Consider the following 854,669-nt stretch of genomic DNA (forward strand, 5'->3'; position numbering starts at 1 on the left):
CGGATGCTTAATAAGAATGTTTCTCTCAATCCATAGACTCTATTTCTCTTTCGAATCGTGTATTTCCTGGGTCAAAATGGTATCTATGCAACCCCTTTCTTTAGTTTCAAGAAAACGGCCCAAATAAATGTGCTGTTGTCATTTACTCTCAGAAAGACTCAATCCCGGTACCTTTCACAGATATTGCTGTATAAATAGCAGCTCTGAGTCTGCCATTCTCAGAGCGTGGTTTCATCGACTTTCAGACATGACACTTAAGTAATTGTCCCAGAAATCAAACCTGTGATAGGGATGGTTGCAATATCCTTACCCAATCTTTTGAAAAAGAGAAGGTGTGAAAAGAAATCAAGGCTAGGAGTTTGATTCAATAGAGTCTCTCACTTTGTAGGAGCTTCTGTAACAGAGAAGTATCTGAATTTTCAGTCCACAGATTTGTCAACTCTCTGGGTTTCGCATGCGATAATGCTAAATACGGTCTATAGGTATCGAGGAATAAGACCTGGCCAAGTGCTTGCTTTTGTTACATCACCTAGGTGGATTTTGGGTCACGACCTAGTCTTCGAGTACTTTTGGGCTTCCTCCATTTGTCTTGAATGGATGGGGTCAAAAGCCCTGTGATTTACCTAGATGGATGACCCGAACTGAGGGAATCGTAGCTTACACTTCCATGAGCATTCCAAGAAATGGGGATTATCACGCCAATGACGTTGCGCGAGATCTGTGGAAGTGCCGGGCTGGACGCAAGCCTAGCTAGACCACCAGATATTTAGTGCAGAACCTTGATATCCACTCAGCACACAAATGCCTGATTGCGGAGAAACAGCACAGCCTTAAGTGAATGACTGTTTAAGATTGCAAAAACTTCACTCAGATCCAATGATTCTAAACAATATTGCAAGGAAAATCGAGGACCATAATCTGTTACAGGCACCCGGCAAGCAAGAACACTAGACCGTGGTCTTGTTGATATTTTCATTATCTGCCAATCCGAAATAATTGAACATTCCATATCGTAGCGAAACATTCAGAATCATAAGTTCAAGCCTTGGGGGAAGTCTAGAAGGGAACACTTTTGGCAGCCTCCACAAAGGCACGAATCTTGCTGACATCTTGGACGCCATTGGTTTCCACTCCCGAGCTAACATCGATTCCGACAACTTTCGATCCCGCTTCGCCTAATCCCTTGATAATTTCAACAACATTCTCGGGATTCAAACCGCCAGCAAGGATGACGCGCAGGCCGTCGTCAGAGCGGAGAACCCTTTGCACACCATCCTCCTCGAGCAGCTGTCCAGAGCCACCCGCACCGGAGTCCAGCAGGGGAAGGGTATGATAGGCCCGGCGAGCTATTCCAAGATCCCCTGGCGCAAATTTGCGGATCACAGGGACGGGAATCAAACTCGACCACTCTAGTGGCTCAGATCCATGGAGCTGCACGACATCGAGCCCAAGTTTTTGTTGTTGGGTAAGAATATACGACAAAGGCTGGTTGAGGAACACGCCCACAAGCAGCGCACGACCTGGGTGCCGCAAAACTTTACAAGAATGGTCAAACCATTCGTGCGAGCAATCCTCCTCAACGTGATTTGATGAGAGACCCGCTGGTCGGGGTGTCGATTTGACTGTCTGTGAGATACGGATAGCAACCTCATCAGAAACCAGCCTGGATCGTCCCTGAACCAGGATGATGCCGATGAGATCAGCTCCAGCTTCGATTGCAGCCTTGGCTGCCTCCTCAGATCGGGTGCCGCATATCTTGACCAAGCGCGAGCGCGGTACAGACGATTCAACTGCTTCCGACGATCCACCTAGGAGGCGAGCGACGAATGCAGAGGTATCGGGTGCCCGCATGAGGGCCTCGCCAACGAGAATGGCCTTCACGCCGTCTTTCTTGTAAGCTTCAACATCCTGGGGCCCAGTAATACCACTCAAGGCGCAGACAATTGTGGTCTCAGGGACCTGGTCCATCAGACGGCTGGTTGTGCCAAGATCGACTTCAAAACTGGTCAAGTCGCGGTTGTTGACACCAATGACCTGAGAACCAAGATCAACTGCGATTTTCATCTCATCTGGGGTGTTCACTTCGACAAGAGGTTCCATGCCAAGACTGCGAGAATAGTTGAACAACCTGGTGAGGAGCTCAACGCTGAGCATCTTCACAATGAGCAGAACCGTGTCAGCACCAGCCAGACGCGCCTCCAAAATTTGGTACTCGTCAAAGACAAATTCCTTTCGCAAAAGAGCAGGTCGATTTGTGAGCCCTTCAAGGCTCTGGCGAACTGCCCGCAGATCGTCGATTGTACCCTTGAACCATTCGGGTTCCGTCAAAACGGAAATGACACTGGCGCCAGCCTTAGCGTATTCGCGCGCCTGGGCAGGAGCACAGACATTTGCTGAAATGATACCCTTGGAAGGAGATGCGCGCTTGATCTCTGCCATCAGAGATAAGGGGTAGGCAGACTGCCTTAGTCGATCGGGAAAAGAGATTTGCGGTGGCGCAATATTCAGGTCATAGGCAGCCTGGAGGGCCTCGGGACTCAATGCTGGAATCTTCTTCTGCTCCTCAACCGCATTTCTTCGATGGGCGTAAATCTTGTCCAGGATTGACAACTTTTTGTCCGCAGAAGGTGCTGGCTGAGGCGTTGGGCCGCCATTGTTTTCCCGCCAGGTACCCGCAGTCAGTTTCAGGAAGTTTCTGAACATTGTGCGTCCGTATTCAGTGAGAATGCTCTCAGGGTGGAATTGCACACCCTCCACTGTGAGTTCCTTATGCCTCACTCCCATGATCACGTTATTGCCGCTTCCGTCTTCGAGCTCAGCCCAAGAGGTCACCTCCATACAATCAGGAACTGTCGAATGAGTTCCTGCCAGAGAGTGATACCGGGTAACAGAGAGCCCTGCCGGCAACCCCTCATAGACGCCTTTGGCATCATGCTTCAAGACCGAGGTCTTGCCATGTAGAATCTCTCCGGTCACGTCGACTTTACCCCCAAAGCTGGTGATCATGCATTGCTGACCCATGCAAACGCCGAAGATCGGAATCTTTCCACTAAAGTACTTGATAGCTTCATTGCTCACTCCAGCGTCGGTCTCTGGATGGCCGGGCCCGGGGCTGATGACAAGTTGCGTTGGTTTCTTCGCGATCAAATCCGCCACGGTGACTTCATCATTTCGAAATACAGAGACAGTTGCACCCTCAAGCACAAGGTATTGATAAACGTTCCAGGTGAATGAGTCGTAGTTGTCGATCAAAATAACATTCGAGGCACTGCTGAGTTTCGCGGCTATCGTAGGATGGCGGGGTGAATGGTCGACAAGGTCCGCCATATTTGTATGTGGAGAGAGCAAAGAGCCCACAAAGATTCCGAAATTCACAAAAGGATAGAAAGATCAATCAAAGGAAGAGCCAATTGATATATAGCTCCAACACAATATTCAACTATTCACAGGGCACCACTCTCCTAACGTGGCGGTGACTCAATGGTAGGTACCCTCGGCGGCGGGACACACGCTAATTGTTTACCGCCCGGCATTAAATATCCACTAAACTAAGATAGGAAATGCGGATTGTTGACCGCAGACGCGCAGGCAGAGAGCTCAAGTTTTATCTCGAGCCAGGTCCTTCTGACAAGCTACAAGAGCCATAAAGGTGCAAGCAACTGCTTTACGCGCTGTCCGATATCGTCAATTCAAGCTTGAAAAATCTATGATGATCTGATTGTCTCGCCAAATGGCTCCCGTCCCGGAGGCCTATTTCCCGTCCCTGGACAAGTGCTTCTCTGGGGACACTCATCTTTTGTATGCTGCGTCAAGACTATTTTTCTGTCTCTCAAGTGCTGATTCTTTCCAGGTCATGGAGGAGAGCGTTTATTCATTTAAATGACCCAGAAACATTTACCGAGAATGGAGGTGTTGTTTCGGACTTCTTGTCGCATCCTGAAAGTGTCAAGCTGCTGTCGCGCAGCGTGAACTCCTTCCCCGAGCCGTCCTCCCAATCCAAGACCGACTTCACTTCAAAGACAGCGGCAATCCATGTGGAAACCAATACGAATGCCTCGCCGAATCTTGAGCAAATCAAAGCTGATGCGCAATGGCTCAGCGAAAAAGCCAAAATTGACGAAATATCAGCCCTACGTATTGTCGTTCTCGAATGGCAAACGCGATCTGCGTCACGCTTGACAAGCACATTTTCCAGCGAGGAGGCCACGAGCTTGGAAAGTGCGGCGGGTTCGGATAATTTGCGAATGTCCGTGGCTGGGCCTCACCTCGCAAGCATCTTGAAGGAGGCTATCAGTGATCCAGATCCGACTGCATTTGACGACGAAGGCAGCAGGCGCTCACGATTGCGAGCCTTGTACCTTTCGGAAAGAGTTCATCTTCTGAAGACGTCGCGGAAACTTCTTGCGCTTTCACAATACAATGCGCATAATGGGTCTATCCCTCTCGACACCGGCAAGGACAGTCTCTTGAAGCTAGGGTCTACACTCTTCCAAGAAAGATCCGTGGGTGAAGGCCTCCATAGACTTGTTGAGGATTGTATTTCTGCGATTCGAAAGCGACTGCAAGATCTTGACTCGACCGGTTCCTGGCTGGGAACAGCAGAAAGTGATCAGGAGACAGAAAACTCATGGAGGACTACCCTTGTGGAGGAGATTGTCCATATCTTGCAGATGATCTTCCACCAATTGCGTCAATCGCAAGCCATTCCTAGTGGACCTCTCCTTCTTTCGTGGCTCGAACTTATGCAAGATTACGATTTCCTGGAGAAGCTTCAAGTGGTGGGTTTTCGTGTGGTATCTCGCTTTCAAGTGATTCGCTAACCCTCTTGTTTCCCAGCCCTGCGATCAGCCCGTGGAGCTGCTCCTGCCACTTCAGTCATTTGTGTCATTGACTACCTTGGCTTTCTTCAAACTATCAGAGTCTTTTGAGGCCATTCTGAAAAGAAAAACACCAGAGGCGATTCCCTCAGCCCGTACGGCCTATTTCTTGTCCAAAGATACAATATCTAAGACGACAGAAATACTGGTCAATGCGACAATTCAAAATAGTACGGTTCATCTCGCCGGCTTTGCCTGGGGACTCCTTCTCAACACAATGAATGAGATGGCCACTGAAGAGAAGAATGCTCGGGAGCTGGAGCAGTTCAATAGTGCTGTGGACTCTTTCAACTCAAACAGACGCAATTCTGTGCCGTCTCGGGGGTCGGAAGATTCCATCTACGAGGTGCTGCTTGAAAAGGCCCGAACGCCTCATTTTGGCCCGGAAGATGCGATTAAGGTATTTACTTCCAGCGTTATTGCGGATTCGGTGTTTAGCCAGATCGCGACCTTGTCTGGCAAGGCAGGCTCGATGTCAGCTGTGGATGAGGAAATGACGTATTCATGCGTCCGGTTAGAGCTTCTCTCTCTAGTCGAGTTTACAACTTATTACCTCGATTACTCTCCGGAACTCATGGAGTCCGTTCTGGCAATTCTGAGCGGCACGTCTGAAGAGAAATGTTGGATTTCAAAGTCGACCTATGGACTCGACCAGGACCCTCGGACTGTCTTTGTCAGTAACGCCACACTGATGGAAAGAATCTTCCACATTGCTAGATCGAGGTTCCCCTACGAAACAGTTCCTTTTTTGAGGCTTTGTCGTGCGCTATCAAGTGGCCAGTCAGTCAATGATGACGGCATTCCACTGATCATGGATGAGCTTGAGAACATGGATACTTTTACCCAACTGGTCCCCCCCACTTTCCAGGGATACGAAACCCCCCCCCAGGATGAAAACGCCAATTTTGTCGCTCTTACGCGATCTCTTCCGATGATTGAGGGGCCTTCGCCTTCTCTCCACCCGCGTGAGCCGAACTCAAGCAACGCTTTGGTAGTCACCGGTTCCTCCGAATTGCCGACATCAACTATTGGCCAAGTGATATCCGAGTCCAAACCGGCAGTCATTATGTGGCAGCACCGATACTCGTGTTTGAGCTATCTAGGTAGTTGGCTTGAGGAGTGGAGTGAAAGTGGCGTAAATTCCCCTGATTGGGATGCCGAATCTGGCTCTGAAATTATTGCTCTTCTCGCAGATCTCGTTGCCAGCGCCCAAGTTGTACAGATGGAAGAATCTAGTGGCGCGACTGCCAGACGACTCTTGGAGATGGCCAGTGACGGTCTTTCTCGACAAGGCGATATCGTCTCGGTCATACTGGATATTTTCGAACGGCATTTACAAAGCGCCGGTACTCAGGGGAATACTGCCCAATCTTTGGAAATTATCATGGGTTGCATGCGATTCACTCAGGAAGTTCTCAAAATCCTCCCTGGCCGAGTTTGGCCTTTCCTCAGTCGGAGTAGTTTGATTGGGGCAGATGGGAAAGGAGGAGTCATGTCTGGTATCATCTCAGCAATGGAGATACCTTCGGGGGAGTATCCGTTCCTCTCCAGCTGCATTAATCTCTTTTCCGCCGCGATCGACGACACCGCATCCCGTGCTGTGTTACGAAAAAGCCCCGGTAGCGCTGCCAGCAAGTCAACCAATGTCTCTGATTGGAGTGCCAGTATCCCTTCGCATGTCATGAGGAGCATTATTCTTAATTTCACCAGAATCATGGTCGACATTTACAACAGCAACGGCAACTGGAGGTTCAACTTACCATCTCAACGTTTCAAGATCAATGAAATGCTAGCCGACTCTTTCGACCGCATCCTCCACTACGCCTTTGGAATCAGTGATGATGTGAAGCCCGAGACAAAACTCACCGGGGTGTTATCCTCGTCCGCTACCTACATCCTCGACATTCTCCGCCCTCGGTCTACTGCTGACCTACCCTTCAACCCGCTTCTCCGCTTAATCACAGAAGGCCTCCAAACCCCCCCTACTTTGCACCTTCGCTTCCAGAAATTAGTCGAAAGCCAGGTGATCTCGACCTTGAATCTCTGCATCAAATTGGTACAGGCAGCGCGCCTAGCCACTCAGCCGGCTACGTTACTGGAGGAACAGCTGTTCAAAGCTACCCCTGTGTTGGTGAAGCTTTACGCATTGCATGATGCTTACCGGCTCCCAGTCGTTGAGCTGTTGGAGCAGCTCGTCGTCGGCGCTGCTTTGGATCTCAACAATGAGCCACCATCGCTCGTAGGTCACCTTGGTGCCAAATCCTGCTGTCTATTCCTCGATGTGCTCTCACAGTTGGATAAGCCGCTTGCAGATGAAAATTTGTTGCTTTCAGTTTGGCGTCTGCTATCAAATTTCGTCAGCAAGCGCCAGCAGTGGCTTGCAGTGTTCATACTCACCGGTGCGTCTCCACGCCAGACACTGAAAAAGGCCGACAAGGAAGCAGGTCCGGCAATGCGAGGCACACCTTTCTTACACTTGGCGCTGGATAAGCTTGCCAACATTGAGCAAGAAGAACCTCAGGTTGCTCTCGCTCTCTTGGAGTTTGTTTCTCGTGCACAGGAGAATTGGCCATGGGCCACGCCACATCTGAAAAATCATCCACAGTTCTTTAACAGCATTGTCGGCTTTGTCTCAAAGCTGGAAATCGCGTCCATGCCCGTCACAGATCAAATCTTCTCCACGAGAATTGCCGCAGTTGTTGCTGATATCTGCGCAGTATATCTGCACTCAGCCAAAGAATTAAGGGACCGCAGCTTCATTAAGACGCTTATTCCACTTGTGCAGTGGTACAGTAAAGATGCCGTGGACGTCTCTGCCTACAACCACTCGTTGCACGCAAATTTGAAGAAAAACTTCGAAGCCCGGTATTCTGGCTGCAAACTCAGTGATTTCAAGCGAACTCCATTGACAGGTCGCGGTTTGGGACGCGAATATTACTATGACCTTGGTATGGGTCAAAAGTTGCTAGCGTTTGACTTTGCATGGAACGGTGGTCGTCGAAACCAAGGCTTTTCTGAGGAATTTGCACGTGCCAATATTAACTTGTCTTTAGTTGAGGCACAAGTGGTATGTCACCCCTCTCACTCCCTTTTCCATCAAATACGATTTGTGACCGTTGCTAATTTCAAGTAGACCCTCCTGCACAGCTGGAAGTTTTTTGCAATCGAGCATTGCGCTGATTTTATGCCCGATCGCCAAATCCAGCGTTCAATGGCCGTTGTGGTGCAAAATTGTCTGGAAGCCAACACTCGCAGCGCCCCTCCAGAGGCAATCTTTGAGCGTATCCAACAAGCCCGTGTAAGCTTTGCGCAAGCCCTTCTTCAACGTCTCGTGGAAGTGGGAGCCCACGGGGCGGAGGTTTTCAGTCTCTTGGAGACTGTCTATAAGACTCTGCGGGCCCGGCATCGAACTTATGAAGAAGCATTAATCAGCGATGATACTGAATATTATCGTTCGCTTCTGAATGTGCTCTTCTTGAGTCTTCAGTTCCACTTGCCAGGACCGAACCGAGCCAATCCTGAGGCTCTCAGCAAGCAGACTAGCGTTTCAAACGACTTGAGTGTGGTTGTTGAAATAGTGAAAACCGTCGTTGCCCAAGGTTTTAAATCACTCACCACCTATCTGCATGAACAACCGGAGAAGTGTGCTCCTAAGGATTTTGCTATCATCATCGCCATCCTTCAAAGCTGTCTTCAGGTCAAAAACGCGGACCGATTGTACGAGCATATTGCATTCCACCTTGCTGAAAATGACGTTGCACGCCACGCCACTACCTTGTTCTCATGGGCAGACCAGCTGACCGTGGCGGGTGATCCGATTTACGGAGAGCTCAGTGTCTCCATTCTTGTCAAGATGTCCACCCTTCCTTTGCTTGCTGAGCATTTGGCCGCCGAGGGCGCATTCATGAGACTTTCGACATGTCGCCTCACCAATGTCCTCCGACAGCCAAAAGGGTTTGGACCTTTCGACCCTATCCCCCGGCTTTACACCATTTGGACTGGGGGAATTCTTCCTCTATGCTTGAATCTACTCCACAACGTGGTGCGGTTCGCGCCGGAGGTAGCTGCATTCCTCAATCAATTTGAGGGCCAGCTGACCCGTGCATCTGAGTCTTTCTCTACGGCCCATGCGACTGCAGTGGCTCCAGGCCCAGCCGCACAATGGCTTAGCCTTAGTATGACTTCCGAAGCGTACTCGCTTGCGCTCATTTCATTCATCCTCGTCCGCTTCCGCGAAGCTGGTGCAAGTGCTGGACTTGACACACAGGCCATCCAAGAATTGAAATGGGACAAAACGCAGGTCAAGGAGGATATTGAAGAACTGCTTGGCCGACGCCCTGCTTTGCGCGCCCGCATTGTTGCGACTAATGAAAAGGAAGCCGAATGGTTCCGGCAGAAACCGTTGGACACTGGCTCCAGCGCAGAAAATCGACTGGAAGAGAAAGTTGTGGCAAGCCTGAAGGCAACGCTAGCTTGCTTGGGGGGCGAAGATGAGTAAGGGATATTCGATTGACATGGTGGAATTTGGTATGCTCTCTTGTCTATCTCCATTTGGGCCGGACGGGGTGTAACTTTCAATTTAAAACATTTTCTCCCTTTTCAATATGGGATCGTTATGAGTCCATTCAGGCCTTTTGAATTTCCCGCGTATTTTCAATGAAGCAACAACTCATTTGAGACGTATCTAAACTTGGGCTTGTAGGTGAATTTGAGTAAGCCTATTTTCCTACCAACACGTTACTACCAAATAATGTTAGAATTGCACTTCGTTTTATGAAACTAAGGTGTGTCCAAGTCTATCAAATTCAGCATTGGAGGCACTCACAGACTTACTCGTCTGCCTAGGTCAGTGGCGAAGCATATCCATATTAACACATACATTACTTTGTTCTTTCGATTGAACGTCTCATGCGTGCCGGGCTTTCAAGCTATCGTCCCGACAGAAGACGACTTGACAGGCACGAATATTGATCGCTTCAAGTGAATGACCGTAGCCCGCCCGGGAATCACAAAAAGAGAGCAAAAAGAATACCAAGCTCTAGTCTGGCGCAAATGGCGGAAAGAATCTCAAATATTTCATTCTACAGACCTAGGAGAGTCCTTCCATGATTTTCCATAACGAGGAGATCATATCAAACCCCGAACATAATCACAACAGGTAGTGTAATGGGTGCCGCCGCATGTAGCGGGCGGCAACACTATATTTACTACCCAAACCTGGAACCAACGCCACCGGACTGATCTACGTCAAGGTTTCACCCCTTAAAATTTCCAAAGTTTTTCACGAATCCCTAAGCCTGAGCTCTTGGGAAGGCTCAGAAAATTTATTGGGCATATTTGGTTTTTTTTCTTTGTGCATCGTCATATTGAATGTGTCGGTATGCAGATGGCCTACCTATTCGCAAATCGAGTCAGCACCCGAGGTGGACAAATCAGTACCTCGGATTTCCCCGCTTGCATAACCGACTCGAATGCGGGGAAAGCTTGCCACGCGCGAATTGTGATTCGGTCGTGTCTTCGTCTTTTGACTTTGGGATTGTCTGGGGAAATCAACTGGGTCGAGAGATTATGTTGGAGCATAAATCGGATGATGCTATGATTGAGCCGGTTAAGCGACGAGGGGCAAAGAAAAAAAAGGGGAAATGAGAAAAAGACTCGAGCGGAGTTGACTGTTCATCAATTGCCTAGATGAATACCTCTCGTCTTGCATATCTTTAGAGATTGGGACCTACCGATTTACTACTACCTAGCCTTCCATTCTGTTATAACTACCGGGTTGCAATATTTGATTGAAGCAATCTTATCCTTGTGCCAACTGTCTGACCCATTTGATCCATCTGTGCTTTCCGTCTAGATCGACACCATGCCGTACAAATCTCGTTGGACAATCGATTGTCCCAACACAAATCTTGCCTCCTTATTGTTGATCTCTCCGACGGCACCGCTGTCTCAGACAAAACCATGCTTTCTCGAGGCCGCCCGTGCCGATACTCATTACTTCACTCCTCATGACTTTCGACTATGGAGCCAGCGGTTCGCGGCCGGTTTGCGCAAAGCCGGTCTCCAACCGGGCGATCGCGTCCTATTATTTTCGGGAAATGACCTTTTCTTCCCCGTCGTTTTCATGGGCATCATCATAGCTGGTGGCATCTTCACCGGCGCCAACCCCACTTATGTAGCCCGTGAGCTGGCCTACCAGCTGGAAGATAGTGGTGCAATCTTCCTGATCTGCACTGCTGGAAGTCTAGATACGGGTATTGAAGCTGCGCAGATGGCTGGGATGGGAAAAGACAAGGTATTTGTCTTTGACAATGCCATTTTTGACGGACACGGAGAAGGGCAGAAGGGATGTCCATATTGGGGGGACTTGGTTGCTTCGCCGCAAGAAGGACACGGATTTGCGTGGAAAGAACTCAACACGCCTGAATTGGCGGAAACCACCACGCTTGCGCTCAATTACTCATCGGGTACGACGGGCCGTCCAAAGGGCGTCGAGATCACGCATAAGAACTATGTGTCGAACATGCTGCAGTACACATATATGAGCACTTTATACCCGGACTATGAGGCGCGAAGAGCTCGCGCTCGCTGGCTATGCTTTCTGCCCATGTACCATGCCATGGCTCAGAATATCTTCATCGCAGCAGCCTTGTGGCGTGGAACACCGGTATACATCATGCCCAAATTTGATTTCATCCAGATGCTGGAGTATACGCAAAAGTTCCGCATCACAGACTATATTTTGGTGCCTCCGGTGGTGGTCGCCTTGGCGAAGCACCCCGCCGTGAGAAAGTACGACCTGAGCAGCATTGAGAGCGTGGGCAGCGGCGCCGCACCTTTGGGGAGAGAGGTGTGCGCTGAGGTCGAAAGGCTCTGGCCAGAAGGGAAAATCAACATCAAGCAGGGATGGGGGATGACCGAGTATGTTCGCCCTGAGGATTTTGTGTTTTGATCCTGATCGTGTGGTTTCGCAACGTTGTCACACAGAGTCGGACACGCGGAAAATATCTGCTAACGTGGTTATGCAAGGGCGACCTGTTCCATTCTGGGCTGGGATCCCCGTGAAAATAGTACTTCTGCATCGGTTGGCGAACTCAACGCCAACTGCGAAGCCAAGATCATGGCAGATGATGGTGTCACTGAGATCACAGAGCGAAACAAGCGAGGAGAGCTATGGGTGCGCGGTCAGAATGTCATGAAGGGTTACTGGCGCAATTCCAAGGCAACCAAGGAGACAAAAACTGAAGACGGATGGCTTCGGACTGGAGACGTCACCTATGTCGATGATGACGGCAAATTTCATGTCGTGGATCGTATGAAGGTGCGTCGAAACGAGAGACATGATCATCTCGCGCAATTTCTCTTTGCGGGGCTTATCCAGACAGACGCTGATCACTCTCACACATGCAGGAATTGATCAAGGTCAAAGGTAATCAGGTCGCCCCAGCTGAGCTGGAGGCGTTCCTTCTCGAACACCCCGCCGTGGCAGACGTGGCAGTGATTGGTGTCACAATGTGAGTGCTGCAAATTTCCTTTGCTGCTATGTGGCCTCATTCTGCGCCGTCGCACACAGTTAAACCCGAAACTTATGCTCTTGACTCATGCCAATCATCGTGGCTGTAGTCATGTATGGACTCTGTTGCTGACATGTGGGACTTGACACAGAAACAACGACGAGCGCCCTCGAGCGTACATTGTTCTCAAGCCTGGGCATTCTGCGACCGCCGAAGACATCATCAAGTTCATGAACGGTCAAGTCTCCGCAACCAAGCGTATCACCGGCGGGGTGATTTTTTGTGACGCTATCCCCAAGAATCCCTCGGGCAAAATTATGCGGAGGACGCTACGCGACCAGGCAGCAGCGGAGCTCAAGCAGAGCAGTGCAACTGCTAAGCTATAGGAACGCTCTCGTGTGAAGCAAATAGCGGGGTACAAGGTGCAGCAGAGGATAGTGTACTCGGCGATGATCACGCCAATTCTACTCGAGCGCCACTTTGTGGTTGATAGAAATCCACTGACTGAGAGATTGATGGTTGCCTCGAGTACTTAATTATCATGAAGCATTCAAATTCCTGGAGCAGCACTTTCAGTCGTGCGTGATTCGCGAAATTTCAATATGATGGCGTGCAGGTTCACGAAGCGGCTGAAAAGGCCCGGTCACGCGTCGCTTACACGCAAGGGATCTGGGGAGATCATCATGGTTGTAGATTTGGCCTCGGGGAGTATCCCGGAAACTCGGTACAAAGTTGTAGTCAGTAGATTCCTCCGAGAAGGACAGTCTTGCAATGACTCGGATGACCAAGGCGCAGTTGACTGAAATGGTCAGACAAAGTTCCTCAACTCGCCTTGGGCACAGCCAGCCTCGGATCTCAGCTCAAGAAACTCTCGCAATCTGCGATCGGCAGGACAGAGATCGACCGCGATCTTCAATGCTCCAATCGGGGGGCATCCAGACCCCTACGTACAGTGACGGGGACGCTCTCGAAACCAGGCGGTCAAGTTTCTCCAAACTCACCAAACAGTTGCTTTATCCTTGTTTGAGATGCAAAGGAAACATTAAACTTCCATAGCCTGAGTTCATTCGTCAACAAAATATTGGGATCACAAAGCCTAATTTTGGCCCTCTGTGCCCCTCCATCGCGGCGGCGTACCAGACTCATCAGTGATCAAGTGACTGCGAGGCTCGAGCAGTCCAGTGCAGCCACGCCATGACGACAGATCGACGCCGCAGAGGTTTGCGTTCTGCTGGTCAAAACCTTTGATCCACAGTCAAGCCTGTGGATCTTCAGCCGCTTGCCCTTCGGCCGTGTGGACTTGATCGTATATTTGAGAGGTTGCGATGTCCACGAAGCTTCCTCATCGACAAGAACTAAACCATTCGGGTTGTCCCAGGAGAAGGCACTTGCACCCATGTCACTCGTGAGGCTCACAGCTGCACAGAGTTCCATTGTCAAGAGCGGACTACCAGAGTCTTTGCCCAAGGGGATCTAGATCACCAAACTTTACTCTTCGAATGTGCTTGGACTTGAGCGCTTTCTCACACAGGGATCCGGCTTGCAGAGCTTCTGTGTTGCCGCCATGAGTGGCGTTGTCAAGATGCAGCTGAAACCCCGGACGTGGCTTGGAGCGAGGGCAGCTGGATGTCGCTTGAATTTGCCCCATCAGCTGCCAATTGGGATCTTTGGCTGATCAGGTCTCTGGTTAGCGCGGCTCCAACGCCGCGCTAAAGTAGCATTGTGGATGCTGTTGGGTGTAAAGTTGTCAAGTGGGTGGTCGGGGGAGAGTCCAGGCGGTGTGGGGACACTGGCGATTGAAGTGCATCGAGTCTGAGGACTCTCTTACTTCAAGATCAACACTCTTGTCCGTGAGCCTAGGTAATGACTAGTGAGTCAATATCGCAGTATCTAGTATTATGTACTGCAACGTACGGAAAGCAGCACAGCAATCCAGTACAGCGGCGCATGAATCTGGCGGCCTTCTGCCCGGATCAAGCAAGGGAAAAAAATTATATTCAGAATGCAGCCAAAGCTTAACTCTTAGAGTCGGCAAGAAAAGAACCGAGCCAGATGCCGTCGACTGAGCGAATATGTGCTCATTGACAGCACACACTAGTCTGATACACGACAAACCGTCCAACGACTGTGTAAACATGCGTTTGACAGGTGAGTTCCGTCCCTTCGGAATCCTTCTCTGGACGTCCTCAAGACCCTGGGCGACTTTTGGTGGGTACCACCTAGATATTCCAACGTGAGGTTTTGTGTATATGATCTGGAAACAGGATGATCCTGATTTTGCTACCATCACCTGGAGGTCTAACTCTTAAGAAAATAAATATTCCTGGATGTTCAATTCTACATTTGGGCCAAGGAGGTTCCCATCAAGGTTGGCCCTCTTTCTGCCAACATGACGAGGTAGATCGGGTTGTGGCTGGCTGTCTTGATGAGACCTCGTGTCACCCGGTTTCCATCTGCATCTCTTAGGCTTTTTGACCCATCCCCTTAATAAGTACTCAAGCTGCCACTCTTAGTGGGGGTACAGGTCCCTTTTACGAAGTGAATGGGTCTACCTGATTCACAAAATTCACTTGATCCATGAATCTGTCATGTTTTGGAAGCTTACAGGTTCAGTTGTCCCAAATTTCACCCATATCTCAGCCCTTGGGGGTTTATAAGAAGCATACACGCTAGTCTGATCCCCGAGTCTCTGGTCTTATTTTTTTAGCGTTGGATCCCATCGAAGAGGCGGAAATATAGAATTCCTTCGAACCTCTCTTTTCCTCTTATCCTCAGGCCACGACGGTGTTTCTCGCCCCCTCTTTCTCTCCCTCCAGGCGCAGTATAAATCTCGTCAGTATCCCCCCTCCGTTTGTTTCAGACTTCAACCCCTCTAAGATCTGAAATCTAGTCTGCTTCCAGTATTCATCTTGGCTGCTCAAAAGGAACAATTCCTTGTGCATGAAAAGATTCCAAAATCTAGACAAAAACATTGTCAGTCTTGTCGTGAGGTTGCATCCAAATCCGTTGATGTCTCGAAACTGGACAAGTCTATGAACTTCTTTTTTTCTGTTCCGAACCACTTCGCCAGTCGCTACGAAGCTCTTCAGATCTCTGCTAAAGTGGTCATCCCCCCACTCACGTCCTTGTCCGCGTCACCAGCCTCTCTCAACACAATGACTCCGAGTGGTCAAGATCATAGATCGCCTTTAGCCCTGGATTGCCTCCACAAGATTTCCATCGCACGCACATTATCAACACGCCTCAGCCTAGTGCTTCTCGGTCTCGCATTGTTCCTGTTACTTTGCAAATACACCACACGTTATCGGCGTGGCCAGAGAAGAGCACTGGAATCTAATCCCCACGAAGTCTGCGTAAAGAATTCAGTCGCATACACCATGGACGCCATGGATATGGAAAAGGGCAATCTGGATCATCCAGCAATCGCCGACATCCCGCCACTCCCTTCAGCTCGTGACATCCTGAGACCACTCTCGCAGGACGGCATTTTTCTATCCAGCGGGGCGGTGGCGGCGCAAGCTCTGAAGCTGATGCAGACGGATAAGGCATCCCCGTCTTCTCCGGAGACGAGTCCACCGCTGCACCTGGGGTCTGATCAGCGTGACCAGATTGGTGCAACTGTGCAGAAGTGCAGTGAGGTGGTGCAGCAGATATGCGAGAAGGATGGTGATGGCGTGCGGACTTGGCGACGGGTGGTGATGGAGTATAGCTGACATGGCTCAGCTGTTTGATGCCAATGAAGATGGGGATGGCGTCTAGTGGCAAATCCATCTGTCTCGGTCGTGTCTTTCCTTTTCTTTTTCTTCTTCTGTTCCCTTGCCTTTTATTTTTGTTTGAAATCATCCCATAGGTCTACGAGAGTGAATCGAGATGAACTAAAGAGCTACCGCATGCATACAGTACTTGTCATGATTGCTGCATTTTCCTCCCTGACTCTGACCAGCGAGTCGCGCCTGGCCCGGGCTTTGAGAGTCGGGCGTTTGTGCGAATTTCTGGGAAGCTGCTCTGAAATAGCGGCCTTCCTGATTCTTAGACTAGAAGGACTATCTATATAACACATTATACGTGTTGAACAAAGCAATTCTATCAATCCTACAACAATAAGTGAACAGTCAATATTTCGAATTCCTCAATGGCGAATATTCACAGTCGGTCCTTCTCACATACTTCGGTCCTGTCGAAACTCCGAGTCCTCAGCTGCGGCGGGAACTGACCGCCGCCCAAGGCTCGCTGAGTCAGCATCACATGGCGGGCACTGACCTGAAGGCGGCGGGCTGTCGCAACAACCGGTGGCATCTTCCCAAGTCGGGTCAGGGTTGAATGCGCGAGCGCTGAAACGAATCTACCACTGCCACTGCTCTCTCACAAGGTCAAACCAGCTCTTCAAAATGACAGTCACTGCATTCTCCATATCAGACTCTTCTCCTGAATTCACGCTCCTCAATGTCGCCCGACTATTCACTCGATTAGAACACAACCTCCTCAACCCGGGCTCCGAGCTCCACACCCTTCACAAATCCGAACTTCAACGTTTACGGGTATCCAAGGTACGTAGAGTCGTCGCTCGCTTTTCATCGCTGATTAGATCAAAGTGACAGCGGCCACTTGAAATAACTCTGTGCTATCATGACTGCTGCACTTCTTTTCCTTCGTCCCAACCATTGCACCAAACAAAGTGTACTTTGAACGCCAACTTATACATCTATGCTGACCACTTTCCACCCAGAACGTCGAATATGCTCGTGCTCTACTTTCTCAGCTTGAGCGTTCTCTCCCCCAAATCAAATCGGTCGATCAAAGGCATGAAGCGCAGTCGGAAATTGTGCGCGATCGACAATTGCTCAAACGAATGCAGATCGTCCTCGGCGAAGAAGAGTCCCGCACAAGGGAAGACGGCGACGATGACACATCAGGCGACCTTGACGAGGAATGGAAGGATTTATTCAGCAAGCCTACAGCTGAACAAACCACAACCCCACCATCGAGCGATGCTCCATCCAAGGATGATCTCTCGGTCGCGCAAAAAGCCGAGACTGATCACGCAAAAGCGACGACCTCTACGAGTGCAGCACAGCTACAAGCGACAACAAATACCAACACATCGTCTGTATCTGCATCCGCAACCGCCTCCGCGTCCGAGTCCGCACCTGCCGAGCCCACGTCTACTTTGCGCAATCGGAACGTAAGCCAGAATCAGCCCATCACTTCACTCCCCACAGCCACATCCACCGGTAGCAATGTCCAGCAGAACCAGACCTCAGTGTCAAATTCAAATCTTTCGTCCAAGGAGGATGCTCTGAGCGCAGCTCGTCTTGAACAAGAGGACCTCACGGGGTCTCTCCTCTCCCTGGCCAGTCAGTTGAAAGCGTCTTCGCAGTCCTTCCAAGCAACCCTGGAGAATGAGAAGTCTGTGCTGGACCGCGCGGTGTCGGGGATCGACAAGACCAGTAGTACGATGGAAGCGGCGGGGCAGAAGATGGGGATGCTCAGACGGATGACGGAGGGGAAGGGCTGGTGGGGACGGATGATGCTATATGCATGGATCTTTGGCCTGTGGGTGGTTGCGATCTTGATTGTCTATGTTGGGCCCAAGTTGAGGTTTTGAGGAATTCGGTGTCTCCCTCGGGGAGCGTCGCACTGCTGGTCATGTGTTCCGATGCTCCTCAAAGAATGCAAATAATAGATATCATGTCGGCTTACATTTCTAATGAAGAACTCAGACTCACTAGCAGAATGCGCTGATGTGAGGATCGACAAGAGTCCATTCAACAAGACATTTCTTCGCCCCATAAGCGTTCCAAACTTCTTTATCGCAGCCGCATAACAGACTCCTATGTTCAGGTACCAAAAAAATTTATTAAGTCGGAAACCCGAGGAATTGATTCTTGTCTGACTATAACCCAACGACCGACCGGGCATGACACGTGAGAAGAGACATGAAAAATTCCGCATAGAGCCCATCTCGTGCCCCTGCGCATCTGCCTACCCGAATTGACTTTCTGGAGTAATCGGCGGACGCACGAGCAGGAGAACAGAACAAGGCCGTGGACGGTATGGTTACATACAAAATTTGAGAGAAAAAAAAATGGGGGTGGGGGGGGGGGGGAGCAGGGGAATGTCAGACAATGAGAACAACGGGAAAGGTGACAAGTGAAACAGGCAAGAGAAATAGATGAGAGGATATCCAGCATTTCAATCAGACACACGAGGGCAAAGGCATAGAAAACTAAAAAGAGATAAGACGGCGGAGAGCGGTAAGGAAAAGTGAGAAGGATAAAAAAAAGAAAGATTGTTCCTCCCCCAAGTGCAGTTCCTGTAGCGCGTCATCGAGAGCAGGGAAAGCAGAACCGGCTAGAAAAGAGAAGAAGAATCGTGTCGATATGAGTGGGTGGAAGAGATTAAGACGAGGGTGCGCGCACGCGGATAAGATGGTGACAGATGAAATCGAGAAAATATGTTGAACGCCGGGGGGTTTCTGTAATGGAGGACGAAGCTTTTGGTCACATCTCGGCAGACAGGCCGATAAATGTTGACACATGCGATCTAGATTCAACACACCGCAACATCCATACAGGAGTTTCATTAGATCAGACCACAGAGACGGAGGTTCTCCTGGATGATGATATCTGGAAAAGACACCCACGTTAGCACAACCACATCCGAATGGCAAGAGAGCGAGATTAGGAAGAGCTGTTACGTACCGTTGACAGCTGCCATGACGAATCGAATTTGGGTGGTGTCAGTGGCACAGGTGAAGTGGGTGTAGATCTGCTTCTGCTCGGCCTGGTTGAGGGACACGAAACGGTTGAGGATGTAGTCGCAGGCAGCGGCGTAGTCGGCGCCCCCCTCGTAGTCAGGGAAGTAGTTCTTCATGGGGCTCACGGGCAGCTTCTCCTTGAATCGGTCGATCTTGTTGAGGAAAAGAATGATTGAGGTCTTGACGAACCAACGAGAGTTGCAGATGGAATCGAACAAGGTGAGAGCTTCTTGCATACGGTTGACGGTCTCATCCTCGAAGAGCAACTGATCGTATTCGGAGATGGCGACCAGGAAAAGAATGGTTGTGACGTTCTCAAAGCAGTGAATCCACTTCTTACGCTCGGATCGCTGACCACCCACATCGAACATACGGTAGGTCAAATCGCCGATGATGAACGTAGTCTCGGTGATACCAGTAGTCTTGACACGAGAGCGGAGCACATCCTGATCGGTGGGGAGGTAGTCGGGTTGCGCAATGCGGTCAATGGCGTCGAAGTAGCTGTGATCTCAAGTTAGCATCTGGATTCGCGAGGGGGACGGTCTTCATTGTACCCTCCCCACGAGGCCCCAAAGAAAGACCGTCATGAGAGCAGGTAGCTGGGGAAAGGGCCACACAAAATGACTTACTACTTGGCAGAATCGTTCAGCTGGTACTCGCGGGAGCGCTTGAAGCAGTCCTGAACACCAGTGTCGCGCCACAAGGCAGCAATGGCTGTTCCGACCTCGGGGGGAATGCTGTCGCCTTCGATCTGGGCAGGCTGCATGAAGATAGTCTGGACGTGGTACTCGTTGCGCGCATCCTCCAAGGGCAACTCCAGGGACTCCATAGCTTCGAGAATGACTCGCATAGACTGGACGGTGTTGCTGTAAATGATTTCCTTGAATGACTCGCGTTCATCACGGGAGTAGCCACCCTCGTGGATCAACTTCATCTGCTTCAAGATGGTCGATTTTCCAGATTCACCAGCACCTGAATTGTGCAAAGACACTGGTTAGCCAAGGTTTTCATTACTCGACCAACGATCGCGCAGGTATTGGTTCCTTTTCCGAGTCACGTCTTCGTCCAGGGGGGGGGGGGGGGGGGGGGGAGGAGAGAAAGTGGTAGGGGAGAGTTGATCCATACCAAGAAGCAGCATCTTAATCTCATTTCGTTGCAACATCTTGTCGCGCTTGAGCTGGTTCTCAATTTCCTCATTCCGCGCCTTCCCCTCCTTATCCTCGGTACTCATGCCACAACCCATGATAGCGGTTGTCCGGGGTTGACGTTAAACGAAAGTAGAAGTGATAGTAGAGCGCAAAGTCCAGTGGACTCTTGATGTCGGAGCACGTGAACAAGGGGGACTGTACAGGCAGCGTGGCAGATGGTCAGCACAAATTGAGGTCTAGCGGCGGTTGTCTGTAGTCTGACTCTCGGCTTTCCTTTTCTCGCTCCTTGTCCCGGGTTGGGTTTGATGAGGGACTCGACGAAGATGGTACACGTCTTTGAAGAGCCAACGTTTCAGGATTGCAATCCGGGTGGACGCAAGGGTTGAAACGGTGTGTTTGTGTGGATGATAAGAGGGTCGGTGTTCTCCCCACAGGATTCGCAGCAGAGAGCAGGAGCGAGAAAAAGCTGACGAAAAAAGGAGACCGGGTGCGCGAGCAAACGAAAAGAGGGAGGCACAAGAGGTGGCCGCTTGCGCTGGGAGCGAATACGTACCGAAAAGGGTGCCCTCGTTGGTGATGGCAAAGGGTGCAAATGACGGATAAAAAGACACGCGAGAAAGGAATGGATTCAAGGGCCTGAGAGGGGTATAGTGGGAAGAAGAATAGAAGAAAGGCCGAATTCTCCAGCTGTGAAAGGAAGGGGAAGATGGGAGCAGAACTGCAGGTAAGGGGGATTTTTGGGAAGGAGCCACGGCGGAGGGAGAATTAGGAAATTCGGAAATTTCGAGTCTTGAAAAGGGGGATACACGGGTAATACACGTACCACCGGGAGTCAGGGACCAGGTCAAGCACCACAGCCGTATCGGTTGGAACATGAGTGCTAGGCGACTTGCTTCATTTCTGATGTATTAGTAGTTTTCTTATTCATTGCTTATGTTCATTATAACGCCTTCTAGCAGACTAATGACCTGTTTACAAATATCGTAGTATGTACTTTAGTGACACAATTGGCAATGGACAAAGCAGAGTGTTGAGGAGGACAGAAGTGCTAAGACCAACCACTCGATCAACAGCACTGGAGCAAGTGACAGTATAATCAGCGGGAGGGGACCCTGTGGTTTGAAGTTCGGCGCCGAAGAGCTTGGTCACTGGCATGGCTCAGGGGAGGGCGCTGGATGATTTAGGGGCACAAGTGGAAGATCACGATACCGTCCGGGTGAGGATGGAGACTTCGGCGACTCTGCAATGATCACTGCCGCCCGCCCAGCCGCCTGAAATTGGCATCAAATGGCCCGAGATGGAGGCGTTCCGAGGTGGACGTGGAATCCTACCGTACGTGGATGTGACGAGTGAGATGGTACGGTTCTTGGGGGCAATACAATACAGGACTATACTAGACCAGTTTGTGTCGCCGCCGTCCGTGGATCGTGGGCCAATTTGGCATCACTGGGGGCCATCTGAGTGATTTAATTGGCTCAATGAGTGGATATCATCTCTTTTTCCGTGTCCAGGTTTGAACCAATGACGAGTCTGCAAGAGGCCCCCCCCCTTTGTTCGATTGTGTTGCGATGGCTGTCCACTTGGCCCCCATCGGGGGGGGGGGGGGGACTCTGGTCTCTGCATGGAGGTCTGCAGTCTGCAACGCTTGTATCCTGAAACTATCATGCACACAGACCGGGGATTGCTGCGGCGGAGCGCTGATTCATAGTGTTCGGGACGAACAGGCTGCACCCTGCACGTTCCTTGAATCACTTACGGAAGCTACAAGGGAAACTTAGAAAGCTAGTTAGTCTAGCGGATTGGGTAGCGTCGAGACGGGAGTCGTGAATTGAAAAAAAAAAAAAAAACCTGGTGGCGTACCTGGTTTGGTTAGCCTGCAGCCCAGTCTCATTCTTCAGTCTCGCCAAAGAGAGCAGAATGGGTCTTGGGTGTATTCACATACAAAATCCCGTCAGGCCATCCGTTGGTTGCCTCAGATGTTCTTGACGAAGGCAGGCCTTTTTGTCCAATGCTTTCTTCAATGCGGTTCTAGACTGGATCGGAAGGGGGTCTACTATAGAGGCCGTGGCACTCTTGATCAGAATAATTGACAAACAACTCGGAGAGATCTTAAATGAACCTGTCTACCGTAATATCTTCGTGCGTGGGAGATCCGTCCATAAACACATGTTCTAAAGGTAGATCCAAAGTGATGCTCGAATGTGCCTTGCTGAACCGAAAGGTACTATAATCAGGTTGTTTCTGTCGAGGCACGAGTCACGATCCACGGGCCTGGAAATGAGCATCAAGCACGCAAGCAGTGTCCACCAAGCGCCGTCTGGGTGGGAAAACTGAATGTCATGACATGCCGATCTTTCTGTGGGGGGTCGAGTCATGTCAATTGGATTGTTTAGTGCACAGGTGGCTTATCAGATGATCCATCAATTTTACATTGAGGTGACTACTGGGCCAACGGCAATGTGAAATGATGTCAATCAGGGCAAAGCCCAGGGGGCAGACCTCCAGTGTCGTTCTTCAAAACCATGTGTACGTCTGGAGAGACTGCCTTAGATAGGCTTGTATGCAGCTGGAGTGTCTTCACTGTCCTACTGACCCGTGTACGTACTATGTAATCATTTGCCCGTTGCTACTGTACAGCCGTGAGATCCACAGCGACTCTAAAGGGATCTCAGGATATGAAATTCAGTTCAAGAGCCCACCTGATGGCAAATCCCCCATCTGAGAAAAGTTTGATGGCCAACGTTTACCTTGATCTAACGTAGATCGGTCGCACCAGAATCGGCAATTCCGATCGAGCTGAAACAGTCGTCTACTGGTCGCTGTATGCTTGTCCATGCGAACAGTGTAACTGGGCAGGGATGTATGTTGACCGCCCTGTCCGATGATCACTTGCATAAAACACGGTGGTACTATCCTGCGTTTGAATTAAGTCAGCCATTGGGAGCCCCATACAGAGTCAAATGAGGTAGCACTCTCGCGTTCCCGAGATGCCCTTGGAAGGCCTCCTCTAAAGGGCTCCATGCTACGGCTGAAAGCACCACGGGAGACCTGAAACACCAATAGTGGCGGCCGCAACCTGTCTCAAACAACATTCCAAGCTTCTAGAATTTCTACTTCCCACCAATCCTGCCCTCCCTCCATAGCAACGGACAGGAACCGATGCGACGCTGATTTCCACAGTCTGGCGCAAGATCATTCTTATGTTTGATCCACCTGCACGATGGAGGTTGAGACCTCGTAACAAAGGACAAAATGGTGTACCTTTCGGGAGGCCCAGGCCACACGAGTCAGTGGACGCCCTCGTGGCCATTCTCCACTCTTAATAAATCTGAGTCCCAGGGCATGTCTGCCGATCCGCTCAAGTCAGAGAGATACCGGGGAAACTTGGACGTAGTGGAAAAAAAACAAAGAAGAGAAAAGAACAGTATAGGCGATGGCTTCACAAAACAAGCTCTACACAAAGGGTCCTCAAAGTAGCGAAAGGTTGAGAATGACTACTAAGCCCTTTTCATCCTCTGCTCAGGTTGTTTTCAATTATCACAACCATGCGATGGCAGAGTCGCAGCATACAGTGACTATGACAATGATGATCGCGACCTCCGATCCTTGTTCCACACAGCGTCCGTCGCCAGACTGGTGGGATGGCCAAGCAGGACGACCCGCTAGGGCACCTGAAACCAGCCCAGAAAAAAAGGGGAACGTGGAGTTGTGTTGGTATCCGTGCAGGTAAATTACGGTATTCTATTGACGGACTCATGTGACTAACTCCCTCTGTACTGCTGTATTACAGAGCCGACATTGTAAAAAAAAAACTCAACACTTCTTGATCAGCAATCAAAGGCTGTACGTATCAATCATTCTCTAGTCTCTACCCCGAGCTCGACCGACTCTATGGGATACTTAGACCCGAGTCTTCGGTTCATAGACATGGGAAATAGAGAATCGGTGACGTATGTGTATTCATGATGCACATAACAATGCCATTTCTTACCGATCTCTGTATCTACATTACCACTCTCACTGAACATCCCAGGGGCTGAAAATCTCAAGAGCCCGAACGCATGGAATTTCTGGAACTAAACACCCCGAATGTGGCACTATTGCCCCTCCGACCCACTTGCTAGTGTTTCTTGCCACGAAGAAAGGGGAAAAAGAAAAGACAAAAAAAAGGGACCCAGTCTCGGCGCACGGTTGAGAAATCAGGCATACATAGTTACATACACTACAGTAGCATAGCGACGAGTTGCAAGAGCCGTCGATGATGAGCAAAGTCCGAAGCAAAGCGATGAATGCCTTCTTGCGTAGTGAGATCTGGTCTTTAATAGGCACCACTCGGTTTGGAACACCCGGCTGCGGTCCTGCTTGTCGTTAGAGTTGTTGCCATTTGTGTTCTCAAGCTTTTCAATCCTGGTCGAATCCTGTTCAACATTCTTGCTTTCAGATTGTCCCCTCGTCACTATCCGCAGGTCGTTTCTCTCTTTCCGGGTGATCTGGTCGGGCTAGACTACGCCGGATGGTGGCTGGGTCGTCTCCTGTCGGCCGGAAGTATACCTACGGCTCACCACGAGGCATTCGCAGCCGATTGACCGTAGCTTCGTCAAGACGGGTAATCCTCGGACTCCTAAGAGCCATAGTGCCTCGTCGCACTGTTGCAAACAGATTCTCCATGCCACTAGTTGAGGTTTGTAAAGCGCGAGAGCCTTCGGAACTACAAAGCGTGCGAGCAGGCAGCGTCATGATCATTGAGAAAAACATAATTCGACGGCAAAGTCCGTCGCTTATACTTTTTGGGATGCTGTTCTCCCTTTATCAAATAGTCCCTTATAAACAACACTCACTGAGATGTGTCGGTCAAAAAAAAACTGCTAGTTGAACATCGTCACTCTCTGTCATCACCTTCAAACTCGATAGAGCACTTATTGCGAGTCGGTCGAGACGAACAAGACATATGGGTCATGATCTTGATCAAATTGTGTGTGGCAGCTTCCACAGAGCGGAATTTCATTTGCTGCTGATGTCAAGCTGAAAGTAGATGAGACCCGCGTCCAATCAAAAGGTCCACCTTGTCCACGATGATTCTCCGCATTCCATTCGAACCCGCAGCACTCTCATGCATATAGGTAAGCTCAACTGGGCCTACAGGATTCTCAACCCCGATGATGTTAATCTGCAACTCCTCAGGATGGGGACCACCAGCTGGAACAAGGTGGTCAACAGTTACGCCGTCATAGTCAATGATTCTAGTCATTTCATGGCCAGAGGAATATATGGAAGACTGTCTTTCCAGGTATGAAATGGTCTGTAATTGCCGACCTTGATACATTTCTGGCATCCAAGCCAATTGCTTGGTCACATGAATCAACCCTTGGATCGCGAGGCTAGGTGGAAAGCGGAGGCATATGAAAGGTGTCGATATTGTCTAATAGCAGTGGACACACACGTCGCCATTTCCCTTCTTGTATGACTGCCCTTTTGTTTTTCTCGTTCACTTCTGGGGTCCGATTGGCTGTTCGCACGTTCAATGGCCACTTACCAGCACTGCGAGCGATGCCAAGAACTGCCCGTCAATTTGGTCCCAATTCCATAATCTGAGCCCGCACATGGCCCGACTCAATAATAACCAGAATCCAAGATTCCAAATTCTCATATCGAGAAGATCATTCGCTATAGATGCGTAAATGACAGCGGTCGCTGAATACCAGTGGACTTGTCTTTTAACTTCTAAAATAACCCTACTTTATACCGGGGGTTCAAGGCTTTGATTTGAGTAACTGAAGAGTCTAGCCCGGAGAACCACCCGATTTCCCCATCAGGTTCAGTCAGATTCGAACCAAGATCGATCCAGTCGGATTTCTCGAAGAAAAGGGAAATTGTACCTGACCGGGTCCGCTTATTTGGGCCACAGTTACACCGAGTTCAGCATGATTCTTCCCGATGGACTGACTCGACTGGCTCGACTGGCTCGATCATCAAATTAGGTCACCAAGAATCAAATTACAGCCCGAGTATGCGATTCCAATTGCTCCACTCAAGAGAGGATCGGAGATCCCCCCTCCTATTGAACCCTCTGCCTAAGACTATCCTCTCCACGCTTGGACCATTCCGTCCCCCAACAGCCCTTCAGTGCTAGACGCCACTCGGAACAGAAACTAAACCGGGAACCGTCCTCATTTCAACCCCCCCCTTCGCCCGTGCGCACTAGCTGTCGCACAGCGCAGTCGTCGAGATCTTGCACCTTGAACCACGATTTCGAAATTTGACATCGTAATGTCCTATCAAATGTCCCAGCTGGGCCACCGGGGTATGTACGATGGGCTGTGCCCGAGCGCATGCGAATTGCGAATGCGAACGGTCCCCGGCGCGCACGAAACGAAGAGAGAAAGAGAACGAGAGAGAAAAAGGGCGCGCGCGCGTCCATGATCGTTGGGCTGTCCTCCATACCAAGATTTTGCCGGCTAATTGTTTCTCGTCCCTTCGTTTTCTAGCCTTCAACCACGATCAAAGTGGTGATGCCGAGCAAGAGTACGATCGCCTGCGCGACCTCGCCCGGCAAGAAGCCTCGAAACGCGGCGACTGTTTCCAACGGGTACGAGACAATTTTTGCTCACATTTTGCGATGGGAATAGAGCTTGGCGCGAGCCATTCGACGGCTGAGACACAATAAACTGACCGAATTTGTGAACTTGATGGAGCACAGTCGAAAGAGGCGTACAACAATGGAGACGGCGCGCGCGCCAAAGAACTATCGGAACAAGGCAAGGCGCACGGTCGCAAGATGGAAGAATACAATAAGCAGGCGTCAGAGTTTATCTTCCGGGAGAACAACGCCGATGGTCGCGTAGAGGCCGACACAATCGACTTACACGGCCAATTTGTCGAGGAAGCCGAGGAGATTCTGGAGGAGCGCATTCGATATGCCAAGTCGCATGGACAGGACCATTTGCATGTGTACGTTGATGATGGAATGGACTCTTCATTCTCTGTGCTTTGGGAGTTGATGAGAAGAGGCAGGGGGAGAACAAAAAAAAAACCAAAGTAGGGAGAAGAATGATCTACTAACATTGTCAACTTCGACTCTAGAATCGTCGGCAAGGGTAACCACTCGTCCGGTCACATCCAAAAAATCAAGCCTCGTGTCGAGCAAATTTGCCGCGAGCTGGGTTTGCAGTACGCGACCGAGGAGAACGCCGGTCGTATCTATGTCAACTTGACGGGTGGTGAAGCCGTTATGCCACCACATGCGTCGCACCAGACGCCTCACCACGGGGGTGGTGGTCAGTCCTCCTACCCAGGTCAACACCAGCAGCAACAGCCGCATCACCAGCAACACCAGCAGCAACAGAACCAGAAGCAGGACGAGATCGAGCAGGTCGTTCATGCACTGGTTCCCAAGATCATGCGCAAGTTGGAGAAGGCCTGCTGTGTTGTGATGTGAAGATACCACTCTACCGTATTTTCAGAGGATCTCTCTGTGGGATACAATGCAGGCCGGTCTGTTTAGGGGGATGACGTGGTGGATAATACGGGATTGACTCCAACGTACAGTGTACTACCTTTGTCAAATGGAAGGAGGGGATTCAATATATAACTGGATCAGAACATAAATAGTTAATTTGTGGAAAATGGACATTTCGGGCAATCTACGTGGAATGACGGTTGGAGGCCTTCAATACTCGCAGGACAGCGATGAGTAACCTTCCTCATGACGGCGTTACCCAATACCTATCTAGCTAAGGCGGACGGGACTTCAACTCTCCTTCTGGGAGAGGATAAAAAGGTAAAATCATGTGCTTGCTAAGCCCCCGGTGTTGGATTTGGACACCTTCCGGTCCACATGGAAAAGGTCCATGCCTTTAGCCTGATCTCACATCAATGGGCGTGGACAAGGCTTGATACATGAATGTGATTGGGGAGAGGTACATTCCAATTCAGATGGTTGTCCTTCAAATCACTCCTAGTTCATTGGCAGCTCGATGACACTGTCTCTCCAAAATGGAGCACAGAAATAGGTATACTGTCGCATTTCGAAAGGGTAAAGTATATGAGCGTCCCGGGAAGGAAACGATGACATGCAAAGAAACAGACACGCTTCTGCCCGATATAAGCAATGGTATCTCAAAAAGAAAGAGGGAAAAACAAATTGAACTACTTCTCCTTCACCTTCATCAACCTCACTCGGTGCGTCTACCCGGCGAGTGGAAGTTTATAATTAGACCCCGACTATTTGGTCGCGTGGATCTCATCATCGGCCGGAGATAGTGTCGTGGTAACAATCTTGTTCAACACCGCCCGAATCATCTCTCCATCACCGGCACCGTTGACCTTGGGAGTCGAGTCAATCACTTCGATGAGGGCCAACGCCCGCTCATGCAGATCCCGCACCACTTGGCGGGTATGCTCGAAACTGCCTGTGCTGTGCATGTATTGGACGGCATAACGCTTGACCTCCTCATCTTGGGTCTTTTGTTTCAAAATGGCCAACAACTGGTGGTTGGACGGGTTGGAGCGAATGCTGTGAATGATGGGAAAGGAGAATTTGCCCTCGGTCAGATCCTCGCACATACCCTTATTCTTGGTGTAGGTGGTGTTTGCCAGGTTCAAGTAATCATCGCAGATCTGGAAAATCAATCCCATGACATTCACCAGAGCCACACAGTCTTTGCCGGTCGAGCTCTCCGCCTGCATGAGCTTGACCGCCAGTCGGAAAAGACCACCGGTCTTGTTCCCGACCATCTCCAGGTACTCGTCCTCGGTGGGGCAGGTAAGCGTGTCGCGCCAGAAAAGATCCATCCCTTGGCCGCGGTGCAGATTCAACAGCTCTTTCACGTAGATGTCGATGGCAGCAGGACTGCGCAGCTGTTGCACCTCTTGCAAGGCCAGGAAGTAGACATAGTTGGCCGAGTTGATCGTCTGCGCAGTGCCGAAGATGTTGTGCGCCACGGGGATACCGCGACGCAGAACAGACGAGTCCTCGACGTCGTCAATCCTGAAGAGAAGGGACATGGTCAGCGGGAGAGACAGGGCGGAACGAGGCTGCGAGACGTATCACAGAAGCGCAGTTAGAAATCCGCATCAGACCCCATACTTACAAGAGCGAAGCCGTGTGCAACATTCTCACCACCTTGTCAATCACCGCTAGGCTTTCTTCAGGGACCTGTAGCCACGAGTTGAAAGCCTGGATCAGCTGGCGACGAACATCTTTGCCGGGATGTCCATGCATATAGTCATAGGGGCCCATGAGGATCTTCTCATTTTTGGCCGACCAGGTGCCATCCTTGTACTTGGTACCGTCGACACTGGATCTGTTGCGGCGATGTTGAGGCTTGGTTGGCATCTCGAGCGCGGACGGCTCTTCGGAGAACGCGTTCAAGGACCCATTTGCGGCGTCCGTGGAGGCTTCCTGTGACGGAGTGGAGCTCTGAGGTTGATTTGAGAAGCTCATTGTGGAAGATCAACGCGCAGAGAGGGGAATTTTGGCAAAGTGAGATCGTTCAGAGTCCTCAAGACCGTACTGGATGAAGAGGTCTCTCCGAGTTGAAGTTTTTGGAAAGACTGCGGGGGAAATCAATGACATCAACCCAGTTTTATCTACCCGCACAGGCACGCGGTGGAGCAGATCGCAAGGTGACAAAAACCAGGATTCTGGGTAGCGGAACCACTCGTTGCCCCTCCCCACACTCCTTGCCCGATCGTCCTGTGCCTGGCAGATCAATCCGATGACACTTTCACGACAGGAACACCGGAGTCACGGGCGTGGAGGTCGTCGGAATCCATGAAGAGGAGATTTGGAAGTCCTTCAAAAACCGCGATTCATTGTAGACTGGTCTATCGTGTCGTCGTCTTCTGGTCCCCAACCTGAACGTCGGCGGGTGCGGGGGAGACATGCGCGTGCTTCGAACACATCTCAAAGGGGATCGCTTACTCTGTCGGCATGAGAGTGGAAGAGGCGCGGCCTTCAAGGTTGACATGTGCTTACTATGCCATAGAAACTAGGTTCCTAGACCATGGCATTGTCAGGATGCTCGGAGCCTGGTCTGGCCCAATCAAGCTGACCACTGAAGAACAAATCAGGCCAGAGAGTAAGACCAAGGCCATCTCCAATTAAGATCAGTCCTGGTCTTTCAACCAAAGTACTCATCTGCCACAAAATCTCGCTCAGACCTGAAGAAGATCTCCCTTACTGCCGCCTACTAAATAGATCTCCCGGGGTACAGTGAGATTGAGCAGGGCATCGGACGGGTCTATGAAGAGTCCTCGGTGCCTGGGTTGTCATCGCCTTCACCATGGGCTCCAGTTTTGCTGGCACGCACTCTTCAATCCTTCGGCTCCCGAGCAGGTTCATGGCTCGGGACCTTCGGAACCTCGCACGTTGACCCAAACGGGCATGGCGGTCGGGCACGGGCCCGATCAAGATTGTCGATCGATCGATCCCCGGTCGTCGTAGACTCGTTAGGTGAGATCAGAGGCTCAGAGGAGGCCTGAGCCCCCCCGGATCGGTTATGGGTGGCTGGGAACGCGGTAATACAGCACACTGTGCTGAGCACAGTGTTCTATCATTGTTACCAAGCTAGTCCAGTTGGTGATCATCCGAAAAAAAAGAAGGAAAAAACAAAGACGCGGCGGATGAGACAGGTTCATTGTTGTCGTGCTAGTGTATCTCCAAATGGCCTACTCGGGAAGGCAGAGAGCGACTGTGACAGTGCCGCACCGTGAAGATGGTAGTCATGGGGGCTTTTGGTATGGATACTCGGTCTGTTAATAATGTAGTGCTTCGGTTCCACACTTGGCCCCATCCACGATGAGCAGCACCGAAACAACGCTGACTCTACTATTTTCACGAGCACCGTCGAGGCATCTTCTGCAAGGTGTGTGCCTGTATACAATATCTCGAACTCCATTTTGTTGTGATGAGTAGTACTCTAGCTTTCGGTCCCCTGTCCTGCAAGCCAGTCGCATCTCGCATCTCGCTCTGGCGGTAGTACGCAACGAGTCTGAATAAGCAAGAATAATCGAGCAAGGAGTGGTCTCCTTTCGTGTCTAGCCGCTTGTCCAAGAGAGATCACGGACAAGGGTGCCGTCTTCGAGCAAATTGTTTCAGATAGTCTTTTATTTTCGCTCAAAACAACATCATTCATTTATCATTGAGATGAACGAGGGGTTTCCATAAGACTGTTCACTTTATGAATGGTGCACATACCAGCATGGCTTAGACTAGTGGCAGTAAAAGGACATCCCATACTTCTAGCGAGCGAGGGGATCAATATCAGACCCCTTGCAAGCGGGATGGCGTTCAGAAGCGATTCACGACGGAGATTCTGACCGTCTTGACTTATCTTCGGGCAAGCAGAAAATCTGAATATGATTGACGTGTATGTAGTTTAGAACATCTCATGTACTGTCGGAGTATTGAAACGGGGTTCTTGATGGAAGTTTAGACCGAGGCGTAGATGTGACTTGAACAATGCAGACAAAGCGACATGTAACCTATGGTGTAGAGGCACATGCTCGCGGATCATCACGAGCTCGATGGTTGCTCTCGCATCGACTGATCTCCCCATGAAGATTAAAAGATTCTACCAGCAGTGAGCCTTTGGTGCTTCTGTGGAGGCGCTCCTTTCGCTTGGTAATCAAAAATCGGTCGTTTTACCCCTCCACAAATTGACCCGAGTCGATCGATCCCGGTCGACCCACGCATAGTTCAATCAATTGGAGACATTGGGCATGATACATCACTTCAAGCGATCCGGGACAGGTGATGAGGATGGATTAAGTGGGGGTAAAGGACAGCACGTTGCAGAGGGCTGGCGGTAAGGCGCGTCTTTTGCCCAGGCAACGTGTGATGGGTTCGGCGACCCCGTGCATGTCACAGGAGGGAAGGGTTATGTTGGGAAGGAGAGCGGTGTAGAGTGGGTTGCTGGGTTCTCGTTGATGAACGTCTGACGATGAGAGTGTACTGGCAACCTTGAAGGCAAGGGACTGGCGTAGTTTACTACGTGCTACTCAGTCACACTATCATCGATTCCTAGCCGGGTCCTTCAGTGTTGACCTCAAACATGAAACGGATTACCTCATCGGTCCAAGTCCCTCCCGCCGAACCCGCCAAACCGTAGCAGTTCACCAGCCCCGGATTGAATGAAAAACTTGTTTTTGGGTCACCTGTCAGAATAACCTTCATCTGACGCCATAAGGCTCGGCACTTGAGATGCTATTGAAGATCCAAGTGGTAATATACAAGCGCTCGAACGCAACGGAGGGGCCCATCCACAGCGGCCCTGAAAGAAACCGATTTCACAGGCGAGAGAAATCCTCGGTTCCCAGACCCAAGGGGGAGAGCACCGACGCAATTGTTGAGCACCAGAGGAAGCGAGCAGACTTTGCTACGGGTCTAGACAAGATTGGGACGTCAGAGGAGGCTGGAAGAGGCTGAAGAAGCAGCTGCGCACCCCAAGGGGTTTAGCGGGTGCATTTGACTTGGGTGGGTCGTCCGGGGCAACCAGGGAAACTGCCTGTTCGGGTCACTTTATTTACCACCGTACCGTGGCTGGGCCCTGGAGTATCAGGACGATGATGTACATTCTGATGCCTGGTCGTGGATCATTGGGCCATGGGTGGTGCAGATAGCCGCTGAACCTTGTCTTGACCCACGATTGTGATCATCGAGGTTCAGTCAATAGATCCTGGAATGCTTTTGTTATGATGATGATTGTTGACTTTCAGGACTGCGGCCCGACTGACCTCATCATCGGCCCTGACCCTCACGGGCCACCCCCGTCTCGCGGGATTCTCACACAGCGGCTGCTATTCTCTGAACCTTTTTTTTTTATTTTTCGCTTTTTTTCCCTCTCTCTCTCTTTTCCTCTCTTTTTCTTTTCTCTCTAGAAATGGTCATGCTCCAGCCTCCTCAGCTGAGCTCCAAGGGCTGATCTTCAGCTGTCGATGCTCTTTTAAAGTTCCTGGCGCACTTTTCTCTTATCAACTCGGTGTTCCCTCCAGATCTTCGTCGAACTTGTAGCCACTTCCAGCTTCCCAGATTCATCTCTCTCTTAGTCCCCCACCACCAACTCCACCTCTTTTCACTCACCGCCACCGTCCACACCCTCCTCATGGAGACCCTTCTCGCACACTCCTTCGACTATCTCTCCTCGTACGAGCCCAGCAAGGTTCGCAAAGGTTTGCGCCAGGTCGAAGGCCTTTTGGCTCAGATATGTCTATCAAAATCAAAATCCACCGCCGACCGCCGCCGGTCATATATGACCACCGAAGCTCACCCGGCACCCAAGGCCTTGGCTGAATTGCGCGAGGACCCGGCGTTTCGAGAATTCTTTAAGTTACAAGAAAGCTTTCAGTGGAATGGTGAGTCAAACTCCCGACACGGGATCGCCGAGTGAAACCCATCGCCGCCACTGGTGACTAACCTTGTCTGTGTTTTATTATGAGTAGTCGCCATGCGCCTAGTGGCCTGTCTGGAGCACTTGCTCGGCCGCGGGAGCAGCGGAACCAACGATATGCTCATTGTCTGCACGCTGGATTTGATTCAAGGCGCCCTCCTCCTCCATCCTCCTTCGCGCTCTCTGTTCGCCCGCGAAATCTACATGAACCTCCTGCTGGATCTGCTCGATCCTATCAACTGCCCCGCCATCCAATCGGCCACCCTACTCACCCTGGTGACCGCACTCCTCGACTGTCCCGCCAATACTCGCACATTTGAAGATCTCGATGGTCTCCTGACCGTGACATCCCTTTTCAAGCAACGTGCCACCTCCCGCGAAGTGAAGCTGAAGCTTGTCGAGTTCCTGTACTTCTACCTCATGCCCGAAACGCCCGTCCTCGGTCCCAGCTCAAGTCCCCCGCCACTGCAACGCAGCCCAAGCAAGATCTCCGCGAGGCCCATGTCGCAAAATTCACAAGTTTCCACCGCCTCAGGTCGATTGACACGGGAAACTCGCACAACGGACGAGAAGCAAGCGCTTCTAGGGCGGTATCTCAACAATGTGGAGGATTTGGTCGAAGACTTGAAGGAGACGGCACCCTTTGGAGCAACAGTTTATTGATTCGCGATTTTTTTTCGAGCTTCTCCTGCGTCGCATTGGTTGATCAACGTTTATCATCCCCACGAGAATCGGCCGTCCTGCCTCGTGGGCTTGGAGTTGGGATGTTTTGTTCTTTATTCTTGCCTTTTATTTTCATTTTTTGCCCCCTCTCCTTTTCTTTTCCCCCCATTCTTCCCATTCGCCTTTCTCCCTCTCTTTTTTTCTCTTTTATTTTTTGGCTCCCTTTTCTTCCTATCTCGATACCACTTTGATACTGTTTCTTCTTTGACTCTTTAGCGCTGCTTTGCTTGCCGATTCATCTCTTCGCAAGCTCAATGTTCCGTCTGGTACGGCGTGATTGATGAGGTCAAGACCCTGATGAGGCATGGCTTCTTTTATTTTTCCAGACTTGCAACTCTTTTCCAGCTTTTTTTTCTTTCCTTCCGTGCATCATCTGGTTTAATTTTGTTCTATTTTTGTCGTCGCAGGGCTCATCCCTTTTTTTTCCCATCTTTGTCTGGGACATGAGCCATGACGGCTGTTCCCGAATGCTTGCGGGCCCTAGACCCTTCTTCTGTGACGATAACGATGGCATGGAGCTTTTCCACGAGTTTAGTCTACATTTCATACTAGGGGTTTTCCCATCGTGATTTTGAACCCTCGTAGAATTTACAGTGGGAGAACGTCCATTACTATTCTTCCCTAAAAGCCTGGAATTACATGAGAGATGAACGGTACATCCAACCATCCTCCTCCTAGGTGGATGCCGTCTGCACCTGATTCATTCCATCCTCTTTCCTCTCATAGGGGACACCCCTCTCCACGTTCGCTTCGTTTTTAGCTCATCGTGCATATTCATGCACGAGGATGCCGACGCCATCATGTACCATGTACCTCACTGAACGGCTGAGATGCATCTTAATTCTAAAAGAGTTTTAAAAAAAATAAGTATACATGGAAAACAAAAAAGAAAAAAAAATCAAAAAGACTTGCGTCGTGCGATTCGAGAAAATGACGAGTCGACGGGAGTCTTACTCATCTTCTACGGACATGAGTCTACTGCACACCTCATCATCTGTCTTTCTACAATTTACTTGAGGAAGGATTACCTTTTCGTAGGAGTAGAAGGTTGGAATTAAAATACCATGGGTCAATGTATACGAATTTCTCCCCGTCCCGTCGGAGGGTCTATTTTCCTGAAAGGGCTCATCCATATGGGGCTTACCCACCTGCACCAGGCTTAATCGATTGATAGGTGAGGAGGAGGTGGGAAGGACGAGGAAGGGGTCTGTGTGTCATGCTCGGAAAGTTTAGTTCGGCGTACTCGTAATCTGGTGGACGGTTCCAAGTCCTGCCCAGGAACGATACTCTATGACTGCGTATGACTCAGGTTTTCAGTTCCGGTGTTCCATTGTGGTGCGAGAGGACGAATGATGCCAGCGAGTGGGTCATGGGAGCGATCTATATAAAGCCGAGAAGGTAGGTTTGTACTCAGAGAGGATAAGAGTATGCTTGGTTGTTTGAATGTCATAGGTATCAAACATCTCAGCGACATATTCAAGAGAATTTCAAGTTTTGCAAAGTTGCGAATCTACTTCACTTTTTCTTTTCTTCTTCTTCTTCTTCTTTCAAGGTGTATGGCTGCTTTCTTCTTTTGAAAAGTCTTCACAGATTTTCAAACGCCGTAAAGATGCAGACTATTCAGGAGTTGCTCGCTAGAGACGAGGGCTCTACTTCTGATTCCTCGACCGCCGTGCAGTATATTAGTACGGTTGAGGCGTACGACAAGTGGGCTGAGGTATGTCTGAATGAAAGGGGAATTCCAAGTACCTTGATTTTTTATTCTTCTTTTCGTGATCTTTGTATCAACCTTATTGTTGTTTTTTTTTTTGCTTCATATAAACGATCACAGTTTCCGGCGTTTATTACCGACTCAGACGAGATCTGACACAAAGGGGCAACAACTAAGCACGTTCTGAGTGATATAGGTCTACGACACAGACGGCAACTTTCTCCAGCGACTCGATACGATCGAAATTAGCCGGATATTACCTCGATTCGTGGAATGCGTCTACGATCGATTCCGTCACCAGCTTTCTCAATCCGAACGCATGATCTTCTTGGATCTGGGATGTGGCACTGGCCGAAACACAATTCAATTGATGAGAACCCTTGGTGCAAGAGGTAGTCAAGACAGCCTCACAAGGATCGATCACTCTTCAGGACCAGAGGCGCAGGTCATCGGCCTAGATGCTTCCCCCGGGATGCTGGAGGTCGCCAAGTCCAATATTAAAAAGGTCACTGTTGAAGATACAACTCTGAGAGATATCCCAGCTGTGATCCTCGAGACGGTTGATCTCCTCCAACCCGCTACCGTCCCGAAACACCTACCCCCTGCGTTGCAAGAAGTCGGTGCCGCCGGGGTGATATCGACGCTTGTTCTGGAGCACGTTCCCTTGAAGGATTTCTTCAAAGCGACCTCCGCGACAATGCGCCCTGGTGGGTATCTGCTGATTACCAACATGCATGCCGATATGGGTCTGCGCAGCCAAGCTGGATTTACAGATCCCAAGACGGGGGTCAAGATCCGACCGACCAGTTACTGTCACTCCATCGATGACGTCTTGACAGCTGCCGCAGTGGCTGGGTTTCAAGTGGAGAAGATGTTTGATTGGGATCCCCTCAACGGGGTCTTGGAACGGAGTGTGGACGGAAATTTGGTCGACAAGCTAGGGATGAGAGCGAAGAAGTGGCTTGGAACCACAGTGTGGTTTGGGGTATGTTTTAGCAAGAGAACATCAGAGAGGTAGTAAGTGGGACCACTCCTGTGCGGCGACGGATGACCAATTGAAAAAAAAATGGAAGAAGAGAAAGAAGAGGAGGTAGAGAGAAAGAGTAGGATCAAGCTCAAGTCACTGCTTGTTGACGAAATAATACAATTTGTTTTAGAAGAATTTCAGTAGTCTTTCCCGATGTTGTACAAGATTGGCATGCTGTCGAAGCATCTGAGCCAGTCGATTATGTTTCCAACCCATTCCCTCATCCAAGATGAGATGTGTGTATGCGAAGACTGCGGCATCAAAGAGCCCGGGATTGGGCCGACCGAAAAAGTGCTCGTCTTCGGCCAAAAGGGTCGATAGCGCCTCAAACGCGTTTTGTGCATCTCCTTCCAAGGCCGCGACGTCAATGTAGGATGAGCTTTTGAGAAGCTCGTCGCGCGCCGCTTGCTGAAGTTGAAAGGCAAGACTGGCTCGGACCGGCGAGGAGGTGGTGGAGGGGTTCACGTAGAGCCGTTGGGCGACAGCCTTGAAGTTGGCATTATCTAGGTATAGCATGTATAGCTAGAGAACAGCATTAGTACGTCCTCTGATTTCACCCTTCACCGAGAGACAACAAAGAATGACATAGCACCCTCGGGACGGCAGGTATACGTACCCAGGCATTGCGTATCCGGTGGTCCAAAAGCGAAGCGTACACATCGAAGCGGAGATCCAATTGCTGCTCCTCTTCGCAATGAACCTGCTCGATGGCCCATTTTTGGAGCTTATGCGAGGGTATCGTGACCGCAGCTTCCGTGGGAAAGGCTGGCAGGAGGAATGGAAGAGAGCCAGTTGGCGAGGCGTGGTTGTTGGAAGGGGTAATCTCAAAGTCGACGCCGACAAATTTCAGGTACGCCTACAGCTTGCGGGATTAGTGATCAGTGCGCGACCAGTGGAACACAGCTGCCACGGGCACGACGAACCTGCCACTTGAGACATTGCGGATTGAAGGACGGGCGGCCTCGCTGCGCACCCGCCGCATCACTAAATACAAAGAGCTGGTTGTCGGCACGTTTAGAGGGAACCCGTTGGGGTAGATCGTTGGCGGGATACGTTATCAGAGGGAATTGATCGAAGAGCTTTTTGAGCGGTGGGGGAATTCGGAAAAAAGATGCAGGACCGCTGTCCGTTTGCGATCCTTCGCTGGCCGGCGTGGGCATTGCGGCAGGTTGGTTGTGGATGATGGGAATCTCACCAGCTCACTAGCCGCGGCGAAGACCAACTTGTCCGCCGACGCCAAGCTTGACCCGCGTGGAATGCGCACTGCTGGACCGCTGCGACTGTCGGACCTGACTACCGTTACGTAATCGAGCCCTGCAGCCCCCCTTAACGCCGCTTCACGAGTGAGTGCCGGTCCCTTTCCGCCACCAAAAATAAAATGGTGATGGCCTGGAGATCATGGCAGCAACGATCCGTTGACAGATTAGTCGATTCAGTCTACTCGACCCGACTATATAATGTTGTGATGAAGCTTCCACTTGTCAGTTTCAAGGAGCTCTCAGTAGAGTATTGAGAGCTTCATCATCCCGACAAAACTGCAGTACTCATTCCGGTTTATCCACGTCTATTACCGGGAGCATCTATACAGTCTTGACGAATAGCCAGGCGCTGCAAATGGCTTCATTGCTGTGAAAGGAGTGTCTCGTCTCCCAGGTCCCTTTGAATGGACCTTTCCCCCTACTAGACCAGAGAAAAGCAAGCAGGCTTTGCGGTTTACTACTTGCAAAAATCCATACCTCAAAGGTATACCACCGTCTACTGAGACCTGACCGGAAGAAGCATGTGTTGATAGTAAGTCTTCAGAGCCAGCGAAGCAGTAAAGTTGAGACTACGACGAGAATCATGTGACAGGGGTATGTACGACAGTCTTCGGCCTTCAGGAGTGCCGGACTCCCGACTGGACGAGACCGCCCGACTGATGAGAAGGTGGAGTCCAATTTGGGTACGGTAGTACTTCGTTAGGAGGAGTCGCAGCTCGTGACGGAGCTTAGGTAATCCAATGTCCCCGCACTGAAGGATTTCCTTCTCAGGCGTTCTGGACAGGGACCGATCGATCTTGGACAATCACGCGTGAACGCCGAGAGGCTTGTCCCTTCTACTGCCTGTCTGTTCCTTGAAGTATTCGCAAACATTCGCTTGATGTAGGAGAACAAACTCACCGCGCGAGCCCGTCGTCCAGTCTCGACATCCTTGGCCCCTCGATTCGTCGAACCCCGCCCAAGAAGCCAACATACTTTGATCGTACATATCGGCATATGGCGTGAATACTGATCCCTGGCTCATTATTCCGAAATCGCGACGATTTAAAAAAACCATCCAAGAGCTCAAGACTTTGGCTTCTCATACGAGTCTGTGAGACTACTGTACCTGCGTCAGTGTGGGGCAGATCATCGGTATTGGTCGATCATCTCACTCTCTTTTGGGCTCAGCTGTGCTGGTATCCCGTATTCTCAAACCGGTGCAATGCCTCTCGATGAAGAAGGTGCGAAATGGTCATGGTACGTGGGTGATTATTTCCAGTGTATCTCCATGGGTCCCACCAGCTGACAATCTTCCAATCCAGCGAACCATGCATTCGCGGGCATCGGTCCTCCAAATGCCAACATTTCGACCGACTCATGATGAAAGTCCCCAAGGCTGGCCGGCCTCTGGCGAAATGTCCACACCCAAAAGGATCCTGCAGCTGCCAAAAGACATTTGCGTTCATGGTGCGGATACCCAAAGGTAGGATTATCCCCTCTTGTGCGTCTTTCATTTCCCAATATATTAATCATTCCACAGGGTCGAGCTGCCTTTGTCGACCACTCTACAAGGTGCCAGCGGATGATACCGACGCATCGCAGCTCTCATCCACCTCAATGTCTTCGATGTCATCGCCTTCCGTTGGGAAGATCCAGAAAGGAGGACGAAAACAAAGTATCATTCAGGCTGCTCCTCAGAATATCGCCAAAGCCCTCGAGGCCATGCCTGAGAACCTGAAATTTGAAGAAGAAACATTCAGATTTCCGGAAATCCCACCAAATCAATCAATGGAAGCAAATGTTTCCGAGACAGGCACACCTCAAGCTGCCCCTGCAATTGAGGAGCCTCTCCAGTTGGACAAGGGCTCGAGCTGCTGCTCCGGAAAATCGCAAAAAAAAGTCATCCCAGCGCCAGCGCCAAGTGTCACCAAATCTTGTTGCGGTGGAAAAAAGAAATCCCCCAAGATGACGACGAACAGCACCATGGCCAACCAACCTCCGAATGCATACCAGTTCCCATCCTGGGACTCAATATCTCACTCCAACTTCTCCGATTCCCATTCTCAATCCTGGCAGAGCCCTGCGACATCTACACCATCGGCACCTTTTATTCCCTTTGAATTGCAAAACACCCAACAAAATCTGTTTTTTTCGAACGGGCAGACGATGAATGGACTCGGGATACCGCCTCACAACATGGGATTCGCAATGGATGTTCACCACACGACAGCTTACCCTACCACAGTCTTTGGCAACAACGCTGGTCTCGACTGCAACTGTGGAGATGATTGTCAGTGCCTTGGCTGTGCCGCTCATCCCTTCAACAGCACTACCCGCCAGCACGTCCAGGAAATGGGCGCCTTGATGACATTTGATGGAGATGACCAATCCCCAGATCTCACGGCCAGTGCCAGTACTCACCAGAATCCTCCATTTCCCGGGATCAACACACAAACGCCTTTCGATTTCTATATGCAACAGGCACCCGCTGCAAACCATGCTAGCCGCCAAGATTCTCTCCTGTCATTCTCCAATTCACATTCAACCTTGCCCAGTGGCTATTCGTCGCCGCTTCCTGCAGATCATCATTTCAACCAGCCACTGATGCACCCAGCCGAATACTATACGATCGAATATCCAGTTGGAATCCCCAGTGCTTGCTCTGATATCACGGGTAGTTGTCAATGTGGAAATGACTGCAGTTGTGTGGGCTGCCTGACACACAGTGGTCACAATGGTGTAGCTTTGGAACCGCCCGTGACAACACATCCGAACGCCAGCTCCGAACAAAACAGTTTCTCGCCTCGAATTTCGCTAGGCGCAGTTGCTGACGACTACGCTTCTCGCCCGCATACTCACTCCCGGTCTCAGCCCCAGCCCTTGCCGTGGGGAAATGATTCGATGTCCTCTCCAATACCAGCTCCCCTCACAACGTCTATGACATGATCGGCTTTTCTGGCCGAGGTCATTTGAACGACTGAGCCATCTCTTCGCTCCCCCCCAACACATTCTCTGCTCAACCTTACGACTCACGATATGCAATGATACCCCACCTCTTAGATATTGCCCTGTTGGATATAGAAACCCACCTGGCTTTTGGATACACGAAGCTTGAACGCCGCCTCCATCATACGTTCAATCTCTTCAATTCCCCCAGAGTATGCTGTAGAGCCTTTCCCGCCCCTTTGTTGTCAGCAATAGTAGCCTTTTCTATAAACCCCGAACAATCTAAGAAACAAACAATTTTAGGCGGCCAATTTTTGTGCGATCCTTAACCGATGGCTGGAAAGTGCGCGTACGGGGTACTCAAGGAAAAAGGTAGAACCACCAAGGCAACCAGGGATATCATGAGTCTATGAATAATGGTAAAAGTATCATACAATCAAACAAAAAGGAGATGGCCGATCCAGGTCCAAGAAAAGGCCAAACGAAACACAACGCCGTAGAACCAAAAAAACCCTCTCGATGTATCGCTCAAGCATTGTTCCACTTTCCGAATCTCACATAATCATCATACAAGGATTTGAACACCGCACGGCCTGAAGCGTCCAACCCAGCGTTCATCGCCCGCATGGACTCCCGAGACATCACGTCTAATGCTGCGTACAAGCCTGGCATGAGCGCACTCTTCACATCAGGTACGAGCGCTCCTCGCAAAGAGCACTGCGCATATGCCGTGACGACGTATTGCAGGTACTGGCCAGCGATGCGTTTGGCTTTCTTTGTCTCGTCGGTCAATGCCTCGCGAGACATGCCGGGCTGGGAGCGCAAGACCGCGGAGACTGTGGGATCGCTGAGCGAGGTCAGCAGGCGGGTGAAATGTGTGGCGTGGGAGGCATCGAGAGGAGCGAGCCAGAATGGTTGAGAGATGACTGCAGCCCGACCCGAGCGGGAGCGCTTGCGGGACCGAGCGAAGAGGCAGCCCAACAATCGCTGCATGGCCGTGACAACGAGGTGGAATCGACCTCCAATCTTGACACGCTGGAGGTTCAAGATGAGACCCATCAGGCGACAGAGCCGAGTGTAAATGGTCGGAGCGTACTCTGGGGAGATGTGAGGGCCTTGTTTTGAAGCAGCGGTGGCGATGGCGGCAAGCATATCATCCACGTTGCACTGGGCCATGCTGCGAGTATGTGCGCGAAGAAGGAGGGCCAAAGTTTCGGCCGCGAAGCAGAACTGATCGATTGAGGTGCTATGCACAAGGGTATCTGCGAGAGACTGGCAGAGCTGAGAAATCTCAGAAGAGATAGGACTTTCTTTATCCTCCACCGGCTGGAGAGAAATGACTGCAAGATAAACGACAAGCAAGCGGTACGCCGCTTGCTCGCCGGTGAATCCAAGCTCTCGAATCTCTCGAATGACTCCGCTAATCTGTTCCTGTGACATTTCACGGAAGCGCTCGGTGGTGGCTCGAATAAAGAGCTGCTGATCCTCGGCGTAGAGCGAGCGGAGAGTGAGAGTTTCCGCACATTGCAATACCGTCTTCGTAGAGCTTTCTTTCTCCGCACCCTTTGAAGCCATCAAGCGGCGACGAATCAGCCGCGAAGGAGCTGAATCGATTGACATCTCCATGTACCGCTCTAGCTTGTTAAGGAATTTTTCCACCTCGATGTTATTCATAGAGAGGTCCTCAAAGTCTTCCAAGGCATCAATGGTCTTGATAAGGGTCACTGTCTCCTCAAGCTTCTGCTGCCTGCACTGGTCTTTGACCGCCCTCATGTCTGCCAGCACGAGGTCAAATACACGCTGTCGACAAGCCGCTAGCTCGTCCACCGGGAGCGCCTTGACCAGCTTCTTGCGATGGGTCCAGAGCTCAGACAAGGACAGACGGAGCAGGAAACACGCAAGGGAATCCCGTTCAATCTGGCGTAGCTTGCTTGTCTGCTTTGAAACTCTGGAATAAAGTTTCTTGAACGTCTTGTTTCGGTCGTCCTCAGATAGGACTAGCAGCCTGGCGATCGTCGCGCGATACAAGCTGCGCAGGGCTTTCATTACTTGCAGGTCAAGTTCTGAGCCATCCAAAGAGATCGCGCGAGCTTCCGCCCAGATTGGTTCCCAATCGCTTGTCACAATAGCATCGGACTTCGGCATGGCTGCAAGTTTTGCCATCATGGTCAAAACTCCCAGAGTCACTTCTAACGCACAGTCTTGCTGAACAACCACATTGTGTAATTTGTCGAGGAGAGTCGTTCGAAGACCTCGAGTAATCAGTGAAGCAGGAATCCGCTGCATGCTTTCCATGTAGAAACGGCGGTTGGCGTGGTCTTCCTCCATGTGCTTGGTGAGCAAGAGCACGATATCGGGCACCAGAGAGGGCACAGCGAGCAAATATTCATGACAGACAACACTCGCCCAAGCTTGGAGGAAACGGGCACTTGGATCAATATTTTCCAATGGAAGAGACGAGGAGTGGTATTGGGAAGCTGCAAAAGACATGAGCTGCTGGAACAAAGTCTTCCGATGCTCAGGTGCAACCATCTCCCAGGCATTAGGTTCTCTGACAAGTGCCAGAATAACCGCTAGAGCTAGTGTACTCGACGAAGACAGTGTTTCAACGCGACCATCCCAGGGTGCTTTCATTGAAGCTTGAGAATCCTTCGATGAGACCGACAAGATGTGTTTGACGACGTCCTTGTTTGCGTTCTTAAAAGCATCTAGATGCTCTCCGGTCGGTGTGTCCTTGAGCGTGATCAGGATGAGTCGGTAGGTTTCCCAAGCCTCGAGGGGGATGTGAGATGCCTTGGTTGAGTGTTTGAGATTGCGGTGAAGCGATTTGGCAGCCACGCTGACAAAAGCATTTGCTTTTTTGCCTAGCGTACTACCATCGACTCTCAAGTTGTTCTGGAAAAGATTTCGAACGAGCCGCCACAAGCGCCAGCGCCAGTGGAATGTCTGCTTCGAGGAGAGCGTGGATTCAAAGGTCTCTAGCACTTGCGACAAAGATTCGTCCACATCCGCCGTTGGCATCTTGCTTCTGAGGGTAGCTTCCAATATCACCAATTTCGCATAAGATCTTGAGGTTTCTGAGATCTTGCCGTCCTCGGCACGAGTTTCCGCCGCAGCAGTTTGAAGCTGTGCCGAAAAATTGCTGCCACTCAGCGAGGTTCGTGTGAGGTCCGAAAAGGCGGCGCACAGATCATCATCCTCCCAGACAGAGAACTTGGAGAAATGATTATTGCCGAGGCGAGCTTCTTCTAGAATGACAAGTTGATCGTGCCAGACCTCCATAAAAGATGCAAGATCTCTTGCAGCCGCGAAACCACGTAGAAGCGGAATCACGATTTGAAGCTTGATTATGTTGTACTCCTGAGAACTCTGGGAACCATGAGTGCGCCAATGAAGCAGAATCTTGTCGAGCAAAGCATCGAGCAATTTGCTTGCATCACGCAGTCCAGAATTGGGCAAGAAAATATCAACGCCCAGACTGACCATGAGGGCTGTCACATTCCACTGGACCTGCTCCAAACCCTGCTCCAAAAGGCCGGTGTAACCGGCGTGGGTGAGAATCGTCTGCAGAGACAGTCCTACTTTTCGATCAAGAGCAATCCGCAGAAGGTCTTCCAGGACGGCAATAAACTTGGCAGAAAAGGTATCTGGTTGAGCTTCCTTCGCAGTGGAATAAGCGAGCTCTGCCACAGCCACAAACAAGGTTTCTAGCCACGGAGCCTCGTGGGTCTGGCGCCGGAAGTCGTCTCTCGGAACAGCGCGCACCGCGTTATCGAACAATTCTGGAAGCAGTTCAATCGATTGCCACGAGCCTTTTGGCATGGGGTTGCTTGAAGGTGATGCGCCTTCAATATTCGATCTCTCGCTAATTATGGGTCTAAAGGTCTCGGTCACCGGCTTCACAGCGCTCCAATCAGGCTCCTCTTTTGAGTAGTCTATGCCGGAACCGCCACGAGCAAAGAATGCGTCCCGGGCCGGAATTAAGACATGAAGTGCCACAATGCGTTCGACAGAATGAAGAAGATGGGCCCGTTCGTCAGTGTCAAGTTTGATGTCTCGGAGACAGAGTTCGAGTCTTAGAGCATGAGCAAAGCAAGACTTTGCGAAGCGTTCGTTGCTCGCGTTGTTGTCGGAATCGTCCAGACGATGGGACCGCAATTCCCAGATCTCAATCATAGCTGGGAATACGAGCAGCAAATGTTGAAGGTCAGTTGTCATTTTAACGTTTGAAAACCGAGTGGCGGCGATAGCTCCTAGTTGAAGTGATCCACCGAGCAATTCTGCGGCGCCTTCCGGCGTTCCTCTGACTGCCAATTTGAGGTGAGAATGGGCCACCTCGTCAACTCCGATGGTTTGTTGAATCAATGCCACAATCCCATAGATGCAATCCAGCGCGCGAATGAACGCCACGAAGCATGCGCCGGGGGTTTGCGGCATGTGGTCCAATTCCATAGCGTCCTCATTATCGCCTCCACGAACCCTTTTTCTCTTGGTGCCATGTGTCACTCGGGAATCATCTTGGGTGGGTTGTTTGCTGAGCGCATCAGAGCCAGTCTTGTCATTGGGGCTCTCAGCGGCGGTGTCTAGGGTGTTGTGAACATCATTCCCTAGGTCGCGGATCGTATCGCTGAGGATGGTGAAGAACTTCTGATCCTTAAGTATGGTCGCCAGAGTTTTAGGGGCGATCAGTCCGATAAGCTGTCGAAGCAACAGGAACGAAGCTGGTTCCACACGGTAGTGTTTAGCGGCCCTGAGCCTCTTCAACAGCCAGCGGAGCACCCATTCCTCTTTGGGGGTCGCCTTTGACAGAAACTTCGTATCGCGATGAGTTTCAGGATGACTCTCACAGGTGTGAAGGTCCAGTCCAAGGATCTGAGCGGCTTCGTGAAGTTCGGAGGTTGCAGATGCGCTATTACTTTTTTCGAGACGGAGAAGTGCCTCTTGCGACGAGCTCGAGGGCTTCACACGAATTAGTTAGAGACCAATTCTCACACGCATAGCGAAATTCAAGCAATTTAACCTTACCCCCGCAAGCAAAGGCATCTTTGAAAATTCAACTGCGCCGGTCGAGGTGACGAGCTGAGTCGAATTACTTTGGGGAAAAAAAGGTGACATTGTTCACGCGTGAAAAAACCGCGGCGAAATTTCCCCACCGCCTTCAGCCTATCGACACTTGCGAGTTCCAACTTCCGCAACACCTTAAACCGTCCTATTCCGTTTGGTCAACGTCGCAAATTTTGGCCTAATACACCACAGTATGTCTTTTATCAGAATCTGAGAGCTTCAGGGAATCTCTTGACTAAACGCGCTTTATCTAGAATTCCCACAATGGCCGATTCCAGTGAGACCCGGCCGGTTGCTCGGGCCACCAAGCCCGTGAGCGAGGCCCTGCTTAACGAGAAGGTACAAACTTCCTACCTAAAATCACGCTTCAACTCGGCATGAAAAGACGTTTCTGCCACAATTGGATTGGATCGAAACTTTGAGCTTTTGATCCGAAGCTTTCTGGTTACTCCTCGTGCAGAGCTATTGAGCTTGGGATAGTAAGCTAATCCGATGCCTGAATAGTGGGATCGCGCCATTTCCTCCATGATCATCAAGTCCTCCCTCGGTCTGTCCTTCGGTGTTGTGTTCTCCGTTCTCCTCTTCAAGCGGAGAGCTTGGCCCGCTTGGGTCGGTCTCGGATTTGGTGCCGGCCGTGCCTGGGAGGAGGCTGACGGTACGTGTTTATTTATTCCAAGTCGCCTAGGCTTCGCCCACCGAGGCGAATACGTCGCTCGTAATGCCTATTGCTACTCTTGCAGTCTCAGCAAAGTGGTTCCATTCATTCTGAAAGCTTTCAAGCTCACAGTCCTCATCCCTTCGATGAGCTGACCGTCGAGGAAGTGTGTGAACTGGAGCCGCTTTAATGGCCGCTGCAAGAGGATGTTTTTCGGGAGCTCGTCAAGCTTCGTTCAGTCCTGGAAGCCCCTGGGTGACTACTGGTCTTTGCTCGAGAAACAATCAGCTAACTGTATCGCAGCTTCATTCCGCCGGGGCGATTCGCCTGTTCGAGATGCTCTGCGTCGCTAGAAGAACCCGACCGCTTCCCATCGTGTACCATACCATGTACAGAAGATTAGAGGAAGAATAAGCGGTAGCCTTCATCCAGAATCATTACCTGCGTTCTAGACCGCTGTTATTCTGTCACATCGTCGAGACGTCTAGTCCTGTGTCCCACGATAGAAGATTATCCACATGCCATGTCCACCGGAGTAGCTCGTAAAGTGCGAGAGGCGGCGAGCCCCAGATTTCGGGGATCAATGGGTGTAAGAAGATATGTTTGAATGCTTGGAAGTTGATCCCGTCTGCCACAAAGGACCATGTCAGGTTGCCACATTGAGCTCTTGAAAGTTCCCACACTGGCTGGCCGTCTCCGAGCTCGCCAAACATCACGTGGGGACGACAAGGAAGAGAGAGCTACAATCTCTTCCTCTTTTTTTTTTCCCCACAGGTTTCACGCACTGCCACATGAGATTCCCAGACTCCCCCGAAGCTTACCAGATCTCAAATGCGGGGCGAGCAATTGGTTTCCTGACTTCAGATGAGAAGGATCACCAGGGCCCCGGTGGTTAGGGTACCTCAGATGAGAAAGATCGCCCAGCGATATCGGACACGTGACCCACCGCAAGCCATTACTCGATGAGATCGAGTCAAGCAAATGTCGCAATCATCCACCTGCTGCAGTATCTCCATAATCTCCAATTCCCCCCGGCTTCCGACCGAACGATCAGACAAGCGCCACTTCTGCATATCTGCCAATCATTCCGCTTGTTCTGCTTGCCGAGGGACATAAGTGGAGCCGCTGGCATCTGTGTTATCGCAGCCAACCGTCTGCTTCGAGGGGTCGCTCTTTTGATAGGATGTGTGCATGAATGCATGGGGGGGATCACACGTGAATCATCCATGATGCCTTATCGACCCCATTCAGAAAGCATATTCGCTGTCCGCGAATGAAGTCACGCGCAGATTCGAGTTGAGCTCCAAGATCGTCCGTGGGCGGGTATTGCTGATTGCTCGGCCTTATCACCTTTCGGGCGGAGGTGGATTACACCTCCACATAAGCACAGGACGGAGATTCCTTGATGGATTAGCAGTCAGGAACGCCTCTGAAGAAATAGTTATATCATCACCCTGATCGCCCTTTTGCATCCGTCCTGTAATCAGAGTCTAGCCACAATAGTCATCTCATCTTCGCATTCGCAGCCTCTCTCTTACAATCACTACCGTCTGGATTTTCTTTTGTTTGACGGTTCTTAAAAAAAAACATTTCACTGTCGCTCATATTGTCCTCAACTCATCGTCAAGAGCTCTTTCCTATCCTCTAGTGGCTGGCTGCGCATTTGGCACAATGTCGAAAATCAAATGGGTCTTGAAAAAGGCCGAGGTGACACAGGAATCGGGCTTGTCGAACGCCCAAATGATGTTGACAAATGAAGACTTGAGGCCAGGTGAGAACACCCGTCATTGCTGTCGATATTCTTCTTCTTCTTCTTCTTCTTCTTCTTCTTTTTTTTATTTTTCACTTCGGGACCCGGCTGTCGAGTCTTTGCTTTGAATTGTATAGCTTCATATCATAGGACGGTGGGACCAACTCTATAAGAGCTAACAGGCCGCACCATCTAGTGGACCCAGAACGCCGTCAATGGGGATGGTTGAACTATATCGCCTTTTGGATTGCAGATTCATTGAACATTGTATGGTACCCATCTTTGAGTGCGGAATTGGAATGGAATCCACCGAAGAAAAAGGCAGGGATACTGACAAGCGTCTTTAGAATACATGGATGATTTCTTCCTCCATGATTGTCGACGGTCTCTCGTGGTGGCAGTCATGGCTATGTGTCTGGATCGGATACTTCATCGCGGGCGGATTCGTGTGCTTGACCGGTCGTATCGGGGCTGTTTACCACATCTCATTCCCAGTGACTGTTCGTGCCTCCTTTGGGATTTGGGGCTCTTTCTGGCCGGTGATCAATCGTGTCGTCATGGCCATTATCTGGTATGGCGTACAAAGCTACATTGGAGGTATGAGCTTCCTCCGACATACCCGCCGTCATGACTTTTACCCAGGCACAAAAAAAAAGAGAGAAAGATACAAATTTTTTTTTTGGAAAGGCCTTGCTAATTCGTCTAGGTGAATGCGTCTCTTTGATGATCGAGGCCATTTGGCCGAGTTACAGACACCTGCATAACAGCCTCTCTGCCAGCGCGGGCGTTGACACACGAGGCTTTCTTAGCTTCTTCCTCTTCTGGCTGTTGTCCCTTCCAGCTCTGTGGTTCCCCGTGCACAAAGTGCGACATCTCTTTACCGTCAAGGCCATTTACTCGCCCATTGCAGCCATTGCTTTCTTCGCGTGGGCCATTTCGCGGGCGCATGGTATTGGGCCAATCGTACACCAGGGCAGCACCATCCATGGCAGCACCTTGGCCTGGGCTTTTGTCAAGGGCGTCATGAGTTGCATTGGCAATTTTGCTGCTCTCATCATGAACGATCCTGACTTTTCACGATTTGCACGCAAGCCGAAGGATGCTCTGTGGTCGCAGCTTCTGACCATTCCCATTGGTTTTGGAATTACCTCCTTCATTGGCATCATTGTCTCCTCGTCCTCCTCGGTCATTTACAACGGTGATCCCGTCTGGAACCCACTCGATTTACTCGGCATGTTCTTGGATGGCGCCAGCTCTGGACAGCGCTTCGGTATCTTTGTGATTGCGACGGGATTCGCGCTCGCCCAGTTGGGAACCAACATTTCAGCCAACTCGGTCTCTGCAGGCACAGACTTGACTGCATTGATGCCGCGGTTTTTGACCATCCGCAGGGGCAGTTATATCTGTGCGATCATCGGCTTGGCCATGTGTCCGGTTCGTACACGTCCCATGAACCCCAATTTTTCTTCTTCTAACATTTCCCAACTTTCCACAGTGGAACCTCGTCGTCACATCCAACCAATTCACAACATACCTTTCCGCTTACTCTCTCTTCCTCTCCGCCATCGCCGGTGTCATGATATGCGACTACTACATCGTCCGTAAGGGCTATCTCGACATCAAAGCCCTCTACAGCGGCCGCAAGACCGACCCATATTACTACACTCTCGGCTTCTCCTGGAAAGCCTACGCAGCCTACCTCGCCGGTATTTTGATCAACATTGTTGGATTCGCAGGCGCCATAGGTCGTGACGTCCCCGTCGGAGCGCAATACATCTACAATATCAACTATTTCACCGGCGTACTTGTCTCGGGCGGAACCTACTGGATCCTCACTCGGATCTTCCCCGTTCCCGCAACCAGTGATTACTGGAACGAAGTTGATATCGATGTTGATGTCGATGATTATGGGGTCGCGTACGGACAGCCAGTCAGCGATGAAGAAACGGCTGGCGATGATCGCCGGTCGATCACCGACTCCCTGCCACCTGATGAACAGAAGAGGAAGGTTTTGGCTGCTACAAAGGGAGTTTGAGTTTTGCTATTTCATGTGCTTCCTTTCTTCTTTTTTACTCTAATGGGGATTGCCGTTTCCGTGTTCCCCAACCCTCCTATATCCCATTACCTAAATTTGGGGCACGATCCCATTTTCTTGAATCGGCTATCCTTTGTTTCTCTCCTCTTACAGGCAAAGCAGACATGCTCTCCCCTCGATGAGACTCTTCATCTTCTTCTTCCAAAAAAAAAAATTCCTACGCATCTGGACGGGAAATGATGGTCTTGGTTACATGTTACCCTTCTGCCTGTATACACTTTAAACGAATTGATGACATCTTGAAGACTGTACGTTTCTTCCCAACATTGAACCTAGGACCTAATCCTACTAGCGCGAAGCCCAGAGGCTGGAAAGCGTATAGAATATGTGAAGTGGTAGATATACAGACTGCTTGCAATGTAAGTCCTGGTTATTCATGTGACGAGGCAAAAAGAGGGTTGATTCCTTCGGATTCCTTCCAGTAGATCTTCATGCTTGCTAGACATAGTCAGGGGCTCGAATCTGCTGAAGCGGCTTCCTGGGCTGGCCTGCGGGCCCTTGTCAGACATCCGCAATTGTAGAGTAGCCAAGTCAGTTGACTACGTGACGAACATATCGAAACCTAATAATATCAAAATCCGGGAAGATACAGGGAATTGGATATATTGAATAATTCATGCGACCCAGCGCGTCATTGATTAAAATGATAAACTACCCAAGTCATGGCAAGAGAAGCCCGATGCAAAATCACCCGGAGCAAGAGGCAATAGGATAAGAACGTCGGGAATAGAAAGATTCCACAGATCGTTCCACAAATGAATCCCTTTGCATATGAGAGAGAAGGAAAGAGAGGGGGGAGAATTGGTCGGGTCAAGGGAAATGACAGTGATGGAGATACGCCCCGCCGGGTCAACGTACAAAAGAAGTAGAGCCCGGCACGAGACTGTACATGAGCATGATGGTTTCAATAGAATCAGCATTCTGTGCCATATTGGCTTGCTGGTTAACAAAGCGCATCGTCGTGGCTGGAAAAACGAGATCCTGCGTTTCTTGCCACGCCATCAAATGAAATGCCCAGATGATATGAGAGCAAGATGTATGAAAACCAAGGGGAGCCCGCCGCAAATTGGTGGAAGAAGAGTGCAGGCCAAACATTACAAAATCAGCTGATGACTCCTGAAAATGCTGCCGGACGAGGGGGATAAATGCAAAATTCGAATGGCTGATCTGGCCAGATTGAGAACAAATCTCCCAAAACACGCATCGTGTATGGACAAGGGAGGAAAAAAAGACAGTGGGCTTCGGCACCCTGAAACTCCACACCAACACCCAGCCATATGTGCGCCAGAAGACGGCGCAGAGAGAACATTCATCAAACAAAAGGAAATCGCACGCAAACACCTTTCAACCATCAATAGAATACACAGAAAGAAGGAAATGAAAAAAAAAGTAAAAAGGAAACGGGGTATCGCTGCAAGGTGGGGTGATAGTCATAGGGCCAACATGCAAATAAAACCGACAAAAGGGTTCTAGGGACAGGGCGACGCGGTCGCGTAGTTCTGCACCGTTTGGTAGAAATGGAATGCGAGAATGGGTTCGTTAACGATGCAAGAAGGTTATCATTCTCACTGGAAGAACGAAGAATTCGAGGTCATGGATATGGTGGGGGTCAGACCTGGAGAGCTGTCCTTGTCCTCTGGACTAGTTGGATCACTGCGATCCGCAATGCTCTCCTTTTCACGATCGGTGGAAGAGGAGCGCTTGAAGACCGTTTGGCCAATTTGACGGAAGATGCCCATTCGCTCGGCACGAAGCTCGCTCAAATCCAGACGCTGAACGGGAATAGGGTCCTCCTTGGTGATGCGACAGAACAAAGTCGAGAAGAGATACTGGTCACCACTGCCATCATACAGGGGCAAATAGCGATAGCCTTGAGACAGGCTGGTGAGCTTGGCAGTGAAGGTGGCCAGCTGAACACTGTTATTGTTGCCCGCACTGCGTCCGTCCAGAGAGCTCCAAACAGTCCATCGCACAAAGACTAGGTCTGGATATTTGGTTTCCAAGGACAGCTTGAACCGGTCGTTGAAGATTGGGCTGTAGCCATTACTTGGCTCAATCTTGGTGCGTCGGCGGTGAGGGTAGCCAATACCAGACATGCCGTTACGGGCCGAGGCATCCATTCCACCTTCTCCGTAGGCAAGACTTTGTCCGCGATCGTCAGCACTGAACATCTCAATTTCGACATAGGGATTGATCATGTCCTCGGATCCAAGTGTCCGAGGTCGTGGAAGCTGTTGCGCGGAAATGACTTCAACTGCAAATCGAACCAGACGCCGTTCCGTCTTGCGCTTAGGCAAACCCCCCTCAGGGATCGGATGGCGGAGACTTTCTGGCTTGAGCACATAGCCGGTGCGATCGGACCCAGCCGCAAACATGGCCTGATTCATCTGCATGCCAACGTCATACGTCTGCCAGTTGAGCGCGGCCATTTGAACTCCACGGCGCCAGAATTTGTTGGGATCAAAGTTGGAGGATCGGAGACGAAAAGCGGATGGATAGACTCGGGTGAGGAATTTGCGGTTGTGGGCTTCCAGAGCCACCTTGTTGTCGTGGTTCTGACAGATGCTCTCGAATGCGCGTTCGGCAAAAGAGTACACGTGGTTGTATTTTCTGCTCTCCGGGGAAGAAAAGCTCTGCCACTTGTAGCCGCGGGTGTAGACGCCCAGGTCCGAGAGCGGCTTGGTGATTTTGCTCTTCTGACGACGGCGTTTCTTCTTCTCACTCGGCAGGGAAACCAGCCCTCCGTCACTGTCTTCAGTGGCGCTGCTGATACTTGTTGTGGTGAGGGAGCGTCTCTCGTGGGTCACCAAGGGACCGATCCCATCGGCTGCGTAGGGTACAGACGAAGTGGAAAAGGGAGCAAACGGCGCAGTACCGCCGGAGATGATGGAATCCGCAGGAGGTGTTGGGCGGACGAATGGTGTACTTGCGCTGCGCTTGCGACCATGAGTACCGACAGTGCTGACGGTATCCTGACGAGGGTCGACTTGCGTTTCGTCACAGGTTTTCACCTTGACCAGGATGCGGCGCTTGAGCTCTTCCGGTGAAGGCAGGATGTAGCAGTTGGTCATCAAAGGTTCCAGGATAAGCTGCTCCTTGAAGGTGTCTTTCATAATTTTGACCATGGCCAGTTGCTGCTCGGGATTGCAGTGGACTTCGAGGGAAAGGATGAGTGGAAAATCACAGGAAATGAAAGCGTATCGGTTGATGACCGTGATGCAGTCTGCGAAGAGCACACTCGTGGTCATGGTCCGTCCATGGGACACAATGGGACGGCCGTCGGCACCATCCCAACAGTCAATCTCTACGCAGCGACATCCTTGTTGAAGAGCACTGATGTAGGCTTCCGTGCTCGAGGCTCCGGCGACTTGGCGACCAAGCAGGTAAGTATTGTGTGAACTTGAAATGAAGTACTCATTCAGCGGGCGATCAAATCGGGACTGGGGGGCTTTTGACGCGTAGATGCCGTTACTCGGAGATGCCAGGTAAGCGGAGAACGTGTCGAGAGTCATCAGGGCCAATGGGCTATCGCCAAGGTCGGATGCATCTGATGCATTCGAGGACAATCGTGATCTTGACTTCTTGACAAGTTTGTCGTACAGGGCAATCCACTTTGCCCGGCTGACCTCGGTCTCAATGTCCTCTTTCTGCACTTGACACAAGAAGCGCAAAAATTCCGCCTGAGTCAGCCCGGCCTTGTGGTCTGCGGCGTGACTTTTGAAGATCTCTTTCACGTCCTTGCGCTCCTTCAGACGGGTCAAGAAGTTCTTAAATTCGGAAAAGTTCAGCCGGCCGTTGTGGCAGGTGTCAGCCTTGGAGAATTGAGCACGCAGCATGTTCTTGGAGCAGTTGATATGCAAGCTGCGGCACACACTTTCAACCGCGGTGAGGTCAAGACTCTGTTCCTCACCTGGCCGAGATCCCCCGGGGAAGAGCCGCACCATTTCGCGCTGCCAATGAGCTTGTAAGATGGCCTCGCTTTGACCAGCGGCGGCCATCCCAGCCATCAGGCCAATTCTGTAGCGAGAGATGTGCTCCAGAGTGCTGGTCCACATATCGAGAACGTGGTAATTGGGCGCAATCAAGTGCAACGTCTTGAACGCGCGGCCCTTGAGCCGTTCAGGGTCGGCGATCACAATGGTGAACCACCGGCCTTCGGTATCTTCGGGGATCTGGTGTTCTTCACGGTAATTTCGCGCATCTGCACCAACGCGAATCTCTTTGATGTCATCAATGTAGAAGCGCTTAGCTGGATTGGAGACATCCCAGAACACCTTGGCAGCGTCCAAGTCCAGGAAGAATCGAACTTGTTTGCGGTGTTTTTTCGTGACCTTGGTCAAGATGGTGCCCCGCTGAACAGCGGAATCCACCTTGGGCGCCACCGCTCCGCCCACGGTGGTGACCAGATCGCGAGCAGACATCATGCGGCTTTCACTCCGCACACTCGAGGGCTCCGAGCCAGTCCATGTACCCAGACAGTCCAACGTCTCGTTGGATTCATCCTCATTGCTGGACTCCAATGCGGTATCCCGCGAAACGGAGTGAGCGCCGTTCTTGCTATCGCTTCTGCGGCGCATGATCACGGGACCTGAACTGCGGTCTCGCTTGTCATTTTGGGAGGCCGAGGGTCGCCTCCGGGTCAATTTGCTGGCTGCTCCCCGTGAGATTCTCCGCATCAGCCCTGGGGCTTTTACCGAATTGCTGTCGGTGGCTCCGTTGGCATGGGATGGAAAGGCCTCGGGAACGGCCATCATCGATTCACCAAGCTCGAGTGGCGCAGGAGGAGGAAGATGATAGAGTCGACCGCGTGGACCCTCACTCGGGGGTTGTTGAGGAGTCCCAGCCGGAGTTAAGACATTTGGCGTGCCTGGCCCGGGAAAGAGAGAGAGGGGAGTGGAGATAGGAGAAGAGGTGAAAGAAGGCGCCGAAGAAGATATGAAGCCTAGGGTGGACAGTGGGCCGAGGACATGTTGAGAAGAGGGAGAGCGGCGAAGAGAGGTGGTGAGCTTTAAGCTGGTTTGGGTATCGGCGTCCATGGCCGGAGATGAGGTCGTAGCGGCATATGCCATGATGGCTATTCGTTCGCAAGTCGACAGCTCAGCTGTCGATATAAGCAATGTTTTTGAGGGGTAATTGAAACCACGCCAACGTTCAAGTCACCTGGACTCTTTGGCAAAAGTGAGTGGGTTTCAGCACGAGGGACCAGCCGTGGCTGCTGAAAGTTGCAAGAGGCCAGGATGGGAAACGGATCCGAGCCAAAAGGGAGGGGGCTTGAGAAACATAAAAATCAAAAGGAACGAAAATAGCCCGACACGGTAATGAAATGACGATTCAGCCACGTCTTTAGCAGGACCAATCTGTTCTTGGAACCTGCATGATGATCTTAGAAGAAGGAGGAAATGCGGAGATCTCGGCGTGGGAGCGCCTCACGATGCACGGCCAAGTCGGAGTGAGCCGAAAAGGTTGGCTGCAGGTAATGTAAACAAGACGCGGTAGAATGGTAATACACGGATTTTTTTTGGTCGGAGACGGGCAAGTTCGACCACGATTGCAAATAACACTGGCGCTGTGCGACAATGCTCGAACGAAACGGGTCAAGGCTTCAGGGTTCCTGGTCCCTTTGGCTGAAAAGAGCCAATTGCTAGGAGATGACACCGGTAACGGTTCTGGGCAGACGCTCGTTGGACGTTCCAAGGTCAATTCCACGCAAGTTAAATTTGCTGCCTTGCACCGAGTCTCGTGGGGGGAAGGGCAAGCGCAATCACTATTTTGGTGTTGAGACCTCCTGATAAGAGCTGGATCTGACCAAGGGCCTCCTTCTGCCGGCCAGTTTGCCGTTTTGTATGCAAAAAGTGCCGCTCGGCGCAAGATAGGCGAGTGGATGCCAAGCACCTGATGATCGCGCAGCCAGCGGGCGAACCAAAGAAACGAGGCAAAAGCGCCCTGCACAGGATCCCAAAAGCGCGGGAAATCGGTGCCGACAGGAACAGGAGAGACGCAAGGCCGTCAGTGGTTGGGAGGAAACCGTGTGCGCCGAGGTGTGGTGTCCGGATGAGTAGGTGAAAGAGCCTCAACCCAGCGCAGTCGCGTGTTCAAGGTTTCAATTCTTGACGAGGAAGAAAGGCTCCCCGAATGGGCGTGATTGCCAGGGTATATTTCTGAACTTGGGCAAGCTCCAGCAATCGAGCTAGAGACTGACAATGCGGCCGGCAAAGGGAGTACCCGGACCGGGGTGTGCAGGGAACTTTTTTTTTGGCGGCGCAACGGTAACGCGGAGAATGGGGAATGCGAGGGCGGGAACGAGGAAAACGGAAATTGCGACACTGCCAACGCAGTGGATGCAGGCGGTCCAAACAGGTAAGGTGAGAGAATCGGGGAGTGCGCCGACAATGACAATCGCAGATACTGGGAGTGAATTGCTTTTCAGGCGGTTGGCTGTTTGGGTCGCGTTTGTCGCTGGGAGCCGATCAAGTATGCTGCACGGTTACGTGATGGCCTCTCGAAGGCCGAAGTCCGTCCGTATGCGAGATGAATTTCGCGACGGGAACCGAGACGATCAGGCGATAAGACGATAGAAGTACCCAACACCAAGAATGACTCTGTCTTTGAAGATTTTTGCCCTCCTTCTAGAACGGCGAATGCGATCAGGTTAAATGAAGATTCTCGAAGGGAGGAGAAGTGTTTGCAGATTGGAAAGGAACGGGGGAGGGGAGATGGAGAAATTGAAATGTCCAAAAAAAAAATTGAGAGCCAAAATGGAAATCAAGAAAGAGAAAGAAAAAAAAGAAATTAATTCAATGAATCAATATTATCCCCAGTTGCACCGGCGCGCTGGATGGATTGAAGCTGCTGTGGATACCACCAGAATCCTGAGTACTGATAGTGACCCTACCCTGTCAGTAACTCAGTAAAGTCAGTACTGTCAGCGATACACACACACACACTGAATTTTTGGAATATATTCATTACAATCAATGGGAAGGGGTTGTGGGGGCTTATTGAAGACCAGAGGGTAGAAAATCAATACCAAGTTACCGCGCGAGGGAATACGATACTGACCGTACGACTCGATGATGATGACGATGCCTGACGGCTCCCCCGGTTGTGGGTCCCAAGGGCTCTCGGAGACGACACTCGAGACTTGGTGAGGGAATGGCCGTGAGATCCCTGTTTTTTTCTGGGAGGTGGATGCCACAGAGTGTTTTGATGTATGTATGAAACACGGTATGTATGTAATGTGTATTGGAATGCCCGCCGCTGCCCGGCGCGTTGTTATGGGTATGGTGAGGAAACGCAAAATTCCGCGACCTTTTTCCGGCTTGCAAGGCGACTCGCGTATTGGTGAATTCCACACTTGAGGCTCAGAGGAATACTGTACTTTTGGAGTGATAAAGGGTCAGAGACGACTAACAATAGATCTTCCAGGTCAATATTGCAGATCAGGACCCAGATTTGCAACGGGACAATCACTCCTGCTTTAAGTGATTTTCGACCATATCATTTGCCTCCAACGGAGCAATCAGCAATGCGCATCGTTCCACTGAAACGCCGTCAAAGACTATGAAGAGTCTGGGAAAGCGATCTTTTACGGTGAGGGTGTGAAACGTGGATTTGGCCCATGACTTGGGTGCTGGCACCGGTGGTGTGAATGAGATGACGAATGGGAGGAATGCGGGCTGCCTAACGGGAGATGGGCAGATCATTGGGCGACCAAACCCCCCCCCCCCCCCCCCGCCCTGTTCTTGAGGTGTTGAATTCCAGTGTATCGGCTTCAGGAGGTCTGACAGTATGGCGTTTCAGGCGCATGAAAGGCTCGAGCCCAATGACAACGGGAGAAAAGAAATCGGAGACAAGGTGGGTGAGGTGTGCGGCAGACCCATCCAATTTCGAGGATCAGGAGACTCGTACGGGGCGGATGCCGAGTTAGACTTTGGTCGATTCTTTCAATGTGTCACCATACAATCGCGAGGGAGCCTCGATAATCTGGCAGGAGATTGGCTAGTGCTGGGAACTAAGTATCTTAGAGACGAGAAATCAAAGGAGTCCCAACGGATCTCGTGTAGCAGCGCTCGTTCGTAACTGCATCTGTATGTTGATGTGTTATTTGCGGCAATCTTTGACTAATTTCTGGTCCACACTTTTGTCCCTTTTCCACTTTGTCCTCTTCTCCTTTGTCCGATACATCCAAGTACGTTTACTTGACCTTGTTCCCCTGAATGGAAGCCTTCGACATGTGGAGCTCGCAAGGCAGTTTATCTTTTTCAGACTCTGATAGTCCTGCCATCTTCTCCACTCTGAGTCTTTGCACCCACTTACATCGTTGCTCTTTGCCCTTTGCCCTGTGGCTTCCGTTGAGACTAAAGAATATCAAACCACAAAGCAAAAGATCCTCATGGTCGTCGGGGTCACCTGACATGCGTTTTGTCTTTCTTCATGCGTACTAGGGCAAGATTCGATGTCTCCCTGATCGTGTCACAGGGTGGCTTCTGTCTTTCGGTCCAACGTCATCGATGTGGATCGTGTCGATTATCTGGTCTGATAGGGCTGCGAAAACACGGCACCTTCAATCTCAGGAGACGCCCATCAATCGGAATGACTCAAGTGCCGGTGCCATGCATACCAGGATTGGGATCTGATGCAGCATCTCGAACGGTAGGTGCAAGGTGGACTTACGGTGCGGTGCAGTAAGATGTGTACTCGCTGTACGGTCCGATCTCGAGAGAGTCCATGTGTAGCAGTCCCACCGTTTGCCGATCCCAATGCACATCTGTCCTCCATTCAGCTGGGTCAATATCGTTGCAGCAATTGGACTACCCAATACCATCTTCCGCATACCCTTTCGCGCGCGTGAGAGGGTTGAATAGGATCGACTCAGGTTCATTTTGAGATGGCAAAAATCGACGAGCCCCTGGATTTGCACGGTAGGTCGTTCGAGGAAAGCGGTTAGTAAGCCATCCGAGGTATACCAGGAGGCCCGATCTCCCAACCTTGCCGATGAGGTCCCATCAGATTAACCCGTATGTCATTAGGCTACTGCTCAGTCATTTCACCAATGCCGCATGTGTGAACTTGTCTATAACATGTCGGCGCCTTGACTTTTACCATGGGGCGAACATGTATCGATGCTGTACCCGGACAATCTGTTCATCCTCGACGTATTTTCGATTCCATGTATCCATTATACCCTATACGCCTTAGTAGACAATGATGCCTGTAGAGCTCGTGGGGCCAACGGGAATGTCGGCGGCTCAACAGCCCTGCCCAGACATGGAGGCCTTCTCCCCACGCTGGTGCTCACCCCCATTTTCGGGCGACGGGTGGGGGCCGTGCACCCCAGATTCGGGCAGAGGACCACCCGGTCGAGGAGTGGCTGAGTCCCCCCCCACATTAATTTCAAAAGAGCCCCCTGAGCCATCATTTGGCGAAATGCCTCTGATGTGTATGCAATATACATATTATATGATCATGGACTGGTGGGGCGTACCAATCAAAAAGGGAAAATTCGAGCAGAAGCGCCCATGCACCGAGGGTAGGTGCCAGTCGCATGTTGATTGGTAACCCTCTCGGGGCTATCAACCGACTGTGATGTTACAGGCCTGAGGTAGAGCTTGGTATGTAATGACCAGGTATGTATTGATCACCTGGTAATTCACTGATGGTGCTGGACGTTTCAACGGAAAACTGACGCAGCCAGTGTGTCAACCAGGACGGCGTTTCTCCCCAGCCTAGGGCCGCTGATGGACGCGAGTCACTTGACTAACTCGAAAGAACATAAGCGCGCCGTACAGTCCCCATGAATGCATATGCAACAGCAAGTAGAAGTCCTTCAGGACCTATCAACCGAGTCTGTGGATCGCGATGGTACTACTGTAGGGCGCTGTGCGAACGCGCATGCCCATCTCCGCCACGTGTTGACGACCCTCTTGCCCCATCGGCGCTGGAGAAAAGCGGGGTGCGCAATTAGAGTCACACAGCAAGGTTGTTGGGACTCGGCTCGTTCCTGCGATTATGCACCTCGACAAGATAGGATAGATTTTTCCAGCGCGATTCAGCTTGGCAATGTGGTCATCCACGCGTGATCCCACACAGTAGAGTCCGAGGCACTCGTAGCCCAAGCGGATAGTTGCATCGACCGTATTGTGAAGAAGCCGCCGTGGAGGGGAAGATGTAGATAGGCAGCAGATACTTGCTCGTCTGCGGGGAGGAGCTGACCAGTTCGTGTGTCCTGACGGTTGGATGCGTTGGCAATCCCGGTGGTGTTTGGACATTGCTGATTCCCTGCTTTCTTCACTTTGGTGGATGCATTACGCCGTCGCCGATGCTCTGCTTTGTTTTGCTGAGGATGAAGGTCGTGCCAGGGCCGAGGTAGCAGGCATCTGCATGTTGACAGAAGCTTCCCCCTCCCCTCCTTTTCTCGGTCTCTCTTCCTTCCCCTCCCTCTCTTTGATGAGAACCTGACCCGACAGATTGCACGGGACTCACGGGCCTCTGGATTGAAGAATGAGGCGGCTTAGAATCTGTGATGAACCTCACAATAAGATTTCCTATTCGGGTATCATCAACGGTCACCACCTCTCTTATCGGCTCGGCAGAAACGTGATCTTTCCTTTTCCCTCCCCCTCTTCGGACAGATTGGCGTACGTGCCAAGGCTGGTCCTACTCAACCGTCTTCCGTCATAGGTGGCCTTGTCAATGCGATTGCGTGCGGCCTAGCAAGTGACTGCACGCAATGCTTTGAAATCTCGGGGAGTCACGATTAGTCCGTGGAATGCCGAGAGATCCGTGCATTATCGCGATCGTTCACCGCGGCTGTGGCGGCCCTTTGAATCCCGACGTTTTCCAGGGATTTTCAACCCTCGAAACTCGTGACTGGCGCCCATTCGTGTTGATGACCGCAAACCTCCCCAAGCGACGCAGCACGTGCTATGGTCCATAGTTCATATTATTTCCAACATACTATGAGTATGTACTAGAGAGTAGTACACGTCTGCACACTGTCGTCAGTAGAACATGATGACATATTGCCTTGCTTGGGACTACGTAGTGTGTGACTGTGAATCTATTCCACCCTCCACCCCAATAGATTCAACCCAGGCACAGGCCCCCCCCCTTGACCAATAATGTATATTATCAGTAAATCCTCGATGATTTACATCGCATTCTTCCCCCATCTCTCCATTGCGAAGAGTCAACCGGCGAGGGGACTGACGTCCAGTCACACCGCCACAACCCGCCTCGGTCAGGCCCATGACTGGGCCACACCGGGTTGTCAGTGTGATCGACGTACCCCAATTCAACCGTTCGTTTGTGGATGCTGCTGTCCCAGGAGAGACAGACATACCGCAAGTACGTGTCACTTTTTAGCCTGTCATTCGCCATCACCGACTTAAGCCGGACAAGGAAGGCCGTTTCGACCAAACTCTCGGGATCTGAGCTGAGCAGACCGCTTCCCAAGTCGGCATACAACGCGGGCCACACCTGCCATTCAGATCCAGAAAATCAGTGAAAGAATCGCTCCGCTCCTCAACTCTCAGAGCCAATCACACACTGGCCCCTGGAATACCGCGGGTGATAAGCTCCTTCCCCTCCGTTCCTCCCATTCAGCCGAAATCAAATTGTTGTGGACGAGGCTTGGGCCCCGTGACCTTTCAATCTTTTCTTTTCTCCCCTTCTTTCGACCCAGTTTTTTTTTTGTTTTCTTTGAGACTCGCCCGTTGTCCACTTGGAGCGGTGACGCGATCAGTAGGGCTGGTCCAATCAATCTGCCAAGCATCCCCCTCCAAAAAAAAAGAAAAGAAAAAGAAAAAGAAAAACCTTCATTGCAGGCAGACCGATCGTCTATTTCCTTGCAGTAGAATGCAGGCATACCTCCCTGTCGTGTGGCACACCATCCTCATTCAGATCGAAAGAGAAAGAGGGGGCAATAAACGATTGACAAAATAGGCTCCACGTTGATCGAGCTTGTCCTGGGTATGAGAGCCAGATGAGAATCCAGGTATAGCCTCGCGATTCGCAAGAGAGCGGGGGCCAAGTTGGAACTATATTTGTCTGAGACATGCTTCCTTCCAAGGTTCTTCGGTTCTTCCATTGGCTTAAGTGGGGATGAAGGGGGCGGGCCTCTTAGCGCATCCCTTGTCGCAGACCGCACCGCACAAAACGTTAAAGCTATGTATGCGCACGAATATCGCCATTGGTATTCAACAGAGGGTACGGGCACCGCATGGTAATGGACAACTAATCCTTCCTGCTTTAGTGCGAGAGTTCTGGTCGAGAGTCCACGAGACGGTCAAGACATGGAAAACCGCAAGCCCAAGCTCCAGTGTGAAGAGTGTCTAACAATTTCCAGCAAAAAGACTCCAAACCCTGAGACTCGCTGGCAGTATGATCTCTGAATCATAATTAGTATACTCCCGCAGTGCCTCGAGCACGAGACTTGACGTCAGATCTATCCATATGCTTTCAATGTGGAATGATCATGATTATATAATATACATGTTACGAATACTGGGCGAAATTTCAGCAATACTGTACATGTGTATTGATGAAACCTGTAATTCACAGACAGCGTGCATTCCAACTCCCCATTTTTACACTTTACAATGGTAAGGGCAGCGTAGGTATGAGGTGTCGGCATGCTCCAGGAGCCCCCCCCCAGTTCAATCAATAGTCAGGACGATCTTCGATAGGCATTGCCAGCTCTCACAGACCGAGCCACCTCCCCAGTCGATGTGGCTTGATGATCATATGACATGCAATTGTCCCCCCCCTGGCAATCACATTTCCTCTGCGAAGTATGGAGCCGCAATCTTGGGATAGAGTGCTGCAAATAATAATGCCAATCACGTACCGCCCTGCCTTACGCTCATCACCAAACGGATATGGAAGAAACCGGAGGTCTCGGATAAAAACCAATGAACCCTCGTTGGGTCCGCAGAATGTGCAAGACTTACCGTGTCCTAGAGAGCCTATTTTTGTCCAAGTGTGATTATTCATCTCTAGTCTCGAACCGACAAGAAAAAGATGACAGACTACAGTATGCTTTCAATGGTCTATGCCCAGCAAAGGTTGACCTCAAGTTCAGTCGGGTATTGCCCAGCCTTCTTGGGGATCCCACATTGTAGTCATCCTAATTATGGACCCTGATCTTGTTGCGTCTGCAAAAAGAGCCAACACGCTCAATCTCGCATCCGCTACTAGTGAGGATCAGCAGCATTAGCCTCCATTTCCCCACGTTTCTCTCCATTCACAATCATTTTGGATACCGCTCACTTTCTTCGCTGGAGCTTCGTGGAAAGACCGTACTATACGAGATCGAGAGCGCTGATCCGAAAGACTCTGTTGCGACAAAAGCATCCCCTCAATCTCGACCGAGGTCCAATCAATTGATGATCCACGGCTCCTCCCGGGAGAGTGCTGAGTAACAGTAGTAACAGGTTCTTCAACCCCGTACTACTGTAATCTGAAATCATGAGTCGCGACTCTCTCCGCACATATCGTGATGGAAGAAAAGATCCATTCCTTTCACTTACGCCAAGCACCGGCCATCGGAAGGGGAATTTTGACATGGTGAATCGAATTTTCTCGACGGCGTCGCTATCCCGCTAGCATGAAATGCGACGACGTCGGTGGACGACGCATGACATCATGAAGACGTGCGTTCCTATCGCATTAGGCCTCCCCCAATTTGTCTGCTTACCCTATTCCGGCGGCTTCGGGCGATACGGCGGGCCAGCGTGCCCTTGTCCTCCCAAAGCTAACCCTAGACTTTGTCTGCATGCTGTAGGGCTGGTTGGTACTGTAATGTGTAAATGTGATGTAATTGACTACATGTAGATAGCCTATTTACTGTGTGAGAGTGTCGTCAGTTGTGTATGAAAAGAACCAGCGGGGCCTGCCCCCCCCCCCCCCCCCCCCTCGGTTCTGGCTCTGGCTCAGTGTTCCATTCGCACAATATGTGGATGTACATTCAACGGAGAGTAGGAGCTGCCGAGCACCGAGCCACCGTCTCTCTGTATGGAAGTGAACTTGGGGCCAATGGCTACCCCTTTCGTCCACTCGGCGCCTTTGCTCTTCTTGCCGTATATTACAAGGTTACACCCCCAAAACTAGATTGCTCATGGTGCTGCTCTGTAATTTATACTGTAAAACAAACCTTAAATCAGGTTACCCGTTGAAAAGTCAAAGTTTAACATGCAGATCAAGCCAGGGGAGGGGAATTTTCCAGTCCGGGGGGCACCAGGTATGACTTGTAATTCAGAACCAAAAAAAAGATTGGAATTACGAGATTGATGATCCGAAGGTGACGCTTCATTGATAGAAGAATCTGAAAGCTGCCTCCGCCCAGGTCTCACAATACAAGAGCAGTGGAAGAGGAAATTGCCCACGATTGGCGCTTGGCAATCTTCGTGGCATTCCATATGTCAGTACCTCCCCCGCAAACACCCCCCTACTGATCTGCTGATCTACTGTATTTTCTGACAAACGTAGGTGGTAAGTCCTGCGTCTGAATGGTGAGTGGACTTGATGCCGATCAATTATCGTGGAGACGACATCAACCCCCATCAATTGTGGAGGGGGAGGTCAGGCACTGGCCTGTTTCGATGCACACCGCATGTCCATTCGGGGTACGCCGTGTGTATAGAATTCTTGTACCAGAGGATTCATGTCTGAGCTGTCAAGATACAGAAACCATGTTCCACATTCATAGATCACTATTGATTGGATGTCTCGACACTTACATTCAGTCGTGACGACTCGGCTGGACCCGATATTATGGTCATGACAAGGTGTGGCTGACACTTGAAAAGACAAATGTGGTGCTTCATATAGATAGGTCGACATCGATATGGTGAAACCTACGATTCTCACCACCCCTGCTGGTCTGCTCTTTTCTTTTCTTTTTTCTTTTCTTTTGTTTCTGGGGGGGGGGGGGGGGGGGCTGCAAGCGTATCCGAAACCGGTCAAACTAGGAACCTAGGATTCTATCGTGTCAACGGGGCATCTCTCTGCTCAAGATTAGCCGATTGTGTATAGAGTGTTCCAGTTCCTGAACCAACCTGCTACTTGCTGAACTCGTTTAGATTTTCGAGTCCCGCGTAGGGTGGTACGATAGTTTGTTGTTATCTGTTGTGTTGCAGTCGTGAACCTTGACGAGTATGCATTATGCTTCTGCCTTGGAGTCTACTGTATGCGGGTCACACAGATTGAATAGACGAAAATTACACTGAGATGAAGTCTGAGACTGTTTGTGTTTGACATGGTCAACTTTGCCTCTCTCCCTTCCGGGGGGTGGCTCGACATACTATCGTTGCTGGTACCGTATGGCGTGACATAAAGTCAAGTTGGACCACCCCATCAATATCCGTATCCACGTTTTGAAAGGGTCACCTCCACGCATGTCTCCTCGTGTTGAAATCCAGTAGTTGCCCCCAAGTACTACCCTGGATAGCGTGCTATCTAGCTCACATACACATGCACACATGTATATGGGCGTAGAATGCTTCTCGGTCACGCCGAATACGACAAGACACGAGATCTTGCACCTTTCCGCAACTTTCTGTACACCAACAGCCCCTAAACGTTCGCTACCGAGACAAAGATCGCAATAATTCGTTTCCAAATAGGGCGAATCCAAACCCCTCCCGACACCAAGGGCTATTGTTGTATTCGCTCGAAATTCACAAGAAGATGACTTATTTGATTCCACAACGCCCTCCCCCCCGGGTCACTCCCTGGCCGTACTGCCGTCTGGTGCCTTCATGCTCCTCCCCTCTCCCTTTCAGGCCGGATTTAAATTCTGCAGGTCACTTCTGGATCAAAGTGCCCTCCCGTAACCCTCCCAGAGACGTGCCGAATGTGACTCTGCACAGGGATCCAAAAGGTCTCTGTGCCCTGATCGGTGCAATGAGGATCGCCCGACCCACGCCTTCGGTAGGTATCTACAGAATTGTGGTAGGGGGATTGCATGGTTCATGCCTGCATACTTCCAGGCTGCTCAATCTACCCCCAGCCGCTGCCCTATCAGGATGAGATGTATGATAAGTTCCTTTATCATCACACACCGTCAATCGTGTCGATGGGTGGTGGACAGAGTGCCCTTGGACTGTTCCCTTCAGCTGTTCAAAGCTGGTTTTTTTTTTGCGCAAGAGTACCTACAGACACAGTGTCGGTTTACATTGATCCCTCCCGTCAGGTAATCTACACTAGCTTGTTCCCTTCCACCGCTTGAAACAAGGACTTGCCCTCGACTAGACCAAAATCCAGTAACCTGATTTACTTGCCGAGTCTAGTGGGGCTGACAGATCAAGCAAGCGAGATAGAGAAGAGCAGCCCCCGACACGATCAACACAAGGTACTCCTGGAGATAAGCGGGAAATTGCACCAAAAACAGTCAATTGTTCTGAGTCCTCGGAAGATAAAACCATCCGTGTCTTATGGATCAGATCAGGCCCACCACCGTTGAAGTATCCTCCCATGGATACTTCCAAGATTTGGACACAGGCGCAGTCAAGTAATACTACTTGCAAAGCCCGTTTGTAGATATCGTACAATCCACTACAATGTGCCATAGAGCGGGCAGTTCAAATGGTTGTCACCGTCGTACGGTCCAAAATTCCTCCCCACCCGTCCCCCGCAATCAAGATCGTGGCGCAGGCGTCGGGTCCCGGTTGGTAAGGGTAGGAATTCTGCGACAGCTTCCGACGAGTCATGTCCCGAGAATCTCTTATCGAGTTGTAGCCGAGGCTCTTACAGTGTTATTATTATGATTGTTATAATTATTAATACATATATATAAATTGAAGAGAGGGGCAGATGTCCAAGGAATCGTGGTAAGAATAGAGACGGATAGGATCTGCGATTGAAACGCCATTTTGTCGGTGCTGAAATTGCGTCGAGCTTTTTGTTGCGGGTTTTGTTATATTGTGTATCCAGTCTTCTAAATTTCATTTTTCTTTTTTCCTATTTCTTTTCCTGGTCAAGAGGAGCATTCGTTTGATCACAAATCTTATACAAATATCTCGTTTCAAATTCCTAGCAATACATGAATTTAGCTGCTGTCAAACAAGAAATCAGAGATTTACACCAAATCTGATCTCCAAGAGATATCATAATAGGCGGTCAAAGTAACTTTCAAGTACGGGCACTTTCTCAGCTCACGTCTTGTTTTTTTTTTCTGATTCATCTTTGTTTCCACGTGTTCTGTGGGCGAAGTGAAGCATGTCAAGCAACAAAACTTGAAGCGGAATGCCAGGGCCCCGGGCACAAAACACGCGGGTCAATGGATCCACTACCCACTCCCCTTGATACCTTGATAAACATCTCACGAATCCATAACATGATGAATCCAAGCATTGTCAATCAGAGGAGACAATTACTGGGCGTGTAGTGGGCACGGTGGTCAGAGGAGATATATACTTACGAGTAGTCGCGTGGAAGTGGCTATGTGACAATCATCTCAGGTCGCAACGGGTGTATACGTACGCCCGCCCCGTAGCTGACGCGATAGTTCGAGGGTGACGCCGAGGTCCGCGGGGGGTGCTCCAGTCGAGAGTACGTATGCATCTCTCTAGATTCCAGGTGGAAAACACCAGAGACTCCGCTTTATTCCATCAAAACGATGGTTCCACGAATGAATCGAACTCGATGGGACACTTTTCCATATTGGGGCTGAAATGAAAGGAGTGGGTGGTGGACACGGGGGAGGGCACTGCCCCCACCGGTTAGATGGTATAGACCTCCTGGATTCGATCTCTCTCTCTCTCTCTCTCTTTTCTTGCCTCCTGCGAGGTTGACGACTTGATCCACAATCCAGTCGGGATCGCGTTTCGAACAACGTGGCTTCCAGAATGCCTGTCGAAGGATCAGGGGGAGTGTGAATCTGACGTGCAGCCGGTGCGGCTGTGACGAGTGACAGATGAGGAAATAGGAAGTTTTTTGACATGGAGTTCTCAGAGCCGGTCTGCGTCGCTCAATGTCCACGGGATCTCAGACCTAATGGACTAGTTTACAGCGGCTCTGGACCATCATCATCATCCCTCCAACACGTGGTCCTTGGACGATTTCTCTGCATGAACCCAGAAACAGGTCGAAGCTCTCCCGCTCGGGCTTGACCTTGGAGGCACACGCAGACACATCAACAGACAATACAGCCAGCCACCGTCGGTCACGGACCAAGTCAGATCATTTCTTCCAAACACCCCTACTCCTATCGGTTAGTGCAAACCGATTCTTGCCTAATGGAATCGTTTCTGTCTTGATGGCAGGCTATCACGATCACATCGCGACATGGCACTCACCCCGATAACCCCGTCAGGTGTCCGGGGGCTCAACCGCAGCCCTTGGCATATCAGTCGCCCCTGTGTTAGCCGAACTGATCTGGGAAACCGGCGGCACTGGGCCGAGTTTCACGATATGAAATCTGTGATGTGATCACACGTTCACTCAAGGAACACGATGGCTTCATGCGTGTGTGAACTTGTTCTGACCATTCCGGCGATTCCCGCTATCAGCGGACAGGTTCCAACTGACTCGACCGCTGTGTGTCAGCTTCTGAGGTTGTAAGACCGGGTGATACTTACCCAGTATTGAAATGATGCGCTCCATTCTTCAGCGGTCTGGCAGATCGACGCATAGGGTCCGTCAAAGATATCGCCTGTGGTCACTCCAAAATTCTTGATGCTGGGTAATGAGTAGATGGGAGACCTTCATACGCCGACAGAGGCGGAGGCGGGCTGACACCGCTAGAGACTTGTAGTTTGCAGGTATAATCTCGTCGAGTGCATTTCTTGAATGTGGTCACTGTTTCTAGCAGGTGATGAGGTCCGTGGCCCATTCATCACCGTCATGTTTATCTCAGAGCAATGCATGGAGTACTTGCCAAATCTACCCCGGACAGTAAACTATACACGATCATCTAGATACACTACAGAGACAACTGTTTACTTGCAGATGCTACATCCAACCATCACTCCAAGTGCACGTATCTCCATCACTCAGACCATATACTTTTTTTTCAAGTCCCTACTCTCTTTGACACGTTCCTCGGCATGTTCCTTCTTCCCGACCTCTATCTCCCAGGCTAGACACCTTCAACCTACAAGATAGATACACCTTTCACCACATCACGATTCATCAATGGACAATCTAAAAACCCAATGCTAGGAAATCGTCTACCCTTGACATATATCAGCCTGCCAAATGCCTCTTTGAAAGCCTTTGCTCTATCATGAAATGATTTATCTCTCTTTAAATATGCCAGGGGCTTTGAGAAGAATTCTTTTCTTTTTCCAGATTGACACATTTCCATTTCCGAAAGATGCCATGTGGAGAGTCTTAAGAAGCGAGAATTGAACTGACAGGCATAGGTGCTGAGCAAGATCATGTTTGATTTTTTATTGTTATACAATCACCTAGAGCCATACGTCGCCAAATTGAACCTGTCAGTACCTGGAGCTAGTATGTAGGTGGGTACTAGGTCTCCTTTTCAGCCAGGGCCTCTATCATCCACTAGAGCCTGCGCGCCAATTTGGAAACCAAAGCAACTGACACTACGACAAGGATGAAGAGAGAAAAAAAAAGAGGGAAGATTGTCCGAGTTTTCACCACCCCATTCATCTCATCGTGGTACGCCTTCTTACCCTTGCCACCTGAAACGGCCTTCCTTCAAGGTCTTCACCACTCCCAGGGGCATCAGTTCCCGATTGACCGCTGCCAGACTTCCATAAGTGCGTACCATCTCGTCATGGTACAGCTCCGCCACCCAGCGCCAATAGGGAGTCATGGTCTTCCAAGTTGTCGAGATCGCGTCCGACTTGCCGGGCTTGAGTCCCGCCTGGTTCTTGATGAAACTGGCCGTCGCAGCAATGCCTTTCTCTTCCGGTACCCTGCACAATTCCCGGTATGCATTCATAAAGTGTGTGCTGTACCGCTCGGCATACTGCATGTACTCTTCAAAGGATATAAAGGAGGCCGGCTGGCCATCTTCGTCCTTCATCGTCTTCGAAGATCGCGGCCCAAGCTTCTCGAAACGTTCTTTGCAGACCCGGTATTCCATTTCTTCCGCGATCGTAGCCTTCTTGAGGAGTCTCTGCGGTGTCTGTTTGATGTTTTCTCGCATCGCGAGGAGTCGAATGTACGGATTCAGCAGGCCAAGACCCCCCAGCTCGACCGGATAGTAAAAGAATCCTTCGGGGAGATTTTCAACCCCAAATCTCTCCGAGATGACTGACCGTAGGTACCCAGTGACACCAATCTCCCCTGTCGAGGCGGTCTGCGTGGCATACTTGGTAAAGAGGGTGCGCTCAATCCGACTGAGCGTTGAAACGGTGATATCGATATGATCGCGGCCGAAGCACATTGCCGGTCGGGCAAAATTGTTGGTGAAGAACCGTCCAAAGTATCCATTCCACGCTTCCACCCATGTGAACACAGAATTGCAAGCGGACAGCTGTCGGTCCAGCTCCTCAATGTGCAAGTCCACCTGTGCCTGGTCGATGACAAATCTGCCTTGCTCGGCATCGAGAACCAAGAACCCCCAGCGAATGTCCCCGACCGGAAGAGCAGACTCTTGTTGAGGTTTGATCGCTCCCATCCGCACAGTCCCTGTCTTTTCCATGTTGAACTGCAAGCCCATCACTCGAGCGTACTGAGTCATGGACACCCAAGCGGCCTCGCAGGTTTCCTCTGCACCCCAAAACCAAAAGTCATCGTGGAGTCGATACAAGATGCCGCCCTCTGTGTGCTGATTGACGGCATAGTCCATGCAGAAGAGGACCGATTCTCCAAAGACATCGGAAAGTGTCTGGCTCATTGGAACGCCACGTTTTCGGCTTCGAGGACTTGCAGCTGGACCATCGTGGATGAACTTGAGAGGAGCCTCCAGATACACCTTGAAGAAACTCAACCAGGTATCGGGGACGCCAAAGTACTTCAGCACTGTAAGGATGGTGACATGGGGCAAGGACGGTCCGAACCACTGATAGTCGGACCGGATGGCGGTGAATTGTCCATATCGATCTTTCTGGAACAAGGATTCCGTGATGAGCATATGTAGAAGAGAATGTTTCAAGTCCAGCGCGTTCTTCACTTCCGCATTGTCATCGTAGCTCCGAGAGCCTTCGGTGATGGATTCAGGCAGTTGGGTCATAAAGTACTCCGCGTCATATATACTCCTACGAAGATCGCTGATGCTCATGGGAGCACTGGAATCGTGCCCAAGGAAGTATTTGCGTCTCTCGAGATGCCCCTTGGAAACTGGCTTGTCTACCGACGTCCAAGCGTGAGACCTGTGGAAGGACTCAAACACCTGCCGCAATTCCACAGCCCATTTTGTTCCCAGGAACTGGAGTAGCAAGCTGTCTAAGAGCTCCGCATCCATGAAGACGCGGTATTTACCATTGAGTTGACGACGCATTTCCACGGGAATGCCTTCTTCGCCCCAAGACCAGGTGTCCAGGGAGGCGAGACGCATATTCAGAACGTCGGCCACCTCCTGCAAGACATCTTCGTTGCGCATGAATTCCTTCAGAATGCTTGTCTTCGCTGGAGTCAGTTGATCCGCCTTCAGCACAGCCTTGGATACCCAGCGAAGATCATCCACAGTCAACCACTCTCCCGCAGTCGTCATTTCGGCGGCAAATCTTTGCACATTCTCACGGAGCTCTTTCAGGGCCTGACGCGACAGAGCATTCTTGAGAAATAGCTTGTCGAGATAAGCTTTGATAGACGCCTCATCCACTTTGGAATCGGCTTCAAACACCAGCGACTCCCATTGAGCACGCTGCTCATGCATCTCGGCTCGTCCCACGTTCTCGGAAGCAATCTGAGACGAGGCCGAGGTGGAATCGCCCGCCTCAGGCTTCTCACTGACCGTGGAGTCGTCCAGGTGAGATAGCCATTCGGTGACGAGCTTACTGAAAAAGGAAGCGTGATCGTGCTTGAGCTCCAGGAAATGCAGATCCGCCTCAAGTTGTGCGATCCATTCCCTCAGGAGCGATTCGGAGATGGAGGGATCATAACGGCCTTGTAAGAAGAAGCGTCGAATGTTGGTGTGATCTGCTTGGAGTAGCTGACCCATTCCTGGAGTTGTGACTTCATCACTCTCGGATCCAGATTCCTCTTCGGACAGAGCGATGTCCAAATCCATGTCATCGCGGTCGAGCGAGTCCAAAGGGTACCCTTTTAAACGGGAAAGGCCGTCTAGTAGAGCGCGGGCGCGCGTGCGGAGGTCTGGTGCCGCCTCTGCGGCTGCCAAAATCTCAGCCTTTCGCTGGTCGAAGAGCGCACGCTGCTTGGATAGCTCATTGATCTTGACCGCGGTGATGGACTTGAGAGTCTGAGGAAGAGCTCCAGAAGCCATGGTTTTGACCTGCTTTGGCGGTCGATAGTGGTGGGACTGTCCTTGCTTTGGGGTCTGCGTGGAAAATTCAGAGAGCCTCGACTCGAAGATATGATGAACAGGCCGGGCGATGTGCGGACACCCTGAGTGTTGTAGTAGTTTCGCAGAGGGCCGAAAATGACGGGTAGTCAGAGGCGGTTTGCTACCTCGTGTCAAACGAATGTAATTGCTCATGACTCACGAGGCAAGTTCCTTTCCGTTTCTTTGGTAGCTTTTGTATCGGGTGGTCTGCGACACGTCATGGATGAGTAATGATGAATTGTCACTCGACAAAAGGGGTGAATGACCACTCGAGAACAGCACTAGCAGGAGCTAGACCGACTAGCTATTGGCTTTTTCGTCTAACTCGAAATGCTGTGACACGTCGAGCTAGAGGCGGCCAACGAAAAGACCCTAGCGGCATTGCTAATCTTCGACTTGGGAGCCGTACCCCGTATGTCTACAGGCAACAGTCGTAAGGGGAAAAAAAGCGATAGTGGATCATTTCTCTTGAGGTTTACACATTTCACTGAGACTCCATTGCCGTTTGGGGAAAATAAGGAGGAGCGTGATGGTCGTTCCTGTCGTTCGTTGGTTGTCGGTGCGCAGCCCCACTCGATCGGAATCCCAATCAAGACAATGATCACCAGCCACAATCTGAGAAGTTGTGAAACATCACGACCTGGTAGAATATCGTGTACGTTGGTTCGTCTACCTATATATCATGCTGGAGAGTCAGATCGAGAGCCGGCACTTGCAATCTTCGCCTACATGTGTCAGCGATACTTCACCAAACGTCAGCTCATGAACCTTTGTATGGAACGATGTCCATGCCCGCATCATCTATGCAGATCCGTTCAAATTATTTAGTTTCTACTCTCTAGTCAAAGTGTGCGAGCTCAAGCTCAAAGAGACTCAATACAACCTCACCAAAAGCTCAAAGGTCAAGATCGAGTCTCCGCTCACTTCTCGTCCGTTCCACTTGTGAGAGTGGGAGAATGCCCTGCAGAAAGCGAACTGAATCAGTAAGCGAATAGCACAATTGGAAGATAAGGCAGATCCAGTGCTTTGAAAGACAAACTATGACATGAGGAGACAGGCCAGCTAAAGCGATGTTAAATGAAAAGCTGTGCGCTGACTCCAAGTCAAACCTTACATCAAACGCAGACAAGCTTTTGAAGAATCATTTGATCACTGGTCATTTTCTTTTACATCTGTGAGATTACCAAAAGCATAATGTCAATGATTTGGTTCCTACGACTCATAGCGTTTGGGTGATACATCAGAGAACCATGTCTCTTATGATCTGACTCAAACTACAAAACATGGTCACTATGTGAGGTCCGCCGCTCAAATCAGACTCGCGGTGGGTCTAGAACCAAGTCATCTATATCTATCTTGAGTGCCGACGATAAATTCAGATCCAATGTTGTGAAATTGCCGGATCTGGCAATTGAATCCAGGGAACCGCAGGATTTGATGTTCTCGAACCATCAACGACAATGACCGTGATGCTGCGATGTCGTGCTAGACCCCCATTTGTGACTATCCAGTCCAAATCGGGAAGTATGTCGGACCTCAATGATCAAAAAGAATGACAACTACTGCTAGTCGTAGCTCTCTCCAGTCACTGACTTCATGACTTTCACAGAATCTCACATATGATTCATCTTCATCTCTTCTCCTTTTCATCTCACATCTGATTCTCACATTCCTGATCGTGTTCTTACTATCACCGGTCATTCAGAATCTGTCATCTAGCTCTCAGTCTTATCGCAAGAGAACGATCTCCCTTCCATAAAGCTCAAATCAAGTGAGCACGCCTCCATCAGCTTCTTCGGTCGAGTTCAGACACACCGATCCTTCACAATGTCTGCACGATTCTACATCCCATCTCAGTACTCAAACATACTGAGGTGGTTTAAAAACGTGGAACCAGCAGAAGAGACTATATTTGACCCAACGTAAGAGATATTCATCTTTCTAGCTGCGTTACTTCACAAAGTCTCAATGACTTCTCGCAGGTATGGTCGGCTTCGGCGTTTTCAACGCCGTTATCAAGACTTCTCCTCTCCTTGGACAGAAGACCTTGATACCACCAGACTACGGGTCTTCGCTCCAACACCGATCAGACCATCGGTGACCATTCAGGTGCGACAGATAACAAGCAACTGGGAGTAAGAGGGCTTTGAGCCCATTCTCGACAACACCACTGAAGCTATTTTCACTCAAGACAAGAGCGAGGAGAGTTTCAACCAGTTGGAACTCAAATCCTCTCATACGGAGGCAGCTCCTCCGTATACCCCAACGGTCGTAGGCAACCCACTGCCAAGCCTATACGAACAGATCTACCCTCTCCCGAGCTGGAGGTAGTGCCGGCCTTCATCTCGAGATTTGGCTCGTCCGTCTCCCTCGAGGCAACGCCTCGAAATGTGCCATGACCCGCGGGCCGAGGGCCCAGTTCTATCCCATCCACTGCTGGAAGACACAGTGCTTGAGCCCTCTACCTTTACCTTCTCGGACTCATCATCTGGTGCGAGCTCTCTGGATGTCGATATCATCGGCATTCGCAAAGTGATCGCCACCAAGATTCGAAGGGCAGCAGCTCGGGGTGTTGATAAATGCCGCAAGATCCGACGGAAGCTGAGTCGAGAATCTGGTCTCGTCTCATTCCATGAGGACGCTTAAGGCTCTTCGCCGTCCTCTTGTCACTGATTACCACGGTCGACGGCGGACGACGCGATGGGATCAACTTCTAGGTTGAGGCCAACCATGGGGTTGTCTCGGGGTGTTCATGGTATATAGAAACAGCGATGTCTTTTGACATTTCAATGAAAAAGAAAATTCACAGGATGGGGTATTTCCGTAATTTTGCTTTCAGATTCTTTTCTCGATGACTATATATAGACACACTTCATCAATGGAGGTGTCTCAGTTGACACTAGATTGCTTGCCCGCTGGTGCCCAGAGACTTCACACTGCCTACAAAGTCAATCCATATCCTTCTTGCAGGATGAGATCGTAATCGGAATAAACGTCTCATTTATCTGAAGAACAAGCTACGAATTTGAAAATGCGCCATCTGCAAGCCATAATCCCTTTGACTTGGTCGATTCATGCATTCAACTTGTCTCGCTCGACGCGAAAAAAGAAAGAAAGTTGGTAGATCAAATCAAGGCGGTCGGCATACCTTCTTTGCTCGGCCAAGCTTCCTGTTTTGTCGTAACGCCAACATGCAATTGCGCCTGGGAACATCAACACCGCATCCTCAGGAGCACTACTCTATCCACTTCAAGCACCAAATAAACCACATAATGGATCCTTTCTCAACAGAGGGCGGTATGTCAACTCATTGGGAATCACAGAGCGATTGAGTGCCCCCTCTAACCATCTCTGTCAGAGCTCCTCAACATTCACAATGCCTTTCACTCCGGCCAATACCAGAACGTGATCGACTTCGACACTACCGCCCTCTCCGCCGAGAACCAGCTCCCCGCTCGTGTACTAAAGCTTCGTGCCCAGATCGCCCTGGGCCAATTAGTTGATGCCCTCGACGTTGAGGAGGAGACTCCCGATCTTGCCGCAGTTAAGGCCCTGGCCAAGCAGTGCGCTGGCGACACCGATGCCGCCCTCCAGCTCGCCCAGGATCTCGCCGAGAACTACCCGGAGAACAACACGGTGCAAGCACTTGCCGGTACAGTCTTACAAGCACAAGGGTACAGTGAGGAGGCGCTCGCCCTGCTCTCCAAGCATCAGGGTAACCTGGAGGCGTACGTGTTTCCCCACACCTGTTATTCCTCGTGACTCGACCAGTTGAGTGCTGACGTTCTTTGGTGGGGGATGGTGGAAATAGGGTTGCGTTGATTGTCCAGATTCATCTCCAACAGAATCGCACCGATCTTGCCCTGAAGGAGGTTCAGGCTGCGAAGCGCTGGGCTCAGGACTCTCTGCTGGTTAACCTGGCCGAGTCCTGGGTTGGCTTGCGAGTGGTAAGTAGACCAGGTATTCCGGCTTTGGGGGGAGGGTAACCGAGTGTGAGTGAAGCGTTGCGGCTAACAGCGTGGTGATTTGACAGGGTGGTGAGAAGTATCAATCCGCTTTCTACGTCTATGAAGAACTCGCGTCTGCTCCTAGCACATCCGCGGCGCTCTCCATTGTCGGCCAGGCCGTAGCCGAGCTTCACCTTGGCCGTCTTCCCGAAGCAGAGGCTGCGCTTACTGCTGCCCTGCAGCAGTATCCCGAAGACGCCCAAGTTATTGCCAACACGATTGTCTTGAATGTGCTGGCCGGCAAGCCTAGTGCAGACCTCGAAAAGTACGTGACTCTATTTCTTTGGCATTAATCCAGGAACTTACGTACTGATCTATTTTTTCTTTTTGTTTCTCCAGCCGACTTAGTGAGATTCAATCTTCTCATCCACTGCTTATTGATGTCAAAGAAAAGAGTGACCTATTTGACACTGCGGCTGCCAAGTATTCACCAAAGGTTGCTTCTTAGTCGTGGATGGACGGTTTCGAACAGTAGATTGGCAATTCTGAAATTAAGGGGAGGGGAGACTTGAACGAGTATTCTCTCGATAGTGATCGTCTTGTGTATTTTGCCGTGTCATGAGTTCATGCTAGAAGTGCAATACATTCTCTTTTTTTTTTCTTCTTTTCTTGTTCTTCCTTTAGTTATGGGCTGTGGATCCATTTTTTGTCTAAAAAGACATACTGGAGTTGACATGATGCAAATTCTCTCTCCACCCATCGACTATTAGATAGATCATCAGAGACTCTAGACATTGGCAGGGTGTCCGGGGACTACAATGGCCCGGTCTTTCCTCATCTAACCTCACAGGTACCAGCCATCATCATTTCAGCTCGGCGACTCCATCTCGCCTTCAGGCCTGTCTGTTCTTTACAAACGAGATGCAACCCACTGCCTCAGCTCCCGGCTGGTCTGAGTACCATCCTTCGAGCCAGCCTCCACATATAAATGAGCATCGTGGCTTTCGTCGTCTCCCACAACAAAGGTGGTCTGCGGGAATGCGGACTAGCAGGTGCCCGGTCACCAATGTTAGTAAAGAAAAAAAAATTCCCTCCCCGATACCCTCAAAGCTTTCCACCTGCAACAAAGGCATCAATTGACAAAATGGAGGGGGGGGGACTCACCTTGACTTTCTTTGCAAATTCCTTAATGGGTGAAAGGAGAATCTCATCATTTCCTGCCAACAGTAGAATCCGTTCGGTCTTTGCATCCTTCCACCAATCCGCCGGGGCTAGGCTCGGCTCACTCCAATTGTCGCCCGGTTTCCCATTTAGATACGCAGTGGACCATTGTCGCAACGCCTTACCGGTAATGATATCCTTGTACGCATTGGTTTCATACGAAGGCCATTCTTGGCTGAAATTGACCCAGGGCGCAAAGGCAAATACTCCTGCCAGATGGGTCGATAGGTTGATCTGCTCAATGGCAGGATGCTGGTGCGACAAGTGCAAGAGGACGGCCATGGCGAGGTTGCCTCCGGCGGAGTCGCCTCCGACGATCACGTTGGACGGATCTCGTCCCACATCGGTGAGAATGTACTGTAGGGCACCGACGGCCTGGCGTAGCTGCGTTGGGTACGTTTCATGTGGCGTGAGTGTGTATCGTGGGAAGAAGACGGCGAGATCGTGTCCATTGTCGTTCAGAGCTTGAAGAAGATCGAGCCAGAAGTCGAAGTGAGAAGCCACTGCGGGTAAGGCAAAACCGCCGCCTGGAGTTGTACAAACGAGGGGGAGAAAGAGAGATTAGCTTTCGGCTCGGGGATTTTCTATCGAGTCTAGGGGAGGAGGGGGGGGTGAGTTTCGCGAGAGAGATTGGGAGGTTACACGCGGACAATGTAGCTGTCTCGGGTCTACGGGGAGGCAAGTATAGCATCTGATGTCAAGCTGGATCATTGTAATTGGGCAAGGAGCGATCTTTGACATACCATGGTAGTAAATAATTACGTTCTGCGCATTCTTCTTCCCCATCCAGTAGCCTTCCGTGTCATGGGGAAGATTCACAACCTCGGGCTGCAGACCCCTTCGCTTCATCACAGCATGATATGTCTGTGGTGTTGTTGGGTTCATATATCTGTCGTGTAAACATCTGCGATAAGCCTTCGTGAAATCTCAAGGACCTTTCTTCCCACCGCACAGCTGAAGGGTCGGTAGAGATCTGTCTCATAGAGTGTAACATGCACAGCACACTTGGCCGCAGACACGCCTTCGACAACTCATAAAAAAAAACCAAAGAGACAGGAACACATGAACCCCATTCGAACAACTTACTGAGTTTGTCGAATCGACAAGCGACTGACGGCCGATCGAATTGCGGCAGTAGTGACATGATGACTATATTTCTTCGGACTGCCCTGGCCGCGGAACAGGCCCGTGATAGCTGCATAGATCGCATGTATCACCACAGTCGCCTGGCTCAAGGGCAGATCCAACTTCTCCCAGAAGCCAAGATGGGGGACTTGCACAAGATCTTTGGAGGTGGACATGGTGACACAAAAGGAGGGAAGCTTGCGGGGAGAGTGAATGAGTGAAGAAAGCGCGATCCTTGCGTTCTAAATGAAGGGCAGTCTCCAACTCTTTGTGATTGGAGCTCCTTTGCATCGAAATTTGATAGGCTAAGAGCTCGTCCTGGTCGGTTCGTATTTGGGCCAAATAGTTACATCTATCGAGGGAAAGGGTTCGTTCCCCGCATTGTGGCGCTTGCCGCTTCGATCGGCCATGTCCAGCCCGTAACACTCTTTTGGTTTCAAATGTGCAATGATACCCCGCTTTGACCAAGCAGCCTCTACGCAGTGGGAACGTGAAGGAGTATGGAGTAAGAATTATGTCCAGTCCAATGTGATCGTTTGCGGAGAACCGATGGCGGTCTCCCCACCTTTTACCTCGGCCCTGGGCTCGGTCCCGGGCTAGCGATGTCGGGCAGAAGCACTCCTCCATAACACATGGTCCTTCGAAGCTTAGCATGTCAAGACCACAAAGGTGCATCCATAGTAGTCCAGGAAAGAGACGAGAGAAATTTGAAGGTGATCTGAGTTGGAAGACATGGCATTATCGGTTCTGAAGAGCGCAAAGCATGATGGCGCTGTGGTGCACGTGAACAAGACTGCCTGAGGATTGACAGAAAAGAAGGCGATGCTATAGCTGTCGAAGCTGGGAACAGATAAACTGGTTACGCGAAACTAACGTAAAAATGTATGTATTGCAAAGGGGTGTCAAATGCTGGCCTCGCAAGATATCCAGTGGAATAGATCACAAGTTCGCACTGAACGGTCGATGGCCTATGGTGTGCTCCCGCCATTAGAAATCCACAGCACATCAATGTCCGTTCGCCATGGCCTCCTTACCAGTGAGCTCACAGAACGCCTTATAGGTCGTAAATACATTCTCATCGCCGTCACCGCGGCCGGTCTTCTCAATCACACACTCGGCGGTGGCACCAATGAAGAAGACAAAGCCCTCTTGGACTTCCTCGGTCTTGCTGCCAACGGTGATGCGACCCTGACCCCCGGTACAGATCAAGATACTCGGGCCCTCGATCGGATCGAAAGTCACCTTGGCTCCCGTCCGCTTAAGATCCGTCTTCAACACACTGAACTCCTCAATGGGAGGGTCGTAAAGAAGACAGGAGGAGGCACTGGAGTAGGCAGCGGCATTGAGAGTGGCGTAAGGATAGTCCGTGGGCACCAGCTTCTGCTCCTCGATGGGGGCGTACGAGTAGGTCAGCATCTGAGTCAGGGTATCGATATCCTTGAATTTTGGGGTGAACCCGGCCCGGACCACATTGTCAGAAGAAGCCATGCACTCGATGATATCGCCAGAAACGTAAGCATGAATATCATCCGCCTTGAGGAACATGGCCTCGCCGGGGGACAATTTGATAAAGTTGAGGAAGAAGAAGACAAACAAGCCAATGTCACTCGGGAATTGGCTGTCCAGTCGACGAATGATGCCGGCGAGTTCCTCCGGGTTGGAAGGGTTGGTAGCCACATCATCCGAGAGAACCCCAAAGCGAGTGGGGGTGTTCTCCGCCAAAGCAACGAGCTCCTTGCTGGCGCTCTCAATATTTTCTGACTTGGACTCCATCAACTTCGTAAACAAAGAGCGAAGGGCATCCTTGTTCTTTTGTACGGTCGCTTCATCGCTCGATTCTTCATTCCCCCTAATGGTCTCCTCAAAGTCACTGACAGCCTGTGAGCCAATTAGATTCCGAAGAGGCTCAATAGCCTTGAGGAAGTGGGCAATCTCGGCTAGTGGACGGAAACCGCAGAGGCCTTCAAATGGTGTGATGGCGATGGTCATCTCGGGCTTGTGGTTGTCATCTGCGAGAACACAATCCACATCAGCACTTGTCCCGCACAGAGCAGAGAATTTCCTTTCGATTTGTGTCTTTTTCATTTGGGTCCTGTACCTGGATAATTGCTGGAATCTCTCTCGTGGAGCTGCTCGGCCAATTTTTTATTCGGGTGGGCCTGGATGCTCAAAGCCTTGCGGATGGAGAGAACTTTGAAGAGGAAGGGCAGCTTTCCACCATAACGTTCGGTGATCTCAATCGACATCAACGCCTGGTTGTCTTGAACAAGGTCGAGGAGGGAGCGCTGAGTCTCGAGGTCCTTGGATGGCAGGGAGGGATGAGTGCCCATCCATAGCTGTCGAGGCTAGTCAGCATCTCTACCCGCCGCGTTTAACTACGGGCGTTCAAGCCCGATGGCGTGAACAGTGTGATTCTACCTCTGCGTAAGGCTTCTCGGACTCGATGGAAAAATCCGAGGGGGCAGTTGTTGCGGCATACCGTGCTGCTGCCGACTCATGGCCAACCTTGCCTATGACGATGGTTTTAGTGCGGGGCATTTCAGTCTCGCATCGAGTCATACATACCCCAGTCGTAACTGTTCACGCCTACAAAGAGATCAGTCAGAGAATCTGTGTTGCTCAAAGGAAGCACTCTTACCGCACTGTAGCCGAAGTAGTGGGATCTGCATGTTGTAGGTTTAAGGAGTGAGCAAGGAGCGCGAGGGGGAAGGAGGAGTCCGTATAAAAGCTGCCCGTGATGTTTTCACTCTTACGTAGGGACGCGACACCCCGCCCAGGTTTTCGGTGACGGGGAGTCCCTCTCAGGTCCGTGGCCAACACGGGGAGTTCTTACTGAACGAGCGGAGATTGGGCCACCGAAGACGGCAATCAGACAGCCTGATCTTAGATGAGCAGTTGTCTGACCGATTCAATGGAGTCGAATCACTCAATCGAGACTCTTGTCCCCTTCCGCCTCCGTCTTCTTTCCGCAACCGTCGGTGTCCAAACTACTAATAGTACTACCCGGATAGGGATTTTGCCAGCTGTGTTTCTCCCAGGCGCCTCTTCTGGGAATCTGGATTTTGTCAAGTGCATTGTTTACAATGAATAATGTAATCGGGCCACTCATACCACCCTCTTGTGGTTTGAGGATACGCAGAGAGCAGAGAGCAGAGGGCAGAGGGCAGAGGGCCTGTAAATAATTAAAGATTAGATACAATTGTGCCGCTTGCCAAAACGAGTAAAGAGTAGACGCGCGGGTGCACGGGCGCCGAGCCGACCGCCTCAAGCTTATCGCCGTCGCATTTCTCCGCTCTTCCAGAGCTTTGACCGAGACAGACCGATCGACTTGAAAGCGGCTCGCATCATTGCTTTTCTCAGTCGCATACCTGGGCCAAGTTCTTGCGAAACTCACTGTTCGCTTCGAAAAAAAATGTCTCGAAATCGCCCACGGCCGCGTGATAATGGACTGGGGAACAACGAAGAGATGGAGCTCTGGACGCGCATCTGCCAGGACATTCGCAAGTCCAAGGACAAGTTCGACCAGCAAGCATCTCTCTCCGTGCAAATCAAAACGCTGGTCGACAAGATCACTCGCGAAGGGAATAGTATGTCGAAGATTACTTCTGGCCTCCAGATGGGCATCGTGCCTACGGTGATCTATAACCACGCCGCAGTAATGCGGGGTGGTGTTTCTCGATGACCAGGGCATGAATGGAAACCCCCGATCGCGGATGACAGTCACTAACTGGAAGCATGATCAGAGCCCACCATGTCCGAACACGACGAGCTTGACAAGTGGCTACGACAGAGTCAGAAGCTCAGCGAAGAAGAGCGCTCGATCATGCAAGAGGAACCCTGCGACGTGATCAAGAACCTGGAGCTGCTGACCGCGCTGCGGAAAGCCTCCGAAGCAGAGGCTCCATCCAACCGATCCGCTGCCCTTTCGAAATCTCGTAAGAAACGCAGTGAAATGGAAAGCTCGGCCACTGACTCCGCCAGTGCGTCGGGGGGTGACAAATCTGGCCGACCCAAGGGCGCCGTACCTCGCAGCATGAGCGTGTCAAGCAATCATACACGCGACGGTCGGAACGACGGAATCGCGGTGAAAGTCGAAGAGGGCTCCGAGGGGGCAAAGGGCACAATGGCCGAGCGCAGTGGCTTGCTCGGCGTCGGGGCTTTGGTGGTCTTCAAGCACAGCAAAAACAAGCAGGGTGTAGAGGGCGAGGGGATACAGTGCATCATCAAAAACATTTCAGGGGACGGGTCGAAGAAAAAGTACGTTGACGTCTAGATTTACAGCGCGCAGACCTCTCGTGCGCTGGGACTCGCAGCTAATCTGACCTGACCGACTTGCAGGTGGTACGACGTTCAAGACCCCGAGCCGAATGAAAATGGCGAAGAGGGAGCGGTCTTCCGGACAACCGCTTCATCTCTCATTCCCATCCCTCATGCCGGTGCTCCCTTACCCTCGTTTCCTGTCGGCAAGCAGGTTCTTGCACGATATCCCGACACAACCACCTTCTATCGGGCCGAGGTCATGGGATCCAAGAAAGACACCTACCGGCTTAAATTTGAAGGGGAAGAGGATGATAAGGAGATGGAGACCGAGCGCCGCTTTGTCTTGGAAATTCCAACCAAGTAGCTTGATGGCTGGCCATCGTTAATATAGTGTTGGATGATGTGATGTGACAATGATACCCACAGCGAGGCGCCCCTTGGCAATTTCAAAGATTATACACGCTCTACCTCGAAGCAGGACTTGCATTCTACGACCCATTCATGATTCGAGTGGACACGCGCTGATGTCGTTTCCTTCGACGTATTGGATTCTACTACTAGGTGTCGTCGTGGCATGTGACAAGTAAACGCAGTCTTTTGTCCGCGGATGATCTTCATTCCTCAACTACCTGTGACAGTCATCCATGCTCGATCGGCCTCATATGGTGCAGAGTTGCAAACTCTCTGCAGGGTACTCATCTCTCTGTAGTCAGTACTTACCGATGGCACGCACTTAGCGGCTCTTACATGTACAGCTACTTCTGTGGTACAATTGAAGCGATGGAAGCTGCTAGAGTAAGCGGGTGTGGCCCGCGCACCTCAGGCTGACAGTCCCATGACTCAGCCGCCCCCCTCCATCGCTCGGATTCGATGCCGCCTCTCCTCCGGGGGCCGAGGGAATACTTGACGCCATGCGAGAGTCGGTGCCACTGCAAACAAATTCCGCTTCCCGACACATGGTCCCTCCCCGCCCGATTTTCTCGTTGAAACACCTCATCTGACCGCTGGAGATTCTCACGTATACAACTCCCTCTCCCTGCATCCTTCTGGTTCTCTCTTGTCGGCCGGCGCAATGACGGACCTTCCGGCTCACGCCTCCCCTAAACTCACCCCGCAATCCTCGTCCGTGACGGATCGACACGAAGACCTCGCCGACGATGCGAGTCAAGGGAGTGGGATCGCAACCGGTGAACAGACGCCAGCGCTCCCCAACTCGATACTGTCGCCCGCCTTTACCCCTCCAGCGACCCCAGGGGGCACATTGCACTTGACTTCGAACCCGACACATTTGCTGCACGAGAACCAATCAGCCAGTATCCGACACCAAGGCGAGCACAAGAAGGCCCCAAAATTGCTGGAACAGCTCCCTCATGTGGAATGCATTGTCCGGGCGCGTATCCCCACCACCAATGGCGCAGAGATGTTCTTGCACCTCTATCACAATGACATCGATAACAAGGAGCATTTGGCCATCGTCTTTGGCAGCAACATCCGCAGTCGGAGTTTGGACCGTGTACGGCCGGGAGAGACGGAGATGGATCGCATGATTCGTGGAGCCTATGTGGGCAAATTGCATCCCGGGCGAACGAGCAGCTGGTACGACGACGAGAAGAACTCCGAGTCGGCGCAGGCGGGCCGCATGGAGCCCCCGTTGGTTCGAATCCATTCAGAGTGCTACACAGGCGAGACGGCGTGGTCCGCTCGCTGTGACTGTGGTGAGCAATTGGACGAGGCCGCACGCTTGATGTCCTTCCCCGTGGAAACTTTGGCGGCGGATGCCCCGCCCGAGACACAATCCTTGCGTTCGCGGTCGGCGGGAGGAGTGATCATTTATTTACGCCAGGAAGGTCGAGGCATTGGGTTAGGCGAGAAGTTGAAGGCATACAATCTACAAGACTTGGGATCCGACACCGTGGAGGCCAACCTTCTCCTCCGTCATCCAGCCGATGCCCGCAGTTACGGCTTGGCGACCGCCATGCTGCAGGATCTCGGCTGCGGTGCTGATGTCAATCCTGATGGCATTCGTCTGCTGACGAACAATCCGGATAAAGTTCGTGCGATCGAGGGACCCAATCGCGAGGTGTTGGTGAAGGAGCGAGTTCCCATGATTCCCTTGGCTTGGCGCACCGGCGGGGAACGCGGGATAAAAAGCTCCGAAATCGAAGGTTATCTCAGAACCAAGGTCAGTCTGGCTGCTGAAGCACTTTTCTCCGAAAAATCTCCCTTTTTGTTTACCCCCCCCCTCTCAAATTTCCCTTTCCCCCATTATTTTATCTTTTTTTTTTTTTCCCGTTTTTCTCCACGCTAGGAGCTTAGACTCTGGGGCCGGCCGTTGGACGGGTATGGTGATACGCGGAATTCAGGCGGTTGGCTGACAAGGGTTCAATCTCAATTTGAGCAGATTTCCAAGATGGGCCACATGATTCAATAATCAGCCGAAATGAATGCCGTCCGTCTCAGGTTCACCATCTGATTCCGCTTACCTTGACACCCTTGGCTGGTGGTCTCGGGTCGTCGACGAGCCCGAGATTGCCGAGACGGCTCCGTCGTGTGCCCAATTACAGGATGGTCTTTCCTCGTAATCTTCCATCCCCTCGTTGACGGTGCCGAGGCTATCAGGCACGGCGACGCTACGGTGGTGATCTCCCCTCACTCCATCCCGAGTGGTGGATGCTCGCGCGAAACGTCTCGCATGACCTCATTAAACTGGCACACGATCGTCGTGATGGGGATGACTGTCTGGATGGCGCTCTATTATTTTCTTTTTCCTCTCCCCTTTTTGTAATATCCCTGCATCGTCTATTCCGGAGGATTCGGATGGTTGTGCGAATGATTTTCTTGTGTGATAACGAAATGATGCGGTACATACTAGTATCAGTGTCCTTGGGTGTTTATGAATGTCCATCCCGACAGCCCGCGAACCCTCCGAGGCGGCTCGACACCCCGTTCTTGGTGGAATGGGTTCACGGAATTTCTGTTTTGAGTCTTTCTGATGGCTTTTCCGACGCAGACACCAATCATTCGTGATCGTTGCGATCGTGGTAGACGTGGACCGGTATTGCCCTTCATGCCTCCATTGTACTGTATCGTGGTTAGTCATGATTATGAGACGCTGCACGTTCTGATGTCTGGCATGTCCGGAAGGGCAGGCGCTGCTGAATGGATCTTGGCGCCGATCAGGCTGACCATGACTCGTGGCGATGCAGACGTCGATCTTATTGAACTTTAGTCCATTGGCGCCTGAAGGGGTGCCCCCGAATTTACTAGAAGCGGGTTAGCACCATCAGGAGGGTATGCTGAGGTTCTGCGGCCTCTGTATCCACGCTGGCGTCGGGGATCACAAACCTGGTGCATTAGGCTCCACTGCATTAGGTCCCGGCCAAGCAGGACCATTCGAGACCAGCCATTATTAGCAAGCAACCTTATGACTTAGCGCGAATCCTTCCCCCTCCCCCCCTATGGAGGCTTGAAGCTCCCATGGGAGGCTAGGACAGGGTACTTTTCTTGGCTAAATGGCTATAGCTTGAGCTTCGGGGACCTCAGGGCACCCTCCTGAACTATCAACGCTCAACAGGCCATACAAGTGACTCGCTCTGGGTCAATAGCACCATGCAGGACAGGCTCAGCCAAATTTCCCATCCTGCCCAACCATCTCAGTAGTGGACCTGCAGGGAGCTACTAGTGATTTAAGGGCTTGCGAGACGGTCGAAACGGCTAGACCCTGGGGCCATTGAGATGGTCCAAATCTTGGATGGGTGCAGGTAAGACACATCCATGAAAGTGATGAAGAAAAACCTTAAAAAAACTCGACCCGATAGGAAGAAAGAGATTGTGGGAGGATTTCAGTGCTGGTAATTTGGGTAATTTGGTATTTTCGGCTTCCTTTTCGTTTCTGGTCGTTCGGCCGGAAGGGAGTGGAAAGAAATTGTTCTCCAACGGCTCCTCCTCCAAGCCTCCGAGCCTCCAACGCCGCGAGTCTCCCTTCCGCAACTACTCTCTCGTGGTCTCCGAGATTTGGGGGATACTCGCACTGCAGCTTCCTGGGGTAATTTGGTCCCTGGGAGCTTTTATTTTTGGGGGGGTTCACACTGCTTTGGCCTCAACTCTCTTCGATTTGTTCTATTTTCATTTTCATCCTAGGTCGTTTAGCCCTCGAATTCCTTCCCCACTACCGCTGGTACTCTCTCGGCCTGAGATTTCGACTGGATCGTCGTGACCCACTCCTACCGCCAACGCCCAAACGCTCTCTGGGAATCGCCGTCGTCTCTCCGTCTCGTTCGCTCTCGTGGAGATCACTAGTCGCCGAACCGGAGACCCTTGATAAATCCACTCTTTCGCCTCCTGGTGGTGCATGGATGGTCTCCCACGATTAACCATTGCGAGCGTCCAGGTGCGACGAGGCAATGACCAACCGCGCTCCAGCAGTGGCTTTCAATCATTCTGCGCCCTTGGCGCCTGTTGAGATCATGATTGAGAGCGCCCCCATAGCGATCAATACTGCTCCCACCAGTGCGACAACCACGGCCACCACTACCACCGCTGCTGCGGCGGCGGCGACGGCGGCGGCCACCGCGCCCGCCAATACGACTCCTCCCAATGCCCGAATTCCCAAGACCGAAGAAACGCCCGGTCCATCACGCTCAACGTCTCTCGGGGCCGAGGCCGCGGCCTCGGAAGGCACCGAGAGCAATCGGCCGTCGACGGCGGGGCGGAAGCGGAAGTTGAACAGCACGTCGTCGAGAGGAGTGGCGAATCTTACGCCAGATCAATTGGCGAAGAAACGGGCCAATGATCGTCAGGCGCAGCGTGCCATTCGAGAGCGGACCAAATCACACATTGAGGCCCTTGAGCAACAGGTGCGCGATCTGGCATCGCAGAAACCAGTGCTGGACCTGCAGGCCGCCCTGCAACATAATGAACGCATCCGGTCGGAGAACAGAGAGCTTCGGCAAGGACTGAGGGCCGTGATGGAGATTGTGCAGCCCTTGTTGGCGAGACAGGAAGCTTCAGGTAGAACTCACTCTTCCAGCGGCATCATTGATCGAATTGAGATCTTGACTGACCCTCGGAACTAGATCTCCGGTCCTTTCTGGCGCAACCTCGAAGCGCCCCCGAACAATCCCATTCTCCATCCTTCCCCGAAACAGACCAGGTGCACACGGATACCAACAGCCAGTCCGCACCAGTGAATGAGAGGCCCTATCCCGAGTCGGTGGCCAGTTATGATACCCCGTCCCCCTCGCAAACCGGATCGGCGATGGGCAGTCGACGTAATAGTCACCACGGACCCCTTCCACCACCGTCGTTCCGAGCCGCCTTGGACACGCAGCGCCATAACCTCGTCCATGGGTTGGAACTGGGCATGGAAGAACGTCTCGGGTTCAGCTTTCTGCTCGACCCTTCTCAAAATGTCCCCAAGGTGGACGGGCTGCGGCGCGCCACCTCGGAAAATTTCCGCTCTGCTCAACCCTCGCCCACGCCGTCCTACATGCAGCCCATGAACTACGGTGCAAACCCCGCCCCAGCATATGCGACCCCCATCAGGAATTCAGGCCCCACCTGTACGCTGGATAGCATCTTGCTGGATTTTCTGCACAATCGGCAACGTGAGGCCGCGGAGGGGATTCCGGGGCAGAAGCTGGTTGGCCCGCCGTACCCCAGTGTTTCTTCGCTTCTGAACCCGGAGAAGAGCGCGCAGTCTCATCCTCTGTCCAAGGTGTTCACGGACATTCTGCGCACCTTTCCCGACATCAACTCCCTCCCCGTCCAGGTGGCTGTCCTCTACAACATGTTCCTCCTGATGCGCTGGCAAATTTATCCCACGCAGGAGAATTACGAACGGCTGCCCGAGTGGCTCACGCCTCGCCCGACGCAATTGCTCCAGCCTCATCCTCCCTGGATGGATTATATCCCATGGCCTCGGATGCGAGATCGACTGGTCACCTCACCGCAAGACTATCCCTTTGAGAACTGGTTCATCCCGTTCACGCGAGGCATGGATCTGAACTGGCCGTACGAAGCCACCGATTGCCTCCTGTCTGCCGTCGACTCGGACGATCTCATCATCAATCCCGTTTTTGAACGTCACATGCGGAATCTGAACAATTGGTCTCTCAGTCCGCTTTTCGCAGAGGCGTACCCAGGACTCGCAGATACCGCCCGCATTCGACCGGAACCTGGGAAACAAAATAGCTCCCACACAGCATAAAATAAACATCTCTGTGATCTCCTCGGACCCAGCTGGTCTCGGTCTCTTTTTCTTTTCTTTTTACTTGTTCTCTTCTCTTTCTTTTATGGCGGGGGGTGGTGGTGGTTGGCAAACTCTGGGATATTTTTTGTCATAGGAAGCATTGGCTTCCATAATCTTTTCCGAGAGTGTGCGTCTTTTCTTTCTCTCTCTCTCTTTTCTTGTGGAACCATGTACGGATTGTAGTATTTCCATTGCTCCGTGTATTTTAGATAGGGCTGGGGTTGACATGATCAATGAAGTGATGCCTATTGAGGAGATTGCTCTTTTTTCTTTTCTACATATTCACACATATATACAGCCAGATTCATCCGGTGAGAAGAGACATCTTCAATAGTCCCACGCTCGCCATCCCCATATTTCTCCCCCCGAGTAAGCTTAGCTCTCTATATAGGGTGAACAACCTCTGGACACCGGAAGAACTCTCATCGTTCACTTTTGACGGCTCTTCTCATTCCAAAAGGGAAGACCGGCCTGTTGGCGCAGCACTCCATACATGGAACTGCTGTCGAGACATTCACCCGCATAGTCCCGTGCGGCCTCCATATTGGCCCGCGCCAGCTCCAGGCCAGGTAACTTGACATTTTGTTCGCCGGCCATTGATAGAGCGTGTCGGGCATCCTTGATGGCCAGGGACACGCCGAATCCGGGTCGAGACTCGATTGGGGGGGCGTAAGCACCCGTTGTTAATCTGATTGATGGGATGAGAAAAGGAGGTTGAAGTTTTTTGGAGGGGGGGGGTTGGAGAGGTACGATGACCGGGGGATGATTTAAGTTGGGATCAGGTGATTGTTGCATACTGCATAGGTACTGCATGGTCCAAAGTATGTAGTATGCAGAAGCCGAGGGGGAAGGGAGTCTAGGTTCTTTGGAGGACAAGACCAAACGTACCTCTTCGAGTAGCCGCCAGCGACGGGACCAAAAGCTTCGCCGATCAATTCTTCCATGGGCCCTGTTCCTAGGCCTGTCTGTTCGGCAAAGACTTGCGCTTCACCGACGGCTTCCATCATGTTGACGGTGACGATGTTTCTAAATTTTGAGGGACGGTATCACGGACCATTAGTACCAAAAAATTTCAGCCAATAAATGGGATCGCTGTAGAGACGGGAGATAGCCAGAAACCAAGCATGTCCATGCATGTGAACAAAAGAGAATTGATTCAAAAAAAGAAAAGAAAAAGAAAAAAGAGGGAAAAAGGAGATGGGGGGGGGGAAACAGACAGGATGAGACTTACCCAGCAATCTTCAGCAAAGATGACCTGGCAGCATCCTCCCCACAGTCAATCACCTTACGGCCCATCACATCTTGAATCAGCGGTTTCACAGCCTCAGTTGCCTGCTTCGGGCCCCCGAGAGCAAACACCAACTTTCCATCCACCGCGATAGGATGACCCCCAAACACCGGCGCAGCCACATACGACGCCCGCTGAATCGTCAATTGATCCACGATCGAGCGCACCGTCTGTGGATGCACCGTTGAGCAATCCACGAAGATCTTTTCCCGAAGCGAATGGCCCGAGTCAACGGCGTCCGAAATCAATTTCTGCAGAACTACATCGTCGGATACCTATTGGGCCGGACGACGAAAAAAAAAGAAAACATTCCCCTCCTCGAAAGGAAAGAGGAATGAGTACGTCGGCGCCGTTAGCTTGGAATGGCACCCTTGCATTTGATTTGGGGGATGATCAGTGAACGATCCAGAGATCGTTCCGGAGATCCCGTCCTGGTGCTGCTCAGCCCTCCGTTCTTAGCCAGTCCTCCATATCTGTCCCAGACAGGCAGGAGCAGGCGGAGGAGGAGGCGGAGGAGACGGGAGGAAGAGAAGAGAGGCAGTGGTGATGCAAAGTCCCAGAGATGTAACGTGTACATACCATGGTGAAGATAATCCCACATCGAGCGACCAGATTTCTGAAATTGGGCTCTGGGACCCCGCCAACGGTCTGCAGGGGCCGTCCCCGCGACATGGTCCGGTTGGTATAAAGTAAGCTTAACGCTTGTTTGGCCGCGAGATGGCGTTGGAGATTGTGGGCCATGGCGAGGCCCATGGATCCGAGACCATACTGGAGAGTTCAAACGTGTCTCATGTTAGTGTGATTGATGGGGTCAGATTTGAGCCTGAATGTTCCAACTCTTGGCTGGTGATTTTCATTCCGGATTGACTTTGTTTTTTCCTTCTGGGGGGGTTTTTTTTTCTCCCAGTCGATCCGGGTCATTTTTTGCCTTTTTTGGATCGGATCGTCATCCATTTTTTGGGGGTGTTTTTTTTTTCATTCTTCCAGCCTGTCACGGGTACATGGAAGCAGCAGATTCTGTGGACGGAGTCAACCTACCCAACCAATTTGAGTCATCGTGGTGGCTGACGGTTGCGATCACCTTCTGCTCGCCTATCTGGGGTGCTGACTGGATTGCGACGAGAGGGAAATGTGAAACAACTGCCGCTACCACGCAGGAATGTCAATGTCAGATCACGGGCGCGTTGAAGATTAGGGGGTGGATGCCCTACCAGGGTATGGTCGACGATCATCAGATACTGATCCCGAGGTATTCGGAGGTGGATGGCTTGCCGATAGTACTTGCCGGGCGTGGGATCAATTGTCCCTTTGTGGCTGTTGTCTCAGGAATATCGACGGCAATGAGGAGGGTAGGTTTTGAACGGGTTGAAGTACTCTGGTGACACTGACGGAGTGGAACGACCTCAGGGTTTCCACAGAATCTGGGGAGAGCTACTGTGCAATGATCCTCCCCACAGTGTCACGCACACTCTCTTCAGGTTAAATTTCACTTCCCGAGGAAAATCGGAGTCGGCCGATCGTTTGTTTTGGAGCGTTCCTCCGAGGCCCAGCCAATATATATGTGGTAGTGACGGCACGTATCAACAATGACGCCTTTGGGATGGTTGTGCGGATGTGAAGCATTTCCACTTCAATAGAAGAAGATGACTTTCCTAACCTTCCAAGCTATTTGCTCTACTTAAGACGACCCGAGCAATCTGACCATGCTTGAACCAGTAGCAAGGAAGGCCTTGGCCTTGAAGCGTTCAACATGCATCCTGGATGAGCCAGATCGTGCCAAATCCAGTTCTCCGTCGAATTTCTAGGTTCCCCCTTCTATGTGTGATCGTCGTGACTCTTTGCTGAAATATAACTCTAGCGGCTGGAAGTCTTCCTGCGATCGTGGATGTCCATCTCTCTAGGAGCTCCCGTCTCCAACGGGTGTCTCAGGCCGCAGGACATTGCGGGCTCCCAGGCACTACATATCGACTATGAGGTATCTTAAAACAGTATATTGTGAGTGGTGAGTCTTGCAAGACGCAGCAAATGATTTCTTTCTATCGCAGCTAGAAGAATTGATCTTCTTTGAATTCCGTTTCCTGATCCAAACAAACCAATGGGAATCAACTGCAAAAACACGGAAAGACGCAAGTACCATCTCCTCGGCCACAGCCAGACCAAGTGAGCTTGATGAATTAAACATTCTGCACTCGATCTGAATGATCCTGCAACGCGCCTTCAGCCCGTTTGCAGCTGCTGTGCCTGGCACGGTTAGAAAGCTCGAGGGATGGATGGTATCGATGTTTATGCCTCAGGCTGCAATAGTTGGAGCTTCCTGGGCCTGCCCTTCTGATGTATGTATGTATACCAGGGCCGGCCGCCCTGTGCATTCATTGCGAACCTCCGTATCTTCTTTGCGTCTACCAATTGTCTGTTCAAAAACTCCAAGAGAGTCATTCAGATCTCTCGTGCTCCCTTCTGTCAATGTCCAATATCAACACAGGTACAACGTGTGTAATACACTTGGCTCCTGCTCAGCTTGTAGCACCAATGCGGGGAGCCGCCGCCGTAAGGTACTGTCACGTAAATAACGATGATGATGCCCAGGCGGCAGTGGGACCTGCTAACTAACCGACGATAACTCCAAGTCGAACTCCCTCCACCTCCGCGCCCCCCGACGCTTCATCAATTGCTCTCACATTTCGGTGACAGCCTAGGCCCATCGACTGATCTTATTCCGGCGCCTTATCTCCCCAGACCTCCACCATGGCGGATGTCCCAATCGGTACCTGCTTCCATTCCCCGGAATCCGCGCGTGTCCCTCCTCCTAGCTTTCCCCAAGCTAACAATAGGTAGTGCTCGATGGAGGAACCGGTTTCCTCAAGGTCGGATATGCTGGTCAGGTTCGTCCCGTCGGACTTCACCCTCGAACTATTCAAAGAACTCACGCGCTCTGTCTTCTCGCTAGAACTTCCCAGAGCACCAGTTCCCCTCGATAGTGGGGCGGCCCATCCTGCGAACGGAGGAGCAGGCGGGCGATATTGTGGTCAAGGATATCATGTGCGGAGAAGAAGCTGCCGCCGCCCGATCCATGCTTCAGATTAGCTACCCGGTGCGTTTGAAACCACCTTGAAGAACCTCAGCTCTCGTGCAAGCCTTTGCGGCGTCGAATACCCCGCCCCCCCCCCCCTTCTCCCTCCATGCAGCAAGGTGCACGAGCGTGACGCTGACGACAGACCTCGTCCGGCAATAGATGGAGAATGGTATCGTCAAGAAATGGGATGATATGCAGCATCTGTGGAACTACACCTTCTATGACAAGTTGAAAATCGATCCTGCGGGGCGAAAGATCCTCCTCACGGAACCACCCATGAACCCTCTCAAGAACCGTGAAAAGATGGCCGAGGTCATGCTCGAAGGGTACAACTTTGGAGGGGTCTATGTGGCGATTCAGGCAGTGCTGGCACTGTATGCTCAGGGTATGAATCGCAATCAATTGTGCCGTGGGGGCGCTCGAGTGCCGAAGTCCTGACATGTCGGTGTTTTTTTCCCTTTTAGGTCTTTCCAGCGGTGTCGTTGTCGATTCCGGTGACGGTGTCACTCACATCATCCCCGTCTACGAATCGACCGTGTTGAACCATCACATCAAGCGATTGGACGTGGCTGGCCGTGATGTCACCCGCAATCTGATCGCCCTTCTCCTGCGCCGCGGTTATGCGCTGAACCGAACGGCCGATTTCGAGACGGTGCGGCAAATCAAGGAGAAGCTCTGCTACGTCTCATACGACCTGGAGCTTGACAAGAAGCTGTCTGAGGATACCACGGTCCTCGTCGAGTCCTACACCCTTCCCGATGGCCGTGTGATTCGAGTCGGTAGCGAGCGATTCGAGGCTGCCGAATGCCTCTTCCAGCCGCATCTGGTTGACGTGGATCAGCCCGGTATGGCGGAACTGCTGTTCAACACCATCCAGGGCACCGATGTCGACATCCGATCCAGCCTCTACAAGGCGATCGTGCTGAGCGGTGGTAGCAGCATGTATCCCGGTCTGCCTTCGCGGTTGGAGAAGGAGCTGAAGCAGCTCTGGCTTACACGAGTGCTTGGTGGTAATCCTGAGCGGCTGAACGTAAGTCTTTACTGGAATAGGTCAGACCTTTGTTGGCATTTTCTCAAGACTAACTCTCTTTTCTCTTTTTTTCCCCCTTGGAATAGAAATTCAAGGTCCGTATCGAGGATCCTCCACGCCGAAGACACATGGTCTTTTTGGGTGGTGCTGTCCTTGCCAACCTCGTACGTGACGTTTTTGCTTTTCTCTCTCTCTCTCTCTCTCTCTCTCTCTCTCCCTTCGTGCAATTATTTGAAGTACATACTGACTGTGGATCTCAGATTGCCGACAAGGATGACATGTGGGTATCCAAGCAGGAGTGGCAGGAACAGGGTGCTCGCGCACTGGCGAAGCTTGGGCCCCGATAATGCAGAAACACCAAGGGCCATTGATTTTAGCTCAGGCCCCATCATTCTTCGTAGTTCTGTCAACTCTTTCCCCCCCTCTGTGCATGGTATCGATTCCCTAAACTTGTCTTCGCCTCTCAACCTCACCATTTCAGTCCTTGCTCCGCGATTCCTGGCACACGTCGATATGCTTCGCGGCAACAATATGCTCTCTGCCAATGCGCAGTGGCCCTCTGAGTCCCCCATTTCCTTAAGCAAATAGTGTTCTGTATAGAATAGTTTCCTTTGTGGATCTAACGACTCTACGCCGCCACTCTTTTATATGATAATCTACGCGTGCGCCCAACGGTCCACAGAACCCCAGGTCTCCGATCGTTGAGTCTCTCCCGCGTCTTGACCAGTCCTGTTGAGTCCTGGATGAGACATCCCATTCAGCGACTGGAGCCCCCCCTTCACTCAGTAGAGGTGCCCATGATCCGTACAGACAGGATGGCCTTGGTGTCTTATTGCCTGGATGGCTCCCCTTGTGTTCGTCTCTCCACCTTCGACTTCTTCCCCTCTGCGCCCCAAGTCAAGCCGGAGATTGGACAGAGACGGTCATACATGTAGGAAATAGCATCACGTTGTACAGTCGGTCAGTACTCTGCTCGGCGTACCCGACGGAATCCGTTATCATTGAGCTTTTCCTTGAGCGTGTATGCGCCCGAGAAGCAAGTGTTCAACACAACGGTCATTTGTTCTTTGAGGGAGCTACCAAAAAAAAAGTATTTGTGACTCGAGTTTCGCAGCAGCATTCAATGTCTCGATGCACGCCACGGCGTGATTGACCTCTTTGTATCGTCACTGGATGTCAGCCTTCCAAGGTGGGAGTTTTTCCGCAACCGCCGGCCGCAGTGTACTTTTTGGTGCGAGACCCGTTTGGTTGGTAGGCATGTCTTCCGATGAAGCATGTTTCCATATTCAAAGTGATCATCATGTTTCCTAAAATGAGTGGGAAAAGGATCCGACAAAAAAAGAGAACCATGATCTCTCCTTCTCTTTGGTGGAATGGGTAGCCAGACAGCCATCTACCCAGTCAGCTCCTTGGCCCGTGTCACAACGAAACGCGTCCTGACCTGAGGTCGAGATCAAATCGCCCTCTCCGTCCTCCGCCTCACGTCTGCAACCGCGGGAGGGACCCACTGCTGTCCATCGGCGCCAAATCTTGGAATGGAACACGGTCTCGTCGGGTTCAATAAGACGTCACGCTGACGATCATCTCGTGGGTTTTCCAGACTGACTTGGTAGATGGTTTAATGAGTATACAAAGACAGGACCCCCAGGTGGTCGATTGGGATCAATCTTGAAGGAACGTTGGATATCTTTTTTTTTGAAACCTTCTTCACGGTAATTTGAACAAGTGCTGTCTCTATTCGACGACTAAAACGCAGTAAGTGCCTTGAATCATATACACACAAACACATGCACCCTACACTATCGCCACGACTCTATTTTTTCTTTTTTCTTTTTTTTTTTTTTTTGGTTTTTTGGTTTTCTCATGTTGGGACAATGGCCTGCGTTTGCAAGTTGGAACATGACAAACAGATTCGGATGAGTTGGAAAAAGAAAAAGGGAGGAAGAAAGTCATCCGTCATGATTGTCTTATGAAAGAGAAACGCCTCCGTCTTGTCTCACTGATCATCGCTCTCACTTGCAGTTCGAACTTTGCTGTCCTTGAATTTGACTGACCAGCACCCCAGGACTTTGGTTTTGCCAGTTTCACTTTCCAACACAATGGTGCAGACATCCACGGAGAGAGAGGCCAAGGGCCCCCAGGATCAATTCGAGCCCGGTAAGTGATTCGAATAATGAAGGTTTCATTGCAGAATTCGCAGAATTCCGACTGTTCAAAAACAAAAAAACAAAAAAAAGCTCATATCTAACTGACATTGTAGGTCACAAGGTCCCTATTCAACATCAGGAGAATCCCGGTCTGCAGAGCCAAATTGGGAACCCCAAGCCCACTTCCACCAAGCTCCCCACCGAGGATAATGGCTATCAAACCTACAAGGCCGCAGGCAAACTGGAGGGGAAGCGCGCGGTGATCACCGGTGGAGATTCGGGCATTGGACGGGCCATCGCCATCCTCTTTGCGATGGAGGGAGCCGACGTCTTGATCACGTATCTTCCAGAGGAGGAGTCGGACGCTCAGGAAACCAAGCGTCGGGTGGAGGAGACTGGACGGAAAGCACACCTTCTTGCGGTGGATTTGCGTGAGAAGAAGAACTGCCAAAAGGTGGTCGACACGGCGTTGGAGACCATGGGTGGCATCGATTCCTTGATCAATAACCATGGGTATCAGAATATGGTGGAGGACATTAAGGATTTGGACGAGTAAGCACAATTTTCTCACACGGGATGAAGATCGAGCACACGCTATTTCTTCCTTTGAACCATGCCCGAGATGCTAACGATCTGTTCCTTTTTTTTTCTTTTTTCCTTAGGGATCAATGGGAACGTACATTTGATACGAACATCCATCCCTTCTACTACTTGTCCAAATATGCTCTTCCCCATATGAAGCAGGGCTCCACCATCATCAACTGTGCCTCCATCAACGCCTACATTGGACGCCCCGACCTGCTCGACTACACATCCACCAAGGGAGCCATTGTCGCCTTCACCCGCGGTCTGTCCAACCAACAGATCAAGAACGGAATTCGCGTCAACTGTGTCTGCCCCGGACCAAGTACGTATCTCCTCTCTTTACATCCCATCCATGCCCTTTCAAGACACAGAGAACTAATTCCTTGCCTTTCAGTCTGGACTCCCTTGATTCCGACTACCATGAACAGCTCAGCTCAGGATCAGTTCACTTCCCCCATGGGTCGTCCGGGTCAGCCCAGCGAGGTTGCCACTTGCTTTGTCTTCTTGGCCAGTGCCGACTCAAGCTTTATCTCGGGCCAGTCTCTGCATCCCAACGGTGGTGTTGTGGTGAACGGCTAAGCCTGTCAAGCCGGTGATCCTGTTTTGATAATGTGTTATGGCCATTGCATGAGCTTTTAAATGATGCTGTCTATGAGTGAAGCAGCTATTTCCTTTTTTTATCTCCCATGACGAGATCGAGGTGATCAGATGTCTTTCTTCAATGCAGTAAATCTACTTTATTCGGATCGGTGGTTCTGGGAAGCTTGAGTCTAACACTCGTGCACGTAGTATAAGTTTGCACTCGATGCTAGCCGCGTGAACTCTGCGAACCTCCACCTGCATCTGTGTTTTCCCCCTACTGTTCTCTGTTCCTTTTTTTATTAGGGTTCCCCCTCGCGATCCCTCAAGTGGAATGAAGACGGTGATTCGTTGGACAGAGTATTACCTTCAAATGGACTGAGATACACATAGAAAGCGCCGACATGGCACACCCAATCAAGTTACACATTGGAACTTGGTAAGACACTGATTTCCTCAACTCCCAACTAGAATTATGCCAAGGGAGGGGAGAAAAACCACAAAAAAAAGAACCTTAGTAGCATTCAATTTTCAAATGACACAGAGGTCCACTACGTCCCGTCAGAATCACCTAAACGTACATCTACGTTGCAAGCGCTCACTGCACGGGGACCGAGCCAAATGATCCAACCCCTTTGAGCGAGACTGGAATGGGACTGGTGGTGGCCCAGAACCAGACCCTGCAAGCATTGCATTGCGCACATCAATGAATCTACGATCGTGGGGACACCGCCAGCCAGAAACCTGAATGGAGCACACGACCGAAGGTCCAGAGCGACTGTAAAGGCAGGCTGCAGGTCCGCTGTCATGATGAAGTCAGGGCATCCCAAAAAAAAAAGTCGCCAGTCGCTCTGGGCGGGGAACTTTCCGAGATTCCACTCGGATTTAGAACTTGCTTGTTCCGCCACCCAGGAAGAAGCAAACAGGGTAATGGAAGTTCCTGGAGTGAAGCTGGATCATGTTTATAAGGATGTTCATGTCACCCCTTGTTGGAGTTGTTTCTGAAACGAACATCGTCCTCTTTTCTACTTTTACTCCCCCAATCCACGGTTGAGAGTCACCTCTTCTTACAATCATGTCTTCGCAACACAACAATGCTGCCTTTAAGCTGGAGAATCTTTTTGGTATGAAGGGCAAGGGTATGTGCTGTTATTCCAAGATCCCAAGATCCCTTGAAAAATTTGGATTTCTCTCCTCCGTCACTCCTCTGTTCACAAGTTGGCATGGCGCGCACTGTAAATGTTTCATTTACTGACCTCCGACACATACAGTCGCCCTCGTCACGGGCGGTGGTTCTGGAATCGGCTTGATGGCCACTCAAGCTTTGGCCGTCAACGGTGCCAAAGTCTACATCACCGGCCGCACCAAGGAGAAGCTCGACCGAGTGGTCGAGATCTACTCCAAAGACATCCCCGGCGAGATCATCGCTCTCCAAGCCGACGTCACCTCCAAGGAATCCATCCAGAACCTTGTCGACGAGATCTCCGCCAAGGAGTCCAAGCTTCACATCCTGATCAACAATGCCGGCATCAGCTCCACCAAGCAGGACGTCGACAAGAGCACGCCCGAGGATCTGAAGCAAGAGCTCTTCCACAACACCAGCACCATCAGCGATTGGGACGAGGTCATGCGCACCAACGTCATGCAGATCTTCTTCATGACCACCGCTTTCCTGCCCCTGCTGAACAAGGGTACCCAAGAGACGCCCGGCTGGTCCAGCACCGTGATCAACATCACCTCCATCTCGGGCATCGTCAAGGTCTCCCAGCACCATTTTGTCTATAACACCAGCAAGGCCGCCGCCATCCATTTGACCAAGATGTTGGCGCACGAGATCGCCGACTCGGGCGTCAAGATCCGCGTCAACAACATCGCCCCGGGCGTCTTCCCCTCGGAAATGACCGCCAAGGAGAGTGACGATAAGCAGAAGAGTGCACTGGAGAAGGAGAAGTTTGAGAATAAGGTTCCGGCTGCGCGTCCTGGTAAGGACGAGGATATGGCTGGAGCGGTGCTCTTCGCTGCTTCGAACCAGTATCTCAATGGGCAGACCGTCGTGGTGGACGGTGGCTACGTGCTAGCGGCGGGTTCTATTTAAAGGAGCCGCTCTGAAAGGAAAAGAGACGTACCTGATCACAAGGAGGAGGAGGAAAACTTTGAGGAGTCCTGATAACAACCTCCGATGACATGACTTTTTTGATGAATTTAGCAGAGCGCCTTGTTTGTGTTTTTTTTTAGGATGCTTCAGTGGTTTTTCTCGGATAATCACACTTGGTTGATATCAGTACCTATTTATGCTTCATCATGATCCATGTCTATTGTCCGTAGTGCGTTGGTGGACTATGAACATGAAAGTACACATGGAAGGACGTATATTGATGTCTCGGGGAATGGGAAACTTTCAACTGTAGATCTAGATCATTGCGTAGGTTGAATGGCACAGATGGTGGGATGCATATCATTTCTCTACAAATTATAGAAGACGGGGTGAATGAATCCCGTGACATGAAAATGTGAGTAACCACCTTTCAGGTACGAGCACTCGGACCGTCAAAATCCAAATCTCTCCAACGCTCGCCTCGAGTAACGTAACTTCGTAACCTTATGCATGTCCCGAGTGGGAAATGGAAAGTATACACAGTGTGAGAAGATGACGACAGATTTAACAAAAATTGCAACAGTGCTTCATAGGGATGAAAAGAACCGAGATGCAAACGTGAACGAAAAGTGTGGATTGAATCACTGTTCAACCGCCGAGGGTGAAACAGCGAGAATCACCGCTAGCGCCGCAACGATCAATGCAGCCGCCACAAACGCCGTCAATGCAACACTGCCGCGACTCGCAGGGAATTTCCCGCGGATAATCCAGTATTGACTCTCAAAATAGCGGTGAAAGCCAATGAGAAGGATCAGAATGGCCACGCCGATGAAGGTAGAGCCGAGAGGTTTGCCCACGCTACGGAGGCGGGATGAGGCGGAGGCAGCGTGGATCTGAGACGAGTCGAACTGAGGGGGGTATATGCCAGAAGAAAAGGAAGAAGCTTCGCCAAAACCGGACGAATGTACCGAGGTTCGCGAAGTGTTGAGTCGGAAAAGTTGGGTGACGGCGATGCCGATGGACGCAAAGGCCAACGATGTGCGCAGCCAAGCCAGAAACGTACGTTCTATGGGCGACGGGCTACTACTCAGCACAATCCCAAATGAACAAGTCGCTTCGATGTTGACAAACCTAGTGCTAGATGATCACGCGCCACGCTCCCTTTGTTTTCTAGCTCGAGCGAGCCATACTTGTCGAAGAATCGACTGAATCGAGACCGGTGTGGCTCGCCATCTTCGTCCTCGCTCGCGTGCCGGTTTCGGTGATTGCTCTGATCGCCACCATCGCCATTGCGAGGCTCTGGTACGATGGTATCGTTCCAGTTCGAGGATCTCCGTGTCGTCCCAGGATTCGGAGTCGCCTCGATGGCACCGTAGTCCCGCGTGGAGGTCCCAGCTCCGCCTAGCACTTGAGATGATTCGTGTGCTTCTGGGACGCTAGCACGGGGCTTGGCCCCGGATTTTCGTGACGAAAAGCTCGAGTGAGACCGGGTGCTACCAAAGGAAGAAGAGAGACCCGAGTTCCTTTGAGTCGGCGAGCGTGACGATAAATCATCTCCGCCTACATTCTCCCTGGACTCGTGGGATCCGGTAGGAGACACCGCGGACTGACCCGGGACATTCATGATAGCGCGATCAAGCGGCCTCTTCCGTCCCCAATAATCTGTCCCGCAACAGCAGCAATTGTCAGAGCCACTGCCACGCGATCAATATCCAGTGGAATCCCGGCAGACAGCGCAGGAGAGACTGTCGAAGAGCAGAGAGTCCTGAAACTGGCGATTTCGCAAACCAATCGAACTCTTTACCTGTCGGCGCGGACCGTGGGCTGGATTCAAATTGAGATGGATTTCTGAAGCATATCACTCAGGTCTAAAACCGTGCCTCGAGTAGTATGCGGAATATCTCCCACTTATACCGGGTCCGTCTGATTTCGGCGAGAGGAAATCCAGATCCGCGCGACCTGACGAATTTCTGGGGCAGAAGATGATCACACGCTCCACTCCAAAATACTATCCCATTTCGGGCACCTGTCGATGGCTTTGAAGTTTTGAATCGCATTTGATTCGTCCGGTATCTGACCGCTTGAATCTCCGCCCCAGTCCCCCGCCATATCGCTTCCAAAGACGTCTTGGCGGACGGAGACTTGACTTCACACAGAACTGTCTCGACTTTTTCCTTTCAATGAGGACAACTTACAAGTCAGTGAGCTTCCTGGTCGAATCTATGGCCTGGATATAGAGGAACCTCACAGCTCGTCGTGAGCCCTCGGTGAACTCTAAATGCCAAATTGATCGTGCCGGCAGAAAGTGGCTCCACCAGTGAGAAATCACGCCAGTCCGCTCCGGATACACGTCATATTGTTTCCCCATTCAGCAAGCGGTGTCTCTGCTCCACTTGTCCTGCCGATTTAGTCCCACCCAAATTGTTTTTCCAAACAGTGCAGCTGCTTCCTTCTGGGCTAAAGCTCCCTCACGTTCGCCAACATATTGTCCCCAAGATGGCCTCGACCTCAATACCGCCCGCTCGAGAAGGCTCTCTCGATCTTTCCAAAAAGCTTTCGCAGCTCCGCGCAAATAGTAATCGCCGATCGCAAACCTCTTCCTCTCGAGAGCCCACCCCTGTCACCCCTCCATTGCCTTCGCCGCCTGACCTTTCCGCCCATCAATACTCACGCCCGGTCCGCCGCATCTTATCGCCGAAAGACCATGAGCTCTTTTTAGCTTCACCCACCTACAAACTGGTACTTGCGTTTATATTCGGTCTCTCGGACTCGGTGCGTGGCCGTGCCGTCACTGATGTCCAGAAATCGGCCGATTCGAATCAGATCGTCAATATCGTCTCGGTGGTGGGGCGATTACAGTCTCTATTAGTAAAGCATCCTGCGCTGGACCAGGGCGGCTCGCGCTTTGGAAATCCCGCCTTTCGAGCCTTCTTCGACGATGTCGCTACACAAAGCGCGTCATGGCATGCGGACATCCTCGGCTTGCAGGATGCATCCGCCATCGAGGAGGTGTCAACATATCTGGTTGAGTCCCTCGGATCGCGAGATCGGCTCGACTATGGATCAGGCCACGAACTTAACTTCATGATGTGGCTGTTAGCTTTATATCAGTTGGGACTACTCACCACCCAAGAGTTCCCCGCTGTCGTGTTCCAAGTTTACGTTCAATATTTGCATCTGATGCGGGACATCCAATCCACGTATTATCTCGAACCTGCCGGGTCACACGGTGTCTGGGGGCTGGATGACTATCATTTTCTCCCTTTTCTATTTGGTGCGAGTCAACTCGTGGATCACCCGTACATCACACCGCTGGGCATTCACAACGTGGCCATGTTGGACGAGGAAGGGGATAAATACATCTACCTGGACCAAGTGCGCTGGGTCGACAGCGTCAAGACCGTCAAGGGTCTGCGATGGCACAGCCCCATGCTGGACGACATTTCCGGAGCTAAGAATTGGTTCAAGGTTGAGAGCGGGATGAAGAAGATGTTTGTCAAGGAGGTATTGGGCAAACTTCCAATTATGCAACATTTCCTGTTCGGAAGTCTGCTTCCAGCTGCCGAGGGGATGGGTGAGCGCTCCGAGGATGCCGATGACCATGAACATGGAGATGGCCAATGTCTCGACCATCCCCATGGGCACACCACGACAGATTACTTTGGGGATTGTTGCGGCATCAAGGTCCCCAGTACGATTGCGGCCGGCGCGGAAATGCGCAAGCGGATTGGCGGGTCCAATCTTCGTCCTATTCCATTTGATTAAAACAAGAAGGGCACTTAAGAGAAATTTTCAACGAATTCACCAATTTCTGACTATCAAGTCAACTTCAAATTTCAAACTGGAATATCAATCTCCCGGGACATACACATAAATTCAAGAAGGGCCATGGGCATGATATCTTGAAAAGGTAATTTGTAGCCAAAAAAATCCTGACCGTCAACCGATTGAAGTCCAGGAATTTGATGTAGTTGGTCATGGATCAGAAAAAAATAAACCTGAAGGAGTGTGTGGAACGAGAACTTGGTTTTTTTTTTTCTTTTTTTCCCCCTTCAAGTAGATCATAAGGTCCAGGATAAGATCCTGCAGATGGTGCTCGAGACTCGCTCGACGCTATTCCTACCATTACTTTTTTCGAAAGTTTCCACTCGTAGGTTTGGATCTATTGAAATGTCTTTCAAGCGACCTTAATGTACATTCGTTCACTGATCATCCCCGTTCAGTGGGATCAGAGTCAATACAGGAAAAAAAAAACCGCCATTCACACTCGTTCACGCATCCCCAGGGTCTCTCAGCCCACTACCTGGCAAGCTTCCAATCTCTCAGCCAGACGGAAGCTACCAAACGAGTCCTTACCCTCACTCTTCCTCTCCCTCATCCACTTCCTCTTCCACAGTCAACAACGGCGCTCTCTCGTGGTCAGTACCCTCCTCGGATTGGAACCGCCGACCCGCGAGCGTGACATATCCCACGAGGATGACCCCGACGACGAATCCAGCCACCACGAGGCCAACATTGATGGGGACCGGGTTACCGTCGAATGGCCCGTGCGTCAGGGAGTCAAGCCAGTACTGGGAGAAATTGACCATCCCGGATAGACAGATGATTGTTCCATAGACTCGACCGAAAGTGGCGAAGCCGAAGACCTTGGTTGCGTAGTCCCTGTGATTCATGTGTCAGCTAGTCGTGTCGATTGAGTAGTACATGGGGATCAGGGGGGGAGAGAGAAAGTAAAATAAGGCAGAACATACGACATGGCTGAATAGTATAGAGGGCGTAGTAAAACGAACAGAATGACCGTCCAATAGCCCGCCCACATGGCTGGAATTGAATTAAGAATGCCGATGCTTGTAGTCAGAAACACGATCAGACTCAGAGTCGCCGGGACACTCAGACGATCCAACAAGCTTCCGATCAAAGGCGTAGAGAGGATTCCACCGATCGGCAAGGCGACATCGAAAAAGTCATTGATGCGCTGGGCGCTCTCGTCGGAACCGAGCATGTACTCATATTGAGTGCGGATCGTGGCAATGAAATAGTTCATCCGCACCATCTGAATGACCGTCATCAAGGTAATCAAGATGAACCACGGTGTCATCATCTGTTTGTGAGCGGGTAATCCGTGTAAAACACCCCAGACTTGACTGATTTGGTGACGATCCTCTTCGCGCTCCGCCCGTTGGAGTCGCTCATCTTCGTCGCCGAGAACTTCGTTGATATTCTCGATCATCTCCTGGCGCCGCTCGGCACGTCGGCTGCGCACGCGCTGCAATTCTCGATCACTGTCAATATCCTGATCGGAATCGTGCACGTCGCGCATCGGGTCCTCGGCTTTGTGGATTTGATCTTCCAAGCGCATGGTGGTGTAGTAATCCCGTGTCGGCATGAATGTCAAGAGTGCCAAGAGAATGATCACCGGCACGGCCAGGTAGCCCAGGAAAAACTTGTCAGGGGTGAAGGTCTGGTCTGAGATCTCATATACCAACCGGTAGAGGAGAAAAACGGCAGCGGACGCATCGAAGGCTCCGGTGACCAGCGCGACAATGGTTCCCGCGGATTTTGGAAAGGCGTTTGCGATTTGAAAGGAGGGCACAAAGATAAAAGTGCCTCCAAAGGCGAGGAAAAAGTTGCCCATCACAAAGCCCTGGAAGTGAGGCCAGAGGAACGAAAATGCCAGAAGGATACTTCCAATGGTCAAAGATAAACTACCGATCAGACCGCAGATCCGTGATCCATAGTGGTCGAGGATAGTCCCCACGGGTAACGCCGAGACGTTGGCCGTGATGGACGCGATGGTGAAACACAGATTCAATCTGTTCCATCTTGTCAGTAGGGATGTCTCACAAGTACCTTCCTACAAGACACACAGGCGCTCACCTCAGATCTTGTTGCACACACAGCTTGACTCCGTCGCGGACCTCCTCTTCTGTGCACAGGTCATGGTAGACCCCCTCTTCAACGAGGACCGGTTTCAGCGCTGCATATCCAAAGAGAATCCCTGAGGCGAGCCAGCATGCGAAGATAGTAAATACGACCTGCGCTGGAAAAAAAAAATTAGTATGGCAGCCCTCCAACCGATTTCCACATTTCTCTTTCGCTAATTTTTTTTGGCTCTTTCTGGGAGGGAGGTATTTGAAATGATGTGCGCATACCCAATCTTCGTGCCGCAGAGACTTGATACGCGGGTAAGGCGGGCGGCTGGTCCTCTAACGGCACCGGCTGCGTTGGTGGCTGGAGCACATCATAACTAATCTTGCGAGCAATGGGATGGAAATCCTCATCGATTTCCACATCTGGCTCGACATCCACACCTTCCAAGGGAGTGACGTGCTGCACGAGCGACATGGCTCGCTATGATGCGCAGGACGGGCAACAGGAGGGTGGTCACGAGTGAAGCTTCGTGCAGAATTGGGTTCCTGGAAGCTCTGGCGGATTGGCCTCGTGTTTTTTGTGGGGCTCCTGCAGCCTGACAGCCTAACGGCCCAACTGTTAAGCTGATCTGAGTTGCTTGTTCTGAGAGCCTTGGTGGAGGAGGTGCAAGCGCTGGACATGGACTACATGACGGAGAGTTTCGTTGTCACCAGTTACTGGGACGATCGATGCGTCACGGTCACGAGATGCATCAAAAACGAAAACTGGACAGTCGACGAGGCGTGTGAATGTGTTTTGTCTTGTTTTCATTTCATTACAAAAGTCGTGTAACTTACAAGGTCGTCCATCACCTGATATCAGGTCATATTACGAACGAAGCGGGTTCCTCACTTCTGTCTTTACTGCTACGGTTCCCTTTTGAAAGGCGACGGGTGATGGCCCAACTGCCGTAGCGAAGTGGCGTTAGGATTATTTGCCGATCCGCGATAAGCTCCCTCGAAACAGCGGATTTGGTCCGGCCGAGGGGTTGCATGTCATGATGAGATCAAAAGTCCACAGAGAAGGCGCTCATCGCCGAGGATCACCCACTCCGGGTCGAAGGGTTAAAGGTTGCTGCGCCAAGTCACCAGACATCGCTTCATCTACATACGTGAAGTCCTCCTGAGCTTTCCAGGTTGATTTTCCCTTGCATGCAGCCATTCCAAGAGGCCAATGACCTCACTACTGTGCATCGTGAGACTGGACCTTTGCGAGCGAGCGACAGACAACGTCGTTACGCCCCTTCGTAGACATGACTTTGCCCGGTCGGCAATTTCTGCGAGACTGTCAATGTCGGTTCCAGAGTCAATTGAACACTCTGTATTATCCCACTATGGTAATGATGGGTACGAATTCGTACGAAGCTGGACTTTTGAACTTGGGTGTAGAGGGGCTGGAGCTACATGTGAGATTCTTTCAACATTGACTCACTCAGAGAACTTGCGAGAACTTTTGATTCAACCGGGCCCGATTTGAGTCACTCAACAGTCGTACCGTGTAGATACTCCACACACCGCCTGTGTCATAACTTCTCTGAACTCGGATGCACCAACAGCTCATGAGAAATCTCTAGATGGTTCGTGATACTCCCGGTGGCAAGCCAATTCACCCAATAGGTTGTACAGACTGCAGACAAGGTGACCAGGATCTACCGCCAGATCTAGGCCCCGTGTCATATCACGTGATGCATCGAAACGCGGAGAAGCATCTCCGAGAAACTAGAGCATGCCAGCGACATGGAGGGCATGCCAGTGATCATGCCGATAATCATCATCTTCTGAATCTAGAGAGCTGTACAGATATCTAGAAGCATCTAAGCAACCCGGTCATAGGCTATATAATACCCCCCAAACACGTCCCCAATATTCTCGTTCATCAGACATCATCAAGCAAGAATCAGAATCACAATCAAAAGACACTGCAATCGCGAAAAGCCTTTACTACTACTCTCCATCAAGTGCAAGTCTCTGAACTTTTCCAAGAACTCCTTTGATTGTTCAAATCCAAAGTTCAAACACAAAACACACAATGTCTCTCTTCCGAACCAGCTTCCCTTCCACCGGCGACTTCGCCCCTCTCTTCCGTCTCCTAGACGACTATGACAACCACCGAAGCCATGGCCAGTCTGCCATCCGCGGCTTCGCTCCCAAGTTCGACGTCCGTGAAAGCGAATCAGCCTTCCACTTGGACGGTGAGCTGCCCGGAATTGCTCAAGAAGACATCAACATTGAGTTCACCGACCCACAAACCTTGGTCGTGAAGGGCCGGACCGAGCGCGAATACCACCACTCCTCGGAGCCGTCCAAGGACCAGTCCAACACCGAACAAGCCGTCGAGACTGCCGACAAGGCTTCCAAGAATAACAAGTCGGTCGGCCAGCACCGCTACTGGGCCAGCGAGCGCAGTGTCGGAGAATTCTCGCGGACCTTCTCGTTCCCGAACCGCGTGGACCAGGACCATGTCAAGGCCAGTCTGAAGAATGGCATCCTGTCCATTCTGGTGCCCAAGGCCACGGCCTCGGCGACCAAGAAGATTACCATTGAGTGAGCGGTTTAGCGACTATCGTGTCGGCATTGCCTGACTCGGTCGGATTTACCTTTCTTCTGTTCACTTTTATGATGCAGCGTTGGAGTATTTTGATCTTGTGATCTCATTTATGAGCGTACACTTTCAATCCTTTGCATGAGCGTGGTCTATCCTGTGACGTTCCTTGATTTTTTTTCTTGGGCCTACTTGTTTGTCGAGTTGCGACCGGCATTCATTCGTTGTTCGCATAGCTGTGGCGTGGATGTTGACTTTTTGGGGGTGATTTTTCATGTCACTATTGATAATGTGCTAATACACTCCTTCAATCCTTTTTACCATGTTCTTGGAAAGAAACTTCTTTCTCTTTCTAATTCACTAGTTGACTTGAAATTGACTTTTCAATCTAGAGATAAATCTGGATGTTTGCATCTAGCCAACCAAATATCTAGCTATAAGGATTAATTCTATAGTTGCACGTCTCTAAGAAACTCGAAACCCTACCAAATCAGGTAGATTATCTTCCCATATTTTATGTGTACTTTTATATAATACTTTTATATAATCAGCACAGCATCCCCATCTTTCCACTCAACTATTATCCAAATGAACAAATTGCTCAACATGAACTCTTCCAAAATGTTCTATACCCACGGATCCACCAATCAAATAAATGCCAGTGCTGTCCAAGCCCCCTCTGAGAACCAATTGTATCACCGGCACCACCCGGAATCAAGTGGCAAAGCCAAAGAAAAAGACTGCCCTTCCCCACCTCCACTTCGACTGTATTTCCACTCCAGTGCATTCGAAGAGACCCACTTTTTCAACTCAAGTCCAACATGATCGTTCTCCTCATCTGACCGCTCAGGAAATTCCTCGTTCTCCGCACCACCCGTCCGCCTTGTGGTCCTGATTGCGCGTCGAGAAACGGGCCAGGTGATTCATTACAACCTGGGTTGCTGGGAGAGACCTTCAAAGAGTCATCGCGCTTGCTGCTACATATGTAACAGCTAGATACACACATACACACATACAGACGCGCGAAGACAGTGTGCACCATACACACTTCCACGACCATCAACTTGGAGGACACACCGAGTATCGCGCCCAAGCACAGTCTCCAGAGGACTCCATTCTGATATATCGTGATATTATCGCCCCACGACCCGGCACAGGACCATTTTCCTTTCCCTTTTTCCTTTACCAGAATCTCGTCTCATCTTTTTCTTTTTCCTCTGTCTTCACTCGCACCCCATCCAAACGGGCCCGGCCGCGCAATCACGAAAATCACACCCCCTCCAGCGCCATCATGGCCCCAGACGAATACGCCACAGGCGGAGGCGGCAAACTCAAGCTCAAAGGAAGCAAAGTCAGCGACGGACGCGTGGAAAAGAAGAAAAAGAAGAAGAACAAGACAAAGCAAGACGGTACCACCGACCCGACCGGAAATGCGCCGGGTGAATCGCAACCAGATCGAGAATCCGAACAACTCGCCTCTCAGCAGCAGCATGAAAAGCCGGACCCCAACGAAATTGATCCGCGTCGATCAAATTCTCGAGATCGGGACGAGGACCGCGGAGCAATGGTTGCTAAAACCGAGGCAGAGAGAAGGTATGAGGAGATGAGGCGGAGACGGGTAAGTGAAGATATTCGGTTGATTTTTTGTCAATACTTTTTTTTGTTTAAGGGGGGGGGGGGGGGGGGGGTGTTGACGTTTGGTTGGCCTCGACCCCGACACTGGTGTATTCATGTATTGACAGAGATGGCTGACGCATTGTTTCGGGACTCGTCTCGGTTGACGGAGAGATATAGTTACAAGAACGATTGAAAAAAGAAGGGATCAAATCGCACAAGGAACGGGTCGAAGAGTTGAATAAGTATCTCAGTCGATTGAGTGAGCATCATGATATGTACGTGTGGAGAATTGACTCGCTATCTTTCTTCATTGTCGAGAAGGAATTGAGAACTGACACCTTGTGGTCTAGGCCGAAGATTGGACCTGGTTAGTGCAGGGCACAAATGCGGAAGAAACAGTTTTACTTCTTCTTTGTGTTACACGCCGCGATCAAAAGCGATTGGTCAGCTTGGAAACATCATTGCCATCCCTACGAAGCACAGTCTGGTACCTGTTGGATTGCAACACTCTGTGCAATCTACAACAGGTGACTTTTCACAGTCGGACAGCGACGGGGATCATGATCTTGCTACCGTAGCAATCAAACTGGAGCTGGGGCAGAATTTGAAGAATATAATATATGTATGGTGGGCTAATCCAGAAACAACAACGCTCCGAGGAGTGGTATCGTCTCCCCGGAAACTCTATGTTGATATCCTGAGAAGACTCGAGTTCAACCAAAAGAAAACCAAAGCGCAAAAGAAGCCGAAAAAGAAAACCATGCCCAACGGTATGCGAAAATAAAAAGTCCCAGAGGCAGCCGATGGAAATTGGCCGGCGGCGGGACGAGGTAATATAAAGCCGTTAAGAACGCCCCGACGATGGTAACACCTCCTGTGGCAAAGATAGCGGCTCGCGAGATAGAAAAGGGATGTCCCCCGAATCAAAGTCCGAGTGACGAACTCGCAAGAACAAGAATTGGAAGACAAGGAAAAAGAATCAAGGCAAACACCGCGCTAAAATCCCATCGGCATTATGGGGGCGCCAGCCTATACGCCGGGGAACAGCGTAGAAGAGAGAGAGAAAGAGAGAGAGGGCGAAGAGACAAGGGAGGAGGTTCTCGAAACTCTGAATCGAGAACCCCAAATCTTCCCCTTATACACCCTTGACAACGACTGTTCGTTCGCTGTTCAGCTTGTCGGCGTTGCGAGCATGTGATTCCTTCTTGCAATCCTCCAGCCCGGTACAGGAGTGGGCTTCGAGCATGCGGTGCTTTGAGCAAAAGTGGCCGTGGCAAAAACTGCAGTCTCCGACGATCCGCTGTGCCGCTTCCTTGCACTCCTTGAAATTGCAACGAGGCTTGCGAGGTGCCATGATGGTGGTGGTGGTGGTGGCGATGGGCGGTGAGGAGAAAGACGGTAGATGGTTCACAGGGTCTCCAAGTCTCGGAAGAGGAGAGGAGACAGAGAGTGAGGGTATGTGAGAGGGAGGGTGGAAAGGAAGAAAGAGAGGCGCTAGGTGCCGATTATGAAGCTAAGAAGGATTCTAAGCGACGGCGAGAGGATGAAGCACGGTCGAATGGAGCGTGAGTCAGGAGACAGGTGGTCGCAATGGCTAGCGCCGAGGACGGGTCGTGAGGAGGAGCCGTGCGGAGAAGGGTGAGGCGTGACCGCTGATAAGGAATCGAAGATTGGGAGAGGGACCCTTGGAAAATGGAGTTGATCTTATCGCGAGAGAGAAGAAGGGGGTTTCAGAGGTGTGATGGAAGAGAAATGGAATTGGAAAGATGAGGATGAGAGAAGGTAGATAAGAGGAGGAAGGAAAGGGAGAAAGACGTCAATGTTGGGTTTGGGGTGGTGCCGGTGGGAAGTAGATGATGTAAAGGCGTAAAGGGGAAGGAGGATCGTACTCCGATGGAGGCGAGATGGGGGCCCGGCGAGTATATAAGCTAATCTCCAGAGACTACGACTGCAATGCATACGATCCACGATGAAGAGAGAGCCAGAAAGAGGGAGAAGAGCCCGGGATCGGAACGGACGGGACCAAAGGAATCTCCACCAGATGCAGGCAAGGACGATTTGAAAAATGGTTGAACAAAGTAAAAGGCCGAAAGCCAAAGAAGTCAAAAAAAAGAAGAAATTAATAATAATAAAAAAAGGAAAAAAAAAAGTCTAAAGTACAAGTTAGAAAGAGGACTGGATCCAGGGTTGAAAAAAGGCCGGGAGAACACCCAGTGGGTTGCATAGGGTGTCATTTGTCAAGACAGTCGCGGAGAGATGACCAATTCCTTATTGTCCAGATCTAGAAGAATTCTACGTGCTGTCGGAGACAAGTAACTCGCACTGACTGAGATACGTTACTGCGCTGGTGCATACGTCGATCCATACATCGGGACTGGGAGTGCTGCATGAGTGGATGGCGGTCGGCTGAGTCAGTCGAAGTGAGGCGAATCCGGAGCGAACAGGCTGCCGGAGATAGTTCGCTCGGGCAAGGAGAGAAGACCCAGGTCCCCGAGTTGAGAATCGGGACGATGATCGTAGATCAGTCGTACATGACTGTCAAGTTGGTTTTGCGCCAATGGGTTTGAAAATCCACAGGTGCCCCCAGTTAGGTTGCCTTTTGGCAGCTCATCGATGCTCTCCGTCGGTTCTCTTCTGTTAATCCCCCCGTTGTATGGACGAGAAGTCTTAGCTCTGCTCTGATGCAGTGGTGGTCCTCTGCATCTGCCAATCTAGTACATCATATGCATGGCGTACGGTGTAGGGGTACGGGGATATATTCTAGAGCATTGCCAATGACTGCTGATTCAGGTTCAGATTCAGATTGCGAATTGATCCATTGAGACTGACCTGCCATCCTGAACGAATGGTTTCAGCCGCCCGATCCTGAGCCTCGGAACCCATCCAGAATGAATCAGGCATCGGCCATGCTTCAAGCGAACCGGGGGCCGCTCGGTTTCACGATGGCTCCTCCGGGGGGAGGCGTGATCAGGCAGTGGGGGGAGAAGAAGTGACGGAATCAGCCACAGCGTGGAGGCGAGAGCGGGTCTCGTCCCAGAAGGTTCGATGGGCAACGCCGTTCTTCTTGTCCTTGATGGATCCGCAACTTTGCCCTCTTCTTTGGGATCACCATCACCCGCCATGGATCTGACTCACGGCCGGCCGAGAGGCGGTCGAGGGATCGCAAATGATTGTTGGCTTCATCGAGAGTCTGATGGAAGTTGGGAAACCGTTATCACCTGACGTGGTTAAGCTGGACCAGCACCTGGAATCACGTTACCACCCGTTCGGTTGGGTACTACAGTAGTTCAGCCACTCTCTACGTATCATCTGCCCTGCACCCACCATTGATCCGAGAGCGATCATGCCCCCCCCCCCAAGTATTTGGTCGTGGTGCATCCCCTTCCATAACTAATCGGAGCTGCTTGGGGCTATGATCATTGACCACCTTGAATGGGGAAAGTCTCGCCTCCCCCGTGTTGAGTGTTTGGGACTTAAAACATTCCCAACTGACGATGCGGTGACGCCTCTCCTTTTTGCCCCCCTCAAGCACAGGGCGGTGCAGCGCAAAGGTCCCAGTCCAAATGTATTCCGCCCAGCGCCCCAAAAGCGACGAACCGACGCCCCGAGTTCCCCCCATGGTTCAGCATTCTTTCTAGTCCCAGATATTTAGGGGAGATTTGGGTACGCCCCGGGGCGATCGTGGATCCTGGTCTCGAGTCCACTACTGTATACTCCTACCGACAATACTCCTACTCCTGGCACAGAGGAGTCACGCACGGCCTTCTCTCTTCCAAGGCGGCTGATCTCGAATTTGAGGAACAGTCTAATTATGAGGGACCAATATCCAGTGTTCTGTACAGCCGATGGCCCAGTTGCACTTTTGAAATCTAAAACGGGAGACCCGAGACTTCAAATGCCTCGTCTCTTGAACCTTTTGCGAGTCCCCTCTTCCGACCCCTCGCCGTGCCTTGGCTTTTACTGTAGATGGGGTCGGAGATCTCCCCGTATGCGGCGTCGCAGGTGTCTGGTGTGAGCCTAAATATGGCAGACGCTGACTTGATTGCTGCTCCCTCTTTCTCTTTTGCTCGGCTTGCACGCGACCCCACCCAGCAGGCCACCCAGCAGGCCACCCAGCAGGCCACCCAGCAGGCCGGGACTGTGAGAGTTGAGTCGAGTGATACCCTAGACGAGGGGACGACACGACAGTACGTGTGCTGTGATCGGAATGCGGCCATCGGTCCGTGCGGGGGGAGTGCTGGACTGCGCCCGCAGCCAAAGCATCAGCGGTGGGAACAGGGTTGTCTTGTTATCGCGTGTTATCATCGCGAACAAGTGAAGGTCAATCGAATGAGCTGACTCGGATGGAGCTGGTCAGAAATCAATCGCATCGAAAAAACGGGCATCCGCCTCTCTATCTGAGGGGCGAGACTGGGCGAAAGCCAACTTCCAGTTCCTCGAATGTCTCTCTCTAGGTCCAGACAAATAGGAGAAGTTTTCGAAACCAGCCATGAATTTGTGAATCCTGGACCATGTTGCTGTGGGTTGCAGTAATTATTGACGCGGCGGATCTACACGTTTTTCATGCAATATCCCCATTTATTGTCATCTCCATATCATCGCTTCTCCTCATTGCGACTATCGTTTTGCTAGTCAGACTAATTGGGGTTGGACGAGTGGAGCGGGGAGACGATCGATCCCCCCGTGACTGGATCCTTCACGTGAGAGTCGGAGAGGAGGGTCGAGCCCGTGACGGCCGTGTCCGCTGACTTGGCTGACTTTGCTGACTTGGCTCATTCTCTGCAGAGACAGGCACAGAGACCGTTGGTAGAGATCAAGTGGCAGTTTCATCAGTACTCGACAGAGTCGGACACTGTAGAATTTGCAATGTTGAGCTTGGTGCACGTTGGCCATGATGGAGGGAAGGCAAGTCCAGTCAGTCCGGATGGAGTACCAGAAAGACCCGCCGGATGACATTGTATAGCAGATTCACGGTGGAATCCATTCATCTTGAATCCCCTGTCAGTGCATATCATCTCACACGAGGTTAGGTTTTTTTTGGCGACTTGAGTGGATTAGCAACAATTAGTCAGGCAAACCAAGTCGATGTACTGTACTAACCTTGGTCCTATTTGGTCCTTCCATTTCGGGTGCCGAGGTCAGTGAGGTAACGTGATGGTCGTGGCCTTTTGCTCAGGGCATCCACGTCTGCATCTTGATCTCATCTTTTCAACCTCCCTAAAGAAAAAGAAAAAAAAAAAAGGACCACTGCGTCCCGTCCGGACCCTCACCCAGATGGTAAATCAAAAAGACAAAACTGAAACAAAAAGAAAAAGGGAGAAGAAATGAGGAAGAGATAAAGAAAAGTAACAAAAAGGGGAGGATGGAAAACATCCATTCCAGTACCCTGGTTCACACCCGTCCATCCTTTAAATCAACCCAGTCTCTCTCTCTCTCTCTCTCTCTCTCTCTCTCTCTCACACACACACACACACACACACACCAGCACCCAACTCTACCCTCCAAAAGAGAATCCTCTCGAGTTCCATAGTCAACTAAAGATTGGCTATAAACCTTCGTGGTATTGCTGGGTCGGGCGCCGAATGGCACACCCCGCCACCGGCAGGATCCCCGGGTCCAGGTCATCGGGCTCTTGAGTTCTTGGAACGCGGTGGCAAGAATGGGATACGAGTTAGGTACCTTATGAGTTTTACTTTTTAACTCCTTGGCTCTTCCATCCCGAGCACTCGGGTGCTAACTTTGAGAGACGATCGCTGTTTATTTGAGCGTGGGCATGAGCGAGAATATTGGTGAAAGTCTGGCGGCGGAGCGTAAGTGTCTGATAGGTTAGTAGGTGGATGGATATTTGGCTGGCGGAACGTAGAAGATGAATGTGCGGTGAGGATCATAGCTTGGATCTAGATAAGCCCGATTCAGGGATAGATAGTAATGGACGATGAAAGAGTCGAAAGAGACCTAGGATAAATATACATATACGCAAAGAAAAATCTCCTCTACTGACCATGTTTAAATTTCAACGAGACCTCCGCCAATTGAAACAATCCTACAACAGGCAAGCTTTCAATTGAGTGTGAAAGTCTGACAAATAACATACCCCATAACAAGAGCAAACGTTAAGTACCAAGTACTATATAGAGGCAACGTCTTGCATCAACATCGATCCCCAAGCCAACGATCTAGACACAGTACGAAATCACGCTAAGTCTTCCACTACTTCTGCCATCTGTGAAACGCATCCACCAAATCTCTATTCAGACCTGAAGATTTTGGAAAAGCGGTCACGGTGAACAGCTGGAGGTTTCTCTCTCCCTTTCTCTCCCTCCCTCTCTCTCTCTCTCTCTTTCGCGCGCGCACACGAGGGGGGAGAAGGGGGATGCGTGGCTTCAAAAGACTGGCTTTGCCAGTAGGAGAGATGACCTGTCATGTTCGCAATTGGGACCCAGGAGCTGCGGATGGGGATCGATAGAGAGAAACACGGTCCCTGCGCGGGCCGGTAGATTATGCAATGCGCATCGCATGTGAATATCCTGTCCGTGCGGTATGCGTCGCTCTGTATTGCTCGGACTCGGGGATGCATGCACGACTGGATTGGAAGATGGAGAGAGAGAGAGCCCTTGTGCTTTTGAGGGCGGGTGACTGAATGGTTTCCGCCAATGAGTAACTGCATCGGACATGGGACAGAAAGATCAAGGAGTAAATGTAACGGTCTGGACCAATCAATTTAAATGAGGAATTTCTATCCTTTTCTTTTTAGTTGTCCAGTTCTTTTTTTTCTTGTTTTGTGGAAGAAATAGCAAAAAAAAGAAAGAAAAAAGGTCAAATGATTCCCTTCATAGGAAGAGAGTACTCTGTTCTGCGGCAGACATGTTCTTCGGCAGTGCATGTGGGGATAAAATTTGAAAGTGTGTTCCAGGATTGAGGACCGTGGATTAGACAATTGGAGATAAAGTATAGGTAAACGGTACCTTCAAATGGTTGGTCAAATGGATCGTCTGCTAAATGAATTATCCAACCTGGTACGAGCCTTGCAATGGGTGTCTACTGTCGATGATCCAACAACTGAATCAATCGCGTCCAGCAGATACTTAGATCATTCATGAACTCTGAAATCGTTAAGCAGTTATACTGGGGCAGTACCTAGGTGTTTGCCCTGGTCATCAATCTCAATCTGGTCCGCCCATTCCAGAGGCTAGGTTTCAGCTTTAGCATGAAAGATTGGGATACACTCCTGTCTGAAATGATGATGGCTTGGGTTCAGCTTGGTCAACCCTATTCAACGGGCATCGTTCCGTCGATCTCTCGCAGCAAGCTTAGCAGACGATGGAAAATATAAGGGTGTATCATCTATAATCTCCATTTTTAATCAATGCATCCTCTCTATTGAGGCGGAAGAGGATAAAATGCCCCGCTGCCCGATATTAGCCCCCCGCTTTCGTTGCAGCGGAGATCAATGTTTAGCATGCTGCTCATATTTTATGTACATGTGTGGCTACTTTCTACTATACAAAGCGCAGAATACCTGTACAGAGAAAACCTGTTAGTAGATATCAAGGACACCAACCTTGGGAAAATAGAATTCCAGGAGGAGAGGTGGTCGGTATGAAAAGTCTAGGTTGACGTGCCGTACAGCCAGTACGAGTAGTCATGGCACCAGCACAATAGCGGGTACGAATAGCAGGGGGCAGGGGAGAGTATATAGACAACGGAAAAGCGAGACACTAATGGAAGGAACTCCATGATCGCTTCTTCTTTCCAATGAGTATGACTCTGGCCACTTTCTCCGAGACAGCGGTTTGCATGGACAACCAACCTGAAGTGAGCTCATTGGATTGGTGACGTTATTAAGGATCTAGTACCTACTATCACTGGGCGTTCAAGTCCCGTCAGTGGGAGGAGAGGTTTCTCTGCCGTTGTTTGAATGAGGATAGGGATCAGACTTGGACAGACAGCTTCAGACATCAGAGTACAACCTCAGGTGGATAGGATATATTGCTTATGACATTACACGTTTCTATAAATAAGGAGGTTTAGACTCCGGGCATCCACTCGAGCGTTCAGAGTAGTACTTAACGGCCCTTGTCGATTATAGGTAATGGACTAAAAACCCAAGGCGTGGACAAATATTCCTGAAGACTAGTTGGATAAAAGTCGCGCCCTCGTCTTGTTTGGCTCTTTCTTTCTTTTATTCTTTCAGGAATAAACATGAAGAAGCATTGGTATTGTTGAGCTGAAAAGAGAAGTATCAACGCCGAAAACCCCATTGCACTCGCGCCTTAGTGGATGCGCCGTCATGTACCATGCACTGCTGAACACAATCACCACAGTGGGGAAAAGAAAAAAGAGACAAAGAACAGAAAATCAACAGTAAGATACGCAGACCGCGAGGGAGGGGGCAAAAGGACCGAAATTGAGCCCGAGTCAAGTATGACGAGAGCTTTCTCTCGACATTAGACCCCCATTTCTTTTTCGGCACCAGCACCTGGATCGAGATAATCCTCACGTTCTGCCGCTTCGTACTCGGCGACGAGATCCATCACCACGGCCCTGGCCTCGTCGAATTCCCCGAATCCGTCGGCGAACGGAGCCTCTTTCCTGTACGGCTCCAGGAAAGCATTTCGCTTGCGCAGGCGATCGTATTGTTGAATGATGCGCTTGAAGAGAGTCGCCACCGAAGTATGATTGGCGAGCATCAGGCCGCTCACTCGGTGCGAATGTTGCAAGTATGGCGATTTTTTGGTTAGGGCAACCTGAATGCTGGCGGGACCCCAGGGGATAAAGGACGCGAGGCGACGCTCACGGATACGTAACAGGGACTTGTGCACGTCGGTGGGGTCGGCCTCACCCTGGATCATGTTCAGGATACTGATGTAGCAGCTGGATTTGCTTGGGGTCATGGAGACCATGCGGTTCTTCGGTTGCAAGAGACGACGCATCACGTCGAGCACGGTGGTCTTGCGCACCGTCTTGGCCTGTTCGATGTTGTCGCCGGTGAAAGGGGTGTATGAGGTGAGCAAGAAATGGCAGCGGGGCGTGGGGATGAGCGAGGCAATGATCCCAGCGAGATCGTTGTGCATGTAACCGGGGTAGCGGAGTGTGGCTGTGGATGCGGACATGACCGTCGAGACCTGCGGCAGAGTTAGAATCTACGGAGACTGTGATCGACACATCCGGACGGTCAACGGCACCTTACCAGTTGGTTGGTCTGATCAAAATTCGTTGTGTCGTCAATCGAACCTGGCCTCATGTGAAGTCGATCTGCAACGATGCGAGACAGGGCGCCATTGTCAAGTACCACCTGCCGGAGACCGATTTAGCCGATCAATCTCATCTCCAGTATACGCTTCGAACCGACAAACATACCACCGAGTCCGCATCCTGCGTCAGCCGTCGCATGGAGAGTAGACTGTTGTATGGGTTAACCACGACGTCCGTTGTTTGCATGTCTGGAAACACGGAGTAGGTCTGAATGAGTTTCTTGGGAAATCGATCGTTCATCCGCTCCAAGAGATAACTTCCCAAGCCTGAACCGGTTCCACCAGCAATCGAGTGTAGTAGCATGAAACCCTAACCTCGAAATGTGAGTGACGGACTCTCACGGGGAATTTTTGTCGACTTATGTGATCTTTCCGGCCTTCTGCCTTGGGGATCGAATCATACCTCGAGCGAGTCACTGCCATCTGCTTCTCGATCAATCATGTCGAATATCTCTTCTTGAACACCTTCACCAGCAGCATATCCCGCACCCCAGTTATTTCCTGCGCCGACTCCATTCTGTCCGATAAAGAAGTTCTCGGGGTTGTAGATGTTGCGGTAAGGACCAGATTGAATCGCATGGAGGACCTGCACAGCTTCAGCAACCCAGATTTCGCTCGTGATGGGCATTTCCCCCGCCTCTTCCTTTTCTTATCTTTTTTTTTTCTCAATATGATCGGTCTTTGCAAGGATTCAAGATGGGAGGGGAGGAGGCTGTCATACTCGTGGTTCTAAATCCAGCAATATGGCTCGAGGAATGTATCGGGTATCGTCACTCTGTACCAAGTTGGGCCAGTCATTAGCCTTTGCGGTTGAGGCATTCTCAAAGCTCATGAGGGTGCTTCACAAACCTGGTAGAAAAACACATCTTTACGATCGCCGCCTTCGGTCGCAAACTCTTCGAGATTGCCGTCTTGGCTGATACCATGCTCCAGACAAAGTTGTTGCCAAAATTGACTACCAACTGCAAGGAATAGTCAGCAACCAGAAGTTTGCTCCTAGGATCTCAGATTGGCATCTGCGGCTTGGAATCCTTCTCGTGCTGATCGACTCTTTTTTTGATGTGCGGCGCTAAGAGCGACTCACGAGAACTTGAAAGGCCGCGGAGGAGCAAAACATACCGTTGTTGCCGCATTGGCCGGCTTGAATCGTGATGATTTCCCTGGACAGCAAGTTAGTCACTGCTTCAAGGAGATCCGATGAAGATGCTAGCTCTCAATCGAACCTGGACCTCCTACCTAGGCATCTTGATTCAGCTCGTCACCTCGTCGGGATTGTCAGTACACGCGTACCGCGCGTTGGCGCGGGGAACAATTTGGGCTCGGAGCTGAGGGCCTTAGGCATCACTATCCACCTCGGCACTTGGGGTGTCGTCATGAATGAAGATGCGCAGCGGAATTTGGTGCTTCAGTTCTTGCAACTTATCTCTTTAATTGACATTAATTAGCAGCTGCTTTTATGTTTCTTCGATAAGAAAAGTTTGCAAAACTCAAATATACGTTCAACCCAACCCATTGACTATTGGCTTCCATTCGCCACACTTTTTTTTTTTTTTTACAGCACTGGCCGGGCCCTCCCTTCTGGATTTAGTATCCAGAACGACAATGATCCGCCAGCTGACGAGAGCCTGCGAGAACACCGTCGACAATGCGGACTCGCGAACCATTTGACTCCCCGTAGGCCGCAATGCATCCTTCTCGGACTGCCTCATCCATACCAACCATGCCTGCACATCCCAGACAGACTGCAGCCACAAAAGTTTTAGAATTCCGCAGGAGAGACGCCGTTGCTTCAGAGATTCGACGTTTGACTTCCCGAGGATCCGTATGATGCAGTTCAATGGCGGAAAGCCCCGTCGTTGCGACTCCAGCAAAGCAGGCGGGGGGATCTCTGCCTTTGCCCACGAGCATTTCGGTAACCGCATTGGTGAGCTCCTGCTTCCAAGCACTCCCGGTGGTCACAATGCCGAAGGAGTCTTCCACTTGCTCGCGGGCGTACTGCACAGATGTCAGGTTGAATGCACTGATCAAGGACATGGATGTTGTCACGCTGGCTTCAAAGATTCCCGTGACGAACCGGCGGCGTTGATCCCGGTGCGTTCCTTCGTACTCGGCGATGGCTTTGCGTATCATTCCCACGAGAGGATGGGCCGAGTAGCAGGCCACTAAGAAAGCATCGTAGTCTTGGATGTGCTGGCAGACATCTCTGCATGTCCATGCTGTCTTGGCCGAGTCTTCGGGTCCGTTGATGCTATCAATTGGTCCTTCTGAATCGGGCGAGTCGGGGCTGGGATCCTCTCGTGGGGAAGTATAGAACGTCCACTCGACATCCTGAAAGTCAAGTCTTTTGATGATCGGTTTCAAGGCATCTGTCATCTCCACTGAAACATTAGGATTGATGACCATGATTCGGAAGGTGTCATTTTTCCTTTCCGATGCCATTTCGAGGGCCGAGAGGACGTGGATGAGTCGGACGTATTGCAAAATGCCAGGACCTCAAGCCGAGAACGGAAGACTAGCGATTTTAATTTGACCAAAGCCTCGTCAGAGTTTGATATAGCAGTCCAGCAGTGCTTGTAGTCTTGCGCTGCTTCGCTGTGCGTGCGGCACTGGCGCTGGTGGAGCCGATGGCGACAGCTATTGTTGTCAAAGCGGTAATTTCCGCAGCCCCTCCCCCGCACGTCTTCGTCTCCAACAGTGTAGCCTTCACACGCTCGGTCGTTGATCTGTCGGCAAACTTCTTCAAGCAAGAATCTCTACACCGAAGATATAAATCACCGTCATGCCGCTGATTGCACAGAACCCTCAGCCTCGGGTCATCCTGGGCTTGATGACTTTTGGCCCGGACGAGTCCAAAGGGGCCCGCATCACATCACTCGACGAGTACAAGAAATGTCTCGACTACTTCCAACAACAAGGCTTCAACGAAATCGACACCGCCCGAATCTACGTGGGGGGCGAACAGGAGGCGTTTACAGCCAAGGCTCAGTGGAAGGAGCGCGGGCTGACCCTCGCGACCAAATGGTATCCGATCGAAGCCGGTGCCCACAAACCCGCAGTGGTGCGCGAGAAGCTCGAGCTATCTTTGAAGGAGTTGAACACCGACCAAGTCGATATCTTCTACCTTCATGCACCGGACCGCTCGGTGCCATTCGCAGAGACTCTGGAAGAGGTCAACAAGCTGCACAAGGAGGGTAAGTTTGTGCAGCTGGGCCTGAGCAACTACACGGCTTTCGAGGTTGCCGAGATCGTCACAACATGTGCGGAGCGGGGCTGGGTGCGTCCGACTATCTATCAAGCCATGTACAATGCCATCAGTGAGTGAAGAATAGTCCCATCTGTGCTCCCATGCATGCAGTCTTTCGCATCGCATAGTGCTTCCGGAGGGGGTTTCAGACATGGCTAACGGTGGGCACTTTAGCTCGCAACATCGAGACCGAACTGGTACCTGTTTGCCGACGCTACGGCATTGATATTGTGGTTTACAATCCTCTGGCGGGAGGTCTGTTCTCCGGAAAGTACAAGACCAAGGATGTTCCTGCGGAGGGGCGATACAGCGATAAGCACGGGACCGGCAACAACTACCGGAATCGGTATTTCCGCGATGCCAACTTTGAGGCTCTGAGTTTGATTGAGCCCGTTGTGGAAAAGCATGGACTGACTCTGATCGAGACGGCTTTGCGGTGGGTGCGGCACCATTCGGCTCTGAAGATGGATGGGGACGGTCGGGACGGAGTCATTGTTGGCGTCAGCAGCTTCAATCAGCTCGAGAGCAATCTCAAGGATTTGCAGAAAGGTCCTTTGCCAGAGGAGGTGGTGAAGGCTTTGGATGAGGCCTGGATGATTGCGAAGGCTTACTCTGCCAACTACTGGCATTTGGATCTGAAGTACACCTATGATACTCAGGAGGCGCTCTTCAAACCCAAGCCCAAAGTCTAATGACCTGACTATAATGTTGTACATTGGTGGCTAAGATGTTGCGAGAGAGACCACTTTGTTGCATAGAATATCCAAAGAGATACATACTGAAATGAAGTTTCTGCCCATGCTTGACACCAACAGTTTCGAATGACCAGGCCTGATGACCGGGTTGCGCTTGTCGAAGAGAACATGCCAGAGTGATCATGCCCGGACCACCAAGCTCCCCCGGTAGTCCGTCAGATGATTGTTCGACAAGCCACAAGTGGGCTGGCCCGAACGGAGTAAAGCATCGTTGATTTCAAGAATGACACCCCTCAAAATGCGCCCATTTCGCTTGGTTTCTGCATGCCCAGAATGAACGTGGACCCGAAACGTGCTCAATGTAGTCACTCGGCAGAGACTGTAGGCTCCAGCCAGGAGTAAAGGGCGAGAATCATGGAACGGTGGTAAAAGGGCAAGAGCGTTCACCTGAAGCAGACCCACCGGATCCCCGCTGGGCGCCCAGGCCTCCATCACGTGTGTCCGCCATTCCCAAAGCGGTATGGGGCCCTGGATGACGACGGTGTCCAATCCTTGAAGGACCGCTGCACCTGTACATGAAAGTGGCAGGCGGCTTTCTAGAATTGTCGATTACCGGGTTTTGCAATCAGTTCCTCCTTGACCACGGAATCCACGTGAATCTACTACTGCTGAATGTCCTTCGCGCTCATCATCCATCGCAAAGACACTCACTCACCTTTCGACATTCACGGCTAGCCCGTCTCCCCCGTGGCCGAAGAGCCATTCACCACGGAACAGTGCGATGACCACATACGGAGCTACAGCAAATCCTCAGCCCCTCCAGCACGCTTTGCCCTGTGATACCCCCCTACGACATCCCTACCAACGAAAGGACCGATTGTGATTGAAGGGACCCCACCACGCGACCCGATTCATTCGAGGGACTTTGAAAACATCAACGTCAACCTCACTTCCAGCTTCCGCGGGACAGCTCCAGCACTCAAAGTGCAAGACATTCCAGACACGCTGGCGTCCAAGTTCTCTGTAAAGAGTAGCAGGGTTCCTCCAAAGAACAACGTGGCCGAACAGCGTTGTGGCTTCAGACAGCATCGAACTTGAGGATTCGCGGGACCAAAGGCCGGACCTATCTCGCACGTCTCTGGAATCAGACGACGAAATGGTTGTGAACCGGCCTCCAATGCATCGGCCAACCGACGGCCGATCGCAGCAACCGTTACTCAAAGACGATCCTTCTCCACGGCTTGATCGATCAAGCTTCAGCCATGACACAGAACATCGACCCATGTTGCACCATACCCGTCGGCCGACCATTCAATCCCGAAATTCCGAATATGACGCTGCGCAAGCAACCCGGAAGAAGTACATAATCGCAGCGGGGTTTCTACTGTTGAGTTTGGCGAGCTTCGTCGTTCAGACCGAGACAGCTGTATACATTCAGCATGAACTACACTGGGATAAACCGTATTGTATGCTGTAAGTTGATCGGGTTCTCCCTCCTGTGCGCTCCGGCGCCGCTGTCTCTCTCTCTCTCTCTCTCTCTCTTGGCCAGTGCGCCTTGGGACCAGTCGGACTGTTGTCTGACTCTTTTTCTCCTTTTTCTTCACTGCAGGTACATCACCCATGGCTCCTGGTCATTGCTGTGGCCCTTTCAACTCCTGATTCTTCGAATTCAAAAGCGAAAACTGTCCTGGGCAGCGTTCTGGCGCCGGCATGTTTATTTGGTCAAGACCACCGCTCAGATGGTGCAAAGCCAAGACGTCCATCTCACCTCGCGGGACTCTCACCGATCACCCGTCCCGTATATGATCAAAACGACCGCGTTTGTGACCACCGCTCTGACTGTCGCCGGTGGGTCGTGGTACTTGGCTGTGAACTTGACCACCGCTAGCGACTTGACGGCTATTTACAACTGTTCCGCCTTTTTTGCGTATGCGTTCTCCATTCCGCTTCTCAAGGATAAGCTACGCCTTGACAAAATCCTCTCGGTGTGCGTGGCCATCATCGGTGTGCTCATCGTTGCATACGGTGATCGACCCAGCAAGGTGGCCAAGGATGGATCGGCCAAGACCGGAGTTGATGAAGAAGCTCAGAACCGGCTCCTGGGAAATATCATCATTGGTATTGGCAGTGTGCTGTATGGCCTTTATGAGGTCTTGTACAAGCGCTTTGCCTGTCCGCCCGAGGGAACTAGTGCCGGGCGAGGGACCATCTTTGCCAATACCTTTGGTAGCATGATCGGTTGCTTCACTCTCTGTGTGTTGTGGATTCCGATCCCCATCTTGCACATGCTGGGATGGGAGACCTTTCGGGTCCCCACGGGTGAAGCGGCGTGGATGCTTTTGATTTCTGTGCTTGCCAATGCGAGTAAGTATTTAGGTTTCCTTCAATGAGGAACTGGACCGTCTCCTCTCAGCGAGTATGGACGTAACGCTGACTGTGTTCCGTTGCGCAGCTTTTTCGGGATCATTCCTCGTCTTGATCTCCCTGACATCGCCGGTGCTCTCGTCCGTAGCAGCACTCTTGACGATCTTCCTCGTCGCGATTGTTGACTGGATCCGCACAGGACAGGCTCTGTCCTTTTCATCCATTGTGGGTGGAGTATTGATCATGGCCGCATTCTTCCTGCTCAGCTGGAGTACCTATCGGGAAATGCAGGAGGAGCGCCGGAAACAACTGGAAAACGATCAGGTGGAGTCTGAGAGCGACGAGTAGAGCTGTCTTTTGTGTGTGTCTTCTTCTTTTCATTGCATCGGGTGCTGGTAACCGTTGTCGTTGATGTCTAGATTTACTCGGCGGGGTGTGGTTTTATATTTGACTGTTTGATCTCGTCTGCTGAGCATTATATCGGATGTCGACTTGGCCTCCTTGGCCCTGTTTCTCTCTTTTTTTTTCTCTCTCCTTTCTCGTCTTGTATGTTTTCCCACTTGAAGTTGTGTTGCCTCTGCTGCATTTCGGCCCCTCTTATAATGTCTCTATCTTTTTCCCTCCTCCGCCCTGTGACTGTCATAGACAATATGCTTCCGGACTGGCCCGTTGAATGATCGAGACCAGATCTGGTAGGAAAGCGCACCCAAGGTCTCGATTAGGTTGGACGAGAATCCGCCGCCCTCGAGGCATCCCCAGATTCTTATTTCTTGAACATGACATGGTCGAGGGGCCACTGGACCCGCTTGGGTATTCTCGGTCCCGAATTGCGTATCTCTCCCACCCCGGATGTCCAGGCGCAGTCGTCCATCTACAGTAAATAATGATACCGGCCATACTCACCCACCGTCCAACCCCCGTAGTCGGTCGTCCGCCGACTGGGCCAGGCCATTCATTGTTGTACCCAGTTGGATGATCCGTAGATGGATCTACGAATCACTGCATTCCAATTCACACCCTCTGTCAACCCACCGACCAACCCACCAGTTTTAGATTACGATGGAATTCTCCTGGGGGGGGGGGGCGAGGTCAGTGGCGTTGGCATCGAAGTTGATCCCAGGGTCCAGGGAAGATTGCATTCGCATTCACGATCGTTGGGTCCCGAGTCCATGGTGCTAAGCCATCACGTAACCTACCGACGTCTACCTACCATTCATCCTTTGTGTATACTTGTAAGTATAATTATTATTATTATTATTCGTGAGTGCAGTCATTATAGACTCACTCGATCTCGTCCAGATCGACCGATGCAGTCCAGCCGGGCCCATCCGGGCCCCGAATGCCAACGCACCCTCCTCCCACTACTCGTATTTGAAGATTCGAGCAATTTGAAACGAGTCCCGAGCGAATAGAAATCGAATGAATCGACAACTCGAGGCCTCCATTCCCATTGGAAGAATCTAAGAAAAGGAATCAAAAAAAAGAGGACACAATGTCAATGTCAATTTCAATATTGAATAGACACAGATGCTGACCTCACCTCACTCGGACAGGACACCTTTGGATCCAACCGTTCCGACCAGTCGCGCATACCAGGTGCCCTCTTTTTTGTAATTTTTCTATCGATCAACCGATGTGTTCGATGCGGGCCTAGAATTCTTCCCCCATGGGTTTCCGCGGCGGGGGTGATCGGTGGTAGATCCACTGTCGATTCGGTGGAGATCTTTTCTTTGTGGATGTAAAACTCGATGGATGTGTAGTACTTTTGATGATGGATTTGTTTCTCTCTCTCTCTCTCTCTCTCGGCAGAGAGGGATGATGATTGATGCCGAATGGGTTAGAAGGAAGGGCAGGGAAGGGAATGAGATGGGTGGTCGTGGCAAAAATGTTCACGTCCAACTCTTTACTACTGACGGGGACCTATTGCCGATTCTCATTGATGACTGCCTACCGAGAGGCGGTCACTCGTGCAGATCCAGTAGCATTTCGTACAGGCTGGGTTGAGTCCTCGTCCTGTACGCTCGTTTTATCTGAACCGCCGAAACGTGCGCTCCAATAGGGACATGCGCCCGCCAAACTGGCACGACGTGCGCGCTAAGTGCAGTGCAGTGCACATTCGGATCTGGGGGGGAGAAGCGGTTTCCACGGTTCGACGGGATATGGGAACCGAGTTGAGACTGTTTGGTAGTCATAGTGCAGTAGTTACCAATTACGAAATGACTATAGACCTACTGTAATCCCTACTCCTCAATAGTACCTTTTTTGCCTCGATTTCACGATCATGAACGCTCAATTGGCCATGAGAGAGGATAAAATTGATCCCGCCTTTTTTTTATATGTATATTTCCCCCCCTTTTGGGACTCCGCATGTGGTAAACGGTATCTGGGAACGGTGGTTGCTGTCCGACGACTGATCCAGGGTCATCTGGTTTTGGTATGCTTCGTGCAAAGGATGACTCGTACTCCCCTTTCACGGGGTACAGTAGTTGAAGAGCAAGGTACTACTGAGTACCAGTATCTATGCTACTCTCTATTGAAGTGTACTCCTACCATGTATAGATGTACATCCTACCCAAAATGTCACGTAGTACAAGGCCGACATCTTTGGCGCCACTCCTCGAGAGAAGGGCGGCTACACTCTGGTGCAGTAGTGACTCTGCTGCCGATCCGGCCCTTTCTTTCGTGGGGTTGAATTGAATCCCCCTCCCCCTTCACGCGCTCGACAGGGCAAAATGGATCAGTCGATCTTGAGATCGCGCACCAGGCAACCGTCGTGAGTCCCGAAATCCCACCTCCGTGCAGAAATCAAGTCTCTCGGGAACAAAAACCTCCCACGTCCAAGTTTCCAAAACTCAGCTCGAGAGCGGGTCACGCCTCGACGCTCTCGCGAGTGTGGTCTTGGTCCTTACTGGGTAGTGGACCACGAGACTGGAACATCATGTCATTTTGGAGGAAGCACCCTTTTTCTTTTTTCTTTTTTCTTTTTTTTGCTTTTGTCTGCGGAGAGCCCTCTACGTACCATGGTGATTGGTTGTGTGGGTGGTGAAACTATTGCTAGTGACGCAGGGGAGGAGAGAAAAATGGGATGGGATACCTCGACAGAGTCCGGGCAGATGTTTACTTCTTCGAGTCTCTACTGTACTACTCCTGGTTCACCTGTGGTCTTTATTGCGCCTCCCCCGCCCCCCCCCCTCCCTGCCAGCGCGCGGGGGATGGGGTTTAGGACGTTCAAGTACATCGAGTCTCGGATGTGTTTCGGGTGCAAATCATCTTCAAGGTTGATGGTCAGTCTGGAGTGGGATGAGTAACTAGTGTAGTATAGGGGAAATTGTATATGAAGAGCAGGGCAAGACTACTACTACCGTATACTAAAGTATCACGAATGTAAAACTTACATCTTTTTTGTTACTTGTTTCCTATTCAGCATTAGGGTTTCCTTGGACTTTGATACACAGATCCTTCTCCAGTCTTTCCCTGCCATCTTCAAGGGCTATTGAAAATCCTGGAACTCGACGGGATGCAGTTGACCTGTCGTCTAGGTTCTCTCTATGAGGTCCTAATCCATCGATCCAGGGATCATTCATTTTACTTTCTCACAATCAAACGATCATTGATACTCTCTCCTGGTGGGAGACGTACTGTATACAATCATCGTTTCTAGTTCGGTGTAACCCCCGGGATAATTCCCGGTAGAGCCATGATACCAGTCCGAAATCTCTCTCTCTCTCTCTCTCTCTCTCTTTCTCTCTCCCGAGACAAGTTCGAGTCGATCGGTATCCTCCATATGGAGATGGAAAGTTTGTGCAGAATCCTACATACCTAGACTCGTGTGGGCGGTGGAACTGGGAAATCTCTCCACGATAAGGGACATTGGTGTTTTTTTTTTTTTTTTTTTTTTTTTTTTTTTTTTTAATATTTTTCCTGTATTCTTCTGTCAAGGGTGATGTCTCTCGCTATTTTTATCCAATCGCCCGGGCGCCGACTGGGTTGGTCTCCACCCCGGAGATCCACGTACCTAGTGTAGGCTGGTCGCAGTGTGGTTTTTCTGGAGAACTAGGACTAGGTCCGGAGAATGGTGTTGGTGTTTTACTTTATGGGGTACATGTCTAACGGGTATAGGTAGAGGACGGCATGGAGAAAGCAACTATACGGTGATGATTGATGAAGTTACTTGATACGAGGCAAGTCGGAAAAGTCAGTTACCGTCATAGGCCCTTGACAGCTGGAGAGCGTCAGTGTAGTACTGTACGACTCTGCCCAGCGTGGACAGAGGGGACGGCCAGCTGGATACTCATGACCTCCCTTTGAACCGGCACTTGCGTCTCCCGGGAGACATTTCAATTCCCAGCACAGGGTGGTGTTGGTGTTCGGAATAGCGTTTGCCATGTTTCAGATGTATACTGTGACAAGGGTTCCAGGGAGGAGAAGCCGGACAAGGACTGGAGTAGGACACTGTGTCAGTACAGTACAGTACTCGAGCACTTGGAACGTTGCAGAGGCTACAGAGTAGTACTCTGAGAGTACCACGCTGTAGTCCTGTGCAGACACCTCACTAACTTCCCTTCTGTGACTAGGTACATCCTACAGTACATCGGATCTGATTCTGCACTTCTGCAGGAATGCTCCGACCCTTCAATTCCTAGTTCTCCATTCGTCTCGTCTGCATGGTGCATGGGTGGACGGCGGTTAGTTCTGGACCACGGTGTTTGTCCATCACTTGCAGCTGGGCAAAAGGATTCCGGGGGAGAGCGTGTGACACGCGCCCGGATCACACGAATAGGAGAGTTTTGTCCGGACTGATCCGCAGTCCAGGCGGCGTGGCTTCGAGGCAAAGTCCGGGACCTGCATGGAGCCCTGACGGACGGGATATACGGTCATTCACCCATACCGGAAGAGAGAAGAGTTGAATTCAGGCATGGGGTAGGATGACGGTGACATCTGTACCGCAGACAAGCAAAGAAACAGAAAAGGACAGTCGGGGTGTACTGGTTCTGGTCACCGTGTTTTCCTCAGTTGCCATGCGCCATTGTGGTGGAGATCGTGTCTCCTGCTCTTTTGGTCATGAATCACTACTCCCAGGACTCCCTCGCTCTGGGTCAGCAAGACCCGTTCGCCTCAGGGTGCAGATGAATAATATCTACCGTGGGAAGAACACTGAAAGGGGTTTCCGAGTCCATTATGGGTGGACCATGGGCAAAACATTATTATTATTTCTTGTACAAACACCAAACTCCTACTACTAAGATTGCGTCTGCTTCTCAAAGTCCGATTGTCGAACCAAGAACTCCGCCCCCCAGCGTGGCAAGGACCCAAAGTTCCTTCGACCAGCCAAACTGGGAACATCAGTGTCTTGCACCTCCACTTTTTTCTCCGGAACGCTGGGCCCGATGATTGGTCAGACTATCGAGGTCCTGACAATAGTCCTCGGACCCCATCATCCACACTAAGCTCAGAACGGAAGTGGGGCTCTCGGTGTGGATCCGAACGGAGGGGGTGGAACCCCCCCCGTTCGGATGGTGTGCCTACTCAGCCCGTTTGTGACTGGTCCATCGATTGGGCCTGGTACAGGTGTTCCTGAACGGCGAACAGCCTTGGAGGGCCCAGTTTAGTCTTAGTCTCCAGAGGGCCACCCCATCGGCTTGTCTGGCGAACGAACTAGCGTTCAGGAGGGAAAGAAAGTACAAGAGGGAGCAGGAGGAGAACAAGAGGAAAAAAGAGGGGGAGCGTCCTAGGACAGACTAGGCCGTAAGCCTTGGCAATGGATCAATGTCACACTCGATGCTGAGATGCTGAGATGGGTTACTGGTTGAATTGGGCTACAACGGCCCACTACCACAGGTAGTCAATGCAGGTCTTGTTTGTTGAGTGATGACTAGAGCAATCACTATGGACGACCACGCCGTTGGACTTTGGGTGGAATTGTTCACCACGTAGTCATGACGTTCGTCAACCTAGTGAGCGGGTCCTCCGGACATTGGAATGATTGACAAAGACGATGATTAAGGAGAAAATAGATATTGAAGGGGGGGGGGGAGTATCGGGTCTTGGCTTCTCAACTCTTAGCTACGGAAAGGAAAGACTCCCAGCCTCCAAATTCCGCGGTACGTTCTGGAATAATCGCATCATCATTCGGAACAGAACAGGAGAAGGAGAAGACCACTGGCAGACGCATGTCAGGGTTCATTTTTTCCCCCGAGGCTACAGCAGAACTGTATTTCCCAGATCGGCCTCTCGGGCTCGGATGTTCCGCAGGAAAGTTAATCAACCCGACGGGAGCCAACCAAACGCTGACAAGGGGACGAACCACGATACTGGGCTGAAAAAGGTTGTCAATACCCAACAATGTGTGCCTAGCAGTGCGACTTGGGTACTGAGGAATTTACTTAATGCGAATATGACGGTTACTACCTAGTAGTAGCTCAAATACACTCACAGTATGCCTAGGTACTCTTGCAGGAAAAAATTGTCACTGATACACCATAGAGATTCATTGATGGTAGAATGCGACAGAGATCACCCTGTCTAGACCTCTAAACATCTTCTCCATGCCGTGCGCGATAGTTCAAGTGGGAGCGCCGGCTCCATCAATGCCGGAGTCGCGTGCCAAGCACCTGGATGACAGACGCCTGTGGACCGAGACCTGGATCCAAGGCAAAGGAAACTGGAATGGACGTCTTTCTAATTCAACCATGCTGCTGCAAACTACATCACTGCCTCCAGTGTTCCGTGCCCACTTCCTAGTTCTTCAAGGACAATCTACGTAGTTGCCTAGCGTCGTCTGCCGATTCGGACTAGACGGTAAAGACAGTGTACTCGGCACGCTCGTGCAGTCCGGTCTGGCACCGTCCTAGACGTGATGAGACTACAGTCGCCCCCGATGGAATCATGACACGAGAAGTGTATACCACTTTTCTGGGGGACCTGCACAAGGAGAAGGAACTCTGCACGGCTGGCTCGGGTCCCATGTACTTGGGAGTAGCAATGAGTCTGGGCGCATCCGCCCCGAGAGCGTCGTTTGCCCATGGCCGAAATCCCTTGAAGATCATAGGTTGGGGATCTGGCAAGAGACCGATGAGGCGCTTCGTGTTATCTGTCGGTCGCATACGGACTTGTCCGTCGATGCAAGACGGTCATCGAATGATGGTCCCACAGGGATCCCTCCCGTCATTTCTCATGCTGACTCTGATGATGGAGCGCAGTGAGAAGAGGGGAAAAGAAAAGAAGGACTCGTTGTTCTCTGTCAAGTGTAAGGTAGGAGAGCACATTCGGATCGGTCAGTCTTTGTCCAGGGCTGCAGTGCTGCTGCAGCTGCTGCGAGTCTCTCCCATGTGGGCCGTACAAAATTAGGCCACGGCTATCGTATTGCACGCGTATAATTGCCTCGTAAAAAAACTCATTTACCAATTTCCGGGACTCCTCCAGGCTCCCCCACTCCTTTTTGACATGCGTGACCAGAAAAGGATCAGAGAACGGACCCGTGCTCGATGTATCGTATCGTATCCGCCCATCTCAAGTCCCTCAGCTCAGCCATACAATTGTTGATTGTACTCGCCGCTGCACGCCTGCGGCCAGCTGAACGAAAAGTACCCGCGACCGTCTGTATACTTATCATACCCCCCCCCGTCCCGTTTTACCCAGTGACCCGCCTCCCTCCCGTCGTTCTTTTGCCCTTTCCTTCTCCCCTCGACTCTCTTCTTCAACCTTGTCCACCCTTCACGACTTCCCTTCCATCCCCCCTCTCCATCCTCAATCCACCTCTTTGGCCGTCGTCGTGGCCGTCCGTTCCTTTATTCGCCTTCATCGTTTGTTTTTCTCTTTCGTCTTCGTCTCCCCCCCCCCCCCCCCCCCCCATATCTCGACTCGTGATCGATTCATTTCACCCTCATCTTCCGATATCATTTGTTACGTTCTGCCTGGTGCGGAAGATGCCAATGATCCGCATTCGAGCCCTTTAGATCGGCCTCCAGATTATCTACGCTGTGTACTTGGCCTTGAGCACTCAATCATCTGGAGGTCTTCTGTCTTGTCACCCACTGGGGAGGGATCCTACATTCGACAATCAACTGTTCCTCCGCTTCTGAACCTGTGTTGATTCTCTCGTCGTTCTTGTCATTTATTCGGGCCTCTCTTCTTTGCATCCTTCTCGCACAGCGTCCATGGCCTCCATTTCTCTTCCCCCACCGCAGCACCGGTCGGGCTTCTCGCAACACCTGGACTTCCCTCCGCCTCCAATGAATCCCGACCACTCGCGGCGCCTGACCATGCCTGCTCCATTGCCAAATCCACCTTTTGTTTTTCCTGCACGCGACCCCGACCATTCCTCTTCTCAGTCGACGCCGACACAACGTCGAACCCCGGCGGCACTCCCGGCTTTCTCCTTCAACCCAGGCGCGAGCAGTGCTTCCTTACAACCGCCGCCGGCCTTGGCTCCAGTTCCTCGGTCGGCTGGGCATCGACGACGACACAGCGAATTTGTCGGAAGCGATCAACTCATCACCCCAGGAAACGCAGAGTCCTTGCAGAAACAGGAAGAATCGGCCACACCTGCCTCTGTTCCACTACTAACGGGACCACCATCGGGACGGGGGCCCGGACGACGGCACCATGCCCATCGCCGATCTGCAGCAATCTCCGGAGTGGATCTGTTGGCCATTAACAAAGCGCTGAACACCAACCCAGCCGCAAGCGCACCGACGTTACCTGGAAACGCCTCGTTTGACGACTCCCCTTCGCGGCCTCTTTCATACTCTGCCACGAGCCTTGGTCGTCCGACACCGCCAGCGTCGCCAAGATTTCCGCCCGAGATGTCCGTGCCTCCAGTGCCCCCAATTCCAGCGGCAATCCGCCTTGAACATGCCCCTCCCTGCGTGAACGAGGACAACGGCCGACCAATCTCTGCCGTATCCCACCAAGCGTCCCCGAGTGCCCAATTCGTCAAGTTTCACCAACAGCCGGAACCCTCAACACCCACACCCCAAGCCCCCAATCGCGAGTCGAAGCAACGGCCGAAAACCGCCGATGCGTTCATGGCGTTTGATTCTGCACAGAGCAAAAGAACCCCTGAGGTTTCTTCCGTGAAGCGCTCCAAATCGACCGGTCACTCCCGCTTTAAGAAAAATCGATCCATGGGCAATCTCGATACAGCTCTTGCGGTGCATGGGGCGGACGACGGCCATTCCACATGCACGTCTCGCCCTTCGTATTCGGATGATGGTTCTGACATGAGTGACACCGACGATGAGGGTGCTTCCCCTTCGGCCAAAAAGGCTCGCTCAAAGGCGAAGAAGAAGCAAAAGCGCATCCGTTCTTGGGCCGGGGGAATCCTGACCCGGAAAGTCAAGCGCCATGGGAAAGCCGATGCGGATCTGAAATCTGAGAAGAAGGGTAAACCCCCAGCGCTGACCCCGCCAACTCTGACCCGCACCAACTCCGAAGTCGGGTCGATGCTGGAGGTTGATTTTGATAATGACGATGTTGTTGTACTTCGCACCCCGACCAACACTGATGCTCCCGTCTCGGCGGCGGAACGCGCCAAAGACGAATCACCTGCTCCGCTCCCCTCGCTGGAAACTGCCTGGAAACCTCGTAGTTTCTACGAACAGAATGTTGAATCCCATGAGGACACCCTGACCAGTCCCATCATTGATTTGGACGCCGCGCTCGGTCCATTCAACACCCCCGGTGATAATCGCCAGCCTCGGGGCACACCAAGCAAATTCCATTTGGCCACTCAGCGGATGTACAGCGGTGGTCGGCGGGGCGAGTTTGTGGGACCAGAAATGCGTTATCACCGGCGCACCGAAAGCGCTCCAGTCATGCCTCCATTTGACCGGAGCGCTCTTGGCGCAGTCCGTCTCACCGGCCCATCGGCCATGGACACCCCTGATGTCTTTTACGAAGAGGACGAGGATGCCTTCCTGGCCGCCAACCAATCTCCAAAGTCCGAATTGGCCTCGTCGGCTCCTGTTCAGAGCGCCATGCCCGAGGCGCTCGACAATGCCTCCTCTCCCGTCGAAGACGATCCCCAATCCGACATGAGCGAGGACTCGGCCGAGACCATGACCCAGGCTTCTGAACCTGCGGCTCTGAAGCCGACCGGGTTGGGGATCCAGGCAGATGAGCAACTGTCCAACGAGATCGAGGTGCACTTGTCGGGTTCTGCTGCGGATGAGATTGCCGCAAGCACCATGCATGCTGCTCCCAATCCCTTCTCGGTGCAACCGCGCACCCCCGTGGATATTGCGCAATCTGAAGAGTGCACAATAGACGCAATGTGCCCTCCTAGCCCCGAAATGTCTCCGCGGTTTCTGTCCATCGACAAGCGCCCGGCCACATCTCCGCAGGAATTGCTCCAGGGTGTCCCACCTTTGTCGCTCTCTGCGGGAGTGTCGCCGTCCGAGTGTTCTTTCCCGTCGCCCGATGTGGCACGATTCAATGATCGCGCCTTCTCCTCTCACTCCTACCATCACCTCCCATCGGAGTATCCCTATGCTTCGGTCGATGATGTGCCTTCTCTTACCAGTAGTGCATCCACGATGACCGGTACCATGCATCGTTTCTCTGGCACCTTTCTCCCTCGAGTACGATTGTCCACTGATCGAGCCGCATCGTTCTCTGCCGCAGTCCACCGACGGAGCAGTCAAGCCAACAGTTCTAAACGCTCTAGCTTGGTCAGCCTGTCCAAACTCGTCGGTGGATCTCATTCTGAGCGCAGTAAACTGTCTCAAGAAGAGAAACCCCCGGGAGACCCTCCCGAGAAGATCAAAAAGAAGCACCGCATCAGTCGTTTGATGCATTTTTGGAAGGTGAAGGACAAGGAGAAACATACTGTCCCGGTCGTGTCTTCCGATCGGTCTATTCAAGAGTAGACACGCCTTCTTCTCTCTGGGCACTTTGGGTTTCGCATTAACGTTTTATTTTTTCCCTTTTTACGGCGCATCATCTTTGGCATAGCGATTTTCCTGGTAAGGACCTTCTGGTCTTACTCTTCTTTTCCACATCTCATCCTGTCCCGCGATGATCCAGTCGTTTTTCTGGGCTCGCTCGTCTATGCTTTCTATCCTCCTAGGCGGGTTTTGTACATATCTAGCCTTGGCCCTTTTGATCCTCTTTTCCCCCTTTCTCACTTCTTTTGTGGATCCTTCTCTTCTTATCATCGGACGGTCCTCTCTGGCGGTTACTTTTAAACCTGCGTCTGTCGTCTCATCGCAGACATTTTACTCATGAATTTTTTTGGCCCTCATTTTTCTCAAGATTGCCACCAAGGCTACTTGAGTATGACATGCGCCAATTTTCCTTTCTCTTCTCGTCAATCACTTACGCACGTGTGTGAGTCGTGCATCGACTGATCATGAACTCTGGCACCACCTCTTGTTCCTCGTATAGAGGCTTCCCCATTGATGCTCTCTTTTACTTTTCATAGCCTCGTGTCTTGCCTTTCTGTTTCTCGTTATGGCGGCTTCTCTGGATATGATCCCTGTCATCTCGCTAAGACGCGAATGAGGTCTTTCTTCACACAGTCATTACCAAATTGTTTACTTTTTATATTTGATCACTTCAGGAGGGACTCGATGGAGCCCCCTCTACGTAGTGGATATGTCTAATTGACGTGGTTCGTGGAGATCGAACCGCTCTGGATGGAAATTCATGCTACGATTCCCTTATTTCTGGCAGATCTAGCAGGATCTCGCAACAGAGCTGCCTAGTGTGCATCACTAATTATCAACCATCAGGACTTGTCTGATGTATCCTGGCAGCACACTGTTGGATGAATAATGTGCCGAAGTAGTGCCTCAAGCACTTTGGGGAACCGATAAGATAAACTCGCATGATCCACCCCTCTTCCCAAAAAAAAAAGTGACTGTTGCTCCACCACGATTCCCCCAGCAACACCCAGAAATTGATCAAGTTGCTCTTCTTCAGTTCCATATCATTGCTACTGACCGGCTGTACACCTTTTCTTTTTGGCCCACGCCTGCAGGTACGTTTGCCAAAGATTGGTTAGAAACAACCTGGGTCTCCCGACATTTCATCCCCATCATGCCAGGCGCACGACAAGGCAATCGGCGACGAGACAAGGACTCGTTCGATTCAAGACCTCTTGAAAAAAAGAGCCGCCAACCGGCGAGGCAACCCGAGAGAGAGAAGCCACCGGTCGAGCGCCACGCAGCCGGACATAAAGCCAAGTCGCAACAAAAGGACGATCAGACAGAAACCGGTCCGATCGATCTGTCCACCACCGTTCCGATACCCCTCCAGCAACTCCTGCTTGATGTCTTTAAAACTGCGCTTCTCACGAGCCCCGTTGCAGGGAACCCTTCGATCGACAAGACACTGGAAGAAGACCATGAAGGAAGTGCCACGGACTCGGCACCTCAGCCTCTGGATACGAAGACTCTGATTCAAACGATCAAGTCCCATCTTTACCAGCGGGATTTCGATTCTGCATTTGCAGAGGCGGGAGAGGAATTGCTTCGTGCCTATGCGTTGCGGTGGAGTGCGGCTCGGGCATTGGGCTACGCGGGGATCTTCAAGGCGGTTTTGGCCTGGATGAGGTCTGATGGCGACCAAGCTTCCTCGTCTGCGACTTTGGAATCAGCTGCGGGTTCCGCTACCAGGGTGGTTTGTCTGGGGGCGGCGCAGGTGCGGAGATTGTTGCGCTGGCGGCGGCGTGGAGAGATTTGCAGGATGCGAGTGGGGTTGAGGCTTCGGATAGTATGGCATCACTGGCAAAGGAGGTTGAAAAGACGTCGTTGAATCATATTGAGCCTGGGAAAGGTACCGAGGAGACCACTCAGGAGATCGCTGCTGCGGCTGCTGCTCCACGAGACGCCGAGTCCGCGTCGGATCAAGCATCCTCGAAACTATCGGTGGCAGCTGTTGACATCGCCGATTGGTCTGTAGTCATGGACCGATTATCCAACACCATCACCTCTCCGGATGTGCCCACGCAAAAGACGTCCAAGTATCAACCGCCTTTGCTACATGATGGAAAGCCCGACCATACCAACCTTGCAGTATCTTTCCATCGCAGGGACGTTCTCGTCATCCCGGAATCCGAATTGAAAGATCTCATTCTGGGCACGCAGCCTGACCACACCGCGTCTCCCCCCTCCCTCCTCGTCACCCTCATGTTCACCCTCAACGAACTCTTCTCCACCAGCATGCCCAAAACGACGGGCCTCCTCCTCAATATCACAGAGATCCTCCCGTCCGGCGCTGTCCTCCTTGTCGTTGACAGCCCCGGCAGCTACTCCACCCTGAAGCTGGGCAAGGCTAAAGACGGCGAAGTCCAAGAGCGACAATATCCCATGAAGTTCTTGTTGGATCACACTTTACTTTCAGTGGCCAAGGGGAAGTGGGAGCGGGTGTTGACGCAGGATTCGCGCTGGTGGAGGCGTAATGCGGCGAGGTTGAGTTATGAGGTCGGAGAGGGGGCGGGATTGGAGGATATGCGCTATCAAATTCACGTGTATCGGAAGCTGTGAGCACGGAAGACTTGAATTATCTTCTTTCTGTATCGACCTGAGTCCAGATTGGGGGTTCAGGCTGGGTGAACGGGGTGGTTGTCGAACGCGATGGTTCTCCTCCGGAGGAAGGAGAAGCTTTTTTTGTTTTTCTATCTGTATGTAAAATTGATACCCTGTCTATACAAATTGCGATAAATATAGGTTTCATGTGACTCTTGCTCTTTTTGGAAGCTCCGGCTATGGTTTATAGGCTGACATTCAGCGGATGAATGCTGCTACAGTTACATCATTTTGTGAGAACATCCCCGAGAGCAAACACATTCAGCGTGAATGATTATGGAGTAGAGGTATTTGGTATTGCTACAGATGGGAAAAAAAAGAAAACACAAGGGCAGGATGAACACATCAAGTCCACTGTTGCGAAGGGTCATCCCGGGCCCCCCACAGAAGTCCTCGTTCGACATTAGAATTGGTTACATTGATTGGCGGCGAATGTGAATGTTGGAAGATGGAGAAGGACCGATGATGAGACCGAGATCTGTGCACTTCTCTTGCTCCTCTCTGGTTCAGCATCAACGATCCGATACTGGAATCGTCTCCCATTTCCTCACTCGTTTACGACCGCAGGCCCAACAAGAGGCTTGTGCTCTTCCCACCGTCTTTGCCCTCTCCACCGGGCAAATACGTCACGTTGGGGTTGGTCGCCAAGGTCTGCGCAATCTCCTTGCTGGCATCGATCTTACGGATTTCGATCAAACCGCTGCCAGCCTTGGCGACCGCCTTGCTGATGATCTCGGCACTCTCGGCTTCACCCTCGGCACGGATGACGTTGGCTTGACGCTCCTGCTCGGCACGCTCGACGATGAACCGGGCCCGCTCGGCATCTTGCTGGGCGATCTGCTTCTGTTCGACGGCGCGAGTGAACTCCTTGCCAAAGGTCATGTGGGTGATGGAGACGTCCTCGAGGGCGATGTTGAACTGCGACGCACGCTTCAAGAGGTCGTTGCGGATGCGATTGGAGACGGCTTCACGCTGAGTGATCAGCTCGGCCGCGTCGAATTGGGCGACGATCGCCTTGAGGACTTCATTTCCGATGGAGGGTAGCACACGCTCATCGTAGTCGGTACCGTATGACTAGCAGTTGCCATTAGAGATGAGCTCCTTTTCTCCTCCTGAGGGGGAGGGAGGGAGGGAAAGATATTTCAATGTCTGGCTTACCTGGTAAATCTGAGGCAGCTTCGGCACGTCCGGACGATGCAAGACACGAAGCGTCAAGCTCACCATCTGCAAATCCTTACTTCCGGTGGTTGTCGAGATGTTGCGAGGCTTGGTGCGCACATCGTACACGATGGCGCGTTGCAACCAGGGAATCAAAAAGTGTGTTCCTTCATTCACCACCGTCTCTTGCACACCTGAGATTCGGTCGAAGATGACGGCGCGGGTTCCGCCGCGAACGTCGTAGATCGAGGCGTTGAAGAGGATGGCACCGGCGGCCACGGGACCAGCCAACCGGTAGATGTTGTATAGGGCGTTGGCCATGGTGATTTGCGTATGCGTGTGTGTATTTTTTTTCTGGACTTCAGAGGCCGAGGATAAGCTGCTCACAGGACGGATGGACCAAAATGAGTGAGGAGCGAGTTCGCTTTTCACGGGCAAAGAGGGCAGGACAGCTCGTTCGGCAGGTCGTCGATGATGGGTCTTTTTGGGGGGACGAGGTGAGTTACCAGATCGGGTTTAGTGTCCCCGGGTGCCAACTTCGCCCGACCTCGTCTTCTTTTCCCTTTCCGCCCTGTGGAACGATTCGTCTGCAACCTCATCTGCCCTTTTGACGCCGCCTCTTTCTCTCGAGAGATCTTCAATTTCGACACAATGGGTGGTGCTGCTGACTACAAGAACGGCCAGTGAGTGTCCCGATGCCTCTCCTTCTCTCTGCCTTGACCGTGGCGCCCGTGCCGGTGGGAGGGGATCGAGTCCTGCTTGTGTCTGCGTCCGGTTGCACCCGCTCGGTCCAGCAGCCAGATCGCATGAATAATCACCGCTTTCATTCTTTTGTCACGAGAATCGAACTGTATACTGATCATGTGCCACTTCTAGTTTCATTGGCAACTGGGGCGAGCTCGGTACGTAACCACGAATCCTATCGACATCCTCATTGCGCCCACGCAAGAGCTTGGGACTATGTTTCTTTCCGACGACGAAGACGCAGGGGGAAATCCTTCCTGAATTGACCGCCGCCTTATCCGCAAACCAACGAGCGACTCACTGACGTATCGGCAACTCGCCATTGATATCCAGGCTGCCCGACCCCTCAGCGCATTGCCTCCTATGCGCTTTCCTCCAACCGTCAGCGCCCCTTCGCCGGTGCTGCCAACGCCGCGGTCTTCAACACTTTCCGCCGTTTCCGCCACCAGGTTCTCTACGTTGTTCCTCCCTTCATCCTCGCCTATGTGACCATGAACTGGGCTGTTGAGCGGTAAGTCGGGCTCCTCTTTCGACCTCGTTCTGATGACGAGGCCCGCCAAGGGTGTGCGCAGACGCTGACATGGGGTCCTTTTTCCGTGAGGGCATTATAGCAATGAGTTCCTCAACTCCAAGCCTGGCCGTATGCTCGAGGGTGGTGGCGAGGAGTAAACGTCCGTCGCTTTTCTTTTTCTCGCAGGACGATTGACGTGAAGCATGGCCCAGTGGGAGTATACCGGGCCTGGCGTGCGCGATATAGCGATGTGCGCCGTCCAGCTGTATGCTTTGTACAGTACCTTAGAAAGCAATTGATCGACTTCCACTATATTTGATATCTTTATTTTCTTCTTAATTGGGAGCTGGCCAGCGGCTTCAGATCCGATTCACCATCGACTCGATCTATGTATTCCGTCGCTGGCGGAGGAGTGGTTGCTTTTTTTTTCTTCCTTAACTACAACCCTTTTTGGGTTGTCAGCGTCAATTGGGGCTCTGCAATTGGCCGTAGGTGAGTCTATGAATTACCTCTCCCTCTCCCTCTCTCTCTCTTCTTTTCTTCTGTCGTGGCATTGCAGACATGTCGAGAGGAGAAACAGCCGTGGACTGGGCACATCACAGAGCAAGCAACTTCAATTTTCACGGATCGCAAGTACCATTCCACTTGTTTCCTCCGTTTGAGTTCGGTAGCCTCCCATCTCTCTGATTCTCTTGTCGCCCAATTCCGTGGCTGTCGACGATTCCCACGCCTGATCGTCTCCACTGGGATCCACGTCAGGAAAAAAACCGCCCACCCCAAAGCAGCAAAACTACCGCCGCCTTTTTTTTTGCCCGTTCCACCGCATCTTTCTTGTTTCGCATGCTGCGCGCTCTCTTTCCTTCTTCCTTACGTCTCTCCGTGCTTCCTGCTTGTCGTCGTACATTTACCTTCACATCTACCGTCACCATGAGCGAGATCACTCACCCCACTATCAAGGGTAAGCCCGCAATCTTTCTGTTCTCTCCAGGAAATCCCGACTTCGTCGCGTTGGAGGGGGGACCTTTTTCGACCCCGCCATCGTCGAGTCGTCATCCCACTTTTTTTTTCTCCCCCGTCTAATGCTCCCTCTGCCCAACGCAATTGGGCCCCTCTATCCTATCAACCCATGTCGCTGGGGCGCACGATCAATCAAGTGTCCCTGGGATGATATGATGGTTGGAGCTTGCCAGCTGGAGGGCGTCTTTTGTCAGGCGCGCGTTGTCGCTCAATTGCTAACTTTAACGTCCTTCGACTCTCCCAGATGGCTGGTTCTCCGAGCAGTCCGGCATGTGGCCCGGCCAGGCCATGAACCTCAAGGTGAACCAGGTGCTTCACCACGAGAAGTCCAAGTACCAGGACGTTCTCGTGTTCGAGAGCAGCGACTATGGCACCGTCCTGGTCCTGGACAACGTCATCCAGTGCACCGAGCGTGATGAGTTCTCCTACCAGGAGATGATCACCCACCTCGCCATGAACTCCCACCCCAACCCCAAGAAGGTCCTCGTCATCGGTGGTGGTGACGGTGGTGTCCTCCGTGAGGTCGTCAAGCACGAGTGCGTCGAGGAGGCCATCCTCTGCGACATCGACGAGGCCGTCATCCGTGTCTCCAAGAAGTACCTGCCCGGCATGAGCATCGGTTTCAAGCACCCCAAGTCCCGCGAGTACGTCGGCGACGGCTTCGAGTTCCTCAAGCAGCACAAGAACGAGTTCGACGTCATCATCACCGACTCCTCCGACCCCGAGGGTCCCGCCGAGACTCTTTTCCAGAAGCCCTACTTTGAGCTCCTCAACGAGGCTCTCCGCGATGGCGGTGTCATTACTACCCAAGGTTGTTCGTTGCCTTTCCTTGATTCTCTCCCCCCTTTTCGTAGTGTCTTGTCTTTGTTCTTTCTGGCACGTTACTCGTGGTATCCCACTGTGCCTGTCTGCTTTTCCTTCTTCTACCTCTTTTCTTCATCGCTGGCTTTCACCCTTGGCACCTTTCTTTTTCCATGCTTTTATCTCTTAATTTTCTCCCCCTTTCCATTTCTTCGTGCTTTTGGCATACCACCTCCGGCTTCTCTTTTTTTTTTATTTTTAGCTTTCCCTTTGATGCCGAACCCTCTCATTCTACCACTCTTTTGATCTATGAAGAAGAACCCAGCTGACAATTTCGCACTACCCCGCAACCAACCCCGCTATTTCGGGCTCGGTTTCGCGGAACTGTGCCTTTTTACCTCCACAGCCGAGAACCAGTGGCTTCACCTCTCTCTCATCGCGGACCTGAAGAAGGCCTGCGGTGAGGTCTTCCCCGTCGCCGAATACGCCTACACCACCATCCCCACCTACCCCTCCGGCCAGATCGGCTTCATGGTCTGCTGCAAGGACGCCACCCGCAACGTCCGCGAGCCCGTCCGCTCATGGACCCGTGAGGAGGAGGAGAAGCTCTGCCGCTACTACAACGCCGACATCCACCGCGCCAGCTTCGTCCTGCCCAACTTTGCCCGCAAGGCCCTGGGTGCTTAAGTTCGATCCCATTCAGTACCAATTGGCTTGGAATTTAACGATGGGGTGATTTCCTTTTTTATTTCTTTTTCTCTTTCTCCCCGTAATAGTTGGTGGTTCTATTCTTTTTCATTTCAACTGGGGCGCTGGAAAGACCCTCCCCCCCCCCCCAAAACAGAAGAAAAGAGACTGTCAAGGAGGAATTATGAAATTTTACATCATGATGAATGAAATCCAGTTTGGAATTGTGTGTGCTTACATTCAGCGTGTTTGGAAGTTTGTAAACCAGCCCTGAGACCGTCGGATCAGTGTTCACACAGTACGTCGACAACATCTGACGAGAACTGCCCGTATAGTATGTAATACGAGGCCTTTTGATTAGTTGTACTTGCCCCTTCTCTCTAGAAGAGAAAGCAATGGATGAGCACTGCCACTGCTCTTCATGTTGGTTTCTTCACTCAAGGGGAACTCTGCCAAGAAAGAGAGTACCATTCGGTGATCTGATCTACCATAGCAATTGAGAATTTCAAGGTACATCCTTAGCTGTTCTCGTCTGTTCCCTTTTCAAGATAGAACGGCGCATGAGGTCGATCACGCTTAGTCCTCCTCCCGTCAACCTGAGTAGCAAGTACATAAGACCTGCTTCGTGCAGATGACTTCCAACGTAATCGAGTCGGCGAGGATGAGTATCATTCGTGAAAAAAAGAGAACAACTCTTTCAATCTTCATATCATGGTGCAGGTAGAATGGATGTAAAGACGTTCCCACGGTTTCGGCTATTAGGCTCTTCAATTATACCACGCGTAATGTGATATTTTACTCTTCATCTCCGCTTATCAATTTCTCTTTGGATTTTTTTTTGTTTCTTTTTTGTTTCTTTTCGAGATTCTTGCGTGGTATAGGTTGGTCACTTGATCTTATATTGGTTGTTTACATACATCCTTTGGTTGTTCTAATACCTTTCCCCCCCCCACACACTTCACACTTCACATCCCGCGTTTTCTTCGTTCTTCGCTCCCCTCCTCCTCCCCTCACTTCAATGTGCCCATCACCACATGCAGGGGGGGGGGGGGGGGGGGGGGGGGAGAGACCCAATTGGAAGGTATCTTTTGCACACCCACGAAACCCTACTGTAAAACCACTCGGCCTCCATCCTATTGATCTATCAACCCGACCTACCTACACATTGAATTCAGCCTTACATCCCCACCTACCACACGGATACACATACCATGTCGGACAACTACGCCCATCATATCGCCCTACTAGGCGCCGGTACAATCGGTCTCTCCATGGCCGCCATGCATCTTCGTCGTCCAGATACTTGCATCACCATTTTCGATCCTCGACCCGATGCCGAGGATCACCTTTGTACGCAACTACCCTCTTTTCTCGATCTTACAGAGACAGAGACAGAGGCTGGCAATGTGGATGGTGGCAGCAAGACTAGTAACACTCCGAGCGTCCACACCTCCAGCTTCTCTCCAAAGGAACTCGTCTCCGTCTCGCCTCCTCCATTCAAGATGCCGTTCAACGCGCAACCATCGTCCAAGAACAGACGCCTGAACTCCTCTCCTCCAAGCAATCCCTCTGGCTGGAAGTCTCTCGATACGTCACCCCCACAGCTCACCTGTGGAGTAGCTCGTCTGGGATCCCCGCCTCCGCACAGGCAGAGACTTGCCCCCCAGATCTTCAGGCACGATTACTGGTCGTGCATCCCTTCAACCCACCGCACTTGATGCCTCTGGTGGAGATTGTTCCGGGTCCATCGACGAGCGCGGATCGAGTAAGCTTTGTGCAAGAGTATTTCACCGGCATCCCTGCACCAGCGTCAGCCCGTGCGAATCAATCCTCCCCGGCGTATTATCGCCCAGTGGTCTTGCAAAAGGAGATTCCTGGCTTCGTGGGCAATCGACTCGCCTTTGCCCTGCTGCGAGAGGCTTGCCACCTGGTCAGTGAAGGGGTGGTCACGGCGCGAGATCTGGATGCTATTGTCCTGTCGAGTTTGGGCCCCCGCTGGGCTGGCAGCGGTGTCTTTGAGAGCTACCATGCCGGTGGTGGACCCGGGGGAATTGGTGCCTTTCTGGACAAGTTGGCGCCGACGATCCAGGAGGTGTGGAGTCAACTGGGTACCCCGGTGATTCTTGCAGAAGCGTCGCGTGCGGAGCTGCACGATCGCGGCGGCGAACAGGGTGACCCTAGAGAGTCGTGGAGGCAGATGGTGGTGACACAGACGGAGGAGGCATACGGTCCAGGCATGTCAGCCGACACTCGGGCGCGCAAAGAGCAGATGCTCAAGGGCGTGTTGGAGCTGCAGCGACAAATTGGTGAAGAAGAGCCTTGAATGACTTGCCATGTGAGAATGATTTGGTTGCATCAATTTGCCGTCGAACATGGCAACCTTGAACATGAACCTTGATCATCGCAATTTACAGGGGACAGTAATTTGAACACAATTGTTTTTGTTTTTTGTTTTTTTTTTTTAAAAAAAATCAATCATTGACTGAAATTCGCTCTATATCATTCATAAATAAGTCCTGGGGCATATTTCCACCCCCCATGTAGCTTGGACACACACACAAAAAAAAGGGTTGAACATGATCATAAAATTAGAGGTTTGAAATTTTTCTTTATCCCTTCTTCCCTTCACGCCATTCCAGTGGAGACCAATCGGTTTCTCTTAGATGATCTGCTGGAAAGCACGGTTGACGGGAGAGCGGACGGGGTGACCCTTGTAGAAGTCGATGGTGGCAATGGCGCGCTTGGCAATGCCCTCGGGAGTGAACTCGAACTTGGCGTAGACCTCCTTGTAAGGGCCAGAGGCACCGAAGCGGTTAAGACCGAACTGCTCGTGAGAGTAACGGTCCCAGCCCATGGTGGAGCAGACCTCGACGGACAGGACGGGAATACCGTCGGGCAGAACCTGAAGGCGGTACTCCTTGGGTTGAGCATCAAAGACCTCGAAGCAAGGCACGGAGACCACACGGGCCTTGACGCCCTGCTGGGCCAGGGTCTTGACGGCATCCACACAGATGCCGACCTCGGAACCGGTGGAGATCAGGGTGACGTCGGCCTCGGTGTTCTCGACCGCGACGTAACCACCCTTGATGGCCTTCTCGATGGAGGAGTTCTCCAGCTGGGGCAGGTTCTGGCGGGTCAGGGCCAGAATGCTGGGGGTGTGCTTGGAGGTGAGGGCCATGTAGTAGGCAGCGCTGGTCTCGTTACCGTCAGCGGGGCGCCAGACCATGCAGTTGGGCAGAGCGCGGAAGTGAGCCAGAGTCTCGATAGGCTGGTGAGTAGGACCGTCCTCGCCCAGACCGATGGAGTCGTGGGTGGCCACGTGGATGACGCGAACGCGGGACAGGGCCGACAGACGGACGGCACCGGCGGCGTAGGAGACAAAGTTGAGGAAAGTACCGCCAGCGGGGATGACGGTGCCGTAGGCAGCGAGACCGTTCATGACGGCAGCCATGGCGTGCTCGCGCACACCGTAGCGGAGGTAGCGGCCAGACCACTCACCAATGCCGAGGTCAGGGGGCTGGAAGTCGACGGCGTTCTTCCAGCGGGTGTTGTTGGAACCAGTCAGATCCGCAGATCCGGACAGCAGCTCGGGCACAACATCGTGAATCTTCTCCAGAACGGCCTCGGACAGCTTGCGGGAGGCAATGGCGGGGTCGGAGGGAGAGTAGGTGGGGAGGCTCTTCTCCCAGCCCTCGGGCAGCTTGCCGGCGAGACGGCGGGCCAGGTCGGCACCCTCGGTGGGGTACTCCTTCTGGTACTTCTGGAAGAGCGCATTCCACTCCTGCTCCTTGGCAGCACCCTCGGCGGCGTGCTGGTAGTACATGTCGTAGACTTCCTGGGGAACGACGAAAGTCTCGTCGGCCTTGAAGCCGAACAGCTCCTTGACGTGCTGGGTGTCATCGGCCTTGAGGGGGTTACCGTGCACACCGTGGGTACCGGCCAGCTTGGAGCCGAAACCGATGGTGGTGGTCAACTTGACGACGGAGGGCTTGTCCTTGACCTGCTGGCAGCGACGGATGGCCTCCTCGATGCCCTCGAGATCGTTGTCACCGTCCTTGACCCACTCAGTGTGCCAGCCATAGGACTCGAAGCGCTTCATGACATCCTCGGTGAAGGCGCACTTGGTGTCACCATCTATGAAGTGAGAGCGGTGTCAGCGTCACCCATGAAGCTTCCCATGATCATCAGAGAAAAATAAAAAGGAATGTTGGAGGATTCTTACCGATGGAAATGTGGTTGTCGTCGTAGATCATGATCAGGTTGCCGAGCTTCAGGTGACCGGCCATGGAGGCGGCCTCGGAGGCGATACCCTCCATAGCGCAGCCATCACCGAAGAAGGCGTAAGTGTAGTTGTTGAACAGCTCGAAGCCGGGCTTGTTGAAGACACCGCCAGAGTGGGCCTGGGCAATGGCCAAACCGACGGCGTTGGCGAAACCCTGGCCGAGAGGGCCAGTGGTGACCTCCACACCGGGGGTGTCGTGGGCCTCGGGGTGACCGGGGGTCTTGGAGTCGAGTTGCTGGAGAGGATGCACGTCAGATGTAATTCACCAAGAGGGCACAGAATCTCCCCATTCGTGCACACAACAAAATTGTGGACATAGGTTGTTTGCCATTTGCTAGACTCGCTGCCATTGCACTTACACGGAAGTTCTTGAGGTCATCCATGCTCAGGTCATAGCCGAACATGTGGAGGAGAGCATACTGGAGCATGCATCCGTGGCCGTTGCTGTGAGAGAGAGAGGAAGAAGACTGTCAGCCATGGTCTTTGATTGTGGGACAGCCCGAGAGACACAGGGGGAGGGAAGAGCAACGGATATGATCTCTGGCAGAGTAGTCCATTTTCTCAGGAGATCAAGCGGGCACTTACGAGAGAACAAAGCGGTCACGGTTCGCCCAGTCGGGATTCTTGGGGTTGAAGTTCATGAACTTGTTGAACAGGACGTGGGCCACTGGGGCCATGCCCATAGGACCGGACCGGAGGGGGAGGTGGCATCAACCTAATAATGAAGTATTAGATTCTCGCTCGAGTACGACATGTGCAATTCCTGAATCATCCATGTTTGAGAGGCATTGAGAAGGAAAAGCTTCTCAAGGTGAATTCCTCAACCACCGACAAGGCCGTGGCAGAAATTCAGAAGCACGGGGCCAACGTACCGCGAGCAGGCGGATGGTGTTAATCGCCTTACGGTCCAGATCGGTGTAACCCATGATGGCAGATTCTGAGCGTGTGTTAGTGGGCAATGGAGGCGATTGAAGCAGGAATTGATCACTCACTAAATGATTACTGTGAGAGAAGGAGAGGAGAAGGAAGAGGAGAGCGGCGGAAAGAAGAGAAGAAGAAGGGAGGGGGAGACGGACTGAGTGTCGGTGATGGTGGGGGGGGGGGGGGGGGGGGATGATGATGATTTCTGGTGGGGCGCTCCCTCAACCGCTTCATCCAATTCCACCTTTTTTTGGAGGGGGACCCGCCCGTGGGAGTTCTTCCACCAGGCTCAATTGGCACCGAACGTGGCGGCACGGCTGTCATTGTATGTGCAGCTGATCAATTCAGCTAATCAAGGAGGTTGATTCAGGTGTGAAGAGATCTCCCCCCCCCGAGTTCGGCCCCAAATGTGGTCGGGCTTGAAAAGAGCCATGAGGCCGTCATTTTCTAAACTATCCTCGACAGCCGGATCAATATCAGTGATGGCCAGCTATCCTGCCGAAACAAACACAATCCACCCTTCTCGATATTAGCCAGGAAGCTTGCATCTTTTCCCAGGATAAGGATCATAATGAGACCAGTTGACCACGTTGGAGAGGGCAACGGAATCATATCTACCGTGCCTGAGAGAATCCGTCACACGTTTCCAGCATACTTCCTGTGACGAGACTTCGCGCAGGCGCGTATCGTGCTCATCAATGGCGTCTTCTCCTGTGGGAAGAGCGGTAGCCGTCAGTGTTGGAAACCCCATGCTAGCTAGAGGCCCCCCACGCCTAAAGGGGACCAGTCAATCTGCAGAGACCGAAGGTCATCTTGGGATAAGCTTATTCGGGCGGTCGTTCAGCATGACCGATCTCATTAGCCGGCCGCGGATATACGGTGTAACGTGACTGTTGACCATCACTCATGAGGATGTGGGGAAAGAGGCCCCCAACTTGACATCTCGACGAGTGACAATTGATGACCGAGATACATGAAGACCTTCTGCGCTGGTCGGCGTGATAGTGCAACTGTCATGCTACACATTCACTCTCAGCCTGCATGTCTACGGGACGACTCGTCGTCCCTACGATGTCGGCAAACGGAGTGCGTTGGTGGAGGCATGGAAAGCACACCGGGAGCCGCCCGGAGGACCGCGCTCCGATTCGTGAGGAAATTAGCCGATAATAGACGGCAAGACGGCGGCAACGGAAGAACTTGGGTAGACAGGCATCGAGGCTCGGTCAAATCGAAAGTGCAAAAGGAGTCTGTCAACCGGGCCCTCTTTTGGTACCAAAGTCAATGAGTATCAGAAGTCGGGCCCTGAAAAGTATCCAGGACGCTCTCGGGGTTGGCTTCCATGGCGCGACCCATCCGGAAGGGGCGTGCATCCATGTGGACGGGATAGAAGTCAAGAGCGGGATTCATCCGGACCTTGAAACAACACTTGAATGGAACTGCAAGCTTTTTCAATCCAATTTCAAAGTCATCTCAAGAATGATGAAGGGAAATTATAGCGCTGTGTAGATCTCCATTGCGCCAATAGCGAAAAGAATCGGTCGCATTAGGGGAGCTTCAGCGACCCTAATACACGATGCTACTACTGCCTGCATCCTGCATCCGATAGAAGTCGTCTCATCCGGCGAATGCCAATGCCTATCCAGACGCAAATCTTGATATGCCTCACCCGCGGAGTGAAGAGTGAAGAACCCATCCCCACAGGGTTGAAATGACCACGTTTATGGTGGTGCCGGTGTAGTTGAGGAGCTCACCGGCTGGAATCTCATACTCAAAAGCGGACTGGACCCATCTCAACCACTGCCCGATTTCTCCCACCGATCAGGTCAGGTCAGGTGAGTTGCCGACTCGGAGCGGACAGCGTCAGCTGACTCATCAATTATCCGGGCATCCGCTGTCGGACTTGGTGGTTGTGGCCTTGGAAACGAGGCGCCAACGGGGATGATCACGTTTTTCTTTTTTTTAATTCGAGGGCCTGCATGATGCCCTATTGGACCTGGAATTGTAAAGATAGCGTTAATCATCTGCGAGGACACTTGGATGATAAATGGCGATTTGTCCCGCAGCCCTACTTTAATTTAGTACAAAAATGTCACTACATGGTTTCTTGCACTCGGCTCAAAAGAGCGAGTTGGAATTTATATCTCCTCTTGATTGAATACCTACTTTTTGTCATCTATAAAATCCTATGGGTAGTCAGTTATGGATTTGGTTGATAGAATCTCCATTGTATTTTTCGACAGTATTGAAAGCTTCCTAGGACTCGGTTTCCATATCTTTGTACTGTACACCTGCATTTGCCATTCGTATGGAAGCTGAGATCCAATATAGATCAATGACGGTTGTTGATAGTCTGCCCCTACCCACTGGGTAGTCCAACGCATAATTGACCTAAGCATCCATGGCCATTTAACAGCGCTCTCCCCCCGAGCTCCAACATGCCCACATAACCGCTTTCGAAACATCACTTCTAGCTGGCCATACTACCATTTCTTCTAACAACACCCTGATCCGACATACCATCCACCCATTCATCCTTCCGATGATAAAAGATCTCCATGCCCAATTTCGAGCACCGCACACGATCCTCCTCATCCAGCGTTCCCGACTTCACAGCGACCTCGTCGCTACCGTCGTCCGTCCGCGAAGAGAACGGGGTACCGCACGCGGGGCAAAACTCCCGAAGAACAGCAGGGCCCTTGTCGCTGCGGTCAGAATACACTTTCGGTGTACCTTGGGTGTATTCAAACTTGGAATGCGGCACGACGATGTTGGCGGAGAAACCTGAGCCAGTGTTGCGTTTGCAGTTGTGGCAGTGGCATAGAATGACCTGCATGTAGGATACTGATGAGAGGGGGGATTTTTTTCCGTGGGGAGTTTATGAGAGATGCTTGGTAGGTCGTTTAGAAGGGATGGTGCCAGATGGCTTGGTCATCGAGCTTAAGGGCAGGTAGGTACGAGAGATTGTTGCATCTTACCTTTGGGAGGGGGTCGGAGGCAGGTAGGGTAATGCGATATTGCACACTTTGGCAAAGGCATGCGCCAGTCAAATAGGTCTCGGCCATGATCGAGAATAGTATGCAAGAGATGAGAATGACCAGGGGGTTATGATGAGGAAAGCAATCAATCGATGTCGGTGTGAAGAAAGAAGAAAACTAAGGGTGGGGTCAGCTGGAAAGAGGGCAAAGAGAGATAGAGGTGACTCTTTTGAATAACGTAAGATCTTAGTTCAGAAAAGTGATAAATAGTCACAGATCACCTGATCTTCACAAGAGATGGAACTATTCCACGAATCGTCCTTTCATATTTGGGCATGGGTCTTTCTGGTCAATTGATTTGAGATCTAATCGCGAGTGTTTTGAATCTCCCCGCAACGAAATCACCCAAAGAGGGTTAGTGTGACTTGGAAACTCGTTAGGGCTCGACTCAGTGGGCCGCGGCTCTCGTATTCAAGAATCTCCATGCAGGGTGAATTTTCATAGAACGAAGTAAAGCAATGGGCAGGTTCATAATCAGGGTCACATGGAAATGGTGCAGCCGGCCTTGACGAAAGACTATTTAGGAACTGTCATGATCACCCGTACGGGTTCTAGAAGCTGGCATCTGCTCATCCAGAGCCTGTCTCTTCACTACGCAAGTCTGGGTCTTGTTCTTGCTCGCGTGAGCACAACGGGATCGCAGGACGTCAATAACAAGATATGTTACATTAAAACTCACTAATTACAGACCAAACATGCTAATGTACATGTGGGTTTCAAGGAACATACATACTTCGAGAAGAAAAAGAAATACAAGTGCATGTACACAAAGACGGGACCCAAAAAACTGGTCCCTTAAATTGACCGCCCCCATCACTTTGCTGCCGCGAGCCGGACCTCCGACAACTCTCTCACGTTGCAGCGTCTAGAGCTCATTGTGTTGTCCAGCCGCAGTGGCAACGGGTTCACCTCCGGACTCTAACACACCATTGCCACTGCTGGTGTTAGCGCCGGGACCATCGATGTGTGACGCCCTCTGCTGACCCTTGTCAAAGGAGCCGCGCATGACGCTCGCCTCTGCCGGGAACTCAAACTTGGAACTCTTCCACGGCTTCACCTTCATGAGATACATCGTGTCAATCTCCTCGAGGGTTCGTCCCTGGCCCTCAATGACACCAAAGTAAACTGTGCCAGCGGCGAGGAACAAACAACCAGCGAACACATAGCCGTATCGGAAATCAATAGCACTGGTGATGAAAGGCGTGAAGAACGCGAGAAGGAAGTTCCAGAGCCAGTTTGAGGCTGTGCATAGGGACATACCGCGAGCGCGGTACTGCGAAGGGAACAACTCAGCAATGATTGCCCACACCATCGGACCCCAGGTACTAGCAAAGCCGAGGATGAAGAGACAAGCGAAGACGACCATGACGACACCCGCCGTCTTGGTGTTTTCGGGATTGGCTTGGTCGAGCGAGAAGTGCCCAACAGAGGCAAAGATCATGAAGCAGACAAACATCCACAACGCGCCCGCGATAAGAGACCTACGACGACCGTAATGCTCAATGAGATACAAGCCAAGGAAGGTAGTACCAAAGTTTACACCACCGAGAATCATCTGAGTGACGTAGCTGTTTTTGATGCCGGCACCTTGGAAGACGGTGGTTCCGTAGTAGAAGAAGTAGTTGGCACCGGTCAGTTGCTGAAGGGCCTGGAGGGTGACACCGATCGCCACACGACGAGACATAGTCGGAGCGCGGAACATTTGTATCCAGGATGCCTGGCCATTGCGAACCTCCTCATCATATTTTTGCTTGATCTCCTCAAATTCGATATGGAGGGCACGGTGGTTGCGGGGGACTCCGTAGATTTTAGAAAGCGTCCCGATGGCCTTGTCGACTTTACCGTGGCGGTAGTCGTAGCGAGGACTCTCGGGGAAGAAGGCCATGCCGAGACCAAGAATGAGAGCCCAGAGATATGTAATTCCCATCGGGATGCGCCACGAGGCCGTGGTGGTCATACTTTCGGTACCAAAGTTGATACAATTGGCGACGAAGATGCCCAGGGTGATGAAAAGTTGGTATGTACTGGAAATGGTAGTCAGCGAACCGTGTCATTCACCGTCCCCAAAGCTGTTCTTTCCGGTCATGATTTCCAAGCATACCTGATGAGAGCACCTCGAATGTGTCTTGGGCCAGATTCGGCCTGGTACATGGGTACGAGCAACGACAGACCTCCAACGCCCAGGCCTGCCACCCAGCGACCAAGAGCGACTTGATACCATTTCCCAGAAGGCGAAGTGATTTGCACCGTGATGCCGACACAGACAATGGCGGACCAGCCACTGATGGACCATTTTCGACCGATCCGATCAGCAATGTACCCGGCGACAAGAGCACCGATCAGAGTACCAATCGACAGCTATATTTTGACCACATCAGCATCCGTTTTGGCGTATTCATGTTTGGGAAGGGGGAGGAGATGCAGATTAGCAATACTTACCAGAGCAACAATGAGACCCGAGCGAACATTACTGAAAGAATAAGTCCCGTTCGAATTGAGCTCGCCAAACCGCCTCAAGAAGTCTTCCATTTCGAGGAAACCCGAGATCTGGCCAGTATCGTAACCGAACAAGAAACCACCCATGGAGATGAAAACTCCCATCAAGAAGGATCGCCATGTCAGAAGGGGAATGGGCGTGTCGACTACATCGTGGGCGGCTTTCTCCCGCTCTGCTGTCGACGTGGACTCTCGAGGTAGATCTGTGTTGCCATACACATCTTCCGGTTTCCTCTGGAAGAGGTTCTTCAGAGGCATCTTGGACCAACCTAAGCGCGAAAGAGGGGGTGGGTGTGACTGATGGAAGTTGCCCTGGATGAGTCACGGAGCAATGTAGTTTATTGCGAAAGGAAAATATGTGTAGAGTAGTCTTGTGTGCAAGGAACCTATTCAAATTATACGAGAATGGCTAATTCGCCTACGTCACTACTTACTGTTCTCTACATACACCAGTGCCAAGCCTTGGCGACCAAAGGAAGCCGTTCCCATGTGGCCATCATGATCATGTCTGGGGAAAACAGGTCTTCAACCACGGCTCGATCGCCAGTAACTGACGCAACGACGCAGCGAGACAACGGCGCAGTCGCGGTGTGGACGAACTCAATTTCTGTCATCGGTACCGAGCCAGTGGTCTTGGCCAGAGAAACTTCTCCTCCCATAGGAAGACTAGCGAGTCATCCTTTGCAATGCTTCGTAAAATGTCGATGATCTTTCATACGTCTCCTGAAGAGTCGAGATCGGAAGCAAGGTACAGTGGACTATCTAGTCAGCAGTCTGGGGTAAATGGATATCAGTGCGGGTTCGGCCAATCCACACTCGTGGAGAGCGTACAAATCCGGAGATTCTCAGGTGTGACAGCCCCGGAAGAACGATCTCTGGATCAAACTGCGCATGAACCAGGGTGACCTCAGCGGCGTGGCAAACCGTTCCAGCAGCCTCGCGTGATTGCTTGAACCATCCCGGATGTTCCGCCAGAGGATGGTGGCGACAGTTTCCACCTTTTGATCAGCCCCGCCAGGAGATACAGTCGGGGGGGCCCTTTCGCGGGGGGAGGGGAGAAGGGGGACACCATATTATCCTTGCAGTAGAAGGTTTGTAGAATGTGTCAATGATGCCAGAGCGAAGCGCCACTGAAAGCATGCCTCTCGGCATCGAATTTCCTGACTGTCACTGGGGTGGCTTGCTCGGGAGGCTTTACCAGTAATGAGCGGAAGTGTACTGGATCCACTTTCGGCTGGCGATTGCTGTGAAAATGAAGTGCAGAGCTCGACCGGGCCAAGCCAGACAGTCTGGTCGTCGGGTTGCCGGAGCTTTTGTCGAAGTTGACAGCCCTCTTTCGAGAAACATAACCACCTAGTGGGCGGTTATGCTGCATGTGGATGCATGGCACAAGGAACAGAAACAATGGAACTTCGGTTCTAGGCCAAGTTCGTAAGTTGGTAAGCAGGGGTGTGAGAAGGAAATGCCGCTTGATTCCGCATTTGCTTTTGGCGCAGGACACATGGTGCCAGACTTTGTAGAGAAGGCGCCAGAATATTCCAGTCGATGCGAAGCAAGCTGGATCCTACAAGGGTACTTTTTCCAGTCGCAGATATGCAACTCACTGCATCAGGTAACTTGTGCCCTAAGTCCGATGCGGGCTAGTTTTCTTGGTGGGGGGGAAGCATAAGGTAGGCAGGTTGCACTCTAGATGTTGATGCAAAGTGTCTTCATAAAATGGATAGAAACAAGCTATGTTCAATTTCCCCACGGATGTAAACTTTGGACAAGAACAATCCAACATACACACTCGATCCCAGAACGATACAAGAGGAATCAAAACAGCCTGAAAAACAGTCATAGTCAACGCCCTCCCCCCGAAACGCCCCTCTCCCCCTTTACCATGAGGTATCATAGACTAAATAAAAAAGGCATTCAAAAAAAAAAAAAAAATAAAAGAAATCAAGTCCTCTGCAACGGAGAATCCGAGTCTGAATTCATTAAACCGACAGCGGTTGGTCCCAGCCATGGACCATGCCAAATTCGCCGACCTCGTCCTTGGAGGGCATCACGACTCCTCTTCGGAATGGATCAGCCAGGCTGAGCTCATCCGGGTGTATTGACACATCCCCTATTGTCGAAAAGTCCTCAGTGCTCCCCATGTTACTATCCCCAGAGTAGCCCAGGAAATTTTGTTGAGGCATTTCACTGTGAATGGAGTAATCTCCACTACTCGCAGACCACGCCTCGGGAGACAAGCCTTGCAGCTCACTTGACAAGGGACCGGGCATCACAAGCGTCGACTCTTGGGATCGGCGATGGCAATCAGCGGTGATGGAGGCGAATGGACCTGGATCCTCGCTGCATTCACTACCGCCATAAATCCCAGTGAAGATATTGGAGAGACCGCGGTCCATGTCACTCAAGACATACTCCCAGTCGGCCATCGTGATCGCCCCGGCGGATGATTCGGAGGCGATAGCCGTCGGCATTGCGCGCGATTGGTTATACCCGGCAACGGAGTCCGAATGCCGCCCTTCATGGCCGAGATCAAGGGAAGAATGTCGGCCCAGTTGATAAAAGGCCACCGGCGACTGCTCGTGTTGGGTAGGGGGGAGACTGGTCCAACTAGGCGATCGCATCGCAGACGTCTCAAGCGGAGGTGTCGAGCCGGAGACGGTATTTCGGCGGGATTGAGGATCCAACGGAGTCGGTTGATCCTTATGGATGGAGGTGCTGATTCGCGCCTTCAAAGATTGCAACTGCTTCTTAGGAGATTTCAAAGGCTTGTGAGCTGGGGCCCCCATATGCCCAGACTTCTTACCACTGGCAGTGGCTGCCAGGTCTGGTGAGCAGCTTGAACTGAGGGAGATCAAAGATCCAGCGAGTGTTTTGAACTCGGCCGCCGCGCTGGAGGATTCCGCTTGTAATTGCTCGAGGACGGTTGTCAGCAATTTCTGGTTGTCCTTTGCCAGCTTGCTGTCCCGCTTGAGGCCCAGAGTTTGCCACAAAAGCCCCAAGCCCGAGAAAAGGACCAGCTCTTCGCGGTTGATGCTGAGAGACAAACACAGTCGGCGCTCGTCGAGCAAGTCGAGAATCTGCATGATGTGCTTGGCCGATCCCGACACGGCCAGGACAGATGGCGATCGAATGTGCTCTTCGGCAAAGCAGACAGCTGGTCGATGGATCAAAGATCGAATATAGTAGTAAACGAGGGAGAGCAGAGGCGATCGGCTGCCAGTGATGTTGGTACTAGGTTTATCTTGACTGAATTCGAGGCGCAAATGAGAAGGTAGACCCCGGAGCCAGTCATCCAGCTGTGCACTCAGACCGCGCAACTTTGCCACGTGAAGGTCGTAGCCAGTCTTTGAGGGATACAAGTCTTCCACGACTTGACTCAAGATACGCGAGGCACTGAAGAGAGCGAGAGCACTCGAAATACGGGTCGATTCACCGGGTAGAGTTGGCAGAAATTCCGATTCGGTGACGTTTTCGTCGTCAATATCAACCGGAAGCTCAGTTTCGATAATCGACTCATCAAGAATCACAGGCATTCCTGTTAACGCAGCGCAAAAGCGATCGACAGTATATTGACACCAAAAGACTTTCTTTCGTGTCTCCGCTTCTAGGGGGTTGGACTTTGCGCTTCGGGGATTGTGATGCAGTTCCAACTGATGGCATATGTCCACAGCCAAAGCACGATACCGGAGCAAGGCGCGATAGTCGCGCTTGGTCATGCAATACAGTTGTGCCAAGACAAAGCATTGCAAAACTTCAATGGAGGTTTCCCCGATGAACGAGTCGAGGCAGACGGTCCAGTTTTGCTCGAAGAAAGATGGATCTTGATGGGTTCGTGACTTAAGAAGAATGAGCACATGCCTCGTACGGTTGTCAAATCATCATGTAACTCACCTGCGACGACAAAGCGGCAATTCCAAATATCAAGTTCAATTGCGCCATCAATTGGACATTCCGTTGGAAAGAATCCAATTCATTCAAATACTCTCCATAGGCTTTGAGAATGGTGGGCCGATGAACCACGGGGTACATCGGCGCCCACTCCTGGAAGAATATATTGATAAGCTGGTCAGACACCAGACGTGGCGGAGTGGCTAGTGCTTGTCCGGGCAATCCTCGGGCAAGAAGTTGACTCGATCTCGAAAAGGCTTCCGAGGAGGGGTACGACTTGAGCTTTCCTTGGCTCACAAGCGCATGATTGAAAGCACCTGAGTGAGGGCGGTCAGACAACAAAGCACTTTGCACGATGCCGGTACGGATTAAACACTCACCAGCGAAGCCCTGTGTGGTTGACAAGCCATCATTCCACTTGCCGATGTCATTCGTTGACTCGGATGGATTGACGAACTTTTCGATATGAATGATGCCATCCCGTGCTTCCGAGATCGGCGGTTTCGTCGCCGCGGACATAGATGGAGATTGTGCTGGTGCGGTCCGCTGCGAGGCTGAAGAAAAGGAATGAATACGAGATAGCACGTCAATCTTCTCGTCCTTCTCATCCAAGAGGTCCTTGAGTTCCTTGACCTCGGCTTCTAAACTTCGCACCCGCTCCTCCAACGACTCGGTGTACCCACGGGGAAAAGCCCGGCGGCTTAGTTTGTCGCTCGTTTTACACTCGAATCCCACATTTGCGCATTGGGTGCAGCACGGGCGAATCCCATCACAGCGAATCTTCTTACTGCGACATCGATCACAAGCTTGGGCGATACGACTCTGACTGCCGCCCACCCTGATCACTTTCATCGGGAGAATACCGGGCATCTTGGCAGAGCAAAGACAGGCGCATCGGTCGCCTGAGAGTCCAAGACTTTCGCGGCGTATGGCTCTCCTGAACAATTGTCAGACGGCGAGATCTTGCGTGAGATTGTGTGCTTCTGCAGGGAGGATGAGAAAATATAGTTATATTCAGAGAGATGTGCGCCTCGACTGACGAAAGGCGAAGCCACCGAAGCGAGAGGGGCAGAATAGAGGCGATAAGACGGAGGAAGACGTGCAGATGCAGATGCGTGCGAGTGGACCCGGCTGACTCAGTTACAGTGGGCGGGAAGAGGGGCCAGCGACCTCGTGCATCCCGCCAATGGTCTTGGCCAATTTAGGGTGTTTCGCAGGTATTGGTATTGTGGTACGGTATCGATGCAAAGGTTAAATTCAGCGGTTGTTGTGGACGGTACAAGTGACTTGGCAATCACCTTTATCTCTCTCTCTCTTCTTCCCCTCCAAAAGAGTTGGAACTTTTTTTTTCTGGGCGTGGAGGGGGTCCTTATCGGTGGCTCTCGATTCCCATTAGCTTGTCAGCAGAGAGGATGACACTAAAACACACCCTGGTAGTGGTTCAGGATCGTTTGAGATTCCAGGCCACCAGCGGAAGAGCACAGTCCATCGTCGGTAACCAGGTTGGTCTGGCTTCCCGAGGCGCCGACAACTGTGTGGGCGACTGTGGACTCGGTTGAGGATCCCACCGATCGTCCCGACGACCCCAGACTCCAGAGGACTCCAGTTGCCCCATATAGTCTTGGCCGTAACTGTATCAGGTTACCATGGAATCTTCGCTGATCGACGAGTCAGAGGCCAATTACAGTACATTACATCACATGCATACAATCGTACCCACTCTCTGTAATATATACCAATGTCGTACGGTACAGCACAAGAGGATAGTGATCGCACTACTCTGCATCGACCACGGGATGCGCAAATCATGATCTTCTTCACACTCTTGGCTGCCCATATTCCCCTGTCAGGATCCCCCCGGTGGACCACAGGCTGACGAAAAGATAAAACGGAAGTGTCAGACGAATGACGAATCTTCACGATATCAGTGGTTCACACTTCCTGAATGAGCGATATCCTCGTCAGGAAGGATTGGCTGGAGAGGGCATTCTAGGCTGAAGATTCGACGATCATCTCCCAAGGTTCAGCGACGATGAAGACTTTGGAAGTCGAGACCGAGGCAGGTCAGCGATGATAAGACCGCCATGCCGTACCACGCATGACTCCTCGACGACTCTCTGCCCGGCCAGGCTGCTGTCTTGACCTTGTGGTTGCTGGGTAGGGAGTGATCTTTTGTTGTGCCTCGCCTCTTCACCCTGACAAGAGCGAAAATAGGGAGAGGGGGGACCAGAGGCGATTGCCGCTCAACAAAATAATGAGACATCAATCTCCTGCTTGAGAAACTAGGCTACCCATTTTCATGGGTGGTCCAGACAGTTGTCCAATTTCTTCCTCCATTTCCTCCGTCCGCGGAGTATCGGAGTGCAAAATTCACCACCAGTCGAGTTCTTGGATCAGTCATGCAGTCCTCCCGCCGGGGGGTGGGCTCGGCGCGGCGCAAGCTGCCGTTTCGGGGCTCTTGGACACCTTAGAGGAATGCAGGATTGTGGTCCCTGTCGAAATGAAACTAGCTTGCGAAACGGAACGAAGAAAAAAAGCGGGACTCTGCACTTCTGCAGCCTTTCACCCTTCCCGAAGCCATTCCGTTGCGTTGAAGTATAAATGCGCGACCGTGATGCCTCTTGATCCAGAGGATTCCAAATTCTCCGTCGCCTAGGTACACATCTGGCGCATGGATTCATACTCCTCAAGAACATGACCATGGATGGAACCACCACGCTAAGAGATCTTCTAATCACTGGTGGAGACGCGAATAGGTGCTCGAATATCAGTTCTGGCTTCAGCACTCTCCCGGCCACTGTAACGGAGAGGATTGTTGCAAGGCGTCCAGTCTAGGCTGGCTGACCGCATAGATTGGTCCGATGCAATCCTGCAAAAATCAGGATCAAATGCCGATGCTGGCACTTCGCATAAGGAAGGATTAAGGATCGTGTCGCTTCCATAAGCCGGCGGAGCGAATCTTGCCCGAACGAATACCGATGTGACGATGAACCATGGCACCGTTTTGTGCTTCATCGGGGGGAGGATCTGCAAAGGCCTCATCGGGAATGGTGACACTCGATATCTAGCGCCGAACGCACGGTAAGCTCGGCGGCTGCAGGGCCCCCCGGCTCGTACATCAGGTCTGCTTGCCTGCCAGCTGTCAGATTGATTTCCGAGAACAACGTGCGCGAGCCTCAATCGAATGCTGCGTTGACGTAGTATTCCCGATCTCATACTTAAGGCACCCATCGCGGTCCTCTACGCGCAGAGATTAGCCGTGACTTTCGAGTCAAATACGCTTTGTGCTGGAGATGCATATATGAGGAGCGCGGAGAGTCTTGGAAAGCGCTAGCTTTGCTACCTTGAGGGTTGCCAAGTGTGTCGCACGCGGGGCTACCAGTGTGGCTATGGCGAATCTGCACCAGAGATAGGCCGATCGGAACCTAACGACCACGAAAGCGTTTGATTGCTACATGAAGCGGAAAATCTGACACCCGTTCTTTTTAGCCTACGGAAATGCCCTGGCATTACATCAGTGGCAGGGGCCGAACCCAATTCGCAGATGCAGGCGTGCGGAGTGTCCGAAGACCCTGCTTTTTCGGTCGCATTGCCTCCTCGGATTGTAACCATGACTGCAGATACGATGGTGCCAATCTTCCGTGTCGATCCTTGTCACTACGAAAAATCCTCGACATCCTCTACAGCTGATTGTAATTGGGTGAGATACGACACAACCGCGGGCGATTCGAGGAGGCTGGCCCTCTGGATTTCAAAAAAAAAAATTCAGGTAAGCATGAAAACAAGACAGGTGTCTTGGGAGGACAGAGGATCTGACCTGACTCGTGAGAGTTTGAACCGCGCGCTGCATCAGGATTCCTTCAAGCTCCCGTAACTTGAAGATCTCAGTGATTATTCCTGGGCGAACATGCATCCCCGTGAGGATCTCGTCGTCATGGATGCGATCCATGATGTTGTCGAATTGATGAGATGAAGCCAGTAGAGTCTCTACCTGATCGAGAAGTAACACCACTGCCCGTAATTGAAAAATATCCCACGATGGATCAGATGCAAGAAACTCTTGAAGCTGACCGGGAGACTCAATTTTCTTGTCCTTCCACGTCGCTTCAAGTTCTTTGGTGCCATCCATTCGTTGCGCGACCCCGATATGAAGACCGTCTTCTTCGTTCACACTTGCCCACCAGAGAATTTGACTTTCCCAGTAAATCTGTGGGGCACTACCTGATGCCTGGTCTTCGTCTTCGCGCGCGACTATCTTGACACCAGGGTCCTTGTGACAAAGCATATTTTTCGCAACTGCCAGCGGATCGTCATCAGGGAATGTCATGTCCAGCATCACTTGCTTGGCGTCAGATAAATCATCCGGCAAAAATCCGTAAGTGAAAAACATCTCTGATGCGGACTTTTCATCGCCGTATCTATATAGGAAAGTCTCAGCGAATTGTTTGGCGTATCGAGGGCGTGCTTGTGATTTGGGAGGGGGGGGGCCGGCTTACGAGATAGTCACCTCCTCTCCCTGGTGAACACTTTGGCCCCAACGCAACTGAAGAATCACTCTACCCGCGGCGTCCATATCGTAGAGAGCCTTGGCTTTCTTCTCACCGGCATGATTGGCCATATCGATGCAAGGCACCATAGCATGTCCAATCCCGGGCAAGTCTAACATGCGTGATCGATACGCAGCGTCAACATATAGCCAGTCATGGAGAGTCAATTTACCCGTGTCCTCATCCCACCAGCACTGTCGACACCATGGAATACTTTCGGTCGCCTGGCGGAGATGCTCGAACTCGCGTTGCAACGCCGCGACTTTGCTTGCCAATGGAGATTCCAGCGAAGTACCTTTGAGCAGCGATATCTCCTCATCCGAATAGAAAGTCGGGAGAGGGAATCGTTCAGGAAAAAACTTGACATAATCAGCCCAGGGACTCGAGACACCTATAGTCTGAGGAATGTCCGGGCTTGAATGCGTTATTTGAAGGAGAAGGAATATCAAAATTGCACCCCGTGTGGTCTGCGATCTTATCAGCCGAGAAATTCTTCGAAAAACTATCTTTCTTGTGAACACAAACATGCATAAGGGAAAAAAAAAACCAAAAAAGAAAGAAAGGCTTACAGTGCCAAAGCCTCCCGCAGCTCCAAGACTTCACGCAAATGATGGTCGGATTTAGCATGATCATGAACGGTTTCCAAAGACAGGATCAAGTCCGCCGGGACTCGAAGGAGAATTGTGGGTTCCGCATCGCTCTCATTGCTGACCCAAGACTCGGTGGCTACAATTGCATTGCCTTTGTCACTATCTGCATCGACAGAACCAGTTTTTTGGAATGTGACTCCATTGGCGACTACTTCGTTCAGGTGAAGCCATGCCGCAAGCGAGTCCGCCGGATACGAGGCTCGCTTCATCGTGATTCGTGAGTTGGAGTCAATCACTGTGATGAAGGGGGGGGAGGGGGGGGGGGGGTAAGCCGGGGGAATCTTCTCTGGACACGATTGCAAGCCCCGAAGCCGAGGTGGCAGTCGAATCTTCACAAGATCGATTTGGTCGCCAGTCACGTAGGTGGAGACCTTTGATTATTATTTTTTTTGGCTGCCCAGCACGGGAGATGAGTGGAATCAATATCCAAAATACAGATGGCGTCTTTTTGGTCGTGGCCTGGACGAACGAGTTAATTTCCCATGATTGGGTCCACTTCTTGCTGGAAAGCGGGGGGGGGGGGGGGGGCGCTCAAGTTTCTGCCAATGAGGACAGTTTTCAAAATTGGCAGACGGGGTTGAGCCCATAGTGGGTGCCTAAAGGGTTCCTGAAACCTCAGGCAGTAAATTGCTCATCCAACCATAGCAGATATTGAATGAAACTGATCATGAAATCGTGCCCCGACAAAGTATTCGCCATCATCGTCTTATCTGGAAAGTAAGAACAAAAGATCATGGCAGCAGGAGCTCTCTCAGTATCATCGATCTAGTAGTATTGAATACAAGCTTTTGTTTGCGATCGCCATCGAAGCAGCATCGACACGCGTTGCGGCATCAAGACGTCATAGTTGGACCATGATGAAAGGACGGGGGAACCCCAGGTCTATTAATCATCGAGACGGGCGGACTCATACAAAACAAGCATAACATCACCAATTCCCATCTCTCGCGCTTTCTCAGTCCCACGGATTTCTCAAAAGAAAAAAAGAACCTTTCACACACATTACACTCAACCATGTCCGGTAGATTTATCAATTCTTTCAACGTGAGTGCGCTTCTCGTACGAGCGACTCGAGCATCCATCCCCGCGAAACGAACTCTCGCACAATCCGCCGTGGCTTTTACATCGCGTGGCTCTCAGCAAGAGCCTCTGGCCAAGGAATGGAAGGGAACACAAATAGATGAGCACAGTGTTTCACGCGCCAAGCGTGGTGATACCAAAGACCCCAGCGCCGCGGCCGTGAAATCTGGGTTGGATGAGCGAGCTCAGAATGAGGGGATGGCTGATAGCTCCAAGTCGGACGCTGCCACCGAGCGCGGTGGACGCAAGGCCGAAGCCAAGGTGAAGAAAGAACATCCCGCTGCTCCGGAGCCGGTAATAGGCATAAATGATGAGCGCGGACAGGTACGTGGTGAATCCCAGCAAGGAGGTCGAGTCGTCGCTGTCTAGGCTCCGTTGGAAGCTTTTCTGACCGACTTCATGTCACAGAAAGGACCTTGATTTCAGCGGGCTTTGCCTCAATGACGCAGTTACGGGCATCGTTGTGGTGATCGGCTTCTCTAATAGCTGACACTATCTGTACATCCTCTTTCTTTGTTCGGTGGCGGTGCTGGCTACCTGGTTATTTTCAACGAGGCCTATACATGGACCATTGCCTCGAATAAATGCATTTTTCATGTCGAAATGAATTATCGTCCCACTTTGAACGACAGAATCTGATAGGAATAATCCAATTAGCGTAATCGTTCACAGCCATGGGATACATGGGTTTTTTGTGGCTCACATCATGTTTTCCAACCGCTACAATATCTTCTTCTGACACGCGCGTCCCTCCCACACCCTCGATGTATGAAATAGGAACATCACCCATCACCTTCCGGGCAACGTCACCAACGGTGCTATTTCTGCGAAAAGTCAGTGGAAGCTCAGGGAGATGTTTCTTCACATGGATTGTTGACTGACTTGTTGACCAGGACACAATCCCGGAACACTGCGCTTCCCGACCCGGAGTTGAAGGTTTGGATATTCCGCACAGGAAAGACAGGAACCAATCCAAGACGCTCAGCAGCTCGTGATAGGCACTGAACAACCCCTGTGGATCCAAACCGGTACAAGACCATGTCCTTGAGGTTCTCCACACGACTGCCCACAGACGGTCTTTGTCAGCAACAGGTCACAGCTGCACAGCTCTGGATACCCAATATACTCACGATTTCAGCTTTTCATCCATTTCTTTCAGGCCGCCCCCGTCTGGGTCACCCATCTCAATCAAGTCTTCCCTGGTATCCACGAATTCACTGCCCTCGACGTATTTGATGTAACCTTGCTTGGCGAGCCGGCGGAGAAAGACTTCTGAAATGGCCGAGCAAAGGACAATAGCCTGAGGATCCTGCATTTTGGCGATTTTGCTTATGTTCTGGGGACCCGAGATTGATTAGCCTCTGCGACTCTGGTTTCCTTGAGTTTATTGGAGGGGGAAAGATTACCTTGTCTGCGTCGGGATGGTCGATCTTGTTCAAAGCATAGACCATGGGGAACTTCTCATCAATAAAGGCCTTGACGACCGTCTCAATCGTCTCGTCTGACCACGCCTCCAGGGGCTCCTTCAGAGCCAGACGATCGAGACACCGTGCCACGATGGAGGAAGTACTTCCATATCCGGAGAATTGCCCTTGGAGAGTGTCCACCGGATTTGCCTTGGTCGCAACGTGTCGACGTTTAATCGATCCCCTGGCAGCCCCGAGTCAGCATTTGGGTTGACGCCCCGATCAGGTCGTGAAACAGACCATTTTTCCATCAAGTTCCCTAACACCCATCGTACAATTTCCGAATGCAACCACTCGATATCCACGGAGGGGTCGTAGCCTCGGGTCGCTTTCCCCTCGGCGTCAGTTGTACCGCTGACATCCACCACGTGAATGAGAGCATCGGCGTGACGCAGGTCGTCCAAGAATTTGTTACCGAGGCCTCGCCCCTGATGAGCGCCCGGGACCAGTCCTGCCACGTCTAGCAGCTCGATGGGAACTGAGCGCCGTCCTTCATGACAACCGCCGTAGTTGGGTTGGCATCGATCAGAAACATTGTGGCGCTGACACGCGCATTCGATCTGGAGGTACCCAATGGCTCGCTGAGGGTCAATTGTCGTGAAGCTGAAATCGATCCGTCGTTAGCGTCACTTGTCGATATGCCGGAGGGGTGGGGGCTGCTCTCTCTGTCCGTAGCTGACAGTAGCACGTACGGAAAGTTACCTGGCGATCCAAGGGAAAATAACAATATTAGCCATGATGAGAGCGGCTTTTGTATCACCCATAGTTCATTCTCCCTTCACCTTACCAACTTTTGATGTCGCATCGGTCAAACTGTTCAGGGTGGTTGACTTTCCACTTGATGGCTGGGCCCCTCATCTTGTCAGCGGGGTCGGCTCCGGGCATGCATATCGACTCTGGAGGACTGACCTTGCCCACCAGTCCGATGAGAGGATCGCGTGGCATATTGAGTGATGTCTATGCTGAGTGATCTGTCCAAGAACAGGGAGAGGAGGAAAGAAGCAATGACAATCACAGAGATACTTTTGATCTCCCTGGATTGATGAAGCCGTCTCTTCAAAGTCTTGATCGGTTTGCGATAAGAAACATTTTCTGCCGTCTGACGGCTGCGGGCGGTGGACTTTTTATCGGGGGCCGAGTGGTTGTCATATCCGCCAAATCGGGTGCCCGGCTTGAAAGAGGGATTCACACGGTCGCCCGAAGTCCGATTTGCACCACCTCGTGTCGTTTCAGGGTGTCAACCGACAGCCGACTTCGCTCTCGGCATCCAAGCCACTTCAGGGTAGCCTAACTATAAACATCGACCCCGACCACCACCACGCGACGAGCTTGCACGGTAAGGATAGAATGACCAGTTTGAGCGAGAAAGAAATATTCTGACAAGGGGAGCACAAGTGTCCTTGACTTTTCATTCTCTCCTACTACACACTGGCGTTTACAGCATGGCACTTGAGCTTGTTTCTTGAAGACGCATCTGCTTGGGGTGCTCTGAAAGGCTACTGTAGTCTACAATAGTCAACACTCTTGAGATCGAGGTGGCATTTTTGTACCAATTTGACTGTGACGAAGCCAATTGAAGACCTGCCTTCGAACTTCACCTTTGCTAGAAAATCTGGAGTCCTAGGTGACGGGTGGCAGTGGACTCGGTAGAACCTGGCATTCAAATTCAAAACAAAAAAAAGTGTGGTCAACTTCATCATTCAACCTGACGTGATGGCAGAATCTGGCAGAACGTAATTGGCAGCATGAACTGTCGTAAGTGACTCCGTCAATGGAGGCAACCTCACCTCTACCAACCCAGACCATAGACATCATCCGTTTCTTTTCTCATCCATATCCTACCACGATTCTCAGGAGTCTTGGCGACCAGAGTCTTTAGCGGGTAGCCCACCGTGACTGTCATGGCGGATGCCGTGCCACCCAATCATACGACGACCTCTGGCTGTCAATCCAGTCCAGATGACGCTATTGCGACCCGGACGATGACCGGGGCCGCCGCACGGATCCCTTCCCTGCAGTCGATTCTCCATCACTCGGGAGTTGAAGATCCATCAACCTGTGGCAGCAAGGTTGGACAGTCAGGTACCTCATTCTCTTGGTGGTGGAGACTAGTGATGGAGATCTGCTGGGCACTCAGCCTTGGTGGTCACTGTGTCCATGTCGTCATGGTTGCGGCACTCTTATCCTGAGGTGCCAAGCACACACAGCGTTGAATGTTTATAAAGAATGACCTCAATTCCGACCTTCGACCTTGAAACTATCAAAACATTCACCTTTCATACTCGGAAGCACAACCGCTCGTCTCTGTCTTCAAGGACCACTTCTGTTCAGCTCTTCTTGACAAACCCATCACGTCTCTCAACCTCCACAATGTCTGAGCAAACTTTCCACACTACTCGCGAGGATATCCGCAAGGATGAAGCCCGCACCTCCCACCAGCACGGTGGTAACGTGCCTTCCGACTCGGATGTCTCCCAGATGAAGGTGAGAACTCCTGCCAGAGATGTATTCCTTTTGGGAAAAAAATAAGTATAAAGATCTTCCCGTGCTGACAATGAACCCAGTCCATCATCGATGAGAACACCAACAAGGCTGAGCAGATCGAGCGGACCAAGGCCAACCTGCCTCTGCCTGACCAGCCCCCCGTCGCCAGTGACTGGAACTCCTCCGACCAGCGGACTGTCAACGTCGGCTCTGGTGGCATCGAGGGTCCCGTCTCTGGAGACAACGACTCGGCTCTTCGTGGTCCTGCCACGGCCGGAAGCAGTGTCCGCATGGACGGTAGCGAGCTGCACAAGACCACCGCTCCTGGTGGTAACGTTGGTCGTCAGCGTGTTGAGGGCTTGGATGGCCTGCCCTCGGACGCCACTTCTCGTTAAATGATGCTTCTCTTTGCTCTTTGTATTTGGTCGGGACTACTGGATATCCCTTCCCTTTTTGTTATGTACGATAACCATATTTTACGGAGTCACGAGCGAATGATGAAACTATTTTGAATGATCACCAAGTTCTCTCGGAAAAAATTGATTATACGCGTAGCTTCTGGATGGTTTGCCCTGTTTGAAAAGCTTATCTCTTCCCCCGACCATACTTGTAGATTCTGATTCAATGAACTTCTCGGATTTTTCCCCTTGGCCATCTACGGTTGGGGGAATGGCAACCTTCCAAAATTTTGAGGGTGGTTTCCTCACACCTTTTGATCATCAACATAAATCCCTTCCTAGTTCTTTTGGATGCGGATCCGTCTCGACTCGCATCTTCACTTGAGCAGATCATTTGATGGTGAACTCCATTTGAGCGTATTGTACATTTCTGCGGAGTTTTCCGCTGTGCAGTGAAACCTTACCAGCGCCAAGAGCACTGCAGTCAGCGGGCTCTGAACCAGACCGGTATGTCTACTTCCGGGAGTCATTCTCCATCGTATTGATCGAGATGGAGCTACCTCGCAGGTAGCAGGCAACTCCTCTATGCACACAAGTCTCGGGCTAAATAGGTGTATAAGGGCAGAGCCTTCATCCCGTTCACTACCCTACCTCATACACGAAAGGTGATTTGTAGGTGCGAGTATGATCTTACGCAACAGCCCTGCAGAGAAAGGTATCTAGAGTTGGACCCCCTATCAAGACGGAAAAGAGTCTTCCGGCACCGAAACCTTCAAGCAGAAACGAATCGATTGAGTAGACCCAATTTCTTTTTTTTTTCTTTTTGTTACGAGGGGGGTATTGGACTCGTCCGAGCGTAGTTGGGCTTTTGACGTCAAGGACCACTGATGTGCCCTGTTTTTTTGTTTGTGCCGGACATGAAATTGCTAGAATCGACCCAACCTCAACCTATCTTGCTGTTCAGCAGGATGATGAGATGGGTGGGGGTGCTGAAGAGGTATCTGCGACTCACGGCGGGAGTGCGTTTCCACGAGCCGGGTATCACGAACGACTGCAACTCCGGCAGCTCCACTTTGTAGATATCGATCTTGCCTCTTCTTCCAGGACAAGACGAATCCGCCACCGGGTTGACGATGGCAGATGCATTTCTGCTTGATGTGACTACCAATAACAGGCGGGGCGGTCTGTTGTCTGGAAGTCATCGAGGGGAGATGTCCATCCCTTGTCCAGGTCTCTCGCATCAGACGTCGTAAGTGTGACATCACCCGCGGTGTATACATCAACTGCCCCCGTCTACTCTCCGCAGATACGGTCATCAGCACACGTTGTATGCTCCAGGAATATAAGATATTGGACATTCCAGCTACACCTCTCTTTCTTTCTCATCAATTTTCTTATCTCCCTTTAATTTACAACCGTGTGACTTCGCTTCCACAAAGAAAAGGCTCACTGCACTTGTCTCCCTTCTTCCTCGCCACTCAGAAAACCAAAGCTTCCATTTTCGATTGAATTCTTATTTCCCATTACAACACATTTCAACATGGATCTCCAAGGCACTCCCATCGGCACTGGCCCCCGCAGCACCAAGGTCACCACCGACCCTCGTGCTTACCAGGAACCTATCGCTGAGCCCTCTGGCCCCGTCGCCTCCGACTCTCTCGCCGCCGAGTCCGTTCGCAGCGGCGGTGCCTTTGCCGAAAACCGTGGTGCTGATCCCGTCGGTCCTTCGGGCAACAAGTCGACCCTCAACACCACCGATACCTCCGCCGCTTCAGAGCTCCCTTCCGCTGCTGCGGGCAGTCTGCGGGAGAACACTCAACGGCAGGAGAAGTACCCCGAGGCCCTGGGTGGCCAGGGTAACTTCCCCGGTACCCATGTGAACGGATACGCGGGCGGTTCTACCGCTGCCAAGCAGGAGATGGGCATGCACCAGGGTGGACACGCTGCCTCTCAACAGTCCTCCGGCCAGGCCAAGGCCAGCAGCAGCACCAGCAGCAGCCAGCACGTTGGGGGCCAGGCTCCTTCGTACGTGAGCGATGTTACTCCCGGCCACCAGGCCCAGCAGCCCAAGGGCGCCAACAACCAGCAAGCCCAGTTCGGCTCTGAGGACAAGAACGCCAGCTTCAACGCCGAGATTGGCTCCGAGAACGACCCTGGCCGCCTGGCCGAACAAAAATTCCAACAGATTAATGCTCACAGCGCCAACGACAGTGGTCGTACCAACCAGAAGGGTGTCCACGACGAGAATGTCTACACCACCCTGTCGGGCGATCAGCGCGCTTAGAGATGATTGAACTTTTTCTTTGATATTATTCTTGCTACCCGCTTTGGGTTGTGATGTGTTTCTGGATTGCAAGCGAGTAGTTGACGGCTCATATCACCTGTTGCATCGACTGCGACATGTTGATTGATGATGGAATGATTCAAAAGTCTGTACGATAGATCTTAATGAAGATATTCTGATCAAACGCTTCTTTTCCTTCCAAAAGGGGAACCTAGATCGGAGCAGCTTCTCGTAACTTGATAACCGTGGAACTCACAACACTGTCAGACATGCCAATTGAACCCATGGTCAAGAATCCATAACACTCATGTTGCACAGGGTAACACAGCTGGAGAATTCACCCGCTGACGGGGTCGGGTTACCTCGCAATCAGCAACGCCAGCCGCAACCTGAGCCACGCAAATTCACACTCGCAATGAAGGTCTCCCACTTTCAAGCGAAGCACTTGCCCCCGTCACTCCATCTATTCGAGCGCGTATTGTCTTTTCTGCTTGACTTTCAACCTCAACATCAACCTCAGATAAAGGGGTCACTCTCACGTCAACATCCTCCTGAATCATCCTTTCAGCCGCAACTACTCGCCTCTTTCCACTGCACAGACAAATGACCAGTTCCACCAGCCCAACCATCAAAATCACAATCCAGACTACCCCAAGTAAAATGGCAACTATGTCCAAGGCCCCGACGACCGAGAACCGAGGTAGGCACTTTGTCGCTGGTGCACCCCTCGACGAAGCGAGTACAATCAGATAAGGTAGAAACGATAAGGATCCGGAAGAGGTCTCGTGCTGACTCAACGATTCATCGCGGTGTTGAGCCTCTGCCATGAATATCTCGGCATCTTCGAATGGTGATTGTGGACGGAAGCCGTTTTTCAGATGCAAGATGGATGATTCCTGCACATCGATGCTGGCCATCTCTGTCTCGTGCATCCAGATGCTTAGTTGATCATGTGTCTCTGGATCGAGGCTGTGGAGCCTTGTGAAATCGTTGATTGAGGACCCTGGTGATGGAATTGCCGGGGTCAGAGCAGAGATGATTGTCTCGTCGGATGAGGCTTTACGTTTTATGAGTGGATTGAGTCCTGATTGCTTCCGGGCAAAAGATGGATTGCTTTTGCTGTCCTTGGTGAGCTTAGTAGTATGTCGGGTGGTATGATATTTCATCTGACATCAGATGCGAGTTAGTGCTAGCACTCGCGGGTACTCAACGAGGTCGATAATTGGAGATTAGTTCCATAAACAGGGCTGGTGCTCGGGCACGCACTGATTCATCTTCATGCCCATGGGCGCTGATCCAACGAGTCACCAACTTGTGCTCTGCAATTTGGACCCCGATCGGAACTGGTTGCGGCATAGCCGAGTTCGCAAAAATGATAACTATGAGAGCTGCTAGAGCCCATGGGCGCTGTTTCACGATACTCCGCATCCTGACCCGGGAATCTCTTGTAGATAGAGAGAGAGGTATATATATAACCCAAGGCGGGATGGCGTCAATTGAATCTGGTGGATCGTAAGGCACGAGTGAGGTAAACTGGGTTGTCTACCGAATTGGATTTTGTTTTCCCTTTCAATTTGGATTTGTAGAGCGTACTGGTGAGCCACGTCATTCAACCATCACGACTGTTTTTTGTTTCTTCTCTCCCGCAGACTTATACCCTTTTCTTTTCCGACCGGGAGGTCGTCGCGATCTTCTTGTACCACTCAAGTTTGCTCTCGACACGGCAAGTTCCGCGTGCCCGCGAGGGGGTGTCGCGGAATCTTCGCAAGGGCCTGGTATCGCTTGGAAACTATGTAGAGAGGTTCCACTCATAACTTTGCGTACAGATGCCCTGGCCAGAGGGGGGAGAGGGGAATTACGCCCTTTTATTCTGAGAATGGCGGATTGATCCTTGGACAGACTTGTTTCGGTCCATGTATAGGCAGACTTGAAAAAGAACTGTCGGGGCCAGGGTCCTACGGTATGTAGAGAACTCCTCGTGTGCCCCTCCTTCTCCGGCTCTTCCTCTTTCTCTTCTTCCCCCTTCATTCAACCTTCGGCCTTGGCCACCGGATAGAATTCTCTCGGTCCATCGTGGTCGTTGAAGAACAACGCCACTGGCACGGTGATTCGGGATCCATGCAAGGTCGAAGGTAGACTGGGAAGAGATGGAATTGGATGTGCACGGTGGGACTGAGCCTCGACAAATCCATTGGCAGGTAGATGTGGGATGGCATCTCACATATGGAAGCGAGAGTCCATGGCTTTGCGCAGTTCTGCTTGGTTTCAAGATGATCTGTTGCGCGATCACAAGAGGCCCTGAACCAATGGGGGATTGTCGACTGTTTATAAAGAGACATTTCGATCCCAGGAAGATATGGTCGCTCCAGAAAAAAGTTGTATTCGGGAATAACTAGTGATCTTGATCCTCTCTCCCTCAGCCTCTCTCTTGCGCGCTCTCTCTCTATTCACCCACTACCGAGGCTGGCTCTCAACTTCACTGTAGAGGAGACCGAATTATACGTCCCGTCTGTTATGATCAAGGGCCCGGAGCAAAGACCTGATTTGATCTGCCAAGCAACCCAAAGTGTGGCGAGCAACGTATCTGCATGCGCTATGGAACTCTGGCTCTCATGCGTGACCGTTACTCGGGAGGGAGATGGTAATCCGAGCAGCAGACTGTAATATGCATTAATGCATGGGGTGGATTGTCATTGGAAGTCTTCCTGCCTTTTTTTCATACACCGTCAAGAAAACGCCGAACTGCAATATAGCAAAAGATGGAAAGAAAAATGAAACCCCAAAGGCCAGACCCCCGAAGACATGCACTGTCCTATCAGACAAGAACGAAACCCTGTACAATAGAATATCCCACCAATAGTCGCAGACATGGGGATGGAAAGCAAAGCATGGAAAAAGAAAATCAAGACGAACAGGTCAAGTCAACAGACAACCGGTTAGACCTGCACGCTCTTTCCCTCCTTCTCGGCCAGCTTGGCCAGCTCCTCAAAGACCTTGCCAAAGTCCTCGCCATCGGCACCCTCGTCGAGCTTCTTGTTCTTGGCCGACTTGGGGGTCACCATGACCACACTGGTTGGGCGCTTGGTGGCGGCAGAGGCACCGAGTTCGGCACGGGAAGTGACGAAAACGTAGGGGATGCCGTGGTCTTCGCACAGAACGGGAATGTGAGAGATGACGTCCATGGGAGAGATATCGGCAGCGAGAATGACGACTCCAGAGGGAATGTCGACCTTGACATTGGCGGCGGGGATTGGAGACTTGCGGAGAGCCTTGACGACTTCCTTGACACCACGCTTGAGAGACTTGTTGACGGCAGCTGTGTGAGAAAAGGTCGGGGTTAGCCGTGCTTTCTGAAAGAACCCAACAAGAAACTTGAGGCTGGGCGTCAATGCATTGCGCCACTCGCAGGACTATCGATGTACGAGGATTGCATGAAGCAAAGAACGAGGATCCCCTCCTCCATTCCCAAAAAAGGAGGGATGGCATCTAGAACTGTCTTCGCAGATTCACAGTTATGAAACTTACCCTTCTTAACGCTCTTGAGCACCTTCTTGGCCTGCTTGTCCTCAACCAATGGGTTCGCGAATGGCACAACGGCGCCAACGGGGCGATCAATGGCCATGGCATCGACTTCAATCTCGGCCACATCGACGGCAGCGACCTCAGCACCGTTCTCGGCGGCCTGAGAAGCAATCTCCTTCTCTACCGCATCGACGAGAGTGGTCTTGTCCTTCTTTTCCTTCTTGTCCTTCTTGGACTTGGAGATGCCGTCCTTCTCGGCGCGCTTCTCCTTCTTCTCGGAGCGCTTCTCCTTCTTTTCGACCTTGTCCTTGCCCATTATGTCGGATGTGTTGATTGAAAACGGGGGAAAACGAAAGTGCCTGGTTGGTTATTTGAGTAGTGTGTGGTAAGTGAAATGGGTCTCGAAATAATTTCATAAAATTTTGGCGCTAGTCCCAATGCAGAAGCTCTGCGTGGATGACTAAGGCCCAAACAATTGAATGCCGCAAAGTATCTTGCTGTTGACGTCGGAAGGGTCAGCTTGAATCACAGTCTATTCGTGCTCTTTGTGAGATTGGAGCCCTTGTAGAGAGACTTTTCGGAGCCTGGGAGCATCTACTTGGTGTGGTGCCCAATGTGACTGTTGACCTTGGCGATTTTTGGGACGTGAATCGTCAGCCACCGTCCAACAAACATCCATGGAGAACAGCCCGACGCAGCGGCCAGCGTCCCAGCTGATTGCTGGGTTCACGTCGCCTCCGGCGACCGCTGGATCGCAAAATATCATGCAGCAGTCGTCATTGTCCATGAGACCACCGCCCTTTAGTCACGGTCAGTATAAATTGATTCCCCAGTCAAGTCGCAGCGAAACCATCGAAGCAGCGCTGACGAGCCATTTGTGCTTTCAGATGTCGAGAAGGAGGAATTGCGCGTCAAACTCAGTACGCTCACCTACGAGCTTGCGAATCTGAAACAAGAGCGGGAAATGGAAGCGATCCGGTATGAAAAAGAGACCAGAAGCCTTCAGTTGAAGGCAGATGCAGACTTCCGCAAAGCGCAGGTAGGTGCTAATCTAAGTTGCGACCGAAATTTCCAACGGCTGACCAATATCGTCAAAGGCAGCCGAGTCCGCCAGTGTGCGCGCGAATGCGAAGACGGAAGCATTAGCCAAAGAGTTGAAGGAAACGCAGGAGCAATTATTGAGTGACAAGACGGCCTTTGAACGCAAGATTCGTGACTTGCAGGATGAGAAGCAGAATGTCCAGGAAGAACTTACAGACGCACTGGCTCAAGTTTCCGACCAAGACCGCCAATTCAAATATCAAGTCAACGAGCTCGAAACCGTTCGTGCCTCGCTCCAGAAAACGATAGACGAGCTACAGCACGATCTGCAGGAAGCGCGTGCTTCTCAGCAGTCGACTCAGGATAAACTCTCTCAACGCGAAGCTGAGGTGGCGGACCTGGAGTCGCAAAATATACAGCTAAAGGCCGAGGGCAACGATGCAGAGACATTGACTATCCTGAAGCGCGAGCTCTCTGATCAAGTGCACCACATCCGAGAACTGGAAACGACAAATCGCGAACAGACTGCAGAGTTACGCCATTTGCGAAAGTCGCAAAAAAATGTGGAAGTAGTGGAAGAACAAAAGAGATCACTGGAGAATCAGCTGCAGCTGTTGCGCGGTCTGGAGGCGGAACTAAGTACCGTGCAGATTCAGAAACAAGTATTGGAAGACGAGCGACAATCGTGGGCCAGCCTCCTTCAGACGAATGACCAGTCCATGGAATTCGACTCACCTGAAGCAATCGTGCGAGCTCTGGTTCAAGAAAGAATCGAAAAAGCTACACTGGTTGATCGCCTCGGCACGGTTGATGCTCAATTCTTGGAGAAAGACGAGACTATCGCAATGCTTGAAAAAGAGAAAGCACAGCTCCGACAAGAACTTGAAAAACTTCGTGTGGCGGGAAGCATCGCCGCGGGCGCGTCGGCACCTGCGGCAGCTGAGGCTCGTGTTCGCTCCAGGCTAGAACGACAGCGTGCTCTTGCCGTCAAGGAGGTTGAGTATCTCAGAGCTCAGCTGAAGACTTTTGACACCGAGGAAGAAACAATGAATATGGGAGAAACCACCTTTGATGCGCAAAAGTCGGCACAAATTGCGCAGCTGGAACAGCTGGTTGATGAGTACCGCAACGAATTACAGAAAGCTCACGAGGAGCTGTCTCAGCGGGAACCTCCGTCGCAGCAGTCAGAAGAAGCTCAAAACAGAGGATTAAAGCGACCCTTGTCGCCTACGGAAAGCGACGCGGAAAACGAGCGCCTCGCCGTTCTTACTCGCAAGAACCGCAAGCTGCAGGAATCGTTGGCAAAGTCACAAGAGGCGACAACGCTTGCCAAGCGGGAATTGGACGCCGCAAAGTCTCAGATCAAATCATTGAAGGCCAAATCACATACCCGCATCCTCGAACTGCGCGACAACCCAACTGCCATTACAGAGAAGATCAAAATGACAACTCTCAACACGCTTCGCTCCGAGAATCAAGCTCTCATGGCCCAGCTCCGTGGTGAAAATACCGGCGTCAAAGTCGTTCCCGTCAGCACACTGGATAGCCTGAAATTGGAGATGCAGGAAATGGAGCGAATTGTAGCCGAAAAAGAGAAACGCATGCGCCGATTCAAGGAAATTTTCACCGCAAAGTCCTCTGAATTCCGAGAAGCGGTGGCTTCCCTACTGGGATACAAGCTTGACTTCCTTCCCAATGGCCGTGTTCGGGTCACCTCGATGTTCCATCTTTCAGCCGCCTACCGACATGGTGACAGCGACGCGCGATCTGATGCTCGCGGGCCTGGTAGCATGGGTAACGGCGAAGAGAATTCCATTGTTTTCGACGGAGAGAATGGTACAATGAAGATCTCCGGCGGACCCAATAGTCTCTTCGCCTTGGAGATTAAACCTTTGATCAAGTTCTGGGTCGAGGAAAGAAAGGACATCCCTTGCTTTCTGGCAGCCATGACACTTGACTTTTACGACAAGACTACCAGAGCTGCTAGGATTTGATGTGCTTGATGTGCCTGCGTGGCTCTTCTAATGTATCATCTCGTCATCTCACTTGTGACAGGAGCTGACCCAATCGTGGGCGACCCTCTGGTGACTCAAAGTCTAGTGCACACGAGGTCACTTTTTTCGGATCTTCTCTATATACCCATTTCATTCCCACAAGGAGAGCAGACATCTCAGAATTCAATTCCGTCAGCTCCAAACCAGTCATTCGCATTCCATTCATTCTAGTAGCTAGGCTGGAGCCATTGCCCCTTTGACCTTTATTTGTGAGTAGCTCAAGTATCGACACTTGTAGCTTAAGAGTCGAGTCGTCTCGGAATTAGGGTTCCGAGCAATGCTTCGCGCGAGGGGCAACGTGAGAACCTATTAGCGAGGTTTTCCCATTAGCCCGAAAATGTAGTCTTTTGTGACGCAGGTGAGGGACGAAGCGTTACCAGACGAATGTCTTCCTCCCAGTGGACTTTTCGTGGGCTTGTCCGTGGATGATCGTGAAACCTAAACAACCTTCCGTCGTTTAATTGCTTCTCAATCGAATCATGTGGACGCCGAACATCAAAGGCCCCTAGGTACGCGCCCTCGAAATTGAAAGCCATACCTCTACAGAGAAATGATTGTTATTACAATGGGGGATTCGGGAATCAAGGGAGATGCACTGGGAGACCCTGACTTCAATCCAAGGGCTCCCAAATAGGGAAATCAAATTCAAAGCGAACCGCATAAGTACACACCCAGCAGCAACTATAAAAACGAGAACAGATTGCAATACACAACAGGGGGGAAGCTATTCGCAAGGGCAGACATAGTCATGTCAACAGGGAATTACAAAAGAACAATTGATAACTAGAGGAAGGAGATTGAAAGACGGCATCCCTCCAGGGAACTAACACAGCCTTCCCATTCAGCCTTCACATTAGGCCGACATCCGGCCATTGGCAACTCAATCGCTTCCTGAAAGGACACAACTCGTTGGGAATAGGCGGTTTACCGTATATGGGTATCACTTTCAGGCTGAGACGTATTTTCCAGCCACTAATTTGCGAGTCGTGGGGACAGATTCCCAGGGCGACGGGCTCGGGAGTTTTCCAGAATCGGCAAATGGGTCGACCTCGCTTTCACTGGCCTGCGCTGGGGCCCGGCTGATACCAAGTCGTGATCCAGTTTCGGTATTGGTGAATTCGAAGCGTGCCTCAACATTGCCCTTGCGGGGGCCAGGAGTCGTGGTGGTGAAGCGGACGAGGAATTTTCCGTCCTCGCCACCAGACCCTGGAGCTTTCACTTCTAGCTCTGGGATCTTCCAGATCACGCTGGAGGTCTTGCGGCGGAAGACGGCTCCAGAGTTAGGATACATGACTGCACTGGCGGCGTGGGCAACAGATTCCCGGGGCTGTTTAGTCACTTCGTCTTCAGGGGCCACATCGAGAGCCACGGTGAGAGCGACATTCTTCAATGTTATTGAACCCGCTGAAGCCGAAATGAACGAAGGGTTCAAAGAGTAAAATATGATAGCGCTGGCTTGGTTTTCCTCAATGTTCCACGCTGGCTTGAAGATGACAGGGCTGTATGCCGAAGGATTCATCGGATCAATGTGCACCTGATACTTGAAAGCGACAGTAGGCATCGAGCGTGAAATGCTGCCAAGCTGTATTTCGTACTCTCCGCGCTTGTCCTCAATCCCCTCTCCATTGGATTCATGAACAAAGTGTGGATTCGCGGCGACCTTTTCCAGAGATGCGAAATTGTCCAAACGAATGAGTACCTTGCCAACTGAATGGCCGGGCTGAGGGTTGTTCGCTAAAGCAAGCTCTCCCACAACAGATGACTTGGTTACCTTTCCCTCGAAGAGCCACGCACTGACAGTCTCGATGATGGACGCATTCAGGCCGGGTTCATGAAGCTCAGGGTGAATACTGGGGCCGAGGCTGTGTGCAGTATGCCCTGATCGAACCGAGGTAGTATCCGACATTGCATGATCATCCATGGTGTTTGTTGGGGACGCAGCATGCCTAGGTGAAGATGGGCCAAACTGATCTGACCCGGCTGATGAGCCGGTCATGTCTGCCCCAGCGTTGGGAACGAAAACTGTATTGCGAACGTCGCGACGGCCTCGAAGAGTACCTGCATTTCGTCTAATGCCAGGCTGTGGAGCGCGCTGTATCATTTGGATGGGTTAACGACCGTCGAAGTAGGCTTTACAAGGATTCACGCACCATTCGAAGAGTATTCGCCATGTCATCCATGGCCTTCTTCGCTTGACTCTCGTCCTCAAAAATTGGCTGATCACGGATTGTCAAGTTTACGCCTGAGTCCTCCACGCTACAGAAGCATTAGCTTAGGCGGATGCACGGTCACCCTCGACCAACGGAGACGTACGCAGATGCTTCTCTTTGTGCTCTAGTGATTTCATCGACACTTGAGGGTCGTTCCGTAAACCCTTCAGAATCGACATTGGGCTGAGACGGCTGTAACTGATAATGATCAGTATATGTCCCAAAGTCCTGAACTTCTTTAGCACGCAGCTGATTCCAGTGGCCTACCTGACTTGTGCCGTTAGTCATAGATATCTCTTCGCTTCGCGGAGTGTTTTCGTTTGGAGCAGATGTTTCTGGTTGAGAAGCAAATGTAGGGGCCATGGCTCCAACCGTATCAGTGTCGTGTGAAATGTTTTCATTACGCAGGGACGATTCCTCAGTCAACGAAGTTCCTGGTCGATCTGCCGTGGAAGGTGGAGATTCGGGAATCTGCGCCTCTCGAGAGCTATCAGATCTCATGAAAGATGAGAATGGGCTCCTATGCTTCTTCTCTGCTTTTCGATCAGAGCTGCCACCCATGGGTGGGACCACGCTCTTTCTTCGGTTCATCACGGTACCAAGCCGTCTCAGGCCACCCAGTGGTGTGTGGCGAGGCAATGGCTCGGGAGCTGTAAAGAGACGACTGCTGTTAATTGTATGAAAAAGACTCGAACGGAGCAGCTTCTATAACTCCCGGTACTTACCTGGTGGTGTCTGGGATGAAGTCCCTGCTGGAGCAAGTGTCTCTGATCGGCCTGATCGCTGGCTGGCTGCATCATCTTGGATCCTTGAGGGGGGTGCAAGCGGCGCGGCAGCTGGAGGGGCCGTGGGCGCTTCAGAATCTGCAGTAGAAGGAGCAATTGAAGCTGCAGGGTTCACGTCCGCCTGCGAGTTTTGTCGGGAAGACAGCCGCGGTGTAAATTGTGCACGTTTACCGGCCATCTTGGCAGCGAACGTCTTGATTTCATCCGCCGTTTGCACATTCAGCAGCACATTCAGACAACTCTCGGCTGCCTCTCGACAACGCTCGACTTGATCCAGCTCGTGAGTCTCCAGCTGGGTGAGCACATCACGCAGATGATTCAGGCGAGACTCGTCTGCAGCTTGGAGCTGCTCGTAGACGAATGGAGCCCGCGATTCCCATTGCTGATTTACTTCCTCGGCGGCAGCAATGGCACCCGAAAGGCTGCTGGCTCCTTTAGTCCCCTTGCCCTTCGCTTTGTCCACTTTCTTCTGTGCGGCTTCGAGGTTCTTGGCGAGACTTGAGAGGTTGTTCTGGACCCCGGGCATTGATTGCATTTCGGCATTCTTGGCGCTGTACTCTCTTAGCGGACGCTCCACGTCTTCTTCAATCTTGGTCGCAAGTGTCTCGTGCGATGTGGCAAGTGTCTCCGTGGCGTTAATGATGCGCTGCCATGGAATTTGGAAGATACTGTACAATCATGCATACGAGAATTAGCTATCTGCGAGGAGCAGACGCGCGTATCCCGGTGCACCGCACCATCCTTACTCACCCCATTGCCACGCCATTGTCCACCGGTGGTCGACTTGCCAATTTCCGTAGACCCTGAGCATAGGCTTCTTCGACACGGCGGCGCTCCTAGATTCACCATGTCAGGCTTTTTTTTTCCAGGGGATGGCGGGCAAATCGCAAAGCGTGGCCGAATTGGCAAATCTGGGGTATTGAAAGCCGTGGCGTCCGTACCTGCAGGAAGTCGGCAATGTCTGAATTGATCTTGTTGATCAATCGAATACGATCGGTAAGCACAGTTGATGCTTGTGTAGGGTGAAGGGTAGCCTGTGCCAGGGGGAAGATCAATTCAGAATCAGTTTCAATGCCCATCCTCGTGAGCACCAGCAAACGGGTGGAGTGAGCTCGACAATCATACCAGCAGCGCCGGATACTCCTGGCGCGAGAGCTCCATGGTGTCAGAATTGATGTCAAACTGGACAGCGCACCAAGCACATAATCAGCCGATCGAGAGCGCTCTGGGTGGGTGTCTGGATCCCACAGTTGATCCTTTGTCGGGAGGTCGGGGTAAGATCGATCAGTGATTGCGGGTTGAGTGTGGATGCGCTGATGCTCGGTCACCCACGGCAGCCATGGGGATGGAATGACGACGACCAGAAACACAGCAGAACGGGTAATGATGGCTCAAGCCAATCAGAAGACGACAAATCCGTTTCATCGGTTTCGAGCTCCGTCGCAGGGTCACATGACATCATCATCATCGTTGACCTGTGGTTTTCGGCTGAGCCCGCGAAGCCTTCGTTGACAGCTCCACTGGGCTCATCATGGATTGGAGGACCGAGTTGGGGTTCACAGACCGGTTAAGGGCAATTCAGTCTCTGTTAGTTGTCCGACTCTCAGATCTTGGTCCGTTCAGATAGACTTGATCCCTGACATTAGCGTAAAGTACCACGGCCCATCAGCAAACTTCCACGCCTTCGGCTTTTGCAGAGGCACAAGCTATAGCGCGGCAATGCGAGACTGAAGCGTATGATAAAGCCACCTCCAAGGTGAGCCTATTGTCTACTTTGCCTGTTTGTCAACACAATCACCCAGCACCGACTGATGCCCTGTCAGGAGGAGTATGATCAGTTGTGCCAGCAAGCGATTGATAGAGCCGAAAGAACGTCGACATCAACAGTTGCCAATTGCACCACACACGAGCAAGATGACCTTCAAGACTCAGGTGGATTGAGAGATAGCTCTCCTGAGCGGTCTGTCGACTGTACTGTTGGGGTGACCCTTGGAGCTTACACGTCATGCGTTCCCTTTTTCGACGGGTTGCATTCTACGATATTCAAGTCACAGGCTGAGGATGGCACGCTGCGAGCTGTGAAAGTCACTACACCGCACTTGATGGTTGCTCCTCATGATGCCCATCGCGAAGTGCGGTTGTTGCGGGACGCCGCCAGTATCCGCATCGTCCCTTTGATCGAGACGTTCAATCTGGACCAAGGACGGATGGTCATGGTCTTTCCTTTCATCCGCTATGACTTTGCGCAACTACTCCAGCGAGATATGGTGACTGCCGCGCAGACGCGGTCCATCCTTCGTGATCTTTTTGAGGCCTTGCAACACATTCATGAACTGGGAATCATCCATCGAGACATCAAGCCCTCCAACATCCTCATGAAGTCCCCCGACGGACCCGCCTATCTAGCCGACTTTGGCATCTCTTGGAAAGAGGGAGACTCAGGTTCCGAGCCCAGCGACTCCAAGATTACCGACGTTGGAACCACACATTACCGCGCGCCCGAGCTTCTTTTCGGGTACAAGGCATACGGGCCTTCCCTGGACCTATGGGCGGCGGGGTGTGTCGTGGGAGAAGCCATTGCTGTCGGACATCGTGAGCTCTTCAATTCTGGGCCGCTTGGAAGTGACCTCTCCCTGGTTCACTCTATATTCAGCACATTGGGAACTCCAGACGAGACTGTGTGGCCGGTAAGATTGTCAAGTGATTTAGGGAAAAGTTGTCTGGTGTGTCAAAAAAAAAAGACAAGAAAAAGCTGACCGTCATTGCAGGATGTCAAACTCTTGCCCGACTGGGGTAAGGTGGAATTTCACACATACCCACCGCGCTCCTGGCAAGATATCCTCCCATCCGTCTCTTCTAATGGCCGTAACCTCGTGAGCGGCCTGGTTCGCTACCAAGGCAGTGAGCGTCTCTCTGCCAAAGAGGTATGTGATTGCAAAGAACGTGTTTCATCTGATCTGGCTCTGACGAGGGCAGGCACTTGGGCATCCATATTTCTCGGCCGACAAAAGCACGTTTACAAATTGATTGCAAAAGCGGCGCAACTATCACGGTCAAGAACGTTGTTGAGCCAAGCGTCTTTCAAGGCATCAGCGTCGACACTCTTGTCGTGACTCGCAGAGCCCTCGTTTCACCATCATTTCCGTACGGTCATATTGATTTGACTCATTTTATCGAGTTTGTCTGCGTATCTCAGAATGGTAGCGGAGTATTCAATACAGTGCGTTCTACGTTGCCATCTCTATGCGCATTGAGACCCCTGGGATCCATAGCGGGATTCTTGAACAATAATTCTGAAGTCGACCCCCTTCCAAACGATCATTGAACGCATTAGCTAGGTAGTGTATGTGGTGCAGCAGAAGGTGCATTCATCCGCGCTCGAGTCAAATCCTTGAGAGATTCAAAACACGTGAATGTCAGCATGACTCGTACCCGTTCAGCCTAAGTAATCCTGTCCCGAGATGTGTCCGCAGGTGGGGACTTCGTGTCCAAGACTCCTACGCGATACAATCATCTCGTACCAATAAATGCCGTGCGAAAATAAATTCTCCAAATACGAGAGCTCGGACCTCACTAGATCTTCACACACAAGGCGTTATAATGTCTGTTCAGGAACGGGTTACCTTCGAAGTGCCAGAAACAATTCCTAAAGGACATTTTTTTTGGAACAATCTAATCTTCCTCTCGTCGAGTCAAAGCGAGTCGCTCGATAGGTGTTCACCCAAGTACTACCTCGCCCGGCAAGTATTTACTAGCCTCCGCGCCGGTCGAGGAACGCGATTTCACCTGTGACTCAACTGAATGCACTAACGCGTTATCCGTTCGAGGTACTCGAGATGTCCAGCGGTTGCACGAGCTGATGACGACTGCTCCCCACGTTCCCGTTGCCTCGATCCCATGACAGCCTGCCCGAGATTCCAACGACGTGAGAAGTAAGAGACCAATGGATTCGTGTGATGCTCCTTGCTCGAGGGCGAGATGATCTGTAGGACTGTAGACACCAGACAAGTGGACAATCTTGTGTGCGAGCATGGTCCATCAACACTCATCGGGACTTGAACGTGATTGTATCCGACTCGGTTAGTGCACTCCACACTCCCCGCTTCATCCGGAATTGTGCAATTGGCGGCACAATATCCAGATGGACAATTTGAAGGTACAGCCCGAGGCTCATTTCACCATGGCGGGAAAGAGGGGGTCCATGCACGATACTGCTGTCATCAAATGTCGTCAAGATCAAGGTCCCGCTTGGAAGCCTAAGCGGCCGGCGAAGACGGTCAGACCTCGCTTTTGTCACCCAGCAAAAATCGTTTCATTTGGTGAAATGGATAGGCCAAGGCCAGGGCTGGTACCTTGGAGTCTCATGGGTACAAGTACATGTAGTTGAGCGTGCACTTCGCCTCCAAGGTTTCCAATTTGGTTTACTCCCATTTCGTTTTTTGCGATTAAGTGGGGGGGTGGTATTCAGAGCGCTACACTATGCACCTAATTTCCTCACTGTTGCTGATCCGCTCTACTTCCACATGAATGTTGAAGGTAGTGCTACTATATTGTCAGTCATTGCTTGATGCTCGCTGCCCGTACCGATGTAATCGTGTATACTGGCAACTACACAGATACACTCACTCATCGTAAGTTCTCGTGCTCTACAGCATGGTTTCAGAGAGTTGTATACTTGTACCGTGAATCCCGCGTTCTCCCCGGTTCGTGTGGTGCCTTGCGATCAGACCCCGACTGCTCTTCTCCTCCGGCCGCACTTTAATGAAAAGTTCCACGGTCCACTGGGGGCCCACCGTAAAGGTGTCACTGCCCCTGGGCTCAGTGCTCAGGACAAACTCAAGGTGCAACAGACTGGATGGACCAGTCTACCAGTGACCTGACAAAAGGGTAGCGAACCGACCTGTCGTGCAATAATTGGACTGCTTCTCCGTCTTCTACGCAGGATTCCACGAGTCTCCGGTATCTCCCTCCGTGTACAGGAATACGGTACAACATTTGAACTCACAGTGACCGTCATGCTCCGATGCCGAGCTCTCATTTGAAGGGGGCCCGCTGCCCAGCAGACTCGCCGTCAAGGACCAGGAGAGATAGATAATGTACGGTAATAAATCATCAGTGTTCATTTCCCGTCATGCCAAAACCAGGAACCGTAATTTATGAGCCAATGATCACCATGGCTACTCCCCGATCATTTCCCAAGTAGGACTAGTGGGGATGTGCCTCCTTACTGTACCCAAATTGCTGGTCATCAGGTGATTGGATCGAGACGACTGGGTACCTGGTCATTGCCCCGAGTCGGTCCCAGTGCAGTGAACTTGGGCTCACCAAGGCGACTCTTTCGTGGAGAAGCGGAGGAGAGGAGAGAGTTGGACCATCAACACAGTCGGCTCTGCGCAAAGTTGACTTGAGAGCCTACGGTGGCCCTTACCTCCCGTCCCACACACTGCCGTGACTGCGTCGCCGAACATCACAGTAGGAGAGACACTGCAGTGCTGTTTGTGTTTCCCCCCCCCCAGGGTTGCTGGCTCTCCCTCTCCTCTTCCTTTCTCTCTCTCGTCGCTCTTTACTCCATCGTCAACCCTATCCACTCTTTTTTTTGTGTTGACATACCTGTGCGACCTGGCCGTCGCCATTCCCTCATTTGTATCTCTCTGACGTTCATTTCGACTGGGTGATCGGGGTCAGCCACCCCCCGATCTCGAGTTGTCCATTCTTTGAGTCCACATTCTTCGGCGCGCAACAACGTGCGACTTTGACCCTGATCAACACGATCCTCTGATTCCTGGCCCAGACGCAGCCAGGAATTTAGACCTAGACCCCATCAACCGATTGTCTTTTTAGAAGCGACTCTCCCCGGAACGCGCTGTTCCTGTCCGAAAGATCGACCGACCATCCTTTTCCCGACAAGGAGCTCCTGCTCGTCAATATGGTGCACGGGCACGCTCTCTATCACATGGAGCACCGCCCTCTGGAGGTGCGGGCTCTCCATGAAAAGATCGTGAATGAAGATGCCAATCTGGTGGCGCGGGAGAATCCCTTGGTCATTGTATACAAGACGCTCTCGGCAGACTTCGAGGGGGCCATTGGAGGCTATGTCACCAAATTGATGGGTGCAGACGATCCGCCGACCAAGACTGCAAAGGAGGCCCCAACTGCGACTGCGACTGCTGTCGAGGATTCTCAGAACAACGTTGTGGGTGTGGGCCCAGCGGTGGCTGTGACGAAGACAACCGCCGAACCCACCCATGCGACGGTGGTGACCACCACCAAAGAGGTCAACCCTCCACAGACGACCATCGTCGAGAAGACCCACGTGCAGCACACTACAGCTGCAGATATAACGCAGGCCATTACTAGCGAGGTCGAGTCGGTCACTCAGGCGCCATCATCCTTTATCACCTCGGTCTCCCAGGTGACAACGTCTGCGGAATCCAGTGCGGATGTGAACTTTGTCGCAGTGACACCCAGTTCAACGGCAACGGGCTCCGGGCCTTCCTCGTCTCCAACGGCCGCCAATGCCTCGCAAGGCATGTCGGGCGGTGCGAAAGCGGGAATTGCCATTGGAGTTATACTGGGACTCGGAGTCCTGGCCGCACTGATCTTTTTCTTGGTGCGAAAGAAGAAGCGCGGCGACGAGGCCGAAGGAGCTTACCAGGAGAAGGGAGCCATTTCAGCTGCTTCGGCGTCGTCGGCACCGCCTCCTCCTATGAAGACATCCACCCCATCCACTCCTCCCCAGTTGAGTGTTCGCCCCGTGACGCAGTTCGCCCCCGACCTGAGCGGCACAGGTGGCTCAATCGGGGCTTCGGCCGGCTTGCTGGGTGCATCCGTGGCTGGCGCGGCCGGGGCTGCTGGTGCCGCTGTCGCGTCGCGCAATCTGACCGGCAACTCGCCGCCTTCATCCCCCTCCCAGGCGAGCTCCATCGCACAGGATCCCTTCAGTGATCCAGTGAATCCGTTCAGCCCCACCACGCCTGTAGCGGAGACTGCGTCGTTTGCAGCAGCTTCTACTCCTTCTCAGCCGCCGGTGACTCCTGTGGTGACGGGTAATGCTCCCGCGGTCGTGGTTTCAGATCACTCCGCCACAGAACAGCCTCTCTCTCAAGAGCCAGGTACTGCGGTCTCGACCGCTCCATCGACCCGCGTCAGTGCCGATGTCGAGTCGATCTCCTCTGAGATCCTTACTGCTGTGGGCGGAGCTTCGGTCGGAGTTGCTGGTGTAGGTGCTGTTGCTGCGGCTGCGGTTCCTGGTCCTCCAGGTCCCCCGGGACCGAACAATGTCCACCGCGTACAGATGGATTTCAGTCCCTCCGCGGATGATGAGCTGGAGCTGCGCGCGGGAGCCCTCGTGCGTATGCTGCATGAATATGACGATGGTTGGGTTAGTGTTTGAACCATCAAAAGCGATGAGAAGTGAAAAGCCGTGCTAACCTGTAATGAACAGGCCCTATGTGTTCGTATGGATCGTTCGCAGCAAGGCGTGGCGCCCCGATCCTGCCTGTCTGCACGCCCCGTGAAGCCTCGCCCTCGCCCGCCTCCTGGTGCTGGGCCAGGCCCTGCTCCTCGTGGGCCGCTGCCCCCTATGGGTCCGGGACCTCATGGACGCATGCCAGGGCCTCCTCCTGCTGGTCGCTACTACCCTCAAGGTCCGCCTGGTCCTCAGGGACCTCCGGGCCAACCTCGTCCGCCTTATCCTGTTCGTCCTATGTCTCCCGCGTCTGGCTTCCCCGTTGTTCCTCGCGCCATGTCCCCCGGCCCCCAAGCTCGCCCGGGTCCTAATACTGGGCCTCGATCTATGAGCCCCGGTCCCTATGGCCCACCAGGCATGCAGCGACCCGCGATGCCGGTCAACCAACGACAACGTAGTAACAGTGCCGGGAACATGCCTCCCCACATGATCGGGAGCGCGCCCCCCAAATCTAGTCCACTTGTTGCGACCGAAGCCCCCAGCCCTGCGCCCACTGGCAACCTCCCTGCCCTTCCTCCCTCGGCGCTGAACTCGCCCACTGAGGGGGAAGTCCCTACTCAATCACTTCCCGGACAAGCCCTTTAGTCCACTTCTTTGCAATACGTGCACATGATGAGATCCACCAACATCAAATCCCGCTGGTGTGAGGAGAGGACTTTCTTGTGTAGTGCAAGACATGCCCACGATGGCCACGTATGTGATGAATGACCACTGTGTCTCCTGCGCACTCCAATCGAGACTCGCATATGACATGAGATGCACCTATATCCTTCTCAACTTGCTCGTACCATGCCCCTATGCCTGTACGAGCTCGGCTGGCTCGACTGATTTCAGAAGTTCTCTTGCGCTCTTCTTCTCGTTGTACCCCTGAAATCTCGACTTTTTCTTTACCTTGATGCTTTTTGCACCCCATGTTGCTCAGTACTCTTTGTTTTTATTCTTTGGTTCCCCAGAGCTACGTTCCATTCTATTTCTGGAATCTACTCGAGCTTTGCCCCCTGAAATCCTCGGATCATCTTCCTGAATCTACCAGACAGACGGAGACTGGCTCTGGCTGCACGTGATTGATGATTGAGTCTGATACCCGAGCAGCTATGTTTATCTTCTCTTATTTTGTCTGCTGATGGCGCTACATCTACTTTTTTTTGTGTCTGCGAGACCGTCTCTAGATAAATCAATTCTATTTCAATCCACTCTATCTACCTTGGACAGCCTCTTCCATCCAGAAAGTTATACGGAAATTGCTCATCAGAGAGTCATCGTATCCCGTGGACGTGAGGTCCCGATGCCAAAAAGACCAAATTGAGACGTCAAGTATACATGCAATATGGATGCAGCTGCACACATACACCGAAACGATTAAAACCAGGAGATCATCGCAGCACCGCAGCGCTGCAAGGTGACTAGATCAAGGCAAGAGGAAACGCGACGCTGGGTACTAGATCGCGCGCCCCCAGAGACGAGAAATGCCTTGAAACGTTTCAACTACATCTTTCAAGAAATCTCAATCAGAGAGGAAAACAAAACAAAAAAATGTGAGACCAGAGTATCAAAATTCCATCACAAATGCGGAACCCGACCACTTGCCAACAGCAGGTTCACAATGCTCATGATTCCTTCACCGAGAATCAGCCCCGATGCCAGGACAACCACCGTCGAAGAAGCCGCGTCGGCTTTTTCCGCCGCATCTTCCGCAGAAGGAACGTCGCCCTGACCGGCTTGCAAGGATGAGGGTGCATCTGCAAAGGACGAATTGATACCGTCTGCTAGATCGAAGCGATCGGGTCGGCGGATAGGTTGCGCATGTTTGCGGGCCCACCACCACGCGATCACGCCGCCAATGGCTCGGGCGAGGGTGAAAGAAGGGACGTTGAACATGCCTACGGCGACGGCAATACCGCCAGGGATCATGTTTCTCCAGGCGGGCGGTTGGCCGTTGGATAGGAATCGGGGCGCGGCGGCCATGATGCGGATGGCGGTGAGAAGAGCCCAGACGGCGCCGGCGATGACGGAGGCTTGCCATGCCATGTCGGGGAGACCTTCGCCGGTGACGAGACGGGCGGTAAAGATCCAGACGTAGGCGGTGGGTGTTTGGAACATGTCTCCGGGGATTTCGTAGACGTTGACGTACATTTTGTAGACGGCGGTTGAGAGGACGGCACCCACGAGACTGCCGATCATTTGTCCGTAGAATTGAGCTTTGGGACTTGCCCCGAGCAAGTGGCCTGTCTTGAGATCTTGCATCATGTCACCGGCCTGGAGGGCGCCGGATTCCGACACAGCTCCAGCAAGCAGGTTAGTGACGAGAGCTGTTCGGCGCGAGAAGCGTGAGGCTGGAGTTGCCAGTGAGAAGAGGAGTTGGGTGAGTTTGCTAATGCCAGAGACCGGGTTCAGATCGGTCTCGCCGAGCGCTCTGACACCCATGATGGAAAGGACGACTGCGAGCACAGTGGCAAGGCTCGATAGCCAGGGCGAGATGATATCGCCGAACACGTAGTGCATGCATACAACGTTCAAGACCAGCGTCAGCGGAAGAAGAATTGCCACCGTCCGATTGGAAATTAGTTCGGAGGGCGGAGCGTCTTCATCTTCCTTGTCTTGCTGCGGTGGGAGTGTGGCGTGGGCAAAAGAGGAAGTCGTGTCCTCGTCGAGATTGTCCTCGCGATTGCCTGAGCGCAAGGCCGAGTAGTTGATATAAGAACGATCTTGAGGTCCAGACAACCTAAGCCGTAATGCAAGCCACCTGCCAGTAGGTGTGGATCGGAACCACGAGATCCACTGGGGGGAGTTGTTGATAATTGGCTTGAGGACCAACCATCCAAGACTGATGAGTGAATCTGCAAGCATGATTGCCAGAGAGATCCACACGATCCATGCTTTGCTTCCATTATCCCAACTGTCCACTGGTCCTGGGGCCCATCCACGCGATCGAGCCAGGGGAGACAAGATGCCCCAGCCAAGCACAGCACCGAAGAGCATATGCATACATGTTGAAGGACCCATGATGATGCCTTGCCCAATATATGCCGGCGATGGATTGAGGGTCCAGAGCCAATTCTGCGCCAATCCCAGGCCGAATAAGGGAATGTCTCTCACGAGAGGGACAAAGTACGAGAAAAGAGTCTGTCCTTATCAGCTAAGCCCACTTCTGGCAACACAGATGACGCTGGTGATAATGATGAGCACATAGGGATCTTACATATATGCCGGAAAGAACAAATGCTCCGATCAAAAGTCGCATTTTTGAACGCCAATCTTTTCTGTCCATTGACTGGTCTTCAGGGTCCACGTCTTTGGCCAAGAGGCCTTGATGTTCATCATTCCCAAAGGGGCGTAGATCGCCAACTATTTCGTCTGCCCGGCCAATCTGGCCTTGATCAGCCAAAGGCTTCTTCTCATCTTTGGCCGCACCATGAAGCACCCGCAACATCAAGGCCGAAGCGGTCCCACTAGGAAATCGTAGCTTTTCGCGCACGATGACTTCTTTCCGCAGCGGCACCGCAAAGACCACTCCGAACAGACAAACACCGAGACTCCAAACCGTCAATTTCCAGAAGCCCAGCTTCAGTGGGCCACCCTCGCCTTCTCCACCATCACCCTTCGGTCCGTCTTCGCCGTCTTTGAGCAAGAACTCCAATGCAGGAATCACTCCAACGAATCCACAGCCCAGCGGCATTGTCCCAACTGCGCCCGCCACCGTCTGGATGAGAACGTTTTCGATTGGAGTAAACGGGAATGAGAGGTATTTGGTCAAGACCTTGAAGACTGAAAAGCCAATCAAGGCTGACGGCATTGCCATGGTACTGATCCATCCCGTTTGTAGACCAAAGTAGGTGTTTGAGAAGGTAATGAGGGCGCCGATTATCAGTCCGACTACAAGTGAGCGGGGTGTGAAGCTCTGCGGAGATGTGCTCGGCACATGTTGGGGAGTGGGCGTCAAGAGGTCGTCATTGCTTGCACCGAGTGGCTCAGGGGCGTTGATATGGTCTCGGTCGTCCTGCTGGACTGAGGACGTACTACCAGCCATCTTGAGGGTCTGGTAATTCATAGACGCACTCATTCGTCATAGAGAAGCGTTGTAATTCGAAGTCTTGGACCGGAGCCCTGCGGCGGCGACTTGGTTGATAAGCAAGCACGGTGGAGACTGGATATTCTGGGGTGCAATCGATAAGATCACATGATCTGAACGATATCCCGGGCTCTCTGATAAGCTGGTAAACTCTCGCATCTGCCGAAGTTACAATATGTAGTTCGCGACGGTTGGTGCAGATCAAGTAGCCGACCGCGCTGTATAACGTATTTCGCGAACCTGTTCGGCTCGAGCCCTAGGGAGTATATCTATCTCTTGGTATGTTGCATTTTGGACCAGGATGGGGTGCAACAGTGCAGATAAATGGGAGAAGCCATGGATTAGATTGGGGACAGTCCAGTTGATGGATGGAGAGGCCTGAGCGGAGCGGATATATACAAAGTGCTAGCCAAAGGGGTTATTCAAGTCTAGGGGGCTCACTTGGATTAGCTGGATTGGACATACTTCCACCAAGTAGGTGAACCATATAAATGATAAGATGTTGCCTAACATCAGAACGAACATAGGTGACTTTCATAAAACGACTTCAAGGTAAGCCGAGGGTAAGCCAGAAGTCAGATGCAGGTCAGCCGGGAGACACAGCACGATGATATATCGATTTCGATTTCCAAGGATTATCCATAGATGCCGGAGCGCTCTATCACTCTTCAAGCTCATTTAATTCTGTCTGTGCCCGGTTATGCCTGCTATATTGGCTAGAGATATCAAGACTGATACACAATATATATTGGTGATTCGTCCTTTATGAATGAAGAGTTGGGCTCCAATCCCAGTGCAAGCTCCAGTAGAGTCGGAAGTAAGAGGAGGTGCTTCTAACATTCTAGAAGTTTAGTTTCAGTTCCCTGTGCCGAGAAAAACGCTCTGACGCATTTCATGGGCTGTTGACTGAGAATCATATTTCCCGCCCTCTGAATGCGCCTTGATTACTATTTTCATTGCACTCGAAAGCTAACCCGATGTTACGAGCATGACCCGAACTGATTGATGACTTCATCTGGGCTCCAACTACCAAGTGTTGCTATCTGAGCCTCGGATTGCCATCAAACTGTCGATGCCTCTTCAACCGGTGCCGGCGGAGACCCATATTTGATGGGAACCTCAGATCTCGTAGTTTTTCACTTCACATTTCCACCTCAGTTCCATAATTTCAAATTTCATGCAACACTGCAATGAAATTTGATTTTCCCCCATCGCCATCTTTTGCCTCCCAACCGCCTCAACTTTCAATATGCCAAAGGGATTTACTGCAGTGGCATTTACCCGCGGGCAAGAGGATGGCAAAGTCCAAGTCATCGGCACTGCTAGTATGAAGCCCTGGAAATGTGACGGTCTTTGGAGTCCCGATGAAGACGAGAGCGAGGATCAGGGCAGGAACAATATCCAGGAACCGGATGTGAATCAGAAAGGAGGCGAACATAAATCCGACGATGAGCCCCCTCGACAATTTACTTGCCCGGGCGATTGGGAACTTGCCGTCGTGGCGCTCCCGCCAGATATCTGCTACCGCGGCAAAGGCATCGCAGGGCGGGTAGTAAAGGCCTGCGAAGATGAAGTCTTACGCCGATGAAGCCACGATGTGAATCAGGACCAGCCGATTAGGATCATGATCTGGGTGTTGAAAAAGAACGCAGGGGTGTACTGGCTCAAGCAGGGACTTCGGGTTGTTGGGAGTCGGAAATGTCCCAAAGGGCATGTGGGCTATGGCACGGGAGCTGCGAGCGTGATACATCTGTCGCTTTCGCAGGGAGGAGAACAATTGCGGGAGATCTGCTGGGTGCAAAGACGAAATACACCACATCATGCGAACTGGGTGGCTGGACCTTGTCTTGTACAGTCGGTTGTTGCTATTCGGCATGCGTCCCTTGGAGTTCCTGGATAGGAGATGGACCTCACATCCTGGGTGGAGAACGGATGTACATTAAGGGGAATACAAACTGGTGTCACTCAGAACCTAGGTACAGCCCCTCTTTACTAAGGATTTTCCGATTAGAAAGATTGATTGGTGCAGCCTTGTAAATCAGTATTCCGTTTACTCGCTTGAGCCACGGGGATCAGAAGTGGGATCTTTTGCGATAGTCCGTTGGTTGACCAACGAGTGCGGCCTCGCCATGTCACGATGTAAATCAATGCTATTCAGTGAAATGATTTTCTTTATCTCAATGTATAATCTACCCGTCGGCGGCCATTCGAGAGCACGACGAGACAATTCAAGGATGTCCGTGTGCCGTTGTCGAGCTCGTTTCACACACCGGGAGTACTGTACTTGTCAGTTGCACCTCAATCTTCAACCAAGCCGCAAAAGGTCGGCCTACGGTTTACGTACCATTCACCGATTGTGGGTAGGTGAACTGCTTCATTCCACTCGAGTGACGCTTACCAAACACGAAGAGCTCTCACAGAAGAACTGTGTCCATTTCTCAAGGCACCACACGGAATTGGCGATCGCATTTCCAAGGCAGGCCAGCAAGGGATGCAGATGTAGCAACCCAGGCCCCAAAGACCAAGCTGACTCAATCAAAGCTCCTTCCAGCTCCCACCTAGGAAGAATCCCACAGCGAAATTCTTCTCAAAGCATGGCAGCGAACCTGGATCTCGTTGCTGATCCTGTAGCCGCTGCAGTCTGGGCATAGCTCCCCGTCTTCCTGCAGGGATAGATGAGGATGCCTCCATGGACGATCTCTGGCAGTCACTCCTGGGCTCATTCCAGATCGCTGGAAGTCGAGCTGTAGTGGACATGAAAGGCCCTGAACCACTCTTGTCCTTCGGCATTCCAATCCCGGGCTTGACTAGATCGTCAGGAAAAGTCACGACACGGTGCAGTATCCCACTGCTCCTGCATTCCATACCCTTGAGAATCTGCTCTCCCCGTTTGATAGAACCAACAACAACAAAGAAATGGACTCGAGAAGAGGTGGAAAAAAGGGTGACCTATGTTGCAGATACAATTTACTTAAGTACGAAGACACACCTCGAGCTGGAAAAATCTCCCACACACTTTGACATCCACACTCATTTCCCCAATCACCTCCGCCTCTACGCCGGTCACCACATTCCGTTCTTTACTTGACACACTCTCATTTAGTCAAAATGCAGTTCTCCCAGGTATGTGAATAGACGCCGGTCATGGAGTAGTGACTGCTAGACACGTACACCTCATCAAACTTGATCTTATCTAACCACGCCCTCTAGACCCTCCTTTCCGCAGCGATGCTGATCCTACCCGTCTATGCTGGTTTCCCTGTCGTCAGCATTGAGTTCCAATCTTATGAATCTTGCCCCGTTGGTCGTCCCGCGATGGGCGTGACCAAGTCCACAGCCCAGCTCACCTCGACCCCGTTGTCATGCGACAAAACTACCGTCAACCGTGACTGGGATGTCAACAACTATGCCTTCAAGGCCACAATGAACACCAAAGATGCCTACAAGTGCGCCGGTGTGACCGTCTGGAACAACGACGACTGCACTGGCGAGCCCGTGTACTTCCTGCCGTTTGATGGCAATACCGAGGTCCAGGGCCAGTGCTTGCCCGACTTCCTGGAGCCTGGATTTGTCTCCTTCCGCACTGAGTGCTGGCTCGATGCGCTCTAAGCTGGATCAGCTTGTCGTAACCGCACGGTCGAGACTGCCATGCGCATTTGATGAAGCCATGATGGTCGGACTATATGCGATGTTTTCTGCAATGGGGAAAAGGGAATATCTCGTCGTGTTCGCTCGTACAGCCTTCCACATATCATAATATCATAATGAACTCTACACAGAGCTTTTTCTTGACATGCACAGGATTTCTAAACCTATCTACGCGGGCATTTGGGTCGAGAACTCAAGTCTAGCTGATGCCTACCTGGTATTGTTTGCCGTATCTTGGGAGTTGGAGAACGCCAATTGTCTTCTGAAGTTTTCAACAAGCCACAGATAGGGCCACAGGGAGAGAGAAACAAATTTCCGATTCGGAAAGAAATCCTCCGTTGGCCATTGTCTTAGGGGGTATTCAAGAATCAGCATGCAATGGGACGGTTTTGTCTGTCCTCGGTCGCGCAACTCAATCTCGCGTCCTGCGCGTCTATTCTCGCAGAGAGAAGTGAATTTTTGGCAGAGCACTGGGCAGAGAGAAAGCCAGACATACCACACGAGAATAGAGAGAGAAAACCAGACGAGATGGTCCGGATGTCGAACGCAGACGCGACTGAGACTGGTACCAAATTGAATCGAGTTCATGTGTGGTGATGGTCCGATTGAGGAACTGCCTTTCCCCGCCTCTTCCATTTTTCTCCAGCCCCACCGTGTCTCACGCACACACTCCCACACACCAGAGGAACATTCTTCCAACCTGCAGTCTTTGAGGCTTTCTCCGCTCTTGATCTGCACAAAGCCACATCGTGCATGCACATGCATCGCAACCTTCACGGCGCAACGTATTGGCAATCCTCCCTCGACTCAAGGCCAACGCCTCCCCCGTTGGAGTTCCACGCGGGTGATCATGGCGGGCCGTCTCGATACATCCCGACGGATGATCCCGTGGCTGTATGACCTCGTGCTGTGGCTGTTCACCTGCGCGCTGGACTTGTTCTTTCGTGAGATCTATCCGCGAGGAGCATGGAGAATCCCAGAGCGAGGCCCGGTGCTGATTGTCGCCGCTCCTCATGCCAATCAATTCGTCGATTCGGCCATTCTGATGTATCTCCTCAAGTCGCAGGCAAAGCGGCGCGTATCATTCTTGATCGCCCAAAAGTCGATGAAAGAGCCTTACATCGGCACTTTGGCATCATGCATGGGCGCTCTTCCTGTAGTTCGGTCAATGGACTTGACCAAGCCGGGCAAAGGTTCCATCTATCAGCCAGATCCTGAAAGCGATCCAACTCTCATCCATGGAGTGGACACAGACTTCACCCAGCCAGAATACGCCCCTGGAGGCTCCATCACAATCAAAGGCCAAAAAGCTCCGGAAACTGCTTCCATCGATGAAATTGTGAGTGCCACCGCTCTGCGACTCAAGAAGCCTTTCATGTCTCAGCTGTCGGATGACCCGGGCCGCAAGGGCACGAGATTTAAGATTGCCCCCCACGTGGACCAAAGTCAAATGTTTGATGCAGTGTACAAGGAGCTGTCGTCTGGAGGCTGTATCGGCATCTTTCCTGAGGGGGGCAGTCATGATCGTTCGAACCTGTTGCCCTTAAAGGCAGGTGCTGCTTTGATGTCCCTTGGTTGTCTGGCTCGAGACCCTGAGTGCGGGTTATCTATCGTCCCTTGTGGCATGAACTATTTCCATGCACACAAGTTTCGCTCTCGCGCAGTGATTGAGTTTGGTCGACCCATTCATGTTCATCCCGATCAAGTGGAGGCTTTCAAAGCTGGCGGGACCAGCAAGCGTAACGCTGTCGGATCATTGCTCGAGACAATCTACGAGGGTCTTGAAGCTGTCACGCAGATCAGTCCGGACCACGAGACTTTAATTCTGGTCCAAACTACGAGGAAGCTGTACAATCCAATCAGCAAGAAGATTCCGCTGCCCCTGGTGATCGAGTTCAACCGCAGACTTCTCAAAGGTTTCACCAAGCACCAGGATGATCCGCGGGTCAAAGGGCTGAAAAAGATGGTGAATGAGTACAACCGGCGTCTGGAATCGCTCGGTATTCGAGACCACCAGGTCGAATGGGGCAACATCGAGGAGAAACCCTGGTGGCTCACTCTGATTACCCTGTGCTATCGTCTATGCAAGCTTCTTGTCCTCAGCTTCGGAGTGCTCCCAGGGGTTCTGCTCTTTTGGCCAGTGTTCGTCACAACCAAAGTCATCTCGGAGAAGAAACGACGCAAGGCTCTCGCAGCTTCTGTCGTCAAGCTCCAAGGACATGACGTTGTGAGTACCTGGAAAATCCTCGTCGCAATGGGGCTGGCACCCACTCTTTACATCTACTACACTATTATTGTGACCGCCTGGCTTCGGTACAACCGAAACGATGGCTATTACACGAGCGCTGTTCCCTGGTGGATGGTGGCCCAAACATATGTCCCCAACTTTGTTCCACTGTGGCTCTTTGCTCTTTGTTTCTACATCCATATGGGCTTTGTGAGCTACGCAGCCCTACGATTTGGTGAAGTGGGGATGGATATTATCAAGTCCCTGCCCCCTCTTGTGGTTGCTTTGAATCCGCTCTCCTCATCGTCTCTCATTGACCTGCGACAGCACCGAGAGGCCCTCTCAGAAAAGGTCACCCTGACAATTAATGATCTTGGCTTCGGCATCATGCCCGATATAGATGCCGAGATTCCCACGGATCCGTACAAGCTGGACGCTTATCAATCTCACCTCAAGAGCATGCCACCAAGCGAACCGTCAAGTCGGGAACGCAGTCGTAGCAGATCGAACGGCCCTTCAGGTGGCCCCTCTCTCAAAGCACTCAGCTCGATCAACTCGGAAGGTGACCTGGCAGAGATTGATCGAAAGATCCAGACCAACTTGAAGGGACGTGGAAGACGCTCAGGCACCCTGACATCCTTGGAGACAGGTGAATCCATATTGAAATACAAGCCAGTGGTCTTTGCGACGAATGAGAAGAAGAAAAACTGACCGGCGATTCTGTTGGTCCCTTTCCCGGCCATCTTCCCGCTCATTGCGCGCATAGGGAAGCTTGGTCCACCAGCCTGCACCCCATCGCTTTCGAGTCAAATACGCCTCTGTTGAGGGCACGCACCCATTGAAACAGGAAAGATTGGTGGAAGAAACAGACAAGGTGTTGATACCAATCGATATGATAACGAGACATTTTGATATCAACTTCATTCACGTACTTGCGCAAGTATTCTCCTCCCATGGTCAACGAAATTTTGCCCATCAGGCTACATTGGCTCAACGAACCCAGATTTACCAGCCGCTCATTGGGCTTTTTCGGAAGACGTAACAGAAACGACCAGTCATGTTCTGGAATGCCCAGGGCGCGCTGACATACCACGTCGAGGTGATCGTGGTCTCCACCCGATTGATGATCGTCGGCTCGCTTCCTTTTTGAGACAGGAATGTGAGAGCTTCATAGTGACTGGCTCGACGATGAGGCTATCGAAGATATTCCGCCACCAGATAAGATGCCGAATAGTCATTGCGCATTTTCCAAGACGTGTTGACGCACGTACATCGCGTTTCACGTCAGCGCTACCGCGACCTTGGCCATTCTTCCCTGCCATCTCGAAAATTATAGATTGTACACCCCAGAAGATGAAGCTCCCTGTATAAGAATAGCAAAGTTGTCGCCGCCTCTACAACACCTACTCCAGAATCCTCCCCTCCATCACCTCCTTGCCCAATCTCCAACGTCGAGACTGAGCATTGGATTACCATCCATTCTCACACAATGCATTCCACACTCGCCACGCTCGTCCTCCTCTCAACCCCGATCCATGCAACCATCACCGCCAAGATCTGGGCTCATTTCTATCCCAATTGTCCCGGGGACCCTTACTCGACTCTCGACACATACGAAAGCTATGAGGAAACAGTCCCCACCAAAGTGATCACAGCGGGCATGTGTACCAGCTTCGGTGTTCCATCTTTCAATCACGAGCTCGTCAGCTCCATTTCCGTCGACGCCGAGCTCGTCCCTTCAAATCAGCAATCTATCTATCCTGCAGATACCGGCACAAATTGCAACATCACCGTTCATGAGGAGCCAGAGTGTATCGATCCCGCCTTGATCAATCAGGCACTTCATCGAGGTGTCGAGGTCAGCCCGTGCGCGTCCCGTTCGTTCGCGGCCTTCAGCCAAGTCTGGATACAGTTGAATTGTGAAGAGAGTCCGCACCATGACAATGTCGATGCCGATACAAGTTTCGTTACCAGTGTCAAGATCTCTAGTTCTTCAAAATCCCAAAATTCAATGAAAGACGAAGGAGGTGAAGAAGCTCGACTTGAAAACTCCGCCGACACAGCGGACTTGGAAATTCCATCCACAATGCAAAACCCCGGCTCGAATTTCGACACGTGGGCGAGTGCGCAGTCTGAGCACGCATCGGAGCGAAGACCCCAAGAAATTGAACGGGTGAATAGGGAAGGGCACGCTGAAAGTGATCGAATCGTGCACGATTTGATGGAGAAATTGAAGAATCAAACTGCCAGCATGGTTAGTGGCAAACACAACGCAACGCGGCCTTTGAATGGGAGTCTATCCCTTGACAATGGGTCTGCGATGAAAAATCGGACGATGATCAGGAGGAAGTTGTCTGTGCTGCGCAATAGGGCGGCTCGAGTTTGGTGAATGTACTTTGGGGGGAAGAAGGGCTGATGTGTGTGGGTGGGTGTATTTGTGGAAAGGTTATGGGTTGCTAGCCCCATTTGCCGGCTCATGGACAGTGCTTAAGGATGAACAGATTTTGCACATAAAAGGACAAAAGTAAACAAATTGAGTCATGATTGTACGCTGAGGGCCTTGTTATTTCTTCTTTGACTTCTTTACTAGATGATAGCATCCCATGGAGTAGCGCGGCGACTGCAATACAAGTGGATTCAAATTCAGCGCAAGATTATCTCCACAAATAACCCCAGCTTTAAGAACACGCTAATAGGACCTGAAATCATACCAAAGACCAAAAGTTGAAGATCCACCAAGAAACAAGACCTCAAATTCCAAACACATCTCCTCTCGATTCAACCCCTCAGAACCCAAAACTGTCCAAGAGTGAGTTGGCATCAGGCTCATGGAACATAGTTGGAGGCGGCTTTTCCTTGACCTCTTTCTTTGTATCTTTAACAGTAGCTTGATTTGTTGCACCCGTTGATACCCTTGAGGTCATCGCAGGACGCACAGGTAGATCGGCGACGACAAGGCTGCTTCGCCGGCGAAGCAGTTTACGGTAATCCACGTCACCATCGTGGAATTCAAGGGCAGGGTGTGTTTGCAACGCTCCAGGGGTAGGGGGCCCACCGAGAAACTCCCAATGGCGTACGAGGTCTAAAGCGAGCAAATCACAGCCCATCCGATCATATAGCCGGGCGTTGCGGAGCACAAACTCCCATTCTTCTCGCGGGTGCACCTGAGAGGCACCCTTGAGCGTTTGAAGCGTTTTCTCCCGAAGCTGCTGATATAGCACGACTAGAGCAGGATCGTTGGAGAGATATGATTTGGACTGAAGTGTGGCTTTCCCTGGACTGCCAGGTGAAAGTGGTGTAGGGGAGAGTAACGTCTCGATTGGGGACTTTCGCCAGATTAGCTATAAGTCAAGGTTGAGTGAACGCAATAGGTAGTTGACTTACGATAAGTGACCGCACCGCCATGTCCCGCCGTCCGAGCATCCAGAAGGCCCAACTAGCCATCCATCGGTTGCCTTCCGTGGCTGCCGCGGGAAGTACTTTCTCCTCGAGGATCTCGCGTAGCACAGGGCCGTTGTCACCTTCGTAGACACGCGCAACAGCAATTGCAAGTTGCACATCGCCAATCTGGTTGGCGATCACGTTTGTAGCGTCACGAAGGTGATCGGCCAGTAAGAAAAACGAAGCGGCATACTCTACAATGCGTTCAAGGTCAGAGCTTCGCAAAGCATCGGAGATTAAGAGAAAGAGAACTCACCAAAACGACGCTTGCCAAGTAGTGCGTACGCATTCTTCAAGGCGGACGTCTTCCACCGAGCTTCACTGAAGTTGTTTGCAAGCAGACGTTGCGTAGCGGCCTGTTCGCGATGCCAATGCGCAATTCGCCACAGTCCCTGCAGAATGCTCTTCTTCCTCAAAGCAAGATAGTAAAGAGTGCAGTCAATGGGATTTCGCTCCTCGGATTTGCTGTACTCATTCCGCGCCACAACCTCAAGTTGTGCTTTCTAAGCATACAATCAGTGGTGTTCAACAACCGATCTCACCAAGAAGACTCACCAAAGCCGTTGGATCTGACAGCCACATGAAAATCCCACTCTCCCGCGCGGCCTTCCAAGTCAGCTTGCCGTTGAATTGGTGCGAGACGAGGTCTGTCAAAATATCTTGGCTATCACTGTGGAATGCCCAGACGATTTCTCTCCATGAGACAGTGTCCTTGTTCGCCACACCTTGACTTCTTCTCAACATATGCTGCCTGAAAAACAGAAGGTAACGTGCGGCATTGTCATCCATAGATCGTCGGTGTTTCTCCACTGTCGCTACACATTCAATTGTATCGACAAGTCGAAACTGTTCGTGGCTTGTGAGTTGAGGTAAAGCGATGCGTGCCAGACTCTCATTTAAAAGTGCTGCGGTTTGCTCATCCACCACAGAAGAGTCCGCCCCCTCAACCGGCATCTCCACAAAGGAAGAGCGCATCTCTTTCGAAGCGATCTGCGGCACAACATGGCTCCTGTCGTAAAAGTTGCTGAGCGGTATGTCTAAAAAGCCATCCAAATTGTCACCCTCCGTAAAAAACTTAAGCCTTTTCAGCAGAGAGGTCAAGATCGTTTGAACCAGACTGAGTTTCCCGGACAGAATACACTGCGCAAGGAATTGTGGATGGAAGACAGGCAATGGGCCATTCAGTCGACTGACAATATCGAACATGTCGACCGAGGCTAGCCCTCGAGAGGGAATACGGAGATTGGAGACGAGACGATCCGCGACATCAATCTCCTTGTCGTATATGAACAATTGATTGCCTGCACCGATCACTAGGTGCCCATTTGTGAGCCAGCAGGAATCACCGATAGGATGTGGCGTCAAGTCTCGAATCCAGATCTCTCGAACTTGCGTCCATGCAGGCTGAGCGTCTAAGTAGTCGTAGCGAAGCTGCGACAGCAAGACGACCTTATGTGGAAAACCAACAGCGAGAATAGATTGCATGTCTGGGGTTGATGTCCAGTCAAGATCCCGGATACTCTCATGCTGAGTGAAGTGTTCCTCAAATTCCAGCTGGGCGTTGTTGGTGTCCCAAATGGTTAAATGGGTACGACCTTCATCCACAAGCGCTGCTTTGCGGATAGCACTTCCGCTTGCTAAGGATGGATTCTCAATTCCAGTGTCTACAGTAGACTTCAGAAGCCATTCGACCTTGGCTGATGTTTGGTCCACCTTGGCAGTCCAGGTGCGAACAATGCCACTGTGAGTGTAGGAAAGGGCAATATCCGGTGAAAAAGTGTCGAAAAATCCTGATGATTTGGTCTTCGGCCCGGCAGGATCAACGGGCAGAATGTAAGCAAGATCCTCCTTCAAGCCCATCTCGAACGTGCAGAATTTTCGCAGCTTGGAATCTTGGCCCGATGCGCTTTCAATTTCCCAGGCAATGCCATTTCCATCGGCTGCAATGGTTGCCACGTAGTGTGTGTTGGACTTTGTCTCCGGCCTGGGAAGAGGGAGAACACACAGAGGCTTGCTAGACAAGGCGAAAGGCAAGTACGCAATCTTCTTTGCATGATAAGCACCAAAATCCCACAGCGATATTCCGCTATGATGAAGGTTGACCAGCAAACTGCTGCCCTCGAGTAGACAAGTGCGATGAATGTGCTCATCTGAGAGAAGAACACTCTTGTGCAGAAGCGTAGATCCACCCTCCCGCCTCTGCTGTCTCCAGATCATAGCTTTGTTTTCATCCGTTCGAGATATCAGCGTGTCGCCAGTGGCATTGCGCACAATCTTTTTCACTGGTGCTGTGTGTCCGGACCAAGACGACCTTGGTGTCAATCGATCCTTTCGAGGGGAAGGGTCGAAAAGAACGTCCACTTGCGAGTCATACCACTCAATGCGACCGTCAAAGTGATGGATGATGATGCTGAGTTTTTCCCGGGTCGAATGGCTCTGAAACGCGCGAATTTGAGCATAATCCTCTGCTGGCGACAAACGCGGCATGAATCCAAACTCTAGCCCTTCGACGTGTAAAATATTGAAGACACTTAGTTTCGTCTTGACTTTGGAGCCAACGTCCTCTAACGCCCAAGCCGACAAATGACCTTGACCATCGATGACAATACAGATCTCTGGGCTCTGCTTGGCAACTTCAATGATGTGTTCCAGGCCGTGATTCACCTTGTTGCCTGTGTTCCGCTCCACGGCTCGCTCCGTCGCGCTGCAGAAGTCCCGGCCATCCAGAAAGAACCCATATCTCCGCTGCGCGTCCTCGTTGATTCCGGATGCGTCCCGCGGCTGCACAGAGAGTTGCATGTCAATATCTGCCCAGAATTGAAGCGGAGACAGGGCATGATGATCTGTCACAGCCCAGATTCGAATCTTGTTGTCGGCGCAAAGTGTATAGAGGACATTCTCAACTGCCTGATCTCGATGGTATGGCAATCGCCAGTGCACTCCGGTCACGACATCAGGATGCGGAAGATATGAAATCTCGAACCGGACCTCATCTTCACCGAAAGCGAGTCGTCTCCAGACTTTGACCAACCGGTCATACTGCCCGACTGTCACCACGAGAGCCCCGTCTGGAGAGAATTGAGCGAGTTTCACTGGCGTTGCTAGTTTCCGCTTCCATACTAGGCGAGGGGTGTCATTCAACATCCACAGGGCGAGGCGGGAGTTGCCGGCCAGTAATTCATTGGGTGAGCCCCACGAGAGGGTATGGATCGACTCCTTCTCATCCTGGGCACGGAAAGTTGAAGCGAGAGACCACTGGATGTTCAGATCAGTAAACATCAGGGAGCAATAAAGCGGCCGATGGATCACCGACCTTTAAAGTCTCCCCTTTGATCCCATACGGTTGGTAAACAAAAATGTCAGGGCCTCCGCAGACGGCGATTTTCCCAGATGCTTCATCAAAGGCGACGGCCTCGAGCTTATCGGTATCGTCGACATAAATCGTCTGCAACAGTGTCTGTGGACCGCTGAGGATTACAAGGGCGTGACCGGAGATGTACGCCTATTCAAGCATCGTGCGCAGAGCACTAGTCAGCAGGGTGAAAGACCGTTTTGGAGGCAAAGCTGGATCGAGCTCGAACGGATAGAAGCTTACAACTATGCGAAGTCCATCCCACAGCGCGGTGCTGAACGACTGGAGCTTCGCTGGGGGTCTCCCCGGCAGTACCGCTCGCATGAAGGCGGGTAGTTGGCAGGGTGTGCGCTGGGCTTTAAGCCTCACACATGGCCAATGCCTGAATGCCAGACAAGTCTTCTATGGGAAGAAAGTTGCGGGTGTGTCAGGAATTGCGTCAATTGCCAATACTTGCTCTTCGCCGTCAAGCCGTTGGAGAATGGAGCTGCAGCGGGATGAATGACGGTCTCGTTCCATGAGGCCGTGCTCCCAGCTCCACTCCCGTGCTCACTTGGGGTATCACCGCCCTTCGCGTTGCGCGAGCGTCGTTACGAGTCGAGACTCGGAAACACCACTTGGCTTGTTTTGTTGTTCTGGTGTTCGCCTAAGACCAGGTTTCCCAGTGGACATGGAAAGGAGCTAGTTTGAGGAGCTATGTGTTACATCTCACGCCGTCAACCTGATGGCGGAAAGTCGGAGGTGCTGCGACCGGAGCATCAGCCGATTTCCAAAAGTGACGCAGGCCTGCAGATCGAAGTTGAAGGTGGTCAGGATGCTCCGATCCAATCAGGCAGCGCATGATTGCGGGCAGCTCGGCAGTACTGTACGTGACAGCGGATAAGGACTGAACGATCCTTTGGACTCTTTTAAGGATTGACCGATATTGGGACTCAATGCAATCAGAGCGTCAACATGGTCAGGAGAAGAGGGACGAAATCCCCTTTCGCTTAGTTTCACAATATCGACGATCACTCTTTGGTCTTTGCACATAGATACTGTTCCCAAAAAGAAACCGTGGCAACACAAATTTCAATCTCGCTATAATGCTGCTTCACATCCGTTATATTCATTTACTACGTCACATTCAATCATGTCCAAAGTTGAGAATGGTAAAACCCGCTGAAGGGTCAAGACAAGCCCACAAATACGCCAATTACCGTGCATGTTGCGCCGGGCCATATGCATCAGAGGATCGAGGTCCAACACAGACAAGTGGGAAACAAGCAGAGCAAATAAAAATGATCAATGCGTTGCCCAGGACAATTCGAACGGCAACAACGGCGCCTAGAACAAATGAACCAACCACCCACACCTCCACAAAGGATGAAATTTACACTTAGGCACATGGGAGAATCTGTTCATGCCCTGGAGACATGGTTGGACTGACGGTTTGCCGACCTGCGACTATCGGTAGGGGATTCGGGAAGCTCTTCATCCACAAATCGAACACTCGTTCCCGTCATCGTTCGACGGCCTGGTTGTGAGCGACGCGAGGAGGCCGAACGAGGCGCCAAAGCTTCCGCACGGAGAAGTCGACTAGCAAAAGGGGTATGTAAGGGAGTAGCAGGAGTGGTGGACATTTGTGCAAGTGCTCGTGCACGAGCGGCTCGTTTGGAAGGCGAAGTCATGTAATTTGGAGTAGCCAGCGGACTGGCTGCTACCGGGTCGATGGAGTTGGTGGTGAAATCGGTCATCCTGAAGGGGGTTTCAGATCCGGCTTGAAACCATGGGTCAAACAGCGCAGATCTGGGACGCTCTACCTCCCCAAACTTCAAGTGCGGAGTGGAGCTCACAGCTGGTTCGAACGAGTCACGCGCCTCGAGCTTTAGGCGCGTGGTCTCCAACCAGTTGCGGAACAGATTTCGCGAATGCTTTCGCACGGTTCTCTCGCGCATGGCTTCGGCGGTCTCGACCGTGCTGCCGATCTGGAAGATACGCAGGCTGAGCTTGCGAAGTGAGGCCCCAGCTTGGGCAAGAACGTGCCTGCGGTACACTGAGTCGGCTCGGTCTTCCATCTCGCGGCGAATGACGAAGGTTTCGGAAAGCTGGATCAGGTGATCGAAAGCAATCTGACGGAAGTAGTGCAAATCAGCCTCCTGGTAGTCCTGAACCCTTTTCAGAGTCTTTGCATGCCAGTCACTGAAGATATCAGCCACGTCACTAAGCGTTTTCTGCCGCTCAAGCTCCACAGCCTGTTCCGCCATGCTGGTGATCACCTGAGTCTTCGAGGCCCACACAGCCAACACCTTGGTTGCCATGTTTACCTTGACCTTCCGCCGCATCTTTGAATAGGCATCTTTGCGCCGTTGCTTAGCGGACTCCAGCGTGGCTTGGCGCCATTTCTTGAGAAAACGCTTCGTGAGGAAATAGTACTGGGCATCGCGCGCCCACGTCTCCATCTTCGCAATTTGCTGATGCTTTGATCGCCAAGCCATAAGGGATTCCTCGGCGAGGCGCGGAGCATAGAATTCAAATGCAGTGTACTCCCGTTGGCGTTGGAGCACTAATTGATCTCGCCAGATAGCAAACTTAGATCGCATCAGCTCCTCGGCCCAATGATCTTCGTGAATCTCAGCATTAGAGAGCAGTTGGGAGTAAGTCTCGCGAGTGTTGGTGACAAAGCGAGAAAATACTTCACGCTTGATGCGCTGCTCCCGTATGCGGCGCATCAGCTGGAATCTTTCCATCAATATCCATTTGTACATAATCTCCATTTTCAAGCGCTCATTGATTCGCGCTTGCAGAGCTAGGCACCGGAGTGTGTCATTCCATGATACCCATGCATTTCGTTCTATGCGGACGCGATCCACCTCCAGGGCTTTCTGAACCAGACGAGCTTTTCCGACCCATTTGACAAGAGCGGTTCGCAAAATCCGTCTGTCAACCTTTTCACATACTTGGGCAGCCGCCGGAGCGAGCTTGGCCTGAGCTCGCCACTCAGCAAAGGCCTGTTGTAGAGCGCGAAGACGGAAAGATTCGTCGGCTCTTCCTGTTGCAGAAGTAATGGTCTTCGATCTTTGAGACCAGGCATCGATGATGTTGAACATGCTTTGCCTTTTCGTGTGCACCACAACCTCGTGTTCACGCTCGCGATTGGTACGAAAATTGCGAAGCCAGTAGAGCAAAGAACGTCTCTTCAGCTGATTGTCGTACCATTCGGGGGCACGACGATCACAAAAGCCCCAAAACCACTGCCAATAAGTGGTGTGCATTAAATGGCGATTATGCACCGCGACGGCGTTGGCTTCGGCAGTTCTCAAGCTGCCGACTCGGTTGCGCCATTTCTCAAATGGCCGCCGTAAAGCGAACCTTTGAGCCTTCAGCTCATTGACAGCAGTGATTTCCCGCCAGGCTTTGAAGTACTTCACGCTCAACACGTGTCTCCGCGCGGCAGAGGTGCGGGCGACTTCTTCAGAAGTCAATTGAGCCCAGTGGGTGAATGACTTTGTCAATAGATATAAATCACGAGCTCGACAGGCGCGCTCCTCCAGATGCTTGAAGAACCGCTCCGTCCGAGCCGTATGACGCTTGTTTTGGATTATAGCGCGCCACGGTTCGAAAGCTTGCCGGAGTAGTGTAAGACGATCGCGATTGAATGCAACAACCTCTCGAGTTTCACGAAGCTGTCGTGCCTGGAAAGCACGCTTCAGCCATTGTGTGAGGATTCGACGGCAATTAGCTCTCTGTCGATACATGTTAAATGTGGACGCATCCCGAAGCAAGTCTGAAAGTTGGGGTCGGTAAAGCATCTCCGGGGGGGCTTTCTCTTTTTCAATAGAACCATGTCCTGTCGCTTGTGACGCTTCGGACATTGATTTCTCAGACCCTGATGTCGTCGATGAACTTATCGAGAGCGAGCGACGAGGTTTTGTCGCTGCGGCCATTCGCTTCGACCGGTCGTGCTGAACCGCTGAGCGTATATCCATGCTATTTGTTGACGCAGACTTCCCCTGCGACTCGCTTTTGTTCGCTTGTTGTACAGAATCAAACCGACTTATGAGCCTGCGACCAACCTCCAGAAACTGCGCGAGCAAATGCGTGCGATCTGGACTCCTTGAGCGTTGATTCTGAGCTCTGCGCTTCGAAGGAGTCGTCGCATTTGAGAAGTCCATTTTACCAGTCTGGAGTCGCGACATTGATGCTCGCGAACTTGGGCGCTCCGCCAGACTTTTCTGAGTGGCATCCTCTCCAATGTCGAGTGTTGTATTGAATGAGGCGCGTCGTCTGGGTGTGATCGGAGTTTCACTTGGTAGGGAGCGATGTTGCGCTTGCCCTGGTCGACTCACTTCGTTGTCAGAAGGAGGAAAAGTGATGTTTGTCGTATCCTTGGGGCCAGTAGAGTAATCCTCCCCAAACTCGATCAGGATCCCCATCTGCTGAAGCGCACTCTCGAATCTCTCGAACAATGTGGTCCCCTCGACATCCTTGCTCCCCATCCTGAAGAGAAACCGCAGGCACGCATGACCTGGATCCGCATCGATGCCATGTTCGCCGATGACCTCGTCATACGCGGCGAAAAGTGCTCGGAATGGCAGCCGATCGGCTTCAGGCTTCCCTTCGGCGCGGCTAATGACTTGATAGAGGAAGCCAACATCTGTAGAATTGAGATGGTTTCAGCTCATGCGAGAAACTCAGATAGTTCATATTCGGAACACAGTTTGCCATTTCTTACCATCATCGGAGAGCGATGGATTCTCTTCGGTCAAGGTGCGGCGCTGCGAGGGTGTCGGCGGCATCGAAAAATCGCGACCTATTGCGCACTTGTCGCATTTGGAACGAGGAGTCGACGAGACAGAAAAATCATTGCGGAATCAGGTAGACCTGAAGATCCGACCGCTGTGCAGACGACAGTCTGGAGATGAGAAAAAAAAATCAAATAAATCACAATAGAGAAACTATTCACGGCGAATCCAGACCTATGCCTCTGACGATCGAATTGTTTTGACGGTCGCGTCGGAAACATGCATACGCATCACGTGCCAATTATGTAACATGCAGTGCAACGCGGCGGGACCTCCGAGTGATTGACGAAGTCTTGGCATACCCCAATTGGTGCTTGAGTAGCAGTAAAGGCAATCTCCGTCGGTGGCTGAACAAGTTCACAAGGACATAAACTCCGCGAAAGCGCTCAAGCACCTATACTTTGTGCTTCTCAATCGAAACATATTGACTCTCATACAATGCCTAATAGAGTCCGGCCGATTGAGAAGGTGGCTAAAGCGACCGCTAAATGTTCGACCGAGGTATGGATCAAGCTTCCAAATAGATTATTCCATCAAGTGCTCATACAGACACCCTTCTACATAGGCGGCGGCGTACGGAAAATGTATCATCGCGGACTACAACTCGGTCCACAAGGACATGTGTGCTAAGGAATTCATGCGACTCAAGGATTGTTACTTGGTAAGTAGAATTTGACAAGTCTTGAAACATGGCTCCCCCGACTAATTTGAACAGACTGCGTCCAAGAAGGTTTAAGTCCAGCGTCCACTTCATCCGACAAATTCGTATGGCGTGTGGTGTTGGGAGGTGAAACTTTGGGGGCTACAGTGATTCATACAATGGATATATGCTACCGCATTCCACTATTGATCAGAGTTCCATTCGTACATCACGTCTATTGGCAGTTGCATGGATGGTTTTAGAATTATGACCCTCGTGGGTTGAGATTATAGTGTCTGGCATCTGCCAGTAGTTTGTAGCTTTCTGTGAAGAAATACTTTGAACCTCTTCACATTGAACAAATATTTGCCTATCATTTTTCGAGCTTTACAGCTTGACCAAACGCAACAAGAATGTGGCGTTCTGTACCTCCTGGTCCTCTTGGGCAATAGTGCCTTCCTCGTCACCGCTTGGGGACTGACCATCCACCAAAGAGCGCTCATCGAGCGGCCGGCGTACTGCTTTCGCGATAGCCTGCGACTGTGACTTAAAGGCCTCACCAAGCCCGATGTTATCAGGGTCCGAGAGGACGACGTACTCCATCTTGACCTCGTCTGTTGGGACGAGACCAGCCTTCTTACGGAGACGCTGAAGTCGGTTGATAATCTCGCGGCCAATACCCTGATGAGCCAGCTCGGGGTACAGATTGGCATCCAAAATGGTCATAACATCGGCGTCGGTGTTGGTCTCCATGCCAGATGAGCTTGAATCTTCCTTGATGCCGCGCTTCACAACGAGGTCACCCTCAACAAGCTCGATTCCGTCCACGACAATTTTCTTCTCCTCGACATATTTCTTCACATCGTCGCTAGACAGCGAGGGCAGAGCCTTCTTGACCTTTTGCACGTCCTTCTTGAGCTTCTTACCCAGAGTGGGCCAGTCGGCATTCACGCTGTACTGGACATTGTACTTAGCCTCATCAGACGAGAGAACCAAGTCGAGCACATTGAGCTCCTCGAGGATGTATCCTTCAAGAGACTTGACGTCATCCAGATACTGCTGGTCCTGGTGGATCACCACGAGAGACTTCAAAGGAGTCTTCAGCGCAATAGATTTACGCTCACGAGAGATACGACCAAGCTCAATGACCTTCTGCATGCGGGCAACTCTGCGTTCCACGACGTCATCGAAGAGTTCTTGGCGTGGCTCAGGGAAGCTAAGGAAATGTACACTGCGGCTATCCTCAGCACGAAGAGCTTCCGGAATGTGTGGAAGGAGCCGCTGGTAAATGTTGTCGGTGAGGAAAGGAGTGAACGGAGCAAGTCCCCGAACCAGCGTGTAGAGAACCTCAAACAGAGTGTTCAACGCATGCAGGGTGTCGTCAACACCATTCTCTCCCTTCAAACGCTTGCGGTTGAATCGAATATACCAATTGGTGGTGTTCTCAATCAGTCCCAGGAGACGAGGCACCACGGTATACAGACGGTATCCGGCCATTTCCTGGTTGACAAAGATCAAAAGACTCTGGCAGCTGGCCAAGATCCAGCGATCCATCACATTCGTGTTGGTGGCCTCGGCCTTGGGATCGAACATGAAGTCGACATCAGAAGATTTCTTCAGCAGGGCGACCTGGCCCTCGAAGAATTTGTAGCTGTTCCACAAGGGCAGAAGAACCTTGCTGACAATCTCCTTGACACCCGCTTCCTTGAACCGCAGCGGCTCGGCACGTACGACTGGGGAATTAATGAGATAGAGACGCAAGGCATCGGAACCGTAGCGGTCCATAATAAGGGTAGGATCAGGGTAATTCTTAAGGCGCTTGGACATCTTCTTGCCGTCCTCGGCGAGGACAATACCGTTCACCACACAATTCTTGAATGGCAGTTTGCCAAAGAGGTGGGTGCCGAGAACGGTTAGTGTGTAGAACCATCCACGAGTTTGGTCGAGGCCCTCTGCGATAAAATCACCAGGGAAGCTATTCTCAAACTGATCCTTATTTTCGAAGGGATAATGCTGGGAGGCGTATGGCATACTACCAGACTCGAACCAGCAGTCAAACACCTCGCTGACACGGCGGAGCTCACCCTTGCCCTGCTTGCTGGGGATGGTGATGTGGTCCACCTTGTCTCGGTGAATGTCGTTGAGCTCGCCTGTGTAACCGCTCAATTCCTTCAGCTCTTCAACGCTTCCAACAGCGACAATTTCTTTGAAGTCCTCGCTGACCCACAGAGGAAGCGGAGTACCCCAGAAGCGATTGCGGGAGATATTCCAATCGCGGGCGTTCTTGATCCAGCTGGCGAAGCGCTTGTCTTTCACAGAAGATGGCACCCAGTGAGACTCTTCAATGCCTTCCAGCATCTGAGGGATGATTGGTTCGATTTTCACAAACCACGAGGGCACCGCACGATAAATGAGAGGGGTGTCTGACCGCCAGCAGAAGGGGTAGCTGTGAGTAATCTGGCTATCAACCAGAAGGCGACCAGTACCTTTCAGGTACTTGATGATCGCTTTGTCAGCCTCCTTCACATTTTGGCCAGCAAAATCCGAAACGTTCGAAGTGAAGCAGCCCTGTGCGTCCACAGGATTCGGGGGAAGACGCGTCTCGTTAATGACCCCGTGGTTGACAGCGACTTGATAATCGTCCTCACCGAAGGCGGGAGCCTGGTGGACAATACCCACACCATCCTCGGCCGTGACATAACGATCATTGACCACACGGAAGCCATGGTCCTTGAATTCGTCATAGTAGTACTTGAAGAGAGGTTCGTACTTCCATCCGAGCATGTCGGCACCCTTGATCCGCTCGACGATCTTGAACTTGGCCTTCTTTGGATCCTTATAGATAGTGCGAAGCAGGGATTCCAAAAGAATGTAATTCTTCTTGGTCGCCTCGTCGTAAATCTTCACATACTCAAAGTCGGGGTGAGCGCAAAGGCCAGTGTGGGAGGGAAGTGTCCATGGAGTGGTGGTCCACGCAAGCAGGCAGGTTTCAGGGTCATCCAACAGAGGGAAAGTCACGACGACTGCAGGGTCTTGAACATCCTTGTAGTTTTGCTGAGCCTCAAAGTTGCTCAGAGGTGTGTTGAGGGCGGTTGAGTAAGGCATCACACGGAAGCCTCGGTAAACAAGACCTTTATCGAATAACTGCTTGAAAACCCACCTTTGTTGAAAATGTTAGCGGCGCCTTATGATCGTTAATATCAAGAGCCGAAACCCCCCCGAGCACATACCAGACAGACTCCATGAAGCTAGTGTTCATTGTCTAAATTCCAGCCCATATACGTTAGCCGCAAACGCTTATGAACAGAATATGATCTCAAGTGCATGTTGAGCCAAAATTACCTTGTAATCGTTGTCGAAATCAATCCAGCGGCCCAAACGCTCGATAGTTTGCCGCCACTCCTCAGCGAATCGCATGACAATAGCTCGGCACTCCTCGTTGTACTTCGCAATTCCGAGCTTCTCCACGGCTTCCAATCCAGACATGCCGAGCTTCTTGTCGATTTCGTACTCGACCGGAACACCGTGCGTATCCCAGCCGAATCTTCGCTCGACATAGTGCCCCTTCATTGCCCAGTATCGGGGGATGATGTCCTTGATCGTCGAGGCTAGAAGATGGCCGTAGTGAGGCAGTCCGGTCGCAAAAGGCGGGCCATCGTAGAAGGTGTACGGCTTCTTTCCGCGAGAAAGCTCTACCTGACGCTGGAAAGCATCAATCTCCCTCCACCGCTTGAGGATGAGCTCCTCCTCGGCGGGAAAATCGATCGACATGGCGTGAGTTCGTGGGCGTCCTCGATTCCAAGATGGAGGAGATACGGATAATTTCAGACGTGACTCAAACCCCCACCAATACCACATTTTTTGCCAGTGCGGTCGGTGACTCGCAGCCCCTCCAAGTCTCACCGCCTGCTCCGGTCAGCCGGGACTCAGCACCGATGCCGCAATCATCCCCAGTAAGATCCAGTCTGATAGGGCACAAAAACAGCACAACGAATTCCGTGTTGGTCGTCATGCCCTAGCTCACGGTTTGTAAATTTACCGGCTTTGGTGCCTGACATCCAGCTTCACTGAGGCATGATATTTGTGGTCTGGGAACCCTCTCGTAAACCTGGCACCTGCAGCTTCTACTCTGCGAGGTACAGACCGAGGCAGGAAGAATGGGATCTAGAAAGCCGATTGTATGACAGCTGTTTCCTTTGGACTACCGTATGATATAAGTTTTTTTATGTCATCTTTCATCGCGAAATGAACTATTCTTCGTCATCCTCTTCATCTTCGTCATCTTCGTCTTCCCCTTCTGAGACTTCTTGACCAAGATCCTTAAGTCGTTTCTGGTCATGAAAATCGGGTGGTGAGCAGCTGCTTTCCATTGTATTGAACGAATGGGTAAGAAAGAACATACCTTATCTTCTGCCCTCTTCGCTTCTAGATCTCCAAACACAATCAGTAAGTCGTCCAGTTCAGTTTGCGTCGCCTGTCGAGCTTCTTCCTTTTCTTTCGCCTCCTCTTGGACCTTCTCAAGTTGAGCTTGAATCTTTTTGAGGGCATTCTCCGTCTTTTTAGCTTGTGATTCGGCTTCTTTTGCTTTCCTTTCAGCTTCCACAGCGCGGGCCTCCAGGGCAGAAAGCTTGGACAAGGAGGCTTTGTTGGCTGCTTCGATGCTATTGGTCGACTCTTCTGTGGCTTTTGACTGAGCCTCCTGTGCTGCCTGCTCCGCAGCTGTGATACGAGCTTCCAGCGCTGAGATCGTTGACAACGAATCCTGCTTGGCCTTCAAAAGTTCTTCAGAAGACTTCGCCTTCGCATTCTCAAGATCGGATTCGGCCTGTGCAAGAGACTGCCTGAGGCGAGTGGTTTCGGACTCGTGCTCATGCTTTGCCGACGCAAGTGCGGATTCCGCGCCTCGAACTTTGTTCTCGAGATCCGCAACTTGACCAGCATTCAACTCTTTTGACTGGCTTATAATGCCTTCCAGCTCCTGGGCGCGCTTTTGCAAAGAAGTGAGGTCAAGTGTGTGCTGCTCCCGAGCGTTTGAAAGTGCAAGTTCCAGGTCTCGGATAGTCTTTTGCAAACCAGCAATCTCCTGCTTGTGATGTTCCTGCATTTTTGTGCTCTTTCGCTCATACTCGCTCGAGGCCTGTTTCAACTGGTTGTCGATGGCTCGAAGTTGTTCCCCATGCTGTTTGAGAAGCTCGTTCTTCGATTGTTTATGTTGTTCTTCCAGCTGAAGCAACTTTTGCTTGTGGGAAAATTCGGCCGACTGGAGTGTCTGTTGTGCTCGAGATAGTTCGAGAACCCCTGATTCTTTTGTTTTTCTATGATCCTGTTCTTCTTGATCAAGCTTTTGTCGCAGAGTCAGAAGGTCCGACTCCAGCTTTTGGATACTCTGAGTGCGGTCCTCCAACTCAGCACGTAAAGAGTCCACTAGTTCCCTCGACACACCCTTTTCAACCCCATTCGCAACAACAGAAACTTCAAAACCAGGCTCACGATCGATCGCGCGAATCAAACGACTGAAATTATCCTTCAGAAATTCAATGAAGGAACGGTCAAAGAACACTTCTGGTAGCCCATCCAATTGACCGGCAGCAGTCTGTGGCAGAACTTCAAAGTCACGAACCAAGGGGCATTCTCGCAACTTGGTGATTTTGTCAATGTATTGCTCTCGGCCAAGCTGATCGATGAGTAATTTGTGCAATGTCACCCGAGGAATCGGAGAATCCTTCGTAGAAAATTCGTAGACGATACCGAGCAACACTGTGCAAAGACCGGGAATCAGTCTACTTGGTGTCCGCGGGTGCTTGATTTCTTGCAGGAGTGCCTGGATGCTGCTTCCTTCAACCAGGAGATCATTAACGACGTCTGGGTCTTCAAAAAGCCAGCCACAGAGCAGCATGAGATAGCCAACGGTAATTCTTTCATCATCACCACGCTGCAAACCGGTGATCAAGTTGCTCACAATGGATTGGACGCTAGTAACAACTTCCTCTCCATTCTCAGCATCGCCTTCTGTAACTTCCATAGTAACCGCCTTAGCTTCGGCGCTGTCGAAAATCAGGTGGAATAAGAGTACAGATGCCATCCAGACTTGATAGGGGTCAGCGTTGCCCCTGGCTTCCGGAGCAGTAAGCAACACTGAAAGGATATTGGGAATCCTGTCATGTCCACTGATATGACCTTCAATCGCTCTCTTGAGCACATGCATGCGAATACCTGGATGGTTGGCGAAGAACGCCTTCATACATTCGCATGCTGCGAGCCTTGCATCAAGCATGCTGTTTGGAGAAGGCTGAAGGCTGAGCTTTAGGAAGGCTTCAATGACATTAATTCGTTCTGGCTCATTTGCTTGCCCATTGACACCCTGGTCGCTCGGCACTCGTGAACCCCACAAGACTTCAATATCCCCAAACCTCTCTTGCAATGGTGAGTTTCCACGAATTAGATCGGCACATGTTGCCAGAGCTTTCGCTGTGACATTGACACTGAATTTTTGGCCAAATGCGATGCTGAGAACCTGCTCCGTCACCCCATTTTGCCAGTATGTTGTCTGGTTCGCAGGTGTGCCGATCCCACCGCGAGTCAAGAATAATTGAATGATTGCAAGCAATCCCCAGACATTCTTGTCCTTGCGCAGGGCGCTCCATTGCGATAAAGAATCTTCGACTTGGGGAGGTTCCAGCTGGCACTCATGGAGCAACTTGGTGACCTTTTTCACGCAACCAGTTTCACGGAAAAATGATTGATTAGACACATTGAACTTGAGGAGGTGGGCAAGCAAAGTGAGGCAGTCCTCAACCACCTCGGTCCCATTTGTCAATGCGCCCTCCGCTTCAATAAGTGAAAATAAGATTTCGAAGGCGTTCTCGAAGGCAATCAGTTTCTGGAGCTCTTCCGAGGATGGCGTAAGAGCAATCATGAGAATCAGGGCCTCTGTTGTGAGCGGTGAATTAGTAAACGCCACACAGAGAACAGACTGTACTCATCAATGACTAACCATTTCTCACAGGCTCTCTTGTGTCTGCCAACACATTCACAAGTCTCGAAATCCCCAAAGGCGCAGTTAAAATGCACTCTTGTGTTCGTTCTGGTCGGGCGCTACAAATCTGGGACATCAATTGAAGGGAATACAGACGCGAGTAGAAGTCTCGAGTTTCCAGAAGATCCAATAAGATTGTGATGTTGTCTTGTCGCTGCTAGAAATCAGCTCCGTTGAAGAATCTTCTGAATCGGTCCGCATACCTGGGTGAATTCGTCTGCCAACCATAAAGCAATCTCATCTGATGCTTCGGGCTGTATGGGCTGGTCAGTAATTCGTGTTGGAGGTCCATCGTGGTTAGATTTACTGACACTTGACTCGTCGGGGGTAAACAACATCAGTAGGGTCTCAAGGACCACTTTTGTGGTGTCCACATCCTCGCGATCATTGTGCAAACACCCGATGAGAGGTCGTAGCCCTCCGGAAGCTACTGAAGCTGGAAATAGCTTCGCAAAGCTTCTCAGTCCTTGTATAGCGGCGCGCCGATCCTCCAACAAGGTTGCACTTTGCAACCTACTACTCAAAACATCGATTGTTTCCGTTGCCGTTTGTTTGGCCGGAGCTTGCGATTCAAGGATTCGGAACATCGTCGCAGAACTGTAATTTCATGGTCACTGATGACCGTAGGCGACAGGATCAGTAGTCATCGATTTGAGACGAGGTTCAGATGCAAGGCTGGTTGGGTGAATCTTGGTGGCGTCTGGTTGTCAGGTCAGATCACTCGTTGAAGTCGATGCCCATTAGGTAGAAAGACTGCTCGCGTTCCTACTAAGGACCTTAGTTGGCCTTCTTCCGGGTCGGCTCAAAGGGGTTAAATCAGTGGAGCCGATCTCGCCGGAAGCGCGAGTTCCCCGACCGCCCGGCAATGATTGCGATGGTCGGCAATCGCAGAGACTTTCACTCTCACTTTTTGATCTGATTCACGTTCTGCTCCGTTGTGAAAGGCGCTGTTGCAGATTTCGTGCTATCTACCTGGGTTCGTCTCGAGGGATCTGGACTATCTCCTTGAAAGTACGGTGGAAAGATCGAGGCCAAGTCCAACGCGAAGCGTGTCTGCATCCGCGTGAATACGCAATCGAACCTCGCGCCAAGCTCGATCAAACGCCAGCGAACGCTGCCGGGCAAACGCTCGTCGCATTGTCAACATGGGTGTCCCTGCTCTCTTCCGATGGCTTTCCAACAAGTATCCGAAGATCGTATCTTCGGTGATTGAGGAGCTGCCGCAGGAAGTGAACGGTGAAGAAATCCCAGTTGACACTACAGGCCCGAACCCAAATGGCGAGGAGATGGACAACCTCTACCTGGATATGAATGGTATTGTGCATCCCTGTACACATCCAGAGGGACGGCCTCCTCCTGCCAATGAGCAGGAGATGATGCTGGAGATCTTCAAATACACGGATCGTGTTGTCAACATGGTCCGACCAAGGAAATTACTTATGATTGCTATCGGTATGTTGGGAAGCCCGACGACTCCGATATTCTTCATTTCTTTGCAATGTTGAGATATTTATGATTACTTTTATTCTTGCATGCTAATTACTTTGCTTCCTCCTAGATGGCGTTGCGCCTCGAGCCAAGATGAACCAGCAACGTGCTCGCCGATTCCGCTCCGCCCAGGAAGCCCGAGAAAATGACGAGAAAAAGGAAGAGCTGCAGAAACTACTGGATCGGCAACAAAGCAAGAAGTCAGGGGATGCCGTCATTCGTGAAGAAGTCATTCAAAAGACATGGGACTCAAACGTGATTACTCCTGGAACGCCATTCATGGACATCCTTGCGGCATCACTGCGTTACTGGATTGCCTACAAACTCAACACAGATCCGGCATGGAAGACGATGAAGATCATCATTTCCGACGCTACCGTGCCTGGAGAGGGTGAGCACAAGATCATGGAATTCGTCCGTTCGCAGCGCGCATCGCCAGAGCACGATCCCAATACCCGTCACGTCATCTATGGTCTAGACGCGGATCTTATCATGTTGGGACTCGCTACCCATGAGCCCCATTTCCGCGTTCTCCGAGAGGATGTCTTCTTCCAGGAATCCAAACCGCGCACGTGCAGGCTTTGCGGCCAGACAGGCCACAAGGCAGAGGAGTGTACGGGTAAGGCGAAGGAGAAGAGCGGAGAGTTCGATGAGAAGCAACATGCTTCACCGTTGAAGCCGTTCATCTGGCTCCACGTCTCTGTTCTGAGAGAGTACCTTGCTGTTGAAATGCAGGTTGCTCAACAACCGTTTCCCTTTGATCTGGAACGTGCTCTCGACGATTGGGTCTTCATGTGTTTCTTCGTCGGAAACGATTTCTTGCCTCACTTGCCTTCTTTGGATATTCGCGAGAACGGTATCGATACTTTGATTGCTATCTGGCGCGACAATATCCCAAGTATGGGAGGATACTTGACACAAGACGGCCACGTTGACCTCAAGCGTGCCCAGCTGATTTTGCAAGGTCTGGCTAAGCAAGAAGACGCCATCTTCCGTCGCCGTCGACAAGCGGAGGAGAGAAAAGCGGCCAACGAGAAACGGCGCAAAGAGCAAGACCAGGCTCGCAACGAAGAACGGGCCCAAAAACGACGACGCAGCTCGCCAGTCTATGATGCAAAGCAGAACCGCTCCAAAGCCGAGCCGGATCCTGACCCAACGGCTGGATTGGACCTGATTACCCCGTCACGTGCCCATCTGACCAAGGAGGATAAGGAATTGACTCACAGCATGATTGTCAACCGTGGAGCTGTCTACCGTGCAAATATGGAGAACAAGAGCGCTGCCGCCGTTCTCAAGAGCAGGCTCATGAAGAGTACACCAAATGAGCCAGCGGCGGAAGTCAGTTCTGAACCCGCAGAGAACGAACAGGAAGCCTCGGAGCCAACGTCCCCCTCTGTCCTTGGCAAGAGAAAGGCTGATGAATCTTCAGAGGCAACTGAGCAGGAGACTGAGGACGCCGGTACACCGGGCAGAGACTCGCCTCCTGTGCCTCCTCCGAAACCAAAAGATGACGAGATGCCCCCAGACACCGTCAAGCTGTGGGAGCCGGGTTATGCGGATCGATACTATGAGCAAAAATTCGGCGTTGATCCCCAGGATCATGAATTCCGTCATAAGGTTGCTCGAGCTTACGCTGAAGGTCTTGCCTGGGTTCTGCTCTACTACTTCCAGGGCTGCCCTTCATGGGATTGGTACTACCCTTACCACTATGCCCCCTTTGCGGCCGATTTTGTCGACATCGCCGATATGGTGATTGAGTTTGACAAAGGCAAACCCTTCCGGCCGTACGAGCAATTGATGGGAGTCTTACCCGCGTCATCCAACCACGCTTTACCAGAGGTTTTCCACGATCTGATGAGCAATCCCGAAAGCGAAATCATCGACTTCTACCCTGAAGACTTTGCGCTCGATCTGAACGGCAAGAAATTCGCATGGCAAGGCGTGATTCTTCTTCCTTTCATTGATGAGAAGCGCCTTCTAGCTGCGATGGAGAAAAAATATCCGCTCTTGACCGATGAAGAACGAAGCCGGAATACCCATGGCCAAGAAGTTTTACTACTCTCCGAGCAGCACCCTCTTTACCAAGATCTCATCGGCAATTTTTATTCCAAGAAACCCGGGCCACCTCAATACAAGCTCAATATGCGTGTCAGTGATGGTCTGGCGGGTCTGGTTGAACGCAACGAGACTTACATCCCCCACGGTTCTCTCGTTTCTCCGTTGCAAGAGTACGGTATGCCAAGTCTTGACGACGACCATTCCCTCACGTAAGTCTCACCACTACCCCCGATCTGAGTGACTTTGTTCTGCTCGTTCGTGCTAATTCTGTCGACAGTGTCAACTACAAAATTCCGAAATCATCTCATGTCCACAAATCTATGCTGCTTCGCGGTGTCAAGTTTGCCACGCCGATGCTCAATTCCGCTGATGTCCGTGCCGTCAAGGGCCGCGCCCAAAATTCGGGTCGCTCCTACGGTGGCGCACCATTCAACGGACGTGGTCGTGGCGGTCAAATGAATTATTCGTCGGATCGGCCGAATCCATTTGCCGCGCACCTTGATCCACGCTTCGTGAATGCACCCCCTGGTGGCATGCCACCCATGCCTTCTGGTTGGGTTCCTCCCGCTCCTGGAGCGGATTATTCCAGGGGCCCACCTGGTCCTCCTCGTGGCGGAATGTCCCATCAGCACCCCTCGCATCATGGCTCTGGCCAATACTCTGGCCAACAGGGCTATTATGCAGGCAACCAGGGCTATCAGGGATACCAGGGCCAGCAACGACACCAGGGCTATCAGGCACAGCAGGGATCGTACGGTGGTCAACAAGATCGGGGCTATGGTGGAGGAAGCAACGGAGGAGCAGGATATCGCGGTGGTAGAGGTCGAGGTCAATCCCGGGATCAGTACAGTGGTTATCGCGGCGGTGGTGGGCGTGGGGGAGGTTATGGGCGGTATTGAAAAGACTCAAGGACCTGATTGTCAGCTCTCGGCTCCATCCTTGACTGGATCGTTAAACGCACATATGAAATAATCAGGGAGTTGACAAGGATGGGGCGTTTGATTGATATTCACAGTCTCCAAACCGCATGTTCATTTGGTGGATTCGTACAACACGAATGCTGATACTCGCGAGGTGTTGATCGCTTCTCTCTTCCTCGATCGTGTCATTGTCACGATAACGCCTGTAACAAACCTATAAAGTTGATTATTTGGTATTGATTTGCATCAGGTCGACATTCTATGGCCATCAAAGACGGAACTTCAGTCGGCCGCAGGGCTCCAAAAGACAAAGTCTTCAGGTTCATTGCCCTCGTCTCGGTCAGGGCTGCTGTACAAAGTCCGCCCGCCGAGTCTCACGGTGCAGGTCAAATTTTAACAACCTCAGTAGTCCTCCATCATCGTCCAGAACATGTGGCCCGAAGAGATGTAATCAAGAAACTCGGCAGCCATGACTACATGTACTGTGCTCCCGTCTCTTCTGTCTCTCTCCACGATTCCTCAGCGGCAGAGAATGGAGAGCGACGGGTATTCTCTCGAAGCGGCACCAGACGTATATACGCGGAAGACAGACCCGCGGACCCCCGTGCTACGCTTGAACGCGAGTCTTACTTAGTGATGTAGGGTATTGATATCTGAGAACTCACGATGAAAACTCCCGCGGACCCCCGTGTCATCATAGTCTCATAGGAGTCTCCAACGAATGAAGGCATGGAAGCATATGTTCACAAGCTTCAAACCTGATAAAGAATTTCGAAAACCCGATATAGTAGCGCGTAATCCGGCTCCAAAAGCGGTTTAATTAAAATCCTGCAACGGGATGACAAGCAGTGCCATAGATTCGTTGCATGCCGATTTGACCTATATAAGAGCTTTAGTACACTCTGCATTTACAATTTTACGTCGCGAAAGCTGCTTCGTGACACAAGCTAGTCTCGTCGTCGCCGGAGGAGCAGCGCAGTTAAAGGCGGTGAGAACGCTGCCGCGAGATCGGAGGCTAAAAGGAATAATTGTTGAGTCACCTACGCTGACTAGCGCTGACACACCACTTCAACTGACTTGACAAGTCACAATTGCTCTGGATGAAACGCTCAATCCTGATTTCAAACTACAGGTGAGTACAGTGAATTCTCAAGGCTTCTCTGACTTTCTCTACTGCCAACCTCGTCTGCCCGCGCTTCTCTTTCATATTCATGTATAGCTACGTTTGGTGGTGGGGTTGAGATACCAAATTTCCCAAAGAGGCTGTTTCAAGCTGATGATCAGATGGAAAGACTAACGCCCGGTCAGAATGAATTGAATGCGAAGCGAAATCAACAGATTAAAGCCTCGTATCTTATTCTCGTCCGCCCGCCATGACTGAGCCGACAAAGATCAGCATTCTGGGCCATGAGAGCATCATCGCTGACTTCGGTCTATGGCGTGACTATGTTGCCAAGGACCTGATCAGCGGCTTGCCCTCGACCACCTATGTTCTGATCACCGATACCAATCTCGGATCCCTTTATACACCCCGTTTCCAAGAATCTTTCGAGGCCGCCTCCACCTCGATCTCTCCTGCCCCGCGCTTGCTCGTTTACAATGCCCCACCTGGCGAGAGCTCAAAGTCTCGACAAACAAAGGCCGATATCGAAGACTGGATGCTTAGCCAGAATCCACCATGTGGCCGAGACACCGTGGTGATCGCATTGGGTTGTGGTGTGATTGGGGATTTGACCGGATTCATTGCGGCGACCTACATGCGAGGTGTCCGCTTTGTCCAGGTCCCTACCACTCTGCTGGCAATGGTAGATTCCTCGATTGGAGGCAAGACGGCCATCGATACTCCGTTGGGCAAAAACCTGATTGGAGCTATCTGGCAACCATCAAGAATCTACATTGATCTCGAATTCCTCGAAACACTCCCTGTTCGGGAATTTATCAACGGCATGGCTGAAGTCATCAAAACTGCCGCCATCTCAAGCGAAGAAGAGTTCACTGCCCTGGAAGACAATGCTGAGTTGATTCTCAGTGCTGCTCGTAGTGAGGTGAAGCCAGGGCAAGGGCGCTTCGACAACATTCGCGACATTCTGAAGGCCCGAATTCTGGCCTCTGCTCGTCATAAAGCCTTTGTCGTCTCCGCAGACGAAAGAGAAGGTGGTCTTCGCAATCTCCTTAACTGGGGCCATTCTATCGGCCATGCGATCGAAGCAATTTTGACTCCCCAGATTCTCCATGGAGAGTGTGTGGCTATTGGTATGGTGAAAGAAGCTGAGCTTGCACGTCACTTGGGCATCTTGAAGGGCGTCGCCGTTGCTCGTATCGTCAAATGTATCTCCGCATACGGTCTGCCCACATCCATGAAGGACTCCCGGGTCCGAAAGCTTACTGCTGGCAAGCATTGCTCCGTGGATCAGCTTCTGTTCAACATGGCTTTGGACAAGAAGAACGACGGTCCGAAGAAGAAGGTTGTTCTTCTTTCCGCCATTGGACGCACCTTTGAGCCCAAGGCTAGCGTCGTCTCCAATGAAGATATTGGCGTCGTTTTGGCACCAAGCATCGAGGTACGTCCGGGTGTGCCGAAAGATCTCAATGTCACATGTGCGCCACCAGGCTCCAAAAGTATCTCTAACCGTGCTCTTGTACTTGCTGCATTGGGCTCTGGTACATGCCGGGTCAAGAATCTCTTGCACTCGGATGACACTGAGGTTATGTTGAACGCTTTGGAGAAGCTCGGTGCTGCCACTTTCTCTTGGGAGGAGGAGGGTGAAGTTCTGGTAGTCAACGGCAAGGGAGGCAATATCACGGCCAGCCCTTCCCCCCTGTACCTGGGCAACGCCGGTACTGCCTCCAGATTCTTGACTACGGTGGCGACACTCGCCAACCCTAGCACCGTCAACGAAAGCGTTTTGACCGGCAATAACCGTATGAAGCAACGGCCGATTGGGGACCTCGTCGACGCTTTGACCGTGAACGGTGCCGGCGTTGAGTATATGGAGCGTAAGGGTAGTCTGCCCCTCAAGATTGCAGCCTCGGGCGGCTTTGCTGGAGGCGATATCAATCTCGCGGCGAAGGTGTCTTCTCAATACGTCTCCTCGTTGTTGATGTGTGCCCCTTATGCTAAGGAGCCCGTGACTTTGAGGCTGGTTGGTGGCAAACCCATCTCTCAGCCATACATCGATATGACTACGGCCATGATGCGATCTTTTGGAATTGATGTGAAGAAATCAACAACTGAGGAACACACTTACCACATCCCCCAGGGTCATTACGTGAACCCAGCCGAATACGTGGTCGAGAGTGACGCATCTTCTGCTACTTACCCCTTGGCCATTGCTGCCATTACGGGCACCACCTGCACTGTCCCCAACATTGGATCCAAGTCGCTGCAAGGTGATGCTCAGTTTGCCGTCGATGTGCTCCGACCCATGGGATGCACTGTGGAACAGCTGGATCACTCCACGACTGTCACCGGACCAGCTGATGGTATTCTTCGACCTTTGCCTAATGTGGATATGGAGCCCATGACGGATGCTTTCCTGACTGCATCTGTCCTCGCTGCGGTTGCCAGGGGCGAGAATTCGAACCACACAACGCGCATCTACGGCATTGCGAATCAGCGAGTGAAGGAATGTAACCGTATCAAAGCCATGAAGGACGAGCTTGCTAAATTCGGCGTTGTCTGTCGCGAGCACGAGGATGGACTCGAGATCGACGGCATTGAGCGGTCTACTCTTCGCCAACATGCGGGCGGAATTTACTGCTACGACGATCATCGCGTTGCCTTCAGTTTCAGCGTACTCTCGCTTGTTGCTCCGAAGCCGACACTGATTTTGGAGAAGGAGTGCGTTGGAAAGACCTGGCCAGGCTGGTGGGACACCATGAAGCAACTTTTCGGTGTAAACCTCGAGGGAAAGGAACTCGAGGAGGACGATCATGCTGCTTCTGGATCTGAGGAGCGCGCCAATGCTTCGGTCTATATCATTGGAATGCGCGGTGCTGGCAAGACCACCTCTGGTCACTGGGTTGCCAAGAGCCTTGACCGGCCTTTCATCGATCTCGACACTGAATTGGAGAAGATTGAAGGTGCCACGATTCCCGATATCATCAAGGAGCGTGGCTGGCAAGGATTCCGTGATGCGGAATTAGCATTGCTCCAGCAGACGATGCGAGACCATCCCAAAGGATATGTCTTTGCATGTGGCGGCGGCATCGTGGAAATTCCCGAAGCTCGCAAGCTACTCGCAGATTACCATAAGAACAAGGGCAACGTGCTCTTGATCAGCCGCGACATCAAGCAGGTCATGGACTTCTTGCAAATCGACAAGACCCGTCCTGCATACGTGGATGACATGATGGGAGTGTGGCTTCGCCGTAAGCCGTGGTTCCAGGAGTGCAGCAACATTCAATATCACAGCCAACACTCCAGTAAGACAGAACTTACTTTGGCTTCTGAGGATTTCGAACGGTTTATGCAGGTTGTTACTGGGCGAAAGGATCACCTTGCTGAGATCAAGAAGAAGAAACACTCATTTTTCGTATCGCTCACCCTGCCCGACCTTCGTGAGTGTGGTGACATTCTGCACGAGATCTGTGTTGGGTCGGACGCCGTCGAACTACGCGTTGATCTGCTTCAGGACCCCGCTGCCAATGGAGGCGTTCCCTCTGTTGACTTTGTGGCCGAGCAAATGTCCTTCCTTCGCCGGCGAGTCTCACTGCCTATCATTTTCACGATTCGCACGAAGAGCCAAGGAGGACGTTTCCCCGACGATGACCACGAGGCTGCGTTGGCGCTGTATCGATTGGCATTCCGCTCTGGCTGTGAATTTGTGGATCTCGAGATCGCATTCCCCGATGAGTTGCTTCGTACCGTTCTTGAGATGAAGGGCCATTCCAAGGTCATTGCTTCCCACCACGACCCTCAGGGGAAGCTCTCATGGGCAAACATGTCCTGGATTCCGTCCTACAATCGAGCCTTGGAGTACGGTGATATCATCAAACTCGTTGGTGTTGCCAACAGCCTTGACGACAACACGGCGCTGCGCAAGTTCAAGAAGTGGGCCGAGCAGGCCCATGATGTTCCTCTGATCGCTATCAACATGGGTGATCAAGGCCAGCTCAGCCGCATCCTGAACGGCTTCATGACCCCAGTCTCTCATCCCGCTCTTCCTTTCAAGGCTGCTCCCGGCCAACTGTCTGCATCCGAGATCCGTCGCGGTCTTGCGCTGATGGGAGAGATCAAGTCTCAGAAGTTTGCCATTTTCGGGTCGCCCATTGCCGGCTCTCGGTCTCCTGCTCTCCACAACACACTCTTCAAGGAGACTGGCCTTCCGCATGAGTACGGACGCCTCGAGACCACCAAAGTTGAGGACGTGAGGGATTATATCCGCGCTCCCGACTTTGGAGGTGCATCTGTCACCATTCCTCTGAAGCTAGATATCATGCCCCTTCTGGACGAGGTTGCTCAGGAGGCTGAGATCATTGGAGCCGTCAATACCATCGTCCCTGTCTCCAACGGCGACAAGCCTCAACGCCTCGTCGGCTACAACACTGACTGGCAAGGTATGGTTCAGGTGCTTCGCAATGCTGGCGTTTATGGCTCCTCGGGCACAGAAAGCGCTGTGGTGATCGGCGGGGGCGGTACCGCCCGTGCCGCCATCTACGCTCTTCATCAGATGGGTTTCTCGCCCATTTACGTCGTCGGTCGCACCCCAAGCAAACTCGAGAACATGGTATCGACCTTCCCAACTAGCTACAACATCCGTGTTGTAGAGAGCCCTGAACAGCTGGAGACCGTACCGCAGGTGGCCATTGGCACCATTCCTGCTGACCGGCCCATTGATCCCGCTATGCGTGAGACGCTTTGCCACATGTTTGAGCGCGCTCAGAAGGCCGACGGTACCGTCATCGGCAAGTCGGTGGCTGAGAGCTCGCCCCGTGTTCTTCTCGAGATGGCATACAAGCCTGCCGTGACGGCACTAATGCAGCTGGCTGCTGATGCTGGATGGAAGACCATTCCGGGGTTGGAAGTCCTTGTTGGCCAGGGTGTGTATCAGTTCACTCACTGGACTGGCATTACTCCGCTCTACCAGGTCGCCAGGGTAAGCTCACGAGTCATTTAACCTGCAAATCAAGCATGATGCCATGATGCTAATACTTGTTTTCTCTTCCCAGGATGCTGTCATGAGCACCGAGACATTGTGATGAACAGGTTGATTGTCAAATACCCTGCGTTTGATGCTGTTGATTTTCTTTTTCAGAGTTGCTCATGCGGTTTGAAACCCAATGGAAATACAAAAGTGACATTTGAAGAGGGGAGGGCTTAGATTTGGTGTGCTCTGCCTACTGCCGACATGAAAAGTCGTGCTCAAAGTTCTATAGCTTGTAGGCGTGCAATAAGAATTTATACTTTCGGTTCTTTCTATTCAAATAATTCTACAAAAGGCTTCTTTCTATATCACAAATGCCCGGATCCAAACTGGTAAGTCGGCTCGAGAACCGCTTTCTGCGATGCGAGAAAGCAAAAGTAGATTAGCATCACATGGATTGAGTCCCGATATGTGGCGTAATTCTACGCCTCCACAAGCCCTCTCAAATTAATCAGTGAGCACTCAGTCTGATTTTTTTTTATTCCTGCGTCACTTGAGGGCGCTTGGAAATCGTCAACCATACGTCGCGCCAGTATCCAACGCCTCCTTTGACCACAAACTTTGGCTCGGGCTTATCCTTGACGAATTCGGGCTTGTAAGCGCGGAAGAACTAAAGGATATCGAGTTAGTATGTCGGATGATTCGAATGACCAGTAAATAAAGGGCTCAGGGATTAACACATACCTGTAGAGGCCCCTTGAAAAGCTCCATCATGGCAATATCACGACCAAGGCAAACACGCGATCCATACCCGAATGCAAAATTGTACTTGTTGTATAACTTGGCCTTCTCGGGATCCATCCAACGCTCCGGCTTGAAGTCTTCCGCATCCTCTCCATACAGCGCCGGGTCACGGTGCACCAAGTACGGATTGCAGGTAATCTCCGTACCAGCAGGAGCCCATTTACCGTACAACTCCAAGCCAGGCTCGGACACATAGCGGGGGAAGATGTTGGGAGCAGAAGGGCACAGACGCATGGTCTCCTTGACACAACTCACGAAGAAAGGCAAGTGCTCGAGGACCTCGTTGTACTGGGGCACCTCGGAAAGATAGCCCTTGCGGCTGGCAGTGTCAATCTCTTCCATCATGCGGTCGTACGACTCTGGGTGAGTCAGGAGGTAGGTGATCAGGGCCTGGAACGCGGTACCGGTGGTATCGGCTCCAGCAAGCAGAACCAGAAGAACCTCAGCGCGAATGTACTCCAAGTCCAGAGGCTTGCCCTCTTCGGTCCGTGCGTCCAGGAAGGTCTGAAGTAGGTCGAGGCGTTCCAACTTTTTACCAGACTGGATATCGTCCAAGCGCTCCTTAATCAGGCGGTCACGGAAGCGCATCAGAACACCGATCCCGGAGTCATCCTGAGGAGTAGCAACAAGATACTTCTTCATAAATGTGCTCTTCATCCAAGAGGTGAAGGGATGCATGCGCGCAAGGAAACCAAAGGGTGCAAGACCATCGTGGAACCCTTGAATCAGTCCGCCGATGTCCTCGCCCTTCTCAATGAACCCGAAGGGAGCGCCGAACCCAATCTCGCTAATAATGTCATACGCCATGTAACTAGGACATCAAGGGGGGAAAGTCAGTGGTTTGAAAGTCCACTCAGTTTGTCAATGAACACGAGGAGTGCAACTCACACTGCCCACCAGGCAAAGTCAAAGGCCTCACCGGACTTGACGAAAGTGTCATCAAGCTTCTGCTTCCACTCGAGGATGCGCGCGTCAATCATTGGCTCCATCTTCTTGATGTTGGTAAAGCTGTACTGTAATTCCATTGTCAATTCTCCGTTGCCGCCAGCGACCGACCGATTAATCAAAATGATGTGAGTGTGCGTACAGGTCCTGCAATGTGTTTCCGGAACAGCGCATGCGTCTTGTGTGACCTCATGTTGAACAAGCTCTCTGTCTCTCCGAAACTGCCCGTGATGTAATGGCCGGTCTTGTCTGCATTGCGGTGATAGATTTCCGGAAGTTTCGAATGGTCGCTGACAAGCAGCAGCGTTGGGGTGACTCGCACCACGGGGCCTGTCACATTGTGCAATCTTGTCAGTGCGTCGATTCTCGACTGGTGAGTTCTCGATGATATTTTTCTCAACTTACCATACTTCTTTGACAAGTCATATGCGGTCAGGTATTCAGTTTCCTGCAGGTTCTGCTTTGCGATCCATAGGCGAGTCACGGAGGCCCAGAATGGGCCCGGGAAAGCAGCTAATGGGTGGAAGAAGCGGTAGTAGATGATTTGATAGCCGAGTTTGAGGACAAAATACGCCACGAGCGACAAAAGAGCGTTCGTCACTGTCAAAAGTGACACTATCTGCGCTGCGAGACCCATTGCGCTGGATGGTCAATCAATTGCCCAGCATGCGCGACTGCGAAAGGGTCCTTTGTGCGAATAGCAACCGCTTATGTTTGAAATCTGAGAAGATTCACCGAGCCATCTCGAACTGCCGCGGCAAAAGCCTGGTTTTCAAATGCGCTTTCTTCCCCTCGTTCGCCCCTCCTGTGCGACATGACAGCCATTGACAACGTGGTTTCATGGCCTGAGGGGGCTGTCATTGGCTCCAGTAGATCCCGACTGGGTCAGAAAGACGAGCACAGGTGTTTCCACGCGTGGCAGAGAAACCAATGGTCATGCATGGCCGCTGCTTAGCTTCGAATTCGGACAACCCTCGGCCACGCGCTAGACGGGCAGCCACTTTTCAACGACGGTACTGCAGTAAGCACGTCGGAAGTATGCGCTACCTCTCTGGATTTTGATGGCCAGACGAGGAATCAGACCAACCACCGTGTCTACAAGCCCACTCCGCTGGCCGCGAACATCTTCTGTGGACTAGGAACCAAACAGAGCCCATGGAAAGTCGTGTCCACCCGACTCCAGCTCCGTAAACTGGCCTTCACTTCCCTCGAAAAAGGTAACTCGTCCGCAGGCGGTTCTGATTCGAAGCACAACGCAAAGTACATGCTACATGCCCCTGGTAAGTAGTACATGCTATAGAAGTACTGTACTCAGGGTCAAGCCCCCCATTTGTCTTTCGGAGTTAGCCGGATGGGACTGTTGAGCCAAACAGGCTAAAGGACAGGGTATGCACATGGCCCGACTCAGATAGAGTAGGCAACTAGGCACATAGCACCCACGAGGACCTCAAAAATGCTCACGCAATATGAACGTTGTAGGCTATGACAAATTTTATGGGTGGGAAGATGAGTTGGTCCGCTTTTTCTTCGGGTCTGGAGCCCTTTGCACGAGTCAGCCAAGTTCAAGTTGAAGCCTGAAAGGTGGGTATAGAAAGTCATTGTCCGCAACAACTGCCCGCGATGTTGATCGGCGTCACACCTTCCTAGAATGGGCCCGCAAACGGTGGCATCTCAGCCCTGACGGGCGTCTCGTGGTTGTCAAAGCACACGAAACTCCGGGCGGGCCTACTGCCCCACTAGGTATAGCACTTCTGGCTCCAATGGGCCTGAATCAGACTGCGGCGGGTTGCGAGGACTTCTCATTATGCAGCTAGAGGGAAAACTGAGCTCGTCTTATTTGACCACGGTCAAATAGACCAGGATTAAAGTGGAGTCATGGCTCCTAGTGGTGCGTGTCGTACTTTCCGACGCGCCGATGAGCCGATGAACCGCTTCTCACCTTGGAAAAGGAATTCAGAAATATGTCTCTCTACCCCTGAGATCTCGGCCTGCGAGTGTCGAAAAGAGCCCTGATTTTACGAAACAAACCTCATGGGACTGAGTTTTGAGCTCTGGTCAAGGAGGGCATGCAATGCCTGGATTATTCGGGAAAGAGGTTGGTCCTCGCGTATCTTCTCATAACAGCGAATAAAATGAGGGTTGGAATTGGGGATACTACGGCAGAGGACCGATCAGATGTCAGGACCGGGGACTCTAGTTGTGTATGATCGCTCTGATAGTGCCCATTGAAACCAAGCCAACATCTCAATGGTCGTTTTGTCGGAGCTTGAGGTCCAAATGGTCACCCAGTTGCCCTACAGTCAGAATATTCTCGACTCGCACCAGGTTCGATTCAGCCAGGTCGTTTTGTCCTCTTTGACTCGCCCGAGGGGGCATTTGACACCTGATTTTCATCACTGAAATAAAGAAAGTGGTAGTCAGCCCCTCTGTGAAGCCGTGAGCGTCTAGACACGACATTCTTCAAAGGCATTGCTGGGAAATAGGTCACCCACACTTGCTTTTTTTTTTCGATGAGCAGCACTACTGCTCCCAGTGTACTGTGCCGTTGGATTTATGTGGGCAACCGTGACGGTAAAGTAGATTTGGTCGCTTCAGACCAAAGGGCGTGGCGAATGCTGATCGTGATGGGAATTCAACCACGAAGGAAACCCGATCCTTGACCGCTCTTACCTTAAGGGAACTAGCGTAGTTGGATAACGCCATCGTCACTTCGAGCGGTTGACTGGATTGTCCAACACAAGCCTATTGTGGGGGCGGGAATTGCACACAGGGATCGATTCGATTGTACGTGTTTCAAAAGATCTGTGTGACCTCAAGAGCGGAAAAGTGCGAGTTCCTCTGGTTGCCCAATATTGAGATCAAGCGATCAACCACCCATTCAAGTGCATGATCCCCCTGCCTTCATTATGTGCGGAATGTTCGAAGAACGATAGGTCTCTTGATTTTCAAAGGATCATGCATTCTCCCTTTTCGCATGAGAGCGTCTGTCCAGGGCCCGGTGTCAGCGACGCAGCAAGGATCAGCATGAGTCTGCTCGGTGCTCGCAATCAACGCCCATTCTACCCGGCCGCTAACCGGATCTCCACTCACCAGGTTCTCTTCAGGGTTAGCGTTGTTCGCTAACTCTCTAGGCGACACGACGCCAGAGACTAGTCAGTGAAGGACCCACGGGCCACTTGTCGAAAGGGGACTTTGCCCTCACCGCAGTGGCTCCCCAAAACAGTTACACAACCTCCGCGACCGTATGCTATCCTCCTTTCTCCGGCGGCATCCCCGCCAGAAGACGGGTCGGAAGGGAGGATGGAACGGGGCCGCGTGCAGATCGCAGAATTCTCTGGTTCTGGGCGTGTGGCCCCCATCACAATTGGCCCGTCTAATTTGAGTTCCTAGGACGGAACCCGAGCCAGAACGGGTAAAAGAGGAACACTGCTAGGAGAGCCACCGATCCGTTGCCACGTCTGTGGATCTTTCTACGTAGCTCGCTGGCTCGCTCGCAGTCGCGCAGCACACTAAGACAAGAGGCAGTACTGGCTCTGGCCGAAGGGGACTGGAAAGGCTCAGACCTCGGGGCACTCTCCCCCTGGAGACATCGGCGACGGCCTGGACAGGGTCAAACACCATGCGATGAAACACCGGTCCACGCAGATCAATCGATATCGTGCCGCAGTTTCATCCTCCAGGGAAGAATACACCGTACATGCCGCATGTACGTACGGAGATGGAGAGCAGCAGAGGGGGTCATAGCGATCGATGATCGAGGGAGAGGTGGGAGAGGGGGCAGTGGGAGAGAGTGGGAAGCGGGAAACTGGGAGCCACTGGAAGAGTCAGTGCTTTTTGCGATCAACAGCGGCGGGTTGGTCCGGTAGGCACATGACAAGCAAGTATGTACAATTGTACATACGACCATGTCGCAGAACAGAGTTCCGGGCCGGACTGCAGGAGAGAAGCACGAAATCTAAGAGTCTATTCTTCCTCGATCGCCAGTCCAGCTCCCCCAAGACTCGCGTACATCTGAGTATGATCAATATGCTGGTGGCTCTTTACTGAATCAATCTGCATGAGTTCATCCTGGACTGTACGTACACTTCTCCCATAAGGTATATCCGGTCGGCGAAGAGAAAATCAGGAACAACTATCAGTTCCTTTTTTTTAGTGGGTACGGTTTTCATCCATGCCAGAATGCCAATAGTCAGCTGCACTCGAGAAGAAAAAATACCCACTGAGATGGCAGGGTTCTACCATAGCTTCGGAACAGAGACAGGTGCTCAACCTCCGGGGTTTTCCATTTAATCTCATGGGTACACTTTCATCGGGACAATGGCGACATGGGTCTTATTTCGGAAAACTCAAATTTGAGGAAAGAGCCTATTTTGATAGCTCTGTGAAGATCATCCAGATCCACCGGGAACTATGAACACGAAGCACAATGCATTGACATCGGCAAAGTCATTTACCATCCAAAAAGGGAGGTTGTAATGTATCTTTGGACAAATTGATGGCCTTGGACGATCGGATGAGGTATTGTCATTCTTGGCCGAGGCGCAGTAAATCGAACGACTTGGCGATATAAACTCCATGGAACTGAGAAGAGTCGGAGGACTGTAGTAGTCTAGGTCACCTCATTAGTCTCACCTAGAACACATGCGATGGTCACACACATGTACACAGTACATACAGTGAAGGAGAAATTGGTTCATCCAGTTTGGCTAGCACACCAGTTTGGCTAGCACAGGGGGCTCGGCAACCGAGATTCGATGTCATGTACTAAAGTACGACTCGCTTATTCTCAAAAAATAAAAAAGGGGTACCATCCATAACCGTTCGACGGAGATGAGAGGTGTGAAGAATTACACTATGGCCTACGAGGCTCCACTTCCGGTATTGACGGATCGAACTTGGCACTCGATTCAACGGTTCCCGAGACGGTAAGATTTATGTTCATGGATCACAATAAGTAAGACCAAGCAGTTGCTCCACGGGTTCCTATGCAGAGAGGAAATACTATCCATTGCCCTAATTCATCCGGAGAAGAGGACCGGTGCAGTAGTGTGTGAACATCATTGTTCCCTGCAGACCAACCAGGCACCCAGAAATCATACTTGTAACTGATCACATTTTGGATAAGTAAATTGTGAAGATCAGATATGCATCTACATGGTTAGCAAAGGGTCACTCCAGGCGTTCACTTCCTATACCTTGCAAGTGCAAGATCCATACTCTGTCACTAAAGACGTCCCGCTGGTGATCTACTTTTGAGAGCCTTCGTAGATGAGAACAGAGCGACAGGACACATTTGAGATCAGAAGCTTGGCATGGCGGAAAGTGGCAATCAACCATCAAACGCTATCTGCCTCGATGTGTCCTTTAGTTTCTAGACTGGGTAGATGACTGAATCACCCTGACGCTTTGTACGTTTCAATTACGTAGTATCGACTGGCAAGTCCTCCTGAGGTGCCGTCATTGGAGGACATGGGTGTGGTGGATCGTAATAATAATATTACCAGTCAGAAATTGCAGGTGGGCACTAGTCAACGTGCGCTTGACTATATTTTCTCTAGAGCGTAGCTACGAATAGAAGATGTGGACGCCTCTTCTGATTTTCCTCGCTGCCAAGCTACCAGTCCCCTCTTCCAGCTCAGGCATAACTACTGTTCCTTGTTGGGAACAATAAGAAGAGCGGAAACTGGGGTAAATCTAGTGCTTACCTTTCCAGTCCCCATCTAGTCATTTTTTTTTCTCTTTTCCTCATTTTGAGTGACTTTGGTTAAAAGGATTTATGACTTGGGCCTGGTCCACTCCTATCTTTCCTCTCTCTGAATCTCAAGAGAATTGAGGTTCACACAGAGTCAGGAGGGGGAGGGTCGCGCAATCTCAACGTTGGAGGGTTTTGATCACCACCAAAGACGCAGATCAGATCAGTCTCTTGATTTTCACCATCGGTGGTTTGTCGTCCGGTCATTCACTCTTTTCTTCTTCTATCAATCACTGCCAATCGCCAACATGGGGTTTTCGGGGGCCCATGGGTCTCAGGGACCGACCGTAGTTGGAATCAGTCTGGCTTTCGCCGTGTTGACATTTCTGGTCTTGTCCTTGAGGCTTTTTGCACGTATTTACGTTCTTGGGAAGATGGGTCTGGATGACTGTGAGTGGGCATTCTGAACCACTTTTTGAAATTGACGTGCTAATCGACCACTCCATCGATCTTCAGATCTCATCATCTGCGCTTGTGTATGGACCAAAGACCCCTCCCCCCTGAAATATCTCAAGCACCAGCTGAATGGAAGAAATAGATTTTTGCCTGGGCATTCATTGCAGTCACCATCGTTGGTAAGTGAAGGCAATTGGGTCTGTCACTCGAGGAATGGTACTGACCTTCTCAAAGCTGTCGAGAACGGACTCGGTCAACATAAGAAGTTTACCGACGAATCCAAACTTCCACGATATGGATTTGTACGATATTTATGAATTCCTTCAGAAAGCCTGGTTCAGTCTCGGCTAACTACCTACTAGTTCGTGTGGCTCAGCTCGATGTTTTACCTCGCATGCCTGGGCTTCATCAAAACGTCTGTGCTTTGGTTTTACACCCGCTTGGGTGATCGTTTTCTCACTCGCTTGTCATACGTGATGATGGCGGTCATTGTCTGTCAGGCAACATCCTTCGTGCTAGTCGCCGCCTTTCAATGCCAACCCATCAAAATGGCCTGGACCGGAGTTGGACCTGGAAAATGCGTTCAGATCAACATCTTCTATCTCGCAAACGCCGCCCTGAACATCTTGACCGATCTTCTCACCTATACTCTCCCTATTCGAGTCATTTTCAAACTTCAGATGCCGCAAAAGCAAAAGATTGCCCTCATTTTCATTCTTTGCCTGGGTCTTTTGTAAGTTCCAGAGCCTCTACTCTAGTCTCTTTTCCGTATTCGAATTATTGCGGATGTGGATCATGACCATGATTGGGACGCTGAAGAGACTCGCGCTGACCGTGTATACCCTAGTGCTTGCGTCTCCTCCATCATCCGAATCACCTACATTCCTTCCATGCTCACCTCAGATGATCCTACTTACGCAATCAGTGGAGCCATGTACTGGTCCGTCATCGAGACCAACATTGGGATTTTCGCCGCCTCCATTCCCTCCTTCAAGGCCATTGCGTCCCGATTCCTCCCCCGCTTCATTGGCGAATACTCCAGCGGCCGCAAGTACGGCGCCTGGTCCGGGACCCCTGGAACCCACCGCTACGGCTCTGGCTTTGCCAAAGTCACCGACCCCAACAATATCACCATGGGTACTCTCAATGGCGGCAGGGATGACATCGGGATGGGCACGCAGATTGGCGCCACTGTTGCGGATAACTCTAGCGAGGAGCGCATCATTATTCCCGATGGAAAGATTTTCACTCAAACAGAAATCGAGACGACAGTGGAGTCGAATCACGAATACAGCTCTTCCATGGAACAAGCTCGTCGGACGAAAAGATATTGATGGTGGGTTTGCATCGCATAGAACGGTCGGAGCAATCACGGTGTATATTACTATTTTTTCCACACTTTCATTTGTTTGATATATTTGTTTCTGTCATGAACATACACAGAGATGGCGGACTTCTTTTTTTCTTCTTTCTTTTCCCCTATTTATCATGCCGTTCTGTCATCATCCATTTTTGTGGCGTATTTGCTCAGAAGGGGTGAACCGATTTTCCCAAGTGACGCGTGCCGGATAGGCAGTTTTTTAGCCATGACAATGTCAAAGGATCTTTTTCATCATCTTGGGTATTCCGTGTCCTACTTGTATTGGATTCGGCTTGAACAGGTATATAACCTCTTCCGGTGAGAGTCGTTATCCAAGGGCATTACTTCTGAGACAGCCGCCTATCCCTCTCATCTTTTCAGCCACCACGGGAGGATGAAAGATGACTGGATGAGAAGCTTATCCGCCTCGCAAGCAAGTACATTTTTCCGCTATAAATGAGCATTTTCTCCCATCTTCTTCGTGATCTTAGCTTCTGGTCATTTGAAGGGATTTCCAAGAGACGAGATTAACGGACAGCTCATTGCTGGGTATCGAATTATTCATTGCCCCAACTCCCACTCCCTTTGCATGAGGATTTTTGACTTGATTAATTGTCATGTGAGCCTTCCAAATCCGATGGCCTCGCATTGAAGCGATCCCAGGTTATAGATGAGATTGGGTTGAATTGCCCAAAGTTATAAAGTCGGTACATGACGGATTTGAAAACTCTTGATGTCAATGTGAGCATGCACATAGATAATAAGCTGTACATGTAAGGCTCTTGTATTCTGTGACTTGTTGGATCTTTTCGAGCTTCTTCGTATTTCTTTTCATTACGCCCCCACAGCATGTACCAGTACCTGGTCCTCGACCTAAATTCATCCAACTTGGATCAGTATTAATTCGCTTGTTCAATTTTAAAGGCAGCTATAGCTGAGGTAGATTCTTAGTTCCTGTTTTTCAGCATATTCCTTTAAGCCAGCAACTTAGAATTTATGCTTGGAACAATGAAACCGGGGAAAGCTTGCTATTTCCATTTTTCGAAAGGCTGATAGATCGAAAGATATTGATCATACGGACGGGATTTAGCCTTGAAATAGGTATTGAGACCTCACCTCGGCCAATTTCGTGTCCTGGAGGAATCTAGTGGTTTTGAAATACTTGAGGTATTGCAAAACCTCCTGCTCATCGGATGCCGAGTGTCACTTGCTGTTCATACGTCGTTGAGACGGTGGTCAGGCTTTATAATAGATATTTTGTCATCTCATGTTCTTTCGCTTAAACCTGAGCTTTGTATTCGACGATGATTTCAAGAAAGAAAAGAAGCGAAGCGAACATGTATTTAGTCTATCAAAGAAGCACCAATGTACTTCTGTGGTTTTTTTTAAAGATCACTTACTTCCTAGCCCATTCTATCTTGCAAGCTTACTAGAAATTGCTCGAGCAATATCTCAGATAATGCTTTCTAATTATAACAGCTTCGCAAAGCTCTCGACTATTGTGGTTTTGCTGAAAGAAACTTTTGTCAATTTATCATCACAAACGCATACATGCGTTCACGACGGCGTGTCTGAGTCGTAGTAGGATCGTATTATCCGTATTAAATTAGCTCTTTTGGTGGCGCCAATTCAACTCGATTAGATGCCCTCATTAAACGATAGCTTCTTTGGCAAAAACGGGTCCTTAAACTTGATGTTCAGGCTCCCTCCAAGTGAGACTTCTTTTGTTGTAGTATTTTTTGTTGCAGCTCTGGTTCCCAAGGTGAGATATCAAAGGAACTGAAAAGCTTTTCCGTTTCGAATTTGTTCGCAATACTTATCTCAGTTTCCTCTTGACTACGCCTATAGTTGTGCATACAACCTAGGGAATCGCCTACGCATGCTCCAAGGTATCAGCATTGTCATCTTATTCACCTTTTGCGGCGTAGCTACTAAGAACTCAAGGGAATGGCACACCTGAAAGCGGTGATCAAAAGTCAATTTAATATAATGTTGAGTTAAGCCCTCCGATATCATACAGAAATTACGAAACTGTCATAAGGCTATAGGAGGCATCATCAACAATGAGAATATCTGGTCTAAATTATTCTGTATTATCCTTGTTCATTTCCACCTTGAAAGTCTCGAATTCAGAATGAGCAAAGAATGTATGCCGTGCTCTCGGTAGGTCTTCCTGAAAATTCTTCGAGATCATTCGAGCCTACCTATACTCAAAGGAGTGCAATGTTAAGCTGCAGCAGAAGATGCATCACGACATGATGCATAACCCTCACTCAGTAAGCCAAAATCAAGCACTAGTCGCAAATTCAGAATACAAAGCACGAAATATTCCTCCCAGTCGTATTCGGGGGCCTGTTTCTACCTGGACTTGTCGCCCTGCCTCCGCACGATCTATTTGCTACCTGTCGTGGGATTTTTCGTTCCCGTCGTCCCGTTCAGCTTTTGGTGGTCAGGTGAACAAATTCTCCGCCCGTCTCCAGGATAGTTCTAGAACTCACTACAATCTCGGCGAAATTGAACTTCTGGATCTCCCGATCAGAGGTGCTGGCATAGACATTGACCATGTGGTTTGAAGGCCGCCTTCGGTTTCCTTCCCCTCAAAAACTCCACTTATTCTTGTCCGTTTCAGCTGAAATGCTTCTGCGACTACACCGGTCTTTGAGGATCTGTATTGCCAGGGTTAGAATCACGGTTGGCCATTATCACAAGGCTCAAGGAAGCGATTGTTTTCATGAGCGCGTCTAGATCTCGAGAGGACCCATGTTGATGGTGCGCACAGGCCACAGGCAAAGAGCCTAGACCTTTCTGATGGGCATGCGACGTGGGGACAGTTGCTCGTCCCGCAGCTAAAAAGGCCAAACTCTGCACTAGATGGCTAGAAATAGAGCCTTCAATCCACTTGTGTCGGACAAGGGGCCCGGGGACCTTCTGACGGGCAGGCAGGTGATGTGGAAGTAGAGACTGATATTCGTCTAAGGTATAAGACTAGCATCTGAAGTGAGACCTTTTGACTTGTTCTACCCACTAATGATGTGGGGAGATTTCGTACATGGGCTCTTTTTTTCATTTTCTTTCTTCCATGGTCTAGTCCTAATGTCATCCTTCATTTGTGATCGGACAGCGTCCCTCGTGACTACTCGCATATGTTGTTCCACGATGAAGAATGGAACGGACGGATGTTTCGTACTCGAGGGCAACGATTGACATGACACCTCAACACGTGGTTCGGGATCCACCGGTGATAAGAGAACGATCCGGCACAAACACCGTAGTTCTCGCTATATCTTACTCATAGAATGACAAATGATCTGTCAATCATATTACCAATTCATCTCCTTAGACTCATAATTGCTGCAGCTCTGGACAATATTGTTAAAAAATTTTTCATGCAGCCATGCCCAGAATGTCAACGTTCAGCAGGCTTGATGCACGGAGGAAACCGGTGCCGGGATGTCGGCACGCACTAGAAGGATGACAGAAGGCCTTAGCGTGTGGTGTGGCCTTCGCAGGTTGGGGAGGGAAAAAAATATGCACGCCAGAGTCCCGAAGGGGCAGGACGTTATGACTGGGACTTGGATTAATGTGGGAGTCAACGACCGTGGGCAATGTAATGCCGATGACAATACACAGTCTAGCCGCAATACGCCACGGTGTATCCGGCCAGTTCGGTTCGGTCCAGCATTTCCCATGTGTGGCTGAGCATGCCGGCCGCACTAAGGTTCCGCTACAATCCAATCACCGGGACTGAAAACTCTTTCAGCATGCATTAGCGCTATAGGGCTGTTTCTAAATCGGTGCTGCAGGTTTCTCCTTCCAGTCGGTTCTTCCAGTATTGGGCAGAAACAGGCAAACTGTCTGCACCGACAACTTGGGTGCCTGTCTGTTAAAGTGCTGACGGCTCTGTATATTGTTGGGATCGGTTTAGCCATGCCGTTGACTTTCCCTGGTATGCATGTCAGAGCAGAGATTTTTCCTTTACGACCCTAGGGACTGATTAGGTTGTTGTTTCTTCTTTGGTCTAGATCGCGTGTCCCAAGAGAGCAGGTCCGATGGAGTTCCTTTTTTGCTGTCGCACATCCAACAAGAGAACGTGTCGGTCTGCAGGATGGTGATTGGAAATCAGACAGTCTGGGAGAGACCTTGTGCATCTCTAGTCATTTTAAGAAGTTCGTGGTAGAAACAATCTATTACAACTACATTGCGCATACGACGAGCTTCTCGAGGTTATCGAGTGGGCCGACCGCATATTGAGTCTTGCCACTTCCCCGGATCATCGACGAGTACCATCGGTCGAGCATCATCGCTAGTCCCCGAGTCATGAGACATGTTTGAAAGGACACTCCGTACACTTGTACAGTATGTGGGCCAGTCCTTGGTCACGAAGTGGACAACATGTGAGGGAATGTTGGCCTGGCGGTGCTCCCGTGGAGATTCTTGGCTCTGCTGTCTAAGCGAGGGAGACGAATACCCATTTTTGGAGAACCTTTTCCTGGCTGGATTTGTCAAAAAAGGCGTTCCGTCTTCTCAGCGACAAAATTGATGGATTCCAGGCTAGACTACTTGGAGTGTCTGAGACTCTGACCGGCTCACGGCATCCCCGGACTCGGGCAGATCGCCCGGTCGGGACGGGGTCCGTGAGTTGGTCAGAATTTGCGAGTCTGCACGTCTGCAGTTCTGCACTACCGTGAATCCCGACCGTCCTCGGTTTCTACGGAGGAACATCGGACATATTGTTGTCTCAACAAGAAACCCCTTTGAGGCTTAGACCCTGCAAATGACAAGTGATTACCGTTCTCATCCGTACTCTTTCAGAGATACCACTAGAATATCACATGCTTCCAAATACCACCCAGCTCGGACTCATCCACAAACTCGGCATGTTTGGGCGAAACATGTCCAGGCCTATATTGAGAAGTCACCACGACGCTGGTATGAGGGGGGGAAATTTGGGGACAGGTGTACTAACCAACTTGTCTGATTGGGCGAGACACTATTTGCCAGCACTGGATATCTTGCGGCCGATCGCGACAGTCCCATCGCGGTGGAAAGTGGGTAGCTCACTCCGGGTGCTGAACTTTGACAGCTGAGATGCGGTGGCAACATGCAGATCCGAAGCCTGGCAAGATCTCCTGCTGCTCGCACGAGCCACTGTCAACCCCGTTGGAGCATTCTCTCGGGCCAATATGGTGTCTGACGACTAGATCCCGGACGGGGCAAGCCACAATAGCCAAATACCCATAACATCGAGATCGACCGTATGCGGCAGACACCACAGCGGACGTAGCCGAATGTTGGCCCGACACAATGGATCGTAGACATCTCCACGTGTTTGAGCTACATACCAAGTCTGTATGGCTGCATTTGAGGGGCTGGTGGGGGTACAGCGTACAGCGTACAGTAGAAGCCTCTTCAGCCAGATCTTCCAATATTCTCCCGAAGTGATGCCGGAGTTCTCAGTGTTTCTCCGTATCCTGATGCCCATGGATGCCGGCGTTAACTGCAATTTGAGCTGCCATGTCTAGCGCAAACATGCCTGCGCATTGTGACTCACCCATCGCTCTTCACTCTTGAATCAACGGCTATGACCCTTGGCTGGGTCCCACATTTGGCGACTTGATTATGACTATGCCGGGCATGTGATCAGAGGCTGGTGGAGAAATGGGCAGAATAATTTGCAAAGATATCAGAAGCTGACTTGTCCCTTAGTCCGCAGTGACAATCTTCAAGCCGAGACTAGTAATTCTCCCCGAAGTCACCTGTTCCAACTTGAGTAGGAAGTACTGTAAAAACTTGAAGCTTGAATACCCGAGCTCCCACGAAGACAAGAGGCGCTTTACTCGCAGAGCAGTTTCATTTGTTAGTTCCACCGGTTATGGTGTCTCCTTTCTCTGGTTCCGATGCATGCACACACAGGACTAGATTCCCTAGTACAGTATGATAGCACCGTGGTTGACGCGTACTGCGAGTCGCAATACCGCCAGTCAGCCCACAGGTCAGCTGATGACCGCTCAAGATCTGGGTCAGATGACTATCATCCTTGGCAAGGCTACTGGAAGTATGTGGGCTCAATTTTACCTTGTTTCTCTTTGATGGTACAATATTCCTCGGGTGGCAGATCTCCGAAAGCAAGACTCATAGAGCACGGCTGTGACAAAAAATTTATTCAAATTGAGAAATAAACCGTTACCCTTAATCGGCAATGAACAACATGAGCAGACATGCTCGATCTGGGTTGACCCTTACGGAAAATTTAGGTTCCCATACCTCTCCACTGGGTTGGTCGGAACCGGATCATGGAACCGAATGAAAGTTGGTAATCAGGCCTCGATCAGATACGAAAACGAGGAACCAAATCGTAGGGAACCCCGAAGGAGTGGGTATGCCACAGTGGCGCAGCTTATGTGTGGCTTGCAGAGCTTCTTCGGAGAAAGCGATATTCACATGCCAGCGATGGCTTTATGAAATGCACTACAATCCAGTGGCTCGTAAATTGGCTAGGAATTTTTGCTTAGGCTGAAAGAATTGTTGAGATTTGACAAACTCGGGGTGAATATTCAGTCATGGACATATTTGTAAGAACGAAGAGGGGCAGCATTCATTGTTGCCTGAAATACGAGGCTAATTTAACCCTCGCATGGCTTCCGGGGACCACCACGAGAGGACAATCTCCATGAGACAAACACCGAAGCCCCATCACCCCATGTGTACGGAGCAAAGGTGTGGCTCAGCCCTGTCGCTTTAGGTAGTACATACGGCAATAACGCATGATCTGGAGGTCAGTGGTGTATTCGGAAGTCTTCGACGGTCGGATCCGAATCTCAAGGTCAACGACGCAGACGCAGTGCGTCTGTCAAGCTGATCCAATCATATTTTGAGGAGTATTGTCCGAGACATCCAGCTACCGTAGCATAACAACTTGTGTCCTATCCTGAGCTTGCTGGGTAAGCGATCAGTGGGGCCAAGATCGTCAATAATGATTGGCACTCTTTTCGCCCGAGAAACGAGGCAAACTCCGGCACGAAGCTTGCAACCGCAGTGAAGCCTCTGTCCAGTACGCAATGATAATGTCGTGAATGTGGTACAATGGATGGAATTCACTACGTGGATTCTACGAGAAAAAATCATCGGCTTACTGGTCGACTGTGTTCCCTGTTACCCGAATCGACCCAATCATTTCCCTTCCTTCATCAGACTATGAATATTCTCAGTTCTTGTCCATTCTACTGAGGTGGTCTCAATACAGCAACTATGGACTTGAAAGGTTATACACGGAGGAGACCGCGCTGCGCTTCGAGTCTCCGCAGGTAATCCCTGTCCGCGAGAGACCATGAGGTAGCCGGGGTGGTCTATCGTAAGAATCAGTCAGAACACCCTTCTCTCAACTGATCCCAACCCAGCACGGTCCCCCCCGGACGATCAGTGGGGACCCGCACATAACTGTCTCTTACAATTTGTATGCAATCTACCCGAGGCCGAATCACTTTGGTCACGTATTGTATCACTTTTACTCACTAAGCCCCAATCGGAGCCGGATCCAGAGCCCTGGTCATCGCAATACACTGAGTTTTCAGACTGACGTTGTTGAGCCAATCGCCGCTTGTGCTGTCCCCGGCCAATACGGGCATGTTGGTAGATTGGCTCTTAAAATACCAAATTCCAAAATTCCCTCCAAAAATGATTAATATTTATTATGTTCGGGACTCATCATACCTGTATGAATAATACGACCTTCCAGAGGAGAAAAAATAAAAATGGGAGAAAACAGAAAAAAAGAGAGAGAATAAAATGGAAAATCGAATAAACCCTCATTGAATGATGACTGTGAGCAATGCAAGTGGCCCATGCTAAAGAAACGTCATGCCTTCGAAAGTCCTCATTCTGCCTTTTTAAGACTGCCTGTGCCCACCATATACTCGACTTCCTTCTCGTTCTCACAATTACCATTCCCGATTATTCATGATTATATTATCTCCGTCGTGATTAGCATTCTCGATTCGATTACCGATCACCTCGTTTTGATCGATTGAATTTCCTATATCATCCTCTGGTGAGTAAGACTCATCTGGCTTCCGATCGAGTCATCTCGAGATATTCCAGCAACCCCGGGATAGGCTGTCCTAACTGGTACCATCGCCCAGAGTTCACTTTTTCCACCCAATCCCCGTCCATAAAGTTCCTACCCATTCCACCTTTTCTACTTTTTTGGGATCACGAGTCGTCGACGTTTCCAGACTCTTCGTCCTTTGGCTTGACTGTGACCAATTACCCTCTTCGATCACTTGTCCACCCACTCCGGCCTTATCGAGTCACTGCCACGCTGGTGATCGACTCCCCTCCATAGGATCTCTCGGATCTTGACCCGTCGGAGTTCCACTTCTATAAAGAGAGCTTGCCATCCCCCTCGGTGGCAAGAGTCTTTCCTATTTTCCTCGCCCGACCTGACGTCCCATATCCGTGACACCATAATGCTTATGTACCCACGTAAGGGTCTCATCACTGATCCATACAATCCTGAAGAGTGCTTGATACAAGACGACCAATATCTCGAAGCCTTTCAGAACGATCCTCAGTACCAAGCGCAGGACCTCCTGCAACAGTCGTGCCTGCAGCCATCTGTTCACTTACAACCGACCCAGCAATTTGGTCCTTCTCAGCTGAATCAGTTTGCATCTCCGCCCTCTTCAGCCCCCTCCTCCCCACTTTCTCCTCTCCCACCTTCTCAATTCCCTATCCTCCAACGACCGCGGCCGACAGCCAATCTTTGGGGGCCCCTTCGATGACCCCGGTGTCTTCTTACAACCCGTCCTTTGACACCCAAGGCGCCGCCTCGCCCTCATCACAGCAGTATCTCTCGCAATATCCGCCATATTTCGCCCCCATGTTGGCGCAACAGCAACCCATGGCCAGCGGTCAAAGCTGGGACAGTAATCTCCAGCTTCTCAGCCCAGCCCGCGTTCCTTACTCTCACAAAACATCCCCACTGCCTTCCTCAAATCGATCCGCACCTTCCGCACCAATCCAATCTGCCAGCAATGGTCATCGCCGATCGGACAGTTCCTCGAAGCCGCTTCCCACTCCTGCTCAGACGCCGGTGCAAAACTCCTTCATGGCGGCTCCTTATCAAAACTACGATCCATCCACCTGGGACACCAACACGACGGAGTCCGAGTCTGCGATGAGGAAGGCGATCATGGAGCAGCAGCAAAAGCAGCAGCAGCAGCAGCAAACATCACCCACACAGCAACAGTCGCAGCAGGGTGAATATTCATTAGCTCCTTCGGTGTCGACTGTCAGCCACAACTCTCCTGTGACCCCTCAGACCAACTTGGATGAGTTGGAAGATCCCAAAACGATGACCAATGGTGAGACTCTTGTGTCTGCAACAGATTTTGAGGATGACCCTTACTTACATCTCAACCTTTCAGACTATGCGAACAACAACGTCGGCATGGTTGGTATCCCAAAGCTGAACCGAACCATGTCGGACATCTACCAAGATGAGCTTTTCAACCCGACTCTCATCACGAACCCCCAGCAAACGGTGAAGCCTGTCAACTCCCACATGTTGAACCCACGCAGTATGATGGCCGACCGATTGCAGGCCGCGAATCAGGGCCACTTGTCTGCTCGGTCTGGATCGCCGGCTCTGGGTATCAAGCGGGAGCGCTCGCCTTTCCGTCAAACCTCGCCATTCGCCGGAGATCTTCAGATGGCCACTAGCGTGCCCATGCCTCAAAATCTGATGAGTATGGCTCCAGCCGCTCACCAGACCGATCTGAAGACCATGTCTCCCAAGGATGCAGTTCTGGATCTGGATGAGGGGTCGGATCCCTCCATGCCTCCCCTCTTCCCTTCGCAGCCGGCCGATTTCAATCTGGGCGATGCTCTTGGTCTACGTCGCGAGAGTTCGGGCAACATGCGTTCTGCCATGTCTACATTGGATGCTTTCCCTGGCCAGTACACCAACGCACAGCAGCCTCAGTTCAACTTCCAACAGCACCGCCCGCAAGCCAGTCTCTTGCATCAAACTCCGGAGTTCCCAGCCTCGCTTCCGCGCCTGGAATCGACAGCGAGTGATTTGCATTCGGGCTCCATGACACCGCAGGCTAAGCTGCCTGTCAATGAGAGTATCACTCGACCCAATAATACCACTTCGGATAGCGGCACCTACACCTGCACCTACCATGGCTGCACTCTGCGGTTTGAGACCCCCGCCAAGCTTCAGCGACACAAGCGCGAGGCCCATCGCCAAACGACTCCTGGTGGTCACCTGATCGCCCGAGACGCGTCGCTTCGCAATTCGCAAGCTGGCCCTCACAAGTGCGAACGGATCAATCCATCTACTGGCAAGCCGTGCAACTCTATTTTCTCCCGGCCCTACGATCTGACCCGCCACGAGGATACCATCCACAACGCCCGCAAGCAGAAGGTGCGGTGTCATCTTTGCACCGAAGAGAAGACCTTCAGTCGCAATGATGCACTGACCCGACACATGCGAGTGGTGCACCCCGAAGTGGATTGGCCCGGCAAGCAACGACGCCGTGGAAGGGATTGAAGCTTCCTCTCCGTCGAGCATCACCATGACGAATGAGAGTCATCACTTCGAACCCTCCTCTGCCTCCGTTGGGTCAGATGGTGACTGTGTGACGTCATGTACCCACCCCGATTTGGTGATTGCCCCACCTCGATCCCGATCGCTGGGACATATTTCCGTTTCGGGACGGGCGCCCACATACTTTTGCCTTGTGGCCTTGTGGCCTGACATGGGCTCCGGGGAACGGAATTGGTGCATGTGTCTCCCATGCACACCACCGCCGACGTCACCCCCACACTGGCCGTTTTGTCCGCTCTGCTTCTCCCCCTTTGACGTCGATCGTACGTCGTGGATTGCAATGCCACAGAGCCCTTGATCCCGAACATGACGCATCCTCCCTACCTGTCATGTCTCCCTCTCTGTTCATGCCCGTCAGCCCCTTCTGGGCTCCTCGGTTCCCCTCGCCCAAATGCTTCCTGACGTGTGCTGATGTGTGTTTGGCGTGGCTTGGTCCCTATGAGATCAATGACCCATCCTCGCATGTCTGGGCCTGTCTTTGCATTTGGCTAGACGAATATATTGACCATCAGCACTCTTGTATCAATGTCCTGTATGGGGGCTGTTTTGCATGTTTCAATCGTTTTCGGCCTTTCACGTCAGTTACGACCCTTCTGTACCACTACTGCTACACCTTGATGATTTTGATTATTTTTTTTTGCGTGACCCTTTCTTTTTTTTCCTTTTTCGGGATTGCTTCCTTTCGCGAGACTTGTCATTACCCCTAACCCTGGACTGCTACATGCTTTTGATGATCATTCCTGCATTATTTGGTGCTTCTGGGGCTTCGCGGTGGGGTTTTCCGTTTTTCTCTTTTTTTGGATTGGATGAAATGAACATGATCATGGTTGTTGTATCTGAACGTTTTATGTGGAAGATGTTTGACGCGCTCGGCTGGCTCGAAGTTGTCTTTTTTTTCATTCGCCTGTATACACTGGCTTCTCCATTGCGATTCAACAAAAAATGTACAATATGAGCACGACGACGATTATGATGTATCTATTGATAGACTTGTGCATTATACTGCTACCACTACACAAACGACTTTCAGCACCAGTCATTCTCGGGCTTGTAGTTATGATGATATCTTCATACTTGTCAGTCCACACACTCTGAGTCGAGACTACGCAGAGATTCCTTGGAGGGGGAACAGGATTGGGTCTGGTCCAGGTCAGGCCTGACGTGGATGCCTTGTTCTGACCTCAGGAAGACGATGTCGTGCCCATATCAGCTACCAAGACTGCTCATATGCAGCACACATTTTTCGCGAGTAGGGGTCATCCTATAGGTGTTGCAGATCTCGATTTGCTCTTTTTTTTTTGAAAAAAAGAAAAAAGAAGGGAAAGGGGAAAAGAAAAAGAACAGAACAGAAACGAAAAAAAAGAGGATTTCATCGTCCTGGTGCAAGCGGACATACCCTCCCTGCTCCTAGTAGTCTCGTACTGTACCTCTCTCCCTGTATATCGTGTTTAAGGACCTACACCCCCTCGGAGCATCGGGCATGTACCTCCACCTGACAGACAAGTCGAACGCTTCACCAATCCCATCCTCCCTGTGCAAGCCGCGCTGCAAGCCCACGTTCCAGCACTGTGGAGTGTTCGATCGTCGAATTTGTCGAATTGACCTGCACCTCATTGGATTGGTGCGAAAGACAGTCCATAGCGCTCATTGACGAGGATGGGCTGTCGTAGGCAGATGTGGTTCTTTTCCATTTTCCTTTCTATTTTTTACTTTTTCTCAATGATGGTGTCTCAGATGATGACGGATCGAAGGGCCAAAAAGGTACATCGATAAATACATGGGAGATAAGGCGACAATTGGGTCCCCTGCGTAGGTGTCGGAGTACTGCCGCAAAGTTCAGGGGGGGCCAAAATTGCGATGCGACTCGGATATCCGGAATCTTAGGAGTACCATCTGACAGTCTGATAGTCTGGATACAGATGTACAGACATACTCACCGAAATTGTGGAGGTGATCCGGCATCCACATATCCACGAGTCCGTAATAAGCAAAGCCCGACACGAGCTCTTAGCACCGTTGATGCGTGTCTGTGCGTCTCTTGTCAAGTCCAACGGCGTGTATTCGACACACTCTATATGGTCACTTAGGTGCTCGAGGAGGTGAATCCTTTTATTCTTTTTTTCCAATAATAATCACCTTGCAAATATTCAAATGGTACCTCGTAGGTACTACCTTTTTATCTTTCTCCAGCATTGAATATTTTGAATTGTCCTTGGAAAAAAAAAAACTCACCGTCTCTTGACCACGCCGCCTCCGCCCCCATCCCCTTCGACTCCTCAAAAAGGCAACCCCATTCTGACCATCATATAAAACAATAGACAACATGTGGTGTACTCCACGCAATAATTCAATTAGCACCCCAAGCAACCCCCCCCCCCCAAAACCAAAACCAAACGGCCATGGAACTCGAGCTCCACACCTTTCCATTCCCGTTTTCATTTTCAGACCCTCGCCCCACACCTTTCTCACGCGTGAGACGACAACGGAACAGCCCACCCCGTCTTTTTCGATCCATACCTTACCTCCACAAGAATCCACAGACTCCACACTTGCTCCTATAAGTAGTCCTCCTGTTAGGCACTTGCGCTCGCGTACTTTACACAAACGCAGCTTTTGAGCTAGAGAGTATTCCCCACCGACAGGTCATGGCTTTTTATGGCCTAGGATATAAGTAATACGATTTACTGTGTAATTTTGCTAATTCATCGTCATGTTCTCCTATACATACGTATGCCCTGGTGTCAACTGGAAGAATGAGTGAAAATAGGAAAATAATGAAATTCGTTAGAACTCGTAATATTGCGCAGGACTACCTAACGTACTACACGTAGTGCTTGTATGCAGTAATCTATTATGTGTAGTTGCCTTTTTCAAAGCAATCATTCAAGAGGGCTGTCATTATCAAATACTCATTCGCTGGTGGATATTGGACGTGGCTTACACGGGCCCCCCCTCACTATGGTGTACATCAAACCATTGATTCTCTCAACACCAATCATGTTTGTGTGTATTGTACACATTCTCTTGTACACACAGAGTACAAGTGCAAAATACACCATACCACAGGATTGAATAAATTCTATCTTGGAATCTTTTGAAATTTTTTCTTTAGTTTTGTCTCTGCTCACAGAGACGACTAGTACATAGATTCCGGATTTACAGAATAAAATACTACACGGCAGTGCAGTACAATCAACAATATACATCGGGAAATTCTTATGCTAGAGTACAACAGTTGAAATGTATACGTACACGCTACAGTAGGAAGGCCGAAGATGATGAGTTTCCGATGATCATCAACCCCAGATCAAAGCTTAAGTCCCCCAGGAAAACAGACTCAAATCTACGCATAGATGAGGAGAATTCACGATTCCATCAGGAAGGTGGTCGGGCACGTATCTACACACATGACTCGTCACTAGTACGGTATAGGAGTTTGCTGATTATTACTGAAAAGAACATTCTCCAAATTCCTTCTTCGTCCGCAGACCAGAAAACCAAGGGGGCATGTACATTTGTACTATTCCTGTGGTGCTCTCTTTCTTTGGGGTAGAGAGAGAGGAGGGAGGGGGGGAAAGCTCATGCAGCCATGCCCATATGCGCTCGTATCTGCTTGCGGGCCGAACATATCGAGATGAAATGATCGACAGGGTAGCTACCTGAGCCCAAAGCATGCATGCTGATTCGGTTCCCTCGATCGATTGCTTCTGCGGGTCAAGCAGAGTGGGGAGGGATTCTCGTTGCAGCTGAATCTGTCACTTGTTCCACATGAGTGTTGGAGACTGGTTGTTGAATCGGATATTAGGGGTGGAGCAGGGGTGGAAAAGGTACTCTTGCTGCTGTGGTTATGCCTTAAGCATTACAGGATAATTGAGTACTTCACTTTCCGTGCTCGTTAGTGGATCGAGTCCCGGTCCTGGGTCTAATAGAGCGTACAGCATGGACGCATGGACTTGATGGAGGGTGATACACAACTACACATATATAGTACTTGTGTCGGTATGTACTGCACCTTCTGTGTAAGGGATCACACCCTCATGGCATCTAACCATCGACAGTGCAACGGAGCTCAAGCATGAATCTAGGTGCCCATGAGAGAGAGAGAGAGAGAGAGAGAAGATTTGGTTCTAGTTTCCTCTCTGGTTCCTCGAATCAGATCCATTTTGGTATCAATCGTGCCCGACTCCATAAAGGAAGACATTGGGCATCCAGATGAAGGGTGAAAGAGGTTTCAAAGCCTAGCGGTCCTCGGTAGTTCTCAAAGTCATACCGATGCACACTCGACTTCTACACACGCGTTCTCAGAACCTCATCCGCAGCGTGGCTTATCTCAACCGACCACCAGTGGTTGGGCAGGCTTGCGTGTCTGTGGGGGGGGAGGTAGGTGGGAAGGGGCCCGTTGAAACAATCAGAGTGTCCCACCGAGTACTGTAGCTGCCGGAGGAGGGAAAGCCGATCGCTGTGTGTGTGTGTGTGTGTGTGTGTGTGCAATCACAATGCTTTGCTGGTCCCAGAGGGAATGAATCGTAAACAAGGGGGTGGATGAGTAGAGCAGATTGATTGGGAGTGAGGGCGGTGGAGGAGAACTTGCGGGTTTGTGGCTTGAGGTGGCTTGAAGGGGCTTGTCGTGGCTGGTCTTGGCGCGGGTGAAGGAGATGCCTAATTCTGGTGAAACATCGGCAGTCCTTTACTGGATGTGGACAATGTCATGAAGTGTAATGCATGTGGAGTTGCTGCAAAAGTACCGTGCAGGACATTCTACGTGCATGAGCCAATGTGGACTGTAGATTCTGAACAGTGTCAATCCTGGGGGAATGTCGATCTATTAAGCTCTTGCTTTCTGATTGGTACTTTACTCACTTGCACTTGGAGAGAAATACGGTATACATCTCAAACATAATGGTATCGATGATTACTGTATACGAGAACGAGACAGTTTGAGGCTATGTAATTTCTCGTATGACTCAAATGTGAGCCCCGTCCGTGGGCATTTTTTGTCATTAATCATCAACCTGTCTCGGTGTCTCGGAAGGGTGTTGAATCGCGCGCAAGCAAGCCACATTTCATCGACCAATCAGCTTGGCTCCTCAGACTGTCTTGCAAAGCATTTACTAAGCCGTTCGGAAACCGCTCGGGCATGAAGGGGTTCCGGGTCACGAGATTATCTGTCTACCCGGAAATGCTTAACCTTGTTGGCCGTCTCGGTGCTAATTGGTCCATCCTGCACTCCCGACACAGCATCACAGGTGGACATTGAAGCTCCAAAGAATTTGTCAACCGCGTGGTCGAATATTCGAGCACCTTGAAAAGGACCTGAATATGGCTATGCGCCGTTTCCGAAGTTAACCGCGATGACTCACATCTTCTCCGTGGTGAACGGTCCAGGACTCGGCTCCAGGTTTCACAAGCCTATCAAAGGTACGAGAGATGATGTGCCTTTGTCGCACTCCGGAACTAGACCAGATGGCTTATCTGGTAGGTGCGTACAGTCCGTGGAGTATGGGTCACATGGTACAGTGGGCCATGCGGTAGACCTCCTCATTGCACATGCGAAATCTACCGTACTCCACAGTGTCCTGTAGATCATCGAGATTTCGAAATCCTTCAACGGGCTTGAGGCAGTGTGACCAGGGATGGTTCGGTATATCATCGCTCGAAGGGGTTAGATAGTATACGTGGCTGGTATTTGGCTTGAGGGGATGGGGCTCGGAATTTGCAGATATCGTGATTGCAATAATGTGGCTGCGCTAGCTACAGCAGAAACTACTGTAAATGTGTACCGCACGTATGTACTGTATGGTTGTCTGTGCAAAACAAAGAGGACCTTGGCGCCTGAATGATACAGTATCGAGGATGGTGATCTCGCATCTCTTGTGTGCTATTGTGGTATGGTGTGAGAAGATCTTCTCCAGTCATGCGTCTTGTTGTTCGCACAGACTGCTCACCTGGACACATATTCACGAGTCTCCAGAGTCCAGGGTAATACATTGGGCTCTTGTCCCGAATCGTCAATCGCGGGCGAAACGATTTCGACTTTGTATCAATAACGGGCTGGGGCCGCATAGAAAACTTAAAATGTTGAGATCGCAGGCATCGAAGATGGAGCCCACGTGGTCAGGAGTGGACAAGAGACGCATGGTCAGTGTCTTGTCTGCGGTGCCGCTGCACATGGTAGCTTCAAAGCAATCTGATGGCAGCGTTAGTGTCAATCTTGCCCACGCGTGCTGGTGGTGGAATACAATTACCCACGGGACGTCTGCGATCTGGACTGCCTAGGTGATTTTATATGTGTTGCTCAATCTAGTAGGGTAGAAGCTGAGACTAGCAAAGTGGTTGTGCTAGACGATGCTGCGGGCTGGCTCTCTTTTGGAGACGAATGTTGTAGATCCCATGGTGCTTACAGAGACACTAGAACCTTGACCGTCATTTGGCGACGATATTTGTCAAGTGAAGAGCCCAGGAAAGATTCCCTTTCTGTTAGCTCTTCGCGACGTGTGTTTTTGCAGCCCATACTACTTGTGGCTGTCATTTGCCCGAGTCCGGTATATTTGTTTTCGGGGTCGTGTGAATCATTTGACATCAGCTTCGCAGTCGATTTGAGCACGGAACATGGGTGTACGGATCACATTCTTATCTTGGAAGCACCATCGAGGCATCCCCATCAATACAAAGAGTGGACGCAGTGCCTCTCAACGGGCCACGGAATCTGCTCTGTCTTGAATTGGGACACTTCATTGGAAATTGAAATTTGGATGTGACATGGCGGGCATTAATGGGGTACAGTTATCGCTATCGAGACAGTCAAGAGACATTCAACCGCCGTGGAAATCCTGCACGACAGCAGCACCTTTCACACAATCGCCTGAGCACGGGGACGGTGCCTGCCTTGAAAACATGACTCCGTGACTCACGTGCGGTGAGCACATCACACTGGCCAAAGCTATTTTCAAGCCAATGATCCAGCGACGTTTTCTGACAGCCGCAGTTTTTCTTTTGAAATAGATGATGTGACCACTCGGAAACAACGACGATGTCACAGTCAGCCTGCGCTAGACACGTAGAAGCGATATCCAGTCGTAGCGTGTCCCAGTCGACGCCAAAGTTGATAGGTATGATCGAAGTATCTTCTTCGGACGATTCATCGGTTGGGACCCAATTCTGACCCCAGATCTCAAAATTCAAAGATCGGGCAACGGTCGTCCAGAATACCCTGTGATTCGGGGTAGGCATCAACACTCCGTTCTCCACTGCTTCGAGGATATGCTCCATCCTGAGTGATCCAGGCTTGACGGCAAGTTTGGAGAAGCGGTACTTCTCATGCTGTTCGATTTCAATCACCCCGATTGAGGATGCGGGGGGCTGTTGGGGAAGCATTTTCCTCCACCCTGCCTCTGGGCGGAAGCATGGCTCAAAGTTGGGCCATCTCCCAGGTATCACATAGTTCCTTGACCGTAGCAGTAGTTGAGGGAGCACGGTTTCTTCCATGAGGTGGTTGATGGTGCGCTTCGTTGGGCTGCCCTTTGCCGGTTTAGTGTACAGGGCCTGTTGAAGTTGAACTGAGTGGAGTATCGTCTGGCGCCATCTTTGACAGACCTGCTGCGCCTTGAGTATCGACCTAGTGTCGAGCTGAAGCAAAATCAGTTCCAGGAGCTCCGTCGTTCCCACCGTTGTGTCGCGGGCCAGTGGTGCCAGATGCGCCTCATATTGGACTTTGTCCGGGCACGACTGGCATGTCGAGGTTGCTTCTGGCTCCGGCTTGGCCCAGGGTGTCGTTGATTGTTCTTTGCCCGATGATTTGAAGATTGTGCCCCCGATGCATGATGGGCGCCCTTCCATGTCTTTTCTTGGTGTCAGCTTTTGATTGGGCGTGATGGCTTTGGATCGTGGTCGGGCACTCAACTGGTATCTGTGGTCATTTTGATCGATATCGGCGAAGACGGGCAACGAGTTGAGGTGAATGCAGTCATTTCAATCAATTCAGTCTTGGGTCACTGATTAATTCAGGCGTGTTTGCGGAACCCTGATCAGCATGGTCCAAGAGGTCCCCTTATACTGCTCGGCCACAAGGTACCTGGAGGACCATGTGCGCCATTCCATTGCGGGTGGTGGTGACGATCGCCCACTGGGACTTTCATGGGTCAGTTCCTTTGGTCCATCCGAAGAGATGCTATCGTCCAGGGGGCTGGGTGCTTTGGGGTTATCAAGCATGGCCCCGGCGTTGCGTATCTGCGCGCGCTGGCGTGCGTGAACGGTGTCCACGCGTGAGGCTGAACTCACGTCGGCGGCTGGCAATACGCTTGGGCATCTTTGATGTCACTCGAGCTTCAAGTAACTCTTGCATTCTCTTTGTGACGCAGTCTGCGGTACACTGCCCTCAGTCTTTGGAGTGTGCTCCCACATTCATGCTGATTGTAGTAGGGGTATGTCTAGTTGCAGAGCGGGAGTATTCGCTCCATCTGCCAGTGTCCAGCGCCAAGCCGGGTTGAACCCCTCAAACTCAGGGTTGAACCCCTTGGGCGGAACACTGGGTCAACCAATTGGCCCTCCCATCGGTAACTGATGCTTTTCGACCGATATTCCTGATGTCGATGGCTCTCTGTGTGTGGTTTGTATCTTTATCCCGAGTTTGATAGCTTAGATTTTGGCATGTTTGTGTACTCTCGTCATCATGGTGGGTAATTGGAGAAGGGCAGGGCAGATGGTTCGGCAAGTGCTTCTCCATAAGTATAGACTGTGGTCCATGAGCCTACCCGAGTGTTGGATATATATCCACCCCCGTGCTGGAACAACTTCCCTTGCGAATGGAACACACCTCCACCAACTACCTACCCAAATACAGGACAAGACATCCATACTTCGACCAAATCCATACACCAAGCCAGCACAACTGAATATCAGATACAATAGAAACTTTCATACAACCTTACGCCTAGCGGGGAAGGTACCCGGACGCTCCATCTACGACATGCTCGGCCATTACTTATGCCCCCGGCCGGAGGTGCATAAGACGGGGCCACGGTGCCATCAAGGCTACGAGCAGCATTTAAACGACCGCAATACATATGAAATTACCATTGAGAAATCGATGAAGTGATAGCCTAAGGCCGCGTAGAATCGAATTAAGCGTTACGTTGGTAGTCAGACGAATATCGGACGATAGGCGGTCCCTGGGACCAGGTCAAGATAATTGAAGAGTACACGAAGAAGTTGTGACAGAACGATCGCAGACGCGACACCGCGAGACCGACATGGCCGTCGACGCGACCGAACGCGTCAAACAGACCCGTGCGGAGAACGCACACAAGCTAGGAAGTTGATACAGAACAAGCGAATACAGAGATTAAGGATGAGATCATTATGGTAGATTCCAGTTGATTGTATTCGTATCGGATCATCGATCCTCCCCACTTCAGAGAGTGGTGCCAGCCATAATTGTTGGAAGGCCGCTATGATACAGGAAAAAGCCCAAAAGTCGAACACTTGTAGACCCACAGGGGACGCGAAAATTGGTAGTCGTAGTAAGAGAGAAACAAAATCAAAACCCAGAGACCCATGACAGTTGTGAAAGAAAAGCAGTGAACACCCCAACGTCCCGTCATACCATGAAACAGCCCGGAAAAGAGAGAGAAGACATGACAAGCTTAACCACCGAAACCGTAGAGGGTACCTGGAAAGATGACGCGTTAGAGACGTGTTTATCCCAAACGACACGGAGATCGAGAGTAACTTACGGCCCTGGCGCTTGAGAGCGTAGACAACGTCAAGAGAAGTGACAGTCTTGCGCTTGGCGTGCTCAGTGTAGGTGACAGCATCACGGATAACACCCTCAAGGAAGGTCTTGAGAACACCACGGGTCTCCTCGTAGATCATGGCGGAGATACGCTTAACACCACCACGGCGAGCGAGACGGCGGATAGCGGGCTTGGTGATACCCTGGATGTTGTCACGCAAAATCTTGCGGTGACGCTTGGCGCCACCCTTGCCGAGACCCTTACCACCCTTACCACCTAAAACGAGAAGAACGCGTGAGTTGAATGGTTTTTTGGAGACGCGTCTCCAAGTGGGGAAGACGCGAGATACAATGACCAAAGATGCCATTGTGGATTCAGAAAGACTTACGACCAGACATGATGATATGAAGTTAAAAAAGGTTGAAGTTTAGAAAAGGGAGAAAGGTCTTGAAGGTGGGGAGACTTGAAGGTCGTTGGGAGATGAATGGGGAGAAGGGAGATAGAAGGCGGAGGGGCAAAAGGATATTTGTAGCAGAAGCCACTGCTGGGGTACTCAGTCCCAAATCACGTCGGATCACACGCTAGTCGCAGGATCCGCCAATCAGAAGCACGGATCCGCCAGGGCCACTGATCTGCCCCGAGCGGGCGGCTCTCTCGCGCTGCTGAGTCACTCCTCCCGTGATTCTGGTGATCCAGTGATCCAGTGATTCCAACGACGGTTGATCTGGATTGATCTTGCCCACCACGGTCCAATTATGTGCCCATGATCCCCTAGAGACGAGAGAGTAACACCAGACTTAGAATACGATATAGAGAATAATCGCCATTATTCCAATTAAGCCAGTCATCCGTTCTGGCGTGGAGATCAGTCATCTGGCAAGCATGGCATTCTAGATCAATGATCCTGGGCCCTGATTGGCTACATCACGAGCCTTGCTCGCTTAGACACTGATAAGGCCAATCAGGTCCCGTGATTTTGAGCGCTGCTTAATCACTTCAACGAGTGATCCGAAGGCGCGTTTTATGATTGGCCCGCCCACATACCACCAGATCACCACCCTGAGTGCCACTGCTACAAATACCTTCCCCCCACCCACCGCTTCTTCCCTCCTTCATCCATCCACTCAACGACACCCATCAACAACCCTCTTTTTCATCAACCAAGTTAATCTTTCATCATCAAACATGGCTCGCACTAAGCAGACTGCCCGTAAGTTCATCACTACCGTCACAGATTTCTATCATCATCTGGCGTTTCTATCTCCACATGATAATCACATCTTGGTCGTGCCGCCCCTCGTGGCACTTCCTCTTTGGGACAAGTGGAGAGGCTCCGTCGCGTCGCGTCTCTGTCAAAGCAACTCATCACTAACCTTCATTCCCATCAATAGGTAAGTCCACTGGTGGCAAGGCTCCCCGTAAGCAGCTCGCTTCCAAGGCTGCTCGTAAGGCCGCCCCCTCCACCGGAGGTGTCAAGAAGCCCCACCGTTACAAGCCCGGTATGTTTCCATAACGTTCAACTCTCTTCACTCATGGCATTGAGCCTAACAATCAATAGGTACCGTCGCTCTCCGTGAGATCCGTCGCTACCAGAAGTCCACCGAGCTGCTCATCCGCAAGCTCCCCTTCCAGCGTCTGGTCCGTGAGATTGCCCAGGACTTCAAGTCCGACCTCCGCTTCCAGTCTTCCGCCATCGGTGCCCTCCAGGAGTCCGTCGAGGCCTACCTCGTCTCCCTGTTCGAGGACACCAACCTGTGCGCCATCCACGCCAAGCGTGTCACCATCCAGTCCAAGGACATCCAGCTGGCCCGCCGCCTCCGTGGCGAGCGCTCTTAGATGGAAAACATTTTAATCCTCTAATGGGCTGTGTTTCTTGTTGACAAACTTCTGGGAAGGCGATCGGGGTTCTGTTTTTTTCTTTTTATCACGACTATTGGCGATCAACATGACGGGTTTTTGCTTCTTCGAATATCAAATGGGTTTCGGAACAAAGGGTTGTTTCTGAATTTTGCTTTTCTTACTCTCTTGCGTGAATCAATGTTACTGCCACCCTCCCCTCCCCATCTCGGTTCAGGGATTTGGGATGGTTCAGTCATGGGCATGTACATTAAAGGATTACCCTCTTATTCTGGTGTCTTAGCGCACACCATCTCATGACAGACGCTGAAATGCGATCTTCTATGATTCAAGCCAACTTCCCATGATCTCTCCCTCTTATAAGATCCTCAGTCTGCACCGTGCTCGCGCCGTCTTGGGGCACCGACAAAGTGGGTCCGTGACGCTCGCGTCTTGCGTCTGAGACCTTGGTGTTGATCCCATACTGGGTCCGTCTGGATACGCTGTGCGGTGTTCGAGTCGCGCATACTGGCTGTACATGTTGTACCCACCTTTTCTCATGTCCACTGCCAGACTAATAATAAGGGCCGAGTCGTCTGAATCCATACTCAGTCTCACTTGGATTCACAGTGTTGAAGATCTCACGAGCAGTCAAATCTATCATGTTATGCTGCAATTGACGCTCTTCAAGGTGACGATGCTATGGCATGAGATTACACTCCAAATTTTGGGCATCAAAGGCTGTTTCCAATAGCAAACAGCCGGGAAACTGAAGCTACTGATGCGCGACAGTATGAACATGTGCCATGCACTTGCCTCTAGTCGCTCGGGCCATCAGAAGGCTTGCTAGAGCAGTGGGGTTAACCTTTCTGCCTTAGGCCTACATCACGATGAAGCACTCCTGTTCTGACGCTCGGGTAGTTTAATTTTCTGATCCTTTATGTACCAGGGGCCGAGGTCGAGTAAAAACTAGAGTTTGACATTCAAGGGACTCAAGGCTTTTACGTGGTATAAGTCTCGAATCATCAATATGCTTGAAGAGCGAGATCAACGAGATCTTGTCAACATGATCGCTCATGCGTGACATCTGTGCAGGGTGGGGCAACGGAGCGCGAAGCCGCAGTGTTGCTTGCCTTTACAGATCCATATCTTTCAGCCTCAGGCAGCAAGTGTTGATGAATCAAATCTCGGTCGTGCTTGAGTGTGTGCCCAGCTTGTGAGCTGATCCCTGGCTGGATTTGGTGTCCACGGGGTCCGAAACTCTGTTCTCAAGGGCCATCTAAATGTCGGTGCAAAAGGGGCTTCAGTCTCGGAAGTCTCACGGATTATGATCGCCACCCGAATAATCTCCTTGGGTGAAGCTGCGCTTCGGCTGGTGGGGGATTTGATTTCTGGGTGCTGAACAATAACATCAATTCTGCGTTGAAAGAAGCTGTGGTCGGCGATGTCTCGCTATGACCGCCAAGTCACTAGTGCCCTGTTCCCGATGATGCGTTCCCGGTGTTTCCGGTAGATCTTGAGCAAAGAGGTTACATAGGTGCGGCCCAAAAATAGGTAAGAGACGGGTTCCACAGTCCCCTCGTGGAGGGTCTGGATGCTTGATGGTGAGGTAGAGATTTGGCTACTGGAGGAAGGATAGGTGGTGTTCGATTGCTTTGAGGTGAAGGAAGCAATGGTTTCCTTTATGGAAATCGCCCTGTTAAGGTCGTAAGCAATTAGTTGAAGAGGTACAATGACCTTTTTATACAATTCTACTGGAATGGGTAGATGTTCACTCGATGTGTATTCCCACTCTACTCAAGCCTGCCTTGGATTTGATCAGCATCGTTCTACCTCAAAGACGTGTCTACTATGGTGCTCGGCAGGCTAGTCTGGACTCGACTGTAGCTCGATGACGTCGTGTATCTTCTTACAAATTTGGACTGAAATTGCAACTTGCTACCTTAGCTGCCTCCACCTATCAATAGCTTTGACCAAGTGCCGGACTTGCCCGGCTTTCAAACTGGCTATGCCCATCAATATTACCGGGCTTAGATGACGATGACTACGTAGTCTTAAAAAAAACCCAAATTTGTTTTACCTTGAGAATTCTGTACGTACACATCTCTCGAGGGTGCATAATAGCTTGCTTAGATACGTTCCTATGTGTCCATTTTTGTATGTATGACGGGCGCCCATGGAGGCCGGCCTGATATACAACCTAATACACGGCGGATGGAGGCGGGAGCCCACAACTCGATGAAGAACTCTCCGATTAAAATCCCATACGCAAGTGATGGAAGATCCACAAGTCAATATCATAAACAATTGGCAAGAACACTTGTGAATAAAATCTCATTGAATAATATGCTTCCATCACACCAGCTAATGGGTGGCACCTTGCAATGTCAAATGATAATATTCCGCGGTCCTTCGCATGGCTGATTCTGAAAATCATATTATACACGAGGGTCCTGGTCCATACACTGGAAGAGAAACTATGATCGAGGATATGATTGACAGGAGCGACTTTTAATCTCGAAAATATGAGCGGGGTGCCCGTTTATCGACAAGTCGGAAGCCACCAGGATCCTGCACTGTCGCACGGCGTGTGTAGTGGCCACCTGCGAATTCAGGCATGGAATGATTCAAGCCGGACACTGGATCCAGCAGAGACACACGAGAGCCCCCTAGAACGATATTGATCTTATCTGATTCGGCACCAGCAGGGCTCAGGTCTGACTATTTTTTCGGATGACAGAAATTGCCCGAAATAGATTGTATTACCAAAGCGAGTGCGTGGTGCCTAGGTAGTTACCCCTAATAACTTAGTCATGGATGCACATTTGACTGTGGTACTCGCACATGGAGGAACGGGGCTCAGAATTATGCACGGATGGTCCTCGATCATAACGTGGGCCTCGGATGCAGTGTTTATGATTCCGACCCGCCCGTGTCCACTCGATACTTCCAGTAACTCCGATATCTAATTCTGAATCTAATCTGCTGTCCCTGCCTATCAATGACTTTTAAGGAGCTACGCCCCATAGAGATAACGATATCACAAAGAGAGATGTACAGTGATCGGTAAGCAAGGTATGGCAAGCGCTCGTGTCGAGCTCATCGGAACCGGCGAGAACCCGATATCTACATAAGGCGTGTAAGCCTGAGTGATGTTAGATTACCTTCAAGAGCAGAAGTCGCACAAAGCTAATCCCTGGGTATAGAAAAGAGTTGACAGGTTATACAGTCTTATCGATAGTGGTCTGTTGCTCTGTTTGGACTGGTCTCCTCTCCGCTCGTTGATGTTTTTGACTTGATCCAGCACCAGAAAGAACACATTCCAGGTGCGCATTTACTCTCCTTGACGCGTAATGTACCATAAAGTGAACACATCTCATTGTGAATATTGGCGATCGGATGCATAGTTTTTTCTGATTGATACCCACACGAGTGGTTTGAGTGCAAGCATGGTTTGCCGAAGGCTTCAATCATCCAGTCCAAGTGGAACAGTGGGACTGATAACCATGTGTTTTCGATCGGAAGGATGATTATTAATCAGGACTTTGGTACGGTCGGAGGCAGTTAGATAATCTACCCGGCTCCATACATTCATGTACATTAGAAGTCAGCTACTACTCATGTGTGAGCCAGGACCATCGATTCCACCGAGTCAGATCTGAGCGCCCAGATGCACATTGGCGGATACAACCGAGGCTTCGCGCGACCCTACTGCATGTAGTAAGTTACGAAAGCCTTGTGGCACACTGACTTTTCTCTGGTTTGTCAGTTTTGCCAAGCCCTGTGCCGATTTTCCGGGCCACCAAAGAAACGTGGCGCCTGAGAATGCACAACAGGTCACGTGTCGACCAGTTGCTTGCGTCATAAGGGTGAAATCAGACCTGGTCAAATATGACCAGTACCAGGCACCATTGCAGGGCAGGATCTAGGGTCTCTATCCATGGAACCCGGTGCTAGAATTTTCCTTTCTGCGCCGCTGTGCATGGGAGAGCCAGTTGTTGAGCAAGACTTGCCCACGATCGGTAGCTCTGAATAGGGGAAAATGACCGATGGCATTCAGCCCGCATGACGGGTCCGTGGGATCAGGCGCACAGCGTACTAAAAAGTGTCGGGTTATCTATACCATGAATGATCCTGAACTGCGTGTCAATATGTACTATACTCTGTGTGGACTCATGGGGTGTGGGAGGTGTAGAGATGCACTGCCTGAAAAATGACCCTGTTCTCATGGCATGGACTCCGTTTACATCAGCTTGGAGCATGGCGTGATGATGCGTTCTTCGCCGGTCGGATCTCTTCGTCCCCGTTGGTTTTCATAAATTTTCCCACCTTTGATTGGACCTTTGCGTCAAACCTCGTGCATTTCTTAGCAGAAGTGAAGACCAAGGGTGCTGAGTCGGTACATCGAACTGTCCTCGACCAGTCCCACCACGGAGACACGGGGGTCCCGAACATAATAATAATCCGATTCTGGGACCAGATATGCACAGACTGAGACACAACAACCCCATTTTATGTCCCTTATACCTAACACCGGTGCATATCCGGCCTTTTGCATTAGCAGTCGATTCCATGTTTTATTCTCCATGGGTGCGGGTTTCTGAAAATTCAAGAAAACGCCACGAACCTAGGCCCCATCACCCATCGCATTAGACCGATTCGATCTTCTAGTCCATGATTTCATCCACTTCAAAAAGGGGTGCTTCCCCCACCGATTTCTTTATAATAAACCATGATTCTCAATCTTCTACACCAGTACTATCGGTCCTCATCTAATTAATCGCACCCTGGGTGACCGTCACGACACGACATATTTCCGAATCCGGCTTGATCTACCGCCTCAGTCGACACTTACAATCTCCCGGACCTCGCCCCCTCCCCGCAAACGGTTGCATAAGTCGGATTATCCGGTTATTGTTAAAAAGAAAGCTCGATCCTCTTTTCATTGCTGTCGGCTCGATATTGTATTTTCCCGCTATCCCGACCTTAACGCATACCTCCTATATCGACTCTCGCCCGATACGAGCGCCCATTCAGACGACCTCTTCGACGGCTTTTTAGAGTGTTCCGCGTCTGCTCAGTGCCCACCATGGCGGGCCACGACGAGAAGAATGGATCTGAAAAGATCGAGTCCACACTGCCAACATCGATTCCTTATTTCCGCATGGTATTCGATCAGGGTGTTGTCACACAACAAATCGCCAGTCATCCTTACCCAGGCTCAGGAACCGACGATGATCCGTATGTGGTGACTTGGATCCCCGATGATCCCCGCAATCCCATGTTGTTCAGCCAAGGGAAGAAGTGGTTGTTCACTGGTCTGGTGGCTATTGCGACGCTGGCTGTCGCATTGGTTTCCTCGGCATACTCTGGAGGTATCCAACAGATTGAAAAGGAGTTTGGTATCGGAAGCGAAGTTGCCATTCTCGGTGTGTCATTGTTCGTTGTCGGATTTGCTGTAAGTACGCCCCACTAGGTTCTCTTCTCCTCGTCGCTGTTGATATTCATGCCCATGGAAATGTGTTAGGTTGGTCCCCTTCTTTGGGCTCCCCTCAGTGAGCTGTTTGGACGTCAGATTCTCTTTGCCACCACTTATGCCGCCCTGACTGCTTTCAACGCTGGATGCGCTGGCTCCAAGAATGCTTGGACGTTGATCATCCTCCGATTCTTCGCCGGTGCCTTTGGATCTTCTCCCCTCACCAACGCGGGTGGTGTGATTGCCGATATGTTCTCGGCTAAGCAACGTGGTGTCGCCATGAGTCTTTTCGCTGCTGCGCCTTTCCTGGGCCCCGTCCTGGGCCCTATCATCGGTGGTTTCCTCGGTGAAAACGCAGGCTGGAAGTGGGTGATGGGATTCTTGGGTCTCTTCTCCGGTGCTGTTTGGATCATTGGATCGGTTCTGATCCCCGAGACATATGCGCCGGTCCTTCTGCGTCGCCGGGCCGAGAAGCTTTCCAAGCTGACTGGCAAGATCTACCGCAGCCAGATCGAGGTTGACCAGGGCAAGGTCTCGCTGAAGGAGTCGTTCAAGATTGCGCTCTCTCGTCCTTGGATTTTGCTGTTCCGCGAGCCGATTGTCTTCCTCCTGTCGCTGTATATGGCTATCATTTATGGTACCCTGTACATGCTGTTCGCCGCCTTCCCTATTGTCTACCAAGTTAACCGTGGCTGGAGCCCGGGTATTGGAGGTCTCGCTTTCTTGGGAATTATGGTCGGTATGCTGATCGCTGTCATCTACACTCTCTGGGACAACAAGCGCTTTATCAAGGTGCAGGAGAAGCACGAGGGATTCGCGCCGCCAGAGGCTCGTCTGCCCCCCACGATGATTGCTTCCGTTGCCATTCCAATCGGCCTGTTCTGGTTTGCTTGGACCAACTACCCCGACATCCACTTCATGGCCAGTATTGCCGCCGGAGTGCCCTTTGGTTTCGGTATGGTGCTCGTTTTCCTGGGAATCATGAACTACCTGATCGACGCCTATACCATCTTTGCTGCCTCGGTCCTGGCTGCCAACTCCGTCATGCGTTCCCTCTTCGGTGCCGCATTCCCCCTCTTCACTACCTACATGTATCAGAACCTCGGTATCCACTGGGCTTCGTGCATTCCGGCCTTCCTTGCGCTTGCCTGTGTGCCGTTCCCCTTCTTGTTCTACAAATATGGTGCCTCAATCCGCACACGCTGCAAGTTCGCCGCGCAATCGGATGCCTTCATGCGCAAGATCCAGCAACAGGCTGCAAGCTCTCCCTCCGAGGAAGAGGAGCTGGAGGATGATGACGAGACCAAGTTTGATCGCACCGAGGCGCCTGCCCCCGATACGACCTCTCTGTCGAGCGTCTCGTCCCACGTCGCGGAGGAGCCCATTGCCGCTCACCGAACTCGTTCACGAGCCCATTCAACCTACTCCACTCGCACCAATGGGTCATTGGCGCGTGTGGCTACCTACGAAGGCAATCCTTACGTTGTTGACCGTGTCAACACCCGGGAATCCTTCAAGGCATGAGTCCTCTGCCCATTATACCAACATACTTAATGTTTCCCATCTCGCCATTCTACCTCTCGCCTACTTTCCACGTCACCGAACCTAATCCTACCCCCTCCTTTCCTTGTCACCGCCCCGACTATGTATGACCAAAAAGTCTGCCCATGTTTGCTTTTCTTTTTTTTTTCCCATGTCATGTTGGGATATTTGCGCGCATGCCACTTGTTTTTCTTAGCTTGTGTTTCTTGATACCTTGGCGTCGGCTGCATATGCATTTGGACGTACACTCATCGCTTCACGGGTCCTGTCACTATTTGCATATAGATCTGGAGTTGGCCAATTGATTCGGCCGAAATTTTACACTTTCACAATCATCCAATTTTCATACATGTCCGAGATTCTGTAGTCAAAGCACGAGCATTGTAAGCATCCGTCTGTCGGGCGGATTTCCTATAGTGAGGGAATGGGTCGAGGTGTTTTCTGAGATGAAAGCCGAGGTTGCGGGAACTCGACGCACGTTTAGTCGAAAGTCACCTCGTCGGGATTTCACGGTGTGACCACATGCCGATTGCCGGCATGGCCGACAACGCTTGCCTAGACAATCATTGCGTCCCGGAAAGTGTTTCCCAGATTTTCGATATCAGCCGGGACAAGTAAAAAGTGCTATTTTCTTTCCCTTTTTTTTTTTTTTTTTTTTTTTTTTTTTTTTTCAAAATTCGTTTTTTTGTTCACGCTCACCTACCTGCCGTGTGTTGAAATGACAGGCAAGTCATTTGCATGCTTGCCTTAACCCACTCCAGCAATTGCTGCGGGTTGCTTCCTTATTTCCACCTTATCGCCACATCCGGGATCGGGTCCGACCCCAACCTTTTGTACCTGAGTCACCCTGTATCAACTTTAGCGGTCTCTCCTCCCCGGTGATTTGAAGAGTCACCCTTTGGAGGTTACCCTATCCTCTACACACACCCATGACGAGAGTCTGAGATGAGACTCGCATACACGGGTCTGGGCGCCCAGATGTCAGCATCAGGCTTTATGATCCGTCCGCGGATGGTCAACTCTGGCACTCGAGCGCCGCTACGAAGGATACGTCAACCACGACGGAATCAGACCTCCGGAGCATCTACAAAACCAGAGAAGCCCTTCGAGCAGAATTGCGATGCTCATGGAGGAGCATCCGCTGAGAATGCAGGCGCTGCGACAAACTCCGCACCACCGAGCGCATCCTCATCCGTAACGCAGCCGCTCAAGACCTCGGCCGTGCCGATGACGGCGGGCGCAGCAACGGCGCCTGGGCCCACGAATATTGTGACCGGGTCGAAAGGACTGCGTGCGATGATCAGTGCCGGTCCTGTGGGACGTTTGGGCCGGTGGTATTCTCGAGTGCAGGAGCGAAGACCCTACATGACACAACTGTGCAGTTCCATCGTGGTCTACCTATGTGGAGACTTGAGCGCGCAATTACTCTTTCCTTCAGATCCACCTCCACCCACCAGAGTTGCAGGCCAGACCGACAAGACAGATCGCGGGGGCGATGATGAGCACGTCAGCCAGGCAGGTGGATACGATCCGTGGAGGACTGTGCGACATTTGATGGTCGGCGCAGGGTCCAGCATCCCCTCATACAACTGGTGAGTACAGTCTCGGCGGGAGATACAAGTAGTCAACCAGTTGCGCGCGACTTTGGGTCAAGCTGACGGATCCGTGCTCATTGGATAGGTTCATGTTCCTTCACAACAACTTCAACTATCCCTCCAAGTTCCTCTCGATTTTGACCAAAGTCGTCGTGCAGCAAATCTGCTTCACGCCCGTCTTCAACACATACTTCTTCAGTCTGCACTCTCTGCTGGCAGGTGCCAGTATCGAAGAAACCTGGGAACGCCTCAAAAAGGCTCTCCCCGTCAGCGTGACCAATTCGGTCAAGCTCTGGCCTGCTGTTACCGCATTCAGCTTCATGTATGTACCAGCGCAGTTCCGCAATGTCTTTGCGGGAGTCATCGCTGTTGGCTGGCAGACATATTTGAGCTGGCTGAACCAGAAGGCTGCGCGTGAGGTTCTTGCGGCGGAATTGGCTGCTGAAACAAAACCCACGCACAGCTTGCCCACTGTGGCTGAGAAGCAGGCTTCTGTCACAGCTGCTGCATAGGAGAAGGCAAGCTTGAGGACGCTTGGATGCTCGGCCCAGAAAGTCATGATTGTTATTCATTACGCGGCGCTAGCGACTTTGGTGGACACCTTGCGAAGCATCGGATGCATTGCGCCTTTGCTTGTCAGTTTCCATGCACGTAGATACCACTTTTATAGACATAGACCTTTTGCGGTTCTTCTTGTATATACATCTCAAAAAAGCTTTGTGTTTCTTTCCATAGAAAAGACAATTAAAGAGAAAACCAGAAAATCAACTTGCGCAGATTTCATGACAAATCATGACAGAATTCGAGATCTTGAAATCATCGTTTGGAAAGTAGACGGTCGTCGAATCAGGAAATCCCCAGCATACGGGGTCACCCATGACGTCCGCATCCCGCGATCCTCAGATCTCCAAACCTGCATGCCACCAACATGATCTTGCGGTCCAGTCGCAGGCATGTCCTGCCCACCACAATCGCCACGGCCTGAAGAGACTGAGTCGAGTGACTATGGATCAGACTTCACACCTGATGAAGAGCAGCTGTTAGATGACTTATTCTCGAAAGCGGTCGCAGAACACGCGACGCAACGCGACCCTCGCGCCTCCACCCCCTCGTCAGCTCGCATCCTGCACGGGGAATCTGCGACACTAATTGATGCCACGCTCGCAAATCTAGACAATTTGCAGCCCACGACGATAGCGGCAATTGCAGCGGATATTGAAGATGCTCTCACGAGCCCGGGGGCTCGCCTTCCAAGGGTCCTGGGCCGGGAGAAGCCTGGCTCTCCGTGGAGGCGCTCTAGCCAGCAGTACTGGTCTAGGCCGACAAGTCCAAGAAATCCCACGGTGGAGGTCTCAAGCCAGAGATCAATCAACAGGGCCTCGCCTACTGGTATGAAGTCGTTTCTCTTCTTACGCAGAACAGTCCACGACTGTGTTTTCCGTCGCTGAAGAACATGCGTGGAACCGGTGAACGGAGACTAACACGGGGCATACCCGAAGCGTTTAGTAGAAAGTCCCGGATCACTTGAAGGGAGGCAACGCGAACGTGAACGCAGCGTAGCACGCGAGCTCGAGCGGATCAAAGATTCCCAGGTCGCACCTACGGCGGATTCGCGTACACCTGTGGAGCGATTTCGACGACCACCCAACAAGGCATTCTCAGTGACCGATCTTGTCTCTCCGGCTTGGTGCGAGTTGCAGTACTGGTACACATTGACCAAGCACGGGCGGAAGAGGAGGACACCGGCTATGAAGAAAGGCAGCGTCGTACACAAGACTCTTGAAGATGAGATCTACACGACCGTGCCTGTCGAACTCAAAACGAAAGAGGATGCCTGGGGGTTACGGATATGGAACGTGATACAGGGTCTGAGGATGCTGCGTGAATATGGCATTACTCGAGAGCTAGAGGTCTGGGGTATGGTCGATGGCGAGCTAGTCAACGGCGTCATTGACCAGCTGTCCTATGAATGCCCCGATTCCGAGCTCGAGGCCACCGCTGCCGGCTTCTACGAGGACACGGAAAAGTCCCGCGCGGCGTTGCCTGAATATCAAATGTCACTATCTGACTTTTTGCTTTCGTCATCTCAAGGCGGGAAGCGCATGTCTGATCTCGCACACCAAAATGATGAGCCAGCGGAATTGCCGTCCTCGAAAATCAGCTCCGCCTCCGTCTATTCATTGCCGCGGGTATACATGACAGATGTGAAAACAAAAGCCAATCCGTCGATTCCGACTGTGAAAAGCACGTCCTTTCGACCGACCTTACTTCAACTTCAGCTTTATTACCACATGCTCAACCGTCTGACCACGAGTGATGATGTTACTATGGAACTACTCGCTGAGCGGTATAATCTCGATCCAGAAAAGCCATTCACCGATACATTTATTTCCGAAGTCGGTGGCCTGAACGATCAGTTTTTCGATACCCTCTCGTCTCAGGAACTTGAGGCGGAGAATGCTCCCACCACCGAGGACCCGGCGCAAGTATCACCTGCATCTGGTCCCTCCCTCAAATCTCCAAATGCCAGCCAGGATTCCACCAGCATACTCCTGAACCATGGTACCCTCAGCCTTTTGTGGGCTCACATGAAAGAACAACTGCGATTCACCTTCATCCCAACATTTGCCGAGCATGAAGAGCCTGTTGCACCTTCAATACCATCTTTGGAGCAACCAGAGTTGCTTCAAGACTATCCGACTCTCCTTTCCCCCGTCCTTACAGCACGGTTCCTATCGTCAGTGCCGACAGCCGGGCTCGAATCACGCCTCTTAGGAAGCAGGTGCTTCCTCTTTGACCCGCAAAGCATGTCATCGTACTTGATCGACCAGATGGAGTGGTGGCGCGGCCAGCGCAGCCCACAGGGCGTTGGAATTGTAGATGCGTGGAAATGCCGAATCTGCGAGTTCCGAGATGAGTGTTCGTGGAGGCAGGAACGTGAACTGGACTATGCCAATCGGAATCGCAGACGAAGGACCAGTTCCTTGGCCGACGTGTGAGATGAAAATAAGCTCGGAGCAACTCAGAGTACATTTCTGATCATGATGATCATGGAAGCATAAGTGTGCACATAAACATCGGGAATACATCTGGAGTTCTTTTCCTTCTGAAATTGATCTGAACATGATAGCGGAATCGATTGATGTTTAGTAGGAGCTTGTCTGCTGGAATTACGCGAATGCTCGGCAGAGACGGAGGGATGAGCAGCTGAAAAAAAGCAGCATTGACAGGTCTGATGGACCTGAGAAATGGTCGGTGCAGCTCCCGTTGTTGACCAGCCTTCACTGCCTCATAGCCACTACGGAGCAGGAATTGACTGCCCTGGGTAATTAAGAGAATAAAATTTGGACGCAACCGTGAGCATTACCAAAAATAAACAAAAAATAAGCAAAAAAAGTCCATTGACCCCTTCTGCGTGATACTCGAGTTAAAAGGGATATTTTCGAAGTTCTTCCTCTTTCTCCAGATCCAGCCCTGCCTTGACTTGTTCCTCATGCTTCTGATCCAAATATTCTAACAAGACATCTGCATACTTCTCCTTCCCCTTGTACCTCGAGACATCATCCCCCCAGCTACGAATAGCAGAGGCCAATCGACCAGGAACGTAGGGCTCTTTCGCAATCTCCGTGACAGGTTCAAAGTATGTCCGAATAGTGAAAACCACCACTCCGGATCTTGGCAACCGTCTCAGCGACTGTCTCTCAGACCGGAAGTAATGATGCTCAATGGCTTTATTTTTCGCCGCTGTATTCCACGACACAGCCTCCGAATCCTCGGACCCGATACTATGCGACCAGGCTAGATCATCATCCACCTGGATGAAATAGTTGTTTCGCAGCACCGGCTCTTCAGGCTTGAGCCGACGGAAGAAGTTCATCATGCCGCGTTCGAGTTTCTCTCGGAATTGCGGGACATTGCCGGAGGTGTGAATCTCGGAGAGTGGCATGCCGAATTTGTCGCTGAGACGCCAGAAGCCCGAGAGGAGGATTGCACCTGCCAGGAGGTAGTATTCGCCGTCTGGGCGCTCCGCCATGATGGCGAGGTCGTCTTGGATCAAGCGTGCTGCGATGGCCATTGGGTCTTCGGGAAGAGGTCGTTGGGTGATGTCAAAGATTTCACCTGTCAGGGTATTGGTGATGCCTGTGGTAGTCTTTTGGAACATGGTTGGATATCGCTCTGGGAGATATTCACATCTGGTAGGATAAGAAACATCAGCGAGTGGCCAGGAGAAGAAAATATGTGGTAGAGAGCGAAAAGGGTCTCACAGCTCTTCAAGTAGCTCGATTGCCCCGTCCATCGCTTCCGGTGCAGTGCCGAAGCACTTCTCGCCTCGCTCTTCTATGCGTCTCTTCTTATCTGCATGATACTTGAGATAGTGATTATCCAGCTCTTTTGAAGCCGATGGGATTGAAGGTCAGCAATGGCGGTCTCTGTGAAGCCGAGTTCTTAATACCCGTGAAGGATTCCTTACCGATCCATTCATCCCACTTCATGCTTCGCAGCCCCATCGTGACGAAGTGTTTGCTAGAATGTGAAATCAGCGAATAAAGATACTTGAGATCTTTTCGATGGGAGACACCCACGGGCCATATCGAAAGGGTCTGTATGGAATTGGCTTGGAAGACTGAATGTCCCACCCTGGGTATGGGCTTGCTGGAGGTCTCTTGAAAGCTGATGGTTTCCATACTACTGGGCAACATAAACGTTAAGGGCACGAACGGAGCTGAGACGTGTGGAAGACACTTACCTCCCCATTCTCTGGCGGGTTTGTCTCGGTCGTTTCGTCTTGATGATGGTTTGTCGAGATCTGGAGTGCTCGATCTTTGGGTACCCCGGGTCAAAGACTTACATTTCTGCCATGCAAAGACTATGAGGCAGGCGCATAGGTTAAACATGATGAAAGACTTCACAAGATCTCGCAGTGGAAGACCTGCAAAAGAGAGCTCCTCAAATAGCAAATGGATTGTCATGGTTTTTTCTGCTCGCTGGGGACCGAGTAAAGCCAAGAACGAATAGAACCAAGTTTGATTTCGTCCTTAATTTGTCAAAGGCATCAGTGGACGTAACCCGGTCGAAGAACATACGATGTATTTCGTAAGACCTCCAGAAGATAAAACACCGACTCAGCCGAGAGCGTTCCAAAAGAATGTCACGCAAAGAAGGGAATGAAGCATAAAGGATGAATGACCTTCTATATGCCGGTTCAAACCCGTAAAGGATCACCAAAATAAGCCCAGTACGGTAGTAGACAAGATTCTCAGGCAGCCTCCAAGGAGAATGCTATCGACCAATCATGCCACACGGAGGCCCGGAAAAGAGGTCACGACCACATGGCAGAGGACTCTTTCTAGGCTACGAATCCGAAAAGGTGGACTTTCGACGGACGAGTGGATGATGAGAAAGTACTTTGTCCAGTTTGGAGGCATAGATTGTTGTTATCTCTGGTGTGGGGGATCCTTATCGTGCAGTTGACCGCAGGACTTGGCAGATTCAAGGGATCTTTTCTCCTAATCGAGTTTAGGGTTGGCACGCGAAGATCGGATATTCTGCATCGATGTGGAAGGCGAGTGCAGTTTGGTCTGGACGTTTGGTCATGACATCGTATCACCGCGTCAAGGCTAAAGACAGCCAGGAGTCGGCGATTGCAACGTGGGACACAGGAAAATTCCTCGCCAGGGTTCTCAAGTGAGATTGACAGTAGGTATGGAGTACGGGATACTTCGCTAATAGAAGCTACAGCTATCGGGGTGTTGGATGGTAGACATGGATTCTTAAGAATCCAAACATTGGACACATATTTTGAGGTTGCTTTTAACTCACAACCTATATTCGATGACATATGTACAAGGGAATCACAACGGGGATGGACTCCATTCCAGAACCTGAAACATCGGAAACGTTTCATTCACGTTAGACGCGCTCCTCACTCCCTCGACGCTGTAAGAGACAGTATTGCCCATACCGACGACGGATTTTTTCTGGTACTATGGGAAGGTTTGGAAGCCAAATGAGCCTTCCCACCAGACTCGTCTGAGAGGCGTCCAGGAATTTCTCACAGGATAAGACATCCCAGTGTGCCTTGTCCTGGACGTAGTCTGGCTCTAACTCGGTGGGTTTCCTACCAGGAAACGAGCTGTCAACAAGGAAGGAGCACTGCGAGATGTCGACCTGTTATTGCAGATAAGTATGAAGAAAGCGGCAAGACAGGAGGAAAGAGACTCACATATTTACTAGGATCTTCGATATTGAGGTCGTTCATGCCCGAGGGGATCTGTGACCCCCCCCCGACACGACCAGCAAGATCTGTTGCCTCGGGAAATTCACCAGGCAACAAGCCCTGAAACTCGCTTCGAATGAACTTCGCACGCATGTTTTGTGGCAGAAGGTAAGAGGAAGGAAAGCGATACCATTCCTTGCCGAGGCATACATATGCCCCCTCGCGAGCAGTGCCCAATCGCTGCAAGGGCTCAAGAACGTTCAAGGGTGCACTGTATGCAGTAACCATTCCAAGAGTACGGAGCATCCCAGCATTAATGGCCAACAAAATCATAGCAAGCACGGCGCCCAACTTCAACTTGGCCGGTACGCGCCTCATCACACCCTGTGGGTCTCCGGATCCAATCAAGGTTAATGCCAAATGAAAGGCAAGGGCAGCATTGAGCGCCAGGAAAGGGTATGCCGGATACATAAACCGTTCCTCCTTGTGTGGTTGAATGGTGAATATGGCAAACCACATATAGAACGGGGTCACCAAGGCGATCGAGCGAATGAGTGTTGGGAAGAATTTGTCTTTGTGGCGGAGGACGGCCTGGAGCAGAACAAGCGGCGCGGACAACATGGCGAGAAGGAACCACACATTGAAATTCAGTAGAAGATTTCGCATGTAGAATGTCCACGGTTCAACACCAAAAATCTCGGGCCCTCTGCCCTGCCCTCCAAATATGTTGTATGCGACGATATTCCAAGGCACCAGGGCGATTTTTCGGAAGAAGACGTAATCGACTGCTACCTCGAGAGCCTGCGGATAGTTGCTGAATTAGCCATGATTTATGAATACGGAGACCCTGAGCGAGACTGACCAAGATCGCGAGACATCGAAGACCACCGTCGACTACAGAGACCACAAATGGCCACAGCTTTTGTGAGATAACACTCAGAATCAGCTCCTCAAGTAGGAGAGGAACCATGAGAGCGCCTGCGAACGGCCATCCAACGATTGAACCAAGCCCGAACCACATGATTCCCTGCGCAGTCTTGTGGCTATCTCTCAAGTCCAGGAATGCGCTCAATCCAAGCATGCCAGTATACATGGTGAATGTTGATGGAAGGAAAGCGGTTGACGCATGGAATATGCCAGGACTGAACAAGGCGATGAGGATAAACAACAGGCCGATACGAGGATTCAAAGTCCGGCAGATCGAGGAGTAGAGTCGCGTCTGGCAAGCAGCACAGAAGACAGCGAGACCACAGCGAATAAAGTAGAACTCAGCTGCCTTTGTGGGAACGATCAAGGAGCCCAGCTTGCCGATTGCTGCGTGGAGAGACACGTACAGCCAGCTTCGGATTGAGTACACCGGCGAATATTCCCATGTCTGCAATCCGTATCCATGGGAGATATAATGGGTAGGCTCCCAAAAGTTGAAGACTTCATCACAGTCTTGAATCGGTGAATACAGCGCAGCAAGGCCATTCACAATCAAACACAGGTAGAGAGTGGCATTGAGAGGAAGATAGAAAGGTGGACGTGGGGGGCTAATCGGGATCGATCAATTCTATCAGTCAGTCTCTGAAACTTTCTCAAGAGCATCCTATGGGATATACACACCGTGTAGCTGGTCGAGGAGCAGATGATTCCACCTGCGCCCTGTCCGATTGCCCTGCCATTCTGGTCTTAAGATTGTCGGAGCCAGCCAAAGCATCCCGTCCATTTTCCGTGATGGATCTGACGGCATGGCACCGATTAGATAAGTGATAAGATACCGATAAGATAGGAGATTAAAAAAAAAACTGGCGACCGCCCGGAGCAAATGTCTAATCCGTTGAAGAGATAGAATTTATAGCTCTTTCCCTCTCTTTGCGTTCAATTGATTTTCGTCACAACGATCTGAGGTGGCATTATAGTTCCACCTTTTGTCATAAGGATGAGTGAATCTCAGAAATTGTCAGTGGATACTGTGCCGGAGACTGAGTCCTCTCCGGCCACAAGACCCTCTGGTAGCGACCTTGACAACGCCCAGATGGAGACGGGGGCTGCACCAACCTCGACGGAACCCAGTCAAGAGCAATTATCGTCAGTGAAGGATGAAATGACCCAACCGAGTACTTCCATTCCTGGACTGGGTAGCATCACTACCTCAGCCCAGGGAGACACACCTGAAAGCTCAGCCTTACCCGCCGAACCTCAGTCACAAACCTCTCACGCACAACCAGAGCCACAGGCGCAGATCGAGAATGCTACTACGGAGTCCCCTCACGCGAGCGCAGAGGCCAATGTCCACCAAGAAAGTGCTGGTGCGGATGCCATGGAAGTCGACCCCAATCCTTCATCTACCGAGGCGGTAGCCAGCCAGCAGGACAACGAAATGGAGGAAGAGGAGGACGAACATCCCGAATGGGAGGTTGACTCTGATCCGTACGAGTCTTCATCCGACAGTTCTACATCCTCTGATTCATCCGACAGTGACGACGAGGACTACCCTATACTGAGCCCCGAGGAACAGGCCCGGATTCTGATGCTCGCCGAGGGGGGGTCTGACGATGAAGGAAATGATAAAGGCAAATCTGGCGGCAAGATTCGCTCCACCAATGAGGTTGATGAGGATGTCCTGCCGATTCCAGAGGTTGAGATCACGCCTGACATGAAGATTGTGTTGCTGGGCAAGGTCCAGACCGCGATCGAGAACGCAGTCCTGATCGAAGCGAACACCTCCGGTGAGTACCAAGTCCTTGAATCCGGGTCATTGCTGTGCTCCGAAGATCGCAAGGTGTTGGGAGTGGTCTCAGAAACTCTGGGCCGAGTGGAGAACCCCTTGTACACGGTCATGTACAAGACCGCGGAAGAAGCACATGAGAAAGGCATGGTTAAGGATTTGCCCGTCTACTATGTCGAGCAACACTCCACTTTTGTGTTCACGCAGCCCCTGAAGGGTCTGAAGGGTAGTGATGCGTCAAACTTTCACGATGAGGAGGTCGCCGAAGACGAAGTCGAGTTCTCGGATGACGAAGCAGAAGCCGAGTACAAGCGCAGATTGAAGCAGAAGCGTCAAGAGCGAAAAGGCAATAGCGAGGGCGGTGCTGCTCGTGGGAAAAAGGGACCTCCTGGTCCCTCGAAGTTGAGCCACAATGAGCTTAATTATGATGATAATGGCACAGCTGAAGAAGGCTATACTCCACTCGCCCGTCCGACAAATTTGCATGAGATGATGGGTGTTCGCGAGGCGCCCGTGGAAGGCACTGAACGTGGAGGACCCAGTTTCCGCGGTGCTCGTGGGCGAGGTCGAGGCTCTGATCGGGGCGGTCGTGGAGGACGTGGTAGGGGTGGCGCTGGCCGCGGAGGTTCCTGGGAAAGAGATCAGGATCAGCGAGCTCACCACCAGCAGAATGGCAACGCCTCACAGTACGGACAGCCAACAGCAGCTCCTCAAACCCAGCCCCCTGCGCCGTACGGGCAGCCTGGATTTCAGCAACAGCAGCCATACGGCTTGCCACAGGCATTTGCCGCCTATCCGCAGTATCCGCAACACCAGCAGCAGGTTCCTCAGTTCGGTCAGGGCCAGGCGCCATCGCCATTCCCCTTCCAGTTCCCTTTCCAGCAACCGTTTGCGCAGGCGTCACCTTTCCCAGGATTCCCTCCAGGTGCTCATATCAACCCGCTTTTCTTGGCCGCATTGCAACAGCAACAGCAGCAGCAGCAATATCAACAGCCCCAGCAAGCTCCTCAAGCCTCGGGTCAGCCACAGGCGCAGAATCCCCCAGCGATGAACTTTGACCAAGTGAAAGCTCAGTTGGATCTCTTGCGACAGCTGAGCAATGGAAATCAAGGACCACCTTCTTGATGGATGACTTTCGTCTGATCTACAGTCATGATTCAAAAGTTACTATTGATGTCAACAGAATTTGCATTCACTCGGAGTTTTATGTGATGTGCTTGGGCTCGTTTTTTTGTGGAGTGCAGTTTTCATACGAATGGTGGAAGTAACTATTTCCATGGGAGGATTGTATATGTACCACGGAAGCAAAAATGTGTGATGGTGGAATTCGAAGACGCCTCAAGGCCTCGTAAGCAGTCTCTCGATCTACATCCTACGTAGATGCCTCTTTTGGTTTCCATCTCTTCCAAGGACCTAAAAAACTAGCTTTCATTGTAAGATGCACGGAATTTTCAAGGTTGGTCATTCGATCGATAACAGAACGTATATTCTGTGAACCCTCATTTCATCGCGACATACTTCAATCGATACAAGTAAAGATGTTCAGTTGCGGGTAACAGCATACTCGGACTGTCGCTGATACAGATGGTTCGCTCACTTGGTCCAAAGAATAGTGTCGATTTAGAAAAAACCTGTAGAGCGGTAGGTGATTAATGGCTGGAGAAGGACATTTAAATTGGTTGTATGTACATGCTCGCTTGCTAAAAATATGAAAATGCGTAGGCCTTCCAAACCTATCCTGCGTGTGCATATGAAGTCACTGGGCCACCAACATTTCAGTTGCTTTCTGGAAATACAGCATAATCGTTGACTCGCGGCGCTTAGAACTCGGACGGCTTGGCACTCTTGGCTAGCGTCCAGAAGTTCTCCATTTTCGACCGAGTCAGGACATCCTTGGCAGCTGAATCTGTCTCGCAAATTCTTGCGCCCAGCCATTTCCTAAACACTCGAGTTTTCGCTTGTCCTTCCCAGAGGAGCGTGCAAGTATTGTTACCAAAATCTCGAGGTTCACCGTTCTCATCCTCTGTAGAGAGCCAGATAGGTTGACCTTCATCTTTGTTGTTAACAACGGATGTGCTTGGACCGGGATTATCGGACCAGTCAATGCGATTGAGCATCAGTTTTCGGTAGTTGTTGATTGAATGCTTGCCGCCTTCGACGATAACCAGGTTGAGTTTGGGATGCATAACACAAATCCCAGTTAAAGCATTCTGCTCGGCGTTCTTGCCGATCTTGAAACGATTTCGACCGCTCGCAAGGCTGTCAATTCTGTACACGGACACGTAGATGCCCAGTTCCGCGTCCTTCTCTTGCTGCGCGGCTAGCTTTTCACGTCGCTGTTCTTTAGTCAGCTTGCGCTCCTCATTCATCATCTCATGCGCCTCCTTGCGCTCCGCAATCTCTCTGTTGACACGGGCTTCCACGGCCGTGGGGTCCTTGACCGCCTGTTCACCGAGCACCCGCATGAGGTTGGATTTCTTGACTTTGGGAGCTGGTGCCGGTTCCAAGCCGAGCCGAATCTTCGCCTGCTGCTCCTTCAAATTTGCCATGCGACGCTGGCGGCGAATTTTCGCTTGTTCCTTCGGCGTCAAATGCATGGGTTTCTGCGCTGGCATGTGCTTCTCCTGAGGCGGCTCCAAGAGAATGGGATGCTGAACGTAGCGGGTGATGATAGTGTCGCTGGTATCGATCTTCAAGTTTGCTGGATCTTCAATGGCAGAGTAGTCGCCGCCGTTGACCAAACCTTCATCCCACCACTCTATCGCTGGTGGCGCAGGTACCAGATATGCTTTTTCCAGATCTATGTCCTCATCGATCCCTGCCTGTCTAGCCTTCTCCGCAATGCGCTTCTTCATGGCCTCCAGTTGCGCCTGCCGTCGGAGCGCCGCGGCCTGTTGAATGTATTTCCCTTTCTCATTGAAAATCAGCTGCCGCGATTGCCGTGGCTTTGCGACTGTTGCCTTCGGACCAAGACTGGGATCGAAATACGGTTGGTTTTTGATTTCATCAATGGACGGGCCGGACAGATCAAGCTGCTTGTTTGGGTCCAATCGTCGATGGCCGCTCTTTTGCTGCTGTCGGTCCTTTGCACCGCGGAAGCTGGGCGTCGTGTCTGCGAGTAGGGCTGGGTGGAGGCCAACATCCAGGCCACCGCGGGCCTTTGAGAGACCCTCGTCATCACGCACTGGAGGTTGATAGGATGGAGCAGGAGCGGCTGTTCGTTGCTGAGATGATGCTGCACTAGCTCGGCTTGTAGCAGCTGCTACCCTTGCTTTCATCTGTTCCAACTTGGACATCGCAGGGCTCACTGCCGGAGGTGGAGGGCTGGGACTAGATGCGGAGGGCGGTGCGCCGCCGAGATTTGCTTGCAGTCGTGCACGAACAGCTTCAGCTCTGGCCTTTGCCTCCGCGACCATCTTTGCAATGTCGGGCTTGCCAGGCACCGGACCTCCCTGACCTGGCGCGGGAGATCCATTGTTGGACCGAGTTCGTTTCTGAGCGCCGGTGCCGTCATCCTCAGGATGAGGTCGTTTCAAACCACTCACTGAGTGATCAGCCATCGGATATTTTGTCAGAAGATTGTCATGCAATATAGGAGAATGCGTTGTGTTGAAAAAGTCAATTTCAAGACAGCCGAATCCATGTATTTGACTGCAATCGAAAGCTAGCTGGCGCGCCCATCGGTCGCGGCCCGCATGGAAAGTACCGTGGGCGGTATGTAGAGGCAGAAAAAAAAAAGATGGTTGAAAGGTTCACTCTTCCGCATTTCGCATTTGGAGATCTTCTTCGGAGGCTCAGTCGACTTCGCACCGCCAGCGTTTTCTGTTGCTCCTCGAGCTACAGGTCACAATGGCGACATTTGCACGCCCAATTGCGTCAAGCATCGCCGGGGTGGACTTTACCGTCTACTCCGACGAGGAGATCAAGAAGCTCTCTGTAAAAAGAATTCACAATACCCCAACTTTGGATTCTTTCAACAATCCTGTTCCTGGTGGTCTCTATGACCCTGCCATGGGCGCATGGGGCGACCATGTGTATGTATAAATTGATTTACAGTCAGTCATTCAGGAAGCTGACTGTCGGGATTTGCCGAAATTTTTAGGTGTACAACTTGTCGTCAGAACTCTTGGTCGTGTACGGGTCATGCCGGCCACATTGAGCTCCCAGTTCCCTTATACAACGTCACTTTCTTCGACCATATCTACCGCCTTCTTCGGGCGCAGTGTGTATACTGCCATCGTCTTCAAGTATCTCGGGACATGATCAATATGTATACTTGTAAACTGCGTCTTTTGCAGTACGGGCTCACCGACGAAGTTGCAAAAGTTGACGCCATGGGGGCTGTCAAGGCTACCAAATCCAAAGTCCAAAAGGCTACTGGTGACGATTCCGACTCCGAGGAGGACGACCCTGATTCCATTATGGAAAAGCGTATCGCCTATGTCAACCGGTGTATCAAGGAAGCCAAGAGAGATGGCAGGCTGGAGGGTTTAATGGCTGGCGCAAAAAACCCCATTGCTGCCGAAGGCCGGAGAGAGCTGGTCAAAGCATTCTTCAAAGATATTACCGGCAACCGCAAGTGTGCGAACTGCAGCGGAGTGTCGCCTTCTTATCGAAAGGACCGCTATAATAAGATCTTCCGGAAACAGCTCCCCGAGAAAGCGAAGCTTGCGATGCTTCATGGAGGGTTTCAAGCTCCCAACACCCTGATTCTTCTCGACCAAGAAAAGAAGGCAAGCGCCAAGAAAGATGGGTCAGTGGCCAACGGTGTTTCTCAGGCTGACAGTGCCGTGACCGAAACGCACGGTGCCGAAGAAGAAATCCTTCGCGGAGCTGCCGTCACGGCCCAAGCAACACAACCTGGATCAACTGGTCAGGAATTCATGACATCTTCTGAAGTATATGCTGCTATGTGTCTTTTGTTTGAGAAAGAAGGCGAGGTTCTGCAATTGGTCTACAACTCCCGTCCGGTACCGAAGGGAACCAAGCTCATCAATGCAGACATGTTCTTCATCAAGAGCCTTCTCGTTCCGCCCAATAAGTATCGCCCGGCTGCTGCGCAAGGACCTGGCGAAATCATGGAAGCAGCTCAGAACACACCTTTCAACAACATTCTCAAGCAGACAGACGTCATCAACCAAATCAAGAAGGAGATGCAGAACGAGAACGAAAAAGTCATGAGTCGTGCGCGGAATCTAAGCGACCTTCTCCAGGCTATCGTGGCCCTCCAAGACTTTGTTAACGGTTTGATTGACCGCGAGCGAACTTCTGTGACTGGCTCAGCAATCGCTCAGCTGCCCAACGGTATCAAGCAACTGCTTGAGAAGAAGGAGGGTCTTTTCCGGAAGAACATGATGGGAAAGCGTGTCAACTTCGCTGCTCGAAGTGTCATCTCTCCCGACCCAAACCTTGAAACCAATGAGATCGGTGTGCCCTTGGTGTTTGCTAAGAAGTTGACCTTCCCTGAGCCCGTCACCAATCACAACTTCTGGGAATTGAAGGAGGCCGTGATTAATGGTCCTGACAAGTACCCGGGTGCCGCTGCCATTGAAAACGAAAATGGCCAGGTTATCAACCTCAAATTCAAGAGTCTAGACGAGCGGACTGCTCTTGCAAATCAACTGCTTGCCCCGTCCAACTGGCGATTGAAGGGAACCCGCAATAAGAAGGTCTACCGTCACTTGACTACGGGCGACTATGTCCTGATGAACCGGTGCGTGAATCGAGGGCGCTGAAACATAGAGTTGATTCTCTTGCTGACTAGGATGACAGACAACCTACCCTGCACAAGCCCTCCATTATGGGCCACAAGGCCCGTGTTCTTCCCAACGAGCGGACAATTCGAATGCATTACGCCAATTGTAACACCTATAACGCTGACTTTGACGGCGATGAGATGAACATGCATTTCCCCCAAAATGAGTTGGCTCAAGCAGAGGCTCGTATGCTCGCCGATGCTGACCATCAATATCTCGTTGCCACTTCTGGCAAGCCACTGCGAGGTCTGATTCAAGACCATATCTCCATGGGTGTCTGGTTCACGTGCCGCGATGCCTTCTTTGACGAGGAAGACTATCATCAACTCCTATATAGTTGCCTTCGGCCCGAGAACTCGCATATTGTTGGTGATCGCATTCAGTTGGTTGAACCGGCTTTCCGGAAGCCCAAGTTCCTTTGGACCGGCAAGCAGGTTATCACAACTATCCTGAAGAACATCAAACCAGAGAACAGTGGTGGTTTAACTCTCAAGAGCAAGTCTTCCACCCCAGGTGACCGGTGGGGAGAGGGCAATGAGGAAGACATCGTCATCTTCGACGATGGCGAGTATCTTTGTGGCATCTTGGATAAAAAACAACTTGGTCCAACTGCTGGTGGACTGATTGATGCAGTTCACGAAGTATATGGACACACAATTGCTGGAAAGCTGATGAGTATCCTCGGTCGCCTTCTGACTCGATTCCTCAACATGCGGGCTTTCACTTGTGGTATCGACGATCTTCGCTTGACCAAAGAGGGTGACCGTATCCGCAAAGAGAAGCTGAGCACGGCCGCTGAGATGGGCCGTCAAGTTGCCCTGAAATATGTCACTCTAGACCAGTCCTCTGTCGCGGATCAAGATGCGGAGTTGAATCGACGGTTGGAGGATGTTCTTCGTGATGATGACAAACAAAGCGGCCTTGATAGTGTCTCAAACGCTCGGTCTGCCAAACTTTCCTCTGAAATTACCAGCGCTTGCCTTCCTACAGGTCTGGCCAAGCCATTCCCGTGGAACCAGATGCAGTCGATGACCATTTCTGGAGCCAAGGGTTCAGGAGTCAATGCCAACCTCATTTCTTGTAACCTGGGACAACAGGTTCTTGAGGGTCGACGTGTACCGGTCATGATCAGTGGCAAGACGCTGCCATCCTTCCGAGCATTCGAGACTCATCCCATTGCTGGTGGTTACGTGTCCGGTCGTTTCTTGACTGGTATCAAGCCTCAGGAGTACTACTTCCACGCAATGGCTGGTCGTGAAGGTCTGATTGATACTGCGGTCAAGACGTCTCGCTCCGGTTATCTACAGCGTTGTCTGATCAAGGGTATGGAGGGTCTCAGGGCTGAATATGATTCCTCGGTGCGAGAGGCATCCGATGGGTCTATCGTTCAGTTCTTGTATGGTGAAGATGGTCTCGACATCACAAAACAGGTTCATTTGCAGGACTTCAAATTCCTCGCAGAGAACCATCGTTCTGTTTCGAGGCAAGTGCAAGCCAGTCACTATCGCGATCTAGTGAACACGGAGGCAATGGCATGGAACAAGGACGCTCAAAAGGCGGTTCGCAAAACCCACAATATCGCGGCTATGGACCCTGCATTGGCAAAGTTCCACCCTGGTGGAAACCTGGGAAGTACATCAGAAGAATTCTCTCAGGCTTTGAAAAAGGTTTGTCTACCAGACACGTCACGAAGAAATACGTAGTAAACTGACAATTTTGAACAGTTCTCGTCAGAAAATTCCGACTTGTTCAGGGACAAGAAGGATGACTCTGAGCTCAAAATCAACAAAAAGTCGTTCGAAGCCCTCATGAATATGAAGTACATGAAGTCTATCATCGAGCCTGGTGAAGCTGTGGGTATCATGGCCGGCCAGAGTAAGTCTTGAGAATCTATATCGATCGTACACTCTGCAGAATACTAACTTTTCCTTTAGGTGTCGGTGAGCCAAGTACTCAAATGACACTGAATACCTTCCATTTGGCTGGACACTCGGCTAAGAACGTCACACTCGGTATCCCTCGTCTGCGTGAAATCGTCATGACGGCTAGTGCCTCCATCATGACTCCTACCATGACACTCTACCCTGTCAAGGAACTTTCCAAAGAGCAGGGCGAGATGTTTGCCAAGGGCCTCAGCAAGCTCAGTATTGCCGAGGTTGTTGACAAGGTGCAAGTCAGAGAACGCATTGGCTCGGGTGTTGGCCACGCGAAGGCTAAGATTTACGATATTGTGATTTCATTCTTCCCTCCGGATGAATACACAAAGGAGTATAGCATTCAAGTTTCCGACATTTACCGAGCCCTCGAGCTCAAATTCATTCCCCGCTTGGTCAAGCTCATCAGGACAGAGCTCAAGAAGCGCAATGAAGACAAGACGGGCACCAAGACCTCTACAGCTCAACCCGAGATTGGAGTTTCGGTCGGACGCGTTGCAGATGGCCCAACCGGCCCTGATCGCGCAGAAGAGCCAGCGGACGAGGACAATGAGGACGACGAAGATGATGCCAAGCGGGCACGTGGTGGCCAAAACCGCAACAACCAGGTTTCATATGAAGGTCCCGACGATGACGAGCAGGACATCATTCGCGGGCAAGACGAAGTCGATGTTGATGATGATGACGAGGAGGTCGGGGATGCTTCTGCTGATGACTCTGATGACGACTCTGATGACGAGAAGGCTCAGGAGCAAAAGCTCCGCGAGGACAACGTGAAGAGCAAGTTCGCTGAGATCAACAAGTTTGAGTTCGACGTCAAGAAGGGTACAACTTGCACTATTCAACTCGAGTACGACATTGAGACGCCCAAGCTTCTCCTGCTTCCATTGGTCGAGAGCACCTGTCACTTTGCCGTTATCCAGCAAGTCCTCAACATTGGAAGCTGTGTTTACGTTGAAGGTGATGACATCAAGGGCGAGCCTCCTTGCATCATGACTGATGGCGTCAATTTGCTCGCCATGCGTGATCACCAAGATGCCATTAATCCGCACTCCCTGTACACCAACTCTATCCACGACATGCTGAACCTTTACGGTGTGGAAGCGGCCCGCGCAACCATCATCCGTGAAATGGACTCTGTGTTCAAGGGTCACAGTATCTCTGTCGACAATCGTCACCTGAACTTGATTGGTGATGTTATGACCCAGTCCGGTGGCTTCAAGGCTTTCAGCCGCAACGGTCTCGTCAAGGACTCTACATCACCGTTTGCCAGGATGTCATTCGAGACTACCGTTGGAGCTCTCAAGGACGCTGTTGTAGAGCGTGACTTTGACAACCTGAAGGGCCCAAGTAGTCGGATCGTTGTTGGCCGCTCGGGAACTGTTGGTACTGGAGCCTTTGACGTACTGGCTCCTGTAGCATAGTGGTGCGTTAGTGGATCTCTTTATGTTGGTACATGTTCATTTTTTGCACTGTATATCACGCACTGGTTGTGCATTTTGATTTTCTCTTCTTTCTGTCCTGATGCGTCGATGATTTGGAGTTTTTTTGTTCAGCGGAGCTCAAAAGTCCCTGTCCTGTTTAAATTAGCATATTTCTCAGTTGGTCGAATACACTGTTTCAACATGACTCGTGTTTGCTCCCCTTGGGCACAGCTCGGAAGGTTGTTGCTACCTATGAAAGCTTATCTCATTAGAATTCTGCTACATTATTGTCTTGGAGGGGACGGCTTTGGTCCGGCTTTCCCAGGAGTAATCGCCGTTCATTCGAGGTCATCTAGTTGGGAATTGTGGTTTTGACAAATATCCAAAACTTGAGAGCTTGCCCCCCCCCCCCCCCCCCCTCCTCCATACTTCAGCGATTTACCTGCTTTTAGAAAATCATTTCGAGCCTCAGTGGGCCGTCGAGCTTGATGTCATGTCTTCTCAACGGAGTAGCAAAGACCGACAAACTAAAAGCCGAGGAATGCATAAAAGAAGAGGTTTTCAATCGCTTTCACTCTACGGCAATCAAGAATCTCATGCTTGAAGCTCGGGTGATGCTAACACTTGCGTCATCTTGCGCTGACAAGCCGAATGTAATTTTTTCCCTTTCAATCTGAAGAGTTGCTTTTATAGATTGAATCGAGTGGGATGAGTTTTGCACCGATCCGTTGTGTTTGAGAGGTGACAGACCAAGCAAGTCGCAAGAGACATCACCTGCCCTGTGACAGGGCTGTTCGGGTAAGGCCTGACCCCTGTCAATATTTGATGGTTTCCTAGAGCGTGTTTAAAGAGAGCTCGAACGGACTGGACAGTACATCTAGTGGCATGAAGTTAAGGAATATTGAAAGGAAAAGCACCGATTACTAGGCAAGTGTACATTCAAAATAAGACTGAGCTAGTGTGGTGTCCAGACTCCAAGTTCAAAAATAAATACAGTAGTGATGTAGGTTGAACGCCTCATATGCTTTCATTTTCCGTTTCCGTAACGCCCAAAATGACTGTTGAGAAAAGAAAAGAAGCGCTAGAAAATCTTTTTGCAAAGTGAGAGCGCCGAAGGTAGTCAGTCCGATCGAAGAAAAGAAAAAAATCATTGGGCATCCAGCATCAGAAGATCTTCATCGATGTCGTCGTCATATTCGTCTTCGATGATCGCCAAAGTCGAGGGAATTTGATTCGTTTGATAGGCAGGATCAATATCTCCATGCATCATACGGGCTTCCTCGACCTTGCGCTTCGCTTCATGGCGCTCAATATCAGCCAGGCTCCAGGTAGAGATCCCTTCTTGATCCTTGGATTTGAACGGCTGTGCCATCGTACGTAAGAAGCTTTTGGCGTTGGCCACGGCCATGTCCGTACTGAGATTGGTTTCACTGTCCAACATGGCCTGGTTGATCCATTTTGGAAGCTGGGGTCGTTTTCTCTCGAATCGGCGATCAGCTAGCACCATGACCCCGTAATCATCTTTTCCTCGAAGCACACGACCCAAACACTGCGCAGCGTGTCGCATGGCGTCGAAGGAGAGGAAGTCGTTCTCTCGAATGCGATAATTTTCTCGTAGGAATTCAAGCCGCGCCTTCAAGATGCGGGACTCGGTGTACTGGAAGGGGACGCCTATACAAAGCACAGCGCGTCCGTAATGATGGTCAAAATCAATACCCTCAGAAACTTTCCCTCGAGCGACACAGAACAATATCGCCCCACGTCCGTTGCAACACGCAGTTCGATAGGTCTCCAAAGCGAGTGAAGATTCTTGCGCATCAGGTGTTTCGACGAGAATTAGCTTGTAATTCCAGATCTGATCCAAGATACCCATGCCCTGCCACATGCTGATGATCGATTCCATGTAAAGATACGAGGGGAAGAATACAACGACGCCATCCGGCGTAATGCGTGCGAATTCGGTGACAAGAGTGCCGTAATTTCGAACCACGCCAGGGTCATTGCGAATACCAAACGATGAGGAGATTTGGGCTTGGTCGGAGCCCCGGGTGACAATCATAGGCAAGAAGGACCGACGGGCAAGTGTCATACTATATGACTCCTGCATCACAGTCGTAAATCCGAGCATTTTGGGGTACATCTCCAACGGCGATAGGGTACCAGAAGTGATGATGACGGAGCTGAACCGGTCAAGCACTGGCTTGATGGCAATAGCGGCATCCAAGCAAGTGAAATGCAAAATCGGGTTGGGGACCGTAGCTGCTTCGGACTCAAAAGGTTCCAGAATGAGGACAAAACCTTTGTCATAAGTCGCGACCAAGGTCGCAAAAGTAGCCACTTCCTGGAGTGGTTGGTAATCTTCGATATTGACAAGTTCGAGGGTTCGAACAAGCGAAGTGAGCCGCTCTGCGCAAAATCTCAGTGGCTTTCGCTCAATATAGGTCAGGTCCTTCAGATGGGTGAGAAACGATGGTGGTGTTTCGGAAATCGTGTGGGTCACTTTCATTCGAGTTTTCAGATATTCGATGAATCGTTTCAAGAACGACACAAAGTGCTCTGCACGTCGAATGTTGCCTGGCACGGCCTCTTTTAAAAGGTCGTCTGGTAGTACTGGGTTCGCGATGAATTGATCCTCTTCTCTCGCCTGTTCCGCTTGCTGTAAGCCCTCCACGAGTTTCGAGTATTCGTTCTGGAGCTTTTCGGCGTCTGTGCTCTTCATCTCCTCGATTTTCCGCTCCAGATTCGTGGCACCTCTGGTGGCCTTGCGGAGAGAATCCTCACTCAGGTCGATACTCAGCGATTCAATGCAGACGTTGTCAATGTTATGAGCCTCGTCAAAGACTACGATGCAATCCTTGGACAGCTCCCGTGAGACACGCTCGGCAATCTTCGGGTCGAGCAGGTAGTGATATGAGTAAATAATGACGTTGCACCATGGCATCTACGAGCCCAATAAAAGTTAGATCATTGGCCTGCAAAGGATGGACCAGGCACATGCAAATCATACCATACGGCGAGCAGAGAAGTAGGGGCATTGCTTGTGTTCCTCTCCATAACGGGTCAAGCCGTCTAGAGTGAACACACCGGGGGGGACTAGGTTATGCGGTTCAAGGAGGTCGAGATTCTTCAATATCGTTAGAGAACAGACATTGTATTTAAGGTTATTTGCCCAACAAACCTCGTGATAGATGCACAGATCAACCTCCTCTCCTCTTTCTTTCTTCTCCTTCACAAAACCCGCTGTCAAGCTTCGGCACCTTGCGTCGACCACAGTGCCACTTTTCTCTCGTTTGACCGAGGGATGCAGGCAAAGATTCTTCCGACTGGTAAGTCCAAGCGCACGGAATTCTTCCGCCTGGCCGAGCTCCTTCGTCCGATACTTCATCAGTCCCTTCAACTCCGCTAGTGCCTTCTCAATCTCGGACATAGTACGTGAGCAATAGATCAGCTTTCGGTGCTCTGGGTAATGCTGCTGATAGGCAACAATCAATGACAACAGTGAGATTGTCTTTCCAGTTCCAGAGGGCATCTCCAGCACGCAATGACCCCCGGCATCGAGGGTCTTTTTGAGATCGCACATGTATGCATATTGCTCAGGATAGACGCGAGGGTACGGAAACAGCACCGGAAGGTCACTAGAAGAAGCATCAAGTCAGTCAAGGTCTATCCTCAAGTCCAAGAGTGCTTCAGGTCCGAGGGGATTCCTACTCGATGAAAAACTTCATGGTGGACAGCTTCCCAACACCGCCGGGCGTGATGACATCAAGAGACAACAAATGAGGCCGCGGGCGAGGCTCGGTGAGCCTTTTCCCTTTTGGGACAGCAAGGAGACAGTCTAACACGTGACGACCCAATCTGGTAGCCGCCCACTTGATATCATTGAATTTCCTTGATCTCGCAGAACATTTGTATCTATGTTTTGAAATTTGAAATTTTGCTGCCCTGAAGAAAAAGGCTCTTGATATATTAGCAAGTTGCCAGACACCCTATTCCACCAAGACTGCAGCAGTGCAGTTTGGAGCTATCACCCCGCCATTCCCGGTGACCTCATCATCAACCCCACATGAGCAAAAAGTTCAAGTCGCAAGCCTCAAGCAGTCGCGCAGCAGCCGGCGCTTTTGGCGGGTTTGGGGGGTTCGCAAATGCATTTGATAGTGCTGGCCGTGAGCCTTCGGCGCTGACATACATCACTGAGCCGCCAGATCTTTCTCGGATCTCGGATCAGCGTGTCGTCATCGCATACAAAAACTTACTCAAGAAAGATGAGACAACTCGAACGAAGGCTTTGGAAGAGCTGAAAGAATTTGTCTCGTCGACGGAGGCAAAAAATGGCACGGTTGATGAAGGCTTCTTGGAAGCATGGGTATGACTTCGTGCTCTTGAACTCGATATGGTAAAGTAACTTGACGGTTAAGATTCTCTTCCTTAGGTGAAAGTTTATCCGCGAGCTTCCATTGATCTATCAAGAAGAGTGAGGCAGTTGGCCCACACGATCATGGGGTCTGTTGCAAGTCTTGTTGGAAGGCGAATCGCCCCATTCCTCCCCAAGCTTGTTGGAGCTTGGCTTGCTGGACTGTACGATAGTGACCGGCCAGTCCATCGCTCGGCGCTTGACTCCTTGACAGTGGTATTTTCGACGGAAGCAAAGAGAAGCAACCTTTGGAAATTCTACCAAGGCTCTCTATTGGATTTCATCGATGACGTTCTTCTACAACAGACGGCGTTGACTTTGAGTGACGAACGAACAGTTAAGCCCGACGACGCTCAGGCTAAGCATGCGCGAGTTGTCGGAGCTGGTTTGTCCCTATTCAATCGAATCCTAGGTATTTAAAGTCACTCAACCTTTCATCCCAGATGCTCAGCAGCTAATTTGGACCAGCGAATTCGTCTGACGACGATCTTCAAAAGAACGCGACGGAGATTGAGGCACTGCTCGGGAACAAGTCTCTTTGGGCATTCTGCGCCCATGAAGATCCTTTCGTTCGTCGGTCCACATATGTTCTACTGAGATCAGCTGTGTCTCGCGAGCCAGCGTGGATCAATTGGCAAATTTTGAGCTCTTCTGTGATCGGGAAGTCGCTCTCAATCCCGCAGCTAGGATCTGCGTCTGAGCTTTCTGAATCCCTCTTACTGTTGACATCTTCACGGCCCCAAATCTGGACTGACGACTATACGGGCAAAACTTCCCCGTCGAAAAGGCTGCGCCAATATATGCAAAAGGGGTCTCAAGCAGGCCACGCAAGCTTTTGGTCGAATCTCGATCAGATGATCCGGATCATACCTCACAGTGTACTTGCAGGAGCTGATAAAACGTCAACGGACCAAGTGATCACAATTGCAAGCGCTTCCGCCTTGGCCGAGGCTCTTCGAGACGGTCTCAACTCTCGGGAGGAGCCAAGACAGAACCTTCACCTGGGCTGGAAAACTTATGTGAGAATTTGTAGCTGGCTTTCGACCCTCGTGCCTCCAAATGAGCGATCTGAATTTGTTGAGAAGCAACTGTTCCCCCTGGTGTCAAATTACGCACACCCAGACCAAGAACAGACAAGATGGCACCTTCCGCCTCAGCTCGGGAAGGAGGTTTGTGTGGATTGTATCATCGCTATCATTTCAAATGGACCTGATGAAGCATTTGAAAGTCTCTGGACGAGAATTTCGAGTGAGCTGCTTGAGGCCGTGAAGTTGTCATCCCCAGAACAATCCAAAGATTTCCACGCGTCTCAGGATTCAATCTGTTCACGAGCCACGCGGCAACTATCTCTCGTACCTGCAGTTCTTTCGAGACTCCCAGATTCCGAACGTGAAGTCAAGGCACAAGAAGTGTTCGACAGCGTCAGTCTTCCTCTTCTTGAGGGCAGCTTGCAGGCTCTTCGTGCTCGTAATGGCAAGCCATATGGAGCCGCTGGTGTGATCGAGGAATGTGTCAGGAATCAGAAAACCATGGTGAAAGGCTCGGCTGAATTTTTCAAATTTGTACAAGATGATGCGCCTGAGCTTCTATTTTCACCATCAGGCGCCCGACTCATTGCTATCATCCTGGCTTGCAAGAAATGGGATGGATTTTCGTCAAGCTTTGAAAGCGTTGTTGAAAAGGCGATGAATCTTGAGCCCGAACAGTCAAACGCTCAAGTTCTTCAGAGTCTGCTATCAAATCTCGATTTTGGTGAGATCGGGGACGCTGCAAAACTTTCATCGCTAATGATGAGTGCTCTGAGTAAATCTTTGAACGGAAGCGATTTGCACTGGTCTTTCATTATTGCCGCACTTGAAAACAAGACATCGGACGGCCAGCTGCGAGACCAGATCATTCTTACAATCGTGGATGCCCTTTCGCAAGAATACAAGGTTTTGAATGGGCTGCAGGGCCTTTCTCGCCTTGGACAGGCTGTTCCATCCGCAATTCGCGAGTTCCAGGCTGGTGATAATGGCTCAAAGCTTTCCGCGAAATTGCTTTATCTGGCAGAGTCTCCGTCAGAAGAAGTCGCAAGCCTAGCCGAGTCACTCATGCAGACTTTCAGGGATACCGCCGTTGGCGAGACAACTGCAAAGTCAAAGATCGAAATCCTGCAGAACGAGTTTACCCATGTCAACAAAGAATCCTTGTCGTAAGTGACTGACAAAATTATGTGGACGGACGCCGAAAAGGCTAATGTACGCTCAGGGTCGAATCTCTACTCCTAATTGGCGAGGAGCTGATACGCGGCCTTGCATCGGAAACGGCCGAGTATTCGGTCAACGACATTTTCCCAACCTCGACCGCATGGGAAGAGGCCATGAGTCCTTTCCTCCAACTCCCACCACGTCCCTCAACAGCGCTTACTAGCCCGCTAGGGGGTGCCGTTCATCTTGTCAATTACGATATTTCGGATTCTCTCAAAAATCTGTGGCTCTCTATCCCCCGAGATCTGAGCCAATGCTCGGCTGCGTTCCGCCTGGCCAGTTTCTCGATTCAAGCCTTGTCTTCTTTCGAAGTCTTGCAGCACTTTTCCGAAAGTGAACTGGAAGCACTCGTTTACTATCTTCCGTTGGCTATCCAATTAATCGACGACGACCTGAGCATAGAGCATTCCAATGGCATTCTGGGACTCAAATCTGCTGATCAACGTCAAGATTATGTTGACGTCGTGATCAAAGGACGACAGCTAATCAGCAAATGGATGAACGCCAACGAACCATTACTTACTCCTTCTACGACAATGTCATCATTCCTTGCCTCATTCTGGGAGGCCAAGCTGGATAGCCTTAGCGGAAATTCCCCTCTGGAATATCGGATTGGAGAAGCTTTCACAAAGATCATGGCGTCTGCGGAAGGCTTAGAGAATCATAAATCAGCAGAACAGGTCTCCAACATTTCTCGGGAAGCAAGGACGGCTAACGGGATTCGGTCTTCATCGTGGTTTGCTGTCTTACGATACCAGATTCTTAAGAGCAGTGCCGGGGGTAGGATCTGCAATGAGTTGGTCGCTGACTCTACTGGACTCAAGCCCAATGATTCCTCCTTTGATGGTCAGTCGTCATATCTGTTCCAGCTCCCATCATAGACTAATGGAATCACAGGACTACGGAAGCTCGTGCTACTCAACATCCTCATTTCGGAGAACATTGAATTTGTGCTTACAATCCCCACCCAACGACTCGTCTTTCTTGCGAAGCACCTCATCGAGTGTCTGCAGACACCGACTATAAGTCTTGGATTGAGAGCTGAGGTTCTCCGGACCCTGTCGCTGATCCTTCCAGCCCTTACTGAGCTCTACGGCTCCCATTGGGAGGATAGTATGGACATTATCAGCACAGTCTTCAAAGAGGCCCATGGAGGAGAGGAGGGGCTACCCCTGTTGTTCTCAGCCTTTAAAGTCTTCGCATATCTCAAGTCTCTGGCAGACAGAGAAGCCAATGACGATGTCAAAGACGCGTGGATAGAGCGAAAGACCGGACTATTCAACGACTTGGCCTCTACCATCAGCAAATTTGGTAAGTACCTGAAGGTTTTCTGAGAGTCAGTCATGTGATTATCTTGCTAACAGAGATTCCAGATTCTGAAACCACCTTCCATCAACCACGCGACGTCGCTGTCGATTTCTTGAAGCGGCTTATCGATTCCATTCCTGTTGAAAAGCTCGAGGACATCAGCGGAGTCTTCGGCCTATTGACAGCACACAGTCAGTCTGTGCAGCGTACTGCCTATACCATTCTCCACAGGTTCATTCCTCAAGCTCAGGAGCAGGTCTCGTTTGACGTGGCTTTGTCGAAGACCTCCGTCAGCCTTCCAGATGAGCTAATCTCGTTGTTGCTGGAGGCTCCAACCGCGCAGACGGTTTCTGATGCCTTCGAGAATGAAAAATCTTGGATCACTATCAGGGCCTACCTTCTGAGCTGGAAACTAGTGTTTGATCACTTCACCAACGCAGTAGGCCATCTTCCCCATCACTCTTCAGCGGTTCCGGGGTATTTACTGACGATATCTCTAGTCGCTCCCCGTCCAAGAGTACTATACTGCCAACATCAGTGAGAACGAAGTTCTGATCCCGCTGCTGGAGTTCACATTCGATTTTCTCCAGAGATCTCACGGGAGAATTGTCGATGCGTCGAAATTTGACATTTCAAACTTCGAGCTGGATCAGTCTGAGGATCCTGAACGGGAAACACAGTGGCTGCTGATCCATCTCTATTACTTGTGCTTACGTCATTTGGCGAATATGACGAAAAATTGGTGGATTGACACCAAGAAACGAACCAAGGGCCCCGTGGAGGCATGGACAGAGAAATACGTAAGTCAAACAGTGCCCAGCTTTTACCGGCAACTTTTGGTAGGACCTCATTGACCCTTTCTTGCAAGATTTCGCCCCTGGTGTCGGCAGATTCCCTTCAAGGGGCCATGGACTGGGTGTCAACTCAAGATGCCAACGAAGAGCGAGCATTGAGCGTCAAGGTTTCCCCCAAGACAGCGGAGATCATCGCTAGTATACCCGTGGATGAAGAGTCTCCCCCCGTCTCTATTGCAATTTCCTTGCCGCCAGCGTACCCATTGCATCCAGCTCAAGTGATCGGTCGTAGTCGGGTGCTTGTGGACGAGAAGAAATGGAAGAGCTGGCTTCTCACGATCCAAGGAGTCATCATGTTTGCCAACGGAAACTTGGTTGATGGTCTCCTCGCTTTCCGTCGGAACGTACAGGGTGCACTCAAGGGTCAAAGCGAGTGTGCCATCTGTTACTCTGTCATCTCGACCGATATGCAGACCCCGAACAAGCGTTGTGCCACCTGCAAGAACACATTCCACTCCGTGTGTTTGTTCCGCTGGTTCAAGAGCAGCAACCAGAGCACCTGCCCCCTCTGTCGCAACAATTTCGTGTATGTTTAACATGATTCGAAGCAGTGAAATGAGCATGATGAATAGACCATAGATACAAGAAAGAACTATTTGCCTCTGGCCGTCCCAGACCACAGCACACAAGCTACACATGATGATACAAAAAAGAAAAGAAAAAGAAAGCTAGAGTATAACCCGATTCAAGCCATAAAATGATAATCAGCGCTTTTTTCATTCCAAGCTCTTTTGCGTCCAAATCGTCGACCAAGTCAAACATGGCGCGCTCCGTTTGTGTATGCGCCAAGGCGGGCGGCATTTACCGCCGCTTAAAACCGACGCTATCGCCGCCCTTTCCCCCGCCGGCCAATCCCCACCGCGTCCGAGCTTCAAGCTTTCTTGGACTTCCTCCTCTCGTTCGATGGCTGCACCACAGATTCCTCATCTCAATTTGCTTCGCAAAGGCCGAGGCCGAGGGCGCGGAAGCGGCGATGGCTCCGATAATGCCCACAGCTTTCGCACTCCGGGCAAGGACCGCATTGTACAAAGTACAGACGGTGACGCAAGTGTCTCACGACTCAGTGCGGTCCAACTGAAATACTTGGAGGATCCATTTGCGACAGCATTGACGCCGCCTAATTCGGCGCAGAGAAGGCTTCCTATTATAAACAGAGGTGAAATTGCTCCTCTCTTATTTCTGAAGTACAAGGCTAACACTCGATGTCGTGTCAATAGGCACCTACGTCCGCACTATCGCAATTGACCAACTGGTCGATCGCTTTCTCGGCCCTTCGTCCTCTTCCTCCACCAAGGTCCAGCATAAAAAGCAAATCATCTCACTGGGTGCTGGCTCTGATACACGTGCCTTTCGAATCTTTTCAACGAGGGATGCATCGCAGATAGTTTACCACGAGATCGATTTTGCGGTAAACACATCTGCAAAGATTCGTACGATTCAAGCGACGCCCCGGCTGCAGAAGGCATTGGGAATCGACGATACAAGAGACAGCATTAGAATCTCTGGTGCTGGTGATGCGTTACACACCCCTTCTTATCACATTCATCCGTGCGATTTGAGGTCTCTTTCTGCGAGCCTTTCAGTCACAGAGGCGCTTCCCGGCATTGATCGAAGCTTGCCGACCTTGCTGATATCGGAATGTTGTCTCATATACCTCTTACCCTCAGAGGCGATTCAGGTATTGACGTTCTTCACTGAACATCTCTTCCCTTCGACGCAGGTGCCCCCTAATACCGGAGAGTCACCGCGCCCCTCTGCAAACACGGTGCCGCTTGGGTTGATTCTGTACGAGCCAATCAGGCCGAATGACCCTTTTGGGCGGACGATGGTTGCAAATCTTGCAACCCGTGGAATTCAACTCCAAACGCTGCACAAATATTCCTCCTTGGGGGCTCAGCGAGCTCGACTGCTGGAACAGGGCTTCCATTCTGGCCAGGCGGCCGCTGACATTGACTTTATCTGGGAGCGCTGGGTGAGTGATGATGAAAAGGAGCGAGTCGCCGGACTGGAAATGCTCGATGAAATGGAAGAGTGGAGACTACTTGCACAACACTACTGTGTCTCCTGGGGGTGGAGAGATGGTGACGACGATGCGGTCTTTCATGGATGGAAGACAATGCCTGCTCAAGCCGAAGAGTGAGAGACCTACAAAGATGACAAGCATATTCAGACTACGATGGAGCATCCAAGTTTACGCCAGAATAAGCAATGATTTTGTATTCCAGATCGCGATATCAGGGCATCTACCATCGAACCTGAACTATCACAGAAATGGCCTTCATACTTCTCGATGTCCGTTTGACTCCGTTAATAGCGGTGGATTCTGTGTCTGTAGACCCCATTCGCCCTCGCCGATACGCTTTCCTTTGTATTTGACCAGATTACCCACAACGACAGGGCCGATGATGGTATTCAAGAGAATGGCCCAGACAGCAGTGATGAGGCCTTCTTCACTTACGTAGTTTGTTTCATTGTATCCGATTTCAATGATGAGGAGACCGATCTCCCCCCTCGCCACCATCGCCGAGCCAAGTAGCAGACCCGCAAGAGACGCTGGGCCATATCCGACATTCTTTTCATCGGCCGGTGTGGTGGCGCCGGCTGTGCCCGAGCGACCCTTCACCCCCCCGAAGGATCTCCAGCAAGGAATCCACATGCCGACGATAAACTGGAAGATAGATTTTGAGAATGCTGTCTGAATGCTTTAAGAGAAATATATGGGGTATGAGTTTCTTACCTTTGCGAACGCCATGAGCAAGGTAAACAGAATGCCTCTCCAGATGCGCTTCCCCGTCCACAGCGACACAAAAGGGATTGCAAATCCGATACTCGCAAAGAACAGCGGTTCCATGAGATATTTCTGCGTGTCAAAGAGGTACAACTCGAACGTGTGGGTGAAAGTAGGGCTCTTCAGGGCATTCTGCTCCCCTTCTTCGCGGCTCATCACCACAAAGGGACCGTCGGGATGCTTGCTCGGCAGGTATGTCAAGAATGTCCCGGCAAGAAAAGCCCCAAAGAGCACCGAGGTTCCCGCATATGCCGCAATACTGATAAATGCCGACAGAACAAAGACCATCAAGAGAATGTTGGAGATGTGATCGAATTTGGCAAATTTGTGTTCGATGAAGCGCCGGAAAAAGGGGGCAAAGATCCATTTAGTGAAGACGGGGGTGAGAATCGCCATGGCTGCGGATGCCACGATCGGACGGCCGATGATCCAGCCAAGATTGACATTTCCGGCATTAGGTCCCGAGAGCTCTTTCAAGTCTCCGATCACGCTGTGGAAGGTTGTATTAGCGGGGCTTTGAAGATGATCCCACGCGTATGTCAAGAATCTCGCGCACCTGGATAATACAAGGCCCACGACATCGTCGATAACGGCAGCACTGACAAGCACCGATCCGACTCGGGTCTGGGATAGGTCGATTGCTTCCGAAGCCGACGAGATGACCGAGAAAGTCGTACCCAGCGAGGTAGCCGAGAGCGCCGCTCCAATGATGAAAGTTTCCACTGCGCCTGAGAAAAAGTCAGCTCATTGGCAAAGGATGTTGTAGCGATAGAGTGAGCTGGAGGGGAAAAAAGACAAGCACATACCATATCCGTATCCGAGATAAAGCAACAGGTACGAAAGACCAATTGGAAAACATACACCAGTGGCAGCCGCGAGGACACTAAGAAGGAAGTTCTGTTTTAAGAGATCCAGCCTCACTTGTAGACCGCCTAGGAACTCGATTTTGGGGTCAGTTGCTGGCCCAGACTGTCTTCGATACAACATCGAAAGGACTCACCCTCGAAGATGATCAAGATCAGCCCTACGTAGCCAACGGCGAGAAATGTCTCCTGCCAGTTATGTTCCAGAATATTGGCAAGAGGTTTTCCATAGATGATCCCCACCGCGATCTGGCCAATGATTCCGGCTCGGATGATTTTCGCAGATATCCATTCCGCGATTGATAGAAAGAAGAAGAATGAGATGATGATTAAGATTGAGACGACTGCGAGTTGAAAGTGAGTAAATGATCCATCAGACTCAGTTGGAATCTCCATGACGAAGAGGGGAAAAAAGGTATTGATAGACGCTGGCTGAGAGATGGCTCTAAACTGTGGGAAGAACCGTTAATGGGATACTTACTATCAGGCTCGTGGTATGCGAGAAACCCCGCCATATCAAGTCGTCCTTCTTTGAGTCAAGGCGATCTTCCACCTTGTGAAATCCAGCTCAAGAATTTGCAAGCAATGGGTACACTCGTTTCTGCTAGGAGAGAAAAGAAAAAACAAAACGACGCCGAGTTCCAACGACGACGCCGAACCTCTGGATTGTACCAGCATCGATTACCGGATCATCACGTGCTGTATAGTTTGGTGACATCAGTACTTGCCCAGATCGCTGGGCAACGTTGCCGATGAGCCCATCCTGGTTTGTGGTACTGGGTATGGAGCTGAAAATGGAGATTGTTTCGACCACCGCACCTCTTACAATCGAATCTCTACGGCGTGTTCTCTTGGCTGGGCTGGGCATCCTCCGCCGAGACTGCCAAGGCCATTCGGTGAGGTGACGTGCCGGAACGGTTGAGATGCCCGTGGCCGAGAATCTCCGCCCCGAACATACCGATCGTGGAGAGGAGGAACGCGGTAATATGCGTGTGTGTGTGTGTGTGTGTGTGTTTGTAAAATGTACACTGTACAAAATTTGTGTACTGACTGATCCTTCAAGAATCGCTCTTGCAAAGAGGTTCCTCTTCAGGCCTCTGGCTCCTACTGACATGACTGTGCCAAAGATTTGCCCCTCTGTCCGGGAACAAAATCCACATCTCACTGAGAAATGGCCACGATGGATTGCAATGAGCTTTCAGCATCTGCCCTTTCGCATATGACTCGACTGATGACAGTAGTTTTGCTCGCTTGACCGAGTGATTTGACTGGCCAAACAGTGCGCCAAGAAGAACAAGCAGATCTTATCCTCGACTCCTGCTCCTATGAAAGTGATCGTAGATCAGATCTACGAGAGGGCCGAAGGTGGCGGAAACCCAACCAGCTTTACTGAGCACCAAAGGCAGGCTTCGAAGCGCCAAGATCACCTCGGAGGGACCTGCCAGCGGGCAGGACTTTCTGTCAAAATCTACCCAAACGGTGCATTCGGCCTGGTGAGTGTGATTTTTTATTCTCCTAGAGAGCAGTCCTAACTTTTGCATCATCACTTTTGTGTAAAATATGTTTCATTGATCGCCGCTTTCAAAACAGATTTGCCTGGTTTTTTTCTCGGCGCCATAGAATCACGTATCTCGCATCGAGAATCGAGATGAATAATATTTACTAACTCTTGGCGCTTAATTGTCGTTCCAGCGGGTTGTGGTAACTTGACCTCCAATTGGTTGAAAATTCTAAGAATCGCTACATAGTGAATGATTGCATCTGCCCGCTCCAATCATTAGAGGGCCCATGCACGACCCTGCCACAGGTCACGTGTACTCAAGGATGTACGCTGCAAACTCGATGACCGCGAGATCTGAAGCCAGAGTGAGAATTTCTCCCAGGGTCTGAACTGTCGGCTAACATCTTAAACTTCTCTCTCTCTCATGAGGTCAACAATAGCCGAGAAGATTGCACCCACGGGGTGTATCTTTACGGGGGACTTGAAGGGCATCAAGAATGCACATGATTAACATCTGAAGAGCCTCATGCTGTTGTGCTTTCAAGTTGAGATCACCCAACCCCATCAAGTTTGAGCAATAGGCTATGGACTGGATATGTACCGCGAAGACTGATTGATTCCAAAGTCATATGGATTTTCCATCAAAAATAAATCGGAAATCATCTTCTACGTTGCGGCCTTGGTCAAATGCACACTGTATTCTATAGCCAAAGAAAACAGTCCGAGAAAGCAGGTGCGCCCTGGAGAATAGATAATTTCAACGAGTTTCGTCTTCTTTTCTTCCTTTCATCTTCTTTTCATCACAAAAGGCATTCCTGACTCTGATTGAGGTACTTTGACCCGCCTTATCTGACACAGCATTGTTGAACCTGTGAGACGAGCAAAGCCTCGAATGGCACATGTCTATGTTGCCTGGCTCATTGATCTTTGCACCGGTCGACCATCTGGAACGTGCCGCACAATTGCTCTACATGCGCTGAAGCCACTCACTGCTGGCGGAGTCTGTCAATAGTAGACAGTACGTGCGCTGACCCCGAAGTAGACATGTACCGCAGGTGGAAAAAGACCCGGGGCAGAGAGGCCTTTCTCAAAGATGGACTGCAATTCGAAGCTGGGGATTGAAAGAATATTAGAATTATTATTTGCTGAACCCTGACCGACTCCTTCCCCCGATTTGTCAAGGACGCACTTTCAATCGAGGGGATCACCAATGAGCTTCAACTCTCACTCATGTGTCGGAAGACAGCCTCAATGTCATTGATTCACTGTAGGTGATCCATCGGCAAACATGCATGAGCCTTGCCGACAATCAATAGCTGAATAGACTCGTCCTGTCTGCACTTATAATTGACAGGACACCTACAGTAGTAGGGTGCAAGCCTAGATCGTCAGGGGAGGCTCCTCTTATGACAATGATAGCCAGGCTTGTCAGGCTTGAGCGATTTGACAGGATGCGGCAAGATGAACAACGGTCAAGCATATGCAATTTGCGAAGAGTGGAGGAGTGGGCTATCCAGGTTGGAAGCTGATTGGGTCATGGGCACAGCAGACAGGTAGACACTGTAGATCATCGAGAAAGGGATCCTCTCTGGTTAGGGAAGAAAACTCTGCAGCTGAAAGATGTCCCCGTCTGTTGCTGTCACAAAATCGACCCGCCGAATGCCTGGACCACAACTCGATTCGAAGGGTTGGTAGATCAGTATCCATCTCCATAGACTTTCTCCTCCTTCTGTTACCCGTTGTACAGCTGTGTCATGTGATGTCGCTGTTGATGCTCGTCTCTCAGAGCAGAGCCACTCAGGCTCCGTTGCCTCAGGCTGCCATGGGCTCTTGTCACTGATTTGAGGTGGGCCGGAGAGCGCATGGCATTCAGCCGGCAGTTCGACACTTGACATTCAACGGTGACCCTCAATCCGTGCACAAGGCACGTTTCGAGGGCTACAGGTCTGCGACACTGGCAAGTGTGAGCCGTGCGGTAGCTCATCATGATGACTAGTGGAATGATCAAAAGATCACTAGTGAGTAACAGAGTGCAACAACATGCGACGGAGAGGAGACTCCTCTAGACTCTCTCGAGATGGTCCGAAGACACGGGATTTTACATCTCCATCGACGGGCAGCTTCTCTCATTTGATTGGTGGCCTTCTACTTGCCAAGCAGGAACCGCCGGGGTATCTCACGCCATGATTGGCTTGAAGTGGAGCTTTGATGGAGAAATACCCCTGACGCTAAGCAGCTAGTGGCGTGAACTAGCGGCCTCATCATGTGGTCAAACAGCCAGCTGTGAAATGGTGATTCCGGTTCAGGGGCAACCGGTTTTCTGCGTTGGCTTCACACCTTGGCCAAAACAGTCTCTACCCCCGATCGTGCGAGTCCGGGTCGAAGAGGTAGGTAAGTACTGTAATTGCTGGATAGGGAACACTGGACATTGCTGAACCGTTGAGAATGAGGAAGAAGTGTCTGACCGATCATTGTGAATCCAGCTGGCTCTTCCAGTCTTCTGGATACCCGAGACTAGACTGGAGAGTCCACGATGCAATTAGTCACCGAGAGTTGATCATGGCCCTCGTATCGCTCCCACATTCCGGAAAGTAACCCCAGAATTGATCAAAATGATCAACCTCCAGACGTTCGGATGCAAATACGGGACCCCCCTCCCAAGCCCTGGCCATCTGAGATTCACGGCGCATCCTGAAGAGGAAAGGTCGATACCCCATCTATATCCACATGTGTCTCGTGGGCCAGTCAAACATCTTCCTGGTCCACCGAACCAGACTTCGGGCTCCTCCTCAGTGATGCCATACTTGTTTGCGTTAGTGTCGTCAGTTGCTGGTCCAGTCGTGCAGCAGCATGGTCGAGCCAAGATGGTCCCCTTTTCCTTTTCGCTAGAGGGTAGAGAGGGCTGCCCACTGTACCCGGTGTGTCCACCACGTTCCCCCCCAACAACAAATCAGCCCAGTCAAAGTCAATCAAATGGACGAGGGCCACGGGCCAGCGGGCAGAGCGCTGAGTCCCTTTTCTGGCTGGCTCGCCCTTCTCATCAGAGGTTTCTCTCCTTTGACCTCATCCTCTGTGAGCTGCTGTGTCCCCCTCCCACTCGGCCTAGGGCCAATTTTCGTTCATTTATTCGTTTGATAACCCACACTCATTCCGTCGGCCCTTCTTTGTGGTTTTTGAGCTCGCTTCAAAATCTCAAAATAAATACAAGAAAAAAAAGAAGAAACAACAAGAACCCCCCCCAGTCAACCCTAATCCTTCATCACGATGAAGGTTGAGTTCGGGCTCGCGCGCGCGCAAGCGCTTGTCGTCCTTATCGCCAGTGTGGGAGCAGCACGTCATGGACATAGCAACCACCGTCACGAGCATGCCCTTACCGCACGTATCTCGATGGAGAATCAGACCCTGGAGGCTCGAGGTGGCAAGTGTCAATTCCCTACCGACGCAGGCCTCGTCGCGGTCACTCCCAACGAGAAGAATGCAGGCTGGGCCATGAGCCCTGATCAGCCGTGCAAGCCAGGCAACTACTGTCCCTATGCGTGTCCACCCGGTCAAGTTTCCATGCAGTGGGATCCCGAGGCGACTTCCTACAGTTACCCCATGTCGATGGTACGTTATGAGACTGGCGGCCGCTGCATCCACCTGTCATATGCAAGGGCAGGGCAAATGCCATATGGGGAGGGTCGATCTCTTGTGCTGACAGCTGGCCTACTAGAATGGAGGTCTGTACTGTGATGAAGACGGCCATATCTCGAAGCCTTTCCCAGACAAGCCGTACTGCGCCGACGGTACCGGTTCCGTTCAGGCCCTCAACAAGGCTGGAAAGCCTGTCGCTTTCTGTCAGACGGTCTTGCCCGGTAATGAGGCCATGCTCATTCCGACTCTGGTGGAGGAGTTGTCGACGCTCGCCGTCCCCGGATCGACGTATTGGTGTGAGACCGCTGCGCAGTACTACGTCAACGCCCCCGGCGTTGGCGTGGATGAGGCGTGTGTGTGGGGCTCGAGCTCCAACCCTGTGGGTAACTGGTCTCCGTATACGGCCGGCGCGAACACGGCTTCCAATGGCGACACCTACCTGAAGATCGGTTGGAACCCTATCTACTTGGAGCCCGCGACTCCCTTCCGCAATGTCAAGCCTGATTTCGGTCTTGAGATTCTGTGCGACGGGGATGGATGCAATGGTCTTCCCTGCCGCATTGACCCCTCCTCCATGGGAGTGAACAAGATGCACGCTGCTGGTGTCTTCACGGGTGCCGGTGGTGCCACGGGCTGTGTGGTCACCGTTCCTTCTGGTGCCAAGGCGCAAATCGCGGTGTTCGATGCCAGTAGCAGCGGACTTCACCTCGGCAAGTCGCTGAAGATGGACGATTCGAGCAAGGACAGCTCGAGCAGCTCGAGCAGCTCAACTAGCACCAGTATCTCCAGCACTAGCACCAGCGCCAGCACCAGTACCAGCTCCTCTCACTCCACTAGCACTGCTGAGCCAACCACTTCTTCCTCGACTTCAGAGAGCTCGTCAACCAAGACCTCTTCCAGTTCAACTCGCTCCGCGACCATGACGGTCACCTCCACTGCCGAGTCTACCTCGATTAGCGCATCGACTTTCAACTCGGAATTTTACAGTACCCAGTCCCTCAAGGCGAGCTCAACCATGGGATACACGTACCGCCCTCATGTCTTCACCGGTTCCGCCGACATTGAATTCGCAACTGCAACCACCAGCTCCGCTCCGGCCGCGAGCACTTCCTCCAGTCACAACAGTGCCACTTCAGCCACCGTCTCGCTCGCGAGCATCCTGCTGGCTTCCATTGCCACCCTAGCCTTGACCTTTTGAATTCCAAGTGGGATACTCCCCAAGGTTTGGCAAGAGAAGTGGTCTTGGGGCAGTTGTACCGATGACGGGACCAAGACGCTTCACATCTCCGAAATCTATCCTGAATGGGATCAACTCAAACTGCAGACATGCATTTTACTTTACTTCTCTGCACTTTAATTTCTTCCTCCCCCAGTTGTGTTTTCCTACCGTGCCTAACTTCTAATATTCCCCTCCCTGAACTTCTTCTACGATTCTTCCGCGCTTCCGAAAGGATGCGCCACTCTTGACTCCTGACGACTCTGCCACGTTGCCACTTTTTATTCCCCAGCTTTTACGATCTTGATTACCCCCCCATTTTTTTATATTCCTTGTGGCTCATCAGCTTCATATACCTTTCTTTCCTTTCTACAATTCTCTGCTAGTATCAGATCTATTTTTCATTGGCTTTTTGATATCCCCCTTCTCCCTTTATTTTGATCCTGTTCACATTCAACCCTTCTTGCTGTGCATTGTGTCTTTGATTTTGTGTTACTTGGGTCCATGTTCGATGACCGATGATTTTTTTTTCTTTTTCATACTTGGAAGCCGAGCGAGTTTGGGTGGGGTCATTGGACTATTGGACACTATTATAACCTATTTGGAGGATCTTTCACAGAGTCCTGCGAATATCTCCTTCTCAGTGTGGATAATTTTATTACGGTGCATGTCTTGCATGTTTGCGCTGAGTTCTACCTTGGGATTTCTCTTTTATGTAAATTGATTGCTCTTCACTGGTCTGTTTGCTCTTATGGCTGTGTGTTGATGGAGGGTACCTCGATATCGGATTCGTGATGGATCCGAAGCCAAGGCTCCTAGAGGACTGGACAGTGGATCGACGTGGATTATAATATACTCACTAATGTCTTATACATGTTCCTTCTTTGTGCCCCTTTTGATAGATACCTGCCGGTTGGATGACAAGACATCTGGTGAGAGAAATGCCGCATCTCTTAAGACTGGGCGGCCAGACCCTCAGCCTTTTCAATCTCCTCTCGGCTCCAACACCACTTGTCCTGGAGCTCAGTATCCAGGCTCATCGCATACACATCCTTGGCCCACCACTCGCCCCAGCTGGTGAGGAAGATTTGCTCCGGGTCAGCGGGGATATCGTTGCGAGTGAATGCCTCCAGAAGACTCTTGGCTCCTATTCAAGATGTTAGCCACAATTTCCAAAAAAAAATGGAATCCTTGGAAGAAAGAACCCATAAAGAATCAAACGTTCTTTGAGCCCCCTCTCCCGAATTTCCCATGTTGACTGAAATCACATACCTTCAGGAACAGTCTTCGCATCCGCCATACTCATCGACAACGCCATACCGGTGGCAAGATTCGTATCGGGCACCAGACCCGGCGAAACGGCCACGATGGTGCATCCGGGCAAGTGTCGGCGCCAGTAGTGCGCACCGAGCAACTGGACAAACTTGGAACCGCAGTAGACGGGGAACTTTCCGGCGTCGGAGTTGGCTTTCAGATCGACGTCGAGAGTCTCTAAATGAGGAAGAAAAAAGAGAGAGATGCATGAGTAACCGATTCCAAGCGCCCACGTCCTCGGGGATGATGGAATGATTGACGGTTTGCTGTCATTTGGAAAAAGACTTACTTGGATCCTGGTCGCGCACATTGCGAATTGCACCGGAGGAAACAAAGACCACGCGAGTCTTGGAGGCCAAGAGCGTTTCGCGGATTAAATGGATGAGGTAATGCTGGGCTGGAGAGAAAAGATCATTAATCATTCATTGATTCTTTTGTTTCCTCTTTGCTACATTCGCTCATCAGAATATCATGTGCTCAGGAAGACCACTTACAAAGATGATTCACCATCAAACCATCACACCACTGCGATCCATGCGACGCCGGACCCTTGGCCTCGTCCAGCGCACCCGCAGCCAAGAAGAGGAAATCAAGCGTCTTTTGACCCAATTGCTCGAGTGCTTTCTGTGCAAAGACCTGGACACTACGCAGGTCCTTCAGGTCCAAGGGGAAAATGTGAACTTGGTTCTTGGCCGTGTCAAAGTTGAGAGCGTCGAAGGCGGCCTGGGTACGCTTGACATCGCGAGCTCCGAGGATAAATGTGTAGGGCTCGGGGTTGTCGAGGAGAAGTTGTTTGACGGATTCGAAGCCCTGTGAAGGGTTGAGGGAGAGATTGTTAGGAGGTTCTGGTTTCAATCTCGTGCTGGGCGGAAGAGAGTACGTGATCAAGGTCTGAAGGGTAGTGGGTAGTGGGTTGCGCTGGTTGTCGCCATTCTTCACAATGGCGGTAAAGTGAAAGTGGGCCGACAACGCTTACGCTCGTGAAGGTAAGGTGTATCTCAACTTACCAGACCCGATGAGGCGCCGGTCGCAAGGACGACTTTTGAACTTGTAGACATGTTTACGTGAGGGCAGGATGAATAGAGATTGGTGAATATGAAGTGACGGTTTCTCTCGGTCAGGCTTTTTATCTTCAACTGGAGCGGACTATTAATCAAGGAAGTCGATGCGCTAGCGACACAAAGCCCTCGCAACTCTCCAACTTGTTCGATCGTTCAAGCTGACTCCCGTAGCTGACTGTGCCCCGCGGCTTACAAAGCAGTTCTGTGAGGTTCTTCAAGCTCCAGGATTATTCGAGCATTGGCTCGAAGAGTTCTGATCTTACATGTCGATCGTCGATAACCCTCGATCCCGCGAAAAGAGATTGGTGACGTTGTCAACGTGCCGCGAGCACAGCGTGGACATTATGATTGACTGGGGTTGCACATTAAGCCTCGTCCTGGACGCAATCGATTGATTTGATTCGATGGAAGTGGATTCCCGCCAAGTCCAGTCGCCCCATCGACTGCACGGACGGCTTCATGGGGATTCGTTCCACTTCCATCTTCTGATCGCTTGACAGTTTGATACATGAAAAGTCCAAAAGTAACTGTCGCTTTGGGCCATTTGATGGTCAGTTGTCAGTTTATGGAATCGCAATCTTGATCGTGTCAGCTTGATTCTGTGGGATTCGGAAAGGGAAGGAATTCATGTGGGAATGAGAGGTACTGCGATTGCTCCCTTTTCACCTATTAGCGTGGCTCGGCTCACATGGTAGCCAAGGTGGCATCTGAATTTAGATTGTATTGCACACGAAGCTTGTGCATGAGCCGTCTGTCGACCGGGCGGAATCAAAAATCATTCTGTTGAAAGGACGCGCCCAGGATCTTGCCAAACGTCCGCTTCGAACCTGCGTGGGAGATTACCCAACTTCCATGGATGGAAAGGAGGTCAAGGAGCAGGACAGACACCAATTGACATCCGCAAAGGATATCAAGGGAGCCTTGTCTTCGGCGCTTTCGCCCGAGGCGGTATCTGGTTATTTATGGGACAAGGTATCTGGCCGAGACCCTTCCTTCTATCAGGGAAGAAGCTCCAACTCACCATGTAAGGCCGGGCACGCTCCAGGATAATCATCACAATGCGTTCTTCTTCCTTGGCGATCCAGAACCCCCATCATGCCAAAGAAATCGGGCCCAATCTCGACATCCAGGATATCAACCATGCGTCCAAGACCATTGGTCTTCACACCAGAGGGTACTGGTCTGGCAACCCGACACGATGTTGGTGAAATTCCGAACAGAAAATCATCTCAGTCAGCTGCACGGAGGAGGCCGATGACTACGTCCGTCCCTGGACCAGGATCATTAGAGGTCCACTGCGTCCCCATCAGTTTGTCAGGGTCGTCTCCAATCCCGAGACATTGCCCTTTGGTCGAGTTGAGCGACAATAATAGTCTGTCTATTGAGCTGGAATCTGGAGCCGACGAGGTCTCGCAGGGTTCAAGAAAGGACCGGGGTCGACGGAGCTAAAAATAACGAAGCCACAGAAGAGCAGTAAGCTGAAAGATCGAGTCGATATGCGGTGGGTCGATCCTCGCGGGAGGAGTGCGAACCGTGCACCTCACTTGGACCAGTGAAGGAGTTTCCAGGATCTACTGACTACCAATTCCATCTTCCCCTTGAATCTCCTCATGTCCCGAATCAGCGACCAAATCCATCAGGTACCAGCCCATGTGACTTGGGTGCTAACTGCTTCGAGACGCACTCGCCGTACCTGACTGCGGGCTCGTAGCTGCCATTCTGTGCTGTGATTGGTGTGCTCGGATCATGATGTCATTTTCCGAGATAGCAAGCACAACGACAAGTCGCACCTTACCCGATTGGGGTAGTATACAGCTCTTTCTCTACGAAGAAGTGATAATGTTTGGTCGGTGGGCATCTGCGACGGTCAGCTTATTTATGATACAGAGTAGACCATTCTATCTTTGGATTCACAGGGGACTTGTATCGAAATATGGTCTAGAAGAATTCTTATCGCCCACATTGTTTTGCTATAAGAAGCAGCCCGGTACACACAACAGGGCGCTGTTCATTCTATAAGTGCCGTACAGCCACACCCTATTCGATACCATTGGAGAGAATCCATCGGTGAAAAGAGAACACTCACTCAATCATCATGGTAAGTTCTCTCTCCGTTCGCCTTGAAACAATCTTTTTTTCTGGAGCCCTGTATCTGACCCTTCTCGCAATATGTTAGGCTCCTGTCCTTTCATCGACCCTGGAAGCCACCACCACTCTCTTCAAGCGAGATGCCAACTCCCCAGCCAATTACCCAGCATACGTCCTCGCCATCATTGTTGGCTGCATCGCCTTTGTTCTCCTCGGATATGGAATCTGGTCAATGTACCACGGACCAGATGAAGCAGAGCACAAAGAGTTTGGTGCTGAGCAACGACAGTACATGCGTCAAGTACGGGAACGCACGTTGAACCGTTTCGAGGCTGCTGCCCATTGGCATGACAAAATCCTTGATTCCCCGCGGAAAGTCAGAGTTTGATGGATCTGGGCGGTTGTGAAAAATGGATCGTTTGGGGGGAGGAGATTTTCCACGGCTATGAGGATGGAGTCGGGCGTTATTCGTTTCAGGCCAGGGGATATGTCTATACCAAGTGCCGTTCTTTTGTTTCTCTTTCTATCGTTTCAAGCTCTGCTCTTGCGGGTGTGTATCAAGCTGGTCATTCATTGTCCATCACCCCCTCGGACGTGTGATGCCAGTGGATTGCATTCGATCAGAAGCGAGTGTTTATGATTGACGGCAAATGGATTGTCGAGTCTCAAAGACCTACATTTCTCGGAATCATCATGCTGTTCTCGGAGGTGCAGCCCTTTCTTTTTCTTTTTTCTCTTGACTCCTTCTTCCTTTGGAGGGACGACTAGCCGTGCCTGGAAGTATGAGAAACACAACCAGTCTCTGCGTTCCAGTACTGCAATTTCTGTATACCAAGATGGAAATCATTCACCGGTCGGAAGCTACCCGTGCTGTCAATCATTGGCATCCATGCTGACTTGACTACCGAGACTTGGATGCGATTCAAGACGAAGCTGATTCGTAGCGAGAGGAGGAGTCATTAGATGGTGGGGTCTTTAGCGCTTATCGGCGGATTGGACCACAAGATGACTCCCTCGGTCCATTTTTCGATTCGGCGAGGGCGCCGATAAAGCAGATCAAAGTGGGCCATCACTGGGAGCCTACAGGGCCGATTCAAGAGGTATAAATGGTGTTGAAGTTCTTTGATTGTTTCTCTTCCCACTGAGTCTACACATTGGATCAATTTACCCTTGTACAAAGCAATTCACTTTGACCCTCTATCCTGAGTGATTCCATCCTGCTGACCATGTACTCCCAATCCGTTCACGCAGAGACCTCCCTCCAGGCTCTCTTTGCGTTCATCAAAGCCAATCCTCTCGGTGTGCTCACCACCGCCATCCCATCCAGTGCCAACCCACTCATTCAGTCCACACATATCCCATGGGTTCTGGATGCCTACACCGACGACCCCACAGCCCCCGTCAAGGGTCGTCTACGCGGCCACATGGCCCGACAAAATCCCCAATCCAAGTCCATGATCGAGGCGTGCACCGAGTCCGGCACAAACCAGCTTCAGCAGGAGGTGATGATTCTTTTCACGGGAGCTGACCACCACTACGTGACGCCCAAGTTCTACACCGAGACAAAGCCCACGTCGGGCAAGGTCGTGCCGACGTGGAACTATGCCGCCGCCCAGATCTATGGCAAGGCGACCGTCTACTATGACTCATCCGCCTCGGAGACGTCCGACTTTCTCTCACAGCAACTTCATGATCTGTCACAGCACTGCGAAACTTGTATCATGGGATTCACGGGGACCGATGGGAAGTCGGGTCCGTGGGAAGTGTCTGATGCTCCGGAGCGATACATTGATCTGATGAAGAAAGCCATCATTGGGATTGAAGTGACCATAGAGCGCATTGATGGGAAAGTCAAGATGAGTCAGGAGATGTCAGCGGGGGATCGCCAGGGAGTCGTGCACGGATTCAAGAGTCTAGAATCGGATGTGGGGGGTCGTATTGCTGCGCTCGTGGAGGAATGTGGAATGAAGAAGGACTCTCAAAAGAGTAGTCGGTGAAGTGTATGACTTTTGAGGTCCTATTGCGCGAGTACAAGTAGGTACCACGCACCAAGCACCAGGGACCAGGGGCCCCAAGGAAGCTTATAGTAAGAAATTTTTCTGCATGAGAGACATCGCCTCTGTGGTGCTTGAGTACCTGACAGCCGCAGAGTTATTTCAAATCAATTTGTGCAAGACGCAAAGTGGCCGCGTAGATCAGTCTAGGCATCAACGCTGAGTGATCTGAGAGGCTACCTGTTGAACACCACTCGAAATGTGTGAATTGAGATTCCGTCTGTGCATTCAATGGCAAGTCCCAAGACCATCCATCATGAAAAATAAACTATCCATGTTCTTCGTCAAGTCTCCTTGCCCATCTCATCCCCCGTGTCGTGCCTTGACTACATCGTGACTTGAATGGCCCCCGCAATGGCCGACTGCTGTCATGCCCCCACTCCCCGCCATTGCTGTTCCTCCCCACTTCAGGTCCGTCAACTGGACCAACTCTTCTCATCTACACCAATACCGACATTGTCCACAATGCCTCCTTCGGCGCAGACGGTAAGATCTCCACGTGAAACACCTCGAGCTTCACCTCCCCACCTCTAGTCCCCGGACTCTTTGTATCTTTCTGTCGGGTGATCTGCTGGCCGGTTACCCCGCATCCACGTTGCCAGGTTCGCCCCGGTATCTCGCATGCCCGTCTTCCTGCAGTGCCTGAGCAGAGCTGGCAGAATGGCCCCGGATCGTGATGCAGAGGCTAACGATGCCACTTTCAGACTCGTCTCGTCTCTACTTTGCGACTTCTCATTCCACGACTCCGTCTCCTCCAAAAGAAAGATACCGCATCCTCCATCGTGCAACGTCGCGAGCTTTCCCAGCTTCTCAGCGAGAACCGCGAGGCCTCTGCCCGCATTCGAGTCGAAAATGTGATCGCCACCGATATTGCCGTTGAAGTGATGGAGATGGTCGAGCTCTACTGCGAATTGCTGCTGGCACGCGCCAATGTCCTGGACCAACTGGCCTTTGGAGACAAGGGGGCACGCGCGCGAGTACGTGCCAAGGAACTGTTGAAGAAACAAACTCAGCCCCAAGCAAATGAGAATGCCACAACTCCTGCACCCGAAAGTTCAGGGTCGCGCTTTGGGTTTGGTTGGCTGGGCGGATCACAGAAGAAGGATGCGAGCGCGGGATCCAGTATGGGTCATGCATCCGCTAATTCGCAGCAGCTCTCTGACGATGACGATGCATACATGGACACTGCTCTCGACGAGGCGGCCGTGGTTATTTTCTACGCGTGGCATCGCTTTCCTCACGAGCTCCGTGAACTGACCATGCTTCGGACAATGCTCGGCGAACGATACGGGAAGGAATTCATGACCTTGGCGCAAGATAACAAGGTGGATACGATCAAAGTCCCTGATCGTCTGTTGAAAGGGCTGCGGGTGCGCCCACCAACACAGGAATTGGTAGAGAGTTATCTGCGAGAGATTGCCAAGGCGTACGGTGTCGAATGGCCCGGTGGAGAGGATGCCGCAGCGGACCTGGGAGATGCACCACCAGAGTTCGTTGACGACGACGAGCACGGTGATGATGTCGAGGGAGGCGATCTACCTGCCACTCCGGGTCAGCAGGGCAAGGAAGGCACACCAAGACCTAGTCTCGCCGAGGCCAGACGGGCGTCCGAAACCAGTGAATTGAACAAGGCGACTCCTCCTCGCGGGCCTGCAACGCTGCAAGGCCGAAGCCCCGTCAGCGTTGCACCACCTGCCCCTCGGACCGACAATCCCAATCCTCGAGTGAGGGTCCCGGGTTCCGACTCAGACGTCATTGCGAAGGGCAACACGGGCAAATCCAACTCTAGCGGCATTCCCGAGCTAGACGAGCTGACCCGAAGATTTGCGGATTTGAAGAGAAAGCCATGAGCCGTTATTCTCTCTCTCTCTTGATATTATCCAGGGGTGGTCTGACCTCACCCGCAGGGAGTCTCCTATGAGTTATGATTTACCCATCTTTCTTGATATGCCAGCTGTACGGGCGTTCCAGTGGAATCGTTGAAATGCCTCATCGTCGCACGGCTGACGATCCCGCATCTTGGGGAATGAACTTGGGCATGACTGACTGGGTCTTTAATGTTGACGTGTTCTATCTTGTAAGCGTTGTCGCAGCATATGTGGTAGGATCTAGAATCTACCGAATTAATCAGACTTGACCAAATGCGATCTGAACGACATTGCATACGTCTCGCGTTGGCTGGACAAATAGTGATCTTGGGATCTCTCGTTCACTCGGTTTCTTCGGGTTTCAGCCACATGGCGGTCCGACTAAAATCGCCGCTGATGGAAGTGCTCTCCCCAATTTATTATAGAAGTCAGAATCGGAGTGGAGGGAGCAGATCTTAGACCGATCTTCAAACTCCAGATATTCCAGGCAAGTTGGAACAAGACGATCGACAGCGCGCGCGTACGGCGGGAGCTGACGTCGATAACCTTGTCATGGCTACGGTCGCCTTTTTTTTTTTTGGCTTGGCCTCCTCGCATAAATACAAGAACACCGCTCTTTGATTCACAACGATTCAGTCTCGGCCTGCATTCTGAAGAAAGCGCCAAATCTCATCTGAAATCCAGACGAGAATCGACCGGTTCAACTCTGCTCACGATATCATATATCCTGGTTCTTGGTTCGGGGAGGAGACTAAAAGCGGGCCCGAAATTCGGGCGAACATTGCAATCTCCGATCTGACACGAGGGACAATTAGCGGAGTGCAGATCGCAGAATCAAACCGTAGCCTTTCTTTTTCCCTTTCTTTCCGATACATCACAGTTGAGAATCCTCGGTGCACGCGAGTCGAGGGGAGGGAGGAGTTGCTTTTCCATCCTGTCACCCATCCCAAAAGGGGGAATCGGGTTACGATTCTTGAATGCGCGTCCAGGTTACATGGCGTTTGTCGTCATTTAATTTGCGCGACCGCTTTGTCTGATCGGCTGGGCAGGTGGACGGGCGCAACGAACGCATGACCTGACGACTCTCTCACATTCTCACGTACTCGTCGACTGACATACTCGTACACGCCCTCTATCCATTTCTCTCTATCACTGTCCAAATCCATTGATCCGTTGCGAATTACACCTTCCAGTCCATACGAAACACAATCAGTCACCTCCATTGAGTCCTCGCCTCGTCACCCGCCAAGAACATGCCAGTATACATGCTTCACGGCTTTCGCTGGCCTCGCGCAGGCTTCACGGGGATTCGCGTATACATTGTCCTCCATAATCTTGAAGAGGCGGCGGCCGAATACATCCAACAACCATTGACGACCGAACTGCTCCTCGAGTCCTTTCAAAAGACACAGGCGGACCTCATGCCCCGATTGCCCGAGCTACACTTCATTGAACAATACGACCCGCAAGATGAATCCAGTAGCACGGTCAGCCAGGAATACGCCTACGTGGGTGCCAAAGTGGTGACCATTCCAGACGGCGAGGACGCAAATATGGATATCGAAAAGGTGGTCGAGCAGGGATCGGGACTGTCGTCGGATGCGACGCAGGCGCTGGAGGCACTACGGGACCGTCTGGCGCCCGGGGAAAAGATCGGGTGGTTTATGGTGTACAACGGAGATCCGGATCGCTGGTATCCTTCGTCAGAGGACGAGGAGGAATACGAAGAGGAAGAAGAGGAGGAGGAAGGGAGCTATGTGAGTGAGAAGTCGGGTAATCAGACGGAGTCTCAGGCGGATCCATCCACGCCGCAGAGCTACACGGTATGTTCACAGCTCGGGGAGAAGATTCGATCACGTTACGAGTCTGGTCCTGTCTTGTCTCGTCTACTAATTTGACGGATAAAAATAGGCACGATTGACGCGGCTGTTCAATCGCATGAGCGCCTCTTCGACCTCGTAGGTTCACGGTCACGGGGCTCAATCCATGACACTTTCCTTGTTCTTCGGTTCTGCTTTCCTTGTCTTTTCTCTCTTCCTACAGTGCGACTCGATGTCACTATCGAGCATACGCAGCTCCACGACTCATGACGTCCTTCTTTTTGGCCATTTCACAAAAAACTGTGAACCTAGCATTTCTTCGGGCTGGAGTTTTCACGGAAGGCGACCTCGGGGGGAGGTTCGAGGGCCTTGTACGGATGGATCAACATGGCTCTTAATAACATCAGTGTATTTATACTTCAAGACCCCATTTCTCAGGTCATTTCACCAGAATCAAACTACCCAATTCTCCAAAAACCGAGCTATCCGCTCGGTTGCTCTCGGTCGGTCAATTGATCAATGCACTGCGCCCTTATTGGGGCCACAACTTCTCTCCTGTACCTCACAATCACGACCAAACACTCCGGCAGTTCAGCCTCGAGACGATCTACCTTGGCGGTAAATCACGGCAATACGCGGAGAAGGGAGGGGGGAAAGCTTCGCGATAACGGGGATCATCGGAGAAACTCCAATCAGCCAGTCCGCCAACTTGAACATTCAACGGGAGGAATTGCAGATGCCCGCCAGCGGATTAACCCTTGGCTGATACACATACACAAGATGGTTCTTTCCTTCATCCTCGTCCAGAATCGCCAGTAAGTGTCCTTCTCCACGTCCTTTTATTTCTCGAGATCCCTCCCCCTCCCCCAGCAGCGCGAGACCTGACTAACCGGCCGTATAGGGGCAAAACGCGATTGGCGAAGTGGTATGCGCCGTACAGTGTGAGCGACATCTCCATGTGAATGGATGCTAGATGGACCAGCAGCTGCTAAATGTGATCTCCAGGATGAGGAAAAGGTCAAACTGAAGGGCGAGGTTGGTATCATCATCACACTTTGGCGAATTGGGGACTAATCGACTCTTGCTGGATAGGTACATCGTCTGGTTGCGCCCCGAGATCAAAAGTATCAATCCAACTTTGTCGAGTTCCGCCGCAGCACCAAGGTCGTGTATCGCCGATACGCCGGGTTATTCTTCTGCGTCTGTGTGGACGCCAACGACAATGAGTTGGCTTACTTGGAAGCTATTCATTTCTTTGTGGAGGTGTTGGATCAGTTCTTTGGGAATGTCTGCGAGTTGGATCTGGTTTTTAACTTTTACAAGGTGCGTTTTGAACGGAGAGGAGAGAGAGAGAGAAATCCTTCCCGATGGCATGCAGCAAGACTTGTGAACTAACCTATTCCTTGCAATTCCCCTCTTCTAGGTCTACGCCATCCTCGACGAGGTCTTTCTTGCCGGTGAAATACAGGAAACAAGCAAGCAGGTCGTTTTGACGCGGCTGGAGCATTTGGATAAGCTGGAGTGATACCCCCCCTTGTTGATCATCGTTCTGTGTTTTATTTGGACACTTTTGCATATAAGGGCCCTGATGGTTTATATTGTTGCAAAACATGGTGGGCATGGAGTTTTCTGTTTTGATTTCTTCTCTTTTCTTTTACTCTCCTTATTCTTTTCCCCTTCCTGTTCATTAGAACCCGGCGTTGTTACCAAGTGGTCACATGAGGCTTTGGAAATGCTCGAACCCCGTAATACATCTGAATTGATTCTGCCTTCATGTCTCTTCTCTTTCTCCTGGAATCATATCGAGGCGAGCTTGCCATGTCCTGTTTCGAACCAGCCAATGAGCCAGACCATCGCACCTGTACTTGATCTCATGATAAGACGGTCACAAGAAAGAACACAACTTACACTCAACATCCCAACCTCAATACTCAAGGAACAAGTCGAGTGCATCCATTCCCATCTCCACTGGGGGTACTCCGTGCTCGGCGTTCAGCACTGCCAGTATCACACGTAGTAGGGCGTCCCAAACCTACTCCAGAGTTGTGCCCCACGGCCCAGAGATCCTCCCCTCAACCTCAACTGCCGAGATACAGTGCCGTCAACGCCCATGACCAACACATCCAGCTACCGCGGGTTCTAGCCGACCCCGGGATAAGTGACAGAGCAGATGCCAGATCGAGAGGCTTGAGACATTCCATCACTAGTTTAAAATGATGCTTAAATTGACCTCGTGTGTGCGTTCTGTACCTCGTCTCCACCGAACCTTATCCGCTTACCCGGTCAATGGGGTGCGCTGCCGTGGTAGGTGGTGGTGGTGAGGTGATTGAGATCAGTGATGGCGAATATTGCGACCATGGAGCTTGGCACTGAGCATATAATGAGCCGCATGGAATTCACCTGGGAGAAGAATATTGTAGTTTGATGGGGGCAGATACTCTCCCCTGGGCTGGCAGTGGCGTGTTCCAGTGCCCAGCCGGACAAGAGATCTTTTCCTCGATCAGTACACACTTCGCACTGGGGTATAGAACAGTTGTGATTGATCACTATGAGGCGAGCTGATACCGATTGACCTTTTTGCATACCTACGAGACATTGCATACCATTTTTCTACAGGGCTGCTATAACCAGAACTAGGCATTTTACTTTGTCCACCTCGCCTGGGCTGAATGAAGAGGTTGGTGAGGGGGGTCGGGAGAGTGAGACTGATCAATTCTCATGATCTCGATCAACGTTGGAGACCTTCTTCCAGTACGCCTCGGACCATTTCAGATGGCATTGACATAGATTATGCACCCTTCATTCCACCAGAGTTGAGCAAGCGACTCTCCTTCCAGTTGCGAGGTCTCGTGCATGTTTGCACGCGAATATCGTTTCATCTCTGGAAAGACGAGATCCTTGATATTCCCCATCTTTCCACTTCGCCATCCCGAGTTGATCGTTCAGCGCCAGGAGGATCAGGTCGCAAATCACTTCCGTCGTGGTGCACTTGACCGCTTCTCTCCTGATTGCAGATCCCCGAACATGCGACATTATCCCTGACGCAGGTATAGTGATGGTTCCCTATAGGCAACATTGCCATCTCTTGGCAGGTGGGCCTGGGTAGACGGACACCGCTCGGTCTCGACCACAAGACGTCTTCGTTCCGATTCTCAGGAGGCAGGCCATCAGGCATGAAAATTGAGTGAAACCCACTCTGCCAGACGATCAAACACGTACCTACGTAGGTGGCCCATGTGAATCTCTCTCCCGCCCTCTCTCTCTGGCCGAGCCCAGTTCCTGTTCCTGGGTGGGGGGCTCTGGGTAGAGAGTTTCACCTACGTTGACCTCTGCCCTGCGCACTTGCAACGGGCAAAGGCCGAGTTGGTCTCCTCGTTGATTGCGCTTAGGGACCTGCGTCGGGAACTTACCGGAACCTGGCAGGTGGAGAAGGGAGGGGAGGCCAAGGGGAGTTCGGGCACGGCATCCATTCCTGGGAGAATGTGGAAATTGATCATGTGTGCAACTTGCAAAGAACAGACAGCGCTCGCGATCAGATTGCAAATCGACAACTTGAGTTTCTGATGGTGGAAATTGGACCAGCCGTTGATGAGGGCTGTGCGGACTTTGTGGGTAGGGAGAATGGATTGGATGATTGGAGATCCTCTAAAACGAGCCATCGAATTGAGCATTCCACGAGCACCTGACAAAGGAAGCGAATCATATCAATCATATGGTTCGAGGTGGTCAAACCATTACACGCCGGTTGTTCATCACTGGATGTACCAGTCTTGCTTCCAGACAGATGGTGACATTATCGGGTGCGACCGTCATCCACAGACGGCCATCGCATCAGTGTGCCAGCATCTAATGTCCAACGTGCAATATCCAATATCGATCCACCACTATACATGGCCGCGGAATGTACGTCGGGACAGTATTATTTGTCTTTCGAGAGTTCCCAAGGCTGTATCCATTCGTTTCTTCCTCTCTTTGGGATTTTATTTTTTGGTAAAATTTTCCTTCATAATATGGAGTTTCAGGAACATACGCAAGTCTCCACCGATACGACAACTTCCATCCCTCTCAGGCCATCCGTCATCATCTCTTCTCGCCGGGGACGCGTTGCCCTGTTCCTCACTCGGCCAATAGGCTGGCCGGGGCTACCAGGCACGGATTTGTCCATCAAGTCCACGGGCCAGTCACTGATTGATCGTCCACTGGGTCCCTTGTACACAGACCACCAGCGGACGATGCTGACTCGTGCAGATGGAGTATTGGATCCCAAAGGAATCCTCTTTGCAAAGGAGAGATTCCATGAACAGATCCAGAAAGCCTCCCGTTCCACTCACGAAAAACAAAAATGGGAAAATAAAAACCAAGAAAAAGAAAACATTTTGCCGGGACGGGGCTACGCGCGGTCTCGGGGCTTGGCGGCGTTCAGTGGCGTCTGCAGACTTTCCGCTTTGGAGTCCAAAGGCTGATTTGAGGTCCGGTTGTGTCGGTCCCGTATTCTTTTCTTTTTACAGACAGGCTTTCCCATCTTTGATGTATTGTGGAGTACACGTGTACATGACAGACGTTATGGATATGCAGAGATGGGAATTGCACGGTATGAAAATACCAACAGTACTGTACCACAGTACTATACTGCGAGGAACATGGACAATGTCGAAGAGCTTGATGCATGGACATATGGCATACTTCATTGTAAAGATAGTCCAGATTCTATGGACAAGACAGTGAGAACACAGGACGAACATGGGGAGTCGGGCCTCAGTCCATATACTACTTTGTCACACCTGGCTTCAGTCCCCTTAGACTCTGAGAGGGTCAGGAAAGGGAAGGACGGTAAAAACCCATTTCGAAAATTACTCGGCTCGCTCTTCATTCGCATCAACCCCTGACTACAGAAACTTAAAAAGCATACAACTGTATTGCAATGTACGGTCGCCTCGCTGCGCTTGCGTGGCTTTTTGTGAATTCTTGACGGACTTGACTACGTAAACGAGTACACGAGTACACATTGTGGTCTCGAGAACGTGCAAGGTAGGATTCGGTGATGAGGACCATGACTCGACGAGTCATTGCTTCTGGTTCGAAGACACAGGGTCCCAGAGCGTGCCAGGGAAAATACCTTGACTGGGCAGAATCCGCCCGCATTGGGTCAATGGAGGAAGCTTCTGTAGCATTTGGTGACAAGTACAATACGTCGAATACAGAAATTCTGTAGGGCTGGCTGGCACGGCAGCGCCTGGGCATGCAGATGTAGTCGCGTTTGCAATTCAAGCATCGAGTTGGTCTGCAATTCCGAGTTCTATCTCAATGTGTGCTACCGTTCAGTCAAAAATGCATATAATACATCGTACATATGTGCTGCCATAGTTCAAGTATGGTTCTACAAGATTAAAGGTATCGTGTGGCAGATCCTAGGAGGCAGTGAAACCTCGAACCACTTGAAATGAGACGATTCATGCGTTCATTAGTTTCCATCGGTCCAGACCGAGCCCATCGATCTGGAAAGATACCCACGAACGATGAGATCGCGCAAGCCAGTGCTACACTATTCGCAAGTCGCCGCTTTGGGAGGTGAGATTGTCAAGATTCCTCGGCCATCGACGCCAGTGTTCTACCCGCGCGTCCGCAACGGGTAACTCATGCCACCTGATTTGGACGAGCTGTCAGTCGTCCAGCACGCAAAATCTTCCTTTCACAATATGTCAAATCATTTGATGAACTAGTATTTCCCCTCAATGATGGACAGCACAGTAGATAGCTAGTAGATGCCACCGTAAGACACACAATCATCAAGATACAAGATACATCCGAATGTCCTCCAATGCCGCAAGTGTGGTAATATAATACATTGTGTAATTTACATTTACAATTCTTTGAATGTTTTTTTTCCTGAATTCTTTTTTCTTTTCCAGATTTCCCTCTCGGGATTCTTGTGGACTGGGCGGACCCGCTCACATGCATCGTCCTCCCCATCTATCCATCTATCTGGGTATCCCCCTCCCCTTATCATCAGATCCATTCAGTCCGCTTTCTAGACTTGTTCTTCAAGCTCATCCCTTCGTTATAACTAGTGGACTGTTTCTCATCCTGCCATTCGTTTCGTTTCTTGGGTTGATCTCTCACACTCTCACACACACTCTCTCCAATCCATCTCTGCAAGATTCAAACCTTGTCGACACCTCCATCATGGCGCTCATGCTATCAGACAACCTTGCACCTCAACCCATCACAGACATCTTCACGAGCGACACATGCATTGACCGTCGAAAGTGTCACCGGACGGTGCCGATGAAGGTGCTAGCCCTCGGTGTTGGTCGAACGGGTACTGCTTGTATGTGCTCAATTGACCCTCCCATGCTTGTCCATCCCGCTCAACTGCAATTCGAGTGCAGGGTGCTAACTTTGATTTCCTTTCTCAGCTCTCCGCAAGGCTTTGGAGCGTCTAGGATACGTCAAGTGCTACCACATGATGTGCGCCAGTGTCGAGAATCCACCCGACTGTCTGATGTGGCACGACGCCCTCAATGCTAAATACAAGGGCATTGGCGAGTTTGGCCGCAAGGAATGGGATCAGCTTTTGGGTGACTGTCAGGCCGTCTGCGACTGGCCCGCTTGCGCCTTTGCCAAAGAGCTCATCGAAGCCTACCCCAACGCCAAGGTCATCTTGACCACCCGCGACGTGGATCCCTGGCACGCTTCCGTCATGAAGACCGTTCACTGGCGAGTGAGCGACCCCGAGCACAAGCTGGTTTCCAACTTCAGCTGGGCGGCTGGCATGTACTACCCCATGCTCAACACCTTCTTCGAGACCTTCTTCCGCGGAGACTTCCCCGGCAAGGGCAAGCAGGTCTACAATGAACATGTGGAGCTGGTCCGCAGCTTGGTTCCCGCGGATCGTCTCTTGGAATACAATATCAACGACGGCTGGGGCCCCCTGTGCGAGTTCCTCGAGGAAGAACTTCCCGATACTCCTTTCCCCCGTGGCAATGACATGGCCGACTTTTACAAGCGATGCAGCACTCGCAACCGCCATCAAATGATGAATGCTGCCTTGCAAGCGGTCACCATGGCCGGTGCCGTCGTTGCCACTGGCTTTGCCGCTACCATGGTCTTTAAGCGATTTGTTCGGTAAAACCGCTCCTCACTGGGCTCCAACCAAAAAGATGACAACTTCTGGCTTGTCTCGAATCATCTCTCTTTCTTTTGCTTGACCTTTTCAATGATCGCCCGGGCCATTCCCAGGCCAACAACTTCTTGACTGGGGGCTTTCTGAAGGGTGGTGCGGGCACCCCCCCTTGGAGCGCGTTTCCCCAAGAACCAGCATTCTCCTTGTTCTCATCCAGTACCTCACGTCCCTTGGTACCTTGAATTTTTTTTTTTCCATTCCACTCTCACCTTGGTGTGAGACTTTGGCGGGTTTCCTCAACTTTCACTTACTAGTGGTCTCTATTTTTGATATTGTTTCTTGTTTCTGGGTTTCATTTTCTAGTTTTGTTGTGATTCATATTCCCCCGACCCATGTCTGCGACCTGTTTTAATCATTCGAGAAGGAATGCATGTTTCCTCCATTCTCGAGACAAAATTTACCCGCCCATCTCTGTATGTTTACCAGTACATAGTACGAACCCCAAGACCCAAGATGTTCATTCCGTGGAAACAAAACTTTTCTTTTGGTTACCCCTAATTCGAAAGCGATCACCCATTGTACAAGAATGCTTGGCATCTCCGGGACACAGGAACCCACAGGGACGAGGAATGAGAAATATGCGCTTTTCTCAAACTTGTTCTCATGCCTCCTTTACTACCAAGTGCCCATGGCAGGGTAAAGGATTCCATAGGAGCAAGGGATAGTACACTTGGTGACCTACTTAGATTCTGTACTAGAGTATTACTCTTATCAGTCAAGGAACTGTAGGACAGTACTTTGCTACACGTACCCAGCGATAATATATGACAATCTCACATCCACATTACGCTCCCTTTTGTTTTCCATTTGCCGGAACATCAAATGGACTCGAACCTCTTCGCCACATGTTCGGTTATTTGGCTGGTGCTTGAAAACCAGGGAAGAAAGGGGAGGCGGGGACTAACCCAGTAGACATGAACGTGGCCAATTCTGTACTTTTGTTATTTACAATTTCCTCCGCCTCCAATTCCAACTCCAGATTCAAGATTCTAGATTCCAGATTCAGGGGGAGAGTGTGTCAAGGCATTCTGACCTCCAGGACAGCCCTGAAAAATCCCTCCTCCCCTCTCTCCACTTAATTCGTAGCCCGTTCGTATTCGTAGAATAATTCCATTCACCTCCCCCTTCCTATTCCGCCCCTCCCACTCGCCGTGGCCGCAGCTCCATGGGGTGCAACTCCCGCCCACCGGACAAAACTACGATCTTCAAAGTGAGCCAAACATCTTGATAGTTTTGAAGTTCTTTACCCCTCCCTCCCCTTCTAGACCCATTTTTCTCCCTCATCGCCCCCAATTTTTTCTTCTTCTTTTTGCTTGGTCAAAAAGTTTTCCCCCCGAGGAAACATGTTAAAATATAGGATACTTTTCTGTTGCCACCCACCATTGGACTCGACTCGACACAGTGCACTGCCACACGTTCACTGGACGGCGCGCTATTGAAGACTCCCACCGACTCGTGGGTCTTGAACTGGGGGGGGGCTTTGAAGCGCTTGGCTGGTGCCTGCTCGGCGGTTTACAGGGCTGTCCAGTAGCACTCGGGCAATTCAATCTCGTTTGCTCTGTTGAGTCTTGGCGCTGGATCTCTCGTTCCTGGGCGCCGGTGGTGGCGCGCTCTAAAGGACTTGGTGGGCTGTTTGGGTGCGACCGATAAGTACAGATAGGTCTAGGACTGATTGTGTTGGGGGTGCTTGACACGGTGTGTATGTGTTTACCGACGGTTGGATTTTGGGGAGTTCTGAATGGGATTCAATCAACAGTGAGAGATGGATGTTATGGATCGCGCGAGAGAGGTCATGAGAATAGATGGACTTGTGTACTTATGGATTTACTACTGCCGAGTGGCTGGCTACAGCTACAGCACGTAAACGTACTGGACAGGTATAACGGGGTATTTCTTCACAAGAACCTGGACTTGTTTCTGTGCACAAAGTGTTGCAGAACATTGTGTGCGCCGATGCGGTGCCCAAAGTCGTACTCACGCACTGTCCCATCATCATGTCCGGAGTCAATATAATTGGTCAAGTATGCATCAGCACAGGTCCGGATGGCAGAGGTACTAGTCAAGTCGTCCATCACACAACAGGACACCAGATAGGCGCCCATCTGTCACACCTTTCCTTCCTATTGCATTGAACCCACCCGGCTATCATGAGATAGCCAGACGGATGTACTTTAAGCGCGTTGTCCCAATCCGTCAAGGACCACTGTACAATCTACTGTAACATAACGAACAGTATGCTGTAGCGAGCGGAGTACTACTGTGACGAAATATTGCAGATGTACTCACTGCTCTCATTTCCCTAGTCATTTTGACGCGAAGGCATAAATCGGATGACTGATCCCTTCCGCTTTCCACCAAGTTACGACTTTGATATGACTTTAGCCATGGACCCCGTTTTTGGTGAAATGCAGCCCCGGGTTTGTGATCATTTACTCATCACAACTTGTCATATCTCTCATTGGAAGGAAGGTGTTCTACTTCAACACGGTCCCTATCCGTGCGGAAACGGTCGAAAATCTCGATCAACGTCGCGAAAGTGTACCGCCTAAGTCAAGAAAAAATGCCAGGAATTACATGGTCTTCCAACTGTTGTAGTTATCGAAAAAAAAAATCGAAGACGGTTAGGTTAGCAAGATGAATTCGAATAAGAGAAAAAAGCCCATAGGAGCTTAGAATGCCTTCAAGAACCAGTTATTCCTACGTTCTTTCGCTCAGGCACTGGTGGTCCCTGAGCGCGTGTGGGAAGACATGCGGGACCAAACTGTCTACAAATACCGTTGCGGGACAAGAGAAAGAAAGAGTCAAACTACCGGGGACAACTTTCGGCAAGTAAAATCATACTCTTGGGGGGCTCGTTTTCCTGAAGCCTGCAAATAGGCTATTTGACTATTATATCAACATTGTACATTTGAACCATTTTGGGACAAACAAATAATTTTCCGTTGCAGAAGGATTTTCCATGCCCGTGACGGCTTCTTGAAAAGGTAGTGAAAATATTACCGAGTATTTCGGTTCCCCGTTCGAACCCCTTCGAACGGCTGTTGGATAGAATAGTCTCATGTTGATACAGTAGCCTTGTATTCGAATGAGTGAGATTCGGTATTCGAGATTGTAAGGTTACCGTGTCCGACTATAGGATCTAGAATTCACATGATGAACTAAATTCAATCCCGACCATAATTCAATAACGAAAAACCCCAAGTAACTCGATCAATCAAACCGGATAATAGAGAAGTACTTCTCCTTTATATCCCCCCCCCCCCCCCCCCCCCCCCCAGCGGGGGTTGGCGATTTGTTCTTTCTGTACGAGACACCGAGCGAGTCATGTCACCCGTGGCAGATTTCTTCTCTGCATCTCGAACAGCTTCCTTCTCTTCACGTTTTCTTGTATTAACGGCAATATCCGTGCATTAAGAAATTGGCACCATTAAATGATACAGATCATATTGAATATGAGATCTGGCGGTCGAGTCGTTACGTGGGACACGGACGGAGAGACCGCGCGTACCGATTGTCAAGGCGGGAATCAGTAGTAGAGAACGAGGAAGTAGGACGGGCTGGCCGTACATGATGCAGTCGTTATAGTGAGCCACAGAATCTGAAAATCTAGTTCTCGTGCCCTATTTAGCCCATTGGCTCACGAGAACAAACTCTCTCTCTCTCTGAAAAGAGGAGCTCGGCGTCCAACGTGTCCAAGTCCGCACACGAATGGACTACGCAACACACGGGCCGTGTGGGCATTGACGTTTTGCCTAATCGGGCTTGAGGTACGCGGACCATCTGTCGCTAGATAGGGGGAGCATGACGTGGCCGGGGGGAAGTGAGATTGTTATGAAACTACGTACGTACATATTTACTGATCAATATTTTTCCATCTCAGCGGGACTCTCCGCCGGGAACCACGGCCTGGCACCGCAGTGTACGTGTCGCGACCTCGTGTCCATAAATTCGAAAAGAGCTAAAGTGCAGTCCACATGCGAGTGCCACGATCGAATGACCACGGATAAAGAGCAGCCCGAAATCGTTTCCGAAATCTATTGAACCGCGGGTGACTAGGCCCTCTAGAGCTGTCCGTTCGGTGGGAACGCCTGCTTTTTCTCGGGTCAGGAACTGACGGGTTGCTGCTTGGCAACCGAGGCGATCTTGAGCTTAGTACGCTTAAACGTTCCGATCGCCTGCCATTTGCGTCCGAGGCTGGCTCCGGCAGTTGAGGTTGCGGCGCCAGTCCGCCAATGGCAGCCCCGAGGGAAAGAGAGTTCCGCCTCGACTCTGGGGAACATGGCAGGCGACCGGAATGAACGGCCACCGAGTATCTCCAGGCATCGACTACAGAGTACAGCATATTCATGCATAGTAGTACATACTCAGACAATCAGAAAAGGATAATCCAGCGTACACTCAGAAATGGTCCAGATCACGACAATGCCCAGCGTTGACTGAGTGGGTCATGAATCACTCCTCGACCGTCGACGTAGTATGCCTCCTTTCTTCTCTTGTCATTCCATCCCCTCCGACTCCTCGTCACCTCCAAAGGAGTCAGTTTCTCCCAGGAAGGATTGTTGGTCCTTTTTTCTCCCTTTATCTCTCCCTCTCCCTCTCTCTCTCATGGTCTTCCCCTGCATGCCCGACAGCCGATGCTCCACTTTGGCCGCACACTTTTCTTCTGCGTGGCTCCAGAGTCTTTTATTCGTGACATTCTGTGTCGCCCGACTTGACATGCATGCAGCTTCATGATCGTCGCTATTTCGTCCCGGAGGACGAGCCTCACCGTTCAGTGTGCGCTGTACGTTGGTGCACTACTATTACTATGCCTCTTGCAAGAGACAGGCGCAGAAAAGGTCGCCTTTTATAAATCCGTGAGTGTTTACTATGAATTTTTTTCTTTTGTTTTTCTTCATCTCTCGCACTCACCTGGCCAGTCAAATCAGGAACTACGTAGAGTTACCGGCGCATCTGCTGGTGTGGTCTTCAAAGACATCCTTGGCTAACGGATCACCATGATTCCCCACAGCGACCCGACATCTCTCCTCCGGTCCTCCACGTCGAGCGGTCTCTGACGGAGAAATTGGCCCCGGGGTATATCTTCATCGCGCCATACGAAGCAGAGAACTCTGGGCCTTATATCTTTGACCATACCGGGGTATGCCTACTCACCGACCCCGAGATCGGACACCGGACCCGTAGAGTAAAGGGACGCTGATGAGATCTCGACACAGGAACTGGTTTGGAGTGGCTGGGGGGTGTCTGGACCGGGAAATGCCCATGGGATTCACGTATGCAAGTACCAGGACATCGATCACTTGTGCTTTTTCCAAGGCAATCAGCAAAAGGGCTACTGTCGTGGCCATGGTGTGATCCTGGACAATTCGTACCGGATTGTACGATCGGTGCAGCCGGGGGGCGGCATGGCGTCGAGCGATATGCACGAATTTCGACCCATCAATGGTGGTCGCAGCGCCCTCATGACGGTCTATCAGCAGCGTCAATTTGACATGAGTCCCTGGAATGTGCGAACCGGCATGGGATGGATCATGGAGAGCATCTTTCAAGAAGTTGAGATTGAGACGAGCAAGGTCTTGTTCGAATGGCGTTCGCTCGATCATGTCGATCCGTCGGTGAGTTACACCTGGCCCTCGCATACCGATACTTCCGGCACCGGGTTGCACGCACATGAGCCGTGGGACTACTTTCACATCAACTCGGTGGACAAGAATGACGATGGGGACTATTTGATTTCTTCGCGTCACACATCCGCCATCTACAAAGTATCGGGTCAGAATGGGTCCGTCATGTGGCAACTGCACGGCGCGAACCCGACGTTCCGCAACGTCAACTTTAGTTTCTCCCAGCAACATGACGCGCGGTGGTTGTTTGAAAATCACACCCACTCGGTGATCTCCTTTTACAACAATGGGTATAATGGCTACAACCGAACGCATCCACGCTCGTCGGGCATGATCGTCCTGATAGACCATGAGGCAAAGACGGCAACGCAGATCCGGGACTACGTGCCCGCCATCGCCGACCTTGCCAGCTCCAGCCAGGGAAATCTGCAGGTTCTGCCAAATCAGAATGTCTTTGCCGGATGGGGCAACAACCCCTTTGTGTCTGAGCATGATGCCGAGGGCAACTTGATCTGGTGGGCACGGTTTGCCAAAGACACGGTGATGAACTACCGCGCACACAAGTTTGAATGGGAGGGCAACCCAACGGATGCGCCCGCACTTTGGTCTTATTCTCACGTGGGAGCAGCTCACACGGCCATGAAATTATACGTGAGTTGGAACGGCGCCACCAAGGTCCGGACGTGGCGGTTCTTTGGCGCTCAAAACATCACAGGCCCCTGGGTGCTCTTGTCTGAAGCTTCCAAGACTGGGTTTGAGACGGAGTACATCCATTCCACCTTCTATCCATGGACTCGCGTAGATGCCATGAGCGCGGATGGGCATGAGCTCGGAAGATCCGAGATCAAATTCACTTTTGTCCCGTCATCCGGACTTCGTGGATTCTGTCAAGAAGACACTTGTCTGGACACTTCCAGCTATGGATTCCCTGGCGAAGACGGAGCCGAGGCACTCATTCCAGCTGCAGGTGTGAACACCGTGCCTTGGGTTGACACGGAGTATGCAGATGGCGTCTGGGGTTACCCTTCTGGTTTCCCACATATTCATTCATCCACCACCAATTCGACCGTAGGCTCGGACGGAGGGTGGGCCAAGGAGCAGGAATCACCTGGAGGTAAGTGCAGAGGTTTTTTTTCTGGAATCCTGAACGAGGCAAACATCTCCACCCTCACCAGTCACACATTTAAAACTCCTGCTTACACTTTTGCCATCAGAGTTCGTCTATTGGGGCCTTGCAATAGCTATCATTCTCCCATTGCTAGCCGGCATATACTTTGGTTACCGATTTTATCTGCGACAGCAACAGCTTGACCCGCCGGGCGGTGCAGAAGAGCCGTCCATGCCGTTAAACGGCGTACCTGCCAATAAGACTTTGCAGAGACCAAGTCAGAGTTGGCCCTGGTGGACGTGGCGTCGATGGACGCGAAAGCAAGAGATGGACTACTTTCCGCTTGCTGGTCATGACTTGTCTACACGCCCGCGCAGAGAATAAAAAGCGTCTTCTCCTCTCATTTTTTTTCCATACATAAGTCAGACAGAACAAGGACACTGCACCTTGAAATCTACAAAAGACTGTCCATTTCAGATATCCTTTGAATTTTGCTGGAACTTTATCCTTTTCTTTTCTTTCTTCAAAAAGTCTTCAACCCCAACCCCGAGACCCAGTGAAGTGCAATATTTTTCTCCCCCTAGGCTAAATCTGCCGTATAGTCGACCTGGAATCGCACTCGTGGTGTGAGCTCGCTACAACCTTCTCACACCCTCCCCTCAAGTTGGACTAGCGATGTCCCAAGTCTGAGGCCACTTGAAACCTGCCCGCGTTTCATTCCAGCACACCCACATCAGATCAGTGACGAGTGTAGATCAGTTGGCGCAGATCTTACACTCGCCACTTCCCCCCATTTTTCATTTGTCTCTTTCCCGACTTCATAGATCTTCCCGTCGGACGACCGCCGATGATCCTGTGTTGTCAATGTTCGGCGGATGCTTCTTCTTACTAGGCATGGGGCAATGGAACGCGACTCAAGTCAAGCTGCTCACGGGACTGGTACAGAAGGATAATTCTTTTTTTTTTTGAAGTGGTGAAGTGGTGTGGTATTTGTTTAGTGGTACACTCTCAAGGTGTTGACGATTTCCAATTGGGAGCTGACGCCCTTGGACGTCTAGACTTTGGCCGTTGTTAGCAGAAAGGCTTGGACTATAAGCCCACTGACTACGTAGTAGCTACTCTAGGAATTTATTTTATATATACTAACAGGCCAGTAGGTGTTGCAAAAACTCTGCTAATACAACGGTTTTTCAGGGGAGCCAGGCAAGGACTGGAAACACTCACGTGCATACATTCAGTGGGAGATGTGTCTGATAGGAATGTCGATCATGGAACGAGATGGATTAAAATGTCCACTTGTATACAAAGTTTCCAAGTCCGTCCAACCATGCATGTGTTTCAAAGCAGGAAAAGAAAAAAAAAATGCAAACTTCAAAAATAAAGCTTGGGGCGCCGGAGTCCGAGAGTATCAATATCATATAGTCGGGATCGGTCGGTGAATCAGATCATGCACTCATGGATGATGATAGACTACACGTGCTTCACTACAGGTCTGGCAATGCATACATCTGGGACATATGTTCTTACATGCTGGACGTCTCCGGCCGTGCGATTCTACGCTGCGCTCAGACCCGGGGGGCTTGCGTATGGTCGACAAGAACTTGAAGTCCTGGGAGCGAACTCGGCGGGACGGGAGTGGAATAGAGTTTAGGAAAAGTTTGGGGTGCTTTCAGGTACGACTGGCACAGGCACTGTTAAGTTTTTTTTTATTGTGGTATGTACCGTAGGTACATTTGTATTGTATGTAATGGAGTCGGTAGTCGGTACAAGTGTGATTTCTATGACTAGGAGAGAGCTAGTTGACACATTGTGTAGTTGAGAAACTTCACAGATGATCGATATGAATCATTCCCAACACATTGGACAAAATGGATAGAAGGATCTCCGTCTGCCAGTATGGCCAGTTGGAATGTCGATCACTGCAGAATCAATGAGAGAGTCGGTTTCAGGCCAGAGTCTTGGCCTTGATCTCTCAGCCTTATTTGGTGTGGATGAAACATCAATCAGTGGCGTATGGATTCGAGAGTCGAAACAAACACCGTCGGTGCAGTGGGTTGAAGGAAAAGGTGGCTGCGATCGCGAGATGTTGTAAATGTACGGTATTTCAAAAGACTGCAAAATATCCGTATTGTATCGAAATTTACACACCCGTTCTACAAGTGGAGTGGTGTTGTGCAACTTGCATATGGTGCTACACGCGGGTGACCACTTTCCCGCTTCAGTCTCGCGCGGCTTCGAGAACCTCAGCGATACCAAAATGGGGGAGATTGCATCCTGTCATCCACTTTCGTCCAGATACCTCTTGCTCGTCTCCTATTCGATGTCGGGCTTGTCGCTCGCCTGCCACCTGCCACCCGCAATCAAAGCTCCAGGAAATGGCCAAAAAAAAGAGGAATAATTCAGAAATGTCGTGTGCCAAGACTGCCACCTCGGCAGTCAGACCCGAATGGGTCGGATTCTCGCTCAGGGGGAGAGGAGGGAGAAGGAGGAAAGGAACCTCCCGGTGGGCTCGTGGGCTCGGCAGAGCGGGTGTGGAGCGGTCGTCGCAAGCTGGTGCTGTCGTTGTCGCTGTCGTGTCGATCGTCGACTCAGCCAGGTGTCCCTTCCATAGGTCGAACAGGTTGAGCCTCCTTGAGTATGTACCTCACAGGTTCAGGGATGGGAATGCTCATGATCTGGTAGGCGGTGCTGCGGACATGATTCAACTGAACTCACGCATACATAATCATATTCAACAGATCACACAGGACAAAGCTTACTGTGCTCCAAGGGGGTTTTAAGCTTTCCTGGTGCATCCCCAAGCCACAGTGTCGTGCGGACTTTGCTCGATGGCCCTCGGGTCGTCGATGTGGCTGGCCGTGTCGAACCGCGAAAAGTACAAACACTCGTAGGACCGTCAAGCGCAGCCCGCTGTCCTTGCATTCGTATGTCCAATCCGTACTGTGGACGAGAACCTGACGGTTGGATGGTATCACCCCCAACATTAACCTTTGACAAAGATTTTTCTATGGGCAAGTCCAGCATACACAATAGGAGTATCAGAATGTGTGCCACCCGAGTCCAGAGTCTCTGCTCCTTCATAAGTATTATTTTCTAAATGGTTCTTGCTCCATTGATCGGATTCTCTCCTCCTGGACTGCTGCAGTATGTCTCCATGCCAAGGCTGGCGAATCTCCTCGACTCCAACAGCCCGGTTACGGCGGAACTCTGGGGGTAAAGTCCGGTATTCATCCATTTGTACAACGACGGGACGCTGGGTCCCTCTTCATATACCGTTATACGTGAACGAACTAATCGAAAATACACGATCGTCCGAAAAAAATCGCATGGAAGCCCGTGATCTCATTCGTAGTCTCCTGGATCATGGGAATAGAGTAAGAAATTAAGAAGGATAATCATCATACTATCAGTCTTCTCTTTTCCTCTCTCTCTCTCTCTCTCTCTCTCTCTCTCTCTCTCTCCTCCTCTCCTCCTCTCCCTTCTCCCTAGACTCTTCTGCACTTCATCGGCCTTGGTGAGATCCATCGGTTACTATATCCAACCATACACTTATCTATACGAACCCCATCGGAACGACCAGCATCCGACATTCTGATACGTGGCCAGCTGTATACTTCTTTGGACACCGAATGACGGTAGTTCCAGAAAAACACAAGACAGATTCCGCGAGATCTTAAAATCATATTGAAAAAAAAGACAGCTGCACGAATCCTCGCACGTGAAACGGCAGGAGGCGTAACCACCTGACGTTGTCAATTGCATCCGCGCCCCTCTCCAGTCCGGTCTCTTCAACTCTCCAAATCGCTCTCGACCACGGCCTCACGCCGCCGTCGCAGAAGCAGTACGTTGCCAAGTGGCGCTTGAGTGGCAGACCACTCCTTTTGGTGTATTTGTTATTTTTTTTTATTGTTTCGTTTTGATCTGTCCAATCTTGGAGTGATCTCAATCCGTCCTTCCGGCTTGTACGGCTTCCTCCATCCTGTACATTCCTCGTCATCCTCCTGTCTCCCCCCCTCCGCTCCTCTTTTCTTTCCCCCTCATGCCGGCCAGGTCCCAACAGCCGACCCATAAATCAAGTAATGCCCGCCACGCGCGCACGACTTCCTGGTCCAGTGGCTTTCACCATTTGAATGCGTCACAACCCTCCACTGAACCGTCTACTTCTTCTTACTCCCATCCGTCTCGACGTCGCCGCGAATCCACCCATTCCCTCGCCAGCGTCGACGAGGGGATCTCCCCGCCGGAATCTCCCCAGCTGCACGATCGTCCGCGCGACGGCGCCGAGACTCGCGACATGCTGCGCAACACCTCGATGGACCACACGGATCGCAAAAGTCAGCACATGCGCAGTCGCTCCCAATCGCAGGGCGCATCACAAGTTCTCGCCGTTCATGAATCCGAATTGAATGCCGCCGATGCGATCCCAATTCCCGTCGCGCCGCGCACAGGCCCGGTGACCTGGATGACGCTGCCGCGAAAAGGCCAATTGGCACTGTTGGGCTTGTGCCGGGTCTTCGATTTCCTTCAGATCGCCTCGCTTCAGGCCTACATGTTCTATCAATTAAAGTCCTTTGACGAAACTCTTTCCGACTCGGACGTGGCGACACAGGCGGGTATATTGCAGGGCGCGTTCACCGCGGCTCAATTTGCGACCGCCATTCCTTGGGGCCGTGTCGCAGATGCCGAATGGGGGGGCCGTCGCTTCGTGCTGCTGGTCGGCCTGGTGGGAACGGCGGTCTCGTGTCTGGGTGTTGCATTTGCGACCTCGTTCGCTCAGGCCGTGTTTTGGCGGTCCTTTGGGGGGGCCATCAACGGAACCGTGGGCATTATCCGGACAATGATTGCAGAAAATGTCAAGGAGAAGAAATATCATTCGCGGGCGTTTTTGATTCTACCCATTGGGTTCAATGTCGCCTCCCTCTTTGGTCCCGGTAGGTGTTTCTAGTCCCCCGTGGATCGAGATCCATTGTGTGTACGATGCGTGGGACATGCAGCTAACATGAACATCTGAATCCCATTTTTAGTCATGGGCGGTTTATTGGCCGATCCAGTCAGGAGCTATCCGCGTTTATTCGGACCCAACTCCTCGTTTGGCGGCGAATCCGGGGTGCAGTGGCTGGTGAAATATCCCTATGCTTTGCCCATGTTGGCCAACTTTTTCTTCCTGTCTAGTTGTGCAGCTTTGGTTGGCTACGGTCTGGAAGAGGTGAGTCGAAATAGTGGAACCAACAAACACGGGTTGTATAAGACAACCCACGAATTACAGTCGCTGACACACGTGCAAAGACACTTCTCGCCTGCAAAGGAAAGCCTGGTCTCGGATCCGCCGCGCTCAAGCTTCTTGCGCGCGGTGTCAAGACTCTGCTCGGTTCTTCCTCCACGATCTACTCCCGACTCCCTCTCCGTGACTATGATGAGGATGGTCCCTTGCTGGGCCGGCCCATGGATCGCTCCGAGAGCTATGAGATGGAAGAGAAGGCCTCACGACCCGGTCGTACCAAGCGTACACTTCCATTCCGCAGGATCTGGACGAAGAATGTCCTGTGCACCCTCGTAGCACAGGCGTTTTTCGACTTTCAAATGGGGTAAGAGCACTGCCAACCATCTGCCCCCCTATCGGATGTCATTTGACTTTTTCTGACATTCACTTTTCCCCCCTCCCAGTGCGTTCAATAACCTGTGGCTACTGTTCCTGTCCACCCCGCGCTACGATCCCAATGACCCCAGCAGCCCTGCGCGAAACTTGCCTTTTATCTTCACCGGTGGCCTGGGCATGCTGCCTCAAAGTGTTGGCTTCGCGACTTCGATCCTCGGCATGATTGGAATGCTACTTCAATTCACCATCTACCCCTCGATCAACGGCCGTCTGGGTACAGCCAAGAGTTACCAATATTTCCTTACCCTGTTTCCTCTCGCTTACGCCCTGGCACCGTACATGTCTCTTGCGCCGTCGACAACTCCGCCCCCCGGCCAGGCCAACGGACCCTGGGTCTGGTTTTGGATCATCATCGTGCTCTTCCTCCAAGTCACCGCTCGCACTTTTACCCTGCCAACTTCCATCATCTTGCTCAACAACTGCTCGCCGCACCCCTCCGTTCTAGGCACAATCCACGGCATCGGCCAATCCGTCTCATCGGCCTTTCGTACCATTGGCCCCATCTTCTCAGGGGCCTGGTACGGTTATGGTTTGGATATCGGCACCATTGGCTTTGCGTGGTGGTTGATCGCACTGGTATCAATCCTGGGCTGTGTAGCCGCGGTCTTTGTGTATGAAGGCTCTGGTCATGAAATTGTTCTTCCGGGGGAAGAAGATGAGTTTGATGCCCATTGACCGTTCCTTGTATGATTATCCTGTGTACTCTTTCTTCTTTTTTTTCTCCCTCATCTTTGTTTTTTTTTCCCAACTGTTCTTTTCGCTCTCGTTTTGTCCAAGTCGTGGACTCTCTTTCCTGCATCTTCTCGGGTGTTAGTTGGGCTTGGAATGCTTTTTCATTGCATGGTTGCTTAGACGTTGACAGCCCTTTTTCTTTAGGGGGGTTTCTTTTCATTGCAAAAGACATAGACACAGTTTTTCTTTCAAAAGATGAATCTAGTTGGCGCATTGTACACCTCATTGTAGCTGACATCTGGAACCTAGAATCAATCTCTTGGAGACCACTCTTTGACAGAGATTTAGAATAACACTACATCTCCAAGCTGATGGGCCGTAGGCCTCGAACAGCTTCAACCTCTTCCCACTGTCCTTTGACAAACAAGGATTAGTACAAGTATACTACTTCAAGCAACACAAAGCCACGAGAACCCAATAAGTAAGACAAGCTCTCCCCGGAATCTACACCACTTCCCAGCCTTCAGCAATCAAATCGTCGAGGTGAGCGCTAATGCACTCCAACCCATTGAAGAGGTGGAACAAGCCTCCAACACCTCCGCTCTCAATGTCAACGATTGATGCCCCACGGATTCCCTCTGTAATTGTGGGGTTGATGGCGCCAAAGACAGTGTTGACGGAGCTTGATCGCCAGCGCTCAAAAGGAACCGGTGAATGATTGGAGAAGTGTTGCGGCTTTTCGAAGTACCTACCGACGGTGATCATACTGATCAAACCTGAGCTCATCCCGTCGACTTCACTCCACGAGCCCGCTTCCATCAAATCACCCAGCCTCAAACTCCGGGGCGGTTTTGCCTGGAAGTTGCATTCATTGGTAAATCTTGCCGAGGCTGCCGGGTGCAGCTTCACCAGCGCAATATCAAATTCTGGGCGATCAGCGGTAACGGTGCCAATCAGATGAGCTCCAGTCCGAGGATGCCACACTTCATTGAAACACAGAAAGCCACGATATGCGACAGTGACCATCTCCTAATCCTCGTGCGTCTCGAACACGACCCCGAGGGTTGTTGCACCTGTTACTGATTCATAAGCGGGGTCTAGATTCGCCGAGCCCACTCTCGATTCTGCATCCAGGTGTCAACTTTCTCCCTTGAAGATAATTTGAATCGTCCTGTGCTAAAGGGTGAGACATATACTGCGCGGGTCGGACTTTGCATATTGTGGCGAAATGGTTTCTCCGCGTGATGCTACAAAGTTTCCCGGCCTGCAACGAAGCCGGGTAAGGATTGCGGCTCGTAGAGTCGGTCATCGCCATAGCACAGCTCCACAATAGTCCACCTCGGAAGGTATGTAATTGCTCGAATGTTGGCGAATGGTGCGAGTGAGGTAAGAAGAAAAAAAATTCTGTTCTTTTGTCGGAAACGTCATCTTTGGCCAGCACAAGTCTGGACACTGGGTCCTCAATTCGAGGATTTGAATGGTGAGATTCAGGCAGCGACTTCCAAGTACGCGCGCCAGTCCCAACAAACATAACGGGCTTGCAGGCAATGGTAAGGGGGATCGACTGTGAGGGCTTGTCGGTTTCAATCCACATGTACCAACTACGCAGACTGATGGTTTGGGCGTTGAACTTCTCGAACAGCCACTCCCACTGGCTTTCATCTGGCGGGCGAAATTCGCGGTCTTGCGCGTCCCACAGCGAAAATGGGACAGCGTCGATTACATGTCTCGCGGCCCCAACCTCCAGCATTGAGCCATCTCTTGGGCGCATTGTGGCGTTCATAGTTGATCTGCGAGCGAAAAGAACTGGTAGATGAAGCGTATGTGAGCATGTCGATGTATGGAGCTTTGGCCTGCTCTATCGGAGTCTGCGGGGGCCTTACCTCGACATTCCTTAAGTATTTACCGAGCAAGCACTCAAAAAGTCTCTCTTATATCAAATTTCTGCATTTTTGGCCTGCCCAGCATATATACATCAAAGCCCTGTAAATTTTATGAGGATGCCCCATAGCTCTTCGCATAGCTGGCATCAAAAGTCTCCTGGTTGACCGCAAATTGTCGGATGTAGTCACGTTCCAGATCGTGTGTTCGCCGACCCAGCAAGACCAAACTGTGTAGTGGAGCACCCATTTCCACAGTACTCAGCTCTTTCAATGTGCCCACCACAAGTTTCTGGTCTGGCGCACCCACACGAGCCGCACCCACTGCCAAACTATCTTCCGTGTAGACTCCCTCTTGCCTGGTCTCTTCGGTTTCCAGCATCTGACTCGCGCATTGCGCGACGGTCATATAGCGGGGAGGCTCGAAGATCCGACGACCACGGGCGAGATTCTCCATAGACTGCTCTTTCACCTTGATGTCGAGTAGGACAAGCGTGTGCAGACCGATTTGGACATTCTCACGGACCTTGTCGTAAAACGAGGAGGGCTTCCAGTTCTCGGTGAAAAAGACCATGCTGACGGTTTGTCCAAAGTTGTAGAGCTGTAGACCGGTGCAGCCAATACCGGACATGATTGAGGCATTGGGGACGACATTGGTAGGAATGTTCAACTCGCGCGCACGGAGAACAAGATCGGTATGGGTTGTTGCGCTGATGAGCGGGTCAGAGTCTTTGGTCCTTGGAGCAGAGCAGTGGGAGCGCTGTCAGGTGTCTATTGACGTACCCGAATGGATCACCGACGACTAGGAAGGCAACATCAACCTTGTCGGCGCCAGCGAGGATCTCGTCGCTGCCGGTCTCGACCAGCTCTCGGTCAGCCTCGAGAACGGGGCGGCCGTAGAAGGCTTCCTAATGTTTTCATGATCATGTCAGCCGTATTGTTCCCATATCCAACTGACTAGCCATTGCAAAAATTCTGCACATGCAGACTACAGCAATCTTCGGTATTCTAGCCAATACTCACAAGCTTCTCTTTATCCACCAACAAGATGGCCGTATATGCCTCCAAGTAGACACGCTCAGCCTTCTTGACAATCTCCAATCCCCGGACAGTAATGTCCTTCTCGTCTGCGAGACCCAAGCCCACAAGATGCAACATGCTAGCGTCTGTGTCAAACCAAGATCACCACTGTGATGTCAATCAATTAATCCTAATATACGAATCAATGAGAAATAATTGTCTGCCCCGCGGCAGAATTTAGCAAGACCTGCGATAGCAACACCGCCTTCATGGAGGAGCTCCTGTTATCGTTATCGTTATCGTTATCGAGGGTACCCGCAATGGTTTCGACGGCGCTCCAGGCAATCCCCGGATTTGTCCTTCCTTCCCAACTCTGACCTCTGCCGATATTGTTGGTCCGCTCATACCACCTGAGACCTTCTCTTTTCTGCGCATTATCGACATACGACTGCGCCTATATATTGAAACATTTCTGAAGAGGAAATACCAAACGCTTGGAGCCAATTTCACCGGGTACTACATGCGTGAGAAGCTATCAAAATGAGCTCCGATCGTCAGCCCAAGTATCGCCAGGAGATCCAGCAGGTAAGTGCTCAGTTGAGGACCGTAATGTCCACCAATATCAATACAGTCCCACGGTTGCATCTTCTTCCTCCTCTGGTCGGCTCTCGTTCAAGATTTGGTCAATCACGATGCTGCGTGAAACCCAGTCAACATCGTATCTAGAATGGGAATTCTGCATGTCATAGTCGCAAGGTTGGCGCTAGGGCACAAAGTTGAGATCACTCGCCCTTGGGACAACCACTCTACTTTCAAAACAATCTTGAGTCATCAAGGTCGATACCACCTATTTGACCTTGCAAGACCGCATCTCTGGCTGGAAAAATCGATTGATTCATTGGTCCGAACGACATCTTTATCATCGCAGCTTCCTGTCATGCGGGGTGGCTCTTTGCATGTGCAGTCTGTGAATCCAGACGTGCTGAGAGCGGATCTTTTGCTCAGCAAATTTCCAGGTGTCTGATTCATCGCTATCTCTCGACGTCACATCATTTCATTCCTCCCCGTCACTCTTGATTCATTCGGCGACACCTCGGGACGTTATTTCGACTTACGCCCTCAGCCTGGTTGCAGGTCACCCATTATCAACCTTTGGCATCTCACTAATTCCACGTCTCTCCAACCTCATATGCACGTTATCTTCAACGTCTTCTTTGTCTCTCTACCAGCCTTTTTAATGAAAAGAGCCCTGCTGCCTCATAGGATTCACTTAATTCAAAGATGTCATCGACTGAGATCTCAAAACACGACGAGAATTATATCCCCATCGGCATTACAAGTTTGGATCATCTTGCACTGGTCTCGGATTCCAGCCAAACCTGCGAAGCCCAAATTGCTCCGAGCCCAACCCAGCCTGTTGCTACTGATTCTCAGGCCTCTGGACTCTCCCGGCTAGGCATCTCCCAAGCCAGAAATGCCTGCAAGCGAAAGCTCTCAGATGCTAGTGATCTGTCCCTTCTTTACGACGGACACTACCGCACTAGCGCCTTTAGCTTCTGTGGAAAGCATAAAGGTGCCGAGGAACACCGCAGCGTACCTGACGAGGAGCCTGCTGACAGCGGGCGAATCTACGACGCCGACGACGAGTGGGAAGAAGATTGCAACCTCGAACTGAGCCCCGCTCTGTTTAAGTACCAGTTTACTGACAAAATTTTTCCAAAGATGATGTTCGTCTCTGGTGAGACTGCGGAGGCTTCCGTAGAAACCACCACCCTCATCGAGGACATCACTCGTGAGCAGGTCTTGGAGATTGTACGCTCACTTCACTCTACTATCACTGCTTAGTCGCTGTGTGATCTAACCTACTCTCTTTTTCAGCTCACCCGTGGAGCTCAGATGGCGGCTCGCCGAGGGTCTCGTTCAATTTCTACCGATGACTTGATCTTCCTGATCCGCCACGACAAGGCCAAGGTCTCCCGTCTCCGCACTTTCTTGTCCTGGAAGGATGTTCGCAAGAATGTCAAGGACTCCGATGACAAGGGCGGCGCTGACGCGGCTGACTTTGCCGCTGCCGACGATGCAGCCGGTGTTGTGGCGGGTCCGCAGGACGTCGCTTCCAAGCCCAAGAACAAACGGGCCAAGGTTGGCCTTGCGTGGGATGTCAACAGCTTCTTCTCGGTGCAGATTCCAGAACGTGAAGACGAGGAAGATGAAGAGGAGGAAGAGCAAAACTACGCCACTCTTCAGCGCCTCGCCGCGGCCGACGAACGCACCAAGCACATGACCAAGGAGGAGTATGTCGTCTGGTCAGAGTGTCGTCAAGCTTCATTCACATACCGCAAGAGCAAGCGGTTCCGTGAGTGGGCAGGCTTTGGAATTGTGACCGAATCCAAGCCGAACGACGACATCGTGGACATTCTCGGTTTCCTCACCTTTGAGATCGTCCAAACCCTGACCGAGGAGGCCCTCAAGGTGAAAGAACGGGAAGATCACGAAAAGAACCGCGGCGGCGCGGATGCCTCGGGCGCGGACTCTAAGAAGCGCAAACGAGAAACTGGTCTTTTCGATCCTCCCGAAGAGGGTCGGACTCCCGTCGAGCCCCGACACATCCGCGAGGCCTATCGCAAGCTCCAGGCGATTCCGCAAAAGTCCATCGCGATGCTGCTGCACAACGGCCGAGTGCCCGCCAAATTGCCTCTGAAATTGGTGAGTACTTACTGACTCGTCCTGCAATGCCGATATGAGGCAACGTAATTATGCTAATATTGACTCTGCCCCAGATCTGAGAGGCTTTCTGTGTGTCCTCGTTTTGCTTTCCACGACTTGCCCGTTTTTCCTTGCTTTTTTTTTCTTTTCTTCTTCTTTTAGGTCTGCATGGTCCAAGGAGTTAATGGGCTAAAAATGATACCCCCGGTCTTAAATCAATAGCGCACTTGCTTTCGGTTCTCTCCATCATCCTCTTTGTTTTTCAATTTTTTTCAATTTTTTTTTTTAAATCGGGTTGAATGAAAGATTTAACTATAATTTCAAGTTGCTGGCCAAAGTATCTGAACCTGGGTTCCCACCACCGATCTTGAAAGCCTACCAGTAGGCTCGAAGAAATTGTCTCAACCCACCTTATTGGAATTCGATTTCCACCTGGCTTGGCGTCGATATGAGTGTATCCATGTTGGAGGGCGTTGTCGTGCAATTGCGATTGTCTATTCCTCTTTGGTTCCATGGTAGAGGTAGGACAAGTTTGAACCCTCCTGTGAAAGAGAAAGCTAGACCGGCTAATTAATATACCTACATTTCACTCATCAAACGCTTTCAATGACTGTTATTTTCAATGCAATACGGTACGTTATATCTTGCTGCTCATAACAGAAGTTCATTCAAAAATGTACGACCGCTTTCATAATACTCGTTACATGACGAAACATTTGCGTAAAACCATTGCCCAGAGGAGGATCTACTCCTGGTGAGACTTGCGCCCTAGATATCAGCCCACTTGTGTTAGCCCTCGACTGTACAAACAAAACCCTTGAGTCTCACAGACAGTAGGGTAGAATCGACTTACATTCCGCCAACTCTTCCGTGCTCAGCTCACGAATGCTGTTGATGGGAGGCACGTTGCCTTGAATCGCGCCCTTGACCGTGTCCACGGCGCGACCCAGGATTCCCTTCTTAGAGGCGACATGCGTGGCGAGCTTGGCTTCCAACTTGATCACACCAATACGGGGGTCGGTTGGGCCACCATCGTGGACGCCATCGCCCATGTCGCCGATCCAGGCCTTCAATTGAGGAGAGTAGTACTTGGAGACGGTGTTAGGGTCTGAAACGATGGATGCGGTGCCGGAGATGGAAGCCCATGATCCGCTGATGGGGTCCAGGAAGGACATGTTGGTTTCTTGGGGGTGAGCGGTCAAATCCATAGTCTTGCCGGAGAAGAGATTGGTGTGGAAGACGAGGTCAATGCCGCCGTGTTCCTGGAAAAGAGAAGATTGTGGGTTAGTTCCATGTTTGTTATTGTGGCATTGATAGCAATTGACCACGACTTTCAAATCCAGCAGGGTTGATTAAATCCAAGACGCGGGGGGTTGATGTGTAGTAGGCTGAACGTGTGGTCAATGTGATCAACGTACAGTGGCGGCCAGAGCCATGCAGCGTGAGGTCAAATACTCTCCATCCGATTGTTTGGTGGTCAACATGCCAAACTTGACCTGGTTGATAAAGTCGACGAGGTCCTGCACCTTCTGTGGCAATGGGGGATCCTCAGAGTTCTGCGCCTTGTAGGGGTCGACATGTTGCTTGCCGGTGGTAGTGTTGATCGTAGCGTTTTCGGTAGACATGATGGTGAGCTTTTCGTTGACGTGGGAATGTGGTCGTGAATGGTAGAGATGACAATGACCGGAGTTTATAAAGCAGATTAAAAAGAAATTGCCTCGGAGGTGATGACGATGGTTAAATGAGGGTGTGTGAGACAAAGTATGTCAAGATGGTCTCAAAAGAGGCAAGCGGGAGCAATCAACTTGCACGCAGCTGACGCACGTCGTTGTGACGTCAGGCGATGAGAATAGATCCGGATCTTCGTGGTCACCGCCCCAGCAACTGTCCACCGCGAGAGTCGAGAACCACCCAGTTGGCCTTTTGGCCAGGCTGGACTGGAACATGGTCAGCTTGTTTGGCAAGTTCACAAGTGCCACATTGATAGGACAAGTTGGGGCGGATCCTCCGTCTGAGATCGACGGGCAAGCTCCACATCATTGCTCAACCGCAGTCATCGCATCCAAGCTCGATCGGATCAACTCACGATCGGGCTGCTCCAAAGCCTAACTGGCAGAAATCGAATAAAAAAATACATTAAGACGGGGTAAGATTCATATATGTCGTGTGGTGTTCAGGATGTGTTCCATTAAAGATTAAGTGTTGATTAAATTCGTACAATTAGAGGCTTCTCCTTCATCCCAACGCAAGGGCAATCGCCATTCGTATAGAGGCCATGATGAGGCCCGCGATGATCAGAAGGCGCCGTGGTCCGGCTTATTTTATAAGCCATGATCTGAAGTGTGTCCCACAGGATTGTCTGAGCTCCGATCATGCAATCAGTAGTGTGGTGGGTGAGTCGTGACAAGATGGTCGACATGACATGTCCGTCCGGGGTCGAATGGCTGAGTGGATCGTTCACCGAGTGAGCATCCAGTATACCATCTGAAGGATATAGACTTGCAAGAGGCCCCAGATGCTATTCAGGTCGATGGCAAAGGTATAATATTTTGAGGCTATCGGGGAAATGAAAATTAGAGTTCACCTCACACCAACCAGTTGACATCTTGCTCATGGGAAGGGTCGCAATGAACAAGGAGTTTATGGAGCCTACCTTCATAGACTAGCATGGCAGTCGCTTGAACCACCTCCCGAAGCACTTCTTTTCGCAGCCATGAGGGCAACAAATCGGGGTGACAGGTCTGGCCCACGATCACATTGCAACCGCCAGCGACCCGTCGACACTCTCGGTGACGCCGGCGCCGCTCCATGATCCGTCGGATCCGCCAGTTGCAGAATGCCTCGTCGGTGCGAAAGGAGCATTTCTCCATGGGACACTCAAGGTTCCTCTCGAACCGCTCGATCAGCCACTCCACTTTCAGGTTCACCCCGGTGGGGACCAAATGATAGAAGTGACGGCATGTATGCTTCAGGGCAAGCGCGTCCGGGTAGGTCAGATATCCGGCAATCTGCACGTGGAGCTCAGAAGGGAGGTCCATAAAGCTGGTCGCTAGCGAGCTTGAAGGTGGCTTCATAGTGGAGTATTCTCGTGGCGTTGACAGGATGGCGCTCAAAGGTAACACTTGCATGTTGGCGTGCTTATACACTACCCTCACGAGGGTCTTCCTACTTTATAAGACAGCAGATGCCTGAAGAGTAGAGAAATGCCACGTTGGCGATAAGTGCACATCTCCACGTTGGAGATACGAGGGTAAAGAGTCAGAATTGAGGCACTTGGCCCACTTGGAGGAGTGTTGGCGGTGCCTCCAGCGTGGATGCCTACTGGAGGCTCTTGGCTTGACAGCATTGGAGGAGCTCCGCCACGCGGATCCTTCTGGCGAGTTATTCGGCCAATGTGCTTGTTTCATCTTGATCTCAAACCTCGACCTCGCATCCTTGCTACAGCTTGAGCGGGAAATTTAAGAGATTCGTAGTTCAAGACAGACTCGATCAAAAGACTCCCAATTGAAAAGTACCGCAGGCCCTGTAGGGATTATGCTGGAATTCACATCCAGCGGCGTCGTGGACTTGAATAATGACCCACATGGCAACCAAGGAGACATGACTAGTGTTCCCAAAGCTTTTAATGCCTGAGGTAAGCAAGTTCAATGTCGATCGCCAGGCAGCCTTCGGGTCACTTGACCGCCCGGTCCTGTCATCGCGTCCCAGCGTTTCCAAAGCTTCGCTTACCTAATCGCATCTTCTCGGCGGGCAATTGTCCGCGCGCTTGGCTATCAGTCCATCTGTCGAAGCTCCATCTCGGACCAGCATTTAGTCCACTTGACGGAAGATCAAAGCACACTCCCCAAAGCTCGGCGATACACCGGAGAGTTACTTCCAAACAACGATAGACCACACACAATACTCTGATCCCTGGACCAGAGATTCCCCTTTACAACAATGTCCAAACCAACGGCTGCAGGCCAACCATCAGACACCGCGTTCCGCAAAACATGGGACCGCGAAGAATATGCCAAAAAGGCCGCCGACGAAGAAGCCAAGCGTAAAGCCGAAGGCAAAGCCCGCTACGAGGCCAAACTTCTCGGGAAAAAGTACCACGCCCCCGTGGACTATGGCGCTCTCTCCGCAACGTCCGCTCGTCAAGAGCGCCTCAAGGTCGATGCGATGGTGGGCAAAACCACCATTGTGCCTGCAGGATCTGCACTCGGCAAGCGCGGTCGGGGAGCGGGATTCTACTGTGCAGACTGTGATCTGACCTTCAAGGATAATATTCAGTTGGTGGAGCATTTCAATAGCAAGCAGCATTTGATCGCGACGGGGCAAAGTGGCGAGGTCGCGCGCGCGAGCGTGGAGGATGTGCGCTTGCGGCTGCGGATGCTGGCTCATCAGAAGCGCGTGCGGGAGGAGGAGGAACGGAGGGCATGGCAGCTTGATTTGGGTGAAAGGTTGCGAGAACGGGAGGAAGTGGAGGCAAAGGAGCGAGAGGAGAGGAGGCGCAAGCGGGCTGAGAAGCGCCGTAAAGGTGGCAATGGGGTCAAGGAAGAAGATAATTGGGAGGGCCGACTGGGAATCATTGCCTAGATGCACTCACCCGCGGTTTGGACTCATCTGAGGAGGTCGATGGCAGTTCTGGATCTGCCACACGCATGCACTTTTTTAAAATGATACCCGAGGAGTTTGGGGCCGAATGTCTTTCTCAGGATGAATCCTTACAATAACGGCTTTGTCTCTACTCCAATGGAGCATAGCCCCGTTCCACAAGCAATCCGAAAAAAAAAGCATCGAATTCATGAGAATATGAACAAGAGAAATTATGGCACACGGAATAAAACCAAAGCGCCTGGGTCCATACCTGTGATCATGACCAGGTTGACATTTACCCCGTCAAAAAAACAAACAAAAAAACAAAAAAGGTCGTGAGCCGCAAAGGGGAATATTGAACACAAAATCTTAGTCGACGCACTCGATCGCCTCGAGGCGTCGCATTGCTCGATCGCCCTCCTTCTCAAATTGACTGACAAGTCGTTCGCACTCTCGCTTCAGCCGCTCTTCTCCATTCTTTGCGTTCCACAAGATCCACGCCTCCACAGTCATTCGCTTTTCAGGACTTGTCAACCCGGCTTTGGCTCCATTCAGAAGACCAGCTAGGTCGCCGTTCTCCTTGTCGCTGTTCTCTCCAAAGAGGACTTCTTCGATATCAACTGGTGTCCACGGATGTAGCGAAGCCGGAAAGCCAGCATTCAATGTACGCTTGGAAGGCGACGGAGTGGCAGCTAGATGCGGATCTTCAACTATCTTTTCCTTTGCGGGCGATGACACAACCAGTGGCCGTCTCGCAGAGGGAAGCGACGACGGAGGCCGGTTCTCAGCGTCGGATGACTGTGGTGATAGAGATGGCGTGCTCTGATGTGGCACGGGCATGGGCGACTCCGCCCCATGAGACACTCGCGATGCTGATTGTGAGTGCCTCTGGGAGCTGTGCGACTCTGTCAATGATCGTGCAAAGTGTTGCTCTGCGGGTATATCACTAAATCGTTTCGTTGTCTTTGGTGGCACTGGCGTTCGTTCTTGGGTAGATCTTGGATCGGGAGAAAGCGCCTCCGAGGACAGAACCGCCTGTATTTGGTCGGGCAGATCATCCGTGGAGTCAAATTCCTCCTCATCACCCGGCGAAGATGCGAGAGGGGTCTTGTCTTGGACAGGCTCTGGACTCGGGCTTGCCGGTGGGGGAGTTGGTTCTGGTGCCTTGATTTTTTTCAACTTCGCGGGCTTCTCTTCCTTCTTGGAAGTCTTCTTCTTTGAAGGTTTCGTGGCTGGCCTTTGCTCGACATCTTCTGGCATAGAGTCTGCCCCGTCGTCTGCAACATCCATTGTGGCAAAAGATTCATGCTGCTCGGGTTCATCATGCTGAGTTAAAGAAACTGACATTTCGTCCTCCTCTTCATGCGCAGGTTCATCCTTTTTAGCCTTCTTTATTGCCTTTTTCTTGGAGGTTTTGGTGGGCTTTGGTTTGATGGCAATGACTTCCTCATCATCTGTGAAATCAGCCATACTGGACAACCTTTTCGACGCATGAGCCTGTTGGCGAGGCGAAGGGGGAGCGAGTGACGAATCATCAAGCTCTGGATCGCCAGCATTTTCAACGGCTTTTGACTTCTTCCCCGCCTTGGTCTTTTTTGCGGGTCGACCCTTCTTTCGCTGCGGCTCCGCTTCCGTCGCTTTTCTTATGCTGGCTTCCGTCTCAGCATCCTGTAGTGAGCGAGGGATGTTTGAATCGAGATCATCCGCCTCAAGACCTGCTGCCAGCTCAGCCTCAAGCTCTGAGTCCCTCGGAAGGCGCGTTCTTGCGGTGCTTTTAGAAATAACGGAGACATCAGACGCTTTTCTGTTCTTTGAGGTTCCTTTCTTGGATCCCTTCCGACCTCTTTTAGGCTCATCGGATTCGACTTCGTCCATTGACGCCGCATCAGGCATCGACTGGTCATGCATTTCACTCTTGTAGGTGCGTGTCACACTACTGCTACGCGTTCGTGTAGCGCGACGCTTCAATGGTGGCTCTTCAGCGGTTGCCGGTCCCGATTCTTGAAGGGATTCGAATTCAGTATCTTTGGAAATTTCCTCACTGACTCGCTTCTTTGGCCTGCCGGGTCGTTTCTGCTTGGGCGGCTCTGGTTGCAAGGGCTCCGTGGTATCAATCTCAGACTGACTCGGACCCTCCAAGTCTTCCTTCTTGGTTTGCTTCGTCTTGCCTTTTGGTCCCTTCTTTGAGGATTTGGCCTTGGTTGTTGTTTTGGTCACCACGTCTTCATCCATTTCCCCATCGATCTCCATCTCCGATCTGTCGGGCATTTCTGAGGCAGACGTTGCGACAGACTGTGTAGACAGTCGTGAGGAGGCTTTTGATGGACGTCCCCTTTTCCCTTTAGCTTTTCCCTTCTTTCCTGGAAGCTGTGCAAAAACGAAGAAAGAACAATCGGGGGAGCGGCGATGATGCTCGTCACTGTATTTGATCAGTTCATGAGTTTCGTGACCAGAACATGGAATAGACATATGGTTCGACTTACAAAGGATCGTCCTTGGGCTCCCAGCCATCGAGGGACAATTTGCAATAGGCACAGCTGGCCAGGTCGTCGCTGTCATCGTTGGGACAGAAATACCATCCTGCTTCAACCATCTAGATATTTATCAGGACTTGTCTTAGATGAGGCAGCGCGCAAAAAAACAAAACAAAAAAACAAAACAAAAAAAAACGACCAAGTACCTTTTCCGACTGGCAGAGCCAACCGCGCTTGCCGTCATGCGGCCAATGTGTCCCAAATGTTCCAATGCGCGCTTGTACAATCCTCTCGCTATTTGGGTCCTCTATCGTTGTCGGGTTGGAACTGCTCTGCTGAATATCCATCATAATTGCCCATGCGCAGTCTGGTGAGTGCTTAAGATGCTCTGTAATGGGATTGTCATCCTCTTCCCAGCCGTCTAGCGCTCGATCGCAGTGAAAGCAGGTTGTGTTGTCAGGGTTGGTCTCGTATGGTTTGTAGTAAAAGCCGGCATGTGCCAACTACGTGAAAAGTCAGTGTGAGGACGTTATCGCGTAGAGTAAATTGTGCGACGTGCACATACCTCGGCGGGCGAAGGACTTTGATGCGGCCATGAGATCACACTGGAGCCCTTCGTTGTTGACGACCTTCGCTTTTCCAGCTTCAACACCGCATCGAAGCTGGCTAGACGTGCTAAAAACGTGTCCATATCAGCGCTCATGATTTCAGAAAGTCTACAGCGGTCAGGGAAGCCCAGATTTGGCGTCAAATGGTGGACCCGAAGGTCAGATTGGTGGAACTCGTCAGTTGCCGATAAAGGTCATTTGGTCTGTTTACTTTGGTTGTTATGCGACGCGACCCCACGTGATTGACCGGGTTACTAAGCCCGGACGACGTCAGACCCGACAGATGGCCGAGGGTGTCGGGGCAAACGAGGAAACTCGTGTCAATTCTTTCTTTGGGGCTTTCCGGTTCTTTCTATATATAATTCATGATTGACATTTAAGTCAATTGCTCATCACTTTTTGGTTTGAGCCAAAATCTCCACTCTTTCTTCCCATTGGAATCGTTCCTTTGCGACTAGCTGTACGGACCCGAAAGCCGAACGAACCTCTCTTGGCGGAATAGGTATGCTAATGAACATTTTCTATCCTGATAGATGCTTCGCACCCACTCTGTACTCCCCAGAGCTCTCTGGCGGGCTGGTGCTCGGTACGAGCCCCTTTCGTCGCAAGTCCTTCCGGCCCGATACGTTTCATCTCAGTCCTGGCCGACCTCCAACGCTCCTTTTCATCAACCCGCCCAGTCCAGCCGTTCGACCTCACAGCTCCTTTACAATGGCTCTGGACAATGGGCCAGCCCAGCTGCCTCCTTCTCCACTTCTCCGACGTTCTCTGAGGCCGACTGGGAACAGAACCCGAATCTAGCCATCTCTAATTTTTCCGAGCTTCCCTCCAAAGATTTTGGCGTCAACCAGCACATGATCATCAACCAAGAGTTCAAGGAGGCCCTGCGACAAATCCTCTGGCAGTTCCGAGCACCCATCCGGTATGCATTTGCCTATGGCTCCGGTGTGTTCCCGCAGAGCGGTTCTGGCGCAGCTGGTTCCACTCACCCCGCTGCGCCAGCTGCAATTCAGAAAATGCAGAAGGGGTCGGGAAAAATGATTGACTTCATCTTTGGAGTCTCATACTCTCAGCACTGGCATGATCTGAATCTGAACCAGCATCGTGACCATTATTCCGGTCTCGGCTCAATGGGGTCCTACGTGGTCTCGCAGGTCCAGGATAAATTCGGTGCAGGTGTTTACTTCAACACACATATCACAGTCAATGGCACCTTGATCAAATATGGGGTCGTCAATCTTGATACCTTGTGCACCGATCTCACCCAGTGGAATACCTTGTATCTCGCGGGCAGGTTGCATAAGCCAGTGAAGATTCTTCGGGATCACCCCAAGGTGCGACTTGCGAACCAGATGAACCTGCTTTCTGCTCTGCGAGTGGCGCTTTTGCTTCTTCCGGAGCGATTCAGTGAATCTGAGCTGTACAACACAATTGCCGGTATCAGCTACATGGGTGACCTTCGCATGGTACTCCCTACAGAAGACCCCGGCAAAGTACGCAACATTGTCTCTGGACAAATGGCCCATTTCCGTCGTCTGTATGCCCCCCTCATTGCGAACCTTCCCAATGTTTCCTTCTCAGACCCGCGCTGTGGCCAAGTTGATTGGATTGATGATCCCGATTCCATCTTGGCTATGGTGCAGGATATGGATCCTGTCAAGCGTGGAAATATGGTCCGCCGTCTGCCTGAATCTTTCCGACAGAAGCTCTACTTCCAATACCAGTCTCGATTCGCCATTCCACGGGTTGAGTTTGACAAGATGATGGAAGAGAATGATGACACCAAGCAAGGCATTGTCCGGCGTCCCCAGGGAGGTCCATTTGAACGTCGCATTGCTGAAGATGACCATCTGAAGGAGGAGGTTTCTGCGTCTATCTCGAAGACCATTCGCTGGCCCAGTACTGTACAGAGCATCAAGGGTACTTTCACAGCGGGTCTGAGTAAGAGCTTGGTCTACGTGAAAGAGAAGCGGGACAAGCACAAAAAAGCCCAGGCTCAAAAGGCGCAGTCGGCTGACAAGGGACCAAAGTCAGAACCAGCAGGGAAACCTGTGAAGAGCGCTGAGAAGCATGATTAAGATACCCTTCAGACGCGCAGTTGGCATCACCGGCATTGAATTGAATTCCATGAGTTCGACACAGGGCACGTTGGCATATTCGGGGCGTTTGGGAACACATTTGCATCTTTACAGCCACATCTTTGGCAATACTGCGCTAGGAATACACTTGCGTTTCATCCACATAGATGTTCCATAAGATTTTTCTCCTCGGACCTAATAGTGGTCTCGGAACGCATAGAGACTCACCTCTACCTTAGTTCCCACGAAGACAGGGTCTATCCTCCCGGAGTAGTCACAGCCCCATCTGGTTTGAGCTTTTTTTTTGTCTAGTGATACTCATTTGGCCCCAACTTATATCACCAATTAGTAAGGGAGGACCCGATAGTGGATTTACTTGAATGACCTAGTCCTGTTTGGTATTGGACTGCACACAACTCCATCAGGTATACTTCACGATCCCTGAATGGGTTGCTTACTCTTGATTCTGAGTCATTTCTTCTCTCGCTACACAGAATTACCATGAGTCAGTCCTGTCCCAAGGACGGCCTCAATTCTTCTCGTGCGGGTCCCACACCATAAATTCCGCCCGTACCTCCGCTCTCGACTCCGATAACCACAATCTCCCCGCCACCCCCACCAGGACGCTGGACTTGAGACGTTGACAACAATTGAAGGAACGGCACAGTCTCCTCCCCACAATGGCTCAAAGAACATCACCCTTCAATCTGGAGACATGTGCTCGACCAAACATTTTGCAGCTCCAGCCATACCGGTGCGCTCGCGAGTAGGTCGCCCATCTCCCAGTCTCTGGTGTCCGAGCTGTTAACTGATGAAGTCAGCGACTACAAAGATGACGGGACGAACGTGCTGCTCGATGCCAACGAGAATGCCTACGGGCCATCTCTGGCACTAGATGGGGAGGGCAAATTGAGTGGCTCTCAGTCAGAGTCTTCGAAGCCCGAGATTGACTTCCTGGGCTTGAACCGATACCCTGATCCGTAAGTGATCCTCCGACCAAGCTGCACTGGGTGTGCGCAACGGGGTTCTGTACGAGTACATGTACTAACAATCTTTGCCTATTCTAGTCACCAGATTGACCTGAAGCAACTATTTTGCAACCTTCGCAACACCCACCACCACACACAAAAGACACTTCGGCCCGAACACATGTTCGTAGGCGTTGGATCAGACGAGGCCATCGATGCTCTTCTCCGGTGCTTCTGTGTCCCCGGCAAGGACAAGATCCTCACCTGCCCGCCCACCTATGGCATGTATAGCGTGAGCGCCCAAGTCAACGACATCGACATTGTCAAGGTCCCGTTGGACGTGAAGAATGGGTTCCAGCTGCAAACCGACAAGGTCAACGAGGCCCTTTCGGCCGATCCATCGATCAAACTGGCCTACATCTGCTCGCCCGGCAATCCCACTGCGAACCTGATCCGCAAGTCGGATATCCAGAAAGTCCTCGAGCACCCCACCTGGAACGGCGTTGTGGTCGTCGACGAGGCTTACATCGACTTTGCACACGAAGGCGCCAGCTTGGCCGAATGGGTCACCGAGTGGCCCAACCTCGTGGTGATGCAGACCCTCAGCAAGGCTTTCGGTCTCGCCGGGATTCGCCTGGGTGTCGCCTACACCAGCCCCGAGATTGCCCGGCTACTCAACAGTCTCAAGGCCCCCTACAACATCTCCAGTCCGACCAGTGCTCTTGCCACGGCCGCGCTATCCGAGCCCAATCTGACGGTAATGCGACAGTATCGCGAAAAAATTATGGGCCAGCGCGATCGTCTGCTCCGGGAGCTCCCGCAGGTCCCCGGCATTGGCCAATTCCTCGGTGGCCAGGACTCCAACTTTTTGCTTGTCGAGATCCTCGATGCCGAGGGAAAACCGAGCAATGTCACGGCGCTGGCGGCCTACGAGGCCATGGCCGAGCAACGTGGAGTGGTGGTGCGATTCCGCGGTAAAGAGCATGGATGTGAGGGCTGCCTGCGCATCACGGTTGGCACCGAGTCCGAGGTGACCCGGTTCCTGAAGGAGATTCGGGCTGTCTTGGAGAGCCTGCGTCAAGGCAAGGGGATCCAATCCGTTAAGGATGAGGAACGGCGGGAAGAAGCGGCGGCCGCAGTGGTCGCGTAGTTTAGAACTGTGTTGATTTAGACTCTTGTACAGCAGGCTAGTTACAACAAGCCGAGAGTTTGATGGAAAATCAGTCTAGAGTTCGCCTGGAGACCTGTCACTTGGGAGAGTTTTCATGTCGTCCACCGTCATATAGGCTCTGTCTTCCTTTGCGCCAAGTTGCAGGAGAGCAGACTTGGGGGATAATCCGTCGTCGAAAGCGCTCCTCTCCCTGTCGACAAGACGTTTATCCCAACTGAGTAGCATTCTTCAGCTTTCTTCCGTGTCCCGTAGCGTCGTCCTGAAATTGTACGTCCGTCTCAAATTGAGTCTTTCCCCCTTATGGACACCCCCCGTGGCAGTCGTTCCTCGTCTGGCCCCCTTTTTGGTCCGGCACCATATCAAAAGTTCCACAGGTCCATATCCGCCGTTTCTCACATTATCCTATCTTCACCCCGTGCCGATTCAAGACCTCCGACACCGATGAAAAGGTGGGAACAACGCCCTCCACCACAGCCTTTACGTAGTGGGCGTCCTCTAACCGCCACACCCAGTGATCCAAGATTCCACCTTCCGTCACGGCGTGACGGAGGGATCCCATTGAACGGATGGAACACGGCTTATCTCGCGGGAATCAAGCAGCTTGATGGCGCTGGGCGTTTCACGAGACAGAAAACGGAGGCGGCTGTTGAGATGAAACCAGATCGGGATATTATTCTTATTCATATCATGACGAGTTGAGGAATAATCATGAATAATGAATGGTGTTTTTTTGGTCTTTTTGGGAGGTGAGCCCACGGTCGAGGAGGAGATCGGAGAAGGATTTGTTGGGGACTGGGTGATTCGTGGTTGTGGCGGTTGGTAAAGTTTGGGAGGTCATGTCAGTGGCACTTGTGTTGACACCCAGATAATCATGAACGTTTGTGGATTAATACAGTCCTGACTTCTATACAGTTCTCTCATGCTGTAATTCGTCCTTGGTGACTTTAACTCTCTTTCCGACCGGTTCATTCTTAATTGATTGTTTTCTCATATGTTGGCCTTGTCGGGTTGAGGTAGAGTTTTGCGACCAGGTAAAGGGCCGGGTGGCATTTTTTTTGATGCTTCTGTATATTATACAATGTATAGTATCATGAGAGCACTGTACATCTACACAAGGTGGTGGACCAGAGATGGTGGCAAAGCCGCTCGTGTCACAATTCCCGTCGGCCTTCCGCCTTGGCCTCGTCGAAGATTGACTATCAGTCAGGTCGTCTTAATTGTTGCTCAGACAAGTTTTGACAGACTAGTCTCTCGTGTCGGCCGAGGGTCCCAGGCTAAGAGGCTCAACCGCCGCGCGAGATTGTCTCCACGTGGTGGCAGAGATAGGGAACCTGGTCGTACAGTCGAAGATCACCGTGGTGAGAGAGGAGTCAAGCCAGGGTACTGGTCTCTTGGGCGATTAGCGCCAACCGTGCTCGTCGGACGATCTTATCTCCCCGAATCTGTCTCGATCTAAGCCAGTCGGCATGTACAAATCGTATATTCTACACACTGGAGATCGTTGTAAGCGTTAAAGAGTCTTTCATGTGATTCTTGTCCGTCACTCAGTGGGACCGCCCTGCACCGAATTGTCACGCAGCCTCCGTCTGAAGGAACCGGTGATCATGTGAGGGCGGTTGGGACTTTGTTAGTCGAGTCGAGGTCATCTCTCTCTTTCTCTGGCGCAGGAGCTCCTGGAGCTACGTGGTCGAGCAATGTGATCTCCCTCGTGAGATGCAGCTTTCCTGGGAGCTTCCATCCTATCATCGCGGGCGTCAGACGATGCGCTTTGTACAGTAGTACTGTCGTGTGTCATCGAGAAGCTGTCACGTCCACGTCCCCAAAGAGGCGCCCTGTGGAGAGCGGCTCGTGTGCTCCCCCACATTTCCTGCTCCAGTGGTCCGATTTGGAAGCTCCCGATCCATCCGTGCGACAGGGTTTACTTGGTAAAACTCGCAAGTATTAGTCCAACTTGCACGGTATACTTTCATCTGGAGGGTGGAAATCATGGATCCTCGACTGGTTAGAACCACGGACTCGATGACTCGATGATTCGAGCATCGCCAACCGTGAAAAGACCACCCAGACTGGGCCCGGTGGATCTTCGAGCCAGCCCTTGAAGATTAACGTCTGCTCGTTGACTGGTTCACGTCGTGCCTCGTTATCATCAAATGTGTGAACAAGAGCACTAGAGGGACCCGTTCCGCCCGTGTGCCAGGAGTGCTCCTCCTGATAGCCGCGACGCCTCGACGGCTTAGACTCAATCTGAGTCTCTCGTCTCTCGTTTCTCGTCCATCTGGTCGTGGAACCTTCTGGGTGCTCTGGCCGTGCTGGCTGCCTGTGGACGGTCGTGAACTATCTTCCGTCCGGAATCTGGGCTGGGAATCCTTTTTGGCACCAGTACCAGTCGGGAATCATCGTTTCTCTCTTTTTTGACTTTGAGGCACTGGAGGGTCACCTCCGGGACTCACCGACAAAACACGACTCTTACTCTCGGTCGTGCTTGGCTGGCGGTTCTGGCTTTGCCCCCTCTCCTCTCTGGGAGTTATGTCTTTGCCGTGTCACTGATGCTCATTAGCTCTCTGGCAGGATCCAAACCACAATCCGTCTCCATCATCCACCCCCCCTCTCTCTCTCTTCACGAGCATGATTCCTTCGGATCAGCCACATCGGGAGACTGATAGCAACCAGTTCCACCACCACGACCCAGTCTCGTTTGCTTTTCTCTATCTTTCTCCCTCTCCTTCATTGTGCTTCCTCGCTGCTCTAGGATAAGCACTGCTCAAGTCATCTTGTTGTCCATCTCTCTCGGCTCCTTTTCGGTAGGCAATCTGAGATGAAGGATCCTTTCTAAATGGGTGGCTCTCTCTTCTCCCGATCCGCTTGTTGTTCAGCACCCTCTCCACTGCTGCCCAGTGTCCACCCTCACGTGCGACATGTGAATCCACCACGACGCTGGTCAATGTTCATCACCTTGACTCGAACCCTCTCTTGAACGGAAAAGAAAAAACATTTCATCAGGAAATAGGTGAGAGAGAACAAGACACCCAAGCAGCCCCTCTTCGGAGGTGGTGCAGGGGAAAAGGGGAAGCAAAGCAAAGGCAAAGCAAAAACAATGGAACCAATGGCATCCAGTTCGTTGATCGGCCGGGGGATCTACCCGCAACTGCGTCCGGCGTTCGAATCTCGTCAAGACATCAATCCCACCCTGATGATGAGCTGGTGGGCCACGGCCCTGTCACTGGTGATCATCTTTGTCCGACTCTGCGGCCGTTATATTCGCATCGAGCGCTTCTTCCCCGAGGACAAGGTTGTGATGTGGAGTGTGATTCCACTGGTCCTGCGGATGGTGATTGTGCACTTTGTACTGGTGCTGGGAACCAACAACACGCAAACGGTCGGATTGACTCCCGCTCAAGTCCGGGATCGGATGCTGGGGAGCAAGCTGGTGCTGGTGGCGCGCATCTTCTACGCAGTCTAGTAAGATTTTCCCTCCGTTCGGTCTGGTGTAGTCAACTCGACGTCGATCCTGGAAGATGTAGAGTCATGAGCTGATCGGATGGTCGTTACAATCTCCCAGTATCTGGACGGCCAAGCTCACCGTCTGCGAGTTCTTCAAACGAGTCACGGGCATGGTCTGGCGCCGATCGGTGGCCTATTTCCTGCGCTTCATCCACTTCTTTCTGGCGTCCACACTGGTTGCCGTGGTCATCGCCACTTTGGCCGAGTGTCATCCCTTCAATCATTACTGGCAGGTCATCCCCGACCCGGGGCCACGCTGTCGAAGCGGATATGCGCAGCTCATCACCATGGGTGCCTGTGACGTCGTCACGGATCTCTTGCTTGTCGCATTCCCCGTCCCCATCATCTTGATGGCCCAGATCCCCATCAAACGCAAGCTTGCCCTCGTGACCCTATTCTGCCTCTCCTTTATCCTCGTCGGGATCACTTGTTTTCGAGTCCCCTCCGTCATCTGGCGCCGGGGGGCGCAACCCTACCGATCTCTGGTCGCATCGCTGGAAATCCTCGCCGCAACTGCCGTCTCCAATCTGGTCGTAATCGGTTCCTTTGTTCGAGATCGCGGCGTGAAGAAGCTCAAGTACAAGCCCACGCAGGGCTCCGCCTCCGTGACCGAGAGTCTCGACCACAGCTACGTCCGTCGACAGACCGTCATGCAGCACCAATGGGGCAGTGACTGCGATCTCGCTGGCGATCTCGGCATCCGACTCGACCCCAAACTCTACTCCTCCGCCCCCGGCATGTCCATCCCCGTTCCCGCTCCCCCCGCCCCCCTCATGGTGGCCCGGACTGGATCCCTCAACCCAGCCTGGTCCTTCACCCAAAGCCACGGTTTCAGACGACGACCGGATCTCCTCCGCCGATAGCTTCGACATCAAAGCCAGCCCGCGCGAGTACCTTCCGACGAGCGAGTCTCCGCGCGACACCCGACTCCCTTCTCCCGACTTCACCCCCTTCTCCCATCGTGTCTCGTTCTTCGACGTGGGAGGACTGCTCAATCGAGAATCGCCTCTGCAGACCCCGTCTCGACCTCCCCTCCTCACTCGACATACCATCGCCCCCTCAACCACGACCGCTCCGGTAGCACCGACTCGCCACCGGCGAGGAAGCAGAGCCTTTCTGGAAGACCTTGGAGTAGTCCAACCTCGTACCACGGCCACACCACCGGTCTCAGCACGTCTTTCCTGCCCCCCGTCTCTTCGCACTATGTCTCCATCCGAATTGCTATCACATTCTCCCCGGCCGCACCAATCTTCACGAGACACTGCACCTGATCTGGAGGTTGAGCTCCAGGACGTCGGTGGGTTACTCTCGAGGAGTACCTACCGAGGATGATTTCTTAAGGACGACCTTTCCCTCCTCCTCATCCTTCTTCTCTTCGCTATGAGGCCATGCTTCTTCTCTCTTTCGTTGCTTTTTCTTTTTCCTTTATTTGACTACTCTATCAATCATACCCCCTCTTTGTTGAATTGACTTTCTTTTTTTTTCATGCTTGTTCCCACAATGTGCCTTAGTGCCGGAACCCTCGGCGCAACGTGGTATGGATGCAATTAGCATTGGCGCTGGTGGGCTTTTGAGATATTGTCGGCGCTTTTGTTTGTTTCCTTTTTCCTTTTTTACTTTCATTTCTCTCATTTCCCTGGGCGAGGCTGAATCTGTGGACCATTCAGCGATGAAATGTACATCGCCCGATGCTGTGCAGAACCTTGATGTATGTAAAATATTCACCCGCTGGATGGGATGGCAGGTTCCCCATTCCAGAGAGGTATATACTTAACCTGTCGATGGACCTATTATCATTCACGGGTGGTGGGATTACCATGACGAGTCTCGTGTGTTCAGAATACCATCTTTCCTTGAGTGACAGTATGTTGTAGTAAGGAAAGGAATGGAGCAAGTAAGAAACTTTGAAATAAGGCAATCGAGTTCATTGCTTTCGAGACCGATTCAGGTTCCCGTGGCCGAGATGAATGGAGTTCGCACGGTTGTCTGGGACCTGGAAACTGACAAGGTTGATCACTACACCTGTTTACGTTTGCGATTCCAAACCGCCATATTGAAAACACGTGAAACCTTGATCAATTATACGGGCCGACAAAGTGCACTAGAGGGTATCTCGTTCTCAACCTTTTCGCCACGTCTAGAATTCAAAGAGTGCTAGCTGGATCAACCACATGGGACATTGAAGGAATTTCCCCGTTCCATCTCTATTCTTCGTATGTACTCACATTGATAGGTTCTCAACATTAAGCTTGCGAGAGGCGATGTAGAAATATTGAAAACCTGTCTCCTTCTGGGTCCTACCTATGTCATGGCATTTGAGAAAAAAAAAGTAAAGTAAAATGGTCCGCCATTTGATCAATGTACATGGATCACTCTTACTCCTCCCTATTTCAGTCCCTCCTATACCTAACACCTACATACTATACCTAATACAATTCCACAGTCCAAACCTCCTAGGCAGCGCGCCAGGCCTCCTACCTACCTAAGTACCCAAGTTCAAGTCCTCACGACATGACCACCCCCAACCCCCGGGCACCAGACCCTACCCGAACAGTAGCCATCTACACTCACGTAACCGACACCCGTATCCCCGGCTGTCCCCAGCGACGCCATATCAAAATAGAAGAATCCTTTTGCCAAACGGTTCTTGATCGGCCATTCAATACAGTTCTTTACCCACGGGGTAAGATCCCCGTTCATATCCCGGGTGACTTTGACTTGGGCACGCCTGGGCTGAAGAGATGGTTTATGTTTGATTTGAATGTCACTCGACCACTTGGTAAAGCGGAGGTGTTAAAAACTTCCGCATCGGGTGTATATGGCAATGCAACGGTTGAAGGGGGGTGAATTGTAAGATGTGTCTGTTTTGATTTTATTTTGAGAGAGGATTCTTTAATTCTTTCCGTTTTTGGGGGGGGGGGGGGGGGGGGGGGGGCGGGCATTTTCTAACATTATTGATAGAGGGGGTCTATTCGTCGTAATCAGTGGGTGGAAAAGACGAAGAGTAGGGCGATTTCCTATGTTTGGGGGGTGGTAGACAGGAGCAGAAGATGGTTGATGATATGCGAAAGGAGGAGGATGATGAGACCGGAAGAAATCATGTTGACGGATAATAGAGGAGCTTAGTAAGTCGTCATATTGATAGTAATGTTCAAGATGGTTTTCTGGAACCGTTTTTACCTTTACAGGCGGGCGATGCTGTCGACACTCAAGGAATCAATCAGCTGATTGATAGACTTGTACTCAGATGTTAGACGAGTGAAAGAATCGGACGAAATTCAAGGTCCGCAGTTTTGATAGAAACTATCGCATCTACCGAAGAATTTTGATCTAGCTTACAGTAAAAGAGATGCAAAGCCAAAGGTTGAAATCCGTTACTGTCGGAGAAATTCACTCAAGACCACCATATCAGAATGAAACAGATCCATATCTACCTAACTGATCAGAATCAGATCAACACCAGCACCAGCGTCCCACTCCTGGCCCCGGGGAAGAAGAAGATGGACACGAAGAACAAAAATAAAAAAAGAGACAAAAAAAAGAAAGGGTTCGCCTGTACGCCATGCTGCCCATATTACAAGGGGACGCGACTTTTTTGATCTTTGTTTGAGGCGCAAGAGAAGAAAAAAAAATGACAAACTCCGTGTCTATTTCCCCATTTTCTTCATTTCTGGCATCACTGGTCATCCATAAGTGCTTGGCGTCGAGGAGGAGATGTGATCCAAGTCGAAAGTCGGCGGACGGGTAATCAAATGCAGTGACCAGCGTCCAGCTACGCTGAACAGAGAATGGGAAAATAGACTTGATGCGCAATTGGGAGAAGGTATGAATGTCTCATCATGCATCCTTCCAAAGATTGGGGTAAAAATAGCTCGTTGTATCCGGAAAAGGGTAGAGGGATGAGAGGTCATGAGAAATAAGAGGCATATTCGATCGAAAATTGTCGTGACAATGCCTTTTCCCCTTAGATGACCCAGCGGTAACTGGCGTACCGACCGGCGGTCTCACTCTTGCGGATAATCTTAACCACCTGACCTCGACGCAGACCAAGGTATCGCGCGACGGGATCGGAAACCTGCATGCGGGGCAGCTGGGACTCCTTCAGACGGTAGCGCTGCAGCAGCTTGGCCTTCTCTTCGGGACTAAGCAAAACGTGCTTGGGAACAAGCTCGTGTCGGGTGATGTTGACGAGCAAATCTTGTTCCTGGAATGTCTCTCCAATGTGACCGGGGACACTGTTAAGCATGCGCACGGCCGTGGGCGACAAGGGGACCTGAGTGATGAAGATGCCGGTGTGGAAGTTGTTCTCGGCCACGAAGTGGTTGAATGTGCGCACTTGCTTGGCACCGAGCGAGGAGGATTCCGGGCAGAAGTCGACGTAGATGGTGCCACAGTCGGGCTGGGGGTTGGGGTTGGATTTGGTTGGCAGAGCAGTGTATTTGAACTTCATCTCCTCGGTGGGGCGCGCCTGGATTTTCATCTTCGTCCGGCTGGAATCGAGAGCATTCGAGTCAGTGACACTTCAAGACATGCATGAAGATTATCTTCCTCTCTCATCTCCAATTTTGAGAGAGAGTCATCTGAGGTAATTCTGAAGGGCAAGTCGCATACTCTGGATACCCCATCGGGTCTGAATATTTCCGCGCGAACTCTTCCAGTGACACCTTCAGTTCTTCCTCTGACACCTCATAACCCTGTTTTGAACACACACCACAGTCAGCTTCATTTGAGCTCTCATTCCCAGTCACACTCTCGGAGCAGCCAGTGGAGCCTGGAGGGGAGAGGACGAGGAGCCTACCCGATCCGCAAGCATCTCGTGAACAGTCTTCCAAGTGCGCCAAAGCCGGCTCATCTCACGGCTGGCATCGCTGCTCGAGGCGGGAATATCCCCGTCCATGGTGAATGAATCTGCGATTGAATAAAGAGACTCTGTGATTGCACAATTGCTCGAGGCGCAGACAAGAGAGCGGAACGCGGGCGCGCAAAGACAGTGTCGTGGAAAAAGATAAGGTGCAGGTCGAAAAATCGGCGGGAACTTTCTGCCAGGCGAAGCAGTCTAGCAAAGCGGAGAAACTGACCGAACCGGAGCCCGTCTTGATTATTATTATTCGCAACGTTTCCCCTTTCCCCTCGTGGCCTCGTGGGCAAGCGGTTTTTTTAATCTCCTTTTTGTTTACCCTTTTCGTTCCTCTCTTTCCGATCTCAGGATTGGTCTGCACTCTCCCTTTACTCCCATCTTCATCCGTCTCTCATTTTAAATGGCTGCTTCTGCCCCTGCGGAGCCCCGGGTTAAGCCCACCAAGCCCGATGAGGAAGCCTACAAGGCCAATCTGGCCCAGGCTGAGAAGGAGCACGCTGCGGCCCAGGAGAAGTTGGTACGTTGAAATTCATGCATCAATTGATTCATTTGGCGCTTTCTTGTCGGGAGATTGAGCCCATATGACACATGCGCACTGTGTGGTCGAGGACTCGAACTCAAATCACGAGAGAGGGGTGATACATGGCGCGCTCATGCTATGTCGATTTTCTCTTGTGGTAACCAGCCCACTAATGATCTTGTACCGTTCAGAACCAAATCAAGGCCAAATTGGACACTGCCAAGCCCAACAACCATGATTCTCCCGTCGTCAAGAAGCAGCAGGAACTTCGCGCCGAGCTGTCCTCAATCCGCCAAAAGCAGTCCGGTTTCAAGTCCTCCCGCTCGAGCACCCTGGAGAAGATGAACGCTTTGGAGGCCACTCTCAAGGCCCGCATTGCCGAGCAGAACAACTCGCGTGGCAAGATGCAGTTCAAGAACGTGGATGAGATCGACCGAGAGGTTGCCCGCCTCGAGAAGCAGGTCGACTCGGGCACCCTGCGATTGGTGGATGAGCGCAAGGCGCTGGCTGACATTTCGAACCTCCGCAAGCAGCGCAAGAGCTTCGCCGGTCTGGAGGAGTCGCAGAAGGGCATCGATGAGCTGAAGGCCCAGATCGCCGAGCTCAAGAAGACTTTGGACAACCCCGAGGCCAAGGCCCTCAGCGATAAGTATGCCGAGATCCAGAAGGAGCTGGACGCCATCAAGGCCGAGCAGGACAGCGTCTACAAGAACCTGAACTCTCTCCGTGACGAGCGCACCAAGCTGCGTAACGAGCAGCAACAAAAGTACGCTGCCATCCGTGAGATCAAGGACAACTACTTCAAGGCTCGCCGTGCCTACAAGGAGTATGAGGATGAGGCCTGGCGCATTCGCCGTGAGCGTCAGAAGGCTGAGCGTGATGCTTTTGAGCGCGAGAAGCGCAAGAAGGTTGCCGATAAGAAGCTCGAGGAGGCATCTCAATTGGCTTACACCGACGAGATTCTTACAGCTCAGGGTCTGATCCGTCACTTCGACCCCTCCTACGACTTCGCCGCTCTGGGTCTGGATGACAAGAAGAACGAGGGAAGCAACTTCCGCGCCAACGTCGGCCGTACTGTGGATGACTCGGGCCTCAAGGGCATGAAGGTCGTGCGCAAGGACCAGGAGGAGGACTACTTTGTCGGTACCACTGGCAAGAAGGGTAAGAAGGGCAAGAAGGGCGCTGCGGCCGCCGGTGCCGAGGCCGGCAAGTTCAACATGAACGTCGGTATTATTGAGGACTTTGCCAAGGTCAAGATCGACCCTCCCATGAACCAGTCCGATGTCCCCGCCGCAGTTGAGAAGCTCGCTGCCAAGATCACCGAGTGGAAGAAGAACCAGACCAGCAAGACCGAGGAGGTAAGGATCAGTCGCTCTTTTTTTTTTTTGGTTTAACGCTCATGTGGTGTTTTGGGGGGGGGGGGGGGGGGTCTTTTCCTGCTCATGCTAATTCGTTTTCACTACAGAACATTCAAAAGGCCAAGGAGGAGATCGCCCGTCTCGAGGAAGAAGAGACCGCGGCCGCCGAGACCAACGGCCGCAGCACCGATGCTGCGAAGAAGGCCGCCCAGGCCAACGCCCTTCCTACCGCCGAGGCTGAGCTGGCTCAGGAGAAGGACGGCGCTGCTGATGCGGCGGAAGAGTTGAAGAAGGCCTCCCTGGAGGACAAGGAGTAAGGGCTGACGCGCATCGCCACGGGGAGTGCGGTCTTCCATCTTTTTCTGTCTTCCACACTTTCTGGCTTGTTGCCCTTCTTCCAGACGCCTTCTCCCCGCGCTCCAACGATTCTGCGATTGCGCTCGCTCAGCCTGCATGATCATCATCCCCGTTTTCCACATGAACAGCGTGTTGGTTTTTCTTTCTTGTGTGCCCCACAAAAATTCCCCCACCTTCCGGGGGAGGAGTTCCTCGACCCTCTGAGCAGTGAGATTCCTCGATGTCTCTGCTTCTATACGTTATGTCTGGGGGTAGCGCTTTGCTCCCTCGGTGCGTCTTGTATTTAGCCGCCTTCAATGAGCACAAATGATATGATTCAACATGATTACCGACAGGATGGCCGCTGGGACCTATGGTTTTTTTTTTTCAAGGGCCGTATTTGCAAAGACTGCTCCCACTAGTCGATGCTTGCGTAAAATGGTCCTTGATGGTCTTTTGAAATCAAGAGATTGCATACGTCCAGCACGTTGGATGACTGTCACCTCTGTCCTGAGCCGTAGGGTCAACAGCTCCCCAGGCCATATAGGACCATCCCGTTCTTCGGCCTGTCGATCTCATCCCTCCGACGACCGCACAGCCACCTGAGAGACATGGTCCAGGCTCCTGTCACTTGCGTGGACCTTTTCGTCCGGATCCTGAGTCCGGAGCTACGAGTGATGTATGTAGTAGTCCGACAGGGGGGCAAGATAGAAAGTACAGACTACCCAGATTGGTTGTAGGAACGTGCGTGTCCATTTCGTGACCAGCAGCGATCACCAGCAAAGACATTGATCGACCTCCCTCTACTCCTCTCCGGGGCTGACAGGCAAGGACGGGCCGACCATCCCTGTAGATTGTGTGCCGGAATCATCCACTTTTCGCATATCAACTCCCGACCTAGTAGTTGGTACCTCCATGAACTGGGAAAAAGCGGGCAAAGTGGTAGTACTCGGTACCCTCTTTTTGCTCTCCGTCCTGGAAGAGACCAAACCGCGGAACTGCGCCACGCTCCACTTGCTGCAACGAGCCATCGGCGCGGTTTCAACCAAAGAGAACGTTCGTTCCAAAGCTCTTGGCTGCTCTCGAACCCCCCCCCCCCATTTCTTGCCGCCCGGATTTCTTCTGCCTACGAGACCTTTTCGACATACTGGGACTTCTTTTCTCATCTTTTAACGCATCAGAAACCCTCGACCTCTTCAGATCTCTTCAGATCCACTCCCTCCCCCCTCTTCCCCAGACGTCTCTTTTATACTTCCGTTGCCGCCAATCCATCTCCGACGAGCCGTAGTTCCGGCTGTTCATTCTCACAGTACCCTTTCTGCGATTCCGAGTTTTAGACCAAGACCCCCGAAAATGTCTTACAATAATAAGCCGGTGCGTATCTCTTTTCGCCGTGTGAATGCCTGTACTTCTGACAGGTTTGGAAGACTGGTCGTAGTCATCGCCATTGCTAACATGTCCTCCTCGCCATCTGCAGAACGGTCCACCCCCTTCCTATCCCGCTCCGGCCTACAACAACGAGGGTGTCCACTCCCCACCTCCTCAGGGTACTGCGCAAGACTACTATGGAGGCCAACAGGGTGGTCAAGGATACTACCCACCGCAGCAGGGCTACGGACAACCTCCCCAGCAGGGCTACTATCCCCCGCAGCCGCAGGGCCAGATGTACTACCCGCCTCAACAGGGATACCCGCCTCAGCAGGGGTATTACGCCGATGATCGTGGCGGTGGTGGTGGTTCCGGAGCTGGTGGAATCTGCGCCGGTATCATGGCGGCGTTTGCCTGCTGCTGCTGCTTGGATATGCTGTTCTAAACACCCAAAAAGTCACGGCTGAGCAACCTGTCCACCCGACGGCGGAACTTGTCCGGCGGTGGTTCTTACCAAGTGGGGAGAGCTCAACTGCGCTTGCAAACTCGCCACATTGACTCGATTACCCGCGCGGTCTCTGGGAGCTTGCATCCTCTCTCTGCGGAAACGTGACCCCGGGAATTCCTCATCAAGAGCTGTCACTTGGCTTTCTCCCTCTTGCGCTCTCTCCCTCTCTCTCTCTCTCCCCGGACACGACCCTGACAGGCACGGGTGGGACCAATGCTTCCTTGAGACATTGCTTCTCGCGTTTCTGGTTTCCGTTCATTTGGTCTTCGGTTTGACGGGTTTAGTCGTTGCTGTGCGATGCTTTCTTCATTGTTCTCTACATTATATATCCTCGGTTGTGATTTTGTCTTTCTTTGGCGCGCAAAGAGGACACGGCGTTGATTACTGGGTTCCCTGAGGGGTGGCAAGGCTTATCTTTGAATGCCTTTTTTTCACTCTTGTTTTTGTGACAGTTGCAGTCGCTCCCTATTTCTTTTCTTTTGTTCTTTTGTTCTTTTCCTGTGAACTATTCTTTCTAATAGTTCTGTCTGAAATGCCTGATGCACTGTGACGCTTCTATTTGACATAACCAGACCCCGACTCGATCTCGGGTATTTCTCGGATGGTAATGCTGGTACATAATCACCGGAACTCTGATGTGGAAGTACAATCGTAATATGATTCATCTCATCAATAAGGAAGTATCCACATCGAGTCATCACTCATCATGCGCGACGCAAAACACCTCAGCCCAGTCAGCCCAGGGAAACAAAAAACAAAAACAAAAGAAAACACCGGGGTATCGCAACAGGCAAGGCAACAAAAACAAATCACAAGACTCTTCCCTCAACCACCTCATCGATCTCGGGCCCTCATCGGTCATATAAAAAATTCAAAAAGAAAAAGGAGAGAGACATTATATTACAACACCAACCCCCCATCAGACGGTCTCCTTCTCCTTCTTCTCCTTCTTCCTCCACCTCCTCTCCACGCATTAACGATAGTGACTACCACCATCATACGAGCTCCCACCCCATACTCCAACGGATCCACCGTCCGATATCCCCGACCCGACTGCCGACTTCCACCCCTCTCCGCGGCGGGATCGACGACATCATCGACGACTCCTCCTCGATCACCTCGACCAAGTCCGAGTCATTCGTGACCGAGGTCCCCGTGACCGACTCCCCCACCGCGATATGACTCGGTCGTGCCGAAGGTGGTCTCCGATACGAATCACGACGGGGATCCCGATCCCGATCCCGCTCGCGCTGCTCGACCACTTCGATGTGATCGCCCCGTCGGGAGGGGGATCGACGACTGCGCACGATGACTTCTTCATCGACGACGGTTTCACCCTCGGTGGGTCCGCGAGCGAGTCCGCCTGGGTTGAGGGCGAGGAAGGTCAGGTAGAGGATGAGGATGACGCCGGCGACGGTGCCGAGGACGATGCCGGCGACGGTACCTGGGGGTGGGCCTGAGTTGAGATGGCCGTAGGTGGCGGGGATGGAGATGGTGGAGTAGCGCTTCTCGAGGTGGTTGTGGAGGAGGAGGGCTGGTTGGGGGTGGATTTGGTATGGATCGGGGGGTAAGGAGATGGTTGCGTTGAGGTTGAGTCCTCGTGGTGGTGGGATGGACTCCATGGTGTATGATGAGGTGGATGAGGTGGTGGTGGGTGGTTTGACTGCTTTTGGACTTTAGGAATTCACAGGAGACGAGTCGAGAGGTTGAAAAGGAAAGGTGCCAGAGGCGATGGGTAGAATGGGCCTTGGCTGGCCTTCCCAGGGTTGAAAGATTGCCGATGAAAGAGGTAAATTTGTTGGATCAGAAGATGCGATGGGGACTGATGGTGTGCGCGGGACTGCCTTTTTTTTTGTCTCGTGGCCCGCAGGAGATTGACCGTGTTGATGTAGAATCAACGCCGAGTAGTTGAAGAGACTGAAGGTTTACAATCCGAGATCTTCAAGGGTGGTCAGTTCCTGGCCGTGAAATGGAGGAGGCTGGGAAACATGGCCACGTTTGTCTGGACCTGCGTGTCGAAAGTCGAAGGAATCGTGTAATTCCGGGCCTCGAAAGGTGGCTGGGGATCGGCAGTGGGGGAGGGGAGGTGGAGCCTAGCGGGTACATCAGTCACAGTAAACGCTGGACATTGGGTCACACAAGGTATCAAGCAGAGAGACTATTTAACTTAATTCAAAGGTTCCCACATGGATGAACGGCTCAGGATTGTGATGGGGACATGTGAAGTGTGAAGGTCGGACAACCAGAACAATTACATGGATGGTCGGGGTTTTGAAATAAGTGTGGCATCACACAAATGGGGTAGCCAGGCTGTCAAGAGGAAAGTGTTGTCAACTGTGTACTGTGTCTTGTAAAATCCTGATGAGTCTTATTCATCAAAGCAAAGCTGCCAGGTAGCAAGTTACTACTGTTAGTAGTTACTAGGTAGTAGTCCATAGCGCAACACACTCCTCCCTACAGGCTATACGTAGAACCTATTCTACACCACAACGCTAGGTGACGGTAAAGTCGTCACCGGAGACGGCTACTTTTGACGCCAGTTCAAGCGTTCCTCCGACTTTTTACCGGAATCTTAGTCATTGGTAGGTCACGTGATAGATCCCGATTCTCACGTTCTCGATCAACAGGTTGGTTCGTGCAGATAACTAGTGGATGATCATTGGTCAATGGCTACACTCGGGCTGTTTGAGCAGTTTGCAAGACACCTCGACCTTGGCTCGACGACGCCAACCTCCTTTCTTTGTCCCCAGTTCTTTGTCACATGACTCCCTTCAACATATCTCCATAATGTTGACGAGCATTTGGAATCACAGTTTCATCTTTTTTTTTCATTTCTGCGATATCATCTGTATCGTCTCATATCATTCAAAGTACCTTCGCTCTTTAAAGTTCCTCTCCCAAATCGGGAGAAGCTAGACGATATTGAGTGCTGTAGAGGCGCTATTGAGTGGAAACAACCTCTAGGTACGGCGGACGATATGCACGCAACGTCAATCACGGAATACCTAGGTACCGTAAATATCGAAAAAGAGGACCCGGTCCCGTACGAGCCTCGTCCTAGCGACATATTAGGCGAAGGCTCAACTTTCCGTATTGCACGCGTAGCGCCAGGCGTCATCATCAAGTGTCCACGATTTGCTTGGTGGCATTGTAAGACAGCGGCGGATAAGTGGTTCGTTCGAGACATAAAGCGGAGTTTTGAGGTGGAAGAACGACTTCTGCAAATCCTAGGGCTACATCCAAGAATAATAGAGTCCGCAAGCCCCTAACTTCTTGGGGCCAGTGATTGACTTCTTTAGGTTCAAGGGCGTCTAAGACGACCCATTGCCATTGTTATTTGCCGAAGCAAGCGATGGAAATCTACGGAACTACATTGATCAGCATCATGCTAGCATCGAGATGTCGTTACGATTCAAATGGCGCACACAAGCCGCGGAGGCGATCCAATTCATTCACCGAAAAGGTGTGATACACTCTGATCTTCGACAGAGAACTTTCTGTTACACACGGTCGCCGGAAACGAGCTCGATCTTCTGCTCTGTGACTTCCAGGAGGGAGGGGGGGGGGGGACAAATGGAGAAATAGATGGTCAGTATTAGCCCGATGCTGGATTTTTTTTCATCCTTGCAATCCGCCAGAATCGACGAAAAGCACGGACATTTTCAGTCTCGGGTCCACTTACTATACGATATTAACTGGCTATTGGCTCTACCGGTCTCTAGGTCCGTTTAAGTCTCTGGAGGAGATGGAGAAATACCAAGAACTCGTTGATGATCTCTTTGCCTCCAAAAGGTACCCGCCAGTTAACGGACTAGAAGCTAGAGTTGTGATACAACGATGCTGGACAGGAGAATACTCCGACTTGAGTGCACCTATTGCAGACTAGTGTCGGCAGTTTGAGACTCTGATGCGGTAGAAAGAAGGACACACGTTTTAATGAAATCTTGAAGTATGCGGTTATTATAAACTCAACAAAATACCATCTGAACTTGTATATCATAATCAATACCCCTTTCATACTCGTTCAAGAGGAGCCCTCAACCCTCTATACGCCTAGTGTATACTACCTCGTTCTTATTCGGCCGCTTACCATGTATTAAAGCTTGGGTAGAGTCTCTCCCCTATAGCAATCTCATACCTCGTCCTCATCCCTCTTTTATATTGTGATGCTGCACCTACTGTAGCCACCTCCCAGCAGCGAGAAAGACGAGCGAATATACTATTAATAGTATTATACTCTATGCTAGCTTCTGCAATGAAATAAGACACTCTCTAGCCTATATGAGCTCGGATTAGGAATTGAGGCATGATTGAAGCCAGTCTGATGAGCGACCTGGTAACATACACTCAAATGGAGGATGGATATGCCATCCGCCTATCTTTCCGTTTCTGTAGGTAGTACCATTACAACATAAGCTCTAGTGGTGGAGAGCTATCTGTTGTTCTGCCGCTATAATACGTTGTTCACCAAGAACCTAGGAATTACTTCGTACGCCACAGTTGAGTTATGGTGGAGATTCAACACGTGCCCTGCATTAGGGTGAAAGTACCGAGCAAGGCGCCTGGGCTTCGCAAAGCTCGACAGCTGTAGAAGGAGGGTTCTCGGCAACGAGCACGCTTTAACAATTATCACCGTAAAATAAGAGATTCCGTGCGCCGCTTATGATCTAAGACAGTCAGTTCGGAGGGTTTTGTCGAGGTGGATCTGTCAACGTACCAGAACAGGACTAGAACAGCCCGGTGCCGCAAGGGGGCGCATACTGAATGACAGCAACTCGGCAATCGAGAATGCCGCTTTATTCAGCTCGGCTTTGCGGAGAGCATTCTAATTAAAAAAACAGGGTAGTTGAAAGCGGCACATGGGTTGTCAAATCCATTGCCCCAGGTCAGATATCCGGAGTCGTACTTGCGGAATCGAATGGGCTTGTCCACTCGTGCTAGTTCGAATCCCATCACATAACTGGAAATTACTGGGCCAGGAAAACTCGTGACCAAACCGGGTGAGAGTATCACCATCTGAAAGAGTTGGGAATGCCGCTGCGAGGCTATTGGTGATCAACGAGCCAAAGCTGTGGCCCATATGGACGAGTCCTTTGGGGGGTCGGTAACTTTGAAGAGAGTCTGCCCCCTTGCAAGAGTTCTGAACTCTTTGCCCATAGTTTGACCTGGGTTGCCGCTTGCACATTCTGGTAAGGGTTTAAAAGCTCCGATTGACCGACACTCAGCCTATCCTTGGGCAGGAAAAGGTGAAATACCCAGCCGCAATGGCAGATGCAATGTAGTTGTATCCTTTGAAGTCCTAGTAGCTAAGTAATTACCCGCCTCTGCGGTACATGAGCTCATATCCTATCATTTGTAGAGGTATTATAGCTCGAATGTAGATATACAACAAGAATGCGCTATTGAATCTTCCTCCCACAACATTTTTGGAGGCGCGTCAATCATTTCTATGGTGGCTGAAATGAAAGGAAAAGAGTTCACTATGCCTAATTGCTCCCACACATGCTGACCCTCAGGACAGCAACACTCAAATCTGGGAGTTTGAAGTTGAAGTAGCCACCGGGTCCTGCCTCAACACTCGAAACTGAAGTGGTAACGATCTCGGGACCGCCAACTGCATTGGAGGATTCTGGAGCGTCGGCAGTAAGCAAAGTAAGCTCCGCTCGTACTCCGCTCGGCATATCAGGAAATTTGATCGAGACAGGAACATCATCCGAACTGTTGTAGACGGCTGCTTTGAACAAGTAGGAGTGGGACCGCTTGTCATAACCAGTCACATAGTGCAAAGGTCCAAAATCAGTGTCCGATCCGGCAGACAAGGTGTGCGTCATGGTGTTGGAGGCTAAAAGTCTTGTGACGTGGTAGCTGGTGGACCGAGTGGTCTGTTCCGGATCGGCCGTGAATGTCAGCAAAGTGGGTACCCATTGCGACTCTTCTAAATGGGCCAGCATTGGAGCATAGGCTGCCCCGATCACTCTGTCTGAGTTCCTCTCCGCTCCTAAAAGAAAGACGGCTTCGGCAACAGAACCGATCCAGAACGGATAGGTGACGTATTTGTCCCTGGAGGGAAGCCCGTCGGGATTATTTGGAAAAGTGCACGCGAATTCGCCGATCAAGGTTTGATGCTGGATGTGATCAAAGCGTCCAGACTGCTTGACAAAGCCATCGGGTGTGTCGTAGATGTGAAAGTCACCGCCCATATCTGCATGTGTCAAGTTCATCGATAGCTCTGATGCTGATGCGATAATGGTGATGTCCGGGAACCTCTCTTTAATGGCATCGTAAAACATGCGAAGACGGTAGGACTGATAAGATTCGAGCCCCCCAGTTAGGTGGTCTTCATTGCCAACTTCCACATATTGCACTTTCCAGGGCTTTGGAAAACCGAGAGATGCACGGTGTGCACCCCATGTCGTTTCAACTGAACCTGTCAAGAATTCAAGCTCGTTGAGAGTGTCCTGGACAACGGGTTCCAGTTCTTCTGCTGTGAGTGGTCCACTGACATAGTTTAGGCCAGACCAGACCGCAAGGACTGCTCATCGATTAATACAGATGGTTAAAGAAGTGGGAGGAAGGAAGCAGTTCAGTACATACCGGGTGCAATCTCAAGATCCTCACATAGCTGAAGAAACTCAGCCAATCCCAGGCCATCTGTTTCATAGTACCCCCAGACCGCATCTCGGCCTGGTCGGTAGGGAATTGGACCCAGGGTCTCCTGCCATTTATACTGGGTGTTTGGAAGAATACCATCGATGTTGCCTCCGCCAGGAAATCGGAGAAAGCTCTGTTCCGGAATCAGTGACATTTAACAGTCTTAGAGGCACAGTACGCACAGGTTTCAGGTCGGCGATCGCCTCGACGAGATCCTTTCGTAGGCCATTTGCGCGATTCTTATACGTCGGCGGGAACAGGCTGATCAAGTTGAAATCTAATGATCCCCCAGCTACTGCCTGTTCATCATCAGCCACGAGACGATGTATTCGGTTGCATTCAGCACTTACTTCCGCGTCGAATGTGATCGAGAAGCTGTTGTTGGTATTTGAAGCGGCTTGTCGAGTAGTGAAACTAAATTGATGCTTAGTCCAGACATGGGCAGTGCTTCTTGACCGAACATGGACGCTTGCGAATGTCTGACTTGACAAGGTTGACTGAAGAGATACGGTGAAGTCTCCCGAATAGTCACCCCTCACAAAAAAAGAGCCTGTATATCGCTGAGGTTTGACAGAGATTCCCCACCAGCCGTGATTTGCAAAACCTATAAGGCCCGAGCGATTTTCAGGTCGGGCGACGTGCAGGTTGTAAGGCAGCGCACTGGATAATGGATTGCTGCTTTGAGTGACAGAGAGAGATGCCTCGTTGACAGGAGTATAGGCCTCCAGACTCTTGTTCTGAAAGGCTCGATTCCGAATCAACTCTGCATACAAACCCCCGTCGCCGCTGTGATTGATCTCCTATCTCCCAGATAAGCCAGTTGTTCGTCAGACTACCAGAAGACCCCATACCTCAAACATGATGCCATATTGCAGGGAACTGGTGGTGTTTCCTTTGGATCCTACTGTGATGTTGACACTAGCTGCTAGCCCAATCATCAGAAGATGGGGGATCAATCTCAAAGTACTGGAAACACCCATAGTGAGAGCGCGAGCATTCGGTGACTTGATGATCAAGGAAGGAGGGAGCCAGGAATATGCAGAACACGAGACTTTTTCCTGCCGCAAAGGAGGATTGGAGAAGCTTTATAAGGTAGCGCGGTGGTGTCTGCCTTTGGTGATGGAGGTGAAATACTGCGGAGATTTCGTCCTCCCATCAGAATCAACTCCGCAAAAACGTGCATAGAAGCTCTTCTTCCTACGATTTCTGAAATACGAATACTCTGTTGACATCATTCGCGGCGGCGAGGCTAGGAACCCATTCTATGGCGATCCGCCAGGGCCCCCCTGGATCGTACCCAAGTGGTGTAATGATCCCTGTGATTCGACAAAAAACATGACATGCACACCACATGCAGGATCGCATGGTGGGCCATGAATGTTTGTCACCGATGGAAGTGGCCACCCTGTCACGGTCGCTGGAGGGTTCAAGGCTGTCATTGTCGGCTCTGGAACTGGTTCGGAAAGGATGAAGATGAAGAGCCATCAGACCGAACAGGGACTGTCAGTCACCCAACTCCGCAAAGCAATAAGGGAGGAATAAAACTGAGCGCATTATTGGACAGGAATGTCAAGGTTGTGGGTAGTGTTCCAATCAATGGGACATTAACTGAAAACTCTCTGAAACATCGCGGATCACGACGTTGAGAGAGCCATACGCGTCTCCGAACTAGATGTGGTCTTGCACTATCAGTGGCCTACGTAAGTATACTGTGACCCCTAAACACCCCGTGTGGGTGGGTCGCAGTATACTTACGTAGGCCACTGATAGTATGCAGCGGTGGTTGTAGTGGCCCGTGCATACGCATACGAATAAGACGGCCGGCTCTTCGAGATCTCCACATGCTTCAAGTTCTTGACAGTGCGGTCAGCTCTCAAGTGGAATTTGAAATCCCTCGTCGGCCCAGGTTGAGATGAGAAGTCACCTTCAAGGGGCTTTTGTTGGACGGGAGCATGCAGAATTTACCAATCTTCTCACTCAGTAGATTTGGTGTTGCTAGCTAAGATTTTCTAGCAAATCGAGGAATCTACTTTGTTCTTCCCTCTTATCACCTTCCCCAGCTGTTGTTTAATTGTGGACCCTATTGATTTGACGGGGACATTCTAGAGCCTGTCAAGTAACTCCTTACCATGCGGAGTCACTGACTATATGCGAACAGAGTTTCGACTTTCGCCAACACGAGTTGGAGGCCATTCGGCCCAACGACGTCCAAATTGCTTCAGCAGGACCATCCCAGTTTTTCCTACCATGAGTGCTTCCATCGGATCAGCTATATATACACGTACACAGGACAGGCGGCAACTAGAACCCTAGCCTCTCATTCTATCTTCATCGAGACAACCAATTTGAGCTATGTATCGTATGCTTTGATCTATGGAAGATCTACCGCCTAGATACTCTATATTAGAGGCAGCTAGTTAGCCCGACGACTTTTGGCCTCACGAAGGAGCGGAATGAAACGGCATATTCCCAGAATCTTTGTTTTCGTCAACGCCGTGTATACTAATCAAGTATAGGCGATGGCCGTGTCGAGGTTAACCTCGATCCCAAGGTCTGCAGAACGGTCGCGAAGTGCTAGGGGGTCTGTATCGCAGGTCAGAGAACCTGTTAGCTAGGCAGAGGGTCCAAGTCTGTGGGGTCTGATTTTAAAGACTGAATCTTAGAGTCCGGTAGACTCTACTAGTTCCCACAATATACATAGTATCCTAGGGCCAACCACGGTTTCCTACGAACTGTGGTCGTTCGCACGACCACCCCAACCCCGCGATGCTTCTCGTCGTAGGGCAGTACCCGTCGCGTGGTCCGTCCTAGGCCTTGCAATTATTCGCGAGTCCTGAGCTCACGAGTTCGAGCCAGAAGTGCGAGCCGGCTTGCGAGTCGAGTCCAAAAAGCCGGCTCGCCGCGAGTAATTGCAAGGTCTAGTAGACATAGCCACTGTACCTAGTAGTAGCACCCCAGCCGTCGTCAGAACACAAAATGCTGTGCCACAAGAGAGCTTTTTGCTCGCAAGCATCCCCGCCGATATCAACAGAAACCATAGATCGCCTGTCCGATGGCGATGAACTCTCCATCTTCTGCGCGGTGTAGCCTATGTAGCATTCGTGGTCCGTAGAGCGACCAAGTAGCTCAACCTAACGAGCGGATAGGATATACGCCTACAAGAGGTAAAGGACTGACAGTTAATTTCCCTTGTCATAACCCAAGAGTCCTTAGACCCCGGGCCAGTCCGAGAGCGGGGAGTCCTCCGAGAACCTCACACTTAATCGACCACTAAATACTAAAAGAAGTTACTTCGGCATACTCCCCGCCAAGGGGTCACAAGTCCCTTTCGAAGTTCTCTACGTTGACCGGCGATTTACATTAAGACTGCCGTCTCCCTGTGACGGTTGCTTCTCCTCACAAGCAAATAGGACCCCCTCGTCGGAGGGAGAAGGGTCACCAAGAAAAGGCGGGGTCTGACCGACGAGGGGGTTCAAGTCTATTGCTTGCCGGGGGAATAGGCGATCTTTACTCTCAGTATCCAGATCGGAAGACTATATCTTAAGGCTTGTCTGAAGTACTTTGGTGAATTCATCATCACTCGGGCGCGCGGCATGGCCCATCCTCGCACACCTGCAATTCGAATTCAGATGTTCCGTGACCGTTCGGGGCTTATTTGGCACAAAAATAGGTTTGGGTGAGAAATAACAAGTTAATGACGTCCCTGTGCTTCTGGTCGGAAATCAAGGGAGACAAGCGCACTCACGGGGAAAGCTCGGGAGTGCTCAGGAGCAGCTTACTTAGGGCCGCAAGCTGACTAACCCCTTCTGTGCTCCACTGGAGCCGATCGTTTCCCGTCACCGATATTACACTTTGAAAAAGCACTCCAGTCGATCAAGTCCGACCTCCGCGCTTTGAATCCCCTTAACCTCTTTATGAAACTCTCAGGTCCTTTCCTCATGTTCATCTCTTCCATCTTCTTCTCCAGCATTTCCATGCTCACTCTCTAGTTTCTAGTCAGAAGGTATACCTTTTACCAAACCTCTTTGTGAAGACGTGGTTGGATGGGCTCAGTATGCTCTCCGAGAGGTCTGGAGCCTTTTTGTTCTACAGACTCAGGTACGGCAAGACGTGAGTCTACCTATGATTGAACATGAGATCTAGGCGCTCAAACACGTCCAAGCAACGATAACTACTGTAGCCAAGATGTTCATGACCTGGGTCCATTGACTTGATGGCCTTCAATTCCCTCCAATGGCCTGGTCTCATTCTCAAAAGGTGCCCTCTATCGTCCACATGTCACCTTTCCAAGCTTCTTTGGTGCTAAATCGAAGAGTCTGATATGGTGAATCGTTCACTTGACAAAGGTTATTAGTCCTCGTCGACTAGTCACTCAGAGACCCATCTTTCCGTTCGTTGCCTGAGGCGTCTCTGTAGCTTCCCTCCAGCGATTCCAACAACAGCTTAGCTTCCCTTTCCATGGTCTCGACCACGTGAAGCAACCCAGTATTCACCGATAGCCTGCGGATCAAAAGAACCGTCTATTCAAGCCACTCATCTCCTCTCTGCACCCTTCCAAGCAAACGGCTCGCCCTCCTAGACATGGACCCTGATTTTTCTAAGCTTTGCTGTGGAGACCAAAGCCCACATCCACCATGACTGCATGATCGATATCCCCTTGATCACCCCAATCTTAAAGCCGCTTCGACGCGACCCGATGAGCGAGGCGGCAATAGCGGACTTAAGCACAAACAGCGGTTGTCTGCCCACCATCATTGTTATCCACAATCGCTTTCTCGGCGCTCGATCGCGGTCGAAGACGGGCCCACTTGAAGCTGATTAGAATCATTCGCGTTAACACCTCCGTCATTATTTTCAGGGGGGGACTGCTTGTAACCGTCCGCCATGTCACGGGTGGGGGGTCGATTTCATCGTAGTGCGAAATCCGGGCTGGAATTGGAGCGCTGCTCGGGATTAAGCGCTCGGAGCTGGCTGGAGGAGGGAGAAGGCTTTCTAGTCCGAAATGTCTTTGTAGCGATTGTTTTTGGAAAAGGGACTTGCGTAAGGTCTTACGGCTTGAGGGATAAATAGAAAGACAATTCCCTGGTAGAAGAAGCATTCATTCCCGACTTTGATCAAACGATCCTTGAGCAGAAATCGCAAGAAAAAAGGACAAGAAAGAGCATCTCTCAACCGCCAATTCGATCTTATATAGCGTCCATCACGCGTCTATCAAAGCAAGAGTGCTAGTCAAAGTCGACATTTCGAAAGATGGCCGAGTACGCAAAGAATCGGCCTGCGGGCTTCAAGAACGCCGTGGAAAAAGTTGCTATTGTGGGCGTAAGTCTCTGGGAAATATTCAACTTCTGCCACCCGGACAAGAAATACTGATCACAAGATTTGTTCGATAGGCTGGAGGAACCGTGGGAAAGCATATTGTCGCTGCCCTTCTCCAGACGGGCCAGCACACCATCACTGCACTGACTCGTCAAGGAAGTAGCAGCAAGCTTCCCGAGGGAATCCGCGTGGCCCAGGTTGACTACGACGACGAAGCCACTCTGGTTGCCGCTCTGCGAGGGCAGCAGTTCCTCATCATCACACTCAGTCCAACTGCACCCCAAGGCACTCACAGCAAGCTGGTCCAGGCAGCCGCCAAGGCCGGAATTCCCTACATCATGCCCAACGGATACGGAGGGGACCTCGAAAAAGTAAAACTGGGCCAGGAGTCCATGTTAGGCCCCGTGGCCAAGGCCTATCGGGACGAGATTGAAAGTCTCGGGATGCAGTGGATCACCGTATGCTGTGGCTTTTGGTACGACTACAGTCTTGCCGGCACGGAGCTGCGCTTCGGATTCGATTTTCACCAAAAAACGCTGACACTGTATGATGACGGCAACACCAAGAACTCGGTCTCGACTCTGGCGCAGGTGGGACGCGCTGTGGCGAAGCTTCTGAGCCTCAAGGAGGTGCCGGATGATGAGCACGACGAGAGTCTGACGCTGTCACGGTGGCTGAAGAAAGGTCTCTACGTGACAAGTTTTACAATCAGTCAGAGGGAGATGTTTGAAAGCGTCAAGCGTGTCACAAAGACCACGGATGAGGACTGGAAGGTCACCTATGAGTCTACCAAGAAGCGATACGAAGATGGTCTGGCCCTCTTCAAGACTGGGAACCGACTGGGCTTTGGCAAGTTACTCTACGCCAGAGGCTTCTTCCCCGAAGACCCGAGTAGTTTCCCGGATAAATCGCAGAACCAACTGCTGGGGTTGCCAGATGAAGATCTGGATGAAGCCACCCGGGCTGCAATCGACATGGTCGCGGAATGAGCACTGGAAAATTGATGTCGGGTGTGGCATCATTAATGGAGAAAGTGCTGTTTCATCTCTCGGGCCAGCATGTGGGAGGAAAAAACGGAACATGTATTTCGTGATTAATCTATCCTCTTTCATGCGTTGATCATGGTTTGATACCCTTTTGTATGAAAAATCTTCAAACAATCCATCTTCACATTAGGAAGCTGTAGATGTACATGATGCAGATCTCTCGTCTCTGGACGTATCCTCATAATACCTGATCGGATCAAGCAATGACATTCAGGGCAACTCCCGTCAATATAGATACATGCCCGCACTGAAATAACATGTTTAATCTGGCAATTAAATTGTTTTCCCCATTGTGGCTGCATCCACGCGGATGATACGAGCGTGCCTGTTGTGATTAGGTAAGGCTCTGGAAGCCCTGTCAAGAAGTGTGGCGCTGCTGCAGGGCTTTGTATATTTTTGTCATCACTTATTTCATTGCGCAGAAGCCCAGAATAATTCAGTCAGATCTTTCAAACTATGACGGATGACCGCTGGTGATCAATCTCTCGACTGGTAGTCATTTCCCGAGTAAGCTCCTCAACAGTCGCTGGGATATTGTGTCACGAGAGGTCGAAACTTCGGTGCCATTCCCACTGCAAGACAGCGATGACAGCTTTTTCTACTCATTTCCGCTTACCAAGGGTGGCATCAATTGGGCTGAATCAGCCCAATTCATCCAGGAATGGTCGATTTTCAATGTCCAGATAATTCCAAGACCTACAGTGGCAAGCAACCTGTTGATGGTCTGCTTGAGATTCGGTGCGAATGCCGACTGTGGAGACTTCCCCGCATTTTTCTCAATCAGCGTCAGTACCAGTGCGAGCCTGTGTGAGACACACTTCCTCTCTGTCTCTATTTCATCCAGCTTAGGCTTCCGCCTGACGTGGATGAATCATCCTGATCAACAATTGCCTCTTCCTTTACACCAAGGCTACTCGTTGATGATGATCATGATGTTCAAAATCGGTGAGCCTTGTCGCAAAGGTGGCGAGGAGATACGACACTCCCGCCAACTGGACAGATCCACTCTGAGCCGGTTTCCAGCCTGATCAGCGTGATTAGATAAGAAGTGGAGGTGCGGATGCTGTCACTCTTCCAGCGTCCAGTCACAAAGCAGAAGTGGGAAAAAAAACACAAAGGCGAGAAGTGCGAATGATCGACAGTCTCCTCCCTCCCGCGCAGATAACGGCACATGGCCGAGGCAATGTATATAAAAAGTCTCCGCATCTCCATCCGTGTTCGAAGAATCTCCCTTTTCAGCCGTGACTCGCCCGGGCCTCTGTCGTATCGCGACAGCACATTGACCCGTCATGGCTCTTTTTTCACGATTCAAGGCCTATGTCAAGGGCCCGGAGACAGTCCCTGGCGAAGCTAAACTGCTCCGGAAAATCGATGCATTTATCCTATCCTTCTGTTGTCTTTGCTACTTTGCCAACTATCTCGACCGCAGTAACCTCAACAATGCATACGTTTCAGGAATGAAAGAAGAGCTTCATTTCAAGGGGAATCAGCTCAATGTAATTAATACGGTGTTCACTGTTGGGTAGGACCACTCCCCCCCCCCCCCCCCGGCCAAGCAAAGTCCCGTCGTGGGCATCTGCGGCTATTCAAAATTTGTGAGAACCGCGAGGATCTGACAATCCGATAGATACATCATCGGGCAGATTCCCTCCAATCTAGCTCTCACATACATGCGCCCTCATCTCTTCTTCCCGGCAATGATGCTCATCTGGGGTGGTCTGACCATGGTCACGGCCGCGGTGCATAATCCCCAGGGCATCATGGCGATTCGGTTCTTTCTCGGGCTCGCCGAATCAAGCACCTTTGTCGGCACACATTATATTCTCGGCTCATGGTATACCGAAAAAGAGCTGGGCAAGCGGAGCGGCATCTTCACGGCGTCGGGGTTGGCGGGGACCATGTTCGGTGGATTCATTCAAACCGGTATTCAGAGATCTCTGAACGGGACTCACGGACTTGCCGGATGGCGATGGCTTTTCATTGTAAGATCATTAGTGGATGTCCCATTTACAGCAATGACTTACATCCTAACAACGAACACAGATTGACGGACTGATCACGATTCCGATCGCCATTTATGGGTTCTTACTCTTCCCCGATACCCCGACCACCACAAAGGCGCCCTATTTGACCTCGGAAGAACGGACCATGGCCATTGATCGCATTCCCAAGTCGGGCGTGGCCAAAGTCCCGCTCAATTTGACCTTCGTCAAACGTGTCTTCACCTCATGGCACTGGTACGGCTTTGTGGTACTTTGGATCATCGCGGGAGAGACCGAATCCTTTTCCAGTAATGCTTTGTTGGCTCTTTATATGAAATCCTCTCCCAGTCATCACTATACAATCGCTCAATTGAACAACTACCCCACCGGCGTGCCGGCCGTCGGGATCGTCTCCACGCTGTTCTGGGCAACCCTGACCGATTTCATGGGTGGCAAACGGTACCTCGTCGGTTACTTCATTGCGATCACTGGAATCGTGACATCGGTTCTCATCTTGACGTGCTTCGACAACACCGCGGTTGTGTTTGGCGCATACTACTGGGCGGGCGCGGTCTATGCCTGTCAAGCCACATTTTTCGCCTGGTGCAACGATGCGATGAGATATCAGGATGATCGGTTCCGGTCCGTGGTCATTGCCAGCATGAACATGGGAAGTAATGCCGTGAATGCCTGGTGGATCCTTCTTTTCTACTCGGCCAATTTTGCGCCTCGCTTCACCAAGGGTATGTGGGCGATGATTGGTTGCTCCATTGCCTTGGCCTTGTGGACGACGGGAATCGTTTTGATGACAACGCGCGAGGAGAGAACCCGCGAGAGTCAAGCCCTGCTTCAAGAACCTGACCGAGATGACACCAAACAAATCGAGGGTATCACTCGAGAGGTCTGACCACTGAAATGAAATAAGTAATGGTAATGATAATGACGATGTGAAGATCTTTGATTTTGAACGAGGTGATTTTGTGACGCATTCATCAATAGGCCATTGTACACCACACTCACGTATGCAGCCTCGGAAGGCCCACGGAGCGGATTTTTGACTTAATCTTCCCCTGGAACAGCAACGCTCGAGACTTCTTTGCAAATCCTCAATAGCTCCTCCTGCTTGTCCACCTTTCCAGCTCCCGGGTGAGTGGTCCTGGCACCTGCTGTAGTCAAAAATGATCCACTTGGTAGAGCCGCCAATCTCCCCATGCCTGTCGCCCAATCGGCCAGTGCTTTTCCCGGCTCCTCTAGTCCAGACGAAGCCATACTCCCGCCCATCTTTGTCCGCACCCACCCGGGATGCATACTGACAACCTGAACGTCCCGACCCCATCGCCGCGAGAATGCGTTGGCGAGCATCACATCATGGAGCTTACTATCACCGTATGAATGGGACTGCGTGACATTGCGCAAGCTCTCGTCTCCCCCGTAATGACTGTCCGAGCTCATGTACAGCAGCCGCGACGTCGGCTTCTTCATCAAACATGTCAAGATGTAGGGCGCCAGCGTATTCACGGCAAATACGGCCGAGATCTTATCAGCGGTGATTTCGCGACTCGCTGTGGCACCGTATCCAATGCCTGCATTGTGGATGATCGCGTCGAATGTCCCCAAATCGTTGGCTTCCTGGGCCAATCTCTTTGTTTCGGAAATGGATCGCAGGTCCGCTACAAGAACGGCTTCTGCCTGTGGGACTGCCTCTTGCGTTGATGCAGCACGGGCGGCGTTTCGTGCATGGAGAACGACCGAATGGCCTCTCCCTACAAGAATCTTGGCTGTCGCAAGACCGATGCCGTCGCTGGATCCAGTGATGAAAATTCGAGCCATGGGCTGGATCTGGAGAGGAATACAAAGAGGGTCAATCAGATGAGTATGGATATCAAAGAGACACCAGTGGGTGGATGTTGATTGATGCAAAAGTATCGCACACGCATCTTCAACGGTGCCTGATCACCCAACCGTCCGCGGGGAACTCGGAGACAGTGACGTCATGTCCTTCTTCTTTGTATGGCATGAATGACATGAATCGAATCCTAGAATGACCTAGACGATAGCATACGCGTCTTTATTGACACTGAGATGCTGCTATCTGATCATAGCGGCGACTAGGAAGCCTCCGTTCGCCGCGGAAAAGCCATAAAAAAACGTGATTCAAGGCGTGGCAACGCTTGACTTTCGGACATGATATAGTCTGGGCCAGGGGAAGATCAACTGTACAAGGACATTTGACGGGCTGGTCACAAGTGGTCTACGAGAATGAGATGAGCCCCGATAGTGGACCGATGGACATTGACAACCTGCCGTCGTTGGCACAAGTCATGAAACAAGCTTCGCCTGCCCATGACCATCTACGTACATAGAGACCACAACTACACTGATTCGTGGGTTGAGCTAACCAAATCAGGAAGTCGAGTATGTCCGTTGTTCTGCGCTAGACCAAAAGGGACAGTAGCTCACGTGCGCCAGCGGAGACCTTTTCCCTGATCGCGTAATGAATTGAGAACCACGTCCGAAAGCATCAACGAGTTTGAATTAAGAGGTCCCACTACGAGTATATTCTCACGAGAATCTGCCAGACTGACTGAGAGGACTTGTTTCATATGCATGATCGATTATCTACCCGGCCTCCTCATCTCTGCTCGACGCCCCTCGCTGAATCCTCGAGCGAAGGGCAATTCATGAGTGTTGAGCGGAGTTCTGCACCTCAGATGTGAAAAATGACTGGGTCCGGCACAGAGTGAGCCAAATCCTGCACACCACATGGCTGGGATGCTGGTAGCGAATGGGACCCGAGTCTCATCCAATGATACCATGGCGGGATCCATCAAGATAATCCAACGGCGAAACCACGAACCGATCTCGCCAGGGGATCGGGCTCCCTTCTCTATTTTTTTGGCCATCGGCTAACGGGTCTGGCGCGTCCGAGACCTGAAAGTGGGGGACTGGTGCCACAAGATAAGCAAAAGACGGCACCGTTCTTGTCATCAGCCACTAAAATGGTGTGATGGGAGTCGTTGCCTGTCGGTTGCTGCAAGAAATTATGCCCTCGTCGAAGCCTTATTATTAGCGGTGCAAAGTTCCCTTTCCCGCTCCAGCGAGAGCGCTCTCGACTTTCCCCGGGGTTTCCCTTTCTTCGTCCCTTTGAGCGGGTTAGGCTGGTCGTCATAATGTCCAGGTATTTTCAGACAGCGGACGATAAATTGGGGGGCAAGGAGATTGTGCGCGACGTGGAAGCGCCCGTGTTGGACACGGTGCCCACGTTCAAGGCTGCAAGTTCAGAAGATGGTCAGATTGTGACCGAGCAAGAGCGACAAAATTTGCGCCGGGGGCTGTCACAACGCCATGTGCAAATGATTGCGATCGCTGGTGCTATTGTATGTAATTCCTCTTGCGTCGAATTCTGAGCCTTCTCGATCGCAACATGATGTTCCCTCTGGTGATTGAAAAGGGTTGGTGGTTCGTTGGCTAATGTTCGGATACACATCTAGGGCACGGGATTGTTCCTCGGCCTCGGTGGTTCGATCGCAACTGGCGGTCCCCTCGGAGCGCTTCTCGGATATATGTTCGTTGGAGTGATTGTCTGCTCGATTCAATTTGCCTTGGGAGAGGTCACGGCGTTGCTCCCAGTGACGGGTTCGTTCGTTCGCCATGCAGAGGTGCTGGTTGATCCTGCTCTTTCCTTTGCAATCGGCTGGAACATCGTGTATGGATGCTTTTTGAGCGTGCCAAGTGAAATCTCCGCCGCCGTCGTGTTGATCCAGTACTGGACGGACATCAATGCCGCCGTGTGGGTGACCATTCTGATTGTGGTCTCTGTGGTCGTCGCCATTTCGTTTATTCGTGTGTATGGTGAGGTGGAGTTTGTCTTTGCTCTTCTCAAAATCCTGCTGGTCATCTTCGTCGTGATTCTGGGTCTTGTGATCAGCTTGGGCGGCGTCCCAGGTGAGTTTGGGTTTTGCTCTTTTTCCTCGTGGACTTCTTCGACGAGTCTTTAGCAGTTACGAATTGGTGCTGACTGTGTCGATCTCTCAGGACATCCTCGGTCAGGATTCCACTACTGGAAAACCCCCGGCCCATTTGTCGAATACATTGCGACCGGTAACTGGGGACAGTTCCTCGGATTCTGGGCCGTCATGACCAACGCCGTCTACTCCTTTGCGGGTGTCGAATCCATCGCCATGGCCGCTGCGGAAACGGTGAATCCGCGTCAAAACATCCCAAAGGCGTGTAAGCGTGTCTTCGCCCGTGTCACCATCTTTTACCTGGCCACCGTACTGGTCGTGGGCATGTTGGTTTCGAGCGACGATCCCGCCTTGGGTGAAAGTTCGGGCACCGCAGCGCAGAGTCCATTCGTGATTGCCGCTAGCAGCGCTGGTATTAAAGTGATCCCTTCCGTGGTCAACGCAATCTGTTTGACATCTGCATGGTCCGCATCGAACCAGAGCATTCTTGCAGGAACAAGAACGCTATATGGTCTCGCGATCAAGGGTCATGCCCCCAAAATTTTCCTTCGGACCAATGCGTGGGGAGTTCCCTACATGTGTGTGCTGCTACAGGTGGCTTTCTCCTTCCTGGCTTACATGTGCGTTTCAAATAGCGCATTGACTGTCTTCTGGTGGTTTGTCGATCTTACTGCCGCGGGTACACTAGTCTCATGGATTTGCATCTCCTTGAATCATATCCGCTTGTTACAGGCCTTGAAAAAGCAGAATATCTCACCTGATGCCCTGCCGTGGCACAACCGCATCACAAGTAAGTAGCTTGCTTACCACCCGGAATTTGTGCCCTTGTCTATCCGTCTTCGGTCCGCTAACGTTTCTCTTCAGGGTACACCAGTTGGTTCGCCTTGATCTCGTGTACGATCATCCTTCTCACGGGTGGCTTTACCGTCTTTACAAAGGGCAACTGGGACACAGCTTCCTTCGTGTCTAGCTACTTGTGAGTAAACTCCATTCCACTAATCCCAGGTCAACCAGGTCTTTGGATCTTGATACTAACCTACGCTTGAAGGGACATTCCTCTCGTACTCTGCGCATACGGAGGCTACAAGCTGATCCGGCGAACCAAAATCGTTCCTCTCGACATGGTTCCCCTTGAACAAGCGCTTTATGAAGCCGAAAACGATCCAGAGAATGTGCCTCTCAAGAAGGACAGTCTCTTTTCCAAGTTCAACATTCTGTGGGGATAAAAATCCCCCGCCTGGCACAGGCATGCCATGGCCACGGGAAACATTTTATAGCATGTTTCAACACATATCAAATGCATAATGACTAATTTCTGTTGGCTGTCTCCCTCATTTTTGAGATGATTGATTTGATGATTTCACGCCTGGTGATATTGAGTAGGTCCACAAGTGACTGTTGAATGATTCTACTTGTGTAACTTGATATATAAGCCTCCATCGACGTACAAGAGTCAATTTTGCAAGAGAATAGCTGCGCCACAGTGTCCAACATATGAAGGTGTAGATTCTTGAATATCGGCCTCTCAACGAGCAATAAAGATGAGCGCTTGTCAATGCCTTTTCATATTTACCTCATGCCTCTTGTCTATTCCTAGCGATCCTTCAAGCATTGCATCATTACATCATGGAAGCAACCGTTCTAGTACGCCCCCTTTCGAGACTTGTACTTTGGCTGGTCAACAGACTTGACCTTGTCCAAGGATGTAAGCACGGGAGTGGTGTTGATCAGCTCAAAGCTATTCAACTTGGCACCGCTTTCCTGTTGAGCCCACAAACTCAACGCAATCCAGTTGGTACCATGGTAGTTCAGAATACCCTCGGGAACAGGGAAGCTCGTCTGGGGTCCGACGTTGTTGACGTATTTTCCGTACTGGTACCCGTTGACGAACAGCTGCACACGGTAAGCGTCCGGAGGGGCAGTGCTGTTGCCAAAGTTAAAGTACAGCGGGATGTCGTAGCCTGATGGAAGATCAAGGTCAAAGCTGGCACTGTAGAAGCGAATGCCGGGCTTGGTGAGACCGGTGAATGGACTGCTGGAATCCCAATTCTTGGTGGATGGCTTGGGCTGGTGGAAACCTTGACGTTCGGCGTAAAGACCTCCCTCATTGAGAGGTCCGCGGACTGTGTCGCGGTAGTCCTCACCTCCAAGGTTGCCGGTCAGCTTCCAAGAGATGGCGCTGGCGTCGTGTCCAGCCAGGTTGTAGCGGATGATACCACGAGGGTTCTTCATGCCCTCTTGACCGATGACCCAGTTCTCGTCCAGACCCATGTTGTCAATGACCACCGTGATCACGTACTTTTTGCCTGTGGCCAGGGAGGGGAGCGTATACGTAGCGTTGTAATTGTCGTTAGAACCACTTCCCTCCCAGGAGCCAACGTATGTCTCATTGACCCAGACAGAGTGGCCATAAGCGGAACCACCCTGAGTCTGAATGAAGAATGTGGATTCTTTGCCATTGGCAACGAAGTGACCGCGGTAGAGGAGAGTACCTGTGTGGTATCCATAGTCGGACGAGAAGAGAGTAGTTGGGGTCTGAAGCTCGTGGGCGGTGTTGAGGGTGTGAGGCTGGTCAGCAGACGTCCACGCAGAGTCATCGTACGAGTTCTTGACTTCAGGAAGAGTATCGATGGATTGCCACTTCAGATCCTTCAGGCTGGGAAGATGGATCTCAGGTGTGGAGTAGGACACACTGGCCGACCAAATGCCATTGTCGTCGACGTTAGTCTTTGTCTTCTTGCCGTTGATGATAAGATTTTTGGCAGAGGATGGGGCGCCAATGATCTCAATGGGAGTGGTGGCGTTGAAGTCCGCCTGAATGTGCAAATCCTTTCCACTCAGGAATGCACTGCGAACCAGATAGCCGGCCTTCACAATGATTGAAGAATCGATTGTCTTCTTGCTGACGTAGCCAGGTGCCTTGCCCTTGGTTGGCAGGTGAGGCACCCAGTAGTTGTAGGCAGAGTTACGGTCTTTCATCCGTGGTCAGCACATGAACAGTCACACTAGTTTTAGAGGAGCAACTTACCGAGAAGGAAGACTTTCAGGTCTCCGATCTTAATAATTCGGCGCTTACTCGAAACATCCCAAGCGACGACAAGGGCATCGCCAATCTTCTTTGAAGTGATGCCCGAGGAGGATCCCTCAATGACAGAGCTGGCAGAGGCACCGGTGACAGCAAACTCATGATGCTCGCCAGGTCCACCATACAGAATGAGGACCTTTCCATTATCGAACTTCTTCCATGTGAACACCTCGGCAGTAGAGTAGAGAATGTTGCTACCAGCCACATCATAGTCGGTCACATGAATCTTTGAGTCCCGGCCACTCAATGTGAGTTCACCACCGAGTTGGGGAATAGTGAGCTCACCCGCGCTCGTTGGAAGAGTGAGTTGATACTTCACCGAGGCTTGGCTGTTGTAGTTAGAATGACGGATGACGAAGAACGAGCCGGCAGAACTGCTTTCTCCGAGCAGAGGAGTCACAGTCAGGTCCGCAGTCTTGGTGTATTTCGAAGTAGTCAAATTTCCAGGGTTGGCCACAACATAGCCAGGGGAAACCTTGGCGAAGTTGCCCAGTAGTTTAAGCTCGGAATACTTCTCTCTGGTGACGTTACGCGATTCAGATATGGCAGAGCCATAGTCGTACGATGTGTAACCACCAGGGTGACCCAGATTACCCCAATTCGTACCGCCGAAGATCTTGACGTATGTCAGTCAGGGAGCCCTACTTTCGGGTGAGGAGAGGGCTGCCAACGTACCATGTACAAGTTGAAGAATGTGACGCCAAAGCTAAAGTCGTTCTTGTAGAACACTCTCTCGAACTCGTGATTCAGCAAATGTGCGCACTTTGCGAAGCCTACCCCACCCCAGGGGTCGAAAGCTCCACCTTGGAACTATTTTGCTCAACATGTTAGTATACTATATTTCGGTTCCTCTGGAGAAAGCTGGTTTGGACGACTGCAGGCATACCTCAACGATAGAGAAGGGCGTGGTAGGGCTTTGTTCTTCGTGCAAGGTGTGGTAATTGGTGGGCAGATTGCCATCCGGCCAAACAGAAGGATTGGCACAGTCGAATCCAAGAGGGTAGCCATCATGGCCATAGATGTCGACTGCACCCTTACCGGTACCGGGTGCGTTGTGACCGCCAGCATAGGCATCATTGCTGATGAAGGGAACCACGATTCCTGCATCACGAGCATGATCTTCGATGTATTGCATGTAAGAGCCGTCGGGGAAATCTTCATAGCCACAGCAAGCTCCAGAGTACTCATTTTCGGGCTGGTACAGAATGATCGGTCCACCGTTGGTGATCTGCGCCTTTGCAATGGTCTTCGCGATGTGCGAGGCGTAGCTAAATCCTTTCTGTTAGGATCCAGTCGTGACATGGTATCGATTGCGAGAAGCGCGGGGTAAATTACATACTTGTCTGTCGATTTGAGGTAGTCTCCAATGCTTGTTCGCAGTGTGCCATTTACCCTTTGTAGCCATCCAGGGAAACCACCGCCGGAAACTTCGGCGTTGATGTAAGGACCGGGACGGGCTAGCAAGTAGATTCCAGCCTCTTTTGCCGCATCAAAAAAGGGCTGCAAGTCAAAGATGCCCTCAGCTGTGTAGTGGCCGGGCTTGCCTTCCAACAAGGCCCAGTCGACGTAGAAAGACACGCAGTTGAATCCCAATGCCTTGATTTTCTCAAAGACATCGATGTACAATGAGGCAACGGGCAACCTATCGAACACCATTGTCAGGGACACTGTATATCCAAGTAGGTGGGTTCTCATTCGATAGCGTACCGGTAGGGGTGAACTTCACCACTGAACATCATCAATCGCTCACCATTGATGAAAATTGAGTGCTTGTCCCAAGTCACCTGCCGGGCACATGACCGTCAGTCTGCTGGTCCTCCAAACCGCCTGTCCACCAGGGCTGCAATCTGAGACGAGTTGCTAAGCTCACATATTTTTGAAGCAACTCCCGCTTTGAAGCATCAGCATGCTCGCGAAGAGTGAAGCCGTCAAGCTTGTGGCTGATAGCAGCACCTGAGACCTGTGCCGCCAAGGCAGCCAGGGCCAACGAAGACAGGAGCTTCATGGCGAATAATTTCCACGGCGCGCTGTCGTGAAGAAGCCGAATTGAGGAAGCAACCTTTTTCTTTTATTCCTTCGGCTTTTCGAAAGAAAAAAAAATATTTTGCACCGGAGGGATCGACAGGTCTACATATACTTCAGGTCCTGGTTGCAGGACGCATCGATCGACAAACCAGTCAAGCTCGCTGCGCTTATGACCCATGCCGCACATTCCGACGCATTGTCATCGCGTGCATTCCCATTGCTCACCCACAGGCTTTCTCAATGGTCATCGAGCTTTTGGGCCCTCAGGCTCCAGACGCGAGTCTGTATCCCAACCCCGCCTCTTTCAAAAAGTGCGTCATTGCAGAGACTTGAAGAGGAGGCAAGCACGAAAAGTGGGGAACATTCGAGGGAGTCCAACCCCAAGAAGGCGAAAAGCCGACGTGAGAATGGTTTGAACCGGAGCGACACAGCGGCTGAACAGGGGGGCAGAAGACACTTGCACCCGGTCTGGAAGGAGGAAAGATGATCGTCAATCTACAACATCGACCAGGACCGGTTTGCGGGGTGTGGAACCTCCGCAATTTTTCCGCTTATCGCAAGGTTCCGATTTCGCGAGTCATTTTCTGGAAGATGACCAGCGCTCGAGTGGAACATGCGATGATGGTCTGTCGCTGCGTCTTGCCTACAGTGCGACGGGATGTTCTGCAAAGTAAAGACTCGGCAAGCCGTGCAGTGCGGTCCAAAATGAGTGACTTCCAATTGCATCGTACTCATATCACTGCTATCAATGCCTCAACGTCACAGCCGCAACTGTACAACGCAATTCAGGCCAATACTGTGAATGTCTGCAGATCAACGAGACATCTCTGGATATTCGATGACCCGAGAACATTACCTGACTCGGGGATACCGGGATGGTTTCGCCAGTCCGTGCCCTGTCGAGGCAATTCTCGTGCGTCAGTCCATCGAGCTCTCTAGGGAGTACGGAGGGGCTCGAGGTACATCCGCCAATTGATTTCAATCCATGGTCTCTGCGCATGTATTGAGGTCCTGCAGAGACTTGCAGGCTGTGGATTGGACTGCAAGTGAGACTTCCGAGTGCTACTGCGGGGAAAACGGAAGCCGTCTCCAAATTTACCCGGTCCATCCAGCACTTTTTGCTTCGCAACTTGTGGAAACACACAGAGTGGATCTGACGGTGTCGATCGCATGACGCTCGCCTTCTCGTCCGATTCTTTCGGATATTATTCAGCAAGACAAGACGCAGGAAAAAAAATGCGGTCACCAGGTTGGTCAGCCGAGCCGAGCGTAGTCGTAGCTTCGTCTTCGGCAATTGAGCGGTCCAGGAAACGACAGTGGTAAGCATGAAATCCATACCTACTCGATCTTCCACACACACACACAGAGCAATTAAATGGCATCCCGACGTACAAAAGCCCCCCTAATCACTTGCGTTCGTAATCGAAAACTGTAGAGGGCAGGGGGCAGGTGTAGAGATGCCGGGAACCCCCCGTTATTCATCTAGGGTCACAAAAGGAAAAGACGGCATGACATAGATGTTTTGCGGGTCATAATACAGAATAAACTATTTAGACAGTTTGGTTGAATCGGTCCTCCTCATCGCCAGCCTTGGTATAAGTTTCACGAGTGTCCATCTGCTCCTGCTCATCCTGGCCCAAAGCAAGATTTTCTTTCTTCAACAGATCTTCCTCGACCGCAACCGGGGGATCAATCTCGGTCTCCTGCTCGACCTCGATAACGGTCTCAGCCTCCTTGAGGGGAGTCTTTTGCGTTTTGATGTTGTGGTTGTTGACAGGTGTAGAATCGTTAAAGATGCGCAGAAGCATGGCGCGGCGATCTTCCTTAGGAAGCATCAGGTTGATGGAGTGCAGGGATCGCCAGAGGGGCAGAACCATTCGCTCGCTAGAAATGAAAGCATTAGCATACCATTACCCGAAAAAGTGTGTTGAGGAGAATGACAGGGGTGAAGCATCGCTTACTTTAGGCCATCTTCCTTGCCGTTGGGCTCGACCCGCAGAATACTGCAGCCCATTGGGATGTCCTTGACACGCTCACCAATCTCGTCAAGCTGCTTCCAACCATTGTCATTGACCTTGGGGAACATCTCAATGAGCAGGCGGCGCAGAGTCTCCCTCTGGGTCAGTGTCACGGTGCGGACATCGCCGAGCCACGGCTCAATGATTCTCAACCCGTCTGTCTGAATACGCCAACGGCAAACGTTCTCACGTTGGGCATCCTGCTTCACAAACATCTTCACACCGCAGTGGACAAACTTCATACCAGAACCTTCGTTCATCGTGAGAATATCGCGAGCGAGCGCACTTGTGTAGTAAACAGTCCGAGTGGGTTGGCCCTCGGCATTACGCACCATCCACCGATCGCGGGGGAACCGCTCTGATAGATCAAAGAACTCATAGACGGGCACCAGCTCAGGGTGGTTAGGGTCCAGGTACTTGTAAGGCTCTTCCTGGGCCACCTTCTTCTTGAACCCTTGGGCCAAGGGAGCTGGAGCAGTGGCCGCTGGAGTGGTCTCGGTAGAAGTACCAACGTGCTCAGTCTCGACCACGGCAGGAGGAGGACGGTGAACCGGACGATCACCGATCAACACCTCGTTACCATCATCGAGCTTAGCTCTCTTCGCTGGAACTTCATCGTCCAAATCATCACCTTCGCGCTTGGCAGGTGATCCAGGCTCTGAGGCGTCGAGGGTTACCGAGTATGGGGGCTGGTTGGAAGCCTCGGCGACCGATGCATTCTTGGCCAATTCGGCCTCGACTTCGGCGTCCGCCGGGACCAATTCATCCAAAGAATCTAACTTTTGATAGGGCTCGGCGTCTTTCTTGTTGCGACTATCAAGCTCGGCGGCAAGCGCTGCAACTGATCCCTTGGGCAGGAGTGGAATGACGTTTCCAGAGGTTTCAGGCTTCGCCTTGATCTCGGAGATTTTCTCGAGAACGGTGATGAAAAAGCCACCGGTATCCTGAAGGTGAGGATAAATGCGCATGCAGCGTTCGAGCGGAAGCTCTGCGGTCTCTCCGGAAGGAGGGAACATACCCTCCGCCAGTCTCGCCAGGCCGTTGCTGGTCTCCTCTTGCTGTCTCTGCTCAAGGACGTCCTTCCAGCTGGACCAGATACGGCCCTCACGATCCATGACCTTCCAGGACTTGAGACCAGGGCGGCGCTTGAGACCGGCAAGCTCCTCGCTGCAGTCAATGATCTTGACATTCGCAGCACCACCGCATCGCTCAATGGCGCTGGCAATGACTGCTTCGTTCTCAACAGGGTTCATACTGCAGGTGGAGTACACGACGCGTCCGCCAACCTTCAGCATTTGCAGAGCACGAACGAGAATGCGCGCCTGGGTAGTGTAAAGACCTAGGGCGCTAGAAGGGCTCCAGTCTTTCCAAACACCATAATTCTTCCGGGCGGTGCCGTCTCCCGAGCAGGGAACATCAGCCAAGATACGGTCAAACTTCAGGTATCGGTTGATAGGGCGCTTGCCCTCAGGAGCGGGCAGAGGAGGAAGCTTGATGGACGGGTACATTGTGGCATCGTGGTTCGTCACAATCAAATTAGGCGAGCTGAGACGCTTCATCTGGTGAATCAGAAGATGGGCACGCTTGTAGTCACTGTCGTTGGCGATCAGTAGTCCCGTGGTACGGCCGTCATCATTCAGGCCCTCAGGGCCCAGGGGCTCAGGTCCGGCATTGCCCTCCTTCACCTGCTTAGCAACATCCAGGATAGTTTCCTCTTCACCGGCATGCAGAGCCTCCATTAACTGTGCTGATTTACTGCCCGGGGCAGCGCACATATCCAAGACAGTCATGCCCGGACGAATATCAATGAGAAGGGGAGGAATCATGCTGACAAGCTCTTGCCGACTGATGTTTCCGACTTCGGTCTCCGCAACGAGGAACTTTTGGAACGATGCGAAGGGCGCATGACGGCGAATGACTTGCTTGGGAGTGGTCATCGACCAGGCGAGCTGGTCTGGATACCACGACACAGGCCGTGGCGGCTCGACGGGCTGGCCTTCATACTCAATCGAAGTGATTTGGGGAACGTAGAAGTCTTTGAGTCGTTGCTGAACTGCGAGCGCATGGCTTCAGAAGCGAAGGTCAGCGAAAATCCAACGTAGACAATTTGAACAGTCTTGATGTCATGGAGCATTGTCGCGACACATACCCCCGAGAACCGGTGAAACGGAAGCTGTTCGGCAGATCTCTCTTAATTGCATTCCAGAATTCTTCCTTTTCTTCCTCGGGAATGAACTCAGGCTCGTTGTAGTATTTCTCGAGCTTTTCGTTAGTACGGCTGATGTCTTGCCAATTGGTGGAGCGCTCTGAGCGGCCACCGCCGCCGCCTCTACCACCGCGGTTTCCCTGCAATGAACATCGATTAATTTGACTGACTTGAAGTTTCGTTGTAATTGAAGCTGTTTCTTACCTTTCTGCCGCCGCGTTTACCCATTTTGTATATGAAAGCGTTCGCGGTTGGCGTTAGGACTGCGGCATCAAAAAAAAAGAGGGAAGATGCACCAGATTATCTAATCTCTCCTGTGGGGCAGACTCGTGCCAACACCCAATCACCATTCGCAGGTGCTCCGACTTGTGGCAGTGGACGATGATGGCTTAATGGCAATCCGCAATACCAAAAAATGCTTCCAGCTTGCGCCCTTTTGTCTTTCCAAATAGCCATCAGATTGTCACATTCTTGAGTGAGATTCAATCACTCCAAATACTGGGCAGCATGTGTACAGGAAACAATCCAGGAGTCACCAGTAGACAAAGGAAAAAGAGGCTCGATTGGTCTGCCACAACCCAGGCGACAGACTATGTATAGTCTACTATGGCAAACCATTAATTGCTATTTCACACACAAGTCCAGGGTCTAAACGTCAACCCAAAACAATGATTGATAATACATTCAAACAAACACCCACAACCCCGGGTCCGAGGACTCCAGGACAGTCTTCTTTTAATCGCATCTACGATCAACGGAGGGCAACTTAAGACAGGTTGCGAGACATGTCGTTGCGAATGCGCTGGTAGTCGAGAATACCCTCAATGCTTCCGACAGCGCTCATGGCAAGGTCCTGATCCCACAGCTTGCGGGTGGCGAAGTCCATGACATCCTTCGCGGTGATGGAGCCGATGACACGCTCAATGTCCTCGGGGGTGAGACGGCGACCAGTGGTCACAATCTGACGGCCAATATCCTCAGCGACAGCGGTGGTGCCATCAAGGGACAGGAGGATGGAAGCCTTGAGCTGCGCCTTGGCACGGTCGACCTCAGCGCTGGAGACGCTGCGGCACAGGCGAGACCACTCACGGAGAGTGAAGTGGATCAAGTCGTCAAGGTTGGTCAGGTTCTCGGAGACAAGGTAGATACCCCACAGACTGTAAATTCAAGAAGTGTTAGACAAGGCTATCATAAATGGCAGGGTGGAGGAAAGTAGCAGGGACTTCGCTCAAGATGCATGGGAGATGGGGCCAATGGTTCGTAAACTCACCCAGTGTCGCTGTAGCTGGTAGAGAAACTCATGAAGCTGTTGGCCAAGTGGTGGTGGCTGACGTGGTAGCTGAGCTTGCTACCAAGGAAAGGAGACTGGCCCATGGCACGGTCCCAGTTGCCGACGATAGCCTGAGCAACGAGAGCGGTGAAATAGTCGTCATCCTTCCAGCTGACACCCTCAACGGCAAGAGCGATGTGGGCAGAGGGAATGGTGTCGTCGCGAAGACGAACCTCGGAACCGATGAACTCGGGGGTACGCTTCTGCTCAGCAGCAATGGCGAGGGCAGCAGAGGTGGGAGGCTGGCTGGGAAGGCCACCGAAGTGCTCCTCAGCAAGACGAACGAGCTGCTCGTGGGGAATACCACCAGCACCAACGAGGACCATGCGGTCAGCAGTGTAGTTGGTCTTGATGTAGTCCGTCAAGTTCTCGCGGGTGATGGTCTGGATGTTCTCCTTGGGGCCAAGGATGGTGCGACCGAGGGGCTGGCCCTGGTAGGCGGTAGCGTGGAGGTGGTCAAAAACGACCTCCTCAAGCTGCTTGTCAACCTCCTCCTGCTCACGCAGGATCACGTCACGCTCACGCTCAATGGCGGCGGGCTCAAGCTTGGAGTTCTGGAGGATATCGGAGAGAATGTCGACGGCCTTGGGGACATCGTTATTGAAAGCCTTGGCGTAGTAGACAGTGTTTTCGCGCTGCGGGTATTCCAATTAGTGTCTTGTGCGCTTGAACGATGACAACGCTGGGGATTCCGGTCGTACCGATGTGTAGGCGTTGAGGTGAGCACCCATGTTCTCAATCTCCAACTCCAATTGGTGCTGCGAGCGCTTGTTGGTACCCTGTTCAAAGCTTCTGTTAGTGACATCCCGCTTTTCATGGTCAAATACGAGGATGACATCTAACCTTGAAGGCCAAGTGCTCAAGGAAGTGTGCGGTGCCGTTGGTCTTGTCAGTCTCTGACCGGGAGCCAGCATCGATCCACACGCCGACGGTGGATGTCTGGGCCCATGGCGAGTAGTCGGTCGCGATCTAATAGTATGTGTTAGCGAAGACGCAGCGCCAACCATCCAGGTATGATTCGACGGCGATGCGGAACGTACGGTGAATCCGTTAGAGAGGGTGGTAGACTGGGTGGTGGATGGCAGCGCAACCGGCGAAGCGAAGCCACGCTTCACGGGCTGGATGGACTTGAGAGCCGCACGGCTCCGGAGAGCCTGGTTGAGGTTGAGAGCCAAGCGGCGGGAGGCCATTGCGGACAAATGGAATGGATGAGAGGGGAAGGGAGGTTGAGAAGAAAGAGCTGGTGTCGTCGGGGCCCTGAGGTTGAAGTTCGGAAGTCAAATTGTTCGCCCAGCTCATCAGCCAATCACATGACCCGCTTTTCCAAACCGCCTTTCCCATCCCGATTACTTCCTTGCTCGCTGTCTGGTCAAGGACTTCCCAGATACCCGACCATAGGGTGAGTACTTTATCGTGAACACGACTGCAATTGGAGGAAGGTGCACAGAAATAATTATGTGGAACTTCATCTTTCACATTTTTACTCTTTTTTTTGAATGGAGAAGAAAACGGGTTGGTGTATTGATTTCATCGAGTCTTCTACTGGGTCAAAGCGTCTCGTAGAACGAACCTCAAATCTCATTGACTTGAAGGTCCTCCCTTCCTCCCCATTTCTAAACGATTCCAGCTCCTCATATGAATGCACTTGCAAATCGCTTGATATTTTCCACCATGGACACATCCGCATGGAATCCCATCTTGAATGCACGATCAGTGGAGAATAGAGGCGTCCAAGACTGCACAATCTTATCTGTGGCAGCGTCATACTTTTCCTCCACAAGTGCCCGGCGTTCCTTACCTCCGATCTCCTCGAGCGCCTGCAACATCTCATGCACGCTGACTTTCAAGCCAGGCAAATTCACGGAACGGGATTCCCCAAAGGTCTCTTGAGGGACTGTGCGAGCATGGATCAAGTTCTTGATAATCGTACCAGGCGAACAGATCCAAAGCTCTGTATCTTTGCCCACAGGCAAAATTGCCTTCCTGCCATGAAACGGCTCTCGAATGATGTCGCTTGCGAAGCTGCTGGCAGCCTGCGTGGGAGATCCCGCACGAACAGTGACTGTGGGAAGTCGCACGCTGCGACCATCGATGAATCCGCGACGAGAGTAGTCCGTCACTAGGGCCTCGATGATGAGTTTCTGTGTTCCGTATGATGACGACGGCACTGGAGGGAAGTTCGTTTCGTCGATGACGAATCCCAAAGGCGCTGGGCCATAAACAGCCAACGACGATGTGAAGACAACCTTCACGCCCGGCATCGTGACTCGTAGTCGATCTAAGATGTACCGGGTCGCATCGAGATTGACCCGCATGCCCAATTCGAAGTTTGCTTCAGAGCCACTTGACATAATTCCGTGGAGGATATACACTGTCTCGTAGGGATGCGATTCATCGATCAATTCATCCACCTCCTTCGTGGACGTCAAATCAGCCTTGACACATCGTAGGCGACTGGCATGTTCAGCTGCCGACTCCGGTATGGTTGGCTCGATCACGTCGGTGATGGTGACAATGGTCGAAGCAGGTGTTGTTGCAAGGAGGCCAGCGGCGAGCTCCTGGCCAACATAACCGCCCGCGCCGGTGATTAGAATTGCCATGACCGAGTTGAAGTGAAATCAGGTCTAAGAAGGGACGAGGTTGTGGTGCTTGGGTATGCTTGTCTTGGTGGTGGCGTAAATCAAGTTCAGTCACGAGCGAGATCACGAAGCGTACGTGATCGGTAGCATTCTTAGCAACGAGTCAGGATGCTGATAAGGGTAGTTTTATAGTCACCCCGTCTCAGCATCCATGACTCCGTTGATGGGGCCGTCTACTATGAACTGAACTCCTCCCCCACGCTCCGCCACCAAACGGGCTCCGAGTAGAGAAGCTGGAGCCACCAATAAGACCCTCCGCGCCCTTATTGACAGCAACCTAACGACGGGGTTGCCCCCACGGTACATGAGAAATTCCTGGCACGGCCGAGTGTCAGTACTAAGGTTGCATTTTTGCGGTTCGGTCAAAAATCCGAGAGTCGATGCGGCCCCAGTGTGGGCGACATAGCGGAGGAAGTCCGAGGTCGAACATGATCCTCTCCAGTCGATGGTAATGCTCACATTGGTGCATCACCAACGAAGACATGCGATCAAAAGTTGTTTGGTGGTATGTGGGCCTTGAATCTCCATTGCCGGGCTTTCTCCGATGGCTCCCCTCCATTAGACGGTGACTACAGAAGATTCATTGCTGTGGGATACTTCATTCAGCTAGTGTTCGGAGGGCATTATGTATGTCTAGGACTGCAAGTGAATACTGTATTGAACCTATTCCCTAGCACAGCTGGGTACACCCAGCTCACTTCAATGGAATTGGATGCCCGCGCACCTGAATTCCAACCGACAGGGACATTTGGGTTGATTACATGTTGATGGATACTAGGCAAGGTTGGTGTTGTTCGAAATCCAACCAAGGCTAAGGTTACGGTACCCGATTTCCAAACCCTGACGGGCGCAAAGAGAGGGATACCCACGGGCATCAAGGCTGACTTCACATTACCGAATGTCGGCCGGAAGGTTCAAAGAAGAAAGAAAATCATTTCAGTGCGTGCATTTCCCAGAAATTGAGACCTATTTTGTGACGCAAGCAATCGTACATGGCAGAGACGGAATCAAGTCACAGTGAAGAAGAGAAGCATTGGATACATCGCGGAACACATGACGAGAAAAAAAATAGAAAAGTGAAATGAAACCATAACGGCGAAAAAGAACAAAGACATGACCGAGCAAACCGATTAGGCACCCCTTTTATGTGGAACGAGTGTAGATACCACCAACAATGCAGTGATCACGCTCGAAGGGCTCCAGAGTAAGCTGCTCCTTGGGCTTGATCTTCTCCTCACGCATCTTCTGGACTTCGCGGGTGAACACAACCTCGGCGGCGGCTGTGGAGTCGATACAGCTGGCCTTGATGGAGATGAGGACACCACCACCCTCCTTGAGGAACATGTGGGCGTTGAGACCGACGATACGGGCCTGGTCAGGCTGGGCAACGTCGGCGAAGATCACGTCAACCATGGGGACAAGCATGCGGTAGCGGAGAGGGTGACGGGCATCCTCAACAATGGGGATAACGTTGGTGCGGTGAGTGGCCATGCCGATCAGATCACGGCCGGAACGGTGGGAGAACTCGACAGCGTAAACGTTGCCGGTAGGTCCGACGATATCAGCGACGTGGGAGACGGAAGTACCACTGGCACCACCGATGTAGAGAACCTTGGAACCGGGCTTCATGTAGATGTTGTCCAAACCACCAAGGATACCAGCGGCCAACTTGGAACGGAAGGGGTTCCACACACGGTACTCAGTCTTGGTGACAACACCATCATCACCGGCGGGGGACTCGACAGAGACACGCTTCTCACCGTAGACAGCCTCACCAGGAGTCAGGTTCTTGGTGACCAGCAGATCCTCCTTACCACCGCGGGCAACAAAGACACCAGCGTGACGGTGGTTCTCCTGTAAGAAGTGGAAAAAAAATCAGCGGTCAGCGATTGAACTTGAGCGTTACAGATGATCGTGAACTCCAGTGCTTCAAACTCACAATGATGACCTTAGCACCACCCTTGGCGCCAGCAGCACCACCGCGACCGCCGCGAGCACCGCCACGGCCACCACGGCCACCGCGTCCACCACGACCAGGAGGGCCACCGCGAGCACCACCACGGCCACCACCACGGCCGCCGAAGCCACCGCCGCGACCACCACCGAAACCGCCTTTAGGTAAGTGAAAACCCGATTAGCAGACTGTATATGAATTGATTGGCGAGTAGACAAATCGGGGCAAGGTGGACGATTGATTGGAGCGTGAGAAAAAGAGTGCATCACAATCACCGATGTGTGAAAGATTTGTCTATCGCTTGAGAATGAGCTGAAACACTAACCACGACCACCAGCGCCGCCACGAGGAGCGCCACCACGACCACCACGGGGAGGACCACCACGGCCACGAGGAGCGAAAGCCATTATGTTGTTTTTGGGGGAGGCTTCGCGTAGGAAGAGAAGTCGAAGAAGGTTGAAGTCGAGCTAACGAGTGCTCAGACCAGGTATGAGAGGATGAAAAAAAAGATCGGCCTCGTGTGCGTGAGTCGATCAAAAATTGGATGCGATAGACACAATAATGGAAATTACTGAGTCAAGCAGTTGGTTGAAAGAAAAAGGACCGTCAAGGTGCAATTGCGTGCGGGTCGAAGCCGGTGCTGCTCGTTGATCGGTCGAGATTTTTTTGCGCCTGCTGGATCTTTCAGAAAATCAGAACTGCGCTAGCCTCTTTCGCGTTAGCATGAAGGCGACCGCCCAGACCACGTGATATGGCTGCTTGCAAACTTCTAAAGCGAGCTCACGTGATTTAAAGGAACCCTGGGATGGTGATCTTCAACTGCTGCAGCTGCTATACGTCCTAACGCTAGGTGCCTGTAGTAGAGCTTTTGGGTATATTACACATTGCAATCCATTATGAACAAAACCCAAGCCATTGTAGTCCTACGTTGGCGGGTGGAGAATACATGTACTATCGCATGAAAGACATTCGATCGTTCGCCTACCAGAACTTCCGTGTCCGCCAACGCACTCAATGGGCTAGGAATCATTCAGCAGTTGACTAACGGGCGTAGAAGTAGTAGTTGGCCGAGTACTGGATCTCAAAGGCAGCTGGGAGACCTTTGCAAGTGCTAGGAGCACCGCCAGACGCTGTATCAACTCGGTAGACGCTTGCGTAATCGCCCACGGTAGTATTGATCGTTGACAAGTACAACCAAGCTACAGCCCCGTGTTCTCCCTTGACAGCATCCGGTGGAGCATCTATTGAGCCCTCCTTCTTTGTGCGGACTATTCCGAATTGCTTCGTCGGTGTGGTGTCGAGGTTAAAGGTGGGCACTGTGCCGGCGAAGAAGTGATGCCCCATCAGCTCTAAGTTTGCTGGCGGAAAGGCTGCAAGGTTGCTGGCTGGCAGAGAGATTCTGTAGGCAATGTCGGGTAGGAGGTGCAGAAGATCCGGGAAATCTGCAGCCAGGCAAGTTGCATTGTAAAGATTGGCGACAGCGCCGACCAAAGCGGGCTTTGAATGAGACGTGGAGTCGGCACAAGTGTAGTTCTAGGGAGTCGATTAGTGCATCGAAATCAGATGTGAGATGATCACAAGCAAGACATACCTGTGTTCCTCTTCCAAGTGCCACATACACTGGCGTCGTCCCGTCTTGGCTGGGCTGCCACTCAGATGCATACGAGGGAAGAGTGATCTTGGATGTATCACAAATGGCTGATGGGGATGTACTCTGTTGGACACGATTGATGTACATGCTGACTTTAGAGTAGAAGTCTGCAAGCTCGTTGGAGAACTCGTAGACGCCATCAAAATAGTTTGCCGGAGCTGCCAGCGACACTGTCGCTAGCGAGAGAAGAAAGTGCACAGTGCGCATGTCGAAGCCAGTTCGAACACTGAATATATGGAGAATGATGTAAGAACGGAGTGATGGGTGACCTTCTCTGCGTTCGATCAGACCGAGTCGCGAAAAGAATCAAAAGAAAACACAAAACAATAGCAGGTTCCGGCCTTGCACAGCGCCAGGCTGTCTGTATGAGAAGGAGAAAAGAGAAAATGGCTGGTGGACAGGAAAAGTGCAGACCGCTGCAAGCGAAAAGGATGGGAAGATGATGTTGATTTCAGACTGGCATATTCTGGCGACAGAAGACACATATAAAGCCAAATGTGGTCTTACCCACACGGCTCCTATTCAATCTTGTGTTAAAGATAGTAACATCCGTCGGACTCGAAATAGGAATCTATTAAAAAAAAAGTCACAAAATGCGAAAACACGGGCACTGGCAGGGATCAAGACGGCACTGAGACCACTTATTGGTCCTGAATGGCGCCGCGAGTTATCTTCACCACCTGCTGTGCAACCTCATTCGCCTCTGATCCAGATCGACTCGAGATCCATTTAATCTCCGTGCGCGCTAAGCAAAACAGAACAAGTCTCAATGGGCGGCAAGGCCCAGGAGCCTTTCCGGTTTGTCAGAGGCCCATGCGGCGGGACTTGGATGGTCCCGGAGAGAATACCAGGTTCTATTTCGGCATATGTGCAGAGAACTGGAGACTGTCCATGTGTCATCGGACTATTAATAAGTCGACATTGCATGGCAGCATCTCACCGTGGATGTGATGGGCGGTCGGTTATGCAGTGTGATAGCTCGAAGAGGTTAGCCTGCAGATTGAAGAGAACCCGCAAAGGCTTTGCTCCCACCGAGCCTTTTCGGCAGACACTAGAGGAGCCAGGATGCCATTCGAAGGCAAGAAGAGGCTCAATATGCACAACAGTATCATAAGAGGGCAAAATCGGGCATACTCAAGATATGTCGACGTGGAAGCCGAGAGAGGAAATTCTTGATGACTCGAACCTATCCTGAGTGTTCAGGGCATCAACTCCCATCAATGGTCCCCATCATTTTGGCAGAGGGCCCAAGCGGACGGCACACACGGGAGGAGCGGGGGCTCACGCTTACTCCAGTCCTGTTCAGTTGTTCCGTTTCAGCGTACATTTTCTCCTCAGATCAGTCATGAGGCTTTCCTTGCGCATGTGAGGCTTCTGGATTCTCCGACCGTTGGCAACACGTGTGCGGGAGCGAACCCTGTTCATACATCCGGAAGGGCTTTCTACATTTGCATGTCAGATCCTGATGGTCGCCGAGGCATAGTTATAGCTCTCCTCAAATCAGAACAGCAAGTCCACCACCGAGTGCTCTGCTTCGCATGCTTTCTCTTTTCGCGCGAGGATAAAAATGTCACAAACCAAAGTCAGCTTCGAGCCACCGGGAGGTCAAGTGCAGGCTAGGTTTTGCAAGAGACAGCAGTAGTCAGGGCCAGGTACCCCAACACCATGCACTACCTACGCCATCGTGTGCCAGATAACGAAAAGCAAATTATTCTCTTCGCACCGGGTGTCCCAACATAGTCTCACAGCTAGGTCGTCCCACCGCACAGGCTTATGTTTGGCAGCAGACGGGCCGTTAGCGGAGAGACTCTGTGTGCTAGACGGCTGGTTTTTATTCCGAGAAAAAAATGAGAGATTTCATCGTTGAAAGAGTTCCTTCAAATTTACCAATGTATGCGGCAGAAAATTGGCCTCCTCTTCTGAGGGATCCATTCCAAAAGAGAGGCCTCTCGCTCAAAAAACTCCACGATATCGATGACCCGTCATATGAAAGATGGACTGAAGTAGACATCAGAGAAAAGAAAATCGAGAAATGAACTTCCAACTATCGCTGTGGACGCATGAGATAGATTGCTCAACCAAGACACTGCCGCCAAGGAGGACACATGCGAATTCCGTAGCGACAGGGCAAAAAGTCTCAGCTCGCATGATTGAATCCCTCGGGCTGCCAATCGTCGCCATGTAACTGGCCGCTGCTACTACTACCACCGGTGAGTCCTGACCCACCGCCGCCGCCATAGGCCGCGGCGGCGGCGCCACCGAGGGCACTCATGGCACTGTGTTTCTCAATCTCCGTCGTGCTCATCATGTACAAAATCACAAACAAAAGAATGTGCAGAGCGAAGCAGTATCCCGCGAAGAGATTTCGACTGGTCCGATTCGCCAAAATGATGCGTGTCAGCGAGAAGACGATCCGTTCCGGGAGGGTCATGCGTTTGTAGGCACGGGCAGATTCCCGGCCCCGGAATGCAGCAAATGGTGATATGCGGGCCTCGTAGGCTGATTGGTATCGGTCTGGCGCATCCTGCGCAACATGCATTGACAAGTTGCTTGGAGCATTACCGAATGAAGAAGCAGATGTGGAAGCTCCTTGGCCCCGACTGTATGTTGAGACGTAGCGGGTCTTTTCGTACAGGCTGAGGTTGTCTTTTTGAAGCGTTGCGACCTCTTGGCGAAGAGACTTGACAGTACTGTACATCTTAGAGAGCTCTTCTTCCAGCTCAGCGTTCTTCTTCTTGAACCGATCTCGTTGAGCCTGGATCATAGGTAGAAGGCCCGAGCCGCCACCCACGGCCTCTCCTGCCCGGATGGCGTCCATTGTGTTGGCAGAAGCGGTCGACTGGTCAAATCCAGAGATAATCGATGAAGTAGGAGACACCGCTCCCCCTCGTCGAGAGGAGTGAGGGAATCTCGAGACATACGTGCCTGCCACAGACATCGCCGAAGACGGGAAGGTATTGGCGGCTTCCTCTTGAACGCGCAGAAGGTCATTTTCAAGTGTCGCAGACAGCCCTTGTGACTTCTCGAGCTCCCTCCTTGTGGTTGAGAGCTCCCCACGTAAAGATTCCAGTTGGGCCTGGAGGTCGCGGGTTGACACACGGAGGCCAGCGAGTTCATCGGTCAGCTTTTTGTTCCGTGTCATCAAGAGTTGCTCTAGCGAGCTTTTCTCTTTTGATTTTGAGGCCGCTGCACCGTTGTTCTTCGGGCCAACGTCCACAGATGCTGATGTTGTGTCACCCATCTCGTCGTCATCGCCAGTGGCAAATTCAATTGACTTGATCATTTCAAGCTCTCGACGAATATCGTCGTAGTCAGCAACCTTTTCGAGGCGCGAGCGTAGCTCATCTCTCTCCATAGCAGCCTTTGAGGCATTCCTTTCCACCTGAAGCAACTTGGCCTCCCATGCGTGTCGGGTAGAGTCCTTGTCATAACGCGCAGCATCAAGCTTGCGCAGCAATGCAGAATTCTCCGACTGGAGACGTTGGTAGTTCGGATCATCTTCCACAGAAGCGGCCTGGTCCGGAGTAGTGTGCGAGACGGCCTGCGCCAACTCTAGTCGCAGCTGCTCGTTCCGCGCCTCCATTTCAGCCAGTCTTAGGCTGGTTTTCTCAAGATCCGCGGAGACAAGTTCCAGTTCCGCCGCGGTAGCTCCACTACGATTGTCCTCTGCACCTTCATCCTGACCACCACCCAGACGCTGGGAGACCTCATAGCTAGCTTTGAGCTCCTTGATCAGCCTTTCCTGGTTCTCAAGTTTCTCCTCCAGACTCTTCTCCTTGGCCTCCCAATTGCTCGACTTTTCTTTAAGCACAGCATCCCAAGAGTTCTCGATCTCTTTTGCTTTCGCGTCTTGATTCTCTTCGAGTCTCTTTCTCGCAGCACGCTCCTCTTGGAGACGCCTCTCAGTCTCTTCCTGTTGCTTGGTAAGACGATCCACCGACTGCTGTAATTGATTCTTTTCGGATGTAAGCTTGGGAACTGTATCTTCCGACAGCACTAGAGAGTCCACGGATGCTTCTAGTAAGGGGTAAGGATCAGGTGCCTCAGACAAAGATGAATAAAGCTGAAGGAAAGCGGAGGATGAGGCCTTTCCTTGATTCGTCAACAGATCGATGAAAGATTGATAGGCTTTCAGGAGTCCCTTGTATTCTGACAGCTTTGCTTCATCCTCCAATTTCTTGAAGTCTTTGGTCTTTTGAGCAAGGTCCTTCCGTTGTACAAGTGCTTCTCGTTGTTGCGAAACAATGTCGGATGCAGTCGTATCGAGCTTAGCTATGGTAGTGGCAAGGTCGATTCCTAGGATTCACATGATCAGTCACACTTTCTGTGCGCTATTCAGTCGAAACCTCGATTCACTCCTACCTCGCCAAGCTGCAATTGCGCGTTGGAACTTGTTGGTTTCTTCGGATAGCTTGTTTGAGAACCCGTCCGTGTCATCTTGCCGCTCCTCAGCGGCGAGACTCTCTGTGATGGCGAAGGAGTCCATATCTGGCAATTAGCTCAGAGAGTCCAACTCTTGTCACCCCACTTCAACAGAACATTCACGCTGTCGGTGCAACAACACAGGGAGCTTGAACTGGACACGCGGCGCACCACGGCGCGGTTGATTGTTATTCCGTGGGTATGACGACCGCTTAGAGTTATTAATGAGCGCAGATCCTCATACAGTCGAATAAGAGCTTTGAATAAGTCCTGAGTGGCCACTGGTCTTCAAGGGTCCTGAAACCAAAATGCCTGAAATGTATTGCACTCGCGTCAAAGTGGGCAGCGTTGTGCCACTGCTTCGTTCGCCGTTGTGAACCACTTAACTCCGGGGATCCAGTAGTTCCTGATCCAATCGGCCCCTGAAGCTTCCGCCCCATAATCGACCCTGACCGCTTTTGCCCCAGTGCCTTCCATCTCGGCGGGGAGATAGATGACTTAATAGTTGGCCATCATGGCTTCAGACGACGGGGTTGGTCCTCGGAAGAGGCGGAAAATTGGCTCCCTTGGTTCTGAGCCTTATATTTTGCGCTCACTGTTTGACGACGTTCCGCTGGCGACGGACGATAATTCGGACGTTTACATCACTACCGTCGAGTTCTGGGGTAAGCTATCGGCGGTTACCCCCGGTCCCCATTGACGCTGATCGCTGTCCAGAGCTAATGCGACAAAGATGGAAATTTGTACATAGGTACCTCCGCAGCTGAAGTGCTGCATTTTGTCTGTCTTCCAGCAGCTGCCGACGATGAATCGACCGAGCCCACCTTCATTCTAGCCTCACGACTACCGATTCCATTTCAAAATGAACCCTCTGATAACAACCCTCCCGGGGTTCGACAGATCATGATCTTGCCGTCGGTGAACAAAGCCTGTATCCTTTGCAATGGCATGGCCACTTTCTATATGCTTCCGGAGCTCAGCCCAGCGTTCGGAAATACCAAGGTCAACCATTGTCGCTGGATTGGTGGCTTGGATCTTAATCAAGATGCAACCAATGAAGATGAGCCAGTCCTCATGATAGCTGTACAAAATAGCATCATGCTGATTAGGATTGGAGAAGGTGCTCGGCGTGTGAAGCAGATCAAATTTCCGGGTTGCTTGGTCGCGGCGCGCCGAGGCACTATCGCGTGTGCGGCCGACACACACTCCTATTCTCTGTTGGAGGTCGAGCACCAGCAGAAAATCCCTTTGTTTCCCATCTCATCCTCGAGTGAGGTCTTTGAGACTGGAGCTGTCGAAGACACTTCGGTGGGAGCACCAACCTCGCCGCTGCGGCGCTCGCCGTCCTCGTCGTATCCTAGTTCCCCTCCAGTGGACTCTCAGGCACATGGACGGAGCAGTAGCCTGAATGCGTTTGCAGGTATGCTCCAGCCGCAACCACAATCTCTGGGACACAACATATCACCATCCGCAACACCGGATCCATTCACAACCACGGGCAGCATTCGTCGGTCTAGCTCCGAGGAGCGAGGTGAAGGTGGAGGAAGTCAAAAGCAGGAGATCTTAGAGGTCTCCGAGCAGCATCCGGCTTCAACTGGGGGCTCAGATGATGTCAAGCCTCTCCCTGCCCTTCCACCCCCCAAACCGATACAAAAGCAATTGCAGCCACATGTGGTGTCACCCTCTCCTACCGAGTTTCTTCTCGTGACTGGCACAGAAGAAACCGAGCCAGGAGTAGGCATGTTTGTGGACTTGGATGGCGAGGTTGTTCGTGGGACTATCAATTTCCACCGGTTCCCAAAGTCGGTGGTCATTGATGCTGGTGGAGACGATCAGGCGTTGCAGCCAAACGACGATACAAGGGAGGAGTACATTTTGGCAACAATTGAAATGGAGAAAGATGGAGGGAAGCAACACAGAATTGAGATTCAAAGGTGGGACGATGATCCTGCTGTCATTGAGCGAAACAAGAAATGGCTAGATATACCAGGTGCGGGTAACGATGGGCAAAATGTTCAAGTGGGATTGAAACATACCATCAGTTCCAGCAGTATCGAAAATGGCGAGGTCGGAAACCTTCTGCGGATGGTGCGCTTGAAGACCCCGTTTCTCTCAGCCTATGTCGTGACAGTAGACTCTCGAACCCAGGACTCAATCGAACAACAAAAAACAGAGAAAGAGCTTTTTGAGTCACCAGAGACTGGGGATCCCACCGGCGCCAAAAATTCAAATGCTGGATCGGAGGAGCTCGAGTGGGAGACGCGAAGAAACGCGGAAGAGTCAAATTTTGCGCGTGGATTAGGTATACTCCAAAGCAGCCTGGTTGTTTGGTCCGGTTCACAAGTCTGGCGATTGTGCAAGAACCCAATGGTCGTTCAACTGGAGGACACTCTACGCAAAGCTCAGCAAGTTGACGAAAGAGGTCGAATTACGTTGCAACGAGACGCAGTGATGGATTTGATGGTCTCAGCTCAGGACATCGAGCCTAAGAACGAGGCCGAGTTCCTTGGCTTAGGATATGTGAAGCAAAAAGCCAGTCTGCTACTATACGGCGACCTGCTGTCAATGCATCCTGAGAACCGTGCCGATCCGACTATTCGGAATACCGAAAGAGCCCTCTTGTCTGGAAATTTGGATCCCCGAATTGCCTTGCTCTTCACTCCGTTCCTCAGAAAAGATGTCATTCAGGGGCCGCAAGGAATCTGGGTTCAGTCGGGGCTTGCGGAGACTGCTGAAAAATACTTGGGCCAGGTTGATCGGCACAGCAATGACGTTGGGGTGCATAGCCCTATATTAAATATGCTCAAGCGCTTTTTGCTGTCGTGGCAACAGAAGAGAGGTTACGGTAGTATCACCGACGAAGAGTATGTTTTCGATAGCACCGACAGTGCTCTACTTCATCTTCTTCTCGAGCAAGACGGGCATCTCAGCCCACAGCAGCGAGCAGCATCTACGCGCAGTGAACTCAACAAGTTAGTCGACAGTTGGAAAGGTAATTTTGAGCGAGCCGTCGCTCTTTTGGAACAGTACAAGCGGCTCTACATTCTGAGCCGACTTTATCAGAGCCGCAAGATGTCTCGAAACGTGCTGAAGACGTGGAAGAGGATTATCGACGGAGAGACCGATGCAGGCGGAGAGGTCACGGGGGCCAGTATTGAGGCGCAGATGCGCAAGTATCTGGTCAAGATCAAAGATGTGCAATTGGTGGAGGAGTACGGCGCCTGGCTTGCAGGGCAAAACCCACCACTGGGAATCCAGGTGTTTGCAGACAACTCCAGTCGCGTGAGATTCGAGCCGGCGGATGTAGTAGCGCTGCTCAAACAGCAGGCTCCCAGTGCGGTCCAGGTGTATCTGGAGCATCTTGTCTTTGCCAAGAATGTTGGTTTATCTGCTTCCCCCGGATCTGAGTACACACAACATTTGCTGACAAAATTGAACTTCCAGTACACCCAATACGCCGATGACCTCATCGCGTACTATCTTGACGAAGTTCTTTCGGTTCTTGAATCTTCCTCAGACGCGCGTGCATCGCTTGCGGAATCCTATTCAACATACCGAGCGCTCCGCCCCCCGAAACCGACGTATTTAAATTTCATCACGGAGAACACACCCTCTGAAGCCTGGTGGCAGTCACGCCTGCGGCTTCTTCAACTTCTCAGCGGCAGCTCAGGCACTCAGTTCTCCTCCATGGCATTACCTTCCGGGATCACCTACTCCGTTTCAACCGTACTTGAGCGCATTGCGCCATTTGAGAATGAGCTCGTATCGGAAAGTATTATTCTCGACGGCCTACAGGGTCATCATCGTACCGCCCTCCGACTTCTCACCCATGGGCTAGGCGATTACGACTCGGCCATCCGCTACTGTCTCTTTGGCGGACCACGCAGCGCGACATCTTCCAGTGGGACTCAACCAGAGTTGGCCAGCGCAGACATGCAGTCCACGTTATTTGGCCATCTTCTTGACGAGTTTCTGCAGATCCAGGACTTGACTGACCGCATCGAACGAACAAGCGACCTGCTCGCACGGTTTGCAGCGTGGTTCGACGTCCGTGAAGTTTTGGAGCTCGTGCCCGAAGACTGGAGCGTGGATATCCTTGGAGGGTTCTTGGTGCAAGTCTTCCGCCGGATTGTTTCGCAATCTCGGGAGGCACGGATCCAACGGGCGTTGAGTGCCGGCTTGAGTCTCCGGGTCGGTGTAGAATACACCGATTGTCTGGAAAAAGCGGGCCCTTGGTTGGAGGACAGCGAGGGTGTGCGAAGATTGAAAGATGATCAGCGCAATGCCCCGAAGATGATACTGGAAGCTGGCGCCATTCCTAGTGGCGATGACAATGATTTTGGCGATGTGGTGGGGCCGACATGATGACTGACCACGAAGGACTCCTCCCGATTGCTCTGCTCTTTTGGGGGGGGGGGGGAGGGCTCCGCTTTCTATACATACTTTTGGCCGAGGCTGTGTGCAGCCCGTGATTGGCGTCCAGACCATTTTATGATACCTTGAATTGAGCGTCTTTACAAGTTGAGCTTGTGCCTACACCGTTGAACTACCTCCTTCCACTTTGCTTCCTACAGAGACACCGAGGGCTAGTTCGTCAACACTAAAAACCCAGTCGAAACATTCGATCACATTGCATTCGTTCCCTTCGTAGCTCGAACGAGCGTCAACTGTCAGCGTGTGGCTGAAACAGTTCCAGGTCAATCATGGGAGACTATCTTGGAGGGGGTTGAGTTTTTTGTTTTTTTTTTTCGGGGACCTGTAGCATATCACTCGAGACACAGTCGCATTTCATTCGGGTTCCAAAGGTTGGTGAAGCTTCCCGAGGGGGAAAAAGAAGAGAAGACTCCCGGCAAGAAGTGCGCAGTGCGCAAGGTTCCGGATCATGAAAGCCTGACTCGAGGAAAGGGCTCGCCACGCGGAACCCTCAAGACAGGTTTGAACCGCATCGAGTCTCTTACTCCTCAGGCTGGACGAAAGGGTTGGCAATCTCCTCACTCCCATCTGCTGGTGAAATGAGGACGATTAGAGTACCACGAGCCACAATCAGACCCAATGCACGGGTGGTCTGGTTGCCCGCGTCATCTGCAGGGGAAAATGTTTAGTTGATGATCGACGGCAAAAACTCCATTGCAATAGGTCAGATGAGAACTTACCGCGCATCGTCTCCTTGACGTCATCCAGGACTAGGTTCATCAATTGATCATATCCCTTGAGGGTACCGGTGACTTTGATGCAGGAAAAGAGGTCAGTCAATGGGGAACTGTTGATATGCCTCTTTGCCATATCTGCAATGGCCCGATGGCCGATTGTTCTTTCATGTCTGTTCTTTTTTTGGGGTCCATCGGTATGGCAGGAGAAGTGTCATGATAATTGTCTCTCTTACCTTCACGGCCACCATTGAATTTCACCTGGACCTCCTTGTCCATATATTTCCCCAAATCGAGGATATTCTCCTTCTTGGGCTTCTCTTGTTGCGCGGCACCGCCGGTTTTCTGCTGCTGGCGACCGCCGCGGCCACCACCACCTCCACCGCGACCGCCGCGGAACGAGCCTCGCTCAGACATTTTTTTTTTTTGTGGGAGGGAAGGGAGTGGAGGGGAAAGGGAAAAGGGTTCAAGAGCGGTGAGAGATCTCGGAAGATTCGGGGATTGAGGAAGGAGTTCCAAAGTAAGGAAGGGGGAGGAGGGGGGAGGGTTTCGGGATTAGTTTTGGGGGGAGGGGGACACGGCAGAACCCCGGTGGGCAACAGGGCAGATGGTCGTGGACTTTTTGGGGTACACCCGAGAGCTGACGATCACCGGGATTGGGGGGAGTGCGGTGAGTACAAGATCGGCTTGGTCTAAGCAAAGGGGACTTTTGGTTTGGTGGTGGGTGGTGGTAGTAATCGAGAATGCGGAAACTTTGAGCAGTAGTTTGATAGGTTTGATATTCATCCTTTGTCGGCGCCAAATTGGCGATTACCGCGCGTCTGTCACGTGGGTCGGTCCAATCAATAGACTAGTCCTGTCTCGAGTCGGATGGTTCCAGGCTTCGAGTCTAATACGTGCGGCACCGTGGAATTGTGGTTGTATCATGATTTTGATATCATGCAATCATACTTAACTCGGGCACTACCTCTGGGCAGTCCTCTGCGCTGCTGCTTGATGAACGTTGGTCGGATTCACGTCGGTCGCCCAATCTCAGCAAAGAGGCGACTGGACTGTTAACTCGTGACACGGATAGCGCCGATAAAGGAGCAGAGGAGGACCACCCGTCTTTTGATGGCACACGGCGTGTCTGTCCATGTGAGAGAATGATTCATTAGCCTACAGTCCCCTCCAGGCTGAGGAAAGATGAAGGTAGAACTTGGCAGAGCCCCCGCCCCAGCGAGAGCTGTAACGTGAAAGATCCAGAATGGGGGGGGGAGCGGGCCCCAAACCATTCAGTTGATCAAATATGATCGAGACCACCAGAAATGTCTAAAAAAAACCAGAACCAGGACTGGTCAGCAGGGCTGAACATCATGGAAGTGGACAGCGGGACGACGTGAGGTAAGCAGGACAGTTCCGATCTCCACCTGGAATGGCTAAGGATGTCCCGCCGGCATCAACGATGTAAAGTACAGAAGGAACAATGAAAGGTCCCATGCTAATGTATGGTACTGTATGAGAAGCCGTTGTTCATTGGCCCATGGACTCATATACACATTACCGTAATGACCATTTTCCACCCCCCTCTTTGCCGTCCTGCACGGCTACGGCGGAAAGGATGTTCACGCCCTGTCGACTCTTGATGGGCCACCTCCAGGCATCCACGAAACCAACCACTGACTAGAGCATTGCACGTCCATCCTCCCCCCTTCCCACTAAGGCTGCAAGCACAAGGCTTATTTTATGGATCGGCGAACGGGCCCACGAGTCTATCATTTTTTCGGACAAGGTGAAAGAGTAGTCGTAAAAAGCCCTGTACGGGATGTGACAAAATCTGCCGTCACCATCATATAAGAAGTGCAAAGGTCCTCTTGTTTGTTTTTCTGATCCTGATGCCACTATCTCACTGCGAAACGCCCCGGGCGGAGGAGACTGGGAGAGGGAAGAGCACGACTGGCGGAGAGCCCCGGCGGGACTCCGCTGGTCACGGGGCTGTTCCGCCCGGGACGGTAAGCGTATTCCTGTAATATAAGGTAATGCCTTTCATCAACTCGCTGTACCGTCGTGTACCTGATGTCCTTCTTGCTTCATGAACAGAGAAACAAAAGACTGAAGACAGACCTCAACATTTGCTTTCAAAGAGCAAGGATAATAATGAGATGTTAAAAATCGATCAGTCCTAAAATGAGCTACATCCCGTCAGATTGGATTTCCTCGAAAGTTTCTCCTACGAGGTTGATACGTATGCACAGAGGGGGTGGAGCTTACCAGCTGCCACCTACACCCCCGCCCGGTATCTTACCAGGCACTGGTAACTTGGTAAGAAATTCCGTTCAATTCCACCGGCACGCAGAGTCCGCCTGGCGGCGCCCTCGTTCTGTTCGTCCGTTGCTCAGTCGGTCGCCTTGTCGCCTTTCCCCCCGACTAATTTCCACTCAGCTCCCGCCTGCTCTGCGATTCCCTTTCCTCTTCTTCCTCCCTCACTGGCCCTCAACCTTGTCCCGAAAGCGCCACATCTCTGTCCCTTTGGACGGTTGTCCTCCTGCTTTTGACCCCTCGGCGACCCTTCATGGCCATGAGCTTGTCCGCTCGATCAGCCTAATCCCCAGCGGCTCGACCCGTTATTGAATGCTCCGCTCTCGACGTGAGACGCTTTCACAGCTCGTCACTCTCGGCTCTGACATTCATCCAAAGTTGACCGTGGACCCTCCTTCTCAATTCGATTCTGAGTCGCCACTGGCAATCCTCCCTCTTGCGCGATTCGCCTTGCTCCCTCCCTGAACGCGAGGATTCCTCTTCTCCACCGTCAGACTGAACTTGGACGAGTCCCTTCTCTCGATATGGAACCCCGCCCCGTGACGGCGGAACCGTCTAACAAACGGCCGCGATCACCTGGGGGCGATCAATTACAGGCCCATCAAACGAAGATGGCAAAGACGCACTCCAACCATCTTCAGATCAACTACCTTGCGCGCCAATACCCGGATAATCTACCCTTGGTGTCGCCAGAGGACACCATGCCCGCAATCATTCACTTGATCGGAGAGTACGACGGAGTTCTCCATCGCCATGAGAGTATTGCGGGAAACTTGGGCGCATGCCCGTTGGGTCCAATTCTGATCAAGCGCTTTGAGCGCCTCTTTGATGGCCCGCCGCGGGTGCTCAAATCGCACGGTAAGGACGGTCCTACCGTCACCTGGCTGGACGTGGTCGAGTTCGCCAAGACCAAGCCGGAACAATTCAATCTGGAGAAATCGCGCAACGGCGTGCGAGTGTGCCAGTTTTACACCAAACAATGCCGCGTCGAGATCAGCGAGGAAGACTTTGTGCTCATCGCCTCGGGCATGCCTCAGAAGATGATCCCTCCGCAGCCCATTATCGAAGATGAGGAAAAGGAGCTTGGCGCGCTGGAGATTCTGGAGAAGAATTTGCAACAGATCATTCAGATGGCCGACCAGGGTAAGTCATCCCCGGGCCACTTTGGTCCCGCCTGGTGCGCTTGTCCAGGCAGAAGCGGGTACAATATCTAACAGGGTTTGTGACTTAGTCTCCGCGCGAGCCCGACAACTGAGCTATCGCTTGAAGAATCGCCGTACCGCCATTGTGAGTCGTCGCGAAAACGACGCCTCCCTCAAGGAGCAGAACCGTGCTGCTACCGCTGCGACTGCCGATATTTGGCAAGAAATGAACAGCCATGCCTCCCGCAATGGACAGGTCATTGCTTCCCCGCCGGGATTCGTTGCGGTGAATTCGCACCGCGCGGATGGCGACTCGGGTGAGGGGGCCGTTCCGTCACAGTTCATGTTCCCCCAAGCCAACACAGAAAATGTCACCATCATCAACGGAACCTCGATCAAGGGTGCGTCTCCCACCACCCGAGCCGATTTGATGAAGAAATTTTTCACCACGGCAGATCGCCAGGCTCGTGGGTACGATGAAGTGACCGGCACAACCAATCCCATTCAGCCTCGCCCTCGTCCTCAGGCTCAGATCTCCGATCCCGCTGAGTACAGTATCTGGAACGGGAAGCCTCAGCCTCAAATTGGCAGTCCTGGTGGGAACCACAGCGTCCACAATGGTAGCAACAATGTCACAACGACTAGCTCTACCCCGGTGGCTATCCCTGGAACCCCCTCCTCCCTGCTGCCCCCTCCAAAGGCCACCACGCACGATAAGGATGACGGAGGGCCCTATAAATTGGAAATGGTCGCGCGCATGGAGGAGCTGCAGCGGGGTGAACGAATCAGCCCACCCTGTGATCGGTGCCGCCGACTGCACATGGACTGTCTCAAAAACCTGACTGCCTGCATGGGATGCACAAAGAAACACGCCAAATGCTCCTGGCGAGACGTCAAAGAGGAGGAGATTCGCGCTCCGTGGGGTCCGCATGGAGCCCGCGAGCCTCGGGACAGTCGAGAAGTGCACGACCGCATGGAAGATGGTCGTCTTCCGCCGTTGAATCTCCCAGGCCTCGCGCCGGCCTCTGGCGCACCACTTTCGGCCGAACGAGAGCGCTACGGGCCTGCCGATCGCTCTGCACGGCCTTCCGAGACCCCGAGTGACCCATCGTATGCGCCGCTCAGTCGTCGCGAGTCCGCGCCTGGCGCGCCCCAGGTCGCCATGGGACCGGGATCTAATGTCACTGCTGGCCCAGCGGGCCTTGAAAAGTCGCCTCGTCGCGCTCTGAGTGAAACGGAAGGCGCTCGCCGCGAACATCATCCTCTTCCTACTCACCAACATCATCATCACCATCAGCAACAGCAGCATCATTCCTCTCGGCATGCGGAGCGACATGCTGACGATGACGACCCAGATGCGAATCAGCGTTTGATGCAAGCCATTCTCGACACCGTGGACCACCATGCACGAGTGGCCGCTGCTGTTCAAGAGAAGGAGCGCGACGCCGAGCGTGCCGGTGACACACAATTCCATGGTCATCGAGCCGGAAATAGCGAACGAGAGCGCGAGCGCGAGCGCGACCATGAACGCGAGCATGAACGGGACCGAGACCCAGATCATGAGCGCCGCACGGTTCAGGCTTAAATGCCTCAATTCCCGGCTCTGTTGGCATACATGACTGATGATTGAGTTGAGAACGTCCGACCCTCTCCCTTTTTTTTCTATCTGACTTTTCTTTCTTTCTCTATTTTTTGTGTATTGCTTCGAGCGAAGGCGAATCATGGAGTCTGGGTCTTTTAAGGAGCGAGTCGTCTTTTCCGAATCCTGTGTATACTGTTCCTTCTTTGATCTTTGCTAGTATTTTCTTATGTATCTATCTAGAGTTGAAACTGTGCGCCTGAGCGACTTCGAACCAGAGCCCAATTGTCCAATCACACGTTGAAACGACTCACTCGGTAAGCACAGGTATTCCCAGACACCTCTCCTGCATGTCTCCCGGTGGACACTTTCATTTGCGAGTTGGGAGACGTGAGACAAAAGCTCAATCCCCCCCCCCCCCCAACATCTGTGCTGCTTGTCTTTCCCCACTTCCCACCGGGTAAATCGACAACGGGGATACGTAAACCGTGTCTGGTGAAAGTGCCAATGCCTTCACCTGACCACAGAAGACTCGCCCAGTTTGGCTCCGGATTTGGATTTTTCTGCTCTTCTCTCCTCACTCGACCGTCTTGTCACCTGCTCTCACAAGGCGTGTTCAAGAACTCTTTGATCTCGAGTACTCTGGCCCTTCCGGCTCCCTAAACTTCCCCTCACCACCCCGCAGTGGACATTCCGCCTGCGGAGCAAACAGACGAGTCGGCAGAGAGAGAGAGACTTCAGCTTCACAGACACATACACACAGACTCGCATGCATAAACACAAGAATACCCCTCCACTCGCGCTCTCAAAACATCGTCATCATGGACCCTTCTCAGGTCCAAATCCCTCCCATGAAAGACCTCACCGTCGACAACATCACCGAAAATGTCATCACCATCAACTCTCTCTGCGAAGATGAACGTATGAAATACGTCCTAGAGCGCCTCGTCACGCATCTGCATGACTTTGCGCGCGAAACTCGCCTGAGCAGCACCGAATGGATGACTGGCCTTCAATTCCTCACCGAAGTCGGCCAGATCTGCACCCCGGTCCGACAGGAATTCATTCTCCTCTCCGATATCCTCGGCCTCTCGATCCTGGTCGATTCCATCGACCATCCCAAGCCGCCCGGGTCCACTGAAGGGACCGTTCTGGGCCCGTTTCACACCCACGACGCAGAGGAACTGCCCAACGGAGATGCCATCTCGCATGATCCCAAGGGGGAACCGTTACTGGTGGTGTGCACACTACGAGATACCGAGGGCCGACCGATCGAGGGGGCCAAGATTGATATCTGGGAGACGGACTCGACGGGCCATTATGATGTGCAGTATGCGGGCAGAGAGACTCCCGATGGGCGATGTGTGATGCGTTCGGATGCAGAGGGCATCTTTTGGTTCAAGGCAATTACGCCGGTGCCGTATCCGATTCCGCATGATGGGCCTGTGGGGAAGTTGCTGAAGAAGTTGCATCGTCATCCGTATAGACCCAGTCATATGCATTTCATGTTTGAGAAGGAAGGTTATGATCATTTGATAACGTGAGTGGTGTATATCACACCGTCCCTTCCTCTTCCTTTGGACCAATCCCCGATGCGCCAAAAAAAAGAAAAAAGAAAAAAAAAACGAAAAGAAAGGATTCCCCTCGCCCAAGACTCCAACACGACTAACCCCAACCTCCCCACAGAGCCCTCTACCTCCGCAATGACCCTTACGAAACATCCGACGCAGTCTTTGGCGTGAAAGATTCCTTAGTCGTGGACTTGGCCAAGGTCAGTCCCGAGATGGCAGCGAAATACAATGTCCCAGAGGGACAAGCCCTCCTCACATACGACTTTGTCTTGGTCTCGGACGAAGAAACCCGGGAATTGCGTGCAACGAACTCGAAAATTGCCCTGGATAAGCTGGGCCGAAAGGTCAAGATTGTCAATGGGTTGCCTGTGCCGGATCTGGATTGATATCAAGTGGGCAAACTATGGGTTGACTATCTTCCACCTCCCCCCCTTCCCCCGTTAAGTAAAGACCTGAGGGATAGAAATTCTCTTTTTCAATGGATATAGTATGGAACTCAAAGGGTTACAGGAGCAATGGGATACACTGGGCCTTGGGGAAATCACTCAAAAGATGGGCCCCGGCTGATGTGATAAGGTTGGCGACATGAACTATACTGAATCTATTTCTTTCGTTGTGCATTTAAGATCCTTGGATCGAAATCGAGTGTAGTGGACAGAATGTTCTCAGGCGAGGAATCTAAGTGGGATTTGAACGGTGCGTCAATTACTGCGTAGAGGACATGTTGGCGGTACTGCCTAGGGTTGTGATTCACGGCCAAGCGTCAGGGCATGATCTGAGGTGCTGAGGAGATCCAGTAAGTTTGAAAATGTCCAGATAGAGAATGAAGTTACGGTGAGACGAGGCAGTTACAAACACCACTCTCCACCTCCATTTGGTCTGTTTCGAAATTTTTCAATTCATCGTCTGTCAAAAAAGAAGTTTGTATTTCCATTTCAAGTGTGCTCGCTGGTCTTCTCCCCAGTACAGGCACGGCAGAGAAAGGTCAAAAAAGCAATGGTCCAAGTGCAGCAGAATCGCTCTCCATGCGGTACTCAATTAAAAATAAAAAAAGCCGGGCAGTGTCTCTTCTCGTGTCCTGTGTGACCTCGTAAATTCACAAAAAGGGGGCGGACACGCGCCTCTCCTTCCTTAAACCATCAGTAATAAGCACAATGAAAAGGCCAAAGACCAGACCCACAAGTTGCACACCACCACCCAAGAGGCATTCTCAACTCGATGGAATAAGCAATTCGAGCAAAGCCGGCTCGTGTCATGAGCAGTGACCCTAGTGAGCTCTTCTGGTTGGCTTCATCAAAGCTTGGAAGGAGGACTCCAGGGCCTTTTTAACTTCCTTGTAGCTGACGATGAAGCAGCTCTGTTCATCCCGGCTGATGAGGGTGATCTTCTCGTCCGACCCGGCGTCGAGCTTATTGAGACACGACAGGACATGGCCCAAATCAACAACAGCATCTCCAGAGTTGTCCACCTGGTGAAACACGTAGTCTCGGAAGATCTTCAAGAAGTAACGCTCACCCGTCTCGGCCCATTGTCGGTCGTGTTCATATTCCGGACGCTCATTGATAAAATTCAACTTGGTCATGAGACGCACCAAGCGGCCATTCTCCAATTCACGGCTCAGGTCCGACGTGAGCTGGTCATCCAAATGAAGCGCCGAGTCAAAGGTGGACATCAATTGGGAGGATATCCCGGTGATGAACACGTCGATGGTCCGATCCTGGTCCTTCTGCAGTCCATTCAACAGCCAAAACACAGAGTTCTTCAATTGAGGGCTGTATGCTCGAGTAAAATGCTCCATCGCCTTTGTTGGGTTGTGCATCACATTAGGTGAGTTGGCACCCAACGTGACCATTAGCTGGCCAAAGTTGACGAGATCTTGTCTTTGAAGATCTGCCACTGTTCGCTGGGAATCAAATTGCACCACATCGAGGATAGCGCAGCCATTTAAGCGGATCCTATTCTTTCCCGTCAATAACACCTTGCTAGCTTCCAGAACGCGAGCCGCAAGGCTGTTCGAGTGGAGAGTCTTGAGTGCATTGGCTATTTGCGTCATATAACCCCACAGTATTTGCTCGGGAATATGGGTGTTATTCTGGCGACCTTGAAAGCGGTTGCCAGCACCCAAATGTTGCTCTGCGAGCGTCTTGGACAGAGGGTGGTAATCCGTCACAAAGATCAGAGAACTGTCCTGGAAGCTGCGACTGGTGAAGGCATCGTGAATAGTGACGATACTGCCACTACAGACACGCTTCCACGCTTGGACAGACCGAATCGCTTTCTCGTTGGTCAAGCGGAAGCCTAGGCATAAGTGAGAGGTGTCAGTTTATTTGAAGGGGGAATGCCGCCCGTTCGCGCAGAGATCGACGTACCTTCAAGTCTTCGCAGAGCGTAGAAGTTGCCGTCTTTGCTGGACTGGGCTTTGTATACCCAGCTGGGGTATCCAAAGGTCGCGGCATTCTTTTGATGGCTTAGATCCAGCGGCACGAGAGAGTGAAAATAGTCAACCTGAGCAGGAAGCGTCGTATCTGCGGATAATTCATTAGAAGCGTATTTGATGCCCTCGCATTGAAGAAAAGATCATACTCGGGAGTGTTTGCAGAGTAGCTGCGGACTTCTTTTGCAGTTCTTCACGGAAATCGTTGGCGAGGAAAAGATCATGGACGTTGCGCTGGTAGGCCAAGGTGTTCTGGTTATGAGGACCGATAGGAGCATAAAGGTGGTATTGGACCTGGGTCATGTCAGAGACTCGAACTTGCCGAAACATACTTGGAGTCACCTACTGGCTGCTGGAACCCTCCCCCGTTTGCGAAGAAGGCACCGCCTGTGAGTGCACCAGTGGGGTCGTGGGTGTAAGGGTTGGTCGAGACTGAGCCGACACCTCCGGTGGCGGATAGAGGAGTCGAGGTCGTCACGAATGGATCGAAGGACGCCGAGGTATGAATACCATTTCCATTCCCCTGAAGGGCACTCTGCATACTTGAGTCAGCTGGGTCCGGGTCGATTCTCGGGTTTCTATCTGGACTTTGATGGCACTGAGGTGAAGAGTCACCCTCTCCGTGCAAAGCCTTCAATCCCCTAGCCAAACGCTTGAAGAGAGGTTCAGGCATCATGTGTGGTAAGGGACCTTGACATAGTACGGGGCCGTGGGGAGGAAAGAGAACGACCCGATGCCCAGGTCGTGGATTTCTTCTCTTCCGAGCCGGCAGGTGCAATCGGAAGGGACTTACCACATGAGCCCCGTCAAATCCTTGAGGAACAAACTCTTGGACATCAGCTACCGTCCAGTCGGCACTCCCCAATTCTGTTCGTCCCGTCGGAGTACTCGTATTGGACCCTTGATTGCAAATCAGTCGCGTGCCATCAAATGTGCTCATGAAAAAATGAATCCGTACGCGATGCCACCGAGACACGAGGCTGAAATGGTGCTGCACTAGCAGCCTTCGGAGAAATAGTGGTTGACTTTTTGGGTACAGGAGTTCCATTGCTGGACAGGATGGATGGAGTGAAGCTTGGTGAGTCCACGTTGAATCGTTTCTTGCTGTTGAGCGGAATGACTTTGTTAGATCCACAGACACCAGAAAAGGCTCATTTTTTAAACCGAAGTCGCGTCAGACTTACTTGTCTGCTTGGTTTGCAGTATTCACTTTCAGAGGGTCATGGTTGAATGCGCAACCTACGGTGGAAGTATCCGAGTCAGATGCCTAACGGTCCTGATGACGAGTTGATGAAGACCATGATCACTTTGCTGTACCTTTGTCTTCATACCGACAACGTCCGTATATGGTTACATTGCGGCATAATGTGTCTTTCGCATTCTCTGCTAATGAGACGCTTGATGTCAGTTTCCACTTCAATCACGAGCCTCCACATGATACCCGGGGAGGGATGATCGACTGTCTTTTCTCGTTTCCCTGTGAGAACGAAAGAGTGCTCGGATGACCAAAAGGAACTCACCCCGAGTCTTCATCTTTGGCGATCCCGTCGTACGACGGGTATCGTCTAGGGGTGGTTTGCTGGATGAGGCCATCGGTGAGATGGCTGGATACCAAAGAGGAGTGATGAAAGATCAGCGTGGTGCAGTCTCCATCGATCCGGAGTTGATTTTTAAGCGGTAGCGATTTCAAGGCCAAAGTCGCATTCCCTACTTGTACGAGTGACCGCCTCGCTGGCCGTGTCCGCGCACGAACGCGTCGTCGGAGCGTCGGAGGCGGAAGGATAGTGGGTAGGTCAATTGGGAGGTAGATTTCACGGTCGGTCCGGAGGGGGGTACCTTCAATCCCGATGCTCAAATTTCATAGATTTCATGAGATGTTTCTTTTCAGCTCCGGCCTTTGACCCTCTAAATGCGATCACGATAGATCACAGCCCTTAGCAAAGGAACCGGCGCGGGGCGAGTTGACCTCGATGGGAGATGAGTGCACAGACCAGGCGGTCAGTCCGCTGTCGCGCCGGGCGGCGGACTTGACCTGGGGACCGTGACTTGATCCCAATGTGGTTTAGTGCCATCAATGCGGTTCCGGAGTCAGGCTCGGTCAATCATCTCCGAACTTTTGTAGTCAAGTGTACTGTCAACGTGCGAAGTGTACCTCAAGTAGTACTATCAACTAGGGCTTTGCCAGTGACATCCGATGATAGAAACCCCCCCTACAGTCTGGGCCATCAATGTTTACATTTTTTTTTCTTCTAAATTATGGAATTTAATTTCGACATACCGACTCGGAGTGGGCTTCCATTCAAAAATATATTTTGCAATGCGGATCGGCAACCGCGAGGCGTTTGGTTCATCTGATATCCATATGGTTCCATCACTCCAGATTTTCTTGGGACAGATCCATATCGGTGGTGGTACAGGGGACTTTTGACCTACTACATGTCAATTCGAGTGCAGAGACAGGCCACAAATCAAAATTGGATTACTTTCTAGTGTACGGCAATTACCCATGAGCCAAAACCGCGACTCACCTATCAATCCTAAGTAATGGTATTTCCTTAGCCAGTAAGGTTGAGGTGGGCACCTACTGGGTGCTTAGGTATGAGATGCTGCCCGCATCCATGAACGGCTGGGGTCTTACCTAGATCGGTTGCGTGAGCTTATTGACACCCGTACCTACCTAGGTACCTGATCTAATTATTCGGGAGTAATTTTTATCCTGTGCGGAAGGAGAAGTCCATCTATTCCCTGGAAAATCTTACAAAGGGACTCGTTGAGTGGAATGAAGATCAATTCGAGCATCCTGTCCACGAGCTGGTCAAAAATAACCTAATGATCTTGCACTTAGGCACTCTGGAGTCAAGACTCCAAATATATTGATTGAGACACATCCATTGGGCATATGAGAATCACAAAAATTCTCGTGTCTAGTAGATTCATTGACTCTTGTTGGCTCGAGCTCAATTGCAACCCAATAGTCACTCAACGAAAATGCTCGACCTGACCACACACAGTCCAGCAGCACGTGCTCTCCGTTAAAGGTATGACGCATGGCCCAAGGACAGAAAGCGGTGTGGAAAGCGGCGAAGGTGCCCACCCTTATGGCCATCGTATGTGCGAGATAAGCAGAGTCCAGACACCCCAGTTCCAGCGTTCGATCAGAAACAATGTCTGCGGCAGAGGTTGATCTCGACCAACTCTCTGACAGTGAGAGATTGGCTCTAGATCAGTATTCAGGGGTAACAGGACAGGACCCTGCAGAGGCTATACCGTTGCTGCGTCGGTCACAATGGAATGTTCAGGTCGGTGATCACCACCTCCGCAGCTGGTGCGAGCTAACACGTACCCCACAAGTATAGATTGCTATCTCCAAGTTCTTTGATGGGGAAGGTCCTGATCCACTGGAAGAAGCTCGAGCTGCTCTCTCTGAACCTGCACAGCCCTTTCAGCCACGACCAGGAGTCAATCTGATGCATGAAGACATTCTGCAACAAGTTCGACCATCCCGTCACAGCTCCGAGCCTGCCCCACGGATTGATACGCAGCCCGAGAATCAGCCTGCCCACCGACCCCCTCTTATTCTTGCCATCATCTTCACCCCGTTCAACCTTATCTACCGACTTCTCCTCAGCTCCTTCCGACTCTTTGGGACACTCTTTCCCTTCCTTCCACGGCTTTTACACGCAACCGCGAGCCCGGCGCTTCAAGGGACTCGACAAAACACAACCGGGCGTCGACCGCTGGCGCCCAAGGATACAGCTGCGCGATTCATTCGAGAATTCGAAGAGGAATACGGTGCAAATCCTCTTCCTTTCCTTGAGAATGGGTACAACATGGCCTTGGAGCGAGCTCATCGCGAACTCAAGTTTTTGTTGGTGGTTTTATTGTCTCCCGAGCACGACGACACACATACCTGGGTCAGAGAGACCCTCCTGTCACCCGAGGTGGTTGAAGTCATCAATCCTTCGGGTAGCGATGGAGAAGTTGTCGTCTGGGGCGGCAATGTTCGTGATTCGGAAGCTTACCAAGTTGCCAACTCGTTGCGGGTGACCAAATTTCCCTTTGCGGCCGTCATCTGTCACACTCCCAATGTTTCTTCCACCGCCATGTCTGTCGTCGCTCGTATTGGCGGACCTCTGTCCGCGTCGGAGTTTAAGCAACGACTGACTACTGCTTTGGACTCCAACCGGGCGCCACTATCACAGATTCGTCAGGAACGAAGCCAACAGCAGGCCTCCCGGAACCTTCGTGAAGAGCAAGACTCTGCGTATGAGCGATCCTTAGCAATTGATCGCGAACGCGCTCGTCTTCGCCGAGAGGCGGAGGCAGCTCAACAGCGAGAAGAGCAGGCTGCTGCAGAGCGTGAGGCTGCAGAGCAGAAGCACCAGCGGGATTTGGCTCAATGGAAGCTATGGCGAGTACAACAGCTAGGCGCAGAACCGGAAGCGGATGAGAAGGATACAGTGCGGGTTAGCGTGCGATTGCCCTCAGGCGATCGCATTATGCGCCGTTTTGCACCCGATGCAGATATAGAAGAGCTATATGCAGTAGTCGAGTGCTACGAAACTTTACAGGACGAATCTCGGCCCACCGACGTGGAAAAGCCCGATGGCTACGAGCATCAGTACGGGTTCCGCTTGGTGTCCCCAATGCCGCGCGCAGTCCATGCCCTCGAGGGCGGTGGCACGTTACGCGAAAAGATTGGACGGGGTGGCAATCTACTCGTCGAACCCATTGAAGAAGACGAAGAAGAAGAAGAAGATGATGATGATGAAGGAATGGCTGAAAATAACTCGACATGAGCCGAGATTTTCTCGAATAATATTGGATATCGGTTCGTCCTGCTGGACCATTGTACTTTTACCCACGAAAGAGCTTATTCATACGTTGTTTTTTTCGAAAACTTCTTTTTGATGTAGGAACTCTGTAGCCTTTATGGATTGTCTTCTCTTCGGTGTCTCTAGCACCACAGGTTCCCCAGCTTTGGCTTCTTACGACTGAAATGTCTTTCATGAGAATTTGCTGGATCTGGTGGAACCGCCTTGAGACCATCTTCTATCCACGCTGAAGCTCACACCGACATCCACGGTGGTTCATTTTGGTCCTTCCGTTTCAAAACCAGATGAGTCGAATATGAACTGATGATCTGCTCTCTGCCATAAGTAACAAGAAAGGACTGAGCAAGAAAATCATCGTCCAATGAAAAGTCCATTGTACTCTGACAGGGCCAGAATGAAATTCTGAAACCAGGACTTCGTTCTTTGTGCGCTCTACTAGGGTTGCTTCGATTCCCTATGTGTCAATATGACAGAGACTATATGATACTCGGTGAGACGCTGCTGCGGACAAGGCAGCCGAGTCGTGCCCGACTCTTCTTATATGAACAAGCGTGGCCTATCGCAATTTCGTTATGAAGTTCCGCCGCTATAAGAAGAGCAGATTCCATCTGGAAGAAAGTTCTCATTGAAAGCCAAGCTCCCTCTTTTCTGCCAATTTAAGGAAATATCGACTTGCCAAGCCATGACGAGGGCGTCACTGTTTGGCAATTACAAAGCTGCCAGCAATTCATCTTCCGGCCTTGTTCATGGAGAACTCAGAAAATCGGAAGCATGAGAAGATGTAGCCGAGCCTGCACCCAAGCGCATGATCCAGAAATATCTTTGATAGGGTGTAATGCCAAAGACTTTGATCTGCTGTGTCACATTTCCCTCAAAGGTGTCACTCATCACCTTTAATTTCGGATGAGAAGATGCCACAATTCAAGACCTAAGCGAATCAACTCCCAAGTAGATGTTAGTGTGACAGATTTTGGTAGGAGAAACATGAGCACACCACTTATTGTTGAAAGTTAGGTGCTCTCTGCCCATAGATCGTTTCTATTGCCCATGGCGTGGGGGTTGATGTCAGAAAGAGGCGCGCAGAGATATCGTCGTCATAGATGGTCTTCATGGAGGCAACTCATCTGCGACATGCGAAAGACTAGGAGATGTAACCCGAAGGGTTTAGGCAGCACAGGCAAAGGTACTATTTGTGCTCTATGACTCGGCAGAACACGCGTCAGACGGATTAGGCTCACTCTTGGCCCGAGTACAATCAACAAATTGGGTACATGTAGCAGGCAGACATGGAACTACCGAATGATTTCACGGAAATGCATTTGAGTGACAGGGTTGCTGGAGCCAGGACCAGAGGTCGCCCAGAACCAGGTCCCTTGCGTCAATCGGCTCCTGAGCGACTGACCCGATCCGTATAGACAGTAGTGAACAAAACATTCCGGGATCCGAGATCATGATCTGTCTTTCGCCTAACTTTGAGCAAACTCTAAGTACTGTGGCGGCAGTTCAGAGCCTTTTGCACCATCGATGTCATCTGGGGGATTTCAGGCCGTCGAATGCCTCTATTGGATGGAGCAGTGATCGATGCAATTCAGAAAGCCAAAATTGAATCTCACAACTCGTCAACATACACGGGGAGTCGCGGCTGGAATTGTTTTCTATGCACTGCGAAGCCACTGACATATTGAGAACAGGCCCATAAGCTTTTGCTCTATCAAGACTTCTCGAACCCCTGGATCAGATTGGCGGGCTCGTTTCTAGGAGGATTTGTACGTCGTTGTATGGTTCCGTCAATTCTATGAGTGTCACGTCACATTGAAGATCTAGAGGTGTGGAGCGATTAAAGGTGCTAGTGATGATCCCTGTATCTGAAGCGTTCATGTGTCCTGTGAGCACTGAGCACTGATTCTCATAATTTCAATCAGCCTGCAACGATGCTAGCCTTACGTGATTTTTTGGCTATAGGAGATTCAAGCAAGTGCTTAATTACGTAGTTGACATGCTCGTACCTTGGGTACACGCTGTGCTTAAAGTGCGGTCGTGTGCTCCGGCACTTTAAAAGAGGTGGTCCCGAGCCATCAGGCTCCCCAAAAATGGGCGGATCGATGAGGCTGAGTCAGATTCCTCTCGGATGCTGGAACATCCGGGATCCGGGACCGGCGGGGAACGAGGTACATAGGGTTAGGCAGATACCTCCAACTTCCCTGCCCGTGCGCTAGGACCTGAGGTACCTTCTGTGACAGGACGGGTCCCGGGAAATTTTGGGCCTCTCTCAGCCCCGAAGACTGGGCCCGATCTTACCGTATGGGCACGGGCCAGTTCCATCAATGGAGATTACCTATCCAGAAGTTCCGCTCCGGGACCCCCCTTTATGCTCTGCCGCGGAAGTTTGAGCTTCCAGAACTACACCAGGCCCACAACAGATGCTGACTGACTCGACTGTTTTCGTAAGGGGCTCTCTCCCCGCCTGAAGTGGCCTCTCTTTACTTCACATTGATCAGCGGAATCCCCAGAGACACATATTTCCTCATGAGAATGGAACTCTTTCGTACGATCGGGTCAAGCGGGAGAGATAAGACCTTGATTCATGAGAGTCCTGATAATTATTCTTTCCATTTTACTATAGTTCTCATCTAGATGGTTTCTCAAGACCCATATTAAAGTGCCGACGATTAGATCTTGTGCCCAACCGTGATTGGTGCAGATGACTTAGACCGTCACATCCCGCCAGCCGCCACTTTGTGTCAGAAGCCTAGGCCCCTTGCATAAGATCTGGGAATCTAGAAATTCATAATAACAGCATTTAGCTGTGGCCTACAGCAGAATGCAGCACAACCATAGGTCGGCGTCTATAGTTGCGGTATGTATGCCACATGTTCACTGCCTGTGCGAATCGGGAAATACCCCACTACTCCTACTGCTACTGATGTGTGCGGTACCATGAACACAATCCTTAGTTGATCTTGCACAAATGCGCAATATCTACTCCAGAGTCAACCCAGGATGCATGATTCCAGTCTATGCTTCTTTGATTCCTCAGTAAAGAGAGACAAATGTCACTGGACCAATTAATCCTGCTTAGTGCGACTGTGTGTGTGAGAGAGGAGACAGCAGGTCACTCCCGGTGCTCGCTAGTCATGGGCTTGGCATAGGTTATCGCCATGGTCTAGTTAGATTTGCACTCAATTGACCAATCCAGAAATTGCAAACTTGACATTCAATGAATCCCTATCGTGTCATTGCCTACCGAAAACAAACTGTGTCTTGAGTTGCATAATATTCTTTTGCGGAACCTCAGCCACTGTAGGTCCGGACAAAATGTACGGTTATCGAAACGACGCTATTCCGAAAGTCTATATTGCAGGTTTAAGCCACGTGATTTATGTATCCACATGGCAATGCACGATGTACAAGTGCACATGGCTGACGGGTTACCTCCGCCCGGGGGTTTATCGCCGCTCGGATCGTCTATCTTCCACCTTCGGAGACCCAGGCTTGGTTGCTCCCGGTCCCGAATTGAGGCCAGTCGTTCTTTCTGCTCCAAGGATTTTCCTTTTCTCCAGTTTTTTTTTTAAAACTCGTCTCCTATTGTTTGTCAGACCAATCCATTCTTTAATAATCTCACTCCGTCTGACCATCTTTCTCCTTTTCTTAAAACCTTCGCCAATCTCTCCATCTCGTTTCAATCTTCTATCTCTGATCTCATCACTTTTTCCTCACTTGAACCCCCCTCCACTCATTAACACCCAGTCGCGTCCCCACGCCACACAACCCCATCATTGGATGGTGGTTCTCTCACTCAGCTCCGCCGAGGACAACAATCCCATTGGACCGAAGTTGTTCTTTATTACTTCAATAGGTCAAATTTCTTTTTCCTTTTTGTCTCTCAATCAATAGAGAGCCATTATGTCGTCATTCCTGGGGACTTTCAACCAGAGTGCGGCCACCGAGAATAACACAGAATCCGTCTCGGTGGCTCGTGAAATCAACAACCATGACCCCGCTCGCAGTATCACCAGCTCAAACACTGCTCTCGAACAGCAAGAGGAAGTGGGCAATGAGGATGTGATCGAGGCTGAAGTGACTCGTCTTGCCCGTCGGCTGACTCGGGAATCGACTCACTGGGCTGATGGTGCCAACACCTTCATCGAAGCGGAGAAGGATTCAACTCTCGATCCTCATAGTCCCAATTTCAGGGCACGCAACTGGATGAAGAATCTGCTCGCCGTCACATCTCGTGACCCAGAACGCTACCCTGCTCGCCAAGCCGGTGTTGCGTTCCGTAATCTCAGCGTTCACGGATATGGTAGCCCCACAGACTATCAGAAGGATGTGTTCAATTCGGTCCTGCAAATCGGTGCCCTGGCGCGCATGGCCACGGGCACAGGCAAGCAGAAGATTCAGATTCTGCGCGACTTTGCCGGTGTTGTCAAAAGCGGCGAGATGCTCGTAGTTCTCGGCCGTCCCGGATCTGGCTGTTCAACCTTCTTGAAGACCCTCGCTGGTGATATGAATGGCATCTACAAAGACGATCAGACCTACATGAACTATCAGGGTATCTCCGATAAGCAGATGAGGAATCAATTCCGAGGCGAAGCAATTTACACCGCCGAAACTGACGTCCACTTCCCCCAACTGACTGTCGGTGACACCCTCAAGTTCGCAGCCTTGGCTCGCGCCCCTCGCAACCGACTTCCTGGAGTCACTCGTGACCAGTATGCTGAACACATGCGAGACGTTGTCATGGCGATGCTTGGTCTGTCGCACACCATCAACACTCGTGTTGGTAACGACTTCATTCGTGGCGTGTCCGGTGGTGAACGTAAGCGTGTCTCTATCGCTGAGGTTGCCCTTTGTGCTAGCCCTCTGCAGTGCTGGGACAACAGTACTCGTGGCTTGGATAGTGCCAATGCCCTGGAATTCTGTAAGACTCTGGGTCTGATGGCGAAGTACTCTGGTACCACTTGCGCGGTCGCTATCTACCAAGCCTCTCAGAGTGCCTACGATGTAAGTGTTTCTTTCCCTGACAGAGCCGCGCTTTCCAGACACAGAAAATGCTCATGAGTACTCGAAAAGGTCTTCGACAAAGTCACCGTCCTCTACGAAGGTCGCCAGATCTACTTTGGGCGCACCACCGACGCGAAAGAATTCTTCACCAACATGGGCTTCGAGTGCCCTGAGCGTCAGACCACGGCCGATTTCCTCACCTCTCTGACCAGTCCGGCCGAGCGCATCGTCAAGCCGGGCTTTGAGAACCTTGTCCCTCGCACTCCCGACGACTTCGCTGCTGCGTGGAAAAACAGCCAGGAATACAAGGCGCTCATGCGCGAGATCGAAGAATTTGACCAGGCCTATCCTCTCGGAGGAGACTCGGTGCAGAAATTCCTCGATTCGCGTCGCGCCATGCAGTCTAAGAACCAGCGCGTCAAGTCTCCTTACACCATCTCCGTCTGGCAGCAAGTCAAGCTGTGTATGAATCGTGGCTTCCAGCGTCTCAAGGGAGACGCTAGTTTGACCCTCAGTCAATTGATTGGTAACTTCATCATGGCACTCATCATTGGCTCTGTCTTCTTCAACCTTCAAGATACCACCGACAGTTTCTACTCCCGTGGTGCGCTCTTATTCTTCGCTGTCCTTCTCAACGCTTTCTCTAGCGCCTTGGAGATCTTGACTCTGTATGCGCAACGCCCGATTGTCGAAAAGCAGGCTCGCTATGCTATGTACCATCCTTTCGCTGAAGCCATTGCCTCGATGCTTTGCGACATGCCGTACAAGCTTCTGAACGCCGTGACCTTCAATGTGACCCTCTACTTCATGACAAATTTGCGTCGCACCCCTGGCGCATTTTTCACGTTCCTCTTATTCTCCATCTTCACCACCTTGACCATGTCGATGATCTTCCGGACAATCGCAGCCAGCTCTCGGACTCTCGCCCAGGCTCTCGTCCCCGCAGCCATTCTGATCTTAGGTCTCGTGATCTACACCGGGTTCACCATTCCGCCTCGCAACATGCTCGGCTGGTCTCGATGGATGAATTACATTGATCCGATTGCATATGGTTTCGAATCCTTGATGGTCAATGAGTTCCACAATCGTTGGTTCGACTGTCTGCCCCGTTCAATGATTCCGACCGGTCCTGGCTACATGGATGTTCCTGCGGACAGCCGAATCTGCTCTGCCAAGGGTGCCCGCGCTGGTTCTAGCCGAGTTTTTGGCAACGACTATCTTGCCGATAGTTTCCAATATTACAACAAGAACAAGTGGCGCAATCTTGGTATCATGATCGCGTTTATGATCTTCTTCATGATCACCTACTTGACTGCTACGGAGTACATCTCCGAGTCAAAGTCAAAGGGTGAAGTCTTGCTTTTCCGTCGCGGTCATGCCCCTAAGCGCTCTGCCGACGAGGGCGATGTCGAGCGAAGTGCTGTTGCTGCTTCTGGCGAGAAAACCAACGAGGCCGGCAAGGAAGAGGTCTCTGCTGCTATTCAGCGCCAAACCGCCATTTTCCAGTGGAAAGATGTCTGCTACGACATCAAAATCAAGAATGAGGAGCGCCGAATCCTCGATCACGTTGATGGCTGGGTCAAGCCTGGTACCTGTACCGCCCTCATGGGTGTGTCTGGTGCTGGTAAGACCACCCTTTTGGATGTGCTCGCTACTCGTGTCACGATGGGCGTTGTGACTGGTGAGATGCTCGTTGATGGCCGTCCTCGTGACCAGTCTTTCCAGCGTAAAACTGGTTATGTTCAACAGCAGGATCTTCATCTCTATACCACGACTGTCCGCGAGGCTTTGCGCTTCAGTGCTATCCTTCGGCAACCCGCCAATGTGTCTCGGCAGGAGAAGCTGGATTACGTCGAAGAGGTCATCAAGTTGCTAGGCATGGAAGCCTACGCCGACGCTATCGTCGGTGTTCCTGGTGAAGGTATGTCACTATTCCCCATATAGGATTTTCTTGGTCATCCATACTAATCTTGCTTTAGGTTTGAACGTTGAGCAACGTAAGCGCCTAACCATCGGCGTTGAACTTGCGGCGAAGCCACAGCTACTCCTGTTCCTTGACGAACCTACTTCTGGTCTTGACTCTCAAACTTCCTGGTCTATTCTCGATCTTATCGATACCTTGACCAAGCACGGTCAGGCCATTCTATGCACCATTCATCAACCCTCCGCCATGCTCTTCCAGCGATTTGATCGTCTCTTGTTCCTCGCCCGAGGTGGTCGAACTGTTTACTTTGGCGAAATTGGCGAGAAGTCGTCGACCCTCGCAAGCTACTTTGAACGCAACGGTGCCCCCAAATTGCCCATCGACGCAAATCCCGCTGAATGGATGCTAGAGGTGATCGGTGCTGCTCCTGGTTCTCATACGGATATCGACTGGCCTGCTGTTTGGCGTGAAAGCCCTGAACGCAAGGCTGTCCAGGCTCATCTCGACGAAATGAAAGAAACTCTCTCGCAGAAGCCAGTCGAGGACTCCAGCACGAGCCCCGAGAACTACAAGGAATTTGCCGCACCGTTCAGCGTCCAACTCTACGAGTGCATGGTCCGCGTCTTCAGCCAGTATTGGCGAACTCCGGTCTACATCTACTCGAAAGCTGCTCTTTGCATTCTCACGGCTCTCTACATCGGTTTCTCCTTCTTCCAAGCCCAGAATTCGCAACAAGGCCTTCAGAACCAGATGTTCAGTATCTTTATGCTGATGACCATCTTTGGAAACTTGGTACAGCAGATCATGCCTCACTTCGTCACTCAACGCTCTCTGTATGAAGTTCGCGAGCGTCCATCCAAAACCTACTCTTGGCAGGCGTTTATGACCTCCAACATCTTGGTTGAGCTGCCGTGGAACACTTTGATGGCTGTCTTCATCTTTGTTTGCTGGTACTTCCCCATCGGTCTGTACCGCAACGCCGAGGAGGCCGGGAATCTGCATGAGCGCGAGGGACTGATGTTTTTGCTGATCTGGTCTTTCCTTCTCTTCACCTCGACTTTTGCGCATATGATGATTGCGGGTATCGACTTGGCCGAGACCGGCGGTAACTTGGCGAATCTCCTCTTCTCCCTGTGCCTGGTCTTCTGCGGTGTCCTCGCCACGCCTGCCCAGATGCCCAGATTCTGGATCTTCATGTACCGCGTTTCTCCCTTTACCTATCTGGTCTCCGCCATGTTGTCGACTGGTGTCTCGGGCGCGACCGTCACCTGCGAGCGTGTCGAGTACCTTCACTTTGATCCCCCCAGTGGCCAGACGTGCCTGCAGTACATGGAGCCTTACATCAAGCTTGCGGGCGGTTACCTCGAGAAGGAGAACGCCACGAGTGACTGCTCTTTCTGTACCATCAAGTCCACCGACGTCTTCCTCGCCTCGGTGACCAGCTACTACAAGGATGCCTGGCGCAATTTTGGCATCATGTGGGTTTACATCATCGTCAACATCTTCCTGGCGGTCGGCATCTACTGGCTCGCTCGGGTGCCCAAGGGCAGCCGCAGCAAGAAAGAAAAGAAAGAATAAGCATGACATTCTCCCTACCGCCTCCTTCGTCTCTGCGATATGAGGCATGGTGCTCACAGAGAGAGAGAGAGAGAGAGTTTGACGCTCATTCTTCCCATTCTTCCCATTCGGCCCTTTTCTCTCTTTATTATTCCCTTTATCCTCTTTATTAATACCTCTCCCCTAGCTACTTGGCTTGCGGTCTCGGATCTGAGGGACACACAAGAGGGTCGCCAACTCTTTCACCTCTTATCTCATCATTGCATGGCTGGAATTTTTTCAATTTGTGTAATTTCTTTTTTTTTCTATTTCTTTTTCCGCCCTGGTGGACTCTTTACTTTGACATTTACTGCCTTGTCACACTTTGACCTATTATTTGAAAGTCACTTTGCTCAGCGTTACCAATGTATAGATTAGATCACTTTGCTCATGAATCCCTATTCATCTCAGCTTCGTCTCATTCTACCGTAGTCTCTCATTCATCCGTGCCAATCAAGTAGGTTTATGGGTCATCGTTACGGGTGAGCGAGATTCATGCTTCGCTCGGTCTCTACGACCGGCCAGCATCCCGAATCCCGAGCTCCGACGGTCCCGGATGGTTTGCTCAGTGGTGGCCGACCAGTTTCTTTTTCCTTTTTTTCCTTTTCGGAATGGTGTTGGAAGCATCAATTGAAGAATAGATTACAGTAGTGATAATTAATTCCCGGAAATCTATTTTTTTCGGGATGGAAAACGCGGAAATGAATTTTTGGCCGGGATGGAAAAGAATTCTTAGACACCTAAGGCATTAACATTCCAGCCAATTAGATGCCTTTATTTCCCGCTCAGCCAATTATAGCTAGCTCCCGTCCACAACACGTTTCCTAATTAGTCCGTTACGAGCTCTTATAGCTTTTGCGGGATTTATCCAATGCATATCCACCTGATATCGTGGTACCTCTATGCACAAAATCCCTATGATTACCACTGACAGGTTTGATTATATATTTCTACACTCCGTCCGCTATCTTCTGTTATATCTTAGTATATATTACAATCTATAATTTCTATAGTAAATACGCGTTAAATCGCGTTAAATTTATGTTAATCTTATAGGCGCTGGTTGACAGTTAATCTTGCGGGCGCTGGTTGATCTTGTAGGTGCTAACTGGTCAACCTCGCGGATATTAATTAAGGCGTCAACTAGTTAGCTGTCTTAAAGGCGCAAGATAGTCAATTTTAGCCGGAATGATTAGATAGCTTATCTACTATCTATATTAGCCTACTAGATAGTAAGCTAACTGGTAAGTAATTTACTTTATGCAATACTGGCACTAACACCCCCCTCCAGTAACGAACCACAATTGTTTTCCGAAATCAAAAAATTTTCGATTCTTTTCCATCCCGGAAATCAATTTTTGTGATCCCTAGATTACAGTAGTACTCCACGAGGAAGACGGTAGATCAGTGGAGCTCAGGTTCTGGGGGTGGGAACCCACTGGGGAAAAATGGACAACTGACGCGGCGCATAATTTCAATACAATTTCCCTCCCATTCGTACTGTTTGTCACCATTTTCAATACCAGCATTAGAATGAAAATTTTTCCAACCTCGTTTCTGCTGTCTCGTGCGTGACCGTTCAAGGCACATGTACAGCACGAGCCATTGTGATCCCGGGTGAAGCAACTCGATGAGATTGTTCCGGGAAAATTGGGAGCTGGAGGTTGTCCAGTCAACCTTCACCTGAGTTGGGGCTTTTCGAGTGTCGACGAGAGATCATCGACAGTACGGCCCCAGAGATCAAGGCCGTATGACCCGGATTCTCCTTTCACAGCGGAAATCGCGTCAAGTCTAATGCACGTTCAACCAGGGGAGGGCTGAGTACTCGACAGGTCAAAAGTACGAGGTTCGGGATCGACCCGTCTGAATGTCTCCGTTTCGATGATGTACTTTTGCATCCACGAGAATTGCTGGTTTCGACAAATATCGAACCGAACCCTCGTTTTGGTTTTTTTCCCTCTGCAAAGGGACGGACAGTGATCTATAGATTCACAACACCAGTAGAAAACTCAAATACATGGAAATCTTATTTTTTCGGGAATAAAAACGCGGAATCGAATTTTGGGCAGGATGGAAAAGAACTCTTAGACACCTAGGGCATCAACGCTCTAGCTAATTAGATATCTTTATTTCCTGCTTAGCTAATAATACTTAGCTCCACAACACGTTTCCTAATTATTCCGTTACGAGCTTTTATAGCTTTTGCGGGATGTAGGTATCAAATAGTGCATACATCGTACCTCCATGTTGCACAAAATCCCCACGATTACTGACAGGTGGTGCCAATTGATTATATATTTCTACACTCGGGCACTTAGCTACCCTACCTAATCTATACTCCGCTAACTATCTTCTGTTATATCTTAGTATATATTATAATATTTAATCTCTTGATATTAACTGTTAGGTTTAGCAACCCGGGCACGCTAACCAACTAGCCCAAAAGACTGAAATATACCAGAACGCATGTTCTAGTATGCCCGGGGACGGTATAAGTATCGCATCAATGTTACCTGCGGGTAGTACGGCTACGCATAGCGACCTACCCCGCGGTGCTGTAACATAAATCGTGTTGACTCGCGTTAAATCTATATTAATCTTGCGAGCGCTAACTAGTCAACCTCGCGGATATTAAGAATAAAGGCGTCAACTAGTTAGTGTTACGGGCGCCAGATAGTTAATTTCAGCCGGATTGATTAGATAGCTTATTTACTATCTATGTTAGCCTACTACGTAAATAGTAAGCTAACTATTAAGTGATTTACTTTATGTAATACTGTCACTTACACCAAAAACACAGTGTATCCACAATTGTTTTCCGGGAAAGAAAAAAAATCTTTTCCAAAATTCCAAAATTTTGATTCTTTTCCATCCTGGAAAAGAATTCTCGGAGTTCCCTACTCCATGCACTCTCCTTCTCGTCAATACCAAAATCCAGGTCGCATCAAGACCTGAACCCGACCTGATCTGGTAACAAAGCAGACGATCGGGTGAGAAGTCCCCTGCATTGCGACACCAGGCTCTCAGCGGGTCAGGCCGCAAGACGCATCCGATTGGATTTCAAATAATCACCGATTTTGGGAACCCAGTAAACGCGTCCACAGCTGTGATTCCTTCACTGGCGGTGTGTGTGGCTTTAAGGTACGAAGTGACGAAGCTTACACGGACGGATGTGGCGTGGCACCTACAAAGCAAATGGAAATTCGGGGATCGATGTTCTCATGCCCGTCGCTCTTGACTTGGAATGGCCGTTGGGAACCGAGAGCTCGGACCTCTTGCAGAGACGACCTTGCCATTTCTTTGCAACCCATGTTAGTTCAATTCCTCCCAATTTGATCGCTTTCCCCATGGCCGTGCCTCACCAATGTCCCTCACTGGGGGGTTGAGCGTGTTGAGCGGGCGATAGCGTAAGAAAGAGCATATGGTGGCTAGGTAGTCCCTGATTTTGTTTTTTTCGTGGGAGAACAACGTACATACATTGGCTTGACCAATTGTCAGGCAGGGTTTGTTCTTCTATTCAACCTTTTCAGACTGTCTATAAAACCGCGATTCCCATGGCTAACTCCCACACTGATCCTCTTTCCTCGTCTGTGTCTTTCCCCAATTCTGCTGCGCGTCGATCAAGCTCACTGTAAGAGAGCCTGCAGCTTGGCGGCGTCATTTCTGTCGGCCAGCACCATATTTGCAATCCTCCTCGTGAGGACGTGACCATCTCTCCCGAGCTTGGCTTCACATTGATCATTCCATATCCGAGGCACCACAATGGCTTCTGACCAAGGCTTTGGCTTCGATTGGCACCCTGACATTACACTCAATGTGGATGATCAGTGCCTCGTGTCCTGGCTGGAACCCGAATGTCTGAACCATCACAGACAACAGGAGCCTGCATATGCACCCATTCCGTCGATGGATGCACGGGCTCACACTGGTCTTCCTCCCGACTCGATGCGAGTCCTCGAGAATCTCCAAATGCCAAATGAGCCTCAGCATGCTTCACTGGCGGACAGTGATCTTTCGCCTTCGTCGAGTCCGCGCCTGGATTATGGCGGTCATGTTCAGAGATCACTGCACGAGCTATCGCACTCGAGCGGAGCCTCCACGGTGACGCCTGGATCGTCCTTCATGATCCACGAATACCCAGAGGGAGACAGTGCCAGTCAATCGCCAACTCCGCGGGGAGGTCGTCCTAATCGTCGGCAGAAGAAACAAGCCATGTAAGTCGCCCAGACCCTCGACTGTGGGCCACTCGGCTGTCACATTTCAACCTGCAGAGTATTCAAATTGGATGTTATTTTAACTGGCGTCTCTTTTAGAGGTCGCAGTAGCCAGGACCATCTGAACTGCCAGTGGCAAGGCTGCGAGAGGAAAGAGCCCTTTTGCAACAAGGCGACCCTCAAGCGCCATAGGGAAACCCAACATATCAGCCCCGGCGCGTATCCTTGCCCCGAAGAAGGCTGCGGACAGATCTTTAATCGCAAAGATAACCTGTTGGAGCATAAGCGGAGGTTGCACGATAAGTAGGGCGGAGATTTGGAGGCTTCTGATGTAAAGAAACATCTTTACACCAGTGCATGCGAGACTAATCCCGTCTCCTTTCTGGGTTTCTTGTGGCTGATCAGCTACAACAAAAAAAAAGCCTGTATACAAGACATTTCATTTCCGGGATTCTGTCAGTTGTAGTTTACTGGGGACCGGGGTGCTCAATTTGAAGAAACTATAGATTACCTTTTGCTCCATTTTTTGTATTTAAAGATTTAATAACAATATTTTCATTCTTTATAGTATTATCAGTATTTGTGTTCTTCATGCCTTTTAACGTTCTTTCATGGTTAGGATGAATAAATACTATTATCTACAAAGAAACATTGTGTCGAGTGTCTGGCGTTGTCTCATCATTTGTGTTTTTTTTTCTTTTCAATGCCTCCAAGTTTATCTACCAACCACCACAAGCAGCATTTCATCGCGGCGGTAAAGGGACATAATACTTTTTGTTTGACATTCGCGTTTACAACATGCTTCGCGCTTAACCAAAATTAAAAAATACCAGAAAGAAGGGGAAAAAACCATGCAAGAGGGGGGAGAGATCAAGCCATCTAGATCGGGAAAACCGTCAATGATGCCAGTGGACCCTGGTTCGTGGGTCTTCTTGAATTTGATTAGTCGGGATAGCCTCCAACGCCAAATATACGAAACCCCGTCGAGAGAACCAAATGCCATCAACGAAGAGGTGCAAGCGGTGATGTGCGGTCAGGTACCCGGTACCTGGTACCCGGCACGTACCTCCACTGGACACTCTTGAACGGACTGTGGGGCCCGATGTCCAGGCCGTAGAGGATACAAAGGTACCTCATTGCACCGTTCTCTCTGCCCTCGAAATGAACGTGCTGGAAGAACCGTCTTGAAACGCGAATTATGTACACCCCCTGCTGTATTTTATAGGGTTGACATTGTAAAATAGACAAATCCACACGGGTAGAAAAAAAAATTAAAAAATCGTCAATCATGTGAATAAGGACATGTACCCCGAATAGGGAAAAGGGAGGGAAAAGAACCCCTTAGAGAAAAAAAAAGAAAAAAAAAGGAAAATGCAAGGTTATTGTCTGGTTTTCAGCCGTCTGAGCAGGCTAGTCTCATCTTGTCCCGTCTCGTCATGTCAAGTATTGAGCCTCTTTTGGATCCTTCCTGTTCTCGAGGTCGTCCTCTACTCATTCAGCCATTACAGTCTGGCCCCATACCGCGAGTCTAGTGCCTTTCCCATAAATTATATCCTGTAGAATCGGTAGACTGGATACCATAAAAGAGTCTTAATAGCGCGGTTGAGTGGGTTCCTTTGGGATGCCCCAAATTGGCCAAGAAGCCATGTTCGCCTCATGAATCCTACTGCCCTTGTAGTATGAAATGCGATCTCTTAGGATCATCTGAAGCCCGATTCCAAGGCGTCTCGACAACCTGAAGAAGCTCCCTGCATAAGGTCCGCCCGCACCGGGCAATGGCACGAGATAGAAATCACTCACACTCATATCTCGCTGGTTCTTGCGCATCGATTGCGCAGGCTCGCTTCAACCTTGCGAGGGTGTCTTGAAACTTGGTCAGTGTTCAGTACTAGCCATGACATTTGATTTTTTTTTCATTCTTCTTTTTTCCATTCTTCCTGTTTTTGATATTCTTTCTTTCATTCCTCTCTTCCCCCCCTGCCATCCTCGAAATATTTTTTTTGTTCCGGTGACAGATCGCCCGGGTACCGCAAAGCACGCATATCCGGAAAATTTACCTGACCCCAAAAGTCCACAGGAAACCTCGACCACCAACCCTGAGAGATGTAAGGCGTGATTGGCAGACTTGAACAAGTCTGCGTCATCCCATACATATGTATAGCTCGGTACCTGACTTGGCTAAAAATGTCAAAATCGCAGAGCATTTTGCCTTCATGAGAGCTGGTAATAACGCTGGTGTCTGGGTTCGGAAAAGTTGGGTTCGGAAAAGTTGGGTTTGCGGAAGTTGGGTTTGCAGAGGTTGGGTTTGCGGAAGTTGGGTTTGCGGAAGTTGGGTTTGAGGAAGTTAGGTTCTGGTAGGGTTCAGGCCCTGGTAGACAGGGCTGGAAGAGGTTCATTCGACATTTCCAGGATCTATCATGCACGGTTCGTAGGGCCAGGGGAAGCGATCAAATAGAAGCGGAGGAGTGGGGGGCTGGGGGCTTAAAAAGCGGTTGTCAATTTGCACGAGGGTCTGTCGAAACGCTGAAGATGGTTCAACACGCGGCATACACTTTTTTTCTTGTCGATCACATCCCAGTAGAGCTCGTGAATCGTTCAGGACGCGGTTACAAAAAAGCAAGAAAAAAGCAAGAAAAAAGCAAAAAAAAAAAGCAAAAAAAAGCAAAAAAAAGCACAACACAGACCCTCGTTGACTTTATACCAGCCAGAGCCATCGAGAGGGTAATGTGATACATATGGAGAAAAGAAAAATAGGCGGAAAGAAAAGGACCGGTTGGACGTGCAAGTGATCGAAAACCCAAACCATACCAATCCGAGGGTTGCTACAAATTGCCTGTGATATAGCTGACTGCAATATTAGAGCCATTTGTTTACTGTCCGCGCCTTCTAATTGCAGGTGGTTTTTCTAAAATGAGCACCGGATTCTCTTCCCTTCTTTCGTAGACTTCGAAGGAAAACAGCCTACTATCGTAGAAACATAAATTTGCCCATCTTCGGCCAGAATTGTCTATTCGATCATAAAGTCTTTTTGGGTATCGGCATCAGAAAGGCTTGCTTCCCCGTTTAGCGCCAGGCCGGAGAATGGCATGGTAGAGGGGATGTTTGCACGTATAGAGTAGAGTGAATACTTTCTTTCGTCTGAGAAGGAAAAAGGGTAGTTCCGTGTTCTTAATATTTTTGACCACTATCTAATACTCCCTCTGCTCATCCTCCCCTGCCGCGCATCCAGTACGCAGTCTGCGTAGCCAATCCTATGCCGCGTATCCAGTGCGCACCAATCCTGTGCCGCGTATCCAGTACGCACCAATCCTGTGCCGCGTATCCAGTGCGCACCAATCCTGTGCCGCGTATCCAGTGCGCACCAATCCTGTACCACGTATCCAGTGCGCACCAATCCTATACCGCGTATCCAGTACGCACCAATCCTGTGCCGCGTATCCTATACAAACTCTATCTATCTAGGAATCACAGTTCCTTTTACTAATATATCTATTATCTTTAATCAAAGTATAACCATCTAGATCTCTCTAACACGGTGCTCAGAGTACTGTTCAAGTAGAAGATCATACTATGCATCTTAGGTAAAGAAGGATAGCAGAAGTTGTGTAAGCATTTCATTTTCGGGTGGAGCACTCGGGGCTTCATCACGAACCATGATTTAAAATGCTAATCGCAGAACTTGCACATGATGCTTTACCGAATCCTAGTTGAAACCTTTCTTGTGCTGAGTCAGATGCATATACAAACCTGCCGAAGGTACTAAGGAGTGATTAGAGGTGAAGAAGTTGAGGGTCCGATTGGAGCATGTACAGCCGTCGAGGCTTCTATCGGGGGAAAAGTTATAGACATTAGAAAGAGAAGAAAAAGAAAGAGGAAAGAAGCAGGCAGTAAGAATGCCATAACAAAAAGAGGTAATCGACCGACAGATGATCGGGCTAAATGCAGAGGATAGAAGATCGAGAAGATACAGCCTTGGTCTACCAGGTGAAAGCTTCCTCAGCAAAGTCCACTACAGCACCCTTGCCAATGTTGGCCCGGGCAGCCGATCGCACCTCGTCTGCAAAGGCACCAGGTCCACACACAGACACAATCGTCGCTCCAACACTTTTGGGCATCAGCTCGTTAAGAATCACATCCGGTCGACACCGGCCCGAGTGCATCTGGACCGTAGCAGATGGAGAGACGATATCCGCTGCACGTTTTGGTTTCGACACAAACACTTTGACGATCAAGACTTCCCGACGGCCCGGCAGTCGGAGAATCTGATCCATCCACTTGCTAATCCAGCTGAGATGCTCGGTCGATCGCACTGACCAGATGAGATACACGCGACGGGTGGCACCGCGGGATGTAGCGGCCCGTTCGATCAAGTCCCGCGTGAAGAGGAGGTGGTGGGTAATTCCTGCACCGGCGGAGAACAGCACAGCTGTTCCGTAGCTGGAAAAGTTGACCGGATGAGAGCCGTAGGGCCCCTCGATGTACCCCGATGCCCGGAGGGTTCCATTGGGTTTGCTGCGGGCCAGATTATACAATCGTCGAGTCATGCCCTCGCGGGCCCCGACGATGAGGGACACTTCAGTGGGGCGATGACTGGGCTCAAAGTACTGATTCAGGTCGTCCGACTGCTTCTCGAGGTCGCATGTGCTTGGGGTGGAGCTGACGGACTTCGCATCGTGGTAGCGAGGAGAATTGGGGGTGGGACTGACGGCCTCTGCCCAAGCGATGGAGAATGGGTGGGACATCCACCACGAGACGCACGGGATGTACGCAAAGACGTGACAGCCGGGGTGGATCTTGACATTTTTGGGCAAGTGGAAGGTGACCCGGCATGCTTCTCCTGGGAGGGCCTGGACGGTCATCTGGGTGGATCCGTGCTTGGTGGAAATGTTGAGATAGGCCAGGCGTCCAAGACGAACACTTCGCTCGAGAAGCCAAATGACCGCGATCACAGTGCCCCAGCTGCGCTGGGGCAGGCTGTCCAGCTGGAGGTGGAACCAGACACCCAGAAAGGCGAGCAGGGCCGCGAGTTGATGCAAATGCAAGAAAGTCTCGTAAAATGCATGGCGGATGGGTGAGAGAGATTGGATGGAGAGAAAGACCATGGACACGGTCGCCACGAGTCCCCAGGTGAAGAAAGGGGTGCTTCGCAATCGGAAGAACATGTCCTCCATATCCTTTTCGTGGACGGCGTTAATTGCCCAGGCGACCGTGTGCACAATCGACTCAATCATGACAATCCGACCAAGCCATCTGTGAAGCAGGTTGTAGGTATCGAAACTGATATGCAGAATGGCGATCAAAGGGTTGTTTCGAGCCGCAAGCAAAAACAAGGGCACCATATTCAAGACGGCCAGCGTCCCTGAGCGGCCACGCAGTTCCGCAAGCAGCGCAGCTTTCGTGTTGACAGCATAGTCCAGGTAGCAGCAGTAGACCACTTGACTGGCAAAGTATAATGTGACCAGAACAAATTGGAACCGAGAAGGCAACGTGCCCACTCCGATCGCTCGTGACAACTGAATCTCCCGGTTATGTCTCTTTCTTCCGATGGGGGCATAAAGGATGTGTTTCTTCACGTTGTTCCATAAAGTTGACGTCTCCTCGCGCCAGAAGGCTTGCTGTGATCCCGTCGATGCAAAGGATGAGATTTGGCGCAGATAGGCGTGAACAAGTTGCGCGATCCGACCGGAGAAGACGATGAAGGCGAGAATAGCTGCCGAGGAGTAGACGATGCGAATGAATAGAATATCACGAGGCACTTGGACACCCCCTAAGCCTCTGGAATACTCATAAATGTACGTGTCATTGCCCCCATAGCCCCTGGGCACGAGTTGTGGGGCAACAGTTGCCATTGGATTTTCTCTGTAAGCGCTCGCTCGACGATGGCAGTCGTCGTTGCAAAGCGAACAGTGCCGCGCCAGTAAACAAGACTGGGAAGCCCAATTCGGAGCAGAGACGCCTCGTTCAGAAATGAAATCAAGGAAGCTTCTGAGGGAAACTCTCAAATCGACTGCAAATCCAAGTCACTACGATGATCTCGCGATGTTGTCACAAGATAATCAGATAGTGTGGTGATCGACGGGTTCGACCCTATAGGTATGGGAAAAGGAGTGCTGGAAAGGTAGATCCCTGACAGGAACAAGAGAATTTTGTCCCAATCGATGGTTCAAGTCGAAGCACAAAGGTATTCACTGTCAATAAGACAATGGTGATTGCTTCCTTTGTGCTATTGTGAGGTGAAACGAGTGTGGTGGTCGTGTGGTTAATCGGTAGGCAGCGAGTCCTTCAACCACAAGAAGCGACAAGAAAACCAAGACGAAACAACAACAAACACAGGCCAACCAAGGGTGATTCTATGGGGCTCTTGAGATGACAATAGCGAGTTCAGCTCGCCTTAGATCTCTAAATTGCTCGCGAGATGATCAGAGAGGCATTACCCGGGTCGATGAGGAATGCTGGCCAGGGAATGCTGATCTAGTCGACTGATTTACACACGTTCTTCTTGGCGTGGGCAGCGAAGGACCCCACAAAACGAAGATGAGCGGCAAGCGTGAGAGACGAGAAGGAGGGGAACGATTGTCGATCCAAGATTGGTTCAAGCGACAGAAGTGAAGGTAATTTTTGCGCTCAGCGCCGAGATGAAACAGTCTATCTTTCGAAAAAAAGGGTACCCGCAGGGCAAATTGGTGCGAACCAGAACGATCGGCTCGACACGAGAGAAAGGAATGTAATACGGACCGAAAGAAATTGAAATGGAAGAAAAGAACGAAGCGAGACGAACAGATGTTCTTCACCGAGGAGAGGAGAGGAACCGCCGCCGTGGCAGGGGAAGGGGCAGATTTTATTATGTCAAAGATCATCATCATCGGACATGATCGATGGGAGGGGGATGGGAGGGTCGGCGGAGTGATGCACAACCTGGTTTACTATGTTGCGTGCACAGATCACGGCCGGTAAAAGCCGTTCATCCTCGTGGTGGAGTCACCAAGGACACCAAAAATCCTGGACTATTGAATCCGATATCAACGGTTGCTGTCTGGGTCCTTCGACTATTGTGCTGGAGCTCGGTAGTGGATGTTTAGTTTCTTGAACTCCTTCCACCTTTGGGACGGCACTGGGCAGGTTCCTCTGCCCGGAGTGGATCACCAAGGGAGGGCCAGCGGAGCCAACGATGTTTCTGAAAGATGCAGGCACCACTTCGGCCGCCACGATGATTCGCTCGGAGGTAAAGGCAATCATTCAATGCCGCTGGTCCCCCTGCAACAATCTTGCGGCCGGCGTGACGCCCTCAAACCCCCTCGCTGTGTTGATTCAAGCAGGAGCGCTGACCCTTGAACATGACTACATAGTGCTCCAAAACGTAACATTTGAGCCTGGGAGGCGTCGCGCACTGTCAGCCCATTCGCGGAAGTGTGTCGGGGAAGGAAGAGGGGAGTTTGGGCCAGAACCACCGTCGTGGAGTCAAAGGCCAAGAATATCTCAAACACTGGCCCTGTGGGTGGGTTTCAAAGCTGCTCTTAATCAGAAACCGCGGACAGGAAAGACATTGCACGACTGGCCCCTGTGGCGTGGGTACCGTGCACCTCGAGCAAAATCGCCGCAATTTACTCCAACATCTGAGCTCTCGTCCATCAGGTCTGCAGGACCTTGGAGTCAGAATGGGCTTCACAGAGGAGGAATCAGGACAAGGTTATCACGAAGATCCGAGCGTGTGATTCGTAAAAGAGATGGCGGAGCGCCACTGACGGGACTAATGGGGACAGGGCGGTCGGAAGCTACAGTGCCAGCCTGAGGCAGAGAGGCCTTGGTCCACCAACTTCAGCAAGAGCGCGAGCATAAGATCCGTTTGGTGCGACACAGACAATTTAGCAAGTAGTTGGGACTACGTACACTGATAGGGGCACGGTCACTGTCAGCATCAGCATCTCGGACCGGATAGCAGAACCGAATTGATCCAGAAGTGGGCTCGTTAGGCGATCGATCTCGGATCTGAACCCGCAAGTCAAGAGGTTCCTCTTGTGGGAAGCTGTGAAAATCTCAGCCTAATCCATATTCCATAGGACATGACTGTACCACATAGTCATACGACAAGATTCCATGAGTCAAAATGGATGGGGCCATGCCATGCCGCACATGGCAGTGGGAATCTAAGCGAGCAGCATGAGCCATGCGGCGGTTTCATCCTCACTGCCGGATGCTCCACGGATGCTCTCGGGGATCACAAGTGAGCCTCTGGCCATCTAAAAGTGGAGCAAGTCTTACACAGGGGAGCAAACTCATCTGGAGACATGTCAATTTCTTCACCAGGCGAGATGATCTCTGACTCGTGCATAAACGTACAGCATGCTAGTGTATATCCTGAAGAGTCTTTCTACGTGCGATGTACGCACAGTGTCGAGGATCCACCCAAAAGACAACTATGAATGCCAAGTATCAAGTGGGCATCCTTCGGAACACATGGAGGAGATGGGTATATACTCCGGTTGATGGCATCTCTACTTCAAACCGCTAAGAATGCAAGGGGATGATGATAGGTGCACCCATGTGGTCCAGACTCAACGGTCGACCCAGTCCTCTCGCCTTGCTCTCCGTCTCGGGACCCTTTGCTTTAGCCGATGAATTTCTTCTTGTCATCCGGTATCACGACCCTTCCTCCCGACTCCTCGCTTAGCGGCCCATCCATCCACCGTCAACGGTCAGAATCTCACCGGACACATAACTGCTAGCAGCGCTTGCCAAGAAGACCACCGCGCCCTTGAAGTCTTCCGGTTGACCCCACCGACCGGCCGGGATTCTTGCCATAATGCCTGCGTTCCGGCTCTCGTCGTTGATCAGTGCGGTATTCATATCCGTAGCAATGTACCCAGGGGCAATGGCATTGACATTGATTCCCTTGGCAATCCACTCGTTGGAAAGAGCCTTGGTAAGCTGACCGATGCCACCCTTGGATGCAGCGTAGGCGGGGACGGTGATGCCCCCTTGGAAGGTCAAGAGGGAGGCAACGTTGATGATCGAACCTCGGCGGCCGGAGGGGAAGTCAGAACTGTCACGAGAGAGTAGATAGGCACCAAACTCGCGGCACAGGATAAAGACTTGAGAAAGATTCACTTCAAGGACCTGTGTGATTGGCTTCATTAGCTTCGTTTCATGTGAGTTGGAACGAGCCTTTCCAGGCAGCCTTGAACTTGTCCGTTCTGTGAATAGTGATCAAGTCAAGGATAATAATAGATCACATACCTCATCCCAGTCCTCATCGGGGAATTTTTCGCTTGGATGTCTTCGCTGGATGCCGGCGCAGTTCAGCAGAATGTCTGGCTTGAAGCCTTGGCTGACCACTGCCGGTATGATCTCCTTGACAGCCTTGCGGTCCGAGAGTTCGGCCACGTGAATGTGGGCCTTACGACCGAGGCGATTGACAATCTCATCCTTTGTCGCGGTATTGGACTCGTCGCGTTGAACGAGGATGATATCAGCGCCCGCCTCGGCCAGGGCGAGCGCCATGGCCTGGCCGATACCCCGCGTACCACCGGTGACGACGGCGGTGCGGCCTTCTAAAGAGAAGAGGGATGCTATCGTAGCTGTCATTATGTCGGACTGAATTTCTAGACGTGGAATTGATAACACAAGACAAAGAGATCTTTCCAGCGACCGATATATTTATTGCCCCTCCAAATTTCGCCCATGACGATCGGGGATCGCTTCCCCACGCGCGGGGGGAAGAGATCATGTTGAAAGGAAAAGGGCAGGTTCCAATGCCGATTTCCGTTGCCGTCGGCTATTGCTCAGTCGCACTCGCGCAATTCACCCGCTTTCATCAGGTGACCATCACGCGACGCCATGTGTTGACCGAACGAAAATTCGAGTGGTGCAGGATCAGGATTGTAGCCTAAAGTAGTGAATGCCGCACTCGCTCTTGTGTGTATTGCACTTGTCGAGGTGAAACCGTGACATCAGAGCGCTCAAGACCGAGGGGATATTTACACAATGCTAAACAACGTGGTCTTAAGAGCCTTCGGGTGCTTGAAGAGGCTGAAACAATGGACCGGGGCTGTATAGTCATGAATGTCGATGCTGGAATCAACATCTCCGGTAGACTGCGACTGCAGTAGCTCGAAGTGGCAGGACGCCAGGTCAGGTGCTCGGCCTCCACGGATCTTCTCCACACCCCGACAAGCTTCAGTCTCTCGAGGCCCTCGGGCCCAGGGTTTCTCCTCTGCAAGACACCTAACGGGAGACCCGTCGGCGATGAGTAATGGCCAGACCAACTCCTGGCATTCGCCAATTTCCTATCGAAGATACAGTGGGTCTCAACACTATCGGCCCCAGTTCTGAACAACCCCGGATCGGCAAGGAATGTCACGATCATTTCACAACGGCCCGGCGACAGATGGACGCCTCAAACGACGAGACGTCCAGGGGACGGCCCGAGCAGTCTGGCAAACGCGTCTCGCGTGCCTGCTTGCATTGTAGGCAGCGGAAGTCAAGATGTGACTTGTGAGTCTCATCGCCCTCTCCCAGCCACTCCGACGCCTAGTCTCTGTTTCAACTTGGCGGGTTCACTACTAAGCCCCCTCGAGCTGCGTCTCTATACCCCGTCAAATGATTCTGTGTCTATGTGACGCTAATCCAGAGTGACAGAGATAGTAATGGTAACCCTGGTAAGCCACCGTGCCAGAGGTGCGTCAGAGAGCATCGCGACTGCGTCCTCGGTGGCTCCAATCGCGGAGGCCGTCGCATTCGCAAGAATAAAATCAAGCATTTCACGCCTGCTTCAGACCACTCGCCCAACAAAGATCCCAAGGATACCACGGCAAGTCCAGGGGTCCTGAATGGCCTTGGAGCATCGTCGGGCGTCCCTTATCCCGGTCCGGTGGTTTTCCTCCCGCCAGACCAGTCGGCTGAGACCGCTGCTTCGACCATGGCGTCGGCGGCCGTCGAGGGGGATGAAGAGGCTGCAATCGACACAGTGCCACGCAATCCGTCTGACGCCTGGCAGTGTCTGACTGATATCGCCACCAAAAGTGCTCCAATGGTCCCCGAGAACCGTGGGAGCCATCCTGGACGATCGGATTCAATATCGACGTATCGTGGCATGCGCAATGGTATTTTGCCCGATTTCAATGCCGCACACACTGGCATACGAGCCTATCGACTGGTTCACTCTCGCTCCTTGGACTCAGGTCTTGTGTGGCAGCTAATCACTCGCTACGCTGAAAACTTCCATCCTTATCTTCCCCTGGTGCCTCGAAAGTATTTTGAGTATTCCGCTCTCGATGACTTCGCCAACAATGAGAAACATCTCCTCACTGCGGTCTTGACTATCGCCTCAAAGGATCTCATCGATCGACCAGAGATTCACGAGTACTGTTCCAAGTACATGCACGAGTTGATCTCTGGCATCGCCGCCGGCGCAGAGTGCGATGTAGAGGCGGTCGAGGCTCTGTTGCTTCTTGCAGAGTGGGAGCCTCAGGGTCTACGGCCTCGTGTTGAGCGCGTTGGTCGGGGTGAAGAAGATCGGGCTGCATGGATGCACGTTGGTCTCGCCTTGCGTTCGGGCTACTTCATTGGGTTGGACCGAACCTCATTTCGAGGCGACCCATCCGGAGACCCGGAATCAGAGGCTCGCCGTCGACTCGCGTGGGCCAGTGCCTATGTCTCTGATCGATTAATTTCGGTACGCATCGGGCGTGCATTCTGGTCTCGTGGGCCCGGTCCGATGACCGGTCTGTCAAGTCACGATTTCCCATCACTGCAGCCGGCCAAGGAGGGCGATGAGGACTATTCAAAGATTTACCAGGCCATGCTTGACCTGACCCAACTTTACGGGAATGTACACGAGGTCCTATACTCGGGCATGCGAACGAGCAATCAGATGATGCTAATGGGTGATTACGTCAAGTACGTCGATGATTTCCGCCTGGCTATCTTACGGTGGAAATCTCTTTGGGGGCCATTGGACTGTACGTGTTATCTGGTACTACTTCCAAAGGCTGTGTTGCTAACATTTGCAGGCTCACCACCCATGCGGGCGACCCTTCAGCTATCTTACGAGTACCTGCGTCTCTACACGACTGCATTTGCCTTTCAGGCTGCAATCTCTCAGTGCTTGGCAAAGCCCAAGACAGACGGCACACATCGCGAGCAACTTCGAGCTACTTTCAAGAATGTTGCATCGATGCAGGACGCTCGATTCATCTACGAGTCTGTTGATGCGGCCAACGCGTACTTGACTATATTGGTAGACTCGGTTGATCCAGAGCGCCACCTACATTTTATGCCTCTTCGATTCTACCTGTAAGCTTATTGTCACCTATACGATATGTGAGAACGCTCTGACCCAAGGTAGTTATGGTATTTACTCCGCCGTCTTCCTCTACAAGGTAAATCTTTTCCGCCGGACATCCCTCCACTTCAAAGATGCTCTTTCTGACCATGTCTCCCAGGCCCGCTCATTTGGAATGATGCTTCCATCCGAGGAAGCCAAGGTTCAAGGTCTCGTAGCCCGCACCACGGAGGTTCTCAAGCGCGCAAGCGCTGGTCCGGACGACATTGGAGCGCGCTATTCTCGCCTGCTTGAGCTTCTGTGGCGACCCAAACCCCATCCTGTGACCAATCGATCTGCAGAGCAGCGTGAGCCCAACGAGTTCTCCATACCAACAGCGCTCTCCAATCCAGTCTCCGATCCCACGTATATGGACTTCAGTCCTGCCCACGATTTCTCGTGGCTGGATTTGGAAGCCGTGGGCGACTATGTCTCTGGCGACCAACCCCCCGGAGGACTGCTCGGTCTTGATGTGTTCCAGAATGAAGCCACGCCCTATCCGGGAGGACACGATCGATCACAAGTCTGGCAATCGTCTGCATGGCTGGGCGACATGAGCAGCAATCTCTTGTTTTAGATGATATCCGGCCGCACCGATCGATCACTTTCGTGGGGGTACCATTCAAAGTTTAGCGGCAAATGAATCGTGCGGGGTTGGCAGTGGGGGTTCCGATCGGCGACCGGGCCGATGGTCGCGTGAGGGGTAATCGGGGCCAGCGCAATCGAATCGTACACGCGAGGTTGGACTTCTTTTCTTCAAGGCGGATGTCTTTAAACATATTCATTCTTTGAAAGTCTTGTCAGTCATTGCTGTCGTCTGGAAATGTCGCAAAACGAGCTTCGTGGCCGTCTGGCACTCATCACTGGCGCATCGGGAGGGTGAGCTCACTCCCGTCTTCCCCATTGATGACAGAGATCGGTTTACTGACAATGCGTTCTATGATTTAGGATTGGATCAGCCTGTGCGGATCAGCTTGCGCAGCATGGTGTCCATCTTGCTCTGACTTATGCCAGCAACCTCGACGCCATGAACAGAATCCTCAAAGATCTTCAAACGAGGCATGCAGAACACAAGCTCCGTATCTCGATCCACCAAGTCGACGTCGGTTCTGCCGAGCAGATCGAGGCCATGTTCGAGCAAATTCAAGAGGAGCATGGGCAGCGACCAGATATCCTTGTCTCCAATGCTGGCTATGGTAAACGCTTCCCAAATGTGTGGGACATCACCCTGGAAGAGTTTGATTACACGCTCAACATCAATCTCCGTGCTTCTTTCATCCTTGTCAAGGGCGTGGTCGAGCATATGAAGGCCCAGCGCTGGGGTCGCGTTGTGTTTATGTCCTCCATTGCTGCTCAGGGAGGGGGCATCAACGGTTGCCGTAAGTCTCCATTAGCATGCCCACCTAGAAACTGCTTCGGGTTGGAAGACTTGATTGCTAAATCAGAGTCTCGATTCCAGATTATGCCGCCTCTAAAGGTGGTCTCACCGGCATGATGAAAAATCTATCCACGCGCCTCGCCGAGTACAACATCAGCGTCAACGACGTCGCGCCGGCCATGATTGGTGGCACGGGCATGATTACCAATGCGGATGCGATTCCCGAGGTCGCTGCTGGGATCCCCTTGAAACGACTCGGTACACCGGAAGAGACGGCGAACGTGGTGACCATGCTCTGCAAAACTGGCTATATGACTGGTCAAAGCCTCTTGCTGGCTGGGGGGTTAAAATGATCAATCAGTTTGGTACATAATGTATATTCAAGAGAAAAAAAATTCTGATACAAAAGCCTGCATATGGGAAAAGGAGAGATGAAGCTCAGCCAGTTGAAACATTGACTGTCCGCGACTTCATGGAAGTTGCATGACTGTAGATAGTTTTGTGCGCCTACCGATTATCCATTCGAGGGTGTTGGATTTATGCGTGGAAGAAAGTCATGTACATGAGCTTGCTCCTCTTCCACAACTCCTGCGTGTGTAGAAATTCTGTTCATCATATTGGGTATTCTTTCGCACAAATATCATCGTAATCATCGCCGTCGGGTCCATGTCTCATCCTCTTTTACAATTTGTTCTCAATGACCACTTTCACCACCGGTTTCCCATCCTCATCTACACCCTTCCCGGCAAGGGTAAACGCCCGCTCACCCTCCTCCAGGGGCAGGCGGTGTGTGACCACTTTCTCCTCGGTGGTCTTCAGCTTTCCACTTCCCAGCAACTCAATCGCAGCAGGATAGGCATATCCATCGTAGCGGAACACGCCGATGATGTCAACCTCCCGAAGAGCCGCCGCACCCACCGGCAACGTCTGGATTGGGTTGCCCATTCCAATCTGGACGAGGACGCCGCCGGGCTCGGACGCGTAGATACCAGCCTGAACACATGCGGGAACACCCGTGCAGTCATACACGCGACTGAAGCCCGATACAGGAGGAACACCTTCCTGCTGGGCGGCCTGCACCAAGGCCGCGGCCACAGCCTGCGCATTCTTCAGTGCCCAGGCTGTTTGATCGGCGTGCGGGGCATCTTTAGGAGGTGGAGGAGGGCTGGAGGGGTCTGCGCGCGGAATGAGCGCCGTCTTGATTCCCAATCCCAATGAAGCCGCAATCTCGAGTCGAGAGGCATCAATGTCGGCCACCACGATGGATTCAAAGTTCTGGGAGACGGCCAACGCAGAAGCGACCAGGAGACCGATGGCGCCTGCGCCAAACACCAGAGCCGCAGTGCCTTCGCCCGCCGCATTCGACAGAGCCACTTCCTCCTTTGTGGGGGGATGCGAGCGTCGGATCGCATGAAGACAGACAGCGAGCGGCTCGACGAGGGCGCCCCCTGCGTCGGAGACGTTGTCGGGCAGGGCATGACACATCGCTGCGGGGTGGTTGGTACGGGCCATAAGAGTGCCATCGAGGTGGGGGAAGGTCTTTGCGCTGCTGCGGAAGCGCATCTTCTTGCAGATGTTGTATCGCCCGTTCTTGCAGAAAGCGCACTGCCGGCAGGGCAGGCCAACCTCGAGTGCGACACGATCACCGACTTTGAAGGCGGTTCCCACCTCGGGGCCCACGGCAGTCACTACGCCGGCGGACTCGTGGCCTAGACACATGGGCTCGCGGACGACAAAGTCGCCATTGCGGCCGTGAGAGTAGTAGTGTAGGTCGGAGCCGCAAAGACCGGTGGCGGTAACGGCAACCTGAATGTCTGCACCGGCTGGAGCTGAGACGATGCGTTTTTCCTACGCAGGTCGCTGGATCAGTCTCTTGTACTTCTGGCTCAACTGGGGAGGTCCTCCATAATTGGGGGATGTGTGTGTGCCTGTAGAGGAAGCTTACCAGACGCAGATCCTTTGCGCCGTGCAAGACGAGCGCTGTGGCTGATGTCTCTGTTGACATGATCAGGTAGATTTATGGGTATATGTGAGGAAAGAGAGGGATAGGGAGGGAGGAAGAGCGAGGACAAGTAGAATTGAATAACCGTAGTAGATTTATTGTCTTAGAGCTGTCGCGGACCATACAAGAGACAAGGATTAATCCAGCTGCGGCATCTGACTCGGCAACATCACTGGGTCATCCCGTATTCAGCCATCAAAGCACTCCGACGCCGCGTTTCCTCTCTGTTATTTGTGTCACTTGTCGGAATTGTGGAGCTTTTCCCAACGAGGGGCCGATGCCATCATTCTGCGTCTGTCGGTGCTTTTGGGAGGAAAACTGAGTCGCGGAGAAGTCCCGCGGGGCAAAAAAAGTCGGCATTTGACTTCCCCCGAAGAGGAAATCTTCAGTTGCCGAAGCTACCCCTCGGCCGGTTAAAGTCCCCCACGGTGACCCCCGCGGGGGAGAAGATCCCATGCTTGGTGTCTGGGTTTTGGAGTCTATGGATTGCTTCTACGAGAATGCGAACGGCACGATTTGGTGACACACAGATGGAAGATAGATACAACCTATTCAGCTCTGGCTTTGGAGAGTTGGACTGTGAAAATCTCGCGGCCATGGCGAACTCGAACGCCAACAACAAGCACTGGAAATCATTCAAGATGTGGGAGATCACCCGCGGAAGCCCAGTTCCAGCAAGACCTCGTGGATGCAGAAAATGGACGAACCAGATCACAGATGGAAATGGATTGACCCCCGCTCAAGTTTCACCGGAGGACCAGGTTTCTCTTGGAGTCGTCGTCGTGTGCGGAGATCCGCTGGGGGCTTGGGTCGTGGGATGAGCGAGGCTGGAATGAACCGACTTTCTTTCTCATTTTTATTCCTAACTCGTTGCGATCCATCTATAAGTACACATGTCTGCTGCTCGTGCTTCATCCCGTCTTTCTCTGCTAGAACCTGTTTTTTCTCCGAGATACGGTTCCGACCAAAAGTCTTCACTTGTAGGTTTTGAATTGGATTCGTGAGGTGCTTGCTAGAGCTCATTCAGACTCTCCTAGAATCCATCCACGATGATCGCATCTCAAGCCGCGCTCCTGATCGGAGGTATTACCCACGCGCGCAAAGAGTGGGAAGCTCTCTCATCTCTGCTCACCTTGAAAGTACGTGCGATTTACCACCTACCTACTCCCGATGGGGCAAATTGCCCAGGTTCAACTTGCTAACAACCAACGCAGGAATTCCCCAGCGGCACTCGACAGGAGTTTATTGAGAATTGCAAAGCGGGTCATTATGATGATGTTGTGGCGATCTACCGCTCAAACACATCCAACAAGGTACCGTGCGGATGTAGCTCGGGGCGAATTGAAGACGGGACGACCGAGCGCATACTGATCGAATTCCTTGACGATAGTTTACCGGCAATTTTGACGAGGAATTACTTTCCATCTTGCCCAAGTCGATTCGTTACATTTGCCACAACGGCGCCGGATATGACAACATCGATGTGCCTGCGTGTACGCGGAGAAACATCGCTGTGTCGAGTACTCCGGTGGCCGTGAACAACGCAACTGCGGACGTGGGCATTTTCTTGATGATCGGGGCATTGCGCCAAGCCTATGTGCCCATTACGGCGATTCGCGAGGGTATGTGTTCGTCGTGACGGGTCTGCAAGTGCTTGCTATCGTTTCCATGAGGATCTCCAGGCTAATCTCGATTGCAATCGCTCTTCAGGCAAATGGCAAGGGCAGACCGCGACCGGCCATGACCCCCAAGGTAAAGTTCTCGGTATTCTCGGCATGGGTGGTATCGGACGGGTAAGACCAAGCAACTTTCCAAGCATCGGACAAGATGGGAGATTGCTCACAGAGATCATTAGGAAATGGCCACGCGAGCCAAAGCCTTTGGCATGAAGATCCAATACCATAACCGCTCACGTCTTCCTGCCGACTTGGAAGCGGGCGCGACCTACGTGTCCTTTGATGAGCTTCTCGCCAATTCGGATGTGCTTAGTCTGAACCTGGCCTTGAACGCGTCGACTCGCCATATCATTGGAGCATCCGAATTTGGAAAAATGAAAGATGGTGTGGTGGTGGTGAACACCGCTCGTGGCGCCCTGATTGACGAAAATGCGCTCGTTGCCGCGTTAGATTCTGGCAAGGTACGGCATGCTCACCCTGAAATTTGGAAGTCCCCATCGGATCCATCCATGCTGACACGATTTGTCTCCCTACTTAGGTCCGCTCTGCTGGACTGGACGTGTATGAAGAAGAGCCCCAGGTCCACCCAGGCCTCCTAAGTAACCCGCGTGTCATGCTGCTGCCGCACATCGGCACCAACACCTATGAAACCCAAAAGGAGATGGAGATTCTGGTCTTGAATAATCTCAAGTCTGGGGTAGAAAAGGGGGAACTTATCACCCAAGTCCCAGAGCAGAAAAGGTAGACTGCAGTGGGATGTCCAGCTGCATCCATAGATCCCTGGGGTAGTGTTGCGCAGGGGGTTGGTCATTGTTCATGTTTATTTTTGCATTGTCGCGGATACCAATTCAATTTTATGTCTCAAGTTGCCCATGTTCCGCAATTTGACCAAGATCTTGAAAACATTCAATTTGATGGTTTCAATAGATTTGTGTTTTGATGTGATTTGAGAAATGACTATGAATGCGCCTTTATAATTCCTGTTGATTGGGAAGATTGCGCGTAGATTTAGACAGGCATGGACTGAGATAAAGAGGAACGACGGCGGCTCGTGGCGACTGACAGTTCCACCTAGTTTTGAAGAGCCGACCATGACAACATTGAACCGAGAACAGGGCGCTTTCCAAAGAACAATGATAGAGGAATCATACAACGACATTCAAAACAATGAAGATGCACGTCGTTACCGGAGGTTCAACACATAATTAAACAATGCCCACTATCTCGGGTTTGACTTGACACGTTGGCTCTGTACACCGCATATGCGTAGAGACTTACAGGAGTCGAGAAGAGAGAGACGTCTTAATGGCCAGCATAAGACGAGTTCTTGCGGCGATATTCTATATGCCTGAGGCAGAATGAGCCATACGGGCCACGGCGACGGGCCCAAAGTCACGTGAATCAGCAAGTTACATAAGTTGGCACCCAAGGCGGCTAGCGTTAGGGCTCGCTTAGGGCCAGAGTGCCAAGAGCAAAAAAAACCGCACCAAAGTTGGTGACTAGCGCTAGCCGGTCGACGACGAAAAGCGACAACATCCATTCGACTCCGAGGACCATCACCTTAACCTCGCCAACTCCTTCAAGATGGTGAGTGCTCCCCATGCCCATCGTCAGACACCGTGAAAATGGCATCGACGATCCCATTTTTGAGCCCAACACGAGACCCTCGAAGACTGCCGAAATCGCTATTCCTCAGATCGACCTCATTTTGAAGATGCACCCATTGCCGTCACGATCCGACTTTTTTCTTCTCCCACCGACGCATCATGTTTGCTGACGACCGTCTTCTTTCTTCGATTCACAGGTCCGTTACGCCGCCCAGGAGATTCCGGTCGCTAAGAGCGCCCGCGCGCGGGGCTCTTACCTCCGTGTCAGCTTCAAGAACACCCGTGAGACCGCTCAGGCCATCAACGGCATGAAGCTGCAGAAGGCTCTGACCTACCTCGACAACGTCACCAAGAAGTCCATGGCTGTCCCCATGCGCCGCTACGCTGGCTCCACTGGCCGCACCGCCCAGGGTGAGTGATCGCCGGATTTTTGTTGCAGATGTTCATAAAATCGAGGGGAATTGGACCGCAATGGTGTCAAGGGATATCGTGAGAGGAAAACGCAGCGGTTTATTTCAACCTCGGACGGGTCAACGGGAACTTGGAAGCTGCGATCACAATTCCTGGGTGAATTCTTGGAAAGAGGTCCATCCAAGGGTGGAGCTGGGATTTTGACACCGTTGCTGTTCAAGGAAACTCGCGCTGTGGACGTATAGTTGATTGATCGCTCAGAAATGGCGACTAACCGTTCCACCTACAGGCAAGCAGTTCGGTGTCTCCAAGGCTCGCTGGCCCGTCAAGTCCGCTGAGTTCCTGATCGATCTCCTCAAGAACGCCGAGGCCAACGCCGACACCAAGGGTCTCGACACCAGCGCCCTGATTGTCAAGCGCATCCAGGTCAACCAGGCTCCCAAGGGCCGCCGCCGCACTTACCGTGCTCACGGTCGTGTACGTCTACCATCTTTTCAATCTGGAGCTGATTCTCTGTGAGCTGGTCCACTAATTACTCTTTTTTCCAGATCAACCCCTACATGACCAACCCTTGCCACATCGAGCTCATCCTCACCGAGGCTGACGAGGAGGTCGCCAAGGCCCCCGAGACCTCTCTCAAGGCCACCCGTCTGTCTTCCCGCCAGCGCGGCTCTCAGCTCCGCCGTGCTCTCACCGAGGCATAAATTTATCGCCCCTCGTAATGGGAGCAAGGTTGAGGAGATGACTTGGTGGAAAAAGGATTTCACGGTGGATCGGACTGCCCGGAGTTGTTGCGCATCTGTATGTTGGAACGGAAAATGATACCGGATCATACAAGATTATTTTTTTTCTAAAGGTCATGGCACCCAGGCCCGGAGGAGAACCAAAATTAAAAAAGTTCAAACAGCGGCGCTCCGGATGGATGGATATTATGAACCCCCCCTCAAAGTACTACCCGATCCGATCATGATTATCAACGTTGGTTCTTCTTCATTGACTTGGTGTGCCGTGCATCTTTTTTTGGAGGCTCCTCGGGGGTTGTCACCTTGAAGGGGGGTTTTCCATGCCCGTAGTAGTAGCTTGGATGTGTCATGACCCGATGGATCGGTTCGTTCATCAACAGTGTTGAGGTGCGCGACATGGTATCGTCTGTGACGATTCCGGAATCTTTGATACACCCAGATATCTATTGCATTATCATGTTTCATGACCCATATGGTGTTCCCATTGCTCGATCCTAAGTGCGCAATCTTGAGCTTAACCTAATTTTTTGAACCTCATGCGTGAATCTGACAAGGGGAAACTGGGTAGTATGTGGCGAGTTCCCTGACTCTAGTCTTTACCGTATGATCGGACAATTTTCTATGCATCCCGAAATAGTTGCGACACGTCCTAGGAAGTACTTGTCTCTGTGCTCAGTGACACTTGCAATCTACCAAGGTGGTCGTCTTAGGTTTGTCGATCAATATGACAACGAAGTGGAGGCCCCTGGTGCGGATCCATCCAAACATAGTGAATAACTAAGGTGGCATCCTTTGCTTGACTCAGGATGACTCAAGCCCGGAGGAGAGGAGGTTGTCCGAGGACGAATAGACGGGATGGGAGGCGAGAATCATATGAATGCTCACCTGCCAAGCTTCGGCGACCCAATGGGGCTAGATGGTGTCTATTAGTCGTGAGGGGCCATATTTCGTCGATCAGTGACCTCGTGAGACCGAGAAAGATATAAATGTGTCAGAAGTAGCATTGTTGGTATTCATCATTGATTGGAAAAGGAGAGTCAATCACCATTTCAACTTGTCACTTCCAATAGGTTCAAGGTTCCCGTCTCATCTATATTTTACTCTATCAACCTTGGGCCATCGGTCTTTAAAGTTCCAATCAGACCGTTCATCATGTCCCAGCTGTCCGATTACCGACTACTGTGTTTCGATGTCTATGGCACCTTGATCGATTGGGAGGGAGGCATCCTCGCGGCACTACAACCACTCCTTGCAACAGGAAGTCGTTCCAATGAACTCTCCCGCAAATCCCTCCTCACGCTTTACCAAGAGCTTGAAAGCGAGCAGCAGCGCAAAACGCCGGACATGCCCTACTCCGAGCTCCTTGCCACCATCCATCCACTTCTCGCCGCCCGTCTGGGCCTGCCCTCCCCCAGCGACGCGGACAATCAACGATTCGGCGAATCAGTCGGCAACTGGCCCGCCTTCCCCGATACAGTTGACGCGCTGCGCCGGCTTGCAACGCACTACAAGCTCGTGGTCCTCTCCAACGTGGACAGGGCATCCTTTGCACGGTCCAATGCGGGCAGTCTGCAAGGATTCCACTTTGACCGAATCATCACTGCACAGGATATCGGCTCATATAAGCCGGATGCGCGCAATTTCGCGTACATGAAGACGACGGTGGAGAAGGAGTTTGGGATTCGACCGGAGGAGATTCTGCAGACGGCTCAGTCACAGTATCATGATCATCAGCCGGCGAAGGAGGCTGGGATCCGATCGGTTTGGATTGAAAGGTCTGGAGCTACGATGGGAAATACAGATGAGCCAATTTTTGATTGGCGGTTTGATACTCTGGGAGAGATGGCGGATGCCTTGGCTCGGGAGGAAGAATGAGGCGCTGAGAGGAATATGAAGGGTGGGTTGGTTGGGTGGTGTTTCTACACGTTTTATTGTTGCTGCCTGTTACGCAATAGACCAGGTGGTGCTTCTTGGCCTGGTGTCCTTGCATTGAATGCGATGACGAAGACTGGGATAAGAAAAACAGAAGTTCGCGAGTGGTCCCCTCTTGAGCGCTTCAATAAAGATAAAGCAAGTGGAGATTAATGGAGGCTGAGCCGACGACTGAGTGGTGAAGAGTCGTCTCAGCCACAATGCTTCATGAGCAGATGCAGTATGTATGTGGATTGTCGATGGGAATCCGTCTGGGTGGTTTTGACTCTGTTCTGGCTCGAAAAAAATACATTTTTGGCCTTTGTGGTGGTCGAGGAAGAAGAATATACTGTTTGTACACGCCTCGGGGAGTCTCTAAGTCACGAGGGACGAGAGGGAGCAATCCACGTGAGGGATAACGTGAAAACCATCTTTGCCGCTATCCACCTGTCACTGCCATCAGTTGCAGAGTTGACGTGTAGTCGTCGCAAGCGAAGATCGTCTCGAGGACGACCTTGGAAGCATGAGACCTAGTGTGCATCCTATAGCTTACCGTCGAGCGAATTTACGGCCTCACAAAAGACTAGCGTAGGGGGGGGTGTCGGCGCCACGTCTGCAGAGGGGGCAAATGCCATACGATGTACGTCGACGCAGTGGATGCCAAGACGTGATGTGACAGTCTCCAATCACGAAGTGTCGGAAAAGTCAAAAATGGCTGGCGCCTCCCCCCGATTCTCGCAGCTGATTAAGTGATTTGTTTGAGAACAGTCCTCAGGACTCTTTCACGATCGAATCGGATCCTTTGCATTCTTGACCTTTTGACTGACCCCGGTTGTTGCTGCGCTTGAGCGGCAGGCTTGTGTACGCTAAAGGCCGGCTGTTCTGGTCCCGGTTTCCCCTGATCTTCTCTTCCTCTCTGCGTTTCTTCTTCTCCCCTAGCTCTTCGTCTCTGTCGGCTTTCAGATCAGATTGCAGCCATGCCGGCCATGAAGGGTTTCTTGCGCTCGTTCAGCGGCAGTCGCCGATCCAGTATGGGCACCCTCCCCCCTTATGCGCCCTCTCCCGATATGATTTCCCCCGCAACCGAGTCAGACGATGCTGATCATTTCCAGGTCCTAGCGCCGGAAGCGAGCAGGATTATCGCGATGATTCACCAGAGGCAATTCTCCTTCGAGAAATGGTACATGCATCATGACCAAAGCTTCTCAGCTCCTCGCCAGAACTGACCATGCAAACCGCTCCAGACCGCATTCTGCGAAGCCAACAACAACGCCTCACAAAATCAGGTACGCCCGTCTCTGCAACTGACCGCCCGCGTTTTTGCTCCCATTCCAATCGAGTTCGCAGACCCGCTGATGATAGATGGCATCTGTCGCCGTGTTGTCGCTCAATAGCAGGGAAATGAATATGTCCATCTACCACGCATCGTCGAGACTGCCGAGTCCAGTCCGGCGGCGGCCAGAGAAGCTGCGCAACGGATCCGCAAATACCTCTCGACACCAAACAGCACTCCGAATCATGTGCAATACAATGCCATCATGCTGATGCGCATTCTGGGAGATAACCCGGGCCACAGCTTTACGAGACATTTCGATGCCAAATTTTGCAGCGCGATCAAAGACGTGCTCCGCAGCGGCCGGGATCTGCATGTGCGCCATTATTTGTGTGAGTACCTCGCGTACCTCGAAGCGACGCGATACCAGGACGATGATCTCCAACTGCTGCTGCAAGTTTGGGCAAAGAAAAAGGCGAAAGCGCCGAGAGCATTTGTGAGTTCGAGTCATTCTGGCTTCGTCCCAAACGCAGGGGGAAAAACCAGAGCGATCAGAGTTGAACGGAGACTGACGTATGATGAATGACAGGTCGAGCGTTACTCCATACCGCCAGGTGTGCAGGCCAGCAATTCTTTGGCACATCCCCATCTCTTCCAGCCCATGCGCCCTGCAGGGTCTTCGAGAGCCCTACCCGACGCCGGTGAACTCGTGGCACGCATTGAAGAGGCCAGAAATTCAGCAAAACTGCTCACGCAGTTCGTTCAGATAACGCCCTCCGCAGAATTGGAAGACAATGATCTTATCAAAGAATTCATTGAGCGATGTCGATCATCGGCACAGAACCTGCAGGGTTATATTCACTCGACGAATCCGGCTCCCGACGAGAATACGCTCCTGACTTTGATCGAGACCAATGACGAAATCTCCGTCGCCCTGTCCCAGCAACAGCGCGCCATGCTAAGAGCGCGTAAAGCCCGGGGCGCATCCAACCCAACTTCCAACGTTCACAGCCCAGTTTCACCGGGAAGTGACGGGATCGGATCAGGTGGGCTGGGTGGACAACCAACATTATCATCCGACCCCGTGCCCATTCCCACGGGACACGGATCGAGATGCCTCGAACGGCAGTCCACACCCAGGGAGGAGCAGCCTTCGGCACACTCCGTCAGTCGCCCGCATGCGACTCGTAAGACACTCGCACAGTATGAGTATAATTCGGCTGACTTTGAGGTACAAAATCCGTTCGCTGATGAGAATGCTGCGGGTGACTCTGATGCAGAAAAACATCATCAAAAGGACTCTGCCATGGCCTCGACGATCGCTGGCAATGTGCAGCACCCGCCGACCGAGCATAAACGTTGACGGGCATGCCAAGTAGTGGGAAAATGTGAGAGTCACCGTTGACAAGTGAAAGATACCCCCCTAGCGAGCCAAGACCTATATACATACTATGGTTTAATTAAACGATATTTTATTGGTCCTAAGGCCGAGTACCTCATCAGACTGGCCTGATGATACCAAAGGTGTTGTTCAATGATCAGTCCGCCGCTCCTCTAGCTCGCTCCGCTCCACCTACTGTTTTGATGGGAGGTCAACCTTTGAAATTGAGATTAATCGGGCCCGAGAAGTACCTGCAGGTCTTGCAGTAGTGAATGTTCGAATCTTATAATTCCGTGGAGACTCGTGCATTCATTCTTGACCTCCACAGCATCTGCCTCACTTGGTCCAACTGGGCAATTCTCGGTGACGAGCTGGATCCATCCCAGGGACACCAGGACGTAACCACGTCTGACCAAGGCCCTACACTTGGCCAACTTGCTTAATTCCAGGTCTTCCAATTGCACGTCCAATGCACGTCGGTAATTGCTGACTCCGTTTCGCAGTGGCCCCCTCTGGAACCGCTGAGGAGGTTAAGCGTTTCATCATGGACCCCACCGTCCCGTTGCAATGATCTTTTCAACAGGGTCTTAACGGCTCTCGACGCTACGGGACAGGGACATTTTTAGAAGCCTCGAAAGTCCTGATTTAGACCGATACGGCAGTTTTGAGGAACTAACTAATTCTTGAAAAGATCCACTTACAGCACCGAACAGTGACCAGGTCTACTACCAGTGTCGTTGATATTGACTGGGCTCGACAAAGTGCCAGTATAAAATGACGAGATACCCGGCAAATTATCCATCAATCATCCTTTGCACCGAGGCCTTGTCTCGCCATTGCGGCGCCGCCATCAACCTGAAACTATCCGACTCCTAGTTCGGCGCGTGGACCCGGTCTTGGCACCGAAGTCAGGTTAAAAGTGGGCTATCTCTTGGCTTCATTCGCTGACCGCCGATGACAGGTTCGCTATCTTTTCAAATGGATCGGGTTGCGGAGTCGGTTCTCAAACTCGATGGCTTTCTTTGACCAGAACCTGATCAAGCCAGGCTCACATGTCCGGTCTGCTGAAGGGGGCGGTCTCTTTCCCGATCCCTGGCCCATATGCGCCCATATTGATTTGTGGATTTAGTGTTTCAGGGAGACGTTAGGCTTGTTTACTTCTCATATGGAAGGTCAGGAGAATTGCCGACTATGGATACTCTCACAGATGAACGCCCCTCACTCGGAGGTGAATTCGGGAGGCCGCTGGGGGCTCGATCGGTGTTTGTGGTTAATTGAGGAAGATGGATGTGGTTGATATCCCAGATGATCTTTCTCGGCCCGAAAAGATCCCAATCAGCTATATAAGACTACGGCTCGACGTCGGCTCTGATCTATCTTTTTTGTCTTCTTTGTCACATCAAGCCTTTTCTTGTCTTTCTCTTCCTTCACACACTCTTTTTTGTCCGGTTTGAGACCGTGCAGCATCCAATTGCTATTCATTCACTTTCAAACGTCAAAGTCGATACTGGTTTATCGATCTTTACATTCATTCCCTGTCTTCCTATTCAACTTTGATCAACCGCCTTTTTTTCTCTCTCCTACCCAGCCCTACATTCAAAATGAAGAGCTTCACTGCCACCGCTGCTGCTCTTGCGGCCCTCCTCCCTCTGGTCCACGGCCATGGCTTCGTCACCAGCCCTAAGCCCCGTATGCCCGGTGCTGCCATGAAGGCTGCCTGTGGTAACCAGGTCGAGATCAACCAGCAGTCGGACAACTATGGCAACATCCAGGGTGAACTCCAGATCGCTGCCAACCAGAACGACTACAATGCTGCCGAGTGTGACATCTGGCTGTGCAAGGGTTACAAGCTCGAGGACAACATGGACAATGTCTACTCCTACACTGCTGGTCAGACCATCGACTTCAAGGTCGCTATCCATGCTCCCCACACCGGTGTCGCCAACGTCTCCGTCGTCGACACTGCCAGCAACTCCGTCATCGGCCAGCCCCTGATCTCCTGGGACGTGTATGCCTCCGTCGCAACTGGTGTGAAGGCGGACGAGACTAGCTTCAAGGTCACTCTCCCCGATAACCTGGACTCCAAGTGCTCCACCGCCGGTGCCTGTGTGCTCCAGTGGTACTGGTTCGCCGAGTCCATCGACCAGACCTACGAGTCCTGCATTGACTTTACTGTCGGTGGTGGCTCCGGCTCTGGCTCCGGCTCTGGCTCCAGCTCTTCCGCCTCTACCACTTCCATGCCTGCTGCTGCTCAGACCACCGCCGTCGCCCAGATTTCTTCCTCCATCCAGCCTTTGACCACCCTTGCCACTCAGGCTCGTCAGGGTTCCACCCCAACCTCGGCTGCCAACTCGAACGGTGCTACAGTTCCTGCCGGTGCCATTCCCACCGACTCTGCTCAGGACACTCTGGATTACGTCCGCGCTGTCTTCAAGTACCTCGCTGGCAACTAAAAAGGCCGAGTCAGCTACATGCACTGGACAAAACCAGAACGAAATACTTGTTTGTGTGCCTGATTTATAGTTTGTCAATAGTGCAGTGGTCACACTGCATCGATAGACAGAGCTTTTGATTCTGGAACTAGAATAGAAAGCCAATTCAGCGCAGCTTACTGTAATACCATTCACCATCATGATCATTCAGTTGTACTTCGTACCAAACACCCAGCAAGTTCTATAAGGTGTCCTTTTTTGCTATATAAATGTGGAAGTGCCAACAGTCAAAACAAAGTAGGTACGGTTCTCTGGCTCTTGCTCTCCAGTCCCTCCTTGACGTGAGGTCAAAAAGCACGGGCATGAGAATGATGTAGCCATTGGACGGCACGATGTAAATATGTACTTTTAGGCGAGTATCTTGAGCTTCTTTTCCAACCCAATTCCAAATTCCCCTTTCCAAGATGTTTAGCTTTCGCTCAGATTAGCCATAATTCCCGTTGTATTTTTTTTTTTAAAAAGGGCTTTAAATGTCGAGTCAATAAACGAGCCCGCTAATGAATGGCGTCGGTGTCGCTGTCCTGCCCTTGACAATTGACATGTATCTGGCTGTGCAGCTGGCATGCATGTGTTTAACTGTAATTTTGCAATACTGTATTTCTGAGCTCGATTACAATACAAGGAAAGTTTAGTCCGAGTTGTGAACGCCACGTCCGGTCTGCAGTAGCGTGCCTGGGCAATGCTCTCAATGGCAATGCTCCCTCCATATACAAGCAGACTGAGCTGCAGTTTTTACTGTAGTTGTCTCAATGAGACTGACAATAAATAAGGCTGAACTCAAAAGTTATGTGCTTGCCACCATGGATGACGCATGCTGCAGCGCTACAGATGCAGTACATCCATGACTTGGCGATCTTTAGTAGATCTTGACAAGGAAGGCTATCTTATCGCTTGTCTGTTGATTGATTGGCCTGAGCGTCTGGCAGATGCCGATGCCAATGTTGGTTACATTACAGGCAGCTCAATTTGTATTGTATTTCAAGTGTAATACTGACTTTTTGGCAGCACAGCCCCCTTACGCCAAGTCCGCCTTCGGTCTTGTGCTGGCGTAACTCCGGACAAAACTGCGGACAATTCACAGATCTGTGTACTCGGTATGCCATATTAGATAGCGTACAAATCAAAGTATTGGTACTTGCATTAACCACCTCCCTTATCGGATGCGGTCATCTCCACTTTTGTGTCCGCGCAGCCGTTCTTCAGGTTCTTTTTTTTATGACCCTTCGTCCCTTTCCATCCTCATCCATCTGGTCCTCGATTTGTTTGCTACCCCCCGAAATCCATCCCTTGTCTCACTTCCCATTTTTGGAAGTTGAAAACCGCCAGAATGGAGGAACATATCCGAAATAGTATTTCCAGTCACCCTCATCCCTTCCAGCACATGACGAGCAGCTCGCCTCATTCGTCACATCGCATGGAGCGATTGACCTCGCGCGCATACGACGAGGGCACATCTACCGGCATCGAAGCCGAGGACCCCAAAATGGCCCAGCAGCAACACCGCCACGTCTCTACCGATACTGACGAGGAGGGCCAACCCCCGCCTCGATACACCTCTGAGACGGATCCCTTTCAGCTTGCTTCGAAGCTGAAAACTGAAGAGGAAATTCGCCAGATCAAGGCTAATATCGGCCGTAAGCGCGACACCAATGGCACACGGATGATGGAACTGGTGCGTGACAGCGGGGCCAAGGGCAAAAACGCGCTTGTCGCACGCAAGTTGCAGGGCTTCTACGAGGACCAAAATGAGAATATCGAGCGGCTGCTCCGACCTGTGGAGGAGCATGTGCGCGCCGCACGGGAACTCAACTCGGAGAATAGCGTCAAGTATAAGATCGCCGTGTATGGCAGTTTCGCGGCCAACATTATCCTCTGTGTGGTTCAGGTGTACGGTGCGGCGTCCTCGGGATCGCTTTCACTGTTCACCACCATGGCAGATGCCATTTTCGATCCCATGTCGAACTTGACTCTGCTGCTGTGCAACAAGGCTGTGAATCGGGTTGATCCTCGTAAATTCCCGGCCGGGAAAGCCCGAATTGAAACCGCGGGAAACATCTGCTTTTGCTTCTTGATGACGGCTGTCTCGTTCATTATTATCGCCTTTTCCATTCGCGAACTCGTCGAGGGCTCGGATACACTTCTTGCCTCGTTCCATCTGCCATCGATCATCGCGGTGGCTGTCGCCTTCGTGACCAAGCTTGCCCTGTTCATCTTCTGCTTTGCCTTGCGCGACCAAGTCTCCCAGATTCGAATTCTCTGGGAAGACCACCGCAATGATCTGCTCATTAACGGATTCGGTCTCTTGACCTCCGTTCTCGGCTCCAAGGTGCGATGGTGGATCGATCCCATGGGTGCCATTCTCCTGTCCGTTTTGGTCAGCGGTCTGTGGTTACACTCAGCCTATGGCGAATTCCAGCTCCTCGTCGGAGTCACTGCCGATACAAAGATGCAGCAGCTCATCACATACATCTGTACGTTGAACCACCGGCCCTCATTCTCTTCCCTCTACGTTATCCCTGAAATCGCTCATACTAACAATTCATGTTCCCTATCCCCAGCAATGACTCACTCTCCCTATATCACCGCCATTGACACCGTCCGCGCTTACACCTCCGGTCCCCGACTCGTCGTCGAAGTCGACATCGTCATGGATGACTCGGCTTCTCTGCGAGCTACCCACGACGTGGCCGAAGAATTGCAAATGAAGCTCGAGTCGCTACCCGATGTTGAGCGTGCCTACGTGCATGTTGATTACGAAACCACCCACAAGCCGGAGCACTTCCTCAAAAAGGAACTTTAAAAAGCGTATGACCTGATGGGTTTGTGGCTGCAGAGCTGTTTCCCCCTATTTTCTCGCCCCCTCTCCCTCCCTCCACCTCTCGATGGTTTCTCCTTTCCGGCACATCATGGTGAAACCACGATCCATCACGCCTTTTGATCCTACCAGTCCCTGTCCATTTCTATTCGTGTACTCCAGCTCTACCAGCCGTGCGCAGGTGTAGGTTAATCCGGTACCAAGATTCGGAAACATTTGTACAAGAATTCAAACTCGTATTCACGGCTCTTGTGGATTTCTTCCAAGAAAAGAAAAGAAAAGAAAAGAAAAAAAGATATGCCTTTTTATAATCGAGCTGTAAGACCGTAGGGCCTCTTTGGACGGAAAATACAAGGGAAACCACAAACCGCAAAATAGAAAACGATAGAGTTTCCGTCTTTCTTTTCCTTTAGCCAGGTATTCCAGATTTTATGTTGATGGAATATGGAATAAATGAAGCAAGTATCCGGGAAAATACCCCGCTTTATGGAAGAGCATGAATCCAGGCTCCATCTAGTTTCTGGATAGGAGAGAAATGTTTTATGCTCTTGGGATTGCAACCGTTTACCATTACTTTTGATCGATGAGCGCCGTGCGGGTGGACGCAGACTTTTGTGGTAATTGACTTGATAATCGGGCTTGTTTCTACCTGGTACTTGCTGCAGCGCTTCAGGTGGTTTCCAGATACAACAAAGCTTACAACTAACCTACCTAGTGCAGTGGTGTCTAGAAATATGGGTAATGTCAAAGATATTTCTATTCATTGATGAGGTATTTCTTCTCCATCACCAAAGCTGTTCTGGTATCTATCTAAGCTTTCCCACCAGGGAGAAAAAAGCCAGTGCTCCTTGAAGAGTCACGGAACAGTTCTGAAAAATGATATAAAGCCAGGAAAAATGAGAATTGTGATCTGGGTCATGCAACGTGGATATAGCCAGATCAGGTATCAAGGGAGGGGGAATGTGAAATGCAACGAGAGTGTGAAGGAGAAGAAAAGAAAAAGGACGCCAGAGTCCATTCGGGAGGAAGAGAAGAAAACAAGAAGAAAAGGGACGACTAAGAAATGAACGATACCGCTGGTTTAATCAGTCTGTTCAAACAGTCCGATGGTCGAGCAAAAGTTGCTCCGATTCGGCTGCTGTTGGACAAGGCCCTGGCCAGACGAGGAAGTCACCATATTCACGGCTGCCTTGGTGTTGAGGCCATAGATGTGGACCTTGGAGCAGTCAATCTCTACCATATTCTCCTGGCAGTCCTCCGTATTCAGGCAGCTCTGAGCATAGTTCTCAAAGAAACTGTACAGACCGGCACCGTAAATGAACAAGTCGGACGTGTTCACAACACGGAGACCCCACGATTTCTTGCAGGAGGCAGTAGTACAATTCGAGAAATCGGGGTCATTCCAAGACTTCTGGGGGGTGAAGGGCACCAATGACGTAGGGTTGGACTGGTAGTAAGGAGTCTCCGTTTGAATCAAGCCCATGAACACATTCGCCGCGTTCGTCACCTGGTAATTGTAGAGCTGATGGTGCTCGGACGCGGTGCCCCAGAGCCAAACAGGCCCTTGGGACTCAACCAACACACCTCGACCCGTGTAGACATTGATCTGAGAGAAATCGGGCAGATCAAGCTCATGGTCTGCCGTCCACATCCAAGCATTCTCAATGTAGGCACTGGCCTTCTCGGTGATGTGAAGGAGCATGAACGCAGCGATACACTCCGGCTTCGGGGTAGTTTGCGCCTGCGGCGTCTTGGGGCAGGTGTCACTCTGAAGACCAGTACCAGCAGCACCGCCGATACGGATGTGGACATCCCACATACCAGTTGATCCCTGTGAGGCAGCAGCCACGTTCCACTCCATGAGAATCGCGCCTGGAGCGGCACCCTTGGTAGTAATGATCAGGTCGCTCATTTCGACGGATCCAACATCGCCTTTCTGACCAATTTGGACAGCTGGAATGGGGTTCTGCTCGTCTTGGAAGTTGGGCCCATGCGCCATGATCATAGGCCAGATTTCACCCGTCATCTTGATGTTTTTGGGAACGTTCAGCGTGGAAGTGATGACATAGGCACCGTGGTCGAAGTACACGATCTGGTCGCTCGTAGCGCTATCGAGGATCTTTTGGAGCGCAGCAGTGTCATCAGTGACCCCGTCACCTTTGGCACCAGCTGACTTGACGCTGACGAAGGAGGATGCAGGAACCGACTCATAAAGTGGCTTGGATCGCTCAAAGACGGCTCCGCCAACCAGGAGATCACTGGGTTTCGCGCTGACTTTCATGTTTCCCTGGGTACGCGCGGCAGTGAGCACCTGTGCATTGTCTTGCTTGCAAGACCCCGAGTTGGTTCCTTGGGAAATGACCACGTTGGAGCTGCTGGGGGTAGCAGTGGGCTGACTGGCATCGGGAACCGGGACAGTTGGCGAAGCTTGGTTTGTTGCGACAGGGTTGGAAGAGTACTCAGGAATGGACATGGCTTGACTGGCACCCGAAATTCCTGCAGTAGACTCGGGCTCCAAAGGTTCATCAGCCGGAGATGACTCAGTTGGCTCAGGCGACGGTAAATCGGAGACAGGACTGGCGATGGGAGGAAGACCAGTGGGAAGAGGAACAGCGCCTGATCCACCCGCAACTCCAGTGAGCACCGAAAGCAAGCCGTTGACAATCCCCGGAACACCAGAAGCCGCTGGACCAGGAAGAGACGTAATCGGTCCAATGCGATCGCCCGAGCCTGCATCCGAAGGGAAGAAAGGAATAGACGATGCGCTAGAGCTCCCGACAGGGCGAGGAGCCAAAGTGCCGACACTGGGATTATTAGGACAAGCCGTGACAGTCTCAACCACAGTTTGGACTATTGTCACCGTTTCGGCGCTGTTATTGGCGGCAGTCACAGGGCCATCAATGTGACTGGCTTCTGGACCTTTGTTGTTGCTAACATCGTTGTTATCATTGCTGGTGGTTTCAGCGCTCAAAGCCCGCTTCTGAACACCAGTTGAAGGGGAATGAGTATTTCCCTGCACCCAGCTCTCGACTACAGTACCACCAGCCAAAATGGTGTTGCCTGTGTGACCAGCCACGGCAACTTGGGAGCCAGAAAAGTCAACATTGTCGAGAACGAGGGTGCCTCCGCCCACAGGAATGCTCTTCTGAGTCCAAGCGGTGACAATTCCCGTGGGTGTGTTCTTGAATTTGCTGTCCAGCATCATGACGGATCCGACGGTTTGATTTGACGGGGAGTTTGACATGTTCAAACCAACTTGGCAGTCGTTGATGCTGAGTGATTTAAAGGTCCAAGCCCAGTTCCAATTCATGAAGATGGCGGTCTGACAACCGTTGAAGACCAGGTTACGAGTCGTGAACTGCTGGTTACCCAAGAACATACCGTAGTTGCCACCGTTGAAAGTAAGATCGGACATGAAACCACCTGAGCCGTTGTCCATGAAGATACCTTGCTGTTTGTTGGCGGATCCACCGCCCTTGATCATTTCGAATCGAATGTTTTGCAAACTTGTGGCCTGGCCGACCTGCCAATGAATACCGGCACCCGCACTTGAAGGCATCCCCCTGAGGTCGATGACGAGGTTGCGGATGGCACGGAAGAAGTTGTTTTGGTTGGTGTACCAGCTAGCGCCGTCGTCTTCATACGGATCGGAGTCGATGACAGCCATGCCAGTGAATGAGGCTGCAGCCTTGATGACGGGCAGATCCACTGCATCACCCACGATTTGGGTGTAGTAGTACTGGATGATAGGCTTAGACACAACGTACGTTCCTGGGGGGAAATAAACCAGAGCAGGCGTGATGGTGGACGAATCGCAGCCTTTGCCACAACGTCCTCCGGATGAGATGGCCTCGTTGATCGCAACCGTGTCGTCTGTGGATCCGTCACCTGTGATGATTGTGTCAGTATCTTTCTATCCCGGTTCTTTAGAGACCATGTGGATGTGCTTACCTTTGGCGCCAAAATCCTTGACATTTCTGAAGATCTTGTAGTCGGCGGACTTTGCAAATGGAACAGTCCCTTGTCGCTTGATGTCGCCCACCCAATATCCCGAGCCCGCACGCTTTGAGACAGACACATCGAGGTCACTTGTTGAGGACGCCACGGGGATGGCGTTGACGAGGGATGCTGAGAGACCCAGCAGGAGAAGGAAATGTGCCACCAGCATGACGATCGATCCTTGAAATTTGGCCATTGTCTAGCTTTGAAAACGCTGAACCAGCAGCGAAGATGGTCTATCTGAAAGGACAGAGTCGATTGTGGTCACTTTTGCACCCCTTTCCCCACAAACAGGCGGATTCAGTCACCAGGACCGATAGGAATGTTGGAATTTGGAAACAGAGAGCAAGGCGGCAGGAGCCTCTGTGGAATCAGCGGTATGGAGCTGGTGATCGGACGACCGTAGGATCAATGAGTAATCAAGCAACTTGCTCCTGCTTGTCGCGTAATGCTCTTGTTGCTGTCAGCGATTGTGACAGCTCAACCCTGGGGAAGTCAAAAGAATGGACAGAATAGGCAAACAATGGGCGTAAAGGAACGAGGCCCGATGATGCACCAGGCAACACCACGGAAGAAGAAAGAATGGAGGTGAGAAGCAAAAGAGAGGAATCGCAGAAACACAGACGAAAAGAAAAAAGAAGAAATCAAAGTCCCACAAAGAGCAAGACAAGATGTTTGTATTATAGACAGATGCAGAGTCACTCGCAAGCTCGCCGTGGTACTGACCTGGTTGGGATGCCTCGTTGGTACGCAGTAATGGGTATTTACTGTGTACGGGCCGTGTAATCGCCAGTGCTGGCGCGTATTTTCCCCTGAGCTCGACAAGTGATGGCACCAATCACACGGCACACTCTCCTGGACCTGGAAAGAGCTGCCCAATCGGAGCACTTTATGGAGGTATCGATGCCGAAGGTTGAAACACGATTGTTGAATTATGAAACACGGAGGAAGGTCGATCCCAGTATCGGTGTTGCAGACTCGACGTCTGAAAAAAGAGAAAGCCTGGCCAGTCGACCGATGACTGTAGAACAAAGACCCTTATTCTCCTCAATTGGCCGAATCGATCGGCAGGACACGCTCGCCCCGTTTCTGGCGATTGACGCCTACCTCGAAGTTCGAAGGACCGTGGTGGCGTTGAAGCGACGACCAATAACCGCGTTGCACACCCGTTTGAAGGATGAAGTAGGAAATCACTGACAGTAATATCGAGGTAGAGACGGTATGAGATGCCTGCTCGGATGAAGAAGATTGGACAGATGCCAATGTAAAGGGTTCAGGAGACACTCTTTACACTCCGGGGAGATCTACGCGCGCTATATACAAATACAACGGATATCTGGTCTCCGCCCAAAAAACCTGGTGCCGTGGATCACGCATTCCACGCATCTGACAGTGTGCCTGACCTGCCTCATAAAATCGAACCGCCTAGCAACGGCTCCATCTTGTTGGGAGCCCCTCCAGGAGTCGAGGAGGATGGTCCCTGTCCATCTCCCCGTGGCAGTAATGTGAAAAAAAAGTCCCGGGCAGAAAGGAGGTCGTCAGCGGCGCGTCTGGAATGTGTGGTCTGCTAGTCTCACAGCAGGACTAGAACCCTTTTTGGGTTTCAGGGAATGCAGACGGGTCGGTGGAAAGACATCCGTTCGATATGCACATGGGCCCCGACTGGCACCCCGTCAACCGGTTAATTCGATGAGGAGCTTGGACTGCACCAATGGATCAACGATGGGTGTTTCAGAGGGCAATGTGACCCAACTGTGCCCTGACCGTCGAGGCTCCTATCCAGTCATCAATTCCAACTCCATGTCCTCAGCCAGGTACGGCTACATGGTCGCCACCGGCTACTCTGTAGCTTTTGCCCATTTGCTTTGGCTGTGTTCCTGACACCTCGCTCTTGGAACAGCCCGATTGCTGTACCGAGTGGACTCGTGGTCACTCTGACCTTGTCGTGGCTGCGGTTTGTTATGCACAAGCATTCCAAGTTCCAGCGCCAACGGAGACGGGATTCTCATGACCGCATCAGTGACCGCCAATACCGGTCTGCCCAGCTGCCCAGCTGCCACTCTGCGACTGCAGACACCCCTCTCCTCCCCCTTGTAAAAGTCAATCCCACATTCAACCATATCTGATCATCGAGTTCGCGACTTCATGCCTTATCAATAGCTCATGGGAGGAGCATTGTGTGGCACTGGGACTCAGGACAGTCCCGGGTTGCCGGTCGGCTGTACAATCGGATGAGAATTCCCACGCCCATCTGTGGTCCAGCCAAACCCGTGCCTCACCGCCCGATGGCCAAGCTTTCGTGCCGCCTCAGGCTAATGCGTCCGATCGGACCGAACCCAGTACCCTGGACGGTACTGCTTCCGTGGATTTACACCGGTGGTGCTGCCAAAAACACCAGCATGTCTGACGAGTTTATGGAATTGTAAAGCCGGAATACCAAGACACTAGATATTCACATTACATTCAGTGACAGGAGATACCCTCATTGAAATTCCTTCTCCAGCAGCCGGGCGGACCTTGAAGTTTGCGAATCTGAGTGCCGAAAGGCACGCTGAATTCATTTGACGAGTTCTTGTTCGCAGAGCTTCCGACCCGACCCCAAGTTTAGACCAGCCCAAGGCTGTTGGAAGACGACCAAAGCCACCAAGACACTGCGCCCTGAAAATAGCCTCCATCTATCTTCATCACTCCTCCGAGGAAAGAAATGTCACTTGCACCTCGTTGGAAGGATTGAGAGATGTCCAATCCACTGAATTTAGTGTTGTCATGAAGTACGCAACTTATCTGTACTTTGTGCGAGGGCTGCCACGCGTCCGCGTCCACTCTCGGGTCCAAAACGGGTCACCAATGCCCACAACTCTGCGATGATCCATCTCACCTTTGCCAGGCACTGAAACATTCCATCGTGGGAGAATTCGAAATTTCTCAAGAGCGATCCTTTTCCAACAAATGTCTCAAAACGCGTGCCAGCCGGCGCATTCCCTCGCCCAGGTGACGTGTCTCTTCCCACGCAAAGCAGAGGCGCACACAGCCCGCGAACCGATCGCTGGGCGGCTGTGGACTTCCTACTGCGAAGAGTGTACCCGAAGCTAGGCGCAAGTTCTCTCGTTGCTGTGCGGCCGATACGACCTCTTCCGCCAAGAGAGGGAGTGGAAGCGAGATCCAGATGAAATAACCGCCAACCGTGAATTCCTGTGCCGAGTGTATTGTTACGCCAAGTGGCACTAGGTGCTCCCGAATACCGGCCAGGAGCGCATGATATCTGCTCGCATACGCTGGTTGCAACACGTCGTAGATCCACGTACTCAAATATCCCGAGGGGATGAGTTGATCAATGAAGGTGGAACACAGCTGGGAAGGAGCACCGCCGGATCGCGAAGAACCACTGTGCACGGAGACTGTTAGCCATCTCGCCACTAAGAGCCAAGAGCCAATTCTACCCCCCCTCAGATTATCATGGACCGATCAGCACAGACAGTCCATTGCGCCGAATCCGCCGTGGACACGTCTTGTCCCTCGTTCGGGTCTTTGATACCTCCGGCTCAGAGAAATCTTCGAGCCAACTTACGCTTGTGAAATTCCATAGGCAAGCTTTTCAGTCGCCTCGGCCCATCCAGTACGGGCACCAGGACCGAGAAGTTTAGAGAAACTACCATTACTGATGGCGTGGCCCCATTCATCGGCGGGGCCACCGTCCAGGTACCGATCCACGTCCACCAACCGCGGAAGACATGCACGGTCAGATTGGGTCAGCTTGGACCCGGGAGAGGCTGACCACTGTAAGAAATCATACACATCGTCGGTGACCAGCAGGGCGTCAAATTGGCGCGCTAGTCGGACTAGTTGTTCCCGGCGAGCCAACGACATGATCTTGGATGAGGGGTTGGCAAATGTCGGAACAGCATAGATGACATATTTGTAAATCTTTCGCCAGGGCCGATCTGGTTTGTATACCTATAAAGCGACAAAAAATCAGTTGATGAGTAGTCCCAATGATCTGAGGCCAATATCGTCCAAACTGACTTGTTGGCTCAGGCCATACAGTCATTCAGAACGCATTTGTGATCATTACTGGTTTGATATTGCCCTCACGCAGCGCCCTGTCTTCCGCCGTGCGTAATCCCCTCTCGAGGACCGACAAGTCAATCCCTTCATCGTCCTCGGGAACTCCATGAATTCGACCTGCAAAGCCTGCATCCTCCACGATGCGCCCAGCCAGATAGTACGTCGGGTCCACCATCCACACTTCTCGCGTGTACACCGGGTCCGTGAAGACCGCCAGCACACATGCGAGATTCTGACTTGCTCCGCCCGTGATGCATATGCGTCCCGGCGAGATGGGCTGACTGGGCCGGTAGAAGGACTCGAGCCATTGTGCTATATGCTCTCGTAGAGGTCCGTATCCCTCGTCGGGACCATACTGCAAAGCTGGGCGGGCAATTGAGGGCGTCGTCAAGACTGTCGCGGCAGAGCGGAGTAGTTCGGGAGCGGGGAGGAGCGCGGGGTTCGGCCAGCCGCAGAAGAGATCGATGGGAGGTTGCGCCGGATCCGATTGCTGCTGTGGAGGTGTAGTCATATTTGAGTCTGGGCGATAAGCGTGGTATTCTGTACCATGCGCGCGATTTTAATGGTCGACGTGGTCGTTTTAATGATCTAATGTCATGACAAGAGACGAGGGAGAAAACGAGCAAAGGCGCGTCATGATAGAAAAAGGCCGTGGGTCCGGCGGACAAAGCCGCGGGCGGGCGTTTTTGGGGGTGCGATCAAAAAACATGCGCATCAAATTGTTTAGACACAACCTCGAGACAGTTCAAAGTTTGAAAACAGACGATCAAGGTGTCGAAATCTTCGACCCTCGACGAGTCAAGTCTCAGAAACCGAGATGGAGAAATCGGATTTCTTACAGCTTCCGATCAACCCACGCTTCTCTCAATAACCCTACCAATGGATGTGTAAATAAATTCTTGTGTTTGAAATACGAAGTGCCGTACAACATATTTCTCGAGGTCCTGGCCTCACCAACAACATCGGGAGAGGTACTAATGTTGGAAAGACAGGCCACATGGGAGGGATATGTAGATTTACAAAAGACACTAACCTTTTAGCACAGTAGAGCGACCTGGATAGACGACCTACAATATCCATGTATTCTGTCGCTACGACTCTACTGCCCGACCTGTCATATCCTTCCGCCTGTTGGGATTTAGAAAGGCAGTTTTTCACGCGGGAGAAAGGCAGGCGAAACCGCCCTTCACTGCAACGAAGAGCTTAATTGAGCTGCAGATGCGGGTGTAGAAAGGTTGATGGCAATTTTCATGTTCCAGAGGAGGAAGAAGAAGAAGAAGAAGAAGAAGAAGAAGAAGAAGAAGAAGAAGAAGAAGAAGAAGAAGAAGAAGAAGAAGAAGAAGAAGAAGAAGAAGAAGAAGAAGAAGAAGAAGAACCGCGTATAGGTGCTGGGATTTCAGGGTAACTTCTATTGTCTGCCGTGGAAGCGATTTGCCATACAGATTCCGATCGCTGTCAGCTACATGCAGGTTCCATTTGACAGAGACGTGGGAATGGATATAGAATGCCAAGAGCTTGATTGACATGGGATGTCAAATAGAGTCCACGCTAGTGTCTAGTTCTAGTAATCGACAAGCTCTATCCTAGACGTATCAACAGAGGTGTCGCCAACACGGTGAAGTTCGAGCGAAAGTGCTTTCAACATTCATATCATATATCCAATGATCTCAGATTAGGAACAGGCCTTGCCTCAGATAGCTGAAACATGTGATCCGAGACTTCCGACAGTTCTCGGCCATACGACAGTCCGAGTAACGGGGGAGCCTGGTTGCGGATTCATGACAGCAAATAAAGATGAGAAACCACCAACGGGAGCTCTGAGCGGAGACCAAAGGGAGAGGGGGGGGGGGGGGGCGTCGCGTCGACGCTGGCCTACCAAACTATCAAGAACGATCTCTGATCTTGAATCCTCAATCCTGCGCAGATCCACTGGTACCGTTTGTGCCTGATCGCTAGCCAAGGATGCCGTACTTCCGACCGCGCGGTTCGATCCAAGCGGCAAGCAGCCAAGTCGTTTTTGCAGACCCGATTGGATGGACGCTCCTCGACTATGCGGAATCGGGTGTGGTAAAGTTCAAGGCAATGAAGCGTTGCTGTTGACTAGACGCGCTAGCGAATGACGCCTTGCTGCTGGGACAGGGACATTCCCCAAACAATCGTATTTCGTCCATCATGGCCATTGAAGGCTTGTTGGGAGATTGACGATCTTTCATTACCTTTTCAGTCATAACCTAGAGTGTCAAATTCAAAGCGGGCTTGTTGGCTAGTCATGCGCCGTGTCCATGTTCAGTATGGTGCAATATACAGTGTACTCAGTACTGTACATAGTGTTCATCAGCGTCATCGGATCTCATCCGCTGACGAAGAGGTGGTCCAACTGCAGTGACCACAATCAGCTGTCACTTATTTTGAGGCTACAGACTCATAGTCGGCTGTTGTACGTGTCTGCCCCTGAGATTTTCGGTTTGACTGTGGGGCGCCCTCGGACAACAAGTGTCGGTGGAAAAGGAGTGTACTGAATTGACCGTCGGAGTGATACCGAGTCTGGAGTAGTATGTCCTTCGAAATTCCTCATTTCGTGAGGGGCGATGGCTCGTAATATTGTATGTACATCCTATGATCAAGTCTTTCGAAGGTATCACCCGCACAAAAAGTCGCCGAGCGTGGATGGATGGATCCCTGGCTGACCGATAGCTGATTGGGTGCTATGACACCCCCCTCAGGACTCTCGCGATCTAAGTGGTGGTGATGCCCCTGATGCGCAGTGGAATCAAATCCTGGATGGAATGAAGTGTATGCTGCAAAGGGCACCGATGGTCACGACAGCCCGCCGTGGGAATGATAGAATAGTCAGGTGATTGGACATGGACTCGGCCCCGGAGCCATCTGCGGTGCAGTACTCAGGCACTTACACAGCCTCGGAAGTGCCCGTTCGCGAAGAGCAGGCTGTGCATATCATCCAACAGTGCCTTGCCTTCGTCTTGGACACATTCTGAGGCTCAAATTGAGGATGGTTGCGAGTCCACGACTGCGATTTTCTTGAATGGATATAGTAGCTCCTTCCGAACGTTCACTTCCTTACTAGCGTCCCTCAGTACCACTTCAAACCTTTTCAGTTCCAGTTTTGGCCCGCAAGGATCCACCACGACATGCACAGCCAGGGAACCCACCAGGACCCGAAACTTACTCGGTTGGTCCAACTCGCCGTGCGTAACTGCTGCTAGTCATGACTTCAATTAGGCCGTTGCTATTATTGGCATGAGAGCGAGGCAGATCGAAGTCTAGCGGGGGATCCCCTCGAGGACTTTGTCTCCGTCCAAAGATCAGGTGGTAGTACGCGCCGTACGATATTCGTCGTCCATGTACTGTCGAAAGAACGAAGAGAGAGAGAGAGAGAGAAAGGCGGACCCCAAAAAGGACGAAAGAAATTAATAGAATAATAATGACTACACCACTCCGTTAGGCCCTCCATCATATGTACTTCTCCGTACTGCACCGATCGACGGTTCATCGGCAAAGGAACAATAATAATCACCCTCAGAACCCATCTCTGCTTCTTCGAGAAGAGATCAACCTGCCACTACTACCTCCAGATCAATCAATCGTGGTTTCTTCTGCTGGAGCTCCCTTGGTTCGTCCTTGACCAGATTTTTCCTCTTTGAATCATCTGGAGTGGTTCGGCTTCTGCCTTGACGTCGTCATTTCTCTTCACGGTGCGCCGGCTCCCTGCCATTCTTGCAATCCCTCCTGTCGATCCATTCTTTTGAATTTCCCCTTGACCATCTGCGGTTTCGCTTTCTTGTCCCTGGCTCCAAAGCACCGACATCATCGACATCATCCGAGACGGCCCTCATTCCTTTTCTCATGTGTCACTGGCCTTGATTTGCCTGCCTCCCCCTCCCCCTCCAGGCTCTTGCTCCGCCCGTCAGTGTGACCAGGTCCGCCCTGTCAACCCAAGCCCAGTCTGAGCAATCATCTGGCAGTTCATCTTTGAACGTGGCCGTCCATTGCCCGGAGATTTTTTTTTGTTTGCACACCTTTTGAGACTCACGGGCATCGGGCGAAGCTCTCTGTCCCTCCCGTGCGAGAGCAACCGCAAAGATGTTATCTGCTCCCGTTAAGTCGGCGAAGCGTATCTCTTCCCTCTTTTCTCTCGGCTCGTCCAAGGACCAAAATGCGCCGCCGGTTCCATCATCGCCGGGGTTGAACGGTGCCTCAGAGAGTACCACAGGCCGGAGACGGCGCAGCAGCTCGCGACCAACTCGCCATGTTTCTACACCCGCCGCGGTATACACCGAGCCGAGAACGATCCCCAACCCCAACCCGTCGGATTACGACCTTAAAAGCCTTCCGCCTCCACCGTCATTGCTCGCTCTAAACCAAGAGCTAGCCACTAGCCCGTCCGGTTCTCCGACCGACTCCCGCCCACACAGCCGGGGTCGAGACTCGACCCGACCTCCGAGCTCGGCTGGTTTGGCCGTCCCCCGCTCTAACCCCGAGTCTCGCCCTGACACTCCTTCGAAGCGCAAGAGCTGGATGCCCGGGATGATGGGTCGTTCGAGAGCAAGCTCGGTGGACAAGCGGATTCCAACACCGTCACTACCTAGCGCGTGGATTGCCGGCTTGGATCAGAAAGTGCTTTACGATTTAGAGCCGTTGGCGAGAGGTGGCCAGGTACGTGAATGGAAGAGGCTGGATGCCGTGCCCCCCCCCTCCCCTGTGCCCTCGTCTTTGTTTCGTCGGACATGAAAGACATTTCACTAATACGTGGTGTGGAAACTGCAGATCCCCGAGCTCTGGAACGAGGACGGCGACACATTCGTTTACCTCTTTCCTCAAAATACCGGACGAGCTCCTTCGTTCAAGGTCAACTCGACCATCTTTGCCGAATCGCCCTCTCTGACATACCTAGCTCGTGGAACGGATTCAAAACAATCGCACCTGGAGCGGTCTACAGGCGAGCTGTCGCTTCGAAACCCGGCCTCGCCACCATTGAGTCCGTATGAGCGGTTGGCGGATGAAGACGACAATGGTAGTTCCGGAACCCAGCGGCTGGCATTCGTGGATGATGGAAATGACGAAGTCCAGGAGCTGCACCTCTACCTACCCATCCCCCTGAACAGCGATGTGTCGGCGCCAAACTCCAAGATCATGCCGGATGATTTGGACACCTTGCTTCTCTTTCGCAACCTGTTTGCCTTTTTATTGGGCCAATCTCTGATCGCAACACCCAAGTCGGGCTCCCTTTTCAGCATCTTCATGGATGTCGCGGTTCTCCTCTCTCGATTCGAGTTTTCCAACCTGGATGGATCCAACTTTGGCGAAACGGCCACCTCCAGCTTCAGCAATTACTGCGACGAATTGCGCCTGGCAGACGTGCGAAAGAGTCGCGAAAAGACGATTGAAGCAATTGTCCTTGGCGAGCGCCTTCGCTACTATCCGCTTTACCTCGAAGGATTCGTCCATGGAGTCGGCAAGCTAGACGAGCTGAAGCAACTTCGGAGCCCCAAGTACAACTTCATTCACCCTATCACCCAAAAGCGCCTGGAACGTGGCTTTATCGATCTCGACTCCCGGCTGCGGAGTTTGTACGGAAAGTTGGAGGACTTTGATTTCCCCTCGGTCTTCTCTGGTTTCGCCAACTCGACCACTTCCGAAGAAAGTAAGGTCATCCGGTTTAAGAATTGGAAGGCCAGCTTCCAAGAATTCCGGCGCTTTACCATCAGCTACTATCGCACCAAGTACGGTGCCTGGCCTCCCAAGGCTCGATCCAAGAAGAACACGTTCGAAGAGAGTGGACTCAACCGCCAGTTGCTTTTGGACCTGTATGGTGATTTCACCGATTTGTATGACCTGCTCGTCGATCGCACCAATTTGACCACCCGAACCATCGACTCGTCCGGGCCTGGCGGCGATCCGGCTGCGGAAGACACCAAGACCATCGTGATCCGTGCCCTTCGGCACGTGCTGAGCGAGTATGATCGCAGCACGCCCCCCGTCGCCCCCCCCATTCCCTTTGATGTGCCGCAGCTGCCTTCTGTGCATGGTTTCCACCGCAAGCCCATGGATCCCAAGAAAGAAGCCAAGTACCGGACCAAAAAGCTCAAAACCTCCGATGTGAATGCCGTTCTCATGGATTCCTACACCCGTGAAAGCATGCGGCCGACTCCGTTCATCGAGAGCTTCACTCAATTTGAGCGTCGGTGTGCCAATGGGAAAAGCGTGGAAGATATGCTGGAGCTACGCTGTGGACAGTGGATCTTCCTCTATGCTGTTCTCCAATCCCTTCCCATGCTTGTGGTGGATGTTCCTGACATTCGCTATACCGATGGGGTGGAGTACTTTTTGTGCGTTGCTCCTCGCGGTGGTGCCCCATGGATCCACAATGACACCAAGACTGCGCGGCTTGGTTCGGCGTTGCTGGCGGAGCAGGTGTCGTGAGTCTGCCCTCCGACGTTGTGATGAACAGCGTCGAGGGTGTCTACCGTCGCAGTCATTGTTGGCAAGTGGCCGAGCAATGGGCTGAGGCGGGTGCTCTCATCGATCCACCGATGATGGAGGACGCATACGAAGAGGATGAATCTTCTCTATCATATCCCTACCCGGGCCAGCATTCCTCTGGAGGATCCTCTTCTGAGCCTCGTCCGCCATCAATGGTCGGCCACCCCCCCGGCGGCCTGACTCCTCCTCCCCCAGCGGTCCCCCGCCACCGATCCTCCAGTACCGCTGCACGACCAGAGCATCGCCAGTCCATCTATCCGGGTCTGGAGGCTTTGCCGCTTCCTGCGGGTATCGCTCCTCTTGAGCCCCCGAATCGGCCGATCAGTCGATTCAACCCCAACATGAGCTTCGATGACATTTTGAAGGAGGTACCCAAGAAGGATAAGAAGAAGCACTGAGTTTGCTCCTCTCAACTCTTGTGTTTGGACTCTCTTTTCAGTGCATCCGTCCAGCGAAGATGCACCGATCCTCCCCCCCCCCCCTCAAAACGCCCGATAATGCCTTTTCGATCGGCGCTCGCTTGTATTTTGATTTCATGAGCTTGGCGCGTTGCACAGGAAGAACACCAGCAGGCCGAAGAGGAGCACATGGCCGTGACCACAGATGGACCGTGGACAGAGGACACAGTGCCTGCGTTTTATTTACTCGGCATACCAACATCAACAATTTCGGAGGACGCAATTTGCGTTTTAAGTTTCTCGTTCGCATTTCCCTATTAATATGGTTTTCATTCAAACGAGGGCGGGGTTCGTGGCCTCTTGGGTTTCCCTTTCTTTTTGAAGGTTCCTCATCTCGGCGTCTTTCCAATCCTTCTATGCGCTGGTGCAGACGTTTCAATTGCACTGCTTCATAGAGTATCGTGATCTTTGCATGTCTGCCAAAACAGGCTGTGGAGAAAGCGAAACTTTCTCGTCCATGTTGGTGAGAGATAGATGTGGATAATTAATATTACGGTCTCATAGGTCTGATGACGTGAAAAATGAATGACTACTCTCATCCAGGCATGATGTATAGTTCACAAATGTATACAACTTGAAGATAAACCCCCTCTCTGACCCGTGGTACCAAGCGGAGACGTGGAGATCGGTACCGCCCGACCTAATTTGGGCCTCTTCATTCAGGACTCATGTGTTGCCTCCAACTCTAAACCTTACAACTTTGTCCATGCCCAAAGCTTCCCTCGATAGCGATGGCCTTGTCCATTCGAGGTATCCCTGATTTTAAAGTCTTGAGGCTCATAGAGGCGGCTACTTGACGTGCGGAAGCTACTGCAAAAGACGCGCATGGATCACAGGACAATCCACACCGTGTTCACGTGCGTCGAATTGCACCTCTCCAGACTCGCTCGGTGGCGGGCTGTCCACCTATCAAAGTGCAGAGGAGATACGAAGCGCAGCAGCCACAGTTGCAGAAATCGTCAAACAGCCCGCCCGCGATGTCTGGCTTTCTCCCAAGAAAAAAAAAAGCGGTTTGGACGGCTCAGCTCGATCGGCCTAGCCCGCCCTAGCGCTGATTTGCTCCTTACTTAATGATCATCCCCAGTTCAAGAGATTCGAAATCACCCGATTTTTCTCTCCTACACCTGAACGCTCGTGAAGGGATCGGTGGACCGTGACGTTGAGCTGGCTGTAGGATCTGTTGCCCTTTTCTGCGGGCTGTGCCAGTCAAAAGATATGAAGAACGCGCAGGTCTTTCGATGACCGACAAAATCTGCTGACAGGCTGATTGTTCGAGATTCCAAACTCATTGTCTAAGCAGACCTCGGTTCCTTTCTCAACAGCATGGCGCGGACCGGCAGCATGGCAAGTGATGGCCACGAGCGTCTGGAGCCTCGATTGCTTCGCGCCGCCGAGAGCGACGATGTAGAAGCTCTCCGCAAGGTGGTCAAACTGTCCCGGGAACACAAACAATTCAGCGATAATTTTCTCCGCGTGGGTCTCATGCGCAGTGCCGAACGAGGCTCCGTGGCTGCAACCGAATACCTCCTTCAACTGGGTGCCAAAACAGACGTCACTGGGAATCGACTCTCGCCACTCCTTCGTGCCGTCGAGCGCAATCATTATCAAATCGTCCGGCTCCTGCTGGACTTTGGTGCCTCTCCAGAGAGTGCGGATAAAGATGGTCGGACGGCGTTGATGACTGCGGCATGGAAGAACCATGCCGATATTTTGCAGCTGTTGGTCTCACGGGGCGCGGACGTCAATGCGAGAGATCATCGCAAACGAAATGTCCTGCACAATTTGGCCGCAGATAAAGAGTGTCGGTGGGGATGGGGTGATGAGGTTGTTCAGATGCTCCTCAGAACAGACTGCCTGATTGATGGTATTGACGGACACGATGAACTGGGAAGAACACCTTTGCATTGGGCTTGCGCCCAGGGAAATTGGCGATTCGCAGAGCTCCTGTTGACAAGACCCGACGGGCCCAAGGCAAAGATTGACGCGGCAGAATTGAGAGGGAAAACAGCTTTGCATATTGCTACTGCCCACGATCGAGTCGACATTGTTCAATTGTTGCTGCAACATAATGCTTCAATCAATGCGTGCAGCGATGGTGGATGGACACCACTCCACAATGCTTGCGAACGAGGCCACGAGGCTATTGTGCGTATATTATTGCGTGCGGGCGCCAATATCAACAGCCAGCTTTTGAATGGCGTCACGCCCCTACACCTTGCAGCACAAGGCGGACATACTGAGGTCGTCAAATGCCTTTTGGAGCGGCAGGATCTGAAGCGACGGGTGCGTGACAACTTTGGTAGCACGCCCTTCTTACGCGCAGCCCAGTTCAAGCGCAGAGATATTGTCTTGCTCCTAGCACCCTTCAACAATGTGGATTCCCTGTCGGAGGATGCAATAGATGCATGCAAGGCCTTCGATGCGACTGTGGTCGATTTTGGTAATTTCCACAACGAAAACCGTGTCCAGAGGATGTCCGTGTTCAATCTCCTTTATGGCCGTGACCCAGAAAATCCCCGCAAGCAGGCCGTTACGACCATACCGGCGGACAGTCGAGCAACCGATTTTCGATGGATTCACCTTCCTGCAAATAACATGGCGTGGGTCGAGGCACTGCTCACCAAGGCTTTTATTGAGGAAGGCGCCCACGATGTTGATGGCTTCAAGGGTCTGGGGAGATCTTTCAACTATCAGCATCGTGGACAAAAGATTCATTCTCACTTTATGCGACCACTGTGTCAGCATACCCCTCGCTCAATCGACCGGCGCGAGGAAGAAAAGATGGAAAAGCTTGAGAGACAGCAGTCGGATACTGCGCAGTCCATCATGACGGACACTAGCTCTATCCACCGTAAACACAAAGGCTCCACGGGCAAGCTTGACCGGGTTGACTCGCACTCGCATGATGAAAGCGCAGGGGGTGCCATGGCCAAGAAAAACAAGCACAAAAAACCAGGGAAATCAGGGAGCAATCCAGCAACTCCCAAGACCGAGGGGAAAAGTAAATCGCCATGGGGTCACGGTCACCAGGACAAGCATGGCCGATCGTTCCTATCGTCTTCCTACTGTCGAGACGCTTCCCATTCTCAGTCTGCGTCGTGTAATGTCTGCGTATTCATGCCTTATTTGCACTTTGAGACGGCGGAGAGAAGGCAAAGAATGCAAGAGGCAATCCAACGGGCAGAGTTGCTGTGTCTCCAACCGCCTGGGTTGAAGAGGAGTCGCACACGAGACGAAATGCTGATAGATGCACACCTATCATCGTCAACGACATCTCTTCACGTTCGGCGAACTCTAGATCAGTTTTTCTACCCGAACATTGATACTCAGAGTCGAGATCAGGATCAAGTGGTCTATCGATACCAGACAAAAGGCCCTGGGTGTGGTCATCTGGGAACGGACCCCAAGATTTTCATGGTAGACCAGCTCTGGATGTGGATCCTGGGCACGAATCTCATTGTGACAAGCTTTCCGCAGCGATGGGACCAGCCCAAGAATGATCCTCTGAATGTGCTGGATGGAATTATTGAGGACATCAACTCCAAGACACGTGATCCTGTCAAGTCGGTATATGATCTGGCCATCATCATTACGAATCGATGCTCGGGTGTCTTTGACCGTCATCGCCTTGGAGACGATGAGTACCAATTCTTGGACATGTTTGAATCGTCGATTGGTATTGCCACGGACCGAGAGACCTTACTATTTAACCGGTTCAACCAAGCCTCCTCACAGGCATCGGCGTGGTTGAAGAGTCATCGAAAACTCAATCCACTGTCGCGCAGTTCCGCCCGTTCCATTTCCGGCCGAGATGGAATGGAGGAGAAGTATCTGTCTGACGAGGAAGACTGCTATCTCGACAATGAACAGCCTCTCTTTGTCGACCGTTTGCTGGACATCGGGGAGGAGACGGATTTGTTGGCTGAGACCAAGGACATCCGAGATGAATTAAACATGATTCGTGCCGTGCTCGAGCACCAGCAGCATGTCCTGCCCGACTTACAAGATGTCATTTGCTCGGTGTACTTGGCGCAGCAAATTTCTCAAACAGATGTCAAAAAGCGGTTCAAAGATCAGCAGCGCATGATTGACATGCACTTGAAGGATATCGATCGCATGGACAAACAAGCCGAGCGCATCTACCACTCCATCACCGATCTGCTGGATCTGAAGCAAAAACACGCAAACGCCTTCGAAGCACGTTTTGCTCGAGATCAGGCAGCAGGTACAGCCCGCCAAGGTAAAACGATCATGGTCTTCACAATCGTCACCATCATCTTCCTGCCTCTGTCATTCATCGCTTCAATCTTCACAATCAACATGAAGGGATTCCAGGATCTCAATCTTGGCTACGTAGCCCGGTACACCTTTGGCATTGGGTTTGCCATTTCGATCCCTCTGATCTTGGTCGCTCTCTCTGTCGATGACATTGGAGACTTCTTCCGGTCAGGCTCCGCCCTGACTCGAAAGTGGCTCTCTCGAAAATTCAAAGCCACTCCGGCATCTGATCGTATCGACGATCCGCTTCAGACTCTTGAGATCGAGAAGATTATTAGTCTGGCGCGGACTCGGAGAAGCGAAGATTTGGGCTACGGGCTTGGATTGTTGCCCATGTCTACTCGCAATTCGAGTCGAACTCGGCCCCGTCTTGATGTACGTGAATATGGGCTGGGGAAAGGAATGATGCGACGAAGTTATGAGGTTCGCCGAAGCGTGGAATACAGACCCTACACATGATCTAACGACGAGATGACTCTATCTATGAAAATACTACACAAGTATACTTTATGTCCGAAATGTTCACCCTGCGATGATGTGAAAATTAAAACTAGAATATGAGGACCTGTGAAATTGACGCCGAAAATGACCGCTTTGGAGGCCAGAAACGGCCGCCTTTCCACCCGTAACTTTGGCCGCCTCTCCCGCGCTTGACCGCCCACCGCCCTCGACGACCTATATTCTGCACCCGCCTAGCACTGTCAGTCATCCTCCTGTAGTAGAGTAATGTTGGCGCTCAACTTCAACAGATCTTGCCCCGTTTCTACTCGCGACCAAAACGACGCCGAAAATGGCTCCCCTCTGCAGCGAAAGCCAGGTGCCCTCACTTTTCACCGGCCCTAGTCAGGTGCCTATAAGATGCTCCGTCCTCCTTCTCTTTCGTGTCCTTGCATTCTCCCATTCTCTCTCTTCGTCCCCATCCTCCGTGACTGTTACGGCACTGCGGGTTAGGTAGCTATGCGCAGCCGTAGCTACCCGCAGATAACACTGATGCGATACATACCAGAACGCATGTTCTGGTACGTATATTTCAGTCTTTTGGACTAGTTGGTTAGCGTTCCCGGGTTGCTAAATACACTTAACAAAGCGGTAGCTTAAGCCTTCGCTTAGTTTAATAGGGGTTTTCACTAGCAGAGATGCGAACCGATCGATCGCTAATCGAAAGGCTAAAATCAAGGCAAAGGAGAAGAGGGATCTTCTTAAAAAACTAGAGAAAAATCATGGAATCATGGGTATCGAGGCAGATGAATCAACCCCTTCGAAGCCCCCTTCCAAGAAGCCGCGGGGTAAGAAACAGGCAGAAGAGACGGAAAAATGCGATCTTTATGGCCTAGATGATATATTGGCGAATCTACCGGATGAGGAGCTTTTCAAAATCCGCCGATTTTTGAGATGTATACGTATTATTAATTCAGGGAGGGCTTCTGAATCCATTGAAATTTTGGTGAATCGACGTGGCCCACCCACACCGGAGGTATGGGTGGGTCGCAGTATGCTTACGTAGGCCACTGATACAGTCACTGCAGTACTTTGTTAAGATTCTCCTTTCCCCTCCAGGCTTAAAGTTCAGCGAATCAGAATAGAAGCGAATGCAACCAAATCCCTGATATGTTAGCAGTTTCCCCAGTGCAACAGGTAGCCGTCGCGCCATACGAACATGTCGCGCGTCCTAACTTTCACAAGATTGCCCTTTTTTTCTCGTCACCTTCCCCATAAATTGCTAGACAAGGGCTACCTACATAGTAATTCATACTTCCTGACGATTCCGTTGGTCGAGCCACTGTATCCACTATTCTGTGCGACGAAACGTCTATACCAGAGCATCAGGTGCCTGTGAGAACATCGACATTCGGACCCCATGCTTCTATCCGACATAGATTTGGTCATCGTTGCTGTCTCGGACAAATAATTTCCCCGATCGGTCCTGCTCCACCTGCCAACTTAACATCTTCCCCTCCAATTCTGTTGATGTCTCTTGTTCGACTCTTGTGTCTCGAGCTACTCATTGAAACGGGATCTTGTCTTACTTCAACTCTCGGCTTGATTAAAAGTCCTTGAAAGTTCGGGGGTAACCATCAACTACGGTATTATGGCAGCAGTTCGAAAGTCAACCGAATCGACATATGTTTTTCTCGACATCAAGGACAACACACTGGACTGTATTGACAATACTTAAGTTTTGGAAAACCAATCCGAATTCTGTACCCCCCCTACGGGCTTGGAGCTCTGGATAGGTTCCTACTTGAAATCATCCACCTGGCACTCATCCGGCTTGACATCCAGTCCTTGGTTGATTTTCGACGCGTTAACACAAGAGCGAGACTGGTAACGGACTCAATCCCGCAGTACAGACGTATACTTGCTCATACACCTGCATCAATTCGCGGGAGCCTCAACATATACACTGCGCGGTTCTTTTCATGCCTGGACCTGTATGAGAAGCTATCTACTGCTGAGTGTGACAGCTGTGGCGACTTCGGCGGATGCTTGTACTTGGTCACCTGTCGTCGTGTTTGTTTTCTATGTTTCACCGGGCAAACCGACTATCTTCCTCTCTCACGGAGAGATGCAATGCGCAAATTTGGTCTCGGCCCTGAACACCTAGCAAGTCTACCTTGTATGAAAAGCTTCCCTGGCCGCTATTCGCCTCGGGGAATCAAATGCCGGCGACGAGAGACTTTATTCGATTATTCTGCGGCACGACAAACTGGAATCGCCGTCCATGGGACCATCAGCTCTATGGAAGAAGACGTTTCGGAAATCGCATCCAAGAGGCTAGATGCCTACAATACGAAGTTGTCTCTTTGCGGAACAAATGGAACGCACTTGCGGCCACCCAGGTCTGAAGATCTCTTTGATGGGCGCAGCTCTAATCCTAAGCGCTTCATGGGCATCATTCGTGCTCCATTCTTCAGTGCTCAAACAATATTCCCGGAATGGGGTTTCCATTGTGTCGCTTGCAAAGCTCACCATTATTGTCGACCACTTCATTGGCGTCGAAAGTATACGATGGATAGTTTCCAAGATCATTTTAGAGAATGTGGAGAAATAATAGAGGGGAAACACATTCCGCCAGTGAGTTGAGAGAAAGCTACAAAAGTTCAAAGCATGCCACGTTTCCAATGAGAGAGTAAATGATAGCTACTACAAGAGGAGAAATCACCTAGAACCTCCCTTCTATTCAACGACCTGCTATCTGCGCATTTCGTCCTTGCCGGGCTTCGCCATATGCCGTGCACACATATGGACGGAGGGATCCAATGCCTCCCATTTCACTGGAGAACATTTGACATTCGGGCCTTGACGTTCCTCACATTGTTTGAATTCTTCATTCTTCCTACAACCACATGTGTACATCCGATAAAATTGGGTACACACCTTGAACGACTAGGTCTCGGTTAGCAAAGCACAGAAATCTATCCAGATGGTGTTAACTTACTCTTTCGGCGTCTGGGCTGTGAGATTTGTTTTGATGTCCTGGTTTTTCCCGGCTTAAGTCGAGAGTAATCAGCAAAATATCTTCGTAGAAGCAATATCATAATCGAGTCGTAGGAACTCACCCCCGAGTATGCGTAGTAAATGTCTGAATACAGTTGCAGGTTGAGTATCGAAGGTGAAAAAGTTGCATTTATATGCTTTCCATTCACAAACCGTAAGCTCTAACGCCTGGACTGGAAAAAGACGGCGCTTCCAGCTCCTAACAGTCGTCTAGGAATATAGGTGCTGATCAAACGACGTGGGTTTGGCGTATCGCTCACTAGAGCCTTAAAGCCGTGACAGCCAATCCAAGCATTCCTAGACGCGCTGATTCTGTGACGAATCCGACCACACCTCTTCAGCGCTGTCTCGTTTCAGCTCTGAACTTTGCGAACCAATAATACATCGATCTTAGGAGATCAGCAGAGCGCCTTGCTTAGCCAGTGACTCAGTATCATCAAAACTATAAAGAGCACAAAGGATGCCGGATTGGAACGCGGCCTACCTTCCTCGGGAAACTTTTCTCCTGATTCAGATCTCTATCCTCAAAATGATAACCGGCCAAAAATCGAATTACTCCAAGCCGAGGTTGACGAAAACGACCAAAGCTTTTTCCGTCTTCTGGTCAACGGCCTGTCTATTAAATACATCACTGTGGAACCTGGCATTTAAAGTGCCGAAGACATGTGTTTTGGTCCTTCCCTAGTCTCCCTCCTGCCAAAATTTCCCACTGGAGACTGGAACGATGGACTAGTGGCCAAGGACACAAAGGACGGACGACCGCATTTTGCGTACGTCAACCTAACCCGATTTCCTGGCGTTCAGAACACCTGGCATGGAACCTACGTTGACTACTTGAAACTTTGCAATTGGGCGAAAGTTACGAACGGGTGTTTATGAGGCCAAATGTCCATTGTTCAACGATATTGTCGTCGCCAAATTCGCTCGTTTCCCCTGGGAGATCCGATACATTGAGAATGAAACCACAGCATATCAATGGATATCAGGCCATAATATCGGGCCCCAATTCCTTGGCCACTTGACTGAAGAAGGTCGGGTGATTGGGCTCTTGATGGAACATATCCCCAATGCACGGCACGCTAGTATTCAGGACTTTGAAATCTGCGGACAAGTGTTGTCTCGATTGCATGATTTAGGAGTCCGACACGGGGATACAAATCAATCCAATTTCCTCGTCCGTGATTCGAAGGCTACTTTGATCGATTTCGACACAGCTCAGAAATGTGACGATCGGAACTTGCTTCTGCAAGAGTTTGAAAATTTAACCGTGTGCCTTAAAGATCAGTCGCGCAGAGGAGGTGGAGGTCTTTAAACAAAAAGTATGCTGTCATAAAATCAGTTATTGTTGGTAGAAAGAAATTCATTTTCTTCGAGACCATGTGATATCACTCTTTCCTAAATTTCTTGCTCTAATACACCTGGAAAAGAATCCCTACTTCTCTTGGAATTTTCATGCAACTGGTACCACCTCGGAACATCGACGTTGCCTTCCTCTTTAAGTAACTTCATCTGAAGACGGTCTCCTACAAGCCAGGATAAGGCCGTCCTCGCGTGGTGGTGGGTGGCTTTCGTTTGGACGGGCCGACGATAGAGATTCAATACAATCCATCATCCAGGCGCACGTTCATGCAAGAGGAGTTTGGTTATGGCGGAAGAAAAATAAGAGGACGTATGGCCTTGAGAGGCTTTCCGTAAGGGCCTTTGGAATTTCGCTGTCAACGGTGAACTGAGGTGGCGATTGATGGCATCATTGCCTGGAAGCTCTCCAGCCTGGATCCGAGTGCCGGAATCGGCAGCTTAAGGATGCTGGCCCGCAATAGCGGCAGCACGCTCCAAGTTATCCGATTCAACACTGGGGGATGGATGCTCACCGCCCATAGGGGATATACAGGTATTATGCAGAATTGATGTCCTCGGAGTCTGACAACTCGGACGATTGTAGAATGTCCGGAGTCGAAATATGCTTGGGTAAATATCGGCGGAGGCGGTTCGCCCCAGATCCTCCGGTTCACGTCGGATGGTTTGAGAGTCGGGTTGTAGACCGCTACCCAAGCAGACCTCCACAAGCCGTCAAGCAAGATGGGAATGCCGCTCGGATTGTGCGAATGAATTTTTCTTTTCGTCTCTCTAAGGCTTGAATTGTTGGGAGGCGAGGGAACAGTGATCGGAACAGGTCTTGGGTAGCGATAAGTATCGACAGAACCACGCAGAGGCAACGCTTTGACTTGGAAAAGTTTCCAGGAGAAAAATCAGTGGTTGGACGTGTGTGCTATAGGCAGCTGGAAGACTGTCTGGAACAGGGTGATCGGGGCAACCGATAACCGGTGAGAAGGAGACAGGAAAGAGGAACATGGGAAACATAACAGAAAATGAGGGAACAAATTTGGACAATTTTGCCAATTGAGATAAATTGTAGTCTCACTTGTAGACGGTGATCGGCCGTGAGGCGGAATCTGCCCTGCACCCAGCGCAGAAGATGCCAACCAGCTCCTCTCATCCAAATCATCGCAGCCCGAACGAGAGACCACGCCAGTTTCACAACAAGGGCCGGAGATCACCCGGTAGCAATCCTCAACACCTTCACAAGCAAGCCGTATATCCAGACCCACTGTCATCGTCCGGCCGGTCTTCATGTGCATTGCTGTTTGAGAAGTGAAAATCAAGCGTCTCGCAGCGGAACTTCAGCAACTGAAGCAAGAGTCGCAGGCCATCTTGGGCCTCCAGGAGGAGCATCAGTTGGAAACTGCTGAAACTGGGGTATTTTCACCATTGGCCGATGTGGCGTCCTTAGTTGCTTTAAATACAAATCTACAGTGGAAGAGGGACAGGAAAGACCGACAATGACGGGGACTGCGTGCCAATGCGCTCGACTCGGCACACCCTCTGCGTGATTAATCTTGTCTTAGATAGCACCTTCAATCAAACTTCCACTTTTGGCGACATGCGCATGGTGCTTCCTGCTTGCTTTTCCCAAATCCGTTAGTTGCAGCAAGCCGATGCAAAATTCTGAAAACCCACAATCACAAAGACAGATTCCTGGAATGGGAAAAGGAACAAAGTTGCGCAGAGTCCACAGTCAGGACTTGAATCACTTCTACCATTTAGAAATTGAACGCACAACGCTCGCTTTTATTAGCAGATTGGAATTCACCTGCTTTGTCTTCTCAAATCGGGAGATATCTGGCAAGAAAGCAATTTTCCAAGGCCATTTCATGCTTTGATTTTCCTAGAGCTTGGAGGCAAATTGTGCTCGACAAGTGCCTAGGCCGGACGGCCCATCGTAGACTTGTTGTTCCAACATTCGTGTATTGATCTGCGTTGAAAGTGAATTTAGTAGATGGCGATAAATCCAATTTGCCGGGTCTCTCCATGATGTCGGTCTTACATGATGCAGTCCCAATTGCTCAACTCTTTGCACTCCGAGCAGTCGCATGCAAGTCTTGGTTTCATCCGCCAGAACTGTGGGGGGGGGGGGGGGGTGGTGTTAGAAAGAAGTCAAGGTATCCAAGGTCCCCGCATTGATTGATATATCAGAGCTTCCAGGCCACTTACTCTGCAATGTCCTCTTCACACCCTCAACCCCCCCAGCGGCCAATCCCCACAGTGGCGGTCGGCCAAGACCGACACCCTTGGCACCCAAACATAGAGCCTTGACAACATCTGTGCCTCTTCTGACTCCTCCATCGACCCAAACTTCGACTTTGTCAAAAACCTCGGGACAATATTTCCGCATCTCAAACAAAGTGTGTACGGCTGGAGGGGAAGTGTCGAGTGATCGTCCTCCGTGATTTGAGAGAATGATTCCTTTCACCTGCGAGCGGTGCAAACTAGCTATGTACGCGTCTTCATGAGTCTGAATCCCTTTGAGAACAATCGGGAGATGAGTGCGCTCTTGCAGCCAGGCAAGAGTCTCGGTCCACGTTAGTGATGGATCCATTCCGGCGAACACCTTCTTTTCCATCTTTTCCTTGGAGCCCTCTGAGGATGACGCTTCGGTGATATCACTGATAACATTGCCAAAGCGTTGGTCATCCTCGCGTTTACCCATGACGGGCGTGTCGAGCGTCAAGACAAGGAATTTGATAGCCTTGAGTTTGTTCACGCGAGCGATCATTTTCTCACTGTTCGATCGATCATCTTGGATGTACAGCTGCCATCCGAAAGATTGTTCCGGCGAAGCATCGGCAACAATCTGTTCTGGTGTCATCGATGCACTATTGGAAATGACTTGGAGAGCGCCGAGACTCCTGCAGGCTTCGGCGATTCCAGCTTCCCCCGCTGGATTGCCCAGTCGGGCTTGCGCGGCAGGAGAGACGAAAATCGGCAGGCTCACTTTATTCCCCATCAGCAGGGTCTCTAGGCTGCATTCCGTGCAGTTGATAAAGACCCTCGGGCGTAGAAGAATTGACCTATATGCTTGCGTGTTCAGACTTTTTGTGATTTTGTCATCGGCAGCCGAGTAGTAGTAGGCCCATGCCTTTTTGCTCAGTTTCTTCGTGGCAAGCTGCTCAATCTCATCCATATTGAGAAGGCTGTGCATGGGCGGATCTTGCTCCAGCTGTACAGAGGGATCAACTTGCCGCCTTGCTTCTTCTACAGAAGCGGAATTGATTGATCCTAAGAGAGCCTGGGGCTTCAGGTTTTCCTCGAGAGTTCCAGGCGGATGAACTGGATCGAATTCTTCCGTCGCATCCTTGCCTGCCCACTTGAGGATCACATTTGCACCACCAGGATGAGCCGAGACGAAATCAGTCACCTTGAACAACGATGAGCATCAGTGATCCAATGACGGATAAGCTCTTTGGCGCTATGGAAAAAGGTCACCGACATCATAAACCTTTCCGTAAAGGATGACCCAGCAACTACTGCCATTGTTATGTTGAGCCACTGAGTTACTACAACATTAACGCAAAGTCCACACCGAATTGCTTTTATGGGGTCAAGACCTTCTTTTGCATCAAATATTGGACTCATCTTGTGAGAATTCCTGAGAGCAAATGCGCAAGCAGGGCAAGATCAATGCTTTGTTTTTGATTGAAACTCGGAAGTTGCTGCGAACTGGGCCGATATCGGTCGACGAGGGTTCAGCTTCTGTATGCCTTTCTACAAAGGATGCATTGCCCACCTAATTGAGTGGTCAGTCTGCAAATTCACGCGCGGCAGATCATGGAAGGAATTTTTCGCACTTGAGCTGAGTGAGATCAGAAGAGGATGGTGATCCCTTGGACGCTCGGGGCTGGTCGCATCGGCGTATTCCGTCTTGTATGATGCCACCTTGAATGTCCAATCACGAACGATGTTTGCGTGCGGGGTATCGGCCAAGTCAGACACCGAAGACGCGGCGACCACTTTGGCCGAAGAGTCTTTTCTCTCGTCTACACTAGGGCCGATCTGTCGCAGTAGGGCGCATCGTGCAGAAAGCTGGATGATCGAAGCTATGCCTGACGGAGTCATCTGGTTCTGCAATCTCACCCGGGTATTCATCGGTAGACATTGACGGTCTCGGTCTCTCGTATGACGGAAACCCCGATCATGAGAACAACACTGTCCGGCGCAATGAGGAGAAATCTTCGAATAGATTCCTTACCATCTGATCGTCAAATCGCAGAAAAAGGTATAAAAGACCGGATGCTTGGCACACACACAGCGGACCCTCATCTAACATTCACATCTAGACTGTCGGCAATGTATCAAGCGCCGGATCAAATGCGACCGCACTCTTCCACATTGTCACAAATGTGAGATCCGTCAAATCCCCTGCTCAGGCTTTCCTCGCATTCACCTCAGGTGGAACCAAGGTGTAGCCAGTCGTGGTCATTTCAGAGGCAAGGTGGTACCTGTGCCCAAGTCCGGCGGCTCTGTAAGTCCAGGACACGATGAAGCAATGATGGCACCGATTTCCCAGGGCGAATCGAATTTGTCACTCTCTCCACTGGAAGACGCAAGTATAGTTCAAAGCCATCTTGCTACTTCTCTGAACGCGAATCTGCTCCACCACTTCTTCTCCACGGTCGTATCCCGACTGACCTGGCTGGATAGTGGACCTGCCAACCCTTGGAGACGCCTGATCCAGCCTCTGGCGTCTAAATCGAGTCGCCTGAAATTATCAATTGCTGGCCTTGCTGCGGCTCATTTGGCCGCGACAGTGTCTGAAGAAAGCCAGTCCTCCTTTTTCTTGCAAATGAACCATTCTCTGCGCACTGAGACCGTGAAAGATCTCAGCCACGGGCTGCGCATCGAGTTGGACCCTTACCAAGCGATTCCAAATACAGATAGATCATCGGAGTCTGAAATACTGGAGATGCTAGCCAGTGCTCTGGTGCTTTGTTACTCAGAGATGCACATCCCAAGCTCGATGGACTGGGGCTTACATCTGAGAGCATGTCGTGCTATGATTGAGAGATACTATCTACTGTCACGGTCAAAAAGCCTCGATGACTCATTATCAAACTTCCTGGTCAAAGAGGTTGCTGACTTGGAGACCTTTGGTAATCTGGCCGGGACTTATGATACAAATAGCACGGCTATAGACAGAAATTTGAAACTGGCACTTCACAGCAATTTGTGGACATTCACGGCATTGATCGATGAAATTTCCACGGCAGAAAGGCTGAATTGTCGCTGGACAGGTACGACCCACAGTGTGGGCGACCCGGATATGAATGGATGGCACGACAAGCTTGACGCAGCTTATGACCGTGCAACAGAGATGGTCACTTCGCTACCTGACTGCGAGGTAGCTCAAGATGTGTTTCGTCTGGTGATTGACTCGCATTATTATGCCACTTTGCTCTACTGCTATCAATGCCTCACTTTGCCTGGGGAACATGAGCAGCGAAAACAGGAGTTCTGTGATGTACTATGGCACACTATTCAATCTGTCACCGAAAGATCCTCAGCTGCGTTCATCCATGATCTCTTCTTCCCATTGTTCATCGTCGGCACTCAATGTGTACATGATCCGCAAAGACAGGCATTGGTGGAAGCAGTCTTCCTGCGAACCATGTATGCTACAGGCTTCTGGTGCAATCAAACTGCGTTGCAAATGCTTCGGTTCTACTGGCAACACTCGGACAAGACAATCGACGAGAACTGGGTTCGATTCGCCCGGCGAAATGCTGCTACCATTGGCCCGTTTGTGATTTTTTGAACAAGAAAAAAAAGTCCCCTAAGCAATGGCGCCCTCGTTTCATGACTCGGATCAATCATTCGGGAACTAGTTGCAAAGAGGCGATCACATGTTCACGGTCTCTTCATCTTCCACGCCAAACAGCACCCGCATCGGATCTTGATAATTCATGAATCCAACGCCGGGTTCGCAGACTCCGTAACCAAGCAGCCGCTGGGCTTGCGGCTTAAGCTGGCGGGCTCGCTCGAGTGGAACCATCAGAAACTGGTTTTCAGCTGGTCGTAAGGTGGGCTTGCACAAAAAAATCCCAACCGTCTCGCGGTACTCATCCCTGATATCCAAGAAATAAGTCAGTGATTCGTGCGGAGTTTTCGTGGCGGGCAAGGAGATGCAAGATTACGGGGACCCATACCGAGTGATATTGGATCCACCGGCGTGATAAAGATTGCCGAGAAAGATAAAAGCATCTCCCGGTTCAAGTTCCGCTGGAATTGCTTCCTCGTTCAGCGGACGTCGGTCCGGGCCCCATAGATGAGAGCCAGGAATTGCGATTGTGGCGCCGTTCTCTTTCGTGGTCTTGGTCAACGCGGTCACGCAGCCTATCATTACTGGCATTTCCCCGTTGGCTGGATGATAGTCACTGCGGTGGGTCAATCAAGTGATGAATCGGTCCCAGAAGAGTGATCAACTTACTTGTCGTCTCGATGCAGCACCTGCTGCTTACCACCTGGGTTGACCCGAAAGCCAACGGTTGACGAGATAATCGGCTTCCCACTCACGGTCACTTGGTGGTCCTCCCTCCAGAAAGTAAAGGTGGAGGAAACCAGTGCATTGGCCACATTGATATAGAAAGGATTGCATGCAAGCTCCACGCAGGCATCGGAGATACCTAACAGGCCCGATGCCCGCTGCGTCGTCTCAGGAAAAAACCCATACTTATCAGGAATGTCTTTATCAAAGTGAGGCTTCAGATCGACTTGGATTTGTTTGGCCAACTCGCGCGAGATGAGATTCTGGATGATCACTCCTCCATCACGTTGAATACATGCGATGGCCTTTTCCGGTGTGGTCGAAGCATCGCTCGTGTCCAGGCGGACAAACTGGCCTTGGTCACAAAGAATGGCCATTCTCAATTCAATGCAAAATACCAGCAGTCAGGAGCACTCCAAAATCTAAACAGTGATCACACATCCATAGAGTTCAGGACGCGAAGGGGATATTTATGCTTCCCATTTTCATCCTGGACAATGAAATTGCCTCGGAAGCTGCATCAAGCTATACGAGGGGTTCCTTGAGGCCCCCACCATCTGGTCATCTTGTCCAGAGAGAAAGTTAAATCTTATCGACCAACGAGGTTTCCTATGATTCCTTGTCACACGACATCTATTGGAAGCATGATCTTCTTTGAATGTATACATATGACGGATAGCCTCGTGGAGAGACTAACCCAAAAGGGCCAGGTCGGCAGAGAAAAGATTCCTTCGGCATCTCTTGTGTGGACGCCCCACGGACATGGGCTACCCTTAAAAGTCTAAACTTTCAGCGATTATCCCACTCCTTCTTTGAGTCCCTCTTTGTTTTTGTTTCTTTTAGATTGCTCCCACGGTCTCGGCTGTCCACAGCCGCACGGAAGTGGCTTTGAGGATTCAGTGGCCACGTGACATGGTCAAGTTGTCATCTTGAGGCGGTGCGCCGCCTCGCACCGCCACAGCCCTGCCATCGAAGACCAAAGCTCACCGTCGGCTTGACCAGACCGCTCAAGTCTAACCTCATCTGAGATTCGCATGGACCTCGACTCAAGCGGTCGATTTTCTGCCACGCCGACCGGCTCGGCCATTCCCGCTTTGCAGCGGTTCTTCGGTGTCACTTCGGGCCGGCAGGACTGCATGCTTGCCCTCAATCACGAGCCAGCCCTACCGGGGTCGATAATAATGTCCTTACGTGATGGGATCAGGCAAACGATTCGATCCAGAGAATCATGAAGTCTTTGGACCCGTCCCTGAGAAAAGCCAACGGCTAGGCTAACAGGGCCCAGCGAATGACGCACGGTACGGAAGTGGACCCTGCACCGTATGGATCCATTTCTATGGGACGCCTCGGAGCCCTCCAGAAAATTTGCATCATGAGCCAATGGATACAAGCTGCGGCGTCCAGCATGCGGAAACACGCAACAGGGTGCGCGTGAGAAAACTTCACGGTGGGGTGGGTCACCAAAATTGAGTCAGGATCAACGGGTCAGCTCGAATACTGTAATAGCCATGGCAAGAGGATGGCGGAAACGGTCCCACACTGTGACTGACTTGCAGACGGGACTTTTTCGCTCTCTTTCCACTCTTGAATTCTTTTCACAAGTGCCCAGGCCGAGAAGGGTTCTATTACAAAGATAATCTTTCCAGTCCCCACGCGCTTAAACTACGAGGGCGTTCAGTCTTGTGGTTCCTCTATTTCTCCGTGAAAGCAACACCCGTCTGCCAGACTGGTACTAGCAGGTGGAGTGGATCGACTGAAAGCGTTGGTTCTTTTCCGCGGAAAAGCACAAGAGGCACAGTCGCAACGTCGTTTTTCAATCTCGCTGGGCTGAGAGACTACCCTTTCAATCGCCGCCGAAGTGTGCTGGAATCGCAAGATTGACGAAACAGAACCTTGCGCTCCAATCGTGACAACGCTCCGGTGTCAGAGCTCGACCGGTAACCCATTCACCCAGCAGATTGGTGATTGATTCGTCGAGCAATATGGCAGATTTCACGAATTCGTCGGTCTCCAAAGGCCCCGTGAGCGACGAGCCTATAGCCACCAAGATCAATGAACATGGTCACGATATGGGCAAGGAATCACCGACTCCTGGGCAACCGAACAAGCTACCCAAATTGAAGCGTGAATTGAAGAGCCGGCACCTTCAAATGATTGCAATTGGTGAGTCCATGCTCAATTTCGATGAACGACATGGTCCTTTGCTATCTCTTTACCTTGCGTGCTGACCAGGGATAGGCGGAACTATCGGTACTGGTTTATTCATCTCGAGTGGAACGGCGCTGGCGCACGCAGGTCCCGTCGGTGCTTTGATTGCCTATTCCTTCATCGGCACCATTGTTTTCTCGGTCATGACGTCTCTGGGAGAAGTGGCCACCTATATTCCTATTCCGGGCGCATTCACATCCTATGCCACTCGCTTGATCGATCCCAGCTTGGGCTTTGCAATGGGTTGGATCTATTGGTTCTCATGGGCGATCACCTTTGCTCTCGAACTGACCGCTACGGGACTGATCATTCAATACTGGGACCCGACAATCAACATTGCCATCTTCATTGGCGTCTTTTGGGTCGTCATGACCCTGCTCAACCTTCTCCCGGTCAAGTTCTATGGAGAAATGGAGTTTTGGTTTTCGTCGGTGAAAGTCATCACAATTATTGGCTTCCTCATCTTTGCCATTTGCATTGACGCCGGCGCTGGTCAGCAGGGCTACATTGGCTTCCACAACTGGGTTCACCCGGGCCCATTTGTTGATTATCTGGTGACTCCCGGGCCCACTGCCAAGTTTGTTGGCTTCTGGGCAGTGCTGATTCAGGCTGGTTTCTCTTGTCAAGGCACAGAATTGGTCGGTCTCGCGGCGGGTGAGAGTGAGAATCCTCGGCAGACTGTGCCAAAAGCAATTCGGGCCACCTTTATGCGCATTCTCCTCTTCTTTGTCTTCACCGTCTTCTTCATCGGTCTGGTTGTGCCTTCTGATAACCCGGACCTCCTCTCCGGTGCATCCAACGCATCGGCCTCCCCCTTTGTGATTGCTGCTAAGCTGGCGGGGGTTGATGTCTTGCCGAGCATCATCAACGCTGTCCTGTTGACCGTGGTGCTCTCCGCTGCCAACTCCAACATCTACAGCGGCAGTCGTATGCTTGTCGGGCTTGCCAACGATGGTTTTGCTCCCAAGTTCCTGACCAAGACCTCCAAGAACGGTGTCCCCTACTATGGAGTATTGATGACGGCCGCCTTTGGACTTCTCGGCTTCATGAACCTGTCCTCTTCAGGAGGTACAGTCTTCAACTGGCTTCTGAACATCGCCGCCGTCGCTGGCTTCATCTTGTGGGCATCACTCAACGCCTGTCACATTGCCTTCATGCGAGCATTGAAGGCCCGCGGGATGTCTCGAGATCTCTTGCCCTACAAGGCCCCCTTGCAGCCCTTCCTCTCTTACTATGGGCTGTTCTTCAACATTCTCATCATGTTCACCCAGGGATTCACCGCTTGGATCCCCAGTTTCAGCGTGGAGAACTTTTTCGTCGCTTACATCAGCTTGATCCTCTTCGCGGTGCTCTACATTGGTCACAAGCTCGTGTTTCGGGATCCATATGTGTCTCCTGCCCATGCCGACCTTGACACTGGTCGTACGGAGATTGAAAATGAGCACTGGGAGGTGAAGCGACCTACTACCTGGTATGGCAAGATTTGGTATGTCATCAACGGTTAGTGGGGGGCTTATGAGCTTAACGCTACATGCACCCGGTGGTGGTTTGCCGTTAAAGTGGAGTTTTTATTCAGCGTGGAACTCATTAATAGCATTTTGTACAGTCATAGAGAGTCCGTTATAGTATTATCTTTCTTTTTTTTTTCCTTTTTGTTTTTGCAATGTACAGATCTAGCATCTAATGTCCGAATTGGCCAGTGGGTTGTATCCATTTGGCCTAATTTTTGCTGTAATGTAAGAGAATGTAGTTACAAGTTCACGTCTTGGATCCAGGTCGGGTTCAGATTGAGCAGGGAACATCGCCAGGTTAATGAGGTAACTCGAGATGGGATTCTGCCCTGCTGTGCTGGGCAGGGAACTAGTACCTACCTATTTTCAGGATGATGTGGACTTTCTCAGAGGCAAAAGGTAATCAATAGGAGAGAGGTAAACAGGAGCTCAGCAAGAATAGCAAGAATAGATTCAAATACTACAACTAATATTACTGAACAATCTAGGTCATATGTTTCAGGACCTCAAAAGAAAAGTGGAGGAGAATTGCAGAATGCACAGCCAGGCATATACCAGTCCCGATTGATTCAGAGACCTTGACGTCCTCACTTGAACCGTCACTTGACCTGCACCTTGACATATTCCTTGGTCTTTCCCTCCTCGCCATCACTCTCATCCGATGTTGAGGGAGTCATGGTCTCGGTCTCAGTCACGGTATCCTCCCGCACATCTACCTGCATTGCGTCCTTCTCGTTCGAAATATTCCCATCCTCGACGATGATTTTTCTCTTCGCCTCGGGCTTGCGCTCCACCTTGGGAAGAGTCACAATCAGCACTCCCTCTTCCAGTCTGGCTGTAACTTCGTCAACGGAGATGACAGCAGGGGTCTCGTGTGTTCCAAGGTGAACGTCACGCTGGAAGACACCCACTTCGCGGGCGCGTTCCTGCATCACAAGGGCGTGGTGCAGGTCCTCGTTCACACCAGGACGGTAGATTACCCCGGCGATGTGAAGGGTAGCCTCGGCTGGGTCGTAGTCAATGCTCACGTCTTCTTTCTTGGCGCCGGGGAGGGAAGTGTGCACGATGAACTTGGCCGGGGTATCGAATACATCTACCGATGGAACAAAGTCAACGCCCTCGGGGGTAGGCTCAGGGAACTGCACTCCAAATTGGGATGCAATGTTCCGCAAGAATTCCAGATTAGGGAATCCTGGGCCAGGACTGAATGGGGGACGCGCACCACCGTGGTGTCTGCCTCGACCGCCACCTCGTCCATGAGGACCACGACCGCATCGTCTTTGGTGACCTGTCCCGTCGGGGCCGCCGTGAGCAGGATGCTTGCCTTTGCCACATCGTCCGTGAGAATGCGATTCATCTTCGTTCTGGGTCTCGGCCTCTGGAGAGGCGGCCTTGTCCTGATCTGCCTTGGGGGTTTGTGCTGTAGAGTGTGAGGGGCCAGCGGTTGGTTCTGGAGATTGACCTGCCGAAGGAGGGGTCTCCGTATATCGAGGCAGATCCTGGTCATCTGGCTGCGTTGCCCATCCCCAAAATGAGGGGGGAGGTCCACGATGACGGCGATGAGGATGAGAAGGGTTGCCCCAGCCCCAGAATGGAGGAGGTGGTGGGTGCGGGTGATGCATGTTGCGAGAGTTGAAGAAGGGATGATCATCCAAAGTGGAAGCGACGTGCTCCCAGAATGCATTCGGCGAGTGATTCATGTTATTGAAAGACGCCATTTTGGCGATGAAACGCTTTGTACAGCAGAGATAGTGTGATGATTGACCTTGAGATGTACACGATGACCGGAAGAGTGTCTTTTCAGATATGGAATTTGACAGAGAAAACAACTGAATCAGATGAAGTCCAACGACGACAGAGGAGCTTGATGGATGGATCTGAATCAAGATAGAAAAAGGATGATCGCCTGCTGCCAACAAGCTCTTTTATAAGATGTCCTCTGCACAGGCAACCATGTGTCCTCGTCAGCTTTTTTTTTACCCCCGGCCACCTCCCACCTGGCGTACGTAACACCATGCTGCCTGCACATCCAGTAAGAAGACACATTACAATTCGCCATCGGGACAATCAGGTAAGCCGACCGGTACGTGCAACATGTCAGGTTGATAAGCACATTGGACCAAATCCGAAGATGCTGGAAGACTCAGGACCGTGGGAGGCGATAGTCCGACGGAGGTGGTACAATCCGAGGGGGAGGCTCTGCACGTCCTAACTCCGACCGAATCCCAGAAGAGGACCTGATGTCCGAGCTCGCGACTCGCTGGGAGCTTGAGTCTGATTGAACTGAGCTCTGCGAGTAGAGTTTGAGTATGAACTCTGTGCCAGGAGTACTACTACTCCAGTCCAGTCAAACTGGGGAGATCTGAGTCACAGTGAATTGAGCGCCACACGACGCCACACCGGTGGCGAAAAGCAAAAGTGCCTTGACTTTCTTCCAGAAGTTTGCTACATCTTGTCAGGACATGTTATCATAGATATTGATCTGACGACTGAATACAGAAATATATTCACAAGTCATATACCACAATCTATCAGCATGGCAGATGAGAGGAATCATAAGCTTGTCGATGATCGCCTAAAGCGGGAACCTTAGGATGCATATCTCCTTACCATACGGTAAATCCAGAGTGGTGCTACTCATGGATCCATCAAGTGGTCTCTTACTACTCGACGTATAGCTCGCGCTCTCCATAATGCGCAGACCAAAAGAAGGGTATTTCTGGGGTTCGAGACTCTTTATTCTAGCAATGAGAGCCTCATTTCTTGATCACCTTGGGAATGGTCGATCTTTCATGATTGAATCAAACGATGATTTAGATTCTCTCACTAAACTTGACAGTGATTTTCAAACGACGGTATTACTGGCCAACGTCTGAGATGACCCTGCAGTAGCTGAGAGTCACACCATTGATCCCATAAATATATGGAAAGATCCAAAGTATTTGCCGATGGCATTCGATTCGAGGGGTTTGGCCAATCAGGCTTCGCGATTTCCTTGGCAAAGCCACCAAGTCGATCAATAGAAATGAGAAAAGTATGGGGCTCAGCCTTGGAGGCTTGGTGGATCAGTTCAATGCCTCATCATGTTGATTCTGGAGTTTAAACCGCACCTGACCCGAAATTGGAAGTGAACACTCTAATCAATCTGGATCGCTGAAGACTACCGTTGCGGCACGTGATGAAACTTCTTCGCTGCGTAAAGACTCGAGCTGAAGATGTCATCAACGCGTGCTCCCGTTACGCCATCATCGTCAACACCGAAAAGCACCCGCAAACCTTTCGACCCCTTGCACAAACCAAGGTATCAAAACTGAACCATGCTCCAGTGCACGCGTGAAACATTTATTGATTCAAGGCACGCCGAAAAGCCGGATCCGGTCGGATGCCGGCGGGTCGAAGTCTGGCAAGTCCAAGATCCACTAATGAAGCATGCCGAGCTATGAAATGAAGTCATAATCGGATCAGCGGATGGACCTTAATACTAGGCTATTTTTTGACTAAAATGCATCATACAAGTGGTCAGGATTCCACACCAACCTCGCTTCTCGAAGCAAAGAAAGCTTAGACAGGTGGAATACCTGCAATCCGCCTCAGTCTTTTCAAAACGGACTTCTCTTGCTATGATGCCTTTTCAGACGCTGGCACGACGAGCCTCTCATCTTCAGAAGCCCGGGAACTTTCGCCCCGACTGCGTAGTCTCTCTCAAGAGGACAGTTGGGCAGAGTCCGAAATTTTTTGTCACTCAAACCTCAAAGTCAGCTGCCACTTCACTTGATCAAGTGGATTTGAAAGATGAGGCCATCAACGGGGACGGGCGAGAACGCGTCGTGATTCTCGGTTCCGGTTGGGGTGGTTATACACTCTCGCGACGATTATCACCCAAGCGATACAAGACTACTATCATTTCTCCCCGCTCCTATTTCGTGTTCACTCCACTTCTCACAGACGCTGCCAGCGGCTCACTGGATTTCTCTAACATCATCGAGCCTGTTCGGGATAAGCAGGCCAAAGTGGACTTTATCCAATCCGCGGCTCAAAGGCTGAATTTGCAAAAGAAGACTGTCTTATGCGAAGCGACCGTGGTCAAGAGCGGAGTCACAGAATCGCCACGGACCTCCGAGGATCAGAAATCCATTCAAAATGGTTCGGAAGAACCGTCAGACAAGCCAGGCAAGGGCGTACGTCCTTGGGAGCAGGGAGAAATGATCGAGGTTCCTTACGACAAGCTGATCGTCGCGGTCGGTACGGTGAGTCAGACCTTTGGAACCCCGGGAGTTCAAGAGAATGCCCTGTTCTTCAAGGACGTCGGCGACGCACGCCGCGTGAAACGGCGCCTCCGCGAGTGTTTCGAGCTGGCTGTGCTTCCCACGACGACGCCCGAGATGCAGAAATGGCTTTTACATTTTGCGATTGTAGGCGGCGGTCCGACTGGGTCCGAACTTGCGGCCAATTTACGTGACTTTATCAACGACGACCTGTCAAAGGTGTACCCGACGCTTCAAGGAATACCTCAAATCAGCTTGTATGACGTGGCGCCAAAGGTGCTGTCAACGTTCGACGAGAGCCTTTCTCGCTACGCCATGGAGACGATGGAGAAGGAAGGAATCACTGTTCAGACATCTCATCATATCAAGAGTTTGCGATGGGGCGCGCCTGGGGCGCCCCCGCCTCACAATATGGATCCGAAGGGATGTTTGACCTTGACCACGGAAGAAGAAGGCGAAATTGGAGTCGGAATGTGTGTATGGACCACGGGAAACGCCATGCCTCATTTCATCCGCCAATCGCTCAGTAAGGTGAAGGACTTTCCCAAAGAGACATCCGTGCTCAGATTGAACAAAAAGCCCGAATTTGAAACGCACGACGAGAAAAATGCCTGGGAGTTCAAAAAGGTTCCCAAGAAGGGCGCATTGATGGTCGATGGATATTTGCGAGTTCAGCTTGTGAATGAGCACGGAGAAACTGCCGTGCTCAGGGACGTCTTCGCTCTAGGCGACAATGCCATGCCTGAGACCGGCGCTCCTCCGGCCACGGCGCAAGCGACATTCCAAGAGTCCAAGTGGCTTGCGGACCGCCTGAACAAGGGCGACTTTGAGCAAACGTCGCCCTTCTCGTTCCGGAATCTGGGGACATTGGCGTACATTGGCAGCGAAAAGGCCCTGATGCAGATTCCACACGATATGCATGACCCCAGTAAGCGCAGTCAATATCTTCCTTCGGGCCTCAAGGGCTACATGGCTCGCATTGTGTGGAACGCAGCCTACATCACCATGTCCATCAGTTGGCGAAATAAACTTCGCGTTCTGGGCCGGTGGACGCTAAACAAATTATTCGGAAGGGATGTGGCGCGTTTCTGACGTACGCAATCTTGATCTACATAGAGATGAACTAATCGAATCATGGATATAATCATACTTGCATTTGATCAATTTCGAGCACTTGCGTTTTTAGTGCCGCTTGTTTCCAGTAGTAGACATTGCCATATTTTCGTCCTTGCCAGTGGGAAAAAAAAAGAATCAAAAGCACGAGCGGCGAATATCGTAACTCTCCGGCAAAGATCTGAATGGGAACGGACCGAGGCTTCTCCGCATTTCCCCCGCATTGGCTTGTTTATAGCCGTTGAGCTACCATTGAATCCCGTCCATCTGCCTCCAGCGAAACCATTTAATCTACAGCAATAATGGCATCTGCAAAGCCTGCCTATATCGAAATTGCCGAGCGCAAGCAAAAGGCGCTAGCCGCTGCAATTCCGTCGGAATGGAGATTGCCGGCGCACTTGATTCCCGAGGGGATGCTCTCGCCGGCCGAGTCAATCACCAAGGGACCCAAAGATTATGGCCGAATCAGCGTGATGGATATTCCGCGCACTTGTGGAATTCTGACCCCGACGGAACTCGATATCACAGAACAGTATGATGTACGGCGACTACTGAATGCTATGGGAGGCGGGAAACTAAAGGCCGAGGATGTGATTCGGAGCTTTTGCAAGGTACGCGCCCCTTGGGTAAAGTCGAGGACCCCTTTGGCATTGATGGATGGAATTACTCATACTCGATTTCTATCTCTGGTTGTGGTCTTCAGAGAGCAGCCGTGGCTCACCAATTGACTCGCTGCATCACGGAACCTCTGTTTGACCGGGCGCTGCGCCGGGCCAAAGAGCTGGACGATCGTTTCAAACGATCTGGTCGGCCGATTGGACCTCTGCACGGTCTTCCTGTTTCAGTCAAAGATACATTTTGTATCAAGGGAGTCGACACGAGCATCGGTCTCTCCGCCCTTGCATTCAAGCCCGCTGCGAAAAACGCCGACCTCGTGGATCTGCTTGAGTCTCTGGGCGCCGTTATCATCGCCAAGACCAATATTCCGCAGACTCTCGCCACGCTGGACAGTTGTAACCATTTATTCGGGCGCACTTTGAATCCACTGAACCGGCAATGGACCGCCGGCGGAAGTACCGGTGGCGAGGGTGCTCTGGTGGCCATGCGTGGATCGATGGTGGGATTCGGCACCGACATTGGGGGCAGCATTCGGATTCCGGCCATGTGTCAGGGTCTCTATGGATTCAAACCTAGCGATGGACGTGTTCCATACGGCGGCCAAGAAGGAGGGCAGATCGAAGGGAAAGGCCGAATCTCGATCCAGCCGGTGGCCGGTCCGCTGGCACGGTCCGTCGCAGATATCGCGGCCGTCATGGCTGAGATTGTGCCGCGGGCGGAGCTCTTTGGAGAGGATTGTATCCCAGGATACTGGCCCACTCCTTCTGTCCCGACATCTCTGACCACGCCTCGCAACTTTACCGTGGGTATCCTCAAGACAGATGGTCTGGTCACGCCACTGCCGCCGATCACACGGATCCTCGACGAGGTAGCCGCTCGCTTGCGCCGAACTCCCGGCGTGGAGGTCGTCGATCTCCCACTGCCCAAGGTCCTGCCCAAATGCCAGGCCCTTGCTGGCCGATTGATGGGTATCGACGGCGGATCCCACATGCTTGATTTGATCGAGAGCATGGGCGAGCCGCTGACGCCCTGGCTCGAGGGCCGGATGAAGCGCGGCAAGGCCCTGACGATCCAACAGCTTGCACAGCTGCAGGCGCAGCGTGCGCAAGTCGAGAAGGAAATGTTGAAGATGTGGACCCTTTCTTCTCCATCCCGGACACGCCAGATCGACGCGATCATCTGTCCGGTAGCACCACATCCGGTTCCTCAGATGGATCGATACAATGCGGTGGGATACACGTCCACATTTGTGCTGTTGGATTACCCTGCCGGTGTGGTGCCGGTGCGGGTTTTCGCCGAGTCGGACCTCGAGCTCGGGCGAGAGATGAAAGATCCCGTGTTGGGAAGCTGGGATAAGGCAAATCGTCAACTGTGTAAGTTTGCGAGGAGAAGAGTTTGAAAGCAACCCTCTTTCCGTGTTCCTCTTGTGCTGACCTGCATGTGAATCGCATAGGGGACGAGAAAACTGTCGATCGTCGGGTCTACCTGGATTCGCCATTGAGCGTGCAGGTCGTGACCCCGAAACAGCATGACTACGAGCTGTACCAGGCGATGGAACTCATCGATCGGGCGGTGCAAGGCCAGGAAGGACAAACCCCGGCAAAGCTTTGAATTTGGGTGTACAGTGTAATCCTGACATAAATGATATAATCCATGGGGAATCCGTACGGAATGAGTCTTCAGGATAGATCTTCCGACTTTAGCAGGGTCGACCATAGTGCATCCTTAAGAGAGATTCAAATTAGGTATATATACCAGGCTCTCGCTCACATGGATCAAGGCCTCCCGTCATGCGTATTTACTTATATAGACTCTGTTCGTTCTTTACAGTCTTCCCTTGAGCACCGCACCTCCATCAGTTGCAATCACCGCACCGTTGAGATGGCTTGCGGCTCGAGAGCCCAAAAAGACCACCAATCCTGCAATATCCTCCGGACGACCCAGACGACCGTTCGGGGAGAATTCTTCCATCTGCTTCATGCCGCCCTTGGCATTGATCAGACCACTGGCCATCTTGGACGGGTAGAAGCCCGGGGCGATGGCGTTGGTCAGGATGTGCCGGGGTCCCAGTTCCACGGCCAGATTCTTGGCCAGGTGGATGGCAGCCGCCTTGGAGGCCGAGTAACTGGGAGTGGCGTTCTCGCCAACGGAGCCAACGCCGATTCCGGCCACGGAGGCAGTGACAATGACGCGAGAGGGCTCTTCGAGGGTCGCCTTGGCGGAGAGGAGGGGAGCGAGTCTGGATTTTGAATTTTGGCGCCGTCAGAAAAATGGGATCAAGCTCGTCGCCGCGGGGGCGGGCTGAGGGGATAGCGACGGGGGCAGCTGGAGCCGTATTGGAACAGGAATGATGTATAGTAACCACTCACTTTTGGATGGTATAAAAGACACTCTTCACATTGAGATCCATCACCTTGGAGAACATCTTCTCGGGATGCGTATCGAACTTCTCGCCCCAAGTGGCACCCGCATTGGCGAAGAGAATGTCGACATGATCAGTGGTCTTAGCAATCTCCGCGGCCAATCGCTCAATCTCCTCGATGCGAGAACTATCGGCAGGGACGGAGATGGCTTGCGCACCGGGTCGCTTGTTGGGGAGGGCGTTAAGTGCTGCGACGGCCTCTTCACAGGCGTCCTTCTTGCGGGAGGTGATGTAGACCTTGGAGCATCCGGCTTGCAACAGTCTGCCATTGAACACGGTCGACAAATTAGCATCATTGATCAGTTCCTCCTGAGCGACACCGACGGCCGGTCATTTCGTTTGCAGTTTATGCAGAAAAATCATCGAGCTGATTGTCACCACTCACCCAGAAGCAGCGTGCAGGCCCAGACCACGCGAGCCACCCGTCACCACGGCGACCTTTCCCTCGAGGGAGAAGATGGTGGAGAAGTTGGAGAGACGGACTTGATCGGCGGCGGACATTGTGAAACTATGTGTATGTATTCGTGGGATGTTGAAAAGAGTTTCAAGATGGAAGCCGGAGCAGAAAAAGAAAGGAAAAGGAGGAAATCAGATCATTTGAAGATTCAAGGACAAAAGCGCTAGACAAATGACAGCTTTTCCAGCACGAATCGAGGCTTTTGCTCCGAGCGACCGAGGCTCACGTCCACAGCCGAAACCCCGCAATTTCCGTTGGAGCTCCAGTTGGAGAAGAGAGACATCACTTCGGGGCCGAGTTACCCCAGATGACGAGGGTCCTCCTCCTGCCATTTTGTAGTATATCGTGGCAGGACTTGAATCAAGTCAATTCATAGAAAACAGCCAAGGGGGGGGGGGGGGGGGGGGCGCTGAGCAAATGATATGCGCAAGTCCAGCTATCTGAAAGCACCCTGTGATGAACCTGGGATACTGTCAGATACTCGTCGGATTGGCATCTACACTCTAACTCGTCGAGTGTCAGGGCAAATATTGCCTTGAATTTGAGGCACCAAACAGTAGACGCACCTACAGAGAAGTATAACTTTGTCAAAACACTCTCGTTGGAGGGGGAGACGAAGAGGCTGGAATACCTCGATCGCGTGCAATTCCATCGTAAAGAGAGCGAGAGAAAAAAAGACGCACATGGCTGGAAGGTACTCGCCCATTGATGTAATCCGGTGATTTCTAGGCAATGGAAGGCCTCATCTGTCATCCACCAGTTGGTCTCCTGCTTTCCCTTGTGCACACTTTTCCAGTCGTTGGCCAAGTTGAGGTCTGTTCAGAACGAATCTCTTTCCTCGAGTGTCCTCACTATCGACTCCCTTCACTTGGAGCAATTTCACCTCAACATAAACTCATGGCACCATCATCAGCCGTGGTGACTTTCCGCTTTTACAGAGGAAGTCCCTCGACAGGGCGAGCGGAAGAAGCGTAAATACGAGACTATTTGAAAAAAAAAAAAAAAAAGTGCATCGATGCCAGATCGCCCTCTCTTGTACAAACTAGCTAGTAGTTCTTACTTCAAGCTAGGAAATCTTGCTAGAGGAAGACTAACGTGATTTAGCCGTCAGATTTCAACCAGAGATTTGAGATTGCAAGACCATTGGAGCTGCTCCAGACTCGGCTTGGCGTCCCATGTTCATTTGGCTGATATTTGCTCATATTTGCTCATTCTCGGATGTTCTACCCGATGAGCTGGTGTTGTTCATCTCTGTGGTACCGATTCGAACACCAGTCATGGATCCCTCGGTCGGATTCGTTGAATGATCAAACAAAAGAGATCGGTTATTCATGATAGAGTAATGAACCCCTCCTGGTAAGAAGCAGGAGAAAGAGGACCCTGGTGGCCATCTTCTCCTCTCTTCCAACCTCACACACCTGTGGATAAATTGACCCTGTCCTCTGATCTCCCATTCAATCGAGTAATCTTCAGCAGCGGTCACCAATAAAACTCCAAGGATTTGTCTTTGCAAGATTCAATTACAACCCACCGACCATCATGGCAACCCTCACCCATTCACTGCCTCCCCTGCCCTATGCCTACGACGTGAGTCGCGAACCCTCTCAACCCACCGCAGTTCTGTCACATTCCAAGTGTCAGAGTCATTCAAGGGGGAAATAAAAAGAAAAACTAACCAACTCTGAATCCATTCCGCATAGGCTCTAGAACCTATCATCTCCAAGCAGATCATGCAACTGCATCACCAGAAGCATCACCAAACCTACATCAATAATCTCAATGCTGCCCTTTCTGCCCAAATCACCGCCACCCAGTCCAACGACGTGGCTACTCTGATCAGTCTTCAGCAGAAAATCAAGTTCAATGGCGGTGGACACATCAACCATTCGCTCTTCTGGAAGAATCTAACTCCCCCGGGGAGTGCCGAGAATGACCTGGTCAAGGCCGCTCCGTCCCTGCGAGATGCCATTGCTACCCGCTGGGGGTCCTACGATGAGTTTGTCAAGGCTTTCAGTGCAGAGTTGCTGGGTCTGCAAGGTAGTGGATGGGGTTGGCTGGTGAGTAAAGGTGGTGCACGGGGACGATTGGAGATTGTCGCCACCAAGGATCAGGATCCGGTGGCAGCGACGGATGTCCCTGTGTTTGGAGTGGATATGTGGGAGCATGCTTATTATCTCCAGGTAAGTCAAGCAGATCTGGAGATGTGACTGGGCTTGATCGTTTGATTCTTGGATGCTAAATAAGGGATTGTCTAGTATCTGAATAATAAGGTCGGCTATGTGGAGGGCATCTGGAAGATTATCAATTGGACCGAAGCCGAGAAGCGATACACGGCCGGCGTGGAGAACTGGCTCAAGTTGTAATCTCGTGTCCGAAATGGAAAGGTGTTCTCATCATGTACAAGAGCCTTGGTAACTGTCCATTTGGCTCGAAAGACTTGAGAGAGATGGGGATGCCCTGTGTTCCAAAATAGAACCCTTCTGATATCAAGCTTCCATTCCTTCAAAGAGCAATACAGATCCATATTTTTAGATCCATATAGTGAGAACATGATGCGAGACCACAAAGACATGTATTCCATCGTAGTAGTCATTTCAATCAGTTATATCCAATAATCCCCGTTCCCAGCGCTGTTCCATCCAAACTACAGAGAGTAACCTGCCGCCCAACCACACCACGGGCCGACACCGTCAGATCCAAACATTCTCTCAGATCTACTTCAATCTCTCTCCCGCCTTGCTCATTGCTCGTCCGTACGCCCTTGGAGAGATCTAAGCGGAAAGCATGCAACGGCGTCATCTCGAACAGACGTGCAGAGAGATCTCCATGCTTCCTAGTGAGCAGATTAGCATCCGCAGTCCCACTGAATCAGAGAGACGAGAGTGCATTTTTTTTAAACAAGATACTCACTCGATTCGAATTTCCACCTCGGGATGATCACAGAAAGTCTGATAGGTTTCGCCGTCGGCAAAGTGAAGGAGGGCCTTTGTCTTTTTATCGCCAGGACTGCGATTCTCTGGTTCTTGAAAAAAGAGCGAATAGGAGGAAGAGGATGTCGAATATGATGAGGAAGTGGTCACGGAACTTGTAGACTGGGGGGATGAAGATAGAGATCTCTCGGAACTGTCTCTATCACAACACCTATCGAGAGGGAAGAGGACCGCGATGGTTCCGCCGGATGTTGATCGAGAGGATTCACCACACATTGTGATAAGAGAGAGAGAGAGAATTAATTGAAGCTTGCCAGTCAAATGTAGTGTTACTGATACCCCAGAAGCAAGGTGAGCAAGCAACAGATGCACGGGTAAGATTCGAAAGAGGTAGAGAGCGAGAAAGTGGAAGAAGCGTTGCCTTTACAATCGATTTTGTCCACGGAAATCCTTGAATATTCAATTCCAAAATCATCGGAACCCCCTTAAAAGAACGTGGCATTAAGGATTCTCAATCTCCATCATACTCAGAGTTTCGCACCATATCAGTCCTTACCGTCCCACTGCCTACGCATGACGCATCACTTCCAGACGGGATTCGTTCAGGTCGTCTACCCTTCAGTGCATTTCCATCTTTTCTCTCATTCTCCCAAGGTTCTCAGTCTCCCTGATGAGCAGGAACGAGCAGATAAGCGGCCATCTGTGGCGTGGGTCAGCTGGTCTGCTGCCAATCGCCATGTTCATGTTGGATGAGAACATGTCCAGTTCATCTGCTCAAATGCGCGCATTGTGGGGCCGTCTCGCGGGTGGAGTGGACTCTTCCAGAGAGGACCTTGGAAGAGATGCGGATCACGGTGCCATCATTCTCAATAATAATTTATTGAACGGTCTATCTGTATTAAGTTCTTAGTATCTAAGATAGACAAATGAAAGCGCGGTCGGGTCTTGGTCTGTTCTTCGGGTGATGTAAGTTGAGCATTCTCTCAGACAGAGCGTTGGGAAATCGTTCCGTCGCCAGATCAAAGTATAACACCAACGACAGAATGGATCTGGAACCGGGCGTTTCTTCCCTGGTGAGATTTATCCTCATATAAATGCAAACAAAGGGCTCGCCCATCTCGAACTGAGAGACGCATGGGACAGCAAGGCTGATGCGAGAAAAGAAAAAAAAAGCATAAACTAGATTTGGTTGGCATGGTGTATAGTAGATTAGAGAAGTTGGGGAAGGGGGCGTTCAGCCTCGAGTATAGGATCTCTTTGTAAAGATGCGTTTTGAGTAATCTTCGATGCTGCATTTGACGGAAGCTATGTTCTAAGATTACATCCACGATGTCTCAGAATTAGCATAGTCTATTTCCATCGGGTATGAAATTCAGGCGAAAGTTAAAACTCACCAAAGCTACTTGATGCCTCCAGGCCAACGAGTCTCCGGGTTTTCCCAAAGCGGTTAGTGCCAGATCGGAGCTCCCGCGCTCTCTTTTTGGCCTCACGGGATCTTCATCGGCGCGCAACTTGGCACATCGACTTCCCAACCTCCACCTCATCTCTCCACCGCGCTCTCTCGAGATACTAGGTTACTGACCTCGCATTGTGCCAAGAGCTGATCCTCCGGCGTGAAGATTCTCGTCTGCGAAGCAACCATTATCCGTCAGCCAACGGGAACGAACCCTCTTGAAAGCCGCCGGATTCAATTTCACTCCGTGGCACGCGAGTTGGTCGAAGTGGAACGGATCACGCACAGTTCGCCGCTTCTCCATCTCCAGTGCAGCTTCCTCCTCCCCCGTCTCCATCTGAGACCCCATCTTTCACATGGCTTCTGTCGGCCAGCCACAAGGCTCTGCGCCTGCCACGCAACCTCTCACACCCCCCGCTGAAAATGCCACGACGAATGGCGTCTCCGCTCCCGCCGCAGCCACGACGGCCTCCCAAGGCGTCGCGCCCACATCGGCCATTGCGCCGACCACGTCGACCGCAAAACCGTCCCACGTCCCGGGGACGTCTCTTCAAGATAGTGGCAAATCACGACGGCCGCGCGATGTCCGCCTCGTTCACATGCTCCTCGCTTCCCTCGGCGTCACCGCCTATCAAGACCGTGTGCCCCTGCAATTGCTCGACTTTGCCTACCGCTACACATCAAACGTGCTTCAAGACGCCGTGCACCTGGCCACAGAGGGCTATGCAGCGGCGATCCCTGATACCACGGGGACTGGCAAGGGTGCGCCCTCCGCCGAGACGAACGGTGTCTCGCTACAGGCGCTACGACTCAGCATTGCCTCTCGGTTACACTATCAATTTCAGACGGGGCTGCCAAAGGAGTTCCTGATGGATGTGGCGTCGGAACGTAACCGTATCGCGTTGCCCGGTGTATCAAGAGGATTCGACCCCGCCGCGGGGGGTGCGAACGGGAATCCGGCGGCGGCCAATGCAAACCAGAGCATTATGATGGCTGGTATGCGATTGCCTCCTGAGCGATTCTGTCTCACCGGCACTGGGTGGAATATGAAGGATGAGTGGGATAGTGAAGGAGAGGAAGAAGAGGAAGAGTTGCCCGATGCGCCGCAGCAGCAGGTCAAGGGCCCGGAGACGTCGAGGGCGGGTGAAGGCGAGGAAGAGGGCGGAGATGAAGATGAGGGTGATGGGAAGATGGAGGATATCTTCGGCGAGGATACCGCCATGGGGGAAGCGGGTGATGGGGACGGGGACCAGAAGATGGGCGATGCCTAATATAATTCTCATGGAGATATTGCTCGTCCTCTTCCATCAAGTACGAGGAACTCAATACTTCCCTGTCGCTTATTGTTTTGATTGTTTTTCAGTCAATCTTGAGGGAACCAAGCGGCGTTATTGGCGTGTGGTGTTCCCATTGACATTGAAACTGCCGACAGAGAAGGCGTACGTTGACTTAAATTCCGAACTAAGATCAGACATGCATCACAGGCACTGATGAGTTGATGGGTGCTCAAGATAGTGGGGACTAAGAAGAAAAAAGAGATTTTCAGAAGCAAGCATTCACGCCTAGGACACAGGCTACATGAAAAATATAAGTACAGACTCAATTGAGTATTGTCCCTCGGCTCCGAATCCAGATCAATCAGACAAGCAGATGGGATGTGAAGCAAGGGTCGAGGGGGAAAAAAAGAGAACAAGATACGTATGCCCGTAAAAACGCCGTGGTGGAATCCCTTAATACGCCATGAGGAGAGAGAACGTGCCAAGTCTATCCGCTCGCTCGCTATTGAACCACTGCATCGAGAAACATAGCGCAATATCGACACACGCCACCGTCGCCGTAAAATTCTCGACTCATCAAGAGTCAAGAGTCTCGAAATGGCTTCGGACCCGGCCCCGATGCCAAATCGCAACCCGGGAGCACCTGTAGAGCCCGAGCTTGCAAAGCAGAACAAGCAAAGGAAGCTGGTTGGGGCATGGCTCCAGACATCAAGACACCCTCGATATACACAGTATCACAGTATGCCCTCGGCAGAAATATCTCGCAATCGACTGATGATTGTTAACAAGGAACAAAAGAGGAATGTGCAGCCTTGCGATGAGGTCATTTTCCTTCACTCTGCTGCTGCTGTCTCCTTCGCTCCTCGTCCTGACGCATCATTGTGATAACTTCGGCTCGGCGCTGCTCCACACGTTTCAATTCCTCTTCTTTGACACGACGTCGCTCTTCGTATGTTGCGAACCACTCCTCTCGAGCTCGGTCTTCCTCTTCCCTATTGTTGGCGTGTGTGACCATGCACGCATTCATGGCGAGTCGCTGCTGTCGACAGACCCATGTCGCAGTGACGGTTCGATTGACAGCACACTCAGCGAAGGCTGTTTACGGAGGAAAGTTAGCAAAGCTGCAAACTCACTTGCGCATCATTCAGCGAAAAGAACGAGAAAAAAAACACCATGCCCTCGACAGAAGCGACTGGATCGCGCTTTCACGCAGAGAGAGGCATTCGCGTTCGGATTGAGCCAGGTTCATTTGGCTCCACCAATCAACTAGGTACGAACCTTTGATTTCCGGGGCACAGCGAGCTCGTACGCGCTTGTAGTACAATTGCTTCACTTCCTGCTCTTGAGAGGCCGACAAAGGTAATGGATTCCGGAAGTTGTATTTTTTGGTCACGGGAATTGTCGCGGAAGGGTCGGAAGATTCTGACGTGGAAGCCATTTTATTAATTTGGCTCGACCAGTTGAGGATCGAGGTCGCGGAGAGAAATCAGAAGGTCGGAGAGGAGACGGAAAGATTGATCTGATCCGGTAGAGCTTGTACTGAGGGAGAGACGGATTTGCCCACGAGTCATGGAATAGCGATGGCACCGAGCTAGACAGGATTGATGAATCGGATGAGCAGCAAGTGAAGGCTCCACGTGTAGAGCGATTGCTGGTCGTGCGAGAAGGCGGGAGCTGAGGGGGGGGCGTGGCAGGACCTGGCGATGCGGAGTTGAAGAGGATCCCAAGATCGGGCGGAGAGCAGCAAAGGCGGGAAGCAGAAAAAAAAAACTTCCGCATGATACAACCTTCCCCGTCTACATCGCACCACTTTGTCAAGGCGACCATTCTTTTGAATCGTGGATTTTTCCCCTTCTCGTTCAAGGGACTCTGGGCTTAGGATTTTGTGATCTCTGCCACATTACCATATATCCTCAACTTCCGTCAAAATCGTCGACTTCTCCAACCTTCATCATGTCGTCGATGCGAAATGCCGTCCAGCGGCGCCAACATCGTGAGCGTGGCCAGCTCGAAGGCCGTGAGAAATGGGGTCTTCTTGAGAAACACAAGGTCGGTCAGACTCTTTGTATGATTCAGCGCTTGGAAAGGCGACGAGTCCGCGGACCGTCAAGTCAGAATGAAGGTTACTAAATTATATCCATGCATTAGGACTATTCGCTTCGCGCAAAAGATTACAATGAGAAGAAAGCCAAGTTGAAGCGCCTGCAAGAGAAGGCCAAGGACCGTAATCCTGAAGAATTCTACTTTGGCATGGTCGGATCGAAGAATGCACAGCAAGGAAAGCATGGACGGGGTGTGGGTGTCTCTCGCGATTCAGCCGCTGCGCGCGGGCTCAGCCACGACGCAATCAAGCTGCTCAAGACGCAGGACCAGAACTATCTACGCACCGTGGGAGAGCGGATACGTCGTCAAATCGAGCGTCTCGAGCGCGATGTGCAATTGCAAGAAGGCATGAACACGGCTCTTGGGGTCAAGTCCAAGAAGAAGGAGCAAGATATGGACGAGGATGACGACGGGGACGACTTTGATGGCTTCGATGGCCTGGACGATGATTTCGACTTTGGCGCCCCCGTGGCTCCTAAGCCCCGCAAAGTTGTATTTGCAGACGATAAGGGAGTGCAACAAAGTATGGCGCAGCAGCACGATGCGGAGGACTCGGACGGCATGGATGAGGATTCGGATCAGGATCAGAACGCGGCAGAGTCATCCAAATTGCGGAAAACGCCCAAGCAACTGGCCGCAGAGAAGGAAGCTATGCGTGAAGCCCGTCGCGCCCGCAAGATTCGAAAACGGGTTACGGAAGGCCGTGAAAACAAGCTGGCGGCGCTGCGGAGGCAATATGCTGAGATTCAGAAGGCTGAGAGGGAAGTCGAGCTGCAACGGGGCAAGATGGATCGGTCGGTGGGAGGGACCAACAAGCACGGCCTCAAGTGGAAGGTTCGTGAGCGCAAGCGCTAAACACGTTGCAGCACCTATCCCTTTCCGTTTTCCAAAAGACTTGTTTGTGAAGAGGACGAAGTCGTGGTCGTCAATCCAGCGACCCAATATTTTTTCCCCGTTGCACCCTTTCTCCTTTTTTTCTTCATGATTCCACATCTTGTACCGATACCAGCATAGACGGGGAGTTCCAGGCGCATCGCATACCGCACAATGTTTGAGGCTAGAAATGCTACCAATCAGTGCATGTCCAGTCTCTGGTCAATAAGGTTATCCATGGCTGCCGCCATCTTCCATACCCACGCAATACCGCTCTTGAGTTGCTGGAAATACGCGTGGACCAAAGATCCCCTTTCTTTTTAAGTGGCCAATGCCAATTGAAAGTCTATATCTAAGTACAAGTATATTAAAAGACTTGCTTGACAAAATTCAGCTACGAATCGGTCCAATTGACCACACTCGCGTTGACGATGACGAAAAGGCATAATGGATACACTGTCTTGTCCAACTCCAATTGAGTCTTCGGCATTGTCAACATTTTGTCACGAAAGCAGCGTGCCAATGTACCCTGGACCGGTGAATACCAAATCAATTGCCTAGACTCATTGGTCGTGCTGTCAGCGGGTCAGCAATTTGGCAGGCTAAAGACTCTACTAGCTCCTCGCGGAGATGAGATCAACTCGATCCTTCAATGTCCATTACTCACTGACCAAGTCTCGGTAAATTCAAAGTTTTCGTGTGGCTGAGTCTCGAAAAGAGTTCAAATAATAGGACACTGCATGTATGTTTACGTACTGCGTTGAAGTCATGAACTGTCATAATCATGTATACTCCTTATTCCGCGGACATGCCCGCGGAAGTAGGATTGTCAGCATCACCAGCCTCTTGCGGGGAATCAGTGGGATGCAGATTGTTGATTGATAATTCGTGCTGACTAATACCCTCTCGTCCACTGGCAGGTCCCGTGAAAGTCACGAGTGGATCTCGAATTGGTTATCAGTTCCATCGGCCGGTCACGTATCGCCACCCCTCACTTTGATCATCGTGAACTTTCTTTTTTTTTCCCTCTCACCCAGCCGTTCCTCAAGAGAGAGTGTGCACCCTCGGGCATCCATTTTCTTTGACGGTCCACAATTCCACATTCCTGCATCGCTATTTCAATCATGGCACCTTCCATCGTGACCATCGACAACAGCGACGACTTCGGCATGGACGCTTCAGCTCAGCCCCTCGATGCCCCGCGCACGCTTCTTCTCGCTCCCCCCTCCATCGCCGCCCACGAGGAGAAACTCCACGCCCTCTTCACCACATTTGATCGCCAATCAACTGATCTGCAAATGCTGGATCGTCTCTCTGCTGGCCTTGTGAAGCTCTCTCCCAACACTTACTCACACGTTCACCTCCTCACCGATACCGACGGCTCGAGACGCACCGAGGCTCTTCAATTGCTGACTCGGGATGTGTATACCACCCTCGTGCCGGCCATGAAGCCTGGTGCCAAGTTGCAGACACAGGATAAGCCATTGACAGCGGCGGATTCCATGGAGGCCATCATGGCCGGATTGGTGCAGAATGAGACTGGATTCGAAAAGCCAAACTTTGAGCAAGCCTCGGTCGTCCCGCTCAAGTTGGGTGGTCGCAAGAAGAAGACGACCGGTCTGACAGGGATCATGGGCAGCTTTGCGGCTCCAGCTAGCGTGGAGACCAACACCAAGCCTCAGACGGACAATAATGATGACGACGACGAATTGATCAATGAAGATTCCCTCCTCGACGAAGAAGATTTCACGAGACCCATTGTACCTCGTAAGTGTCTCCCTGGCAATCCTTGAACATCCCTGATTTCTATGCTTCTGTCGACAGCACTGCAGTGTGATCCTCTTTGCTAACCCGGTGCCCTCTCTTTGCTCTGCTATCTTTCCAGCTCCAGAGTGCCAGCCCAAGACCGGTCGGAGGCGACGTGCCTGCAAGGACTGCACCTGCGGTCTCGCCGATCGTCTCGAGGCGGAAGATCGAGAGCGCCGCAAGAACGCCGACAAGCAGCTGAACGTTCTCAAGCTCCAGTCCGACGATCTGGCTGAGCTCGATTTCACCGTCCAGGGCAAGCAGACCGGCTCCTGCGGGAGCTGTGCTTTGGGCGACGCTTTCCGCTGCGCCGGTTGTCCGTACCTTGGTCTCCCGGCTTTCAAACCAGGCCAGGAGGTACAGATTTTGAACGACGTTGCCCAGTTATAAGACTTTTTTTTTTTTTTTCCGGTTTCCTATCGTCCGGATTTCCATTCTCACTCAAATTTGAGAATGGAGGATCACGTCCCGGTCCAGAGTCCAACAGCACGTTTCCCTCGGCGGACGTCATTCTTTTTTGGTTTCCTTTTATTTTTTTTCTTTTCCCTTGACCATTTTTCGGTTTCATTTTTGCATTTGTGATTTTTGTTTTTGATACCTTTATAGAGATACCTCATTGGGGAACATGGCTTGTATCCCGCATCTTGAATCCACACCATTTTTACACCTTTCGCACTTACTGTGTTCTCAGTTACATAAAGCCCTTTCGCAGTACCCTCGCCATGTAATTAGAATAGTTGGGTAAGATCGTGCTAACCCTGCTATTCCACATCCATGTAAAAAGAAATGCATCCACATTCATCAGACCATGCAACCGATTGGGTTCCGAGTAGGTTTGTTAGCATGGGAACCAGTAAGTGATGACCTTTAGACTTGAATGCTCGAGAAAAGGAACCTGAGAGCTGGTGACTTGAGAATATTCATGACTCGCTGGAAAACGTTATTGACAACCTTTTTTCGAAACCCTTCTTTTCGTTGTCTAAAGCCCGTCGTGCAATCATATGGGAAGGAAACATAACCACAAACAAACGTTCCGAAACACAAAAATGAAAGACACTTTGCCCACGAAGACTCGCGGGTTTCGCTTACAAGCGGTCCTTGTTCATCTGCGCAACGCGGATGCTGACAGCCCGCTTGTGGGCGTCTAGGCCTTCAACGGCGGCCAGGGTCTCGACCGTCTTGGCGAGCTTCAGCAGACCATCCGCAGTGAGGTTAGAGCTTGTGATGTGCTTGAGATACGAGCCAAGGTTGACACCGGAGTATTGCTTGGCGTAGCCGTAGGTGGCTGGAGGACAGGATTAGTTTGGATTCAAAAGAAAGATAGAGAGAAAAACACGAATAGACGGATGAAAATGAGAAAGGAAGAAGTGACTTACGGAGAGAGTGGTTCACACCGGCAGAGTAGTCACCGACGCTCTCGGGGGTCCAGGGACCGATGAACACGCTGCCAGCATTGAAGACTTGCTCGACGACGGCCTCTGGCTGATCGACTTGGAGGATCAAGTGCTCAGGGGCATACTCATTGCTGAGAATCATGGCTTCGTTGATATCACGGACCACGAAGGTGACCGAGTGGGCCAGAGACCCGCGGACAATGTCCACTCGGGGAAGCGCCTTAGCCTGCGTGTCAACCTCATCCTCAATTGCCCGCAGCTGTTCCTCATTGAGATCGACGGCGATCAGGATGACCTGAGAGTCAACACCGTGCTCAGCCTGGCTCAAGAGGTCGGAGGCAACAAAGGCGGGATTGGCGGTCTTATCGGCAATGACAAGAACCTCACTAGGGCCGGCAGGCATGTCAATGCTCACACCGGCAGAGGTGTCGTTGGAGACAAACATCTTCGCCGCAGTCACAAACTGGTTGCCAGGGCCAAGGATCTTGTCGACCTTGGTGACGGACTCGGTGCCGTAAGCCATCGCAGCCACGGCCTGGGCACCACCGGCCAAAACAATGCTCTCCGCACCGACCTTGTGAGCGACGTAGACGATCTCGGGTGAAATGCTACCGTCCGCCCGGGGAGGGGAGGCAAGCACGATCTTCTGGCAGCCGGCAACCATGGCTGGAACACCCAGCATCATAGCGGTGGAAGGCAGCACGGCCGTGCCGCCGGGGACATACAATCCGACGCGCTCAATCGGCCGCGAGAAGCGAGAGCAAACGACGCCGGGCATGGTCTCCATCCTCAGGGTATCATTGCTGCTCTTCTGCGCGGTGTGGAATCGCTGGATGTTGCCGATGCTCACGTCGATGGCCTCTTGCACATCGGGTGTTAGCTTCATCAGCTCGGCGGGGAAAGGAGCCTTGATCACAGGCGAGGTGAGCGAGGTCGCCCTCTCAAACTTGTGGGTGTACTTGAGGACAGCAGCGTCGCCGCCATCGCGCACATCCTGGATGATGGGCTTTACCAACGCCACAATGGCATCGTTGGACTTTTGCGCAGGACGCTTCAAGAATTCCTTGACCTCGGTGATGGGGGTTTCGGAAGTATAGACACGCTTCATCTCCATGCGCGTTTCTTGCTCAACGACGGGAGCAGGGGCGGGAGCAGGCGCTGAGGCGGCTTCCGTGGTCGAGGCCGGCGCCAGGCCAGCCTTCTCGGCCCAAGGACCCTTGGCGTCGCCCTTGCGCCGCTTCACCTTGAGGCTCTTGAGGTCCAGGTTGCGCTCGATGTCCTCCAAAGAGACGCCAGCGGCCGTACACTTGGTCAGGGCAAAGTAGAAGAGATCGGCAGCCTCAAAAGCGATCTCCTCCTTGGTCGTGGCTCGACACAGCTCCTCAGCCTCCTCCATGATTTTAGCTTCGACGAGCTTGGGTTCATTGAACAGGCGAGCAGTGTACGATCCAGCCGGAGCATCGGCCTTGCGGGCGAGAAGGGTCTTTTGAAGACGCGACAGGCCGGTGGAGGTGCCAAAACACGAGTCGGTGCCAAGGTGGCAGAAACCTAGAAATGAGTCACCAAGAGTTAGCTAGATCAAGCATTGTTTTGGAGGGGCTCCACTGATGAAGGGTAGGGCTCAACTGACCTCGTCCAGTCTGCTTCACCACAAAGACCAGGCAGTCTGCGTCACAGTCATAGCCAATGCGAATCAACTCCTGAGTGTCGCCACTGGATTGACCCTTGTACCACAGACCACGCTTCCGACTCTGGTATACCCCGGTTCCGGTGCGGAGCGCCTCTGCAATACTCTCGTCACTGCTCCAGACCACTCCGAGACATGAGCCTCGCTCGTCTGTCACGGATGTAGCATAGAGACCGTTTGACTGGTCGGTCACTGCGCGCGCGGCAATCAACTTGGCCGCAGAGATCTGACCTGCCGCATCACGCTCCACAGTCAATGTCTCCGAAGACAGGATGGCAATGGCTCCCTTTTGTGCGACCTCGCCGATGGCATCCTCAGAAACAGCCTGGTTATCCAACACTGTGAACAGGCGAGATGAGTCTGTACTGATGTTCAACTTGCTCGCCGCAGTGGAAACCGCGGGTGTGGCCACGCTGACATCGTTCCGTTCGGTGGCGTCTGAAGCAATCCATTGCTGCAAGGAATCGATCTGGGATTCTGTGGCGGCGGAGACCAGTAGCCTTGAAGAGGGGACGGACTGCTCCTGGGAAAGGACGGTCAATTGGTCCAGAGTGATGAGAATCTTGGCGGCCCCGGCATTGAGGATATCCACGAGATCTCCGGTGGAGGAGATGGCTGTCGCATCGACGTAGACATCGAGCTGTCTGAAATTCTGGCGCAAGAACTGCTCCACCTCCGCAAGAGTTGACACCTTGACCAGCACTCGGCCAAAGTAGGCAATCTGCTTTAGAGAGAGGCCGGAGGTGGGGTTGGAGGGGTAGGCGACCAGGAAGGGTGTGGCCATGGCGGATGGGTGGAATGAAAACGACAGAAACAAACAGAGAATTGGAAAGAGAAGTCGATTGAGAAGGGAATTTGTGATGAAAGGGTTCCTTTTGGAGGGGGCGAGGAATGGTGCAGGCGAAAGACAGAGGGAAATAGTTTCCTCCGAGCGATGACTCTTCCCGGCCCAATCTGGAAATTGTCTTTTTACCGCCGGACGGTTGCGCCATTCCCACCTGCCACTGGGGCCAGTGGACACCCACCCGTCACGTCTGAAGACCAGGCCTTGAGTGGACACGGCCACGGTCCCCTGGATTGAAGAATGACTGAATACTCAAGAGCGATCTGGAGAGAGATCGGGACCCACTTCACCTGAGTTGCCTCCCAGATCAGACAGATACACGGATTCCATGATCGCGATCGCAAGTCACGACTCTGAAGCTGTCGGAAAGGTTGTGCTGAGGACTCTCGTAGAGAACCGAGTGAGAGGAGGGCTAGCTCATGCAGCCAGAGGGAATGAGGAGTCGGAGAATGTCATGGTTGGGGGCCGTTAAGTCAGCATAGTAAATTGCCTCGCACTTGTTTCTGTTCTGATCCACCGCGTGGACATCGATCAGGCTCGCCGATCTAGTGCTCTTCTCCGCCCACAACCCTCATTCCTCGACTTTGGGCCATGGCCTTGAAATATCTGTACTTTGTAAGTTAGCCAACATGGGGAGATGAGGACACCCAACTACCGATGGACCAGACACAGACAAAAATGTAGTCTCCAGCAAGGGTGTTGTGGGACATTCTCGAGGAAGGAGACGGTGCTTACAGCCCTAGAACACGGCGGCGCTGAACGCTTAGTGAGGCTCTCCACACCACGAGACCGAAAGAGGTAATTGTGAGCCGTGCAAACCCAGTTGATTCCCCGTAGTCATCATTGATGTGAAGACACGGTCAATATGCAGAAAGAATAAAATCTAATGTATGATGGAGTATCATTCTCAAGCAAAATTTGCAGCTTCTGAGTGCTCTGCACAGAACTCGCTTGGTTGGTAGTGCAGGGTAGCAACAAACAGACTGGAGGAAAGTGGCCTCTGTACAAAACTGAGAGTTGGAAGTTGAGCCCTTGAGTCATCCCCAGGTGTGGTGGGTAAGCGGCCGCGGCCGTTGCCCGATGACCAAACGACAGTCTCTGTGCTCCGACGGGGTGGAGATACGGAGAGGAGAATATGTACGTTCCAGCTGGTGGGCGAGAACCTCGGGTGTTTGAGGCTGTGGAGACTTTGAATCTATTCGATTGGAACCTGGTGTCCCTTGTGCCTGGATGCGCAAAGCTGCTTGCTGGTCAGGGCTAAAAAGAACATAAGCAACAACTCCCGAGATCGAATGACCGAGGAGGCAGAATTGGAATCAAAGTAACTGGATCTCGGTGATTCCGGGTATGCCCTTGTCGCTGCAACTTTACCAGTCTGGAAGAGGGCGCTGCTCTGCAAGAACGAAATCAAGCCTGCGGCGGTACTCTCTCGCTTCGTTACGAGAATACCCATTTGCTTATCCTGCCTGGCATCTGCAAAAATGATTGTCACCACCTATGGATGCACTGCCGATCAACGTCTCCAACTGAGCCATCATCGACCGTCGTGATCATACACTTTCGCTCCACGAAGGGAAGATGCAGATCGGTCAAGTGCTCAACGAGAGTCGCAGCTGCCATATAGCCGCATGGTGTGCCCATCTCTCAGTGCAACGCTGCCGCATGTCTTGAGCAATCACTGAGATGTTGACATGGGTCTGTTGAGCTGATTCCGACATGGTCAGGCGACTACAAGAAGAAGATCAGACGGCTTGATATGGGAGGACATTACACCAAGCTACTTCCCTGAAGTGTATACCCCCCGTAAACCATCAGAGGCTTGACTCGTGCAGAGATAGTGGCCTAGCGAAGCCGGACATTTTGAGTGAAGCGGGGGGTCTAAATACTACTCCGCAGTCCACGGCAGGGCCCTGTGCACGCAGGCTCTTGAGGAGCGTTGCACCTGGTGTGCCAGTTATGAGTCTTTCTCCGCTAGGGAAACCCCCCAAGAGCAGCTTAGACTTCATTCGGTAAGACTGATCTGCATCTTCATCATCTGCCACTGTCATTCACCGTGTGAAAGCTTCACTGCGGTCGCTGTATGCGCTTGTTGCATCCGGTAGGTGTAAAGCGACCTTGGAATCGAGAGACCATGCGGGATGAGTCTGTGGTAGGAATGCCCATGATTCGAGCAAATGCTTCTTTCCATGTACAGGGTGTGAAGTCTCCGTTTAGTTCCAAAGCACTGATATGATGATAGCATATCCGGGCGGAACACCGCATGCCTCCCAGGCGCATCGGAAACAATAATGGCCAATGATGCCAGGATAGAATGTAGATCTCTGCCCTGCCCCCCTTCTCCCCGAGTCTCCGGCCAGTCGGACAGGGACCTTGCAGCGCAGAAATCGGGAGTCAGGGGGATCTTTCTGCCGCCCCTTTGCAGTATTACCAGCAATTCCCTTGAAGATCAGTTGCTAGAGAGTTTGCTTGAAGATCAGCCAGTAGGCTTTGGGTCCGTGGACCGTAGAAGAGGGGAAGGTGTTGGCAAGCACCAGACTTTGATGGAACGAAACTGGGAAGTAAACAAGATTGCCCGTGTGACCGCCCAGTTCCCTTTTTGGGAGGGCCTCCTGCATCATCATACTTTCTTCTGCATGATTCCCTCCTGACACCTCATTCTCCTGGATCAAAGGTCCTGTGTATATATGATTCTGCTGAGTCGAGGTGATCCACTTTTCATTTAAAGAGTCGCTCATCATCCGCCAACGCGGCCAGTCGATCCTTTGCGACTCTGTTGATCACATTCTTTTCCACATACTTCACCTTCGGGCGCGAACTGGGGATCGCTATCATTTTGCATAGTCTTGTGGTATCCGCCGACTCCGTGACCGTCGTAGAACTTCCACCTTTACCAAAAGAGAAAGACAGGCACTGAGAAGTTTGGAATCATGCGCTTCCCGGCGTCCATTTCGCTTGCAGCTCTCAGCCTGGTCGGATCAACCGTCGCGCATCCCTTGGTTGAGCATGAGAAAGTCTTGGGTCACAAGTCAGATTCTCAGGAGAAAGCTGAAGCAGTCAAAGAGGCTTTTCAGCATGCATGGGATGGATATATGAAATATGCTTTTCCTCACGATGAACTGCACCCTGTGAGCAATGGCTATGGTGATTCCAGGTGAGAGGCCCTGAAGAGACTTGAGAGAGGTGGAGCAAAGATAGGATGGGCGAAAGTGCAGCAGCTAATGCCCCCGAATATAGAAATGGATGGGGTGCATCGGCTGTAGATGCTCTGTCTACTGCTATTATCATGGGCAAGACGGATGTAGTCAACACCATCCTGGATCACATCTCGAAGATCGACTACAGCCAGACGGATTCCCAAGTCAGTCTGTTTGAGACCACCATTCGGTACCTGGGAGGCATGCTGTCTGGATATGATCTGCTCAAGGGCCCCGCGGCGTATATGGTCCAAGATTCGGACTTGGTGGACAACCTCCTGACCCAGGCGAAGAACCTCGGAGATGTTCTCAAATTCGCCTTCAACACTGGGTCGGGTGTCCCATATAATGATGTCAATATCACCTCTCAGGGCAACGACGGCTCGACCACCAACGGACTGGCAGTGACGGGCACCTTGGTCCTAGAATGGACTCGCCTCTCTGATTTAACGGGAGATGATGAATATGCCACTCTCAGCCAAAAGGCCGAGTCGTATCTGTTGAACCCCAAGCCAGCCAGTGGGGAACCTTTCCCAGGCCTGGTGGGAAGTAACATTGATATCGATACTGGCATGTTTACCGACGGCCGCGTCTCCTGGGATGGTGGTGACGATTCATTCTACGAGTACTTGATCAAGATGTTCGTCTATGACCCGACCCGGTTTGCTTTGTACAGAGACCGCTGGGTCCTGGCCGCAGAGTCTACCATCGAAAATTTGCAAGCCCACCCAAAGCCGCGCCCAGATTTGACCTGGTTGACGTCTTATGAGAACGGTCAACACTATCTGAGCTCGCAACACTTGACCTGTTTTGACGGTGGAAGCTTCCTCTTGGGTGGCACCGTCTTGGGTCGCCAGGAATTTGTTGACTTTGGGTTGAACCTGGTCCACGGATGCGAGGCTACTTACAATGCAACTCTGACCAAAATTGGACCTGACTCTTGGGGCTGGGATCCCAAGCAGGTGCCCAGTGACCAGAAAGATTTCTATGAAAAAGCCGGCTTCTACATCACCAGTGGCGCGTATATTCTTCGCCCAGAGGTGATTGAGAGCTTCTACTACGCATATCGCGTCACTGGCAAGGAAATTGTATGTCGATTCTTTCTCCCCTTGTTGCATTTTCTTTCGTGGAAGCCTCCAAAAAGACTGACTCGGATTACAGTACCGCGACTGGGCGTGGAATGCGTTTGTAGCCATCAACGCTACCGCCCGTACTGATTCTGGTTTCGCTGCTCTGAGTAACGTCAATGCACCCAACGGCGGCTCAAAGTACGATAATCAGGAGAGTTTCCTCTTTGCCGAAGTCATGAAGTACTCGTACATTATCCATGCGGAAGGTAGGCGATACACGCATCCTGTCTTGAGGAAAATACCAAACACTGACAGTCACAGATGCCGAGTGGCAAGTTCAAACTGGAAAAAAGAACAGTTTTGTCTTCAACACCGAGGCCCACCCTGTGCGTGTGCAACACACCTAGGCTCATTCCGCTGGACAAACTTTGAACAAGTTGTAGATAGCCTGTCTGCTGCACATGGCACTTCTCTTGGTACCTTTCGTAGGTATATATTCATATAACTCAATTGCGGAGCTCGATTCTGAGGGTCTTTGATCCAAAACTGGAGCTCTCGGCCTCAGCAGAGCACGTACTTTGAATTTGAAATTGTAGACAAATCCATGCAGTAATACTGCGGATCAAGTGCTTGGGAGAGGCTATTTGACAGGAGTCATAGGTGCGAGCTCCCTAGCTCTGAATCTTTACAAGGATTGTTCGATGCAAGCGGACGTATCTGTTTCCAGCCGACAGAAACACGAAGAGTTGATGGAGACATCAGCGAACGCCATTGCCGATCGCAAATGCGGTTGAATGGCTTGCGCCTCGGCATGTTTCTTCATTTTGACAAGACATTCATGATATCCATGGAGAGACCAGATATTGTTTGGATGTGTCAAGGCCCGAGGTAATGAATCATCGAGCCCGAGATCCGCAGCATACACGTCCATGGCCTCTTGGACGCGATTTTGCTCAAGCAATAATGCCCCTAAAGCGTGTCGTGAAGGCTGCATCCAGCCCCAAGGCTCATCATATGGGAGATTATCATCCGTTTCAACTGCGCGTCGCAGCAGGGCAAAAGCCTCATCGTACATTCCTTGACGATAAGCTATCTCGCCCCGTAACATCAGTGCCGCCACGCCCAGAATATCGACGCACAGATTGTTGAAGATGGTTCGAGATGAAGGGATACGTGAGTGAGCTGCTGCGAACAGCACTTCTTCTCGTTTGGCTTCTTTTAGGCACCCAGTAGCAGCATACGCGATGCCTCTTCCATAATGGATCATGGCGATTGTGACGCAGTAAAGATCTGCATCTGTCGGGAGCGCAAGTGCAAGAATAGAGTCCCACCGACCAAACCGGATCAGAGCGTGTACTCTGGCCCCGATGAAGCCTTCCAACCAGTCCCCCATTGGAGGGGACTTGACTCTCAAGAGATCGTCCGAGACTGATTCGGCAAGTAAATTGGCAGTATCAATGGCAATTTTCGACTGCCCCGACAGCATGGAGGCATACATGCGGAAATGATAGTCATGACATCTATAAAGATTGTAGAAATGTCCCGTCTCTCGTCTGGCGAGGAACTTTTCGTCCGCTCGAATCGCCGAAGTATTCGCGATAATGGCCCGACGGTAGTCACCACACAGAATGTCGAGGTGACTTGGCATATGCTCAAGGTGACCCGCGTCAGGCACCAGACCTCGCAGGTAATCCGCAGTCGGAATGGCAAGCTCTGGGGTGGGAGACATCTCCATCAGGTGTATATAAAGGTGCAAAAGACCGGGATGCTGCAGCGCCCTCTCTTGAGTGAGAATACGCTCCAGGGCAACCTTCGCCTCCGATGTACGGGCCTGGGGGGAGGGCAGTCCTGTGGACAGATCCCAAAGCTGCCATGGAGTCAAGTTCATCAATGAGTCCACGTACAGAGCCACGACATCCAAATCTTCCGGGAATTTCTGATACACAGAAGTCATGGCTGCAGCATATTGGGCATTCCAAGTAGCACAGTCACCGCAAGGCTGTCGTTGAGGGTAACGCTGCATCAAGGCATCAATCAACGCCTTTTCGACAGGACTTGCTCTATCTTTCTGGTTTTGAGCCTCTAGCATCGCTACGTGAGCGCGCGTAGTGCTCACCGAAAGGTCCTGCCCGTCAAATAGCTCCCACGGTTTGTTATAATTTGGTCCCAGCGCAAAGGCCAGGCCCCAATATGCCATTGCGCATTTCGGGTCAAATAGTATGGCCTGTTCAAAGCAAAACGCTGACTCGAGGTGATTGAAGGCATATGCCCATATGAGACCGCGGTTAAACCAGACCTGCGCATCGCTGCTATCGGTGCTCACATCTCGCTGATAAATGCCGAGATCGAAATACTCAGTTGCAGGAGATTGCCGCACAGGCATTTCGTCTGCATGCCAGAGCTTGTTCATGTTTGCGTGCAGCAGACGGATAAGTGAAGCAAGTTTGGCACGTGGCGTTGAATCGAGTATGTTCTGTAGCTGGTCTAAATACTCATTAACAGATTTTCCAGAGAGGAGTAGAGAACCAAACTAGTAGCCAGTAGGAAGCTCAAGGTCGAGTTGGCTCAAGCGATAGCTCCGCCATGGACTCAGTGGAACCACCCGCACAGCAGCAGCGGGTATCTAATGTGGAGTCCATGAAATTGACCCGACCACTGCCGACCTTCACATTGAGTTGCAGGATGCCCACTAGCCTGCCCAATCACTTTGTGATAGCCAATATTTCCACACATTATGAGCAAAGAACGGAGGATGTCATTGAGAATTGGGGGGAAAAGATCACTTAGGTGCCAAAAGTGAAGAGCAGAGTCAGGACAAATTGTTGATATGCAGATAGGCTATGTCTAAACCGAAACGCTTCAAACGCCGTCAAATGCGTAGAACTCAGAAAATGTAAATGACATGTGACACACAAGCACAGACCCCAAAATGCGGACTTGAGATGATGCAGAAATGCATTTTGTGCTGAACAGAGGCGCTTCAAAAGAACAGGGACCCAGAAGTATTGTGAGCAAAATGCGTGGATGCAATTGCCATCCCAAGACAGGGGCGGCAGGAAAGCAGGGGTATATGAGAGGACTAGGCAGCTCCACTTCGATTTTTTGCCGCGAAGAAGCCGATCAGTGTACAACAAAGCATGTTCATACATCCCGAGACTTGGGTCGAAGAGGGAGAGTGATGGCACCAACTTTCGTGGCCGGCAAAACACCCTCGGGGATCGCATCCAATGCTGCCTCCAAGTCATCATCGTCTTCAAGATCACCTTCAAGGGTTTCTTCGATTGAATCAGCAGCATAGGACAGCGCCTCGGAGGTTTGTGAAATGTAGCTGGCGCCCAGATCGGTGCCTTCTTCATCTGCTGCAGCCTCGTCGAGGTATTCACTTCCTTCCCCTTCGCTCAACTCTTCCTCGTAATCCTCCTCGTCCGCATCCTCTTCTTCTTCAACAATTTCGTCTTCCATGGGCTCCTCTTCATCTTCGCTATCGGTGGAAGAGAAATCTTCGAGATCCTGCGGGGTATCGCGCCAATACAAAAAATCGGTATATCCTTCTCCTCCAGATTGTACCAGAAGACTGACTGGGGGGAAGAAATGATCAAGCAACTCTTGCATAGTGACGTAGCTACTCTTGTACTTGTTCAAGCTGAGCAAATCAAGAGACACTTCGGCGTTGGAATTGATCGTGAAGATGCGGGTCGAAGGGATGTTCACCGATCGGTAGCTCAGAGCGTCCGTCAACCGATTGCCAAATCCAGCGTAGAAGGGATTCTCTTTGCCGGCAAACAGACCGAGAATGTCACGCAGGCAAGCCATCTTGAAGACTTCTGGTTTCCTCAAGTAGATCTCCCGCCTCAGCGCCGCCATGGTACGATCAGGACTGCAAATGACCGGTCCCTTGGGAAGACGGTATCCATCTTGGCAGACACCGTTCAGGTATGCCCGTGTTGTGTCCGATTGGCCGACGGACCGACTGGTCAAATACATAATGTTGTAGCCGTTATTCACAATGTCTGTGTACAATTTGGCAACACCGGCATGGGTCCAATCACGCCCAATCATGTTGAGAACATGTCCAAGGGCGTCAGACTTGGTGATTGTTCCATCAATGTCGGAGATCACAATAGGGACATTTCCATTCCAGAGGAACATGTTTGCTGTACAGGTTGCTTTGTTCACGCTGAAGGACATGAAATTCGGGCCCGGCTTGAGCTTCAGTGCCTTGAGCTGGTCGCTGGTCAACCGTAGGGTCTTGGCATAATTGCGGGTTTCTGCTGCGAAGGAATCCTGAATTGGGGACTGAGGCGGGGTTGGAAAACCTGGCTGGACATCGGACTTGGTCCGATGATGACGAGTGGCCATGCTCGGCTCCATGGTGGGATGTTCACCCTCGCTGTGATAGCCAGGGTCAGAAACTGCATCGTCATCGCCGGATTTTGTAGTTCGGATGGATCTCAAAGCCGTTGTCCGGTAGGCAGCTTCTTTGGCCTCTTCGCTGCTGTAAATCCAGAGGTTCCCATGCTCATCCGCTCCAATGAGTGCGCCGATGTCATAACTACCCTCCAGTTCTTCAGCAAGAATCTTGCGCGCCATAACCTCGGCCCGAATCGCGTCTTCCTCATTGCTCTTGTACCCTGTCATATCTAACATCAAATCACCGGTCTCGGTGACATGCGAGGGTATATTTGAGCCAGAGAGCTTCTTCGATAACGAGATTGCACGAGACATGGCTTCTTGAGGAGACAATGGAGGTGGACTTCGGGGCCGCATTTTCTCCTCAGAATCATCCCCGTAAGCTGGGTCAAGCCCGGCCTGAGACGTTGGGTTCCCATCATCAGATCGACTGCCACTGACGCCTATCACATTGTCCGAGAGCGAATGGTCAAGTCGAGGTTTAGGCGAGCCGGTGCCGAAAGGACTCGAGTCCGAATCTGCAGGTGAACGTGACAGTGGCGTGATCGCACCTACCCACAGGTTAGATAATTTACACAAGGGTCTCATCTTTTCGGTGTGCGGGTGGTTATCGCACCTAAATCCGTGGCTGCCCGTGATTGCCTCGATAAATGGATTCCTGGTGGAGTCCTCGCGCTATCGGACAAGGCATCACTGGGAGTCTTCTCCAGGTCCAAAAATTCAGGCTCCTGCAGATTTGCTCCAAGATCTTGAACCGGTACTTGAGGGCTCGCTGCAGGAGACACCAACGGGGAGGTTTGCAAGGACGCGGGGATATCGTCGGTGGTTTCAAAGACGAAGAACGCTTCGCCTCCTTCTCCCAATTTCATGGCATACTCCTGCTTCACTCCATTGACCTTGAACTCGACCTTTTTCTCATACGGACGGAGAAGTGAGAACTTTCCAAAGCGGACATGAAACGGCGAGCAAGCGAGGGTACCTGAGAACGAGAGCGAAGTAGAACAATCAGCCAACATAGTCCAGGTAGACGATGGCTAGTCCACGCCCTCTGTGATCCAAAACACTGCACCGTTTGCCGACTTACCATCCTCTTGTTCAATCACGATCACATCGATCGCACCACTCAGAGTTGCCGGATTGATTGAGTTCCATGTCTTGGAGACGGAGCCGCTGATGCTACGGACATACTGCATTGCGCCGAGGTTGAAGGGTGGTGGAGCACCCTGAGAGGGAGACCGGATTTCCTAGCGGATGTAGTAAAATACAATGGAAGAGTTGAAGAAAATCTACTGACGTCGACTGGAAATTCTGAACGGGCGGAACAGAGGGGTGGAAACAGGTTCGTTGGGAAGACTCGGGATCGCCGCTAGGACAAGGACCCATGTGACAGTCGGCTGACGAACAGTCGCACTGTCTCATCCGTTGTAATGTTACCCCAGTCAGCATCCCCAGCAGCCGCTGAGACTACAGAAGATCTGCATCCCACCAGGCCACACTCCTGGGGTCAAGAGGCGGAGGGATGAAACATGCACCCGCTTTTCATGCCCTTATGTCATGTGCCTATGAGCATCCACAGGTTTTGTTGGAAGGGTCTACCAACATCTGCACGACGCCCACCAGGTACTTGCGGTGGTAACCTTAACCCGCAGGTTCAACACCCAACGTTTGTTATGTAAGCGCCCGGCGGGCAGGTGCCGAGGTCATTAAACCTTCGATGATGGATGGGCGCTAGTCCACAACTGGACTAGCTCATTTAGCGGCAGATCCTTGAAAGTCTGAAGCACGCTAAGCCCAGCGTGGATGCAACTGACTAAACTGGGGTCAGGTGACAATTTCCATGTTCCACTCCGACGGAGAGGACCGATTGAACTCTGGCTACTATTGCTGCCAGCCACGGGCTCTTTCCTTCGCTCATTCTAGATTGCTCCCGCTACCCGCGTCTATGGGTCATTGACGCTGGGATGTACGAGCCATTCTATCTCGCCTTTGATGCCTACCCAACTGTCGTCCCGCGAGTGAAGGTGCGAGGCCTCATGGCACTGTTCCTGGCGGTTTCAATTTTGTGGGCGCTGATCTGGTAAGCCCCATTTCCCCGCAGACGACTCCTCCGAGACCACATTCGATGAGTGTTTTGTTTTGGAGATCTGACATTCGGCAGGCTTCTCTACCGAGCATGGCAAGTCTGTCAAACTCCTAATGATGTTCTCGTTGAGAAATTGGGCCTCGACATTCCACCACCACCAGAGGTCACCCTGGAGGAAATCACTGCTCGTGAGATTCGTTTGGCTTGGAAACAGCCAGAGTTTCATAACTCCATACACAAGCATATCATCCAAGTGAACAATGTGAAAGGTATGCCTGCCTCCTAGCACCAGGTGGACTGGTTGTCGACTCGATCACACTCGGAAAGTACCTAACGAAATCAATGTAGTCGGCGAGTCGAAACGGGCAGAAACTGCGGTTGAAATCTCGAACTTGATTCCTGGCAGCATATACCATGTTTGTGTCCTCTCCGTCAGCGCAGCAAATTTCCAGACTCCGAGCGCCGTCCTGCACGTGCGCACCAAGTCGCTACCTCTCTCCCAAGGCGCGCAAGATGCGGTCAACGGCGGTCCGATTATTCGAGCATCGATTCCGAGATCGATTGTGGGATTACCCACCCCGTCCGCTCCTCTCATGGCTCGTGAGCTCAGCTCGGGCCAGGCACCTGGCAAGCGGCCTTCTACGGGCCGCAAATCTTCACCCGCGACCGGCTCCACCGATTTTTCCTACGGCCAAGCCGACGAGTCTCGACGTAACGGCCACCGTTCCAACCGAGACGAGAGTCTGGAGCAACTGGCGGAACGCCTTAAAGCTCTTCAGCAGGAGAACGATAACGTGGAGAAACAGGCAGCAGAAGAAGACGAGGAACATTCGCAGCAATTGAAGGACCTCGAAAAACAGCGGGACGAGTTGAAGAAACGTGTCAAGGAAAAGGATGAAGCTAGCGGAGACCTGAAAAAGCACGTCTCCAAGCTGGAAAGTGTTAACCGCACCGTGCAGAGCGAGAAGACCAAGCGTATGAGACTTCTCCAGCAGAAAGAAGCTGAGCGTGATAAGCGAAAGAATGATATTTTGCGATGGCAGGAGAAGGTCGCCCGAATGAACGCGGATGCGGCGCAGGCCAAGGAAGACAAGTCCCGTGTGGAGGAAGATGGCAAGGCCCGAGGAGACGAAATTCGCAAAAAGATTGCCAAAGAACAAGCGGACATGAAGATGATTGACGATGAAATTCAAGACAAGGGTGGTCGTATCAAGAAACTCGAAGACGAAAGGAAAGGACTTCAAGATGGCGAAAGTGAGGACGGAAAGGAGCTGGATCGAATCGACAACGAGCGAGCCCGGCAATGGGAGATGAAGCTGAACAGTCTGCACGCACGATATGCCACATTGGTCAATCTGCATGCGCAAGCTCAACAGCAGTATCAAGAAGCCCAAGAACGGTTGAAATGGCTCACGAACCAGCGTCCGAACAGTTCGGGCTTTTTCAACATGCCCTCCTTGGACCTGGATATGAACAATGCTGCAACCATACGGCCACGACGGCACCGCAGCTCCCTGAATAGCAATGTTTCCTCCCCAGTCAATTTCCCCGGTGTCGAGTCAGCCTTCCCAGGTAGCTTGACATACAATCCTCCGGTTACGAATTCGCCCACCTTCCCACCCAGTTCTGCCTTTTTCAACATTAATAACGGAATGACAATTCCCGATCTCTCTGAGCCGCCCGAAATCATGCGTTCCGACGCAGAGTCTACATTCAACAACCCTCAAATGAGTCCTCGTGCGGATGCCTTGCTGCCATCTGATCTTCTGGGTGACGAGGAGTCTCCGGAGTTCCCGCAACCACTGACACGGCCACTTTTCTCCGCAATCGAAGCGCCGAATGCCTCCCGAGATAATTTCCACGTCGGGCCTGCCTCCCCTGCATCTTCTGAAAGTAGGCCCGGTAGTGCTTTTGCCAGCCCGCTTGAAAGCCTGAACCGACAGGCTTCAGATTCCCAGGCTGTCGGGCTGTCAGCCGCCGCAGAGCGACCCAAAAGCGCCACACGTCGACTTTCTGGCTCTTTGGGTTTCACCGGCCTCGAGGCAAGACGCTGGCCGACGAGCCGCCTATGCTGGGCACGTTGAAACCAGGTCAAAGCCAGTCCTTCCCCCGCAATCCGGATGAACTGGAGCCCATCGGCTCCCGGCGGCGACGATTGAGCTACACAGGAAACTGGGCTAATCCAATGTCCTTGTTCCCTCGCAGCAACACCACCGGTGCTACTGCGGACAGTTCGTCAGATCACGCGCCATCCCGGCGTGCTGCATTCTCCAGCATTTTCTCATCTAGTAGGTTTGGGTTCGGCAGCACTGCCACCCGAGGGAATTCGGATCTGAACACGGGCTACAACCAGTTCAGCCCCCGTCATGATCCCATTGATCCATCTTCAATCCTTGGCAATGTTCGTCGCGGCTCCCTTTCCCCTCGTCCTTCATCGGCCTTTTCTTTTGACACTCAAAACCAGCTACCTCACCCTTCCACGGACAACCGTCATTTTGGATGGCCCTCGACGGAACCGACGGGCCACCGAAACAGCCCATTGGGCTTGGACTGGGCTTCTCCTTCCACTTGGTCGCGCGGACCTTCCCGTCGGCCCTCGCTCTCTTTCGGTTCATCGGGGCATCTTCCATTGGGTCTCACTGGAGAGCCTGATTTCGTGGAAGAAACGTATGAACGACAGCTGCGGCCTCTCCAAGCTCCGATTGGAACCCGCCCATCCTCGTCTCACCGTCCCATGACGCCCAAGCTGAATCCGGCTGCGCCCACATTTACCGCCGTCTTCAGCGGCATGCAGGATGGTCTGCACCAAGAAGAGGAACATGACACCCCCTTCGATCTGCATGTCGGTGGCGACGGATCCCCGTCTGAATCTCGAATGTCACGGGACTCTCGCTCACTATCCCACTTCACCGCTGGATCCTACGAGTCACTGGAGCGCATGCCATCCGGCGCATCTGCTGAAAACATCTCGAAAGAGTCTTTCATCCGCAAGATAACCCGCAAGGGTAGCTCCAGTAAATTCAGCTCATGGAAAGACCGCTCGGGCCTCTTCTCCAAAAAGGCCGAGTCCTCACACGGTGACATTGAGGAGGATGCGGCGGCCGAGGCACAACTTGGTAAGAGCGTTGACAGCACCATCTCCAGTGCGCCATCTGCGGATCGCTCAACAAGGAGCAGCCTGGGCTTTTTCTCACGCAAGCCACGCAAGTCCGACAAAGCGAGCGAGACGAGCGAGCGAGCCAGCGAAGCAGGCGATGAGGATTTTACGCTTGCGGAGATCGCGCACGCTTGATTCAGTAATCAGTCCCCTGCTTTCGTTTTGAGATCTTAGTTTTAATCATCTTCCGCCTTGGATTCACTGGCAAACACATTCATTCCGCACCATCAGTGCTGCACATACCTTCTTATCATTTACCTTACATGTTTGCCGGGCTCAATCGACAAACTCTCACATTCTTTTCCCACTCAGCAAATGTCCCTTTTATGAATCATACCACTTTTCCCAAGTAATCACCTTTCACCTCCATCGCCCTTTTGCCTGGGATGCCAGCAAATTGTGTGTATTAATTAGGAAAGAGGTCAAAAAGTCATCAATATGCTCTAACAATTTGTTTGTCAAGGAACGCATGTAATACTGGATGTCTTCTTGTGTCCGACATGTATGCAACTTGACGGGCGTTCCCCGAATCGACCATAGGCCCTGTCACCGAGTGAATCTAATCTGGGAATTCGTTGAAAACTCGAAGATGGCAGCGGTACTAGCGATGTGGAATCTAGCAATCGGCCTATCAGGGACCATACAAGCTATTGACGCATTGTGATTGCGCACAGAATACTGGATTCGCAACCAATCCAGCCTAGATGGATCGAGAATCAGAGATGGGTTGGGCGGGTCACAAGCGGTTTACAGCAAGCAAGCAACCCAATCTTATCGCCGCACAAAATCGTCCCTCGGGTTCGACGCCGCTCCACTGGAATTTCAACTCTTTCGAACGCTGAGCTGGTCATACCTGCTCAACTGCAGACACGGATCAAAACTATGGCGAATTCCAGGTCTGTATCTTCCGTAGCTGAGTTGAATCCAGAGATTGGTATCCCAATCTGACTAGATCAAAGATTCGAGTATGTCAAGGACTTTGAACAGCCCGACGTCTTGCTACCCAATACCTGGATCGTCGTCCGCATCGACGGAAGAGGATTTCACAAGTGAGTCGCCATGAACTTGATCACGATTCATTGACAAGGGCCAAATTGCTCCTCTCCATCTCTCATGATACTTGACTCTAACGATCTCGCAGGTTGTCAGATCACTATGCGTTTATTAAACCAAATGATCGGCGAGCTCTTGATCTGATGAACGCCGCTGCTGTCGAGGTCATGAAGGACCTGCCAGATCTATGCATCGCATATGGCGTTAGTGATGAGTTCAGGTGCGAGAATGGCCCCATCTCTTCGCCTTGATTGATCCTTGTTTTGTGGTCGGTATCCGTGAAACTGAGTAGTCCGCAGCTTCGTTTTCCATCCGACTTGTCAGCTCTTCGAAAGACGAAATGCGTGAGTGAAAAGAACACATCTTTCCTCTTGTCTAGTTGATTTTTCCTGGTCGGTATTCCCCAATATTGGTTTCTGATTGATAGATTAAATGACAGCAAACTGGTGACAACCATTGTCTCGACATTCACGGCGTACTACATTCATCTATGGTCTACGTACTTTCCGTCAACGCCACTTCAGCCTCCTTATCTGCCATCCTTTGATGGTCGGGCTGTCATCTATCCTACTGCGCGAATTCTCAGAGACTACATGAGCTGGCGCCAAGTAGATTGTAAGTTTTTTTTTTTTTTTGATGTTCTTTTGCTCCTTTCCTTCCTGTTGCCAGGGCAAGACAAAATCGCAATCAACCTGGGATGAACCATCTTGACTAATATTGATATTCATTTAACAAAGGCCATATCAACAATCTCTACAACACCACCTTCTGGACTATGGTTCAGCAAGGAGGTCTGACTAACACAGATGCTGAGCAAGAATTGAAGGTTTGTGGCTCCTTTTTGCCTCTCATCTCGGGGAGACTGAACGGCACGAGACTCGGTCAGTGTCAAGTGGCGGGATCAATTCACTAACAGCCATCAAGGGAACTGTGTCTGCCGACAAGAACGAGATTCTTTTCAAACGCTTCGGCATCAACTATAACAATGAGCTCGAGATTTATAAGAAAGGAAGTGTGCTCTACCGACAAGTGAGATCAATGCAGCCTTCCTATGACACATTATATGCCAATGGATACTAATACTCAAGGCGCAGTATGAACTTCAGGAGCCTGCTCAAGAGCAGGACGTCAAGGACGAGGATGACTATGCTCAATCAGAACCGAAACAGTCTCGCTCACAACAGGAGAAACTCAAAAAATTGCGCCGAAAGGCTCAGGTTGTAGTGGATCACGTCGATATCATCCGGGACGAATTCTGGGAGAGACGTCCCTGGATCTTGTCTGGGAAACCAGGAAAGTTGCCTACGACGGACTCGAATGATCAGAAGGAAGCTGAGAAATAAGAACACAAAAGAATACATGTTCATTGCTATGACAGAAACCTGTACAGCTCGAGGAAATGTTGAATAGCCATGCCAAACATAGTGGGTATCATGATCGCAGCAACAAAAAGCCTTTGGCAATCTATAGACTCGGTTCCGGCGCGATGCAAAAAAAAGAGACAACTTTTAGAAAACGATGCTGGCGCTTTCAAAGCATAGTGTAGATCAAGCAAGTTTTGCCTTTTTATCCTTCTTCTCCTTTTTGGAGCTCTTCAGGTCGGACTCTTTTTCTTCGCCGCTTTCCTTGGCCCGGCTCTTGCTTTTGGACCCCTTGCTCTCTTTCTTTTCCTTCTTCTTCTTCGCCAAGATCTCGGCCTCGTCAGAAGAAGCAGAAGTGGCAGTGTTTTCTCCCCCATCTTCATTCGTCAGCATAGGAGTGGGGTAGTCTTCTTCGCTTGCAGTGCGTCTCGATTGCTTCAACTTCTTTTCCTCTGCTTTGCGTTCCTTGCGTTCCTTCTTCTCCTTTTTCCTCAGCCGCCTTTCTTCTTTGCTCTCCATCCGTTCCTCAGAGGCAGAAGAATCACCGGAAGATGTGACTGCCGATCCACTTGCTTCCTTGAGCTTGCGTCGCTTGGCTTTTTCCTCCCTGCGCGTAGCTCGTTTCTCCTTCCGCGCTGCTTTCTCCTCCTTCCGGGCGGCCTTTGCCTCCTTTCTCGCTCGCCGCTCGCCTTCATCCTCGGTGTCACGCTTTCGCTTGGACGAAGACCTGACCTTGGTCACTACTGCTTCCACGGCGACTTTCTTCTCGATAGTGCCGGCAAGGCATTCCCCACGCACAAAGTGTCGGTACAACTCGCTTGTCAGGGCATTGTTCGCTGGTTTGATTTCTGGTTTCTCCTCGCCGATCCCCTTGAGCGCATCTTCGAATCCTCGCAGCCACCATTGATTGGTAGGATCTTTGGTAGTTTTCTTGCCCACGCCGTGATTGTTTTGTTTGCGCGAGACGAGGATCGGTCTCGTCAGACCGAGACCGCCGTGGGGGCCAGGCCGTTTATTCGGATTGAGAGGGTTTCCAGGACCGGACCATCCATGTCGGATGAGGTATGCTTGGGCGTCCATTTCGTAGTGAGCAAAGCCGGGCTGATAGTGGAGGAAATAACGAAGGCGCGGTCGCGAGGCTTGTTGAGTAGGACGAGGGGACGGGGACTTGACCCTGCGACAGGCCAAATCAGAGGAGAGGGGGAGTCGGAATGAGACGCTATAAAGCAGACATGCGCTGACTGATGTTCTCGGGGTGGAACAAGTGGACGAGAATCAGGTCTTGTTCACCTTCAAACGGGCGAGATAAAATTCAAGGTGTTTTGAGCGGATAAGAAGAAAAAAAAAGACTCGGTCCCTGGGCGATAAGGAAACTCCGCGCCTATCGATCTTCGGAACGATTTCGCTGCCCGCAAGTCAGGTGAGGCCCCCGGGTGCACTCTGATTATATAATCATGGCATCTTTCAGGAAGTTGGCAATATGGTACAAGATGGCCCTCGAATAAGTCGATCTCTGAAACCTGGTACATTAATGGAATGTGAGTGGTGGAAAGCATGGTACTGCACGGCTCGGAGAGATCTTCGACAGGAAGAAAATTCATGCTGTGCATAAAGCTCACCAGCAAAGCTACTTGACGCTGGACGAGAGAGGCCGATACACGAAGCAAGTTCAATGCTTTGATTGCTTCGACGTGATGAATATCATGCTTGTTTTGACCCTTCTGAGACTGCCTGCTCGAGAAAGCGCGTGGGCAAGGGAAGAAACATGTCCAAGTTTTGACTGGGATGAGTTGAGATATCTGTCACATCCCAGTCGAGTGAACTGATCACGGCAATTGTAAGTTGACAGGTGACATGGAGCCTCGAGTCTTCTTCTTTTGATGCCCGACGTATACATGTCATTGTCAGTGGCTAGCGCTATATAGATGCCAATGCGATCTTCAGGCGGAATTCCATACGCTCATGTCCAAGATACAATGTGCACCAAAGGCTCCGCGAGCAACATTGGAGGAAAGAGGAACACGGAATAGCAAGAATAAGTATAGTGCGTTATCCCGTTCTTCAAGAATGAGATATATGATCTGAATCGGTGGGGAAGCGGGGGAAGAAAAAAAATCCAATTGGGAAAAAAAAGGCATTGAAGGTTCATGTCACGCGTACAAATACGGGTAGAATTGGGCCAATTACAGTACCCAGGTGCTCAGTCACAAAAAAGGACGATGTGTGCAGCAGAAGAAAAGAAATAGCGTGATCGGCGTGGGCTCATTAACTGGTACGAAGAAGATGCTCATTCGATACGTGGAGGGCTTCGAGAGCTCTTGCCCATCGGGCTTGCGCTCAAGCTAGAAGGGTATAAAAGTGAGCTATTCTGGCTTGAACAGAGCATTCCGAACGGTGGAAACAAGGGCACTGAGTCACTCACGATCGTCGTCGCTCTCCTTCTTTCCGGAAACCTTCAATGATTTTGGCCATCTCTTTGCGCGCTGCGTGGGCGTCCACCTTCTTTCCGCCCAGGCTCATGCTCACCTTTTCGTTCGCAGTAGCCATGAGCAGCCGCTTGAGGAGGATGTGACGCATGTTCATACACACAAACACGCCGCAGTCACTACCGCCGTCCTGCTGAGGGGAATCTCTCAAGTGCTGAAAGGCCAACGGTCGTCCCAGCAGTTTACCGAATTGCGCAGTCACATATCGGGCTTCGTCGTGATTTCCGAAAGCCAGTGAGTCATAGTGGAAAGCAACCCCATCCACGATAGAAATCAATAACAGTGACCAGTGCGTGCCTCCCTCGGCTTGCATCTTGTTGTGACAATCATTGATAGGCAGGAAGACGTGGGTGGTTTGCGAGAAGTCGGGCAGGGCTGAACGCAGTGAGCGCGGGTCCGGAGTCTGGAAAAGCATAAACGACATGCTGGGTCGAAGGAGAACAATATGCGAGGTCTTGTATTGAACCAGAAATTCATGTTCAAGGTATCTGCAGCAGTCTCCCGTCAGTACTGGTTTCTCGTGGGCGCTGCAGCCCGCCTTGAATCCAAACAGCTTACTCTTCCCAGAACGAGATGATCTACAGACGAGTCAGTATTCGATGCTCCAGCAATCAAAACGGATTTTATCGCGATTGGCGATACTCACGTTGTCGGTCAGCCAATCGTTCTTCAGGCATTGCATATCCTCCCGAGTCACTGTGTTCCTGATTAGCCGCGGCAGTCGAGATGAAGAAGCGGGGTCCATACATCGGATATCATGATCTGCAGGCCCGAGAATCATGTTAGCGCACCTTTCAGCTCATCACCATCCCCGGTGAGGACTCATTTAAGCTCACAGCTGAGATAGGCATCATCGGGGCTCAGCTAGACAGATCAGCAGTTGTCCCCGAACCGACAGTCTTGGTGACGAGGAAATCAGCTTACTCTGTCGCCGAAATGACCCCGCATCCTCTTCTGCAACCTGCCCAGGCCACCATCCCGCATCTTGCTTGGAACAAGAGGAGCTGGAAGTTGGACGAACTTCGTTCCGTCAGGTCGGAGAACTTGGAGAATATCAACGACACCTCGCTACAGAGAGAGTTTGTTGTTCCGTTGAACAAAAGAAACGCGCGTGGTGTCTGGCGTGGAGGATGATCAAAGAGGACAACAACCGTTTGTCAAGCAGTGGAATTACAGGATGTTCTAATTCTGCGATGGTTCTGCAATGGCGGAGTGGAGACGGATCGGATCAAGCTCCGGACTAAAGAGTGTGTCGGAATTCCACAGGCTTGTAGGAGTAGTACTCCAGAAAATCGAGCACGGGCGATGTTGTAGGTCTTAGATTGAGAGTTTGAATTTGCTGCCAAAGGTGGTTCAAGGCAGAAACATTAAACGAGACTCTGCTTGATGATCCCTTGGGGTCGCTATCCGCTGTCAGCCAGTCAGCTCCTCTCGACTCTGACGTTCTGGCGTGCGGTTCGAGAACCCGATGACGCGGGGCGCTTGTCTATTTCAGGGCGGTGGATCGTTTTCTGCCATCGTCAGTGGACTGAGCCACAGTCCCCAGCCTGACACTACCGGCCTTACGTTGACGTCTTCTCTTCTGCCTCGCGTCTGAGTGTCCGTGAGGAGTCTCTTCACCCAATTTCGTTGGTCTCTTTTTTGATTCTGTCTGATTGCTCTGAAACAATCCCCAGTCTCGATTAAAACGTCTCGAACGAGTGTCGACGAGTCGCGAGAATGCCTCCTCCTCCTCCCCCTCCCCTCCGCCGCCGCCGCCGCCCGGAGGTCTTGGTGGCCCTCCCCCACCTCCTCCTCCTGGAGGTGGCAGCAATCTTCCTGCCAGACCGTCGAAAAATGAAGTTAAAGGAAGGGTAAGCTGAAAGTCTACGCGGTCCATGTCTTTCTCGTGGACGACTTCCTCCCTTTGGGGGCTGAGGTTCAAGCTAACGCGATCGCAGGGCGCTTTGTTATCCGATATTCACAAGGGGACCCGACTGAAAAAAACCGTCACCAATGACCGATCAGCGCCTCAAATAGGAAGCACCGGAGGAAACTCGGCGGCACCTGCAGTTGGCGGAGCGCCACCAGTGCCGGGCATGAAAGCGCCCTCGGGTCTGGCACCGCCTGTGCCATCAGGCCTTGCTGCCAATCGAGAGCGAAGCAACAGTGAAGGGGTCTCCGGATTAGATGCAGGATCGGGTGGTCCTGCAGCGCAGCTGGGAGGTCTTTTCGCTGGGGGCATGCCCAAATTACGCAGTCGCGGCGGAGTTGATACAGGAGCAAATAGAGATTCACCTTACATGTCCGACGGTGAAACGTCACGGCGCACAGCTCCCTCAGTCCCGAAGCCCCCTTCAGCTCCTCCTCCACCTCCTGGAGCCCGACCACCGGTCCCCCCGCCTTCCGATTCACACAATGCGCCGGCCATCAATCCCCTCGTTGCCAGCTTAAAGAAGCCTCCACCACGTCCCGTCTCCAGGTCGTCTGCGTCTGCGGCGTCTATCAAGGGAGCGCCTGACGCCCCTCCCCCTCGCGCTCCCCCACCACCTCCTGGCTCGCGAAAGCCCTCTGGAGCTCCTCCTCCGCCACCCTCTTCATCCGCGAGCCCGGCAGCTCCTCCCCCGCCCCCTCCCCCTCCTCCCTCCGCGCCCGCATCTTCACGCGTGCCTCCTCCTCCTCCACCTCCAGCTGCTCCCGGCCGGCCAACGCCTCCACCACCTCCCGCCCCGCCATCCGGAGCTTCGTCATCAATGGCTGCTCAAGCAGCACGCAGTGCACTTAGCTCCGCGGGCTCTCCGACAACACCTCCCCCTCCTCCCCCGCCGTCAGCTGCGCCAGCGGCTCCACCTCCGCCTCCGCCTCCAGCTTCAGCTCCAGCCCCTCCACCACCCAGTGAGCCGCCCTCGCGCCCATCACCTATCGCTTCACGTCCAGTTTCACATGAACCGCATATTGCACTAGACCCCAGCGCATATACCTTGTCCTCTGTCGGTCCCGCGCCGTCGTCGGGCCTGCGGGCTTCTGCGAGTATTGGCCCTGTGCGAATAGAGGATCCACGATTCAAATTCCAAGGAGAAGGACTTTTTCCCAAGCCGCGGCCGTTTGTTGGTGGGGAAAGAAGGTATCGAGCTGGTCGAGGAAGCAGTGTGCCTCTCGACTTGAGTGCGCTGAGTGGTTGAGTGCAGAGGACATTGCAGGCAATATCTTCCACCGGAACAGTAGTTTTTTTTTTCTTATAAATTTGAGCTGTTTGATACCATTTGAGCCCCCTTCAGGGAGACATTGCATCTTTGAGAATTCATCCTGAAGGATACTTCGTTGTACTTAAAAGTCTCAGCGTAGATTTATATACACATCATCTTGTCTATGAATGGTGAAGTGTGACTGTGTCGCAGCTCGTCTCCAAGTCGGGATCTCCGAAGCTTAGCTCCGACACGTGACCCGAGCCGTGTGCCATAGAGGGAAAGCTATCTGTAAAGAAAGACCCGAGAAGAACAATCAGCTGCTTTTCTCCATCTGCAATTGAAGGCAAAAACAAAGAGAAGAATCCCCCCAATCTCTTTACTCAACGCACTCCTTCTCGGCGTCCACTCTTCCCCCTCTTAATTCATTGATTCGTCCTAAAGTCTTGAGACCAACGACCGGCCCGAAAGCATCTCGCATCTTCCTTCTCAACCACACGAGTTCGAGCCTGCTACGAATCCCATTGGAAGCTAGCAATTGTGGTCCATTCACTACGAGTCGCAACCCCCAGGCGATTCCTCATTATCAACGCTTTTCTCCCACTTTCAAAACACCTTCCCCCTCCTCGTTCATCGTTGCGCTTCTCCAATTCAGACTACTTGCGGATCAGAATTTCCCCCATCTTGCAGTCAGCGGGGTCATCGAGAAAGCCCTCGTTGCTTGTGATCCAGCAGCTTCTAGAACTGAGCCTCTGTCGCCCGGCACTGGCACTGTGAGGAAGTGCGTCCACCGCCGTCAACGTCTCCTCGGTCAATTTCATCATTCGTCGCACACTTCCATCGCCCAGCATGTCTCTCCCTCTGATGTCGCTCATCAACAGTACGTATCGACCCTCGTGCGGTCCCCGCCCACCACTTATTCTCTCTTACTACGCGTGTGAAACCGATCTACTGACACTCCCTGTCTTGTTATTTCTTTTCTTTTAGAAAAAGTCCTCATCCTCACCGTTGACGGCCGTACACTCCTCGGCACGCTTCTCTCCACCGATCAACTCACCAACATCGTCCTCACCAACACCGTGGAGCGCATTATCCGAACTCCCGACGACGATGAGCCCTCAGCGCAGGTGGAGCATGGCCTGTACCTCATCCGAGGTGATAATGTGGTCATCTGTGGTGAGGTAGATGAGAAGATCGATGCAGATATTGATTGGTCCAAGGTCAAAGGACAGGTGATTCGGGACACGAAAAACGTATGAACGTTGCGTGAGAAGTGTCCGGTGCATACGAGACGTGGATTTGAATAGATGCACGCTCAGGCGTTGGGGGGGTTTTTACGGCGAGGCTTCTTTTTTTGATATCGTCCAATTTTCATTTTCTTCCTCTCTCCGTCTTCCTCGTCTCCTTCCTTTTCTTTTTCTTCTCCTCTCCGGTGATTGAGGTCTTCTTTTGGCGTGGAAAAATAGACGAGCCTGGAGCGTACGCGTGATCTCACGCTGCTGCCAGGGATCAGCCGGGAAATCTTGGAAAGTGAACGATCTCTGAGGGCACAATTTGCAGCCTGGAGAGGGTAGAGTAAATCATCCATGGAGGTTTTCGCAATCATATACCCACTTCTTTCCTGCCATCGTTTTCTCTCTTGGTCCCGTTTCGCCATTGGGTCGGATCGAATTCTTTTTTGGTATAGCGCGCCATTGTGGCAGCGTAAAGAAGCCTCCACCTTGGCTGCGATCCCTTGTAGACAATTCTACATTACCCGACCCGAAGATACGACGACTGCGTGGCTCAGCCGACTCGTCGAGTCAGTCAGCCTGATCATTCATATCCCCAGCTGCCTATCTCCCCCCATATCAGTATAACATTAATAGGCACCAAGCCTAAATGGAAAGGTCATTCATGAGATCCTGTACCAACAGTCGACATGTATCATCATTTCCAGAACCTCCCATGGAAACCCGCTAAGAGCCCCGTCAGCCATGAGTCCTTGATCAAAAACTTGGTCCTGGTTCCCACGGTGCCCATGCTGGCCCAGATTTTCTCTGGAAGCCGAACGGCCGAGCGGGGAATGAACAACTTGGAGGGCCAGCATGGAATGATGGAATGAGGGGCGGGGGAACGTGTTATGCTGCACAGGGCTGTCGATGCATTCCTTCTGGCCCACCAGTACAGTACAAACATGAACAGTATGTACATTGTACTGTAATTCATCTGGGGGTAATGCTATAGGTAAGTGTGTTACGTACAGTAGAATACAGTGTTGACCTCACTCTGGACCACTTGAGCAGATGTGAGGATTTGGGATGATTTTGAATCAACTGTCCTTGACGGTTCAATAGGGAGGATCGGTTCGAGCTTACGCCTGATGGAAAGTGAACGGGCACGGAGCGGTCTTCCGTTTGGGGCGGACCTACTATTTTGGGTGCCTGGTGACTTGCTCTGTGCATTCGATCAATATGGCTTTATGGACTGGCAGATTCAGAGTCGGTCGGGGATTCGGTGGAGGAAATTCAGTTAATCAACCTGTACGAGATATTTCTACTATCTAGGTGGTGTACTATGTTACGCGAGACCGTCGACTCCCAACATCCTGGATGGGGGAGATATAACTGGTACTACTACTAGTACTGCATGCAAGAGTGTACATTCAACATTGTACATCTATAGATGTGTCTTATACTCAATCATTGCATTAGTACCTTGGGCATCAAGGTTCCTGATGGATGACTTCCATTATTGACAGAAGGACTTTAAACTTGATAGGTACTACGACTTCAGGTCAAGGGACCCTCCCGCACAACCATCAGTCACTACGAGCTGAGTTATCGAACCCCCTCAAAACCTCGTCGGCACGTTTTTCCCCCAGTGCACTTGTCACTTTCTCACTCTTTGTCAGTCAATTGATCCCTCCTCATTCGAGTGTGTTCTAGACGCCAGCGGATATGCAGGTGCTTCGTTGTAGGGCAATCCTTGCGGCCAATCCGCGTGGAGTGCGGGATGTTGATCGATTTCTTTTTGTTCACGGACCGTCATACGACTACATAATCATACTGTCCAGCCTTGGGGACTGACTACTGCTCCGCGGTACTTGATAGAGTTACCTTGGGCATACATAGTCCACATTGACACATCTATGGTCATGTAGTACTACCTTAGGTACCTAGTACTACTGCCCACTTCCAACCGAGTACTAACATAGTTGAGTATGTAAGTGCTATGCATAGATGACTGTACTTAGTACAGTCATCTATGCACGAGCCCCCCGCCCCCAAGTCCACTGGCCACCAGCACTCAAGAAACCACCCTCCAGTCCGTCCCCAGTCTCTCGAAGAACTCAACACGGACCTACCTAACCTCATACTAAATTCCTTCTTTTTTTTCCCACTTCTTGTTAGCTTCGGGTATCCTACCTTGGTTAGGCAATAAAGGCGGCTGGTGTAGGTACCATAGTACCCACGTGACAGCAATACTGAATACACCCTGTGCAAGTGTCGAATGTATAGGTACCTAATGCCTGTGATACATCCGTACAGTGCCCATGTAGGATATGTATGTACACAATTTTACCTACAGGACAGGACAGGTATACATACAGAAACTAAACAAGTAGAGTAGACCCAGGTTCCTCCTATCATGGATAGGACTCCAAGAGAAAGAGTCATCGATTTCTAACAGAGCCGGGACTGGCTCGTGCGACGAATTGAATCCGGTCGGCCTCTACCACCAGTCGGTCTGTCACTCCCCTATACGGTATGTACTTACTACTACAATGTGGTAATGTAGCAATGTACTGTAGACTCGTGGAGCATCGATTGCCTCAGAATCAGTAGATGATGCAAAGACTCTCTACTTATCATCATTCCCGGCAGTGGTACTGTACTATACTACAGTGACACAATCAGTTTTCGCCGATTCGTCTGTGCCGCGTCTTTCGCTAATCCACGACACCAGCCCCCCTTTCCTGTTCCGCTTGCGTCGCAAATGGACCCTTTCCCCCTCCCTTTCCCCTTTGGAAGTGGGTCGGTTCAGGTACTGTGGGAAGATAAATGCGATACTGTACACCTCGTTTCATGTGTACACCACCAGTCTACCGTACTCGATACTGGTAGTGTGCTGCACATGTCAAGTCCACATATACTTGAACAATGGAGATACTTGTACAGTTACCGTATACTCAATAGAGCCAAGGACTACTATGCACATCCTACAACTCATTCTGATTGAGGTCATGTCCACCATGATGGTTGAGACTCGGTAGAAACCCTTTAAGATAGAGTCTAGGGGGCAGGGGGGAAAAAAACTAGCGTATTTACCCACTTCCACTCTGCGAGCCGGGGCTAAAGAGTGCTAAGGTATTCAGGGCTTTTAAAAGACCGGTTCAATGGGAGGGGGTACATACGTGAACGGTGACCTACTATACAACTAGAGTATTTCTCTCTTTTTTTTCTTTTCTATTTCTCTCGCCACTTCTCTTAAGAGTAACTAGTAGTGGACCTGGGCTGATCGCGATCAATATATCTATGTACGCTCCGGGTAAGTGTGGTTGTTCAGGACCTATGTCGAGTGTCCCCGATCGGTTGACCCGAGCGTGCATATACCTACACACAATTGTACAACTGTACAGTTACATGGCTCAGTGTGTGGCCCGCGCCTCGCAGAGATTGCTTTTGCCATGTTCATCAGTATGGAAGATAGTGATCCACACACAGAGCGCCTGAAACAAAGGTTTTTGACGGGGATTTTCATCTGTAGCTCTTATCACTTGATAAAATGATTTCAAGTACCTATCCAGATGGGATAGGCATATTAAAACTACATATATCAATGCTTCATTGGATATGGAGCCCAGCCCTATACCACAATGTTGGACCGCTTGTACTGTAGCGTCCATTCGGCGCGTAGTACATCGTCGTGGAAAGCTGGTCCTTGGTTCGGAGTCTTTCCCCTGCTGTTCCTGGTCAGAGGATTTTAGTTGACCAGTACTAAGGTACTACCAGTGTAAAGTATCTAGTTATCCACAATTTCCAGTTCCACGCTGTTTATCTGCTCATCCACTGTGCTGCCTGAGTTCCACGATCGATGATATCAGGTTGTAGGTCACATTCGTCGCCTCTCTATAACCATACACATAGGGCCTTCAAAAAGTGCTGGCCACTGGGAGGATATCCGTAATTCAGGCAGACCAAGCCAAGATAGTACTGTACGACTGTCTGTCCATACATATGCTCATTGCCCAATCATCTTAACTGCCAAGTATCCGAGGTTACAAAATCCGCAGCAGCCCCCCGCATCCATAATCCCAGTGTTCTGTAAATAGCCATACGGTACATTTAAACGTCGAATTCCCCATACAGTACCGTACTGTCGGGTATCTGTTTCCATCACCGCTTCAGGCAAAAACGTCTCTCGTACCTGCTTAGCCCCCCCCCCCCCCCCCCCCCCCCCCCCCCCCCGTTTCACCCTGTGGCTCAGTTCCACCCTTATTCTGCCCTTTCCCACTCCTCTCTTTTTGACTTCATATCACTGCTCTCACTTCTCTCTTTTTGCACAAGCCTCCGCCTCGACTGCTTCCTTTTCTTCTTACCTCTTTCCTGGTGACCTTGACTGGTCCCAACCCCTCCGCTGGTCGCTGGGTGTCCAATTCTTCATCCACCTGCAGGATTTCACTCCTCACCCGCCGCCCCCTATCCGTATACCACGTTTCAGCCCTTCATGTGGACTCTTGCATCACTGCGACAAAAAGATTTCTCCTCTCCCGGCCTAGCGCAGCACTTGTCGCAGGCTGACCTGTGGTCGTGAACCGTCTACGAGAATTCTCGTCGATCGTCATTCGATCATCATCTTCTTCTTGTCGCTTCCATCACACTCCCAAGCCATCCATCCGCCGCAGATCGATTTTAAATCCGAACGACTCTCTACCTCCCTCTCTCCTCCTCCTCTTCTCCCCCGCATTTGGCGATGTGGCTCTTCCGAGGGGCACAGTCCGCGGTCTTCTACTATGCGACATGTACGCCGTGTGCGATGAGTATTGACCGGCGAAAACGGAAGAAGGATGCCGTTCGAAGTCAACGCCTGAATGAAAAAGCCGCCGCCGCCGAACTTGTCACCGACCAACCCCGACCATTTCCCCAGCCAACTGCCTTCAGTACAAATGAAGGATGGGCCGAGGAGATCGCATTGGGGCCAGGGCCTCCCACTCGCCGTGGTGGCAATCGGAACCATACTCGCACCGACAGTTGGAACACAGATCATAGCTCCCCGTCCAAGAAGGACAAGGCTTCCGCGCTCATGCAGCCACTGAACGACCGATGGAAATCTATGCGGTATCAGCGAGAAGACGAACCACTCTGGGGTCAGGAAGTCCGAGGCTCTTCCATCGGGTTCTCCGGTCGTGGTCGCACCGATCAACCGGAGCCGCCTAAATACTACGCCGCTCAGGTTCCCCCCGTCAATGATCTCCACCCACCTATCGTGAGTGGGCCCCGCAGTCGTGCCGAGACGAGATGGATGCTCCAGCCGCCTCCGAGTGCCAAGGTCATGGCCGGAAAGGTCCGAATCAATGCCTCTTCACCTCAGACAGCCCACGGTGGTTTCAACGAATTCCCATCGCGCCCGATCCGAGGTGGAGTGATTGAGGAAGAAGAGGCCGAACACGTCCCCAAGGATGTCGAAGACGGTCCTCTTGAAACGGCTGAAGGAGAGCAACGCTTGCCTCGCCGACCGTCCGCGTCACACGTGCGGCCAAGCTTCGATAGTGATTTCCCCCCCGACTGTCATCGCCCGCGGGACTCTCCAACCGACTCCATGTTTTCCATGCCCGATGATGGATCTTTCAGTGCTTCCTGGAAATACCCAGACACCCCCACGACTCGACCTACCTCCGAGTCCATGGAAGGTAGCCCCAAGGCTCCTCGTCCACACATCTCAAAGACCCTCTCCACCATGCCTCGTGTCGATGGGAACAAAGCAAAGGTTCACCTTCTTCAACTGGAGATCACTGATGACCGAGACGAATTTGGCGTTGGTCAGCTAGAACGCATACGTCCTTGGCGATGGAGCATGGACATATGAACACGGCCACGAATTCTGGCTATTGTGTCGTCCCCGGCCGCCTCCTTGTTTAACCGGTCTTTGCTTCATGGTACTATCAGCATCCACATTTCCCAGACACATTTCAATTCGCATCTCCGATCGAGTTTCAAGGCTCTTCGACCATTCGACCTGCACCCCCTTCTCCTCAAGACCGATCCGTCTATTTTTTGCATCTTCACTTAGCACCGAGGCGTTTATATTCGGCAAAAGGAAAGCGCTTTCCTCGTCTCGAACTTTTGATTCGTGCCCCTCGGCATTTTCTGGCTGTCGCATCTTTTCTTGCTCGCATTTGATCTCGTCGCAACCCTCTCCGTTGGGCTCAGAGTTGCACGGCTGGACCGGTTACTCCCAATCTTCTTTGCAGGGCAGACCAGGCAGTTCCAAAGGCCTTGCAGTGTTTCAGTAGGGATATGATCGCTAGCATGCTCTCCGGCATTGTCCAAACTGGCTATAGCATTTGCCTCCCCATCCAATCGACTCTTTGGCGACTGGCTCTGCTTCGCCAAGTGTGCTCCCCGGTTTCCTTGGACTTCCTTCTTTTTTTTTGTGAATATTTGATTTCAGCGTGTTCATTCTTCAGTGTATCCTACTGTTCCCACCATCCTTTGGCCCTTTCTTGAGATCTCATTGGCCTCTGCTTTCTTTTTTCCTTGTATCATAATCGCCTTGCTCCTACAGAGTACATATATAGCTTACTGCGCACATACCATGAAGAGGCCAAGAGATGGTTGCTCACTTTCAATTGGATGATTTGGTTTTGATTGCCTTTACCACTTGATTCTGCCGAAGTTGTAATCCACGAAGCTGCTAGGAAGCCCTCTTTATTAAGGTACTGCAGCCTAATGCTGACATTGACGAGTAGATAGAGGCCTCATCGACATGCGTAAGACTGATCCTTGAATGGGCTCCTTCTTCATTGCGTATATATCTGACCGATACCTTTTTAAATACATACTGTTGACACCAATGATGAATCGGAAACTGCATACAGTAGGTACTCGGATGAAAAAGCTACCCAAAAGTCCCACAACCAAGCTTTGAGAGAGTTTGCCCTCTCCAGATGTTTGCCAGCCCAGCAGTCATGTGTCTTGAGGGTTTTCTCCCAGTCATGGGTTTCCCTCTTCCCCTGTTTCCTATGTTTCTCCCCAAACCCCTTCAATTCCAGATGTTTCGCCTCCAGATTACTTGCTTACCTTTAGACCTGTAGTTTGTCAAGCTTTGAGGGTATGCACGAGGTATTTACATGGTACCATCACCACCTTCACTACCGCCACTGGAGCCCAGGAACTTCAATCATTCCCTGTATCTATGTTTCAATCCAAGAAACACTACCGGGTATTCTAGCGCAGGGTGCCTACCTAGGTAGTATGGTACTATTCTAATCAGTTGATATGAGTACTTGTGTCGGTGTCAAGAGTCTGAAATACCGCAGCACCTACATATTGGTCAAATGGATACAACAAATCAAATATACACGAGCCATCATACAGACACAATCACTTTGAATATATGGGAATTCGACCATCTGAGGCGCTAACCGTGTATTTGGTGCCCAGATTCGGAGTCTACAATCTGTAGTTCTTATCTATCGGACGGGACCTCCATTCTAGCGGGAGATCATTGGGATATAACTTGACTGTGCTACCTGGGCAATTGCATTTACTGGAGCTAGATTGATATACACTAGTACACTACGTATACTGGATCCGCATTTGTACCTGTCTCACAAGGTATGCCCAGGGCATGGCCGATAGGTTGGGAAGACTCATGGGTAGTGCTCTCAAGGTATATCTAGGCTCGTGCGACAACAGGACCTCGTCCAACTGACTACATAAAAACTCATGTAGAAGCCTAGGAGATGAGACATCAATATTTGCGAGTCGAGTCCCATTACAATTTTGAGACTGCATTTATAGAAACCTCTGGACATCTTATATTTTTTTTCTGCCCAGAGGGGTTTATTTTTCATTGATGGCACAAGACTGAGCGGAAACGGTCCATACTAGACGGTGCGTAACCCACGATCAACTGCACGGGGAAATCTTTCTGACCAGACGATTTGGGAAAACAACCCTGACGTAGGTCTGGTGATGGTGAACCGAAAAAAAAGGGTGGTGTAAAACATTGCGGAAGAGGCACGGTCCAAGATCTGTGTCAGTTGGACAAGGACAGATGCCAATGATACAGAAAATCGCAAAGAGGGAGAGGGGGAAAAGTAATGCAGAGCTGTGGGGGGAGGGGGAAAGAGTTCAAGACTATCAAGGTTTGAACAAAAACCTCCAGTGAAAAAGAGTTTCCAGAAAGACGGCATCATAACCTGCAAATAGTCCGATCAATTGACTACTTTGCAACAGCCTGACCAAAGTAGAGAGGCGTAACAAGAGGTCTTTCCATCAACATTCCGAGAAAATGACAGAGGGGCTTTTCTTTTGTTGACCTGCACACAAGTCGCATCTGTCATCCTTCAGCTGTTGATTGGAGTCGCTGCTGATGAAGTATATCCCATGTCTATAGCTTCACGTCTAGTAGACCTTCTTCTTCTCGTCCATGCTGAGTTGGCCAGGGCCCATGTTCACCAACAGGAGAAGGCCGCCACTGAAGTAAAAAAAAACAATTAGAAAAGAAAAGAGATTGATGATAAATTGGTGCGGGAGAGTTGAGAACTTACACAATAGACAGAATTTGGAAGAAGTCGTACTTGGCGAAGTCCTTGTGTGGGTGGTGGGGGTGCAACTGTTTCAAGTTAGTCAAGACTGCCATAAGTCGATCAAACATTGTGGGGAAAGGATGGGGAGGAATTACCGTCCAAAAGTTGTTGACCAGAACGTTGAACACACTCAGCAACACAACGAGAATGGTAGCGCTCCACTTGGCCTTAAATCCAACAATGACCATCACGCAGGCCACAAGGCCAAACAGACTGACCACGATGCGCCAGAAGCTCCACGAGCCAGAGAAGACGAAGCCAATGAAAAGGAAAATCAGCAGAACACGTCCAGCGAACTGAACATACATCTTGCGGTCCTTCTCATCAAGCTGAGGCAAGCCAGCGGGCACGAACTTCTTGCGCACCCACGAGTCCGACAGAACCATCAACAAAACCACCGACAACACTCAGGTTACGAAGGAAGAAATTCAAATCAAGATGAGACCATATCCAAGACCTTGGTGATGACAACACCCAGGAGACCAGCCACGGCGTATTCGGTGCGCTTGCGAGCAATAACCAGGAAAGAACAGACAGACATGGCGATCACGTTGATGATCAAGAACATGTGCGTGATTCCCCACGGAAACTAAGTGTAAAGAAAAGATTCCGGTCAGACTGAGCTCCGATGCTGGAAAAAAGTCGATTGATTCGACGGGAGTTGAACCCAGCAAACGCGGCATTCAGGGAAGAACGCTCGGGAGGGAGAGGTCACGCAGCATTCGACGGGGGGGGGGGGGGGGGGGGGGGGGGGGGGGGCTCTTACTCTTCCGAAGTCACGCAGGTACACGAGCTGGTCGCTCCATTGTGTAAGAATTCGTAGCGAGTCCTCGATGAAAGTAACCACGATCAGGAACCGGCCGATCGCAGGGAGGTATCTAGTGTTGAGAAAAATTCCGAGTCAGTCTGTGTGCTCGCCATGTCCCTTGTTTACGGGACAGGTCCCATTTCGGTCCTCGAGTTGCATGGCGCCCGGCCACAAGATGGAAGGGTCGATGATCAATGGGATTTCAGGAGCGCACGTACGGCTTCACGGGGTCTGCCAGCGAGTCCAGCCAGTCTTCGATCTTGCTGGTTTGCTCACGAATCGCGTCAAGCGGGCTGGGGTCGCTGGTGGCATCTGCGCTACTGGGCCCGCCAAACGGGTTCTGGTGGCCGAGGTTGTAGCCCGCGGTGCCACGGATTTGGGCCATGGCGAAGGATGATAGAGTGATGAAGAGTGTGAAGGTGGGAAAGGATGGACAAACAGAAAGGAAAAGATTGAAGCAGGAGTAGAAAAGGGCGAAGGGAGTGTAGAGAGGGATGAATCGAGGGAGCAAATACGTAGTGGAGACGAGAGCTATACAAAGCAGTCCTCTTCAGGCCACGATACCCGAAACTTGGCGCTAACCCCGATTGGGATGGTGTGACGACAAAAGGGTCCAAAACATGGGCGCATTCTATTCATACGAGGACATTCTGATGGATTCCAGGTCATTGTCAACGGCCTACATTCTCCAACACACTTCACGACACCGTGAAAACGTTTCCAAGTCAGACAAGCATGATTCATTTTAATACAGTTCACAGTAGAAACAAAAAATAAAAAAAAGTCATAGCAACATGTCCTGGATCTGCTCCTCCCATCCCCTCGCGTGATCCCGAAGGGGAGGGTGATCGCCCCCAGCCACACACTCTGAGGTACGAAAATTGGGAGCCACTCGCGACCATATTCAGTCGCATTGAGGACAGAGGAAAAGAGGGCTCACGCTGTCACTTGAAGGAGAAGAACACTGTGGGAACGCCAGAGCCAAGTGAGTCGGTAATAGATACATGGTCGAAAGGGTTCGCAGATGTAGGGGGAAATAATGGGTTTTTGAAGGAACGGGATTAGAAAGACATGGCCGCTCAAGCAGCCCAGTCGGAGTCCAGAGGGTGACCCTTTCCACGAGACTGGAGGATAGCCGGAAGATAAGTGGGAGTCACGGTGACACGGGGTTCGACCGGAAGAGGCGCTTCGGGCACAGGCTGAGATTCTGAGGCGCTGGCCTCGCTCACACTTTCATCAGCCTTGCCCCCCTTCTTCTTCGTGACTTTCTTGCTGGAGACGGTCGTCCAGTCATCGTCTCCGTTGGAGGCACCGAGAATGCGCAGTTGCTCCTCCTCAGAAGGTAGGTTCTGATCCCACTTCTTGGGCGCCGGGGCAGCAGAGGAAGGCTCAAAGGTGTCCAGAAGTTGAACAGGCGTTGCGGCAGCTGGAGAAGGGGTAGTGATTGGGGCCGAGTGGGTGGCTCCGTTGGCGGCAGGCTTCGCGCCTTGAGTTTGCCATGCGTTGCTAGACGGGGCCTTTGAGCGAGCAGCCTCCTGTCGCTCGTGTTCGCGGGCAGTGTGCAATTGCTTCTCAAGAAGCTTACGGCGCTCGGCCTCGGCCTCGGCAACCTGTTCCTTGCGCGCCTCGTTCTTGAGGCGATTCTGACGCTGCTTCTTTGTCTCGACCTGCTTGAAGCTTTGAGCCTTCTGTTTCTTGGGCTGGGACTCCACGTTGCCAGTAACGCGGAGAACGGAGGCACCGGGAGCGGGAGCTTCCAGCATATCAGAAACGTATCCGGCGGCAGGGGCGGTGGCGTTCACTTCGGGGGAGGCTGCGGGGAGAGGTCGTCATCAGCATCCGCGCCGGTGGTAGAGGAGGCGTGGGAACCGTTTCCAAGCTGAGTTGTCTTCTTGGCCTTCTTCTTCTGGCTCTTGGAGGTAGGGGCCGCGACCGGGGAGATTCCCTGCTTGATCGCAGCAAGACGTCTGGCCATCTCCAAGCGGTCAACATCCTCATCCGGCTGATCGTCTTCGGTGGTCGCAGGTGAAATCACGGTCTTCACCTCGGGCTTCTTTTCAGAAGCTGGCTCGACGTTCTTGGGCTTGCGCTTCTGCTTCTTGGGGGCTACAGCGATTTCTGCTTTTTCTACCACCGTCTTGACGGCTGTCTTTGGCTTGGGAGCCGAGCCATTGGTGTAATACCATCCTAGGCCACCGGCCACCACCAGCAGAATCGCCCAGCTGAGATACGGGTTCATTGTCATTGAGCTGGATGTTTGCAGTCAGTCTCGAAAGCGCCTTTGGATGCTTAGAAAAGACCCGGAACGGGGGTGAGCGGGGGACGAACGAATAATCAAAAGCCCGTTGGAATGAAACAGTACTGTCCTCGTCTCACGTGGCACAAGGTGACCAACAGAACCCAGCAAAACAATTGTTGTCGAGTAGAGTCTCTCAGATGAAGATGAACGGCTGCCTGCGTGCCGGTTCAAGAAGTTCAGGGGACCTGAAACAGTCTCTCTCGAAGGAGCTTCCGGGAGGGGGGACTTAGAAACTTCGAAGGAGCCGGTCTAACAGTGAAGTTGTCGGAGCCTGAATGAAGTCGACACCGAAAATTCCAAGATCTCCAGCTTGGGCTGTGTCTGTGACAGAATTGACGGGTAGACTGGGGGACCTGGCTGTTGATCCAACAATGCCACGCCTCAATTGGGACAGTTGAGGGGTGGGAACGCGCTCGGACAAAGAAGGAACCAAAGGACAAACGCAGAAGCTGTTCTCAGCGAGTTGATCGCATGAATAGCGAAGCTGCGCGAACGGCGTCAATTGGTGGGAGGAAGAGAAGGAAAAGGGAAAGTGTCTTAGAGGAACATTGATCGAGGGATAGGAGAAGCGAGGACGAGACCAGAGCGGCCGAAAAGGACACGCTGAGCTAGACGACGGTAATGTATTGCCGGACAGGTTCTGTTACAGGACGGTATGATGTTGATGTGGCGGACATCTGGACCGCTTGCTGCATGTCCTGCGACCTGCGACCCGCACAGCCGGCGGCGGGAGTGATCCCGCTCAATGATTGAATATTTGGATTTTTCAGCGTCGAGTGCTTGCTACCTGTGACTCTCGATGAGTCCTTAAAGATACCTCTCTTCTCCTTGGGCGCCATTTTAATCTATTAGCCCTGCGGAGTTGAGGTGGTTACGGTTTTGTTGACCACCATCTCCATCCTCGGCATCCCCCTGAAGTCTCACAAATGGAACAATGCGTAAGTATGTATTCCATCGGTAAAATACATTACCCGGTCGACCTGCGGTCCCTTCACGGTTGGAGATTGTTTGCGACTCGTCCACCAACAACAAACGAACCCACTCACGCACGAATCATTTGTAGCCACAGCCTCCTTCTTCGACTTGGACTACCGGTATTCAATCCCTCTCACATCCCTAGTCCCCCGTCCTAGAGGCTGACAAGGGGGAATGGCTACGTGTGAGAGGCTCCAGATTCAGACGCAGGTGTGGACTGTGTGGGCTTCTGTGGAGAGCTACACGGGGGGACCGTGAACAGGCCACGTCTCCTCCACTGCTCCCCCACCATTCATCCTTGCCGTTGGGTCCTGGCGCATGGATAATGAGACCATCGTGACACGGCATCAATCAGGTACGGAACGAGAGGATGTACGTGAGCCGGTCTTGAGACCATCGGCCGAGTCATCCAAATCTGGCCTGATCGCTTCTTGGTTTCTGGCGCATAAGGCTAGGAACGGGATCGGAGAGTCAATCAGGGGTTGTATTTAGGTTTCGAGCCTTGAATAAGCAGCTTACAAGTTCCGCCGACCTGAGTGATGTCGTGCCTGATGTATCTTGAAGCACCACCATACATCTGGTGCAAGATTTGGCATGAATTTCTCTCTGAACTGGGTGTCGATCCGGCAGTCGGCTGCATAGCCCGGCCCCTTGCAGCCAGTCCGAGTCTTCACGCCTGCGCCACGAGGCGCGGAATAGCGCTGCCGAAGCTCGGGCGTCTCTGCAGCCCTTTCTCACCCATCAAGGCGCCTTAGCCCCTACGTGGAGCATCAATTCTCCCAGTGGGTAACCAGTGACGCCAGGCACGCCACTTCGCAGGGATAGGCGAAAGTGGCTACGCTACGTACAGTCCTGGCCTGATTGGCATTCGTATCTACACAATGAAAAGCTATTGCACCTTGCACTTTCAGCTTGAACTTGCAGGCCAAGCTGCCAGGTACACGGCCGTTGTCAGCAACGCATCGAGGTACCGTCCACTCCACGTGAGTGCCCGCTGCCCGTCTTGGTTTGATTGGGAGCTTCAAGCGGGATTCGACACGGATCGTAGTGGTTATGGGAGAGCGCAGAACTTTCCAATCTTGTAGTGCACAGATCACCCAAACGGTGTCGACTCCCGGAGAATGGTAGCTCGTCAACAATGGTGTGCGTATATGGGGGACACAGGTTTTGCTGTGTATCGTCGCGTGGTTGGGTTTTTGCACCATCCTAGAATGTAGATAGCCCATCAAGGATCTGCCGCAGCACGTGTGGCTGGCTTCTAACGGATGAAACCTGATGGAGCCATTGGCATTTCGTCTGAGCCTAGATCGAGATCATCCCCGGGAAATTTGATTGATATGACGAACGCGAGACTACGATGGATAAAAGAGGATCCAAACTGGCAACAAGAGATAGAACTTGCAGCGGGGCGGTTGATGACAGTGATCCGCATCGGGCAGATGTCTGGCTCCGTCGTACGTGGGGTCGAGTGCCTGAGGAAGCAGCGCCGTGAATAACCTCCCGAGCGACTTTCTCCCATCCAAGTGTACTTGGTCCTTTCTCTCCTACGACTGATTCGCACATACATCCACAGGAGATTCAACATGGCCCGCACCAAGATCATTCTGGATACTGACCCGGTAAGTCTGATTGTGACCGCAGAGGGAAACACAGGATGCATGCTGACTTTCTCAGGGCATCGATGACATCCTTGCTCTGCTGTTGGCTCTGTCCGCCAAGCCCGAGGAGCTGGAATTGCTGCTGATCTCATTGACTTTTGGAAACATTGAAGTCAAGAGGTATGACCCTTTGCCCACCATGAATCCGTGGGCCCGATTTCTAATTGAGAAACTAGCTGCCTCCGAAATGTGGTCTCCATGTTTCATATCCTCGAGCGGGAGATGCAATGGCGACGTCAGAACGGCCGCCCAGAAGGATATGGAGTTCTGCACGCATCGCGTCCGATCATCGCCGTTGGTGCGGAGGATCCCCTTGAGGATCAAAAGTTGCTAGCTGATTACTTCCGTATGTGCTTTTGCTGATGATTCCTTGCACCGCCAAACCGTTGTGGACAGTTTCTTTTTTCCCGCTAACATTTCTCCCCACAGACGGAATGGACGGCCTTGGAGACATTCATACGACAGTATGTCAATCCTGACTCTGGCCCACTTTGTATGGGGAAGAAAAAGAAAACCGTCGTATGATTAACCATTGACCAGCACCCACATCTCACCCCAAGCCAGGCTTGGGAGCATCTCTTTGACCCCGCAAGTGATCTCGAGGGCATCGAAGCTGTCGAGACCGGAGCGAGCCACGGGGATCGTTTGTTCACCCCCTCAAAACTTCCCGCGCACAAGGAAATCCTCCGAGCATTGCGCGAAAACGAGCCCGATACGGTGACTCTGGTCGCTGTTGGCCCGTTGACCAACCTAGCTCTGGCAGCCGCCGAGGATCCCGAGGCTTTCCTTCGGGTGAAGGAAGTCGTAGTCATGGGCGGTGCTGTCAACATGCCTGGAAATGTGAGTTCAACCTGATCACAAAGCCTTTTCAATGAATATCAGTATTCACACCGTGCGCAGGTCACCCCCGTCGGCGAATTCAACGCCTACGCAGACGCTTTTGCCGCTGCTCGAGTCTTTGCACTCACATCTCCCAACCCTAACACGACCCTGCCGCCTTCCAAGACATCTCAACTGCAGCCATACCCTGCCCAGCTCAGCCGTCAACTGACCCTGCGTCTGTTCCCCTTGGACATCACCCTGCGCCACAATCTCTCCCGTGGCGAGTTCCGGGCGGCCGTGCTTCCTCTCGTTGAGGCGGGTTCCCCACTCGCCGAATGGGTCTCTGCTTTCATGGCCCACACGTTCAAGACCCTGGAGAAACTGCACCCGGGCCACGTTGGAGATGATGCCTCGCTGAGCATGCATGATCCAGTCTGTGTCTGGTACGCTCTCACCTCCGATGATCCGCTCTGGGTGCCATCCACCACGTCTCCCGAAGATATCCGTATCGAAACGACGGGTCAGTGGACTCGAGGAATGTGCGTGGTCGACCGCCGCAACCGCCACCCCATCGAGAGCGAGGAGGCGAGCTCCAGCGACCATGGCTTCTGGTTGAGTAAGCGTGCTGGCAACCGAATCATTCGAATGGATGGATCTCCGGTCGAAGCCTCGTTCGGCACGGTCATCATTGATAAGCTTTTCAAGTAGACAATCCGTTGCTCCGCTGCATTAGATAGTGTATATAATGTTGCCATTTAAAATAGAAAAAAAAAATCTATACCTTGTCTCGTCAAAAAGTGAGGGTGAATGCTAGGCCGACTACCAATTGAACCCCTTGGAGTGCGCAAACACCATTTATCATGCTGTTGATGCCCATCCATCGCCTCAGGGCACTGAACAGGACTTTTTCCCAGCCATCAACTCTACCAACCCAAAAGAACAACCAAAGTGATCAAACACGTGGCTCAGCCATCTCAGTGCCATGCCGGACTTACAATTTTGAAAGAATTTGGGTTCAACAGTCCACCTGTCCAGGACCAAGGTCCACATCATATGAAGAGATGTCCATCCCCCCCCCCTGCCTTGAGACATCTAGACCTCTGCGCATTCTTCGGGGTTTGCTCCACCTTTCTGGCCAAAGTCATGGCAAATAAACCTCTTTTCACCCACACAGGAAGATCTAACTGGTCAATTAAAGGGGCCAAGAAAGTCCAGGAATGTCCATAACCACCGGGGACAGCCTGGCCTCTGGACTTTGTTGACTTGATCCCCCATTAACTACAACTCTATCAAAGTTCCGAAGATCTAACAGTCAGAAATTCCCCGAAACTTTCTAGCATCTACAGAGACAAAAATTGATAGCAGATATTCATCGCACGCTGGAGAGATTGTATCACATTTATATCCCTGTCTCTCTTAAAGCGTGTTCGTACCACGAGTGTAAAAAAACTTCCAACGGCCTCGTTGAGCGAGCCATGCCTACAGTAGGTATTCTCCGACCTGACGAGGGAATGTGGACCACCAGTCCAGCCATCAATGCATGTAGCGGCCAGAAAAATGTCGACCATGACGGGGCTCAATAGCAGGCTCTTGAAATTCCAAAGCCGCAGAGCCATAACCTGAAAGCCTGATTCAAAAGAAAAACCATCTCTAGTTGTGCGGAATTCCTCCTGGGTGGATGGGGACGTCAGGTAGATAAAGAGCTTAAAAAGCCCCTTCAAGCCCGGGATTAGATAGAACACTCTCCAATTCAACTGACATCTCTCCAATACCTTCATTCACGACAACACATACAGGGCATCACTCTTAGTGCCCAAACTAGCTCACGCTTCCATTCCAAATCAAAGTATCTGAAATCTACCACTGGATCATCCACAATGTACTTTTCAAACATCCTCACTGCATCTGTGCTCGGAATGGCCAGCCTGTCCCTCGCTCTGCCCCGAGCATCCAAAGTCCACCAGGGCAAACCCTTGGCCATTCGCATGGCTGGCGAAACTCCCAGCATGTCCATGTCCACACCCTCACCCAGTGCCAGTTATGCCCCCACGGAGACTGGCCCTACGGTCCCCGACGTTGCCCAGGGGACCTTGGTCGAATCCAACGCGGACGTTCCCAATCACGTCAAGCACATCAATCACTGCTTGGAGCTGTGTTCACTAGAGGCGCAGACCTGCAATATTGCAATCCCGAATGATGATCAATTCTGGTAAGTCGTTGTGTTGTCAAGGCATTATTTTTTTGGGAAAGGGGGGTTCTTCTTTCTTCCCAAATCGCCAGGCAGGGGGCTAACTTGGAAACTCGTAGTCGGGAAACGTACACGGGGTGCATGGAACGTTGTCGTCCGGATGATTTCCAGTAAAGGAGCGATGATCGGGATGAAGGGAGATGGAAAAGAATGGAGGAGTGGGTAGGATTGGAGTCTGGTATTGGTCTTGCGAGCGAGCGATCTACTTCTTTTTTAGACAGATTTATGTGCGATGAGGAGAACTGGAAGTGAATGGAATAACACGCAATGTGTCTTATCATGGACTTGCCAATCAAAATGTGAACATGTTCTGCCTCGTGAGGGGATGTATGCTACGTATTCACTCGATTTTATCCCTCTTTATGAGACGTGGAATACCTTTTTTTGCCGGGGGAGGGGGACAAGCAGCCTGCTTAGTAGGGAGTAGACTCGAATACTCATGAAGAAATATGGTGATTAGAATCTCGAGACTTGTCATTCTGCTGACATTGATATGGATCTCATCTGCACGGACTCTGGCGTTTTGATCTCATTTGCAGTGCATGTACGTACTCGAAATGACCGGGGATTACTTTTACTGCGGCGCTCACCTTGACCTTCAGACATCAAGTTGGGGCGAGAGGGGGCTCCAGCTCTTCGGAATCCGGGGGATAGACTGGTAGGGTCAAGAACTCAGAGCCAAGTTTCTGATCTCTGAACCTAGCGCGGTATTTGGCAAAAGATCTGGTGATTCCAAGAACGGAAAAGAAGAAGAAAAAGAAAGGAATGAAAGAAGAAATGACCAGAAAAAAAGCAAGGAAAGAAGAAAAGCAAAGAAAAAGCTTGAATTTGGTATCTTGACAGATGGAAACCACAGAGATCGTGCTCGCCTGGTACATAGGGATGTCGATTATCCAATGTTGACAATCACCGACCCGCTAGGGGATATTCGCGTAGTTACTGAAAGAGGAGAGAAAGAGAGAGGGCGAGGCATGGTATTGCAGATCCGAAATTATTCCCGAGTTGTGTGCCGAAGAGTTCAAGAACCCCCCCCCCCCCCTTTTTTTCAATTCGAACCTCTCTCACTGGCTCCACGTGAAGATCTACAGATCCGTTTATTGTTGAATGACAGAGCAAGATGGAGGGCGAGTTGTCCGCCATTCGGATCCTCTAAACATGAGTCGAAGGGAAGTCATTCCATGGTTTCAAAGTCGAATGGACTGACAGGACTGGCACTCTGGCGATCAGGCGGAGACGGGGCTCACGTGAAAAGTGAAAAGAGCCTTCAGAGTGGCCCTCAGCAGGTTCATTTGTCCGTCCATCTGATCCATAATTTCGTGTCTGGGCATTCCATTGCCCAGACGATGCAGCGCAGAAGAATGAGCAACGGGTGAAAAGACAATTGCCTATCGATTGATGGAAATTGAGGTCGTATCTTAAGCTCACATGGAGAGTTTGATCCTAAGCAGTAAGCCTGCTCACGGGTCCAGTTTCAGAAGGCATTGTTGAGGGAAAACGTTGTCTCGTGTCTCTAAAATCTGACCGCAGACAATCTCTCCACACGTCAACCCGAGGTTTGTCAAAAGTGATACGTGCTCGAACCGTTACCAAGCACGCACGCGCACACATGCATACTCCCTTAGTCTCTCTCTCTTCCCCCGCAGGGTGTCTCTTGGTGGTGCTCGGGGTCGAACAAGTGGCTACGAGTCCAGGACGCACGTGCTGGGCTACCTCTCTGGATCGGTGAAAGACGCAAAGAATGAATCGACCAGCGGTACGGCTGATCCTGCACACGATACGTCGGGGATACTTCTGGTCTTGCATCCGGACAGAAGGCACTGGAGGTAGTGACGAAGTAGCCGGGACCCCTGATAAGCTCAGGGGCCCCACCCACAACGCCAGCAAATCTTCATTCAGCATTGGCCCACGGGGATCCCCCGCCAATCAACGGGCCCATCTGGGGCTCGTGGGCACATAGCACGCGACCACCAGCTCCAGCTCTATAGGAACGTCCGTCACGATCCCATCCGGCATGCGATCCTCACGCCTCTGTCCGGCTCTTATAATCATGTGGACTCCTGGTACGCTGGCAGCCCATTGCTCCTTGGACACGGAAACGTCTCCCTTGGCTCTCCGGTGCAGTATCATCACCATTCCTATTCCTCCCCTACAAGCTGGGATTCAGATTGGACTTGATTGCACTCTGCGCTCTTTCTTCTTCCCTCCCCCTACCCTCTCAGATATTCGTCCAAATGTCTCGCAGTCGATTTCCACCTACGCCAGCAATGTCTGGGGAATTCACCATCAAGGACCAGCCAATGGACTGCGCCGATGCTTTTGCTCTGCCTCCAGCGGCTATGAGTCCGGGCAAGGGTGACTCGGCCAGTCGACGGTCCTCCCGTTCTGATCCCAGCTTTGTGCCTGCGTCCCCTGTGTCGCCCGAGATCGCCGCTCGAGGTCGATCAACACAGCACGCTCGCTCGGGAACAGGCACCAAGCGACCATTAGAGGACTTGGACCTTCCGCCTCCTCCAACCCGCACTCGGAAAATCATCCAGATGAAGCCCAAGACACCGGCGGCATCCAAATCGCCGGCAAAGTCCAAGGATGCCGGCAAGGCAGGGCCTCAGACAGTGTCTGAGCCCAGCCATGCTGCTGGGAGTGGCGCTGCCAGCGCCAACGTCTCGAAGAAGAAGCAACCGAGTGCCACCAGTGCCGCTGGTCGAAAGATTGCCCGTAAGACGGCACACAGTCTGATCGAACGGCGCCGACGGTCCAAAATGAATGAGGAATTTGGCACATTGAAGGACATGATCCCCGCCTGTCGTGGCCAAGAGATGCACAAGTTGGCTATTCTTCAGGTAAGAAGATGTGGACTCGGTCTATACTTTGGTCTGCGATTATCGTTTGTTCTGACGCTTTTTGCTTTCTAGGCCAGTATCGACTATGTCAACTATTTGGAAAAGTGTATTCAAGATCTCAAGACCAACGGCAATGTCGCCATGACCTCCGCTCCTCCATCCCCTACATCTCCCGAGTTCATTGCCGAGACCGGTACAGAAAGTACATCGCACAAAGCACCACCACGTCCCCCCTCATCGACCTATTACTCATCGGCCTCGTCTGTGGCTTCTCCTGAAATCTTGCCACCCACCACACATCTACGACACCTCCCCATCCTTCTCGCCCCGCACCAGGATACCTTCCATCCAGACGATTCCCGACGCTCCATCTGTGCTGCCGAGCCCTGCTTTGGGTCCCAGCTATGCGCCCATGGACAAAATTCATGATCTCCAGGGAATCGATCATGAGGCCTCGGCCGCACTACTGATGTTGACCCGTGACCGTCGTGGGACAGCCGACTCCATCAGTGAGAGCTTTTCGGGGAGTACGACGCTGGCCACTACGGACAAGCGAATGAGCCTTGACTCTCAACGGAGGAAAGGGATGAGTGTTCGAGACTTGTTGATTTCTTGATTTGAAGCGGTGCAAAAGACAATGCCGCCCTTTTTTTTTGCTTTTTCGGTTTGATATGCGGGTATTTCCCATATGTGTCCACTATAAATGATTTATGATTGAGCCTCCCGGTAGGTTAGCTTTGGCCGGGAAGGATATTGTTCTGCGAGATATCCTTGGGCGTGGGACACCTACTGCTTGGATGTGTCTGGTTTTGATTCTCCTCCACAGACTGAAAATGGAACTTTTTGATGATTCTCCGACCTGTAACATATTTCCTGAATCCTGATAGACCCCCCCCCCCCCGTCGGGAAATAGTTGGTCCCCTGAAGACAGGGCTATTCCATGTACATCGTACTGATGTAGATGGCAGATTATACTCCTACTAGACAAAGTAGACATATCTCAACCTCATCCAACCATGGAAATTAACATCACTTCCCCCCCTCCAACACCGTCTCCCAAATAAAAACCAAGGCTTCAAAGGAATCAATTAAAAGAAAAAGAAAACGAAGAGGGGGCAAAAAAAATAACAAATCCAACCCCCCCCCAAAACTCAATGACGCATAACCACAAAAATCCCCAAAATTGTCAGAAAAAACACCGAAAAGATCACCGTGCCGGTGACATAATGACACATTTTCTCACAACTGCGACGACGCTCGCGCCGCTCAAGCTGCCGATCGCATTCGGCGCAGTGCGTGTGGGCGTCACCGGGAGTCAACGGGGTGGCGTAGGGTGGTGATTGGTCCAAGGTGTGGTCGTCGTCGTCGTTGTCGTCGTTGTTGTTGTCTAATTCGATGGCGGTGGAGGTGGAGGGGGGAGTTGTTCCGGTGTTGGTGCGGTGGTGATGGTGATGGTGTGGAGTGCGTTCAATGTCGAGATCATCGAGTTGTTCGGTGATGGGGACACGGGAGTACTACCGTATGTGCAAAGTGGGTGGGTGAGTTTTGAGGTTCAATGATCAGTCTTTTCATGTTGGGGTCTGGTGAGGGCATGTTCTTTTCTGGGTAGGGAAAAGAAGTCGAGTATGTGACTAGGGTTTGGATGTGCTTCGTTTGGATACGTACGCCCGTGGACGGATTGGATGGTTGTCGGGAGTATAATTCCTCATAAGTTGGGACTTGATCTTGATCGTCTGGAGCGGGAACGAGAGCACCCATTGTGACCTAGTGAGGATATAGATAGATAATAGATGGTATAGATGATAGAGATGCAGTGGAAGGAACAATTAACAGTGGTGAGGCATGGAAGGTGGATCAAATTAAATAGTCAACAAGGCAGTGTAGACTGGATCTGTATGTGTCGGGTCTTATATATGGGCACATTAGGGGACGAAGCGACCAGGTGATCCTTGATGAAAGTAGGCTGTTTCCGAGGATGAGGCTGAGGCTGAAACTAGAGGCTGACGGGCGCCTGGAACGCCCTTCCACCGTCTTCTCCGCGTCTGATTGGGATTTGGGTCAACATGTGGATGGGAGGGACAAAAGTCGCCGGAGATAGGTCGGTGAGATTGAAAAGCGAGCTACGTGTAGAGGAGGGAGAAGAGACTTTTGAAACGAAATGATGAGAGCTGCTTAGGTAGTTATCACTCTGGAATGAAGCAAGAAAAAGGACGCTTCCATAGCCCTTTCGGACGAGTATAGCATTGACCACAGAGCACGTGCACTGTGGAATCTACTTAGTAGGGGCACGTGCATTGGGCTGACCAAGAGACTCCAGCAGTCGGTAAAGATTACCACCATTCAGAGACGGAGGCTCCAGGGTCTAGTTTCAGTCTAGTGAGAAAGCAGAAAGCTTGATCCAAGTCACCGAGTGATTCAACGTGATCACTATGGGACTACAGGTGCTGATATAGCCTCAATTTCAAGTCTCTCCGTCAACTAGAACCGCCTCGGTAGGCATCTGTGTACAAGGAGACGCGACTGGCCCTTCTCCCTCGGCCTCTTCATTTCCCCCTCTCAATCATCAAACCCAGCCGGACGGCGAAGGTGCGCGATGTGGCATATCTCCAGAGTGCGGTGCCTTCCGTGACGAGATCGAGATGGTGGTGGTAATCACTGGAGCAGACACATGTGAGAAAGGACGTCCACTCGATGGATCACTGTCCCCTCGAGAAGTCGGCAGACGGCGTGATCGGCCCTGGGATTGACAGAATCGCGGAGTGAATGGGCGAATTAGCGGCCAAACAGGGGGAATGGACATGGTGATGAGCACGATCCATTCTTCGACTTCGCCCCAGCGAAACAAGGTCCCCACGCCATCTGAAAAGATGCACGCGCAAGAGTCAGAGCGAGGTGATTAGAGCAATATGGGTGGAGCCATCAAGATGGAGGAAGAGAAGAACAGAGCAAAATATATCTAGACTTGTTCATCTCCAAGGGACACTTACAGGTCGGATCCGCGCCGAGTATTAAACTTGCGGCCCATGTACGCACGAGCGCGGCGACACCCGCAAAAACACCACAGCCCATGAGGAAACTGAGGCCCCATTTCAACGTGCGATCAATGCGAAGTGGAGCCAGCATCGTGATGGGAATACTCGCCAGAAAGAAATCCGATAGCGCGGCCACCGCACCGGCAAAGTACGTATAGTAGACGCTGATGCGAGGATCGCAATCATTCTGTCGCGATGGATCCCACAGCGCCTTTGGGGGATCACATTGGAACCAAGGGAGTACGATCTGTGGGATGTTCAAGATGGTGTTTAGGATGGCGACAGCGATCAGACATCGGCGAATCTTGGGATCTACATGAAGATGGGGCCCGAGAAAGGGAGAATGGTCAATGATCGCAACCACTTGATGTAGAGAAGACTGAACAGACCGGTGGCTGTCCTACCGACTTGTCAAGTCAAGTAAAGTTGACAGCTTCCTTGACTCAACATGGAGAGAGAAAGAAAAAAAAAGAGAGAAAACAAAAGGCATCGATGCGGTGGACTTACTACCCTGTGAGTTCATCTCCATCAAGAAAGCTGCGACAGCCACCTTGCCCGTGGGTATGGCCATATTGAAGAAGAAGATGGTGATCCATGTGAACAGCAGATAGTTGTTCAGCTCCCCAGCTTCGACGATGAGCTCGAGATGGTTGCCAAGTCCGTGAAGAATAGCGATCACGCTAAAAGTCTGCGTGATGGCAGTGAGAAGCTACACGAGCAAGCATTCGAATTAGCGCCTGGTGTGATTTGAATTGCCACGCACGACAGTCAAGAAAAGAAGAGAAAAGAAGAACAGAGAGGGCAGAGAAGAAAAGAAAAACACCCGCCAAAATGAGACAGACATCAGGCGCACATCGAATCATCGCAACCCAAACCAACATACCCAAGCGATCAAAGCCAGAATTAGAGCGGTCGTTCCGAATTTGTTGATTCGCAGTCGGACATAGACTCGGAGTATCATGAAGATGGTGGCCACCGATCCCAGTCCCAGTCCCAGATGCAGATCGGCCGGACCACGTCCTCCATAGGCCGGATAATCATCACGTAGACCCATTCCAAGCATGAAGTAGCTGGTTGAAAGGTGTAATATGGCCTCGCAAACGATGGACAGCCTGGGGAATTGTTGTCTCTCGTGATGGCGTTGACCGAGGAAAAGCCAGCTTCCCTAGGCAGTTGGCACAGGCCTCGTCCAGTCGGAATTCCAATTACACACCGGACGAGTATGAATGCTGCCATCACTACAATTCTGACTCTGACTGAGAAGTACCGGGGGAGCAGCAAGTGACTGGAGTAGACACTTGTAGAAGTGGGTGGGCTGGTCGGTTCATTGGAGCATGAATTCGCACTGGAGATGCTGCAGAATCAAATGAACCGTATCTTCAGGTGGTAATGACAATTTTTTTTTTGCATCAAGATTCTCCTGTCTTGCAAGATCATCCTCTCACGCTCTCTTACTAATGGAGATGTGGTAACACTTGTGTGTCTAGTCGGGATCTTTTGGGACTCTCAACAAAGCGCAACGATTGGTCATTTCAAGTCGATCCATGGTCAGCGGTACGACGATACTATACGTCCATCCTACAACCAGAGATGGAATTGAACGTAGTCTTAGTTCAAAATAGCGGTCCCTGGCTGCAGATCATTATCATGACTATGAGGTCCAAAATAGCATGTTTCTGACCTTTCTATTATCGAGGCCTCTCCAACACGATATCCTCTTCACCCTTGGATATAGAATTCAGAATTATCATTATCACATTAATGCATACTTTTTGCCAATTCATGTCATCATCATCATTATACCTCAAGTCGCTCCACCTCGCGCTCTTCCGGTGTCTGCACCCCACTGCGATCATTCTTCTCATCCTCTTCCAACAACCGCTGGCAAAATGGACTATTTCTGCGAATCGATGGACCATAATACAGCAGTGCAAATGGAATCGGGATACACGCAAGACTTGCAAAGCCCAGCACCGACGTGGCCCACGACACTCCCAATTTCGAGTACAAGGGATCCGCCGCGAGTGGGAAGATGGCCCCGGCCACACTGCGCATGATGACCGATGATGCCAGTGCACTCGCCGAGTAAATCTTGTAAGCGTCCGTGACGTATGTTAACAGTGAGATGAAAATGGTCTGATAGGCAAGACCAAAGATCAGGCCGGACAGAACGGGCACGATCCAGGGGATGTGTTGGTTAGCGGACCAGGCCAGCCAGAACATGCTGATCGCGAGGAGCGGGCCTGCGATGCAGGACAGAGGGAGCCGTTGGGTTTCGAAGCCGGTAGCCCAGGGGTTTCTCGCCTTTTGGGCCTTTTGAAAGATGGTGTCGTAGTAGAGAGTGAAGAGGCAGGAGGATGCGGCGCCGATGCCCACTGGAGAAGTGGTTAGATTGACCTGTTTGATCGTGACTGCGAGCTGGCCAGGAGAGAGGTTGAGACAGGCTCAGATCTGCCATGAGGTACTTACTAGGAAGGTATGTGAGAGAGGTCATGGCCACATCAAAGCCGTAGGTTCCTGCAGCGAGTCAGCGAGTGATCCCACCACTCGTCAAGGTTCATATCGGTAGAGAAGTGTAGGAGACAAGAAAGGAAAAGTGGGTAGGAAGATATACCTTCAAAGATGATCGGATACGCTTGAAAATAAAAAAACACCATGCTCCAGGCCAAAGAAACATAGATTGCCGTAAAGAGAATGATGGGTTCAAAGAAGAGCATCGTCAACGGACGAGTGAGAGTCTGAGCAAGAGTGAACCCCACATCCGAGTGCAATTCCTGCGGGCTCAAATACCGCTTGGAATTGGACTCTTTGCGCAGTCTCCGCGCCTGTTTCTTGAGCAAAACAGGTGCAAATGTCTCTGTGCCATGCTCTGACTGTCAGTTCATGTGCTATACTGAAATCAGTTCCACGATGCAGGAGACTAAGAAGATTTCATACCCGAGAGGAACAACAACGCAATCCACGTCACACCGCAAATAATCAAGTCGATGCGAAATGTCCACCTCCAGCCATATTGAACAGTACAGCCAGAAATGATCGGTCCAATGATAGGTCCAAAGCTGGATGCCTTAATTCGCCCTCCCCCTCCGAGTGGTGGTTAGCGATGCTGCAGCCCATTGACCAAAAAGACAAAAAGGAAGACGAAATCATAAACTAACCGACATATACAAAGCCATTGCACGGCCCCGGCTTTTCATATTCGAAAACATGTCGGCATAAACACCACCGGACACGGTTTGAGGTGCAGCCGCCATCGTTCCACAGATGAGACGAAAGATCAACAAGGTCGTCCAATTTGGGGCCAAGGCACAGCCCAGGGTGCCGAGGACAAAGACGCTAAAGGTCCAGACAAGAATCGGTCGACGGCCGATCGTCTCACTCAGCGGACTCCAAAGTAAAGGTCCAACGCAATAGCCGATAAGAAAGATCGCAGTGGGCAGGACCTTTTGACCGTTGCCAGATTGTCCCATATCTTGCATGATCGTCGGGATTGCATTGCTCGGTAAGGAAGCCGATATCCCGCTGTTGAGTACTACAATGAGCCCTACGACGGCGTTGTAGATCTTTTTTTTCTGGAGATCATATGATGAGATGAGTACATAATTCTCAAAGAAAAAAAGAAAGAATTGGCGAGTCAACAACGCTTACAAAAGTCCAATTGGCTGGATTAGCCGGAGAAGTTTTGGAGAATTCGACCAACGTTTGGTGGTCATTCAATTCGACGAGCAAGTAGCTGGCATCGTCTTGGCTTATCGGAGCAAGTTCCTGACGCTCTTGCGCAATATGACTTTCAATAGTCTTTGGTATGTCATCTTTGTTACAAGGACTGGTCAGGATCATTGGTGATTCAAAAAGCAACAGGGAAATCTATGCGAGCCGTCGTACCTTTGGGGTTGGATACCACCATTTTGACCCAAATGAAAAGGAAATCGCTTAACGATCAGTGGAAAAAAGATACTCTGATCAATGATAGTATAAATTCTTGGCCCAAGTATTTCATTGACCAGTCTTATCTGAATCGTCAATATGGAACGATATTAATATTGTTCCTTTTTGAAACATGCTATCCAGCAACGCATTTCCAGCAGGGTTACACCTCCCTTTATACACACATGAGTTTTGAGGGAATTAACAAAATTCTGCTATCCATTGAAGTGGAGCATGGGTTCGCTGCAACAGGAAAATTCTGAGTCACAGAAATCAACATACAGCGCCCTTCGCATCATTTCTGGTCGCAACGATGATGTTCGAGCCCTTGGATCAAGCGATTCAAGCCAATGGAAAGGAACAGCATGGAGGGATGGACACCCGGCGCCGGTCCGGCACCGCCTCTTGACGAACGGCGGACAACCGGCGCCGGCCTGGTCCCGTTGGTCTGGCGGAAGCGGCCGACGTCTAGACTGCGGGCCGTTGCGTATCGCCTGGACTCGACCAACAAAAACCTGCCAGTTTGAGAGGTCCAGATCATATTTGACAGAGAGAAAAGAGAATGGAAAGAAGGGATTGGGTAGCCCAAAAGTCGCAGCTTTTGTGCCCAATTCTCTCCACAGAGATGACCTGGCCTCGGCGCGTACGCAGGCATCGATATGGAAGTTGGTCAATGCCTAGAATCATGTACTGACGGGGCGGTGGAAAACAAGTGGACGGGAATAAATGTTTATTTTTTGTTCGTCATGACTGCTCAGTAAATCACGGTCTGGTATCTCTATTATGGAATGGAAGGCATCATGGGTAGAAAGTCGAAAATGTCGTTTTGACCTTCTTCAAATAAACCAAACGAGTCCGCAATGGTATTAGAAACCGTCCAACTCGGGGCTTCCATGGTATCAGGGAGCCTAGGAAGGGCTGACCGGGCTGCCATGGATGAGTCGCCCCCAGGTGCGGTGATCGCATGTGGATCCCGATCGCCCCCAATGCTCAAATCGGTTTTGTGCCGTAGATCTTCGAGTGATCCCGATGCAGTAGGATGCTGTGTGGGGGCCTCGTGGTACCTTAATGAGGAAGACGCAGTCCCATTGTCTGGCTCGGACGTTTGACGCTCCTCTATGCTGTCTTGACTCTGTTGATCGCGACTGAATGATCGCTGGCTGGCAATGAGGGCGCGTGCATAGTTGACAAATATAGATACTGTGCGGTGGATATCTGGATACGGCGGCTGTTTGAGAAAGTCACAAATCTTCTCCGCACGCTCCAAGAGAACATTTTGGTCAATCAGCGTAGGCCTCCAGCGTGCGATGCGAAGTGCAAAGGTAGCTATGGAAGTTGTCAATAAAGCTCTCAAGGTCGCCAATACCATCATCAGTGATAGTCAACATACTAACAAAGGCGATGGTCAAAGCCGGGTAGGTAGGTGCCCATGGGAGTTGACAACGGTAGGCGGGTTCACCAATCAAGAAGGCCATCTGAGCCATGATGGTCGTGACCAGAGATTGCCAGAGACCCATCACATTCTGGTCGATCTCTTTGGACTCGAAAGTGGAGGTACCCGGCTGCAATTTCTGGATCCGTGCTAGAGATGAGCAGAGAACAAAGATCCGTGCATAGAGCAACATGAGCTTCAAGCTACTCCGCTGGAAAGCACCGGCGTGGAAGCCATTATCTTCAGTTTGCTGTTGTATTAGCCAAAAAAAAATATGTGAAGGACAGGAGTTTGGGCCTGAGCGGTTGACTTACTGTTGTGAATTTCGTCCCATGTTGTCCACCAATTTTCGAGATTCGTCATGATCGAGGGTAAATCTGTGCACACAATATCCCGTACGGAGCCCGAACTATCAATCACACCGCGTGAGTGGCCTGCCATCGAGTCAGCAAGGTCGCATCAAAGACAGAAGAAGTCCGATGGAACGTACCCCGAAGTTGATGAAGCTCGATAATGCAGACCGTCCGCATGTCGCATGGCAGAGACAAAGGATAGTCGAGAAATCTCCGGAGCTTCGTAACGTCGACCTCGGCGATACGGGACTTGCGGCCGGTCCCAGAGGCCACGTCTAATTCCAAGGTAAAACTGATGAGCCAGGTTCTTGTCTGCCACACCAGTTGCCTCTCGGCCATGGTAGCACTGAGTGAGCTCCGGGGAAGCGTTTCTTGGCCCAGCAGTGTGTCTAGAGATTTTTCAAGCCCAGAATCAAGGGCAGTGCGCAAGATCAGGGCGGTCGAGAACCACGTTTTCTCAGAGTATGCCGCCAAGAGAATCATGGCTTGCACGGTCTCAAGCTTGGTGGGCCGTTCAAAGAAGCTGTCCTCTGCCAACCTCTGAGACTCATCTTGCAGCACACGTTGCATGTGTGTGTCTCCACGCAAGTCCATGACTGCTCGGCTCGCGAGGTATATGATGACTGTGAAACAAAACAAAGACCGTGATCTGATCGAGTCGAATGTGTCACGTATAGGATCAAACAGTGGTAAGAAATTCTTGCTACCACCAATGAATCTATATTGCATCGACGGGTCAGATTTTTGACTCAATAGGAAAACTCTCTTCATGTTTCGCCCAGCAATGGTCTTTACCTTTCGTACATCACTCGGGCCTTTTCTTCACTTACAATACCTCGCGCAATAATATCGCCTCTCCCGTCGCCCTTGGCCGAGCTGTCTATGAAAATCTTGCCAGAACAGAGTTAACAAGTACGCCTCATATGCGATGCCCTCTTTACACTCCCTCTTCAATGTTACTTTGGTGCTTACATGGTTGCTATCAAGAAGATTCACAGACATTGAATGGACTGCCGAGGCCGGAGCAATCATATCATTAGGACTGAGATGCTGCGAGTCTGGTCCCTGACCATCTGTCGTTTGAGATCCGCGTAGGTCTCTGAACGCGGAATTATCATGCACGGAATCAATTGAAGTGTCAAAGGGATCATCGTGTCCAGAGAGTGAGGAATATTCATGCTCCCTTGATACAGGAGTCTGGAGTCCACTACGCTGACCGAGTGGAGATGTCACCGTCGAGCCACTGGCAGATGTTTGCACGATGAGTAATTCCCTTCTTATTTTGGGTATTCTCCGAATCTGAGATCGCGGATTTCGGCAGCACTTACCGCGCAGGGGTGGTTGCCTTTCTTCGTCGCTCACTACGTCGTCTGCCATCTTCAATAGGATCAAGAATACAATCGCGCCCAGCCGCACGACATCGAAAGCATGGCATCTGATTTGTAGCATCACATCGCGATTTGATTCGGCGACACCACCGGCATGCTTTGAAATAGCGGATTGGGACGTTCTCCGCTCGAAAGATCATTTCCGAGCCAAGCGCACTCATGGCTGCGTGGATGTCGAAGACCTTGAGCCCGGGAGAGTCTGGTGATGTGTCCGCTTCAATGTTTATATCCCTGCTTCATGCAGTTCAAGGACCACAAGAGTACCACTCCTCTCTGGTGTCATCTGTTGCGAGCCTTTCTGATTGCAGCGACCGATCGGGGAATGTATCTCCGGTCACGTGATATTCATCAATCGTGACGGCTGAGGAAGTGTCGCCCGAATGTAGGTACTGTACATATTGAATTGTTCCTAACTAACCAGTTTAGGACCATTTGAAATATGCAGCGTTGTTTCAAGCTTTGAGGAATGAGCGTAAAATTTTTTTTTCCGGGTCTGAGCAGTGGACTAGAGTGGTAAATATATGTGCCAGATCATCGGACATGCCTCGACCGCGCCTTGGATCTTACATTTGTAGGTACTCACCGAGCCATGCTGACGCCCGAGGACTTTACGTGCGCTATGCGGGATTTGGAGTCGCAGATGTGACATTTGTAACGTTTCTCATATTTGAAAAAGAAATCAAATCTATATACATGGCATATACGCGCTCAAGGCTCCATTGCCAAAAAAAAATTAAAAAGCAAATTGCATCATATCTACAGCATCATGTTTCAAGGGACTGATGCAAGACGCTCGTCCGATACGTCTCGTTCCGTTGAACCAGTTCGTCGTGTGTGCCGTGAGCGACACACCGACCTTCCTCAATGAGGAAAATGCAATCCGCTCGGTGAATAGTGTTGAGACGATGAGCGATGGCGATGATCGTCGTGCGACCAGCCAGTGTGTTGAGAGCATCCTGGATCTTTTTCTCCGACTCGACATCGAGTGCACTAGTCGATTCATCCAGCAGCAGCATCCGTGGTCGCCGGATCAAGGCCCGTGCAATCGACAGACGCTGTCTTTGACCACCTGAGAACTGCTTGCCTTCATGAGTACAATATGTCTCATACCCGTCTGGAAGGGCCTCGATGACTTCGTGTATGTTGGCCATGCGGCAGGCCTCCTCAATTTCTTGCTGTGTAGGTTGATGCCCTGGCCTTGCACCAAGGCCTATGTTGAACGCGACCGTTCCCTCAAAGAGCACGTTCTCTTGGGGCACAAGGGCAATTTCATCCCGGAACTGCGTGCCTATTTGCCGGGTGATGTTGACACCATCAATGATGACCGATCCAGATTCGGGCCGATAGAATCGCTCCAACATGGCGAAAGTGGTGGACTTGCCAGAGCCACTCGGGCCGACTAGCGCGTAGAACTTGCCCGGTTGAATGTTCAGGCTGAGACCACGCAGGACTGGCCGTCCAGGGCGTGAAGGGTATTCGAAATGCACATTTTGCAGCTCCGCTCCAATTCCACTCATGGGTGGAGGTACTCCCGGGGTCATCATATCAACCGGTCCAGACTGGCCCTCTTCGATATCCAGGTTCTTCTCACGAAGCTGACTGCGGTCGTGCTTTGCATTGTCCAAGCCACCCGAGTTCAATTCGTCATCAGCGGAATGTGTTGTCAATAGTTCGGCAATGTTCGACGCGGCCAGGCCTGCTTTGGAAATATCGGGTGCCAGGGCAAACATCTGGCCGCAAGACTGGGAGCTAAAGAGAAGCGCTGGGAGCACGATAAAGAATTGTGTCTGCGAGTAGAGACCTTCCACAATTTGTTTCGTACCCCACCAGTACGCCAATGCGTAGACCAGATTGCTGATGCTGAATGCCAAGGCGAGGAAAAAGTTCCCGAAGGCGATGGACCACAATGTCTCCTTGTAAGGTGCCTCTAGGGCTCGTTCATAAAGTGTGCAGCACTGTTTCTCGAGCGAGAATGCAGAGACCGTACGAATGCTATCAACTGCTTCCACGGTCAAAGCAGTGGCCTGAGTAAAGGCTTTTTCATGGCGTTCCGCGAACTGTGCTTGGGTTCGAAGCTTCATCATCCCAGAAATCAGTAAGACGGGAATAGTGGGAAGCAGGACAATAGCAATCTTCCAGGCTATAGCAAAAGAAACGACTAGTCCAGCAATCAAGTTCACAGCTGTGGCTAGAAGGAGACCAATCGTTGTACCTGTGATACTGCTCAACGCAGTAGCATCGCCAGTAATGTAGGTGATGAGGGTTGCAGGGGTCCTGTCTTCCATGCCATGCCACTGGACGGTCTGATTCAAGAGAGACCTCAATGACAGAACACGAATGCGATACAAGATCTTGTCTGCTGCCCATCCAAACGCACAGCCTCCAACAATGTTGGCGGAGAACTCCACTAGTGCCATGATGAAGAAGAGCAAGCCGTAAAGGTGACCGCCATGTCTGATGCCATCAGCACCGACACAGGGGTTTAAAGTGCCGATCGTATGTCCAAATATGACCGCTTCTGCAGTATAGCTGCCACCGATCACCACAGACATCGCCAGACCAAGCACCACATAGCCCAAATTGGGGCGCAGCAAGCGCATGGTGAGCCGTGTCGTGAGCCATTTGGATCGGACTTTTTCGCCCGAGTCTTTTCCCCGATGGGTAGAGAAAATCTTCCACTTCCTCTTGGGTGAGTCTTCGCTCGCGGTCGATGCAGACGAAGGTGAGCTGCTGTCCGTAATTTTGCCAACAACATTTACGCTCATCAGTTTTTCGTCAACTTCAGTCAGACTCTCTCGACCATCGGGTAGGCATTCATGAGCTTCGAGGATCCTCTCGTCTGGAGGTATCACTGATGAGCTCAACTTTGAGAGATTTTGGAGGCGGACCATCTCAGAATAAGGACCACCCCGATTGATAAGTTCGGAATGGGTGCCCTCTTCAATCACTGTGCCCTTTTTCATGAACACAATCTTGTGGGCATCTTTGGCCGTCGCCAGACGATGCGCAATAGAGACCATGGTGATTTGTCCGGCTAACTTTGCGAGAGCATCTTGGATCAACTTCTCGCTGGTGGAATCGAGAGCTGCAGTTGCCTCATCAAGAATAAGCACAGCCGGCTCGCGTACCAAAGCGCGAGCAAGTGCAATACGCTGCTTTTGGCCACCACTCATCCGACTTCCAGATGAGCCGACCTGAGTTGCCAACCCGTATGGAAGTGCGTCGATGAAATTCAGGGCATTGGCGTTTACGGCTGCTTGTCGAACCTGTGTGACGATGCGGGCAACTTCGGGGTTGACTTTCTTGAGCGCTTCGCTTTCGGATACGCCTCGGCGTATTTCCTCAACCAGATCTTCCAATGATGAATCGAGAATGTATGGCACCATGCTTTGGTGTCTTTCATTGCCAGATGTTATGAGTCCATATGCAATGTTCTCCAAAATGCTGCGGTTCAGGAGAGATGGTTCCTGCTGAACATAGCCAATGTTTCCACGAAGGTATCGTACATTAATATCTTGGAAGTTTTTTCTGCCGATTGTGATTTCGCCAGTATCAGGGTCGAAGAAGCGTTCGAGAAGAGCAACCACGGTGGACTTTCCTCCACCCGATGGGCCAACGATTGCGGTATGTTTGAGAGGGGGAATAGTCAGATTGACCCCTTGTAGGACAGGTGCGTCAGGCCGAGAAGGATACTTGAAGTGAACGTCATGGAAGACGATGTCTTCAGAGTCGAAGGGTGCGAATCGGTCTCCACTGTCGTTGGTTCCATCGATCTTAGACTGTCGCTTGATGACCGCCATGAGCTTCTCAGATGCACCCGCTGCAGCCGCGAAGACGTGTACAAAAGGCGCGACTTGACTGAGAATGAAGGAAGCGTCAATCAGGACAAAAATAACCGTGTACACCGCACCGACAGAAGTGCCATTGCCACCGTTCTCCACCGCATCGGCAATCAACCGTGAGCCCTCCCAGAATGACAGCGCATTTGCGGCATAGGCAATGAAGTATAGGAGACCAAGCTGAGCAGCATGAGTACCCGCCTTCTTGAAGGCCGGCATCCGCGACCCTGACAGATAGCTTGCGTACAGCTTTTCCAGGCGATCATTGGAATTAAAAGCATGGACCAGGGGCAGGTGCGACAAGCTTGACGAAGCGATCGATGTTGCCGCGCCGACATGCTCATCGATCTGACTGGCATATTTCTTGATATAGTCCCCCCCAACATACGACATGAAGAAGTAGCAGGGCACGACCGAGACCAGCATGCCAGCAATCTCCGGAACTTTGATAAAGGCAACGATGTATGCGGTGACAAAGTACGACAAGGTGCTGATGACAAGTCCAACCTTTTCAGAGGTGCCCGCCTGCACGACTTGAATATCTCCTACCAGTCTTGAAGCGACATCACCTGCCCGCATGGCCTCAATGAATCCGGTCTCTTGCCTGATAATACTTTCAAAGTATCGTCTTCGATAACGTCGCGCAATTCGCTCACTGATATAACTCCAGCATCCGCAATGGATGTAAATGAAGCAAAAATTGGCGATCGTGATATAGATAACATAGAGCACCTTTTGGCGCACGCTGCCTGAGACATCGGCCCCCGCTTGTGCCGAAGTCGAACAAGTGGCAGTATTCAGGTCATTGATCAAGTCACCGAAGACGATACCAAGAAGGGGAAATGGAAGACCAGCTGCAATTGAGAAGACCACACCGCATATGATAAGCAGGACATCGGTTTTGGTGTAGTCGAGAGAAAAGAGGAGACGAATGTAGGCAAAGGGCTTCCCGCCGGCGGAAAGGCTTTTTTTCAAGCGATTGATCTGGTAAACGGACTTAGCACATTCAGCCTTCAAGTATGTGCCACACTTGTCAATTGGCTTACCAGAGACGATGGTTTCGCAGCCCCGTCGGCATTCTCCGGTGTGCGATCTGCCATCGTGGGCTGCAGGTCAGGCGAGCTGTATACGAAGACCTCAGACCCAAGACCTCGGCTGGAACGATGTCAACAATCTAGCAACAAAGTCTCGAGATTGGCGCCTGCCTGGACTCAAGAATGTTGTTAAGATCGTTGTTAAAGAAGCCAATCACTTCGAACGTTGATAAGGCAGGTCTTTCAGTAGATGTTGGACATGATCACAATGTGTACGGACGATCACAACATCCAAACTACACGGGAGATCAAGAGGGGCGCTCAAGAGTCAGATAAGAGAGAAGAAAACCCCCAAGATTTGGTTGATCAGTGTCGACGTCCCTCGGTAAATCGGGAGACCCGGTGATGGGCAGCACACTGACACAGCGCTGGACTCCGACCGCGGGCTCAGAAATTGACGCCATTATGGGACACGCCCTCGAATCCACCGTGGGGCTAGAGGAACCTTGAGCCCCCCCCTGGACCTACGAATCGTGACATTTTGTGCGCGACACGCTTCGGACTTTCCAATGCCGGGTGGACAGAGAAAGGTGGACACCGCCGTGGCGCACGATAATCCCGCATTGCTGACTGCAGGGTTCCTAACGGAGTCCGTTCAGCAGCAGTCCGCTTAGGAGGTTTTATTATTGTGTGTAATATTGTGAAGAAACCCAGAGAAAGGGAAAAAAAGCGGAGACAGCGCAACCAGCTCCACCGAAGATCAATGCCCGACTGCGCTTCGCCACTGCTGGCACTTGCGACCATCTAGCGAGCGGCACAGTACGTATCTTCTTGAGACTGCTGAGGAACACGACCATCTGTCTCAATGGATGACGGTCATCATAATGGGGCATCCATGCAGCTGCGCAATGGACAGTCAAGCCAGAATCTTCGTATTCGACTTGTGTGTTGTACTGGAGTACAACACACAAGTCATCGGCAGAACCCAAGCGCATCAGCCGGCACCAATACCATGTCTCGAGTGGATCACAGAGGAAATTTGGTTCCGTAACGAGAACACGCGCCAGTCAGCCTTTTCTTGGCTTCTGAACTGGACGAGGAAAGTGATCAGGAAGATCGGGGAAAAGAGAACATGGAGTGACCGCAAACCCCCGAAATTTTGGTGGAACCGCGGCCAACGCCCCTTCCGTGAGTCCGTAACTGGCCCGTCGGAGGGGAAGTTGGAAATTTTTTTATCTGATGATCTAATCAGATCGATAACGATCAGTGTTCGGGAAAACTCCCACACTGTCGAAGCAAGACATCACCATCGCGACTTTGCAAAACTTGAAAAATCTTGTCGAATGGATAACCTTATCAAAGTTGTCATGTAGATCATGTTGAGGAAAACTTCTCAGGAATATCTCACCCATTCGCGAAATGTCAACTTCACCCCTAGTCGGCTGCCGAGGTCACTCGCAATGGATGGAGCCGTCAAAAATGTGCAATGATCACAAAGGGGACCCCTAGAGCCCTGTCGAATTCATGCCATGGACCCTGTTTCAGGCATTTTCCGTCCACAGAAAGCATAATTAGTGCAGCAGGTCCAAGTTCTGCCCTCGAGAGTTTGATGGAAAACCAGGGGACCTTGCTCATTATCGATGCAGGCGACTCCAGACGTGGTATGTATATCCAGTGGCGCCCTTCACCTCCAGCACACACACACTACTGGCCCAAGAAATTGGGCTTAAAAGAGTATCTCAAAGAAGTACTGTAATATTAAATCATTGATCGCGACCTATCGGGCAGAACTCATACCACATCACCACATGAGCGGTGTACGCTACAAGGTTCGCGTTTTAAAGTCACGATGTACCCCTACATTTCAAAAGGCAGCACGCAACTAGAACACTGGGTGCCGCAGTCTATTACCATTCAATTTATTTGGACCTTGTCAAATATTACATACGATATTTCCATACTCTTCGCAGATCTATGATTGTCAGTTTTTACTGGCAGTTCGAGGCACGAACATACAATTGCTGAAGCATTCTGCACCGTTAAATCAGACCCCCACCTCCTCTCCTATTCATACTTCTTTACCTTCAAAGTTTCGCATCGAAAAGCCCCCTTTTGGTGAAAATTTTGTAGAAAGCAGAGAAACAGAGACTTCAGTACGTATTGGAAACTGTCAGCATATACTCTCCCTGTTAGGCAAAGCCCGAGGTACCGGCGGTGATGACAGCATTCCACTCGGGTTTTTGGTAGGCTCAGCGTGGCGGCCATGCGTCATTGAAAGCACCCGCTCTCTCACAGCAGCGACCGGGCATTTTCACCTGCAGTTGGAGATCATCTCTGATTCAGGCTCTGACTCTGTGCTATCTTGCCCCCGGCGGTGGCCCCCACCATGCCATGAAGAAGATCTTCAACCGCCACAACATCCATGGTAGCTGCTGCTTACTGTGTACACAATGCACAAAGACATGATCCTGCTCGAACACTGACCGCATAGTCGTCTACAGGGATTATACATGGCCAACGAAGCGCAGGATGAAGAAAAAGCACTGTTCCCCGTCTTAAGTCCCTTCTCTCAGTCCAAGCAATTGCTACCCTCGGGCGCCGTCGGGTCCTGTGCTGGATATGCAACATTGAAGAGCCCAGCGACTAGCACTGTGGTTGGTACTTCAGCGACACGGCGGAGCATCCTAGTCCTACCTACGTTGTTTGAGACTGGAGTCTGAGCGTTGTGGCAGCTAACCAAGCGAGTTGAATCGCCGTTTGAAGCAAGGTCCAAAGGGCTCTCTACCCCTCAAGAAATCCAGATGATATGCAAGGTTGCTCAATATGTATTTGAATCACTGGAATGGAACTCCTCAACTTTTAATGTACCGAAAAGTCCCGCTACCTAGCCTTGGCGCCACTCAGTCATGGGAATTACAAAAGCATGTTTGAGAAAGAGGGAATGGGATACAGTGAAAGAAGAAGAAGAAGAAGAAGAAGAAGGGAGGAGGAAGAGTAAGAGGAAAAAGAGGGAAGAATCTACAAGGAAAGCCTTGCAGGAAAAGCAGAAAAAGGTTTCGCATGATCGCGATACTTTCAGCAGCCTCACCCACCGCCAAGATCCCACACAAGATGTATCAATCACTGGGCACGACGGGCCATGAAGTACGTAAGCAGATTAAGTGAGCCTTCGCCGGCGGGAGGTGTGACCTTTTGCACTCGTTCGGGGCCGAATTTGATATTGAGCAGGGTACACAGCTCAGTGGCTTGCTTTCGCACGCCCGGTCGAGCATGGCCTAATTGCTGGCTGACCACTGTACCAATACGAGCCAGACTGTCGTCAGAGAGCTCAACGGGTCCCTTTGAGAGCGCTTGATGGACGGTGGCCAGTCCCATGATAATGGATCGCCACGTGTCATCACCCATCCCATTGTTCACGGCATCGCCCGGTTCAATGCCTTGGAGCACGCCTTCAATCACTCTCTGCGGAGAAATAAGGAGAGACAATTGCTCAGCCACCTCTTCCAGACAAGTCACAAAGTGGGAGTTGGACTCGTAGTAGCGTCGTGCGCGGATCAAGGAAGCCATAGCGGCCACATCGTAACGGTGGAAAAGTGCACTGGTCCGAAGAAGCATGGAACGTATCGTGGCCAGTATTTGCGTCTTCACATCATGGTCTTTCCGATTTAAGGGAGCTGCCTCGAGCTCACGTAGTAGGGCCTCCAGCATTGCGTAGTATTCCTCTTCACGCGAGACGACCGCATCGCCGTGATAATGATATAGTCCCTGTAATTTTCTGTATCCAGAAATATCCATGTTGTGCGAATTGATGCGAATCAGCGCCTTATTCAGCATCTCTTTGGCATTGCCGGGGTCTTTGGAGCGAGGACTCGGGCTTCGGTGCCGCTCAGCCCATTTCCGCCGATGGCGGAAGGTGGGTTCTTCAATCACCGAGGGTGCTGGTGAGCCCTGTGATCGACCTCTGAATTCCACCGGAAGCCGTGAAGTTGACTCATTTAGAGACATCTCCTCCAGCGCCGCGGGCTTCAGTACAGAACGCGGAGTAGTGGTGACCTCTTCCACCTTGGAGGAATGTCCAAACACGTTCTCATCGTTCAGACTCCGAGCGAAAGCACTCGGCGCGGCCGGTTTTGGTGGTGACGGAGTCCGCAAATTGCTTCCATTCGGGGATAGGGCGGGATGAGCATGGCCTCTGGTAGGGGAAGGAGTTCCCCGAAGTGGCGTCTTCTGAGGGGAGGGGAATCGTGCTTCATTGGGACCGTCGTTGTGCAGAATCGGATTCGAGGCCAGCTCTGACAAGGTAAATTTAGGAGGTGTCTCCGGGGCTGCCGGTGAAACCGGTACGGGATCGGCGCCCAGTTCATATTCGTTAAGTTGATGAGCAGGCTTTGATGGACTGGGGTCCCGGGATGGGGACAACTGAGGCGTTTTTGGCTCTGCGGGAACCGGTGAAGCAGGGTCCTCATATATGAGTACAGGCTCCGGATGTGACTTCACTTGCGGTTCAGCTGCAGCGTTCGGAGAAGCAGGATACAGTGGCGCCCCGTGATCCGGCTCAGCTGCATGCGGAGACGCTGGTAGAGGGATCGTTTCAGGAACGCGGAGGGAAAGCGGCTCTTCCGCGTGCTCGGAGCGGAGTTGAGGAGTAGCGAGATTCTCATGTGAAGAAAGAGCCGGATGTAATGCGGAAAGAAATTTGCTCTCTGGCAATATCGGCGCTGGGTCGTCGAGCCTGCTCAATGGAACCTCGTGCGAATCATGCGTGGAAGAGTAGGGTGTGGCGCTTTCACCAGATTCGCTATGGGAACGACTCGCTGCGGCCAAATCTCCGTGGGACTTGGATTTGGACAGATCGAGTTTCTTAGGCCTATCTCTGGTTGTCCCCGATTGTTCAAGCTCTTGGGGACGGAGGCGTGGCCCAGTCGCAGGTTTTGAGGAGGGCGTAGTGGCCTTCGTCCGCATTGTCCTCGGGGAGCTAGCAGTTTTCCCGGGATTTTGAGCGGCTCTGGAATCCGGTCGGCGGGCGTAGGGATCTGCAGTTGCCGGACGACTGATCTCAGGCCGGCGCGGCTTCATGGCGGGCCGCATAGGAGCAGATGAAAGGGAAGAGAGGGGTGCAACGGTGTGCATTGTACGTGCGGATGGCCTAGACAAAGCATCAGAGTCGACAAATGCGGACTGAGCAGATTCTGGTCGCGACGGTGGTAGAGCTCTCTTCCTAGCTGCGATAGCTTCTTTCAAGGCAGACCGACTAGCAGCCGGGCCGGCCGAGACTTTTGTCGGCGTAGAAGCGCTCTTGGTAGCATTCGGATTCGAGGAGTCTTTCTCAAGCAGAGTTCGAGACTTTGCATCAAGGGTCGAACTGATTGCATTTGCTCTGTCCGGCCAAACTTTGTGGAAGGTCCAGAATGTACTACGCACGGCTTCTCGTACAGCAGGGTTTGCATCCGCGAGACCCCGTTTGATTGCTTTTTCAACAAGATCAAGGCCACCGCCATGCTCGACAGTACCTTTCTGGTTGGCTTGTCTGTTGATCAAAGTTTGTAGCCATCCCGCGGCAAACAGTCGCAATTGCAAATTCTTATCCTGGGAAGCCCATTGAATATGCTGCAGAATGCGAATGTTGTAAGACACACTCCCGATTACAGCATCCACGGTGGCATTGCCATTCTGAGCGGCAATCTTCTTCAAGGATCCACAAAGCTTCATCAAGTTCTGCATAGTTATCTCAACCATATGGTCCATTTTTGGGCCGCAAGTTCGGGCAATGTCTTGGACCAAAAGACAGCCATTAGTGCAAAGTGTTGTCCTAAGGGAATGAACAACCTTGAATATTCCGTCGAGAAGAGTCTTCACTCCGTTTATGTAGCTTTGAGTGAAGTCATGTGGCCCATTGCCCCGAGTGAGACGGCGGAAAAGAATGACATTTTTCTCCCGTTTCAGCCAATTGTCCTCGGATTCTCTACCGTCGAACCATGGGAGCATGTCTCGCACGGTGTCATCAATATCTCGGGCTGATGAGACTAGCAAGGGCTCAATTCCATCGTCTTCGTATGAGGCTTGCGGCAAGCTTTGCGACTCAGCCGCCGGAGTCTTCGGCCTGGAGGGCGCTTCTGTGGGGGCAGGTGTGGATCGGTCATAGTGGCTTCTTGACGACTCGGGCCGATTCCGGGTCGGCTCTGATTCTGGGCACATGTCAGCACAGTGTAGACGAAAATTGAACGAGATTGAAATTCTTTGGACTGTACCTTCTTCGACTAAGTCTCTGACGTTCGATCTTGACGACATCACCGAGATGGGTCTTTCGGCGCGAGACATGGAACGAACCGAGCTTGGAGGCTCCGAGTCGGTCAACCCGATCCCTGAGAGGATGGCGTTCGCAATGGACTTCCGCACGCCCTGAGCTAGCAGCTGTTTCTGCAGGTCAGACTTGGCTCGTGCGGGAGCGTTCCTGTGACTCCAAGTTAGCGTGAATGGAAGACAAAGTCATGAATATCAAAATTTGCGTACCGGAATAGTTCGACAACCACTAATCTCGCCGTATCTCTTACGGCGCTATCTGCATCCTCCAGGCATAAGACTAACGAAGGCACGTACTGACGAAACAACAGTCCGTGGTGTTTGGTCATCTATGATAACTTTAGTCAGCGGCTTTGAGCGCTCAACTTAGACTTGACAGTCTGAGGACTCACGTTCGAGAGCCACAACATGCTCATTTCTCTGGCCCGGGAGTTTTTGCCGGTCAATGCAGTCTCCAGGACATAGTATTCGACGTCACTAGGCGCCACAGACCATAGCTCCGTGAAAATAGATGCTGCTTGCGATCGAATCCGCTCTTTGTGATCTCCCAGTCGTTCCAAAAGGACATGATAGAAGTTGCGCGCCTGGCTCACTATCCATTGTTGCTGGTCTTGAATTGTCAGACGCTTGAGAAAATGGCCGAGGGTCGAAAAGCCTGCTCCTAACACAGAGTAGTGCTGAGACGTCAACGCCAGGCGAAGGGTGTCGAAGATGATCGGAATAGCGCCTTCTGGAACATTCTTTTGCTTAATGTCCGATTTGATGGCCGTCAAATGGGCAACCTTGGCATCGATAGACACGTTCGGGTTTTTGAAGGCTGCCAAAAGTTCTGCAGCTTTTGCCTCCATACTGAACGCCCGTACGAAGTATTTGATAGGTGTCAGGCAGGAAACATGGGAGCAACCAGCAGGCTGGGTGCGAGCGGACAAAGTCGATTCGGTCTGTATTGGTCACAGCAGATGTGGCGTCTGTCGTTCCGAGGGTCGGGCTTCTAGAGATTGATTAGCATCAAGCAGTATTATGTCCATGCACGCCGAGCACTGTGAGCGCACAAGCTTGCAACTTTGTGGTCAGTGCTTGCGCGCGCACGCCCGGGCTTCGGCAAGACCGAGGCGCAAGAATATGGCTAGGTAGTATAACCCAGCTTCCAGAGCTGCAAAATGGGTGCTGAACCCCCACGATAAGGACTTGGTGTAAGAACTGGGACTTACAATGGAAGATGCGACGGTCCTGGAGCAGGAAAGGAGGAACAAAGAGTGGGCGCAAATCGTGGAAGGTGGGATGTTGACGAAGGTTACGGAAACTCGGAGTCAAGGGGCGATAGGCGCGGATAAGCGCGAGCGGATCCACCTGATACGACAATCTTTCTTTCCAGGCGAGCAAGGTCGATAGATTGGAAGGGGGAGGCGGCAATTGATTCTCGTGGGAATGATGGCTTTGACACTGATGTAGATGTTGTGGGGTAGGATTTTAGTTTTCATCTGTGGACAAAGTCTACGCCCAAAATCCTATTGTTGGTCAACCGCGAATGAGCCTAACCCCCGCCTGACTTTCAATGCCCGTTTGTTGACATTGTGGTCGCAAAGGGCAACCGAATACGGCGCTCTTTGCTAGGCACAACATCTGAAAGTAGAAACACAACAACCGCACACTGTCGGTCGGAACATCTTGAGCTTTGTCTGGCGTAAGCGGTAGTTCAGTCTCTATGGTTTCCATTAACTAGGTCACTCTAGCACCCCGTGAGCGGCCTATTCATTGCCCGAATAATCGCGCGAGGGCTCTCTGGCGGATCTTGACCTGAAGAAATCGGATCTGCTCTCGGTAGACGTATGAATATACCTCGACGCGGGAACCCTTCTAACATACTGCTCGCCCATCTGCACATACCTCGAGTTTCATCTGTGTCAATGGCTTGTACATATCAATCAAGGAATACTAGTCCGTGTATAGTACCTATTTGTGCTGTTCATAAGGTAGGTGAATAAATTGGGGTTTGGATTGTGTACGTAGGTGACCTAAAGTATTCCAGTAGTCTTCAATGACATCGATAGTAGACTTCCTTGGTACCGGGCAATACATCCACCAGCAGAGCCCGTCGGATTCAAGCCCTGTTAAATCAATATATACCTATCGGCGCTGGTTCCAGAATGCATCCATGTCGTCAAACTGTACCTATTCCAACCTATAATGGTTCGTCCAGTCCAAATTCAAAAATCGACAACATTTGGCGGAATCCGTAAGATTCCAATCCATTCTTCCATTTGAACGAATACTTACATTTCCACCACCAATCAAATTAACCGAATTTTCATGGCATTTTCACTCTTGAAAGTCAAATTATGCCCGGCTGAAACAATGTTACTGAGTGATCGCCTGGCTATGCTGTAGCCCTTGACGGGTGATGATGCTCCAGACAAAAGGTCAATAGGTTCAAGAGTGGATTAGTGCATAGATCACTCCCCCGCATTCGCCGCACGGCTCCTTTGGTGCTTACTCCTTCGATACAATGTCGGGATCAAGATCAGACAATAATCATAATTTTTCAACTTGGCATAATCACCCTCAAAAGCCCAGCCTCGGACGAAACGGAGCAACCGATAACCGGCCGCACCTCTTGTACTTGACCAAGTCTCTTCAGGGTCTCGAATCCCACCATTGCAGATATGACTGAGACAGCAACGCCGACCAGCTCGGACCGAGCGCCCACAGAGTCTGCAATTCCAAAAGCCATTTCAATACACAAGGGATCACAGACATCAGCGTATAGGGGACAAGGAGACCACCAACGAGGCTCAAATCAAAAGGCACATGTGGTTCAGCCAAAGTACCGCCTCCACGCTGAGGACCTTCGTCATCCAGAATCAACAACCTTCTTCAACTATGTCCCGGACTTGACTGCGACCCTCGATACGGCACTTGAGAACATCATCAAATACCTCTATACGCCTCCCAAAAGTCCTTCGCCAGAGGAGACAGCAGCTTTACCGCGACGCAAACATCCGCACTTTGTCCCATCTATTCCTCCCACGCGCTCAGTGACTGTGTTTCTGCGGGATTTTAGCGGCGTAGCCTATACAACGGGCACGGAGCTTGATAACGACCACAAAGAAATCCATCTTTCCTTGCCCTATATCAGTCATTGCAAGAACGGTGCGGCGAAGGCCGACCCGGTGCATGAGCTTGCTGGCGTGCTGACACACGAGCTCGTTCACTGCTACCAGCATACCTCGCCGCCGGATTCTGTGAAGAAGGGAAAACATGTCCCTGGTCCTCCCGGTGGCCTCATTGAGGGGATTGCTGATTTCGTTCGCCTCAAGGCTGGTCTATCTCCGCCCCATTGGACGCGACCAAACTGTTCATCGGCTCGAGAAGAGAAGTGGGATGCTGGTTACCAACATACGGCGTAGCGTGGTGCGTGGATAGAAGAAGAATGGGCAGGTGAAGGCGCAATCGGTATGCTCAATGATCGACTGCTACGAGTCGGTTATGTCGGAGAGGAAGAAGGCCAGAACTGTGGTAGAGGGGAAAGTTTCTGGGAGGGTCTCTTCGGCGCCAGTGTGACCGACCTGTGGGGGAAATATGGGAAATGGCTTGATGACGGTCAGACGGCAAATTGCAGTGAGAAGGAGAAGGATGGGTAGAAAGAGAGAGCAGTCAAGTGGGTGATCACGGTTCGCAGTCGTTTCCAGGGAAGGTGAATTCAAGCTATGAGGAAGATAGTGGTCTAGAATTTGACTTGATTTTTAGAATACATTTGGGGCGGCCATCTTCGTACACCATAATTTGGGAATAAATGTCTCAGTACCACAGATCAATAGAGAGAAAAATCGCTGAAGAAGAGCGGGGGGAGGCGTAGCGGGATACATGAGATGATGAAGACCACAAGAGTTGAAAATGACAAACAGAGTGATGAAGGAGGTCCCGGCAAATAAGAAGACACCAGAAGAAACAGAGGAATCACAATTCCCATACTATACAATGTCCAGTCATGCAAAAGACAGGATGAAAATTTCTTTTCCCCATTTGCCTATTTCCCATGCAAACCCACAGCACCGAGAAAAGTCCGTGGTCCAAAAAAAATCAATCAAGTAGGAAAATATAAAAAGGGGGGGTATTCATCTGAAAAACTCCGTGATTCGGGGCATCTTTCAAACGATAACTTCGCCCAGATCGACGTAGACAGGTTTCCATGGAGCTGCCCCCTCTTCCTCCATGGAGCTTGGAACGCGAACATTGAGAGGACTGTAGAGATACCACCCCTTCAGTGCAGCAAGAGCTGCGCGTTCCCGGGCCTCAATCAGACTGGCGCCAGCGCCCTCACCCAATTTGTCCTGACCGGAGAAAATGCCCACCACAAAGACGGGGTGACGGCTCTTTCGGCCAGTCTCGCTGATGATTCTGGCCACAGGCGGCTCGAAGTTTTCGCGAGCGCAGAGGCGCGCCAGGTCGCGAGCTGGCTGGGAGAAGTTGAACAGCTGAGAAATGTTCAGGTGGCGAGACAGGAAGTGCTGCTCGAAGAAGCGCTTGGCAGCGGGACGTCCGGCATGGAGATAGATAGCACCCATCACGGCACGGACAAAGGTGGCACTGGCGAGCTCAGCAGTGACCCCCTCTCCCGACGTGGCGGGTCCCTTGATAGCATCACCAAATTCGTCATCATAGAAGATCTTCGAGGTGACGGTCATCCTCCATGCTTTCTGTGCCGCATATGGACGGGGCGTGCGGTTGTTATTGTTGTTTGTAAGGTTCAAGTCGCTACCGGGTGCGACTCGGCGGAACTGGAGTAGACCAGGGTCAACCTCTCCACCGGGCAAGGACGCGTGTTCCACACCCCATTCTCGAGCCATCGCTGCGAGCGTCTTGGGGCCAGCATAGGCGTACATGGCAGCAAAGATCACGGTCAGGGGGAGGCGAGGATAGGTGCAAAGGAGGTGCTCGGTGGTGTAGTAGGTGAGAAGGTCGTGACCGAGAGTGGCGAGCGATTCGTTGTTGAAATCGGGATTAGAGTCTGCAGACGCATCGACCAGGGCCCGCGCGAGAGTTTGGAGAGGAAGTCGTGAAGGAAGGTATAATCGTGCATGGAGAGCCGCGAGTTTAGCGGAGTTTAGGGCCGCATCAGCTGGGGGAGAAGGATACTTGAGCATATCCTTGCGTCTATGGGCACTTTTGACGTGCTTCATCATGCCGACATCCTCAAAGTCAACTTCTCCAATTGCTTCTCGAGAGCTAGCATCGGTCTGCAGAGGAGCGACAGTTGACTGGCATCGCGACCCAGAAAGAAGTGTGTGTTGACGCAGCCTACTAGCAGTGCGAGCCCGGGGCGAAAGGATCGTACTGCTCCATCGCTGGAGCTGCACCCTCTTCATCTGAGCGGATGTGTGATATTTTGAGGACAAACGAGAGATGCGATAGACAAGCGGTCCACAATTCTCCAATGGGTCGGGGACTCAATAGACGTGCGGCCGGGATTGACGGGGAGGAGAAAAGTGAAATTGTCTCCCAGGTCACGGGATCTCTGGGTCGTGTGAGCTGACACTAGACCTCTTTGGGCAGGCTGGCCTTGGCATTCGACCTCCAATTGACGGCCCTTTCGGCAGCAACCCGCTTTCCAGATTGAACTCAACACGCTTCTCTCTTCAACTCTTCAAACACCTTCTCAAGTGCATATCATACACAATGGGTGGAGGTGGAAAGATTCCGTGAGTGCTGGATCTCTGAGACTTTCTGAGTGGTGGTCTAATCATGCCCCTGGTCTAGGTATCCCAAGGAAGTTTGGTCACCCGCCGGTGGTTGGTACGCCCAGCCAGGCAATTGGAAGGCCAACACTGCGATCATGGGTGCTTTCGTGATTGGTGTCGCTGCCGTCGCATTCAGCATCAGTGCCGACCGCGAGTACCGTGACCGGATGCCTGAGCCTGGCCGCTTCTTCCCTAGCCGATAGTACGTCTCCATACTAATTTCCCATGTCCCGCGCTCCTTCCTCGACTGACTGGCTCTCTCTCTCTCTCTCTTTCAAACAGCTGGAGCCGACAGATTCGCGAACACGAAAAGCAGCAGGCCGCGCAAAACTCCTCATGAGGAGCAGGTCCACGAGCCGGAAAAGGACGAGGGGTGGCTTTGCGGCGTGACAGAGCAGTTTCCTTAATATGTTTCTTCTATCATTTCATCATTCTCTGTGGCTGTATGACAACGAAAAGGGCGTTTTTTTGACAGGGCCATCTGATCAATTGATCATCCGGTGTCTCTGCGGAGACTCTTTGAATGTTTCATATAAGCGCTGCGTGTACAGGCGGATTCTTTCCGCGAATTCAGACTCATTCCACAATTCCTTTCTGCCAGGATCCACCACTGAGATTCGGGGGACGCCAATCTGCTCAACCACGAAGCCTGCGGCAACTGTGGCACAAATGAGGGCCATGGGCATGTTTCGCCGTGTTCCCCAAGCCTCGAGGGTCTCTTGCCAAGCGGGAGCAGCTGATAGAACACGATCAATGACATTGAAAGGCTCCCGTCCTGTGCTGACCATACCTTGCGCCAATCCTCCCAGGAACGAATTGCCCGCGCCGGTTGGATCGACAACAGCCGTGGCGCTAGAGAATTCTGGCTGATGATAGGCTGGTAGCCACAGCTTTTGCGCCCTGGAAAATGCGTAGCTTCCATCTCTCCCCGATCGTATTATCAGACATCCGTCCTGGTTGGGACCGATCCCAGCGGCCAAGATCCTATCCACAAGTCTTTGGCTTTCTTCACTCGCTGCGGACCATCCGCCTTGCTCAAACATCATTCCCAGTTCTTGATGATTGGGACTCACTACATCGACGACTCGAATGGCCGCGAGGAACTTCTCCTGCTCCTCGGGTGTGCAAAGATCCGGCACCGGCTCCCAGACGAAAATTGGCCGCGACATGGAATGATCAGCGGAGGAAGCCTTGCCTGCTTCGTAGAGTTCTCGTCGACGTGTCACGATCTCGTCCACGATCGACACGCACCGAGATGGAGAGCACACCATATGGAACGTCTTTGACCAGACCTGTTTGTCTGACAGCATATGAGGTTCCAATCTCAGCTTCGGCGTCAGGTATTTGAAGTCTGGATCCCTTTTCGTTAGCTGTGACTGTGCCTCTGCACAAGATCACGCCTTGGACATACCCCGCTTCTCGTCTGGATGATATCCATTCCACGCACGGGTGGTCAGCCTACTGTGGTCCTCGCGGATCACACAGTCTGTGCCCCATGACTTGATGCTGGCGAGCGCCTCTGGAGGGAAATCAGATCCCACATCGACGATCCAACTGACAGACCGCGCATGCATAGGTCCTGCGACCATTCGAGCGCCAACGACAGCGAACGAGGCCGCGCCCCCCAGAACATTTTTGACAGCCGGTCTGGAGCTACCGAATTCAATATCGTCTGGTTTTAAGAGTTTTCGTTAGCCCGGATCGTCATAATGCGGATATTATCAGCCAAAAAAAAGGTGTCATACCAAGAAAAAACATTCCCAAGGTGCAAAAGTCGGGCGAGCCTGGTTGAGGCATCGTCGAATTTTGCTCTATCATGATTGTCGAAATGCCTATATATAAATGCCTCTCAAAGTTAGTACAGATGATGGTTCAACAACATCAATTCCATGGACCTGACCAAATGCTGCAGCTGTTTCCGCTCACAATCTCACAATAGTGCCACCGATAGATGACCTTGAATCCTCTAATCAAAGTCCATCTTAAGTGTAATAAAAGCTGTAAATGCAATACCGGTAATACGCTTATCTGCGACGTCATTGGCAAGGTTCCCCACTATCGTACTGTATTGTTGCCAGCCCCGGAAGCTGCAACTTCAGGAGCTCCGACAAGGCGACCACGTCTCATCTCTTCTCTCGAACGCGCGTGCGCATTCGTTGATCCTGGTCAAAGTGTTAACCTGGCAGCCTGCAAGCTAGCTCTCGAACAAGACTTTGCTCGTCTAGAAGTAGACGTGATATCTCGTGGGATTAAGCCCACTCCAACCCCCTTTTTCCCTTCCTCTGCAACGTGTTGACCAACATGGCGAGTGGCACCCACATGCATAACTTCACCACCCTCATCAAGCGGTATGTGCAGCCTTGTGGATCTAACTATGGGCTGATGCGAGCTTCGCTTCTTTGTAACAGTGATGGCTCTGGTGTAATTCATTGCAATTGACACATGAGCAAACCAATGCTAACTATGGATTGTTGTTTACAGGCTCGAGGCGGCGACCTCACGCTTGGAGGATATGGCGATGAGCTTGGATGAATCCAACGCATCAAAAGGCACAGCTCCTCCGTCTGCGACTGCACCGGCCACCCCTGATCTTCCGAAGCCTGCACCACCACCACCTGCTCCGCCAGCAGCTCCCGCTGCGCCGCAGGTTCCTGCCCAAATCCAGGACTTCGACACATTGATTAAGGGAGACGTGCAGAACTTTGTGAACCTGGGTGAGAAGATTGGTGGCCTTGTGGCAGAGCAAGTGAGAATCACCTTCATGGTCCCTCCGCGAATTCAGCTGCGGCGTCAATCCTCATACTGATGCACGTGCGTCATAGTCGAAAGCCGTCCTGCAGGCCTTCCAGGCCGAGCGTACCTTCCTCTACGTCTCGACAAAAGCCAAAAAGCCCGATGTGCCGCCTCCGGAGCTGATGACTGATTTGCACAAAGCGTCCGATAGTATTAACAACATCAAGGAGTCCAACCGCGCTTCACCCCTGTTCAATCACCTAAGCGCCGTTGCTGAGGGCATTGTTGCACTCGGTTGGTTCTTCGAAAGCAAACCAGCAGACTTCGTGTCTGAAATGATTGGCGGCATTGAATACTACGGTAACAAGGTGCTCAAGGAGTACAAGGAAAAGTATGAATGTCCGCGATACATTCCATGTGCACGCCAGAGTCTAACATTGTCCAGGGACCGAACGCACGTCGAGTATATTCAAGCCTACTATCAAAATTTCAAAGCCCTTTCCGCGTACCTCAAGAAACATTATCCCAAGGGCCTGACATGGAACACGGAGTCCGGCCTTAGTGCGCTGGATGCTCTGAAGGAAATCAAGGGCGGATCTGCTTCAGCTGGCGGCGGTGCTCCTCCCCCACCGCCGCCACCACCTCCTCCTGTTCCCTCTGTTAATCTGCCAGGGGGTGCTCCTCCTCCCCCTCCCCCTGGCATTCCTCCTGCTCCGGCGCCGTCCGCCCCAGCGCCTGATATGACTGCTGTCTTTGATCAGCTGAATCAGGGTGAGCAGATCACGTCTGGGCTCCGCAAAGTGGACAAGTCGCAGATGACCCACAAGAACCCCGGCTTGCGCGCAGGTTCAACAGTCTCGGAGATTTCTGGGTCCATTCGGGCCAAGTCGCCGGCACCAAGCAAGAGGCCCAAGCCCGAGAGCATGCGCTCTCGCAAGCCACCACGCAAGGACCTCGAGGGCACCAAGTGGTTGATCGAGAACTTTGAAGGGTCCGAGGAGATTATCGAGGTCTCCGCGCAGCAGAACCAGTCCATTCTCATCACTCGCTGCAACAAGTCCATCGTGAAGATTTCTGGCAAGGCCAACGCCATCGCTATTGACAACTGCACCGGTCTTTCGATCATTGTTGACTCTCTCGTCAGCAGCCTGGACGTCATTAAGTCGCCCAAGTTTGCCCTCCAGATCGACGGTACTGTTCCAACTGTTCTTCTGGATCAGGTAGATGGCGCCACTGTCTATCTCGGTCAACAGAGTCTTGCAACGGAGATTTTCACCAGCAAGTGCAGTGCTGTCAACATCATGCTTCCCCCCAAGGAGGGTACCGACGATGACACTAAGGAGTGCCCCATTCCGGAGCAAATCAAGAGCTACATCAAGAATGGTGTGCTGGTTAACGAGATCGTTGAGCATGCTGGTTAAACTTGGAGATGGTGTGTTTTTCCGTCTTTGGGAATCACGGGAACCAGACAGACACTTGTCACTGAAATTCTCGTGAAGCGTGTGTAATTGATAATACATTGAGTCTCTCTTGTTTGATCAATCTTCCATTGTACAACCAATTCCATCCATTCTCGCCGAACTTCACCAGCTGGCATGATCTAGCGAACGGGCATATCTCATCGGACCCAACGAAATATCCCCATTTCACTGTCTATCACCTCAAATCAATGGTGGCATGGATCCCCGGCCTTTGATTCAATCAAAGTGTCTATTACAAAAGATGACCCACCTATTCCCACAAAGAATCAACCACCCCTGTAGATACCGTACCCAAATGTGCCAGCTGATAATTTCCGAATCCGCTTCTACGTTTATTTCTTTCTTCATCTGCCTCTCGAGGTTTTCCTTAAGGTGATAAAAATTGTTTCCAGCATCCATGACTGGACTCGATAGGTAGGTTTGAATCGTTCTCAGGGGAAGAAGCTGCTCACAGGCTGGATTGACATGAATTCCATTTCCTAGACGGGAAATCGATATGTATTCGTGATAACAAGGTTCTGGCCCCGGGTCTTGCAGATGATAGTTATACGCTGCTTTCTCCCTGTTGGCTTACAGTCCGGATTACTTTGAGGGCCTGGAAAGTGTTTTATGTAGCTAGCTCCAGCCCAGGTGGGTGTCGATAAAATTCTCCTTTACTGGTAGGCTCGATAGATGCTGTCCATAACTTTCAAGTGCTTGAACAAAGTACTAAATGAAAGGTCACTAAGAAATGTTACCACTGAATATAGGGGTGTAGTGATAGACATGGAGAAGAATGTATTGAAGGATGAGATATACGCTTTCCAAGTAAAAGAATAAAAAAGACTGTGCGGGCCCACGGGGTATGTACCAAAAAAAAAGCCCATGCGCCTGCTCCTACACAACGTGGGTTAAGAAAACGTTGAAGAGAAAACAAAACAAGCAGCCAGCGTCACGGAAGAAAAAAAAAGGGAAGAAAAGGACGTGATGGCAAGGCTTGATACGCGCGAGCCTGAGCGAGCATGTGTTATTGCAAGTCAGATGCCCATTGTGAGACTTGATAGCTTCTTTCGCCTATATTAGTTGGCTGCAGTCAAAACAAACGCTGCGAATCAGCTCTTGTTCTCCGTTCCGGAGATATGCTATAGACTAGGCTGAGTGTTTGCCCAGGTAACTTGACCTTCCGAGTGTGTCAAAGAGCATGACGGTCCTTACTGAGAAGCAGCAGAGATCGTGTGCGTAACCTGATCGAGCGAGATGTCTGACGAGCTGCCTGCAGCGAATGGGAGGGACCAGATCACCTGGATCCGGAGTCGTCTCGCTATCATCGAGGATATGCATTTGACCTTAGTTACCGTCCCTGATCTCTGTTTTGTGGACGTCAAGACCACGGAGGCGCATCGCCAGCAAGCTCTCTCCGTTGTCAAGACCGCTTCGGCCAGGCGTATAAAGATGACCACCGTAGCCAAAATCACCTTTGTTGAGCTTTCGATAGAGTTCCTCGGATTCGGGGTTGATCGAAGAAGGCCCGTTTGGCTCCCTTCTCGGTTCTACGGTGCTCCATAACAGAGCGTTATCACCTGGTGATGAGATATGTGGCAGGAAGCCCGTCAACGTACCTTGACCAGCACTCTGACGCTGACTAGCTGATTCTGTTGCTAATCGAGCACTAGCAGTACTGGCAAAGGTGTTTTCACGAACCAACTTGTACGGGCTGTATCGGGGCTCTGGCAGCTGAATCTCGTTTCGGAGCTTCTCCTTGCCATCTGGCACCCGGTTCGCGAAGACGACGCGAATGCTGGAGTGCAAATAGAAGCGGCCCCGTGACGGGCAGCAGATGTTCAAATGGATGAGGTACCGCAGAACTGGCCTGTCATGCGGATCTTCCGTGGCGTTCAAGGAGGCTTCGGGACGATCGGTCCCGTAATTCTTGCGAGCGCTCAGAGGCATGTCAATTATGGGACCCGCCGAATAACTTCGCTGCCGGATGAACGTCTTTGTGCCCGGCTCCATGTCACTGAGATCATACGGGACAAGAAACAGTTTCACTGCAGTTTTGTGCGGATTCTTGATGATGATCTGCAGCTGACCTTGCTGAGGAATTCGGTAGCTGCCGCCTGGAGGGCACTTGGGGGACTCTGCCCGCCGGCTCTTCTTCTCCCGGCGTCGCCTTGAATCCACGTCTGACATGTGAGTCGTATTGGTCGCGTCCAGATCCATCTCTGACGCAACCACCTTTGCTGGGCTGAGATGCCGCCGGCGACGCCGGGTTGAATTGGTGTCATCCTTGGGCAAGGAGTTCTCCAGGTCGATCATTCCGACATAAGGACTGGGACTGTCGTCGGCGATGGATCGCCCGGGCCCAGACGTCGGATAGCTGTAGAACACTGCGGGAAAGGAGACAGTTACATGTGGTGGACATCGGAGATTGCCTTTGCATTTGCCTTTCCCGAGCACACCAATCTGGGCCGTGAAGTCGAGCGGCTTGGACGGATTCATCGACATGCGCCCGCGCAGAATCGACTCTTCGTACGACCCCACCATCGGGCATGGGGCTTAGGAGAAGTCTCCGAGGCAAGGGAAGGTCTTCTCGCCCTGAAGACAGGCTTGACCGTCGTTGACGCGAGTTGCAGACTGTAGGCCGCATTCATAGATCTGCGCGAGGAGTTGTAGGAAAAAGAAAGTCCTTCCTGCTGTCCGTGAGAAACCTTGATCCCAACATCGGCCGATCGTGAGCCAGGAGGCGTGGACTGTAGATGCCGGAATGTTTCCGGCGGCAGCGTCCGTCGCCGGTTTGCTCGCTCCGACGGCTCCAACGACTCTGGCCCCGGCACGACCCGAGGTGAAAAGTCCAGATCGCTGTTGTTGGCTTGATGAACCAAAGGACTCGTCGGCGCTTTAAGGACATAGCTCGAGGAAAATGGCCCAAATGAGGGGGCCCTCGATCGCGATCCTGTTGCCAGCGTCAAGTCGTCTCGACCGGGATAGAGTCCAGACGGACTGATGGTGGTCTGAAAGGCAGGCGCCTCAAACCAAGGGGTCGTGGGAGAGGATCCTAGATGGGGAAATGGTGAAGATGAACTTGATTCTGCGAACCGAGGACGGGGTGAATGGTCTTCAGGGCGTGGAGAGCCCTCCCGAAAGTCGCCCGAATGCAGCGCAGAGCGAGGACGCTCGATCTCGGCCGGCGAGCTCAGCATCTCTCTTTGTCTGTCCTGTATCTCGTTGATGGAGGCCTGCTCCATGACTCGCCTGCCGACCCATGAGGTGTGATTTGGTAGAAGATCTTCTTGGGCAGTCGCTTCGCCTACACTAAGGTGCTGTTCCTTTGTTGCAAGTTAGCTTTCTCTCGCGTGTACTCGATACACGGTGTGCACTTTTCATAATGGAAGCCAGCAGGTAAAGTTTGACCAGCTCCGGACCAGCTTCACATACCTGTCGTTGGGACCTCCAGTGTGATGCCTCTTTGATTCGATGTATAAGATCTTGCCGGTCATAAGACCGGACCTGTGACAGACAGCTCTCGGTCGGAGGGACCTCTGCGACTGTCTCCCGAGACTCAGTGACAGGGGATCTGAATTCGGAGGCCTGCGCCGACCGAGGCTGGGGTGACTCTGGAGCTGGTTGCTCCAACTCGCTCTGGTCACCCGACCAGTGACGATGGCCCCATCGATCCGGATCATGAAAGAGAGGCATTTGTAGCAGGAAGTGTTCAGGAAGATGAAAGATTTACGATCAACATGGCAGACAGCTTCATCTGGGAGCCTCCAATTTCAAAGAGCGAGCCCAACAGTGCCTGAATGTGACCAAAGAAATGCGGTGTAGTGCAGATGTGCAGCGGATGCTGTCCGGGATCCTGAGCGATTCGCGAATGGCAAGAAGGGGGCACGGGCGGCCGAAGGATCAAATGTATAGAATGACCGTTTGCTGTGTGAAGTGAAATACGCTGTAGCCAAAGAGAGCGTTGTATTTTTCTCGGCAGGAGATGTCCGAGGCAGTTCGAGACTTGTGACTGTGAGAAAGAGAAGGAAATGACAGAGCGAGTCAGAGGCCGGTTGAGTGGTTTAGATTGGCGGAGCATGTCATGAGGCCGTGGGTCTCCGATGATTCATCAGTCGTTTGAATTTCGTCAGGGAGCTCTCGATTCAGAGGATCGTCATTCCATATCTGAAGAAAGACAAGTCGGAGAGACCGACTGGCACTTTCCAGTCTCATCCTGCATGATGGATCATGTCCATAGTCTACTTGTGTGATTTGAAACCCATGCCATGCTGCATGATCCCAAACTCAAAGGGAAAGACTGATTTGTCGATGGAGCCGGAGGCTACTGTGAAGATCCGCGCGTGGGGAGAAATTCTGGCGCCACAGCGTTTTTTTTTCGGGTCTCGGACGCCGATCCTCACGTTTTCCTTCTTCCCCCAATAGAGCTGCGACCAACTTCAAAATCACCCCCTCAACTACTCTCTCGTACAGCCAAGATAATTCAAATTGCATACTACAGTCTTCAACGTTGATTTGGTTCGATCGTGAAAGCAGCCATGGCTCCCAAACGCACTCGCGACGGAGAAAGCAAGCCGTCCGGATCAGGCGCAGACTCAGTACCCAAAAAGCGCAAGGGCTTCAATGTCGGACCGGCCAATCTACCTGATGGTACCTATCGACGCAAGAGTAAGTCCACCTCCGAGGTCTGAAGCAGCGCACGCTCTTCCTCGTCTAACATGATTGCCTCTCCTCACAGCCCAAAAGATTAAATCAGACCTGATTCAAAAGGCCAAGGTCAAAAAGGCATACGCCAAGATTAAAGCACAAGAACTTTCGACGAACGCACCCAAGCCCATCTTCACGACAGCCGAGCAGGAGAATGGAGGAGATCAAGCGCCCGCATCACTGGAGCTCCATCCGGACCGAGTGGCCATGATGAATGAGCCAGAGCCAGAAGAGCCCAAAGCTGAGCGGCGGTCAGCGCGGCCTCCACGCGATGCGACCGGCCACCAAAGGCAGCGCAAGCCGAAACCCTCAGCGTTTGCCAAAGAATTGGAGATTGCCGAGAAGCGAAGACAGGAGGCAGAGGCCCGGCAACGAGAACGGGAGGCCCGACAAAAAGACCGCGAGGCGATGGCGCGTGCGAAGCGGCCCGATCGATCTGGAAAGAGGCGACTGGGTCGAGAGAGCAATGTGCTGCTGAGTCGAGTGCAGCGGATGGTGGGACAGACTTGAAAATGGGTGCCTTGGAGGGGGGGGGGGAGTCGGCACTGCAGAAGCATGTGGAAAATGGTTGCCATCCAGCTTTGATACCCGGTTGTGATTTATTTGCCCTTGCCGTGGACCGGTGCTGCAGGCGGACATAGTTCAGATGTACTTTCTTTGATTCAGGATGCGCAAGAGCCGTCCAGCAATTCATTCATTGACTACAATGACTACATCCTAACTAGAAGTGGAAGGCTTGGAGCCACCCGCGCTGCGTGGTTTCTTGAAGCAAGCAAACTCGCCCTTGGTCCGATCACGCAGACGCTTGAGTACGACTCGCATCTCCCCCAACTCTGCCTGAAGTTTCGTGCGGGCCTCGTTGGTGGTACGGCGATCCAATTCCACATAGATTTGGCTCTGGATATTTGAAGCTTCTTCCGTGGAGTATTGAGTCAGAGTCTGCGCAATGAATTCCGTATCCAACGTCGCTTGCATCAGAGCAGCCAGGGAGTAGGTGGAGCGAGATCGGAACGCGGTGAGCAGAGATGTCGACACTTCGATCAAGAGACGCGTCAAGATCGTGACGAGGAGAGATGACGGAGAGTTGTTGCCGGTGCGACTAGACTGTGGAGAGATAGTAGAAGGAATGGTGGTTGAAATCTCCGTGTGCACGAGCACTAACGTTAGCATGGTACTGTACACGTAGGGCCGGACTTGGTCCGGGCGATCGGTAGAGGGGACCCAGTCTGGCGCTGTAATGCCGGTGGTGATTATCTCATTCAACGTGGTAATAGTCGGCTGCGTATATGACTGGAATAATCGGTCCTCGATTTGTTTGAGAACATCCGACACCGTTTTCCCTTCTTCGGTCAACTTGACCGAAAAGGATGTCTCAAAGTTAGCAATCAATTGAGGCACATATTCGGCCTGCAGAGCTTTGAGGTTGGACAGCGTGAGGAGAATTCTCACGTTCTGTAATCCGTTAGCAGGCCATCATTATAAAAGTGAGCATCAGTGGGGGGGCAAGTCTCACCCGATTGCGAGAATCTACCGAATCCGCCGTGAGGACCGACAAAGCAGCGTCGACTACCTGACTCGCCATGACCGGCCTGGCTAGGATCCACTCATTCTCTTCCTCTGAGAACGCATGCCGCTCGGCGTTCTCCACGAGTCCACTCAACGCCTTGTAGACGCTGGAGACGAACTGCGTGCGCACCATCTGCAGCAATTTGGCAGGCGGTTGGGTCACAACGTCTACAGACCCTGATTTCGCCATAGCTTCCGAGATGTAGAGAATTTTCTGCATGCCTCCCAGGATGGCGCTTTCAAAGTCCACAAACAGTCCCGGCATCTTGGTCTGGTCGCGTTTCTCCGAGTCACGGGTCCAATCTTCAAGCATTTTGAAGATTTCAGCGTCCTTGCTCCAAGCGGAGCAGGCGACACGGGCTGAACGCTCCCGCGCGACACTGATCATGACTTTGAGCTGATCGCTGGCTTGCGCGGTGTTGCTGACTGGTCCCAGTGCCGCCATCTCACTGGCGGCAGTACCCAGAATGACCAGGAATTTGCTGAGATAATACACACCGCTGAGAGAATTGGAATAGGGTGGCCAGAACGCGTAACCCTCCCAATGCTCTCCTCTCTTCGGGACTAAGATGGGTAAGTTTTTGGGGTCTAATTTGAACCGAGATTCAGTGGGCGTCACACCGCGCGACGCCGGACTGGTTGGGCTTGGTGGAATAGGAGATGCAAGTAGCGAGATATCCTCCGTAGGTGGGTCATTGAAGAGGGACAAAATATTCTCCCGGATGAGAGTGACCAGCTCGACCACGCCTCGCTCAATTTGCGCCACGTTGGCGGGGGCGAGCCGGTGATGTTTTCGACTCTCTCCTTCAAATCCGGCAGGGAGCAATCTTTGGCGACTGCCGTCGATGAACGACTGGGCAGCCTCCCAAAAGTCAAGCACTTCGCCCAGCAGACCATTCTGTGAAGACAGCAACCTGGTCAAAAAGGCTTGAATACAATCCCAGAGTTCGACGACCTGGTCGGTATCCAATCGTTCGGGAGTATCGGTAAATCCATCCCGCGGTGCAAGACGTAGATAGGATGCGACAACCTGCGGGGTGGGGACATCGCCTCCAGCGAGCCTTCGTCGCAAGATCTCGATTTCCACCTTGCATCGTTCACAGAACGAGGTGATTTTGGTCTTCAAGAACTCGTATCTGCTGAGAAGCCACGTCCAGATGGGGTTGTCTTCCACGCCCAATTCCAGCAAGGCCCCGATCAGCTCCATATGCTCTTCTACGGGGCCCGATGCTGTACTCGTCGTCGATGTCGTTGGCGCATTGCTCAATCGTCTCCAAAGGTCTCGCTTAAAGGTTTGAATTTGCTGATCAACATCTGTCCACATGCGGCCCATGGCGAGAATTGTATGCGTCTCTTGATCGGTCAACTGTCTCCGAGCGCTGGAGGCCTGCTCCACTATATTCTTTGCTTGGTTGGCCAGAGTACGACTCCTGGTGTATTGCTCAAATACGGAATCGTAGTCGCGCTGTTGAATAGCCTTTGACAGGTGACTACCAATCTCATACACATCGCGGTGCTTCTCCATGGTTTCAACGACGGATTTGAGGACCAGCTCTCGATCTCTTCCTCCCAGAGCAGGACCCCATACCTCCTCCGCTTTCACCGAGGCTTCTAAGAGAGGCCCCCGAATGCCCTTCATACCATATTCGCTTTCCTTCCTCAGAGCATTCTTCTTCGGTCCATCAATGGTCTGCAGAATAGGCGTGTTGGCTTGATATTGACCAGAGTAGTTTCGGAAATGTCCCGATCGACGGGGAGCGATCGGCTGTTCGCTTGAGGCACCTTGGTCCCTCATCTCTGTGTAGACACTGTCGATGGTTGCTTTTGCACGCACGAAACGCTCAAAGTTAGCCTCCACAAGTACCTTCAGAGAGGCTGATTTCTCGTCAATAGATTGTGACAGGTGGTTCAATCCTGCGACAAGCGATTCAATCGAGGCGTCGTGATGCACCTGAGATAAAAACAGCGCAGGCGAGAAAGACGTGGACGAAAGCAAGAAGCGTGACCGCTGGCCTCCATCATCCTCAAGGCGAACTCCACGGCTCTTGAGAGTTCGAAGGATGCTATCGCCGCCCCCTAGAGGATCTGGCTCGTCGCTTTGTGTGGTATCCCTTCCATCCTTACCGCGTCGCGATCCGAAGTTGCCTCGCAATTGACTTGGAGAGCGTTCCAGCGCAAAGTATCGTGACTTGCGAGCACGCGACTTTGAATGTGGGACGGGTTCCGTGTCCGACACGTCGCCATCATCCAACGACGCGGGCCATTCTTCGGGAAACTCCGAGGGCAGATTGTAATGACCGGCGACGTCGAGGTCGGACATGGCGGTAGATCTCTCTCTCTGATCGAGAATGGAGACGGGACGAGCCTTCACAGAACGAGGGGCGGTTGTTCAGACTCGCGCCCAGGGTCCGGGAATGTCGTTTAGAGGCAAGGAACTCGTATCCACGCCTTCACGGCTACTTGCTGCCGATCGCAGCGACGACAGAGTGACTCGTAGGTGGCCGTCTCTGAGTCTGGTGAGCCTGCGAGGGTCCTACAGAGACTCAATGGAAGCTGGGGACAACGAGAGAGAGCTTTCCACGGGAGCGGCAGAATAGGAAGTAATAGTGGAATTCATTCACGAATCAGTCCAGTTCCCCGAGCCTAACGCCAATGGCCAACGGGCAGCGGAGTGGACTGCTGTTCGGGTAGCGGGGGAAGAAAGAGAACGGTCGACACCACCAATGCGGTCTGGCGTCGTGGCCCTGTTGGAAGACAAAAGCGCAGAACTGCCACGGTCGGATCGGCACGGGCGCCGAGAAACTCGATTCTTCCGTCCAATTTTCCTTCACTCTTCCTCCTCTCCGCTTCCCACCCCCCAAAGTCACGATCTCACCCTCCCCCCTCTTGATCCCCATAAAACAGCCCTTCGTCGGGATATTGTTCAAGATGCTCGCCGCCAGAAACTTCTCTGCTGCTCGCCAATGCCTGCGCTCGGCCCGCATGGGCCCCAGCTTCGTCACCTCTGTGTCGCAGGTACCGTCTACACCCACCTGCATATTCCCAACGCCCCTCGCCCACCCGAAAACTACGCCGCAATCACGAACACTATCCATTGGCTAACCTACGTTCCCATTTCTAGCTGCGCAGCTATGCTACTTCTCCTGACGAGGCTGTCGCCAAGTTCAAGGGCCAGAAGGGCTCTGATGTACGTTGTATTTCCCCATGCATGCGAGTTTTTTTTTCCCTTCCGTGACATAGTGCCGGTGCCAACCGCCGACGCGCGCTAGAAACGGAATGACAATGGTTTCTCGCACAACGGGGTGACCACGAAAGAAGACGAATGCTGATTGTGTGTGGCATCATGACAGGGCAAGTACACCGTTACTTTGATTGAGGGAGACGGTATTGGTCCCGAGATCTCTCAGTCGGTCAAGGACATCTTCCAGGCCGCCAAGGTAAAAACCTGTCGCAATACCAGTCTATGCGCTGGCCTGTGGTGCTAATCTCTCTTACAGGCTCCCATCAAGTGGGAATCTGTCGATGTCACCCCCATTCTCAAGGACGGCAAGACCGCCATTCCCGACGATGCGATCCGCAGCGTCCAGAAGAACTACGTTGCGCTCAAGGGTCCTCTGGCTGTGAGTAGATCGACCCTGCGCAATGCGCGATCCTATCTTCCGCGACACCAGGCACTAACCGATGACTCTTCAAATGGGAATAGACCCCTGTTGGCAAGGGACACGTTTCCCTGAACCTGACTCTGCGCCGTACCTTCAACCTCTTCGCCAACGTCCGTCCTTGCCGCTCCATCGCCGGTTACAAGACCCCCTATGACGGTGTTGACACTGTCCTGATCCGTGAGAACACCGAGGGTGAATACTCCGGCATTGAGCACGTTGTCGTCGACGGTGTGGTCCAGAGCATCAAGCTCATCACCAAGGAGGCCTCCGAGCGCGTTCTCCGCTTCGCCTTCCAGTACGCCCAGTCGATCAACAAGAAGAAGGTCCGTGTTGTGCACAAGGCCACCATCATGAAGATGTCCGACGGTCTCTTCCTCAACACTGCCCGCGACATTGCCAAGGACTTCCCCGATGTCGAGTTCGACGCCGAGCTGCTGGACAACTCGTGCCTGAAGATCGTCACCGATCCCACTCCCTACAACGACAAGGTCCTGGTCATGCCAAACCTGTACGGTGACATTCTGTCCGACATGTGCGCCGGTCTGATCGGTGGTCTTGGTCTGACCCCCTCCGGTAACATTGGTGACGAGTGCTCCATCTTCGAGGCCGTCCACGGTTCCGCCCCCGACATTGCTGGCAAGGGCCTCGCCAACCCCACCGCCCTGCTGCTCTCGTCCATCATGATGTTGCAGCACATGGGTCTCCACGACCACGCCAACAACATCCAGAAGGCCATCTTCGACACCTTGGCCGAGGGCAAGGTAAGCTCTCATTCTCTCCCCTCGCTACCGTGAGGCGCATTGCAAATCACTAACTCTTCAATTTCCCAGACTCTCACTGGTGACCTTGGCGGTAAGGCCAAGACCCACGAGTACGCCGAGGCCATCATGAAGCGCCTGTAAATGACGTCGCTTTCTGAATTCCCTGTACTATGACACCCTTTGATTTCTTTCATTTGTCTCTCGAACGACCTTAGACTTCCTATAGCGATCGGAAATATACCTCTTTGTGGACAGCTACCCCATGAGCTCCAAGGCCCCCGACCTGGTCATCTTGCGACTAGAAAGGAGAAATTCTGTCCGTGTCTCGGCAAAACATAAAAGTAGCCTGAAGCTGTGTCAATCTGCAGTCATCAGGATGAAGGCTCATCGACAGGTCCTCTAGAGCCCTGTTCCGTCTTGTACATGGCCTTCCCTTGGGTGTGGAGAAAGAAGTGGTTCTCGATCAAGATAGTGTACATGCAATCGTTATCGGAATTGGACAATGTCGCTCAAACGCTCATTGAATATTCTCGCTGGTATCACAGTGCAGTGAAATAGTACGAGTCGGGTCAGCGTCGACGAGCAGTGCGACGGGTACCTGTATTTGTGGGTGCTTTCTTTGGTCCCTTGGGTTTCGACCGAGTTGCTTTCGCTCTCGTGCTTCGCGTGCCCCCTTTGTCACTAGTGTCTTCCTCTTCCTCCTCCGCCTCTCCCTCGACATCCCCTTCACTGTCCTTGCCACCATCACTGCCGTCCTCACCGCCCTCGTCCTGGCCTTCGTCGTTCGCTCCAGACTCTTGACTTGATTCGGCCTCTTCATCTGACGTTTTGCCCTGGCTACCGGAGCCTACTTCGACTTGGAGGCGAGTAGAGCGGGTTTCGCGAGTAGGCTGGCGAGCGCCGCGAGTGTACCGTCGGCCTCGAGACGGGATGGGAGATGAACGGGGTTCTTTTGTATGCCACCGGATCAACTTCTCTGGTCTCGTCATTGAATCATTTAAGAGTAGCCACTTACCATCTGTATCTGCGACAGTGCTCCCGCGCCTGGATTCCACGTGCCGACTGTTCACTGGCGATAGGGAACCTTCCGTGGCCAGTCTTCTCTCAAACATGAGGTCCCCATATTCATCGTATGGTAGCTCAAAAGGCCAATACATTTCACTCGGTTCCTCGTCGTCCTCATTATTGTCGGCAAAAATGGCATCTTCCTATTCACGAACCGTATTTAGTCAGATGGAAACTTAGCGACGACACACAAGTCAATGCTACTTACCCGCTCGTCCAAAGCCTCGAGATTGTAGAGCGTACCAAGCTTCTTCCAAATCCCCGGTATGCGCATATGCTCCGCTGATGACGGCGCATAGCCTTGACTTTTCAGATATTCGGCGATTGCCAGCATTCGGAAGTGTTTATGTACGCCTAACCGATTCATTGGAATTAGCTGTGAGAATCCTAGCTATCTGGATGGCCCAGTTTCCAGCTTGCCGTCCACTCACCAACAGGTTTCCATTTTATGATGGCCTTGAGCAATGCTGTTTCCTGATCATCCGTCCACGGATCTGATAATAAGTCATAGGGCGCATCGGGCTTCTCAGCAGTATCGCTAGAACCAGGAGTGTCTACGCTAGACTGCGCAACTGTGTCCTCAAGAGGCGTCGTCGAATGCGCGCGCTTGACCTTTTTTCGAGGAGGCATGCTGTAATTGTGGTAGAGTCTTGCGATGATGGGGACTCGAGACGCGCTTCATCGGACTTGCAGCGAAGGTCGAGCCCCAAGATTGTGAGCTGCCGCATCTGTTATCGGATGGTCCGTGCACGATAACGATGCTGCTGCGCGGCGCGGCTTGAGACAGTTTCGCCGCAACGAGTCAAACACCGTGAGCCGAATCGTTCTGCTCGCGATGGGCTCGAAATGGAGTCAGCTGAAAATTGGATGAATCCTTTCTCCAGTGATGATCTATGGAGAATTTCCAGATTTACCATTGAAGCTCTACCGCCGTTAGAGGATCTCCCTTGGGATACGAACCTACCAGGTGCGCAATCCTCACTGTCGCATACTATAGCATAAACTTCCAACTGATGGCAATTCTCTAGCAATCCTCAAGGAGAATCGTCCGCCTGTGCAAGAAGGTGCTACAGTCGCCGACTCAGTATGGAAACTAGATCTCTTTTCGGATGATATTGAGCGGCCAAACTCTCCAACAGTCTCCACTGTCGGTTCCTCAGACGACACCCAATCTACGTCCACGTCTGTTCTCCATGATGCGATTCCAACTGATGAAATCTGGCGATTTGACGTTCTAAATGAAATTTCGGAAACATTGGCGCCTCGGAAGACGTGGGAGAGGTATCATGATCGTCTACACCATGAGCATGTATCTGCGTATTTCACGGAGTCCGGGCCGAGGGGGTTTGATGCGGCGTTGTCGCGCCAAGCCAAAACGCATGGAAAACCAATCGCAGGTCGGATGGTCAATGAGAATATCTTCATTCGCTCGGCATTACGTCTCGGTCTTGGTTGGAGCTCGCCACTGTTTCGCTTCAATGAGTCAACATCAACATTCGACCCTGCGGTCGGCGACTTACGCATCTCTGGGGTCAGCCTATCAATGGTGCAAAGTGTCATATCCGATGTGCTTCCATGCGGTACGAGGATGCAAAAATTGCGACGTTTTGCAAAGTCAGCCCCGCGTCAATCCACCGATCTGCCAAGTCTATATACGTTACGTGGAACAATTGGAGTCATTATCTACAACCTTGAGGCACAGGTCCTATCTCTCTCCCGTCAAGTGGATTCAATCTTGCAGGTCTTGACTCTATTCAGAGGTTGCGAAGATCTGATCAATACTGTCGCGCATATAGTCCAGGTGGCACAAAGGGCAGCTTCCGATGCCGAGCTCACTTCGGTGATCATTGATTGCGCCTCAGTATTTGCGCAATCATTCGGTCGAATGGAGAACCTACTCTTTGAGATAGTTGCGCGGGTAACCAGTCCTTGGCTCGAATTTGTTGAACACTGGATTGGGCTCAGGGCAGTGGACGACGCTCTGGATGGGTCAATATCAGGGGGGAACAGGTTTGTTCAGGTGGACAATTATGATGATTCTACGAAATTCAAGACCGGTTCCAAGAGAACAGACTACACTTTCATCACGGCCAATGTCCCGTCTTTCATACCGCAAGATTTGGCGCGCACGGTATTTGAGAGTGGGAGGAGCCTGCGCCTTTTGAAACGATCACACCCTGCTCACCCAATTGGAAGAAAAGACGTGATCTCCCAAGCTGGCAGCCTCGCTTTACAAATTGCGACCACGTGGGATGACATCGAGCGTATACAACGGCAGGCTGAAGAATACGAGTCAAACCTTCGGCATGAAATTCTTCGGTATCAGCAGAGGCCATCGCACAAGCGACCCTCAACATCTGCTGCTCTTCCTCACTCCACTCGGACTTTTTCTACTGCATTGGATTCAGTATATGAGTTGTTCGATGTGGATGGTGACAAAACGCTCCAGGGGACTGCGCTCGACAAACAGCAATTTGTTAGTAGCAAACTCGCTCAGTTAACGCAGGCTGGGAAGGAGGAGCTGGTCGACACGCACGATATGAACAGTCGCTTTGGCCCTGAATTATCATCTGCCCTTCATCTTTCACTCGCTTCAATCATTGGTCTCCAGGCACAGTTGATCGACTATTCGTATCTTCATCATTTATTCAAAGAACATAACCTACGACAGCACCTGAACGTCCAGAGGCAATTTCAGTTACTTGGAGACGGGTTGTTTGTGACGCGGCTGACCACCTCTCTCTTTGATCCAGAAATGGAGAGTGGTGAACGCAAGAGAGGTGTGGTTCGAACGGGGATTCATACCGGGTTGCGTCTGGGCAGTCGTGATGGATGGCCCCCGGCAAGCTCCGAACTGCGACTGGTCCTCAACGGGCTGCTGGGCGAGTGCTATCTTTCTGACGAGAGCACTAATGCCTCTGAAAAGTCGCATCACCAGCAAGACAACGAACTTCCAGGTGGTCTCAGCTTTGCGATTCGTGACCTCACAGATGAAGAGATTGAGAAATGTAGAGACCCCAATGCGATTGAAGCTTTGGACTTCCTTCGCCTACAGTATAAACCTCCGACGGCTCTCGAGGTGCTCTTTACCCCGAAATCTCTGGTGCGGTATGATCGACTTTTCAAACACTTGCTGCGTCTACTCCGAATGATCTCTGTGGTCAAGGACATGGTGCGGGACTCCACCCATCGCGGCTCCAGCTCAGGAGACACGCGGAATGTCTTTCAGCGGTTCCGGATCGACGCACAGCATTTTGTGCTCGCCCTAAGCGACTATTGCTTCCAGGTTGCGATTGGGTTGAATTGGAGCAACTTTCAGAAGTCGCTCGACAGGATTGAGCATTGCCTCGATCGTGGCGACATTGACGGAACCATTGAAGTTGCGCATTCAGTTCCACGGCTGCGTGGGTTCCACGAAGACGTTCTTAATCAGATGCTATTTGCGATGTTTCTCAGCAAGCGGCACGCTCCTGCGGGCAAATCATTGGACACTATTTTCGGAATCATTTTAGCCTTTGCTCCTCTCTCGAAAGCTGAAGGGTGGAATGGGCTGAGATACGAAAATGAAGGACAAGTTCTCCATCTATACTCGACCTTTCGAAAACACACGTCTGCTTTTGCTGCCTACCTGCGCTCCTTGGATCCTGCCAAGACATCTCTCAAGCCCCCGGGTCAGTCTGGAAAGCTTCTCGGTTCTGCAGTTGACACGATGAGTATTTTCGAGCACCTGCGAATCCGGCTCGACCTGAAAGAGTACTATTGATAGGTGGCCAGCTCAGTGGTCAGCACTTTTCGCTGCTGGAGCCGTCCATCTGTCTCAACCCGTCGATTGATTCGAGAGCTTATGTACAATAATGACAAAGGGCTCGATTTCTATCTCATCTTTCACACATGGTAGGTATAGAAATGAAATGAAGCTGAAAATAATTCGACATGTTGCGTTCGTCCTCGAGGTCTTCCTCGCTGGGTCCTCTCAACAGCTGGTGTACGGTGACGGATCTGAGACTGAGGCCGGGAGTTTGCATTGCATACAGCGAAGTCCCCGATGTGCCACGGAGAAGAAGCTCGCACCGCAAACCTATCCAAGTAGGCTGGAGCTGAGTGGTACCTAGAATCTGCAGAACACCACCTGCCATTGGGCTTTCGCTTCGAAGGAAGGATCTAGATAATACCATATCGCATCATTGGCAGGACCTAAGACATCGTCTATGTCCACGGTGAGGTGAAAACGGGCTGGTATCGCCTGATCCGCATTACTTGATCTGCGTTCTTGATGTCACTCAAGCAACATTTCGGTCCTGCATCCAATGATGTAATAAAGAGATGCCTAGGTGCTAGTTGAGTCGCCTATATTTGCCGCCGTCGTGCAAGACTACTGATAAAACAGTGAGACTTGCCAATAAAATCCACGCTGTCGCAATAGAGAGCGCCATCTTAGATGCCCTCTTTTTTAAATAAAATCGAGACTTTCGAAGAACAGGAAAAAGAAGTGGACGCATCAAGGTGACCTTGAGAGCGATTGCAAACATATTTATCAGGCATAGCGTGCACCTCAAGCTACGTTACAATAGGTTCATAAATGCGACTAGCTTCGATGGCTCCGAAGAGGTCTTACTTGTTGCTTCGGATGGTGGAGCTGGACGGCAAGGCAACGATTTGCGTCCGACGAATAAGCATATAGTATAACGGTATAGCTCATGGTCCGCCTTGAAAGGGCGAGGTAGAATATCTACCTTGCCGGTAGTTTTGGGAAGAACATTTGGGACAATGTGGCGCAAGGCGAAATGATGACACGATTCCTTGGAAAGTTTTGGCAATGACTCGGCAAATCGGACCATGACGAGGCACTGGTAATCGTCCGTTATAAGATGGATCCCACTAGGAATGGCACCATTTCCAACTCATTCTGACATGAAGTGAGCAGTCCGAGTTTAGAGTGGATGTGGCTATATTGTCACTATGTTTTTAAAGACGGGAAAGATATATTGCCCGCTCTTAACAAAACATTAGAGAAAGATGTGGGTGGGTCACAGTATGCTTGAGTAGTGAAGGCTGCTGAAATATGCAAACAAAGTAAAGCGCCATGTGGAAGTCATCAAACAATTAAAAGATGTGAATATCCGACTCAGCCCACCCTTGTGTAAGGAGAATATCCTTCGCAGACTGTTCCATTGCTTGGGGTCCGCATATCAGCACCATACTGCTTTCCTCGGGACTTGCCCACTCGTGAATCAACTGCGCCGAGATTCTCCCTTGGCGACCTTTCCAGTTCGCTGAACATTTTGTCAGTGTATGTACGACGGTACACTTTTCGCTATCCTGTGCTGTGTATGTGTCAAGCTCATCGCGGCACAGAATATCTTCTTCCAACCTGTTTCCGTCCAGCACAACGCATCTTGTCGGGTCACTTGAATCTTGCATGACCGCCCGTAAAACCTGGAAGATTGGCGTGATGCCTGTGCCTCCACAGATCATTTTGAAAGATTTGACATGACGCTTTTTGCCACCGATGAGTACCTGGCCATTACCCAGGTATTCGAAGCGACCTGTCGGTCCCTTGCAGTCAATCTCCGTTCCCAGCGGGAGTTGATCAAGAGCCATGGTCATTTTCCCACCGGGCACGTCCGTGGTTGGATGGTAGATCTTGACGAGCAGTTCCATTCGTCCTTGCATGTTGGTTTCTGAGATGGGGGTGTAGGACCGAATGATAGGTTCTTTGCTGACAGGGTCATTTACTTTGATCATCAGGTGCTGACCGATGGGCAGACCCAGAAGCTGCGCTTCGTGTTCCAGCTGGAAGACGAAAATCTTGGTGTCCCATGAGACTGTCTTCTTTTCAGATAACCGAAGCTTCGACCAGGCATTTGATTGTAGGAAAACCGGGCGCTTCTCTCCTGTCGTTGGATTGGAGTTGGATTGGAGGGCTTTCAGAGCCTCTGGTAGTAATGTGCCAATGTGATAATCCGGCATCATCAATTTTGCCGTTTCGCTATCTATAAAACTTGTTAGCGCGAGCTCTGAAAATAAATGTGAGGTTTCGTCCTCTTTTTTTTCTTGACTTACGAATTGCGAGAAAGTCTTCCGACACGTCGAGACCAGCAGACGATGTTATGCTGATTGCTCCTCCGGGATGGCCCTCGAGGAACTTTGTGCCATCGTAGACTTCGCCGTTGACCACAAACCATGGCTCTCCACTGTCGCTGTGGGCTTTGAGCTCGTCGAAACTGATCAGCCGGCTCACGCCGTCTTTTTTCATGCTGATCTCCTTTACTGGCTCTTTTTCCCGAGGCTCCTCGCCTTGCTGTCTCTCCCCCCAGTAGCCGTTGGCGAGATCCCCCCCGGCCTTTTTCACTTTCTCCATCCAACCTCCAGCTTGGGTTGGATGCGTGGGATGTTCAAACCGCAAACTATTGCCATCCCTGGTGATTGTCACTCGAAACCACGGGTTATTCATCATGCCGAGAACGGACCAGTACATGTCGCGTGGTTGAACGGACATGGCATCGTCCATGGCTCGGAGAAGAAGGGCATCGCTGTTTTCCAAGTCCGCCACGGGGATAGCAAGAGACCAGAATGACCAGCAAAAACAGGTCTCTCGCTGCCACATGTCGACTTTTCCACCAAATAATTCCCCTTCGTATTCTCGATATCTGTCCTCGGCATAGTTGATGTCTGCCAAGCGCCATGCTATTCAAAAGAGACGAAAGAAAAAAGAAATCCCAGATTAGCGAGATTCTATCATGGCAACAGTGATTTGCGTGAACTCACATTTGCCCTTGTCCAGCGAGAGCTCTACTCTTGTAATTCTCCGACCTCCTCCGGCGTACGCGTACCCTTTTGCTGTGTAAAACTCTCCACTTGTGGTCAGGTCGAGTCTCTCTTCATGGGCTGGGTAGACCGTGGCCGAGTTGACATTTAGATCGTAAATCGCATATCGTTCGTCCGTCCACCAGTTCTTATTTTGCGCCGACATCTCGGGAGAGACCATGGTCCTGCATCAATCACGGTTAGATTTTGTAGACGCCCATACATTCCAGAGATGCTCAAACTCACGGAAGAACCCGATTGTCATAAACATGATACCAATTGTCGCTCGGAGCATCCGTGACGATCAATCTGGTCAACCATTTCACACTACGACCGCCAATCTGGCCGGGGACAACCACTCGGAGCGGGCGTCCATGATCGGGTGTGAGCGGTTCTCCGTTCATTTTGTATGCCAACATGATGCCTTTATTTCGGTCCATCGCCCAGTTGAGTTTGACCGAAGTTCCATAAAACCCATTTGGCTACCAATCCTCATTCCCGCGTCAGTCTTCGTTCGGGATGCACTCGTGCTCTTTGCAAACACAGTGAGGACGAGTCTTACCAATTTATCCGCGCCTTCCATGCACACAAACTTGGCCCTGCGAAGGGGTCGGGCGCTCCGTAAGATATCCGCCATCATTGGACCTGTGAACAGAGCCGTGGAGAGTCCTGCTGGACCCCAGGAGAATCCTTTGGATTTGCGGACCGTGTTCTGCTCCTTTCGCCGATTGCCTGCACAGACAAGTGTGATAGGGGCCGTGATCTGATCGTACTTTTCCAGAATGTCTCGCATCGTCAAAGTGATTGGGTTTTCAACAAGCCTGTGGTTCTCGGATGAGTGGCGGATGGTCAGGACATGAATCGTGATTGAGAAGGTTGATGGAAGTATATACTCACCCTTCAATGCGGACTTGCCACTCTGGGATATCCTGGTCCCGTACCTGCGGTACTGGTCCATGATTGCGAACGTAAAATAATTCAGGGGAGGTGAGAAATCCTGGTCATTGGTCAGTCTATACCCATTTATTTCCCCGTTATTGCTCTTTTCTTTCCAGAGAAAGACTGGGGGAGAGGGGCGAGAGAGGTGTCCGTATCTGCGTGTTGAAGACCTTACCTTCATCGAACAATGCTGTCAACGGAGGCTCTGAGTTGAATGGATGTACTCCTGTTAATCGCAAAAGTCTCGGGTCACGCGGGACATGAAGATCTGGAGTTCCCTTGTCAAGTTCGAGGATTTCGGTTGTACGAAAAGACGGTGGAGGGAGAGGAATATCGACTTCTTGTGGTGTTGGAAGATCGTGCAATGGTATCGTTGGCGATTTCTTTAATGAAGCATTATCGACCTCGACGTCAAAGTACAGAGGAGTCGGAGCCCTCGTGGGGATGGTTGCCATAGTGTCTGATGAATCAATAGATGTGTCGAAATACAGGTTGACAATTTCGTCTTCAATCTGTCTAGGTCACTCGGCTAGGAGTAGGAAAGCTGATTTTATGAGCGATGTTACCCACTATACCTATTTAAACTAGGGTCTGCTACCATCGCTCTCTGCTATATAGTTCTCAAGAGCCTGGACAATTAGTTTTCCCGCATTGGGGGTAGAAGGCTCCCCTAGTCATTCCAGCAATCAGCCTTTGCGCGCTCCAGCCCACGTCACCAGTTAATGAAGAAGATCTGTCTGTGGATGGATCTCCGCGGATCCATAGCTCTGCGTGCGCCTGGTTCACAAACCAATGGCATTCGAAACCAAGCGGCTCAATTCCTTGACGAGATTTACCTCTGTTCGCAACGCCTTCCAAACGTCCGATCGTCTTTGATAGTCTACGTGCCTCCCTATCTATAGATCCGCGGGGACCAATCACCGCCCGAGATTGCTTATCACCGCTGATGAACGGGTTGGCGGGTCCAGGCCTCGCGTGGATCTGATCTTGTCTTCACTGGGCATGTGGGCTATCGCTGGTTATCGCCATGCATGGAGACCCCGCGGAGCCTTCGATAAGTGCTTCTGAAGCATCTCCGCGGAAGCTTGTGTGGCGTGAGGTTGATCTGAAACCCAATGTCGAGTCGTGCTGCAGTGCCTGGATGTTCCGAGACCCTTGCCCGGTGTAGCCCGTGCCGAAAAAGACGCAGTATCCTTGCACCAAGTAGTCAATGGTACTACCTGCTCAAGTGGTAGTGATGATAATACCACCTTGACGGTCATGCCATACCCAGTGATGAGTAATGTCAATTCGATTCCTCTCAAAAAGTCCAGGCAATCCCCAGTTTTGCAGCGTAGAGGAATGAGTTTTGCTTTGCGCTTTAATCTTCCGTCTTCTTCACATTCACCATGCCCCCAGTATTAGATGGGCTTCGGCATAGCGAGCCGATCGACGGCAGCGCCAGTCCGCGTGTTCACCCTCAGCATGACAAGTCGCGACAAAAGATTGTCATTGTTGGGCTGGGGATGGTAGCGATCGCTTTCATGTAAATCGTCTCCCCTCGTCTCCAGAGAAATGCGGGTCATTTTTGCCTTGACGTGTGGATATTGACATGCCCCCTCAAACAGTGAAAAATTGATTAAACAAGACACGGCCGGCCAGTACGACATTCTCGTAATCGGAGAAGAGCCATACATTGCCTACAATCGAGTAGGCTTGTCGACGTTCTTTGAGCATCGCAAGATCGAGGACTTGTACCTCGAGCCAACGGAATGGGTAAGTCATCTTCTTTCTCTGAGGACGGCAATCATTTACGTTTGATTCATCTTTTTTTTTCATTTCTGTTCTCGAGTCCTGCTTGCTAACACTCTTGCAGTATGCCTCATTCAAAGATCGCAAATTCGATTACCACCTCAACACCCGAGTGGTCGCCATTCACCCAGAAAATCAGACCGTTCAAACATCATTAGGGGACATCGTCTCCTACGACATCCTGGTGTTGGCCACGGGCTCCGACGCGGTTCTGCCCACTCACACTCCCGGCCACGATGCCAACGGAGTCTTTGTATACCGCACGATCCAGGATCTGGAACGACTCATTGACTTTGCATCACATCACAAGGGACAGACGGCCGTCACGGTCGGAGGTGGCTTACTGGGTTTGGAAGCGGCCAAGGCGATGACCGATCTCGAAGACTTTGGCAACGTCAAGTTAATTGATCGTAACAAATGGGTACTGGCCCGCCAATTGGATTCCGACGCTGGTTCGTTGGTGACTCGCAAGATTCGTGATCTTGGGCTCGATGTTCTTCATGAGAAGCGAGTCAAGACCGTCAATACCGATGGGGAGAATAACGTGGTGGGAATCACTTTTGAGGACGGAGAGCAGATCGACTGCTGCTGTATTTGTTTCGCGGTATGTTCCACTCGGTCTTGTGTAGCTTTTTGAGAGGGGGCAAAGGCAAAGTATGCCGAAATAAAAAGCAAAAGCTAACCATCCACGCCAACAGATCGGTATCAAACCAAGAGACGAGCTTGGGCAATCCGCGGGCATCAAGTCAGGCACTCGGGGAGGTTTCGTGATCGGGGAAAGGTACACAACTAACTCTTGCGTGGCTATCACGTATTATCTTCGACTGGTCGTAGACACACGAAACGCTAACTACTCTCAACTTAGTCTTCAAACCTCCATTCCCAACATCTATGCCGTGGGCGAATGTGCAAGTTGGGAGAACCAAACCTTCGGCATTATCGCTCCCGGCATCGAAATGGCAGACGTGCTTGCGTACAATCTAACCCATGGCCCTGAGGAGCACAAGCGCTTTAGTCGACCCGACCTCAGCACCAAGCTGAAACTTCTCGGGGTCGACGTGGCCTCCTTTGGAGACTTTTTTGCAGATCGAGATGGTCCCAAATTCTTGCCCGGCGCGCGTCCAGCCGCCATTGACCAAACCCTGACAGACGAGCGCCGAGTCGAGGAACCGCCCGTCAAGGCATTGACGTACAAGGATCCCTTTGGAGGCGTGTATAAAAAGTACCTGTTTACCATGGATGGGAAATTCCTCCTTGGTGGTATGATGATTGGTGATACCAAAGACTATCTCAAGTTGAACCAGATGGTCAAGAGCCAAAAAGAGCTTGATATACCACCAAGTCAGCTCATTCTTGGGGCACAAGGGGACGGCGACGAGAATGCCGATGATCTGTGAGTCCCATCATGGATCTCTTGCTCTTTTGAACAATAACAACCCCCACTAACACTTCCTCCAGGGATGACGGTGTGCAGATCTGCTCCTGTCACAATGTGACCAAGGGCGATGTGGTAGAATCCGTCAAGAATGGGACTTGCAAAACGATGGCCGAGGTCAAGTCGTGCACAAAAGCAGGAACGGGCTGCGGTGGCTGTCTGCCACTCGTACAGTCTATTTTCAATAAAACCATGAAGGAAATGGGCCAAGAAGTTTCGAATCACTGTCAGTGCTCCAATTTGAATTGATGGTCTCTTTCTTGAGATGCATCGTTGCTAACTCAAAAGGATGGTTCCTCTTGACCAGTGTGCCAACACATTCCTTACTCCCGGGCCGATCTCTATAACATCGTTGCCATCAAACAGCTCAAGACATTCCCCGAGGTCATGCAGGTTGCAGGCAATCATCCGGAATCCCTAGGATGTGAACTGTGCAAACCGGCCATCGGATCGATTCTGTCCAGTTTGTTCAACCCACATATCATGGACAAAGGGTACAACGATCTCCAAGATACCAATGACAAATTTCTGGCCAATATCCAGCGCAACGGCACGTTTTCCGTCGTCCCTCGAATCGCCGGCGGGGAAATCACGGCGGACAAACTGATTGCAATCGGCTCGGTTGCCAAGAAATACGGGCTCTACTGCAAGATCACCGGTGCGCAACGGATCGACATGTTTGGTGCCAAGAAACAGGATCTGCTGAGCATTTGGACGGAACTCGTCGATGCGGGAATGGAAAGTGGCCATGCGTATGCCAAAGCACTTCGTGCGATTAAGAGCTGCGTCGGGACGACCTGGTGCCGGTTCGGTGTCGGGGACAGCGTTGGCATGGCTGTTCGACTGGAAGAACGATACAAAAGTGTTCGCGCGCCACACAAATTCAAAGGTGCCGTCTCGGGCTGTGTGAGAGAATGCGCTGAGGCTCAGAACAAGGAGTGAGTGGAGTCGTTATCTGGTTTTTTTTTTCTCTTTCATTTTTGTTCGTGTGACGAGATTGATGCTCATCTGGCCATTTCTCTAGTTTCGGGCTCATTGCAACCGACAAGGGGTTCAACATCTACGTTGGTGGAAACGGCGGCGCAAAACCTCGTCATTCGGAGTTACTGGTCACGGATGTGCCTCCAGAGATGGTGATGCCCATCATCGATCGCTACCTGATCTTCTACATCCGGACCGCCGACAAACTTCAGCGAACTGCCCGCTGGATCGAGAATCTCCCCGGGGGGATCAACTACCTGAAGGAGGTGATCATCGACGACAAGCTCGGGATCTGTGCCGATATGGAGCGACAGATGCAAGAGCTCGTGGACAGTTACTTCTGCGAATGGACCGAGACGGTTCGAGATCCCAAACGCAGAAAGGTCTTTCAACAATTCGCCAACACGGACGAGACCGTGGAAACGGTCGAAGTCATCCAAGAACGAGCTCAGAATCGACCCACCTACTGGCCGGCAACCTCTGCGCAGGAGGATTTCAAAGGCCACCAATGGTCCAGCACTTCCTGGCAGCCACTCCTTCGCGCTGATCACTTCTCAGACGAGCCTCCGCGGGTCTCTTCGGCGAATGTGAAGCGAGGGGACACGCAGCTGGCCGTGTTCAAGATCAAGGGCAAATTCTACGCCACGCAGCAGATGTGTCCTCACAAGCGTGCCTTTGTACTTTCGGATGGATTGGTCGGAGACGACGATGCGGGCAAATACTGGGTCTCGTGCCCGTATCACAAGCGCAATTTCGAACTCAACGGGGAGCAGGCAGGACGGTGCTCCAACGATGAAAGTATGAACATTGCGACTTTTCCGGTCGAGGAGCGAGAGGATGGATGGGTGTATGCCAAGCTTCCACCGGTGGAAGAGCTGGATGCGATACTGGGAACGGAAAGATGGAAGGTCAAGAAGGGCGAAGCCCCGGATCCATTCCACAAGATGGATAAACGATACAAGGGGATGAAGGGCAAGAAGATCTCTGCCGGGGAAGGGCAGTCGAAATCGCTGGCACAGCCTGCCAAGGGAATTGACTGGTAGATTTGTTGTATATGGTCACGGTTGGCTTTTTTGGGTGTTGTTTTGAACAAGCTGCAGCGATAGCATTTCCATTGGTAGCGCGGTATTCCATTCAATTTTTTTTTTCTTTTTATCATTCTATACTCATCGAATGCATCTGGCAGTGTATCTGCAAATGATTGTTTCCATTCAAGTTTTCTCGAGACATGCCAATCCGCACTCGAGTTTCATTTTTTTTATTCCCTCTTTCTTAATCTCCTTGATCTTCCCATTTTAACAGTCTGTGAGGCTGGAATCCTTGTCCGCTCACTGGCCGCAACGGCCAATTACCATGCACGAGCCGCCCCATCCTTTCTGCACGATGGCTTCAATAAGCACTCTAGTACAATCTCGCTTATGACCGTGTGAGTAGACAATGTATCGCACAACCCACGTCTGAGGTCCGTCTGTATCAATGTTCGAACAGGGTGATGCGATTGAGCAATGGTGTAAACCTGTATAATCATGTGTACTCTAGCTCCCTACTTGGCTATCTAGAGTCTCGATTCGTTTCCATTCAGTCAGGGCTCTTGCCACTCCATACCCAGAGATTTTTACCGAGCCCCTAGATGAAATTTCAATGTCTTTGCTTTCTTTTTTTTTACTTTTCTAGATTTCTTTGGTTTTTTACCCCCCTAATTTTTTGTCCCAAGGAAATCACTCGAAGCGCATCCATTCCAGAAGTGGCGATGCGGCTCTTATCGCACCACGCGCCTGATTCATCACGGTCTCCACGTCGCTCCCCCCAGATCCCAGAAAAGACAATATACATTAGACGTGTGTCAAGCTCCACAAGATAGGCTATCTGGAGCAACTATTTCCGCGGAGCTTCAGATCAAATCTGGGGAACTATCAGCTGCCGCAGTCTTCTCTCGACCTGATCCGGAACAGAGCGCTCCTCGCTATCTTCATCTTGACCGGGACCCAATGGGGAGCAGTGCCTTTATCAGACCCGAGGCACTCGGTGGGCCTCCTCCACTCGAGAGAGTCTCTTGAGGAGCCAAAAGGAAAAGAAAACAAAAAAAAAAGTGGCCCACCACTGGCATCACCGAGTTCCAACTCATGCATCTTCAATAACAAATTGCTCCTTTCACTCCTAGTCGAGACCCGCTTCCTGTTTAGGACGGAGGGACCATGCATATCGTCAGGGATCGGCACTTTAATCAGAGTGTGGCTGTACAGAGGATCAGTGAATTCTGGATCAATGGATCAGGTCCGCGGAGAAGTTCAATTCTTTTCTTCTTGTCCCTTCTATTTTATTTTTGATTATTCATTTTGAATATATGCTTTTTTTTTCCTTTCATGACACCTGGATCACATCCTTATCGGACCTCTTTTGGAATCCAAGAACTAACAGTCGAGGCCGCATGGTCACAGACGTTTCCGTTGCGATTGATGGGTAAATACGCTCTTATCAGGGGGACCAAGACGTTGGGGAACGTGTCGAATGGGCCAGCCCTAATTCAATTGGAGGGGTCTAGTCTCGATGTACACTGAAAAAAGAAAAATTGGGACGATCGACTTGAGATCCACAAGCTTAGTCGACGTCAGACATCAGAGGAATACTACTTGCACACTGTACATTTGGATCTGGGAAATCATCTCCCTTATCTCCCCGAGTTGGGCATCTTGCCAGGGACTCCGGAGCTGGAACGAATCAGAACACATAGAGGTATGATGACAGTTTAGGGTTTGATGGATGTTTATGCTTTTTTTTTTCTTCTCCCCTGCTCTTTCGGGGATCTATTTGCGTAGATTTTGTCTCCGTGAGATGCATTTTGATCCGGCTCTAATTCGTCTCAATGTGTTCTGGTCGTTTTCCCTTCCTTGGCGCGCCGCGATAACCATATCCCCTCCTGCCTGGCTGGTCGTACGTTTAACGGAAGCGCCTTGATTCGAGGACAGTCTCAGGCGAGTCTGCAGGGAAAGATAACTCAAGAAGAAGACCTGCAATCGGAGATTCTGCGCTTCTGTCCGTCTATATAGACTCACGCTCTTGCCGTTGAATTGAAACGTGCATTCTATCGAGAATAGGCTTGCTTCTTTGACATCTTGAGATCAAGACTCCCATCATACAGCCCAGGGAATATCTGCGTCTCACAGGATCTATTCGAGCCAGAAGATTCATTGACACTTTCTGGGAACTCTTTTTTCCCTTCCGTGCAACATTGCCATATAATCCAGTGCATCTATCCCCCTCATAGATCAAGCCCTCCATGGCTCTAAAAGCCCTCACGGTCCTGTTCGTTGCACCGGAGGTCAACCCAGCCAACCGGAAAGCGACATCCATTCCAGTTCTCAACCCGTTCAATCAATATGGCCGTGTGTTCTTCTTCTCATGGATGGGCTTCATGGTGGCATTCCTCTCTTGGTATGCCTTTCCTCCGCTGGTAAGTCCCATGCCCTCCATCTCGTCTTTTCCCCTTCTTTTGCAGAAGATACTTTGCCTGAATTTGTATCAATATTGCTGGTGTCGCTAACAATCACGGCCTTTCCTAGTTGACCGTCACGATCAAGAAAGATTTGCACATGAGCCAGACAGAAGTAGCCAACTCGAATATCGTCGCACTGCTGGCAACGTAAGGCCTCATCCCCGCTGACTCCTGTCTGTTCGGCACGAAGCCCAGAACTTATAATGACTGAACGATGTGAAACAGCTTCCTGGTTCGATTTATCGCCGGACCTCTTTGTGATCGCTTTGGACCTCGCTTGGTCTTCGTGGGACTCCTCCTTGCCGGTTCACTTCCCACGGCCATGGCGGGTCTTGTGACCACCCCCCAGGGCTTGATTGCTCTGCGCTTCTTCATCGGGATCCTCGGCGGCACGTTTGTTCCTTGCCAGGTGTGGTGCACGGGTTTCTTCGACAAGAAGATCGTGGGGACAGCCAACTCGCTCGCAGGAGGCTGGGGTAATGCCGGAGGTGGAATCACATAGTACGTATCCTGTAAAATCCTTGGGTCTTGGCCGGTTGAAGCCTTCTTTCCCCCCTCCCTACCCAGAAAGCTGGTCTTTCTAACCAAAACCTCCCGTGTCTTGATAGTTTCGTCATGCCTGCCATTTTCGACTCCCTCGTTTCCGCTCGAGGCATGTCGGCACACACGGCCTGGCGGGTCGCTTACGTCGTTCCCTTTATTATCATTGTCTCCGTCGCCCTGGGCATGTTGTTCCTCTGTGAGGACACCCCCACTGGAAAGTGGGCAGATCGTCATCTCTGGATGGAAAAGGCGCCCGCCACGCAGTCTCCCCTGGAAGGCAAGGTCGTCGACCTTGCATCCGGTGTCTCTTCCAGTGGTCCGTCGACCACCCCGTCGCTGTACAACATGGGGCTAGACGACATCGAGAAAAAGGGGGCCCAGTCTCCGCGCACCGTCGAAAAAGACCCCTCGTCAATGGGACAGATCACCACACTCCAGCCGGATACTGTCGTGGCGCCGACCCGCAAAGAAGCTCTGAGCGTGGCATTCAGTCTCCCCACCGTCGCTCTTGCAGTCCCCTATGCCTGTTCGTTTGGCTCGGAGCTGGCGATCAATTCTATCCTGGGCACCTATTTTGAGAAGAACTTCCCGCACATGGGACAGACAAAGACCGGCCAGTGGGCTGCGATGTTTGGCTTATTGAATGTGGTTTTTCGGCCGGTTGGTGGCTTGTTGGGTGACTTCTTGTATCGATCGACGGGCAGCTTGTGGTCCAAGAAGCTCCTTCTCACCTCGCTGGGCTTGCTCATGGGCGCTTTTGAACTTGCCATTGGATTTTCCAATCCCAAGAGTGAAGCCACCATGTTTGGACTCATTGGTGGATTGGCCTTGTTCTTGGAGGCTTGTAATGGGGCCAATTTCGCCTTGGTGCCCCATGTGCATCCATATGCAAATGGTGAGTGTCTTTCGATGTCGCACTCGCCCCGTCGTGGATCTCAATACTAACTCTCCGTGCTAGGTATCGTGTCAGGTATCGTCGGAGGCTTCGGGAACCTGGGGGGTATCGTCTTTGCCATCATTTTCAGATATCATGGATCCGACTATGCCAAGTCCCTCTGGATCATCGGAGCAATTTCTTTGGCGGCCAATCTGGCGCTCAGCTGGGTTCGTCCCGTTCCCAAAACCCCAGCGATCACTGCTCAGTGATCCCACGATGATATGACCCCCTTCCCCAAACAACTAGATTTTCTTTATAATGATAGCGAAATCCACATGATGTTTTTCTTTCAACGTTGGCATAGACTCGTTCATGCATAAGTGTCTGCGCACCTTAAAGTGTCAGCCTGCAGCGATGCCAAGGCGTCCGAGGCAACAGGCTCGGGCGAGTGCACCCCGAGGACCGGGGGTGCCCGTCGGGCCCGAAACGAGGGGCAGCCGATGCATTAAATGAGTCTCAATCAACCTCCAGCTGCCTCTCTTGGAACTTGGGACTTCCACTTTGCATTCTTGGTCAGCATCACAGATCTCCAGTCCTCGTTCAGACATTCGCCGTGCCTTTGAGGAGGTCTTGTCTTGAATCCATCCATCAACCTCGTTAAGACAATTTGCCCCGCAGAACCCCGCTTCAAAGCCCCCGAAAAGCGCTGTCATTCAACAGACAGTCCTCCGGTTCCATCTGGCCAAAACACGCTCTCTTTTGTTCAATTAATCCATCAACAACAATGGCCCCTGTGCGCCGAATTGGACAAATAGTGCACCTCAAGCCCGAGGCTGTGGCAGCATACAAAGAGTGCCACGCCAAAGTCTGGCCCGAGGTGCTCAAGCAGATCGAGGACTGCAACATCAGAGACTGTACGCGATAAGATTGACAACCCGCACGCTGACGGTAGTAGCTGTGATCATCAGAAGCTAAAGTTTCCATCCATGTGGTAGATTCCATCTTCTTCGACAATGATCGCACTTTGTTTGCCAAGTTCGATTATATCGGTGAGGACTTCGACGCTGATATGGAGAAGATGCGGGCCAACCCCAAGGTTCGGGAGTGGTGGGCGATGACCGATTCGATGCAGGTACGTTCTTTTGCAGTAGATGCAGATGATTTCCCCCTTCAGATAGATCCACAGGACTGATCCTTTCCGATAGGAAAGCTTGATCCCCGGCGCCGTGGGGAGTGCCGAAGGTCCTGGGTGGTGGAAGCCTCTGGAAGAAGTCTTCTACACAGACTAGGTGATTGCATGTGAATAGTTGGATGTATTCAGATTGGCGTGACTCCTGAAGGTTTTTTGTGCATCGAGTGTTGAGGCTACTTGAAGAATTGATCGATTCGCTTTTGTCGACTGTCGTAGGAAGCGCTTCCGATACCACCACGGGTGCGACGTATGCCCACGAGGTGCTCGGTGTTGTCCACCCCCAGTATCTGCATCGACCATCCCTGCAAAAGTGAAGATTGCCCTGAGCTCGATGGGGGCGCTTCTTGCCCACACCGGGGTTCGCTGGTGCCTCCATCCCCCAACCCAGAAGCCTGTGGCTGTGATAATGATAAGAGCGGCGGTATCACCGCAATCAGAATCTCCATGAAGCCGGTGTTAGACCAGACCGGAGACAAAAGAGCGGCCGGTCCACCAGTCCACGCAGCGATACCCGGCAGGAGCGAGATGCTGGAAGAGTCGAAGAACTCCGTCAAGCAATTCCACAGGGCCCGTAGAATGAGTCCATGGGCCACAATTGCAACATTACGCTCGGATCGCTCTTCCTCCAGTACAAGTGGCAAAAGATGTGTCTGGAGAAAGTTGAGAGACCGATCTCGCATTGACTCTTTAGTTTCTTTTTGGTTGTGAGCTAGTATTCGCTGCCTGTCGCCGATGCTCTGCGAAGTCCCAGCTGGCACAGGTACACGTGATATCCGCACACCTTCGAGTGAGCCAAAGTCTCGTTCTCTTAGATCCGCGGTCAGGATTGGAGTCAAAGGCGCCTGGGCTGTCGGGCAAGGCTGTAGGCGACAGATGCCTTCAGCCGTGATACGTGCTCTGCTCAGATCAGAAGAGAAGACAGTGTCAAAATGAATACCACTATCGGCGAAACATCGAGCTAGAGATTCAATCTGCAGCATGCCGTGATTCGTCAGAGCGGAGTCAGTGCTTCCAGCCCTTGAGGTGTGTACAAAGCAGGTTAGTTGGTTTGGGGACACGAAACGGGACTCAGAAAGGGTCCGCTCACCAGACTTGAGCAACGTTGTGAACAGTCTCTCCGTGGCGAATGAGGTATATCCGCATCATGGAATCTATCAGTCGGATTTGTATGCGTTCGTCAGGTCAAGCGTCACCACTGACCCGTTCTCACAGATTGATCACCCAGCCCGGAAAGCCCTCGAAGCACGTGATCTGGATACTTGCCACGATCTCCCTCGCCGCAGAAGCGTGCGGCGACTCTGGTCTGTGTGGTTCGAGACTCTACAGGAACGGACCCTTGGACTACTCTTTTCAGGATCAACAACACCGGGTGGAGCGTTTGAGGGAATGATGGGATTGCATAGACATTGGAGCGTTTAGAACCGTGAAGGAAATGCGTTGAATGGTACACCGAACTAATTGCTCCCAAAACAAATTGGCAATAAAAGACAAACCCCCTTAACCGTAACAAAAGTGGTATGTAAAAGTCATGAATCCCATCATCTACATCATATTAGGAAAGAAATATTGAAACGCCGACTGGCAGAAGCCAATTCCCTCATTGTATTTTGGGTAAAGGAACTTTTGTGAAGCTTGTGCAGAAAACCGAAGGATCCGACCAGGCAACAGGAAAGCATCGCGCTTAAGCAGCGAGCTTGCGGATCTTCTCCTGGACGCGGGCCTTGCGCTCGGCGTGGGTGAGCTTGGCAACCTTGTACTTCTTGGACTCGGCCTTCCACTCCTCCTTGGTCTTCTTGGAGCCCTCATCCTCATCCTTCTTGAAGGGGTCCTCACGGATGGCCTTGTGAGCCTCCTGGTAGAGCTCCTCAAGGTCACCGGCATCGATCTCCTCCTCGATGTACTTGGCGAACTGGGACTTGTAGCGCTCCTCATCCTCATCGGCGAGGGTCTCCATGTACTCAGAGACGTGGCCACCGAGGATGTAGTTGCGGAGGGTGTCGGCGTCGAGCTCCTCAGACTCGATGTCGTAGCCGGGGAAACGGCGCTCGGAGTGGGGGATGAAGATACCACCGTCGGAGGCACCCTTCATGGCAGCGAAGACACGGTTACCGGTGGAGGTGCGGACAAGACCAACGTCGAGGAAGGCCTTGAAGGGGCGGCGCTCGCCATCATCGGTCTCGATGGCCTCGGTGAGAGTGTACTCACCGTCAGCCTCCTCAACACCGGTGAACTTGTCGGCCAGACCGAGCTTGGACAGGGTGCGGCGGGCAAGGAGGAGACCGGTGGCGTAAGCGGCAGCCCAGTTGGTGAGACCCTGGGTGATACCGTAGCGCTTCAGCTCGTGGGCGTAGGCGGAGGCGAAAACCTTGTCGCCAGAGACCTCAGAGTAGACGATCTGGGTGACAATGTCGCGGTTGGTGAAGCGAACGACCATGCGGTACTTGGGCGCATTGTACTTGTTCTTGGCCTGGGTGATCAGGCGCTTGCGAGCGTAGTAGTCGGTCTTACCCTCGCGGCGACGGCGGTACTTAGTCTGGTAGCGACTGTCATAGACGAGAGCGTGTCAGTTTCGCAAATTCAAATTTGGGTCCAAGCCTTCTGAAGTGAGGGTCATCTTACCTGAAGTACGCATCGTTCTTGACAAGCTTGGTGAAAGGCTGTTCAAGAGGACATCGCGAGTCAGCAATTTGCGCTTCAGAATATCGTCCGAAGCATCTTGCAGGGACCCGGCTCCGTGAAATCGGAGGCGCATAGGCGTAGAAAGGGCAGACTGGGGTTGTTTTCAACCCTCTGCAATAGCAGACACACTCACCATGTTGTCGGTTGTCGGAGCTGAAGCCTGGTGGTCGACGGATGGAGAATTCAAAGAGGGGGACAAATTCTGCGATCGAGTTTGTGGGGTGTTTCGCTTAACCGGACTGCATCCCGCAGCCAAAAGTGCGGTAGGCGACGACTTTGGTTTGACGGTGGGCGACGACTGGCTGTCTGCCATAGTTTACAATACAATACTCGTAACAAACCTTTAATCACTTATCTGATTGCTGGAGATAGTCCATATCGGTAAATTTACGGGAGTTATTTTTCAGATTCTATACCTCTCTGCGAACAAGACAACCCTCCAAAGGACAATATTGGATCTCAGTGGTTGCAGTGATATTTGGACATTTTTGTATCCAGCTCACACTATCAGCTGGGTCTTTTCCAAGTCTTGAATTACAAGTGGCCTAAGTCTACAGAGTACACTACCAAGTACCTTATTCCGGGCCAAAAGTCTTTCCTGTCTCAATCCTCTTGTGTACGTACGGTGATAAGTATAAGGTTGTGCAGTGGAAGAGCATCAATTTTGTCTAAGAGTGCTCTCAACGCCGTAGATCCACCACACAGCGTTCAAACAAGACTCCAATCTACTCTAGCGCCTATATTTCAATCTTGTGTTGCTCACAGACGGGCTTTTTGGTCAGCCTCGAGCAATGGTAGGCCCGTCAGTTTCTCGAGCTCCTTCACGGCATCCTCGATCCGACCCAGCGTCACCTTGACGGTGTGCATACCGGCTTTCTTGGCGCCCTTCAAGTTCTCGCCAATATCATCGAAGAAAACAATATCCGAGGCGTGGATTTCAGGGAGTCCCCGTTGTTTCGCCAACGCCTGCATTTCCTGGATGGCCACTTGGTAGATTTTCGGATCTGGCTTTCGGAGTCCCGTATGCGCGGATGAGATGAAGAAATCAAACTGGGATCGCACTCCTGAGACATCCTTGTTGAAGTCATGGCCATCGGGAAACTTGACGGTGTTGGAGAGAGCCCCCATCAAGTATTGGCCCGAGGCTTTCAGCTTCTGGAGGGCAGGGAACATGTGTGGATCTGGGGTGCGGGATATCCTCATCATCTCCCAGAATAGCCACTCCGCATCCACTTTTGGCAGCGGAGGGACGGGTCCAGGAGTCTGACCCTTCTTCTTTGCCAATTGCTGATGGAATTGATTCCACAGCTCTGCATTTTGAAGGTCGGCATTGAACCCGGCGAAGAACTCGGCATCCATGGGGATCTGACCACGCTCCAGCTTGTGCCAGCTACCGTTGGGAGAGGTCCGGGAGATACTGAAGTTCACCCAGCCCGGTGGAATATTGTTGGCAATCTCATAGTCGAGAATCGCTTGGAAGGGCGAAACAACCTGTCAGATGTTAGCGCACTGGACGAGCGACCACCGAGGAGAGTCAATGATAAGCACGTACGCAAACACCCCCAATGTCGAAGAGAAGGCCAACTGGGCGCTTCGTCGTGGCCATTTTGCGATACCAAAGGGTGATTATATATGCAAGAGATATCCCAAGCTCTAATATGTACAGGATTCAGTGCTCCAGTGAAGTGTCAAAAGCCCGTATTATCCACCCCGAGGGAGAAGTGGTTCCTTAAAGTTGATGGGAAATTGCCGAGGCAGTGAGCCGCCCCAAGACCGAGGAAGGGGAGAGCTAAAATGCGACCGTCTCCATCTGAGTACCCTTCCACCAGTTTGCGTTACGTTGGGCCAGTATCGAATATGTAGGATAATTCGCTCTTGTAGTGTAGCTTTTCAAATCTGTCTCGTAAATTGATCAAACCCCCGGAGGAATATGCTAAACATTCACTACTGCCTGCCACTTGATGCCCCTCTCCAAGACAGCAAATCATCACGTGGCAGTTATCGATAAGCTGGGATTGTCGACGCGTCTGGCGATGGGCATCCCAGCTCACAGGCAGATACGGAACCTGGTCATGGAGTTTTTGCCTACAGATTCGATGATATGGACTCAAGTCGGACAGTCTCGGAGATAAAGTCGTCTTTTCTACGCACCCAAGTCCGCATCTTATCAGAGACATTAGCACCGCCTGAAGACTGGAAGAATTATGCCGGTGCGACGGAAGAAGGCGATCTGCCTGAGAAGGTGATCTCCGATGTCTTGCAAAAAGGTGAAGATCCATAGAAACGATTGGGGATGAGCTCTCTTTTTTTTCCTTTTCTTTTTCCTCTTGACTGCGTCTTGGGCATTGTTGAGGACATTCAAAATGGACTAATACCCTCCAAGTGAACGTCGCTGCCAAGCAACATCACCGCATTGTGTACTCGTCGCAGGCCATCCATCACGTCGCCCAACAAATCGCTAGCCTCTACTGGTCTTCAATCAACGACGAGACGCAAGATCGAGTATCATTTCTTGATGGTGTGGAAAAGACCACGGATCTTTCCCGGCATACGTGAGAGCCCTGTCGCCTTGTGGATTGATTTCAGAGACTATTTTTCCAGTCCTACTCACAATTCTACAGAACTATTACAAAACTACCCCTTGACATCGAATCATTCGGTGCGAGTGATGACTCAAACTCAAGGTACCCCGGCAGGCTCCTTGGCCACGTCCATATTCAAGTTTCGCGTGCCTGACAGGTGGTTGCACAGGTACCAACAGCTGCGAGAACAACTTCAAGTATTAGATGAGAGACGTCTACAGCGCCAGCAAAGACTTGATCAGTTGCGGCATCTGAAGCGCCTTTTGGAGCCCTTTCAAGATGCACGAAAGGACATCCAGCCCAACCTTGTCACCCGCGATGGAGAATTGGTCCAAGAGCTTGAGAAAATGCGGATGCTCGCCGCTCGTGTGGGAGGGCGACTCTCTCAGCAGAAGCACAAAATGCGCCCGGACAATGCGTCAAACGCAGACTATTTACTTCCCGGATCAACTGCCAGACTGGAGGCTCTGTTGGACACCGACTGACCGTCTGGCTCCAGCGTCGTTCGACTATTGCATCATCAATCATGGGCAGGCCTTGTCGATTTGAAACTCGCCCTTTGGTCAGTAGGCCATGCAGGAATTACCCTCTGACAAGCAGACACTGCATTGGACCTTCGATGGGATTTGTTAGCCAGTCGCCATGCTTCCGTCTGGTCCTCGGTGTGTCCTTGCGGGCTTGAATTTAATTATCCGTATTATTCGCAAAGTATTGATCCACATTATTTGCATATGTATGTTGCCCATAAGCTGAATGCTTCAGCATGATGTCGGAATACAGTAAATACCCTCTCGCTCCATAAGTTTCCACTATTCTCATATCACCTTCTACACATCAACGGTGGTGTGGAGGCACTGAGGCAGTCGCAGTTGGTTGGAGGAATTGCCAACCACGGCGAGTGCGATCGAGGCAAGAACCACCGCCCGAAATCCTCCACGTCCAGAGAGAGAGAGGCACGAGAACTTTAATATTCTCGGAATGTACCAAAGAAGAGTAGGCTGAACCTTGCTCGGAGCCTTGTCAGGTCCCGGCGGGCTTCCAAGTCGATACGACTCTCTCGATCATTCTCGCCGTCATCCATTACACCTCGACCCGCCAGTCTCGGAACAGCTCGGTTGGTTATTTGAACATCCATCCGGGACCTGGTCATCAAACCGTTCGTTTACCTTTGTGCCTCCTGCGGGCCTCCCAAACCATGAGCGCTTTTCATCGGGTCAGGCGCCTGGTTGGCCTCGAAGGGGGCATTCATCGACAGCCAGCGAGCCCAGCAACCTCCAGCTCCAGCAGCATCTCAGCGACAGAAACGCGGAGCGGCAGCCCGTCGAAAGTGCCGCGGGGGTCGCCTGAGGCTGCCGACATGCTGACTAACTCGGTGCGCCTCCAGCTGGAGATCCCGTGCACCGACTCTCCCGCCAGTAGAGCCACGGAGCAACGCCAATCATCTGAGCATCTCCGGTGTCCTTCCACGATCGACTTCTCAGGCCACGACGGCGACCAATCCGATACCGACGAGACTCTCGACGACGAAGCCCAATCTGTGTCTGGGAGCCCCGCTGTCCAGACTGTGGCCGAGCCCGCCCCCAACAATCCATTGACAATTGGCGACGAAGTCAATTCCCCCTTGATCATTGACGCGCGCGCCGCCACCATCGAGGGCTGCGATCCTTCCTCCTCTTCCAAGGCACCTTTCACACGTGGGCACCGCCGTCGTTCCACCCACGTTACCCTCGTGACCTTGAGAAGTTCCAAAAGGAGGTTCTGGGCGTTGAGAACGCCGCAACTTGGTACGACGAGGAAAACGGCTCCTCGCGTCCGATCGACCCGTTCGACCCTCAGCTGGAGGCTTTGAATCGCGCATTTGAGGTTGCCGACATGTCCATGAGCAGCGGCGTCGGTGGAATGCCCGCTGGCAACATCCCCAATCCGGGCATGTTTGCGAATTACACAGAGAACTCGCCCACCCCGGGGATGGGCAGCATGCCACGACCACCTCCATCCCCAGCTTACCCGCACCCCACGCCCCAGGTCAATGGCGGTGGCCCTGGTGCCAGTGGAATGCCAATGAATGCGGGTCACCAGATGGACCTCCATCATCTCTATGAGATGGTGCTGGAACTCAGCGAGGTGCTGAAAAATAACCGAGAAGTGACCAAAAGCATCGTGTCAAGCGCCGAGGAGATCATGGTATGTTTCTGTTTCCGTCTCCGGAAATGATGGAGTAGCTAGAGGTCTGAAACTTACACTTGGCGTTAGAAGCATGGCACCTCTGAGGATGCGAGCGCCGCCATGAGGCAGGTGAACGGGGAAATTTCCGGTATGAGCCAGGCGGTCCGTTGTCAGAATCAGTAGGGGTTGATACTCACACCAAGTTTATCAGCTGCCCGTATCTCAGAGCTCGAGCGTGCACTCGCCAAAGAAAAGCGTTTGGTCGAAGTTCTCAAACATGAGCAGACGGAGAACGTGAAATTGATCGGCGAATACGAGACTACCGTCGGCGTCATGGTGGAGCAGATTCGCAACTACTGCCAGAACAACAACATGCACTACCTTTACCAAAAACGGCACTATAATAACCTTCTTCAGGCCGAGCGTGATGCCCACCTCGAAAGCCGCCTCGACAGGGACTACTGGCACACGCAGACGATGAAATGCGCACAGATGATCCGCACCGCCTATCGCCTGCGGTCCGAGGAGGACGGACTCCCAATTCGCATCATCGCGGGTCTTCAGAACGAAGTGCGCGCATACCGAAACGCCTTGGGGATGGAGCCTGAGAAGCCCGAGCAGGAATACGGCTGGGAAATCCTGAAGGATGTTCCCGGTTTGGAGTGAACACGACATCTGGAGCGCTGTGCCCCTTAGATCTGCATCAGCGGGATGACTGACGCCGTCATGACCTGTATTTTTAATTCCTACTTTCCTTCTTCGACACACACACATACAAGCACATGTTGCCCGCAGGCGGGGTGGAATCATCGTCGGACGCTTCGACGATCACCAATGTGTTTTTCTTTATGTTTTGTTTGAGGCTGATTATAGACCAAGAACTGGCTTTCTTTGGAATCGACGAAGCACTTGTAGGGCTGGCAGGATTCGTTTTCAATCCTTTGTTGGTCCATTCAATAATACGTTCACCGTGGATAACCATTGCTTCCTCCTTCTTTTTTTCGTCTTCGGCAATTCGGCCCGGAGCAAGACTTGGGTTCAGCTCTGCCCTTTATTTCCATTTGAACAATGATCTTTTTTGCCATTTACCAGCAAGACAACGACTCAAGTGTCATGTCCCGCCCTGGGCTATGAGCCGGGCTACCTATTGCGTTTGCCTTTACCTGCCAGTACCGACTAGATTCATCCTGATCATTGATAGAAATGAACGAATTCGAAATTTGCCCATACTGCCGTGTTGAATCAACGGCATCACCCAGTTCATAGAATGAACCTTATTGATGGTTTGATATGGGTCTCGAAGACATTGTTGTAACGTCAATCTGACCAGAGTAGCGAAGAGCTTTATAGAGTAAGCTAACGATAGAGATTCGCACGTCCAAATTGGTGCTAGGATTCGTAGGTAGTAATGACTGTCTGAAGTAGAAACCAACTGACGTTGAACTTGAACTTGAGTCTGTAGCGGATGGGGGTAAAAAAAGAGGTATGTACAAAGACGCCCTCATCCGATCAACCAAGCCACTGGGGAGTCGACATCCGTTGCCAGTGTCAAGTCCCAGGGCTTCGAGAATGAATAGTGAATAGTACAAAATATGAAGCTAGTGTTGCAAGGTGATACATGTGACAACGACGCTTGCAAGGACTCAAGATGAATTCAGGATATGAAAAGCAAGGCAATTAAAAAGCGTGACTCATTGGGACAGGCAGCATTGAGCGTGGTCCGTATAGTTCATATCAGTTCAAAGAGCGAGTATTCACGATGGATGCTAGCTATAGTGTGGGATTTATTGCGCGTTTGGGACAGTGCCGTTCTTGTGCGGCTCATTGCGAGGATTGGCCGAGCCATCGGTCTCACGAGGTTTGCTGTTGATCTGTGCCGCGATCTGCGACTGCTTGAAACGCTCGAAGCTCTCGACGTCATGGTGTTGAGCGGCCCAAAGCTCGTCCACCGTTAACCCGAGCTTTTCAAAAGTGTCTTCGGCCCCAGAGCTGTCGAATGGGGATTGGGACTGTTGTTCGTGCAGCCGCTCAAGTTTCTTCCGCAGTGCCACAAGGTGAGACGCCTCATCGTCGGGATCGCCTGAGCCCGATGGAGGGTTGAGGAAATCGCGCCGAAGGTTTTGACCGAGACGATGGACATGACCTTCTTCCGATGTCATTGCGCGAGAATGTAGCGAAGTCATGGAGCTGGTCCGCGAGAGGTGAATCGCATATTGATCTGTTTCTTCATCGTCGATCGCATTCTCGTTATCAACAAGATAGTTGTTCATGATGTCACTGGCACTGGGGCCGGTGGCACCTTCACTGGAATGTTGCGAGATATTGTCCGGGGCAGCCGATGCTGGAGCAGGCTGAGGAACAATACGGGTCTCTGGGTATTCGTCTTCGAACCGTTGAATCATTCTCTGGAGCGTGAAATCCAGGAATTGCAGACGTCCTATAACTCAATTAGATACTGATGCAAAACCCGATCGCTAGCGACGGTGTACTCACTGTAGTTCGCGTCGTTACCCAGTCGATCCTCACGAATGAGGGCAGTCTGGATCCGAGCTCGGATGTTCCGCGCAGAGTCCAACAGATTTTTCGACATGTCCCGAGGTCGCTTCGTCGCAACGCCTCGCGACTTCGGCCGCCGGGGTGTAGCAGTACCGCTTGCAGGGGCCGACGCGTCTCCGAGATTGTCGCTACCGTCTTGGTTCAAGTTGCCGAGACAGACACCCAATGCCTTCACCACACCTGTGCCGCCAATCACATAATCTTCATCTGGGGCAGCATCAGCTTCCTCGTCATAGGCGTCTTCTAATCCGTTCGAGTGGCCGACGATATGTTGTAGAATTTCTGGCACGGGGACATCCTTCGTTGGAGAGGTATTGATGGACTCGGAAAGTTCCTCGGCAATTGCTCCACCTTCGAGATTTCGAAGGGAATAGGCCACAATCTGGGATGCAAGAGCCTTGACAACTTCATTGCTTTCGGCTGATGGAATGTCAATGTCAACGGCAATGATAGTCCTCGACACACGGACAGCGGTCATCATGGAGGCATAGACGGCACAGGCCTCTTCTTGGACAGCCGGGTCTGTACTCGAGGCAAGCGCGGCGATCTGTGGGTTCTCCAAGATGCTCAGGTGGCAGAGGCTTGGACACTCTGGAAGAATTTCAGCAAGTCCGATCACATGGTCGGGTGACATGTCAACATCTGCCAGGTGGATACGCTTCAACGACCTCATCTTGGGCAAGAACCGTCTGAAAGCCGCCAATGAGCTCGGCTGGGAAGAGAATAAATCTGGATTGTGAGAAACGTCCAAAAATCTGAGGTTGTTGAGCCGAGAAAGAGACTGTAACAGTGGACAAATGACAGAGGGATTCAAAGAGCAGTCTGCAAGGCTGATTGCGAAAAGGGGCTGCTCAGGTTCAATGGCAGAGGCGATCAGATCAAGGTCGTCTTTGATGGGGTTCCCCCCCAGGTCTAGGCCTTCACAAAAGTCGTCCTTGAGATAGTCAACCACGTGGCGCAGGCCTTCTCGGGTGAGACCATTATTCGCGAGGCCCAAGCGTCGCAGCTTCATCTTTGCTACGGCGGCACAGATCTGCTTCACTTGGTCTGTTGAGGGCATGCACTCGCTCAGTAACAGCTCTTCGAGATGATCACCCCCAAAGCGTTCCCCTAAGGCTTCAGCAAACACGGCGCAAGCATCGAAGGGTGGCGCTGGGTTCGGTCCTGCAGGATTGTCGGTTGGCGCCCGAACCTTGGGGAAAGGAATTCCAGATAGGTCGATGGCCTTAAGTGATCTTGATAAGTGGACAAAAAGACTGATGTGGCGCCATCCTTCCCGCCCGATTTTCGGATTGTCCTTGAGCGAGAGCTTCTCGACCACGCCCCAGCGCACGTTCTTTACGACTGGTGAGTCGGGTTTGCGGGCCCGGCGACGTCGATAACGCATCTGCTCGACTGTCTTCGTGGACAGCAGACCCGACAGGATGGCGCGAATCGATTCATCATTCAAAGAGCAATTTTCAAGAATCAGTTTGCGGACGGGCACAACCGCAAGCCAGTCGCTGAACGTGGCAATGTCTTGAATTGTCATGGGGAAGTTGCTGAGATCCAATGCAGCCACAGTGCCAGGAGATTCAGCCAATGTTGACGAGGGTGAGGAAATTTCATCGACAATCCTTTTGAGCACAGGTGTTTCGCGAAGTTGACAACAGCGACGGTAGATTCGCACCGGGTCCGTCGTGGGGTGGCTCTGTGTTTTTGATCGCGAAAGGCCCGCTACGGATGCGCGGTGGTCTTCCTCGTCGTCTTCTCCCTGCAGCTGCAGAGGGATCGTGCCGTTGGCGACAGCTTGCCTGCGTTTTCGCTCCTTACGTTCCTTGCGCTCTTCCTCTGAGCGCTTCTTCTTTTCTTGCTTTCGTGTCGTATCTTTTACCTCGCCCGGAGCTGCTGGATCGACAGCTGCGCCGCCTGTCGACGACTCGCTGAGAGTGGGCGCTTGGCTCGGAGCATCTGAGCCTTGTGTCTTAGCTGGCGTCGCTGTGGGTAAAGCTTCCTTGCTACTCCCGGTATGTTCAGGCTGTTTGGGTGCTACGGATGCTGCATGGTTGTTCTCTCTGCCTTCTGGCTTCTTTGCTTTTTGACGATTCGATTCCGGCAAAGACTGCCGTAGCTGATTAGTTGGGGGGGCGTCTTCGTCCGAGTCTCTGTGAGAGATGCCTGCAATTTCCACATCGACACAGAATGCCACCCGATTGAGCTTGGCTTGTTTAAGGTCTGTGACCTTGCATCGGTCTCGTCCTTGATCGACGTTCATCACGCGGCGTGGGCAGACGGCACTGTTAGCAGGAAGCTTCGGGAGTCCTCCCGGGTTGGATGAGAACTTGCGCAGCGCATTGTGAATGAATGAGGCTCCTTTGGGCGAAGTAGAGCTTGGGATATTATTTTCCTCTTTCTTTTCAGCCTCACGGTCCTTGGGAAAATAGGCTGCCCCGAACGGGTTATGCGCATCGAGCGGCGACGTTGCTTTGGGACTCGCGGGACTTCCTTTCAGGGTTGATTGCGACGGAGGTGTCGACCCTGATGAGAATTTGGAGCTCAGACTAGATATCCATGAATTTCTCCGTCCCACCGGCTTGGGGCTGCTTCTCTGTACGGTGGGAGACTGGCTCGACGTTTGCGACTTGACGGGCTCCGCTGGCTTGTCAGCCTTTTCGGGCTTCTCTTCGGGTTGCTTGTCTACAGAACTGTCTGGGATCGGGCGCGACTCTTTCGAGGTGGGCGGGTCCACGGGCGTACTGTTCGAACGAGACCTCCGATGGGACGTCGATATCGCAGGCGCCGAATCTCGCTCGGCAGAAGGCTTATCGTTCGTGGTGGATGTAGCTGACTTGGTTCGCGAGAGATGGTCTAGAAGAGACAGCAGTGAGTGATTGCGCTCGACTCCCTTTTGCGCCAGCTCCATCGCCGACAGCGAGGCTCTCGGAAATCCACCGGGATAGAGGTAAAGACACCGGCCACTGACCTTTCTGCGAGTGATGAAGCCAGCTCACATCGACGGTCTGAACACCGTCCATCTTGGGTTCGTACTCCCAGTTACGGTTCTGCTCGCACAAATGCCAAAGGAGGGTTTGCCGGCGGGCACGGGGCCTACGTTCTGGTTGACCAGTTGTGCGATTGTGTGGCGCAGGATCGAGGTCGAATGGCAGGAGAGGCCTAGAGCGGATGACGCATCATTTGGCTGATCCCCGCTTCGTGTTGGAACCCTGCACTCGAATGCTTTGAATAACGCTTCGAGGTGGTCAGCAAATCCAAATGCTGATCCGCACACCGGTCTGTGGTTGATAATAATCGCCCAGGGTGAGTGAGCGTCTTTGGGCCAGAATCCGGGGGTGTCGCAGCCCAGCGAAATTCCCCCAAGTCCAGTACTGCTCGTGACTAGAGTACTATCGCCGTGGCGGTGGGGCACACACCGTCCGTGGAACAGGATGCACCAGCGCCGTTTCCTGGCAGACCGTTTACGTTGATCTCGTGCAGGCAAAGTGCAGGTTCAATGGAGTGGCTCAGAGGGTGCCATGCTACTGTGCGAGGATCTGAGTCCGAGGACCGCGTTGATAAAAGGGAGGGGGGGGGGGGGGAGGGGTGATTGATTGGGGTTAGAGGGATATCCTGGAGAATCCTCAAAAGTGGCGCGAGGAAGCGACCGGAACAGGGAGTGGAGATGATGAGAAATAAGGTAGCCCGGAGGTCAGCACCTGGACGGAAGTACATCCTTCGTCAGACGTGATCGATGATGGTGACATAATTTCTTTCTCTCTTCCAGATTGGGTCTAGTCCGGTCCCAGGCTAGGATCCGGTCAGCACGCAGTTGCCCCGGGGCTCTCCACCTTTCAGGAGCGGTCTCTCTTTCCGACCAAGTCGAGTCCTCTTCCAGACTGGTGATATCTGGATCATACACGTGCTCGGCATAGGTGGCCTCCCCTGGCTTGGCTATAGTTGGTACCTGACTGTAGACGTGCCACTCGCTGTAACAGTCGCTAGTCCTCGAGGCCCTTCTTTCGCCGATGTTCGAACCCTCCACGGCCAGTGCGAAAAAGCCAAAATGTGAAGGGACTCCACCACGCACGTGAGGGGTTTGTGCTCCTTCTGGATTCTTCGACTATTCCAATCGCAGAACAGTGTACTAACACCACATCTTCCTGACGAAAAGAAGAGGGCGTCTTCCGGGGGCAGTCGTGATATTATTGGGTGGCAGACATCGTCAAGACCATAAATTCGTGCTTGAACGTTGATTTGGTGACTTTAAATCCGACGTCTACTTCGAAACTTGTGCTTCGGCTGGACTGGCAGGCTTCGCCAGTTGATCTAGTAATAGCGAACGCGGGATGTGGACCATGGCCTAGGTAGTCACTGGCCAGAGGTCGCTCCTGTAGTGCCGATCGACTGTCTGGACCCGGACCTACGTTCTGCTTCCTAGTTCGACGGGGGGACTTATCCGGGGATGTTGACTATCAACTCCGGTGCATTGAAAATGGCTAGGTAGGTCCAGAGTCCACCACAAAGTACAACCCAATTAGGGGAGGCACCAACAGGCGCGCTTGCTATGCTCGGAAAAGGGAATTCCATCGGTCGAGAAAATGATGCTTCGCAGTGGAGGTCTTGACCGCCATGTCTTTGGATTCAACGCTGATGCCGGGTAACAGCCTAGGGGTTTGGATACATGTTTGAATACAAACTTCAGACTGGGGCTGGCACAATAGCAACGTGGGCTTTGTATATGTTTTCCAGGTGAATAGGTAGGCTTGTATGGGACATGAACTGACACCACGTTACGAATTTTCATTAATACCTTACAACCTGCCTAAGGTTACTCGAGTGTCCTGCTGGAAACCCCGGACGGTGTGTACCTACCTGGTAGTGGTAGTATATTTCAGTGGGCGCCTCCCTAGTTCCTTCATTCGAGCAACGCTGCATTGTCGGCATGAATTCTCAAGTTATTCGATGTTTCACCTGAACTCCATCATGATAGAGACGGTGGAAGTCCAACTTTGCCTGCGATGGGATAGAAGGTGGACAATGGAACAAGCGCAAACCATCTGAAGAGTTCGATTGAAATTCAAGTCCTGATTATCATTGTACCGATGGCCGAATGAGCGGGTCGCTGACTGGACCTCGCAAATTTCTCATACTGTCAGAAACAAATGAAACTTATATTTTAGATTTTCAAAAATTTTCACTACCAGCATCAGTAGTACAACGGTTAGTATACACGCCTTCCACGTTTGTGAGTGTGTGACCGGGGTTCGACTCCCCGCTGATGCATGTTTTTGTTTTTCCCCCTCACTGTCTTCCTCCGTTGCTTGGTCGCCGTAGCCCTTCTACATTGCTCTGTAATTTTATTTTCGCAAACTTTCACTCCTTTCTTCACGCTCCGCTCCACGTAGTAAGGATTGCGCTAGCCCATGCCCGTGCTGTTGGCGTACCTTCTGCACCAAGTTGTCTACCAACGGCTAAGTAGCTTTGGGTTGTGAGGGCTTCTTTGGAAAATGTTCGCTGCCAGGTGGAATGTGGCCTGTTACCGTGCCCGTCCCGGTGTGTACAGATGGGACCAGTAGCGTCTTAATATATACTGCAAAAACATACAGACTTGAGGAACATGATTCATGGCAGTACCTCTGACCGACAGACATGTTTCATCGCCGAGTTTAGTTACAGGAAGCTTGAGTATGCACCAGTACGTCAATTCTTACATATATAACTTACTTGCCGTGGTGAGTACCAGGGGTCGCAGAATTAAAATGAAAGGACTTCAAATCACTTGAATCTTGGATTGAAAATGTTTTTATTGAATCCCATACGATGGTTTTAATTATCTGCAATACGAAATTGCGAGCTTGCCGATAGGCCAAAGGTACCTGAGCCAACTAGGCTTGTACACACATTCCGGAGGCGGCGAATTTTAATGTTATTCTACCTACTCAGCACCCAGATATCACTCTATTTGCCAATTGGCGAAAGGCTCCACAAGGTAAGAATTCTTCGAGAACGCTGAAACTAAAGTAGCCGATATCTCTCAACCACCTTGCGGGGAACGCGTATTGTGAAGATCCAAAGGGCAAAAACAAGAAAAACTTATGCATCAGCGGGGAGTCGAACCCCGGTCACACACTCTCAAATATGGAAGGCGTGTATACTAACCGTTGTACTACTGAAGCTTTGGATGTGAGTTAGAGTCCAACTGCAAATTATATGGACCAAACCTTTTCGACCAATGGAGTCAGCTTGTCAGCTTGTCAGTGTGTTGAACTTTCAGTTTGTCAATAGCACAAGAAGGGTCACGATTGAAGCATCTTTACACGGAAAAATTGTAACATTCAAGTCTCTACCTAACGAATAGATTTGAAAACTTCGGTAATCCTATCATCTAGCATACTAGTAGCGCCCAGACAGTCGGACCTGAATAAACCAAAGATCTCGGACCATCGATATCAATACTTCAATATCTCCCAAGCTTCCAGAATCCAGAGACTATATCGGGAAAGCACTGAAACAACATAGGCTGGTATGATATGCTGGGTCTTGAAGTTACGAATTCCCTGGGGCTAGCCTGCGAGCCTTTTCCCTCGGTCTTCTGAACCCTGGTTCAGGAGATGACTTATCGTACCGCGACTCTTGAAGGCACCTAGGGACGTTGCAACATAATGCGTACATGGTGGCTTTTGCTCACTGTCTCTGCAGGACCACCCCACTAGAGAAGCCCCGACTCCTTCATCCATTTAGCGAGTAAGCTCAATCAATACGCAGAGCCATCTTGAAACTCTCAATCCAGCTCCGGAACAGCAGCGGCTAGCCATCAAATTCATCCCTGAAGCAGTCTACATTGGATATTTCGAAAACTCATGATAATGAACACATCAAAAATTGGCCATGTACATAACTCCAATCTCTATGGGTGAGATACCAAACAGTATCAGAGGCCTTCCGCTGCTCGAGCGGCTTCTTCAAGTAAACGTAACAGATCATCCAAAGGTAGCTACTTTCTGTCTGAGTCAGTATTTTTGGAGCGTCTAGATCGCCCTTCGTGATGGAGCAGCTTTCGCACATGTGTCTTGAGGTAAGACCCTTCTCTGTAAGATTTTGCCGTCACTTGGTGTTTTTAGCTTGCGTTCGCTCCCTTGGCTACAGTTTAGCAAGCCAACGGTGATACAAGTCATTGCACTACCTGTAACGATAGTCTTGAAGCGCATTCTCTCATTGTAACTCGGTCATGTGGTAGTTGAGCTAGAAATCGTGCGTGCATTGACAACTGGCGTTCCCCCAAGTTTTCTCAGACGTGATGCTTCTCTAACTTGTCACTCGAAGTTGGTCATGCACTGTCCTGCAAGTCCTAGCGCTTTTCTTACATCCTGTGTGCAGAGCAAGCTCAATTCATACTCTACTAAGATTCGTAGAATTTTGTGAGAGAGGATCAGGAAAGACAATGTCACTCAGATTCGGAATAGATGATGGGAGAAGATGAATTGGGTTCCTACGCCTTGTGGACGATTCGAAGAAGACTTGCTAGTGAAATAAAAGTTAGTATGTGGTTTCAAAATGCTAAATCTTGCCGATTCAGAAAAGTCTACTGGTATAGCTTTTATGATATATGCGGAGGGCTGAAACCCTTGGGTGACATGCCCAGGTCCACGGCCCCAGCAACACAGAGCCGTGGCTGCAGGTTAGGGCTTCTTGTCGGAGGATGCGTGTCGGGAACATTCAAAAATAAGAGAAAAAAATATGCATCAGCGGGGAGTCGAACCCCGGTCACACACTCACAAACGTGGAAGGCGTGTATACTAACCGTTGTACTACTGAAGCTCTGGATACTAAAAGCTGAGACAATAAATATATAATCCATAGACGTAATCTCCATATCAAGGTAGTCCTATTGCTCAATGAATCATGGGGTTGTTTTGACAGGAATGGCAATGTCCGATTGTTAACGCATTGAACGTATATGCGGAACCGTTACAACACTGATGCTTCGATGTGGGTCTGAGCAATAGGCATCCCTTAATAATAATAATATCAATCAAGCTTCCATGTCATCTCGAGGATAAGTGTGGTCAGTCCAATGGACATTTGGCATGTCTTTTTGAGAGCTAGAAAGTGTATCTCCTCCGATGATTTGTCTAAATATTGTCTTCATAATGCATCTATTAGAGACAGAACCTGAATCCAAGGTCTACTGTGACGCCTGATCAAAAATTTGGCAGTCGACAGGACTTGTTTGAAGATCGCTGGTGGACTGTTCCAAATCTCGCATAGCCGTCACATCTGTATTTCTCAATGAGGAAGCCGATATCCCCCGCCTTGCGGCCCCGGATCAAAGTTTTCGGATCTGAGTCATCCCATTTACTCACGCCGAAAATTGTTAGTGAAGATGACTCCGAAATACGAGTGATTGTGGAACTGGTTAATCGTTTCCGCGGACGCGGCCAGTGAAAAACCAGCAGCACAGACAGCATCAATTCGCAAGGGAACATTTGCGCCGCATTGGCATGACGCATGGATTGGCCACAGGCCTCCAGGCTAAGCCGAATCGGGAGCCCGCCCAGAGGGGAGAGGACAATCCAGATGGATAGACATCTGCACATATCGATTGTGTTACACACGAAAAAGGGACATCAAAATTTCTTGTGGCGATTGCATAGAGAAAACTCAATATCAGTGGATTTGTGGCGGTGGAAAAGTCACACTGCCAAATGTGGAGGTTGTCCTTCATCAAGCTTTAAATGAACCTAGCCCTTCCCCATGTCGGCATTCGAGCTGAAGGACGCCGCAGCGACCCCAAATCGGACTTCGACTCAATATCGCACGAGAGAAGAGACGCATGATGACACCAGCTCCTACGATCCTTGCCACGTGCAAGCAGACGCGATTCCATCTTCTCGATGAGAACCCGTCGAATGAGGTAGGTAGACCCACAGAACCGAGCGTCCCAAACCACAACAGTGTCTGACTTGATGCAAACGTGCCCTCGCAAAGGTTGACGTCGAGGGTCTTTTTATCACGATTGCCTCGGATGGATCCGAAAACGGACACGACTCTACGACATTAAAATCTAAAGCGAAGTCAAAAATCAAGACAGTGGGAAAAGAGCTTATATCGGATGCCCATCTGCGTTTGAAGGGTGGCATTCACTATGGCCTCCTCGGTCGCAATGGGACTGGAAAGTCCAGTATGCATAACCACGGATGAAAGCGCGATCAAGAAGCTGGCGCTAATGACCGTCTTTGTTTGATAGCGCTCCTCAGGGCAATGGCTGACAAGCTCATTCCGGGCATTCCACATGTGAGCCGGATTTCTATCCTCCAGCAAACCGGGATCGATGATGAGTCCGGAGGCTATGGAAAGCTGCGACTGGACAGTACCGTTCTGGATGCTGTACTGGGTAGTGACGAGACGAAGAATGAGATCACGCGCACAGTAGGACGTATGGCAGATCGACCAATGACTCTGCATCTTGACACAATCGCTAATCCAACGCAGTTCTGTCAAAAAGCTTCGACAGCGAAGACCCCCTCGAACCAGTGAGAGCAATTCGAAAGCTCCAGCACCAGCAAGCCGAGAGAAATCTATTCCTTGCCAATAAGAATGCGAATCTCAAAAGCGGCGCGAGAGGATTTCAGGCAAGGAAAGATCTCAAGTCGGCCGAGGCGAAGTTGGAAACGGCAAGCGAGCGGTATGAGATTGTGCCAGTGAATGTAGATTTCACTGCAATTGCAAGAGGAATTTAGATACTAACTGAATATCCTTATCTCCAGGCTCGCTCAAGATGCCGACACAATCGAAGCTACTGCTGTCCAAGAGGACACAGAGGCCGCAGCTGAGACGCTTCACAACCTCCAGGCCCAACTCGAAGATGCAAGTCTCTTTACTCTGCCCTCACTCCACACAACCGGCAGCAGGAACTAATTCACCCCAAGATCAACCTGACAGAGATGGAGAAAGAAGCTCGCCGAGTTTTGCTCGGTCTTGGTTTCAAAGAAGAAAACCTGGGAAAGAAAGTTTCCACTCTCTCGGGTGGCTGGCGGATGCGATGTATGCTCGCGAGCGTCCTGATTCAGTCGCCCGACATTATGATTCTTGACGAGCCAACCAACTATCTGGACTTACTGGGTGTGATCTGGCTTGAAAATTATCTCCAACAACTGCGAGAAAGATCCGAGACGACAGTGCTTCTTGTCTCGCATGACCGAGATTTCATCAATGCCGTGTGCGAGGAAATCGTGATCTTACGTGACCAGAAACTGACTTATTTTCGGGGAAATCTCGCCGCGTATGAGCAGGACTTTGAAGAACAGAGGCTACGATGGGGACGTATGAAGGAGGCTCAAGAGCGCCAGATTGCACACATGGAAGCGAGTATCCGCGAAAACTTGAAGGTTGGTAAAAAGACCAACGACGACAACAAGCTTCGACAAGCGAAATCTCGTCAGAAGAAAGTGGACGACCGGATGGGTCTACAGGTCAACGCCAATGGCCATCGATTCAAGCTCAATCGTGATCTGGTAGGGTATCACTTGACCAGTCGCGCGGAAATTGACGTGCCGCAGGAAGAAAAGGGAGCGATCATGGCGATACCCGAGGTGACGGAACTTCGCTTTCCGGGGCCCTTGGTCTCGCTCGAAGGTATCACTTTTCGATACCAAAGAAATGATCGGGTGATCCTCGACAATATCAATCTCGTGGTTCACATTGGGGATCGGGTGGGCATCATGGGTCTCAACGGAGGTGGTAAGACTACTCTGATCCGCATTCTCAACGGCCAGATCTCTGCCTCCCGGGGAAAGGTCACCACTCATCCGCGATTGAAAGTGGGTTACTATGGGCAGCACTCGGTGGAAGAGCTACAGGAGCGTGGTCAGAACGAGCCTGGTCTGACAGCTCTCAGCCTCCTGGTGGCCGAAACAGACGGGAATCTGAATGAAGGTGCTATTCGTGGCCTACTTTCGTCCATGGGCTTGGCCGGTCGCATTGCTTCAGACGTTCCAGTAGCCAAATTATCTGGAGGCCAGCTTGTTCGACTCGCTTTGGCACGGATTGTTTGGAGCCGTCCTCAGTTGTTGATTCTGGACGAAATTACCACGCATCTTGATTTCCACACAGTCACGGCCTTGGCGACAGCTCTTTCCTCGTTCAACGGAGCGATCATTCTGGTTTCTCACGACCGATTCCTCATTCGCTCTGTGGTAGAAGGGAAGCGTGATACCGAGCACAAGCTTGACGAGGATTTCGAGGGGCTGGATGAGGAGGAGGAGTTGACTGAAGCGAGCCCGCGTCGCCGGTCAGTGTACGTTCTTAAGGCGGGTAAGCTGAGTGAGCAGACTCAAGGCGTGGAGCAGTTTGAGAAGAGCCTGATCAAGCGAGTACAAAAGTTACTCCACGGAGGCTGAACTCTTTTTCAATACACAAATAAGGCATCTTGTCAAACTCGTCCCGAGGGGGGGATAAGGACGTGGACAGCATAGTTGCTCTTTGATATGCGCTGACATGATCTCGTGGCCAACTCCTCTTCATGCCTGTGGCTCTCCGTTCAGTGGATTTCCAAAGCCGTTTTGCATTCCCTTCTGGGTCATTATTGCACAATGCGTTATGCAGCTGGGTACTGTACTAGATTTTCTGGATTCCTCTGAGGAGTAGCATTGGTCCATCCATCGCTTTGACCCTTTTTTGTTTTTCCAGTGGAGAATCTCGTATGTAATCTACCTCAATCAATGCAGGTACATATACTGCAGTCAGCGAACATTCTCAGAAGGAGTAGCTAAATGTCAGCACAGGTCGCGTGGCACTGCATGTTTCTGCCGAGGGCTCTTCTCCCTCACCTGATAGAGAAAGACCCCACCGCTGTGATCCGCCTAAATCGAACGCCAGTCTAGACGCGTTAAAGTAGATCGTAGGCTACTACCTCCTATTCCAACAAAGTGATAGCTGACAACAGCTCTCCGGATTATAAAAGTCTCTTTCTGTAGGCTGAACAGCAACGGAAAGAGGCTGAGGAGCGACGGAAAGAGGCTGAGGAGCGACGGAAAGAGGCTGAGGAGCGACGGAAAGAGGCTGAGGAGCGACGGAAAGAGGCCGAAGAGCGATAGAAGCAGGTCTAAGACGAAGGGAGATAGAACCACGAGCGTAGTTAGCGAACTACCTTCGCGGAATTTATACAAATTTGCCACGATTTACTTTCCCGGCCGTTAAGAGTCGATGTGATCCCGGAGCCGCCCTATAACGTAATCCACGGTCACCCTAGACACACGGTCACCCTAGACACACGGTCACCCTAGACACCCCACTAGAAAACGCGTTAATCTACCAACCCACCAAATTCAACTAACTACTCTGCCACTAATCCGTGCTATATCCTCGCATAAATTAGCTATTCAAGAGGGCAATATTCTATTAGCCCTCTCCGATATTAAAGATAGCCGCGTTAAGTCTATTCGCGTAGTAGCGAGGCTATACGAAATTCCGCACAGTACCCTATACATGCGTGTATATAGTTTTGTCTCTAATAATAAGAGACGTAACCCTAACCAGAAATTGACCTGATTAGAAGAGGATTCGCTTGCTAAATAGATGCTCTTCATAGATTCGCAGGGGGAACCTTAGCGTCTAGGCCCTCTACTATTCGAGAGATAGCTAATATCCTTCTTGTAGCGCGTGGAACTACCTTTCTCTTGACTGTTAAGTTACACCGAACCAATCAGAGTTTAAACGTGGAGGTTTCAACGTAGAGTCCACTTTAAATAGATTGAAGCTTGAGAGGAACAGAGCTTTGAAGCGTTATAACACCTGCTTCGTCACAGACACTGGCTTGGAAGTCTGAATGATATCAACAGGCCGTCTATGTTCAAACCAGGGGCGATGTAGTCGATAGGTTCGGATAGCTCATCAAAAGTAGTCGCTTATGCAGAGTACTAATCCATAAAAATGATATGACCTGTCACCGGTCATTCTGTCTCTCCAGATTTGCGTGTGGATAATAGCCTCGACCTGATGCTTGATGTAGCAGTGCTAATTTATTGGAACTCAAGAAGTACCTTTAATACTGATGGAGTCCTAGCTCCTTAATCAGTGTCCGGAGATCCAGAGTGATGTGAAAATGGTCTGTTATTTGATTATCAAAATGCTTGATCGATCAATTTGATTTTTGCGAGGGACGAGTTACATCTGCTTTCAGTTAATTTGTGCCGACCGCCACGCGCTTTGACCCAGCGATCTCAACCCTTTTTCCAGTAACCGTGGTGAGGTCTAGCATTAATCTATATAACAAGTGTGTGCCTTCGATGTTGCTTAATCCTTGACTAATATCAGTCGGTAGATGCTAACATAGCAATCCTAGAGACTGAGAGATCGTCGTAATAAACTGCGTCTCAGAACTGGAAGGGCTTCCAGTTGATCGTCCGGTGGATAATTTGACTTAGGGCTATGTTGCCCTTCTTGAAGACACCAATTATATTCATAAAATCGCTTTTGACATCGAGAAATACGCCAGAGACCCTTTTTGGATGCGAAGCTAATTGTCGATAACACCCTCGGGCTCTCTCTTTTTTGCGTCTCTCTTCCTGGCTTCCAACAAGATTGCATTGGATAGAGGGCAGGTACGAGGCCCGCGGCTACCGAGCCGGATCATCAGGTGATGGCGTAGACACTACTGTAAGATGAAAACACCCTTCTCCCCCTGAAAGCCGTAATAATCACAGCAATCAACAGCCAGATTCCAATTCGTTCAGTTCAGTCGATTGCTTGTGGCTGTTTACCTCCCTTCATCCTCAATACAGCCGTCATGGCATTCGTGCAACCATTGCGAAATTTTTTCTTCGAACCTCTGCCACCTTTGAATGTCGGCCCTTATCACACGCAAAGTTCCGCCATTCATCCCATCTCATTTGTTGGGAAGCTTGGCCTCTGGGATCATTTCGAAGCCAATGTAAGGGATACTTTTGACAGCACGAAATGGGATGATACTGCGCAGCTCCCTATTCTGGGCGTCAGTCCGCTTGCGCACGAGTACTACCACGTCGGAGAGGAGCGAGGTGTTCAATCTCGTTTCACTGAGCGGATCTCGCAAGCATTGACTCATGTGGCAGTGGCTCAACAGCTTGACTTTCGCTTCGGGGACGCTAAATGTGTCTTGCCAACCTATGCTAAAAGCCCTGACTTTATGATCTGGAACCCATCGAGCAATACGCATCTTGTTGTCGGCGAACTCAAAACACCTTGGATAAGGGAGCACCAACTGGGTGAACTTGTGATGACAGCGATGAACGGTGGATCAGAGTGGGGGCTCCGCAGAAACCTCGGTAAAGTGTCTTCCACAAGATCTACTCAACAGTGATAATGACAAGTGGAAGGCCAGATTGCAATGTACATGTGCGACCTTGGACTCAAGTATGGTGTCTTGTCCACGTACGACGAGACGGTATTCCTTCGCCAGGTGGTCGAGAGGAGAAAATGGAAACTGGAAGTATCGCCAGTGATTCAAGGCTCGCATGGGCTGGAAGACCCTAATGTGACCACTTTACGAATGTGCTTCTTCCATATGGCTTCATTGTCCTTGATAGATCGTCACTTTGAGATGGGTGGATTGCGAGCCCAACAGTGGACTGAAAGCCTATGCTGATCGTGGTGGGAATTCATTCATCGAGAGGCATCTATCTGCTCAAGTGTTCTGCTACATATGCTGACCCGCAGATGATGTTGCTGGTGAAAATTGCCAGATGAAACTGGTTAGCAAGCATGGAATATCCAGTCAAAGTCGCTGGCAAATGAAAGGATGGGTGAATGTTCTAGATACACGCATGTGCTATCCAGACACGCCTAATCTTTAAATCCACGGACGTTCAGAAATTGATCGCCTGTTGTGTGACTTTCATTGACTGTAAGGGGTTAGTGAGATCAAGAGATGGATGAACAATGAATGTGTCACCTACCTATCAAATTCTCCAAGATTCGTGACTCGTTTGACACATTTTCAGGAATCGCTTGTCGTAGCAAGCGAAGCCTGCAGTTTGGCCTTGACGGTTGACCATGTCATGACTGCACTGGATGCCGCGATGATTACGGTCGATGTGGATAGCACCTATCGCTGCATAGAACCAGGGACCGCTGACCAGAACCTTCATCGTGACGGGAATTAAGCATCTTCTGCGCAGAGTGTGGTATCCATTATTCAACACTGAAGGTCACAAGCATGGTATTGCCCAAGGGACGAGCCCTATGCCCGGCCGACACCTAGTGGTAACGAAGAACAGGACGGCCCCCTAGTCTCCGCCGGCAGCTCAGGGCAGGTCTGGAGGTCCAGGCCGATCCATATGATACGATGGAATCATGGATGAGCAGCCCCGCAGGTAGGCACGGTCGGGTAGGTAAGTTCTAGTAGGTGCCAGGGGGTGTCGCGAGAATCGTCTGTGCCGTAAGCCACTCCTATTCCCGTCCACGTGAGGGCCCGCCGTAAGGTTACCCTCCGATGATGCCCACACGTGACACGGGTGATGTGATGCCGCGCCGCCAAGCGGAGGCCTGGGCCCTTTTCTCCCCCAATCATTGGCTGTTAGTCGCCTTTCTGCTGCCAGTAGTCTAGTAGTGAGGCCTCGTCATGCGCATAATCGTATAGTACTTCGGGGTCCTCCCACACTCTCCATCAACATCGCCTCTCGTCAACTGCTTCAATCCAGTCCAGTCCTGAGAATGTCATCATATCCGAGCTCTTGGTTCAGGCAGGGCAGCGTGGGCCAGCTCTTCCAAGTCGGCAAGCGCATCAGCCTCTCCCACCCACAGCCCACGAACTGGGAAGTTGTTGACATTTTACATGAACACGCCGCCCAGCTGCCCAAAGGAGCAGCCGGCCCCTCGCTAGCTTCTCTTCTTCTACGCTGTACCCAGATTGGAGGCTGCCAACAAAAGGCTATGATGCGCATTGTAATGCAAATTCCAGAAATCGATACTGAGCTTGAGGACTCGACCGTTCGGGCAAAGCAGGCTTACCCCAGGGCGTATCGCACCAAAGAATTTCAAGCCTTCTCCACCTTGACTCGACGCGGTTCTACAATCACTCCCCGTTTTATTGGATATTGCGACGGTCGACAAGGTCCCTCGGGGCTCGTCCCTGGTGGCTTTCTGAGTTACTACGCGTGGGAGATCGTCCCCGGTTCGCAGCTCGGTGATTACACTGGGAAAGCCACCATGTTCTGGACTTTAGGTCAGCAGGAGCGGGAGGAAATTCGAGCTGCTTTTCGCGAGACCTTTGTGTAAGTTTCAAGCCTGCCGCTTGTTTCGGTCGAGTATCTGAGCAATCGTGACAATGACTAGACAGATCACGGCGATGGGTATCTGGCCAGACGCCGCCGGAGCTGCCAATTTAGTATGGGACTTCAACACGCGAACTCTGTGAGTTCCTCGTCAGCCAGTACCGCATTGACTATGGGCTGAGTGAGGATGCTGGGCACAGTCGGGGAAAAAGATTTGCTCTTTCTGACGATCGTTTGAACATTTGTTGCATGATGAGCCTCGCTAATTCCGTAGTTACTGGGTAGGCTTTCGAAACTGCGACAAATGGACGAAGTCGAACAAATGGGACGATGCTTGGTTAGCATTCTTCGATCTTGTCAAGACTCCTAATCGGCTCTGGCTTCGTCCAGATTGGAATCATGATACTTCAGGGTGGATTTACTAGGATAGGATAGCATTACGTTGTCGACAAGCTGGATCGCCGCGCCTCATATTACTTTATAAGCATCACAAAAGCCTGTGACGGGCTTTTGTCATCCTTAAGCCCCCGTACCCTATGTCACATTTTCCTTAACCTAACACTTCTTCAACCTGTAGCAACAGGCTCTTTCTTAGGAATCTAGAGACATAAGCTTCTAATCCATAATGCCATAATTCTCTTCTACCTAAGGAAGCCTCTAACTCTAGGTTAGTATGATGGCGGTAGATTGAGGCATCAAATAAATGAATAACTTATTTTAGACATCCGCTCGGCATGGCTTACTATAATATTTAATGGACCATTGAATTTGATAATCAAGGCTCCTAGTTAGACGTCGAATACTAAACATGCTTCCTTGTTCAGTATATGATTCGAAGAGTAAAGAAAGATTGATTTTTGAAGTATATCTATAGTGTCTCTTAAATATCGGGTCTGTAAGGATAGTCACCGGACCATACAGGGCCGAACGGAGGTATTCACGTGAGTTGTGACTCACGTGACTATGATCACTCTCGGAGTCGCCCGCGGAGAAAGCCCATGCGGCTGGTCGGTGGGTCCCGAACGGTCGGGTGAGTCGGGGCTGATAAGCTTCGCTTCATGAACGCTGCAGTAATACAAAGTACAACACTTACTAGTTAAGTACTACCTCATAACGTAACTAATCATGACTTCCATGACTCAGCATGCGCACACGACAGCCTCCTCTATGCTCTCTCCCCGCTCGACATGTGTATATTCCACGACTCGCGATTGTGAAACGAAGTTCTGACATTGACATCTTGTCCTGCGATTCTCGCGGTTTCGTGTGTTAAGAGCGGCACTTGGATTGCTCGTTCCGCTGTTTCCATATTCCCCCCCCAGGTTCACGACCCTCTTTGGGTCGGAGGGCCCGAGCTTCGGCTTCGAGCTGCACTCCGCAAGCCATCGTTTTCATTTCTCCAAGTGCCCCTCACAGTGAGGTTTGGCCTCACCCAACACTAGGCGAAAGTCCACCATCATGTTACGGAGAAGGATTCCGTACTCCTCAGGATCGAGAATCACCAGGACATGGTTGTCGCGGCACCACAGCACTCACCCGACAACAACAACAACGACGAGGACATCGCCGTCAAGCGCGGCAGACTCCGCGCTCTCTCACCCGCTCCCCGTCGCCACCTCCTCATCCTCAACTCGACTGAGCGGACTCAAGTCTGCGAGACCGTTCTCCGAATTCCTCACGGATACGTTCGATCGGCAGCATGACTATCTACGCATCAGTGTTACCGAACGCTGCAATTTGCGATGTCTGTACTGTATGCCCGAGGAAGGGATCGACTTGTCCCCCACCGCACGACTACTCACCTCCCCAGAGATCGTGTACCTGTCGTCGCTCTTCGTCTCACAGGGGGTGACGAAAATCCGCCTGACGGGCGGAGAGCCGACCGTGCGCAAAGATATTGTGCCACTGATGCAGGACATCGGCCAGTTGCGGCGGGACGGCCTCCGCGAGTTATGTCTGACGACGAACGGGATCTCGCTGCACCGGAAACTCGACGCGATGGCCGAGGCCGGCCTCACCGGGGTCAATCTGAGTCTGGACACCCTCGATCCGTTTCAGTTTCAGATCATGACTCGCCGCAAGGGGTTCGATGCCGTGATGAAGAGCATCGACCGGATTCTGGAGATGAACAAACTCGGTGCGGGCATCAAGTTGAAGATCAACTGCGTCGTAATGCGCGGGATGAATGATCGCGAAATCACCTCTTTTGTCGAGCTGGGTCGGGAGAAGCCAATCGAGGTGCGGTTCATCGAGTATATGCCCTTTGACGGGAACAAGTGGAACAAGGGCAAAATGTTCGCCTACCAGGAAATGTTGGCCGTGATTCGGGAAAAATACCCGACACTGGAGAAAGTGCAAGACCACAAGAATGACACGAGTAAGACCTACCGTGTTCCCGGATTCGAAGGACGAGTAGGGTTCATCACGAGCATGACCCATAACTTCTGCGGCACTTGCAATCGCCTGCGAATCACTAGCGATGGGAATCTGAAAGTCTGTCTCTTTGGAAACTCCGAAGTATCCTTGCGCGACATCATCCGCAAAGAGAACAATGGAATGCCTATCGATGAGGCTACCGCCAGAGAGCTTCGACTGATGGAAACCGTGCAGTCAGCTGCCCGTCTCAGCGACGAAGGCGCACTGGTTCACGAACGCGAACGAGAGATCCTCGACATCATCGGCATGGCGGTCAAACGCAAGAAGGCTAAGCACGCTGGGATGGGTCAACTGGAGAACATGAAGAACCGGCCTATGATTTTGATTGGTGGGTAGACGCGATGGTCTTTTCTTTCTTTCTTTTCTTCCTATCTTTTCTCTCCTTTTCCGTTCTTGCGCATCCGTTTGATGCTACTTGATGATGCCGGGACGTTCTTTTCTACGCCTGTGGGGAAACGTGGAATACCGCAGTCTCGTTACGTTGTGGGAGTTGAACTGCGGACTCTAATACATAGACGGCTGTCGCATGACATGTAAATACTGAATTTCATGCTCAAAATCTCGGACATGCCATTGCCCTGGTGGCCTTCAACTGATGTGTTTCACAATGCTGATGAGCCACATAGATCGTAAGGCGGCCTTGCAAGGCGTAGCAGGTTGGAACCCAACACGGCTGGTCCCAATTTCGTCCCCCTGGTCGCGAATCCCAGCGTATATGCTCCCCCTACACCGCGAATCTTTGCAAATCCGTCGCTACACCACACGCACAAGTCTATCCGACTCCCCACAGTCTTCAATCAAATCCCAATCCGACAACAACAACAAGAAGAGCCACCCTTCTCACGCTCTCCCAAACGCATCTGATCCTGACCTCCCTCATCTCACCCCGTCTCATACCGTACACATGACCCAGATCACCCTGAAGCCCGAAACCGAGCGCATCGCCACAGCAGCCTGCGCCGTTACTTTCTCCAACCCGCGCCCATGGGCCCTCCTGCGTCAAGGTCAAGGCACGCATAAAGGCGACGTCTTCAGCGTAGCCCGAATTGCAGGCATCATGGCGGCGAAAAAGACTCCCGATCTGATCCCGCTCTGTCACCCCGGACTGGGCATCACCGGTGTGGAAGTCAGCGTGGAGCTCGAGGGACCTACGGAAATTGAAATGAGATCTGGAGCGCAGAATCATGGTTGTATGCAGATCATGGCCACCGTGAGTTGCTTTGGTCGGACGGGAGTGGAGATGGAAGCCATGACGGCTGCGACGGGGGCCGCATTGACTGTGTATGATATGTTGAAGGCGGTGGACAAGGGGATGGTCATTGAAGGAGTTCGATTGTTGGAGAAGATTGGGGGCAAGAGCGGGCATTGGCGAAGGCCGGAGGATGATGGAAAGAAAGATTCTTAGATTGCCCATCCGAAGCCTCGGAGGACTCAAAATGAAGAAGAACCTCATACCTACCTTTTGGTGCTCTATCTCTATGTCCTAGATAGGTATGTATGGATCAACGGTTGTCTACGTTGTGAACACTGGCCTTCAGCTCCGATTGCTGAGACCCAGGTGAGCCTAAGGTTATTGAGTGTTGTTTGCTACATAAGAGATGGGAGTCAGATGCTCCATCACTGAGCCACACGTGCATACCTGGTTCAATTCATCCCTACCGAGGAGGGCAGCCCACGGCAATTGAAGGATCAAGTCTACGACATCAATTCCACAAGTCCTGATATTGAATATATAATTCATTGGGTTGCATATAAAGCCAACTGAACGCCAAAGGTTCTTTTTATCCCAGAAATGTATAGAACAGGTTATCGTGAGACACAAAGCGAGAAGAGGTCAGTCTATTCCTCCATTTCGACCTCATCCTCATCCTCCTCTTCCGATTCTTCCTCCTCCTCCATCTCATCTTCGCTCTCCTCCTCTTCCTCATCCTCACCAGCATCGCTGTCTCCATCGCTGCCAAAGTCCTCCATCATCTCATCTTCGTCGCGTTTCTTGTCCTCCGCACGGCGCTTCTCTTCTTCCCGACGGCTCTCCTCGACGATGGCAGCCCGTTCCTCCCGGAGCTTACGCTGGGTCTTGACAAACGCGCCGAGAGGTGTAGTCTCCCAGTCGGCGTCCTTGAGGAAATTCTCCACCTCGGTTCGGTTGCGTGGCGTGTACGAAACGTTCAATCGACGCTCCTCGATCCATCGAGCATTGGCCTCGATCTTTTGCACAAGAAGAAGGATCATCTGGTTGATCTTGGCATTCTTGTTGCCACCACTGCGGGCGGAGACCTGCTTCAGCCAGCGCTTCAAGGCAACGACCACGGGAACAGAAAGCTCAGGGAACGCAATGTGCTTGCACCACAGAACGAAGAACTCAGACAGGAGTTCCGCGACCTGCTCACCAACACCGTCTTGATAAGTGCGAGAACGCAAGTAGGATTTGGGCGCACGGATAGCAGTGTTGAAATCAAGCGGCTTCAAAGTGCTAGACTTGGGGGCCTTGCGCATCTCAGCAGAGGTAAGGACCTCAATGAGTGCGGGTGCAAGCGGGATGTAGGTGCCGGTGGCACGAGAGATACGCAGCAAAGCGCGCGTCAACTGGAAGCGGAGAGGGAAGTACTGAGCAGTGGGGATGAGACGCATTGCGCCCAGAGTGATCTGAACAACAGGGTAAATGAGAGGCCGCAGGGCAGACTGCTTGCCAGCTTGGGCCTCAACGAGGCCATCGCAGTGCTGAGCTAGAACACGCGACCAGAAGTCGAGAGAGTGCACGTATTGCCAGTTGTAAATCGTCTTGTAGGATTCCTTTGATGTGTTGGTAATGCTACTGCGCAGATGCATAGCCAACTGTCGAATGAAGCTGAAACCCGCTGTGTAGGCGACATTTTGGTCAATGCCCCAGATCTCAGCCGCGGAGTTCTTCATGAGGTTCACACCAGCCAGTGTGTGCACGGTCGTGTTGCGGCTGCCCTTGACCACACCCTCGTACGTGGCCTTGAGCACAGTCTCCTTGATGCCTGCATCGCCCAAAACCATGAGGCGACGGAGCAACAGGAAGGCCGTGATCCGGGTCGCGTCGGCAGTGGAGACATCAGCCCAAATTCCCACAACGGTCTTAATCAGAGTCTTCAGAACCTTGCGGAACTGAAGGAGATAAGGAAGCATGGGCTCCATGGCTGACAAAGTCAACTTCAACGTCGATGCATCGGAGAGGTTGATCAAAAGCTGATGAACGGAGGACGTGTAAGACTTGATCAACGGAGTTAGAGTCTTGAATTTCTTGGAGTCCAGGGAAACCCGGATCTTGCCCGAAGCGGACTCCTTGACAGGGAGGTGATGGCCCAGGACCTTGGGAACGACATTCAGCGCCGTAACCAGGACCTGATGGTAGACGTTGGGATCGGAGATGGTGTACTTCTGCTCCGGGGCTTCGGCGTCATTAACGGAGGCAGCAGCACGGAATGCAAGGACTGTCTGGCGCATGGCACGGATCGAATGTTGCTCCTCCATCAGGCTCTGCCACTTCTTGACCATGGGAATGGTCAGGGTGTTCTGAGTGGCCTCCGGCTCGTCCTCTTGATCTTCTTCGTCCTTCTTGCTCTTCTTCTTTTTCTTCTTTGCAGGCCCCTCCTCCTCAGCAGGTTCACCTTCACTCAACTCATCAACCTCTGATAGGTCGCCTTGAGCGCCAAAGTCAAGCAACTCTGAATCGTTCTGCTGAAGATATTTGTAGAATTCGGGGTCCTTCTCCTTAAGTGCCGCCAATTGGTCTTTGTGCGCATCAAAGTCGTTGGCATCACTTGAGTTATCCTCATCATCGTTGTCGTCATTGTCGCTGGCCGCGCTTTCTTCGCTAGCATCGGCTTCTTTCTCCTGGGTGGCAGCGCGCTTTCGCTTTCCAATTTTGGGGGTCACATCCTTGCCCGACTTCTTCTTCTTCCCATCAGTCGAATCGGCAATATCGAAGCCACCGGCAAAGAAATCGTCGACGTTCATCTCGGCGAAGGCGTTCTCCTTCTTAGCCTCCTCGGGGTCAGGCTGGTCCTCCTCTTCGGCATCTCGGCGGCTGGCGCTCTGAGCCTTGCGCTTTTCATTGAGCTGATGGCGCTGCTTCACCTTCGCGTTGGACTTGCGTCGCTCGATAACATCCTTGAGATGCTTTTTTCGAATTTCTTCGTCGCTTTCTTTGCGCCGGCCATTTTGTCAGATTTCGCTGCAAAAATTCTGGCTGGCTCTCTGATTATAGCGGACGCTAAGGAAAAAAAATTTGGCTGGGGGTATTATCGCTGAGTCCGCCTTCCTGACCGCCTTCGGAGCTGCCGATAAGGACGCAGCTCCGCGTCACGGACGCTCGGAGAGATTGGACACGCTTGATTCACGATTCACGATTCACGAAGCTTGCGAGACTATTTCGCGTGTGTTCTACTTGTCATCCGTACGACTCAAAGATGTATTCTCAGCGGCCTTTATCATACGCGCCCACGCCTTATAGCTACACACCCAATCCGGCACGGTCGGCCACAATCAGTCTTGATGAGGTATAGTTGGCTCCGGATTACCTCAATGTGTGGGGTTTGTCCCCGCTGAACGAAGTCGCAGGAAGTGAAACTTGTATCCAACTCAGGCGAGCGCGAGCTATACGAGTCTCTTGCCGAAATTTACAGTATCATAATCACACTTGACGGGCTTGAGAAAGCGTTCATCAAGGACGTGGTCACCGAAGCCGAATACACCGAGACATGCACACGGCTTCTGAAGCAGTACAAGTCCAGTTTGGGTGACGAGTCGGTATCACGAGAATTTGTGGACTTGGAAACATTCAAGCGGACGTGGGGGGTAAGTTCGATCAGATGACCATGAGTCTTGACGACCAACGTACTAACACACCACAAGTTGGAATGTCCTCGCGCCACTGAACGACTTCGGATAGGCATGCCAGCAACTGTCGAACAAGCCTCACACAATGTACCTCAAGCGAGTGGCGCAGGATCTGGAGGCTCAGGTGGTGGTGCGTCTGGCAGCCTCATTCTGGCGGCAACGGAGAATTTCATCACCTTCCTCGACGCCTTGAAGTTGAATATGTTTTCGAAAGATGCCCTGCATCCGCTTCTCTCTGAAGTCATACAATCGGTCAATAAAGTGACGGACGGGGAATTTGAAAATCGCGGAAAGATCATTCAGTGGCTGATTGCGTTGAATCAAATGCGGGCAACGGAAGAGTTGAGTGAAGAGCAGGCACGAGAGCTGGCTTTCGATATCGAGCAAGCATATCAAGGATTCAAAGCAACATTAAACTGATCGAGAGTTGCATGTGAAGGGCATACAGGTTCGGGTCTGTCCCTTCTCACGAGGGTTTACTCAATGAGATTTACCATCTCAGACTTGTCTTCGAATTTTGTTCCTCTGATGGAAATGCAGATAAAGTCCACGGAAATTTGGCATCGAATCATTGAATCATGTGACTTGGGTGAATGGAAAGCCCAACAAGATCTGGTCTCCATGGCCGAGGGATGCCTGGACTCTGCTGGTGGACCAAAGACTTGGGAATGCCAGAGGCTCTTCTGGGTTTCCAACAGCGTGGATTCGGTTCCTGTGTGCCTAATTTTCCAGGCTATCTACTCGGTGCGATCCGCGGAACTGGAGCCAGTCTATTCCACTTTGGGAATTTTAATTTTTTTGTCTTTTTTTTTCGTGTGGGCGGCGTGGGTGTGGCGGGCCTTCGTGGGAATGCGCTCCGCAGATAAATACCTCTGATCGCGCAAATTGTCTCATCGTGTCAGGCAGGCCTCCTGTCCGTCAACGCTGACTAGGTCTCCAAGCCCTCAATCTTGCGAGCCATGATTGATCCCGCAAGTGATGAGCCAATCCACGGTATGTCCACATTCCATACTTATCCTCCCCGACCCGCTCAGATAGAGGAACTGATAAGCAATTGGTGTTTGGCCCAGTCTTGGATCTGCCTCAGATTTACCAAAAACCTTCAGGGACCGATCTTCTCAAGGCTCTTGCCTTGCTGACTCTGCAACCGCGGACTTTTGGCACCAGTGCCGAGGCTGTCAAGGGGCCTTCGGTGCAGCCTGCGGGGGTGACCCGCTATCTCACCCAGATTGTCTCCAGCTCGCTCTCATGGCTGGAGACGGACGAGTTGCGTGAAGCCGTGTGGGATGCAGCAGGGGCTCGTCTCAGTGAGCGATCTGGTCGTGCCGGTAATCGCTTTCCCTTTTTGCCCTCTCCCCTGGGATCATGATCAATCTCTGACAACATCCGATCATCTCCGTAGCTATGCCAGCCATGTCGCGCATTTTCAACATTCCAACTGCGACCGGTGATGGATTGAAACTCACCCTCCACGAACCATCCCTCACCGAAGATAATCTTGGCATGAAAACCTGGGTTTCTTCCTACTTGCTCTCTCGTCGTCTCCATCGTCTCTATACGCCACCGTCACAGTTGGTGTGTGATAGGTCAGCTGAGCCCTCGAGCAACCCCCGGATCAAGGCTCTTGAATTGGGCTCCGGCACAGGACTTGTCGGGCTGTCTTTTGCTGCACTGATGGGTGAAACCGCGGCGGTGCATCTGACTGACCTTCCCGAAATTGTGCCGAATCTCTCTCACAACGTCGCGTTGAACGTCGAGCTCCTCGACACAACGAAGGCGGACGTGACGACTGGGATGCTGGACTGGTCTGTGACATCCGAGCCCCTGCCCGCCGCTGCAGAGCGATTTGATGTGGTTCTCGCAGCCGATCCGTTGTATTCACCGAATCATCCGAAGTGGCTGGTGGATACGATTGGATCCTGGCTGAGCAAGCGCCTAGAGGCCCGCGTTGTGGCTGAAATGCCGTTGCGCGATGCTTATCTACCCCAGGTGCGAGAATTCCGCCAGAGAATGACTGATATCGGTCTCACAATCGTGGAGGAAGGCGAGGAGATTGGCTATGACGATTGGGAGAATTCAGAAGGAGACGCACTTGCGGTCAAGTGCTGGTGGTCCGTTTGGGGATGGAGCGAGCGTATTTAGCACGCTGCCGTTCCCTGTGGTCGCTTCTGTCATCTCAAGACCGCATGATGTTTACGAATAGACGATACACGATAGAATGAACAACCTGGGCATCAATAGAGAATAGATGTTTCTACAAGGCGGCCTGACGACAGCCGAAGCATATGACTTGCGCAAAACGTGTGTGGTGGCCCTCTTTGTCAGGCATTCAGACAGACAAATGAGGCTTAGTCTAAAGGTTACATAATATCATCAGTGATCAATCTGACAACTATTTTGCGGGGTAGGGTATTGAGTCCGTGCAAGGGAACCCCCTTAACCAGTATGATCATTGTTGAATAATCATTTCCTTTTGAATTCTGCACCGAAGACACTGCATGTACACAGAACATCGGGACAGGGCAGTGATGGCGGAATCTCCATTTAGTCCTTTGCGGCGTATCGGCGAAGGCATCTACTTCTTCCGGCCCCAACAGCATACACGAGAGATAGACGCAGACCCTACTGCAAATCCTACGCTCATCACACTTTGTACATGGCTTGGGGGTGCAACGAACCAGCGAATCTTGAAATATATCTCAAGATACCGAGTCTTGTTCCCATACTCGGCAATACTTCTCATCACTGCACGTATGCTGGAGATTAGCGTTCTGCCATTCCGTGCTCTTCGCACACGCTTGGCAGCTGCCCGAAAGATCATTCGAAGTACCGTCAACCAATCGGGGAATGGAGACACGAGGAATTGTCTATTGCACCTGTTCTCCCATGGTGGTTGCAACACTGCCATTCAGCTGGCCCTCTCTTTGCAGATGGATCCAAGTCATCCACCACTAGAGCTTGGCAGATATCTAGGTGGAATCATCTTTGATTGCTGCCCAGGCGATGACTCCTTCTGGCGGGTATACGAGGCTGCTGCTCATTCGTTGCCTCGTTCGCGTCTGGCGCAAATGGTGGGAAGGAAGCTACTCTTTCCTGCGGTCGGTGTCATCAATGGATTACAGCAGACAGGATGGATGAGTTCTGTTCGAGACTTGCGCGCGCAATTGAATGATTCCGCAATCTTCGGAAAGAATGTACCAAGGCTGTATATGTACTCGATTACCGACCCAACGGTTGAAAGTGGACAAATCGAGTCTCATATCGAAGAGGCAAAGTCTAAATGGAGCTATACAGTTTATACCATGCCTTTCCCGGACAGTCCGCACTGTGCCTTGGCGAGAGATCATCCCCACCTTTATTGGGCTGAGATCGAAAAGTTTTGGAAAATGAGGAAGATTGATAAACCCTCTGTTTCTATAGACCTTGCCGCACCTGACAAGATCCGGAGTCGACTGTGACGCTGAGCGCGATCAAGGTGCGACTTGCATCCTCATGATGAACAACAGCCTTGTCGAGAATCTGTCAGTGGCATACAATCCTACATAGATACTTGCACCAAATGTGGCAAGATTTGACATGAACAAAAAAGCTCAATAGGGTGGTTGCATCGAAACCAAGAGCGGTAAACTAACGATACCACTAGAAGACGGGGAGAATACTTCACAAGTTCACATAAGAAATATATCACGTGCGAGTAATGACGTTGCTCCCGGCGGGAGTTCCTTGCAACTTCAAGGATCCACAGCACTAGAACGCCCGCGATCAAGCTAAGAACGATTATCGATCTTTGCCCCTCTTCTACTCCGAGTGAACTATTCATTCGACATGCTCGTAGGCCAGACAGGTCACTCTCCAGTCACCGACCTCCCATCAGCTATTTACCAGACGTGACACCTGGTGTACTCTTCGCAGTTGATCATACCAGCAGCAACGCGGAGATACACAAGCAGAACCCAATACCTCAGAGCGGATCTACCAGACTTGGCACCTGCTGTAAAGTGTACAAGTGTACGTTAATTTTATTTTTCGCTCAACGGACGGAACGCAGCTCTTCGCGCGGACCCTCCAGTCGACAAGATGGTCATTGGTCTTCTACTGCTCACTGCCATTCCCACGACAACGGGCGTGGCATTTGCGACAAGTGAGCAACGCAAAGCGAATCAACGCCGAGAAGATGCACGCCGAATGGCAAAGTTCCATATTGACGTGGAATGCGATGGCGACACCGATGACGATCGCGACGTCCATGGGCGGAGATTGGTAGTTCGTAATGACAAGGTGTGCATCACATTGCTTTGTTTTCTTTCCCTCTTCAGGTTTTTGTCGCAACACCCGAAAATCCTTTACCAATGCTGATTCCCTTCCCTTCTTCACACAGGTTTATATCGACCACCCCAACCCTGCAGATCGCTCAATACCGGCCTTCACAGCCCTCGCGTTCTATATCGAGTATCCGGAACTCGAAGAAACGAAACATCTGGAGCGGGGGCTCGGATTGCCCACTTATGTCTCTGCCGACCCACCGTTACTTAATTGGATCTATGCGGATGTCGATACGCATGAGCTAAAGTACGGAAACCGCTCACAAAGTGTCACGCATATCGTAGGTCCTTGGGACTGGTCCGAAAACGAACGAGTTCTGACTCTCGAGGAGAGTAACCGATTTGTGGCCGTCGAAGAGGAGGAAGGAGAATGGGCACTGTATTTTGACGGAGATGAAGATGACTGCGAGGCTGTGTTGGAGGAGCAGGGGAAGCTGGATAAAGCATTTGTGCCGGTAAAATTGGTTAGGAAGTTGGCTGAGGAACCGCCTCCAGGGCCTCGATAGGCACTTTGTGATGGGCGGTACCACTCAAGACCTTGAAAAAAATAGGATGATTACAAGATAGGAAGAATGGCCCTCGTGAGACAAACTCCTGTGGCGTGACCAACAAATGTATACTAGTAGTATCACGCTTGAAATGATTTGACGAATGATCCAGTACCTATTTGTCGGTGGACAGTTTCCAACAACCTTAGAACGCCAGACTTGTTTATTTTGTACAAAGGACCCTTGCGCGCTCGCGAGATTTTCAGTCATCCAGTCCCTTCCAGCTTTCCCTGTCACTCTCACCACCAGTTTGAGCGCTGGAATTAGCCTTACGCTTCCGACTGGCCTCGATGGCTCCCCTTCTGCGATTCTCCATGCGCCTCTCGAATCCACTCTTCGTACTGATCCGCATGCCACGCGCGCCCTTATCATCTGCGTCTTTCCCGTTCTTACCCACATGCTTGGTGACCTGGCGCGCTTTGACACCATGCTTCTTAAGCTCCTTTTTATCCTTCTTGCTCAGGTCAGGGAGCGAGTCGAGTAACCACTTTTGGATGGACTTCTCGCCCTCGGTGCCACGCAGCTTCTCGCTGACATCGATGATGTTGGCGATGCTCTTGACGTAGGGGATGTCTTCCTTGGTGTAATATGTGACAGCGATGCCTCCCGTACGTCCTGCACGACCAGTCCGACCAACTCGGTGGACGTAAACGGCGGCGGAGTTGGGGATGTCATAGTTGACAACACCATTAATACCACGGAAGTCCACACCACGAGCGAGCAAGTCTGTTGTTACGAGAATCCAGATCTCGCCTTTGCGGAAGTCTCGCATGATCTCGGACCGTTGCGTGTCAGATAGATCGGAGTGGAGCACGGCAATGCGCGAAGAGCCACCGGCTTCGGCGGGAATGTCATACTTCAGCTCCGAGTGCAATGCAATGGCGCGGGGAATCGTTTGAGTGAAAATGAGGAATGGTGGGCGGAGACGGACATCAGAAGCCGAGGCAGCGGCTGGGTGGAGAAGCTGGCGTAGGCCAAGAAGCTTGCCTTGCTCAGTAGCAGCATAGACCAGCTTGTGTTCGATGTTGGGAATGGCAGAGTCCTTCAGACCAACCACGAGGCGAATGAGAGGGTGTTGTGTGGTGCTTGCAATTCCAATTTCGGCCTGTCGCTCCTTGATCGTCGAACGGATGAGATCGTCAATATTGGAGCCCATGGTTGCGGACCAGAGGCTCACGCGCAAATTAGGGTGAACACAGGAGCGCCAGATACTGAGCGTTTGTTCGCGGAAGAGTGGATCGAGAAGTACATCGGCCTCATCCAAGATTAAGCTGCGGACAAATGGCAATTGAGCGAGAGGTTTAGTCTGATGCTCCGAGAGAGCATTCACCAGTTGCAGTGGTGTGGTGACCAAAATGTCACTCTTCGTCACAGGAATTTTCTTTGATGCGTTACTCGACTTTTGTTCGTCGTCTTCTTCCTCGGATTCCGAAGCATCGCTGTTCTCGTCGAGAACATTCGATTCCCCCTCGTCACTGCGTTCCACGACACGCATTCCCTTCTTCATTAGCGTGATCTTGACACCAGTACCAGCGACCAGTTTCCGGCCCTCATTGACGATCTGACTGGCCAGCTCCTTGGTCGGAGCAACAACGATGGCCAAGATCCCATGCTCATCAGACTGTGAGGAGTGATGGTGGCGAACGATCTTGTTGATCACTGGAATCAAGAAAGAGAGCGTCTTTCCGCTACCAGTGGGCGCCACGACCAAAAGATCAGGTTCTTCGGCAGAATCTGCTGAGCTTGGTAAATTACCCAGCAGAAGTGGCAGCGTGCCTAGCTGCACTTCCGTAGGGACTGTAAAGCCCTGATCCGCAACGTTCTCAGCAAGCCGACGGGAGATCTTATATCTCGTCCGTAGCTCCTTGAAGGATGTCAACGGCTGTGGATACAGTCGACGGGCCCGCTTCTGCTCTTTTTTGCTCAGAACAGATGGTTCTTCCTTCTTTTGCTTCTTTTTTTTCTTCGTGGATTCCGTCGTAGACGCAACTTGGGGTTGAATCTCATCAACATCACGTAGATCGGTCACCTTGATCTTATGAGAATTCAGAATAGTGCGACGCTCAATCTCGTCCATCTCATCCTCTTCATCAGATCCATCATCCTGGTCCAGCGTCTGCTCCTGCGCTCCCTGGGCAGACTCAGACACCTCGGTCTTGGCTGCAGAGGACCGCTTCGATGAATGGAAAAAGTCCAGGTCAGCAGCGTCGTTCTCATCGCCTTCGGCAGCACCAGCGGCAGTTCTTTTCCTCTTTTTATCATTTTGCGCCGATTCGAGCTTCTCTCCTGCGGCAGTTCGGAAGAGCTGCGGATTCGCCGCCTTGCCCGTTGAAGGCAGACGGGCAGTAGACTTGGCTGTCGTCGATGCAGCAGACTTCAAGTTTGATGACCGCGTCAGCAGCTTGAAGGCATCCATGTTGGATAGGTCGGGCTTTCAAGTTGGGAGAAATCTAAACTTTGATCCTCTGGAACTTTTGAAGCTGGGGACATTTTGATATTTCGGGCAGAAAAAAAAGAGACCCACCTTCTCCGCGCGGACCAATCATGGATGTTCGGCGTCTTTACATTACATTGATCGCGACGGTCTGGGACCGTCCAAGCATCATCATCTACATAGGTTGAACTGACTTGTTCATGGAGAATATCTCTAGACAAACTTTTTTTTATTAGTCATCTGATTAATATGCCATTGTGGGTTTGGAAGATCTGATAAAATAGTACGCGCTGATTCCCACAGATTATCCGGAAGGGATTTCGTTCTAGGTAAGCGCGTATATGACATTTCATGAAACCAGACTCGAATGAATTCAAATTCCAAAAGAAATGATTCTATCTCAGACAACAGTTTATATTCCATCGTCTATCATACAAAGCCTGACCGAAGGGGGGCCAAAATTGGAGGGCACATAGGAAAGCAGGGGGTAGTGGTGAAAACAGAAATGAAAGAACAAGTATTTTCCACATCTAGTGGTGGGCGGTCTCGCCGCGGTAGCCAACGACGTTCATGCGACCAATCATCTCACCAACGGTGAAGAATCCAAGGACCTCGGCGGCGGTGACACCGAAGAGAGCAATCTCCTTGGCGTTGGCGTTGCGGACGCGGTTCAACATGCCCTGGGGGGAGGGCATCTGGAGGTTCTTAATGGCGGCAGGGTTGCGCATGACGTTGATCAAAGGCTGGAAGTAGGACTGGAAGGTGGCCATGGTACTGTGCGATGGAGATCAGAGTCAGATGCGTGACATTGGTGGCGTGCACAGGAATCTTAATCTTGAATCATGACTTACGGAGGGGACATGTTCTGGCCACGGAAAACCAGCTTTCCGAGCTCAAGACCGACACGAGTGTAGTAGATGGTAGGGGGAATCATGGCTAGAAAATTCGTTAGCTTGTGTTTGTTTTGCATGTTCTCCAAGCGGGTGTGAAGCTGAAGGTCATCGAGGCGGCACCTAGAACCGACCAGTGCCCAATTGATGGCTACTGATATGATTCTCAATGCCCATTGCCGCTTTTCAGAGCCAGCTCCACTGGAAGAACGAGCTCACGGCTAGAATCATCGGGGTATCTCTTACAGTCAACAAACTTAACCACCTTGCCAACGGGACCGCCAACCTTGCGGAGGGCCGAAGCGGCATTGGAAAGAGCGGGACCGGCAGCAGCGGTGGCCTTGGAGAGACCATCCTGGGCCTTGGAAGCCGCGTTAGAAGCGGATTGACCGGCCTTGGAGGCAGCCTCGGAGGTGGAAGAGGCGTTTCTGGCGAAGGTACGGCGAGCCAGGAACTGCGATTGCCGCAGGACGGCACGGGTGGCAACGGGCATCTTGGGGGAGTGCGAGGATGGAAATATAGATGATGGAGATTCAAAGAGACCAAGCACAGATAACCCGGGAGGATCGCTCGTTGAGAAGGGACGGGGGTGGAGGTCCAATGGCGATGTTCGTCTTGCGCAACGATGGGACCAGAATCTGCGGATTTGGAGGATCGGGAACTTCAGGGAATCTGTGTCACGTGACTCAATCGCTTTTCTGCGCTCCGTTCCGGCGGTGCCTGGATCTGGTACAATGCGATTGACGTAAACGGCAGCAAACAAACAGAGTCTTAGTTGGCAGCAACAAACCTAGTTTATATGGATGTCAAGACCAGTGTGGGGGTGGATACGTTGAAATATGGGACAAGAAGACGGAAACAATTTGCTAGAGCATGGCTTTGCGTCCAGAGAAAGACGTTCTCCAACTTTGTAAATGTAAACCAAGGGATCTACTACCTCATTTTGTGGAGTCTGGCCATGTACGAGGTATGAATAAGAGTTTCCAAAAAGCCTTTGCATTTTACCTCGTATCCATCCAGATGATCTTCGCCTCTTATTGAGCAGCTTAATGAGATTGACTAGCCATCACCCACTTGCAGGCGACAATTTACCTTTCACGCGGGCGGGCAGTTAACGGATTAGTGGCTGTCCCATCAGTGTATGGTTTTAAGCCCCTTCTACCCACGTACACTGGAATATCAACTTTAGGATTTCATGTGCCCTCGCGCAAACATTCAAACTGAGATGCAAATACACAGTTTGATCGTCCCCACTACAACGATGGCGCTGGTCCAGCTGCGAAACAATCTTCCATTGGACATTTCAAGGATGAATACGCTCGAGACCTTTTTCGGACACAGACACTGTTCGTGTACATACGTCAAGATTGTTTGCAGATCTATACTGTCTCCTTCATGTATAATTTGTTGTGCCTGACTTCTCGAATATCTGGCAGTCTAAACTTAGAATGCGACCTGGTTACATCTAGTTGACCAGTTGATGCAGGATCTCTGAACCCGATGGTAGCCTCAAGCAATGGGTAGTTGGGCAGTGATAAGGTTGCTTGCATGAATCGAATCGCCCGTCTGATTGTGTCCAGTTACATTATGGCCGACCGAGCGCGATTAAAAGGCCCGAGGTATGGAACCCGATTTTTTTCCAGTTTCAGTATCCCCCATTTGACGGTTGCCAATCGGTCGGCCAAAAACGACTTAGTTGACCACTGGAACCTCGTGCTTGGTTGAATCCAGGCGTCGGCCGCGGAAGCGGGTATTCGGGTAAATTCCGATGACCTTTTAGCCCCTGGATTGGAAGTAAAATTCGTGCAGCATTTGCGCGTGAGGCCTAGATCTAAGATGCTGGGCCCTGATATGTAGTATAGACTTTTATATTTCACGGATACTGGGATTGACGAAATTTCCTTTTCTTCAAAGTACCGCCAGTCCAAGTTCACCGTGGTTGGGACGCTCCGTTTAAAGGAAGAGAGAACTTTTGATAGACGACGGGTCCCGTGCAGGTATGGACGTCTGGTGTAGGTAATTAGGTTGAGGAAGCACCTCAAGATTTACTTCGAGACTGGGCTAGATAGTCTAGGTCCAAAGTGCCTGGGTGCCGTCGAGGTAGGTTAATTCGGTTCTCAATGTCCGGCAGTAGGTAGTTATTACCTATGGTCTTGCTGTAGGTACGTGAGATACCAGGTGTATTACCAAATATATATACTAGGTGTACAGCATTGCCCGGCTTCGTCGACGCCAGACTGATTGGAAGTGTTGACCTAGGCACAGACTGGATCCAAATAGGACCAATTCGATTCGCCGTTGAGCTTTGCACCTCTACCTCACCCACTCAAGTCCACTAGACATTGATCAGCGATGGAGCGCACCGATATCTGGTGGTCTCCCGTTTCCCGACTCATATGCTCATTCCTAAAAGTCGAACAACTTTGTCGAATGAACTTGTTCTCCATGATGGGAATGAACTAGGGGCTCTATGAAGGGATTGAAACCGCCGAAGAAATCAGCCCGAAGGATTTGGGCTACCAACATTGATGCTTGCTGCCCACTCCACCACCAGCGAACGTCTGACTCCACTACGATAAGAACTACGCTCTGCTTCCATGAGCATTATTTCGAGACGGGAGATGACCAGCACTAACCATGCGGAGCAGCACCCGGGGGACTTTTGTTACTTGTTGCCATCGAACTCGATCATTGCATCCCACTTGCCCAAACTACGTTCTTCGAATCTACAGAGCTTCCTCGATTGTGCTCTAGCCAACGGGAAAAAGACAGACTCCTGAAACGCATCTTCTGCGTAAGGATGATGATGATGATGGTGATGATCACGGCTCCGCCATGGTTTCCACCGGGAATTTGCCACTTCGGGGGCCCCCTTCGCAACAGGTGTTGTCCAGCTCTAACACGCGAAGACCATTGAAATGCGAAAAAAACGCGTGACACGCCCACAAGATGCTCAGTAGATCCATCAAGTCGAGAGGACTCCGTTACAATAGGTCGTCAGCCGGGTGCATGCTGGTACTACTGACAGCAGGAGGGACATTTTGCCCGTAGAGAACCGGCAATACAACGATGGATTTGGCGTGCAGGGACAGGTGTCGCATTGCATTTACCCGATAGCCGACTTTCGGACTCGGCCCGGGGGGCACGGCGTGGACGGTGAAGAGGTCACGCGGAGGGTCAACCCGTCGGTGGAGATGTTGGCCACTCCACTGATCTCTGCTGGGATCGTGGCTTTTGGAAGTGGGATGTTCAGCGAGAGGTCTGGTCTCCTGCATTCAAATCATAAACAGGCAGAAGTTGCCTTTTTCCCCCCTCTTCTCTGTTATCTTTCACATCAATATCTCTCCCCCATTTAATTGCTCCAATGCTCAATAGAGTGTACAAGCATTGTCGGCGGGAGGAAGTACTGATTCCATACATTTGGTATAGAATCCTCATAGTTTATGTGTAGATTCTTCTTCTACTCAGACCACCGTAGTGTCGGCCTGCCACCACTCAGGATTCGTATTGCCCGAATTGTTTGGTTGCTCACCTCAAACCACTCTGGTGGTCTCGCCCCAGACTGAAGGAGCCTCCCCCTCACCCCCAATTGAAATTGGAGACCCCCCCCCCCCCCCCCCCGCGGTTAAAATCAGATTGCCCCTCCAGGACTCTCCACTTTTTCTGGTGGACGCAGTCGTCGATAGTCAAGCCTTCACGCCCGGAGAGGTCCAGGAGGCCCAGGGAAGGTACCTCCGGCTCTGCTGGTTGGCTACAGCCGGAGAATTCTGGAGGTGCTACTCCGCGTTCTCTCCACGTTTGCTCGGCAAGATGATGGTCCCGCGATACTGGACGACAGCTTGTTGGGCAACAAAACTCGGTGCGCTTGACGAGAATTTTTTTGGGGGAGAATTTTGTAGTGGTGGTCACCTGGCCGATTCGTTTCCAGTCAAGTGATTTAAAGACTGTGCCTGCCCCTCGTTACACCGATCCTGTATTGTTGATCCTCTCTTGTTCCTCTCTTTCGCTGGCTTCTTGATCCTTTCTCCTTTTTTTTTTCTACTTAACCCCATTTTTCCACACCATAAAAGATCATCATGTCGACCGCTACCACCGTCACCAAGACCAACATCGGTGTCTACACCAACCCCCAGCATGACCTGTGGATTGCGGAGGCGGAGCCCAAGGCGGAAGATGTTCAGAGCGGCAAGAGTCTCAAGCCCGGCGAGGTGACCATTGAGGTGCGCAGCACTGGTATTTGCGGGTAAGATCTTCCCCTAGGCCCGGTGGTGACCTTGGGGAGCCTGTGTGGCTTGGTCCCCAACGGAAAAAGAGTCAAGCGAGGGAAAAATGCGACTGACCGGGATCTTCTGTCTGCGCGCTCTCTCTAGATCGGACGTTCACTTTTGGCACGCCGGCTGCATCGGCCCCATGATCGTGACGGGCGACCACATCCTCGGCCACGAGTCTGCCGGTCAGATTGTCGCGGTCGCTTCCGACGTCACCTCTTTGAAGCCCGGAGACCGAGTCGCCATTGAGCCCAACGTGATCTGCAACGAATGTGAGCCTTGCTTGACGGGACGATACAACGGCTGCGAGCGAGTCGCCTTCCTGTCCACCCCACCCGTGGACGGCCTCCTCCGCCGCTATGTCAACCACCCCGCCATCTGGTGCCACAAGATCGGCGACATGAGCTATGAGGATGGTGCTTTGCTGGAGCCTCTGAGTGTGGCCTTGGCCGCCATCGAGCGCAGCGGGCTGCGCTTGGGTGACGCCACCCTCATCACCGGTGCCGGTCCCATCGGTCTGATTTCCCTGCTCAGTGCCCGCGCCGCCGGTGCCTGCCCCATCGTCATCACCGACATTGACGAGGGTCGTCTGGCCTTTGCCAAGTCTCTGGTTCCTGAAGTCCGCACCTACAAGGTTCAGATCGGCCTCTCCGCCGAGGAGTCCGCGGCGGGAATCATCAATGCCCTCAACGACGGCAACGGCTCCGGCCCCGATGCGCTGCGGCCCCGTCTGTGCCTGGAGTGTACCGGTGTGGAGAGCAGTGTCAACTCCGCCATCTGGAGCATGAAGTTCGGTGGCAAGGTGTTTGTGATCGGTGTGGGCAAAAACGAGATGACCATTCCCTTCATGCGTCTGAGCACCCAGGAGATCGACCTGCAGTACCAGTACCGCTACTGCAACACCTGGCCGCGTGCCATCCGTCTGGTGCAAAACGGAGTGATTGATCTGCACAAGCTGGTCACCCACCGCTTTGCCCTGGAGGATGCGCTCAAGGCCTTTGAGACCGCGGCAAACCCCAAGACTGGCGCGATCAAGGTGCAGATCATGAGCTCCGAGGAGGACGTCAAGGCGGCCTCGGCTGGTCAGAAGATTTGAAGGAGTTCTCTCAGTGGGTGGGGGAATTGATACGAAAACATTGACGATGTCTGGGAGTTTGGAGCATTGCCTTTCGTGATCCTGGTTGATCTGGTCAGATGGAGGGTGGATGAATGCATCCCCTCTGCTTTATGTTATTTTTTTTTGGTTCGGTCTTTTTGGTTGCCATTTTTGCAACCCGATGCTCGTGATATCTAGACATGTTGCCACATGGGTCCTGTCAAGGGGCGCCCGAAATGAAAGCTTCTTCTTTTGAAACCCAGGTCTTTTGACAATCCAATCCAAGAGTAAATTGGGGGCCCGTGTCCGATGATTGAGATGGCGCAAAGGAATCGTCTGAACAGACAGTGTCTTTTTGGTTTCTGCCCATCGCCTGCTGGACGCAGACCACAAGCTGGAACGTGCTCGAGGCTCTCACCCAAAACAAGCGGCAACTCAACTCGACCATCTGTTGAGAAGCACAGCTAGGTGAATTTTGTTCATCGTCAAAATCTTAGTCTTCGTCGAGTCTCTCCGCAATCTTTGAGCTAGGTGCTTGCAAAGGTGAAGCTGGTACACGGCGAAATGGATGCCTCTGGTAAAGGCGATTGCATCGCGCCAAAGCCGACCACGACGACGCTTCCTATTGATGGAACCGCGGCGGCTTCTCGGCAGGGTGAACCTTGTTCTTGTATTGATGCCGACGGACCTGGTACTCGATTAAAAACAATATCGATGCTCGTGATCTGCCGAGAATAATCATCGAGTGCTACTCGCACTAGGATTGTTGTAGCCCCGGAATTCTCTCTCTCTCTCTCTCTGATCGCTGGACTCACTACAGCTTCATCTGCCGTGGTCTTACGTAGACTGCACAACGTGCAAACTACTGTACCAACTGTCCCACCTTAATTTCCCCAGGTCCACCGGACCCTCGGTAGCTCCTCGAGCTCAGGAACCCCACCCCGGTTCGCAAATTGACTTTCTCATCTCCGCCATTGCCGACATCAACCCGGCAGCCAGACGGGATGGACGAGAAGCATCTCGTCGGCGCTTGTAGTCGGCTTCCGGTTGAGCCAAGAGTCCTCCCCGGGACTCATGGCTCAGTCCCACTCCGAGGCGACTCTGCCGATCCGCCAAGACTTCCTCTCCGATAATTGCCCGCGCTTCTTCAGGGTCTCGTCGACGTCGACTGTAGTGGCGTAGGGTCCGGAATTGACGACAGAGGCGCTGTACAACCGGAGCGCTCAACGAGCCATTGGAAATGGCGTCAAGTTCAACGGCCACAGGGACATGCCCAGCTTGGCGGATCTTGGCCGGGGTCCAGCGGCCATTTGTTTGCCTTGTCCCAGGCCCTTCTCGCGCATTCATCGGACATTATCTTCTCCACTCACTCGCTCGTACTGCTTTCCCCTCACCTACAACCCCGGTCCTCCACTGACTGCGGACTTTTGATGCAAGTCATCTGGGGATAGCTGGAGGCGGGGAAGCTGTGCAAATCCACTGGCCACTGAATAAATACCCTCCCCTTCTTCTCACCTCCCTTCGTTCCCTACGCTGAAGCTGCACACTCCGATCCATCCTTTCATCATGCGGGGATCGCTGCTACTTCTGGCACCCCTCGTGGGCGCCGCCGTGGTTGAGACTCGATCCGGAAATACTGATGAGTGCCCCGGTTACAAGGCAGTGAATATCCGCGAGCACGGCCAGTCCTTGACGGCTGATCTGGTTCTCGCGGGTGAGCACTGTGACAGCTATGGCACTGACTTGGAGAACTTGAAGCTCCTCGTCGAATACCAGACTGGTGAGTAACCCTTGGTCGAGCTCTTGCGCATGGAAAGACAGTCATCAGGGTGGCAGTCAAAGGTGGATCAAATTCAAATACTAATCGGTATGCCGCAGATGATCGCATCCATGTCCTCATCTCGGATAAGGACGAGGAAGTCTACCAGGTGCCGACATCGGTTTTCCCTCGACCGGACGCAGACAGTCACCATGGCAGCGACCCCAACATTCGCTTCGACTTTGAGGCTGAGCCGTTCTCTTTCCGCGTTCTCCGTGGGAAAGAGGTCCTCTTTGACACTTCCGAGACAAGCTTGATCTTCGAAGATCAATACCTCAGACTGCGCACCTGGCTTCCCAAGAACCCGTATCTGTACGGTCTGGGTGAACACTCTGATTCTTTCCGTCTGCCCAACAAGAACTACACCCGCACTCTCTGGAGCCGTGATGCCTACGGTATCCCCGAGAACACCAACCTGTACGGCAACCACCCGGTCTACGTTGACCACCGAGGTGCCCAGGGTACCCACGGTGTGTTCTTCCTGAACTCCAACGGCATGGATATCAAGGTGGACCAGACCGATGACGGCCGTCAATTCTTGGAGTACAACACCGTCGGTGGTGTCTTTGACCTTTACTTCCTTGCGGGTCCCTCTCCCAAGGAGGTGGCCAAGCAGTACTCGGAGGTCGTTGGTCTTCCCGCCATGCAGGCATACTGGACCTTTGGTGTAGGTGGATCTTACTGGTTTGGATGGATTTGATTCTGTGCTGACAGCCTTCGCAACAGTTCCACAACTGTCGTTACGGATACCGCGATGTTTATGATGTCGCCGAGGCCGTTCACAACTACAGCGCGGCTCGCATTCCTCTGGAGACCATGTGGACCGATATTGACTATATGGATCGTCGCCGAGTTTTCACCCTTGATCCCGAGCGTTATCCTCTTGAGAAGATGCGCGAGCTGGTCGACTACCTGCACAAGCACGACCAGCACTACATCGTGATGGTTGATCCTGCTGTGAGCGACAGCGGTAAGACTTTTAATCAGTGTGCTTTATTCATCCATGTTAAGCCGATGCTGACCAGGACTTTGCTACAGACAATGGCGCAGCCAACCGAGGCAAGGAGCAAAATGTTTTCCTGAACCGCGACGGAGTGGTCTATCAAGGTAAATTCACCACAGACAACAGTATCTTGTCGAATCTGGAGCATTGGCTGACCCTTCATAGGCGCTGTCTGGCCCGGAGTTACAGTCTACCCGGACTGGTTCGCACCCACGACTCAAGAATGGTGGGATGGCGAGTTTGAGCGGTTCTTCAACCCTTCCACTGGTGTTGACATTGACGGACTGTGGATTGATATGAACGAGGCTGCCAACTTCTGCCCTTGGCCCTGCAAGGACCCCGTTGCTTACTCGGAGGAGAGTGACCTGCCTCCTGCTGCTCCCCCGGTTCGTGACTCGTCGCCTCGTCCGCTGCCCGGCTTCCCGGCCGACTTCCAGCCCGCGAAGTCTTCAGGCAAGGTTCGTCGTGCACACGGCAGCAAGGCAGGCCTGCCCAACCGGGACTTGGTCTCGCCAGCGTACCAGATCGCCAATGCCGCCGGTTCTTTGAGCAACAAGACCATTGATACGGATCTCATTCACCAAGGAGAGGATGGGTACGCCGAGTACGACACCCACAACCTCTACGGTACCAGTAAGTACCTGCCCTTTTCTTAGATTTTGCCCTGGTGACTTGATTGCTCATATGAATGTCCGTTTCTTAGTGATGAGCACTGCCTCTCGCCATGCTATGAGCGTGCGTCGTCCTTCCGTTCGTCCTCTGGTCATCACCCGAAGCACATTCGCGGGTGCGGGTACTCAAGTTGGTCACTGGTAAGTCTGCTCCAGCGACATCATGACATATTCAGCTCCAAGTCCCTATCTAACCTTGTTTTCTTTTTTCCTCCATAAAAGGCTCGGTGACAACCTTAGCGAATGGGAAAAGTATCGCACTTCTATCAGACAGATGCTGGCGTTTGCCGCCATTTTCCAGATCCCCATGGTCGGGTCTGACGTCTGCGGTTTCGGCGGCAACACGACCGAGGAGCTTTGCGCTCGCTGGGCCACGCTGGGTGCGTTCAACCCCTTCTACCGCAACCACAATGGCCTCGACTCCATCCCCCAGGAGTTCTACCGCTGGCCCACGGTCGCGGATGCGGCTCGCAAGGCCATTGAAATCCGTTACCGCCTCCTCGACTACCTCTACACTGCGTTCCACCGCCAGACCCAGACCGGTGAGCCCTTCTTGCAGCCCATGTTCTACGTCTACCCCGAAGACAAGAAAACTTTTGCCAACGAGGCTCAATTCTTCTACGGTGATGCTCTCCTCGTCTCCCCCGTCCAAGATGTCGGGGAGACCACCGTCGACGCCTACCTGCCCAAGGATCTCTTCTATGACTGGTACACCGGCGCCAAGGTCAACGGCAAGGGTGCCACCAAGAAGCTGAAGAATGTTGGCGTCACCGAGATCCCCATCCACATCCGCGGCGGAAGCATCATCCCGCTGCGTGCCGAGAGTGCGATGACCACGAAGGAGCTGCGCCGTCGTGGCTTTGAGATCCTGGTTGCTCCCGACAACAAGGGCTATGCCTCGGGCTCATTGTACCTGGACGATGGCGAGTCCCTCGAGACCAGCAGCAGTGAGATTGAGTTTGAATACAGTAAAGGCCGTCTCTCCATCCGCGGTCTGTTTGGCTACCAGACGAATGTGGCGATTGAAGCTGTCACCATTCTGGGACAGGATCGCCCACGGAAGCAGGCACGTGGCGAGGAGTATGATGCGGCTCGACAAAGCCTCACCAAGGAGGTGAATGTGTCTCTGAGCGGACCCGCGGAAATTATCATTTAGGTTCAGATAAGGGGAATGCCTTCCACTCGGTTGGCTGGGTGCTAGTGAACGGTACATTACATATTTCTAATAAAGAAGCCGTCACAAATTCAAATTATGCCATTTTTTTTTTCAATCATCTCTTTTTCTTCTCACTATATCGTCATTTCCAGGCAGATTGAAGTCCTCCCCCCCCCAAATAAAGAAACCTAAAACTTGACAGGGTGACAAAAAGCTGTCATGCAGGTACCGAACCTACCCGGGCACGGAGCAGGTACCCTTGAGAATCTGCCCAGACCTACTCCTTCGTTCTCCTCCTATCTTCACGTTTACTACCTTTACCCTCGCCCCCAACCTGCCCCAGGGCTCTACTGTGCCTAAACTTCATGATGCAGCGAGCCGTGCAACAACCTTGGACCATCTGTATCACCAGTGTTCACAGATGTTTCACTACGTCTCTCTCCTCAATTTCTTGCTATCGTCGGATTGCCCGCCAGTCTAGTCCACGAGCGACAGTTGTGCCGTGTCGAACAATGATGTTGTCACCGCAGTGGACGTGCACCCCGAGAGTGTTTCCCACTGCGGGATTCAAGCTGCTTGACCCGTCCGCCGAGCTTGAGGGAGAGACACTACCCAATTACCAACCCAGTAGCTCCATTGTAGATATACTGGCAAGCTCCAATTCCGTCAGCAAGCGACGGAAACAACACACGGAGAATCTCTATAGAAACCGTACTCTCAACCAGTGCATAACGTTATTCCAAGGCTACGCATACGGCCCAAGCGGCCATTTCACCGTGAAATTGGTACTTCCAAATCCTCATGCTGATCGGCCTTTTGCGACAAGACTGTCAGAATTCCTTCGCCCTGCCTTGATTTCTGTTTCCCACAAGTAAAGTTAGACCTTTGTCGGGGAGGGCAAAGTGGAATGTCATCGCCAAGGAAAGGCGGGTGGTCTGTGAGAACTGCCCGCGGACGGAGTTTGAATTGATCAAATGGTATCCATCCATTCTAGGTGGGTGTGGATAGAGCTTGAGGAACAATTGAAGTTGAGCGCGATGGAACTAATGAGGATGAGACATGGAGGAGGAAGAGGAGTTGCGAATTAAAGTGAGGTTTTATGGTAGTTGACGGAAGCACTCTATATGCGACGAGATCGAGTCCCTTGAATTTATTCCCATGTCTCGGTTTCATCCCGTTGGACTGGACTTGGCAGATTGATAGTACGGTGAGTGTTGGGGGGGGGGTAAGCAAGTGCCTGGATCGAGTGAGGGGATGGAGTATGGGTGTTCTCTGTGGAATTTCCATGCGGAAATGATGATGAATTGGAATTTTTCAAATGGTCAGAATAAAGACCATTAGACATACAGTGGTGACCTGAATACTATCTCTTGACTTCAAGTCTCTGGGGTATCAGGGTTGGGTGATCCGGTACATGATTGATCGTAGGTACCGAGAGTAGGGCAAAAGTTCTACATAGTACAGGCCACTGATAGTAAGGTAGTGAGTGACAGGTGGGAAAAGAATGAAATGAAAGGTCAACCGATTGGACCAATGTCTTGCAAGTATTACTTGCCAAGTGCCAAGTGCCCTCATGTCCCTGCAGCTGAGCCGACCACTCCAAAAGGGGGGCTTTGACCGGGGTCTGACCGTTGACAGCCATATATTGGGTAGCCGCGCGATAAACTCACATGGACTTACGTCGGGTAGGACCTCTGGGTGGATTGATGTTACGTAGTAAGAGACCAGGGGTGGCTGCCCGAGTCTGAATCAACTTCTGCACTTCTGCAGGTGACTGACGAATGAAGTCTCATCACAATAGGCTGCATAGGGACGAGCAAGTCAGACTCTGCGGGATAAAATGGTCTGCCTAGATATGTGTGCGGTGGGCAATGCAGACTAGAAGTGGTAAGCGAGATGTGGACAAGAGACTACCAATCTCCCAGTCACAAATATGAGGCTCGAGAAGGAAAGGAAAAAGTGGATTAACGGACGGAAGTCCCAATGAAAATGGCAAAATTTGGGCTGGGAGGAGGACGATGATGATCAAAGCCGAATTACCGGTCTGGTGGAACTGCTGGCCAGGAGAAAAGGTCCGTTCATCTGAGCCTCTTCTCAAGGGCACCGGAAGAAACTGCATCGAAGCCACGAGAATAGACACAACAGTCTTTAGTTCTCTCTCTCGTAGGTGATCAATAACGCTCGAATGTACTCATGGAGCGGTCGGAGAGTACTTGACCATTTGACTATTTGCTCCATCTGCTTATCTTCAGGTCTGGTGTGACCAAACCCCAAGCTTTTTTTTTTTTTTTTTACTTTCCTTCTCTTTTTTCCCCCCTTCAAGAAAGACGAAACCCAGCCTCGCAACTGATTGAACTGATCAAGATCTTCAACCATGGGATGGTTCGGTTACAACTGGAGACCCGGGTGAGGCTGAGGTCCCACCTATCACGGTCGGGTGAGCTACTGCGAGAATCAATCCGTCTCTTTAATTAGTACACTTAGCGCCTTTTGCCGGGTTGTCATTTTGCCTCTGATCGAGGCGTGTGTACACGAACTGTCCGGCAGCTGCTACCGTGGGATTTCTGCAGCAACATCAGCTGCAGATGAATGACTGCGTTGACGCCATGGTAGGCTGATGGCGTGTCTCACTTCTGTCTCTGGTATAATTAGTATGAGCTACATCATGTCTTGCTTTCACTGGCATACAGCTGTTGCTGTGTATGATCTGTAATTAGAAGAAATTCTCAATTTCACATGGGTTCACTTTCTTCAGGTTGTGCTGGTATAGCCTGGCAGTCTTGTATACACGGCAGAGATACAGAGACGGAAGGGTTGAGTGGCAGGGCGCAACCCCCCCCAAAAACACCTCACCGAAGGAGGCTGGGAGTTGGGGCTGGGGGCGAGGGTTGGGGGTCTCTGCATCTGAGGGGCATGAACACCTTGCAATGTGTCGAGGATCCAAGACGTTCAGTCCTTATTGTATTCTCTCAACGTGACTTGCATGGAGAACTCCCTCGACTGTCAAGATGTGTGGACACAGAATCCCTCGAGTTGGGCGAAACATTCCAGGGATCATGCGACCCCCCTGAAGGCCTGCCACGAGAGGAATCATGTGATTTAGCTGCACCTGACTGTCAATTGGAGATGAGCTTTGATGTCTCACGTTTCTGCCACTTTCCCAGTGAAGGTTTCCCCAGCAGCTCCCACGGTGACTCCACCTGTGATCCTGGGTGGAATCAGTGGGTGCCTTGCGACAGGAGTACCAATCAGACTCTCGTGATACCGAGCGTGGATCACCTTTTCTGAAGTTCCGCCAGGCTTCCTCCGGACCGAGCTGACGCTAGAGCTGAACTAACGACCATTCGGTCGAACTAACCACCGTTTAGGGGCGAGCGCAGAACTCGGCTCCATGCCTGCACTGGGTTCCATGAAGGCCATGCGGCAGCGGCTGCTGCTATTGCTGCTGCTGGCCTTGCTAGATGTGCCATTGCAGCCGATGTTGGTGAACCCCTCCTGGAATTACTCCTATTCAATTTTTTATTCCTTTTTTTTTCTTTTCGATTTCTCCTTGAGGGGGCTGACGCCTAACACAAGGAGTCTAGCGTGAGTGAAAGGGCCGCTTTGTCTCTGAATCTGACCCTTTGATGGGATAGTGGCTCACTGGCTCTCCCACTCATTTCCATCCCACTATTCCTAGAGGAGACTCTCCGGACTTCCCGAAATTGTGTATAGCCACTTGAGATGGCTCCTGGTGCCAATAATAGGCCACCGATCTAAACGCCCTGGCTCTAGCTGCGGCTGGCTTTCACTGCGGAGGACCCGCGATACAAAAGAGCTCCCAGCGCCCGCCAGATCTTGACCGAAACCTTCTTATTTTTTCTCTTGCATTGCATCTCACTGATCAGATTCCTGTCGGTCATCTTGAGTTTCTTTCTTCTTTCGTTCAAAAATTCCAAAAAATCCCATTTTGGGTTCAACTGTCAGCTCCACTCGCTATAGCTGCGTGATCACTTGACGGCATTTATAACATTCGCTATTTCTCTTCACATCAATCACTCCCAGCCCCCTCCAGCTCTATTTTATTGACTCTCCATCCGCCTTGCTTTATCTTAATCGTTTTTGCACACCTCTCTCGCATCAATCATCAATATGCCGTCATTCTTCAAGTATGCCGCCGTGGCTCTCGCTGCCGCCGCTCCCTTTGCCTCGGCGCAGACCTTCACCGACTGTGACCCGCTGAAGAAGACCTGCCCAGCCAATGCAGGCACGACAGAGACCAAGATGAACTTTGACTTCACCAAGCCCTCTGGTCTGAACAAGTGGAAGACCACGGCGGGCAAAGTTAATGCTGGCCCCAATGGTGCTGCTTTCACCGTTGCCCAGCAGGGTGATGCACCGACTATCGAGACCGACTTCTACATCTTCTATGGTGAGGTCTCGGTGACCATGCAGGCCGCCCCGGGCCAGGGTATTGTCAGCTCTATTGTCTTTGAGTCGGATGATCTGGATGAGATTGACTGGGTAAGGAATCCCTCAGGCCCAACCCGGTCATCACGATTCATTCCCCCTTATGATACCGCCAGGTCATGCTAATAGTCGAAATCACAGGAGGCGCTTGGTGGTAACACTGCCCAGATTGAGACCAACTACTTTGGCAAGGGTGATACTACCACCTACAACCGGGACACCTGGCCCGCTGTGGCCAACCCTCAGACTACCTTCCACACCTACACGGTGAACTGGCAGAAGGACAAGACAGTCTGGTCGATCGATGGCCAGGCCGTCCGCACTCTTCACTACTCGGACGCCTCTGGCGGTTCTCGTTACCCTCAGACCCCCATGCGCGTTCGCCTCGGTGTCTGGGCTGGTGGTGATCCCCGCAACGGCAAGGGTACCATTGAGTGGGCTGGCGGTGCCACCGATTACTCCCAGGCTCCCTTCTCCATGTATGTCAAGTCGGTTTCCATCACCAACACCAACCCGGCCGACTCCTACACCTACACCGACAACACTGGCTCCTCGGACAGCATCAAGATCAGCGGTGCGGGTGCCCTCAGTGAGACTTCCGTCTCCTCGGGCTCCGTGAGCGCAACCACCTCGAATGTCAGGTCCAAGTCCACTGCTACCGGTACCCACACCACCATGGCCACCACCGTCCAGACCTCTACTTCCAGCCAGGCCACCACTACTAGCTCTACCTCCACCGAGGGCTCTTCCAGCTCCAGCTCCTCTTCCGGATCTGCTTCTTCCAGCTCATCCTCCAGCTCGGCCACCCAGGCTGTCCCCTCTTACAACGCTGCTCCCAGTGTCATTGCCAGTTACCTCGGCCCAGTCTCCCTCCTGGGTCTCGTGACTGCTCTCCTCCAGCTGTAAGAAGCCAAGAGGATAGCGCTGCAACCGGACTCTCGATTTGAACATTCTCCCTGTTACTTTGCTTGATATCATCGGTTTTTTTCCCCCAGCATTTTCTTGACACGCGCATACCCCCTCCCTAATCACGTCAGTACATTGTCTCTCACGAATCAAAGCATACTGGGCTGGATCTGGGCTCTTGAACATGAGGGATGCATGCTTTTGTGTTTTTTTTTCCAACTTTCATCCTCATGATGTATCTTTTTGATTCCCCCTTTTCTATCTCTTTTCTCCCCCATACAATCTTATTTCTTAGATATGGCAAAGACTCTTCATGATTTTGACTCTTCCTACCCTTTGAATCTGATCTGGGATACAGCGGCTGCTTAGTCGCTTAATTCTCTTCTCCTTTTCCCTTGTCATAAAATCTCCTCCATCCAAAATGTATCTATCTAAACCACCCGCATAATTGACCCATTGTTTTTTTTTCTCCAAACCCTTGCAAACGATAATAACTCATCTCGCTTGCTCTATCTCGGCTATCAATAATATCGATTCAAGATTCGGGTTTTGCAATCATATCCAGACGCAAGGAGCACCCCCAGTCACGGTCAATGCTCCATCGCATACAGCATGCAGACTTTCATCTGACACGGCGTCCCACCCAGACTCATTTCCCCCAACATCCTCCTTTGGTAAGCCTGCATGGGTACAAAAGCATAATGTGCCGCATCAACCCCCTCCCCCTTCTCCCCCTTGTCGAGCAGGGGGGGGGGGGGGACAAGAGGTCCGGGGACGATCTCAAAGCTTGTCTCACGGGATCCGAGACCCGTTCGCTCGGTCGGCATTTACTGCCGAATTTTGAACAACAGGGCGTGAAGTAGCTAGGTCTGTGCTATATCCTGTGTATACCCAGCACGACGGGATTAGAGCACGGGCTAGAAGGAAGGACTCTTGCGTCTGTATTTGTGGGGAGGATTTCTTTTCTCCTGGCGCTTTCGACTTTGTAGAGATGTTACGATATTGATATTCCCCTGTGAAGGGGATGAGGTCGGATGGGACGCCCGTTGAAGGTTTGATCATGATTGCAGGTGGAAATGGAACTACGAACCTAAGGCGTTATTCGGGGGCTTTGGAGAAGGTTCATCATGATTGAAGAAAGATCGGGGGAGGGGGGGGGGGGACTCTTACACTCTGGCAGGGTTTAGGTTCTGTTATTAAATAGGGAATTTCATCGAAATGCAATTTTCATCGTCATTATTCATCGCTTTGTATGTCTCGTATACTGTCATAGTCTTGTGATCGACTTCAATACCTCCAATAAAGATCGACAAGAAGGAAAAAGGCAACCTTGAGCGGTACTCTGCGGGTGACTCTCCATGTACGGACCGGACCACACTCCGTTTGTGCAATTCAAGGGCCTCAAGAGAGAGAGAGAGAGAGGGAAAAAAGAAGGTGATGGTGCGAATGACACTTTGGTCAGACGTAGCCTTCATTAGTCTCTGCCGCGGGCAAAGATTACATTCAAGTAATCGCCGGAAAAGAAGACCTGGCCATCACTTCCTCCATAAACCCCCTTCCCCCCCAAATAGTCTCGCTCATTGATCTGTCAAAAATCGACTGACGCTCCACACGAGACAATCGGATCACCAAGGAAGATCCGATCGCGCCCGTTGTTCTTCACGCAATGCCCTGGCCAAGCGAGCGACTTCATCTGCAACGGCACGATGCTGTGTTGCGGCCAGTCTCAGTAGCGCAAGAGTACTAGTCGGTCTCTTTACCGATGCGGCATCACCAGAGGCCAAAGCATCGGCATCTGCCGATTGATCGCTCGGACGGGCACCGGATCCCGCGCCGAAAAGGCGGGCACTGAATGCGGCATAATTTGAAAGAGACTGTAAAAGACCTTCCGCACGAAACTTTGCTCCTCCATTAGGATCGAAATCCCCCCCGTCCATCCAGGCTCGTCGTGCCTCGCGTGAGACGATGCTCTCGATAGCCTCGAGATGATCATCCAAGGTGGCGAACCGCCCGCCGAGAGATTCAGCCTTGTTGCGCAATTGCGTCCGAAGACGATCCAAGTATTCACCGCGTCGGCGCAATTGCGCGGCGAATCTGGTATCGCGGGCGATTGAGGTCGCATCTCCGGATTCCATGGTGACCGGGGATGCTAAGAGACTGTCAGTGGCAGACCGGAGATCCGCACGCAACGAGTCGAATTCCCACGCGGCGGCCCGCAGGGCAGCTTCGCTGCCTTGAAATTCGAGATCCAAGGCGTTGCGAGCCTCTGGTAGGCTGGTTTGGAGGTTAGTTTGGAGTGTCGACAATGTGGACTCGCTGTCTTTGAGAACGTGCGAAAGGGGCATCAGGGTCGAAAGGGTGCTGGCGAAGATTGCTTGCAGTGTATGTTGTGTGGCGATGGTGGTTACTTCGCGAGGAAGAGCTTCGCCTTGTAGATGGAAAGGGGAGGATGGAAGGGGTCGTGGATGAAGCGCGATGCAGCTAGATGAATAGGTGGAATGGATGAAGGGTACGGCGCACAGAGCCGGGGCTTGATAAATGATTTCAGGCAAAACGAGGAGATGCATGATAAGAGTGATGAGAATCGTGTTGAGACCCAGGCGTAATCGTGTCTGCTGATTCCGGTAGAGCGATGAGAACTGTGCGGATATGCTTGGTTTCCGATCGCCATGGCCTGACGTGGGCAGGCCCGATGGAGGTGCTTCCGCTTCCAGTTCCAGCCGCCTATTCAGATTTTGAATTTTCTTGGAATCTGGTGTGATCTTGCGACGCTTTCTCATATGCGGGGAACTCTTGCCCGTGGATGGCACGTCGGGTGCCACCCAGGACGCCTCTGAGATGGGAACCTCGTAGAAGGAAGGCATGACGAGCTCTGGACCGGAAGAACCCCATGATGATGCAGAAGAGGCCAGCGACTCTGACAGTTCCTTCTCACGCTGGGATTGCGCTTTGGATGCATCTGGCGTTTGGCGTGTGTCGTTTGCCGTCTTGGCAGTATCGCGATTCTCCTCTACCCGGTCGCATGTTGTTTCTGAGCCGACAGGCTCAACAGTAGTTGCAGAGCTAGGCTTTTGTTCGTTGGTCAGGGTAGTCGATGCGATCACCCAGGATTCTCCTAGCCCCGAGGGATCTGGACTTTGCGGCGTTTGTGTTGACATGGCGACATGCGCATCTCGGAGAAGACACTCCAGGTGGAACCGCTTCCTTCCCGGTGCTGATAAGTGTGAAAAGATTGGCTTCGCAAGCACTAGCTGCTACTAGACCCTATAAACCACCAATAGCCTCGGAAGGTCTGCAAATCCTCTGTTGATCTCCAAAGACTCGGATATGGGCGAAGGGATGAATGTTCAGGTGTCGCGCAACTGTACGCGCCGAGGGTGGGGCAGTCGATCATCTGGTGGCCCGCTTTGGGCCGATTGGATTCGCCGATTTGCAGATTCAGATCAGTTTGAGATGATTTGATCGGATCAGATTAGGCTGAATTAGACCAAGCTCTTTCGGACTCCAGCCGGGTCTCGAGCAGTCCATGGAAGAAAACAAAACCAAGGAATGACCTTCAACGAAGGCAGTTGCCTCATCAGGTCTGCAATCGGCTTACAGAATTTCCAGATTTCTTCCATGTAAGTGCATGTTGACCTTCGTCTCCCATCTGTAGTCTGAAGCCCTGACGGACAGTGAGCAAAGTTCTGTTGGAGCTGATTGATCTATTATAATGCCTTCCCCAAAACATCAAGTAAACCACATTCTGTCCTTAGTTGACGAGGCCTCAAGTCAACACTTAAGGCTAATTCGAGATAGTCTAAAGCTATATCACGCTGCCAACGGACGGAGAAGGGAATGCCTCTGGGTGATCCGAGGCTTTCCATCTGCCTTGAGTATATCTAATGACAACACGACACCAAGGAAACGTGCAGCAATCCAGAGCATAAGCTGAGTTCTGGTCAAATAATCTCAGGAAAAATTCAACCACAGCCACACTTAAATGCTGCTGCTCAAGTCAAATGGATCTCTCCACTCATGGGTGGACTCCGCTATCTAATCGCGGCTTATTGTGAAGGTTCCAGCGGGAAAAAAAAACGGGGTTACGGCTATCCTCTTCTTACAGTTCTGGTCGAACTCCAAATCTCCACACAGCACAACCTCCAGACAAGCCGCTCCGCCGCCACGACCACGATGCGCGCCGTCATTCGGCTACAGCCACGGTTGTTTGCCAGGCCTGCCATCCATGGAGTCGCGACTTGGTCCTCGGTCCGGTCACAATGGCTGTCCACAAGCGCGTCCCGTTCATGTTCATGCGCGGATGCGGCCAACGGCCGACCGACCAAAGAGGCGCCCTTCCCCCCTCCGAATGACCATCGAGCTCTGGGAACCAGCCTGGAGCTGTTTGCTACATCCAACTACAGTCCTGGCTCCCCGCTCTTCCTGCCGAGTGGAACGCACGTCATCAACAAGCTCATCTCCTTCCTCCGCACGCAGTACCTGCAGTACGGCTTCCGCGAAGTCCTCACCCCGACGATCTATAAACAGTCCCTGTGGGAAATCTCAGGCCATTGGCAAAATTACAAGGATGATATGTACGAGGTGACGGGTCGCGGCGCGACGGGCGCGACGGAGGGCGAGATTGGAGAGGATGAGGCGTACGGGCTAAAGCCGATGAACTGTCCCGGCCACTGCTTGCTCTTCAAGTCACAGAATCACTCCTACCGTGAACTCCCGGTTCGCTATGCGGACTTCAGCCCGCTGCACCGAAACGAAATTTCCGGCGCGTTGACGGGTCTGACTCGAGTGCGGCGCTTCCATCAGGACGACGGGCACATCTTCTGTCGTCCGTCCCAGATCAAATCAGAGATCGCGTCCGCTCTGGGATTTGTGGACATGGTCATGACTACGTTTGGGCTGGGACCATACCGGTTAGTCTTGTCCACGAGGCCGGAGACGGATTACATTGGGACACTGGAGCAATGGGAGAATGCAGAGCACCAATTACGAGAGGCTCTCGACAGCACGGGACGCGATTGGGCTTTGAACGAGGGGGATGGGGCATTTTACGGGCCCAAAATTGATATCCAGCTCCAAGATCACGCGGGGAAGTTCCACCAGTTGTCAACCATTCAGCTGGACATGAACCTGCCCCAGCGGTTTGAGTTGGAGTATCAAGTGGCCGAGGGTGAAGAAGACTACAACCCAGCCACACCCGGCGTTGCAAGACCGGTACTTGTGCACCGTGCAATTTTCGGCTCCCTCGAACGATTCCTGGCATTGCTTATTGAGCAACATGGTGGCCATTGGCCATTCTGGCTGTCTCCTCGCCAAGGCATCATCTTGACCGTGAACCAGGACGAGGCTGTGGTGCGCCAGGCTCAGCAGGCTGTGTCTCAATTCTCCGGGTTCAAGGTCCTTGAAAGTGGCGGAAGCGCTACACCACCACGTCCGCTATCCTCGGTCGATTCTACCTTCCTCATCGACGTGGACAGTAGTGCGCAGACCCTCAGCAAAAAGATCCAGCGGGCCAAGCAGATGAAGTACAACTTCATCTTCGTTCTTGGCTCGCGGGACGTTGCCGAGGGGGGGATCACCTTGGATGTCACCGGTCAGATGCAGAGCAAGACCGATCCTGACGCCAAGGAGTTCCAGACTCTCCTGACATCGCAGCTTGGAGAACAGGCACTCAAAAATCCACGTGCCGTGAAGCTCAAGATGGACCAGGTGCATCCATTGCTTGTCCAACTGGAGCGAAGCTTCCTCTGATCCCGAACGTCTCGAACAATCCGCGACAGCTTGCCCATTCTTGTACCATATATGATCCTTGTCTCTCACATAATGCAATGTAAATCCCTTTGCACCATGGCTTTTTTTTTTTTTTTTTTGGAAACCTTCAAACGATGTTGATTTCTCCGTCTCCAAGTGTCTTTTCGTGCCAAGACATCCCCAGTCACTAGTCGCTCCAGAGCTCCACCGAGTCTCCCCGTCTTTGTCGGTTAGTCTCGGCCAGCGGAACTCCCCGTGAGCTGTTCCCCTTTGCTCCGAATTCGGCATCCCGACTCACGCAACTCACTCGTGTGACTGCCCGCAAAAGTCAGCTTGCATCTTAGTCAAAAAAGATGTCCAAATTGGGGCAAAGAGTCAGTGAAAGAGAGCCAAGAGGTGATTCCACTGAAGCTGTAGACCATGACTTGACACTGGTCCTCTACTCCCTTCCATCTTAAAGGGTCCCCAGGTCCAATCACCCGTCCCCGCGCACGGTCTCGAGCGCCCCTCCGCCCGGAGCGGTGGCACCACGTGACTCCGTTGTCGGCGCTGCCACCGAGTCGGCGTCATTGACGGGACGAGGATTGGCGCCCTGGCGATGATTGACTCACAAAATTTCCCCTCCGCTTAATTGGCTTCGCAGCGGCTCGGATTCTACCGTTGTTTCTTCACTTCATCTTGTTCCTTTCTTCCATCCTTCAGTGTATACCCCATCCAGCCTGGCTCGCATTCTCCAGGCGTCCTCGTCTTGTTCGCTTCAATCGCAACCCATCGTCACTGGTTCCTCTCCAATCCCTCCACTGTATACCCCGCCACTCCGACAAGATGCCGATGTATGTAAACACTTCATGCGATGTTCGATGAAGGACACTCGCCATCGTCGGATCAAAGCATCATCCTCCTCGGGCCTTGAATGAGGTCTAGCGTAGCGCTGACATCCTACTTCCTTCTAGGCTCAAAGATCCATCAAAAAAGTACAAGCCTTACAAGCCGCTCAACCTCCCCAACCGAACATGGCCCGACAAGCAAATCACCTCTGCACCCAGATGGCTCGCGACGGATCTTCGTGACGGCAATCAATCTCTGCCTGATCCCATGGATGGAGCGCAAAAATACCGCTTCTTCAAAAAACTCGTGGAACTAGGCTACAAGGAAATCGAGGTCTCGTTCCCCTCTGCATCTCAAATTGACTTTGACTTTACTCGCCGCCTCGTGGAGGAACCCGGCCTCACCCCCGACGATGTCTGGCTTCAGGTGCTTGCGCCTTGTCGTGAAGACCTCATCCGTCGCACGGTGGACTCTCTGAGGGGTGCCAAGAAGGCAATTCTGCACATCTATCTCGCTACCAGCCCTTGTTTCCGTCAGATCGTCTTCAACATGGACAAGAAGCAAAGTCTGGAAAAGGCCGTCGCCTGCACCAAGTATGCCCGCTCGATCACCAAGGATGACCCGTCCATGGCGGGTACGCAATGGCAGTTTGAATTCTCCCCAGAGACATTCTCGGATACGGAGCCCGAGTTCGCGGTCGAGGTCTGTGAGGCTGTCAAGGCGGCCTGGGAGCCGACGGTAGAGAATCCCATCATCTTCAACCTCCCGGCCACCGTCGAGATGTCGACGCCCAACGTCTACGCCGATCAGATTGAGTACTTCTGCACGTCCATGACTGAGCGTGAGAAGTTCGTGGTCTCTCTGCATCCTCACAACGACCGTGGTTGCGCCGTTGCGGCGGCTGAGCTTGCCCAGATGGCCGGCGCTCAGCGTGTCGAGGGAACTCTTTTCGGTAACGGTGAGCGGACTGGCAATGTCGACCTGGTCACTCTTGCTCTCAATTTGTACACGCAGGGTGTCTCCCCGAATGTGGACTTTTCCGATATTCCCTCGGTCATCAAGCTTGTGGAGGAGTGCAACAAGATTCCCGTCAATGAGCGCTGGCCTTACGGTGGTGCTCTGGTCACCAGGTTAGTCAAAACAGTCTTCCGTCGCGCCCTGGCTCGCATTTGCTGATAAATCCCTCCCTTCCCCTCTCTCTAGTGCCTTCAGTGGAAGCCATCAAGACGCCGTCAAGAAGGGCTTTGCCATTCGCGAAAAGGCCGGTGCCACCGACGACGACGAATGGGTCATGCCTTACCTGCCGCTCGACCCCAAGGACATTGGACGCAACTACGAGGCTGTCATCCGTGTCAACTCGCAAAGCGGCAAGGGTGGAGCTGCGTGGATCATCCTGCGCACTCTGGAGCTGGATCTTCCTCGTGGTCTGCAAGTTGAGTTCAGCAAGGTCGTGCAGAGGGAAACCGAGCGTGTCAGCCGCGAGCTCCGCCCAACCGAGCTTGTCTCCCTCTTCGAGGACGCCTACCATCTCAAGTCCAACCCTCGCTTCACCCTCGTGGACTACAACATCACCACGGATCGCTCCCAGTCTCCTGCACCTCCCGAGCCCGGCAAGGCCCTCAACACTCAAAATCTCAAGCGTCGCTTCACGGGTATCATCGAGATCGACGGTGTTCAGCACGCTATCACTGGCGTGGGTAACGGTGCTATCTCTGCTCTTGCTGCCGCCCTATCCACTCTGAGCATCGATCTCGATGTTATCGATTACAAGGAGCACTCCATCAGCCAGAGCAACTCTGGTGGCCTGGGTCGTGAGGTCAAGGCCGCCACTTACATTCAATGTACCGCTGCCGGCAGCAAGGAACAGGTTTGGGGCGTTGGCATCCACGCCGATGTGGTACAGGCTTCCCTGATCGCTCTGCTCAGCGCTGCTAGTTCCGTGAGTCAACCCCCCCCCCCTCTTCAAAATTATTGAGATACCTCCCTCCCCACCGTTCGGATTGAACTGATAATGTTTGTTTTTTCTCTCCTAGTTCCTTGCGTCTCGCGCTGGTTCCCCAGCTCCCTTCCGCCCTATTCGATCCAATACCCTCACAAATGAAGATCTCCACGCTCTCGAGCAGCTGACCGGATCACCCGAAACTGCAACTGCCAATGGTGGTCTGGCCCCCAAGGTCAACATTGACGCTCTCACCCGTCAAGCCGAGATGCAGTAAATAGGCACCAGCGCACACCCCCACCCAAAAAAAAGTGTCGGTTGGAGTTTTAAAACAGATAGTTTCGCAGAGCAAGTTTCATACCAAAAAGATAATGCATAGTTCACACCATCAAAATGAAATCGAGAGTGGTTTCTTCCGGTCATACGCCCACCCTGAATAGTGGTTCTGATCATCATTTATCAAAATTGTCTACTCTTCACGACGCTCGAAGCTTGCAATCACCCAATCGAGCTGGGTACTGCTCAACCAAGGCAATCCTATATCCTGCGCGGGAAGCAGAAAAATATCGTGACCGCGTTCTCAGGCAGATCGAAGGGCTGGGGACGTGGACGTAGGGCTACCCGAAACATCCAAATGGCCTCAGCATGCAATTTGTATGTACAAAAGAGAAGTGGTCTCAACTGGGAAACAATAAGGACCAAGACAAGGGGCGCATTAGGATCCACCTTGAGGGAAACGAGAACGAATGTTGTATAGCGTCTAGAACATCAGATATAAACGATGGGTAACGACAACAAGGGAAGGGAAAGAGATAATTGCAAGGGAGAGTGTATGGCGCGCTACAATCAACAATCAAAATGGACAATAGGGAGGAGGATAGACAAAAATGAATCAGCAATACGTCCATACGTGCTTTAAATATTCAAACATCGTTCCTTGTGCGCTAGAGTTCCCGTGCACTTGATCCTGCACAGGGTCCTGCTATCAAGTAATCATCACTCGTGACTCGTAAATCAATCTCAAGACCGGTAGCTAGCGTCGGGGAATCTGGGCTGACCGCTGTCTTCGCCCAGGGCGTTCTGGTACATCAGAGCATCATGGGCCCAATCGTCCGCGAGGCCACTTTCCTCTTGAGTCCCAGAATGTGCTGGCTGTCGGTCTCCCGTGACTGCCATTCCAGCTTCGTGTCCGTGATAACCGGGCTGCGAGCCAGGAAAAGATTCTTGCCCTGTCGCATGATATCCACCCTCGGATGGAATGGACTCATACGGCATCTGCTCGACCGGGGGATTGGCCTGGTCAAAGCTGAAGCGTAGATTGCGGGAGGGCCCAGCCCCATAGGCAGGTCTCACCATTTCAAAACTACGATCATCGAATCGATTGTGGAAGTCATCATCTTGCTCATGCTCGGGAACTCCTGCTCCTGGCTCCTGAATATGAGGTAGACCAGATGATGAAGCGGGCTCTGGCGCCGAGTGGGTGATCTGGTCAGGATCGGCATCGAGTTCTGGCAAATTCCCTGGAGGCATTTCCTGATAAGTCTCTTGAAGCGTGATAGGTCTATCCTCCGGAACAGCCGTGACGGGGGACCGCGGCACGACGGGCATGTCGGATTCTGGCACAATACTAGACTGTCGGTGGCTTTGGCCCATAGTGCTTCCAGGCTTGGAGCCTCGGCTGGCGCGGTGCTGCATTAGATTGAAAGGATGATTTTCATCCAGGTCACGGATGCTGAACTGTGCGATCGTCCGCAATTTCCGTGTCACCCAGGATGCCAGAACCTTGCCGCGCTGCTTCTCACCCAGTCGGGAGCGAGGAAAATCTCCGTGGGAGACAAAGGCAACGATATCCGCGACGACCTGGTGTTCGCCCAAGATTGTATCAACAATGACGGGGACAAGAGAAGCTAGGAATGATTTGCGCGTGACTTCGACCACAACGACAATCAATCCTCCGGCTTGGAAGATGGCACTATATGAAACGAAGTCAGGGCTTGCGAGCTCACAGATATTGTTAGAGTAAAACTTACCAGCCTCCCGTCATAATGTTGCGATGGCACCTTTCCACCGAGTTTTCAATGTCCATGGGGAAGTGGTTCAGGCCGTTCTCTTCAAATGTTTCGCCGATACTGCCCAGGACAAAAAGCACCTGCATCTCAATGGCTTGGCCACCCGGGCCAATGGGTCGAGTAACTGTGTGTAAGAATCCCAAATCGCCCGTGCGCACATACGGCACGTTGGGATCACCATCGGCGACGCGACCATTCATCCGTTCGGCATCAAAATCTTGGGTGGATCTGTAAAAGCCCTTGGCGCAAGCGTCTGATTGAACCCAAATTTCACCATACTCGCCCACGTGGGCCAGGGTGCATGTCTCCGGGTTGACAATGGCAATTTGCGTGTTGACGGGGACCATACCAGAATCTTGAACCAAGAGTGCTGTCGGGTCCGCATCTGGGTCCACAGGGTAGATCAAACCGCGACGGAGACTGCGGAGATCCAAAGACAACTCAACTGGATCAATACACATGTATGACCTAGTCACTATCATTGGGTTGAGGACGTGAGAGTAGACAACGTTAATTGCAGTGCGATCCAGGCCTGCAGGTGCAAAATGAAGTCGGGTCTTTTGGTAGAGGTCTACCCTAGGTCTTCCCTCCGCTGAAATCATCAGGTTTTTGAGTTCCTGCAGCTGGAAACCCTTACCGGCCATTGTACTCATTGCATAATCCAGCATCTGACTCGTAGCGTACGTGTCCTTGATCTTATATCGTGAAAGCGTCACGAACAAAGTCATTGGATTTTGCGCAAAGTCGACGGGTGAGACAAGGTAGGTCGGCGCACCAACATAGATGCCCATCAAGCACGTGTGGAGAAATCCGAGGCCCAAAGTGCTACGAACACTTCCGAGCACTGGCCGCGAGCTCGTCATTTGGCATGTCTCTTTCTGCACCTTGCACATGCCCATGATAGTGTCGTGGCCAATTTGCACCGAAATTCGCCTTTGATCTGGAGTCCAGTACGTCCACACGAGTGCAGCCTGATTACCCTGCAACCAAGCATCCTTCATCGTGTACCCGAGTTCTCGGCAGCCGTGCGATTGCTTGGAGGGCTTGGAAGTGTTGTAAATGGCTGGAACACCGATGCGGAGGACCTGAGCAGACTGTTTAATATGCTGGGAGACAAGCTTCTGCCGCATTACATGGTCGACATCGGTGTTGACGATAATAGCTTTCACATTGAAGTCATTGATGACATGCAAGAATGCAGGAGCATCCTCTGAAAGTCGATTTTGATCAATCGGGGCAATTGGGATCATAACCACGCCCAGGCAAAGACAGGCATGGACGGCGTAAATGTAGTCTTCCGAGTGCGTGTACATCAAAATCAAATGGTCACCGGACCGTACCTTGACCTTGTTTTTGAGATAAGTTGCAACCGCGGAGACCTTTAGATCAAACTTCTTCCACGTAATGCCCTTACCCTCTTTGCCACGGCTGTCGATGGAGCAATAAGCGAGCTCTTCAGCCTGGCGGGAGACACGCCACTGAAAAAGATCAACAATTGTATTGAATTGACTCAAAGGCGTAGATGTTCGATCGTCCATCACGACATCTCGGTAGTCCACACCAGAGTATTGTTTCTCTTGAAAAGCCAACACTTCTTGCCGAGACGCAAGGGCAAGAGGGGACCAGATGCCCCCTTCCGGATCGACGCCGACAGGCAAGTTCATGACGGATCGCTCAACACCAAACTTGACATGGACAGCCTGCAACATCCCTGCCTCAAAGTCTTTGCGACATAGCATGTTTCCAATTTCCCGTCTGCCGTTTTTAGTGACGCGTGGGAGTGTGTTGGGCGCGGTCAAAAGGACACAGTAGACACGAAGATGATGTTCCTGATAAAGAACCTCCATACAGCGCTCGGCGAGTGAGTCAAGAAGGACTGAATCGAGCTGGCGTGGCGGGCCTCCAGAGGCCGTCGGTGCTGTAGAAGCGGCATAGGACTCGACGACGATGACAGGCAAATGCTCCTCATTCACGAAGACGTCGAAGGCTGTACAGTCGTGAATCTTGGGGACCTTCTTGAGGAGGCTGACGACCAAATGTTGCACAAAGAAGTAACGATGTTCAGCGATTTCTTGACCGTGCTCGACCCATTCCACCCTCTGACGTAGCCGATCTTCATATAGCCCCAAAACAAAGATCTTGCCCTCAATGACGCAGCCCAGGAGACCAGTGCGTAGAAACTCGGGTTCGACTAGGACAGGGGTTGGATTTGAATCTTCAAATTTGTATGGCCGAGCATGAAAGATGGTTTCGGTGTGCTTAGGCAAAGCCCAAAATCCTCCTGACAGCGAAGGCGAATCAACCCAGATCTCACCAACAACGTTGGACGTGCAGAGCAAGTTTGTCTCGGGATCAACAATAGCAAGTGTAGCGTCGGGAATGGGATATCCAAAAGCGCCAACGCGTACAGTATTGGGCATGCTGCTGGCGTAACGACGAGCGTCTTCGCCCATTGCTACGACCACGATTTCATTGCTTTTCAAGGCTTCTTTGTCGAGAAGCACCTCGCCCAGGTCATTTTTCGTACTCTCCTTGGGCGCCGAAACGCGCGAGCCACCGCCCAAGAGACTGCTACCGAAGCCAGTATTCGTGTCTGACTTTCCCAGCTTGTCATCTTCGTCTGTCTTGTCACGACCCGCTGGGTCCAACTCGTGAGTCAATTCACATCCCATCCGCTCTTCTCCGCCAAGCCAATCGCGTACACTGATGACCATACCCCCATGCTCGGGGAGACAGAGCATCGGGCATACAATTTCTCTCGCCCGAGGGTTTCTCATGGGTCGCAACCACCTGTCCGAAAGAATTTCGTGGAATTCAGAATCAACAGTGATTGTGTCGATCAGACAAAGTTTGACGGAACCAAAGTTTGGCTCTGAATTCTTCTTGAAATGCCTAGTCGACATTGGATCCTGCTGATAGTTGTACGCAGCGATCTTCAATCCCGAATAGTCCGCTGCCATAATGGTTGCTCTGTATTTCGTGATGAGGTGAGCGTAGAGACCAGGCGTCTCTACGGCACGATCTTCATGCCACACGGTCGTGTGTCCGCCATAAACAGTCAAGAGCACACCTAGAATCATACCAATCCCTTGACGTGGGTCAAGATAACTGATGATGGTCTCTCCCTTAGTGGCGTACGGTCTTGAGCTAGACTCCGTGGGAACAGTCGAAACAATGGCACTCAGACAGGCCATTTGGTGCATGATTGTTCGGTGGCTCATCACAACGCCACGCATATCTCCCGTTGGAGCACGTGCAAACTCAATGAAAGCTAAGTCTGGTACCACTAGAGCAGGCGTATCGTCTTTCTTTTTTGGATGAAAACTGCCAAATTCATTGGTCTTCCACCACTCGACTCCACGAGGCCAGTTAAGCTTCTGCGCTGTGATGTCACGTTGAAAGCCTTTAAGATTGTTCTCTGTGGTCAAAGCCAAATGAGCCTGAGTCGATGTGAGAACCAAATTCAAGCTTTGATAGTCGTCGAGACTATTGATTGGAACCGCAACAACGCCTGCGATAAAACAACCCATTAAAGCCACAGCAAATTCAATAATCTCAGCTTCTCGGTATATCAGCGCGACGCGGTCTCCGCGATATAGATTGCTTTTGTCACGGATGACTTGGGCAACCTTTTCTGCGCGGCTTGCTAGCTTGTCCCAGGTTATAGAGGCAATCTCCTTGCCTTTTTGATCCAACACCCAGTATGCAGGCTGTTTCGGGTGAACCCTTGCGCGATGTCGAAGAACAGTCGGGATGTTGTCAAAATTGGACATCGGGATGTTCTTATCGTGCGGGTCATTCACCGCGAACGGAATGTCTCGGGGTTCCAGCGGTAAGAGGTGCTCAATAGCTGGACCATGAGCCAAATCGGATGGAGTCATGAATGGTGGAGCCAGATTCGCCGTTGGCGAAAAGGCTTCACCGGATTGGGAGTATCGATGAAAGCCGCCTCCATAGCTTTCTCTATAATCGTCATGCTGCTGTCCAGCAAAATCCGAAAAGTATCCTTGTTGAGATTCCAACATTGTCGATTGTCGCGTGACTCCACCCGAGGCCGGGTCGTATGCGCCCATTCCATCATCCGCGTACTCGGGTTGGGAGTAATCAGCTTGGACATAGTCAGGCTGGGCCTCGGGGTTGAATGCGTAGTTTTGACTCATCAGGGTTGCTGTGCGTGAGCTCTCTGGGCCCACTGAACCGGAGACCGGCGGCTTTGGTAGAAAAAGTGAGTCGTATGAGGCGGCTGAGGGCATCCTTTCGCCAGTCTGTAAGAAAGCCGTGCTATCTCGCTCGTGGGATTTCGCAGGAGCCACAGGGCCATTTTGCGTGCCCACGCTGGTGCGCCGGTCGTATCCGGGTCCTCCATTGCCTGAACTGCCATCATAGCCGCCTGCATAAGTCGCAGAGGTAATGTTCGGCTGTGTTGAATCGGCTGTCGGCGGTCGGACACTCAGTATTGCCGGCGGGCTGATCCGGGGCGCCTCGATACCATTGCCTGCAGCAGTAGCAGTAGCGTGACTGCCAATCTCAAGTGGCTTGTTTGGTCCGAGAAACTGTGAGAGGAGGAGAGTGCGCCGTTTCTGATATCTTTGCGGAAGTCAGTGAATCATTGTTCCGGATAATGAAAGCTGGTTCGTCCATTGTGTCTTCGCGGTTGGTCGTCTACTCCTCCCATGATCACGTTCGTTGGTGTCCATGGGCTCAATTAGGTCGCTTACCCTTTCTCAGTAATATCGCCTTCCTGTTCAAGTAATCGCCAAATTTTAGTATACAACCTCTCATGAAGTGGTATGGGAGATCACACCTCAAGCTCCCGGTCCAGCTCCCGCAGAGCAGACTGGAACTCCGGGTTATCGTCTGCCATTGAGACACAGCAAGGCCCTCAAGTTGAGGGAAGTGGATCGTGCACGCGGGGAAGGGATAGGGTGGTGACTATTCAAAAAAGCCTCATTTCCCGGGGGGTTCCGAGGGTACCACCATTCACTGTCGCCAGAAGAGAGCTCTCGAGAGCCGTAGGGGTTGTAGAGTGACACGTCTACAAGAATTATTGCGCCTGTAACGAAGCGTCTAGTCAGTAGACCTCCGCGCGAGAAACAACGTCACTCACCACCAAGGCGGTCAGTCAGCCACTGAGGAGAAGCCGAATGACAACGGGTGCAAGGCTAACGGCTACAACCTCTTATTGCTGATTACCGCACCACTTTCAACGCCCCCACCAACCCGCGCTATGTACTAGACCGTACTCAATCACTTGTTGAGTTGCTACAGTGGGCACAGCTACAAGACTGTTTATAACTTGATTAAAGGTTACATTCTTGAGACAGTATGTTCATTTAGTATACTTCTGTGTGCTTGTTTGTCTACAAGTACAGGAAAGTTCGAATGGGTGTAACTTGAAATGTGTTCTCTCATCTCTTGCAGCCGCTCGATATCCCGAACGTCAATGACCTACGGTTGGCACATTGATAAAAGATACTATGTTATTCATAGGTACTACATACTATATTTTCCCCGGATCTAATTGATTCAACCCCTTATTGTATGAGCCATATATCGTGTTTACCAGTGGGTGACCACCTAGTAACATATTAACGCATATGGTTGTCAACCTGGGTGTTACGTAGGGGACGCACCTGCCGGAAGTGCTATATAGATTTGTATTTACCAGTAGTTTCCACTCAGAAACAGCATACGTAGATAAGTACCAAATTCTTGAAAAAATCAGGAAGTCTCAATGGGTTTATGTGCTTCGAAAATCACTCTCCCGAGGACTTCCGCATCGAATCGAATCAGCGGGGTAATAGACTATGCAAGAGTACGAATCGAATCACTCAATAGATTGGAGACCAATCAAATCTACCAATCACGGATTAGAAGACAGAGAAAAATGATCGCTTGAGCATATGCGATGAATGAAAGAAAGGCGAAAGATTGACAAACAACCAAAAATGCGAGAGCCATCACATAACAGACAATTTCATTTTTGGAGCCTATTTCCAGCCCGAGGTGCCACTTGCATACATCCAAGTTGGAGTAGTAGTACCTTCAACTCTGGTCGAATGAACGGGTCTTGATCACATGATCTTGGAAGAGACCAGGCTCATTTGCGGGCCGGGCGGTCAGATCTGCTTACCTCATCAGAACAGATTGCCCTAAAAATTCTCATGTGACTCCACCCACACACCACAGACCGCTAAGCGAGAGCACCTCCAAATTCCTGTGTGGATAGCCATCCCGATTGATCGTTCAACCACCCTCGACAACCCGGTCACCCTTTCCACCACCTCCCCTCGACAATTCAAGATGTCCGACTCCGGGGACGTTCAGGCCGTCCAGCTGCCTAAGGAGATTGCCCATCTCGACAACCAGCCCGTTCTGCTGTTCGGCAAGTGGAGCTACGAGGATGTTGAGATCCGCGACATCTCCCTGACGTGAGTCTGGCTCGATCCGACGACAACGAGTTTCTCTGGATGTGATTGTATCTGTGCGGCTGCGTCAAGGGGTGAAAATTGCGATCGAAAAGGAACAGAAAGAAGATCGGAGCAAAAACACGCGCGCCAGGACAAATTTCACCGGAGGAATCAATGTCGCATTCAATCTGCAGAATTTGAATGGCTAACCTTTTCTGCACGCCAACAGCGACTACATTCAGATCCGTCAGCCGGTCTACACCTCCCACTCCGCTGGTCGCTATGCCGCCAAGCGTTTCCGCAAGGCTCAGTGCCCCATCATCGAGCGTCTCACCAACTCGATCATGATGAACGGCCGCAACAACGGAAAGAAGGCCATGGCTGTCCGCATCGTTGCTCACGCTTTCGAGATCGTGCGTTTTACCCCTACTTCCACAATTGCCGTTGAGGAGAGCATACTTGCGCCACATGGGATGCGTTATCCATGACCTTGTCTATGCTATCGAAGAGAGACCGTCCCGAAACGATCTGACCATCCAAAATTTTTTAGATCAACATCACCACCGACTCCAACCCCATCCAGATCGCTGTTGATGCCATCGTCAACTGCGGTGCCCGTGAGGACTCCACCCGTATTGGTTCCGCCGGTACCGTCCGTCGCCAGGCTGTCGATGTCTCTCCCCTGCGCCGTGTCAACACCGCTATCTCCCTGATCACCATTGGTGCCCGTGAGAGCTCTTTCCGCTCCGTGAAGTCCATCTCTGAGTGCCTGGGTATGTTTAATTGCCTCTGCTTGCTACTTCCGTAAGCCGCACTCGAATATTTGACTAACATCTTTGCAGCTGAGGAGCTCGTCAACGCCGCCAAGGGCAGCAGCAACTCCTACGCCATCAAGAAGAAGGATGAGCTTGAGCGTGTTGCTAAGTCTAACCGGTAAAGGGTGTACTGGATGCATTCTCCGTTTGGTACTTCATGTTTTATGGATATTGGAGTGAACGGGGTGTTTTTCACCGGGTTTCGGATGATTGACAGACCAACTGCAAGGCTGGACATGGATAGGGACGGCCACGGAAGAAGCTCGGTCCAAAAAATGGGAACACACACGGATAGCTTCTTTTCCAGCAGTTGCGACGCAGTCGCAAGGGCCTTGGGTGGTAATGGCCAAAGCTTAAGTGAAAAAACAAAATTTTTTTACTGTTCACATTATGCAAATGACGGATGTTTTGTAGCATTCAAAAGTAGTCTACAACGTTTTTTTTTTCTTGATGACCCTAAACTACGTTCTTGATCAACATAAACTCCTATGAATAGAACCATGCACCAAACCTGCGAGTCCGTGAATGGCTGGGAAATTGATAGAGAATAAGACCGAGCCTGCCTGAATTTCCCCATGCGTGAGATACTCGAGCCTGGCCAAGTCGCAAGGTGGAGGCGTGCTTGTTCTCCAAGTTGTCGCTTATCGATACGGCGGGAAGGAAAAAAAAGTTTCGGAGCAACCGATCATCAGTCTCTTCAACTCTCCACCGCCTATTTTCAATCACGCTCAGAGACTTGAAAAATGGTCAAAAGAAAGCTTGGGGCCTTGGAAAAGGTTGAGGCTGATTTGTGCGTTCACATTATCTTTTGTAAAGGATTGCGCCCGCAAGGGAGCAAGTCGGGCGATCGAGTGTTGACATTTTTCTTTTCCCTGTAGACCGAATTTGCAACATAAGATTCGCAGGGATCCCAAGTGAGTGACACTGTCTAGCAATGGTTGGTGAAATGAATATGGTTCAAGTACCATACTAAGACCTTGAGACATCCAGATCTTACATCGAGGACTTTCGCGCCCAGCACTATCAATATGAGTCGCATCGGGAAATTTTCATGGCCGCCCCCTCTGCGGCCACAGATACCGGCATCATCTCATTGAGGGAATTGATCGATTTCATTTCTCATGTTGCCGATTGCTATCCCGAGATTTTGAAGGACTTCCCGCAACAGTTGATCGACATGTTGATGCAGCATCATCTGGTCTTGGAGCAGGAACTGCGGGAGAAGCTCGTCGGAAGCATTGTGCTCCTCAAGAAGAAGGACCTGATTGATTCGGCGACGCTACTTCATACCCTCTTCCCGATTCTGATCACCACACCTAGCAAGACTCTCCGTGCTCTTTTGTTCCAGAAGATCCTGTCGGAGCTACGCCAGGCGAACTCAAAGACGACAAACCACAAATTGAATCGAACCATGCAAACGGTGCTGTTCAATCTGGTAACTTCTGATCGCACCTCCTCCAAGGCACTGTGGGCCATCAAGTTGACCCGAGAGCTGTGGAAGCGTCAGATCTGGACCGATGCCAAGGCCGTCGAAGTTATGAAAGAAGCAGCTCTTTCGGATAACGAGAAGGTCGTGGTTGGTGGCGTGCGCTTCTTCCTTGGCGGTGACAAGGAGCGCGAGGAGATGGAGGACGAGAGCAGTGACGAAGAGACACTTGATATTGGTCGCCTCCGTCACAATCTGCAAATCAACAAAAAGTCGAAGAAGAAGGCCCGTGTGGCCGAGAAAGCCATGGCTATACACAAGAAGAAGGAACGCAAGAAGAACCAGCCACACCCTCTTAATTTCTCAGCTCTTCACCTGCTTCACGATCCGCAAGGGTTTGCGGAGACTCTGTTCAGCAAGCACTTGCAGGGTTCTCGATCCAAGCTCAACCTGGAGCAAAAGCTCCTTGTGCTCCAACTAGTCTCGCGACTGGTTGGTCTGCACAAGCTGCACATCATGTCACTCTATTCCTACTTCCAAAAGTTCCTTACCCCTCGTCAGCCTTCAGTGACTTCGTTCCTGGCGTCATTAGCGCAGGCCACTCACGACTTGGTCCCCCCGATGTTCTGGAGCCGCTTATTCAGAAGATTGCCAACGAATTCGTCTCGGAAGCCTCCGCAGGAGAAGTTGCCACAGCTGGTCTGAATGCCATCCGAGAGATCTGTGTTCGACAGCCTCTTGCTATGAATGAGACGCTGCTCCAGGATCTTGTGATGTACAAGAAGAGTAAGGACAAGGGTGTGATGATGGCTTCCAAGGGTCTGCTCAGTCTTTACCGGGATGTCGGCGCGCAGATGCTGAAGAAGCGCGACCGTGGCAAGGAGGCATCGATGAGCCTCCGCTCTGGTGAGAAGGAGCAAAGGCGATTCGGTGAGCAAGAGATTGGCGGCATTGAGGGTCTTGAGCTACTGGAGAAGTGGAAGGAAGAGGAGCGCCGCAAGAAACGGGAAGAGAAGGGCCTGGCGTCCGGTGATGAGGATGAGGAGGATGATGAGGAGAACGACTGGGCAGCGTGGAACGTTGAGGATGATGAGGACAGTGACGACTCTGGCGGCTGGATCAATGTTGAAAGTGACGTGGAGATCGAGCTGAGCGACTCTGAAGACGAAGGCAAGGATCGGCCATCCAAGAAGACCAAGCAAGATGATGCAGAGACCAAGAAGGGAGACGCCGCTGCACCAGAGGCCAAGCTCTCCACTCTTGCCACGACTCGAATCCTGACCCCGGCTGATTTGGCGAAGCTTGCCGAGCTTCGGGCCCAGGCCTCCGTCAACAACGCTCTCAACGGCTCCAAATCCCGCCGGGGAGCCCTCCCCGCCGCTCGTCACACGGATGATCCGTTGACGGCCGAGGAGATTGAAGGCCTCGCAGCCCTTTCCGCGGCCAAGCAGACCCGTGAAGAGCGTATCGCACATGCACGGGAGGGTAAGCCGGACCGCGATGAGCACAAGAGTAAAGAGGCTCGTCGCCGGGAGCGCAAGCAGGAGCAAGGCAAGAGTACCACCAACAAGGAGAAGGCCCGCCGCAAGAATTTCCTCATGACTCTGGGCAAAGCAAAGAGCAAGAACAAGCGCAGTCTGGTTGAAACCCGGGCAGTCCTCAAAGCGCACCACGACCGTCAAAAGAGAGGTGGTAAGCGCGGTAACGCTGGAAACTAGTCCCTCTGAGATTCGGTGCTGTCCACGGTTGTGCACCACAGCTCGTCTCCACTTGTGCATGAGTGACGCTCGAATTCATCTGTCTGTGATCATTTTGTTTACTTGAAGGACGGGCGTTAGCAATTTATGGTATTTTACTTTTTGAATATATCTGGAAGGTGCTATTACATATTCATCTTGGAGATATACACTAGCCTGTAGCCGCTGATGAATATGCACGTATGGCCTTCGAATCATTTCGTTTATCCTCCTGGATCTTGTACGTGCTGGACCTGCATGGATTATAATGATACTACCATAGGGCCCGTTGTCGCAGTATACCATCCGGCGCCCGAGACGTTGGATGTTCTCCAGCCCATTTCTGCAAGGATTGAAGTCTCTTCCAGCCCATACTAGATAGGTAGCTGGGTGTCAGGGATGGACCAGGCTCTACCTAGGTAGGAATCAACAACCTTAGGTTATCTGCTTGAGCGAATCTGGAAAACTACCTCCTGAGTACTAGCTATAGGTCCCGTCAGACGAATGATGATTGATCAATTACACTCCATTTGGATGTTGACTTCGCGCTGCGCAGTGCATATATATTCTCGTCGGCACCGGGCCAAATTGTATTGGTGTTCGGGTTGCGACTAATGCCTATCTAAAGTGCTGAAAAGAGTCTTTATTTACCAGAGTCCAGGGCTCAGCCATGACACGGTTGTCCTACCTGACTACTCCCTGAGCCTGACTTACACCGTGGGCGTGGGCGTCTGAACATTCCGAGACTTCCTCTTTGAGAGAGACAGAACTTAACGTCATTGCACGACTCACCCTAAACCCTAACGTTTCCCAAAAGGGCTCGTAAGGTATGGTACCAACTCGGCGGTACGTGGCGATGCGCCGATGTGTACCTGACCTCCACTCGGCGCGTGCCGCGTCGCGTGTCCGCCCGCCTTCATTCTGCCCGTCTGTGCATCACTTTTGAGAAGTTTGCATCAACCTCAACGTCGTCACTCGTCTCGTTTCCCCTCGCAACCCTTTCCCCCCCACACTGAATTCCACTTGGCCCCTCTTGCCTCCAAGCCCCTCACTCCACAGGCGCTTGAGGACTGATCTCACCTCATTCACGATATTTCACCCTCAGTCCTGAGTCCTCGCACTTTGCTCGACACGACTCCTCTCTCCCCCAATCGTTGAGACCATCTCCATTCTCTCATCCATCATGGGACAATCGGTGAAGAACCCGACCGGGACTGTCGCCAACAGCACTCTGTCCAAAAGACGCCGTTTCCAGCCGCCAATCACCAACTTCTTCGCTACAACTCTGGCAGAGTCGGAGTCAGAGTCGGTAGACGGTCTGGCCGTCACCCACAACAACTATTCCGCAACGACGTTCTCTCCCACGCCGGTCCTCCCGGAAACAGTACAAAAGAATCTCTTCGACGTAGGGTGGCGGGTTCGCAAAGCGATGGCGGAAGGATACAAGACACAGCGCTCGATGAAAGCCGAAAAGGCCCAAGAAATCGTCACTCCTACTGAGCCCCGTGTCGCTCTGTCATCTCTTCCCCCGAACCACACCCGCACTCTCACTCATTCTCACACCCACACTGATGCCTATGCTCATACGCCTCGCCGTGCCGAACTCGCGCCGTTCTCGGGACTGTCAAAAGCCACGCACGACCCGTACTCCGTCATGACCGATGACGGCGATGCCTTCTCCTTGCCGCCCAGCAGCCAAGAATCCATCTCATCGACTGACTCTTGTCCGGGTGTTGCCAACGCTCAGAAGCGAGCCTTGGTATTCGAGGACGACCACTCGCTCGACGATCCACCAATCTCAAGCTGGCCTGGGCGTGCCATCCTATCCCCACGAGGCCGATTGTCGACACACCCCGGCTCAACCTCATCGAACATGGATGGGGATGATTTTGAAGAAGCCTCGTTCCTGCGTCAACGAGAGGAAGTCGACTCGGAGTACATGCGCATGGACTTTGCTTAAAGCTTGCCTAGCTTGGCTTCTCTCCCGCGGATTCTCGGTCTCTTTCCAGTTTTTCTTTTTTGTGAGCCCCGCAGCGACTTTTCTGACCGATCGATGACGGGATTCATTCCAATCGTCTTGCTCTCGGCATCGAGTATGTCTTGCTCTTGAACCGTTTTCTTTTTGTCTCCTTGGGACTGTATTATCTCTTCCTTTTTTTTACCTTTTTCTTTCCCTCTCGCACATCCAAGAATATGTCTTGGCTCTGCTTGCTCATGCTTTTTATACCCATTTCGCTCCCTTGATGTACATCGCTTCATGTATTTTATCTTCAAAAAAAGCCAATTGCCGCAAGCGAGTGATGATAGACGCCGCGAGTCACTTATTAAGTGAATAGAGACCTTTCGCTGCGCTGCTTTCTCTTTCTCTTCTCAGAATACCACTTTCAGGCTCGCGCAGACGCTCGACGGAGCGCGTACAGGACACACCATGTCATTGAGCGGATATCTCGCACAGGTGCCGATCACAATCCAAATAATGATATTGAAAAGAAGCCCCCAAGAGACCTATGCGACTGGAACGACATGAAAAGAGCAAGTACCTAGATGGACCCGACGCTTTGTAGAAAAAAAAGGGACATGGTAATAATAGTATTGAAAACAAAGGTAATCATCTCGTTGAAAAAATCATATCAAATGACATATAAAAGGGGGAAAGTTCTTCCGACGGCACCAGTAACAGATCACTTAAATCAAATCGCTTGCACCAGATCAATCAAGGAAGTACAAGATAGAAAAGGGGGGGGGGAGAGAGAAAATCGCAAAGGACCTGAAAGTTCAACCGAGGTACCCAGCAGCTAATCAAACTGTAGTCACAACTCCGCCCTCGGGGGTCACAATATCTCTGAGCTTAAAGGTGGTGGTGAAATTTTGTTGTTTGACAAACCATGCGTTGATGAGCTGCCATTCCTGGGAAGGATCTTGGAATTGAATCTGTTTGGAGGAAGAGTGTGAAATTAGTTAAATGATTCAGGGGAAGAAGAAGAAGTAGAAAAAGAAGAGAGAAAACAACTCACATCAAAGCGTCGTAACATGCTGGGTACAAGCTTGTAAATCTCAAGCAAGCTAATATTTTTCCCAATGCAGGTTCGACTGCCCATTCCGAATTGGAACATGGTGCCGTTCATCTCCTTGATCCGACGCAGTTCTGCCTCCTGTCCACTTTCGGTTTGACAGCGCGTCTCGTCGGGTAACCATCGCTCGGGACGGTAAGATTCAACATCGTCGCCAAAGGTCTCTTTGTCCATGTGAATCAACCAAGCCGAACAACCGACAATGGTGCCGCCGGGCACAAAGTGGCCATCGATCTCGGCTCCTTGTTTTGGAACAATACGTTCCAGAGGAAGACCCGCGGCGGGATGCAGTCGGAAAGCTTCTTTGATACAGGCATCCAAGTATGTCAGACGCTGACTCTCGTGCCAGGTAACCAGGCCGGTTTCGGAGTCGGAAAAGGCACCTTCGCGTGCGGCATCGTCGATTTCTTGCCGGAGACGTTCCAGGGCGTAGGGCGTTTTCAACAGGAAGTAAAAGACAGCCGAGAGACTGATGGCGGTGGTCTCGGAGCCGGCAAAGGCCATGCTGACGGCCATGGTTCGGACGAGACTTTCATTCATAAACTCTGGGTGCGCTTCGTGAGCGGCGAGGAACTTGGACAGGAGATCTGGAGATTTGACGCCCAATTCGGTGGCCGAAACTCCTTTGGCCAGCTCGGGCAGTCTCTCAGCCATGCGATCACTGGCAAATCGGGCGACGGGGAAGGTGACGTCGAAGTAGCCCTTTTGCGCCAGCTTCAGGTAGATGGGATTCTTTTGAAGCAGGCGGTCCAAAAAGGGCAATTGACCAATCTGTTGGAGAGGATTCAAATCCCGTCAATCAAAATAAACCAGTGAAATGACGGGAGAAAGAGAGGAAAACATACCGGTGCAACGTAGAGGAACTGTCGGGCGAGATAGGCCACGATTCCATCGATATCCTCGTTTTTTTCAATGAAACCGTGCCGTTTGCTGTACGTGATTTCACCAATGACATCAAAGGCGTAAAATTGCAGCCACTCGGTAAAATTGCACCCGGCCGAGTTGTTGACGAACAACTCTCTTGTCCGTTCCAGGAAGAGCTTGGTGGTATTGTCTACAAAAGGCTCGTACTGCACCAGAGCGGACATGGCAAAGGCCGAGTTCACACAACGACGGAACCGTGCGTGGAAATCGTTGTCCGTCGAGCTGAACAGGGACGGCAGACGATGACCTCCGGCGACGGATTGTTGAACCACGTAGAAGTCCGACTATTCTCATCTTGTCAGCAGTGCACTGAGTGTGTTCCTTTTTCAAGTGCAAGCACTATTCTTGATGAGAGTAGGTCTGTTCGTACCTTGATGAACCCCTTGTTCAGTCCGTAGATGGACTTGAGCGCCCGAGGGCTGGAGAAAGACAGCACGTTTGGTCCGAGGCGCACAACGTCGCCATACTTGCGATGCAACGCCCGATGGGTCACCTCGGGTCTACGGCCATAAACATCGATGAACCGCCACCAATCTGTGACCGATGCGACGAGCGGACCGGGATACTTGTTCAGACCATTGTGATATCGATTCTTGAGCAGCCAGACAGTCAGACTGATGCATGTCACAGAGATCCAGTGCTGTACAAGGAGCTGAAGAAGATGGTCCGTCAAACCATGCATCTTGATATAGTGCGTCTGCAATATTTCTTGGTTTGATCGGAAGATTCCTCGTGGCTTTTCTATTTTGCTCTTTTGCTTTTGGGGGAGCTCTGGTGTTTGATGTTTTTTCTTTTTCGTAGTTTAATCGTGGTGGAAGAGTAAGTGACGGACCAAGACTGATCGCAACTTGCAGAGAATAAGTTGCTCGTTGGGGACCAGATATAGCCCAGATATCGGCATGTCGAGCCTCTCTCCAACTACCGGGGGTTCTGCTCGGAAGAAACGCCTAGTGGAGCTCGCCACGACACCGAAGACCGGGGGAGCCAAAGCATTCTCTTCCCCCAGTCCCCCTTCGTGGGCCATCGGTGGGTGAAGAAGGAAGAGCCTAGTGTCCACCGCTGGAAATCCAATCAGTTGATCCACGATGGGCTGCTCTGCCGATCACCCGGTTGAAGTCCAACAGTGAAGTGACTCTCGACATCCGGCCCCTTCCAAAGGTCCGATCACTGGTTCTTGTTGCCGAGCATTCCGTCATTTATCCTCCTGTAAATGGAGTGCTGCGTGATGTGTAGTAAGTAGTACTACGCAAGGATACCATTATACATACTGCCATAGGATAATCTCCCGTATACGATACTCAGTATCCTGTAGTAAAAGTAGGCATCATAAGGCCAGCTACGATATCTTCTCTTGCCGACTCTCTCTGAATGATTGATGGGATGGAACTGGGCCCTGAGAATCAAACACCTCGAAGCAGCCGAGTGTGGACCACTTGCCCGTTACGAGAGAGTTTATGCATTGAACGCAGTGGACGATTGTGCACTCCACGATCCAGTTTCACAGTCCAGAGAACCCGAGTTGAAATGGCACCAACGGCACAGAAATGATGACGCACACGCTCTGCGACGTCCATTGCGTGTCTGGTCATTTGGCGGTCATTTCCATCAATTCACACGAGGGCCCACGCCCAAGAGGCAACGGGGGGGGGGGGGGGGGAAAGGTGGGGAAGACAACACCACAACGTGCGGGGATCCGGTGATCCGCCGGTTCAGGTCACGTGGGTGACCATGGCACACTATGCTTACGTGGGCCACTGATAGGTCGGAGGTTAGTACCCAGGTACTTACCACTACTACTAAGGTACCATGCCCATCCTGCACTACAGCAGGAGTGACAACCGATCAGTATGTCGACACCTTGTCGGTGATCATTACAGTGATTTTGATTGTTGAAGAATGATAATTCCGAAACTGACACTGATCCCCAGGAGGTTCATTCGATGGCTTCAAGTGTTATTTCTCGAGATTCGACGAGTTCAGAACAAAGCTGACTCTCTGCTCCTTTTGTCCAGTCCCTCGAAGACCACAAGGATCGGGAATGGACGTGCCCTTCAACTGCCGATGCCCATGCTGCCCTCAACCGCGACGGGCGTTGGCCGTCACAGTGCCCCCTGCAGGTGGAGCTAATGTCGTGCCAGTAAGGACCCAGGAGCCGCCAGGGACACAAACTCACTACCCGCTACTCACTCTTACACAAGCGTGCTGCCTGAAGTCAAAACCCACACACACCGGTGGACGACATCCTGACTGTAGTGAGCAAGTCAAAAATCAGAACGAACATGACATGGAAATGGAAATCGATATCGCTTCACTGTAAACTCTAAGATGTAAATTCTTTTCGCTGTCTCTAGCAACAATAATTTGAATAGGTCGTACACGAATGCGGATGGCAAAATCTCAAGAAGGGAAAGTCGTCTGTTTTGTGCCTGGCTTGAGAACAAGAAAAGGTAAAAAAAAAGGGGGGGGGGGGGGTGAGAGAGAAGTACAATGTAGACATGAGATGCGGCACCTAAAAGCCACAAGTGGGAAAGAAAGACGATCAAAAGGGTCGAGCTGGTAGATCACAGCTCATCCTTAGCCTCGTCCTTAGCCTTCTGCTGCTTCTTCTGCTTCTTCTCTTCCTTGGTCTTCTCCTTGTTCTTAGCCTTTTCGTTAGACGCCTTCTTCTTCTTTTGTTGACCATTCTCCTTCTTGTCTTTCTTGGCCTCGCGACCCGCAGCAGCCGTCATGCGATCGTACATGCGGTTCAGCACGCGCTCAAATTCCCGCAAGCGAGAATCGATCTCTGCGACTGTGAGTACGGGGTCGTCCGAGTCGGTCAACTTCTCCTGCGTCTCAAGCTGAGTCTCAAGCCAAGGCTTGGTTGACTCGTAAATGGAGTTCAGAGCGATCATGTCCATCGGAGTGAAGAGAGTGTACTTGGGTCCGGTGGGTTGAGCGGTGGCCGAGGACTTGGTAGAGGTCTTCGAAGCGGTCGAAGAAGACGAGGAAGACGCCGCGGACGAGTTCAAGTCGTCGTCAAGCTCATCGAGAAGGTCCTCGGCATTGGAGGGGGACGGAGTTGCTTCAGAGCTAGTCTCCGTTCCCTCGGTGGTAGTGGTACTGGTTGCAGAGAGCGAGGACGAGTATGACTGCTCGTCAGCCGCAATCTGATTCTCGATCATTTGCTTCATGGATTCGGCATTTTTCAGCATGTCCTGGAGCAGCTGGACTCGAGCAGGGCGCGTGGAGTTTTCCTTCATGCGTTTCAGGGCAGGATTGACGATGGCCTTGAGATCCTTCAGCTTCGACTGGAAATCAGCCGTCTTGGCATTGTCGCTGTCCTCATACAGCCAGTCGCTTGCCTTGGCAACTTTGTCCTGCAAGACGGCCACTTGATCTTCCTTCATCACATGGAGGAAGTCCTCATTGTCAACAAGATCACGGCTTTTGTAGATAAAAGACTCGAGTTCGTTGAGAGCCTCTTCGCGAAGAACACGGTCTCGGTCGGAAGCATCAAACGCGGCCAGGCGACCCTTGATGCGAGCCATCTCCACAACTGAAGGAGCCCGAGTTCCTAGCTGACTCGAGACCAAGTTGATAGGAATAATTTCAAGCTTGACTTGGGTGGTTTGTTTTGCGGCTTCCTTGGCAGTCGTGGTTGAGGAAGAGCCGGCGGAGGTTGTGGTCGATGATTCGGCCTCAGGTTCGAGGGTGATAGATTCGCTGGGCTCACCGTCCGCGAGCGGCTCTTGCTCGCCTTTCTTGGAACCAAGACCGAAGAAACCTTTGACATCCTCGACGACGCTGCCCTTCTTCTCAACCTCGACGTCGCAGCTCACATTCCCGCCGGTCACTTCGGGGAGACCATTAACAGGGTTCAACCGAATGTTGAACTTGGTGGTAATGTTGGCGGTGGTGCAGCCAAAGGAGTCCTTCAGCTTGTTCACTGATGCCGTCAAGTTTTGAGTCTGCACACTGAGAACAGGCAAACTCTGCTCACCCACTTGCTGGTAGAAGCTCAATTCAAAATCTTCCAGGTTTTTCACAGTCACTTGCTTTTCCGGACCGACCTGGGAGACGGCGGTGAATAGCTTCTGGCTGCGCTCTTTCCCATCCATTTGCCACTTCAGAACGATGGGATAGCTAGCCGCGTCGCTGGCTCGAATCTCCTTCACTCGGAAGCTGGGACTGAGGGCCGCACCCTTGAAGGCTGCACCAAAGACCGCAGCCTCATCGGCGTTGACGTTGGTGCGCAGCTTGCTAGAAGATCCACAGACCTTCTCCAGCTCCTTTTGAACAAAGGGCGTCCGAATAGCCCCTCCGTGAAGAACCACTGAGTCGATGTCGCTCAGCGTCAAGCCTGCGGCTGAGAGGGCTTGTTCAAGAGGACCGCCAACACGAGCAATATGCTCAGCAGCGAGCTCTTCAAATGCGGCTCGAGTGAGCTTATATTTGAAATTCACTTCATCATCGTAAAGACCCTCGAAGCTCGTAGAGGTATCACCATTGGCGCTCAGCACCTGTCGAACCTTTTCGGCATCCTTCCAGAGCCGGGCCATGGTCTTTCCGTGCGATTTGATTTGTTCGGGAGTAGCTTTGTCCTTGAGCTTTTGGTGATCCGCCAACTTCTTGACCATATCGTTGACGATCAAATCGTTCAATGAGTCACCACCCAAGGTCTTGTCCCAGCCACTTCCAAGCACATGAATTTCTTGCACGGTCTTGTTCAACTTTCCAACGTCCTTGATTTTGCGGCTCTGGAAGCGCAGAACGCTAGCAGTAGTTGAACCAGCACCCATGTCAAAAACGATGTGGTACTCAGGTTTCTCGCCGTCTGACACACTAGGGAACTTTCGGGTAGTGGCGTAATTTAATCCTACGGCGAGACCATCACTGATCAGAGCCTGGACCTTCAGGCCGGCCAATTCCGCAGCGAGGGTAAGACTTCTCTTTTCCTCCGCGGTGTAGAAAGCAGGATACGTGATGACGACGTCGCGAACATCGGAGCCCTTGCCAGCAAGCGCATCAGCGTTGGACTTGACCTCCTTCAATTGCATTGCCAAGATTTCCTCGACGAGGAACGCCGTCTTCTTTTGCTCTTCACCCAGGCGATGACTCCGCAACGCGACCGATCCTCGGTCACCGGGGGCTGCCTCAAGGTTCAAAGCGGGATACCGGCTCCAATAGCCCTTGACGGCCTCATTGTTTCCGTCCTCGAAGGAAACGCCCAAGAGAGTTTTCAGGTTGATGTACACATCGTCTGGGAACCGAGCCGCCAGGGCTAGAGCGTTACCACCGTAGAATCGTTCGGGGAAAGGTGCACTGCTATCTCTCGTTGGCTTGAATGCGATCGCGGCGGATTCCTTGCGTTTTGAGTCTTTGCTTAGAACAATCTCGAGCGGTATCCCTGGCTTTACCAGCGTGGCCTTGAAATATTCGGTTCCAACATCAACTCCAAGAACTGCCGAGCCGGCTGCTGATACAGGGCTCGTGAACGAGGCGAGCAATATCAGGAAAGGAAGGACAACGATTGATAGAACTGGCGACGAAAATAGTCGCCCGCGACTCGTGGAAACCATATTTAATCTTCAGCCTGCACACTGGTAATCCACAATGAGTATCTGGCCACCTGTGAAAATTGACATAATGACCGGGTGATACATACCTAGATGTGGCAGTGTGTGTACATAAAGTTCAATACAAATGTTGATGCCGAATCCGCTGCCGCGCCAAAATGTTTCTAGGCAAGGTTTCGTCTTGTGCCTCCTCAACTCGGCGGCAGGAAACGATATCGCGTAGCTTCCGAGCAGTCTGCAAAATGAGGGTGGGAAGTATTAGACGGAATGCTTCTATTTTAAGCCATTTGCACGGCAGAAAGTGCTGTGGCCACTTGTCAATAGAAAGGACGAGATGTCTCTAAGGCCACGGGGCCGATTGCGATAAGAGGTCCAGTGTTTGCACCTTTTGCTTCATTACGTAAGGTCTCAAGGCTGCGCCTTGGCGGCGCATAGTGGGCCTCCCAACTGGAATCCTCCAGTGCTTCCTGGCTTGCCTTAACTACAGTAGGCAGGGGAACAGCCTTGACTCTACGTACGTAGTATCCACTCGTCCACTACGTAATATGCACCCAGCATGCTAGGAAAATAAATCCAACTCCGATTCCACCAAACAATTCATAAATCAAAATCTAAAATAAGTATTCCAAAAATCTCAATGGGCCTTCTAATCCTATCTGTACATATCGTCAACTCATATGCTAGAAGGGAAACAATTCTCTCTCTCGTTGATTGACAAATTCACTTGTTCATTAACTAGGGCGCACATTGATTAAGATATAAGGAACGTCCGTCGGTCGTAAGACTTCATAAAGTGCCGCCTGGCAAAGCGCAGGTGACACGCATTAGAGTAAGGTGTCCTGAGGAGTGTGCCACAGCAGACTCAGAGCTGTCGAGAATAGGATTTTTTTGCCGGCTTTTTGTGGTTTTCTTTTCTGCTGCCCAGTTTGCTTTTCTACGCAACCAATCAGGAGCCCATGTGTATGGGGGTGAGGACGCCGAATGAGGGAATATCACTTTGCTGAGCTGCCTGAAATGAGTTCAAATGGCTTTCAAACCAGTGCGAATACCATAGCGAGAGCAGGAATGAGTCCACCCAAGGAGCGCTGGAACTGGGAGGAGGCAGCATTAAAAGTAGGGCTCGAGGCAGGAGGGGCCACAGGTGTGGTCGTCTCGGCAATGCTAGTGGTAGTCGGGGCAGCCGCTGAAGACTGAACAGGCGATACCCCAACAGGGACAGTCTCAGTGGCAACTGGTTGAGTAGGAGCTGGCTCGCTAGTTGAGGACACCACGATGGGGGGAGGTGCGACAGTGGTGGTCTCCATCGCCGAGGTGGGACGAGGGCATCCTTCGCTGCAAGTAATCACGGACGTGACAGTGAGAGTGCTGGTAGCAGTTACCGGCCTGGTGATGGTGGACGAGCCGGTGACGATGGTGCTCCAGGTCACTGGAAGATTGTTAGGTACGAGTTAAAATTAATCTTTTGTTATTTGTACATACCAGGGCAAGTGGTTGTGGTGTATACTGTAGTCATGGTCGTCGTGACGGGAGGGGGTACAACAACTGTAGTTGCGGGAACCGTAGTAGGCTGAGGGCAGCCACCACTGCAGGTAACAACCGAGGTGATAGTGAGAGTGCTTGTAGCAGTTACCGGCCTGGTGATGGTGGACGAGCCGGTGACGATGGTGCTCCAGGTCACTGGAAGATTGTTAGGTATGAGTTAAAATTAACCTTTCGTTATTTGTACATACCAGGGCAAGTGGTTGTGGTGTATACTGTAGTCATGGTCGTCGTGACGGGAGGGGGTACAACAACTGTAGTTGCGGGAACCGTAGTAGGTTGAGGGCAGCCACCACTGCAGGTAACAACCGAGGTGATAGTGAGAGTGCTTGTAGCAGTCACAGGGTGCGTGATTGTGGATGAGCCGGTGACGACAGTAGTCCAGGTCACTGAAATATTTTAGTTTTTGCTTGCAGCCTTAATAGGAAATTACGGGGAAATACCAGGACAAGTTGTGGTAGTATAGACTGTGGTCATTGTGGTGGTAAGGGGAGCACCAGGAGTTGTCGTTGTTTCGTAAGGGGTAGTGGTGGCCACAGACGTGGTGTGGGTCACTGGCTGCGAGCCATGAGGAGTGGTTGTCTCCGTCTCGCAGGGAGTGGTGGCCGTTGACGTAGTGTGAGTTACTGGCTGCGAGCCACGAGGAGTGGTGGTAGTCTCGCAAGGAGTAGAAGTGGGCGAGGTGTGCGGGTGCGAACTAGGCTGGGTAGGAGTGGTAGTAGGAGTGGTAGTAGGAGTGGTAGTAGGAGTGGTAGTAGGAGTGGTAGTAGGAGTGGTAGTAGGAGTGGTAGTAGGAGTGGTAGTAGTAGTCTCGCAAGGAGTGGAAGTGGGAGAGGTGTGCGGGTGCGAACTAGGCTGGGTAGGAGTGGTAGTAGGAGTGGTAGTAGGAGTAGTAGGAGTGGTAGTAGGAGTGGTAGTAGGAGTGGTAGTAGGAGTGGTAGTAGGAGTAGTAGTAGGAGTAGTAGGAGTGGTAGTAGTAGTCTCGCAAGGAGTGGAAGTGGGAGAGGTGTGCGGGTGCGAACTAGGCTGGGTAGGAGTGGTAGTAGGAGTGGTAGTAGGAGTGGTAGTAGTAGTCTCGCAAGGAGTGGAAGTGGGAGAGGTGTGCGGGTGCGAACTAGGCTGGGTAGGAGTGGTAGGAGTGGTAGTGGTAGTCTCGCAAGGAGTAGAAGTGGGAGAGGTGTGCGGGTGCGAGCTGGGCTGAGTGGTAGTTGTGGTGGTCTCGCATGGAGTCGATGTTGGCGAGGGAGCAGTTGTGGTGGTCTCACATGGGGTCGATGTTGGCGAGGGAGCAGTTGTGGTGGTCTCACATGGGGTCGATGTTGGCGAGGGAGCAGTTGTGGTGGTCTCACATGGGGTCGATGTTGGCGAGGGAGCAGTTGTGGTGGTCTCACATGGGGTCGATGTTGGCGAGGGAGCAGTTGTGGTGGTCTCACATGGGGTCGATGTTGGCGAGGGAGCAGTTGTGGTGGTCTCACATGGGGTCGATGTTGGCGAGGGAGCAGTTGTGGTGGTCTCACATGGAGTCGATGTTGGCGAGGGAGCAGTTGTGGTGGTCTCGCATGGAGTAGTTTCTGGACCACCAGGACCACCAGGACCACCTGAGCCTTCAAAACCAGGGTGATTGTCACCTCGAACGGTAAGTCCGACGTTGCCATCTAGGTCCCGGGACAAGACATCGCCCGAGGCCAGACTGGCCGCGACCAGCAAGAGGATGGAAATGCCGCGCATCGTGTCTAGCAGCTAGAAGCGAGGGCCTTGCTAGGATTCAAGTTTTAAGTTGAACGATTGAATTATTTCCTAATGAGGAAAGTCGTGAAGACAAGCCTCGGAAAACGAACGACAGAAGGAACCGTAGCGAGAGAGTTCCTAGAAACGATTACTTTCGAAATCAGAACAGTCACGCAGAATGAGCTGACGAGGAATGGTGAATTTATACCCAACTCGTGGCTAGAAGGCTCGGCATAGACCAGCCTCCACAGATTGGGTTGAACCACAATTCTCATAATTGTCGGCCGATCAGCACACCAGGGTCTGCGCATATGTGCGAGGCGGTCATATTTCGCATTTCGCATTTCGCATTTTTCAATTTTCTCTTTTTCCCTTTTGCGGAGGAGGGGGCGTCTTCCGTCCTTGGTGAGATCATTACTCCGCCTGGTCTCTTATTCACTTAGGAATCGAGAGACAGTCGATTTGGGCGTGGGCACCGGCAGGAAATTGCCTTGGTGGACCCACCTCTCATCTTCGTCGAGATGCTTGGAAGATTTCCAGAAGTAACGAGAGTCAAAGCTTAGGATAGCAATCAACTACAGTACTCTTCCGCCGTCCGTACTGACCTGCGTTATTGCCGTAGCCTTCAATCGAGCTGGGTCTAGCTGCAGGGCCCAAATTGCGGACCAGGACGGCCTGAGTCGGCTGGGTCCGAGGTCCTTTCCTGGTGACTGATCAAGGCGTATGAACTGCATGCAGAGCAGTGAGATGGCTTGACCTTATGGTCTCCACAACAGTGTCCAAAAAGTGTACACCGTAACTCAAATTGCATTCTCTCAACCAGACTTCAGAATTGGGGTGTCGCAACAATTCATCGAAAAAAGTGTGGTGGCAGATATCTCTTGTGATGCATGAGCCCGCTTGAGCCTTGTTGTCAAGAATACCGAGTGATTATTTCCTTGAACACTGAAATGGAGAATGAAGAATCATAGCAATTTTTGGGCAGGTTTTTGGGATTGCAGCGCTGGTGCAGGCACGTATCCATACGTCGCTTCGAGCCGAATCAAGGACAGATTCCTTTCACCATCGTACAGCGGCGATCGGGGTTGGTCAACCGGGGGCTAGAATATTTCATGAGGCCCAAAGAATAGTTGGCGGTGCATGTCTAGGGGTCATGCGTCATCCGAAAGGAATGACCAGTGAGATCGTCCGATGATAACAGGGGTTGTGCTATCGTGGCAGGCCATTCTGAGTTCTTTTTACCCTGATCGATGACTTTGTAGCCTTGACCGTCATGACTCAGACCATCACGATAGACCTAAAAGGCTATAGACGTCCGAGAGCCTTAAAATAGACAAGATTGGTCTCATACGTGGGACGTGGGTCATTTGTGGTGTGGGGAAACCTCACAAATGAAAAGCGAGCAATGCTAAAGCCTCTCTGTCCGAGACAGGTAAGATGCGAGACATCTGACCTTCCTTGGTCGAGAATGAAGCGGCGTACATCATACGCAATTTCTGTGAGCATGATGTTGGTCCTCAGCTTCGGATATCCGGAGCAGTAAAGGACGAGTGTTGAATACGCAAACTCCAGCTGAACCGTAGTCCAAGGCGTGTGAGACTTTTTGACTTCTGTGTCCCTGTGAGCGTCGGCCATTAAAATCTCTGGCAATTGAGTCAACTCGGGCTCAATGAACCGGTACATGTGATAACCTAACTCTTCGGTCATAGTCCGTTGTTTGGAAAACACTGGTTGTTCGCACCACAAACAGGGGTTGGGTCCTTTCGATTTGAATTGAGAGCTGTAACATGACGAGTTCGACTACTGCACTGTTAATGCATCTCATTTGGGCAGTGAATTCCCAGTCATTTGCCACTCTCTTCCCCGGTCCTCACCCAACTTAGGGAATCCACGACGTGGTCTAGCTTCCTTTCCCGGGCACACGAAGGTAGGGCTCCGGGATGGAGGGAAGGACTGGTGGAGAGCGGGAAGTGGATCCACTAGAAAGCTCCGATGTGGGATGAGACCCATGTTGAGCAGACCTGGCGCAGTGCTCACTTGAGTCGGCCACAGACCTCGGGGAGAGTCAAAGCTCGTGTACATTTAATCCTGCAGAGCAGACTGCATACCGTTCAAGCTTCAGCACTAAGTGAAGGAAAATCTGTCCGAGTCCCTGGGCTGATGCAGGTGACGTTACATCCCGTAGCCTCTAAACCATGTCCAGAGTGGATAGGCACGGAGCAAGTGAACGCATTGCAGACTAGGCTGGCACCCAGTAGCGGACACTCAGACCGGGATCCGACTGGAGCCGACCGAACGTAGCCTTCTCAAGTGCTGGCGCGCAATCGACGATCAACCAACAGGCCGCTACCGAGAAGACAGGTGAGCGATGCAGTCCCCCGAATATGTGATGCTTTCCCACCTGGCAGACAGCAAACTCTTCTCCATTGGATTCCTCCGCGTCCTATACTTGAGGAGCTAGTTGGTGGAGCACACCAAGAGACTTCCAATAATCACGCACACCGTTGCTGGGCAAGGGCTGGTAGTTCGCTCGGGAGCACGAACTTTCTGCCAGGCACGACGTGCCTGGCAGAGCGAATAGCTACATCAATATCCACTGTTATGCGAGCCGCCCTAGCGCAGAGAGTGGATGGAAGAGATTCTTGTGCAATCAAAAGAATTGATAAGGAGAATGCTGCTTCGAAAGCTCGTACGGCCATGTCTTTCTTCGGTAGTGGTGAGCACGATCCAGTCCGATGCCACGTTGATCAGTGGCCGTGGCCATGGTCGGGCGCTCGACCGGGGTTGACGTGAGGGAGGAAAAGGCTCGACCAGCGTATCGTAAAAGACGAGTGAGTCGAACCAATGTTGCCCTGGCCCTGCCCCGTCTACTCCCAGTCGAGCGAAGTTGCCAGTCGTCAGAAGCAATGGAAGCGGGCGTGGGACCAGTGTCGGCCAGGAGGATGGACCATGTCTCGGATGGCTGCCCGCTTTCCATGGTTTCCATGGCTCATTCGCTTTACAGGTACTGTGACCGGACCCCAGCAGCACTGCATTAGTACAGTGGCAGTCAATGTACTTCTGTCGTCTCTCGGAACATCTACCCTCCTATCGACAGATCACGTTTTCCGTTTTCTACCATCTATCCTCTGCTTTTATTCTCAGTCACGATTTTTCTTATTTCTTATTTCTAATTTTTGTGTTCTTCTCTTTTCTCTTCCACCCTCGGCGTGTGTCTGGGTTTGTTTACTTTTTGCTTCAAATAATCAGACCCCTCTTACTGTCTTCCATGCGGTCTGGTTGAGAGGTGTCATACGTGTGCCTCATTGCCTCCTGCGGAATCCCTTAGATTCGTATAGAAACGGAGTGGACTGATTTAAGATGAACAAATTTTATTGCTCCTCGATCCGTTCACAGATCAAATCATTGTGAGATTGAAGCGAAAAGGTTTCAACTACAGTACTGTACAGTAATCTCCCATGGACCTGTTCATCAAGCCAAAGGGCCGGATGATCCGGATAAGTGTGAATTTTCTTTTTGTAAACATAAATGATATTGTTGTAATTATCTGGAGCTGATCTCGTCGACACTGTAGATCTCGGCTTGTGTGATTGGAAGGCGCTCGCTGATTTGGTCAGTAGTGGGAAGTCTACCGCTACTTGTTGTCTCATCCGAGGGGCAGAGGCCGCATCATTAGGCCGCTCGAAAACAGCAAGTCAACGAGAGCACCCACCGAGACTGGATCATCGACAAGAACTTGTCTTGGACTGTGAACTTCCTTTGAGAGCACAGACCTTCCTCAATTTGAATCTCATCATTACGCGAATCATGTCCCGCAAAAATTGATTAAGTAGTGGGGCAGAGGTGACAAAAACGAGGCTACAGACGTTGGAGTGGAGTTCACGCTTACTGGACCTGGCAGACCACAACAGATGCACCTAACGATGACTCCATGACCCAGTCAAAATGAACGGTCCGTGGCTTGACGGCTTGAGACCTGAGAAGAAACAACGTCATGCGCTATTTTTGAAAGGGAGCCATTTAGACATTTGAAGGAGCCAAGTGTGGTCGTCGGCCCATGGTTAGAGATCGTGAATAAGTTGCCAGAGGACTCTTTCTTTGGGTACAATGCGTTTGATTTTTGATGGAATTGACTTTAGCTTCCAAGTTTGAGGAGCTTGGGAATTAGGGCCTATTGACTCTGTCGCTATTCCGAGAAACCTGATGCTGGGGAGTTTCTTCATGGGTCATCGACCGGTTCAGTCGTCTTCATCGTCAGAAGATCCACTGCTCCACCCAGTCTCATAGTTCTCTCGAATTTCACCAAGTCCATGAACCATTGCTTCTCGTTCATCGACTGATAAGATCCGCGCGGCGGTGGCCTGGAGCATCTTGATTTGTTCACCAGTGCGTGTGGAAGCGGTCAGTGCAGTAACCACACTCAACCCATCCACATTGGACGGAATACCCGAGAATAGCTCATGTGGGAAACTATCTAGAACAGGAAGACGTAGGGGGCTGCGATAACTGAGACAATGATGATAATCCAGGTCAGTAGGCAGCACAAAATGATTTGGAATGAATTCATCCCACCTCTGCAACATTGGCTCGGAGTTGTAAAAGCGCAGCTTCCGCGTGTGTCCGATATCGTTCTGGGCTGAAAATTCCCCGCTATTCCTGGGTTCACTGCCGCGATACACTTGGACTTGATTAAAAATCGTCGTTGTATCCTTGTCTGGACTCTCGTAGCTAAAATTTATGTCAAATGTGCGCCGAGGTTTTGTTGACGATTCATCATTCGTTTTGGGGGGATTGAAGGATGTTTGTAGCTCGTAAATGTTGTGTCTTCCGTCGTCCCCAGCGAGAGAGGCCTCGAAGTCATGGTATGGTCTCAAGCGAGATGGTAGAGACACCGATTCCACCACAGAACTAAGAAGCGCAGACCTTTGCCATGCTGAATGGCGATCCACACTTAGGTAGGACGGGAGTTTCTGAGGAACATCGAGAAGAGGCACATAAAGGTTAACCTGCGGTGAGATAGAAGATATCGACTTCGCCTTGTTGATGTCCTTCTTGAATTGATGGTTCTAACCACGGGTCAGCAGAAGAGACACATGCGAGGAAGCGAGTCATTGGAACGAACGCGCTGTGTCCTTGCTCCATCTTCAATAGCCCACATCCATATACTTTTCTTCCCATACTCATCTCGCAAGCGGTCAATGTATCGCGCAGCGAACCCACCCCAGGCATCGTCGGATGTAGCGAAGATTTGAAGTGCGCGTAATTGATCGCACTCTTCTGCAAAAGGTCTGATGTCGCGATCCAGAAGGTCATGCTCCTTGTCAAGGTCGTGAAATAGGTCCTCGCCCACATTCCAATCCTCAAATGGCATGACTTGAGAATTGAGCTCATAATCATTCAATTGAACAATTGACCGCGGATGATAATAGACGCGATTGAAATCAGACCAATATCGCACAGTCTCTGAGGTCAGTCGAGGTGCAGCTGTGCCTAGATCTAGACTTCTCTGATAGTCACTTTGGGGGATTGGGGCTTGCTGCTGTATGATCTCTTTACCATCCCTGAACCTCAGATTAGCCTCGTGAGCTTGGAAGAGGATACATAGGTTTCTCAAGCATACCACAACCCTTGGCCCGGAACGGTATCCTCCGTGAGTTGATACAGTGCATTATGCTTTCGTAATGTTCCAAAGCCGCCTTTTAGATCGTAGATGACGGTTCGGGGAGTATACGTCTCAGATCCGTCGGCTCCCACACCGGGTCGGAAATGAACATCATGGTCAACCGGAGATTCTTCATCTCCATCATACGTGAAATATGACTCCTATCAAAGGCGTGTTAGAACAATAAATTGGTACCATCAAGCACAGGATCCCCAACCTGAATATTCCAAAAATGGGTTGCTAGATAATTGGCTCGCTGACCCAGCTGAACTGTAACGATCTCGTGCATTGTGGTCAATGAAAAACCAATCTACTCCAGGCTCTGTTTCGAGGTGCAGCTAAATTCCGCATCAACCATATGCTTGAGGTCATTCTTAACGTATGATCATTTTAGACGCGCTAAACCATGTCTGGAATAAATCACGTGATGGATAACCCCTCTTGTTTTGCGCCGCTAACGCAAAGCGGACAGACTCGATCGTGTCCAGGGCAACAATCACCTGACCTTTCCTAAGATGGCCGTAAACAACGCTAGAGCCAACAAAGTCTAAGTTGCTGTGTCGGTGCGTCACTTTCTGGGTATCCACGCTCGTTTTCTCCCGGACAAAGACATATTTCCCCTGTCGACGACTTTATGAGCAGTTGGATATTGTTCCTCTCAAGTGCACGTTAACGTGAACGCTAGACTCAGCGATGGACTCTCCGCAGCGACCTGTCCTGAGTCCTCCGAAAATCCTACACCCGCTGTCACCCGAAAGGATGAATCAACAAACAGTACCCGCCTCTCCATCTCTGCCCACCGACCTTTTGTCGCTCCATCACAAAAATACTAAAGGAGTCTCTGAGGTTCAGGCCAAGGTCGCGTTCCTGAACAGTCTATCACGAGGAAACAGCCCTTTGACGCACACACAATCCGCTGCCGCCAATGCCGCGTTGCAGCGCGCGATTCTCGGTCGCGAAGAGGCCGAGTCTGCATTGATATCCTTACAAGAAGAGTATTCTGAAGCTCAGTCTCGCGAACGCCGCATCAGTGAACGACTAGAGTCTTTGTTGGAGGAACTCCACGCGGCCAAGGAGCGCCAAGCGCACGAGCGATCGATTTTCGAAAAAGAGATCCGCAAAGCGCGCAAAGAAGCCTTCCGTGCAAGCTCAACTCTCGTCAAACTACAAGAAGAATTGAAGCAGTCAAAATCCGAGACCAAGGCACTCAAAGATGAGGTCAATACCGAGCGAGAATCCAAAGACAGGGCAAAGCAGGAAGCGTTCGAGCGCGCGTACGCTCTGGCCGGTCTTACCGAAGAACTCGAAGAATTGAAAGGACAATTGCGATCTCTGGAAGCCGCCAACCGAATGAGCGCTCGGGAAGCTCGAGCTCATCAGACAAGGATTGCGAACTCAGGTCGAATCTCCATCACTGAGGGCGACCTCGCTTTCTTGATAACTCCCCGCCGCCCTAAGCGCGCTGCTGTGGGATCGGTCAAGTCCCCAGCGTTCGACACCAATGCGGGAGATTTGGTCGAAGCTACTCCACCAAAGCGACAGCGCCTTTCTGAGTGTACAACAGCAGTTGAGACCGAGGAAGTGACCCCAGATGCTTCGCTCTGCAATACGAACAACGATGAAATTGAGGATTTGCGCGATGAGCTGGAGTACGAGCGCCGTCGCCGCGCCGAAGCCGAAGAGATGATTCACTTCATGAACATCGAATGTCAGTTTCAACGGTGCTCGTGCCGTATTGCCGAAAGCCAAGGCCGTCCTTATATCTATGATGCCGAGTATTACGAGCAGGTACAGAAGCCTCACGTCGAAACCAACGCCGGTATTGGGCAGAATGATTGCCCGGCCCACGTCGAGGCTCAGCACGAAGCAGTTGTTTGCTATCCCGAATCAAGCCATACACCGAGTGTCGAACCTCCATCTCATTTGAGTGGCCACGTCGATGGGACCTCTGACGCCGACTCTATGGCCGAGCCAAATATGAAACCCGAGCCAATCGAGCCCCCGGAGAAGATGAGAATGCCCGAGGAGCCGCTTGTTACGTTCTCCCCGGAGACAGGGACTTTTAAAACATTCCCCTCGCCTCTTCGCAGCAACATTCCACCTCACAAGGCCGTATCACCAAGGATACCCGAGCAGCCAGTCTTCAATCCCGCTGGGAAAAGCTGGAGGGACCCAGCGCCACCATCCGCTTACCCCCCTGAAGACTCATCTCATTCTAAGTTAACAAGCGACTCTCGAACCGCCCACGTTGCCCATGCGGATGGTGCATTTGATCTACCTAAAGTCTCCAGACCGCCTGCGGAAATCAGATCATCAAGACCCGCAGAAAGAGATCCACATGTCTCACAAACAACATCCAAGCGAGTTCCGCTTCGTTCGGAAATTGAGCATCGCACTTCAGATTCTTCTGGTATACTTCCTGACACCCCGGTCAGTCGGGAGTATGCCCTCGCACAGATCGCTGCCCGCCGCGATCGTGCCCGCAGCAAGCAACGCTCTGTCAGCGCAAACGAGGCCTCTGGACGCAAGATCCCACTCACTGGGAGCGGTACAATAACTTCTGGCCGTGCTCCAAGACGCATGCCCAATTTACGGCCAGAGGCCAGATCAGAGAAAGACCTGGCAGAGCGACGGGACTTGAGTGCCCCCATGCGGATGTACCAGTAACGAAGGCTCAAAATGGCGTGATGTTTATTCCACATCCATACAGATGTGTTGACTGCCTTGTCAGAATCTGCTCGTCTTTGATCCTTGTCTTTATCATCGTTTGGAATGAAAATACCCCGGCGCAGGCGCGTTGACATTCTTCTGGTTTCCTATCTACTGACGTTACACTCTCACTCTTTTTTCCACTTTATTTGCTTGCATTCAGAACGCGTGGCGGCAATGCCGGTGCATTTGGTCTATGATTTCGGGCCTCGGCGTTTGATGATTTTCTCTCCGCGATTCACGGAGACCTATGACAGGTCTCTACTACATGAAACATGTCGTCGAATATCTTTCCACGCTTGTATACTTTCTTCCTCCATTTCCTTTGTCATGTTGACTTTTCACCATCTATACATACTCCTTGAAACCATCATTTATGAAATGGGACTCGAACTGCTCCTTTTACTTTCCGTCTCGACTTGTAGAGCCTCGGCGTGAATTCTCCGTCTTACATCTCTCCTCTCGACTTTGGCCTGCTGATACCAAGTAGTGAATGTCCCTTTCAGATTGAGAATGTTGTGTGCAGAAGGCTCGTAGCACCAATTGAATGATTCTAGGATATCCTATCCAGGGCTGCAGCCGCCCATGTGATATGGTCTCCAACAAACAGAGACATCTATCGGTGGGTGCAATAAGTTGCTCTTCGCGACAAGTCATTCCACTAATGACCTGGAGACTCGCCCCGGATTTCGCCACCTTACACCAAGCTTTCACCACCGGTGCTAGGTTTTTGATTGACCCATCCGGCTCACAGGGAAGATACAACTACGGTCTTGGGTTAGACAAGCCTAGATTGTAGTCAAATGAATGAAACTGAGATTATCGGCACCGGGCCAGATTATCCATCATTGAAGGTAGCACTATACTCTCACATCAATAGAAATTCCTCGACAGCCCAATCAAGTCCGGGCGCAACTACAGTATGGAAATTCCACAGCATCGGATCCGCGCACTATCAACGTGAGCAGATCGACCCCACCATAGAGAGACCAGCTCTTGAACGAAAATACGATCAGTGGCGCTCCAGACGTCAAGGCCCATATCTGCCATATCTGCAATGGTGATGGTGATGGGATCATCGGAATTGTCAAACTCATGACTTGATCTGCTCTCGGTATGATTTCCATGTGATCTTTGCCGAAGCAGCGGGGTGCTACCGTCGTCGCCACCGGTCGACACTCGCGACACGGAACGTGAGGTCTCTCCGCCGTCAGCTGTCATATCGTCAAGATACGGTGTGTCGATCTCCGGGTCATCCGTCTCGTCGCGACCCTGACCGCCGCTATCGTGGCGGGCGATTGCCCCCGCCAGAGTGAAGAAGATCTGAGAGGTGAGTCGGCGGAAGTAGGCGACCAGCGCAACTTCGGGGGCATCCTGACTCTGATCCTCGGGCGACATCGATTGGCGATGGAAGTTGGCGTCGGGATAAGCAATGCTTTCCACACTGGCCAGGAGCCTTGCGTCTTGTTCTATCTGATGCTCCTCTTCGTCCTCCGAGAGCCCGTCGCGAGCTTCACCGGCAGAGGCCCACCAGATAAAAGAAGTGTAGGCGAGTCGGGTCCAAGAGAGCGGCTCAACCACGGCGCTCGACGAATAGGTTGAATCGGCATCGCTCTCGATCGAGTCCATCGAGCCAGAGAGATCCTGAGAGAATTTGCGTAAACCTCTGCGGAGCATGGCGTAGCGACGCGCGTCGCGTTGCGTCGCTTTGAGGCTGGCGCCTTGGTATGTACTGTGTTTTGTACCAGAGTGATCGGCTAGAGTGATTTTCGGAAATGCGGGCTCGTTGGCTTGCTGGGAATGGGCGGGAGGCATGGTCACGAGGACATCGTACAGGTCTGGCTTCATACTCAAAACGCTATCAGTCGAACAGGCAATCCAACTCGGATCCTTTTCCGAGTTGAGTGTACTCCGCGAGGTGTCGTATGAGGCCAAATTTGGGATATCATGAATGCCCACGTTAAACAATGGGCGGGGTCGCAACGGCAGAAGATTGTCCGCCGGAAGCACCTGCAGAAGGGAGTTTGGCAGAGAGGCCAGAAGCGAAAGGTCATACACTAGACGGACTGTCAGTTGGGGCGGCAAAAGTAAACCATTTATCTGTCAATTTCCCATACCATAGTTGCAAGGAGTCTGCACCGGTGCTTCAGTCATCACCAAAATGCGCTTACGCAAGAGCGCGGCCCTGTGAAGAGGGAATACAAGGGGTCCTAAGGTCTCGATGAAACTCGGAAGCGACGAAGCTGGATGAAACGGAGTCAATGCCGGTCGAGCATTCTCTAACACCATTGCATCACTGAAAGCGCGGCTTTGGCGCACAGTTGGCCTGTCACCTGAGCGAACGCGCTGATTGATGGGTGACTCGATAGGCGACTCCATCACAGCAGCGTCAGAGCCCCCGATTCTGAAAGCCTCCCAGTATTCCGAGAGCAAAGATTCATCTGTCATATCTGACGAGTATTTCCTGTGCCATGCCAAGCGGTCAATTCTCGGGTAGTCATCCACCGCAGCCCTGCTGGTTCACGTACTGCGCCAACTCCCTCAATCGAGGTGCATGCCTCCAGCTCTTCCCCAATCGACCTGAACTGCGCGGAACCAACACCCCCACCGCAAACATCTTCGCATTGCGCTCGGCCTCCTCGGCGGGCTGGTTCAGGAAGGCGCTGATCCCGGCATATTCTTCGTGAACGAAATAACTACCATGGGAGAAACTTCTCGTTAGCGCGAGCCAATGATAAGGTGCAAGGTGTCACCGTAGTCCAGATTTGACAGAGGGAAACCAACATCAAGTCCTCGCGAACATTGTGCAATCCTGATGGTAACGACTTATATTCCACGACTCCCTCGACCTCCACTATGCGCTCCATGTGTCAGCTTTGCGCGAAACAGCGATTGTGAATCTGTCACAGCAGCCAAAAGGGGATAGATTCTCACCACCCGGAGCAGTCCGCTTCCAAGAGATCACATATCTATATAGTGGGAGTTGTCTGTCAGCTCATCTAGTTCTTTGGTCGCTCGTCTGGGGATCGGAATAAGAATCCATGACTGACCCGGTCCTGATGTCGAAGCGGATGACGAACAAAGCCGCAATTCCCGGGGGCGACTCCATGGAAGCGCGCGGAATTTCAATAGCAGAGGGCTTTCTGGGAGTATCGAGGGGCATGTTGAGTAATGGTCACTTGTGGACGCGCCATCTAAAAAGGGAATCGGAGAATTGCGGCCTGTCGGGCTGGCAGGTTTCCTTGGAGGGTCGGGGAAGGCGGGAGATCGGACACAAAATGCGGAGACTGCCAGCTGCTGGCCCTGCGACGGTGTTGCGGCGGCATGTGGTCGGAGCTAAGCCGCTTCAAGGATGATACTCCGTTCACTTGGATTTATTCATCACTGATGTCATGTTGCTATTGAAGCGAGGTACGAATGCTGAAATAGATCGATAAATATGATACGCATTGGGCGACCGATCATATATGTCCTCTTCTATCAACTTCAAAGCCATGAGCAGTTGGTATCATGTCTTGACGGGGGTCTCCTGTTGCCTCATTGGTCGAGATGGCCCGAATCTATCCACATAAGGTTGCCATGCCAGACAGGGGAAGTCTGATAAGTGGAACAAGAGTGACCCTTTCGGGAGCGGTTCTCGGAGCTTCCAATGCATACCTGCAGCCCCTTCCGTGGACAATTTTAGCCAGCCCTGTTGACTTGGTAACGATCTATATTGATCTAGCTCTGTCAAAAATCAAGTCAGGATAACCCACACGACAGTGTTACCTCGGCCCCACCATCAAGTAGCTTGATTTTTGCAAATCAAGTAGGAACCTTGAGAGACAAGACCATTCAGGAGGATCGTCCGGGTCATTTCGTATATCCCAACACCACGATGGGTGATAATTCGCAAGATCACCCTTACTACCCTCTTGGAGCTGGTATTTCGGGTTATTCACCAAATGAGCTCTCGACTGTTGGACTGCTGATCAAAGCCGGTGGAGGGTGTGCGGTGTTGCTTGGCTTGACGTTCACACTGGTCTCCTATACGCGGCCGAAGCTGCGTGTCAATGATCGAATTGCAGTCCTCTGGTTTGTACTATGTACGTGACATCTTTTCTCCGGCTTTCGAGTTGCCAAACCAAGACATCAGCGATGCGTGAGAGCACGGCATCGTCAATGATTGTCAACCCTAGACTGACGACAGAATTCTGCCAGCTGGCACGATGCACTGCTTCTTCGAGGGCTACTTTATGATCAACCATCAAAAGATGGCCTCGGCCCAGGATCTCTTTGGTCAGCTGTGGAAGGAGTACGCTCTTTCCGACTCGCGATATATGACATCGGACACACTGGTTCTATGTATGGAAACGATGACAGTGGTACGTGGGGTGACTGTTTACAGTGACGAACTTTGCAGTGGATAGAGAAACGGCCAACAATCTCTGTCTCTCAAATGGACAACCGAAAACAGTCTGATGGAGTACGTGTTTCGAGGACCGATCTAACGCATCTTGTCTTCTCACTTTTAGTTGATATGGGGGCCTCTGTGCCTTTGGGTAGCTGTCCTGATCACAAAGCACAGTTCATTGCGCCATCCTATGCAACTCCTCGTTTGCCTGAGCCACCTATACGGAGATAGCTTGTACTACGCCACTAGCCTGTTCGATCACTATGTGAACGACATATCGTACTGTCGGCCCGAGGGTTACTACTTCTGGTTGTACTATTTCTGCATGAATTTCATCTGGATCGTCGTCCCGTTTTGTGAGTCGATCAGATTGAAGCCCATTGCGAGAATTACTGATAAGCTAATCCGCGGGATGGGGTCCACCAACAGACTATCTTCTCCAGAGTATTCGGACGCTTTCGACTGCGGTTCGGTTTCAGCAGGAGTCCATTTCCCTGCGCAAATCTACTTAGCTTCCTCTTCTAGGAGGCTTGATGCCACAAATTGATGCAGCTCTTATGGCCACGGAACTTGCGAGGCCGTGCCCCGGGAATACAGCATTGTCTGGTGAGAACGAATTGGCTCTTCTCTCACATGTTGACGGACGGAATTGAAGACGGCAGGCGTGAAGGATAATTGACAGTCAAAGAGATCACTGGACACAGAAACCGATAGCTTATTAGGAGCAATCGCTTTCAAATGGACTTTTTGACAAAATCTGGAAGATTGAAATTTGTCGAACGAAACTTGCTACCAAAATTTTGAAGACGAGCTCCGAATCAACAACCACTCCGGCACCATTCGATAGCCAAATAATCGAAGAGGGAAGAGCTCTTCCGCGGTTCCTAGTCTCATCGCTCTAGGCTGCCCAAGCCATGGCCGTGGCCCCACAAACGGTGGCCGAGAGGAGCCTTCGGCCGCGGTCCCCGCAAGAAAACAAAAACACCAGGCCCCTTCATACTTTGCCGCCCGACTCTGTACTTTGTGTGGCTCACGACATTGGGACGCGAAGCAGGCCGGCGTAACTTCCAGAATATCTGGCTTCGGGGACGAAATCTTCCCCCATAGTCGGAAATGATTCACTTTGGAAACGTCCACATCTATAGTTGCCAGGAGTTTCCACCGAAGAATCATCGGCTGGGATTCATTTTTCATTGTGGTTCTTCACCGCCAAATGCCAAATGCTTCAAGCAAGCGTTGTAGGCCTAGACACGTTGATGTCCTCTGGAGACGAAGATGATCCACAGCTCACGAAGCAGGCCAACGACAAGAACGGTTGTCGATAATATGTGGCTCCTCTTCCGTCATACATCACTTTTTCGCAGCAGTAGCGGCCCTAGCGGGCGGGTATTAGTGGAGTCTTCTTTCGCGATGAGGTAGGCAAAGCAGCAAAACTCGGTCAAAGCCCTGGAACCGGCTGAGCTGATCAGGGCTACTGCGACGACTGTTGATCGAATGAAAACTTCCAGGTATACTAGGCTTTTCTTTGAATCACCCAGCGAGAAATTGCGAGTTACCAATCTCTATCAGGAGAATAGATTTACATACTGTATAGGTATTAGGTACAGTGTACACTCTGCACCGCTTCGTTGTCTAGCGGGCAGCTGTCTGGGATGCCCTCGACAAGCTGGCGACATACTCCGATGCGTCCCCACCAAAGGCTGGGTATCCACGAGGCAGTAGCACATGCGCATCTGGTACCAGTCTTGAATCAACAGGCTCTTTGACTTACTGCCCGTGTAATCGATTCTGGGAAGAAGCGCTGTCCTACCTATGACTCACAATTTGACTTGAGGTGCGACGCTCTGAGCCCACGGGGATGGATTTGTGTTTATGCTAGTGTGAGGGACTGGTGATCATGCGGTCGCCTGGCTATATTAGACTTCACCGAATGCTGCCAGATTTCTCGTGGCGCAGCAGATTCCAGCTCGTGTACAGTAGCTGTATCCCTCGCTCCTTTCGTCAGGGACAAGCACAGTGCCCGCGCGGTCGAATCACCCGCCCAACAAGGGATCAGGCGGACCGATCCCTGCGGACGCATTGGAGCCAAGTCGAGCTCTCATACTGGTCAGAGGATACGACAAGTCGTTCGGTCTAGAGCCTCCTGGACCTGACCGGTGACGACCGGGGTGGTGTGACCGATTGGAGAGATGATGCTGGGATTTCCCTCTGAGCTGTGAATCTGTATACACTATACAGTTCGGGGGTGGCATGGTCCTCCAACGCACTCACACTACTGCAGGCGATCGAGATATGAATGGAGGGGTGTTCGAGGTGTGGTGTCTCGACGGTGTACTACACGCCTCAAGTACTGTACATGCTCTGTTGACACGGGTCGACTGAGCTACTATTACTTGCTGTTAGAATTAGTAGAAGGAGGAAGTACTACTGTAGATACAAGAAGCGACGATGTACTGATCATGTCACGACTACCGCTGTATCTGAGTCCCCGTCGTGGTGCACCCATGTCCCATGGACGAGAGCGAAACCCTCGAGGCCCGAGCGCGATGCCCAGTTGACCGCAGCCTGAGGCGGGTCTGTCGATCGGCGGTTTCCCGGGCAGCGCCGCCTTGCTCGGGCGCTGGCTTATCGGCAGATCAAACCCTCCATCCCAGAACCCGCCAGTCCTCGTCGTGACTTGTTTACCAACGTGCTCTGCCCCTCCGTCGGGTTCATGTCTCTACAAGGCCATCCGCCGAGGAGCAGAAGTAGCCATCCTGCCGAGTTGGATGTCTGCGACCTCCGCCACCCCCCAAGGCGATTCCAGAGGTGAGTTTGCCCCGCGTCAATAATTGCGACTCCTCTCCCCGACCGATGACGAAACCGGCCACCAAAAACACTGGTTGTCCGATCACCACGCAAGATCATGTCGAACCTGCGACCCATGCTCACACACCTCACCGTGATGATATAGATACCGATGCCGGCTCTCACTACACCCACACGCCCCTCCAATCGAGGAGGGAGTGTAAAGTCCCCACCGGCCAAAGTGCTCGATATTGGACAGCCGTTGGGGATCCACGACACAAACACGGTTCGCTCCCGAGTGCGCCAATGGCAGCAACAAGGGGGTGGCGTGATCACGATCAACGATGGAACGTATGACGACGATGGTGATGAGAATCAGCCCAAAGCGAAACCAAGTGCAACGAAGCTGAAGCCGGAACGATTGGGAAAATCCGACAAGGAAACGGAGCGAGAGACCGAGAGTGAGAAGGAGAAGGAGAAGGAAAAAGAACCGGAGAAGGAGAAGGTCAAAGACAAAATTCCAACCGTTCGCAAGCGAAGCCACAGCACTCCACGGAAGCGAGTGATCAGCGACGAGCACTGGAGGAAGAATCGATCGACGACACAGACACCATCCCGCAACCTCCCGGCGCCCCGAAGGATCAACGAGTATACAACCAATGGCGGCGCCGGGTCACCGCGAGCCAAACGGGCGAGCGAGCGTGACGTTTTGGAAAAGACACGGGACCCGCCAAAGTTCAAGCATTATCGAATCCAGAATGGCTCAACATCGTCGATTGGAGAAGGGAAGCATTCCTCGAGTCGAAAGGATGCCGAGTCGGTCACCGACAGCGAGATCGAGGGAGACCAGGCTCGTTCAGCGAGGACATCGCAGATCTCGAGTGGTGTGGGCAAGGCGTCCAGTCCTGCAGAGGATATGGACTGGGCAAAGAGCGAGGCCGACTTTTCAGAACTGTCTCGAAGACGCGCCCGGGGTCCCCCCAAACCACCAAAAGGGGGAATTTTCGCTCACATGCTGGACGAATCTCGGAAGATGTTTAAACTGCCGGAGCCAGAGCCACCAAAGCCGACTCCACCTCCACCAGGGACGCGGGGGGCCAAAATTGAAGCGTGGCTGTCGGAGACCCCGGATCCTTTCCTCGAAAATACCGATTCGAAAAGTGATATCCCCGGTCCGCTAGATATCAAATCCGCACGCGCGAGGCGGTCCCAGCGAATCGTGGATGAAATTGCGGCCAGCACTCCCTTGTCGGACATTTCACACGAAAGCGAACCTCGTCCCAGGAGCAGCGGCTCAAGACCCAAGAGTTCCCACAGCCGACATTCCAAAGATCTAGAAGAGTCCTCCGCGCTGGACGATGGCCGGGCTCCCCGAGACAGTCACACCAATGGCGTCGAAAAGCCCCTCGCGCTCAGAATTCGGCGTGACAGGGAAAAAGCCCATGAAAACCTCGAAGTAGACAGTTTGGCACCATCCGAGTCAGATTTCCAGCCTTTCTCGGACGGCGGGTCGGAGGTCTCCGGGAATAATGCGCCTGTCCCCGTTGGTATCAGGAAGCCATTCCCCAGCACCGGACTTCATAGGTTGTCGACGATTGCATCGCGGGAAACCCTGAGCACTCTCCCCGAGGGAGAAGACGTCGCTGAAAGGGCTGCTTCTGCACAAACCCCCTCGCAAACTGCGGAAGAAGCTGAAGAGGCAGCTGAAAAGGAGGATCACTTTGACCCGGATTCTCTCCCGGGGGTCACGTCGCAGCTCCAACGACGTCACACAACCCACAAAGACCTTATGTCGGTGCTTTCAGTATCCGCCTCCAGAAGTGGCAGTACTCGCTCCCGCAGAAGTGTTCGCTCGACCAGAAGCCGCATGGCTCATGCGACCATCCCTGATCTCTTGGCTGAGCTCCGATCCGACGAGGTCAAATATATGCGCGAGCTCAAGACCTTGGTTGGAGGAGTGGTTCCAGTGCTGCTCACTTGTGTCCTTTCCCGATCCGACTCGGCCATTGCGGCAGGGCTGTTCCGGCCGTCTCTTGATCCCAAGGATGATCTTAATTTTTCCAAGCCGATCGTCAACATGGGCGTCGCCACAGAACGCTTGAAAACTTTACACAAACGGATTCCTCAGGATGACGCCGACGCATTACTCACATGGGCGCAAGGGGCACAGAGAGTATACCGTGAATATCTGAAGGCCTGGAGGCTCGGCTTCAAAGATGTGATCGTGAACTTGGCCCCTCCGGATGAGGGTGAGAATGGAGGTAATGCCGACACGAAAAGTCTAGATGAAGGCATGGAGCGGGATGAGCAGGGTGATATTATTGGCGCCAACGGCGAGAAGGTGGACGTCGCGTACCTGCTGAAACGGCCTCTGGTCCGCTTGAAGTATCTTGCCAAGAGCTTCAAGGGTATCAATAATCTACAGCCATCCGCCAAAGCCGAGGAAATCGCATCCGCGTACGCCTTGCTCGTGGCGGAGGCTCGAAAGCGAGCGCGAGACGAGAGAGCTCGCCTGGAAGACGAGTCTGCGGCGAGCATCGATCCTACTCGTGCGCGCGACCCAATGACATTAGGCTTATCCAGCAACGTGGTTGTCGATCAGACTCGTCGCGTCCGTGCTCGCGATTTCTTCAACCTCTCTTTCTACCACTCCAGCGGCCAGCTGATCGATTGCCGGGCTGAGCTGTTATACCGCGATAATACGTCCAGCCATGGGCCAGGTGGGGATTTGCTGATTTGCGAAATCGATCACTCTGACCGATGGCTGCTCTTCCCGCCGATGGACCTACGATGTGTCTCAGCCCGAGTTGGAGACAGCAAAGGCGAAATTGTCGTGATGCTCCGCAGCTCTCCCGAAGAGGAAAGGTATTGGCAGGAGTTAATCTCCCTCCGCATCGACGAAGTTGATATCGTGATGGAGTGGGTGCAATTGCTGGGTCAGGATCCCTTACCTCCGGCACTCTGCAGGAGCCAGAGCTTCATCAGCAGGGCAAAGCAGCACAAGTCTCGTCGATCGAGCGTGACAGAATCTCCACCTCGTGCCAACAACAGTGATGTAGAGGTGCCTATTGGCGAGAAAGTCACTAGGAAACGGCGATCTCTCACGCCAAAGGAACACAACTCAGGTTCAAGCGTTGCCGGATCTTCTAGCACAGACTTCAGAAGCTCCGAGCTCTCAATGGCCACCCGGGAAACCGAACATCCCTCTGGAGACTCCGAAGTGTCTAGTAAGACCGCAGCCCGGCCTGGTTTGCCATCTTTACCATCCACAGTAACCTCTGAAAAGTCGGTAGGCGCATTGAAAAGATCCAAAGCAAAGAGACATTCGCGGCACGCGGACAGTGCAAATACGGCAACTGCACTGCCTCAGACCAACGCCGTTGATCATTCCAAAGAGGCCATTCCCTCACCAGCACGCTTCTACGGGAACGGCGTCAACCCGAAGGAAAATTCTCCGATCAAGGAGACAACGCCCAAGAAAGTAGCCCAGCCCCCGCGGGCCCGAGAATCGCCGGAGAGAGAATCGCCCCGTGTCTCTTCAACCCCTTCTGCGTATCTGCCAATGATCCCGAAGATCCGCAGCACCAGCAGCCAGACACACTTGTCTTCTCCATCGACTGGCACGCAAGAGGAAGAAGAAGACTACCCTCCCTTGGACGCATTACCAGAATCTCCGTCCCCAGAGACCCCTACTCGATCAGAGCGGCGTAAATCAAGGCGCAAGTCCAAACACGAAGAATCCCCTCCCCCGCCTCCTCCCCATCGCACTCCTAGCTCTTCTCCAAACAAGCTTTCCAACAGTCCAGTTCTTCCCGCGTCTGGTCTTCGACTCAAGCGTCGCGGCTCCTCGCCGCTGAAACACGAATACGAGCCTTCCACAGCTTCTGATTACTCTGAGACCGATTCGGATGCCTCGACTGTCCGGCACTACACCTACTCCTCCTCTGACAGCTCCGCATCTGAAAGCGACTCGGAATCATACTCGTCACTTTCAGACGAAGAGGAAGACGAGCTTGAACCACCTAAGCCGATAGTGCCTCGGCCAAACGCCTCCGACGCGAGCTCTTTGTCTCCCTCCAATTCAGCTTCCCAAGGTGGATACCGCACTGTCCCACTTCAGCCATCTAAGTCGAGCAAAGCCTTTGCATCTGTATTCGCTTGGTCCGAAAAGGGAAGCTGGGATAGCCTCGTTCCGGACGAGTGCTCTGTCGTTGTCAGCCCTGGCCTGATTGAAGCGTTCAATGTGGGAAATAGCCCAAATCCAAGTGCCACGGACCGGGCATACCCCCACTTGAAACCCGTGGTCTCTATGGAGCTTACGCCTCTAGTGCCCATTCGCAGGGGCACGGCGATCGACATCAGTATCCGCTCACCCCCCACTGATCGGTCGAATATGACCTCGAGCAACAACATCATGTTCCGCTCTCGAAACCCCGAAGAATGCGATGCTCTTTACAGTCTTATCAACCAGGCGCGTATCAATAATCCGATCTACATCGCCTTGCAGAATGCCCGGGGTCCGATTTACGACGATTTTGTGCCCAACTTTGAGCAGCCTGCCACCAAAGCCGGAAGCAGTTGGCTCGGATTCCCTCGTCGCCGAAAGAGCTACCGAGCCTCTGACTCGCCTCGGTCTCTCGCCGAGGGCTCTGAGAGCAGTGTGGGAACAATGAGTAGCGCCTTTTCCGCACTGAAGCGCTTCCGTGGTGGAAGCAAAATGTTCAATATCTCTCGCTCCACGGTGACCTCTCGAAACGGCCACGAGGAAAGCCTGTACTCCAGTTCTGGAGCCTCTTCAAACCCGTCTCCATCATCCGGCATTGGTCGAATCGCAGCCGCCATCAAGGGTGCTGATGGAATTGGCCTCTCAAACGCGAAGATCCGTCTCTACCTCCGCGAGTCGGCGTCCAAATGGCGTGACATGGGCGCTGCGCGGCTGACAATTATGCCCGCGCCACCCAAGAACTCTTCCTCTCGCCCGGGTACCGCAACCAGCGCGGTAGCCGAAGACCGGGACAACCGAGAGGACAGCTCCTCGCCACCAAGTTCGGGCGCAACTACCCCACGCCGCGACGCGGAATCCGAAAAACGCATCATCATCCGCGGCAAGACACGCGGTGAAGTTTTACTGGATGTCTGTCTTCCCGAAAGCTCTTTCGAGAGAGTCGCTCGAACTGGTATCGCAGTGTCCGTCTACGAGGAGAACGAGGGTGGCGTAATCGCCAAACAAGGCGGCGTGGGCACAGGTACCCAGCGCATTTACATGCTTCAATTGAAGTCCGAGGCGGAGGCTGCATATACTTTTGGTCTTGTGGGCAAATTGCGGTATTAGGTATGCTGTCAATTAACCCGATCAGATATGAAGCACTGAAGCGTGACTTTTTGAAGATTTTGCCGCTCTCTCTTCCTTTCCTTTCTCACCCTTTCCGTTTTGTTTTCTTTTTCTTTCTTCCTCTTCTTTTCACCTTTTTCATCGGTGAGGATTACTTTGTTGTGATACTTTTGGTTCGTGGGCAATGGCCGATGGTGGCTTGATTGCTGGAGGGTGGATGGATACATACCAGTTGGCAGTATATTGTTTTTGTCTTTTCTATGATAACCCCATTGTTCTCTGATGTATATTTTATGATCTCCAATAGAGCTCATCCCTGTAAGGTGAACTATCATAGCTTCGTGTGTACACCCAGACAGACATGCTTTATTTTTTACAAAGTCAATACCTAATCATCCATTTTGTCCGGCTACCTACCTAACGCACTAAGATATGAATGTAACAAATCATTTACGCCCGCGACCTATGAGGTTGCACCTTTGAATTAGAGTTGCCAAGGGAGGTAAGAGGTTGGATGAATCTCATTCATAGTTGGGCACTACACCCCCTGCATCATGGTCCAGTCGGTCGTAAATAGTATGTATCATTCCAGGCTTCAGGTAAACAGATACTGGGTAAGGTAGTCGGAAATTCTATGGAAAGCAGGAGTAACTGGCTTGATGAAATGTATGTGTTGCCAGAGCGATCTCAACATACTAAGCGTCCAGAACAACAGCAGGTGGAAGTTCAACCTGTGCTCCGCTCGTTTTCTTAAACAGGTACCCGATCTGGTTACACTCATCTTTGAGCAAGTCGACAAGAATATCATCGTCGACTGCGGCTGCAATCTCATTCTCGTCATCATTGTCGCCGCACAGAAGAGAGGGGTCGACATGAGCGTATTGCGCCAGAGATTGGTGCATCTTGTCCTTTTGCGATTTGGACCTGGTCTTACCACCACGGTGGCTTGTCGTTTGTCTACGACGGGACTTTTCGCGAATGTCCCGTTCTTGCTTCTCCATGTCCACTTCTGAAGCCTTCATGAGAGTGGGCAAATCCGGTAGATCCTCGTCATCGTCTTCATCCTCTCCCTCATCGTCCAGTTCGGACGGTGGGTCACTCAGTTCCGAGAGGTCAGTGTCAAGATTCTCTTTGGGTGTCGTGGTTCCCGACAGAACTGGTGCGATTCCCTTTCCACCACAATCGCATCCCAAAAGTTCATGTGTCTGGCAAGTGCTTTCCTCATCAAGACGGAAAAGATCTCGTAATTCGGCCGTCGAAAACTGTGACACACTATCTTTGTGCTCCATGACGCTGTCTGCCAGGCCGAGTTTGGTCACCTGGCGCTGCCAGATTTTCTCCTCCAAGCTCCCCTTCAGAACAACCCGGTAAATGCGGCAGTGGTTCTTCTGACCATCGCGATGGATGCGTGCCATTGCTTGGATATCCGTAGCAGGGTTCCAGTCTACATCGAAGAGAATCAATCGACTAGCGCCTATGAGATTCAGACCGGTACCCCCTGCCTTGGCAGAGAGTAGAAAGGCAAAACAGGCCTCCGCGGGGAGGCGATTGAAATCATCCACAAGTGGCTGACGCTTTTGAGCAGGCGTGCTGCCGTCCAGACGAAGGAATGGGAGACCGAGGGATGTGAGTAGGGTTGCTAGGAGGGTCAAGGTTGAGGTGTAATTTGACACGAGAACTATCTTTTCAGACGTCTTCGCATGTAAACTGTCAAGGATCTGATCTAGAACGCGAATTTTCGAACTTGCGGACGCCGAGAACTGACGCACGAGATTTGGAGGTAGTGAAGCCAGAAGAGCACTGATTGTTTCGTTTGGTGAATCATCGGTATTCTTCGCAGAAAGAAGAGAGGGACTGTTGCACAGCTTCTTCAGGATGGTTATGAGCTGAAGGGCACTTTCTGCGTTGCCCATCGCCGTTTGGAAAATGGGCGATTGAAGCACAGCCTTGTAGATGTTCGCCTGGACACGGGTCGGTTTGCAAAAGAGAACATATTCTGATTTCGGCGGAAGGTACTTGGACAGGATGTCGGCTGTTCTGCGAAGAATGAATTTGGAAGTCAACTCTCGGAGTTCTTCACTGCGAGATTCACCCTTCTCAACGTCCTTCTTGGTGGCCTCGGGTTGTCGACTTCGTACAATGGGAGTTTCAAACTCCCGGATGAACGATTTGAAATTGCCCAAGACACCAGGATTGACCAGATCGACGGCAGCGAAAAATTCCTTCAAATCATTCTGAATTGGAGTTCCAGATAAAATCACTCTTTTCGCTGCATTAAGGGATTGAATCGCTTGGCCACTCTTGTTTTGCAAAGTTTTCAAGCGATGTCCCTCATCTGCAATGACAATATCAACGCCAACACCCCTGGACAAGCCTTCCTGCACAGTCCTCAGCTTCTCATAGCCGACAATCATAATACTATATGCTTTGCCTTTGGTAAAATCGGTCAGACGTTTCCGCTTGTCGTCAAAGACGAAAACACCAAGTCTCTCATTGCCCAGCCACTTGCGGAACTCTTTGCGCCAGTTGTTGATCAGAGTCACGGGGCAAACAATGAGGGCTTTCTTGATAACGGGGGGCTCGCCGTAAATAGGGTTCTGCTTGAGCAATGTCCACAGCAAGGCTATTGTCTGCAAAGTCTTGCCCAAGCCCATGTCGTCCGCCAAGATGGCGCCCTCGCCATTGAAGTCGCGCATCCCCATCACACACTCGTAAAGAAATTTGACACCCTCGCGCTGATGTTGCCGTAGGCTTTTGGTGAGCAGTGGATCAACCACTACGTCGACAATTTGCTTGCCTGGAGGTGCAGACTGTGGGCGAGGCATGACCAAAGCCCCTTTGGCGAGTGGGTCGTGCCGCGGAGTGACGGTTCCAAGACTTGTCGACGTGTTCGTGTTATTATCAAGAAGCGGTCTTTTGTACGCTCCCAGTCTCTTTGCTGGCTTGCCGGTGGAGGTCCCATCGGAAGTAGACACTTCGCCTTTGATGGACGCAGTGTAGCTCGGTCCTGTCGGTAGTAGCCGTTTCTGTGGCTCTCTCCTCGTCATGGTCGGGAGTGATGTTTTTGCAGGGGTTTTGGTAGACCCAGCGGCGGGCTTCGAATCACTAAAGCTCTGCTTGGCTGCCAGGTACTCGTTTCGTGGAATCTCGGAGTCTATTTCAACTTCTTTGCCGGCGATGTAGAGCATTTTACCGGGCTCAAGCTCCGATTCGTATGCCACCCGTCCCATATCTTTGCCTCCCACGTCGCGAAGGTATAGAAAGCCACTCCGAACGGCGAGTATCCATCTCCGTCCCACGTCTTGTTCTTCTTTGCTGTTGGTTTCCGCCTTTACAGAAAATTGTGTTATTTTCAGACTTCAATAACCAGAATGATGATATTTGAATCCAGAAGACTCACCATAGCGCGTTGAAGAATCTCTCGTAGATCGCCTTATCCTGGGGTGTTGGGTTGGCCGACGCCCTGGCTGAAGATTCTTGGCCCACATTTTTAACTTGTAAAAGCGGTTTCCGGCTACTGGGTGACGATACGGATGGCAATGGTTGCTCGGCGCTCACATCATCTTTTGACAGACGAGGCCTTTTCGTAGGGGGATCTGTTGAGTCATTCGTGGATAACGAAGTGTCTGCTTTCCTGATCAAAGGAGGCTTGAAGGGCTTGAAAACCATCGCGACTCGTTCAACGATAATCGAAGAAAGGACGCGGCGCGGAGGAAATCACCGCGCGCAATGAAGCGCGTGGTCACATGATCCGATCTTCAATATGAGCCCGAAATGGGCAAGAGCATAAAGTCCCCGGGCTGCAGGGTTTACTTTTTTTTTTTATTAAAGTCCCGACTGAAGACGGGATGCGGAGGTTTTTGACGAGAAATACTCGAGGATGAACACAATTGAAAAGATCACGAAGAGTTTCTTGGGGAATCAAACACTAAATAAATAATTACAATCGTGGGCGAGAGTCATTAGGGTTGATGTACAGAGCAGCAGTCACATGTATTGAAATAGACTCAGTTCATCTTGAGATATGAGCCTTTGAGATCGCATTATTGGCGAAAGAGGCAGGACACCGGCGCAAGTAGCGAGTGCAGCTCGAATTTGTGAGCGTCTCAAACCCCTCAATTTTGAACCTGCGACCCCTTGTTCCTTTTTTTGTCTCTTGTTGTTTCTTCCATCTCACTTTGCCTCCTCGGCCAGAGCCTTGTCAGTCAAAGGAATGTTTTTGGGACCCTCGTACGATCCCCGGCGAACAAACCACCAGATCATGATGAAGATAGTCAGACTGCCGGTCATCAGACTGGCGTAGTTCATCGAGGCGGCCGCCACGGGCATGGCATAGGGGAAGCAGAAGATGATGACAAAGGCCAGGATATAAACACATGACAAGGCGTTGACAACATATCCGATAGTGTTGTTCATGAAGAAGAAGCCGGGGACAAACGAGGATCGGCGGCTGAGGATGTGCGGGAAGATGGCCATGAAGTAGGACAGCGACGACAGCTGGACAAAGCAGCCGACAAAGGCGTTGAAAGCAGTGGTGGAGCCCAGGTAGATACAAGCCAGGACGGTGATGACGCACCCGCAGGTGAGGGTCGCGTTGAACGGGTTGTGGAAAGTGCTGTTGATGCGACCCATCCATTTGGGGAAGGGAGTCGCGCGGTCGCGGGCGAGAGTCCACAAGGTACGGCCGGCAGTGATGTAGCAGCCAGAGGCCGTGACCAAGGTTGGCAAGAAGGCGATGATCAGGAGGCCAAGGGCACCCCCACGGGAGCCGGTGGCCTGGTAGTAGATCTCCGCCAAGGGGAAGTTGTAGGAGCTGGAGGTGACGCTGTCGAGATCCTGAATCGAATAGAAGATGGCAATCATGTACAGAATACCGGTGACGAAACCGACGGACATTTGAGCCAGCACCGCCTTGGGGATGTTACGGCTGGGCTTGGGAATCTCTTCGGCCAAGTGGGAAGAGCAGTCGGGGGTGCCCACACTGTAGGCGCCGTTGAGCATGCCCATGACGAAGACGAATCCTTGCGAGGTGTACCCGGTTCCATTGCTCCATGTTTGCCAGATATCCTTGTCGGACATGTACCCATCACCATTGACGTGAGGCATGACGGCGCAGACAATGATGGTGATGAACACCCCCGACAGGATGAAAAACATACCGAGGTTTCCGATATAAGGCAACCAGCGGTTCATGAACAGGACAATGGCACAGCAGACCCAAGTACAGACCAGGAACCCGACAAAGACATTCCAGGTTTGGGGAACGAAGCCCGGGTGCATCAAGGCGTACATGGACACCGTTTGTTGGGACATGATCAAACTCATGGAGGCCGCACCGAAGATCCATGCCAGACAATTCCACCAGCCGGCAAAGAAGCCGCAGGGTCGTCCATACTTTCCCGCCGTCACCGACGCCCAGTGGTAGACACCACTCGCCGAGGGCATGCCCGATGCCAGCTCGGCAATGGAAGCCGCCACTAGCCAGTAACAGACTGACACAGCGATACTATAAAGTGGCGCGAACATTCACGATTAGTCTCCATCTGGATCACTTCAGGCACGCGAGAAAGGGTAAGGAGGGGGGGGGGGGGGGCAGCAGTGGCTCGTACAATTCATAGATGGTAGCGCCGAGACCACCGTTACTCAAAGCGACCACCACACTTCCACCCTGGGCAATCCATGTATTACCGGTCGTCACGGCGACGGCACAGATACTGAGCAGAGAAAAGTTGCGTTCCAACTCTTGGACGTGACCCGAGGCATTGACCAGATCTCCCTGAGGATCCTCGGCGACCGTCGACGCCGCCTTGGGCTTCTCGTCATATGTGGCTGACATGTTTGTCCGAAGTATCGGCGTGGGCGGATCGGGTACTACTGGGTGGACTGGGGAGACGGTCGAACCCGGGTCTCAGGGAAGCGGCAAGTGCAAGGGCGAAAGACTCCAATCTCTGTTCACGAAGAACAGACGATCAGAGAAAAAAGGAAGGCAGCAGAACAGGAATTGGGGCATTATGATACTATTATATTTGGGGTCGTCACCAAATCGATCCAGGACCTGCCCGAGAACGCATGCTTTGCGGCCCCTCCGAGTTGCCGGCATAGCGGAGCCTGTCCCCATCCACTTTCGGGTCAGTGAGTCGTCCCTCTTGAAGCCAGCGTGTGGCCTGGACGTGGACTGGTGTGCCGTCGCAAGTACCTCCCGAGTCACTCCTAGTACTCAGGCTACTGACTTGACTACTGTGACCACGGCGAACGGGCATGTACCTCACTACTGGAGCCCTTCCCGGAGCGCAACCCCACTCCCCCTGGCCACTCTAATCGACGGACACCCCACACAAGCACCAATCATCACCCCAGTCTGTCTATCGGGGGGATCCACCAAGTGGGTCTCACCTCCGAAGCACCGCGACGATTGGGTGTGAACTCCCCTACCACCGTGGCACTAGCATCGTCCGACCTCCTCCCACTTCAATAAGTTACCTTCATGGCCACAGACGCGCATCGACGCTTTACCCAGAGGGGGAGCTTCAACAGACTGAATTTTCTGCCGTTCGGCAAGCGCTCTCATTCGCTCCGCAACTTCTATGATGATGGGGAACGAGAGGGCGCGAGAACGACACGATCGCCCTGCCAAGCGATGATATGATTTTCTCCCACTCCAACCAGTTTTCGACAAGCGCTCTTCGGGTCCACGATCGATAAGGGAGGCAAAAGCCATGAGAGACTGTGCTGCAACGGGGCCGCTGTTCCACTCCTCCTCTGTGTGGGGGAAAGGAGATCAACTGAGTCGATCGATTGCCCGCCAACTCCTCCAAGAAGTCTTATCTCTTCCAGCTACCCTTTTCAAGACATGTCAGATGGCCATCGGGCAAGATGTTCGGCATGGCCACGTGCGGCGCAGGATAGATTTAAACTTGCCGAGACGCCCGATCTCTACAGGGACAAGGCTGTGCAGTACGTGAGTGTCCTCAACAGTGTTGGACTGAAGTACTGCACGCGAGCGACAATAGCGCCAAACTTATTCGGCAGGTACCATTCCACTGTTGTGTCTAGACTCTATACGAAGTGGCCTCTACACTTCTAACTTGCAACGCCGCACCCACGAAAGTTTTCTAGCTGCCTTGGGCCCGATCTTGAGGGAATCTGTTACGTTTGCTGCATCAAAGAGGGGGCCCAATATGCATCTCAAAGACATCTTCGGCCGGACCGAGACTGGAGATTGATGCAGGAGCATTCGCCATGCTCCATACTTTGTACTTTGTTCTCTGTCTCGGTGAAGCATGCGGAATTGCGATGTTTCACCAGCTTCAGAGGAGATTGGATCCCAGTGTAGCTCTCGGGACCGACAACCTGGCATCTCCGAACCCCCATGGAAGCGTTCTATTTGAGGCTCTGTCACCGTGTGGTCTGTCCGGCATTCGAGACCTCCAGCCCAGGGTGATGTGGTCAAGGCGAACTCACGCTTGCCCACAGGCCGAGAGTCATCACCGTCATTGACGGCTGTCTATTTCTCTTTGTTTTTGCTCCCCCCCCCCCCCTAAGCAACGTAGCTTCTTCCTAGTTAAAATGTCCCACAGAGTCTAGGGTCGTGATCGAGGTCGAGACTGATTCTTTTCACTTGCCTACGAATCCTCCGTACCGGCCCCTGGATATTACTAATACTTGCTGCTCATGTTCAACCTTGACGATAGCCAGACTAACTCCAATCTGGAGTTTTCGCCGCTCGAGTCTCAGTTGCATCAAATGGTGTAGTTGCTAGTATGACCTGCGGCACGAGCTCGTCATTCAGTGTTAGCGCCATCCTTTTTGGTTTGATCCCTCAATAAGAGAAATGGGTTGGAAAACGACCACATAAGCGAGCCTGGATGATCCAAGCTCGGCCGAGCTCGCTTAGATCGTGAGGATGATGATGGGGTGTATTCATCCTACAGGTCGATTGCTCAGGAGAATACAATACACGTCTTCGATCGGTGGCCAACACCAATTGACTCGAGAAACGGAGCGCAGAAGGTGAGAGGGTCAGAGGTAGAGACCAGCTCAAACACAAACGACGAGGTCTAGCCCTCGCCAGGCCCCCCCTCAGGACAGGAAATCGACCACAGCTTTGGAAGGATTCCGTGGGCGCAGTGGGCGGACGGATTAGGATCTAGCATACCGCCCTATCGCCCAGATGGTGCAACCCGACAAGCACGGGGGCCAATGGTCGTCCGATGCGTGATTATCGTCATACGATTGAGCCACTTCTTTAGCTTTGGGTGTCAGACCAGGACACACAAAAAGAAAAGTTCCCCACCACGCTAGATTGGACCTTGGATCCGGCCCAGAAAGACAAATGGAAGTGGGTAAATCAAAATTGAAAAATAGGAAAAATACGAAAATAAGCAGAGAGAGAGAAAGAAGAGAAAGAAGGAAATGGCTTCTGCGTCTTTCTCACTAACCCAAAATGAGACATTGGTGATAAATACACCCATGTATGCATCGGACACGGGGATGCCAACCCCGATTGCCACTTTTGACTTTTGCTTTTTTTTTTATCCCACGCCAAGCCCTGAGAATTTGCTTGGAAATTTGAGGAGCGAGTCGGGTTTGGGGGAATTCACAGCGGTTGGAAATATTTTTCATTCTTTACAATGGTCAAAGACAATACAGTTGTTCATGTTTCTTTTCCCTTTTTTGGGGGGGGAAAAATCAAAAAGAAAAAAAAAAGAAAGCAAGAATCGCTCTTCGCTCTCTTTTCTCATCATTCGCTTCCCAAATAAAGCATATCCCCGACTCCACGGGCTATCTGCAGCGCGTTACGCGAATGTTGATCCTCACCAGTTCTCTGGTTCCAGAAGCGTCACCCGCCGGTTCTATCCAACAGCACTGTAGGATCTTCCTCCGATAAACCGGATCCAAGAATGGTGTCTATGATTCGGAGCCCTACTACTGGAGGGGAGGGTAGTGTGTTGAGCTGTGGATGCTCCCGGTCGACCAGGCACGATCTGCACCGTGAACCATGGACACGCAAAGGGAGAAACGTTGTTATTGCCACGCGCAACTCTGGTCTCGGTCCTGACTCTCCTCCAGGTCCGCGCGTTCCAACTCTCCCACCAGCACTGGCACGTCTACAGTAGATACGGGGCAAGACAGGCGCTCCACAGCTAAACCGACCGTTCTCCACACTCTGCGACGGACCACCCCCGTACGGAGTAAGGATGGCCGTTCTCGAAGAGGGGAGGCGGCCCCAAAAATCGCTCAACTCGCCCACCTGCCACTCCACTCGCGATCCTGTCAAAACTAATGTTGCAATGGGGCCCGGTTCAGCTCTCTCTTGTTCAATGCTGGGCCCACCAAGCCTCGGGATGGAGTCGCATCGTCGTCTTGTTTGCGAGGCTCATATCGATGGACGATCCACCCAGCACTGGTGCTATCTGCAAATTTATCATTCGGACCGATGTTGGTCGAACTTTATTCTGGAGAGTGGCAGAATCGGAATTGTAAACGGGGAAAGATGTCCGCTGTCCAGGCACAAGACAGGGAGGAGACAAAGAACCTGGAAAGACAATAAGCGTTCGAAAAGGGAAGAAGAAACAAAATAAAAAAGGGAAGACTTGTGCAGTCAAAGCCATTTAGCCTCTCGTTTACCAGAAACGCCGTTGAAATTGGCCAATCGGCAGAGGAGCTGACGCCAAAAGAAGATGGTACGAACTGCCCTGTCTTTGCGGAATGCATCATGCGGACCGTACAGCTGAGCAATTGACTCGACGCTCGACAGTGCATGACTGCATGAACATCCGAGGTCGGTTGTTTGGCACTAGTCTACTGGTAAAATTGACCAGATTACATAATTGAGATGATGATGATCTCTGTCCAAAATTGGTTCCCTTGGGCCGAAGCTCATGTCGATGAAGAAATTCATCCCACTGAGGAGGTGTTGATCTCTTTATTTGAAGCTGGAGCCTGGGGTCAAGCGTGGTTTGCGAACAAGGGCACACTGCCAATTGACAGAGCCGAAATTGGGACTGGCCAGGGGACAAGAGGACACCATGGAGCCCTACACCACCCTCAATTTCAGGGCCCCTCTCATCCTCCATCTACATTCGACGCTGATTTTGGCGCCATACTTTCTTTGGCTTTTTTTTTTTCAAGATTTTCGTATCAGTGGCCCGTTTTGTGTCAGGATCATTAACAGGGGACACCGAGACTGGTGGCTGATGGCACACTCATATTACCCGTCTTCCGCGCAGACGCCCATCTCCCAAACTAACCAGCAGCCATTTTTGGACCATAGGAATAAGGATTGGACCAGCAGTATGATTTATCTGTGTCTCTCTTCTCTGCTCGGCCGTCTCGAAGAGAGGCTATGTAAGTCGCCATCGGGCTATGATCGAGGACTTGCAACTGGCTGAATCAGGCGGCCCCGAGAGTCGCGAACTATTGGCGTGGCAAGCAGACATACGCGATACCCTTTTCAGTAGACGACGTTCATACGAGGACTGAAGCACCAAGGTGGACTAGATGTTCCTGCCTATTGTACCAATGTGGCTCACTGGACAGTAGAGTCGCGTCGGGGCAGAGACATCATCAGATGGAATACCCTGATTTGGAAGGTCGTTTACCTAGAAATCAGGGACTTCTGTCAGGCTTACTCTGTCTCTGTCTCTGTCTCGCTCTCTCTCTCTCTCCATCTTCTCTGGAGACAGGCAAGGAGCTCTCACAACGATGCCCATAGTCCATTCTCCATTTCCCCTTCTCATTCTGACCCAACCCGTTTGGGGGCGCCGTTTTCATAAAAGTGCTGGAAGTGCAATATGGCAAAGAGAGGGCGAGGCCACCATGAGGCTCACAGTTCACTAGTCACTTTGGGGCCCCCTCTCAAGACAAGACAAATGAGTGGATGGAGTCAGGTACAGGATGACTACGCATATGTATTGACTGTGCACCATGATGTCCATTTGTCCAATTACATCGGTCTTGTACATCTTGTCGCTGCGTACACTTACAGTAATTCTCGTCTTCAACCGATATGGCTTCTTCCGTGGATCGAGCTTGCATTGCGCCCCACCACAGTGGAATCGTAATCCTGCACTCCACCGCAAACTTAGCGTCATGGTTGGCCCCGGTCTTTTCCTTTTCCCTCTCCACGAGATTTTGCATTTAATTTCTCCGTGCAAGAGACGGAGAGACAGAGAAAGTAAGAGGGGGAGTGATACGTCCCACTCATGATTCCCGGCTGTGAAGGTGTGCCCATAATTCTGTTCCTGGACGCCACACTCCAATCACAGTGCCGAGTTGCGTGACGCCGGCGAACTCTTTTGTATGGCTTGGGGCAAAACCCGATCTTTTCGGCAGACGTGTCCGTGGATTAGGACATTCGGTGATGGGAAAGCCATCCAGGATCTCTAGGTTTCTTCATGGAAAATCCTATAAACATAACATGGTGATTACCCACCGAGATTAGGTCTTTCTCAGCCCCCCTCCCCCCCCCCCCTTCGTCGTCTCTGTGTCTTTCGCCGGGCTTCCAGTCTTGACACTTCGGAGTGTCGTGACTCGAACGCAGGAAAGAATCTACCATCCAGCACAATGTCTGGATTGGGGGGTGACTTTGGTCGTCAATTTGAGCTTGAAACATGGACCCTGTACAGTGTGGGCGTCCTGGGCGCGGTGCTTCGATTGTGAGTATCTTCAACATTCTATATCCACTAGTGATGCACCCCCAGACAAGGTATCGAGACACGCCGTCTCTGAGAGCCTATACCCGGTCGATTCAGAAGGGACTACGATCACGCTAAACTAACTCACCTCCGTGCCTGCTTTAGCGTTGCGCGTATTCGGCGTTTAGGAATTCGACAGCTGCAAATTGACGACTATATGATGTTATTCGCCGTCTTCTGGTATACCGTGTTGAGCGTGGCATTGAATTCGGTGGCTACCGGTGGAGGGTCCAATCTGTTGACACCGGAAGACCTCGTCGCCATGACCGAAACAGAACGAGCGGACCGAGTTCGCGGCAGCAAATGGGTGTTTGTGTCGGAACATGCCTTTATTCTGTGCATTTGGAGTCTCAAGGCCTGTATGCTGGTCATCTATTCACGCATCACGTAAGTCGACCACCTTTCTGCTCTGGGTGCGATATGCAATCATCGACAGGCTGACCTCGGTCCCATTTGTCCAGCGAGGGCTTGAAACAACGCAAATGGATCAATTACATTGCCATTTATGTGGCCTTGGGGTTCGTTGGAACGGAACTGTCGCTCTTTCTCATCTGTCGCCCAATCACCAACTACTGGGCTGTACCGACCCCCAACCGTATGTATTGCTCTTCGCATCTCCGAGAATGGCCTCTCTCTTTCTTGCTCTCGACTGACCTTATACCCTTGTGTAGCCCAATGTTCCAACTACCAGTACTATGAGATTGTGCAGGGGTCCTTCTCCATTTCGGCCGACGTCTTTATGCTCCTGGTCGCCATCCCCATGCTGGTGCAAGTGCGGGTCCCGATGAAGCAAAAACTGATTCTCCTGCTCCTCTTCGGCATGGGTATCTTCGTCATCGTCGCCGCCGTGCTCAACAAAGTCTACTGTCTGGTCCCCGCTCTAATCTCCTATGTTTACATGAATTGGTACTTCCGTGAAGCCACCGTTGCGATCCTCGTCACCAACCTGCCCCTCGTCTGGTCCCTCCTCCGCGATGTCTTCCCCGCCCTCAAGAGCTGGACCGGGGGATCCAAGCGGGGAACCGATCGCTACAAGTCGGGCCCGTGGACGAGCAAGAACTCGCGACCCTACGGTCCGCACAGTCAACTGCGCTCGGGGGATTTCGATCTCAACACCCTCCAGCACAATGTGACGGTGGTTCCGCAAAAGAACGCCGCAGTTTCGGACGTCAGTGTCGCCGCCAGTGATGAGCGAGATCTCAGTAGTGACGACGGGTCCGCCCGAGCGTTACGGATTCGGCAGGACATTACGGTGACTGTCGAACACAATGCTCGACCTAAAGATTTCCAATCGGGTGCAGCGCATGACATTCAAATGCCGCATCGAGCGGAAGTTTAGACCACCTCTTTTTCAATTCTTGTGTTCTCTCTTTTTTCTTTTCTTTTTCTTTCCCCTTTCCCCGAGATATGGACGACTGGCGGCAATCGTCCTCGTCTCTTCCTGACTACCCTATTTTGCCCACCAAAGGATCACTGTTTCGTTGGTTTTTCTTTTGGCTCCTTTCATTCCCATTCTCTGGATCTTCTCTTTGTTTTGGGATCTGTTTTGTATATGGAGTTCTGGTGGGCTTGGAGATACCCAGCCTTTGGATGTTTGTCATGGGAAATTACACACTCGATTTTCGACCCCTTGATCTGACGATAGATCTCTGCAAGTTGAGATTTTAATCACTGTGGAGAAGAATCTCTTTGATTCTATCAAAAATGAAATGAATTCCACCTTTTGACACACAAGTCTATTCGAACGCGGTCTCCCCCACCCCCGGGAAAGATCACCATCATGATGATTAGCCATGTATTCAATGATCCAGCCCACATCACACTCCATCAATCGGGCCCTCTCTGGGTCACCATTCCGACATGTATCAAGTTGAGAATTGACCACCAGATCCCGATAGGCCTTGAGAGTCGCAGTGTTGGCAGCGACCAGCAACTCATCCAGCGATCGGCCCAACGCAGGACAGACTACCAATGACCAACGTTGATCACCACTGGAACTCCAACCGAATCCACGGAACCACCTCAGCGCCAGCCACTGCCCCTCCAAGCGAAGAGAAGCGACCCTGATTTGAGGTCCCGTCAGTGAGAAGCGCCGACCTGTAAGGCTCCTCTGACGATCTCCCGCACCCTTTTTTTGAGGGGAGGGAAGAAAAGTGTCAATTGGGAGAAGATCATGCGCAAACCTGTTTCTAAGGCTGAGCGACTGACAGTCTGATTTCATGTTATGCTCTTGCCCCTCCCCTTCTCTCCTCCCCCCCATGTATGTTCCTCTGAGTTATCTTGCTGATCCCTCGGCGCCGGTGCCGAGTCAGATCAATACCGAGTGGATCGGGTTGACCACGCGGTTACTCTTTCATAAAGAGGGTTTCAGCCGAGGTTGTACCTGGATCACCAGGTTATAAAGACTGCAGATCCCTGCCACGCAACGGGATGGCCGAAGGGTTGAGGTCATCACTGTCCAATGCTCTGTTCCCTGTTCTCTCTGCTCTTGATTTTGCCCTCGGATGGAAATTCTAGAATTCTCTCTTGCAGTAGTGTGCATGACTGCATGTCTCCGTGCATGCAAGGCAGGCATGCCCTTTTACCCCCCCCCTGTCCCCTGTAAGCCACCAATACAAGGGCAACAAATGTGCCGAAACTTGCTACACTAACGACTGCGCTATCACCACACACCGCAAACACCCGAGGCATGAATAGAAACAGGAAAAAGAACCGAGATTTAAAAACATTTTTTTTCCAAAAGAACCGCGCAGACGCCACCGTCAAGGGAGGCAGTGTTCCGAGTCTTTTCATCCCCTCGGGGAGGGCTTTGGACTGGAAAAGTGAAGATGCACAGAGCGCATCCATGCTCGACCAGAATCCCGACCGCACGTGGCCGAGATGATCAGGTGGACATGCCATCTGTTGTCGATGGGACTTTGGGACGATCTGTATACCTACTCTTTCCTACCCAGCTTGTTCTTCTCTTCGCTTCTCTTTTCTTGGGTTTCGTTTGGGTCTGTTGATTCTTACTCCGCAGTCGCCTATTCTATAGTTCACATGGCCTGGACGACAAATGAGCTTTCCACCTTGCATCCCAGAGACGGCGCTGTACTTCTTCTCCGAAGCGTAATAACTAAGCCCGTGGCGCTGCTAGGCTTGACACTGGACGGTAGCACTCTTGTCATCTTGTCCCGATGCCCCCGGACGGCCCGACAAGTGTGCCTCCACCCGTGAATAGTACAGGAGACTGTTCGCACTTGCTTCCCAACTCGACTCGCTGACCCGATCCGGGACTCCTACCGAGCGACCGGGGAAACGCAGATGCATCCTTACGTAGGATGGAGTTGAATTACTGGATTGAGTCAGGCTCGCCGAGGGTTCTGTTGATTCCTGTCTGGCCTATTGAATGATTCAGGGAAAAGATCGGGGCTCGCTCAGCCGCGTACAGACTCCGGGACTACATGGCATCAAATAAGAAACTGTAAAAACCAAGCCATGCTCAATACTCAAATACGGTCGTGGAAATCCACTCAAAAGAAGTTCTCTCTCTCTCTCTCTTTCAGGAATACTTCATATCCTCTATCTACTGCACGTGATGCGCTAAAATTGCAAAGAGTCTAAAAGTCTCCCTCTTTCTTTTTCCCTTTTTTTTTCCTTTCCTTTTTCCCAGGATTGATCACTTCAAATTAAATAAATTAAACATTTCCTGTGCCCCTCCCCCCACTCGGGCGGTGCCGCCTAGCCCGCACGAGAACGGACGCGTTATTGTCGATCAGGACTCAGTGTGTCCATGGTCTCCGATCGGATGTAATTCTGTGATCCACCTCTGCGCCCTGTGTCAAATCAGAATTCGAGTATTCGGAAACATCTCGATGACCTTCGTATCGGGTAGTGTATTTGTTTTTCTTTACAAGTGCTGCCATCGCGGTTTAATGCACACGCACTTTTTTTTTTGTGGTTCAGGAGGTCATTTGTTTTTTGTCTTGTTGTATTCCCCACCCCACCGGTGGTTTGGACACGCCCTGATCCAATCTTCAAAGGTTCAGCCGTCGGGGCCGAATTGGTCTCCACGTCCGTGTCTGGGTTGAATCGATTGGAATATACGTACCTGAGTTGGTACTTGGGAGGTACCCGCATACAAGTACTCATGCTACCTTGGTACATTACTACCTATTGTGCGCCGATGACAGGAGTAAGTAGTCTTTCCTCCCCTCCTGGAGGATGTGTCTACGTGCCAAGTAATGTTTATCAATTTTATTATCCGCCCGACTGGTCAAGGCTACCAGGCCCGTCCTACTACTTTCAAAGAGAGAGAGAGAGAGAGAGAGAGAGAGAGAGAGAAAACGCCAGTCATCTCCTAAATCAGGTTGAATATGTACTCCAATTCATAGTTCAAGACAAGGGGGGTTCAACTCCCTCCCGGCTCCCCTTCGAAAAAGACAAACTTCTCCCTACTGTTCTTTTTTTCCCCTGCCATCTCCTAGGAAAGGTTTCAAAGAAGGTCGTATATTTTTCCCAGTCCAGACTCTCAGCCACAATTCCTCTCGCTTAGTGTTTCGCTTAGGAAGAAATCTAAGTTTGTCCCGAGAACCTTGTCCCGGGGCCGAATGATCTTTTGAAGAGACTGACTGAACTGATAGAGAGAGAGAGAGAGAAAGAATGACTGGTCCGCGTCCTTTTCACTGAAGTATTGCCACGCCATCAACCGACCGCTACCTGTCCGATGAGCTCCCGGACCTGCTGCACCCGCACTTAAGATGGGAAAGCCTAATTGATCAACTATAGCAAAAGAGAAAAGACACCCCCTCGGTACGCGCTTATCTTGACGAGGAGAGCGGGTTATGTAGTACCTCAATTACCAACTTAAGTTTCATAGTCGATCGTGGATATAGCCCATCCCGGTAGCTTTGTCACAACCCAATGAGGATAATGTTGTCTGAATTTAATTGTGTGGTACCGAGTCGGGCGTGCAAAGCTTCAAGCTCAACGAGGTTCTTCCTCCCCCTTTCCCTCCCCTAAATTATTAAGCGTAGTTTTTTCTTTCGGGCTCTTTCCTCTTCGAGCTTCTAAACTTGAAGTTCGGAGCTCTGACAGCCTGTCAAATTGGTTCAGGGCGACGTGGAGGTCTTGAACAAAGTTTATTCAAGATAATACTGTAGGTGGGACGGGAGGCTCACTGGCTCAGTGCTGCACCCGCAATCAATCATCGTCCGTCCTCCGACTTTTGTCACTTGCCAGGTGACAGGACAGAAATTTTGAGACGGGACTTGGTGCTGGCGCCATAGTTACAGATTCGCAGATGCAATTCGATTGCTTGGTTCTTGAGATGACCCAGCTTGGAGGGAAGATGTGGAATTTTCCATGTCGAGCCATTAACTTGCAATCCCTGATCAAACACCCTCGTATATACTCTATAACTTTGATCGTAGCTATCAATATGTCTTGCATACCCAAGCTCTATCTCAAATCCATAAAAGTCACTAGTTTTTTTTTTTTTCCACCACAGGTACAATCCCCGTGAACAGGCCCCATGCAAATGCCATGGACCATGGAATGGCACTGGTGTACAATATCCGCCAAAGGTCCTCACAAACGGTGGACCACAGCCATTTTGGGATTATTCAAATCCCATGGATCCCATACCAATAGTGTGCATGCCTGCATTGACATGAATTGAGTTTCTTTTTTCTCTTTTTTTTTTTCGCACAACTCTATACAAAACCCATCGTAGTATAATTCAGTGGCGAATGTCATTTCCAATCGGACATCAGCCGAGTCCAGTCGACTCGCAAATTAAATCCGCCAGTGGACAAACCGGACCTCTGGTTAGATCTCATTCCGGCAATAGCGTTCTTAGTTCTTACTGTACATCGGGATTTGAGAGACATTCCTCAACCGAATCAGCCGTTTATCGGGGGCCTCTTCAATTTGCATAATTACTACGAATGGTGTAGTAGGCATACGTCTCGTATAGTGTACGGGTCATTCGACCAAAGCTGAGGTACATACAAACACATATACATGCGTGTGTACGATATAAATGTATACTGTCCCCCCATCTTGTGGACGCCCTAGCCACTTAGTAGGTACTCACACTTTTGGCAATTCATGCCCGGCTACATGTATGCATATCTGCATATTTCCAAATCACGCTGAAATTGAGAGTGGAGAACGCTCGCTGACGCTCAGATGAGCATTCACTTCAACTATTCAATCTAATATAGTATAACCTTCTCCACCGATTTCACCACAATCTCGCGCCCCGTGCCCTCTTATTAAATTTAGAATGTTGGGCCTAGTCCCCGAGATCGGGATTACTTTTCCCGTTTTTTTTTCTTTTTCTCTTTTCCCTCCTTGAAAGTATATCCGCGTAGGTGCCTTCAAGTAGCGGTCCACCTCTATGAGCTTCAATCAATACACTCTTTTTTTTTTCCACGGTCGTTTCACCACGTACATCCATGTGGAAGAATGTGGAATCAATTCAGTACGACCAAGCGACACGACCCATGTTGATGTGAAACCGATAGTGGCGGGACGGCGGGCTGGCGTCCTCACAGCCTACCGATCCAGGTAATGGTGCATTGACTGGACGTATGTGTACGGCTTACTAACAAATTACTAGGAGATGAGCAATTGGAGCGTGTGTGGATCGATAGTACCAGTTGTGTTCACTCCTAGCTTACAAGTCCATTAGTAGATTCGGTCAGACATTCACTGACATAATTACCTACCAGTCGATGCGAGTCCGAGTTGAAATTCTCGAAATCACTCACTGATGGGCCCTGCCGAGTCTCTTGGGTATTTGGACTTGTCAGAGGGGATGGGTTCGAGATTTTTGATGTCTAGGTAGTAAGGCATAGGGCACTAGGCACTTACAGTAGGTAGGAACTTGGAAGGCAAACATGATCGGACCCTCTGCATGTAACATAATGTAAATGTGAGTGAGAATGTACAGGAGGATGTATCGTGGCCCGGGCTCTTACTCCAAACGAGGGAATGAGTGCGGGTCATCAATTGCGCAACTATATACCGATTTACCATCAGCCTCCAAGATGATTGTAAAGTGAATGTTGGGATAGAGAAGCATTGAGCAAGGGACTTATATCTACATTTACTGGCCAGAGCAGGCAGTGTCTTTCAACAATTTGGAAAGCTCTCATGGCTACACCTGGATCAATCCGAGTGAACTATATACAAAAAGCATCAATTTCGAGCCCCGGCCATAGATTAACTGAATCTGTAGGTCAAGACTAGGTATCTTCTATCTATGTACTATAGCCACACTGCTAGGCTGGAGGCAAGACCCAGACCGAGTTTTGGTTAAAAGCTGTATTACAAAAGAACCCTCCAAGCCAAGTAATCCAGAGCTTTTGAATTTTTTAGAGAAAAGCAGCGAATACTGAACTACCGCGCTACAATGGAGTCCAATCAAGTCTATGTCTTATGGACTTGTCTGCATCAGACAGATGCTGGTTTTTCTCAATAGACATTGATCTCATTTGCTTGCCATCTAACCGCCAATTTACTTTCGAGAGCTCGTCCACTCGAAGGAGAGTTGACCAGCTTGAATAGATTCCACCTTGAGTTGTCTGTCTCATCCCACTTGTCCAGCGATCAAATCGTAGAGGACTTGAAAGAGATGAAAAGGAAATGTGAGAGGGAGGAGTGATGCTAGCCTAATATAGTGCATTTATTTGGCATTTCGTAAGCCTTGTCTAAAATTGTGCGCTCAATCTCAAAATCCTCGTCGATAAAATCATGAAAGCGGCAAAGAACTCTTTTTCATCGAAGTGGATGACCAGGATGACCATAGATTAATATAATACCAATCATAATCTGGGTTTTCGAGAAGAGGAATGCAAAAACACAGAAACTGTATACCAAACATGATGACAAATCCGAAACGCCTGAACCACACCATACAAACGAGAAACATTTCGTCAAGTCATATCATAACATCGTGTCGGCTGTCCAAAGAAACTATAGCCTTCCAAGAAATGCATGTTTCCCTTACTCATCGTAAAGGTCCATGTCTCCACTGTCATCCTCCATCTCGGCGAGCGCATCATCCGAATCGACCATCTCCGAATCACCGTCTTCGCTCTCATCAAGTCCATGGTTGGGCAAGACGTCAATGCGGCCATCGGTCATGACCACACGGGCGTCTTCACCATCCCGAATACTGCCGCGGAGAATGAGAACGGCAAGGCGGTTGAGAACCTCCCGTTCAATGAGACGACCGAGAGGACGAGCACCGTAGGCAGGAGAGTAGCCGGCCGCACCCAGATAGTCTTTGACTTCTTCGGTGCACCGGATCGCGACATTGCGTCCATTGTGCTCGAGACGCTTCTGCACCTCTGACAACCGAAGGTCGACAATCTTGCGGATTTCCCGCTTCGTAAGGCGGTTAAAGATGACGGTGCTGGAGATACGGTTGAGGAATTCGGGAAGGAAGTAGTCACGGAGCGCACCCATCACTTGCTCGCGGACGTGTGGCTCGATCCGACCATCGCGATCGAGGGAGCGAGTGAGATATTCGGCGCCAAGGTTGGAAGTCATAACAACAATACAGTTCTTGGCATCGACAATGCGCCCTTGGCCATCGGTAATTCGGCCGTCATCCATCAACTGGAGGAGGACTGTGAGAACTTCTTTGGCAGCCTTCTCAACTTCGTCGAAGAGCAAAATAGAGAATGGACGACGACGAAGGCTCTCGGTCAATTGGCCACCTGCATCATGGCCGACATAGCCCGGGGGAGCGCCAATCATTCGGCTGAGAGAATGACGCTCTTGGTATTCGGACATGTCGAAGCGAATCATGGCCTTGGGGTCATCGAAGAGGAACTCGGCAAGGGCCTTGGTGAGCAGCGTCTTACCCGTACCAGAAGGACCGCAGAACAGGAAGCTGGGTGGAGAATTGGGGTTGGCCAAGCCGGAACGTTGCAAACGAATGGCATTGGACACGGAGGTGACGGCTTCCTTCTGTCCAACAACGACCTTGCCCAGGTACTTTTCCATGTTGAGTAACTTGTCCTTTTCCGTAGTCTTGAGGCGAGTGACAGGGATACCAGTCCATCGGGCGACAATCTCGTTGATTTGATCGGGGCCGACGGCATCGGCGAGCAAGGCCTCTCCGCCATCACCAGAGTTGGCACGGCGCTCGGCGTCGGCCTTGGCACGATCGGCTTCAAGACGTTCGATCAGAGCCTTGGTTTCAGGAATAGCGTAATATTCGAGATCGGCGGCCGTGACGGTGTCACCGGACCGTTCAGCCTCATCACGCTTGACCTTGAGAGAGTCAAGTTTGATCTTAGCGTCCTGCACCTCCTTGCTGCGTTGCTTCTCGCTTTCATATTTCTCGCGCATGGGACGCAGCTCCTCGGCAACGTTGGCAGCCTCCTGCTTGGCAGCTTCGAGGCGGGCCTTGGAGGCTTCATCCTGCTCCCGCTCCAAGGCGTGGATTTCGATCTGGAGCTGTCGGGCTTTGCGCTCCAAGGTGTCCAGAGCTTCCGGCTCGGACTCCCGGGTGACACGGACGGCAGCGGCAGCTTCATCAATCAAGTCGACAGCCGAGTCGGGTAGACGGCGAGCCGTGAGATAACGCGCCGCCAAGGTTGCAGCCGCCACGATGGCGCCATCGAGGATGTTGACACCGTGGTGCACCTCGTACTTTTCCTTCAGTCCACGAAGAATGGAGATCGTCTCCGGGACCGAGGGCTCCTTGACCAGAACCTGTTGGAAACGTCGCTCGAACGCCTGGTCCTTTTCAATGTACTTGCGATATTCGCCCAGGGTGGTGGCACCAATGCAGTGAAGCTGACCACGAGCGAGCATGGGCTTAAGAAGGTTGGCAGCATCCATACCGCCTTCGCCGCTCGATCCCGCACCCATCAGCAGGTGAATCTCGTCGACAAAGAGCACAATGGTGTCCTTGGAATCCTCAATCTCCTTGAGAACACCTTTCATGCGCTCCTCGAATTCTCCGCGATACTTGCTGCCGGCAACGAGAGAGCCGACGTCGAGAGAGAGCAATCGGCATTGAGTCAGATTAGCAGGCACGTCGGCGTTGACGATCCGACGGGCCAGACCCTCAACGATGGTTGTTTTACCAACACCGGGCTCACCGATCAGAACAGGGTTGTTCTTCGTTCGTCGACTCAGGATGCGGATCACACGGCGGATCTCTTCCTCACGTCCGATCACCGGATCGATCTTACCCTCCCGAGCGAGCGAGGTCATGTCGATAGTGAATTTCTTGAGGTTTTCATTTTCGCTCTCGGCGTCGGCGGTCTTGGAATCGACCCGCTTGGTGCCTCTGATTTGCTGGATGGCGGAGTCAACCAATTTCAGATTGGGAATGTTGGCATCGCCCAAGGCACGCTGTACTTGTGAATCTTGGCAAACGGATTGAATGAGGTGGTCGATCGCGACAAAGCTATCTTTTTGGGTTTTGGATAGGTCGGTCGCGGAACGAATGACCTTGGCAAGTTGCGGGGAGACCGCGACGGTCTCGGGGGGAGGATCTTGGCTCGGCAGACGCACGAGAAGCTTCATGAGGGAGCGGTCGAGCAATTGAGGGTCGCCATGGGCTCTCTCAATGACTTGACGGAAGAGGGGGGTGGACGCGGCATCGTGTGAAGCGTGGCCAGCTGGTGTTTGCTGGTCTTTGGATTCATCGGCGGAAGGGTTGAGAAGGGCAACCGCCAAGTGAATAGGAAGGATTTGAGAGTGGGCGTATTGTTCGGCCAAGGCGCTGGAGTCCAGCAGAGCCTTGTTCGCCCGATCCGTAAATTGAGCGCCGTTCATTGTGAACGGATGTGTGCCAGTCGGATCAAGAAGTGGATGATTGACTTATGTTGAGAACTAGAGGTAAATCAGACACAAGGAGTTTGATGCTTATTGATTCCTAGTGTCGAGTGCTGCGGAGTGAGACTTTATTTTATTGGGGTTGAGCAGGAAATGAGGTGACGTGCGGTGAGCTCGGTCGATAATATACTTGGGCTGGAGAGCTGCCCGAAGCTGCTCATGCCACCATGACGCCACGAGTGAGTTCCACCGCCTTCGAGAAGCTGCCAGTCACGTCACCTGAGGTCTGCGGGGTTCTAGCCAGCGAGGGTCACGTGGCTACTCTTCTATCTCTCCTCGACTTGTTTCATCCGAGTTGGGGTTCGACAAAACTGACATTCGCACCACTGGCAGCTTCTCTAGGGATACTTCAGCTCACCGTCATCGCACGAAAATGGTCTAGCTAGAATTTACATGTCATGATCTTCAATTTCCAGGTTCAAAAGATGAAAACAGAAGCCGAAACGCCCGATACGGCTGCCGACCCGCAACGAGGGGATGCAAGAAGTTGATTATCTGGAAACACATCTCCATCTTTGATTCACGACTCGTGCATCTGCATCGATCTTTCCGTAGGAATTCCGTTCTCGTCAATGATGTTGCCAAGTCTTGGCACATGAACCCGAGTACAAAATCCCTCGTAGTGACAGCGACCGTCACGAGGAAGCCTCTCTGAAGGGGTAGCTCCTGGGTTAGATCAGTCGACGTCTATATGTTCCACCAAAATACTCCCGCTGAGTTGTGTAATCTTATCGATGCTTGCAACCGTCAATGGCCTATTGTACCTTTCCACTCAGCCACAGCACCAAAAGGATATGCTTTGTCCAGAACAGACTTACGGAGGGAAACTGATTGGGGGTAGGCTTTTTGTCGACATCCAGATATCTTTGCCCGTATCTTCCGTGATGATGCTAAAGCGCACTCAGCCGACCACTCTATGCATCGTGTTTTCGTGATTTGGTGGTCTTCCGACTCTCGCCGACTTACGACTTACTCTCGGACTTTCTCATCGAGCTCCTGCCACGCCTCCACCGTGGTGTATCGGTAAGAGATTTTCTGCCGTCCCCGTAGACCATCAGTTCCTGCGCTTGCTCTCCTTTGAGCAGGGAGGTCATACTCACTTTTCGATCCGACATGTCGTGATCCTCAAATTCCCCGTCGGGAGTCGGGCAATGTCAGGAACTTCGAGATGGGTGATAATAATGAGCCACACCTCGGCACTATCGAAGCCCAGTGAAGCCCAGTGAAGCGGTCAGACAGTGCAACTGGAAGCAATTCGTTGACACGTCCTCGACCGAGTCACGAGTTTGTCACACATGGAGAGGTACTGCCCATCCTGGAGGCACGGCCCTGCGTCCAACATCATCCGTGACCTTCTCTCTTGCAGCCCCGCCCTGACAGCGTGGAGTCGGTGGAGTCCACCCAACCAATCGAGGGTCGACTGGCCCTGTGATGCAGACTGCCGTTGGCTGCAGCTTCCGGGTCCAGTGGAGGAGGGGGTAGAGACCTCTGGTGCTTTAGGTGACTGTGGTGACTGTGGTGACGAGGATCATTAGGAGGGCTCGGATGATTGTCCATTGCCCCTCTTCTGCAAGATGCCCCTCTCTCCACTGCCATCGTCCCGCGTGGCCTGGGATTCTTTCTCGTCTGGCTGTCCGGTCTCTTCGTGAATGGACCAGGAGCCGCTGCTGGGAATGGCGTCAGCCACAGGGCGAACCAAGCGGGCCAACCGTCGACGATCATCCTTTTTTAAAAATCCCCTTACTTGTTGCCCCCCCCCCCCCCCCCGCTTCGCAGACAGAGGGCCAGTTGCACACGGTGGTGGATGTGCGTGTCATCGGGTCATGGCCAGTGCGCCACCAATACATCATGAGTTGACTCTCCCAACATGGTGTAAAGGAACCATTCGGGCCAATTCAGTCTGATTCAGCGGAAAAGATTTCCTGTGAGGAGACTTTTTGCTTGGTTTCTCGAGGGGGGGATTTATATGTCGTGCAGGTGGATGCATTCCATTCGCGTGGTGACTACCACCACGCAAATTCTTGTGAACGTGGTACGGTACCTGAGCGCGGAACGGAGGAATGAAGGACCTCAGATCATGGAAAATCTCCGTCCTGGTTATGATTGAGCGATCCAATCGAGCCATTTCTTCGAGCAATAGTTCTCACTACCTCACGAGGCAGAGAGTATTGAGTCCGTCCAACTTGAGCCGAGCCCTCCTTTCCTCCCCAAATCTTTTCATCTCCAATTCGCGCAAACCTGGTTTTTGACCCGAAGCCCTGATTTTAAATGGGCCGCGAGGGGAACAGAAAACTGGAGTCGGAGGCGTAGATCCAATCACACCAGATCAGGCGGAAGTCTTGGTCGGGATTTTTCATTGGGAAAGCTTGACACGAATGGATCGCGAGGGTGTCGTGGAAGAGCTCCGGCTCCCCTCATCGATTCGCGGATGCACTGAGCCTGGAAATCAAATCATCGCCAGCCGCGCAACCTTCTCGACTCGGCGCTCTCCACTCCTCCCATCCATCGAGAGGAGTCGAGAGATCCATCGGGAAGTTTGGTGGATGGTTCAGTAGTGACTGGTGTAGACCCCCCCCCCCCCCCCCCCCCCCACGCTCCCCGTCGAAACTTGGATCATGTCGTTTCGACGCGTATAAAGGAAATCGCCCTTCGCGGTACACCAGTTCGCTCGGAGTTTTTCTCTTCTTCTCTTTCTCTCTCTTCTACCCGTGCCTGCTGCTTGGAACTTATTTCACGTCCGTTCCTGTCATAATCGAGTGCACCAGTAGGACAAATAAATTGATTTTGAACCTTGGCCATTCGGACTTCTCGACTGCTCGTCAAGACGTCCCAAATTCCGCTCGGCGAGCTTGCGAGCAATCTACGCTCTCATCTCGATATTCTGCGCCACCCGCGCGAGGCATTATTTTTTTTTTTTTTTCATTTTGTTCGGCATCAGCGGTACGAACCAGACGAAGCACCGACCACGTTGCGTCGTCATCTGAACCGATACGGTTGTTCGCTGCGAACTAGTAAAGCAACTAGACAGCCACGACACCTCCACCACCTTCTGCTCCTCCTCCGCCACTAACACACTGACTGCATCGCCGAGACTCTTAAATAATCCCACCTTCTGGCGAACGCTGTCTTTAAAAACAACTGGACGGCACCAACCTGTTCTCGCTTTCTGCAGGTTCTTTACAATTCTGACCCGACCTGACCCGACTGACCCCGGTCTCACATTGCATTCTTATCTCGCAAGTGGATTTGCCGAGCCATCAATCTATATCTGCAAGGATGTCGACCAAGCCCATCTTTGTCGCAACGCACCCGCGTGCTTGCTCAACTGCATTCGAACGAGTACGTGCTCTTCCCCCAAATTTCTTGTCCGTGGTCAAGCTAGGAATCTGGAGTATCCCCGGGCAGACATGCATCATCACTCCGATGGCCACAGCTCCGACTAACCATGTTCCTCTTCAGGTTTTCATGACCCAACGCGATACCATTCAGTGCGTCCATGAGCCGTTCGGCGATGCTTTCTACTTTGGACCCGAACGTCTCGCCGATCGATTCGAAGACGACGAACAGGCTCGTATCGATAGCGGTTTCAGCGAGTCCACATATGCCACCATTTTGGAGAGACTGGAAAAGGAACAAGCCGAGGTCCGACCCTTCTTCCCACGAGATCTACCTTGATTTCATCATACCTTCTCGCGTTCTCCTCCTCAATCTCTGCCTCTCTCTCTCTCTCTCTTTCTCGCTTTCTTCTCTTCTCATCCCCTCCCCCATTCGTGGCTTCCCCCAGCATCCTTCTACACACAGTGTAAGAAGATGCTTTGGTTCTCCTCTTTCTGCATTCAGCCGTCGAGGAGATAGCCGCTGAATTTCCTCCCGTTTTTGATCCCCGTCCTTTCACTTTTTTTTGACGATTTGCGCACTCCCGCGGGACGAAAGACCGTCAACACTCATCCAGTCGCCGGACGAGGGGCCATCCATGACCTTCACCTGTCATGTGCAACTTCACACCGCGCCTCTGATCGAGCAAGAAACTTACCGTGCATGTAGGGCAAGAGGGTCTTCATCAAGGACATCGACCACTATCTTCTCCCTCCCGCTGGACGACCGGCCAGCATTGCCCCCTCGCTCCATCGCGTGAAGCGCGGGGTTGGCACTTTGGCCAACGGCGCGGACCACGAGCCGGTCGAGGGGGTGAATGGTTCCACCAATGGTTATACCAACGGTCATACCAATGGTCACACCAATGGTCACACCAACGGCCACGCTAATGGTCATACCAATGGAACGTCAAACGGTGCATCAGGACGGCCATACCCCTACGATACTCCGGCTGAGCCGGGAAACCCTACGGTGATACCGCGCGAGATTCAGGAACGCTTCCACTTTGCGTTCCTCATCCGTGATCCGCACTACAGCGTGCCCTCGTATTATCGCTGCACCATTCCGCCTCTGGATGACGTCACGGGATTCTACAACTACGACCCCTCCGAGGCCGGGTACAGCGAGCTCCGACGACACTTTGACTACCTCGTTCGCGAGGGGCTTGTCGGACCTCGCGTGGCGACACGACCGGATGTCAAGGTCGAGCATTGCGGCGCCAAGGAGACCGTTCATGAGATCTGCCTGATCGATGCGGATGATATGCTGGATGCTCCGGCGCCGACCATCGAGGCTTTCTGCACCAGCGTGGGTATCCCGTATGATCCGTCGCTGTTGACCTGGGACTCGCAGGAGGATTATGATTTTGCCTGTCACTGCTTCGAGAAGTGGCGCGGATTCCACAATGACGCGATTGAGTCCAAGGCCCTGGTTGCGAGAACTCATGTGAGTGTGATCCAATCCCCATTGACCCTCCTCCTCCACGATCTTTTTCTTCCGAGAGGGGGATCGACACGACAATTCTCTCTTTTCCATTTATCAGACGCAGTGGGCTGGATAAGTGTGAGCCAACTTGCTAATTCGATCTTCTTTCCTTGCTTAGAAAAAAGCCCGCAAGACCGAAGAAGAGTTCGACGCCGAATGGGTCAAGAAGTATGGTCCCGAGGCCGCGGCACTGATTCGCAAGGCTGTCGACGAGAACATGGAGGATTACCTTTACCTGAAGCAATTTGCAGTGAAGGTCTGATAAGCCTCGAGGACGCACCGTCTACCTTCCATCCATCCTCCATGTTTCGATCAGTGTCATCGAAAATGGGGAAAGTGTGAACCGGCGGAAGACGATGTCCAAGTCCAACATGCTCCAAGTCCTTGAAACTGATGTCTTGGTTTCCTTCTCTCTCTATTTTTTATTCTGTCTCTACCCCGAGACCTTGATGATAACGACTATTCTTGCTGGATTATCCACGCTTCTCTCTCTATCATATCGAATATGACATTTTTTCCCCTTTCCTGGCTTATATCAGGTAATCTTCTTGATCAAAGTATCCCGTTCAATCAGACGAATTGACCGGAAATAATCTCCCCCGCCTATAAAGGGGAGGCACATCTCCCTGAGGATAGATCCTGGCAACAATCAAGAACCCAGGAGTTGAGGCCGGGTGTGGTTATGTGAGTTCGGGAAGAAAAGATGAACACGATGATCAAAGTACCACTCTACGCCACAAAAGAAAAAGAAAATATGAAACAGGTCCAATCTAGTGGATCAACCAGCTTCAAATGCAGAAATTTGTTCAACCGCTCGGATTTTGCTTCGTCTCTAATTTCGTCCGGGCACTTGGTGCTCTCGCGCAACTCCGAGATATGGGAGGGATTTTATACAGCACTGTAGCCGCCTCGGGATCCGGCTCCTTGTAAAGTGTTAATGACGCTCCGAACCCAGTCCTTCAGGAGATAGGGGATCTCGCGGATTGTATCACCGTGCGGGAGGAGGTCCCAGCCACGAGCGCCGTAGCGATTATAGTTGAGCCATGAACCGAAGATCAGGTAAGCTGCCACACAGAGGAAAACACTTGTGGTGGGAGATAGATGCATTAGTATATGAAGGAAGAGTGGAAAGGGCCCCAGTCGGGCAAATCGGGGCTGTAAACACGTGAGACTCACATGATAATGAACCAGGTAAAGAATCCCCAGGAGTTGGAATTGTTCTGTTTCCCTCGCTGGTACTCGTCGCAGGCGTAGCGCGTGCGCCATTGCAACCTCAGAATATACTCTTCATTGTCATCCTTGTCACCCTTTTCAAGCGCAAAGCTCGTGAACTGCAGACTGCGCTCGCGGGACTGCTCTTTGCCATCGCGTCGGCGGTTCTTGCCGTCCGCACCTCCCTCCGCATCCGAACCGTCTTCCGCCGTAGTCAAGCCTTCCAGGCCAGAACGGTCCGGGTCACATTGGAAATCGATCACGGCACCGGCGGCCTTTTTCTTTCCCTCGTCATCGTCGCCGGGGTACTCGCCTCCGGCGAGCTTCATCCGAATTCCTTCCAACTTCGAATCGATCGTTGCCAGTCGCGTGTAGTTGGGATCGAGCGAGCCCCCGTCCGGGTTTTCGAGGCTGACAATCGGAAATGCGAAGCGCTTGCTACCGTTGCCGTCGGTGGGATGTCGATTCACAAAGCCACAGACTGCACGACGGAGGAGAAAGAGGGGGATGAACTCGTCAGCTAGGGTTCTGAAGGGGAGGGGTGGTCTTTGCTTTCTCTCGTAGCTCGAATTTGTTCTCTTGTTGATCGTCGACAAACGGATCTTTCAAAGGGTTTGGGAGGAGTGGAACGGCCCGGACAGGAGGACGTACTGCGCTTACTGAGCCCACACTTTCCATCTTCTCCGCGGTCGGCAGCTTTACTCCCGAGGGTGCTACAAATGTTGAGCACGTAGGTTGTGTTTGTGACAGCCGCTTCGGTCTCGTTGACATGGTAGATTTCGTGGACCCCACGGAGCGGGCTCAAGTCGTAGTTATAGTTGTCCACCTCGATGTGAGCACAATCAAAGTTCGAAGCGGCCCCTAGCCCGGACAGCGTTGTGGAGAGAAGAAGTGAAATGCTTTTGAGATGCATGGCGAAGGAGATGGAGAGCTCCTGGAGGTAGGGGGTCGAACTGCGACGCCTTATCTCTCTGCGATCAAACTTGGGTGGAATGAGAATTAGCAGTGAATCAAAGTTTTTTTTAAAAATAAGAAAATCCCCAAAAAAAAGGCTGTCGATGACCCCAAAGCTGTAGCAGAGAAGTAAGAATCCGTGAGGGAGGTGGCGGGAGAGTTGTTTGGTAGAAAGCACAAGGAGGTGTGTCTGGGCGCAAGTTGATCGAGTGTCTGAAGATGAAGGACGGGCTGAGGGACGATCTCCGCCTGCGGAGGTAATTTTGTTTCTCCGACGGCTCTCGTCCAGGCCAGCGTCACAGGACACACCGACCGGTGCGTCAACTTATTCTACTTCCACCATGAGAGTTTCCACTCACACCCTGACTGTTCTTCTCAACAATGGGCAAAGAGAAAGATATTGAAGGCTCAATTGGCGAAGGAAGATGGCCAAAGTCGCCTCATCAGAAGCCAGAGTTTCGCACGCCAAGGATATATTAGTCTTCTATGTCGAGGTGAGGAACCCCCATGCTGCACTACGGATGATGGATGATGTCACCGGAGGATCGCTGTACTTGGTACTACTAACCTAATACTACTACGAGATCAGGACTATTTCAGTAATGCCGACTGCTAAGTCCTTCCCTCTACCCGGTAGTTACATGAGAGGGGACATGTCCACGCATAGCAGTCACATGTTGTGCCTTAGCATCGATATCCTTATCTGATCGTCTAGCTATCCACATGAGTCGGAACAACAGATTCTTCAGGTACACATGATTGTAGTCGGACAGCTTCACTCTGATCTAAATCAATCTCAACCAACAGGCGTTACTGCTGTCGGGAATCCGCCAATATGCTCCAAAACTCACGGACTTAGTCTGTATGTGAATGACAGAAGAAAGTCAAGATAGATTCTCGGTTGAAACAAATGCCAAGCAGTACACACCAGGAGTAGGTGACTCAATAAATCACCACCTCTTCAAACCTTAGTTCCTCCACAGACAAGTAGATGAGACTTACCTACTACAATCTACCACTTGATCAATTCAACATCTAGTAGCAGTGAATGTCAACCGCCACATAAAGCATAGTATACTATATTCAGTATAGTATGCCGGACTTGATGGTTGAAACCCAGCCGTGGAACCTACAGGTACACACTCCTCCCCTCCACGACGCACGGACCACCGTCGCCTGCGGCGTGAGAAGTCGGCACCCGATTATTCAGACGGGGAAACAGGAGTCGACCGTGTCGGGACCGAATCCGACCGATAAAACCTCACAGGTCTTGTTGGTGTTTTATTGACCCTCTCCCACCACCGAGACAGAGACGACCATGATTCAACCACGTATGGTAAGTGTGTTGTGCCAGATTGGACCTTTTTTTGACCTTGGAGGGGAAAGGACCCTCCCCATCCGACAGGCTCTGCAATCTTCTGTGAAGAAAAAGAAAAGAAACCAGTAATCAGTGTGAAGAGGAGAGAGAGAGAGAGAGAGAGAGAGGGAGGGAGAGAGAGACAAAAACAAGAGGATTGCCAAAGGCATTGACGATGACGATAATTCCACGTTTCTTTTCTTTTGATTCTTCAGAAATTGCTTAGCTTGTCTCCTGCCCCCTTCGCCTTGAACCCATGAACCTTCGTAGCCTCTTCACTCCTCTCCTCCTTCCTACTCCCTTTTCTGGCTCTTGACTATCGATCTCGAGGAGGGGGAAAAAGAAAGAAAGCACGGCAGAAGCTCATCCATTGACTCAAAACAGCTCTCCCGGGCAGATGAGGCCACCGCCACCGGCGAAGAGAATGAAGTCCGACGTGAAGATCAGGAGAAAATCAACCGGTTCAGTCGGTTACATCAACGGGAGACCGTTCTGGAGGACCAGTTGAAAGCAAAGCTGGTACGTGAATTCATCACAGTTGGAGCGCAAGCCAGTCATCATCACTACCACTACTACCACCTTTAGCCTCCTCATCCACGCCTCAGTACGATTCTAACCCATCCTACAGAAAGACAAAGAAGACCTCGAAGAGGTATCCACCGAATTGGAACTTGCCGACGAAGATGATCTGGTCCCGTAAGTCAAGAGGATGTCCTCAGCCCCCATTTTTGAAAGCAGGGAAAAGCCAAAGGGAGGGGGAGATAAATCTTCTCTTATTCACATCTTGAATCAGGTACAAAATCGGCGACGCCTTCTTCCAGCTGCCCCTTACGGATGCCCAGTCGATGCTCGAGACTGCCACTGCGCAAATCGATGCCGATGTGTCCAAGCTCGAGGATTCACTGAGTGAATTGAGAGACGAGTTGCAACAACTCAAGGTCTCTCTGTATGCGCGATTTGGCAGGAGCATCAACCTGGAGACTTGAGAGGCGGGAGCTCTGTGTCCCCGTGCAGGAAGGGAAGAATAGCAAAAGTGTTGAGTCGTTCAGTCGTTCAGTTGATCTTTTGTATGTATTGGAGTCAATCAGAGTGAAAATGCAAGAGATCATGGTGATGATTCACAATGAGACTTTGTTCCACTTGGGATATCTTGGACCTGCCAGCATATTTATACAACCTATCTCTCGGCAGAACCAGCTGTAGAGAAATTGGAATTCGCTAACCTGATACCGAGTCCACTGGAACTTGCGCCATGCATGACTCGTCTAGAGGCCTTAGAAGGCCTTTTGACAAATTTGCTTTTTCTGTCCTCTTGTTGTTAGTGTTGGTGTTTTTTTCCCCCCTCAAATATAATACCAGCCCAACCAGTGGAGTGCAATTCAACCGAGGGACCGTAGTACTGAAGAGGATGTATTACACTACGTGGTACTCAGGCACAGCTGCAGACCGACAACTGTATCCAGGAACTAACCGACCCAGCTGAAAGACGAAAGACCTCAATCTATTGTAAATTGGCCAAGAGGTAAGTCTTTCTCCAAAGGTCGTGCATAACAAACGGAGCCGAGTCATCGGCATTCCACATTCACTAGAGAACCCCGTTCTGCATGGATCAACATCAAGGGTATATCGAAAAATATTGAAAAAAAAGACATTAGGGCAGTGAAACATCGGTTTAACGGAATTTGGCCCGGCAGCGGCCCATGACTTCGTTTTGACAGACCAACTCGGCACTGAATTCACTACCATCCAGAGTCAGGTAGATATCAAAGTATACGCGGTAGAAGACACCCTGTGGAGTGTCCATGCGCTCAAAGTCGGTTTCAAGGTTCTTCCGTGACAGATCCGAGGTGAGGGTGACGACCTCCTTGATGCCTGGAACGACGGTCGATGAGCACGGGTCGGCATTCCAGGTGGGAGAAAGGGAGGGGTCCGACGTGAGTACTTACGGGGATCTTTGGTGTATTCAGGGCAGACATCTTCGTCGCAGGCGTATAACACATCCTCGTACATGAGTGTCGCGCCGGGCGCCACTTGACGGAAGAAGCTCACCTTGACGGGCTCCCCGATCTTCACCCGCTCTCCTTTTTGGACAAAGATCTGCCGAGTGTACTTGCAGCGATCGCGGCCATCAAGGCTCGGCACCCGGTATTGCTCCGGATGGTATCCTTCCTTGAAAGGCTGCAGCGTGGCCATCAGGTAGTGCCGACGAGCCACACGGTGCGTGATGACCCGTTCGGTAATACCGGCAGTCACGGCACCCTTGACGATGGCAGCGACGGAGTCCATCGGACGGACAACCTTGGTCTGATACTGCGGCGGCACGTGCAGTTTGATTTGCTGGAACAGATATTCAGAGGCACCGAATCCTCCCACGACCAACACATTCTAGGAACCGTTAGCGTACTTGCATCGAAGGAGGAGGGAGGGCAGGTGAAAGAAACAAAGGAGAACAGGACAAGTGCAGTTTACCTGAAGCAGTCGGTTTTGGGCTTGAATGGCAATGATCTGGTTGCGAACGAGCTCGAGAATGCGGTTCACCACGGGCTCGAAACATTGGAGAATCTCCTCGTTGGTAAAGGTCATGTACCCTTCCTCGATGCCCGCATCGGGGAAATCGGCTTCGATACCCACGTCGACCGCCCACTTTTGACCGTTGTTCCGGAAGTCTGCCTTGATACGATTCTCGAAATCCATAATGCATTTGGCATAGACCTTGCCCGCCGTGCGGGATCCGTCCGGGAGCTTCATTTTGCGGATCTTGGCGCGCAAGATGTTGCTGAAGTTGCGGTTCAACGCGGTCGAACCACACGAATCGCCCGATCCCGCCGTGCATTCGGCCACGCTGAACGGCTGTTCTTCCTCCACCTCGTAGGCGATGAGATCGACGGTGCCACCTCCGCAATCCACGATCAAAATGGCGTCGCCCACTTTGAGATTGAGCAATCCGGTCTTGGCGCAAAATAGCGCTGCCGCTTCCGGCTCCGAGACCAGGGTCAATCGGTTGTCATTTTCATCGCGCAAGAACCCCGCCTGGATCGCCGCCGTCCGGGTCGCCGCTTTGCCCGCGTCGTTCCAGATGGCCGGCACGGTCAGGTAATATCGAATGTTTCGCTCCTCTCGCGTGAAGACCTCCCCGAGGGTCTTCTGAAGCTGTGCGCGAATCGCCTGGCGTAACTTGAACAGGTAATCTGCTGCGACGTCGATTTCCGACTTGCCGGGTGGCAGGGGTGGCAGGTTGATCGGGTCGATATAGGTGTTGCCCGAGAGCATCAATTGTAACTTGAACCATTCCACCTTTTGCACGCCTGGTTTGGGATATCCTGTGGGCGCAAGCGCCTCGGCGATATCTGGGCCCCAGCCGACCACTTTCTGGTACTGGTCATAGTAGAGGACGGTCGGAATCTAGATCGGTGCACAGGAGAGCGAACGAGTGAGCCGGGTTCCCAGGACAGGCATCTTTCCTTTCTCTGTTGGGGGTAGACCGGGGAAGGCTGGTGGAGGAAAGGGTTGTTCCCGCAGAGGAAAAGAAAAAGCAGTGGGCATACCTTTTGTTTTGTGTGAGTGCCTGCGCCCGGCCACTCGGTGATGATATCCTCCCGAGCCTCGTTGTTGGTGGCAAAGGCAAATGCGACACCGGAAAAGGTGGTGCCAAAGTCGATTCCGACGATGAGCTGTGCCTTGTTGCGATTTGCCGCCTCGACCTCGACGGCCGGGTTGCGGTATTGGGTCTGCTGGCCCAGCGCTGGGGGGAGGTGCCCGAGCGGTTGCTGAGGCGGCTGCATGCTGTAGCCCGGCGGCGGGTTCATCGGCTGCGGTGGGTGGCCGGCGTATTGCATGGTGGTACTGGGGTTGAGCGGGGCGGGGTGCTGGGTCAGTTGACCGGGAATCATGGGACTGGTGGGTCGCCCTGAAGGAAAGCTGGGAGGCCCAGTGACTTGGCTGGACTGAGTGACGGAGAGGGTGGTGGATGAGGAACTGCGGTGGGAGGGCGGCGAGGTGGGAGAAGTGCCGTTGGAGGGGTTGATGACGAGGGGGTTGGCCGACACCGACGTGGCTGGAGGATTGTGTTGCTGATGCTTCTTGTCGCGACGGAAGAGAGACTTGCTGAAGCGGGAGCTCATGGAGGACATGGGTGAGATGGAAGCACCCACGGGCCACTGGGCAAAGGAGGGAAGAGAAAGTGGGCGAACCGATTCACCGTGGGGGGGGGGGGGGGGGGGGGAGGAAAGGGTCAGAAAATGGAGAGACGAGCAAGAAAGAGAGAGTGGGAGAGAAAGGCGGGCATTCGGAGAGTATGCAGAGCGCAGCACTAGGGTGGGCAGCAAAGGGTTGTGGAGGTGGAGTGCGGTTGAGGCGAGGGACCGTCGCAAGGCTGAGCAGGACGAAGAAACAGCGGGTCCGGAATGAGGAGCAAGGGCACCAACGAGGCAAGGTCCAGTAACTTTTCCTGGTCCAGTGCCAGAACGATCTTGGGGGATCTCAGCAGAGGAGGAGGAGGAGGAGGAGGAGGGGAGAGAGAACACTGAGAAGAGGCTGGGACAGAGGTGCAAGGCGGAAAAGATGGCCAAGCGTGATGCGTCGGGTGGAGGTCAAAGAGGGTCACCCAAGGGACAATGGAGAGATCGAAGGGATGCGGGAGTCCACGCAGCGAAGACGTTGGAGCGCACGGTACACGATAAGAAAGGGAGAGTGAGACTCTTTGGGCATGGCATTGACGAAGAATGCGAGAGTTGGGGTCTCGAGGTCCACAATCGGCACGAGGCAAGCGGGCTTTGTGGCGGGGGCTGAAAAGGCTGTGTGGACGAGGCTCAGAAGCGCTTGGAGAAAGATGATGGAGCCTGTACCACACCCCCATAACGGGGTAGCACCTGTCCAGGGACTGAGGATGCCGTGGCTGGTCGACTGGATTTTGACGGATGTATTGAGGAAGTGGGCACCAAGTCCTGATTACACTTTGCAAGAAAAATCGCGAGGACTCGGTGAAGACCACAGCAGGGACCAGTACGCAATCATCAATGTGCCCTCACAGTATCCTGCGACGCGACGGATGGAAGTACGGCAATTCTCTCACATATGACACACTCGGAGATTCTACATGAACATCTTCATATACTCCCGACGGCCTGTCCTGTATGATCACAGCACGAGAACGAGACACCGCCAGATCTACGCGGACTATCATGGGGCTGCTGTGAGGCCCAAAGCTAAGCCTCGTGCACGGCCAGAAGGATTGCGCTTTGAACTTTTCCAATCAGCCTTCCCGTCATCCACCGTCACTCTCTTGATCTCTTGATCCATCGAAGCCGTCCATCCAAAGCATCGATCCCCACGGTACGGGATAGGCAGGTACCAGTCCGCTGAAAATAGAAGCCAGCCACGGTCCGTGACGGGGCACGTGGTTGTATGTCATGCATTCTGTCGGGGATTATTACAATGACGAGAGAGGTAGTGCCGACTCTCCCGACTTGGGAGTACAGTGAGGTCATTAGTTGTATCGGGAGAGAACAGGGTACCTCCTCCGGCATGAGTTGAGTCGATCGCAAGCATGGTCCCGCTCTCATTCTGCAACTCGATGACCAGCGCTTCGCGAGGGGGGGCTGTGCGACTGACATCGGGGCGATGGTCGTGGACGATCGTGCTGACACCCAGTATCGAGGAGCTCGGTCCAATCTACGAGATCGAGGGATTTCTGTCGTTTGGAGCAGCCGTTGAAGAGCCCTCATCTCCACATCCACTCGAGCGGGGCAGTGGCTGGATCTGGAAGAACAAGAGGTGACGTCTCCAGTGAGTGCCCCAAACAGGCACGGCACGCATGTTCCACGGTCTTTCGCACGTGGAATCAAATCGTCCAAGGCAATCCGTCTCTCTCCCCCTTTGCCTGAATCCTCCTTTCTCTCTCTCCGGCCCTCGTGAATCGAGCGCACATGAAACACGCCCGTTGCACGTCTAACTCAGTCCCTTTACTCCCACCACTGAGAACCGATGAGGTAAGGCGGCCAGACTGGACGTTGGCAGCATTGTCGTGTTTTTTCCCCCGTTTCTTTGTTCGATATTCTCGGCCCCGTTGGAGACCCAGCTGAGGTTGGGGGCCGATTCGTTGCTCGATGGCTTCCACAGGAAAGCGGGTCAAAATAGCTGGGTCTGGCCACATGTGATCGGTGCGTGTGCTAGCGAAGACTCTTTGAAGCATCCCTGGTGGCTCTTCGGTGTCTTCCACCCGTGAATAACATCCTACTCTCGCTCACGACGGCGTCAAACCTCCAGCCAAATAACAAATTAATTACAATAAACAAGTTAGATGGCACTGTGCCAAGCCTGGAGGGTTCTGATTCAATCGAACTTGAAAGGATCTCCGACCCTGTGCAGGACATACCAGACTAGTCGGATGTCGTGGACAATGGACGTGAAGAAAGAAAAAAAAAAGGAACAATGCAATCGCTTCTGGGCCCTCTACTGAACAGCCTTGCGAGCTACCCAGTGCGATGGCTGATAAAGATTTTGAAACATACTTTCCGGATCCTGAATGTAGCCGCACGGCTGTCGATCACTCGGGCGTACCTCGATAGAAAAACCCATGCGCTCGACGAGGCAGAGAACCTCATCCTCGCTGAGCTCCACGTTACCGGGCTCCCCAATCCCAAAGGACCCCTGGTCAGTGCTCTTGGTCTCGCTCCCCGTGCCTTCACCCTCGTCTGTGCGCGGATGGCCATCTTCAAAATGCCACAGTAGTGGTCCCACATTGATCCAGAGACCCCCCGGCTTCAAGCAATGATAGACGGTCTCGATGTATCGAATGAGGTTTGGCGCCGTGTCGATGAAAAACACACTGGCTACCGCGTCAAAGGACTCGCGATTACTGGGCTCCATGTAGTGTACCACAAAGTCCGCGGCCGTCATGGACATGGACCCAAAGGGAGCTTGTGTCTCGGCCGCCTTGGCCATCGCCAACCCAGGATGGACATCGGGAATCATCACTTTCCGCAGCTGCTGGGCCCGGGAGTGGAGATTGGAGAACTTGAGAGCAAATGGATGCAACGCGTGGGCGGCAGGGCCGGCGGTGTGGTTGAGGATCCAGCTGCTGGCGAACAATTGATGATACGAGATCTCATTCCCCTCGGCGGCATATCCTGCGAGACAAACTTCGAAGACGAGTCGGCCGAGGCCGGCGCCAGGTACCAACACACGGATCTCCTCGCCCGCGTCTCGGCGCGCTTGAAATTCGGTGTCAAGATCTCGGAGGACAGGGTCGTAGCAAACGGCCCGCTCCGCGCGACCCTCGGCACTCCAGTCGCGAAAGAATTGTCGTATGGTGGAGGACGCCTTGTTGACGTCGGATGTAGTCGCCGTGTCGTGCCAATTGTGCGGATCGCCCTTTTCCGGATCAGCCTCAAGGCCAAAAGACTCCAAGCTCAGGGCGAGAATGGCGTCGGCGATTTCTGCGTTGGTGTCAATAGCATCATCCACTTGGTTCAAAGTATCCAGAATGGAAAACGGCGGCTCCGAGAGCATCTGCCAGTGAGCAGAGGGCAAGGCATAGAACGCCTGACGACGTCGATGCGTGGTCCATTGATGCGCCGTGCGTCGATATTGTCTGGAGCTAGATGATCAGCAATCCTGGTAAACAAAGACTCTTCTGTCATGGAAGAATGAGACGAGGAGAGGCTGTTCTATCCGACGCACCGAAAAGAGTCCAGCGCGGCAAAAAGGCTTTGTCGCTCTCCTTCCTCGGAGAACGGATCGAAGTCGCCGGCCCAGGTCTGCTCCTCCGCACCCTCATGAGCTGACCGGTTTTCAAATTCAGCCATTGTGGAATGAGTTCCCTAGTAACGTAACTCAAAGGCCTAGCATGAGGTTCAAACCACCGTGGTTCTCTGTCTACAAAAGAGTAATCCGCTCACACTGTAGCACTCAACGCGTGGGACGCGAGCGCGCGGAAGGCGGGGGCTGTGGACCGAACCACCTCCGTTCGCCGCATGGCAAAACATGGCGGACCAACTGAGCTCCTTTCCACCTTTTTGCATATTCGACGTCAAACAAGCGGATGACCGTCACGACGCTGCAACAACCACAGGTGGAGCTCCTCTTTGTCTAGGCAGAAGTCTAATCTCACCGAGTCGATAACTGAGTACTGTCCAACATCCGTCATGGCGACAGTCGCATCCTCAAACATCCCTCAGATCGAGCTGCACGACCCCACTATGAAGCCCAAAGAGCTGTCCTTCCCGCTCCCCAAGGCTCTCCACACCACCGGCCATGTACACCTGACGTTGATGAGAACCTGTACGATGGTACATCTCGCCACGTCGACACCCGGCGAGTCTTCTGGCTCATTCAAACCAATGGGTAGCTTTGTATACGCCATGCCTGATGTGAGTCCCGTATGAAGTTGCGCAGCTCTTGCGCCCGTTCCCTTCGGCGCCCGTTGAGTATCGGTCAGACGGTCTTGCACCACTCGACTCTCAAAGGAGGCGCCAAGGGTGTTCAGAATTTTATTTCTCAGCTCGTCATCATCGGTACTGACTGTCCAAGCGCGCATCCCCAAATGCAACGATATCAACAACTCTCTATACTAGCCCGTCCAGCATCGAATATACCACGAGAGTAGCCAAAATTCTCGCACGAAGAATGCAACGGCCGGTATATGTGGGTTGCAGTATCGATCCAAATGGCCTTGAACAGACAGTTGAGGAAGAAATGGAGGGTCTGACAGCTTTTGTGAATCTAATCATGGAAAATTACAAGGCCTCTGGGCTAGAATGAATTGGTTGTGAGACCAGCTCCATCACACTCTAGATTACCTCGTCGATAGGTTCTGGATTCGATATTTCGCTTGACCAACGGGATTTCTGGCCAAGGGAAACACGAAGGCCTTGAATATTACACTGAGTAAGGCTGGTGTCTTTTATGTTCGATCGACTGTCGACACGGAATGTCAAAATCAGCCTGAGCAGGGTGCTTCTTTCAATCCTTAGTCACAACTATCAGCCACCTGCTTTCTTCTCTCCCTGGTCTTTTCCAATCACTGGCAATGTCGGTGAGAAAGACTGCAGTCCCTTTTGTGTGCGAATATTCCAGTCCTTTAAAAATCTCACGGTGCCGAAATCTCACAACCAGGACGTTATCTACGGTGTATATAACCGAATGACATGGAACATCCGCGCTCAGCAGGGTCCAACACTTTTTGAACAGGTGTGTCAACTAGCTCGGTCGAATGGAATTTGCCTGTTTGTAAAAAGTGCCGCAGCACTATTGTTCTATATCATTCTCTCACAAATTACCGAGGCTGGACAGCCAATGGCAAGAGGGAGGCATCTGGTTTAGCAATTACTCCATCAATCTGGTAATTCCTTGACCACCGGTAGTTGATCGCAAGTGGATGAGCGTTCTGAGATATTCCTGCTACTGTCCAGACATAAAAGCAACGTTGTTTCCAGCTCGTCAGGCCCTTTTCTCATCCTGTTCAAGTTCACCCCCGAAGGCGCAATCTCCCCTCATCTCTCGTCCCAAGTGATTTCTCTTCATTCCTCAATCATGGCTCGGAACGTTGGTATCAAAGCTATGGAGCTGTATTTCCCTAGTCGAGTAAGATCCTTCGCATTGCCCGTTTCTCAATCATGTCAAAATGTGGAGGGAGTATTTGTGGCTGACCACATCAATCTGGCAGTATGTTGCTCAATCAGACTTGGAGGTGTATCTCGGAGCAAGCAAAGGCAAATACACCATTGGCCTCGGTCAAACCAAAATGAGTTTCTGTGACGATCGCGAGGGTAAGTAAAACGTCAAATTCCCGTCTTCATTTCTCCGGTACTACCTCGTACCTGGATTCTGAAAAGATACCTACACCGATGCTAATGAGGAAGCTTCTCTTTGCTCTTACATGTAGACACCTATTCACTTGCTCTCACGGCCGTCTCATCTCTTCTCCGCAAATACGACATTTCTCCCGACTCGATTGGTCGTCTGGAAGTGGGCACAGAAACCTTGTTGGACAAGGCAAAGTCCTGCAAGTCCGTTCTGATGCAGCTCTTTGGATCCAACACGGATATCGAGGGCGTCGACGTCTACAATGCCTGCTACGGCGGTACAAGCGCTCTATTAAACGCAGTGAGCTGGATCGAATCCTCTGCATGGGATGGCAGAAATGCCATTGTTGTTGCGACCGATATTGCGCTCTACAACACCGTTTCAGCCAGACCGACGGGTGGAGCAGGCTGCGTGGCCATGCTCATCGGTCCAGATGCGCCCTTGGTCGTGGAGCCACTGCGTGCTTCCTTCATGCAGCATACGTATGACTTTTACAAGCCAGATTTCAAGTCCGAGTATCCTATCGTGGACGGTCACTTTTCTTCAAAGTGCTACCTGCGCGCGTTGGATGGATGCTATCGCCGTTATCGTGAGAAGCAGGCTGGACGGAGACGCAACGACACCTCCTCTGACGGCCAGGAGGATGCCCAGACGACACCGCTGACTTTGGAAGAAAAGCTACCATTGGATGAATTTGATTATTTTGTCTTCCATGCGCCCAACTGCAAGCTGGTTGCCAAGTCATACGCCCGCTTACTATATAATGATTACATGGCCGATCCGCAGAATGAGTTCTTCAGCTCCAAGACCATACCCCGCTCCGTTCGTGAACAAAGCTACGAGGATTCTCTGCGTGATAAAGAGCTGGAAAAGCTATTCATGCAAGCTTCTCGAGAACGCTTCGAGGAGCGTGTTCGACACAGTCTGACGGCACCGACAATGTGCGGAAACATGTACACTGCGGGTGTTTACTCGGCCCTTGTGAGCCTGCTCAACAATGTGCCCGGGGCCCAGCTCCACGGACGACGGATAGGGCTTTATAGCTTTGGCAGTGGTCTTGCAAGCACGATTCTCAGTCTCAGGGTTGTGGGCGACGTTGGTGAGATTGTTTCGAAGACTGATCTCCATGCTCGTCTGAATGCACGCGAGGAGGTTTCACCGGAAGTTTACGATGAGGTATGATCTTTGTTCTGCTTTTGAGAGTTCCTTGTATAAAATTAGACTGATGCTTTATAGATGTGTCGGCTTCGTGAGCAAGCATACCAGCAACATCCTTATACACCAGTTGGTAGCATTGAGACCATGGTCCCGGGCACATATTATCTGGTTGGGGTGGATGAGATGTTTCGGCGTTCTTATGCTGTGAAACAAGATTGAGGATAATTTTCTCTTCTAATTTGGAAGTGCGATCAAACGACTGTTATCATGTTTCATGTTATACGGCTTGGATTTGTATGACCCCGGCTTCCATTTTCTGCAAAGTTTCAATGAGCCGCACTCCTAGCGAAGCAAAGTGTTTTCGGTCACCACTGCCCGGTAGCAGAGCCTCTTAGCCATGCACGTGCAAAAAGTAATTTCTGAATATACAAGAAGAGAACCAAAAGCCAAACACCATGCTATATTAACACCTTCCCACCAACCAAGCTCTCAAACTCTAATATAACATTGCAAAAAGCGCTCGTGAACGGAGCCGTGCCTGCCTATACAAAAGACAAATCAATTACTCCCGCTCCCAGCGTCGTCCCACAGTCACCTTGTTGAAAAACTTTCCATCCTTTCCATCCATATCATCCAAGCACACAAGATTGAAGACAAGGAAGTTCTGGCCCACCGACGCCAACCTAACGCCACAACCCATTCAAGACTTTCCATGCCAGCCGTCCCGACCTATTCCCGACGGTGTTGGATTCGCCGCCGCCACAGATAATATCACAAAACTTGAAAAAAAAATTGAGATGTATCTGCGTACAACCACCCAAGCCGTCGACTGACTTCTTGTAAGCATGCATTTGATCTAGCACCAGATCTAGTTTCACGTGGAAACGCAAACGCGCGCGCGGGGGTCCTAGACCAGATCCGAAACCATCTGTCTGCAGGTGTAAGAAAGAATGCTTTTTCTTTTCTTTTCTTTTTTTTTGGGGGGGGGGGGGGGGCGGGGGTTCCTCTCTCGCGACTCTAACTGCTTTTGGCATTGGAAGGGGGGAAGGGGGCGATGAGGTGGCACAATTAGGTCAAGACATCAGATGGGTGATGCTCAGTTGTGATGAGCTGGGCGCACATGGTTGATGATCCACTTTGTCGGTAATGTTGAGCTTGGCCCGATTCTGTCCTGCAGGTCGTAGTACTGTACTGCCTTAAGGTTGGAGGTGCTTAACTAGCTTGATTTTTACAGTTATGTTACAGAGCGGTATGAGCTGGTAAGAGATGTTTTCGGATCCAGTATTTTATAAAAGGTCTACTGCAGCTAAAAAAGTGCACACTTGATATGAGTATGAGTACCTAGGTACACAGGTAGATTGTGAGTGGCTGACAAGGATTCTGGGGGTTAACCCGAGCTTACAATATCACACTAGGCGAGAGTTTTATCGCGCGTGGACGATCCAGGTGCGGGGAAACTATCCATGCACGATGGGTCTCCTATCAGTGTTATATATGGGGGGAGAAAGAGGAGAGGGGAGGGGGCCAGTGGAATGATTTGCAGTTGATTAAGAGGAAAAGAAAAAGGGGGGGGGGGGGGGCGCTGATTTTGTGCATTTCAAGTGCTCTTATTTGATCATGTCCGTCCGCTTCGGTCAGCTCCGAAAAACACTAATGTGTACCTTGCAAAGGGACCTACTGGATACGGACTATGCAGGGACAATCACTTGATGGGTAGAAATTGGTAATCACTGTTTGACGTGTCAAAATGGAATCCACGCGCCGTTTTTAGTATGGTGCTTTACTGCAGTAAGTTGAAGCAGCTCCCAGCTAGTGTCTGATTAAAATCTAGTGCATCGTAGCATGGAGTCCTGTAGGCAAAGCCAGGTAAAGTTTCCAATTTACTCAGCAGACAAGACTTCTTACTTAAGCTTCTACTGAAAGTGCCCTGATCCTGCCAGAGGCCGTTAAGATGATTTTGCTTCACAATTTCGAATACCGTTGTCTGTTGATTTTTGTGATTTTTTTTCCTTCACTGCTTGTTCCAATAAGATCCTTTCCAAACCTGGAAAGAGCTTCGGAATCAAGGCGTTGAAGGGCAAATGAAGAGGGCGTGTCCCGGGGCAGCACAACCGGAGGATTGACCAATTCGGGAGATCAACGGAAAGAACATTATTGAGATCAATGGTGTGGAGGAGCGGTCGTACAGTACAAAATAATCACGAAATACGAGGGAAAAAAACCCCAACGAGTCCAGCTGCTTCTCTTGGTAATTTTGTGGATTGTTCTGAGCTAGATTTGAGCGAGAGGATCGTCGTCGCACAACTCTCTCCACCTACTTATTCATCCGTATGTCTCTATGATATGTGCCCGTATTGAGTTCATGCATGTCTCTGGGAACGGAAAAAGCCATTTCGACTGCTGGTTTTAACAGTGGTGAGCGCTGGTAGGTCTGCGACATGTGCGTCTGTGGCCATGTTGGGGGCCCTCTTGGGTTTAGTTGCGGAGACCGCGAATATAGCTGAGGCAGAGTAGGATAACGGTCTCGGCGGGCAGTGGAACCCCTCCAAGCGGTTTGGTCAACGCCACCCTAGGCCGCTGACACAAAACGTCCTCGACGACACGTCTGCTTTTCCGAGTGCCTCCCGACGTTCATTGGGGCCGTTGTGATTGGACCAAGGCCATGCATTCTTTTCCGAGGAGTTCTTCCTGACGATCTTGCTGCGTGGGAATTGGGAACATGGCGATTAACAGGGCAGTGCTCGGGGAGTGTGTTCTTTGTTTCTTTTTTTCTTTTTTCTTCTTTTGTACCGCTATCAGAATCCAACATTGTGAACGGAAACGCGGTTCGCGGGGAGCTAGAATCTCTCTGGTTGTATCCTCGAGGTTCAAGGTCGCGCGTTACGAGTTTGCTGGATTATCCCTTTGAGCTATTTGTCTTGACCTGGTCTCCCCCCAGTCTTTGAGGAATGCATCTCCAAGCATCCCTGAAAGCACCGTCTCCTGACAAAAGTATGGTGGTGAAATTTCCCGCCCATTGTCTCGGCAAATCAGCCGTGAAACATGCCAGAACCCTGGAGTTAACCATAATCGCCATCCGATGCTCCCTTTGGTGGAGTCCGAGCGGGACCCGACGGTCGTGACTTGCAAACCTTACTCTTAATCGAGGAGCCAGGCGGATAAGACCGCCAGTCAACAAGTCTCAACCGTTCCCACCAGTTGGCAGTCCCACAGCCGCATCCACCCAATCATGTGCCCAATCGGGAAGACCCTGTCCGATGATCATGTATGCACAGTTCAAAGCAGACTCTGTCCCCCGATCAGAGATTATGGCCATGGCAACTCTCGTGATTCAAATTGACAAGTTCATAGAGAGGGGGAATAATGGGGCACAAATTCGAAAGGATCAAAATGACCGAGAATAACGCATTGTCAAATGGGGAGACTGCTCCCTCTCACTCTCCTCTGAGAAGCGAGAGGGAGAGAGAGAAAAAGGGAATCGTCTCCACCTATCCGGGCCAACACCCGGTCTGCCACGGCGCAGAGGCTCCCATGGATCTGGTCCGGTGAGTGTTTTCCGAGACGATCAACACTCTGCCCACCACGCCGGAGGGAGGTCGGAAAAGGTGAAACAACACATGGCACAGGGACGATCACAAGCACACGATCCAATCATCGTTGACCGTACTCCAAATTCGTGGTACAGACCAGGCATTGTCCCCTACGCTGATGACGAGTCGCATGGATCGGGTTCGCCACCATCTACGAAAATGACCGACCTTTCTTGATTATCATTCTTCCTTGTTGAGAAGAATGAACTGGGTTGCCCGTGAGAGACTGTCAGCTGGAACTCTGAGCCTCCTCTTCTCATGTGATTGATCTGGCTTGGCTGTCTTGCCTTCTCTTATCGATCGCGACTCTTTTAAGCTTTGGTCTCGGCGCAGGTGCTTGGAGAGACGTTAAACTCCCGATATCGGAAGCTATCTGCTGTACATTTTCACGCTTCAATATTCTTCCACGGAGCATGAAGACGTACATGTCCGTTGAGAATGTCTGAATGTAAAAAAACCAATTTTGGTTAACCGATTCGCGTAGATTTAATACAGACCACAGTGCTGTATCTACTTCCGGCGGGGGATGATTTGTGGGACAAGATGAAAATGACCGAGGAGTCCACTTCATAGAGGCAGCTGCCGACCGAGATACCAAATCCCCGGGCGGCCAACATGGATAAAGATTACTACCTACATGCACAAAGAGGTACTACTGTAGATACTGATCTACGCAGCCTAGGTAGATGCCTACAAGAAATAGAAGTACTGTAGGTATTGCTACTACTGTACATCCCTGATGTGGGTCAAGTAGCCGCTCAGCTTAGCCAAACGCCCGTCATTGCCCAAAGAGGCAACAACCTGAGAGTATGAGTCCGTCCTGCATTTGTACGCGCGTGCCCCCCCCATGCATTTCGCCGCTGGGGCCAAGGGGGGTCAGAGGCTCGCTTCAATTTAACTGGTGCGATGACGATCCGGCCCCCAGCTACGGTCTCTCATCCCGGAACCGACCATAGACTCTCCTCGAGGCCTGAGCTCCTGCAGTCTTCTTACTAAAATGCGGTGGACCCTGGACACTTGTTCAGTGGACAATAGTTGACTGACATATGGTCCGTTCAGACGGCAGATGTCCGACCCGCTCGATTTGCTCCTAGCCTCTTGCAGTACTCTCAAGGCTCGTAGAAGAATTCCGGTCCATGCTGACTGGAGGACTGCAGACAATTAAATACGCTAAACACTAAACAGTGAACTTGCTTTAACAGACGCACCCGGTAGCCGTGAGTCGAGACGCTCTTCAAATCTTAAACCGAAAAATAAATCATCAAAAAAAAGGAGGAAGAGAGCAAAACCGAGTTCCCCATTCTTTACTCTGACGCGAGGGGCCAAACGGTCCCTCCGTTTTACGATCCGTGATCGCCTCTCGGAAGTAGTCTCGATTCATATTGGGGCTCATGGGATCTTCTTTGATTCGAAGGCCCTGGGACTGATCAAGAAAAAAAAAGAAAAGGGGAACTTCCTACACAACAGTATGTCCGCTCACCTACACTCTGTAGTGGCTACTAAGTGCAGGACGCTGGAGCGTGGATACGGCGATAATTTACTCGAAGTCTCACCTTAAAAATATCTGTACAGTTCCTTCCCGCTGGAGTAAGTGGGGGCCGTCACCTCTCCCGCTAGTGGAAGAGACCTCTCAGTTGGATCAGGCTCTTGGGTATTCTCCAGTCGGAATCGAAGGCAAGCCATAGCTGCCCCCGATCAGAGTTGAACATGATCGGAATGGCTTTGTTATTGAGATATTTTCTTCAGACAACAAAGAGGCAATGTCCCAAAATGAAGGTCCGATTCGTCAGACCTTCACTCATGTGCCGGCAGTGGGATTTTTGTGGCTCGTTGACAATCATTTTCTTCCCTGCTTGATCCATTTGTCTGAGCACATATGCATTTCATGCATACTTGACTTGGATATTTCCTCACTTGTTGCCTTGTAATTGATGGTTGAAGAAACGAAGAAGACCGTTGTACGTCAAATCCTGCGCGAGAGATGAACCGCCTGCATCGGGCCCATGGCAGCAGTCAGGATGTACAGAGATTCGAGTGAGTTTCATGCATACGGTACTCGAATACTCAAAAAGTGGAGACAAAAATGGAATCGCCCTTGACCTGTAGAACTTACGAAGATTGGACCCCGGTTGATGGCAGGCAGAACTCGTCTGTTGATCCTGAATACGCCCCATCAGACCTCTATCATCCTGAGATTCTGTAGGGCTCTTCATGGAAATCCGACGGCACATGACTCGTGCAAGTTCCATGATAGCCGACCCAGACCCAGGCGTTGTATTTTTCTCCCTCGTTTATTTCTCGGTGCTGCAGAGCTACTGCATTTTAGTGCCGTCTACTGCGGGCTAGACCACTGACCTGGGCTGTATTGGCGTCCGTGCCGAAAGGTTGTGCCAGGAAGCTTCGGCTGAAGATTCCTTAAATTGGGGGTTTCTTTCCCCCATGCCACCCTAGTGGTTTCTGACAGCCGAAATTCGCTTTTTTTTTTTCTCTGATTCCATTTCCACTCCCGTTTCCATTTCTTTCTTGATTTGTGGTGAAGTTTTTATTTTGTTTAAAAAAAAACGCAACTCTAACATAATTCCATCAATCTCTGAATTTACCCGCGATATAAGCGATGGGTGGGCAGAAATCAAGTCCTTTCGAGGAATTTACTGCCCGGCGTTGGGTTCGGCGGCGCAATGGTAGAGGGTACGGGCTGTTGTCGATCCATACACCATTACACAGAGTACTGAAGTTGTATGAAGTTTCGTCTGTCTCCCTGGATTGGTACTGTAGTACTGTATGTGTATCCGGACTCGGCGCCAGGTACATCAATCGACACCCATCGTAATGACTTTGGCCCAGCACGTGTTGATTCGGAGGCATACAGCTTGGATATTTCCCTGTCCTGCTCCAATTTTTACTTCTTGTACACTGCTTATTCATAGTGTAGTCATTCTTCTGACCACGTGAATGATCACGATAGACAAGTCATGTAGAACTGGAGTACAACCTGTACGGAAATTTTTACTGTATGATCAGGTGACCCACTCGACCGTGGCTCATTTCTGACGGTTGTTTCAGGCCTGTGCACCACTCCATGATGATGCTTTCCGCCCCTCCCTGATACAGGAAGGTGATATGCTCATGCGATCCCGTGCGTTCCACCTGTAAGGAACGATGATCGCAATCCCGGAGTCTTGATCTGCTTTGGTCCTTTCCCCTCTGTGCGGATCTTCAGGCCGATCGCATCATTTCCTTTCTCAGATCAACTTTGAATCGGAGGACTCCGATTCGTGTCGAGGCCTGTCTTTCCCCAAGGAGCCAGTTCTTTACCGAGGAGTCATCGTGACAGATACTGGAACCCCTTCCTCCTCTTCTCAAACCCTCCATCTCTCCCGCATCTCCCCATCTGAGGGGTTGTTCTCCGATTGGGTATGTCGGTGTTTATGGTGGACGATTACGACCAGTCCACGGCCGGTCTACATTTTTGTAGACAGAATTAGGCAAATACCAGACGTGATCTTCCAAGTTTAGGGTTTTCTTTTTCTTGGCTGTCCTCGTTGCCCCCGTGCTCCCTACCTCTTGTTAGCCCCTCCCGCTCAAGCCACGGTGCCCAGTGCTGAGTACGCTGAAGTGCTGCCTTGCCAGCTGGCCACCCATCGGCTCGCCGCCGTGGACCATGTCGCCGCATTCCGTTACTTTCCACACGTGGCTGTGGGATAACGATCTTCTCTTGTTCTGTTTATCTCTCCCTTGTTTTTATTGCTCGCTTTCTATTTTTATTGATTTATTTATTGTATTTTTGGCTGACCGGTCTCCGGATCTCTTTTGAATCCCGAACCATTCTGTACAAGGGTAGACTATACCGTCGCCTGGCGTCAGACTTTAAACGGCCATGAGAGTATATGCAAATAAGGAGGTGCATTGTATCGCAAAATATAGTCCATAGTCGAGGGTCAACAGTCTATTGTCTATGGTTTATGATTCTATAGTATACGCTGTGTAGGCATTGAGGCGCAATGGTTTTATCGCCTGGATTGGATTCTGCCCGTGATTGCTCCTCCGCTCCTCTCCTCCGTCCACCTGCCAGTCCCAGTCTCTTCTTCTCTACCCTATCATTCGCGTCTCCCCTCTCCATCACCAGCCCAGTCGCCGGGAGATCACTGAGGTCATACTTGGCTTCTCTGAATATCTTCCCTTGGAATCATCTCGACGGGTGTCTGCAATCTGACCTTGATTCGACCGGACACCCTTGCCCCAACCTCGGCATTCACAACCCCCCACTGTCCCTTTTCGGTCTGATCCACTTTCTTTTCCTGGTCCATTTTGGGTCATTTCACACACACTTTCTCTCTCCACCAACAGTACGGACATCACATACACACGACTGAATTTCATCAGCGTCGTTGCCTACGATCACTGCCGTGGGTAATTACGCATCGAGCAATGAGTCCAATGAATAGACATCCTGTATCTGGCCCTTCTCTCTCTCTCTCTCTTCATGGAGCTCTTTTGCCCCATGATCTCCTCTGAGCTTCAAATCCTCTGGCCCTGAAATTAGATGATTCCGTACGGTTGGATTCCCGTTTGCACTGACAACCCGATTCGTTCATCCACAATGTCTCCCCCTCGGCTTTAGCTTGCCTGTTCGTGATTTTTTTTTTCTTTTTTTTCCTTTTTCTCTTTTTCTTTTCATAGTGGGCTGTTGCACCTCTGTTATCAGCGGCTTTTCTCCGCTTTGTATTTCGGGTCGTGATTTTCAGCCTTTTTTTTTGTCTCCTTTTTCTTCTTCCGGGTCTACTTTTTTTTTCCTTTGCCCACCCCGATTGAGTTGACATTTTGAGGCTGGCCCTTTGGGCTTAAAATCTTGTTTAATCTCCGCGCCCGCTCCCGCCCAGAGCCAATCCGATTCCGCCTGCACGACTCATCCCCCCAAGCTGCTTGGCCTTCGCACCCAAGCCGCGACTGGACCCGTTCCCCGTGTCTGTGTCGTGAAGTTATACTATAATCCATCGACAATATGATGTCTTCCTGTGGTCGCTTTTGGTGCAAATGATCGTCCCAACCCGCTCTCGCCTTCCGTGGATTGACACCACATCTCCGGTCGACAATTAAGACTTGTTCTCTGCAGTGCTTTGTCTTTTCTCTTCCTATTTCTCTTGCTCGGTCTCTCTTTTCCCCCTCCCTGTCTCTCTTTCGATCTTTTCCTCCCCCCCCCTCTCTCTCTCTTGCCTTCCCCCCCCCCCCTCTCCTCTCCGTTTGTCGTTCATCCCGTTCCGACTGTGGTTCTGGGCCGTTGAACGCCCTCTCGCATTCCCGCTGGCGCTCGGCAGTGACCTGAAGCGCCCGCAATTAAGGTACACCGGCAGCAAAGTCGCGGCTCTTTTTTCGGCCAGTCTGGTCACGTCGCCAGAGCTTGGAGAAACCATATCCGCCTAACTTCTTGCTTGGTCCGTGAGCCTACTATTCAACCTACCTGATTTGTGCGCACCGGGCCTAATACCCTCTCCGCAGCGCGCTGGTGGACATTCGGCCGGTCTTTATCAATCAAACCCTCCCACTGATCGCCCGTGAAATCTCGCGGACTCATTGTCTTCAATCTCGGCTTCCGTCGGCAGCCCCGTCTCTGGACCGGACCGATCTGCTCGTTGTTCGCCGTGCGCTGCATCCGCCTCTCTCCTCTCCCCGCCAGCACTACGGTGAAGCATTGGACGACCAGAAACAACCATCACAATGCAGCAGCCCTATCGCTCGGCCAATTCAAACCGAAACGGCTCGTACGAGCTGCCTCCGGTTCAATCGGTCACGGGAGGATTTGCGTCTGGTGCCGGGTTACCCTCGGCCCCGCCCAGTCGGCCAGACAGCGGAATGCGCATGGCCCATCTCTTGCAGCCGATGCCGCCGCTGCAACAGCCTCCGCAGTCCTTGGCACACACGTCCCCTCGAGCGCAGGCACCAGGGCCACTACCTCGACCCGCTCAGTCCAATGCGTCTGGTCCAACCCCGGCCCCGTCCACGTCGCCCTACAGCCGATTCTATGAATCCGCGTCCGGATCTCCCGCGGAAAGTGGAGGCCTGCCCGATGCGCCGCCGATGGGGACGGTCGTGGGGGGTCCGGCCATGTATCAAACCAGTCCGGTCGGCCTCCAGCAGTCAGCGTCGACTCCGCTGCAACAGAAAAGAGCGTACCGGCAGCGCCGCAAGGATCCAAGCTGCGACGCGTGTCGGGAGCGCAAAGTCAAATGCGATGCCACCGAAACCTCTCACTGCACTGAGTGCATCAACCGCAAGGTGCGCTGTCTGTTCACCAAGGAGACGAATCGCCGTATGTCCTCGATCAAGCAGGTCCAAGACCTGGAGAAACAGCTGCAGACGACCAAACAGCAACTTCAGCAATTACGATCCGGTATGTTACGACCCGATGGGATGATGGATATCGATGATGCCTCGTCCACTCCGATGATCAAATTGCCCGAAATCGACTACAAGCCGTCTCGACGGCCCAAAGCCCTCATCACGCACGACATGACCGCCGTCAGGTCCAATTTGCGACTATATGGGCAGGGGATATTGAAAGCACCCCACCCGCATCAAATCTCCGGCGCGATATCGAGGGTACCGGCCGAGGTGGCGCCGGATCTGCCGCCTAAGGAAGTGGCCGATCGTCTTCTTGCGCAGTATTATCAATGTTTACATCTGATTCTCCCTGTCATTCACTGGCCCGAATTCATTGTGGCGTATGAGGAGCTCTATCGAAAGGGCACCGTGATTGGAGCATCGAGCGAATGGGCGGCTGTCTTGTTCGGTGTATTTGCATGTGGTGTGCTGCATGGAGTCGAGCCCAATCGGGAAGAGAAAGGCAAGGAGTATGTTCGTATCTCGTGCGGCATCATCGATGTCTGGCAAGATAGCTTCAACTTGGACCGGGTCCGCGCCTCGCTACTGTTGAGCATCTTTCTCTATGAAGTCAACTCCAAATCAGCCAGCTGGGTGTGGATCGGCTCGGCTGTTCGAGTGGCGCAAGAAATTGGGCTGCATATCGAGTCCGGACCGTGGTCAGATGTTGAGTGCGAAATGCGCAAACGCATTTGGTGGGGGGTATATACATATGACCGGTTGGTGCTCGTGGAATCATATCTGCACGTGAGATTTATTCTTTTTTGACGCTAACTGTTTGTTTCTCTTTGGTTTCTTCTAGCCTCCTCGCGCTTGAGATGGGAAAGCCCGTCGTGATCAACGACCAAGACTGCGATATCGACTTGCCCTGCCCGGTAGGCGACCAGCCCCTTGCGCAGGGCAAATCTACAGACGACCACCATACGACGCCGTCTCCATTGCTCGCTACCATCCACGTTGTCCGCTCAATCGGTCAACTCACCCGTACCCTCCGCTCCACCACAATCAGCTACGCGACCTTGGAAACCTTCGAACGCCACTTCACGATCTGCCGCACCACCTTCCCTGCCCATCTCCAACTGAAGCAAGACACCGATCTTGATCCCCGCTCCTTGGCTCCACTCATCTACCTCCAAAATGCCCGTCTACTTCTCCACCGACACAATATATCTCCCTTTTGTCAACCCAGTGTGCGGGTTGCCGCCGTCGACTATTGCACGTCCATCGCCGTGGATACCGCCCAGCTTTTATCACGAAGCATGCGACCCCAGGCCGGCACCGAGGACTGGCGCGGCCTCTTTGCGTCCAGCGCGGGGACCCTTTTGTGTACGCACATCTGGCGCTCCACGCTCTTTCTTCTTTTCAGGCAAGAGTTCGGTGCAGCCTTGGCCTGCGTCCAAGCAAGCGCGGCCGTTGGGGATGATCGGGCCGTGAATGCGGCCTGTGGTCGATACCTGGCTTTTTTCCTTCAATGTATCCTTGACCGGGTCCGGAGAAATCCCGCGGCTGATTTCTGCCAGGATGAAGAGATGATGGCGTACCTGTCTGGTGATATGCAGGGAACGACCGATGGCAGCTGGGTCTGGCAGGGGAGCGAGTCCGGGTTCGATCTTGAAAATATTTCTGGCCAAACGAGACCAGCGGGACTCTCTGCGCAAGAGTCACAGTGGGCCGGCTGGGATTGGATCGAGAGGACGGTGGCCCATCTTCTTGGTGAAAGTCAGCGTCGCGATTATGAACCTCGTGATGTGGTGATGGATTCTCGACCCGATCATTCCTCAAACCTGCTCGCTCCTCAGGCCGCAGGATCAGACACGAGTAGTGAACGTCGATCCAGTTCCGCTCATTCACGCATGACCATTGCCAGTATCATCTGAGCAACCCTTTTTTTTTCCTTTCCCCAGGTGGGCGGAGGAAATTGGCAAAATACCCATCATCCCATCCCAATTTCTCGACTCTCGTTTCCCCCTTCCTCCCATTCTTCCACCACATGAACATCGTGACCGAATGGTCTCTGTATAATGCAAAATCTCCCTTGGAACACGTTTTGGGAGACAAGCTTCCAGACCAGCGATTCTCAGCGGAGTTCCCCCTGACTTCTTGCACAGAAAGCTTCTGGTTGTACAGGAAAAGAAGCAGAAAAGGCGACATATCTGACATTTACGCCCTTTATCTCACGTTCTCGTGAAGATCTTTGAATATTTTCTTTCTTTCTTTCTTTTTGACATCGTATATGACTCCCCTTTTCTTATTTCTGCATGCAGAAAGTTAGAGTTGAAAAACTCTAGCTTTCGTGGTTTCTTTTTCTATCTATTTGTTGTTTCTTTTGAAACCTCTTTTTTTGGCGCCAATACCCATTTCATTCTTATCATCATGTTACGAAAGCTTGCCAATTATCTATAAAAGGCATAGATAAATACACATCGCAAGATTTAGGGATGGGGCTGCTCATTCCCAACTCCCCTCCCCAACCCCACTCACACCAATCGCTTACCTCCCATGGACCGTCGCACTTTACGGATAGCCTCCAGCTTCTTATTGGGACCAACCTCGCGCTTGAGATTTGCCCGTCGCATCTTGTGTGAGGTCAACGGGTTTGGCCCATTTAGAGTGGTGTTATAGGTGGCATTGCTGGGCAACACGTCCATGACAATTGTCGCGTTACCTTGGCGGTAATCACTCGTGGGCGGTCCCTCGGTCTTGTATCCACAGTGACGCGAGACGGATTTCTTGCCGGTGGCGATGTCCTTCCGTGCGAGCACCCGCTCGAAGAGCTCGAGAGAGGCGAGGGGTTGGTAGAAGGGGACTTCGTGGCCGGACTCGTAGATGCGCACAAAGCTGTAGAGCTCGCTCTGGCGCACTTGGCCGTGCACCACGCCGTCCGAAGTGGTGATGTTGACAAAGCCTGCATCTTTGTAACCAGGGGCGTCGATCTCTTCGGCAATGACTTGTCCACCGAGCCAGTTGCAGTTGTAGTCGCTGATGGAGGTATTAGCACGTGTCCCTTCAAGAAGCAATGAATCATCCAGAAAGAAAGACAGAAACAATGGAAAGGAGAAGGCCAAATGTCGAGGGGCGGGCAAAAAGGGGTCAGTCGGATCACACTCACGCATCACCAAAGTACATGACCACTTGCACACCAGCCTTCAACAGCTTCCGCACATCCTCAATGGTATTTGACTCCCTATCGTCATCACCCGTGTTGGAGAACGCATTCGAGACAGTCGACGATGACTCGGAGAAATTCTGATACGCGCCAATCGCCGCCTGGACCTTGGGACTATTCAAATAGTCCACGTAATATTCGTACGGGAATGGATCCGGGCTCAACTCGCGCATGTCGTACTCGTCACGGCCGGAATAAGTGTCAAACATGAGTTCCACGTTGTACGCGCAGAAATTGTCCGCGTTGGCGCAAATGTCATTGCGACCCGTGGCGTAGCACTCCTTTGTTTGGTCGACACAGTTACCCTTGCCGTAGAGGTTGTTGTACCATTTCTCCTTGATCGAGGCGTTGTATGGGTCATAGTCATAGGTGTTGCCAGGGAAAACGGAGTAATTGTAGTAAGCCTGGTATTGGATCAGAGGATCAAACCAGCCGTTTCCGATGAGAACGTTCTCGAGCTGAATCTTGATAGCCCCGGGAATTTTCTTTGCATTTTGCTGAAGGAAGTATTCTGTTGATGAAATTTTTGTCATCGTAAGCATTCGCCTTGCCCTCCAATGAATAGAAAGAAAAGAGACTTGATCTTTCCTGCTCGGGAGATGCTATTGTCTTACCATTGAACACGGGGCCGTAATGTCCACCGTAACTCTCCGTGGTGAAGGAGAAGCCGTTGCGGGAATATTGTGGGAATGCACCCATAAATCCCTGGAGAGTCTTCCACATATTTGGAGCGGCACCCTGGGTCGAGTTGGGTACCAGACCGATATCCGCCTTGGAGTATGTCCCGCAAGTGCCCGTTCCTTCGGCGTAATCGGGGCACGTGTTGTTGGGCAATTGGATGATGGCTCCATTATCCTTATATCCTGGGACAGGAATCGAATATGAAAGGCCCACGGTGGTGGGCTGATCGATAAAGAGCTGTCTGGTTGTTAATAAATTGCACCAACCTGGTCTAGTTATTTTCGACGCAGCAAGACGAATTTGCCAGTCTCTTACCATGTTGCTTGCATTGGACCAGGAGTAAGGGTTGTTGTAGGGATTGCCATCGGCATCAACTCCGCAGGGTCCCAGTTCTTGGAACAATCCGATCATAGAGGACGATCCTGGACCACCATTAATCCAAACTGTGAGTGGTGCCTGTCAAAATGTTAAAGAACGGATCATGAGACTCTAAGAAGTGCGAATCAGTCGACGTTGCGACGAACCTCTGTCGGATCTTTGTTTCTGGCCTCGAAGAACCACCTTTTGTTGCGCCGTTAGTATCTCAGACCATATGTCATGGCGACATCAAATAAAATCAACAAGCCTCCATCTGTCACAGTTGCAGAGGTAACACGATACATGAACGAACGCTGGTGCCCCTTTGGTTTCCCCTCTCGGGGTTGATTATACGAGCGTCGCCACCTGGAATTCAATTTTCATCTTGAGAAAGACGCTGTCTTACCAGAAAATATGCTCATGTTCACCCACATCCGCATATCCGGAATAGCTCTTCACACTGGGATCTTGCTCGCAAATGCCCGCCGGGACTTCCTTGTACCTGACGTTGATCCCAGCATGTCCCTTCTTAGTGATCAAGTCGGTCGGGGCTTTGACGAACTGCGCCGAAGCGCTCGAGAGCAGCAAAGCTGCCGCGACAACAGAGGCGCCTGAATAGCGCACCATGATCCCACCTAAAACTGGCAATTGGTTCGATCGATGATGAGATGGCTGACCCCGAGGAAATGAAATGCTGAGGGAGCAACGATTTCCACCACTCCAGAATCAAAAGATCGATTTGCCTCAGTTGGGGGAGCCATTGCCGTTTTAATCCTATTTCTAGGAAGCAGGCTCGACGTCAACAGTCACTCCACTCGATTGTATCTTCTCCTCATTCAGCTGCGCTAACTGGTTCACTTTTCGCGTCTGTCCGGCAGCACCGTCGGAATCCCTTGCTGATCACGATAAGACTTGTCCTAATCAGACATCCGGTCTTCAATCGGGAAGGTTGCGGTGGCAGCGATAGTGGGGTATTTCCATTAGTGAGCCAATGTGAGGCCAGCCCGCAGATGGAGGGCCTTAAGCGCATGGCAACATCGTCATTTGGCATTGCCAGTGCGGAGTCAAACCACCCGTGCGTTGCAGGTCGGCGTGGTGGTGAAGTGAAAGCTGCCTAATGACCCATGCGATCCAGATCAGAGACATCTTTCTTCATTGTAGCTCGGCAAGACCAGATTACGGCGCGAGTGACTTTTTCGCGGTCATGTTGAATTCAGTTCCGGGCGAGATTGTGGAAAATCGATGCCATGTTGATCTGAAGCCTGGGTCCACAGGAGTTCAATTGATACCTTCTCGATCTGGTTAGTGAAAATATAAGCGTGGAGATAACCAGTGTGGCTCTCTGCTCCATCAACTTACGGCTGTGGTTGGTACATGATAAATGTACATAACAAATGGAGTGATGTAGCAATGAGTCAAGGTTCTTGCGCGGCGAACCCGAAGATCGCTAGCACCGTGAACAAGCCACCTAGTACCGATGCCCTGCTGCCGAAATGTGCTGTTAACTCAAGACAGCCTTGGCTGGATAATGAGCGGAGCGAGACTTTCAAGTAGACGCTCTTTTGTAAGGATGTTCTCTCTTCCCGCCAAGTGCACCTTTTCGATAGCCATTCCGTTACAGTGAGCGGCTTTTCGTGATGAAGCCTGAAGCAGAAGGGAGCATTGAGGCCCACCTCAAATAACAAGTCATGAGAGCTTAGAGCCAATATCTGGGTTAGTTGGCATACTGACCAGCTCGCCCACAGATAGATGGCTGAGCTCAGAGTAATACGGAGTCTTTGTTTCTGTCAACGAGCCCTTGCTACTTCGTGACTTAGAGTCGGGTTGGTATCTGCCGTGCATGAAACTGCTTCTATCGAATCCGGTCTCTTGAGGAGGGAGATGTTTGTGAATGGTACCTTCAGATTGCCTGAAGAGTCGGCAAGTCAGGGCATGCCCGTGGTATGTGAGATGATGCTCACCATTGCCGCACACGAGGGTCCAAAGGAGGGGAACAGCACGTGACGGCATGGAGTACAACGGTTTCAAGCTCAAAGATCTGTCATTCTTCGATCTGGCCAGATATGAGTATCCTGAATCGACCCACCTGATTAAATAAACTTGTCCAGAGGCGGATGCAGGCCCTGCTGATGATCTCGTAGATCTTTCAGCTGTGAAAGTTGATTGATACCTGTTGAGGATCTCCTGCCCGTCTAGAACCAACCCATCTCAATTGGACGTGCTTTGGACAAGCATCTCGGCTACTATGGTGTAACCCAGAGGTAGTCATCAAATGTGAAGACAGCTTTTCTTAGATCCGAAGGCTACACAGGACCGGTCCGTTAATTTCCTCACTGTGGGATGGAAATCCTTGCAGGATAGATATCACGATACATTGTTGATAATCTCGAGGAAAATCTCTGTGTTGTAGGCTGTGTGCATCGCCGTGAGGACATACTATACGTTATTACTCTTCTGAAACGTCCTCGAGAGGCTTATCGTCCAAGTCAAGAGATCATCCAGCATGAGTACCAAGAGGCGATGTCTCACGTCACGTGAATGTCAATGGTATCCGAACGGGTATCTCAACAAGAAATGGAAAAGAAATATGAATGTATTTAGCTTCACCTTGACCATATACATAGTTATGACCTCATGTTTACCGGGAAAACTGCCCCGCGGCGTCTTTGGCCGGCAGACCGAAGGTATGAAGTAAGTGATTGAAGTCAAGGTCCCATAGCTTCATTAGTACGCAACCTGCCTTCCAGAGCTTGGAGTTACCTTGACTCAAAGAGATTGTTTCATCGCATCCGATTGTGATAGACCTTATTCAAACGGACGGTGACGGGTCTGCTGGATTCAATCCCAAGAGATACTGGATTAATAGACATGCCTCTACACAAGGTATATATACTTCGGTTACGCGCACGATCATCTATCTCACGAGGCCTTGGCTTCTTTGGCGCTTGAGAAAACAGTGCTCCTTTCCAGCTTTCATGCTGACATGAATACTATCATGAAGGTGACTTTACACGACGGCATCACTGAATATGACATTGAACGGTGGGTCATCGTCTAGCCCAGCACAGTTCACACAATTCATCCAATCGGACAATATAAATTGACTTGTGACCACCACCGATCAGCCTCAAATCGTTAGTGAAATCCGCCGGGGGACAAGTCACAGGCGAAGATGACGGCGAAGTTCAGTCAGTTTCACTCGGCAGAGACAGCCTCGACCCAGCCGGAATCGTATTAACGAGGTTTTCAAAACGTGCACTACTTACTGTACTAGGTTCCGTGTTCCCGATTCCTTTGACCTGCGTCTCATCACCAAGAATTTGCTAGTTGAAACCATGTCTGACCATCCATGAAAAAGCCGACCGCGGCGACTTCTCAATCTCGGGCGGAGATGGCAGACTTTTGATGTTGGAAGGTGGTGTCCGTGAGGCTCAATGTAGACTCTTGACTGTTTCTATACAGAATTCGACAGAACTGAGTATCATGCTGATTCGACTACAAGTGGATACCGAAATTGAAACACCGTGGCCGCTAGCCTGCTAGCGGATCAATGCTTAAAAGTTGACAGATTGAAGTTTGTATTTCTGGAATGACTGGGCTTTTCTACCCCGGTAGAGAATCGAGACACCACAGGAAAAAACAGGAACCTTGAGGGTTGCAGATTGTACATGAATGTAGAAGCTCAATCAAAATGTATATTTGTCTGTATGGTCAGAGTCTCTGACGGGTGCGTGTGTGTCCCAAAATACGTTGTAGAATCAATACCGAAGATCAAAGGGTCTGTCAGATTCATGTGAAATGCAAGAGAGACGGATCGATGGGTGCTTGAGAGTTATGCCTGAGTTTCTATGGTGGTGTGCAGCACGTCGCAGCATTGGACCTCGGCTCATCCTTTTCCGCACCAGCTGCCGACCGCATCGCTTAAAACGTGCTGAATGCCGCCGCGATCCGAGTCACAAGGCGATCGGCACCGAAGACCAGCTGTTTGACCTGCCTACCGGTCTTTCATCCTCAATACTTTTTGCACTTACATCAAATACGCACCACCATGGGGAAACGAGCAACTCTTCTCGACCCTCCGGCCTTGGATGAGTCCAAAGCCCCTATCGAGAATGTGCTTGATTTGACGCCCGTTGTGGACCTCGGCCCTGTACAGACCACCCCCCTTGGCGCGATTGAAGGCTTTATTTTTGTTTTTTCCTGCTGGCGAAACATTCACTAACGTTTCCCTCTCCTGCTTGGGGGCCTCATCCAGGATGTCTTCACAAACACGCGCCCGCTATGGCACCCACCCGGTGCTCGCGGCATCTACGGCGGCGCCGCCATTGCCCAGTCCCTCTCCGCAGCGATGCGCACCGTTCCGGCTGACTTTGCCGTTCACAGCATGCACTGCTACTTCGTCTTAGCCGGTGACTCCGAAATTCCCATTCTCTACCACGTCGAGCGGGTCCGCGACGGCCGAAGCTTCATCACTCGTACCGTGCAGGCGCGGCAACGCGGACGTCCCATCTTCACCACCACCCTCAGTTTCAGTCGAGTCGGCAGCGGCGGCGAAAAAACGGTGGATCATGCTGTCCCCATGCCCGAAGTACCACTGCCCAAGGATCTGGTGCCCGGGACGGTGGAGGCATTAAGCAACGCGGGAGGAGGGCCATTCGAGTCGCGAAAGGCCGGCATCGTCAACCGTAGGTTCCATTCCCAATCGAAAGAGACGGGACTTTTAGAAAAACAGCCATGGAACATCTCTTGATTGACAACGGAACATTAAAAAACCAGGCACGGCGCCCAATCCCGGCGACAAACGAGTTCGTCGATTTGTGCGGGCGCGCGGACACATCTCCCAAGAAGGCGGTTTCCAAGCGCACCTGTCAACGTTGGCCTATGTCACCGACAGCCACTTTATTGGCACCATCGCGCGTGTGCACGATCTACCCCGATTCTCCTCCCCGAGAGAGCTTCAAACGATGCTTCAGGCATTGAAGAATCCCTCCGATCTCGACGATGAAGATATCACCAAGGCGTTGCGAGAACTGAAAGAAGAAGAGGCGGCTGCGCTGCGTCGCAAATTGCAAGGGGCCTTGGACGACGCGACGCAGAGTCAGAAGGACCGCAAAGAACTTGGCATGATGGTCAGTCTCGACCACTCGATTTACTTTCACAACCCGCGCGCTTTCAGGGCCGACGAGTGGATGTTGATTGAGATGGAGAGTCCGTGGGCGGGTGAGGGTCGTGGACTGGCGATCCAGAAGATCTGGTCCCAGGATGGAACATTAATTGCTACGTGCACGCAAGAGGTATGTCGATACCAAGAAATCCGTATCTCTCTTCTTTTTGCTTTCTCCGGGATATATTTCAACGAGAAATGGCTAACAATTCAATTTCTCCAGGGTGTCGTCCGCCTGAAGCAGGATAAATCTCCAAAGTCGAAGATCTAATCCCCTCGCAACGTCTGGACTCTACCCCTCCCCATGGTCCCTTTTTTATCGTGTTGGGATTGTTTAATGTTTGAGCATTGGAGCAACTCCGCGACACGTGCTTTCTTGTCAATAATTTTACTCTAGATAGACATTGGCCGATGTGCCATTTATTCAATTCATCGAGCGAGCGCTCTTCTTTTCCCTCGGCCGATCCGTCCTTTTTTGTTTTATTTTATTTTTAGGAATTTTTGGAGTAAAGATCCCAGTTCGCCCACCAAGACCTGATACGATCAAAGTTGATGCGATCCAATCCGAGAAAGAGAAAATTGTCCTCCAAAACAATTCAGTTCACATTCTTCTTGACCCATCGCCAAGCCACCAGAGATCATCTCATAAATACATCATATCAAACGAATGATTCAACACGATAGAAAAAGACCCAAAAGGGAGAAAGGGAGAAAAGGAGCAAAAAACACATGTCTCCAAAAGAAGACCGCGCAGGAAAAAAAAGAGAGATGCACAGCGAATTTTGCGCGACGATACATAATTCAGACAGCCAGCCCAGTTTTGGTCCTCCGCCAAGAGGAGCACCGCACCAAAAAAAGAAAAACAAAATGTCAACCTACGCAGTATGCAAAAGGGCTCTCGATACCGGATGAGAAGAACAGTCACACAAGAGTCATGTCGCGGTCGGGATTCCGCATCACACATGGTCAAGACCTCCAGTGGAGGAGGTAGACCTGCTCATCAGCCTTGGGCAGCCTCACCAGATCAGTATTATTAGTCCTTGTTTGGACCATCTCCTCTCCCTGCCAGACCTCTTTTGTCGACCTCCATTCTCCCTCCCAAAAAAAGAAAAGGAAGGAAAGATGAAGATAGGTCGCCCCATCATACTTCCAAGTTGTCTTTCATCTGAGCCGCAAGAGTGCGAGTCTTGTAATATTCCAATACTTTAGTCCCCCAGACATCTTTCCCTTTATATTCGCCCACATAATCAGGCCAAGTTTTCATTTCTCGCACGAGATTCTCCAGCTCTTGCATGGGGAGCTGATCCAGCGTCGTCAAGTAGGTTTTGACACCGAACAAGATCGTACCAGACTGCGGTAGACGGCGGAAGGTCTGTCTCTCTCTGCGGATGAGGATCTCCGAGGGGGACGGATCCCGCGTGTGCTTCTCACAGAGTCCCTGTGGCCGATACAGAATCTCAATGAGGTTTTCATCGGGCCGTTTAATTTCAACAAAATAGTTTGATCGCTCCATTGGGGAGTTCGGGGTTAGGCGGGCGAGAAATCTAGTTGGTTCCACCGGACCGGTGGGCCATGATTAGCATCGTATAGTTGCGTGGGGTTCTTGTGGTTGAGGAGAATAAAGCGCGCTAGGAGCGCGTGCATGATTGCGCATGTTGAACATTTTGGGGGGAAGAGGAGAAAGAAAGACAAAAAAAGAAAAAGAAAAAAATGGAAAATCTTTCTCCTTTGGCAAACTTACTTGCTCACGGAATTGGCAACCTGTTGGTGCCACAGAGGGACAGGTCCATGCAGGCGAGAAATTGTCCATCCGATTCGTTCTTGGGGGTCCATCCGGTGGGAAAAAGACTGGCGCTGGCGGCCCTGTTGATGTTGGAGATGAGCACAGTCAGTTTGAAGATCTTTTTTTTTTGAAGAGAATAGTCAAATGTCCAAAGAACAAGGGGAAAAGAAGGCGAAAACAAAAATTGGAGGCAAGAAAAGAGTAATTGAGAGGCTCCTTACAGATAGTATTCGCCATCTTCATTCATCATCAAAATGCTGAGATCCTCCATGGTGAGTCGGACAGCCGCCTCAAGCGCATCAATTCCTTCCCCACTGCAAGCCGAGCCCCGAATGGCAAATCGCTCTCCCGTCATACGATTGTGTATTGATTGGGTGTCATCCCGGATCACTTTCTCGAACATGTGTGGATATCGTTCGCACAGGAATTCCGAGACTTCCTGCAATGCCTCGTGACAGGCCTCTGCCGATTCGGGGAGGCATTGGAGAACCTCGTCCCGTTTGTCGCGAAGCAAGTCATTCCGTACCGAATGTTCCTCCAAGTAATGCTTGTCGAGTGTCAACCAGTTATGCGTGTCCAGCTTGCGAATGTCCATCATGACTCGGTACCGCTCCCGGCCTTTGATCGGTTGTGCTGGATACGGCGCCATCCGCTGGACATCGACAGGAGTTTGGACAGGAGCTCCATTGCGGCAACGGTCGATCTTCTTGGTCGTCTTTGCGATCCAATTTCGAATGTCGTGATAGTGTCGTACGATAAGAATAAGGGCGACAATCGGAAGTGCCACCAGTGAGAAGGTTGTCATAATTCTCCCATATAGTTCGAATACTTCAGATACCAGCTCTAGAGGGAGAGAGAGAAAAAAAAACACACGAGCAGTCCCAATCTCTTTATAATAATTTCTTTTTAGCTTTCACAAGAAGGATCACACAACCTTTTAAAAGAACGGGGGGGGCCACGAAAAAGCAAACAGAAAAAAAAGCACCCCATTAAAAAGCAATGACCTGAAGAAGGAAGTCAAGCAAAGTAAAGCTGTGGATTAGTACGTCAACTGCTGTGCCGAATCCAGCTTGGCTTAATATAGCAATTTCGCTGAGCCTGTACCAAGGGAAATTTCCGTGAGACTGTCTGAATTTCAGGTCAGATCCTCAGATGCGACCACATAACAAGAAGTGATCACGAGACGGCCGAGTGAGCGCATCGCTAGCTCGGATGGCGATCGAAGGATCTATGCCAGGCAAGTACGGCGAGTCGGCGAGGCAGACCCATTCCAGATCGTGCGGGAGTGCGGTGATACGCTCCAGGGATTCCCCGCAATTGGAGAAACGCCTCAGTTCGCCTCCGGGGCCGCAGCAGCAGCGGCAAGCCACATAATCGATTGGCTTCGGGGCTTATGGCTCTCGTGCCAATGAACCATGGATGGACAAAGGGGGCCTGGACAAACGGGCGTCGGGCCACGAGTTACGCATGCGTGAAACCCATCCTTCCGGGCCCTGTTCCAGCTCGATGGGCTACTCGTGGTCGGGCTTGGAAGGAATGATAGAGTAAATGGATAATACCCTCTTGATGGCGAAGTATCACGCGCAATCATTCCGTGTGGTTTCCAAAGGTGACCTGCGGTCTTTCTGATCATCTTCAGTAGTAGTACTATTCCCTTGATGCTCGGAGACCGAATTGTTCCAGCGGAGTTCCTCACGCAAAGTATCCAGCTTGCATGGGACTCACCGTTCACGGCAGACGTCCAGCGGAGGGACACAGACATAGGCACAGAGCCACCCAGCAAAATCTAGGCATGAATCGTCGAGCCTCTCCACACCTGGTACTGTCGTCCTCTAGTCATCGCTGACGACTGTGTCATGACTGAGCTCCGCAGAGTCATACCAGCTCGCATCCACTGTCCGTGCGCGGACCACTCCTGGTCGCACTACGGCAGGACGACAGTTTCGGGAATCAACTCTCCAGACCAGTCTGGCTGAAAACCTTGAGAGGTGGTGGTACTGGTCGTCGAACTGTCCGAACCCTCCGGTGAACCCCAAAGGCGGAAAGCTCGGAGGCAGCTGATTTCTCCCGCCGCCGCGTGAGGCGAGCAATAAGCACTATGCAGGAAGACTGGCCTTCCAAAAAAGGTACTTCCTGCAGGTATACTGCAGGAATAGATTTCCACCTTGACAGTCAGCATCGACTCCTGGATGTTCTTGGCTATAGGAGTATTCCATCTGACCATCCTATCCACTTTCCTCTTTCAGCATCAAGGGGCTGAAAGGACTTGAAATGTCCATCTCCTCTGGATATTCCCTCGTCCACTCAACATGCCAAGCCGGGACCAGTATGCATCGAATGCCCGAATGAGACAGACCTCGATCTTCAAACATGATTCACGATGAGACTACTGCGGTCATGTTGCTAAGGAACGTATTGATTAAATCTCCCGCATCAAATGACGCACCCCCGACCTCTTTGAGAAGAGCTATCAGTGATTTTCAAACCACCATGGTGGGCTACCACGTCATTGATTCCTGGACCGACCGCACCGAGATATCAAATCTAGGCAGAACTGCAGCAGGTACGTGATGGGACACACGGGGAACCAATGCACTCTATATGCACCCCAAGGTCAGAGATAATCGGAGACCGGGCGTTGTATAACTGACTACCATCCACAATCAGGCCAGCAGGAGAAACCCAGTGATCACATGAACCGTGATCACCAGACTTTATCGTAAGCCCTGGATTCAGCCCCCAATCTGGCAGTGGGGGGAAGAGCATGGATAAGTCTGCAAAGAGAATCTCCATGTCCATTCGCGGCGCGACTAGGACAGGCTCCATAAATATACATAACCCAAGCATCAGCTTCAAGCCTGTAGTCAGTCTATTAATGATGGTACAGGGACTCTTGCGAGGTACTGTAAACATCTAACATGACCCACTGAATAGTATGATGGTGCTTCGCCTCGGCCTCCAACGGTCCCACTTCACTCCACCACAGCTGAAAAGAGGGTCACCCCCCACTCAGCCCGCTCGCGCAAAGCGCGCTTGCCGCAGCTTTGGATAACGGCAGGTGACCTGCCCAATTGGTCGTGATGAATGCATTGTATTTCACAACGCAAAAATCAAAGTGTAGGGATTCTCGTGACGGAGTATTCATTCTCAAATATGATAGCAATGCGCTATATATTTCAATGGAATGGAGGTACAACTCTATCCTCGTCTATAAGATGGATGTAAAGGAGTCATGAGTTGAAAAGGTTAAGAATAAAATAAGATATTTCGCATGATCTTTGGCTTTTTGTCCAATACTTTTCTATACGAATACAAAGAGCAGTATGAGTGCGAAGAGTTACGGCGCGGTCTCGAATCTTTCATTCGACCCCTTCTCCCGTCTCAAAGTTCCAACCCCTCTTGTGCACTCGGTTTGGACCCAATTTACTGGAATCAATTGGTTTCTTTTCCTTCGAGCAATCTCATTGGACGATTCTGCACGTCAAAAAGGGTCTAAAAATTGCACCCAAAATTGACGGAAGTAACACAATCACTAGCGGATTCCATCGCCAGGTGGACCACACAGCCCGACACGAGTAAGTAGTACAGGATTCTCAATGTATCACCTTCAATCATGTTGATCTACTGCGAGTTGGAAGTAAACAGTTTCAGAACGAGAAAGGCTTTTGGAGACACTAGACATGGATAAAATTATCCCTAGTCAATGCTCTGTACTTATCGATTATGGTATGTTCAAAGCTGTATCGCGACCGTTAATGTTTTCTTCTTCTTCTTCTTCTTCTTCTTCTTCTTCTTCTTCTTCTTCTTCTTCTTCTTCTTCTTCTTCTTCTTCTTCTTCTTCTTCTTCTTCTTCTTCTTCTTCTTCGTCTTTCAAAATGAAATTCTTTCCAAGAGCCAGTACAGTTCCATTACAGCCCACTAGATACCAGACTATTCCTCTCAATATACACCCGTGTATTACCCCGGTAAATACTAGTCCAAATCCCACGCTCTGCCCGAAGCAGAGGCTACGGCTCTACACAAAATCAACCTTCGAACCGCCTGGTAGCTGGGTAACCGATGATGAACTTATGGATCTCTGACTGATGGTGAAACTTGCCGTGACAAAGACATGCAACAGGTTGCTGGGGTACAACGAACTCAAATGTCACATTAGCCGCTGTTTGATCAATCGATTCCATCATCACCACGTGGACTTCCCTTTTGGGGTCTATAGTCCGCCATTCCCAGTCGGCGTTTGCTCCTAAATTTTCTGTCAAGTGAGAAATTGCCGCTTCTAGAACAAGACTTGGCCAGGTCTCGGTTGGCCCTCGGCCCGGGGGTAAAGGCGCAGGGACCCACGATGCATTAGGCTCTTTTGTAGCCAAGGGTGCTTTGTATTCTTGAGTTTCCAAGGGATCATAACCTGTTTTTTTTTTTTTTGAATCTCAGTATGACACGCAGCAAAGGCGTAATAAGTGCTGAACTCCTCTGCGGCGGCACAATGAGGCGTTTTCGGGGTATATCCATGACAATGTGCTGGGTGTCTAGGCTGTAGGATCTGGCAGCGACCCTTGAAGAACTTCTTTTCCGCCGCATCTGGGTAGCACATTAGTACACTTTGCCCACGCAGTCATTGGATCCGTTGTTTTCCGTCAACAAATCAGAAGAGACCGAAGAGCCCGGGATAGCTGTTTGATCCACGTGTCCACCATGGATTCCGTATCCACACAGTCGAGATCAGTCTTGCCTGTCATTTTTCCACGATAAAAGGTGGAAGTAGAAAGGATGTATGCATCCTCAAACCCAGATCCTAAATCATAGGGTTCCAGTGTGGTCTGAGCCTAGTCGTATTGATCCTGCGTAGTCACATAGAAGGCTTCTGAGTAGCGCGGTCGACGGGTCTAATTTTTACTATAGAATTCTCCCAGCACAAAGAGAAGGGAACGGATTTTCCACCCTTGAATTTGAGCTGTAAGTAGATGAGGACCGATTAGTTAAAACTAGCTCACTTCACGATTCATTCCAAATCAACGGGTCTACCATCTTTGAAGTTGGTGGATACATAATTTTACACACTATCTTATCTGAATAACGCTTTTAATTCCTACCTACTTTTACCTCTGACCTTCTTCATGTCTTTCTCCTCCTTTTGGAAAAGCTCGAGTCGGAAGGGCCGTCAGATAAAGGCCATAGTAACAATTCATATTACACCGAATCATTGAATTCTTTCCTGCCAAATTGAATAGCTCAATGTTCATCAACAATACCCTCCCTCTCCATCTCATAACGCTCCGCCTCCTTGATTCTCTTCAATTCTTGACAAAACTTGCTCGTACTCCGAATACGATCCCCATAGCGAATAAACGCAAACGGAATCACCGAGACCCCCAGACTAAGAAACGCAATCAGACTACACGCCCAATGAACTCCCAATCTATCAAACATTGGCTTTGCGGCAAGCGGGAGAACCGCGCCCAGCATACTTCGCGTACAACTTGATGCCGATTGCGCACTCGCCGAGAGCGTCTCGTAGGCATCGGTGAGATAGTTCAGCATGGCCATGAAGATGAGCAGATATCCCATTCCAAAGGGTACTCCGGACAAGAATGGAACAACCCAGTGGATGGTGGGAGAGGCGGTCCATCCGATCCAGAAGAGCGAGATCACGTACAGGGGTCCGCCGATACAGGCGAGTGGGAGACGACGGTATTCTTCGATATTTGCCCAACTTGCTTGGCGGGCTTTGGCTCGGGCAAGGAAGCCGTCGTACCAGATGAAGATGAAGCATGCGAAAATTGCGCCCACGCCGACTGTGGTGTTGTTGGGAAGGTTCAGTTGGATGTGCGTGGTTTGGAAAGGTTCGAGGGGAAGGGTGAGGATGGACTCACTTGGTAAAAACATTAATCCCGACACTCCAGGACTCATTTTATAGATCCCTATTGCTTAGGTGGTCAGCTTTGAAAAGAAAAACTCTTTGAAAAAGCGAATCATTCTAAACCCCGAGGACATTGAAGTTTCAGCTGGAAAAGAGAGGGATAAAAGAAAAGGGCTGGCCCCACCTTGAAAAATAATGGGATAAGCTTCAAAGTAGAGGTAGAAAATTGCGTATGCCAGCGCCAGATAGAGCGATGTCAACGAGACAATCGACTCATGAAGAAGCATCCGAAAAGGTCGCGAGATGGTGATCAAAAAGGTAGCACGGACGTCACGACTTTCAAACTCGAAGGGAGACACAATGTTTGAATTCCCCGTCTCCTTTCTAAGCTTCTGGGCCCGCTGAGTGAGTATGACGGGGGCATAAGTCTCGGGCATGAGAGCAACCAAAGGCAACGTTGTGCCAGCAAAAATCAGTCCGATCCAGAAACACCATCGCCAACTAACTTCGACGACAAACCCAGAGATAAATGGCCCCATGATAGGACCAAAGGTCGTGCACTAATGGATAAAATAGTGAGTACGTGCCTTTTTCTTCTCTCTTTGCTGAAATTTGCCCCGGTTTCCCTACGCAAGTTGATGTGCAAAACACATACCGCCATGAAATAAGCCATGAGGCGACCGCGCAGCGTAGGATCATCATGTACATCCGCAAACAAGCCCCCCGTGATTGCAATCGGCGAGGACGCCATCATTCCATTAAAGAGTCGAAATACCAGGAGAGAAGTGTAGGAATTGGCCACTGCGCAGGCGAGAGTGAAGATCATAAAGCCGATAAAGGCGACGAGCAAAGGCCGCCGTCGACCAAAATACTCCGAGCTCGGTCCCCACATCAACGGGCCCACGATATAGCCGATGAGAAAGATGGAAATGGGGAGGACCAGCATTTGCTGATTGGTGATGCGGAATTCCTTGGCGATTTGAGGGATGGCATTGCTGCAAATCGACGAGCCGACGGTACTATTCATGACTTGCATGATCCCCGTGAGGAGGACGAGCAGCTTTCGGGTCTTGTGTCGGGCAGTACGAATGTGTTAGTTCGGTGTGTTTTTTTTTAACAAGGGAATCCTGGTTTGATCTCGCAATAGAGGTGGATGCGCTACCTTTTTCCATTTTACTGGGTTGTCTCGATCATCGGGCCCGAATGAGACGATTGTTTTGGAGTTGACTCTCCGAAAACGCGAGGCTGATGGCTGATCATATCGCTGCTGTATTGGCTCGTGCGGGACTTGCTCGGTAGGCTCGTAAATTTCCGAGAGAGAAGCTACTGATCCGAGGACCTGTGATTGGGATCGCGGTTTCGATATCTTCTCCGTCATGAGACCGTCTGGATGGACGCAGTAAAAATCGTGAGAAACAATGAGCCATAGGAGTCGCAGAGCGTGTTACGGACCTGAAGTGGGCGAAACCTTGTCTAGATATTTCTCACTCATACTACCGACGGGCAGCACTGAGGGTCACTCAATTTGTTTTTGGAAAAGTGAGTTGCAAAAGAGCAGGTACTGCTCGGGACTATTATTATTCGAGCGGAAACTCTCAGAGAAGTTCATGTGCAAAGGAGGGCTATGGGCACTGACTGAATTGGAAAACTCGTCAACAAGGTCCCACAGTCCACTTCACGAATCACCACTGGTACTGTTTTCTAGAAGAATGAATAGGTCCTGTCTCACTCGAGGTTGATGGAGATTGTCACAAGTCTTCGGTGCCACCATGTATTCCCCCCACCTCATTTGCAAATTTAGCCAGTCAGTTCCAGAGTTAAGGGGTCTATTAGAAGTCTTGGGCAGCTCCTATGTGTTCGATCCTGAAAGTGATTATCGGCAAGGGGAGAAATCGAGGCAAAATGACTCTGTTCAAGGAGACGTCTGTCAAGGTCGATGTGTGACCCGGCCTGTCTCGGTTAGGACGGCTGCTCGGTTACCTCGACTTTGCGGAGAACAGGAGTTTGGCCGAGGACGGTGACATCGTCACCTTGCTGTCATGTCGGAGAGGTTGGAGATGCTCTGCATTACCACACCGTAATTTTTCTTCATCGGACTCATGTGATGAGTGGTGGTCGGAAAAAGTTCTTCACACTCTTCAGTACCTAGCTAGCTGGCGATCTACTCGGTGCAGGACAATCATGGCTGGCGAGATAACCTACTGGCTGTCGATTGAAGCCCGCGACATGCAAGCAGCCGGCTTTTGGGCCGACATGCTCCAACGGGGTAGCCACATTGGCCCCACTCTCCGATAGATATGGTGATTCCTCTTCGTCCTCAGCTACCTGCGAGATTTTGGCCTCGAGGTCAGCCTTCATCGCTACCGATACGACGGGAGTCAGGTGGGCCGGCCAGATCTCGAGTTGAGTGAGACGCCCTCGAGCGTCGAGTCTCGCCGGCTGCACGCCGGTTGCGAGTCGGCACCGGCCGCTCAGATTGTGGGGGCAACGTTCGGACTTCTGGCCGAATTGATCGGCTGTGACGGCTGCAGTTTATTGGCTGGGGTGGACTTGACAACCTGGAGCTCTGGGCTCTGAGATCATTCTACGTGAGCGAGAGATACAACGCATCGGGCAATCAAGTATTTCGTCGTCTCATGCTGGTCTGGATTTTGCAAAGGAGGAACTACTCTTGTAGTGGGGAAGAGATTGGATGCAGCATTTCCAGTCAGCTGATGGGCACCAAACTGCTCGATCTAGTGGAATCATAGCTCGCCCTCCTGGCGTATAGGGGTAGGAAACCCAAACTGAGAAATTTCGTCCTTTGTGCGATCATCAAAAGCTATCTCAACAAGTACTTATGCGACACCAGGGCGGGGCAAATTTGAAAGCATGGGCTGCTTCCAGCCCGACAGTGATGCCAGGATGAGCCTCCACAGGGCTGATCACAAGTTCCCGGTCTGGTGTGTATTGGCAAGTCACAGTACGAAGCGGTTGACGCATCTCATTGGGAAGTAAACTGCGCAAGAAGGTCGAAGATTGGTCCAGTAATCGTGGAGAATGAACGTACGTGCGCTGTTCTGGCCGCATATTCAAAATATCCCGCGCTACCTTGATCGTAGGCTCACCATCACAGAGAAGGCTATAGAAACAAGTCGTGCCGTTTTATATTTGAACTGGGCACAGTTCTGATTCATACCTTGCTAGGTCGGTGGGCTTGAAGAAGGTCTCTCTGTAGTCTTATCATTGCATGCTCTACAAAAGCATGTTAGGCATCTGAATATGCTCAAGGCTTAATCAAGAATACTGGGTGAATATTGACATAGTGGGACAGACAGCTTCGTCCACGGGAAGCTGACACCTTGCATGTTTGCCAGTCGGTGATTTCGACGCAGGGAAACGTTACTGAACTTTTCGCTCACAAGCATGTTCAAAAGAGCTCAACCCGGAGCTTGTGTGGACCTGGTATCCGGCGTCTTATGCTTGTTCGCTGTGGTAGAATTTGGCCAGGCCTGTGAGACAAGCGGGGCATGCCCGTCACTCTCCACGAGTCATACGCTTTCAGTCCCGTGGCCTGTTTCGTGACCCGTGAATCACTTCGTGTGTTTCCTACCACGCTAACAGGTCGTAGGCCTACCTTCTCAGCAGGCTTGTTGATACGCCAACACGCTTGTCGTGATCTCTAGATATGAATGCAGCTATTCGATCGACCAGACAGTGTCGGTGAACAGACTCTCGTTTGGCGACCTTGTATCAGGCACAATAATCAAAACTTCCCAGGCCTGAACACTCGAAAGCCACTAGCTCTGTTACACGATGTGGACACTCTCCAGTAGCTCGAGACTGTGTTGAACCTCGCACTTTACTTATCGCTGTTAGGTAGCACAAGCCTGTGTGGAAGCAGATGATCTAAAAAGATATCATGAACATAACTAAGCTACCACTGTCTTGATCTAGTACAAAATCTTTACACCATCACTCTTGCAAGAAATTGCTATCCCTAGATGTGTATACATGTATGTATGATCTGGGTAACGCCCCCGCTTCCTCTCAGCAAAGCCGGTTATCATCTTCGATTCCACCAAGCGGGCTTTTCATTCTTCCTGAGTGTTGATCGCACCGGAGAAACTCACGCTTCCAACCACATTTTTCGACACTGCGGGCGCTTTCCAATTTCGCTTATCCTTGACGATGGAGAAATGCAAAGATATTCTCATGAAAACACCATGAGTGGGTATACGAGCGGAATAAGAAGCTTGCCAAAGCTCCTTGATTCAACACTGTACCTGGATTCTCAAAAGAATACCAGAGCATCTTGCCAATTGATGTGTATATTGATCAACTAGGTCTTATCTGGATCAATCTAGACGCTTCTTCTCTCTCTGTGCCGTGGGAGGAGGGTCTAAGAACGATTCGCTAATTTTGATTATATTTGTTATCGGTTGGATCACACGTGGCAAATCACGGTCAACTTCAATAAGAAAACATTGGCTGATAATTACAATGAATGCTATCATTGTAGCGTGGCCCACCTGGATGTTGCGAATCTTGCCGATCTCAGTATCTTTCTACTATACCCTCCCCACAGTCGGTCACATTCAGTATTCCTCGCGACCAAAGAGCGACAGGATTGACAACAACATCAAGAACGCAAGCACCTCTTGTTTCCTAAATTCTTGCATGATAGTATCATAAGTAGCATAACTTCGATCAAGCTTGATTCATTCCAGAAGAGGGGCGGGGAAACAATCTCAAAAATTGCCTAGGCTCTTTTTTTTTCTAAATCATGCGCTCACTCCCAGAGACCCAGAAGCATCTCAACGCCGATGTTTTTGTCAACGGGCAGCTCCATCTGGAGCTTGAAAATGCATTTCTCCTTTTTCAAAGTACGGTGCGATTTTTACTTCGGAGTCTCCGTCAAAAGGAGCAGAGTGTAGAGTGGCAGATCTGGCCAGCGCGTCAGTGCGTGAGCGGATCGATTACTGTCGAAGATCTTGACGTTTATTCTCAACTTGTTGGCTCTGGTCAAGGAGCGGGTATGCTAAAGTGGTAATTTCATATTCACGAGCCCATTTGGAGCTTTCTGGTTCAATTGCCGCGTGAACAAAAAATATCAAAAAAACACTTTAGTGATATTTTCCTAGAAAGCTATGACCTCATATGTGACTGGGGGCTCTTTATAAAACGGATGTATAGAAAAGTTGACAGAGACGGGCAGGTCACAAGAACTCACGGGCTTCTCCAGTCAAGAATTCGATCAACGGAGGTTTGAACTCAAGATCATTGCTGGAGACCTATTCCGGTAATACATTCAGGGCTTACAAAATTGAGCTTGGGAAAACAACATTAATCTTAACTCATCCTGACATTTCTAGATCAATGGAGATGATCCTTGCTCGAGGGCCCGAGAGATTGAAAGCTTGTACCGGTCTTCACTCCACATGAGAGAGGCAATGTCGAGACCCACAGTCATACATTTTTGAGATATCACAGCACAGTGGGGTCCATGGGACTTCTTATAATGTGTTTCTGTTATCGAGAACTCGCAAACCTTTGCACGCACTCGAAGGGCACTTCAGATACTGTGCCTTCCGCGAGATTCAACAGGGAAGAATAGCGCAAGAATTGCCACAGCTCCAAGAAGAACAGCGCATATATAAATAGGAAGTGAGGTTGCAGTTGACGTAAATGCACCGATCAATGCTGACACTGCACCCATGAGACGATTCAAAGCGACAGCAATACCGTTTCCCGTACCTCTATGTGCGGATGGTAATATCTCGACGGTGTAGGCATAGAGTGTGGCATAATAAATATTGATCGACATTGAAATTGCGCAGGAGAACGAGAGATTCTGTATTGTTGTCTTCACAGCAGTATACCCCAGGAAAAATATCACTATTAGAGACCTCAAGTCAGCTGGGAGTCAATGATTACAGCATCAATCATGTCGCTCACTTGTTAGAAAAGCTCCTATACACATTGTTCCTTTTCGACCCAAACAAGGTCGTTCGGACAGGTAGGCTGCAAGCACAGGACCCGGTATCGCGGAGAGATTTGTGATGGCGTAGTTGCGCCATACGAGCTCCTGAGAGGTCTCCCCGGCCAACTCGTTTCGGGAGGCCAGGTATTCCGGCAGATACACATAGTACAGGGCATACCCTAGGCCAATAACGGCCCAGGAGAGCCAGACCAACACGGTAGATTGTGTCATGGCTCGAGTCGTGAACAAGCCTCGTACATGGATTTCCAGCTCAGAACAGACATTACTTCTCTCAGAATAATCACTGTGGATCTTGCCACGGGATTGAAGCCGCTCAAGAGTGAGTTCACACGGCCGGTTGTATTTGCGGGCCATATCTTGAAGAGTTTCGACTACCTTTTCGTCCATGCCGCGACAGAGAAGGAACTTTGGTGTTTCGTGAAATTTAATGACAGCAACTCGGGCCATGCTCAAAGTGAACACCAGCGCACCACAGGTGAAGAAAAGATATCTCCATCCCATGTTGTTGGCGTCGGTGCACGGAATTGAGTTATCTGATGGGCAGCTATATTTTGCTACAGTCCGTCAACGTCAGATGGTTGCCGTCATCGCTGTTTGTATTGAAGTATGATCACTTACACATCAAGGGCCAAGCAATCAAACCGGCTACCGTCTGTCCGACTCCCCACCAGCCCGCAAGAAGGATGAGAAGATATTGTTTGGTGGAGGGAAGATACTCCAAAAAGACCGTCGTGTCAAGTACCAAGTTACCACCTGAGCCAAATGCTGAGATTGCAACCAAAGTGGCCCACGAAGAATAGTTGAACGCAGCCCCGGCCGCGAGGGAAAAGATGGCACTGGTGAACAGAGAGAAATTAAATGCCCACTTCCGGCCGATCACATCGGCGGTAGTGCCCCAAAAGAGTGCTCCGAACAGCAGGGCAAGATAGAATCCTAGTTGGGTACCTCTGTTAAATTGAGGATTGTATTGAGCCACCACGCTATCTGCAGAGATGCTCATCAAGAAGAGGAGCAACGAATCCACGCCATAGCTATCGACAATAGTGAGTCTCATTGAGACATCCTAGAAGTTGCCAAAGTCTCCACGTACCCGAATCCATTCAGGAAAAAGAGCTTTGTATGGTATGGGGTAAATCCTATTGTGTCGATTGCCTTTTACAGATCCGTGAGTGCGAGCGCCGGTATTGAAAATATTGATCTGAAAGCGTGAGGCTTACTTCATTGACCAATTGCATTTTGGCTGCCAAGGCATTGTCAAAATGGCCACAAGATGATTGACTACCCGTCGTTGTAACGGGTGAGCTTAAAGTTGGCGGCGTCGCATTTGTCTCTTCCCCTTCGCGGTGGCTTTCACCAGAGGTGTCGGTCCCCATTTTAGTCTGATAGACTATCCGGACCTGACTATCGACGGCTTTGAATTGGGAAAGAGAGCTGGAGGCCAGATATTCACCCAGGATCCACGCCAGGAACAATGCTATTGTTGCTAATTTAAAAAAGGATGGAGTTTTCCCGAGCCGGATTTGATCAAGTATGGTGCTTCTTAGGCCTGCACAAGATGTGTGCGCGCATGATGCTCAAAGGTGGAGATGAATAAAATGGAGATCAAGCGCTGGGATCCGCGATCTTCGCGAAGTGGAGATTCGAGCACATGCGATCATCGATCTTCAGGTTCACTGGAAGAACCCCCACGCCGCCCATGTGACTCGCCGGTATCAAAGCAAAGCGTGGCTGTTGGTGACCTATGGCAGAACATGTTTTCCCTCGAATCACATCGATCAGACATGAGGGCGGTGTCAACAGGGTCATTCGATCTGATGTCTATGGACGAGACACGTGATCCTCAGTCAAAGGGCAGCTCCACACCTTTTTCTGTTCCTTCGTCCAGGACTTGCACTCCGTCACGGGCTAACCAACCTCCCCAGCGCCGCGACTTCATTAGCCCAGCCTCCTCTATACCCGATATGCACAACCTATCGGGGCCTGATCCACAGCCCTATCGGTTTCGTGAATAGCGCAAGGTTTGGACGCAGTCATTATCATGCACCTGCGTGAGGTCAATAATCTTCTTATAAAAGCTTCACGTCCTTCCATGCATTGCTTGGGTTTGAGTGTGTCCGTGTCTGATATCAACCGTCCATGCTCCAGTGCCCGCTGTGTGGCCCCAAGCAGGGTGACTCTTCCGAACGACCGAGTGTCCGAGTGTCCGAGTACTCCATCACAGCCGCCCGGCCGCCAGTAAGACGCCGGTGGATGTGTCCACTTTCTCGCTGCTGGTGTGCCGGGGCTTTTCAGGCCGGAAGCTTGCAGACTACAAGTACACAAGTTGCTGTAAATTGTCCGGGCCGCCGGACACACAACGGTCAACTGGCCAACTGGGTCCCCACGCAACCCGAGAAGCAGGTTCCTTCAAAAGCATTCGGTGACGTAGCAGGCCCAAGTGGACCGCTGCGGTGAAGTTGGGATCCATTCGAATACACACAGCAGGCACTCAAGTGAACAAGTGCAAAATAGGTAAAAGTATGGATAGTAAACATATAGTGTAAGGGTGTGGATTGGTTTTTGATCGTTCTCCGAATCGATTCCTCGTGACTCTTTGTCCGGTGTGAATCGTAAGCCTGAGATCAATTCTAACCAAATCGAAACGTGTCGATTTCGCTGGGTCGTATTTGTTCAGTCCATTGTCAGAGCAACAAAAGGCCAAAGAGGTGATCGAGTCTCCATTAAAATTGATCCTCCATCTATACACCTATTACTCAAAAGTGATTTTACAGACACTCGGTGCGTCGACACGATATAGAAGCCCAATATACGCATCAGTGGAGTGTTTATTTGGACCCTGTTTTCAAGGTGTGCTAAGTTGTTATACCACAGACTTTCCACTCTGCAGGTGAGGAGCTCGTAAATATCACATAGCCATTGGAGACAGAGTCTGTCGACAGGGAAAAAACAAGACGGCGATAAAAGTGTGAAAAAAAAAAGAAAAAAAAACAATCAAACTCACCCAAAGCGGCGGACCACCCCTGTGTTGCCGATGGCTACCCGCTGTGGCTTATGATTGGACAGCGAAAAGTTTTCGGGATTGAAGGGGCGGCCCCATCCATTCCCGGCCTTTCGCAATTTTCCCTTCCCCTTCCTCTCTTTTTCCTCTCTCCTCTCATCATCCCCAAAAGAGCCTGACCAGCCATCGCAACTCTCCTCTCTCCCTCTCCCCTCCTCCACACTTGAATTATTTCACAATGGCTGCCATCACTGCCCCCCAGGACCAGCCCAAGTCGGGCTTCGCCCTCTACAGCCGCTTCGCCTTCGCTGGTGCCGTGTGCTGCAGTGTCACCCACGGCGCTGTCACTCCTCTTGATGTGTAAGTCGCGGACGTGCGCCAATTGCAATTGGAGACGTGATCCTCCTCCTGTATAAGCCGTTTCTGACCATGTCTGTTCTCCCGCCACAGCGTCAAGACCCGTATCCAGCTTGACCCGGTTACCTACAACCGTGGTATGATCGGTGGTTTCCGCCAGGTCATCCAGAACGAGGGTGCTGGCGCCCTCCTGACCGGTCTCGGTCCCACTGCCGCTGGTTACTTCCTCCAGGGTGCCCTCAAGTTCGGTGGTTATGAGTTCTTCAAGCAGCAGGCTATCAACCAGGTCGGTCTGGAGGCTGCCACCAACAACCGCACCGCTGTCTACCTCGCCTCTTCCGCCTGCGCTGAGTTCATGGCCGACATTGCCCTCTGCCCCCTCGAGGCCACCCGTATCCGTCTCGTCTCCCAGCCCAGCTTCGCCAACGGTCTCTTCGGTGGTTTCAGCCGCATCATGAAGGAGGAGGGTATCGCCGGTTTCTACTCTGGATTCGGACCCATCCTGTTCAAGCAGTAAGTCGATGACTTTTTCTTGAATATCACGTGCTATGACGCGACACCACAATGCATTCTCTAACACGGCCGTCTTCTCTCAGGGTTCCCTACACCATGGCCAAGTTCGTCGTCTTCGAGAAGGTCTCCGAGGCCGTCTACGCCCAGGTCGACAAGAACAGCCTTTCCGACGGTGCCAAGACTGGTATCAACTTGGGATCTGGTCTCGTTGCCGGTCTCGCCGCCGCCGTTGTGTCTCAGCCCGCCGACACCATGCTCTCCAAGATCAACAAGACCCAGGGTGCTCCTGGTGAGGGTACCATCTCTCGTCTCATCAAGATCGGAAAGGAGCTCGGCCTCCGCGGCTCTTACTCCGGTATCGGTGCCCGTCTGTTCATGGTCGGTTCACTGACTGCCGGTCAGTTCGCCATCTACGGTGACATCAAGCGTGTCCTTGGTGCCACCGGCGGTGTCGAGATTGGCAAATAGATGATTTGCGGTTGCAGAGTGAGGAGGAATTAATAGAGACCACCCTTAGACTTTTATTTTTCTTTTGCCACGATTTATCCCCCCTTTGTTCATCTTCATTGATACGATGTACAATACAAATGTCTCCGTTTTTTTCTGTCCCACAAAAATTTCATGCCTCGGTTTCTTTTCGTCTCTAATGATGGATTCTTTCCATGCTGTAGGAATCTGGCTCGGGGTAGACCCGACTCCTTCATTCTATCAATAAGGGCTGTAACTTCCTTGGCCAGCTCCAACGCATGATCTTGACACGACCCGTGCACCCTGTACAACAACGGCTCAGTCCACAGACTTTTTCCTCTCATGCGATTCTCTCTTAATGGCTCGCTCTTTCTCGCCCAAAGAGCTCTAAGAGGGCAGAGTGTTGGTGAACGCGTCATCGTACACATTTATCGAAGTCTTCCGGGTTTCTTGTCATTGACCGACTGCCCACCCTTATTTCCCGAGAAATGGATGGCTTTTCTGAAACTAGTTCTTTTCTATTTAAAGGAGTCTTTATGAGCTGCACCCACGTCGGTCTGCAATGTTTATGAAAAGCTCCCTAAGGGAAAATGATTGTTGAAGGATGGATCTATATGAGGCCACGGCTTGAATGACAAGAGCAAGGACTGAATACCAGTCTTGTGTGGCCAGCTCGATAGTCCTCAATTTCATATATCCCATCTTCCAACTCCTTATGATTCTGTTTATTTCATGTTGACCTGGAAGATCATATACTGGTCTCGGGTATAGGTCATGCAGAGCGTTCGAGATCGGATGAATGCCGAATCGCAAGCACCGTTTTCAACAGTTTGAATGCGGGGTTCACCGATGTACCTCCAGACGTGCGAACTTGCATATCTGAGCTGAATGTCCCACGCTTTCAGTCGAGAATTGAAAGTGCTTGAATCATTCATCGATCGTCTGTCTTGGAGTCAAAATCGTCTGTCTTGGAGTCAAACCTCGAACCTAAGCTTCCGAGCAAGATTCTGACTGTACCATGCCACCTTGGCTAATTCAACTTGCTGAATCAGCGTCCCTGGCGTACAAGACTATCAATCGAGCAATTTCGATTACCGTATCAAATGTACAGCGTCTAGTCGCATCGAAAAGAAGTCGGGTTAGCAATTCCTCGAAACCAAGATCTTCTCTCTATTCAGCAGGAGACTCCCGCGAACAGAAATTTTTAAACAGAACAAAGTGAAGGGGAGTTACAGGCTTTATGCTCCTTCCTCTTGATGATTCAGAATAAAAAAAGGTGCAAATGCCATGCTCAGATCAGTTCAATGGAATTGCCGTCATCTTCAATTCACGTTAACTTCCAAGTGGGCTCCACCGACTCCACTTTATTCAAGATCTGCCTCCCCCCCACGGCATCTCGGACCTACTTTTACTCTCCGGGCATTTAGTCATTCGAGATTGCCAATTCTCTTCTTGTCCATACCTCATTTGCTTCCCCTTATTGAATTCTGGCAGACGTTATACTGAGTGCGATATCACTGATCTTTTCGCACCATGGCCTCGACGAACGATCGTCCTCGCGTGTCCCTCTCCCAAGGGATCTTGGTGGGCACTCACTTGAATGCTGAATATCCAGCAAGCCTCGACGCATTTCTGGGAATCCCGTATGCTCTTCCGCCAACGGGCGATAGACGATTCAAACAGCCGCAGAAATTGCCGGCGTCGACGGAAATCATCGACGCCTCTTGGTATGGACCCATGGCCCCGGGCAAGGCCTTGCTCTTGCCGCCTGGTGGACCGAAGATCCCGCAAAGCGAAGACTGTCTTACGGCGAATATCTTTCGGCCTGCTGGAACAGAAGCCACAGACAGATTACCGGTCGCTGTCTATATTCACGGGGGTGCGTTTAATCATGGATCTGCGACGATGCACGACACGGCGGCAATGGTTGCATGGTCCGAGTCGCCCTTTATCGGGGTCAGCTTTGGCTATCGACTGGGCGCATTAGGGTTTCTGCCTTCTTCTCTAACGAAGAGAGAAGGGATTCTGAACTTGGGTCTTCGCGATCAAATTCACTTGCTGGAGTGGGTGCAAGAGAATATTAGTGAATTTGGAGGAGATCCTGGCAATGTGACATTATTCGGGTTGTCTGCTGGCGCACACTCGGTGAGTTTTCCTGCATTTTCAGAACCACCTTGGTGATGGTATGTAGGTTGACCAAGTTCAAATAGATAGGACACCACTTATTGAACTATAAAGAGGGTAACCCCGCTCTTTTTCACCGGGTCATTATGGAATCGGGCGCTCCAACCTCTCGAGCCATTCATCACTACAATGCAAAGATCCATGAGAAGCAATTCGCCGACTTCCTTCGTGAAGTTGGATGTCCTCCTCACTTGAACGAAGAGGAGATCTTCCCTTTTCTTCGATCATTGCCCAGCACGACCCTGACAAAAGCACAAGAAAAGATCTTCGAAGATTATAGTGCTTCTCTGCACTGGGCATTTCAACCAGTCATAGACGAAGACATCATCTCTCGAAAACCCCTAGAGGCATGGATCTCTGGACAATGGAACAAAGTTCCCATCTTGACCGGGTTCGCCACGAACGAAGGAACAATGTACGTGGACAAAAAGATGTCAGAAACCTCCCAATTCCGAACCTTCTGGTCCAATCTCCTGCCTGGACTTTCACCGTCGGACCTGAGCGCCATTGAACAACTCTACCCCGATCCGAACACAGATCATACCTCGCCTTACACTGAAACCCGAAAGAACCACGGCCTAGGGTCCCAATTTAAACGCATCGAGGCTGCATATGCCCAATACGCTTACATTGCCCCCGTTCGCCAGACTGCCAATTTCGCAGCCACCCAAGGCGTGCCCGTCTATCTGTACCACTGGGCTTTCCCCCGCACGGTGATCGGTCGAGCAAACCATGGAGATAACATGTTCTACGAAACGTTCAGCAAGCGAATTACCGAGATTTCACAATCACAAAAGGAGTTGTCGGGGACTCTTCATGCTTACTTGACCAGTTTTATCGCTCATGGAGACCCAAATGTTATACGGGGTCGATTCTCTCAAAGGCCGAAATGGAGCAGGTTCGTTCCCGACGAGCCTTGTGCGATGGTTTTTGGGCAAGGCAATGAGGAATTGATTGGAGGTGACATTGCTCCTTCGGCGAGGTTTGGCCCCGATGAATGGGCGAGGGAGGAGACTGGGTTCTGGTGGAGCAGAGCCTCCATTTCTCAGCTTGTATGATATTTCCTTGTCTGACATGCCAGTACGTCTGGGCCTTGAATCCAGACGACGATGTACAATAGTCATATACAATAATATCTTGGTTGATTCGGTTGTGTTCGAACAGGACAAATAGAGTCCCCGCGACCCCTCTACCTTGGGCATTGCCATAAACTTGAATCTATTGAAAAGATGTGCACATGGCGCATACTTAATAATGTACTATCGATATCGTCTTACCGGCTCTCATCACTGCACCTGTTACTGCTTCATTCTAATTGATTGCCAGCGAATATTTAAATGCCTAGGCATAGAATCGAATGTGAATCATGGGAAATTCAGTACGAATCAGCCGCATGTTGCGGCGATGCCCCTTAATTGAACTACCCGGGAAATATCTGCAGGAGTCTGAACTTAAAAGTACAATGTGTGAAAGGTCGTACAGGCCGATCACTGGAGCCTAGAGATCCCTGAGGCTGTCCTAGGTCCCTGAGTTACATCCTCATGTGCAAAAGCGGCGAGGACCTCTGCAAAGGGACGTGGATCATTTTGCGGCCAAGGTGTCGCTCGGATTTCTCCGAGAAATTAATAGATCACGTACGATGCACTCGCGACGAAGAGGGGCCTATTTGAGATGAAGTGGAAAAAGGAAACAGACCAACCTTGTGCTCTTAAAAGAGTGGATGGGATGATGCTCGGCAAGCCTGTGAGACAATGGGCATCGACAGCACTGATCCATGAGAGGAGAGGGTTGGGATTGAGACATGCCTTTGCAGCCCATGCTCTGAGAAGAAGAAAAAAAGGAGGTTGCAGTCGAGTACACGGTGGTGTATCTGTTTCTTCCGGGTATCCCACACTGGGGACCAGCCCATAGAAGAAATTCGAAGTGGTGGGGATTGGAAATGTTCGAAAAAAAAGAAGTTCTTGTTTTTACGCAGGCGTAGCAGTGTTGGAAAAACTGCTCGGCGTGACCTGTCGCTTAGGGGCTCCTTGGGAAGCGTCCAGTGATGAGTCCTAGGCGTGAATTAACATTAGTGATCCCGGAAACTCGGCGCGACGGCGAGGGAGATAACTTCGAAGAATTCCGAAGGTCGAGTTTGAAAGTGTCGATAGTATTGCTGGATGAGGTGAGATCTCTTTTCCTCGATTGCGGTAACTTACGTGCATCTCGCCGAGGCGTCGCTTCTGACCAGTCGCGTCAGGTTTCTTGACAACCTTTTTCTTCGGTCGGGAGGGCCGTGTCTCGCCAGGTTGGAAAACGTCGTCGGGTAAATCGAAGCTATATGATATCAGAGACCGACATCGCCCATACAGCTTTGCTTTGCCAATAGTGCCGCGAACTTACTTGCGAACGTGGGTGACAGCCAAGTCATGAATGTCGGGAATGTAGCCCGACCAAGAGGTGCATGTCGACTTGAAAATATGCGAGTCTGTGGAGATGTCCAGAGACCGGGACGCACCTAATAGGTGTCAGAGCACGTAGAAGAGACCTAGCGAGCAACTTTTTCAAGTAGGGTGATGGGCTCTTACCCGGCTCCAATGGCTTCAATTCAAGACCAATGTAGTAAGTGGTGGTGTACACAGTCTGACCAGAACCTTCTGGCTTGGGTGCAGACTGGTTAGATGTATCCGCTGGCGGTAGAACAGTGGCGTTTTCCATTCCATTTTGCGCAGCGGCTTCGTGAGCCGGGTCCTTGATCTCGTCGGTGGTTTCTGTTGAGGTTCCCTTCGCTTGATATTTAGTGGAACCATTTTTGACCTCTTCCATCTCTTCGGCACTGGCAACCTGATGAACCCTTTCGAATCCTTTGGGGAAAGGATGAGCCACTGCAATGATTGGCTTGCGATCAAGGGCACCGACTAGATGACGAAGTTTCGACTCTACAAGGCCAGACCACACAGCCTCATCCTCCTTCGTCTTGCTTGAGGCCGTAATGCTGAGATAGTACTTGTAGTCGTTGGTAAAGAACGTATGCCGAGTGAAGAGATCACTCCATGACAGTTGTTTCGTGAAGATCTTATCCACAACATCTCCACCTCTTTGAAGTTCTCGAAGAATGACGGTTTTGGTTGACATGGATATGTTATGCGTTGCACACATGGAAGGGTAGGCTGGGGTGATGATAGGCATCAAATGGAACCTGTCACCATGGTAGAGCTAGCATTGAGTGTAAGCTTGCGGCTGAAACCACATATAACTCGCATCTAGTCTCTCGAGCCAAATCTTACCTTGGGATTCCAGACCTTAATCTGAAGGGGTCCTTCCTCAATCTGCTTGAGTAGAACAGGCTGAGGCCATGCCCACTTATTCATGATCCTGAAGAACTTGCCGACAATGACTGACCCGGTTGCAGCAGGATACAGCTGGCAGACTCGTGCAACCAACATCGCCCAAGCAATACCTCCGGGAAATCCGACGATATTCGCATAAATAGCGCGACCTATGGGAACGAGTAATTGGGTGTAAGCAGAAGAGCAGATTGAAGACTACATGGCCGGATCTCGACCTACGCTGTGCCCATAGCTTGATTGCACGCAGAGCAATACGGAACGTCTTTTGCTGAGGGACAAGCTCCAAAATCTCATCCGCCACTCGCGTTCCATTCAGTGACCTGACTTCTTTCTCATCCAAGCCGCGCAGATAGTCGTTGTTCTTCAGATCGAGGTTCATGGGCACCGAAGGGATCACCAGTCGAGCAAAGAGAAGATCGATGCTGATCCCGGCAAGGTCCATCTTGATGATCGGAACAAAGGCATCCGGCACGGGCGTCATCTTCTCAACCACTCCCTCGGGTGCCATCTGATAAAGAAGAGGAGGAAAGTCGGTGAAAAAGTCCTCGCTGCTCACATGTTTCGGGCCAACAATTAAAGTATCGATATCGGATCCTGATTGGCACCAAAAGTCAGATATGAATCCCCTTAAAGAACCTTTTCTTCCTTCTTCGTACTCACCTGGCCCATAGACACCCAGTCGGTAACCCCCGAATGTGAAGATCTTGCCTCCCGAAGCCTCCACTGCCGCGGGCGAGAGGCCTTTCTTTCGTGAGACGGTTTTGACGAATTCGAGGGCCACCCTTTGCAGGAGCTGAAGCATTTGAATCCTGGGGGATCTCCCGTTAGGTCGTCCTTGCGCAAGAACTTATTGGGGCAAGATCAGTCCGCTCACCTGCGTTCCGAGTCTGCAGGTGGCTCAAAGTTGTTCTGCGCCTTGAGCTCCGCGATGAGGTCGTCGTTCGCCGCCAGCTCTTCCTGAGTTGGAAGAGCTGTTGAGATGGGAGGCGTGACGCCCCACTGCCTGCTTCCAGCTGCTGCCATTGTGTGTCAACGACCAGAGTGTTGGTTTCGAGCTTTCTTCTGTAATATGTCCACTGGAACGAGGGAGGGATTCGATAGTGCAACAGGCCTGTCCGGGGTCAAGTTGGAAGTCGTATTTCAGGCGATGTCGCAAGTGCGCATGCAAATTTGAGAAGAGAGCAATTTCTGAGAGACTGGTCAGATGGACAAGATGTCACTTCGTCGCGCGGTCGAGAATGAATGACGGGTTAAGAATGAGGATCTCTACCATGAAAGGTCCCGAGGGTCCACTTTGCCGGCCGGGTGCTTTCAAGGATTCGGTGCGGACTCAACCCGGCGCTTACTCAGGCCTTGTGATCACATGATGGCCCCAATGAACAAACAAACGGCTGCCGGCTACGTGCGTCCGGCTCTTTACTGGATCAAGAACATCAAGCTGGCAAACGGCATGAGATCTTGGGTAAATCTTGCTGGATTTGTGTGTGAAGAATCTGGCAGACAGGGTCAGAGTTGGTGTTCCATGGAGAAAGCAGCAGCATCAGCGCAGGGCGGTCAGATCAATACAATTTACGAAAACACCTGGAACTGCGCCTCATCATCCAGCAAGCTGTACGCGCTTATTTATCTCAAGATAGGCTAGGCAAGAGCTTCCAGGAGGGATGGCATGGATGGGTTTTCTCTTTTCAAACATTCCTTTGGGGGTTTGCCGCAAAGAATTCGCCCATCTGTTTATCCAGCCATGCAACGTCCTTCTTACTATCCCCAGGGCCGCCAGCCCAATCTTCAACTCTGAGTTAGCTTGGGTGTTTTCCAGCGATTTATTTGGAGCTGATTGGGCCTTTCTACTTACGTCCCCAGATAGAAGGGAAAATCTCTAGCTTGCCAACTCCCGGCGTCATGCAAGCCACCTCATACTCGGAGTCCTCGGGGCTGCGCAAGAACTTTCATGTTAGTCACCACTCTTGTGAGGTTTCGTCCCGAAATAAACCAGGGCCTCATACGGGAAGTATAGGTCAGTCTTGCATGGCAAGACCAGTGTCTTGGCCTTGATCGAGGCCATGGCCTTCTTAAAGTCTCCATCAAAAGGAGCTTGCTGGGACACATCTCCCAGCTGCCAGGTTTGCATCATGACGAGCATATTTTCAGGGTCTGGGAGAATGATCAGCGAATGCACATCAGATGAAAAAACAACCGAGATATTCAAGATACCCTTTGAGCACGCCCATTTCTCCCAGTGTCCTTGCAAGAAATCCTCGAGATTCTTATATCCCAGCTCAGTCTCGTACAGCTTGTGGCGATAGAACGCCTGGCTGAATCCCCTATTGCGCACCATGTCAGACTCGACTTCATCCCTTGAGCCAGACGAGGCAGCTGTATCTTGGAAGCGTACCATCCCGCGTAGACTCTGCCCATGGCCTTGAGGCCAACTTCCCTATCCCTGTCACTCCAGGACAGCACCTCATCGGAGCTCTCCTGCAATCGGTCTTTACCAGGGCCAGCAGAGCACACATTTTTCACCGCTAAAAGAGAGGCCTTCACTCCTTCAATAAAAACCAGATTGTGAAGAGAGGTCTTTGCTGAACCGCAGAATGGAACAGCTATATCCATGAAATCGGGATACTGCGTTGCCCACTGGTACGTCTGGGCCCCACCCATTGACCAACCTACCACGGCGCGAAGGTGACTGATGCCAAAATGCTTGGTCACAAGTTCATGCTGAGCGCGCACGTTGTCATAGAATGTGACCGTCGGGAAAGGTCTGGATCTGGCCTGATTGGAAGGGGACGAAGACTGTCCATTACCGAACATTGCGGTGATAATAATGAAGTATTTTCTGGGATTGAGCGTCATGTCTTCTCCTATGAGCCACGTATTGTCCGCAATGGCTATTCGTGGAAATCGTTCAAAATTCAGTATTTCAGCCTTTCGGATCATTCAACGTCCACAGAGATCTCGGTTCAATGAGCATGAGAGACGTACTTCCCGAAAACCAAGTTGGATACACGATCGCCGGGAGCTTGCGGTCCCCAAAGGTCTTGAAAGCAATATGGGCATCTGGGATCTTTTCTCCACTCTGCAACTCCCAGTCGCCAAGCTTGTAGATTTCATAATCTGGCTGAGACATGACTGTTGAAAGTATGACACAGTTCGAGCTTTCTTATCGTGAGATGTCGAGGCTGCTCTCCGGGCGGGTTTGAGTTTATTTTCATCTGGAACGGATGCCGCCTTTCGCGCTTCTTTATAGTTTCCCACCGGTCGATCACCCAGTGCACTCTTTGTAGCCGGACCCCGCTTTGGCACTGGATCGATTGCATGCCAAGGTTGGCTTCATGCATCGTACAACTCTCGATCGAGCTCGAGAACTTCCTGGGATGCCTTGCATGGGATCCCGCTGGATCTTTCCAGGTTTGGTGTCTAGGAGGTGCGGAGATCTGTATTCAATCTATAACATTATGATGCACTCTGTGGATCAGTGGAGTATTGACCTGATGGGATGCCGATACAATTCTTAGGATAGAGACAGTGGGCCAGCTGAACACGCTTTACAAATCGCATGCACCTACTTACCTACTACAAGGCCACCGACTGATAAGTGCATAGAGGGGTCGGATGTAATTCTCAGATCACCTGTTCCCTCTCTCCCCTTGTCTTTTGCTACTGCCTGCATCTCCGAACTCCACAATCTCAAGGAAGCCTTCCGTTTGGATGGATTATTGACCAAAAATTTCAAATCATCAATATCTATAAGCATGTTTACTGAGCATGGCTCGTCTATACACAGTATACATTCAGCTCACGATCAGGACTCAAACTGCGGGCGAGGAATCTCCATGACATCTGTAGTCCGACCGTACGAGATGCCGCCCAGACGGCTCATGGGCTTGAGGACTCGCAGGTCAATGGCACTCTGGTCCTCGTTGATCGCATCTTCACGGGCCCAGAATCGCACGCCCTCAATAATCACCAGCACACCACTGGCTTGACCGGGGTTTGCACGGCTTTCAAATTCCTTGACTTCCACCACCTTGCCCTCAATCGAAAAGACAGATTCTTTCACACGAGCAGGCTTCACCACCGTGGTTGGCGCCGGGGTGAGGCCCGACACCTTCCACTCGGAATAGCCATAGGGCGCATTAATCGAGGTCGAGTTGGCCGCCTCAAGGAAGTGCTCGGAGATAATGTTGATCACACATTCCTTGGTCTCGTCCAGGTTCTTCAGAGTATCCTTGGCTTTCTCCAAGGATCCGGAGAATCCAACAGTGAACAAGGGTGGGTCATGGTTGATTACTTGGGAGTAGCTGAAGGGCGCCAAGTTGGTTGTCTTTCCATCGGCGGACTGCGTGCTGACCAAGGCAATCGGCCGAGGCACCATGCCGGAGATCAGTAACTTGTAGTTGTTGGCCACGGGACGGCCCTCGGCGTAAGGGTCGATCTCGACGTGATGCTTCTTGAGAGATTCGCCCCCATCGTTGGCCCCATCGCCTTGCTTCCAGGTCGGGTTGGGCGACTTGGAGACGATCACTTCTTTCTCGTGATTGAAGTCCGGCCGGGTCGCTTGGACCTGCTCGAAATCGGGGTGATGGCCCATCTTGGAGGTGATGACGCTGAATGATCGAGAAGGGACAGAATTGGGAGAGAGACGATTGAGGCGAACAAGACTATGATACCAGATTTCAGGCGGTCAGGTTGGCCTTCCCATTGGCAAAGTTGAGCGCACAGGCACGCCAGGAGTGAGAGGGTTGCGGTCCCAGTACTTACGGGTATTTCCCGACAGGAAGGTGAAAAGCGAGGCGAGGAGCTCGGGTTAAAAAACGCATTCGAATTGGATGCACAATCGCAGATGTAACAAGTCGGGACCTTGTACTTGGATCGCAACCGAGTATTGAAGTGTTTGGTAGCTGCCGAGGGTGCCCCGACGGGGCACGTCATGGCCGTTTATTCACTTATTACCAATCCAAACATGGCGGGGGCGTGGATGCCCGCAGCGGCCACGAGCGTCGAGCGCCGATCGTTCGTTCCAAGGCGATCGTTAATGCCACGCTATCAGGAGCGCCTCCGTTACAGAGTTCAGGATCGAGTTAGTCTGAAGGGCTGTATGTGGGTATCGTGCGTGGTAACAACCTGGGACCGCAATTGCTCCCCAAGGTCAGACTTCCGACACAGCCGATAAGCTTGCCAAGGAATTCCATCATCAATTGGAGGATCGGTGCCACGATTCATTTCTTACAGGGTCTGCGCGCCTTAGAACCAGGGGCGAATGCTATGCACGTGGGTTCTAGAACACTTGTAGATTGCTGTTGGCGTTGCTTGGTTCGGTCTCGAGTTTTGTGACATCTGATCAACGGCGGGATCGGCTTCTTGAAGACGTTTAAAGGTCTGTGTGTGGCCTTGTCTACTACAACAAACAAGGCGCACGGAGACTGTGGATGTGGACGATAGACTCATTGGAATGCATGGAATCGGAAAAGGTAAGAAAGTCTACTTTGATGCCGACTGGTCGTCTCCAGTTCGATGACGAACAGGCATGATGTGCCTAAGTAGTAGTACCGTCTGTGAGTATGTACACCTGACGAACGTTATTGCCTGCTCGTACATAGGACCCCGGTGGGCTGGCTCCTGTGTACGTTCCAAATGGGTTGATTCAATGGACATCTAGAATAATGGTGCGCCCGGTGTTGGGACCTGAAAGGTCGGGGATCTCAGTGCCCAGGTCAAGCATTGCTCTTGATATCGCTATGAGGTAGCTTTATTGTTAGGGATCTTTTATTCTACCAGTCTGCCTACTCTTACCAGTCGGTGATAAAGACATCATCAGGCCACTATCAATTGCAAGAATTGACCCACTGCACATCAATGTCCATGTCCGGTCTGCATGATCACGAGGATATAGAGACTCTCCATCTTCTGGATCACCCATTGAAGTGCCAGGAGACTTGTATGGGAAACGACTACTGGGGAGAGCGACGTCCCTGCAAATATAGCCCCAATTAGAGGTCCCTGAAGTTGAGTTCCATTAATACAAATTGAAGGGTTGAATTGACTGCGACTTTTTTCTTCTTCTTCTTCTTCTTCTTCTTCTTCTTCTTCTTCTTCTTCTTCTTCTGCTTCTTCTACTTTGATTGACGTTAATCAGAACCTATTAATTCCAATCTTCTTCCACAGACCAATTTTTTGGCGGTCAATGATGCCACGCTCACTGGCAGGTGTGTCAACCGCGTGAAGTGGTGAAGTGTGTACACTCCGACAACTGTACATCCACATCCTGATGCAGATTGGATGGAAAGCCCGCACTTCCCCCTCCAGTGGCGTGGCAAAGAAACCACTCGTCAAGTGGGAGCTCGACCACCTGACATCTTTCAATTATGCTGGGCACGGATTACTCCCTCGACAGCGACTTTTCAAACTTCGTGGGTTTCTCGAGCTTACAGTCTCAAACACAAGGCCTAAATCACCACCTTTTCTGCGACAAGCAGCTCCTGGACCCTTTCCCCCGCCATTTGCCTTTTTGCGCCCAGTGATCCATCCCCGGGATCGGTCGGCCTGGCCTGTTCTCCACGGCTTCCCCATTTCTCCTCATCGTGGTCGGGACGATACGAAAGCCCCCACATCAGTTTGACCCTGTCGCCATGCTCTGTCACTGCTCATCGGCCTAGTACAACATCACCGACGAGCCTCCAGTCCTTCGTCCGCGCGCCGGCCTGCTGGATTGACTTCACAGTTTCTCCACAAACCCTCTCGCCTGAGAGGCACACCCCTCCCTCGAGCCAATTCGACTCCTCCGCGGTCGGAACATTGCAATCATTGACCCGATGGACTAGGGGTCGCAGACAGCTTAGTCGCTCGTCATGAGCCCTTCGCCTCCGAAGAAAAAGGCTGGCGGGCCCGTCTCTGCGCCTCGCCAGATTCGGTTTGTCTCTGCTGACGGACAGCCCCAGACAAAGCGTCGCAGAGTGAATGCCGCGTGAGTGGGAAGCGCATCGGATACCAACCTCGTCGGAGGAGAACCAAATTCACTGATACGTGTTGAAACCACGGCAGATGCTTGACATGCCGAAGGCGCAAAATTCGATGCTCGGGCGAGCAACCAGGTATGGGATGCGAGTGCGTTGAGCCAACGAGCCTGAAAGCTCCTTTTCGCTCACGATTTTGCGACAGTGTGCAAGACCTGCTCCGAGAATAAGCACATGTGTCTAGGATACAATGATACGCCCTCGCATTCTCGCCCACCTCCCAATCCCGCATCGCGTCCTCAGGTAATTTTCCATGCCGATCCGGGGCCGGCCCAGCATAGTACTACGACCGAGGGAAGCTGTTCCCCGGAGCCCCCCAGAACAACCGTGTCTCGCGGCGTTCCTGGTCGACCGTCATACACGAACAAAAGCGCCGCATCATATTATGGAAATAAAGATGTGGATGCTATCGATCTAGGAGACAGTCCAGAAAGCGGTACGTCGACGCAGATCTGTCGCCCGGGGCCTGCATTAGCTGCTGAACCCAATCATCCTCTTTTATAGGCCGGACTTCGGTGGGCTCAAGTAACCGGACGCATGTTCCGTACTTTCGTTATTTTGGCCCAACTGCAATCGTACCGGGCTTCAAACAAATGGTAAGAATCAAATCAAGAATGCGGCGGATATACAAGTCTTGTTTTCTGATGACCGTTGAAGGTCGTCCAAGTTCGAGGTTCGCGTAAGAGCAACGCTTCGATGTCATCAGGTTTGTGCTCAGACAAGTCTCACGAGCTTTGAGCTCATCGAGAGTTTCCGGCCCTTATCATGCGGACTAACCCTGGTTATAGAGTCGCTCTCTCCACTTCGAAGTCCCAAACAGCCCCACACTTTCGTAAACCTGGAGACCGGACTTGCTCCACGAGTGAACCGTGACGCCAATACGATTCCATTCTACGAGCGGGACGACACTCTGCCCGTCTCTAATCTGGTGTCCCATTTATGTGAACTATTCTTCACACACCTCGGCTGCAGTTTTCCGTTTCTGCAACGGACTCGCTTTTTACAGGATTTGAGGGACAAGAAGATTGAATCTATGTTGGTAGATGCAGTCTGTTCTCTCGCAGCCAGATTTTCCCAACATCCATTGCTCGGGCCTCCACAGGCGCCCTCAATCGATGGCTCTGAACCCTCTGTGAAGGCAAATCTCTGTGACCGAGGATTGCCTTTCGCTCATCGCGCAATGAACGCACTCGTGGATGCGCTTCCTTGTCCAACGCTATCGGCTGTTCAGGCGTGTCTATTGCTGGCGTACGAGCAATTCGGGTCCAACCACGACAGCGGTCTTTGGATGTATCTTGGCATTGCGATTCGCATGGCACAGGATCTGGGCCTGCAAAAATTACAGGGGCTCAACTACAACTATGGTCAAAAAGGGGTTACTCCGCGTGCCGTTGTGACAGGACAAGCGAATCATGTGACGGAAGACCAGTACGACGACTGGGGCTCTGGACCGAACACTGACGCAACATCGCCAACTACAAGTGCTCAACGGGCTCAAGAACGCGGAAGAGTGGATACTTTCTGGAGCATATTCTTCCTTGACCGCGTCATCTCCTCCGGAACAGGCCGGCCAGTCACTCTGCGTGATGAAGATATTGAGCTGTGTTTCCCCCTTCAGTCCGAGTCTCGCCTACCCAATGGCTGGCCGGCGCCATTTCCCCCTCTCATCCGTATTATCCACTTGTATGGCAGAGTAACCGATTTGATCAATGGTATCCAAAATACAAATCACATCACTTCGGAGACGCTCAAGCATCTGGCGAATATGGAAAGCGATTTGACCGGCATTTACCAAGGGTTGTCGCCCCGACTCCATTTCAATGCTGCCAATTTCCAGGCCTATGTCAAAGCCAAGGAAGGGACCAATTTCATCCTCTTGCATTTTGTAAGTGACGCTGCAAGATAACACAGACGCTACAGCGCGATTGGATGTATTCTAACTCTACAGTGATAGTGGTTCCACACCTTGATTGTCCTTCTTCACCAGCCTACTCTCCTCCATTCTTTTGGTGGTTCAATACAACATCTCTACCCTAACAGCCGGGAACTTTCAATGTCATCGGCTAAGACGATTGCAGACATCTTGTCCTTCTCGGAGCTGGTAGATGGGAAGAGTTTCATTGGCAACCCTTTCACCAGCCAGCCAATGTACATTGCCGCATGTGCCTTTTTGATGGAGAGCGCCTATTACTCGTCCCCTTCATCAAGAGCAGCTTCACCGGTTCCGACTCAATCCTTGCTTGCGGGCAAGAACGGCGGGTTCACCGTACCTTCAGGGAGCTCCTCGTCAATGCCACTGCGCAATTCAAGCGCCAAGCACAGTCTTTTGGCAACTGCAGCAAAAGAGAATTATCAGCGCTGCTACAAAGCGCTCCAAGCACTTGATGTGTATTGGCAAGGCACAGGGTATATTCTAACTGTGCTTGACCAAAAGGCCAAGGGTATTGTCGATCCGCTTCTCTACACCGCCGAAGAGATGGAAAGTACTGTGGAATTGCCTCCGCCGCAGATCGCAGGCTCGGAAGGCTACAGTGCCAGAAAATCCCGCCTCGGTCATGAGACTGATAAGGGGTTACCGAATGGGCTCGATGATGACGGGCATCGGCATTCTTCGTCTCAGGTTGATTCCTCGCAAGGTACGCTGTTTCCGTCGTCTCTATCTCATTTGGAGGTTTTCTTTCAGCGAAGTTGTGCGAGTCTAATCTTGACCGGTTGACAGCAATCGGTTGGGCCCTGACCGGAGCGACCAATTCATCGCAGCCGAACCTGAGTCTGCTGTACCAGATGCCTTCCAGCCAAGCTGAAACTGCGCCTGACAGAACGACTCGTGCTTCACAGTACAGCCATGAGAGCTTGACTTTACCAACCCCAGCACAGTCATCTGGAACTGCATCTGGCGTACCTTCGTCCCGGAACAACCCTGGTCCACAAGTTCCGCAAAACAATCACTCAAACTACTATATGGGAATGGACTCGACATTCCCTGCAGCGACTGGGGCCTCTGCGGTGGCTCGCTATAGCACTTCTGTACCGGCCAATCAGACCTCATCTCATGGCTACAACGTGACTGGTTCGCAGAACCAACACAGACCTGATTTTCTTGCAGATTCCAGGCCCAACCATATGACTACCATGCACGACGTCCACAACGGTAACATGGTGATCGAAAGTCATGATGTGGACATGAACGCTTTACAGCAACAAGAGTCTTTTCCATTCTCCAGTAATGAGATACTACCGTGGTTGGAGTACCTCCCGCAAGATGTCCTCAGCTTCTTCGGGGAGACTCAGACTTTCCCGAACGACGACATCTGATCCGTCTTTTTGCCAAATTCAGTGATACCCGGAGTTTACTTGTCTCTAGTGCTACGCTTGTACATATCCTTTCTGCATTCTAGTGTCCCTTGGCGAAAGCCTAATTATTTAATCACCTTGAGATCGCCGAGGGTCTCCGCACCGGCGGAATCATCCATCTTTTAAACACAACCGTAGAAATTCTGCCAGCCTTCAATTACTCCTCACAATCTCAGGGATAATGAATAGAATCTTTCCATCTAATCAAAGTCTCGTCATATCTCATGACGCACTGATATGTTGCGTTCACGACCGTGGCGCATCATACAAAGACAGTTGATTGGTCACTCTTATACTTCGGAAACTGCCCAAGCGGGGAAGCGCCTGGTCGAGTCGTTGCCCTGCACAACCGGGCGGTGAGATGCTGTCAACATCCAGGGACCGGCACAAACGTCTTAAAGATTGAAGGCGCTCGCATGACTTGTGGGTGGCTTGTTTGATCAAACAAATCCATGATTGACGCGTTTGTTACTGTTATTCCTCAAATCGATGGCGCAACCAAGTGAAGACCAGACCCGTTATTGCGCCGATGCGGAGGCCCACACTTCAAATCACATTCTTAGTCCCCAGCCTTCTTTCCATCCTATGAAGGAGTCGCTCGTGCAGTCTCTCGAAACAGCCCATCTACCAGCCTATACCGACACTTCGTTTCATGAAAGTCGGCTATCCCCAAACCTAAGCTACGACTGTAGCTCTTCCAGCTCTTCCAACCGTCACTCAATTAGCGACATCTCCAGACATGAAATGGAAAACGATGTGGAGCACATAAATTCTCGGGCGTCGAGCCGCTCTTCCGTCTCATCAGTACCTGCCTCGGTATTGCTGCACCCAGCAGACCAGCTGGAGCAATTTGGGAGTCCTGGTCATCATAATCAGGTGGCTGGTTACACGGTGGAAGAAGATGAGGCAGACTTTGGTGGGTTTGACAGATCGCCCCAGTCTATGCGCACAATCCGCCAGCGAGAAGCCGCATTTCGCAAACCGAGCTCCGTCCGGGCAATGCAGATGTACACCGAGGACGAGGCAGATGTGGATGAATTTTTGTCTCCACCAAGACGGCGCCAGAGTGTCCGATCCCCGGGAATGTCTTGCACCAAGCGCTCGTCTTTCTATTCGCCCAAAACCTCGCACACTAAGCCCGCCAGCAAGAAAGAATACCCACTTGTTCTGCTTCACTGTACACTACTCGCCCCGTCCCTGCCGGTACCCGGTGCAGCAGAACCGCACTATCAGAAGATTGTCGAAGAGGTGTTGCCCTCACAATACTGGAAACGATGGCGTCGCCTGCAGGACAAGGTTGGATCCGGAGTTTTGCGTGAACGTGGTGTCTTGATCTCTCATCCGGAAGATCTCTACGATGTTTTGGAAGAACGACTATTAGAGAGTCTGGAGCTTCAACGTCCGATAGTACACAGAGGTCATTTCATTGGCCATGAGAAAGCGGGCGCAGGCTCTGAAGAGGAAACTTCCGACAGGGACGACAGTGAGACTGATGGAGAACAAGGGGATGAATGTCCCGACTGCGGAGGACGAGTTCTGCATCACAGCGACGTCAATCGGAAATGGGAAATCCGGGTTTACGCCGCGAATGGCCTCATGCGCGCTGGCGCCTGGGCTGCTGCATGGAAAGAGATGGAGAAGGTCGATGTGGAGGTCGGCGTATGGCTACCATCTGATGTACGCCGTGCGTTGGAGAAACGACTTGAGGAAGCGCTTCCGGCCGTTGCTTCACAATCCATTGAGATTCCCCTTGCGCCCAGTGACTCGGTAACTCCGAGAATGGAACTTCCAGCGGCGCCATTTTATTCACAATCGAATGTGTTAAAAGACATCAAGCCTGGCGCCAACGACATGCACCACTTTAATGCTGGGAAGTCTAACGTCCATCCTCGTGAACCCGGGAGCAAAGCGAACAATGAAATTCCTCTGCGGACTCTTTTGTTCAACTACATTAGAGTTCTGGCCGCTGACAGGCGCAATATTGCCCTGGCTGTCATGAGTGTACTGGTTGTCTTTCTGACCATTGGAATGCGCTCTCAGAATGATCAGATTGAGCATGTATTGCACGCATTCTCTCAAGATGAGCCTCATGCACCATCGCTGATAGCGCAAGTCAATGTTGTTACGGCTGTTCCAGTACTATCGACGATCGATTCAGATTCCAGCCTCATGGAAAACCTGATTCCCACATCTAGTGTGATGCTCCCAATGCCCATTGCAGATTCACCTGTTCAGCTGCGTGCCAAACAGACTTTCAGCTCCATTCCTGCTGCCGCTCCAGAGACTCTCCTAGTTGATTCGAAGCCAACAGTTGAGATGGAGTCTCCGGCAGCCACTGGCATTGCGATGGACGTAAAGCCTAGGATTGACGCGTCTGCTACGCCAGTTGTTGATTCTACCGAACACGCTCCGCTGGTCGATTCTACCATCGACTTGGAGCCTACAATCGCAAGTGTCGTGGGTACTGAATTTGAGAATATTGCTGAAAATACCGGGGACGCAGATTCTATCATAAACGCTGAATCTACGAACCTTGATGAACCTTCTGGACTTGACACGGACGTTGAGCGAACAGAATTCAATAAGCCAACCGAGCCAAAGATATCCCACCAGGTTTTTGAATCAGTTGAGGCCGCTGAACCTGCGGCCGAAAGCAACTCTACCGGAAGGGACATGGAGTCTGCCGTGGATGCGGGACTCAGCATCACATCCGAAGAAAACTCTGACTCTAGTCTCAAAGCCGAGAAATCAGCCAGCACCGAGTCGATCATATCTGCAAACGCCGATCCTCGTGATGAGCACGTGGCCGAAGAAGCGGATGACTCTTTGTCAGCATCTGACAAAATCCACTTGGGAAGTAGCGAGGACGAGTCTTCCAAACTGGGAGACCCATTCGAAGCGATTTGCCCGGCTCATCTGCCAATCCTCACACACGAATCAACGTGTCCCAGACTCTGGGAAATGAAACATGAATGAGACCTGTAATGACACGAACGAAACGAGCTTGAATGTTAACGTTTGATATTTTTTCCCCTCTTTCCTGATTTTTCACTCATGTATCAAGGGCAGAAGGGTAACATTGTGGGCGTCTATTCATGTTATATAACAAGCGAGCCTTTCTTTTACTTCACTTTTTATCAAGCTTTGATTTTTTCTCTCCTCTCTTTCCTCTTCCTCTCTCATACCTATGGCTAAACAATGTCCCGAAAAATAAAGTAATTTGGCACTAAAGACCTAATGAGGTAGGTTTAGCTTACAGCCCAATCATCCCCGTAGTCCCGTGGAAGTTGTCAACTCAGTGGCACTGACTGGAGGCTTGTTTCATTTCACTTGTTTTTCGCTTTTCTCTGCCAGAAGTCTTAGACGTCTCTTATTTTAGTTCTATTCTCGGCACCGCCGGTTATCACCCGAGGTATTCTTGATCATTTGTTCAGTATTGATCTTTTTGTTAAGCGCATAGATACCCTATTATTTCATTCTCTCCGCGTAAAAAAAACCTTTTGAAAGTCTTGCAATGAGAGTTGAACAGTACCCACGCTCGGAATTTGATAAAGTCAATGAGACAAAGTTCCTAAATAACGGCCTAGCGTCACGGATTCTGAATTTGAAACTAAAATGACATAGACCACCAAGTACTTCCAGGATAGATTCGCAATTTCAGATTTGTCGCGCCTCAATCAAACCTTATTCATCTTGTGGTCGATATACAGTGTAGGTATCTGTGTAGTTCCCGTGCAGGCGGCGATATTCACATGAAAATAGATCATGAATCATTTATCAGAATGAAAAAGAATGAGATAGATAATGTGTTGATCCCGCTTCAAATAATTGTCCGTCTCGATGGTTCAACGAACAGAGTCGGTACATGAGCGAGCATGGGTTGCGAGCATTAACTCGTATGTCCCGACGTTGGCAACACCACGAAGAAGAAGAAGAAGAAGAAGAAGAAGAAGAAGAAGAAGAAGAAGAAGAAGAAGAAGAAGAAGAAGAAGAAGAAGAAGAAGAAGAAGAAGAAGAAGAAGAAGAAGAAGAAGACAAAGAAGATCATCGGCTTTCGCAATAATGAACCCAACATCAACGGAAAGATTTACAGAAAAACAAGAAACTCCAAAGGCTATTCTAGAACCCTGAATTATTCAAATATTTCAAAGGTACAGTGGGCCATTCGTCGACTCCATCCAACAAGGCCAAGGCCATCCCCCCACTCTGATGAATCTGCACATGACAATGTAACAGAAAAGCTCCGGGATTCACAACATGATACCGAAGAGCCAGCCAACTGGGACCAGTGCCCGTGGCAGGAGTCGGAGTTGTGTCTTTAATGGGCGGATTGATCAAATTGAATGATTCAGGAATTGATTGCATCGCTTCCGCGACCGATGCCCATGTAAAATTCCCGAGACCTTGACCAATTGCGAAATGTTTGTTGGAGTGCTTATGGATTGGATGCGCCGGCTGAGCAGGTGAATCGACTTGGATAATAAGATCGATCCAGGTGTTGTTGTTGGTGCGAACGATCAAGTCGCTGGGAATGGCGGTCTGATTAAAGAGTAAGGGCTGGGATTCTTCCAATTCAAGATCGTAGCTGCTGTTTCCGAGCGTCCAGCGGTACGATGCGCCGAAGCGACGGATTGTCAGGATGTGAGTCGCTGCGATGTTGGTGGACGGAGCAATCGGGGGGTAAGGTTGGGCTTTGGTCACGTCGAAGAAGACGGTGTTGGCCGTCGCGTTGGTACCTGTCAGCGTGATCCATGGCCTTGATGGCCTGCGTAGGAAGTCGGGGGCTTGATAGTGTAGAATAGCTGTGGTGTTAAGAATTTGTTGAATACTCCCACTGACCAAGCGGGCAGTGTAGTCCCCTGGGGTCTTGTCGAGAGGCACAAGGACCGAGTATCTGTTACCGATGGGGATGGTGAGAGCGTTGACTTTGACCGGTTGGATGTATCGTCCATCTACGGCGTATACCCACATAAAGTGCTCGTCGATGGAGAAGACTGGATCAATCACCCCGGCTGCGCTGGTGAGATCCAAGCTGATGTATCTGCGACCTGGATCTGCATCAATTACATGCCGTGGACCTTGACTCGGGTTACATCCATAGAACATCGTCGGTAGTAGTGCACTGTAATTGTGAGGGTAATCTCCCTGCCCAACGTTTGGCGGGAAGCAACTATACATCAATTGAATGGGTCAGCGCTTGGACTGTCGCTTTCGGTCTTTTGCATGTCATCATCCAGTCGGAATGGGATACAAGAGGAGCACCCACGCTATATCAGTCAAGGTCTCGTCACCCAGAACAGCTTTTTGCTCAGGCGTTGTCAACTCATTGATCTGGTCTTGCGAGAAGCACGTCATTGAGCCTTTGCCATTGATGAGCAGAGCATTCGCGCAGAATGCGTCAACGCCGGAAGCTTCCTCGGCATTCCAGATTTGTTCGGAAGTCAACAGGCGCCAATCCGACAAGAATAAAGGCGAGCTCGCAATTTCAGCAAGTTTCATGGCCTGTTGGTGAATGAAACTACTTGAGATGAGGCTGAACGGCTTGGTCACAGTACGTGAAGGGGCGATGTATATCGGACCGTACAGACCGTCCTCGAAATGACCCCGATGATGAGCATGATAGAAGTAAGCACCGTACTGATCTGCCTTCCAGCGATAACGAAAGGCAGCACCTGTTTCGATAGCGCGCTGTGATAGTCCAGGCACCCCATCCGACCATGGTGTTCCAATCTGTTCAATCCCTATGACAGATTCTAGTAAGCTCCCTGGCGGGTGATTGGAGAGTTGAGACTTGGGAGGCGTGTCTGTTCTCACCATGAAAGTGCACCGTCATGCCAAATGGACAATCGTTATACACGTCAAAAACCACATCGTCTCCCTGATTCAAGCGTAACTCGGGGCCAGGGTACTGGCCGTTGGTGAGGATGACCGGACGCTCAACGCCTGCCACCGAGTGGTTGGCCCAAGTCAAGTGGGCCGAAAAATAGACAGTAGCGGCAAGAGTCCACTCTGTGAAACATAAAAGGAGGTAAATCGAAACCTTCATGATGAATGGGTATGAAAACTTGTTGTTTATTCAAATTGAGCCGACTCTCAAATGCAATGTCATATCCACCTTCTTCCAGTGGGAAGAAATCTATATCTATATAGCCAGACGTCCTTATCCAATGCTTGCGATCCCATAAAGCAAGATTCGCCGCTCAGCTTTACTGGTTGAAAGAGGTATACCATCAAGATACAAATGACATCTTTTCAGCATACGCCCTTCAAGCTTTAACAGGCGCTTCTAAGGGAGGCTCAGGCGTAGTCTGTGTGTATGCTGGCTCTTACTATCGAAGCGGGCGAACAAAGGAGCGGTTCCCGAGCAACATGGTCGATCGGCGACCATGGGCGATTCAGAAGAGTCGCTGAGCCAGCGGCGTAGAAAAGTCCCCATATTGCTTTATTCAATCAATAGCATGAGTCAATGAGACTTGTTGCGGCCAGGATGCTCGATCAAGATTCTGAAACGGTACCAATCATTTTAGAGTGTTTTCTGGAGGCACATGGCTTATTGCATGAGAGCAATCATTCGGTCCAGACCCTTTCTTAGGATGACATTTATAGGTCATGAGAACACCGGATCGGAGAGATAGAGGCCCGATACAGGACTTGCAAAATAGAGGCCCCCCTCCAGATGTTGATGCGAAGGTGCAGGTGGCAGATGCGAGGCCCACAGGATCATCATTGGATCTCGGCATCGTTCGTGGGCAGATACCGAGGAAGCCTCAACTGCAGTAGCCAAGCCCTAAGGCTGCTCCACCCTTTGGACCTCGGCTCAATATTGGGAAGTTTAAGGCGAGAACAAGTGGATTGCCGATACAAACCGTACCTGGCCCGGGCCAGAAGACCTCTGACTCAGGGTGGAAATGCCAAATGTCTCGGCCTTCTCATGATGAGACAGAAGGAATAGGTCCTACAACTGAGCCCCGGGCTGGGGAAACGAATGAAGCCCGACTGCACATCCGTCGGGGCCGAGCGGGCCTCAGGCAATGACTCAACGAGTGAAACCCTTCCATTGGTCGGAAATTCAGTAGAGTCTCATGGGCTTTGGAGCCCCGGTGGGTTTTCCGGAGTCGTACAATTTGAAAAAATGGTCTTTCCACGTGTGTGGTAGTGGTTCAGGAACACAGAGCCCGATGGGGGCAGACTGCGAATGGGGCGCAGAATGGGTTCGGTTCAGCTATCGTTGAGCAGGACAAATTCTTGTGGTCTAATTGAAAACACGACCAATAGGTTTGCTACATGGATCAGCGATCAAGTCGTGAGAATCTTCATTCACCGGACATGCTTCTGTGGTATTATCGCAAATTATTTTAGAATCGTCAGGTATCGTGCTCAATCTATGTAAAGGCTCAACGAAACTTCGTTCGATTGGAGTCGCATAATTTCAGGCAAGGAAAAAAATTCCAAATTGGTTCCGAAGCAGCTAGAACCCGGCTGGGTCGTCTCGAGACCTTTGAGGGCCGGGCTGGCCATTCTGGGGTGGGGGAAAGTAGTCCTCGTGTGAATAACGAGCTGCAACAGGATGAGGAGCCAAATTACCCACAAGTGGCGGGTTCTGGGTGAATACGTTCTGCCATGGTCGTTTCCCTATTTCTTGAGCATCAATTGATGCACCCGATGGTCGGGTTCTCGAGCTTGGCGACGGGAGCCCGCCATAGCCATCATGGAGTTGTTGAAAGAGATCATGATCAAACCGCATCTGCGTCAGCGTATCAGGCAGCGGTTCACCTCCAATCGGGGAGGTGAAGTGAGGCTGTGTCGGGACCGTCTCGCCCCAATTAGATACGAATGCCGGCATGCCAGGTGACAAGACCCCGGTGCTTCCCCCGTAATCGCCAACGAGGCTCCCCTGCAAAGCAGGCAGGGCGTGGGAGAAGCCGAGAGGAATATAATCGGGATTGTGCAGACTGGGATCTGAGACGGACGGACCAGGAGCAGATTCAGCGCTGACGTCCAGCGTCATCATGTTGGTGGCAGAATCAGGTGGCAAGGAGTTCATATGTGCAAAAAAGGGCGCATCTATGCCGTGACGAGACACTGATGTGTTGTGGTCCGGGATTGGAGGATCGAGACCGGTGTCTCGTTTCAATTGCGCCAGCCACACGGGGTTATCTGCACAAGTCTGATTCCAGCCGTCGTCGTCATCCCCATACACCACGCGACGTGCTTCAGTCTGCAGCTTCTCGTCGGTGGGGATAATCCCTTGGGCCAGTTGGTCACGAACATAGGTGGTGAGCTCACGTGATATGTGCATGTAGCAATTGGGGGTGACAGCTTCCGACGTCGGTTGCGCTGAAGTCCCTTCCATCTGTGCCTGGGTCAGACTCCAAGGGTCTGGGGATCTCCATTCAAAGTCGATGAGGTATGGAGGGACGGCATTTTCGACCCTTTCTTGTATGGAGGGTTCGAATCCCCAGTCTCCTTGCCATTGATCCATCGTGGCGCCATTCTTGAAATGGCCAGCGAGATGGTCCACACGGTCTTTCCAGGTTTGCATCACAGCACTGCAAAAGCCGCATCGGGACCTAACATCAGAAATGCTGCTTTGCCACCTTTCCATGCAGGGCTGGAATTTAGCGTTGTGCATCAGACGAAGATGTTGGTTGAGATGGTCTTTCCTGTAAAACGTGCGTTCTTGTAGTGATTTCTCCTGGCAGCTCATGTAATTGTGTGTTTCAAGATGGTCTCTGTCCGGATGCGCTGCTGAGCAAAAGACGCAACGAAGGACTCCATCCTTTTCAGTCACCCCTCCGTGTGGGGAACAGGTCCACTTATCCAAAATCAAGTGCATAGACTTTTCATGACGTTGCCAGTCATACTTGGCAGCGAAGGAGTCGGTGCAGAAAGTGCATTTGAAAGGACGAGCAGCTTTGACCTTTTGTTGATTAAAGATATTTGCTGGCAGAGAGGGTTTGCGGCGACGACGACGTTCTTTACGATCCATTGATCCGAATGACAGCGAGGATCGATGAGAGAGTGCAGAGACGAAAGATTTGTCAGAGAACGATGATCGGCTGGTATCCAAACTACTGGCCGAGGCGGTATATCTTTTATGCTCTGAGCTTGCGTGACTTGACTCATTGGTACTAGACCCCGGACGACGGGGTCGCACGTGACCAGTGTGAGGCCAACGCTGTCGTGAGGAATCGAAAGGGGGATTGGCCAAGGCACGATTGATATCACTGATGGCAGCTGGTTCGTTCTCAGGAGGCGAGTATTTCCAACGTTCGAGGGGGGTCATAAGAGTCGGGTCTTGCGAGTGGCGCCCCTGGCCTGGGATTTCGACCGCTCTTGATGCCGACAGATATGTGCCGGGAGCAGAGCGAGCTTTGCCGCGTCGTCGAGCGTTTGCAAGCCAATTTGAGATTTGAGTTCGACTGAGGCCAGTCGCCAGCTGTAACTCGTCTTTCTCGTCCTCGGTGGGATAGGGATTTCGATTGTGATCACGAAGCCAGCTCTTCAGAATGGTGATGGCTTTTCGAGAGAATCGCACGCTCTTTGTTCGAGACGAAGCATCGGGCCCGTCTTCAACTGTCCCATATGACGTAGCTTTAGCCTTGGGTTCACCCGCTGGATTGTCCGTAGAAATGAAAGCGTGCTCTGAGACAGGACGCAGAGGATGAAAAAGGCTCTTGGGAAGCCTATCGTGGAGGAAACTACATCCACGGTGGAGTGAAATACAGCAGGTACATTCATTCTGCATCATCCCACGTTTGGCGACGAAACAATCCAAGCCTTTTCGCCGGCAAAAGTCGCAGGGTTCTTGGGCGCGGAACATGGGGTAGACTCCGGTGTCCTGATCGGGGCCGATAGAGTCACCCCCATGTCGCTCGGCCGACTCCGGCGCAATGGTACCGTCCACCGAGGCCAGCGGCTGGTCCGTAGGAAGCGACTCAAAGTTGACCTCTCGCTCCTCATCTTCATCAAATTCCTGGCCGAGAGAAGCGACACCATCGCTGGGAGGGTAGGATTCGTAGGTGGACGAGGCACCTTCGAAGTCAAAAAACTCCATCTAGAGCTACGCGTCTGTGCAAAAGGCAGACGTGAGTTGTAGGAGGAACAGTTGCACAGGTGGGGGGAGGACTAAGATTGACCACTCGGATAGTGATAGTGCTTGGATAAAGCTCAGACCACCGATGGAGAGAACATTGAGGAGTCACATAGATTAGTCGGTCTGTGAGAGAGCGCCTGGTTACCAGTCTGGGGTAACAAGGACGATGAACCAAGTGGTGGAAGCCTTCCCCTTGGGTGAGTAATCAGGCCGAATGGAGTCTGAATTCCGATCTCTGACCCGAAATCTCGAGCACTGCGGCACCACCAGCCATGGACCACTCGGGGGCTGAAGTCTGTTGAGATCTGGAGCCACTCAGACCCGCGCAGGCGTAGCTAAAAACGGACTGTTTTGCAATCCAGGAATTATGCGTACCGCGCAGCGAGGGGTCGAAGAGCCGCGTGCATCGGGGTTCGCTCTGATAAGCTATCCTGTCATCACGAAAAGTAATACCGGCCCTTCTCTCCACCATAGAAGGGAAGGAGAGTGGGGGGGAAGCTCGTGTTCACCGTTGAATTAGAGCCTGCAGGAGCTCTTGGGCCACAGTATCGTCATCGCGAAGTCTGATTAGAAGGATCAATTGAAGGGCAGGAGATTGTCACGGCCACGCGAAAGGGCTTCTTTCGGAGACGTGATCAAGAATTCCGAATAATCAGAAAGGCAAGCGACTGCAGCTTCACGCCCTTTGGTGACAGCGCTAATCCTCATTGGGCAAAGGTTGCCGCGAAATAGCGTCGCGGTGGAGAATCCAAAGCGCTACGAGGTTGGTTGATGTGCAGAGTTTGCCGTGTTTGTCAACTGCTGTGCTGGCTTGGAACGGTCGGTCAAAGGGGCTTGGCAGCTGTTTCCAAGACACGAGTGGAGTCCATCGGGGGTCAGGTGGGGGTACCTCGTGGGTTCTTGTGCCACGCGATATCGGCGTCCAGCAAGGCTTGGTGTTTCGTTTGGTGACTCACTTTCAGCGACGCGAGGTGCTAGTGCCTGGGCCTATGTCGGAGACCTCGAGAGAGCTCCACGGTTGTAGATGATTGGGAAATATTTCCACCCATCTCAGTCTAGATCAGGCTCATGGATCGTGGCCCATTTGATAAATCTGTTCGTGGCTTCTCACAACTGAATGGTCGATGGAATGAGGTATTCCAACGGGTCGTCTGGTTTGGATAGTCCTTGAAAGTCATAACGATACTACAATGCAGACTTGCTATACACCTTCACTTGCCCCGAAAAGGAACTTTGAATGTCAGCTAGACAGCCACCACCCACAAGCGGGCCCGAAAGGTCTCGAATGCGGTCCCTTCCCGGCTGTGTTTACTCACCATGACACCATCGGTACATAAACTTTTTTTTTTTTTGAATTCTCTCATTGGAAAGGGCATTTTCCAAAGATTTCAAGATTGCACGAAGATCCAGATTTCTATGTGAGCATTCCACGGACCGTCGAGTCACTACGTTGGTCAGATGAGCTTCGCATTTCTGATCACGACCGTTTCAATCACGTGAATGTAATGTCGCTAGTGCCCGGTTGCCCACTGGTTGACTTCATTTTCAGAGAGAGTTTAAAATCGACTGTTGCTGGCGAAGCAGTGCATGGCAGCTTTCATGCAACTATATCGAATCTTCTCCCCGTACGGCTCTTGGCCAATCTGTGGCAAGACACAATAGATACTCGACCGCTTTGAAAATAAAATCACGTGCCATTGCGTCGAACTGTGTTAGAATTCTTCATTTGCCAGTCCTGTAGCCGCTGCATTTATACTTGTCGATTCTGTTTCTACACAATCGTAGGCTCTTGTTGCAGCCCCGTACGGGGGTCCGCGGGATACCCACCGAGGCTTGCAGATTATTTCTACCCTATTTGTATGGGTCGGTGCAGCCAAGCACGGGGATCCGCGGGGGCCTCCTCCGCGTATATACGCCTCTCCATTAGAGTTGACACGCTTTGCGTTTCCTATCGCCCGACAATCAGGAGACGAGGCTCACAGCACACTGTTTACAACATGTCCACTCATTCAATGACTGCCCATTCTGTCTGCATTGACCTGAGCTCTGGAATAGACTGAGGAATCTTTCAATTCCAATCAATGTCCTTTTCCTGCTGGAAAGGCCCAACTCCCCTCATATCTCATACGTACCAAAGTGAATTTCAAAGCTTGACATTGGCCTTTGGTTTCGGCTCCTGAAGAATATAATCATCATTTTCATAACTGATATGTATTTCATCAATGACCAGTAAAGACAGGAATTTTTAGGCGAATTTTGAGCCTCAAATTTAACCCCTCGCTATTTAGGGTACATTTACGAGCACAACGTTCCAAAAGGTACTTTGGGGGCCATTGGCCCAGCATCATTATCCAACAGTGCAGGGCCCCCCACCAGCCCTCGGGCCGGAGGAGGTTATTCTTGGGGCCACAACCATCATACCAAAGTAGAAGGGGAGGAGAAGAGGATTAGCGGCTCTGGAGCAGACCATAATCGGATCTTGGATCGGAATCCGTGTCGCGTCAACCAACCCGAAAAAAGTATGTTCGGGTTGGCCACAATGATGTCTTCCTTAGAATTCTTTCTTTTTTGGCAAAGTCAGAGAGGGCACTGGGTATTGATGGCAAATTTGATTCAGGAAACAACTGAGAACCGTGACTTGCAAGGAGGAAAGATTTGTTTTTGAGATGTTATCTAGTATTGAGAATTGCAGGACTAGATTTTCCACCACCTTTTTCATGCCGAAAGTAATCAACTGATGATAGCAGTAGTATAGTACTCTGTGTTTTGGACCTCCTGTCAAGTTTTACTTTGTCACTTCACAAGTTTCAACTGCTGTCTTTTGCCTAACTCAATCGAATCATTTATGTCATCATTGGGGAACATTCTTATTATATGTGAGATTGCCAGCCCTTTTGTCTCGTGTGCGGATGATTTGGCTGTTACAAAGAAGGGTGTTGAGGTACAGTGCTAGTACTTTATGGTTATACTCCGTGAAAGTAAGTATTTTTTCTCCCAATGCTGACTCTATTCATCCGTGACACCGGGCTCGGAATTGTTCACACATCTCCTCATTTATTTTTACTTAGACAGGTGAACTACAGACAAGGTCACTACCGGATAAATTAGTCTCCATACATAAGGTTGTTAGTGAAAAGGATGCATGAATTGGGAACTAATTCGGACCAGCTTTGTCTACAGATGGAGCACAAAAATCGGTACAATGAATGACGTGGGCTGCATCAGACGGTACATTTTTGCGGATATACGAGTAAATCCATTTCTACTCGCCGTCGCGGACTATGCCCGGAGATTCCAGAGGACTGTGCTACTTGAAAGTACCTGGCGCGGTCGAATGACTCAGCGTGACCGCTCGCGATGCCGCCCCCATTCTGCCATATAAACCGCGGGGTTGTTCCGCCCGGCATTTTTATGAGTCTTTTGCTCACGCGTGCCCCTCGTTATCGGTCTGCCCGCTTTGTTCTTAGAGTTATACAATCGCGTTGTGACCATGTCGATGTCTCCAGAGGAAAGGTTTGATCTCATCCGTGAGAACCTCGGGGAGGTGCTCAATCCTGAACTGATTGAGAGCATTCTGAAGGAGGGTCGCAACCCTCGTATCTACTGGGGTAAGAGAAATCCATCAAAATTTGGTGGGCTAGGAGGACCAATTTACTCATTTGGACTTCTCCCCAGGTACCGCTACAACTGGCAGACCTCACTCTGGATATTTCGTCGCTGCTTTGAAAATTGCCCAGCTTCTCGCGGCAGGATGTGAGGTGGTTATTCTTCTTGCCGATGTGCACGCATTCTTGGACTCCATGAAGGCTCCCCTCGAGCTTGTCGAGAATCGTGTCAAATACTACGAGAAGGTCATCCGAGCTATCCTTGAGGCTGTCGGTGTCTCAACCGATAAACTGGAATTTGTTCTCGGCAGCTCGTACCAACGCAATTCCGACTATGTCATGGATGTCTACCGGCTGGCTGCGTTGACTTCCGAGCACGACTGCAGGAAGGCGGGCGCTGAGATTGTCAAGCAATCCACAAATGCCCCCATGAGTGGACTGCTCTACCCAATTCTGCAAGTCCTTGACGAGGAGTACCTTAAGGTCGATGCGGAGCTCGGAGGTAGGGAAGGACACAATCCAAGGCACTAGGGCAATATTCTGATCCACTTCACAGGTCTTGATCAGCGTAAGCTCTTTGTGGCTGCCACGGAATGGCTTCCTAAGCTTGGTTACCGAAAGGTGAGACGGTCTCCCTTGACCCAGCGCAAAGTCGACGGGATACTGACATTGACCTCTTTTGTAGCGCGCTCACTTGATCACGCCAATGGTGGCAGGGTTGAGTGGAGGTAAGATGAGTTCAAGTGTTGAGGGTACGTGTGATTTTCCATTTCTCCGGCTAGTGATGAAGTACTCATTCTGGAATAGATAGCAAAATCGACCTTCTCGACCCGCCAGAGGCTGTGGCCAAGAAGATTCGCAAGTCAGAAGCGGCGCCAAAGATTGTGGAAAACAACGGAATCATCGCCATGGTGGAGTTCGTTCTGCTGCCCGCAGCCGGTCTTGCGGGTAAGAAGGAATTCCGCGTTGAACGCCGGGATGCCGAACCTTTGATCTACACCGATATTCAACAACTCAAGGAAGATTATGCCAACGACATCGTAAGTCTTCTTCTCCTCCCAAAAAGATGAATACATGATAAATACCTGCATACTCACAAATTATCTAGTTGACTCCCCAATTCCTCAAGCCTGCAGCTGCCGAGGCTCTGACTCGTCTCATGGCTCCTATCTACGACGCCTACCAGGCCTCTCCAGAGTGGCAGGAGATTACACTCAAGGCTTACCCACCCCCTGTTGTTCAGAAGAAGCAGAAGAAGGTCAAGGACAGAGGCACGCGTCGGCCCGGCGCTGCTCAGGAGCAGCAGCCTCAGCAAGAGCTCCCCGAGCGGCCCAAGGAACAGTCCACGGAGCAGTAGAGTGCGGAGGGTTCATCTTTTAGCGATACAGAGGTACATAGTGCACGCTGGTTACTTGATGACCATTTGTCAGACGTGAGGTGAAAATATATCCATAGAAATGCTGCATGTGTTGATCAACGATGACCGGAGAGAGATACCTATTTATTCAATTAGTGGAGCTTCGGACCCCCCTTTGATAGCAACCCAGGTACAAATTAGAGGATTATGCCCGTGACATCATGCTACCGGCTGAGGTGCCCGGTCCAAGACTTAAAGTACTTGCGAGATCACTCCAAATATTCGGTAGGTACTCGTAGGTACAGCTCAGGTGCTTCGGTGGGTGTCTCATGCCAATATCAATACCAACGATGGAACCCCTTTTCCAAAAAGCAGTCACTTGGAAACGGTGATTGAATCCCGTCAGTTGCTGGTACCTGCTGATGAAACCAGGCTGGGACAAGCCTGAGTAGAAAGCCCAGGAATGCCCCGGGTCAAGTGGATGTCCCGGATTCAGGGACAATGACCAGGTTGTATGTACCCTCACATCTACCAAAGGGGATTTCAGCAAGGTCCTGTTTCATCGGGCTCTAGGTAGGCTAGCACTGTTCTCCCATCGGTCCAATTTCTACATCTGGAAGTACTATTTAGTAAGTCGAATCCAGCCCCGCGAATCATTGAATCATATCTACAACGCCAGCTTGGCGAGTCAAAAGAAAATGGACCACTTTAGCACCGTAGGCTGGTTATCTGGAATGGCGAAGCTTGCGAACAGTTCAAGATCATCAAATGAGATTCTTCGGTCTGATCTAATCATTTACAGTCTTCATCGATACTCTCTGCCCTTGAAAGTTGAAGCTCCCCGCCCCTGTATTTCTCATGTAATGAGACGCTCAAATAGTCATGGGGAGACCACGCAGATTCTTCCTTGATATAGCATAAAATGCACCGGTCTCCCATCAACCAAATCCGATATGGTGTAGTGGCTAACATCGCCGTCTCTCACACGGCAGCCGGGGGTTCGATTCCCCCTATCGGAGTCCAATCGTGTTTGTTTTTGCGTTGGTTGCTATTTTCCTACTCTCGTCAGAATTTTCATCACCATATTTGAGTGTCATAGAATGATAGAAGAGTGTGTAGGAAGGGCCCACATTATTCCGGTGGAGCTGTGAGTTGCGCCACTCACATCCCTTGCTGATCGATGAAGTGGATCCGTTCCTCTCGGCAGTTTCATGGGCGAGAAGTGTCGAAGGCCTCGAGCGGCCCGTTTTTTTCGGCCACGCCGGCCTTTGCATCGGAACAACCGTGGGTAGGATGGTAGGGTGGAGATCTTGGCATGAAGATGCGAATGCGTGACAGATATGTATATAGCAGGAAATCAATTTCTTGGAGAAAGGGTTGTGGTACTCTGGAGGTTTTTGATATCTTTTGCATGATTTGACACTATGGAAATATCAACTAAGTACAGTATTCTGAGCCCTCCACGCAGTGGGGCATCATTCTCCAGCTTGACTGTTCCGCAAGTCTCGTGATCCGAATGAAGTACAAAGCAAAGTGTGACGAGCGAAGCCACTGGACATTGATAACAGATCTGCCGCGTACGAACCCCTGGTACTCATGAAAAGGTTCAGTCCGATTTTCAATCGCGTGATCCAGCTCTTCTTAGGTCCGCAATCAGCCTGTCCCATGTTCGCTGGCACGGATATACACCTAGGCCAAACGGCTCTCAGCGTCAAGACTCCGGGTCCATGTCGCCCAAACCCACTTATTGAGATTGGGTGCCATGTCAAATCCCTCGAAAGAGCACGAGGCTGCAGGAAAATCTGGCATGGGGAATTGAGAGCCAATAGTAGCCGGCTCGGTAGTTGTCCATCTGCCCTTTTGTAGAGTGTTACGTCTTCTGACACTCAGCCGTCGGAAGAGGAGGCAAAGGAATTACTTTGGCATGATTTATCGAGACGAGGACCAAAGATGTGACGAGATCATCATGTGGTTGGGATACGCAGAGTGCACCCCA

At 51.4% G+C, this 854,669-nt stretch overlaps 288 protein-coding genes and 4 non-coding genes across 292 annotated transcripts; 161 read left to right on the top strand and 131 right to left on the bottom strand.

The window, feature by feature from the left end:
• Positions 1–1,056: 1,056 nt before the first annotated feature.
• POX_c03610 (Multifunctional tryptophan biosynthesis protein) lies at positions 1,057–3,327 on the bottom strand (the record flags this gene model as incomplete). The annotated part of the gene is made up of 1 exon (XM_050112502.1): positions 1,057–3,327. The coding sequence occupies one exon, from the start codon at positions 3,325–3,327 to the stop codon at positions 1,057–1,059; it is 2,271 nt and encodes a 756-aa protein (XP_049970058.1).
• Positions 3,328–3,730: 403 nt separating this feature from the next.
• Positions 3,731–9,375, top strand: POX_c03611 (uncharacterized protein; the record flags this gene model as incomplete). The annotated part of the gene is made up of 4 exons (XM_050112503.1): positions 3,731–3,798; positions 3,851–4,778; positions 4,837–7,944; positions 8,011–9,375. The coding sequence occupies 4 exons, from the start codon at positions 3,731–3,733 to the stop codon at positions 9,373–9,375; spliced, it is 5,469 nt and encodes a 1,822-aa protein (XP_049970059.1).
• A 1,365-nt stretch (positions 9,376–10,740) lies between these two features.
• Positions 10,741–12,777, top strand: POX_c03612 (uncharacterized protein; the record flags this gene model as incomplete). The annotated part of the gene is made up of 4 exons (XM_050112504.1): positions 10,741–11,798; positions 11,907–12,198; positions 12,288–12,391; positions 12,543–12,777. The coding sequence occupies 4 exons, from the start codon at positions 10,741–10,743 to the stop codon at positions 12,775–12,777; spliced, it is 1,689 nt and encodes a 562-aa protein (XP_049970060.1).
• A 766-nt stretch (positions 12,778–13,543) lies between these two features.
• On the bottom strand, positions 13,544–13,957 carry POX_c03613 (uncharacterized protein; the record flags this gene model as incomplete). Its single annotated transcript, XM_050112505.1, has 2 exons — positions 13,544–13,864; positions 13,919–13,957. 2 exons carry the CDS (start codon positions 13,955–13,957, stop codon positions 13,544–13,546), a joined length of 360 nt encoding a protein of 119 aa, XP_049970061.1.
• Positions 13,958–15,768: 1,811 nt separating this feature from the next.
• On the top strand, positions 15,769–16,150 carry POX_c03614 (uncharacterized protein; the record flags this gene model as incomplete). Its single annotated transcript, XM_050112506.1, has 2 exons — positions 15,769–16,065; positions 16,115–16,150. The coding sequence occupies 2 exons, from the start codon at positions 15,769–15,771 to the stop codon at positions 16,148–16,150; spliced, it is 333 nt and encodes a 110-aa protein (XP_049970062.1).
• A 629-nt stretch (positions 16,151–16,779) lies between these two features.
• On the top strand, positions 16,780–17,996 carry POX_c03615 (uncharacterized protein; the record flags this gene model as incomplete). Its single annotated transcript, XM_050112507.1, has 2 exons — positions 16,780–16,938; positions 17,118–17,996. 2 exons carry the CDS (start codon positions 16,780–16,782, stop codon positions 17,994–17,996), a joined length of 1,038 nt encoding a protein of 345 aa, XP_049970063.1.
• Positions 17,997–18,973: 977 nt separating this feature from the next.
• On the bottom strand, positions 18,974–20,391 carry POX_c03616 (Guanine nucleotide-binding protein subunit alpha; the record flags this gene model as incomplete). Its single annotated transcript, XM_050112508.1, has 4 exons — positions 18,974–19,017; positions 19,093–19,649; positions 19,778–20,120; positions 20,274–20,391. The coding sequence occupies 4 exons, from the start codon at positions 20,389–20,391 to the stop codon at positions 18,974–18,976; spliced, it is 1,062 nt and encodes a 353-aa protein (XP_049970064.1).
• Positions 20,392–25,212: 4,821 nt separating this feature from the next.
• Positions 25,213–25,619, bottom strand: POX_c03617 (uncharacterized protein; the record flags this gene model as incomplete). Its single annotated transcript, XM_050112509.1, has 2 exons — positions 25,213–25,401; positions 25,437–25,619. 2 exons carry the CDS (start codon positions 25,617–25,619, stop codon positions 25,213–25,215), a joined length of 372 nt encoding a protein of 123 aa, XP_049970065.1.
• Positions 25,620–26,563: 944 nt separating this feature from the next.
• Positions 26,564–27,731, top strand: POX_c03618 (uncharacterized protein; the record flags this gene model as incomplete). The annotated part of the gene is made up of 4 exons (XM_050112510.1): positions 26,564–26,597; positions 26,782–26,882; positions 26,994–27,244; positions 27,377–27,731. The coding sequence occupies 4 exons, from the start codon at positions 26,564–26,566 to the stop codon at positions 27,729–27,731; spliced, it is 741 nt and encodes a 246-aa protein (XP_049970066.1).
• Positions 27,732–28,516: 785 nt separating this feature from the next.
• On the bottom strand, positions 28,517–29,738 carry POX_c03619 (Geranylgeranyl pyrophosphate synthase; the record flags this gene model as incomplete). Its single annotated transcript, XM_050112511.1, has 2 exons — positions 28,517–29,282; positions 29,386–29,738. The coding sequence occupies 2 exons, from the start codon at positions 29,736–29,738 to the stop codon at positions 28,517–28,519; spliced, it is 1,119 nt and encodes a 372-aa protein (XP_049970067.1).
• Positions 29,739–32,062: 2,324 nt separating this feature from the next.
• Positions 32,063–32,158, bottom strand: POX_c03620 (uncharacterized protein; the record flags this gene model as incomplete). The annotated part of the gene is made up of 1 exon (XM_050112512.1): positions 32,063–32,158. The coding sequence occupies one exon, from the start codon at positions 32,156–32,158 to the stop codon at positions 32,063–32,065; it is 96 nt and encodes a 31-aa protein (XP_049970068.1).
• Positions 32,159–33,399: 1,241 nt separating this feature from the next.
• On the top strand, positions 33,400–34,347 carry POX_c03621 (uncharacterized protein; the record flags this gene model as incomplete). The annotated part of the gene is made up of 2 exons (XM_050112513.1): positions 33,400–33,649; positions 33,737–34,347. 2 exons carry the CDS (start codon positions 33,400–33,402, stop codon positions 34,345–34,347), a joined length of 861 nt encoding a protein of 286 aa, XP_049970069.1.
• Positions 34,348–36,016: 1,669 nt separating this feature from the next.
• On the top strand, positions 36,017–37,136 carry POX_c03622 (putative methyltransferase; the record flags this gene model as incomplete). The annotated part of the gene is made up of 2 exons (XM_050112514.1): positions 36,017–36,124; positions 36,315–37,136. The coding sequence occupies 2 exons, from the start codon at positions 36,017–36,019 to the stop codon at positions 37,134–37,136; spliced, it is 930 nt and encodes a 309-aa protein (XP_049970070.1).
• Positions 37,137–37,271: 135 nt separating this feature from the next.
• POX_c03623 (uncharacterized protein) lies at positions 37,272–38,305 on the bottom strand (the record flags this gene model as incomplete). Its single annotated transcript, XM_050112515.1, has 3 exons — positions 37,272–37,667; positions 37,762–38,001; positions 38,069–38,305. 3 exons carry the CDS (start codon positions 38,303–38,305, stop codon positions 37,272–37,274), a joined length of 873 nt encoding a protein of 290 aa, XP_049970071.1.
• A 1,303-nt stretch (positions 38,306–39,608) lies between these two features.
• POX_c03624 (uncharacterized protein) lies at positions 39,609–41,332 on the top strand (the record flags this gene model as incomplete). The annotated part of the gene is made up of 3 exons (XM_050112516.1): positions 39,609–39,643; positions 39,709–39,869; positions 39,927–41,332. 3 exons carry the CDS (start codon positions 39,609–39,611, stop codon positions 41,330–41,332), a joined length of 1,602 nt encoding a protein of 533 aa, XP_049970072.1.
• Positions 41,333–41,860: 528 nt separating this feature from the next.
• On the bottom strand, positions 41,861–46,375 carry POX_c03625 (uncharacterized protein; the record flags this gene model as incomplete). Its single annotated transcript, XM_050112517.1, has 2 exons — positions 41,861–46,291; positions 46,358–46,375. The coding sequence occupies 2 exons, from the start codon at positions 46,373–46,375 to the stop codon at positions 41,861–41,863; spliced, it is 4,449 nt and encodes a 1,482-aa protein (XP_049970073.1).
• Positions 46,376–46,660: 285 nt separating this feature from the next.
• On the top strand, positions 46,661–47,404 carry POX_c03626 (uncharacterized protein; the record flags this gene model as incomplete). The annotated part of the gene is made up of 3 exons (XM_050112518.1): positions 46,661–46,735; positions 46,901–47,051; positions 47,355–47,404. 3 exons carry the CDS (start codon positions 46,661–46,663, stop codon positions 47,402–47,404), a joined length of 276 nt encoding a protein of 91 aa, XP_049970074.1.
• Positions 47,405–48,722: 1,318 nt separating this feature from the next.
• On the top strand, positions 48,723–50,836 carry POX_c03627 (Uracil permease; the record flags this gene model as incomplete). Its single annotated transcript, XM_050112519.1, has 5 exons — positions 48,723–48,822; positions 48,998–49,068; positions 49,149–49,398; positions 49,508–50,235; positions 50,297–50,836. The coding sequence occupies 5 exons, from the start codon at positions 48,723–48,725 to the stop codon at positions 50,834–50,836; spliced, it is 1,689 nt and encodes a 562-aa protein (XP_049970075.1).
• A 1,625-nt stretch (positions 50,837–52,461) lies between these two features.
• POX_c03628 (uncharacterized protein) lies at positions 52,462–55,965 on the bottom strand (the record flags this gene model as incomplete). The annotated part of the gene is made up of 1 exon (XM_050112520.1): positions 52,462–55,965. One exon carries the CDS (start codon positions 55,963–55,965, stop codon positions 52,462–52,464), a length of 3,504 nt encoding a protein of 1,167 aa, XP_049970076.1.
• A 3,125-nt stretch (positions 55,966–59,090) lies between these two features.
• On the bottom strand, positions 59,091–59,777 carry POX_c03629 (uncharacterized protein; the record flags this gene model as incomplete). Its single annotated transcript, XM_050112521.1, has 3 exons — positions 59,091–59,152; positions 59,213–59,305; positions 59,570–59,777. 3 exons carry the CDS (start codon positions 59,775–59,777, stop codon positions 59,091–59,093), a joined length of 363 nt encoding a protein of 120 aa, XP_049970077.1.
• Positions 59,778–63,063: 3,286 nt separating this feature from the next.
• POX_c03630 (uncharacterized protein) lies at positions 63,064–63,288 on the top strand (the record flags this gene model as incomplete). The annotated part of the gene is made up of 2 exons (XM_050112522.1): positions 63,064–63,089; positions 63,150–63,288. 2 exons carry the CDS (start codon positions 63,064–63,066, stop codon positions 63,286–63,288), a joined length of 165 nt encoding a protein of 54 aa, XP_049970078.1.
• Positions 63,289–70,529: 7,241 nt separating this feature from the next.
• On the bottom strand, positions 70,530–73,253 carry POX_c03631 (uncharacterized protein; the record flags this gene model as incomplete). The annotated part of the gene is made up of 1 exon (XM_050112523.1): positions 70,530–73,253. The coding sequence occupies one exon, from the start codon at positions 73,251–73,253 to the stop codon at positions 70,530–70,532; it is 2,724 nt and encodes a 907-aa protein (XP_049970079.1).
• A 2,448-nt stretch (positions 73,254–75,701) lies between these two features.
• POX_c03632 (uncharacterized protein) lies at positions 75,702–75,959 on the top strand (the record flags this gene model as incomplete). Its single annotated transcript, XM_050112524.1, has 1 exon — positions 75,702–75,959. The coding sequence occupies one exon, from the start codon at positions 75,702–75,704 to the stop codon at positions 75,957–75,959; it is 258 nt and encodes an 85-aa protein (XP_049970080.1).
• A 626-nt stretch (positions 75,960–76,585) lies between these two features.
• Positions 76,586–77,768, top strand: POX_c03633 (uncharacterized protein; the record flags this gene model as incomplete). Its single annotated transcript, XM_050112525.1, has 5 exons — positions 76,586–76,610; positions 76,672–77,041; positions 77,125–77,260; positions 77,347–77,585; positions 77,660–77,768. 5 exons carry the CDS (start codon positions 76,586–76,588, stop codon positions 77,766–77,768), a joined length of 879 nt encoding a protein of 292 aa, XP_049970081.1.
• Positions 77,769–78,170: 402 nt separating this feature from the next.
• POX_c03634 (uncharacterized protein) lies at positions 78,171–79,782 on the bottom strand (the record flags this gene model as incomplete). The annotated part of the gene is made up of 4 exons (XM_050112526.1): positions 78,171–78,305; positions 78,425–79,008; positions 79,225–79,370; positions 79,568–79,782. 4 exons carry the CDS (start codon positions 79,780–79,782, stop codon positions 78,171–78,173), a joined length of 1,080 nt encoding a protein of 359 aa, XP_049970082.1.
• Positions 79,783–80,611: 829 nt separating this feature from the next.
• On the bottom strand, positions 80,612–82,275 carry POX_c03635 (Mannose-6-phosphate isomerase; the record flags this gene model as incomplete). The annotated part of the gene is made up of 5 exons (XM_050112527.1): positions 80,612–81,615; positions 81,705–81,942; positions 82,025–82,116; positions 82,172–82,192; positions 82,245–82,275. 5 exons carry the CDS (start codon positions 82,273–82,275, stop codon positions 80,612–80,614), a joined length of 1,386 nt encoding a protein of 461 aa, XP_049970083.1.
• Positions 82,276–83,018: 743 nt separating this feature from the next.
• POX_c03636 (uncharacterized protein) lies at positions 83,019–84,230 on the top strand (the record flags this gene model as incomplete). The annotated part of the gene is made up of 3 exons (XM_050112528.1): positions 83,019–83,193; positions 83,350–83,863; positions 83,945–84,230. The coding sequence occupies 3 exons, from the start codon at positions 83,019–83,021 to the stop codon at positions 84,228–84,230; spliced, it is 975 nt and encodes a 324-aa protein (XP_049970084.1).
• A 708-nt stretch (positions 84,231–84,938) lies between these two features.
• POX_c03637 (putative GTP cyclohydrolase-2) lies at positions 84,939–86,297 on the top strand (the record flags this gene model as incomplete). Its single annotated transcript, XM_050112529.1, has 2 exons — positions 84,939–86,048; positions 86,175–86,297. 2 exons carry the CDS (start codon positions 84,939–84,941, stop codon positions 86,295–86,297), a joined length of 1,233 nt encoding a protein of 410 aa, XP_049970085.1.
• Positions 86,298–88,269: 1,972 nt separating this feature from the next.
• POX_c03638 (uncharacterized protein) lies at positions 88,270–90,074 on the top strand (the record flags this gene model as incomplete). Its single annotated transcript, XM_050112530.1, has 2 exons — positions 88,270–88,876; positions 88,942–90,074. The coding sequence occupies 2 exons, from the start codon at positions 88,270–88,272 to the stop codon at positions 90,072–90,074; spliced, it is 1,740 nt and encodes a 579-aa protein (XP_049970086.1).
• Positions 90,075–90,545: 471 nt separating this feature from the next.
• Positions 90,546–92,157, bottom strand: POX_c03639 (uncharacterized protein; the record flags this gene model as incomplete). Its single annotated transcript, XM_050112531.1, has 4 exons — positions 90,546–90,804; positions 91,005–91,142; positions 91,348–91,679; positions 91,984–92,157. The coding sequence occupies 4 exons, from the start codon at positions 92,155–92,157 to the stop codon at positions 90,546–90,548; spliced, it is 903 nt and encodes a 300-aa protein (XP_049970087.1).
• Positions 92,158–94,149: 1,992 nt separating this feature from the next.
• POX_c03640 (Actin-related protein 2) lies at positions 94,150–95,854 on the top strand (the record flags this gene model as incomplete). The annotated part of the gene is made up of 7 exons (XM_050112532.1): positions 94,150–94,168; positions 94,240–94,286; positions 94,352–94,495; positions 94,637–94,862; positions 94,942–95,507; positions 95,594–95,671; positions 95,768–95,854. The coding sequence occupies 7 exons, from the start codon at positions 94,150–94,152 to the stop codon at positions 95,852–95,854; spliced, it is 1,167 nt and encodes a 388-aa protein (XP_049970088.1).
• Positions 95,855–97,606: 1,752 nt separating this feature from the next.
• POX_c03641 (putative oxidoreductase) lies at positions 97,607–98,818 on the top strand (the record flags this gene model as incomplete). Its single annotated transcript, XM_050112533.1, has 4 exons — positions 97,607–97,664; positions 97,768–98,206; positions 98,317–98,561; positions 98,634–98,818. The coding sequence occupies 4 exons, from the start codon at positions 97,607–97,609 to the stop codon at positions 98,816–98,818; spliced, it is 927 nt and encodes a 308-aa protein (XP_049970089.1).
• A 1,075-nt stretch (positions 98,819–99,893) lies between these two features.
• On the top strand, positions 99,894–100,913 carry POX_c03642 (uncharacterized protein; the record flags this gene model as incomplete). Its single annotated transcript, XM_050112534.1, has 2 exons — positions 99,894–99,957; positions 100,090–100,913. The coding sequence occupies 2 exons, from the start codon at positions 99,894–99,896 to the stop codon at positions 100,911–100,913; spliced, it is 888 nt and encodes a 295-aa protein (XP_049970090.1).
• Positions 100,914–101,554: 641 nt separating this feature from the next.
• POX_c03643 (uncharacterized protein) lies at positions 101,555–102,537 on the bottom strand (the record flags this gene model as incomplete). Its single annotated transcript, XM_050112535.1, has 2 exons — positions 101,555–101,979; positions 102,045–102,537. The coding sequence occupies 2 exons, from the start codon at positions 102,535–102,537 to the stop codon at positions 101,555–101,557; spliced, it is 918 nt and encodes a 305-aa protein (XP_049970091.1).
• Positions 102,538–103,409: 872 nt separating this feature from the next.
• On the top strand, positions 103,410–104,678 carry POX_c03644 (Serine/threonine-protein phosphatase 2A activator 2; the record flags this gene model as incomplete). Its single annotated transcript, XM_050112536.1, has 1 exon — positions 103,410–104,678. The coding sequence occupies one exon, from the start codon at positions 103,410–103,412 to the stop codon at positions 104,676–104,678; it is 1,269 nt and encodes a 422-aa protein (XP_049970092.1).
• A 593-nt stretch (positions 104,679–105,271) lies between these two features.
• Positions 105,272–107,258, bottom strand: POX_c03645 (uncharacterized protein; the record flags this gene model as incomplete). The annotated part of the gene is made up of 4 exons (XM_050112537.1): positions 105,272–105,575; positions 105,665–106,726; positions 106,791–106,953; positions 107,066–107,258. 4 exons carry the CDS (start codon positions 107,256–107,258, stop codon positions 105,272–105,274), a joined length of 1,722 nt encoding a protein of 573 aa, XP_049970093.1.
• Positions 107,259–108,851: 1,593 nt separating this feature from the next.
• On the top strand, positions 108,852–109,370 carry POX_c03646 (30 kDa heat shock protein; the record flags this gene model as incomplete). Its single annotated transcript, XM_050112538.1, has 1 exon — positions 108,852–109,370. One exon carries the CDS (start codon positions 108,852–108,854, stop codon positions 109,368–109,370), a length of 519 nt encoding a protein of 172 aa, XP_049970094.1.
• Positions 109,371–110,655: 1,285 nt separating this feature from the next.
• POX_c03647 (uncharacterized protein) lies at positions 110,656–111,353 on the top strand (the record flags this gene model as incomplete). The annotated part of the gene is made up of 2 exons (XM_050112539.1): positions 110,656–110,957; positions 111,332–111,353. 2 exons carry the CDS (start codon positions 110,656–110,658, stop codon positions 111,351–111,353), a joined length of 324 nt encoding a protein of 107 aa, XP_049970095.1.
• A 763-nt stretch (positions 111,354–112,116) lies between these two features.
• POX_c03648 (AN1-type zinc finger protein TMC1) lies at positions 112,117–112,335 on the bottom strand (the record flags this gene model as incomplete). Its single annotated transcript, XM_050112540.1, has 1 exon — positions 112,117–112,335. The coding sequence occupies one exon, from the start codon at positions 112,333–112,335 to the stop codon at positions 112,117–112,119; it is 219 nt and encodes a 72-aa protein (XP_049970096.1).
• A 2,612-nt stretch (positions 112,336–114,947) lies between these two features.
• Positions 114,948–115,319, top strand: POX_c03649 (uncharacterized protein; the record flags this gene model as incomplete). The annotated part of the gene is made up of 1 exon (XM_050112541.1): positions 114,948–115,319. One exon carries the CDS (start codon positions 114,948–114,950, stop codon positions 115,317–115,319), a length of 372 nt encoding a protein of 123 aa, XP_049970097.1.
• A 4,109-nt stretch (positions 115,320–119,428) lies between these two features.
• POX_c03650 (Tubulin gamma chain) lies at positions 119,429–121,479 on the bottom strand (the record flags this gene model as incomplete). Its single annotated transcript, XM_050112542.1, has 8 exons — positions 119,429–120,106; positions 120,172–120,276; positions 120,342–120,545; positions 120,639–120,821; positions 120,957–121,010; positions 121,085–121,197; positions 121,355–121,395; positions 121,472–121,479. The coding sequence occupies 8 exons, from the start codon at positions 121,477–121,479 to the stop codon at positions 119,429–119,431; spliced, it is 1,386 nt and encodes a 461-aa protein (XP_049970098.1).
• Positions 121,480–121,819: 340 nt separating this feature from the next.
• POX_c03651 (uncharacterized protein) lies at positions 121,820–122,674 on the bottom strand (the record flags this gene model as incomplete). The annotated part of the gene is made up of 1 exon (XM_050112543.1): positions 121,820–122,674. The coding sequence occupies one exon, from the start codon at positions 122,672–122,674 to the stop codon at positions 121,820–121,822; it is 855 nt and encodes a 284-aa protein (XP_049970099.1).
• A 340-nt stretch (positions 122,675–123,014) lies between these two features.
• On the top strand, positions 123,015–124,171 carry POX_c03652 (Aflatoxin B1 aldehyde reductase member 2; the record flags this gene model as incomplete). The annotated part of the gene is made up of 2 exons (XM_050112544.1): positions 123,015–123,549; positions 123,654–124,171. The coding sequence occupies 2 exons, from the start codon at positions 123,015–123,017 to the stop codon at positions 124,169–124,171; spliced, it is 1,053 nt and encodes a 350-aa protein (XP_049970100.1).
• A 1,159-nt stretch (positions 124,172–125,330) lies between these two features.
• POX_c03653 (uncharacterized protein) lies at positions 125,331–126,886 on the top strand (the record flags this gene model as incomplete). Its single annotated transcript, XM_050112545.1, has 3 exons — positions 125,331–125,647; positions 125,784–126,538; positions 126,627–126,886. The coding sequence occupies 3 exons, from the start codon at positions 125,331–125,333 to the stop codon at positions 126,884–126,886; spliced, it is 1,332 nt and encodes a 443-aa protein (XP_049970101.1).
• Positions 126,887–129,623: 2,737 nt separating this feature from the next.
• On the top strand, positions 129,624–129,761 carry POX_c03655 (uncharacterized protein; the record flags this gene model as incomplete). Its single annotated transcript, XM_050112546.1, has 1 exon — positions 129,624–129,761. One exon carries the CDS (start codon positions 129,624–129,626, stop codon positions 129,759–129,761), a length of 138 nt encoding a protein of 45 aa, XP_049970102.1.
• A 3,662-nt stretch (positions 129,762–133,423) lies between these two features.
• On the top strand, positions 133,424–133,885 carry POX_c03657 (uncharacterized protein; the record flags this gene model as incomplete). Its single annotated transcript, XM_050112547.1, has 1 exon — positions 133,424–133,885. One exon carries the CDS (start codon positions 133,424–133,426, stop codon positions 133,883–133,885), a length of 462 nt encoding a protein of 153 aa, XP_049970103.1.
• An 809-nt stretch (positions 133,886–134,694) lies between these two features.
• POX_c03658 (uncharacterized protein) lies at positions 134,695–137,406 on the top strand (the record flags this gene model as incomplete). The annotated part of the gene is made up of 1 exon (XM_050112548.1): positions 134,695–137,406. One exon carries the CDS (start codon positions 134,695–134,697, stop codon positions 137,404–137,406), a length of 2,712 nt encoding a protein of 903 aa, XP_049970104.1.
• Positions 137,407–137,466: 60 nt separating this feature from the next.
• POX_c03659 (uncharacterized protein) lies at positions 137,467–137,935 on the bottom strand (the record flags this gene model as incomplete). Its single annotated transcript, XM_050112549.1, has 2 exons — positions 137,467–137,602; positions 137,859–137,935. 2 exons carry the CDS (start codon positions 137,933–137,935, stop codon positions 137,467–137,469), a joined length of 213 nt encoding a protein of 70 aa, XP_049970105.1.
• Positions 137,936–138,577: 642 nt separating this feature from the next.
• On the top strand, positions 138,578–140,025 carry POX_c03660 (uncharacterized protein; the record flags this gene model as incomplete). The annotated part of the gene is made up of 2 exons (XM_050112550.1): positions 138,578–139,092; positions 139,137–140,025. 2 exons carry the CDS (start codon positions 138,578–138,580, stop codon positions 140,023–140,025), a joined length of 1,404 nt encoding a protein of 467 aa, XP_049970106.1.
• A 597-nt stretch (positions 140,026–140,622) lies between these two features.
• POX_c03661 (Prohibitin-1) lies at positions 140,623–141,546 on the bottom strand (the record flags this gene model as incomplete). Its single annotated transcript, XM_050112551.1, has 2 exons — positions 140,623–141,141; positions 141,226–141,546. 2 exons carry the CDS (start codon positions 141,544–141,546, stop codon positions 140,623–140,625), a joined length of 840 nt encoding a protein of 279 aa, XP_049970107.1.
• Positions 141,547–141,876: 330 nt separating this feature from the next.
• On the top strand, positions 141,877–142,638 carry POX_c03662 (uncharacterized protein; the record flags this gene model as incomplete). The annotated part of the gene is made up of 4 exons (XM_050112552.1): positions 141,877–141,908; positions 142,102–142,127; positions 142,303–142,480; positions 142,581–142,638. The coding sequence occupies 4 exons, from the start codon at positions 141,877–141,879 to the stop codon at positions 142,636–142,638; spliced, it is 294 nt and encodes a 97-aa protein (XP_049970108.1).
• A 769-nt stretch (positions 142,639–143,407) lies between these two features.
• On the top strand, positions 143,408–144,985 carry POX_c03663 (Spermidine synthase; the record flags this gene model as incomplete). Its single annotated transcript, XM_050112553.1, has 3 exons — positions 143,408–143,438; positions 143,742–144,311; positions 144,705–144,985. The coding sequence occupies 3 exons, from the start codon at positions 143,408–143,410 to the stop codon at positions 144,983–144,985; spliced, it is 882 nt and encodes a 293-aa protein (XP_049970109.1).
• A 1,211-nt stretch (positions 144,986–146,196) lies between these two features.
• On the top strand, positions 146,197–147,308 carry POX_c03664 (uncharacterized protein; the record flags this gene model as incomplete). Its single annotated transcript, XM_050112554.1, has 2 exons — positions 146,197–146,413; positions 146,455–147,308. 2 exons carry the CDS (start codon positions 146,197–146,199, stop codon positions 147,306–147,308), a joined length of 1,071 nt encoding a protein of 356 aa, XP_049970110.1.
• A 336-nt stretch (positions 147,309–147,644) lies between these two features.
• On the bottom strand, positions 147,645–149,950 carry POX_c03665 (putative transketolase; the record flags this gene model as incomplete). Its single annotated transcript, XM_050112555.1, has 4 exons — positions 147,645–149,119; positions 149,208–149,502; positions 149,627–149,711; positions 149,853–149,950. 4 exons carry the CDS (start codon positions 149,948–149,950, stop codon positions 147,645–147,647), a joined length of 1,953 nt encoding a protein of 650 aa, XP_049970111.1.
• Positions 149,951–150,717: 767 nt separating this feature from the next.
• On the bottom strand, positions 150,718–153,021 carry POX_c03666 (uncharacterized protein; the record flags this gene model as incomplete). The annotated part of the gene is made up of 2 exons (XM_050112556.1): positions 150,718–150,899; positions 152,706–153,021. The coding sequence occupies 2 exons, from the start codon at positions 153,019–153,021 to the stop codon at positions 150,718–150,720; spliced, it is 498 nt and encodes a 165-aa protein (XP_049970112.1).
• Positions 153,022–154,088: 1,067 nt separating this feature from the next.
• Positions 154,089–156,378, bottom strand: POX_c03667 (High-affinity fructose transporter ght6; the record flags this gene model as incomplete). The annotated part of the gene is made up of 4 exons (XM_050112557.1): positions 154,089–155,247; positions 155,325–155,581; positions 155,663–155,988; positions 156,168–156,378. The coding sequence occupies 4 exons, from the start codon at positions 156,376–156,378 to the stop codon at positions 154,089–154,091; spliced, it is 1,953 nt and encodes a 650-aa protein (XP_049970113.1).
• Positions 156,379–157,698: 1,320 nt separating this feature from the next.
• POX_c03668 (Transcriptional activator protein acu-15) lies at positions 157,699–160,477 on the bottom strand (the record flags this gene model as incomplete). The annotated part of the gene is made up of 2 exons (XM_050112558.1): positions 157,699–159,555; positions 159,611–160,477. 2 exons carry the CDS (start codon positions 160,475–160,477, stop codon positions 157,699–157,701), a joined length of 2,724 nt encoding a protein of 907 aa, XP_049970114.1.
• A 2,050-nt stretch (positions 160,478–162,527) lies between these two features.
• On the bottom strand, positions 162,528–165,013 carry POX_c03669 (uncharacterized protein; the record flags this gene model as incomplete). The annotated part of the gene is made up of 4 exons (XM_050112559.1): positions 162,528–162,671; positions 163,425–164,025; positions 164,104–164,568; positions 164,724–165,013. 4 exons carry the CDS (start codon positions 165,011–165,013, stop codon positions 162,528–162,530), a joined length of 1,500 nt encoding a protein of 499 aa, XP_049970115.1.
• Positions 165,014–165,818: 805 nt separating this feature from the next.
• POX_c03670 (uncharacterized protein) lies at positions 165,819–166,253 on the top strand (the record flags this gene model as incomplete). Its single annotated transcript, XM_050112560.1, has 1 exon — positions 165,819–166,253. One exon carries the CDS (start codon positions 165,819–165,821, stop codon positions 166,251–166,253), a length of 435 nt encoding a protein of 144 aa, XP_049970116.1.
• A 239-nt stretch (positions 166,254–166,492) lies between these two features.
• POX_c03671 (putative GTP-binding protein) lies at positions 166,493–168,295 on the bottom strand (the record flags this gene model as incomplete). Its single annotated transcript, XM_050112561.1, has 7 exons — positions 166,493–166,519; positions 166,588–166,708; positions 166,767–166,946; positions 167,015–167,220; positions 167,291–167,534; positions 167,591–167,953; positions 168,138–168,295. The coding sequence occupies 7 exons, from the start codon at positions 168,293–168,295 to the stop codon at positions 166,493–166,495; spliced, it is 1,299 nt and encodes a 432-aa protein (XP_049970117.1).
• A 956-nt stretch (positions 168,296–169,251) lies between these two features.
• On the top strand, positions 169,252–169,539 carry POX_c03672 (uncharacterized protein; the record flags this gene model as incomplete). The annotated part of the gene is made up of 1 exon (XM_050112562.1): positions 169,252–169,539. The coding sequence occupies one exon, from the start codon at positions 169,252–169,254 to the stop codon at positions 169,537–169,539; it is 288 nt and encodes a 95-aa protein (XP_049970118.1).
• A 181-nt stretch (positions 169,540–169,720) lies between these two features.
• POX_c03673 (uncharacterized protein) lies at positions 169,721–170,229 on the top strand (the record flags this gene model as incomplete). Its single annotated transcript, XM_050112563.1, has 2 exons — positions 169,721–169,834; positions 169,915–170,229. 2 exons carry the CDS (start codon positions 169,721–169,723, stop codon positions 170,227–170,229), a joined length of 429 nt encoding a protein of 142 aa, XP_049970119.1.
• Positions 170,230–171,772: 1,543 nt separating this feature from the next.
• Positions 171,773–172,516, top strand: POX_c03674 (uncharacterized protein; the record flags this gene model as incomplete). The annotated part of the gene is made up of 1 exon (XM_050112564.1): positions 171,773–172,516. The coding sequence occupies one exon, from the start codon at positions 171,773–171,775 to the stop codon at positions 172,514–172,516; it is 744 nt and encodes a 247-aa protein (XP_049970120.1).
• Positions 172,517–172,920: 404 nt separating this feature from the next.
• POX_c03675 (uncharacterized protein) lies at positions 172,921–173,944 on the bottom strand (the record flags this gene model as incomplete). Its single annotated transcript, XM_050112565.1, has 2 exons — positions 172,921–173,682; positions 173,783–173,944. 2 exons carry the CDS (start codon positions 173,942–173,944, stop codon positions 172,921–172,923), a joined length of 924 nt encoding a protein of 307 aa, XP_049970121.1.
• A 1,508-nt stretch (positions 173,945–175,452) lies between these two features.
• Positions 175,453–176,354, bottom strand: POX_c03676 (H/ACA ribonucleoprotein complex subunit NHP2; the record flags this gene model as incomplete). Its single annotated transcript, XM_050112566.1, has 2 exons — positions 175,453–175,832; positions 176,042–176,354. The coding sequence occupies 2 exons, from the start codon at positions 176,352–176,354 to the stop codon at positions 175,453–175,455; spliced, it is 693 nt and encodes a 230-aa protein (XP_049970122.1).
• A 361-nt stretch (positions 176,355–176,715) lies between these two features.
• Positions 176,716–179,073, top strand: POX_c03677 (uncharacterized protein; the record flags this gene model as incomplete). Its single annotated transcript, XM_050112567.1, has 3 exons — positions 176,716–176,848; positions 176,926–177,077; positions 177,136–179,073. 3 exons carry the CDS (start codon positions 176,716–176,718, stop codon positions 179,071–179,073), a joined length of 2,223 nt encoding a protein of 740 aa, XP_049970123.1.
• Positions 179,074–180,079: 1,006 nt separating this feature from the next.
• On the bottom strand, positions 180,080–183,289 carry POX_c03678 (uncharacterized protein; the record flags this gene model as incomplete). Its single annotated transcript, XM_050112568.1, has 7 exons — positions 180,080–181,225; positions 181,284–181,389; positions 181,447–181,993; positions 182,069–182,796; positions 182,879–182,964; positions 183,070–183,162; positions 183,254–183,289. 7 exons carry the CDS (start codon positions 183,287–183,289, stop codon positions 180,080–180,082), a joined length of 2,742 nt encoding a protein of 913 aa, XP_049970124.1.
• A 370-nt stretch (positions 183,290–183,659) lies between these two features.
• POX_c03679 (uncharacterized protein) lies at positions 183,660–185,155 on the top strand (the record flags this gene model as incomplete). Its single annotated transcript, XM_050112569.1, has 5 exons — positions 183,660–183,715; positions 183,782–183,884; positions 183,952–184,815; positions 184,897–185,052; positions 185,105–185,155. 5 exons carry the CDS (start codon positions 183,660–183,662, stop codon positions 185,153–185,155), a joined length of 1,230 nt encoding a protein of 409 aa, XP_049970125.1.
• A 2,899-nt stretch (positions 185,156–188,054) lies between these two features.
• POX_c03680 (uncharacterized protein) lies at positions 188,055–190,181 on the top strand (the record flags this gene model as incomplete). Its single annotated transcript, XM_050112570.1, has 2 exons — positions 188,055–189,509; positions 189,573–190,181. 2 exons carry the CDS (start codon positions 188,055–188,057, stop codon positions 190,179–190,181), a joined length of 2,064 nt encoding a protein of 687 aa, XP_049970126.1.
• Positions 190,182–191,156: 975 nt separating this feature from the next.
• POX_c03681 (uncharacterized protein) lies at positions 191,157–193,656 on the bottom strand (the record flags this gene model as incomplete). The annotated part of the gene is made up of 2 exons (XM_050112571.1): positions 191,157–192,719; positions 192,796–193,656. The coding sequence occupies 2 exons, from the start codon at positions 193,654–193,656 to the stop codon at positions 191,157–191,159; spliced, it is 2,424 nt and encodes an 807-aa protein (XP_049970127.1).
• A 1,258-nt stretch (positions 193,657–194,914) lies between these two features.
• Positions 194,915–195,253, top strand: POX_c03682 (uncharacterized protein; the record flags this gene model as incomplete). The annotated part of the gene is made up of 1 exon (XM_050112572.1): positions 194,915–195,253. One exon carries the CDS (start codon positions 194,915–194,917, stop codon positions 195,251–195,253), a length of 339 nt encoding a protein of 112 aa, XP_049970128.1.
• A 1,520-nt stretch (positions 195,254–196,773) lies between these two features.
• POX_c03683 (uncharacterized protein) lies at positions 196,774–197,274 on the top strand (the record flags this gene model as incomplete). Its single annotated transcript, XM_050112573.1, has 2 exons — positions 196,774–196,788; positions 196,876–197,274. 2 exons carry the CDS (start codon positions 196,774–196,776, stop codon positions 197,272–197,274), a joined length of 414 nt encoding a protein of 137 aa, XP_049970129.1.
• A 625-nt stretch (positions 197,275–197,899) lies between these two features.
• On the top strand, positions 197,900–200,251 carry POX_c03684 (putative acyltransferase; the record flags this gene model as incomplete). Its single annotated transcript, XM_050112574.1, has 1 exon — positions 197,900–200,251. One exon carries the CDS (start codon positions 197,900–197,902, stop codon positions 200,249–200,251), a length of 2,352 nt encoding a protein of 783 aa, XP_049970130.1.
• A 294-nt stretch (positions 200,252–200,545) lies between these two features.
• POX_c03685 (uncharacterized protein) lies at positions 200,546–200,862 on the bottom strand (the record flags this gene model as incomplete). Its single annotated transcript, XM_050112575.1, has 2 exons — positions 200,546–200,734; positions 200,812–200,862. The coding sequence occupies 2 exons, from the start codon at positions 200,860–200,862 to the stop codon at positions 200,546–200,548; spliced, it is 240 nt and encodes a 79-aa protein (XP_049970131.1).
• Positions 200,863–201,029: 167 nt separating this feature from the next.
• Positions 201,030–201,929, top strand: POX_c03686 (uncharacterized protein; the record flags this gene model as incomplete). Its single annotated transcript, XM_050112576.1, has 1 exon — positions 201,030–201,929. One exon carries the CDS (start codon positions 201,030–201,032, stop codon positions 201,927–201,929), a length of 900 nt encoding a protein of 299 aa, XP_049970132.1.
• Positions 201,930–202,326: 397 nt separating this feature from the next.
• POX_c03687 (uncharacterized protein) lies at positions 202,327–206,657 on the bottom strand (the record flags this gene model as incomplete). The annotated part of the gene is made up of 6 exons (XM_050112577.1): positions 202,327–202,866; positions 202,925–203,175; positions 203,238–203,484; positions 203,537–206,236; positions 206,295–206,483; positions 206,577–206,657. 6 exons carry the CDS (start codon positions 206,655–206,657, stop codon positions 202,327–202,329), a joined length of 4,008 nt encoding a protein of 1,335 aa, XP_049970133.1.
• A 1,076-nt stretch (positions 206,658–207,733) lies between these two features.
• POX_c03688 (uncharacterized protein) lies at positions 207,734–211,111 on the bottom strand (the record flags this gene model as incomplete). Its single annotated transcript, XM_050112578.1, has 2 exons — positions 207,734–210,969; positions 211,048–211,111. 2 exons carry the CDS (start codon positions 211,109–211,111, stop codon positions 207,734–207,736), a joined length of 3,300 nt encoding a protein of 1,099 aa, XP_049970134.1.
• A 444-nt stretch (positions 211,112–211,555) lies between these two features.
• On the top strand, positions 211,556–211,853 carry POX_c03689 (uncharacterized protein; the record flags this gene model as incomplete). The annotated part of the gene is made up of 3 exons (XM_050112579.1): positions 211,556–211,618; positions 211,683–211,778; positions 211,833–211,853. The coding sequence occupies 3 exons, from the start codon at positions 211,556–211,558 to the stop codon at positions 211,851–211,853; spliced, it is 180 nt and encodes a 59-aa protein (XP_049970135.1).
• A 291-nt stretch (positions 211,854–212,144) lies between these two features.
• POX_c03690 (Isoleucine--tRNA ligase, cytoplasmic) lies at positions 212,145–215,528 on the bottom strand (the record flags this gene model as incomplete). Its single annotated transcript, XM_050112580.1, has 3 exons — positions 212,145–214,917; positions 214,988–215,019; positions 215,100–215,528. 3 exons carry the CDS (start codon positions 215,526–215,528, stop codon positions 212,145–212,147), a joined length of 3,234 nt encoding a protein of 1,077 aa, XP_049970136.1.
• Positions 215,529–216,007: 479 nt separating this feature from the next.
• On the bottom strand, positions 216,008–219,380 carry POX_c03691 (uncharacterized protein; the record flags this gene model as incomplete). Its single annotated transcript, XM_050112581.1, has 4 exons — positions 216,008–216,088; positions 216,160–218,687; positions 218,752–218,947; positions 218,997–219,380. 4 exons carry the CDS (start codon positions 219,378–219,380, stop codon positions 216,008–216,010), a joined length of 3,189 nt encoding a protein of 1,062 aa, XP_049970137.1.
• Positions 219,381–219,938: 558 nt separating this feature from the next.
• On the top strand, positions 219,939–223,238 carry POX_c03692 (5'-3' exoribonuclease 2; the record flags this gene model as incomplete). Its single annotated transcript, XM_050112582.1, has 3 exons — positions 219,939–220,245; positions 220,352–222,548; positions 222,617–223,238. The coding sequence occupies 3 exons, from the start codon at positions 219,939–219,941 to the stop codon at positions 223,236–223,238; spliced, it is 3,126 nt and encodes a 1,041-aa protein (XP_049970138.1).
• A 1,394-nt stretch (positions 223,239–224,632) lies between these two features.
• Positions 224,633–229,460, top strand: POX_c03693 (Pentafunctional AROM polypeptide; the record flags this gene model as incomplete). The annotated part of the gene is made up of 2 exons (XM_050112583.1): positions 224,633–229,357; positions 229,431–229,460. The coding sequence occupies 2 exons, from the start codon at positions 224,633–224,635 to the stop codon at positions 229,458–229,460; spliced, it is 4,755 nt and encodes a 1,584-aa protein (XP_049970139.1).
• A 423-nt stretch (positions 229,461–229,883) lies between these two features.
• POX_c03694 (uncharacterized protein) lies at positions 229,884–231,731 on the bottom strand (the record flags this gene model as incomplete). The annotated part of the gene is made up of 5 exons (XM_050112584.1): positions 229,884–230,015; positions 230,090–230,960; positions 231,038–231,162; positions 231,237–231,424; positions 231,500–231,731. The coding sequence occupies 5 exons, from the start codon at positions 231,729–231,731 to the stop codon at positions 229,884–229,886; spliced, it is 1,548 nt and encodes a 515-aa protein (XP_049970140.1).
• A 5,363-nt stretch (positions 231,732–237,094) lies between these two features.
• Positions 237,095–238,576, top strand: POX_c03695 (uncharacterized protein; the record flags this gene model as incomplete). Its single annotated transcript, XM_050112585.1, has 6 exons — positions 237,095–237,236; positions 237,303–237,322; positions 237,385–237,421; positions 237,477–237,544; positions 237,605–237,975; positions 238,090–238,576. The coding sequence occupies 6 exons, from the start codon at positions 237,095–237,097 to the stop codon at positions 238,574–238,576; spliced, it is 1,125 nt and encodes a 374-aa protein (XP_049970141.1).
• A 5,223-nt stretch (positions 238,577–243,799) lies between these two features.
• On the bottom strand, positions 243,800–244,084 carry POX_c03696 (uncharacterized protein; the record flags this gene model as incomplete). The annotated part of the gene is made up of 1 exon (XM_050112586.1): positions 243,800–244,084. One exon carries the CDS (start codon positions 244,082–244,084, stop codon positions 243,800–243,802), a length of 285 nt encoding a protein of 94 aa, XP_049970142.1.
• A 3,294-nt stretch (positions 244,085–247,378) lies between these two features.
• Positions 247,379–249,157, top strand: POX_c03697 (uncharacterized protein; the record flags this gene model as incomplete). The annotated part of the gene is made up of 1 exon (XM_050112587.1): positions 247,379–249,157. The coding sequence occupies one exon, from the start codon at positions 247,379–247,381 to the stop codon at positions 249,155–249,157; it is 1,779 nt and encodes a 592-aa protein (XP_049970143.1).
• A 6,869-nt stretch (positions 249,158–256,026) lies between these two features.
• POX_c03698 (uncharacterized protein) lies at positions 256,027–257,519 on the bottom strand (the record flags this gene model as incomplete). The annotated part of the gene is made up of 3 exons (XM_050112588.1): positions 256,027–256,076; positions 256,126–257,052; positions 257,492–257,519. The coding sequence occupies 3 exons, from the start codon at positions 257,517–257,519 to the stop codon at positions 256,027–256,029; spliced, it is 1,005 nt and encodes a 334-aa protein (XP_049970144.1).
• Positions 257,520–258,855: 1,336 nt separating this feature from the next.
• Positions 258,856–259,312, bottom strand: POX_c03699 (Histone H4; the record flags this gene model as incomplete). Its single annotated transcript, XM_050112589.1, has 2 exons — positions 258,856–258,881; positions 258,946–259,312. 2 exons carry the CDS (start codon positions 259,310–259,312, stop codon positions 258,856–258,858), a joined length of 393 nt encoding a protein of 130 aa, XP_049970145.1.
• An 818-nt stretch (positions 259,313–260,130) lies between these two features.
• POX_c03700 (histone H3) lies at positions 260,131–260,781 on the top strand (the record flags this gene model as incomplete). The annotated part of the gene is made up of 3 exons (XM_050112590.1): positions 260,131–260,155; positions 260,337–260,444; positions 260,504–260,781. 3 exons carry the CDS (start codon positions 260,131–260,133, stop codon positions 260,779–260,781), a joined length of 411 nt encoding a protein of 136 aa, XP_049970146.1.
• A 2,813-nt stretch (positions 260,782–263,594) lies between these two features.
• Positions 263,595–263,974, top strand: POX_c03701 (uncharacterized protein; the record flags this gene model as incomplete). The annotated part of the gene is made up of 2 exons (XM_050112591.1): positions 263,595–263,733; positions 263,853–263,974. 2 exons carry the CDS (start codon positions 263,595–263,597, stop codon positions 263,972–263,974), a joined length of 261 nt encoding a protein of 86 aa, XP_049970147.1.
• Positions 263,975–265,870: 1,896 nt separating this feature from the next.
• POX_c03702 (Major facilitator superfamily multidrug transporter mdrA) lies at positions 265,871–267,781 on the top strand (the record flags this gene model as incomplete). The annotated part of the gene is made up of 2 exons (XM_050112592.1): positions 265,871–266,239; positions 266,309–267,781. The coding sequence occupies 2 exons, from the start codon at positions 265,871–265,873 to the stop codon at positions 267,779–267,781; spliced, it is 1,842 nt and encodes a 613-aa protein (XP_049970148.1).
• Positions 267,782–268,744: 963 nt separating this feature from the next.
• On the top strand, positions 268,745–269,906 carry POX_c03703 (uncharacterized protein; the record flags this gene model as incomplete). Its single annotated transcript, XM_050112593.1, has 2 exons — positions 268,745–269,391; positions 269,480–269,906. 2 exons carry the CDS (start codon positions 268,745–268,747, stop codon positions 269,904–269,906), a joined length of 1,074 nt encoding a protein of 357 aa, XP_049970149.1.
• Positions 269,907–270,347: 441 nt separating this feature from the next.
• Positions 270,348–272,393, top strand: POX_c03704 (uncharacterized protein; the record flags this gene model as incomplete). Its single annotated transcript, XM_050112594.1, has 2 exons — positions 270,348–270,783; positions 270,901–272,393. The coding sequence occupies 2 exons, from the start codon at positions 270,348–270,350 to the stop codon at positions 272,391–272,393; spliced, it is 1,929 nt and encodes a 642-aa protein (XP_049970150.1).
• A 428-nt stretch (positions 272,394–272,821) lies between these two features.
• Positions 272,822–274,364, bottom strand: POX_c03705 (uncharacterized protein; the record flags this gene model as incomplete). Its single annotated transcript, XM_050112595.1, has 5 exons — positions 272,822–273,587; positions 273,660–273,783; positions 273,866–273,918; positions 273,978–274,083; positions 274,142–274,364. The coding sequence occupies 5 exons, from the start codon at positions 274,362–274,364 to the stop codon at positions 272,822–272,824; spliced, it is 1,272 nt and encodes a 423-aa protein (XP_049970151.1).
• Positions 274,365–275,304: 940 nt separating this feature from the next.
• Positions 275,305–277,278, bottom strand: POX_c03706 (uncharacterized protein; the record flags this gene model as incomplete). Its single annotated transcript, XM_050112596.1, has 4 exons — positions 275,305–275,562; positions 275,618–276,412; positions 276,474–277,146; positions 277,220–277,278. The coding sequence occupies 4 exons, from the start codon at positions 277,276–277,278 to the stop codon at positions 275,305–275,307; spliced, it is 1,785 nt and encodes a 594-aa protein (XP_049970152.1).
• A 257-nt stretch (positions 277,279–277,535) lies between these two features.
• On the top strand, positions 277,536–279,449 carry POX_c03707 (uncharacterized protein; the record flags this gene model as incomplete). Its single annotated transcript, XM_050112597.1, has 1 exon — positions 277,536–279,449. One exon carries the CDS (start codon positions 277,536–277,538, stop codon positions 279,447–279,449), a length of 1,914 nt encoding a protein of 637 aa, XP_049970153.1.
• A 695-nt stretch (positions 279,450–280,144) lies between these two features.
• Positions 280,145–281,884, bottom strand: POX_c03708 (uncharacterized protein; the record flags this gene model as incomplete). The annotated part of the gene is made up of 1 exon (XM_050112598.1): positions 280,145–281,884. One exon carries the CDS (start codon positions 281,882–281,884, stop codon positions 280,145–280,147), a length of 1,740 nt encoding a protein of 579 aa, XP_049970154.1.
• Positions 281,885–282,173: 289 nt separating this feature from the next.
• POX_c03709 (DNA-directed RNA polymerase I subunit) lies at positions 282,174–287,438 on the top strand (the record flags this gene model as incomplete). Its single annotated transcript, XM_050112599.1, has 5 exons — positions 282,174–282,358; positions 282,427–284,037; positions 284,097–285,747; positions 285,805–285,955; positions 286,015–287,438. The coding sequence occupies 5 exons, from the start codon at positions 282,174–282,176 to the stop codon at positions 287,436–287,438; spliced, it is 5,022 nt and encodes a 1,673-aa protein (XP_049970155.1).
• A 1,147-nt stretch (positions 287,439–288,585) lies between these two features.
• On the bottom strand, positions 288,586–291,163 carry POX_c03710 (General transcription and DNA repair factor IIH helicase subunit XPD; the record flags this gene model as incomplete). Its single annotated transcript, XM_050112600.1, has 4 exons — positions 288,586–290,379; positions 290,446–290,562; positions 290,617–291,073; positions 291,147–291,163. The coding sequence occupies 4 exons, from the start codon at positions 291,161–291,163 to the stop codon at positions 288,586–288,588; spliced, it is 2,385 nt and encodes a 794-aa protein (XP_049970156.1).
• A 338-nt stretch (positions 291,164–291,501) lies between these two features.
• Positions 291,502–296,796, top strand: POX_c03711 (uncharacterized protein; the record flags this gene model as incomplete). The annotated part of the gene is made up of 8 exons (XM_050112601.1): positions 291,502–291,801; positions 291,868–292,261; positions 292,318–294,043; positions 294,100–294,944; positions 294,996–295,409; positions 295,472–295,845; positions 295,907–296,206; positions 296,275–296,796. 8 exons carry the CDS (start codon positions 291,502–291,504, stop codon positions 296,794–296,796), a joined length of 4,875 nt encoding a protein of 1,624 aa, XP_049970157.1.
• Positions 296,797–297,163: 367 nt separating this feature from the next.
• Positions 297,164–298,400, top strand: POX_c03712 (Leucine carboxyl methyltransferase 1; the record flags this gene model as incomplete). Its single annotated transcript, XM_050112602.1, has 2 exons — positions 297,164–297,416; positions 297,478–298,400. 2 exons carry the CDS (start codon positions 297,164–297,166, stop codon positions 298,398–298,400), a joined length of 1,176 nt encoding a protein of 391 aa, XP_049970158.1.
• A 138-nt stretch (positions 298,401–298,538) lies between these two features.
• POX_c03713 (uncharacterized protein) lies at positions 298,539–300,307 on the bottom strand (the record flags this gene model as incomplete). The annotated part of the gene is made up of 5 exons (XM_050112603.1): positions 298,539–298,928; positions 298,998–299,538; positions 299,605–299,776; positions 299,855–299,980; positions 300,049–300,307. 5 exons carry the CDS (start codon positions 300,305–300,307, stop codon positions 298,539–298,541), a joined length of 1,488 nt encoding a protein of 495 aa, XP_049970159.1.
• Positions 300,308–304,676: 4,369 nt separating this feature from the next.
• POX_c03714 (uncharacterized protein) lies at positions 304,677–306,243 on the top strand (the record flags this gene model as incomplete). Its single annotated transcript, XM_050112604.1, has 2 exons — positions 304,677–305,018; positions 305,125–306,243. 2 exons carry the CDS (start codon positions 304,677–304,679, stop codon positions 306,241–306,243), a joined length of 1,461 nt encoding a protein of 486 aa, XP_049970160.1.
• A 971-nt stretch (positions 306,244–307,214) lies between these two features.
• POX_c03715 (uncharacterized protein) lies at positions 307,215–308,633 on the bottom strand (the record flags this gene model as incomplete). Its single annotated transcript, XM_050112605.1, has 5 exons — positions 307,215–307,408; positions 307,534–307,752; positions 307,865–307,972; positions 308,070–308,508; positions 308,583–308,633. 5 exons carry the CDS (start codon positions 308,631–308,633, stop codon positions 307,215–307,217), a joined length of 1,011 nt encoding a protein of 336 aa, XP_049970161.1.
• Positions 308,634–310,731: 2,098 nt separating this feature from the next.
• POX_c03716 (uncharacterized protein) lies at positions 310,732–311,112 on the top strand (the record flags this gene model as incomplete). Its single annotated transcript, XM_050112606.1, has 2 exons — positions 310,732–310,734; positions 310,813–311,112. 2 exons carry the CDS (start codon positions 310,732–310,734, stop codon positions 311,110–311,112), a joined length of 303 nt encoding a protein of 100 aa, XP_049970162.1.
• Positions 311,113–311,950: 838 nt separating this feature from the next.
• POX_c03717 (uncharacterized protein) lies at positions 311,951–312,721 on the top strand (the record flags this gene model as incomplete). Its single annotated transcript, XM_050112607.1, has 1 exon — positions 311,951–312,721. One exon carries the CDS (start codon positions 311,951–311,953, stop codon positions 312,719–312,721), a length of 771 nt encoding a protein of 256 aa, XP_049970163.1.
• A 522-nt stretch (positions 312,722–313,243) lies between these two features.
• Positions 313,244–314,628, top strand: POX_c03718 (uncharacterized protein; the record flags this gene model as incomplete). Its single annotated transcript, XM_050112608.1, has 2 exons — positions 313,244–313,264; positions 313,483–314,628. The coding sequence occupies 2 exons, from the start codon at positions 313,244–313,246 to the stop codon at positions 314,626–314,628; spliced, it is 1,167 nt and encodes a 388-aa protein (XP_049970164.1).
• A 1,271-nt stretch (positions 314,629–315,899) lies between these two features.
• POX_c03719 (uncharacterized protein) lies at positions 315,900–316,608 on the top strand (the record flags this gene model as incomplete). The annotated part of the gene is made up of 2 exons (XM_050112609.1): positions 315,900–316,469; positions 316,558–316,608. 2 exons carry the CDS (start codon positions 315,900–315,902, stop codon positions 316,606–316,608), a joined length of 621 nt encoding a protein of 206 aa, XP_049970165.1.
• Positions 316,609–317,246: 638 nt separating this feature from the next.
• On the top strand, positions 317,247–317,991 carry POX_c03720 (AP-2 complex subunit sigma; the record flags this gene model as incomplete). Its single annotated transcript, XM_050112610.1, has 5 exons — positions 317,247–317,281; positions 317,368–317,407; positions 317,472–317,501; positions 317,559–317,789; positions 317,890–317,991. The coding sequence occupies 5 exons, from the start codon at positions 317,247–317,249 to the stop codon at positions 317,989–317,991; spliced, it is 438 nt and encodes a 145-aa protein (XP_049970166.1).
• Positions 317,992–322,649: 4,658 nt separating this feature from the next.
• Positions 322,650–323,595, top strand: POX_c03721 (uncharacterized protein; the record flags this gene model as incomplete). Its single annotated transcript, XM_050112611.1, has 2 exons — positions 322,650–322,794; positions 322,883–323,595. The coding sequence occupies 2 exons, from the start codon at positions 322,650–322,652 to the stop codon at positions 323,593–323,595; spliced, it is 858 nt and encodes a 285-aa protein (XP_049970167.1).
• A 4,774-nt stretch (positions 323,596–328,369) lies between these two features.
• On the top strand, positions 328,370–330,765 carry POX_c03722 (uncharacterized protein; the record flags this gene model as incomplete). Its single annotated transcript, XM_050112612.1, has 4 exons — positions 328,370–328,432; positions 328,661–328,789; positions 328,866–330,387; positions 330,488–330,765. The coding sequence occupies 4 exons, from the start codon at positions 328,370–328,372 to the stop codon at positions 330,763–330,765; spliced, it is 1,992 nt and encodes a 663-aa protein (XP_049970168.1).
• A 2,204-nt stretch (positions 330,766–332,969) lies between these two features.
• POX_c03723 (uncharacterized protein) lies at positions 332,970–333,616 on the bottom strand (the record flags this gene model as incomplete). The annotated part of the gene is made up of 3 exons (XM_050112613.1): positions 332,970–333,086; positions 333,141–333,321; positions 333,408–333,616. 3 exons carry the CDS (start codon positions 333,614–333,616, stop codon positions 332,970–332,972), a joined length of 507 nt encoding a protein of 168 aa, XP_049970169.1.
• Positions 333,617–334,420: 804 nt separating this feature from the next.
• POX_c03724 (uncharacterized protein) lies at positions 334,421–336,712 on the top strand (the record flags this gene model as incomplete). Its single annotated transcript, XM_050112614.1, has 4 exons — positions 334,421–335,312; positions 335,406–335,587; positions 335,668–335,966; positions 336,046–336,712. 4 exons carry the CDS (start codon positions 334,421–334,423, stop codon positions 336,710–336,712), a joined length of 2,040 nt encoding a protein of 679 aa, XP_049970170.1.
• Positions 336,713–337,213: 501 nt separating this feature from the next.
• On the bottom strand, positions 337,214–338,480 carry POX_c03725 (uncharacterized protein; the record flags this gene model as incomplete). The annotated part of the gene is made up of 2 exons (XM_050112615.1): positions 337,214–337,635; positions 338,219–338,480. The coding sequence occupies 2 exons, from the start codon at positions 338,478–338,480 to the stop codon at positions 337,214–337,216; spliced, it is 684 nt and encodes a 227-aa protein (XP_049970171.1).
• A 221-nt stretch (positions 338,481–338,701) lies between these two features.
• POX_c03726 (Diphthine methyl ester synthase) lies at positions 338,702–339,747 on the bottom strand (the record flags this gene model as incomplete). Its single annotated transcript, XM_050112616.1, has 3 exons — positions 338,702–339,299; positions 339,373–339,497; positions 339,613–339,747. The coding sequence occupies 3 exons, from the start codon at positions 339,745–339,747 to the stop codon at positions 338,702–338,704; spliced, it is 858 nt and encodes a 285-aa protein (XP_049970172.1).
• A 1,143-nt stretch (positions 339,748–340,890) lies between these two features.
• Positions 340,891–342,395, top strand: POX_c03727 (SAGA complex subunit spt3; the record flags this gene model as incomplete). Its single annotated transcript, XM_050112617.1, has 3 exons — positions 340,891–341,421; positions 341,488–342,315; positions 342,390–342,395. 3 exons carry the CDS (start codon positions 340,891–340,893, stop codon positions 342,393–342,395), a joined length of 1,365 nt encoding a protein of 454 aa, XP_049970173.1.
• Positions 342,396–343,104: 709 nt separating this feature from the next.
• Positions 343,105–343,940, bottom strand: POX_c03728 (Protein bli-3; the record flags this gene model as incomplete). The annotated part of the gene is made up of 3 exons (XM_050112618.1): positions 343,105–343,115; positions 343,169–343,577; positions 343,734–343,940. The coding sequence occupies 3 exons, from the start codon at positions 343,938–343,940 to the stop codon at positions 343,105–343,107; spliced, it is 627 nt and encodes a 208-aa protein (XP_049970174.1).
• An 832-nt stretch (positions 343,941–344,772) lies between these two features.
• Positions 344,773–345,443, bottom strand: POX_c03729 (uncharacterized protein; the record flags this gene model as incomplete). Its single annotated transcript, XM_050112619.1, has 2 exons — positions 344,773–344,870; positions 344,969–345,443. 2 exons carry the CDS (start codon positions 345,441–345,443, stop codon positions 344,773–344,775), a joined length of 573 nt encoding a protein of 190 aa, XP_049970175.1.
• An 811-nt stretch (positions 345,444–346,254) lies between these two features.
• Positions 346,255–346,896, top strand: POX_c03730 (uncharacterized protein; the record flags this gene model as incomplete). The annotated part of the gene is made up of 1 exon (XM_050112620.1): positions 346,255–346,896. One exon carries the CDS (start codon positions 346,255–346,257, stop codon positions 346,894–346,896), a length of 642 nt encoding a protein of 213 aa, XP_049970176.1.
• Positions 346,897–347,265: 369 nt separating this feature from the next.
• POX_c03731 (uncharacterized protein) lies at positions 347,266–350,073 on the bottom strand (the record flags this gene model as incomplete). Its single annotated transcript, XM_050112621.1, has 4 exons — positions 347,266–349,315; positions 349,380–349,489; positions 349,577–349,873; positions 349,936–350,073. The coding sequence occupies 4 exons, from the start codon at positions 350,071–350,073 to the stop codon at positions 347,266–347,268; spliced, it is 2,595 nt and encodes an 864-aa protein (XP_049970177.1).
• Positions 350,074–350,511: 438 nt separating this feature from the next.
• POX_c03732 (Phosphatidate cytidylyltransferase) lies at positions 350,512–352,056 on the top strand (the record flags this gene model as incomplete). Its single annotated transcript, XM_050112622.1, has 1 exon — positions 350,512–352,056. The coding sequence occupies one exon, from the start codon at positions 350,512–350,514 to the stop codon at positions 352,054–352,056; it is 1,545 nt and encodes a 514-aa protein (XP_049970178.1).
• A 680-nt stretch (positions 352,057–352,736) lies between these two features.
• POX_c03733 (Histidinol-phosphate aminotransferase) lies at positions 352,737–354,174 on the top strand (the record flags this gene model as incomplete). The annotated part of the gene is made up of 3 exons (XM_050112623.1): positions 352,737–352,822; positions 352,878–353,036; positions 353,124–354,174. 3 exons carry the CDS (start codon positions 352,737–352,739, stop codon positions 354,172–354,174), a joined length of 1,296 nt encoding a protein of 431 aa, XP_049970179.1.
• A 1,962-nt stretch (positions 354,175–356,136) lies between these two features.
• Positions 356,137–356,592, bottom strand: POX_c03734 (uncharacterized protein; the record flags this gene model as incomplete). Its single annotated transcript, XM_050112624.1, has 2 exons — positions 356,137–356,512; positions 356,579–356,592. The coding sequence occupies 2 exons, from the start codon at positions 356,590–356,592 to the stop codon at positions 356,137–356,139; spliced, it is 390 nt and encodes a 129-aa protein (XP_049970180.1).
• A 706-nt stretch (positions 356,593–357,298) lies between these two features.
• Positions 357,299–359,028, top strand: POX_c03735 (uncharacterized protein; the record flags this gene model as incomplete). The annotated part of the gene is made up of 3 exons (XM_050112625.1): positions 357,299–357,654; positions 357,755–358,445; positions 358,501–359,028. 3 exons carry the CDS (start codon positions 357,299–357,301, stop codon positions 359,026–359,028), a joined length of 1,575 nt encoding a protein of 524 aa, XP_049970181.1.
• A 2,632-nt stretch (positions 359,029–361,660) lies between these two features.
• On the bottom strand, positions 361,661–362,593 carry POX_c03736 (DNA-directed RNA polymerases I, II, and III subunit RPABC1; the record flags this gene model as incomplete). Its single annotated transcript, XM_050112626.1, has 3 exons — positions 361,661–362,186; positions 362,308–362,390; positions 362,495–362,593. 3 exons carry the CDS (start codon positions 362,591–362,593, stop codon positions 361,661–361,663), a joined length of 708 nt encoding a protein of 235 aa, XP_049970182.1.
• Positions 362,594–362,954: 361 nt separating this feature from the next.
• POX_c03737 (uncharacterized protein) lies at positions 362,955–364,749 on the top strand (the record flags this gene model as incomplete). The annotated part of the gene is made up of 3 exons (XM_050112627.1): positions 362,955–363,071; positions 363,266–364,432; positions 364,540–364,749. The coding sequence occupies 3 exons, from the start codon at positions 362,955–362,957 to the stop codon at positions 364,747–364,749; spliced, it is 1,494 nt and encodes a 497-aa protein (XP_049970183.1).
• Positions 364,750–366,121: 1,372 nt separating this feature from the next.
• On the top strand, positions 366,122–366,581 carry POX_c03738 (uncharacterized protein; the record flags this gene model as incomplete). Its single annotated transcript, XM_050112628.1, has 2 exons — positions 366,122–366,142; positions 366,246–366,581. 2 exons carry the CDS (start codon positions 366,122–366,124, stop codon positions 366,579–366,581), a joined length of 357 nt encoding a protein of 118 aa, XP_049970184.1.
• Positions 366,582–367,639: 1,058 nt separating this feature from the next.
• POX_c03739 (uncharacterized protein) lies at positions 367,640–368,266 on the bottom strand (the record flags this gene model as incomplete). Its single annotated transcript, XM_050112629.1, has 1 exon — positions 367,640–368,266. The coding sequence occupies one exon, from the start codon at positions 368,264–368,266 to the stop codon at positions 367,640–367,642; it is 627 nt and encodes a 208-aa protein (XP_049970185.1).
• Positions 368,267–372,130: 3,864 nt separating this feature from the next.
• POX_c03740 (Alpha-L-arabinofuranosidase A) lies at positions 372,131–374,275 on the bottom strand (the record flags this gene model as incomplete). The annotated part of the gene is made up of 5 exons (XM_050112630.1): positions 372,131–373,176; positions 373,239–373,428; positions 373,478–373,594; positions 373,646–374,095; positions 374,147–374,275. The coding sequence occupies 5 exons, from the start codon at positions 374,273–374,275 to the stop codon at positions 372,131–372,133; spliced, it is 1,932 nt and encodes a 643-aa protein (XP_049970186.1).
• Positions 374,276–378,545: 4,270 nt separating this feature from the next.
• On the top strand, positions 378,546–379,600 carry POX_c03741 (uncharacterized protein; the record flags this gene model as incomplete). Its single annotated transcript, XM_050112631.1, has 2 exons — positions 378,546–378,614; positions 378,686–379,600. The coding sequence occupies 2 exons, from the start codon at positions 378,546–378,548 to the stop codon at positions 379,598–379,600; spliced, it is 984 nt and encodes a 327-aa protein (XP_049970187.1).
• A 1,346-nt stretch (positions 379,601–380,946) lies between these two features.
• Positions 380,947–382,546, top strand: POX_c03742 (Pantothenate transporter liz1; the record flags this gene model as incomplete). The annotated part of the gene is made up of 3 exons (XM_050112632.1): positions 380,947–381,179; positions 381,285–381,639; positions 381,701–382,546. 3 exons carry the CDS (start codon positions 380,947–380,949, stop codon positions 382,544–382,546), a joined length of 1,434 nt encoding a protein of 477 aa, XP_049970188.1.
• A 152-nt stretch (positions 382,547–382,698) lies between these two features.
• Positions 382,699–383,469, bottom strand: POX_c03743 (putative oxidoreductase; the record flags this gene model as incomplete). The annotated part of the gene is made up of 1 exon (XM_050112633.1): positions 382,699–383,469. The coding sequence occupies one exon, from the start codon at positions 383,467–383,469 to the stop codon at positions 382,699–382,701; it is 771 nt and encodes a 256-aa protein (XP_049970189.1).
• A 1,340-nt stretch (positions 383,470–384,809) lies between these two features.
• On the top strand, positions 384,810–386,830 carry POX_c03744 (uncharacterized protein; the record flags this gene model as incomplete). Its single annotated transcript, XM_050112634.1, has 5 exons — positions 384,810–385,016; positions 385,131–385,584; positions 385,675–386,394; positions 386,469–386,580; positions 386,653–386,830. 5 exons carry the CDS (start codon positions 384,810–384,812, stop codon positions 386,828–386,830), a joined length of 1,671 nt encoding a protein of 556 aa, XP_049970190.1.
• A 415-nt stretch (positions 386,831–387,245) lies between these two features.
• Positions 387,246–390,694, bottom strand: POX_c03745 (putative beta-galactosidase A; the record flags this gene model as incomplete). The annotated part of the gene is made up of 7 exons (XM_050112635.1): positions 387,246–388,576; positions 388,633–389,305; positions 389,365–389,499; positions 389,576–389,957; positions 390,029–390,331; positions 390,397–390,473; positions 390,560–390,694. The coding sequence occupies 7 exons, from the start codon at positions 390,692–390,694 to the stop codon at positions 387,246–387,248; spliced, it is 3,036 nt and encodes a 1,011-aa protein (XP_049970191.1).
• A 1,570-nt stretch (positions 390,695–392,264) lies between these two features.
• On the bottom strand, positions 392,265–395,166 carry POX_c03746 (Multisite-specific tRNA:(cytosine-C(5))-methyltransferase; the record flags this gene model as incomplete). Its single annotated transcript, XM_050112636.1, has 4 exons — positions 392,265–392,598; positions 392,676–394,799; positions 394,882–395,078; positions 395,143–395,166. The coding sequence occupies 4 exons, from the start codon at positions 395,164–395,166 to the stop codon at positions 392,265–392,267; spliced, it is 2,679 nt and encodes an 892-aa protein (XP_049970192.1).
• Positions 395,167–395,704: 538 nt separating this feature from the next.
• POX_c03747 (Mitochondrial-processing peptidase subunit beta) lies at positions 395,705–397,458 on the bottom strand (the record flags this gene model as incomplete). The annotated part of the gene is made up of 5 exons (XM_050112637.1): positions 395,705–396,095; positions 396,209–396,903; positions 396,970–397,047; positions 397,112–397,237; positions 397,309–397,458. The coding sequence occupies 5 exons, from the start codon at positions 397,456–397,458 to the stop codon at positions 395,705–395,707; spliced, it is 1,440 nt and encodes a 479-aa protein (XP_049970193.1).
• Positions 397,459–397,899: 441 nt separating this feature from the next.
• Positions 397,900–398,868, bottom strand: POX_c03748 (D-erythronate dehydrogenase; the record flags this gene model as incomplete). The annotated part of the gene is made up of 1 exon (XM_050112638.1): positions 397,900–398,868. One exon carries the CDS (start codon positions 398,866–398,868, stop codon positions 397,900–397,902), a length of 969 nt encoding a protein of 322 aa, XP_049970194.1.
• Positions 398,869–400,050: 1,182 nt separating this feature from the next.
• Positions 400,051–401,268, bottom strand: POX_c03749 (rRNA 2'-O-methyltransferase fibrillarin; the record flags this gene model as incomplete). The annotated part of the gene is made up of 3 exons (XM_050112639.1): positions 400,051–400,761; positions 400,847–401,019; positions 401,187–401,268. 3 exons carry the CDS (start codon positions 401,266–401,268, stop codon positions 400,051–400,053), a joined length of 966 nt encoding a protein of 321 aa, XP_049970195.1.
• A 634-nt stretch (positions 401,269–401,902) lies between these two features.
• POX_c03750 (uncharacterized protein) lies at positions 401,903–402,719 on the bottom strand (the record flags this gene model as incomplete). The annotated part of the gene is made up of 2 exons (XM_050112640.1): positions 401,903–402,394; positions 402,453–402,719. 2 exons carry the CDS (start codon positions 402,717–402,719, stop codon positions 401,903–401,905), a joined length of 759 nt encoding a protein of 252 aa, XP_049970196.1.
• A 1,930-nt stretch (positions 402,720–404,649) lies between these two features.
• On the bottom strand, positions 404,650–406,998 carry POX_c03751 (uncharacterized protein; the record flags this gene model as incomplete). Its single annotated transcript, XM_050112641.1, has 2 exons — positions 404,650–406,808; positions 406,875–406,998. The coding sequence occupies 2 exons, from the start codon at positions 406,996–406,998 to the stop codon at positions 404,650–404,652; spliced, it is 2,283 nt and encodes a 760-aa protein (XP_049970197.1).
• A 450-nt stretch (positions 406,999–407,448) lies between these two features.
• Positions 407,449–411,299, top strand: POX_c03752 (uncharacterized protein; the record flags this gene model as incomplete). Its single annotated transcript, XM_050112642.1, has 2 exons — positions 407,449–407,599; positions 407,668–411,299. The coding sequence occupies 2 exons, from the start codon at positions 407,449–407,451 to the stop codon at positions 411,297–411,299; spliced, it is 3,783 nt and encodes a 1,260-aa protein (XP_049970198.1).
• Positions 411,300–411,888: 589 nt separating this feature from the next.
• Positions 411,889–412,498, bottom strand: POX_c03753 (U6 snRNA-associated Sm-like protein LSm7; the record flags this gene model as incomplete). Its single annotated transcript, XM_050112643.1, has 3 exons — positions 411,889–412,016; positions 412,088–412,159; positions 412,318–412,498. 3 exons carry the CDS (start codon positions 412,496–412,498, stop codon positions 411,889–411,891), a joined length of 381 nt encoding a protein of 126 aa, XP_049970199.1.
• Positions 412,499–414,903: 2,405 nt separating this feature from the next.
• Positions 414,904–417,106, top strand: POX_c03754 (uncharacterized protein; the record flags this gene model as incomplete). Its single annotated transcript, XM_050112644.1, has 2 exons — positions 414,904–415,522; positions 415,611–417,106. The coding sequence occupies 2 exons, from the start codon at positions 414,904–414,906 to the stop codon at positions 417,104–417,106; spliced, it is 2,115 nt and encodes a 704-aa protein (XP_049970200.1).
• Positions 417,107–417,921: 815 nt separating this feature from the next.
• POX_c03755 (Hydroxyquinol 1,2-dioxygenase) lies at positions 417,922–419,057 on the top strand (the record flags this gene model as incomplete). The annotated part of the gene is made up of 2 exons (XM_050112645.1): positions 417,922–418,640; positions 418,787–419,057. The coding sequence occupies 2 exons, from the start codon at positions 417,922–417,924 to the stop codon at positions 419,055–419,057; spliced, it is 990 nt and encodes a 329-aa protein (XP_049970201.1).
• Positions 419,058–419,938: 881 nt separating this feature from the next.
• POX_c03756 (PAN2-PAN3 deadenylation complex subunit PAN3) lies at positions 419,939–422,698 on the bottom strand (the record flags this gene model as incomplete). Its single annotated transcript, XM_050112646.1, has 8 exons — positions 419,939–420,969; positions 421,041–421,196; positions 421,255–421,399; positions 421,452–421,640; positions 421,899–422,005; positions 422,064–422,209; positions 422,290–422,344; positions 422,626–422,698. The coding sequence occupies 8 exons, from the start codon at positions 422,696–422,698 to the stop codon at positions 419,939–419,941; spliced, it is 1,902 nt and encodes a 633-aa protein (XP_049970202.1).
• A 1,571-nt stretch (positions 422,699–424,269) lies between these two features.
• On the top strand, positions 424,270–425,904 carry POX_c03757 (uncharacterized protein; the record flags this gene model as incomplete). Its single annotated transcript, XM_050112647.1, has 2 exons — positions 424,270–424,404; positions 424,462–425,904. The coding sequence occupies 2 exons, from the start codon at positions 424,270–424,272 to the stop codon at positions 425,902–425,904; spliced, it is 1,578 nt and encodes a 525-aa protein (XP_049970203.1).
• A 3,939-nt stretch (positions 425,905–429,843) lies between these two features.
• Positions 429,844–434,446, top strand: POX_c03758 (ABC multidrug transporter C; the record flags this gene model as incomplete). Its single annotated transcript, XM_050112648.1, has 3 exons — positions 429,844–430,944; positions 431,014–432,865; positions 432,924–434,446. 3 exons carry the CDS (start codon positions 429,844–429,846, stop codon positions 434,444–434,446), a joined length of 4,476 nt encoding a protein of 1,491 aa, XP_049970204.1.
• A 3,780-nt stretch (positions 434,447–438,226) lies between these two features.
• On the top strand, positions 438,227–438,985 carry POX_c03759 (uncharacterized protein; the record flags this gene model as incomplete). The annotated part of the gene is made up of 2 exons (XM_050112649.1): positions 438,227–438,678; positions 438,778–438,985. The coding sequence occupies 2 exons, from the start codon at positions 438,227–438,229 to the stop codon at positions 438,983–438,985; spliced, it is 660 nt and encodes a 219-aa protein (XP_049970205.1).
• Positions 438,986–440,268: 1,283 nt separating this feature from the next.
• On the bottom strand, positions 440,269–440,505 carry POX_c03760 (uncharacterized protein; the record flags this gene model as incomplete). Its single annotated transcript, XM_050112650.1, has 1 exon — positions 440,269–440,505. One exon carries the CDS (start codon positions 440,503–440,505, stop codon positions 440,269–440,271), a length of 237 nt encoding a protein of 78 aa, XP_049970206.1.
• A 2,150-nt stretch (positions 440,506–442,655) lies between these two features.
• On the bottom strand, positions 442,656–444,527 carry POX_c03761 (uncharacterized protein; the record flags this gene model as incomplete). Its single annotated transcript, XM_050112651.1, has 1 exon — positions 442,656–444,527. The coding sequence occupies one exon, from the start codon at positions 444,525–444,527 to the stop codon at positions 442,656–442,658; it is 1,872 nt and encodes a 623-aa protein (XP_049970207.1).
• A 2,815-nt stretch (positions 444,528–447,342) lies between these two features.
• On the bottom strand, positions 447,343–448,260 carry POX_c03762 (2-dehydro-3-deoxy-D-gluconate 5-dehydrogenase; the record flags this gene model as incomplete). Its single annotated transcript, XM_050112652.1, has 2 exons — positions 447,343–447,792; positions 447,913–448,260. 2 exons carry the CDS (start codon positions 448,258–448,260, stop codon positions 447,343–447,345), a joined length of 798 nt encoding a protein of 265 aa, XP_049970208.1.
• Positions 448,261–448,927: 667 nt separating this feature from the next.
• On the top strand, positions 448,928–451,574 carry POX_c03763 (uncharacterized protein; the record flags this gene model as incomplete). The annotated part of the gene is made up of 4 exons (XM_050112653.1): positions 448,928–449,169; positions 449,314–450,635; positions 450,687–450,969; positions 451,022–451,574. The coding sequence occupies 4 exons, from the start codon at positions 448,928–448,930 to the stop codon at positions 451,572–451,574; spliced, it is 2,400 nt and encodes a 799-aa protein (XP_049970209.1).
• Positions 451,575–451,820: 246 nt separating this feature from the next.
• On the top strand, positions 451,821–452,728 carry POX_c03764 (uncharacterized protein; the record flags this gene model as incomplete). Its single annotated transcript, XM_050112654.1, has 3 exons — positions 451,821–451,876; positions 451,946–452,376; positions 452,457–452,728. 3 exons carry the CDS (start codon positions 451,821–451,823, stop codon positions 452,726–452,728), a joined length of 759 nt encoding a protein of 252 aa, XP_049970210.1.
• A 328-nt stretch (positions 452,729–453,056) lies between these two features.
• POX_c03765 (uncharacterized protein) lies at positions 453,057–454,380 on the bottom strand (the record flags this gene model as incomplete). Its single annotated transcript, XM_050112655.1, has 2 exons — positions 453,057–454,223; positions 454,321–454,380. The coding sequence occupies 2 exons, from the start codon at positions 454,378–454,380 to the stop codon at positions 453,057–453,059; spliced, it is 1,227 nt and encodes a 408-aa protein (XP_049970211.1).
• Positions 454,381–455,426: 1,046 nt separating this feature from the next.
• Positions 455,427–458,775, top strand: POX_c03766 (putative 2-hydroxyacid dehydrogenase; the record flags this gene model as incomplete). Its single annotated transcript, XM_050112656.1, has 10 exons — positions 455,427–455,516; positions 455,592–455,690; positions 455,768–455,999; positions 456,088–456,170; positions 456,233–456,514; positions 456,592–456,750; positions 457,563–457,640; positions 457,858–458,071; positions 458,361–458,548; positions 458,620–458,775. The coding sequence occupies 10 exons, from the start codon at positions 455,427–455,429 to the stop codon at positions 458,773–458,775; spliced, it is 1,581 nt and encodes a 526-aa protein (XP_049970212.1).
• Positions 458,776–459,966: 1,191 nt separating this feature from the next.
• Positions 459,967–460,689, top strand: POX_c03767 (uncharacterized protein; the record flags this gene model as incomplete). The annotated part of the gene is made up of 1 exon (XM_050112657.1): positions 459,967–460,689. One exon carries the CDS (start codon positions 459,967–459,969, stop codon positions 460,687–460,689), a length of 723 nt encoding a protein of 240 aa, XP_049970213.1.
• Positions 460,690–461,702: 1,013 nt separating this feature from the next.
• On the top strand, positions 461,703–463,361 carry POX_c03768 (uncharacterized protein; the record flags this gene model as incomplete). Its single annotated transcript, XM_050112658.1, has 5 exons — positions 461,703–461,754; positions 461,838–461,905; positions 461,970–462,011; positions 462,120–462,494; positions 462,588–463,361. The coding sequence occupies 5 exons, from the start codon at positions 461,703–461,705 to the stop codon at positions 463,359–463,361; spliced, it is 1,311 nt and encodes a 436-aa protein (XP_049970214.1).
• Positions 463,362–464,980: 1,619 nt separating this feature from the next.
• On the top strand, positions 464,981–465,832 carry POX_c03769 (uncharacterized protein; the record flags this gene model as incomplete). Its single annotated transcript, XM_050112659.1, has 1 exon — positions 464,981–465,832. The coding sequence occupies one exon, from the start codon at positions 464,981–464,983 to the stop codon at positions 465,830–465,832; it is 852 nt and encodes a 283-aa protein (XP_049970215.1).
• Positions 465,833–467,198: 1,366 nt separating this feature from the next.
• Positions 467,199–468,671, top strand: POX_c03770 (uncharacterized protein; the record flags this gene model as incomplete). Its single annotated transcript, XM_050112660.1, has 1 exon — positions 467,199–468,671. The coding sequence occupies one exon, from the start codon at positions 467,199–467,201 to the stop codon at positions 468,669–468,671; it is 1,473 nt and encodes a 490-aa protein (XP_049970216.1).
• A 1,096-nt stretch (positions 468,672–469,767) lies between these two features.
• On the bottom strand, positions 469,768–472,881 carry POX_c03771 (putative glucan endo-1,3-beta-glucosidase; the record flags this gene model as incomplete). The annotated part of the gene is made up of 2 exons (XM_050112661.1): positions 469,768–472,574; positions 472,638–472,881. The coding sequence occupies 2 exons, from the start codon at positions 472,879–472,881 to the stop codon at positions 469,768–469,770; spliced, it is 3,051 nt and encodes a 1,016-aa protein (XP_049970217.1).
• A 327-nt stretch (positions 472,882–473,208) lies between these two features.
• On the top strand, positions 473,209–474,256 carry POX_c03772 (uncharacterized protein; the record flags this gene model as incomplete). The annotated part of the gene is made up of 2 exons (XM_050112662.1): positions 473,209–473,273; positions 474,079–474,256. 2 exons carry the CDS (start codon positions 473,209–473,211, stop codon positions 474,254–474,256), a joined length of 243 nt encoding a protein of 80 aa, XP_049970218.1.
• Positions 474,257–474,407: 151 nt separating this feature from the next.
• On the top strand, positions 474,408–474,811 carry POX_c03773 (uncharacterized protein; the record flags this gene model as incomplete). Its single annotated transcript, XM_050112663.1, has 2 exons — positions 474,408–474,499; positions 474,586–474,811. 2 exons carry the CDS (start codon positions 474,408–474,410, stop codon positions 474,809–474,811), a joined length of 318 nt encoding a protein of 105 aa, XP_049970219.1.
• Positions 474,812–475,610: 799 nt separating this feature from the next.
• On the bottom strand, positions 475,611–477,261 carry POX_c03774 (uncharacterized protein; the record flags this gene model as incomplete). The annotated part of the gene is made up of 3 exons (XM_050112664.1): positions 475,611–476,070; positions 476,254–476,639; positions 476,758–477,261. 3 exons carry the CDS (start codon positions 477,259–477,261, stop codon positions 475,611–475,613), a joined length of 1,350 nt encoding a protein of 449 aa, XP_049970220.1.
• Positions 477,262–480,851: 3,590 nt separating this feature from the next.
• POX_c03776 (uncharacterized protein) lies at positions 480,852–483,649 on the top strand (the record flags this gene model as incomplete). Its single annotated transcript, XM_050112665.1, has 3 exons — positions 480,852–481,424; positions 481,536–483,187; positions 483,244–483,649. 3 exons carry the CDS (start codon positions 480,852–480,854, stop codon positions 483,647–483,649), a joined length of 2,631 nt encoding a protein of 876 aa, XP_049970221.1.
• A 1,383-nt stretch (positions 483,650–485,032) lies between these two features.
• POX_c03777 (uncharacterized protein) lies at positions 485,033–488,446 on the top strand (the record flags this gene model as incomplete). Its single annotated transcript, XM_050112666.1, has 1 exon — positions 485,033–488,446. One exon carries the CDS (start codon positions 485,033–485,035, stop codon positions 488,444–488,446), a length of 3,414 nt encoding a protein of 1,137 aa, XP_049970222.1.
• A 3,568-nt stretch (positions 488,447–492,014) lies between these two features.
• Positions 492,015–492,507, top strand: POX_c03778 (uncharacterized protein; the record flags this gene model as incomplete). Its single annotated transcript, XM_050112667.1, has 3 exons — positions 492,015–492,088; positions 492,139–492,255; positions 492,345–492,507. 3 exons carry the CDS (start codon positions 492,015–492,017, stop codon positions 492,505–492,507), a joined length of 354 nt encoding a protein of 117 aa, XP_049970223.1.
• A 2,204-nt stretch (positions 492,508–494,711) lies between these two features.
• POX_c03779 (Hydroxyacid oxidase 2) lies at positions 494,712–496,939 on the bottom strand (the record flags this gene model as incomplete). The annotated part of the gene is made up of 4 exons (XM_050112668.1): positions 494,712–494,798; positions 494,871–494,944; positions 495,038–496,241; positions 496,640–496,939. The coding sequence occupies 4 exons, from the start codon at positions 496,937–496,939 to the stop codon at positions 494,712–494,714; spliced, it is 1,665 nt and encodes a 554-aa protein (XP_049970224.1).
• A 430-nt stretch (positions 496,940–497,369) lies between these two features.
• POX_c03780 (uncharacterized protein) lies at positions 497,370–498,635 on the top strand (the record flags this gene model as incomplete). Its single annotated transcript, XM_050112669.1, has 1 exon — positions 497,370–498,635. One exon carries the CDS (start codon positions 497,370–497,372, stop codon positions 498,633–498,635), a length of 1,266 nt encoding a protein of 421 aa, XP_049970225.1.
• Positions 498,636–498,719: 84 nt separating this feature from the next.
• On the bottom strand, positions 498,720–499,741 carry POX_c03781 (uncharacterized protein; the record flags this gene model as incomplete). Its single annotated transcript, XM_050112670.1, has 3 exons — positions 498,720–498,945; positions 499,027–499,254; positions 499,308–499,741. 3 exons carry the CDS (start codon positions 499,739–499,741, stop codon positions 498,720–498,722), a joined length of 888 nt encoding a protein of 295 aa, XP_049970226.1.
• Positions 499,742–501,346: 1,605 nt separating this feature from the next.
• On the top strand, positions 501,347–503,077 carry POX_c03782 (Arginine permease CAN1; the record flags this gene model as incomplete). Its single annotated transcript, XM_050112671.1, has 2 exons — positions 501,347–501,527; positions 501,603–503,077. The coding sequence occupies 2 exons, from the start codon at positions 501,347–501,349 to the stop codon at positions 503,075–503,077; spliced, it is 1,656 nt and encodes a 551-aa protein (XP_049970227.1).
• A 605-nt stretch (positions 503,078–503,682) lies between these two features.
• POX_c03783 (uncharacterized protein) lies at positions 503,683–504,801 on the bottom strand (the record flags this gene model as incomplete). Its single annotated transcript, XM_050112672.1, has 1 exon — positions 503,683–504,801. One exon carries the CDS (start codon positions 504,799–504,801, stop codon positions 503,683–503,685), a length of 1,119 nt encoding a protein of 372 aa, XP_049970228.1.
• A 1,905-nt stretch (positions 504,802–506,706) lies between these two features.
• POX_c03784 (uncharacterized protein) lies at positions 506,707–508,440 on the top strand (the record flags this gene model as incomplete). The annotated part of the gene is made up of 1 exon (XM_050112673.1): positions 506,707–508,440. The coding sequence occupies one exon, from the start codon at positions 506,707–506,709 to the stop codon at positions 508,438–508,440; it is 1,734 nt and encodes a 577-aa protein (XP_049970229.1).
• A 323-nt stretch (positions 508,441–508,763) lies between these two features.
• On the top strand, positions 508,764–510,690 carry POX_c03785 (uncharacterized protein; the record flags this gene model as incomplete). Its single annotated transcript, XM_050112674.1, has 3 exons — positions 508,764–509,072; positions 509,165–510,452; positions 510,533–510,690. 3 exons carry the CDS (start codon positions 508,764–508,766, stop codon positions 510,688–510,690), a joined length of 1,755 nt encoding a protein of 584 aa, XP_049970230.1.
• A 213-nt stretch (positions 510,691–510,903) lies between these two features.
• On the bottom strand, positions 510,904–512,002 carry POX_c03786 (Rhamnolipids biosynthesis 3-oxoacyl-[acyl-carrier-protein] reductase; the record flags this gene model as incomplete). The annotated part of the gene is made up of 3 exons (XM_050112675.1): positions 510,904–511,318; positions 511,449–511,763; positions 511,887–512,002. 3 exons carry the CDS (start codon positions 512,000–512,002, stop codon positions 510,904–510,906), a joined length of 846 nt encoding a protein of 281 aa, XP_049970231.1.
• Positions 512,003–513,497: 1,495 nt separating this feature from the next.
• Positions 513,498–514,321, top strand: POX_c03787 (Superoxide dismutase; the record flags this gene model as incomplete). Its single annotated transcript, XM_050112676.1, has 3 exons — positions 513,498–513,545; positions 513,659–514,138; positions 514,214–514,321. The coding sequence occupies 3 exons, from the start codon at positions 513,498–513,500 to the stop codon at positions 514,319–514,321; spliced, it is 636 nt and encodes a 211-aa protein (XP_049970232.1).
• A 235-nt stretch (positions 514,322–514,556) lies between these two features.
• POX_c03788 (uncharacterized protein) lies at positions 514,557–515,164 on the bottom strand (the record flags this gene model as incomplete). The annotated part of the gene is made up of 2 exons (XM_050112677.1): positions 514,557–514,791; positions 514,869–515,164. The coding sequence occupies 2 exons, from the start codon at positions 515,162–515,164 to the stop codon at positions 514,557–514,559; spliced, it is 531 nt and encodes a 176-aa protein (XP_049970233.1).
• A 1,533-nt stretch (positions 515,165–516,697) lies between these two features.
• POX_c03789 (uncharacterized protein) lies at positions 516,698–517,612 on the top strand (the record flags this gene model as incomplete). The annotated part of the gene is made up of 1 exon (XM_050112678.1): positions 516,698–517,612. The coding sequence occupies one exon, from the start codon at positions 516,698–516,700 to the stop codon at positions 517,610–517,612; it is 915 nt and encodes a 304-aa protein (XP_049970234.1).
• Positions 517,613–518,441: 829 nt separating this feature from the next.
• Positions 518,442–519,056, bottom strand: POX_c03790 (uncharacterized protein; the record flags this gene model as incomplete). Its single annotated transcript, XM_050112679.1, has 2 exons — positions 518,442–518,713; positions 518,897–519,056. 2 exons carry the CDS (start codon positions 519,054–519,056, stop codon positions 518,442–518,444), a joined length of 432 nt encoding a protein of 143 aa, XP_049970235.1.
• A 515-nt stretch (positions 519,057–519,571) lies between these two features.
• POX_c03791 (putative U3 small nucleolar RNA-associated protein 11) lies at positions 519,572–520,576 on the top strand (the record flags this gene model as incomplete). Its single annotated transcript, XM_050112680.1, has 2 exons — positions 519,572–519,667; positions 519,767–520,576. 2 exons carry the CDS (start codon positions 519,572–519,574, stop codon positions 520,574–520,576), a joined length of 906 nt encoding a protein of 301 aa, XP_049970236.1.
• A 1,142-nt stretch (positions 520,577–521,718) lies between these two features.
• POX_c03792 (Fe-S cluster assembly protein dre2) lies at positions 521,719–522,790 on the top strand (the record flags this gene model as incomplete). The annotated part of the gene is made up of 2 exons (XM_050112681.1): positions 521,719–522,361; positions 522,480–522,790. The coding sequence occupies 2 exons, from the start codon at positions 521,719–521,721 to the stop codon at positions 522,788–522,790; spliced, it is 954 nt and encodes a 317-aa protein (XP_049970237.1).
• Positions 522,791–523,485: 695 nt separating this feature from the next.
• POX_c03793 (Histidine biosynthesis trifunctional protein) lies at positions 523,486–526,265 on the bottom strand (the record flags this gene model as incomplete). Its single annotated transcript, XM_050112682.1, has 3 exons — positions 523,486–523,685; positions 523,777–525,342; positions 525,425–526,265. The coding sequence occupies 3 exons, from the start codon at positions 526,263–526,265 to the stop codon at positions 523,486–523,488; spliced, it is 2,607 nt and encodes an 868-aa protein (XP_049970238.1).
• Positions 526,266–529,252: 2,987 nt separating this feature from the next.
• On the top strand, positions 529,253–530,996 carry POX_c03794 (Mannosyl-oligosaccharide alpha-1,2-mannosidase; the record flags this gene model as incomplete). Its single annotated transcript, XM_050112683.1, has 4 exons — positions 529,253–529,476; positions 529,560–530,607; positions 530,681–530,855; positions 530,911–530,996. The coding sequence occupies 4 exons, from the start codon at positions 529,253–529,255 to the stop codon at positions 530,994–530,996; spliced, it is 1,533 nt and encodes a 510-aa protein (XP_049970239.1).
• Positions 530,997–531,274: 278 nt separating this feature from the next.
• Positions 531,275–532,999, bottom strand: POX_c03795 (uncharacterized protein; the record flags this gene model as incomplete). The annotated part of the gene is made up of 1 exon (XM_050112684.1): positions 531,275–532,999. One exon carries the CDS (start codon positions 532,997–532,999, stop codon positions 531,275–531,277), a length of 1,725 nt encoding a protein of 574 aa, XP_049970240.1.
• A 731-nt stretch (positions 533,000–533,730) lies between these two features.
• POX_c03796 (Nuclear elongation and deformation protein 1) lies at positions 533,731–536,192 on the bottom strand (the record flags this gene model as incomplete). Its single annotated transcript, XM_050112685.1, has 3 exons — positions 533,731–535,550; positions 535,616–535,978; positions 536,084–536,192. The coding sequence occupies 3 exons, from the start codon at positions 536,190–536,192 to the stop codon at positions 533,731–533,733; spliced, it is 2,292 nt and encodes a 763-aa protein (XP_049970241.1).
• A 768-nt stretch (positions 536,193–536,960) lies between these two features.
• On the top strand, positions 536,961–540,374 carry POX_c03797 (uncharacterized protein; the record flags this gene model as incomplete). Its single annotated transcript, XM_050112686.1, has 4 exons — positions 536,961–537,076; positions 537,158–537,351; positions 537,431–538,975; positions 539,041–540,374. The coding sequence occupies 4 exons, from the start codon at positions 536,961–536,963 to the stop codon at positions 540,372–540,374; spliced, it is 3,189 nt and encodes a 1,062-aa protein (XP_049970242.1).
• A 747-nt stretch (positions 540,375–541,121) lies between these two features.
• Positions 541,122–542,635, top strand: POX_c03798 (tRNA(His) guanylyltransferase; the record flags this gene model as incomplete). The annotated part of the gene is made up of 8 exons (XM_050112687.1): positions 541,122–541,135; positions 541,199–541,288; positions 541,381–541,512; positions 541,592–541,636; positions 541,732–541,907; positions 542,030–542,118; positions 542,217–542,321; positions 542,387–542,635. The coding sequence occupies 8 exons, from the start codon at positions 541,122–541,124 to the stop codon at positions 542,633–542,635; spliced, it is 900 nt and encodes a 299-aa protein (XP_049970243.1).
• Positions 542,636–542,839: 204 nt separating this feature from the next.
• On the bottom strand, positions 542,840–546,123 carry POX_c03799 (uncharacterized protein; the record flags this gene model as incomplete). Its single annotated transcript, XM_050112688.1, has 6 exons — positions 542,840–543,827; positions 545,076–545,627; positions 545,698–545,717; positions 545,786–545,901; positions 545,976–546,003; positions 546,064–546,123. 6 exons carry the CDS (start codon positions 546,121–546,123, stop codon positions 542,840–542,842), a joined length of 1,764 nt encoding a protein of 587 aa, XP_049970244.1.
• Positions 546,124–546,607: 484 nt separating this feature from the next.
• Positions 546,608–548,300, top strand: POX_c03801 (uncharacterized protein; the record flags this gene model as incomplete). Its single annotated transcript, XM_050112689.1, has 3 exons — positions 546,608–546,730; positions 546,816–546,992; positions 547,080–548,300. The coding sequence occupies 3 exons, from the start codon at positions 546,608–546,610 to the stop codon at positions 548,298–548,300; spliced, it is 1,521 nt and encodes a 506-aa protein (XP_049970245.1).
• An 852-nt stretch (positions 548,301–549,152) lies between these two features.
• On the top strand, positions 549,153–549,562 carry POX_c03802 (Sm-like protein LSM1B; the record flags this gene model as incomplete). Its single annotated transcript, XM_050112690.1, has 2 exons — positions 549,153–549,183; positions 549,291–549,562. 2 exons carry the CDS (start codon positions 549,153–549,155, stop codon positions 549,560–549,562), a joined length of 303 nt encoding a protein of 100 aa, XP_049970246.1.
• Positions 549,563–554,258: 4,696 nt separating this feature from the next.
• On the top strand, positions 554,259–555,371 carry POX_c03803 (uncharacterized protein; the record flags this gene model as incomplete). Its single annotated transcript, XM_050112691.1, has 1 exon — positions 554,259–555,371. The coding sequence occupies one exon, from the start codon at positions 554,259–554,261 to the stop codon at positions 555,369–555,371; it is 1,113 nt and encodes a 370-aa protein (XP_049970247.1).
• A 2,543-nt stretch (positions 555,372–557,914) lies between these two features.
• POX_c03804 (Surfeit locus protein) lies at positions 557,915–559,292 on the bottom strand (the record flags this gene model as incomplete). Its single annotated transcript, XM_050112692.1, has 6 exons — positions 557,915–557,987; positions 558,061–558,125; positions 558,195–558,428; positions 558,545–558,688; positions 558,866–558,977; positions 559,126–559,292. 6 exons carry the CDS (start codon positions 559,290–559,292, stop codon positions 557,915–557,917), a joined length of 795 nt encoding a protein of 264 aa, XP_049970248.1.
• Positions 559,293–559,986: 694 nt separating this feature from the next.
• On the bottom strand, positions 559,987–561,152 carry POX_c03805 (uncharacterized protein; the record flags this gene model as incomplete). Its single annotated transcript, XM_050112693.1, has 2 exons — positions 559,987–560,720; positions 560,777–561,152. 2 exons carry the CDS (start codon positions 561,150–561,152, stop codon positions 559,987–559,989), a joined length of 1,110 nt encoding a protein of 369 aa, XP_049970249.1.
• Positions 561,153–561,814: 662 nt separating this feature from the next.
• Positions 561,815–562,045, bottom strand: POX_c03806 (uncharacterized protein; the record flags this gene model as incomplete). Its single annotated transcript, XM_050112694.1, has 1 exon — positions 561,815–562,045. One exon carries the CDS (start codon positions 562,043–562,045, stop codon positions 561,815–561,817), a length of 231 nt encoding a protein of 76 aa, XP_049970250.1.
• A 1,719-nt stretch (positions 562,046–563,764) lies between these two features.
• On the top strand, positions 563,765–565,369 carry POX_c03807 (uncharacterized protein; the record flags this gene model as incomplete). The annotated part of the gene is made up of 6 exons (XM_050112695.1): positions 563,765–563,800; positions 563,856–563,959; positions 564,016–564,185; positions 564,269–564,303; positions 564,380–564,679; positions 564,740–565,369. 6 exons carry the CDS (start codon positions 563,765–563,767, stop codon positions 565,367–565,369), a joined length of 1,275 nt encoding a protein of 424 aa, XP_049970251.1.
• Positions 565,370–566,538: 1,169 nt separating this feature from the next.
• Positions 566,539–567,023, top strand: POX_c03808 (uncharacterized protein; the record flags this gene model as incomplete). Its single annotated transcript, XM_050112696.1, has 2 exons — positions 566,539–566,870; positions 566,969–567,023. The coding sequence occupies 2 exons, from the start codon at positions 566,539–566,541 to the stop codon at positions 567,021–567,023; spliced, it is 387 nt and encodes a 128-aa protein (XP_049970252.1).
• Positions 567,024–569,173: 2,150 nt separating this feature from the next.
• POX_c03809 (uncharacterized protein) lies at positions 569,174–570,178 on the top strand (the record flags this gene model as incomplete). Its single annotated transcript, XM_050112697.1, has 2 exons — positions 569,174–569,749; positions 569,822–570,178. The coding sequence occupies 2 exons, from the start codon at positions 569,174–569,176 to the stop codon at positions 570,176–570,178; spliced, it is 933 nt and encodes a 310-aa protein (XP_049970253.1).
• A 722-nt stretch (positions 570,179–570,900) lies between these two features.
• POX_c03810 (uncharacterized protein) lies at positions 570,901–571,507 on the bottom strand (the record flags this gene model as incomplete). The annotated part of the gene is made up of 2 exons (XM_050112698.1): positions 570,901–571,263; positions 571,415–571,507. 2 exons carry the CDS (start codon positions 571,505–571,507, stop codon positions 570,901–570,903), a joined length of 456 nt encoding a protein of 151 aa, XP_049970254.1.
• Positions 571,508–572,312: 805 nt separating this feature from the next.
• POX_c03811 (uncharacterized protein) lies at positions 572,313–573,844 on the bottom strand (the record flags this gene model as incomplete). Its single annotated transcript, XM_050112699.1, has 4 exons — positions 572,313–572,608; positions 572,737–573,093; positions 573,289–573,490; positions 573,665–573,844. 4 exons carry the CDS (start codon positions 573,842–573,844, stop codon positions 572,313–572,315), a joined length of 1,035 nt encoding a protein of 344 aa, XP_049970255.1.
• Positions 573,845–574,578: 734 nt separating this feature from the next.
• Positions 574,579–576,688, bottom strand: POX_c03812 (uncharacterized protein; the record flags this gene model as incomplete). The annotated part of the gene is made up of 6 exons (XM_050112700.1): positions 574,579–575,156; positions 575,251–575,298; positions 575,396–575,654; positions 575,940–576,353; positions 576,430–576,593; positions 576,667–576,688. 6 exons carry the CDS (start codon positions 576,686–576,688, stop codon positions 574,579–574,581), a joined length of 1,485 nt encoding a protein of 494 aa, XP_049970256.1.
• A 254-nt stretch (positions 576,689–576,942) lies between these two features.
• Positions 576,943–577,389, top strand: POX_c03813 (uncharacterized protein; the record flags this gene model as incomplete). Its single annotated transcript, XM_050112701.1, has 1 exon — positions 576,943–577,389. One exon carries the CDS (start codon positions 576,943–576,945, stop codon positions 577,387–577,389), a length of 447 nt encoding a protein of 148 aa, XP_049970257.1.
• Positions 577,390–577,489: 100 nt separating this feature from the next.
• Positions 577,490–579,087, bottom strand: POX_c03814 (uncharacterized protein; the record flags this gene model as incomplete). The annotated part of the gene is made up of 4 exons (XM_050112702.1): positions 577,490–578,034; positions 578,099–578,380; positions 578,455–578,574; positions 578,631–579,087. 4 exons carry the CDS (start codon positions 579,085–579,087, stop codon positions 577,490–577,492), a joined length of 1,404 nt encoding a protein of 467 aa, XP_049970258.1.
• A 1,558-nt stretch (positions 579,088–580,645) lies between these two features.
• POX_c03815 (ABC multidrug transporter mdr4) lies at positions 580,646–584,820 on the bottom strand (the record flags this gene model as incomplete). Its single annotated transcript, XM_050112703.1, has 2 exons — positions 580,646–584,704; positions 584,767–584,820. The coding sequence occupies 2 exons, from the start codon at positions 584,818–584,820 to the stop codon at positions 580,646–580,648; spliced, it is 4,113 nt and encodes a 1,370-aa protein (XP_049970259.1).
• Positions 584,821–587,874: 3,054 nt separating this feature from the next.
• POX_c03816 (Protein stu1) lies at positions 587,875–591,902 on the bottom strand (the record flags this gene model as incomplete). The annotated part of the gene is made up of 4 exons (XM_050112704.1): positions 587,875–590,939; positions 591,003–591,205; positions 591,265–591,383; positions 591,447–591,902. The coding sequence occupies 4 exons, from the start codon at positions 591,900–591,902 to the stop codon at positions 587,875–587,877; spliced, it is 3,843 nt and encodes a 1,280-aa protein (XP_049970260.1).
• A 1,815-nt stretch (positions 591,903–593,717) lies between these two features.
• POX_c03817 (uncharacterized protein) lies at positions 593,718–594,695 on the top strand (the record flags this gene model as incomplete). The annotated part of the gene is made up of 2 exons (XM_050112705.1): positions 593,718–594,359; positions 594,462–594,695. 2 exons carry the CDS (start codon positions 593,718–593,720, stop codon positions 594,693–594,695), a joined length of 876 nt encoding a protein of 291 aa, XP_049970261.1.
• Positions 594,696–595,202: 507 nt separating this feature from the next.
• Positions 595,203–596,420, bottom strand: POX_c03818 (uncharacterized protein; the record flags this gene model as incomplete). The annotated part of the gene is made up of 1 exon (XM_050112706.1): positions 595,203–596,420. The coding sequence occupies one exon, from the start codon at positions 596,418–596,420 to the stop codon at positions 595,203–595,205; it is 1,218 nt and encodes a 405-aa protein (XP_049970262.1).
• Positions 596,421–596,730: 310 nt separating this feature from the next.
• On the top strand, positions 596,731–597,199 carry POX_c03819 (uncharacterized protein; the record flags this gene model as incomplete). The annotated part of the gene is made up of 3 exons (XM_050112707.1): positions 596,731–596,753; positions 596,812–596,994; positions 597,109–597,199. 3 exons carry the CDS (start codon positions 596,731–596,733, stop codon positions 597,197–597,199), a joined length of 297 nt encoding a protein of 98 aa, XP_049970263.1.
• Positions 597,200–597,277: 78 nt separating this feature from the next.
• On the bottom strand, positions 597,278–598,589 carry POX_c03820 (uncharacterized protein; the record flags this gene model as incomplete). The annotated part of the gene is made up of 3 exons (XM_050112708.1): positions 597,278–598,143; positions 598,204–598,464; positions 598,538–598,589. 3 exons carry the CDS (start codon positions 598,587–598,589, stop codon positions 597,278–597,280), a joined length of 1,179 nt encoding a protein of 392 aa, XP_049970264.1.
• A 504-nt stretch (positions 598,590–599,093) lies between these two features.
• On the top strand, positions 599,094–600,946 carry POX_c03821 (uncharacterized protein; the record flags this gene model as incomplete). Its single annotated transcript, XM_050112709.1, has 4 exons — positions 599,094–599,140; positions 599,274–599,538; positions 599,615–599,916; positions 599,971–600,946. 4 exons carry the CDS (start codon positions 599,094–599,096, stop codon positions 600,944–600,946), a joined length of 1,590 nt encoding a protein of 529 aa, XP_049970265.1.
• Positions 600,947–602,332: 1,386 nt separating this feature from the next.
• Positions 602,333–604,681, bottom strand: POX_c03822 (uncharacterized protein; the record flags this gene model as incomplete). Its single annotated transcript, XM_050112710.1, has 3 exons — positions 602,333–603,372; positions 603,519–604,311; positions 604,421–604,681. The coding sequence occupies 3 exons, from the start codon at positions 604,679–604,681 to the stop codon at positions 602,333–602,335; spliced, it is 2,094 nt and encodes a 697-aa protein (XP_049970266.1).
• Positions 604,682–605,523: 842 nt separating this feature from the next.
• Positions 605,524–606,202, top strand: POX_c03823 (uncharacterized protein; the record flags this gene model as incomplete). The annotated part of the gene is made up of 2 exons (XM_050112711.1): positions 605,524–605,653; positions 605,724–606,202. 2 exons carry the CDS (start codon positions 605,524–605,526, stop codon positions 606,200–606,202), a joined length of 609 nt encoding a protein of 202 aa, XP_049970267.1.
• Positions 606,203–606,409: 207 nt separating this feature from the next.
• On the bottom strand, positions 606,410–609,578 carry POX_c03824 (uncharacterized protein; the record flags this gene model as incomplete). Its single annotated transcript, XM_050112712.1, has 2 exons — positions 606,410–607,144; positions 607,206–609,578. The coding sequence occupies 2 exons, from the start codon at positions 609,576–609,578 to the stop codon at positions 606,410–606,412; spliced, it is 3,108 nt and encodes a 1,035-aa protein (XP_049970268.1).
• Positions 609,579–610,186: 608 nt separating this feature from the next.
• On the top strand, positions 610,187–611,822 carry POX_c03825 (Isocitrate dehydrogenase [NAD] subunit 2; the record flags this gene model as incomplete). Its single annotated transcript, XM_050112713.1, has 6 exons — positions 610,187–610,273; positions 610,380–610,445; positions 610,609–610,695; positions 610,756–610,878; positions 610,962–611,681; positions 611,751–611,822. The coding sequence occupies 6 exons, from the start codon at positions 610,187–610,189 to the stop codon at positions 611,820–611,822; spliced, it is 1,155 nt and encodes a 384-aa protein (XP_049970269.1).
• Positions 611,823–612,250: 428 nt separating this feature from the next.
• Positions 612,251–613,376, bottom strand: POX_c03826 (uncharacterized protein; the record flags this gene model as incomplete). Its single annotated transcript, XM_050112714.1, has 4 exons — positions 612,251–612,657; positions 612,697–612,889; positions 612,955–613,100; positions 613,178–613,376. The coding sequence occupies 4 exons, from the start codon at positions 613,374–613,376 to the stop codon at positions 612,251–612,253; spliced, it is 945 nt and encodes a 314-aa protein (XP_049970270.1).
• Positions 613,377–613,592: 216 nt separating this feature from the next.
• On the top strand, positions 613,593–616,509 carry POX_c03827 (uncharacterized protein; the record flags this gene model as incomplete). Its single annotated transcript, XM_050112715.1, has 2 exons — positions 613,593–613,713; positions 613,775–616,509. The coding sequence occupies 2 exons, from the start codon at positions 613,593–613,595 to the stop codon at positions 616,507–616,509; spliced, it is 2,856 nt and encodes a 951-aa protein (XP_049970271.1).
• Positions 616,510–617,849: 1,340 nt separating this feature from the next.
• POX_c03828 (Nitrate reductase [NADPH]) lies at positions 617,850–620,947 on the bottom strand (the record flags this gene model as incomplete). The annotated part of the gene is made up of 7 exons (XM_050112716.1): positions 617,850–618,739; positions 618,810–619,433; positions 619,515–619,738; positions 619,800–620,035; positions 620,116–620,374; positions 620,451–620,550; positions 620,668–620,947. The coding sequence occupies 7 exons, from the start codon at positions 620,945–620,947 to the stop codon at positions 617,850–617,852; spliced, it is 2,613 nt and encodes an 870-aa protein (XP_049970272.1).
• Positions 620,948–621,880: 933 nt separating this feature from the next.
• Positions 621,881–625,742, top strand: POX_c03829 (Nitrite reductase [NAD(P)H]; the record flags this gene model as incomplete). Its single annotated transcript, XM_050112717.1, has 8 exons — positions 621,881–622,017; positions 622,100–622,247; positions 622,348–622,887; positions 622,982–623,064; positions 623,149–623,676; positions 623,742–623,944; positions 624,026–624,656; positions 624,743–625,742. The coding sequence occupies 8 exons, from the start codon at positions 621,881–621,883 to the stop codon at positions 625,740–625,742; spliced, it is 3,270 nt and encodes a 1,089-aa protein (XP_049970273.1).
• A 2,234-nt stretch (positions 625,743–627,976) lies between these two features.
• On the top strand, positions 627,977–629,881 carry POX_c03830 (Nitrate transporter; the record flags this gene model as incomplete). Its single annotated transcript, XM_050112718.1, has 5 exons — positions 627,977–628,150; positions 628,260–628,339; positions 628,418–628,693; positions 628,801–629,630; positions 629,694–629,881. 5 exons carry the CDS (start codon positions 627,977–627,979, stop codon positions 629,879–629,881), a joined length of 1,548 nt encoding a protein of 515 aa, XP_049970274.1.
• A 515-nt stretch (positions 629,882–630,396) lies between these two features.
• Positions 630,397–630,901, top strand: POX_c03831 (uncharacterized protein; the record flags this gene model as incomplete). The annotated part of the gene is made up of 3 exons (XM_050112719.1): positions 630,397–630,526; positions 630,608–630,744; positions 630,818–630,901. 3 exons carry the CDS (start codon positions 630,397–630,399, stop codon positions 630,899–630,901), a joined length of 351 nt encoding a protein of 116 aa, XP_049970275.1.
• Positions 630,902–630,977: 76 nt separating this feature from the next.
• Positions 630,978–631,947, bottom strand: POX_c03832 (uncharacterized protein; the record flags this gene model as incomplete). Its single annotated transcript, XM_050112720.1, has 2 exons — positions 630,978–631,821; positions 631,892–631,947. 2 exons carry the CDS (start codon positions 631,945–631,947, stop codon positions 630,978–630,980), a joined length of 900 nt encoding a protein of 299 aa, XP_049970276.1.
• Positions 631,948–632,485: 538 nt separating this feature from the next.
• Positions 632,486–633,796, bottom strand: POX_c03833 (60S ribosomal protein L5; the record flags this gene model as incomplete). Its single annotated transcript, XM_050112721.1, has 3 exons — positions 632,486–633,347; positions 633,424–633,461; positions 633,617–633,796. 3 exons carry the CDS (start codon positions 633,794–633,796, stop codon positions 632,486–632,488), a joined length of 1,080 nt encoding a protein of 359 aa, XP_049970277.1.
• Positions 633,797–634,242: 446 nt separating this feature from the next.
• Positions 634,243–635,089, bottom strand: POX_c03834 (uncharacterized protein; the record flags this gene model as incomplete). The annotated part of the gene is made up of 2 exons (XM_050112722.1): positions 634,243–634,974; positions 635,036–635,089. 2 exons carry the CDS (start codon positions 635,087–635,089, stop codon positions 634,243–634,245), a joined length of 786 nt encoding a protein of 261 aa, XP_049970278.1.
• A 495-nt stretch (positions 635,090–635,584) lies between these two features.
• POX_c03835 (uncharacterized protein) lies at positions 635,585–636,550 on the top strand (the record flags this gene model as incomplete). The annotated part of the gene is made up of 4 exons (XM_050112723.1): positions 635,585–635,750; positions 635,867–636,035; positions 636,105–636,167; positions 636,235–636,550. 4 exons carry the CDS (start codon positions 635,585–635,587, stop codon positions 636,548–636,550), a joined length of 714 nt encoding a protein of 237 aa, XP_049970279.1.
• Positions 636,551–637,260: 710 nt separating this feature from the next.
• On the top strand, positions 637,261–638,897 carry POX_c03836 (uncharacterized protein; the record flags this gene model as incomplete). The annotated part of the gene is made up of 4 exons (XM_050112724.1): positions 637,261–637,674; positions 637,809–638,249; positions 638,319–638,379; positions 638,443–638,897. 4 exons carry the CDS (start codon positions 637,261–637,263, stop codon positions 638,895–638,897), a joined length of 1,371 nt encoding a protein of 456 aa, XP_049970280.1.
• A 1,118-nt stretch (positions 638,898–640,015) lies between these two features.
• POX_c03837 (uncharacterized protein) lies at positions 640,016–643,801 on the bottom strand (the record flags this gene model as incomplete). Its single annotated transcript, XM_050112725.1, has 3 exons — positions 640,016–640,668; positions 640,725–643,634; positions 643,750–643,801. The coding sequence occupies 3 exons, from the start codon at positions 643,799–643,801 to the stop codon at positions 640,016–640,018; spliced, it is 3,615 nt and encodes a 1,204-aa protein (XP_049970281.1).
• A 2,165-nt stretch (positions 643,802–645,966) lies between these two features.
• On the top strand, positions 645,967–646,046 carry POX_tR066. The gene has a single exon. It is a non-coding gene; the product is annotated as a tRNA-Gly (tRNA).
• Positions 646,047–646,859: 813 nt separating this feature from the next.
• POX_tR091 lies at positions 646,860–646,939 on the bottom strand. The gene has a single exon. It is a non-coding gene; the product is annotated as a tRNA-Gly (tRNA).
• Positions 646,940–648,501: 1,562 nt separating this feature from the next.
• On the bottom strand, positions 648,502–648,581 carry POX_tR090. Its single transcript has one exon. It is a non-coding gene; the product is annotated as a tRNA-Gly (tRNA).
• A 1,015-nt stretch (positions 648,582–649,596) lies between these two features.
• Positions 649,597–652,162, top strand: POX_c03838 (uncharacterized protein; the record flags this gene model as incomplete). Its single annotated transcript, XM_050112726.1, has 6 exons — positions 649,597–649,677; positions 649,752–649,944; positions 650,011–650,199; positions 650,256–650,448; positions 650,531–650,634; positions 650,706–652,162. The coding sequence occupies 6 exons, from the start codon at positions 649,597–649,599 to the stop codon at positions 652,160–652,162; spliced, it is 2,217 nt and encodes a 738-aa protein (XP_049970282.1).
• Positions 652,163–654,549: 2,387 nt separating this feature from the next.
• On the top strand, positions 654,550–655,386 carry POX_c03840 (uncharacterized protein; the record flags this gene model as incomplete). The annotated part of the gene is made up of 2 exons (XM_050112727.1): positions 654,550–655,066; positions 655,118–655,386. The coding sequence occupies 2 exons, from the start codon at positions 654,550–654,552 to the stop codon at positions 655,384–655,386; spliced, it is 786 nt and encodes a 261-aa protein (XP_049970283.1).
• Positions 655,387–655,583: 197 nt separating this feature from the next.
• On the bottom strand, positions 655,584–655,907 carry POX_c03841 (uncharacterized protein; the record flags this gene model as incomplete). The annotated part of the gene is made up of 3 exons (XM_050112728.1): positions 655,584–655,642; positions 655,697–655,779; positions 655,846–655,907. The coding sequence occupies 3 exons, from the start codon at positions 655,905–655,907 to the stop codon at positions 655,584–655,586; spliced, it is 204 nt and encodes a 67-aa protein (XP_049970284.1).
• A 546-nt stretch (positions 655,908–656,453) lies between these two features.
• On the top strand, positions 656,454–657,438 carry POX_c03842 (uncharacterized protein; the record flags this gene model as incomplete). Its single annotated transcript, XM_050112729.1, has 3 exons — positions 656,454–657,013; positions 657,075–657,152; positions 657,288–657,438. The coding sequence occupies 3 exons, from the start codon at positions 656,454–656,456 to the stop codon at positions 657,436–657,438; spliced, it is 789 nt and encodes a 262-aa protein (XP_049970285.1).
• Positions 657,439–658,471: 1,033 nt separating this feature from the next.
• POX_c03843 (Molybdenum cofactor biosynthesis protein 1) lies at positions 658,472–660,854 on the top strand (the record flags this gene model as incomplete). Its single annotated transcript, XM_050112730.1, has 2 exons — positions 658,472–659,777; positions 660,076–660,854. The coding sequence occupies 2 exons, from the start codon at positions 658,472–658,474 to the stop codon at positions 660,852–660,854; spliced, it is 2,085 nt and encodes a 694-aa protein (XP_049970286.1).
• Positions 660,855–661,288: 434 nt separating this feature from the next.
• POX_c03844 (uncharacterized protein) lies at positions 661,289–663,636 on the bottom strand (the record flags this gene model as incomplete). Its single annotated transcript, XM_050112731.1, has 2 exons — positions 661,289–663,503; positions 663,554–663,636. The coding sequence occupies 2 exons, from the start codon at positions 663,634–663,636 to the stop codon at positions 661,289–661,291; spliced, it is 2,298 nt and encodes a 765-aa protein (XP_049970287.1).
• Positions 663,637–663,885: 249 nt separating this feature from the next.
• Positions 663,886–664,735, top strand: POX_c03845 (Vacuolar protein sorting-associated protein 28; the record flags this gene model as incomplete). The annotated part of the gene is made up of 3 exons (XM_050112732.1): positions 663,886–663,975; positions 664,037–664,273; positions 664,331–664,735. The coding sequence occupies 3 exons, from the start codon at positions 663,886–663,888 to the stop codon at positions 664,733–664,735; spliced, it is 732 nt and encodes a 243-aa protein (XP_049970288.1).
• A 539-nt stretch (positions 664,736–665,274) lies between these two features.
• On the top strand, positions 665,275–666,457 carry POX_c03846 (uncharacterized protein; the record flags this gene model as incomplete). The annotated part of the gene is made up of 3 exons (XM_050112733.1): positions 665,275–665,308; positions 665,386–665,643; positions 665,718–666,457. The coding sequence occupies 3 exons, from the start codon at positions 665,275–665,277 to the stop codon at positions 666,455–666,457; spliced, it is 1,032 nt and encodes a 343-aa protein (XP_049970289.1).
• Positions 666,458–666,843: 386 nt separating this feature from the next.
• On the top strand, positions 666,844–667,773 carry POX_c03847 (uncharacterized protein; the record flags this gene model as incomplete). Its single annotated transcript, XM_050112734.1, has 1 exon — positions 666,844–667,773. The coding sequence occupies one exon, from the start codon at positions 666,844–666,846 to the stop codon at positions 667,771–667,773; it is 930 nt and encodes a 309-aa protein (XP_049970290.1).
• Positions 667,774–668,392: 619 nt separating this feature from the next.
• POX_c03848 (uncharacterized protein) lies at positions 668,393–669,143 on the top strand (the record flags this gene model as incomplete). Its single annotated transcript, XM_050112735.1, has 2 exons — positions 668,393–668,593; positions 668,694–669,143. 2 exons carry the CDS (start codon positions 668,393–668,395, stop codon positions 669,141–669,143), a joined length of 651 nt encoding a protein of 216 aa, XP_049970291.1.
• A 244-nt stretch (positions 669,144–669,387) lies between these two features.
• On the bottom strand, positions 669,388–671,601 carry POX_c03849 (ATP-dependent RNA helicase rok1; the record flags this gene model as incomplete). The annotated part of the gene is made up of 1 exon (XM_050112736.1): positions 669,388–671,601. The coding sequence occupies one exon, from the start codon at positions 671,599–671,601 to the stop codon at positions 669,388–669,390; it is 2,214 nt and encodes a 737-aa protein (XP_049970292.1).
• Positions 671,602–672,149: 548 nt separating this feature from the next.
• POX_c03850 (uncharacterized protein) lies at positions 672,150–673,002 on the bottom strand (the record flags this gene model as incomplete). The annotated part of the gene is made up of 3 exons (XM_050112737.1): positions 672,150–672,393; positions 672,471–672,555; positions 672,756–673,002. The coding sequence occupies 3 exons, from the start codon at positions 673,000–673,002 to the stop codon at positions 672,150–672,152; spliced, it is 576 nt and encodes a 191-aa protein (XP_049970293.1).
• A 3,583-nt stretch (positions 673,003–676,585) lies between these two features.
• On the top strand, positions 676,586–677,873 carry POX_c03851 (L-arabinitol 4-dehydrogenase; the record flags this gene model as incomplete). The annotated part of the gene is made up of 2 exons (XM_050112738.1): positions 676,586–676,752; positions 676,880–677,873. 2 exons carry the CDS (start codon positions 676,586–676,588, stop codon positions 677,871–677,873), a joined length of 1,161 nt encoding a protein of 386 aa, XP_049970294.1.
• A 927-nt stretch (positions 677,874–678,800) lies between these two features.
• Positions 678,801–679,220, bottom strand: POX_c03852 (uncharacterized protein; the record flags this gene model as incomplete). The annotated part of the gene is made up of 1 exon (XM_050112739.1): positions 678,801–679,220. One exon carries the CDS (start codon positions 679,218–679,220, stop codon positions 678,801–678,803), a length of 420 nt encoding a protein of 139 aa, XP_049970295.1.
• A 219-nt stretch (positions 679,221–679,439) lies between these two features.
• Positions 679,440–682,522, top strand: POX_c03853 (putative alpha/beta-glucosidase agdC; the record flags this gene model as incomplete). Its single annotated transcript, XM_050112740.1, has 7 exons — positions 679,440–679,653; positions 679,752–680,359; positions 680,419–680,662; positions 680,731–680,799; positions 680,861–681,328; positions 681,399–681,507; positions 681,589–682,522. 7 exons carry the CDS (start codon positions 679,440–679,442, stop codon positions 682,520–682,522), a joined length of 2,646 nt encoding a protein of 881 aa, XP_049970296.1.
• A 4,131-nt stretch (positions 682,523–686,653) lies between these two features.
• Positions 686,654–687,877, top strand: POX_c03854 (putative glycosidase crf1; the record flags this gene model as incomplete). Its single annotated transcript, XM_050112741.1, has 2 exons — positions 686,654–687,025; positions 687,113–687,877. The coding sequence occupies 2 exons, from the start codon at positions 686,654–686,656 to the stop codon at positions 687,875–687,877; spliced, it is 1,137 nt and encodes a 378-aa protein (XP_049970297.1).
• A 1,625-nt stretch (positions 687,878–689,502) lies between these two features.
• On the bottom strand, positions 689,503–691,035 carry POX_c03855 (uncharacterized protein; the record flags this gene model as incomplete). The annotated part of the gene is made up of 1 exon (XM_050112742.1): positions 689,503–691,035. One exon carries the CDS (start codon positions 691,033–691,035, stop codon positions 689,503–689,505), a length of 1,533 nt encoding a protein of 510 aa, XP_049970298.1.
• A 1,015-nt stretch (positions 691,036–692,050) lies between these two features.
• POX_c03856 (putative threonine--tRNA ligase) lies at positions 692,051–693,625 on the top strand (the record flags this gene model as incomplete). Its single annotated transcript, XM_050112743.1, has 1 exon — positions 692,051–693,625. The coding sequence occupies one exon, from the start codon at positions 692,051–692,053 to the stop codon at positions 693,623–693,625; it is 1,575 nt and encodes a 524-aa protein (XP_049970299.1).
• An 825-nt stretch (positions 693,626–694,450) lies between these two features.
• Positions 694,451–696,669, top strand: POX_c03857 (2-isopropylmalate synthase; the record flags this gene model as incomplete). Its single annotated transcript, XM_050112744.1, has 4 exons — positions 694,451–694,458; positions 694,579–695,583; positions 695,657–696,392; positions 696,487–696,669. 4 exons carry the CDS (start codon positions 694,451–694,453, stop codon positions 696,667–696,669), a joined length of 1,932 nt encoding a protein of 643 aa, XP_049970300.1.
• A 743-nt stretch (positions 696,670–697,412) lies between these two features.
• On the bottom strand, positions 697,413–703,325 carry POX_c03858 (uncharacterized protein; the record flags this gene model as incomplete). Its single annotated transcript, XM_050112745.1, has 4 exons — positions 697,413–698,364; positions 698,423–703,048; positions 703,180–703,202; positions 703,266–703,325. 4 exons carry the CDS (start codon positions 703,323–703,325, stop codon positions 697,413–697,415), a joined length of 5,661 nt encoding a protein of 1,886 aa, XP_049970301.1.
• Positions 703,326–704,764: 1,439 nt separating this feature from the next.
• Positions 704,765–708,830, top strand: POX_c03859 (Protein SDA1; the record flags this gene model as incomplete). Its single annotated transcript, XM_050112746.1, has 6 exons — positions 704,765–704,892; positions 705,101–705,284; positions 705,422–705,644; positions 705,714–705,804; positions 706,677–707,608; positions 707,656–708,830. 6 exons carry the CDS (start codon positions 704,765–704,767, stop codon positions 708,828–708,830), a joined length of 2,733 nt encoding a protein of 910 aa, XP_049970302.1.
• A 1,201-nt stretch (positions 708,831–710,031) lies between these two features.
• Positions 710,032–710,808, top strand: POX_c03860 (uncharacterized protein; the record flags this gene model as incomplete). The annotated part of the gene is made up of 1 exon (XM_050112747.1): positions 710,032–710,808. One exon carries the CDS (start codon positions 710,032–710,034, stop codon positions 710,806–710,808), a length of 777 nt encoding a protein of 258 aa, XP_049970303.1.
• An 839-nt stretch (positions 710,809–711,647) lies between these two features.
• On the bottom strand, positions 711,648–713,525 carry POX_c03861 (uncharacterized protein; the record flags this gene model as incomplete). Its single annotated transcript, XM_050112748.1, has 4 exons — positions 711,648–711,779; positions 711,863–712,690; positions 712,765–713,127; positions 713,214–713,525. The coding sequence occupies 4 exons, from the start codon at positions 713,523–713,525 to the stop codon at positions 711,648–711,650; spliced, it is 1,635 nt and encodes a 544-aa protein (XP_049970304.1).
• A 217-nt stretch (positions 713,526–713,742) lies between these two features.
• POX_c03862 (uncharacterized protein) lies at positions 713,743–714,076 on the top strand (the record flags this gene model as incomplete). Its single annotated transcript, XM_050112749.1, has 2 exons — positions 713,743–713,869; positions 713,919–714,076. The coding sequence occupies 2 exons, from the start codon at positions 713,743–713,745 to the stop codon at positions 714,074–714,076; spliced, it is 285 nt and encodes a 94-aa protein (XP_049970305.1).
• Positions 714,077–715,404: 1,328 nt separating this feature from the next.
• On the bottom strand, positions 715,405–718,404 carry POX_c03863 (uncharacterized protein; the record flags this gene model as incomplete). The annotated part of the gene is made up of 1 exon (XM_050112750.1): positions 715,405–718,404. The coding sequence occupies one exon, from the start codon at positions 718,402–718,404 to the stop codon at positions 715,405–715,407; it is 3,000 nt and encodes a 999-aa protein (XP_049970306.1).
• A 1,028-nt stretch (positions 718,405–719,432) lies between these two features.
• Positions 719,433–721,668, bottom strand: POX_c03864 (uncharacterized protein; the record flags this gene model as incomplete). The annotated part of the gene is made up of 4 exons (XM_050112751.1): positions 719,433–719,827; positions 719,881–720,078; positions 720,132–720,329; positions 720,384–721,668. 4 exons carry the CDS (start codon positions 721,666–721,668, stop codon positions 719,433–719,435), a joined length of 2,076 nt encoding a protein of 691 aa, XP_049970307.1.
• Positions 721,669–725,906: 4,238 nt separating this feature from the next.
• POX_c03865 (Protein dml1) lies at positions 725,907–727,619 on the bottom strand (the record flags this gene model as incomplete). Its single annotated transcript, XM_050112752.1, has 4 exons — positions 725,907–726,734; positions 726,791–727,229; positions 727,289–727,491; positions 727,548–727,619. The coding sequence occupies 4 exons, from the start codon at positions 727,617–727,619 to the stop codon at positions 725,907–725,909; spliced, it is 1,542 nt and encodes a 513-aa protein (XP_049970308.1).
• Positions 727,620–728,023: 404 nt separating this feature from the next.
• Positions 728,024–729,997, top strand: POX_c03866 (uncharacterized protein; the record flags this gene model as incomplete). The annotated part of the gene is made up of 1 exon (XM_050112753.1): positions 728,024–729,997. The coding sequence occupies one exon, from the start codon at positions 728,024–728,026 to the stop codon at positions 729,995–729,997; it is 1,974 nt and encodes a 657-aa protein (XP_049970309.1).
• Positions 729,998–730,954: 957 nt separating this feature from the next.
• On the bottom strand, positions 730,955–733,202 carry POX_c03867 (uncharacterized protein; the record flags this gene model as incomplete). Its single annotated transcript, XM_050112754.1, has 6 exons — positions 730,955–732,096; positions 732,157–732,503; positions 732,568–732,735; positions 732,824–732,893; positions 732,974–733,008; positions 733,090–733,202. The coding sequence occupies 6 exons, from the start codon at positions 733,200–733,202 to the stop codon at positions 730,955–730,957; spliced, it is 1,875 nt and encodes a 624-aa protein (XP_049970310.1).
• A 714-nt stretch (positions 733,203–733,916) lies between these two features.
• POX_c03868 (uncharacterized protein) lies at positions 733,917–734,500 on the top strand (the record flags this gene model as incomplete). Its single annotated transcript, XM_050112755.1, has 3 exons — positions 733,917–734,124; positions 734,240–734,383; positions 734,442–734,500. The coding sequence occupies 3 exons, from the start codon at positions 733,917–733,919 to the stop codon at positions 734,498–734,500; spliced, it is 411 nt and encodes a 136-aa protein (XP_049970311.1).
• A 2,891-nt stretch (positions 734,501–737,391) lies between these two features.
• On the top strand, positions 737,392–742,551 carry POX_c03869 (uncharacterized protein; the record flags this gene model as incomplete). Its single annotated transcript, XM_050112756.1, has 1 exon — positions 737,392–742,551. One exon carries the CDS (start codon positions 737,392–737,394, stop codon positions 742,549–742,551), a length of 5,160 nt encoding a protein of 1,719 aa, XP_049970312.1.
• Positions 742,552–743,246: 695 nt separating this feature from the next.
• POX_c03870 (DNA repair and recombination protein) lies at positions 743,247–746,220 on the bottom strand (the record flags this gene model as incomplete). The annotated part of the gene is made up of 2 exons (XM_050112757.1): positions 743,247–745,908; positions 745,952–746,220. The coding sequence occupies 2 exons, from the start codon at positions 746,218–746,220 to the stop codon at positions 743,247–743,249; spliced, it is 2,931 nt and encodes a 976-aa protein (XP_049970313.1).
• A 504-nt stretch (positions 746,221–746,724) lies between these two features.
• Positions 746,725–748,387, bottom strand: POX_c03871 (uncharacterized protein; the record flags this gene model as incomplete). Its single annotated transcript, XM_050112758.1, has 2 exons — positions 746,725–748,057; positions 748,161–748,387. 2 exons carry the CDS (start codon positions 748,385–748,387, stop codon positions 746,725–746,727), a joined length of 1,560 nt encoding a protein of 519 aa, XP_049970314.1.
• Positions 748,388–754,116: 5,729 nt separating this feature from the next.
• Positions 754,117–755,586, top strand: POX_c03872 (uncharacterized protein; the record flags this gene model as incomplete). The annotated part of the gene is made up of 4 exons (XM_050112759.1): positions 754,117–754,208; positions 754,353–754,634; positions 754,709–754,842; positions 754,919–755,586. The coding sequence occupies 4 exons, from the start codon at positions 754,117–754,119 to the stop codon at positions 755,584–755,586; spliced, it is 1,176 nt and encodes a 391-aa protein (XP_049970315.1).
• Positions 755,587–760,629: 5,043 nt separating this feature from the next.
• POX_c03873 (uncharacterized protein) lies at positions 760,630–760,858 on the top strand (the record flags this gene model as incomplete). Its single annotated transcript, XM_050112760.1, has 2 exons — positions 760,630–760,799; positions 760,852–760,858. 2 exons carry the CDS (start codon positions 760,630–760,632, stop codon positions 760,856–760,858), a joined length of 177 nt encoding a protein of 58 aa, XP_049970316.1.
• Positions 760,859–762,239: 1,381 nt separating this feature from the next.
• Positions 762,240–765,035, bottom strand: POX_c03874 (Heat shock protein hsp98; the record flags this gene model as incomplete). The annotated part of the gene is made up of 1 exon (XM_050112761.1): positions 762,240–765,035. The coding sequence occupies one exon, from the start codon at positions 765,033–765,035 to the stop codon at positions 762,240–762,242; it is 2,796 nt and encodes a 931-aa protein (XP_049970317.1).
• An 874-nt stretch (positions 765,036–765,909) lies between these two features.
• Positions 765,910–766,210, bottom strand: POX_c03875 (uncharacterized protein; the record flags this gene model as incomplete). The annotated part of the gene is made up of 3 exons (XM_050112762.1): positions 765,910–765,985; positions 766,069–766,130; positions 766,196–766,210. 3 exons carry the CDS (start codon positions 766,208–766,210, stop codon positions 765,910–765,912), a joined length of 153 nt encoding a protein of 50 aa, XP_049970318.1.
• Positions 766,211–768,371: 2,161 nt separating this feature from the next.
• On the top strand, positions 768,372–770,217 carry POX_c03877 (uncharacterized protein; the record flags this gene model as incomplete). Its single annotated transcript, XM_050112763.1, has 3 exons — positions 768,372–768,737; positions 769,140–769,916; positions 770,074–770,217. The coding sequence occupies 3 exons, from the start codon at positions 768,372–768,374 to the stop codon at positions 770,215–770,217; spliced, it is 1,287 nt and encodes a 428-aa protein (XP_049970319.1).
• A 626-nt stretch (positions 770,218–770,843) lies between these two features.
• On the bottom strand, positions 770,844–772,080 carry POX_c03878 (uncharacterized protein; the record flags this gene model as incomplete). The annotated part of the gene is made up of 3 exons (XM_050112764.1): positions 770,844–771,039; positions 771,132–771,687; positions 771,819–772,080. The coding sequence occupies 3 exons, from the start codon at positions 772,078–772,080 to the stop codon at positions 770,844–770,846; spliced, it is 1,014 nt and encodes a 337-aa protein (XP_049970320.1).
• A 1,359-nt stretch (positions 772,081–773,439) lies between these two features.
• POX_c03879 (uncharacterized protein) lies at positions 773,440–774,464 on the top strand (the record flags this gene model as incomplete). The annotated part of the gene is made up of 4 exons (XM_050112765.1): positions 773,440–773,457; positions 773,863–773,997; positions 774,107–774,174; positions 774,272–774,464. 4 exons carry the CDS (start codon positions 773,440–773,442, stop codon positions 774,462–774,464), a joined length of 414 nt encoding a protein of 137 aa, XP_049970321.1.
• A 686-nt stretch (positions 774,465–775,150) lies between these two features.
• On the bottom strand, positions 775,151–777,608 carry POX_c03880 (uncharacterized protein; the record flags this gene model as incomplete). The annotated part of the gene is made up of 4 exons (XM_050112766.1): positions 775,151–775,350; positions 775,425–775,863; positions 775,948–776,880; positions 777,024–777,608. 4 exons carry the CDS (start codon positions 777,606–777,608, stop codon positions 775,151–775,153), a joined length of 2,157 nt encoding a protein of 718 aa, XP_049970322.1.
• Positions 777,609–779,928: 2,320 nt separating this feature from the next.
• Positions 779,929–781,283, bottom strand: POX_c03881 (uncharacterized protein; the record flags this gene model as incomplete). Its single annotated transcript, XM_050112767.1, has 2 exons — positions 779,929–781,069; positions 781,159–781,283. The coding sequence occupies 2 exons, from the start codon at positions 781,281–781,283 to the stop codon at positions 779,929–779,931; spliced, it is 1,266 nt and encodes a 421-aa protein (XP_049970323.1).
• Positions 781,284–781,622: 339 nt separating this feature from the next.
• Positions 781,623–781,862, top strand: POX_c03882 (uncharacterized protein; the record flags this gene model as incomplete). Its single annotated transcript, XM_050112768.1, has 1 exon — positions 781,623–781,862. One exon carries the CDS (start codon positions 781,623–781,625, stop codon positions 781,860–781,862), a length of 240 nt encoding a protein of 79 aa, XP_049970324.1.
• Positions 781,863–783,009: 1,147 nt separating this feature from the next.
• POX_c03883 (Hydroxymethylglutaryl-CoA synthase) lies at positions 783,010–784,659 on the top strand (the record flags this gene model as incomplete). Its single annotated transcript, XM_050112769.1, has 4 exons — positions 783,010–783,060; positions 783,143–783,245; positions 783,362–784,458; positions 784,519–784,659. The coding sequence occupies 4 exons, from the start codon at positions 783,010–783,012 to the stop codon at positions 784,657–784,659; spliced, it is 1,392 nt and encodes a 463-aa protein (XP_049970325.1).
• Positions 784,660–792,031: 7,372 nt separating this feature from the next.
• Positions 792,032–792,403, top strand: POX_c03884 (uncharacterized protein; the record flags this gene model as incomplete). Its single annotated transcript, XM_050112770.1, has 1 exon — positions 792,032–792,403. One exon carries the CDS (start codon positions 792,032–792,034, stop codon positions 792,401–792,403), a length of 372 nt encoding a protein of 123 aa, XP_049970326.1.
• Positions 792,404–793,745: 1,342 nt separating this feature from the next.
• POX_c03885 (uncharacterized protein) lies at positions 793,746–796,285 on the top strand (the record flags this gene model as incomplete). Its single annotated transcript, XM_050112771.1, has 2 exons — positions 793,746–795,127; positions 795,211–796,285. The coding sequence occupies 2 exons, from the start codon at positions 793,746–793,748 to the stop codon at positions 796,283–796,285; spliced, it is 2,457 nt and encodes an 818-aa protein (XP_049970327.1).
• A 600-nt stretch (positions 796,286–796,885) lies between these two features.
• On the bottom strand, positions 796,886–799,239 carry POX_c03886 (uncharacterized protein; the record flags this gene model as incomplete). The annotated part of the gene is made up of 6 exons (XM_050112772.1): positions 796,886–797,387; positions 797,518–798,085; positions 798,189–798,492; positions 798,571–798,711; positions 798,780–798,816; positions 799,019–799,239. The coding sequence occupies 6 exons, from the start codon at positions 799,237–799,239 to the stop codon at positions 796,886–796,888; spliced, it is 1,773 nt and encodes a 590-aa protein (XP_049970328.1).
• A 2,778-nt stretch (positions 799,240–802,017) lies between these two features.
• POX_c03887 (uncharacterized protein) lies at positions 802,018–802,155 on the top strand (the record flags this gene model as incomplete). Its single annotated transcript, XM_050112773.1, has 1 exon — positions 802,018–802,155. One exon carries the CDS (start codon positions 802,018–802,020, stop codon positions 802,153–802,155), a length of 138 nt encoding a protein of 45 aa, XP_049970329.1.
• Positions 802,156–802,660: 505 nt separating this feature from the next.
• POX_c03888 (uncharacterized protein) lies at positions 802,661–804,047 on the top strand (the record flags this gene model as incomplete). Its single annotated transcript, XM_050112774.1, has 4 exons — positions 802,661–802,762; positions 802,868–803,297; positions 803,389–803,906; positions 804,000–804,047. The coding sequence occupies 4 exons, from the start codon at positions 802,661–802,663 to the stop codon at positions 804,045–804,047; spliced, it is 1,098 nt and encodes a 365-aa protein (XP_049970330.1).
• An 870-nt stretch (positions 804,048–804,917) lies between these two features.
• Positions 804,918–806,364, bottom strand: POX_c03889 (uncharacterized protein; the record flags this gene model as incomplete). The annotated part of the gene is made up of 3 exons (XM_050112775.1): positions 804,918–805,320; positions 805,526–805,639; positions 805,781–806,364. 3 exons carry the CDS (start codon positions 806,362–806,364, stop codon positions 804,918–804,920), a joined length of 1,101 nt encoding a protein of 366 aa, XP_049970331.1.
• A 1,565-nt stretch (positions 806,365–807,929) lies between these two features.
• On the top strand, positions 807,930–808,640 carry POX_c03890 (uncharacterized protein; the record flags this gene model as incomplete). The annotated part of the gene is made up of 4 exons (XM_050112776.1): positions 807,930–808,122; positions 808,227–808,278; positions 808,410–808,422; positions 808,494–808,640. The coding sequence occupies 4 exons, from the start codon at positions 807,930–807,932 to the stop codon at positions 808,638–808,640; spliced, it is 405 nt and encodes a 134-aa protein (XP_049970332.1).
• Positions 808,641–809,280: 640 nt separating this feature from the next.
• POX_c03891 (uncharacterized protein) lies at positions 809,281–814,823 on the bottom strand (the record flags this gene model as incomplete). Its single annotated transcript, XM_050112777.1, has 10 exons — positions 809,281–809,489; positions 809,617–809,931; positions 809,997–810,137; positions 810,809–811,477; positions 811,601–811,976; positions 812,072–812,485; positions 813,619–813,932; positions 814,254–814,537; positions 814,595–814,627; positions 814,732–814,823. The coding sequence occupies 10 exons, from the start codon at positions 814,821–814,823 to the stop codon at positions 809,281–809,283; spliced, it is 2,847 nt and encodes a 948-aa protein (XP_049970333.1).
• A 2,513-nt stretch (positions 814,824–817,336) lies between these two features.
• POX_c03892 (MFS siderochrome iron transporter 1) lies at positions 817,337–818,772 on the bottom strand (the record flags this gene model as incomplete). Its single annotated transcript, XM_050112778.1, has 4 exons — positions 817,337–817,953; positions 818,018–818,430; positions 818,490–818,551; positions 818,617–818,772. The coding sequence occupies 4 exons, from the start codon at positions 818,770–818,772 to the stop codon at positions 817,337–817,339; spliced, it is 1,248 nt and encodes a 415-aa protein (XP_049970334.1).
• Positions 818,773–820,635: 1,863 nt separating this feature from the next.
• Positions 820,636–821,735, top strand: POX_c03893 (Mitochondrial phosphate carrier protein; the record flags this gene model as incomplete). The annotated part of the gene is made up of 3 exons (XM_050112779.1): positions 820,636–820,757; positions 820,848–821,267; positions 821,351–821,735. 3 exons carry the CDS (start codon positions 820,636–820,638, stop codon positions 821,733–821,735), a joined length of 927 nt encoding a protein of 308 aa, XP_049970335.1.
• Positions 821,736–823,268: 1,533 nt separating this feature from the next.
• POX_c03894 (uncharacterized protein) lies at positions 823,269–824,977 on the top strand (the record flags this gene model as incomplete). Its single annotated transcript, XM_050112780.1, has 2 exons — positions 823,269–823,880; positions 823,946–824,977. The coding sequence occupies 2 exons, from the start codon at positions 823,269–823,271 to the stop codon at positions 824,975–824,977; spliced, it is 1,644 nt and encodes a 547-aa protein (XP_049970336.1).
• A 909-nt stretch (positions 824,978–825,886) lies between these two features.
• Positions 825,887–828,271, bottom strand: POX_c03895 (Poly(A) polymerase pla1; the record flags this gene model as incomplete). The annotated part of the gene is made up of 8 exons (XM_050112781.1): positions 825,887–825,970; positions 826,118–826,235; positions 826,302–826,416; positions 826,487–827,114; positions 827,186–827,397; positions 827,468–827,842; positions 827,909–828,057; positions 828,123–828,271. 8 exons carry the CDS (start codon positions 828,269–828,271, stop codon positions 825,887–825,889), a joined length of 1,830 nt encoding a protein of 609 aa, XP_049970337.1.
• Positions 828,272–828,614: 343 nt separating this feature from the next.
• On the top strand, positions 828,615–828,890 carry POX_c03896 (uncharacterized protein; the record flags this gene model as incomplete). The annotated part of the gene is made up of 1 exon (XM_050112782.1): positions 828,615–828,890. One exon carries the CDS (start codon positions 828,615–828,617, stop codon positions 828,888–828,890), a length of 276 nt encoding a protein of 91 aa, XP_049970338.1.
• Positions 828,891–828,933: 43 nt separating this feature from the next.
• POX_c03897 (uncharacterized protein) lies at positions 828,934–830,375 on the bottom strand (the record flags this gene model as incomplete). The annotated part of the gene is made up of 5 exons (XM_050112783.1): positions 828,934–829,031; positions 829,101–829,180; positions 829,252–829,569; positions 829,641–830,136; positions 830,231–830,375. The coding sequence occupies 5 exons, from the start codon at positions 830,373–830,375 to the stop codon at positions 828,934–828,936; spliced, it is 1,137 nt and encodes a 378-aa protein (XP_049970339.1).
• Positions 830,376–831,050: 675 nt separating this feature from the next.
• POX_c03898 (uncharacterized protein) lies at positions 831,051–831,839 on the bottom strand (the record flags this gene model as incomplete). The annotated part of the gene is made up of 1 exon (XM_050112784.1): positions 831,051–831,839. The coding sequence occupies one exon, from the start codon at positions 831,837–831,839 to the stop codon at positions 831,051–831,053; it is 789 nt and encodes a 262-aa protein (XP_049970340.1).
• Positions 831,840–834,096: 2,257 nt separating this feature from the next.
• On the top strand, positions 834,097–837,576 carry POX_c03899 (uncharacterized protein; the record flags this gene model as incomplete). Its single annotated transcript, XM_050112785.1, has 8 exons — positions 834,097–834,212; positions 834,308–834,339; positions 834,407–834,697; positions 834,766–834,857; positions 834,919–834,967; positions 835,050–836,146; positions 836,216–836,897; positions 836,981–837,576. The coding sequence occupies 8 exons, from the start codon at positions 834,097–834,099 to the stop codon at positions 837,574–837,576; spliced, it is 2,955 nt and encodes a 984-aa protein (XP_049970341.1).
• Positions 837,577–838,104: 528 nt separating this feature from the next.
• On the top strand, positions 838,105–840,591 carry POX_c03900 (uncharacterized protein; the record flags this gene model as incomplete). The annotated part of the gene is made up of 1 exon (XM_050112786.1): positions 838,105–840,591. The coding sequence occupies one exon, from the start codon at positions 838,105–838,107 to the stop codon at positions 840,589–840,591; it is 2,487 nt and encodes an 828-aa protein (XP_049970342.1).
• Positions 840,592–841,734: 1,143 nt separating this feature from the next.
• POX_c03901 (Laccase abr2) lies at positions 841,735–843,661 on the bottom strand (the record flags this gene model as incomplete). The annotated part of the gene is made up of 3 exons (XM_050112787.1): positions 841,735–842,785; positions 842,882–843,356; positions 843,430–843,661. The coding sequence occupies 3 exons, from the start codon at positions 843,659–843,661 to the stop codon at positions 841,735–841,737; spliced, it is 1,758 nt and encodes a 585-aa protein (XP_049970343.1).
• Positions 843,662–845,083: 1,422 nt separating this feature from the next.
• Positions 845,084–847,672, bottom strand: POX_c03902 (uncharacterized protein; the record flags this gene model as incomplete). Its single annotated transcript, XM_050112788.1, has 1 exon — positions 845,084–847,672. One exon carries the CDS (start codon positions 847,670–847,672, stop codon positions 845,084–845,086), a length of 2,589 nt encoding a protein of 862 aa, XP_049970344.1.
• A 3,529-nt stretch (positions 847,673–851,201) lies between these two features.
• Positions 851,202–852,673, top strand: POX_c03903 (Tyrosine--tRNA ligase, cytoplasmic; the record flags this gene model as incomplete). The annotated part of the gene is made up of 6 exons (XM_050112789.1): positions 851,202–851,319; positions 851,387–851,818; positions 851,873–851,937; positions 852,002–852,068; positions 852,124–852,356; positions 852,425–852,673. 6 exons carry the CDS (start codon positions 851,202–851,204, stop codon positions 852,671–852,673), a joined length of 1,164 nt encoding a protein of 387 aa, XP_049970345.1.
• A 947-nt stretch (positions 852,674–853,620) lies between these two features.
• Positions 853,621–853,692, top strand: POX_tR067. The gene has a single exon. It is a non-coding gene; the product is annotated as a tRNA-Glu (tRNA).
• Positions 853,693–854,669: the final 977 nt, after the last annotated feature.

Source organism: Penicillium oxalicum, chromosome III, assembly GCF_001723175.1.
Source record: "Penicillium oxalicum strain HP7-1 chromosome III, whole genome shotgun sequence".
In the NCBI taxonomy this organism is placed as follows: domain Eukaryota; kingdom Fungi; phylum Ascomycota; class Eurotiomycetes; order Eurotiales; family Aspergillaceae; genus Penicillium; species Penicillium oxalicum.